At 37.5% G+C, this 922,403-nt stretch overlaps 8 protein-coding genes across 12 annotated transcripts; 5 read left to right on the top strand and 3 right to left on the bottom strand.

Moving 5' to 3' along the window:
* Positions 1 to 75,966: 75,966 nt before the first annotated feature.
* LOC131663288 (histone-lysine N-methyltransferase KMT5B-like) lies at positions 75,967 to 77,739 on the bottom strand. Its single transcript, XM_058933609.1, has 4 exons — positions 76,971 to 77,739; positions 76,719 to 76,868; positions 76,375 to 76,629; positions 75,967 to 76,025 (listed from the first exon to the last, which is right to left on the bottom strand). Exons 1-4 carry the CDS (start codon positions 77,737 to 77,739, stop codon positions 75,967 to 75,969), a joined length of 1,233 nt encoding a protein of 410 aa, XP_058789592.1.
* Positions 77,740 to 153,504: 75,765 nt separating this feature from the next.
* Positions 153,505 to 225,942, bottom strand: LOC131663270 (dnaJ homolog subfamily C member 9-like). Of its 3 annotated transcripts, none has more exons than XM_058933585.1 (5): positions 225,804 to 225,942; positions 225,438 to 225,615; positions 224,683 to 224,991; positions 224,429 to 224,595; positions 153,505 to 153,797 (listed from the first exon to the last, which is right to left on the bottom strand). In XM_058933585.1, the coding sequence occupies exons 2-5, from the start codon at positions 225,535 to 225,537 to the stop codon at positions 153,576 to 153,578; spliced, it is 798 nt and encodes a 265-aa protein (XP_058789568.1). In that variant the 5' UTR covers positions 225,538 to 225,615; positions 225,804 to 225,942; the 3' UTR covers positions 153,505 to 153,575. The 3 variants fall into 3 exon arrangements, with proteins under 3 accessions (XP_058789568.1, XP_058789567.1, XP_058789566.1); XM_058933584.1 differs by having other exon boundaries at positions 225,705 to 225,908; XM_058933583.1 differs by having other exon boundaries at positions 225,734 to 225,907.
* A 15,589-nt stretch (positions 225,943 to 241,531) lies between these two features.
* LOC131663268 (terpene synthase) lies at positions 241,532 to 616,827 on the top strand. Its single transcript, XM_058933574.1, has 7 exons — positions 241,532 to 241,715; positions 329,481 to 329,635; positions 329,714 to 329,858; positions 332,639 to 332,759; positions 332,854 to 332,993; positions 511,266 to 511,368; positions 616,566 to 616,827. The coding sequence occupies exons 1-7, from the start codon at positions 241,656 to 241,658 to the stop codon at positions 616,766 to 616,768; spliced, it is 927 nt and encodes a 308-aa protein (XP_058789557.1). The 5' UTR covers positions 241,532 to 241,655; the 3' UTR covers positions 616,769 to 616,827.
* LOC131663267 (piggyBac transposable element-derived protein 4) lies at positions 586,187 to 697,597 on the bottom strand. Of its 3 annotated transcripts, none has more exons than XM_058933572.1 (6): positions 697,432 to 697,597; positions 591,630 to 592,146; positions 588,402 to 588,926; positions 588,265 to 588,331; positions 588,126 to 588,177; positions 586,187 to 588,042 (listed from the first exon to the last, which is right to left on the bottom strand). In XM_058933572.1, exon 6 carries the CDS (start codon positions 587,903 to 587,905, stop codon positions 586,706 to 586,708), a length of 1,200 nt encoding a protein of 399 aa, XP_058789555.1. In that variant the 5' UTR covers positions 587,906 to 588,042; positions 588,126 to 588,177; positions 588,265 to 588,331; positions 588,402 to 588,926; positions 591,630 to 592,146; positions 697,432 to 697,597; the 3' UTR covers positions 586,187 to 586,705. The 3 variants fall into 3 exon arrangements, with proteins under 3 accessions (XP_058789555.1, XP_058789556.1, XP_058789554.1); XM_058933573.1 differs by having other exon boundaries at positions 591,957 to 592,146; XM_058933571.1 differs by having other exon boundaries at positions 591,983 to 592,146.
* On the top strand, positions 683,551 to 783,886 carry LOC131663266 (sonic hedgehog protein). The gene is made up of 3 exons (XM_058933570.1): positions 683,551 to 683,987; positions 782,692 to 782,953; positions 783,139 to 783,886. The coding sequence occupies exons 1-3, from the start codon at positions 683,688 to 683,690 to the stop codon at positions 783,831 to 783,833; spliced, it is 1,257 nt and encodes a 418-aa protein (XP_058789553.1). The 5' UTR covers positions 683,551 to 683,687; the 3' UTR covers positions 783,834 to 783,886.
* Positions 783,887 to 838,019: 54,133 nt separating this feature from the next.
* Positions 838,020 to 839,714, top strand: LOC131663287 (piggyBac transposable element-derived protein 3-like). Its single transcript, XM_058933608.1, has one exon. It carries the CDS (start codon positions 838,020 to 838,022, stop codon positions 839,712 to 839,714), a length of 1,695 nt encoding a protein of 564 aa, XP_058789591.1.
* A 73,218-nt stretch (positions 839,715 to 912,932) lies between these two features.
* Positions 912,933 to 913,535, top strand: LOC131663285 (uncharacterized). Its single transcript, XM_058933606.1, has one exon. The coding sequence runs from the start codon at positions 912,933 to 912,935 to the stop codon at positions 913,533 to 913,535; it is 603 nt and encodes a 200-aa protein (XP_058789589.1).
* An 834-nt stretch (positions 913,536 to 914,369) lies between these two features.
* Positions 914,370 to 915,506, top strand: LOC131663284 (uncharacterized). The gene has a single exon (XM_058933605.1). It carries the CDS (start codon positions 914,370 to 914,372, stop codon positions 915,504 to 915,506), a length of 1,137 nt encoding a protein of 378 aa, XP_058789588.1.
* Positions 915,507 to 922,403: the final 6,897 nt, after the last annotated feature.

The following is a 922,403-nucleotide window of genomic DNA, read 5'->3' as shown; positions in this document are numbered from 1 at the left end:
TTGTATTAAAATCAATAATTACATTTTTACTGCCCGCCAATAGACAAATAACATCAGCAAATGAAAAGAGACCCTAACCTCGGCAGTGAAATGCGTGCTCACGGCAGGGCAGCGTCTAGCGCTGACAGTTGTCCAAGCTGAATCAAGAAAGTTATTAAATCTAACAAATTTGTGCTTTTCTAAATACTTTATTCAACTATTTTGACATATTTTGGCGTGTAGACAATTATACACAATTTTATTATACACAAATTATTGTGCACAGTAACGTAGTGTAACAACTAATACACGCTGATTCACGCCATATTACTTTTGACAATAGTTTTATATATAATGAAACTGTGTACAATTGTCCGCGCGCTAGTATATTTTTTAAATTTATTTGTAAATTTAGAAAAAAATATATTTGTAAATTTAGAAGAATTAAAGTTTCATATTTTAGCCATTCAAAAAGAATGACATCATGAAAGGATTGAGTGTTACTTATAGTTTTGTCAATTAAAAATCTATATTTTAATTCTTTTTCATGTTTTCATGGTCTTATTTTGCAATTCATTAAATTTGTACTGGGCATTCCTTCTAAAGTCATGCAGCCTTTATTGCAGAATCTTTGAAATGATTCACTAGATTAACCCTTTGACTGCAGAAGGCGTACACTACCGTCCATAAAGATTTGCCATCCCCTTGCTGAAATCATCAAAACTTTAGAGTTTTATGGCTCAGTTTCTATAAGAGCTAGAAAATCCTGCGGGGTCTCATTTGAAAGGTCTTGCCAAGACCTCTCAAATGTTGTAAAACATAATTGATTTTATTTGTTTTTTGTACAACTTGTGACATCATAAACAAATTGTTTTTTTTTAATTTTTTCATATCAACTTCGACCCCGATTTATATATATAGCAGATTCTACGATGGAAAAACTGTATAAGCCATTCGATAGAGCTTTCAAAAAGCTACAAAATCCATATCCGGAAAATTTTTTTACCTTTATTTTTTATGAGCTTATGGTGTTTTATACAAAAACAAAGATTTTCAAAAAATGGGCTGTATTTTTTTTATTTTCAACTCTAAAGAAAAAACACTCAGAAGAAAAAATGTAGTATTTTGCAAGAGCTATCAAATGCGCCACTCAGAATTTAAAAAAAAACAATTTTTTTTCACGTTTTTTAGAATTGAAATTTTTCTAGAAAAAAAACTGAAATTACACATATTTAATAAAATTAGTAAGTAACTAGTATTTATAACTGAATGGGCTTACAAACAATGATAACAAGATACATTTACTGTATTCGACGTTTGTAACAGAGGAATTTGCATTGTTTTCATTTTTAATGACTTTCTACAGTATTGTGCTGACCGATAATCACTGTGATAATCACTGAGTGTTTACGTGGTTTGATTTACTTGACTTTTATGAATGTATACATATAGCAGAGAATACTTATGGAAATTCAGTCTCTTATCAGCTTTAATGAGTGAAATATCAATGTGTCCAATCTAGTCAGTAAATTATGCATGTATTTTTTGTTCATTAAAAATGACGAAAAAAAGAAACTTAAGCATTGAAGAGCGATCTGAGATAGTAGCCTTGCATAAAGTGAATAAAAGTAATAATGAAATTTCTAAAATTTTATTATTATTATTGAAACGTTGTAATAAATAAATTTTGTAGAAAAATTGTAACTAAATTATGTTAATCTATTCTGAGTAAGTAATAAATTATGGTTCAATAAATGTATCTTGTTATCATTGTTTGTAATAAGCCCATTCAGTTATAAATACTAGTTACTTACTAATTTTATTAAATATGTGTAATTTCAGTTTTTTTTCTAGAAAAATTTAAATTCTAAAAAAACGTAAAAAAAAAAATTTTTTTTTTAAATTCTGAGTGGCGCATTTGATGGCTCTTGCAAAATACTACATTTTTTCTTCTGAGAGTTTTTTCTTTAGAGTTGAAAATAAAAAAAATACAGCCCATTTTTTGAAAATCTTTGTTTTTGTATAAAACACCATATAGCTCATAAAAAATAAAGGTAAAAAAATTTTCCGGATATGGATTTTGTAGCTTTTTGAAAGCTCTATCGAATGGCTTATACAGTTTTTCCATCGTAGAATCTGTTATATATATAAATCGGGGTCGAAGTTGATGCGAAAAAATTAAAAAAAAACAATTTGTTTATGATGTCACAAGTTGTACAAAAAACAAATAAAATCAATTATGTTTTACAACATTTGAAAGATCTTGGCAAGACTTTTCACATGAGACCCCGCAGGATTTTCTAGCTCTTATAGAAACTGAGCCATAAAACTCTAAAGTTTTGATGATTTCAGCAAGGGGATAGCAAATCTTTATGGACGGTAGTGTGTATATACGCCCTCATAAATCCATCAATTTATACAACAAGCGTATATATACGCTCTCTTTTTAAAATTTTTTACCCTAAGAATGGCCTCAAATATCCTGGTACTGTGTTAGTCATTGTAAGTGTCTACTAGTCGCAGCGACTGATAAGCGAAAAACGCGCCGCCCGTATAGATGGATTCGTCCGAGAGTCAAAGGGTTAATAAGATTGTACTCGTTTTTATATTGTCTCGGTGCTTTATTACATATGTCATTGATTTTATCGACAAAATTTTTATGTGTATGTACCAAATATTTCAGAAAACCCCAAATTCGCCATAATCTCATTCTCTTACGAATTCGCTTTTCAACTTTTCGCATATTCACTTTTACTGGTTGTATTATAATCATCTACACTAATTGTGTCTATAAAAAGTAAATATAATTCATGAAAAAAAATTAGTTATTTATTGTTTCACATCGATTAGCTTAAAATTGAATCTACGGCGATACCTTCTTCTTTAGTGACTATCTTTTTCCATTTCTCAAATGTTATTCCAGTAATTAAATCACCTTTAAAATAACGTAATAATCTGTTTCTTATTACACCAAAGTCAGGACAATCTCAACATTCATTGCATCGAGAGCCATTACTGCCATTACCTTTTATTTTTAATTTCACTACATTCATTCTCAACTTTATATTTTATAAAGTAATAAATCTAGGCGCAAACATTATGTAAAATTTTTCGATCATTCTTTAAAATATTTTGTTTATGGCAAAACTGACAAAATGCAGAGAAGACAATATTTATCCTAGGATATTTTTTTTCTTAAAAAGTACGTAAATCCTGTAACAAGGATTTTACTCAAACCAACTCGAAATAAAATCCGAAACATACATTTAATTAATTAATTTACGGACTAAAAATCTTTGCGGTTGGTGGTTTTCTCCAAAGCGACTCTGCTGCTGCACAGACGTTGCCTAGGTCCAGCTCCCTGAAGTTGCCTCCTTCCTTGATAGAGTAAATCGTAAAGTGTTACGAGCTACGCGTTAATAAAGCGAATGATAACTAAGAGAAACGTAGTGCAAACAATGACGTTGCCGAGTGGTTAAGGAAAAGCAGGAGCATTAATTAAATAAAACGCATAAACTTTTAGACAAATAAACCGATGTATTTAACAAAGAGAAAATAAACAACAACAAAGATAGGTATTTTCGGCATACAAAAAAGCACTGTGCATACGTAGCGCAGGTTGATGCAATGCAAGCACACATTACGTTGTGAGCTGCAGCGAATAATAGCGGCAAGTGAACTGACAGAGTGTACAAGAAAGCGAGCGAATGCATTTAACTCAACCGCGGTCACGAAATACACGCAGCAAATATCAATTCACGGTGATATACGCAAAACAATAGAGAAAAATAGAGGCGATAAGCGAACGGTAAATAAAATGCAAGCCAGAGAGAAGGAGAGAGAAAGCCACGTTACGAACTAGTACTTACAGTACTTCGTTGTACGTCGAATTTCGATAGCGCGCACGCTTTACACAATACTTTTCCTCCTTGGCCTTAGCTCCAACGCTTCTCCAAATACGTAGCGTGATCGCCTTTCTATGCACTAATCTGTTGACTTTAAATTGGTCCTCTGATTGCTTTTAGCGTATAGTCGCAGGCACGCTTTTCTTCTAGTCCATGTTAACGACGTAAACGCATGCGTGTGTCGACTTGTTACCAGTCAGCTGCTCAATAACGAATCACGCCTATGCTCTCTCTCTCTCCTTGCGATAATCGGTTCTTCGCAATGTTCGCATCGCGTATTCGTAGTCGATAATTAATCGATCAAAGAGTAGGGGCTTGTCACTTACCTGTTTGCTGACACCTGCTCTGCGCTATAAACAACTTATAAATTAATATACATGAATAAGTATAAAGATTTCAATTACTGGCTTCGGGAAAAGAGAGGTATAACGAGCTACCAGCCGCTCGATATAACCTCGATGGAATTATGAAGTAGTGACCGGCTTTACAATTTTTATGCTATCCAAATTTCTAACGACGGTAAAGTTCTTCCAGCCAGAATAGTTTCTACTAACATGATCTAGATGGTAAACTATTTCAATATTTTCAATAATTACGAGTGTTATTGTATACAATCTAGTTCGTGACAATGGGTCAGAGGAAACTCCTTCCTTCTACATAATTTTTTTGCAGCCAAAGCCATATAAAAATATAATTTCATATTGAATTTAATTCATGCTTATAGAAAGTGAAAGAACAATTACAAGTATTTTTTCTCAGCTTTATCTTTCATTTTTTTCAAACTTTGCTCCTCTTCTTTATTTAAATTTGAAATGCATGTTTCTTTAATAGCTCTCTATTCTTTTGTCATGAGTTTTCTCCCGTTGCCGGAGAATACGACGAATTCTTTAGAGATCGGGGCCCGGAAGACTAAGCTGCTTCGCGAGGGACGCAAAAGGCAACGTTTCGACGCGCGCAAAAAGGAACAGGCAGAAATGGTCAATACAATAATCACTCACAAATTCGTTTAATACATATATTTATCTACACAGTCTAACAAGTCTAATCAGTAATTCGACGTAACAACAATCGCGCTCTCGCACTACCGCAGCCGCGAGTTCCTGCGGAAAATCGGATGGAACCAGGCTGGCGCGACGGTTATGAGCTATTCTCCACGTTTCTCCATAGGCTCTCGAGTGAAATAACCGCTAAGCCTCCCCATCCTCCGATGCCGATTGCCGGCGACGCGATCTTACGAGAGAGAAAGAAAAACTTGACCAACCTTGAGGGAAAACTGCTCGATGTTCCTAGGTTGTACAGATGCTGGCAGCTCGTTCACTCCTTCTCGAAAACAACAGGTCTCGTGACAAACACCTGAACTACGTTGCACACGCGTCGCGAAATATATCTCGTTCGCTTTCACAAATGCCAAAAACCAAGTAATAAGACGGCGCGGACAAAGCGTGTTGCACACAATCTTTGTCGCAGTCTACTGCCGGGCTCTGAGCGCCTCCCACCAAAAATCCTTGAGTAGCGGGCAATCTGCGGCAACTCACGTGTGCCAACCCTGCCTGCGTTCAAATTATACTCTCTCTCTCTCTCTCTCTCTCTCTTTGTCACCGGGAAGGGAGAGACGTTGATGGGGCCAATGGCGCGAGCCGTGTCCCTCATCCACCCCCCCCCCCCCAAGGCAAACGGTCGTAGTCGAACGAAGCCTGACCTACGTCTCGACCAGCTTCACCGTGCCAAGCCCACGACGACAATTAAACATCTCAACGAACTAACAACAATTACGCTCACCCAATCTCCGTCGCTCCCTACAATCTCCCTTTCGCACGCTTCTTCAGGGTACATCCGCCCGCCGCTCAAAAAAACGAAGCTGGAGTTTTCGGAGTTCGGCCTCGGTCGGCAAACCGATACGTCCCTCTGGTGGCATCGTCTGCGGGATTTGTCGCATGACGGGCTCCGCAGGATCAACCTCCATAGCCATGGGAGCAATGACATCTGCATCACCTTAGTGAGGGGCCGTGCGACGACAGTCGTACTCCTCGTGACGTTCCAATTGGCTTGCCAAACGGCTCTGCCCGCGGTTCTCCTCATGGATTCGCGTGGCGGTGTCGCCGGCATCAGCAATTTCCTGTTGCTGCCTCTGCAGATACAGCTGGTTTCGAGCACGCTTCTTCTTCCTGGCCCGACAAAGCTTCCGTCGAGGTACTTCAACAACGTCTGCCTCCCCAGGCGGCTGCACGACGCTGGTAACTGGCGCATTCTTAACGGGCTGGTCCTGACTGAAACCGGCTCCAGCAGCCGGCTCTCTCTTCAAATTTCGTCGCCTTCTCAGCGATATACGCATCCCGACAACGCGGGCAGCTCCAAACAGTGACGCCTAGGCGACCATAGTTGCGGTATAGCGGTTTTCCGCTAGGCGGGCGCGGGTAGACGGAGCGAGGGTGCATGCCCGTTCGGCAGTTGAAACACCGATGGGGCAGCACGTCCAGCTCTGGATCGAGCATGACCGATGAGAGTCTTCGAAGGTACGTGCCGATCGTGTGATTGCCCGCGCTGTCGAGCCACTCCATGCGCACCGGTCGAGCCGGCGACGCCACCGCGGCCGGCACCGGCGCCAGCACGACGGGAACAGGTGACGGCGGCAGCGGCACCGGTGATCGCGAAAGCGAACGCAGCGTCGACGCCGAGATCGTCCCGGGCCCCGCCAGCGGCGAAATGCTCGGCGGGAGCACCTACAACGACAACGGAACCGCCGTCTCCGGAGGCCTGCTTCTTCGGCGAGTAGGACCCTCATCTCCGCTGTCATCTCCCAACTCTCCGGGGGGACCCACGGCAGGAGAAACACGGGCGGGACTCACCGGCCTCCTCGAGTGCAGCGGCGACTCGATATTATATGAGGACAGGTTTATCCCACGCTCCCGCTTCCTCCGACGCCGGCCCATCGTACCACCTCGAGAAGACCGTTGATAAAACCATAGCCTCCCCGAGGCAACGGTTTGGCCGTTACCCCAGTCGTGAATTCCTTTGCTGCTAATGGTGTTGCAGCGAGTGTCTGCCGGTCCAGCGGCTGAACGCTCGGACCAGCGGAGCTCATCGCTGAAAGCTCCTCTTCTTTGTTATTCTGTCTTGTCAACGAACGGATGAGGAGAGTGGTGGCGAGTCTGAGCGAGGCACACTTCTGAATGGCCTGCGTCCAGGTTGCCGTCGGTGCCTTCAGCCTCAACAAGGTGGGACGAGGCGCTTCGCTCAGACGCATTCTAACGCCGTGGTCGACCTCGCTGCACACCTTGGGGCCCTCGGGCAGGGGTGGAGGTGTTGGAATCTCCGGCTTCCTGGCTCGGGGCACACTCAAAGCCGGGCTACCTCCACACTCTCTCCGTATGGTTTCTCGAGGGGCTTCGAGCTTTTCAGGAAGGACCGGCGAAATAACTCCACAGGCCTCTACCCCAAGTTCGAGAATCTCCGCAATTTCCATCCTCGTTGGCTCCCTGAGGATGACCGACGGTGCAGTCGACGGGGACGAAACAGAAGCGGATGAATCGCTCTCAGTCCTGTCGTCGCCGACCAGCTCCTGAAGCGGACTCGACGACTTTTCGTCAGTCAGGTCCGGCAACTCACCGTCACTCACGACGACACCCGCCGTGAGGGCGACGAGCTGAGCCACATCGTCCTCCATTTCCAACCTATAACAAACACACACAAACATCCACTTATCACCATACATAATCAAACATCTCTAAATACACATCCATACTATATTTACGCCTTTACGATCACTCCTACTTATTTACTCTAACAGTGCAGCGCCGCGGGGTGCATCTCTTCAACTCAGACATATGCACCATCGCGGTCTGGCACCTATTATCGGTTTCCAACTCATAAATCTCGGGGGAGACGACTTTCAATACCCAGTATGGGCCAACGAATTTGGGTTCGAGCCTCGCATTCCTTCCCGCGGCCACGTTCAAAAGTGAATACAACTTCCGCAACACCAAGTCGCCGACTTGAAACGTCGTGCTCCTTCGACTTTTGTTGTAGTGACGCTTCTGCTTTTCTTGCACCACCTCGATATGTTTCGCGTCCAAATCGCGTAACGCGTTCAATCGCAGCAGACGGTCCTTCCAGACTTCTGGATTCATCTTCAGAATGGATGCACGCTCTTCCACCTCTCGACGCAAGCTTTTCACGGGCCTCGGATGGCATCAGAAGTTTAAAAACCCTCGTCGTCGATTGTATCAAGGTATTGATCGCGTGCCTAAACTCGTGGAGGTGTTGGTTCCCACGCACGATGATCATTCTCGACAAAAATCGCGGTCATAGTCTTCAACGTTCGATTCACGCTTTCCACCGAGTCGTTTTGCTGGTGATAGGCGGGACAGAGCACATGCTCCACACCGTACGCCTGCAATAGTTCCTGAAAAATTTTGGTCTTATAAGCCATTATCGCTAATAAGGTAGTCCGGCATCTCCCATCTAAAAAGAATAAGCTCCTCAAAAGCGCAAGCCAAGGCTGTCCCAACCGGCGACCGTAAGGGTTTCAACTCGACCCATTGCGTAAACAAGTCCTGAAAAACCACCATGTATCAAACCGATTCTTGCTCCGGAGCAACTCCACAACGTCAATCGCAACTACAGTCCACGGATGCTCGATCGCGCGCCTTCCCATTAACCCTTTCGGTGCTTGTTGCTTAATCTTATACTTCTGGCATTCGATACATTCTGCAACAAAGTTTTTCACGTCATACCACACTCCGAGCCAATAGTACTCGCGCGCGACTCGATCATACATTTTCTCCTGTCCGAAGTGTCCCGAAGACGGCTCGCCATGGACGTTTCCCAGGACATGCTCCCTGTACTCCACGGGCACCACTAAGCGCCAGCACTCCTCGCGGTTCGTAATCGGATCAAGCAAATGATTACGCATGTACCTGTACAGCATGCCATTCTCAACCTTCCAATTAGCGAATTTTTTTGGTCTTTCAACCACGTCGCGCATTCGCTACAAATACCATGCGTACTCAATCACTTCAAAGGCACAAACCTCAATTTGATCTTCATACCCACGCGAGAGCGCATCCGGTACGTAATGCAACGCTCCTTTTCGATGTACGATCTCGCAGTCTGTAGCTGTTGAAAATCCAAGACCCATCGCTCCAGTCTGCCTGTTAATTTGCATTTGCTTAAAATTCGCGTCCGTCACAACTACGAAGTGTGCACTCTCTATATACGGCCGGAACTTCTGCACGGCGAACAAAACCGCTAAAAATTCAATCTCGCTCAACGTATAGTTACGCTCGTGTGGGTTTAATCGTCAAAATTTTGCACGAGACAAGCTCCCACGGCGAAGGACCAACCATCATAATGCAAGTAGAAAACGCGCTCCAAATCTGGCCGCGCAAGCACCAGCGCCTCCGTTAGCGCTTTCTTTAGTCAGTCGAAAGCCTCCTGTTGCTCCGGGTCCCAGCTCCACGGTTGGTCTTTACGAGAAAGCCTCATGAGCGGAACCTTAATCTCGCTTTCATGCTCTTATAAATCGTGTATACCTGCCCACCATGCCCAAAAATCTACGCAGCTGTTCCAGGTTTGTCGGAACCGGATAATTGACTATCGGGAGTATTCGGTCGGGATCGGGGCGAAGGCCCTCACAATCCAAGAGATAGCCCAGGTACGTGACCTCGGTGCAGAAGAAATCCGATTTTTCTAGATTAACTTCTAAACCTACCCCGACTAAACGAATCAGCACGCGCTCCAACCATATCATGTGGCTCTCAAAGTCCGCGCTCACGACCAACAAATCATCGAGATACCACAATACATTAGATTCATATTCTGGACCGAACAACGCGTCCATCAGCCGGGCCTTAGTTTGGTTTTAGCCAACACATTAACAAAATTCGCGCACAAGCAACGATGTGTGAGCAGGGGCGTTATCATGGTGCAAAAGCCAATTTTTATTTTTCCACAAATTCGGACGTTTCTGGCGGATTGCTTCGCGCAAATTGCGCATAACTTGCAGGTAATATTCCTTATTTACTGTTCTACCCTGTGGCAAGAACTCATGATGCACCACGCCCCTACAGTCAAAGAAAACTGTAAGCAAAACCTTTACATTTGATCGAACTTGGCGTGCTTTTTTTGGTCTTGGTGATCCAAAATGCCTCCACTGGGACGATTGAGTCTTAGTCTCGACGTCATAACCGTATACCCATGTTTCGTCACCTGTTATAACCCTGTTGAGTAAATCTGGATCATCGTTGACGTGATTCAGTAGCTCTTGGGCGATGCTCATGCGACGTTTCTTTTGGTCGAAATTGAGCAATTTCGGAACAAACTTCGCTGACACACGTCTCATGTCTAAAACACTCGACAAAATTGATTGGCACGAACCAAATGAGATGCCAATATCATCAGCAATTTCTCTAATGGTAATTCGACGATTTCCCAACACTATTTTCTTCACTTCTTCAACATTCTCATCAGTTGTTGATGTGTTGGGGCGTCCAGAACGAGGTTCGTCGTCGGTGTCTTCTCGGCCTTCTTGGAAGAGTTTATACCACTTGTAAACATTTTTTTGGCTTAAAGTAGACTCACCGTATGCCACTTTCAGCATTTCAAGTGTTTTGGAACATTTAATTCCATTTTTCACACAAAATTTAATGCAAACTCTTTGATCCATGTTTTTAGACAGCAGCAAATCGTGGAGCACGCAAAACACTTCTAACCTTGATGCCTCTCACAAACAAACCAAACATACTACAAAGCTGAAATTTGGAACGTATGTTCTAGACGAGTGTACCGACATAACCAAATAAAAAAGTCGAAGATCGAACGGACGTAGCCCGCTAAATTTCAAAATTCACCTTACTTTTTAATCATACCTCGTATTCATTCTCTAAATCGGCTTTTATTTAGAAAATTTTAGATTTCCCCGCTTGTCAACGTGTTGCTGGCCGCCATCTTGGACAAATGTTCCAGGAAAATTCGTAATGCCTAGGTTTATCAAAGAAGTAACATTTTCAATGTAAATCTACATTTTCATCCTGATTCTATAAATTTCAGCAACTAATTTCTGAAAGAAAAATTCTAATGTAATACTAAATTTTCATCAACATTCAAGACGCCATTTTGTAATTTTCCGTGAAAAATATCCTAATTCTGACTGCAGATTTGTAAAGAGCGGGAAATTTTACAATAGAAAAGTGACCTCTAGTATACATTTTCGATTATTTTGAGGTTTTCCTCGGTCAAAAACAAATCGACTATAAAATGGCGCCTTGGGAAGAAATGGGTTAAACCAGCGCACCCTGCGAACACGTCGACCACGCACTCGTCGGAACCCGCGAGAGGAACCCATTCACCACGATCACTCGCCCGCTACTGACGATTCTCATAATCGATATTAAGGCGCCACTTCTTCCAAAAATCTACTCCGAGAACGATATCGTGATCCAGCCAAGATACTACGCTTACTATCAATTCCTCGCATCTACTGCCCACATCAAAGACCAATTTCAGATCGCCACACATGCTAGGTTTCTCTCCCGATATCCCTTTCACAGAAATCCACGACGGTCTCAATCGTGATTTAAACCTATCTCCTATCGCAGGGCTTACTACTGAGACGTGCGCTCCGAAGTCAAGCAACGCCTTGTACGTGACACGGCAATGTCAACGTTGATGAAAAATCTATTTTCCATCATCACTACATATGCCACGACCGCGTCGCTTGGCCGACATAATGGCAACTCCGCCGAGCTCGGCGCTCGGCCTCTCTTTTCCCCGAAACAAATGGCGCGTCCCCAACTACGTTCGTCGCCTCTAACGAAATGTCGGCACCATCGGTAAGCCTCCCGTCCGTCCCTGAGGCAACAGCCACCGCCGAAGCCTACCCAGCCAAGGGTGGAACGCACGAGCTCGCCTCACCTTCTACGACACGTACCCTGCGTTCGCGCGACAAGCTCGTGATACAGATCCATCCGATTTAACCGCCTACAAAACTCATTCTTCAATTCCGCTATAAATTCGTCCAGAGACTCCCACGACTCCTCGTTATTTTCCGACCACAACAAAGTCTTACACTCGATCGTAGTATCGATGCTCTCCAGCACCTCCTCGTCTGTTAATCCATAAAAGCTTTGGAACTTTCGCAACTCGACCAGGTATTTCTCTGGAGAAAGGCCGCCCTCCTTCGTGAACTTTACTGGCCACGCCCACATCGCGCTCACCGCATCGAGAGATCCGCCTAATCGCGCGCGCCCCAGACTTCCTGAGCAAGGCTCGCCTCTCAGCCGGTCGTCGATCCGAGCCGTACTCCTCATAAACTTCCGAATCGGAGGAACATCCCTCGTCATCGTCACTCTCCGGTCCAGCCAACTCCTTCTTGCCGCGCTTAACACTGCTGCGGGTCGCACTTGCACGGCTAGCAGAGTCACCGTCGTCGAGCAAATCGTACGAACGCCTTTTCCATGACACGGCACGGATGCGCGGCTCCCACTCTCATCCGCGGCGTACTCGCGTAGAGCGATGCCCCATCATGGTTGAATGCGGTCCGGAACCCGCCGCCGTCTCCCGGATCACGGACAGTATCGCTAACCTACAGTCCCTTGGTCGCGGCGCTCGCCGGCGAACTCCCCACGCGGGCAGACGACACGTTCAACGCCGCGCGGCCCATTGCCCTTTCTGCTCTCAGAGATTGGGGCGCCCGCACTGCCGATCGCTTTATGGCTTCTCGGTCAACCCGATATACCGTGTTCTTGCTGTTGCCAAATCTCACGCCGATATACCCATCGCGGAACAGCTGCTAGCATTTTCCATACCTGCTTCCTTTCCATTCCTGACCGTGTTCCTCTCTCGATCCCTCCTGTTTCACGGGCTCGCGCTCCCTCGCGTCCGCTCTCATCTCCATAGGAGCGGACACCTCCGGCAGATTAGAAGCCTTATAAAAGGACTCATGCGCCGGAGTACCCCTATCCCTCTCGCATATTTGCTGCATGCGCTGCGGCGAAAGAACGCTTACAAACGCCTCTGACCTAGTCTCCCACTGCCCGCGCCCTAGTGATGGCGTCGCAACCACCGCCTCTCCCTGCGCGCCAGCTTCAACTTCTTTACCGAAGCTCTTGTATGGAAAATCGGGGACCCTTCCCGACGCGAAATTATCAGGTCGCAACGGAGGGTCAAGGTCCGGCCTTTCGCATACCACCATAAACCGCAACTCGCGATCGCGCAACTCGCCAATTGTATCGCGCGTATTGAGCCGCCTCATAGTCGTGAAGTTGATCAACTCGACGGGCTCGGTTTCCTCGATCTTTTTCTTCAATACCTACACGCGCGCGTCTTTCAGAAGACGGCGCATCTTCATGCCGTCTTTGCACACGAGGGACATCGCAAATCAAGGAGAGACCCACCCACGCGGCACTACTTACCACAATAATAAACTCTTCTCTCCTGCGCGTTACCGCCAGAGAGATTCTCTTCCTCGAGCTTTAGCTCGAGAAGCTCCACGAGTCAGCGGGTTGAACGCTCGACTCAACACAGTCACATGAATAAAAATTACTGTCACTCGTTATATATCTAACATGCAAAACTACAAGCCGTCCACACACACACTTAGCCCACACCTCTATCCGTTATATTTTCACGGCCACCACGCCGGTTCAAATATCTGATTGACGCGCGGGCCGCACCGGCAACAGCGCACTGCAGCGGCCACGAGTCCGCCGAGAAAACTCACTTCTCTCCACGCCTGTAAACAGACGCGCGACCCTAGCGAGCGCATGACTGTAAACAAAACAACAGGCCTTTGCGACCTTTCACTGCTCGCACACCGGTCCGATGCTCGACGCGCTATAATAATGTGCGCACTCACCCAGCTGTTTCATTCCTCTAAACACGTAACCAGCGCGCTGGCAACGAACAAGTTTCTCCTATGCACACACAACACCAATGCCGCACTCACGGTGTAAACATCGGACTCACCAGCAAGCACTTGCCAAGCGAGACGATGCCTAGCTATAATGACAACAATAACACCGCTCGCGCTTGCCTACGCCTACTTATCCCGTTTCGGCCCAGGACGACCCTAGTCGGACGTCACTCTTTGACGGCTCATCACGAACTCTATCGGTGCACAAAAAAATTCGAAGGTACATATTTTTATAGTTCAAGTGGCGCTCTTTTTAATGGTGGTATCAAAATTGAAAAAAAAAAAATTTTAACTGTGCAAAAATGCAATTTTAACAAAAAAATCACCATTTTATCAAGCATTTTTTTTCTAAATCAATATTCCAAATGGTTTCCGGCCTGGAAAAGACCTGAGACCCAACTAACTCGTGGCATGAATGTCTAGACATTAAGACTAAATGATTTGCTGATCGGTTCGTAGTTTTCAAAATAGCGTCGGAAATGCAAAATTTTCAGTAGCGAATTCGTGAATTTTTCTCTCAAAAGCTATAAGTTTATGAGAAAAATGTTAGAGAAAAAAAAGTCCTAGAATCATTTAAAAAATACACCTAAATTTTTCCAAAAAGTTCTGAGCGACTTTTTTGATTTTGCAAATTAACAATTTTTCGAAATTTGAAAAATTGATTCAAAGTTTTCGGAAAAAATCACACGTATTCTTTGAATAATTTCAATGACTTTTTATTCTTGGACATTTTTCCAAATACTCCACTATTTTCGAAAAAAAATCCTTAAGAACGAAGTAGTGTCGGCTCATATAATAGTCGGATTATATATAATAGTCGGATTGCACAACTCTTTTCTGTTAGCCGTCAATACGCTTTATATTGCTCAACTCTATCCAACGTGGAGGTCGACATGAATAGATGGTCTTAATTTTTTTTCTCTTTTTTTTATTTTTTTTTAATTTTAGAATTTTTTAATGTTTTTTTTTTCATTTTTTTAATTTTTTGTAGAGAATGAATACTTATCGTGCACTCGTATTGATCAGAGTGCAGCTGTGTGAAACAGTGTACACAAAAATATTTGTTGCAATTGATGCAAAATCTGGTAGTTCTTAGATTACATCCTTCATAACTACATGAAGCTCTCGTTCATGTTTCGTGAGCGTGAGATTTGAAATTGCTCAATTTCGATTGTGACAAATATTTTCTGCTTACTGTTTTATACATATCTTTGGTTGTCATACTAATTTTCTCATCTTTGTTGCAAGTGTTCCAAATTGTTACAGTATTTGTTATTGACGCTTTCATGACACGTAAAAAAATTTTAAACGTCCATTTCTTTGAACTAATACTAGAAGAAGCTTTCTTGCACCGAAAATCATGTAAATCCATCCCTCCCATATATTTATTATACAGAGAAAATGCGAATGGAAATCCTATTTTCGTTTTCTCCTTTTCAATTCGTGAATATCTTTTCATGGGCTTCAGTGGCGTGACACCAGCTACCGTGGATAAAATTGATACTTGTTTTGAATCGATGACACTAATGAAATTTATGCCACTATTGCTATCCTGACTGACTTTGGATGATCCTCGCGGAGCTTTTTTCTCAAATACATGTTTCTCTTTCACCCTATCTTGACGAACAGTTTCCGTTGCTCGTAAACCACATTTTTTTAAGTGAACGACTAAATCTGGACTAGTAAAGTAATTATCAAAGTAAATATGGTAGTCAGATAACTTTCTTTTTGAAAGGCTAGTGAGAAGTGGATTGACCATTTGCAAAACAACCCTAGACCCAAGTGGACATGCGGATAAATTTATTCCAATGCTGGAATCGTTTTTACCACAATAAATATCTAAATTAAAAATATATCCACTTGGACTACATAAACCCCATAGTTTTATCCTATATCGATCAGGTTTAGCAGGCACAAATTATTTCAAGCATGTGCGGCCAAAAAAACGAACCATCATTTCGTCAACGGAAAGAGCAGTGGAGAAAAATCCAAATTGTTGGATATTTTGTTTGAATAATTGTAAAATGTGACGAACTTTCCATGCTTTTTATCTTGATCATTCTTATCTGTAGGTTTCGAGTACTATATTTTCGCTTTTATTTCACTAAACTTATTGCGCGTCATCGCATTAGATACGGCAGAGCAACTTACAAGAGTATCAGTTTCCCAATATTCTCTTTGATTATTACGAACGTTGTATGTTGATAACAATAAAATTCCTACAAAGGTGTCTAGCTCTTGCATAGATAAGTTTAATCCATTTTCTTTACTTGCTTCAATGATGTACCTTTTTATTTCTTTGGAGAAGAAAAGTTAAAATAATTACACAGGCGACATCGATAATATTTGTTTTTGTACTGTTTCACTCAAAAACAATTGATCCTCTAAATTTCCAGAACAAATATTTTCCTGAGATTTCCAAGCAAATTATGATCTGGTTCCAATTTTTTTTGTTTTTCGGTGTAGTTTTCGAAAATAGATCGGTATGACACGTTTGGTGAAGGAATCTCGCAATTTTCATCATCAAACGTTGAATCCCCATCAGAGCCTGAATTATCAGGATCAGGTACGAACACATGCTCATCGTACTCATCGGACTCCGATTCTTCATCCTGGGACGATTCAGGACTATTCTTTTGCAAAACTTTTGAAACTTTTCGTTTAGGCATTTTTTTGAACTCTTTATAGATCAGATCTTCGAAAATGAAGAGGGAAAGATTATTTTACTACTCTCACCAATAGAATAATTTATTCTCGTCTTTAACATTTTTTTATTCCAGAACAGCGTATTTATACACAAAATGACCAAGAATAAAAAGTCATTGAAATTATTCAAAGATTCTGCATCAATTGCAACAAATATTTTTGTGGACACTGTTTCACACAACTGCACTCTGATCAATAGGAGTGCACGATAAGTATTCATTCTCTACAAAAAATTAAAAAAAAGAAAAAAAAAACATTAAAAAATTCTAAAATTAAAAAAAAATAAAAAAAAGAAAAAAAAAATTAAGACCATCTATTCATGTCGACCTCCACGTTGGATAGAGTTGAGCAACATAAAGCGTATTGACGGCTAACAGAAAAGAGTTGTGCAATCCGACTATTATATATAATCCGACTATTATATGAGCCGACACTACTTCGTTCTTAAGGATTTTTTTTCGAAAATAGTGGAGTATTTGGAAAAATGTCCAAGAATAAAAAGTCATTGAAATTATTCAAAGAATACGTGTGATTTTTTCCGAAAACTGAATCAATTTTTCAAATTTCGAAAAATTTTAATTTGCAAAATCAAAAAAGTCGATCAGAACTTTTTGGAAAAATTTAGGTGTATTTTTTAAATGATTCTAGGACTTTTTTTTCTCTAACATTTTTCTCATAAACTTATAGCTTTCGAGAGAAAAATTCACGAATTCGCTACTGAAAATTTTGCGTTTCCGACGCTATTTTGAAAACTACGAACCGATCAGCAAATCATTTAGTCTTAATGTCTAGACATTTATGCCACGAGTTAGTTGGGTCTCAGGTCTTTTCCAGGCCGGAAACCATTTGGAATATTGATTTAGAAAAAAAATGCTTGATAAAATGGTGATTTTTTTGTTAAAATTGCATTTTTGCATAGTTAAAATTTTTTTTTTTTAATTTTGATACCACTATTGGAAAGAGCGCCACTTGAACTATAAAAATATGTACCTTCGAATTTTTTTGTGCACCGATAGAGTTAGTGATGAGCCGTCAAAGAGTGACGTCCGACTAGGGTCGTCCTGGGCCGAAATGAGTTGTACTAAGTCGCCAACAATAAAAAGAAAATTTATTAGCACTACTACCCATTCCGGTTACGCGGTCGACCCCCGTTCCCCACCAAGGATGCCATATCATGAGTTTTCTCCCGTTGCTGGAGAATACGATGAATTCTTTAGAGATCGGGGCCCGGAAGACTAAGCTGCTTCGCGGGGGATGCGAAAGGCAATGTTTAGACACGCGCATAAAGGAACCGGCAGCAATATTCAACACAATAATCACTAACAAATTCGTTTAATACATATATTTATCTACTCAGCCTAACAAGTCTAATCAGTAATTCGACGTAACAACAATCGCGCTCTCGCACTACCGCAGCCCCGAGTTCCTGCGGAAAATCGCGTGGAACCCGGCTGGCGCGACGGTTACAAGTTGCGAGGGTCGTTTGAATAGTCCATGCAAAGTCAGAGAGATGGCGCTACTAGTGCGTATCAAGGTTATTTTTAGTTAGTGGCATATCTTGGGAGAGCACACACCAAGTTTCAGCCAGATCGGCCAATTACTTTGCGCTTTACATTCGTTTCAATCAAAGAAATCGAGTGATTGTAAAAAAATGGACGAAAAAGAATTTCGTGTATTGATTAAACATTAATTTTTCAAAGGCAAAACGCCTCAGGAGGTTAAACAGAAGCTTGATAAACATTATGGTGATTGTGCCCCTTCGATTAGAATGGTTTATACAAAATTTTCGGAGTGGCCATATAAGCACAAAAGACGCTGAACGTTGTAGACGCCCTGTTGAGGTTACCACTTCATAAATCATTGATAAAATCCATGATAGTGATGGCTGACAGAAGAGTGAAAGTGCGTGAGATTGCTCGTTCTGTAGGCATCTCGAGCGAACGGGTACATAATATTTTGCACCAACATTTGGACATGAATAAGCTATCCGCTAGATGGGTGCCGCGATTGCTCACGAATGACCAAAAACGAAATCGTGTGAAGTGTTGCAAGAATGGTTTGCAGCTGTTCCAGCAAAATCCACAAGACTTTAGGCGTCGTTTCATCACTGTAGATGAAACATGGATACATCACTACACTCCTGAGACCAAAGAACAGTCTAAACAATGGGTTACCAAAGGGTAATCTGCTCCGAAAAAGGCGAAGACGAAGACCTTCGGCCCGAAACGTCTTCTAATCTTCATCGACTATCTGAAAAAGGGTAAAACCATTACAGGCGAATATTATTTATCGTTATTGGATCGTTTGAAAACCGAGTTACTAGAGAAACGTCCACGATTGACCCACAAAAAAGTTCTCTTCCACCACGACAATGCGCCAGCTCACGCCTCAGCAGTTGTGGCCGCAAAACTGATGGAGATAGGGTTCCAACTCGTTTCACATCCCTTCTATTCTCCAGACTTAGCTCCGTCGGACTACTATTTTTCCCTAATATGAAAAAATGGTTGGGGGGGGGGGGGGGAAGATTTTATTCATACGAGGAGGTGATTGCAGAAACGAATGCCTATTTTACAGACTTGGACAAATCCTATTATTTGGAAGGGATTAACAAACTAGAACAGCGTTGGATGAAGTGTATAAGCCTAAAAGGAAACTATGTTGATGAATAAAAAAGATTTATTACAAAAAATCAAGCAGTTTCTATTTTTGCACGGACTATTCAAACGACCCTCGTATACTCCACGTTTCTCCATAGGCCCTCGAGCGAAATAACTACTGAGGCTCCCTATCCATCACGGGTTGCCGGCGACGTGATCTTACGAGAGAGAGAGAGAGAGAGAGAGAGAGAAACTTGATCAACCTTGAGGAAAAACTGCTCGTTATCCTTGGGTTGTACAGATGCTGGCAGCTCGTTCACTCCTTCTCGAAACCAACAGATCTCGTGACAAACACCTGCACTGCGTTGGACACGCGTCACAGAATAAATCTCGCTCGCTTTCACAAAGGCCAAAAACCAAGTAATAAGACGGCGCACAGTGTTCCAAATCAGAAATAAATCTACAAAATGAAATAAATCGCGAACCATTACCCCTAGCGAAATGAACCCAACGGCATTTTAAAGCTGAAATGATGTAGAATAAAAGAAAAATGGTTGCGTATGAATCACTTAAACTTTTGACCTTCAAAATGAAGGTCAAAGTTCAAATTTTCTCAAGAAAAAAGAGTTTTTCGAGTTTTAAATATGGTTCAGTAATTTTTTTTTAAAAAGTAAATAGGCCATTTTGTAGCTTTTTCAATAACAAATAATAACCTGTCATTAAAAATTTTTTTTTGTTTATTTTTGAACAAAAACAATTAGGTCAAATTATCAACATTTTCAACGAGTCTATAATCTCAGCACACAAGACAGAAAATATCTATAACAAGCATATTATATATATTATTTCTATGTAATTTTTCCCGCTGAACACCACTCCGTAGTCAGAAGTGGCCTACGACGTTCCGTTATCATTTTTAATGCGAAATACTCCTTAAAATACGGCTAATTCGCGATTAAAAAATGAACGAAGCATTACGAAGCGATTCTACTTCAGGTGTAGATTCTACGAATCAATCAAAATCAATACACATGAATATATATACATGAATGCTATGGCCATGGCAGTGTCATGACAACTATAGAAGGTAGGTACTGCAAGTAAAAAAGGAATTTGTAGAGTGTGCCTCTCTGGTTGTTATTTACACACTGTAGTTTGCTCAGGTCACGAGTCTCGTAAGTCGTTCATATATTTGAGCCTGAGTTTTCAATCGTGTGTGCCATTCAAGATCATAATTCATATTCAATATTTTTTCTTGGCAATAAAGAAAATTTGTTACTTCAAGATAGAAAAATATTGTTTGGCTACATAAAATTTGGTAAGTATTAAGTGCATCACAAGTCCAGAAAATTATAATATGTGCAACGGTAGTCGATTCAATTAATCGAACCGTTCGCGATTCTGATTTTCGCGCGTTAGTTCTAAGTATTGAGAAAGAGAGGGGGCGCGCGATTTTTTGAATTGGCAGTTACGACTCAGCTGTTGATACGAGTGGATATCGCCGAATTTTGTTTGCACTGTTTTTCTCGCCGAGTAATAGTTTTACCCAGAACAATTACGCGCGCGAGTGCATCAACGTGATCAACAGATTGCAGCGTTACGGTAGCAGCAGATTTGCAGCTGATAGGCGGTACGAGGCAGCGCAACTGATAATCCAGGACCAGAGGCAGTTGATAGTTTTACTGACATCAACAATTACGGCTGATCACCGTAATTGCACCGCAGGGTAGGTGCACCTCCCTTAATTATCACGTGACAAAATACATTTGGTATTTTGTCCAACCGTGTTAGCGTTAATTTTTTTTGTATTCGCGCCGAGCGTTAGATCGCGCCAATATTCGAATCTTCTCTGTCTCTCTTTCTCTCATGGAATTCAGTGCTCTAAAACACTTGAAATGTTGACAGTGGCATACGGTAAGTCTACTTTAAGGCAAAAAAATGTTTACAAGTGGTATAAGCTCCTTCAAGATTGACGAGAAGACGACGAACCTCGCTCTGGATGCCCCAGCACTTCAATAACTGATGAAAGTGTTGAAGAAGTGAAACAAATGGTGTTAAAAAATCGTTGAATCACTATTAGAGAAGTGGCTGAAGACGTCGCCATCTTTCTTGGCTCGTGTCATGAAATTTTTTACGAAGTTTCGGGCATGAAACGTATAGCAGCAAAATTTGTTTCGAAACTGCTGAATTTTGAGCAAAAGAACCGTCGAAAGAGCAGCGCTCAAGAACTGTTATACGACGTCAATGATGATCCTGATATGCTCAAAAGAGTCATAACTGATGACGAATAATGGGTTTATGGTTATAACGTCGAAACTAGAGCCCAATCGGCCCAATGGAAGACTCCAGAAGAACCATGACCGAAAAAAGTACTTCAAGTTCAATCAAATGTCAAGGTTTTGCTCACTATTTTCTTTCATTATCGTGGCGTAGTACATCAAGAGCTCTTACCACAAGGTTGTACGGTCAATAAAGAGTATCATATTGAAGTTATGTGCCGTTATTGTCCGGAATTATAAATTAAAAAAATAAAAAATGTCCGGAATTGTGGGAAAACAATTCATAGATTTTGCATTACGATAATGCACCTGCTCACTCATCATTTCTTGTGTCGAACTTTTTGGCCAAAAACAAATCCACAATTATGCCTCAGGTATCATATTCACCGGATATGGCTCCCTGCGACTTTTTCCTTTTCCCCAAACTTAAAAAACCTATGAAAGGACGGAGCTATGTAACGATTGAGGAGATAAAGAAAAAATTGCTGGAAGAACTCAAGGCTATACCAGAAAGTGCTTACCAGAAGCGCTTCGAGGATTGGAAAAAACATTGGCAGAAGTGTATTATATCTGAGGGGGATTACTTTGAAGGGGACAACATAAAAATTGATGAATAATTAAATATTTTTTCATAAAAATTAAAATTTATCTTACTTTTTGAACACACCTCGTACAAGGTTTTTTAAGATTTGCTGATGATAGACAAAGTATCTGCAGGTTTGAATACAATTAGTTCAAGTTGACCATTACATCCTTGTGTTTAGTATCTTTAATCTGAAACTCCCATCAGTTTCCATATAATTTCATTCTTGACCAACCTCTACATAGAGCGAGTCATTCAAACATCAATTCATTTATGTTTTTAAGCTACTATGTACGTAGTCATCAATTAATTTATCTGTATCTGTGTACGTTTTTCTTGATTTATTTTATGACACTTTCTTTGAGATAATTCACATATAGCAGATTTTCAGTATGATACAAACTAAATGTTGATAAAATAATTTCTAGAAATTCGAAAAATTGTACTTCACGATACTTACGAATACAAAAAACATTTTTGCAAACATCATATTTATTATTGTTATTATTACTTTTCAGTTCACACGAACAGAAAAAGCTGCACTTTCATTTTTTAGTTTAAAATAGACTTTTACATATTATTGTGATTATTTATTTATACTAATATATGTATTTTAACGTTAAAAATTAATTGAAATGATAATTACTAATTAATTGCAAACAAATATAAATAAAAATGATCATCAATATCAGCCATAAGTTTAAAAAACTATTCGACACACAAACTACAGTTTACAAAGGTTCGAAGCTAACTGAAGAGGCAAGAAAATTTTGTTCAATGTAGATATGCTCGCGCGCGCGCACGTGTGTGTGTGTGTATTCGAATGATAATTTGTACGACAGTTAGGAAGAATCGCTAGATAAGATAATTTATAAACTATTATGTAGCGCTCACCCTATATGGACGGGCGACTGAATACTCTTCAAAATCTGCATCTAGTAAATAGGTATTACCAAGTATATATATTCAAAGAAAGGTACATTATTAACCAGTGCTGATAGAATAAATAGTAGCATATGTAGTAAAAAATACATTAAGTTTAAGACAGTTAAGACAGCTACCATTAAACCATTAATGTAAATATCAATAGTTAGAGTTTAATTGAAAGAAACAAATAAAAATCATTACCATGGAAAACCGTACAAAATAAAATACCTAGAAATATCCCAGAAGAACACAGATTTATTAAGAAAAGACAAACCCTTACGAAAGATTATTCTCTTGGTAATTTGAATAGTAATGTAGTAGAAATAATTCAAAGTTTTGTAACGGTGGTGCTAGTATTACGTCCTGAGACGTAAATATTTCTTCATTTTTATTTCATCAGCAGCCGATTGAAAACGAAATAATGTATAAAGACGAAGGGCATCTTTACGAAATACAAACTCCGCGAAATTAAAAGATGAGTAGTTCGAAAATTGAGGCGCATGACACTTTGATTTTCTGATTACTCAACACATTAATACGGGCCGAAAAGTCAATGTCCAAACAGAGACTCGACTTTTCGGCAGTTGATTCGCGACGCGCGACTACTCAATAGCACTAAAAAAAAATTGTTAAAGTTCTTACGAACTGATTCGCGATGCGCGACGGCCGAATAACGTACAATTTATCTATTGTTATTTTTGAGAAATCATTTCTGTCCTTTGAATAAATAATTAATTACCTGAATCGAGTGTTAGTGCATCATTACCGACCGACCTCACATATACTTCATCGAGATAGAGCTAAGCAGCCAATTTAACTCGAAATAATAAACCCAGGTAAGTTCCTGTCACAATAATAATTATTAACAAATGAATGATCATACATATTCTAAAACCACACGTCACGGCTACGTAGTCGTGATATAACAATTGGTTCCGGTACTAAATGGGTGTTTGTTTTATATAAAATAACATCCTAGATGAAATCACATTTTAATGAGTAACAAAAACGTCTCTAGCCCTATTGAAGCAAAACGACTCACGCGGCTTCAGGTAAAAAATAAACCAGAGTTGCAAAGTTATATAGTGCAACCGAGCACATCTGTTATAGATCCTTTCAAACGATCAAGGAAATTGGTACACTCTCCCCCTAAAGGAATTAGTAGGGAAAATACGGAAAAAACATTAAATAATATAGTAACACCTAACGAAAGCACGGTACAAGAAGTACAAGTATTTAATACGTTGGACGTAAACAACTCTGTAGAAAATCCACTTAAAAGATTAACACAAAATTTTGAACACTCAAATTCATTATTAGATTTGAACTTTACTCTTGATCAGAATTACGAATTTTCATTTAATAATAACGAATACACAGATATTGGTGGTATTTGTAACGAAGAGAGTATTTGCAAAGACGCGAAACGTACAATAGATACGAACGGAACGGACAGACAAGTAGCACTCTATAATCCAATCATTCATACAAATAACTTTGAACAAGTTGATAATGACGGTGTAGAAACAGGCAACAAAATGACGCAACCGTTGCGTTTACCGCTTAAATACGTTGCAGATTTAGTTCCAAAGTTCGATGGAAAAAATATGACAACTAATGAATATATTGAAAAATTGAAACACGTAAAAACAATTGTTTCTGAGTTAGATGAACCAAGTTTAATATCAATTCTGAAAATTAAATTGGGCGGAGAAGTTTACAAAGAATTAGTAAACATCAAAATTGATAAGCTAAAGGATTATATCAAAGTAATAAGGCAGCTATTTCCCTCCTTTGACAATATTCATAGTTTATATGGGAAATTTACGGAAATCATCCAAAAACCAAATGAACCCGTTTTAGCACATGCAAACCGTTTACAGGAAATAGTTTTGCAAATTAAAGAAATGAAAAAGTTAGAAGCAGACGTAACTGACGAAGATTTCAAAACGTTTGAAACAGTATTAAATGCTGACGCGTTAAAAATTTTTAAACAAGGTCTACAACAAGACATTCGTTTAGAATTAGGAAATCACATTAATTTGGGTACTGCTTATAAAGACGGTATTGAAATTGAAACAAACTTAAAAAAACAAAGATTGTTGAGGGGTGATATCACTAGTCCTTTTCATAGTAATGTAGACTCGGTTAATGCTTCAGCAAATGTTATTCACGTATATAATTGTCAAATTTGTCAGGACTATAACCATGAAGCTTTATTTTGTTACAAAAGAGCTTATGTATATTGTAAAAACAAAGATCACCTGTCAAACAATTGTAAAATTGTAAATAAAAAGATCGAATTGATATGTAAATTCTGTAATGCTCAGGGGCATTGTATAGACGGTTGCAAATTTAACAGAGTCAAAGGAAATCATTGTCAATATTGTCAGGTGATGGGTCATACGGTTACACAATGCCCATTTATTATAGAATTTGAAGTATGTTGGAAATGTAAGGAAAGCGGACACGCCCCGCATAACTGTTCAAAATCTTTCAAATCAGCAAATTTTTGCGCTGCTTGCGACCATACGATACGCAATTGCCCGAATGTGACATGCAGGCGTTGCAATGAAATAGGTCATTCAGTAAAATATTGCCCAAACGCGGATGAAACGAAAGAATGTAGATTTGCAATGTGTACAATCTGTAAGGAAAAAGGTCATGAAGCCAATAATTGTGAATTGGCAAGAATCCTGCTTAGCTATAGTAAGAACAATAGAAGTAACGATAATAAAATTAGTTCAAATACAAATTTTAGTGACGATAGACGTAGAAATGGAAATTTTAGTCACGATAACGGACCTTCACGATTCAATAATTTTGGGAAAAGAAATAATAACACTAAGTGCGATTATTGCCACATGAATAATCATGTAATTGAACATTGTTTGAAATTGAGAGCTATAGAAAGAAATGCAAAAATTACTAGTATTTGTACTTATTGCAAGGAATCAGGTCATAAAGTCGAATCATGTCAAATTATAAAATCACTAGAAAATAACCAAAAAAAATGTTGTACAATTTATAAACGTACTGATCATACAGAATCGACTTGTTTCAGACGTAATAATCAGGGAAACGAATAGATTCTTTCGAACATGAGTGCACGGAGGAAATAAATAAAAAGTCACTCGCTGCAGAATTAGGAGACGAAATAACGACAACACGAAACATGGACATTGATGAACAAAATAAAACTCACGCATTAAATTTAATAGGACAATATGAGTCGCAAACCAAAACGGAAAAAAATAATAAAGTATGCTTCCGAAATGTGAAACAAAGGAAACTTTATAATGAATGTAATGGTAATATAGAACTTACAAGTATTATTGAAACTAAAATGCCAATGTATTTCCTAAAGTTAAGAAATTTGTTACAATACATACAGGTACCGAATCCGTTTTCGAGTGTTAATTTTAATTTACTTATAGATAGCGGAGCTCAAATCAATATCATAAAAAGCGATTGTATACCATCAAACGCTATTTTGGACTCAGAAAAAATTTCATTATCCGGTATTACTGATAAAGCAATTCAAACATTCAAAAATCCGTAAAAAATAAGTTTGATAAAAATAACAATTAATGGGTTGTTAATTGATTTTCATATTGTACCAAGAAATAAATAGTAAGAAAATAAAACTTGTATCAATACCGTTGACTCAAATGAACTCAATCGTTTTTACCGAGAACAAACAGAAAGAGGAATCAAGAATAATAGAAGAACAAAAGAGATTTTTAAGTAAAATTTTACATGGCATTAATAAGGAAAATAAAACAAAAAACGAAAAAGAAAAACACTAGGAAGAATTGAAAATCTTTGAGGAAAACAACAAATCTCATCCACTAGAAAGGGAAAATATACTAGAGGACCCCGAATCTGTTACATTTCCTTGCACAACAACAACGGATAAAATAAATAACGAAACAATGACTGTAAAGGATTTAAAAGTAGAACGCGAGATCAAAAGTTGTAAAAACTCATTACTAATACCTTTTTCTTCCAAGGGAATAACGAATTTGGAAGCTGAATTAGAGGAAGACCCTTTGAAAATAGAACATATGATTACTGATATAAATGTAGCAATGAGTACTGATGAAATGACTAACACAAAGGATGATTATGCAGACAATTATGATTATAAACAATTTATATCGGTTATGAAAGAAAATATAGGAATAGAATTCCCTTCGGAAAATACTGTTTCAGAAGAAATTCAAACATATCAATATTTATCTGTTGACTTAGAAAACTTTCCAAACAGTATTGAACTAACGGAAAATACAGACTTCAATGTCAATGAAAATGAAATTGTATACGTGGGTAGCATAAATTTTTTAGGAGAGGAACAAAAAAAAATTGAAGAAAATCAATTAAGCCACAAGGAAAGAGTATTAGAAAAAATAAATTTGAGAGACTTAGTCGGAAACAACTATAAGAAAATGAAAGAACTTATTGAGGAAAACGAAGATGTATTTTGGGCCGATGGCGACAGATTAGGTACATGTAATATAGAACAACATGAAATTAATTTAACAGACAACAAACCGGTTTACGTCAAACAATTTTCCTTGCCACACAAATTACGAGATATTGCTATTGAAGAAGTAAAATCATTAATATCTAATAATTTAATAAGGAAATCGAAAAGTGCTTTCAATGCACCAACATGGGTAGTGAAGTAAAAGAGCTTAGCAGACGGGAAAGCTAGATGGCGATTAGTAATTGACTACAGGAAATTGAATGAAAAAACTGTTCCTGACCCATATCTAATTCCAAACATAACAGAAATATTTAATCAACTCGGAAAAGTAAAATTTTATCATGTTGTCGATCTAAAATCCGGCTTCCATCAGGTGGCAATGCACCCAAAAGATATTTTCAAAACAGCGTTTAGCATACATCCATTAGGAAGATTTGAATTTCTCGTTTTACCATTCGGATTAATAAACTCGCCTAGAACATTTCAAAGAATTCTTAATACAATTTTGGGGGACTTAATCGCTAACACATGTTTTGTTTTTATTGACGATATAATCGTGTTTGGAGAAACAGTAGATGAGGTCAATAAACGTTTTTCCGAAATTACTCAAAAACTAAGAGAAGCTAACCTAAAACTTGAACCTCAAAAATGCGATTGGCTCAAAACATAAGTATCCTTTTTGGGACATATTATCAGTGAATATGGGATTAAACCAGATAAAAAAAAGTACAAGCTGTTGAAGCTTTTCCAACTCCGACAATTACGAAAAACGTTAGAGAATTCTTAGGACTATGCAATTATTATAGACGTTTTATTCCAAATTTTGCAGAAGTAACAAAACCATTAACTATACTCTTACATAAAAACACAAAATTTTTCTGAAACAATGAACAACAGGAAGCTTTAAATAAATTTAAAAAACTACTATGCGCAGCACCTATCCTACAATATCCACAATTTAACAAACCTTACATCGTTAGAACAGACGCATCGAATCATAGTTTGGGTGCGGTCCTTTCCCAGGGAGAATTAGGGTACGATAGACCCATCGGATACGCTTCAAGGGTTTTGAACAAAACAGAACAGAATTATATGACTTATGAAAGAGAGGCTCTTGCAATAATTCTCGCTATTAAAACATGTAGAACGTACTTATTCGGAAATAAATTTACGGTAGTAACGGACCACAAACCTCTACTTTCATTAAAGTCGGCTGATAATAATAGTAGAGTACAAAAATGGCGACAAAAACTAGTTGATTACGATTTTGACATAATTTATCGCACAGGCAAAGAAAACGGTCCAGCTGACTGTTTATCGCGGATTGCGGTAGAACCAAAAATTTGTGTTATGACACGAGCACAAAGAAAAAGAACCTTAGACGAGGTAGTACAGACAAAATAATTAAATATCGACAAAAAGGAACAAATTACAAATCACGAATGCATTCAGGAAAAGAGCAAACGGAAACATACATACAAATCCAACAATATAGATAAAAAATGTATCAAAAATAGTAGCATTAATAATGATTATAATAGAGGTCATATCATTTATAGTAATAGTTCTATACAACTTCGTAATGATAACATTATCCATTTAGTCTCTGAAAAACATGAGGGGCTGGACAGAAATACGAGTAACATACTTGCAGAGAAAAATTTGAAAATAAGCAAAAATTTATCCAGTAATAATTTGGGAACATTAAACTACGGTAAGCGAAAAATATTTATTTTGTGCCTGAACACTGCCACAGCGACGGAAACAGTAAAACAAAATTTAGCTGAATTGTTTAAAAATTTTGAAAAAACTTCTATTACAAAATAAGATCTCTATGCTGAGTATTTCAAAAAATATTGACATAAGAAACATACAATGGTCAGAAATAGAAGAAACCATAAATGATACTTTCATAGGAACTAACATCAAGACTATTGTTTGTATGAATCACGTTGAATATATATGTGAGTTAGACCTGAGAAATGAAATTTTTGAAATATATCATTCTTCGAAATTGGGAGGTCATTCGGGAGTGGATCGAACTTACAATACAATTAAAGATAAATATTGTTGGGAAAACCTAAAGAATGACATACAAAAGAGAATATCCATGTGTATAGAATGTCAAAGAAACAAATTAAAACGTAAACCTACACGACAACCAATGATAATAACAGATACACCTATCAAAACTTTTGATAAAGTTGCCATGGATATAATGGGGCCATTTGATATTATAAAAAGTAATAATCGGTATATACTTTCAATTCAAGACCAACTTTCAAAATTTATCACATTAGTAGCATTAAAAGACCAAACAGCAGAAGCTGTAAGCGAAGCATTTATAAAAAGATTTATTTGTACTTTCGGAACTCCAAAAATAGTACTAACGGACAGAGCACAAAATTTCAGAAGCAAGATGTTAAAGCAAATTGCCAAAAGATTTCATTTCGAAAAAATTGAAACAACGTCGTTTTCACCTCAATCTAATGGATCTGTCGAAAGGGCTAACCATCCGCTTTGCGAATACATCAAACAATTTACATCAAAAAAATGTGATTGGGACGAACTCCTAGAGTTGGCCCAATTCAACTAGAACACTAGCGTACACATTAGTCACAATTTCACACCACATAAAGTAGTTTTTGCTTTTCCAGCTAAATTATCATCTAGTGTACCATTAAAAAAATCCGAACAATTACCAACTTTTAATGGATACCTAGAGAATTTAATAAAAAACATGAATATAATATCACACATGGCTAGAGAAAATCTAATAACCTCAAAACAAAAATCAAAAAATTATTATGACCGATTTACAAATCCAGTAAATTTAAAAATTGGAGATAAAGTATGGTTTATGAAAGAACCAAAACCGGGGAAATTAGAGAAAAATAAATATTCAGGACCTTTTGAAGTATTAAAAATAACTGAAAAAGGCAGTGTTGTAATCGATTACAATGGAAAACCAAAAACAATCCATGCCAATAAATTAAGCGTAGCAAAACAAGCATAGTAATCTCATTCTGTTTCCAAGAAACACAATGGCGCAAAAATCAATGACTATCTTAATCATAATCATCTTCTTTTCAACAAGCAAAGGACTTATTGGCTTCAATTGAGGCTCAACGAACACTACCATTACAACATATTCACTCTTGGATGCAGGGGAATGCAACTGTCAAGAAACTCAAGTAAATAGCACACAAGCCACTATCGAACTATTATAAAAAACGGAATTCAAATCAATGAAAATCATACAATGTAAAATAGAAATAAGGCGAACAAGTTTTCATTGCAGTATGTTTAGTCATTTAGGCCCAACCGAAAATGCAATCCAAGAATACATTTACGAAATATCACACGACAACTGTAAAGCTATACATGAAACGGGTATTTTTAAATATGATAACGCACACACAATAGTCGACCTAAGGATTAACTCGACAAAAATTGTAGGTTTAGATCTAGCAGGAAACGTTAAGGGAAAAACTTGTTCAGGGGCAGCCTACGCCGACCGATTTGGTACGTGGAGCGATGTTCTCGTACAGGGACTTATAAAAATAACCTTGTTAGAAAGCTATGCAGCAGTCGAATTAAACAATGATAGATTAAGATTAAATTCGGGTACAGTATGTAAGTTTTCGGACCAACATTGTATCGATATGGAAGGGGGTTACACCTTTTGGTCATTACTACCGCACGAGGACTGTTTCGAGAATCAATACGATATACTGTATAGAGGAACGTTCACTAAAATAAGCTCACCCGATCATGAAACCATTTTTAGCATAAGTACGAACGAAGTATCCTTTGCATTGTCAACTAGAGGGAACATGAGTTTTTGCAACAGAATCTTAATCACAACTGAACATCCAAAACTTTTTATATATGAACGAACCCAATTCAATATTTTGTACGACAATGATATTCAAACAAAGCAAGGGATACTTAGCTATGATCTATTCACGTATTTCAATAGCAAATTTGTGTATATAGAGAAACATTTCAGGGTCGAAATAAAAAACCTCTATTTAGATATATTGCAATAAAAATGTGAATTGGAAAGGAAAGTCCTATATAACTCCTTATCCCTGGAATCCCTCTCACCAGATGAATTTATGTACAACATCATGGAGAAGCCCGGGTACATAGCTCGCCTGGCAGGGGAAGCCGTACATATTATACAATGTACGCCTACAGAAGTTCAACTACTCCATACAGACAAATGTTTCTCGCAACTTCCAGTCATTTCAAGAAACGAAACATTCTATCTCACGCCAAAAACACACATCTTAATGAAAACAGGAACAGAAATAAACTGTAACACAATCATTCCCCAATACTACAAAATAGGAAACGAATGGATAAACTTGACGCCAACACCGAGAAGAACAACCAACGCAGTTCTGACCTTGACCGACCACCAAAATAACATGGAAACTGACGGTACTAGAATCATTGGCGACCAGTGGGATCTACTCCCAAGAAGATTTACAAAAATTACAAAATCACATCCTCTTTCCCATGGAGAAATCATCACTCCTCAACGTAATCGCGAGAAGTATGCGAGGTGACGAAAGTGTATAGGGAGGATTAGTATCAAACCTAATACTGACAGAACAAACACTAACTAACATCGCTGAAAATACATGGAATAAGTTCATCACCAAACTAACTAAATTTGGTTCTATAAGTTCTGCCATCATAATGACCGCCATTATATTTCAATGCGGTAAAAGTTTAATCAACGTAATAATCAGAGCTAACGTAATAGTAAACGTAATAATCAGCTACACTCTACACTCTATATATAGAATTTCTGCATATTCGCTAGGAGCCATATTTAGTTCAATAACACAATTACTGGTGGCACTAAACAAACCACTGATCAAACAGAGAAATCAAACTCCATCGAAAGATGAAGAATACGCATTGGATGAAATAGTAATAGACAAACAAAAAAATGAGAACCCACAATCAATAACCCCATTCACGAATCAGATCTCAAACACCATAACCCCCGTTCCTACTCCTAAAGAAATTTCCACCAGAAAGAAGCAACATATCCCAATTTTCACATTGGAATCACATTAGGTAAAAACACAAACCTGTAATATATATACATATCTAATCCCGAAATGAAGTCTACTATACCATGACACGGAGTATTATTGTTCGCGTAGCATTAAAAGTACTATTAAAGCAAAATTAAAGCGTATTAAATTGATTGCCGAATAACTAAGAGTAATGCACATTTATTTATTTATTTATTTTTTTTTTGTTTGTTTTGCGTTGATATCACACCGATATACAACGATCTAGCCACGGAGGTGTTACGTCCTGAGACGTAAATATTTCTTCATTTGGATTTCATCAGCAATCGATTAAAAAAGAAATAATGTATAAACGACGAACGGCATCTTTACGAAATACAAACTCCGCGAAATTAAAAGATGAGTAGTCCGAAAATTGAGGCGCACGACACTTTAATTTTCTGATTACTCAACACATTAATACGGGCCGAAAAGTCAATGTCCAAACAAAGACTCAACTTTTCGGCAATTGATTCGCGACGCGCGACTACTCAATAGCACTAAAAAAAAATTGTTAAAGTTCTTACGAGCTGATTCTCGATGCGCGTCGGCCGAATAACGTACAATTTATCTATTGTTATTTTTGAGAAATCATTTCTGTCCTTTGAATAAATAATTAATTACTTGAATCGAATGTTCGTGTATCATTACCGACCGACCTCACATATACTTCATCGAGATAGAGCTAAGCAGCCAATTTAACTCGAAATAATAAACCCAGGTAAGTTCCTGTCACAATAATAATTATTAACAAATGAATGATCATACATATTCTAAAATCACACGTCACGGCTACGTAGTCGCGATATAACACTAATTCCCAGCCGTTCCCGATTCAGGTAGGTCGCGGTCGTCCGTATAAAATTATTTAAAGGTTGTGATTCAGGAAGCGCGAACGTTCCCACGACCGAATGATCCGCCGAGCTAAACGAACCAAAACGCGCGTTAACAAATTTCCCGTAATGAGAAGTGATAATGCGAAATGTTAACACTCGGATATCTTAACAATTTTTAATAACAAAAAGTAACAAACGTATTTAACAAAAGAAAACAAAGATCAACTAAACTAAAATCGAAAATGTAAACATAACAACAACAAAGCTTCCCCTCGTAGCACGATCGACAATATTCTCTCCGTATTCGCGAAGAAGTACGAATCGGCGGCAGGACTGCCACCTGATCCGCCTTCACACTACTATTCCCGCGTTCAGAAAGATACGATTAAATGGCGCTCGTTACAAAGAAAATTCAAAACAATCGTGAACGGCAAAGTAGCTGGCAGATTTGTCACGCTACCCGCTTAACGAGAACGCCCGGAACCTACGGAAGAGAGAGAGAGAGAAAACTCAACACCGATCTCGTCCATTTGCCCTCGTCTCCTTGGCTGCTCATGATGTTGAATTTGCTTCTGTGTGTGCATGTGTGCGTGAGTGTGTGTGTGTGTGTGCGCGCGCGTATGATTCTGGTGTTGCTGGTGTTAGTATTGTTGTCTCTATTGTTACTATTGTTGTTGTTACTGCTGATGCTGTGGCTGTGGTTACTGTTGTTGCTGCTGCGTCGATCGTTTTCTCTCACTCCAAATCTGCCAAACTTCCACTTTCGACGCTACTCGACTCCTCGTAAACGACGGCCGTTCACGTGCGCACGTCCGCGTCACCTCGCCTGAAACCTTACGCACACCGGTATAGGTCTCGGAACGATACGTGGCTGGGCGCGACTCAGCCAATCTCCACTCCATTCAACGGTAAAAGTTCCGCACACCAGGTGTGTATCCTCAAAACTTTAACGTCGGCGAAGGCGTGGGAAAACTCAGTGAACAATGGTGGAAATGTTCGATAGAAAAACCGTGTGCGGACGTGACGGCCCACACTAATGCTTAGTATTAACTGCCTCCAAAATCAACGTGAGGATGCACGCGCAGCTTTTCTGTCTTTTTCTCTTCTCTCTTCTGTTTGTCTTTCTCTCTCTCTCTCTCTCTCTCTCTCTCTCCTCGCTCTTCTCTACAGCTCAACCGCCTGTTCTCTCCTTTGCCGCTGACCCAGCGCCATATCTCGGTAAAAGAAGAAGCCTTCTGTAAGTGTGTACTCGCAACACATCCTCGCAGCCTGGCGCGGCGCGCGTACCTTGACTAGAGTCCGATGGCAGAAACGACGGCCATGCCGCGATTTTTGTCACAGTTTTAGAAGAAAAAGAAGGAAAAAACAACACAGAGAAGAAACACTTCATCCACAACATCAGTAATCTCTAAATTATCAAAAATTCTATCTACATTTGTAAGTGTCATGTTAAATATTAATCCACTAAATATCTTCTTAATCAAGTTGTTCAAAACGAATATACCTTCAAAGTACTGCAAAATAATGAAATCAAAATATAAATAAAAAACCCAGAATATTTTACTTAACAATGAAAGATTCAAAAAAGAAAAATATCAACTTTTACAACTTCTAAAAAAGAAAACAAACCGTATAAGGTAGTTTTAAAAAATTCGTCTGTTTATATTTGATTAACATTTAGGTTAATATTTAGGCTCCTGCCTAAATTATATATGCGAATACTCATTGTTATCGCGTAACGAGAGATATTCCTTAATGCATTGTTGCCAGGAATGCGGTTTTACTAAAAATTACACAAGCCGATAAATTTTCAAAATGGAAAAACCTCAAAAACGCGATAGTATATTTCTGTCGGTTTTCAAAGCGCTGAATCCGAATCTGGCTTCAAAATTGATTTGTCACCTTACGTTTCTTTTCAAGATTATGGGTCTTTAAAAGCAAAAAAGTTATGCTTTAATTTTTGCAAAAATTTAATCGAATGAAAAATGAAATGGTTCGATGGATTTAATTTAAACTATGAAAGGTTTTTACGGTATAATGGGCTTATTACGTTTTATTTAGAGAGGCGGAGGTCGTTATAACGTCGGAACACTTGTCGGCTCCGACTTTACACCCGCTCTACCGCACGGCTCGAAACCAGGCTTGAACGATATCAGGAAGCGGGGATCGAAAGAATAACGCGAGGGGGATCGGGTAGAACTTCTTGTATATTATCACCAAGCAGAATAAAGGAGAATCACCGACGTTGAGCCGCAAACGCTAGCGCGGACGAACGAACGAGGAGAGCTGCAATTACTCTCGCGAACAATCTTACGCGCACTCACACTCACTTCCCATTCTCGGCGCACGCCCCGTCGTGTGCCTCGACGAAGTTGCAGACACGACGGGCAACGGTGTACACAAAGGGGGGTACTCACGGCGCTCCGTCTAGTCGCAATCGCGCATGCACTAGCTGCAGCTTCTGGGCAGTCGGTGCTGGTGTCCGCCTGCTGCGATGATGTTTCGACGAGAAGGTAGATCGGGCTGTTGCTGGCAGAGATCGACTAGATAACGAGTCGGCGAAGAGTGTAGTCACAGGCGAAGGAACACGTGTTACACGAGCGCGGGAGCGGATCGGCAAGTTATGTACGGAGGTATTGTCGCTAAGGCGGACGACTTGGTAGTGGAGCCGGTTGGCGGCTCCCGCTCTTGCGAGGGGTAATGTCGGTTCGTTACCGACTGATGGGGCCTTACGCGTCCCGTTACAATGAATACATTGAATTGTAAAAGGCACAATTAACAATATTTGCTTTTGCGGTACTGTTAATTTAACGCACAGTTTTCCGAAAATCCACCAGAAGCCTTTTTTTTTTGTTTTTTCAAATTCATGTAATGCATGGGAAATATAATTTATTGAAAAAATGAATAGCTGATTTTTGTAGAGACTTTATTCAAGTTTTTGAAACTCGCCTTCAATTTTCTGTTCGATCATTTAATTTTGAGATATCGATGATTAAAGACAAGATGATTCTATTTCATTAAAATTCCGATATCTCTAAGAAAAAATGTCGTATCAATCTCTGCGACCTTGCTAATCAAAGATGAATGAAGAAGATATCCAGGCCATACAATGGACTACATAAAAAAATTTGACATAAAAAAAGGAAAATGACAAAAATTTTCTCGCGAAATTGGTTAGGATTGCGCAAAGGACATGGACTGAAAAATTCTATCGACTCTAAGATTCAAAAACTAGAGACTTCAGGTTTCAATTTTTTTTAATTTTTAATATGATCATTTTTGACGAATAGAGTCATTTTAAAACTCACTAAAAATTTTTTTTGATCCCTTGATTTTTTCCGCTAGTCTATTAATTGCAACTATTAAATGCTAGTCTATTAAATGCGGAAGTGAAATAAAAATGTAGTCACATTTCAATACAAGAATATTATGACCCAAAAATTCCGGTACATTGCAATTCATTCGAGCCTTTACAGTTGGCGCTATACTGTTGTAAGTATCAATATTATATTAATGAAATTGTTATTTATCAAGATTTTAGCATACTGTCATTTACATATATTTAGCATTTAGTGATTGATATGAATTTTCATGAGTATCAAACATCAATTTCATATTTCTAATTTCGTACGTTAAGGTTATACCGGCATGAGGTTCGAGTAATGAAAAATTAGTGAAAATTAAATAATATCATTTTCATACATTTTTACTGTACCGATATCAATTGAAACACGATCTGGTCGGCAGAAGTAATTTTATTAAAGGACAAAGTTTAACTACAATACATGAGCTCTTATGGAGAGGTTCTAAATTGATTGATAAAACATCTCCGAAAATATACTTCTATTAATAAGAATGACATAAACAATGAATATGTTCAAAATAATTATCGAAATATAATTCCCTGAAGTTTGAATAAAATCTGGTCCCTCATTCGTAAAATATTTCGATCGAAAGTATACAAATTGTGTGATTTGATGGCCTCGCGCAAGAGATGTGAAAACGTCGCTTGTGTCGTTTTCGTGCGAATATGAACGATTGATTGCAAATGCTCGCAGACTTACTAAGATTGCTTTAAAAGTGATTTTATTAAAAATAAAAATCTTAATTTGATTCAAAGTTGTATAAAACATTGTCCAAATAGAAATATCATTAAAAAAACGTTAAATTTAATTTAATTGAGATCTACATAAGGATAAATTGGATCACAATTGAAAATGTTGTATAGAAATGCCATAAATTTTGCTACGACACTTTATTACGTAATAAATATATATTTATAAATGAAAAGTATAAATGCATAAATAATATTATTATAAATAATGTAACGGGGGAGATAAATCTGAAAATGGGGAATTTATTTAAGAACAAACAACCACGATGCAGAGCAAACCGCCGCTCCGTTAAACACGTATGATAATACGTGTATTCGCCTTAACGTCAGATTATTTATCGTAGTTGTCTTCTATCGATCGGAGTTGAACTCACCTTAAGTCACGTGTCTTGTTACACTTGATGAGTTTTAAGTGTGAGCGACTTTACTCCTAATCTTCTTAATCCCCTAGACGTAATTGGATTAAAACCTAAGCCTTTTTCAATTACTTAAGCTACTAGGAAAATTAAATGACGAAAACGGCGAATAAATTTAACTGACTTTAATTAATAAAAAATCACTACAGTCTTTGTAGGGCCGAAAAGCTAACGCTCGCGAATAGGATTTTACAATTAACTATTTTCAGTGAGAAAGAGAGACAGAGAAGATTCGAATATTACCGCGAACTAACGCTATACAAAATATCGAAAGTATTTTGTATCGCTTAATATGACGGGAAGTGCACCTACCATGCGGTGCAATTACGGTGATCAGCCGTAATTGTTGTTGTAAAAATTATCAGCTATTATCAGCTGCGCTGCCTCGATCTGCCTCAATATATCTTTGTTGCTGCTTCTGTACTGCTGCTATTATCTCTCACGAAAATGCCGTTGCACTCACGCACGTAATTGACCCAAAGAAAACTTTATTTTTTGCGAAACAAAGTACAAAACACAAAACGGCGGTAAACTCTCGTGAACAGCTGAGGCGAAACTGCCTATTCAAAAGATCGCGCGCCCCCTCTCTCTCTCTCAATAGTTCGACCTAACGCGCGAGAAGCAGAATAGCGAACGGTTCGATTAATTAAATCGACTACCGTTGCAATAAATAAATAATTTCGACAACAAATCTTTTAATAATAGTACTCGACTTTTGTAAAAAGTTAGTAACTTTTTGTATCGTAGATCGCGCTTTATTCACACGCGCTTTACCATTAATTTTTTCTGAAAATAACGATCCTTTTATATTTTTCATTTTCAAATATCTTTTACAATAGTGCCATTGAGAAATCAGTATTCACCGTTCTTTTTTTTATTTCCTTCGAAATCACAGAATTAAGGGGGGAAAGATTTTTTTCGGCATTAAAAATTTTCACGCAATTAGCCAAGGTTTACGTGTATTTAATAATATCTTCCTCGATGACCGGGTGTTTTGCGAGAATACAAGAAAACATTTTTACATCGGCTAATGCATTATGTGTACCGACTATACTTATATTATATATCTCTGCCAAAGCTCCTAGTTTGTACGTTTTGCGCCCGGAAAATATATTCCTAAAAATTTCAAGAGAGTCCACAAAATCGTAAATAAAAGCCTCAAAACTTATACATATTTGCGCTTTTTTTACATTATTCATCAAACGCTTCTTATCAAATTTACAATTGTGAGCTATTAAAGTACATGGCGGTTGACAAGATGAAAGAAATTCTTGAAACTGTAGCAGCCTGTTACGAAGTGTTGCAGCTTTCACTTTCTTCCCAGCGTAGAATAATTCACCGCCAATTTTTCTTAAACTATTTACAGCAGATGTTTCAGCAGATATTGGTCAACACGGCTTTATATAAACATTGAAAGTGCGGCCATCGCAGAGAGCTCCGATTTGTAGGATATCAGCATTTGTTGGCAAATCAGTTATTTCGAGATCAAATATAACATAATTGCCTGAAGTGTATTCCGCCGGGCGGCCAGCGAGTTATAAAACTTCGAGGATCTACGGTTGGAAGGAGACAAATTCAATGCGGCTGCTGCTTTTTTCGGGAATGATGGCCTAATATTGATACTGCAAACTGACGCAGCTACTTTAACATCACCAACTTCGCTCAATCCATAACTCTTTGTCTTTTGTGCACGACTCGTTGTCATGTGATAAAAATTTTCATTCAGTTGAGTCGACGCCCCATGAGAGAATTTTTCAGCTTTTGATGAAATTGAATCAAACAACTCAATCAGACTTTTACGTAGCGACTCGTTCTTGAATCCTCCAGGAATCGTAGCGTGATCATAGTTTTTCCGTTTCATAACGGCATCAAGACCCAAGACATTTATCATGAATATTAAATGCATTAAGAGAAATTCCTCGGATTGCTTGTGAAACATTGGCTGGATTTCCTTCATTTTGTTTTTTTGCATACGAGAAACATCGCTTCAAATAATCTACTCGTATTGCTTCAACAGTCAATGACTGCTTGTGTTTTTGTTTCAATTTATAAAGTTGACTTGTCAATCCTTTTCCAGTATGGTTCGAGTCCGACAATTTAACAACAGGATGTTGACTGTGACCGCGAATTTTTACAATAGACGCCGAGTCATCATCGCCAATGAGAATTCCGAGCTCCAAATTAAATTCCTTCAAAACATCGCTGTTGCACGTGAGAGCTACCACCAAGTCACTTTCCATTCCTTTTGCAGGTCCCGTGTAATTTTTTCGATAATCATGATCTTCTGGAGAATGTTCTAGACTGCACTTTTTACACTTCCGATTTCTAATTCCGTAATCAATTATAAGACCTGTGTGTAAACCAAAGAGGCATCCGTATTCACTCAAACTATCGTAATTACGACCTGCTCCTTGTTTAAAACATGCCATATCGTAGGATGCAGCTATTCTCACGCGACATTCATAGGAGACTTCACTTTGATTTGAAAAATCGATGCACAATCGTCTCAAGAAAAAAATTGGAATTGTTTGTTACGGAGGGAGTTCCGGAGGGAAATGCATTAGAAAGAAATTGTCGAATTTCCAGAAGTTGGTTGGTAATAGACTCAATGACGATTTCAAGCCTTCGTAAAATTTCAGTCCTTCGATTTCATTTTTTAACTCTGGTAAAATGAAATTTTTACCAAGATTCACAAGTCTGTCAGACAAAGAAAAGAATATTATAATTAATTAATGTAATTAATCTGAATTCGATACATAACTTTTTTACAATTTGACGATTCGAAATTGGTGTGGCTTCAAATTCATAATTACATCATTTTAGATATCTTATCAATGTTGCCCAACAAGAGTTCCCTTTCTTCTTTAGCAACCTTCCCACAACTATCTTTGGCAGTTTTTTCTATTTCAGAACCAACAATCCTCTCATGCCGTTTGAAAATGTGATCATCAATTGTCGTTACATTTAAATCTGCGAAAAATTTATTTAGTTGACTGCATCCAATTCCGGCATTTATAGATCCTAAAACAATAATATGAAACGTATCGACTCTCTATTTTCAAAATTCATTTTTACGACAAACATAAAACTGTTCAGCATTTTGCATCGTATCTTTTTTCCAATCAGCTATAGTCCAATTCCTATGCTCTCTGGCTCAAAGCAAACTTTTTTCTATCTGTATCTCTGTCCAGAAGATATACCTTATATCACAAACAGATCTATAGAATGTATTGCAGTAAGAATTGAAGAAAATTTCAAAAGTGACACTAAACAAACTTGTTAACAGGATGCCTAGAATCTACCGAGCAATGGTTAAAAGTAAAGGTAGGTACTTTGATGAAAGTAATGTCTGATTTCTTCTCAAATGCTGTGTTATTTATTATAAATATTTTCTTATTATTTTCGTACTTATGAAATAAGTAATATGATAATGACATTAAATACTAATGAAAATTTATATCTAAACGCTGAATATATGTAAATGACAATATGCCAAAATTTTAACAAATAACAATTTTATTAATATAATACTATGTAACGGCTTGGAAAATAATCAAATTCTTCTCGCGGCCCGTTAAGAATTTTATTTTCACTGGTCGGTGCGGGGCTCACCGCCGCCCCGATCAGCTAGCCGCTTCCTGGCGTTCCGCCGAATACGGGCGAGCACGCGCTGCCCTGAAAAGGGATCGCGAAAGCACGGCTAAGCACGAGAGCGTGCGTTGGTTCTAATCACGGGCGTGGGAAGGGACAGAGGTGCCTTCCTGGGTACGCCCAACACAATGGCAACACTTGAGTAGGTCAAATCGGGCTTTATTCCTTTAGGAAAATCTTATACACAATATCGCGTGCCGAGATTTTGCTTTGTATCCTATTTTAGAGAGAGAGACGCTCGCTCGCGCAACTATCACACGTTAAATAATCGCTTACAAACGCAACGAAGCTCACTGTGAAGTAGCTGCTGCAGATAGACTACCCCTCGCTAGTCGCCCGCGTTGTCGCCCTTGCTCGGGCGGGCAAGTTCTGCCCCTGGTAATCGCCCACGCGAGATGACGATCTACAGGTTCCGGCGATCCTCGGGGATGGTCTCTACTTCTTTGCGCACTTTCACTTTTATCTCTTGCCGGTCGCTCTCCTTTTTCTTTCGTTCGTACGCGCACGTGACAATCCTTCCAGCTCGCCGTTCTAAGTCCAAGTCCTCGAAAAATCGTTTTCTCTCCCCACTCTACCGCTACGGCACGTGCCTGATCGAGTCTCGTTCTGTCTCTCTCTCTTCACTCCTCGCTCGCTTGCCCGCTTGGCCATGCTCGGCCTCGCGCGCGGACAATCTTCCGCGAAAACGGCCCCGGCCGTTATCACCCCCTCCTAGTCGGATGATACCCGTGGTAGTCTCCGACGATCATAGCGCGGAATGATTATGCGAGGGTGAGGACCAGCGAGGTGAGAGGGGTGAAGTGAAATAAATGTGACGGTGACATGAGGTAGGAATCTTTTATTTAGTTGCCCCAGTGGGCAACTGTCAGTGACGCCGGTGGCTGCGGCTGCGACGGAATTCGCCGTGGCGGGCGAGGTTCGGGCAGCGTGATGACTTGGAGACGCCGGGATGTCCGCAGACGTAGCATCCCTCGACGTCTCGGCGCGATTGGCCCTCTCGGCGACCCTCCGGGTCGACGACGTTGGGGTTGGGAGTCCGGCTCGTGCTCCTCACGCGGCTCCGTTCTCTTCGCCCCAGGGAATAGGCGCTCTGCTGGCGATGATGTTCTGACCAGCGCCCGTGACGTTGGCTGACATTGATCGTCACCGTGCTTCCCCCCGAGGAGTTGGCGTCCACGCTCACGCGGCCGTGGTGGGCTGGCTCGGGGGTAGCCGCGTCCTCGGTGTCCTGGTCAGATGTTACCTGGGCTGTGGGCCTAGTGGCTCTGGGCCCTTGGGGGCGCTGGTCTTCCGTGCCGGGCGCCCGGCGGAATTCCGGGTAGGGCAATACCGGAAGGGGCGCCGTAAATACGGGCGACTGCCCTTGCTGTATTGCCCGGACCGCCAACTCGTAGCGTTGCCACCGCTCGAGTTTCTCGAGCCACGGGTCAAGGAGGATTACCGCACCGGGTAGCTCCAGGAACTGCGCCGACTTGGTTAGGACTCGGCGTTGGAAGCTCATGACGAACTTCCAAGCGTTCCCGAGTTCGCTCAGCGCTCGCCCGATGCTTGGCCAGCCCTCTTCACTCGATCGGCTCACCTACTCACTCAATGGGGAGGTGGGCCAATCCGCACTCTCGTATGGCCGATCGATGCGGGGGTATACGCGGGCAGGCCTCGGAATGTGTTCCGGGTTGCTGCCCACGTCCCGTGCCCTCCGGACGCACTCGGAGGGCGCGTCTCTTCGGCTCGGGGCCTCTTCTCGGCCCGTCGCGGCTCCTGGCGCGCCCGTGGATGGCCAGGTTTGCGATGCCACCTCCTGCTGGTCAGGGTAGGCCTGTGTTGATCGGTCTAGCCGGGTCGGTGTCGCTTAGGTTGACACCGCCCAGCGGAACGGCCTAACCTGAACTCGGCGGTGCACTGTTGAGCGGGGGTCTGGGTGGTCGCGTCCTTTTTCTCGCCGGTAGTCTGCGAGGAGGCATCCTGGGCTTTGGGCGTGGGGCGACCCGTGCTTGAGGCGGGTCGTCCGGTGGGTACGCCCTTGGACGCGTATCGCCCGTACACCCACGCATGCACTGACGTCTTCGGCGGCGGGGCGGGGTGGCTTATGTGCCCGCCGCGGGTCGGCCAGCCCTCCGGGGCCTCGCGGACCTCGTCCAGGGTGAGCCTTGGGTTCAGCCTTAGGCGTGGCGACGCGATGACGCCCTCTTCCTGCAGCTGTTGCACCCGCAGGATGAGTCGAGTTCGGGCGTCATCTAGCCGGTGGAGCACGGTGTCCTGTGCGATGCCCTCCCGGATCTGGTTCGCAATCCGGTCAAAGATGCGGGCGAACTCCGCATCCCTTTTCTCTTCGTCTTCCAACTCGAGTGCCTCGACGCGCATCCGCTCGAAGGCCTTGCGAGCGCCGAAGAGGGTCCTTTTCTCCGCTGGCACCGGCGCGGGTGTCGGATCCGCCGGCTCGCCCGGTTCCTCGGACTCGCGCTCGCTCGCTTGGTCGCACGCTTCGGGCGGGTCGCCTTTCGCCCTTGTCTCCCTCGGCGGTCGAACCGTGTCTTCCCCATCTTCCGGCTGGGTTTGGTCTTTGTGCTCGGCCGAGTCGTAAAACTGGCGGAGGTCTTTGGCGTGGACGAGGGTGTCTAACTCTTCTTGGTGGTTAGCCAGTTTGAACGCGTTGTTGCCGCAAACTTTCGCGATGACGTATGGCCCGGTATATTTCGGTGCTAGTTTCGCCGCCACGCCTTGGGCCGCCGAGGAGAGGATCCGATTCCTCTTCCACACCCAGTCTCCGACCTTGAACTTATGCGGCCGATGTTTTTTGTCATAATGGGGCGCCTGGCGCTCTTACTCGTCCTTCGTGCGTGCTGCGGTCTCATCATAGCAGTCACTCAGTAGCCCCAAGTGTTCGGCCCATTCTGCCCTGGCTTGTTCTTCTTCATTCTCAGGGCTTGCAGAATCCTGTTGGCGGCGCTGAGTGCCGGGCGGAACTGGTTGTCGACCATAATTCAAAAGGGCCGGGCTGACCTTGGTGGTGCTATGCATGGCCGTGTTCAGGGCGAAGGACAATTCAACGAGCTTTTCGTCCCAATTTTTATGATGGTCTTCCAGATAGGTGACGATCATTGTCTTGAGAGTTCGGTTGTATCTCTCTGTCGGGTTGGCATGAGGGCTATACGCAGGGGTTAGCTCGGACTTTATGCCTTGCTTAGCCAAGTAGTCATTGACGAGTTGGTTTTTAAACTCTGTCCCGTTGTCCGAGAGGAATTGTTCCGGCGCTCCGAATCTCATTACGATTTTGTCGTTTAACTCTTTAACGATGGTTTTGGCGTTGGCTCGGCGGATTGGTACGCACTCCACCCAACGCGTGAACAAATCGACAAAGACCAGGAGATATTCGTGGCCCCGGGGGCTGCGCGGGAACGAACCGGTAATGTCGCCGGCCACTACCTGCCATGGGCGCTCAACTTTGTGTCGCCCCATAAGCCCATAAGCGCGTCGCTGCTCTACTTTGCACTGTTGGCAAACTTGGCAGCAGCGCGCGTATTATTCTATGTCGCGCTTGAGCGCCGGCCAAAAGTAGAAGCGGCGCACGCGGGCGAGTGTTTTGTCTCGCCCCAAGTGCCCTGCTGTCACTGCATCGTGACACTCGGCTAAAACTTTCCCCTTCTGCTCTTGGGGCACTACTAGCTTCCACGCCTCGTCGTCCTCAAGCAGTTCGGAGAAAGCTCGATCGGGGCGGTAAGTGTACAAGTTACCGCCCGTGATTTTCCAAATCGGATGGGCACCGGGCTCATTCTTCACCTCTTCGATTTTGGACAGGTACCACTCGTCTTTAGTTTCTTTGGCCCACGTGAGAGCACTTATCGTGGGCCCGTCTTCGTCGTCGTCCTCGAACGCACGTGACAGTGCGTCGGGGACCGCGTGCAGGGCTCCTTTACGGTGCTCGACTTCAAATTGATATCCTTGAAGTCGTAGAGCCCACCTCGCCAGGCGGTTCGTCGGGTTTCTCATGCGTCTTAGCCAGCGCAGAGAGCTGTGGTCCGTTACCACTTTGAACTTGTAGCCCTCTATGTAGTGTCGGAATTTTTCAATTCCGTACAGCACTGCTAGGCACTCACGCTCCGAGACCGAATAATTACGTTCTGCTTTCGACAAGGTGCGGCTCACAAATTCAATCACGCGCTCTTCACCGCCAACCGACTGGACCAGGACGACTCCGAGTCCTGAGTCACTGGCGTCCGTGTGTAGCGCGTAGTCTCCCTTGGGGTCCGGTGGCTGTAGGATTGGGGCTGACACCATCAAGTTCTTGATGGTTTCGAACGCCTCTTGCTGTGCGGTTCCCCACACGAATGGTTCGGCCTTTCTGGTCAGCTTGACGAGGGGCTCAGAGATCGTGGCAAAGTCCTCGATGAATCGCCGGTACCACGAGGCCATGCCCATGAAGCGCCTGAGCTTCCGAACATTGCTGGGACTCGGGTATTCTGCAATCGGCCGGACTTTTTCTGGATCCGGCCTGACTCCGTCGCGATTAACGAGTAGTCCGAGGTATCGGACCTCCGACTTGCAAAACACGCTCTTGTCAGAGCTTACTGTGAGCCTTGCCTCTATCAAGCAGTTCAGAACTTTCGCCAAGTGGAGCTTGTGCTCTTCAAGTGACGAAGAGACGATGATGATGTCGTCTAGGTACGCGAACGCGAAAGGGTCCATGTCTGGGCCGATGACGCCGTCTATCAGGCGTTGGAATGTCGCCCCCGCATATGCGAGGCCGAAGGGCATTCTCACGTATTGAAAATGCCCCAAACCCGGTACGGTGAAGGCTGTATACGGGCGACATTCCTTTTTCAACGGGATCTGATGGTAGGCGAGGCTCAAATCCACCGTTGATATATACTTGGCGTTGTGCAGCCGCCTCAGTATATCCTGCATAAAGGGAATTGGGTAAGCATCTGGCTCTGTAATCGCGTTCACCTCGCGGAAGTCGATGCACATCCGGTATTCTCCTTTATTGCCTCGCGGTACCATCACGATAGGACTTGACCAACCGCTTTTCGATCTTTCTATTACGCCGGCCTCAAGCAACTTTGCGACCTGCTTGTGCATCTCCTGCTCGATCTTGGGTGAGACCGGGTAATATCTCTGCTTGATCGGTCTGGTGGACGTCAGCTTGATGTCATGCTCGACGTCTCTCGCCGCCCCTAGAAGTTTGCTGGGCGGTGGCAGCATACTTTTTACTAAACTTTCTACCTCCGCACGCTGCTCTTCTGTCGTGTCAGCGATACCGATCGAGGCCATTTCGGTGGCTCCCTTTAAGCCAGCCATCTCCATTGGTACCGTCACGTTATCGTCTCGCAGAAAAATGGTATTATCAGTGTGGTCAGTCACTGCCTTGAACTTTTTCATGAAGTTGACCCCCACATAGCATTGATCTGCGAGCTCTGGGATGATAGAGACGCGGACATCTTTGGTCACGCCTCCGGTTGTGAAAGGCATCTCTAGATGGCCTATCACAGGCACTGATCGGCCGTCCGGCAACTTGCACGACCCAGCCTTGGTTACTTTCAATTTAAGTCCGAGTTCAGCGGCAATCAGCAGACCTAACGCTCCCATCGACGTGCAGGAGGCTCCTGAATCGTAAAGGGCACGAATTCGGAAAGTCCCGATCTGCACGGTGAGCCACCACCTTGACTCGTCCTCCGGCGCGTATTCTTCTTCACGGCTTACCGTATGGCGTTCCTTTGCGACCGCGGCAGTCGCCGAAGACTCGCCGCCCAAATCACAAGCTCCATTAGCTGCAGTGAGCCCCTCGCTCGCTGCCTGCTCCGTCTGGGCTTGCGTAGATGCGCGGGATCCTGAGATCTCCGGGTTCTCTGGTGCCGAGGCCGATACCTTGCCATTGCTGTGGAAAGAATGTCCGTCGCGCTCATCTGTGAAGACTAAGTCGGCGCTGTTGGGTTCGCTGACTCTCTTTTCCTGTGTTGTAGCCGAATCTTCGCTACTTGCCGTGGTCCCACAGCCGATGTTACCGTCGTCACCGCTTCTCCGCCCTTGTGTCGGCTGGGCGCTCGCTGGCCTCAGCGAGTCGTCGTTGCCCGCCGATTGCGGGTTTATTTTGGTGACCGGCATCGGGGGCATCGGGCGATCCTTATCGCCCGGAGTTTGCCCTGCCTGTGGGATCTGGGGTTTGGGGGGAGCGGTAGTGATCCCTTCTAACCGCTTCCCGTCCCGTTTCCCGCCGGCACTGGCGGGTTACAATCTGGACAATACTTAACGCTGAAACCGAGCCTGCCGCACTTGGAGCAGCTCAACGGTTTCGAATAATCTATGGCCCTTCGCTGACCTCTTGGCCTGGGTGCCGTCTCGCCCTGGGCCTGCGGCTTGGGAGGTGCTCTTATCACAGAAGGAATCTGGGCGAGCTTTTCGCTGAGCTTATCCATTATGGATTTTTCCAGCTTCTCCATCCAATGGTTCGGTGACCCCTTCTGAGCGACCGCCGCTATCTCTGCCTCAGCCGGCTCCTCTCCTTCCTCGGGCTGTTCGGCACTCAGTGCTGACACTTTTGCCTTTTTTGCCCCCGCCGCCGATAAGGTATAAGTCCATTCCGGAAACAGGGCGGCTTTCGGCTCCAGCATCACTCTTTTCTGGCTCGCGTGAATTAGGTCGTTCTGGACCTCTGTGGCCAAGCGGCATAATTCACGCACCGAGATTACTTCCGTGCGTCTGATATGACGCTGGATTTCTGGCAGCAAGTTGGCGTATAGCAGTTCAAGTTCTTCCGACGCGGGCATGGGTGGCTGCACTTTTTTCGCCATGGCTTGGAGCTTGGTAATATAATCCCTTACCGGCTCATCTTGCCCCTGGTAGCGCGCATGCACCTCCCTCTTCAGCCTCTGTTGCTGCACGATGCTGGTGCCAAACCATTGGCGTGCGTCCTCGAGGAAGTCCTGATAGCTGATCCAATCCTGGTGGTTGTTTAAGTACCAGGTTTGGGCCGCCCCCGTTAGGACGTCGGGTAAGGCCATCAGCATCTCTTCCTCGGAAATTCCGGCGACCATCCGTTGCGCTTCCAGCTTGTCTATGAAGACGTCCACACTTTGGCCTTCACTTCCGGCGAACGTAACCTTCCATCCTCTCACCATTTTTCCCACATCTCAGGTCGTGGAAAACCCGCCGGTCGTATTTTGGTGCGACCCCGCCGACGGGCCCATGCTATACCTGGGCAGATAGGTGCTGTTGAACCTGTTCTGCCCTGCACTGCGTCCCAGTCTGTCGATGGTGGCCGGTTCTACCTGCCCAAAATTCCGTCCGACCGCGGTACTATGATGAATCCTCGGCTGCCCTGCTGGGTTCGGTACAGCGGAATTCAAATGGGCATTCTGCTGTCCGCCCCCTCCTGAGGGCTGCGCTAGGGGTGATTGGTGCGGCCATCGCGCCCCGGGCATTTGATTGCCCCTCAATGACGTGCTGCCGCCCGTGTCGCTCGGGTAGTGAAGCGTAAACGTGTCCTGGAAGCGCGCGCCCGGGCGCGGATTGTCTGGTGGCGGGGCGTCTTGTTCAGCGTGTGTCTGCGCTTCTTGCGCATCCTGCAGGTCATCCATGTCGTTTTCTAGCATTCCGACTCTGTGCTGGAGTGTCTCGATTTGGCTGACGATTCTGGCTTGTGCTGCACACACTCCTTGCATCAGCTGTGTCGCTTCCCGAACCCTCTGGTTGTTTAGGGCCACGGACTTTTCCACAGCTCGGAGTTGCTTCAGCCAAACTCCTATTGCTTTTATAAATTCCCGTGAGACCTGTACTGGGTCTCCTCCGGTTGTCAGCAATTCGTCCGCCTCATCTACAGGTTGCTCTGGCCTTGGGGGTGATGTTGGTGCTTCGCCCGAGTGCATCGACTCCTCCAGAATTAGCCTCGTTAGCTGCATATCCATTTTTGATATGAGCATGTCATCTGTCAATGCTATTTGCAGTGGATGTTCTGCGACGCCCGTCGCCTCCACTAACGCTTCTTGCTCTTGCAGGATAAACGTTGTCCTTCGTTCCATCCTGGCTCGCATGGCCGACGCTGGTGACGCTTGCAACGTCTGTTGAAAATCTGATGCGGTATAGTCTCCCAGCATCCATTTCTGCAGCCGGCTTTTCTTTACTGCTATGTCGCCATCTACTTTCAAATCTAGGGCTGCCAGTGTCCTATGTAGCCCATCTTCTTGCAACTCGGCGATCCATTGCTGAGCGCATACTTCCGGGTCTCTTAGCGTCTCCATTATTAATTGGTTGCGAGCGCTGTTGTAAATGTCAATAATCGCCTAGTACGATTTACAACCTCGCTCTGACAACCTTGCGCACGTGAGTGTATTCTTGACTAATTGGTGGCCAACCAACAACAAACTAATTATTCGCGTCTTAAATTCTAACGAATTCAATGCTCCAACGCGAGCTTTTATTTAAATGGCCTCTCAACACACGGCTTGGGGCGCGCCACTCTACGTAAAAAAAACAATAATCCTACCTATCAGCAGTACTAACTGTTTGTTAGCGCCGCTGTGTTATTTTTCTTTTGGGCACGCCCGGTGTTGTAGTTCGTTGAGGATATTATGTGACGATAGCTAGAATCCGAGAAAAGTTCGATTCGCTTCGTCTGTTATAAGTTCGGCGTAGCAAGGCGGCTTACGACGAGTCAAAACAAAATAGTGAGAAGAAAAGAAAATTTTCAAAACAAAAGCAAAAACAAAAAAAATGTATCGACCGCTGCGAGGAGTCACACTACTACTCAAAAAAAAAATCAACGGAGAAAATCAGAAAAGGAAGAAATAAGTAAAGTCAAAAAAAAAACAATGATAGAGAGAAGAAAAAAAACTTCTCGCAACTGTCGGTCGCCTTGCTCGCGCGAGCGGCGGTACAATTTTCGCTGTCCGCGCGACTGCCGTCGAACCTATTTAGCGGCGTTGACGACTACGGATTTTAGAAGTCGCGATACTCGGCTACAATCATAAAGTTTTGAACGACATAAAAGTCGTCAAGGCCGCTGTTTTCCCCACGAATTCTAACTCAAGCCTCGTGTTTGTAAACACTCACGCGCGCCTGACACAAAGACTCTCTCTCTCTCTCTCGCGCCGGTTTCGACCTGTCGAAGGTTGCCGCGTGCCGGTCAACCGTCGTTGCCCGTGATTATAGCTAGTTGGGCGCCACTGTAACGGCCTGGAAAATAATCAAATTACTCTCGCGGCCCGTTAAGAATTTTATTTTCACTGGTCGGTGCGGGGCTCACCGCCGCCCCGATCAGCTAGCCGCTTCCTGGCGTTTCGCCGAATACGGGCAGGCACGCGCTGCCCTGAAAAGGGATCGCAAAAGCACGGCTAAGCACGAGAGCGTGCGTTGGTTCTAATCACGGGCGTGGGAAGGGACAGAGGTGCCTTCCTGGGTACGCCCAACACAATGGCAACACTTGAGTAGGTCAAATCGGGCTTTATTCCTTTAGGAAAATCTTATACACAATATCGCGTGCCGAGATTTTGCTTTGTATCCTATTTTAGAGAGAGAGACGCTCGCTCGCGCAACTATCACACGTTAAATAATCGCTTACAAACGCAACGAAGCTCACCGTGAAGTAGCTGCTGCAGATAGACTACCCCTCGCTAGTCGCCCGCGTTGTCGCCCTTGCTCGGGCGGGCAAGTTCTGCCCCTGGTAATCGCCCACTCGAGATGACGATCTACAGGTTCCGGCGATCCTAGGGGATGGTCTCTACTTCCTTGCGCACTTTCACTTTTATCTCTTGCCGGTCGCTCTCCTTTTTCTTTCGTTCGTACGCGCACGTGACAATCCTTCCAGCTCGCCGTTCTAAGTCCAAGTCCTCGAAAAATCGTTTTCTCTCCCCACTCTACCGCTATGGCACGCGCCTGATCGAGTCTCGTTCTGTCTCTCTCTCTTCACTCCTCGCTCGCTTGCCCGCTTGGCCATGCTCGGCCTCGCGCGCGGACAATCTTCCGCGAAAACGGCCCCGGCCGTTATAACTAATACTTGACAGTATAAACTGTAAACATTCAATAAGAATTACACGTCGAGCAGCTTCTGGCTTGAACAAATGCCGGGTAAGCATGATTCAAAAATAGCAAAAAATTAAAGTTTGCAAAATCTTTTTATTAATTTTGTTTATAAACATTATAAAAATGAAAAATAAGTTAGTTTACAAAAACTGTTTATTTAAAGTGAAATTGCTCCACAGGAATTAACAAAATCGTTCATATAATGAAATCGTACCAATACCGTAAATTGAGTAATGGATATAACTCAGGAGTATCAATTTTTATAATTATTAAAAATTTGTTCAGATAGTGTAGTTAAGGTATGCTAAGATCGGTAAATAATATACGTACATAATGCAATTTTTTTCAAATTTTTTAAACAATTTTAAAAGAAAAAAACATTTTTTCAATCGTTATCATCATTTATTGATATTGAGTAGAAGACAAACCAGCGAAACGTTGTCAAAAATAAATTAGATTCAGATAGTTTTTGTTTCTAGTATTTGGGTGTCACTTTCATATTTCTTTCTTTTATAATTTCGGAAGATTTAATATGATTGGGAGTAATAATATGTTTAATTATATTAGGTCCGTAACTAAGTTCTCGCTGTTTTTTTATGAAAATGAAACTTTATTATGAAAAAATGGTTACAAATTAATTATTCAAAGTTTTGCCAGTTGCTAGCTACAACGTTCTTCCATATTTCTAGTAAAGCACGAATACCTTCATGGTAGAAGTGTTTGCCTTTTGATTCTATCCACGAATTAAACCATTTTGAGATTTCTTCTAATTATCCGAACTGTTAATCAGCCAGACCACGTGCCATCAGATGGCGCAATATCTGGGGATCATGAGATAGAACTTCCTATTTCAGCGTTTCCAAGTAAGTTTTCACGGGTTTAGCAATGTAAGGTCAAGCGTTGTCGTGCAATAAAATCCATTTCTCGTGCCTCTGCTCGTATTGTGATTGTTTTTCATGCAGTGCTCAGTTCAATCGCTCAATTAAGTGACATAACGTTCCCCACTGATAATTTCGTTCGGTTTCAACAGCTCATAATTAATAATTCTGAGCTGGTCCCACCAAATACACAGCATAACCTTCGTTCTGTGAATAATTGGTCGAGCCGACGATGTAGAAGCATGACCGTTTAATCCCCAAGATTTTCTTCTCTTTGGGTTGCTATAATGAATCCATTTTTCATCATCCGTCACGATACGATAAGGAAAACTTTTCCTTTTTTACCGCAGGAGTAATTGTTTGCAGGCGAAAAAACGACGCTCAACGTCTCTTGGTTCTAAATCATAAGGACTTTAAGTTTCTTGCTTTTGAATCATTCCTAAAGCATGCAATCGCTTGGAAATGGTTTGGCGGGTAACTTCTAATGTTGATGCAACGTCTTCTTGCGTTTGGTACGGATTTTCAATATATATATATATAGACGGAGATATAGACGGATATAAAAAGACGGAGCATTCACCCCGTTACAATATATATATATATATATCGGAAAAGGTCAGTTTGGCGAGACTATTTATATTCATAGATAGGACTTTTATTGTCATAGATAGGTTTATTATTTTGAGAAAATTAGTGTAATATGAACGATTTAGCTATCTATGAAAAATTAAAGGACATATGGGCATCTATACGGTGGGTGGCAGTTTGAGGATATCAAATCTCCTCGAACTGCCATCTATGGACACAATTTTATATGTAGCCATTTTCTTATTATTCTACTGTTTATTCCTATAAAATAAACAAGTTCTTATTTTACAGTACTCTAGATGAATCTGCCATACACATAAATCTAACTTAGATCGTGCAGCTTCGGAGTTTACGTTTGAGGTTCACATATTGTAGCGATAGCTAGGTCTTAAAAGTTAGCACCCATATTCTAATTTTTTGAGATAATTGACAAACTAATTATTTCTTTAGATAGTTCGTTAGTTACACAACAACTTTTCTTAATGTTGCTCATTTGTTCGTCTGTAAATAATCCCTTAAAAAAAATAAAATAAGGTTTGGGTGCTGGGTCCTAGCACCCATAATTTCTCGACCAAAAAATAAATCAATTATACATTAAAAATAAATTCTCGATACTCCCATCGTTAGTTCATGAGATGAACTAACAGCACCCAAGATAAAAATGGAGATAAGTTTATTATTCAAGTAAATAATAATAAAAAACGGTTTTGGTCTATACTAACTGGCTTACGGTCGATGACGGATCGTTGCGCATGTTCTGTGCTAGCTAATCGCATGTTGGCGGCAGTGATTAGATTGGTGGCGGCGCGGCGCTTGCCAGCGCTTGCACGCAAGGCCCTTTAAACAGTACATAATAGTTTGCATTTTGCAATCGTACAACGGCATTGGACAGATAAACAAATGGAGCAATGAAGAATTGAAAGGTAAGTCATTCATTCATACATTCAGAACTAGAAAAATATTTTGTGTCTCATCGTCCTGAAACCGAATTTATTACAACCATCTCAAAGTATTCTAACCTCAACAGGATTGTTCAGTTTACATCGAATTTATTATTATCATGTAATATAAGATAATGAAAATGTCACGTTTATTTGATTCGATATAAACTGAAGATTTGTATCCTTGTCTCTTTTGATATAATTACTCATTCAACAAAGCTCTATGATTGATGGATTTCTACTTATAGTTGATTTTGTTCTATTTACGTTTTTGTTAAATGGGTTTTAATTTTCTAGGCGACGATGAGACACAAAATATTTTTCTAGTTCTGAATGTATGAATGAATGACTTACCTTTCAATTCTTCATTGCTCCATTTGTTTATCTGTCCAATGCCGTTGTACGATTGCAAAATGCAAACTATTATGTACTGTTTAAAGGGCCTTGCGTGCAAGCGCTGGCAAGCGCCGCGCCGCCACCAATCTAATCACTGCCGCCAACATGCGATTAGCTAGCACAGAACATGCGCAACGATCCGTCATCGACCGTAAGCCAGTTAGTATAGACCAAAACCGTTTTTTATTATTATTTACTTGAATAATAAACTTATCTCCATTTTTATCTTGGGTGCTGTTAGTTCATCTCATGAACTAACGATGGGAGTATCGAGAATTTATTTTTAATGTATAATTGATTTATTTTTTGGTCGAGAAAATATGGGTGCTAGGACCCAGCACCCAAACCTTATTTTATTTTTTTAAGGGATTATTTACAGACGAAAAATGAGCAACATTAAGAAAAGTTGTTGTGTAACTAACGAACTATCTAAAGAAATAATTAGTTTGTCAATTATCTCAAAAAATTAGAATATGGGTGCTAACTTTTAAGACCTGCGATAGCTGTAGTTTAGTTCACGGTTCGTACAAGGAGGTCATCTTTTCATAGGAATGTATTTTGTTTAATACATGATCCTACAAGGTTAGTATTCGAGAGACACCTGCCATTTGGATAGCTGTTAATTAGCACACTTGCAGGATTGCGGCACAGGTAAATATGTTGTAGAGGTAGCTGCAGCTGAGTGCAGGATTTGTAAAGTTAGCACTGGGTTTATATGTCTAAAAAACAAATTTTACTCAGTACAGGCATTTTCAAGATGAGCACTTAAGGTCAACAGATATTCGTATAGATCTGGCTCAATATAGAGATTTTCGATATTAGCACTCAAGGAGCTTTGTACATTCGGACGCGATTACGAAGGTGAAAAAATCAGTTAATTATCTGTGATTAGCTTATAAAAGTTCTGTGTCTAACGCAAAAGGACAGTTTACAAGATTGCTTTTGATTTACGTTCGATGTCTGCTTACGTAGAATGTCCCTAAGGTCAACTTTTTGTAAGAATGGGTTTTAATTAATACATCATTCTTGGAGGTTAGCAGTCGATAATTTGTGTGGTCACCTCAGGAGTTTGCGCTTGCAATAATGCGCCTATAGTAAATACGTAACAGGGACGGCTGTGGCTCAAAACAAATTTCGAAGAGACCCGCACTTGACATTAGTGAGCCCTGAAGATGGCCTGGTTCAGAAATCTCACGGTGGGGAGGTCTTCACTTATTAGAGTAAAAATGTTACCTTTTTACGCAACGGACGCAAATAACGACTAGTAATAAAAAAACAAAACTGTATGCATTACTACTCACTGTCACGATCGTACTGCTCGATCGCAGCACTGCTCAAGTGCCTGTCTATACTATAGTCGGCCGACTAACTAACTCACGAGTACAACTGTACTATTCTGAATGGAGCCCATTATAATAACATAAAACTGATAATTTGATCCGACGTTGAACTGTGATCCGAATTTCGATCTGATCGAATAAGGATTTTTTCAATATTTACACTTCCGATATGAATGAAATGAGCTAAACTTTCGATATTATAGCAAAACACGCGTGCACACCTATAAGCTCCACTCTAATAGTCGTCATATACCGGATTATAAGGACGCGTCAGAAATAATCGCGTATTGCGAATCTCTACAAGAGTCGTGCCAGAGGGATACATTGCTCTGAAATGAAATTGAGGGCCGTCGCGTGACCGTAGCACTGTAAATTGCTTCTCCTCATCTTGCGACGTTGTCGCAGCATCTAGCTAGCAAGCTTGCCAGTACTACTACTTACTATGAACCGGATTATAAGGACATAAGGGAATTACATAGAACTCATGGTTTTCGGGTACATTACTTTCTCATGATAATCTTAGCTTTTTAAAATAGGGCAGACGAGTCCATAAGATGTGTGTGTAAGATGAACGTGGCTATATTGTGATATTGAAACGGTCCGAAACGGCAGCATATCCCCTGGATACCAAGGTATTAATTAATTGTACCTAGTGGCGTTCTCGCGTAATCGTGGCGCTTGCCTAGAAGTACAACTCTAATACTCGAGATAAACCGGATTATAAGGACACGCCAGATATAGGAGGCATTTATGATCTCAAGCCGTATTGCGAATCTCTACAACAGTCGTGCCAGAGGTATACATTGCTCTGAAATGATATTGAGGGCCGTCGCGTGACCGTGGCACTGTAAATTGCTTCTCTTTACTATGTGACGCTGCCCCAGCATCTAGCAAGCAAGCTTGCCAGTACTACTAGTTACTATGTTGCGTGAACCGGATTATAAGGACATAAGGGAATTACATGGAACTCATGGATTTCGGGTACATTACTTTCTCATAATAATCTTAGCTTGTTAAAATAGGACAGACGTGTCCATAAGATGTGAGTGTAAGATAAACGTGGCTGTATTGTGATATTGAATCGGTCCGAAACGGCAGCATATCCCCTGGATACCAATGTATTAATTAATTGTACCTAGTGGCGTTCTCGCGTAATCGTGGCGCTTGCCTAAAAGTACAACTCTAATACTCGACATCAACCGGATTATAAGGACACGCCAGATATAGGAGCCATTTGTGGTCTCAAGCCGTATTGCGAATCTCTACAAGAGTCGTGCCAGAGGTATACATTGCTCTGAAATGATATTGCGGGCCGTCGCGTGAGCGTGGCACTGTAAATTGCTTCTCTTGATCTTGCGACGCTGTCGCAGCATCTAGCAAGCAAGCTTGCCAGTTCTACTAGTTACTATACTGCGTGAACCGAATTATAAGGATATAAGGGAATTACATGGTACTCATGGTTTTCAGATACATTACTTTCTCATAATAATTTTAGCTTGATTAAATAGGGCAGGTGTGTCCGCACATCTCTGTGGAAGATTAACATGGCTATATTGTGATAATCAATTCGTCCGAGCTGATCGGTTAGATGATCGTGGCTGCAATGTGATAATCAATTCGACTGAGCCTGCAGAATAACCTCCGGCTACCATGGTATTAATTATTTATACCTTGCGGCAGTCTTACAGATTCGGCGCGCATGCCTAGATGTACAACTCTAATACTCAGCATGAACCGGATTATAAGGACATAAGGGAATTACATGGAACTCATGGTTTTCGGGTACATTACTTTCTCATAATAATCTTAGCTTTTTAAAATAGGGCAGACGACTCCATAAGATGTGTGTGTAAGATGAACGTGGCTATATTGTGATATTGAATCTGTCCGAAACGGCAGCATATCCCCTGGATACCAATGTATTAATTAATTGTACCTAGTGGCGTTCTCGCGTAATCGTGGCGCTTGCCTAAAAGTACAACTCTAATACTCGACATCAACCGGATTATAAGGACACGCCAGATATAGGAGCCATTTGTGGTCTCAAGCCGTATTGCGAATCTCTACAAGAGTCGTGCCAGAGGTATACATTGCTCTGAAATGATATTGCGGGCCGTCGCGTGAGCGTGGCACTGTAAATTGCTTCTCTTGATCTTGCGACGCTGTCGCAGCATCTAGCAAGCAAGCTTGCCAGTTCTACTAGTTACTATACTGCGTGAACCGAATTATAAGGATATAAGGGAATTACATGGTACTCATGGTTTTCAGATACATTACTTTCTCATAATAATTTTAGCTTGATTAAATAGGGCAGGTGTGTCCGCACATCTCTGTGGAAGATTAACATGGCTATATTGTGATAATCAATTCGTCCGAGCTGATCGGTTAGATGATCGTGGCTGCAATGTGATAATCAATTCGACCGAGCCTGCAGAATAACCTCCGGCTACCATGGTATTAATTATTTATACCTTGCGGCAGTCTTACAGATTCGGCGCGCATGCCTAGATGTACAACTCTAATACTCAGCATGAACCGGATTATAAGGACTGTAAATTGACACTGTAAATTGCTTCTCCTCATCTTGCGACGCTGTCGCAGCATCTAGCTAGCAAGCTTGCCAGTACTACTACTTACTATGAACCGGATTATAAGGACATAAGGGAATTACATAGAACTCATGGTTTTCAGGTACATTACTTTCTCATGATAATCTTAGCTTTTTAAAATAGGGCAGACGAGACCATAAGATGTGTGTGTAAGATGAACGTGGCTGTATTGTGATATTGAATCGGTCCGAAACGGCAGCATATCCCCTGGATACCAATGTAGTAATTAATTGTACCTAGTGGCGTTCTCGCGTAATCGTGGCGCTTGCCTAGAAGTACTACTCTAATACTCGACATCAACCGGATTATAAGGACACGCCAGATATGGAGGGCATTTGTGGTCTCAAGCCGTATTGCGAATCTCTACAAGAGTCGTGCCAGAGGTATACATTGCTCTGAAATGATATTGAGGGCCGTCGCGTGAGCGTGGCACTGTAAATTGCTTCTCTTGATCTTGCGACGCTGTCGCAGCATCTAGCAAGCAAGCTTGCCAGTTCTACTAGTTACTATACTGCGTGAACCGAATTATAAGGATATAAGGGAATTACATGGTACTCATGGTTTTCAGGTACATTACTTTCTCATAATAATCTTAGCTTGTTAAAATAGGGCAGACGACTCCATAAGATGTGTGTGTAAGATGAACGTGGCTATATTGTGATATTGAATCGGTCCGCAACGGCAGCATATCCCCTGGATACCAATGTATTAATTAATTGTACCTAGTGGTGTTTTCGCGTAATCGTGGCGCTTGCCTAGAAGTACAACTCTAATACTCGACATCAACCGGATTATAAGGACACGCAAGATATGGAGGGCATTTGTGGTCTCTAGCCGTATTGCGAATCTCTACAAGAGTCGTGCCAGAGGTATACATTGCTCTGAAATGATAATGAGGGCCGTCGCGTGAGCGTGGCACTGTAAATTGCTTCTCTTGATCTTGCGACGCTGTCGCAGCATCTAGCAAGCAAGCTTGCCAGTTCTACTAGTTACTAGACTGCGTGAACCGAATTATAAGGATATAAGGGAATTACATGGTACTCATGGTTTTCAGGTACATTACTTTCTCATAATAATTTTAGCTTGATTAAATAAGGCAGGTGTATCCGCAACATCTCTGTGAAAGATGAACATGGCTATATTGTGATAATCAATTCGTCCAAGCTTTCGGTTAGATGATCGTGGCTGGAATGTGATAATCAATTCGACCGAGCCTGCAGAATAACCTCCGGCTACCATGGTATTAATTATTTATACCCTGCGGCAGTCTTACAAAGTCGGCGCGCATGCCTAGATGTACAACTCTAATACTCAGCATGAACCGGATTATAAGGACATAAGGGAATTACATGGAACTCATGGTTTTCGGGTACATTACTTTCTCATAATAATCTTAGCTTGTTAAAATAGGACAGACGTGTCCATAAGATGTGAGTGTAAGATAAACGTGGCTGTATTGTGATATTGAATCGGTCCGAAACGGCAGCATATCCCCTGGATACCAATGTATTAATTAATTGTACCTAGTGGCGTTCTCGCGTAATCGTGGCGCTTGCCTAGAAGTACAAATCTAATACTCGACATCAACCGGATTATAAGGACACGCCAGATATAGGAGCCATTTGTGGTCTCAAGCCGTATTGCGAATCTCTACAAGATTCGTGCCAGAGGTATACATTGCTCTGAAATGATATTGCGGGCCGTCGCGTGAGCGTGGCACTGTAAATTGCTTCTCTTGATCTTGCGACGCTGTCGCAGCATCTAGCAAGCAAGCTTGCCAGTTCTACTAGTTACTATACTGCGTGAACCGAATTATAAGGATATAAGGGAATTACATGGTACTCATGGTTTTTAGATACATTACTTTCTCATAATAATTTTAGCTTGATTAAATAGGGCAGGTGTGTCCGCACATCTCTGTGGAAGATTAACATGGCTATATTGTGATAATCAATTCGTCCGAGCTGATCGGTTAGATGATCGTGGCTGCAATGTGATAATCAATTCGACCGAGCCTGCAGAATAACCTCCGGCTACCATGGTATTAATTATTTATACCTTGCGGCAGTCTTACAGATTCGGCGCGCATGCCTAGATGTACAACTCTAATACTCAGCATGAACCGGATTATAAGGACTGTAAATTGACACTGTAAATTGCTTCTCCTCATCTTGCGACGCTGTCGCAGCATCTAGCTAGCAAGCTTGCCAGTACTACTACTTACTATGAACCGGATTATAAGGACATAAGGGAATTACATAGAACTCATGGTTTTCGGGTACATTACTTTCTCATGATAATCTTAGCTTTTTAAAATAGAGCAGACGACTCCATAAGATGTGTGTGTAAGATGAACGTGGCTATATTGTGATATTGAATCGGTCCGGAACGGCAGCATATCCCCTGGATACCAATGTATTAATTAATTGTACCTAGTGGCGTTCTCGCGTAATCGTGGCACCTGCCTAGAAGTACAACTCTAATACTCGAGATAAACCGGATTATAAGGACACGCAAGATATGGAGGGCATTTGTGGTCTCTAGCCGTATTGCGAATCTCTACAAGAGTCGTGCCAGAGGTATACATTGCTCTGAAATGATATTGAGGGCCGTCGCGTGAGCGTGGCACTGTAAATTGCTTCTCTTGATCTTGCGACGCTGTCGCAGCATCTAGCAAGCAAGCTTGCCAGTTCTACTAGTTACTATACTGCGTGAACCGAATTATAAGGATATAAGGGAATTACATGGTACTCATGGTTTTCAGGTACATTACTTTCTCATAATAATCTTAGCTTGTTAAAATAGGGCAGACGACTCCATAAGATGTGTGTGTAAGATGAACGTGGCTATATTGTGATATTGAATCGGTCCGCAACGGCAGCATATCCCCTGGATACCAATGTATTAATTAATTGTACCTAGTGGTGTTTTCGCGTAATCGTGGCGCTTGCCTAGAAGTACAACTCTAATACTCGACATCAACCGGATTATAAGGACACGCAAGATATGGAGGGCATTTGTGGTCTCTAGCCGTATTGCGAATCTCTACAAGAGTCGTGCCAGAGGTATACATTGCTCTGAAATGATAATGAGGGCCGTCGCGTGAGCGTGGCACTGTAAATTGCTTCTCTTGATCTTGCGACGCTGTCGCAGCATCTAGCAAGCAAGCTTGCCAGTTCTACTAGTTACTAGACTGCGTGAACCGAATTATAAGGATATAAGGGAATTACATGGTACTCATGGTTTTCAGGTACATTACTTTCTCATAATAATTTTAGCTTGATTAAATAAGGCAGGTGTATCCGCAACATCTCTGTGAAAGATGAACATGGCTATATTGTGATAATCAATTCGTCCAAGCTTTCGGTTAGATGATCGTGGCTGGAATGTGATAATCAATTCGACCGAGCCTGCAGAATAACCTCCGGCTACCATGGTATTAATTATTTATACCCTGCGGCAGTCTTACAAAGTCGGCGCGCATGCCTAGATGTACAACTCTAATACTCAGCATGAACCGGATTATAAGGACATAAGGGAATTACATGGAACTCATGGTTTTCGGGTACATTACTTTCTCATAATAATCTTAGCTTGTTAAAATAGGACAGACGTGTCCATAAGATGTGAGTGTAAGATAAACGTGGCTGTATTGTGATATTGAATCGGTCCGAAACGGCAGCATATCCCCTGGATACCAATGTATTAATTAATTGTACCTAGTGGCGTTCTCGCGTAATCGTGGCGCTTGCCTAGAAGTACAAATCTAATACTCGACATCAACCGGATTATAAGGACACGCCAGATATAGGAGCCATTTGTGGTCTCAAGCCGTATTGCGAATCTCTACAAGATTCGTGCCAGAGGTATACATTGCTCTGAAATGATATTGCGGGCCGTCGCGTGAGCGTGGCACTGTAAATTGCTTCTCTTGATCTTGCGACGCTGTCGCAGCATCTAGCAAGCAAGCTTGCCAGTTCTACTAGTTACTATACTGCGTGAACCGAATTATAAGGATATAAGGGAATTACATGGTACTCATGGTTTTTAGATACATTACTTTCTCATAATAATTTTAGCTTGATTAAATAGGGCAGGTGTGTCCGCACATCTCTGTGGAAGATTATCATGGCTATATTCTGATAATCAATTCGTCCGAGCTGATCGGTTAGATGATCGTGGCTGCAATGTGATAATCAATTCGACCGAGCCTGCAGAATAACCTCCGGCTACCATGGTATTAATTATTTATACCTTGCGGCAGTCTTACAGATTCGGCGCGCATGCCTAGATGTACAACTCTAATACTCAGCATGAACCGGATTATAAGGACATAAGGGAATTACATGGAACTCATGGTTTTCGGGTACATTACTTTCTCATAATAATCTTAGCTTGTTAAAATAGGACAGACGTGTCCATAAGATGTGAGTGTAAGATAAACGTGGCTGTATTGTGATATTGAATCGGTCCGAAACGGCAGCATATCCCCTGGATACCAATGTATTAATTAATTGTACCTAGTGGCGTTCTCGCGTAATCGTGGCGCTTGCCTAGAAGTACAAATCTAATACTCGACATCAACCGGATTATAAGGACACGCCAGATATAGGAGCCATTTGTGGTCTCAAGCCGTATTGCGAATCTCTACAAGATTCGTGCCAGAGGTATACATTGCTCTGAAATGATATTGCGGGCCGTCGCGTGAGCGTGGCACTGTAAATTGCTTCTCTTGATCTTGCGACGCTGTCGCAGCATCTAGCAAGCAAGCTTGCCAGTTCTACTAGTTACTATACTGCGTGAACCGAATTATAAGGATATAAGGGAATTACATGGTACTCATGGTTTTTAGATACATTACTTTCTCATAATAATTTTAGCTTGATTAAATAGGGCAGGTGTGTCCGCACATCTCTGTGGAAGATTAACATGGCTATATTGTGATAATCAATTCGTCCGAGCTGATCGGTTAGATGATCGTGGCTGCAATGTGATAATCAATTCGACCGAGCCTGCAGAATAACCTCCGGCTACCATGGTATTAATTATTTATACCTTGCGGCAGTCTTACAGATTCGGCGCGCATGCCTAGATGTACAACTCTAATACTCAGCATGAACCGGATTATAAGGACTGTAAATTGGCACTGTAAATTGCTTCTCCTCATCTTGCGACGCTGTCGCAGCATCTAGCTAGCAAGCTTGCCAGTACTACTACTTACTATGAACCGGATTATAAGGACATAAGGGAATTGGAACTCATGGTTTTCGGGTACATTACTTTCTCATGATAATATTAGCTTTTTAAAATAGGGCAGACGACTCCATAAGATGTGTGTGTAAGATGAACGTGGCTATATTGTGATATTGAATCGGTCCGGAACGGCAGCATATCCCCTGGATACCAATGTATTAATTAATTGTACCTAGTGGCGTTCTCGCGTAATCGTGGCACCTGCCTAGAAGTACAACTCTAATACTCGAGATAAACCGGATTATAAGGACACGCAAGATATGGAGGGCATTTGTGGTCTCTAGCCGTATTGCGAATCTCTACAAGAGTCGTGCCAGAGGTATACATTGCTCTGAAATGATATTGAGGGCCGTCGCGTGAGCGTGGCACTGTAAATTGCTTCTCTTGATCTTGCGACGCTGTCGCAGCATCTAGCAAGCAAGCTTGCCAGTTCTACTAGTTACTATACTGCGTGAACCGAATTATAAGGATATAAGGGAATTACATGGTACTCATGGTTTTCAGGTACATTACTTTCTCATAATAATCTTAGCTTGTTAAAATAGGGCAGACGACTCCATAAGATGTGTGTGTAAGATGAACGTGGCTATATTGTGATATTGAATCGGTCCGCAACGGCAGCATATCCCCTGGATACCAATGTATTAATTAATTGTACCTAGTGGTGTTTTCGCGTAATCGTGGCGCTTGCCTAGAAGTACAACTCTAATACTCGACATCAACCGGATTATAAGGACACGCAAGATATGGAGGGCATTTGTGGTCTCTAGCCGTATTGCGAATCTCTACAAGAGTCGTGCCAGAGGTATACATTGCTCTGAAATGATAATGAGGGCCGTCGCGTGAGCGTGGCACTGTAAATTGCTTCTCTTGATCTTGCGACGCTGTCGCAGCATCTAGCAAGCAAGCTTGCCAGTTCTACTAGTTACTAGACTGCGTGAACCGAATTATAAGGATATAAGGGAATTACATGGTACTCATGGTTTTCAGGTACATTACTTTCTCATAATAATTTTAGCTTGATTAAATAAGGCAGGTGTATCCGCAACATCTCTGTGAAAGATGAACATGGCTATATTGTGATAATCAATTCGTCCAAGCTTTCGGTTAGATGATCGTGGCTGGAATGTGATAATCAATTCGACCGAGCCTGCAGAATAACCTCCGGCTACCATGGTATTAATTATTTATACCCTGCGGCAGTCTTACAAAGTCGGCGCGCATGCCTAGATGTACAACTCTAATACTCAGCATGAACCGGATTATAAGGACATAAGGGAATTACATGGAACTCATGGTTTTCGGGTACATTACTTTCTCATAATAATCTTAGCTTGTTAAAATAGGACAGACGTGTCCATAAGATGTGAGTGTAAGATAAACGTGGCTGTATTGTGATATTGAATCGGTCCGAAACGGCAGCATATCCCCTGGATACCAATGTATTAATTAATTGTACCTAGTGGCGTTCTCGCGTAATCGTGGCGCTTGCCTAGAAGTACAAATCTAATACTCGACATCAACCGGATTATAAGGACACGCCAGATATAGGAGCCATTTGTGGTCTCAAGCCGTATTGCGAATCTCTACAAGATTCGTGCCAGAGGTATACATTGCTCTGAAATGATATTGCGGGCCGTCGCGTGAGCGTGGCACTGTAAATTGCTTCTCTTGATCTTGCGACGCTGTCGCAGCATCTAGCAAGCAAGCTTGCCAGTTCTACTAGTTACTATACTGCGTGAACCGAATTATAAGGATATAAGGGAATTACATGGTACTCATGGTTTTTAGATACATTACTTTCTCATAATAATTTTAGCTTGATTAAATAGGGCAGGTGTGTCCGCACATCTCTGTGGAAGATTATCATGGCTATATTCTGATAATCAATTCGTCCGAGCTGATCGGTTAGATGATCGTGGCTGCAATGTGATAATCAATTCGACTGAGCCTGCAGAATAACCTCCGGCTACCATGGTATTAATTATTTATACCTTGCGGCAGTCTTACAGATTCGGCGCGCATGCCTAGATGTACAACTCTAATACTCAGCATGAACCGGATTATAAGGACTGTAAATTGGCACTGTAAATTGCTTCTCCTCATCTTGCGACGCTGTCGCAGCATCTAGCTAGCAAGCTTGCCAGTACTACTACTTACTATGAACCGGATTATAAGGACATAAGGGAATTGGAACTCATGGTTTTCGGGTACATTACTTTCTCATGATAATATTAGCTTTTTAAAATAGGGCAGACGACTCCATAAGATGTGTGTGTAAGATGAACGTGGCTATATTGTGATATTGAATCGGTCCGGAACGGCAGCATATCCCCTGGATACCAATGTATTAATTAATTGTACCTAGTGGCGTTCTCGCGTAATCGTGGCACCTGCCTAGAAGTACAACTCTAATACTCGAGATAAACCGGATTATAAGGACACGCAAGATATGGAGGGCATTTGTGGTCTCTAGCCGTATTGCGAATCTCTACAAGAGTCGTGCCAGAGGTATACATTGCTCTGAAATGATATTGAGGGCCGTCGCGTGAGCGTGGCACTGTAAATTGCTTCTCTTGATCTTGCGACGCTGTCGCAGCATCTAGCAAGCAAGCTTGCCAGTTCTACTAGTTACTATACTGCGTGAACCGAATTATAAGGATATAAGGGAATTACATGGTACTCATGGTTTTCAGGTACATTACTTTCTCATAATAATCTTAGCTTGTTAAAATAGGGCAGACGACTCCATAAGATGTGTGTGTAAGATGAACGTGGCTATATTGTGATATTGAATCGGTCCGCAACGGCAGCATATCCCCTGGATACCAATGTATTAATTAATTGTACCTAGTGGTGTTTTCGCGTAATCGTGGCGCTTGCCTAGAAGTACAACTCTAATACTCGACATCAACCGGATTATAAGGACACGCAAGATATGGAGGGCATTTGTGGTCTCTAGCCGTATTGCGAATCTCTACAAGAGTCGTGCCAGAGGTATACATTGCTCTGAAATGATAATGAGGGCCGTCGCGTGAGCGTGGCACTGTAAATTGCTTCTCTTGATCTTGCGACGCTGTCGCAGCATCTAGCAAGCAAGCTTGCCAGTTCTACTAGTTACTATACTGCGTGAACCGAATTATAAGGATATAAGGGAATTACATGGTACTCATGGTTTTCAGGTACATTACTTTCTCATAATAATTTTAGCTTGATTAAATAAGGCAGGTGTATCCGCAACATCTCTGTGAAAGATGAACATGGCTATATTGTGATAATCAATTCGTCCAAGCTTTCGGTTAGATGATCGTGGCTGGAATGTGATAATCAATTCGACCGAGCCTGCAGAATAACCTCCGGCTACCATGGTATTAATTATTTATACCCTGCGGCAGTCTTACAAAGTCGGCGCGCATGCCTAGATGTACAACTCTAATACTCAGCATGAACCGGATTATAAGGACATAAGGGAATTACATGGAACTCATGGTTTTCGGGTACATTACTTTCTCATAATAATCTTAGCTTGTTAAAATAGGACAGACGTGTCCATAAGATGTGAGTGTAAGATAAACGTGGCTGTATTGTGATATTGAATCGGTCCGAAACGGCAGCATATCCCCTGGATACCAATGTATTAATTAATTGTACCTAGTGGCGTTCTCGCGTAATCGTGGCGCTTGCCTAGAAGTACAAATCTAATACTCGACATCAACCGGATTATAAGGACACGCCAGATATAGGAGCCATTTGTGGTCTCAAGCCGTATTGCGAATCTCTACAAGATTCGTGCCAGAGGTATACATTGCTCTGAAATGATATTGCGGGCCGTCGCGTGAGCGTGGCACTGTAAATTGCTTCTCTTGATCTTGCGACGCTGTCGCAGCATCTAGCAAGCAAGCTTGCCAGTTCTACTAGTTACTATACTGCGTGAACCGAATTATAAGGATATAAGGGAATTACATGGTACTCATGGTTTTTAGATACATTACTTTCTCATAATAATTTTAGCTTGATTAAATAGGGCAGGTGTGTCCGCACATCTCTGTGGAAGATTATCATGGCTATATTCTGATAATCAATTCGTCCGAGCTGATCGGTTAGATGATCGTGGCTGCAATGTGATAATCAATTCGACTGAGCCTGCAGAATAACCTCCGGCTACCATGGTATTAATTATTTATACCTTGCGGCAGTCTTACAGATTCGGCGCGCATGCCTAGATGTACAACTCTAATACTCAGCATGAACCGGATTATAAGGACTGTAAATTGGCACTGTAAATTGCTTCTCCTCATCTTGCGACGCTGTCGCAGCATCTAGCTAGCAAGCTTGCCAGTACTACTACTTACTATGAACCGGATTATAAGGACATAAGGGAATTGGAACTCATGGTTTTCGGGTACATTACTTTCTCATGATAATATTAGCTTTTTAAAATAGGGCAGACGACTCCATAAGATGTGTGTGTAAGATGAACGTGGCTATATTGTGATATTGAATCGGTCCGGAACGGCAGCATATCCCCTGGATACCAATGTATTAATTAATTGTACCTAGTGGCGTTCTCGCGTAATCGTGGCACCTGCCTAGAAGTACAACTCTAATACTCGAGATAAACCGGATTATAAGGACACGCAAGATATGGAGGGCATTTGTGGTCTCTAGCCGTATTGCGAATCTCTACAAGAGTCGTGCCAGAGGTATACATTGCTCTGAAATGATATTGAGGGCCGTCGCGTGAGCGTGGCACTGTAAATTGCTTCTCTTGATCTTGCGACGCTGTCGCAGCATCTAGCAAGCAAGCTTGCCAGTTCTACTAGTTACTATACTGCGTGAACCGAATTATAAGGATATAAGGGAATTACATGGTACTCATGGTTTTCAGGTACATTACTTTCTCATAATAATCTTAGCTTGTTAAAATAGGGCAGACGACTCCATAAGATGTGTGTGTAAGATGAACGTGGCTATATTGTGATATTGAATCGGTCCGCAACGGCAGCATATCCCCTGGATACCAATGTATTAATTAATTGTACCTAGTGGTGTTTTCGCGTAATCGTGGCGCTTGCCTAGAAGTACAACTCTAATACTCGACATCAACCGGATTATAAGGACACGCAAGATATGGAGGGCATTTGTGGTCTCTAGCCGTATTGCGAATCTCTACAAGAGTCGTGCCAGAGGTACAGTACCGTCCATTAATTTTGGATGGGGAATCCATTTTTTGCTCTGACTTCTCACGCGCATATCTTCTTCAATATTTGTCGGAAATTTTTTTTAAAAATATTATTGGAAAGTACTCCTTAAAAGCTTCCTTTTTGTGTTATTAATTATTTTTTATGCCGTTTTTGAGACTGTGAGACCCTTAAGCAATTTTACAATTTTTACAATTTTTTGATTTTTGTTCAACCAGCTACAGTTTTTTTAGTAATAAAATTGGAAAAAAACGGAAAGCAGATATGAAAAGTACTTGCGAAATGCCATATGCAAGTATTTTTCAAAAAAATTTTAAGTCTTTTTGTTGTTAAATTTTTACTACGACAAGTCAATCGCTGCCTTTTTTTTATTACGGAGTATTAAATAAAAAAAAACATTTTTGTTTCAAGCATATTTATTAAAATTATAATTTTAGCATTATAACATTTGGATTAACGTAATCAATGTCGTATGGTACGTATATAATTACATTTTAAATATAGTTTGCACAACAAAATATACAATGAAATCACAACTCTTAGAAATCTTTGAACATTCAACAAAAATATGAAACTAGACTCAATAATAGAACAATAAATTATATATTTACAAGCAAACAAAAAAAAATATTAAACTTTTGATTCGTCGAAAAATTCTCCTTTGGCTTTAATCACAGCTTTACAGATTCTTGGCATTCTTAACACTAATTTTTCAAGCACAGTACGGTCAAGAGAGTTCCAGCTGCTTTCAAGGGCATTCCATAATTCGGAAAGGTTTTGTTTTGCTTTCTGCTTTTTCCGTATTCGTCTATCTAGCTCGTCCCACAATAATTCAATTGGATTTAAGTCTGGCGACTGAGGAGGCCATATCATTCTTTTTAATACTCCATTCTCTTCTTTTTTACTTAAATAATTTCTACACAGTTTTGAAGAGTGTTTGGGATCGTTATCTTCTTGAAAATGGAACCCATCACCAATTAAACGTAATGCAGACGGGATAGCGTGTCGCTGCAAGATGCTGTGATACATTTTCTTATCCATAATACCTTCTATTTTCTTCAAATCTCCCACTTGATTACACGCAAAACAACCCCACACCATAATACTTCCTCCACCGTGCTTGACTGTCGGTATAAGACACTGTTTAGAAAACCGTTCGCCAGGTCTACGCCGTACGTACTGTTGACGTTTGCTGCCAAATAACTCGAATTTTGATTCGTCTGTCCACAAAACTTTTTTCCAATCTTCGATTGTCCAATCTACATGTTCTTTTGCCCATGCAAGACGTTTTTTACGATTAATCGGTCGAAGGAGAGGCTTCTTAGCAGCAATGCGTCCGTTTAAGTTTGCTTCGTGTAAGCGGCGTTTCACTGTTGTTAAACTAACTGGTTTATTCTTCGATGCATTAATATTTGCTGTTATTTCAGGAGCAGTTACTCTTCTATCACGTTTACTCGATACAACAATGAACTCGTCTTCTTTGCTTGACGTTTTTCGAGGCTGTCCTTTGCGTGGGCGATCAGCATTATTTTTGAAATCTCGGTATCTTTGACATGCTCTGTATACTGAGCCATATGACATCCCAAGTTTTTTTGAAATTTCAGAATATGATAAATCTTCATTTCGTAAAGCTACAGCTTGTGCACGCTTTTCTTTTTTCGATAAAGCACTAGTTTTGAGTTTGTCTTGTTTGGTTTCACGTTTTCTTGATCTTTTCGACAACACTTTGCACACTCGATAGTAAGGGACGCGTAATTTTTTTGCAATTGCATGGAAAGAAACACCTAATTTTCGTAAATTTCGAATTTGAGATTGCTCTTCTCTCAATGTCCTCACCCGCTGGAAACCCATTTTCAACTGATGTGTGATATAAACATATCGAGCATTTTCACCTTTAGTACCTCGAAACCAAAGACAGGAGTTGAAAACGTAAACAAACATTACGTGTACTCAAGCGTCGGAGTTCTCATGATCGATTGTTATGTTAGAGAAATAAACCTATAGCTTTCTCTAATTATAACTTAAAACAAAATGACTTAAAATTTTTTTGAAAAATACTTGCATATGGCATTTCGCAAGTACTTTCCATATCTGCTTTCCGTTTTTTTCCAACTTTATTACTAAAAAAACTGTAGCTGGTTGAACAAAAATCAAAAAATTGTAAAAATTGTAAAATTGCTTAAGGGTCTCACAGTCTCAAAAACGGCATAAAAAAATATTTAATAACACAAAAAGGAAGCTTTTAAGGAGTACTTTCCAATAATATTTTTAAAAAAAATTTCCGACAAATATTGAAGAAGATATGCGCGTGAGAAGTCAGAGCAAAAAATGGATTCCCCATCCAAAATTAATGGCCGGTACTGTATACATTGCTCTGAAATGATAATGAGGGCCGTCGCGTGAGCGTGGCACTGTAAATTGCTTCTCTTGATCTTGCGACGCTGTCGCAGCATCTAGCAAGCAAGCTTGCCAGTTCTACTAGTTACTATACTGCGTGAACCGAATTATAAGGATATAAGGGAATTACATGGTACTCATGGTTTTCAGGTACATTACTTTCTCATAATAATTTTAGCTTGATTAAATAAGGCAGGTGTATCCGCAACATCTCTGTGAAAGATGAACATGGCTATATTGTGATAATCAATTCGTCCAAGCTTTCGGTTAGATGATTGTGGCTGGAATGTGATAATCAATTCGACCGAGCCTGCAGAATAACCTCCGGCTACCATGGTATTAATTATTTATACCCTGCGGCAGTCTTACAAAGTCGGCGCGCATGCCTAGATGTACAACTCTAATACTCAGCATGAACCGGATTATAAGGACATAAGGGAATTACATGGAACTCATGGTTTTCGGGTACATTACTTTCTCATAATAATCTTAGCTTGTTAAAATAGGACAGACGTGTCCATAAGATGTGAGTGTAAGTTAAACGTGGCTGTATTGTGATATTGAATCGGTCCGAAACGGCAGCATATCCCCTGGATACCAATGTATTAATTAATTGTACCTAGTGGCGTTCTCGCGTAATCGTGGCGCTTGCCTAGAAGTACAAATCTAATACTCGACATCAACCGGATTATAAGGACACGCCAGATATAGGAGCCATTTGTGGTCTCAAGCCGTATTGCGAATCTCTACAAGATTCGTGCCAGAGGTATACATTGCTCTGAAATGATATTGCGGGCCGTCGCGTGAGCGTGGCACTGTAAATTGCTTCTCTTGATCTTGCGACGCTGTCGCAGCATCTAGCAAGCAAGCTTGCCAGTTCTACTAGTTACTATACTGCGTGATCCGAATTATAAGGATATAAGGGAATTACATGGTACTCACGGTTTTCAGATACATTACTTTCTCATAATAATTTTAGCTTGATTAAATAGGGCAGGTGTGTCCGCACATCTCTGTGGAAGATTAACATGTCTATATTGTGATAATCAATTCGTCCGAGCTGATCGGTTAGATGATCGTGGCTGGAATGTGATAATCAATTCGACCGAGCCTGCAGAATAACCTCCGGCTACCATGGTATTAATTATTTATACCCTGCGGGAGTCTTACAGATTCGGCGCGCATGCCTAGATGTACAACTCTAATACTCAGCATGAACCGGATTATAAGGACTGTAAATTGGCACTGTAAATTGCTTCTCCTCATTTCGCGACGCTGTCGCAGCATCTAGCTAGCAAGTTTGCCAGTACTACTACTTACTATGAACCGGATTATAAGGACATAAGGGAATTACATAGAACTCATGGTTTTCAGGTACATTACTTTCTCATGATAATCTTAGCTTTTTAAAATAGGGCAGACGAGACCATAAGATGTGTGTGTAAGATGAACGTGGCTGTATTGTGATATTGAATCGGTCCGAAACGGCAGCATATCCCCTGGATACCAATGTAGTAATTAATTGTACCTAGTGGCGTTCTCGCGTAATCGTGGCGCTTGCCTAGAAGTACTACTCTAATACTCGACATCAACCGGATTATAAGGACACGCCAGATATAGGAGCCATTTGTGGTCTCAAGCCGTATTGCGAATCTCTACAAGAGTCGTGCCAGAGGTATACATTGCTCTGAAATGATATTGCGGGCCGTCGCGTGAGCGTGGCACTGTAAATTGCTTCTCTTGATCTTGCGACGCTGTCGCAGCATCTAGCAAGCAAGCTTGCCAGTTCTACTAGTTACTATACTGCGTGAACCGAATTATAAGGATATAAGGGAATTACATGGTACTCATGGTTTTCAGGTACATTACTTTCTCATAATAATTTTAGCTTGATTAAATAGGGCAGGTGTATCCGCAACATCTCTGTGAAAGATGAACATGGCTATATTGTGTTAATCAATTCGTCCGAGCTGATCGGTTAGATGATCGTGGCTGGAATGTGATAATCAATTCGACCGAGCCTGCAGAATAACCTCCGGCTACCATGGTATTAATTATTTATACCCTGCCGCAGTCTTACAAAGTCGGCGCGCATGCCTAGATGTACAACTCTAATACTCAGCATGAACCGGATTATAAGGACATAAGGGAATTGGAACTCATGGTTTTCGGGTACATTACTTTCTCATGATAATATTAGCTTTTTAAAATAGGGCAGACGACTCCATAAGATGTGTGTGTAAGATGAACGTGGCTATATTGTGATATTGAATCGGTCCGAAACGGCAGCATATCCCCTGGATACCAATGTATTAATTAATTGTACCTAGTGGTGTTTTCGCGTATTCGTAGCGCTTGCCTAGAAGTACAATTCTTATATCCGGCTTGAACCGGATTATGAGGACAAGCCAGAAATAGGAGACATTTGGGGTCTCAAGCCGTATTTCGAATTTCTACAAGAGTCGTTCCAGAGGGATACAATCCTCTGAAATGATATTGAGGACCGTCGCGGGACCGTGGCACTGTAAATTGCTTCTCTTGATCTTGCGCCGCTGTCGCAGCATCTAGCAAAGCATGCTCGTCAGTAATACTAGTTTCTATCCTGCGTGAACCGGATTATAAGGACATAAGGGAATAACATGGTACTCATGGTATTCGGGTACATTACTATCTCATAATAATCTTAATTTGTTAAAATAGAACAGTCGTTTCCATAAGATGTGTGTGTAAGTTGATCTTGGCTGTAATATGATAATCAATTCGTCCGAGCCTTCAGAATAACCGCCGCCTACCATGGTATTAATTAATTATACCTTGCGCCAGTCTTACAAAGTCGGGGCGTATGCCTAGAAGTACAACTCTAATACTCAGCATGAACCGGATTATAAGGACACGCCAGAAATAGGAGGCATTTGGGATCGCAAGCGTATTGCGAAATTCTACAAGAGTCGTGCCAGCGGGCTATATTACTCTGACGTGATATTGAGGGCCGTCGCGTGACCGTGGCACTGTAAATTGCTTCTCTTCATATTGCGACGCTGTCGCAGCATCTAGCAAGCAAGTTTTCCAGTACTACTAGTTACTATACTGCGTGAACCGCATTATAAGGACATGAGGGAATTACATGGAACACATGGTTTTGGTGTTCATTACTTTCTCATAATAATCTGAGCTTGATCAAATAGGGCAGGCGTGTCCGCAACATCTGTGTAATAGATGATCGTGGCTCCATTATGATATTAAATCGGTCTGATCCTGTTACATGTACCTTGGCTACCAATGTAATAATTAGTTATACCTATTGACGTTCTCGCATAGTTGGCGCGCATGCCTACAAGTACAACTCTAACAGTCTGCATTAACCGGATTATAAGGACACATCAGAAATTTTATTACCATATTCATTGTTTAGATACACTAAATAATTAATATTCAGTCAAGCCTCCGTAAGACTGCATGTAATAACGTCCAAAAAAATGCCTCAGTTCGCCACTGCGCGCGCTTTGCTAGTTTCGCCTATCCCCTCCATCCGGCCGCACATAGCGAATAAGATGTAAATTTTTTAAATAATATTATATTTAAAGACTTGTATTTCAACACGCCCTCAGCGGAGCCAAGGTAATAGTGTTGTGGCTGTAAAAAGTTTATGCCAATAAAAATACTATTGAATTGAATCGAATCGTATTTGGGATCGGATTTAGGGAACGGTCGCACGGTTTTTCATGGTCGATATAACGACCTATTACAAACCGCTCCTGTTAATTGTACGTTCATCGAATTAAATGCTCATGTTCCGCCGATGTTCGTGTTATTATACTGTTTAACAAGTAACAGAATTGAAAGAATATTTTGAAAAGCGTTTTGGCTAATAAAATTTAGTTTCAACGAGTCAGTTATAATTAAAAATATGTTTCTTGAAGAAGTTTGGAACAGATTGTGGAAAATTGAAGCTTTATTTTTTATTAAGAAAAACAATTTACTAATGGAGTACGGAGCTTTCGTCTACTCAAAGTCTTATTGTCGTTCCAGCACGATCCGTAAAATTTCTTCTGAACTACGCCTCCCTTCAAACTTATGCATGGCAAAACATCTTGAGTGTTGATGACAATTATTTTATGATTGGAAGTCTTTGGAAATTATAAATATAATAAAGAAGTTTTAGATTAAAAGCTTTGGTTTCAAGCACTTTGTAGTCTTTAAAATCTGGCTGGATTCTATTCAGTAATATGTGTTGAAGAACGAGTAATCCAGACGAAGATGTTTTTAAATAAATTCCGTTCAATATGTGATGGATGGAGTACAACTGAATATGAATACAGTCAAAATTTAAATGGAAGATAAATTATTGCAAATATTTTTCAGTGAGATAAACAAATTTTAAATTTGCAATATGATTTTTATTCATTGTCCTTATTACGATTCAAAATTGTACTTGTATACAAATTACGGTCAAAGGACTGAATATTTTCTTGATTAAGGGATAACTAGCAAAGCTTTAAGTTTTACCAAATTATAATTATTTAAAAAACTGCTATTGATCTTATACAATATATTTTCAATTTTTACTAAATATCAGCACATGACAAAAATATTTTATTATTAATCAGGTATTAAATATTTATTATCAATTTTTAATCGATATTTTAAAGCCTAATAAAACAATAATTGTACATATAAATGTCTTTCTTTACATTAAAAAATTCATACCGCTAAGTTAAAGGCTGAGTACATTTTCATAATTAATAATTACATAGATATATAATTTTAAAATATCAATTTTATAATAGGCTTTAATTTCTTTTTTACTGAATATATGTTTATATATATATTTCAAAATTGTAAATATTAAATATTTACAATTTTTTCAGCATTTTTGATACAGTGAATTGCAAACAAAATCGCCGATGGTGCCACATAGTGTCACTAGAAAACATGGAGAAACAATTATCACACTGAATTTTTAAAACTTCTTGGGTTGCATCTACTCTAACTTTTACAGCTGGAATCTCAATTTTCGTTAGTATTTTAAAATGTGCTAGGCCCTGATTACGTATAAAACTAATTGCACATGTTTTTAAATTACTATTATTGGCAATATATCTACTAATTATATCTTTATCAGCATGAACTTTGATTAAGTGCTTTATGAATTTATATGTAAAATTGTTACAAAATAAACAAAACGTATAGCCATCCTTCTTCTTGACACTGTAATAATTGACAACTAGTGTGTCAAGTCTCATTATTTTCACACAAGCCTCTTTAAGCTTACTATCAGATTTCATATCTAAAGCAGAATAACTTTTAGGAGAGCTTTCAACAGATTCCTTATCGAAACTAGATTTACTCTCTAGTTTACTGTTTGAATAAAAGCTTGAGATTTCATCAGGCATATGAATATGCTTAGGATCAATTTGTTGAATGGTGCAGTCTTTAATAACGAGCTCATTCTTAAATTGTTCTACATTGTTTTCATCAATTTGTTGAACAATACTTTGGCTTTCATGTAGATTGCAACCACTACTACCTGTAATACATTTGGAAATTAGTTGTGCTTCAGTGTAGTTCTAATACCTAAGTAAAAAAAAAAGAAAAATATCATGAAAATATACTTACTTTGGTGCACGCTAGAAGGTATGCTGGCAATTTTTGATTGGAAATCCATCTTGTTAGAAACAAAATTAACTTCTCTTACGTTAATTTTATGCAATTTATTATTAATTACATATTCATTATTTTGGACAATGTTTAATTCTCTGTTTTTGCCTAGAGTGATTTTATAAACATTGAAACAAATTGTATGCATTCAGACCTTAGGTAATTTTTTCACTGATACAATCTATCTAATAATTATAAGAGAATATTTACCTCCAGAAAAAAAACCATTATCATTCATTTCACATGTAGCACATTGACATTCTTTGTTATTGGGTCCAAAGTAATTTTGACCATAATATGTGACTAACTCTTCATCTTTTTTTATTTTCCTAGTAGTTAAGATAATCAAAAGATGTTTCGAAACTGTGAAATATATACAATTGGGATAACAATCATGATTTACTAGTGCTGCAGTTCCTAACATCAGTACTGGATCATTATTTCTTGTCCTTTGAATAATTGAAAAGTTAAGTTTTCGTTCTCTTAACAAATCTTCTCTTTTCGTATCCATAGTTTTATAAATTCCTGCTAAACATCTTATTTTAACATTCTTATCAATATCTGTTTTGGCAATGAGTTTGAGACCATTTTTTTCATTTTCATAACGCCTACATTCTTGAATATTTACTAGAGAATCAGAAGATATTGTTCTTAAATAAAATCTCATGGGTTCATTAACCCAGGTAGAATATTTGATGCTAAAATGATAATATAATTTATGCTGCTGAAATAAAGTTTTCAATGCTTCTTCTACTTTTCCAATTTCTTTGTCATTAATCACCATTCTTTTTAAAATAATTTTCTCTGCAGCCTTTTTGTTTTCGTCAGTAAACGAACTGATAGGATGTATTTTGCGAGTTACTAATCCTGTATATGAATCTAAGATAGTATACTTCATCAAATCATCTACTTGCATTAATGCCCAGCTGCTCATACCAATTTTTTTATGCTTCTCACTTTCCAGTTGTAATTCAGACATTTTTTAGATACGTCAATTCTACCTATATGGTGCAAAATATGAGACTCTTATTTGTTATTTAAAATCATCATATGTAATATAAGTTCACAATTGATCTACTTGATCTACTATCAATAAAAAGTTGTACTTTTTATTGATTACAAGCAAAAATAACACAACTTACTTCGTTTGATTATATTTATATAAAAAAAAGTTTGATACGCTTAATTCTACAAATGTTTCTCAAGAATGTTTAAGTATATCAGGCGCCTCTCAGATTCTAACCCAATAACTACTTCAGTACAAGCCAGAATAAAAAATTCAAATTTACATTATTTATTATTTGTTTACGAAAGCAAAAGTAGCAAAGTTGATATTTTAAGATTCAAACAGCATCTGACTCTGACATGAATATCTATTCCAATTGTCCGCATTCCAGCTACACATAGCTTGACTCAATGTCTCAATCCCACGGTTCTTAGGCAAATATATATAAGAACCTCTGAGACTCCAGTATATTTATACAAAAAATTGGTAAGTACGATATTTAAAAAATTCTTCGAGATTTGCTCGTTACATGTTCATTGTTAAAAAAATAAATTGCTTTCAAATTGTGTTCTTCTTGTAAATTAATCGACTTGTTTCAGTTTGATGCTATGATGAAAAAAGACTTGATGGAATGTTTACCTTTGGGTGCAAATGACGAAATACATTTACCATCAAATAAAATGATCAAGATGATGTGATGTGATGATAAGAAATCCAGGGTTACTTCCAAATAGAAGTATTTAACATATATAAAAAGTTTTTTGAAAAATCTTATTACGCAGCAACTTTAAAATAAATAAATCATACCTGAAATTCAAAATTTTTTGTATATTTTTTAAAGAATTTTGTCATGAACGAATTATTTTTAACTTAATTTAGTATTGGGCATTTGAAGGTATTTGAGATTTTGAGATGTCATAAGCTTGAAAGTATATAAAGAATTACTAAAGAATTTGTAATATGAATACCGATTACTCTATTTTTATTTTCTCTTCATTTAGTTTATGATTTTAATATATATCAACACCATAATTTAAAATGTTTGTTGCAATATTTTAATATTTAAAAAATGTTTTATAGTTATATATTTAGACCAAATCAATAATTATGAATAAAAAGTAAATTGTTTACATATTATTTCTTAATGGTTCTATTTTCGAAAAAATTCCTTGACTGTAGAAATTATAAAAATAGTAAAAAGTTATTGATATATAATGTGATAAATAGCAACATGTTACATTTAAAAAAAATATTCAGCAAAAAGATATGATTTCTATAAAATTTAATCTAATATTAAAAATATATAAGTGTTAACATTTATTTTGAATATTACCAATATAAATAAAATAAAGGCCAATCGTGTGATGATTGGAATTAAAGACATCCATCAATTCCATCTGATTGAGATTAAATAAAAGTTACGTAATTCATTTTTATCCTGTAGATTCTATAAACAAAATAATGAAATACTTATTTGTGATATGTGACAATTTTTGCTAAACATTAAAAATTGAATGAGTTTATATTTCTTTAAATTAAAATAATTTCACTAACTTTTGAGCTTACGTAATGTACATTTTAATTATTTGACTATGATTTTGAATACAATATAAATTATTATGTAATATAAAATTAAAAATAGAACAGCAAGTTTTTAAATTCTTTATTTATTCAGAAATTAAAAAAAAATAATTTGACATATAGGCTGTCTTGTGAAACACATTAGCATTATATGCATTATGATAACTTATAAAATAAGTTTTTTGAATCTCTGTTCTCAGTGCTCAAAATTTATAGTAAATTTTTATCAATATGCTAAGATAATAAAATTTTTATTACTTTATTTTATATTATTAACTTTTCTTCAAAATAGGTTTTCTTAATAACATTGAATATATTTTTAATATATAATTACTAAGAGTATAACAATTACAATTGTAATTTGGAAGAGCCATGATAAAACATTATTAATGTTAAACTGACATGTAACGCCTAAATCTAATAATTTTGATCATTGAATGTTTTAAAGCTTTAAAACAGCTAGAAATATATTAATGAAAACAAGCAATAAGTTAATACCTATTAGGTATATACTGCACTAGTTATTACAATAAAATCTTATTTTATATGCCTGCTAGGAGAACAATCTATTTGAAATGAAAGAGAGATAATACTTAAATTTCACGTTGATACTTATGCCTATATAGAAATGATTCAATTTTTGTCAGAAACTTTTTTAGATCCCTTCTTTTTAATAGCCAAGTCGACCCAAGTTTGGATATTGCTTATTGTTACATTAGACTTTGATGGTGAATCAGCTAAAAATTTAATGCATCTTTTATGTGATGGAGTTTTGCCAGCATCAATATACTGTTTGAAATAACTGTAAATGTAGCCTGGAATATGATTTCTTTCAGGTACATCAGCTTCTCCTTTTTTTAGATTTCGCTGAGTATGCATCCATGAACGTACTTGGCCTTCGGTTCTTAATTGAAGGTCAGGATCTTCTGTAATCTCTAAGAAATGATTAATTTCTACAGCTGAAGGGACTTTGTATTGCAAGTTTAGTGCATTAGGAAAGTGCTCTAATACTGCTTTTATAGCTGGCTTTTTCCATTCCATTCTGAGTGGACGATATTTTTTGGATGTTGAGGCTGTAACAAAAAAGTAATAGGATTGTATACTATATTCTGAGGAGAATTAAAAAAAGATATGTAAATATTTAGTACCTGAAGTCATCTGAATATTTGAGCTGATGGTTCTTTTTGATTTTAAAGTTTTAATTGATGGGGTATTAATTTTTGAATAGGTAGTTTTTTGTTTGAATTCAGAAACTGATGTTATAGGATTATAGTTGGTTTCACTTGATTGCTGTTCATCATTGAATGATTGATCATTAATTAAAGAGCTTTCAGGTTCTTCAGTGCTATCAAAACCATTTGATATCCCTTGAGCTTCTCTTACTTGTTTTGCAACTTGAAGATTTACCTCAACAACACTTTGCCTATAATTTTGCTTGTGTATTCCTGGTGTATGCCCCATGTAACTGGCTAAATTTTGAACTTCAGGCTCTTTGAGACCTTTTTGCATTCCTACAGTAGCAACTTTCATTCGGATGCGTGTACCTTTTAATGTTTCTGGTTTCTCTGCTTTAGAACTAGTAGCAAACTTTTTTAGTACATTACAGGCAGAAACAAATCCAAATTCATCTGCTGACACATCGTGTATGGTAGCAAAAATGAAAGGATTGTTTTCAAAAATTAAAGCTTTTGGCCTGAGTGATAATAAATAATCTAAATAAAATTTTATATCCAAATCAAAAACTATTGGTACACCTCTGTTACGTTTGCCACGTGGAATTATGAGACACTCCTGACCCTGAATTTTCAAATGTTCATAATCTTCCTTTTCAAGTCTTTCTACTTCACCAGGTCTTCTTGCATTTACTGATTGCAAATAGCTTAAAAGTGCATCACGAAATCTCTCATATTGTTCATCGGAATACTTTTCATCTAATTTTTCATGTGAGCCAACTATCACTTCCAGTAAATGTTTATTTAGCAAAATGGTATCAGCGTCACTAGGCAATTCATTGACTTTATTTCTGTCTCTTCTACCCTGTGTTTCAGCTATTGTTTTGCCTATACTATAATGCCACATTTTTCTCAAAACAATATCAAATCTTTGAACCAATTTTCTTTTATCTTCTTCTTCAGGGCCAATTTTAACTTCATAAATCTCGTACACATGTTTTATTAAATTAAACATATCATTAGCCGTTGCTGGTGATTGCATAAAGTTACTATCTGGATCTGGTTTTCCCATGATTCGCACTGATTTGATAAAATCATCATAATATTTTTCATTGAATACGTCGCATAACTCTGAAATATTTGGATTAATTTCCTTTATCAACTTTAAAAGTGTGCCCAATCTACTCAAACTTGCTTTTACTTTTTTATAATTATGTTTTTGAGTTTCAAATCTGGTAGCTTCTGCATTCAGCCACATAAAAACCGTCTTATCAAACTTTATTTCTTTAACAGCTTCTGTTTCTCTCATTTTGGATATAATTTTTATAGAATCTTCTGATGCTGACTCATGATAATCTCCGTTAGTTGCTCTTCCTCTTGACTTTACGACGTGTTTCTTCTTGAATGAGAGTTTTGAACAGCACTTGACATGTTTGCGCAAGGAGCTCTCAGAGAAAACTTGTGTACAGTGAAAACAAGGTAAGTACGATGAAATAGTTTTACCACTTTGTTTTGGTCGCCTACGGACAACATATTCTTGAGCACTTCTAGCACGTAAATTGTTCAAATGGTTCGCCTTAATCCTAAGTACAGCTAAGATTTTTTTTCGTTTCGTCAAAATGTTCTGCACTTTTTTACCTTTATGATTACTGCCTTTCTCAATTAATTTTAACTTCTGATTTTGTAATCTTTTGAGTTTTACAACTAATCTTTCTTCAGGGTGTTTTTTGTCATAATGCTCAGGTAATTTTGTAAATAAAATAGTCATATTATTATTCTCATCTTCAATAGCCTTTTTAATACAATAAAAGCATGCATTTTTCTTGCAGCCATCTGTGCTACATGGTAATACCTCATGACATTTATTTTTTAGAGCTTCTCCCACTGATTTTAAATTAATATTGACTAACGAGGTATCTAAGCTACCCAGTCCACTTACTTCTGAAGACTCATTTAATGATTTATTGTTTGCATCAATATCCATGAGAGAAGGATTTTTATATGTTAAATAATTTACATTCTTTGGTAATTTTACTGGTAGTCTATTATTAAAACTTTCTCTCAACTTTTTCTTAGGTGATACTTTAGATTGAGTTACATCTGCACTACTTACATCTTTTGTGCCCTTCTCAATCTCATCAGGTGAATCATATAAAATTTTGTTATTATCTTGACATTTTTTTGCTGTAGTAACGCTACTTACATTATCCAAAGTTTCTTCTTCTATATCACTATAATCAGATGAAACAATAGGTTCACTGATATCAGATTTAGATTCTTTGTCAGCTTTCAGATTATAAATAATACTTGATTCTTCTTCTTCTAAGGATATATCAGAACAATTGTTCCAATCAGTTTTACTGCTTTCTGAAACATTTACATCTTTTTTGCTATGACGAGCACTTTCTTTAATTTCTGTGACTATGTGAGAAGAATCGCTTGAATCAGAGTCAACAGACTCTGAACCACTGGGCAGGTACTCTGAACCAGATGTTATAGATTCTGCTTCACTGCAGAAATCTGGTAAGTCAGAAGAACCTTGATAAGTTATTTTTCGAGTTGTCATTTTCTCCACTTTGTTTCCTTCAATTTCCAATGATGTTTGAAATGACATAGGATCAAATTCTTCTATCTCATCTGAATCACTTTGGTTGCCTTCAAGTATCTGAGCTGAAATATAAAATAGATATTGTTTATTGAAACAAAAATAAATTAATAATGATTTACTAGTGAAAAATCTTACCAGTCTCTGGCATTTCTTGATATTTCTCCATCTCAGACAAGTTTGCCCACTTCTCAGGTTATTATACAGGTTATTATACAGTATCAGGTTATTATAATATTACAGTACATTCAATTAATATTTCAACAAAAAAGCGGTAGAATGATTGAGGCAGAGGGTATATGCCGGCAACAGGTGACTTAGCACCAAAAGTAACGTATGATCTGAAGTTAGGTCTGATTAGTGATACTATACAATAAAAGAGATGTGACATAAACCAAAGAACGCCTGTGATTGGCTATCACGTTTGACCTCACAATGGCGGCGATCTATTTACTTATAATAGGATTAGCATTCAATGTAGATTTTGGTATGTCGGTTCACAGAATCCAATGCATTGTTATGTGCTCTGATAAACTGATTTTTTAGAGATATTTAAGTAGGAGTAGATCTATGAAGAGATCAATGGCCATATATTCCGCATACAATTTGGATTTGAATTACCTACGCTGTCCTATATTTCTATCGAATTTACTATTCAAGATGTCTTAAAAATTAGTTACAAAAAAATAAAAAATTAGTTGCTAGTGCCCAATCTGTTTTGGGAGCTACATTTCAAAACCTTATTTAAAGCATTTAATCAAATTGCTCAGCCTTCAAATAGTATACGCAGAGCTGAAGATGGTATCAAATTATAATTGTACGCAACCATAAAGATAGATTGTTAAAGGTATCTTAACTTGAGATCAATCGATTGATTCGTAGCCATATAAGGTTTTTTTTTCGATTTTTTTTATAAATACTTCAAACTGCCTGATTACAATACTGGCACTTTGGGGAGATCCCCAAACTGACCAATACTGGAAGGGCACTTTGGGGAGATCCCCAAACTGCCGAAAAAATCGCCAAACTGACCAATACTGTCAAAAAATCTCGTCAAACTGACCTTTTCCGATATATATATATATATATATATATATATATATATTGTAACGGGGTGAATGCTCCGTCTTTTTATTTCGATTATTTATTCCCGCAATTGTATCGAAGAGCGCGCGGTGTTGTCGAAAAGTTCAAATTCATTAATCGGAGAGCAGGAAGGGACGGGGGTCAGTCAACCAACTTGCTACTAGTGAGAAATAATAACAGCGAAATTATAATAAGTATCACATGCGAGTTAGTTTATTTACCTCTTCTCTACAGTATACATGGCCCGTGTGTTTATGTTTACAAAGCGCGCGCGCGTCTATAACATGCAGCGTCGGAGCGATCGCAGCTCTTTGTTCGCCGTGTTAGTACATGCACGCTACCGATTCTTACAAAGTGCGAGGGATTAGCAATTAGTTCCGCGCAGTCGTGAGAAAATAAAACAAAGTAGCGATATAAAGCTGGCCAGCTTACCTTCGTGTCGGTCGCACTACTAGCAAGGGGAAAGGAGACGAGTTCGTTATCAGTCCTTCACAGGAACAGTCCGCTCTCGGTTTCGCCCTCGATGGCGAAACTCTGCTCTCACGCTCACTCACTCACACACGCTACCACAGCGAAGAAAACAGTTTTCTCGAGCTCGGAGGTGTCACTTCCACGCAACGTCCTGGAAATTCGGCTGGCTCACTTCGTATCTCTCTGGAAAGCTTTAGCGAAAACTCTCACTTTTCTTAACAGCGGCTGGATGCTCGGATAATTTATCCTCATCAGACGCATGCTCGAGGCGATAGCGCTAACTAGACGTTTATCATTACTATATATATATATATTTATATATAATATTATATAAAATTCCCATTTGAGTCTATAATCCATGACTATACCAAGAAATTTATGAGAAAGTACTCTAAAATGGTTTGTATTTTATATAAATGTACCAAGACATCTTGAGGTACTCAAAAAATGCTTTCATTTCATTAACGTGAGATTTTGAGCGGTGCGCACTCTGCAGGGGGAAAAAGGAATCACTTCGACCTTTTTATAAATTGTAATATTTATTGTAAATAAGAGCCGAAAGTGGTAATAATCAATAGGTCGAAGCGATCCCAAATCGTTGTGAGTTGAAAGGTGCTAGCCCGTTTGAGCCACAATTTAGTGGATAAAGGGGGGCCGGAAGCACCTGGGCGGCGATAAGTGCAGAGAGCGCAAACCTAGCGTACAGCCCAGAAAATATTAACCCAGCGAAGCAAGAAAACAGCGGACTCCGACCTATAGGTAGGATATTATTATCTTATTATTAGATAGTTTGCGAAGACTGCACGCGCTCATAATCTCGCGAGTTTGCACCTTGAAAAGAAGGCAGTAAGGGTAGTAACACTAATTAGTGTAATACCCCCCTCATACCATGGGTGATAGGAAGTGATAGTGGTCAAGTAGGCCGATATTTCAAATCTCGACCACATTCTAAACCCGTGCGGAGGATAGATGACTCTGCTGTCAGCCCAAATCGACACGTGGGCATTAGAGTTGACCTCCGCACAGCGCGAACGCTACCTGGCAGAATTAGAGCTACGCAGGGACGGAAGCGCCATCCAGCAGGCAGCTAGGCTAGGGAGATGGTTGCTGAGTGAGTACAGCGTCGCAGATTTTGAGGAAAACACGCGTGGTAAACAGGTGGCGGGGCGCAGGAGGCACAGCCGACAAGGGTGGCTCGATACAATCTACAATGAGTTGGAAAACCTCAACGCAGAGGAGCACAGCGACCATCCTCTGAGACTCATCAATAGGAAGGGAATAACCTTGACAAATATGTCAAGAACATTCGCCTGCCTGGATGAAGACTCGGAGGTTGAAGCCAGCCACCAAGAAGAGGATGACATCAGCTAGAGAGTCCTCCACACCCAGGAACAGGAGGAAGGGGAGAGGAAACTGAGTAGCCCGGATCTGAGTTTGCAGGAGTCCTGGATTCGGATGGAGCCCCAAGGAGAAATATCCTTCGGCAAAGCCTTCCGGGAAATAGAGTATTTGAAGGAGGGAGTCGACCGCAACCGCAAGCTGGTCGGCCGGATCCTAGAGATCCTACAAACTCTCCAGGACATACAGGTGTGCGCCAGAAATTACGAGAGCTGGAGGACAGAATACCTGAAATGGCCGATGCAATCCGTTCAACCGCGCCCCGGAAGAAATATGGATTTTCAGAACACATTTACCTGCCACTATGACTCTGAAATCACGGGAAGCACACCGGCTCCTCCAAGACGCGTCCCCAGGAGAAGAGACGTCACTCCACCGGAAGCCCTCCAAAGAAGAGGAGGTGAAGAGGATCCAGAGGATTACGGGAGGTTTGCACCAATTCGACAGAGGAGTCGAAGCGGATCGTCTGGCACCGGTCCTTATTTATTCTCAGGGCGCTCCACAACCAGAGATGTAGAAAAAATTGTCTGCGGATGGAAATTGAGGTTTGCGGGCAGTAGAGCACAGAGCATGGACACGTTTCTGTCACGGTTAGAAGACCTGCGTGTGGACACAGGACTAACCGACGTCGAGGTGCTTTGTTCTATATCTGAGATCCTCGTAGGTAACGTGAGGACCTGGTACGATAACAACAGGCACCAGTGGCTGAGTTAGGCAGAATTCATCGCCGACGCCCGAGAATGGTTCAGCACCAGTACGCAACAGCAACAAAGGCTGCTGCAGGAAGCGCAGAACCAGTTCCAACACCTGGTAGCTGTTGTTAATCGATTAGAAACACTAATGCCTTTGGAAAGGTTATTGGACCTGCTGCATGCAAACCTCCTTCCAAACATCAAAATTCAGCTGCGTCGTAGCGAGTTAACGTCAATACGCGAGTTTAATAGAAGAGCGATCGAAGTACAAAATACTTTGTCTTACGGTCGACATTCACGATTATTCACGGACCCAAACTTGACGATCTTCCCTCAACACGCATACCAGCCGAGCAAAAGAACGGCTGGTAATAAATCCCAAACCGCTGCAGTAGTGAGCGAAGGGAAGGGGCGTGCTAAGAAAGAAGATCTGCAGCGCGGACAGGGAGCAATAACCCTGCTAGGAGGCCCATCGAGCATGTAACGATATCGGTTGCGTAAACCTCCATTTCTGATAAGAAGATGGAGGAATGACTGGAGGGCATAGGGAGGTTCCTGCGCAAAATGGCCAGGGAAAGGCAAGACAGCCCTCCAGAACAGCGCAAAAGCTGATGGCGTGGGAGAAGGAGGAACTCATCTCCTCTCAGGTCTCCTGGCGAGCGGCGGGAAGGACAGAAGCGGAAAATCGACTTCACGAAGCCTCTTCAGTGTTCCGCTCATGGCAAACTGGGATTCAACCGTCAGTTCTGCCCAAATTGAAAACAAGGAAAATGGCAAGGAGAGCAAAGAGAAGAGGTCATCTTCGCACCTCTAGCGAATTCGACCTCTCGCCGCGGATCGTCAACGGGAAAGAGCAAGTTGTCGGCGACCCAGGGATCCAAAGAGGGCATCAAGAGAGCCCAGAACCTAGCGGTGCAACGGAGTACAACTCGTGGATACGACCCTGAGGATGAGACTAGATGGAGGTTGCGGGTAGACATAGGTGACTTTAAGATTAGAGCACTCTATGATACCGGTGCCTCATCTACGGTAATGGGTCAGTTAGGGCTGAGATTGGCATCAGACTTGGACTGAATGTGACCAGGGCGGGCGATGCAAGGCTCTCCGACGGGCGCCCATGCCCCATCATTAGACAAGTGATTTTCCCCTTTGAGGTAGGGAGAATCACAAGGAAGATAAGAGTCACCATTACGCCATTGCTCACGGATGACTGCTATGTAGGTGCGAACTTTATAAGATAGTTCCGCACAGTTTTAGATCCCCATAAGGATAAGTTATGGCTGAAGGACGCGCAGGTAAAAGTACCTATGGAAGTGGTGGGAACTACGGCATTTCTCGCACCGACAGAACTATGGGAGGTCACAGAAACACAGCTTGAGGAAATCGAAAACCTTGTTAGAAGAATGATTCCAGACGGAGGTGATGTTTTAAGCTTTGCTGTGGGGGTTGAGCACGAAATAGATGTTGGAAGTGCTCGACCTATCAAACAGAAATATTATCCAGTTTCTGACAGGGTGCGAGAGAAAATGCACGCACTGGTCAAGGATATGCTGGAAAAAGATGTAATCGAACCAGCGACCAGCGGATGGTCAAATCCAGTGGTGATGGTAAAGAAGGCTGATGGAAAATACAGGTTCTGCGTAAATTACTATAAGGCAAACGCAATAACCAAACCAGATGCCTATCCTTTGCCATATATGAGCGACATCCTAAGACGGATAAGGGATGCCAAATTCATATCTACGCTGAACTTAAGTAGCGCGTACCATCTAATTTCCCTAAAGGAAGAATCGCGCCCGATATCGGCGTTTACAATACCGGGGTTGGCGCATTTTCTATTCAAGAAAATGCCCTTCGGACTGTTATACGCGGGCGCGACCTTCCAGAGGTTGATGAATAAGGTGATATGCCCCAATATGGATCCATTCGCTTTTGCCTAATTCGACGACGTAATTGTGGTTTCGTCGTCATTTGATGAGTGGCACCTGGAAAAAGTATTAAAGAGAATTCTGGGTGCGGTTCTAACCATCAACAAAGCCAAAAGCCACTTCTGTAAGACGGAAGTAAGATACTTGGGAGTTCTCGTGAACCAGGACGGAGTAAGACCAGATCCCGAGAAGATACGACCGATACTGGAGTATCCAACACCACGAACAGTCAAACAGGTAAAGCGATTCATGGGCATGACGTCGTGGTATAGATTTTTTATACCCGATTTCGCCATGATGGTTGACCTATAAACCACCTGGCGAAAAAGAATGTACGTTTCTCTTGGAAGGAAGAGCAAGAGCGAGCTTTCAAGAGGTTGCAGGAGGCGATGACTTCATGTAATACAAACTGACGTCAGTGACGGTGGGATCGGGGCGGTCTTCACCCAGGATGTCGATGGAGAGAAGCGTGTAATCGACTATGCCAACCGATCACTCAACAGCGCTGAGAGAAATTATACAGTCTCCGAGAGAGAGTGCTTGGCAGTGATATTGACAATCGGGAACTTCCGGTCGTACATTGCATGGCATCAGTTCAAGGTCATCCCTGATCATAGTTGCCTGAAATGGCTCCACAGTATGAGAAATCCCACGGGAAGACTAGCGCGTTAGGCTATTGAAAGGCAATGTCTTTGATCTTGGATATCGAAGAAGAGATCTCAATGTGTTGCCGGACGCATTGTCTAGGGCCTATGAGGAGGAGGGGACTGAAGTGAGTGCCATAAATAATCGGCCGGAAAGCACTGATGCCAGATATCTACAGCAATACAAAGAGATATGCCAAGACCTGCACTCACACCCTACATAGAAGGTAGTTGGGGGGAGGCTGTATCGCTATCAGCCTGATGAGTATGGTGGAAGATCCATCGACAACGAGGAACCGTGGAAGCTTGCGGTGCCTTACGAGAAATGACATCAAGTTCTCGAAGAGGTCCATAATGCTCCGACGGCAGGGCATCAAAGACGAGAGCGTACGTTCTCCAGGCCTAGTTGCTTGTACTAATGGCCTAAGATGTATGATCAGGTCAGGATGTACGTAAAGAGTTGCCCGGTATGTCAGCAATGTAAGGTGGAACAAAGGGCACCTTGCAGACTAATGGGTCGTAGACAAGTGTCACGATCCTGGCAGGTAGTGGCCGGTAATATCACTGGACCATTCCCCAAAAACTCTAGAGGTTTTGAGTATGTCCTGGTCTTTATAGACCTTTTCACTCGCTGGGTGGAGTGCGTTGCGCTACGCAAAGCAAATAGTAGAACGATCGCAAAGTAATTACAGGAGCGGCTTGTAATTAGGTTTGGTGCGCCAGAGGTATTCTTATCGGATAACGGGACTGAGTTTAAAAATTAGAAAGTCGATTCATACCTCCAGACAAACGGCATCCAGCACGCCTTTACTCCCGTGTACCATTCTCAAGCGAATCCTACATAGCGAGTAAATAGGACACTTAAAACCATGATCACGTCGTACGTGAGCCATGATCATAAAAGCTGGGATGAACACCTGTTAGAGTTCAACTTCGCGTTGAACTAAGCAACTCACAGCGCCACCGGTTATAATCCTCCAATGCTCATCTTTGGGCGTCAGCCGGTACCTCCTTTGACGTTCCGAAGATCACAGGATCAGCAGGCCCTTGAGTGTTCAGAGGGCTAAGCTGTAGTTGATTAGGCTGAACATATGAAGAAGCTCCTTAATCTAACTCACCTTCAGTCACCTGACTTGTGACACTTGCTTTATCTTAGGTGTGAGTGATCTAATGTTTACTCCAACTATTTCCTAAATATTGGTATATATTAAAATCGGTTTAAAAAAATAACCGGTGACGGATCCGTTAAACTAAAGGGAAACGAAATAACGTAATACGGCGAATAAAATCAAGACGTTTATAAATGACAAAAACTACAGTCTTCGTTAGGCCGAAAGACTTGGGCACGCGTATAGGATTTACAATTATACGGGGAGAGAGAAAGAGAGAGAGAATTCGAAATTCTGCCGCGCAATCTAACGCTCGGCGCGAATGTGAAAAGGGTAACGGTCGCTTACAAATAAACGCGCGGAATTATTAGAGTCGCACAAAAATTAATGTTGAGCACCTACCCTGCGGTGTGGTTACGGTGATCAGTCGTTAATCAGTAAAATTACTGTTGGCCAAGTTAATAAACCTCCGGTGAACCTGCTGCGCTGCCTCGGCCACGGAGATCAGTTGCTGCTCTGCGCAATGCTGCTGTTTAGCTGCTGCTTTTCTTTGCACCTCGCTATCACTCGCGCACGTACCAAAACCAATCAATTTTTTAATCGGCGAACGGCAAAAACACAATAGAGAAATTTGTCGATATTCCTGCACAACAGCTGAGGCTTAACTGAACTTTAAAATCTCGTGCGCCCCCTCTCTCTCTTAATTGTTCGCTCTAGCATCGTGAGTGCTACCGAATCGCGAACGTATCGATTGATCGAATCGACTACCGTTGCATTGATAAAAATAAATCTTATTCTACAAATCATTTACTAAAAGAATACTTATAGAAATCCTTCATTAATTTATAAATGAAGAATTACCTATTACAATTAATTATTTTGTTAATTGATAAAAACAGTCTGTCTTACTTTATAACACATTTTATAGCAATGTTCGTAGCAGCGACAAAGAATGCCTGACCTCTTCAAAGACTTTGACAATACTGTGCTTATAATGTCCAAACTATAAAAATTTTCAGATCAAAAATAGAAAGAGCAGATGTCTTTTTAATGACGCTAGAACATCTACTGTACTCTACCAAAACTTTCTCTTTCCTCAATAGCTATAATCGGTCTTTAAATGAGATCCTAAATGTTGTGTACCAGAGTCTTATTATACTTATATACCTATCTGGATTTATAGTAGATAAAAAAATTTCAAAATAAGCTGTATAAACTTTCATCTTACGATAACATAAAATAAACAAATTAAATAATTAATTAGTGAACATTAAAAGTAGACTAGATAATTAATGTTTTTCCATATATAACCATTTAATATTTAATATTTAACCATATTTAACTATTCAACCATGCAACTTGTAACTAGCCACGGAAGTGCAGAAAATAATAAATTAAGCTTAATAAATACATAGATAATAAGGATGTTATTGCTAACAATTTTCGAAGTTATTTCAGATTAAAAATAAAATATTCAAATTAATTCATTATTCAATAAAATTCATGAAATTTTTCTGAACGCATCAATCTTAACGCGAAATTTCAGTTTCTTCGTGCGTCAGAAAATGGGTGGGATGAGTTTTCCCACCACCGCGTCCGACTTTTGACTTTTACAGCACTTTATTTCAAGTCTTATTCCGAATATAAAAAAGAAAACATTTTGGAAATGTAGCAGAGATAAAAAAAATTAAAACTCGGTTAGTATCGAATACCACTATATTTACTTCTTCATCTCTATTTTTAAGAGAACTGTAATTTAAATAAAAAAAACTCTAACTCGGCTCCTATTAATGGGAAATAAATTTTTTTTTTAAGTTCTAGTTCTGTTCTAATGACCGTGCAGTCTCCAAAGTATGCGTTTCCGTCGTTACTTCCCACAAGCAATCCTATGTTGTTTATTCTTACTCCTCTAATACGCCTCCTGTTTAACCGGGGTTTCTATATTAGTGCTATGTGTTTGCATCGTTCCCATACTTTTTGTTAATACTGCAGAGGCGATCTTGTAATGATCCAGATTAATCTGAGTTAAATGTCTCCAGATGAAAGTCATGGTTGATACCCCAACCTTTGCTGCATTTCCTCTCGAGTTGCTCCTGTAAACTTGCCGATTTTAGCGTAGTTCAGTAACTTCAAGGTCACTGTTCCAACGCCTGCTAACAGTCTAAATTTACAGTACTTAAGTGTGTCCACTAATGGTTCATCTAAACTCAGGATCAGTACACCATTGGTATCTTGACTCAGGACCACCCATTTCGCAGTATCCATTCTACCATTCTATTGACGAACCAGCTTCAGGAAATCCGTCGCAGATTTGACCCCAGCGGGCAGTATCGTCATCATCTTGACGATCTTCACCTCCTCTGGTTTAACTACCCGGACCTTCATGTCCGGTACTTTCAGATCTAGATAAAATAAAAAAAAAGATAAAAAATGTAAAAAATTTCATTTGACTTTAACAGCCTGCAAATTTAGATTTCTTAGACGGGAGAAAAACCGTTTACAAGTTCGGGAGAGAATGTCTTCAGCTTTAAAATGAGATGGAGCACTTTTTTTCAATAATCTTTTACCAAGTTAGAGCATTTTTTGTAAAAAAACGAGGTTCTTTTAAAATGCAAATACTTAAAGAAATAATCCCGATAGAGAAATACCGTAAAAGCAAAAAATATGTAGTTTAATTCATAGAATAATAATCTGCAATTTAAATTTGATTCTGAAAAAAAATTTTATGTTCAACTTTTAGCGCGTTAAAAAAATAAATAAAAATAATTTGTTTTTCAGAATGTATTTTTTATTTCATACAATATAACCCAATCTTAAAAAAATTTTTTGTTTTTTTATTTTTTATTGTAAAATACTTTTTTAAATATTTATTTTATTTGGCATAAAGAAACAGTAATTTTAAGTAATAGTAGCTTAAGAAAAAAATAATATACATAGTTTTGCAAGTATTTCATTGGCTATAATTTAGTAAAAATAAAAAAAATTTTTTTAACTTGCTAAAAAATCGAAATAACATTTTTTTTCAAAATCAAATTTTAACTGCAGATCTTTGTTCTATTGATGAAACTACATACGTATATTTTTTTGTACAGTTTTTTTCTCTCGGATAATTTTATGTATTTGCGTTTTAAAAACACTTTCTCTTACAAAAAATGTTCTAACTTGGTACAAATTTGACCTCTGACTAAGGGTACCGCCTTTTAACTCTTTCTTTCCTGAGTTTTGTTTTTTGATTTTGCTATATACAGTAGTATCGTGGTCCTCATCTGTTGATAAGTCTATGTATTCATCACAGTCAGTGGTACTTGGTTTCATTTTTTGGTCCTATACCAGCCCTATAGATAGTGTCACATTCTCTTAAAGCTTTTCTCGCATCGGTAGCTTTATAATATTGGACATATCCAATAGAAAGAGCTCCTTGAGTATCTCGTACCACTTATGATACAGTAAAAGTCCAAAGTCCACGAAATGCTCAAAAAATGCTACTTCTCTATAATTTTGTTCTATCGTCCAAAGTAGTCTGCTGAAGTCTCTCTTTCTTTCGATAGAGCCTGTGGCGTTCATTTTTTAAGTTTTTGGTTTATCAACACAGGATTGATCTTTGGTCATGTTTATGTGCCAGTTCTTTATTTTCCTTATTTCAATTACATATTCACTTCAAGCAAATTTACATAGAACAACTCTCCTGCTGCTGTTCGTGATATTTTCCAACAAATAAAGTTTTATCGGTCCTATATTTTTGAATCGTGTCAGGAGTTCACTCAGCAACTTATAGGTTAACTATAGTATTTTGATACATTTACGGTCTATGTAACGGGACGCGTAAGGCCCCATCAGTCGGTAACGAACCGACATTACCCCCCCCCCCCCCCGCAAGAGCGGGAGCTACCAACCGGCTCCACTACCAAGTCGTCTGCCTTAACGACAACACATCCATACCTAACCTGCCTATCCGCTCCCGCGCTCGTGTAACACGTGTTTCTTCGCCTGTGACTACGCTCTTCACCGACTCGTTATCTAGTCGATCTCTGCCAGCAACAGACCGATCTACCTTCTCGTCGAAACATCATCGCAGCAGGCCAACACCAGCACCGACTGCCCAGAAGCTGCAGCTAGTGCATACGCGATTGCGACTAGACGGAGCGCCGTGAGTATCCTCCTTTGTGTACACCGTTGCCCGTTGTGTCTGCAACTTCGTCGAGGCACACGACGGGGCGCGCGCCGAGAGTGGAAAGTGAGTGTGAGTGCGCGTGAGATTGTCCGCGAGAGTAATTGCGGCTCTCCTCATTCGTTCGTCCGCGCTAGCGTCTGCGGCTCGACCTCGGTAATTCTCCTTTGTTCTACTTGGTGATAATATACGAGAAGTTCTACCTAATCTCCCTCGTGTTATTCTTTCGATTCCCGCTCCCTGAATGATACCTAGCCGTGCGGCAGAGCGGGTGTAAGGTCGGAGCCGGTAAGTGTTCCGACGTTATAACGGCCCCCGCCTCTCTAAATAAACGTAATAAGCCCGTTATATCTATGACTGAACGACTGAATGGTTCACTCATAATGGTATTGAGTGCTGAAACACACGGTTAATAATTTTATGTGAATATTAGTAAATGAGGATTTTGCTGTTTGAGTTTATAAGCCCGCGAGGTTCTCTATTTTTTTCGTTTGTGTTAGATTTCATTGAAGATGAATATTTGGATATGTAAGTCTGATCGAGCAAAGTGTTACTTCGGATCTGTTTGGATGAGTGTTGCTTCGATCTGGTGCTACTTAAGATGGACTTAGTACTTTCATAAACGGATCGATCACGATTCGAATTTGTTGGATGGGTGGATGGAGATTCGTGCTTCGTAGTCCATTTTTGAAGAGTACAACATTTATATACTAGTACTGTGATCAAAAATCTCGTGATAAAATTGATGCTTAGCTCTCCACAAATTAATCCAGACTAATAATCTGTAATTATTTGACGTTGTCGTGTAATTCTCCTTTTTTTATAATATCATTCAGAACCTTTTCTTAGCTAGTCCATGTTCTGGATTTTGAAACCAATTTTTTTAATTTAATGCCTGTTTCCGACAAGTGATTCAACGTAAGGTACAATTTAGTCAAATTAAGATTTAGGTTCGTTCGTATAGATAGATATTTGTGTTATTTTTAACAGCTTCCGTCAGTAGGGTTGCATCAGTAGTATACCCAATGCAACCGGGTGCCACTTTTAGTATTCCCATGCCTTGTACGTGGATAATTTGGTCCATTCTCTCTGGGAATGCAATACGAAGCGTGTCTTGTTGATAGACGAAAAATATCTATGAACTGCCCATTGATATAAAATTCTAATTGGTCATTTGTTGATTCTGTATAATTATATTACAGTGATATAGTTCATGATTTGAAGGTTGTAACAACATTCCTAATTCACAAGTTCTATTGAGATTGACGTCGAGTAGAAGATCTTTTATCGAACATATTAAGGTATAATGAGGCTTATGCAATTCCCTAAGGAATGATGGTCTATTTGCATTTATTGTTTCTGGTCTGAAGTTAGGACTAAATATGGATATTTATATTTTATATATGCAGACTTTCCAGCTGACATTGGCGATTATGGTACCAAGACTGAGTATAGTCTATACAAATTATAGTGATTTCTTCCCACAAGAAGCAAATACTCAACAATATATGTTCTTCCATTTCTATGCAATATATCAACCTTTGAAACTTCAAAAATTTCTTCCATTCTTAAGTGCTCGGTCGGCACCGGGAAATCTAGGTAATAATACTGTATGTTTTATGTCATTAGCTATTTGGTGCAACATATTTAAGTCTGGGTACGCCTTTTCTTCTTTTAGCGCTCAAATAACGTTTATGAAGAGCTCTGATGCTAATAAGATAATCCATTTTTGCTTACAGCATTCTTCCAAAAGATTGTATTGAGATCATACACTCTATCTGAGCATTTTCATTCTCTAGATTTTTGAATTTTTGTTGCAGTCGGATTCCTAGTTCATAAATATGTTCTTCACGAGTATCTATCATTTTGCATGGTTTATCTATTCCAGTAGTAACGATGTGGGTCCTTCTGTTGAAGAGTTTGAAAATTGATTTTTGGTCTTGGTACAGTTGTTTAATATAAGCATCAATTTTTCCGTCTCGTCAATGATTACTAGGCCAACCAGATTATGACTTAAATTTCCTATACCACCGAACGGTATTAATCTTTTGGTTCATATACTTCTAGGTCCGTGGATTTTAGAAGGCTGAGTATGTCCTATATTGTCGATATTTTCTTGTATTTCTATTTGAATTCCTTCGAGTGTAGAAGTTTTAATGTCAAGTATGTGTTTACCCAACTAATTACTGCAGATCATTTCTTTAGATGCTTAGTGCAGTTTTGAATTAGTAACCGAAGGTCATGTATGACCATGGTTCGCGCAAGGATAAGATTGGTATCCATCGTGATATATATTCTCCAATGCGATTTTTTAATCTTTATGGGGTCCATTCTTTCATAATATAGTCCTGGGTTACGATCTAATCTTACTATACTGTAAGGTTGTGGGTCCATAATGGATAAAGTGAATAAAGAAAATAATAAGAAGAGGAGGTTACACATGTCAAAAAGATAAGGAAACCGAAAAGATGATAGAAGGTAATAAGACAAGATATAGGAAAGGTGAAGGGAAACATAAATAGGATAATAATAATAGTAATATATATATAGTAATATTTATTATATCGAAAATGAATGGATAAAGTTCACACCAACACTTTCAAAATTCATACCACCAAATCAACTTAAACCTAATACAAAAATAGGATAGACTTTTGAATCAATTGAAGGCTTAGCAACAAGTGGAGTCTACTTCCAAACCGATTAAGACAAAATGCAAGAACAATTAATATTCCCTATAGAGAACGCTTTATTACTTAACATAATAGCAAAAGAAATTAATGGAGGCACAACTCAAGGAGGAATATTTACATGAAATACACTAAAAAATATTGCCAACAGCACGTGGCACCTCTAGTATGGAATAAACTAACAACATGGGGTTCACTCGCCTCCGTAATCTTCATGCTACTAATTATCTCCCACATCGGAAAAATGACTATAGACACAATAATCAGAGGATACATAATACATAGAATTTATGGCTGGTCAATAAACCTATTAGTAGCTCTGTTCAGTTCCATCACACATTTTCTAACAACAATTCAAAGTATTCCAAGAACTAACAGAAAACCAGAAAAAACAAACAGAGAAGAGGAAACCGATCTTGCAGAAATCAAGATAATATCCAACAACCTTCAAATATCCTCATCAAAAATATGATCTCCCATACCAAAAAGACCACCAAACACCCTCTCGAAATCAGATCATTCAATTTCGAAAATAACCTTATGTAGTCTAGAATAGAGTTACTGGTAATACTAAATGTATCTTTCCCTTCTTTTTCCTTTCTCGCGCCACGTAGGATGCTCATCTGAGACCCAAGGGGTCACATCAGCTACGCAATATATATTTCATAAATATTTTATTTAATTTGAAATACAATTACAAGCATACCTATGAAGAATGCTGGGACCTATAAACACATTATAAAAGTCACTAAAGACCTTTATATAGACACGTCGAAAACCGTTCCAATACACTCGTAATTTATAAAAGAAAAGGTCACAAAGATACCAAGTATCCTCGTCCGATCTATATTTTCCTAAATAATAGGAGGTGTGTATCAAGCTATAGCATTTCCTTAACCTGTTAACCGGGGACTTCCCTTTCTAATGACGCAACATATAACGGGCGCGTCCTTTTCCACTAAGACGTGTATGAATGACGTATTACCATAGTAGTAGTAAAATATACGTCCCGCCCGTTCCAGGGCGCAATATAAATATCGAGGACGTATTCACGTGTCCTACCCTTACCCGATATTATTTACTTTGGACGTATTTATACGTCCCGCTCGGTTAACAGGTTAATTGTGGAACTAAGAAAATATGATTAAGAAATTACACACAAACAAAAAGTAGAAAACCAAAAGTTAATCATATCCGCAAATATTTCCTAGTGTTCGGCCTGGGTAGAGCGGGCACGAGTAGATCACATCGTTTGGCACTTTTGATAGCACGGGTATACGCCAATCGTCAAACTAATAAATAGTTAGTATCTGTGTTTTACACTTTTTCCGTTTTGGGGGAGGTGCAGCGTAATAAAACATTACCACCCCTCTCCCTGGGCGCCGAAGGTTGGCATAGCCCACTGTCTTTCACTCCTTGGTTTCGCTTTCGAAGATACCTTGGAGATCCGGAAGTCAAGTTTGCTACGACATCCCTGACACTCACAGGGCGTCGAAGCCTTTTTAATCTAAGACGGCGACCTCCTCGAGAGGAGTACCGATCGTTTCAAGGTTCAACGCTCAGGGAGAGTGAAACTAAAGGCTTGAACCTCAGTTTGGGCACGACAGGACTCTAGTTGTCCCGATGTCTTCCGCGTCGGAAGCGCGCGGCATACAAATCTTACGAAATTTGCTTGACCAGGTACCACTGTCCCACAGAGGCCAATCCAAATTAGGACGTCAGAAGAAAGACTCAACCAGGACAGTCAGAGGAAATTCCTAAGACGATCCACCAGCTAAACCTCCCCTCCTGGGCTCATTCAAAATCATCCCACCCTGCGTACCTGTATTAAGGGATTGCTCCCACGACTCACAGGTCCCTCGCTTCGACGTACCAAGGCACGTCTTCCCATTGCGTTTTGGTCATCCCCGTTCACGCTGGTGGGTATCCGTCATTCGAAGAGTTGTTTCCCGATTTTCGCCCAAATTTCGGATTTCGCTTTAAATGGAAAGGTTTTTATGACTCGGTGATACTGATCTCTTCTCCTTCGTTTAATATTTGTTGACTTTGGGTCGGGGCCTCGCCTAGTCGACAAGGCGACTCCCCAGGCAGTTTTCAGTACTTGTGCCAGTAATGTCACTCATTCGAATCAAGTTCCGAAATTTAAGCTTAAAACAGGTGTTCAAAATTAAAGTTCGAAATTATCGTTCAAATTATTATATTGGCCATATGGCCTGCGTTCTCATATTTCTAAGAGCTCGAATATAAGACATGTGTCAATTATCGTTAATTAATACCATTAATCGTGATATTTTTGGTCCCGAGATGTTACGTCTCGTAACGTATTTTTTTTTGCAGAGGTGTTGAAATTCTTTCCATTTCACATGTAATCTCACAAATCAAAAAGGAGACCATATTTATGTATACATTCGCAAGAAATCAGTCGAAACAAGGACAAGAGAATGCGCACCAGTAATAAAACCATATATGCAGCGAATTATAATGTAATAAACAAGGATTACTTTTAATTGCGATGCTTATCTCTAAAAGAGTTTAAAAAGTTTTGAATGTGCTCTTACAGTTCAGTTCTTATCGCAAGTTTTTTTAAAATAATTCATATGCGGAACTCCATACCACGCCAGTCCGACAATTTCGGTGTCACTCTCATTAACTTTGTTGCGAACGAAATATGTAAAAACCTTCTCAATAAATATTGTTCTAAAAGTAAAATTTGTCCAAAGTTTATTCTAATATCAGTATACGAACTCTAACTGGGTCAACAGATACCTCCTTCAACAAGATTTTCAAAGTATAGTAATAAATAATTATTTACTTGACTCACATTACAAATAATCAGGATTTTTATTATTTTTCCTTAAGTGAGCCTTCCCAATAGATACATATTGGTACTCGTTGATTATTAACTTAACCAGCTCGTAACATTAGAGATTCTAGAAAGAATATAAGATTTCTATCAGTAATTCAACCGTAGAAACTCGAATTTTTAAAGGTTCTCGTAGGAAGTAAGACCGTGTTGCCGAATTCTGGTCTTTCGAGATGATCTACGACTCGCTAAGAATATACTTTCATCACGGTACAATATAGACCATGTATATCAAGATTACGTAGAATAAGCAATTTTTAAACGGATTGCTAATGAACTAAGCTTGTCGGAGAGGGAAAGACCGTATCGCCGAATCCGGTTTCTCGAAATGATCTTATCTGCTACGCATTAGATGCATATTTCCACTACGGTTTATCAATGCATCTATATCTGCATTCACGAGTATGAAAAAGTTCATGTCTATGAAGATCCCGTTGTAAAAGTCAATTCTGAAACGGTTTGCTAATGAATTGTATAAATTGGTGTTGCCAGAATCCAGTATGACCTGAAAAGGATCATTGGTTCAGTGACTTCTAGCCCCGAAATCAGCCTAAATTATCTAAATAACGTTGTTATTATCTAAATAAAATTATCTAAATAAAATTAAAAAATACAAGCCGATAGTTTCTTAATTGCCTAATTCGATAATGTTCTTAGATTATTTTGCCCAGCTATAGTTTATTCGTAATTAATTAATGATTATGAGCTCAACACCTCCGACTTTAAACTTTAATATAATTGTTATTATACAATATTCTTAGTTTCCGGGTGTTCTAAAAATTGCCCATGTGCCTATTTAATTTGCTCAGGTAATGACAATAATTAATGATTAATAGTTTATTAAACCAATTTCGGTGTCTATCAATTACGCGATTTATGAATTGCCAATACGCTACTGCATAAAGGTGAAATCACAATTGGCATCATAACTCTTAGTCAAAATCGCCGCCATTTTTAGTGTACGAGTATATGTGATTATCGGTAAACGATGAATTGGTACAAATATAACGCACAAGTGCAAGTACACTTTATAACGAATGTCAACAAGACACTTAATCATTATAAACAAATACAATGAATATGTACTTTTCAATATGATGCATTCTTTACATGTAAGTTTGTTCGCAAACTCCTAATCAACCTTATGATGCAAATTGCGATACCATCTTTATACAGTAGCTTATGCGCAGTGGATAAATCGTACAGTTAATAGGTTCCGAAATTTGTTTAACATTATTTTATAAACTATCAAACTTTAGTCATTGTCATAACACTCTCCCTGGTGTAACCTGCATAATTAATATAAAATAGAATAGAAATATTCAAATCGATAGGTTTTTGATTAGGCAATTTGATTACTTTATTATATTTACTTGCCTATTTATAGTTTATTAAGAAATATTCAAAAGCAATGCGGTCTACATAGTCCACGTGATTTATGCACCGCACGTGCGCATCTCTTTGAAAGTAATTTCATAACCGTTCGGAATTGTAGTTAGTAGAGGACATTTACAAATAGTATTTTTATATTGTTAAAAGCGATATATCAATAAAATCTTGTGACGAAAATATTTATTAGGCATCGAGTTAAATCTAAAAAATTTTAAATTGATATTATAACGAATTTAAGTTTCATTCGTTATGTCTTTCTCTCCCCCCCCCCCTCTTATATATAAATATAAATATTATACTATTATATTATACTACAAATTTTAAAATTTATTAATATATATAGCAGCAGCAGCCAACGCAGAGATAAAGGTAGGAGAGAGACAGCACTATGCCAATAACGGGGCTTATAGGCGGAAAGACCCGCGTATGCGTGTATGTTTGCATGTAGAGATAGATACCTTTAGCTTTTTGAGGCGCGAACAAGGAGACGACACACGTGTCTTTGCTCGCGCGGATCACTTTGGTCTTTTATTTTATACAGCAGTGCCTTACACGGACTTAACAAAAATACACTTAGATAGATTACTATACTTTGTGGTGGTGCTTTTTTCTCGCTATTGCAGTAGTGAATGTTCCCTTTGGCAAGACGGTGCTGGAGCCTCTGAACAAATTCAAGAGCCCTACATTCCGCTACTATTGTAGCCAGTTTTTTAATCTACGAGGCGATTTAGTGTCGATACTAAAGCAGCGATATTTACCAGGGCATGGATGACGAGCATGTAAGTACCATCTCGTAATTGGGCTCTCTCTCTCTCTCCGCTTATACGCTTTCTTTCTCTTTGCTGCGCTGCTTATGCATGACTTGTATGCTCTAAATATTTTCTTTTGTATACAGCCGCTGTTATCTGCATCTGTTGCGTCTTTCTCAATTGCCTGAATCTTTTCCAATTTCCCTGTGGTTTCACTGCGCTCGTCTATACATACTTCGCGCTTTCAGCTACACTAATCCACGACGCTCTACGCGGGCCACAAGGCAAATGTATTGTAAGTGAGAGTTACGAGGATTGGCCATACACATGCCATTGCACTTGCCTTGTGGCGTTCAGCTGGTTTTTAGCCGAGCAGTCGACCGAATAATCCTATCGATTATAACGGCGAAGGTATTATAAAACCCGTTATAATTTAATCTATTAGATATATAATGGGTGGAAGTATCTTTAAAAAAGCGCTTGGCTCAATTTATTCGGAATTATTTGCTGATAAAGCACTTGCTAGTCAAGCTTTTCTCGAATTGTGAGAGGTCATCTGTTAGTACAAGCAGCACTAGCGATATTATAATTTTTGATCAAATGGATCTGGATGACAATGAAAAACATTTTTTAAATGGAACTCTATTGGACGTAGGACAGGAAAATTTTAAGAATAAAATTGACAATATTATAATACAAAATTTAAAGAAAAAATTGTTAGAACGCATCAACTCTCTAAAAAGTAATAGACCAACGTGTCAACTATGGGTGCAATATTTTGAAATGGTTTATTTAATTCAGCGATATATAGATGCCGAAGGTTCTGGTGATTTTCCATTGCATTTGGATGTCATACAATTAATTATTACAATTTTCTATGCCTCGGGGCACCATTTGTACGCCTAAGCTAACGTACTGTATAAACAAAACTGTTAAAATTGAAAGATATTATGGGCGTTGCCGAGTATGACAAATATTCTAATCAAGACTACTTCACAATTACGCGGTCTAACAGATTTTGATTAGACATTTGTGTAGATATGATCATAGAACAGATACTGATGAGAGCAATAAAATGTACTGGAGGTTGAACACACAGTCGCAATTTAACAGAATTGATTGTAGGAAAATGGGTTATGTCTAGAGTATCTGAATTAGAAGTTGATTGCGCGATAGAAAATTTCTGTAACGTTACATTTGCCACGTCCGAACAACATGTAGATAATAGGGTGTTTCGTATTAATCGAGATGCTGTAGATTTATGTAAACTACAAAATTATTTCGAATCTTATTAATCCATTCCTAGATACGGACAAAATTATAGGTATATTTTCTGGTGTTGTTGGTGATTTGTCCTGTGTAAATTGTAAAGCTTTCGAAAAGTGGTACATATATCGCTGGAATTAATATTTCAAAACTTAGTAGTCAATATGACATATCTCTTCAGTACTGTTATCACTATTCGACAAAAATGGTATGTGAAAAACCAAAAAATCTGCGTTTTATTCATACATTAAAAAAGTGGATATAATCAAAATCGCGGGCCTATGTTGTAGACGTGGGATTTTTTCTACATAAAGTTATAAGAAACTACAACGAAAAGATACAGTGTATATTGGATAAGTACATTTCATATGCAAAAAATCATTATCAACCAAATAGTTGTATAGTCTTCGACGGTTATCCAGATGATGACGCATATACAACTAAATTGGTTGAGCGTTGTCGGCAAAATTTAAAGAATATTGAAAGGAAAATTCCATTTGAAAAGCGTACTAAAATAACGGTCAATTAAAACCAATCTTTAAGCAACGATAAAATAAAATAAAATTAATCAAAATATTATGTAGTTCATTGAATAAAATAGGTTTTAAAACAAAAATTCCTTGTGATGATGCCGATGTTTTAATTGTTCAGACAGTAATTGATAATACGTACGTCGATTCGGGCAATATTACAATTATTGCTGGCGCAGATATAGATTGATTAGTTATTTCAATACAAATAGGATAAATTGTTAATAATATCTTTCTCAGAAAAGATAATGAAGGTATTCAGAATTATGAATATTATAGTAATAATTGTTTTATATATAAAAATCTATTAAGTATTGTCGCGTTCTTACATGCTTTTTGTGGATGTAATACCACATCTGCTTTTTATAAGGAAAGAAAAAGTAAATTAATTGAAATATATTAATTATGAAAGGTTAATGGAATTCACTTCTGTATTTTATAACAAAGATGCTATATACGACGAAGTTGCGAACAGCGTATTTATTTTAATTACGGGTATTTATAGTAGTAAGGCAGAAAAGATTTTAATAGGAAAATTTAATTCTTTTTCATTAAATGGCCTTTGCTATTTTCATTTTAACGAAGCTAAAATAAAATCGAAATTTCCTTCAGAATCTTTCTCGCCCACCGAAGGAACGGCAAAAGAACACACGTTTAGAGTTTTTTATCAAGTGCAAACGTAGATAGGTAATTCAAATGTAAAAGCAACTGATTGGAGGTGGTAAATAGATAATAATTCTCTATTGCCTATAGATACTAAAGAACCACTTGTGTCGAAAAAGTTGCTCGAGCAAATATCTTGCTCGTGTAATAAGAAACGCTGCATGGATTTTTCGTATACTTGCCGAAAAAACGGTTTAAAATATACTAATCTTTATATATCATGACAATATGTACAAAGATATTGTCACGAAGGGTCATGTTCCAATTTGAAAAAATATATTGTTGTCACTTGTGACAGCGACGACGAAAATGATGAAAATATTGAATGCGATTAAATTAAATTAAATTAAATTGATTATAATAATTTAAATAATGTAATAGACATGAGCCATGTAGACTGTATTAAAAAATCTAGATTACATCAATATTTTTAATATTTGAAATTAATTATCTATTGTCTTACTAATAACAAATATTGTATTCATAAATTATGTTTCGAATATATTTATCATAAGCTCTTATAAATAATTATGTTATGTATATCATAAATGTATTGTAACGGGGTAACACCGTTTAATTATATTTTTATTCTCGCGATTTCATTGAAAGGGCGAATGTAATCATCTATGCTCAAAATGCAGTCCGGAGAACATGTGGAGACAGGCGTCAGTCAACCAGTAAATCTATTAAGCCGTAAGAAAGTGAGTGGAAGCTATAAGAAGTAAGCGAGTCGAAAAACACTTGTTAGTAATACGATCAGAACCTTTTATTATCACTCAATTGCTACATAAGGTCGGCCCGCGCGTTTGTTTACATCGACGCTCGCTCATCGACAACACGTATTGTCGGGACGCTCGCTGCTCTTTGTTATTGGAGCCGTTACATGCACGCTTCGGATATGATAGATCGATTATTAATCATGCGACCGCGATCGCGAGATTAAGCTGGCCAGCTTACCTTGATATTGCAGACGTTCGAAGGAAACGGTAGAGACACACACTGCGAGAAAGTTGTCTTATTGTTTATATCGCGGGTCGCGAATGCGCGCATACGCGGTTTCGCCCTCGATGGCGAAACCTCACACACACTCTCTTGATTTCGTCTGGAGCGAGGCTTCTCCGTCGGCGCAGATCTCTCCCTTTGGCTGCTGTAGGGCACCTCGACGATAGCGATCACTCTGGCCATTACTGATACGGGCGTCCTCTCGATTTTCGGTGTTAGCTGCAGTGGATCGGTAGTGGCAAAACAATAAAAGCGGACGAGCGTGTTGGTGGTCAAAGCTTCACTCTATGACTCGATCTCTAGCTCACGTATCAGTAATCGGCGTCGTAGTTGCGGGTGAGCGTGACGATGACCAGTGCTTCACTGGTTCGGTTTCAATCGCGCGCGTTCCGTCTGCTCGCGCGCCGAATTCCTTCGTTATCTATTTCATCCCCCCGGTAGGTGCTGCCCTCCCAGGCAGCAATTAAGTTAGGTTATCAGCGCTAATTTGACGTTTACCGTCACAGTATATTTCATAAGCATAATATATCAAATAATAATTATACTCATAAGATAATAATGATAAATTATTATGGTCTAATGACCAGAATAATGACTGTTGTTTTTCAAGTATAGACTTATGATGTCAATATGCAAATATATTCTATATAAGTATATCTCAAATTGTTATGCTTATAAGAAAATGAATATGTATTATGTTAATATAAATTTCTTTTTTAATACGTGTATCTTTGTGAAATTTCAATTTAAAAGTAAATGAAATCGCAAAATTTTGTAAATTAAGCTTAAATTTGTACTTTACTACAAAATATAATAAAAAGTACAAATATAACGAATGCATATAATATGCCTTGCATATAAAATAATAAGTTTAGTTTATCGATAAACAAAATATTACATAAAAAAATATATTATTAATACAATTTTTATTCATTTTTAGAATTTCTTATTCAAATTAACGATAAAAACAATAATAGTCAAGACAGGCAAAACATAGTAGATAGGGAGCTTATCATAGTCTAATCATCTGGTAAATAAAATAAAATTAAGCAAAATATGGTAAATATACTCAGAAATAAATAATATTAAAAGTCAAACGCCGAGCGCCATGCTTTTCTATTACTATATATATTTCTCCTCCGCCAAAACGGTTATCCCCGACCACTCGCTTTCTTTGACGCTCGGACATATTTTGTCCGATATTCAATTGCAAATTTCACCTTTTTAAACTAATTTTGAAACAAAATTTGAAATGACAAAGTTGTATATCAATATATACAACTTTATAAAACTTTTTTCAGATAATGTACGAAGAGTGTTCAAAAAGTAAGGTAATTTTTCAATTTTCGCGGGCTACGTACATTTAAATTTTGAATTTTTGTTGTTGTTGTGTTGATACACTCACCATGATCACATATTTATAGTTTTGACTATATATCACATGCTGTTTTTCTGGTAGAGGCATTAGAGGTTAGAAGTGTTTGATGTGCTCAATGATTTTCTTATATCGAAAAAAATAGAGCAAAGAATTTGCATTAAATTTTGTGTGAAAAATGTAATTCAATGCTTTAAAGCTCTTGAAATGTTGACAATTGCATACTGCGAGTCTACTCTGAGTAAGAAAAATATGTACAAGTGGTATAAGCTGTTCTAACAAGGCCGAGAGAATGTCGAAGACGAATCTCGCCCTGGACGTCCCAGCACATCAACAACAGCTAAAAACGTTGAAGCAGTGAAAGAAATTGTGTTAAAAAATTGTCGCATCACCATCAGAGAAGTTGCAAAAGATATTGGCAAATCGGTTGGCTCATGCCATGATATCCTTTCAGATATTTTGGGCATAAGACGTGTATCAGCGAAATTCGTTCTCAAATTGCTTAATTTTGATCAAAAGAACCGTCGCATGACCATCGCTCAAAAGATGTTGAATGAAGTTAATGAAGATCCTGAGTAGGTAAACTAGAGAGGCCTTAGCTCAAGAATATCAGCTCACTGAGCTGAGATGTCCTCCCTGAGCTAATGCCCGTGCATCTTCAGCTCAGCACTGTCTTCACCCCCCCCCCCCCCTTACTGAGCCGATACCCGTGAATTTCACTGTCGACTCACCTCACCCCCTTTACTGAGCTGATATCCGTGCGTTCTATGCACTCCCCCTCCCTATTGAGCTGATGTGCTCTGATGCCCGTGCGTTTTATGAACTTCCTCCTCCCCTACTGTGCTGATATGCTCTGATGCCCGTACGTTCTCTGTTACACGCTTTGATTTTATTGTGTGTGTGTGTGTGCGTGCGTACCTGTGTGTGTTAAATTTTTAGACGTAAAACAAAGTAAATGTTCTCGGAAAAAAAGGACGGACAGATCGGGGGGTCGAACGCGCGTCCTCTGGCTCCGCAGATCGATGCTCTACCGCTAAAGCTACTACCACTAGTACTACAGACAATTCGTATTGTGTATATTAACTACACATTGATATGGGGGGGCCCAAGCGCTAATAATACAAATAATAATGCTATTTTATATATTTATTGTATTTAGAATATAATGAATTTCTTTTTTGATTATATACACTAATTATAATAAATATTATATATATTTATTATAATTAGTATATGATGAATTATTTTTTTTTGCTGTTCAAAGTGTGTGTGTGTGTGTGTGTGTGTGTGTGTGTGTGTGTGTGTGTGTGTGTGTGTTCGCTAAAATAAAAGAGATATTATTATTATTATTAATAATCATTTATTACTATATAAATACATATAAAAAATATAAAAATATAAAAGAACTTTTACAAATAATAATAATAAAATTACAAATAATAATAATGAGTGACGTTCAGTTGTCGTTATCGTCATCGTCATCGTCATCGTCGTGGTCGTAGTCGTCGTTGTCGTCGTTGTCGTCGTGGTCAGTAGGGAAAAATTTTGCAATCTTATAGCGCGGGGCGCCGTCGATTGTGTCGCCCATGATGGATAGTCGCTTTTTCCCCGTGATGACGAGATCGTGCAGTAGCGCCATTGTGGACGTTCCTACGAGGGTGTTTTCAGGAGTTGGCGATTGCGATCGGAATAACTGGCACACGGCGGGAGTATTTTCGGGAGTTGACGACCGCGATCGGAATAAATGGCGCATGACGTATCTGACCGGTCCAGTCCGATCGACGTACCGCCTGCTCCCGCGCTGTAGTGGTGATTCCACCTACTGGAGCTGCCGACTGCAGTGACCAGCGGCGCAGTATGCGCACTCCCAGCCGTCGCATACTGACATGGTGTCGTCGTAATCGTCTACTTGCAACAAAATGAAACTTATAACAAACTACCCCGATTAGAAAAAAAAGAAAAAAGAAAAATTCATACCTGTTCTTGTTGGTAGGACGTCTCTTGTTGCTCTAGTGAAATTAAGTTCACCAAGAGCGGCTGAGGCGTTGTATGATTGATCACCGGTGCGAGAGGCGTCACCAGGTCGACGTGTGTCACGCGTCGTGGTGGTGGTGGTGGACGCGAAATAATGACCTGGCAAACCATCTCCACGTCATCATCGTCAGACCTGTAAAAAAATTATTTATGAAAAAAATTAATTCATTTATCTATATATAATAATATTAAAAAATTAATAAATATTAAACTTATAAATTCACCGTCGAAGACGATCGGAAGCATGGAGACGGTGACAGTACTTGAAGTAGCGACCGACGCTTGCTGCAATAGTATTATATATATATTAATAAACTGATTAAATATAAATTGTATAATAGAAACATATCTATGCTTCATGTAAAATTCCCTATATTATAAAATTGAGAGTGCATGAAGTAACCGTGCACTATACTGATAACGACGACGACGAAAACCGAGGCGTAAAGTAACGTCAAAGGAATGCGATCGAAAATAAAACAAGAAATTTTAAGTACGTGAGAGAGAGAGAGAGAGAGAAAGAGGGTATATTAACCCTTAACTGCTATGTGGGGTAGATTTACCCCAGACAATTTTTAACAATAAATAAAATTTTTTTTTTTTTTCAACAATTTTTTTCAGTGAGTGTAGCATTAAAAATTGTTAACCTGAATATTTTTTTTGTAGTAAAAGGTTTGAAATATACTAGAAAATAATTTCATAGCAAAATATCTAAATTTCTGATTTATTCTCTGATTTATTCGATGTTTTTCGGACTGGGGTAGATTCACCCCACCGAGCAGTTACATCGCCAAAATAAGGTGTGCAAGTTAAGGATTAAATTTGAAATTGACTATATATATATATATATACTCTCTCTCTCTCATATACACACACATACATACGTATACATATACAGGGTGTCCCATATAAAGGTCATTAGAGGTGAAAGTCATTTTTTTAATAAGAACCTATAATTTTAATCCTGTATTTGGAAAGAGCGAGAAATTCTAAGTTTAGATAAGGTATTATGTGTGGGGTGCGGTTAACCCCCTCCCCCCCGCGTAAGGTCATGTAGAGGTAAAATTTATTATTTTCTTCATCTATGCACAGGGATGATCGGGCAAGGGCAAGATTAATTTTAATAACCCAAAAACTCAAATAACCCAATAACACAACCCCAATAACCAAATTTTAATTTTTTTAATAAAAACCCCTATTTTTTTTATCACAGATTCGGAAAGAGCGGGAAATTCTACGTTCAGGTAAGGTATGATGTGTGGAGTGCGGTCAACCCCTCCTCCTATCCCACCGGGGCAAAATATTACCAGCAAGTTATTCAGTTATTACAATTAATCTTACCTTTGCCCGATCATCCCTGTGCATAGATGAAGAAAATAATAAATTTTACCTCTACATGACCTTACGCGGGGGAAGGGGCTTAACCGTACCCCACACATAATACCTTATCTAAACTTAGAATTTCTCGCTTTTTCCAAATCCGGGATTAAAATTATAGGTTCTTATTAAAAAAATGACTTTCACCTCTAATGACCTTGAAAATAAATCTAAAGGTTAGATCCGATTTCTGGGAAACGTGTCCCTCATTGTCCCAAACAACTTTTGTCTGAACAATTTTTTTGTAGAACGCCAACCGTACAAAATTTCGGGGTGGTTCCTTTAACCCGTTAAGGCCGAGAACGCCCCTCCCGGTACACCGCTCTTTCGACTATCATAACTCGTGCAATTCCACGTATAAAAAATTGAAAGATACACTATTTCAAAGCTTAAGATCTCCCCTTTCCAACGGTGTGCCGAAAAATGCGATAAAAAAATGTTAACTATGTGAAAATATTGTTTAAATAAAAAAAACACGATTTTTTCATAATTTTTTTTTATAAAATCAAGTTTTCAGAATGGATCTCGGTTTGCAATCCACTTGGAACCTCAATAACTGGTGGCATAAATGTCTAAGCTTTCATAATATATATTTCTGAGATCGTTTTTTTATCTCAGTATCATCAAAATGGCTCTTCAATGACGGAATTTTCGTTCAGACATTCATGAATTTTTTCCTTGAAAAGTATGGACTTTTCGAAAAAGTCAAAGAGAAAAAAAGTTCTTAAAATAACTTGTATAATACATCAGAATTTTTTCGAAAAGTTTGGAGCAATTTTTTGTATTTTGCAAATTGTCAAATTTTGAACATTTTCAAAATTGACCGTAATTTTTTGAAAAAATTCGAGTGCATTCTTTGCTCAGTTTTGAAAACTTTTTATTTCTGGTAAATTTTCATATGAGTTCATTGTTTTTAAGAAAAAAATTCACAAGTGTCAAAATAATTGCACAGTATGTATAGTCCGAGGTATCCACGCTGCAATTAGTGTGTGAGCTTGTACTGGTGAAAAAAGATATGAAAAGGAATACGTTTTAGAAAAACCTAATTTGGTGATGAAAATAACAAAATAAACTATCTACTTATAACTGCAATCTATATCGGAGCGAAATCCTGAATAGCCGATCGTGTCACAGAAGCCCATCATTCGTTCATAGGTGGCCTGAAAATCCAATTTTAGCGAAATTCATCGCATTGGAATGATTCATGAAATACATTGAATTTTGAATCTTGCAAGTCATTGAGTATTATTGTCTATCATCAATTGAAGCAAAAATCCGTAAATCGGCCTGAATAATACAGCTGGTTGCTACAGGCTTCCTACCAACAAGACGTTCCACTGAAGTTATTTCAGTAGGTTGAGAAAAATGTCGAAAAGGAGAGCCGCGAAAAGGAGTTACTGTGAATTGACTGATGAAGAGTCAGATTCGAATGAAAATAAACAGCATATTTTTATACCTAATCCAGATGACTCTGGCACTGATGGAGATAGTTCGTCAGATACTGACAATTCTGAATTAGAACTATCTGATGAAGACAATTCTGAATCGGAAATTCATGTACCAAATGTCTCATATCGATCTGTTTTTGAAAGTTATACAGAAAAACAAAAACTGTTAGAGCCAAATCATACTTTTTCGTGGTGTGAAGGAGAAAAAGTTTACTCTGTAGATTTGAAAGATCAATTGTTATTGCCTGATTCCGTAAAGCAGAAAATATCTTCAATGTCACACGTGGAACTGTTCGAAATCTTTTTCTCTGAAGAAATAAAAAATTATATTATTCAAGCCAGTGAAGAAAATGATTTGAAATTATCTACAAAAGAACTGAACACATTCATAGGAATATTATTATTATCATCTTACAATATTCGAAAGAATCAAAGAGAGGAAAACCGACCCTCTCGAAAATTACTCTGCTGTTTCATCAGCGATGACGCGCGATCGGTTTAGTGAAATAAAATCTAAAATAAAATATTCAAAACTTACTGACAAAAATGATAATGATAAAGCTTGGAAAGTCCGTCATATTTTGGAATTGTTTAGGACCAATATTAAACAATTTCGATATTTTTCAACTGCTCTTTCCATTGACGAAATGATGGTTAGATTTTTTGGTTGCACGTGTCTGAGGCAATATTTGCCTTCTAAACCTGACCGATACGGGATCAAACTCTGGGCCTTGTGCGGAGCAAATGGATATATATTCAACGTTGATATTTATTGTGGTAAGAACGATACAAGCATTGGGATAAATTTATCCGCATGTCCACTTGGCTCCAGAGTTGTATTACAAATGGTTAATCTACTTCTACATAGCCTTTCAAAAAGAAAATTGTCTGACTATCATGTCTATTTTGATAACTATTTCACTAGTCCTGATTTAGTCGTTTACTTGAACAAATGTGGCTTACGATCTACAGGAACTGTTCGTAAAGATAGAGTGAAACAAAAACATGATTTTGAAAAAAAAGCACCACGAGGAACGAACAAAGCGAGTTATAATCGTAACAGTGGAATGAATCTCATCAGTGTAATTGACTCAAAAGAAGTTTCTATTCTTTCTACGGCAGCTGGCGTCACTCCCTTGGAGCCAATGGAAAGATATTCAAGAACTGCTAAGAAAAGATCAAAATTGGAATTCCCTTGTGCTTTTTCTTCGTATAACAAGTACATGGGAGGAGTGGATTTGCACGATTTTCGATGCAAGAAAGCTTCTCCAAGTGTCAGTTCAAAGAAGTGGCCATTCAAAATTTTCTCACGAATTATTGAAATGTCAATAACGAACGCTGTAACAATAAGCAATCTTTGCAGAAAGGATAAAAAAATAATGAAAACGCAAGAAATGTGTAAAGAAGTGAGTAGAAAGTATTTGGCGCAATCGAAAATATGTGATCTCAAATCTCACAGGCACGATACTAGAACAAGAAACAAATGTAATAGCGAAGGATGTTGTGTAAGGACTACCAGATACTGCATTGATTGCAAAGAATATTACTGTATCGAATGTTTTTCAAAATTACACGCAGGAAAGGTAGTGAAATGAATTATCGATTCCAGAAAAATTCATCAATAAAAAAAGATTAAAAATAAAAAAAAAAAAATAACTAACATATGAAAAAAAAAAAAAACTATCTATATTCGTCGACCTTCTCGTTGGTGATAGTTGGGCAACGCAAACTCTGTTTGCGGCGGACAGGCGATCAAAGAGTGGATGTTAATGACTTACGTATTGGGCAATTACTTTGACACTTGTGAATTTTTTTCTTAAAAGCAATGAACTCATATGAAAATTTACCAGAAATAAAAAGTTTTCAAAACTGAGCAAAGAATGCACTCGAATTTTTTCAAAAAATTACGGTCAATTTTGAAAATGTTCAAAATTTGACAATTTGCAAAATACAAAAAATTGCTCCAAACTTTTCGAAAAAATTCTGATGTATTATACAAGTTATTTTAAGAACTTTTTTTCTCTTTGACTTTTTCGAAAAGTCCATACTTTTCAAGGAAAAAATTCATGAATGTCTGAACGAAAATTCCGTCATTGAAGAGCCATTTTGATGATACTGAGATAAAAAAACGATCTCAGAAATATATATTATGAAAGCTTAGACATTTATGCCACCAGTTATTGAGGTTCCAAGTGGATTGCAAACCGAGATCCATTCTGAAAACTTGATTTTATAAAAAAAAATTATGAAAAAATCGTGTTTTTTTTTATTTAAACAATATTTTCACATAGTTAACATTTTTTTATCGCATTTTTCGGCACACCGTTGGAAAGGGGAGATCTTAAGCTTTGAAATAGTGTATCTTTCAATTTTTTATACGTGGAATTGCACGAGTTATGATAGTCGAAAGAGCGGTGTACCGGGAGGGGCGTTCTCGGCCTTAACGGGTTAAAATGGGACACTCTGTATAACGAATATTACTATTACATTAATAAATTGATAAATCATTTATATAAAATTTTATCAACTTACCAATTTATTAATACAATATTATTAGATATATAAATTTAGTTATACTCTCTTGTACTCCCTTGTCTCGTTCTCTTTCGCATTGTTTCTACTTTCGACTGCCTATTTGACACCTCGATTTCCGTCAGTTTACTCACTTGTTTTATCATGCTCTCACATTTCTTAATTAATAACAAGAACAAAACATTTTTCAATGTAAAGAACATATATGCTCTTATTATTATAACATTTATGTATAACTAATACCATTATATTAATAAATTAATAAAATTTAAATATAATTGTTTTATTAGTATGATGGCATTATTATATATAAATTTTATAATAATAACATATCTGTTTACATTGAAATGATTTTGTTCTTTATATTATAAAAAAACAGAATGAGAGAGAGAGAGAGAGAGAGAAAGAGAGAGAGAGAGTAAAAGAGAATGAAAATAGATACTTACAATATTGATGGTGGAGGTGTCAGCGGTATCCGAATAGTTGCAGCTTCGTAGATGTCGTTTCTCTTCAGTGTTGGTGTTCTTGGCTGTTCGACGACTTCGTCCACCGCTGCTTCCATCGGTGACACTCACACTCCGAAGACTTCATCTTCGAAGAGATCACAGTCTCGATTAATGCTGCCACAATTTCATTCAGCGCGTCTTACCACGGCACATCATCCGGCGATAACAATTGTTCCATCAATTCCTCACTCACTGCACTATTGTCTTCAAGCTGCATTTTTCGTCACGACAAAAAATCACAATAACGTATCATTGCGAGGCGATCGAATTTTTATTCATTTTTGGAAAACTGGCCGCGCATCGGTCATTGGCCGAAGAATTGGGAGTGGGAATAGGAGACTACGCAACAGCACTGATTTTGTTACGTGCATAAAACGGTTATAATTAGTGATGGGAGTAGCTAAAGTAATAGCGATTAGTGTGGCGAAAAGACGCGAATGTGTATTAATACAGGATCGCGATAATGCGTGCGCTTTTATTCACGCAACGGACGAATCGTAGGTGGTAGCAAGCCGTTGGTAATAACAAGTTGTAGCGAACGATCGGCCCATTTCAGGGCCACCTTTTTCTCAAGTTGCCGAAGCTACACAATCCCGACAGTTAATTGATATCATCGATTAATATAAATTTAAAACAGCACTTCTCAGTGCTAAATTTCAATTATAAACAAACTATTTGTTTAATAAGAAAACTTATATTATTTTTATAAATCAGCACTTTTAAGTGCTATTCAAACGTATGTGCAAATATATCGTAGCCCCAAAGGTAAGTACTAAAAAACAAACGTTTCAACAAAAAACAATAACAATTCCAAATTACGAATGAATTCAACCTTGTGTTTTTCTTTATTCCTACCCCCCATTTTCAGCGAAACGATCAGGTAAGTATAAGGTAAGTATTTTTTAATTAGTTAAAAAATATACTATATTAAAATAGTTCGTTTAATTCAGTGTACAAAATAATACTAAAAATGATAATTTTTTCCTAAATCATAAAGTATTATACAGTTAGTACGCACTATCTTTAGAAAGTGGCTCAGACGGTAGAGCACTGTCGTATAGATGCAAAGGAGGCTAAGTTCGATTCTCCTGTATGTCTATTCTTTTTTTTAATTTTTTTTTCTTGTTCTTGAATGAAGTTTAACGATAAGTCACATCTTTTTTACTGAAAGATTATTACGAGAAAAAATACGATAAATAATGTTACTAATTTTTTTCTTATAGAGTATTAGATGTAGACAATTAATTATTTATATGCACATTGTCAACAATTAAATTTAACAGAAAGGACAGGTAATTTCTTCTTAATTAAAATAGTTGAAATATCGTTATCAAAAAACAACAACTATAAAAAAATGTCTCTAAAATCAGTGCGTATATACGACAGTTTCAAATGACGTCACTCGTATAGACCGTTGAGTCAATTTCCCACGAGCTGTATGCTTCACATATGCATACATACACTACCGTCCATAAAGATTTGCCATCCCCTTCCTGAAATCATTAAAACTTTAGAGTTTTATGGCTCAGTTTCTATAAGAGCTACAAAATCCTGCGGGGTCTCATCAAGATCTTGTCAAGACCTTTCAAATGTTGTAAAACATAATTGATTTTATTTGTTTTTTGTACAACTTGTGACGTCATAAACAAATTGTTTTTTTTAAATTTTTTCACATCAACTTCGACCCCGATTTATTTATATAACGGGTTCTACGATGGAAAAACTGTATAAGCCATTCAATAGAGCTTTCAAAAAGCTACAAAATCCATATCCGGAAAATTTTTTTACCTTTATTTTTTATGAGCTATATGGTGTTTTATACAAAAATATAGATTTTCAAAAAATGGGCTGTATTTTTTTTATTTTTAACTCTAAAGAAAAAACTCTCAGAAGAAAAAATATAGTATTTTGCAAGAGCTATCAAATGCGCCACTCAGAATTAAAAAAAAAAAATTTTTTTTTTCACGTTTTTTAGAATTGAAATTTTTCTAGAAAAAAAAACTGAAATTACATATATTTAATAAAATTATTAAGTAACTAGTATTTATAACTGAATGGGCTTACAAACAATGATAACAAGATACATTTATTGTATTCGACGTTTGTAACGGAAGAATTTGAATTGTTTTCATTTTTAATGACTTTCTACAGTATTGTGCTCACCGATAATCACTGTGATAATCACTGAGTGTTTACGTGATTTGATTTACTTGACTTTCATGAATGTATACATCTAGTAGAGAATACGTATGGAAATTCAGACTCTTATCAGCTTTAATGAGTGAAATATCAATGTGTCCAATCTAGTCAGTAAATTATGCATGTATTTTTTGTTCATTAAAAATGACGAAAAAAAGAAACTTAAGCATTGAAGAGCGATCTGAGATAGTAGCCTTGCATAAAATGAATAAAAGTAATAATGAAATTTCTAAAATTTTGAATATTCCAAGAAGAACAGTTGATTGTAACATTAAAAAATTCATAACTCAAGGAAATATCAAAAACAAAAAAATTTCAGGACGGCCTAGGAAAACTACGAGCGCTACTGATAAACACATTTGTAGTACAAGTACACATAACCCAAGACTCACGGCACCCGAACTTGCTGTTGAAATTCAAAAAGCGTATGATGTTAAACTTAGTGTTACTACGATAAAGAGACGACTTCATGAAGATGGACTATACGGTCGAATAGCAATTAAAAAGCCTTTACTAAAACCGATTAATAAAAAGAAACGATTGGCTTGGGCCAGAAAACATAAAATTTGGACCATTGATGATTGGAAAAAAGTTTTGTGGTCTGATGAGAGCAAATTCGAGGTTTTTGGTAGTAAACGCAGATGTTTTGTGCGGAGAAAAAATAAGCAAAAACATTTAGAGAAAAATATGTGTGCTTCGGTTAAACATGGTGGCGGCTCAGTAATGGTATGGGGTTGTTTTGGTGGTTCTAAGGTTGGTGACCTTCTTAAAATTGATGGCAAGTTGAAAAAAGAAGGTTACAAAAAAATTCTTGAAAAAAATGTTGTATCTTCCGGAACAAGAATAATTGGTCGCAAATTTACGTTCCAACAAGATAACGACCCAAAGCATACTTCAAAATTATATAAAAGTTATCTTGCTCAATTGGAGAAGAAAAAAAAATTAGTTGTGATGGAATTGCCACCGTACTCTCCTGATCTTAACCCTATCGAACTGTTGTGGGATGATCTAGATAGAGCTGTAAGGAAGGTAGGACCTACTTCCTAGAAGGATCTTTGGAATATCTTAGAAATGAGTGGAAAAAAATAAGTGCAGAAACTTTAGAGAAACTTGTAGCACGAATGCCTCGAATTTTTAAAGTAGTTATAGCAAACTAAGGTGGACATTTCGATGAAAAAAACGTTTAAATAATTAGTATTGTTTCGTTTTTGTTTACAACTGAAATTTATATTCAGATTGTGATAATATATTAATTACAAGCGTTATTAGTATTATAAAAAATGAAATTATTATTGTTATGTTATAATTGAAACGTTGTAATAAATAAATTTTGTAGAAAAATTGTAACCAAATTATGTTAATCTATTCTGAGTAAGTAATAAATTATGGTTCAATAAATGTATCTTGTTATCATTGTTTGTAAGCCCATTCAGTTACAAATACTAGTTACTTACTAATTTTATTAAATATATGTAATTTCAGGTTTTTTTCTAGAAAAATTTCAATTCTAAAAAACGTGAAAAAACAAATTTTTTTTTTAATTTTGAGTGGCGCATTTGATAGCTCTTGCAAAATACTACATTTTTTCTTCTGAGAGTTTTATCTTTAGAGTTGAAAATAAAAAAAGTACAGGCCATTTTTTGAAAATCTTTGTTTTTGTATAAAACACCATATAGCTTATAAAAAATAAAGGTAAAAAAATTTTCCGGATATGGATTTTGTAGCTTTTTGAAAGCTCTATCGAATGGTTTATACAGTTTTTCCATCGTAGAATCCGTTATATAAATAAATCGGGGTCGAAATTGATGTGAAAGAATAAAAAAAAAAACAATTTGTTTATGACGTCACAAGTTGTACAAAAAACAAATAAAATCAATTATGATTTACAACATTTGAAAGGTCTTGGCAAGATCTTTCAAATGAGACCCCGCAGAATTTTCTAGCTCTTATAGAAACTGATCCATAAAACTCTAAAGTTTTGATGATTTCAGCAAGGGGATGGCAAATCTTTATGGACGGTAGTGTACGCGCGCGCGCGCGCACGTGTATGTACCACTCATAACAAATTAAATGAATTTTTTATGGAATGTATGTCATGTATGAAATGAATGGAATGTATGGCACGTATGCCATGTACGGAATTTTTTTTAATGGAGGATGGAGGGAGAAATCTCAATCGCTCGCTATAAACAATGAACTGCATCTCATCAGCAGTCGCATTCGCATCGAGCGTGAACTAGTGTAAAGTGCGAAAGAAAAAAATACGAGCATTCTACAATGAGCTCCAACAAGATTGACTATAGGTAATTATTTGTTTTATTATTTATAGAACATACTTAATATTCTTTTTCATTATTTTTTATTTGTGCAGATTTGAGCAAGCGAGACTGGATAGCTTCACGTCTCAATGGACATGCGCACATGTACGACCAGCAGATCTTGCTGCGGTCGGCTTTTATTATACAGGGCAGATCGATCGAGTGCGCTGTTTTAAATGTGGTCTGGAAGTTTGTCGTTGGGAAGAAGGTAATGATCCTGTGAACATCAAGACTGGGCTGGCTTCTGTCTTTTTAATCGCAACAGAAGTTACGGCAATGTGCCGATCGAATCGAGGACCATACCAGTACGTCCTCAAAGAAGTAGAGATGATTGTGGACGGTATAAACTCGAGTTATTGGGCAGTAGCAACGTAGGAAGAGCCAGCGCGCGCAACAACTAGCCCACCTACTGTCAACCCACCTTCGAGTACGGACGAGCCTGCATTATCGTCGATAGAGAGCCTTGTTACAAAGATTTTTTCCGATTTACATTCGACGGAGAAATGTGCTTCGAAAACCATATTAAATGCAACTGTAGGTTTACGAAGGTAAATTGAAAATGATTGTATGTAAATCATAGGTATCTGTTTACGAAGAATTTTTACGCAGTTATAAGAAAAGTATTGACAAACAGAATGAAAAAATGAATAAAATTAGCGAGAGGGTTGAACAGTCGCAGCGAGATATCGTCAATATTTTGCGTCAACTTGAAATTACTAGATGTAAGATATGTTTGGATGCTAGGATTGCTGTACTATTTTTACTTTGTGGACATATCGCTGTATGCATGGAATGTGCATCGAGAATTCACGATTGTCCAATATGTCTCCAAACTATTACCAAGCGTGTTCATGCTTATTTTGCGTAAATTTGTTCCTTCTTTTTAATAAAGTGTCTATAATTTTTGAAAAATGTTTGTGTACTTTTTTTCTCTTTTAATCTACTATTTTATATTTTAATGTTAAATTTTATTTTGATACAAAAAAAATCTGTTAAATTTAATTAAAAATTTTGGAAATATGATTGTTTTGTTTCTTATATATATATATATAAACTTTCTTTATATTTTTTCAAATCAAAATATATGCGTTTATTTATTAATTCTTCCATCTATATAATTTTCTTTTTTTTACAATTCGGTTCTATTTATCCAACTAGTATGCAAATCAACAAATCCTAACCACTTTACGAAAACTTGATTATCACGCCTTTTAATAACTTTTTCTACTAGATAGATATGGAGACACTTCGTTTTTTAAAGTTCCTGCTCGTAGAAGCCACCTAGGATAGGCTGATATTAATAATCTTTCAAATGATAAATAGTTGGATTTGTTGGTGCCATGCGCACAATTGTAAATATTTCCGTTGACCGATTTGGTGTGTATCCTTTTTCAAATATTTGCTTCGCTTTGCTCACTCTGACTTTGTCACCAACTTTGAACTTTGACTTTCTTTTTCTTCTTCTTCTTTCAACGTCTTGTAAAAAATTTGTTAATACTTGAGTTTGATTCGCCGCTATAACATGAATAGGTTTCATATCAATAGTTTTGTGTTTGCGATTATTGTAAGCAGCTGTGAGCTTCGGTAGTACGTCGAGCCATTGATAGTTCCCACGAAAATTAAACTTTTTCCACATAGCGTTCTTCAACGTGCGATTAAATCATTCGAATATCGAAGCTTTCAGCGAACTATAGGTAGAGTACAGATTGATATTATATTCTTTCACGAGAGCTTGAAAATCTGCATTGTAGAATTCGTTGTCTCCATCCGTATGAAGATTCTTTGGCCGTCTACCTTTCGCTAAAATAGATTTCATGGCCGCTGTTCCATCGGGACCAGTTTTCCTTTTCACTGGCACAGTCCACGCGTGCTTGGAAAAATTATCAATTATTGTGAGGAGTCAATTGTAGCAGCGATTTTGTCTAGAATAGACCTGCATATCGACGAGATCGGCTTGCCACGTCTCATCGATACCTCGAACGTCGTACTTTCGTCTTGAATAATTAGGTCTCGTTGGTTTGTGCAACTCCTTCACCACCGCTTCCATCTAATCGACTGTTTTCTAACTTTTGAACACTTGACTTTATTCGCGGTAATTCCACTTTGATAATCGCATCCAAATCGTCAAGATCACTCCTCAATCATGCGATCACGTTTCTCGTAGGTTTGATTGCTATTTGAACGATGTTTTCCGCACTTTCCTAATTTATAGCGTTTTTAGCCTGTAGTGGAGGAGCAAGATTTTCCAATCTTTTATTCTCTAGACCGTAATGGTACTCACTCGTGAGCTTAAACCCAATACCGGGCAGACCGCGAAAACTGTTGCTCTTTAAATTTACGTCCGAATATGTCGACGTTCATTTTGATAATGCTCAACGATAGGTGTGCTCTTAGTATATATATATATATATATATATATGTATCCACCTTCGCGTAATTCTTCGATTATCGAATGAATTTCGTTGATGTGATTATTGTTACCAGCTGATTGCTCAGCCACTAACAATCGAAGACGATCAACGAGCTCATTCAGATCATCCCAGTATATGTAATCCATATAAGTATTGTTTCGCGCAACCTTGTAGATAGGTAAAGACGCACCAGTCTGTAGCCCCTCGCCTCCTTTTGTATTTTTTTTAGTCAAACTAAATAACGGACCAATTATGTTATTGAATTTGTTACTATTGTGCGCTCGTATAGCCTCATTTGGATTATTTTTCTTCCTATGAATACTAGATATCTCCAAGATTTTTTTGTAGCTCTTGAGATCATAGGAACTGATTAAAATTTGATCAGGTTGCTTTGCTACCAGTAACTTCATTAAACCCTGTGTTTTTGGATACTTGAAACCATCGACGTCTACGTTATTTTTGTCAAAAATCATCGTAGATTTACCTTTACCAAGCGTATATGATCTATTTCGTTCTTTACGTACTCTATATGTGACGGTGTAGGCCCGTCATGGCCTGCACCGTTCGCTTATCTCCCTCTCCTTCCTAGGCAAAGGCGCACGGCCGGCATCAAGCGCACGTTGTTATCACGTGCCTGATGCCTGCCCTTTATTTTTCAGCTACGCACGAGAGCGGTGGAAGGAGAAGCCGTGGACGCGACGACGCGCTCGAGTATTGAGAGTGCGAGAGAGAGAGAGAGAGAGAGAGAGAAAAGCAATAGTTTGAGTGTTGGGCTTGGCGCGCGGCACTTGTCGCGACGGGCATTGCCGCGTGCCGCCGATTAGGCGAGTGGTGGGAGAAAGCGTGAGAAGCCGGCTCTCATGCACTCACGACGCAGAGTGACGCGACGCGCGCGACAGCAATCAGTCAACGAGAGCTGGTGACCATCGCTGCCTGCCCTTTGTCCGGAAGAAGTCAGCATTCCCCAGCAGATCGGCCGGACGGGACTTCCTCTGCCAGCGACGCGGCAGTCAGGAGTTTTCCTGTGAGAAGCCGTCATCGAGGCAGAGCCCGACAGCTTTTTCTGCCAGATCGCCGGCCACGCAGCAGCGAGGAGTTTTCCAGACTAGCCGCCGGTGGGACACCTTCAAGGCTGCCAGCAACAGCGACGTCCACCAATTTGGTCAGGTCACCGATTCCTCTCTCTCTATATCTCTGTCTTTCCTCGGCGATTCTCACGGTTCGCGTTGCTACGCCAGGCTTTTCCGAGCCGGCGTAGTTTTCGGCAGTGTGTAAATTTAAGTAATTGTTTGAGCCGGTTAATGAGGTGACATGGCGCTAACGTGCCGGTCATCTCGTTTAGAATAAGTTCGCGTGTTAATAGTAATAAGTGATTTGTGTTCTCGTCGGCACTCGTGGTAGTGCGTTTATAATAAACGTGTGTTAGCGAATTGTGTGTGAAGTTATTTTGCCCGCTGTTCTCCTTCCTGCTTTGCTTGGAGCGATACACCGCCTCCCTTGCCTTCCCCCTTTATAAATAATTGGTAATAGTAGTGAATATATCGGCATTGCACGCCGACGCTATTACATGGCATCCCTTGTGGGGAAGGGCAAAAGCAGAATTGAGAACAGTGTTTGTATGTGTGTGCGCGAATAGTTAGTAAGTAGCATTAGTAATTACATTTTTTTTTTTTTTACGGTTAATTCGGTAGTATGGTTTGTGAAAGTGATTTTGTCGCGTTTTGTTAGCAAGGGCAAAGCGTGTTAAAACAACGCGCCTTTGTTTGAGAGAAAACGTGGAAATTTGAAGCATCAGTGTATCAGGTCGCGACGCGCAAAGGTCGCTCGCGCCAACACGTGTTCGCTTCTGAGAATTTGAGCGTCCGAGTGTGTTTACGTTCGAACGCTGCATTCCTTTCTTGTTCTAGGCAAGGCGATAACTTGCCGGCCTAGCACACTGAAGGAACATAGTTTTTTTTGTATTCGTTTATTATTTATTTCTTTTTTTGGTTGGTTACATAGTGTAGTTTTTCCGTTTATATTTTTCTTTTAATGTGTTAGCTGTCTGTTGGCAACTCGCGCGCGTCGTTGAATTTGAAAATAGTTTTTTTTTTTTCAAGTATTTTTTTTTTTTTTCATTTGAATTTTTTTTTAAGTTAACGATTCGATCGCACCATGCCGCTTGCATGTAAGGATCGCGTAACCATGCGTAGAATTCTCCGCGATGCCCGCGTCAAGGAAGTCAAGCGCCGTATCGACTCGACGGAGCCGGTTGCCCTACTTGAGTTAATGCGTTACCGTGGTTTAGCGTTGCACGGCGACATGGACGAACTTAGGGAAAGGTACTTGCGCTTCACGATCGCGTCGGAGATGCCAGAGCTTGGGTCGCCTTTACAGCCGGGCGATTTTGCGTCGGGTCGCGTGCCTGATGTAACGCGCGACGAGTCAATGCATAGGGTAATTAATAGCGACGAGAGCGAGAATAGGACGGTCGAATCGGCTAAGGTTGCGCCGCCAAAGGCGGCAGAATGGCGATCACCAGGACAGGCGACGCGATCACCCGACCGCGTTGCCGTTCTGCCTGAGCCAATTCGGCCGCCGGGCGAAAGGGTTATCACTCCCATCCCAGAAGAGGAAATTTTACCCGCCACCGCTACCGCTAGTGCGATAACACCAGAGGTAGGCGTACGCGCTGCGACTGCGCCCGAGTTAGAAAGACGCAGCAACGGCACTTTTAGTCAGGTTTGGGACGCGATAACAGCAGTCCCACGATGGATTTACCGGCGGGAGGTGCAGCAAGGTATCACTGACGGTACTAAGGCATTATATAGGGTAGAGAGAGAAGCTGTGCAAGGAGGAGTGGATCAGGCCTTGCAACAGGCTCAACGGCCGTTGCAGGCCGATCCGTCGGCCGGCCGCGCGGCGCTGAACGTGCCAGCGGCCGCCGGCCCCGTCTATCAGATTCACCCAGGCGTTCCTCCGCGTGGAGAAAGGCCGATGAATCAGATATTATTCCCAAACAGCTCTCTCGAAACTATCTATAAATCGCCCCCGCAACCTGACACAGAGACCTGGGTTCGTGAATGGGAAAGGGCTGTACGCGCACCCTGTAGCGAATACACACGCGCATCAGGTTTAGACAAAGTAGGCTCGGGCTCGGAGTCTAGAGCTTCTACGAGAGTATCAAAGAGCAGGCTGGTCAAGGCGAAAACAAAAATTTTGCCGGACCATGGCAGCACGGTTGACCTCTCGAGCTCCTCCGAGTCAGAGATCGGGGATCGCAAGGAAAGCGTATCGCAGCATAGCGATAGGCCGATTAAAACTAAAACTAGAGAAAAAAACCCGAAACGCGTTAAGTATATAAATGGCGTGCCGGCCGATGGCGTTAGTGCGTTGACAGCATGGTCGCTTCGTTTCTCGGGCGATGATGACATGAACGCGATGAGTTATTTATCAGGGTTAGAAGACTGCCAGCGTTATTACGGTATTTCGGACGAAGAAATGCTAAATGCTATTGGCACTACCTTCCGGGGCAAGGCGCGTTCATGGTACGAACTTAACCGTAAACAGTGGGCAAGTTTCTTAGGATTTAGAAAGAGTTTTTCGGCTAACTTTTGTCACCGGCTTACTCGCGAACAGCTGTACCGAGAGCTGAGACAGAGATCGCAAGGAGAGCGCGAACGTATTTCGGATTATGTAGCTGCTTTCCAATCAATTTTAAGATGCTTCGATCCTCCGGTATCCGATAAAAGACAGGTATCCATAATCGTGGAAGGGCTACACTCCCAGTACAAGCGCTTTCTAGAGACAAAAAGCTTTAAAAATTTAAGTCAATTTAAAGAGGCAGGATTAGCTCTAGAAGACCGTATGGCGGGCTGGAAAAGGTGGCAGCGTCCACCGAGCGCGGACGTTACGCTCGTGCCGGAGTCCGCTTATTCCGAGCCTAAGAAGCCGGCTGGAAAGAAAGCGATCGGGGCAGTAGAACAGGTCGCGGGCGAATTAGAAGAAGTTTTAACAGTAGAACCGGCTAAAGAAACGCGCGCTAGCAGGAAAAAGGCAAAGGCCAAGGGCAAAGGGCCGAAGAGCGAAGTTGCCGCGGCTAATGCCCAAGGCGCGAAGCCGCAGGCGACGAACCGCTCTTCGCAGCAGACTGCGCAACCGAACGTTGCAGCGCAACCGAATATTGCAGCTCAGCAGAACGTTGCAGCGCAGCCGCCGGCCGCCCAGGTGCCGATGTTCTCCGCGCCGAGTTTGATTCCACAACAGCGTGGACAAGCTAATGGCGCTCAAACAGGTGCCGCGAGAGGACCACGTCCTTTTGCAGGCGCGTGTTTCGCGTGTGGTCTGGTCGGCCATCAGAGGTCTCAGTGTCCGGCCGCGCAAAATGCGCAGCCGATTGTCTGCTACAAGTGCAGACAACCAGGGCATTATGCAAATAATTGCCCACTGAGACCGACGGAGGCCAAGCCAGAGTGTCAGGTTTGCGGGACCGTTGGATTTGTCTTCCGAAATTGTCCGACTTGTAGTCAAGTAAGACAGGGAAACTCGGGTGCAGGAGCCGCCGACCGCTCAGCGACTCCTGCTTAAAGCAAATCGAACGGGCGGTTTGGAAAGACGAGCTGCTAATAAGGAAGAGCAACTCGGTTGTTGCGTCGGAAATAAGGAATTCCGATCGCATCATTAATGTAAGGTTAGAAATAGAATCGGATACAGGCGAAAGAAAGCAAGTCGTCTGTAGACCGGTAGTTTTAGATGTAGGTGAGAAGTTAGAGTCGGATGCAAACGAAAGAAAGCAAGTCGTTTGCAGGCCGGTAGTATTTGGTGTAGGTGAGAAGTTAGAGTCGAATGCAAACGAAAGAAAGCAAGTCGTTTGCAGGCCGGTAGTATTTGGTGTAGGTGAGAAGTTAGAGTCGGATGCAAACGAAAGAAAGCAAGTCGTTTGCAGGCCGGTAGTATTTGGTGTAGGTGAGAAGTTAGAGTCGGATGCAAACGAAAGAAAGCAAGTCGTTTGCAGGCCGGTAGTATTTGGTGTAGGTGAGAAGTTAGAGTCGGATGCAAACGAAAGAAAGCAAGTCGTTTGCAGGCCGGTAGTATTTGGTGTAGATGAGAAAATAGAGTCGGATGCAAACGAAAGTAAGCAAGTCGTTTGTAGGCCGGGTAGTGAGGTCGTTCACGATGTAGCTGACGAGAAGCTGGAGAAACTAGATCTCGTAGTTAATGGAGAGTCTATTTCCTCGGCGTTGGACGGGCCCCTAAAGCCAGAGAACCAAAAATCGAGCATTTCGCGCGGCGGAAAAGCCTCGATTCAACGCGTTAGTGCTAGGGCCGGTCATGAACAACGGGACGAGGCGACAAGCGGAACTTTGTTTAAGTACGATGCGTGGGATGCGGTCGGAAAGAACAAAATTCAGCTGAACGTGGACTCTTCCACATCTGACGACACGGCCGGTTCAACAAATTCGCGCATAGATAATGCGCACATATTTGACGAACCCGCCAACTCCGTAGCTTTGGGCAAGCGTCCGGTTCTCTGTACAGACGCACCGTCCGTTTCGGTGAGGGGGGAGACTGAGGATAGCTCAGTACCTTTACTAAGAACGGAAGAGTCGGATCAAGCGTTAGTAGCCGTGACAGAAAATAAGTTTTTCTTGAAGGTGAAGATAGGCAATGAAGTCTATAACGCGCTGCTGGACTCAGGTGCTCAGGTGTCAGTTGTAGGACCGAGACTTGCACAAAGATACGAGGAACGTTTGAGGCCGCCAACTATATTCGTGCAAGGTATTTAAGGTGAAAAGGCGCGAACATTAGGCGATCTCAGACTGTGTGTTGAGATAGGTGGTAGAATCGCCTGGCTGACCGTGACGGCCGTGTCAACTTTAAAACACGACCTGATATTAGGCGCGGATTTCTGTAAGAACTGGCAAATCAACATTGATTTCGGGAATCGTGCTTGGCGGTCAGGTGATCAGAGTGACTGGTGTCAATTTGCTGACGAAGGTAGTGAAGCAGTTGACGTGTTTGTGGAATGCGCAGGTTTGAATCGGTACGAAGAGACTCAGCGCGAGACGATCATGGCGCTCGTCCGCCGGATCGTCCCCGAGTCTGGCGATTCACCGGCTGTCACAAACGTTATCGAGCATATTATCGATGTAGGTGATGCGCGCCCGATTAAAACGCCAATGCGTCGAATGTCGCCGAAAATCTTGGCCTTCCTGCAGGAAGAAACGATGCGCCTGTGGAAGGCAAAGATTATCAGGCCGTCGAACAGTCAATGGTGTAGCGCGCCGGTAGTCGTACGTAAGCAAGACGGCGGTTATAGATTTTGTCTAGATTTTAGCCCGGTTAATAAAGTGACAAAGATTGACGCTTATCCAATGCCAAGCATGGACTCAATCTTAGATAGGTTGCGCGGCGCGGTCCATCTTTCGAAAATTGAATTAAAGTCAGCATTCTGGCAGATTCCGCTCTCGGAACCGAGCAAGCAGTATACAGCTTTTGCAGTACCGGGATTAGGTCTCTGGGAGTTTGAAAGGATGCCGTTCGGTTTGGTAAACGCGCCGGCAACGTTCATGAGAGTCATGGACGCACTTTTCGGGCCTGAATACGAACCGCACGTTTTCTGGTACCTTGACGATTTACTAGTGGTTAGCGCGGACTTTAAAAGTCATGTCTTTTGGCTAGAAAAGGTGCTGAAAAGGTTAGCGAGCGTAGGTCTAGAAATCAATCTCGAGAAGTCGGATTTCTTCTGTACAGAAGTGACGTATTTGGGCTATCGCTTAGACAGTGAGGGTTTGCGTCCGGATGACAATAAGGTGCAACCGATTGTAGACTATCCGGCTCCGAGCAATATAGCTCAGTTGCGTCGCTTTCTCGGGATGGTAGGCTGGTACGCTAGGTTTATTGAGCACGAAAGTGATATTAAAGTTCCTCTAACAAAATTGATTCGTAAAGATCAACCGTGGGACTGGGGTGAAGCTCAGCAAGTCGCATTTGAAAGGTTGAAGCGCGCGTTGACTGAGGCGCCTGTCCTTGCGCGCCCGGACTTCGCGCGCCCTTTTTACTTGCACTGCGACGGTTCATCTTTTGCGGTAGGTGCGTGTTTAGTTCAAATATTCGACGATGGCGAGCATCCGATATGCTACGCCAGCCGAATGCTTAACACTCATGAGCGTAACTACACGGTTAGTGAGATAGAGTTTTTAGCCGTTCTATTCGCGGTAAAGAAATTTAGACCGTACATAGAAGGGTCACACTTTATTGTAGTTACCGATCATAGCGCGCTTACGAGAATTTTGAATAAAAGAGAACTTACAGGTCGGTTAGAGAGGTGGGTACTTGAGTTTCAGCAGCACGACTGCGAGATAGTACATAGGAAAGGGGCATTACACCACGTGCCAGACGCGTTATCTAGGGAATTCGAAGATGAATATGAGGTATGCGCGTTTGAGGACACGAGCGATAAATGGTATCTGCAATGAATACAGGACGTGTTATCTAGACCGAAAAAGTATAGAACTTGGAGGGTAGAGGGTAGCACGCTCTATAAATTCATGCAGAATCACTTGCTCGATCCGATCACTAACAGAGAAGAGTGTTGGCGCATGGTGGTGCCGGTCGAGCATAGAGAACGCGTGTTGCGCGATGCTCATTGTGAGCCCTCCTCTGGACATTTAGGCCGGGAAAAGACTTACGATAGGTTAGCACGTGAGTACTACTGGCCGGGCGTTTGGTACGACGTTAGTACCTTTATTGCCGAATGTAAAAAGTGCCAGGAGTACAAAACAGTACAACAGGCGCCGCTCGGCTTAATGGGAAAGCGTGCAGTAGAACGCCCCTGGGCCGTAGTAGCCACAGACGTAGTCGAGCTACCGCGTAGCAAAAACAGGTTTCGGTACATGGTCGTGTTTCAAGATCTGTTCACCAAGTGGATAGAACTGAAACCGCTTAGGTCGGCAGACGGGCCTGCCCTCGCCGCTGCCTTGGAAGAATTAATTCTATTTAGATGGGAAACGCCAGAGTATTTGATAAGCGACAATGCGAAAGCATACAAGAGCGTGATCTTCCAAGGTATGTTGCGAGAGCATGGCATCGAGCATGTGTTGTGCCCCGCATATCATCAGCAGAGCGATCCGGTTGAACGCATCAATAAGACACTGAAAACCATGATTGCTATGTTCGTTGATAAAGACCACCGAAGCTGGGACCGTTATTTGCACGAGTTTAGGCACGCTCTAAATACCGCGACGCAGTCGTCAACTAAGGTATCACTGGCGTTCTTAAACTTTGGTAGAGATCCTCGGCCGGTTAAAAGTCTTAGAAGAGAGTTGAAAAAGAAGTTGCCTATCACGAAGATTGATACGCAAGCGTGGACGGATCGGTTAACGCGATTGAATGCGCTTCGAGACCTAGTGGCGAAACATATTGAAGAAGCTCAAGAAAGGCAGAAGCGTCAATATGATAAAGGTAGAAAGCAAGTACTTTTCCAAGTAGGCGATCTAGTCTGGCGGAAAGTCCATACGCTTTCTAACGCTGCCGCGGGTAAGAACGCGAAATTAGATCCGAAGTATGACGGTCCGTTTAAAATTATTAGCGTAGTTTAACCCGAGATTTATGAGTTGCAAACAGATAGCAAACACCGTAGCACGAGAGTACATGTGTCGGAACTGAAGCGACACATACCACCTCGTAGCGTTAAAGGTTGTGAGTAGACTGTATATCTGTTTATTTTAATTGTTTAACGTATGTGCTGTTTTATTTTGTTTGTAGGTTTTATATTATTAGTACTATGGAAGGTACGCCGATGGAGTCAGGAGCAGCCGCACCCGTCGAGCCTGATCGCTCTGCGCAATCCGTTGCCGCGATCGAGTTGAGCGCCGCGCTTCGCGCCGAACAGTCGATGGCGCTGGAGCAGGTGGAGTCGAGCCAGGTTGACAAACCTGCCGCTCTTCCTTCCCAGGAAGAGCAGGCGGCCTCTCAAACCGAGGCTCAACCACTGCCTCCAAGTGCCTCGACTGTCCAGCTTGGCAGTGCCGATTCCTCCCCCGTTGCCGGCGGGACCGGTCCCGGCCGAAGTGGGTAGCCAGGTACACCTCGCTAGGAAAGGCAAGGCTCCGCAAACGGTGCTCCGTTTAGCTAAGCCGGTGCAGACCTGGTCGAAGGCAGTGAGGAAGTGCGCTTCCTTCCGACTCACAACTCTCGCGATACGCGAAGCCGCGGAGAAATCTCGCGTGATGTCCGCCTCGGCAGGTTTGTTCCAGCCACCGGCTGGAGAGGACTCCCGGAGTGATTCGTCGCCGGACCGACTCCCCGCGGCCAGTTGCGCCGTTACACCAGTAATAGGGAGAGCCGCGAAGACGCGCGCGAACTCGCGAAGACGAGTTGGCCGTACGCCGTTGCCATCTCCGTTGGCACGTTCCACGGGCACGAACGGGGTACTCGAGATGCTCGACGACGACGGTACTTCGACTGAGAAGAGTGCGCGGGCCGCTGATGTGCCTAAGGTGGCGCCTCAGAAGCACGTACACGAACCTCTGCCGTGGAAGCCTCTCGAGCTTCAGAGGCTCGACCCGGCCTACCAGTTCGTAAGAACTGGTGGCCCGGGTGGCTTCGCACCGGCGGGTTATTCGGCCGACGAGAGAAGGCGCGAACACGAGGAGCGCGTGAACGCGGGACGGAGGCGAAATCGAGGTCGGCTCAACCTATCCTCGTGTAACATAGAGTCGCCGCTGCACTCGCGGGACCCAATGCCGCCGTCTTCGGCTCGCCTGGTCGCGGACGTTGCGTTAATTGACCCCGACCAACGTACCGGGGCTTCGGCGAGTCGAGCGGCGAGTCACATTGTGGCTCGAAGGCTTGGGCCCTGCGGGAGTGGTGTCGGCGCTATGGAGGTGGACGGGCCGTCGGTGCCCTCGCCGTCTCCTCTGTCACCGTTGCCGGTCCTCCCCGTGCCGACTGTTGAGCGCGCCTCGACATCATCAGAGGCGTGCCCACCAGTAAGGCGCGAGGGTGCACGCGCGGAAAGGTCGTTGCCGATGAATACGCCGACTAGAGTAGGCGCCTCGAACCTTGAGGTCAGGCTTGCGAGGGGAGTCTTCCTCTGCGGGTTGACTTCGGTGCCGTGGGATGATCAACTAGATCTCCCACCGTACCGGTGTTTTAACTGTCGGACGGGCTCCCACCGCAGGACTGACTGCACGAGGCCGCCACTCAGACGCGACTTTTGTCGGAATTGTGGCCGTTTGGACACAATTGTCGACAATTGTCCGCGTTGTAGCCAAGCGTATTCACGGGAGCAAGCGCAGTTGCGAGCGATTCGGGACGCCCCGACCTCGGTCTCGAGTGAGCCGCTGGCGAGTGTGGTGTCTGTCCTACAAGACAGGCACGCGCCACAGCAGGCTCCTCGAGAACCGGAGCCCCAAGTTTCGGTTCCGCCGACAGTCGCGACGGCCACCTCGGGAGTGGCTAGGAAGAAACGCCATCGTTCGGGAAAGGCGTATCGCGAAAGGCTGGCCCGAAAAAGCGCTCGGCAGCAGACGAGCGACGTTGAGTCTCGGTCGCCCAACGGGTCGAGTTCGCTCCCGGCGGAAGTTGCCCCGATGGAAACATCGGAGGCGACCCCGCCGATAGCAGCCGTCGCGAGCGGTCAACGGCTCAGTGGTGCTGGCTCCCTTACCCCAGTGGCGGAGGAATTAAGAGCCCTCCGTCTCAAGTATTTGGAGAGGAGAGATTAGTTTCCGAAAGAAAGGTATGGTATTCTTTATGAGGCGGATACGTGCGTGTGGCGTCCTAGTGCGCCGTTGATTCGATCGGGTTGTGCGTTAATTAAAAGTTCTTTTTTTTTTTTTTGGATTGGATTCATTTTCTTTTGGAATAATCGTTTTGCTCTTGTGTTTGATGTTGTAAGACTTAGCGCGTATAGTTCGGTCATTAATTCGAATCTTCGTTTAAATAATGAAACTTAGATTAAGCTAGTTTAAGTGTTATAAGTTTATGTATAAGCTATTTTTAGTTTGTAGCGTTTGACCGAGCCGTGAGCCATTTGCCGGAAAGAGAGAGAGAGCTTAAAGAGAGCTTAAAGAGAGGTAAGGCCTTGTCTCCAAGGGAGAGCTTCGGCCTTCGGAGGGGCTGTGACGGTGTAGGCCCGTCATGGCCTGCACCGTTCGCTTATCTCCCTCTCCTTCCTAGGCAAAGGCGCACGGCCGGCATCAAGCGCACGTTGTTATCACGTGCCTGATGCCTGCCCTTTATTTTTCAGCTACGCACGAGAGCGGTGGAAGGAGAAGCCGTGGACGCGACGACGCGCTCGAGTATTGAGAGTGCGAGAGAGAGAGAGAGAGAGAGAGAGAAAAGCAATAGTTTGAGTGTTGGGCTTGGCGCGCGGCACTTGTCGCGACGGGCATTGCCGCGTGCCGCCGATTAGGCGAGTGGTGGGAGAAAGCGTAAGAAGCCGGCTCTCATGCACTCACGACGCAGAGTGACGCGACGCGCGCGACAGCAATCAGTCAACGAGAGCTGGTGACCATCGCTGCCTGCCCTTTGTCCGGAAGAAGTCAGCATTCCCCAGCAGATCGGCCGGACGGGACTTCCTCTGCCAGCGACGCGGCAGTCAGGAGTTTTCCTGTGAGAAGCCGTCATCGAGGCAGAGCCCGACAGCTTTTTCTGCCAGATCGCCAGCCACGCAGCAGCGAGGAGTTTTCCAGACTAGCCGCCGGTGGGACACCTTCAAGGCTGCCAGCAACAGCGACGTCCACCAATTTGGTCAGGTCACCGATTCCTCTCTCTCTATATCTCTGTCTTTCCTCGGCGATTCTCACGGTTCGCGTTGCTACGCCAGGCTTTTCCGAGCCGGCGTAGTTTTCGGCAGTGTGTAAATTTAAGTAATTGTTTGAGCCGGTTAATGAGGTGACATGGCGCTAACGTGCCGGTCATCTCGTTTAGAATAAGTTCGCGTGTTTAGTTATAGTAATAAGTGATTTGTGTTCTCATCGGCACTCGTGGTAGTGCGTTTATAATAAACGTGTGTTAGCGAATTGTGTGTGAAGTTAATTTGCCCGCTGTTCTCCTTCCTGCTTTGCTTGGAGCGATACACCGCCTCCCTTGCCTTCCCCCTTTATAAATAATTGGTAATAGTAGTGAATATATCGACATTGCACGCCGACGCTATTACATATAAATCAAGTCCACAAAATTCGAATCACTTTTCTCCAATGTATTCGTGTACTTATCGCTAGCTAAATGCTCATCCTCGCTCGGCTCGGATAAACTGTTATAAAACTATGTAGTATTGTGCGTGACATTAGCATCGCTATCTTCGCTACTAGACTGAGCGGTGTCATATATGTCGACATTATCAGCAAAATAATTGATTTCGTATTATGATTTTTTTTGTTTAGAATTTTTGGCTTTTTAACTGTAACAGAAGTTTCGGGGGGAAGATATTTTTTTTTTCTCACCTATTAAATTTTTTCGCTTATTATGGCCACTTTGCTTATTATGGCTTTAAGACGATCGACTATTGGTTTGAATATCTTATTCAAGATTTCGTCGGTATACTCTTGGCTATACTTCAATAAACTATATTTTTGTCTTATTGCGTCTTGCGCTTTTACGAGTTGAGAAAGCACATGTATATCCCGTTGATAATCAGCCATGTTGACGCTTCAACGATTGTCGAGAGATTGTATACTGCATTACTATCGTGATATATTTATAACAAAACAATCAAAGCCCTTTCGATATCTTCCACAGTTTATAGCTCTATCTTTGTCGATCACTAAAAACCCATATTTATCATCCAACCAGCATTTTATACAAAGTTCTTTAAATTGATTGTAAGTCATATCAGAATTCACATGATCGTCGTACATATGTTTTATATTTGCTTTGTCTTGTCGATAAATTACTAATAAATTGACGTTATCTCTCACGAGATGCATAGGAATACACGCGTACGTTTGTGAGGGATAGAAACAGTCGACGCTTCTATGTTTGCCCATACAAAAAAAAGCACGTACATTGTCCTGTTTCTCACAAGCGATGTCGTTGAATATCATAATTGAATTAGGCAATGCATGCTCGGGATCGATCACGGATTCGTGCATCTTAAACGGAAAATACTTCCCTCCGTCTATCGACTTTAAGATCTCTTCCAAAAATTTATACTTTGGCTGATCGAGAGATTTCGAGTACATGTAAACATTTTCGAATCTAACGCCATTGGGGTGAGTGATAAGTGCCAAAAGGCTGTTGGTCTCACCAGAGTTGAACGGACCACAAAAAATAGCTCTGATGCTATTCGGCAGTAAATCTCCGTGACGATTTGATAGCTTATTCTCCCGCACGATGACGACAATATTTTCTACGGGAAGTTTCACAGTTTGTTCTTTGAAATTCATACTCACGAGACAGAGTTCGAACGATAGCTGACCACATGGCTATATATATACCTGTTTTTATAGTTTCAAACGTTAGTTGTGTGTTGGACTTGATCGAGTGATGATCATATGCAAACGTCAAAGAGCAAAGAAAGGATGAGAATTGGTCAATGATATCATCAATAAACTTCCATTTAAACTCTATATTCCAAGCTATCAATATTGCGAACCAGGAAGTAAGTTACAGACACGTTTAGCTTGCGGTGATCCAGGAATCAATCGTCTCGACGCAGCTTGCAAGCAATACGATATAGCGTACTCGAAAAATCGAGAAAATATCCAGACTAGAAATATCGCAGACAAAATTTTAGCTGAAAAAGCGTTCAATAGAGTCTTCGCTAGGGATTCTAGTTTTGATGAAAAAGCAGCTGCTTACGCTGTATCTAACGCGATGAAATTAAAATCAAAGTTTGGTATGGGTCTCGCGAAGAAAACCAAGTCGAAAGGACGCAAGAAAACTAAACAGTTAGTTAATTTGAAAAGCGTGATCAAAGCGGCCACATTCAAATGGTCAAAGGGTAAATATGCGCGCAAAGTCATCGGTTGTGCTTTGAAAAAAGCTCGTACAACCGTTAAAAAACTGGTGGAAAAGCAAACATCAAACGTTCCACGAATTCTGCCTATATCAACTAAGATGGGTGGAGCTTTGCCCTTCCTCATACCACTTTTTGCAGGCTTGAGTGCAACTAGCGCTTTAGCTAGTGGCGCTGCGGGAATTGCAAAAGCCGTGAACGATGCAAAGTCTGCAAAACAGCAATTGGAAGAGAATAAGAGACATAACAAAAGACATAACAAAACTATGGAAACCATTACTCTGGGAAAAGGCTTGTATCTCAAACCTTATAAAAAAGGCTATGGATTTTATCTCAAACCTTATCTGGGATCAGGTTTGAAAAAAAAGTTTGAAATAAATCTACCGGATAGAGCCTTCACAAACGTCGACTTGATGAAGTATACAAAAATTTTGAATATACCAAATTTTCGCGGAATCTTAAGAAACGACCTTCATGAGAAAGATAAATGACCATATTATCACGAATCAGCTATAGTCAATCTTGATGACGTCGAAGGAACAGGGACGCACTGGATGGCTTATCAGAAAATCGGAAAAAACGTCACATATTTTGATACTTTTGGAGATCTTAGGCCACCTATTGATTTAATGATATATCTTCGTGATATCGAGATCAAATATAATACGAAAAGATATCACGATTTCAATTTTCACGTATGCGATCATCTTTGCTTTTAGTTTTTGTGCGAGGGTATAAAAATAAAGGCAACGTGAAAATATTGGTAGTCATGTTCGGACAGTCAAGGAGGATTCGTTAACTCTGACTCTCTCGGGTAATTCTTTACTGCTGGAAGCGCACTATTTCCCACCAATCAAACTATCACAGTATAAACAGTACAAGTTAGGCTTAGTCGAGTTCCTAACGTTCAAATCCATACCTAAGATCGACGTACATAATAATAAATTTTACGTCGCAAATCAAATTATCGACATACCCATCGGGACCTACGAGATCGACGACATTGATAAATTTCTTCGCAAAGCAATGCAGCGTCTCCACACTGGTAATAATAATAATATAATATTAAGTTTGAAACCAAATAACAATACCTTGTATTGTACAATCAAGTGTTCTGAACCTATCGATTTTCGCCCTCAGAATTTTATCGGACGATTGTTGGGTTTTTTACAACGTACATTAGAGGCAAACGTTTCTCACAACTCTGATCTGCCCATCAGTATTCTCAACGTGAACGCTGTCAGAGTTGAGTGTAACATAACCGCTGGAGCTTACTTGAACGAAAACACCGTTCACGATATTTACGAATTTTTTTCCAGCAATACCGCCTGGATATAAAATTATTGAAATTCCCTCCTACGCGATTTATCTTCCAGTTACGAAAAAGTCTGTAGATTATTTACAATTACGCATCGTCGATCAAGACGGAAATTTAATTAATTTTTATTGCGAAGTCATAACCATCAGATTACACCTGAAAAGCGTATAATAGGAATTGTTTACGATTCAAAAAGTGGTAGGGGCTATATAAGCATTGAAAAACGCAAACCCACCATCAGTCGTCGACTGAAATTGAAAACGTCAACATGACGAACTCCAGTCATCAATCGACATCGGAAAGCGAAAGCTTTTGCACGTCAACGCATAAAGTTCCTAAAAAGTCTTGGGTTAAGAGTAGTTCCTGGTGGAAAATAAATTGCATAATTTTTTTTGTTGCTTTCAACGAAACCATGGAGAATATTCTAGAAATACAGTCACCTCTCGTCTTCTATGAATCTTTGGTTCATTACGAGATCCACGCTCATCAACCCTACACCAATTTATCGTTCAAAAATAGTGACGAGATTCGTATATCAATTCAACATCAAGCTTGTGCCTTTTACCACCTCGTAGCTCGTTACACATTTGTGGACGATGATATAGCAACAATAACACTTTGGTAACGAATACTGATTTTGTTAATAATGCCATTTGTCACATGTTTGAAGAAATTAGGTATGAGCTGAACGCTATAGAAATAGATAAATGTAAGAACGTTGGTCTCACAACAGTTATGAAGAACTGGTTATCTCACACTCCAAGTCAAACCTCGATTACCGAAAATGCTGGATGGATAAATATAGAACAAGAGGACCGTAAAATAACCAATGCGAATGGCGACTTTGTAATTTTGATTCCTCTGAGCTTCATACTTGGATTCGCTGAGGACTTTCGCAAAGTGCTAGTAAATATGAAATATGAATTAATTCTCATAAGATCGAGTACCCATATAAATGCAGTTTATCAAACGTAGAAGATCGTCTCCAACGTTGAATCTTACGAAGAATTCAAGATTAATGTAATATATCTCGAATGGCTTATGCCCTATGTGACTTCATCGAATGCAAAGAAAATACGTCTACTCGACTTTTTAAAAAGCGAATGAAGTATTTCAATGAGTTTTCGTAGTTGGGAACTGTACGAATATCCAGCGCTGTCTGCAAACACAAACCACGTCTGGATAGTTAAAAAGACAGATCAGTTGGAGAACCCACACTACGTTATCGCAGCCTTCCAAACCAATCGAAAAAATGAATCAAACTCTAACGCTAGTATATTTGATTATTGTAACATCAGAAATGTAAAACTGTACCTCAACTCTCAGTGCTATCCATACGGTAATCTTAACATTAATTTCAGTAAAAACCAGTACGCAATGTTGTACGATATGTATGGCAATTTTCAAAATGTATACTACGGTAAGGATGCCGAACCGATGCTCAAAAAACTCGAATATAAAAATGACATACCACTCGTAGTGATTGATTGTTTGAAACAAAACGAATCATTAAAGACAGCTCCAATGGATGTGCGCTTGAAGTTCGAAACCAGAGAAAATATTTCCGAAGGAACTACAGCGTATTGTCTTACTTGACACGATCGCATCGTTCAGTATAATTCGATAAATGGAGATGTGAAGAAACTTATTTAGGAGAGGGGGAGGGTATTAAAGAATTGACTCTTTCCTTTAGCAGCTCAAGGCTTCGTGATGCCTGGCAAAACTTATGCTGTGAAAGAGTTTGCGATACTTCCACTTAACTACAACGAAGAAAAACTCGTACGCTTGTTCAAACCTCCCTTTCCATGGCGAAGACTAACGGAGAAATATAAGCGAGAAAATCTCTGGTTAGAACTCTACTATCATGGATTAACATGGTATTCCGGCGATTTAAAATAAGAAGTGCATAATTTCATCATCGCAGATACACTAAAAGATGCCTCTGATTCTGTTTTCGATTTGAATGATTGGGGCTATTTATCTTTCGAAATATTCAAATCAGTTACCGTGTGCCGATAATCATAATTGCAACTAAATAACGACATGTGCACATCAAAACGTTAAATTCATCAAAAAGTTTTACATCAATGGCTGTTGTATGGATTGGAAAGAGAGCGATGAAGTCGTTGAAGGATTTCTATAGTGATTTTGTTTTTTAAGTAAATAATTTGTAGAATAACATGTATTTTTTAAAAAAAAACAAGTATTCTTTTATTTTTTTATTAAACCATAAAAAAAAATGTTTTTTTATTGTAGTTGAAGTGGTTTACAACGATGACATGTGTACATATGATTATTAGTCCTTCTTTTCGTTATTGAACTACTGATAGCCTTTTTTCCAGGAAAATTATTAGTATTGCACAAAAATTTGGAATACTTTGTTTCCATGTCGATGATTCTTTGTTCTTCTTTTCGTCCAGGTCTTCCTGTGGAAGACGAGAGTACTTTACTTTAGAGTAGCGATCCATTTTATTAGAATACTGGTTAATGAATGATTCGATGATTCTTTCAATGTGCTATTTATAGTAGCTTACAACCACGAAGGCTACAAATAAAAGTAAGCAGGATTTTGTGTTGCATTTATTTCATCTTTGTCTTCACAGGTACTTGCCCTTTTTTTCTATTAAACCATCTTCGGTAGATGAGACACACACATATACACATATACACGCGCGCACGCACAAATTATGATAAAATTATTTAGGGGAGGGATATTAGTATCATCATAATAAGTATATAATATAATCATAAATAGTATAATCATAATAACACACACACACACACACACACACACACACACACACACACACACACACACACACACACACACACACACACACACACACACACACACACACACAATAAAATCAAAGCGTGTAACACATAACGCACGAGCATTAAGAGCATATCAGCTTAGTAGGGGAGGGGGAAGTGCGTAAAACATACGGGCATCAGAGCACATCAGCTTAGTATGGGAGAGGGGAAGGGGAATGCATAGAACGCACGGGCATCAGCTCACGGAGGACATCTCAGCTCAGTGAGCTAATATCCCTCTGATCTGAGGCCTCTCTAATTTACCTACTATTTTGATCTTCTCAAAAGAGTTAAAACTGGAGATGAATTGTGGATATATAGTTATGATGTCGAAATGAAAGTTTAATCATCCCAATGGTAGACCCCAAAAGAGCCAAGACCTAAAATAGCAAGCCAAGTTTGATCAAACGTCAAGGTTTTACTCACTGTTTTCTTTGATTACCGTGGCGTAGTTTATCAGGAATTCTTACCACAACGCCGTATGGTCAATAAGGAGGATTACCTTGAAGTTATACGTTGTTTGTGAGACACAATACGTAAAAAACGTCCAGAACTTTGGAAAAACAATACGTAGATTTTGTATTATGAAAATGCACCTGCTTATTCATCGTTGCTTATAAGAAATTTTTTGGCTAAAAACAATACCACAATCATGCCTCAGCCTCCATATTTACCGGATTTGTTTCCCAGTGACTTTTTTTTTCCTAAAACTTAAAAAACCTATAAAAGGACATCAATTTTCAACGATTGAGGAGATAAAAACTGCATTGCTGAAAGAACTCAAGGCTGGTAAAAATTAACGTAGAGAATCGCCCGGAAGCGCGTTTGAAGGGTTATTCTAACAATTAGTGATGTCGATAGTCTAGGTGAGAAATCGCACTTCTAGCAACAGCGGAACCCTGAAACTGCGCCAAGCCTCAGGTGCACCTGAGTTGTGTCGTTGCCACGACGTCACACTTAAGTTTTTGTAAAATTTTTTTTCCAGATTTGGCAAACTTTCAAAGTTAGCAAAAAATTTTCCCAATTTTTTGTTTGCAAAAAATTAAAAAACAATCGATGGCATTCATGAGTCATACCATTTAAAAGCTCATACAAGGAAGGTATCCCAATCCGAACTTACCGATTTTGATAATTCTTGTACGAGGTCTGTCCGGAAAGTATCGGGCCTACGTTTGTATCTTCGCGCCATAGTGTTCAAGCTACCTCTACCGGACAGAAACGTCAACAGTAAAGCCTCACGAATCTATTGGTTACTTACTGATAGCAGCCGGACGTATAGTTCATGCGAAGCGTGTCTTTGTTTATAGTGCCTTTTTCGCGTTCGTCGGATTTTAATATTGTCAAAAATGAATGAAAAACAAGATCAACGAATTTGCATCAAATTTTGCTTTCAACTCGGAAAAACGAGTTCGGAAACTATTGAAATGATGCAAAAGGCCTTCGGAAGCGAGTGTATGAGCAAAACACGAATAAAAGAGTGGTATAAACAGTTCAAGGATGGTCGCACTTCTGTCGATAGTGATTCTCGTTTCGGCCGACCTTCGACGACAAAAACCGCAGATAATATTGAGCGAGTGCAACTTGCAATCGAACAAGATCGTCGTATGACTGTGCGAGAACTAGAAGAAGACTTTGGGATACCAAAAACTAGTATTTCAGAAATTTTAACCGAAAATTTAGGAATGAAACGCGTGTGTGCGAAATTCATTCCAAAATCGCTCACAGCAGAGCAGATGAAAATTCGCTTAGAAATCGCTCTGGACAATCTGGAAATGGTCAATAATGATGATAATGTGCTTAGAAAAGTTATTGCAGGTGATGAATTATGGGTTTATGGTTATGATCCTGAAACAAAACAACAATCTTCACAGTGGAAGCATTCTGAATCGCCAAGACCAAAAAAAGCACGTCAAAGTCGGAGCAATGTTAAGTCAATGTTGATTGTTTTTTTCGATTGTGAAGGTGTTGTACATCACGAATATGCACCAACAGGTCAGACAATAAATAATAAAGAATACTACGTTCAAATTTTGAAACGTTTGCGTGATGCAGTAAGAAGAAAACGGCCGCACTTTTGGGAAAGTGGTGACTGGCTTCTCCATCATGATAATGCGCCAGCGCATTCATGCAATCTTGTGCAGCAGTTTTTGAGCAAACACAATACCGCATTGCTTCGACAACCTCCATACAGTCCCGACATAGCCCCTTGTGACTTTTGGCTGTTTCCAAAACTAAAAAAACCACTCAAAGGACACCGATTCGATGACAAAACAACGGTTGAAAACAATGCGACGAGTGTACTTAAGGCTATCCCTAAAAGTGAGTTCCATGACTGTTTTGAAAAGTTGAAACATCGATGGGACCGTGTTATTCAATCAAGTGGGGATTACTTTGAAGAATGCCACCCACCAGTTGATAAAGAATAATGCTTGCACGAAAATATAAAGGTAGGCCTGATACTTTCCGGACAGACTTGGTATATGTTGTAGTACATTAAAAAAGCAAGAGATTGGTTTTTTTTTTTTATAGACAAAAAAACATATTTGAGGGGTGAAATCCACCCACAAATTTCACTCCCAAAAACATTTTTTTAAATAACTTTTCTTCTAGTCAATATTTTTTAGTAAATAAAATTGGGTAATAATCCTTATAAAAAGTAAAACAAACTCTGCTGTGATTGACTTCTGGGGGTTGCAACCCCTATTTTTAATACACGAAGAATTGAAAAATTGACATGAATTTTCGCAGTGGAAAAATAGTTTGAAAGAAAATAGAAAAATAGAATCATTCAATTTCCGATTTATCAATAACAAATAATTGGAGAGGGTAAAACTACTCTTATTAATAAAAATTAGTATTTAATGAGTAGATAATGCATAAGTTTTAAATTAATTTTTTAATTTTCAGTACTCGATGACCGTCGCCATTGTAAAAATGTTAGAATGAAGTGAATAATTTAAATATTATTATAATATTATTTCAACTTTTCCAAACGCGAATGGTAAATATTAAATTTTGAGTAATTATAATAATAATGGAATAATAATGAAGGAATAATAATAATAATAATGAAGGAAATAACATTTGTTTCGTTTGTTTGCCAGATGGAAGGATATCTTAAAGGCGCTGAAAAGCAACTTCGGGATCCCACCATACCTGCTTCGGGTTGTGGAGGATTATCTAAAAAACAGACTGATAACGTACGAGACGATCGAAGGACAAGTAACAAGACAAGTCACCGCTGGGGTGGCACAAGGGTCGGTACGGGGACTTGACTTCTGAAATGGCTTATACGATAGCTTGCTTCGGCTTGGGATTCCTCTCGGAGTGATCCTCGTCGCCTACGCTGATGACGTGGCGACGGTGATTACGGATAGGACCCCCGTGCTGGCGCAGCTGGCGTTGAATCAGACCATGAGACGAGTCAGACGATGGATGACAGACCACGGACTACAACTCGCACCGGAAAAAACGGAACTGATGTTTCTCATGAGAAGACGCATACAGACGATACTGCACATGAGGGTGGGGACATGCGAGATAGAGACCAAGAGGGAAGTCAAGTACCTTGGGGTAACCCTCGATACACGAAGATGCCAGAGGGGCTTATATACAGAAAACAACCCGGAAAGCGGCAGAGAGGATAGCATCCCTGAGTCGCCTGATGGCAAATACGACGGGACCGAGATCGGGGAAACGACGACTGTTAATGGCGACAGTTCACTCGATCCTTCTATACGGTGCGGAAATATGGGTAGACTCCCTGAAGACAAAGAAATAGTGTAAGATAATGATGATGGTACAGAGATAGGGCGCACTGCGAATCGCTTGCTCCTACCGAACAGTCTCTGCACAGGCTGTTTGGGTGGTGGCTGACGTAATACCCGTGGATCTTCTGGCCTTTGAACGCAAAAGGATCTATGGGAGCAGCGCGGACATAGAACGAAAGAACGCGGCAATCGCCGAGCGTGATAGGACAATTGACATATGGCAAGGCCGATGGACAAAAGAACGAGGTGGTAACTGGACGAGACGACTGATACGGGACTTGAGGCTGTGGCTCCGAATGAAATTTGGTGATGTAAATTTCTACATTACCCAGCTCTTGACGAGCAACGGATACTTCCGACGGTACCTTTACAATATGAACAGAGTACAAACACCCGTCTGTAAGTACTCGTACTGTGGATACGAACGAGACGACGCGGAACACACGTTTTTCGCGTGTGATCACTGGACAAGACTCAGACAGGAACTGCAGGAACGATCGGCAGCATCACCCCCGATAACATTGTGGCTCTGATGCTGCGTGAACCCGAATGTTGGTGCTTAGTCGCTATCTATACGGAAACTATACTGAGACGTCAGAACGCGGACGGCTGCCTGACAGATGATTGAGCAAACGAAGTGACGCTACGTAACGAGATACGGAGGAACGACACGAACGGACGAACACAGACAGAACCTCCAGTCAGAAGTAATATCAACATAGTCCCTGGCTGGGGAAAAGACACCAAGGAGATGGCGGTTTAGTGGGTAGGCCTGTTTTTTTTTGGGAGTCCCACATAACCCCTCAGTCAGACAGATTAAGGATAATCCGCAAAAAGGATTCCGCAACTCTTTGTAAAAAAAAAACATTCGTTTGTTTATTAGTAATGTAGAATATTATAGTCTGATAAAACGTTTGTTTACAAAAGAGTAAGGTCTTTCAGTTATCTAATTGAATTTAACACATGGAAAATAAATATCAAAACTTGACCAAATGAAATGATGTTATTAAATTCTTTAATTATATTCATACGTTGAAAGTGAGAGTTGAGGATACTTATAATTAAGAAAACAAGATAAAAATACTATCAAATGAAATGTGTTATCTGTCCTATATATATCGTACAAGCTTTTGTAAACATAAGATATCAGTTTGAATTCCATGTCTTTACTGTTTAAAAAGTTTGATGTCAACTCGTGATGTATCTCTCTCTCTATGGCGATAATATTAAGAATAACATATATATAAATGTTATATTACTTAAATTATGTTTCTCCTTAGCAGCAGTAGACGACGACAGCGGAGAAGGTAAGAGAGAGCGCTGACAGAGAGACCGCGTGCGCGTGTAGGCATAACGATATGTGTGACGAGCCGCACGCCGCACGCCGCGTGACGAAGGACCAATAATTAGCTGATAGCTCCCGAGCCGTGCAGAGTCATTCGGTCGTGCGCATACTTGTTTTAGTCAATCACGACACTCTCAGGAAGCTCGATTACGATCCGCTTAGCAAAAACATAGACGATGCACAGAGTACATCATATGCAAATGCAAATGCTGATGTACAAAATGCGCCACCGATTGCCCTCGACAAGCAGTAAATAACTGCAAGTCGACCCGAAGTGAATTTGCAATATGTCTTTGCACAAGCGGATGTGTGTACCTTCACGTGATGGGGCTGAGAACTTTATCTCCACAAGGAGATAGGAGGCAAAACACACAACGCTCTCCTACGATAACGCAGACCATATGGCCAATATAATAATTTGAACGATAATTTCGAACTTTAATTTTGAACACCTGTTTTACGCTTAAATTTCGGAACTTGATTCGAATGAGTGGCATGACTGGCACGAGTACTGAAAACTGCCTGGGGAGTCGCCTTGTCGGCTAGGCGAGACCCCGACCCAAAGTCAACAAATATTGAACGAAGGAGCAGAGATCAGTATCACCGAGTCATAAAAGCCTTTCCATTTAAAACGAAATCCGAAATCGGGGCGAAAATCGGGAAACAACTCTTCGAATGACGGATACCCACCAGCGTAAACGGGGATGACCAAAACGCAATGGGAAGACCTGCCCTGGTACGTCGAAGCGAGGGACCTGTGTGTTGTGGGAGCAATCCCTTAATACAAGTACGCAGGGTGGGATGATTTTGAATGAGCCCAGGAAGGGAGGTTTAGCTGGTTGATCGTCTTAGGAATTTCCTTTGACTGTCCTGGTTGAGTCTTTCTTCTGACGTCCTAATTTGGATTGGCCTCTGTGGGACAGTGGTACCTGGTCAAGCAAATTTCGTAAGATTTGTATGCCGCGCACTTCCGAGGCGGTAGACGTCGGGACAACTAGAGTCCCGTCGCTCCCAAACCGAGGGTCAAGCCTTTAGTTCCGCTCTCCTCGAGCGTGAACCTTGAAAAGATCGGTACTCCTTTCGAGGAGGTCGCCGTCTTAGATTAACAAGGCTCCGACTCCCTGTGAGTGTCAGGGATGTCGTAGTAAACTTGACTTTTGGATCTCCAAAGAATCTTCGAAAGCGAAGGAGTGAAAGACGGTGGGCTATGCCAACCTTCGGCGCCCAGGGAGAGGGGTGGTAATGTTTGATTACACTGTGCCTCCCCCAAAACGGAAAAGTGTGAAAATGCATACACTAACTGTGACAAGTTAGTGAGTTGCAATTATGCGTGCAATACCTCCTTTTCTTCGCGACAAGCGACTGTACAGTTAGGCGAATTCTGCAATCTTGCCGAGTCGTAATTGAGAGGCTTCGATTAATGTAAGTACCGACCGTTCTTTGGATCTCTCTCTCGCTTTGCCTATCTCGCCGGTCTCTTTGAACCGCCCTGTACACTGACACGTACATAAACTATATATATTTGTATACTACTAAAACTGCATGGTTTTTCTTTTGGACTACCCTTTCCTGCCTATCGCTTCCCTCAACTTTCGCGATTTAAGCTGCGTGATCCACGACGCTTTTCGCGGGCCAGTTGGCGATGTGACCTATCGGGCCGGTCTTACGTAGCAGAACGTAATCCCGTGAAGAGCTGCAATTGTGCCAGCCACTACTTGACCTCGGTTTAATTAATATATTGTAGCGGTCTAAATCCCCGTTACAACTAGACGGACGTGATTTGGAGAGTTAAATAATTTCTTCAATATTTTCAAATTTAAATTCATAAAATAATTTAATCTTAATTTCTGTTTTATCGAAAAAAGTAAGAAATTTTGAATGTTTATTTTTTATTCTATTAACACAGTCTATTCATAAAAGTAATTAATGCAATTGCAGTATTTACGATGAAAGTCAATCCTTTAAACATAATCAATTTATTGCTGGCATACATTTAAACATTAGAATTACCGATTAATAGCTCAACTACTTATCAAGAAAATCAGTTAGCGAAAAACATAAAAAATATTTTAATGGATTCGATGGACGAATTTCACGATGTAGAAATAATTTCAGAAGAAACGTTAGATTTCCAGGAGGAATACAAGGATCCTGATTATTGAGGACGATATAATGCATCATTATCCTCCTCTTGTAGAATTTCCAACAAATTAGTGTAAAGAAGATAGAGAAGATTTATCTTCTGATTATAAAGAAAGAGCAGTGAATTATTGGCGAAGTGGGAAAAGAAAATAATTTGAGCCTTGAGAGTGTGAAAAGTAAATTCTAAAAGGTATCTTCTATCAGTCAGCTTCGGCGTTGGGCTCACACAGTTAACCAAGGTGGTACATACAGAGGAAAAATTGCCCGAATTTGTGATTATATATTACAAAATCTTAAATCAGCTGTTGACGCTGGTTTTATTGTGTATGATCAAGATTTGCGTCGTTGGGAATTACACGCAAAAAAGGATCTCGAGTTTGAAGATTTTAGGTTCAAAGCTTTAAAACACTGGTTATCAAGATTTAAAATTAATCACATAATGGTACCAAGAAAAATTAACAAATTCGTTACCCGAAAAACTTTCGAAACTAGTGCAGAACTAGAGAAACAAGCTCTTACATTTGTACCAATGTGAAGGAAGCTATTCACGAAATTGGAATTCATAATGCATATAATACAGATCAAAGTGTATCCCAATTGGAAATCCACTCCGGAAGGACACTTGCGGGAGAAGGCGAAAGTTAGATTCAATGTCTTGTATAATCGGTATTATCAACGACACACAGCTATACTATACAACCCCTAATATCAGGTGAAAGAAAACTTTTGTCACCTCTCTTTTTAGTTTTAAAGGAACAATCTGGCCAGTTTGGACCAATTGTAGAATCCAAATTGGTCAAACCTCAAAATATACGTAGAAGCACCTAAATCTGGAAAATTAACTTCTGGTAAGTAATAATTAAATATAATTTAAAAATAACAGAATGCTGATAGAAAAATGTTAAACAAATTTTTTTATTGCAGATCTTTTTAAAATTTGGTTGAAGAACATTTTTCATCCAAATATTGGTCCTACTAGTATATTGCTGCTAGATTTTTAGAGTGGTCACTGCGAAAAAGTAACTGAAGAAACTAGACCAGAAAATAAGATGGTTAATGTTATGAAAATTCCAACTGGAACTACAGGAAAAATCCCACCATTAGATATATTCGGATTTCGAGTGTGGAAAAACTTTGTTCGACGTTTTTCAGATAACGTTATTTTAATGGATTACAATATGAATTTACGTTCGAGAAATAATATTATTAGGCTTCAGTCATTGGTTCATAACCAATTTTCGTCATCAAGATATTTTTAAATATTTTAAAATCTTTTTAAATATTCTTGGTTTAAAAGTGGAAATCTCGAAGAAAAACCGGAAAAATTTGATAATCCGGTTGATTTCAGTTTCTGGGATTCTTGTAGTTCAAAATGCGAAATCGAAGGCTGCTTTAAAATGCTGTATAAAATGCTGCTATTATACGTTGTAGCTGGTGTAAAAAGTCCCTATGGTTCAAACATTTTTTTGATGATTATCATTACTGTTCAAACTTTAACAAATAAAAAATGTTAAAAATCCGTTCCTTCTAAATTATATCAAATTTTACATAAAAGTAAGGTGAATTTGTTTGTAAAATGAAAAATCTTTATTTATTTTTCTACATCAATGTCATCCCCTTCGAAGTAATCCCCTCCCGATAAAATACACTTATGCCAACGTTTTTTCCAATCCTCGAAACATGCCAAATAGTCCCTTTCCGGTATAGTCATCAGCGCCTTCTTCGATTCAGCTCTTATCTCCTCAATCGACTCGAAACGCGTTCCCCGGAGTGGTCTCTTGAGTTTTGGGAATAGCCAGAAGTCACACGGAGCCAAATCAGGCGAATACGGTGGTTGCGGAACGATATGCGTCGAATTTTTGGCGAAATGGTCATGAAGAACGAGTGCAGTGTGAGATGGTGCATTATCGTGATGCAAAAACCAAGAGTTGTTGGCCCATAATTCTGGTCTTTTTAGACGAATTGCTTCACGAAAACGACGCATAACGCTCAAATAATATTCCTTATTAACAGTTTGGCCGGGTGGAAGGAATTCATAGTGCACCACACCACGAAAATCGAAGAAAACTGTCATCATGACCTTGATTTTTGAACGACTTTGACGTGCTCTTTTCGGTCTGGCCTCGCCTTTAGCACGATATTCGCTTGATTGGTCGGTTGTTTCAGGGTCGTAAGCATAAATCCAAGTCTCATCTCCCGTAATCATGCATTTGAGCTTGTCCTGATAGTCAGAAAGCATTGTTTCACACACATCAACGCGGCGACTTTTTTGCAAGAAATTGAGCGTTTTCGGTACCAAACGAGATTTGACTTTTCGTAGGCCGAAATGGTCTTTCAAAATTGTTTTCACAGATCCTTCTGATATTCCGATCATATCAGTAAGGTCTCTAACAGTCAACCGACGATTTTCGAGCACTAATTCCTTCACTTTATTGACGTGTTGGTCATCTGCTGACGTCGATGGTCGTCCGGAGCACTCCAAGTCATCAACACGTTCACGACCCTCTTTGAAGTCTTTGTACCACTTATAAACATTTTTCTGCGACATGGTAGAATCACCAATGGCCTTCCGCAACATCCTCAACGTTTCCGCAGCCGAAATTTCATTCCGCAAACAAAATTTGATGGCACTTCTTTGCTCAATTAAATCAGACATTGTAAAAATCGAAACATGCACTCTTGGTCGTTTGGTAAACACAAGCGTAAATATATTACTGATGATGACATTGACATGAAATTTGTCCCAGATGTCATTCGCAGTCCTACCAACTCAAGAAAAAAAGAACTAGCCCGAAATATTAAGCCCGCGAAGTTTAAATTGAAAATTCACCTTACTTTTTGCCCATAGTAGTACAATTCTTCTTTACTATTTGTGTCTCGTGTCTAGTTTGTGTAGTTGTTAATGTATGTGCGTGTATGTGTGTGTTTTGTGTATATGTGTACGTATGTAGGTGTGCTGCAACTCTTGAGTCTCTAACTTCTGTGCCTGTCTGTTCAGCTTTTCTTGTCATTTTTTTGTTGTTTAATCTTCTCTTCCTCTCTCTCTCCGAGATTTGCCTTTTCCGCTCTTCTGTTTTTCTCTTTCTTACTTATTTTCTTATTTTAGACTTCTTCCTTTGCTACTTTCTTTTGCCTTTTTACCTTTGCCTTTCTTTTGCTTTAGCTCTCCTTCTTGCTAATCATTTCTCTTGTCTTTCTTCTTATTAGGGCTTTGACACCTTTTTCTCATTTCTTATTGCTCCTTCTGCCTTTCATTTTCTCAACCTCACTTATTTTCCTTAGTGTCTTATAATTTTATCTTCTGGTTTTCCTTTTTCCTTCTCTTCTTCGTTTCTTCTTCTTTTCCATTCTTGCTCCGACGTCGAATACCTGCTTTCTCTCGTTTGTGTAGTTGCTATTACTTGTGTTTTGTGTGAATGTGTATGTGGTAAAAAATCTTACAAAAATTTAAGTGTGACGTCGTGGCAACGACACATTTCAGGTGCACCTGAGCCTTGGCGCAGTCTTAGGGTTCCGTTGTTGCTAGAAATGCGATTTCTTGCCTAGACTAGCGGGATCACTAATCGAAAATTATTTTAACAGAGGGGAACAGTTCCACTGAACCTATACTTCTGCCCCTGGATTCTAAACAATAGTTGTAATCCGAGAGCGCGAAGTACCCTGGGTCCTATCAATAGTAGTACCCGGATTTCCTATCACAATCGTACCTGGAGCCTATCAAAAGTAGTCTCCAGATGTGGAAAAAAGGGAAGAATTTTACGTCACGAGCTATTTCTAAGATAGTGGAGAGATAGATGAATTAAGAAAATTTTTACTTTTTTATTGAAAATTACACTTTTTCTTATCTTGCGCGTTCTTATTCTGTACTTATTGATTTTTTTTTACTTGCTGCGCTTCTTGTATTGTTTGGCTGCCTGGCTGCTTGGTTTTTTAACTTTCTGGGCTTGTTTCCATGATCTGCTCCTCACTAGTACCAAGAGAAAAATCACCCTCCACTCTTTGGGTCTTGCACAGCCCTTTTTATATTCGGTGGGTGGTGAGTCCCTCTCTCAGCCTCTCGGTTTCGGGAGGAGTGGAGCAGGCAATGCGTTATTTGGCTTTTTGTATCTTCCGATTTTTCCTCGCTGGGTTTTCGGACCCTGATAGGAGCGGATACGTGGAGAAAATCAGGGGCGCGGACGCAGAGGTACAGGCCTTGGCTCGCGAAATGGCTCCTCAAGTACCGTTCGCAGCCAAGATTTGTTCAAAAATTTTGTAATTGATAAATAATCGCATTCGGAATAAACCTAATCGACCGTACATAACTTATATACTACTTAATACCAAGAACAATATTACAATTAAATCCGCCGCAAAGTACACTTATTATTAATTGTGTAGTAATAAAATATAATAAAAATAGAGCGATGCTTGTTATTTCGCACGCTATGTCGTACAAATTCGTGGACTGTCTATTATCATTTCAAAAATTTAAATTAATTGGTAATTACGCAGTTTTCTTTATTCAAAATTGTAATCGGGGAACAAAAATTCTTATATAACTTAACAGGCTGTTTACTAGCTGATTTGTCCTAATTTCTTGTAATAAAAGTTCGCCAAATAACAGAGAATTTATTAAAATTAACGTATATTCTTTCATTTTCTTCTATTTTATGCTTAAACTAAGCTCCGGAGCGCAAACTCAATAAGAGGTTTTGAAAGGCCAAAATTATTTGTGACAGATTGCTAAAGTTAAAATATTCAAATTAAAAAAAAATTATATTATCATTTCTAATGCTTAATTTCTAGCTTGAAAGAGAAAAATTCGTTAGTCATGATGAGAACAGGATACAGTCACGATTTTATGGCCCTCTCCTCTTATCGGCAGGTCGGCGCCCTCCGATCACGTGTTCGAAGGCTGCATGCACTTTGTATGTAAAAGCGAGGGTGCGAGGGGTGGAAGAACGCAATAACAAAAAATATAAAAAACGCATGCTTACATGAATGTGGAATACAGATTTTATTGTCGTTTGGAGACTGTCAAGGAAAATTTTCCTGCGATACTCGAATCTGTTCCCATCGCTCATGAGTAACGTTTTTCACTCCGTCCTCAGTTTTAATACTAAGAAAAAAAAATTATTTCCTTTTATTCGAATCATTCGGCCCGCCGTCACATCACTGGTCAAAATATTATTTTCGTCAAAACCAACGCGCGCACGGGCATTGTTTCGAAGAAGTGACAGGTTTTTTGAACATTTTTTATCTCCGCAAATCTCAAAAAATTCAAAAAAGTGTATAGGAAAAAAAATGTTTGTTTTTCACGTGAAATACTGTAATATTTTTTTTTCACTTATTCAATATTATTCTACAATAAATATCGTGAATTATACAAAAAAGAGAGAACAACTTTTCTAAGACTAAAAAGAAAGAGATAATTCAATTTTTTTTGCATAATTCATGATATTTATTATGGAATAATGTTGTAGAAGTGAATAACAAATTTAATGTAGTTTTTCATTTTTTGACGTACCAGTTGTGAAAAAAAATTTTTTTTTAAATCGACAAAAATTGTTTTTCGAAAAAATTAAAAAAAAAATATTTGAGTATTCCACTTGCAAATACAAACTTTCTTTCTTTTATACATTTTTTTAATTATTAAAATTTACGTAGATAAAAAATGTTTAAAAAAAACTGTCACTTCTCGGAAAAAATGCCCGTGCCCGTACCCGGTTTTTATGAAAATAATTTTTTGACCAGTGACTCAGATAGAGCTTGATGAAAGCTAGGAAATCCTCTAACTTAAACTTTTGTAAGTTTTTTTTCCAAGATTTGGCAAATTTTCAAAATTAGCAAAAAATTTTCCCAACTGTCAATGTTGAATTATTGCTTGCAAAAAATTAAAAAACAATCGATGGCATCCATTTGTCATACCATTTGAATGCTCTTAGAAAGACTTTTAAAACCAGCCCCCCGGGTGATTGAACGTTAATTTTTAGCTGAGACATTGAAATTAAAAATTTTGACTAATTTTGCGGTGGAGGACCTAAAGTAAATTACCAGCAGTATATAACGTTGGCCTATATGGGAGGTAGCGCTGTAACTTTGATAGTATTTTTCATCATTTTCGAAGGTATGGCGAATGACCGTAGGATAGTGAGAGAGAGAAAAAAATAGATCAGACCACACTGTTACAAAAATTAACTGCAATGATTGATTTTCATGAGTTTATTAGAAATTTTTATTAATAATATAAGTCACACATCGTACAATTTTTACGTTAACACGAACTAATCAGTTTTATTGGATTTTATGAAAGATTTTTTCTGTTTTACTTGCTTTTTAGAAGATTCTACATACTTGTGAATAAGTGAATTAAAAAAATCATTTTCTTGGGATAATCTTGATAAATTTTTCTTGTGTATGGTAAGACTTAAATCTTGTACGTTTTCAGTTTTTTGTGATTTTTGCTCTAGTAATAATTCTTTGGCTTCTTCATTTTCTTTTTGCCACTGAAATAAATAAAATTATGTTGTATAAATAAAATGTTCCTAGATAGAAAAATAAAAATTTGTTAAGTATTATAAGAATGAGAGAAAAAAATACAGGAACTAAAGAATAATATATCACTAAACTAATATTACTTTCTGAAGTTTATTATATTCATATAATAAACTTATTGTCAACATACTTTTTTTTAATAAGTTCAAGGGACCCCGTAGAATCGTTATAGGTAATGGCTTTCGGTTAATTTTTTTGAAACTTTGTAAGATGATAATCTTTAACACGTAGAACAAAAGTCTCCATAGACCCAAAGTTCCAAGGATCTTAGTTTAAGAGTTACAGTCTGTCAAAGTCGAACTTTTTTACCCATACGCTGTATAGCGTAAGCACGGGAGTTATGTTTTTATCGGAGATATATTGAAAATGTTTTTTTTTTCCCAAAACTGGATCACTATATCGTTAAACCCAATTGATAAGTCATATACTTGTTTAGAAAGCTGCGACAATTATGTTTCTAGATCTGTATCTCAAAAATTTGTTTTGACTATTAGGTCCTGAGTAGGCAGTGTACAAAGTTGGCTTCGTAGAATCGTTATATAATATAACCGTTATATATTTAACCGTTATATAAAAATTATTTTGAGATACATGTTTTCCATGTATTTTTTTCCGCTGATCATGATGACATGATCAGTTTTATCAAATAACATACCCAGTGAAAGCTATAACTGAAAAACCTTTACAAAATATAGTTTTTCACTTCTAAAGCTCTGTTAGTGAATCCTGTGATAAAACTAATAGTGTAATTTGAAACCTCTTACTATTTTTATTGTTACTCTCTGATACATGCAACAAAATAACCTGCTTGAATGAAGGCATATATTAATAACAATTACATAGTTTCATATACCTATTTGCTATACATGTGGCAACATTTTTGAAAGCTTCTTTATTAATTTCATACCTAGATAATATATTAGACAGTGTTATTTCTTAGTTATTCATCATTAGAATTTTTATTATGTGATACATATTATTATTTAGACATTTACAATTATAGTGATCGAAAGAATAAAGAAACATTCAAAAAATTATATAAAGAGTGTTTACGATTATACTTTCTTAAAAAATAGGAAAAAGTATCTATTTTTTTCTAACTTTGATTCGTTCAAATAATAGAAGGGCAGTAATTTAAAATCTATATACATGATTGTAATTCAATATAATTTCATTTGACTCTTTGAAATTCTTAAGTACTGGATGAAATAGATTTGAGAATACACAATCACGAATTAATCTATTATAACACGCAGATAATAAGACGAGGTATACAAAACATTAAATCAGAAATATCACTTAAAAAATATAAGGGACCCCGTAGAATCGTTATAGGTAATGGCTTTCGGTTAATTTTTTTGAAACTTTGTAAGATGATAATCTTTAACACGTAGAAGAGAAGTCTTCATAGATCCAAAGCTCCAAGGATCTTAGTTTAAGAGTTTTAGTCTGTCAAAGTCTAACTTACTTACTCAGACGCTGTATAGCGTAAGCACGGGAGTGATGTTTCTATCGGAGATATATAAATATATATATAAATAGATATGTACTCATATATCGGTATAGGTGTTGTCTACACATGTATATATATATATATGTATGTATTCATGTGTATATGTATTGTAACGGTTCAGTCTGATTTGCTCGTTTAACGCCTTTGCATTAAGATAGCATGCTCATAGATTAATGTTAAAAAAGTATTAAGGCTCAGAGCATCTTTGACTTTACATAACATAAACAGATGGTCAAGTCATATCCAAATAAGGAGCGTGACGTCATAGTAAGCCAGACCTTTAAACTGGTGACACAGTTTTCAAAACAAGGATTTTTCAATGAATGGATATATTAACATAAGCCTTTAAAGGGAGTGATAATCATCTTACTCCCAACACGGATATAATTTTAACACTAGAATTTTATTAAACGATGATATTTTAACGTAAAAGCATAATAACTATTGATTTAGCGTAACTTATCAAAATAATTATAGCAAAGAAAATTCATTTCTCTTTGACGAACTAAAAGATAGATTGAATTTCATACAATAAATAAATATAGTAAAATGTGCTCAATGAAAAAAAAACTATTTTAGACCTACACTTAGATATAAATAATTCATAACTTCTATGATAATTCATATTGACAATTTTACTAAAACAAAAACTTGTACGAAAAACTTATAGAGAAAATGGGATTTTCTCTAGGCTAAAAATCCTATTTCACCTAAGCGGCTAATATGAGCTAATCAATGTTATGCGTACTGGCGAGGTAGCGGGGATAATCTAAAGAAAATTAGCCCCGACTCGCATTTATAAATACGTTCGTCGTATCTGTCTCGTGGAAGTATGGTCCCGTGGTTTACCGCTCTCCAATTACAATTTATACTATACACGTCTATAAGAATTGATAGCGGCGCTATTAAGCTTAGCTCAGTAGACGCATCAGTTTCTTTGGCACTTTGCTAAACATGTGATAATAGATGAAAAAGAAAGCCTATTTGGAAGGCTACATATTTTTATTAAGCACATTTCACTATTAGAAGAAAAAAAGAGAAAAGCCTAAGGTCAAATAACTGAATAATAGAGAGTTTGATTACTCATTCAATAACATTTTTGTTCTAATATATGATTTTGGATGATATAAGAAAGTGACGTTACAGTATATATACGTATATTTATACATACGTATATTCATTGGGTTATTTGGCTAACCGATCAGCTATGAATAACCCAACAGATTGTTCTGATCACACTAGCGGCAATATATATACCGGGCTTGATGCCATAACTAGGCAGGTGTTTATAGAACAGCATGTAAAAGACTTTGCAAATGAGCTCTACAATCATGATCCTGTAAAAAGGAATGTCATAACTATAATTAACAGTACACATTGCTACATACATAAAAGTTCTAACTTTCGTATATTGCGACAATCATACTCTTTTCACAAAAACAGACATATATTGAAAACAACGCTCATAGTAGTCCCACACAGCTATATTCTTACGATTTTCAGACTTTATTTTTCAGACGCTCGTAATAATAATGCTGAAGTTTTTCGTAAAAAATTTGAATGAGATGAATTTGAAAGAGAATCAATTTAACAAACTGGTTCGAGGACGGTGATACTGTATTGGCAGATAGGGGTTATCGCGATGCTGTAACTTTACTGCAGCGCCTTGGTATTGACCATAGGATGCCTGCACTCATTCAACCTGGGCAGAGGCAGCTTTCCACACCAGATGCAAATGACACACGAATGGTAACTAAAACTCGTTGGATAGTAGAAGCACGAAATGGGCATCTCAGATCTATTTTCAAGTTTTTAGCGCAAATAATAAACATGCAACATGCAAAGAACCTGAATGCATTCTATAGCATAGCTAGAGCTATCATAAACAGGTATCTCCCTATTATAACCATACAACATGCCGATGTTCAATATGCAAGAGAAATGATTCGAAGGTCAATAATGCCTAACGTTGTGCAAGCATTAGTCGAAGTTGATAATCTAACGCGGAGAAATGCACAGTGGGCTCGACTTAATAATGCAAACGTTCTAGATTTTCCTGTACTCGACTTAAATTACCTTAGATATCTGACTGTAGGAACTTATCAAATAAAGATTTCTCAATCTTACGTTCAAGACAAGCTGGTAAGCGATAATGATGACGAATTCCAACTTGATATAAATATTAATAACGCTGGATTCTTGCGAGTGCGTATCTATTTCAGGTTTCGCAATGCGACTAGGCATAAACTTTTTATATCCTATGCAGATCAAAATGCGAACAATGTAAACGAAGAAAATGTTAGAGAACTGATTTTAGGCAATTACTGTACCTGTTAAAGTGGAGCACGTACTCTAAGTACATGCACACACGTTGCCAGTGTAGTGTGATTTTTAGGATATGCACGGTATCATGAAAGCATCAGATATATCGATGAATCCTTACAAAATATCACATTGAATGCAAATCGAAATGCTCAGAATCTATAAACAATCGTACTCATTTACACCTGAGAACACACTTTTATGAACAAATAAGTTATTTTCTATAATACACACGCATACACACACACACACATCACCGCTAGTGTGATCAGAACAATCTGTTGGGTTATTCATAGCTGATCGGTTAGCCAAATAACCCAATGAACGTATACAGGGTGTCCCATTTTAAAGGAACCGCCCCAAAATTTTCGACGGTTGGTGTTGTACAAAAAAATTGTTCAGACAACAGTTGTTTGGGACAATGGGGGCAACCTTTCTGTGAAATCCGATTTGACCTTGAGATTCATTTTCAAGGTTATTTGAAGGTCAAAGTCATTTTTTGAATAGGAACCCATATTTCTGTTCCCGGATTCGGAAAGAGCGGAAAATTCTACGTTCAGATAACGTATGTGTGGGGTGCAGTTAACCCCCCCCCCCACCTAAGGTCATGTAGGGGTCAAATTTATGATTTTCTTCATCTATGTAAGGGATGTTCAGGCAAGAGTAAGGTTAATTGTAATAACCCAATAACTCCATAACCCAAATAACCCAATAATCCAATAACCCGATAACCCCAATAATTCAATAACCCCAATATCCCAAAAAAATTGTAGGGTCAAACAACAGTGACCTTGAGCTTAAACTTCAGGTTGATTTTCAAAGTCGACTTCATGTATTAAAAGCCTTCATGAGAAGTGTCATTTTCCATTTTGTGGGATAACATGTTATTTTCATTCTTTTTTCTGGTGTGATTCTGGACAAGCCTACAAAGTTTCAACTAAATTGTTTAATAACACTTTTTTAGTATTGTTTATGATAATAGTGATTCGCGAACAGTCCTTCTCAGGATAGTTCAAGTGTAATTTTCTTAGTCGACTTAAAAGGAGGGAATATGCCGGATTATTTGAGAAACGAAATTGTTGATATTCTGTTGTCTCTCGGGGCATGTCAAGGCCGATATCGTGCTGCGGCAAGATATTACCCGCAGCACCCGGCTAGGTATTCAATACCTTGCCTTCATTGACTGGGTAATCGATACCTTACCTTCATTGGCTGGGTAGTCCGGAAAGTATCGGGCCTACCTTTATATTTTCGTGCTAGCGTTAATCTTTATCATCTGGTGGGTGGCATCCTTCAAAGTAATCCCCACTTGATTGAATAACACGGTTTCATCGATGTTTCTACTTTTCAAAACAGTCCTGGAACTCACTTTTAGGGATAGCCTTAAGTACACTCGTCGCATTGTTTTCAACCGTTGTTTTGTCATCGAATCGGTATCCTTTGAGTGGTTTTTTTAGTTTTGGAAACAGCCAAAAGTCACAAGGGGCTATATTGGGACTGTATGGAGGTTGTCGAAGCAATGCGATATTGTGTTTGCTCAAATACTGCTGTACAAGATTGAATGAATGCGCTGGCGCATTATCGTGATGGAGAAGCCAGTCACCACTTTCCCAAAAGTGCGGCCGTTTTCTTCTTACTGCATCACGCAAACGTTTCAAAATTTGAACGTAGTATTCTTTATTAATTGTCTGACCTGTTGGTGCATATTCGTGATGTACAACACCTTCACAATCAAAAAAAACAATCAACATTGACTTAATATTGCTCCGACTTTGACGTGCTTTTCTTGGTCTTGGCGATTCAGAATGCTTCCACTGTGAAAATTGTTGTTTTGTTTCAGGATCATAACCATAAACCCATGATTCATCACCTGTAATAACTTTTCTAAGCACATTATCATCATTCTTGACCATTTCCAGATTGTCTAGAGCGATTTCTAAGCGAATGTTCTTCTGCTCTGCTGTGAGCAATTTTGGGATGAATTTCGCACACATGCGTTTCATTCCTAAATTTTCGGTTAAAATTTCTGAAATACTAGTTTTTGGTATCTCAAAGTCTTCTTCTAGTTCTCGCACAGTCATACGACGATCTTGTTCGATTGCAAGTTGCACTCGCTCAATATTATCTGCGGCTTTTGTCGTCGAAGGTCGGCCGGAACGAGAATCACTATCGACAGAAGTGCGACCATCCTTGAACCGTTTATACCACTCTTTTATTCGTGTTTGATCATACACTCGCTTCCGAAGGCCTTTTGCATCATTTCAATAGTTTCCGAACTCGTTTTTCCGAGTTGAAAGCAAAATTTGATGCAAATTCGTTGATCTTGTTTTTCAGTCATTTTTGACAATATTAAAATCCGACGAACGCAAAAAGGCACTGTAAACAAAGACACGCTTCGCATGAACTATACGTCCGGCTGCTATCAGTAAGTAACCAATAGATTCGTGAGGCTTTACTGTTGACGTTTCTGTCCGGTAGAGGTAGCTTGAACACTATGGCGCGAAGATACAAACGTAGGCCCGATACTTTCCGGACAGACCTCGTATACTCATCTACGAGGGTCGTTTGAAAAGTCCGTGCAAAGTCAGAGAGTTGGCGCTACTAGTGCGTATCGAGGTTATTTACAGTTAGTGGCATATCTTGGAAGAGCACACACCAAGTTTCAGCCAGATCGGCCAATTACTTTGCGTTTTACATTCGTTTCAATCAAAGAAATCAAGTGGTTGTAAAAAAATGGACGAAAAAGAATTTCGTGTATTGATTAAACATTACTTTTTCAAAGGCAAAACGTCTCAGGAAATTAAACAGAAGCTTGATAAACATTATGGTGATTGTGCACCTTCGATTTATAAGTTTATAAGTGGTTTCAAAATTTTCGGAGTGTCCATATGAGCACAAAAGACACTGAACGTTCTGGACGCCCTATTGAGGTTACCTCTTCAAAAATCATTGATAAAATCCATGATATGGTGATGGCTGACAGAAGAGTGAAGGTGCGTGAGATTAATAGTACTGTAAGCATCTCGAGCGAACGGATACATAATATTTTACACCAACATTTGGACATGAAAAAGTTATCCGCTAGGTGGGTGCCGCGATTGCTCGCGATTGACCAAAAGCGGGATCGTGTGAAGTGTTGCAAGAATGGTTTGCAGCTGTTCCAGCAAAATCCGCAAGAATTTAAGCGTCATTTCATCACTGTAGATGAAACATGGATATATCACTACACTCCTGAGACCAAAGAATAGTCTAAAAAATGGGTTACCAAGGGGGAATCTGCTCCGAAAAAGGCGAAGACATATCCTTCGTCCGGGAAGGCTTGGTGATAATTTTATCAGCCTACAGATGAAATATAGCAGGGCCGCCTGCCAGGCCATAAGGCATACGAACGAATTTGTACAACCTCATACCCGGGACTGTGAAAGCTGTGATTGGTATCGATCTCTCCGTGAGAGGTATTAGCCAAAAGGCTCCAGAACAATCTAGAGCAATTATATACTTGGCGTGCTGGATTTTGCGCAAGATTACATCCATATAGAGCAATGGATATGCTGAAACTTTCGACACTGGATTAACTTTACGATAGTCGACGCAAAATCGATACGTACCATCAGGTTTCAAGATTATAACTACAAGACTTGATCATTCGCTCTGCGACTTCCGGACTACTCTCAATCATAACATCTTACGCACTTGCTCGTGCATTTCGCCCTCTATCCTCTAAGATATCGGGTAATATCTTTGTTTAATTGGATTCGGGCAGTTGAGGTCTATGTCATGTGCAAACCTATCTGTTCGCAAGAGGGATCGGGAAGCAGCTCCTGCATGACTTTTTCAATTTCTTCTCTGTGCTCAGTTGTGAGATGTCCAATCCCCAGCGAGACTAAGGCCATTGCCTCTTCAGCTTTCTCAGAGGAAATAACTGCAGGCACGCCTTCTTCGCAGCCATCAAATGTCAGCCTGTTAGATTTAGGGTGTAGTAACATAGCCGAAAAGGCGCGTTTTAAGTCGGTACCTAAAGTGCACTCAGTGGCGACTTCAGCTAGAATCAGAGTCAATTGTACGCGTGACCCCTTCCAAGGTAAAAGGTAATTCTACGCTACCTACAATAGGTACGTAGTGGTCATCGACTGCTTTTGTCCCGTGGCCCACATACGGTCGCACGCGCTGGTTTAATGCTGCAGCGATAGAAAAGGGTAATGGGGCCGAGGATGGTCCCAAAGTCCTCGAAAAATATAATCGCTGATTTCAACAGTCAGCTACCACCTGGGAAATTTATCGATTAAGGCGCTTATAATGGTACCTCCAATGCGGGTAGATTGCACGTCGGAAGAGTTAACCTGGGCTAGCATCGAGTCACTCACTGTATTGTGTGGTACCTGCGCTACTCCCATTACGCTGATACTCTCAAAGGTCCTGGTGATTAGGGGAGCAGTAGGGACCTGGTCTACTTGCTCCCTCTCTCTTTTTTGATTCCTCGTTTTTCTTCTGTTGGGAAGAGCACTCTGGGCATGTAGCCTTGGTGTAACCAGGACGGCTACAATTTCAGCAGAGGAGATGGTTGCCATCAGGGCCAGGTTTTTTATCCTGATTTTTGCTGGACGCAAGAGTAACCACGGTAACGCGATTGCCTCCGGGGCGTCCCCAACTTCTCCTGCGTCCATTACTGCGAGGCGAGTCTCCCTTTGAACTATTCGAATTTCCCTTTGGAGTTGCTTCTGGCTACCGACTAGAGCCTCCTTTCTTCTGTGGCAAAGCAGGGATTTTAGAAGCTTTAAACTCTAAGTTTTTCTTTTCGAGGAAATTTATGAATGCATTTTGTAGCTCTGAATCGTCAACCAGCTGTTTTCTCGCTTAAAGAGGACACACCAGATAGCCTTAGCCTTAGTAGTTTTGGTGCGTGTCTTATAGGCCGTTTCAGGCTAAACGGTATGTTCTATAGATGGAAGAGGCTTCCACTGTCCCTCTTCCTCATCTTCGGCCTGTCGGGATTTGTTCAGGAGCACCTGTACTTCCGTGAGGTTATCCTTAAATGGCTTTAGTTTCTTCTGGAGCTTAGGCAATATATTGTCTATGACTAGGTTAGTTTGGTCTTGCATACTCCAAGGCGGATCGAGCCTTTTCATAATACTGAATAACGAGACCGCACATTCAACTACGGGCTCATCAGCGCCTTGCGTACGCAAATGTGCCTCTATTGTCATAATCCTTTTATATCTTCTTAACTTACTATAGGTCATGAGAGCGACCTCTTTGAATTCGCAGAATGTAGTTCACGAGGGCCTTACAGTGCGATACCAAAATAGTGCTGACTTCTCGAATAAGGGAATCATAGAGTTTGCCTGCTACTCTATGATACTCTATGATATTAACCTGCTCCAAAAATTCCTCGATACTCAGCCCTTCGTCTCCGGAAAACTTTATTTTCCACTCTCTTACCGTTTTTCCTAGAGGTTTGGTCCTGGGAGAGTATCTGGAAGACGTCGAATTCAATGTGGTCACTTATTGTGAGCTAGCGCTTTGGTTACCTATTGGTGCACTAAGTGTTGCTTGCTGCGGTGGCACTCCAGCTGAAGTAGTGGGCAGAACCCTCTTCCCTCAGCTCGAGGACACGGGGGTGAACGAGAATGCGAGGGATGTCACGGAGCCGAAAGACGAAGAAGTACTGAAAGGTGTATTCTTCTCCCAGTTCGAGAATGCAGGAGGAGGTATCGCAGACAAGAATGACGTACTAATCGCTAGCGACAATGGCAGGGATCCTTGTGAGAGCATCGCGGAGGGCTGGGTTGTTGAATGGAACAACGGCGCAAACGGATTGAGTGAGGATGGTGTATGAGAATGCACTGTATTACCGAATTGGCTTGAATGATTGTAATAGTTCAATTCGAAAGTGTCTGCGAATTGGACATTTCTGTTTCGTGTGGCCTCTAGGCGTGCTTGCTCCGTAGCTTGATGTTGGGCAGTAGACACAACTGATTTTAATTTTTCGTGCAAATCTTGCTGTATCTTGGCGGAGCTAGCTCGCTCTTGAGTTATTATCCATTCATACTGTGCTATTTTTGCTGGTATGTTTTCAATTTCCCTTTCTAGGGCTGACGTACGAATCAAAAAATGTTTATGTGCCAATAACGCATCAGTTTCTACATGTCAGAGTCTTCGAAGTTCCTGTGCTACGGCGTAAGGCACAAAATGCATCTTACCATCTGGCATCACTATTTGCACGCTATTCACTTGCGCTGTGGCTGTATACCTTGCTGTAGAACCATAACTTGAAGTTGCTACATTAGTTAACGTAATGCTAGTCGTTGTTGCTGTTGAAGCTATATGCTTTGCAGTAGTTGCATCTTGATTCGATCCGGTAATTTAATAGGTTATTTGCCGAGGTCTTGGCAACCATCGATCGTTTGCTGCCAGAGTCTCGGGTTCTTTAACGGCTCTTCCATGTGGTGAGCTCGTAGTCAGATGTTCATTATCCTCTAAATTGGATTGCCCTGTGGCGTCGAGAGCTTTTTCTGTCTCTAAGGCAGTTTACAAATATTTCCGGATTTCCGCTGGTAAAGCTTCTGACATAAAAAATAAACGACTAAGGTTGTCACATCTTTCTTTTGCAGTTTCTTCATCTAAATCATCTCTTGTTATAAAGTCCTAAGCTGACTAGTCGCCGTTTAGTCTACGAAATAATCGGTTTGCTCACTCATACAGCGTTCCGTCGGTTCGTAATTCTAACTAAGTCAATACGCTATCTACTTGTAAGCTAGTTCAATTGACCCAGCTTGTTTTTTCTTCTTTACTTATCAATATCCTCTTTAAAAATTGATAAGTCACTTAGTGACCAATTTGTCGCCATTTCGTACGGACTCAGATCGACAGTAATGGAAAGAAAGAGACGAAGGAGAAAAATTAAAAAAAAATGCGTTGTATCAGCCTAATTAATTGAATAAATTTTCGTTAGTTTAATTTTGTACGAACTCAAATGTCAGTTGATTTTACAAGACAATCAAACGGCTTGTTTGATGAAAGCGGAAAGTGAAAGATATGATTATCGATAAAATATATATAAATATTATTTAAATAATTAGGTATAAATTATTAATTAATCATATCTATAAAAGCAATTATCGAGATAGGTATACAATTGTTATTCGAATAGTTATGTACCAATCATTTATTTTGCAAGCTGTAAGATTGTCAAAAATTCAATGACATTCTATAATGTTCGTTATGCGTGACGAATAAACGCAGAAATGAATTAACCGATAGCTCGCTGCTCGCAAATCGACTTGTAATATAAATTACACTAAGGCGTAGCCTGCGCAATGTTTACATAGAGAATATATAAAAAAAATTATAAATTTCTGTATATATCTGTATATTGGCCAGGACAGCAAGTCGCGCTATGGGTATAGGATAACCTTATTTATATTTATGATTTTCGAGTATATTGATAATCTCGAAAATATGCTCGATTCTTGATACAAGCAATATTCATTTCTCTTGCGACGAAATTACAGTTGTTTACAGGTCTATACTCGCTAGCGAACGTCGCACATGTGACTTGCCGCGCGGCATGTGTTTACAAATAACACGCTGTGAGCGAACGCGCGTTCCATGTCTTTCCTGGAATTCGACTTTCCCAAACTTTTATCTCGGTAAGATTTTCGCTGCGCATGCCAGCACCATAACGTTGGGCACCAAAATGTAACGGGGATTTAGACCGCTACAATCCGAGAGTATTTGTTAGTAAATTTGCAGCTCTTTGCAAGCTCGCGTTATGTCACGTAAGGCCGGCCCGGTAGATCAAGTTGCCAACAGGCCCGCGGAGAGCGTCGTGGATTACGCAGCTGAAGCTTGAATTTCATCTATATATAACTGTGATATCTGAATAATTCCACCGACTTTTATGAAATTATTAAATTGCGTTTCTAGGTCAATCAATTGTGTAGCACAAGTTTGAACTCTTTGTAATATTGCTTGAGATACATCATTTATTTTCAAATATCGATTAAGAGCAATAAAAGCAGAATTTGCTAAATTTTGCTATCTAATAAAATCATCTACGTCGATTCCTTTATCAAGAGATTTATAATAGGCCGACCATAGATCTTTTTCAGTTTGTTCAAAGTATGAAATTGAAGACATTTTTATTGATATACTCAGTAAATTACTTTGTAAATTAATAGTTGTCTTTAAGCTACTTTAGAAAATATACAGGGTCTCTAAGCTACTTTCTTTAAATACTAGTAGGCTTTATAGACTACTGTTAACTACCAACTATGGTTACAGACGGTATAAAAAGACTATGCTCTTTCTGACGGCGGACTAATTTTTTAAAGCAGACGGTGGCGCTGTTCGTACCGGCGTCGGCGCTGTGAGCTATGGAAGGGATAGTTTCTGCCGGAAAAGTGGAGAGGCGATTGTAGCGACACTGAACTAGCGTACGAAGTGCTGTGATCTACGGAAGGAGTAGCTTATATTGAAAAGTGGGGAGGTGACTGCAGAGACATCTAACTAAATAGAGTATATACTGAATTCTAGCATTCTCATTTCTAGGCTAGCTATCGTATTATTCTAATATATTTTCGAGGACAAGTGTTCAAAATGGAGATAGATAATTGCTAATAATTATATTGTCTACTTACTATAAATAAATATATTGTCTACTTACTACAAATAAATATATCTAAGGAAGGTGGGAGAGTGTAATGTGGGAGAGTAGATGGGTGGAAAAGCGTAGGGAAAGATTACTTAGCGAGCTGAGCGAGGGTGAGGCACTGAACTCTGTCTTTCATTATAAGTTTGATGCAGCCTTAGCATCCTCCCCTCCATATACATCTCAAGCTAGAGAGAGACAGAGACAGACAGAGATGCCGAGCCAACATATAGCTTACCAAGCAAGAGACACTATCCCCTCTCCGAAGGCTCGCACCTAGCCAGTATAGTTTAGCAAGCTAAAGATGCTACCCTCTCTCCGAGGGCCCACGCCTAGCTAGCATATATCTATAATGGTTTCATTTTGAAAATTTTTAAGACAATTCTTAGAGCATTTTCTATTTTCCATGCACCAGTCAACACAAGGTCCATGTACCATATTTTAGCATAATATCAAAAAATCGTGGATTATTAACTATAATTGGAAATTCAGCAGATATAAATTTATCTGTAATTTCTCATGTAGTCAATTTAGAATCCCTTACTAATATTATTAATAAATGCATGTGAGGTAAACCTCGCTTGTAAAGTTCGACTACATGAACATGAGCTGCGACTTTTTCAAACAAATTTTTTTTACAATCAAATCAAGTAGTCATTCATTTTTTAAGTGAAATACTCTTACTACAATATCTGGCTTATTAGACGTTTATGAACGGAAATAAGAGATTTTCTTGTATTTCCAGCCAATTCGGATTACATGTAATTGCGAGTAAAATATCTGGTTTACCTTTTTCATTTACTATGGCCATGGAATCTTGATAACACTGATGCATATAACGTGGTGATCCAGTAAAGAAATGAAGGCAGAATAACTGTTTTACCAACTTGTCCATCACTTTCATCGACAGCACTTTGTATAGTATCATTGAGACCTTGATAAGTATTTGCTCGTATTTCTCTTTGATGATCTTTACAATACTGTATTCGATATTTTACCACTTTAACGTAATTATCTAGTACACATTGTTTGAATATACATACACATACTCGTATTGATACACGAAGATTAAGAGTTTCATTGCTGATTTTTCATGATATTTCATGGTATTAATGATTAAAGTATTACATATAATTTCGATGTATTTTTTTACGTAGAATATGATGAAACAATCGTCTATATTGTCTCCGCGGTTGCACTGGATTATACGGATTCGGAAAAATTTGTTGCGTCTACGCCATCTATTTATCAATCGAGTGCCATCTGTACGTATAAAATCGAATGGGTTTGTAATTTAATACAAACGCTTTTACGTCATTTGCGCTGTATACATAAGCTCTTCAGGCGTAGTTTAACGCTTTATAATTCTCAAGCAAGCCCCGAGAACCAGGGCTGGCGCTATCGGACCAAGTACCCAAAACCCAAGAAATTCAAGGACCATTAGGTATCATAAATACGAAATCGAAGAATCGCGATTAAATTTTCCGAGTCGTTCTTTCATATCTCGGATATCGCGATACTCACACCGGCATATACGAGGTCTGTCCGGAAAGTATCGGGCCTACGTTTATATCTTCGCGCCATAGTGTTCGAGCGATCTGTACCGGACAGAAACGTTAACAGTAAAGCTCACGAATCTATTGGTTACTTACTGACACCTGCCGGACGTATAGTTCATGCGCAGCGTGTCTTTGTTTACAGTGCCTTTTTCGCGTTCGTCGGATTTTGATATTGTCAAAAATGACTGAAAAACAAGATCAACGAATTTGCATCAAATTTTGCTTTCAACTCGGAAAAACGAGTTCGGAAACTATTGAAATGATGCAAAAGGCCTTCGGAAGCGAGTGTATGAGCAGAACACGAATAAAAGAGTGGTATAAACGGTTCAAGGATGGTCGCACTTCTGTCGATAGTGATTCTCGTTCCGGCCGACCTTCGACGATAAAAACCGCAGATAATATTGAGCGAGTGCAACTTGCAATCGAACAAGATCGTCGTATGACTGTGCGAGAACTAGAAGAAGACTTTGGGATACCAAAAACTAGTATTTCAGAAATTTTAACCGAAAATTTAGGAATGAAACGCATGTGTGCGAAATTCATCCCAAAATTGCTCACAGCAGAGCAGAAGAACATTCGCTTAGAAATCGCTCTAGACAATCTGGAAATGGTCAAGAATGATGATAATGTGCTTAGAAAAGTTATTACAGGTGATGAATCATGGGTTTATGGTTATGATCCTGAAACAAAACAACAATTTTCACAGTGGAAGCATTCTGAATCGCCAAGACCAAGAAAAGCACGTCAAAGTCGGAGCAATATTAAGTCAATGTTGATTGTTTTTTTCTATTGTGAAGGTGTTGTACATCACGAATATACACCAACAGGTCAGACAATCAATAAAGAATACTAAGTTCAAATTTTAAAACGTTTGCGTGATGCAGTAAGAAGAAAACGGCCGCACTTTTGGGAAAGTGGTGACTGGCTTCTCCATCACGATAATGCGCCAGCGCATTCATCCAATCTTGTACAGCAGTTTTTGAACAAACACAATATCGCATTGCTTCGACAACCTCCATACAATCTAGACATAGCCCCTTGTGACTTTTGGCACCGATTCGATGACAAAACAACGGTTGAAAACAATGCGACGAGTGTACTTAACCCTCATAATACACACTATCAAAAAATTACGTATAATACACACATGGGTATTTTTCACCCGACGACTGTTTGAATGTTTTTAACTCCTGTTCTAATTAATCAATTTTAATGATTTTTTTTTTAATTGATAGGTAATTTTCTCAGGAAGACGAAGAAAATATTTATACTGCGTTTTATATAATAGGAACAAAATTATTCACAAGAAATCAAAGAAAAATATTTATTTTTTTTCGAAAAAAATTTTTTTTTTCAAATCTTTGTAGTTTTATGAAAAATTGATATTTTTGTACGTTTAATATGATGAATGGATAGCTGAAATGTTGATCTTTAAAATGGTATTATTAGTTTTTTGATTCGTATAAAAAACCATATTTATTTTGCAAATTGAAAGTAGACATTTTTGGAACAAGTTGAAATTCAAGTAAAACTTACCAGTTGTTACTGCAACTTGAAAATAAAGTTCGATTTGAACAATAAACAATGAATTTCATGAAAATTTAATAAATTATAGGTATCAATGTGGTCATCACATAATTGTTAAAACTATTGAAATTGCATAGAAGAAATCAAATGGTTTTTTTAATTTTTAGGGGTTAAATGAGCTAACATGAAGATTTGTTTATATATTTTTATTGTTGACAAAATCAAAAAAAATAATTGTATTGTACACTGACAGAATTAAAAAAATAATTATATCGTACGATGACATTTTTTTTACATTATCAATTCTAAACGCTGCACTCAACGCAAATTTTGGCAACGTGATCTTTGCACATGGGCAGATTGCATTTCAAACACTTGTAGCTAGTTTTTCTATCTAATGCCGATGGACAAAGACTACATCTTTTTGCCTTAGCCATTTTATTATCACCAATATAATGACGGATATCTTGCTCTTCCGGTAAATCTTTTTTATTCACAAACTCTTCAATATTGGATCGTAAATTCGATCGGAGTGTTGGTTGAGCAAGCCTTCTAACTAAGTGAGGTTCTATAAGTTGCATACACAGCTCTTTAAGAAAGGCGTGTCTTTTCATGGCTCTATTGTCAGCATTTAGAGAATATAAAATAAATGAGTTGACACTTGCTTGATCTAGAATGCCATGGAATGCTCGCATTGGCCATCGCAGAGTTTTTGTAACTACAGAATATTGATGACATTTTTGATCGAAACTATCTGTACCGCCTTTAGTTTTATTGTAGAACAAAACAATTTCAGGCTTTCCTGTTTCACTATCGATTTGGCCTTTCGTATGAAGTGACGAAAGTTATAATACAATCTTTTTCTTTTTTGGGTTGTAAGAAACTAGAACTTTTCCATCGGCATAAGCAAATTGTACGTCACTTTTATCTTGTGGAATTTTTTTGAAAGAAGCAGGAATTTCTCGTTTATTTTTTCTAATTGTGCCTACTAAAGTCAAACCATACTCTTTTTTCAACTTGTCGCAAAAGGGAACACCCGTGAACCAATTATCGCACGTTATATTTCGCCCGCTTCCGTGTATAGATTCAGTTAGTTTTCTTAAATAATAGTTAGGTACAGGTTCATTCTCTTCTTTTTCTTTTACAGCACCCACGTAAGGTATCGCGTCGAACATGTAATGAGTTTCAGTGTCGTTTATAGAAACAATTTTCAAACCGTATTTATCAGGCTTGGCTGGTATATACATTTTGAATATGCATCGTCCGCGAAAAGAAAAGAGTTGCTCGTCGATTGTACAATTTTGCCCTGGTTCATAATTATCTGTGCAGTTTTTTTATAAAACTATCCCAAATTTCACGAATGTGAGTGAAACGATCATCTTTTTTTCTTTCAGAGCGCGTGGTTTTGTCATCAAATCTAAGGCAGGCTTGCAAAAATAGAAATCGATTCCGAGACATTGTTGATTTGAACAAAGGAAAACTGTGTGGGCCCCAATTTTCTATTGAATTTAATTTACAAACATTTTGCGCACCGGCATAATACACCAACCCGATAAAAGCTTTCAATTCAATAAGATCAGTTTTCTGGTGATATGATTGTAATGTGATGTTTGCTTGATTGCAATCATTTATTTCACGTTCAATCTGCTCATTTGTATGCAACAATATTACTTCTAGAATTTCGTTAGTGAATAAGCAGCTCCACGACTCTAACGGAGTTTTTGCATTAACAGCCGGACCTTTAATGCGAGGAAAGTGTCGCGTGCCTGAGGTACGAGCACTTCTAACATTAGGGACATTCACACTCCATTTCATACCAGATTTAGTATGTAAGTATGAAGGACGACCGCGTTTCTTTCTCGACTCACCCGCTGTGCGCTCACCTGCAGCCGGCTGCTCCGATTCCAGCTCGACATCGCTCTCCCCACTTGATGACTCAGCATCCGTCTCGGATTCTGTAGAACTACCATTCTCCATGCCATCGTCTGTCTCACTCTCGAATCCATGTTCCGCTGCGTCTTCCTGATTGTTCTCTCTCGATGCTGAGCGTCTTCTCGTTGGCAAATCTTCCAAATCTCGCATATACATAGCTTCGATCTGTTCCGGATTACGTGTTTTACTACGAGTCATCATCTACAGATAAAATTTGTTAGTTTTATATTTATGTCTCATTAAAAAAAAGTGTAATTCAGTAATATATATACCTTTACTCTGATGAAATAGCCGCTCGATGAAAAAATCAATATCAAAGCAGACTGAATGCCTTGTTCTGAAATAAATTATTTCCCATCAATATCTCATAATTTATGCATAGAATATTAGAAAATACGTTATTTATTATGAATTTATTCAAAAAAATTATAAAATTACCTTACCGAGTCGACTTGATGTACAGGTAGCAAATACACGTTCCCGCCAATACTTTTATGTATACAATTTAACAGATTGTTGATATTCTTGAAAATTTTCTTAAAACTTATGAAAATCACTTTTAATCAATGGATAGTCAATATTTATACACGAAAACACTCTTGAATAAACCTTTCAATAACTTCCATGCAATACGTTTTTGTAACGTTGAATACACACTGGGTGAATCACACCCGAGCACCTACTTCCGACTGCCACGCTTCGGCTTGTGATGCAGCACTGACGCCGACCAAAGAGGGGGTTACAGAAGACACCTTGAACTACCCTATGTTTCCAGTCCCATGGTCCTAGGTTTATTCGTTTCAAAATGGCGCGCATTCAAATATAATTGCCGGGTAAATCTAACCCAGTGTGTATCATGAGGGTTAAGGCTATCCCTAAAAGTGAGTTCCAGGACTGTTTTGAAAAGTGGAAACATCGATGAAACCGTGTTATTAAATCAAGTGGGGATTACTTTGAAGGATGCCACTCAACAGATGATAAAGAATAACGCTAGCACGAAAATATAAAGGTAGGCGCGATACTTTCCGGACAGACCTCGTATAATGTCACGCTACGAAACAGCTCGCGTATGTGCTACTGTGGATGATCCGTGAGACATTGGAGCTGGGCCCATTGCATTCACTCCAGAGCGAGCGCCATCAGAGTAAAAATTTTCTACGTTATCTAAATACTAGTTGTACGATGGATTCGGCCCAGTTTCGCAGATCGTTCTCCTTGAACTTGTCGGGTTCTTTGCTTTGAGTCACAAACTTCCCTGCATACTTTTTGTCGCCGAATAGATTCAAAAGATATCACCCGATATTATTTACTTATAAATAAATAAATAAATAAATAAATAAATAAATAAATTTATTCTACATTGAAATGTTCATAAGTTCAACGTATTTGCTAGACTTGCGATTTCATCAATGGATATTTCACGGTGTTAGAGCGATTACGTAAAAAAAACTGTTAAAAATTAATTATAAAAATTTACAGTTTTTTATTTGTTTATATGAAACATAGATTTCTAGAACAAAATGATAAATTTAAAAAAGTAAGCATTTTTCCTTCCAAATAAAATGGTATTTTCCATTTTTTAATTTGTTAATTTTGGATAACTGATGTCTGATAAGTCATTTTGTACGTTTGCTTAATGCGATAACTATACGTAACATTTTCCGTTTCAGATTATATTTTTCAACTCATAATAAATTTTAAATTAGATATATTTCAAGTTCAATGATAAATTAATGTCGTCAAGTGCGCTTCGTACGCTGATTTCTTGTTTGTATTCAGTAATATTCAGTTTTCGGTTTGAATCAAATAAAAATTGTTATTGCAACGGTAGTCGATTCGATCAATCGATACGTTCACGATTCGGTAGCACTCGCGATGCTAGAGCGAACGTCTAAGAGAGAGAGAGGGGGGGGGGGGGCGCGAGAATTCAATTTTTCAGTTAAGCCTCAGCTGTTGTCGATAGAACCGCCAAATTTTCTTGTTCTTGCTTTTTTTCCAAAAGTTGTTTTTCGGATTTTGGATACATGCGCGAGTGATAGCGAGGAAACTGAATAAAAGCAGCAGCAATCACAGCATCAACAACTAAAGCAGCAGCAAAACAGCAGCAGTGATCGGAGCAACAACAGATCTTTTCAAGCCAGGCAGCGCAGCTGGTTCTGAAGGAGCACCTGTATTTTTGCTGAACAACAATTACGGCTGATCACCATAATTATACCGTAGGGTAGGTGCACCTCTCTTTTTCTGCACGACAAAATACTAACGAGAGTATTTTGTCTATCGCGACCGTTTGTGTGTTCGCGACAAGCGTTAGTTTTTGCGGTTGAAGTTTGAGTTCTCCATCTCCCCTTATTATTGAAAATTGTAAATCCTATTCGCGTGCTAGTCTTTCGGCCCAACGAAGACTGTAGTTTTTTAGTCATAAACGATTTTAATATTATTCGCCGCATTACGTTATTTCGTTCCCTTTTAGTTTAACGGATCTGTCACCGGTTAATTTTTAAACTGATTTCATCTAGGGGATAGTTGGAGTAAACATTAGGTTACTCACACCTAAGATAGATCGAGTGTCACAAGTCAGATGACTTAAGGTGAGTTCAACTCTGTTGGAAAAGGAGACATCGGAACGAAAGTATCAAACGTAAAGGCGAATACACGTATACTCATACGTGTTTAACGGAGCGACGATTAGCTCTGCATCATGGGAGTTTGTTCTTTAATAAATCCTATTTGTACCAGCTAATCCACCCCGTTACATTATTTTTAAGGCTTAATGTTGATTAGAAAAAATTGTAGAAACAATTTAATGAAAGGACATCATGCCGGCGCATTGATGTTAAAGCACATTTTTGTTAATAATATTCATGAAAGCACCGTTAACTCTTTTTCTAATGTGCCCATTGCTTGCAAACTAAATAGACTTTTACCATTCTATGTTTTATGATTTTACAAAAGAACGTTGTATATTGTTTTTCTAAATAAAAATTAAAAAATTGGCTTCTTACGGTGAAATACATAGGGAACAATAATTTGTCATTTTTAAACTGAGATCAACATAGAACGCTTCTTTAAAACTTGTATTACATTTTTTATCCTGTTTTATAAAATTTTGATGATTTTTCAACATTGAATTTCAGATGATAAAAACATAACACTTCAATAACAATTTTTTAATCTTGAATATCAATGTATATCAATATTTATCAACAAATAATATCGTCGGTCACATGTCATGACTGTCAAATCATAGAAATATTTAATGTACGTTGAATTTCCAAATTTTTAACTTTGTCAGTAAAAATATTGATCTATATCATATGTAATGTTTATCTTTGTTAATAAAGGAATCTAGAAGACGCTAACAAATATAGTCAGCCAAACGTTGATCTTCTATCAAGTAATTATGTAGTGAAAAATTAATTATTTATAAAGGGATTACTGTCAAACACTACGCGCGCGTTCTGTCTGCTCGCGTGCCGAATTCCGTTGTTACATTTTTCGTCTCCCGGTAAGTGCTGCCCTAATTTGACGTTTACCGTCACAGTACTGTAAATTGAAAATCTACTACAATACATAGAAATAAATGACAGGTCTTCGGGTAAAAAACTTAGCTAAATTAAACATAATACAACAACATAGCATTTCAACGACTAACTTTAATAGTAATGAATAAATACTCATTTCAGGAATCTCAGATAATTCTATGAAAACTCTCGAGCATACACAGAACCTATTCATGATATTTATTTTGACTTTCACGTAGCCCCGGAAAATTTTTCTATACCTTCCGATGGAATTTTAGGTATAAAAGCATTACTAGATCATAAACTCAAATTAGGTGAAGGATATTTAGAAATAAAGGGAAAAAATTACAATTAAAATTAACTGACACTAAATATCATGCAAACTCTTTAATAAATACGAAGGAAACTATTGAAACATGTAATAAGCCCAGAAAAGTACTAAAGAATATTTCAAACAATATTTTGAAAACATAGGAGAAAAGAGATATTATAACATTACATAATGACATACAGATGTTACTATCTACAATCAATATAATAGATTATCAAAATATAAACCATCCTACAATAGAATCCTTCAAAATAGGAAATAATGTTGAAGAAATTACAACACCAATATATCAGATTCACATAGGGTATTTCTTGGAAAATTTAAATAATGCACAAGAAAGTACAAATAGTTACAATACAACATCATTCTACATTTTTTAAAATATTACGAAACAATTCTAAAACTATGAAGTAAGATAAATATACGAATAGAGGAGAAAATATAAATAACGTCACATTCGACATTGAAGATATGCTTTAAAGACTTGAGAGTACTACAGTAGAACTCGTATTTGAAGAAACAGAAACCTTGCATTACGGTTCTATATATTTAACAGAAAAAGATTTGGAAACAAATCCAAACAATTAAGATATTATAAATCAAAAAAGATGATCCGCATTACTAAATACAATAAATTTAAATCACTTAGGGAAGAATAAACGAGAACTCATGGAAAATTTAATGCTTGCGTTTGAGAATATATGCTGGTTAGAAGGAGAAAAAGTCAGCATTTGCAAGATAGAAGAACATGAAATTAACCTAATAAATAATACACCAATTTATGTTAAAGAATTCTCATTACCCTACATATTGAAATAAGTTGCTGTCTCAGAAACAAAAAAATTAATAGATAATAACTTAATAAGAACATCAACAAGCGCATTTAATGCACCTGACTGAATCGTACCGAAACTGGGTGTAATGAAAGACGGAAAAAAAATGGAGATTAGTAATTGATTACAAGAAATTAAATTCTAAAAACAATACCAGATCCCTATTTATTACCGAATATAACAGAAATTTTGGATTGTATCGGAAAAAATAGATCCTTTACAACAATTGATCTCGTGTCACGATTTTATCAAATTTAAATGAAAGAATCAAACATACACAAAACCCCATTCAGTACTCCGGGTTTAGGACGATTTGAATTTAAAGAGTCCCAATAAAAACACGTGGAAATCTACTAGAAAAAGATTTCTGCTACGTATATATAGATGACATACACTGCCGCCCATATTTATTTGCCCACCCAGAGAAAAAATTACATAAAATTAAAAGTTTTGTTACTAAGGAAGTATTCACCCTATCGAAGCCTCCGGGAGCTCATTTTGTAGGTTCTGGCGAGTACTTTAAGATACATGTCCTCCCGAATCGATTAATAATTTTTTTCCATGTTTTATCAAGACATAAAGGTAAGTAAAAAATCAAAAATTTTTTGCCCACTTTTAAGTCCGAACATTTTTATGGGAAAAATTTCCACGATAAATCTAAAAGGAGTATTTCGAAGCTTGTTCGAAGAGCTTTCGAATGCGAGGTAGCAGGATGTTTTTTCATAATTAGCTTAAAAGTTACAGACGTTTGAAAGAAAAAAAAACACTTTTTTTCGAGAATTATTATTTTGGTACCATCTACTCGCATGGAAAAACTTTACTCGGAAAAAACGTGTAATTTGTAGCGTAGAATCAACCTAAATTTTCTCAGATTTATTTCGTAAAATTTTTTTTCCTACATTTTGGAGTCGATTATTGTACGACTTTGTGGTATTCTGTAATAACTGGAATACTTTATTATAGATTGAAATGATCATTTTCTTAACAAGGAACAATAAAAAAATCAATAGTATAGAAAATATCAAATATTAAGTTTTTATTAGTCCATTATCGAAATAAATATAATAAATAAATAAATTATCAATCCATACGTTTTGATAGCTTTAGAAATTCATGTTTCTTGGTAGTAATAATAATAATAGTAATAATAATAATATATATATGTATATATAAATATTAAGAGAAACATCTAAACAGTCAAGTCACTCCTAATAACATAACAGTATGAGAATCTCACAAAAAATTATCTATTTGAATTTGATTGAACTATAAAATTATAATACTGTAATTAAATGTTTTTTTCATCAAAATGCCAACCTTTGTTCTTGATAACTGCTTTGCAGATTCTTGGCATTCTCAGGATCAAATTTTCCAAGGTGGAAGCTGGAATCTTTTTCCATTCTTCTTGCAGGATCGTCCATAAGTGTTCTCTAGACGTAGGGCAAATTTTCCGTACTGCTCGGTCGAGTTCTTCCCATAATAATTCAATAGGATTCAGATCAGGTGATTGAGGAGGCCATGTCATGACTTGTAGTATTTGCCGGTTCTGCAAGCTCTCCAAATAATTTTTACAAATGTTCGAGGTATGTTTCGGATCATTGTCCTGTTGGAAAATAAAATTGGGACCGAGCAGACGTCTTCTAGAAGGCACTACGTTCCTTTGAAGTATACTTTTGTATTTTTCTTTATTTAATATTCCTTCAATTCGGATGCAATCCCCTACTCTGGACCCTCCAAAACATCCCCAAACCATCACAGATCCTCCACCGTGTTTGACAGAAGGTACAATGCACTCCCGAGAATGACTCTCATTCTTGCGCCTCCTAACATAAACTTTTCTTTTTGAACCAAAAACTTCAAATTTCGATTCGTCACTCCACAATACTTTCCTCCAATCGTTCACAGTCCAATCCTTATGCTCTTTGGCCCATTTCAATCTCTTAGTCACATTTACTTTTCTTAAAAGTGGTTTTTTGACTGCTATTCTTCCATGAAGCCCTTTTTCTGCGAGCCTTCGTTTGACTGTAGTGACACTAATCGATTTACCAATACTTTTACTTACTTCTGATGATAATTCTACAGCTGTTAGGCGGCGATTTCGAGTACTCAAGTGAACTATATTATCATCTTGTTTCTTCGTCGTTTTCCTCGGTCTGCCTGCATTTTTTCTTGTGGTCACTGTGCCAAATTTTAAAAACTTTTTTACGTTATAATCAACCGTACACCGTGATAACTTGAGCGTTTTAGCTATATCCCTATTGCTCTTTCCGATTTTGTGAAGAGCCACGATCTCACTACGGCTCTCTATTGATAAATTCGCAGTTTTTCCCATGCTGGCGACTAAAGAGATTGTATGAATGAACTGGCAGTTTATTAACTGAGTTTACCTAGAGTATCACGGTGTCATCGTATGTTTATAAACAAAGCTGAATTACGCTTGAAGTGAAGTGACCAATTCTTAGAGTCTATCTTATTTTTATGATTCCGAAAGAATTCAACGTTGTTGATTCATTGGATATGATTTTATATTACTTATACTTTGTAATTTAGAGATGATAAAAACCTTTTGTGATAATTTTCTTGCTGTATTTATGAAAATTCCTAGATTGCTTTCGGCTTCAAAGAATTGAAAAACCGTAGAAAATAAAAATAACGATTTTTTCATTCATGGAATACCACAAAGTCGTACAATAATCGACTCCAAAATGTAGGAAAAAAAATTTTACGAAATAAATCTGAGAAAATTTAGGTTGATTCTACGCTACAAATTACACGTTTTTTCCGAGTAAAGTTTTTCCATGCGAGTAGATGGTACCAAAATAATAATTCTCGAAAAAAAGTGTTTTTTTTTCTTTCAAACGTCTGTAACTTTTAAGCTAATTATGAAAAAACATCCTGCTACCTCGCATTCAAAAGCTCTTCGAACAAGCTTCGAAATACTCCTTTTAGATTTATCGTGGAAATTTTTCCCATAAAAATGTTCGGACTTAAAAGTGGGCAAAAAATTTTTGATTTTTTACTTACCTTTATGTCTTGATAAAACATGGAAAAAAATTATTAATCGATTCGGGAGGACATGTATCTTAAAGTACTCGCCAGAACCTACAAAATGAGCTCCCGGAGGCTTCGATAGGGTGAATACTTCCTTAGTAACAAAACTTTTAATTTTATGTAATTTTTTCTCTGGGTGGGCAAATAAATATGGACGGCAGTGTAATTATAGTCTCCAACTCAGTTAAAGAATATAATGAAGGATTTTAAATGGTTGCTGAAAACCTTAGAAAAGCCGGACTAAAATTAGAAACCAGCAAATGTAAATTCATCCAAAGGGAAGAAGAATTCCTTGGTCACATTTCAAGTGAAGAAGGCATTAAAATAGACCCTCAGAAAACAGAAGCGACTGAAAAATTCCCAACAACTTAGAACATAAAAAATATTAGAGAATTTTTAAGACTAACGAGCCACTACAGACGTTTCATAATTAACCCTTTAACGTGCAAATGGCCAAAATTTTAACGTCAACTTCAAGCGCGTGCCTTTCGGTCAGCTAAAATAACGTACTTACACAGTTTTATAGACACTGTATAGTCTTTAATCCTCTTTATTCAATAGTTTTATAAACTCTCAGCACCATTAGTCGAAAATCATTATTATTTTATCAAAATTCAAAATAGCGGATTCAAGATGGCGGACTGCAAACTCAAAAATAGCATTTCAGGAAAAATAAAAAATAAAATCACATTCTACGTGAAATTTGGAATCAAAATTTTTCTATTCACTTTCTCGGTCAGAGCCGCCATTCTCGAGTAAAAAATTATCAAAATACCGGAAATCTAAAATTCGCCTCCAATTTTGCAACCACGCATTCTTGATCGGAGTTTTCCGATTCTCACTGCAAGGAGATAAATGCTTCTGAAGATCATAGTTTTCATATAAATTTTCTTTCAAATTTATGAACATCTTGCGTTTGTGAATGTCGAACTTCGAAGAACATCTGGTCACGAAACTATATCAGTAGCTGTAATGATAATTCTATTTTCATGAGTTTATTCCTAACTATAATATTCCCTAGAAACTATATTCAATTTTGTATTTATCGTACAATCCCTGAAAGGTGATCTTATCCTAGAGTGGAGAATAAAAGTTCGACAAACCCAGAAGGCATGGTTGCAATTCAATTTTTTCCGATTCGGAATCTTTTCCACGTTTGTGATGGTCGATCCCAGGAAAATATTTGGTCATGAAATCATTCGGATAACTTTTGATTGCAACTTTTGATAACTTTACATTGGATTAGATAACTGCTTCGATTCGCATAACTTGATTCCCTACAAATATTGTATCTGCATTCGTATATAAGGCACAATGTCTAAAAGGAAATTTAATTATAGATGTGAAAATTCAGAAAGACCCATCGATGGAACTCAGTTGCACAAGGGTCTATTGAGTATGATGAACGTGGAGAGTTCATCAATGCCGAGAAAGTGAATAGAAGAATTTTTATTCCAAATTTCACGTAGAATATGATTGTATTTTTTATTATTCCTGAATTGCTATTTTTGAGTTTGCAGTCCGCCACCTTGGATTCGCCATTGAATTTTGATAAGATAATAATGAATTTAGATCTAATGGTGCTGAGAGTTCATAAAAATATTGAATGAAGAGGATGGAAGACTATAAAAGTGTCTATAAAACTGTGTAAATACGTTATTATAGCTGACTCATCACGGTCGCTATCTTGAAAATCAATTTTCTGAGCTAATTTTGATAATATGCATCCAATTTATTGTCACAGGACTCAGAAAAGTCATTTTTCCCGCTAAAACTTTGATTATACTTCAAAAGTGCATATTACTGTGATTTTGCAATAATTTCAGGCATATGAGCTCCATTTTGGATTGGTTAACAATAAAAATCAAAGTTTGTCAAAGTATATTTTTGAAGTACAACTTTCGGGTCCCGCAACCTAATGGGTTACAATGTTCTTGAGTGCCCAGAACATAGTTAAAAAAATTCATTAAAAAAAAAATCAAAAATCTCAATTTTTTTTGTTTATTGTTAAAAATAAACAATTTGTGCTCATTTATTGATAAATCTGACGATGCCATTCGAAAGATGAGACTTTTATACACGGGATTTTTCTACACGGGTTATACGAGTAATTGAAAGGCACGAGCTTGAAATTTTGGCCATTTGCACGTTAAAGGGTTAATTTCTCACAGAAAGTTAAACCATTAATACAATTGCTTAAAAAAAGATACCAAATTCATCTGGAATATTGAAAGACAAATAGCATTTGACAACTTGAAAAAAGCACTATGTACAGCCCTAAGTTTTACAATTTCCAGATATGAAAAAACCGTTTATAATAACCACCAACGCATCAAATTTTTCATTAGAATGCATACTCTTGCAAGGCGAAATAAGAGAAGACAAATCTGTCGTGTTTGCTTCAAGAGTGCTGAAATCAGCAGAAAAACGATATCATACCTATGAGAGAGAAGCATTAAGAATGGTATTCGTGATAAAAAACTTTTAGAAATTATATTTATGGAAATAAATTTACTATTATTAGTGACCATAAACCACTATTATCATTTATATCAGCCGATAACAACACAAGAGTACAAAGTGGAGACTAAAATTTCTAGATCATGATTATGACATAATATACAAACTAGGAAATATTAACACTAATGCAGACGCTCTATCAATAAACCCAACACCAAATGGCAAAGTGAACATCCTAATTAGAACTCAGAAAGCAAAACAAATCAAAGAATAAACAAATAGAGAAAAACTAAACGACAACTAAAAGGATAAAAAAATTATTAAAGCAAATAAAACAGAAGAAAATAACAACGACAAATGTACTACAGGAAAATACAATTACATTATTTTTACGAAAATGCCCGTCGAATCTAGAAAAGACAATATCGTCATTTTTATTGACAGCCTACACAAACCACTTGACGAAAAAACCAATTACTTGGTATCTAATAAAACAATAACTGTTAATAATAATTTAAAACCAAATGAAATCGAAGTCATGAAACTAGACTTATAAAAATTACTATTTACGTTATGCATCAATACAAAACATTCAACATCTTCAATAATTTCATGAAAGTTTCCAATTTAGTTGACCGGGTGTTTTTACTTGCTAACAAAAAATTTCGTTCACGCAATTTAAAAATAGTTACTAATATCCTGAAAAAGAATAATTATCCATCTGAATTTATCAAAAAACACATACACAAACGGATTAGCAAATATAAAAAAGGGAAGAATAATTCTAAAAAATTAGAAAATAAAAAATTACCTACAGTCGCTATTCCTAATAATTGCAACATCTTCATAAAATGTTCATCTGTGTTAAAAAAACCTAACATTATGCCTATCCCTTTATCATAAAAACCATTACAAGAGTTTATCCGTTTAGGAAAAGACAAATCTGATTTATTAGACAACACTGGTATCGTTTACAGTTTTAACTGCAAACAATGTTCAGCGGTTTATATAGGTGAAAGTAAACGTTCATGAAAAATTAGATTAAACGAACACAAAAAAACCATTGATTCAGATACAGTAGTAGCTACACATAGAAGAACGTACTCACACGACTTTGACTGGAAAAAGCTAAGATATTGGATTATGAAAAGAATTATAAGAAACGAAGAATATCCTAAATGTTACACGTTGACTTACATAAAAATACGTTAAATAGAAAAGAGGATATATAACATCTTAGTCACACCTATAAGCCTTTATTAAGATCGATGAGGAAGGGACAATAGATGAAGAGTATATACGTATATGAGTTGAAATACTTGATTTCTCACTTTAATTTTGACTGTGCTACAATTTATTTGTTTTAGCCTATAATAATTTGACTACGAGAGAAATCAGGTACACACATGTACATATAATTATATGCCATTAAAATTATATCTGTAACTTTGTTGCAAATAATTTGTTGTTTTTCTGTTAATAAAGCCTGAAGAGGTCAGCAAATGTGCTGACGAACCGTTGCTGAATATAATTAAAATTAAGTGAATTTCCAGCTCTCACTATTTCCCTTCTTTCCACTATTAGAAATTTTATCATTTAAGATATATAACAATGTATTTCTGATAAGATAAAAGAAATTTATTAATAATTAACTTAATTGTTTAAATAATTGAAATTCATTGTGTATGATTCTGACTTATTTTTTCCGTAGATTACGATTTCACAAACATTTTTAAAAAATTTTTATTTTTTCCAATAATTTGTTTAAACAAATTGTTTGAAAAAATTAATTTTGAAAAAATAATAACAAATTCGTAATCAGCGACCCAAAAAACCGTAGTAACCATGTGTAACTTGCAGGTTCGATATAAAAAGCGTGTTTTAGTCACAAGAAATGATTAGTTGAAAAATTACTAAATTTTAATTGTTTTTGCCTTTATTTTGCACATTCAGACTAATATAAAAATAAAACCAATTACACCAATCGAAAGTACCAGAATCGAAGACATGTTTACACTATTCTATGGTTGAATAATCTCACGATAAGACATAAAAAATGTAAAAAGAAAAAAAGTAGGTCTGAAAAATGTTCGTATTTTTGCATTAATTTACAAAAATATTATAAAAAAAAACGAATTTTTATATAATTCTGAAAGCACCATTGGATAGAGCGACCTCGAAAATAGTAGGACAGGTACTTCTCAAATTTTTTAACACACTTTTTCATAGTGAAATATCTTGAAGAAAAGGGTAGTTCAAAAAAGTGTCCTTGTAACGTTTATGGGTTAATAATTATATTACGCAATTAATAAAAAATATGAAAGATGTTGCGGAAGCTGTACGAGATTTATCAAAAGAAAAATCAAAAAAATATTACGACCGCGTCAGTAATCCAAACGACTTCAAAAAAGGCGATTATTTCTGGTTTATAAAAGATCTAAAACCTGGAAAACTAGAAAAAAAATCACAATTTAGGGCTTTTTGGAATCATTGATAAAACTGATAATAACAACATCACTATAATTAAAGGCGGAAAACCATGCGCAGCGCATGCAAATAAATTAATTACACATAAGAAAAATATTAATTTTTAACTATGTTTCTAATAATTTTCATTATGATAATGAAATTATTGCTACTAACTACAATCTTTAAAGTAAACTACGTACTCATCGGATATCATTGCGGACTAACAACACTAAATATCACCAGCTTCACCCTTCTCGACTCCGGAGAATGTGACTTCCACAACACACACGCTAACCCAACAATAATAGACATTGAACTAATTTAAATATCCGAATTTCGAAAAGTGTACGTAACTCGATCTTATAACGAGCGGCCAGACCCTCGTTATGTCTCTCTCTCCCCACACATAATTATAATTATTTTTATATATATATATTTGTCATATAATTATTTCACATGTATGGCAGCCAAAGGTAAGTCAGAGAGAGCGCTAATAGAGGACGAGCTAGAGAGAGAGAATTCGGGAGGCCGGCGCGACGCGCGCGAGTAGGAGAGTGGGGCAGGAAAAAGCCCCGCGATAAGAACTCTCTCTTGTACCGGCGACTTCGAAGCACGTGGACGTGCGACGAGCAGATATACGCGCTTGCGACCTTTTGTGATCCGCGACTATTTTCCGTGGTGTTTCTGGCGAGTACGCGAGTGCCCACTCGGTGCGAGGTTTTGTGCCGAGAGTGCCCCAGTGTTTTTGGCGAGCTAATTCCAGCGACTACGCGTGCGAGCCTTCAAAGCCGCCCGCCTTTTGACCGCATTCGAGTTGCGTACTGCGCGTCCTCGCAGACCACGTCGAGGCCGAGAACACCGTCTCCAGGGCTGACTCCGAGACGTCATTGTAAGTACCACCTCGAATACGTGTCTCTCTCGCTAGCTTTTCGCCGCTTTCTCTCCCGCTTACGCTGAGTATTAACTTTGTACTATTCTCTGTAGTAAACTCAATGCTGTTCGTATATCTGTTTTCTTCCTCTACGCTTCCTTTTTACCTATCGTAAACAATCCCTTTCCGTCCGGCTTTCGTACCTGAATTTCGTGATCGCTCCAAAGCGCCCATAGGACTACACGACACTCTTCGCGGGCCAAGGTAACGGACGCTGTACCACGTTCTGTTGCTGTTGCTGCTGGGTTAGGCTTTACGCAGCCTATTACGAGGCCTACACTGAGCTGCTTTTAATTCCCTCGTAATTTATATAACAAGTGACCCACGCTAGGTCAAAACCTCGTTATAATCTAAAATAGAAATTCACCGAACAGTATACTCATGCGGATGGGATGGACACCCAATGGCGTACAAGAATATATTTATGAATTAAATTACGAGCAATGTCAACTCATACATGATACAGGGATTTTTAAGTATGACAATTTTCACACAATAGCCACTCTAAAAATAAACACCTCAACATCAAAAGGAGTCGACTTTGCAGGCAGCGCAGAAGGCAGAACCTGCAATGGCGTATCATATGCATATAATTTCGGCTTCTGGAATAAAGCATTCGTCCAAGGAACAATCAAAATTACACTTGTTCAATCAAAAGCTAAAGTTAGCTGAAATAATGATAAAATAATATTAAATTCCGGAGTAGTATACAAATTTTCAGAAAAATCTTGTTTGGACATGGAATGAGGATACACATTTTAGAATATCCTATCAGAAGGCAAATGTTTCAAAAATAAATATGATAACCTATGCAAAGGGCTAGCAACAAGATATATTAGTGATAAAAGCCATGAAATAATCTATATTGTTTCTTTGGCACAGTGTCTGTGCTTTTCATATGAAAATTAATTCAGTACGAAAGGTGATTTGATAGGAAAATTTGATGAATGTGAAGACAGAATAATTAGGTTTTATTTCATGAATTGACGGAGGATACAACTGAGAGCGTACAAGCTCGTCGAAGGCTCTCAGCAAACTGACCGCCAACTCTTGCCACTCTCGTCACTCTCAATCTTAAAAGCAATAAAAAAAGAAAAGCGGAAAAATGAGACGAGTGTCGAACCAAAACATAGTCACGATAACGTGATCGTGGCTCAGTTGTGTTGCTTATGCGCCGTCGGGGTAACACATGTTAACCATGAGGAGACCACGAGAAACGCGTAAACTAATAGAGTGGACTGTAGGGCACAAAGAGAGAAATCGACACCATCTCAACGACTCAGCGAGGCACTGCCTTTCGTAGAATGACTTAAATTGAATTGTAACGTTTGAGTCTATCTCGCATTATCAAAACAATAGTTCGGACTCTTTGTATTGAATTCGCAATCGCGTCTCCGAGAAAAGCAAGAAGTTGACACGCGCATAATCTAAATAATATATGAAAATCTTTCGAGTAGCAAACCACAAGGCTTTCTAACTCGATGAATTGTCTCGAAATGCAATTGAGAGTGATTACATCTATCGGGGAGAGGCCCGACAGCGCCGCAACCACTACTCAACTTAATTTCTCAACAGCAAATGTATTTTAGGTAGGAAGATATCTAAGGCTGCTTTTTTCTCATGAGAGAGATAGTCTCATGAGTTGAGCGCTTAGATATCTATAGGATAGGAGTTTAGCAGGCTAACCACTGAATAAGCAATTTATCTCAGGAAATTGGTGAGGCTTTATTTCTCTAACAGTGCTCGCGCTGCTAAGCAAGGTAGGATAGTGAGTCTTCTTGCCGCAGCGACGAGCGAATTTATACTTGCGAATTGGGCTCCTTTCTACGCTTGGTAGCCCCTACAACGCTATTTTCGAAATTGATACAAACTTTCCACATGTTTTGTCGCAAAATGGCTCGATCGAAATTGCAATCTTATGTTTGATTTAAAAAATCAAATATGAAAAGACGAATTTTTTAACATAAATCGCTTCTCGAGGAAAAATCGCCTTCTAAAGTTATAAGTCATACAATTCAATGATTAAATTACGCCAATTTTACAATAAATTTATGGAAAATTTTTACATGAAAAAATCGCTTGTAATTAGAGGAACGTTATTTAAGTTAAAAATGATTAATGTAGCTGTCTAATTTTGAATGATAATTAGAAAACGGATTTGCAAATTTCTTTTTTAACAATTTAAAAATCAGCAAATTAGTTACAACCATAATCATTAATTTTACAGATACGTACGATCGATTCGCTATCTAACAGTGCAATTTTAATTGTTTAAAAAAATTATAAATTTTTTATTTATTGATAACTTAGTGAATAATTAGTTATCAAAGTGTCAAATTCTTGCTTTTCTGTTTCAATGCTTCGAGGTTGTAATCGCATACTCGAAATAACAATATAATTGTTTATTGCAAAATAACTAACAATATTAACTTGTAGATTAAATTTGACTAACAAATATCGACTTGAGAGTTATAACAACATGAGATTCAGGATCAGCGCATCAAAATTGACTAAAAGATACTTTAGTTTATTCGAAAAACTTTATAATTGTCGATTTTCTATTGTAAAAATAAATTTTCCCACGGTCGTGACGTCACGCTCCTTATATGGTAATGTTTTCGCAGAGTTGCCCCAACACATTTGCATATACGTGAGAAAAGCGCCTTTGCTCCATTACCGCTTTTCTTTGATTGTCTTATGTATGACGGGTTGCTAATTTGCAGAAGGAAATGAGAGACAAATCAGACTGGACCGTTACAGAATACAATGAGTGAATCATAAATGAATGTCGGTAAACAATATAAATGAAATATAATTATATGCAAATAACGTAAGTTCAAATAAATTAAATTTAGAGTCTATGAAATTGTCCGATATAATAACATTAACCCATTAAGGCCCAGGCCAAACCTGGGAAAGATAGCGCCAAACTAACTATGCCAATCGTAGCTAAATCGTAAAAAAAAATACCCGTGTTTTTTCTTTTGCCATTTTCAATTGTTTATAACAAATTATTTAAACAAATTATCAAAAAGTTATTATTTTCAAAAAACTGATAGCGGCAATCGATTCTACGGGAAAAAACATGAAAGAAATGTATATAACGTTTTTTTGTCAGACGTCAATTTGTTAGTGTAAAATGGCTATAAACAATTGCAAGTCTGTCAGGTACCTGTGTATACGCCAAATCCTAAGCAAAATCTATTGCCGATAGCGCCAAACTAACTATGCCAATCGTAGCTAAATCGAAAAAAAAAATACCCCTGTTTTTTCTTTTGCCGTTTGCAATTGTTTATAAAAAATTATTTAAACAAATTATCAAAAAGTTATTATTTTCAAAAAACTGATAGTGGCAATCGATTCTATGGGAAAAAACATGAAAGAAATGTATATAACGTTTTTTTGTCAGACGTCAATTTGTTTAAGAAAATAGGACAGAAAGCTTTGAATTTTCACAAATTGTACATGTGGAAATTTGACTAACATAGTAATTGTTGGGTTACGAAGTTGCAAAGAGTTTGCAAAATTTTTTTTTCTATTGAAACCGTGTTAGAGATCACGTTTGAGTGGCGGGCTAACGGTTTCATGTAATCTTACAGATTCAGTTTTCATTACAAATATTTCTAGTATAAGTTGTCGTGTTGGGTAGTGATCTGATTTTTGTAGTCCCAATATAATTTTTTGTTTATAATTGATAAGTGAAGATGCCAAGGCGTAGAGTAAAAGATTTAGCAGAATTAGTTGAGGAGGATGATATCGATGATTGTCAACATGTAGATATAACTTTTATACCGGAAGATTATGAGAGCTCAGATGGAGATTCTGATTGCAATCTTGATGAAGATATTTCATCTCAAATAATTCCCACCGGCTCTTATGAACATGTCAAAAATACTTACACTAGTACGCAAAAATTATTAGAACATAATCATATCTATAAATGGCAAGAAGAGGCTCCAAGCCACTCTACAATTATGGATACTGATGATAACTTCAGTATTCAATCGATTTCGTCTTTATTTTCTAAGAACTCTGTAGAGTTATTTGAAATATATTTTTCAGATTCAATGAAAAAGTATATAATTGAAGCTACAGCGGAAAATAATTTTAAACTTAGTATGATCGACCTAGAAAAATTTATGGTAATCTTAATGATTACTATAATAAATTCTAGGAAGAATCTTCGTGACTATTGGTCAAGTAAATTAATTTTAAAGTGTCCAGTCATATCTAATCTCATGACAAGGAATAGATTTGTTGAAATCAAGAGAAATATTAAATTGTATAAAAAGAAGGATGAGAATAAAAACGACAAAGTTTGGATAACACTGTATGATTATTTTCGTCAAAATTGTATGCAATTTGGCTTTTTTGACTATAATCTATCAATAGACGAGATAATGGTCAAATATTATGGCAGATTCGGAATAAAACAATGTATACGAAATAAACCAATCCGATTCGGGTTCAAGGTGTGGGCACTTTGCTCCTCAGATGAATATATATATGAACTTGATATTTATACGGGAAAAGCTGGAATTGATGAAAGAAATCCTTTAGTTGCCGTCGGTTTGGGATCTAGAGTCGTCATGAAGTTACTTTCACCTCTATTAGAAGTAACTGACAAAGATGATCTTCGTAAATATCATATATATTTTGATAATTTTTTCACAAGTCCAGATCTGATGGTTCATTTAGATAAACTAGGATTATCAGCAACTGGGACTGTTAGACAAAACCGAGTCAAAGAAAAAGTTGAGATGCCAAAAAAAGCAGAAAGGGGTACAACTATGGCTTTGCACGATAGTAATTCAAATTTGAATTATATCACTGTTATGGACTCAAAACCTGTATCAGTTCTTTCAACGAAATATGGTGATGAGCCAAAAGTTGAAGTACAGAGATGGCACGAGTCATCTAAGAAGTCAATTCTCTTCCCTCAAGCGTTTTCAATGTATAATCGATACATGGGTGGAGTAGATCTGCATGATCAACATTGCAATGCATTGACGCCTACAATTAAAAGTAAGAAATGGATGTGGTGTCTCTTTGTGAGACTTATTCAGGCAGCATTGACAAATTCTACCGTCATCTATAATAAGCTTCATCCAGAATTACCAAAGGGAACGAAAGACCTTGTGCAAGAAGTTTGCCAATATTATCTCGATAAGTTTTCAAGGGACCGCCCTGTCAGACAAAAAAGACATAGTGATAGTTCATCGAACGAACACAAAATAAAAATAGGTAAGTACCTACATTGTGAGGTTTCATAGTGTAAAAAAAGAACTCAGCTGTACTGTGAACAATGTTCTAAAGTTGTATGCAATGATCACAAAAATGACCACATGGATGAAGCTTCATAGAAATTTGAATGTATTATAGAAAATCGCTATTTTACAGTTATTTGTTTTTGGAACAAATTGACATTTGACAAAAAAACGTTATATACATTTCTTTCATGTTTTTTCCCGTAGAATCGATTGCCGCTATCAGTTTTTTGAAAATAATAACTTTTTGATAATTTGTTTAAATAATTTTTTATAAACAATTGAAAATGGCAAAAGAAAAAACACGGGTATTTTTTTTTCGATTTAGCTACGATTGGCATAGTTAGTTTGGCGCTATCTTTCCCAGGTTTGGCCTGGGCCTTAATGGGTTAAAACCACTCGATATCGTACATATATGTTGAACACCAGCGAAATCACATTTGCACTAACAGCTAAAGATAAAATAACAACATCCGACAGAGAATTCATGAGAACAGAACATCTAAAAATATTTATCGCCACAAAAGCAACTATTTAAATACTTACAAGTTCGAAAACGACATCGTTAGCAACCGAGATAGCGTAAACATAGATCTTTTTACATACATCAATTCGAAATTTATATACGTACAAAAACATTTCAGGAAACAACTTAACAACCTATATATAGACTTTATAACAAATAAATACGAAATCGAAAAGAAAACAATCTAAAATTCCCTAAACATTGTAATTCTTTCCCCAGGTGAATTTGCACATAACGTTATGAAAAAACTCGGATATATGGCAACAATTGCAGGAGAAGTAGTACACATGATAAAATGCATACCTACAATAGTCAAAATATTACATCTCAAAGAGTGCTACAGCGAACTATCTGTCCTCTCGGGAAATGAAACCTGGTTTCTGATACCCAGAACTCACATTTTGAAAAAACAAGGTACACAAGTTAATTGCAATTCAATAATACCCACTTACTACAAGATCGGGAACAAATGAATAAAATTTGCGCCAATATCATCTAAAGCAATATCCCCACACATACTCAAACCAAACACCAAAACTGGATAGACATTCAAATCAATTGAAACTCTTGCAACAAACGACATACGAGGTGTGTTCAAAAAGTAAGGTGACTTTTGAAATTTCACGGGCAACGTACTTTCGATTATCGATTTTTTTGTTTTGTTATGTTGGTACACTCTTCCTGAACATCTGTACCAAGTTTCAAGTGTATAGCATTTTTTGTTTGGTTGTGAGAGGCGTAAAGGTTATAAGTGTTTTGCGTGCTCGGCGATTTCTTGCTATCGAAAAATATGGATCAAAGGATTTGCATCAAATTTTGTGTAAAAAATAAAATAAAGTGCTCCGAAACCCTTGAAATGTTGACGGTGGCATACGATGAAACTGTTCTGAGTAAAAAAAATGTTTACAAGTGGTACAAACTCTTCCAAGATGGCCGGGAAGATGCCAATGACGAGCCTCGCTCTGGACGCCCAAGCACGTCAACAACTGATTAAAACGTTCAAGCAGTGAAGAAAATTGTTCTGGAAAATCGTCGAATCACTATCAGAGAAGTTGCTGAGGATGTTGGTATATCGCTTGGCTCGCGCCATGAAATTTTTTCTAACGTTTTGGGCATGAGACGTGTGTCAGCGAAGTTTGTTCCGAAATTGCTAAATTTTGACCAAAAGAACCGTCGCATGAGCATCGCTCAAGAACTGTTGAATGACGTCAACGACGACCCAGATTTACTCAAAAAGGTCATAACTGGTGACGAATCATGGGTATATGGTTATGATATCGAAACCAAAGTCCAATCGTCCCAATGGAAGAGCTCAGATGAGCCAAGACCGAAAAAAGCACGCCAAGTTCGATCAAATGTCAAAGTTTTGCTCACTGTTTTCTTCGATTACCATGGCGTGGTGTATCAGGAGTTCTTACCATATGGACGTACGGTCAATAAACAGTATTATCTTAAAATTATGTGCCGTTTGCGAGAAGCAATACGAAGAAAACGCCCAGAATTGTGGAAAAACAATTCATGGCTTTTGCATCACGATAACGCCCCTGCTCACTCATTTTTGCTTGTGAGAGATTTTTTGGCCAAAAACAACACCACAATCATGCCTCAGCCACCATATTCACCGGATTTGGCCTCATGTGACTTTTTCTTGTTCCCAAAACTAAAGAGACCCATGAAAGGACGGAGATTTGCAATGATTGAAGAGATAAAGACTGCATCGCTGAAAGAGCTCAAGGCTATACCGAAAAGTGCTTATGAGAAGTGCTTTGAGGATTGGAAAAACCATTGGCATAAGTGTATTGTATCTGAGGGGGATTACTTTGAAGGGGACAACATAAATATTGATAAATAAATAAATATTTTTTCTTAAAAATACAAAGTCACCTTACTTTTTGAACACACCTCGTATACTCTCAAGAAGAACTAGATCAGCTACAGAATCAAATAATGTTCTCAATGGAGAAAGCATCGCAGCTAAACGTCATAGTCAGAGAAATGGCTGGAGAATAAACATTGGAAAATATCATTACCGAAAATTCACTGAAAAAACTCATCACATATGGATCGATTTCGTCAACAATCATCATGATATTTATAGTCCTACAGATAGGAAAACTAATAGTTGACACTATCATTAGAGGATACACCTTGCATATAATTTATGGTTGGTTTCTACGTCTTTTCGGGGCAATTTTCAGCTCAATCGCACACCTATTTACAATCTTACAGAACCTAAACTATTACAAAGAAAACATCAAACTCCGAGACGTAGCTATACATCCATCCTCACAAAAATCCAAATTACTATCCTTACCTATCCCGAATGAACATCCCCTTCCCCAAAATACAATCATTAATACCTCAGTTACAAAGCCATCGTATGAATTGTTTTCATTTCATTGTTTTCAATTCTTATCTTGTCACCTGAAATAAAATACGCAAATAGAAGAAGGACAGATAAAAAAAATACTTCCATATATATCCGTAAAAGAACAGACTCCTCAAATTCCAAGTATCCTCGTCAAGACCGTACTCCCCCATATAGAAGGTCTCCTGATACAGGCGATCATATCGCCTTAAGGTCCTCAGAATAACCCAATTCTGAAACTAACAAAAACCAAAAAATTAAATCCACAATCCAAACAACATCAACACACTAACAAATTTATATTTCCTCTTTAACCACAACATCTCACATACAATTTATGTCACTCGCGAAGGATAAAACCAAACTTTGTAAAAGTGAACCCACATACGACTTATATAGAGAAAATATGTCAACGAACCGAAATACAACCCAACGAAAAGACCTCCGTTTTCACACCTATACGTAAAATTGGTGTATTTGATAGTTGCAAGCGTGCGTAACACATTTTGTCAAAACGCCTAAGACGGAACAATGTAATGATGGTTTTAGCTGTAGACCATACGTTATTTATTACATACAATGTTTACGATCTGGAGCATTGAATTGCAATTTGATCCTAGTGTATTAAGAGAAAAAGTGACGCATGGTTTATTACTTTTATCAGAAAACGTGGCTAATAAATGTGGTTTTAATTGTAGACTATACGTTAAGTATTACTTGCAATGTTTAGGATATGGTAATTTTGAATTGCAATTTAATCCTAATGAATCAGAGAAAAAATGACGCATGATTTACTACTTTTATTAGAAAGCATGACTAGTAAATGTATACATTGCTGTAATGATATCCAAAAAGAAAGTGCAAGATGCACTAATTGTTATCGGTTATCAAATGCTTTATACGTCCCATACAGTAATAATTTAACAGACGATGAAGACGATGAAGACGATGTTGAAAGTATAAATAAAAAACAAAAGAATATGATATTTGATGATAGTGAATTTGAATGTAAACTATGCAAAAGATGTAAAATATTCAAAAATCAATGAAGAGCTAAACTTGACAACACTATATCAACAAAAAATTAAACTGTTACCATAAGTATGTGAAAAATACGATTGTGTAGTGGTATGTGTAATTTGAAGAGTTGTTAAAAGATAGCTTAAAACAAATTGATTGAAGAAGGCAAAATTCACTTATTATTACGAATAAGAATCTATTCGATAATAATAATTCATGAAATAAATGAAAACATCAGACAAGTAGTTAAGCTCATCAAAAAACCTACTGATAAGTCGAAAAATTCCAAAATAATCATACCTTTTAAAGCATCTGTATTGATAGTCCATATACTCACAAATTTTCAACATAATCATTTCGCAAAATTTTTATATGTTACGGTTTACAGTTAATCTGCGATGAACTGTGATTCATCGGAAGGATTGAAAATTGAATTGCAATGTTTGTTTATTGATTATTGTCATAACAAATGGAGCACCGATGTTGTCACTTGTAGTTTTGTTGCATAAACCCTGTTGTGGCAACATCAAACCTCAAGATCCATCTTGTTTACTTGTTTTTTATAATCTTGATTTTACTCTTGCTTCTATTGTTGTTCATTTCTGCAACCAATTGTAGCAGAAACTATAAAATCTTTTACTTTTTGGCAAAATACCAACAGGTATTGTCGTTTCGCACTTTGGCAATATTAGTAACAAAACATCTGACATCAGACAACAAATTAAACTCAATCTGAACCCAACCCCCTCATACCAGTCCTAAAGGGAGTCTTTGAACGGGCGTCTCTCACCATCGATAAAAGAGAGAATTACGAAAATACCAAAAAGAGATACAAAGAAGAAGAAGAAGAAAAGAAAAGAGAAGACGAAAGAGAAAAATGATTAGGACCAAAAGAAGAGAAATTTTTTGCCAAAACACTGTCCCTACAAAATGACAAATGCCCTATTAGTTCGAGCTAAGAATCCTAGTGAAACCGATTCCGGATTCTGCAAGAGAGTGGAAATAATATTCACTGAAAACCATGTAGAGGAAGAAGAGAGCGAGCTCATGAGAATATGAAAGACACGAAAAAATGAAGTGTTGTTCGTACTCATGGACAAGAATAAAAAAAACTGAAGCTCTCAGAAGCCAGGCAGGCGAAAAGTTAGTAAGCGTAGCTGAGGTCATCAGTAAAGTGCAGGAGTCTGCAAAAAGCAACTGGTCGAGACTGAAAGATCACCATTGACGCAGTGACCAACCTGCGACAATACTACGCTGGAATGCAAGAAGTGACTGTCCGTCTTCTTGCTCAACTTTTTCAGAAACTTGTTAGCGGTAAAGCTAGAATTCTGATACGCCCTATAAGTTGTCATGTAAAAATGGTAAACAGGCCCACGCTGTGCCACAAATTCTGGCAATTGGAAGATATCACAGTTCACTGTAAGAGCCAAACAGACTGCTCCAATTTGTGTCTAAAATACAGTAAGGGCGATCTCAAAGTGGTGCAATACAAAAATGATGAACACTATGTGCTCTGCTTATAAAGAGGAGAATGTGACCATATAGCCGGAAGCCACGGTTGTGCAGTAAGGTTGGAGGAACTTCAGAAAATAGCTCGTTCTCAGACCTCACGAAGATACTCCAGCACAACCTTAATCACACGAAGGTAGCCCACGATCTGCTGACGCAGACAGCCAGCGAATGGAAGGTGGATGTCACAATCATATGCGACTCGTACAAACAACTAGACAAAAATGTCTGGGTGGCCGACACAATGGTTTCCTTCTGCAGTGATGAGAATCCGATAAAGCTACAAAAAATGTCATTTTCATGAAGTCGTATCGCATCTATATCGTTTATAGAAATATCCCCAAGATTTATAGTTGGCAGTATCAAGCATCTTGGACATAGTTATGTAAGCAATATAGATGCGATATGACTTCATCAAAATAAAATTTGCCTTTCACGTAAATGAATTTACAACAGATGTTCAAATTGTTCTCCATTCGCTTCTTGACAGTAACCAATCCTATTGTAGAATGATTAAATTGCATTTTAGATCATCTGCCGTGGAATGGCATTAATTTCTTGAACTATTCTACGTCTTAATTCTTCAAGATTTTGTGGATTAATTCTGTATACCCGATCTTTTAAATACCCCCACAAAAAATAGTCCAGAGGGCTTAAATCTGGAGATCTTGGAGCCCACTCTACTGTACCTCTTCTACCTAACCATCTATCAAAAAATGTTTCAATGAAGTATTTCATATGTAACCTTCAACGAGGAACCCAACGGTGACCTCTGATTTGACCTTGAACCTCATTTTCAAAGTTATTTCAAGGTCAACCTCATTTTTTCATATGGTAACCCCTATTTTTTATACTATAATCAAAAAGAGCGATAAGTTTTACGCGTGGGAACGATTCAAAGATAGCGTGACCCCTAATCCTCCTTGACACCACGTATTTTCAAAATCATCAGATCTTAACGCCTGGATAGCTGATACAATCTGATTTCACAAAAGTTACAGCGTTCAAATTTCCTGTGATAAAAGGGATATATTATTGTATCGCCTACCATTTATGCCCACACGTTTAATTTTTGAGGATATTGAGTGTGACTTTCTCTCATCCAATGAGGATTTTGTCGTTCCAATATCTAAGGTTATGGCGATTGACTTTGCCATTCAATTCACATATAGCTTCAAACAATATTTTTTTAAAAATACAAAAACAGGGTTGATTTTTGCTAGAAAACGAAAAAAAACAATTTGAAGATCTGTCTTTCTCGTATTTTTTTAGAATTTTGAAAAAAAGAAAACAGCTCTTTTTTCACACTGCACAGTTCATCTGGATCTCATTTTTCTCGCAGTCTTCATCTTTCATTTTAGAAAGTTACTACTTTGAGCATAAAATATTATTAAAATTGTCAAAAACTGGAAAGTAACGTTTTCTTCCGTCAAAAGTTACGTTTTCTCCTCTTTCATGGGCTGTAAAGCTAATTGTTTATTAGAAATACAAAATTATTTTGAGAGTATTTGAAAGAAGTGAAAATTTAAAAATATAATAGAAGTGCTTTTACAAATAATAATTAAAAAATTGTTATCATTTATATTTTAAAATCTTATTTGTTCTTGACTTCTACTAATTGGAAGTTGAAAATATATTTTGTTGTTTTTATAGTAAATAGGCTCTAGAAAAAAAAATACTTGAGTAATAAAAAAAAATCAAATTCGACAAATTCGTCAAATATTTCAGTTTTTTTTTTAGTTACAATAACGATATTAAATTTTTGTTTTTTTCAAACTTTTAAAATGTTTCGTTTGTCCGAAAGAGAAAGAATATCTCTTCTAATGATGAGGGGTTAGGGTAATCAGCAAAGGTCGTATACTAATGTTTTAATCTCTTTAATAGAACGTTTCGAAACGTCGATGGCGAAACTCCTTTGTCTAAATCCAGTTTTAAAAACCTGAAGACGTTTTCAAGAAACGGGGTCTATTAAAAATCGTTGTTACTGGAAGACGACGAACAGCAACAAAAGAAAAAAAATCTTTAAATGTTTTACTGTCTTTTGTGAAAAATGCACATGAATCATCTCGACCCGTAGCTTTACAACAGAATATCGATCAAAAATCTGTTCTTAAAATTTTAAAGGTAAACAAGTTTCATCCATATAAAATGAAACTTGTGCAGGAATTGAATGAGTATGATTCTGATCGTCGAGTAGAATTTCGTGAGGCAATGATGCAAATGATTACAGAAAATCCAATATTTTTACAAAATATTGTTTTTTCATACGAAGCGAAATTTCAATTAAATGGCGAAGTCAATCGTCCTAACTTTAGATATTGGTCCAACACAAATCCTCATTGGGTGAGAGAAAGTCACACTGAATATCCTAAAAAATTAAACGTGTGGGCAGGAATAGTAGACGATACAATAATAGGTCCCTTTATTATCGAAGGAAATTTGAACGCTGTAAGTTACGAGGGGGGGTCAATAAGTCTTTACAAAAAGAAGGAAAAAAAAGGTTTTGCGTATGCAATTTATGTTTATTTTTCAACATAATCTCCTTGAAGGTCGACACATTTTATTAAACGGCCTTCCAGTTTTTTCAAGCCATCAGAAAAATATGATTTCTGAAAACCCTCAAAATAGGCATTTGTTTCGGCGATGATTTCTTTATTCGACGTGAATCGTTCTCCGGCAAGCCATTTTTTGAGGTTAGGAGATAAGAAAAAGTCACTGGGAGCCAAATCAGGCGAATATGGTGAAGAAAGAGGCATTTTTTTTGTTCAAGTGAGGACGTTTTTCTCCGATTTTTACTTTCAGCTAACCTAAAATGACGCATAATATTGTCCAGTGATCGTCTGGCCTTTTTCCAAGTAGTCGATGTAGATGATTCCATACGCATCCCAGAAAACCGTGGCCATAATCTTGCCAGCTTACTTTACTGTCTTTGCCTTCTTTAGGGCTGGTTCTCCTGCGGTAATCCATTGTTTGGACTGTTCTTTGGTTTCAGGAGTGTAGTGGTGTACCCATGTTTCATCTACAGTTACGAGTCGACGCGAAAAGTCTTCCGGATTACGACGTATGCGTGCCAAAACAGCCTCAGAGGTGACCACGCGGGTTCGTTTGTTTTCAGCAGTGAGCAAACGCGGCACTTATCTTGCTGATATTTTTTTCATCTCCAATTTTTCATGCAAAATTGAAATGATTGTACCCTTTGATACCTCTGTGGTCTCAACTAATTCTCGCAATTTTAATTTTCTATCACTCAAGACCATATTGTGGATTTTGTTGACCATTTCGGGCGTACTCACTTCTACGGGGAGCCCTGAAAGAGTTTCATCTTTTGTTGTTGTACGGCCGCGTTTAAATTCATTTACCCAGTTATAAACAGTCTTAAACACAGGGGTAGACTTGCCACGAACTACGTTCAACTCAACTGTGATATCTTTTGGTGTAAGGCCTTTCAAATGAAAATGTTTTATCACCGCTCGAATCTCTGTTTTTTCAATTTTTCAAATAAACCAATAACTTTTTGTTCAACCAACGCTCACAAAAAAACGACTTAATGAATCGAGCTGAAACTTTGTACGATATCTAGTTAGCAGTATTGCTTGTCAAAAACATGATAATTAAAGCGTGACGAGCGCCATCTCTTAGATTTTGTAAAGACTTATTGACCCCTCCCTCGTATGAACAACTTTTGCGAAATCAAATTGTTCCAGCTATCCAGGCCTTAAGAGTGATGATTTTGAAAATACATGGTTTCAGCAAGATGGTGATCCAGCTCCTTACGGTGTCAATGTCAGATAATACCTCAATGAAACATGATGTGATAGATAGATAGATAGAAGAGGTACGGTAGAGTAGGCTCCAAGATTTCCAGATTTAAGTCCTTTGGAATATTTTTTGTGGGGGTATTTAAAAGATCGGGTATACAGAAGTAATCCACAAAATCTTGAAGAATTAAGACGTAGAATAGTTCAAAAAATTAATGCCATTCCACGGCAGATGATCCAAAATGCCACTCAATCATTCTACAATAGGATTGGTTACTGTCAAGAAGCGAATGGAGAACAATTTGAATATCTGTTGTAAATTCATTTACGTGAAAGGCAAGGGGAACTCACTATTAAAAAGCACCCCGATGTGAGAGTCAAGGGGAACTCACTAATAACAAAGCACCCCGAAGTAAGAGGCAAGGGGAACTCACTATTAAAAAGCACCCCGAAGTGAGAGGCAAGGGGAACTCACTATTAAAAAGCACCCCGAAGGGAACAGATTCCTTCTACATCCACGTCGTTGTTCCTGGATAGCGCTAAAAGGAGGATTAGGAGTTACGATATCTTTGGACTTCATTATAAAAAATAGAAGTTCCCATATGAAAAAATAAGTTTAACCCTGAAATAACCTTAAAAATGACGTTCAAGGTCAAATCGCAGGTCACCGTTGGGTTCCTCGTTGAAAGTTACATAGGGTATGACCTTTGTTTCATGACTAACTTCATGTAGTTTTCCGAATTTTCCGGGGTTTCCATACTTCTTCCTCACCCTGTATAAAATCATTGAAGTGCCTTCTCATGTAATTTATAATCCGATAACTTGCAAGTCTATTAATTATTTACAAACGTATTGTTGATTAAGACGACAACTTGGTAAACTTTCGAGGAGAAGTCATCATCGTACGAGTTCACATCAAGACGATAGTGTAATGGGCTTGGTGTTGAATAGTTGGAAGTGGCTTTAGAAATAGTCCACTATGTCAACGAAATATCAATCGTCAGCGAATTATCGGAGCGCTAACTTGTCGAAACATATAATTCACATCAACAATAAACATATAATTCCTGAGAAGTCTCGGCCTAAAGGTCGTTAACAGTGGTGGAAGATAACCTGTATACTACTTTTTTGTTTTCAACGAAATGGAAGGGATTCTAAGCATTCAATCGAGTGTCGTATTTGATGAATCTATCGCTCATTATGAGATTCATGCGTACCAACCTTACTCATCGTCGTCATTCAACAATAGTGACGAAATTCGGATTTCAAATTCAACATCAAGATTTGTGTCTTTTACTATCACGCATTGTGCTTCATATCTTTAGCAAATTTCCAGCACCAGATGGAATAGTATCGAATAAAGCTAAATTTGTCAATAATGCCATCTGTTACATGTTTGAGGAGATTCGCTATGAGATCAATACCATTGAAATTCATAAATCAAAGAATGTAGGATTGACTAGTGCTATGAAGAACTGGCTTTCACTCAATTCAAGTCAAAGTTTAATTAGCGAAAATGCCGGACGATGTGGTAATAATGAAACGAAAAGTCTTATCAATCAAACGCTGGTTATTTTGCTTTCACTATTCCACTTAGTATATTGCTGGGTTTTTCCGGGGACTATCGTAAAATTGTTACCAATATGAAGCATGATCTAATTATCATATTATCAAGAACAGACACGAATGCTGTCATCGTAGAATCTACACTAGGTCCGTTACCATCTAAATCTGTGACCTATGAAGATTTCAAGATTACACTGACAAAAATAGAGTGGTTGATGCCTTAAGTCGTTCCGTCAGACAGACAAAAAATCAATATGGGTTCAATCGACCAATCACTATGAGTTTCCGTTCCTGGGAGTTGTACAAATATCCAAAGTTACCGGCCACATATAGACACGTTTAGACCGTGAAAACTTTCAATCAGCTGGAAAAATCACGCTTCGTCCTATTGACTTTACAAACTAAATGGAAGAATGAGAAATCTGTCATTGCTTGCGAATTTGATCACTGCAATATCAGCAACGTCAAACTGTTTCTTAATTCGCAGTATTACTCATATGGAAATCTTAATCTCAACATCAATCAATTTCAATACGCCATGCTTTACGATAATTTTGCGAATATTCAAAATTCTTACTACAGTAAAAATGCGGAGTTTATACTCAACCAGAAAAGTTTCATTGAGAAAGTGCCGGTCATAGTGATTGATCGTTCGAAACAAAATGAATCTCTCAAGAGTGCGCCGGTTGACGTAACTTGAATTTGAGGCCAGAAAAAATTTTCTAGATAATATAGCGGCCTATTGTCTGATTCTACATGATCGTAATGTACAGTACACCCCTCTTAGTGGAGATGTGAAAAAATGATGTAATGATTGACTGAAAAGTGACTGAGCAGTCATTCATATTTGAAATGTCTTTTGTGGTGGACGTACAAGGATTCAAGCAGTCTGGAGGCTCCAAGTTGATGAAACAGTTCTATCTTGATAACGCGTATATCAACTATACTGGCAGCCAATCAACGAATAAAATAGAATAAAACCAGAGTAATGGATATACAAAACTTAATGACAAAGACGAAGAAGGAAGAAGAAAACAAAGGGATGATAAAAGTATTTGGAAGAAGTTTTCTGAAAAATATTCGTCCAATAATAATTCTTTCCCCAAAAATGCAGGCTATAAGATCTAAAATTGCTAGAAAAAAAAGTTTTTTTTGAAGGACCGGAGAGATTGGTTATTGGTTGAATCTCACGGCTAGGGAGCGTGGCTGGGGCTCCTGTCACTTGTAACGGGGTGGAATAGCTAGTACAAAAGGGATTTATTAAAGCACAAACTTCCACGATGCAAAGCTATCCGCCGCTCCGTTTAACACGTATGAGTATACGTGTATTCGCCTTTACGTTTGATACTTTCGTTTAACTGTCTTCTTTCCAACAGAGTTGAACTCACCTTAAGTCACCTGACTTGTGACACTCGATGAATCTTAGATATTAGTGACCTAATGCTTATTTCAACTAATCCCCTAAATGAAATCCGTTTAAAATTTAATCCGTGATAGATCCGTTAAACTAATAGGATACGAAATGACGTAATGCGGCGAATAAAATTAATAACGTTTCATTCTAATAAACTACAGTCTTTGACGGGCCGAAAGACTAACGCACGCCAATAGGATTTACAATTATTAACAATAATACGGGGAGAGAGAGAGAGAAAGAGAGAATTCGAAATTTTACCGTGAAATCTAACGCCCGGTGCGAATACAAAATAACAGTCGCGATAGACAAAATACTCTCGCTAGTATTTTGTCGCGCATAAAATGGGAGGTGCACCTATCCCGCGGTGCAATTACGATGATCGGCCGTAATTGTTAAAGCAAATTAAAGGTGTTCCTGTGGGAACCAGCTGCGCTGCCTCGCTCGCTTCCAAACTGTTGTTGTTTTGCTGCTGCTTTAGTTGCTGCGGCTGTGATGCTGCTTCTTTTTTTAAGCTTCCTCGCTATCACTCGTACACGTATTCAAAATCCCAGGAAACAATTTTTTATAGCAAAACGGCGAAACACGGTGAAAACGAATTTGACGGTACTCTCTCAAGTGACAGCTGAGGCTTAACTGAAAACTTTGAATTCTCGTGCGCTCCCTCTCTCTCTTAATCGTTCGCTCTAGCATCACGAGTGTTACCGAAGCGCGAATGGATCGATTAATCGAATCGACTACCGTTGCACACTTAAATCTTTCACTCGATTTCTTTAATAAAGATTATTATTTAGAAGCATTTTGAAATTTGAAACAAATTCTTATTCATTAACGCAACAGACCACGAGAGTACGAACAATAATATAAATAAAAGGTGATACGAACATCACAATATTTTAAAGCTGTAGATGATAAAAAGATAAAAACTGCTGAACATACAACTCTTGGTACATTCAAAAGCATAACAAGTAGCAGAAAAGAAAAGCAGATTTGATTAATAAATGTGGGCATTATTTCATGTTACGTGACGTTTCATTGTGTTATAATTGTATTTTGTCGAATAATATTTCGCTCTCGAAATTTCCGTTCGGACATAGTATAGCTAGCAGTATTCGTGTGCGCGACTCGGTGGGAATGAGCGGCAGAGGCTGATTCACGATGCGGCAGCATGCTGCGACAGCATGCTGCAGTCAGCGTGCTTAGCTAGGTAAGACGAGCCGATACGAGAAGCGTAAACGTCTAAAGCATACGAGGTATGATCAAAAAGTAAGGTGAATTTTGAAATTTAGCGGGCTACGTCCGTTCGATCTTCGACTTTTTTATTTGGTTATGTCGGTACACTCGTCTAGAACATACGTTCCAAATTTCAGCTTTGTAGTATGTTTGGTTTGTTTGTGAGAGGCATCAAGTGTAGAAGTATTTTGCGTGCTCCACGATTTGCTGCTGTCTAAAAACATGGATCAAAGAGTTTGCATTAAATTTTGTGTGAAAAATGGAATCAAATGTTCCAAAATACTTGAAATGCTGAAAGTGGCATACGGTGAGTCTACTTTAAGCCAAAAAATTGTTTACAAGTGGTATAAACTCTTCCAAGAAGGCCGAGAAGACACCGACGACGAACCTCGTTCTGGATGCCCCAGCACATCAACAACTGATGAGAATGTTGAAGAAGTGAAGAAAATAGTGTTGGGAAATCGTCGAATTACCATTAGAGAAATTGCTATGAGTATGAAGTTCCGAACGTTCGAGTTGAACGAAAATTTTTAATTTCGAAATCAGCGTTCAACTTGATATTTATTGAATCAATATGGTACAATAACGATATATTAACTAGAAAAATTGTCCAAACTTAATTACAACCCTTTAAACTAACCCTTAATTATTATGCCACTGTCTCTCCCATACCTACCTATACAGCAAGTCATTACACAAATATTAATGAGCAAGCGATTAGGTACGTCATCTATTATAGTGTTGCGAAAAACTACAAATAGTTTGAGTGTTCGGAAACTACCCTCAGTCACCCCTATGAGGTAAAGTAGCCTCTCAGGCGAAAAATTGAGTATTTCGCCCACAATTTCTTTTTACACGAATATTATACTCAAAAACATGATTGGCATTAATTATTATATCCTATAGTATAAGTATAAAAAAGACGAGCGTGCGGAACTACCCCCAGCCACCCCTACATCCATTTGAACGTAGCCGCGCGAGCGAAATTTCCAGTTATACGTGCATAATTTGTTATTAAACACTTTTATTTTTACAATTGATTTTTCTCGTTGCGTATTGTGTCACTGGCAATCAGTGGATTCAATGCGCGCTTGCGGAATTATCCCCAGCCACCCCTACGTTCATTTGAACATAGCCGCGCGAGCGTAATTTCCAGTTATACTTGCATAATTTGTTATTAAACACTTTTATTTTTACAATTGATTTTTCTCGTTGCGTATTGTGTCACTGGCAATCAGTGGATGCAATGCGCGCTTGCGGAATCATCCCCAGCCACCCCTACGTTCATTTGAACATAGCCGCGCGAGCGAAATTTCCAGTTATACGTGCATAATTTGTTATTAACCTTTCCATTCCCTTATGGATTAATTAGATTTAGCGTTGCGCCAGATCATCCAGAAGTGAAAAACGTTATCAATACTTTTGCAAAAATCGCTTTTATTAAAAAATCTTACAGTATCTTTATTACAAAATTATTCAATATCATTTTCGACGACTGTCTTCAAGAACCTGAAAAACGGTAATATTTAAATTAATATATTTCTTTTTATTTTACAATTCCTTACGTTTAAATTACTTACTTCTTTTACCACGTAATAGCGATCCCGCCACATTTTGGCTTGATCCATAAAGTACTTCTTACTTCGCTTGACGGCCGCTAACTTCTACAAAAAACGAAGAATAATAATTAATATTAAATGTAATTAATTTAATTAAATTTATAAAAAATCACATTAATTTGCTTACATTTTTCAATCTCTCCAGCTCGGTCTCCTCAGGATCAATATGTCGATTTGCTGGCTGCCTGTGATAATGAAATAACAAATATATTCGTTATATTGAATATTAATAAATAACTAACAGCAAACTATGATAACTCAGACAGCGATAAGAGTATAGCTGGATATTTTAAAAAGCTGTTAGAGATGCCCATGTCAATACTCAAATCCAATAATATTTGTAGCTATTCTGTAATCGCTGTCTCAGGTATCATAGCAATTCATTTTTGTATTAGTATCCCATGGCAGTTTTAAGCTTTCTTGATATGATTACCATTATATTTTGCAAGAGTGCAACTTGAAAGCACTTGCATTGCAAGACCATCTCCACTGATACACAGACAACCGTATAAGTTCTCAAATATTTTGTATGAGTTACAATTTATATTCAATGTAGTTTTTTCTAGTTATGAATAAGGTACGTTGAATATTAATTGTAACTAATAAAAAATATTTGAGAACTTATACGGTTGTCTGTGTATCAGTGGAGATGGTCTTGCAATACAATTGCTTTCAAGCTGCACTCTTGCAAAATGTAATGGTAAGAATATCAAGAAAGCTTAAAACTGCCATGGGATACTAATACAAAAATGAATTGCTATAATAACTGAGACAGTGATTACAGAATAGCTACAATTATTGGATTGAGTATTGACATGGGCATCTCTAACAGCTTTTTAAAATATCCAGCTATACTCTTGTTGATAAATATAATGAAAAATATATTTATCAACAACTATTTAAAAAATTAATATATAATAATTTTTATAATGGCACTGGTACTGACCACCGATTCTGCTGCGCGCCAACTGTGTTCCATCGTTGCGGAGGCGGACGCCGAAAATGGTTTCGGAGTTGCCGCTGAGGAGGATGTTGAGGCGGCTGCCGTTGTTGAGATGGTTGCTGCTGAGGCAAAAATTGCTGTTGGGGATGTTGTTGAGGCTGTTGCTGTTGTTGAGGCTGTTGTTGAAGCTGTTGTTGAGGCTGCTGTTGAGGCTGCTGTTGTTGAGGCTGTTGTTGTTGAGGCTGCTGTTGTTGAGACTGTTGTTGTTGTTGAGGCTGTTGCTCGTCAATTTGGTGGTAAGTTGGTGGGTGCAATGAATGTGCGTCCCAAGGCCTATGGAAGTCATGGGCTGGCAATATGACTGGACGGTATGGATGGTATTGCGGTGTGTAAGGCGGATAAAACATCGGCGGCCAATAATATTGTGCCGATGTCGCTTCCGAGTTGTCTGCCTATTAAAATAAAAATAAAAATTAGAAAATTTTACTCCAGTCACTAGTAAAATTGTTATTTAATGTATAAAACATACCATTCTGATGAAAGAAGCGAAGTAGGTTGATCCGACCGGCTCGAGTGCTCAACTGAAAATGAGTCTTGCAAGCACAGTACGTTGAACACTTTCTTTGCACTATACCTATGAGAGCGACAAAGACAGAACGAAAACAAACGAACGAAGCCAAGAGACGTTCGCGCATTTTTTTGCCATCTACTAAAAAATCGACACCTGTATGTTTAGTCTAGCAGTGGAATTTGAAGTGGCAACATCTAATTTTTGCTACACAACACTTTCAAGTTATATTTTAAATATTATAAAATATTACAGAGTGATTGTATACAGTGATACCGTTAAAATATTAGACAGATTATTATATACAGATTACACAGGCCTGCAAAATAGAGAGTCGTCACTGTTCTTTTACAACTTACGGTCATTTCCGAAGTAATTTTTGGCGTAGAATTAGAATCCATCGTCAGAATTGCTTCATCACGTCAGGTTTTTGAGTAATCGTCCCCTAAAGGTCGAAAAAACACGTTTTTTGGCCATATTCAAGGCTTGATTACATCGTGAGTTTATATTCTTTTCAAAAACGGTTGACAGCATCTTAAAGAAGCACTCTTACCCTTCAAAACCCATTTTTCAAATTTAAGATATCATTTTTTTCATCAAGATATCATCAATTGAAGTTTGCCATTTTTGAGGTTTCACCATGAGCTTAAAAGTTCGGCCAATTTTCCTGGAAGAATATATATATATATATATATATATATATATATATATATATTAGTTTTTTTTATAATGATTCTAGAATCATTATAAAAAAAAAACTAAGAAATATATCGTATTCTTCCAGGAAAATTGGCCGAACTTTTAAGCTCATGGTGAAACCTCAAAAATGGCAAACTTCAATTGATGAATCTTGATGAAAAAAAATGATATCTTAAATTTGAAAAATGGGTTTTGAAGGGTAAGAGTGCTTCTTTAAGATGCCGTTAACCGTTTTTGAAAAGAATATAAACTCACGATGTAATCAAGCCTTGAATATGGCCAAAAAACGTGTTTATTCGACCTTTAGGGGACGATTACTCAAAAACCTGACGTGATGGAGAAATTCTGATGACGGATTCGAATTCTACGCCAAAAATTACTTCGGAAATGACCCTCAGTTGCAAAAGAACAAAACCTTGCAGGCCTATGTTATTGATACCTTTTAATAATTAACGAAATGGATAAAAAGGTTGCAAAATTAATTGCGGAAAATGTAAATACTTGTGAGGAAGTTAATCTTTACAAATATAGCGACAATTCTTTATTAAAAAAGGTATATTATTTTATTAATTATTAAAATTTGAATAATCTTAAATTGAAATTTTGCGAACTCTTTCTATTTCTCTCACTCTCTTTCTTCTCTCTCTCTCTCTCTCTCTCTCTCTCTCTCTCTCTCTCTCTCTCTCTCTCTCTCTCCCTCTCGTTCTCTCTCTCGCTGATTAACATTAACGTTCGGCAGGGTGATAAGCGTCGCGCGATTTTGTCTTAGCTTGCCCGATTTACGGGCATCTTTTAATTATTTTTTTTGCTCGGCGAGAAATCAACAGGGAATATTGAGTTCATTGTATAATTTTATCGTGATTTTCATACATTTGACCAACATTTTATACCATTTGCGGGGCATCGGCACTGTTTTCATTGAAGGGGGCTTCAGCATCGTGGCGGTTCTTAAATGGTTTTCTATCGCATTTTCGCGTATTAAAAATACGTTACTTGTGTTCAACTCGCTTTAACTGTGATAATTATTATTTTATAGAACTAATTAAAAATTGGCGATATACTTCGTATTTCATAGTTACTTACAGTTTTTGTCAAAAGTAAATATGTTTGTTTGGTTATTTATAAAAAATTATAAACTAAAAATTCATGAAATGAGAAACTTCAGTATACAAAAGATCTTATGAATTTTTGAAAATCGAAATTTTTTTTATGTAACATTGTTTTTTAATATCCCAAGAATGTGTATATCAATTTTTGTATTATAATATCCATTAGAAAATAATTAGAGAAGCAATTTAGTGTATCTGCGCCGCACCGTAGTATCGATTTTTAAGTATTTTAGTAACATTTTCGTTAATAACTTTAAAAAACCCAGGGCTACCCATACTTTACAATATACCATCTGAAAGTTTAAGTTTTTATCTATAAAATGTTAGTTTGTCTGCTGGGGAACTTGTCCATGAAGTACTTGTAAACTATCGATTTCCAAAAAATTTTCTCCTTGCGCCATAACAGCCCATGTAAAATGACCTACAACTTGCGAACTTTAACGTTAATTATCTCAAAATTTTCCACGGTTATGAATACAAACAAGGATACCGTTGGATTCACGTTATTTTAATTTATCCAAATTATTATAGCTGACGTATAAACTGTCTGCGCTGGAGTCCTCTTAACTGTTCGAACGTATATCGTTTTCGCTCCGTGCGTCCTTGTTTCGTCGTTTTTTTTTTGCATTTTTTCCTCTTGATACGCACATTTTTTTCCTTGTTTTACACACCCAAGGCTTCCATTATTTATAAGATACACAACGAAATTGTGCGTTTCATATGCTTTCTTTAATTTTCAACATATCAACCTAATTATCTTTAAAATAAATTAATTTTGTATTTGAGAATAAGATGTACTGCTGGCGCCGTCGCTGCAGCTGGCTTATCGAACACACCGATTAAACGCTCGCGCGCGCAGTCAAGCTTTTTCATTATTAACATTTTGAGCCAGCAGGGTAGTCCGGGAGCTGGTATGGTTTCGAATGCAATGTGTATGTCAAGAGTGAAAACCTATCATTCTTATGTATTTTGATACCTTGAATCCGAAACCGCAAGTAGATTTTTCAAAAAATAGGGGAAAATTTGTTTAAAGTGCAATTGTTTAAACAAACTATGAAAAAATAGTTTTTTCGCATTGGACAATTTTTTTTAGAAAATATGGCCTATTTTAAGACAAAAATATCCTTTGCAATTTTTTCATAAAATTTACCGTTTTTCACTAACTTTGATAGTTTATAACTTTTGATCTATTATAATGCGTATATATACGCATCTATATATATAGATAAATCCTATTACACATACTAAAATCTTTTACGTTACTTATTGATTCATTTGCTAATAATACCTATAATTAAAAAAATATAAAATAATTATTATAATTATACAAAATACCTTACATAGTCATACATTTTTAAAAACAACCTAAAAATTAAAACATTTTGATGCAGTGGAATCCAGCGATCTCAAACGTTTATTGCCAAAAATACGTCTGTGAATAAGCTACGACAATTTTGAATTATATCGATTTGTAGAGGAAGAATTGTAGAATATATCGGTTTTTTCAATTATAAAAAATACTCAATAGATCAAAAGTTATTAACTATCAAAGTTAATGAAAAACGGTAAATTTTAGCCATTCAAAAATTTATAACTTTTGAAATATGCATTTTATGAAAAAATTGCAAGGGATATTTTTGTCTTAAAATAGGCCATATTTTTCTTTCCTGTAGATATCACCCGTATGTCTACCACGAAGTAAAAATTTTTTTTTCCGATCAGTAGAACTATGATTATATATAATATGTTAATTTTTACTTTTTACATGTATAAAAAGAAAAATTATTATTTCAATTCCACTATATAAAACGTATTTAAACAATCAGAGTTTATACATTCAGTTGATCTTTAACTAATGTGGCCATTTATTAATAGCGACCTAAAAATTACCTATCAATTTTAACTAGAATTTCCATTTTTACGATTATTATGAATTTTATAGCCCACAAATAGTTGCTGTAATTCGCCATGGATACAATAGTAATACGATGAAAGTTGATATTTATGGATGTTCCTAAAATAAATTAATTTTAATTAATACAATTCATTCATCACCTCGTAGTTAGCTAATAAAAATATTTCGGCCACTAATTAAGAGTATAAGGTACCATTTTTGTAGGATTACAAAAGCTTTGTTTCAATATATCAATTCTCGAGTTTTTTGCAATTTTTACAATAACTAATTAACGAAAATAATCACGTCATGGATAGAATTATAGCTTTCTTAATTTTCTACAACTTTTATTTTAAAGATTTTCATGTAAAATGCATACTAACTTAGAGCCCTCACAAATAATAAGTGATGGTCTTTCTTGAGTCACATTTTATATAGAGCTTTTTTTTACATTGCCCTGAAGAAGCCTATGTAGGTTTCATCCATTATGTAATTTTTGTACGAAAATTTTTCTATTGATTGACCTATTTTAGTATGATTATAATCATACTAAAATAATTATTTTACTTTCTTTCATGGCTAGTTACAATATTAATTCAATACTTATGTTTTGTTTTGATTTAAAATATAGATTTGTAAAGCTTTCAAAAAGAAACCAGACAAAAGATTTCTACAAAAAGTAAGATATCTTTGGTACAAGGAAAATTCGGAATTGGTTGCTTCGGTAAAAGTACTTATGTATGAAAGAGAAAAATAATATTAGTAATGGTATTGTTAATATTAATGATAAAAATAAGACTGAAAATTATAACAATTCAGACGCAAAAGTAAGAGGTGACCATAAAAAAGAGTTTGACGAATCTGTCAGCGTGATAGGCAATGAACAACATAATAATTGTATAAATAGTTTTGAGAATACAATTGAAAATGTTGTAAATAAAATAGACGAACATAAAAAATTATATGTAAAGGTAACAGTTGAAAATAATGGAAGTAAAATTCATGAATTTAATAAATCAGATGCGAACGTTGATTATCACGATAAGTTTAACGCGAATGTCGATACGACAGATAATAATAAAAAAAACAATAGGTCATATAATTCGTGTGAAAATGAACCAACATCGTATCGTGAGGATAATTTGCAACAGCGACTTACTGAAAAGATTGTCATAGAAAACCCAAAAGCAGTCGATGATGAAACCGCCGTTGAATGTGAACAAGAAATAACAAAATCTCTTGTTAAAGACTTTGACAATAGTATTAGTTTGAATTTATCAGACGATAAAATTGAATTTGACGGTAAAAGTTATTATAAACAAATGGATATAATTGGGGATGGAAACTGTTTATTTAGGTGTTTTTCTTTTATTTTATATGGAGACCAAACTGAACATAAGACAATAAGACAACGTCTGATTAACTACACAACGGAAAACTGGAAAAGTGAATTATCGTCAGTGATGTTTTCTAATCCTAGCGTTGAAAAATATCGAGACCCCATACACTACAAAAACCTTATAGGAAAGTTAGGAGAGTATGGAAATTTATATGAAGTAGGAGTTTTTGTTAAATTGTATAGCGTAAATATTAAAGTATTTATTAACACGTTGACGGACAATTGCGGCTATAGCCGTCAAAGCGAAGTTCACAATGTGGCATGACTGCTATAGCCGTCCAAAACGAAACAGTCGTTTTTAGACACTACGGCTATAGCAGCACAAATGTGCACTTACTGGCGTATACGTAGAAGCATAGTGTCGTGTTTTTTTGAAGTTCATATTTCACCTGTTATACGAGTTGCAGATTCAGTATGCACGTGGTTGTGAAGGGAGTAATTTTAGAATTTTAGTAATTTTCGAACTTCGCTTGTTCCTACTGTCCGTCAACGTGTTAAAAGAGAAGGCGAAATTCAAATGTCAAAAGTAGATGAATATGATAGTAATCCAGATGATCAATCTTGTTTTTATATTCTACTACTTGGAAGTTTTGTCGAAGGTCATTGGGTTGTATTAGAAAAAATACTGAAAGACACAATCATTATTACAGAAAATATAAACGATTCAAAAGAAATTGGTACAAACGGAAAATACCGAATAGAAAAACAGAATCAGAAACATCCTTGTTATGCAACCAATAACGATATGAAAGAAGTAGATGATCCATATTCCTTCGTATATAACAATGACAAGACTAATACTGTAAGTGTTCTTAAATACCCTGTTGTTAATATGCAGACAAGACAATCATACAAGAAAATAGAACCAAGATCATATAAAAAGTTCTTTTGTGCACCAGAGAGTGTAAGTGACAACGATTCTGTTTCGCCTGAAGTCAATGAACATATAAGCGATAACGAAGAATCTGAAGAGATGAGTGATGATATTAATAAGAAAAATAGGAAGAAATCAAAGTCTAAAGAAAAGAAAAAGAAATCCAAATATAATCACCAAATTGGTTTAGTTTATTTGTCAGTGACTGAATTTAAAGATAATTTAGGATCTTTTAATAATAATAAAATAAGAAGAGTCTTAGAAAATTATCTGTATCTTCATTTCAATTGTACTTGCCTTTTGAGTTTTCATGGAGGGGTTAAATATAATCTAAGAGATATAGTGGCATATGCTGAATGTATACATCCTAATCACAAAGTAAGTTTTAAATTCAAGATTCATCACTTGTACGATTCGTTAACTTATCTGCAAGTATTGTCAACAGACGAGATAAAAGTCGTTCACGAAAATTCTCCGATGGAAATTCGCTATAGAGTCTTGAAAAATGAAGAACGTGTAACATAGGCAAAACAAGCCAGAAGCAAAGGCGTTCAAAATTTTTTGAATGAAGTGATAGTGAAATCTGATCCAGGTCTCGTAAGCGATGGTCATATGCAAAATATAAGAAGAGCCTCAACAGTTTATAAAGCTGTATCAGAATTAAAAACTAGTAAGCGTTGTAAATTAGAATCTATGGACTTATCCGATCTTTTCCAATTATGGGTGGAACATCAAAACCAGAAAGATCCTTTTTTGAGGAGAGTAGAACTTCCGCTAACTGCTATCATGCATGCAGAACAAGAATTATATATATTATCAGTACAAAGAAATGCAGTTCTTCACATAGATGCAACGGGTTCAATAGCACGTCAGCCGCAAAATCTCCGTTGTAACAGGATCTACTATTATACTATATTATTCAAGCACAAAACTGAAATAGTCAAAATAACGCATATGATCACTTCCGAACATGGTGTTTCATCTGTTAGTAAATGGCTTAAAGAATACAAATATTTTGTCATGGAAAAAGTAAAAAGATGGCCAGTTTTAAAATGTATAGTTACTGATTGGTCATGGGTATTCATACATTCAATACTGCTGGAATGGAATAATATTGTATTATCAAATTATATTGACATCTTATATGCCTTTTGTACAAAAGATATTTTACCACCTAAAGGTTTTATAATTGTTAAAATATGCTGTGGTCATTTTACACACGCGGTATCACGATCATTGAAAAAAAATTTTTCTGAATTTGTGCATAATCAAATCTCTAATAGAAATGAAAAAAAAAATGTACACAGTTTCTTACTTGACTGTTTTGGTTTGTTAATCTTGTGCAGAAACCTTATTGAAATAGATGAGTTATTTGAGCATATTTGTAATGTGTTATTAAGTATGGAACAAGAAAATGAAATTGATAGTATTAGAGCATTAGAATCATTGTTGAAGAAGAAAGTTAATGTCTTACCGAAACACGACAACATCGACACTGATGAAAGTAACCATGACACGGCTGACAAAATAGATGATTTCGAGATAATTGCTAGTGACGATTTATCTAACTGCGCCATGTATAAAAAATCCCCATTTTATCAGCGTTATCATCATATATATATGTCAGTTTATGGACGGAAAATGAAATGCAAGGAAGAAATCCCAAAGATCGTTTCGAATAAATACTTTGCTCCAGAATTTCTTCAGTACGCTATCAGACAATGGATTCCTTACATAGTTATGTGGAGCGGATTAGATTTGGATTTAGTGGATAAAAATATATCAAGAATAAGTAATGCGTATATTGAAAGTTCTATGAAAGTTATGAAAAACAAAGTTTTATATGGAAACACAAAATCATGTATTGGTGACGTAGTACGCGCACTTGACAATGATAGACAAGAAACAGCAGCTTTAGTGGCAATAGATGCACTTGTAAAAGGAACTAAATTATCTTACAAAAAGGCCAAATATCCAGAAACTGTTGCTAATCCAGATCTAAAAGAAACATGGGACAAGAAATCGTCAGCAGATGTAAAAGTAAGAAGTAAAACGAAAGATAAAAAGAGCCATTTTAAGGCATCAACAATTTCTACTGAAGCAAAGAAATTACATAAAGTAGTAGTATCTAAAGAATCAACAGATGAATTAGAAAAAAAAAACAGTTGAAAAAAACTCATCGACAAATATTAAAAACTTATAACAATCTGAAAGAAAGTTCGGAGAATCGACAAAAACCGAAAGAAAATGATTGTACTGTAGCTTCTATCGGGGTAACCAAGAAAATAATGGATGCAGATATAAGAAAAGACAGTGTGGCTAATAAAATGAAATTTGAAGATAATCAACCAAATGAAAAAGCATATATTGCTGATAGCAACAACGAATTAACATCGCAAGAAAGTATAAGAGAGTATGATGATGTACAAGAAATTGATGTTAATCGTGATATTGATCGTGGCCAAAAACTAGAAATGGAAGTCTATGTAGAAAAAGAAAATACAGAATGCATGAGAGGAGATGAAAACGATAATAACAGATTTCCAAAAATGTTTGCAAATAAAGTTATACAAGATTTCAATTACTACTTCAACTCTCGTTCTTGTAATATAGCTGTAAGTAAATACAGAAGCGACAATTTAGTTATAATAAATACATATGAACTAAGAGCTAAAGAATTTAATACACTAAGAAAGAAAATATGGATCAATGGAACAGTTATCGATTCCTACATAGCTACATGCATAGATGAATGGAAAGATGTAACATATATATCTACAGACAATACATCGATAATACTGGGAGAATACAGCGGAAGAAGAACATGTACAGATAGACGAATGTGTCGAATTAAATTTCCTATAAAAAATTTATTGTTGATGCCTTATTTACTCAATAGTCACTGGCAATTGTTCGTTGCAAATATAAACGAAGAAACAGCTTGTGTCTTGGATCCATATGGACAAGGTAATGATGAAGTGAGAGCAATAAAAGCATTTGAACATTTTATTCAAAATTCGAACTCATCATTCACCCAGTTATAAAAGATAAAATGGAAAAAATTGAACATTGACAATCGTCCATATCAAGATTGCAATGACGGTCACAGCTGTGGATCATATGTGATATATTACCTCGAATGTTTGGGTTATAAGACAGATTTTCAAAGAATATTTAATCCTGACGAATTTAGATTAAAGGTCGTAAACAGACTTCTGTTATCGTCTGAAAGTATGGAGAACATCTGTATGTATTGCTTTGCATGTATTAGATCTGACTCACAATCAGTAAAATGCAGAAGCTGTAACCGCACATGTGAAAAACGATGCATACGAAATTCGGATGTTACTACTGATGAAGAAGAGAATGCTTCAGCTATGAAGCAGTTAAAAAAAATAAAAACTAAAAGAAAAGTAGAACAATACGAATCATTTATATGTCGACTATGCAAAAAATATTTCAAAAATATTTAAGATTTAAAAACACAATTCATGATTATAAAACTTAAGGTCACCTCATTATACTATGCGCTGAAGTCGTTAAGATGTAGAAGCATCATTATATAGAAGAAAACTTCTTTTTAATGCAATAGAGATTAAAAATCTTATACATTGAAATATATCGAAACTGCAGAGTTCAAATATTCAGAATACTGCATTTTATAAAAAATATCTGTATTATATAACATATAAAGAAATTCAAAAAAGAAATAATAAAATACTTGGTGGTTTGTATAATAAAATGCTACACAGGTGAGTTATATAATACGTAAAAAAACTGTAACATGAATAATCAGTCCGAAGACTGAAATATATTAATCAAAGTATTACGCCTAAGCGTAAATTTAGTAATCAGTATCAATACTGAGGTATATCAACAGCTTCTAATGCAGCCATAATATTATAGTAATTATTAAATATTATTATGATGGTCTCAAGCCCAAAGTAATGCAGAGAGGAAGCTGATGGATATGGAAAACCCCTATATAAATGTATATATTTATTAATCACATAACACATAGAAATGATATATTTATATTGAATGTCAACAATTTTAAAAATAACATACTTTTTACTTTATACATACTATGGAATTTCACTCGCGCGGCTATGTTCAAATGGACGTAGGGGTGGCTAGGGGTAGTTCCGCAAGCGCGCATTGCATCTACTGATTGCCAGTGACACAATACGCAACGAGAAAAATCAATTGTAAAAATAAAAGTGTTTAATAACAAATTATGCAAGTATAACTGGAAATTACGCTCGCGCGGCTATGTTCAAATGAACGTAGGGGTGGCTGGGGATGATTCCGCAAGCGCGCATTGCATCCACTGATTGCCAGTGACACAATACGCAACGAGAAAAATCAATTGTAAAAATAAAAGTGTTTAATAACAAATTATGCACGTACAACTGAAAATTTCACTCGCGCGGCTATGTTCAAATGGACGTAGGGGTGGCTAGGGGTAGTTCCGCAAGCGCGCATTGCATCCACTGATTGCCAGTAACACAATACGCAACGAGAAAAATCAATTGTAAAAATAAAGGTGTTTAATAACAAATTATGCACGTATAACTGGAAATTTCGCTCGCGCGGCTATGTTCAAATGGACGTAGGGGTGGCTGGGGGTAGTTCCGCACGCTCGTCTTTTTTATACTTATACTATAGGATATAATAATTAATGCCAATCATGTTTTTGAGTATAATATTCGTGTAAAAAGAAATTGTGGGCGAAATACTCAATTTTTCGCCTGAGAGGCTACTTTACCTCATAGGGGTGACTGAGGGTAGTTTCCGAACACTCAAACTATTTGTAGTTTTTCGCAACACTATAATAGATGACGTACCTAATCGCTTGCTCATTAATATTTGTGTAATGACTTGCTGTATAGGTAGGTATGGGAGACACAGTGGCATAATAATTAAGGGTAGTTTTAAAGGGTTGTAATTAAGTTTGGACAATTTTTCTAGTTAATATATCGTTATTGTACCATATTGATTCAATAAATATCGAGTTGAACGCTGATTTCGAAATTTAAAATTTTCGTTCAACTCGAACGTTCGGAACTTCATACTCATAAATTGCTGATGATATTGGCATCTCATTTGGTTCGTGCCAATCAATTTTGACGAGCGTTTTAGACATGAGACGTGTGTCAGCGAAGTTTGTTCCGAAATTGCTCAATTTCGACCAAAAGAAACGTCGCATGAGCATCGCCCAAGAGCTACTGAATGACGTCAACGATGATCCAGATTTACTCAACAGGGTTATAACAGGTGACGAAACATGGGTATACGGTTATGACGTCGAGACTAAGACTCAATCGTCCCAGTGGAGGCATTCTGGATCACCAAGACCAAAAAAAGCACGCCAAGTTCGATCAAATGTAAAGGTTTTGCTTACAGTTTTCTTTGACTGCAGGGGCGTGGTGCATCATGAGTTCTTGCCACAGGGTAGAACAGTAAATAAGGAATATTACATTCAAGTTATGCGCAATTTGCGCGAAGCAATCTGCCAAAAACGTTCGAATTTGTGGAAAAATAAAAATTGGCTTTTGCACCATGATAACGCCCCTGCTCACACATCGTTGCTTGTGCGCGAATTTTTGGCTAAAACCAACACATTAACGATGCCACAGGCACCGTATTCCCCAGATCTAGCCCCCTGTGACTTCTTCTTGTTCCCAAAACTGAAGAGGCCCATGAAAGGACGGCGTTTTGCCACGATTGAGGAGATAAAGACGGCATCGAAGGATGAACTAAACAAGATCACAAAAAATGATTATTTGAAATGCTTTGAGGATTGGAAAAAAGTGTTGGCACAAGTGCATTATATCCGAGGGGGATTACTTTGAAGGAGATAAAATAAAAAGTGATGAATAAATAAATATTTTTTGAAAAAAATAAAAATTCACCTTACTTTTTGATCACACCTCGTATGTGCGAGAGAGAGACGGAATGCGAGGGACAAAGGATACATAATGAACCGGCGAAAACAATGACCAGAGCTTAGTCAGTTAGGAGCGAGCGCTCAACTAAGAAGCCTGCATTTTTCCTACTGAAGTTAAATCTAAAATTTAAGATAAGAGTTTGAGAATATAAGAGTTCGAGTTATAATTAAGTATTAGAAGTGTCGAGTACATTCGTTTTAATAATTTTGTGTAAACGAAAATCATAGGAATTATCATTTTATTGTGTGTTGCCACATTATTGGATAAAAAAATATATTGGACCAGTTAATCTGACCAGATTCAAAAAAGGAGTGATTGCCCACATAACGAAGCAAACAATATTTCGGACCAATTTATATTTACAATATTAATACGAAGCAAGCAACACTTCTTATATAAACCAAAAAAAGGACCAAAACAACAGAGTGAGTACTTCCACGCTCTATTCTCGATAAAGCAAAATCTCTTCCTTGTTTTCTCTCTCTTTATTTCGATAACTACTTACTATATTCAAGGTTCCCCTTTCGGTGAATCCATTTGTTTGCGTACCGGGTCCGAGTGTGTAACGACGACCGACCGGGTATTTTAGAATATTTATTTAATAAATCGTGAATTAGATAGTAACGCGATAGAGGTATCGCTACTAGACATGTTATCTTATGTATCTAAATATATATAAATCTATCTTATGTACCCGTGTATTTTCATTTTAATAATTCAGCGAGCCCCCCCCCCCCCCCCATTACTCTTGCTTATCCCTCGCGTGGACGAATTTCGGACATTGTCGGCAAAAACGCGATCTATTCGCTGAGACGATCGGGGTACCGTACCGAAGGTTCAATTCGCCCGAGTCAGGACCAGTCGGAGCTAAAACGGTCTAACACGTGGCCGTTTTAAAAAAACATCAAAACTGTCACGTAACATTTTAATTATAGTGTTATTGAAGAGTTTGAAACTGAACTAGAGAAGAAAGTAGGAAAAATATGCAGAGCTCTACCAGCATTTCACACATTCACGAGTTGCGATTTTAACCCCTCACTTTATAAAAAAGGAAAAATAAGACCGTTCAAAGTATTGAGTAAATTAAAACAATTTGTGGAAGCATTTATATCATTAAGCAGTACATCATGTGATGATAAACATATATTTTTAATCGAGCAAAATTAAGTAAGCCATTTATGCGGAATCGAAAATACGAATATTTCTTGACCGCTGCAAGATTTATAATATTTATTAAAACTTATAAAATGAGAAACGCTGTTTAGTCATTTAATAAGAAATTGCTTAGAAATGGAATACTTCGAATTTGCATCCGTGTGAAACAAAATTACACCAGTTATTTTTTAAGAGGTGTAACGTCGGGCCTTAATTTTAGCTATATACAATAAGTTTTTCTTTTAATTTATAATTCTTTCCCTAATTTCGGGGACAATTTAGAAAGTAGTGCGAAAATAGGATAGGAAAAGATCTTTCGGCATCGGAGAAAGAGAAAGTCCCATAATGCAAAGGCCGAACAGAGGGCTCGCGATACGGGGCGCTCTTCCCTATGTCGCGCCCATGCCGGGTTTACACAAGATGGTCATAAAGATATTTTTTGATTATACGTCGGAGGGCTACGGAATTTTACCTACATTCTGCTTCACAAAACTCGGCCTTTTAAAGACTCAAAACAAAATTAACATGAGAAAGAAATTTATTGCAAAATCTAATGATATCAAAAAGAACAATACGCGAAAATATAGACAAAAATTTTAGCCTCTGAAAATTCCTCACGTATTATTCCTTTAGAAAGATAGTTTTAGCGCAATTTATGAAAATACTTACGAATTTTAAAAAGTTTTTTTATCGAATAAGATGATTAGAGCTACACGTAAAAAGAATATTCTTGCCGCAAAAGATAGCCATAAATGCGAGCATTGTGCGATGTTGAGTTGTGATTGAATATTCAATAATTTATATTGATTTTATTGAATAAATTAGCATAAATGAATACATCGAATTAATATGACAATAGATTATTATAAGGGAGTTTTTAAAGTTTATTGTGCGAAACTTGCCCTGAAGGAAAAATTCAAAACGTGATTATCAATAATAAATTAATTAAACACTGTATCATGCTAGATATTAAGATAAATTGAATAAATATCAACAGCTATGTAAATGGTCTTAACACAAACTATAATATTAATGTACACAATTAATGCACGACATTGACGATAAAAAATTGTTAATTAAAACTACAATAATGAAATAAGAAGACAAAAAAACATAGATTTTGAAATTGATTTAAAGATATCAATTAAAAATAACAAAAGAAATTTGTCATTTACGAGGGTGGTCCGATAAGTACTTAGCCTCACCGTCCGATGGCGCCACTCTCGTAAAAGAAATATTCTATCACGTAGTACAACCTTCTCGATGGTTACTGTCAAGATTTCAGCCGGATCGGAGTTGTAGTTTATTTTTGAGAGCGTATGAAAGCAAGTGTGTCCGTTGGTTTTTGAAAAATGGAAAAAGAGCAGTATCGGTCAGTGATTCGATTCTTGTTTTTGGCAGGGAAATCGCGCAGCGAAATCAAAAAGCGCTTGGATGCTGTGTACGGTGACTCTTCTCCTTCGATGGCGACCGTCAAAAATTGGTTTAACGAGTTTCAACGTGCTCGCACGTCGATTTCTGAAGAGCCACGTCCAGGTGCTCCGAAAACGGCTACCACGGATGATAACGTGACAAAAATTCACGATCTCGTATTGGCAGATCGACGATTGAAGGTGCGCGAGATAGCTAAGATCGTAGGCATCTCAAAAGACCGCGTGGGTCATGTCCTGCATGAAATTTTGGGCATGAGAAAGCTGTCGGCGCGATGGGTGCCGCGTTTGCTCACTCCTGACAACAAGCGCAACCGTGAGACAACTTCAGAGCAATGTCTGACGCTGTTTAAGCGCAATCCGGAGTTTCTGCGTCGTTTCGTGACAGTCGACGAAACATGGATCCACTAGTGTACACCAGATACCAAGGAACAGTCGAAACAGTGGACTTTACCCGGCGAAAGTACTCCGAAGAAGGCGAAGACTGCCCCATCGGCCGGAAAAGTGATGACCACCGTTTTCTGGGATTCACAAGGTGTGATCTACATCGACTACCTGGAGAGGGGCAAAACGGTCACAGGGCTGTACTATGCCGAATTATTGGGCGGATCCGACGTCGAATTGCAGAAAAAACGGCCCCATTTCGCGAAGAAAAAAGTACCCTTCCATCATGATAACGCAACGGCTCACACCTCCGCCGTCGCCATGGCCAAATTGGTCGAATTAGGCTACGAACTGCTGCCCCATCCACCGTATTCTCCAGATTTAGCCCCGTGCAACTTCTTTTTGTTTCCAAACTTGAAAAAGTCACTCGCCAGGCAGAAATTTAAGTCGAATGAGGAGGTAATCACTGCCACGGAAGCCTACTTTTCAGACCTCGAGGAAACGTATTTTTCAGACGGGTTAAAGAAGTTGGAGCATCGGTGGGCCAAATGTATCGAACTAAAAGGAGACTATGTTGAAAAATAAAACGCCACTTTTCCAAAATTTTCGTTTTTCTTTTGTAGGCTAAGTACTTATCGGATCACCCTCGTATGTGTGAGCGATCTCGATTGATATGTATGGATATGTGTAGCGTTCATGTTCATAGGTAAAGACTTATAATAATGTTAGATAGACTTGATTAAATGACTAATTATCGAATCTGATTCTGTTAACTGCACTATCAATAAGTTATATTTATTGGAATAATTCAATAAGGATCTCCATCCCATACGTATGAAATCTTATACGATTTATTATTTAATAATTCAAGAGCTAAAGCGCATTTTATGGAAAAGAAATTGAAATTTGCAAGCATGGCGTGGATAAATAATCTTTTCTTATTAATTATTCTCGCTTTTATCTTCTCTAACTTTGCAAGTTATTTACTTATGCTTAGAAATTACAATAAAAATCATTTTCAGGACTATAGTTTATCAGCCTTGATAGCAACAGAATTAAAACATCGAGCACGGCCGTGAAAGCGAAATTAACACACCTCGATATGTATAACATTTTTTTGCTACTTAGCCTAGCTTATACATCTTCTGAAACTTACCAAATAACTTATTTATAATGTAAATATTATAATAATAAATCTGTTAGAACTATATGTTATGTGTTTTTCATCGGTATTCAATTGTTTACCACGGTTGCTTCTGAGAGTACTCACGCCTTCACCTAGCCTTATGGCTATTTTTTTATAATGACACACAGAAAGTCTATTTTTAACCAATTTCTAAAACTATAATCGATAAGTTTTTTCTTCATAAAACTACACGTTTGACCGCCCGCCTATGCTCACCGCCCCTACTGCGCCTAATTTCTGATGACTGACACTCTCAAATTATTCATTGGGTGGTAATGTAAAAACAGCTGCAAATGCTATGAAATTAATGTTATCTTTAAGTGACGGACAATTTATGGTTGCTATTGTCTGTCTTACAGAAGTATGACTTGTACACTACCATTCACTTGTTTTTTACAAACAGTTTAAATTGATTTGAAAAGCGTTTGAAAACTGTTCCATGAAATTTTTGCACTTTAGCAGAAGAAGCGTGACAACGTTAATCAAGTTTTCGCAAAAGTATTTATAGAGGTTGAAATAATTGCTGATATTAGAGACGGATAAAGGTACCTCGAACATGTAGTAGGCAAATTAATCGTACGAATTATTCAATAAATGATCCAAAAACTTACTGTAAATAATCAGTATTTATATGTCTTCTTCTTGATAATTTACTGCAAGATTATCGTTTACACTTCTTAGAGGAAACTTTAGCTATATATATTTTACCATTCAGTTCGTTAATTCGAGTACATGGAATAATCCGAAACTATTAAACAGAGAAATTCTAAAACATGCAGATAAATAATATGTATTTTGATAAATCAATAAATATAGTAAAATAACTTTTGAATTAGATTTATGATTGATTAAATAACAAGTAAGACAGTATGATAAATCGATAGATGATACTCAATTGTTTGAGATATTAGATAAATCAAGACACTCAACGTTAAATACGTTGTTCAGAATTTTCATTACCAACGCTGCCAGTACAGAGAGAAGCTTCTCAATATTAAAATACATAAAGACGTGATTAAGAGCTGGCATGTCAGACGAAGCTGACGGATTTAGCATAGACGCCAATAAACTATGAAATTAAGATGGACATAAAACGAATGATCGACCAATATGTACATTAAGCAAGCATCGAGTTGAATTTATTTTGTAAATAAATTACGTGACGTCATGTTTATATGTTTATAATTAATAACAAAATTAAGAATCATTATGCATGCTTTTTTTGTCAAATTTACTTTTTTCGTCTTTTAAGGTACTGTTCCAGCGACCACTTCCCGATGACATATGTGTCTGAATCCACCCCGACCTTTTTCATCCCTTATTTATTATTTTAATACTATAAGCATTTTGACACATTAGTAAATTATGCAATTTACAAAAAATTATAAAGATAATTGACTTTAGTCAAATTATGAGTGACATTTAAATTTCATTTATTAACAAATAACAATAATCATAATCATTTCAAGATGTAGATCATTTTTCAATATATCCCATAAATATATATCTAATTTCAATAGATATTCTATGATTGATAAAATATACTGAATGTCAATCAATATTAATATGATTGATAGTATAAAGATATATCCATATAAATCAATAACTAACCTTCCTTTTCCTTCGTAATTTTTTTTTCTTATCTTCTTTTGTAAACTTTCTATATTCAGGTATTTCGCCTTTTTCAATAAGATTTATAATAATTGCATACAATCTAGGTTCATCACTGTAGCAAGTGAAAGGAACAGTTTGAAATATATAATCCATATCACCCTTACCTTAAATAATTAAAAGCAAAAATAGATATGTATCTACGTATGTATATATAGTATAAAACATAATTATGCAAAATTTGAATAATTTACTTCTCAAATAAGCTGTTTTTAAATCATTAAGTTCAGTTGACGATCCTTTGTAATTATTTTCATAAGTTTTAATATCTTCGATTGTAATTTTTTTGAAAAGTTTAGACCAATAATCAAACCAATTGTTTAGAATAACTTCCTTGTCATCATATTGACCAGTCTCATCATATATTTTCCGTTTTTCATTGTCACTCAAAATAGAATGGACTATACTAAGTATTTTAAACTTTTCTGTAGCTACATTTTTTAAATTATCTTCAACACGATCTGGGTGCATAAGCAATGATAAACGATAATAAGCTTTCTTAACTGTAAAAATTATAAAAATTACAAATTGAGGTCATCATTTTCAAAAATATAATTTACAGAATTATTAAAAAAATTATTATTAAAGGAATATTTGGTGTTCATTTATTTAAAAATATTTATCTTGATATAAATATAAACATATATCATTTTTAAATTTTTAAGTTTTTCTGTAAATTATTAATTATTGCTTTCTTTCTTTCTATTCACTACTAACGATATTACCAACATTCTATATTTGAGATAAAATTTTTTTACAATATTCTACTATAAAATATCCAGTTGATTCAAATTCATTTGCTTTAATCAATTTTAGTACACAATTCAAACAAATGGAAAAATAGTGCAAAGTCCACAATAAGTCTAAATCGTTCATACAGAGTTGATAGTTTAAGTAAGAATAGAATTTTTTGAAATATCGTAACGATTCAAATGTTAGAGATACTCACTTTGCGTCTTGTCTGCATTTCTTGGGATTTCCAGAACATCATAGAAATTGCAAGATCCAAAATAACGCTCGCATAAATTAAAAACATTATTGTCAGCCATATTTACATATGTAAAATATGATGAAATCCAATACTATTGAATAATAACAATAGGTCACAAAATTTTATTCAATGAATTCTGTAAAGACGAGCATTAACAAACAGATTATACATTAAAACATATAAGTATTATTTAAAAAAAAAATTCTATATTAGTGTGATAGAGACCGATTATTTTGATCAATTTATATACATACATAATTAACATTCGTTGTTAATTTAATTATATTGTATTTTGAAAACAAAGTTACGAGGTACGTAACTTACGGGTTAAGGACAGGATACCGATTTAATTCGGTGTTGGGCGATTCTGTCAAAAAGCTTCCAGCAGTTGACTTCAGACCTCACAATTTTCATACAGCGGGTAAATTGTGAGGTCTGAAGTCAACTGTTGGAAGTTTCTTGACAGAATCGCTTAACCCTGATTCAATTTTAATCCTTCTTTAGGCCCTCGCCACATATACGCATACGCGCGCGTACGAGGGCGTACAAACGCGTACAAATCGCTAAAAATTTTGATAATACCAACAACAGAAAGTTACTACTTTTCCACGCATGCCCCAAACGAACACACTTACTCCCAGAACAAAAGGTCTTAAAAGTTAGCACCCAATAATTGAAATATTGAATAAATCTATAAACTAATTACACCATTCGATTGGGCGGCTTTTAATTATTCACATGTCATTTGAGCGTCGATTATGCTCATTTTCTTTATTATGTGAAAAACAGGTAAAATTAATTATGGGTGCTTGCACTAGCACCAAAATTTGATTCTTTAAATATAGTGGTTTATATCGTGGAAATAATTTTTTACAATATACCAATCGTTAGTGCGTCTCATAGATTATTGGCACCCAACATAAAATTATTAAAAAGTTTATCATTTAATTAATTAAAATAAAATAATATTCTTGCGTACTTAAAAAAGTTATTATGATATTGTTTTGCGCATGCGCCTCGAATGGAACATTGTTACTCAGTCGGAGACTCAATGTCATCTAGTAAACCGAAGTAAACTAAATTCAACTGAAGCATATTGATTTAATTCAGCCATACTGAGATACAATAATTCAATTAAACTTGAAAACAAAACCAATCGTACAGTGTACAGATATATTTATTTACTTGAACATGAAAGAGTTATTATCAGACTAGTAGTTAAATGTTCAAATTGAGTTCCAATTGAGTAATATATTTTTTATTTACTCAATGAAAAAACGTCTCAGTGTCCACCGTCGAAGCTGATGGACACTGGACGAAAGGCGCACTCTAACTGAACTCGTGAACTAAACAACAATGCTTCAGTTGAATTTAGTTTACTTCGGTTTACTACCCAGATAAGAGCGTGCCGGCACGGTTCGGCACGCGCGTGTTCGTCACGGCGTGCCGTCATAATGCAGGTACAGTGGGAGCACGAAAAACGACGCACGCCGTGCCGTCAGAATGCGGGCATAATGCAAGTCTCAAATGCCGCACACCGTGCCGTTAGAATGCTGTCATTCTGCGGTCACGCAAAAAAATAAAATTCGAATAGGTATTACGACGTGGGTTGATTATTTCTCCATATTTATGTATTTTTAATAAAATAAATAATTTATTTGACAATAAAAATATATGAAATATATATCTCTGTCTTTATTTCTATGTAATAATTTCTTTTATTGTATGCAAAATACAAATTTGAATATCCATACATATACGTTCGATCGTCATCGATTAATAACGATTTATTTGAAAATCGTTCTTTTAAAATGTTTAACGTTTTTTACCAGTAATTGTGATTGCATTGAAAGTAATTAAAAATACTAATTGTGACTGCTATTAAACCGTAAAATTATTGTGAGAGTGTTCCTTGTGTTGTGGAGTCGTAGTTGAAATAAAAGTAAGTAAATATAAAAATTATTAACATTTTTCTTAAAAATTCTACTAGAGGATAAAATAAGTCAAAGATTTAGCCTACATGATATCCGTCGCGCACGGCGCGGGATATATGTGAAAACTAAACTCTGAAGGGTTAGGTTTGAGTAAATGTCAGTCACGTACATTTTTATTTTTAAATTTGTCGTCGAATATTGTTTAAATATGTTATTGAATGAATTGGATTTTATTAATAAAATAGTTTTAATAATTATAATAAAAATGGTCTTCATAGAATGATTGTAAAAAAAGAAAGATTAAGGTTTGATGAAGGATAATTAATCAATATTTCAAACAGCGTCTACAACGAAATTGTATGTGCAAATATGAACCAGTTGTCTGTTTACACAATTAATATTATCATTCTTACTTCTACTAATTTACAGGTTGCTTATTTCCGTTATTTGAGAGGATTTAATATCCAGGATTGTATCTTAAAATATTTATTGGAGGCCATTGATATAAACGAAAATATAGTTAATGGCATAATTTACAAAGGAAAGGGGCCTAATCAGCTAACGTTGAAGAGAACAATGTTTTTTAACGCCTGTCAAGGTAAATATAATCAAATCCTATTTGTTTTAATGTTGAAATTATTATTTTACGTATATATACATGTTTTCAATTCGCAATTAGCGTGAAGTTATAGAATCTTATTTGCACAATATTTTTACAGATGCTTTAAATGAGAACGCCCATTTTATTATACCCACTGAAGCAATCGTTGACATGACGTTTACTAAGACCTTGAAGAGTCTAAAAGAACGATTACGACGGAAGCTGAATGTTCAAGGTAGACAGCAGAGGCAGGAAGGCAAGGGTCAGAAGATGGAGCCTAATTTAAAAGGTACATAATTTTAAGTATTACCCTCATAAAAAATTGATGGATCCCGTCTTACATACATGTTATAGTGTACTATAACACGTAGTATACACTAGTGTAATTAAATAAAATAACAATTATTTATAAGAGAAATAATAAATATATTTATTTAACGTAAACAACATATAAACTAAATCAACTAACAACATACAACAACATATCAACTAAACTAAAACAAGTCGCCTAGCAATACTTTTAACGGTTTTTGAAAGGAATATATAACAATATTTTTTTAAATATAAATAAAAACACTTTTTTCTCCATAGACCAAGCGATTGAAGAGGACCAATATCAAGAGGAGGACTCATCGGAATTATCAGATAACAAAGTAAATTGCGACACGGAGGAAATACACGGACTGGAGAACGAGATGCCGATTTTTCACGACTCCGCAACTACGTTCTTTGGTACTCCATATTAAGTATATATTTTATTTTATCTTCAATAATTTTTTTTATTAAAAGTTTTCTGAATTTTATTATATTTGTTTTATTATTTTTAATTTGTTCTAATTTCATAAATATATATATATATATATATATATATATATATATATATATATATATATATATATATATATATATATATATATATATATATATATATATATATATATGTATATAATATTAAAAAAAAACAAAAAAATAACAAAAAACAAAAAAATTACAAAAAAAATTAATTAATTAACATGTGATGTCCGGGTCACTATCTCAGGTACATCTGAGGCGGACGTTATCTCAGGTGCTCTATTTGGTTTGCGTGCGTACGCTTAAACCGGGACGAGCAATTGGAGAATCAGAGCTTTTCTATTTCGCGTTTCGCGTTGAAAGAGAGAAAAATAAAATTGGACTACAAGTCTCCCATCAAATACCAGGATCCAATAGAATCGGGACTTGCATGTGAATATCCCAGACCTTGCCAGAATTGTCACATAAAAGAATTTAATTTTTCTTTAACGGCGCGACTGTCTTATAGAAAAGTATCCCAATCCTTGCTGAAATATTTTTCGAAGACTTGTTTTTTTCGAATTCCGGTCTAGCTATTCTAATAGAAAGGAAGAGGAGAGATAGCAATAAATAAAATTCGTTTAGACTTACTTTTCTTTTATTTAATGTAGTTGACTGGTACTTGGAGAGTCTGGACCTGGCACTTGGTCGAACTTCGTAAAATAAAGAAAACTTATGAGCCTTGCGAGGAGCGAGAGAGTGGGCGATTTTCGCTTGCACACGCCCTTTTAAAGCCTGGGGGTGGTTGGGAGGAAAATCCCTCTTTCAGTCCCTCAAAATTTGGGAAGAGTGGAAATGCCAGTAAATTCTAATTGGCTGACTGAGATTTTCCCTCCTGTTCTCTTTCGGTTTTCGGGCCCTAATTGGTTCAGGGGCGTGGTAAGAATTGGGGGCGCGCGTTCAAGAGTATGGGCCCTATCTCGTTAGATGGCTCTCCAAATACCATTTTCATTACAGATTTTCTTATAATTATTAATTTATTTGTTATGTGAATTGTTACAATTAATTCTTAATAATAACGCAAGTTTCTTAATATCTAACATATTTTACGCGAAAATCTCTAATCCTACATGTTTACAATTAGTAACTTAAATAATTAACTAAATTCGTTGTTTAAATAATATGGAATGAAAAAGGGGCATTATTTAATTATGGACTATATAATTGATTTACTAAAGTTCATTCAGGTAACTGTTTTTCGACTATTTATCTAATTTCCTAACTTATAATTTCAAAACTTTGGGATATTTTCGATGATTGTGCGGTAACTGCGTTTCTAATCAAAAAGTGTGCGGGAGGTTTCAAGAAGCTGCGAAATTCTCCTATCATGCTATTATTTTCTTAATTCATTTATACAAAAATAATTATTGAATTTTTTCTATATAGCAAAAGTTTTAGCTTCTAAAAGTGGAAAACTTTTGGGTGAAATCCTGTAACAGGATGTAGGCAGAATTCCGCGGCTCCTTTACTCTATATCTAAACCTACTCAAAAAAAAACTTTACGATCTTTCGGAGTAAAATTCGGAAAGCGCGCGACAACGGGACGGGTATTTTCACGTATCCTCCAGCCGCTTCAGCTGAATGCTCTCCCTTTGCTCATTCGCGGAATTAAAATTTAAGTTACGTATTGAACACGCAAAAGCACACGAGAAAAAAAATTAATTTTATTAATAGTAAACGGCCCGACGTTACACCCCCCCACTTAAACGGTTACTTAAGGAGCGCAGCGAGGCAAAGTAATCGCTAATTAAGATGTAATTGTAGAGCATGGCAACGAAGATTTATTAGCATTCATTGTCGGGAAAAGAAACTACTGTTAGTTTGAATTGAGGACACTGGATTTTCTTTTGGTACATTGGCATCTGTTTCTTGTGTCTTAACTGGTATATAATGGGGTATCTGCATTGGTATAGGAACTCTACTTATTTCTTCTTGAGATTTTTCATTTTCTTTCTGCATTGAATGGCCTAGGTGGATAAGGAAAGTTGTGAGACTATTCCATATGGCACCAAAAAGTTGATAGGACCACCCATAAATACTATGTAAAGCCATACCATTGATGAAGATTTCTATCACCTTTTTAATTATTTGTATAATAAAAAGGATAGCTATCACTCCTGCACTGAACGTTCCAAACGTCATGAATTTGCCCCACATTCGATTCCAAGTGGTATGAACTAAGCGTTCCAAATTGTTCTCATTGAGCAATTTATTAATTACTCCTTCTTGATCTTACATCGCATGTCCTTTGATTTCTCGAGCAACATCATTGATGACAGCTGATTGTTCGAGAGGGTACATGATTCGATTTAGAAGATCCTGCAGATCTTGTTCAGTATAAATACCACTTGTAGCGAGAGCTGGAATATCTTGATATTTCCATGTCATTTGGGCAAAAGGCTTCAGGATCTCTGATGTTCTGGAGTCTACAGGACGTGGGATGAACTTATACCAATTTTCGTTGACACAAAAGTGAATGGACAGTAAAGCGTTACAATCCACTATTGTTCCTTGAGTCTTGAGTATATGTATTTTAGGTGTTATAAATTTGGTGATATTGTTATGGACTACTTTTAATTCTTCATAACATTCGGTCCCCGGCGAAATCTTTACATCTACCGGGATACATTTGACGACGTGAACTACTTCGCCAGCCGTTACCGCCATATATCCAGGTCCTTTCATCAAATTGTACGCGAATTGATCAGGTGAATACGTGGCTATTGCTAAAGCATTTTTTAAAATCTCACGTTCTTATCTACAACGCTGTACAACTACATCTCTATACAAACTATTTATTTGATTTTTTATATAACGCTCGACGAATACAAATTTAGAATTAACGTATGCAAATATGTCTAAATTACTTAATGATAATTGTCTTTTCCCTTTGGCCATTAACGCGAAGGTAATATCTTCTGTTATCAAGGAATATATACGGTTTTGGTGTTCGTCTATTATTTTGTTGGCTACGCCTTCATATAATATCCCGTAATGATTGAATTTAAATACATATGTCTCGTGGTATCGTTTTCCAGAAAGTATTACCTCCTTCCGGATCTATACAAGTTTCCTCAGTTAATGTACATTTGATACCTGAGCGTAGTCTTACTTGATCGTTATTTAAGTCAACTGGTGCAGTATAATCTTGCACGGTTATTTTTATATGCATCAGAATATACACCACCGTTACAACTATCGTCGATTTTTAAACTACCAGTGAGTGTTAAGGGTCGGATTGTGGTCTGGTTAACTTTAATATCGCGTAATACACGTATTTCATCGAAATATAATGTACCGCTATTATACAAGTCTGAACAGCGTTTTTGGCTGATCTCAACCATATATTCGTGTATTCCATCTTTGACAGCCGAACTATGGGAGTGCATTCCACAATGATAAATGTGACGTTGTAGTTGTATCTTGCATTGTATCACGCGTACTTCCTCGAATTGGTTTAACTGTAATAACTGTACATGGATCTGAGTGCTATTAATTTTTCCGGGAGGTATATCGCATTCTTCTACGCCAAGCAAAGAAACAGTGGTAATATTTAATGATCTCGCTCCGCAATCGTATCCTATGATGGCTTGGCCTTGATATGGAATGGTAGATAAAATTAATATGTAAAATCCAAATTTATTCGTATCCATTTTCTGAAAAATAAATAATGTTAATTCTTGTTTTAACTATTAATTACTGAAACGGAAAACCAATGATTAATTTGGTATATTTGTTTCTATTTATTATTATTTATTATTCCTAATATTTTTATTACTATTATTTTATTATTATTATTTTACTATTATTACTTTACTGGAAAAGATATTGTTCATTAAATCTATATGATTTATTTATTATTTTTTTCTGTTTTCTAGTTTTATACCTTTATTATATATAAATAAAAAATTGTGTTTTTTTTTTTTTTTTTTATAAATTATTATTATTAGTAATATACGATATCCTGAGCCTATTCGCGTGAACTACTTTGATTCCCTTTTTCATTTGTATTTTGACATTGTTTTTCGGTAAAATTCCTATTATTTTAAAAGGGCCCGAATAATGATCTTCTAATTTACCGGGTTTTGGACCACTTTTCAAAAATACAAAATCCCCAAGCTTAAAATTTTTTGGATTAAGGTGTCTGTCGTAATATTTCTTTGATTTTTCTTTTGATGCTATTAAATTGTCGTATGCCAACTTTTGAATTCCTGTTATTCGGGTGACTAACTCCGTAATGTACCCTTTATAAGTGGGCAATAAATCTCCTTCTTGTAACGGATAACTTGAGGGCAATCTAGCTAATCTTCCAAAAACGACTTCGTATGGAGAGTGTTTGGTACTCTCTTGAACACAAGTATTATAATTCAGTATGGCTAAATCTAACCATTCGTTCCAATTGTTATCGCTGTTGGTATATTGTTTCAGAAATTCTGCCAAAACATGATGGGAGCGTTCAAGCGAACCATTAGATTGCGGATGAAAAGCTGTGGTCTTTAATTTCTTAATTTTTAAACGTTTAGCTATACGGCTCATCAAATTACTCAAGAAATTTCTTCCTTGATCAGTTAAAACAGGTTTTGGACAACCAAATATACAAATGAATTTCTTTATGAATGCATCGGCGATCGTTGTGGATGAAGTGTCGACTAGAGGTACGGCTAGGCAAAATTTACTTAATTGGTCTTGCATAGTTAAAATGTATTCATTGTTCTTCGGGGTTTTCTTCAAGGGTCCTACAATATCCATTGCTATTTTATCAAAAATAGCGGCACAGGTATCGGTAATTACCATAGGTTGTTTGGTCTGTAGGCGAGTTAATTTCTTTAACTGACACTCAAGGCATTGTTGTATTCGTCTTTGAATATCTTCCTTCAAATTCTCCCAATAAAAATTCTATCGTATTCGATAAAATGTTTTAGAAACACCACGATGCCCTCCGATCGGAGATTGATGACATTCGTAAAATACTATATCACGTCTCTCTAATGGCATATACTCAAGGCAATTCATACATATTAAGATCGTTATCCCTGTATTTCTGAAGACAGTATCCAATAAATTTACTACTTCTCCCCATTCTAGATTTCTTATCTCTTTACTTTTGGCGATACAAATTTCCGTCAGCTTTAGGCTAATCAACATATTTCTTAATATATTCAAAGTTGTAAGCATATTGTCTCTTAAATGACTCAACGACTCCGGGCGTTCTCCGCATATACAGAGTCCGAAACGATAGTATTTTTTTCCTTTTCTTTCTTTCACAACTTCTCCTACATTGATAATCTGTTTACCTTCTATCTGATTGTTTTCGATCATCATTTTGGCGCCTTCGTCGCATGGTGTGCCATTACTATCAATAAAATAAACTACGTTGTCGGTATGCATATGGATTGAATCCTTGATCTTAACCAGTTTAATGTGCCCAGCTGAGGATTCATCGAAGTCACCAAGAATCGATTCATTGTCAGATTGGTTAGAACCATCGGCATGATCCGGTTCTTCTTCACTTGTCGAAGGTCGAAGATGATTGTACCTTCTTTGGTCTACCTCGAGGTTTTTTGGAATGGCTTTCCGGTGGCTGAGATGATTCGATAGGCGCTGGTTCTGTGTTTTCGGGAATTTGGAGTGGATTTTTGCGAGGCCTTCCTCGGGGTCGTTTCTCAGGACTTATCATTTCGTTAACAGTCGGTGGGGTAGGTATAGCAGATGATAAATTTTCTAATCTTTGTTTTTGTCCTCGTGTCATTATATTTATTTCCGTGATTTCACGGTTTGTTTGTGGGAGTAAGTTTTTACAAGAGTTTTGATTGTCAATTCTAATATTTCGTATACGAAAAGGGATAATCATACTTCCAAGGTGCATTGTTCTGGTATTGAAATTTAGTGCTGCTTTACTCCTGATGAGATAATCAATTCCTAATAATCCTTCGGAATTTATAGGAAAGTCATTGGTTACTATGCAAAATTTATTTATTATGGAAAAGATTTCTATTTGTATGGTACCAAGTGTTTGATAGGTTTTCTCACTAATATCTTGTAAGATAATTCGGTCGCTTTCATCTATCTTCTCCGTTTCAGTTACATATTGTTTCGTAATTATACTTTGTTCACATATTGTATTGATTGAGAGTTGTATCCGACATTCGAGATTACGAATGTATGAATCCACTAACAACAAATCATCTTTGACAATATGTAAATCGATATTTTGCATTGCCCTGAATTCTGTTTCATTGTTTTTGCTATATACTAACTTAAGCGGCGTGACTATTCCTGAGTGTGTTAACTATAATTTATCAAAATCTATTCTACCTCGTATTTCATATAAAAATTTGGAGCCAAGGGTTCCATGATACGGCAAATCATATTTATCTTCTATTGCATAAAATTCAAAAGTGCGTCCTAATATAGCCAATTCTTTATAGTGTGTTACTACAATATTATCTGAAAAATGTCCTTGTAGTAATATTTCTTTATTCAACTTAATTAATAATCCATTGGGTATAGAACTGATTTTGATTATACGAGTATTTACACTGGAGATCGTGTCGATAAGAAATTCGAATTCTTTATCGATTAAACTATTGGTGATGTTCATTACTAGATTTCCTAATTTGATTTCGGGTAAAAAATCTTGAAAAGGGGCGCTTTTTCAATAATATTTACGTCTGCTGGATTTCTTGAGAGTGCGTCTGCCGCGGCATTAGATTTTCCTTTAGTGTAAATTATTTTGTACTTAAACTGTGATAGCCAAGATCGCCATTTTTGTACTCGCGCGTTTAAATCTGCTGTTTCAAACCAAACTAATGGCTGATGGTCGGTAATAATTTGGATAGGCCGGTCATATACATAGGATTTGAAAGCTTTGACACTCTGTATGATCGCTAAGGCTTCCTTTTCATATACTTCATAGTTTAGTTCTGATCCACGCAGAACTCTAGAAAAATATGCAATAGGACGATCGGATACGATCGGGCCTTGGGATAATATTCCAGCGATAGCAGTGCCAGAGGCATCGGTACATATGTTATACCCTTTGGACAAATCAGGGAATTGTAAAAGAGGTGCATTACATAACATCTCTTTCAATTCAATAAATGCCTTCTCAGCTTTCTCATTCCATTCGAACTTTATATCTTTTTGTAATAATTTAGTTAATGGTTTAGCTATCTTGGCAAATTCTTTGATGAATTTTTAATTTTTAACGGTTTTTGGTCTTGGAAATTTTTGTACGGCTTCAATCTTTTTGGGATCTACTTCTAGACCATCCTCACTTATAAGGTGCCCTAAATAGCTGACTTTTCGCATGAGGAATTTACATTTATTAATTTGTAATTTCAGTCTTGCTTCTCTTAACCGTTCAACTAATAACTTAAATTTCCGATCGTGTTCTTCAATACTGTTAGCATAAACGACTATGTCATCTAGGCAAACAAACAAATCGAGGCCTTGTAGTCCGCGTAATAAAGTATCCATAAGCCGTTGGAAGGTTGCAGGTGCATTCTTTAAACCAAATGGCATACGGACAAATTCGTAATGATCGAAGGGGGTACTAAACGCTGTTTTATGAGCGTCTTTTGGGTGCATCTTAATTTGATAGAATCCTATTGCGAGATCGAGCACGGAATAAAACTTAGCTTTTCCTACTTGGTCAAATATCTATGTGATATTTGGAATAGGATAAGAATCTGCTACGGTTTTTTCGTTAAGCCCTCTCATATCGAGCACCATTCTGCCGTTCGGATCTGTAGCTTTTGGAACTATCCACACAGGTATATTATACGGTGAATTAGATTCTTTAATGATACCAGCTTTCAATAATTTGTCAATATGATAATTAAGCTTATCTTTCATTGCATGTGGAAACTGGTATTGTTTACAATTCACGGGAATATCATCAACAGTATGTATTTCATGCATTACTAATTCAGTACCTGGTAGTTTGTCTCCAGGCAAGTAAAAAACATCAGCAACCATATTGACCAAGTCTATTACATATTCTTTTTCTGTATTATCTAAATGACCTAATTCTAGATGATCTTCTATTTTTTTTTTCTCAACATCGTTTGTTTCTTCTTCGATGTATAACGCGGCTATGTTGAAATCGACATCGTCAAATTCCTCAATGTTAAGGTCTTGAAAGATTTCACTCTGAGATATATTAAACACATGGCGTACTGCGAAACTAGGTACTTCCATAGGGATTAATTTCTGTAATAGTTTATCGAATTCTGCCGGTGTAAGTTTCTTGTCCGATGTTTCTATGATTAATGATATTAGGAAATTTTTAACTTCAAAAGTATTATCTTTGAAATTTATTCTTGCTTTACTGTCTTCAAAAAATACTGCACCTAATATTCCAGCATGAATCATTTCAAAATTATCTTCGACTACATGGAAAATTGTATCCGTATCGAAGAGTTTAATTTCTGTTATTCCCAGTCAGTTGCATATTTCTACCTGTTCCTTTTAGGTTAATGATGAGTGAATCGTCAATACTATTGCCAGGTGGTAATAATCCCTTTTTAATTAAATTACATTCTGATCCTGTGTCTAATAAGAAATATTCCTTCGAGCCAGTGGGTGGATTCTTTACTTCGATTCTTGGAATAACTCGTTCTATTTTTGATTTATCTTTGACATTATACATACAGCAGATACCAGTATAAACTAAATCTTTGACTGCTTTGAAATTTATTGTTCTATCTGGTAGGATGAACTGTCTCGTTTCGAAATCAAGAATTATTTTGTTGGATGAAAGATAAATTGCTCCGATTACTATATCACAGGGAATTGGGAAATCATTCTCAACTATTAAAAATTCAGTTTCCCTTCCATATATACGAGTATAGAGAGTAATTATTCCTACGGTTTGAAAGCTTTCTAGACCAATACCTTTCAATGTGTGTCGCTTAGTCATGTCCACGTATTCTAAATATTGTTGTAATACTTCAATCTTCATAATATTAACTTCTGATCCGCTGTCTAACATTGTATCATATATAGTTCCAAAAAAACTGACACTTATTATGGGTACTTTGGCGGCAAATCGAGTTTGATTCTATATGGGAATAGTCGAACATCCTCTGATTCTTCGCTGTTGTCTATCCGAGTTATATTCGTCCTCTGTGTCGGAATTACAGAGGACGGCTTGTCGTTTCCCTGATTCTGACCATCTACCCATTTCTTCTTATAGCAATCAGCCATTATGTGCCCACGTTTTTTACAGAAAAGGCATTCTATTTTAGATTTATCAAATCTATTAAAAGGAGATTGACTAGCTAGAAGTTGATTATTGTTAATATTGGGAATTTTAGTTTTGCAGTCTTTTGCAGTATGTGCTCTGTTATTGCAAAGTTGACATATAATTTCGCTATTAACTTGTGTCCTTTCTACATCTTGACAACTTTGAGCGCTGTATCCTAAATTATTGCATAATTGACATTTTATTTCATGTATAGCCTGTGTTTTAATTCTAGTCCTACACTCTTTAGCAGTATATCCCATTTTATTACAAATTTGGCATTGTAATCTCGATCTACATTCGCGTGCATTATGTCCTTTTTTCCGCATATTTGACAAGTTAAGTTATCTAACCTAATTTTAGCAAAGCAACTATTTGTATCGTGTCCTGATTTATTACAAAAATTACATAATTTTTGTTTGTTCACGAACGCGTTGCAGTTTAAAGCTTCATGTCCGTGTTCTTCACAAATTTGGCATATTCTTACATTTTTCTTGGGTTGTAGATAATCTGAAGTTTAGTTAATTTTTTCTCTTAGATTTCTTTGTAATTCTAATTCTTTTTCTACTTTGATAGCTTATTTTAAGGCATTAGTAGTAGTGATTCCTGGTGGGAGATTTATTTTTATTTCTGGTTTTAATCCTCGTTTAAAGCATACAAATGCATTTTCTTCTAAAGCATTTTTCTCATCGATGTCTATGGAATCGGTATTGTCTTGTCTCTTTTTTGCATCTATTATCCTAGTGGTTAATAGGCGAATTCTTTTAGCGTATGTTAAGACCTTATCATAGTCTTTCTGGTATTCATTTCCCAGTTCTCCTAACAATTGATTCATGGTTTGAGGTGGCGCAAAAATATCAGCTAAATGGGATATAAGTTCGTTAATGGTTTTGAAATTGATGCCAACCATTGTTGATCTTGCCTCTCCTTCTAATTTTCCTTTTATTAGTTTCACGAGATCTTCTTCACATTTTGAAGGCAGCATATTTAAGGCTTCCCTACAACCTTCTGTAAATGGTACCCATTGGTTTCCATTGAAATTGGGTATAACATTTAAGGCATCTTTTAGTTGGATGGTTTGCTTTACGGTCCTTTGAATTTCTTGATCCATTTTAGTAAAATTTGATTTACTTACGTGGTTTTCGCGTATGGACTTATTTAAAACTTCGTCACTGATATCTATAGTGACGTCGTCCAAATCTTCTCTAGAACCTAATTGTTATTATCGCCTATGTTGGATTTTGGGGTTATGGTTTTTTTTTCTACAGATTTTTCCTGTACAAATTCGTCGGAATGCCTAAGCCGTCCAGAACCAATACCTACCGTCCAAGATGTAGACGGATTTCGGGCTTGGCTACGCGTTAATCGTTTATCACCCGGTTCTTTGTTATTTATTAAGAGTAGGGAAAAGAGGAAAAAATATTTTTATATATTTATAGGGAAGTAGAGGCGTTTATTGTTGGATTATTAGTTTATTCTTCCCCCTTTTTTTGTGTGTGTATAATTCAGGAAGAGAAAAAAAAATAATATGAATTTATTATAACTGAAATTTATTAAAAAAAACAAAATAAGTTATAATTTTTTTAAGATTTCTTGGATTTCCTTTTCCTTCAATTTTATTTCCTTATCTAGATCTTCTATCTCCTTCGTCCTTAGTCTGTCTTCCTCCTTTTTTCTCTTTTCTTCTTTACTTTGTTTTATTTTCTTTAGTATCCTTTCGTCCGGAGCAAATAATTCTTCATATAGCCTGTTTAGGTCCTTTTTTCTAGAGTATTTTTTTATGTTCTGTTGCGACTCTTTTATAGGCTCTCGCAGACTCGTTGGGGCCACTGTTTTCTTAGGGACAGGCCCCAATTTTTCAAACGTTTGTACGCAAAGCCTGCAGTAGTACGGGTCGTTGCCGTGTTTACAGTTGAAGGCTTTGTTATCAGCTAATAAAGTTTTTATCCGCAAATCTAAATCTCTTCGTTTCCTATTTATTTGGAACTGTTTTTTCTTTTCGGCCTCATAAATATGTTTAGGTAGCTGTGTAACAATTTTTTTCATAAACCCCAGATCAGCCCCGGAAAATACTTCAAATAAAAAAATGTTCAATAGACTGAAATTTACTCGATTTATCTATGTTGGTCAAATAATTTGCTCGCATTACGACCCCTCTTACCCTAGCCTGTAAAGTATAATGGACAGTGAAAATAAAAAATACCATTCGAAATATCTCTAATTTAACCCTCCAAAAATGCTCATTATTTTAATTAAACTTCTTCAGTTGTCCCAAAAAAAATTAAAAACTATAATAATTTTTTCGTTTTTTGCAACTGCGATATCTTCAATAATATTTAATATTTTTGCAAAAAAACAAGGCAAAAAAATTGCACACTTGCTTGTTTTAATTACATCCCTCTTACTTTTTTAAAATTATTAATGTATATGTCAAAACATGTTTTTTCCAAATAACCCAATAACCCAACTATTTGGAAAGAACATACAATAAAATGAGATTGTTGTTTTTGACATATATATTAATAATTTTGAAAAAGTAAGAGGGGTACAATCAAAACGAGCAAGGATTCAATTTTTTAGCCTTGTTTCTTTGCAAAAATATTAAGTCTTACTAAAAATAGCGCAGTTGCAAAAAACGAAATAATTATCATAGTTTTTAATTTTTACGGAACAACTGAAGGGGTTCAATTAAAATAATGAGCATTTTTGGAGGGTTCAATTAGAGATATTTCGAATGGTATTTTTTATTTTCACTGTCCATCACACTTTACAGGCTGGGGTAAGGGGGCTAGCGTTACATTTTCAACAACAAAAAATAATATGAAGTGTTTCTTTTTTACGCAAACTTTGAACGATAATATCTTGCTGAATTATCAATACTTGTTCAATCCTAAAATACTAAAAAATTGTTCATTATCACGAGAAATTTGTCTCATTATAATATATTTAGAAAGTACAAAATTTTTATAAATAAATTTAAATAATATGTACACTAATCAGCAGCCACAGTCAACTTCGTAAGATAACGCATGCGCAAGCCAACTATTTGAATTGCTTACAATACCAATTACATTATTCAAATTTCTTTATAAAAAATAATGTACTTTTTAAATATATTATAACGGGATGAATTTTTCGTGGTAGTGAGCAATTTTTTAAGGTGTTAGGATTGAACAATTATTGATATTTTGGCAAGATATTACCGTTTAAATTTTGCGTAAAAAAATATTTTGTATTTTATTTTGGAAAATGTAATGCGAGCAAATTATTTGGCTAACTTAACCGAATCGAGCAAATTTTATTCTATTGAAATTTTTTTTTTTTTTTACTATTTTCCGTAGCTTATCTGGGAGGTGGTATTTTTCTCGGCTGCCACAGAACTAGCAGAGTACGCATAAGCAATTAAGCATACCTTTAGTGACTATAACCATTATGTATCCATGTCAATATTTGTTTGAATTTTTTCAAAATTAAAATAAAAAATTCTTTTTTAAATTATATATGCATACGTAGTTCAGTTTAAAGATATTATTTATTAATTTTACCTAGAGGTGTAATTTATCATGGATTCTGAAAAAAATTATATACCTCATTCACAGACTGGTGACAAGGAACAGGATGAGGTTAAGATTTTTTCGTCGCGTAATTTATTATATATAATTTATTATATTATATTAAAGTTATAATATATTGTCAAAGAGCATTTGAAAGTTAATAACAACAAATAAAAATCATTGTCAAAAACTACTTTAATAATTAATTAACCGTTAGATAATTTTTTTCTTTTTTCAGGTAAATTTCAAATTGTTACAAGAAAAATGTGAAATATATTATGAAATGGATAAATAGTTTGGTATGAATGATAAAACTACGTCTGATATATAAGTAAAGTTTAAGACATATCAATCTATATTTTAAACAACTTCTTAAACAAAGAATAAATTGTCAGATGAAAAACATTGAATAAAGAATCCACTATTCAAATATCTATAAAAAAATATCAATGAAATAGTAATCATTTTTTAAACAGCAGTGCTGAATTGTCTACTTTATTACATCTGTCAATCATACATTTACGAATAGATGGTTGAATGGATATTTGAAATAATAGGGAAGTTTATTATATTGTTATTAATTAATATACCGGTGGATCTTAAAATTAAATCAAATTTTATATTTTGTTGTCTCAAAGACAGTTTAAAAGAGCAAAACAATATCACTAATTTTCAGTACATAAAAATATATAAAAATTATATTAATAATTTTTTTATATATTTTCATTTACACAAATACATTTTAATTTAAATGTAATAATTCTTTATTATTTTAATTAGATAACTTTTAATAAAGGAATTCAGCATGTCTGTTCATTTATTTGTAACAATATATAATTTAATTACTTATATATATATCTTTCTATACATTATATTTAATTACATATATGCCCAAACTGAAAATCTCTTTACAAAGAGTTAATAAATAGAAATGAAATAACCTAATTAGTTTGAAGATTGAGTGTATATAAAGAATTACTGAAATGCATTTTTCAAAATATTCATACAAATAATCAAAAAGTGCCAGGGCTAACAACTCTACATCCTTATGTATTGATTTAAAATGCAAGCAATTAAGCAACATATGAAAAAATAGTCTTTTAGATCTGGACAAATTTCATTTTTAAATGTAATAAATTTTATGACGAAAAGATCTGTTGTAGAACTTCTGTTAAACATGTAGTTTGAAAGTATTCAATTTTTAAAAGCTGATGATGTGACATTTTTTACTAACTTTGGATGTTAATAACTTATTTGATTTATAGAGGTTCCTAACCAAAATGTTCTATCATGGTATTTTCAAGCACCCATAAAAATTTCAAATGGCCTAGGAAGTTAATGGTAGAGAAAATAATGTTCCATTTTTACATGTGTTCTGATTGAATCATGTGAATAGACTTGCTTTGACAAGTGATTGATGGTAATGGAAAAAGATTACACTATTCTTTTAGAAATTGAAATCAGGAAGTATATGTCTCACTTTAATTTCTTTGGTTTTTTTATTATAATTCAAGTTTATTGTATTATATGTTATCAATATGAAAGAACTTCTTCCTTAGCAATTATTATTTTATCAAACATCGCTGTATTAATTTTCCAACAATTTTATGCATATAATAATGGATATTAAATAGACGATAGCGAAAATATTTTTTCTTACAATGAATTTATTTCTGTAGCCCCTAAACGAAAAAAAAATATTCGAATATAATGTGGACAAAATTACCTACAGTCACATAAGTCTCGATCTTAGATAAAAGTTGCGTTTATTGCTAGGTGCCGCTAGCTGGCACAAGACGATGTAACGGTTGGTGAGCGTGCATCTCGCTAGATGGTGACCACCTAGGATGAGCGGGACAGACCAAGTTTTAGATCCCATCCCCTAGCTTTCTGTGCGTGCGTGCGTGTGTGTGTGTTGTGTGTGTGTACATTTTTAATTATCTATTTTAACTATGTTTGTCTGTACCTAATTTTCAAAAAAATAATAATTATACCTAATAATTTCACAACTTGGATCGTCAATATCTTGATTATTCGATATTTTTTAATTCCTGAACATGCAAAATTTACCCCCAATAATTTAATTTACTTTATCGATTCCACTAACGACTAATTAATATTTTTTATGAAAAACTACAAATGCGTAATGTGAAAATGGATGTTTAATGCGGGCAAGGGCATGCATATCTGAGCCATGAACATGGATGTGTGTATACGGTGCATATACATGTTCAACTAGCGCATGCGCGCGTAGATAGGTATAGCCAGACGGTGTAAGACGACACGGTCGTCAGTCTGAAAGCAATTGTCTCGTAACTAGTAAGCGCAGTTATTCGGCTGTTGATGTAACTCCAAACTAATACAATATAATTAGACTTATATTTGTCAATATACTGCGACTGTTTTATTTTACATCCTAAATTTCTATAGGTTATGAGGTTACTCACACAAAAGAGAACATGTCAAGTGAACTAATTATGAAAGATGACAGTCTGTATGATGGCATTAATTGACAATTGTGGAAGGTTATAGTAACGCAAATCCATATAGCCTTCGATTTTTTGCAACTCTTTAACGGAGCGGAGGACTAACCGAAGAGTGGGACAAAAAAACGCCAAGACGATGTCCATTTTTGCAAAATCGATGGTAGCCTACGAAGTTGAAAAAATAGTCACTGCTGCTGAAATATGGGAATTACTCAGCTTAATTCATGAAAAAAACAGCGAGTGTAGTAAAATATCGCTATATCACAAGTTCCACGGAAGCGTAATGGATAACAGTGAAAATGATCAGTTACGTGACTTGAGTGTGTAACATCGTTCAGCTATTGGCGGTCGTATAGGAGAAGATCTTGGACAACGCGATCATGGTCAAAATCCTCAGTGCTCTCCCAGAGAAGTATGGAACAGCGTGGAATCCACGCATCAAACGATAAACTACCTGCAGGAATGACTGCAAAAGGAGAAGCGTTGACTTAAGAATCATCATTTGAGGCGTTCGCGAGATTTCAAAGAACCCAGCGTCAATGTGGACTGTCAGTTGGTAAAAATCAATAATTTAAAGGCGGCATGAGGAAATGAAATTATCATTATTGCAAGGAGCCTGAATATTTTATGTGGGAATGTTTAAGAAAAGAAGTTGATAATGCGCACTAAGAAAACGGCTACAATTAGAGCGCGGGCGGAAGCGGGAGCGGTGGCCATCATGGATTCGTGACGTCGTTTCTGGCGATAGTTAGAATAAATGTTGAAGTCATCGCTATATTAAGTGCCACTTCAAGGTTATTCCAGATCACACCGGCGGAAAACTGGCTCATGGACTGTTGAACTTCATGTCACATGATATTCAAAAGAGAATGGTATCATACCACCGATTATCACCACTTATCCGTGTTACTGTAGGTGATGAATCAAAACATCAAGCCATCAACACCGGTATCATTCTTAAAGGGAAACTCAATGGAGCTTGGATGAGAGGCAGATTAGAAGAAGTGCTGCACGTCCTATCTTTCAAGAGAAACCTCTACTTGACAAATGTCGCTATAAAGAAAAGACTTCAAGTAATATTCCAAAAGGATAATGTGGAAATTTGTTAGCCAAGCACAGGGGAGGTCATTGCTATGGTCAATCGTCGAGCCAACAACATCTGCGTCATGTCTATTCAAACAGTGTCGTTGGGAGCAAGTGCTATGGCATCTACATTCGAAAAGCATCAGCAATGACTCGGGCATATAACGTCTGCACCCTGAAAAAGATGATTGAAAATAACTCCATTGAAGGTGTGGCAATCAAAAGAGTCAAGGGCTTCTTTCGCGAGGACTGTCAGCTGGAGAAGGTTCACTAACCAAGTCACCGAGTCAGGATCGACAACTTTGATGACCTTGTCAGAGTCCGAATGCCTGCATGCTAACCTGGTCGGAAGAGGTATGTACACTGTGCCCATCTCTGGAAGGATCATGCTACTTATCATTGATCAAAGGCAAAATCTCCGGATACGGGCATATATATTTCCTAAAACACAAATCCGAAGATGAAAGAGTATTGCTCTGCATCTAATTCGGACGTCATATCAAGAGGATCCGCTACGAAAACGGGAACGAGTTCATCAATAAGTTTCTCAGTGGTTTTTTTCGATAAAAGAGGTATCCAGTTATGCACGTTTGCCTCCAAACGTCCGAATAGAATTATCGAGAAGGACAATCGCACGATCATCGAATCGGCACGCACAATGCTCCAGGCATCTAGTATGCCGGTGTCCCTATGGGTGGAGGCTATCAAAACCGCTGTGTATGCAGTTAATCGGACCGTCTCGGCGGGTTCTGGAATCAAGACGCCCTTCGAGATATGATTCGGTAAGAAATCGTATGTTGGATACATGCTGCCTTTCGGAAAAATCGAATATCGACACGTCGACCAAATTTTTCAGACAAAATGGGATGCAAAATCGGAAAAAATCGTCTTCGTTGGGTACGAGGAAAATGCAAACAACTTCCGCGTGTATCCAAAGTACAAACGCATTCTGATTGCGAGCGACGTCTGTTTCGATACCTCACACAGCAGGAATTCCCATTGCATGAGTTTCATTATTTCTGATGACAACCCGAGAGCAGAGCAGCTAACAACATCCAAGAAGGTGTTGCTGGATATGGCAGTCGATGAGCCGGAGGAGAGAGAGTGAGAAGGACTCATTGATCGTTCAGGAACTTCCAGCCCAGGTGAAACGAGCTACAAAGCAAAGGTTAGAGGAGAACGCAAGTTACCGAGCACTCAGATTGAAAGCAAACCTGAAAAGGCCCAAGAAATTTGAAAACTTCGAGATGTGCAGCGTGCATAGTGCACCTGCATTTCCACTCATCGCTAAGTCCACCATCTATGTAGAGGCCATCAGCTAACCCGAGCGCAGCGGATGGCTGCAGGAAATTCGCAAGGAGCTTCAGGCGCATGAGAGGAACGGATAATGGGAAGTCATTGATCGAACATCTAACATTCAGGTATTCGACACCAAAAAAAATTGTTGAAGTGATTAGACATTCAAGATTAAATTTGTGATTGATGATCTCAGAATCATTTCAGCAATTTTTCTCAGTAACTATGGATTTACAGAAAAATTTTGTAAGAACGAAAAAGTTTTCAAATCAGTCAGAGAGTAATCTCAAAGTTTTTCGGTTTTTTAAACAATTTTTCAAAAATTTTGAATTTTTCCAATTTTCGGAAAATTAAAAATTTTCCTTCGTAGTTGTGAAAAAAGTTGAGTGTTTTGACCAATTTTAAGACGTTTTTGTTCTTAGGAAATTTTTCCTAAAGTCCATACAAATCGAGAAAAAAATTGCTGAAAATTAAAAGTAAAATTTATTGTTTCGGACGCCATTTTGTATGGATAAAAATTTTTTTTTATTAATCTTAAGCAAATAACTTTTAGTTTAGAGCCCATGAACATGGTGTTTATAGATATTAAGTATGTAGAAAAATGAAAAAGCAAAAAAAAATTATCTTAAAATTTTTTTTTTTTTTTTCAAAAATACAGTGTTTTCTTTTAATTTGCAATTTTTCTATAAAAAAACTTATTTTAACAACTTTTAACTATTACCATTAGAAAGAACAACCTTCAAAATATAGGATACAGTGGTTCAAACATTTTTTTTCGATCAAATTCATTCTACAGTGAATCTCTGAACTTTGGTGTCGAAAAGTGTCCGTTTAGGTGCTAATCGGTTAAAGCTGTCATCGCGACATTGGAATCGTTGTTTTACCAACTTTCTGAGTGACTTTGAATTTGTCAAATGTGAGTCTGAATGGTTGGTGTTTGTACGTCGTGAGCTCTCGTGAGCTCGCACCCGTGCTTGTTCCTTTTCTTCCTTCTTTTCACCAATGATGTGAAGGGCGACGTGCACGACCCCATTGACTGCAGGGCCTAGGTCCAGCCGAATGAGAGCGTCCGCCGCTTGTTCGATTTGTTCGTGCGTGATCTTCATCCTGTAACATTTCTATATATCAATATCGGTAATCTTTTCCTCGGATATCGAAGGTGGGCGTCTGTTTGGCTACCCCGGACCTTCGTCGCTGGGATTGAAGGTGGGATCCTTTGCGTCGGTCTCCCAGGTCCTTCGTTTGCAGGGCATCATGCATCAATGGTCGGTGTTTTCGGTGGTCTCCCTCTCTTCCTTTTCACGGCGACGGGAGGGGAGACACGTGGATTCTGTTGACACGATGGGGCTCGAATAGTCAGCGCGTTCTTGTGAGGTCGTCCCCGCGGGCGCTTTATCGCACTATTCGATGGGGCTATTATCGAGGTCTTATCAAGGTGGTTGGAAGGGGTGCGATGAGGGTGGCTCAAACTCGTCGCGTTATCGTTCTGGGGTGTGTTATCCGTGGTAACGGTGCGTTCGTTTTCGCGTGGTGTCGCATCGCTCGCAATAGGCGGGTTATTCGTCGCCTCGGCTCCCTCGGTGGTAGGGGTATCGTCGTCATCTCGCCGTCGGGTTTCATCTTCTGATAAGATATCCTCCTGTCCATAATAGGGTTTGAGGTCTTTGTCGTGAACTAATTCCTTGACTTCTTCCTGTTGGTTGGCAAGGCGGTACGAGTTGACTCCGACTACCTTAATGATCACGTAAGGGCCTACGAATTTCGGCGCTAGCTTTGCGGAAATACCCTGTGTCGCACTGAATAGTACGCGGTTTCTTTTTCATACCCAGTCCCCTTCTTTGAATCCCGAGGCCCTATGCTTGGCATTATAATAATTCGCCTGTCTAAGGGATTCGTTCAAGGCGATCTCTCGGGCTTCCTGAATAACGAATCGGTTATTCTTCGTGTGTTCATTCCACTGTTCTATTCGGTGCAAGTCTTCCTTTCGGGCCGCAAGCTCGTCTCTTTGCCTACGGAGGGTATTGGGGGCTTCCGGTTACCTACCGTAATTGAGCATATCAGGGCTGGTTCCCGTAGAGCTGTGGATAGCAGTATTCAGTGCGAACGCGAGTTCAGGTAAGACTCGGTTCCACTCTTTATGATTCCCGTGCAGGTGCGAGGTAATCATCGTTTTCAGAGTTCTATTAACACTTTCGGTTGGATTAGCTTGTGGGGTATAGGTCGGCGTATAGGTCCGGTTGATCCCCTGTTCCCTCAGGTATTCGTCTACAAGCTAGTTACGGAATTTAGTGCCATTATCGGACAGAAGGACCTTAGGTGCGCCGAAGCGCAGGATCACTCGTTCCCGGAGTTCCTTTACGATCGTCTTACCATTGGTACTACGTATAGGTATGCATTCGACCCATCGCGTGAATAAGTCGATGAACATCAATACGTATTCGTGCCCTCGAGGGCTCCTCGGGAAGGGTCCGGCAATGTCGCCCGCCATAACTTGCCAGGGTGTGGACAACATCCAATCCTTCATGAGTCCGCGCGGCAGTCGCTGTTCGACTTTACACTGTTAACAAATCTGACATTTTTGGATGTACTCTTTGACGTCCGCGTACATTTCTGGCCAATAGTAGGACTGGGCGATTCGGGCAAAGGTCTCACGCCCCAAATGTCCAGCGGTCTCAATATCGTGGTTCTCGAACAGAACAGCTTTTCGGTCTTCCGGTGGCACGACAAGCTTCCAGGTATCCTCGTACCCGTATTCATCTTGATAATCACCACTTGGCTTTTAGTGATACATCACCTTGCCAACTACCTTCCAGTCTGGGTAGTCCTCCGAATTGGCCTCGACGCGTTGGAACTGTTCCAAGTACAAGGCGTCGTCCCTTCCCTTCGGCTGGTCCATCGCACTAACCTCAGCCTTCACGGGCTCGAACGCGGGTGATAACGCTTCGGGCAATACGTTGTCAGCCCCCTTTCGATACTCTATCTCGAAAGTATGACCTTGGAGTTGCAATCGGGCTAGACGTCCTATAGGATTCTTCAAATTATACAGCCATTTCAGACTGTTATGATCCGTTACGACCTTAAATCGGTATGCTTCTATATATGGGCGGAACTTTTGTATAGCCTATACGATCGCCAAGCATTCGCGCTCCGTGGCAGAGTAGTTTGGGTTAAGGACTCTACTAGCGTACTCGATGATTCGGTCTTCGTCCCGTACTCTTTGGATCAGGACGGCGCCAATTCTCGTAGCGCTAGCGTCTATTTCCAACACAAACAGTCCGTCGGGTTCCGGTAATTCGAGGCACGGTGCGGATATCATGAGTGCCTTAAGTTTGGCGAAGGCTTGTTCTTGATCTGGTCCCCACATATATTCGGATTTTTTCCCCGTTAATTTCGTTAACGGTTGAGCGTGTGTGGCGAAGTCACTCAAGAAGCGGCGATACCACGAAGCAACCTCAAGGAATGTACGCAGCTGTCGCACGTTTCCTAGTCGGGGGTACTCCACGATAGAGCGCACCTTTTCAGGGTCGGGTCTGATACCCTCGCGGTTAATCAGCAAATCTAGATATTTAGCCTCCGGCTTGCAGAAGACGCTTTTCTCTCGATTAATCGAGAGCCCGGCTCAGCTTAACCTATCCAACACGGTTCTAAGATGCCGCAGGTGATCTTCAAATTTGGATGACACTACGATGATATCGTCCAAATAGGCGAAGGCGAAATCGCCAAGCTCAGGTCCGATCACGCTATTTATTAACCGTTGCAAGGTGGCGCCGGCGTACGAAAGACCGAATGGCATCCGTACGAACTGGAAGTGTCCCAATCCGAGCACAGTAAAGGCAGTGATGGGTCGAGACTCGGGTTTGAGTGGTATCTGGTGATACGCGCTACTAAGATCGAGCGTGGAGATATAGCGTGCGTTTCGCAAACGTCTCAATATATCCTGCATAAATAGTAGGGGATACGCGTTTGATTCGGTGACCTTATTGACCTTTCGGAAGTCTATACAAAATCGATATGAGCCATACTTCTTGCGTATCATAACCACCGGGCTCGACCAGCCGCTATTTGCCGACTCGATCACCCCTTGGGCTAACATTTCCCTTACCTATGCATTTCCTGCTCGACCTTGTGTTACACTGGATAGTAGCGCTGCTTAATCGGTTTCGTATCACCGACTCAAATCTCTTGCTCAATTCCTGCGGCACATTCCAGTTCCACGGGGGCCTATGATAAGACCTCGCTGATGGTCTTTTGTAATATCGCCTGTTGAGAGGCTGTTACCTCGGCTAGTCCGATAGTAGCTAATCTCGGACAACCCTCTAAACTAGCTACTTCTAGTTTCATCTTGGTTTGCGATTTCTTGAGCAACAACGTATCATCGTCGGGATCCAGAACCGCCCTAAATAATCTGATAAAATTTACTCCTAGAATATGTTCATCGACGAGGGTTGGGAGTATAGCTACCGTCTTCGGCATCATCATATCACCCTCGGTGAACGGCAACATTGCATGACCGACGATTGTTAATTTTCGTCCGTGTGGCAGTTCCGCCGTACCCGCGTGGGTGGTATCCAATCTGATGTTCAACGCCGACGCTATCTGTAGAGCATTACTACCCATTGCTGTGGTGGAAGCCCTCGGATCATAGAGAGCCCTTATTTGGAAGTCTCCTACTTTCACCGGTAGCCACCAGCGCGTTTCCTGTTCCGGGGAATATAGCGAAACTGATTCAGCGGCTCCACATCCTCGCTCTTGGCATACCATAGCGCTAGCTACTGTGCTCTCGCGTGGTAAAGTGACGTCATCATTCGTTCGAACCACCTCGGTTCGGACTATCGGAGGTCCTTCGGGAGTATACCTTGACGGTTTATCTGCCGTTATCAACGCCTCCGATGGCGTGGGCAATCCATTCTTCACCACCTCGGTCGGTCTACGGTCTTGGGCTTTACTATCGTCAATACCCCCTTTCTCCTCGTTCACTTTACCGACGTTCTCATCATTAGCATAACCATAGCAATCCTCGCTCTCATCGCTCAACGCATTCGTTATTGCCAGTACTGATTGTGTTGGCGAGGGCCGCGAGGTTTCATTCACGGGATGTGTTTTAAGGGACGAAGGAGTGAGGTCAACCCCTCTTAACCACTCCTTTCCTCGTTTCTCTTGTTACATTGGGGACAGTACTTTTTACTGTACCTTAGTAATCCACATTCAATGCATTTGAGTGGTTTAGTGAAATCTCTTTCCCGCTTTTGAGGGGCTTCTTAGCGCGGACCTCCAAGATTGAGTTTCCTTTAACAAAATTGTGCTTCATCCCTTCTGATATTTCTTTGAGGGATAGTAGCACTTGGTTCAGGATATCAGCTGGTGGAGCTTTCTTCTCGCTATCAACTGCTTCAATGTTTGGACCAAGCGTCGCCCCCGATAGCGTTAGTGTATAGACGACCTGGTGCGTTACCTTTTCCAACACTTTCTCCATACGATCTAACCTATCACTAACCTCTGGTTTATCACTGAACATTGCTGCCACTTTGCCTTTGCTGCCCTTGCTTCCGTCGGCGCGAGGGTGGTATACTAACTCCGGGTATAGATTTGACTGTGGATCAGATCCCACCCGTTCTACCTTTCTTTGGTGCAAGTTATTTCGTGCCGTCGTGGCTAGCGCGTTCAGGACTCGTATGGACGTCACTTCGGACCTACGCAGTTGGCTCTGAATATCCGGGAGGAGGTTAGCGTGCAACAGGTCTAGTTGGCATTTATGCGCCATCGGTGGGTTCAGTCGTTTCCTCATGTTGATAATATATATATTGACCGGTTCATCTGGGCCCTGATATCGGCTTTGTACTTAACTCATCAGTCGCTGTTGTTGTTGCACGCTGGTTCCGAACCATTCCCGTACGTCCATTTCAAATTCAGCGTAGGAGAGCCATTCTTTCTTCATCACCTCGTACCAGGTAAGGGCGGGACCGACGACTAGCTCTGATACTGCTAAGAGAATTTCATCCTCTGTGAGTCCTGTACCGTTCCTCAAATTGTCGAGCCTAGACAGGAAGGTGTCTATACTCGCGTTGTCTTCTCCGGAAAATTTCAGTTTCCATCCCCGGACAATGCGACCAACATCCCTTGTAGTCGACGAAGGGCTTGTTGTTTGTTGAGGTGACCACGTGCTCGGCGTGTGGTTATCCGCTTCATCATTAACTCCATTAAGTTGATGCTGTCCACCCTCTCCGAAAGGAAGCGTCCGGCGGGGGGTCCTGCCGGTGGCCCTCGTGGGCCTCTGTCCGGGTCCAGCCGGAGTACTTTGAGGTAATTGCGTGTCATAATGGTAGGTGAAGGTATCTTGAAATGCGACACTCCTGCGCGTGTTTTCTTGCTTCCGAGATTCACTCGAATGGTTCGCATCATCTTGCTGTGCATTCCTGTTTTCGGCATTTTCCAATATGCTTATTCTTGCGGATAAGTCATCCAGTTGGCTCTTAACATTGCTGCAATTATTGTTTATTTTATCTAACACCTTTGTTAGACTTGATACATTTACTCTTAGCGAGTCTAGCAGTTCGAGCTTCTTTTCGTTTTCTCGGGACCGGAAGATGAGGTCCTGGATCATTACAGCGAATGCAGGCGGGAGTTGAAACTGGCTGCCATCATTAGCCGTTATAGTAATATTTTTATTACTATTACCATTTCTGCCGTTGTCTAATACATCTATAACATTTATCGCTGTTTCTTGTACCCGCGATATGACTTCTGCACTTTGCATCAACTGGGATAACGGATGCTCTCCTTCCTCTTCAGATACTATATGTTCCGCGCAGATGGACGTAATCAGCTCTGAGCGTAGGGCTGCCCTTCTTGCTGGGTTGCTGTGTTGGTTGCCAACTTCGACGAAATCTGCTTACGAGTAGTCGCCTAGCAATCAATTTTGTAAACGTCCAGCTTGCGAGAGCTTACTTCCGTTTTTCTTTAGCTCCAATTGCTCGAGATACTCGTTAATTCCTTCTTCTTAGAACGACAATATCCAGTTTTCAACTTTTTTTTGAGTGTCTTCCATTTTAATTTATTTACTATGTCATGCTTTATTTACTCTTGCTGCGATTAATTTTATTAATTGATTATACACTTCTTTGAAGGACGATGCGAGTGCGAGTGCTACAATCAATGTATTGTAAACAAAAATTTAGATTTTACTAGCCAACGAAAGGCTCAACAAAGGTTATTTACTATTGCGCTAGCCGAAAAACTCTTTGCTCGCTATTGCGCAATATAATAATCCTGCCTATCCGGCGCACTAACTGTTTGTTAGTGCGGCTGAGTTGGTTTGTTTCTAAATTAATATAGCGAGCATATCTATGCGCAATCACCAATAATTTCAGTTAGCAATAATCGAAAGACATGACTATATTGAAATCAAAACAAAAGAGAACATTTGAATTATGTTTACTTTATTTTGAATTTTGCCGGTGTTAGTATTTCCCCGGGCCAACGGGTACAATGTTGTTATTTTTCGACAACTTTCAAAACTTATTGGTGATTTCGAGGCGATTCACAAAGAGTCGTTCGGTCGCACTCGCACGCGCTTACACCGAATATTTACAAACTATCGTCGCGGCGGGCCTTCGCGAGTTAAATTTTCTTTTGTTTTATTTTCTATGTGGCATACGATCAAAGTGTGCACAACAACACTTTGATTGCCACCTGGGTCGCTGGTTGACTGAGCGCAAGGTCAATGTTTAATAAAACCGGCGTTTTGAACAATCACAAACGCTGCAGGTTCTTTTATGTTGGGCGCTAAGTAACGGGGTGAGAATCCGTTTTTATTTCTTTATTTCGCTCGACACGCAATCGTACCGGAATACGCGCGGCGAAATCGAAATATTCGTGTTTGCTAACCGGAGAGCAAAAGGTAACGGGAATCAGTCAACCAACTTATTACTAATGATGACAATGAATTTCCGTATCAATTAAATGTGAGTTAGTTTAATTTCTGTTAACTCTATAAGATGCTTGGCCCGCGTGTTTATATTTATACGGCGCGCTTGACAATAACATGCATCGCTAGGTCGTTTACAGTTCTTTGTTCGCAATGTTAAATCACATGCACCTTACCGATTTTTACAGAATCGCCGGTATGAGGGGATAGCAATTAAGCGCGGTCGTTCGTTAGAAATCGCGATGTTAAGCTGGCCAGCTTACCTTAGGTACACGGTCACACTCTCAGGGGGAAACAAATCAGTTTTGCCGCTTCCGGTATCTCAGGTTATTGTCTTCCTTGTGTAACGAACGTTTCTTTTAGCGTGAGGTGTGGTTCCACCACCTCGTGGTTGGCCTACGATGGCGCTGACACCACTCACTTGACACGATAATAACTGCAATTGTCTACGCACTCGCTGTCACGCACGTAGTTGATTGAATCTACGTCCGAATTGATTTGGTTCTTTGCTGCTTGCGCTCGGATGGCTAATCCTCCACTGGTTCTTTTACCTTCGCGCGTGTTCCGTCCCGTCTCGTACCGAGTTCCCATTTTTCGTTTTTTCCGGCCGGTAGGTGCTGCCTTCGTAGGCAGTCACGGGATTGAGATGATAGCGCAAACAAGACGTTTACCGTCACAATTGATAGAATTTCGTATAAACATAATTTTCAATTAACAAACTTTCTCTTTGATTTACTAAATAAATTATTAATGAATCCCATGATCTCATCCTAGACATCGCTATACAAAGTTGACTAATTAAAAACATCTCTTCTAAGATCGATACCAATATTGTCTAAAGTTTGATCTTAAGATTTATTAATAGTTACAGCAAAAGCCTATCTAATTGGAAATCGTCTTGTTTTGAAAGTGAATGGATAATTATTTTTACAATACAAAGTAATTCTATTGAGAAATACGATGTCATTATAATATATATTATAATATATATTATACTAAGAATAAGAGAAAGTTTACTATCGCGAAGTATCTTAGAACATTGATGAATTGGATCTACGAATAGAGGACTTCGCCAATCATCTTGATTCAGACGTCATCGAAAGAATGACACGAGATGTAAGACATAGAGCTACCATATGTATTTAACAGCATGGCGGCTATTTTGAGTAATGTTTAGACAGCTTAAACCCGACAGATGAAGGAAATGACAACGATGACGATGCCGATAATAATGACGAAGATGACGATGACGATGACGATAACGATAACAAAGATATTGACGACGACAACAATCCTGACTGGGAATTGAATGAGTGAATGTATGCTTACGAGTGTGTTAGTCTGCGATCGAGTAAGTGTGTATGTGTATGTGTAAATAATTATTCTACTTTCATTTTTATTAATAATTGTTCTGTATTTGTTATGATATTCAAGTTTTATTTTTAATTTTCTCCACATTTTATTCTATTAAAAAAAAAACGTTATAAATATTAAAAAAATTGTTTTTGTTGCCCTCCCTAAAAAGTGTTATTATAGATCTACGGAATAAATAATAAACAAGAGAATTATTCGGGGACTTGTCCTCGACTATTTCACCTCTTTACGACTTATTTAGGGAAAAGTCGTAGAAAAGTCGTAAAAAAGTCGCGGAAAAGTCCCAGAAAATTCGTAGAAAATTCACAGAATAGTAGGAATTTAATTGAAAAAATAATTTAAAAAAAAAATGCTCAATAAAATAAATAAAACTTTATAGAATAAACAAAGAAAGAAAGAAACAAACAAACAAATCAAGGTATAGTCAAAAGTTTGTAACGGTGAATCATAGTCGTCCTTCCTCAGGTGGCTCGCGACTGCCCGTACAAATTATTTATTTAAGGATTCAGGAAGCAAAAATCGTTCCCACGACTGAATAACGCGTCGAGCGTAAACACGTTTATCCTACACGAATTGTCTAGCACGGGATCAGGAGTGAGCAAAGTACAAAATAACATAATAACTTTAATTACAACAAAAAAGAAACAAAATAACTGAATTTATACTAGAGAACAAAATAATCGGATTTATATCAAAAGGAAATAAAATAATAGAAAAAGCACAAAATAATAGAAAAGAACAAAATAATACCGTCGTTACAATCAAAATATAAATGTAAGCACGCAGCGAATCGGCTGCAGGGCTGCTCACCGAACCGCTGTTTACTTGATCAAGGAGGAAGAATACAAAGAAACATACATTTGCATACAAATCAAAGAAAAGAAATCGCTCGAACAAATCTAATGCGTGACCTCGCAGCCGGCAGAGCTGCCGAGCCGCGTAATATTTAATTGACGCCTCGGACAGAGAGAGAGAGAGAGAGAGAGAGAGAGAAAGAGAGAAAACACAGCACTGACCTTGCCACGCGTTGATGACACGTATCACTCCGTCCGCTCTTCTTTTGTCTCCGTTGAGGGAAATTCTGTGGCAAACAAAGGATTTCACAATTGCTCTCCTCGTACTCTTAAATCCTGGTTAGTTGGGGCTCTGGCGATGTTGTCGTTGTTATTGTTAATGTTGTTATTTTCGTTGTTAGTGTTGTTATTATTGCTGGTTTGTTGTGGTTGTTGTGGCTAGTACTGTTGTCGTAATTGTTGTTGTTATTGTTACTTTTGCTCTAATTTTGTAATTGTGGCCCTGGAGCATGTGTATATGTGTAAGCTGGTGATCGGTGAATGTGTGTCTGTGTCTTGATTGTGTCGAATCTCGTCCCCCGAGATAAATCAGCGAGAAAATAGCAGCTCACCGTAGCTCCCAAATGGCCGCACGCGCGCACACGCCCGCGTCACCTCGCCGGTCGCTCACGTGCACCGGTGTCGGCCTCGCTGCACTCGCGGTAAACTCGCACACAAAGAAAGAAAATGTCACTCCGCGTACCGGGCACGTATCCTTGAATAATCGGCGGCGAGGATACGGGAATTTAAACACTCGAGAAACAGGCGAAAACCAGCAAGAAAAGGTGTGCGTGTGGCGGTCGCTCCAGCTATTCAACAGCTACTGCTACCGATATCTTCTTCTCTCCGCTAGCGAGGTGCGTGCGCAGGTCTGCCGACGACTCGCTGGCTCTCTCCTATCTTCCGTCTCTATCTCTTATTGCGATCTTCTCGTCGGCTCCCTCCAATCACCGTCGGTGCCGTCGTACCTCGAGAAAGGGAGTCGATTAGAGTATGCTCAACTAGCGCATACTCTCAGCTCGGCAAGGTGCAAGGGGATCGGTGAGAGCCTGACGGAGAGCAACGGCCGAGCCGTGATTCTCCGTTACAAGTTATTAACTAATAAAGTCAGTTAATGTGATAGCGCAATATTTACAATAAAATAATGATAAAATTTTATATATATATCAATAGTTTGTCATTAGTAGAAGTAATTCCTATAAAATATTACTTAAATTAGTTAATAACATTTGAATTATAATCAATTTTCGTATTTGTAGCGGTTTTTTGTAAAATCTTATAATGTTAATACTAAATTAGTTAATTAAGATTAATAAATTATAAAGTGGTCGTTATGTACAAAATTAACGCTTTCGATCTATATATAATTATTTGTTTAAATAAATTATTGATTGTTTATTTATTGATAAATAATAACTAAGCTGTTATCATTGAAACAAATTCTTACTCATATTTCTTAGATATTCGTCTCGGATTTAGAGTATTCGCTTTATTACAATGATTAATATTTACAATATAATAAACAAATTAACTTTGCACATTAAAATTCAATATAATTTAGTATTTAAAAGCAATTAAAACTATTATAATCTAAATCTATGCTTTAAAATCTATATAAAAAGTGCTTTGTTTCATCGAAATTACTTTTAAGTAACGTATTTTAATTAAACAATAAAAACTATTATATATATATCTATCAGTAGATGACGTCACGCTCCTTATATGGTCATGAAATTCGACTCTGATACTAAGACAATCATATAATATATGAGATAGCGCGGTTTAATATGCTAATTCATAAATAGATTGATGAGTTTAGCGGGTTGCAGTAATCCAGTGAAAATAAGAAAATAGCTCATAGGTAGGACCTTTACATTATCAACTGCATTAATTTGTTGACAATCTACTGGCTGTTATATTTATATCTTGCGGTTATGTTGTCCAACTCAATTTGGACAACTTAAACCGCATAACCATAGCAAAGCCGTCTCTATAACAATAATAAATAATACATTCTGTTACAATATAGTACAAACTACTCTCGCAATATCAGTTGAATGAACAAACGTGTATATGACTGTCTAAGCGTATAGGCGAGTATATGTGGCGTTATATGCGCGTGTGTACGAGCTTGAAAATGTACGCGGATTCGTGTGCGAGCGTGTTTGGTATATGGGCTTGCAAGCGTGCGTGAGGATGTGTGTGCATGTGAGCATGCGCGGCTGTATACGAGCTTGAAAACGTACGCGGATCCGTGTTCAAGCGTGTTTGGTATGTGAGTTTACAAGCGTGCGTGAGGATGTGTGTATGCTCGTGCGTGTGAGTGCATAGCTGTGTATGAGCTTGCGTTTTATTACCTTGTCGTTTCCGGGTTCCAGTCCGGCAAACTTCTTCCTTAAAATTCTTCTTAAAAGTATCTCCTTTTCATTATCTTTCGGTCCTGCAATAAAAATCTTTTATTATTATAATTTTGGTATTAATTTATTATTTAAATTACCTTCATCGTGCCTATTTCGATGAATCACCTTTCCATCGGTCGAGACCTCCAAAATGTTTGAATAACCCTCGTCATCTAAATAAAAATCGCGATTAAAGGTTTCAATTTTTTAATAGAATTCTTAAATATAACTCATATAATATAATATAATTTTTTAATTTTAATAAGTGTATGGTTCGCATGCGTGCGAGTTTACGCGGGTGCGCGGGATATGCGAACTTACAAGCACAAGTGTCCTACGTGTTGTGCGCGAGTAAGTTTGTATTTACTTACCGTTCGTTGCCACTAATTACGTTGAACCATTTCCACCCGAATTTGGCTTCATGTTTCCCGTTGATGTGTCTTACATTTTTTGAGCCCACAACACTGAATTCTGGCAGGTCACACGACTTCCACAACATCAAGGAGAACATTTCGATGTCAGCGAATGCAATACACTAACTGCGTTTTGTCAATTAGGTTGGATAAAAAATGTGAAGTTACTGTTACTGATAATTTGTTAGTCTTTTACACCGAATTCAAATTTCATTTTTTTTTGTATTAATTTCGTATATACTCGTTAGATTACATTCATATTTATTTCACTCAGCTTTTTCTCATGAATTCTTATTAAAATTAAACATAATTTTTGTTATGTAAATATTAAACTAATTTATTGTTGTCATTTGCGATAAGTATAAAATTATCAAAAAATTGCTACAATATGCAGTCAGTAATGTAATACGCAGCGGCAATTGAGTTGACCAACGCTATCACGTGATGATTAGTATGCGCGCGTAAATTTTCTTGCTCCTTCATGATCAGCCGCCGCGCTACCCGTCGGCTGTAATCAGCCTCTTATTGGCTAACATTGAATCACGATAATCTATCTAATTACAAAGAAAAAATTAATTGTGCCATCTTATTCAATTTTATAAGACGAATCCAATGAATTAAAAAAAAAATAGTTTTTTTGCAGCCCCCTAAATATTGGTTAAGATCAAAAGAATGTTATCGGAAATTCGAAAAATTGAAAATTAATGGGTAAGACGCACCTTTAGGGGATAAAAATCACCAAAAGGATGGTTTATAAAATCGTAAAAAATAAACGAGTAGGACCATTTAATAGAATTCAGAAAGAGAAAGAAAAAGAACGGTGGCATAGTTCCAGGGTTCAATTCTAAGGGTTAAAAAAAGTCTTGGAAACATCAATATACTGTAATCCTGTGTGATAGGGCTGATAGCGGTGTTCGCTAGCCCTGTGCGCGACACTCTTCTGGCACGGATGTAGCGGCCTAGCGTGACTATGATTGACATAGCATTAACGCGCTCGTGTCGCTGCAGGGCCTGGAGAGGGGAGAGCGCGAGGAAGAGGAATAAGCGAGAACGCGGAAAGCGCGGCTCGCGCCACGAGAAGAAGGGAACGGAACGAACAAATATTGGGAGCAGTTGAGGAGTGACCACTCGTTAATGAGGTCACGGCTAGAAGTGAGTTGACGGTGCACCGACCAAGAGCAAGCCAAGGACAAGTGTGGGAATCTCTTATGTGGCGAATCTCCGGTTGCTTTGAGCAGCCTCCACAGTGATCACAATTTGACGATCGAGAAGCCGATCCCGGTCGCCATCAGCCAACAACCCGCCATCGGTGATCCAGCGAGCTCCACTGCCTGCAGGACTGCGGTGTCGCAGACGCCGACTCTCCACCAGCGAGCCGCGGGAGAGGCTAATATATATATATATATATATATACCCGGTGGGTCCGACTCTGATTTTGTTTCGCGGACTCTCTCTCACGTACTAGCTGTTGCACGGCGCAACACCGCGAACTGATTTGTCGCGTTTGATAGTTGAGCGAATCCGCTCCTAAATACCATCGAGTCGTCGCGTATGATTGTTGAGCGAATACGCTCTTAACCGCCGCCTATTGTCGCGTTTCATGGTGTGAGCGAGCGCGCTCGCCATCTTTATCTGTAAAAATCCGTAGATGTATTTTTCGATGGCGTAAATAAAGGGATCGCCTTTTGTAATTATTTCGACTTCTTCCCATCACCTTCTTCGTTATTGCGGTAGATTCGTGCCTGTGGAAGTCAGCGCCTGCTTCCTCCATCAAAATAGGACCCTTTAATAACTCGCAGGGGGCACAGCAGTGGCGCATTCGGCTGTGTTCATAAGAATATTATTCCCTATTTGCCCCTGTAATTGTGCTTATTAACACACCCGTATCAAGAATAAAGCGAGTTGTAATTTTAGTTAATCATTCACAATTCACACCATAAAATTTATACATACGCGTGAATCGTACTCGTGAATAAAGTATAGTATGCTATATTTGTACTATTGTCATATTGCTAACTAAATATGATATTCGTTAGCAGTACTGTTCTTGTATTTTTTCGACGTTCCGTGCGCGAAGTCTTGTTTTATCCACGCTCCAGAAAGCCAGCTCGTGCATTTAATTTAATTTCATTCATTAACTTGTGCTTTTTAGTTAATTTTTGTGCATTTGTTTATTATTAAATCATCACGATCAAAAATAACACCAAATATTTTTAAAAATAAAAAATTTTTTAACCATTTATTGAAAGTTTTTTTATAATCATTAGCAAATAACAAAAGCAAAATATATGGTATTTTTCCAAATTGTCTATGAATAGCGTAGTTTGTATTCCGCTATGTAGCATAATTTTTATAAACGCTAGTATTTTCGACTCACTTAAATTCATCATCTTAATTCGTCACTTGATGTCGAATAAAATAATTCAAGTAAATTCACGTAATTGTTGAATTACTGTAAAGTGCAGTTAGTAAGCAAAATTCATTACGCGCATAAATGTAGTTGAGCACCGTTTTCAGTTGACTGCTGCGCGCGCATGTCAGCTCTCACGCCGCTCCGCACTCGCCAAGCTGCGCTCTACATTTTAAAGCCGACCGCAGATTGGCTACTCTTTAAAATTGATTATTTCATTACCTAATTATCAAAGAAAATTTTAAATAATTTTATCTTAAATAATTTTTCAAGACGAATCTAGTGATATAAGTTTCATTCAATGTTTCAGAATCACTGTGTATAATTTCATAATATCATTTTAAGCAACAGTTTTAGATCCAATCCATGACAATAGAAATTGTTTATACGCCCCTTCTACACCTCAACCGAAATTCCGCAAAGGAGAATATCGACACTTTTTTTTCAGTAATATTGTATTGACATACGAGGTCTGTTGAAAAAGTATCACGAATTTTGTAAGTTTTCAAAAATTATTTATTTATTCATGAATATCTATTTTATCTCCTTCAAAGTAATCCCCCTTGGATATAATTCACTTGTGCCAACGTTTTTCTCAATCCTCGAAGCACTTAAATAAATCATTTTTTGTGATCTTGTTCATCTCCTCCTTTGATGCCATCTTTATCTCCTCAATCGTGGCATAGCGTTGTTCTTTCATGGGCCTCTTCAGTTTTGGAAACAGGAAAAAGTCACAGAGGGCCAGGCCTGGGGAATACAGTGACTGCGGCACCATTACTATGTTGATTTTGGCCAAATATTCGCGCACAAGCAACGATGCGTGAGCAGAGGCGTTATCATGGTGCAAAAGCCAGTTTTTGTTCTTCCACAAATCCGGACGTTTCTGGTGGATTGCTTCGCACAAATGCGCATAACTTGCAGATAATATTCATTATTGACCGTACTATATTGTGGCAAAAACTCATAATACACTACGCCTCTGTAATTGAAGACAACTGTGAGCAAAACCTTCACGTTCGACCGAACTTGGCGCGCTTTTTTCGGTCTTGGCTCATGCGGCAGCTTCCATTGAGATGACTGAGCTTTGATTTCCACATCATAACTATAAACCCATGATTCATCACCAGTTATGATTCTGTGGAGTACATTTGGGTCGTCACAAACCGAGTCCAACATCTCCTGAGCAATGTTAACGCGATGCTGTTTTTGGTCGAAATTGAGCAGTTTTGGCACGAATTTTGCGGCGATCCGACTCATGCCCAAATCATTGGTTATAATCAAATGGAATGAGCCAATCGATATGTTTAGATTCTCAGACACTTCTCTAACGGTGATTCGACGATTGATCAATACTATTTTCTTTACTTTATCAATGTTTTCGTCTATTGTTGACGTGCTCGGACATCCGGCACGTTGTTCGTTATTCACACCTTCTCGGCCCTCTGATAACAATTTGTACTACCGATAAACGTTGCTTTGGTCCAAGGTAGCTTCACCATATACCACAGTAAACATTCGCAATACGTCCGTGCACTTTAGTGCGTTTTTCACACAAAATTTGATGCAGATTCTTTGATCCATTTTTTAGAATACGCAAAAATCAAAGACGAGCCAAAGCACATCCAAGGAAAACAGCTATCAAAAATTAACTAAACACTCAAAATGGCCGACCTTGTCAGCATAAGTAAAGGACACGAGTACCAACATAACGCTACAAAAAATTAAAAATCAAATTTACGTAGCCCGCGGAAATTCTAAATTCGCGATACTTTTTGAACAGACCTCGTATAAAGCATTTCATATCATTCTTTTCTACATTGATAAAAGCATGCTTGTTTTTTAAAAATTTTGGTGGAGGTATATAAGAACTTCCACTTCGCATTGGATTTAATTTATTGATATTAATTTGAAGATTAATAATAGAGTCCAAAGACCATCATGACTCGTTACTTTCAAATTCCTCCGCCTCGTTTAATAATAGACTTTTAATATTATCATCAAACTAATTTTTGAGAGGGTTTGAGGGATATACTTCAATTTTCATGTAGTAAAATGATTTGTGTCAAAAGACTTTTCTAATTCATCTTGGTTACTTGAATATTTCCAAAATTTGCATTATAGCACAGCTTTAATTTTACAAGAATTATTCACTCTTAAAATACTTTTGGCATGTCTTACAAACAAATCGCAAGCATCTTTTAAGAACGTTTCAATATCAATTTGTTGAATATTCGATATAATAATAGTTTTCAAACGGTTTATGAATGAGCTTTCCAAGTCGACCCATTGTATACGATTTTTTATACTATCATCCAAACTTCTTCCATAAACTCTACAATTTTCTAGTCTTAAATAAATACATTCAAGTTTACCAATGGTATTGAACAATGATTGTTTTTGTGGCACACTAATCGATGATGACTGTCTCAAAACTTTTTTCAATGATCGCAAAGAAAAGACACATTGTTTTTTCCATCGTTCTATAATTATTTCATCGCGTATGTTTTTAGAAATAACAAGATTTATAGCTTCTTCAATCAGATGGAAATGTTCCAAATAGTTTTGTAAAATTTCCATTTTTATTTTCAGCATAGATATTGACTGTTGCAGGTATCAATCACTTCTTTTCTTCTCGTTTTTCTTCTGATTAATCTTCTCTTCCTCTTTCTCTCTCCAAGATCTGCCTTTTCCGCTCTTCTGTTTTCTTTTCAGCTTTTTCTTTATTACTTTCTTTTGCCTTTTCACCTTTGCCTTTCCTTTGCTTTTGCTCTCCTTCTGGCTAATCATTTCATCTATCTTTCTTCTTGTTAAGGCTTTGACACCTTTTTCTTGTTTCCTATTGCTCCCTCTGCCTTTCCTTTCGTCAACCTCACTTATTTTTCTTTAGTATCTTATGATTTGCCTTCTAGTTTACCTTTTTCTTTCTCTTCTTCGATTCTTCTTCTTTTCCATTTTGCTCATCCTCCAATACCTGCTTCCTCTCGCTTGTGTAGTTGCTTTTACTTGTATCTTGTGTGTGTGTGTGCATGTGTATGTTTATGTTTGCGCGTATGTTTGTGTTTTGTGTGTATGTGTGTGTATGTATGTGTGTGTAGATGTGTCTGCGAGTCTTGCTTCTCTGTCTTCTGTTTCCGTCTCTCCTTAGGGTCTTATAGCTTCGTCTTCTTGCTTTTCTTTTTCTTTCTTCTCTTCATTTCTTCTTCTTTTCCATTTTATCTCCATCATCCACGCTATCTTTTCTTTGCTTCCTATTATTATTTTTTCCCATTCTTCCCCTTCCTTTCAGGTTTTTTCACATTTTTCTATCATGTGCTTCCAATTTTCTTCCTCTTTCATACACATTCTGCATCTCTTATTTTCTTCTTTTTCCCAATACCTGCTTCTTCTCGTTTCATTACCTAACCTAAACCTTTCCCTTATTTGCAGGCCTTTTATTCTTCCCTCTCCTTGAATTTCCTTTAACCTATACCTTTTCATTTCTTGTTTCAGCTCTTTCCACTCGTTTATGTATCTTGATTTTTCTAGCTTTTCTTCTAATTCTTTTTCATCTTTTTTCTTCAGCTCATCTCTTATTTCTTCCCAAAACTCTTCCCTCATTTCATCTCCCTCTTCTCTCTCTCTGTATATTTTACTTTTTTCCAGCCTTTCCTGTCTCTCCTCCTTCTTACCTTTTTATCTTTTTCATTTCTTTCCCTTTTCTTTAATTCTCTCCATGCTTCTTTTCTTATTGAGCCATCTCTTTCTTCTCTTATTTTGTTTTCATACTTCATTGCTCTTTGTAATGCTGTTTCTTTCATTTTTTGTCTTCCTGTTTCCTATCGTATTAGATAACTTGGCGTGTTTCTATCTAATCCTAATACCCACTTTATGTATTTTAGTTGTAGTCTCTCCTTTTCCTCATATCTCTTCCATCCCCAGATTTCTGCTCCATACATAATCACGCTTTTCGCCAGAGCATCGAACAGGTTCATCCTTAGCTCCCAGTTTTCTCTAAATAGCTTTTCTCCTAGCCCCCAGAACTTTCCGAGTCCCATATTTATTTTCCCTTCTACTTTCTTTATCTGCTTTTTATTTCCGTTATTTCTGCTTATCACATATCCTAAGTAGTTGTACTCTTTTACCATCTCTATCTTCTCATCTTCCCATTCGAATTTTTCTTCCTTCCCCCTTCCTCCTCCTCTCCTGCATTTTATCATCTTTGATTTTCCTACATTTAACTCTAACCCCCTTTCTTCCAGGTATCTTTTTAAATTTTTCAGCATTGCTTTCATTCCACTTTCACTCTTTGCCATCATCACTATATCATCTGCGTATCCTAATGTCCATATTTTCTTCCTTCCTATCACTACCCCTCCTTCCTGCACCTGCTTGACCTTCACTTCCAGGTCGCCGAAGGCAAGATTAAATAGCGTGGTGCTCAAAGGGCACCCTTGCCTTACGCCTTTGTAAGTCTCAAACTCCCCAATTATTTCTCCTCCAACTTTTACCTTACTCCCTGTTTTCTTGTATATTTCTTCTATTCTTTTCCTAATTTTCATATTTATCCCTTTCTCTTTCATTGTTTCCCATATTTTCTTTCTCTTTATTTTATCAAAAGCGGCCTTCATGTCTGTAAGAAATACGAACAGTTTTCCTCCTTTTTCCCTTATTTCCTTTCCTATTATTGTTTTTAATATAAATATCGCGTCCATTGTTCCTCTTTCTTCCTAAATCTCATCTGCGTATCACTTAGCGTTTCTTTAGCTTCTAGTTCTCTTTCCAGCTTTTTTCTCAGTATTTCCGCATATATTTTATATCCCGTATCCATCAGCGTTATTCCTCTATAGTTTCCTACTTCTTCTTTCCTCCCTTTCTTATATATTGGTACTATTATTCCCTTCCTCCATTCTTCCGGATATCCTTCTCCGTTCCATATTCCATTTAAGCATTTCGTCATATCTTTTATCAAGCCTTCCGTGCCTTCCACCCACGCTTCATTTGCTATACCATCTTCTCCTGTCGCCTTTTTCTTTTTCATTTTTCTTATTACCTCTTTTACTTCTCTTTCTTTGATTTCTTCACCTTCCTCTCCTTCGCTGTCTTCGGTTTCTTCCCCTATAATTTCTTCCAGTTCTTCCTCCCCCCTATTGTTCCTTGAAATGCTTTATCCATTCTTCTTTTCCTATATTTTCGTCTAATCCAATTTTTTTCTTCCTATTGCCATTCACTTTATCCCAGCATTTTCTTCTCGTCTTATCTTTTCTTATTTCTTCTGCCACTCTTTTCCCTTCATCTTCTTTTGCTTTTCTTATTTCCTCTCTGTATTCTCTCTTTGCTTCTAGGTATTTGCCTCTGTCTCCTTCCCCTTTTCTTACCTTATTTAACTCTGCCATCACCCTATCCCTTTTTGCCTTACATTCTTTTCTCCGCCAGCTTTTTTTTGATCCTTTTTTTTTTCCTTATCTTCTTTTTTACAACTGCATTCTTCACCCTATTTTTTATATCTTTCTATTTATCTGTTCCCTCTATTGCGTTTATCCATCTCTGATACTCCCTTATACCTTCTTCATTCCAGTCGTCTATCATTCTTTCGTCCTCTTCTTTTCTTTCTTCCGCTATTTTGTCTCCCAGTTCCACCTCTATTGGTAAGTGGTATAACTTTACCCTCTCTTTTATTTGAACCTTTTTTATCGCCTCATCACCTTCCTCGTTACCTACTACATAGTCTATCGTTGACATTCCTCTCGCTTCTATATATGTTATTTCTCCCTCTTCATCTCCTTCTTTTCTCCCATTCGTTATCACTAAGCCCATTTCTCCTAGCCATTTTATCATTTCTCCCCCCTCTGCGTTTAACACTTTATCCTTGGCCTTAATTTCTTCTAGGTTTTCTTCTGTCTCCCATTCCCTTCCTTTGTTTCCTGTTCTTGCGTTGAAGTCTCCTCCTATAATTATTGTTTTTCCTCTATTCTCCTCTATCTCTTCACTTAAGTATTCATAGTTTTCCTTCTTCTCATGTTGCATATACACCGATGCTATCATGTATTCCCTCCCTCCGATCTTTATTTCTCCTATTATTACCTCACTTGTCCTTTCTTTCTTCCATTCTACCTTATTCATCCCTTTCCTCTCTCTTACCGCCATTATTCCTCCACCTATTTCACTCCTCCTTCTTCCTTCTCTTCTTGAGTCCCTCCACTCTATGCTGTACCCTTTCAGTTGTTTCTCCACACCAGTTCTTGCCCCTTGCCTCTTCACCCAGGTTTCCGTTAGCCCTATTATGTCGAATTCCCTAACATATTCCCAGTCGTCTTCCTCCATGCTCCTCACCCCTGCCACGTTCCAGAATAGTATTTTTACTGCCTTTCTCCCCTCTCTCTCCCTTCTCTCCTCTCTCTCTCTCTCTTTTATCCCTATTGTTTTCGAAACCCTTCCACTCCCTTTCCTACCATTTTTCCCTCTCTCTCACTCCACCGCCATTCTTCTTCCTCTGATTTCACCCCGTTATGCCACATCTTTACCTCTTTACCTTTACTTCTTATTTCTTTCGCTTTCCTTCTTACTTCCTCTCTTATCTTTCTCTGCTTCCACGTCCAGTCCTGATCTATGTATATCTTTTTCTGTGCCAGATTCTTTTTCTTCTTCATAATTTCTTCTTTTTGTTCCCATGACGCGCATCTAATTTGCCACATGTTTTTTCTTCTTTTTCTCCGATCATTTCTCTCCGCTGTTCCTCCTATTCTTCTCAGATTCACTATCTCTCCTTTCATTTCTAGTACCTCCCTTAACCAGACCTCTGCCTCTCCCTTCTTTTCCCATCTTAACTCACCCTCTAAGTCTGTTACTATTATATTGTTTATCCTACTTTCTCTATCCATTTTTTCTCTCATATGCTCTAATTCTTCCTTATTGCCTACTTCTATACCTCTTTGCTTCTTGTTTCCTCCTTCTATGCTTTCTTTTAGTTTCACGCATTCCTCTTCCAACTGGTCCATCCTCTCTCCCCATTTTTCCTGCAGTTTCTTTTCTCTATGTTCTGCTTTTTCCCTTTCTTCTTTCGTCTCTTTCTTTCTTTCTTCTCTCTCTCTCTGTCTTGTTATTTCCTAACTTTTTCTATTTCCTTCTCCCACCTTTCTTCTCTTCTTTTCCCCTCTGCCTCCATTCTTTCCATTTTTCCCATTATTTCTTTAAACATTTCTGTCCATTCTTTCCTTTCCTCCTCCCATACCTCTCTTAATTCCCTTATGTCTGTCCGTATCTTTTCCATTATTTCTTCTGCACCACTACTTTTTCCCACTTCTCTTAACATGTTGTCCAATCCTTCTCCCCCCTCCCCATCCATCTCGCTTCCCTCGCTCTCACTCTTGCATCTCTTTGCCTCTCTCATTTCTCCTCTATTATTCTCCCTCAGCCCCTCCCCGCTTTCTCTCCCCCTTACCACCTTTACTCTTTTCTTCTTTTCCTCCTCTGGGCCTTTCTTATCCAACCTTCCACCTTTATCTCTTAATTTTCTGTTGTCACAAATCTTTCCATCCTATCCCGTACGCCTTAATTCGATTCTCTATAACTACCCGTGATCCCACCTTTATTCCCTGTCTTACCTTTTCTGTCTCTGCCTTTACTTCTTACCGCCCCTCCTCTCTGCCTGCCTTTCCCGCTTTCTGATTTTCTCTCTTAACCTCAACTTTTATTTTTTTCTTTATTCCTTTCTCTCTGCTTTTTCCTGCTCTTCTCCAGGCCTCTCTCTCTCTTCTTCACTCCTCCTCCACCTCCACGCTCTTTTCACCTCTATTTCTCTCCTCAAACACTTTTCCTCTTTGACTTTATCACCAAAACTCGCGCTCACATCCAAGACACGTCCACACTCCCCTCGAGTGAAATCTAACCTCCCTATTTTATATATACATGTTTATTAATCTTCTTCACCACATATACTACACGTATCTGAAGTTTCTATCTCTGACGAGTATAGTGAATACGTCACTTTTTCAGACATTTCATTTTGAATATAATCATTTTATGCTTTATTGATTAATTCATCATTATCGCTAAGCATTTCTGTATCGGATTGAGCTTCTTCTTCCATCTTATAAGCAACTTTGCTAACGGTCTTTCAGTTGGAATGCAGAATTTATCATTGCCTTGAGCGTGTTTTAGATAACATATTTTGAACTTTAAAATTTATTGATAGATGACAAGAGAATGATTACATTCGCAAAAAAATCTCATTTATATGCATATTTTAAAAGGAAGGGGGTTAAGCTTGTATGCAAGTACTTTTTTTAAAATTCAGATGCAGTATTACTTGCATTGAAGCACCATGTTAGAGTATAGGTAATTATTTCAAAGTATTCTTATCAATTTTTTTTTCTTACAAATCTATTTTTTCTAGATCTGGACAAGTTAGGCTGCAAAACTTGGAGAGATTGAGGAACTCGAAGCTCGTCTTACATTATTTATAGAAGACTGTTTTGGTGGAGATTTTTTATGAGAAGGTAGAGGCTTAGTTGTTTTAGCAGGTTTTGGTGGAGATATTTTAGGAGAAGGTAGAGGTTTATTTTTTTGGAGTAGGTGATTTATCAGAACTCGTACTAACGGTATCTATGTAACGGTGATAATTCTTATTATTGAAGTCGTAGATCAAATATTTACTTGCACAATCACAATTTTCATTTTGACAAATTTCGTGAATAGAATAACATCTTGAGTAACGCGACATTTTTTCACTTTCAAAAATGCACAGACGTTTGAACAGCACTACTGCTTTATACTGACTGAGATTTTTCTTTCTTTCAAATCGAGCTATGCACTAAAAATGAGATATAGTAGGCGTGTTTTTGTTTTGGAAAATTTGTATTTAATACGAGCTATGGCACGACGTTCCAAATATTTACGACTATAGATCAGCTAAATGAAAACGCGAGCATTGGTTACTATATACATGTATGGCATAGATTTTTTAATTCTTTAAGTTTGAACGTTCAATAGTATTTAAAATTCTGAGAAAAAAATGATCGAAAATAATTTTGAAATAAATGAGAAAAAGTTTAATTTGTAAAAAAATTGTCAGAGTCAAGTGAGGGCATTAACACATGTAATTTATCATAAGTCTCGAATATGCTTGCATTTAACTAAATCCTAATATGTTCACGAGCGACTAAGTTCCTATAGATTAATCAATGCATAGACGGTCAAAGGCTACTTCATAGTGTATAGCTTCACGCAAAATCATTTAGCTTTGAGTTCTCGCAGCGAGAGGATGACGTCATCCGGTTGTGGACTTAAAAAATTTTCGTGTAAGGTATTTATGCTCGCGGGCAACTGCGGCCACTTTTACTCGCGCGCGGCTATTTCCGATCGTGTGTGCACGCTTCTAACTCATATCATATTATTTACCTTTATTTTATTTTTAAATTAGAAGTTTTTCATGTTTACAAATTTCAAAAAATTTTCAAGAGCAAATACATCACATTTAGTGCATTGACACTTATAATCAACAAGATATAATCCGACTGCTAATTTGTAAGTTCCGATGCTCATGAATGTGTAAAAAATTTTCGAAGTTAAAATGAGCGCGTTGATTATGTAATTGATAAGGTTCAGCCATGACGCTGTTCAATGAGAGAGAGAGAGAGAGAGAGAGAGAGAGATTAGATTAAATTAGTTCGTTCATTGCGCCAATGAGGTGGAACCCCGTCTGGCAGTTTGGAAAATGTACAAAACAAAATAATAACAAAATTTAAACATGACAAAAGAGGAGATTCAAGGATAAATAGTAACGCATTTAACTATATGAAGAAGATGAATGTGAAAATGCGTGAGTAGTATATACGGTGAGCAGCGAATTTCCAATGGCATTAACAGTAAAACACTAAGAGTATATATGTAAAAATAAAAATAGAATAAAATATATAAAGAACAATATAAATAGTTAACAGATAAAACAACAAAATTAACAATAATAAAAGATGAAAAATAATACTAAATAATAAAGACAATAAAGGTAATAAAGAATAATAAAAATAATAAGAACAACAAAAATACTAAAAGTAGTAAGAAATAATAAAAGTAGCAAGAGTAGTAAAGACGCGAATGGCACCTGTTTTACAGAAGGACGGTCTGAAAAGAGGAAAGGTATAAAGGTGGATCGACGTGCATTTGGCTAGAAAACAACCATTCAATTAGCTATTTCATGGACCATAGGTCGGTAGAGGGGTAAGTGTGGGACGATGGATAATTTTGGGAGAACGCGACTGGATTGACCCTGTTTGGTATGCAAGTGTAATCGGACAGTGCCGGCACTGGCATTAATTTTTCGCGAGTCGCCCTCTCAATCCATGCTCTAGCCTCATAGTTTAAAAATAAATCACGAGTCCAATCCTTGAAGTCAGGGATCCGATCGATGGAGAACAGGGTCACGCTCAGTGAGTTGAGTATTCTCTGAGCAATGATAGCAAAGGAATGGTTCCAGGCCTCAGTTCGAGGGGCCTTGTATTCAAACGCCGACGGCGGGTGGCGACCCGAGCGCCGGATAATGACACCATCGAGCAGGACAGACAGGTTTTTAGCCAGGTAGTGCGGCGATTTTCTGGACACAACAGAGTAGGCCAGAACGGCAAGGGCTCTATACCTATTTGGGCTAAGGGATAGCCAGTCCAGGGCTACTCTATGGTGCGTGATGTGGCTGTTTAAGGATAGAGTAGGTATAAAAGGGATCCATCCTATTACGAAGCGTACGCAGGCGTTTTGTGCAATTTGAAGCTTAGACGAGCGCTCTCCATCTAGCTGAATACAAACCACTGCGAGGTAGTCGAAATGTGGGAAAACGAGTTGCTCGACAAGAACTTTTCTGAGAATAGTCGAGAGAGATTTCCTATGGAAACGAAGTGAAGCCAAGCGAAGTATGCCTTCCTCGTCACACTTCTCACATGTTCGGACCAATTTAACGTGGGAGTAAGTGTCACACCCAGGTTACGAGCACTAGTAACATAGTCGAGTGGAACCTCGTTGATGGTGATCTTCACGATGTCATTCAAGTTGATAGTCCTAACGTACTGTTCGCTGCGCATGACCTTGGTCTTGGTGAGGTTAAGGGAGATACCGTTTCCTAGTGCCCAATCCGCTATAGCCTGCACATCAAGCTGCACCCTCCCCAAAGCCTCCGCAAGGCTGCCGGGATGACAGTAAAAATAGACCTGCGTGTCGTTGCCATAAAGCATGTAGTTCATGAAGGAGAGAACACAGAGCAGTTCCGAGATAAAGATTGCAAATAGCAATGGTCCTAGAATACTACCCTGCGGCACTCCAGTAGCAACCCTCAGCCAATCCGACACCCTGCCATCCTCTCCCATAACAGCCTGAAACCTGCTAGTCAGATAGCTGAAGAACCATCCCAAGACAGTGTCAGACAGGCATAGGTCCCTGAGCTTGACCATCAGACGACCATGGGGGATAACGTCGAAAGCCCTGGAGAAATCCAGCAGGATTGTAATTTTCCGAGGATTGTAATTTTACGCTCCTCAATAGCCCTGCGGACGTCATCCAGGACACCCAGGAGAGCAGTCTGGGTGCTGTGAAACCGCACGAACCCCGGATGCCGCGGATCACGGAGCTTGCGGCGGTCCAGCTAAGACGAGAGTTGTAAATGAACGAGCCTCTTAAGCATCTTCGATACCTCAGATAACCTTGCTATCGGTCCGATGTCCGATAAAAGAGCGGGTGAACGTACTTTGGCAAGAGGGGTGATGAGAGACCGTTTCTAGGAGGTCGGAAAGACGCCGCACAGTAATGATTTGTTGACAAGATGCGTGAGAGATGAGAGACAAGTAGAGGAGACGAGTTTAAGCATTTTGACAGACAAACCATCAGGACCGAATGTTCTGGATGAGGACGAGTTTAGTGCATCCATAACCTCCTGGCAAGTGACCTCACGAAATTTGAGTCGGTAGTGGACGTGAGGAACGTTTGGGGGACTCGCTACAAGGGCGTCCAAAAAGTCACGTGTCAATGGAGGGGACGAGTTGACTATGTTGGCAAAGTGGGTGTTTAGTACGGCTGGGGAAAAAAATTGAAACGAGGATGGAAGAGCGCGCCTTGTGACTCCCAAGTTTCGTAACTCTCTCTATCTGGCCTTGCTGGTGCCCGCGGAAGACAGTCTGCTTGAAATGCAAGAATTTTTTGCAGAGTCGAGGGCATATGAGACATCATTGCGTAGTCTTCGATACCCAGCGACGTCACTGCCCAAGCGGGAGGAGGATGCCAGTTTATAGGCAGCGTCACGCTTTTTCATAAGAGTGAGAATGCTCGGAGTCACCCAGGGTTTACGCCTAGAAGACAACTTGATGCACCTCAGAGGGGTTACCTCGTCAAAGGATTTTATGAGGACTTCAGTGAGAGAGTGCACCAAGTTGTCAAGGGAATGCACGTCGGCATCGATCGACGGGTCGAAAGAGTGCTGCAGTCGTGCTGAAGATTTGTCTACCAGACACGAGTGAAGGCTGCTGAGGGTCCCATTTAAGGCCGCTTCGTCCACCCGATTCAAACCGGGGGACCTAATGACTCTGGTGATATGCTTATTAGTAGCGAAACGATAGGTGAGCGAGATGAAATCATGGCCAGTAATAAAAGGAGTATCAGACTTTCCAAATGTCTGGATAGCATTTGGGTCTTTCACTATGAAGAGGTCAAGAGTAGTATAGGAAGGGGGATTAGTATCAAGACAGTGATGTGTGGGAGCAGTGGATACGAAGTGGAGGTTGTGTAGGTCAACGAGAGATCTCAAAGCTCGAGCATCTGACAGAGAGCTGGAACTTAGGTCTGCGTTAAAATCACCGGTAATGATGACATTTCCGTACAGAGGGAGGTAAGTGGCCAAGTAGTTGAAAAAGTGTGTGGGAGAGCAAGCAGAGGGACGTTTGTATACCACCGCCATCAAAAGCTTGGTGTTGTCGGACTTTATTTCACCTAGGATGAATTCAGGCGTGTTATCGAAAACTGGATTTGAAGTAGCTAGAAAACTGAATTTAAGGTAAGATCTGACGTACAGACCAACCCCGCCACCCTGCTTTCTAATTCGGTCAAGCCTGAAAAATTGAATTCCGAGAGAGAGAGGTGTGAGTCAGAGATATCAGGTGAGAGGAAAGTTTCAGTAATGGCTATGACATCAAAATGTGTAGAAAGGGCTTGTGCTTCGAGAAGAGCAAAGTGACAGGGGGAATTTAGTCTGTTTATATTGATGTGGCCGACAACGAAGGAAGCAGAGGGCGAGGTATGGTCCCGGATTAGTTGGCATCATGGACCAGAAACTGGAGGAGATAAAATTGGGATGGCTTGAGATAGCTGGGCCGGAAAGACAGACACTGTCGGGATAAAACAACCATCTGTTGTGCTAAGTTGCGAAGCCGGGTTTTTTGGGATAGAGGCAGTAGGTCGCGATTTGACAACCTGGGGCGCGAAGTTAAGGTTGAGTAGAGCGTGTCTGCGAGTGCCGATCGAAGTGGCAACCACTGACATGGCACCAGAGCACGGAGCGGCCGGGGCAGGAGGTTGACCGGGAGGCAAAGGCGTGCAAGTGTCAAGGTCACTCTCCAACGTGATTGGGATCGGGGTGGAACGTGTATTCTCCCGCATATAGACGACCATACCCAAGACGAAAGGGCGCGCGAAACCCAGCTCACGACTGCGCGCAAGCGCCTTTACAAAGAGATTGTGGATCGGCTGCGGTAACAGCTGGCGGATGAAGACGGGATTTCCGTGATCGCACTTAGAAATGTCCCTCGCCGTCTTCCCAGCGAGCTTGCCCGAGCGCTCCAATATGACATCACGCACCACCGTTGAGAGAGAGAGAGAGAGAGAGAGAGAGATAGATAGAGAGAGAGAGAGAATAAGCTTTATTAAGCCGTGGGGTATAACCCCGTAGGCTATGAGCAGAATACAATGCAGATACATTAAATTAGAGCGCAGTAATAAGCGATAAATTGTTATGTTATTATTAGCACTCTCCATTTTGTTCAGCAAAAACCCGTTGACGGGTTGGCTCTAAAATTGGATTAAAGAATTTTTTGCTGAATAAGCGAGAAAGTTATATAAATAAATATTAATTTAAGATGAACATAGGTTAAACAATATAATTAAGGAGTATGAGTGTGAGATTATGAAGCATACATAGCAATAAATGATACAATATTCGCATGAGATGGAAGGAATAGAGGTATATTGATTGACAATAGATTAAGTGACAAGATAGATGAGATCACAGAGCAAGGCGTACTAAATGGGATGTGATGAACTTAAGTGACTAGTAGTGAACAGGCAAGCATAACACAGTACGTTATGCTGAAGAGGCCAGAATAAACACTAAATAAAATCACCGGCCAAAGAGGGTAATTGGAGCCAACAAACAAGTTAACAAGCATGGTGGTCAAGCAGATTCAAAGCTAAGAACTAACTCGTAAAGCCTGGAGAGATGACCAAGTGATAGTGAAGGTAGATTGTGGATCAGGGTGGAAGTGTCGGTCGGTGTTACAACTTGGAATCGAATGGGGGAAAATTACAGACCAGGTAGCGACCAGGTGATAGGAGGTACTCTGATGAGGAAGTGAAGGCGGAGACGTTGAAAGGAAGAGGGATAGAAGGAAGTTTCAGGAGCAAGGGAAGATTTGTGAGGTGTTCGGTGTCCACCCTGTGGCGAAAAAGGAGCTGTTCGATCACTATAAAATAGTCATAGAGCCAGCGCCTGAGCTCTACATAGCGAGAAATATCAAACTCAGTGATGGCCAGCTGGTTGAGAAGATACATGCCATAGGCCGCCGCCGAGAACCTCCAAGCCTTAGTTCTTGGAACGGGATAGGAGAAGACCATCGGGGGATTGCGGGAGGAGTGCTTAAGATTAGGAGGATTTGGGGTTTTGACATAAGTCTTAAGGTAGCACGGGTGTTGACAGCATATGGTTTTGTATGTACGAAGGATGAGAGAGATGTTGCGCTGGCTCTGAAGAGATAGCCAGCCCAGACGCAATCTATGGAAGGACACATGGGAGTCAATGCTTGGTGTGGGGATGAAAGGTATAAAGCCTGTTATGAATCGGACACAAGCATTGAAAGCTGTTTGAAGGGCCAGGGTCCTGGACTTATCAAGATGCATGAAGGCTATGGAGGCGTAAGAAAAGTGGGGAAAGATCAATGTTTGAACCAGGTATTTCCTTGTTTCAATGGTGAGTGACTTTCTGTAAAATTTAAGGGAATATAGACCAAGGTGAACTCTCTTAACAATGTTGGCGATGTGGGGTTTCCATTGAAGGGTCGAGGTGATAGTAAGTCCAAGGCTTTTGACCGATTATGAGAATGGAATCTCAACATCATCAATCTTGAGCCTGGACAACGAGTTTAGGTCAATAGCGAGGACGTGAAGTTCGCTACCAACGATCATGACCTTTGTTTTGGCGACGTTGAGTTGGAGACCGTTCGCTCGCGCCCAATCCGCCACCGCCTGTGCATCCAATTGGACCTTCTCAAGCCCCTCAACAATCTGGGAAGGGACGCAGTGATGGTAAATCTGAGTATCATCAGCATAAATTAGATGCTTGCAGAAAAAAAGAACTCGTGGGAGGTCATTGATGAAGATGGCAAACAGTAGCGGACCAAGGACGCTTCCCTGCGGGACACCCGTCCGGGCACGCTCCCACCGTGAAACAGTGTCCCCATGGTCAATGACAGCCTGCACCCTGTCGCTAGATAGCTAAAGAACCATCGTAAGACGGAGTCACCAACGTGACAAGCTCTGATCTTATTAATAAGCAAGTCATGTGGAATTCCGTCGAACGCCTTTGAGAAACAAAAAGGAAAAGGACAAGGATGATAATTTGCCTCCTATCAATGGTAAACCTCATGTCGTCAAGGACGCCCACTAAAGCAGTCTCAGTAGAGTGTCCCCTACGGAAACCAGCCTGTCTGGGATCCAGAAGGTCATTAGCTTCCAAGTGGTCAGAGAATTGTAGGTGCAATATTCGTTCACGGATTTTTGAAGGTTTGGGCAACTGCGCTATGGGCCTAGTATCGGAAGGATATACTGTATATACTTATCATACTGTAACGTTTGAGTCTATCTCGCGTTATCAAATAAATAGTTCGGACTCTTTCTATTATATTTGTAATCGCGTTTCCGAGAGTAGCAAGAAGTTGACACGCATATGAGGCATTTCACGTCAAGTCTCCCAGCGCGGCGCGCGGGCGCTCAAATACGGTAAATTTCCTATAACTTCAACTCGTATTTCCACTACGTAAACTTATCTTTGAAAAATAGTTTATAAGCATTTTCTATGTATTTTTTCCTCAGCTTTCCGATGGTGCGGTTAGTTTTTCCATATTTTTTCATTTACACCGTTAAATTTATAATTGTTTATAACAAATTGATATATCTCAAAAAGTATATTTTTAATATTTTTTTTTATTATTTCAATCGAAAGCTGAGCATTTTTTTCATAAAAAAACATCTTTTCCAGGAAGTGCTCAAGTTTTATATTTGCGAAATAGAACGTGAAAGAGTAGACGCAACGCCGCGCGATCCGGTGCGCCGACTTGGCCCGGTCTGTCTTGTGACCTATTCAACATTCGACTTTTACCTTTTACTCTTAATTTATATTATTTTTATCTATTTTCTGATTTGGTTTTTACTTTCTCTTAATTGACTCTTTGTTGCTTGACTTGGCTTTTTTTTTGCTTTAATTGGCTTTTTTTTCTACTTTACTTTACCGAGCACTTTTTTTACGTTAGTTGGTTTTTTTTGCTTTAGTTGATAATTTCACTGTAGAAATTCGTTTTTTTTTCTCTTTTGTAAATATTTGATATTCAGAACTAGAAGATGTATTTTTCAGCATTAATTTAGTTTCATCTATTGGAATAATGGCATGAAATTGTAAAGTTCCTGGTATCATTTTAGCCTGATCTAGCCTTGTTTTCAAGTCCAAGACAGTTTGTTCATAAGTTTCGTTACTGCTATAAAAAACTTTCGTCTCTTTACAATAATTTTTAGCCCAGTTGTAAAGGTCTTCCGGAGTCAAAATTCGACTATTGGAAGAAAGTTGTAGACTTGCCCGTTTTGCACCTCTTTTTATACTCGCACCTATACCATCGCACGCACCTTTACCATGCGCGGTGGCATAAAAATGCCATTCAGCTGGAATACCAAAATCTCTCTCGTGAAAAAGAAGACTGTAAAAATTCTTTTTATTTTTAAAATGTTGACCTGCTCCATCTGTAAAATAATAAATTTTCTTGACTGTAGAGAAACTAGCTTTAAGATGCGTTATTATAATTTTTTGATACTCATAAACTGAAATAGTATGATGGTTTAAATTATTGGAAATGATAGCAATGCTTACATGCTTAAGCTCATTACTTTGATTGTAATAAATCACCACTGTAAAAATAGTTGCTTGGTTGTTATTCCAATGGAAAGACTGCGTTGAATTTTGTATTACAAACGCATAATTTTCTGCGAAATTACAGCAAACAAGAAATTCTCCCTCTAACAGATTGTTCTTCAAGTCATTCATGAAAAGTGACTGCTTCTTAGCGAAGTAATCATGAGTTTTTAACTTCATTAATTTATCGCTTAGTATCTCCATGAATTCATGCACATGAACAGTTTTCGAAGCTATTGTACATCGATCAGTTTGGAACCAAGATTCATATTGTATTTTGTAAATATTATTTTTTTCAAAACATTCAAACAAATGTTTTCTCAATTTAGACATATTAGGGCAGTCTAAACATTCAGTTAGATAGCATTCTTCATTTGCGTTTCTACACACAAGTGCTTTAATGCAGTCGTGGTAGTTTTTAAGAGGAAATTTGGTATTGTTTGTTAAATTCTCTAGATCTAAAGCAGCGAGCATGAGTTTAACATTTTCATGATGTACACATACGCATACGTTATGTGTACCACTACTTCCAGCTAAAACACAATGCAATGGTCTTAATTGAGTAAATTTAGTAATTCCTATCTTGACATTTTCATTTTCCTTTTGAAATAAAGCAAAAAGTTCATTGAGATTATCTAACAGTAATCTTTTCGTAACATGTTCTCTTTTGCCATTCTCTTGTTTGACAGATATATAATCTTTTATACCCGGCATAATCCGACTAACATCGTCTTTCTCATAAAACTGTTTAACTAAATTCACTGTTTCAGCTGTAAGTGCTTTACCGCTTTTCTTCTCAGGTAATAAAAAAATTTCTTTCTTATCAACTAACTCTTTCGCACTTCGAGCTTCCCACTCACTACAACCAAACTCTCTTATCAAATTCGCGCGTCCCCAAAATTCAGGAGCAAGAGTAAGTAATTGTATTCGGTCCTGTTTAATTGTTGACTCTGAAAATTTTTTCTTTATTTGTTCAAGAACTGCCACACCTGCTAAGTGATATTCATTATCACAGTCTACTTTAGCTATTTTAGCATTAGATGGAGATAAGTCCGGTTGCGGTCTGTACACTTGCCGTCGATAGTTGGCACAGATTTTTGCTTGCTCTGATACTTGGGGATATTTTTACATCTTAAAACGTTTGGAAAATCAAATAAATCTTTGCTTCAGGAATGATTGATTTTATTCAAAGGATTTATGCATTTTAATTTTCACGCTGAATCCATTATAGTTGCTACAATTAGCAGATGAAAAAACAAGTAAATAGGTGCAGATGACTTAAATGTCGAATAGGTATCGAATTGAACTACTACAAAGTTTCTCGTAGTTGAAAGAAATTTGTAAAATTCCCAATATCAATAAGATACATAGTCGTCGTACTTATATGAATTTGCCGTGGAAATTGAAATACAGATAAACAATTTTGACGAATAGAGCACCTAGTGACCAAAAAAGAAATCAATAAAGAAACAGCCCGGGCGTACCGGATCGCGCGCCGTCGCGGCGTTGCGTCGACTCTTTCACGTTCTATTTCGCAAAAAATAAAACTTGAGCACTTCCTGGAAAAGATGTTTTTCTATGTAAAAAATGCTCAGCTTTCGATTGAAACAATAAAAAAAAATATTAAAAATATACTTTTTAAGATATATCAATTTGCTATAAACAATTATAAATTTAACGGTGTAAATGAGAAAATATGGAAAAACTAACCGCACCATCGGAAAGCTGAGGAAAAAATACATAGAAAATGCTTATAAACTATTTTTCAAAGATAAGTTTACGTAGTGGAAATACGAGTTGAAGTTATAGGAAATTTACCGTATTTGAGCGCCCGCGCGCCGCGCTGGGAGACTTGACGTGAAATGCCTCATATGCGTGTCAACTTCTTGCTACTCTCGGAAACGCGATTACAAATATAATAGAAAGAGTCCGAACTATTTATTTGATAACGCGAGATAGACTCAAACGTTACAGTATGGATTGTTCATTTTGCTCTGACAAATACTAATATGGCGTCTATTTTAGGTTAGAATTTATAGCCGCCATATAAAGTGACTTTTTTGAATTTTAACAATTTGATACCAGATCCGTAATCAATGATCCTGAAAACACCCTTACAACTTTTCTCCAAGTAAATTACATAGAAAATTGTAATTATAACCGAAATTAGTCACCATGTTACGTCCGCCATTTTAAATTTATAAATTCCAAATTCATATTCGTAATAAGCAAGCCTATAAATACCCTTATACCTTTGAAGTGAAATACTCAGAAAAACCGCAATTCTAACCTAAAATAGCCGCCATATTGGATTTTTCAAATTCTGATACCGAATTCGTGATCAGTGCCTTCAAAAGCCCTTTTATGCAAATTTTCATACAATTATTTTGGAAAGTCTGTTCAAGACCGAATTTATTCGAAAAAACTGAAAATATCCGTCTTTGATTGTGTATAACTAATTGAATAAATAAATTTTTTAATTTTTAGTGAAAGCATTACGAAGCCTAAGTACTAATGATGGTATAGAAATTTATTTGAGAGCGAATGAGCTCAAAACTATCGCGGTATGGATAAAAAACTGAAAAAAATGAGGTTTATCATATATGATACGCTGCCCCTGATAGGGTTAGTACGAGGGTGGTCCGATAAGTACTTTGGCTCACCGCCCGATGGCGCCACTCGGATAATGTATAACAAAATAATATATATAATATATATAATATATTTCTATATGTAGTAACAAAAAAAGAAATATTCTATCACTTAGTACAACCTTCTCGCTGGTTACTGTCAAGATTTCAGCCTGATCGGAGTTGTAGTTTATTTTTGAGAGCGTGTGAAAGCAAGTGTATCCGTTGATTTTTGAAAAATGGAAAAAGAGCAGTATCGGTCGGTGATTCGATTCTTGTTTTTGGAAGGGAAATCGCGCAGCGAAATCAAAAAGCGCTTGGATGCTGTGTACGGTGACTCTTCTCCTTCGTCAAAAATTGGTTTAACAAGATTCAACGTGGTCGCATGTCGATTTTTGAAGAGCCACGTCCAGGTGCTCCGAAAACGGCTACCACGGAGGATAACGTGACAAAAATTCACGATCTCGTATTGGCAGATCGACGATTGAAGGTGCGCGAGATAGCTAAGATCGTAGGCATCTCAAAAGACCGCGTCGGTCACGTCCTACATGAAATTTTGGGCATGAGAAAGCTGTCGGCGCGATGGGTGCCGCGTTTGCTCACTTCGAACAACAAGCGCAACCGTGAGACAACTTCAGAGCAATGTCTGACGCTGTTTAAGCGCAATCCGAAGGAGTTTCTGCGTCGTTTCGTAACAGTCGACGAAACATGGATCCACTGGTATACACCAGAGACCAAGGAACAGTTGAAACAGTGGACTTTACCCGGCTAAAGTGCTCCGAAGAAGGCGAAGACTGCCCCATCGTACTCTCAATTGACTGAGTACTTGTAATCCCCTCACTAAATTGTTCTACGCTTTCAGTATTAGTACTAGTAGCAGATTGACTTTGCTCCGCAGGGGTTTGATTTGTTTGAAATTCATCTTCGCTGTTTTCATCCATTGACATCTGTGAAGCTCTTTCTTCGAGATTCCACATGATTCGATTTACAATTTGTGGAGAATCTGAATCTTTAGACTCATATTCTTCATTGAGTTATTGGGTTATTGTGACAGATTATCATGATGCTAAGCTTCTATTCAGCCTCAGAATACTTCTACATTTGAAATAAATAAAATCACCAAGTTAAAGATAAATATTATAATTAGTGTACATTTCTTTACACTCTGCTCGAGTCTTCATTTCTTTATGTGATCCAAGGACATGGCGTAAATATTTTTTACACTGGAAACATTTAGAATCATCAGTTTTCCTCTTTTTGACTGGAGAATGATCTTCACTTGCGCTGGCCATTCTAGGTTCCTGTTGAAATATTTGAATTATTATTACTTCCATTTTAGATTTAGTTATGAGAAGATTTTAGTTTCTAAGCAAATTCCCAAAACTTTTTTTTCAATTTAGATTGAGGGGGTATTTTATCTCCTACAGAACGATTGAAAAATAAAATTTATAAAAAAAAACACTTAAAATTTTGCAGTAAGATTCAAATCGTTTTAGTTGTTATGGCTATTTTCGTTAAGGAGGTTAACCTTTTTTGATCAAATGATAACAGTATTTCATAAAGACCGAGAATATCAAAGTTGAAAGTGTTCTGAACTTACAGTAATTTATGTTATAATACAAAATACCGTGAAATTCACAGTTAAAAATACTATATTTAACACGGGCACTTATGGAAAAGACTCGAAAATATGAAGAAAAACTATAATAGAAATAAAATACAAATAAGTTTAACAGAATCAGTAGAATAACGCTAATGGAAAAATATTGTACTTGCAATAAATTTTTTGAAAGAAACAAAGATTCACAAAAGGGTGAAGATATTTTGGACAAGAATGATATTAAAGAAACCTTAATTAGAAATATTGAGCATACTATAAAAAATAATACATACAAAAGCAAGACGGATAAAATCTTCAACAAAATTAAAGACACCAACAGATTTTTGATACAAAATACCAACATATTCTTCACACAAGCAGATATAGGTAATATAACCTTATGTCTAGATAAAAACGAATATAATAAAAAAATGAACGAAATATTATCAGACACAAACACTTATTCTATTTGTGAAAAAAATCCTTTGAGCAAATTACAAAAAGATGTTCAGTTTTATCTAACGAAGTTTAATTAAAAAGATTATATTAAAGAATATTTCCCAACATTGCACATAAATCAATTTTTCCTAACGCAGACGCATACTAACATGGCGAGAGCATATGGACTGCCCAAATTACATAAAACTGGTATTCCATTTCGACCAGTTGTTACCACGGTCAACAGACCAACTTAATTCCTCTCAAAAATGCGCTACAAATCTTCCGAAATCACATATCAACGTAACATATAACGCTTATTTTCGATTCAACAACATCAATTACAAACAAATCTTTGGTACTTCAATGGGTGACCCATTGTCCGCTCTTTTTGCTGATTTAGTTAAGGATGACTTAGAAACGGAATGTTTATCCACTTTAAAAGAGGATTTCAATATTGTTCCGGTCATTTATTTTCGATATGTAGACGACACCATAATGTGCATTAAAGAATCTGATTTCAATAGTATTCTAGAGACCTTCAACACACATTATAACTCACATTTAAAATTTACATATGAGATTGAATCGGATAATACAATCAATTTTCTCAATTTATCTCTTACTAGTAAGAATAACAAAATCATCACTAACTGGTACGAAAAACCAATAACCGTAGGACGCATACTAAACTTCAATCCAAACCATACGTCACAACGAAAACGGAACATACTACTGTGGGCAAAAAGTAAGGTGAATTTGTTTGTAAAATGAAAAATCTTTATTTATTCTTCTACATCAATGTTATCTCCTTCGAAGTAATCCCCTCCCGATAAAATACACTTATGCCAACGTTTTTTCCAATCCTCGAAACATGCCAAATAGTCCCTTTCCGGTATAGCCATCAGCGCCTTCTTCGATTCAGCTCTTATCTCCTCAATCGACTCGAAACGCGTTCCCCGGAGTGGTCTCTTGAGTTTTGGGAATAGCCAGAAGTCATACGGAGCCAAATCAGGCGAATACGGTGGTTGCGAAACGATATGCGTCGAATTTTTGGCGAAATGGTCACGAAGAACGAGTGCAGTGTGAGATGGTGCATTATCGTGATGCACAAACCAAGAGTTGTTGGCCCATAATTCTGGTCTTTTTAGACGAATTGCTTCACGCAAACGACGCATAACGCTCAAATAATATTCCTTATTAACAGTTTGGCCGGGTGGAAGGAATTCATAGTGCACCACACCACGAAAATCGAAGAAAACTGTCATCATGACCTTGATTTTTGAACGACTTTGACGTGCTCTTTTCGGTCTGGCCTCGCCTTAGCACGATATTCGCTTGATTGGTCGGTTGTTTCAGGGTCGTAAGCATAAATCCAAGTCTCATCTCCCGTAATCATGCATTTGAGCTTGTCCTGATAGTCAGAAAGCATTGTTTCACACACATCAACGCGGCGACTTTTTTGCAAGAAATTGAGCGTTTTCGGTACCAAACGAGATTTGACTTTTCGTAGGCCCAAATGGTCTTTCAAAATTGTTTTCACAGATCCTTCTGATATTCCGATCATATCAGTAAGGTCTCTAACAGTCAACCGACGATTTTCGAGCACTAATTCCTTCACTTTATTGACGTGTTGGTCATCTGTTGACGTCGATGGTCGTCCGGAGCGCTCCAAGTCATCAACACGTTCTCGACCCTCTTTGAAGTCTTTGTACCACTTATAAACATTTTTCTGCGACATGGTAGAATCACCAATGGCCTTCCGCAACATCCTCAACGTTTCCGCAGCCGAAATTTCATTCCGCAAACAAAATTTGATGGTACTTCTTTGCTCAATTAAATCAGACATTGTAAAAATCGAAACATGCACTCTTGGTCGTTTGGTAAACACAAGCGTAAATATATTACTGATGATGACATTGACATGAAATTTGTCCCAGATGTCATTCGCAGTCCTACCAACTCAAGAAAAAAAGAACTAGCCCGAAATGTTAAGCCCGCGAAGTTTAAATTGAAAATTCACCTTACTTTTTGCCCACAGTAGTAATTAGCAATTTAGTTGACAGAGCTATATTGTTATTAGAGGAGTGCTATCATAGAGATAATATATGCATTATTAAAAACGTATTACTTTATAATTAATTATAACTATTATTATTTATTAATCATAACTACCCGAAAAAATTTGTCGATCAGTGCATAAAAGAACGCATTAGAAAATTCACTTATGACTCGAATCTTTGACCAAAATATAATAGCCAGAATAATACTAAAAATAACAAAAAAAAATTGAATATACACTACCTCTCAATTCCATTTGAAAAAGAATTTTTCTACAAATGCAAATCTGTCTACAAAAAATGTAACATAAAATGTGTTTCAAGAATGACAAAAAAATTAAACAATATCATCAGATTGGGTAAAGATAATATGAATAAATGGGAAAAAACGGGATCCATTTATAATTTTCAATGCCAAAACTACCAGGCCAATTACTTTGGCGAGAGTAAAAGACCTTTAAAAATTAGAATATCTGAACATAAATACTCTGTTAAAAAGGCAATGAAAGATCTACTCTAAATACAGATTATTATTCGCTCCTGTGCATATAATTAATAATCCTATACATGAATTTGATTAGGATAATACGAAGATATTACATTCCGAAAAAAACTACAAAAAAAGATGCATTGCAAAATCGATATATATATATATATATAACATAGATAACACATAAACGCACAAGAAGACACACATTATTTCAGTAATAAATATTCAAGAAGTTTTAACATCATGGGAAATCATTGAATTTATAAGGAAACCTCAATCACTACCCCGCTTACCATACCGTATATCTCCCACTGCTATACTATTTCCTCTCCTTTTCAAAAGCAAGCACACAATTTAATGTACTACGGTTTACAGTTGAAAATTGACTATCACGGAGCAAATGTATCTTACTGAACTTAAACTATTATTTTACTCTAAAATTGATTTTTACGTACCTTATTGATTACTCAAATATTTTAAATATTATACAATGGTAGTGTAATAAACTGTACATATTTATTTATAGTATTAACTTTACTTATCTTACTATGTTTCCATACATTTGTATTATTAGTCGAAATACGCTTCATGAAAATTCAACTTCGTGTCGATAAAGTAGTATGCTACGACGATCCAGGGCAACGTCTTTAACATTCATCAGCGCACGGAACATCTGTACCGCAAACTTCAATCCTAGTTTTCTCGGAGAAAAATTTTCATGATTTTCCGAGCTTACATAGGATATAACTCAACGAGTTTTCAATCTATCGAAAAAGAAGAATATCAGAGAAACCAACTCAATTATCTACCATGACCGAGTGATTAGCAAAACAACCATCTAGAAAAATATCATTTTAAGGAAACTTATTTTTCTAATCGATATACCTATTGGAATTTCTTGTTTGTAATAACAATGGATTTTTTACTTTTTTCAAGAGTCCACTATCCTGTAAAAATTTTTTGACTTGAATTATATACGAGGGTCGTTTGAAAAGTCCATGCAAAAATAAAAACTGCTTGATTTTTTTAATAAATATTTTTTATTTTTCAACATAGTCTCCTTTTAGGCTTATACACTTCATCCAATGCTGCTTTAGTTTGTTGATCCCTACCAAATAATAGGATTTGTCTAAGTCTGTAAAATAGGCATTCGTTTCTGCAATCACCTCCTCGTTTGAATAAAATCTTTTCCCCGCCAGCCATTTTCCTATTAGGGAACAAATAGTAGTCCGACGGAGCCAAGTCTGGAGAATAGGGGGGATGTGAAACGAGTTGGAACCCTATCTCCATCAGTTTTACACAACTGCTGAGGCGTGAGCTGGCGCATTGTCGTGGTGGAAGAGGACTTTTTTGTGGGCCAATCGTGGACGTTTCTCTAGCAACTCGGTTTTCAAACGATGAATAATATTCGCCTATATTGGTTTTACACTTTTCCAGATAGTCGATGAAGATTATTCCTTGCGAATCCCAAAAGACATTCGCCATAACCTTCCCGGCTGAAGGAATTGTCTTCACCTTTTTCGGAGCAGATTCCCCCTTGGTAACCCATTGTTTAGACTATTCTTTGGTCTCAGGAGTGTAGTGATGTATCCATGTTTCATCTACAGTGATGAAACGATGCTTAAAGTCTTGCGAATTTTGCTGGAACAGCTGCAAACCATTCTTGCAACACTTCCCACGATCTCGTTTTTGGTCAATCGTGAGCAATCGCGGCACCCATCTACCGGATAGCTTTTTCATGTCCGAATGTTGGTGCAAAATATTATATACCCGTTCGCTCGAGATGCCTACAGTACTAGCAATCTCACGCACCTTCACTCTTCTGTCAGCCATCACCATATCATGGATTTTATCAATGATTTCTGACGTGGTAACCTCAACACAGGGCGTTCAGAACGTTCAGCGTCTTTTGTGCTCATAGGGCCACTCCGAAAATTTTGAAACCACTTATAAACCATTCTAATCGAAGATGCACAATCACCATAATGTTTATCAAGCTTCTGTTTAATCTCCTGAGGCGTTTTGCCTTTGAAAAAGTAATGTTTAATCAATACACGAAATTCTTTTTCGTCCATTTTTTTACAACCACTCGATTACTTTGATTGAAACGAATGTAAAACGCAAAGTAATTGGCCGATTTGGCTGAAACTTGGTGTGTGCTCTTCCAAGATATGCTACTAACTGAAAATAACCTTGATACGCACTAGTAGCGCCATCTGTCTGACTTTGCACGGACATTTCAAACGACCCTCGTATACCAAAAAGGTATACTCGTAGAAGTTAAAGTAACAAAAAAATTAGATTCCTATGTTTTAGAATGATAAAATTGATATGAAACTAGGCAAATAATAAAAAAAAGTATACACCTTCATGACTGTGATATGCGTTCATAATTGAAAATTACGGCACAAAAGAAATTTTTTATCTTGCATCAAATCTTCAACGAAAAATTGTCCAAAAGTTCAAATAAAAATATTGCAAAGTGAATGTTTCTATTCTTGGATGCTTAAGGTATTAGTGTATCGATTACCGTCTCTTTAGACTGTACACAATTTAGAAAAATACAACTTAAAACAGAAATAATATCTTTGTTCAATGTGTACTGCAATGAAAAGAAAATTCACACAACGAATAAAAAACACGATCCTTTATTCGCATTTGTTGCATTGGCCAATAATAGGTTTAAAGTAAAAGTTGAATGTACCAACAACCTGGGTACTTTTGTAGTCTTTTAAAATAAATGTATCTAATATTTGTATGCAACGCAGTAAGTTTTGGTGAATCTAATAGGTTCAACAGATTAATATTAATCTAATTATTTTCATTATATCATTGAAATTAATTTATTAGAAGATAAAATAAAATTGACCGCTTATAGGACCATGACCGGTATCAAGAACATGCACCCTATAGTTTTTTAATAAATCGTCCTCATATTAATATCAAATTTTTACCATCTATCCGAAGATACCCCTTAAAAACTAATAAATACATTATAAAAATTGAATATGAATATCGAGGTACATACACCATATATATTCATCCAAATTACTTATAATACATTATTTGTATGTACTTGTAAAACTTCTTTTTCATATACAATGATTAAAACTAATAAGAAAAATTTTATACATAAAAATATTTAATTTTAGTTAAAAACACAGTTTCATAATGAAAAAGGTTACATCTAAATTGCGGGCAAGTATTTTTTTAATTTTTATTCAAGAGTAATAATGCAAGGAAAAAATATTTAGGGATTTTCTCTTCTGTATTAAGTATAAACAGTCAGTGTTCTAAATAAATATAAAAAGTATGTCAGCTGCAACAAAGCAAATGCAAAATCAGCTTATTTTTATCAGTTAATCTTTCATGATTATAAAAAAATAAAAAGCAGAGTACCGCGAGCATCCACTTCATAAAAATTCCATAAATATTTTAATGGAAAAAGTATTCTGAATTATATTTGTTGCATTTATTATTAAAATAATGAAAAATTTATTGCATTTATAATTAAAATAATATTCATGTTCATCTAACGTAGCGTATACATAAAGTCAGTAAATTAGTACTGATTGAGACGTCGATCCGAGCAGACGTGTTTCGATGACTGTAAACAAAGTGTGAATTTTGAATTCCAATCCGCGTCACAAGTGCTAGTGATAGTGCTTGTATCGTTTGAGTGCTTCATTGATCTTGCTCTCAAGCTGCCTTTGCAGTTTGTGCAGCTTTAAAGATCTTTTACCATGACTTCCGACTGATTGACTGAACTAAAAATCAGACCACTTATGGAAAAAAATAAAAGAGTAGTGCTATCCAATGTAAGCTCCGTCATTCTCAACGAATTACTGATGAACGCCTTGAAAAGCAAAGGAATAAAAACCGTATCAAATATGCATTGCATTAGAGCAGGCCTGAATAAACACGGTCGCTCTCATATTCTCTTATGCCGACGCCAAGTGTATATAAAAGAAGAAGATGCCAATTCATTGCCTGAATCTTTGCAAATACCCTATGACAATACTACTTATTGGATATATTTAAGTACTGATTCTACATGTTGCTTCATTTGTCAACAAACAGGGTATACTGCGAAAATCTGTCCCTACTCGGGCAGCAGCAGTCAAACGCAAACACAACTACAAACACACGCCAAAAGCGCGAGTAATACACTTAATTCGAATTCAAAGGAAAATACTATAGTATTACCCCGCAACAGCAAAAAAAATTCTGCAGAAAACGAGCAAATGTGTTCTTCAACGATCAATTTAGGAAATGAGCCAGAGCCTACAAAAACACTTAACTCACCAAAAGATAACAACAAAAAACGCCCGTACCACCCTCAATTTCTTCGTCTACCTCGACAAGATCACCAGTCGAAGCGCTTTCAAAGAGCGAGGAAGAAAAAGGTGAATATAAGGTTCCGCGTTTACCTAAGAAAAAGTTGAAAACTAATCAAAATAAGCTTCTCAACTCACCTGTAAACATGAATGACGCCCTCCTTTCAATAAAAGAATTAATTAATCTAAATCAAGATAAATACGTACTAGACTATGAACAATTTAAGGAGTTTCTAGGAAACACTTACGGTAAATCAAACATTGTAGAAATCGCGGAGCAGGCCACCCAAAAGACAGGCAAACTGATTAAAATGATGGAAACTTTGTATCCTTTCTTAACTAACAGAACGATTAAAAGCAGATTCACCAAAATAAAAAAGAAATTAACTGCAGCTTAAACCTAGTCCCTTTCTAGTGATAGTGAAATGTTCTCTCTTTCTAATTCTCCTTAAAAATAAATTTAGACTTTCATAATAAATACAATAACACAATCCGACAAGATTTTTGCACAAGCAAACCATACATGGTTCCCCGAAGAATTTTTGGCGCTGAAACTGAATCCGGCCTCAGAATTTCTCCAACACGTCAGGATTTTGAGATATCCTAACCTAAAAGTGCGAAAATAGCGATTTTTGCCTATATTTGAGGTTATGTAGCACTACGACATTCTCTATACACAAAAAACTATAAACGACATCTTAAAGTAGCAGCCTAGTCCTTTCAAATGCCGTTGAGTTTGCTCAAATAGCTTATTTTTTCTTTGAGATATTGTATTTTAAAATTTTTCGATTTCATAAATATTGTACCTCTCAGAACATACTCGTACAGCTTTGAAAGTTTCGACGTTGAATTTTATGTCAAACGACTTCAATCAACTACTGTTCTGCAAGAAAATTAAGATATATACCATAGACAGGCTAACCTACCTTTAACCTAAATTATATCATTCCCAAAAATCCTTATAACCCTTAAAAACCACCCCTGCCAACCCTCAAACAGGCTAACCTACCTACGATAAATCTGGGTAGAGCGAGTTTAATCGACTGCTTTTCTATGAGGAACCTAAGATCTCAACCACAGATAGGTTTATCTGTTTTCTCCTTAACGTACTCTATCTCCAGATACCCTTACAACCCTCATAAACCGCCCTACCAACCCCCAAGCAGGCTAACCTACCTAACTCTGGTTAGAACGAGTTTAATGAATTGCTTTTCTATGAGGAACGTAAAATCTCAACGAGATAGGCTTACCTATTGTCTCCTTGATGTACTCTATCCTAAGAAAACCCTACAACCCTCAGAAGCCCCCTCTACCATCCCCCAAGCAAAGTAACCCACCTAACCCTTGGTAGAGCGAGTTTAATCAACTGCTTTTCTGTAAAAAAATGAATATCTCATTGACATTGTCTCTGATATACCCCTCCTCAGGTAGGAGTGGTTTATAAGGGCTGTAAGAGTTCGTGAGGATGCGTAATTTAGGTTGAAGTTGGGTTAGCCTATCCATGGTATATATCTTAATTTTGTTGTAGAACAGTAATTGATTGAAGACGCTTGACACAAAATTCGACGTCGAAACGTTCAAAGCTATATACTCGTATTCTGAAAGGTACAATATTCATGAAATGAAAAACTTTGAAATTTAATATCTCAAAGAAAAAATAAGCAAACTGAGCAAACTCAACGGCATTTAAAAGGACTATACTGCTTCTTTAATATGTCGTTTATAGTTTTTTACGTGTAGATAATGTCGTGGTGCTACATAATCTCAAATATAGGTAAAAATCGCTATTTTTACACTTTTAGATTAAGATATCTCAAAATCCTGACGTGCTGGAGCAATTTTGAGGCCGGATTTGGTTTCAGTGCCAAAAATTCTTTGGGAAAACATATATGGTTTGCTTGTGCAAAAAATTAAGGTATTTTTGTAGGACTGTGTAATCGAAAAAAATCTTAAAATGGTTTTCTGGAATTGTAAAAGCATATCCAAGAGAATAGATGATCTACCCACAATACTTGCAGACTTGGACATTCTCATATGCGTCGAGAGCTAGCTTTCGGAACATAGAAGACCTCTTTATTTCACTGACTTGAAGACATTCTGAAAAGATCGTACGCATACAGGAGGTGGTGGAATCGTAATGTTTATGAAAAACAATGTCGCGTATTTCGAGCTGTCGTTACTCCAATCTCCTCACATTTCGGTCGAATTAGCAGGTATTAAAATTACGAATGTATACCCAACAATCGATATTGTAGTATGTTACAGAGCTCCAGGTATTGTTCTCTCTCAAGTTCAATGGGACAAAATATTTGAAAATATAAACTTAAATAATCACACTATCTTTGTAAGCGATTTTAACGCTCATCATCAAGTTTGGAACTGCAATAAAAATGACGACAATGGTGACGGACTACATGAAAGTCATTTCAAAATTGATACCTTATTACATAATCCCAATTCAATCACGTACATTGAAAAGCATAAAAACTATACTTCTAATTTAGACTTAGTGTTTTCAACCATAAATCATTCCGGTCAAATCAACGTACTTGCGCATGACGAAACCTGGGGCTCTGACCACTTTTCGGTATTCATTGACATCAGTTTTAAAAAGAACTTATATCGAAAAAAAGCATTCGAAATCAAATCTGTACAAACTGGCTGGCATAAATTCGAATCACTTCTTATAGAAAAATCCGATGAATTTTTATCCGTTGATTATGATAACTGTAATGCTTGCGAAAAGTATGAAATATTCATGAATATTGTACGAGCAGTTCTTCAAAAAAGCACTCCGATAAAGAAAAATGTTAACAATAGCATTCACAGAAACCACGTACCGTGGTGGGATTCAGAGTGTGATAAGGCCAAAGGACTTTGTAGAGCAACTTTTAAGAAATGGCGTTTTTCGAACAAATTAGAAGATTTAATTGAATATAAAAAAGCCAAAGCTATTGCCCGTCGAACGTTCAAACGAAAAAAGCGCGAAAAATTTGAAAAATTCGTGGAAAGTGTTAACTTGCACACTAACCCTGGCTATTTTTGGAATACCGCTAAAATCCTTAAAAATTAATGGGTCTTGATAAAATCTTCTCACAACTCTGAAAACCACCAACAAGAAGTTTCTCAGCTCAAGCTTTAATTTTACGGAATTCAATATCGCGCTCAAATGTAAGAACGGCCATTCCTCCTGTGGAATGGACGGTATTGATTACGAGATCTTACAAAACCTTCCAATTAAGTATAAGCTCTTGTTGTTACATATTCAATGAAATGTATAAAAATAACTCTTATCCGCTTGATTGGGAAAAATCATTTGTACATTTCATCCCGAAAGCTAATAGCAAAAAAGTAAGGCTTATTGCATTAACATCCTGCTCATGCAAACTATTCGAAATAATATTAAAAAATAAATTTTAATGGTAGGTTGAAAAGAACAACATTCTCTCCAAAAATCAAACTAGCTTTAGGAAAGGACAATCCACCGTCGACAATCTCATAAACCTAACTCTTAACATAGAAGACGCTTTCAGTGAAAGAAAAGATCTACTCGCTGCTTTTCTTGACATCGATGGTGCGTTCGACAACGTAATTATCGATATTCTTCTCCGAGAACTTTCAACCATAGGCTGCCCTGCAGAACTCGTGAAATTTGTTAGTTGTATTGCCTCAGACAGACAGATTTACACTGAACTAACGGGAGAAAATCTAAGAATAGTTAACAAAGGAGTCGCTCAAGGGGGGTGCTTAGCCTCTTGCTATTCTGCATTTATACTATTGCAAAAATTCCAAAAAGCCTTACTGTCTCTAAATTCGCGAACGACCTAGCCGTCTATTGCAAAAGGTCTCCCCTTAGGTCTTGCACAAAGCTGATCGAAAAAGCTATTAAAATTATCTACACAAACTTACGCGACCTTTGCCTCGACCTTTCACCCTATAAAACAATCCTTGTTCATTTTAATAACCGACACGTAAAACCGGGGCAAACCGAAATCAAAATTAATGATGCGACCATAAAATCATCTGAGTCTGCACGTTTTCATGGAATAATTCTAGATTACCGACTAAACTTCCAAAACCACGTAGAACAAATTCACAAAAAGGCATCGATGGCTATAAATATTATCAAATTCTTAAGCGGAACATGGTGGGGAGCCCAGCCTAATACTTTACTGACTCTGTATAAAAGCTTTGTCCGCTCTACTATTGACTATGGCTGTCTCGTGTACTATCCCACACGGGCTGATCTTATTCAAAAACTAGAAAAAATTCAATACTTAGCGGTTAGATTATCTCTCGGCTAAAGAATGAGCACCCCGACAAACATGTTGCTCTCTGTATCTAAATTAGTCACAATCGGTAATCGAACCAAACATCTTTGTCTCAACTACCTTCATAAGATCATGACTAACAATAATCTGATGATTCATGAAAAAATTAAATATATTCACAAACATGCGAATAATCTAAGAAGCAAACGAAAATTTCGCGAGAGACTTGTTATTAAATGTATCCGAGACCTTACTTTAAATGACAATAGAATTTTCTCAGGTAATCACTACGGTTTGTATGAATCGGACTATAATACTCTTACTGACAATCTAGATCTCAACATCGAATTCGGAAATGTCTTAAATAGATCTAAAGATCCGATTACCGACCTTGAACAATTAAAGAGCGAGCGCAATCCATACTTCATATTTACTGATTGAAGTAAATAGGATAATTCTAATTCAGTAGACTGTGCCTGCATTTGTGATGAATTAAACATTGATATAATTAAAAGCGTAGACAAAAGAGCATCTATATTCATAGCCGAGTGCATCGCTCTACTCGAAGCAACCAAACTAGCTCTCCGATATCCTCACAGAGACGCTCACATCTTTACTGATTAAGTGCATTACTGTCACTTGGAAATGCTAATTTTTCCATTCAAACCAATCCATATATTTTATAAATACTTAAAAAGCTCTTGACTTCAAACAAAAAACCCCTAACAATTCACTACTCAAATTTTTCTGGATTCGTTCGCATACGGGAATCAATGGTAATGAAAAAGCTGACTTAGCAGCTAAGAACGCCTCCACGTTTGCTCCATACAACTTTGCAAAAATTCCTTATACCGACCTGCAGCAATTATTTAAAAAAGAATCAATCGTTAATACCCGTGAAATCATATGCACTGAAGGAATCTATAAGGGCGTCAGCTTCTTTCAAAATTACCACAATGAAAAAAGCAAACCATGGTTTGCACGTATGAATCTCTCGCGAGCAATAATTACAACCATCAACCGTTGCAGGTCAGGACATTATAATTTAGCATACTCCTTAGAGCGAATTGGTCTTAAAAATTCTACCATTTGTGACTGTGGTCATTCGATGCAAGATTTGGACCACATTCTTTGGCAATGTCCTATATACTATCAACAAAGATTACATTTTGTAAAAGAACTGCAAAAACAAAAAATTTTCCTTTCTATGAATAATACAATTTTGTTAAGCAATCCAACAGCTGAAATCTGCACTTGCGTTTATAATTTTGTCTCTAACTGTAAGCATAAAATATCAATTATAATTGATAACACAAATTACTGTAATGTTTAACATACTCATGTTATACTTTAATGTATTATAATTTGTAGAATTCATACATATTCTTTCTATGTATATAGCATAATAACCTCGCAATGAGGTACTAATTGCTTCATAATAAAAAAAAGTCTGTAAATAACTCAATATTTTATCAACTAAACATCTGTTATATTTACTTTGATAGAACCTGGCACAAAACAGAACTAGTTTAATATTCCAAAACAATTTGCAAGCAGATAGTATCATAAAGTCTGAATCTGCCTCCTGAATTGAACCTATATTTTATTGCATAATAATTTTTACAACTAACTTTTCTATCTATCCTAATTTATCTATTCTCACGTAATAAAATAGCTCAATCTATTTTATTTACTCAAATATAACTTATAACATCAATGATTAATTAATATTCCAAAAATCTAGTAATCTTACTAACCTATGCTATTTTATTTTTCAAGAAATTGCTTTAATTTTAAAAACAATTATAACTTAATAATTATTAATTACCGGAGGTTAGATTTCACTCGACGGGAGTGTGGACGTGTCTTGGATGTGAGCGCGAGTTTTGGTGATAAAGTCAAACAGGAAAAGTGTTTGAGAAGAGAAATAGAGGTGAAAAGAGCGTGGAGGTGGAGGAGGAGTGGAGAAGAGAGAGAGAGGCCTGGAGAAGAGCAGGAAAAAGCAGAGAGAAAGGAATAAAGAAAAAAATAAAAGTTGAGGTTAAGAGAGAAAATCAGAAAGCGGGAAAGGCAGGCAGAGAGGAGGGGCGGTAAGAAGTAAAGGCAGAGACAGAAAAGGTAAGACAGGGAATAAAGGTGGGATCACGGGTAGTTATAGAGAGTCGAATTAAGGCGTACGGGATAGGATGGAAAGATTTTTGACAACAGAAAAATTAAGAGATAAAGGTGGAAGGTTGGATAAGAAAGGCCCAGAGGAGGAAAAGAAGAAAAGAGTAAAGGTGGTGAGGGGGAGAGAAAGCGGGGAGAGTCTGAGGGAGAATAATAGAGGAGAAATGAGAGAGGCAAAGAGATGCAAAAGTGAGAGCGAGGGAAGTGAGATGGATGGGGAGGGGGGAGAAGGATTGGACAACACGTTAAGAGAAGTGGGAAAAAGTAGTGGTGCAGAAGAAATAATAGAAAAGATACGGACAGACATAAGGGAATTAAGAGAGGTATGGGAGGAGAAAAGGAAAGAATGGACAGAAATGTTTAAAGAAATAATGGGAAAAATGGAAAGAATGGAGGCAGAGGGGAAAAGAAGAGAAGAAAGGTGGGAGAAGGAAATAGAAAAAGTTAGAAAAGAACAAGAGAGAGAGAGATAGAGAAGAAAGAATGAAAGAGATGAAAGAAGAAAGGGAAAAAGCAGAACGTAGAGAAAAGAATCTGCAGGAAAAATGGGGAGAGAGGATGGACCAGTTGGAAGAGGAGTGTGTGAAACTAAAAGAAAGCATAGAAGGAGGAATCAAGAAGCAAAGAGGAACAGAAGTAGGCAATAAGGAAGAATTAGAGCATATGTGAGAAAAAATGGATAGAGAAAGTAGGATAAACAATATAATAGTAACAGACTTAGAGGGTGAGTTAAGATGGGAAAAGAAGGGAGAGGCAGAGGTCTGGTTAAGGGAGGTACTAGAAATGAAAGGAGAGATAGTGAATCTGAGAAGAATAGGAGGAACAGCGGAGAGAGATGATCGGAGAGAAAGAAGAAAAAACATGTGGCAAATTAAATGCGCGTCACGGGAACAAAAAGAAGAAAAAGAATCTGGTACAGAAAAAGATATACATAGATCAGGACTGGACGTGAAAGCAAAGAAGGATAAGAGAGGAAGTAAGAAGGAAAGCGAAAGAAATAAGAAGTAAAGGTAAAGAGGTAAAGATGCCACATCTATAACGGGGTGAAATCAGAGGAAGGAGAATGGTGGTGGAGCGAGAGAGAGGGAAAAATGGTAGGAAAGGGGGTGGAAGGGTTTCGAAAACAATAGGGATAAAAGAGAAAGAGAGATAGGAGAGAAGGGAGAGAGAGGGGAGAAAGGCAGTAAAAATACTATTCTGGAACGTGGCAGGGGTGAGGAGCATGGAGGAAGACGACTGGGAATATGTTAGGGAATTCGACATAATAGGGCTAACGGAAACCTGGGTGAAGAGGCAAGGTGCAAGAACTGGTCTGGAGAAATAACTGAAAGGGTACAGCATAGAGTGGAGGGACTCAAGAAGAGAAGGAAGAAGGGGGAGAGAAATAGGGGGAGGAATAATGGCGGTAAGAGAGAGGAAAGGGATGAATAAGGTAGAATGGAAGAAAGAAAGGACAATTGAGGTAATAGTAGGAGAAATAAAGATCGGAGGGAGGGAATACATGATAGCATCGGTATATATGCAACATGAGAAGAAGGAAAACTATGAATACCTAAGTGAAGAGATAGAGGAGAATAGAGGAAAAACAATAATTATAGGAGGAGACTTCAACGCAAGAAAAGGAAACGAAGGAAGGGAATGGGAGACAGAAGAAAACCTAGAAGAAATTAAGGCCAAGGATAAAGTGTTAAACGCAGAGGGAGAAGAAATGATAAAATGGCTAGGAGAAATGAGCTTAGTGATAACGAATGGGAGAAAAGAAGGAGATGAAGAGGGAGAAATAACATATATAGGAGCGAGAGGTATGTCAACGATAGACTATGTAGTAGGTAACGAGGAAGATGATGAGGCGATAAAAAAGGTTTAAATAAAGGAGAGGGTAAAGTCGGACCACTTACCAATAGAGGTGGAACTGGGAGACAACATAGCGGAAGAAAGAAAAGAAGAGGAAGAAAGAATGATAGACGACTGGAGTGAAGAAGGTATAAGGGAGTATCAGAGATGGATAGACGCAATAGAGGGAACAGATAAATGGAAAGATATAAAAAATAGAGTGAAGAACGCAGTTGTAAAAAAGAAGATAAGAAAAAAAAAGGATCAAAAAAAAGCTGGTGGAGAAAAGAATGTAAGGCAAAAAGGGATAGGGTGATGGCAGAGTTAAATAAGGTAAGAAAAGGGGAAGGAAACAGAGGCAAATACCTAGAAGCAAAGAGAGAATACAGAGAGGAAATAAGAAAAGCAAAAGAAGATGAAGGGAAAAGAGTGGCAGAAGAAATAAGAACAGATAAGACGAGAAGAAAATGCTGGAATAAAGTGAATGGCAATAGGAAGAAAAGAATTGGATTAGACGAAAATATAGGAAAAGAAGAATGGATAAAGCATTTCAAGGAACAATTGGGAGAGAAAGAACAGGAAGAAATTAAAGGGGAAGAAACCGAAGACAGCGAAGGAGAGGAAGGTGAAGAAATCAAAGAAAGAGAAGTAAAAGAGGTAATAAGAAAAATGAAAAAGAAAAAGGCGACAGGAGAAGATGGTATAGCAAATGAAGCGTGGGTGGAAGGCACGGAAGGCTTGATAAAAAATATGACGAAATGCTTAAATGGAATATGGAACGGAGAAGGATATCCGGAAGAATGGAGGAAGGGAATAATAGTACCAATATATAAGAAAGGGAGGAAAGAAGAAGTAGGAAACTATAGAGGAATAACGCTGATGGATACGGGATATAAAATATATGCGGAAATACTGAGAAAAAAGCTGGAAAGAGAACTAGAAGCTAAAGAAACGCTAAGTGATACGCAGATGGAATTTAGGAAGAAAAGAGGAACAATGGACGCGATATTTATATTAAAAACAATAATAGGAAAGGAAATAAGGGAAAAAGGAGGAAAACTGTTCGTATTCCTTGCAGACATGAAGGCCGCTTTTGATAAAATAAAGAGGAAGAAAATATGGGAAACACTGAAAAAGAAAGGGATAAATAGGAAAATTAGGAAAAGAATAGAAGAAATATACAAGAAAACAGGGAGTAAGGTAAAAGTTGGAGGAGAAATATAAAAACTATGTAGAAACTTTAAAAAAGACCATAGATCTAGCTAAAGAAAAATATGAAAAAAATCAAATCAAAACAAATCAACACAATTCACGAAAACTATGGAAAATAATCAACAACAAAATTGGGAAGAAAACCAAAAATAACAATAACATAAATCATCTATTAATAGGTAATAATAAAATTACAAACTCAAACGACATTGCAGAACAAATGAATACATTTTTCAGTACAGTAGGCAAACAGATATGTGATAATATTAGACAACCAATAAATAGTAACATTACTCTACCATCTATGAACAACAACAGTATTTTTCTACATTTAACAAATAGAATAGAAGTTCAACAAACAATAAGGAAAATGGGCAACAAAAACGGAGGATCTGACGGCATCAACACTCAGGTACTAAAGATGATAATAAACCATATAAGTGATCCGTTGACCTATATCTTTAATTTATGCTTACAAAAAGAAATATGGCCTGACGAATTAAAAAGTGCTGAAATTATTCCTATCCACAAAACTAAAGAGAAGTATCTACCAACAAACTATAGACCTATATCTTTAATATTAAATATCGCCAAAATTTTTGAAAAATTAATACAAATCAGGATTACAAGTTTTTTCAACAAACATAATTTATTTTCTAATAAACAATTTGGATTTAGAAAAGGTCTTAGCACCAAAAATGCCCTATACTACCTAACTAACTCAATATACAATCAACTAGACAAAAGTAAATCAATAGCAGCAACTTTCTTGGATCTAGCGAAAGCTTTTGACACTGTGGACCACAAAATTCTACTCAAAAAACTCTAAAGATATGGAATTAGAGGTAGTACGTATGAACTTATCAAAAGCTATCTAAGTAATAGGAAACAAAGAGTTAAAATTAATAGTGAATATAGTCAATATCAACACGTCAACATTGGCGTACTACAAGGTACAATATTGGGACCTTTATTTTTCATAATCTACATTAATGATATGTTACAATTGCTACCAAATGATAATGTGTTGGCTTTTGCTGATGACACGGTAATTATCGTGAAAGGCGAAACATGGCAAGAAGTCGAAAGAAATATGAACTTCTACTTAAACAAACTATCCATTTGGCTAGCATTGAATAAACTGTCATTAAACATTGACAAAACAGTATACATGGCATTTGGAAATAACTGCAATAGCAACTCAACATATCTACATATAAATATAAAGGGTGCATCCATTCGAAAAGTTGATAACACTAAATACCTTGGAGTGCATTTCGATAGCCATATGAGATGGGACATGCATACAAACATGCTATACAATAGACTAAAATATCTAACTTATATTTTCTACAATTTATCTAGGATAATGAGCACAGATAATCTACGTATGATTTACTATGCACTTTTCCATAGCATAACAACATACGGTATTATAGCATGGGGTGGAGCTTACATTGGAAGACTCAAATATATACAAACTCTACAAACACGACTATTACAAATAATAAATAAAAACAAGTTTATAAATGAAAAAAATCCACTAAACATAGATCAAACATTCACCATGGAATCTCTAGTGTATCACTATGTCAACCTGCAAGATATGTTCCTGAAGAAAAATTCCGTAACAAGGAAAAAAACTATACAGCCCCTTAAAAGAAAATTAACAATCAGCATTAAAGATAGCTATACAAGAGCTTTAGCCACCTTCAATCAACTACCTTCTCACCTCAAAACTTTAAATGGCAATACAAAAACAATAAAGGACAAAATAAAAAAATGGATAAAAGGCCATCCATTCTAGATACAGAAATACAATGAACCACAAAATACATTGCAACAATTTATAACAAATATATTACAAACTAAAGCAACAAGGGAACTTTGATAATAGTCTACATTCAGCATTGGATGTCCATGTGGATGTGGATAGGGATAAGTTTCTCTTGGATGTAAGGACATATTTGTGTTCACAAGGCACTTGTACACTTCATTACAATCGTTCTCATCGTCGAATGTCTGAATATAACATGAAAAAAATTATTGTATCAGATAACTACAGAAAAATAATAGAAACAATTGCTAATGTGATTAACATAGCTTGGAACTCACAACGGATAACTATTAATACCAAAACAAAAAACGGACTCAAAGAGGGAAAAAGAAACGAAACTTACATTAAAACAAAAACAGATACAACCAACATAAATTTCATTAATAAATGTGAATATTGCACATACAAACAATTAATTGGTAAAAAACATATACATTTCATAAAAGAAGAAAACAAAGAAGATCACAAAGAACCAAATACAGATAAAGTAAGATATAAACCCATAGAAACAGTATTTAAACAAATAGATGACATTGCAGACAATAATAGTATGCAAATAGAAACAAGTAAACCAAAAAATACACCAGGAAAACCGATTCTACAAACAAATAATATTCGAATGACCCATGGAGACATCAATTATCTTGGAAACAATAAAGTATTATTATACTTTTATAGAGGTATCAGAGGATATCAAACTTTCACTAATTCATTTTACTCACTTGAACAACAACCTAAATATAAAGATTTGATAGTCTTAGATGACATAGTATTCACAGCAACATGTAAATGTTATTCACATAGACAACATACTGAAATGTTCCCTCACTATAGAGTCACATGTGCTACAGGACTTACTTGTCCTGTTAGACTAAATACATACGAAAGATTATCATATGCAAGAAAAATTAAAGCATCAATGACGACAATCGTAACGGCCAGACAAATGTTAATCAGATATTGGAGATATCAGAACAAAATCGAAAATAATTGGTGAAGTAAGCTTTTATAGGAAGCATTCTTGCTACCAATATTAAGCCATACTTCATCTGTGAAATATTATAATCTATTACAAACCGACTCTTAGTTTTAAGTTTTTTGTTTTTTTTATTTTTTTTATTTTTTTCTTAATTTTCTTTGTTTTTTTATTTTTTTCTTAATTTTCTTTAAGTGTTTAGTCGTTTTAAAATACCAGACCAGCGAACAGGTTTATCCTCTGCCGGGTTACAAATTTGTAATGTAAAATTGTATAATTATTACTACTTGTTGTAATATTTTGTACTGTACTCTGGTTAATAATAATAATAATAATAAATAATTGGGGAGTTTGAGACTTACAAAGGCGTAAGGCAAGGATGCCCTTTGAGCACTACGCTATTTAATCTTGCCTTCGCCGACCTGGAAGTGAAGATCAAGCAGGTACAGGAAGGAGGGGTAGTGATAGGAAGGAAGAAAATGTGGACATTAGGATACGCAGATGATATAGTGATGATGGCAAAGAGTGAAAGTGGAATGAAAGCAATGCTGAAAAAATTAAAAAGATACCTGGAAGAAAGGGGGTTAAAGTTAAATGTAGGAAAATCAAATATGATGAAATGCAGGAGAGGAGGAGGAAGGGGAAGAAAGAAGAATTCAAATGGGAAGATGAGAAGATAGAGATGGTAAAAGAGTACAACTACTTAGGATATGTGATAAGCAGAAATAACGGAAATAAAAAACAGATAAAGAAGGTAGAAGGGAAAATAAATATGGGACTCGGAAAGTTATTGGGGCTAGGAGAAAAGCTATTTAAAGAAAACTGGGAGCTAAGGATGAACCTGTTCGATGCTCTGGCGAAAAGCGTGATTATGTATGGAGCAGAAATCTGGGGATGGAAGAGATATGAGGAAATAGAGAGACTACAACTAAAATACATAAACTGGGTATTAGGATTAGATAGAAACACGCCAAGTTACCTAATACGATAGGAAACAGGAAGACAAAAAATGAAAGAAACAGCATTAGAAAGAGCAATGAAGTATGAAAACAAAATAAGAGAAAACAGAGATGGCTTAATAAGAAAAGAAGCATGGAGAGAATTAAAGAAAAGGGAAAGAAATGAAAAAGATAAAAAGGTAAGAAGGAGGAGAGAGAGGAAAGGCTGGTAAAAAGTAAAATATACAGAGAGAGAGAAGAGGGAGATGAAATGAGGGAAGAGTTTTGCGAAGAAATAAGAGATGAGCTGAAGAAAAAAGATGAGCTGAAGAAAAAAGATGAAAAAGAATTAGAAGAAAAGCTAGAAAAATCAAGATACATAAACGAGTGGAAAGAGCTGAAAGAAGAAATGAAAAGATATAGGTTAAAGGAAATTCAAGGAGAGGGAAGAATAAAAGGCCTGCAAATAAGGGAAAGGTTTAGGTTAGGTAATGAAACGAGAGGAAGCAGGTATTGGGAACAAGAAGAAAATAAGAGATTTAGAATGTGTATGAAAGAGGAAGAAAATTGGAAGCATATGGTAGAAAAATGTGAAAAAATCAGAAGGGAAGAATGGGAAAAAATAATAATAGGAAGCAAAGAAAAGATAGCGTGGATGATGGAGATACAATGGAAAAGAAGAAGAAATGAAGAGAAGAAAGAAAAAGAAAAGCAAGAAGACGAAGCTACAAGAAGGAGAGACGGAAACAGAAGACAGAGAAGCAAGACTCGCAGACACATCTACACACACATACATACACACACATACACACAAAACACAAACATACGCGCAAACATAAACATACACATGCACACACATACACAAGACCAAAGTAAAAGCAACTACACAAGCGAGAGGAAGCAGGTATTGAAGGATGGAGCAAAATGGAAAAGAAGAAGAATCGAAGAAGAGAAAGAAAAAGGTAAACTAGAAGGCAAATCATAAGATACTAAGGAAAAATAAGTGAGGTTGAGGAAAGGAAAGGCAGAGGGAGCAATAGGTAACAAGAAAAAGGTGTCAAAGCCTTAACAAGAAGAAAGATAGATGAAATGATTAGCAAGAAGGAGAGCAAAAGCAAAGGAAAGGCAAAGGTGAAAAGACAAAAGAAAGTAATAAAGGAAAAGCTGAAAAGAAAACAGAAGAGGCAGATCTTGGAGAGAGAAAGAGGAAGAGAAGATTAATCAGAAGAAAAATGAGAAGAAAAGAGGAACAGACAGGCACAGAAGTCAGGGACACAAGAGTTGCAGTCACACCTACAAAGGCACATATTTACACAACACATACACACACACGCACGCGCGCACTCACGCACACACACACACACACAAAACACATACATAATCAACTACACCAACTGGATACGAGACACAAATAGAAATTTAAGAAATGTAAACCAAATGTAACATATAAGTTGTAAATAAATAAACTAACTAATTAACTAATTATTAATTACCTATATATCAAAATTAATCACTAGAATAGAACTTAAAATGATATAGAAATCATATAATTGAACGTACCACTTCAAGGAATACAAAACTCTTAGTGCTATTCTTCAACGAACTTTCAATATTCAATAAATCTTCTAACAAGGAAACATTTCTAACCGTCCGCCTTCAATTTTGTTGCAATTGAGATATGTTATACTTTATAAAAAAATGGGGGTCTAGGGGGTGAAAACCACCCTCAAAAGTCACCCCTAAAAACAGTTAAACAGCAGTAACTTTGATTGTAATTAATCTTTATTAATAAAACAATATGGAAAAAATTTTTTATTTAAAAAACAACAAAACGGCATAGTTTTGGACTCGGGGGGTTGCAACCCCTACGATGTACAAGGAAAAACCTACATTTTTGAGTAAATTTTTCGTTTACAGAATCACAAAATTATCATAAAAACATTGAAAAATAGTTTTTCATCTAGGAAATGATAAAATAAAATTGACGTGTGTCGGCGTTTCTTCATTTTTATGTACGAGGGTCGTTTGAAAAGTCCGTGCAAAAATAAAAACTGCTTGATTTTTTTTAATAAATCTTTTTTATTTTTCAACATAGTTTCCTTTTAGGCTTATACACTTCATCCAACGCTGCTCTAGTTTGTAAAAAATAATTCAAATAATAGGATTTGTCCAAGTCTGTAAAATAGCCATTTGTTTCTACAATCACCTCCTCGTTTGAATAAAATCTTTTTCCCACCAGCCATTTTTTCATATTTAGGAACAAATAGTAGTCCGACGGAGCCAAGTCTGGAGAATAGGGGGAGTGTGAAACGAGTTGGAACCCTATCTCCATCAGTTTTGCGGCCACAACTGCTGAGGCGTGAGCTGGCGCATTGTCGTGGTGGAAGAGGACTTTTTTGTGGGCCAATCGTGGACGTTTCTCTAGCAACTCGGTGTTCAAACGATCCAATAATGATGAATAATATTCGCCTGTAATGGTTTTACCCTTTTCCAGATAGTCGATGAAGATTATTCCTTGCGAATCCCAAAAGACAGTCGCCATAACCTTCCCGACCGAAGGAATTGTCTTCGTCTTTTTCGGAGCAGATTCCCCCTTGGTAACCCATTGTTTAAACTGTTCTTTGGTCTCAGGAGTGTAGTGATGTATCCATGTTTCATCTACAGTGATGAAACGACGCTTAAAGTCTTGCGGATTTTGCTGGAACAGCTGCAAACCATTCTTGCAACACTTCCCACGATCTCGTTTTTGGTCAATCGTGAGCAATCGCGGCACCCATCTACCGGATAGCTTTTTCATGTCCAAATGTTGGTGCAAAATATTATGTACCCGTTCGCTCTAGATGCCTACAGTACTAGCAATCTCACGCACCTTCACTCTTCTGTCAGTCATCACCATTTCATGGTTTTTATGATTTCTGAAGTGGTAACCTCAACAGGGCATCCAGAACGTTCAGCGTCTTTTGTGCTCATATGGCCACTCCAAAAATTTTGAAACCACTTATAAACCATTCTAATCGAAGGTACACATCACCATAATGTTTATCAAGCTTCTGTTTAATCTCCTAAGGCGTTTTGCCTTTGAAAAAGTATTGTTTAATCAATACACGAAATTCTTTTTCGACCATTTTTTTTACAACCACTCGATTTCTTGGATTGAAATAAATTTAAAACGCAAAGTAATTGGCCGACCTGGCCGAAACTTGGTGTGTACTCTTCCAAGATATGTCACTAATTGAAAATAACCTTGATACGCACTAGTAGCGCCATCTCTCTGACTTTGCACGGACTTTTCAAACGACCTTCGTATTTCAAGGGTGAACTACCCCTAAACCCTATTAACACTATATAAATTATATAGTGTTAATAGGATTTATAGTATATAACCCTATTAACACTATATTAAGCATAAATAGTTGCCGATCACCAATTTTGCTGATTTTCCATATGATATGTCATTTAAAAGTAGGCTAGACAATGACACCGTTAATCTATAGGAAAATAAATGTAAGGGCTTAAGATCACTCTAAAAAACTACCCCTAAAACACTATTACAGCAATATCTTCGATTTATATCAATATTTTTCTATAACAAAAAATTTTAAAAATTCGTTATAAACAAGTGAATATAACTATATAGGTTTTGTCTCTGGAGGTTGTAACTCCTACGATGTAAAAGGAAAGAACAACCTTTTTGATTGGATTTTTCGTGTGAAAAATCACAAAATTAGCGTAAAAATTAAATTTTGATTTTGATATAAAAAACAATAAAATAATATTGACCAACTTTGGAGTTTTTTGGTTATTCAATATTTCGAGGGTGAACCACCCTTAAACCCTACTAATACTGTATAAATAGTTGTCAATTACCAATTTCGCTGATTTTTCATTTGCTATGACGCTTAAAAATTGATGAGAGAATCATACTGTTGTGGTGCTAAAAAAGATATTTGGGATCTGGAAACACCTTCAAAAGCCACCTCGAAAACCCTGTTTCAGCGATATCTTCAGTATTTATGACTATTTTTCGATAAAAAAAATTTGAAAAAATCTATATAAAAGAGAAACGTAACCATATAGGTTTTGTCACTGGGAGTTGTCAGCCCTACGTTGTACAGGGGTGAAACTATATTTAGTTACACTGTGTAACTGTTTTCAATTACATTTCATGTAACTAAAATAGTGGAAAATATACCCAAATTTAACGACGCCGAGAATCAGCTACACGATTATATCGAAGATGTATTGAAAAAAAGTATTGAAGGTAATTATTCAGGCGTAGAGTATGAAACAAGTGACAATTTATGTTTCCTAGATGATGATTTTGATATCAATCCAAAAGTGTTTGACAATGGCTTTGAGGAACTGCATGCTGAAGATTATGCTGAGGTGCCTAATTGTATTATAGATAATACAACAGTCAATGATGGATACAAAAGAAAAGCTGTTAAATACTAGGAAAGTGGAAAAAAAGAAGTTGTCTTTAAGTTCCTTTCAAAGTAAGTATAAATTAGTCACGTTAGAACGTTAGTTGAGAATATGGAAACAGCAAATTTCTACAAGCAGAACTAGATAGTTTGTTTAAAGTTTCAGTGTATATTCTACAAACAAATTAAAGATGCTTTAAACTGGAAGTTAACAGTTCATGATTTAGATATTAAAAGATGAGCTTTAGAAAAGAAGCATAAATTGAATATACCTTGGTTTAAAGCATCACCAAAGTGGATAATGTTATTTAAAAGAAAATATAAAATTGTATCACGTAAAATAACGATACATGTTGTGACAGGGTTGTACCGATGTTCGCTAGCCCTGTGTGCGGCACTCTTATCGCATGAACGCAGTGACCAAGTGTACGCTATATAACGACTACATACTTGTGTCGTTGCAGGATCGGGAGAGAGCAGCGCGACGATTGGCGAAGTGTTGCCGTGAGTGCAAGTGAGAGCGAGAAGAGCGAGAGAGAGAGAGAGACCGATTTCGGCTGATTTTTGACAGCGAGAGAAGTGGGAGCGCGGCGGCGCGAGGCTTAGAAAAATCAAGTGTGAACAAGGGCTGCCTCGAGGAGGATTGTTCTTGACAAGATTCCGGCAGGAGAGGAACTATTGCCATCAGTACGACAGCCACGTTTGCCAGGAAGGAAGTGGAAGTTATTTGAAGCTGAGCTAGTTTACGCAGCGACCATTTGCCGACCACGAAGCAAAGACCGTGCTGCGGCCCTTCCTGTAGCAACCTCAATCGTCGCCAGGGCGCCGTTTCCTACGGGTCTACGCTTTCGCCGGCGTCTCTCTCTACCGACGGACCAACGGTGCCCGGTGGGTCCAAAGCCTCTTTTCATGGTTTTAAAAGAACCAAAGGGCGAATTCGGTCTTACTGTTGTAAAAAAATTATTCCAAGAACCTAATATATATTTGTAAGCATGTGAATTTGGTGATTTATTCATATAGCAATGGTAGGGTTTAAGGGTGGTTCACCCTCGAAATATTGAATAACAAAAAAACTCCAAAGCTGGTCAATATTATTTTATCATTTTCTAAATCAAAATTTATTTTTTAATTTTTATGCTAATTTTGTGATTTTTCACACGAAAAATCCAATCAAAAAGATTGTTCTTTCCTTTTACATCGTAGGAGTTGCAACCTCCAGAGACCAAACCTATATAGTTATATTCACTTTTTTATAGCATTTTTCAAATTTTTGCTTGTCGAGAAATATTTATATAAACTGAACATATTGCTGTAATAGGGTTTTAGGGGTAGTTTTTTAGGATGGTTTTCATCTCTTACATTTATTTTCCTATACACTAACAGTGTCATTGTCTAGCCCACTTTTAAACGTCATATCATATGGAAAATCAGTAAAATTGGTGATCGGCAACTATTTATATAGTATTAATAGCGTTTAGGGGTAGTTCACCCTCGAAATACATAAAAATGAAAAAACGCCGAAACACATCAATTTTATTTTATCATTTCCTAGATGAAAATTTATTTTTCATTTTTTTTATGATAATTTTGTGATTCTGTAAACGAAAAATTCACTCAAAAATGTAGTTTTCCCTCTGTAAATCGTAGGGGTTGCAACCCCCCGAGTCTAAAACTATGCGGTTTTTTTGTTTTTTAAGTAAAAAATTTTTTCCATTTTGTTTCATCAAAAAAAATTCATTATAACCAAAGTTACTGCGGTTTAATTGTTTTCAGGGGTGACTTTTGAGGGTGGTTTTCATCCCCTAGATAGTTTTTTCCGCCGAAAAAAAAATACTTGTCTCTTATTTTTTAATCCAGTATCGATAGCTATTTTAGTTTTGAAGAAAAAAAATAAAAACGAAAATTGCCGTTTTTTAGATATACTCGTATAACGACTTAGAAGTGGTCTGGGAAGGTCCGGTTGGCGGCAAACTTCATCTTTTTTTATGTAGAATAGACTTACGAAGCTCATTTTCCGATCCTGGAACAGGGTCATTTTGACTATCTTAAAGGGATACCCTTTGTTGATCATGTCTTCAGTCTCAAAGATCTAGGTTGCCCTTCCTTACATGAGCCAGGATTTTATGAACCTGTAGTTTGTAACTATCATCCTCCAGACTCGACTGAAAACTGTGTGCTTCAAAATGTTATGGCTCTTAAAAACTGGTTAAGAAACAGTTATTGTCAACAATTAAATTAGTCTTGCAACCTCTCTGATACTGATTTTTCAACGTCAGATTCGAATAGTGTTGATGATATGTACCAAAATGTGATCAGTAAACTAAAAATGTTGGATTTAGACGTTGAGGACGATGAAGGGTGGGGGATTGGTACGACACCTTCAACCAAAATGAGAGTTTTAACCCTATATATGCGACAGCATCAACGTACAGATTCATTCGCTCGTTCACGCTCATGGTAGATACTTCATATAGCTTGAATACTCTTTTTAATCAAAAATTGTATGTCAACTTCTACTTATAGAATTTTTTCAATTTTCATATTTCTAATTTAACACGTTGCAGGTTTTTCTTCGTCATGGAAGCTATCAACACTGTAGTTTGTACCCCATTCTACTTGCCAACAAAGAAACTGAAATACTTAAGGACTCTCCAGCGTCTACGCCGAATTCAAATAAAATCTTAAAAATAAACTTGTGAATTTAAGTCCAGGCTTATATTGAAAAATCTTATTATTAATTTTGAAGTGAGATTACTGCCTGATTTAATTATAATTTATTATGTATTAAAATAAATAATCATCAACTTGACTCTTATTTGACTCTTTTCTCGCTGACCAAGGAGGCGATACTTAAAACAGACTTGCAGATTTGTGTATACTAGCATACGTAACCACTAAAGCACGTGATCACAGGCATGATGTGGATCCGATACGAAAGTCGACATGAGACAAATTACTCAGTTCTTTTCTTTTGCATTTAGAACTAAATGTATAAATGAATGAAAAAATTTTTGACAGTGAAAAAAGCAGAGAATGACAAAATGCTAGTCATGTGACGATTGGCAAACGCAAAGGTCAGTTTGGTTTAATCCACGCATAAACGATTCAAAAGATACTAGCAAAAATCAAGATTACGGGACAAAAAGAAAAAAAATTGTATAAAAATCTATAAAAAAGCTTTTTAATGCATTCATATACAATATATTTAACCCATTGAATGGTAATGGTACATATAAGTACAACTTTTTTTGTCTCGGTTTCTTTTATATTTCCATTAAATTTTTAATTTCTATACGTGCACATATATATTTTTTAGACTCTTGCAAATCTAACTTATCAATATTTGATGAGAAATTACATAAATTAATTTATTAATATGTGTATTATAAACAATTAATGTGAAAAAACGCTCTTTATCTAGATTTACATTTACAGTTCACAATATTAGACATCATGGGTCGAACAAAAAAAAGGCCCAAAACAAAAGCACATAATAGAAAAGGAAGGCCCCGCAAAAGAGTTTGGCAAACAGTGCGCACTGGTAGGAAACGCAAGAATATTAAATCTAATGTCTCTATATTAACTTTCAATAGAAGAGCTGAAGAAATTGCAACTCAATGTAATAATGACATCGCACTATTAGAACGGGCTTTGAAAATTACAAAAACAAAGTGTAATATTAATTCACGAATTGATAAAAATGAAGAAAATTTGAGTACAATAATTCGGCATGATAAAGATTCTGCTTTAGCATTTTATTTAGACTATGACTATAGTGTGCGTCAATACAAAGGGTTGGTAGCATATTGTAAATCAAAAAATTGTTTTTCTATGTAATAAATTTTCCCACCTTATTTGGAGATAGAGGCGGCCAAAAAAGAATGTCTTATTGGCACAGAGGTTTAGTCCGAAACTGAAATCATAGTAAACTTGCAAGCTATTCTAAATAAAACTGTTGAACGCTTAGCTAACAGTGAGGCAAAAGATTGGGACGATATGAGTTTATTGAATTTAGAAATGACAGTAAATCTTGGCTTCGATAGCTCTGCTAATCATTTGAATCCTCAACAAAAATCTAATAGTCCAGATAAAAATATTACCAGTGCTCAGTAGGGTGGTTCTTAATTTTTTTTTTTCTTAATAGACCTTAGGTCCGGGTTAAAATGGCTTCTAGGTACTCTAAAAACTCTGCGCAAATAGTTTTTAATTTTTTTTTATTGTATTAACACGTGCCTCAAAGCACCTCAAGTTTCCCATTGATTTTATATGGGAAAAACGAGTTAAACGGTTTACCCTTTCAAAACCTAATGCATGGCATTCCAGTTCGAGCTATAGCGCCCCCGTCGGTCGAAACCATGAATTACAAAGCAGCTTCAATTTTGAAATAGTAACTTTTTAGGATTTCACCTCATGTGTTTTAATTTTTACGACAGTGAAAATTTATACGTGTACTTACTACAATTTGAATTTTATAGTTAAAAAATGTCAGAAATAAGTCGTTGTTTTTTCTTCTTGTGTCAAAAAATATATGAACTACTCTGGAAAAATTTGATAATTATGTTCATCAAAAGTATACGATTCTTATTCCTTTTCTTTGCGCGGGTTTTTTAAGGATTTTGGTTTACAACTAAATAGTGTGGCTATACTGACAAAAACATACTCGTACTCTTCATTTTAGCGGCTTTAAATATATAGAAATTGACGTGAGCGCGAAGAAATTTCTGATATATTGCCGGATATAAACATTGTATGCAAGTTATTTGCCGTTTTCCGGTGATTTTCCAGGTTTTTCACCGATATTGGCCTATAACTTTAATATTCCGCTTAGCTATTATAACGGGGTTCCTGCTCAGCTTCGCTCGAGCGGGACACGCTATATAAAAGTAACCGCGGAAAAGTAGATGAATGGCTCTCCAGAGCAGATCGGTACTCCTGCACCGAACGTCCTGGGTCCAGCAGCTCAGTTGCCTCCTTCTCGAGTCGAAAACTTGGCCCGCGGAGAGTGTCGTAAGCTTTCGTATGACAAGGCGCGACAGCCAAGGAGAAGCTAAAGCGCATAATCGCATATACGACTAGGAATCGAGGGAAAATGACACATAGCAAAGGAGTGAATTGAATTCATTTATTCACAACACAAGCATAGAATAGCGTAGTTCGCGCGCAGTATAAATAGCAGCGTGGATAGCCTCGCGTCAGATTTCAGTGCAGCCGACGAGCCGCGCACACGCTACGCAGCGAGGAACTTGCTCGCGCACGCCCTGTAAGAGCGGTTAGGCACAATGGCGACGGCTAGCCGGCGCGCACCGTTCGAACGAGAAAGCGACATCGCTTACTCGCGTCGGCTCTTTATCCGGTCGAAATGTCTCGGTCACTCGACTTAGATGAAAACGGCAACCGCACTTGCTCGTTGTAAATCGGACGAAGCGACAATACGCGTATAACGGAAGCCTGTTCGTAGGCCGAACGAAAACAGAAAAGAAATAAGCAACTATGCGGTAAGGTATCGACAAGGATACGCAATTTAAGCAACGCAGGAGGAGAGAGCCATAGAGAGAGAAGCCAAGTTAACAGACTGGTACTTACAATGCTGGAACTGACGAGTCGCTCTACAGTAGACTCGCAAGTAGTTCTCGGCGCGCTCGTTTACAAAGGGTTTGTTAATCGCGTTATCGCTTCTTGCGTTTACGCTTTTTCTCTCTGCTTCTATCACCGAGTGTTCGCTGGGCTTTTCGGGAACAGCGTCGATGGTTGTCACGTGGGTGGCTAACAAACCTGATTGCTCTCTCGAGTAATTAGCGAGCTCGCGTTGCCGGTTACTTGCTCGTTGCCGGTCGGAAGCAGACTTACTTTTTGTCCCTAGTCTCTCTCTCTCCTCGAAGGGCTCGCCTCTCCGCGAGGTTCGCGCCGCGAGTCGATATCGATAATCGAACTATAATCGCGTCACTTACCGGTTCGCTGACGTCCACGCTGCAATTATTTAAACATGTTTACATGATAATTAATTATTATAGATAATTATTATTTGATGGCTTCCTCGGGAGAGAGAGACATAACGAACTTACATGCCGTTCGTTATACTATCAGGAAATTAATGATACCATTCGATTTGGCAGCTCAAAATACATGGAAATATGTATTTCTAAAAACATAACTGACTGGTTACAAACATTACAAGCCAGTTAATTGTCTTTTTTTCACTGATTTTTCCATTTTTTTGAGAATTTTCGCTTATAAAATTTTTTAATCGCATTTTAGACAAAAACTAATAGTGCCATTCGATTTGGCGACTCAAAATACACAAGATTATGTGGTTTCAAAATTAAAAATCCGAAAATTAGACTAGGTTTTGGAAGGGTAAACCATTTAACTCGTTTTTCTCATATAAAATTAATGAGAAACTTGAAGTGCTTTGAGGCACGTGTTAATACAATAAAAAAAATTAAAAACTATTTGCGCAGAGTTTTTAGAGTACCTAGAAGCCATTTTAACCCGGACCTAAGGTCTACTAAGAAAAAAAAAATTAAGAACCACCCTAGTGCTCAGCAGTCTCTTTTTGTTAGTTGTTTTAATGTTATTCAAATTGCCAATAGTTATAACGATAATTATGTTTGGTTAAACCCTACACCTCAAAGCATTCGTTTAACTCGACCACTGAGAATGTCTTTTGAAAAGGAGGATACTGCGGCAATAACAAAAGAGATTGGACGATTAAATGAAGAAATCACTTATTTGAAAAAACATAAATTTAAATTGGAAAATGGCAAATCGGTCTGCGCAACATATCTTCTACATAAAACAATGTTTGACGGAAAATGCATTAATACTTTGGTAGGAAATTCTGCTACCACCAGATGCCCTATGTGTTTAAAAACGACACACCAATTCGGAAATATGAAAGAAAAATTTATTCCTAATAAAGACTCATTATTATTTGGATTAGGGCTACTGCATGCCGAGATAAAAGCGTTTGAAAATTTATTACACTTGTCATATAGACTAACAATAAAAACATGGGATGTGCGTGCCAATTTGCAGGATAAAATTATCCTATCATTGGTTATATATTTGTTGATTTATTTGATTTTATAATTAAAGATGATTGCTTATTGCTTAAATTTTTGATTTTATTTCATTAGAAACTTTCAAGCAACAGAAACGGAAAATTCAAACTGTACTATACGATAACTTTGGAGTTGAAGTCGATTTATGCTTACAAGGGCACGGAACGACCAATACGGGCAATCTGGCGAAAAGATGCTTCAGTGATCCTATATTGTTTGCTGATAGTTTAGAGTTGGATCATACTTTAGTTAAAAATATAGCATAAATTTTAATTTGCTTCAAGTCAAAAAACCGATTAGATTTGGATAAACTCGAAAAGTTTTGTTTTGAGACATATAAACTACATTATAAATTATATTCGTGGAGTAGAATGAATGTTTCCACGCATAAATTATTAAGACATAGATGCGAAATCTCACGGAAATTTTCTTTGCCTATAGCATATTACTCCGAAGATTCGAGTGAAGCATGGCACAAATTAAACAGGAGGAATATGATACATAGGGCTCGCCAAGACAGTCGACAACATAGACTTTTGGATATATTTAATCGAGCCATGTACTTATCAGATCCAAAAATATCACTCTTACATCTTGGAGAACGTTTACAGTCACGAAAGCAAACTAAATATTTTCTAGAAAAAATTGAAAGTTTTTTTATAAGGTATTTTTTTCTACGATTGTGATATCAATAAATTATTAACTTGTATTATTTAAATCTATGAAATGATTTATAATTTGTAGTACTGTAACAATTCAAGATAAAGATAATATCGAGGATGGAAGCTTAAAAGATCCTTTGGATTGCACAATTGACGATGTTTTCAATTTTAAAGATTCTTATAGTGATTACGATTAACGAGGTAGTTATATATTCAAAATCTATGAGTCTCATGCTAGAGGTGTAATAGGTGGAACAAAAAAAAACAGATTATTTTATTTAAAAAAAATAGTTCAGTAATAAAAATGTAATAAGCAGTTAATTGATTAAGTATATTTATATATTTTGATTCGCTGAATCTGAACCTGAAGTAGAATCGCTTCGTAATGCTCCGTTCATTTTTTAATCGCGAATTAGTCGTATTTTAAGGAGTATTTCGCATTAAAAATGATAACGGAATGTGGTAGGCCACTTCTGACTACGGAGTGGTGTTCAGCGGGAAAAATTACATAGAAATAATCTATATAATATGCTTGTTATAGATATTTTCTGTCTTGTGTGCTAAGATTATAGACTCGTTGAAAATGTTGATACTTTGACCTAATTTTTTTTTGTTCAAAAATAAACAAAAAAAATTTTGAATGACAAGTTATTATTTGTTATTGAAAAAGCTACAAAATGGCCTATTTACTTTTTAAAAAAAAAATATTGAACCATATTTAAAACTCGAAAAACTCTTTTTTCTTGAGAAAATTTGAACTTTGATCTTCATTTTGAAGGTCAAAAGTTTAAATGATTCATATGCGACCATTTTTCCTTTATTCTACATCATTTCAGCTTTAAAATGCCGTTGGGTTCATTTCGCTAGGGGTATTGGTTCGCGATTTATTTCATTTTGGAGATTTGTTTCTGATTTGGAACACTGTGCGACGGGTCGGATCTCCCTGTTCGGGTGACGGCCTTCGATTTAGTCGTCCTCACACGCCGATCGTTGCTGAATATCTTCGACGGTCACAGTGCTCGCACTTCGCAATTTCTCAACCTCACTCCACGGGATCGGTACGTCGCTAGATTTTTCAATAAAAAAAAACAAAGGGATTTCGATCGCGTGCGATCTCCTTGCCGGTCTCACCTGTACTCCTCGAACCCGCGTGCTTTTTTCTATTTCTCTCTCTCTCTCTCGCTGCGCGGGTCTTCCGCGCATGGCGCGCTATTTTAAAAATCGCTCATCTGTCTCTTATCGAGCCCGCTCGTTACAATTGCAAATATTAATTATTGTTATAAAGCGGATACTCTAAATCCGAGATGAATATCTAAGAAACATGAGTAAGAATTCGTTTCATTGATAATTGCTTAATTATTATTGTTATTAATAAATAAACAATCAATAATTTATTTACAAATAGTTGTATATAGATCGAATGCATTAATTTTGTACATAACAACGACAACTTTATAATTTATTATTCTTAATTAACTAATTTAATATTTGCATTATAAGATTTTACAAAAAACCATTACAAATACGAAAATTAATTATATTTCAATTGTTATTAACTAATTGAAGTAGTTCTTTTGAGAATTACTTGTACTAGTGATAAGCTATTGATATATGTAAGATTTTATTATTGTAAATATTGCGCTATCACATTAACTAATTTTATTAGTTAATAACTTTTGACTATACTTTTAGCGATAATTGTAAATTATACTTAAATGATCTATGTTTACTTCTATAAATTTTACATATTTTAAAATTTCTTTATTACTGTCTATTTTCTTGGAAATTAGAAAAAATAATTTCGCACAATTGCGTAAACAACTCAAAAAGAGTTGTCCTGCGAAAATAGGCGGGAATATCTGTGTATAAATACGCTGAGTTTTGCACAGGCTAGCATTCACTCCTAGCCTTGCAAAGTGAGCGGTCGAGATCGAATAAACTTGGCTAATACCTAAGTTCTTTCTTTCAAGAGATTAAGTGAGCAAATCCTTTCTTTCCTATTGTAATTTACGCTCGACTCATAGAACACTTCGCGCTATGAGAAACTTGGGCAGAATTGCATCCTTTATAAGAAAGACTTAAGCTCTGCTTATGGGACACTTCACATCATAAGAAACTAGGGTAAAATCTATCTTTCCTTAAAATCCAATTCATATAATCATAGTTATTTATTTATAATTTTATTTCAAACTTAATATTCATAAGCATTTTCAAAGTTAAAACGAATTCTTATTCATTAACGCGACAGACCACCAGAGTACTAACAATATTATAAATATAAGGTGATATTAACATCACACAGCGCATCTATATTGCAGTTTAAATTTCCAGGTTTATACTTGAATGTATATTGATAGTTCGTAAACTTAAACACCCATTTCATGAATCCCTACCCTGGATCCATGCGATTACGCATGAAATTCAGAAGCTCGTGGTCAGCAGTGAGGATAAACTTCTTGCATAAGAGATAAGATCTAAATTGATTCATCGCATATAGAACTGCGACACACTTTTTTTCCGTTGCAGTATATCCTTTCAACACCATCCACCTCTTGTAATAGAACTTCTCTTATTGCATAGTTCGAAGTGTTCCTAGTCAAGATAAAGGTCTTCTTAAAATTGGGAAAAGCTAGAATAGGGGCTTCACAAAGCATTCGTTTAAGCTTTTCAAAAGCTTCTTCTTGTGGTGATCCCCAGTTATATTTCTGGTCCTTCTTTGTGAAATCACTAAGAGGTTTGGCTATCTTTGAATAGTCCTGGATAAAACTACGATAATATCTAGAGAGTCCAAGAAAAGATCTTGGAATCGTTATTTTGTATTTTTGTATTATTGTTGTTTGTTGTATAAGGACTTTTACTTTAGATTGCTGTCATCTTTAATCTTTGTCTTAGTCATTTCATCATTCCAAATTCTTCTCCGTGCATTTGATTTATTTGCTCGACGGAATATATAGTCGTAGAAATGTTTGCACTTCCCGAATTCCTTTTTAAAATAATTTATACGGACGGCCAAGAGCCACTCTAGCAGGAACGGCCAGTTTCATCGTTAAAATTTATTATTTTGTAACGGAGTAAAGCAACCAACACCGACACGGTTGTACTCACGGTCATCTGCATAATGTTTAAAGGAGGTATTTTCGGGAGACAAGAAATATTTGTCGACTGAATAGTGTGCCGGATATGTACAATAATCGCACGCAATGCCGATGTCAGAATGAAAATCTAGAACGAATTAAAACAGTGATTCTCACCCATGTAAAAAAATTTGGTAAGGACTTGATCAAATAAATGACAGGTGGATTTGATCAAGTCCTTATAATGGAATGAGTATATCAAAATTTGATCAATATTTTATCAAATTTGCTCAAATTGGAAATTTGATAATATATTGACCAAGTTTAGATAAAACTTTTTTTTGACGTTGAATTAAGAAACTTGAGCAAATTTTTATCAAATTATGATCAAATAACGTTTGTCAACGAAAGTTGGTCATGATTTGATAAACAGTTTATCTGCGTTTAATTTGCATGATGAAAGGCATTTTTTTTATTCATCATAACCAATAATACAGCTCCACTAATAGCTTGAAGAAATTAGAACATAAAGATTAGACATTTCTAGTGTAATAGATTAGGTAAATTCAAATAAATTAATGAACTTTCGCTAGTTCATAAACTTTTCCGCGCATGCTGGTCAAGATCGTTTGCTTGTCTCTTGAAGGCCAGTTGGCGTTTTTTGCGTAAGTCATGATGTACACTGTAAGAAAAAAATATTATTCAACAAATTATTATTCGAGGACATAACGATAATTTCTATAAAAATTGTACGTTTAACTCACATATTATTATGTCAATAGCTTTCTTGTGCAAGCCTGGTTTGACGACGCTATTGTCTTTGATGTTATTGGATTTCTTTCCTGACAGCGAGCATGTTTTCAATGCATCGTCATTAAACACTGCTTTCAATAGTGCTCTTCCTAATTCAGTTTGTCCAGTGCAAGTTTCAAAAATAGTCTTCATATCCACCTTGTCAACATATATTGAAGAGCCAACCACTAGTTCCTGTACCTAATAAACAAAAAAAAATTATTATTGTTTCGCATCAACATTGACATTTTTAGTATTACATTCTCATCGCGACTGGTATGTCGCAGTGAACAATCTCTATCATTATTTTCCTTATTGTTTCCATCATTTTTCAAAGCCTGTAGTTTTCTTTTTTCCTTGACTTTATCTTTTTCACTGCTCTTTCGTGGCCGCTTGTCAATTTTCGAGAATTGTTCGTTTTCGTCGTCTTCCGAGGAACTGATTTCACTACTGTGCCTCTTGAATCGCTTCGTCGACAATCCTGCAGGTGTAGCCTGAAGCGTAATAATTCATTATTATTTTATAGCATTCAGAAAAACAATGACAAATTATTATAACCGTAGCAATAAAATGAGTGATATTGAAAAAAATTAATGACCAATAATTAATGAATTAATTAATGAATTAATGATTAATTATTGAAATTAATTAATGATTATTGACCTACTTTGTTATATTCAGTTCGATTCATCTCTTTTAGAACTTTGGGTATATCCTCGTCTTCTGAAGAATCCATCACTTCTTCTTATATTTTGGCAGTCTTTTGTATAAAAGCGAAGTATTTGTAGTATTATACATAAAATTGAATACAAGTTATTGATAATCAACTTACCAAGTTTGTCATGGAATATCCTTCATCGACTCTTTCTTCTTTCACCTGTTATTATAAATCAAAATGACGAAATGAATATTTTTATAAAATGCACTTAAATAATTGAAACTATTCTAAATATAGCAATATGAAAAAATAAATATTGTCCCATATGCGACATGTTTAAGAAAATATGTATACCTTGAATAATTCTTTTTCAGAAGTCACATCTGAATCGGAATCTATACCGATGACTTCAATTGAAGGTCTTTGCAGGACTACCTTTTGCGAAGACTTTTCAGTAACTTTCGTTGTAGTCTTTTCAACCTGCTAATAAAAATAAAATTGTATTTTATTAAAAATTCAAGTGAATTTTGAATATTTATGTATAATGAGCTGAGTTTAAGCGTGGATATTACTTTTTTCTTCGAACTACATGGAGCATGCACGTCATCTGCATCAAGAGTTTCATGTTGAATCGGCGATTCGAAGTGTAGGTAATCTTGATCAATATCAAGGTCATCTTCAAAATCGCATGGTTTTTCAGTAGGTAGATTATCAGCAGCATTCTGCAAAAATGAAAAAATTATTTTTCTATTGAATTTTACTAAAAAATTTTAGGCTATATTATTATCGATTACCTTCTTGCTTGTTTCGTCTGCATTTTCATCCATGTCTTGCGGCATACCGAAAGATCGCCTATCTGCAGTTTTCTGTAAAAATTCATATTATTGTTGTTGTTAGTATTATTATTATTATTATTATTATTATTGAGCTTTGCGTAATCATTATTTGTTACTACTAGTTACCTCCTTGTCCATTTCCTCGTCATTATTTCCCAAGTCTTCAGGTTCTGGCATCCCGAAAGATCGTCTATTTTCAGTATTCTGGAAACAAAAATTAAAAATAATAAGCCTTCGGTGTAAATTTTATTATGAAAGTAATGATATGATTATCAGTTACCTTGATGATCCTTTCTTCTGCATATTCGAGCGACATGTCGCCTAGTAAGCTAGCCTTAACAAACTCCAGTTTCTGTAAATGAACATTTCATTTATTATTAATTGAATCATGAACAATATTGAAGTACTAGTTCTAAAAATTACTTACACCCAACAATTTCTCTTTGATGCAGTCTAATTCAAGCGCAGTTTCTCTTTTTATGTTATCAATGGTGTCTACAAGCCAATCGTAGGAAGTGACCTTGCCTGATGCACAATCTTTTGACTTGTCTGCCAATTTTTTTTTCTCTATCTCAATCATTATACTTTTTTCAAGTACTGACGCTGGCTTCTTTTTCTTTTTGCCCTTCAATTTGAATGATGCAAATTCAACTAGATCGAAATTTTTTTGACAAACTGATGTTCAAAGTGCAAAATGTTTTACCATTATCAATTCCTTTCTGCTTGTAGCTGCATCTAAAGTACGTAGAGTACTGTCTTCACCTGCTGTACCGGTATCAGTAATGCCACGTTTCTTGTTTCCATAGCCCTTTTTGTTGTTATTCAAAGATTCCACTTTCGATTTCATCATTGCTATCAATTTGTTCTCATCATCTAAATCGAAAATTAACCGGATATAATAGAATTCTCTTGTCAATATAGAATTACCATATGTAATCAAAATGTATTATCGATAAGGGTGAAAACAATGTATTTGGAATAAACAGAAATTTTCCATGCGAAAGCGTATAGCGCGAAAAAAAAAACTTAAACGTTGCCATGGATACGGCGCGACGCGAACCGCCTCGGCCGACGAGCAAACACTGCGCTATAGCAACGTCCTGTAATAAGCACTGCGGCCAGGCGATGCCACGGCACGCATAAATCACCACTATTACCGATGTTTATAAATATTCGTTGAAATTCAATATAGATATATACGCAATGCAAGAAATATTTAAATGGTTAGTTTACATCGAAGATTTTTTTTAAGCATGCTCGACTTGGACATTTTTTTCTAGTATATTTTTGTTAATAATAAATTGTAAAATACTCACGATCTTTGGCTATTATCACTCCAGAGAATTCCTTTGCTTTTGGTGAGTCTTCTGGCCACAAAAACGTTACTGTCTCGCCGACTGCGAGCGTCAAACTAAGGTTCTCGACAATAATCGACTTCTTGTAAATTATAGTTAACGAATGATCTTTTCCTTCAATAAGGAACTGCATTTTAGATAATAGATAAAAAAACGCGCACTCTCGTTCGTTGATGTTTGTCGACGGTGAAAATTTTTTTGCTTGCAAAAGCGCACTTTTCTTCGTAGACTGTCGTCGACTGCGGAAACTTTTTCGCTTGCTTGCGTTTGTTTAAAAAAAAAACTACACTATCGAATACGCCAACTTCATGTTAAGAACATGAAGTTTGCGTGTTCGATAGTATTAATATTTTTTTTTGCTGTAAACTTCATATTATTAACGCGAAGTCAAATCGAAAAAAAATACGCGCAGGTTAATTTATTTTCAAATCAAGTACGTACGGAAATGCGAACCAAAACTTATAAAAACTATTATGGAAATAGAGTGAGTACGCAAAATTTTATCAAGATGAAATTACGCAGCATTTATAATAATTATTGTATTAACTTAATTAGACCGGCTATATCCCATATTCAACGCGGAACAGATGGAACGCGAGAGATGCAGCCCGTAATAGAAATGTAGCTATTCAACGTTTGGATCCTGATCAATTGGAAAATGCTCCACAAATTAATGATTTTATGGAAGTCGACATCATAGATGTGAGTACATCTTGAATATATATAAAAAAAAGTGTTCTGTAATTAACTAAGGAGAGAGTCATTATGTTGCGAATCTTGAAATCCAAAGTTCCACATCAATTTCTCCTCGCGCAAGCTTCGCGCGTGACATATTCGCATGTTTCATTTCTTCGCTTGCGCGGAGCCGTGTATAATTGGTGAAGAGTGCAAGGTTGCCACATGCCCTGTGTAACGTCGTTCTCCTTTTCACCACTTATGTGAGCGGTGCGCCGGGTGCGCGAGCAGCTCGCCACTTACGTTCGAGTGGTTCGAGCGGTGTGCGTGAAAATAAAACATTCAGCATCGTCAGCTATACACTGTTAACATCAAACTGCGCTAGTGGCGCGCAGCTTGCGCGTTCAGTGCGCCGCTTGCATCTGTCGAAAAAGACCGTCCAAGGCGCACATATCTCGCGACCGGCAGTAATCAGTGCGCGGAAGGCGACTAAAATTAAAACCTTGCAGTAATGATAAATCTGTGCGCAGCGATGCTTGTGGAGGTTATTGAAATAATTTTGTTTTCGCGCGAGCATGCACGCGTATCGTAAAAAACTACGGCTGCTACATTAGGATTATTAGTCGCTAATAAAATAATTTGGATAGAAGTTATTCGAATATTGATAGATAAATAATGCAATCAATATATCGCAGGTTTCTAACGATGATGTCGACGGAGCAGAGTCCAATCTCAACTACCAACACAATGTGAATATGCAAGTACAAGATATTACAATGGAAAACAACTTGCCAATCATCGAATGCGCCGACACACAAGATGTAAACTTAATGTTAACCAACTTATTAAGCGATACACTATTTACAACGGGGGATATGACACTTGGGGACACTTTTTTTTTCATAATGCAGTATTATACTGAAAATGGTTTAACGAAGAAAGCGCTTGAAGGTTTGATTGTGTTACTGCATCGTATTTTGCCAAAACCAAATAACTTACCGAAAAGCTTTTATAAATTCAGACAATTACTATTTTCGCTTTTATCACCACATGATAATTTAATAAGAAAACATCAAATTTCTGAAACCTGTCTGCACTACTTGGGAGACATAACCGAAAAAGCACGCGTTCAGATTTGCGATCAATGTAATAGTACTAATGTCAAAGGTGTTTTCATAGAATACAGTTTAAAGGAAACTCTAAAACATGCCTTCGAATCGAAAGATTTGCGCCAACTCATCGAAAAGCACAAACGAACAGTGGCCGAAAGCTTTGAAAATAATGTTATAAGTGATATTACTACGGGAAAAAAATATTTGAAGTTAAAAAGTCAAGTAATCGAAGGTGATTACGATCTATGTTTGCTGTGGAACACCGACGGAGCTTCAGTTTCAAATAGCTCCAAAGGACAAATTTGGCCGATACAAGTGCAGATTTTAAAAATACCTCCAAAAAATAGAAGAAGTTTCCAATTTTTAGCTGGTATATATTATAGTAGGGTAAAAAAGCCAAACCTTAACTCCTTTTTGAAACCATTTTCAGTTGTATTGAACGACTTATTTGAAAATGGCGTTCAATGGTTCGATAAAATGACTAATACAACATTACAAAGTAAAGTAATAGCGCCTTTGGCTTCGTTGGATGCTCCGGCAAAAGCAGCGGCTCAAAACATCATGCAGTACAATGGCCAATGTGGATGCTCTTACTGCGAACAAGAAGGCTGTTCGTGCGCTACTGGCTCAGGTCATAATCACATTTATCCACCAGTAACTAGTGTACCAGTCCTTAGAACTCAAGAGAGGATGATTGAGCAAGCACAAATTGCTATCAATAACAATTTAGAACATGTGCAGGGTGTAAAAGGGCCTACTGTTGCAGCTTTAATTCCATATTTTGACATAGCAAGATCTTTCGCACCGGATTATGCGCACATCCTCCTCCCTGGTGTCACGTATACACTTTTTGGTCTGTGGTTTGATAGTAAAAATAGTCAGCAAGAATTTTACATAAATCCACAATCACAAAGAGAAATCAACGATATGATTTTACAAATCACTCCACCTGATTATGTTGCCAGAACACCAAGAACGTTGCAGGATTCTTCAAATTTGAAATGTTCAGAAATTAGAGACTTGCTTTTATATTATTTACCTATAATTTTGAAAAAATATTTGCCAAAAAAATTCTACGATCACTTTTTATTATTATCATATGGCACCAGAATATTTTTACAATCTAAAATATATTATAATGAAGTTGACATAGGCGATATTGCTTACGAAGTTTTTGCCGATGAATTGCCAGGCCTGTATGGTTTAGCAAAATGCTCTTTTAATTCACATCAAATGCGACACATGGCAAAATTCGTTCTAGAATGGGGTCCGTTTTGGGGGTATTCGATGTTTTCTTTTGAAGACGGCAATGATTACTTCAAGAAGATGAATCATGGACCAAATAAAGTGGATGCCGAAATTATAAATTCAATAAAGATGCTTAATGCATATGAAGTTTTAAAAAGTAAATTGAAGATTAATGTTCAACAACCAATGGAAGAAGAAGTTGATGAAATTGAGTGTGCTGATGTGCTTGGACTGTCAAAGGTAATTGAACTGAACGACAATGAACTCGAAGTGTTGCTTAGTCAAGACGTGATTCCTGTAAATGATTTGCTTTTGGATGGAAACAAATTGAGAATACAAGTTCGAATAGAGTTCAAAAAGGAAGTATTTACTTCAAAACAATATGTGCGTCAAACAAAAAGAAATAATTCCGTTGTACTTTGGAATAATAAGTGCCAATTCGGGGAAGTGCAATTCTTTTTATGTATCAATGATTGTTTGTATGCGTTTGTACGCGAGCTCGTTAGAGACATAAGAATATCTTATAAAATCCACCGCCGTGTACGATTAAACATTTGTGATGTTCTCATACCCGTCCGATTAACATACAATTATTTAGTTTTACCTATTCAGACAATAGAAAGTAAAGTATTATTATTCCAAGATCACATTTGCTTACCTCCCAACTTGTACGAGAGAAAATTGTAAGACAATATACATAAATTTTTGCATATATTTTGTGTTATTTCATTTTTAATGCACTCTATTTAAAATGAAAAACATTACTTGAATTACAAACTCTGAACTTTTACTTGCAGCAAAGCAAATTTTTATCGGGTCAGATGGAAAGATTGTCTATAATGAAAGAGAATTTCGCCGAGCTTTTATGAGAGAAGTATGAATAAATTTGAGCAAGACTTGAGCATGATTAGATAAAAATTTGCTCAAGTTTCTTAATTCAACGTCAAAAAAAAGTTTTATCTAAACTTGGTCAATATATTATCAAATTTCCAATTTGAGCAAATTTGATAAAATATTGATCAAATTTTGATATACTCATTCCATTATAAGGACCTGATCAAGTCCACCTGTCATTTATTTGATCAAGTCCTTATCAAATTTTTTTACATGGGCACTTAATACTAAGACGCGTTATTACTACAGGGAACTATATACGTACACACGGTAACGTTACTCCACCTACGATATGGGTTTCTCATTATGGAAGATTGTTAATTTATTAAGGGAATACATATGCGGATAAATATTAATTTATTCTTCCCATAACAATATATAGGTGAGTTCATATAAGCCCATAGAATGAATTTTTTTAATAATACTTAGAGATTCGTTAAGGATTGTACTACAACTATAAAAATTTTTGCATCTTTAAATAATTTTATTTTTTATAGTAGTTTCATTCATTATTTGAAATTTTGCAAAGTTTTTAATTTTCATATCTTCCTTATACTGTTAAGGATTAATTTTATATACTAATAATAAATAACATTCAATTCTTCTATACATTTATGAAAATATTATTAATTTAGTCAAATTGTGCAATGCATTTGTTTACTATTTTGACATAGGATATACTAATAATCAATAACATTCAATTCTTCTATACATTTATGAAAATATTATTAATTTAGTCAAATTATGCAATGCATTTATTTACTATTTTGACATAAGATATGTAATAGGATAAAATTCGCATCAAACTAATTGTAAGTATAGATCAATATTTTTAACCTGAAGCTAAACTTACGCAGATGTCTGTAGAGTAATACAGATATTATCTCACAGTTATTGTCAGAAAATAGCTTTCTATTATCCAATCAAAATGTTATATTCTTTTCTTCTAAGGAACACGACCCTCGACTTCTTTTTGCTTTATATGTTAACTCAATCATCTCTCGATACATCGAGATAGTTAGTGTTATAAATTAAGTAATAGTGTTCTAAAATCTACAAAGGATAACATGTTTAATGCCAAAGACTCTGAAGCACTCATTTACTTATTTATATTAAATGATAGTTATTTTCATTTATTGTATAACTTTTAATTTTATTATCTTGACATGCGAAATCAGGAAAAAAAAATGAAGGTTAGATTTAAGAGATCTTGTGACGGTAAACGTCTTGTTTGCGCTATCGTCTCAATCCCGTAACTGCCTACGAGGGCAGCACCTACCGGCCGGGAAAAACGAAAAACGGGAACTCTGTACGAGACGGGACGGAACGTGCGCGAAGGTAAAAGAACCAGTCGAGGATTAACCATCCGAGAATCTAGCTGCTCAGAAGAATAAGACGTGAACACCAATATCAAAAAAAGAGTGCGGAAGTGAACCAGCTGACAAGTTTCGCCATCATAGGCGACCACGAGGGTGCGGAACTCCTCTTACGAAGTCGACAAGACAACGAGGAAAATTACAGAGACAATAACCTAAAATACCGGAAGCGGCAATACTGATTTGTTCCCCCCTAATAGTGCGACCGTGTATTTAAGGTAAGCTGGCCAGCTTTACATCGCGATTTCCGACAAACGACCGCGATTGATTATTCTCCCCTCGTATCGATGATTCTATAAAAATCAGTAGCGTGCATGTGGTTTAACATTGCGAACAAAGAACTGTAATCGACCTAGCGATGCATGTTATTGTCGCGCGCGCCGTATAAATATAAACACGCGGGTCAAGCGTCTTGTAGAGTTAACAGGAAATAAACTAACTCACATTTAATTGAAACGGAAATTCATTGTCGTCATTAGTAATAAGTTGGTTGACTGATTCCCGTTCCCTCCTGTTCTCCGGTTAACAAACGCGAATATTTCGATTTCGCCGCGCGCATTCCGGTACGATTGTGTGTCGAGCGAAATAAAGAAAAAACGAATTCTCACCCCGTTACAATCTGTAATGGGGAAATTAGCTCTTTCGGTCTGCCGAGTGTGTGTGTTGTGCGTTGTGCGAGTCGTTGCAGTGGAACAGTATTGCTAGCTATCGGACTCGCAAGGCGATTGCGCACCGGCACGCCGCTATTTTGTACGCGCGTGACAAATTGTGCAATTTATTCGAAAATAAATAATGTTTTCTTTAATGTGCGGTTTGTTATTTGTAATGAGTATACTTTATCTTCAAGATATTCGATATCGCGAATAATACCAGAGTCCGTTGTATTGTTGCTAGCTGTGAGGTATTCGTGAACACTGAGCTCGTCTCTTTTTAAATAATTTTGTAAACGTTTCGCCCCGATTAATCAAGCCAACAACGGCTTCATTAAGGTGAAAACTTTTATAGTTCTCATTGGATTTCAATCGTGTTTAGCATATTAGATTTTTCTCAAAATTAGGTCAAAAATAGTCCATATGCATACTTGATTATATTAAAATAGTTGTGTGAAATCTCATTTTCAAACTAAATATATTTCATTAACCTATGATATTAAGCTACTTGTAAAGTCTGAATTTTTAATAGATATATAACATTTAAACAAAATCGAAGTGACATATATTTCGAACTTGAAATTAAAAAAATATTTTTTAATGTTTTTAGAAAATACTGCAACCATTTACTTACATTCTTCAAGTCCCAGGAAAACAAATTAGAGGAAAATTAGCTCATGGTTTTAATTTTTGGCTGAAGATACCGATGGAAAAACTTCAAGCTGTTGGAGACATAACTCAAATGCTACATAATTCTAGTCTATTGTTAGATATTTTGCTCTATAACTATAGTGTATAATTTTTATAATGTATAATTTTTATTGATGTTTGTTTATATTTTAGAATTGATGATATTCAAGACAATTCCATACTCCGACGAGGGATACCTGTAGCTCATTCGATTTATGGTGTTGCCAGTACAATAAATGCAGCTAACTATGTACTATTTATTGCCTTAGAAAAGGTTCTTACTCTTAATCGTCATGAGGTTGGTTTTTAAAATCATAAGTAATATTAATAAAAAAGTGATATGAACCGCTTATTTTGAAAGTGGCCTAACTCCATTCATCTTCAAATCGAGATATTGAAAGTTTTACGTTAGAATGAATTTAAAAATATACGTATAAGATACTAAGGAGTCATACTGCTTAAGCGTATATAAGGATGTTAAATTTAAAGTTCCTGTTACAATAGTGGCAATTATTAAGTAAATAACGTGCGTTTTCTTATCAAGAATGGAGTTAAGCCACTTTCGAAATTAACAGCCAGATTCATTCTAAAATTTGAAGGTGCCCAAGTCCATTTAACATAATTTAAGATGTTTCAAATTGAAAAAAAAAGAATACGGAATTTGTTTTGCATATGTTGAAAACACTTTAGAAACATAATTTATGCGATTCAAAACATTTTTTAATTACAGAACATAGAAAATTACAAACATAAATTTATTACAAAACAATTTATTATTCATCTACATTTTGTGCGTGTGAAAGGGATTTGAAAAAATCATGATGTTCTGGTGGTATGTATCGTAATAGGTCAATCATGTCCTTAAATTTTGCTGTTGTAACTTGCCTAATATTTTTATACAATGGTGCCAATGCAATATTTTCGAACCTTTTTGGTCTACCCCGACGTGGTAAGAAATTCAGAACTTTAAAATTTTCATTTTCATTCATGGATGTCTTATAAAAAATTTTATATGGTTCATTTCTTACAAAACGCATCCAACATATTCTTAACCAGTTTAGTGATTCTCCATCAGAATTTTTTACTCTTTTAAAAATTGCGTCTTCTAATAATTTTGGCGATACAAAATCTTCCTGTCTCATTTCATTGAGCATAAAATTATTACCCTTCCGACACTTTTTAATAATCTTGTAATAATCTTGGGGAACGTACAGTAAATTATACTGTTTTAATGCCATTTCTACTACGGCAAAATCTCTATCATTTGGTAAAAACGAATGACCTGATATTAAAAATTTATGATCTATAATTTCTACATTATTATCCAAAGCTTGGACAATTTTCAACCACATTAAAGCTACTTTAATGTTTCTATTTTGCTCGGTGCACATGTCACTGTAAGCTATGATGTGTCTTTCACTTCTTAATTTTTTAATATGTTTTAAAATGCATGAAACAACTTCTTGAGCACCTCTGGATGCAATAGTTTCATCCCAAACGTACATGTCAACATTATTGTTATGAAAATTATGTATACCAAAATTTAGAATATACATATTGCGTTTGTGATAAGCTACTGAGGTAGTCAGCTTGGGATACGGTAGTGCTTTTTGTAAGTCGAACGAGAAAGTAAAATAATAATCTGGTTTATGTGATACTTGTTCCTGAGCTTGTTTTAGTGAATTCCTAGCTGATTCTGCTAGTCTTAAATGGACATCGTGTTCTTCGGTGAGTTTACTCTTTTCTTCTTCATTATTCAATGCTTTTATTTTAATGTTTAATAAGTCGCATTTTTGACATGTATCTTTGCGCGGTTGGTGGAAATATAAATCAAAATATTTTTTAAATATTTTCCTATAAGTCCACTCATTAACGGCTTTTATTCCATTTTCCTCGCAATGAAGTTCGTATAAATTAAACATTTTCCTGATAGTTAGATATGGATGTAGATATCTTCTATTAGGATTATGAGATCTGGTATAATGGGATTCAAAATTAGGGAAACTTTTAATATGGTTTTGAACTTGCTTTTTCGCTTCTTCAGGTAATTGTCTTGATGATCCAGCCATCCTCCCACGCATATCATTGCCCACATTTGCAGAGTTTAGTACTCGTTTCAAGCGTCCTTCGCTTACTTTAAAAGTATCCAAAAAGAATTTTTTACAGACGGGAATTATTCCGTTTTTAGAATTTAATAAATATCTAAAACTAAAATTTCTTGGTGATCCTTTTCCGTTTGTTGGACGTCTTCGTTTTACAATTTTGCGCTCGACAGCTTCGTGAAGTAATATATTTTGTTTGTTAAAATCTGCCAGATCCCAAAATTTCTCAAAAATATTCTTTCTTTCTTCTTCATTGTAATTTTTTGTGCAAGCATTCCGACAACCACAATCTTTGTTTTCGAAAATTTTTTCATGAACAATATTTCCGGTTTGACTGTAATATCTTTTTCCTGAATTCCGTTTAAGCTTTCGCACTTTTTGGATATATGGTGCATCAATCTTTTCTCCATTGTTATACGAATCTTCATCCTCTGACGACGAATATTGTTCTATAACTCTTTTTCTTATTCGCTTTTTTTTAAATTATTAATTACATTTTCTTCTTCACTATCTGAACTAAGTGGTCTTCTTCTATTCTTCCTCATAGGTGCAATAATTTCTATAATTTAATATTTAATTTTAAGTTTTATTTTAATTAAACGTACAGATTAATGAACTAACGCAGTTGTCCCAAAAATGAGGTTAACTTATAAATACTAATTAATTGAAATTACCTTCATCGCTGCTTTCCGACATTTCAATAGTAAATATCTTGATGTAACTATAAATGGAGTTAGGCCATTTTCAAACTACACGGCTCAGTTATTCAATTAATTCGGAAAACGTATGTGTAAAAAATGTATCGTATTTTCTCTGAATATAAGCAATCTGAAGTGCGTCACTGATAAATAACATGAAGTTGTACATGTAACCATTGTAAGCGGCAGAAAATTGAAAAACGGAGTTAGGTCACTTTCAAAATAAACGGCTCATATAGTTATGTTGAAAAATAAATATGGTTTAATTATAATCTTAGGCAACTCAAGTATATACTGAACAACTTTTAGAACTACATAGAGGTCAAGGAATGGAAATATTTTGGAGAGATAATTTTATATGTCCTTCGGAAGCTGAATATAAAGCTATGACTATCCGCAGTAAGAAAAATGAATATACATGAAAGATTCTTCAAAAATTCATATTTAAATTAAAACAAAAAATAATATTCAAATATTTTCAATTATGATTTAGAAACCGGAGGTTTATTTAATTTAGCTGTGCGGCTAATGCAGATTTTTTCTGATTGTAAAGAAGACTTTACACCTTTAGCTGGAATACTTGGTTTATATTTTCAAATAAGAGACGATTATTGTAATCTAAGCTTGCAAGAGGTAAGTTTTATTGTTTATATTTTATAGTTTATTAGTATAGTTATATTTTATATTTTACAGTTTTCTAACATGATTGGTGAAATGAGTTTATTATGTACGGAACAATCAGCCACATGCATACTGACACATTCACACATTTCATAAAAATTCAAACCATTTCTCTGGTAAATAATAATTGCTTGTCAATTATTGTTTACTTTTCAATATACTACATGTTATTTTTTTAATTATTGTCAGAATTTTTATAATGAATTCGTAAGACCTGAAAATTTGTTAAATTTATTATTAAGTGACGAGCCATGATATTTTAATTCTTGAAATTGCGTATTTAACTGAAAAAATTACTAGAGGTGTAACGGAGTATGGGTCGTTCCCACCTGTGTAACTCGCGGCCGTCCGCACAAATTATTTATTTGGGAATTCGGGAAACAAAAGACGTTCCCACGACTGAATAATGCGTCGAGCATAAACACGTTAAACGCATAGATTCGAAATCGGGATGAGGAGTGATACAGCGGCGAATAAACACAACAGCGGATTAACACACTAATCCTTTAATAGTCAACAATAGGTTACCAGACGGTGATCTCGCGCTTATACACTACGAGCGGCACAATAACAAATGCGAACGCGAAGGTTAATCGGTGGCTGGTCAGCCTGCCGATTCCCTTGTTAAAACTAAATGTTATAATACATACCCGACAAAACACTTTCCGCCGTTAAACTATCAACGGGTCAACCAGCAGGTCTGCCGTGCTACCACCCATAAGCTGGCGCCCAAACATGCAACAGAGAGAGAAACAAGAGAAAAACACGGCACCGACCTCAACCTTCAGCCTTTCTGACAGCTAGAGCGCTCCGCAGTGTGACGTCACTCGTGTGCTCCTCGCTGACCGTCTCGCTGATGTTTGTTGTCGTAGCTGTTTATCTTTTTTTCGTCCTATCGCTCGCTCCACAATGCTACTGCCTCAATCCGTAACTCGCTCGTTAATTGCTGTTGCTGTTGTCTCTGCCGTCTCTCTGTTGCTCGGTACTGCAGCACGTCCAAACTATTCGCGCGCGCACCCGCACACCTCGCCGGTTACCCACACGCACCGGTGCCGGGTATCCTTTGGGACACAGCTGAGCGCCTCACACACAAATACTCGTCCGCGCACCGGGCGTCTCTCCGAAAACTAACAATCGTCGACGAGGTCGCGGGGTCAACTTCGGAAAACCGTGACCTTCGGTTTAATCCACGCGAGCGACTTCCTTTGCTTACTGCCTAGCAGAGACTCTCAAATTTTCCGCGGCGATCTGCAATTCGAGCGCTCTTTCTCTCTCTCTCCTTTCTTCTGCGCCATCTCCATCGCTCCAGTCGTCAGCTCCTCCCGTGTACAGCACCTCGTCAACACAAACTCAAGCATGAGTGTGTGTACCACACGCACATACTCTCAGCTTGGCGCGGCGCACGGACATTTGCGAAAGCCAAACGGACGAAATCGGCCTAGCCGAGATTCTCCGTTACATCGTTAATGTACATTAATGCCGAATTATTGAATCATTACACAGATCTGCATGGTCTTGTTGTTGGCCAACGAAAGGTCATTTCCGAAGTAATTTTTTGCTTAGAATTCGATTCTGAAATCAGAATTTGTCCATCATGTCAGGTTTTTAGATATCCTAACCTCAAAGGTAAAAAAGGCAGTTTTTTGGTATATTTGAGGTCCCATAATAACGTGGCAAAAGTTTTTTTCTGAAAACGGGACAAACCATCTAAAAGGTATACCCTTTAAATTCTATATTCAAGATTTGAGATATCTTTTTTTTTTATTAAGATATTTTTATTAAGATTTGATTGGAATAAAAAATTTTAACAGTTCCGAAATAGCCATTTTTCCGGATGCGTACATATGACACATGCAAGGCTATAAACTCACGTCTTTATACCCTTATTTTCAGAATTCCCGAGCACTGTAAACTACGACGCTATAGCCCCAGACCCTTAAATCCCTATTTTCTTAACCCTCGAACCCTATAACCTGTGACGCTATAACTCCAGACCCTTATACTCTAATTGCTTTATCTCTTGAGTCCTGTAACCTGCGACACTGTAACCCTATACTCTTGTGCCATAATATCCTCAACCTTTGAATCCTGTAAGCTATGACGCTATAACTTAGACTCTACGTTCCTTTTTCCGCTGCGGTGGAAGAGGTAAGTACTGAGATGGTCTGACGGAGCTTCAATGATAAGGCGGCCTGAGAGAAACAAATGCATACTGTACGGTTTCTAAAGATGCCTTACTGGTGGTCGTAGTCGTAACCCATTTAAATTTTCTAACTTGCCAGCGTAAGAGGATATACAAGAGATGCAGGAACGAAAACAGGGTATGGTCAGCTAGGGTGGAAAGTGATGAGACGTTTGATGCTAGGAAGGAGCGATAGATGGCGGAGAGCGATTAGGTCTCCATACTGCGTACTCTGTGGTCGCGGAAGGTACAGCCTAGAGCGCACCTTCTTTGAGTATCCGTAATTAGAATGAGGATAGACACAGAATCTAGAAAAATTTATAAGCATAGACATTACGGTCAATTATGTCACGGAAATAATGATTAGAAGTAAGGAAGATCGGATTTAGATACTAGATACGCAGAAAATAACCACATATGTTACCCTTGAAACAATATTTTTTATCCCGGAGCACTAAATTTTTAAGCGTACGACTGTAGTTAATCTAATTTTTATTTGCCTATCTAAATTTTATTGACGTATAAATGTTAATGTTAATAAATGTATAAATGTTGGTCTAATTTATTTAATGTATAAATGTTAATCTAATTTGTACATCTAATTTTCTTGACTTTTGTGAAATCTCTTTTGCTTTTGTTCGAGAGATCTTGTGCCAGATCGCTTTTTATATTGTTTAGGTGACTCATCGCATGGAAGTGACCAGCAATAGTTAACTAGCACAGCTGTAGATCTTTTCCTTGATAACACCTTTCCATTTCTGCTATGTCTTGATGAAAACGCTCACCCTGCTTTTCGTTAACATCATCTAAATTTTCAGGAAACCAACCCAAATGAGAATGCAAATAGTGGACCTTTATGCTCATATTATAACCTAAATTTTTGAAGCTTCTTAGCATTTTCACTTATCAGCTCTTGATAATTAAGAGCTTTTTTGTTATCCAAAAATTTATTCACAACGTTTTTGAAACTTATCCAGGTTTCTTTTTCCTTTACACTCATCACCTTTTTAAAATTAGCTGTTTTAAATAATTCACGAATCTGAGGCCCTACAAATATACCTTCTTTTATCTTTGCATTAGTCAGGTTAGGATATTTTTCAATGAGGTATTTGAAATAAGCATTATTTTTAGCAAGAGCTTTCATAAATTGCTTCATTAGTTCTAATTTGATATGTAGTGGCGGTAGTAGTATTTTTTTGCATCAATCAATAGATTTTTTAATATATTAGAATCGCCTTTTTTAAGGAAGTACGAGTAGGTCAATCCTTTTTAACATAGTGCTGCTGCCTTTTTCTGCTATCCCATAAACATATGAAACATGGGTGTTTTGTAAGCCCTGACTGTTGTCCAAGAAGCATACCAACGATTTTCAAATCTCCACATACATCCCATTGTGATTTTCATATTGAATGGCTTGGAAAATAATATCTACATTTTCATACATCTCTTTCAAGTGAAAGCATTGAACCGCAATGAGCAGGAATGGCAAGGAATGAGAATAGGCAAAGAAGCATACATAGACTTATGTAACAAAACTACTTTCAAACTTCTTTTAGAGGAGTCGATAAACAATCTCCAATCAGCAGGATCATATTTCATTAGACATTTTTGCATTAAACCAAGAACATTATTGCAATAAACATAGTTCTCACGTTGGGAAAAGAACGGAGTAAATGACTATTCTCGATATCTGTACCAAGAAAATGTAGTTTCAGAGGCAAGAAGATTTCTCTCTTTTAGCTGTGAACCCAATAGTTCAGATTTGTCTTTGGGCAAGCCTAAATCTTGGACTAAGTCACTTAGTCTAGCTTGATCAAAAAGAATCGGTAGAGATTTAGAATCTTGATAATCATAAGAATCTATCTGCAGACTCTTGGAGATCTCTTTTCTCACCACCCTTATTAGTATCAGCATTTTTCTTCCAACTTGGAGGGTTAGGAAGGATATCGTCAGGTCTCATCATCACAGATTTCGTGACACTTAATATATTTGGATCCACTATTTTATGAGAATTTTTAGAATTAAAGCCAGTAGTTTTAATTAAACAAATATAGCAGTCTAAAACTAAAAGGCTCCCGCCATAACATTTGTGTTTTGAAAGACATGGGTGTAACTGTATCTGAGCCACTTTTTCAGCGTCTTAAAGTTTCAACACAGGATCTACAAGCTTTGTGTGGAACCCAAGGTTTATCTTAACTTGAAATCAATATATTGAAATATCTCTTGTAAAACTGTTTGACGTTTTCATTAATGTAAATTTTTTGCTTCGAAAACATAAAACGACCGCAGATGTAACAAAAACTGTCTGAGTCATTTATAACACCTATGAACGTCCATTATAAAGAAAACGAAAATGTAAAAATGACTTTTAGAATATACTATAAACAATTCAAGGTAGCTATCAGAACGTCTGTAAAGACTCCAAAGAAGAACTCACCAAGAGCAGAGTCGTGAAAACGACTGATGAAAACTGTTCGTCGACAAATCCTCCCTGCAAAGGTAGTCGTGAAAATAGTGTTTGGAAACTGTTTAGAAAAACTCTCCGTGAATAACGTCACAAAAATGAAAGCGGCTTACCAGGTAATTTTATCGTATGACCGAGGTTATGATACTAACTTAATAAGGAAATTAAGAGTCTGGGATTATAGCGTCGCAGGTTACAGTCTCGAGGATTAAGGAAATTAGGGTATAAGGGTCTACGGTTATAGCGTCACAGATTACAGAGTTCGAGGGTTAAGGAAATAGGGATTTAAGAGTATGGGGCTATAGCATCGTAGTTTACAGTGCTTGGGGGGTTATGAAAGTTAGCGTATAAAGGCGTGAGGTTAAAGCCTTGCATATGCCATAAGTACGCATCCGGGAAAATAGCAGTATCGAACTGCTAAAATACTTGATTTGAATCAATGATATCTCGACGAAAAGAAAGATATCTCAAATCTTAAATATAGGTTTTAAAGGGTAACAATATACCTTTCAGATGGCTTGCCCTGTTTTCAGAAAAAAAAATGTTTCGTGTTGTTATGGGATCTGAAATATACCAAAAAACTGCCTTTTTTGCTTTTTTAGATCAGGATATCTAAAAAACCTGACGTGATGGACAAGTTCTCACTCCAGATTAGAATTCCACCCAAAAAATTAGTTCGGAAATGATCTTCCGTTGGCCAACAACAATCACAACCCCTTATTTTGCAAATCTGTGTTATCAATTCATTTTATTAATTGTAGTATAAATTATTTTGAAGTTGCGATTTATTAAGTAAGATAAATCGTTAATATAGCATATATATACATGGTGACCCATTTTATAGGGCAAAATGGTTCTGACAAAAGTTGTAGAGGGCAAAGGGGGCAACACAATAGGGCTAACGCTTTTGACCTTGAACTGACATCGGATTCGGAAAGAGCGGGAAATTTTAAGTCCAAAATGGTATTTAGGAAATTTATTCATGAACTTGAGAAGGGAATTTCAAGATCAAATGCTACAAAATCCTGATTGTTATTTGCTAGCCTTTTCTCATGAATAGCAACCCCAATATTGAAAATGTCGACCTTGAAAAGGTTTTCCTTACTTTTAGCGTTACCCAGAAATAACGACGTGGACGTAGTAATGTTTGTTCCCTTTGGGATGTTTGTTTCACGCGTGTCCCCTTGCCTGTCACTAACCTCGAAGCAAGTGTTCGAAATGACGACTATTTGCTTCAAGACAAATTGTCAAACGCCTTTGAAAATGGCGAACTGTGTTCAACAAAGTTTACCTCGGAATAGCAGCGCATGCTCGACGAATCCTGTCCTGCATATCTGCTCTTGTAGTGGATTGTTGCTCAAAAATAGCATTTTTTAAGTATTTTTTTGCAGACGTGTCTATAATTAATAACGTGTGAATAATTACATTATCAAAATCAGTATTTCTGTAATTGGAGCGCTACTAATTCACATTTTTACAGAAAACAAAAAATAAAAAGAAGTTTTAGTTTTATTTACAATTAAAATAAGAAATAATGTTTAATTTGTATTGAATACCTTGAATTTTTAGACGATTATTTTCATTTAAAATTTAAAATTAAAAAAATCCAATTACGAATTATTTTTGGCAATACAGTTAGCTAAATAAAGTTACCGTAATTTTTCAACATTTTTCCCTTTTTATTTACATTTAATAGTAATTAATAGCTGGTTCTGAAATGGTTGACTATCCACCTAACGAAATCGTTGATATGATTTTGGTTTTAGGATCAAGCCAAAATAATTATCGTGCTGCGGCACAACTTTATGCTCAACGCTATCCTGGCAGAAGACACTCTGATGATAAAGCTATCAGACGGTTAACCCAAAGAGCTCCTGGTGGACACATGGTTCGTCAACGTAGGCGCCATGAGTATGATGAAAATGATAATCGAGTTGTAGCTATCCTTGCAGTAATTCATCTTGATCCACAGATTAGCGCTCGTCCAGTGGAAAGGGAAATTGGTATTTCAAGAAGTACTTTTTTAAGAATTATGACAAGGTTTCGATATCACGCCTATCATATCACTTTGGTTCAAGAGATACAATTTGAGCATTTCCAACAGTGGATTGTATTTTGCCAATGGGCTTTACAAATGATACAAAATGATCCAGACTTTTTTAACTTTGTTTTGTTTTCTGATGAGGCCAAATTTCAAAGTGATCGGGAACTCAATAGGCATAATTGCATTTACTGGTTTGATGTAAATCCTTATCAGTACCGAACTATAAACCATCAAAGACGTTAAAGTGTTATGGTGTGGTGCGGGATTGTTAATGAACACTTGATTGGTCCTTATTTTTATGAAGGAAATGTAAATGAACATAGTTACTTGCGGCTAATAAGAGGTGAACTGCCTGGATTGCTGGAAGATGTTGACTTAGAAACGCCACGAAGAATGTCGTTCCAGCAGAATGGCGCAACACCATATTTTGCTCGAATTGTAAGGGGTTTTTTGAATGAGTACTATGGTATCAGATGGTTTGGGCGAGGAAGTCCGGTTAACTGGCCTCCTTGCTCACCCGATATTACAACACCAGATTTTTATTTATGGGGGTACTTAAAAATGGTGTTTTTGAGCAACAACCCACTACAAGAGCAGATATGCAGGACAGGATTCGTCGAGCGTGCGCTGCTATTCCGAGGCAAACTATTGAACACCGTTCGCCATTTTCAAAGGCATTTGACAATTTGTCTTGAAGCAAATGGTCGTCATTTCGAACACTTGCTTCGAGGTTGGTGAGAGACAAGGGGACACACGTGAAACAAACACCCCAAAGGAAACAAACCTTATTACGTCCACGTCGTTGTTTCTGGGTAACGCTAAAAGTAAGGAAAACCTTTTCAAGGTCAACATTTTCAAGCTCGTTGTAATATTGGAGTTGCTATTCATGAGAAAAGGCTAGCAAATAACAACCAGGATTTTGTAGCTTTGACCTTGAAATACTCTTCTCAAGATCATGAAAAAAATTTCCTAAATACCATTTTGGACGTAAAATTTCCCGCTCTTTCCGAATTCGATGTCAAAAAAAGGGGTTCCCGTTTAAAAAAAACGTTTTGACCATGAAATAACCTTGAAGATAAAGTTCAAGGTCAAAAGCGTTAGCCCTATTGTGTTGCCCCCTTTGCCCTCTACAACTTTTGTCAGAACCATTTTGCCCTATCTGGCTTAGGGTCCGAGTAATCCGGCTGCGGCGATTAAAATGGGTCACCGTGTATATATATATATATATATATATATATATATATATATATATGGGTGATTCCAGCAGTTTTTTAAAATTGGCTGCACAGGAGGGTCAGCCGATCTTCTCCGCGATTTTTTCTATGATAGAGTATGTCAAAAGAAGCTTTTTGGCTATCTCAGATTTTCGTTAAAATATATATATAACCATATATATTTTTTCAAAGTCTGAAAATCTGCCTGTTTTTGGATATTTTTGAAAAATCGTAGCTCCGCGAGTTTTCAATATTTTTCAACGTGCGATGTCTCATTTGATTCGTCTACTTTTATACTTTCAAGAAAAAAGTTGTTCATTTATAAAAAGTGACAGCTACCGGGTGTACTCTGATGATATTGGTACGCTTTTAGGATCAATTTGATGCTCATATTCCGAGCACTGTAACTTGGCCAATTTTCAATATTTTTGAACCAACTGCGTGTCATTTTTTTGTGTTTTTAAGACCTGTAATTTAAGATCCAGCGCATCTCAATCGATACATTAAAACTAGAGATATAGCCGTTTGAAAATGACCATTTTTTGAAAAAATCGAAATCGCCAATTTTTGAAATCGTTTTATTTGAAAATGAAAAAGGGTCATATCGTGAAAATTTCAGAGCATGTTCTACTCGATTTGATCTAACTAAAACCGCCTCAAAGTAGAAAAAAATTGAATGCGTTTTTTTTTCGCCTTTGAAAATGTCTATTTTTGAAAAACCGACCAACTTTTATCGGCTATATCTCTGGTTCTAATGCATAGATTGAGATGCGCTGGATCTTAAATGAAAAATCTTAAAAAGACAAAAAAAATGACACGTGGTTGGTTCAAAAATATTGAAAATTGGCCAAGTTACAGTGCTCGGAATATGAGCATTAAATTGATCCTAAAAGCGTACCAATATCATCAGAGTACACCCGGTAGCTGTCACTTTTTATAAATGAACAATTTTTTTCTTGAAAGTATAAAAGTAGACGAATCAAATGAGTAGTCGCACGTTGAAAAATATTGAAAACTCGCGGAGCTACGATTTTTCAAAAATAGCCAAAAACAGGCAGATTTTCAGACTTTGAAAAAATATATATGGACATATATATATTTTAACGAAAATCTGAGATAGCCAAAAGGCTTCTTTTGACATACTCTATCATAGAAAAAATCGCGGAGAAGATCGGTTAACCCCCCTGCGCAGCCAATTTTAAAAAACTGCTGGAATCACCCATATACAGGGTGTCAATTAAGTCCCGGGACGCCTGAATATTTTCTGAAGTACTTCAGTTCTGAAAAAGGTCAAGGTCATTCCTTTAGTAACTTTCAACGCGGAATCCGATGGTGACCTTGGATTTGACCTTGAGATTGTCCTTCAAGGTTATTTCAAGGTCAACTTTGTTTTTTTAAATGGGAACCCCTATTTTTGACAACGGCAATCGAAAGAGCGGAAAATTTTACGTCCAAAACGGTATTTTTAAATTTTTTTTCATGGCCTTGAGAAGGTCGATTTAAGGTCAAATGCTTCAAAAACTGCCTAAAAGCGTTTTTTTAATTTTTAAGATATCGAAAAATGACCTCTACAAAATTTGTTCAGAACAGAGTAGACCACCCAATGCACCAAAAACCTTTGACCTTTCACCTCATTTTGAAGGTCATGTCAAGGTCGAAGTGTTTTTTGTAATGGAAACCCCTCTTTTTGACCCCGGATTAGCACATAGCGCGAAATCCGACGTTTGGATAAGGTATTATGTTGAGTTTCGATTGATCCACGACGTTCATCGCTAAGGTCATGTGAAATTTAGATCCAATATTATTCGCGAAACATTTACAAAATGTTTCGGGCTAAATTTATTAAATTCTACTGAGAGCATGTTACAGTGACCTTATCTTTGACCTTTGATTGTTTGAATAATAAAGTAACGGGTTATCCAAACCGAAAGTCAAGTTGTTTTAAATGAGGAGCAAGCAGAGACGTAGGTACAGTTTTTTTGCCGGATAAGTTTTTTCCACTCACTGCGTTTTGAATGTTTCTTTCTGATTTCGCGCTATATGCGAATCCGGGGTCAAAAATAGGGGTTTCCATTACAAAAAACACTTCGACCTTGAAATGACCTTCAAAATGAGGTTAAAGGTCAAAGGTTTTTGGTGCATTGGGTGGCCTACTCTGTTCTGAACAAATTTTGTAGAGGTCATTTTTCGATATCTTAAAAATTAAAAAAACGCTTTTAGGCAGTTTTTGAAGCATTTGACCTTAAATCGACCTTCTCAAGGCCATGAAAAAAAATTTAAAAATACCGTTTTGGACGTAAAATTTTCCGCTCTTTCGATTGCCGTTGTCAAAAATAGGGGTTCCCATTTAAAAAAACCAAGTTGACCTTGAAATAACCTTGAAGGTCAATCTCAAGGTCAAATCCAAGGTCACCATCGGATTCCGCGTTGAAAGTTACTAAAGGAATGACCTCGACCTTTTTCAGAACTGAAGTACTTCAGAAAATATTCAGGCGTCCCGGGACTTAATTGACACCCTGTATATATATATGTATATATATATACAGGGTATGTATATATATGTATGTATATATGTATATATATATATATATATATATATGTGTGTGTGTGTGTGTGTGTGTGTGTGTGTGTGTGTGTGTGTGTGTGTGTGTGTGTGTGTGTGTGTGTGTGTATATATATATACCGTTATTAGAAATAAACGAATTTCTTGAAATATTCAGGTCATACTATTTGAAAAATGTGAAAATAATGTTATAATAATAATAAATTGCATATTGCAAGTATAATAATTCAAATATAGATTAGCTACACTTACGAAATGTATAGAAAGATTACTTAATATTGTTTTATGGTAAGGATTAGATGGTGATGATGAAAATAGAAGAATATGTGTACATTTTTGACATATTTTATTCACAATTTCATTGAGATGCAACCTAAATTGGAAAGAGATTTCTGAGAATATAGACGAAAGTCCTATAGATAGATCTGATATTGTTACCAAGGTATTTCATAAAAAAGTGGAAAAATTAAAAAATGAAGTAATAAAAAAAAGGGTTTTAAAGAAATGTATTGCTCATTCTTAGGTTATTGTATTCCAAAAACGTGGACTTCCGCATATACACATGTATTATTTTGAGATAAGAAAGATAAATATCTAACTCTAGAACAAGTTGATGAAATAATTAGTAGAGAGATACTTATTGTGACGGTAAACGTCTCGATCGCGTGGCTGCCTATGAGGGCAGCATCTACCGGCCGGGGAATTTGAAAACGGGAACTCTGTCCGAAATGGAAAGGGACGCGCGGAAGAGAAAAGGACCAGTGGGAGAGCGCCTTTGACACCGGTAACAGCGTACAGGAGTCGAGGAGCAATGCGAGATTAAAAAAACAGCTAGAGTCTAGGAGTATTTCTAGCATCGTCAATAGCGTGAGTGTGGAGCGCAAATACTAGACTGCCAGTAGTTTTTGTTGTTGTTGCGGTCTCGAGTGGTTAGCTGAAACACCATCGTAGGCCAGCCACGAAGTGGAATGAATCTGAATCTGTCCGACGGAAGCAGCAGAACGACAGAGAAAGCTTCGTTTTTAATTTGGAAAAGCGGCAACCTAAGCCACGTGTTAAGAGGCGATGCTGAATTGCTCCCCCTGACAGCGCGACTAATTGTATAAGGTAAGCTGGCCAGCTTCGCGTTATGATTTTTGCTAAACGACCGCGCGTAATATTTTAACTCTCCCCTCACGTCTGCAAATGTAAAGAAATTGGTGGCGAGCGAGCATGCAAGCGAATAACATGAACGAGCGACTGTAAATGAAATGCCGGCGCGCAAGATTGTCGCGCACATCGAATAAACGTAAATACGCGGCCCAAATGCTTGTAGATTACATAGAAAATAAACTAGTCTGTATGTGATTGAAACACTAATTTACTTTTGTCTTTTGCTATTAGTGAGTTGGTTGACTGATACCTGTCCTTTCCCACTCCTCGGTTAGTTAACAAAAATTGATTATTTTGATCTCGCCGCGCGCATTCTGGTACGACTGCGCATTGGGCGAGACAAAGAAATTAATACGGATATATACCCCGTTACATTATATAATAAAGATAATTATCCAAAATTATATAACTTAGTAAAGCAATTCGTGATACATGGTCCATGACATCAAAAATTGTACTGAAAATTGTCCAAAGAATTTCAATTCAAGAATAATATTAAAGTCCAATGGGTATTCACTGTATAAAAGAAACGACGATGGTGTTACTATAAATTTTAAGAGTAAATTCTTTAATAGAATAGCTGACAATCGATTTATTGTTCCAAATAACCCATATTCATTGTTGAAATTTAATGTTGAACTATGCTTGACTGTACATCTCAAATAATTATTCAAATTTTGTTATAGAGGCCATAACTTTGCATTTATTAAAATACAAGATGTAAATGTAAATTTTGAAAAAAATTATGAAAATACGCTTGGATAAGAGTAAAGTGATATCGATGATGAGTATAATTATGATAAAATTAGGCAATATATAAACACGAGATATTTATGTCCAGCAGAAGATATGCACATATTACTAGAGTATCCATTACGTGATATTCACATGTTATACTTATCGTTTAGCTTACATGAAGAAAATCAACAAAGTATGTATTTTGAAGAAGGGGATGAAGAATCAATAATCAATAAAAATATAGAAACTACATTAACAGCATATTTCAAATTAAATAAAATGGACTCAAAGGCACAAGAATATTTATATTCAGACATACTCATACATTATACTTTCGATAAGAAATTGAAAAAATATTATAAAAGAAAAAAACTAATAAACCGATACGTAGCCGAATGTACTTTCTAAATGTAAAGGATTGAGAAAGATATTTTATTAGTCTATCACTTCTACATGTTAAAGGAGCAAGATCCTTCCAAGAATTACGTACAGTTGATAATGTTCTTTATGATACATTGTATGAAGCAGCTAAAGCTAAAAATTTGGTAAAAGATGAAGAATGGGATCAGTGTATACAAGAAGCTTCTAAAGTGAAATTCCCTTCTGGACTATGGGAATTATTTGCATTCATTTATATTTTCCACAATTTAATCAATCCTGGAGAATTTTACGACAAATACAAAACTTATTAATATCATCCGAGATACGAAAGAATCGTAGGAGAAAACATGGCATTGATATCAATCGATAAGATTTTATAAGTTAACGGATACTGTTTGAATAATTTTAATTTACCTTATGTTAAATTGCACATAAATGACAATATTACTGAAGCGAGTTTCAATAATGATATTAATGTATCAAATAAATTATAAGATAAAAGAAATTCTCTGAAAAAAGAACAAAAAAAAAATATTTGATAAAACATTAGAATACTTCAAACGTAATGCGGATAGAAAATGTATATTCATTGATGAACCAGGAGGAAATGGAATAACTTATCTATTGAATGTTCTTATTGATTATTTACAATTCAACAATATGCAATATGTTTGCATGGCATGGACAGGAATTGCTGCAAATTTATTGAAGAATGGAAAAACAGTGCACACAGCATTCAAATTGCCTCTGAATACTACAGAATATACAACATGTAAGATTAAGCATAATTCAAAGAATGGGAAATTATTAAATTATTTGCAAGTAATAATCTAGGATGAAATATCAATGACTTCTAAATACGCATTTGAAGCAGTGGATGATCTCCTTCAAGATTTGAATAAAAACAAAGAACCATTTGGTGGTAAAACAATAATTGTTTCAGGTGATTTTCGACAAATATTTCCAGTCGTTTTTCATGGTAGTCGTACAGTTATTATTGAAAAATTAAATTTAGTTATCTATGGAAAAATTTCTTAACTATGACAGTTACTGACAGTGTAACCTTTTCGTTCCGGGACTAGTCCATATATGGACCAACAAGAAAAGCGAACGTAATATATATTTATAATGCACTAAATTTAGGAAAAATATTGAAAATAAACCTGGTTACTTCTTTGATCTTCAAAATTAACTTTGAAGATCAAACAATGAAAATGCGTATTTGCGCTTGAAAATTCGTATACCTACCTTTTATGAGTCGCTTGCGACAAAATTAGTAAAAAAATTCTATTGACTTCTTTGACCTTGAACTTTGAATGTCAAACAAAGTTTAAGATCGAAGAGGTGACTAGAACTTTTTTTACTATTTTTATCGTATTAAACGGTTCATAAAACATAGGTATACCGATTTTCAAGCTCAAATCAGCTTTTTTATTTATTTGACCTTCAAAGTTCAAAGGCAAATATAAATCTGACATTTTTTTCACTATTTTTATTGTAATCAGCACATCATAAAACATTGAAAAGCCTTCACTTTCAATAAAATTGGTGGAATGCGCAGTTCACTCATTCTGGTTTTGCCACCTGCTTCTTCAAGAGCTGCCTGAGCTTTTTTTAAAGAAGAGCTGATTACCGTTGAAGCCGTCTACATTTTTAGTAGTATTTTTGCGTCTTTTTGATTTGTTTTTTCTAAATTTCTTTTCTAGTCTCATAAAAAGTATTTATTTTAATTTTATGATGTTCAATACGACTTATACAGCTGCCTTTTTTTCGATGCTAGAATCTATGGCCAAAACTCTATCCCACACTTTCTCAGCTGAAACTCTGTCTACCATATTTTTAGCCTCGATTTTTTCGATTTTTTACATACGCTGTATCACGCTGTATCAACAATCTACCAAATTATCTTAAAACAATGGTCAACAAAAATAATATTAAAAAACATTGAAACAATGGATCAAAAAATATTTCTGAAAACCACGCTGCATAAAATCGATTGTAAATGAATCAATCACTCATTAATTACTATGTTCAAAGATTTTTTGTATTCTACTTCGGATATCCATGAGGATATAAATCTCCTTAACAAAATTTTACAGGACCTTAAAACATACTTATGTGCCCATGGTTTTTGTAACTTATACAATAAAGCCTATAATAGATTAACTTCGTACAACTATACTAAAATACAAAAACAAGTGATAAAGTCCCTAAAAGTTATAACCGACTTAGCTAATACATTTTTGGAATTATAGACTGACTTATCAGACTTAAAGCCACAACTTCAAGAACAAAATTGGAAACACCCAATCATAAGGCAAAATACGAACCCATTGGAACTGTTTTTGACACTATTGATAATATAGCTGTTGAAAACGCTAACAAGAGTTTAATGCAAAAGGCACTGCCAGCCCTTAGGTACTGCCAGCCCCTGGGAAATCATTACAGTCTACAAACTGTATCATGATGGCCTACGATATCAACTATCTGGGAAACAACAAAACTCTTCTCTATTTTAATAGAGGAACTCAAGGAATGCAAACTTTCACTAAATCAGTGTACTCGCTAAAATTTCAACTAAAATAGAAAGACCTAATAGTTGTAAGAGTAGATGATGTAGTATTCAAATCCACTTGCAATTGCATCAACATTACACAGGGTGAGAAAAAAGTATGGCAACCTCGGAAAATTCGGAAAACAGCATAAGATTAGTCATGAAACAAAGGTCATACCCTGTGTAACCTTCAACGAGGAACCCAACGGTGACCTCTGATTTGACATTGAACCTCATTTTCAAAGTTATTTCAAGGTCAACCTTATTTTTTCATATGGGAACCCCTATTTTTTATACTGGAATTAAAAAGAGTGATAAATTTTACGGGTAGGAACGATTCAAGTCCGAAGAAATCGTAACTCCTAATCCTCCTTTTAACGCTATCCAGGAACAACGACATGGATGTAGAAGAAATCTGTTCCCTTCGGGGTGCTTTTTAATAGTGTTTTCCCTTGCCTTTCACGTAAATGATTTACAACAGATGTTCAAATTGTTCTCCATTCGCTTCTTGACAGTAACCAATCCTATTGTAGAATGATTGAGTTGCATTTTGGATCATCTGCAGTGAAATGGCATTAATTTCTTGAACTATTCTACATCTTAATTCTTTAAGATTTTGTGGATTACTTCTGTATACCCGATATTTTAAATACCCCCACAAAGAATAATCCAAAGGGCTTAAATCTGGAGATCTTGGAGCCCACTCTACTGTACCTCTTCTACCTATCCATCTATCAAAAAATGTTTCATTGAAGTATTGTCTGACATTTACACCGTAATGAGCTGGAGCACCATCTTGCTGAAACCATGTATTTTCAAAATCATCACCTCTTAAGGCCTGGATAGCTGGAATAATTTGATTTCGCAAAAATTGTTCATAACTTACAGCGTTCCAAATTCCTTCGATAAAAAAGGGACCTATTATTGTATCGCCTACTATTCCTGCCCACACGTTTAATTTTTTAGGATATTGAGTGTGATTTTTTCTCATCCAATGAGGATCTGTGTTGGACCAATATCTAAAGTTATGACGATTGACTTCGCCATTTAATTGAAATGTCGCTTCGTCTGGAAAAACAATATTTTGTAAAAATATTGGATTTTCAGTAATCATTTGTATCATTGTCTCACAAAATTCTACTCGACTATCAGGATCATCCTCATTTAATTCCTGCACAAGTTTTATTTTATAAAGATGAAACTTGTTTACGTTTAAAATTTTAAGAACAGATTTTTGATCGATCTCCTGTTGTAAAGCTACTGATCGAGATGATTCATGTATCTTTTTCACAAAAGACAGTAAAACATCTAAAGATTTTTCTTCATTTGTTGATGTTCGTGGTCTTTCAGTAACAGAACGATTTTTAATAGACCCCGTTTCTTGAAAACGTTTTAAGGTTTTTAAAATTGTGGATTTAGACAAAGGAATTTCGCCATCGCCGTTTCGAAACGTTCTCTTAAAGAGATTAACAACATTAGTATACGACCTTTGCTGATCACCCTAACCTCTCATCATTAGAAGAGATATTTGTTCTCTTTCGGACAAACGAAACATTTTAAAAATTTGAAAAAAAAAAAATTTAATATTGTTATTGGAACTAAAAAAAACTATGAAATATTTGACGAATTTGTCAAATTTTTTTTTTATTCGTCAAGTATTTTTTTTTCTACAGCCTATTTACTATGAAAACAACAAAATATGATTTCAACTTCCAATTAGTAGAAGTCAAGAACAAATAAGATTTTAAAATCTAAACGATAACAATTTTTTAATTATTATTTGTAAAAGCACTTCTATTTTATTATTAAATTTTCACTTTTTTCAAATGCCTTCAAAATAATTTTGTATTTCTAATAAACAATTAGCTTTACAGCTTATGAAAGATGAGAAAACGTAACTTTTGACGAAAAAAAAACGTGACTTTCCAGTTTCTGACAATTTTAATGATATTTTATGCTCAAAGTAGTGACTTTCTATTTACTAAAATGAAAGATGAAGACTGCGAAACAAATGAGATCCAGATGAACTGTGCAGTGTGAAAAAAGAGTTGTATTCTTTTTCAAAATTCTAAAAATATACTAGAAAGACAGATCTTCAAATTGCTTTTTATTCGTTTTCTAGCAAGAATCAACCCTATTTTTGTATTTTTAAAGAAATATTGTTTTCTCAGACGAAGCTACATGTGAATTTTTTGCGTCTTCGGAATGGATGAAGGTAAATGACTCGGTGCACGGATAAATTGGGTAGAGCGATATTTATTCACAAGACTAGAAAACTTCTATGATACAATCAATTTGGATCGCGCGAGTTGTCTTGCAGCCATTTTCTGAATTACTTCAGTCGGTAATGTAGGAAGAGACTCGAGAGGTAACAATTTATGTTGCCGCCGGTGCTGTCGCCCGTCGGTAGATGTTGGAGTCAATGAAGCTCCCACAGGTACTCCCCCCTTAGTGCTTCTCGTAGGCTCTTGAGGACACGAGGAGAACGATACGCGTTTTCGCAGAGTAGCCGGTATGGTCCTCGAAGCAGGCTTTGGGTTATTGGCTTTGATGAGACGGGGGCAAGGATGAGGATTCCAGATGCTGAGTGGAGTGTATAGCTGAGGGCAATGTAGCTGGAGGCTCCCTGAGCTGCTGAGCTGGAGGTGGTGAGCCTGGCTGTTGAGATTGCTGAGGAGGAGGCGACGTCGTTAGTGAATCGTCCGACTGTTGCGTGAGAAACGGTGTCACTGGTGGTTCAGGAAGGTTCTGAGTTGAAGGTGATGTCGCTGAAGAATCTTGCTCCTCCTGTGCTTCCAGGAAAGCTGACTTAAAGCCGTCCGTGGAGACTGTTCTCTCTAAGCCGTTGACAAGAATGACGAAAACTTTGTTACTGAAACGTCGGCAGACCTTATATGGGCCACTACACGGAGGCTGCAGTTGCTTACGCACTGACATGAGTCCACTCTTAAGAATACGTGCGAATAAGTTTCCAGGGCTTTGTGCTGGAAAGCTCGGTATTTGCAGTGACGAGAAGCTGGAACGGCTCGTATTGACCTCATAAGGGAGCGAAGATTGTCTACAAAGTTGTGAGGCCCTGCCAAGAGGCTGTCTGTGACGAAGAATTCTCCCAGGAGTCGAAGCGTCGTTCCAAAAAGCATTTCGGCTGGTGAAGCTTGGAGATCCCCCTTGTATGTGTTTCTGAGGCCTAGCAGGGCAATCGGCAGACGTTCTGGCCACGGGGCTTGTGCCTCGCACATTAGCGCAGCTTTCAGCGTGCGGTGGAACCGCTCCACAAGGCCATTGCCTTGTGGGTGGTACGGTGTGGTGTGAATACGTTGAGCTCCCATCATGCGTGCTATCGCGGCGAAGAGCGCCGACTCAAATTGAGATCCTTGATCTGTTGTAATGGTGAGCGGGCATCCATAATGTGCAAGCCATTCTGTGATATCGCTGGCACGTAGGCCAGATGGCATGTCAATGGCACTGATCCTTGAGAGAGCGTCGGCAACCACGTTGTCCTCGCCCTTGACGTGCTGAAACATAACATTGTGCTGGAGAATATAATCCAGATGCCTCTGTTGGCGTGGTGTCGATTTATGCGTGGACTGAGCTCCTGCATAAGTAAGCGGTTTGTGGTCCGTCTTCAAGGTGAATGTGCGTCCTTCTAGAAAGCGCCTGAAATACTTGACTGCAGCATAAGCTGCAAATAGCTCACGATCATAAGTGCTGTAACGAGACTCTGTGTTCGTAAGCTTTCTAGAGAAAAACGAGACGGGCTGCCATGTTGACTCTACAAATTGCTCTAACACTGCGCCAATCGCTCTATCCGAAGCGTCAGTCGATAAGGCTAAGGGCGCAGTAGGTGAAAGAAAGGTCGTGAGCACCGCGTCACGAAGTGCTTGCTTGCACTGGTTAAAGACTCGATCGGCCTCCTCATTCCAGGTCAGCTTGGCATGCTTCGTCTTCGGCAGCCCTCTGAGCACGTGGTCGAGTGGAGCCTGAGAGTGTGCAGCATGAGGCAGACAGCGTCTGTAGTAGTTGACCATGCCCAGAAATCGGCGAAGCTCCTGAGAGTCCTTTGGCTTCGGGAACTCGGATATTTCTTTTATCTTGCGCTTCGGGGGGCAAAAGCCTTGAGGCGATATGGTGAAGCCGAGAAAGTTCACCTGCGACTTGCCGAGGTTACACTTCTCGAGTTTGATGGATAGTCCAGCTTTCCTAAGCGTTTCAAAGACCAGACGAAGATGTTGTCGATGTTCCTGATGACCCTTAGAGGAGACGATGATGTCATCAATGTAAGCCTGGGTAAAAGGTAAATCTCGCAGCAATGCGTCCATAAATCGCTGGAATGTCTGCGTGGCATTCCTTAGCCCAAGTGGCATGTACAAGTATTCCAGGAGACCAAAAGGCGTTGCAACCGCAGACTTGGGAATGACCTCTTTTGCCATGGGTACTTGGTAGAAAGCTTGTTTAAGATCTAACGTTGAGAAAATACTACAGCCAAAGCAGTTATGCAGCATATCCTCTATCACCGGAATTGGATAACGATCCGACGTCGTGCAGGCATTTAAGCGACGATAGTCTCCAGTGGCTCTGAACTCTCGTGCCTTCCTTGACTACTAGGTGCAGTGGACTGGACCATTGACTAGAGGAGGGACGAACAATGCCACGGTTCTGCAGGTCCCTGAGATGTCTTTGACTGCCTGGAGGCGTTCTCCGTGTAAACGGCGAGGACGATGGTGAACTAGAGGACCAGTAGTGTGAATCTGATGCGTGACAGGAATGCTGTTGAGCAGGACCTGCTGTCTGCGAGGCTGAGTGATTCAGCAAATTCCGCCAGTAGATCGTGGTACTGCGTGCAGCTGTTAAGCTCTTGAGCTTGAGTAGCAGGTGTGCCGAGTAGCGAGACTGAATGTAAATTCACAGCATGCACATGTCCATCACATGCAGAGAAGTTAGCTTGTCAACGAGTCGACGATGCTGCATGTCGACGAATAGGCCTGCGTGTGCAAAGAAGTCTGCGCCGAGGATAGCGCTCTCCACGTCAGCGATCAAGAAAGGCCAAGTGAACGCTCTCCGAAGACCAAGATTGAGCGTCAACATGCGATGGCCGTAGGTTGCTATAATTGAAATGTTGGGACCAGGAACCAATAGCTGTGGTGAGCGTACAGCTAAGCGAGGAAGTAGGGACAACACTGAACCAGAGTCGACCAGGAAACTCAGTCCAGAGTTTTTGTTTAGCACATGCAGGCGAATCTCTTTAGGTGGTCCGCTACCATGGGTCGCCTGAACAGACGGCTGTGGTCTTAGTTTAACGCCTTCCAGGCGCAAGGCTGACGACAGGTGCGCGAATCAGCGCCAAAGCGATGATGGTAGTAGCAGTATCCATTGACTGAGGGTGAAGCTGAGCGGCTGTTGTTGCTGCGTGAACGACTGTGCCTACAACCTTCATTGCCTGGGTTTGACTGCTGCGAAATAGACCGGTTTGTGACAGCCCCCAGGACCAACTAAGTGGTGGAGAGCAACTGAGCTAGGCAGGCTCGAATGCTTGCAAGTTCCGTAGCAAGTGATGAGGCAGTCGGCTCGCTGTGATGAGGCGACGTGCTGCGCTGAGGCGATACAGCACGTGCGAGAGAAGACGATCTGATCGCTGCGATACCCGCTGGCAGATCCACCATGTCGTCCGCTGATTTGGCGAGCTCGTCGAGAGTACTGCTCTTGCCTAGAGCAGTAAGGATTTTCTGAACCTGGAGTGGAAGAAAGTCCAACCACTTGACACTAAGTACGTCATCGCTGACTGCGTTGCCTGCGAGCTGTTGCATGTGGCGTAGAAGCTGCGACGGTGTCCGTCCGCTAACGTCAAGCTTGGTGAAGAGCATGCGCAGACGCTGTTCCTGGGTATCACCAAAACGCGCCAAAATCTTGTGCTTCAGATATTCGTACCTGTCCTACTCTGTCCAGTAGCTGCTCGATGATCTTTGGGCCTAAAACCGAAACCACGAGGTTATACTTTGAATTGTCTGAGCGTATCTGATTGCAGGCGAAGACACTCTCGACCTGGTGAAACCAGGCCTCCGGTGACGATTCCCAGAAGGGGGGCAGCTTGCAGTCTCACACAGATTCGACGTTGGCAGCGGCCCGCGCTTGTTGCACGGCTTGGTCTGGCGGCGAAGCTGGCTCGGCCTCGTGGCTCACGGAGCCCGGGGCTTCGTTGAGCATTTTTGAGATCTCCGTAAGAAATCGGTCGAGGAGAGGAGAATTTGCTAAAGTACAAGAACGTGCAAGCCGAGTTATAGTGGGCGATGCACACGGAGTCAAGAACGGTGGCGATTGCGACGGAGATGCAATTTTTCTTCGCAGCCACGATGTTAGAATTTCGTCTAGTTGGATCACGTCAGGGTCACCACTTTTGCGTCTTCGGAATGGATGAAGGTAAATGACTCGGTGCACATATAAATTGGGTAGCGATATTTATTCATAAGACTAGAAAACTTCTATGATACAATCAATTTGGATCGCGCCGTAATGAGGCGTGCGAGTTGTCTTGCAGCCATCTTCTGAATTACTTCAGTCGGTAATGAAGGAAGAGACTCGCGAGGTAACAATTTCTGTTTCCGCCGGTGCTGTCGCTCGTCGGTGGATGCTGGAATCAATGAAGCTCCCACAAATTAAATGGCAAAGTCAATCGCCATAACGTTAGATATTGGTACGACAAAATCCTCATTAGATGAGAGAAAGTCACACTCTATATCCTCAAAAATTAAACGTGTGGGTATAAATGGTAGGTGATACAATAATGGGTCCCTTTTTTATCACAGGAAATTTGAACGCTGTAACTTTTATAAAATCAGATTGTCTCAGCTATCCAGGCGTTAAGATGTGATGATTATGAAAATACATGATTTCAAGGAGTATTAGAGGTCACGCTATTTTTAAATCGTTCCCACCGGTAAAATTTATCGCTCTTTTTGATTTTAGTATAAAAAATAGGGGTTTCCATATGAAAAAATAAGGTTGACCTTGAAATAACTTTGAAAATGAGGTACAAGGTCAAATCATTGGATTTCTTGTTGAAAGTTATATAGGGTATAACCTCTGTTTTATGACTAACCTCATGCGGTTTTTCGAATTTTCCGGGGTTGCCATACTTTTCCACACCTTGTATAACATCAAAGTATGTTCCCACACTATAGTGAGACATGCGCGGTTGTACTCATTGTCTGGCCCGTCTAAATAAGATGGAAAGGATGATATATGCAAAAGATAAGAATATAAGCGTGGAATACTACAACACTGCAAGACGGATGCTAATCAGATTCTGGTGAAGTTAATATCAATAAAATAGAACAATGTTTAGATCACTTTTTTGCTGCTCAACATGGTACTATTCATTGCCAGGTTCAAGCAAGCTGAACAATCGTTGTCTTTTATAAACATTATTTTCCTTAATTTTTAAGAAGAGAATCAGCGACCGTTCCCGTCTGGGTAGCTCGCGGCCGTCTGCACAAATTATTTATTCGGGGATTCGAATCCCACTACTAAATAACGCGTCGAGCAAAACCACATTAAACGCATAGATACAAAGTCGGGATAAGGAGTGATACAGCGGCGAATAAACACAACAGCGGATTAACACACTAATCCTTTAATCGTCAGCAATAGGCTATAAGACGGGGATCTCGCGCTTATAAACTACGAACGGCACAATAATAAATCCGAACGTGAAGGTGAATCGGTGGCTGATCAGCCTGCCGATTCCCTGTATAAAACAAAATGTTACAATAAATGCCCGACAAAACACTTTTCGCCGTTAAATTATCAACGAGGTAACCAACAGTTCTGCCATGCTATCACCCATAAGCTGGTACCCAAACATGTAAGAGAGAGAAACAAGAGAAAAAGACGGCACCGACCTCAACCTTCAGCCTCTCTGACAGCTAAAGCGCTCTGCAGTGTGACGTCACTTGTGTGCTCTTCGCTGACCGTCTCGTTGGTTTCCCCTTTCTCGTCCTCTCGTTCGCTCTACAATACTGCTGCCTTATTCTGTTGTTCCACTCGTTGCTGTTGTCGTTGTTTCCACCGTCTATCGGTCGCTTGGTACTGCAGCAACGTCGAAACTGCTCGCGCGCGCACCCGCGCACCTCGCCGGTTATCCACATGCACCGGTGCTAGGTATCCTTCGGGACACGGCTGGGCGCGACCCAGCCTCACACTCAAATACTCGTCCACGCAACAGGCGTGTCTCTGAAAACGAAAAGACGTCGACGAGGTCTCGGGGCCAACTCCGGAAAAACCGTGACCTTCGGTTCAATCCGTGCGCGCGACTTCCTCTGCTTACAGCCTAGCCGAGATTCTCGAATTTCCCGCGATCATCCGCAATTCGAGCGCTCTCTCTTTCTCTCTCTCCTTTCTTCTGCGCCAGCTCCATCGCTCCATCCGTCAGCTCAGTCCGTGTACAGCACCTCGTAAACAAAAACCAAGCATGATCGTGCGTACCACACGCACACACTCTCAGCTTGTCGCGGTGCACGGACATTTGCGAGAGCCAGACGGACTAAATCGGCTTAGCCGAGATTCTATAATATTCTACATTACTAATAAACAAACGAATTTTATTTCCTTCATTATTATTTCTTTCTTCGCATTTGAAAAAGTTAAAATAATATTATAATAATAATTAAATTATTTACTTCTTTCTAACATATTTAGTATAGCGACGGCCATCGAGTACTGAAAATTAGAAAATTTATTTAAAACTTACGCATTTTCTACTCATTAGAGACTAATTTTTATTAATAAGAGTAGTTTTACCCTCTCCAATTATTTGTTATTATTAATTAAAAAATTGAAGGATTCTATTTTTCTATTTTCTTAAATAGAAAATAGAAAAACATAAATAGAAAAACATAAACATAAATATCTACTTAAAACTAAACTATTTTTCCATTGTGAAAATTCATGTCAATTTTTCAATTTTTCACCTATAAAAAATAGGGGTTGCAACCCCCAAAAGTCAATGTCTCCAGAATTTTTTATACTTTCGATAAGAAATATTACCTACTTGGTTTTACTAAAAAATATTGATTAGGAAAAAAGCTATTTAAAAAAACCATTTTTAGAGGGTGAACTTTGAGGGTAGATTTCACCCTTTAAATGTGTTTTTAGAATATTTTAATAATAATAATATCTATAAAGCAGTAAAATTAAAAAATTCGCTTTTAAATAATTTTAATGTCGAACGTTCAAATTTTTATTAATAGGGGTATCTTTTCCCTCTAAAAATATTTTTTATTAAAAATACTGAAAAACAAACTTATTTTTTCTATTTTCTCTACAAATATAAAAATTTGGTTATAATTACACTATTTTAAAAGTTTTTACTGCAGAAAATGATGTAACATTTTTCAATTTTTCGTGTATTAAAAATAGGGGTTGCAACCCCCAAAAGTCAAACACACCAGTGTTTGTTTTACTTTTTATAAGAATTATTATCCACTTTGTTTTACTAAAAAATATTGACTAGAAGAAAAGTTATTTGAAAAAAATGGTTTTGGGGGTGAACTTTGAGAGTGGATTATAGTCCTTAATATGCTTTTTCGCCGATAAAAAAATACCAATCTCTTTCTTTTTTAATGTACTACAACATATACAAGAATTATCGAAATCGGTGAGTTCGGGTTGCGGTACCTTGTGAGGATCATTTATCTCGACTATATGGGTGGTCAATACAGCTTAGCAGCCATTCTCTACACTACTTCCACGGTTGCGTTTGCAATTTAATACAAACTAACTCTTTTGCGTCATTTGTGCTGTAGACATAGGCCTTTCTAGCGTAGTTCAACGCTTTATAACTCTCAAACAAGCTCTGAGAATCAGAGCTGGCGCTATCGGACCAAGTACCGACACAAGAAATTCAAGGACCATTAGGTATCACAAATACGAAATCAAAGAATCGCAATTAAATATTTCAAGTTTTTCTTTTATATTTCATATACGAGGTGTGATCAAAAAGTAAGGTGAATTTTGAAATTTAGCGGGCTACGTCCGTTCGATCTTCGACTTTTTTATTTGGTTATGTCGGTACACTCATCTAGAACATACGTTCCAAATTTCAGCTTTGTAGTATGTTTGGTTTGTTTGTGAGAGGCATCAAGGTTAGAAGTGTTTTGCGTGCTCCACGATTTGCTGCTGTCTAAAAACATGGATCAAAGAGTTTGCATTAAATTTTGTGTGAAAAATGGAATCAAATGTTTCAAAACACTTGAAATGCTGAAAGTGGCATGCGGTGAGTCTACTTTAAGCCAAAAAAATGTTTACAAGTGGTATAAACTCTTCCAAGAAGGCCGAGAAGACACCGACGACGAACCTCGTTCTGGACGCCCCAGCACATCAACAACTGATGAGAATGTTGAAGAAGTGAAGAAAATAGTGTTGGGAAATCGTCGAATTACCATTAGAGAAATTGCTGATGATATTGGCATCTCATTTGGTTCGTGCCAATCAATTTTGACGAGTGTTTTAGACATGAGACGTGTGTCAGCGAAGTTTGTTCCGAAATTGCTCAATTTCGACCAAAAGAAACGTCGCATGAGCATCGCCCAAGAGCTACTGAATGACGTCAACGATGATCCAGATTTACTCAACAGGGTTCTAACAGGTGACGAAACATGGGTATACGGTTATGACGTCGAGACTAAGACTCAATCGTCCCAGTGGAGGCATTCTGAATCACCAAGACCAAAAAAAGCACGCCAAGTTCGATCAAATGTAAAGGTTTTGCTTACAGTTTTCTTTGACTGCAGGGGCGTGGTGCATCATGAGTTCTTGCCACAGGGTAGAACAGTAAATAAGGAATATTACCTGCTAGTTATGCGCAATTTGCGCGAAGCAATCCGCCAGAAACATCCGAATTTGTGGAAAAATAAAAATTGGCTTTTGCACCATGATAACGCCCCTGCTCACACATCGTTGCTTGTGCGCGAATTTTTGGATAAAACCAACACAGTAACGATGCCACAGGCACCGTATTCCACAGATCTGGCCCCCTGTGACTTCTTCTTGTTCCCAAAACTGAAGAGGCCCATGAAAGGACGGCGTTTTGCCACGATTGAGGAGATAAAGACGGCATCGAAGGATGAACTAAACAAGATCACAAAAAATGATTTTTTGAAATGCTTTGAGGATTGGAAAAAGCGTTGGCACAAGTGCATTATATTCGAGGGGGATTACTTTGAGGGAGATAAAATAAAAATTGATGAATAAATAAATATTTTTTGAGAAAAATAAAAATTCACCTTACTTTTTGATCACACCTCGTATTGCGATACGCATACCTGCATATACAGGGTGACCCATTTTAATCGCTACACCTGAATTTTTCGAATTCCAAGACAGATAGGAAAAAATGGTTCAGACAAAAGTTGTAGGGGACGAAGGGGGCCAAACAATGGTCCTAACAAATTTGACCTTGAACGTGACATTCAAGGTTATTTCAAGGTCAAGTGGTTTTTTTGAATAGGAACACCTATTTTTGACCCCAGATTCGGAAAGAGCGGAAAATTTCACGTTCAAAACCATATTGAGACATTTTTTTCACGGTCATTTCAAGGTCAAATCAAGGTCAAACTCCGAAAAATCTTTGACGAAAATAAATTTGACGAAAATAAATTTTTGATGAGTGATTCAGATAGGGCTTGGTAATAGCTAAAAAATCGTGTACTTCAAATTTTCGTACAATTTTTTTTCCGAAATTGGCTAATTGTCAAAAATAATAAAAAAATTTCAAAATTTTCAATTTTGCATAATTGTTGCAAAATTTAAAAAAACAATCGATGGCAACCGTGAGTCATATCATTTGAAAGCTCTCCGAAAGACCTTTCAAACACACCCCCACGCGCGTCTCTGTACGTTAATTTCTACCAGAGATATAAAACTTTGAAGTTAGACTGATTTTGCCCGTGGGGGGGTAAAAGTGGCTGACCGGCACTGTATGTATAAATTTAGTTAATGATGAAAGTTTGTAAAAATTAAAAAATTTACCGAATGTTATGTAAAACAGATTGTAAATTAAAATGGAGTAATAAAAAAAAAAAAAAAAAAAAAAATTCTTTGCCCAAGCAAAAAAAACGGCCCAGCTCATTGTTTATCAAGGAACCCGATAGAAGCCAAATTATACGTTACAAAACGTGCACAGAGAACAAAATTATTAGATGAAATAATACCAATCCAAACATTAAGTAACAATGAAAAGATAAAAATTATGATTCAGAAAAAGAATAAAGTAAACGAACACGTAAACTCAACAACATGAGTAACATTCAAAACAAAAAGAATAAATATCTCATTAGAGACAGAATTAACAGATTGTAAAAGCGAACATATTGTTTATAGTAAAAATTCAGTAAAATTTCGTAACGATAACATAATTTATATAATGAAAAACATAGAGGGCTAAATGAAAACAAGAGTAATATATTAATAAAAAAAAAATCTAAAAATAAATCAAAGTTTGTCTATAAATGCAATAGAAACATTAAATTTTAGGAAAAGAAAAATATTCGAATACATCAAACAATTCATATAAAAAAAAATGAGAATGGGACGAACTCTTAGAACTGGCATAATTTAATTATAATACCAGCATTCACACTGGTCACAACTTTACACCGCATGAACTTGGTTTTACCTTTCCAGTCAAATTACCGTCCAGCGTACCTTAAAAAAATCTGAGCAATTACCAACCTTTAATGGATATTTAGAGAATTTTATAAAAAACATGAACGACTCAATACACATTACTAGAGAAAATTTATTAACTTCAAAATAATTACTACGTCAAAAGATTACTACGATCAATTTATATAGAATTCAAAATCTGAGACATAGTCTGGTTTGTAAAAGAACCAAATTCTTGAAAATTAGAAAAAAATACAGTACCGGCCATTAATTTTGGATGGGGAATCCATTTTTTGCTCTGACTTCTCACGCGCATATCTTCTTCAATATTTGTCGGAAATTTTTTTTAAAAATATTATTGGAAAGTACTCCTTAAAAGCTTCCTTTTTGTGTTATTAAATATTTTTTTATGCCGTTTTTGAGACTGTGAGACCCTTAAGCAATTTTACAATTTTTACAATTTTTTGATTTTTGTTCAACCAGCTACAGTTTTTTTAGTAATAAAGTTGGAAAAAAACGGAAAGCAGATATGGAAAGTACTTGCGAAATGCCATATGCAAGTATTTTTCAAAAAAATTTTAAGTCATTTTGTTTTAAGTTATAATTAGAGAAAGCTATAGGTTTATTTCTCTAACATAACAATCGATCATGAGAACTCCGACGCTTGAGTACACGTAATGTTTGTTTACGTTTTCAACTCCTGTCTTTGGTTTCGAGGTACTAAAGGTGAAAATGCTCGATATGTTTATATCACACATCAGTTGAAAATGGGTTTCCAGCGGGTGAGGACATTGAGAGAAGAGCAATCTCAAATTCGAAATTTACGAAAATTAGGTGTTTCTTTCCATGCAATTGCAAAAAAATTACGCGTCCCTTACTATCGAGTGTGCAAAGTGTTGTCGAAAAGATCAAGAAAACGTGAAACCAAACAAGACAAACTCAAAACTAGTGCTTTATCGAAAAAAGAAAAGCGTGCACAAGCTGTAGCTTTACGAAATGAAGATTTATCATATTCTGAAATTTCAAAAAAACTTGGGATGTCATATGGCTCAGTATACAGAGCATGTCAAAGATACCGAGATTTCAAAAATAATGCTGATCGCCCACGCAAAGGACAGCCTCGAAAAACGTCAAGCAAAGAAGACGAGTTCATTGTTGTATCGAGTAAACGTGATAGAAGAGTAACTGCTCCTGAAATAACAGCAAATATTAATGCATCGAAGAATAAACCAGTTAGTTTAACAACAGTGAAACGCCGCTTACACGAAGCAAACTTAAACGGACGCATTGCTGCTAAGAAGCCTCTCCTTCGACCGATTAATCGTAAAAAACGTCTTGCATGGGCAAAAGAACATGTAGATTGGACAATCGAAGATTGGAAAAAAGTTTTGTGGACAGACGAATCAAAATTCGAGTTATTTGGCAGCAAACGTCAACAGTACGTACGGCGTAGACCTGGCGAACGGTTTTCTAAACAGTGTCTTATACCGACAGTCAAGCACGGTGGAGGAAGTATTATGGTGTGGGGTTGTTTTGCGTGTAATCAAGTGGGAGATTTGAAGAAAATAGAAGGTATTATGGATAAGAAAATGTATCACAGCATCTTGCAGCGACACGCTATCCCGTCTGCATTACGTTTAATTGGTGATGGGTTCCATTTTCAAGAAGATAACGATCCCAAACACTCTTCAAAACTGTGTAGAAATTATTTAAGTAAAAAAGAAGAGAATGGAGTATTAAAAAGAATGATATGGCCTCCTCAGTCGCCAGACTTAAATCCAATTGAATTATTGTGGGACGAGCTAGATAGACGAATACGGAAAAAGCAGAAAGCAAAACAAAACCTTTCCGAATTATGGAATGCCCTTGAAAGCAGCTGGAACTCTCTTGACCGTACTGTGCTTGAAAAATTAGTGTTAAGAATGCCAAGAATCTGTAAAGCTGTGATTAAAGCCAAAGGAGAATTTTTCGACGAATCAAAAGTTTAATATTTTTTTTTGTTTGCTTGTAAATATATAATTTATTGTTCTATTATTGAGTCTAGTTTCATATTTTTGTTGAATGTTCAAAGATTTCTAAGAGTTGTGATTTCATTGTATATTTTGTTGTGCAAACTATATTTAAAATGTAATTATATACGTACCATACGACATTGATTACGTTAATCCAAATGTTATAATGCTAAAATTATAATTTTAATAAATATGCTTGAAACAAAAATGTTTTTTTTTATTTAATACTCCGTAATAAAAAAAAGGCAGCGATTGACTTGTCGTAGTAAAAATTTAACAACAAAAAGACTTAAAATTTTTTTGAAAAATACTTGCATATGGCATTTCGCAAGTACTTTTCATATCTGCTTTCCGTTTTTTTCCAATTTTATTACTAAAAAAACTGTAGCTGGTTGAACAAAAATCAAAAAATTGTAAAAATTGTAAAATTGCTTAAGGGTCTCACAGTCTCAAAAACGGCATAAAAAATAATTAATAACACAAAAAGGAAGCTTTTAAGGAGTACTTTCCAATAATATTTTTAAAAAAAATTTCCGACAAATATTGAAGAAGATATGCGCGTGAGAAGTCAGAGCAAAAAATGGATTCCCCATCCAAAATTAATGGACGGTACTGTACATATCTAGGACCTTTTGAAATATTAAAAATAACGTAAAAAAGGCAGTGTTGTAATTAATTACAACGGAAAACGAAAAGCCGTTCATGCTAACAAAATAAGTTTAATTAAAGAAATAGATTATCATTTTTCAAATTTAAAAAAAATAATGGAACGACTTTATCTGATCATATTAATAATAATCACTCTCCTCCAAACTAGTAAAGGACTCATCGGATTCAACTGTGGCTCAACAAACCCTTTCATTACACTATACTCTTTCATCGATACTGAAGAATGTGAGTTACATGAAACAAAAGTAAATTCAACACAGTCTACAATAGAATTACTACAAAAAACCGACTTTAGGTCTTTAACAATTACACAGGCCAACAAGGTTTCAGAACCAGAGACCAAACATAGTACACCCGAAGGATTTTGGTACGGTGAATCCAAATCCGAGCTCAGAATTGCGCCAGCACATCAGGATTTTGAGATATCCTAACCTAAATGTGCGAAAATCACGTTTTTTGGCTATATTCGATACCTTATAACATTGTGAATAAATTTTTTCATGCAAAACTGACAACGGCATCTGAAAGATTAACTCTTGGCCGACAAAATGCATTACCGATTTTTTTATGTCTTTTTCCAGCAGAGATAACGTCAATTGAAATATGCCATTTATCAATTGATTTATACTGGAGTATGAAAAATCTTGATTTTTTTTGCAATCTTCAGTAGTAGGAAAAACTTACACTGGCACATAAAGGTCTACCATTGTACTAATTTACGGCGAATCTAGCTGAATTTATTAGAACTACTCTAAAATGGCAGCTATAAATTTAGGGCAGGCTAAGGCAGATGGTTATGATCTAAATGCACTGAAAATCCTATAACTCTAGAACCAGCGACAGATTAACTTAAGTGCGCTATAACCTGCAAGCTCAAAACCATGACAGGATTGCCTAAGTGCGCTATAACCTACACTCAGCTTAAAACCACGACAAGTTAACCTAAGCGCTCTATGACCCGCGAGAGGTTAAGCTAAGTGCGTTATAATACGCGGGTGGTTGACTCAAGTGCGCTATAACCTGCAAGCTCAAAATCACGGCAAGTTAACCTAAATTCTTTATAACCTACTGCAGGTTAATTTAAGCACGCTATAATTCGCAACAGGTATATTGAGTACGATTTAACTTGAAAACTAGAATCCACGACAGTAAAACCTATATGCGCAGTAACCTTCGAGCTCTAGACCACTACAGGTGAACTTACGTTCGCTATGATCTGCGAGCGCTAAACTCAAAACAGGTTAAACTAAATGCGGTGAACAGTGAGGGTCAAGCACAGGACAAATTAATTTAAGTGGACTGTAATCCATAGCATTTCAACCTAAGCTCCAATGTAGTTAGAGAGGTTACACTAAGAAGCTGACAATCTTTAGAACGTATATTCTTAAACCTATAACCGCCATTTCTGTGATGTTATGCTTTCTTTTTGTGAAAACGTTGGCGCTTCTTTCAAACGATCGTTGAAGAGATTTACGTTTGTGACTAGTAGGGTTATTATCATCCCTTTTCAATGACCAGCAGCAGTCAGCCATCATTTTTTCGTCCCACCTTCCTTGGTAGTGTTGTTCCTTTTGTTTAAAGTCTTGGTGAAATCGTTCACCCATTTCCTCACTATATGCTCCAAGATTTTCTGGAAAATAGTCGAAATGAGAATGAAGGAAGTGTATTTTAAGGCTCATTAGACAACCCATTTTTCGGAAATTCTGTAACATGTTGGACGCAATAGTTTCAAACTGCGGGTCTCGATTATTGCCTAAAAATTTTTCTGTAACATCTTTGAAGCTCAACCAAGCATTCTTTTCAACGAGAGTCATGGTTTCGATAAATGTATCATGTTTCATGAGTTTTCATATATCAGGCCCAACGAAAATGCCTTCCTTAATTTTTGCATCACTCAATTTCGGAAATGTGGCTTTCAAATGATTGAAACATTTCCCTTCTTTATTCAAGGCTTTCACAAACTGTTTCATTAAACCTAATTTGATGTGAAGTGGTGGCAGTAATACTCTCTCTCTCTATCAACAAGACCTACGTAGGCGACATTATGAGAACCTTTTTTCCATTCTGATCTTATGGGTCATTTTTTTGTTACCCAATATTTATCTCTTGCACGGCTGTCCCAAAGGCAGAGGAAACACGGAAATTTGGTATTTCCCGACTGCAAGCCAACTATAAGATTTAACATCTTAAATTCACCACAAACAAGCCAATTTAAAAATACAATACAAGAGTCTTGTAATTTATTTTTTCCAGTAAAAATTGAAAACTATTGTATGATTCTTTTAGTGCAGTTGAGTGACCTACAGGAAGTGCCGCATACTTATTTCCGTTGTGTAGTAACACAGCTTTGAGACTTTGTGTGGAAGAATCAATGAAGAGACGCCAGTTTTCTGGCTTGTACAAATCTTGGATATACAAGTTAACCAATTCTTCGATGTTATTACAGTACACCATCACATCCTCCATTGTAAAGTACTTTATGAACGCCTCTTCTCGGTTTCTGTAAATTGACACTTTTGTTCCAGGTAATAATAGCTTCCTTTCTTGGAGTCTTGAAGCACAGAGTTCAGCTTTATCCTTTAGAAGATTGAGGTCTCGAATAAAATCATCTAACGAACTTTGGTCAAAAAGCTTAGGACTCTCGTCATCAGAACTATCTTCAAAAGAGACATCTTCAGTTGTATCAATATCCATCGGTTCAACTTTTGCCGAACCAACTTCTTTTCCGGGTTTACTTACTTTTCCTACTTTGGCTGGTGTTACACTCGCTACCGCAGGGTAGATAATTTTATTTGAATTTTGTTTATTGAAACCCGTTGTATTACATAAGCAGAAGTAACAATCAGTTTCATGGTCCTTGGGCTCACGCCAGATGGTCGGTTCAATAACAGTCATATTGCTGCTATTATCATCCCACTTCAACATAGCAAGTCTGCAAGAATTACAAATTGAAGATGGTACCCATGTCTTATTGAAATTGTCGATCGGAACCTTATAACATATATAGAGTTTTGATTGTATCATTAATCGATCGTCGGTAAAAAAGTTGTTTCAAACTTCCCACAAACATAACAAAATGTATCAATTTTTCTTGCACAAGGGCTTCTGGAACTCATTTTTCTTATAATAAATAAAGTAGAAGAAAATAAGATAATAGCATTTACAGGAAATTCAACCGTTAGCCCGCCACTCAAACGTAATCTCTAACACGGAAGGATTAGCATGTCACAAAATCAGTTATCTCAGCTTTCACCTATCTCAGCTTCAGCATACAATCGTACATTTCAAGTTACGTGATATTCTACATCATCTATCTACAGAATTTCAAAAACGAATGAAAGATTTCACGGTTTTTGATTCCGCTGATCGTATCGGATATCAGATTTTCAAAACTTATTTTATTTAAGCAAAATGTTTAAACAAATTTTTGCACAATTGAATATTTTTGCAAGTTGCACCTTATTTCCCTGGTTTTAGGGGTCACTGATTACGTGTTTGATGTCAGATTTGTGAATTTAGGTTTATTCAAACAATTTATTTAAACAAATGTTGCAAGACTCAATGTTTTTGCAAGTTGCACATACTTTTACTGAATTTTGAGGTCGCTGATTATGAATCTGATATCAGATTTGCAAAATGTATTATATTTAAAAAATTTCTTTAAACAAATTCCTGTATAATAGAATATTTTTGCAAGCTGCACCACATTTCCATGGTTTTCGGGGTTACTAATCACGAGTTTAATGTCAGATTTGTACATTTAAATTTATTTAAACAAATTATTTAAATTTTTAATTCTAATATTTGTGTGTCTGTCACAGACCGACAAGCTTCAGAACAAAAAACTAGACATAACGCACCCGAAGAATTTCTATGCGCTAAATCCAAATCCCAGCTTAGAATTGCGCCAGCACCTCAGTATTCCGAGATATTCTAGAAGGCTATAATCTGCGTGGCCATAACCCTAAATCCGTTAACGCAAAACCCCTGATCTCTTAACCTTTAACTGCCCCCTTAACCTTAAATCCGTTGACCCTGTAGCCCTGATACCTGTGATGTTATAACCCTCGATGCCTTTACGCAAATCCCTTAATGCCTGAGCCCAGTAATTTGCGCCACAAGGAATCTAGGGCTATTGTATCGCAGGTTACAGGATTCCGAGGTGAATAAATTCGGGATTAAGTTGGCAGGTTTTATTGCCGCGCTTGTTTTAACCTTCTTGGGTTAAAATATTTGAGATTAAGGGGACGGGGATTATTGCATCGAAGTTAACAGGGCTCGGGGGTTAAGGGATTTAGGGTTAAGTGGGCAAGGTTTATTGCCCCGCAGGTTACAATGCTCCAAGATCAGTGATTTGAGTTATAATAGTCGAAATTCATTGCGTTGCCGTATAAACCAATTGATAAGTAGTACATTTCAATTGACGATAAAAGAAGACATAAACTAAAGATTGTTATTGCTTTTGTTCGATAAGAATTGCTTTTTAGATGCCGTTGTCAATTTTGCACGAAAAAAATTATTCGCAATGTTATAAGGTACTGTATATAGCCAAAAAAACTTGATTTTCGCACTTTTAGGTTAGGATATCTCAAAATCTTGACGTACTAGCGCAATTCTGAGCTCGGATTTGGATTCAGCGCACCAAAATCCTTCGGGTGTACTATGTCTGGTCACTCGTTCTGGTGTGTCGCAGTATAAACAAATTCATAGGTGTTAAATTTCAAACGACGATATCTACATTAGCAGAAGACATAAAAACAAAAATCGGTAGTGCATTTTTTAGGCCAAGATTTCTCTTTCAGATGCCGTTGTCAGTTTTGCATGAAAAAATTTATTCGCAATGTTATAAAGTACCGAATATAGCCAAAATACGTGATTTTCGCCCTTTTAGGTTACGATATCTCAAAATGCTGTCGTGCTGGCGCAATTCTTAGCTCGGATTTGGATTCAGCGTATCAAAATCCTTTGAATATATTATGTCTGATCTCTGGTTCTGAACCTTTGTCAAATTTTGTTGGCCTGTGTAATTCTAGGAACAATGAATTTAGAAGCAACCTTCCTAACAGAAGATTTGATGCAAGATTTCATTCTTTCGATAATCAGAGGCCATACTCCACTAACCCACTTAACTATGATAACGATCCGCGCCCGCATCCGGATAACCGTTATTCTAACCGGCAGTCGTACAACGATCCGCGCCCGGATAACCATTATTCTAATCGGCGGTCATACGACGATCCGCGCCCGGACAACCTGTATTCCAATCGGTATCCATACGATGCTCGTTCTGAAAACCGACAATCTGATCGCCAGCCTGGCCACCCAGACGAGGCAAACATTGGCAACGACCCTCAGCCACAAAGAAGTAACACCGAGCTTCGGCGGATGAAACGCGATGATGCCAAATTATGTGACTACTGTAATAGGCGCGGCCACAATATTGAACACTGTTTTAAGAGACAACGCGATGACCAAACTAGAAACCAGGGAAACGGTCATCCTCGGCCCCACGCGGACGGATATCCGAGGAACGAGAACGTCCGCCCAATGAACTACATGGAGATCAACTCCAACTTTTCTCTTGGGGAAGAGTTGGACCCCCGAATTTAAAACAAATACCAATAATATACATATCAAGCGAAGACTTTCTGCATGACAAACTGAAAGCAATGGTAGACACAGGAGCATCCCCAAACGTGATTAAAATTTCGGCTATCAAATTTCCGCATAAAATAAATTTCGAGTTACACCCTCGCATAAAAGGGATTGGAGGTAGTCCGATCCCAACGCACGGTTCGATCGACGTCACCCTACCAGAATTCAATCAGGCTACGGCAACATTCCTTGTAGTGAACGATGAATTCCCGACTCCTGTGCCTTGTGTAATCGGATCCGACTTCCTAAAAAATGCCGAGGCATGTGTGAGTTTCGAAGCAGGAGCGCTATTGTGCCGAAATAATCGCCTAAAATTCCTATCACGCTATGATGAATCATGTGAAACGTCTGTCGCCCCAACAATAAATAGTGAATTACGAAATTCCACGACCATTTGCACCCAGTTATCGGCCTTACTTACGCCTGATGCTGTGCCCGTTTGCACACAGTCATCGGCCTTACTTACGCCTGATGCTGTGCCTGTTTGCACCCAGTTCTCGGCCTTACTTACGCCCGACGCTGTGCCAATGACTTATACGGAATCTAGGGCCCTCTTGCCACTAAGCACTATGACTGACAGTTATTCATTACAGAGTCCACCGTTAATAGACGCACTGACTAATACGATAAATGCACAGATTATTGACGAAATACGTTACGACTTATACGACTCGATTTCTACTTCGAGTCACGCGACTACGAGCGACGAGAACCCTCAGCCATTCGATACAAATAACTCCCTATCGACTGACGAACGGAATTTGAACAACGAATCAATCGTTTGCAATAACAATGAAATTAAAGAAATGCATTACACAAACTATGACTACTCTCCCATTTTAAATATGCTCAATCGAATAGAAAGAATAAAAGAATTAATTAAAATGAATAAGTATGATAACGAATTATGTAGTAAAGTAAGAAAAATATGTGAAGATTATAGCGAGATCTTTTAATTACCTGAAGAAGAACTCGGTGCTATCCTCGCGACCGAACATAAAATTCAGCTCAAATCAGATACTATAATCAATATCAAGCCGCATCGTATGCCCTTCGTCATGCAAAAGGAAATGGAAGAAGAGGTAAACAAGCTTTTAAAGAAAAACATAATTGAACCCTCCTCTTCGCCATTTAATAGCCCTATATGGCTCGTGCCGAAGAAGACGTCTGATAGCTTCGGGAGACTGAAAAAACGCCTAGTGATAGATTATCGCGCCCTAAACGAAATTACAATACCTGACGCTTATCCCATACCAAACATAATAGACATCACTGAAAGGCTAGGAGGAAACAACTGGTTTTCCGTAGTCGACCTCTGCTCCGGATTTCACCAAATTCGCATGCATGAGGATGCCAAGGAGAAAACCGCCTTCTCCACTTCATTCAGGCATGACCACTTCTTACGAATGCCTTTCGGGCTGCGCAACAGTCCCGCTACTTTCCAGCGAACAATGAATCAGATCTTTTTTGGCTTGCAAAATAAGGAAATATTCATATACGAGGTGTGATCAAAAAGTAAGGTGAATTTTTATTTTTCTCAAAAAATATTTATTTATTCATCAATTTTTATTTTATCTCCTTCAAAGTAATCCCCCTCGGATATAATGCACTTGTGCCAACGCTTTTTCCAATCCTCAAAGCATTTCAAAAAATCATTTTTTGTGATCTTGTTTAGTTCATCCTTCGATGCCGTCTTTATCTCCTCAATCGTGGCAAAACGCCGTCCTTTCATGGGCCTCTTCAGTTTTGGGAACAAGAAGAAGTCACAGGGGGCCAGATCTGGGGAATACGGTGCCTGTGGCATCGTTACTGTGTTGGTTTTAGCCAAAAATTCGCGCACAAGCAACGATGTGTGAGCAGGGGCGTTATCATGGTGCAAAAGCCAATTTTTATTTTTCCACAAATTCGGATGTTTCTGGCAGATTGCTTCGCGCAAATTACGCATAACTTGCAAGTAATATTCCTTATTTACTGTTCTACCCTGTGGCAAGAACTCATGATGCACCACGCCTCTGCAGTCAAAGAAAACTGTAAGCAAAACGTTTACATTTGATCGAACTTGGCGTGCTTTTTTTGGTCTTGGTGATCCAGAATGCCTCCACTGGGACGATTGAGTCTTAGTCTCGACGTCATAACCGTATACCCATGTTTCGTCACCTGTTATAACCCTGTTGAGTAAATCTGGATCATCGTTGACGTCATTCAGTAGCTCTTGGGCGATGCTCATGCGACGTTTCTTTTGGTCGAAATTGAGCAATTTCGGAACAAACTTCGCTGACACACGTCTCATGTCTGAAACACTCGTCAAAATTGATTGGCACGAACCAAATGAGATGCCAATATCATCAGCAATTTCTCTAATGATAATTCGACGATTTCCCAACACTGTTTTCTTCACTTCTTCAACATTCTCATCAGTTGTTGATGTGCTGGGGCGTCCAGAACGAGGTTCGTCGTCGGTGTCTTCTCGGCCTTCTTGGAAGAGTTTATACCACTTGTAAACATTTTTTTAGCTTAAAGTAGACTCACCGTATGCCACTTTCAGCATTTCAAGTGTTTTGGAACAATTGATTCCATTTTTCACACAAAATTTAATGCAAACTCTTTGATCCATGTTTTTAGACAGCAGCAAATCGTGGAGCACGCAAAACACTTCTAACCTTGATGCCTCTCACAAACAAACCAAACATACTACAAAGCTGAAATTTGGAACGTATGTTCTAGACGAGTGTACCGACATAACCAAATAAAAAAGTCGAAGATCGAACGGACGTAGCCCGCTAAATTTCAAAATTCACCTTACTTTTTGATCACACCTCGTATATCGATGATTTAATTATATACGCGAAAACGTTGGAAGAATACGACCGAAAATTTGCTCTAGTAGCGGAACGACTAAAACACGCTAATCTACGTCTGGAACCCGAAAAATGCGAATTTTATAGACGAAATGTAGTATACTTGGGCTTCGAAATCGGGACAGATGGTATTCGGCCGAATAAAAGCAAGGTCAACGCTATAGAAAACTCCCCCCCCCCCCTAAAACGCGGAAAAATATAAAGCAATTCCTGGGAGCTGCGGGATACTACAGAAGATTTATCGCGTCATTTGCAAAGATTTCTAAGCCGTTGACCACCCTTTTAAAGAAAGGTGAGAGATTCGCTTGGATGGCCGAGTGCCAAGAAAGCTTCGATACCTTGCGTCGCTCACTTACGTCAGAACCGGTACTCATTTATCCTGATTTCGAAAAACCATTTTTTGTAACAACCGATGCTAGCCAAAACGCGATAGGCGGGGTGCTAAGCCAACTGCACGGGAAAGACGATAAGCCGATCGCATTTATATCGCGAAGCTTGAGGAACGCTGAACTAAGTTATTCCACCATTGAAAAAGAGCTTTTAGCCATGGTCGAAGCAGCAACTCAATTTCGATACGTGTTATATGGACGTAAATTTACTTTTATCACAGATCACAGACCGCTCGTATGGCTTCATAGTTTGAAAGATCCGTCCACTCGCCTTAAGAGATTCTATTTTAAACTAAGTGAATTCGACTATAACGTGATATACAAAGAAGGAAAATTAAATGTGGTCGCTGATGCACTATCGAGGAATCCGCCAACAGAGGAAACAGTGGATAGAGTTTTCGCTATGTCAGATTCTAGCGAGTCAGAAGAGTTGTCTAATTTGAATCGACGAAAGGAAACACGACCGCCGCCTTCTCTGCTACAAAGCAGTTCAGATATCGCAGAGCAGGCATCATGTAACGACTATGAGAACGTGCAAGACGAGAAAGAGTCGAGCCAGCACTCAGATGACATGATTGACCCGTCATCAGTCCTATACGATGTTAACGAGAGAGGGAGGAGAAATGTCATTGAATTACGAGACTCTTTCCTTACTCAAGCAGATAATCTAGCGTACTTCGTCACGAGCAGAAACGAACCAGTATGCAGCGGAACGTTGAGCTTGAAAGGAGCCAACCGACTGGTCTCAATAAAGAACATTAAGGTTGGAGAGATCAAATGCAGTTCGGTAAAAGGCAGGGTCCAAATCGCGCTCTGTGTAAAAAGTGACAGTTCTCGCCGCGTACGTGAAAAAGACTTAGATAGTGTTCTCAGTAATCTGAAAGAATACTTATTAACTCGAAATACAAAAAGTGGTCACTCATCCGTGAAAAACTCGAAAGTATATCCGGACAAGTGCTGTACACGAAGTGCCTTCTGTGCAAGAACATTGTGATAACACTTGACGAAGAGGAACACGCCAAGATAATCCATACTGCCCATTGCTCGCCGATTAACGGACATAAAGGAATAACAAAAACCTATCTCCGATTGCATCAAGATTACTATTGGCCCAACATGAAGGCAAACGTACAAAACTACATTGAACGGTGTGAAACCTGCCAGCTGAAAAAACTGGTAAGACAGAAAGTCAATTAGCCGATGACACTTACCGATACGCCCGGTGAAGCTTTCGAAAAGGTTGCCCTCGATATCGTGGGTCCGTTACCTGTGACCAAAAATAAAAACACATACGTCCTAACTATGCAGTGCTTATTAACAAAATATACGGTGCTCGCGCCGCTTTCAATCGCAGACTCTGCCCATATTGCGACTGCATTCTTGAACCATCTAGTCTACGTGTACGGTTCTCCGCGTATAATTCTTACTGACCAAGGCTCAAACTTCACCTCCTCTCTAATCAAAAATATTGCAAAAATTTGCAGAACAATCAAATACACGACAACGGCTTATCGTCCCGAAAGTAATGGTAGCATCGAGAGGATGCACCACGTGCTGAAAGAATATCTGAAATGTTATGTGAAATCAGAAAATGATTGGGATGATTGGCTAACAAACGCCGCGTTCTGCTATAATACCAGTGTTCACGAAGGGATCCAACTTACCCCGTATGAGTGTGTATTCGGAAAGATCGCGCGCACGCCTTCTACCAATGTAAAATTAGACGATAAACACCTTAACGAGTCGTATTTTGGTTACCTTGTCGATTTAAAGAAACGTATTAGCCGACTCCAGACAATCGCACAAAATAATTTAAGAAGAGCTAAGAAACGGTCCAAACGCTATTACGATAGGAAAACTAATCCGCGTGCATTCAAAGTCGGAGATTACGTTAAACTCCTTAACGAGCATAAGAAAAGTATATTCGCTAATGAATTCACTGGCCCTTACAGAATACTCTGTATATCTGCGAATGAAAATGTCGACTTACAAATAGGAAATAAAATCAAAACTGTACATCCAAACAAAATAATGTTAACTCGATTAGGCCACAACGACGAAGAATCAAACTCTGATTCGAGTTCGTCTCTTGCAGAAACTGATCACGAAGCTGACCTACCTACTGGCAACAATGATGATAGGACTGTCTCCAGCTCGAGGCCTCACGGGATACGACTGCGAGGGCAAAGCTCCAAACGTCACGACGATATCTCTACGACATGTAGGTAAGTGCGATTTTGATGAAATCAATATGGCCATCGAAACGAAGTACATAAATTTATTGCAAAAAACAGAATACGAATCAGTGAACGCATTCTCATGCAGAGTAATAGTGAACAAAAGGGTAAACCATTGTGGCATGCATTCCCATAACTCTCTGACCAATAAAAATAAGAAGTACACGGAACCAATTTCGCGTGACGCATGCAGAGACATGCACAAATACGGGCAATATAAAACTTACGATAAAATAGTTACGGGATTAGAAGTCAATAAAACCAACTATCGTACAGTTGTTGTGCGCGGTTTGGTCGACGGAAACTCGGGCTGTACCGGCGAAACATACGAAGGACAGCCCTCCCTGACGGTCGAGCACACTCTTGAAATAACTCTAACCAGTTATCTAACTACAGTTTCACGTTCACAAAACGAGATTATCCTGCCGTCCCAAACTCACTGCCCTTACGTAAACGAAGCTTGCAAAGACCGAGACGATTCGTACACCTTTTGGACAAAGACAAAGATCTCGACTTGTATTTACAATAATTACATAATATTATTTGAAGGATATGTTTCGAAAACTTCGAGTAACTTAACCCTAGCTCCGGACCTATACGTAGCAAATAATACAGACATCACTTTCGCATTTACGAATACTGGAAAGAAATTCGTATGCGGGCACACGCTAATCCTCACTGAACAATCGGATTTATATATTTTTGAGGCCTCGCTCGGAAATTCCTTCCCAACTCATGTTAGACAGATAAACCCTAAAGACATTAAGATCGAAGTTTATTTTAATACTACAATCCTTTATTTAAGTCATCACCTTAAAACTAAGATAAAATCCCTTTATCGCGACGTAATCCTTCAGCGGTGTGTATTAGAACAGCAAGTGATCAAGAACTCACTAGCTCAATCATCAAATGACCCCGACGAATTCGCTCATTCGATAATGAAGGGTCCCAGCTATATGGCAGTCTTTGCGGGAGAAGTAGCACACATAATCCAATGCAATGCAGTAAGCGTTAAGTTGCGGAGAACCAACAATACGTGCTACGCAGAACTACCAGTATCATACAACAACAACTCTTATTTCGTGACCCCGAAATCACGAATTCTTACGGACCGCGGAACTCAAAGAAACTGCAATAGACTGCTGCCCGCAATCTTTGAAATCGATAGTAAATGGTATTAATTAGATCCCGCACTTTCACGAGCAGACGAACCGTAAATTCTCCAACCCCTCAACAAACCCACATGGACTCACATTATCACACAGACTTATATTATCACACAGACTCAGGAGAACTAGCTAAAACCGGGATATATACGGAAAACGACCTAACGGAATACAAAAGGGCGCTTATATTTCCCGCATCGAAATCCGCGGTTTTAAACCAAGTAGCGAGAGGTATAATAGGTGAAGACGTAGCGTTAGACAACTTCAATGCTCTAAATTTATTGTCAGAAGAAGCTTTACACAAATTCACAGAAAGCACAGCCGAAAAAATGTGGAACAAGTTCGTTACCTTTGGATCTATAAGCGTAGGCTTAATGATGATAGGAATAATAATAGGGACAATTAAATATATACTTAATACCATTATACACGGCTATGCCCTATATAGAATATACGGCTTCGGAATTCGCCTACTTGGAGCATTATGGGGAACGATTGCAAACTTACTTATTCACTTGGGCCAAGGCCCACTTAAAAAAAAAAACGACAAACAGACGCACGATATAGAACGAAACGACGAAACGCTTCCTCGCTCGAAAATTCCTCCGCCAATTCCCTCACGCAATGTCTATCCTACACTCGGAAAGAGCTCGCCATCGGGTATCTCTGATCAGATCCGCTCTGCTTCCCAGCCCGGCTCTGATCCGCAGGGGGGAGATGTTACGATGGCTGCTCTTTCTTGCGCGCGAGCTCCTTTTCTTTATGAGTCACCTTCCAAATAAAAAGCAATATAATGGCCATACGATTTCCTTGAATGACCACTTACCATTATTAACATTAGTATTATTATTATTAGTATTAGTATTACCCAATAAGCATAATACGCCGACCAAATTGTATACCTTTATACCGACCGTTCACTATATACCCGTGCTCTGATAAGCAATGTTACTATAATATAATCTAATACAATGTTTACTATAATAAAATATAAAATGTTATATAATCCGCACAGTAGCAACTCGTAGTATAAACGTCATTCCGCCAATTCGCACTCTGTGCTCACTTCAATAGAGACCACCCGGGTGCTACCTAATCCGTCTGGACAATAAGTTTATCAAGTCTAGACGATTCGCAAGCTCCTCTTGCTTTGTTACCAAGAAGAAAATGCTGACTGCGTCAAATCAAAGAATAGGAGAATCTTTGTCCGAGTCAACACTGAGAACAGTGGAGAGTCAGTCAGCTCCCATCACTCGACTCGGTCGGACGTGCCTCTTTAACTTTATATTTTTCGCTGCTGCGCGCGTACAGATCTATTGTCATATATCTTTGTACTTTCCTCGTACCTTTTACCTTAATTAAGATGAATGCGGAATAAAAGTGACATTTAATTCTATTTTCGCGTTATTAATTTCGTGTGATACCTTCCTCGTCGATCGAATTATCGAGCAACTAGTACTCATCGGCATCACTGCTGGAACTCCTGCCCAGCACCATCCAACAAACAGGAGTGGTGACAGCGACATTTCAACCCGAACCCAGGACCCGAGTTTCGCAGAGGCAGTCTGCCCTACCGGAGTGATTAAGGACTACTTGGCGTCGACGAACTCCACTACGCCCTTTCGGATTTACTGCCAGTCCGTTCGATATTGCCGCCGGATCGACTCAAATCAGCTAAGTCCCCCTTTTGCATCCTTTTCATAAATTTGACGTAACAGCCATTATAATGAGTGTTATTTTATTTCAATGCGTTCAAAGCCTATTCAACATGATAATTAGAGGCTATACGTTGCACTCAATATATGTATTTTCAACATATTTGTTAACAGCATTATTTAGCTCAATCACGCATCTACTCGTAGCGCTAAACAAACCACTGGTCAATTAAACTAGTTAATATGAACTAAATCAAATAGTAATTGATCGTCCAAAAATAACAATACCAAAACCATCTACATTTAATCCAAACCACATTCAAAGAATCATCAAAAGTCATACCCCCAGTCTTAACTCCAAACAAAATTTCCAAAAGAAACAAACAGAATATTTCACTCTTCATATTGGATTTGCATTGATCAGAACTACAAAATTAATATCAACAAAGAACTTAAAATGAAACTCTACTATACCATAGCATGAAATATTGTTATTTCATAATATTATATCTAGTCTTAAGATATAAATAAAATGTAATCGAGCACAATTGCTGATATCTCAATTTAACATGAATTTATTTATACTTTTCCTACGTTGATATCGTACCGATATACAACTATCTATCCATGGAGGTGTTACGTCCTGACATGTCAACTTTTTAATTTGAAATTAACAGCAATCGTTCGAACTTAAAGTAGAAAATTCAGCACCAAATGTATTTTTTTTTGCAAAGCACAAATTTTTCAATCCAACAATAGATCAAACTTAACAGAATTTAAAGTTTAACCTAACCCAGAAATTGAAACGCCTGACACTTTGATTTCTTGATTTTTTGACAAATTTAATGCATGCCGGAAAGTTAATGTGTAAAACAACGTCTTGACTTTTCGATAGTTGATTCATAACGCGCGATAATTCTACTGTAACAAATTACTTGTCATTCACGAAGTGAAATTTATTTCTTAATAAAGTAAAGATATTCCATTAGTGTCTTTAAACAATGTGCATATAATTTCTACGACGTCCAAACAAAATATTCTTAAATAAATAAAAAGAAACAATATAAAGAAATATAGAAATATATATTTACGATAAATATAAAGATTTACACATATGTTTATATGCAAAAGAAAATTGGAAACAAGGTAGCAAACAATCAACCTCATTGAAAATAAATAACCCATGTAAGACCTGCCATTATAATAATCTACGTTATAATTATAATATCAACATTTTATATATATATATATATATATATATATATCTTTGACTATACAGTTTTAAATAAAACTTATCTATTCTCAATAAATACATCTAGAAGTTCATAGCTAGGACCGTTACACTGGATAAAAATAAAAAGATAACTCTAATCTGGAAAATGGATTTTAATAGGTAAAATTACTGCTTTGACATAACTACTTGTTTTCGGAAGAAAAATGTATTCATGATGTTACATAACCTCAAATATAGCGAAGTATCATGATTTATGTATTTATAGGTTAGGATATCGTAAGAACCTTAGGCTATAGATAAACTCTGAAGCCGAATTCCGGCTCAGCGTTTCGGACACTTATACTAACGTGTCTTTGGCTTTACTCCATTTTGAAAATTTGTCGGCCTGTGTAATTTATACATTTTTATAATTGTCAAATAAATATAATAAATTAATTTATTCTCTCAAAGAAAAATTGTATCTTTAGTTACCTTTCAAATTTATATATATATATCAATTAGTAGATAATACTATATATTTATTGAGTGAAAAATTTTTACTTTTTTAAATATGAGATCAGTTATTTGAACATATCTTTATGAGCTCATAACTTGATGATTTAACTATTTCGGAATCAATATATATATTTTTTTCTTTATAATAAAATTTTACATTAACTGCACACTATTACTTAATAACATGATATACATCATTTGTATATTATTAAAATTAAAACGTGAGACTTATTATTGGTAAGTCAGGGTTGTTTGAGACCCGAAGTTCTCGCGGATTCAATGTAATGGACCAGGACAATTCAATGGATTTCCGTCAAGAAAACGAATAGCCTTGTCGTTTGCGTCAGGAATTTCCAAATAACTAGATTTAAGGAAATTTATGTATTTTTTATTATTGTGCTCGTACGTATTACCAGTTAGAGTAATGCATCGGAGCACAATATTGTAACTGCGTCCACTTTGGCCCAATAGGATAGGATGTATTCTGATTATTCAAACGTGATTCTTCTCGTTTAAAGACCAAGTTCAATCGCGCTTTAGCAGAGATTGTCACGTCAATTTGCTGGGATGGCCAGATTAAGAGTGCCCCACTAAGCTCGTCCGCTCTTATATATCCTATCTTCGATTGTTATTTACATTTTTCTCTAAGCGTATTATGAATCTGCGAACTACGGCGGTTCGTTGTTCTCTTAACCCTATGTTTGTGTTACCGAGTTCGGTTAAGTGTATGTTACAACTGCATCCCCCCCCCCCCTCCGAAAGAAAATTGCAAGCGTAGAGAGAAATTTTCTTTGCGCAAAAAAAAATGATAAACAAAACAAGCGAACTCGGATGATATTTCTAATTATGCTATTTTTCGTGGATGCATTAATATAATATAACAAACTATCATAGTATATTTCTTACCTCTCTATTACAATGTTACCTACAAGGATTATAGAATGGATCGGTATCAAAACAAATAAATTTAACTGTAAACGTTGAATCTCTCCTCGAACGAAAGCCTAATCGATCCATGCTCTCATTACCTGATGTAAATAAGGGTTAGTTTCTAACTAACTCAGTTGATTTTCGATAATCGAGATACAAGGATGCGGAAAGTTGAGGGAACCACTCAAACTATATCGTTCATCTCTACTCGAAATGTTAGAGTAGAGGGGTCCTCTTGTGTGACCGCTGTGGTGTGCATAAAATCTGTTGTAGTGAGATACTGTTCATGTGTTGATGATATCACCAAAATAGCTTCTGATGTCCCGTTCCAGACTGATGATTTGGGATTTTATAAAAAATAATAAAAAATGGCGATGTTATGGATATTCAAATATGGCGAATAACCGTGTTTTTCGCACTTTTAGGTTAGGATTATTCATAAACCCGACGTTATGGAGTAATTTTGAGCCCGAATTTGAGTTCTACGATGAAAATTACTTGGGAAATTGCTATTTTTTAGTCTATAACGATACCATACTGAATATAAAATCCTTATTATCTTGTGTTGGCACCTTGGCGTCGAATAACCTCAGCTAATCTTGCAGACATATTAATGCAAGCTCTTATCATATTTTGAGGTATCTCGTGCTACATCTCAATTAGAGCTAGTCTCTGCCTACTGCGTAATTGTCTACCCATCATGTCCCATACATGTTTAATTGGATTAAAATCCGGACTATTTGATGGATGCAGCAGTATCTCTAAGTGGTGTTTCTAGATATAAACCTTGGTATTTTTTGCAGAATGGAGTAATGTATTATCTTGCATGAAAATGAAATTTGGACCTATGCGGCGATTTATTGGAACCGTGAGGTTTCAAAATTTCATCAATGTAGCGTCTAGCTGTTAATCGGAGAGGTGGAACCGCAATAAGATCAGTGTGATCATTTGAAGAGATTTCTTCCCATATCAGGATGGATCCATCGGAAAAAATTCTGGTCGGTTGAATATGGTTTAGCTTAACACGCTCCTTCCTATGACGCCAAATTCGTATTCGAGGATCATTACCGTACAGGCGAAATCGCGATTCATCTTTGAACAAGCCGTTCCTCCACTGTATAACCGTCCATTGTCCGGAAGTTCTAGCATAGTGTAGACGAGACCTACGATGTCTAGCTGTGAGAAAGAGTACTCTAGCACGAATTTGCGATCTCAAACCTGCTTCGTGAAGACGTCTCCTTACTGTTTGCAAACTGATTTGCCTGTGCGACAAGGCTTTGTTATGAATTTGTTGCACATTCCTTACAGGTTCACGTAAGGTTGTTCGTATTATACGACGACCCTCGTGCGCATTTGTTACGCGTCTCCTACCTTACCCGGTCCTTTTGCGATAAGTACCTGTTTTATGGAATCGCGATTAAATACGAGAATCAGTCGAAAAATGAACCCCCATTCATCTTGCTACTTCACGTCCACTAAGTCCATCTTCTGTGAGTGCTACAATTTGTACGGATTGAATGTTATTCAATGGAGGCATTTCAATTTGCCAATAAATCGATTTGAACAGTTTTAAAATACTGCCGTAAAAAATTTTACGATTTCGCCAAACGATAAAAGATTAAAGAATGGTAGATTTGTAAAAGAACCATGTTCGTTAAAATTTTTGACACAGTCAGAGATGGAACTGAAAATTTTTTTTTACACTACTGAGTTCAGGGAACAATATGCAACGGATGACAAATTTGATAAATTTGTACACTTCCTATTTTTTAAGAAATATTCAATGTCAGTTAAAATTTATAAAATAATAACATTTATAAACATTTAAAATTTGTTTTTACATTCAGCTTGTGTTAAACTCGATCGACTACCTCATCGTGGTGCTTACTGGATGTTGCTAAAGTCGACAGTAATATTCGTTTTACTGGAATACGAATTCGAAAAAAGTTTTCCATTTCGATTTGATAAGAATCGACCAAGAAATAACATTCAAATCCGTGCATATGACGTTTTGAACCTGAGATATCGATTTACGTAGTCGAGTTATTCTATTATAGGGTGGATCAAAATTATCAAATTTTTCAAAAAAAAACGAGTTTTTTAATGCAATTTATAAAATGCTGCCAAATTATTTATTGAAATTGAAGAAAAAGAGCTATACTTCAAGATTCAATGATTAGAATTACAGAAAAAAATCACCCAAGCGCGAGCGCCCTGCAAAAATTTACTATTTTTGAGCTTTAAAAAATGAACTTGAATTTCCAAATTACGTAAGTAGAGTAAGTTGAGTCAAATCGAAAATCGATTTCCACCATCTTGAAATAGAGACCTTAACCTTTAATTTAAAAAAATATTAACCCCATTACGATATTTTTTACCTGAGATATCGAACTTCAAAGTGGCCCCCTTTTTTAATCAGAATTAGGTGTTACTTTAATTTTGTTACGAAGTGTATAGTCAATAAACGTTTTGCTCTGCTTTTCGATGGCCGTATAGATAATTAACTAGTTTCGAGTGATACATTGTCCCAAGCCCTGTTATGAATGAAATGATATTGTTCACCCTATCGCTGGTGTAGTTAAAAGGTCAACCGGTTAAGGATATCAAGAATACCTTGGATGGGATCATGAATCGGGTTTGACAGGTGTTTTTGTCATCAAAAGTTATCTCACCCAAATTTTCAGACCTCAAAAGCCATTCAACATTCAATGGGACGCAATTATATATTTTTTAGTTTTTCGGTCATATCTCGATCAGTCTTTGAGCTAGTAAAATTTTTTTTTTCAAATTGTAGTTTTTAAGCCCTATAAAATTATATTGGCTAAAAAATTTTTTGCGCGTAATTTAAAATTTTTGTGGCAATTTCAAAATTAGATTTTCCACCATTTTTTCGAGTATGTGTGTTCAACGAAAAACAAAATTTTTTAATGCATATTATTTTCAAAAATATATGTGTGAACTTTTTCAGATTTTTAAAAATGGTGGAATGAACCAAAAGTATACTACTAAAAACCCCTTTTTTCAATACATGAAAATACATTTCATTTACAGATTAGAATGTTAGAACAAACAGAAAATTGTGTTAGCCTCAAATGTCCAAGCTGCATCGTTTGTCTGAATTCTAATGAATACATATCTAATTCTGAAAATACTTTCAATAAGTTAGTAGAACTCAACGTAACTGTATGTTTAAATTGTTTTGGCAATATTACGGTAACTTGCATCGACAGAGACAGAATGATCAACTTGCATCAAAATCATCACTGTAAACCTTTGCACAAGAAATTGTTCAAACCCCTTCTCTTGATCTCAGATGCCAAACGATAGTTCAGAATTTACTTTCTCGGAATCAAAGCCAAGGAAAAAAGTTCGATTAGTTGAAATTACGATTGACAGAATAGTATCGACTCATTCGTATTGTTCCTTATATAGATGTACTAAAAAATTTGTTGTCCTAGATCAAACTCGGATGCAGGTGTTTGCGACTAGAAAAATATATATTCCAGTGGATAATGAATGCTATGGAAAACACCTTATTCTTTTCCTTAAACGGTAAAAGAAATCAATTGACATGCGAAGAATCTCATCTCACTCGTTTGTTACTGCTGTACTGTGGCTAGTTGAAGTAATATATGGCAATAAACAGGATGTTCCATTTTAAAGGAACCACCCCGAAATTTTCTACGGTTGGCATTCTACAAAACAATTGTTCAGAAAAAGTTGTTTGGGACAGTGAGGGACACCTTTTCCAGAAATCGGATTTGATCTTGAGATTCATTTTCAAGGTAATTTGAAGGTCAAAGTCATTTTTTTTAATAGGAACCTATAATTTTGATCCCGGGTTCGGAAAGAGCGAGAAATTCTACGTTTAGATAAGGTATAATGTGTGGGGTGCGGTTAACCCCTCTCCCTGCGTAAGGTCATATACGGGTCAAATTTATTATTTCCTTCATCTATGCATAGAGATAATCGGGTGAGGGTAAGATTAATTGTAATACCCCAAAACTCAAATAATCCAATAAACCGACCCCAATAACCCCTATAACCAAATAACCAAGTGATTTTTTTAATAAGAACCCCCATTTTTTATCATGGTTTCGAAAAGAGCGGGAAATTCTACGTTCATGTAAGGTATTATGTGTGGGGTGCGGTCAACCCCCCCTCCCCCCGTCTTATCCCACCGGGGCAAGGGTGAATTGAAGGGGTATTGAATTCCTTGATATTTTTTCGTTAAGATTCCGTTTTTTTTTTGAGGCCTACAATGGCTCGGTCGGTAGGACGACGGACTCGCACCCAATAGGCCCGGGTTCGATTCCCAGTACCTGCTGATTGATACAAGCACCACTGAAAAAAGTTTCATGTGCTTTGTTCTCAAAACACATTGCTATCCTCCGTCGCTGATTAGCACTGATGGAGCATAAATAGAGCGACGTAAAAAAAAAGATTCCGTTTTAAAATTCATCAAGCAATCACTAGATGCAATACAGAGAGCGATAATATTAGACGCTGACTGACCCTACGACACTCGCTCGGCCGTCCGTCGGCGCTGGATCGGCGCTGCCACCAAACTTATCGACTTATCGGCGTCGTAGGGCCTGTCATCATCCACTATTATCGCTCACTGTGTCGCACCTAATGATCGCTCGATTTATTTATTTATTTATTTATTTACCAGAGTATATATACATTAATTACATAATCGCAATAAACATACATACATTAGACAACTAATAAATTGCGTAATCCAGCAGAGGAAATAGTATTCCTGTTTGCCGATCTGGACATACTTAAACTTAAAACTAATAAAATAAAAATAAAAGTAATGAAACAAAAAATATATTTGTATAGTCCGCTTGAAATTTGATAATCAAAAACTATCAAGTCAAGCAAATTATTATAATTCAGTTAATGTACTTCACGATATTACACACTTATCACCAAAATCGAATGAGCATTGTGCTGGCTGTAGTTTTATTGCTGTAAGTTGCTTGACTGTCACTTGCATAGCAGATTTTCTCTATGTGATTAAGTCTGGCCGGGCATGTAAGTCCTACTATACATGTAACCCTATAATGGAGAAATATGCTTTGATGTTGTTGAAAAGAATAGCACTTACAGATTGATGTAAAGACTATGTCATCAACAACTATTGTATCTTTGTGCTTAGGTTGGAATTTTAGTTCGTAAACGAAATTGGTATAAATTTGGGTACCTTGTACTCCTCTGTAGAAGTAAAGAATAGCTTTATTATTACCTAGGTAATTGATGTCACCATAAGTCATTCTAATGCAATTTGGTTTATTATATCAAAAACCGTTTCTATAGGATTATATTTTGTGATGTTTTCATCAGGTGATGATCCCGGTTCTGAGTGTGATGCTTTTAAAACCCTTAATTTAGGGTTTATATGAGTCGTCATTGTTTATATCTAGTATAGTTTCATTGGTTGTTATATTATATGATTCAGTGAATTTCTTGGTTAGCTTAATTACGAGTATGTTTTCCATTTCTTCAGTTGGTCTGTTTAGCATTTTTTTATAATTGTCAATGGTCATTCTAGAGTGTGATCTATTATTATGAAGGTTACAATTACCTTAAGCACATATGTATGTTCTAATATCTAGTAATATGTTGTTTGGGAAAATTGTATCCTCATACATTTCCGATGTCGGATACTCAATTCCATTTTGCCATTTTTCCAATGATATGGGTAAATTCTTGTAGTTGTATTTATCTTTCTTAATTTTCTTAGATAAATTTTAAAACGAATTCTTAAAGAAAAAATGTCAAGGAATTCAATAAAAAAAGAATTTTTAAAATAAAAATTATACTTTTTGAGATATGGCCAATTGTTTAAAAAAAATGTTAATAACTTTTGGAAAAATTGATGTTATAGTATTGTTCGCTTATTATCTTCAAAGTACACCCTTTTATGCGTAATTAAAAAAAATTTGTTTCCATAATTTAAATGGTTGCGGAGATATAAATTTCTGAAAACTTTTCGTCAAAAATGTTCAATTGTTTATAATTTTTTATATAATTATTATAATGATCTAGTAATGTATACTTAAATACACTACCATATGGGGAACATTTAGACGGAGTTTCAAGAAAATCCGCAAACTACCACGAAAAAGTTTATCATCATAGTCTGGAATGTGCCATAAAGGTTTCCTGAGGCATTACTGCAAGTGCACCAATGGCGAACGCATGGTTAGTGCTGTGTTCACATTGCTGCTATTTTATATTACTTATTGCTAGGAAGATGTCTTGTTAAAAAAATAATATTATTTAAGATACCAAATTCACTTTTTGCAATTGAAAGTTACTCCCGTCATTAACGAAGACAGTGATAAAAAGTAGGAGCAAAATATTAAGATTGTATATTAATTTATGTATATTGTAACGGTAAACGTCAAATTAGCGCTAATAATCGGGGGCAGCACCTACCGGGGAGACGAGAAATGTAACGAAGGAATTCGGCACGCGAGCAGACGGAACGCACGCGATTGAAAATGAACCAGTGAGGGTTCATCCATCGTCACGCTCGCCCGTATATTCGCTATCAACTACCGATACGCGAGCCGTAAAGACCGATATTCACAAACAGAACGTCCGTACCAGTGCTAACTTGAAGTGATCGCTGTTACCGAGGTGCCGTGCAGCTACCAAGGGAGCAGACCTGACCCTGTACAATGCCGATCAGTCAAGTTGTTTGAAATGGTTGAAAGTATGTCAGTTATTAAAACCGATCAAGTAGAATTACTGACATTTTAAAGGGCTACTAACAATTACTTGATAAAACTTGATACACGTTTTCGATGTATTATTTTACTGAAAATACGATAGCGCTACAGGTTTTATCATAGAAAGCGCAAGAAGTAAAGAACCGTATTTTTCAGTAGTTTTCGTTTGTAGAACTTTTTGAATAAATTTAACGTTAAAACCAATATCACCATTGTATTCTACACGAAAACATTTATCATACTTTCACCATCAGCCATTATATCATGAGAAATCGTCAATTAACCTTGCAACATTTTGTTTCTCAGGGTTACCAGAGGATGATAAAATAATCGTCCTATTCTTATGATGTAATGTTGCTAATGGTAGAAGTGTGACACATATTTTCGATGTATTTTTTTGATGTAGAATACGATGACGCTATTGATTTTATTGAAAGATGCATATAATAAGCGTTAGAGATGAAAAAGGGGTTGGGTTTATAGTGTATTTTTTGGTTCGTGCCATCATTTTTAAAAATCGGAAAAAGTTCACGCATATATTTTTGAAAACAATAACCATAACAAAATTTTGTTTTTCATTGAACATACATACCCGAAAAATCAAATTTTGAAATGACCGCAAAAATTTGAATTTCGCGTTAAACATTTTTTGGCCAATGTCATTTTATAGGGCTCAAAATCCCAACCCTAGAATTTGAAAAAAAATTTTTCTAGCTCAAAGATTTATCGAGATATCGTCGAAAAATTGAAAAACTTAATTATGTCCCATTGTGCGACAAATGAGTCTTGAGATCTGAAAATTTGGCTGAGGGCATAACTTTTGATGACAAAAACAAGTGTCAAACCCGATTCACGATTCCGTCTAAGGTATTTTTGACATCCTTACCCGATTAGGCTCTTTATTAATAATTTTGTGTTTTCATTTATACGTTGTAAATAGTACTAAAAAGTGCTGTTTTTTTTGTTTGTAAACAGGAATTATGATGAATAACTGCTTAACTATCCAGTCTACAACACTTATTACCTTGTAAAAAGTTATCCACTTGACCTCTCATTTGCTGTAGTTATACCGCCACCTATAAGAACAAGTAGGTCTAAAATGGGCCATTTTTCGCTGTAGCTGGTTACCACCCAAGGCTCGTTTATAGCCACTGATTTGAATATCTTGACTGTTGCGATAAAAAAAATACATGCGTGAGAACGATAGTGTATTAATACACATTTCTGAAACTGTTTCTGTCTCATTGCTAGTTTCTTAGCTACTCCCGCTATTAATTATGAGTGACTTATGCGCGTGACAAAATTAGAACAGTTGTGCAACCTCCCACATCTAATTTACTGACCAGTAATATACGCGTGCTACAGCTTTGTCATGGTGCGATAATCATGCGATTTTACGTAATGAAGCGACAAAAAATGTCGAGCAAATGTGACAATGATATGCTGGAACTATTGGAGCAGCTGCTCTTACCAAACCCGAAGTCATGGCATTATGTACTCAATGCAGTTGTAGCGGTGCTCGGTGATGATCTTCCAGACGATATGATATGCGAGGATCTATCTGGCGATTACGAGTTGTTCGTTATTTTCGTTATGTTATCGTCACCTGAAGGTCAATCGTTGACTACCTCGACATTTAAAGCTGCAGCGAATAGACCACCGAACGAAGCAGTCGAAATACATAATTGAACAGCATCAAACATTATCTCTGAGAGATATATCCATGTTGGTCGCGCGAATAGTTATCATAACGCTTGCACTTCCGCCATCAATGTTGTAAATATCTTTTTATTGATTTTTTTCGTTTCTTTACATCATTTCTTCCAAAAACTTTTTTCCTCTGACTCATCTTTTGCTTTTTATTATATATCTAATTTTGTTACTATCCATCCTACAACAATGCTTTTGTTATTAAAAAAAAAAAACGTTTCTAAGAATTCTGTTTTATAAAAAAAATTTATTTACTATTTTGAACAATTTCTTACGTAGTTTCATTCAATAATTTTTCTTTTTTGTTTCCTCTACCTTATTTGCGCTTAGCATTCTTTCTTATCTCCACTACTTCTACATTCTTTGCTTTGTTTTAACTATTTTTTCGTGAATTCTTCCTACTTTCTCTCTTGTTTTATATAATTTGAACTGAATTATATAGCTCTCTATTTCTCGGTTAATAATACTGTATTAATAACTTACTAATGATATATTTTAGCTAAATACTTTGTCCAGTATAAAACTTGTGTGAATGTAAGGCGCTTCTACTACTGACTCATCATGGTAGCTGACACACTATGGGCAAAACCGAAAAAATTACTTTCAAAATCAAATATCTCAAGAACGAAAGGAGACATAACAATAATTCTGAATGTATTGTAAAGCTAATATGATATAGATTGGAGGAAAAATACTACCTTATAGGAAAAGTTAATTTATAACCTTAAAATTAAAGGTCAAAGTCGCAATTTTTCGGAAAAAAATGACTTCTTTACCATTGCTTATTACCAATTTTATTATTGGTTCAACAGTACACATTTTTTCGTAAAAAAGAGATTTTTTCATATTCTTTCTCTCGGAACGAGGAAACTGAATGACTTCCGAAAATTTTATTCTTTTCATGAATGAGAAACTTAAGTTCAAACTTTCGAATCTAACTTGAACATTTTTTTCGGATGTCCAGTAGTTTCTTACATATATTGGTGTTTGACCTTGCTTAAAAACGTAATTTAATTCGAAAACCATTATTTTTATATATTGCGTCCGTTGTCATTTTTCCCTTGTCCTCTCCCGTCATACCCGTAAATCCTGTACCTTGCGAACCAATAACCCTAAGTCGTTACACCCACGAACTCTGTAACCTACAACCTAATAACACTAAGACGCTACATCTCAATTTACTTAACCCACAAACCCTGTACTCTGCGATCCAACGATTATAAGACGTTATCCCGCCATTTTCCTTAACCTACAAACTTTGTACCCGAAGAGGCAATAACCTCATTCCGCTATATCTCTATTTCCTCACCCTTCATAATTTGTACCTAGCGAGGCAACAACCGTGGACCACTACATTTCAACTTCTTCAACTTTCGAGCCGAGGCCTTTGCTATGTTGAATCTGTGAATCTTCATAAGTTTATTCTCATCCCTGGTAAGTAACACACTGCAAATAAAATTTATTACATTCTACAGATCAATTTTTTTATGAACAATTTTTCCCGCCCTTCCATAATTATTTTTCATAGAATCTCCCGCGTTTTGTATCAAAAAACGTTTGAAGAGATTTTTGCTTGTGGCTTTCTGGGTTATTGTTTTTTCGTTTTAGTGACCAGCAAAGTCGGCTAACATATGTTCATATCACCGACCTTGGCAGTGCATCTCTTGTTGATACAAATCTTGGCGAAATACTTCACCCATCTGTTCGCTGTATGCTCCAAGATTTTTACGAAAATAGTTCAAGTGAGATTTGAGAAAATGTAATTTCAGACTCATGTAGCATTACAACATCCAATAATATTCTAGTATATCAGACATAATTTTTTTATATTGAGAATCCTTTTTGTTTCATAAAAATCCTTGCAGTGTATTTTTAAAACCTAACGAAGCATTTTTTTCAATAGTCGTCATTGTTTTTATAAATTGATCTTCGTTTATGAGCTTTCTAATATACTTTTGCATCATTCAAATTAACAAAAGTAAACTTAATGTGCTTAAAGCAGTCACTTCTTTATTCAGCTTTTTCACAAACTGCTTTATGAGACCTAATTTGATATGCAATGGTGGTAATAATATATTGCTTCTGTCAACAAGAGATTTTTCAATCACATTATACTCCCCAATTTTTCACTCGTCTTTCTGGACATGACTTGATTCCACTGCAGCTTCTGTTTTGCACGGCTATCCTGTGACACTGATCATTAAAAATCTAACGCATTATGAGGAATGGTAATTCCCTCGAACAATGCAAAGGCCCGTGCCCAAGCGTCGTATCACAGATTATTTTTAAAGGGGAAGGTAAGAGAGGCTCTTTCGCTCCTCTGAACGATGACGATGGGTCTTGTCATTAAATTAGTGTTTTGGGCTTCGGCTTGAGAGGAAAGGAATGTAAGGCGCACACAATAATCACTTGCGATAACCGTTAACAATATTTATTCTCAACTTTAACAATAAAGAGAGACGACGCGAGTTCACGCGTCGTTCTCAACGCCGCGTGCCTGCGCTCATGCGGACAATCGCACGGGGGCACGTTACAATGATTTGAAAGAATCCAAAGGAGGGATTCGTTACAATTATGGAATTCGTCGTGTTCGTGGAAGATCGCAACTACTTCACCGACACGTCGCGCACTCAGAATGTAAAGAGAAAGAGATAGGGAGAGAGAGAGACGACCTGACCTGGGGAGGCTGCTGGCAGGAATCGCCGCTGATGCCGCTGCAGGAACTGTTGCTGGTAGTTGCCAGCAGGAACTGTTACTAGCAGTTGCTGGCAAGAACTGTTGCTGGTAATTGCTGGCAGGAACCGCTCCAAGAATTGCAGACAGGAAATATTGCTGGACTGCTGGCAAGCTCGGATGTGGCTTCCACGATGCTAGCGTCGTTCGAAGTCCTCTCTCCTTGCTGCTATCTACTTGTCGTCCTTTGCTTCTTTATCTGATTTTGTCTCTTTCACGTGCGCACGGTGAGCCGTTAAATGATCCGTCTAACTCTGAATCTCGGCTCGAACTCTCTCCTCTAATCGTTCGCGCGTCGGCTCGAGCGACGCCGGCGGCTTCGCTCTCGCGGGTGGATCGCTGCGGGTCACTCGCGACCGCTTACTCTCTACTCACGACGCGTCATTCTCTCTCTCTTCTTCTTGCCGCAGCCGCTCTTGCTCCCAATTGGCTCCAAATGACGATGCCCGGCTCAGATATTGGTCCTGGAATAAAGCAGTGCGAGCATCGGTATCTGTTCGTAATTTCAAACGCTCGCCAGGGCAACAGCGAAGAAGCGAGGCTGCGAGAAAGAGAGAGAGAGCGAGTCAGACAGGGCCGGCTATTCTAGCCAGAGCCCCGTCACAGCCCCCCCCCCCAAGTCATCGATCTCTCCCCTACGATCGACTGACGATCATCTCGGTCCTCTCCGCGAGTTCCCAAAGCGACGTTCGCTCATAAAAAGGACAGGATAATAGGATCCAAAGGGTTCCACATTTCATATGCACGCGTCGAAGTTATACGCACCTCGGTCCCTATTCAACCCTTACATGCATACAACACGAGAATAATCAAAACAATAAAATAAATTAAAGTCTAGCAAACAATACTTTACTCACAAACGTCAAACGACACCTGTTCCCGGGAGCGCCCTGCTTCCAGGTCACCAGAGCACGGGGCTAACTCGGCGGAGGGCGGATCGACCACGATTTTCTGTGATTCCAACACGGGAGAAGTACGGCGGCGAGCCACCTCCTCATCCCTGTGGTTTAAGCTAGAGGCTCGATGCTCTTCTCTAGCATCGTTCCTTATTCGCTCCACAAGAGGGTCGCCCTCATCCTCTTCTTCATGCCGAACGGTTAACGCTCGAGCAGCTTCTGTTAGAGCCCGCTTCTTTTTACCTCCCCGACGTACTTCCTTTCGCCTTTAGGGCGCCGCGTCGGTTCCACCCGTCCCTCGAGTAACGGTCACCGATTCCGCGTTCACCAGGGATTTTAAAATCGCTCGAGGTTGGAGAGCGTCGGGTATACCAGGCATATGTACTGGCGGAATGCCTGAACTACGGGCCGCCTGCACTCGAGTCATAATGTGCGCTCGGAACGCAATTGCACATCGCTCGCAATTGTTCACGGACACATTATATCGTCCACAATTGCGGCAGAATATCAGCGGGTTGGCCACTTCTGGACACCGCGACCGTGGATGGGAACCGGCTCTGCAATTAAAACAGAGATACGGTACCACGTCTCTCTCCGCGTCAATCGGTACCGGGGCCAAACCACGCAGAAAGGAGCCTGACAGCCTGTTACCCTTCGCGTCAATCTACGGCTGCGGCCCCTGCGGTGCTATGGTACGAGCTGCGGATTGGGACATGGAAGCCCGCGAAATCCAGCTCGCTCGGCACGCACAGATGCACACGGCCTGCCCTCGATCTCTGACCGGGGTTTCCTTCATGATTCTTTCAATCTCCGGGGTTTTCGCCGAGGCTAGTTCCGAAGCCAATTCACTTGAACGTCGGACAGGCTCTTGGGGCGGAATAATCGTGCGTGACTGGTTCCATTCAAGCTGGGTGTGAAATGGGAAGATTCCCAATGTTGGCATTGCTCCATTAGTGTGGCGCACCCGGCGTTCTCCACGCTCAAGTCCAGTGTCGCGCACGGCAGTCCGTTTCTCTTCCGTCTTTTGCTCAGGTACTCCCTCGCTTCGACCAGAGTTCTCCTCCGCGATACCCGCGCAGGCCTTCGCGGAAGTCTCTCCTCAGCGATCTTCTGCTGGTCTTCCGGCAACTGACGGCTACGGTCGATCGCTACCCACTACCTTCGTCGGTTAGCCTTTGATGGGCGGTTCTTACGCCTGACTCTCGGACTAAGGGTCGAACCTGCATCCTCTTCCTCTGAGGCCGATGAACTTGTCAGAGGGCTATCCGAATTACTTCGCTCGCACACTTCTGACCTTGTTGAGACGGCTGCGGAACCCGATCGACCATCTGTCACCTCCGCTCTTCCGGCCGAGCTAGGTTGCGATGGACCGCACTTCTGCTCCAAGCCGGGCGTTGATGAAGTGTCCGCTATCATTCTTTGCCTTGCTGCCGTTCTTCTTTCCTCTGCTGTCTGTCCCTCATTCAGCGGAGAAAACAGTTTTTCTAACGAAAAATCCGGACCTCGGCGGCATCGTCTCCTTCGGCCTGTACCTCTTTGAGCTTCTGCCACTCGTTGCCGTTCATCTTCTAGGTACCCCGCTGGTGGAACATTTGACACCGCAAGTGGCCGGCGGAAAGAGAATCTCGGGTCCAAAGCTTGGAGATGGTGGGGCTTCCACTACAGCGGACCAGGCACATGTTCCGCAGGCTTTATGGGAGCCAAAAACTTCGCTGCTTCCGCAGGCCTCTGCGTATCTTGCTCTTCTTCTTCAATGACTTCAAGGAGGCCGTTTGTAAATCCTTGTAGCGGGATCTTCGCCGTTTTGCGGCCAGTTGCCTCTTTCCCAGGAACATCTTCTTTACCTTCCATCGGAGGGACAGCCTCAGCGGAGGGAGCTACCGGACTTTTCAATAGAAGTTCTTCCTCTATTGCTGAGCTGTCCGCTTCCATGGCTATCTCTTCTACTACTTTTGGGATTTTACCGGGGGACAAGAGCTTCGGCTCAACGCGGGCAACGCAGAGCATCGTAAGCTCGTCCACCATGGCGGTTATTTCCGGCGAAATTGAGGTTTCGGGATCCTTGTTTCCCCCCTCCCGGGGCTCTCCTCGAGGAGCGCCTTCTGCGGCATTTCCCTCGCAAGATGCCTCACTGGGATTATCCCCTAGGATCGAAGGAAGCGAATCCGCGGGCTCAGCTCCGCTCACCTCGTCTTCAAGCTTGAGCGTCTCCGCCTGACTGCCCGAAGCCAAACCGATAGGACTTGCGTCCTCGGTCACGACCTCGGGCGTCGGGGACACCGACTCTCTCATTCACTGTTCCATCCATAAAGGCAAAACCAACATCATTACTAACAATCACACTACATATACAATAAAGAAAGAGAAGAAACCAATACATAAATACATAACGCAACTCTACATCTCATTCTCGACGACTCGATAACACAGTCTGACAAGATTTTTGCACAAGCAAACCATACATGGTTCCCCGAAGAATTTTTGGCGCTGAAACTGAATCCGGCCTCAGAATTTCTCCAACACGTCAGGATTTTGAGATATCCTAACCTAAAAGTGCGAAAATAGCGATTTTTGCCTATATTTGAGGTTATGTAGCACTACGACATTCTCTATACACAAAAAACTATAAACGACATCTTAAAGTAGCAGCCTAGTCCTTTCAAATGCCGTTGAGTTTGCTCAAATAGCTTATTTTTTCTTTGAGATATTGTATTTTAAAGTTTTTCGATTTCATAAATATTGTACCTCTCAGAACATACTCGTACAGCTTTGAAAGTTTCGACGTCGAATTTTATGTCAAACGACTTCAATCAACTACTGTTCTGCAGGAAAATTAAGATATATACTATAGATAGGCTAACCTACCTTTAACCAAAATTATATCATTCCCACAAATCCTTACAACCCTTAAAAACCACCCCTGCCAACTCTCAAACAGGCTAACCTACCTACGATAAATCTAGGTAGAGCGAGTTTAATCGACTGCTTTTCTATGAGGAACCTAAGATCTCAACCACAGATAGGCTTATCTGTTTTCTCCTTGACGTACTCTATCCTCAGAAAACCTTACAACCCTCAGAAACCCCCTCTACCAACCCCCAAGCAAACTAACCCACCTAATCCTTAGCAGAGCGAGTTTAATCAACTGCTTTTCTGTAAAAAAATGAATATCTCATTGACATTGTCTCTGATATACCCCTCCTCAGGTAGGGGTGGTTTATAAGGGTTGTAAGGGTTCGTGGGGATGACGTAATTTAGGTTGAAGTTGGGTTAGCCTGTCCATGGTATATATCTTAATTTTGTTATAGAACAGTAATTGATTGAAGACGCTTGACACAAAATTCGACGTCGAAACGTTCAAAGCTATATGTTCTGAAAGGTACAATATTCATGAAATGAAAAACTTTGAAATTTAATATCTCAAAGAAAAAATAAGGAAACTGAGCAAACTCAACAGCATTTAAAAGGACTAGACTGCTTCTTTAATATGTCGTTTGTAGTTTTTTACGTGTAGATAATGTCGTGGTGCTACATAACCTCAAAATATTGGTAAAAATCGCTATTTTCACACTTTTAGATTAAGATATCTCAAAATCCTGACGTGCTGGAGCAATTCTGAGGCCGGATTTGGTTTCAGCGCCAAAAATTCTTTGGGAAAATATATATGGTTTATTTGTGCAAAAAATTAAGGTATTTTTGTAGGACTGTGTTATCACTGTTATCCCACGACTCGCGGCGGAACGTACCTTTAAAAATCTTTTACGTGCGCTATCGGGACCTGTCGCTTGTCCTTTACTTCCAATTCATACACGACGTCCGAAATTTTTTTAACTATCTGATACGGACCTCCAAATTCTGGCTTTAGGCTGACGTTTCGGCCCACCGCTGCACTTGACAATGGATGAAGCTTGCGCCAAACCAGATTTCCATCACTAAACGCAGCATACCGGCGCTTCTTATCGTACGTACTCTTCTGTCGTTCTTGAGTGCTCTCAATATGCTTGGTCACTAAATCGCGCAGCGCGTTTAGCCGCTGAAAGCGATCTTGCCAAATTTCAGGACTCACTCTGATCACTGGTACTTTTCGCTGTACCTCACGCCTTAGGCTTTTCGCAGGTCGTGGATTACGTCTGAAGTTCAGAAATGCCAGGGAAACCCTTGTAGAGGACTGAGTCGCGGTATTTATCGCGTGCCTAAATTCATGAAGGTATCTATCCCAATCTCTATGATCATTATCGACAAAAATAGCGATCATAGTCTTCAGGACTCGGTTCACTCACTCTACCTGATCACTCTGCTGGTGATAGGGAGGACAGAACACGTGCTCCACGCCATACTCGCTTAAGGTATCCTGAAATACTTTACTCTGGTACGCTTTTGCGTTATCGCTAACGCGGTAATCCGGTGTTTCTCATCGCAGCAATATTAATACCTCAAACGCGCGTGCAAGCGACTTTCCGTCCGCTAAACTCAACTGTTTAAGCTCTAGCCACTTAGTGAACAAATCCTGAAAAACTACGACATACCGATAACGATTCTTACTCCTCGGCAACTCCGTCGCTACCATCGCCCAAGGACATTCAATCAAGCACCTTCCCATTAACCCTTGGGGCGCTCGTTGCTTGACCTTGTACCGCTGACACTCTTGGCACTGGTCGATAAAGGTCTTCACGTCATACCAGACGCCTCGCCAGTAGTACTCGCGAGCCACGCGATCATAAGTCTTCTCCTGTTCAAAATGTCCTGAAGACGGCGCACAGTGCGCATCTCGCAACACCTTTTCCCTATACTCCAACGAAACTTCGAGTCGTCAACACTCTTCGCGATTGGTAACTGGATCGAGCAGATGGTTTGTCATGTACTTGTACAGTAAATTATCCTTCACTTTCCAGTTTCTGTACTTCTCAGGCCGTTCGAGAACCTCCTAACGCCTTTGCAGGTACCGAGTATCCTCGATAGCCAAGAACTCGCAAACCTCCGCCGCGTCCTCGAACTTGCGCGAGAGTGCATCTGGGACATGGTGCAAAGCACCTTTCTTATGCACGATCTCGCAATCGAGCTGTTGGAACTCCAGCATCCATCGCTCGAGTCGCCCTGTAAGGTCTCGCTTATTCAACAATCTAGTCAATGCGCTATGGTCTGTTACCACCACAAAATGAAACCCCTCGATATACGGCCTAAACTTCTTAATCGCAAAGCGAACCGCTAAAAACTCGATCTCGCTAACCGTATACCGACGCTCATGTGGGTTTAGCATGCGACTCGCATAACAAATCGGGTGTTCACCGTCCTCAAATATTTGCACTAAGTACGCCCCTACCGCGTATGAAGAACGATTACAGTGCAGATAAAACGTTCGTTCAAAATCTGGCCGTGCAAGCACAGGAGCCTCCGTGAGCGCTCGTTTTAACCGCTCGAACGTCTCCTGCTGCTCTTCGCCCCACACCCACGGTTGATTCTTCTTGATCAATTTCGTGAGCGAGACTTTAGTATTGCTTTCGTTCTCGATGAATCGCGCATACCACCCGACCATACCCAAAAATCGACGCTATTGCTCTATGTTTCTTGGCACCGGGTAATCCAGGATCGGCTGAATTCTTCCCGGGTCGGGACGTAGGCCCTCGCAGTCTAATCGGTAGCCGAGATATGTGACTTCGGTGCAAAAGAAATCCGACTTCTCCAAGTTTATCTCCAGGCCTACCTCCACTAACCTACGCAACACTCGACCTAAGCAAGCTATGTGATCCTCGAAGCTCGTACTCACTACTAATAGATCATCCATATTCCAGAATACATTCGGCAAGTACTCCGGGCCAAACAGAGCGTCCATAAATCTCATAAACGTTGCGGGGGCATTCACTAGACCGAACGGCATTCTCTAGTATTCCCATAGTTCTAATCCCGGTACCGCAAATGCAGTATACTGCTTGCTATTCTCCTCTAACGGGATCTGCCGAATTGCTGATCGCAAGTCGATTTTCGAGAGAAAAACCGCGCCGCGCAGCGGGTCTAAAATTGAATCGAGATTAGGCATCGGATATGCATCAATTTTAGTTAATTTATTCACCGGATGAAAGTTCAGGCAAAATCGATACATTCCGTCTGCCTTCTTGACGATCACCGGCGCGCTACTCCACTGGCTATTCGACGGTCTTATAATTCCTGCGCGCCACATCCGTATCGTTTCCTCTTGTGCAAAGCTCAAGATTGGAGGTGACATTCGCCTCATAGGCGTCTTGATCGGCCGCGCGTCACCGACGTCTATGATGTGCTTAATCAAGTTCGTTACGGCCGGCGCGGCTCCGGGCTTCGGCACAATACTGTGCACGAGTGCCAACACCTGTTCTCGCTGCATTTCACGATATTTAGTCAATCCTGCGCATTCCGCAAATATGTGCGTCGACCCTTTCTCGTTACTTGCAAACGGGATCCACGTTCTTGAGCCTTTCGGCCTCCATTCGCGTCTCTCAATACTAAACTTTTCTATCCACTCGTTCCAGAAGTCAACCCCGAGTATCAGATCGTGCGTGCATCTCGCCACCGCGCATGCAGTCAAAGCTCCGCAGTTTCCGCCGATTTCCAGGTGCAGCTTCAGATCTCCCAGCGCGCCTGGTTCTTCACCCGAGACTTCCTTTACTACTATAGTCGGAGTTTTCAGTTGCGACTTGAATCTATTCGCTAACCCCGGGCCTACGACGGTCACTTGCGCACCCGAATCAAGCAGAGCCGAGTAGTTCGTACCGTTGATATTAATCGTGGCGAAGAACCTGTTCTCGACTATCGCTATATGCGCTACGTCCTTACGACTCGTTTTTCTTGTAGTAGAGCTTCCCAAGCTTGACCTAACTCGCCGCGGCCGGAGCATCGCGAATCCCCCAGACCTACTCTCTTTTCCGCCGCTCGTTCAGACTCTCCTGTCATCACATTTGCCGATCCCATTAAGCCTCACGGTTCCTCCTGTGCCACGTCCCCTGACTGAACTCGGGTCAAGGATACCTCACTCAACGCATCGCCTATGTGTGACCTCTGCCACGTAAACGCCGGCGTTGGCGTGGACAAACGGCTATCTCGCGACCTACCCGTCGCTCTTACCGATTCGAAAAAATCTTTGCTGCCAAGGTCAGTTACTATCAACCGTTCTACACGACAGATTTTCCCAGAAGACCTTGTCTGCTTACTACTCGCATCTCCGACTACGCTTACCCGATCCGACTCCAATTTCTTTTCACTCGTTACTTTGCTGCCAGTGTTCGAGGCCGGCGGGTCGCTGGCGGATGCGAACGCCGCTTCGCCTGTCTCGAACCTTCCTCTCTCACCTATGCTCGCCAAGACATGCGCTCGGCGTTCCGTTTCCGGTGTACCTTTAACGCCAGCCATGCTCGCTCGAGCCAATTTACGTAGGGGTCGGTGAGCGAATCCCGGCCCCCGCTTGCAGGTTTCCCTGAGGCTTCACATTACCCGCACACGTGAGACTCTCCTTAAATACGAAGCCCGGCGTATCAGAAACCTGACACGACACCGAGGCTTCTGGACACGCGTTAGCATAATGCCCTAGCTGTTTGTACTTGAAACATCGTGGCGCGTTCTCGCCGCCTCCGCGATTTCCACCAGTGCTCCGGCCTGGACACTACGCGCTTCTATGTCCACTCACTCCGCACGTGAAACAAACTCCGCTAAACGGGCGGCTACCTGCAAGCACGCCACGATTTCGAGGTCGCTCCCCTCTTTGCTGCGGAATCAAACTGGCTGGCGTCGCGCCCTGCTATCGCGCCTGTCCCGAATCGTTCGCCCTGGCAGCCGAGGGTGCGGCGTCCACTGCACTTGAACCTCCGGTACCATCGCTTCGTCGTTCAACCGGGTTTTCCTGCCACGGCCGCGAGACGTTCACCGCAACTTGTTCTTCCGGGGAGGCACTCTTCCTTCGTTTATTTCGCACCCGCGACCTAGCATTCCCTGACCGCTCGACTGGGGTGATTTCGGCCTTTTCCTCCGCCTCCACCGCGGCTGCATTAGCAGATCTCTTCTCGGGTCTCGCGGCTCCCTTATAAGCTGCGTCAGCCACCAACATACGATCGGGGGCAGGTGGCGGCCGCCAACACTTTTCTCGGTCGCGCTGCCGCTCATACTCGCAGCCCTCCCGTTTTAATTCTCTCATGGGCGAGAAAGACTTTCGGTACAGGACTCTTACGAATGTCGGGTGTAAGCCCTCCTTGTAGATGGTCAAAACGCCTAACTATAGCTGGAACGCGTTGATGTAATCACTCAGAGACTCCCCCTCAGCTTGCGTGCGTAAGCGCAGCTCCTGATATAAATCCGATCGCTTCCAATGCTTACCCAATTCCTCATTAAAGTCTTCTAAAAACTCGTCGAGGTTATACCAGTTAAGCTCGTTATTCCGGTACTACAACGCAGCTTTCCCTGAGAGTACTACACCCACCGCTTCCAAGATCTCATCGTCGTCTAATCCGTAAAACCTTTGATATCGCGTTAATTCTCTCACGAATCCATCCGCGTCCGCGTTACTCTCCCCGCTAAACTTGAGCGACCAGGCCCGGAACGCACTCATCGCGTCAGCCGGCCTATCTCCTATGTACCGGCGTAGCGCACGGGCGCTCGCCCTTGCCCGACGTCTCGCCTGGCCCACTCTATACCTCTCGGGTGCACTCACGTCGTCCGTGTCCGAGCCCGACGAGTCGGTACTTCCTCGTGCCGCAGCTCTGGCTCGAGTCCTACGCCGCGCGTGCTCTTCGCGGTGGTCATCTGCTCCGCCCTTGATTCCTTCGTCCTTAATCCGGACCGTTCGCCCTTCTCCGCCTAACTCGCACAAGATTTCCCGGAAAATCTCCTTCAAGCTTTAGCCGGGTCCGCCAGCTCTCCCGCCGCATTCGGCGTGCTCGATTCTTGTCCGGCGTTAATCGGGACTTTGCTCGCGGCTTCACTCGCTTCTTCATTCGAGAAGAATTCCTGCTCGTCTTCTTCCTCCGACTTCGCTTCGCTAACGGTAGAGAGGGGCGGCTCGTTGCTCGGTGGTCGCGTCTCCGAGGCTCGAGCAGCCATCGGCACGGCGGAGGCCCGTTGCGCTCGCCCGTCGGCCTGCACTCCTATCACGGCCTGCTCTACTTAATATAGGTTGTTACCGCTACCGGACAGGGCCTCTCGGACTTCCCGGCGCATCACTAAACGCGGCAACTGGGCAAACGCGCCCCACACCTGACCTAGGATGCCAGGCTCATCCTCTTGTCCATAGTACCGGACACCGGGATTTTGAGCCAGCTACTCTTCGGTGCTCGTCGCCAGCGTTTCATCCGCGTGCGTCAACTCGTCGCCTCCCGTCCGTCAGTCCTCCGAACTAAGTCTGGCTCCTCGGTTACGCCCCGCTGCGCGACGCAGTTCTACGCGTCGCGACGCCACGCGCGGTCGGCCACGACTCTTCGCGGGCTTGACCGGGCTTACTGTTCGCCCGTTTCCTGCTCCTTCGCCGTCCACTATTCCGGTCATCGCGATTTCCCGCGATTCCTCATGGAGGATACTTTCGGGCGGCCTTGGAACGAAGCCCAACGTGAAGTCTCCAGGAGCTAACGGTGGATTCAACTCAGGTCTCTCACGGGCGATCTTATACCGTAGCATGCGATGCTGCAGTTCCTTGTATGTGCCACTCACGCTTAACTGGCTCCTCTGTAGCAGAGCCATAAGTTCAGCTGGTGGGGTCGCGATGATGCACTGCTTCAGCGCTCGCACACCTCGATCCTTCAAGATCTCGCGCATCACGGTCGCGGGGGCGGCATCGCGACGTCACCGTTCTACAACACCTCTCGGCGCAAATGTTCCGTCCCTGACGTGAGGCACCGGCAAGATCCGTGACCTACACCAGCAATAATGCGATCAAAACCTTTGGTACAGATACGCTGACCCTACACAACAAACGCTTTTTACAATTACTCAGGTGCGGTTTTACGCACCTCTTGTCGGGCTATGTAAAACTCTATTCGAGAAGGTTGCGGGTTAACGCAATTCCTTCTCGCACTAGGCATACTCGGTGGATTTACGCCAAATGTTTACCCTGCGTCCTACAGTTCCCTCTTTCTCGCAACAAACACTATACAACAAAGTCAAATTTCATAACATGCACATTAACCGGGCTCTCGGGCAAAGACGTGTCAACTGTTCAGCGATAATCCGTTTAGCAACAATACTGCTCCACTCGGCCTTGTGCCTCACAACAAAAACTATTAACGAGAATTGGCGACCTTCGGAACACTAGTCCGAAAGCACACCCGTCCAGGCCCAAGCGCAGCGACGACAGTAAGCGGTGATGTTTGCTATCAAAGTAAAATGAAAGACAACATTCGTTCACATTCAAACTCGGTATTTCGACGGCCCGCGCAGCTCTTAGCTTGTCTAGCTTCGAAGACGCAGCCGACCTGCGTGAATATAAACAGACCGCTCGGGTTACTAACCGGCACTATTCGTCCGCTCGCGTCTCACAACAACAAGCGTCAACTCACGCTGTTCGACCTTCGCGCGATTTCGACGTGCGCTTTCTACCCAGCCTTTGTCATCTCAAATTTCACGATTTTAAAATTTACAAATGCGTTTCCATCTGCACTCCGTTCTTCTCAGCCAATAAATTGCCAATTCTTTGAGCTTTCCCCACAAGGGATACCATGTGACACTGATGATTAAAAATCTAACGCGTTATGAGGAATGGTAATTTCCACGAGCAATGCAAAGGCCCGTGCCCAAGCGTTGTGTCACAAATTATTTTTAAAGAGGAAGGTAAGGGAGGCTCTTTTGCTCCTTTGAACGATGACGATGGGCCTCGTCATTAAATTAGCGTTTTAGGCTTCGGCTTGAGAGGAAAGGAATGTAAGGCGCACACAATAATCACTTGCGATAACCGTTAACAATATTTATTCTCGACTTTTAACAATAAAGAGAGATGACGCCAGTTCACGCGTCGTTCTCAACGCTGCGTGCCTGCGCTCGTGCGGACAATCGCACGTTACAATGATTTGAGAGAATACAAAGGAGGGACTCGTTACAATTATGGAATTCGCCGTGTTCGCGGAAGATCGCGACTACTTCGCCGACGCGTCGCGCACTCGCGAATGTAGAGAAAAAGAGATAGAGAGAGAGAGAGACGACCTGACCTGGGGAGGCTGCTGGCAGGAATCGCAGCTGATGCCGCTGCAGGAACTGTTGCTGGTAGTTGCCAGCGGGAACTGTTGCTAGCAGTTGCTGGCAAGAACTGTTGCTGGTAATTGCTGGCAGAAACCGCTCCAGGAACTGCAAGCAGGAAATACTGCTGGACTGCTGGCAAGCTCGGATGTGGCTTCCACGATGCTAGCGTCGTTCGAAGTCCTCTCTCCTTGCTGCTATCTACTTGTCGTCCTTTGCTTCTTTATCTGATTTTGTCTCTTTCACGTGCGCACGCTCGGCCGTCAAACGATCCGTCTAACTCTGAATCTCGGCTCGAACTCTCTCCTCTAATCCTTCGCGCGTCGGCTCGAGCGACGCCGGCGGCTTCGCTCTCGCGGGCGGATCGCTGCGGGACACTCGCGCTCGCTTACTCTCTACTCGCGACACGTTATTCTCTCTCTCTTCTCGCCGCAACCGCTCTTGCTCCCAATTGGCTCCAAATGACGATGCCCGGCTCAGGATTGGTCCTGAAATATAGCGGTGCGAGCATCGGTATCGGTTCGTAATTTCAAACGCTCGCCAGGGCAACAGCGAAGGAGCGAGGCTGCGAGAGAGAGAGAGAGAGAGAGATAGGGCCGGATATTCTAGCCAGGGCCCCGTCACAATCCCAACAGTAAAGAGAGCACGGGTATTTAACGTTACCTGATTGCAAACCTACTATGGGATTAATCATTTTAAAGTCATCACAAAGAAACCAGCTGTGATTATTACACTTTATTTTTTCTAAAAGTAATTGGAAATTCATGTAAAATTCCTTGTCTACAGTAGAATGGCCTACCCGAAGTGCAGAACATGTATTTTCATTATTTAACAGTACCGAGGTATCTATGAAAAAACGCCAATCTTTTGGCTTACATATACCACTTTGATATAAATGCATGAGTTTTCTAATGGCATTACCAAAAACTATTCCATCTTTTTTTGAAAAAAATTTAAGAATCTTTTTCTCTTTTTCTGAAAACAGTAACTTTAGTACCGGATGACAGTAGGTTCCTTTCTTTAAGCCTGAAATCAAAAAGCTCAGCTTTGTCTATTGGTACGTTCGATTGCGAATAAGATCATTCAATATACTTTGGTCATCCAGAAAGTAATTTAAGACTTTCATCATCCGAATTAAATTCGAAAGAAAATTCTCTAATCTCATCTGTTTTCTCGGTACCCATTGATAGTGGGTAAGATTCGTCGACTCTTTTCTCAGAACCTCTCATAGTTCCTATTTCTATTAGTGTTACACTGTTTACAAAAGGATATTTTACTTTGTATAAATGCTGTATTGTGAAGCCTGTTGTATTGCATAAACAAAAGTAGCAATCTGTAATATGATCTTTTGGCTCGTACCAAATAGTTGGCTGAATAACGACATCTTTCATTATATCTTTTCCATCCTATTTTATCAAAAATTGTCTGCACGCCTAGCAAATTGACTTAGGTACCTATGTTTTATTTAAATTTGTTGTCTGTTGCCCGTAGAATTTATTGTATAATTATACACTCTTACTTATAAATAAATTTGTAATGAAGAGAAAATCTTAGTCAACAGCTATATCAATGTCAACCACACAAATGCATCCAACCATTAGTCCGCTACTTAAACGTGTTCTCTAACACGGAAGGAGCTAAAAACCTAAAATTTCCTTAGCTTAGCAGTACGAAGTAACTTCTAAGTCGAAAAGACTTGAAAAAGCTATTCAAACCGGCGGCTATTTAGCCTCAAACGTGATGTCTATTAAATCGAGTATTGTAATCAATCACGTAGTTTGAATAGTCTAGAGGTGAAACTCTTCCTATCAATTTTTCTATCCAGCTGAAATATTGCTATTAATACACTTTCTCTCGTGTTTACCAAACTGTTAACCTGCCACTCAAGCGTGATCTCTAACACGAAAGAAATGCAAAGAAACGAGTGTTTTCATATATCTCTGAAATTGTTAGCTTACCAATGAAACCTTGAAAATGAAAAAATTTTCTGAACAATGATCACAATTTAACCCCTGAAAACACTTTCAGTCTGTAAGTGAAGCGTGATTTCTAATTTATCATAACTTAACATTTACCACATTTTTTAATATTTTAAGAAAATCAAGTTTCGTGATCCAACTCTAGAAACGTTATAATAAAAAAATTGAAAATCCATCGGTGTTTTCGCATAATCTTTTGTTATGGAGGTGAACTACCACTAAACCCTATTATAAAGCAATCTAGATAAATAATACAATAAACGAATCCCCGATTTTGATAAAATTGTGATATGTTATAGAGCACTGAAAAGTAGGGAATACGTATATTTAATTAGCTAATATTTAATTAATTTTCAATAACTTTTATGAACTTTCACAATTAGTTTTATTCATTCTTTAAATGATGAACAATAATGATAGTCTTAAAAAAGTGTTTGAAGCATAAAGATTTTTTACATCAAGCATAGCGAACTATTGTAATATTACTGCAGCCTTCAATCTCGCAATGCATTTTGCAAGAATCGCCAAAGCTGAAGTCGACAGGGTTCTCAAATTTTCCAGGGTTTACATCAAGGTAACGACTTTTGTACCAAGTATTTAATAAGATTTTTATATCTTGGGGATGAAAATTGGTTGTGCACTAGAGATTGCAGTTTAATAACATTATTACGTTTATACAATTGCATATCATAATGCATTAAAATTACTTTGTCTGAAAAACGTCTAACATAATTTTTCCAAATGCGAAAGCCAAATACGTATAAAGGTTGAATTTTTTCTATAGTTCCTGTAGGAATTTTTTTTATATTTACATCTTTATTAACAGGTGTAACTTCTACTATTTTAGGACAATGCCCACTCCAAGAATCTAATAATAATATAATAATATAATAATAATAATAATATAATAATAATATTTTAGAACCAACTTTCGGAAAATATATTTTTTGTAACCAAATTTTAAAATGATCTGAAAAAAATTATGTTTTTTAATGTTGTTATATAGTTTGCGGGTATTCTCGTAAAAATTTTACTTTCAGTAAATAAATATTGATAAATACCTGAAGTCAGTTTTTCAGATTTTGATGCTTCAACATGTACATTTTTAGGTCGAAATAAATTAGATTCCATAACTGGTCCAAACTGGCCACTTTTCTCTTTTAAAACTAGAAAAAGTGGTGAAAGTAATTCTCCATCACCTGATATTAGAGGCTGTATTGGATAACTATGTGTTGTAGATGAAGGTGATTTGTTTAAATGATAAATTTTGTAATGATGGAAAGAAGGGAAATAATGATAGATGGAAAATCACTTAATTTTAATTATATTCAGCAACGTTTCGTCAGCACATTTGCTGACCTCTTCAGGCTTTGTTAATAAATAAAAAACAACAAATTATTAACAATAGAGTTTTCACAAGTAATTTTAAAAGTATATAATTATAAGTATATGTGTATACCTGATTTCTCTCGTAGTCAAATTATTATAGGCTAAAACGAATTAATCCTAGCACAGTCAAAATTAAAGTGAGAAATCAAGTATTTCAACTCATATATATATTCTTCATATATTGTCTCTTCCTCATCAATCTTAATAAAGGCTTATAGGTGTGACTAAGATATTGTATATCCTCTTTTAACTGAACGTTTTTAAGACGTATAAAATATTAAAAATATCATCGAAGTAATTTATTTGATAATATTATACGACGAAGCGATAAGCATAAAATATAAAACGGAGAGAAGGATAAGATAAACTTTATGTAAATACTGACTACATTATCAATTCTCAAGATAAGATTCGATGGTAAAAAAAGTCTGAACCAATATATTATTTTTAAAACTATTCTGCGTTACATATTATATTTTTAACGTAAGCTGACACACACACACACACACACACACACACACACACACACACACACACACACATCATTATTATTACTATATGTACAAAATTATTATAAATTACTAGATTTATCATCATCATCATCATTATTATTTTTTTTTTTTTTTTTTTTTTTCAAGGAGTTGCGGAATCCTTTTTGCGGATTCCCCTTAGTCTTGATATCTAAGGAGGTATGTGGGACTCCCCCCAAAAGAAAAAGAGACAGGCCTACCCACTAAACCGTCATCTCCTTGTTGTCCTTCCCCCAGCCAGGGACTATGTTGATATTACTTCTGACTGGGGGTTCTGTCTGTGTTCGTTCGTTCGTATCGTTTCACCGTGCGTCGTTACGTCGCGTCAATCCGTCTGCTCAGTCGTCCTTCAAACAGTCGTCCGCGTTCTTACGTCTTAGTATGATTTCCGTATAGGTAGCGACTAAACGCCACCATTCGGGTTTATGCAGCATCACCTCTACAATGTTATCGGGGGTGATGTTGCCAACTGTTGTCTCTAGTTCTCGTCTGAGTCTTGTCCAGCGGTCGCACTCGAAAAACGTGTGTTCCGCGTCGTCTCGTTCGTGTCCACAATACTTGCAGTCGGGTGTTCGTACTCTGTTCATATTGTGGAGGTACCGTCGAAACCACCCGTGGCCCGTCAAGAGCTGGGTGACGTAAAAATTCACATCACCAAAATTCCTTCCAAGCCACGGTCTCACGTCCGGTATCAGTCGTCTCGTCCATTTGCTACCTCGTTCTTCTGTCCATCGGTCTTGCCACATGTCGATCGTCCTTTCGCGTTTAACGATTGCCGCGTTCTTTCGTCCTATGTCTGCGCTGCTCCCATAGATCCTTTTGCGTTTAGAGGCAAGAAGATCCACGGGTATTACGCTCGCCCCCACCAGGACAGCCTGCGCAGAGACTGTTCGGTAGGAGCAAGCGATTCGCAGAGCGCCCTGTCTCTGTACCATCGTCATTGTCTTACAGTACTGCTTTGTCTTCAAGGAATCTGCCCATATTTCCGCGCCGTATACATCATTATTATTATTATTATTATTATTATTATTTATATTATTGTATTAAAAACAAACACACCACATCAATTATCGATAACGTTTCGTCAGCATGGTCACTGACCTCCTCAGATCAAATAAATATTTTCATTTCTCTTCAGTACATCTTCAATCAGTCACATAATCTGTGTAACAAAAATTTGTTAAAGTCAAAATATGATATAAAAACATAGTAGTCAAAACATTTTGGTCAAATCAGTGATCACATCAATAGTTAAAAAGTACAGTTTTATTAGTTATTGCGATGCTCCACAGGTTTCCCTGGACCCTGGACACTGGCTCGCACTGTCCGACGTCTGGGGTACGCTGGACTTGAGGGTCTGCACCCCCTGGTCCACGGTGGACTTGGGACGCTTGACCTCTTTTTGGTCCTCTGTCTGGGTACAAGCGTCCCTGGAAGCCTTCTTTGGGGCGACCCTCGATGCGTCCCGGAAAAGGTCCCCCACCGATGCGTTGTAGCGCTCCCTTCGGGTGGTCCCCTCCAACTGGACCCTGGCGAAGCTCCGCAGATCTTCTATTAGCTACGTCGCATCAGGGCCCAGCTGCAGATCTAACATCATCTGCGTAAACACCTCGAAGATCTCTTCTTCTACGACGATTCTCCGGTCTATCTAAAACATCCAAAACAGAAAAATCTCGGATAAAACTCCCTGCGCGAAGAAAAACCCTATCAAATGCCGTATCCCACCGAGTTATGCGTTTCCTCGCTATTCCTTGCGGGAACGCCCTGGCCCTCGTTAGTTACCGTTCGGGTTTATCAGCCCAACCGTCCTTTGCACGACGGACACGGTCTTTCGAGGCCTACCTCTCCCTCTAGATTCCTTTAAGGGAGAGTTGTCGCCTCTTGCCTAACCGGTAACCGTCTCTGGGACCTTTCGAGGTCGACCTCGACCTCTCGTGGTTGGGGCAGATACCGGCAAATATGAGGTCTCGGTGGGATCATTATCTACGGCCGTGGGGGCTACTAATTCGATCCGCTCGCTTAATAAATCCCCCCCCCCCTCGGATCTTCGCATGCGTTCGCGGATTCGTTCGCCTCCGACGGCTGTTCAATTTGTGGCTCTCGAGGATCGATGACCTCCTCGCTTTCCTCATCGTCACCCGAACCGTAGTACGTTTTAAGGTCTTTGGCATGGAAGAGCTGGAGTAGGATCTCCAGCTGATTGCCTCATATGTACCTGTTGGAACCACAAACCTCTTCAATTACGTACGGACCGGCATATTTCGGTGCCAATTTGGCTGAAACACCTTGAGAAGCCGAAGAGAGAATCCTGTTCCTCTTCCAAACCCAATCTTCGACCTTAAACTCGGGTGGCCGTCTCTTTCGGTCATAATAAGCCGCCTGACGTGAAGCTTCCTCCTTTGACTTGGAGTTGGCCCTCTTTCATAAATTAGGGAGCTTCTCTATATGTTCAGCCCAATCTACCACAGCTTGACCCTCCGAACACTCAAGAGCCTGCTGATCTTGGGATTTTTTGATCGTCAAAGGAGATACCGACTGACGCCCAAACATGAGCATCGCAGGACTATATCCAGTGGCGCTATGAGTTGCCGAGTTCAACGCGAAGTTGAACTCTGATAGGTGTTCGTCCCAGCTCTTATGAGCACGGCTCACGTAAGACGTGATCATGGTTTTGAGCATCCTGTTTACTCGATCAGTGGGATTCGCTTGGGGATGATACACGGGAGTCAAGGCGCGCTGGATGCTGTTCATCTGAAGGTATGAATCGACTTCCTGATTCTTGAATTCGGTTCCATTATCCGATAAGAATACCTCTGGCGCGCCAAACTTAGTGTCAATCCTGTCGTGTAATTCCCTTGCGATTGTCCTCTCATTGGCTTTGCATATCGCAACGCACTCTACCCATCGAGTAAATAAGTCTACAAAGACTAAGATGTATTCAAACCCTCGAGAGCTTTTGGGAAACGGACCAGTGATATCACCGGCGATCACCTGCGAGGGTCGTGTATCGGCCAAGTTCAGCGTGAATATGAACTTTGAATCCCTTATCCGTCTTAGGATGTCTTTGATATATGGTAAAGGATAGGCATCAGGTTTGGTAATTGTATTTACCTTTTGATAATTCACGCAAAACCTATATTTTCCACCAGTCTTCTTTACCATTACTACTGGATTTGACCATCCGCTGGTCGCTGGTTCGATTATATCTTTATCCAGCATATCTTTGACCAGCGCGGGCATTTCCTCTCGCACTCTATCAGAAACTAGGTAGTACTTCTGTTTGATGGGTCAAGCACCTCCAACATCTATTTCGTGCTCAACCCCCACGGCACAATCTTCTAACGAGGTCTTCTACTTTCTCCAGCTGTGTCTCCGTGGCCTCCGATAGTCCTACTGGTGCGAGAAATGCCGTACCATCAATTCCAGCCACTTCCATTGGTACTTTTACCTGGGCGTCCTTAAGCCATAATTCATCCTCATCAGGATCCAAAACTGCGCGGAACTCTCTTATAAAGTTCGCGCCTACGTAGCAGTCATCCGTGAGCAGTGGCATAATGGCGACTCTAATTTCCTTTGTGATTCCTCCTACCTTAAAGGGGAACATCACGTGACCAATTATGGGGCATGGGCGCCTATCAGTGAGCCTTGCATCGCCCGCCCTGGTTACATTCAATCCGAGTCCCATCTCCGATGCCAATCTCAGCCTTAATTGACCCATGACCGTGGATGAGGCACCGGTACCATAGAGAGCTCTAATTCTAAAATCACCTATGTCTATCCACAACCACCACCTAGTCTCATCCTCTGGGTCATATCCACGAGTCGCATCTTTTCCTTTCTTCGTCGTGCTTTTCAGCGGCTTTTTTCCTTCCGCTGGTGCGACGACGATGGGCTTGTTTCCACTCGTGGATTCCTTCGGCAGGGGAGCTTTTTGTGTGGAGGGGTCCAAACCTTTCAGGTCTTCGGGTTGCTCGATCCTTACATCCGTCGAACCTTCCCCCTCCTCCACAATTTGTATGTGACCACCTGGTCCTTCCAGGATGACCACTTCTCTATTCTGCCGAGGGCTGGCATCGGGCTCAAAAGCCTTCCGCTCCAACGTACCGCTAGGTTCTGGGCTCCCTTGATGCCCTACCAGGACCTGTTTGGATCCCTGGGTCGCCGACAACTTGCTGTTTCCCATCGACGACCCGCAGCGAGAGGTCGAGTCTAGTGGAGGCGCGAAGATGACCTCTTCTCTTCGCTCTCCTTGACGTTTCCCTTGTTGCAGTCTGGGCAGAATTTACGACTAAATCCCAGTTTGCCACAAGCGGAACACTTGAGAGGCTTGGTGAAGTCGATCTTTCGCCTCTGTCCTTCTCGCGGCTCGCCAGGAGACCTGGGAGAAGGAGAATTTTTCCTTCCCCCACGCCATCGGCTTTTACGCTGTTCTGAAGGGCTGTCTTGCCTTTATTTGGCCAATTTGCGTAAAATCCGCTCAATGCCCTCCAGACGCTCCTCCATCTTCTTATCAGAAGTGGAAGTTTGCGTAGCCGATACTGTCGCCTGTTCGGTAGGCCTCCTGGCAGGGTTCTTCATGTCCTTTCCGCACTACGGATCTTTCACCTTCTTCGCGCGCGCCTTCCCTTCGCTGACCATTGCAGCGGTTTGAGATTTACTACCAGCCGTTCTTTGGCTCGGCTGGTAAGCGTGCTGAGGGAAGATAGTCGAGTTGGGGTCTGCGAATACACGTGGACGACGACCGTAAGACAAGGTGTTTTGTACTTCGGTCGCCCTCCTGTTGAATTCGCGTATTGACGTCAACTTGCTCCGACGCATCTGAATTTGAATGTTTGGTGAATTTGAATAGGTCTAATAACCTCTTCAAGGGCATTGGTGGTTCCAATCTATTGACAAGAGCCACCAGGTTGGACACGTAGTCTCGCACTAATTCGTCCCCACCCTGGAATCGGTTCTGTGATTCCTGCAACAGTCTTTGTTGCTGTTGCGTACTTGTACCGAACCATTCTCGGGCGTCAGTGACGAATTCGGCATAACTGAGCCACTGGTACTTGTTGTTATCGTACCAGGTCCTCGCGTTACCTTCGAGGATCTCTGATACGGAACAAAGTACTTCGTCATCAGTCAGCCCTGCGCCCACGCGCAGATCTTTCAACCTCGACAGAAACGTATCCACGCTCTGTGCCCTACTGTCTGCAAACCTCAATTTCCATCCAAGGACGATTTTTCAGAAGTTTCTGGTTGTGGAGAGCCCTGAGGATAATTGAGGACCGGTGCCAGACGATCCGCTTCGACTCCTCTGTCGAACAGGTGCGGATCTCCCGTAATCTTCCGGATCCTCTTCACCTTCTCTTCTTTGGAGGGCTTCCGGTGGGGTGACGTTCCTTCTCCTGGGTACTGATCTTGGAGGAGCCGGTGTGCTTCCCGGAATCCCAGAATCGTAGTGACAGGTGAATATGTCCTGAAAGTCCACATTACGTCTGGAGCGCGGTTGAACCGAGTCGCGCTGTGAAGAACGGGTTGCATTGGCCATTTCATGCATTCCGTCTTCCAGCTCTCGTATTCTTTAGCGCATGTCCTGTGCCTCGCGCTCTGCACACACCTGTATTCCCTGCAGAGTCTGAAGGGTTTCTAGGATTCGACATACTAGCTTGCCGTTGCGGTCGACTCCCTCCTTCAGATACTCTATTACCCGGAAAGCTTCACTCAAAGATAATTCTTCCTGAGGTTCCTTCCGGGTGCAGGATTCCTGCGACCTGAGATCTGGATTGCTCTGTCTTCTCTCCCCCTCCTCCTGCTCTTGGGTGCGGAGGTCCTTCTGGATGAGCTCATCCTCTTCTTGGCGGCTGGCTCCACCCTCCGAGTCCTCATCTGGACTGGCGAATGTTCTTGACATATTTGTCAAGGATATTCCCTCCCTGTTGATGAGCCTCAGGGGATGATCGCTGTTCTCATCTGCGCTGAGGTTTTCCAACTCGTCACAGACTGTGTCTAGCCTCGCTTGTCGGGTGCACCTCCTGCGCCCCGTCACCTCTTTGCTGCGTGTGGTCTCTTTAAAATCTGTGACGGTGTACTCTCCTAGCAACCATCTCCCAAGCCTAGCCGCCTGCTGGATGACACTTCCATCCTTGCGCAGCTCCAGATCCGCCAAGTACCGTTCGCGCTGTGTAGCTCTAATGCCCAATTGTCGATTTGAGCTGACAACAGAGCCATCTTGCCTCCGCACGGGTGTAGGATGCGGTCGATGTTTAAAATAAATTATCGATCTAATCGACCACTACCGCTTCCTATCACCCAAGGTATGAGCGGGGTATACACTATTTGTGTAACTACCCTAATGCCTTCTTTTTATAAGGCACAAACTCGCGAGATTATGTGGTGCTTCCAACTCCCCTGTATCCACCAAACTATGGCTGAAATAGGTTAACACCTGACTAGTCCGAACGATCTGAAATCACTTCGACTTACTAATAATTATCGCTTTCGGCCCTTTTTACAATAAACTTAACAATTTATAAGCAAAAAAGTCGAAGTGATTTCGTTTTTTCCCTGCAGAGGGCGTACCGCTCACGATCTCGCGCTACCACCCGCACAAACCTTCCTAAGCGCTCACGCAATCTCTCTCTCTCTCTCTCTCTCTCTCTCTCGTGCGTCAATTACCTTCGACGTACAATCCTATTCGCACGAAACGGATCTTGATACCAGTTGGGCGCCATGTAACGGAGGAGGTTATCTAACAAAATGGAAAATTTATTTAAGCACAAACTCCCACGATGCAGAGCTAACCGCCGCTCCGTTAAGCACGTATAGTTGTAGATCCGCCTTTACGTCAGATGATTTCGTTTTGGTGTGTTCTTTCTAATCGAGTTGAACTCACCTTAAGTCACTTGACTTGTGATACTCGATGTATCTTAGGTGTGAGTGACTTTATGCCTAATCCGCTTAATCCCCTAGATGAAATCGGATTAAAACCTAAGCCTTTATAAATCGCTTCAGTTAATAGGAAATGAAACAACGTAATCGGCGAATAAAATTAACTAGCTTTAATTAATAAAAGCTACAGTCTTTTATGGGCCGAAAGACTAACGCACGCGAATAGGATTTACAATGAATTATTAATGTTCGATGGGAGAGAGAGAGAGAAAATTCGAAAATTACCTCGAAACTAACGCTCGGCGCGAATACAAAAAGATTCGATATCTCGGTTAACAAAATACCTTCGAAAGTATTTTGTCACGCAATAATAAAGGGAGGTGCACCTACTCTGCGGTGCAATTACGGTGATCAGCCGTAATTGTTGATGAAAAAACCAACTGCCGATACTCCTCCGATTAATCAGCACCGCTGTCTCATTCTGTCTCCAATCTGCTGCAATTTACTGCTTCTGTACCGCTGCTGCTTATTACCGCGATAACGCCGTAGCACTCACGCACGTAAAATCGCCCCAGAAAACTTTGTAAATGGCGAATCCACCTGGGGTACTTTCCTTATCAGTATCACCTTCAGCTAAAATGAGAGAATTGATAGTATGCGTTACTTCTTCCAACATGAAGTGCAACTCCACGCTACCTACAATGGGTACGTAGTGACCGTCAACCGCTTTTCGCCGGGGCCTACATATAGTCGCACGCGCCGGTTTAAAGCGGCAGCGATAGAAATGGCATTGGGACCGAGGACAGTTTGACGAGCTCCAGTGTCCCAAACTTCTCGAAAAATATAATCGCTGACACTAACAGTCAGCCACCAGCTGGGAGACTAATCGATTAGAGTGCTTGCAACGGTACTTCTATCGCGGATAGACTACACGTCGGAAGAGTTGACCGAAACTAGTATTGGATTACTCACCGTGTTGAGCAGCACCTGCGCTACTCCCGTAACGCCGCTGACACTAAAGATCCTAGTGACTGGGAGACCAATATGAACCTTATCTACTCACTTCCTCTCTCTTTTTTTAGATTCTCTTCTTTTTGTTGCTTGGGAGAGCATTCTGGATAAGTAGTCTAAGTGTAACCAGGCTAGCTACAATTCCAGCAAAGAAAGTGTTTTCTATCGGGGCCAGCTTCCTTGTCTTTATTTTTGCTGGATTAGGAGTAATCACTACGGTGTTATTACCTCCAGGGCGTTCCCAACTTCTTCTTTTTTCGCGGCCACGTCCGTTGCCACGAGGCGTGCCTCCATTCCAACCGTTGGAGGTCTTCTTTGTGGTCACTTTTCCACCAGAGCTTTCATTCTTCATGCGGAGAATTTAGTAGAACTAAACTCTTTTGTTTTCTTCTCGAAGAACGTCATCAACAAATTTTTTAGCTCTGACTCAATAACAAGTTGAGTTTTCGTACTTACAATTAGAGAGGACAAACCATACGGCTTAGTTTTGATCGTTTTAATACGTGGCTTATAGGCCATTTCAAGATCTATACAGCTGAAGGACGCGGTTTCCACTGTCCATCCCCATCATCTTCGATCTCAAGGGCTTTCGCCATAAGTACTTGTACATCAGTGAGATTATCTTTCAAGAGATTCAATCTTTTCTTTAAATGAGGCAACATGTTGTCGATGGTAAGATTTACTTTATCCTGCATGATCCAGGGAAGATCTATTCTTTTCATAATAGTATGTAGTAAGACGACATACTCGACTACAAGCTCATCCGTGCCTAGCGTACGCAGATGGACCTATACTCTCAAGCTCCTCTTATTTCTCTTCGTTTTACTATACGTTTTAAGGGCAGCTCTCTTAAAATCGGGGAACGAGGTCCACGAAGGCTTTAAGGTGTGAGAGAGAAACAAGGAAGTCACATTGAGTCTAATAATTCATTATCGGTCATCCTCTCGAACTGTCGGTTCTCCTCGATGCGTCCTAAAAATTCTTCGATACTTAGCCTTACGCCTCCGGAAAATTTTATTTTCCACTCTCTCACCGTTTTTCCTAACGTACTAGGTAGTACCCTCTTCTTCCAGCTCTAGGACACGGGGGTGATCGAATTCACGAAGGATGCTACGAGACTGAAGGACGAAGAAAAGCAACAAGATGTACTCCTCCCCCTGCCCGAATTTACAGGAGGAGGTATCGCAGGCAGGTATGCCGTAGTGATCGCAAGTGACAATGGCAAGGGCCCTTGTGAGAGCACTGCGGAAGGTTGCGTTGTCGAATGAAATAATGTGGTGTATCGAATTGGTTTGACGGATCATAGAAGTTCAATTCGAAGGTATCAGCGAATTGAACATTTTTGTTTCGTATGGCCGCGAGGCATGCCTGCTCTGTAGCCTGATGTTGAACAGTCGACACAAATATTTTTTATTGCTCCTACAAATCTTTGTTAATTGTGCTCAAGCTGTCTCTTTCTTTTTATAACGTGGCTAAGTTAGCTCACAAATGAGTTACGATATTCTCATATTGTGCAAATTTTACCAGTATGATATCTTTCTCCTGTTTCTCGGCTCCCATATGTCTCAAAAATTCTTTCTGTGAAGCTACCTTTTCTTGCTATGCCTGTCAAGCTCTTCTGAGTTCGCATATCGCAGCATAAGGCATAACATAAACTTTAGCGTCTGGCATCGTAACTTTTACACTGTGCGTCTCATCCGAGGTTTATTCTAGCAGAACACTGATTTGAAGTTGCTGCGCTTTTTTGACGTTGTACGAGGGTGGTCCGATAAGTAGTTAGCCTACAAAAGAAAAACGAAAATTTTGGAAAAGTGGCGTTTTATTTTTCAACATAGTCTCCTTTTAGTTCGATACACTTGGCCCAGCGATGTTCCAACTTCTTTAACCCGTCTGAAAAATACGTTTCCTCGAGGTCTGAAAAGTAGGCTTCCGTGACAGTTATTACCTCCTCATTCGACTGAATTTCTGCCCGGCGGGTGACTTTTTCAAGTTTGGAAAGAAAAAGTCGCACGGGGCTAAATCTGGAGAATACGGTGGATGGGGCAGCAGTTCAAACCTGATTCGACCAATTTGGCCATGGCGACGGTGAAGGTGTGAGCCGGTGCGTTGTCATGGTGGAAGAGCACTTTTTTCTTCGCCAAATGGGGTCGTTTTTTCTGCAATTCGACGTCGAATCGGCCCAATAATTCGGCATAGTATAGCCCTGTGACCGTTTTGCCCCTCTCCAGGTAGTCGATGTAGATCACACCTTGTGAATCCCAGAAAACGGTGGCCATCACTTTTCTGGCCGATGGGGCAGTCTTCGCCTTCTTCGGAGTACTTTCGCCGGGTAAAGTCCACTGTTTCGACTGTTCCTTGGTATCTGGTGTACACCAGTGGATCCATGTTTCGTCGACTGTCACGAAACGACGCAGAAACTTCGGATTGCGCTTAAACAGCGTCAGACATTGCTCTGAAGTTGTCTCACGGTTGCGCTTGTTGTCAGGAGTGAGCAAACGCGGCACCCATCGCGCCGACAGCTTTCTCATGCCCAAAATTTCATGCAGGACATGACCCACACGGTCTTTTGAGATGCCTACGATCTTAGCTATCTCGCGCACCTTCAATCGTCGATCTGCCAATATGAGATCGTAAATTTTAGTCACGTTATCCTCTGTGGTAGCCGTTTTTGGAGCACCTGAAGGTGGCTCTTCAAAAATCGACGTGCGACCACGTTGAAACTCGTTAAACCAATTTTTGACGGTCGCCATCAAAGGAGAAGAGTCACCGTACACAGCATCCAAGCGCTTTTTGATTTCGCTGCGCGATTTCCCTTCCAAAAACAAGAATCGAATCACCGACCGATACTGCTCTTTTTCCATTTTTCAAAAATCAACGGACACACTTGCTTTCACACGCTCTCAAAAATAAACTACAACTCCGATCCGGCTGAAATCTTGACAGTAACCATCGAGAAGGTTGTACTACGTGATAGAATATTTCTTTTGCGAGAGTGGCGCAATCGGGCGGTGAGGCTAAGTACTTATCGGACCACCCGATACTAATGGTAGTTGTTGTTGCTGTTGACACTATATGCTTGGCAATAACTGTTTGTGAATCTAATGTTGTAAATCTGGAAGTTATACTTGGTCGTCTTATCAACCATTCTCGTACATATATTCATCGTTATTATCAGTATGCCTGACGTTAGCGTGTAGAGTTTCAGGCCTGTTGATGGCTCTGCCATGTGGATTTCTGCTGGCAAAGTCTCAGACTTGAAGAATATACGGCTAAGATTGTTAGGTCTTTCCTGGGCCGTTTTTTCATCTAAATCATCTGTCGCTATGAAATCATGAGCTGTATAATCGTCATTTAGTCTAATAATCGGTTCGCTGGCTTATATAATGATCCGTCGATTCGCAGTTCTAAATAAGTCAACGCGTTACCTATCTCCACGCTAGACAAGTCTATGATTCAGCTTTACAATTACCTATTAATATCCTCTTTGAAAATTGATAAATCACTTAATGACCAATTTGTTGCCATTTTGATCGCACTCAAATCAATAAAAAAAGATGAGAGAGAGAGAAAAAATAGGAAATAGTACTTATAATAATACAAAAAATATATATATTCAGTTCATGAATAAATTAACTAAATTTTACTTTGTGACGAGAGCAAGCAATACGCTTGCTTCTCGTCTGCCCTTCTTCTCTCTCTCCCTCTTATCACTCGGCATGGCGACGTGGTCAGCGTTCAGCGCATATATTTATTGCGCCTAACCACTGGCCTTTATGTTTTTCCAGCCGCCGAAGATTGCCGAGCAAGATTGAGAGCGCCCGAAGAAGCAAGAGCGCAGCGACTATGAGGTAGAGAGAGACAGAGAGAGAGAGAGAGAGAGAGAGAGAGAAAGTTAGCGAGCATGCTAGAGTGCGCGTCTATGCACGCACTATGCAGGTTTAGGCCGGCGTGTGACGCGCGACCAATTAGCGCTTTTGTCGCACGCCGCCTAATGAGTAGGCTTGGTGGGAGAGCCCGGCGAGAGCGCGAATGCTGACCATGCGTCAAGTCGCGTTAGGCAGTTCCCGGAAGAAAGTTGAGGAGAGAAGTTGGAAGTAGCAGCGCGATGAGAGAAGAAGAAACACACGTGCAGCAATGACCAGACCAGGGCGAGTCGAGGCAACGTGTGGAGGCAACACCTGCAGCAGGGCATTCAGTGTCGCCCTCGCCGCCATGCACGGCATGACTTCCAGGGGGTTCACCACGGGCTACGCCGAGGAAGACGTCCAGCCAGCGGCCAGGTCAACTCCCCGTTGCCGGCTCATCGCCAAGGACAAAGGTCAGGTTATCTCTCTCTCCCGGTATTTCTCTCTCTCATGGTGATGCGCGGCCGCGTAGGAACGATACGTAGCCAGACGATCACTTGCCGGCTACGCTCATCGTAATGCGGTAGAGAGGTTTCGACGTATTCTTTCCTTTGTAAGGAGGTAAGTGGCCAAGGCGATTTAGTCGCCGGGCCATTCGTCCTCCCGCGTTAGTTTAAGTTGTTCTATATATGTGCGCGTGATGTAAACGTGATTGTAACTGATTTTGTATATGTTTGTCTGAATAGATTTAAGTTGTATGCTCCAAGTAAAGAAAATTATTTATTCGTTCGACCTATCCTCTCGTTCCCCGATTGTTAAAGAGCGAAAGTGCCTCTCTTACTCTCCCCTTAATAAATTAGTGACGTCAGTGCCGAATAAAGCGCTGCCCCCGTTACAACTTAATTCATTTAATTGGATCCCATAAAATAAACAATTTTACTAACTAATCAGATAATTTGCTGTGAGAAAATATAAAACAAAACTATTAGGTTAGTCATCCATTAGTTATTCAAACAATGGCGTATTCATCATCCAGCTGTATAGTCAACAACAAGTAAGAAAAATTTTAGCACTATATACGTTGAGTGCGTGCAAAAGACAAAGCCAAAATATATTGACTGCGCGTCGACTCTGTTGAACACGATTATAAACGAATACGGACACAATCAACGCAATGCAGTCACAACGCAACGCTAAAACGACAAGAAGGAAGAGAGAAAAAAATTTTCTATATCAAAATGCAACTTCAAATAAAATACAAAAGGAAATTTTTAACACTAAAATGTTAAATTTATCAATACTAAAATATAACAATAACGACAAAATTTTGTTCTAATCAACAACTAAACGAAATATTATCAATATTCTGCGATGTGAATTATGTGTTACAATTAAACACAGAGGTGAATTAACTAACTGTTTGAAAATCGGTATATAACATATATCGCACAATGATGTAGCCTGCGTATTTTCAAAGAAAATATATTTCGAAGTACAAAAATCGGCTAAGCTAGCAAACTGCGCAATGACACAGCCAACGCGGTAACCTTGAAAATATATTCAATTTTGTAATCTAGCAGCAACCTTGGAAATATATTCATTTCTCTAGTTAGAATTATAAACATTTGTACACTATATTCGTACACGCTAGAGAACGTCGCACATGTTGCTCGCCAATTGGAACACGCGATCGTGAACGACGCGCCGTTTACGATTGCACGCTCTTTGTTCTTTGTCGAATTCGACTTTTCAAAATTTTTCTCTCGGCATGTTTTCTACTGCGCACGCCACCATAGAACGTTTGGATGCCAAAAATGTAACGGGGATTTAGACTACAACAATATTATAATTAATTGAGAGAAATGATGTGCTTTTGTAGTAGCTTATTGCGGGCTCATGCAAAGGTCTTACGAGACCCGGCTTGATAGTCCAGTAACAATGGCTCGCGGAGAGCGTTGTAAATCACGCAGCTGAAATCGCGAAAGAGATGGAAAGTTAGCGGAAAAGGTCGGACACACAAAATAATCCATTGAGACGGTGTAAGTGTAAACAGAATGTTTATACAAGAGAAGAGAGATACAAAAAGATAGCAGCGTAGAGAGAGAAAAACGAAAAGTTGACTGGCAATATTGCAGCTTGCTAAGGTATAATGCAAATCGTCTGCCCACAGCTCAAGTTCGTACGTACTGTTGCACTCCACACATACACAATATACAGTCAGTTCGAAATCGAAGCCACGAGGCGAAAAATATAATCAGAAAAGTGCAGAGGTTATCAAGGCGTCTTGTCGGTTCGCGACCAGTCAGGTAATTACCGGCCTTTTGTCTCGCAGCACGCGGCGCGTGGCTTGTCACTCATAGACGCACATACACGCACGCTCCCGCGGTAATCTTTCTGCCGGCGCTCCCTCTCTCTCTTACCTTAGTCTCAGCTGTGGTCTGCTGTTGCTGCTAAGATATAATACAAGAAATATATTGTATGAATATAATTGTAAATATAATAATCTCATTAATTAATAGAACGGGGACACAGATATATAACGAATTGATATCAAATTCGTTATAAGTTTAAACTGTAGTATAACGCTGGAAATTCATGCAGTATTTTGTCATGTTAAACAGTTTTATGAATATACTGACGAAGGACTAGGTTTTTTTAGCGAACAGACTATGAAATCTGTACATTATGATTTCTTAATGTCTTCTTAGGAAATGAATAAAGTATCATCTAATCATCCAGATTATGCTGAATAACTTCGTCATTACAATAGTTTAAAAAAATCAAAGTATCACATCATTCATATGCATTATTATTCATATGCATTATTGATAAACCATACATACATTTTTATTACAAATTTATTACAAAATTAATTTATACGAAAATATAAGTTCGTATATGATGAATGTATTCGAATGTAACATTACTGTAAATGAAAGTAACAAAAAATACTGAAATTCAAAAAACCATTAAGCTCAAAAAGCTCTGTACACAGAATTTTCGTTTTTGGTTTTAAATGATCTAGAAGCAATATATTTTGCGAATCTAAACGCTATTTCGATGGGTAAGATACTTTCATTTGATTTCATTCAAGGGTACTGTGATATTTGCTTAAATTTTCAATAAAGCAGAGTAAAAGTATGTGACTTACGAAAGATAAATTGCTCTTGAAATTCTATTCGCTATAAAGACATTTAGAACATATCTATTGGAAAATAAATCCATAGTAATTATCAATCATAAACCTCTATTCTAATTAAAATTAGCTGACAATGACAGTAGAGTACAAAAATGGAGATTAAAACTTGTTGACTATGATTTCGATATAATTAATCATCTAAGCCAAAAAAAAAACAGCGAGATTGATTAACTTTCAAGAAAATCTGTAAAAACTAAGGTTTTATTATGACGCAGATATTAAAAGCAAAAATCGATGAAAAATGTGTCGATAGAACCTTTACCTAACGACGCGAAATTAAGAATACTGAATGATTCAAAAAAATTATAAAAGAAATAATAACGAATACTTACAATGCAAATAAAGGTCAAAATAGAAGAAATAAATCAGCCGGAATAATCAACGAATTCATAATTTCATTTTCTAAAAGGAAGATACCTCAACCCGAACTCACCGATTTCGATAATTCTTGTATATGCTGTGCTACGTTAAAAAAACAAGAGATTTGTATTTTTTATCGTCGGAAAAATATATTCAAGGGGTTAAATATACCCTGAAAGTTCACTTCCAAAAACAGTTTTTTTTCAAATAACTTTCCTTCTAATCAACGTTTTTAGTAAAACCAAGTGGATAATAATTAATTCTTATAAGAAGTCTAACAATTTCTGGTTTGTTTGATTTTTGGGAGTTGGGACCCTTATTTTTGATATGTGAAAATTGAAAGGTTGAAGTGAAAAATAGTTTAGTTTTCATCAGACATTTATATTTAGAAAGAAAATAGAAAAATAAAATCCTTCAATTTCTGAATTATCAATAAAAAATAATTTTAGAGGGTAAAATTACTCTTATTAATATAAATTAGTATTTAATCAGTAGAGGATACGATGGTTTTGAATAAAATTCTTAATTTCACAGGCATACACAAAAAAAAGTTTTAGTTCCGAAAGCAGTATATCTGTATGTTTTTTAAGTTGCTGAATCCGAATGCGGTATCCGTTAGCCTCCATAAGGTCAGGTTCAAGGTCATTTATAGGTCAAATCCTGAAAAGTAAGAGCTAGTAAGCTGTTGTTTATACTCACATATTAATTTATCCTTTCTTGTGATTAAAAGACTAGGGATAGACGTATCTTGCATACAAATTTGTGTCACAATCTTTAGTTTGTATGGATTTTAGTATTTTTTTTCAACTAGATTTTTATATAATTGTGGCCTAAAAGTAAACAATTAGAAAAATATTTATCATAAAACGAACTTGTTATAATTTGATATAAAAGACAGATATATTTTTACCGCTAACTGGATCATGGAAATTCATAATTATTGTGGGAGCTGCGCTCTTGTAAAATATGTTTAGATAAGTATTGAATGACTAAATAGTGGAAAAATAGTTTCAATAAGTTTGGATAGAATTTAATAATGTTCAGTTGTTAAAAAAATTTCTCACTTTCATAATAAATTGTAGCAAGGTAATTTTATATATTTACCGAGGATTATCACAGAAATTAATAAGTATTTCAAATTATACTGGAGAACCACTTGTTTTTCAATCACAAAAAAGGTAACACTGTCTTGTAAATAGGTACTTCAGTTTATTACTAGCATTACAAGATTTTTATATAATTGTAATTGTAATTTGGTAAGTGAAATGTTGAAAAAATATTTATCACAAAAAAAGCTTGTTATATTAAAGTGCAATAGTCAGCAATCATAAGCTAGGTTGAAAAAGTTAGAAGCCAGATATATTTACGTACCAGATTTCCATTGAATTCTTCTTTAACATCAGATTTTTGTTTTTGATCTTTTTTGCATGAACGTATAGTAGATGGAGACGGTCTTTTGCTTTTCGGAGTACCTTCGAGATCATCATTTTTATTATTATTGTCTTATAAATTTAAATTATTTAAGGTGCTGGTGTTAGAAGAACTATCATAACTTTCAAGCCTAGTTAGTTAAATATAAGAATTAAGAAAAAACAAAGATTAGAAACCAAAGTTAAAAAAAAAGAGTATCCAAATACTCTGGACATCTCATAGTGCACGTAGATTTCGCTGAAAATTGGTCAGTAATTTAAAAAAAATCTCGTTTAAGGCACCCACTAAACAAGTAAATTTCAATTTTTACTGTAATGTAGGAGATATGGTGAAGAGTCTTGTTGTTCCCTAGAAAAAACAAGGATATTCACTTGGATTGGAAATTCAATCCGCTTTGAGTCTATTTCTGAATATTATAAATGACAATTTAAATTCATTCAAGTGAAATCGATCCGAATACTCATTAATATTTTTCTATCCTAAATTTAATTATCATAATATCTAAAATTAATTTTGGGATAAAAAGACATTAAAGTGGATTAAGATTAATTCTACTTTAATGAATTTCAATTTCATTTGTTCGATTTAGAAATAGCTTCAAAGTGGATTTTTAATCCGGTTGAAGGTTCATGTTTTAACAGGGTTATCAGCGACGATCTAAAAACTTAATTATTAACATGTTTGTTAGCAATGCAAAAAATAATTGAAATTGTTGAAAGCGAACTTGATAAATGCGATAATTAGCTTGAATCAATCACTATATTGTCTGATGGTACTGAGATTCCAAAGTTGGTAACCAGTTACATGAGTTTAGAAAAGCAACAATCAATAAAATATGGATATTTTCTGTAACCGGCCATGGAAAAGATGCCGTTGATGGTTTAAGAGACTCGGTAAAGCATTATGCAACGGTACATAATTTACGAATTAGAGAATGAAAATTTTCGTAATAGTAAAATAGAAGAAATATTTCTATGAAGTTTGATGGTATCCAGCAATACTATATGTGAAGTCTGAGACATCTAAAGAGAAGACCAAATGTTTTATTGATAGAAATGCTGTACACTAATTCGTTGATGGATATCTTCCTATTAATCTCACTTTTTTAATATTTTTTTTCTCTTTTCTTTATATTATTTCTTTCAAATTAATTTTGTAATTATTGAGTGTATTTAGTATAGAAGTTATAGCAATGAATTTTTAACACAATATTTAAGGACACTAGTAAAATTTCGCTTTATTTGATAAATAGAAGTCACTCCATGAGCGGTAATTGAATTAATAAAATGGAATTGTCGCACGTCGCGAATTAACTAACTAAAAAAATCGGTACGCTCTTTTGTATATTGACTTATTAGCCTACATTGATTAGTGTTTCGATTTCTGAGTTGGAATTCTGCTGAGTTCGGTTAGTTTGACAATTTTCTGTTTTGTAAAAGGTGAAATACATTTTAGTGCTTACTTTGCTACTTTGAGGTTGCTTGATTGCCGTTAACTTCAAAATAAGTAGAGTTTACTTATCAGGACGTAACAATAAATAAAATATCAACAAAAAGAGGAAAAAATTAAAAAATTAAGATAATACAAGACAAAAGTTATCAAATGACAAGGAAGAAACCAAAGCGAACAAAAAGTAAACAAAAATGAAAATGATATTTATTAAAAAATAAATGCAATGACATTTTTTTTTCTTTAGACCTTTTTTTATTTACAGAACTTTATATTTTCATGATGTTCACTCAAACGTAAAAAATATACTTTTATTTTTTTATTCTATCTGGCGGGGAATTTCGGGGGTTTTAACCGCTCTACGAGTTTCTTCCGCCACAAGGCCTGTTTGACTCACTACCCCCGATTATTTAGGGCGCCAGACCGCCGGCTAATTCGGGCGATCGTCGGGGGTAGGGCCAAAATGGGATTTCGTCGCGTGTATCCCGGTTTGCCTTCACGGCGATTGTGCAGGGTAGGCAAGCGGGAGAGTACTCGCGATCTCCTCAGTTCAGGCCTCGGTGTCCAACTACTCGGTTCCAATTTTTTTCTCCTCAATTATGGTAAGCCGGCAGCTCAGATGATGGCTCCTCAATCCAGGTCGTAAGTCCGTTCGAATTCGCGCGTATGTTACCTATCGTGAGACCCGAAAATATAGCGAATCAGCGTTACCCGATTATAACCGCCCGCGGCTGAAAATCACCAGCATGTAATTAAGGCAGGGTAACGGAAGTAAATTGTAGGTAAACAATTAATCACTTTATTGACGTATTTATTAATTTATAAGCAAGAAGTCGGAGTGATTAGGGTCAGTACAACTCTGAATAATTATAAAATAGCAAGGGTACAAATTAATCAAAATATTAATAATTTTCCGGTCGGTCTTCGATTAACAAAGATGGTGGAATGGTCAGCGCAAATAACTAAATCACGAATTTTCTTTGTCTGATCTTAACGCTCACGTTCGGTTTGCGAAGTGGCGGGAAGGTCAGAACAATTAAATAAGCACGGTAAGTTTATTCGGCTAATTCTGCGTTCGCAATAAATTGTTAGCGAAAGGTCAGTGCGAATATCCTAAATCACGAATTTTCTTTGTCTGATCTTAACGCTCACGTTCGGTTTGCGAAATGGCGAGAAGGTCAGCACAATTAAATAAGCACGGTAAGTTTATTCGGCCAATTCTACGTTCGCAACAAATTGTTAGCGAAAGGTCAGCGCGAATAACTCAACCACTACCTCTAATTCGTATAAACCTAACACTTACTTTAGATCTAGGAAATGGCGGAAAGGTCAGCGCGATTAAATAAGCATGGTAAATGTATTCGGCTAATTCTGTGTTCGCAATAAATTGTTAGCGAAAGGTCAGCGCGAATAACTCAAATCGCGAATTTTCTCTGTCTGATCTTAACACTCACATTCGGTTTACGAAATGGTGGGAAGGTCAGCACAATGCAATAAGCACGACAATTCTATTCGGCTAAATGGCGAGCAGGTCAGCGCGAATAAATTAATCAATAATGTTATTCGCCTACTTCTGCGTACGCAATAAAATTCTATACGGCAAAAGGTCAGCGCGGATAATTAATCACGACCTCTAATTCGTATAAACCTAGCACTCACGTTCGATCTACGAAATGGCGGGAAATCAGCGCGATTCGATAGGCACAGGCATCAACGGATCCACGCGTCGCGACGACCTACGACACTGACAATTTCACTCCCGCACTCCGCGATTAATATACTCGTAAGTGAGTGGCACTTTACCTACTTACGATTCTTCCTTACTTTTTCGACGAACAAAATTAGCTAGTACAGAATGTCCATGTAATTAGTCCTGTGTGACGAAATTATCTGGCTCAATCACTCCTTCTAGCTAGAAGACCGGTAGCAAAATGGACGAGAATCGGCTTTTCGCGGTCAAAGATCGCTTTTCTTCTCCTCTTTCCGAGAAGAAATGTTATTATTGGTCGATATGCTAATTCGGATATCGGTAGCGCCCTCCGAATATTTTATCATTGGTCCGTATGTTAATTAGAAGGATACAGCGCCATCCTTAACTCTCCTACTTTCGTCGTTATTTATCCTCTCTCACACCCCACTAAGATAGCTATCATTAATTGTCGGAAAAGATCTACCCCTACTCTTATATATTTTTCTATCCGGACGGAAATCAAATTTTATTCTAATTCGCTGATTGGTCGTGACGTCACTAGCGAATTTCGTCAGAGGTTCGAATTCTGTCGGTTAATTTATTGCTTAAACCTAACGGGGTAGTTGTCGCTCACTATCATAATAGGGGTGTCAGTCGCATGCGAATTTTACAATTCGGTATCTATTCCATGTTCATTCTTTATCAATTATAATTTTAATTTTAATTTTAATTCGTCATGAATACGTATATAATATACGTCGTTTCAATTGTAGCGCCCTCATCCTCGCATTTGCATATTATTCTATTCGTCATTTCATATCATCTGTCTCGCTCGCTCTTGTTTAGTCTATTTCGCTCGCTCTGTCTCGCTCGCTCTGTCTCAGTCTGTCTCGCTTGCTCTTGTCTAGTCTACTTCGCTCGCTCTGTCTCGCTCGCTCGCTCCCAGTCTGTTTCGCTCGCTCGCTCTCAGTCTGTCTCGGCGTTTCAAAATGGCCGCTCGGTCTCTCGCGTGTACGCCTCGTGTTCCTGTATCGCTCCTGGGGCGCTCCCGTGTCGGTTGAGTGACGTGTTCCCGGGTGTTTGTGTGGTCGCTGTTGTGCTTGTGTGTGGCGCTCAGGATGTCGCCGATGGTGTTTGGCAGCCCGACACAGCTGATTGCCGGCTGCCACTTCATCGGCGATTTTCTGCTCGTCCCAGGAGTGTCAGTGCTTTGTGAGTGTTGGTGTTGGTGCCTGGGAGTGTAACGGATCTGCATGTGTCATCAACATGCATTTCCGTTGCATTTCCCAGTCAAGTTTATCCGTTTTCTTTTGCCGGTCGGCCACGTGGTCGGGAGTGAATGTGTGTGTGCGCTCTATTTTTCCGTGGTGCGCTCCTTTTATTTCTCTCTTCTCTTTGAGTGTCCGTCGGATCGCGTTTGTCGAGTTTGTTTTGCCAATATCTCCGGTGTGGTTGTTCGGACATAAAAAGGGGTAATTGTTTTATATAGGGCGCGTTTGTTTTTATTTTATTCAACCGGTTACGGGGCGGTAAGGGACGGGGATGGCCTTTCTGAGGTGTTGCAAATAATGCAGTGCTCAGGAAAGGCCTTGTAATGTACCGCTTTACATCTATAAAAAAGTAAAAATCGGAAATCAGACTGGTATTCGTTTAAAAATATTGCCACTACAAATCTATAACAAAATATAGGTAAAATATGATTTTTAAATATGATATACTTTAGTATATCGATTTTCTTACAAGATGCACTTTTTCAAAAAAGTGCATAGTCTTCCAGAAAATGAATTTGATCTTATAGATTTGAAGGGTTTTGATTTTTCTGTAATAAGGAAAAGGTTTCTTCTGATTGCAACTAATAACAAATGAACTGCAGAGAGTCAAAATAAATTTTTTTAAATCAAATTCTCACTTCACTTTTAAAAGTACATTTTCTAAGTGCATTATTAATATAACTATGTGTCTGAGGGAAAAAAGATAAGAATCGTATAAAATGGTTTGGTGTGATTTACTCATAGTTACCTATGGAGTATTGCATAATCTGAAATGAAATCGACCCCAATTTTTTAAACGTTCAGAATTAATGAATTTAACAATTACATAATGTTGGCTACTGATTTGACAAAGTTTACCCCGTAATTTATGTCATTTTCACGGTATAAGGGATTTTGTAAATCTCAATTTATCAGAAGACAATAATACTTGTACTTTTCATGTAAAAAGCACAGTTTCCTGGCGAAAACCACACAAAAGATTAATGGACACAATTATGGCCGATTGCCGGACAAAAAATATAGGTGTCCGATTAAAAATCAAACAAAGCAAAAATTAGCAGCGTTAGTTGGTATGTAGGGTAGGGTGAATAGGTGGTGTGTAGGAAAGGGGTATGAAGACTAGAAAGAGTAAAGACAGAGCATTGGTGACGTACCCTACGGACAAAACTATGTTCATCTAGCTAAAAGTGAGAAAGACAGGGAAATAGTGATGTAACTGAGCATGTTTTTAGTGGCAATATCTATAAGTAATCTCAGATTAAACAGTTAATTGAAGTTATTGACATGTTTTTCCTGATATTTAACCTGTATACAATATTATATGCAATCTTGCAATAATTAACTGTGCCAAATGTTTATGACGTGTAGTAATATTAATAGCATATATGATTAATAATTTGTGAAAAACTGTCATTTATTATTAGGAAATAAATATTCTGAAAATTGAAAGTGTATGGTACTCTGAAAAAACTGAAAGAACCTATTATATAAAGCTTATGGTAAAAGTGGTTTTCTTTTATTTTAATCAATTTCTTAATTAAATATTAAAATGATTCATTATTTCAGACGTTCTATTCCTATAACCTTTAAAAAAAAGCATAAAGTTAAAAAAAAGAATAGTGAACGCTACAAACAACATCTAATAAATCCCGAAATACCTATTTCACGGTGGACACTAGAAGCCAGGTCAAAGTAAAAGAAGATGTATCAGAAATTAAGGTAGATAATTTATTATACACGTATTTATTTAAAAAAAATGAAACATTGTAAAGTATCAATTGATTTTTATTTGTTAGACTATTTGTTCATATAAAATTTTCAATGCAGTTTTATAGTGAAAAATCTATAAACCCATTAAAGCCCAGGCTAAAACTGAGTAAGATAGCATCAAACTAACTGTTAGAAATGAGGCATAATGAAAAAGAAAACAACCGTATTTTTTCTTTTGTCATTTGCAATTGTTTATAAAAAATCATTTAAACAAATTGCAAAACAAGTTATTATTTTGAAAAATTAATTGTGTCAATCGATTTTACGCGAAAAATTATGCCGAAAACCTATACCTTTTTCTGTCAGTTCACAATTTGTTAGCGTAAATCGGCAATAAACAAGCGCAGGCGAGACAAAGTGGAAAGTTTTTCACCTATCTTTTATTTCTAGATAATCTGATGTAACATTGAATTTTTCTTTGGTGGTATTTATGCGTTCTTTGTATTTTTTACACAAAGTTATACTATAATTAGCAATAAAGTTCACTTCTCATCTCATATGATGATATTGTACAATGTCTTTTACTACCTCGTTTTATTTCGTGTTCATACGATGAGAAATCACTTTATCTTTTTCGTTTACTAAAACGTTTATTCTTAAATTTCTCGAGATAATATTCAACAACTTCTTCTACAACATTTTTAGTACCCTTTTGCTTGTCTGGGTGTAGCCTATTTTAAACAACTGTACTATTGATTACTGAAGCTTAAATAAGTCGTACAAATAGACACCATGTCCATTTTTTGCTTTTAATGGTGGATATCAATGTATTACAACGTTAGTCATGAAGATCAGCTCTGCCCATGTTTTGATTGTATATAGGAATTGTCTGTGAGAAAAGGATAGACTAATTGGCGGATTCGTGCAATCTTTTGATTTTAGGTTTTGGTTCATCGCCATATTTAATTAAAAAAATCGATACGGGTTTGGAGTCCATCACCGTAATGTAATTCAGTTTCAAATTTTTCTCATACATAGCGATAGTTTCTTCTCTCTTAGCTTTCTTCAGCTCTTATCTTTCTTGATTTGGTTTTGTCGAACCGTTTCAATCGCTGATAATCCCAATTTTTCTAAATATATCATGAGATTTGAATTCGTAAAAAAATTGTCAAAATACGAGTATATATGATATTTACTTAGATTTTCTTTTTCAATTTATTCTAATTGATGAGATAACATTTTCATAACTACTCTAGAGCCTAAACAAATGGAAGCTAGGGGATTTCTTATGTCAACTCCTGATTTACCTATATAGATGTCGAGATCATAGTATATCCATCTGAGGAACAAACGGCCTACATCTTGATAACAAACCTGACTAGTTTATTCTTGATGCATTGTTTGATAGAAAATTCCCCAAAGTACTTTACCACTATTTCATCTATGGATAAATCATAATCAAAGAAGCCGAATTCCATGCAATTTTTACGGAAATAATCATACAGTTGTCTAATCTTTCTAACCTTTTCTTTTTCATCGCGATCTTATGTTATAAAATCTAAAACATTTTTTTATTTCAACAAATTTATTCTTTGTCATAAGTTTCAATCTTATTGAACATTGCAAAATTATTTTCGTTGCCTAAAAATCACGGAGATTCTTTTTAGAATTAATAATAGTAATTATTAAAGTGACAATTAATTTTTCGAAATCATCCATGCTCAAGTCATAATTGTTTTCATCTGTGGTTTCGATGATATAATTTTGATCGACTTTAAAAAATGCATTTCAAATAACTCCAAAGAGCTCTTGGAAACTAAAGAGAATATTGGTTGAACTTTGAAACGGTAATCACTATATTCATTCGAAGTATCATTGACAGCATTTTCTTTCTAATTATAAATATGGTTTGGCTTCAATAATACAGCCACACAAAAAAAAAAAATTTTTAGATTTGGGGGTTAGACCATGTTAATTAGATGTTTTTAGGATCGTTGAATCCGAATTTAAGATTAGAATAATAACATCTGACTAGGGTTTCCTATAATCTTAAAAAAATCTTTTTTTTTAAACTATATAACTATAAATCATTCATATGAAAACCTTTAACCTCTTGAAACTGCAATATAATAACCCCATATCACCTTTAATCCATAAATCTACAATATAACAATACATAGTGTTTCATTTTAATCCAACCACGCGCATAACCTAGTAAAAACAAACGTTATCAAAAAATGACCTCTACAAAAGTTGCAGAGGACAGAGGGGGCCACCAAATGCTACCATCATCTTTGACCCTTAATACGTTTTTCAAGGTCATCTGAAGGTCAATGTGCTTTTTTTAATGGGAACCTCTATTTTTGATCTCGGAATCATGTAGAGCGGAAAAAATTACATCCAAAATGCTATTTCAAGTTTGTATTTGTGAACTGAGAAGGTCAATTAAAGGTCAAATGCTCAAAAAACTGTATTTTTATCATACCGATGTCTCTGTACAATTTATTAATAAAATTAATTAATTCGCTGATTCTCTATTATAAATTTGTCCCCTATTTATTATTGAAGTAGATAATTTTTTCAGTTAAAAATAATTTTTCATATTGACTTTGATCCTTGCTTATTGTTACATACAATTTATATTTAATATAGCACTACTTATTAAATAGTTAATCTAATTAAATTTCTTTTGTTTAACATTGTTTTCTTCTTAAATTTAAGAGTTGCAGAAACATTATCTCGTTTTTTTTACTTTGTTATAAAAAAAATTTTCCCTGTGGCTGATTACCCAGCGACTAAAAGGGTTAATATTCTATTGGTTCTTGGTGAATGTAGGCGTAATTACCGACAAGCTACTGCTCTTTATCGATTTCGAAATCGATAAAGAGCAGGAGACATCCGAATCATACAACAATTCGTGAAATTTACCATAGAGCTCAACAAGGGCAACTAGCACGGGACAGAGAACGTCATAATTACAATAAAGAAGATATTCGTGTAATAGTGGTTCTGGCATTGGTTCATTTAAATCGTAATATCAATACAAGTGATATTCAAAGGCAAACTGGTATACTAATGGCTACTGTTTGGAGAATACTAAGAAATCATCGTTATTATCCATATCATATCACTTTGACTCAAGCCATCACACCTGCTGATATGAGATTACGTCTACAGTTTTACCAATGGGCACGACAAATGATTGCCAATGATCCAAACTTTTCTCGATACGTTATATTTTCAGACCAAGCAAATTTTCAAAGCAATGGCCAGCTTAATAGATATAATTGTCATTATTGGTCGGATGTTAATCCGTATTGGCACAGGCAGATAGATGAGTAAAATCGATGGAGCCTTAACGTATGGTGTAGAATTGTTAACGGATACCTTATAGACCCTTATATACTTTATATTTCGTTGGAAATACAAATATGTATAATTTTTTACAGTTTCTAGGAGACCATCTTCCAGTACTTTTCGAAGAAGTAGTTTCGTACACAAGATTAAGAATGTGGATTCAATTAGATGGAGCTCCTGGACACTACGCTCGAATAATTAGACAATAACTTAATCAATATTATCGTGACAGGTGGAATGGACGCACCGAGCGTAGAAATTTTTGTGTTCGATGACCACCAAGATTTCCAGATTTAACATAATCGAATTTTTATTTGTGGGGATATTTAAATGATATTGTTTATGAACAGGAACCAACAACAAGAGAAGATACGATGCAAAGAATTCGAACCGCTTGTGAAAACATCCCAACGGCTGTATTACTCAGAACAGTAGAACAATTTCAGCAGCGAATACAATTATTTATTCAAGAAAATGGTGGTATCTTTGAAAACCTACGTTGAATTCTGAAGAAAAGTGAGTGGCAAGGGGACTCATTCTAATCAATAACACAATCCTATAACGTGCACATCGTTATTCTTGGGTGATACTAATGGTAGGATAAAAATTTGACCTTCAAACGACCTTGAATAATTATAGGGTCCAGGATATTGTCATATTCAAATTGTATATTTTTCCATTTTCGGATCCTTGATAAAAAAAATTTTCTGTTACAACAAGCACTGTGACTTTTAAATGACCTTACAAATGGCTTCAAAGACATTTTATACAATTACTTTCAAAAGGTATCTTTATAATATTTATTCTACCAAAAAATTTAAAAAACTAGTTATTAGGAGGTTTTTTGAGCATTTGACCTTCAATTGACCTTCTTAAGTCATGAATACAAACTTAAAATATTATTTTGGATGTAATTTTTCCCGCTCTACACTATTTCGGGGTCAAAAATAGAGGTTCCAATTAAAAAAAGCACATTGACCTTCAGATTATCTTGAAAAACGTATTAAGGGTCAAAGTTGATTGAAGCATTTGGTGGCCCCCTCTGTCCTCTGCAACTTTTGTAGAGGTCATTTTTTGATAACGTTTGTTCTTACTAGGTTATGTGCGTGGTCGCATTAAATGAAACACCCTGTTTAACCCCATATTAAACGAAATTTTCTTATTTTTGGCATTCTTTTTCCATCCATTTCGTCACGGATATCCAGAATATTTATGAACAGCGGAATCAAAGGATTGAGTATACCATAAAGCCCTTTTTATAAGACTTTTTATGACATGACTAGAATAACAAATGAATGACTAGAATAAAAAACAATTGACTGTAATAAAAAATATAACTACAATGCATAAATATAAAATATATCACTCATTTTTGCTACTATAATGAGTTCTTTTTTTATTAAACGATAGACGTAATGTTTTTCGTTTTTGATCACTGTTTGGTATATCTTATTTTATACTCCAACAAAAGTCACCCATCATATTAACATCCCATCGTCTCTGATAACGATTTTCCATAACACTCTTATATCTTGATGAAAGCATTCTCCCTACTCTTCACTAAAATCTCCAAGATTTTCTAGAAATTTATCAAGATGTGCATCCAAAAAGTGTAATTTTACATTTATCACTTATCTCAAATTCTTAAGTCTTCAACCATCTTGGCAACAATTTTTTGATACTTTGAACTCTTGTTATTATATAAAAAGTTGTAACACATATCTTTAAAACTCAGTTAAGCTGTTCTTTCAAGTTTATTCGCTATTTTAACAAAATCTTTGTCTTTGAACTTTTTACGAATCTGTGGTTCAACAAACTCTTCTACTTTTAACTTGGCATAAAAAAGTTTAGGAAATTTCAAAGATGAATATTTAAACGTTTCCTCTATTTTGTTCAAGACTTTCACGTTTCATAAGACCAAGTTTTATGTGCAAAGAAAGAATGTGAATCTTTGATGGATCCCCGAGAGATTCATTGATAATTTTGTTTGAACTAGAGATAAAGGATGATCTCGCGGACTAGTGTTTTAATCTGCTATAATGAGTTTGTCTGTCTTTGCTACCTTATAAACAAAAACAGCAAGAATATTTTGTGAAGCCAGACTGTTGTGCAAGAAGCAATGTTATTATTTTTAAATCACCACAAATCTGCCATAAGTGTTTTTGGTAACGAACTTTTTGTTAAAATACTTAATACACTTAACCGTTATGAACGAAAAGTACGAGAGTATATTCATATGAGAGTACAGTTAAATGAGCGATTGATATTGGTGCAAAAACATTTATATTATGGAGCAGGACAGCTTTAATAATTAATTTTGGAGAGTCGATGAAAAACGGCCATTGTGAAGCTTAGTAAGTATTTGGTTGGAACACATTCATTAAACCTTCAATATCCTTAAAAAACACTAAAGATAATTTTTCATTTTTGACGAAATACTATCGGAATTCAAAATCATAATTGCGATAAAATGAAATATTCGTTGTAGGTTCCAAAAGATTCTTTTTTTTCAAAAATGAAGTTTATCCTTAGAATCATCTTTCAGTAAGCCTACAAGTAGATCTCTAACAATATTGTTTAACTCCATTTGCGATACTAACGAGGGAATCTTTGATTTCTTCGTATTTACTGCATACTCTAATTGTACATAGTTTAAGAAAAAGGTTTTATTGAAGTTATGGGAAACCCTAGCCCAATGAGGTTAATATAACCCTAAATTCGGATTCAGCGACCGTAAAAACATATTGTTAACTTGGTCTGACCCTAATTTTTTTTGCGTGAGTGTAATTTTTGAGTATAGGTGTAAGGATGTATGTATTTTTGACATGTTTATATGAACCTGTAGTAATGAGTCGTGATGTTTCTTTTTTTAATATATGCTTTATTAACTCTCTTTACAAGGTAGTTTAGCTACATAATTATATAGATATACTCATACTAAAGTAATTGCAAATATATGAAATTTAGATCTTGACTGTGGTTTATTACTATTCATATTTTAATATTACATTTTTGATAATAGTTGTAAATCATTTCCATTACTTGTACGTTTGGGTATCTTAGAAACGTTTCTAAGTCAAAAGGAGGGTGTAATTTGTTCTTCGCAAAATTCTTGATTAGGTCAGCTTTTTGGACGCTGTATTTAGGGCATTTCCACGTTACATGATTAAGATTTTAATCATGTAACGTGAAAATGCCCCTTTCCTCAAGTAGGCACTCATACATTGGATCATCAACCACCATAATTTTTACAAGGGACTCGTTTAAATTAATATGATTGCTTCTGCACCTACAAATAGTAACTATGGAATCTCGACTAAGGCAATAATTTGTGAACCAAGGTTTGGTACTGTTTATGAAGTATGAATCAAAGTAGATTTGTCCTTTGTGTAATCCTTAGTCTTTTATTAAATTTACAGTCTTGTTATTTGAGAATTTTTTGAATATACATTTGAAATCCGAATACGGGGTACTGACTATAGTTGGATGTTGCTCTGTAGCCTCTTTGGCATAATGATCAGCTAATTCATTACCTAATATTCCAATATACGTACACAGGAATACAGAAAATTTTAATATTAGTTTTCTAGTGTATATGTTTGATTTCTAGTATATATCGATCTAGTATATATCTGTTTTGTTTTTAGGAAATGTTAAAGCTTGATTAGCACTTAGAGAATCTGTGAAAATGTTTACGTTTTGGTTGGGAATTTCCAGAGCAACATCCATCGCGTCTGACAGTACTATACACTCAGCTCTAAAATCGATGCTTGGCAAGTTACAGTTTTGATCTGGAATACGTTTAGTTCGAGGCACACGCATGCACATCCAACCGATTTTTCATTATTCGTTTTGCTAGCGTCTGTAAAAATATTTATTGAGTTACTGTTTTCAAACAGTTTTTGAAATTCTTCGTTAGCATTATCACTTTTTTGTGATATTGTTCCTACTTTAAGATTTGTGTTTATAGAGATTTTTATAATGTCATGAGGAGAGTTATATAACGAAGGAACGTAACATACTGTCTTGATTCCCTTATGATTTTTTGAATGATAAATTTTGTAATGATGAAAAGAAGGGATAGATGGAAAATCACTTAATTTTAATTATATTACAACGTTTCGTCAGCACATTTGCTGACCTCTTCAGGCTTTAGCAATAGAAAAACAACAAATTATTAAGAATAGAGTTTGCACAAGTAATTTTAATAGTATATAATTATAAGTATATGTGTATACCTGATTTCTCTCGTAGTCAAATTATTATAGGCTAAAACGAATAGATCGTAGCACAGTCAAGTTAAAATAAAGTAAGAAATCAAGTATTTCAACTCATATATATACTCTTCATCTATTTTCCCTTCCTCATCGATCTTAATAAAGGATTATAGATGTGACTAAGATATTATATATCCTCTTTTCTATTTAACTTGTTTTTATGTAAGCCAATGTGTAACATTTCGGATATTCTTCGTTTCTTATAATTCTTTTCATAATCCATTATCTTAGCTTTTTTCCAGTCAAATTCGTGTGAAAATGTTCTTCTATGTGTAGCTACTACTGTATCTGAATCAATGTTTTTTTTTGTGTTCGATTAATCTAATTTTTAAGGAACGTTTACTTTCAACTATATAGACCGCTGAACATTGTTTGCAGTTAAAACTGTAGACAATACCAGTGTTGTCTAATAAATCAGATTTTTCTTTTCCTAAACGGATAAACTCTTGTAATGGTTTTTGTAATAACGGGATAGGCATAATGTTATGTTTTTTTTAACACAGATGAAGACAAAAAATCATCAGTCACTCTGATCTTATTAGATGCACGATATTCATCGTGGAGAACACAAGGTCAATATTAGATTTATAATTTGTATTAGTATCAAATCGAGTGTGCGTATTATTATTGTGTAAAAACAAGTCATTTTTTTCTGTTTGCTCTAAAAGTATTTCGTCATTTTTATCAGTGTCTTCGCAATTCCAAGATTCGTTATAAGAATTGAAATCACCTAGTAAAATACATTTATCAGTGATCTTAGAATTTTTTACAATAGTTTTCCATTCAATATCATTTAATACCATGTTTGAGGGCTTATAACAAGCAATAATAGCTATAGTTTCTTTTAAGTTTGTGATTTCAATTGCGCATATTTCAGCATGAACGTTCAGGTTACTTAAATTCTTAATTTTAGTATAATAGTAATTTTTACGAATCAGAAAAACAATTCTACCACCTGTGCTAGATTCTCTATCTTTTCTGTACGTATAAAATCCAGAAAATTCGAAATTAACATGATCTTCTAGATAATTTTTTGAATTTCCTCCTTTTTGTTACATACGATACACTACGAGGATTCCAATACATCAAGCGTATGTTGCATGTTTAATATTGAATATAATCTTCATTGATATTGAGCGTGTTCATAATTAGTTATTTTATAAATGAGATTTAATATTATTTTGTGAGAAGAGTGTGAAAAGATAGAGAGAGAGAGAGGAGAAGAAAAAGATACGACTTTGTATAGGATAGAATTAGCGATATGTTACGTTCAGTCTTATTTATTATCCGAGTAGGTGGAAGATTCTGCGTCTTCTTTTTTTTTCCTTCTAGATTCATTTTCATGTTTTCTTGCTCGATGTCCATGTTATACAAAGATTTCGCTATCTTGGTGAATCTTGTTTTGAATGATCTTCCGTTGATGTGTTTTTTCACTTCTATAATCATTATTGTAATTCCAATCATGTTTGTTGTGTATTTTTTTTATCAGTTCAGGTGTTTCAGTATATTTGTGGTTGTACGTTTCAGCTATATATTTGTGCAATTCGTCTAACGAGATGGGAAAGGTTTCTATTGTTTCTTCCGGTATTAAAGTCGCTGCGATGTCTAGTTGTATACAAATACCTACAAAGGTCAGTCGACGGTTCTTTTGTACGTTCTGTCTTAATTTTCTTGGCTGTGCGTTTGTTTATTTTGGTAGACTGCGGAGGAGTTTCATTCTGTGTGCTAGAGTTCTCCATTAACGATGAAGTGCTAGGAGCCGTTTATTTGGTGGAATTGATACGTTTTGTGCTTGGTTTCTGAAATAGTTCTGTACCGTTAAATTTGAGACTGTTGTTAATGGTGCAGTCGCTTTCACTTGATAACTCCTCATCACGAGGGTTTTCGGTGTCTGATAAAGCAGGAGTAGTCGCAAGTGCATCTTCTTCATTTTGTGCTGTTTGATTTTATTTTGAAAGTGTATTGTGAATTGTCAGTACTTGATTGAGTAGATTGCACTGTTGGACAATACTTTGCCGTATGTCCCTCTTTTTGGCAAACGAAACATGTAATTTTGTCAGTAGATACATAAATATGGTGCAATGTGTCATTGTAGATGAGGGTAATGTCAGTGGGAAGTTTCTTTATGTCATTGAGATCAATAAAAATCTGTCTTCTAAAGCTGATTATGTGCGAAAATCCCACATCGACAAATTCAAGACGAGTAGAGCTGATATTGGATTTAGGAGATATTCCTTTGAATTTTAATTCTGTAATGATTTCGTCATGAGAATACATAGATGGACATTAAAAAAATCACTCTCTTTAATTTAGTCACGTAGAGTCTCATGTTCAGTGTGTTTCCATTGATTACTGTAACTTATTTTCATCTTTTGTCAGCTCATCTACAAGCTTTTCGTCATTCAATTAGCAGCATACTCTGTGCTGAGAAATCTTTGATGCACCAACTATGTTAGTAGAGGTTGTTTTGGTAGCGATGGCACATATATAAGTTTTGACGTCAACATCGTCAGCACTATTAACAACTAAGGCTTGTGTAATTTTCGGAAACATGCTGTTACTTACGACTTTCGAGAAAAAATTTATTTTTCTATCTGTCCTTGGCGTAAAATTTGCAGAATTTTTGTTACAATTATCTTAGATAAATGTTTATCTGAAATATATTATTTTAGATATAATCTAAATGACAATAAAAACTTGAGCTCTTAGGTCAAATAATTTACTCATAACTTAGACGATAAATAAGATGAAAAATCCTTGATTTTACAGCCTCAAATACCCAAAAAATACAGTACAAACGTTTTATAAAAAGAACAAATTTTATTTATATTGTTTCCAACTGATAACTCGTCACTCAAACGTAAGCTTTAACACAGTTTCCAGATATTTATAGCAGAAACGTTCCACTAACCAACCGTCAGATTCTAGTATTTGTCAGAACTAACCTGTGAAATCAGTTTTGTTAATTCAGAATTTTATTGTCGATTTCTGTTAACCAATTGCGGACAGACAGAAAAATGTTATATAGATTTTCGTCATAAGTTTTCCTGTAGAATCGATTGGCGCAATTGCTTTTTCAAAACAATGACTTTTTTCTGCAATTTGTTTAAATTTTACATACAATTGCAAATGGCAAAAGAAAAAATTCGGTTATTTTTTTTTTATTGTACCCCGTTTTCAATAGTTTGATGCTATTTTACTTAGTTTTGGTCTAGCCTTTATCTATCCTTATAATTCAATGTGCAAATAAAAGTTGATTGCAGGGAAGGTATCGTATAAATTTTTGTCTATCTGAAAAAAATACACTCGACTATCTAAAATATAAATAAACCTCCATATTATTAGTATCCAAAGCAAATGAATTTATTCGAAAAAATACTATTAAAAATTTATTGAATATGATTTCTAGTATGTTACTTTTAGATAATACATATTTCTTTTAATTATTAAAATTAATTAATGCATTATACGTTTTAGAATGAAAGGACCTTGCACAAACTTTATGGAGTTGTGCCCTCGGCTAAATTCGATGAAATTTTGCACAGAGGTAGTTTTCATTATGCTGATCAAACTTCCAATAGGCGCAACCTCCCAAAATCAACCACAGACCCCCCTCCGCCTCTAACTCAAAATACTCCCTACAGTAAATTACTACAGGAATCAATGTATAAGGGATACAGTCACCTAAAAATTCGCACAGAGATAGCTTTTAACGTATTGAAAAAAGGTCCATGAGTGTAACTCCCCAAACTTAACCCAAAACTTCCCACGCTCTCCAAGCCCCAAAAATAGTTAATACAAGATGGTGTGTAATACCTAACCAATTAAGGCTTGGCGGTGCGTGATATCTAATAAGTTAAGGTAAGGTAGTGTGTGATACACAACCAATCAAGCTAAGGTGGCATGCGATAACGGGTCAGTTAAATCAAAGTAGTGCATGATGCCCGGCCAGTATAGGCAAGGTGATGTGTAATACCTAACCAGTTAAAGCAAGGTGGTGCATGATACTCAACCTGTTAAGGCAAGGTAATGTTTAATACCCGGCCAGTTAAGGCAAGGTGATATGTGGTACCCGGCAAGTTAAGACAAGTTGGTGCGTGACCTGGACTAGTTTAGGTAAAATAGTGTTTGATACTCGGCCAGTTAAGGCAAAGGTGGTGTGTGGTATCCGATCAATCAGAACAAGATAGTGCGTGATAGCCAACTAGTTAAGGTAAAGTAGTGTGTAAAAACCCGGCCAATTAAGGCAAATTGGTGTGTGATACCCATAGAGATACTGCAGATAGAGGTAACAAGCCAGCTTGATATCCGTCAGCATAAAAGAGAAAGATAGAAAGTCAGAGGTTAGGCTATCCTCCTCTAATGGTGCGCATGTATGATCAACATAGTTCAACACAAGTTCAATCGTAAGCCTCCAAAAGTAATAGGGGCTAAGGGGATCCTGAGTCACTTACCATGCGAGTTTTCGATGCCTACTCTACCGACGATTGGTAACGTTATAAATCCTCATGTTGGCGATTTGTGAGCTGCTAAATCGACAGATTTTTATCGACCTGCTTGACTGAAAGCGTTTGTGACCGACTGTGTACCGACGTGCAGACCCCATGGGCCCCGCCGGCAATTACCGACTCTTGTATCGACGTGCATGACCCGGCCCCATGCTCCATGCCCCATGCCCCATGCCCCATGCCCCTTGTTCCATGCCAAAATAAAAAAAATGTTTGCTTTATGTTGATTGATTGTGATTGAGTAGAAAGTATTGGTGGGAGTTTCATGATCTCAGTCAAAATGAATGAAAAAATATGTGGGTCTGTATAAGTATAAAAGCTTTTTTATTATCAAATTTCAATTCTCTATATAAATTCAATCAAACATCCACCGAGAGATTTTAATTTTATATCCCGCTATGTCATTTCTTTCTTAAAATTCTCATATGAAGATTCGTTCTGGACGAGAAGTTCGTTGACTTTATTGGGAAGAAAAATATCAAATGATGCATCCAATTCTAGAACGATCTTCACATCATATTTAGTATTTACGTTTTTCATACCGGTGATAGCGCAGAGAATATTTTGCTCCAAATCTTTAAGTTTTTTTGTGGGTAAAAAGCTTGGAGTTTTTGCAACTAAGTTGATAGCGTCCATGGTGTTGGATCTGTGAACCGATCAAAGGAAAAGAAAACGTAAGTTATATGTATTACAAAAATAACGTATTAAATATTTAAGTATTGTAGTTATAAAGTCAAAGTTTTTACATACATATTCTTTTTAATATTGAATGAATATAATTATGCTTGATACTACACACGATGTAGAAAACTGAATGAATGCTCACCCTATCGATGCTGCGTATATAACCTTGTCCCCACTCCTAGTTCACGGTGTCATATCCCTCCTCTTCATTCTTTAAAGATAATCTATCCATCACATCAATATACATTTTATCGTCACTATTGAATGCTAAAGTCACTAAAGTACTTTCTGATGTATAATATACTTCATCAATATAAGCATCATCGCCGTCGTCAGAAGTGTTACTCTGCGATGACAAGATTTGTTCTTCTTCATCAGTGTCTGACGGCATATATGTTGTAATGAAAAGAAGGTTTTAGCCACCTTTTAAGTGCCATCACATTTTCAAGTACACAATTTTCTGACCAACCAGGTTGATGGTAAGAACAGACAACGGGTCTTCGAAATCCTGGTTCGTGTAAAGAAGGACAACCCATTTCCTTTAAATCAAATACGTAAGCCACGTATCGCGAGAGCCACTCTACCTTCTGCCGTCCCTTAACATAGATTCTGACTAAATCATCGTCAGAAGCTGAACGACCTAAGTTCTCTATAATTTGAGGATGTTGATCGTACGGTATATTGCTTGCATTCCAATCGATTTCATGGAAGTTTTGCATGAGCCAGGAGTTCTCTCTCTTCGAATGACTGGGAAGATCTTCCCAAGGACTTCGTGGTGAAAAAATAAAATGAGATGGTGTTAAATGGTCATTGTTGAGATTGATGGCTGTAAGCTCTTTGAACACAGGTTCATCATTTAACTTGAAAGCTTGTACGTCAACGACAATTTCCATAGCGAATCTACAATGAAATAGCGGAAAAATTAGTCTTTTTTATGAAATGAAGAGTTAGAGTATGTATTGAATTTCTTTCTTACTGTATAAAAGGTGTGACGGGGCTCTGGCTAGAATAGCCGGCCCTGTCTGGCTCGCTCTCTCTCTCACAGCCTCGCTTCTTCGCTGTTGCCCTGGCGAGCGTTTGAAATTACGAACCGATACCGATGCTCGCACCGCTTTATTTCAAGACCAATACCTGAACGGGCATCGTCATTTGGAGCCAATTGGGAGCGATAGCGGCTGCGACAAGAAGAAGAGAGAGAGAATGACGCGTCGCGAGTAGAGAGTAAGCGAGAGCGAGTAACCCGCGGCGATCCGCCCGCGAGAGCGAAGCCGCCGGCGTCGCTCGAGCCGACGCGCGAACGATTAGAGGAGAGAGTTGGAGCCGAGATTCAGAGTTGGACGGATCGTTTGACGGCCGAGCATGTGCACGCGAAAGAGATCCAATCAGACAAAGAAGCAGAGGACGACAAGCAGTTAGCAGCAAAGGGAGAGGATTTCCAACTACGATAGCTTCGAGGAATCCACATTCGAGCCTGCCACGAGCCTGCCTGCAGTCCAGTAGTATTTCCTGTCTGCCAGCAATTACCAGCAACAGTTCTTGCCAACAACTACTAGCAATAGTTCCTGCCAGCAACAGTTCCTGCAGCGGCATCAGCGGCGATTCCTGCCAGCAGCCCTCACCAGGTCAGGTTGGCTCTCTCTCTCTCCCTATCTCTTTCTCTCTACATCCGCGAGTGCGCGACGCGTCGGCGGAGTAATCGCGATCTTCCGCGAACACGGCGAATTCCGTAATTGTAACGAGTTCCTCCTGTGTATTCTCTTAAAATAATTGTAACGTGCCCCCGTGCAATTGTCCCCACAAGCGCAGGCACGCGGCGTTGAGAACGACGCGTGAACTGGCGTCGTCTCTCTTTATTGTTAAAAGTCGAGAATAAATATTGTTAACGGTTATCGCAAGTGATTATTGTGTGCGCCTTACATTCCTTTCCTCTGAAGCCGAAGCCTAAAACGCTAAATTAATGAGGAGGTCCATCGTCATCGTTCAGAGGAGCGAAAGAGCCTCCCTTACCTACCCCTTTAAAAATAATTTGTGATACGACGCTTGGGCACGGGCCTTTGCATTGCTCGTGGGAATTATCATTCCCCATAACGCGTTAGATTTTTTTATCATCGGTGTCACAAAGGTAGACAACGTGCCATGATTAATATGCTCAATCGAATGAATTATAATTAATAAGTCAATGAACTTTATATATTTTTCCCCCACTCAATCTATAATGTCTACTACAGTGCTTGGCTATATCCTTTTTTACGCATGAAAACATAAGAAAAAAATCCAAGTTCTTATTATAGTGCTCGTTGTGATAAGTAGTACAGCGCTAATCACCTTGCTGCGCGCTTAATACAAAGTTACTTTCAGTGCGCGCTCTTCGTCGAAGCGACTAAGATCTTATTATATTTAACGCGTACACGGTCAACTGCTTTTACGCGTAGGAGAGTCGATCTCGTATTCTGATGACTAAGTCCTCGCTCTACACCGCTCTCTGTGTTGACGAAGTACTACAACGTCAATCAGCTTGCGTGCGCGTAGAGTTCATATTTCATCTTAGCGACTGAGAACATATCTAATGCATCCACAGCTATGTCTTTTTCACATATGAGAGTCTATCGCATGCTCTGATGACTAAGTATTGACGAGTGTGAGGAAGCAGTTGTATCACAGCTTTTTATTAAACCCTCCCCCCACCCCACTTTCACATTTTTTGCACTTTTTCAAAATAGTTTATCCTGCAAGAAAAAAAATTTTTTCGAAAATGTACCAAGATGTTATATGAGACCCACAGAAAAAAATTTTCATGCGTACGCGGCTAAGTAAAAATTAACACTTAATTTCTTTAACATATACACGGTCGAAAGAAAAAACTTAAGTATGCGCCTACAAAACGGCAACCCAACCTTTCTATAGTGATACACTAATTCTATGCGCTCAGAATACAGCAAATTCCCTTTAAATGCATTTGAATGGCGCATCGCTAGTTAGTCGCGGCTAGGTCAGAATGGACTTAGCTCGTGCGCCAGCACTCGCCACTTATAAGAGAACTTACAAGGGGACCACCCCAACCCGACCTCACCGATTTAAATGATTTTGGGATATGTTGTAGTACTTGAAAAAAAAATAGATACGTGTTTTTTTATCGGCCCATAAGGGCTTTTAAGGAGTGAAATCCACCCTGAAAATCAACCCCTAAAATCAGTTTTTTTTAATATTTCTCAGCATCAAATGAATATTTTTCAGTAAACTCAACGTTAAAAAATTTCTTATAAAAAGGCGCTTTTAAAGACATAACATTTATACCGAAGGGTTGCAACCCCCTTTTTGATAGGGGTAACACACTATTTTTTGTACTATTTTACGACATGTAATATAGTAAATCAGCTCGAGTGATTTAAAAATCGCACTGATAATGAGAAAATACCAAAATTAAATTAACCTGTGTTTCCGGTTTTAAAAATAAAAATATGTTTAAGTGTTTCACCCCCTAGAAACCACCCCCGTCAAACTATCAGCAGGTTAATCCACCTAATCGCTTGGATGCTGTGTACGGTGACTCTTCTCCTTCGATGGCGACCGTCAAAAATTGGTTTAACGAGTTTCAACGTGGTCGCACGTCGATTTTTGAAGAGCCACGTCCAGGTGCTCCGAAAACGGCTACCACGCAGGATAACGTGACAAAAATTCACGATCTCTTATTGGCAGATCGACGATTGAAGGTGCGCGAGATAGCTAAGATCGTAGGCATCTCAAAAGACCGCGTGGGTCATGTCCTGCATGAAATTTTGGGCATGAGAAAGCTGTCGGCGCGATGGGTGCCGCGTTTACTCACTCCGGACAACAAGCGCAACCGTGAGACAACTTCTGAACAATGTCTGACGCTGTTTAAGCGCAATCCGAAGGAGCTTCTGCGTCGTTTCGTGACAGTCGACGAAACATGGATTTACTGGTATACACCAGAGACCAGGGAACAGTCGAAACATTGGACTTTACCCGGTGAAAGTGCTCCGAAGAAGGCGAAGACTGCCCCATCGGCCGGAAAAGTGATGGCCACCGTTTTCTGGGATTCACAAGGTGTCGATCTACATCGGCTACCTGGAGAGAGGCAAAACGATCACAGGGCTGTGCTATGCCAAATTATTGGGCCGATTCGACGTCGAATTGCAGAAGAAACGACCCCATTTGACGAAGAAAAAAGTGCTCTTCCACCATGTCAACGCACCGGCTCACACCTCCGCCGTCGCACATTGTGGTCAATAGGTTCAAAACCACCTAGAGGCCAGAAATCTTGTTCAAACTTTATAATTTTTGGTGAGGATTTTTTTTATACTATATGGAAGAGAGCTACGAAGCCCATTCTCCAAACTCACAAACCCAAAATCCCGAACCCACAAACACCAAACCTCAAACCCACAAACCCAATAAAACCCACAAACCCAAAACCCCAAACCCCCAAACCCAGAAACCCAAAATCCCAAACCCACAAACCCACAAACCCAAGCCCACAAACCCAAACCCACAAACCCAAACCCACAAACCCAAACCCACAAACCCAAACCCCCAAACCCATAAATCCACAAACCCAAAACCCATAAACTCTATAAAACCCACAAACCCAAAACCCCAAACCCCCAAACCCAAAACCCCAAACCCCAAACTCCCAAACCCACAAACCTCTAACCCACAAACCCAATACTCCAAACTCACAAACCCAATACTCCAAACTCACAAACCCAAAACCCCATACCCAATACTCCAAACCCACAAACCTCTCTCTCTCGTAGAATTCATTTAACACATTGCACTTCATTATGTCTTTTTATCCTGACTTCATCATTTTTTTTTAAATAACAGATTTCAATATGTAAGCTCTGTGTCAATTATAAATTTAAATTTCTTAATCGTGTAATTTCAAATACTTATACAGTAAATTGTAATCCCAATTTATTCTACATCATTGAAAGCTTATAATGGTGAAATTTGAAAGTTACTGTTTTATGTTTATGGTGAAAATCTAAAACAACTATGTATGGCTGTCTATTTTCCTTTCTATAGTATGCAACTTATTATAATGTCTTGCGAGTAGATCGATTTACAAACCTAAATCAGTTATATTACAAGAAAAAACTATAGATAAAATAATATTTTTATAATTAGAAGAAGCAAAATTGAATATGTCAAATTCAAATTTAAATGAATTCAAATTCAAATTGTAAATGAAATGGAATAACAGTAGTCGTTATCAGTAAGAATAAGATGTATAAAAAATTTAACCACATATAATGTTTAAGTTAAAATTTGCTAAATAATTTCCTTTAATATTAATAATATTCATTAGTAATACTTATAAGTCATATTTGTATTGTATTATCAATAATCATTCACATCACATTCATTCATCACAATCATTCGAGAGCCCATTTTTTAAAATTTTAGTGTATTTTTAAAAAATAAAGACTTGTGCATACTTGCAGTATTATTAGTATTCTTACATCACACTTACATCACACTTACATCACACTTAATATTTAAAAATGGAATCTCTTACTCTACCCCACTTAAACTTATGTGACGTATTGTTCAAAGTCGATAAAAATGAACAAAATGTTGATTGCTTAATCAGTTATGTTAATACGATTTATCCTGACTTAGACGAAGAACAGTTGTGATGATGCGTCATCACGCGAAAAATATACACTACCGGCACTATCCCCGTTCCGGCTAGAAAATGCGACCGAACAGCCACGACCGCATGCACCCGCCCACGCACGTCCGGATCTCGCGAACTATGGCCCCCAGAAGTCTCCCTGACCGATGCGCGCGACCCTTACGCCCGCGTACAACCCCTCGCGCACTCACGACCCGATCCGACACTCCCCCGGGAAGCTGGAAGCCCTTAAAGTTTCCAGCCGCGATCAGCTGATCGCAAGCCCCCGTTAACTGAGGCAGACTTAGCTAGACTAAGGTAGGGGCAACCGAGCGCGTGAGAGTAAGCGAGATCGTCGATACGTGACCGATCGGACGCGAGTGAGGGGAATCAGCAAGATCAACGAGCGACGGATAGACAAGGATAGACAAGCGACGCTAACTGACCAACCAATCGTTATAGGCTTAGGGGCAGCTAAACTAATGGAGCGAAACCGATGCTATCTCTGTAGCCAGTAGGAAAATTAGGCGCCAAAGTCCGACCAATAAACAAATTACGCGGGCTAGGAATATCGGTATAGACGGCGCTGACACCTGGCTTAGCGACAAGCCAACCAATCAGCAAATGACTAAGGGGAGGTAAGTGAGGAGAAGCGGCGCGTCGCCGAAAAACGGCGCGCCAGTACCCGTTGAACTCTGGTGACGACCACTACCCGTCCAGCCCTGGTGTCGACCAGACGGGCGAGACCTCAGAGCGCGAGTGCGATAAAGTGAGCAGAGAAGTAGAGAAGCAAAGAGAAGCAGAGAAGCAGAGAAGCAGAGAAGCGGAGAAGCAGAGAAGCAGAGAAGCAGAGCCGCAGAGCAGCAGCAACCGCACCCGCAGCAATAGCAGCGCAGCAACAGGCCCGCCGGCCACGAACAACCGCCTCAGCAGCTCGCAATCGCGACTGTCCTAAGGAGACGCCCGAGTGAGTACGTCTTTCTTTCAAATAGACCGCGTGTTGTCCGTCCACATCCTCGAGAGTGCCGCTTGACCTCCGCGCGACTAATAAAATGCTAGATACTTGGGAGTGCCGTATGACCTTCGCGCGTCAGACCGATCTCTTTATACGAGTTTTCATCGTAGCCTTCCGGCTGATTTTTCGTTGTCGCACCGTTACGTTGTCCGTCGCTGAAAGACAAGTTTTTCACGTGCGCGCCTATGTGCTGCAAAATCCTCGCTTAACTTAAATGAGTCGTTGATTTGAGGCGAGCTTTTCCGTCGAGTCGCGTGATTGTCGAACGTCCGCGTCCTCGCGAGTGCCGCATGACCTTCGCGCGCCCGATACGATTTTCTCGAGCGCGCACCTTGCCGTGGACCTCTCGGACGCCGTTCTTATTCCGCTACATTGAGCGTCGTTTGATCGACAAACTCTCCACGTACACTCATTCGCACATCCTCCGCGCGTACGTAGGTTGACCGCCGATTCCCGCTTATATAAGTTTTCCGACTAAGTAGGTAGATTTAATGTGTCTCTGGCTTTCGCGCGGACACGAACTCCCCGTACGCGCATCAGTTACATTGACTTCCTTTGTGCGACAATCGGTTAGGTAAAATTGTTGAGCAGCTAGCAACAATCTGACTAGCAGCGACGACCGGTACTTCCTGCAGCAGCACTTCGCTCGAAATTCTCGACGTTGCAAGGAGCAGTGAATAAAGGTTAAGCCTTCTTTTCTTTTTTCTCTCTACACTCTCTGTCTGGTGATGCGACGACCGGTGCGCGTTGAATAAGATAGCCAGGCATTCACGTGCCGGCTATCTAAAGGTTCGCGGTTTAGTTTAATTTATAGTAGTGTAAGTCGCGACCGGCGAATTGTCCAGGCGCCCACGTGCCGGGCAATTCATCCGGTATTGGTTCGCGTAATTTTTAAGTAAGTTTGTAATAGGTGAAGTATGCGAATAGGTATTAGGACGAAATGTGAAATATTTATCTGTAATTATCTTAAGTAGTTTACTATTCTATTTGTAGTTAATTGGTCGATAATTTAGATTATGTTATGCGCGCGTATGTTTAGTGCGAATAATTATTAATAATAATGGGTTAAGTTTAATATGATTTCTGTCATTATATAATTTATTTATGACCTATCCTCTCTTTTCTCCCTCAATTGCCTTGAGCGAAAGTGCCTCACTTGCCCCGCAAAATAATTAGTGACAAGGAAGAGAGATTATTGTTACAGTAGTAAAGTATTCAATTATATGATATGTTTTTTCATTTACTATTTAAAAACGATAAAGCATACATTTGAGTATCATAGTTACAATATATATTAACCTTTTCATTGTTAATAATACTCGTACTTAATATCTATTAACTTTTGAAAATAGTTATTTTATTGTTATGCATACTAGTACGAAATTAAATATCACCTAATTCATCACTTTCGTGTGACAAGCGTTTATCGATGTCACTTTGTACAATGAGATATATTAATTTATATCAGTGATCATTAAGAAACTCCTCATCTAATGAATGACTATCTTTATCTAAAATACATGGCAGAATAATTTTCAGTGATTCGGTAACTAATTTCCTATTGATATTCTGAGTAAACATGGAATGTTTAAAACCACGTATTACTTTTTCTGTACATCGACATATTAAATTAACACCATTAGAGACGAATATTAATCCTCCTCTGTTTTTTAATATAGTCAATTTAGACCTCGAAGTAATATGTCCATCCAATATTTCCAAGCACTTTTTACAGTGAATCTTCCTTTTAATAAAGGGTACAACGAAACCCGCTGTATGTTTAATAATATCACTTAAGTATTCAGGTTGTAGCCATAACTGATTTTTTGATAAATCTTCAATATTATGATTGATATATAAAAAGTAATCTATTTTTAATTTACAAATATCTCTCTCTTTTTTAATTCTAACTATTTTTTCTGTTTTATTTTTTGATTGTTCTGTAGATATTTCCATTTTTGTTATGTCATTGGTTTCAGAAATCATTAAGATGTCATCTTATGGTGTATAATTTGCAAAGCGAGAAAGTAAGATATCAACAATAATTTTTTATAAACTGACTTGAATTGTATTGTTGTAGGATTATTCGAAAATCCGTTCATTCTTCTGATCAAAACGAAAAACATTTTAACATAGTCTTACGAGAGTTTATATGATAAAGCGTAATCACATATTTTATTTTTTAATAACATTTCAATGAGTGAGTAAAAGTTTTTCAAGCAGATTATGAGTCCTACAAAACCCGTTCGAACTGTTGTCACGTTAATCACTCTTTCTCGAGTAACCTTTACAGTAACTTCACAATTTTTGCGTTGACTTTTATTCGCTTCTAATACTTCCTCTTTATCACAAGGTTTGAAGCAAGTTTCATCGTCTGATACATTTACTTTATATTCAGTCACACATTTGTTTTGATTAAAAATAATCCCACACGAATACAGCTAATATTCATTGCCATGAAATAGTCTTCCACTTTCAAAAGTATTAGATAAATTAATATTTAATTTAGTGTTCATAACTATGCAAATTAACCTGTACTTCTGTTCTTAAATTATTATTATTTCGTTCGCTTTACATTTTTTTCGACTAGTTTCATTTCTTTTATATAAGAGTCTACTTTCAACATATATTTCTAAGCTTAAAAAATACTCTATATACCTATCAAGTAGTTTTTTCAAAGTTTCCAAACTCTCTTCAGTAATAGCTGTTCTACGTGGTACTTTACAAAGTCTGTTTTTAGCATTGCAAATATCGATAATATCATTGATCTCTGAACAAAAAAGTGAAGTTTCATTAGCGCCTTTGAAATCGGGATTTTTTAAATCATTTTTCAAATAATGTAAAGTTTTAGATGTACTCAAACTTAATATTTGCATGGTAAGAAAAACTTTCATTTTTTCGTTATTAAAGTATACATGTCGACTTTTTATTTTACAAGCGCAATGCATTCCTTCTTGTTATTGTTTTTCATTAAATTTAACAATGTAACTCCAATCTATAGGTTTTAAATTGTGGTAAAAAGGACCTTTTACTGCAAAATAATTTTTTTATCATTTTCAACATGTGACATAGGCGAAAGCAAATATATACAGGTTCGTTTATTGATGGATAAGGGAATAATTGGATTTGAAATATCTTTGATCGCTGAAAGTAAAGTTTGCGCCTAAAATTTTACATACTTTTTGATTAGACTCATCGCCGTTGAAATGTTACACTCGCGTTATAAATGTGATTTTTTTCAATTCAACAAGTAAATCTTTGAAAATTACACTTTTCTCATGACCACTCAAAAAGTTCGTGAAGTAATGTGCTATAGAAACTTTAATATTTCCCACACTGCTCCTGAAGGATTGATAGGTTGCACAAAAGTGAAACCAAAAACTGAAAGCGTCTCTTTGTTTGTAATTTTATTCAGATGAGAAATCTATTTTATTGGAAATCCAAGCTGCTCCTTTTTTTAAAATATGCGTATTTTTGTATTTTTGAGCATATACTAGTTCGACGTGCATTAAATTAGAAGATACAGAGCAATATGATGCTTATATTTTCCCGTCCATATACACACGTACTCAGGTACATATAAATTAACGTTTGTGAGTAAATGAACACTCATTCGAGAAATATTGCTTCCACACCATCTAATGAGATAAATATCACGGCGCGCTTTTTTAAAGTGATATCCCCTTTAAGCCTATTCCACTATGTAACAATAACGCACTAATATCACATATTCATCATAATTACTAATTACAGATGTGGTGAAGAAAATGTAACTACCACATTTTTCAAGCGGTTTAGGTATGATTCATCTTTGATTCTATTTATTTTAAATCGCTCTCAAAATTTGTCAAATTCCGTATGGATCGATTCACCGGCTTGCTCTAACCACAAGCCTAAACCATCTCCATCCAAATAAAAAAGGCTTTCCTTCAGATGATCTAATATCACATTTTAATTGTTTGCGATACTCCACTATTCTCTAAGGCTTTACGAAGTGTCATTAAATCCTTATCTAAATTACTTGTATCTGCTGGTTTTATTGTAACACATGAATTTACAATTTTATTCATTACTTGAGAAATAGATTTAAAAGGCTTTGATGTATATGGTCCAACCTTTTCATAAATTTCGAGATCATCTAGTTTAGAAGAAAGCTTCAACAGTTGTCTACATGCATTTCCTTCAAAAATTTCTCCTTGATAATTTTTAGCAACTAGTTTCAACTTTGTAAGCCAAATTAAAGTTTTTTCGCGTCCCACAATTGGAACTATCCCATTCCGAAATAAATAGTTAACAAAATCCTGCAAATGATGTTGTTCAAGAAGAACACATTTTTTAAAAACGAACGTATCATCATCTTTTTTTTCACTAAAAGTGGATAATTCACTGTATTATTGCACTTTTTGCAAATTTCTTTTTCTGCCCAATGCTTTCGAATTTTTTACAATCTTGTTTTAAATTTTTGAAAATTTGAAAAATTATATGATTATTAATGATGTCCTACTCAATGCACTGTTCTAAGTTATGCAATTTACTCAAAGTAATAAGACAGTAGGGATAAGAGTAAGTTGCCATTGCGGTTTTTTGGCCAAGAATAATTAACAAAAGTTTAAAGTCTGCCGTAAATTTGAAGGGAATGTCAATCAGTTTTGTCATTTCAAATAGTCTTCAGGTTAAAGTAAGTCTCTTTGATCTTTAGAACTATACATAGTAATATTAATCTATATACGCTGTTCAATTTACGTTTTTTCGACATACTACCACCATTAGAGTATGAAGTTCTTTTATTTTCAACTTCAGAAGAGCATCAATCTTCTGTTAAAACTGCAAGAGAAATTTTGAAAAATTCTTGTCCTCCATCAGCCATTACCTTTATTCAACATTTTCGGTCGATGTTATATCCCGATTTTCAAAAATTACGTTACGAAGATCTGACGCATTAGTGTAAACTACAAGTCTATCTTCCAGAACTTCTTTTTTATCTTTGGTGATCTCAAATTTGTTAATAACTGTTTTGTAAATATTATCCAGTACATGAGACTTTATTTACATATGACTTTTAAAATTTTTAGGGATAGATTTTCTCTCAGCAAAACTTCGAATAAAATTTGTCATTGTATTCATTTGTCTGTTAGAAACTCCAATAGTTGATTGATAGTTATCTAAACCCTTAGCCTCAGTAAAGAGTATTTCTTCCTCTTTTTTTTTATTTAATACCACTCGGGCCTTTGAACCTGAAGTATTCAAGATAATTTCACTATCTATAAACTACTTTTTGACATTTTTTTATTCAATAACGTTGATATTACCTGATTTTGCTGTTTCTCGAGTAATTTTTCTACTATATTTAATACATTTTTGCGGGCACTAGATGAAGATGGACCCATACAATTATGTTTTATACTCTTTCATATTTTTTGAAAGCAAACATTGCAAATTTCTGAATTCCTATTAGATTCAATTTTCTTTTTTTCACTTTTAGGAAGCTGTATATTTTGTTTGGCACCGTCAATACCATTACTGGTATCAATATTATTGGAGAACTCAAGTTTGCGTCTTTGACCCTGAGGTATTTTTGAGTATGACTCCTTCCGGACAGTTAAACATATATAACAATTACAAATCATTGTTCTAGTCTCTTTAGCTAAATTAAGATCTTCATAGTTCGGCTTATCAGGAAATGATCTTTTTTTATTATTTTTTTCATGTTTAGTAATAATAAGTCGGCAAGATATACAAATACTCGTGGGAAATTTAGCATTTGATAAATTGAACTCTTTATTAATGTGGTTTTTTATCAAAGTATCAAATTTATCAGTAATCGCGAACTTAGAACGTAGATTTTTACCAAAAACAATTTTTTTGGCACAAGGTGCACATACTTTTATTCTGTTTTCTTCATGAGTGAATTTATGTATTTTTATTTTTGTATTTTTATTTATTTATTTAGATTAATATATTTACTGTTATGCAACAGTTCAGTCACTATATCCATTTTTTAATTTTTATCTAGCTATCAGCAAGCAAATAACAATTTAAATTCAATGCTCAAATAATCTAAGAATTTGGCCTAGAATTCAAAATGAACTCGGACACAAATCAAGATTACGCAACAGTTTTTCTAATATTTAATTATAATAATTTACTTTTTCCATTGCATGCATATAAATTAATAATCTATACCACCTAGCCCTACTACTTATAACTAATTAGTGATTAATATAAATTAGGTATAAATTCAATTCATAATTATCATAATTCTACATACTTCTAAGTTATTTTATTTATGCACAAAGTGTATATAAATAAAATTTATATATTTAACTGTACTCTATATATATATAGCTCTATATATATTTAACTGTACTCTATATATATCTATATCTTGTAACGGGGTTGATCCGTTTAATTATTTTATGCGCGTAAATACTCTAAAAGGACGCGCGTAATTGTCAATGCTCACTACTTATCCGGGAGAGCACGAGAAAGTATGCGTCAGTCAACCAATAATTGTTAATAACCTATACTAAAATGAGTGGAAGCTATGAGGTAAAAGCGGATCGAAAAACACTTGTTAGTAATATGAATGGTATCCTTTATTATTCCTCAAAATTTACAAAAGGTCGGCCCGCGCGTTTGTTTACATGAACGCTCGCTCGTCGACAACACGCTTTGCCGGTACGCTCGATGTTCTTTGTTAATAGAGACGCTGTTACATGCACGCATCGAATGTTAGAATCAGATTATTATTCATATGAGCGCGATCGCGAGATTAAGCTGGCCAGCTTACCTTATACTTGCAGACAATCGGAGAAAAACAACGATAACTCGCACAGCACGGAACAGTCTTTTTATTGTTTTGTTTTTGCTCGCGGGTCGCGAATGCGCGCACGGAGTGGTTTCGCCCTCGATGGCGAAACCTCACACACACACACTCTTTGGATGGCACGTGCTCCCTTTCCTCTGCAGACGAGCAGCTCCTCGTGATCAGCGGACACAGCTAGCTGGCACTTATCGTTCTCGTCGGGTTTCGATATTTTGCGGCACGTGAATCGGTAGCTCAAAATGAAGGCGGGCGGACACTATGATGGACTAAGCTTCACTCGTTCAAATTCGGTCGCGCGCGTTCCGTCTGCTCGCGTGCCGAATTCCTTCGTTACCTATTTTGACCCCCCGGCAGGTGCTGCCCTCCCAGACAGCAATTAAGCTAAATAGTCAGCGCTAATTTGACGTTTACCGTCACAGCCCCCTTCCAGTCTGGACCTATAGGGTTCTCGACGATAATTCTATTAGCGCTGCCTTTTCCGAGGAGAAGAAGAGGAAGGGTAATAAAGGGTTACAGTCCAAGTGATGTTAAATTCGTATTTTATTGAGCGACAGGGCGACATATCGGTGGCTCTGCCCACGGGGGCAGGGCATCATCACCTAGCTGGTCTTGGTGGCATTTCTTGGCCCTGTTCGTCCAACGGGGGTCGGCCGCGCGCCTCCCACCCCAGCCTCTCTTGGACCAGGTCGGCGTGCTGTCGCACGCGTGGGCAGCGGTCCGTGCGGGTCACCCCGGGGTAGTGGCACACGTTGCACCCCTCCCACTGAGCGCGGGAAAGGGTGCCCCGTGGGAGGCCTCGCTCTCTGGGGGTCAGAGGCAACCCGTTTCTACGGTTCGGGGCGGACCACATCGGTCTTTCAACCTAGGAGTCCGCGCCCGCGGGGCCTAAAACCACATTAATGTGGATGGGCCCCATTGCTTGACCGCCCTGGCTCCCGTCCACATTTACCACCAGGTTTACCCCGCACTTTTGCGGGCCCTGGTGCGACGCACTCCCCGACCTGGTTTCCGGAGCCGTTGTCCTGGCTCCGGCGATCGGAGACTGGGGGAGGCTCGTGGTATCGCCACTCGCCGGGCCCTCGATGGCCTGGCGGAGGCGCCGCTGGACCTCCCTTAGTGCCGACGCGAACTGGCGACGGCGGGACACCACTTTCTCCCAATGATCTAGATCATCTGGGTGGTGCCCCGCGGCTGTGTACGCGTCGTACTCGGCGTACACAGCCCGTTGGAGGGCGTTGAGGGTCGTCCAGCCTCGCTCGACCTCCCTCAACCCCTCGACTATCTCCTCCCAGGTCCTTTTGCCAGACGGTGGTGTCTGGCTCGGGAACCTGGGGGGCCAGGTCGCGTCGGGGGCACCCTCTTCCGTCTGGGTGCCCACGGATGTCGTCGGGGCCTTCATGGGGATTGGCCCCGCTGGTGGTCTCGACGGTGTCGCGGCGTCGTCACGCGCGATGCCGGGTGCCGTCGACGGCGTTTCGGCGGTCTCCTCCGCCGGGAGCTCTTCTATGAGCACGGAGGACGAGCTCTCGTGAGCTCGAACCCGTGCTCGCTCCTCTTCCTTCTTCTTCATGGCGAGCAGGAGGAGTGCGGCGTGCACCACCCCCTCGACGGCGGGACCTAAGTCCAAGCCGATGAGGGCGGCTGCCGCTTGCTCGAACTGTTCGAGCGTAATCTGCATCCTGTAAATGTCCAACGAGTTAGTATCCTGAAATAATTTTGGATATCGAAGGTGGGCGCCTGTTCGGCTGCCCAGGGCCTTCGTCGCCGGAGTAGAAGGTGGGGTCCTTGGCGTCGGTCTCCCAGGTCCTTCGTTCGCCGTGTATCATGCATTCACGGTCGTCGCTTTCGGTGGTCTGCCCCTCTTCCTCTTCCCGATGATGGGAGGAGGGGCTCGTGTTGTTTGTCGATGTTGTGTAGTGTGTATAGTTTGCGCGGACTTACGAGGTCTTCCTCGTGGGCGCTTCGTCGGGATAGTAGGAGGGATATCTAGTGGGACTCGGCTGGGGGGATTACGGCGAGTACGGCGAGGTGATTTCGGAGTTGTCGCGTCGTCATTTCGGAGTGTATTATCTGAAGTGTCGGCGCTCCCGTTTCCGGGTATCGATGTATCGCTCGCGTTGGGCGGGACGCTTGTCGCCTCGGTTCCCTCGGCGGTAGAGGTCTCGTTGTCATCTCGCGTTCGGGTCCCATTTTCCGGTATGTCGTCGTCTCGTCCATAATAGGGTTTGAGGTCCTTAGCGTGTATTAGCTCCGTGACCTCCTCCTGTTGGTTGGCGAGACGATATGAGTTGGCACCAAGTACCTTCGTGACGATAAAGGGGCCGATGAACTTGGGTGCTAGTTTCGCAGAAATGCCCTGCGCCGCGCAGGACAATATGCGATTCTTTTTCCACACCCAATCACCTTCTTTAAACCTGTGGTCCCTGTGCTTGGAATTGTAGTACTTGGACTGCCTCAGGGACTCATCCGAGGCGCTCTCGTGAGCTTGCTGAATGGCGGAACGACTATTCTGCATGTGCTCGTTCCATTGCCCGATTCGAAGCAAACCCTCCTCTTGCTCGGCGAGCTCGTCCATCCGTTTCCGGAGAGTATTCGGGGCTCCCGGTTGTCTGCCGTAATTGAGCATGGCCGGACTAATCCCGGTGGAACTATGGACGGCCGTATTCAACGCGAACATGAGTTCGGGTAGCGCTCGGTCCCATTCCCTATGATTCCCCTGCAGATACGACGTTATCATCGTCTTCAAGGTGCGGTTAACCCTTTCCGTAGGGTTAGCCTGTGGGGTATAGGTTGGGGTGAAGGTTCGTTTTATCCCCTGATCTCTCAGGTACCCGTCCACCAACTGATTGCGGAACTCGGTGCCGTTGTCGGACAAGAAGATCTTTGGCGTGCCGAAACGTAGGATTATTCGTTCCCGAAGTTCCTTCACGATCGTCTTGCCGTTAGCACTACGTATGGGTATACATTCGACCCATCGTGTGAATACGTCGATGAATACCAGGACGTATTCGTGCCCTCGTGGGCTCTTCGGAAAGGGTCCGGCGATGTCGCCCGCGACCACTTGCCAAGGCATAGACCATGTCCGGTCCTGCATGAGCCCGCGCGGTGGTCGCTGCTCGACCTTGCACTGTTGGCAGACCTGGCACTTTTGGACGTATCCCTTCACATCCGTGTACATTCCCGGCCAGTAATAGGACTGGGTGACACGGGCGAAGGTCTTCTCGCGTCCTAAGTGTCCTGCCGTCTCCAGGTCATGGTTTTCGAACAACACCGCTTTGCGTTCTTCCGGGGGCACGACGAGTTTCCATTCGTCGCCATATCCGTCTCCTCCTTGATGATCGTAATTCGGCTTTCGGTGATACATCACCCGGCCGACAACCTTCCAATTCGGGTATTGTTCTGGTTGGCTCTCGACGCGTCGGAATTGATCCGTGTACCAGGCGCTGTCCCCTGGCTTCGGCTGGTTCATTGAGCCAACCTCTGCCCTCGTGGGCTCGAAAGCGCGTGATAAGGCGTCGGGCAATACCTTGTCTGCCCCCTTTCGATATTCGATCTCGAAAGTGTGGCCTTGAAGTTGTAAGGCCCATCGGGCGAGACGTCCAATTGGATTCTTCAGGTTGTATAGCCATTTCAGGCTATTGTGATCAGTTACCACCCTGAACGGGTACGCTTCTATGTATGGGCGAAATTTTTGGATGGCCCACACGACCGCCAAGCATTCGCGCTCCGTAGCTGAGTAGTTTTGCTCAGCCGGATTAAGGACTCTGCTAGCGTACTCTATGATTCGGTCGCCGTCTCCTGCTTTTTGTATCAGGACGGCCCCGATTCCGGTAGCGCTAGCATCTGTCTCCAGCACGTATTGCCCATCGGGTTCCGGTAATCCCAGGCATGGTGCGGACATCATGAGTGCCTTAATTTTGGCGAAGGCTTGTTCCTGTTCCTCTCCCCACACATATTCGCTCTTTTTTCCTGTTAACCTCGTTAACGGTTGAGCGTGTGTGGCGAAGTCGGTCAAGAATCTGCGGTACCATGAAGCAACCCCCAGGAAGGTGCGCAGCTGTCGCACGTTTCCTGACCGTGGGTACTCCATGATAGAGCGCACTTTTTCAGGATCTGGCCTGATCCCCTCGCGGTTGATCAGCAGGCCGAGGTATTTGGCTTCAGACTTGCAGAAGACGCTTTTCTCTCGATTGATCGAGAGGCCAGCTTCGCACACCCTGTTCAATACGGTTTTTAGATGTCGTAGGTGATCCTCGAAACTGGACGATACCACTATGATATCGTCCAAATAGGCGAAGGCGAATTCGCCTAATTCGGGACCGATCACACTATCGATCAACCGCTGGAAGGTGGCACCGGCGTACGAGAGACCAAACGGCATTCGTACGAACTGGTAATGTCCCAGTCCGGGTACGGTAAAGGCCGTAATCGGCCGAGATTCGATCTTGAGTGGGATCTGGTGATACGCGCTACTGAGGTCGAGCGTGGATATATAGCGCGCGTTTCGCAAACGCCTTAATATATCTTGCATAAACGGCAAGGGATACGCATTCGGCTCGGTGACTTTGTTGACCTTTCTGAAGTCAATACAAAATCTGTACGAACCGTCCTTCTTGCGTATCATGACCACTAGGCTCGACCAGCCACTGTCGGCTGGTTCGATTACCCCTTGGGTCAACATTTCCCTTACCAGTCTATGCATTTCCTACTCGACCTTGTGCGATACCGGGTAGTAACGCTGTTTAATTGGCTTCGTATCACCGACCCGAATCTCGTGCTCGATGCCTGCCGCACATCCCAAGCCCGTCGGGGCTCGGGATAGGGCCTCGTTGATGGTCTTCTGCAGCATGGTCTGTTGTGTAGCCGTAACCTCGGCTAGTCCGATTGTGGCTAATCTCGGACCAGCCTCCAAGCTAGCTACTTCTAGCTCCATTTTGGCCTGCAATGCCTTGAACAGCAACGTGTTATCGTCTGGATCAAGTACCGCTCTGAACAACCTGATGAAATTCACTCCTAAAATACATTCTTCGACGAGGGTAGGGAGGATGGCTACTCTCGTCGGCATCGTCAATCCTCCCACGGTGAAAGGTAGAATGGCGTGACCGACGATCGTTAACTTACGACCGTCTGGTAATCCTGCTGTTCCCGCGTGGGTGGTGTCCAATCTGACGCCCAGCACAGACGCTATTTGTAGAGCATTACTACCCATGGCTGTGGTGGAAGCTCCCGGATCATAGAGGGCTCGTATTTGGAAGTCCCCTATCTTCACTGGTAGCCACCAACGCGTCTCCTGTTCCGGGGAATATCGGGAAATAGCTTCGACGGCTCCACAGCTTTGCTCTTTATTCCTCATAGCGCTAACCATTGTGCTCTTGCGTGGTCGAGTGACGTTACTTGTCGTCCGAGCCCCTTTGGTTCGGACGGTCGGAGTTCCCATGGGGTTCTTCTTCGACGATTTATCTGCTTTAGCCCGTGCCCCCGAGGACGTGCGCGATCCGTGCGTCACCGCCTCGGCTGGGCTAGGGTCTCTGGCTTTACTAGCGTCGTAACCCTTCTTCTCTAAGTGCACTCCTCCGCCACGCTTATCTTTGGCGTCAGCAAGGGAGGTTCTCGTTCTCGACGCCCAACACGCTCGCTTCTAATGGCGTGGGCTGTGTTGGCGGAGGCTGCGAGATCTCTTTGACGGGGTTTGGGTTACTGGATGAAGGAGTGGGATCAACCCCACCTATCCACTCCTTTGCTCGTTTCCCTTATTGCACTGGGGACAGAACTTCCTATAGTAACCCAATAGGCCGCACTCGGCACATTTGATCGGCCCTGAGAACTCTCTTCCTCGTTTACGGGGAGTCTCCGGCCTTTTAGTTCGGTCCTCGGAAGTCGAGCTTTTGTCGGCGCGGTTATTCTTCATTTCCGCCGATATTTCCTTAAGGGACAACAGCATTTGGTTGAATACGTCAATGGGTAGAACCTTCTTCTCGCCATCGACGGATTCCAGACTCGGATTAGATGCCGCCCCCGGGGGCGTCGGTGTGTAGACGACCTGGTGCGTCACCTTTTCGAGTACCTTTTCCATACGTTCCAATCTATCACTGACTTCCGGTTTGTCGCCGGACATTGATGCCACTTTCCCTTTACGACCCTTGCTCGCGTCGGTGCGGGGGTGATATGCCATCTCAGGATACAAAGTCGACTGAGGGTCTGGTATCGTCCGCTCCGTCCTTCGCTGGTGCAAATTATTCTGGGCCGTCGTGGCCAGGTTGTTCAGGGTCCGTACGGAGTCCACTTCTGATCTCCGTATTTGGCTCTGGATTTCGGGGAGGAGGTTGGCATGTAGTAGGTCCAGCTGGCTCTCGTGTGACATTTTTGGGTTCAGTCGACTCATTAGGCCCATCATGTACGCGATGTATACATTCGCGGGTTCGTCTGGGCCCTGGTATCGGCCTTGAACTTCTTTGGTCAGACGCTGCTGCTGTTGCCTGCTGGTCCCAAACCATGCTCTGGCGTCTGCCTCGAAATCTGCGTAGGAGAACCATTCGTTGCGCATTGCTTCGAACCAGACGAGGGCAGGACCGGTGAGTAGTTCGGATACGGCCATGAGCATCTCGTCTCCCGTAATTCCAGCGCTGCTCCTTGAGTTGTCCAACCTTGATAAGAAGGTGTCAATACTCGCGTTGCCTTCTCCGGAGAACCTGAGTTTCCATCCCCGGACGATGCGGCCGACGTCCCTTGTTGTCGACCACGGGTTTGACGTCTGTTGGGATGGCCACATACTCGGCGGGTGGTTGTTCACTTCAGTATCAATTCCACCGAGTTGATGCTGTCCACCCTCTCCGAAAGGGGGCGTTCGGCGGGGGGTCCTGTCGGTGGCCCCCGTGGGCCTCAGTCCGGGTCCGGCTGGAGTGCTCTGGGGTAACCTGGCGTCGTAATGGCATGTGAATGTGTCCTGGAATGCGACGCTCCTACGCCTGTTTTCGGGTTGCGGTTCCTCATTGGAACTGTTCGACTCGTCTTGCCGCATAATTTTGTGTACGGCATTCTCCAGTTCCTTAATCCTAGTTGACAGGTTGTCCATTTGTTCCTGCACCTTGATGTTGGTCTGGACGATTTGTTGCATTATGGGTTAGGTCAGACGCGTTCGAGTTCCTTGAGTCTTGTACCTCCCATTTCCTCTCATGTTCCCTGGACCGGAAGATGAGGTCTTGTATCATCACCGCGAATGCTGGCGGGAGTTTAAACTGGTAGCCTTCGTCAGTCGTTATAGTAATTTCCTTCTTACTATTTGATTTTTCTCCGCTGTCCAGGGCATTCGCGATGTTTATCGCGGTTTTTTGAACTCGCGATATTACGTCCGCACTCTACAGTAATTAGGCTAGCGGATGTTCTCCTTCTTGCTCGGATGCTGTGTGTTCCTGGCATATGGATACTATTAGCTCCGAGCGTAGGGCGGCTCTTTTGGCTGAACTGCTGTTCTGGTTGTCGGTTTCCGCGAAGTCTGCTGCGGAATAGTCGCCGAGTAACCAGCTTTGTAGTCGTGCAGCTCTCGAGAGCTTGGTTCCGCTTGTTTTGAGCTCCAGGTGCTCGAGGTATTCTTCGACTTCCTCCTCCTGGAGCGTCAATACCCAATTTTCTATTTCATTCTGAGTGTGGTCCATGATTCGTTGTTAGGTTACTTGCGGTTAAATTCTATGTAAAATTACAGATGTGATGCGCGCGTGCGAGTGTTGTATTAAAATTCGTATGCCGAATGAAAAAAATAATAAAATTTTATTGGCCCACACTGGGCTTGATCGACGGCGTTTTACGAATTATTTGCCGAAAGATTCTTCGCTTGTTAGTACGCAATATAATTATCCTACCTATCAGACGCACTAACTGTTTGTTAGTACGGCTGTGTGAGTTAGTATTCAAAATATTGTAACGAGCGTTGCGCGTAATCACCAATAACCGCTTTTAATAATATTAAAAAAATACTTTTACGTTACGACAATACAATGTCAAATAAAATTATTCAATTAAATTAATTTTGTTTGAAAATTGCCGGTGTTAGTTTTCCCCGGGCCGACGGGTATAATATTATTTACGGCAACTTTCAAAATTCGTTACCGAATCTTTCGGTCGCACTCGCACGCGTTCACAGTTAATATTTACAATTTTTCGCCGCGGCGGGCCTTCGCAAGCTAGCTAATAGGTTTTGTTTACTAGTGTGGCTTTCGGTGTCGAGTGCGCACAACAACACTTGACTGCCACCTGAGTCGCTGATTGACCGAGCGCAAGGTTAATATTAAGAACCGGTGTTTTGAACAATCAGAAACACCGTAGGTTCTTTAACGTTGGGCGCCATGTAACGGGGTTGATCCGTTTAATTATTTTATGCGCGTAAATACTCTAAAAGGACGCGCGTAATTGTCAATGCTCACTACTTATCCGGGAGAGCACGAGAAAGTATGCGTCAGTCAACCAATAATTGTTAATAACCTATACTAAAATGAGTGGAAGCTATGAGGTAAAGGCGGATCGAAAAACACTTGTTAGTAATATGAATGGTATCCTTTATTATTCCTCAAAATTTACAAAAGGTCGGCCCGCGCGTTTGTTTACATGAACGCTCGCTCGTCGACAACACGCTTTGCCGGTACGCTCGCTGTTCTTTGTTAATAGAGACGATGTTACATGCACGCATCGAATTTTAGAATCAGATTATTATTCATATGAGCGCGATCGCGAGATTAAGCTGGCCAGCTTACCTTATACTTGCAGACGATCGGAGAAAAACAACGATAACTCGCACAGCACGGAACAGTCTTTTTATTGTTTTGTTTTTGCTCGCGGGTCGCCAATGCGCGCACGGAGTGGTTTCGCCCTCGATGGCGAAACCACACACACACACACTCTTTAGATGGCACGTGCTCCCTTTCCTCTGCAGACGAGCAGCTCCTCGTGATCAGCGGACACAGCTAGCTGGCACTTGTCGTTCTCGTCGGGTTTCGATATTTTGCGGCACGTGAATCGGTAGCTCAAAATGAAGGCGGGCGGACACTATGATGGACTAAGCTTCACTCGTTCAAATTCGGTCGCGCGCGTTCCGTCTGCTCGCGTGCCGAATTCCTTCGTTACCTATTTTGTCCCCCCGGCAGGTGCTGCCCTCACAGACAGCAATTAAGCTAAATAGTCAGCGCTAATTTGACGTTTACCGTCACAATCTATATATATAGATAACGTAACAATATATATATATATATATATATATATTGTTACGTTTACGTATAGTCAATAAAAATACGCAAATAACACAAACTAAAACTTTATTGAAACACAAACGTGATGCTTTCAATTTGACGCTCAGGCGTCAACTAACTAAACAACAACAAGAATATTTATTCTGACGTTGCCGTACGAATTCGATATTATAAATCGCATCCGTAACACTATCCCCTCCTTTGAAAAACAATTGTCGTCCTCAACAATAAGAAAATCTTGAACCAAGCGGGTTAATCCGTCTTCAACCAATGAAGGCTCCAAGGTTGCCCAAGATACCAAATCTTCGAGCACAACCTAACCAACATTCCAAAAGAAAACTGGGATCCGTCTCTTGATTCTTGAATCTTCTCTCTTGACTCCAAGCAGGTTGATCTTCAGTCTTCCAATGACGACTCTAGGCCCCAAGCCAATCATTCCAGAAAACAAAGGACCCGTTTCTTGAACGTCAGGAAATTTCGAAAGGAGTATTATGAGGGATATATAGGAAATTGAACTTGGTTGAGAGTTGACGCTCTGAGGTCCAACCCAAGTTCCTGTTCTGGCATTTGCCCACAGCTTGAAGAAAACCACAGCACCAAAAACTCAAGCAGAACAGTTCTCCAATTAACGACGGTCAACGTATTTCGCAAGTCTATCACTATGTACAATTTTATTCTTATGTCTAGGGGATTGTTTTATACAACAAACAACGTCGTTAATTTTTCGTACAACTTCATATGGACCTTCCCAATCCGATTGCAACTTCGGGGTTTTTCCAATTTTTCTCTTCGGATTGAAGAACCAAACTTTTTATATGACTTCAAATGACTTGAAAACAGAATATTTATCATAGGTCATCGTGGTACGGTTGGATTGTAAATTCATCTTTTTTCAAGCAACATCATGAATTTGGTCTTATTGATGACGAATTCTTGTGACATAATTGGAGGGAGTTTCGGGAACAACGTTGGGTGGACATTCTTGGAGTCAGTCAATGGGCAATCGAAGATCTTGTCCAAGGTACATCTTTGCAGGAGTCATCCCTATTGTCTCATTTCGTGAAGAACGAAATGCCAGAAGAAAAAGCGGAATAAGTTCATCCCAATTCCGTTGATTTTGTGAAACGAACAACGACAGATACTGCAGAATTGTTCTATTAAAACGCTCCACTTGACAATTAGATTGTGGGTGTATAGGTGTCGTTCTAGTTTGATGGATACCCAATAAAACTGTTAACTCTTTGAACAAATTTGACTCAAAATTCCTACCCTGATCTGTATGGATTTCTAGTGGAACTCCATGACGGGAAATGACTTGGGAGACAAATGCCGAAGCAATTGTCTTGGCTTGAATATTTTTTAGAGGAATTACTTCAGGCCATCTCATAAAATAATCAATTATAACCATTAAATACCTATTACCTAATGAAGAAGGAGGTAATTTGCCTAAAATGTCAATTTGAAGTCTTTCAAATGGAGCTCCAACATTATAAATCTGTAAAGTACTTTTACCTCTTCCTGATGGTCCCTTTTAAGCAATACAAAAATCACAACTCTTACACCAATTTTCAACATCTCTTTTATAGGAATCCTAGTAAAAACGACGTCGAATTTTGTCCAGAGTTTTGTTTATACCAAAATGGCCACCAGTAGAAGAATCGTGAGCTTCTTTGAGCACTTCATTGATCCTACTCTTTGGAACAATTAATTGCCACACACACGTTTTCAAATCATGTGATTCCCAACGTCTAAAAAGAAGATCATTACGAATAAAAAGAGAATCCCACGGAAGAGTATAAAATTTAAACGAAGAACTTTTTGAAGAAATAATACGTCTATCAGGGCGTTTATCCTCCTTTTTAAATTTAAGTAGGACACTAATGTCCTCATCTTTTCCTTGTTCTATTTTCCAATCAATAGGATTATTTTCAAGAAGACAGATTCGACCGACTACCTTTTCAACAGCATAGTTGTTTTCAATTTTTGAGCAATATCTACAAAAAGATTCATCGCAGGGACGACGTGAAAGTCCATCTGCATTACTAGGAGAAGATCCTTTCCTATGAATAACCTCAAAATTAAATTTACTTAATTTTCCTAACCATCTAACTAACAGACCATCTAAGTTCCGAAAAAAGATTAGCCATGTGAGAGCTGAATGATCTGTACGAATTAAAAACTTCTTACCAATGAGATAATGGGAGAAATATTTAGAAGAATCTATAACCGCTAAAAGTTCTCTTCTAGTGACGCAGTAATTGCTCTCAGCTTTGGATAGAACCCTACTATAATACGCAATTGTTCGTTCTACACCATTCTCAATTTGTAAAAAAACAGCACCAATCTCATGTCCTGATGCATCAATATCTAAGATAAATTCACCATCTTTATCTGGATATGCCAAAATAGAAGGGGGTGTCAAGGCCTGCTTCAACTTATCAAAAGCTTTCTGACATTCAGAAGTCCAAACAAATGGAATATTTTTCTCAGTTAACTTATAAAGAGGTTTGACTATGTCAGAAAACTTTGGAACGAATCTTCTTGAATATGAAGCGAACCCAATAAAACTCCTAATCTGTTTCTTTGTCTTAGGAATTGGCCATTCCAAGACAGCAGAAACTTTCTTGGAGTCCATACTTATACCCTCCTGAGATATAATATGACCTAGATATTCTGTCTGCCTCTTAAAAAGTTCGCACTTTTTCGGGTTAAGTTTCATATTCGCCTCATCTAAACGAGAGAAAACCTTATCCAAATTATCTAACATTTCTTCGAAGTTCTTAGCCTTAACCATAATATCGTCTAGGTAAACTAGACAAATTTTGTGGATCAAATCTTGAAGAATATTCTCCATTAACCTTTCAAAGGTAGCTGGAGCATTGCACGAACCGAAAGTCATAACCTCAAATTCCCAAAGAGCATTACCTACAGAAAATGCTGTTTTTTCTTTATCCTGAGATCTGAATTTAATTTGCCAATATCCTAACATTAAATCTAATGTTGAAAACCAAGAATACCCTATTAGATCATCGAGAATTTCTGAAATATTTGGCAAAGGAAAAGAATCTTTAATTGTAACATTATTTAACTTTCTAAAGTCTATACAAAACCGTAATGTACCATTCTTTTTTTTATAACTACAGGGGAACACCAAGAACTTTTAGATTTTCTAATAGCTCCATGTTTTTGCATTTCCAAAATCATTTTTTGGATTTCTGCATTGTAGTGAAAAGGGGGTCTACGAAGAGGTTGTTTAATGGGACGGGGGTCAGAAAGCTCTATCTTACGTTCGATCTTATTACATGCACCAATATTACTGATCCATCCCTAAAAAACGACTTATGTTGAATAAGGAATTCTTTGAATTTCTCTTTCTGAGAAATGTTCAATTCAATGCAACTTTTCTCGTACAAGTCTTATTAATGTTCAGGAATTTCAAAGGAAGAAGAAGAGGAAGAAATACAACCACAAGGTCGTTGTTCGAAAACTGGGAAATTACCAAAGAGGCCTGTTTTTATATAGGAAGTAATGCCTGCAGCATCAAGAAAATCTAACCCTAAAATGCAATCATCTCCTACGTCAGCGACATACGAGGTCTGTCCGGAAAGTATCGGGCCTACCTTTATATTTTCGTTCTAGCGTTATTTTTTATCATCTGGAGGGTGGCATCCTTCAAAGTAATCCCCACTTGATTGAATAACACGGTTCCATCGATGTTTCCACTTTTCAAAACAGTCCTGGAACTCACTTTTAGGGATAACCTTAAGTACACTCGTCGCATTGTTTTCAACCGTTGTTTTGTCATCGACTCGCTGCCCTTTGAGTGGTTCTTTTAGTTTTGGAAACAGCCAAAAATCACAAGGAGCTATGCCGGGACTGTATGGAGGTTGTCGAAGCAATGCGATATTGTGTTTGCTCAAAAACTGCTGCACAAGATTGAATGAATGCGCTGGCGTATTATCGTGATGGAGAAGCCAGTCACCACTTTCCCAAAAGTGCGGCCGTTTTCTTCTTACTGCATCACGCAAACGTTTTAAAATTTGAACGTAGTATTCTTTATTGATTGTCTGAACTGTTGGTGCATATTCGTGATGTACAACACCTTCACAATCGAAAAAAACAATCAACATTGACTTAACATTGCTCCGACTATGACGTACTTTTTTTGGTCTTGGCGATTCAGAATGCTTCCACTATGAAGATTGTTGTTTTGTTTCAGGATCATAACCATAAACCCATGATTTATCACCTGTAATAACTTTTCTAAGCACATTATCATCATTATTGACCATTTCCAGATTGTCCAGAGCGATTTCTAAGCGAATGTTCTTCTGCTCTGCTGTGAGCAATTTTGGGATGAATTTTGCACACACGCGTTTCATTCCTAAATTTTCAGTTAAAATTTCTGAAATGATAATTTTTGGTATTCCAAGGTCTTCTTCTAGTTCTCGCACAGTCATACGACGATCTTGTTCGATTGCAAGTCGCACCCGCTCAATATTATCTGCGGTTTTTGTCGTCGAAGGTCGGCCGGAACGAGAATCTTTATCGACAGAAGTGCGACCATCCTTGAACCGTTTATACCACTCTTTTATTCGTGTTTTGCTCATACACTCGCTTCCGAAGACCTTTTGCATCATATCAATAGTTTCTGAATCGTTTTTCCGAGTTGAAAGTAAAATTTGATGCTGATTCGTTGATCTTGTTTTTCAGTCATTTTTGACAATATCAAAATCCAACGAACGCGAAAAAGGCACTGTAAACAAAGACACGCTGCGCATGAACTATACGTCCGGCAGGTGTCAGTAAGTAACCAATAGATTCGTGAGGCTTTACTGTTGACGTTTCTGTTAGGTAGAGGTCGCTCGAACACTATGGCGCGAAGATATAAACGTAGGCCCGATACTTTCCGGACAGACCTCGTAGATAATTAAATCCAAACGGTGTTTTCCTAATTTTATATTAACAGGTGTCTTAAAATATACAGGAACATTTTCGCCTGTAGGGTATTTAAGGTTAGAAAAATCACAAGGAATTCTTTCTTCACTGGGATCCAACAATTTAAAATTTAAAATTGAAATATCAGATCAGCCGCAATCGATTCTATATGTACATGAAGTTCCATGAGCTTTACCAGAAAAATGAAACATTTTTGGATTCCTTGAGATTCTTCCGAAATGAAGAGAATTAGGATTACATGGTTGCAATGGGGCTTTATTGCGATTTGTCAAACTCGCCCCAGAAAGTTTGACACATCCTAATTTCTCTTCTTATTAAACTTAAAGCAATTAACGCGGATATGATTAGTGGAACCTCACTCCCAAGAACACCCGGGGTCAGTGAACTTCTTAGTGGGGGCATGTTGGTTACTGGAAAGAGGTTTTTGTGGTTGATTAAAATTTTGGACAGTCGCAGTCGGGATAGCAGGAGCAAAACCGAGTAATGGTAGTGGAACCTGTGGGGTCAATCTAGGGTTTTGTTCTCTAATAGCTTTTGTCTCAAAAGCACGAGCGACAGCATTTTTTAAAGAGACTATATGTTCTAATTGTAACTGTTCACGAATATAATTTTCAAGCAGAGTAAGGATAAATTGTGAACAAGCAATTTTATCTTGTTCTTCCGGTGGAGAACGAGCAAATATTGATCTGGCTAATCTTGGCAAATCCATAGCCAGTACAGCGAAATCCTCATTCGTTTGCTGACGTCTATTTTGGAATAACGAAAAACTATTTAATGCCTGAAAACTGTTGCCAAAACGAAGGTCTAATTTTAAACGTAAATCTGCAAAATTTACACAGCCATGTTCGAAACTATCTAATACGGTTCGAGCTTGTTCACGTCCACAAGAAACTAATGCAATACAACTTTTGTTGTCATCCCATCTATTAAACTAAGCAATAATGTCGAACTGATGTGTGAAATCGCGGTAGGATGAAGTACCATCAAAAGTGTCGGGTTGTAGGTTATATCCTAAATTGATATGGGTATTCGCAATTGGAAGTGGTTGAGTGTTAGAAAGGTTGGATGTATTTACATTTATAGGTGATATAGGGGTATATAGCGAATGTTGAGGGATTGAAACAGATGTATGTGTAAGAGTAGGGTTATGTGTTTGTGGGGAAGGTTGAAAAATAGAGATAGATGGAATCGGTACAACATTACAAGAAACCGATGGTGAAATAACAGATGTACTGCAATTGCTTAGCTGTGTTAATCGTAATTAGCATCTCTGCTAGTTCTCTGCTAAACTGTGATTCAATGTCGGTTCGTAAGCATGTTCGTCTTGGTTAGCTTTCTCTAATGTAGCTTGTCGTTGAGTTAATCGGTCACGTTCTTAGCTTGTGCATCTTCCTCTCGAAGACGACGTAAAGCTGCAACTTGTAGACGTAGTTTTTCTGATTCTGCCTTTGCTGCATTAAGTTAGCGAAGAAAAGACTGTGATTCGTTAACCGTCAGCACACCACATTGTACTGATTCTTGACGTATAAGTTGTGTCTCATCCACCGGCAGAGAAGTTAACGAGCGTGGACCTTGATCCAGCGACAGCGGGTCGTTCGGCAAGCTTGAAGGCAAAATTGTTTGTTGAGCAGATGTAGAATTAGAAATATTAACGGATGATGTATTTACATTTTCGACGGTGGCTTCCACTTCGAAAATGTCCGATGTAGTAGAGTCGTTTGAAACAGCAGCAGTGGTCGCAGCTTCAATTGCAGACTGTGCCCTCGACTTTGTCTGCAGCGGCACGCGTGATGGTGTACGTGTTGTTTTTTCAGATTTTTGAAAACTCATGTTGTACAAACAGTTCTCTGTCACAAATTCAAAAAAAGTCCGGACAAATTCAAAAACGGACGAGCCCCCAAAATGTTACGTTTACGTATAGTCCCCTTATAAAAAAGTGATGGAAGCCATGTTGTAGCCTTCTTATTCGTGATGTGATTGGCCGAGTATGACGTCAAATAAAAGTGCGTAAGTCAATGTCAGTCGTGATCTGAATGGCCGATAGTGACGTCAAAAAAAGTGCATAAGTCAACGTCAGATATCATGCTTATCACTTCCGCCTCTTTCATTTTCAAGTTGCCGGCACGAGGGAAACATTCACTGCATGTAAGTATTAGTATTTTATTTATTGATAAGGGGATATTTGTGTATAATTATAATATAAGTAAAGTAAATTTTGTATTGTCGTTCGTGATAAAAAATACATTGAAATTGTCTCCGAGAAAATAAAAAGAGACGCAATTCGTTAAACGATTTTCTAACCTCGCCGAACACGTGGTTGATTTACAATATACTTATAATGATTTGATTTAGATTAGTGATTTAGATACTGATTTAGTGCTTCGTCGTAATTGAATTAGAATTTGTATTATTGCACAACATTTGGCCTTACTATTGGTATATATTGGCACATATTGTTATCCTACAATACATTTAGTTTAACGCAGTTACTAATTTTTTATTGTATATATTATATACAAATAACCTATTCATCATGACTGATTCTATCCCATTTTCTCTCAATAAAGTTTTTGATAGTTTGACTGACAAGGACAAAACTACGTGAGTATTTTTATACTACAGTTTATTATTAAATGTGTTACCTTTGTTATAAAATAGTAATTAACATAAAACGTTTAATTTTGTTTGTTTCAGTGAGATAGTAGGCTATGTAAATGAATTGCATGCTACTCGACAGGTGGGAAAAAAACTTGAATACAAGCTCTTCAAGTTTATTTTAACAAATGGTGACGGACAAGTGGCATGTGTTATTTGGAATGATGTCATTGCAAAATATGAGTCAGAAATTAAACTAAACAGAATAAGTAAATTGAACATTGACAGAATATAAATTGTGACATTTGAAAGAGAATAAATATAACATATTTTATTTCTACAGATTGTGCATGTTACTGGTGGCTTGACAAAATCATCCAAGGTGTATCAATCGAAAGACAACAGTTTGATACCGTTTGAAATTACAATAATGCAAAGTACAGCAGTGGATTACTTAGGTTATTATATTCAGGACATGGTTGAATTACCACCTCCTATACCGGCAACAATTGTTAATTTTGACAATATTCTGGACCATAACAATCAATTGATATGTAAGTATACTCTTCATTGCGTTATGTATAATTTTAAATTTATTTATTATTATTATGCTCTTCAAGCATGTTTGAAAATTATTTTCTTATTTTTTTATGTTTTACTGTAGTGCGTGTTGCTTATGTGTGCTTCTAGTGTCACATAACAATTTAATTCTTTAATTAATATACTCTGTTTATATTGCAGCTATCGATGGCTATTTAAAACAGACATTTAGAGTTATTGAGAGTCGCTATACAAATATGAGTTATGGGAGTGCTGCCATAACTGATGGAACTCTAAAAATCAATGTTGATGTGACAAATTACACCTCCATTGAACATGAAATTAGCTCACGTGTGACAGTGACTGGTGTGTTCAACAGCACAGGTATAATGAACATGAAAAATGTTTGTCTTTAATTTAACCTTTAATTAATTCTTTTAATGTTTTAGATGGTTTGGGTACAATCAAATGCAAAGACGTAACAGGTATTGTTTTAGATTCTGAAGCTGACAAAATGACACCAGCAGAGCTTATGCGTGGGAATAGATTCCCAAAAAGAAAATTAGCTGAATGATCAGTTGTGAAAGCAAGTTTTTTTTTCTAAAATACGTTTTAGTTTATTATTTTTTTAAATTTATTAATTAGGTTTCTTCAAATTCAAATTACAGTAATTTTAGTAAGAATAACAAATATTATTATTAGCTTAAAAAAGTATTATAAAAAATATGTTTGAAAATTATTTATTTGAGCAGATATAAATGATTAATTCTGTATTTTTAGTACAGATCATACGATTTCAAAATTTTATATCAAAGATTAAAATTTGTTATATCCACGACTAGATAAGATGTTTATATGTTATTATGAATGTATAGTTCAATTTATTAATTTATTGTTCAAATAATATTTATAACTGACAAGAGCTTCATGCCCCATAGTTTTTAATCTTCAAAATTGAAATATTGTCAATGATATGTAAATAATATTATGTAGACCGACTGATAGATGTAGTTGTATAGAATATAAAATATTATTATTAGTTATAATGATTAACTATACTACAAAATACTTTTACTTATCATTGAAAATATTAATTTTGATTTATTTTTAGAAATTGCATTGCAAAAGTGTAAAATTTTTAACGGAATTGGAAAACTTTAATAAAAAAAACCTTTCCCTTCATCCTTTTCCATACTATATGACTAAAATAAATAAATATTTTGATAACACACTGGTTTTATTTCAATTTAATCTAATAAATAATTTAATGAATTATTAAATAACTTTAATTCAATTTAAAGCACAAAAATAATGGTTTTTGAATAATTTTATCTACAATCAGATTTGCGATGGTATATTTATTATATATATTAATTGTGCGCATGCCTGTTGTTGTGATCCATATGGCAACTATGTATGGTAAACGTATTATATGTATATTATCTGTTTATAGAACATTCATAGTGATGGCCGATGGCAACAGTCACGCTATTTTACAACAAAAAAGAAGTAGTGAGTTCCTTAATGTGTTTTAACTGAAAGCTATTGTTGAGCAAAAAAGTAATACGTTTGATTGCAGTACGTCGCCAACCATAAGTATACGTCGAATACATTATATTTACCAAAAAGCACAACTTTGCAATCAAATTATAACCTATTTGGTAAATTTTAGCACCTTATTAGCACATGAATATTCAACCATATTTTCATTGAAAAACATCGAAATTATAATTTTCAACTTTACAATCAGGTTTTTAATTATTCGGGATTAAATTATGTGCATTAGTTCTCTTATTGTTATTGAATATTAAATATCACATTTTTTATGCTTTAATATTGTTCGTGTATATAGTAACATATTTGTTTTATATGAAAAGAAATTATATATGGTACGTGCTCTTTGTAATCTGAAATATTACGTGTGTAAAATTTATATTTTATTTCTGTTATTAGAAAAGTAATATGCTAACATGAATTTTTAATACATTGCACTTTTTTTCACAAAGAATATGTGATTACGATGTACGAGGTGTGATCAAAAAGTAAGGTGAATTTTTATTTTTCTCAAAAAATATTTATTTATTCATCAATTTTTATTTTATCTCCTTCAAAGTAATCCCCCTCGGATATAATGCACTTGTGCCAACGCTTTTTCCAATCCTCAAAGCATTTCAAAAAATCATTTTTTGTGATCTTGTTTAGTTCATCCTTCGATGCCGTCTTTATCTCCTCAATCGTGGCAAAACGCCGTCCTTTCATGGGCCTCTTCAGTTTTGGGAACAAGAAGAAGTCACAGGGGGCCAGATCTGGGGAATACGGTGCCTGTGGCATCGTTACTGTGTTGGTTTTAGCCAAAAATTCGCGCACAAGCAACGATGTGTGAGCAGGGGCGTTATCATGGTGCAAAAGCCAATTTTTATTTTTCCACAAATTCGGACGTTTCAGGCGGATTGCTTCGCGCAAATTGCGCATAACTTGCAGGTAATATTCCTTATTTACTGTTCTATCCTGTGGCAAGAACTCATGATGCACCACGCCCCTGCAGTCAAAGAAAACTGTAAGCAAAACCTTTACATTTGATCGAACTTGGCGTGCTTTTTTTGGTCTTGGTGATCCAGAATGCCTCCACTGGGACGATTGAGTCTTAGTCTCGACGTCATAACCGTATACCCATGTTTGGTCACCTGTTATAACCCTGTTGAGTAAATCTGGATCATCGTTGACGTCACTCAGTAGCTCTTGGGCGATGCTCATGCGACGTTTCTTTTGGTCGAAATTGAGCAATTTCGGAACAAACTTCGCTGACACACGTCTCATGTCTAAAACACTCGTCAAAATTGATTGGCAAGAACCAAATGAGATGCCCATATCATCAGCAATTTCTCTAATGGTAATTCGACGATTTCCCAACACTATTTTCTTCACTTCTTCAACATTCTCATCAGTTGTTGATGTGCTGGGGCGTCCAGAACGAGGTTCGTCGTCGGTGTCTTCTCGGCCTTCTTGGAAGAGTTTATACCACTTGTAAACATTTTTTTGGCTTAAAGTAGACTCACCGTATGCCACTTTCAGCATTTCAAGTGTTTTGGAATATTTGATTCCATTTTTCACACAAAATTTAATGCAAACTCTTTGATCCATGTTTTTAGACAGCAGCAAATCGTGGAGCACGCAAAACACTTCTAACCTTGATGCCTCTCACAAACAAACCAAACATACTACAAAGCTGAAATTTGGAACGTATGTTCTAGACGAGTGTACCGACATAACCAAATAAAAAAGTCGAAGATCGAACGGACGTAGCCCGCTAAATTTCAAAATTCACCTTACTTTTTGATCACACCTCGTATGCTATACATTTTTAAGCACTTTCTTTACACATATAAAATCTTCTAAAAATATACCAATGCTATTTTCTAATTTCTTTTTATGATTCTGCATATGTAATAAGTCATTTGATTTTTTTTCAGGTTGCTGTGGTGCCATAATTTTTTTGATTTTAAAAGAATGGTATTTTTATGAGAAATATCAAACTATAGCGGAAATTAAACTTTTACAAAAAATATTGTGATTCAGTCGTCGAATTATAACTAAAATACAGAGAATTATATCTAGAAATACAGAGAAACATGAGCAAATAAAAACGAAGGAAAAGATTTTACTTGACTTTTACTTCAAAAGTCTACAGTCACACAAAATTAAATCTGACATTAAATCTGACTTTTTGACTATTTCAATTTTACTGACAATCAACCAAGCCTTTATTTATGATATCAATCAAAATTTTCGACTATTGAAATTTAAGTTACAGCCAAGTAAGCATTTATATATAATAAAAAAATTAAGCATATACTGACAATAAAATACAGAATAAAAAAAACAATTGCTTAATAATCAAAATTCTATGTACACCATTCTACAATCATAAAAATAAAATATAAATAACGTTTATCGTCTACACTCATTTCACATAATCCCTGTGACATCATGATATGTTAATAAGAGTTATTTTAGTTACCAATCCTTGACCTTCCGTTAATAGCCTATACATATATTCATAAATAATTTTGTATTTATTGTACAGATAAAAGTTCTGATTTAGTCATTTTGATTTTTCTAAATGGGTAAAAGAAAAATTATACCTACTCCAGAAGAGGAAAAAAATTATCAAATTCAAAAGCGGTTAAAAAGTTCTAAAAATGCGAGAATTAGACGTCAAGCTATACGCGATAATGATAATATTACGAATAATGAACAAGCTCCACGTAGTAACTATTGTGTAAGTGATCAACAACTAAATGCTGTAGTGGAAGAAAATTATTTAGGAAAAATGGAAATATTGTGTATACATTGTAAGGCAGTACATTTTGTTTCAAAAAAGGTGACAAATAAAGGTTTTTCTTTTAATGATTGTTGTTCTCATGAGGCTGTAGCTTTAAAAAGTATGTTAGATTTTCCTCCAGAACTGTATAGGCTATTTAATGGAAATCATCCTAAATCAAATAATTTTTTTGAAAACATTCGTTATTATAATAATTCACTTTCATTCGCCTCTTTTAATGCTAATCTGATTAATTTTCAATCACGCCGTCCTGGACCTTATTGTTTCAAAATTCATGGACAAATTTACTATCAAATTAATACATCTCTTTATCCTTGTGAAAATGAAAATCCGGTGTATGGACAACTGTTTTTTGTTGATCAAGAAGAAGCTCTTAATGTTAAAAAAATCCAAAATCCTCATCTTGATCAAGAAACGTTTTCAATTTTAGATAAAGTAATAAGAGAGAATAATATTTTTGCACAATCTTACGAAATGATGAAACAAGAAATAAACAATCAGAGATCACTGATGAATGAGGAACATGAACCAGAATTATAACTACTATTTTCCTTAAAACCAGGATTTGATAGACGAAGATTCAACTTACAGCGAACAAATGAAGTTGCTGCTATTTTTTCGACAACAGCTGATGGTGAAATCCCAGAGTCTTATGTAACTATTAGAAATAAAAATACAAAAGTGTTAAAATGCGTTAGTACTATGGATCCAAATGTTGAACCATGGATTTATCCATTATTTTACCCTTATGGATCACGAGGATGGCATAGAAATTTAGAACGTATCAAGATCAACGATAATGATATAAATCGTCGAGTAACACGTTTGGCTTACACTAAATTTAAAATTGCTGTAAGGCTAGATGAATTTAACGCTATTTTATTCGGTCGTCGATTATTTCAACAGTGGGTTGTAGATGCTTACGTTAAAATTGAAAAAGACAGGATTCAGTGGTGCAAAGATAATCAAAAACAGATAAAAGCAGATACCTACCAAGGACTACACGATTATTTACATAAATCTGCTAATGACATTGACGGCCAAATTGGCAAAACTGTAATTTTACCGTCTACTTTTTTAGGATCCCCTCGCCATATGCAACAAAATTATCAGGATGCAATGGCTTTAGTCACTAAAACTGGTAAACCTGACATCTTTCTTACAATGACTTGCAATCCTAGGTGGAAGGAGCTACAAGAAAATCTTTTACCGGGTCAACAAACCTGTGATAGACCTGATATTGTAGCTCGCGTATTCCACTTGAAAAAGAATTGTTTGCTTGATGTAGTCGTGAAAGGGAAGTTTTTTGGAGATGTAGCATCTTATGTTTATGTCATTGAATTTCAAAAGCGTGGTCTACCACATATGCACTTATTGCTTGCTTTAAAACATGCTTATAAAATAACCACACCTGAAATTGTTAACAAATTCATATCAGCTGAACTTCCTGATAAAGAACGCGATCCTCTTTTATATGATATCATTGTAAAAAATATGACTCATGGACCTTGCGGTGATTGGTGTATGATAGACAACAAATCTTCAAAAAAATTTCCAAAAAATTTTCAAAATGAAACAATTATGGATGAAAACGGATATCCTCATTACCAAAGGAAAAATGACGGCGTCACTTATGAACTACCTAACGGTCACGTCATTGATAACACAGGCACACAAAAAATAAAAAGTGGCCTGTATCAAAAACAACACACATATATTCCCATGTATTTTGCCACGCTGAATCCGAATCCGCAGTCAGTTTGACCCCAGCACGTCAGGATCAAGGTCATTTGAAGGTCAAACATAGACATTGCACGAAAAGTTGAATTCTGACTACAGATTTTGAAAGTACGGAAAAAATTACGTTCAGAGACAATTTTTTCAATTTTTTTTATCGTGAATCCAGCGGTCATTTCGAGGTCATTGTATTTTGATCCCATGAAAATCAGTATGACCATTTTGAAAAAACAGAAGTACGTCTTCAATGAATAAAAAAACTCTTTCCATACGTTTTGACGGTTGCTGAATCCAAATCCGTGATCTCCGTGACCCAAGCACATCAGGTTCAAGGTCATCTGGAGGTCAAACTCAAGAAAACGTAGTTTAAAAAAATGTAACTACTATTTCTATGGTTTTGAGGGTCGCTGACTCCAAATCCAAAATTAGAATTGCTCCGACTACTCGAGTTTGGTGTGCAAAGTGATAGAATTTATACTTCTCTTCTCTTGTAACGGACCCTTTTATCTTCAAAAGATCTATGCAGCGGTTTTCTTTTTCTTTTTTCCGTTTCTGACTCGTTTTCCCTTTTAAGCATCCAGCAAAAATCTGCCATCACATTTACATCCCATCTTCCTTGATACCGGCGTTCCATCTCTTTGATATCTTGATGTAACCGTTCACCCTGTTCTTCGCTATAGTCTCCGAGATTTTCTGGGAAGTAATCAAGATGAGAATGTAGAAAGTGCAATTTTAAATTCATTAAGCATCCTAATTCTTTGTAGCTATTTAATAAATTTTCCACCAAAGTTTCGTAATCTTCACTTCTCTGATTCCCGAAGAAATTTTCTGCTACTATTTTGAAACTTGACCATGCAGCCAATTCTACAGGGGTCATCTTTGTGATAAAGTCGTTATCTCTGAATAAAGTGCGGATTTGGGGACCATCAAAAACACCTTCTTTTAGTTTGGCATCACTTATGCCTGGAAACTTCTGACCGAAGTATTCAAAACATTTTCCATCCTTGTTCAGAACTTTGACGAATTGCTTCATAAGACCAAGTTTGATATGAAGGGGTGGGAGCAAAATTTTTGAAGGATCTATTAAAGGATCCCGGAGAACGTTTTGTACGCCTGGATTGAAATCAGTTCTTTTTGGCCACTCTTTCTGTATATAGTGATGCTTTCTATCTCTACTATCCCACAGACACAAGAAACAGGGATATTTTGTAAAACCTGACTGCTGACCCAGAATCAGAGTTGAAATTTTAAGGTCACCGCACACTTTCCATTTGTGATCCGAGTAATTGATTTTTTCTAATACAACTTCCAAATTCTGGTATGTTTCCTTCAACTTCGTTGAATGAGCTATCGGAATAGGCGCAAAAGAGTTTCCATTGTTCAAAAGTACAGCTTTGAGGCTTCGTTTAGAAGAGTCAATAAATAACCTCCACTCTTCATCTTTATAAATATTAGGTTTCAATTCATTCATTAATCCTCTCACATCTATACAGAATGTCATCGAGTTCTCTGAATCTTTGGCAAAGAACTTACGAAACTTCTCTTCTCTATTCCGATAAACATAAGCCTTGGTCCCCTTGGACAACAAATTCTTCTTTTTCAATACTGCGGCCAGATACTCGGCTCCATCTTTGGGTAATCCCAAATCTCTTACGAGATCATTCAACTCTTTTTGATTGAAAGTTTCGGGGGTATTATTCGAGACAACGCTTGGTAAATATTCATCTTCTTTGCTATCACTTTGACTGTCACTTTCCTCATCTGAGGATTCAACAACTTCCATTTCCTTTGGTGCAAGTGATGTATCAACTTCCATAGGTTCTTGGTCAGTAGCTTCCTCTTCTAACGGTATTGGCTTTTTTACTGATGCTACTTCAGCGTACACGATTTTATTTTTTGTAGTTGCGTTAAAGCCAAAAGTCTTGGTCATACAGAAATAGCAATCGTCTCGACATAAAGGTTCAAACCATATCATAGGCTGTGAAAATTTGAGCTGATTACGAGTCCGACATTTCTCCCATCGTGATAATATTGTTCTGCAACAATTGCAAATTATATGAGGTACCCAGACTGTATTTTGGCTGACAAACTTTAAATTAAAACATTCTTCGTAAATAGTTATAAACCTATCTGATAACAGCCTTCGATATTTTGGCACTTCAAATTTTCCACAAACATAACAGAAATCATCTGTTTTTCCATCACACCTATGAAAAGTAGATTCTATTCTACTAGACTTGCAGTCACTTGATGACGACGCTTGCAGGGCCCGCTTGCTCACCCTGACCAACCGCCGATACTGGGCATCCGAAACCCTGCATCGTACCTTCTCGTGTGCCGGCCATGACGGCATCGTGCTTTCACCCCAGAGCTTTGCCGGAAAACGAAAAAAAGAAAAAAAGCCGTTTCCCGCCGTCACCGCGTGGAGGTGCCCTGGGTTCTGGCACACGAAAAACGTAGGTGTGATATAAAATCTTACGCTCTCAGGCTATAGCGAATAACAGGGTGAACGGTTTCATCAAGATATCAAAGAGATGGAACGCCGGTATCAAGGAAGATGGGATGTAAATATGATGGCAGATTTTTGCTGGATGCTTAAAAGGGAAAACGAGTCAGAAACGGAAAAAAGAAAAAGAAAACCGCTGCATAGATCTTTTGAAGATAAAAGGGTCCGTTACAAGAGAAGAGAAGTATAAATTCTATCACTTTGCACACCAAACTCGAGTAGTCGGAGCAATTCTAATTTTGGATTTGGAGTCAGCGACCCTCAAAACCATATAAATAGTAGTTACATTTTTTTAAACTACGTTTTCTTGAGTTTGACCTCCAGATGACCTTGAACCTGATGTGCTTGGGTCACGGAGATCACGGATTTGGATTCAGTAACCGTCAAAACGTATGGAAAGAGTTTTTTTATTCATTGAAGACGTACTTCTGTTTTTTCAAAATGGTCATACTGATTTTCATGGGATCAAAATACAATGACCTCGAAATGACCGCTGGATTCACGATAAAAAAAATTGAAAAAATTGTCTCTGAACGTAATTTTTTCCGTACTTTCAAAATCTGTAGTCAGAATTCAACTTTTCGTGCAATATCTATGTTTGACCTTGAAATGACCTTGAACCTGGCGTGCTTGGGTCAAGGGGATGACGGATTTATATTCAGCGACCCTCGAAACCATAGAAATACTAGTTACATTTTTTTATACTACTTTTATTCGAGTTTGACCTTCAAATGACCTTGATCCTGACGTGCTGGGGTCAAACTGACTGCGGATTCGGATTCAGCGTGGCAAAATACATGGGAATATATGTGTGTTGTTTTTGATACAGACCACTTTTTATTTTTTGTGTGCCTGTGTAATTAATCGATGGGTTGTACCGAATTGCCGTGATTTATTAAAAATGTTCAACTGTTACATAAATGTGGAAATTGTTTCAAGTGTTCGAGCTGTAAAATACTTATATAAATACATTTATAAAGGGCACGACGCAGCTACTGTAACTATTGGAAGTGAAAATGTATCTAAAACTATCAGCCATGATGAGGTTACTAATTTTATAGAAACTCGGTATGTCGGACCCGTTGAAGCATGTTATAGAAATTTCAGTAAGTCATTACAAGATAAAAGTCACGCTGTCGAAAGATTACCAATTCATTTACCAAATCGACATTCCGTTATAATTTCTAATGTAGACAATTTTGTCGAAAACCTAAATCAAGCAAGTAGTAAGCTACTCGATTTTTTCAAATTAAACATTGAAAATGAAAATGCGCGCAAGTATTTTTACAGCGATATTCCATCTTTTTTTACTTATAAAAAAGAAAAAATTAATGGGATCATGACATCTAAATGGGCTACACGTAAAAAACAGTTTAACTGTATTGGGCGAATGTTTTCTGTCAGTCCTACACAAATAGAGCTCTTTCACTTGCGACTGTTATTATTGCACGTAAAAGGAGCTACCAGCTTTGATTCGCTTAAAACAGTTAATGGCATAGTCCAACCTACGTTTACAGCAGCGTGCTTAGAACTTGGGCTAATAGAAGATGATCAAGAATGGGCCAAAGCAATCGAAGAAGCATCAATGTGGATGATGCCACGCCGACTTAGACAACTATTTACTCGAATTTTAATATACTGACAACCAATACATCCTGAAGTATTATGGGATAAATTTAAAAACGCGTTATCTGAAAATTTTTCACGGACAAATAATTCTGTTGTGAGTCATGAAATGGCATACTCTGAAATAAATAATTTGTTAAATTGTGAAGGTAAAAGTTTGTCTGATTTCCCTTCTATGGATCGAACAGTGATTACACATTTATTACCGGAAAATGATAATGAATTATCACAAACAGAATTTGCAGACATTGGTAAAAAACAATATGAGCTATTGAATGAACAGCAAAAAGAAATTGTTGATATTGTTTTCGATAAAGCTATTAATAACAATAATCATGACAATAATTGCATATATATCATGGCTTAGGAGGGTCCGGAAAAACTTTTATTTATACAACTATTTACAATTTATTGTGTTCACAAGATATTAAAGTATCTTTAATGGCTTTTGCTGGTATTGCAGCAATATTACTTCCAAAAGGAAAAACAGTGCACAAAACATTTGGTCTTCCTGTTCCATTGTATAGCGATTCATCATCAAACATTACAGCACAATCTAAGGAAGGTCGTCTACTCATGGAAACAAAAGTTTTTATTTGGGACGAAGCGCCTATGGCTCCGAGATATGCACTAGAAATAGTAAACAGAACTCTACAAAATATCATGGGCAATGACTCACCTTTTGGAGGTAAAATTATGGTTTTAGGCGGTGATTTTAGACAACTTCTTCCCATTAAACTCAATGGAATACGCACGGAAACTCTAAATCTTTCTATTAAATATAGCTTATTATGGCAACATTTCCACAAATACAATCTTACCACAAATATGAGAGTCTTACCTCATGAAATTGATTTCGCTAAATTCTTATTGTTAGTTGGTGACGGAACTCTGAACGATCAAAATGACAATTTAGTTTTACCTGATCACTGTCTTTTAAAAAAAAGTGATGATATAGTTCTTAGTGTGTTTCAACGATTGATCATAGAAAAGAAATTCGATGCAATGAGTAAATGTGCTATTTTGTCCGCCCGAAACATTGACGTTGATGAATTAAATAGATTAGTTACTGATTTATTAGATGAAACTACTGAACATATTTATACCAGTATTGATAGCACCGAAAATTGTGACAATGGTGAATTTGACGAAGTACTTTTACCAGAATATCTAAACTCATTAAATCCTTCCAGTTTGCCTCCACATGAATTACGATTAAGACAAAACTGTATTGTAATGTTAATTAGGAATTTAAGTATTCATGAAGGTTTGTGTAATGGTATACGTTTGAGAGTATTAGATTTTTCTAACCATTTGTTGAAATGTGAAATTTTAACTGGAGACAAATCAAAGAATATTGTATTCTAAAATCGAATTTCATTATTTTGTACAAATGAGTATTCATTTACTTTCAAAAGACGCCAGTTTCCTGTCAAATTAGCGTTTGCAATGACAATAAATAAAGCTCAAGGTCAAACGTTTGATGATATTGTTATTGATCTTCGTAGAGATGTGTTTAATCATGGTTAATTGTACGTAGCAATGTCGAGAGTGCGCTCGTGGGATACGCTAAAAATTTTTATTGGAATTCAGCAACGTAATAATAATGTTAAAAATTATGTTTTCAAAGAGCTTTATTCGTAAAAATTTTCTTCTGTCTATTAGTAAATCTTAATAATATTATGCGCGCGAAGCGCGCTGTGTGATTCTAGTCAATAAAAATACGCAAATAACACAAACTACAACTTTATTGAAACACAAACGTGATGCTTTCAATTTGACGCTCAGGCGTCAACTAACTAAACAACAACAAAAATATTTATTCTGACGTTGCCGTGGATACAAACGTACAAATTCGATATTATAAATCGCATTCTTAACAATATTTATATATATGTGTGTGTGCGTGTGTATGTGTGTAGTGTAATAAATATTACATTGCACTGAATCGTTTATTTAATGTACGTTGAAGTAGTATATGCACAAAAATACAAAAATATGCATATTTTGAAAAAAGAAGCAACTAGGATTTCAAACCCAATGGATTTTTCATCGGAATAAAATTATAAATGAAGAGACGCTTTCAGTTTCGGGTGTTATTTTTGTGAAACCTATCGATACTTCAGGAGTAGTGTGTTCCATTAATACTAACTAGCGTAAATACCTAAGTTTTACTAAGTAGTTTTTATTAGATTTCCATCTTTTACTGCTTCTTTAACTTCTAATTGTCCCCCGAGGACAACCAGACCTTTCTATTCCTTAGACATTTTGCAATAATAAGTCTACTGTTTTATACCAATTTCGTCGAATCTGACATTAAACTTTTGTCTTTTACCTTTTGCTTTTTCATTGTCGACAAACGCAGAGAAATTATCAATTATATCTTGATTAACTTTTTGTTGCATATATTTCTATTCAGTGATTTTACTTTAAAACTCTTACTCGGAGATTTTTGGGGTTGCTGATCACAAATTTGAAGTCAGATTTTTGAAATTTTCAATTCAAGATGGCGCTTCCAAAATTTCTAAAAATATAGATGTATAAGCTTAATAATCACTACTAAAGAGTTTTCGGGGTTGCTGATTATGAATCTGTTATTATGTTTTGTGATTCTTCATAATAGATCTAATATGGAGAGTACTATAACTTAAGCTGTGGTTAAAATATTGGTGACTTTCGAAAATTTACTCTTTTTTGGCATAACCGAAAGCTAACGACGAGGACGTAAAAGAGTACTAGCTCCACTTTTTCTGTTCTTTTTTTTTGTTTGTTTTTTTATGTTTTTTTTTTTATTATTTGTTTGTTTTTTATTAATTTTTAAATTGTTTATATTTTTCTCCAGTTTTTATACATTTATTTCATATTTTACAATTATTTCTTCGTATATTTGGCTTCGATTTTGTCCATGAAGTTATGAAAAAGTAAGCGTCATTCTTGACCTAAGCGGGGTAACTTTGGAAACAATTTCTATCTTGCAAAAGACATAATGGGACATCGCAGGTTACAAATTTCCATTTTGTTCTCCTTTGATCCTTCTTTGTACTGCATTGTATAGCACATTGTTTTGCGCTATCAATAGAAACAGGCATATGAGCTGCTAGATTACGTCTTTTCTCTAAAGATATTTGTGGTTTCTGATACCGGAATTCCTTCGAATTATCAGATTTGAGCTTTCGACCTTTAGTAGTTGGAATTTTATGTCCTAACATTTGATCTACTAAATTTAATTGGAATTTTTACAAATTCAACGTCGGCTTTATATCTTTTTCTTTGTACAAAATATATCCATTACTTATTTTTGAATCGAGAAAATACCAAAATAATCTATACCACCACTTTTTAGACTTACGATAAATTTTATAAACTGAAATAAGTCGATCAGCACAATCCACACAGCCTATATATTTATTATAATCTGAAGAAATAACAGGGCAATTGACACATTTTAGAGAACCATCTTTTTGCCTACGATTCATGGTAGTGACTTCTGATGTATCATGATAGTCGGATAAAAAATATACCGGTTTCTTATACATCCAATTGATCCAGGTAAGACCTGTCTTAGTAGTCATGAATTCATACTCTCCTATGTCCGTCTTTTTCTTGAATTTTTTATCATTGATATTCGTTTGGTAGACCATAACGATTCTGCCTAATTCTGCCACATGCATATATGTTGTCTTCTTTCAAAGATGCAAGAAGTTGAACCCCTGTAACAACATTATCGAAATACACGTGATGGTTACCCTAACAAGTTCTCGTGTAAGGTCTTTTATAACTCGTGTTCCTAATTGATTTTCAGTATTGTCTGTTTTTCCAATATAGATTTGAAACTGGCACACATAACCAGACTCATCTACGCGAGTCCAGTACTTATGTTCGCGTTCTATAGATTTAGCTGGCATATATTGCTTCATAGCACTTCTTCCTTTGAATTTTATCATATATAGACTGGCCAACAGACTGGTACTTACTAGGATTGAAGCTTTCTTTGAAGATTTGCGAAAGCTCATCTAAAAGTGGTCTTATCTTATACAGTTTGTCGTAATTTGGATCATCTTTTTTTAGTTCTTTAGAGTTATCGTTGATATGCAAATGAGACAGAAGAAAACTAAAATGATTAATAGTCACGAGAAAAGATATGTATGAGTCATGTAGCTGAGGATTTTCATCTCAATAATCACGATAAGATGGTAATTTTTTGATTCCCATTATAATGTTAATATGTAAAAATATTTTTAATTCTTCTTTTGTAATGGGATTTTGCTTACTCTTTTTCTGGGAGATGTACGAGTATAGATTAGTTTAATCTACAATATGATTCAATAGATCAGAAGAAAATAAATAAGAGTATATATCAAATGGTGCTTTCGCTGTATCTTGAATATTTGGATCAAAGCTTTTAGAAAATATAACATTGAATCTTTTCCGATAACAGATTCCCAAATATATGATTCATTTAAATCACCAATGTTTTCTACAGCGATTATTTCTTCTTCGTCATCATTATTATCTGCAGTAGAAACACTTTCGTCCATAAATGATTTTGAGTTCACAACATCGTCTTCATTATCAGAATCTTCAAGACCATCAATCGATTTGGAATCGCTAGAAATTTCGGTTCTAACAACATTTTTTTTTCTCCCCATGTTTATAACTTGTGGTAGGAATAAAACTTCGAATACTTTCAAAGTGCAATGACTTACTTTTATAAGAAAAAATATAAGTTTTTGAAGACAAGTAAAAATACAAAATTAGTTTTAGTTTTTATCGATACTTATAGCATTTACGCAATGAAAAATGATTGTGAGAACTGATCAAAATGTTTTTAAGAATTGTAAAAAAAATTATCACGTAAATTCTCTTTTTATTACAGGAAGATGTGAGAAAAATTCAAAATTATCTCTAAATATATCAACTTACTATTTTTATATATAATTTTGATATCGAATTTGTAATAGAAAAATCAATAAAGTAAACAAATAAAAATCGATAAATTTTCAAAATTAAAATGAATTTTTAAAATCTCATCTACCATTTCGACTATTGACATATGAACCTAAAATACATCCAATTTTTATAAAGCAAATTCGAATACGATTCAGCATCGAGTAGTAATTTTCAAGCTTTTACATCTAATTTTTTCGAAATTTCGGAGTCGCCATCTTGAATCTGCCATATTAAATTGAACTTTCAAAAATCTGACTTCAGATTTGTAATTAGTGATCCCAAAAACCCCTGAGTACAGATTTTCAATTTGTTACACTAGTTAGATTTTTCAAAAATGAATTTTTTCGAAAAAATGGCATTTTTTTATGTTTGTTTATATAACAATTATAATAAACAATTATGAAAAATAAACCATTTTTCTGTTTTCTTACTAATAATTTAGTATGCGAACCAAAAAAACCGGACAGTAATACATTAACAATTGATGAAATAGTGAAAATCTTAAGTTAAGTTGGTGGTAAGCCACGTTACTACCGTGCAACAAACCTGGTTCGTAATACTTCGGATTTTCCTAACGATGTAATGAAGATGCTGAAGGCAAATAGTTGAGGAAAGAAGATTTTACCATTTCATAAACTACAGCTGAATGATAACGTAGACCTCTAACAAAAGATTGAAAGTGTTCCGGAAAAAGGACTAATGGTTTTGTTTTTTAAATGTGCTATGATTTGCTTACGTATCTCAGACAGTCTCTGTAGTAAAAGACAGAAAAAAGAATTGTTAATATAAAAATTGTATTGCCAAGTATGAATGATAAGCGCGAATTCGCTTCACGCGAATTGGCCTCGTAGAATGTAGACCTTATTAACAGAGTGGCCTCGGACTCGGGTGGTTTCCAATCTTCACGAACACCCCGGTCCGTTAGTGTATGCGCTATCACACTTTTCCGTTTTGGGGGCGGCACAGCGTAATCAAACATTACCACCCCTCTCTCTGGGCGCCGAAGGTTGGCATAGCCCACTGTCTTTCACTCCTTCGCTTTCAAATATACTTTGGAGATCCGGAAGTCAAGTTTGCTACGACATCCCTGACGCTCACAGAGAGTCGGAACCTTATTAATCTAAGACGGCGACCTCCTCGAAAGAAGTATCGATCTTTTCAAGGTTCGACGCTCAAGGAGACCGGCTTGACCCTCGGTTTGAGCCCGACGGGACTCTAGTTGTCCCGACATCTACCGCGTCGGAAGCGCGCGGCATACAAATCTTACGAGATTTGATTGACCAGGTACCACTACCCCACAGAGGCCAATCCAAATTGGGATGTCAGAAGAAAGACCCAGCTGGGACAGTCAGAGGAAATTTCTAAGTTGATCAACCAGCTAATCCTCCCCTCCTGGGCTCATTTAAAAACATCCCACCCTGCGTACCGGTATTAAGGGATTGCTCCCACGACTCACAGGTCCCTCGCTTCAACGTACCGTGGCACGTCTCCCCATTGCATTTCGGTCATCCCCGCTCATGCTGGTGGGTATCCGTCATTCGAAAAGTTGTTTCCCGATTTTCGCCCCGATTTCGGATTTCGCTTTCTATGGAAAGGCTTTTATGATTCGCTGATACTGATCTTTGCTCTTCCGATTCAATATTTGTTGACTTTGAGTCAGGGTCGGGGTCTCGTCTAGCCGACAAGGCGACTCCCCAGGCAGTTTTCAGTATTTGTGCCAATCATGCCATTCATTCGAATGAAGTTCCGAAATTAGGCTAAATCGGGTATTATAACTAGCGTTAGAATTATTGATCTTCAGAATTTAATTCTAAAGTTCAATATACAAAAATTATCGTTCAAAATTCAAGCTATGTTAGCTATACAAAATTAAAAAATTAGTTTAGTCATTGTGCGAGTTTTGTCCTCTGTTAGGGACCTTGTAGGAGACGGCGTCTTTCTACTGTAGTTGGCAACTACTTTTCTGCGCTGTCTCTTCTTTATAGGTGCTCCTTCGCTGGGCTTTATTACTTTTCTAGCAAAGTATTCAAAGACTTTGTAGATTTTTCTGCTAGATACTAGGGCCGTTTCAGGGCAAGACCATGTATGGCCCTCCTCTTCAACAGCCTCTATTAATGGCTTTCTTAGTTCCTTTAATTCTTCGCAGTCAAAGAGAATATGGCTTTCGCTTTCTATTTCTCCACAACTACACAGCTAGGCTTCGCATAATCCTCTTTCATAGAGGTATGACTTAAAAGCACCGTGTCCAGTCATAAATTGTACTGTATAGTGTGTAATAGCGTCGGCGTGTAATGCCGATATATTCACTACTATTACCAATTATTTATAAAGGGGGAAGGCAAGGGAGGCGGTGTATCGCTCCAGGCAAAGCAGGAAGGAGAGCAGCGGGCAAAATAACTTCACACACACAACTCGTTGATAAACCGTTTATTACAACGCACTACCTAGAGTGCCGGCGAAAGTACAAACACTCATTAACAAAAACGCGCAAACTTAATCTAAACGAGATGACCGGCACGTTAGCGCCATGTCATCTCGTTAACCGGCTCAAACAATTACTTGAATTACGCACTGCCGAAAACTATGCCGGCTCGGGGAAGCCTGGCGTCGCAACGCGAACCGTGAGAATCGCCGAGGAAAGGAAGAGATATAAAGAGAGAGAGGAATCGGTGACCTGACCAATTTCGGTGGACGTCGCTGTTGCTGGCAGCCTTGAAGGTGTCCCACCGGCGGCTAGGCTGGAAAACCCCTGGCTGCTGCGTGGCCGGCGACCTGGCAGAAAAGGCTGTCGGGTATTGCCTCGATGACGGCTTCTCGCAGGAAAAACTCCTGACTGCTACGTCGCTGGCAGAGGAAGTCCCGTCCGGCCAATCTGCTGAGGAATGCTGACTTCTTCCCGAACAAAGGACAGGCAGCGATGGTCACCAACTAACTCGTACAACTTATTGCTGTCGCGCGCGTCGCGTAACTCACTGTCGCGAGTGCATGAGAGCCGGCTTCTCACGTCTTCTCCCACCACTCGCTTCCTAATCGGCGGCACGCGGCAATGCCGGTCGCGACAAGTGCCGTGCGCCAAGCCCAACACTCAAACCATTGCTTTTCTCTCTCTCTCTCTCTCTTGCACTCTCAATACTCGATCGCGTCGTCGCGTCCACGGCTTCTCCTTCCACTCTCGTGCGTTGCTGAAAATGAAAAGGGCAGGCATCAGGCACGTGGTAAAAACGTGCGCTTGATGCCGGCCGTGCGCCTTTGCCTAGGAAGGAGAGGGAGATAAGCGCACGGTGCAGGCCATGACGGGCCTACACCGTCACAAGTGATTGGAATTTAGCCATCTCTTCTTTAATCTATCTTTGATTACTGGAAAATAGCAGTACGTTCTCCTGCTATTTGTGGCTGACTGCCATCTCTCCTGCCATACTCTTTCGTTTTGATCGTTGATGAGTTGTATGGCTTTCGAGATTTTTAGTCTGCCGGATCGAAGTTCTTCCGAGTCTATTCGGATACCGTGCAGTGTAATCGATTTCCCTTTCCTGACGCAGTACTTTGCAACTCTCCCGTCGAGCTCGAGAGCTATTGATCGGGTAGCTGCAAGCACGTTCGCCATCGATTTGTAGGCTTTTAGTGTTTTGCAAAGAACTAATCGTTGCAATCTTTCTAAGGCGGATTGTTGTTTGATGTTTATTCTTTGCCACCAGCCCGTAACGGCGTATGTAACTTTCGATAGTAGGAAGCCATTGTATATCTTTTTCAAAGATGTAACGGGGAATATTAGTCGTCCTTCTGCGGATGGCTCGCGACTGCCCGCACAAATTATTTATTCGGGGATTTGGGAAGCAAGAGTCGTTCCCACAGCCGAATAGCGCGTCGAGCACACGCGCTAACCATAAGCGGATTGTCACGCGGGATCAGGAGTGACTGTGAGGAGAATAAATGAGACCAATTTTGAAGCAACAGTAGTCTTTAATAATAGTGGCGACAAAATGATAATTAATTAAACTCAGTTGCGGAACGGATCAATCAAAACAAAAGAAATTTAAATGGAGTACAAACTAATCGAAAAAAGAAAGAAAGAAAGAAAAGAGAAAGGAAAAAAATAGAAATACAAAACAAAGGAAAATTACAAAATAAAGGAAAGTTACAAAATAAAGGAAAATTACAAAATAAAGGAAAATTACAAAATAAAGGAAAATTACAAAATAAAGGAAAATTACAAAATAAATGGAAACTACAAAACTAAGGAAAAATTACAAATGTTATAATAAATGCGCTCGCATACAAATCAATCGACAACCGCCCGAACAAAACAAAGCGCGACCTCGCAATCGGCAGGGCTGCTGAACTGCGAGGTGTTTATCCGACGCCTCGGATAGAGAGAGAGAGAGAGAGAGAGAGAAAACCAAGCCGACCTTGTCTCGTGTCGATTCCGTGTGCTTTTCGGTGACCTTTATCCTCGTTGACGGCGAAACGTTCTGGAAAGAAAAATAAAAGCGGATGGCTAGATACTGGTCCTCTTCTACTCCTCAATTCTCCTCCCGATTAAGGCTTGGCGATGTTGTTGTTGTTATTGTTATTATCATTGTTGTTGATGGTATCGTTGTTATTGATATTATCGTTGTTATTGGTGTTGTCGTTGTTATTCCTGTTGTTGTAACTGTTGTTGACGTTGATATGTTGATGTGTTGGTGTATTGGTGTGTTAGTAGTCCCCAAATGCGTGTGTGTAGCTGGTCGTTGTTGAGTGTGTATGTGCGTGAAGGTCTGGGTTGGCCCGTACCTCGCCTTGTGCCCAGGATCGGCAAGGAACTCTCACTCACCGTAACTCACCAAGATAGTCGCACGCGCGCACACTCCCGCGTCAACTCGCCAGTCGCCCCCGCGCACCGGTGCCGGCTCCGCTACCTCCGCGGGCAAATATCCGAACAAACCACACTCCGCGCACCGGGCACGTATCTTCAAGAACCACAAGTCTTCGGCGAGGGCGCAGGGACTCACTAATCACCAACGGAGCCAAGGAAATCAAAAAGAAGTGTGCGCGCGGCGGACCGTTACGGCTGCTCAACGGGTACTGCTCATCACTCCTCTTCACGCCAGCGAGATGCGCGCGCAAGTCTACCGACGCCTCGCTGGCTTTCGCCTATCCTCTATCTCTCTCTCTCGCTGCGCTCTCCACGTCGGCTCCCTCCGATCGCTGCCGTAGTCGTCGCACCTCAAAAGAAAGGAACAAAAAAAAGAAAGACGGAGCGATTAGAGTGTGCTGAACTAGCCCACACTCTCAGCTCGGCAAGGCGCACGGGGGATCAGTGAGAGCCGTGATTCTCCGTCACATAGAATTGAATTTTAAGCCCCAGTTCGCTTTTACTATTTTACTTAGCTCGAAGTAGGTGTTGCTGCATTCTGGAATCACGTTTCGAATGTGTTCTTCCAATCGGAAGCCCTTTGAAATCGTGATTCCTAGGTACTTGATTGTTTTTTATGTTCTAATGTTGTCTTTCCCAATTTCGACTATAGGGTTCCTATTCTCGCTTAGTTGGCCTTTTAGCCATATTAGTGCTGACTTTTGCACTGCCAAATTCATTTTGTCGGACTTTTATGAAATTAGGGGAAACGAAATTCCAAAACAAATTAGTTAAGCGAAATAAAAATCTTTATTCTCAAAACATAATAGATTTCGTTGCAGTAGCAACATTTGTTTATAATAACATAAATAATGAGAATTTGTTTTGGAATTTCATTTCCTCTAATTTCATAAAAGTACGCTATGTAAATACATAGATTAATAATAACAAGAATAAATGAAAAAACGACGAGATTCATATTTTTGTAATATTAAGGCTAAAATTTTAAAAGTACTTCATTCTTGATAAATCTAATATTTTTTTTTGTTTTACCTCTAAATGACCTTTAATTGACCTCAAAATGACCTGATAAGATCAAACTCACCTTGGATTCGGACTCAGCGACCCCGAAAACCTCTTAGAGGAGCCACATTATCCTATTCAATTGTTAAAACGTGCATATTCGCAGCTTGAGTACGAACTGGTGTATTACAGACTTCAGACGTCAATTAGAGGTCAAATATCAACTTTTCTCAAAAAATTCTTCTTATGAAATTTTTGTATTTTTTACCGTAGAATCTGAATCTGAAAAAAAGTATGCATGTTCTATTTAAAAAATGGATTTTCATGCACTTCCGGTCTGAATAGGCCATTTCCGGTTGGATCCGGAAGTTGATTTTACGTCCAATCGATAGAGCGTACTCGATTTATATATAATTGCGTTATCAATTTTTGAAAAAAAAACTTTTTCGGCACACTTTGGGGGGTGGACGGGTCTGAGACACCCTGTATATGCGTGTCAAAATAAGTAAAAAATTATTTAAGTTCCTAATTAGAAAATAATAATGGTAAACATAGTGCCGAATTTTTTAAATAAATATAATATAAGGAAATAAGCCTCACAGGCGCCCCTTGGATTCTTAAGGGTTAAGTCGCGTAAATAGTTTATGTCTGGAATAGGAAAGTCTGGTAAATGATTATTTAGCGTCTCCCATTCACCATGTCTCAATCTCAAATTGAGAACTTCAACGCGAGCTTGGACAACGTTTACATTATTTTTTCTCTGTAGCATATCTCTAGCTACTTCCACTGTTGCATTTTACATATTAATCAGAGGAAAGAAGCTTTCAATGAATGTTGCAACTATGCGATAATAATCACCAATATAACGTGCATTTTGGATGTTAAAGACATGATCGAGTATTTTATAGATCGATCGAAAATGACCGTTTCTCACTTCCCACCTGATTTTGCATTTTCAGTTGATAATTGTAAAATTCAAATAAAGCAGGCATTTTATATACCTTTATATACCCAGTTGGTTAAGAAGAGGAATACAGTCTCTGTAATCTCTAAAACGATATCCTCATTGTGAAATTAATCTCTTAAAATATTTACATCCCCTTCAAATGCTGCAGTAAGAATTGCAGCATCATTCTTCAACTATGACTCTGAAAAATATCGGACTAATTTTATCATAATATATCCGTTTTGAGTAACAAAAATGGATCGGTTTTACTAAGTGCCTGTCAGTATGCATTGTCTTAGAACTTGAAAATACAAGTATGCATAAGTAGCATCACAAATTTAAATAAACATATAATAAAAACTTAAATAAACAAAATACAAACAATAAATGAAAGAGTAACCGCTAAAAAAGCAGTTTTTCGCCTGTTTTTGCACATTTCACAAGCACATAAAAAAAATCCTTAAAATATATATAAAGTATCGAATTAATCGTCGTGAACAATGCAGAAGTACATTGATTTTCTTTTTTGGAAATATTGAAAACCTATCCTTAAGTGAGGGTTGAAGTCATCTTAGAAACATATATTCTAAAAAGAATAAATAGTTCAACCTAAAGTCATACATTATTCCACTACATATTATAGTCTGCATTTTTTCACTCGGAGGTTTTCAAGATGATTTCACTGATTATGACTATGAGGTCAGATTTTCATATTATCTTATTCCAAGACGGCGGATCCAATATCGCCTGTATATCCAATAGCCATGAATTGGCTGCAGTTTTATTAGACTATTGTACAATGAGAGACTGTACACACCTCTTTATTTTGACTTTCTTGTCACCTTCACATTAGTATTATGTAACGTTTATGTTTTGGTTCCTGTCTTATAAAAGCGCCTGTACGTAAATTATCCGCTACATTACACACTATTTAACTATGCTTATTTACTAGCATCGCAATGAGCTATATAGATATACTATTTCCTTATATTTTTCGAAAAATAATATAATTAATTAACTTTCAAGGACTCGTCAGTCAAATTTGAAGAATGAAACTTCTACTTCACGAATATGTGTTATTTTACATAAATTGTCTATTTATTATTATTTTTATTTGTAAATATTTATTTACTCTTTATGAATAAATAACAATAATTGCGATGAAACAAACGTCACAGTAAGAAACTATGCAATTTAATATATATTTCTATAGGATATTGAGTTAAAGTTAATTAATAGCTTAAAAGTTATTAATAAATAAAAAATCAACAATTTAGTTAAACAAAACTAATATTACGTAATGAACAAGTGGTTCTCAAATAGGTAAACAAAATTTGAATTAAGTTGAAAGGTTGTGCTACAGCGTAAATATCAGAGTTTGTTAATAAACTGAAAAGTGAAAAAACTCCATAATTTATAAACAATAGCAATTTTTGTCATTCTATTTTAACAAATGGGTTCATTTAGTTATAAGCTACAAGTACATATAATTTTCTACCACAATTACAGTTTATTAACTATAGATATCATTATTTATAACTTTAAACCATTATATAAAATATACCAACATTGTAAAAAAATAGTCTGTACTCATATGAAATTACAGCATAATCAAAAATGTATTTTAATGGAAAAAGCAGAACCCTAATGTAAATATTTAATGTTTTATTGGTTAATTTGTAAAATCTTAAAATCAAAAAGAGTGTAAAACGGACGTTTGAGTGTAAGAGGTTCTAACGGAAATGGGTATAAAAGGAGAAGCTCGACACACTGTAATCACTTTAGCACCGGCTATAGTTCAGTAAGATCGAACAAACGTTGTGCTTAATATATCAGCCTAAACACGTGATCGTTGAGTTGATTGTTTTGCTCCCTGTTGAAAGTCCTCTACTACCTTCCTACTTTACCTCCCTGTAAGTCGTTCCTGTGGGTTTCCCATCCAGAATAGCAGTAGAATATCCCTGCTCCAAATTTTTCTTATTTTCTCCAATATGAGAAGTAAAATAAGCGTGATAAAGATCTCTACAGTTTCTATCCACGAAATTCTCACTTAAACTATCGTAATATTTACTTTCTGTGAGACAAATGCTTTTCTAATGGATGAATTCTCCTTTTCTCATAATATTCAAAACCTACTTTAATTCAGCTACCTATTCAATCACACGCGAGGTCCAAACCGAAAGAAAAAACTGTACTTCGTAATAAACTTTAAAATTACAAGGTTACAATTAATTAGCAAAACTAATAATTAATTGTTAGTAACATTAGTCTACTGTGCTTCTGAATTCACTGTTATTGACAATTGTTAATTCTTTACATGCATTCTTTCTGCTTTCGACTGCACAGTACTGGCATCTTCTTTTATCCGCTTGTTCGGGCTGACTTCTGCGTCCTTAGTCATTATTTCTTATATGAGTGTGTCTGTGTTTTTTTTTTATTAAAGAGAGTTAGTTGGAGAATACTTTATGCGCTATAATTACCATCAGACTCGACGTGTGTGGAATTCTCCTGAGAATGATCACTAAACTCCAACCTCTTTGTGTCCTGCCAGTATTCGCCACGGGAACCGCCGCTAGTTATTACTTTGCGGGGTGTCATCTTACTAGGCAGGCTAGGGCAGGGGAGCAATTAGAATAGGCTGGCACCCTGTTATCCTATACACATAGGTGACCCCAGATTCTACGTTCCTCTGCATTGGATGGAGTAACCAAGTTTTACCAATTACTCTGTGGTAGTTTTAGAGCGCTTTTTTACGAGGTGTGTTCAAAACGTAAGGTGAATTTTTATTTTTATGAAAAAATATTTATTTATCCATCGATATTTATGTTGTCCCCTTCAGAGTAATCCCCCTCAGATATAATACACTTGTGCCAACGTTTTTTCCAATCCTCGAAGCACTTCTGGTAAACATTTTCTGGTATAGCTTTGAGTTCTTCCAGCGATTTTCTCTTGATCTCCTCAGTCGTTCCAAACCTCCGTCTTTTTATGGGTTTCTTGAGTTTTGAGAACACGAAAAAGTCGTAGGAGGCCATATCCGGTGAATATGGTGCCTGAGGCATGATTGTGGTTCTATTTTTGTCCAAAAAGTTCGACACAAGCAACGATGAGTGAGCAGTGCATTATCGTGATGAAAAATGCATTAATTGTTGTCTCACCATTCCGGATGTTTTTTTCGTATTGCTTCTCGCAAAAGATGCATAACTTCAGCGTAATACTCTTTATTGACCGTAAAACTTTGTGGTAAGAACTCTTGATACTGCGCCACAATAATCAAAGAAAACATTAAGCAAAACCTTGACATTTGATCGAACTTGACGTGCTTTTTTCTGTCTTGGCTCTTCTGGAGTCTTCCATTAGGACGATTGGGTTTTAGTTTCGATGTCATAATCATAAACCCATGATTCGACACCAGTTATGACTTTTTTGAGCATATCAGGATCATCATTGACGTCGTCTAACAGCTCTTGAGCGATGCTCCTTCGACGGTCCTTTTGGTCAAAATTAAGCAGTTTCGAAACAAATTTTGCTGTTACACGTTTCATGTCCAAAACTTCGGAAAAAATTGCATGGCAGGAGCCAACAGAGATGCCGACATCGACAGCCACTTCTTTAATAGTGATTCGATGATTTTTTTACACCATTTGTTTCATTTCTTCAACACTTTCATCAGTTATTGAAGTGCTGTTGCGTCCAGAGCGAGGTTTGTCGTCAATGTTTTCTCGGCCATCTTGAAAGAGCTTATACCACTTGTAAACATTTTTTTGACTTAAACTAAACTCATCGTGTACCACTGTCAGCATTTAAAGTATTTTGGAGCACTTAATTACATTTTTTACACAAAATTTTATACAAACTCTTTGATCCATTGTTTTCAACAGCAGAAAATCGCTAAGCAAAAAATACGTCTAACGTTTCTGTTTCGCAAAAAAAAAGTAAACATACAAACTGGCTGAAATTGTGAGTATATGTGAGAGACATGTATACCAACATGATAAAAACAATATCGATGATCGAATCTACGTAGCCCGCCCAATTGAAAAATTCAGCTTACATTTTGAACACACCTCGTAGTCTGGCACCTCGTACTATCTATGCATGATAGATCTCACGTGTCTTCTCTCTTCCACTTTTCATATATCAGTCAGCTCGTTCATTACTGATGTGACGAAAGCAACTACCAACTCCCATTCTTTTGATGGATTAAGTATACAAGTGCCTAGGCCCTCTGCACTCATTGACGTTCTACTCCGTGTGGAAACGTGTCTGCTTCTCTATACAGCGGGAACATTCAAATAAAATATATTCCACATCCTCGTCCGTGCTAAGGTAAGCTGGGCATTCAGTGCTCACGGGGACACTGATGCTGTGAAGATAACTGCGGAAACGGCCATGGCCAGTAAGCACCTGTGTTAGTTAAAAAGTACGAGTAGGAGCTACGAATCCGTAGCTCCTACCCGTCCACTTGTTGATATTCGGGATGATGCGGTGGGTCCAACGAACTTTTACTGCATGATACCATCGTTTCTACCACTCTTGATTGTTTCACGTGTCAACCGTTTGCAGTTAATATTTTTGTCAGGATGATTCTCTTCGTGGTATTTCTTTGCTCTTTCGCTTGCTAGCAGGTCGATAGGCGCAACTCCGGCGATCACTAAGAGCACTATATCCAATACTGTTCGGTATGCCCGGGTAACTGGTAGCGCTGCTGCCCTACAGGTTTTTCGACACTGACCTCCATAGATTATATTATTCTTTAATGCATCTGCCCAGATAGGAGCTTTGTATTAAAATCACAGAGCTCACCACTGAAGATATAAGAGACTTTCTCGGCTGTTTTGGTCCACTTATATTGGGCATGATGGCCACCAATGCTCGTACCACTTTTGACGCTTTCAGCCTGTATTCAACAGTTGTTTTTTGAATAATAGCCGTGCGTCCAAGATAATTCCTAGGTATTTCACCGTCTCAACCGACAGTACTCGTTTATTTTCCACTGTAAAGGTGGCGTACTTCCTGGTTTTCGTGCGGGTGATGAGCATTGCCTCAATCTTTTTCGCAGTCAGGCTCAATCCATGACCGCTGAGCCATTTGCCTACTACATCAATTGAAATATCTCCTAGATATTCTATCTCCTCAGGGATTTTTGTGGTAACCACTAGAGCAAGATAATCGCCAAATGCTACGATCTCTACTCTCCAGGAAACTAACGTCTTAACAGTCCATCATATAGGACATTCCATAGCAAGGTCTCAAGAACCGATCTCTCCGGTCCCCATCCTGTGATGTTGTATGAATGTGTGCCATTGTCGGTGTCGTAATGCAAGATTCTATTGCTTAAGTAGCTTAATAGGGCTCTTCGTAGGTATAGCGGCACCTTCAATACTTCAAGGGCGTTCATAATGATGTTCCACCTGGTTGAGTTAAAGGTATTTCGAATATCCGATGCAATCATGGTGCACATTCGTTTTGCACTCCGTCCTCTATTTATAGTGTCAATGGCCAGTTCTACCACTCGGTTAATAGCCTTTATAGTTGAGCGTCCCTTTCTGAAACCAAATTGTTTTTCATACAGGTCATCTGCTCTTTCTATGACTCCCTCTAGTTGTATGTAGTTTATCCTTTCTAACAATTTTCTGATAATACCCAGAGTACAGAGTGGTCGATAGGATGATGGTTCCTCCGGGGGTATATTTTCTTTGATGAAAAGCATCAGTCCTGTACTTTTCATTGCATCGGCAATACTCCTTCTTTTAGGCAAGCATTGAATGTTTCCCTGAAGATGTGAGGGGCATTCAGTACAGCAGTCTTTATTGCCATTCCAGGTATCCTGTAAAGCCCGGGTGCCTTGCATATGGGAATCTTCTTGGCGGATAATATCAGTTCCGCTTCGGTCTCTTCTATCGACTCATTGTCTCCGTCGGTTGGCATTAGGCCTGTCTGTTCTGATCTTTCCCTTTGTTTTGGGAATAGGTTTCGTACGACTCTATCAAGGAATATTATGCAAGATGGTGGTGTGCCGCTCCTGAGTTTGATCTTATGCATGACCGTTTTATATGGTCCGCTCCAGGGGTCATTATCTACTTCCTCACAGAAATCTTGCCAGCACTGTTTCTTGGATGCATTAATGGCGGCTTTGAGTATTGATCGTGTTTGTTCAAAAAAACTATGTAGTTCATGATTCTGTTAGTCATATCGTTTTCGAAGAAACATAAAAATCAGTTTTGCAAGACTGTCAACATCAAAATAATATTATCCGAACTATTATAAATAACAAAAAGACCGGTATTAAATGATTATAGCAAGATATTTCTTCTGAAAATGAATCTATGAAGGTATATTTGTCTCAATACGATTCTTTAGTTCTCCTGGATGATATTCTGTATGCGAAATGGATTTCTAATTTTAAAAGACAAGTTTTTGAGTTTATTGTTCTTGGAAAATTCATGAACACTATTTTATAAGAAGCTCGTGATTACTTTTCTGGTAGTTATTTTAGTGATATTAAAATACTTTATAAAATGGAAAAGATTTTATTTGGTTTCTTGTAAAAAAGATGTAGAAAATTGATGTAGATCTTCTACAGTCTGCATTCCTAAAAAAGGTTCATCAGATAAAGGTCATAGTCAAATAAAATTCAACGATATAAAACTACTTTTTCAGAGAATCTAATTAAATATGACTTTAGACTCTTTTCTAATTTTTTCTTTAAGGAATAAATACCTCTTAGTTGTAACAGGTTGTTTTACTGATAGGTAGAAGCTTTTCCTCTCTCTTTCTTCCGATCAAAGACTGTTGTCAGAGTATTTATTCGTGAAATTGAATATAGATATAGCGTTCCTTTCGAAGCTTGTAACGGAGAATCTCGGCTAGGTCGATTTCGTCCGTTTGGCTCTCGCAAATGCCCGTGCGCCGCGCCAAGCTGAGAATGTGTGTGTGTGGTATACACACTCATGCTTGGTTTTTGTTTACGAGGTACTGAACACGGACTGAGCTGACGACTGGAGCGATGGGGATGGCGCAGAAGAAAGGAGAGAAAGAGAGAGAGAGCGCGCGCTCGCATCACGGACTGCCGCGGAAATTTCGGGGGAGTCTCTGCTAGACAGTAAGCAGAGGAAGTCGCGCGCGCGGATCAAACCGTAGGTCACGGTTTTCCGATGTTGGCCCCGCGACCTCGTCGACATTTTGTTCGTTTTCGGAGACACGCCCGGTGCGCGGACAAGTATTTAAGTGTGAGGCTGGGTCACGCCCAGCCGTGTTCCGAAGGATACCCGGCACCGGTGCGTGTGGGTAACCGGCGAGGTGCGCGGGTGCGCGCACGAGCAATTTTGACGTGCTGCGGTACCGAGCGACGGAGAGGCGATGAAGACGACGACAACAACAATTAACGAGCGAAACAAGGGATTGAGGCAGCAGTGTTGTGGAGCAAGCGAGAGGACGAGCAAGAAGATATACAGCTACGACAAAAAAACATCAGCGAGACGGTCGGCGGGGAGTACACCAGTGACGTCACACTGCGGAACGTTCTAGCCATCAGAGAGGCTGAAGGTCGAGGTCGGCGCCGTGTTTTTCTCTTGATTCTCTCTCTCTTGCATGTTTGAGCGCCAGCTTATGGGTGGTAGCACGACAGATCTGCTGGCTACCTCGTTGATAGTTTAACGGCGAAAAGTATTTTTTCGGGCATTGATTGTAATATTTTGTTTTAACAAGGGAATCGGCTGGCTGACCAGCCACCGATTCACTTTCGCATTCGCGTTTGTTATTGTGCCGTTCGTAGTGTATAAGCGCGAGGTCGCCGTATTGTAACCTATTGTTGACGATTAAAGGATTAGTGTGTTAATCCGCTGTTGTGTTTATTCGCCACTGTATCACTCCTCATCCCGATTTCGAATCTGTGCGTTTAACGTGTTTATGCTCGACGCGTTATTCAGTCGTGGGAACGTCTTTTGCTTCCCGAATCCCCGAATAAATAATTTGTGCGGACGGCCGCGAGTAACCCAGACGGAAACGGTCGCTAATTCTCCGTTACAAGCTTATTCAGATCAAGACCGTAATTTTGACGCTAGATTAATTATAGAACTATGTTGCTTATTAGGTATTCATAAAACTAGAACATACTCAGTAAACTCTCAGTCAAATGGTCAAGTTGAAAAATAAAACAGAACAATACTAGAATGCTTATCCAAATACACTTACGATAATTAAAAACATTGGAATCGTTGGGTTTCACTGTACCTTTTAGCGTATTGATCTTCAGTACATTCAACAACAGGAGTCAGTCCAACTGAAATGCTGACTGGCTCTAAATTATAACTTCCACTGGACGTAATACGTAGATCCCCTCCTACCAATGGTGAATTAACAAATACTGACAACTATATACAGAAACTCAAGATTTCATTGAACAAGATATACCACTTCGCAAACAAAATTTCTGCATCGCATCTCAACAAATAAAGTAACACTACAACAGAATAGCTCGACACGTCGATTTTCATGACAATCAGAAAATATGGCTCTATAATCCTAAATGAATAAAGGGTAAAACACCGAAACTTTAAAGCAACTAAGAAGAACCTTTCAAGATTGTTAAGAAAATCAACAATGTAATTTTTTTGTATCCAAAATATTCCAAGACACAAAAGAAAGATTGTTCACATCGACCGACTAACAAAATTCCACGATGCGTAATTTTTTTTATTTGCTCGCGGTTTTTTTTCAGTCGTGGTTTTTCTAGATGAGCCGCAAGGCAAATGCCAGAGCATGGACAGAGTTGAACATGTACATGTACGACAGTATGTTAACTTCCCTACTTTCGTCCAAGATTTACCGAATGACAACTCACTGATGAAGATAACTCACCAGTGATGACTACAACTCGCTACAGAAGTAGACAATTTGGAGATGATTTCAAGATATTTGTTCAAGATTTCAAGACATGGGTCCTATAAATCAAAGATTAGCTGAAGATGATTCCATTTTGATTCGGTAAAAGAGAAAAATTATTTTTTTAAGAGACTGGCGCTTCTTATAGGATGAGCCTAGGATCAGCCTGCTTAAAGAAGAAGCTATCTCTTTTTCTTTTAAGATTGTCGGGTTGACCGATTAACCATGGTTTTTGTGTTTACGTTTAATAAACACGTTTTCTTTCTTTCCTAATCATTTGTTATATTTATTGTGTGATTTCGAGTCTATGTTTATATAAGTTGTTTATATATCTATATATATATATATTTATATACGTAGGATGTTCAAAAAGTAAGGTGACTTTTCAATTTTCGCGGGCTACGTACATTCAAGTTTTGAATTTTTGTTGTTGTGTTGGTACGCTCGCCATGATCACATATTCACAGTTTTAATTACATAGCACGTGCTGTTTTTCTGGCAGAGGCATCAGAGGTTAGAAGTGTTTGGTGTGCTCAACGATTTTCTTCTATCGAAAAGAATGGTGCAAAAAGTTTTCATTAAATTTTGTGTAAAAAATAGAATCCAGTGCTCTAAAACTCTTGAAATGTTAACAATTGCATACGGTGAGTCTACTCTGTGTAAGAAAAATGTGTATAAGTGGTATAAACTGTTCCAAGAAGACCGAGAGAATGTCGAAGACGAACCTCGCCCTGGACATCCCAGCACATCAACAATAGATGAAAACGTTGAAGCAATGAAAGAAATTGTGTTAAAAAATCGTCGAATCACCATCAGAGAAGTTGAAGAAGATGTTGGCTTATCGATTAACTCACACCATGATATTCTTTCAGATATTCTGGGCATGAGACGTGTGTTAGTGAAATTTGTTCCAAAATTGTATAATTTTGATCAAAAGAACCGGCGCATGACCATTGCTCAGGAGATGTTGAATGAAGTCTATAAAGATACTGATTTTCTCAAAACGGTTATAACTAGTGATGAATCGTGGGTATATGTCGAAACTAAAGTCCAATCGTCCCAATGAAAAGCACGCCAAGTTCGATCAAATGTGAAGGTTTTGCTCACTGTCTTCTTTGATTACCGTGGCGTAGTTCATCAGGAATTTTTATCACAAGGACGTGCCGTTACTAAGGAGTATTACCTTGAAGTTATGCGTCGTTTGTAAACGGCAATACGCAAAAAACGTCGTGGAAAAACAATTCGTGGATTTTGCATCACGATAATGCACCTATTCATTTATCGTTGCTTGTGAGAGATTTTTTGGCCAAAACCAACACTACAGTCATGCCTCTGCCTTCATATTCACCGGATTTGGATCCCAGTGACTTTTTTCTTTTCCTAAAACTTAAGAAACCCATGAAAGGATATCGATTTTTAACGATTGAAGAGATAAAAGTTACGTTGCTGAAAGAACTCAAGGCTATACCTTAAAATTATTATCAAAAGTGCTTCGATGATTGGCGAGGGAACAAGTGTATTATATCTAACAGGGATTACTTTGAAGGAGACAACATAAATATTGACCAATAAATAAATAGTTTTTGAGAAAACCATAAAGTCACCTTACTTTTTGAATACCCCTCATATATATATAGGACGATCCATGTCAACCGGATCACTGCTGTGTCCAAAATTTGATGTGAAAAAAAATCGTGCAACGACTCATTTTAAAGCTTAGGATATCTACTTTCTGATGCTGTGTGCGCCTTTGCAAAATCCAACATGGCGGCTCCAATGTGGCGGCTACAAGAGACAAACTCGTAAACAAAAAATTTTATTTTTCAAATTTTTAGTAATAAATGTTACAAAAATTAATATTTCATATTTTTTTATGAAAATCTGGCTCATTTCCTACAAAAAAGTAACAGAGACCATTTTCGCTAAAATGAAAAATAAAAAAGTTATAATTTTTTGAAAATTTTCAAAAATAAAAAACTTTGCGATTTTTTTACTCAGAAGGAAATGACTTTGGAAAAAAAATTTAAGGAACGAAATTGCTTGAAATTCATCAAAACACAAGTGTGAATTTTTTCGAATTCCTTTGAGCGATTTTTTGCTTTTTGCATTTATCGGATTGTTTGAAAAATTAAAAAACTTCCCAAGATCTTTTACAAAAATTCATACGTAGTCTACGACTAATTCTAAGAGCTTTTCATTTTATAAGATTGTTCAGTAAAGGCGATCCTTTTTGAGTAAATCGAAAAAGTAACTTGGACCGCTAGACACCAACCAGATAACCCACGCAAGCTCAGGAGAAGCTGTTTATAAATAAAAATGTAAGAAAACTAACCCCAAGCTATTGAACCTGCGTGCCCAGGGGCAGAAATTTTTAAATTATAATGAGAATAAACTAGTGAGGCCAATAACCAAATAACCCACACAAGCTATGAGGCAAACTGTTTGCAATTAAAAATTCAATAAATTATAACCCCAAGGCATTAAACATGTGTACCCGGGGGACAGCTGTTTTTAAATTATACTGGGAATAATTCAGTGGTTAGATATGGTGTAAGATATTGTCCAATTAATGTACAACTGTTGTTAATTCTAATATTGTATTATATCCACATTATCTTTTGCAGCCGCATAGCGTCTATTATCAATTTATTGTCAGTATTTGGAATAAACGCATGGCTACTTTGAATCTTGGTTACAGCAGGTGGGTTGGGGAATTTTCTTTTTAATGTATCAGATAACCTCTTATGTTCTTCTTTTGTATAGTAAAGAAATTATATGTTCTTGAACTTTTCCTTAGCCCATTTAAAGAGAGTTATAGAATTTAATATAGCATTTTTTGGTTCAGCTTGTAAGCTATATCGGGTTGCCTCACTCTTCAAAGAAGCACCTAGTCCATCACAGATGCATTTACCATGAGACGTTGCATAACAGTGCCATTCCGCATCAATTTGAAAATCAGTCTTGTGATGGGCAAGGTACATCATTTGAGTTCTATTCTTAAAATGTTACTTGGCACCATCAGATATATAATAAATTTTTGTACTTTTTGGACACAACATTTTAATTATCGGTATCACTTTCTGCTGCATTAAATAAACTGCTGTTGCATCATGGGTTGTGCAATCTGATAGTAAAATCATGTTGTGATGTTTTAATTCGGTATTGGAGCAATAGTAAAATGCAACAGTAAAAACCGAACATTGGTCATTGTTATAATGGAAAGCTTGAGCGGCATCCTGAGCCACGTATGCATAATTTTCCGCAAAATCACAGTGTAGCAATATATCATTTTCTTTTAAATTTTCCCTTTTATCAGATATAAATTTTGTTTGTTCATTTGATATAAAACTATGCGTAATGAGAACTTTGATGCGATCACACAATACTTCTATAAATTCATTTGAGGGAAGACATTCTTGTTTGAGAGTACAGCGATCAGTAGATTGCCAAGTGCTGAATATAACTTGTTCGATTTTATTTTTTTCAATAATTCCAAAAGGAAGTCGGAAAGCTTCTCAGTATTAGGACATTTGTTACACTGTAGCAAATGACAATCAGTTGTAGGTTTCTTACACTGAATGAATTTAAAACAATCTTTGTAGTCACATAATTGAAATTCAGAATCCCTGCTTAAAAATTTAAGATTTATAGCATCTAACATTAGTTTAACATTCTGATGAGTCGTGCATATGCAAACGCTGTGTGTTCCTGATGATCCAGCTAAAACACACCATTTAGGACGCAGCTCTGCGAACTTAGATGATCCAATAAGATGTTCTGGATATTTCTCCTTGAACATGAAATGTAAAACTTTAACATCATACAGTAGTAAATGTTTTTGTTTAGAAACTATCACACCATCTATCTTGACTTTGATAACTTCTTTTTTATGCGGCATAATGCGACCGTTTGTGTCATTTTCGTAAAATTCAATAACTTTCGATACAGCTTCTTCATCTATATTTTTTCCCCTTTTGAAAGGTGGTACTGATAATACTCCACCAGCATTTTTCAAATCCTTAGAGTTTTTTGCCAGTCTATAAGAACATTTAAATTCTTCCATGATTATACGAATGCTCCAATAATCAGGAGCTATAGTGAGAATAGACGTACGCATTGGATCATTTTCAGATAAACTTAGGAATTTCTTTTTAAGGCCATTCAAGAGTTCTTCTAACTGTTCTTCTCTAGATTTGCATTTGTTCTTCCAAGGAATCATCAAATTTCATGTCCTCTATACTATCATTTTTACTGCAGGATTCGCGTATTCCTTTATTCGGAGGTTCATTCAAGGAGTCATCAAATTCCATGTAATCTCGACTATTACCTTCAAAAGAAAGATCTTTATGAGAGTTATAAATACTTTTTCTGCAAGTGTGACAAATTTTTGATAGTGGATGCAAATTTGGATAGGACTCAAAAATACCTTGCGAAATATTCCGCAAGTTTTTACCCACATGACCATCTTTACCCAGTGGGTTACAACATCTCTTAGAATGGAGATTCTGTGACGAATCAGCCATGTCCACAGTTAGGATGCGAATACGTACTTGTAAAAACAATGGAAATAAAATAAGAAAATTAATAGAAATGAAACAAGTAGGAAATACACCAACTATTCTGAAAAGGACTATTGGAAATTGACCACCGATGTTCCGCACAAACCTGGAAAATTATCTCAATAACTATCCTGAGGAGGACCGTTACTGATTTTCTACCGAACTGAGTACCACCCAATATATCAGAAAAACGACTATCTTGAAAAAGACTATCGTTTCCGAAAATAAAAGGCGTAGAAAGAACAAGCTAAAATAGACCAACTAATTTAAAAAAAAGTTCTTATAATTAGTCGTAAACTACGTATGAATTTTTGTAAAAGATCTTGGGAAGTTTTTTAATTTTTCAATCAATCCGATAAATGCAGAAAGCAAAAAATCGCTCAAAGGAATTCGAAAAAATTCACACTTGTGTTTTGATGAATTTCAAGCAATTTCGTTCCTTAAATTTTTTTTCCAAAGTCATTTCCTTCTGAGTAAAAAAAGTTTTTTATTTTTGAAAATTTTCAAAAAATTATAACTTTTTTATTTTTCATTTTAGCGAAAATGGTCTCTGTTACTTTTTTGTAGGAAATGAGCCAGATTTTCATAAAAAAATATGAAATATTAATTTTTGTAACATTTATTACTAAAAATTTGAAAAATAAAATTTTTTGTTTACGAGTTTGTCTCTTGTAGCCGCCATATTGGAGCCGCCATGTTGGATTTTGCAAAGGCACACACAGCATCAGAAAGTAGATATCCTAAGCTTTAAAATGAGTCGTTGCACGATTTTTTTGGTCACATCAAATTTTGGACACAGCAGTGATCCGGTTGACATGGATCGTCCTATATAAACATTTGTGCGAATTAATCATCGTCAATTGTCACTTATCCGAACATAAGTTTCCGCGAAATGTTATACGTGAATTAGTATTTATTGCGAAGATATACTTTTGCAGACTTTACGAAAAATGGATTTAAGGGATGATGATTCAACCCAATCAAACCCGCCCTCTTCGTGGATGAAAGAATGTCCACTTATTAAAAAAAGCTCCACCTATTTCGCGGTCAATAACCCACAAAATGGTCTTAAGATGACATAATACATTCTTTCCAGTGATATGAATTATTACTTATATGGACGCGGTTCGCGCTCTGAAAACATAGGTAAGTTACATTAGATCATTCACCTGAGATCATATAATTTTAGAACTTTTATATGTTAGTATATTCTTTGTATAGCTATTGTTCTTAATTAATAAATAATCGGATGAATTGTAAATAAGGCAGAAGTTTCTGTCCCCATTAATATAGTCTAACTTCCAAAACCTCATGACAACACAGCTTGATTATCGTCTGCTGCTTTCTGCACTATAAATTAAACTTCTTTCTTACGACAACATGACTCTCAGTATCAGATGTGTAATGATATGTGGTCCAACATGTAAAACAACATGGTTTAGTACGCAATACGCTATTTTCTTACCTGTAGTACATTTCGCAACGTAATCTATTGAGATGACTTCAGGATTGCTTTCTCTCTCTCTGATACTTCGTTGCCATTATGTGCACTTTCATCATAAATGGATAAGAACGACAAAAAATACGCTACGATATAGTCAGGAATTTCTTAGTAGTATGTGTAAACATGTGTCGTCAAGATTTTGCTATCACCTCAACTGCTTCTACCCCTTTCTTATTATGCAGCTTCCGAGAAACATACTTGAGGTATCGTTCTTTATGCTGGTACGACGTCAATAGTTCTGTTTTATATAAGTAAATTTTAATTTATCTTTATCATGTAGACATAGGATTGTATTATACAGCCTAATAAAGTCAATGACTAATATATACTATATTTTTTTCACAATATTTAAATACTTTGGTTTGAATAATATAAATCAATAATAAATATGTAAGAATACATAACAGTAACTACGTTTGTTTTATTGCAGTATACGGAAAATAAAAGTTATTGTGAAGATCTTTCGGAGGGAAAATTCAGTTTTCCAATAGTTCATGCTATCCAAACTAAAGCCGATGATGGTCAAGTTCTTAGTATCCTTTCATATTCTTTAATTCATGTAAACCACTATTATTATAAATTTTAAAAATTACAAGTATATTTGCTTTTACACAAAATTTTAGCCTAAAACTTTATGGAAAAAAACAAACAGTCATACTGGAAATCCTATATCTGCATATGTTGTAAGAGGGAGGAATTTAGTCGTGCAAACGGGGAAAATGGTGGTTCAATATCCCACGATGCAGAGCTATCCGCCACTCTGTTATCTACGTATGAGTATACGTGAATCCGCCTTTGCGTTTGATTCAAGATCCAACTTCTCGTAACTCCTTCAGTTGAACTCACCTTAAGTCACCTGACTTATGATTCTTGTTTTTCGAATGGTATGTAGAGGCTGTTAATTATCTCTTACAATCCCCTAGACAAAATCTGTGCAAATATTTCCGGGAAATGAGTATACTGCAGGCAAAGATAAAGAAAGGTAGGTGCGCCTACCGTGAGTTTCGGTTACGGTGATCAACCGTACCTGTTCATAAACTTGCTGATAACTGGAAGCTCCTTACTTCTATGGGCACTACTGCGTCAGTCGATGCCAATGCCGCCAAAGCTGTTGACGATGTCATTCAAACCGCTGCAAGCTGCTGTCGCCGACTTCCGTTCGCTGTTGTTACCGTCTCCGTCGCTCCACACTCCGCAACACCTCGATATCACGACCAGAAAACTTGTGTTTGGAAGAAAAACTCAGTTGAGTACCGGTTGCCAACTAAGATGTTATTAATGCAATTTTCCACGCGCCCTCTTTCTCTTCAAATCGCTAGCTGGCGCGCCTCCACTGCTGCCGAATTGCGAACGAATCAATACGTACAATCATTACCGTTGCAATGTATGTCCTTTAGAGTATTTACTACTTACCAAGTTTATTCTAGTAGGTTACTTTCTTTCTAAATCTTTAGTTTATTACTCATACACAAATATTCATGATAAGTAAATTTTATTCGTTAAGGACAAGGATTAAAAGTTTCCTTGAATAACTAATGTATAATTTTTTATTTGATCCAACCGCGAGATAAACTGTAATTTCAGAACTCGATAATATATCATGACTCATATCAGAACTCGATAATATGAATTTCAGTTAATTACAAATCGATCAATTAGGTGTGACATAAATAGCAAAAAGGAAATCTATCGACTAAGAGTGATAAAATTGTTGAAAATAAAATATTAATTAACAAAAAGAAATCATGTAATAAAAATAAACTTTTAAATGCAATAAACAACCGCAAAATAAAAAAAGTTCAAAAAGTAATAATGAAAATTATAGAAGGTTCTGATTTATTGTTATCAGATAAAAACCAGTTTAATGATCCAGTTAGATTTGTCTCTTTTTTCGCTTTTCACTGCGCAATAGTAATTCGCCACACGTCCGAAAACTGAGGAAAAGCGCTCAGGTGCTACCCCACGTACACGCTTGAATGTGTTAGGGTACTTGATTAAAATCAAGACTATATAAGGAATGTAATGTCACAAACGTGGAAAATTTATTGTATACTATGCAAAATCAATAATTGCAAGCTTCTAAAATGAACAAAAGCACTTTTTTAATCAAATTCAATGCGCTATCTCGTATTTCAACTTATTATGATCGTTTATTTTACTAGTCAACTTAATTAAATTTGCAAGTAAATATCACTAAAAATTTTGCAATAGATGAATATGATGCAAATTTGAATATAAAACAGTGATACTGTGATACTAGCATCTTAAGAATGAGAAGCCAGAATTTGACACTTTGATAACTGATTTTTTAACCGATTTATCAATAAATAATAAATTGATAATTTATTTAAACATTTAAAATTACGTTGCGAAATAGAGATTATAACGGGGTTTTGACCCAGCGCGGGTCACTCGTTATATAAATTACGAGGGGATTAAAACAGCTCGGTGTGGGCCTCGTAATAGGCTGCGCAAAGCCTAGCCCAGCAGCAACAGGAACGTTGTGGTGCAGCGTCTGTTACCTTGGCCCGCGGAGAGCGTCGTGTAGTTCTATGGGCGCTTTGGAACAATCACGAAATTTAGGTGCGAAAGCCGGACGGAACGGGATTATTTACGATAGGTAAAAAGAAGCGTAAAAGAAGAAAACAGATATACGAGTAACATCGAGTTTACTACGGAAAGTAATACAAAATTAATACGCAGCGTAAGCGGGAGAGAGAGTGGCGAAAGCTAGCGAGAGAGACACGTATTCGAGAAGGTACTTACATTGATGTCTCGGCGTTAGCCCTGCAGGCGATATACTCAGCCTCGCATGTGGCTCGCGATGACGCGCAGTGTATAGCTCGGGTGCAGTCAAGAGGCGGGCGGCCTTAAAGGCTCGCACGCGTGGTCGCAGGAACTAGCCCGCCAAAGGCACTAGGGGTAATCTCGGCACCGGTATCTTACATCGAGTAGACACTCGCGTATTCGCAGACAACCGAAAAGTCAGTCACAAAAGGTTAGTCACGGAAGGTCGGACAACAAAAGATCGCAAGCACGAGTATAGCCGCTCGTCACACGTCCACGTGCTTCGAAGTCGCCGGTACAAAAGCGAGTCCTTATCGCGCGCCTCTGCCCCACTCTCCTACTCGCGTGCGTCGCGCCGGCCTCCCGAATTCTCTCTCTCTAGCTCGCCCTCTATTAGCGCTCTCTCTGACTTACCTTTGGCTGCCATACATGTGGGATAATTATAAGACAATTATATATATAAGAATAATTATAATTATGAATGGGGAGAGAGAGACATAACGAGGGTCTGGCCGCTCGTTATATGCCCCTTCCCCAGAGCTGGGTAGCAGGGCGTACCAGATCGAAAAACCTGTCTCTCTCCACCAAGCAAGGAAAATTAATTGATAAAGAAAAATCAAGACATCGTAGTGGTAAAAAAAGATGTTTTATTTACTTATTTCTTTCGACATCTTATACACTAGAAGCTCTAGGTGGAATGTAGCTTACCGCAACTCTCTACTCGCGCGGATCCCAAATCTAATAATAACGCGTGATAAAAGAAAACGAGAAGAGAAAAGAAAAAAAAATGGGCGTCAATGCCTGATTCTTGGGGGGGAAAACCTCGAGGGCGAGGTCGTGAGGATGGTCGTAGCGCTTAGGTTTAGACCTAGTGTCCGGATACACCTCGTCTGTCGCCGTCGTCCGCGTGGGTGACCGACGACTCTTCTCGGTCTCGAAGGAAGGCTTCCCGGCGTTGACGCGTTTCGACCGTGCTATACGAGTACGGCTGCTGTCCGCCGCTCCTCCAAAGCTCGTACCTCGACCAATTCGGGCAGTCGGAGGTTCGAGGTACTCCCGTGAGGCCGCAAGTGGAGCAAGCCCGCTTGCCGAAGAGGTCGGGACGGGGACCGGCCCAGCGGTTGCACGGCTCGTCTCCTGCGGCTCCTTGCAGGGCAAAGTAGCCTGGCGTGCGGCGCGTCCGGTCGTTCGGGATAGCCTGGTTGGATGCTCGACGGGAGTGGGACGTCGGTGGGTCGCCCAAGGCTGCGAGCTGCCGTTTTACGGTCTCGAGGTGCTCCTGGGCTTGACGTTGCTCCTCTCGTAAGCGTTGTCACGTCTCCTCGCGCTGTTTGCGAGCCTCGCGTTCCTTTCGCCATTCGGAGATCGTCTCCTGGAGGTAGGCCTTGAGTTCTATGGCCTCCTGCAGCCTGGTTGCGTAGGTTCCCGCGATAGCGAGACCGCGGGGCCCATGACGGTCGATGAAGGCGAGTCCGTCTCGGTAGGCCTTCTCCTCCTCCTTTTCCGCGGCTAGCCGCGTCTTTCTGCAGGCGGTGAAATGAGCCTGGAGGACCTTCCACTCCTCTTCAAGGGTAGGTGGCTCTTTCGTCGTCGGGGCCGGGTCTACCTTGGTCTTGAGACTCGTAGCGACGTCGCGTTCCTCGGGGCCGTAGCCGCGCTGCCGCAGGATGGCCTCCAAGCGCTCGGCGGCCGCCAGGGCGGAGCAAGGAGACTCGTTAGCGTGCTTCAGGCCGTGGTCCGGTGAATTCTCGCTTTTACGGTCTGCATTGCCCTCTGGCCGTCTCGGCCTGCGTAGCATCCTCTGGGGGAAGTCTAGGGTAGTTTCCGCGGAACTTGCGCCGCTGTTATCATCTGACGAGGCCCGCGACTCGTTAGCGGGGTCGTCCCCTACTGCATTGGAGTAGGCCAGAGCTGGAGCTGGAGAAGCGTCCCTTCGCGTCGTCGGCGCAGCGTTTCGGCGCGATGCGATAGCTACGGCCGCCGTGAGTGCTTCATGCAGCACTTCTTCCATCCACTTGGCGAGGGGAGCTATTTCGGCGTTGGTCAGCATCCTCTACAGGGCGAAGCATACGTAATGTTAGGCAAGAAAACGAACTCAATTAGCTGCATCGAGCGATAGCGTCTGCTAGGGAAGCGAGAAGCTTTGAAGCAGTAACAGAGTTTTATTAGCATAGAAGGTGAGATAAGCAGAAAGAAAATGAGGAAACAGGCAAAGTCGTAGGGTGTTAGTTCCTGGAACGCAAGCGCCGAGGGGATACATCGACGGGAGCATGCATTTTCTGCTTGCGAGGACGACCTCTTCTCCTTGGGGCGGTCGGTACGTCGCCTTGCGCAAGGTCCTGTCGTGGGCTTGCTGAGGCCTCTGGCCCTATAACTTTTGTGACCGAAACGGCGTCGTTCGAGGCATCGCGCTCGTCGCTTTCTTGCGTGCGATCGGGCGAGAGAATTCCTTTCAACGACATCGTCTCGTTGTTTTCGTTTCCTTCGGGGAGAGGACTGTCTGCTGCATCATCGGGGCACCGAGCTCCGTCGAAACACGGGCGCAAGTCGCAGACGGCGACTTTACCAACGTCACAACCTTCTTCGTTCTGGAGTTGGTATGAGTTGGGACCGAGGCGTGCGGTAATGATGAACGGGCCCGCGTACTTCGGGCTGAGTTTCGCGGTCGTCTGGTTAGCGGCGGAGGACAGCATACGATTCTTCGCCCAGACTCTATCACCGACGTTATACTTGACGTCGCGATGCTTAGCGTTGTAGTACATCTCCTGTCTATCTTGAACTTCTCGCGAGTGTTGCAGTGCAACGGCTCGGAAGTCGTCAAGCTTGTTAATTCGAGCGTGCCAGTCGGTGACCGCGGCCGTCTCGAGGTTCCGAGCCACGGCTCGTTCTTCCTCTCGTTTCTTCGAGTTTGGCAGCTTGGGATGACGTCCGTAATTTAGGAAGGCGGGGCTCGTGCGCACTGCTTCGTGTATTGCCGTGTTGTAGGCAAACGCGAACTCTGCTATATGCGTATCCCACGTCGAGTGCTTTTCCTCGATAAACGCTTGAATCATGGTTTTGAGCGTGCGATTTACGCGTTCGGTCGGGTTGCTCTTAGGCGAGTACGGGGCGCATGTCGCGTGTATCACGCCGAACGAGTCCAAAAAGTCGTCGACAACTTTATTCTTGAACGGAGTACCGTTGTCAGACAAGAAATTTTTAGGGATCCCGAAACGCAGAAACACACGTTCTTTCAGTTGGCATCGGCTGATTTTCCCAGTAATCTTACGGAGAGGGACACATTCGATCCAGCGAGTGAAGAGATCGAGAAAGACGAGCAAGTGCTCGTAGCCCTGCGCGGATCGCGGGAAAGGGCCCATGGTATCGCCGGACACAATTTCTCACGGTCGCGTGACGAGGTGTCGTCCCATCAATCCTGCTGGTGTGACTTGTAAGGTTTTGACCTGCTGGCAGATTTGGCAATTCTTAACATAGTATCCTACGTCGTGATGGATTTTCGGCCAATAATAGCGGAGGCTCGCGCGCTTGTGGGTTTTGTAGCGGCCAAGATGCCCTGCCGTCGGCTCCTCGTGGCATTCGGATAAGACTCGTGCCCGGTCTTCCTTTGGGATAACGAGCTTCCAAGCGTCGTCATCGGTTCCGAAGAGGTCGTCGATGATGGGGTCAGACTTGTAAATATATAACCGGCCGCCTAAAACCTTCCAATAGGGGTTATCCGTGGGCCGCTCGAGGACCTCCTGCATCCTCTTGCGGTACCACGGGTCGTTGATGCTCTCGTCGAGTGTCAACGAAGCGGTAGTCGCAAGCTCGTCTTCGTCGGCCTCAAACATGCGTGAAAGCGCGTCAGGCACGACGTTGTCCTTACCCCTGCGATGTATAATATCGAAATCATACGATTGCAACGCGAGGGACCAGCGACCAAGCTTACCGTTTGAGTGTTTCAGATTAGTGAGCCATTTAAGGCTCTGGTGGTCGGTTACAACTGTAAAGTGATACCCCTCCACGTAGGGTCGGAATTTTTCGGTCGACCATACGACAGCGAGGCACTCACGCTCGGTAACCGACAAGCGGCGTTCGCAAGCCGTCAGGGCGCGGCTCGCGAAGCACAGAACTCGATCTTCGCCGTCGATACGCTGCAGCAGAACGCTTCCAAGGCCGGTATCGCTCGCGTCACATTCGATGATGAACGGCGCAGTGAAATTGGGCCTGGCTAGGACAGGGGCCGTTGCCAAAAGGGCTTTGACTTGCTCGAAAGCTTGCCGTTGCGCCTCCTGCCATTCAAATTTGGCGTCCTTGCGGGTGAGCGCGTTAAGCGGCTCACAAATCGTGGCGTAATCGCTTAGAAATTTTCGATACCACGAGGCCATGCCCAAGAATCTGCGCAAAGCACAAAGATTTTTCGGGGCTGGGTACTCGAGTATCGGTGCGACTCGTTCTGGATCGGGGCGTGTACCATCGCGATTTACTAGCACGCCGAGATAACGCACCTTGGTCATGCAAATCCTGGACTTCTTGCGGTTGATCGTAAGGCTAGCTTCACGTATTCTTTTTAGAATATGCGTGAGCCAGCGGACATGCTCTGAGAACGTTTCAGTAGCGATGATCACGTCGTCAAGATACGCGAAGGCATAAGGCTCCATCTCGGGCGAGATGAGCCTGTCGGCCAACATCTGAAATGTTGCCGGGGCACCAGCCAATCCGAAGGGCATCCGAACAAATTCGAATAGCCCGAATCCTAGGACGGTGAAAGCAGTTATCGGGATGGCCCTTTCCGAAAGAGGAACCTGCCAAAATCTGCTCGCGAGGTCAATTGCGCTCACGAATCTGGCGTGCTGGAGCTTTCGCAGTATCGCATCTATAAAGGGCAGCGGATATGCGCTCACGCGAGTAACGCTATTCACCTTCCGGTAATCCACACAAAATCGGTATTCGCCGTCGGGTTTTCGAATCATCACCACCGGGCTAGACCACTCGCTGCGGGACTTACGAATAATTCCCATCTGCAGCATTTTATGCACTTGCACGTGCATCTCCTCTTCGATCTTATGCGATACCGGATAGTATTTCTGTTTAATTTGGCGCGCGCTGCCGATGTCGATGTCGTGCTCGATCCATCCGGTACAGCCGAGCTGCTCGCAGGAGGGTTCGGGCAGGAGGTCATCCATCACTCGATCGATTTCTTGTCGCTGCTCCTTCGAGATCTCTTCGATACCCAAGGCCGCCAGCGAAATCGCCTCCTCCGCACGAAGTGAGGAGACAGTGGTTGGGACTTCCTGATCGCAACCTTTAATCCTTATCGTGTTGGTCTCGGGATCCAAACACGCGGAAAAGGCTCGAACGAAGTCATTTCCGAGGGTGCAATCAGCATCAGCCTCGCTCAAAATGAGTACGTCGATCGAGTGGGTAACACCACCTATCGTAAAGGGTAACTGTACATTACCGATGATAGGGACATAATGACCATCGACTGCTTTCGCGCCGGGCCCGACATACATGTTGACGCGCTTGTTCATCGCGGCAGCAATCTGAAGGGCGATGGGACTCAGAATGGTGCGCGAGGCTCCAGTGTCGTACAGAGCCCTGCAGGTAAATGGACCGATGCTAAGCGTCAGCCACCATCTGGGGTACTTCTCTACCAACGCGCTCGTCGCAAAACTATCGGAATGCGTTGGCGCTTCTCCCGCAGGGGCATCTGTAGCGAAGGTCCGGGTCGCCATTGGAACGGTAGGGACCTCATCTACGCGTTCCTCTCCACGTTTTTTGGTGCCTCGATTTTTGAGCACTCGGGACAGGTGGCTTTGGTGTACCCAGGCCAGCTGCAGTCCCAAAAGAGTAATCTCTCAGCATCGGGGCTGGGAGGCTTGCCCTTGTTTTTATCCGACTTGGGAGTGATGACTTGGGCCCGACCGTTTCTTGCCGGGCGGCCACGGCCGCTTGCCCCGCTCCGTCTTCCCTCGCGTTGACGCGGGTAGGCCGGAGGTTTGCCATCTTTCGGGGAGCCGACGGTGGTCGATTCTTGTACTGCGTCCTTAAGGGGAACGGGAAGCCCTTTCTTAGCCGCCGCAAGTTGCTGCCACTTTTTATCGAAAAACTTTTGAAAAGATTTTTCGAAGTCGGCCTCAGAGAAAGAAGACTTTTCTACCACAGACGCGATGCTCGCTTTGGCCCTCGCTGGCGCTTTGGCCCTAGGCTGGTATGCCGCGTCGGGCAGCATGCTCTGTTCCGCGGAGGGGGGGGGCTTTCCAGTGTTCGTCGGACTCCGCGATCTCTACTTCCATTGCTTTGGCTAACAACTGCGGTAACGACGCGAAGTAGTTCTGAGTCTTTTTCAACTCTTTCTTCAGTTTAGGCAACATATTATCGATTGCCAAGTTGACCTGGTCTGTGACGCTCCACGGTCTCTCGAAGCAGCTAAAAATAGTATTCAGCGCTGCAAGGTAATCGCGGACCGGTTCATCGGGGCCCTGTGTCCGCAGGTGTGCTTCAACCGATAGGTTACGGTTGTACTTCCTGGATTTACTATAGGCGGATAGCGCGGCATCTCTGAACTGTTCATACGACGACCACGTGGGCCGTAGCAAGCGGTACCATCGAAGCGCAGATCCGCGGAACAGGGTGGACAACGAGTCTAAAAGCTCGTCTTCCGCTATTCGGTCTAGGCAGCAGTTTTCTTCAACACGCTCCAAAAATTCCTCGATGCTGATGGTGCCGTCTCCCGCAAAGGAAATCTTCCATTCCCTGATGGTTTTCCCTAAATTCCTGGTTGAACTCATCGAGCGGGAGGTTGCGAGAAGTGGGCTCGATCGCCAATTGGGGACACCGAAGCTCGAAGGGATTTGGGCTTGCGCAGCGGCCGTTTGTTGCGCGCCCGTCGCTTGCGAGAGCGGACGACTTGAAGATGTGACCCCCCTTCCCCAGTTCGAGCTTGCGGGGATGTGAGGGATCGCGTTGGGAAACGCTGCTTCCGTTAGTCGCGTAGCCGCTTGCATCCTGTCGGCCGGTCTCACTGATGCGGTTGAATAAATTGTTGGCCCTGTCGCGTATTGTGTTGTCTGCTGCTTCGTTGTCGAGCAGAAGATTCGTGCATGGGGATTTACGTTCGGGCTGGTTATAGTTAGATCGAAGTCCGGATCGATGAGGCTGTATGTATCGCGAAAGTTGACAGCTTTATCTGCACGCGTCGCGTTAAACCGTGTGCGCTCGTTTTGTTGTTGAACTCTTGCTTCAGCTGCTTGTAGTATGGCGAGGAGGTTATTGTTCGTGGTCTTCAGATCTTCATTTTGTCTTATAAGTTTGTCGTGTTCATTTGACATAACTTCTAAACAGTTTTGAAGATCGAGAATTTGTTGAGCCTGTGAACGTTCCGCTATCACTGCTCGTTTTAGCTCCTCGGCTGCTAAGCGTGGCATTTGTTTAGGTTCACCGCAAGGCAGATTAACCCATATGAGGTCTTCCCGATAATTTATCGTACTTGGGGTGCCTATTGTATGTATCGATGTCTCGTGCGCACATGTTGTGTTCGTGTTGGCATGACGTTGTTCACTTGAGCCTACGTTTGCTGCTGATACTGTGCACGGCGGTGTTGACTGCGATGTCGGCACGTGGGTGCTCGTAATTACTGCGAACATCGGTGTGTATGTGCGTACCGCGTCTCGCATGAGTGTCTCGTGTGTATTAACTGTTGTTGTGAGTGACATGTCGCCGTTATTCGTTTCTTCTATTTCTTGGCTATTTATCATGTCTTTTTCTATGTCTTGATTAACGGCGTTAACGAGATCTTCACGCAATTCTCACGGTAGCGCATCTGATTTTATAAAAGTGAGGCAAAGGTTATTGCGCCGCGTTATCGTTTCGTGGTCCCACGCGTCTATGGTTTGTATGAAGTCTTTTTCTTCATAGTCACCTTGCAGTCGTCTATATAAGCGGTTCGCGCGTTCGTACATTGTACCGTCTACCACAAGTTCAAGATTTTCCAAAACGTTATCTATTCTATCACTTGGCAAACTCTTAATCCATTCTTTAATGTGATTGTCGATTTTTTCTTTTATAATTGTTAAGTCAGTTATATCTTTTTCGGCCATTTTTAATTTTTATAAAACTGATAACGAAAAACAATAGTTTTGGAATATCCTGAAATAGTGGATTTTAATTGTAGGTCGCGTAACAATTTTTAAGCGGATACGCCTGATTGTTGCCAGCACGCACAGCGGAAAATAAAAGATGTTACGCTTGTACGCATACGTTTCTAAATACGAAGAATTACGACTCTCGCTCGCACGCTATGATAAAATTTTAAGGTGCTGGAAACCCAGCGCCTTGTTTTGGTTGTGCGCTACGGCTAGCTTCTGAACGTAAACAATTCTTCTCTCGTCGCGCGCGTCGCATTCCTCGGTGGATTCCACGAACACGCGCTTTCGCTATACAATTATAATTCGAATTTCGGATTTTTTCGCAAAGCTATTAAACCCATGTGTTGTTGGGCGCCATAATATAACGGGGTTTTGACCCAGCGCGGGTCACTCGTTATATAAATTACGAGGGGATTACAGCTCGGTGTGGGCCTCGTAATAGGCTGCGCAAAGCCTAGCCCAGCAGCAACAGGAACGTTGTGGTGCAGCGTCTGTTACCTTGGCCCGCGGAGAGCGTCGTGTAGTTCTATGGGCGCTTTGGAACAATCACGAAATTCAGGTGCGAAAGCCGGACGGAACGGGATTGTTTACGATAGGTAAAAAGAAGCGCAAAAGAAGAAAACAGATATACGAGTAACATCGAGTTTACTACGGAAAGTAATACAAAATTAATACGCAGCGTAAGCGGGAGAGAGAGTGGCGAAAGCTAGCGAGAGAGACACGTATTCGAGAAGGTACTTACATTGATGTCTCGGCGTTAGCCCTGCAGGCGATATCCTCAGCCTCGCACGTGGCTCGCAATGACGCCGCAGTGTATAGCTCGGGTGCAGTCAAGAGGCGGGCGGCCTTAAAGGCTCGCACGCGTGGTCGCAGGAACTAGCCCGCCAAAGGCACTAGGGGCAATCTCGGCACCGGTATCTTACACCGAGTAGACACTCGCGTATTCGCAGACAACCGAAAAGTCAGTCACAAAAGGTTAGTCACGGAAGGTCGGACAATAAAAGATCGCAAGCACGAGTATAGCCGCTCGTCACACGTCCACGTGCTTCGGAGTCGCCGGTACAAGAGCGAGTCCTTATCGCGCGCCTCTGCCCCACTCTCCTACTCGCGCGCGTCGCGCCGGCCTCCCGAATTCTCTCTCTCTAGCTCGCCGTCTATTAGCGCTCTCTCTGACTTACCTTTGGCTGCAATACATGTGGGATAATTATAAGACAATTATATATATAAGAATAATTATAATTATGTATGGGGAGAGAGAGACATAACGAGGGTCTAGCCGCTCGTTATAAGATCCAACTGTACATACATGTAAAATTAGTGAAAATTATTGTTATCCAATTGATGATGTTATAATAACAAAAGAGATATTTTGCGAGTTCATTGTTTAATTATTATTCAAATGCTGTTTGTTAAAATAGTGATTTTGATTTTGGATAATGTTCCGTGTATCACAAATAATTTTTTGGTGTAAAAAACTTTAATAATTTTATAGTAAATTTCAAGCTATTCACTTAATCAACTTTAGTCGTTTATAAATTTGTGAGGCAATTTTTCCTTAAGAAGCGATTTATACTATAAAATTCAGCATTGTAACGAGATAATACGATTCGTCACCAATTATTTAGGGCAGAAAAGAGAGGTAATGACGCTTTGAGCAATTGCAAGAGGATTAGAGTAAGAGAAAGGAAAAATAAAGGGTGTAGATTCGTTAATTTAAAATCTTATCCTATATTCTTCACAACACCTTAACCTACTGTACAAAGAAGCTGGCAATCAGTCAGCTCGATGCCTAGCGTGACGAGGCCGATCACCACGCTGAGAGAGAGAGAGAGAGAGAGAGAGAAACTCTGGAAGAGCACTTGACCTTTGTCCTGCTGCGACTCCTAGACTTCTTGCTCCTCGTACTCCGCTCTCCTTCTCACGACCTCTGCTGTACTCGTTCTTCGCATTCGACTCTGTCGCATCATCTTCTACTGACTGACACGCTTTTACCTCACTGTTTGACTATTTGTCCTTAACTATCTGACTACTTCTCTCTAACTGTCGCTCAACTCTTTCTTCTCTTCACGTCTGACGTATCTCCTCTTGACCTAATGTCGTTACCGCTAATCGGTCGCGGGCCTTCCATGAACCATTGCCCAATACCGGCACTCGGTCCCTTATCTTTCTCTCTCTCTCTTTCTTGGCTCTTTCCTTTTCTCGCTCGTTGTTGCCTTCGCTAGCCCACTCTCTCGGCTTATTGGTCGTTGAAAGACAACAAACCACATTAGGCGCACTCTTAGAATGCGCTCAACGTCTGTTGTTAGGCCAGCCGAGAACGGGGGGGGGGGGGAGTGGCGTACGTTAAAACGTCGTCGTCTACTCCTGTCACAGCATTTTAAACTTAATTTTTCAAATCACCAATTTTTTACTTCGTATGCGCGATTTTGCGACAAAACTTGTTTAAAGTTTTGCGAAAATAGCGTTGTAAGAGCCACACAGCGTAAAAAGGAGCCTCTTTGACTAGTATATATTTGCTTGGCACTGCGGTAAGGAGGTACTTCGAATTCTACCTTGTCTAGCAGCGTGAACACTATTCACATGTGACGAGAGCAAGCGTTGCGCTTGTTCTCGTCGGAATTTTCCCAAGTTCCCCTCTCTCTCGGCAAGGCACGGTGACCAGCATTGGGCGCATTTGAGAACGCGTTTAATGCATGGTTTCTGTTTCAGCTGACGGAGATGGCCGAGCAGGACCGAGCAGGCCTGAAGCGGCTATGCTGGCGACAGAGAGAGTATAGAGATGTTAGAGAGAGAGGAAAATAGTCGGAGGCGTGCGTGCCCTACGCAAAATTAGGCAGGCGCGCGTTTAGAACCAATTAGCGCGTTAGTCGCGCGCCTCCTAATAAGTAAGTCAAGTGCCGAGAGAAAAGATCGACAAAGAAGCTGTAGGTCGCGAGGAAAAACGAGCGACACAGACGGTAGGAAGTCGAGTAGAGACTCAGAATATTTTCCGAGTCGTTCGGAGCAGGACGGTGAACGGCCAGCGGTGACAGAAGTGCAGCCGAGGACAGAGGGCCGAGAGGAAGCTAGCCGGAGTTGCTCAGCGATGATCTGCAACACCGTGCGCAGGGCACAGCCGGAGTCGCCCAGCGATGATCTGCAACACCGTGCGCAGGGCGCAGCCGGAGTCGCCCAGCGACGACCTGCAACACCGTGCGCAGGGCGCAGCCAGGACTCCCGCTCCAGCATCCAAGGTCTAGTTTACAATTTTATCTCTCTCTCTCTTCATCGACGGCACTGCGCGTAATTTTAATATTAGGAGAGTAGCAAGTCGTGCACACGCCGGCTACCTGCCCTAATGACGGTCGGGCAATAAATCGCGCAAAGAGAAATCGCCCAGGCTATCCCTCGCCGAGCGACTTTCTCTTTTAGCTAAATAGCTTAAGTCGGTTCGTCGTCAAGGCGGTCATCTGCCGGGCGACGCGCGTTGTGTTTTCTATAGATTTGTAGGCGCGATAAGTTAGTTAATTTGTTCTTTTTGTAATAGTTGTTAAGAACGTCGTTGTGTTTATTCGATTAAAATGTGTGTAATGCGGCTTATCATTATGCGGTGTTAATGTGCCGTAATTGCGAAATTTATATGTAATGTGACCTTGAATTGATTGAAATTATATTTGTTTAAATGCGAAATGTTATGTGTGTATAAAGTTATTAACCATTTTCATTTCTTTGCCTCTTCCCTTCGCGCCTTAATTACTATGAGCGAGTGCGCCTCACTTGCCCACCTTAAATAATAGTTAACGAACGAGCTTTCGTTGCACACATAAAAATAAAGACTTAGCTATTTCCTGAGATCGGTTTTCATTATCCAATTCACGGACGAGGAAATTCTGCATCAACTGCCTCTTCCGTGAAACTAGAATCTTATTCTTTTAACGCAAAGGTTTGAGACATTAACGATTTGGGTGTGTATGTCAAAAACTTAAATTATCTTTCTTTTAAGTCTGTTATTTGCAATATTTCTTTAATTAATCTTAGTATCACATGCCTTTGTGCTTTATAAACAGTTACCATAGGCAATTTATCAATGGAAAGCTTCTGTGTCATATTGATGCTTATATCGTCATTCGAAATAATGAAACTCGATCCGGCAGCCTTTGGAATTACTTCATCGAGTTTTCACTTAAGAAACTCTATTTTATTTTTTAGGTCTTCATTCTCTACTAGTAAGTCTTTGGTTATTGTTTTCCTTGGGTCAATCATTTTGATAAGTGTTGATAGTTTTACTATATTGGCAGATCTTTTGACTTTCATCGGCTGAGCCCTACTTGCTGCTTTCCTTTTGCGAAGGACTCATTCATACATTAGGTTAAATTGTGATCGATTCACTGTTTCACTTGAAATTGTGTCCTTAGTCGTAACTATATCGAGTAAAACCATGTTGCTCGTATCAAACTGCACGATGATTGAAGGATTAGTGACCCGTTTTTCAACTATCGAATTTTGTCCATCAGTAGACTTTTCGTTAACTACTGCCAGATCTAATAGTTTAGCCAATGATCGGGTGACCAGCTCCATAGTTTCGTCTACTAGTCGTTTCATTTTTTGTCTAGCCGTTAAGTCTCTAGTCCAGTCTTCTCATATTTCACCGCGGTAGTCATATGAGTCTCGCAAATACCATTTCTGTTCGGTCTGTCACTTCAAAGACAATGTATTGATGATCGCTGATTGTATAATTCTTGATCTTCCGCCATTTCGTAATCTCTGAAAAAGTTTACCCGTCACCAAAGTTACGTCGGTTTTTCTTACGTAAAATAGGTGTTTTTTTACATAGAATACAGTGGTATTAAATTTATCATAATATCTACCCTATCAATTGATAAAAGCGAAAAACTGGACATTTTAGTGGTATTTTATTTCTAGCATTTGACAGAGTAGATTCGATAATAAATCTAATAATTTTGGAAATAACTTTTTGTACAGCTTAAAATAATACCCGATGTCTCTTGGCTGTTATCGACAAATATCAAAGACATTGATTTTGTACCAATTTTATAACAACTCAACATTTTTTCAAAATATGTAATAGGTGTTTTTAATTATTATCTCTACATAACTTAAGTAACTTACAAACTCAAAACATTTTAATCAGTGCGTACAAGTTTACTTGGAAAATTTAAAGGATGATGAGATTTCACAACACCCAGAACTAGCTTGAAAAATTGATAATAATATGGCAATGCTTCTAAACGACTATTTTGAAACATTGATTTTAAAAGAGGAAATAATATTATATAAAACTGATGAACTATATACAGATGTTAAATATGTAAATTTAATCATCACCAATCAATGTTCACCAGAAGAAATTTATATATTCAAAAATTCAGAAAGACGAAAAGAAGATAGGTGGGCATTATAAAAATTGAGTCTTCATAATGATTGATATTATTTATAAAATCGACAGCGTTTGGTCTATGAGGTGAGCAGACGTGTTAAAACTGTTCTCCGCCCGAAAAGCTGTAGTATTAGCAAATCAAGTAAAGTGACTGTTAAACTTCATTAACGGTACCTCAAAACAAAAGAAAATAACGGCCGGAATGGCCACTCAAATAGGAGAGATATGTTTATTCCTAATAAAAACCAAACTGTAAACTAGAAAACTATAAATAATAAAAATCTGAGAAGCAGCTTAGAAGTTCAAACTGAATTTTAAATATGACAAGCACAATTATCAGATTACTCCCTAACTAACACAAGTAACAGGTACGAAATATTTCAAAAATATAAAGTAAACAAAGAAAATCATAATGAAGGATAAAACATCCAAGCAAATAAGTTGAAAAGCAAATCCCCTCCGATCTTGGTTTACAATGTAGAGAATATCAAACCATTAGAAAATTGACCGAACAAAATAGTCAAAGAAAATTACCCTTTAAAAGTAATAGGACAAAACAAAATTAAAATTCAGCCGACAACATCGGAAAAATATTTGTAAATTATTACCATTTTGAAAGGAAAAAACACGCAATTTTACACTTACCAGCGCAAAGAAGAAATAGGTTTCAAAGTTATGTTAAGAAGCATTTACCCGTCAGTTGATATACACTGTGATTCTGCAATGGTCCGGTCGATAGGGCGACGGACTCGCACCCGGTAGGCCCGGGTTCGATTCTCAGTCCCTGCTGATTGATACAAGCACCACTGAAAAAAGTTTCATGTGCTCTGTTCTCAAACACATTGTAAGCCTCCGTCGCTGATTAGCACAAATGGAGCATAAATAGAGCGACGTTAAATAACAAAAAAAAAATAACAGACATAACAACTAATATGTCCATGATGAAGAAGGCAGTGAAGATTATATGTAGTAAGTGTGATTATCTAAACTAACTCCTGGAAAACACCATAAATAAAAGAAGACAAGGACAGAAAAGAAACAGAGCGACCACAAAAACCAGAGTGGTGAGTATGAATGACATACGAAACGATAGAAGGAAGTCACAGAAAACAGTCCAGAACAGACTTCCATCTTTCAAAAATCGGAAGACCCTACGATGGGCTGTTAAAGAGTAGCATCTAGGAAATTACGACAAAGTCAGACACGGATGAAACAGACAGACAAAAGGAAGACAAAACTGTAGGTCGAAGAAATAGAAATTGACACTGCACAGTTCTTCAGACTGTCAACATAACAGAAACAAACAAGTAGGAATGACAGGGGACGGAAGAAAGAATGTGATCACCGTGGGATAGATAAAAATGACGGTGATCCCTGAAACCTCTAGAGTGGTGCTAAAGGGCTTCCGCAAGACTAACAAAGAGAGTATCAATTTTGAAGGTCACAGATTTTAATGGAACTTTGCACACACCTTTTTTAGTTAAAATTATTGGATACGTAACTGTCAGTTACTCTGAATAAGCCTGGCTTCATCAATCAATTTAAGATGTCTTTTTTTCATTGTAATATCGTTAATTGAGTGAACTATTTTCTTATATGCTTCTTATGCATATCCGGAAAATTAACGGTTTCGAGATTTCTAAAATACTTGACTTTAATCAACGATATCTCGATGAAAAAAAAGATATCCCAAATATTAAAAATGAATTTTAAAGGGCAAAAATAGACTTTTTAGATAGTTCTTCTTGTTTTGGAAAAACATTTGTTTTGCGATGCTATGGAATCCCAAATATAGCAAAATAGGCCTTTTTAACTTCTTTAAGTTACGATATCCAAAAAAACCTGAGGCGATGGACTAATTCTGACTTTGGATTCAAATTCTACGCATAAAATTATTTCAGAAGTGAACCTCAGTTGGCCAAGCACATAATCATTCAGATCTATATAATCACTCTCTTGACTGTCAACAAAGTTATCTATAAATGTACAAAAGTTAATATATAAATTTATTCAAAAACTGATTAGTGTGTGAGTAATTATTTGGTGAAATTTACAAATTTTTTTTTATTACACCAAGTTTATTTATAATCTGTTTCACGTACTAAGACAATAAACACATTTCGTTGCTATTAGACATATATATATATATATATATATATATATATATTTATATATAATAAACAGTAGTATACTTCAGTGAGTATACTGTCTTTGTTTTAAAGTATAATTGAAATAATTATGATAATTTATTTGTGCATTTATTAGTTTATGTTTCTTTAGTCTAGTGTTGGCGATGGATGTCTTGAGAAGTTTGTTGACAATTTTATTTGGGTGGTTTCGAAGGCTTGAAGGCTGGAGTTATATTTTATGAAGAATTTTTTAATTTCTTTTATAACTATAGGGATTTGTAAATCATTTCAGGTAATTTCATTTGGTATGAACTAAACAACCCGTGCTATATTGTGTGTGACTTTTGATTGAAATCTTTCCGGGATTTCGATATTCGAGTTAGAAGTAGCATCCCATTGTTGAATGCCATATATCCAGACTGGTTTAAGTACAGCTTTATAAAGCATAACTTTTTTTCAATTGACAGCTCCGATTTTGCTCCAATAAGCCAGAACATTTTCTTCCATTTTAGACCTAACTTTTTATATTTAGTAAATGTATGCTCTTTCCGTATAAATCTTCGTTCTAGGTGAATATCTAGATATTTCACTTAACTACTTTGCGGAATATATTTATCATTTAATATAATATGAATGTTGTATGTATGAATTTACTTTCATTTAGTATTATTTTTCAGAAGTCAAACCAATTTTAAAGGTGATATTTATGTAGTTTTGTAATGTTTTAGTTGCTATTATTATCTGTAGATGTACTACAGATCTGTAGATTGTATCATCTGTATATGTTGCTATCAAGATATACTTTGGTAGATTCGAGGTGTATAATATATATAGTGATAGTTCACAAAACTGCCCTGTGGTACTCCTGCTTTTATTAACTGACGTTTTTATAAGTTCTCATTGATTTTCATTTGATAGGTTCTATTGTATAAATAAGACTGTAATAATTGATAGTGGAGTTGAGAAAAAAATCTCTTGAGCTAGTGCAGTAGCCCTTTATGCCAAACCTTGTCAAAAGCCTAGATGACATCCAGGAATATACCAGTGGAGTAATGCTCATCTTAGATGGTTTCCCTCGAAACAGATACTATTCTCTTTCCTTGCTCAATCGTGGCATGGTTACACCTGAAATCGGATTAACGGTCAGGGATAAGTTTTCTATTTAGTATTATTGGGTTAATTCTAGCTAGAATTAATTTTTCAAAGATTTTAGAAAGTGCTGATGAAAGACTAAGCGGTATATATGACATTACCAATTCTGGCTCTTTACCGGGTTTAGGTATTAAAACAATCTTTGCTACTTTCCACTAGGAAGTAATATAGTAGAGACGCAAGCATACATTGGAAACATTTATTAGGTATTTTATTGCAATTGACGGAAATATTTTAATAATTTTTCCTGTGATATTATCAGAACCGGAGGCTTTTATATTCTTAATATTATTAGTTATTTGTAATACTTTCTTTATTTTAATCGATTTGATTGGTGCACTATCTTATACGTCAGAGCCTTCTAGTAAGATTTGTCTTATTCGGTGATTATTCTTTGATGAGGTTTGAATACTGTACTAAGATGATTTGTGAACATTTCAGCTGTTTTCTCATCCGATCTTGCCCAGTTACCACCAAGTTTACTGATAGGTGGTATAAATATAGTGAGCCTTTTAAGTCATTTAGTAGCTTTCAATATTGAGTTATCTGTTTCTTCTATAAGAATCCGTGATCTGACAAAATTCTATGTTTGTGTATTTTTTTCTTCGTATATAGCTCTTTGGATGCTTTATTTACTTTAGTTTTGATTTGTTTTGATCTAGTTATCTGATACCTTTTTCTTAATAATCACTTTTTCTTATTTTTGGGGCTATTTTAGTGAACGTGATTTGCAGTGTTTTATTTCTATTTATTATAGTACAGCATTTGTTAAAAGTTTCAGTTAAAATTACGTTGAGTAAGTTGATGCTGCTTTCTGCATTATTTTCAAGAGAACCGTTGCACGTTATGCGTTTCTCTATTAAAGAGCATATTTTTTCTAGTCAACTGTAATGTTATTGTTTACTTTATTAAATACTTGGTAGTGTAGAGTAATTAGTACCGGTAAATGATCTGACGATAAATCTAAGCATAATGAAACTTAAAAATAATTTTTGTTCATACATTTTACTATAGCAAAGTCAGTCAAATCCGGAAGCTTGTTTAAATCTGTTGGCCAGTATGTTGGTTCTTCAGTGAATATTGAAATGTAGTTATTTTTTTATAATATTTCATAGATTACTCTGCTTTGTTTATTGGAGTTTATGATCTTGATCGTCACCACGGATGTTTCGCATTATAATCGCCTCCTGCTATAAAGCGATTTCCTAGTATATTGAAAAAGTCAGTCCAGTTTTCTTTTGTACTTGTTTTGTTCGGAAGACAGTAAACAGTTAATATTGTTATCGGTCCGTCTTTATCTTTCATGATTACACTAGTTGCTTGTAAATAGATTTCACTAGTGTTAGTGTGGATGTAGTGGTTTATATTTGTTTTGATTATAATCACAGTACCTTCGTGTGCTTTATTAAGCAGGTGATTCATGTTATGTACAATGTAGTTTGGTATATTGCGATAGTTTTCATATGTAAAGAGTGTTTCTAATTTCAACATGATGTCTATATTTTTATAGATTAAAAATGCTTTTAATTCAATGTGCCTCTGTATAAGACCGTTTGCGTTTCAGACAGCGAGTTTTAGACTGCTTATTATGTCATTTTGTTTACTAGTATAGTTAAAAGATTTAGCATAGTATCCATTCTTTGCATTAGCTACTTCACCATATGTTCGATTTTATTATTTCTATTTACTTCGTTCATATGTCTACTTAGCTCTACTTGAATAACTGTTTGTTTTGATATTTCTATCTTACTCTGATCGTTTTTTTTAATATTACCTGTCCATATACTCTGTTTGTTCTAACCCTATTGACGTCAACATTAAAATTTGAATTTAAATTTTGATAAACTTGAATACTGTTTTGATTTAATGTTTTTTCTGATAATCTAGGAAATAGTTTTTACTATAATTGCTCATGAATTGCACATCCTTTATAATTTGTAATGTGATTTTATTTGCAATACGCACATGTTACGACTTTTATTTTTTGTTTAATTGGAAATTCTGTAATTTAATGTTGTTCAAAATATTTCATACACACAGCATTTTTGTAACAATAGTTTTTTTGTATGCCCGTATTCTTGGCAGTTTTGATATTTAGAACTTTCTCTTTTAACGTTCGGTGGCTCGAATTTGATTACTGTATTTAATAATCGGTTGACTTTAAAATCTCTTGGCTTTTATAATCATGTTTAATTTCAACTGTGAAAAGCAGCAATGGTAATTTTGTGATCGCGATGCCTTATATCATGAATACTTATTACTTATTGTCCAAGTTATTTATGGCTATTTTTAATTCATCTTCACGGTGATTCTGAAACATTGCATGAAACACATCACTGGATTCCTCTTGAAAAATTATTTAAAATTTTTTTTTGTAATTAGATAATAAGATAATCAACTTGAAAGAGTAGCCAATCAGCGGCCGGCTTTAGAATGTAGAACGTAGCTTGGCGAGCGTGGAGCGGCGTGAGAGCTGATATGTACGCGCCGCAGTCAACTGAAAACGGTGCTCAACTACATTTATGCGCGTAATGAATTTTGCTTGCTAACTGCAATTTTCAGTAATTCAACAATTACTTGAATTTACTTGAATTATTTCATTCGATATCAAGTGACGAATTAAGATGATGAATTTAAGTGAGTCGAAAATACTAGCGCTTTTACAAATTATACTACATAGCGGAATACAAACTACGCTGTTCATAGACAATTTGGAATAATTCCATATATTTTTTCTTTTGTTATTTGCTAATGATTATAAAAAAACTTTCAATAAACGGTTCAAAAATTTTTTATTTCTCAAAATATTTGGTGTTATTTTTTATCATGATGTTTTAATAATAAAATAATGCACAAAAATAAATTAAAAAGCACAAGCTAATGAATGAAATTAAATTAAATGCATGAGCTTGCTTTCTCGAGCGTGCAAAAATCGAGTCTTTGCGCACCGAACATCGACAAATACAAGAGCAGTAGTGCTAACGAATATCATATTTAGTTGGCAATATGACAATAGTACAAATATTTCAGCCGGATCGGATTTGTAATTTATTTTTGAGAGCGTGTGAAAGCAAGTGTATCCGTTGATTTTTGAAAAATGGAAAAAGAGCAGTATCGGTCGGTGATTCGATTCATGTTTTTGGAAGGGAAATCGCGCAGCGAAATCAAAAAGCGCTTGGATGCTGTGTACGATGACTCTTCTCCTTCGATGGCGACCGTCAAAAATTTGTTTAACGAGTTTCAACGTGGTCGCACGTCGATTTTTGAAGAGCCACGTCCAGGTGCTCCGAAAACGGCTACCACGGAGGATAACGTGACAAAAATTCACGATCTCGTATTGGCAGATCGACGATTGAAGGTGCGCGAGATAGCTAAGATCGTAGGCATCTCAAAAGACCGCGGGGGTCATGTCCTGCATGAAATTTTGGGCATGAGAAAGCTGTGGTGTGAAATGTGAATAACTTACTAAAATTACAACTTGCTTTATTCTTGATACGGGTGTTTTAATAAGCACAATTACAGGATTATTTATTCTTATTTAACGTAGTATCAATACTAATCTATACTAATATCAATACTAATGTGCTAAAATTCGAAAAATCTTTGCTACTTAAAAAAATAGTCAAATAATGCGTGCTAGAACTCACAGATAAATGCAGTTCAGTTCTCTATTTATTATTCATTTTTTATATCTTTTTTGTTGTTTATTTCTTTTATCGCGTGAACCCGTTAATATTCATCGTCATGGTCCGCGTACAATATTCCGTCGCGGAGTATGCCAATATGGTATTGTATTTTGGTTGGGCGGAAGGTAATCGTGAAGAGGCAGCTTGGGAATACCATCGTCGTTTTGATGCTATAAGAGAGAATATGCCCACATCTAAAACTATGATGGCGACGGAACAGAGTTTACGCGAGACAGGCAGCACGACTGTGCGAAATCCTGACTTTGGACGTGCAATAGAGCTAAACGATGCCTTTTACAATCCGGTAGTCGAAGCTTTTGACCGGAACCCAATTAACAGCTTGCGCAACGTTGTTCGTAAAATGCAGGGTAATTTTGGCATGAGATACTCGTACAATGCGGCACAGCGGATCGTGAAAGACAACGGACAACATCCTTATAGTTATAGGCGCGTTTAGAAACTTGATAAATTTTGATGCTAATTATTTAACATATGATTTCTTATAATTTGAATTTTTAATTGAATTATTTAAATCTTAAATAAATATATTTATTTTTAAAATTAAAAAATTTAAGAAGAACAATAATTAATATAATTAAATATTTTTAAATATTATTTCTATTGCTATATTTTATTGAAGAAATAAAATTACTATGAAAAATTGAAAAAAAATAAATAAAAACAATACGAGTATAATGCTTTTATTGAATTATCGCACTTCCACAATGCACTCACATTCATCAAACACATGCACGCTCATACGCACACGCGCAGACACATACACATATATGCTTCATTGTTAGTACTTTGTTTACACGCATTTAAATATAACTAAAGTTGTTGGTGATGCTGAACGACGTGTAGCTTACAGTCGATGGCTGTTGGGTGAAATTGAAATCGATGAGGGTATCTTGAATCGGATTTTATGGGCGGATGAGTCCACTTATGGAAGACTTAGTATATTTAACCAGCATCGGGACCAGCCAGTGTTGTATAAAAAAAATTTAAAGTTAACTTTATTTGTGTAACAAATCATAATAATGACAATATTATCATGAAATTTATTCAGTTCTAAACCGTCTAGTATAATCTTACATTTTTGTTTATCGTAATTACTTGAATAATATTTAAGGTTTCTAGACAATTTCCTTGACTGTGACCTTTTTTATTTTTGAAAAATCTTAGCGCTGTACAAGCTTTTTGGCATTGCAATGAATGCAAGTATTTTAAAGAGGGATAATTTTCTTTGCTAATATCTCTGCTCTAACTTGAAAGCAATTTTGTCAATGGAATCTTTCAGCTAGCTTTCAACATCACTTCACCGTAAATATTTGGGCAGAATTGATCAGCAATAGAATATACGGTCCATACGAGCTACCGCAACCTCTAAATAGGGAAAATTATTTACATTTTCTTCAAAATGATTTCCCGGGTTTACTGAACGATCACTTGGCGCAAGAGCAGCAGAACAACATGATCTTCATGCATGACGGAGCACCAGCACATTTTGCTGTGAATGTCTGAAATCATCTCAATCAGGTAAAACTTCATTTACACAACACTCACACACATACATGTAACGAGTGTCGCTCGTTAAAAGTAGAGCCTAAGCGCTTCCATCACGTGGGGCAACTCAAAAGTCGGCCCGCGAGAATAAAGCAGAGAAGGGGAAGGGGAAAGCGCGCGTGAAACGAACGAACAAAAGAAAGTGGGAAAGAGGAGAGAGATTAGGGCATCGGTCAGCGCGTGTCAAACGCGCGTAACACGGGACAGTAGGAAAAAGGGAAAGGGAAATGAGAGCGATGAGGCCGCCGGCCGGCGTGCGCGAGGCGTGAAGAGAGGAGAGGAGCGCGTGGCGGCATTCTAGTCCGGACCTGCGGATAGAAAATCACGAGAGACAAGTGACCGTGAGAAGAAGCTAAAGAACTCCTCGACCGACATCGTGCAGAGAGCCGATAATTCCGAGGGAGCAGAAAATCGTGGCGAAAGAAAAGACCTTTTCACTGCCCATTATAACAAGTTGCACAGAGCGATTTGAGGAAACAGTCGAGGATCGCGGGTAACTGTGAATCCGGGCAGGGAAAACCTCGGTTGAGAAAAGTGCTGCAAGGAAGGACCAGAAGCCAACGAGACCCGTGGTCGTCGTCAGGAACACCGTTGTCTGCAGCAACTCGTTCCCGTGACGTAAGTCCTCGATATCGAATGTAAACGCGCGCAGCCGAATATCGAAATTAGATAGCGCGCGTCTTTCTCTCTCTCATCGCGAACGCGACATATCTGGCGAAATCTCTCGGCCATAACTTTCTCTTTGTACAATTATACGCGGCAAAGAGAAATAAATTTGTAGATCTTGAGATAATTGGTTGAGATTTTTTTTTGGATCTCCTTTGGTTTTCCTCTCCTATCGCCCATAACAGAACCTGCCTGACCTTGAGTCACTGGACAACCCGGATCGCCACACGTGTTCTGCACGTGTGGATTTCACGGGCTCTGGGGTGAATGGTCAGAAGATTGAGGATGTCCGATCGAGCTGATCGAGTCGGCGGTTAGCCTCGCAACGTAAGGAATATCCTTTCCTATAACGGGTAAGGTATTTATTTCCGCCCTGAATAAAACCCCCCGTTACAACCCATATAATACACAAACATACACATACGCAATACACATTTATACACACACACATAATAAACACACGCAATACACATAACACACATGTAATACATGCATAAACACGCACGCCACACATAGACAAGCAAGCACGCACGCACGCGTCTGTAGTAGATACGAATACTATGTATATATTTGATCTCACAAACATAAACTCTCGCACGCTATTTGCATACGTAAGACGTAACCTATAAACATACTACCTAATTTATGAATTTCATAATTGGAACCATGAGCTTGGGACACAGATATATCTTGAACGCTGGATTGGACGTAATGGTCCAATTGAATGGCCTGTAAGATTCGCAGACTTTAATCGTTGCGATTTTTTTTTGTGGGAATCATCGAAGGAGAAAATTTACCATGGCGAAGTACCTCAGAACATCGATGAATTACGTCTACCAATAGAGAGCTACGCCGATCATCTTGATCCAGACGTCATCGAAAAATCAACACGAGATGTAAGGCGTAGAGCTATCATGTGTATTCAATAGCACGGAAGCCATTTTCAGCAATATTTGGACAACCCGAACCCGATAGATGAGAGAAATGATAAAGATGAGGATGACGAAGACATTGACGACGACAACAACAACGATCCTGACTAGGAAATGAATCAGTGAATGTATGCTTACGGATATGTTAGTCTACGAGCGAGTAAGTGTGTGTGTGTGTGTGTAAATAATTGTTCTGTGTTCATTTATATTAATAATAGTTCTGTATTCGTTATGATATTCAAGTTTTATTTTTAATTTCCTACACATTTTATTCTGTTAATAACAATAATTTGGTATAATTATAGTTAGTTAGTTAGTTAGTTTATTTATTTACAACTTATACGTTACATTTGGTTTACATTTCTTAAGTTTTTATTTGTGTCTCGTATCCAGTTTGTGTAGTTGATTATGTATGTGTTTTGTGTGTGTGTGTATGTGTGAGTGCGCGCGTGCGTGTGTGTGTGTGTATGTGTTGTGTAAATATGTGCCTTTGTAGGCGTGTCTGAAACTCTTGTGTCCCTGTCTTCTGCGCCTGCCTGTTCCTCTTTTCTTCTCATTTTTCTTCTGATTAATCTTCTCCTCCTCTTTCTCTCTCCAAGATCTGCCTTTTCCGCTCTTCTGTTTTCTTTTCAGCTTTTCCTTTATTACTTTCTTTTACCTTTTCACCTTTGCCTTTCCTTTGCTTTTGCTCTCCTTCTTGCTAATCATTTCATCTATCTTTCTTCTTGTTAAGGCTTTGACACCTTTTTCTTGTTTCCTATTGCTCCCTCTGCCTTTCCTTTCCTCAACCTCACTTATTTTTCCTTAGTATCTTATGATTTGCCTTCTAGTTTACCTTTTTCTTTCTCTTCTTCGATTCTTCTTCTTTTCCATTTTGCTCCATCCTCCAATACCTGCTTCCTCGCGCTTGTGTAGTTGCTTTTACTTGTGTCTTGTGTGTGTGTGTGCATGTGTATGTTTATGTTTGCGCGTATGTTTGTGTTTTGTGTGTATGTGTGTGTATGTATGTGTGTGTAGATGTGTCTGCGAGTCTTACTTCTCTGTCTTCTGTTTCCGTCTCTCCTTAGGGTCTTGTAGCTTCGTCTTCTTGCTTTTCTTTTTCTTTCTTCTCTTCATTTCTTCTTCTTTTCCATTTTATCTCCATCATCCACGCTATCTTTTCTTTGCTTCCTATTATTATTTTTTCCCATTCTTCCCCTTCCTTTCTACTTTTTTCACATCTTTCTACCATGTGCTTCCAATTTTCTTCCTCTTTCATACACATTCTGCATCTCTTATTTTCTTCTTTTTCCCAATACCTGCTTCCTCTCGTTTCATTACCTAACCTAAACCTTTCTCTTATTTACAGGCTTTTTATTCTTCCCTCTCCTTGAATTTCCTTTAACCTATACATTTTCATTTCTTCTTTCAGCTCTTTCCACTCGTTTATGTATCTTGATTTTTCTAGCTTTTCTTCTAATTCTTTTTCATCTTTTTTCTTTAGCTCATCTCTTATTTCTTCCCAAAACTCTTCCCTCATTTCATCTCCCTCTTCTCTCTCTCTGTATATTTTACTTTTTTCCAGCCTTTCCTCTCTCTCCTCCTTCTTACTCATTTTAGATTTTTCATTTCTTTCCCTTTTCTTTAGTTCTCTCCATGCTTCTTTTTTTATTGAGCCATCTCTTTCTTCTCTTATTTTGTTTTCATACCTCATTGCTTTTTCTAATGCTGTTTCTTTCATTTCTTGTCTTTCTGTTTCCCACCGTATTAAGTAACTTGGCGTGTTTCTATCTAATCCCAATACCTACTTTATGTATTTAAGTTGTAATCTCTCTATTTCTTCATATCTTTTCCATCCCCAGATTTCTGCTCCATACATAATCACGCTTTTCGCCAGAGCATCGAACAGGTTCATCCTTAGCTCCCAGTTTTCTCTAAATAGCTTTTCTCCTAGCCCCCATAACTTTCCGAGTCCCATATTTATTTTCCCTTCTACCTTCTTTATCTGCTTTTTATTTCCGTTATTTCTGCTTATCACATATCCTAAGTTGTTGTACTCTTTTACCATCTCTATCTTCTCATCTTCCCATTCGAATTCTTCTTCCTTCCCCTTCCTCCTCCTCTCCTGCATTTCATCATCTTTGATTTTCCTACATTTAACTTTAACCCCCTTTCTTCCAGGTATCTTTTTAATTTTTTCAGCATTGCTTTCATTCCACTTTCACTCTTTGCCATCATCACTATATCATCTGCGTATCCTAATGTCCATATTTTCTTCCTTCCTATCACTACCCCTCCTTCCTGCACCTGCTTGATCTTCACTTCCAGGTCGGCGAAGGCAAGATTAAATAGCGTAGTGCTCAAAGGGCACCCTTGCCTTACGCCTTTGCAAGTCTCAAACTCCCCAATTATTTCTCCTCCAACTTTTACATTACTCCCTGTTTTCTTGTATATTTCTTCTATTCTTTTCCTAATTTTTCTATTTATCTCTTTCTCTTTCATTGTTTCCCATATTTTCTTCCTCTTTATTTTATCAAAAGCGGCCTTCATATCTGCAAAGAATACGAACAGTTTTCCTCCTTTTTCGCTTATTTCCTTTCCTATTATTGTTTTTAATATAAATATCGCGTCCATTGTTCCTCTTTTCTTCCTAAATCCCATCTGCGTATCACTTAGCGTTTCTTTAGCTTCTAGTTCTCTTTCCAGCTTTTTTCTCAGTATTTCCACATATATTTTATATCCCGTATCCATCAGCGTTATTCCTCTATAGTTTCCTACTTCTTTCCTCCCTTTCTTATATATTGATACTATTATTCCCTGCCTCCATTCTTCCGGATATCCTTCTCCGTTCCATATTCCATTTAAGCATTTTGTCATATCTTTTATCAAGCTTCCCGCGCTTTATTTGCTATATCATCTTCTCCTGTCGCCTTTTTCTTTTTCATTTTTCTTATTACCTCTTTTACTTCTCTTTCTTTGATTTCTTCACCTTCCTCTCCTTCGCTGTCTTCGGTTTCATCCCCTTTAATTTCTTCCTGTTCTTTCTCTCCCAATTGTTTCTTGAAGTGCTTTATCCATTCTTCTTTTCCTATATATTCGTCTAATCCAATTTTTTTCTTCCTATTGCCATTCACTTTATCCCAGAATTTTCTTCTCGTCTTATCTGTTCTTATTTCTTCTGCCACCCTTTTCCCTTCATCTTCTTTTGCTTTTCTTATTTCCTCTCTGTATTCTCTCTTTGCTTCTAGGTATTTGCCTCTGTCTCCTTCCCCTTTTCTTACCTTATTTAACTCTGCCATCACCCTATCCCTTTTTGCCTTACATTCTTTTCTCCATCAGCTTTTATTTGATTTTTTTTTCCCTTATCTTCTTTTTTACAACTGCGTTCTTCACTCTATTTTTTATATCTTTCCATTTATCAGTTTCCTCTATTGCGTCTATCCATCTCTGATACTCCCTTATACCTTCTTTACTCCAGTCGTCTGTCATTCTTTCTTCCTCTTCTTTTCTTTCTTCCGCTATTTTGTCTCCCAGTTCCACCTCTATTGGTAAGTGGTCCGACTTTACCCTCTCCTTTATTTGAACCTTTTTTATCGCCTCATCACCTTCCTCGTTACCTACTACATAGTTTATCGTTGACATTTCGTTCCCATATATGTTATTTCTCCCTCTTCATCTCCTTCTTTTCTCCCATTCGTTATCACTAAGCCCATTTCTCCTAGCCATTTTATCATTTCTTCTCCCTCTGCGTTTAACACTTTATCCTTGGCCTTAATTTCTTCTAGGTTTTCTTCTGTCTCCCATTCCCTTCCTTCGTTTCCTGTTCTTGCGTTGAAGTCTCCTCCTATAATTATTGTTTTTCCTCTATTCTCCTCTATCTCTTCACTTAGGTATTCATAGTTTTCCTTCTTCTCATGTTGCATATACACCGATGCTATCATGTATTTCCTCCCTCCGATCTTTATTTCTCCTACTATTACCTCACTTGTCCTTTATTTCTTCCATTCTACCTTATTCATCCCTTTCCTCTCTCTTACCGCCATTATTCCTCCCCCTATTTCTCTCCCCCTTCTTCCTTCTCTTCTTGAGTCCCTCCACTCTATGCTGTACCCTTTCAGTTGTTTCTCCACACCAGTTCTTGCCCCTTGCCTCTTCACCCAGGTTTCCGTTAGCCCTATTATGTCGAATTCCCTAACCTATTCCCAGTCGTCTTCCTCCATGCTCCTCACCCCTGCCACGTTCCAGAATAGTATTTTTACTGCCTTTCTCCCCTCTCTCTCCCTTCTCTTCTCTCTCTCTCTCTTTTATTCCTATTGTTTTCGAAACCCTTCCACCCCCTTTCCTACCATTTTTCCCTCTCTCTCGCTCCATCACCATTTTTCTTCCTCTAATTTCACCCCGTTATGGCACATCTTTACCTCTTTACCTTTACTTCTTATTTCTTTCGCTTTCCTTCTTACTTCCTCTCTTATCTTTCTCTGCTTCCACGTCCAGTCCTGATCTATGTATATCTTTTTCTGTGCCAGATTCTTTTTGTTCTTCATAATTCCTTCTTTTTGTTCCCATGACGCGCATCTAATTTGCCACATGTTTTTTCTTCTTTCTCTCCGATCATCTCTCTCCGCTGTTCCTCCTATTCTTCTCAGATTCACTATCTCTCCTTTCATTTCTAGTACCTCCCGTAACCAGACCTCTGCCTCTCCCTTCTTTTCCCATCTTAACTCACCCTCTAAATCTGTTACTATTATATTGTTTATCCTACTTTCTCTATCCATTTTTTTCTCTCATATGCTCTAATTCTTCCTTATTACCTACTTCTGTTCCTCTTTGCTTCTTGTTTCCTCCTTCTATGCTTTCTTTTTGTTTCACGCACTCCTCTTCCAACTGATCCATCCTCTCTCCCCATTTTTTCCTGCAGTTTCTTTTCTCTACGTTCTGCTTTTTCCCTTTCTTCTTTCGTCTCTTTCTTTCTTTCCTCTCTCTCTCTCTCTCTCTCTCTGGTTCTTTCCTAACTTTTCCTATTTCCTTCTCCCACCTTTCTTCTCTTCTTTTCCCCTCTGCCTCCATTCTTTCCATTTTTCCCATTATTTCTTTAAACATTTCTGACCATTCTTTCCTTTCCTCCTCCCATACCTCTCTTAATTCCCTTATGTCTGTCCGTATCTTTTTCATTATTTCTTCTGCATCACTACTTTTTCCCACTTCTCTTAACGTGTTGTCCAATCCTTCTTCCCCCTTCCCATCCATCTCGCTTCCCTCGCTCTCACTTTTGCATCTCTTTGCCTCTCTCATTTCTCCTCTATTATTCTCCGTCAGCCCCTCCCCGCTCTCTCTCCCCCTCACCACCTTTACTCTTTTCTTCTTTTCCTTCTCTGGGCCTTTCTTATCCAACCTTCCACCTTTATCTCTTAATTTTTCTGTTGTCACAAATCTTTCCATCCTATCCCGTACGCCTTAATTCGACTCTTTATAACTACCCGTGATCCCACCTTTATTCCCTGTCTTATCTTTTCTGTCTCTGCCTTTACTTCTAACCGCCCCTCCTCTCTACCTGCCTTTCCCGCTTTCTAATTTTCTCTCTTAACCTCAACATTTATTTTTTTCTTTATTCCTTTCTCTCTGCTTTTTCCTGCTCTTCTCCAGGCCTCTCTCTCTCTTCTCCACTCCTCCTCCACCTCCACGCTCTTTTCACCTCTATTTCTCTCCTCAAACACTTTTCCTCTGTGACTTTATCACCAAAACTCGTGCTCACATCCAAGACACGTCCACACTCCCCTCGAGTGAAATCTCCACTCGGTATAATTATAAAAAAAATTGTTTTTGTTCACCTCCCTAAAAAGTGTTATAAATTTACCGAATAAATTATAAACAAAAGAATTATTCGGAAACTTTTCCACGACTTTGATACAACCATTTCACTTCTTTACGACTTTTCTGAGGAAAAGTCGTAAAAAAGTCATAGAAAAGTTGTAGAAAAGTCGTAGAAAAGTCGTAAAAAAATCGAATAAAGTTATAAAAGTCATAGAATAGTAGGAAATGAACTAAAAAAGTAATTTAAATAAATAATGCTCAATAAAATAAATCATAACAATTTTTATATCTCTTAAATAACACTTTATAAAACAATGAAACAAATAAAAAAACAAACAAACAAATCTCTAACGAAAAAATTATTTTTTATTTCTCCGCGCATTGTCGCCTAATTTTGTCAACACAAGCCTATACGTTGCTGCCAACATCTTTTTCGCTTCACAAACCTTTTTGTTAATCAACTCTGAAACATAAGAAAAGAAAGAATGATGTTTTTTTTAAATATTATTTTATAAGTTATCTATTGTGACGGTAAACATCTTATTAGCGCTAACAGCCCAACTATGCGGCTGCCAGCGAGGGCAGCATCTGCTGGTTGGGGCGAAATATAATGAGGGAATTCGGCACGAGACGAGACGGAACGCGCGCGTATGAAAACGAACTAGTGGAAGATTAGAACCCGCACACTCAGCTGCTGCTAAGAAAGATCGGAGTTTTTCCTGAGTTTTCTGAGAGTGCTAAGAGGACTAGCTATCGATACCGCCTGAGAGAGTCAACTGATAAAGACCGAGAGGAGCTGTGCCACCGTTTGACGGAGCTGAGTGCGTGCTAGTGTGCGTGAGTGAGCAGTTTCGCCATCGAGGGCGAAACTGAAAACGCGAGATACCACGCAACAAAGACTGACTTTTCCGTAACTAGGGTGAGAACGTTTTTACTCTTGTGCTACCGTACAACTGCTGATAAGGTAAGCTGGCTAGCTTAATTCCGCGTTTACTATAATTGTTATCAACTAATCTCGCGTAATCAATAAGAATCGTGCATGTAATAACTCGGCGAACAAAGAGCGGCGAGCGATCCGACACTGCATGTTATTGTCGCGCGCGCGTCTTGTAAACATAAACACGCGGGCCGAATATAGTGTAGAATTAAGAGGTAATAAACGATCTCACTTGTGATATTGATCGTAATTCTGATGTAGTTATTTCTCACTGGTAAATAGTTGGTTGACTGACACCCATTCCCTCCTGCTCTCCGATTTTCGAATTTGAACGTGTAGATAATCCCGCGCGCTCTTCGATGCGATCGCGCGCATAATTAAATAAACGGATAGCTACCCCGTTACACTATTGATCCAATACTCCATCGTAAATAACTTTGGGAATGGCCACCGTGCTGACTTTTCCAGTTAGAGTCATACGACGGAGCTCTTCTTTCTCGATTATTAACTGCATTAATTTGTTAACCATCTTTTGGCTGTTATATTTATATTTTACGGTTATGTTGTCCAACTCAATTTGGATAACATAAACCGCGCAACCTTCGCAAAGCCGTACCTATAACAATAATAAAAAATATTTGATATTCTCTCAATATCAGTTGAATGTGCAAACGTGTGTATGAATACGTAAGTGTATAGGCGAGTATGCGTGGCGGTGTATGCGCATGTGTACGAGCTTGAAAATGTGCGCCGATCCGTGTGTGAGCGTGTCTGGTATGTGAGTTTAAAAGCGTGCGTATGCTCGTGCGTGTGAGTGCATAGCTATGTACGAGCTTGCGTTTTATTACCTTGTCGTTTCCAGGTTCCAGTCCGGCAAACTTCTTCCTTAAAATTCTTCTTAAAAGTATCTCCTTTCCATTATCTTCCTGTCCTGCAATAAAAATCTTTTATTATCATAATTTTCGTATTAATTTGTTATTTAAATTACCTTCATTGTGCCTATTTCGATGAATCACCTTTCCATCGGTCGAAACCTCCAAAATGTTTGAATAACCCTCGTCATCTAAATAAAAATCGCGATTAAAGGTTTTCATTTTTTAATAGAATTCTTCAATATAACTCAATAATATAATATAATTTTTTAATTTTAATAAGTGTATGGTTCGCATGCGTGCGAGCTTACGCGGGTGCGTGGTTGTATGCGAACTTATAAGCATAAGTGTCCTACGTGTTGCGCGCGAGTAAGTTTGTATTTACTTACCGTTCATGCCATTAAATTTACGTCGAACCATTTCCGCCCGAATTTGGCTTCATGTTTCCCGTTGATGTATCTTACATTTTTTGAGGCCACAACACTGAATTCTGACGGGTCACGCGACTTCCACAACACCAAGGAGAACATTTCGATGTCAGCGAATGCAATACACGAACTGCGTTATGTCAATTAGTTTGGATAAATAATGTGAAGTTACCGTGGCTAGCAATTTGTTAGTCTTTTACACCGAATTCGAATTTAATTAATGTTTCTATTAATTTCGAATTTACTGATTAGATTACATTCATATTTATTTTACTCCGCTTTTTCCATGAATTCTTATTAAAATTAAACATAATTTTTGTTATGTAAATATAAAACTAATTTATTGTTGTCATTTGCGATAAGTATAAAATTATCAAAATATTGCTACAATATCCAGTCAGTAATGTAATACGCAGTGGCAATCGAGTTGAGCAATGCTATCACGTGATGATTAGTATGCCCGCGTAAATTTGCTTACTCCTTCATGATCCGCCGTCGCGCGGCCCGTCGGCCGTAATCAGACTCTCATTGGCTAACATTGAATCGCGATAATCTATCTAATTATAAAGAAAAAATTAATTGTGTCGTCTTATTCAATTTTATAAGACGAATCCAATGGTACCAAACTCTTGAATCAACCTTACAGGGGCGATTTTCTCGAGGAAATAGTGCGAATTTAAAAAAAACAGTTTCTTTGCAGCCCCCTGAATAATGGTTGAGATCAAGAAAACGTTATTCGGAAAATTGAAAATTGATGGATGAGAGGCACCTTTAGGGGATAAAAATCACCAAAAGGGTGGTTTAAAAAATCGCACAAAATAAATGAGTTGGACCATTTAATAGAGTTCGAAAAAAGAAAGAAAAAGAGCGGTCGCAGAGTTCCAGGGTTCAATTCTAAGGGTTAAAAAAAATTTTGGAAACATAGATATTCTATAATCCAGTAACTAAACTTATAACGCATCCATTTTAGCACATTAGTATTGATATTAGTATTGATTAGTATTGATACTACGTTAGATAAGAATAAAAATGTGATAAGATAAATAATATAGTTTATGTAAAAACTAACTAAGCTATCTTATCCAGAATAATCTTTACTTGAAAACATGTTTTACTTACCTTTAATCCTGTAATTATGCTTATTAAAACACCCGTATCAAGAATAAAGCGAGTTGTAATTTGAGTTAGTCATTCACAATTCACACCATTGAATTTATACATATGCATGAATTGTGTGCGTAAATAAAGTATAGTATACTATATTTGTACTATTGTCATATTGCCAACTAAATATGATATTCGTTAGCACTACTGCTCTTGTATTTGTCGATGTTCGGTGCGCAAAGACTCGATTTTTGCACGCTCGAGAAAGCAAGCTCATGCATTTAATTTAATTTCATTCATTAGCTTGTGCTTTTTAATTTATTTTTGTGCATTATTTTATTATTCAAACATCATGATAAAAAATAACACCAAATATTTTGAGAAATAAAAAATTTTTGAACCGTTTATTGAAAGTCTTTTTATAATCATTAGCAAATAACAAAAGAAAAAATATATGGAATTATTCCAAATTGTCTATGAACAGCGTAGTTTGTATTCCGCTATGTAGTATAATTTGTAAAAGCGCTAGTATTTTCGACTCACTTAAATTCATCATCTTAATTCGTCACTTGATATCGAATGAAATAATTCAAGTAAATTCAAGTAATTGTTGAATTACTGAAAATTGCAGTTAGCAAGCAAAATTCATTACGCGCATAAATGTAGTTGAGCACCGTTTTCAGTTGACTGCGGCGCGTACATATCAGCTCTCACGCCGCTCCACGCTCGCCAAGCTACGTTCTACATTCTAAAGCCGGCCGCTGATTGGCTACTCTTTCAAGTTGATTATCTTATTATCTAATTACAAAAAAAAATTTTAAATAATTTTTCAAGAGGAATCCAGTGATGTGTTTCATGCAATGTTTCAGAATCACCGTGAAGATGAATTAAAAATAGCCATAAATAACTTGGACAATAAGTAATAAGTATTCATGATATAAGGCATCGCGATCACAAAATTACCATTGCTGCTTTTCACAGTTGAAATTAAACATGATTATAAAAGCCAAGAGATTTTAAAGTCAACCGATTATTAAATACAGTAATCAAATTCGAGCCACCGAACGTTAAAAGAGAAAGTTCTAAATATCAAAACTGCCAAGAATACGGGCATACAAAAAAACTATTGTTACAAAAATGCTGTGTGTATGAAATATTTTGAACAACATTAAATTACAGAATTTCCAATTAAACAAAAAATAAAAGTCGTAACATGTGCGTATTGCAAATAAAATCACATTACAAATTATAAAGGATGTGCAATTCATGAGCAATTATAGTAAAAACTATTTCCTAGATTATCAGAAAAAACATTAAATCAAAACAGTATTCAAGTTTATCAAAATTTAAATTCAAATTTTAATGTTGACGTCAATAGGGTTAGAACAAACAGAGTATATGGACAGGTAATATTAAAAAAAACGATCAGAGTAAGATAGAAATATCAAAACAAACAGTTATTCAAGTAGAGCTAAGTAGACATATGAACGAAGTAAATAGAAATAATAAAATCGAACATATGGTGAAGTAGCTAATGCAAAGAATGGATACTATGCTAAATCTTTTAACTATACTAGTAAACAAAATGACATAATAAGCAGTCTAAAACTCGCTGTCTGAAACGCAAACGGTCTTATACAGAGGCACATTGAATTAAAAGCATTTTTAATCTATAAAAATATAGACATCATGTTGAAATTAGAAACACTCTTTACATATGAAAACTATCGCAATATACCAAACTACATTGTACATAACATGAATCACCTGCTTAATAAAGCACACGAAGGTACTGTGATTATAATCAAAACAAATATAAACCACTACATCCACACTAACACTAGTGAAATCTATTTACAAGCAACTAGTGTAATCATGAAAGATAAAGACGGACCGATAACAATATTAACTGTTTACTGTCTTCCGAACAAAACAAGTACAAAAGAAAACTGGACTGACTTTTTCAATATACTAGGAAATCGCTTTATAGCAGGAGGCGATTATAATGCGAAACATCCGTGGTGACGATCAAGATCATAAACTCCAATAAACAAAGCAGAGTAATCTATGAAATATTATAAAAAAATAACTACATTTCAATATTCACTGAAGAACCAACATACTGGCCAACAGATTTAAACAAGCTTCCGGATTTGACTGACTTTGCTATAGTAAAATGTATGAACAAAAATTATTTTTAAGTTTCATTATGCTTAGATTTATCGTCAGATCATTTACCGGTACTAATTACTCTACACTACCAAGTATTTAATAAAGTAAACAATAACATTACAGTTGACTAGAAAAAATATGCTCTTTAATAGAGAAACGCATAACGTGCAACGGTTCTCTTGAAAATAATGCAGAAAGCAGCATCAACTTACTCAACGTAATTTTAACTGAAACTTTTAACAAATGCTGTACTATAATAAATAGAAATAAAACACTGCAAATCACGTTCACTAAAATAGCCCCAAAAATGAGAAAAAGTGATTATTAAGAAAAAGGTATCAGATAACTAGATCAAAACAAATCAAAACTAAAGTAAATAAAGCATCCAAAGAGCTATATACGAAGAAAAAAATACACAAACATAGAATTTTGTCAGATCACGGATTCTTATAGAAGAAACAGATAACTCAATATTGAAAGCTACTAAATGACTTAAAAGGCTCACTATATTTATACCACCTATCAGTAAACTTGGTGGTAACTGGGCAAGATCGGATGAGAAAACAGCTGAAATGTTCACAAATCATCTTAGTACAGTATTCAAACCTCATCAAAGAATAATCACCGAATAAGACAAATCTTACTAGAAGGCTCTGACGTATAAGATAGTGCACCAATCAAATCGATTAAAATAAAGAAAGTATTACAAATAACTAATAATATTAAGAATATAAAAGCCTCCGGTTCTGATAATATCACAGGAAAAATTATTAAAATATTTCCGTCAATTGCAATAAAATACCTAATAAATGTTTCCAATGTATGCTTGCGTCTCTACTATATTACTTCCTAGTGGAAAGTAGCAAAGATTGTTTTAATACCTAAACCCGGTAAAGAGCCAGAATTGGTAATGTCATATATACCGCTTAGTCTTTCATCAGCACTTTCTAAAATCTTTGAAAAATTAATTCTAGCTAGAATTAACCCAATAATACTAAATAGAAAACTTATCCCTGACCGTTAATCCGATTTCAGGTGTAACCATGCCACGATTGAGCAAGGAAAGAGAATAGTATCTGTTTCGAGGGAAACCATCTAAGATGAGCATTACTCCACTGGTATATTCCTGGATGTCATCTAGGCTTTTGACAAGGTTTGGCATAAAGGGCTACTGCACTAGCTCAAGAGATTTTTTTCTCAACTCCACTATCAATTATTACAGTCTTATTTATACAATAGAACCTATCAAATGAAAATCAATGAGAACTTATAAAAACGTCAGTTAATAAAAGCAGGAGTACCACAGGGCAGTTTTGTGAACTATCACTATATATATTATACACCTCGAATCTACCAAAGTATATCTTGATAGCAACATATACAGATGATACAATCTACAGATCTGTAGTACATCTACAGATAATAATAGCAACTAAAACATTACAAAACTACATAAATATCACCTTTAAAATTGGTTTGACTTCTGAAAAATAATACTAAATGAAAGTAAATTCATACATACAACATTCATATTATATTAAATGATAAATATATTCCGCAAAGTAGTTAAGTGAAATATCTAGATATTCACCTAGAACGAAGATTTATACGGAAAGAGCATACATTTACTAAATATAAAAAGTTAGGTCTAAAATGGAAGAAAATGTTCTGGCTTATTGGAGCAAAATCGGAGCTGTCAATTGAAAAAAAGTTATGCTTTATAAAGCTGTACTTAAACCAGTCTGGATATATGGCATTCAACAATGGGATGCTACTTCTAACTCGAATATCGAAATCCCGGAAAGATTTCAATCAAAAGTCACACACAATATAGCACGGGTTGTTTAGTTCATACCAAATGAAATTACCTGAAATGATTTACAAATCCCTATAGTTATAAAAGAAATTAAAAAATTCTTCATAAAATATAACTCCAGCCTTCAAGCCTTCGAAACCACCCAAATAAAATTGTCAACAAACTTCTCAAGACATCCATCGCCAACACTAGACTAAAGAAACATAAACTAATAAATGCACAAATAAATTATCATAATTATTTCAATTATACTTTAAAACAAAGACAGTATACTCACTGAAGTATACTACTGTTTATTATATATAAATATATATATATATATGTCTAATAGCAACGAAATGTGTTTATTGTCTTAGTACGTGAAACAGATTATAAATAAACTTGGTGTAATAAAAAAAAATTTGTAAATTTCACCAAATAATTACTCACACACTAATCAGTTTTTGAATAAATTTATATATTAACTTTTGTACATTTATAGATAACTTTGTTGACAGTCAAGAGAGTGATTATATAGATCTGAATGATTATGTGCTTGGCCAACTGAGGTTCACTTCTGAAATAATTTTATGCGTAGAATTTGAATCCAAAGTCAGAATTAGTCCATCGCCTCAGGTTTTTTTGGATATCGTAACTTAAAGAAGTTAAAAAGGCCTATTTTGCTATATTTGGGATTCCATAGCATCGCAAAACAAATGTTTTTCCAAAACAAGAAGAACTATCTAAAAAGTCTATTTTTGCCCTTTAAAATTCATTTTTAATATTTGGGATATCTTTTTTTTCATCGAGATATCGTTGATTAAAGTCAAGTATTTTAGAAATCTCGAAACCGTTAATTTTCCGGATATGCATAAGAAGCATATAAGAAAATAGTTCACTCAATTAACGATATTACAATGAAAAAAAGACATCTTAAATTGATTGATGAAGCCAGGCTTATTCAGAGTAACTGACAGTTACGTATCCAATAATTTTAACTAAAAAAGGTGTGTGCAAAGTTCCATTAAAATCTGTGACCTTCAAAATTGATACTCTCTTTGTTAGTCTTGCGGAAGCCCTTTAGCACCACTCTAGAGGTTTCAGGGATCACCGTCATTTTTATCTATCCCACGGTGATCACATTCTTTCTTCCGTCCCCTGTCATTCCTACTTGTTTGTTTCTGTTATGTTGACAGTCTGAAGAACTGTGCAGTGTCAATTTCTATTTCTTCGACCTACAGTTTTGTCTTCCTTTTGTCTGTCTGTTTCATCCGTGTCTGACTTTGTCGTAATTTCCTAGATGCTACTCTTTAACAGCCCATCGTAGGGTCTTCCGATTTTTGAAAGATGGAAGTCTGTTCTGGACTGTTTTCTGTGACTTCCTTCTATCGTTTCGTATGTCATTCATACTCACCACTCTGGTTTTTGTGGTCGCTCTGTTTCTTTTCTGTCCTTGTCTTCTTTTATTTATGGTGTTTTCCAGGAGTTAGTTTAGATAATCACACTTACTACATATAATCTTCACTGCCTTCTTCATCATGGACATATTAGTTGTTATGTCTGTTATTTTTTTTTTGTTATTTAACGTCGCTCTATTTATGCTCCATTTGTGCTAATCAGCGACGGAGGCTTACAATGTGTTTGAGAACAGAGCACATGAAACTTTTTTCAGTGGTGCTTGTATCAATCAGCAGGGACTGAGAATCGAACCCGGGCCTACCGGGTGCGAGTCCGTCGCCCTACCGACCGGACCATTGCAGAATCACAGTGTATATCAACTGACGGGTAAATGCTTCTTAACATAACTTTGAAACCTATTTCTTCTTTGCGCTGGTAAGTGTAAAATTGCGTGTTTTTTCCTTTCAAAATGGTAATAATTTACAAATATTTTTCCGATGTTGTCGGCTGAATTTTAATTTTGTTTTGTCCTATTACTTTTAAAGGGTAATTTTCTTTGACTATTTTGTTCGGTCAATTTTCTAATGGTTTGATATTCTCTACATTGTAAACCAAGATCGGAGGGGATTTGCTTTTCAACTTATTTGCTTGGATGTTTTATCCTTCATTATGATTTTCTTTGTTTACTTTATATTTTTGAAATATTTCGTACCTGTTACTTGTGTTAGTTAGGGAGTAATCTGATAATTGTGCTTGTCATATTTAAAATTCAGTTTGAACTTCTAAGCTGCTTCTCAGATTTTTATTATTTATAGTTTTCTAGTTTACAGTTTGGTTTTTATTAGGAATAAACATATCTCTCCTATTTGAGTGGCCATTCCGGCCGTTATTTTCTTTTGTTTTGAGGTACCGTTAATGAAGTTTAACAGTCACTTTACTTGATTTGCTAATACTACAGCTTTTCGGGCGGAGAACAGTTTTAACACGTCTGCTCACCTCATAGACCAAACGCTGTCGATTTTATAAATAATATCAATCATTATGAAGACTCAATTTTTATAATGCCCACCTATCTTCTTTTCGTCATTCTGAATTTTTGAATATATAAATTTCTTCTGGTGAACATTGATTGGTGATGATTAAATTTACATATTTAACATCTGTATATAGTTCATCAGTTTTATATAATATTATTTCCTCTTTTAAAATCAATGTTTCAAAATAGTCGTTTAGAAGCATTGCCATATTATTATCAATTTTTCAAGCTAGTTCTGGGTGTTGTGAAATCTCATCATCCTTTAAATTTTCCAAGTAAACTTGTACGCACTGATTAAAATGTTTTGAGTTTGTAAGTTACTTAAGTTATGTAGAGATAATAATTAAAAACACCTATTACATATTTTGAAAAAATGTTGAGTTGTTATAAAATTGGTACAAAATCAATGTCTTTGATATTTGTCGATAACAGCCAAGAGACATCGGGTATTATTTTAAGCTGTACAAAAAGTTATTTCCAAAATTATTAGATTTATTATCGAATCTACTCTGTCAAATGCTAGAAATAAAATACCACTAAAATGTCCAGTTTTTCGCTTTTATCAATTGATAGGGTAGATATTATGATAAATTTAATACCACTGTATTCTATGTAAAAAAACACCTATTTTACGTAAGAAAAACCGACGTAACATTGGTGACGGGTAAACTTTTTCAGAGATTACGAAATGGCGGAAGATCAAGAATTATACAATCAGCGATCATCAATACATTGTCTTTGAAGTGACAGACCGAACAGAAATGGTATTTGCGAGACTCATATGACTACCGCGGTGAAATATGAGAAGACTGGACTAGAGACTTAACGGCTAGACAAAAAATGAAACGACTAGTAGACGAAACTATGCGAGTCCGTCGCCCTACCGACCGAACCATTGCAGGCCTCGATATTTCTGTTATTATCAGATCATTATTATCTTAATATATTGTGATGATGCGTCATCACACACAAATTATGCACTACCGGCACGATGCGGCAGAACAGCCACGACCGCATACACCCGCCCACGCACTCCCGGATCTCGCGAACTATGACCTCTAGAAGTTCCCCTGACCGATTCGCACGACCCTTACGCTCGCGTACAACCCCTCGCGCACTCACGACCCGATCCGACACTCCCCCGGGGAGCTAGAAGCCCCTAAAGTTTCCAGCCGCGATCAGCTGATCGCAAGCCCCCGTTAGTTAAGGCAGACCTAGCTAGACTAGAAGTAGGAGCGACCGAGCGCGTGAGAGCGAGCGAGACTGCCGATGCTAGACCGATCGGAAGCAAGCGAGGGGAATCGGTAAGACCAACGAGCGGTAGATAGAAGAGGATAGACAAGCGACGCTAGTTGACTGACCAATCGTTATCAGCTTAGGGGTGGTCGAACTAATGAGTGAGAACCGACGCTATCTTCGCGACCAGTAGGCAAATTAGGCGCGAAGGGCCGACCAATAAACAAATTGCGCGGGCAAAGAATATTAATATAGACGGCGCTGAGACCCGGCATAGCAACAAATCAGCCAATCAACAATTACGAAGGGGAAGTAAGCTAGGAGAAGCGGCGCGTCGCCGAAAAACGGCGCGCCAGTAACCGTTAAGCCTCGACGGTGTGTAGACCCACCGAGCCTCGCTGACGCGCGGTACCCATAGAAAGCAGATAGAAGTGAAAAAGCCGATAGAAGCAGAAGTGAGAATTAGAAAAGAAGAAAAGGCAGATAGTGAGAGAAAGGCAGATAGTGAGAGAAAAGCCGATAGTGAGAAAAGGCTGATAGTGAGAGAAAAAGCAGATAGTGAGAAAAGGCTGATAGTGAGAGAAAGCAGATAGTGAGAGAAAAGCAGATAGTGAGAGAAAAGCAGATAGTGAGAGAAAAGCAGATAGTGAGAGAAAGGTATTAGAATAGCATCAACGGACCCGCCGATAATAATAGCGGCTTAACGACAGCAACAACGGCCAAACAGATAACCATAGTAGCGGCTGCTACAGCGGCCTTGGCGACCTTAGCCGCAACTGTAATCGCATATAGACTTTATCGGAGTAAGTATACCTCTTTGCCACTGATTTTTGCATGATTAATGAACACGAAATTGCCGCGCATTGCCGACCGCCGCGTTTCGGGAGTGCCGTACGACCTTCGCGCGCTCGACATGATAACATTCGCGCCCCATTATTACTGACCTCCGAAAATCTTTCATCGAGCCGTTACATTACCACTGTCCGTAAGGCGAAGTTGTCACATGATTACCGAACGCTCGCGTCTTCGGGAGTGCCGTACGACCTTCGGGCGCATTACGCGTTGTGACCGAAAACGTTTGCCGTTGTCTCCCAGTTTTCCTTTGCTACGTCGTTTCTTTGTCTTACGTTTGAAATTGTCGCCTAATCGCCGAATGTTCGCGCGCGGGTATGCCGTATGACCTTCGCGCGCCCGTTGCCGTTGCTGTACATGTTTTCGCCACCGACCTTTCGGGCATAGTTTTGCGTGTCGCCGTACTGTTATCATCCGAGAAACGAATTTTCCTTAGAGTGCGCGCCTATGAATTCCTCTTTTGAGCCGACCTAAACATTACGCGAGTCATGTTAGACCTTTGTTCGACCGGTAGAATTCGGATACATATTCGCCTTTATTTTGTTCGCGATCGTCGCTACAAGTACCGTCAACACCGCGAACAGTAGTTAACCTTCGCGCGACCGACCGAATTCCTGAGCGCAATTGTTTCGGTCAAGCTGGAATTTTCGCCGTGAATAAACAAACCGACGTTGTGTATCCGAATCGTATCTGAAGTCCGAAACATTCAACCGAATTATTGTTTGTCTAAGCCGACTTCGCGCCGTAGTACGCCACTCGCGTCCCCCAGTAACCTAGACCAGGCTGACCATCGCGAGGGATAGACCGCTGGGGTTGACCTGGGAAATTCTTTTGCATAATAAATTCGAATTATCTTATATCCGACTTGTTATTGACTACACCCGCTTAATTGCCTCTTCCCCCGTAGCTTTTGCGATCGGTTTGTGATCGGTAAGAGCGTGCGCGAATTCCCCGACTGCCCTGATCACCGCCTAGCCGATAGTCGCCGTCGCAGTCACTACGCCACCAGTCCAGGGAAGGAGCTACCCCCCCCCCCCCTGAACCACTAGCCCGTCAACCGGGGCGCCCCTGCGACGTCCCCCTCGATGTACCCGCTTCTGGGTTAGGAGCCGCCATGCCCCGAACCGCATCTAGCTAGCCGAACGAGCCGCAGCCGTGGGTGGCTCTGAAAACCACCCGTTGCCCCCCTTTCCCCTTTTCGCTCGATACGCTTTAGACTCGAACGAGATCGTCGCCTAGGACTTCGCGCTCCCGCTTCATTCTTCACAGGTGATAGCCGGCCACGCACGCAAGAACACCGACGGCGACAAGGAGGGAGGCAACGGGGAAACCACCCGACCTTACAGCGACCAGCAGGACCTTTGCCGAGAACCAGCCAACGTTGCAGTGCTACCCGCTCTCCTAACGCGAGAGCGCGGTAGCTGGCGCCCAACAAAAATAAAATAAAGCTGCATACGTTGTCTCGACTGACTGCGCGCCGCTGGCGACAGTGTGAGACCGGAAGAATACCCGTCTGTTATTTTTCCCCTCCCTCTCCCCCGTCGCAAATGGCGCCCAACGTGGGGCCCACGCCATCAAGTTAGTTGACGATTAGTGACTAGGGCAACACCTCCCGCCCCCGATCCGACCAAGTGGCATACTGCGAATATGAATAAGGCGATAATCAGAAGCGAATAATTTGATGAATTTGGCGATTATATGATTATATGCGATGTATATATGATTATTTGTGAATTTATGCTGCTAATAATAACTTACTAATCTATGTGTGGGCTGACCGAGAATAATAGTTGTAAGTTGTCCGGGTAAATTTTAAGGAGATCGCGATTGTTGGGCCTGACCTGGGATCTTTATACCCCCTGCGTTTGCGTTGGGAAGATCTTCTGTGGTAGACCTGCGAGAGTATCCGGCTAGACCTTTTGTTTAGCTAAGGGCTCGAAACCAGTTATTGACCGACCTTGGATAGGTCGTTGATTAGGAGTTTGACCGCTGGATTCGTACGACCTCGCGACTTTCTGTCCCGGGTAGCAAATCCCGATTGGACTTGACTCCGAACGTGGAGTGAGACCAAGCTTGACCAGTCGAACTGGCCAGTAAGGATAAGCCTGACCTTCGGGAACCGAATGACCTCGCGACCGTAGAACTCAGTGATAGACCTCAACTGGACTTAACCCCTTCAGTGATAACTAGATTAAACCGAGTATTAAACCAGGAAACCACAGTGCTTAACGCACTAGCTGTTTGGCGCAGAATGGCATCCAACGCAAGTACAGGAGTACTGACCACCAGGACCGAGGATATGCACACCTTTGAAGGATCCGAGGACCAGCCATGGGACAACCTGAGGATGTGGGACACCCTTAAGAAATCACATGATGGACGAGAAATAGCCGTGACGATTAAGGAGATGACGCTTGACGAGGTACATGGGGAAATGGAGCGACTTGGACTCCCTATTACTGGATTACCTGACGTTGACCGCCTGGAGTACCTGCGATACCGTCTGCGGGAGGAGCGAGTAAAGCCGGATCAACGAATCAAAGGATCCCTACACCTTAGCACCTTTCCAGCGTACTGCACCGTATTATGGCGTCCTGTGGAGACCAGTAGTGATGCCCAAACGCATCAATCGGAATCCACAGCAGCGGAGGGACGAAATCGCCCAAAATCCAAAGTTGCTAAGGCTATCGAAGAAAGCGACCACGACCAGAACGCCAGATCAGGAGTGAAGGCGTCTAAAGTCCGCCCGCTTTCTAAAGTACCAAGTCAAGCTGACCCGTCCGACCTAGTTGATCCGAGCACCTCAGAGGATGACACAGCCGATCCGACAGGAAGATTACAGCGGTCCAAACGGACCCAACAAGCCTCAGCGATCAGTGGAGCGCGCAATCACAAGAAAGCCGACGTTGTCATAGAACAGCCGGCCAAGAAGGGCAGGAATATTAGAAGGATACCGCCGCATGGGGCAGCCGACCAACCCGAGATGCATTTGGAGCTTTCGGAACGCACCGGAACCATTCGCCGAGTTATAAGAACGAAGAGAGGTGTCGCTGAATCAAGTGGGGTAGACCGAGGGACCGATACCGACGAGCCAGCCATCAGGGAGAGCCGAGGGACTGGTCGGGGCGAAAAGTCTCTTAGGAGGGTTGACCTGAACCGATCTTTGCTTCAGTTGGCAGAAGAGGACCGAATGGACCTGTCAGCTGAACCAGGAACCTGTCGTAAGGGTAACCTGACCGGGCATGGGCCAGAAAGATCCAGGACATCATGCAGTAGACAGCTGCGTCCTAGTGAAGATCGGCTCACCAGTTCGCACCGCCAGACCAGGACCTCCACTTGTATGGCTGCCTTATCATCGGATGATACGGCCAGTGAGAGCAATAGGAAGACGTCCCCGTGTAAACCCTCTTTGAAACAGTATAAGCATAGACACACCAAACATTCGAGTCCGGACCGACGTAGCGACAAACGCGGTACTCGATCACATACGACTGACTGCGGATCCCCTGATCGGACTATCAGACGGCCAACAAAATCGACCCGCTCCGGCAAGTCTAGGTCAAAGCAAGTGAGCTCGAGTCCTGTGCGATCACATGGAAAGACCCACTGCTGCGACCACGATTCACCGAAGCCACGAATACGCCAAGGGCATGAGAGCTGCGGTCGAAGACGTAGGCCCGAGAGAACTGACCGACATTCGAGACATTCCCATCGAAGTAGGGATTCGTCATCGGAATCAGACAGCAGTAGTGAACGAGACAGTCCAGCCCGCCGCCACAAACCCGCTAAGGCCCAGTCACACCATCGTCATAGGGGTGACCACGACCGTTGGCGTGAACCTGAACGTTACGCATCCGAGACCAGCGAATCAGAATATTCGAGCGACCTCCAGAGTAGCCCGGACCGACGGCGCCCACATCGAGACAGGCATTATGAGGAGTATGATGTAGCTAAACGTGATTTGAGGAACATCAGGATACTGGAAAGCAGGAAGATAAAATATAACGGATCAGACGGTCCGGAAGAGTTTATCGGACAGATCGAGGAAGTTAAGGCCCGGACCGGAATGACCAGCAGCGACTTACTGCATGTGATATCGTCCACGTTCACCAAAGAAGTCGCATCCTGGTACCGTAGCCTGGCCAGAGAAATCCACTGTTGGAAGGACCTGAAACGAGCCCTGCGAGACCACTACGGACGCAGGTTGACCGATGACGACATTGAAGAGGAGCTGCGACGTCGATCACAAGCCCCGGGGGAGACCATCATCGACTACCTCGATGCTTTCCGACATATCGCAAGCTTCTTTAAACATCCACTCTCCACTTCGACCCAAATCAAGATAGCCCAGCGCAACTTGCTACCAGCTTATAGGCGGTATATGGCTGATAAATCCATACGACATTTCAGCGACCTAACCTACTATGGGCGAAAATGGGAGAACCTAGAGGAGATGGATGAACAGTATCATCCTCCGTCGAATAAGACTCGTTTCCCAGCAGCGGCTCCGAAGACCAGCAAAAGAATGGCCAAGATTTCTTCGATAAGTTCAGATAAGGCAAAACCGAACTGGAGCCAGGAGACTTTACCGGACCTGACACCGAAGCCAGACAGGAAGCCAAAGACCAAGGAACCCGTGAAGGTCAGCACGACCACGGTACCCAAGGAACCTCCTGACGCTCCGATGTTAGCCCAGGTCATGTCGTCGATGAACCCGCACCAGTATTTGGGGCTACCACCGACACCCCCGACCGTCACCATGCCACCTTCGAACGGCCCGACGAACTCGAATCCCCCGCAGCTAGATCAAGGGTATGAGTCTCGATGGTTACGACCCTCGATTCTCCCCCTACGACCGCCTGTTAGCCCTCAGCCGCCCCAGCCAGACCGTCAGCCGTATAGGCCTGACCAATGTAGAGCGTGCCCGGATGACCACGATTATCGAAGATGCCCGAGACGGAAATGCTACTTCTGCTACGAGCCTGGACATATGGCAGGACAATGTCCAAAAAGAGCTGCACTATTTCCAAGAGAAAGACCGAGATAAGCACGAGGAATTTTCTGCCAAGTATGCAAGCTACCAGGAGCCCCCTTTGACTTCTGCAAAAACTGCAGTAATCGTCGTACAGGGCTTCTGGGAAACGAGGTTTCGGGGGAGCAGGCGAGCTACTTCCCCGAACCATCGACAATCTACGATAAAGGGCTTCGAGACGGACGCACAATGGAGAGAAGAGGATGAGAAAATAGAGAGTTGGCGCACTGGACGAGGAAAAGCGACTACAGAGCTGGGGCCTATGGACCAGGACGTAGTCGAAACGCCTTACTTGACCCTGCAGACGAGCTTTGAGGAGTCAGACATGCCCATCGACCGACCTCTCTGGACGGACGACGAGCCTCTAAGCAGGCTATTGCGGACGCTCGAGACACCGGACACCCTCATCCTACAACTTCCGACCAAGTGCATCCCGACCGACTCAAGGGTGGAGAACGCAACGTACCCACCCCTGAGTAAAAGGAAACTGGAAAACCTGGACTCTGCTGACCGGGCCGTGGAAAGATCGGATCCGAAGCCCAGCAACGACCAGATTTCCAGCGACCGATCCGTAAGAGAGCGAGCAAGCAATGCGAATAAGTACCCCTGGGTGTCAGGCCAGATAGATGTAGGCCCCAGGGGGAAACGCGGTGAAGAAGACTCCTGTGGGTCAGGCCAGACTAGTGTAGGCCCCAGGAGAGAGATGCGGAAGAGAGAAGAATCACCCGACTCTGAGGACAGCAAAAATAACTCAGAGTCGGGACCGATGAGCGAAGCTAACAAGTACCCCTGGGTGTCAGGCCAGATAGATGTAGGCCCCAGGGGGAAATGCGACAGAGAAGACTCCTGTGGGTCAGGCCAGATTAGAGTAGGCCCCAGGAGAGCGATGCAGAAGCGAGAAGATTCCCCCGACTCTGAGGACAGCACAAATAACTCAGAGCCGGGGATGATGAGCAACGTAGGCAAGTACCCCTGGGAGTCAGGCCAGACTAGTGTAGGCCCCAGGGGGAAATACAGTGAAGCAAATTCCTGGGAGTCAGGCCAGATGGATGCAGACCCCAGGAATACGAAGCAGCAGGAAGCAATGACCGTTGGCCCTGAGGAGAGCTATGATAACTCAGGGAGACGGACGCCGAAAGGACTGATAGGACCCTGGGAGCCAGGTGGAACAGACACTGGCACCAAGGTAAAGACGGTGACCTTCGCTGACCCCGAGGACAGCAAAAATAACTCGGAGTCAAATGCGAACCCACAAAGGTAGGAGGACACCCAGCTATGCGGGCCGGCCGACTGCTCAGGAACGACTACGTCATTCGACGCCGGATTAACCGATCGACCAGACGAGTCCGAAACTGACCAGTATGGGGCTACAAATACGCCAGGGACCCTCTCGGTTAAAAGCGCACACTGCGACAACCGTCTGTTTATTCCTATCGCTATCGGTAAGATAGTATACGACGCCCTGATAGACTCAGGCGCGTCAGTATCTATCATCGGACCCACGATCACAGCCCGGTACCGAGACCGACTTATACCGCGTTTCAGCGAGGTACAAGGAGTGACCGGGGTCATTGAGCGAACTGAAGGAGAATTGCCACTCCAAGTGAGCTGCGATGGGCATACGGCCAGGTTCAACTTCAAAGCTATGACTAACCTGACTGGACCACCCATCATCCTTGGACTAGATTTCTTGACCGAATGGGACATGGTGTTGCTATTCAAAAACAAGAAATGGAGAGTACGTGGGGGGCGATGGCACTACCTGAGGCCTCGCAAACCCCACGATACTGTAACCTTTTCTGCAGAATGCGCGGGCCTGATCGAAATGACGACCGCCCAGACCGTAAAGCTGAACGAAGTAATAGAGAGGCTGCTACCACCAGAGACAGATGAGCTAGGACGCACACCTGTAGTAAAACATCTGATTGACATAGGAGATTCTAAACCGGTAAGGCAAGGGCTGCGTAGGATGTCACCAGCAGTGCAGAAGATTGTCCGAGAAGAGATTAAGAGAATGTATGGTTTAGGCATTATAAGGCCGTCCAAGAGTGCCTGGAGAAGCGCACCTGTAATGATCCGCAAGCCTGACGGGAACTGGAGGTTCTGTATTGACTACAGAGACCTGAACAAGGTGACCCGCAAGGACGCATACCCGCTACCAAATATGGACTCGATATTAGACCGACTTAGGCATGCAAGATACATCAGCAAGATAGACCTACGACAAGCTTATTTCCAGATTGCATTAGCAGAAGATAGTTGCCAATACACAGCCTTCGCGAGTCCTGGTGAAGGGCTGTGGGAGTTTGTTGTAATGCCCTTCGGACTAGTAAACGCCCCAGCCATGTTTCAACGACTGGCTGATGCCCTGTTCGGACCAGACTGGGAACCATATGTTTTCCCGTATCTGGATGATATCATAATAGCAACAGAGAGCTTTGACGACCATCTACATTTCTTAGAACTAGTCCTCAGACGACTCAATGATGCTGGCCTGCAGATCAACGCTAAGAAATGCGAATTTGGATGCTCTCGCCTCAACTATCTGGGATTCCTGCTGGACCACGACGGCCTCCGACCAGATCCAGACCGTACTAGACCAGTACTGGAATTCCCAGTACCTCGTACCGTCACGCAGTTGAAAAGCTTCTTAGGGATGGTGGAATGGTATTCCCGATTTATCAAAAATTGTTCCGAAATTACAGTCCCGCTACAGAAACTAACAAAGAAGAACCAAGTGTATACCTGGGGACCGGAACAGCAACTGGCCTTTGAAACCTTAAAACGAGCCTTAACGCAAGCTCCGGTATTAGCCCGTCCCGACTTCAGTCGACCTTTCACCATCCAAACCGACGCGAGTGATTTTGCCATCGGAGGGGTACTGAGTCAAGAATTCGACGACGGCGAACATTCCATAGTATACATCAGCAGATCCCTGACAGGACCGGAGCGTAATTATTCGTTAACGGAAAAGGAGTGCTTGGCAGTGATATACGCGATAAATAAGCTGAGGCCATATCTAGAAGGCTATGAATTCACCGTCGTGACCGACCACAGTGCCTTGACCTGGCTCTTTAACAACAAAGAACCAAAAGGTCGCCTAGGCCGTTGGATCCTGGAACTACAACAATGGCCAATCACTGTGAAACACCGAAAAGGGAACCTACATAATCTGCCCGATGCCTTATCACGAATGTCGCCAGGACCAGATGCCGTATTAGCCTTCAAGCTGATCAAGGACACCTGGTACCTGCGACGATGATGGGATGTTAATCAGAACCCGGCAAAATTCCCGGACTGGAAGGTCGAGGACAACATACTATACTATCACCGACTGGATGAGTCGACCGACCCGGTCACTGACGGAGAGACCAACTGAAAGCTTGTGGTACCGGACGAATATAGACAGCAAATAATGCATAACGATCACCGCGTAAATGGGACCATAAAACCTAAGCAAATAAGTTCACGCCCCAAAAATCATGTTGAGCCGAGAACTAGAAAGGACAAGCCTTTCTAGTTTTACAAAAGGGGGGGGGAGAGATGTAGGTCGCGTAACAAACTAATTAACTAACCAGACTAACATCGCACGACTGGTGCTGGCTGATGACCTTCACTAACAGACCTCCCCTATTGACCCAAGCTTAAGACCTTCTGATTTACAGATTCGACCATGCCCCCCCAAGTTTGGGACGCGCGCACAACGGTCCTCCCACCACCGACCGGAATTGGAATTCCGGCCAACAGAGGACGGACCACCGCCCAAACCCGAGCTCGTCATTATCTCCTCAGATGAGGAAGACGACCACGACCGACCGGACCAGAGGGCAACAGCACCATCTCCCTCCTTCTCGACCTCCTCCTATATAATGGAGATAGAGGAGGAGATTCTGAAAGAAAAGGCTCGCCTCGGACTGCAGGATCGACTAACCCTGGCAGCAAAAAGGGTAGCGGCCCTGGTTCCCCCGGCGGAACAAACCGCAGCTGACCAAAAAATATTCCACCTGGCAGGCCTTATCGAGAAAACGGGTGGAAACCAACCTGCAGGAAGCGACCAGAGCTCGGACGAGTCGGGGATAGTCCTCCTTACAAGAGGAGAAGGTTTAGATAGCCCCACGAATGAAACCAGACCGACCAGTCGAGACCCGACTCCGGAGACCACGAGAGCGACAGTAGTCCTTGCTATCCGGGGGGAAGACCGGCCCGAGGATAGCCAGGAGGACCCGAGACCAAGCCAAAACGAGAGATCGCCGCAACACCATCCGCACCCGGGATGGTTACCGGTCATGGACACAGACGATAGGACCACCCTAATCCGCGGAATCGAGGAAAGAAGGATTAGGCGGGAAAATGGCCGGAGGAGAAGATATAACCTTCGGAGGCACCTGGAATATAATGACCTGGTAAGCGTGATGGACCATTCGGACGCATCCAGCGACGAACCAGGTCCCCCAACCCGCGCATCACCCACGCTACAGCGGCCTTGGCGACCTTAGCCGCAACTGTAATCGCATATAGACTTTATCGGAGTAAGTACACCTCTTTGCCACTGATTTTTGCATGATTAATGAACACGAAATTGCCGCGCATTGCCGACCGCCGCGTTTCGGGAGTGCCGTACGACCTTCGCGCGCTCGACATGATAACATTCGCGCCCCATTATTACTGACCTCCGAAAATCTTTCATCGAGCCGTTGCATTACCACTGTCCGTAAGGCGAAGTTGTCACATGATTACCGAACGCTCGCGTCTTCGGGAGTGCCGTACGAGCTTCGGGCGCATTACGCCTTGTGACCGAAAACGTTTGCCGTTGTCTCCCAGTTTTCCTTTGCTACGTCGTTTCTTTGTCTTACGTTTGAAATTGTCGCCTAATCGCCGAATGTTCGCGCGCCCGTTGCCGTTGCTGTACATGTTTTCGCCACCGACCTTTCGGGCATAGTTTTGCGTGTCGCCGTACTGTTATCATCCGAGAAACGAATTTTCCTTAGAGTGCGCGCCTATGAATTCCTCTTTTGAGCCGACCTAAACATTACCCGAGTCGTGTTAGACCTTTGTTCGACCGGTAGAATTCGGATACATATTCGCCTTTATTTTGTTCGCGATCGTCGCTACAAGTACCGTCAACACCGCGAACAGTAGTTAACCTTCGCGCGACCGACCGAATTCCTGAGCGCAATTGTTTCGGTCAAGCTGGAATTTTCGCCGTGAATAAACAAACCGACGTTGTGTATCCGAATCGTATCTGAAGTCCGAAACATTCAACCGAATTATTGTTTGTCTAAGCCGACTTCGCGCCGTAGTACGCCACTCGCGTCCCCCAGTAACCTAGACCAGGCTGACCATCGCGAGGGATAGACCGCTGGGGTTGACCTGGGAAATTCTTTTGCATAATAAATTCGAATTATCTTATATCCGACTTATTATTGACTACACCCGCTTAATTGCCTCTTCCCCCGTAGCTTTCGCGATCGGTTTGTGATCGGTAAGAGCGTGCGCGAATTCCCCGACTGCCCTGATCACCGCCTAGCCGATAGCCACCGTCGCAGTCACTACGCCACCAGTCCAGGGAAGGAGCTACCCCCCCCCCCCCTGAACCACTAGCCCGTCAACCGGGGCGCCCCTGCGACGTCCCCCTCGATATACCCGCTTCTGGGTTAGGAGCCGCCATGCCCCGAACCGCATCTAGCTAGCCGAACGAGCCGCAGCCGTGGGTGGCCCTGAAAACCACCCGTTGCCCCCCTTTCCCCTTTTCGCTCGATACGCTTTAGACTCGAACGAGATCGTCGCCTAGGACTTCGCGCTCCCGCTTCATTCTTCACAGGTGATAGCCGGCCACGCACGCAAGAACACCGACGGCGACAAGGAGGGAGGCAACGGGGAAACCACCCGACCTTACAGCGACCAGCAGGACCTTTGCCGAGAACCAGCCAACGTTGCAGTGCTACCCGCTCTCCTAACGCGAGAGCGCGGTAGCTGGCGCCCAACAAAAATAAAATAAAGCTGCATACGTTGTCTCGACTGACTGCGCGCCGCTGGCGACAGTGTGAGACCGGAAGAATACCCGTCTGTTATTTTTCCCCTCCCTCTCCCCCGTCGCAATATCAATAGTATCTTATATTATTAGAATCATTAATATTATTGGCAATTGAACTACTATTAATAAGTCGGATTCTATTGTTACAGACACAAACACCGATTGTGCATAACAGTAAGCAAAAGATTAATAGACAACAACATGGCGGTTACTGCGGCGAAATGAGGAGAAAAGGATTAGTGATGCGCGTGTAATTTATTTAGATTTTTGGATGTGGTGAAACAACCCTAAAAAAAATAAGCACTAAAAAATGGAATATTTTTCTTCTAGCGCTTTATTGTTATATTTTGTTATAAAACCAATAGCACGATCGTATTGTACGTAAAAGAATACATCGGAAATGTGTATCATACTTTTATTATTAGCACCATTCTATGATGAGAAATCGTCGATTGAACTCTTAACCCATATGAATACTTCGGAAATCGAAGCTCGGGAATTCGATCGACGATAAAAGTATAATACATATTTTCGATGTATTTTTTTTGTGTAGAATAAGATGATGCTATTGGTTTTATCGTAGGATTTATCTAAAAGATACTAGAAGCAAAAAACCACTGAAAATTACGGCTCTTTAACTTCTAGCGCTTTCTAGACAAGTCTTATTGTAAAACCAATAACAGCATCATATTCTACGCGAAAAAATACATAGACTTTTATAATTTTTATTCGATAATAAAAAGGTTAAACTATTTTTTGATATAACTTAAACGAGATTCGAATACTTGCCACTACTTAGGACACTTTCGCTTGGACATCTGGAACTTCTCATATTTGTTTTTAATTCTTTTTAGCTGCCGAGACCTTAATTTTTTACATTTATTTCTATTTATTTTTATTTATTTATTCCTATTTATTTTCCGCTGTTGAGTCCTGAAAATCATACAGATAGAGTCTTTTGATAAACATATTGAACGAAAGATTTCTTAATTTAATTTAAATAAAGGTAAAAAAAGATAATTTTTGTCCGTTTATTACGATTCTTTATTTTTATGTCAACGAGTAAGTTGTGATAGCTATATTAAAAAAACAAAATTACATTATGTAAGTGCAAAAAAACGAAATGAAAAATTTGAAATCGGTTATAAACTGTGACAGCTTTTTTTCGTGACTGATCATAATCAACAGGAATTTATTTTTGCAGATATAACGAATTGACAGACGATTAATTGAAGATTGTTTGAATTTTTTATATGATGAATGGTGACTTCTACTTATTATTCAGCAATAATTAATCATCAATTAAGAATTAAAGATTCATCTTTAAAGTAATAATGTTACTGTGAGTACTTTAATATAGATATTATTTTTTATGATTACACTATAGCTTATATTTAGAATAAATAAATTAAGTGGTAGTTCTTTCGTTCGCAATTCAAATATGAGAACTACTATTGGTAACTATTTTGGTTACGTCTGTGTAATGTATTTTTTGCCGGTAAAAAAGTATTCTAATATTCAAAACAAACTAATGTATTATTATATTCAGAATATTATAATGTATGCATTTATTTATCGATACTATTTTAGATACTACAATGCAGAATACAACCATCAATCTGTTTGTTCATGTTTTTTACTATTGCTTATTTTACTATTAATATGAATAATTAATTGTATTCATAGTTTAATTTATTTATTGATTAACAAAAACTACCAGTCTTATGCATGTACAAAAAGTATACCTAAAACAGGCCTTTTGAGGATGATGTTTTTTTAGTAGTTGAACGTTACATATAAAGTATATAACAATATTGAACTGATAAATAAACATTGAATTTGAAAGATAAGGCAAAAATCAACATTTTTGTTCCAATAACAGAAATAATGCACTTTTCTGGCTAATAAAATTTTTGTATGGTTACTTTGATTATATTCAGTTATACTAGTGAAAAATAAAGACGGACTGTAATATAATTATAATAGTTATACATCGGTTATTAGCAATTTTTTAAAAGTTCCATATTGGATATACTCAAGTGAAAATAGTAGTTGAAGCAGCATTTAACTTCATTCATTATTAACATTAATTCTTGTTTATGGGCTATGTACATTTTTGACGATTGCTTTTAAAAGGTTGTAACGGAGAATTAGCTACCGTTCCCGTCTGGATTACTCGCGGCCGTCCGCACAAATTGTTTATTCGAGGATTCGGGAAGCAAAAGACGTTCCCACGACTGAATAACGCGTCGAGCATAAACACGTTAAACGCACAGATTCGAAATCAGGATGAGGAGTGATACAGCGGCGAATAAACACAACAGCGGATTAACACACTAATCCTTTAATCGTAAACAATAGGCTACAATACGGCGATCTCGTACTTATACACTACGAGCGGCACAATACGAGGGTCGTTTGAAAAGTCCGTGCAACACTAAAAACTGCTTGATTTTTTTTAATAAATCTTTCTTATTTTTCAACATAGTCTCCTTTTAGGCCTATACACTTCATGCAATGCTGCTCTAGTTTGTTAATCCCTTCCAAATAATAGGATTTATCCAAGTCTGTAAAATAGGCATTCGTTTCTGCAATCACCTCCTCGTTTGAATAAAATCTTTTTCCAGCCAGCCATTTTTTTCATATTAGGGAACAAATAGTAGTCCAACGGAGCCAAGTCTGGTGAATAGGGAGGATGTGAAATGAGTTGGAACCCTATCTCCATCAGTTTTGCGGCCACAACTGTTGAGGCGTGAGCTGGCGCATTGTCGTGGTGGAAGAGGACTTTTTTGTAGGCCAATCGTGGACGTTTCTCTAGCAACTCGGTTTTCAAACAATCCAATAACGATGAATAATATTCGCCTGTAATGGTTTTGCCCTTTTCCAGATAGTCGATGAAGATTATTCCTTGCGAATCCCAAAACACAGTCGCCATAACCTTCCCGGCCGAAGAAATTGTCTTCGCCTTTTTCGCAGCAGATTCCCTCTTGGTAACCCATTGTTTAGACTATTCTTTGGTCTCAGGAGTGTAGTGATGTATCCATGTTTCATCTACAGTAATGAAATGACGCTTAAAGTCTTGCGGATTTTGCTGGAACAGCTGCAAACCATTCTTGGAACACTTCACACGATCTCGTTTTTAGTCAATCGTGAGCAATCGCGGCACCCATCTAGCGGATAGCTTTTTCATGTCCATTTTTTGTTGCAAAATATTATGTATCCGTTCGCTCGAGATGCCTACAGTACTAGCAATTTCACGCACCTTCACTCTTCTGTCAGCCATCACCATATCATGGATTTTATCAATGATTTCTGAAGTGGTAACCTCAACAGGGTGTCCAGAACGTTCAGCGTCTTTTGTGCTCATATGGCCACACCGAAAATTTTGAAACCACTTATAAACCATTCTAATCGAAGGTGCACAATCATCATAATGTTTATCAAGCTTCTGTTTAATCTCCTGAGGCGTTTTGCCTTTGAAAAAGTAATGTTTAATCAATACACGAAATTCTTTTTCGTCCATTTTTTACAACCACTCAATTTCTTTGATTGAAACTAATGTAAAACGCAAAGTAATTCGCCGATCTGGCTGAAACTTGGTATGTGCTCTTCCAAGGTATGCCACTAACTGAAAATAACCTTGATACGCACTAGTAGCGCCTTCACTCTGACTTTGCACGGACTTTTTAAACGACCCTCGTAATAAACGCGAACGCGAAGGTAAGTCGGTGGCTGGTCAGCCTGCCGATTCCCTGTCTAAACTAAATATTACAACAAATGCCCGACAAAACACTTTCCGCCGTTAATTCATCGACCGGGTAGCCAGCAGGTCTACCGTGCTACCACCCATGAGCTGGCGCCCAAACATGCAAGAGAGAGAAACAAGAGATAACACGGCACCGACCTCGACCTTCAGCGTCTCTGACGGCTAGAACGCTCTGCACCGTGACGTCACTGGTATGCTCCTCGCTGACCGTCCCGCTGATGTTGTCATAGCTGTTTGTCTTCTTGCTTGTCCTCTCGCTTGCTCCACAATATTGCTGCCTCAATCCGTTGTTTCGCTCGATAATTGCTGTTGTCGTTGTCTTCGTCGCCTCTCCGTTGCTCGGTACTGCAACGCGTCAAAACTACTCGCGCGCGCACCCGCGCACCTGGCCGGTTACCCAAATGCATCGGTGCCGGGTATCCTTCGGGACACAGCTGAGCGCAACCCAGCCTCACACTTAAATACTCGTTCGCGCACCGGGCGTGTCTCCGAAAACGAACAAAACGTCGATGAGGTCGCGGGGCTAACTTCGGAAAACCGTGACCTTCGGTTTGATCCGCGCGCGCGACTTCCTCTACTTATAGCCTAGCAAAGACTCTCGAATTTTCCGCAATTATCCGCGATTCGAGCGCGCTCTCTCTCTCTCTCTTCCTCTTCTACGCCATCTCTATCACTCCAGTCGTTAGCTCAGTCCGTGTTCAGCACTTCGTAAACAAAAATTCAAGCATGAATGTGTGTATCACACGCACACACTCTCAGCTTGGTGCGGTGCACAGACATTTGCGAGAGCCAAACGGACGAAATCGGCCTAGCCGAGATTCTCCGTTACAAGGTCAAATGATTATCACCCTCAACCGAATCATGAATCAAATGCTATACGACAGTTTTTATTTTGGAATAATTAAGATAGCTTAATTCACGCATTCTTAAAAAAATCCTAATAAAAAATTGCTTACCACTAAAAACTAAATTTTACGTGCCAAGACTATTTGAACTATTAGAACTTTCATTATTCACTTGTAATGTCGTAATGTCAAATCGCGGCTTGATCGATACGCGTGGGTTATTTACTATATGAAATCCGAGTAAAGTCCCACATTGGGTCCATTCACGTTATGTCAGAACGATTTTTACATCACATAAAAGAAAACTTTTAATTTTCTTGTTTAAAATTAATCATTGAAAGTCATTTTGCGTTCTCATAATGATGCTTACTGTATTTTTAGATATGCGTCGAGTTTATTTAAGGATCTTCCGGCCGTTAAATGTAGTCTTGATAAGTCAGCGAAGCAGCGTCAGCAGATGCATGATACTATCACGGAGCTGAATGCTCGTTCTCAGACTGATGAAACATCGCTTAAAATCAAGCATATCAATGGCATACCAAAGATAGTGTCTTCAAAAAACGTTTAAATGCAGTCAATTCATCTTTCAATATGTTTACTACCAAAATATTTGCAGTATTAAGTCTAAAATTTCTTTATTTATTCGTAATGTTCTAACACTCATAAATTCAACAGAATCATGGCTTGATAGCACAGTTGATGATAAGGATTTGCAGATTCCTAGGTACACCTTTGTTAGGAGTGATCGATCATCGACTATGACACGTAAAGCTACAGGCGGAGTTATACTGATTTGGATAGAGAGCACATGCGCACACAACACTATACATATTTATAATTATAATTTGGAGTATGTGACTCTCAATATTGACGTTGTATCTACTTTTCTTCTCTCTGTTGTTTATTTGCCACCGATATCGTTTCTGTTTTCTACTATCTTTTCATCTTTTATAGATGACTACTGTGCAACCTTGGAAGACCTCTCACAGCTATATTCTACTGCACCGTTACTTGTCATAGGTGACTTCAACCTTCCATGTTGTAAATGGTCCGACATTGATGGTCTCCTTCGCGTTAATGGTACATTCGCAAGTTCTGTAATACGTTCAACGGCGTATCGTCTTGAGAGCTGTATAAATTCACTTCAGTGTTGTCAAGTGGTGCTGTCAACTAATAGTTCTGGTAACAGCTTAGATCTGGCATTTTGAAACTATAAGGCTTTGTTTTGTTTACCGCTGGATCCACAGCACGCTCCGACAGATTTCATGAGCCACATATAGTTGACATTCATTATTCTACTGCTCTATCGCCCTCTACTTTATTATACAGCTCTCCTACTTCATTCAACTTTAAAAAAGCAAACTATCAGGTTATAAATAGTACGTTGTCTAACTTAAACTGAAAATTAGTATTCAGCGATCGGTCACACATCGACGCAGTTGTTAAGAATTTTTATAATAAAATTTTTGAAATAATCAGCTGTAATATGACGGTAGTCAAGTCATTTTCTCCCACTTTTCCGTCATGGATATCAAGTGAATTGAGAGACACTATTTTTAAGAAGAAGAATACTCACCTTGAATTCAAGACAACAGGATGTGGTCAACCTCTGACAGAGTTTAGATTGCTTAGAGCCGCTTGTAAGCGGTTGGCTTCGCATGATCATAAACTATATATAAAGTCTATGGAGGAGTCTTCATTGTCTGAGCTAGGCATATTTTAGAAATTTGCCGGTCGAAAAAGTGGTCACAGCGATTTTCTGGATACCATGTTTTTATACAGATGATTACACGGCTAGCAATGATCAGGATATTGCTAACCTATTTGCTAGGTGCTTCTCTTCCGTATATAATGTCACTCCTAGCTTTAATGACTTCTCCGATGTGGCGTATGATAGCTCTTGCTCTTTCATCTGATTTTTACCATTGATGAGGTTAAGCAGGGACTGTCTTAAATTAAACCTCCGTTTAGTGCGGGCCCAGATTGTGTCTGTTCTGCATTCATTGTGAATTGCTTAGATAATCTGTTGGAAACAATACTTTTTATATTTCACCTATCCCTTCGTACAGGCATCTTTCCCTCTTGTTGGAAGCAAGCATATATTATTTCTGTTTATAAAAAACGTGGTGATAAAAATAACATTGCTATCGTCCGATATCTAAGCTCAATGTTCTTTCTAAGTTGTTTGATAGTTTGATAACAAGCTTCCGGATTTATTAATTACTCTACACTACCAAGTGTTTAATAAAGTACACATAGTTAATAAAAGTCGACTGGAAAAAATATGCTCTTTTCATAGAGGAACGCATAACGTGCAACGTTTCTCTGAAAATAGCTAATCATGTAGAAAGTAGCATCAACTCACTCAACGTATTTCTAACTAAAAATATTAACAAATGCTCTGCTACAATAAATAGAAATAAAACACAGCAAATCACATCTACAAAAATAATCCAAAAAATCAAAGAAAAGAGATTATTAAAAAAAGATATCAGATAACTAGATCGAGTCAAGACAAAACTAAAGTAAATGAAGCATACAAATATCTGAAGAAAATGTTATGTGAAGAAAGAACAAAGAAACGCAGATTTATCTCAGATCACTGAGTCCTACAGAAGCAACAGATTATTCATTAAGAAAAGCTACTAAACGACTTAAAAGACGGACTACATTTACATCGCCTATCAGAAAATCTGGTGGTAACTAGACAAAATCGGACAAGAAAAAAGCTGGAACGTTCGGAAACCATCTTATTATGAGTACAGTATTCAAGCTTCACTAAAGAATAATCACCGAAGAAGAAGAAATTTTACTAGAAGGCTCTTACGTTAAAGACAGTACATCAATCAAACCGATTGAAATAAAGGAAATATTACAAATTATTAAGAATGTTAAGAATAGAAAAGCTTCTGGTTCTGATAATATCACAGGAAAAATGATCAAAATGTTTTCCTCAATTGCAATAAGATATCTAACTATTTTTTTCAATGCATGTTTGCATCTCTGTTATTTTCGTTCGTAGTGGAAAGTATCAGAGATTGTTTTAATACCTAAACCCAGTAATGAACCAGAACTGGTAACGTCATTAACCCATTAATACCCAAGCCGAATCTGGTAGAGATAGCCTTGAAATAACTATTGAGTTCATGTTATAGCTCAAAAATAATTTACACGTGTTTTTTCTTTTTGCATTTCCAATTGTTTATAAAAAGTTATTTAAACAAATTGACAAAAGTTTTAGTTTTTTGAAAAACTATTTACGGCAATCGGTTCTACGGGAAAAACCAGGGCGAAAACCTCTGTAGCATTTTTCTGTCAGACTCGATTTTGTTGGTGTAATTTCGTTATAAACAATTTGAAACTGAGAAGTGATGCTGACCTCGTTGTATCCCAAGCCGAATCTAGTCGAGATAGCCTTGAAATAACTATTGGGTTCATGTTATAGCTCAAAAATAATTTACACGTCTTTTTTCTTTTTGCATTTCCAATTGTTTATAAAAAGTTATTTAAACAAATTGACAAAAGTTTTAGTTTTTTGAAAAACTATTTACGGCAATCGATTCTACGGGAAAAACCAAGGCGAAAACCTCTTTAGCCTTTTATCATACAATTGTAATTAGAAATCATAAACCAGTTTCCATCATTTGAATTTTACAAACCGAATGTGAACTAAAAATAACTTGAAAAAGATTTTCTACGGTTGTACTGAAATAATCACACCATCAGTAGAAATTCCTCATAATTTTATAATTCTTTCTAATTTTCATTCTTATCTTCATTTCAAATGTAAATCGACTAAATAGTTCGGTGTCATATACTATTTCGACGATAGCTTGTCACTCAGTGAAATAGAAGACCATTCTATTATATTGAATAAATTACTGATTTTGTTCTTTTTATATACTTCAATATAAAACTGTAATACCATGACGAGGCGAAGAATTGCTGATTTGAATGAGATGGTTGACGGTGATGATATAGATGGTGACCATCATGTTGATATTGCATTTCTTCCAACAGAGCATGAGAGCACAGATGAAGGTTCAAGTAATGAAGAAGAAGAATATACTTCACTTCGGCCGCTTCCTACAGGATCGTATGAACATATAAAGAGTTCTTATACTAGTGACCAGAAGTTACTAGAACCGAATCATAAGTATGATTGGCGTGATAATGCTTTATAACGGGGGATCGTGCGAGTTGGTCCCCGCGGTTACTTATCAAAGGGTTGGCGACGAGAGGAATTGGGAACGACACGGTGCGGGCCTCGTCGAGAACTACTCGAAGTTCTGCCCGGTATCAGCAGCCTCGTCGTCCGTTGATCAGCGTGCTCGTCGCCGGGGTTCAGTGTGTGGAAAGCCCTTTTGGCTTTGTTGAGTCGGCGTGTTACTCGCGAGGGAAACGCGCAGGGAAAAGTAGAGGGCTGCGCGTGTGAGAAATAAGGCGTGAATTAGAGAAAAGCAAAGTTTATATAAGCTGAGGTTTGAGATAACAAAGAAGCAGCGTAAGCGCGAGAGAGAATGCGGTGGCAAAAGCTGGGTGAGAGAGAGAGAATACGGGCTAGCACTTACAGGTAGGTCGCAGGCCCTGGAATCGCTCTCGGAGAAGCTGCGCTCGTCGCTCAAGGTCACGGTAGCCGGAGATCGCGGGATCGCACAAACTCACACAGTCCACATTGGCACGAAGGTGACCGACGCGAGTGAAAAGCAGGAAGCAGGACGGAGTCGGTTGCGGAAAATTCGAGTCATCGCGGAGGGCTAACGGCCTAACGAAGCGCGCAGTACGGCTGTCCGGCAGCAATTAATATTCGACGTCGGCGGCGGCTTTCTCTCTCTCTCCACGAATATCGGCAAAAGTCAAGCACGCGGTGCGTAGCTAGTCTCTCTCTCTCTTTGTATATGTGCGACTCTCTGTCGCGCTTACCGCTATAGGAAGAAATACATAGTAATAAATATATATATGTATATGTGGTTATAATAGTTTGTAATGAAGGGAGAGAGAGACATAACGTTGGCTATGCACACGTTATAGCTTTGAATTATGACGATCTTCCAGATGATGACTATGATCTTTCATCTATTTCATCATTTTACTCAAAAAGTTCTTTGGAATTGTTTGAACTCTTTTTTTCTCAATCAATGAAAAACTTTATTATAGAAGCTACTTCCGAAAACCACTTTGAATTAACCAATGATGATTTAACCGATTCATCGTGATCATTATGATTACTATAGTCAATTCTAGGAAAAAGCAGTCTGACTATTGATCCAACAAACGACTTTTGCAGTGTCCAATAATAAAAGAACTTATGCCAAAGGAAAAATTTGTAAAAATAAAAAAAAAACATTAGGTTTTATAAACTTCAAGACAAAGATGAAAAAGATAAAGTCTGGAAAGTCAGATATTTATTTGAATTATTTGGGGAAAATTGTATGAGATATGAATTTTTTGATTATAATTTGTCAATTGACGAAGTTATGGTCAAATATTTTGGAAGATTCAGCATCAAGCAATGCATTAGGAACAAACCTATAAGATTTGGGATAAAGCTATGGGCACTATGTTCTTCAGATGGATATATATATGATTTAGATATATATACGGGCAAGTTTGGTACTGAATCTGAAAATCCTTTAGCTTCTGTTTGTTTGGGATCGAGAGTGGTTATCAAATTACTTCAAAGGTTCCTGGAGACAGTTAAAAATGAAAATCTGGCAAAATATCATTTGCTTTTTGATAACTTCTTTACATCTACAGATTTCATGATTCACTTAAGAAATATTGGATTATCGGCTACAGGAACTGTTCGTCAAAATCGCGTCAAAGCAAAAATCGATGTGTCAAAGAAAGCTGATAGGGGAACCACTATCTCAGTTCATCAAGCCAATTCAAAACTGAATTACATAACGGTGATGGACTCAAAACCCGTATCAGTTCTCTCAACTAAATACGGAGATGAACCGAAAGTTGAAATGAAAAGATGGCATAATAAAACTAAACAAAAAATTCTCTTTCCTCAAGCTTTCTCAATGTATAATAGGCACATGGGTGGAGTAGACTTACACGACCAGCATTGTAATGCACTTATGCCTACAATCCGAAGCAAAAAATAGACGTGGTGTCTCTTCATTAGACTTATTCAAGCTTCATTAGCTAATGCTACTGTTATTTACAATAATCTCCATCCTGATGAGAAGAAAGGTTCAAAAGATATTGTGGGGGAAGTTTGTGAATATTATATTCAAAAACTCGAAAATACTCATCGACCCAAACGACAGAAAAAAGTTGAAACTCCCACAGAGGAACATCAGATAAAGGTTGGGAAACGTAGAAAGTGTGACAACGAAAATTGTTGAGTATTGACTGAATATTGTTGTTCAAAATGTGATATTTATTTTTGCAAAACTCACAGAGAAAATCATTCGTAATTGTTTTTAAGGATCTGTTTTGAAGAAAGTAGTTCTTTTACCCATAATGATTAACAAAAACAGTTGGGTCGAAAAAAATAATGTTAGAGAAGTTTTTGTCAGCATCACTTCTCAGTTTCAAATTGTTTATAACGAATATACACCAACAAAATCGAGTCTGACAAGAAAATCTTACAGAGGTTTTTGCCTTGGTTTTCCCCGTAGAATCGATTGCCGTAAATAGTTTTTCAAAAAACTAAAACTTTTGTCAATTTGTTTAAATAACTTTTTATAAACAATTGGAAATGCAAAAAGAAAAAACAAGTGTAAATTAATTTTGAGCTATAACATGAACTCAATAGTTATTTCAAGGCTATCTCTACCAGATTCGGCTTGAGTATTAATGGGTTAAGATCAATTAGTCTTTTACCAGCACTTTCTAAAATCTTTGAAAAATTAATTCTAGCTAGAATTAGCCCAATAATACTAAATAGGAAACATATTTCTGACTATCAATTCGGTTTCAGGTGTAACCATTCCACGATTGAGCAAGTAAATAGAATAGTATCTATTGGGAGGAAAGCCATCGACGATAAACAATACTGTACTGGTATAGTCCTGGATGTTGTTCAGGCTAAAGGGCTACGAATTGTTATATTACTTATCTACACAATAGACCCTGTTAAGTTAAAATAAATAAACACGTATCAAAACGTCATAAAAGCAGGAGTACCACAGGGCAGTGTTCTAGCTCCGATAGGCGATAGAGTTATTTTATATCAAACCCAGAGGCAATAATAGCATCTTCCGGTGACTTGGAAGGCAAGTCCAGGAAAATCTACGAGTAATAAAAATTTGTGTGGAAATCTGAGCAGAAAACGTATTCGTGAACACGGCTCAAGCTTGACTGATAGATATAGAATCTTTTTCCACGTATACGTATTATAACGAGTGAAACTGCTGACTCATTATGTCTGTCTCTCCTTAGTAGCGATAAGGAAATGTAACCTATTTCTCCGAACCTATCCTATGTATTCACGAATTTATTGTACCTAAATTTATTTATTGTATATCTACATATGTAGTTGCATGCTTGTTCCGATACAAGGTAAGTGAGGCGAGAGAGAGATGCGAATACGCAGGGACACATCTGTGCGCGATAACAAGGCACACAGAGAGAGAGAGAGAGAGAGAGAGAGAGAGAGAGAGAGAGAGAGAGAGAGAGAGAGAGAGAGAGAGAGAGAGAGAGAGAGATAGATATGGTCGCGCCTTAGCGACTGACCGCGTACACTGATTGGTTTACTGAGACGAAATCGTGAAGTTGAGTGCTCGGCGCGAGCAATAGCTGTTTTGACAAGCTAGTGAGCAGATGGAGTTCCATCAACTGCTTTCTTCTACCAAACCTCAGCTTTACCGTTCTGTCCTTTTCTTCGCCTCTGAAGTTATGCGGGAGACGTTTGGTGCCCGATCGAGCACGAGCTCTCTTTTCGTGAGCGTCTTCACTAGGGGAGCGGGTTGCGACGTCGCTTGACTCTTCGGACAGGCTGAATACGCATGCTGCGGTTGGTGGTACAGAAGATAGGACTGCTGGTGCACAAGGAACTGCTTCTGCGTGAGAGAACTAGGGCTGTGTGGTGCATGGGGCGACTCGTCCGTTGTGTGTGTGCGTCAACGCGGAAATCCACAGAAACCTTCGACGGACATAGGGTGTCGGCATCTGCTTTGTAAGTACCGGCTTGATGGTTTGCTCTCTCTCTCTCTCTCTCTACTCATTCGCTCAGCGTGCTCTCTCCCTCCCTCCGACCGCCTTTGTTAATTATTTGCTATTAAAGATTCTTGTAGACGTTCTAATATATCTATAGCCCGCTACTTTATTCGAACACCCTACCTTCTCACGCCGACGACCGCCTACGAATTAGCGATTTTCGCGCTTCTTAGCCAACACGACGAATCTGCGCTGATCCGACCGTTCTGTCACCGACGAACACCGGACCTGGGAGGACAACTACGTCCAGGAATTTCAAACTTCATTCACTCGACTATTCTCCATTCATTGTTTTATATATTCACGGGGTAATCCGGGCTAAAACCCCGTTCTGATATATTCATATACCGTCTACATTAGTTTCTGGAAAAAGTTGAATATAAACACTATGCGTAAACAAAACAGTAATTGACTACACGTTATATATATATAGTTTACTATGATACTTATGATATTATACTTACTGAATTACACTCAATATCTTTTTGATTTTATTTTTAAATATTTATTAATAAAATTGTATATATCAAGCTGTTATTTAACTTTTGTAAATTTGTTTTCCGAGTATAAATTTGGAATACGATGTTAAACTTGAATTTTATATCAAATCATACAATGAAGACGATATTTTTAGAAATTTTTGAATGCAAAATGAAAATAGAAAACTGCTCAAATAAAAAATAAATATTTATATAAAATAATAACATTTGAAACTTATTGAGAGCTCTATCGACGATTTGCATTCAATAATTCCTTATATGAATAAGTAATTTAAAATACATCTATCCACTTAGATTTTCATTGCCAGTCGATTTTATTTATGATTATTTATTATTTATTTTATTTTTACTGATCTGAATCAGTACAAAAATCCATTAATAATTATTTTCGTTATTCAGCACGTTGTCAAGCGATGAGAAGCCGCCTGAAACAACTGTGAATGAATATTATAAGTTTCATCCAAATGTCAAAGTTGGTCCAATGGTATACATTTTTTGTGGAAATTTTTATCACGGTAGTAAATTTGTGGCCAAATGCAATACAGAATATCAAGTAAAATTTATGAGTAATTCTTTTTTTATTTGTCAAGATCATTCCAATTTTGCGATAATCTTCCAATTACCATATAAAAAGATAAGTTAGGAAGCAAATCAATTTATTTCATAGATACAGCTTGTTAGTAGAGAGGAAATTAAATAAAAAATTGTTATTGAAATTTTATAAGAAAAACAAAGTGAAAATGGTAAAGTAAGAGAAACAACAAGTTATTAGGAATTTCGCCAATTACTGGCCTTAAAAATTAAAAAGAATTTACTAAAACAATTGTATAATAATGATCCTTATTTTTCTAAGCGAAATGTTGATAGAGACAGCTATTTGCAGTTAATAATAGACCAGTTACCAGAATTATTAGAAGATGTTGTTTTAAGAACTAGACGGAGAATGTGATTTCAGCAGAATGGTGCAGCAAACTAAAAAAAACACAAAAGATCTCATAAACGATTAAATAAAACTACAGAAATAGTAAGCAAATAGGTGACCTCCAAGCAATTAGGTATTAGAAATGTACAATTTACAAAATCTATTCTCACTGCACTAGAATCTACTTCTAATATAAATATTTGTAAATATAAACCATTTGAAACTATCTTTTACCAAATAAATAAAATGACAGCAGAAAACATAAAGGTGAAAATGTCAAAAGAACAATTAACCTCCGAAAAACCAACACAGCATTCAAACTGTCTTTAGGTTGTCGGATTATTATTTGCAATGGTAGTCGATTCAATTAATCGATCCGTTCGCGATTCGGTAACTCGCGCGTTAGTACGAACAATTAAGAGAGAGAGGGGGCGCGCGAGTATTTGACTAAGCAGTTACGCCTCAGTTGTTTACGCGACTTTACCGCCGATTTTATTTTGCACCGTGTTTCGCTGTTATTAAAGCTTTTCTGGGACAATATTACGTGCGTGAGTGCAACGACTTTATTGCAGCAGCAAGTAGCAGCAGTGCAGATGCAATATCATAGCTGATTGGAGGTAGACTGAGGTAGTGCAGCTGATAAATAGGAGGAGCAGCGGCAGTTGATTTATCTCATCAACAATTACGGCTGATCATCGTAATTCCGTATTTTGTCAACCGCGATAGCGATTTTTTGTATTCGCGCCGAGCATTAGTTAGCAGTAAATTTCGAATCTTTTCTCTCTCTCTCTCTCTCCGAATAATATTCATTGTAAAATCCTATTCGCGTGCGTTAGTCTTTCGGCCCAATAAAGACTGTAGTTTCCTTTTATTAATTAAAGTTAATTAATTTCATTCGCTGATTACGTCATTTAATTTTCCATTAGCTTAAGCGATTTGTTAAAAAGGCTTAGGTTTTAATCCGATTACGTCTAGGAGATTAAGCGGATTAGGCGTAAAGTCGTCCACACCTAAGATTCATCGAGTGTCACAAGTCACGTGACTTGAGGTGAGTTCAACTCCGTTGGAAAGAAGACACTTAAACGAAATCATCTGACGTAAAGGCGAATACACGTACAACTATACGTGGTTAACGGAGCGGCGGTTAGCTCTGCATCGTGGGAGTTTGTGCTTAAATAAAGATCCCAATTTTTCAAATAACCTTCCCCGGTACATGGCGTCCGTCTGGTGTTAAGACCCGTTTCGTGCGAATAGGATTGTGCGTTGAAGGTAATCGACGCATGAGAGAGAGAGAGAGAGAGACACGATTGCGCGAGCGCTCAGGAAGGTTTGAGCGGATGGTAGCGCGAGATCGTGAGCAGTACGCCCTCTACTGGGGAAAAACGAAATTACTTCGACTTTTTTTCTTATAAATTGTTAAGTTTATTGTAAAACGGGCCGAAAGCGATAGTTATTAGTAAGTAGAAGTGATTTTAGGTCGTTCGGACTAATCAGGTGTTAACCCATTTCAGCCATAGTTTGGTGGATAAAGAGGGGATTGAAGCACCTGAACAACGATAAAAGCAGAGAGCGAGACCCAAGCGTGCAGTCCAGAAAATATTAGCTAGGCGGAACAAGCAAACAGCAGGCTCCGATCTTAGGTAGGATATTTTTATAATATTTATAGATAATTTGCGGAGACTGCACGTGTTCATAATCTCGCGAGTTTGTGCCTTATAAAAAGGAGGCATTAAGGGTAGTTACACTAAATAATGTATACCCCGCTCATACCTTGGGTGATAGGAGGCGGTAGTGGTCGATTAGATCGATAATTTTAAACCTCGACCGCATCCTACACCCGTGCGGAGACAAGATGGCTCTGTTGTCAGCTCAAATCGACAATTGGTCATTAGAGCTGAACTCCGCACAGCGCGAACGCTACTTGGCGGATTTAGTGCTTCGCGAGGATGGAAGTGTCACCCAGCAGGCGACTAGGCTTGAAAGATGGTTGTTAGGAGAGTACACCGTCACGAATTTTGAAGAGACCACGCGCAGTAAAGAGGTGGCGGAGCGTAGGAGGCGCAACCGACAAATGTGGGTCGATACAGTCTGTGACGAGTTGGAAAACCTCAACGCAGAAGAGAACAGCGACCATCCCCTGAGGATCATCAACAGGGAGAGAATATCCTTGACAGATATGTCAAGGACATTCGCCTGCCCGGATGAGGACTCTGAGGGTGAAGCCCGCCGCCAAGAAGAGGATGAACTCATCCAGAAGGCCCTCTACACCCAGAAGCAGGAAGAGAGGGAGAGGAGACGGAGCAATCCGGATCTCAGTTCGCAGGAATTCTGTACCCGGAAGGAGCCTCAGGGAGAATTATCCTTGAGTGAAACCTTCCGGGAAATAGAGTACCTGAAGGAGGGAGTCGACCGCAACCACAAGCTAGTAGGTTGAATCCTAGAAACCCTTCAGACTCTGCAGGGAATACAGGTGTGTGCGGAGCGCGAGGCACAGGACATGCGCTAAAGAATATGAGCGCTGGAAGACGGAATGCATGAAATGGCCAATTCTAGCCGTTCTTCTCAGCGCGACTCGGTTCAACCGCGCTCCAGACGTAATGTGGACTTTCAGGACACATTCACCTGTCACTATGACTCTGGGATTCCGGGAAGCACACCGGCTCCTCTAAGACCAGTACCCAGGAGAAGGGACGTCACCCCACCGGAAGCCCTCTATAGAAGAGAAGGTGAAGAGGATCCGGAGGAGTATGGAAGATCCGCACCTCTTTGACAGAGGAGTCGAAGCGGATCGTCTGGCACCGGTCCTCAATTATCCTCAGGGCTCTCCACAACCCAAGATGTTGGGAAAATCGTCCTTGGATGGAAATTGAGGTTTGCAGACAGTAGGGCACAGAGCGTGGATACGTTTTTGTCAAGGTTGGAAGATCTGCGCATGGGCGCAGGGCTGACTGATGACGAGGTACTTTGTTCCATATCAGAGATCTTCGAAGGTAACACGAGGACCTGGTACGATAACAATAAGTACCAGTGGCTCAGTTATGCAGAATTCGTCGCTGACGCCCGAGATTGGTTCGGCACTAGTACGCAACAGCAACAAAGGCTGTTGCAGGAAGCCCAGAACCGGTTCCAGGGTGAGAACGAATTAGTGCGGGACTATGTATCCAACCTGATGGCTCTTGTCAACAGACTGAAACCACTAATACCCTTGGAGAGGTTATTAGACCTGTGACAAAATTCTCTTTTTGTCACCAATTCTTTTGCGGGGTAAGTGAGGTACTTTTGCTCACGGTAATTGAGGGAGAAAAGAGAGGGGAGGTCAATAAATAAATTATACATAGACAGAAATCAAATCAAACTTACAACCTATTATTATTAATAACTATTCACATTAAATATACGCGCTCATAATATAATATAAATTATTAACTAACTAACTACGAAATAGAACAAAGAACGATTTAAGTTAATCACAAATGAATATTTCACGGTCCATCCTAACTAATAACTAATCACACACCTAACCTATTACAAATTTACTTAAGAATTACGCAAACCTATACCGGATGAATTGCCCGGCACGTGGGCGCCTTGACAATTCGCCGGTCGCAGCTACCACCAATACCAATTAAAATTAAGCGCAAACCTCTAGATAGCCAGCACGTGAATGTCTGGCTATCTTATTAAATGCGCACCGGTCGTCGTATCACCAGAGAGAAAGAGAGAGTGTAGAGAGAAAGAGAGATTCAGAAAAGAACAAAGAACCTTGACCTTGTTGTTCTTGCCTACTCGGTCAAGAGCTGCAATCGGTGAGGTTGCAATCCCAGAAGAGCTGCCATAGATGGCGGGGTCATTTTCTGAGGAGACCTGCAACCGCGGCGAGATCGCTGTCCTGGGGAGCAGTAGAAGCTGTGGACGCTGCTGTCCCGAAAGGCTGTGATGGTTGACAAGGCTGCTGCCCTCGAGTTGTCCAACGGGAACGACGATAAGCTGGTCACTCTTCTCTGCCAATCAAGAGTGTTGACTTCAAATACACTCTTTCCTGGCTCTCTCTTTCTTTCTCACTGTTGGAAACTGGAATGGACTCGCGCACGAATTTTTCACACGCTAATCGTCTCGCGGCCGCTCAGCGGCGCTCGCTCCTATCCCTTCACCTATTAGTTAGGCGGCACGCGACGCGCCGCTTATCGGTCACGTGTCGCGCGCCTGCCTATCCCTGCATAGGCCTAATGCTCGCTCTCTCTCTCTTTCTCACTCTCTCCGCGCTCCTCAACTTTTCTTGCGCTCAGCTCCGCTAGCCTGTCCTTGGCGCTAAAACAAAAAGGCTGAGTGTTAGGCGCATACTTTAATGCGCCCAACGTTGGCCACCACACCTTGCCTAGTGGAGAAGGAGGGAGAAACGCAGACGAGAAGCCGGCGCACGGCCTGCTCTCGTCACAAACCTACTCCATGCAAACCTCCTTCCAAACATCCAAATTCAGCTGCGTCGGAGCGAGTTGACGTCGATATGCGAATTCAACAGGAGGGCGACCGAAGTACAAAACACCTTATCTTACGGTCGTCGTCCACGTGTATTCGCCGACCCCAACAGGACGATTTTCCTTCAGCACGCTTACCAGCCGAGCAAAAGAACAGCTGGTAGTAAATCTCAAACCGCTGCAATGGTTAGCGAAGGGAAGGTGCGTGCGAAGAAGGAGGAAGATCCGCAGCGTGGACAGGGCATGGAGAACCCTGCCAGGAGGCCTACCGAACAAGCGACGGTATCGGCCATGCAAGCTTCCACTTCTGATAAGAAGATGGAGGAACGTCTGGAGGGCATCGAACGGATGCTACGCAAGTTGGCCAATGAAAAGGCAGGACAGCCCTCCAGAACAGCATAAAAGCCGATAGCGTGGAGGAAGGAAAAATTCTCCTTCTCCCAGGTCTCCTGGCGAGCAGCGAGAAGGACAGAGGCGGAAGATCGACTTCACGAAGCTTCTCCAGTGTTCCGCTTGTGGCAAACTAGGATTCAGCCGTAAATTCTGCCCAGACTATAACAAGGAAAACGGCAAGGAGATCGAAGAGAAAAGGTCATCTTCACGCCTCCAGTAGATTCGACTTCTCGCTGCGGGTCGTCGATGGGAAACAGCAAGTTGTCGGCGACCCAGGGATCCAAACAAATCCTGAAAGGGCATCAAGGGAGCCCAGGATCTAGTGGTATGTTGGAGCAGAAGGCGATCGAGCCCGATGCCAGCCCTCGGCAAAATAGGGGAGTGGTTATCCTGGAAGTACCAGATGGCCACATACAGGTTGTGGAGGAGGGGGAAGACTCGATTGATGTGTGGATCGAACAACCCGAAGACCTGAAAGGTTCGGGCCTCTCCACACAAAAAGCTCCTCTGCCGAAGGAATCCACGAGTAGAAACAAGCCTATCGTCGTTGCAGCAGTGGAAGGAAAAAAGCCGCTGAAAAGCACGACGAAGGGAGGCAAAGATGCGACTCGTGGATATGACCCAGAGGATGAGACCGGGTGGTGGTTGCGGATAGACATAGGTGACTTTAAAATTAGAGCACTCTATGATACCGGCGCCTCATCCACGGTCATGGGTCAATTAGGGCTGAGATTGGCATCGGAGATGGGATTGAATGTGACCAGGGCAGGCGATGCAAGGCTCGCTGATGGGCGCCCATGCCCTATAATTGGTCACGTGATGTTTCCCTTTAAGCCTTATGTGCACAGCCGGGCACCCGGGTGCCCATCACGTCACGTTTGTGTCAATAACTTTTGGAAAAATTTTTTTTTCTGATCTGAGCTCCCGCTTCCCCATGATTTAACTTATTTAGAAGATAACCGTATAGTTAAATGTTATAAAAAATTTTTTTTTGCACATAAATTTATTAGTTGAAAAAGAGTAACCGCAGGGCACAACCAGGGACCCGGGTACCCACTAGAGAAAAATGTATTTACTGACTTGTAAATAAGTTCTATAATTAATTATTATGAAGGAGACAATATAGGTAGATAAATAAATAATTATAATTGTTTAAAAGATGGAAAAATAGATTTTATTATCATTCTACACATTCAAAACACAATACTTTCGCTGATGAATGTTCATCGTACACAGGTTTTTCACAGTTAGCACAACATTTTCGAGTTTTTCTACGCCTTTTGATTGTTTCGCGGTAACACAAGTGACAAGAACCTGTTACTTTGATCCTACCTGTACTATCACGAGCTACAGTTTCTTTTTCGACAATCGGAGTAGCAGCAAGCTCAACTCCGAGAACGTCCTCGATCGCATTTTTCGCCCAATGGTGACGCATATCTTGCATGTTGGAAGAGCGATCCTCGATAAACGGTTTAGCAATTTCTTCACTCAGCTGGCGCAAGAAAATACGTCGCTGATTCGTTTTTTTTGTAACATATTGTTATTTTCGTGGTAAATTACATACGCCGCAAGTGCTCCAACATCTAAAATATTGAAGAACATTGCAAGTGGACACCTCTGCGTTCGTCGATGACAAGTGTAACGACTAACCATTTGATCCATCGTATCAACGCCTGATTTATATCTATTATAATACGTAATCATGTTCGGTTTTTTTCTCGTCGTCGTTTACAGTAGCATCGTAGTGCATGGCTGACATTAAAATTACAGCTTTATTTTTTTTCGGTACATACGAGCAAAGTGCAACGTTGCGTTCGTGAAAACCAAAGAGAGAAGAGTATTCAGGCCTTACTTTATTAGCAGCCATTTCTTTAGGGATATAAGGTTTATTCTTCCTCAAAGTTCCTGTAATAGTCAATTTCCATGAGAGCAAGTGTTTGGCAAGTGGCAGAGTAGTGAAATAATTATCCATTGTTATATTCCTACCACTATTTTTGAATGGAGCTGCCAGCTCTTTCACAACTCTCTCTCCTTGATTTTTTTCACGAACGTTGCCAATTTTTTCCGTGTAAATAATTCCTTTCAAAGGATAAGCGTTTTCAGTATCGCAAATGCACCAAATTTTTATTCCGTATTTTGCTGGCTTTGAAGGAATATACTGAGTAAATTTCGTGTGTCCGCGATATGGATACAACTGCTCGTCAATAGTCAAATTTTCGGTTGGCTTATACAACTTAGCCAAATTTGAATTGAACATTTTCCATACATCTCGAATAGGAACAGCTTTGTCTTGCTCTGATCTTTCTTGACGAGTGTTTGCATCCTCAAAACGAATGAATCGCAATATAGCACGAAACCTATTTATGCCCATTGCTGCACGATATAAAGGATATGAAGTGCTTTTCCACATTTCGCTGGTGTGATCTGTGTTAGAATTATTTGCTCCTGAGCATATCAAAATTCCAATAAACGCATACATTTCTTGCATGGTCACGGGACGCCACGATCGATTCGATTCCGGATTATTTACATTATAGTTTTCAAACACGGCTTTTGCTTTCTGATTTGTACAACGGACAATTATGTCGACAATTTCAACTGTAATAATCTTTTTTAATGTATTTCCTACCGACAAAGTACCTGTAGATCTAAACGGCCCGCTTCTTTGTCGCAGAACATTGTGAGTAGCTACTTGATGAATATCGGGTGGAGTTTTGCTCCAAACTGTTTTGTCTTTTGCTATATATTCAGTAGCATTTTCCGTAACTACTTGTTCTCCTCTCGTCGGTATACCTGAAGAGAGACCTATTCTCGTCTTCACTTTGCTCAGATTCACTGCTCTCCTCTCCCTCCCTTTCGGACTCCCCGCCAGTAGTTGCTGGATCATAGTCAGTGTCTGTTGCTGCGTTTATAGTTTCTCTCGGTAGCCAGTTTTCATCATCGCTGTCATCGTCGCATTCCGAGGAATCATTGGCGTCTCCAAGCAGATTGTTGATGTACGCATGCTTTCTTGCACGAGTCAATCTAAATTCAATACATTTTTATGTTGAAAAACTGTCACGAAAATAGAAGGAAACTTGATAATTATACTAGGACACAAGTCTTACCTTGAGAACTCGGAACGTGATAGATGCTTTTGCATGATATAAATATCAAGCACTGCTCACGAAATAACAATAAAAAAACACTCAACAATGCCTCTTCAATTGTAATAAGTTTCAAACATAAAGTCAGCGTCGTTTTTACCCTAGACGTTGCTTGGCGCACAACGGTACTCCTGAGTTTGCTTGCGAAGCGCGTCCGCTCCCCTTCGCTAGAAACGAATGACTGAGTCATAGATGCTACAGAGATCTCAGATGGCTATAGTAATGAAGGTATACCACCTTACTATCCCTCATGAAAACATTGCGAACAGCTGTCGACCGCCGAATGCGAAAGCTGACCGAGCACCACCAGCTGAGTACCCAAAATCTTTGCTCCGATTTATTCTCAAAGCTACTAAACTGTACTGTGCAACTCGGAAATTGGTCAAATACATTTAATTTATGTTAATTTATTCAAAAAAATAGATTGCACATGATTTCAAACATATTTATACTTAAAAGGTCATGAAAGCTGGGTACCCGGGTACCTCGGTTGTGCATTAGTGTGGGAAAAGCTGATTATACACGTAAGGGTTATGGTAGGAGGAATCACGAAAGAAATCAGAGATCACCATTACGCCACTGCTCACGGATGACTGCTACGTAGGCGCGAACTTTATAAGAGACTTCCGCGCAGCTTTGGATCCCGATGAGGATGAATTATGGCTTAAGGACACCCAGGTGAAAGTACCAATGGAAGTGGCTGGAATTGATGGTACGGCATTTCTCGCACCGGTAGGACTTTGGGAGGCCACGGAGACACAACTGGAAGAAATAGAAGACCTCGTTAGAAGATTGATTCCTGACGGAGGTCAGGCTTTAGGCTGTGCCGTGGGGGTTGAGCATGAAATAGATGTTGGAGGTGCTCGACCCATCAAACAGAAGTACTACCCAATTTCTGATAGAGTGCGAGAGGAAATGCACGCGCTGGTCAAAGTTATGCTGTAAAAAGATGTAATCGAACTAGCGACCAGCGGATGGTCAAGTCCAATACTAATGGTAAAGAAGGCTGATGGAAAATATAGGTTTTGCGTGAATTGCCAAAAGGTAAATGCGATTACCAAACCTGATGCCTACCCTTTACCATATATGAACGACATCTTCAGAAGAATAAGGGATGCAAAGTTCATATCTACGCTGAACTTGAGCAGTGCGTACCATCAGATTCCCCTAAAGGAAGAATCGCGTCCGATATCAGTATTTACAGTACCTGGATTAGGGCGCTTTCAATTTAAGAGAATGCCCTTCGGACTGTCATACGCAGGGGCGACCTTCCAAAGATTGATGGACAAGGTGATAGGCCCGGATATGGATCCATTTGCTTTTGCTTACCTCGACGACGTAATTGTGGTTTCGACTTTTGAGGAGCATAAGCGGCACCTAGAAATAGTATTAAAGAGAATTCTAGGTGCGGGCCTAACCATCAACAAAGCCAAAAGCCACTTCTGCAAGACGGAAGTCAGGTACTTGGGAGTTCTTGTGAACCAGGACGGAGTAAGACCAGATCCCGAGAAGATACGACCGATATTGGAATATCCAACAGCCCGGACTGTCAAACAGGTGAAACGATTCATGGGAATGACCTCGTAGTATAGACGTTTTATACCCGACCTTGCCATGATCGCTGAACCTATAAACCGTCTAACAAAGAAGAATGTACGTTTCTCTTGGGAGGAGGAGCAAGAACGAGCTTTCACGAGATTGCAGGAGGCGATGACTTCCACCCCAATATTGCAATCACCCAATCCTAGCGTCAATTTATACTGCAAACTGATGCCAGTGATAGTGGGATCGGGGCAGTTCTCACGCAGGATGTCGATGGAGAGGAGCGTGTAATAGAATACGCCAGTCGATCACTCAACAGCGCTGAGAGGAATTATACGGTCTCCGAGAAAGAGTGCTTGGCAGTGGTATGGGCTACTGAAAAGTTCCGGTCGTACATTGAAGGGCATCACTTCAAGGTCATCACCGATCATAGTTGCCTGAAATGGCTCCACAATATGAGAAATCCCACGGGAAGACTAGCGCGATGGGCGCTATCATTGCAAGGCAATGTCTTCGATATTGAATATCGAAGGGGGCATCTCAATATGGTACCAGACGCATTGTCTAGAGCCTATGAGGAGGAGGGGACCGAAGTGACTGCCATAAATAGCCGGCCGGAGACCACTGACGTCTGGTATTTGCAACAATACCAGGAAGTATGCCAAGACCCATACTCTCATCCTACTTGGAAGATAGTGGGAAGGAGACTATATCACTATCAACCTGATGAGGACGGTGAAGGGTCCATCGATAACGATGAAGCGTGGAAGCTTGCGGTGCCTAGGGAGAAAAGGGACCAGGTGCTCCAGGAGGTTCATGATGCTCCTACAGCAGGACATCAAGGACGAGAGCGTGCGTTTTCCAGGGCTAGGCGCTTGTACTACTGGCCTAAGATGTATGATCAGGTCAGGGAGTACGTAAAGAGTTGCCCGGTATGTCAGCAGTGCAAGGTGGAACAAAGAGCATCTTGCGGGCTGATGGGTCGTAGACAACTGTCACGACCCTGGCAGATGGTGGCCGGTGATATCACTGGTCCGTTTCCCAAAAGCTCTCGAGGTTTTAAGTACATATTAGTCTTTGTAGACTTATTTACTCTCTAGATAGAGTGCGTTGCGATACGCAAAGCCAATGGGAGGACAATCGCTAGGGAATCACACGAGAGGATTGTGACTAGGTTTGGCGCGCCAAAGGTATTCTTGTCGGATAATGGTACCGAATTCAAGAATCAGGAGGTCGATTCATTCCTTCAAATGAACGGCATCCAGCGCGCCTTGATGCCCATGTATCATCCCTAAACGAATCGCACTCGGTAACTCATAGCGCCACTAGATATAGTCCTGCGATGCTCATGTTTGGACGTCAGCCGGTATCTCCTTTGACGTTCAGAAGAACCCAAGATCAGCAGGCCCTTGAATGTTCGGAGGGTCAAGCTATGGTAGATTGGGCTGAACATATGGATAAGCTCCCTAATTTATGGGAGAGGGCCAACTCCAAGTCAAAGGAGGAAGCTGCGAGTCAGGCGGCTTATTATGACCGGAAGAGACGGCAACCCGAGTTTATGGTCGAAGATTGGGTTTGGAAGAGGAACAGGATTCTCTCGTCGGCTGCCCAAGGTATTTCAGCCAAATTGGCTCCGAAATATGCCGGTTCGTACGTAATTGAAGAGGTTTGTGGTTCCAACACGAACAGACTAGGCAATCAGCTGGAGATCCTGCTCGAGCTCTTCCATACCAAAGACCTTAAGCCGTACTATGGTCCGGGTGATGAATAGGAAAGCGAGAAGGTCATCGATCCTCGCAAGCCGCAAAACGAACAGCCGTCGGAGGCGAAAGATTACGCGAACGCGTGCGAAGATCCGGGGAGGGATTTATCAAATGAGCGCATCGAATTAGCAGCCCCCACGGCCGTAGATAATAATCCCACCGAGACATCGGATTTGCCGGTATCTGCCCCAACCAAGAGAGGTCGAGGTCGACCTCGAAAGGTCCCAGAGACGGTCACCGGTCAAGTAAGAGGTAACAACTCTTCCTTAAAGGAATCTAGAGGGAGAGGTAGGCCTCGAAAGGCCGTGCCCGTCGTGCAAAGGATGGTTGGGCCGATAAACCCGAACGGAAACCGACGAGGGCCAGGACGTTCCCGCAAAGAATCGCGAGGGAAGGCATAACTCGGTGGGATGCGGCGTTTAATAGGATTTTTCTTCGCGCAGGGAGTTTCATTCGAGATTTTTTGTTTTGGATGTTTCAGATGGACCGGAGAATCGTCGTTAAGGAAGGGACCTTCGAGGTGGTCACGCAGATGTTATTGGATCTGCAGCTGGGCCCTGATGCATCGTAGTTGATAGAAGATCTGCGGAACTTCGCCAGGATCCAGTTGGTCGGGACCACCCGAAGGGAGTGCCACAACGCTTCGGTGGCGGACGTTCTCCGGGACGCATCGTGCCCTATAAAAATAAATAGAAAAAAATAAATAAAAACCTTCAAAATTAGCTCAACTCGTGGAAAATTATAGTAAATAAAAGCAAATTAATACATATGGCGTTTCCACTTCTAAAAGACACTTGCTCGTCTATCAAATTTAACGATAAGTACATTTTACAAAATAATCATGTAAAATATTTAGGTAAAAACCTAGATCAGAGGCTTATATGACATGTTTGAAAGAACATACAGAGTGTTTCAAAAGTCCCGGAATTGTCCAAAAACTCGAATAGAGTGTGTTTCACGGAAAAAAGTTTTAGATAAAATTTACAGTGTTGATGAACCGATTACGTTTAAATTAAATTAATCAAATTAATTAAATTAATCATTAATTAAATTAATTATTACATGAATGTAGTTTTTGTAAAAGAAAATAAAGATACATTGAAGTGACCAAGAAAATGAACTTCAACGTCAAAGTTGAGTTCACTAGGAAATATTCCCTTCAAAATCCCGTAACATTAGTCTGAAACAATTTTTTTTAAACCGTATTATTGTAAGATCATCTATATAAATAAATTTAACAAAATAATATTGAGATCCGTATGATCTTGACAATTATCTTGAAGATTTTCTTGAACTCTACATACAGGGTGTTCCAGACCACCCGTACACCCCCTCTAGAATCCAAAATAATGGATTAATCAAAAACTGCTTCAGACAAAAGTTGCTGGGCTTCGAGGGGGACATATCCGTACGACCTTGGATTTGACCTTGGAGGTCATGTTCAAGTTTATTTCAAGGTCAACTTTGTTTTTTTAAATAGGAACCCCCATTTTTGACCCCGGATTCGGAAAGAGCGGGAAATTTTACGTCCAAAACGGTATTTTTAAATTTTTTTTCATGGCCTTGAGAAGGTCGATTTAAGGTCAAATGCTTGAAAAACTGCCTAAAAGCGTTTTTTTAATTTTTAAGATATCGAAAAATGACCTCTACAAAATTTGTTCAGAACAGAGTGGGCCACCCAATGCACCAAAAACCTTTGACCTTTAACCTCATTTTGAAGGTCATTCCAAGGTCGAAGTGTTTTTTGTAATGGAAACCCCTCTTTTTGACCCCGGATTCGCACATAGCGCGAAACTCAACACAATACCTTATCCAAACGTCGGATTTCGCGCTATGTGCGTATCCGTGGTTAAAAAGAGGGATTTCCATTACAAAAAACACTTCGACCTTGAAATGACCTTCAAAATGAGGTTAAAGGTCAAAGGTTTTTGGTGCATTGGGTGGCCCACTCTGTTCTGAACAAATTTTGTAGAGGTCATTTTTCTTAAAAAATTAAAAAAATCTTAAAAATTAAAAAAACGCTTTTAGACAGTTTTTCAAGCATTTGACCTTAAATCGACCTTCTCAAGGCCATGAAAAAAAATTTAAAAATACCGTTTTGGACGTAAAATTTCTCGCTCTTTCCGAATCCGGGGTCAAAAATGGGGGTTCCTATTTAAAAAAACAAAGTTGACCTTGAAATGACCTTGAACATGACCTCCAAGGTCAAAGCCAAGGTCGTACGGATATGTCCCCCTCGAAGCCCAGCAACTTTTGTCTGAAGCAGTTTTTGATTAATCCATTATTTTGGATTCTAGAGGGGGTGTACGGGTGGTCTGGAACACCCTGTATAATAGATTATTTAAATTTAGAATTTTTCGTCGATTCCGAATCTGGAGTTCCTATTTAAAAGATGAAACTTGACCTTGAAATCATCTTAAAAAATAACTCAGGTCAAAATCAAGATCATTACGGTGTTCATCAATGAATTTATAATGTCTTAAAAAATAATAAATTTCTTTTAAAAATTAGAATAACATAAGTATTTCAACATTCTTAACACAAATATAATTTTCGTAAAGCACTACCGCCCACCAGTTTATCAGTCTAGTTTATCAAGAGACTCATTATTTGTATGTATTTAGTGATATTTAAAGTTTTGAATATACAAAATCTGCTTGTTTGTAATAGATTTTGTAATAGATATTATCTGTAATAGATATTAGTAATTTAAAGATGCTTCAAAAAGTGATAGTGATACATAAAAATATATTTCTTCACAAGTAATTTCAAAAAATTTATCAAAATTGGTTGAAAATTAAGCAGGAGACAGTAGAAATTATGAAAAAAAGATTCAACATTTTCCTACTGTGCGACTGATGCATAACTGCATTTGGTTAAATAGAGTTTCAGGACGCCAAACTTGCAAGCGAATACACATTGCCACTTTAATACGACCAAGCTTCTTGACCAAATATTTAGGTAAAATAGTGTATTACTGAAAAATTCCATTCCCGGAAGAGTCGAATGTTAGTATCAAAGAATTTTTAGAAAGAGTTGAAGAAAACTGCTGCTTGGACCGTATCGCGGAGAATAAATTGCTTAATTCCTTATCAACTCTCTTAAAATCCCCTGATCTTCTATGATACTGTTTCCTTATACTAAGCTATAAATTGAATAATGAATTTAAAGAGACCACGCTTACCGCATACAGTAAATCGCGCAAATTCAAGAGTAATCTTTTGGTCGAGGCGCATTTTCGCACTCAATGCTCTGACGAACCTAGGAGAGATTATCATGTAGTTCTCAGCGCAATTTTCATTCAATTTGAGTGCCCGATGTTGTGTCAATAACTAGCAAAGTTAAAAATAGTGCTCTCACCTTGATTTTTGAATCTATTCCAGGTGATTCGTTAGCGTTGGCCACGAAACAAATGATTGAGCGCAAGTGATTATGCCAAAATCAACTAAAATTAAGAATCAAGATCCTATTTTGAAAAACTACTTTGTTGAGACTGTAATTCGTCCGGCTATATCAACGCTCATATTCAGAGTACTTTAAGATAGCTTTTGAAAAAAAACGTGCTGAGGAGCGCGTATATCAGGTTCCTATCGCTTCAATGTGATTCTATGTGTCTTTTTGTGATATAGACACTTTATCTAGGACTTTTCCACTTTTCGGTATACGCTCTTCTCTCAATGTGATGATCTTACATGTGAACATTCTCAATCAGGTCTTGAAAACGAACTCTATTCACTTAGAGCATCAGCTTTTATCTTTTAAAATGAAGTACCAAATTCGTCATAGAAATCACGCAACGAGAGCAAACCTAGAGCATTGATCCTTGGTTAGGGCTCGTCGTCGAACTAGATCAGTGGCGTTTTCTACACAATAGCATCTATAGAGTTTCTGCTCATTCTGGAACGCTTTAACCACAACCCCGCACAGTCCAACCCATTTCTGGGACTGAGAAGAAAAAATTATGCGTTCAAATTAAGAAAAACCTTCTGGGCTTGTAGTTCCACCCTTCGTACTTGTGTTCGACTTACAACTTCCTATTTCGACACACTTACATGTATCTCCCTAGTGTGTTTCCTGGTCGCCAGATGCGTTGGTACATAGCCCAAGTATTTATAGTCAGAGATTTTCTAAGGTTTCGTTATTATGCTTTTTCGACACTTCGTGCGCAAAGTGCGTCTTTTCTGCTCGCTCAGCAGAAAACGTGCATTAAAAATTGCACTTTCCATACGTCGTATTAAAAAATACGATACGGCACATGTTCAAGAAAGAGTTTCTCGTCTCGTGTAAATTTCCACCCTCGCTTCGTTCAGGCGTAAACGCCACATGAGACAAGATTTTCCCGCACTTGTATCGTAATTTACTATTTCCATATGTTATATGGTCAGGATGTTTTCATCTCTTTTCAAGTGATTCTTACACTTTCTATTGTGTTTGCTACTATCTTAGAGTTGACCAGTGTAGATAGTATTCTCTAGTGCTTTTTTTAAAGTATTGTCATCATTTTGATGTTATGAACGTATTTTTCATTTCGTGTCTGGTGATGTTCTTTGCCTTTTTATTCGTTTAAAGTTCGAACTCCTCTATCTTATGCTTTCTAAAAGTTCTATGTGTTTTCTTGCGAAATCGCTGAACCTTCTGAAAATCTCTTTGCTTGAAACTATAACTTGTTTAGGGCAGAGTCATTTCTGATACTCTTTTTTGATCGTGTCTATTAAAGGTTTTCTTGAATCTTTCTCAATATGACAGAAGAAAAGAACATGCCTTGAAGTTTGTATTCTTCCACAGCTGTACTTAAGAGTCTTGCTTGAGGTTATCTTGTGTAGGTAAGACTTAAAGGCTCCAATTTTAGTTAAAAACTAGGTGGCGTAGTGGTCTAGATTCAGATAATTTTTCTCTATTCTGTTTTTGATTGAAGAAAATAAACTATGAGTCGTTCCGCCTTTCTCATCCGAATCCCATTTCTCTTTCCAGATCCTGTTCATTCCAGATTTTCTTATCAATCATGAGTTCTTTCTTGATATCGATTCTGCCAGAACTTAATTCATCAGATTATATTCTAAGATTGAAAAGTAATACATACATTTTTCCCTTTTCTGACGCAGAATTTGGCAACCTTTCTGTCCAGCTCGAGATTGATTGGACATGTGGCAGCGAGAGTCCGCATAGTAGCCAGAGAGGTTCCTTTATAAGCCATTATGGTCCATTTCAGCGCTTGGCATTGAGCTGAGTTCAATGCCTTTCGAGTCTTGCAATCTGATCTGGGTTACCAACTTGCTTCGGTATATGTTAGCTTGGGTAGGAAGAAACCTTTATATATATGATATATCGATTTGAACTTGAATTTCCAAATTGCTCTTGCAATGTTTCTTATTGCATTGTAAGTTTGGTCACAGGTTTCTCTCACAATTTTAGCTTGGCTCAGTACCTTGTAGCTCCTTTCAAGTGTTAATTTAAGATATTTGATCGTTTCTTTCATCTTTACGTTTTCTGTTTCAATCTTAACTGTTGAGTGCCTTGTTTAGCTCAAACTTCCTGTCAATAATACAAGACCTAATTTTTCTGCCGCTAGTTTCATCTCGTCTAACCTGCACCAGCCTGTTATTATTCTTATGACTTCTTGTTCCTATCTTTCAAAATCCAATCTATAGTTCGCCTTTATGATGGATATTACGTTGTCTGCGTAAGCTAGTACGTCGTATTCTGCTTCTATCGGGGTACGGATTGGCTTATTAAAGATTATGCGTCATCCGACTGGTTCGAAGGCTGATTCTTGTGGGCATCCTTTAGTTAATTTCTTTCTCACTCCATCGAAAAATACCGGGACGCATACTTCTCTGTCGTTAAAGTAACTTTTCAGGAGCCTATAGATATTCTTTAGGGATTTCCTTCTTTTTATTTCGATAAGCAGACTAAGTCACCATGGGATGACGAATTTTTCTGAGATGTTGAATAATCGCGACATATTCGAAGCTATTGTTAACTTCTAGTTCTTCTAGAATCTCTCATAGATGAAAGATTGCATCTTCTGTGGATTTTTCAGATTTAAATACCTACTAATTTAGCGAAGCCCATTCGTCGCTGTTTATGACATTAGTCATACAGCTTATCATCAGTCGTTCTAGAGTCTTGCTTATTATGGATAACAGGCAGACAGAAGGGTATGATTTGATTACATCCTCTGGTTTATCACAGCCTTTCAATATTGTCAGTAGTCTGCCACTCTTCCATCTACTTGGAAACACTATAATAGCTAAGCCGGTGTTAAAATATCTCGTTCTCTGATTGTAATAGATTAGCCTTTACCAGCATTATTGCCTCTATTATGTTTGTCCCTGGACTTTTCCTGGTTTTTTCGCTCTTAAAGCTTCTCTAACCTCGTTAAGCATGAACGGTTGGGTATCGTCGGCCTTTGAGGCATTGTGCATGAGTCTTCGTATCTTTATGTGCGCTTCGGATTCCGTACTTATTTCACCATCGAAGACTAGCATATTCAACAAAGCGTTGTTGGTTTCGGCCAACCCTTTGGTGGTTGCTCCATTTAAACTTACTGTGCATATAGCTTTCATGCTATTAACCTTACCTGCCGCCTGCTTTAGAGACCAGATATTTTTCTCGCTTTCAATGGTATAATAGTCACGCCAGCTTTCTATTTTTCTGCGTTTTACTGCCTTTAAGTAATTAAAGTTCATCCTTTCTCGTCTTTTAAGTTTTCTAAGAATTTTTAAGTTGTTATACTTGTCCACCTATTAGTTTAAACGATTAATATATCTCGTAAAGTAACCAAGTAAATATTTAGGTACTCACTTGGACCCAAGGCTTACATGGAAAGAACACATATTCACTAAAAGTAAAGAGTTCAGACTGAAACGGAGAAAAATGTATTGGCTCATAGGTGGGAAATCGGAACTGTCAATCGAAAACAAATTACTGCTACACTAGTGGAAAAAATTAAAGAAAAAAAAAAAAATTCCATTTTTTTGACGCTTTTTAACTGGCTTTATTTCCCTTGAAAATTGTCGTACTGGAATTTTAAAAAAAGCGTTTTAAAGTTTGAAGTTTCTCGTTTTAAGATCTCATAATCAAAACATTTTTCAAGCAACATGTTCTGCTCAATCCTCATGAATACCAAAAAAAATTTTTTTATAAAATTTTTTCAGTTTTTTTTTATTCTACTGCAAAGGGGGGGGGGGACTTATCCTCGAAACATAGCGAAGTGCGCCACTGCTATGCCCCCTGCGAGTTATTAAGGGTCCTTTTCCGGTGAAGGAAGCCGGCGCTGACTTCCACAGGACCAAACCTACCGCAATGACGGGGAAGGTGAACAGACAGAATCGAAATGAGTACAAAGAGGCGATCCCTTTTATTTACGCCAATAAAAGTTACAGCTCCGGTTTCTTACAAACGCAATGGTGAGCGCGCTCGCTCAATCCCCAGAACGCTTCAACAAACGGCGATTAGGAGCGTGATCGCTCAACTATTATACGCGACAAATGTACAATGATTAGGAGCGGATTCGCTCAACTAATAATCGCGACAACTCAATTCGCGGCGTTGTACCGGGCGAGAGCTGGTACGTGAGAGAGAGATCCGCAAAATAATGAGGGAACAAACCCACCGAGTGGCCCCTCCCGCGGCTCGCTGGTGGAAAGCCGACGACGGCGAAATCGCAGTCCGGCTGGCAGCGGGGCTCGCCGGATCACCGGCGGCGGCTGGTTGGCAGCTAGCGGCCGGGATCGGCTCCTCGATCGCCTTATGATGATCGTCGGGGGCTGCCCAAACAGCAGCCGGAGACTTGCCACACAAAGCCTTCTCTCGTCCTCGGGATTCCTCTCCCCTGGCGCGACGTCTCTCACTTCTCTCGCGCCGTGACCTCCTTAACGTACGATCACTCTCCAACTGTCCTCAATTTCTCCCGCTCTCATAATTCTCGCGGCGCGAGCCGCGCTTTCCGCGTTCTCGCCCATTCTTCTTCCTCTCTCGCTCCCTCTCACGCTCTTCGCGCTCTTGCTTCTTCTCGCACCGTCTTCTCCGCCAGTCGTGCTCTCCCCTCTCCAGGCCCTGCAACGATACGAGCGCGTGAATGCTATGTCAACCATAGCCACGCTCGGCCGCTACATCCGTGCGAAGAGAGTGCCGCACACAGGGTTAGCGAGCATCGCTATCAGCCCTGTCACACTACGTACTTGGAAAAAATTTTTCTAACTCAGCCACTATATGGATCAGATAACTTGTTTATTCAGCTTTAATTTGCATTTTTAAAAAGTTCAATACCCCCACCTCTGGCTGAGATATCGAACTTTGAATGGAAAAGGATCTTTTTGTCTTTAACCATCAATATCTCAGCAACCGCTGATTGCATAATAAAATGAAGGTAGGTTTTGAAATCTTGAATAAATTTCCCAAAAAAACTGTACTACTGTTTTTGAAAAAAAAAATTTTCTTTTATTCTTTACATTAATTTGAAAAATCAAGAAAAAAGGGTATTTGGTGGATTTTGAGATAATCAAGCGCTAAGTTGGAATTATCGATAAAACCAGAAATGTTAAGCATGTCTTTTACAGTTCAATATGCCCACAAAAACTCCACAAAGTTTCAATTCAGCAGATCAAGCCGTTTTTTTGTTTTATTCAATCGAATTTTTGAAAAAAATTAAAGGATCACAATTTTGACTTTAAATGATCATAATCTTGAAAAATGAGGCCTGCAATGGCTCGGTCGGTAGGGCGACGGACTCGCACCCGGTAGGCCCGGGTTCGATTCCCAGTTCCTGCTGATACAAGCACCTCTGAAAAAAGTTTCATGTGCTTTGTTCTCAAACACATTGCAAGCCTCCGTCGCTAATTAGCACTGATGGAGCATAAATAGAGCGACGTTAAAATAAAAAAAAAAAAAAAAAAAAAAATAATCTTGAAAAAAAGGCAAAAAAAATTTTTTTTTTAATTTTGAAACATTTTTTTTAATGACTCCAAAAAATGTTGAACAAAAACTACCTCCGGCAATTGCATTAGCCGAAGCGTACCACATGGAGGTTGCCCGGTCGGATTTACGATCATAAATGATCATAATCTTTGCCCTTTTTAACGCGATTCTGTTATTGCATTTCATGATTTTCCTGATTTGTAAACTTCAATTGAATTAAAATTTTAATTAAATTTTAAATAAAGTTGATATACCCAATCGAATTCCAAACTCGATCTACACGGTTTTCAGAAATTGCTTATTATTAATTTTCGTGAACTCTTACAACGCTAAAAAAAAACAGTTTTTTTTTTCAAAACACTCCTTTTGCATTACAAAAAAAAATTCATAAATTTGCAAACATCAAAAATTCATTTTGATTTTCGATCATGGTTAAACGGCATTTATTAGAACCGGAGGTTTCTCGTTTGATCACCCTGCTTGAAGAAGGTTACAGTCAACGTGATGTTGCTATCCAGATGGGTGTTAGTCAATCCGTCGTATCTCGAATGTATGCGCAATACCGGGAGACGAACCAATACAATCATTGCCTTGGATAAGGTCGCCATAGTGTCACGGCTGTTCGCGATGATCGGGCGATTGTCCGACAAGTTCGACGTGAACCTTTCATCAATGCGAGTATCGTGGCAAGAAATTTCCTAAATCGGGTACAACAGCGATAAAGACATCGACAGCGGTATCAAGTGCGAAACATTTCCTCCCGAACAGTAATCAACCGTCTTCGCGAAATTGGGTTAAATGCACGACATCTTAATCGTGTACCCCTTTTGACAGCGAGACATCGCCGAGCACGCTTAGCATATGCTAATGCACATCGGGCTTGGACATTAAGACAATGGAGAAATGTTTTATTCACTGATGAATCCCGGTTCGTCCATCATGGGAGCGACCGACGTCCCCTTGTTTGGCGTCGTTGTGGAGAACGTTTTCGCCAGAATTTTTTTTTGAACCTTTAATTTTTTCCACTAGAGCTATACTCAAACTAGTCTGGACCTATGGTATTTAACTATGGGGTACTGCTTCAAGCTCGAATATTGAAATCTTTGAATGATTTTAATCGAAAGTCCTACGTAGTATAGTACGGGTTCCGTGGTTCGTTTCATCCCTTTGCGGGATTACGTTCTGCTGCGTAAGACCGGCCCGGAAGGTCAAGTCGCTAACAGGCTCGCGGAGAGCGTCGTGGATCACGCAGCTTAAATCGTAAAAGTTGAGAGAAGCCATAGGAAGGAATGGTAGTCCGAAAGTAATAATAGTATATAAATATATATAGTTTATGTGCGTGTCAGTGTACAGGACGATTCAGAGAGAGCGGCGAGATAAGCAAAGCGAGAGAGATATTCAAGGAATGGTCGGTACTTACATTAGTCGATACCTCTCGATTACAATTCGGGAAGATTGCTGAATTCGCCTATTTGAATAGTCGCTTATAACGAAAAAGAGAAGGTGCCGCACGAACAGTAGCACCTCACAAACCACTCACAGTCAAAGGTCACTATCTTGCTACGAGGCGATTCACAAAAGAAAAACTGACAAAGTATAGGCACGACCGAACGCCTCTGCACGGCTCGCGAGCTATCGGCTAATTGCCGGCACTTCGTCACACGGCACGCCACGCGCGGCACGTCATACATATAGTTATGCCTACACGCGCACGCGTTCTCTCTCTGCCGGCACTCTCTCTTACCTTGTTCTCCGCAGTCGTCTGTCTGCTGCTAAGGGGAAACATAATTTAAAAGATATGACATTATAAATGTATAGTATTCTTAATATTATCGCCGTAGAGAGAGAGAAAGAAGGACATAACGAGTTGACATCCAACTCGTTATAATGTAAATACTTTAGACCGACGAAAGTTTTTTATTCAAAAAATCTATTTTCATAAAATTTATTATCCTGGCACCGTTTTTGAAATGAAATATTTACAACCCATTCAAAATGAACATAACAGCACTGAATATTTTTAAGATTTGTAGACATTCACTGTATATATAATAATTTCGTCTTTCAAGATGTCATGTAAATCGTAAACTTTTTTATATTAAAAAATCAAACAAAAACTTACTTCTTTTGTATAAACGATGCTATTTTTTATAAAATGTATTGTATTTATTTATTGACTCTTGTTTCATGCACTTATTTGTCAGTGAAAAATGAATAAACCAATATAAAGATGAAGTACTCAGATATCTCTCTCTCCTTTTATACATACACACACAAACGCACACATATATATATACTCGTAGTAATTGGGCTGATGAGAGATATATACGCTCGTTACATTCCCCTCCTCCAGATGCTAATTACGAAGCTTACCAGTTAAAACCTGCAGTCCTCTTGAAAGTAAAAACATGAAACATACAACTTATTAGAAAATAATAATTTATTATACTTTTAAAATTAATGAACAAGGAAAAAAAAGGTAAATAATTAAAGAAAGAACTTAAAATATATGGAAACTCACAACTAATCATTCTCGTTTTACGCAGATTTGTGAAGGGTGTAAGCAAAATACGAGGATCGTTTGAAAAGTCCGTGCAAAAATAAAAGCTGTTTGATTTTTTTTAATAAATCTTTTTTATTTTTCAACATTGTCTCCTTTTAGGCTTATACACTTCATCTAACGCTGCTCTAGTTTGTTAATCCCTTCCAAATAATAGGATTTATTCACGTCTGTAAAATAGGCATTCGTTTCTGCAATCACTTCCTCATTTGAATAAAATCTTTTCCCCGCCAGACATTTTTTCATATTAGGGAACAAATAGTAGTCCGACGGAGCTAAGTCTGGAGAATAGGGGGGATGTGAAACGAGTTGGAACCCTATCTCCATCAGTTTTGCGGCCACAACTGCTGAGGCATGAGCTGGCGCATTGTCGTGGTGGAAAAGGACTTTTTTGTGAGCCAATCGTGGACGTTTCTCTAGCAATTCGGTTTTCAAACGATCCAATAACGATGAATAATACTCGCCTGTAATGGTTTTACTCTTTTCCAGATAGTCGATGAAGATTATTTCTTGCGAATCCCAAAAGACAGTCGACATAATCTTTCCGGCCGAAGGAATTGTCTTCGCTTTTTTCGGAGCAGATTCCCCCTTGGTAACCCATTGTTTAAATTATTCTTTGGTCTCAGGAGTGTAGTGATGTATCCATGTTTCATCTACAGTGATGAAACGACGCTTAAAGTCTTGCGGATTTTGCTGGACAGCTGCAAACCATTCTTGCAACCCTTCACACGATCTCGTTTTTGGTCAATCGTAAGCAATCACGGCACCCATCTAGCGAATAGCTTTTTCATGTCCAAATGTTAGTGCAAAATATTATGTACCCTTTCGCTCGAGATGCCTACAGTACTAGCAATCTCACGCACCTTCACTCTTTTGTCAGCCATCACCATATCATGGATTTTATCAATGATTTCTGAAGTGGTAACCCCAACAGGGCGTCCAGAACGTTCAGCGTCTTTTGTGCCATATGGCCACTCTGAAAATTTTGAAACTACTTATAAACCATTCTAATCGAAGGTGCACAATCACCATAATGTTTATCAAGCTTCTGTTTAATCTCCTGAGGCGTTTTGCTTTTGAAAAAGTAATGTTTAATCAATACACGAAATTTTTTTTCGTCCATTTTTTTACAACCACTCGATTTCTTTGATTGAAACGAATGTCAAACGCAAAGTAATTGGCCGATCTGGCTGAAACTTGGTGTGTGCTCTTCCAAGATATACCACTATCTAAAAATAACCTTGATATGCACTAGCAGCGCCATCTCTCTGACATTGCACGGACTTTTCAAACAAGTCAAAACAAAATATAGGTAGGTATCTATGTCAAATAAAAAACACTTGATGTGGTACTTTGAACAACGCAACGCATTACAAGACAAACCAAAAAAATACATTCGCTTATTCGCCGGTTCAATCTTCGCTATTAGTGACCGCAATAGTGAAGAGAAGATGGTTAATATTCCATTGTTTTCTCTTTTTCCCGATTTAAGCATCTCTGGTCCTACGCGCCAAACTATTTTTGTATGTGCTGATGATCATAAAATTTCCATTAGATCGCAAATTTGTCATAGTCAAATCCCAATCAGCTCTTTCCTATAACCAACCTATCGATTACAAGGTTGCAATTACTTAGAGGACATAGTACCCAGAGGCGTATTGTCACAAGTTGATCGAGTGAGCTCCATGTCGCATTTGTAGCTTCGTCTGGCTTTTCCTCAAATCCACTATCTAGGCCTGCAGTTCTTTTAGCTGTTTTTCTTTTCCTACTGTACATGCTTCAAGCGGGTCTATTTCATCTCTCTACAAGTTTGTGCTATTGAAACCATTAACTACGCTGCACCTGTAATTGTTGAATAAGCTTCATTTTGATGCACTCCTACTTTCACATTGTCACGGACATACTCGGTTGAAACGGGGGTCTTCTGAATCCTTTGTTAAGACAACTTGAGAGAGCATCAACATCTATGAATATTCTTTTTGAAGCGGTGCGATCAATCTACTTTTTGATTGATACCATGGCTTTTATCTTATTATACCTCTTCCTCTTTAGTATCGACGAAGTTGAACAGAGATTCAGTGGGTAGGAAATACTTGTCCAGCAACTGTTGTAGTTTTATCGGATCATACGATACCTAACGCTTGGGCTCCACTGTGTTGTGCTGTCACTTGCATGAGCACCAGTGTTAAATAAAACTTGGAAGGTAAACTAATCATTGCTGAGTTTCAGCTACCACCTGGGATACTTCTCCATGTAAAAGCTTGCTACAGTATCTCCACCACAAGGTTGTTGAGTCTCTTGAGCTACCGTGAGATAGCATTGAGTGTGATTATGCCAATTATTATGTCTTTCGAGTTATGCGATACTTACATTGGTCCTATGATGCCGCTGGTTTCGAAGGGCCGATATTTTATTGAAACGGTACGGAGTCTGAAAAATCGCTGCAAGGGATATTTAGTGACAGGTCTTAGGGTGAGAAAACTAGAAAAAGCTGGTTTTGGCCACTGCCGAATAGGCGGACTCCCCAAAGTTTAGCTAAGATTGCCAATGCGTATAGTGGTTTCGAAAGAGTATGTCAAACGATTATAATGCTCGTTAGTGTCAACTTCCAGCGTTAACAGAGCTCATAGCCTCTGCTTACGCTAAGTCAGTTGGGTATCTTTAAGTCGTGCTGGATGTTGAAATGACTGCTACGCAGACGATGAACAAAATCCCAAGGGTCGAAACCGTGTCGAGTTGTCACAAGACATATTGGTCATTCTCGCGATTCATTGATGTATCTACAGATTAAAATGAAAAGTGAGACCATGAATCAACTAAATTAGCGTAGGCTAATGCATCAGTAAAATAGTCAGTCCTCGACACATTTGAAAGATGAACAGAACGAAAAAGCCGGCAAACGGAGAGCAATCTCTGTCAGGCCGACTTTTCACCTTGAACGATTTTAGTTTTTAAAAGTGATGTGCACAGACTCAACTTTGACCACAGTCATGTAACTGACTTGTAAGATCAACCAGACTTTAACTCGAACGTTACAAAACAGAAAAGTCCGAATGGCAAAGTGCAAATCCTGTTAGATGAGAGCTTATTTTAGTAAAACAAGATCCCAAAGCAACGCATAAGTAGTTAGAGCTGAAACTTGAGCACGATACGCTGCTAGAGTAGAGCACAAGCATCGGAGTATAATTCAGTTCCCTAAATCCAAATTGAAAGAACCAAGCAAATCGATAAGTCGACATAGAAGCACTCACTGGAGTTTTGTCTTGAAGGCTAGAAGAGACTCTGGACGCATGTAGAAAACGAAAAATTAGAAATCAATGCGTGTGCTATAGATTGATAGAAAATTGTACAAATATCTAGTCAAATCTTACAAGCTGGCTAAGGCTCGTTGTGCAAAAATCTCGATTTGAAATCCATGCTAGTCCACTACAATCAATAGTCCCAGGAAAGACAATAAATAGGCTATTACCGAAACAAATCAACTCCGGTGAGCATAATTGATTGTGATCTATCTTCCATTATCGAAACGAGAAGGAAATGGAGGAAGCCCAACCCTGATATTTACTGCAGCCCTGGTGCTAACGAGAATGATAGAAAATCGACTCGAAAGGCATCTGGAAATTGTTATTCTAGTAACTAAGTACATCCTGGAACGGTGAACGGAAGAAGTGGCAAAAAATCAGCTCTCTAATTGAAAGACTGCACGAATGAGACACTTCGTTCATTCACTATAAGGAACCTATAGCCAAAACAGAACAAAAATAGAAAGCATAAATCTCATATGAACACACAGGTCAACAAGCAAAATCTGATCATTAGTCATATTCAGTAATAGTCTTAAGACGTAGTTTGTAAGACAACGAATTGAGTGCGCGTATTTTGTCAAATAGTATTAAGTCAATAAGGTTAGAATTAAATAAACTAGAGTAAGGTAATACATCGATCATAGCTCAGTAGTTTGAAGGATTTCGAAAGGGATGGATACAGCTGGATTACCTCATCACCGAAACTAAGAAAATTAAACTTGAATTCAGTCGCACGATTAAAAATAAAGATATAAATTAAGGAAAACCCATTCGAACAGAGATTATAGATTCACTTTGGAGCACAAGGAATCAATCAATCAAAAAATAATACATAAAGGTCAAAGCAAACAAATCAAATCAAAGATAAATAAAATAAAAATAAAAAATACTCTGCCGGTTACCTACTTTGGGCCCCCCGCCGCAAAATTAGTCAAACTTTAAAGTTCAGTGTCTCTGGTAAAAATTATTGCAAAGAGTCGCCCGGGAGCACATTTAAAAGGTCTTTTTAAGAGCTTTCAAACAGTATGAGTCATGGATGCCATTGATTATTTTTTAATTTTTCGTAAACAATAATTCAACATTGAAAATTGGGAAAATTATTTACTAACTTTGACAATTTGTCAAATCTGAGAAAAAAATCTTACAAAAATTTGAATCAAAGTATTTTTTAGATTATATCAAGTTCTATCCGAATCACTGTTTTTTTTTAAACTTCCTAAAATTTACAATCTGTCTCACTTATTGAGACAATAAGCAAATGGAATTACAATTTAGTAGTGTACATGTTGTTCGACAGAATACTCCAACGACTATTCTGTCTTTGTTTTACAGTGTGATTATGATATTTACATCAGTTTATGTATGCGCTCAGTAGATTATATTTCTTTAGTCTCGTGTTTGAAATAGAAGTCTTGAGAAGATTGCTGATGAGTTTATTCGGCTTTTTTTGACATATGTTGTTGTATCTAGCATAGAAACTTTTGATTTCTTCATTGACTGTTGGAATTTGTAGATCATTTCTGATTATTTCATTAGGAACGAACCACGGGAAAGATTTCAATCGAAAGTACTACGTAGTATAGTACGGGTCCCGTACTATATCTATATAACTATATATATATATATATATATATATATATATATATATATATATATAACTGCAAGCCCAGATAGCGGATTTGAAGAAAAGTAAGACGAAGCTACAAATACGACATGGAGCACACTCGATCAACTTGTGTCAATACGCCTCTGGCAACTATGCCCTCTAAGTAATTGCAACCTTGTAATCGATAGGTTGGTTCTAGGAAAGAGCTGATTGGGATTCGACTATGACAAATTTGCGATCTAATGGAAATTTTATGATCATCAGGCTGCATCAAACAATTTCTTGCACAGTAAGTAGCGCAATGGTACTCTCCCAGAGTATCAGCACAGACAAAAATAGTTTGGCGCGTAGGACCAGAGATGCTTAAATCGGGAAAAAGAGAAGACAGTGGAATATTAACCATCTTCTCTTCACTATTGCGGTCAGTAATAGCGAAGATTGAACCGGCGAATAAGCGAATGTATTTTTTTGGTTTGTCTTGTAATGCGTTGCGTTGTTCAAAGTACCACATCAAGTGTTTTTTATTCGACATAGATACCTACCTATGTTTTGTTTTGACTTGTTTTATTAAAATTTTTTATTCAGATACACGTATTTTGCTTACACCCTTCATAAATCTGCGTAAAACGAGAATGATTAGTTGTGAGTTTCCATATATTTTAAGTTCTTTCTTTAATTATTTACCTTTTTTTTCCTTGTTCATTAATTTTAAAAATATAATAAATTATTATTTTCTAGTAAGTTGTATGTTTCATGTTTTTACTTTCAAGAGGCCTGCAGGTTTTAACTGTTAAGCTTCGTAATTAGTATCTGGAGGAGGGGAATGTAACGAGCGTATATATCTCTCATCAGCCCAATTACTACGAGTATATATATATGTGTGCGTTTGTGTGTTTATGTGTCGAGATTAGATTAGATTAGATTAGTTCGTTTATTGCGCCAATGAGGTGGAACCTCGTCTGGCAGTCTGGAAAATGTACATAACAAAATAATAACAAAATTTAAACATGACAAAAGAGGAGATGCAAGGATGAATAGTGACGCATTTAACTGTTTGAAGAAGATGAATTACGTGAAACTGTATGAGTAGTATTACGGTGAGCAGCGAGTTTCCAATGACAGGAACAGTAAACACTAAGAGTATATATGTAAAAATAAAAATAGAATAAAATATGAAAATATAGTAAAATAAAATATATAAAGAACAATATAAATGAGTTATCAGATAAAACGACAAAATTAACAATAATAAAAGATGAAAAATAATACTAAAATAATAAAGACAATAAAGGTAACAGAGAATAATAAAAATAATAAGAACAACAAAATACTAAAAGTAGTAAAAAATAATAAAAGTAGCAAGAGTAGTAAAGACGCGAATGGCACCTGTTTTACAGAAGGAAGGTCTGAAAAGAGGAAAGGTATAAAGGTGGATCGACGTGCGTTTGACTAGAAAATAACCATTCAATTAGCTATTTCATGAACCATAGGTCGATAGAGGGGTAAGTGTGGGACGATGGATAATTTTGGGAGAACGCGGCTGGATTGACCCTGTTTGGTATACGAGTATAATCGGACAGTGCCGGTACTGGCATTAACTTCTCGCGAGTTGTCCTCTCAACCCATGCTCTAGCCTCGTAGTTTAAGAGTAGATCACGGGTCCAAACCCTGAAGTTAGGGATCCGATCGGTGGAGAACAGGGTCACGCTCAGTGAGTTGAGTATTCTCTGAGCAAGGATGGCAAAGGAATGGTTCCATACCTCAGTTCGAGGGGCCTTGTATTCAAACGCCGACGGCGGGTGGCGACCCGAGCGCCGGATAATGACACCATCGAGCAGGACAGACAGGTTTTTAGCCAGGTAGTGCGGCGATTTTCTGGACACAACAGAGTAGGCCAGAACGGCAAGGGCTCTATACCTATTTGGGGTAAGGGATAGCCAGCCCAGGGCTAGTCTATGGTGCGTGATGTGGCTGTTTAAGGATAGAGAAGGTATAAAAGGGATCCATCCTATTACGAAGCGTACGCAGGCGTTTTGTGCAACTTGAAGCTTAGACGAGCGTTCTCCATCAAGCTGAATACAAACCACTGAGAGGTAATCGAAATGTGGGAAAACGAGTTGCTCGACAAGAACTTTTCTGAGGGTAGTCGAGAGAGATTTCCTGTGGAAACGAAGTGAAGCCAGACAGCTTTATTCCCTCCTCGTCACGCTTCTCACATGTTCGGACTAGTTTAACGTGGGAGTAAGTGTCACACCCAGATTACGAGCACTGGTAACATAGTCGAGTGGAACCTCGTTGATGGTGATCTTCACGATGTTATTCAAGTTGATAGCCCTAACGTACTGTTCGCTGCTTAGTATCATGACCTTGGTCTTGGTGAGGTTCAGGGAGATACCGTTTCCTAGTGCCCAATCCGCTATAGCCTGCACGTCAAGCTGCACCCTCCCCAAAGCCTCCGCAAGGCTGCTGGGATGACAGTGAAGATAGACCTGCGTGTCGTCGGCATAAAGAATGTAGTTCATGAAGGAGAGAACAGAGGGCAGGTCCGAGATAAAGATTGCAAATAGCAATGGTCCCAGAATACTACCCTGCGGTACTCCAGTAGCAACCCTGAGCCAATCCGACAGCCTGCCATCCTCCCCCATAACAGCCTGAAACCTGTCAGTCAGATAGCTGAAGAACCATCCCAGGACAGAGTCAGACAGGCATAGGACCCTGAGCTTGACCATCAGACGACCATGGGGGATAACGTCGAAAGCCCTGGAGAAATCCAGCAGGACGAGGATTGTAATTTTACGCTCCTCAATAGCCATGCGGACGTCGTCCAGGACACCCAGGAGAGCTGTCTGGGTGCTGTGAAACCGCACGAAACCCGCCTGCCGTGGATCACGCAGCTTGTGGCGGTCCGGGTAAGACGAGAGTTGTAAATGAACGAGCCTCTCAAGCACCTTTGATACCTCAGATAACCTTGCTATCGGTCTGATGTCCGATAAAAGAGCGGGCGAAGGTACTTTGGCAAGAGGGGTGGTGAGAGACCGTTTCCAGGAGGTAGGGAAGACGCCGCACAGTAATGATTTGTTGGCAAGATGCGTGAGAGATGAGAGACAAGAGGAGGAGACGAATTTAAGCATCTTGACAGACAAACCATCAGGACCGAATGTTCTGGATGTGGACGAGTTTAGTGCATCCATGACCTCCTGGCAAGTGACCTCACGAAAATTGAATGGGGAGTGGACGTGAGGAGCATTTGGGGGACTCGCTAAAAGGACGTCCAAAAAGTCACGTGTCAATGGAGGAGACGAGTTGACTATATTGGCAAAGTGGGTGTTTAGTACGGATGGAGAAAAAAATTGAAACGGGGATGGAAGAGCGCGCCTTGTGACTCCCAAGTTTCGTAACTCTCTTCATCTGGCCTTGCTGGTGGCTGCGGAAGACAGTCTGCCTGAAATGCAAGAATTTTTTGCAGAGTCGAGGGCATTTGAGACATCGTTGCGTAGTCTTCGATACCCAGCGACGTCACTGCCCGAGCAGGAGGAGGATGCCAGTTTATAGGCAGCGTCACGCTTTTTCATAAGCGCAAGAATGCTCGGAGTCACCCAGGGTTTACGCCTAGAAGACAACCTGATGCACCTAAGAGGGACTACCTCGTTAAAGGATTTTATTAGGACTTCAGTGAGAGAGTGCACCAAGTTGTCAAGGGGATGCACGTCGGCTTCGATCGACGGGTCGAAAGAGTGCTGCAGTCGTGTTGAAAAAATGTCGACCAGACACGAGAGAAGGCCCCTGAGTGTCCCATTTAAGGCCGCTTCGTTAACCCGATTTAAACCGCGGGACCTAATGACTCTGGTGATATGCTTATTAGTAGCAAAGCGATAGGTGAGCGAGATGAAATCATGACCAGCAATAAAAGGAGTATCAGACTTTCCAAATGTCTGGATAGCATTTAGGTCTTTCACTATGAAGAGGTCAAGAGTAGTATGGGAAGGGGGATTTGTATCAAGACAGTAATGAGTGGGAGCAGTGGATACGAAGTGGAGGTTGTGCAGGTCAACGAGAGATCTCAAAGCTCGAGCATCCGGCAGAGAGCTGGAACCTAGGTCTGCGTTAAAATCACCGGTAATGATGACATTTCCGTACAGAGGGAGGTAAGTGGCCAAGCAGTTGAAAAAGTGTATGGGAGAGCAAGCAGAGAGACGTCTGTATACCACCGCCATCAAAAGCTTGGTGTTGTCGGACTTTATTTCACCTAGGATAAATTCAGGTGTGTTATCGAAAACTGGATCTGAAGTAGCTAGGAAACTGAATTTAAGGTGAGATCTGACGTACAGGCCAACACCGCCACCCTGCTTTCCAATTCGGTCAAGCCTGAAAAAATTGAAGTCGGGGAGAGAGAGGTGTGAGTCAGAGATATCAGGTGAGAGGAAAGTTTCAGTAATGGCTATGACATCAAAATGTGTAGAAATGGCTTGTGCTTCGAGAAGAGCAAAGTGACAGGGGGAATTTAGTCTGTTTATATTGATGTGGCCGACAACGAAGGAAGCAGAGGGCGGGGTATGGCCCCGGGTTAGTTGTTATCATGGACCAGAAACCGGAGGAGATGAAAATGGGATGGCTTGAGATAGCTGGGTCGGAAAGACAGACACTGTCGGGCTAAAACAAGCGTCCGTTTTGCTAAATTGCGGAGCCGGGTTTTTTAGGATAGAGGCAGTAGGTCGCGATTTGACCACCTGGGGCGCGAAGTTAAGGTTGAGTGGAGCATGTCTGCGAGTGCCGATCGGAGTGGCAGCCACTGCCATAGCACTAGAGCGCAGAGCGGCCTGGGCAGGAGGCTGACTGAGAGGCAAAGGCGTGCAGGTGTCAAGGTCACTCTCCGATGTGATTGGGATCGGGGTGGAACGTGCATTCTCCCGCATATGGACGACCATACCCGAGACGAAAGGGAGCGCGAAACCCAACTCACGACTGCGCGCAAGCGCCTTTACAAAGAGATTGTGGATCGGCTGCGGTAATAGCTGGCGGATGAAGATGGGGTTTCCGTGACCGCACTTGAAAATGTCCCTCGCCGTCTTCCCAGCGAGCCTGCCCGAGCGCTCCAGTATGACATCACGCACCACCGTTGAGTCGATACGCACGACGAAAGTGGACGTAGTATCGGTCGGATTTGGGCGAGAACTAGTGGCAGTCCATCTTCTGGTGGCCACTATGTGACCACCAGCGTTTGGGCAGCCAATCGCCTCAAAAAGCATCCCGGCGGCATCCTCCAGTGAACCCTAGAACCCCTGCGGTAGGCCTAGAATAAAGAGCTCGGAACGATCCTTGAGACCCACCACGGACTTGAGGCTCTTCACCTCGTCGGCAACACGATTGACTTTGGTTAGAATGGAAGTCTGGGTGGCTCTGATCTCGTTCCGAAATTCAGTGAATTCATTATTCACGAAGCCAGAAAACCATGCTGGTGGTTTGTCGCCCGTGGTAGATGCCATGCTATCCAGCAAGTGGGTTTGGTCCGTGCTGGAGGAAGAAACAGTGGGAAGGGCCGGCGATTGGTCAGCACCACAGAAGTCGCTCCGGGATTCCACTCTCGACGTCTTCGATGGGAAAAGCTCGTAAGGTGATGCCTGTCTCTTACGGCCTGAGATTTCGATAAAAGGCAAAGTACCAGCAGAAGCAGAGTCAATTTGAGTGGAAGGAGGGGATTCCCAAAAAACGCCACCGGACTGATGAGAGTTGACCAAAACCGAAGACTGAAAAGAGCAGGTACGACAGGTAAAGGTCGCAAGGTCAGGGTTTGAGGTTATATGGAAACAGTGTCGATGGAAAGATCTATCACAGGACTCGCACTGCAGGATATTAGCATCCAGATAACTCAGCGCTTCACCACACTCGGCGCATGAAGACAAGACCATTTGATAAAAATGAAAGGTTTGAAAATTTAAAAACTAGTTAAGACAAAAAATAAAAATTCATAAAATGTGTCAAAAAGTTTCCCATATCTCCTTCCCGGATCTCAAAACTTCACAAGAAACTGTAACAAGTGAGATAATTTAAAGGACCGATTGGCACGACTAATTGAACATAGTTTGAATTTCGCGCGAAAATTTGAGTCACTGACCAGTCATAAACGGTAGTTGTGAAAAGTCTGGATTTAAGAGATTTGAAAATTGGCGCCTCAGTGGCACCAACTCAGTTAAGGATCAAAAATTGGCGGAAGATACAGGAGTAATATGATGCCATTTACAAGAGACGGTAAGAGAATTCGCAAATTAACCTAGAGATGATTGAAACGCAAAAATAAATAAGTAACTTATCCGCAAAAATGAAATGAGAAAAAATGATTGGTGAAGCGAACGCAGAAAAATTACATTGCAAAATTCATGAAAAAGTAAGAAAGTAAACGCGATTTGACACAGTCGATAGAATAAAATTAAAATTAAGATTAAAAATAAAATTGTCTAGCGTGTAGATAGCGCTGGATGAAAATACAACAGTATAAACTAAGTAAAACAAAACAAGATAAAGTAAAATAAATATAAATTAAAATAAGCTTAAAATTAAAATAGCCATCGCGATGACTAAGGGCAAGAACAAATTAAGTTAAAAGTAGTGATGCGGCGAAGAAATAGCATCGGCTATGAGGAGTCTCTCCGAGAAGATTCAAATATGTGGATAACGGTAAAAATAGTTGACACTGGTACTTAGCAGCAAAAGTGTTGGAAATGTTGCATTCGGTGAGATGTGTGATGTGTAGTGTGTAGAGTGTAGCGGTCTTGGTGTGGAGGCTGTGTTGTTGTTTGTGTTGTTTATGTGCGTGATATGAAGTGTATAGATCAAAACTCGTTAAAATTGGAGATTTGATGAAGGTTATGTTGTAAACAGGCAGGCGATTTATTCATCCACTGGCCAAAAAATTGACTAAAAGCCAAGAATTTTTAGCAGGAAGCGCAGTGGCCAGCTGGACGAACTCGCCTGCAAAAAAATGCCGCTCGAGGAAGTGGCAAAATTGAGAAAATGTATATTAAGGAAGAGAGCCTCAAAGACCAGTGTGTCGTTACTCACCGAGAGAGAGAGAGAGAGAGAGAGAGAGAGAGAGAGAGAGAGAGAGAGAGAGAGAGATATCTGAGTACTTCATCTTTATATTGGTTTATTCATTTTTTACTGACAAATAAGTGCATGAAACAAGAGTCTATATAAATACACTACATTTCATAAAAAATAGCATCATTTATACAAAAGAAGTAAGTTTTTGTTTGCTTTTTTAATATAAAAAATTTTACGATTTACATGACGTCTTGAAAGACGAAATTATTATATATATAGTGAATGTCTACAAATCTTAAAAATATTCAGTGCTGTTATGTTCATTTTGAATGTAAATATTTCATTTCAAAAACAGTGCCAGGATAATAATTTTGATGAAAATAGATTTTTTGAATAAAAAAGTTTCGTCGGTCTAAAGTATTTACATTATAACGAGTTGGATGTCAACTCGTTATGTCCTTTTTTCTCTCTCTCTACGGCGATAATATTAAGAATACTATACATTTATAATGTCATATCTTTTGAATTATGTTTCCCCTTAGCAGCAGACAGACGACTGCGGAGAACAAGGTAAGAGAGAGTGCCGGCAGAGAGAGAACGCGTGCGCGTGTAGGCATAACTATATATATGACGTGCCGCGCGTCGCGTGCCGTGTGACGAAGGGCCGGCAATTAGCCGATAGCTCGCGAGCCGTGCAGAGGCGTTCGGTCGTGCCTATACTTTGTCAGTTTTTCTTTTGTGAATCGCCTCGTAGCAAGATAGTGACCTTTGACTGTGAGTGGTTTGTGAGGTGCAATTGTTCGTGCGGCACCTTCTCTCTTTCGTGACAAGCGACTATTCAAATAGGCGAATTCAGCAATCTTCCCGAATTATAATCGAGAGGCATCGACTAATGTAAGTACCGACCATTCCTTGAATATCTCTCTCGCTTTGCCTATCTCGCCGCTCTCTCTGAATCGTCCTGTACACTGACACGCACATAAACTATATATATTTATATACTATTACAACTGCATGACTTTTCTTTCGGACTACCTTTCCTTCCTATGGCTTCCCTCAACTTTTACGATTTAAGCTGCGTGATCCACGACGCTCTCCGCGAGCCTGTTAGCGACTTGACCTTCCGGGCCGGTCTTACGTAGCAGAACCTACTTCCGCAAAGGGCTGCAATTGTGCCAGCTATTACTTGATTAATTAATATATGGTATAACTCGTTTTAATTAATATATTGTAGCGGTCTGAATCCCCGTTACAACATTAAGTGGTGAAAGAAAAGAGAAAGTTATTAGAGTAAGTATTTATCCATTATAGGTTTGATTTGATTGTAAAATTAAGTATTTTTAAATTTTCTATAACATGGTCCTGTTGAACGAAAACTGATAAGATATATTTAGTTAATTTTCGCGATTTTTGGTCCCACCAAGTATTGAGATTTTCCTTTTTCACTTGTTTTACGTTGTGTCATGCATACCTGAAAGAAATATTAAACTTACTAGTCTATGTATCTCTCATGGACGTGTAGCTAAAACTATTTCATTCGTTCATAACTTATTAATTATTATTAGCTAATTTTTCCGGAATGTCAGACTATATTTTCCTATAAATAATTATATTATATACAATTTAAATGAATTATAGCGAAGTTCACATTTCCTTAACGACAAATAGATATCTTACGCCAGAGAACAAAAAATATTGAGGTTAAGAGATACTGCGTAAATTTGCTTGACAAGTTTGGTTCATTCAAATACACCAGAGAAGTATTATCGGATCTTGATAGACAGGCAAGAAGCGAAATTTCCAGACTAGGAGGTAATCCTTTTTTGATATCGGTACTTGATGAATTGCTAACCTGGAGAAATAATGATTGATATCAAGGTACACAAAGTTCTTTGAAAAAAAATCATGGATTTTTTTTTATGTAATTTGAGTGTCGTTATTGTATGAATTATAATTCGATTATTTCATTCACATCTCGTTTCAATTATTGAGACTTCCTTATCCTGAAATATCTGTAATATTATACAACATACTTAGAAGCATGAAATTTTGATTAATGTGATGAACTAAATATATAAGATTTTATTTAATGTGGTAAGTTAAATTAGAACTATTATTTTGTAACGGAAACAATTTTTTAATTAAATCGCTACTATCAACTCAATTTGGCTAGTAGTTAATGCAGTACTCAAAAAGACTAGTTGATAGATGAATTCCTTGGTTCTAGACCCCAAAAATCATCTGCGAGCACGAACGTTTATGATCGGAGGCAGTAATTTGACCAGAGTTATGGTAGTCATAGTCACTGGAATCGCACTGTAACTTTACAAAATATCCTAAAATCGAGAGGTTTCTTTTTTCATTTTTATCTCATTTTGTTTAACGGTTGAGTAGGGATCAAAATGAGCTTTGAGGTTTTGCGCCAGGATGCAAGATTTTTGTGAGTTTGTATATATATATAGTTTGTATATATAATACATATAATATATAGATAACTATTTATCATTTTCAAAAATATTTTTATACAATAATTGACTTATTGAAATAGCTGTGATAGTGACGTATATGCAAACTATTTTGTTTGCATATTGAAAAATGATGTGTCGGATGATCATTTTTCAATCTATCAAACGGAATTATGGCATCATCGGCCATAACAATATACAATTCACAGTTTGGAATCAATTATAAAATTATATAAAAATATTCATTAGTTCGTATCATAGTATTAATGGTCAATTCACTTATACATAATTTTGACATGTCAGTTTCACTGTTTCTAATTGAGTATTCACTTATTGTTAGACCAAAACAAACCTTATGTAATACTAAAAAATTATTAAATGTCATAAAGAAAGCATAAAAAGGTTTACTTTTTATGCTTTCTGCATCAACCGTAAAAAGGTTTACTTTGACGTTATTTCTTTGTTTACAAATATAATTGTTGAATCAGTTTGTAAAGATGTTAAATAAAAATGGAGATATTTTAAATAGCAGATTTAATTTGCATTTACAAGAATTTCTTGTTCCGGTCATATTTTACACTTCTTACTTCAAATTCAGTAATAAATTTTACACCAAAAACATGATGCAGCAATGAGATGTTGTTCGAGTCAAATTTTCGTGAAATTAGTGCTTAACGTAATTTATGTACTTTGAGCAAAAAGATATTACCAAAAATATATCAGAATGATGATAATAAGGAAAAGATGACTGAAGCTACCGAACGGAGCATCACTGGTCGTATTTGTTGGAGACCTTGTGCTAATAGTAGTAGTTGAAATAATAAGGCTAACGGAAATAATTCCCAATGAACCAATGAAGCTCTAGAATTAATTTTTGAATGGTTATACGAGGTCTGTCCGGAAAGTATAGGGCCTACGTTTATATCTTCGCGCCATAGTGTTCGAGCGAGCTCTACCGCATAGAAACGTCAACAGTAAAGCCTCACGAATCTATTGGTTACTTACTGACACCTGCCGGACGTATAGTTCATGCGCAGCGTGTCTTTGTTTACAGTGCCTTTTTCGCGTTCGTCGGATTTTGATATTGTCAAAAATGACTGAAAAGCAAGATCAACGAATTTGCATCAAATTTTGCTTTCAACTCGGAAAAACGAGTTCGGAAACTATTAAAATGATGCAAAAGGCCTTCGGAAGCGAGTGTATGAGCAACCCACGAATAAAAGAGTGGTATAAACGGTTCAAGGATGGTCGCACTTCTGTCGATAGTGATTCTCGTTCCAGCCGACCTTCGACGACAAAAACCGCAGATAATATTGAGCGAGTGCGACTTGCAATCGAACAAGATCGTCGTATGACTGTGCGAGAACTAGAAAAAGACCTTGGGATATCAAAAACTATCATTTCAGAAATTTTAACCGAAAATTTAGGAATGAAACGCGTGTGTGCGAAATTCATCTCAAAATTGCTCACAGCAGAGCAGAAGAACATTCGCTTAGAAATCGCTCTGGACAATCTGTAAATGGTCAATAATGATGATAATGTGCTCAGAAAAGTTATTACAGGTGATGAATCGTAGGTTTATGGTTATGATCCTGAAACAAAACAACAATCTTCACAGTGGAAGCATTCTGAATCGCCAAGACCAAAAAAAGTACGTCCAAGTTGGAGCAATGTTAAGTCAATGTTGATTGTTTTTTTCGATTGTGAAGATGTTGTACATCACGAATATGCACCAACAGGTCAGACAATCAATAAAGAAAACTACGTTCAAATTTTAAAACGTTTGCGTGATGCAGTAAGAAGAAAACGGCCGCAATTTTGGGAAAGTGGTGACTGGCTTCTCCATCACCATAATGCGCCAGCGCATTTATCCAATCTTGAGTAGCAGTTTTTGAGCAAACACAATATCGCATTGCTTCGACAACCTCCATACAGTCCCGACATAGCCCCTTGTGACTTTTGGCTGTTTCCAAAACTAAAAAAACCACTCAAAGGACACCGATTCGATGACAAAACAACGGTTGAAAACAATGTGACGAGTGTACTTAAGGCTATCCCTAAAAGTGAGTTCCAGGACTGTTTTGAAAAGTGAAAACATCGATGGAACCGTGTTATTCAATCAAGTGGGGATTACTTTGAAGGATGCCACCCACCAGATGATAAAGAATAGCGTTGGAACGAAAATATAAAGGTAGGCCCAATACTTTCCGGATAGACCTCGTATTTTCCTTTTTTTTATTTTATTGTAAATGGGCCAGCAATAAACGTTATTTTATGAATTAAATTTCTAGCCTGATATTTGTATTGCGTCCTCACCTTTTCATCCTAAACTCTTTCACGTGCGAACGTTGCAATCTGCATATCTAGCAGGTTGTTTAGTAGTTGGAATATTCGTGCCTCCTTTTCCCCGTGCAAATAAATTTAGTAAAGAGAGTCACGGACCAAATAAAATTGTTTAAACGACTTTTCCTTTACAAGATAGTGTGTATAATGAACTTCTTCTAGGTGTAAGTATACGTAACCTTTGCTGTTTAAATTTTTTATATGACAATATTTGGTTTGTTCTTTTGTATGATGATTTATACAAGCATTAGTGTTGTATTTCCTGGTAAATGTAAATAGACATTCATTGTCCCCATATTAGTTTGCAGAGAAAAGTATAATAAATGTTAATTTTGAGTAATTTATGCATTAGTTTATAGCTAGATGTTCTAATAATACTTGTTACAGTGCTATGAGATCGGGTCTCAGATCAAATGACTTTATTAGGAATCAGAAAAATCATTTTCGCTTCAAATATTGAATATATTAGTTTCGGGTCGTAACTTATCGTTAGATTCCACGCATTAAAGGTATTGCATATATGTTCCAAATTGAGTTGTCAGTGGATATCGAACGCTGCGTCTCTTTTTCTTTCCTGGAGTATTACACCTCTCTTTATTTTTTAGTTAATCATGTTCATCAAGTTGTTCACTTGCATTTGTTACTAGAGCTGATCTTTCATGGATATATTGTTGAATATATTGTGTATTTTTAGATTTGTATTTGAGTAAGGGGATATTTTATGGAGTACTTTCAGGAGAAAAACCATAATTATCGTTTATAGATGGTATATCAATGTTAGGATTTTCCCAATTTTTCGTAAACTGATAATAGTTTCTATTAATTTGGTAAAGAGAGCTTACGTCGTCTTGGTAATGTTACGTTTTATGTTATTACGTGAGTCGGTAGGTTCCACTACTGTGGACGGTAATTTTTGTGACGATATTTTGTGGTGACGTGTGTTCGCTTGAGGATGGCAGGCGCGTGTCCTGAGAGGAAACACGTTTCACTTTTTCTTATTATCTATATGCTTATTATCCTCTGCCTTTGATTAATGAGTAATTTTGTCTTCAGGTTACCAAATGATAATCGGTAAGCCCTTGAAAGCTCTTTTATTCTATTCTTCTAGATCTGCAATGTAGCGAGCTTTCTCACTCTTATCTAATGAATGTAGTATCCGTTGAAGTATTGACAAACGGGGATTTTGTGATGTCGGCAGTCTTCTATCAGTTTGTTGCATGTTTTGATTTTGAAGTGTATTATATGCGCTAGAGGTCAACGTCAGTATATAGTTATGCTTTTTGTTATTGTATATGTTCATATTATTATTTCCTAATGGTGTTTATGTACAGTTTCGGGAAGATGTACTTGTATCTCTGTTAACTTATGGTAACAACTTCTGTATATGGTACAAATCGGTAACTATGTTGCTTATTAATTGTTGATCTTAAAGAGAGTATTGAGTTTGATTTATATCTACCTCCATGTTATTGTTTATTTATGATTCTCGATAATTCTTGAATAATTTTCTGAAATTGTTATGGTCGCACACTAGGCTACCAAAGTCGAACCTTTAGGAGACTTCTTTCGGCAACGCCTTGTCTAACGCGTGAAGTAGACGGTCTATTAAGAAATACTCCCTTTTAGCGAATTTTCGAGTTCTTTTCTGTATGCGTGTTTCTTGGCAATTGTCTAACTCTACTGTTCTACTAATATTTTGCTGACTTACAAGTAATATTCAGTTCCTGGCTCACAAGCTTCGCATCTAAAACTACGATTTTTGCGTAATCTTCGACAAATCGAATATATTATATTTTTATAATAGTTTGCTAATTCCAAAAATTTTTTGATTTTAATTAGATTCATTGGTACTGGATAGTCGCGAAGTACTTTGAGTTTCTTAGGATTCGAGCGAATGGTCTTATTTCCTACGATCTTAGTTATGAAATAAGATGGCTTGTTAAGTGAAGCCAGTTTATTCGTGATTTGATTGGCTGAGAGAAGGATGTGTGTGTGATTTCATTGTGTGACCGTGTTAATTAGGTATAGTTTTGATTGATAGTTGTCTCTGATGTGATCAAAATGTAGTCAAAGTCAAAAGGACCTTATAGAAATCTATCTGACCGACATAAATTATAACTAGCGTCACACTGATACCGCGGTCGACTCCTGCAACCAACCAGTCTCGCTCCGCACGCCACTTGGTCTGGACAGTGGGCACTCGCTAATTCTACGCTGTTAACCATCGCCTAATAAATATCTCTTTATTCGATAACTGCGAGTAAATTTTTACTCTCCTGACGGTCCCTTGGAGATGAGAAAGCTCATTACACATTAGTGATCCAAACTTTGAATAGTCATTGAAGAAACAATCTTCGAGGGCAAGCAACCTCCTCCAGAAGAAATAACAAAAAGAGTGGGTTAGGAGAATCGGGCATTCCTCTCCAAACAGGGGTGTACTCATTTTTTCGATCCATGACATGCACAAAGCCGCAATCGTCAACAAAAATTGGAGTTTAGAGCAGCGATGGAAGGCCGGCGCGAAGCCACTTTCCATCCTTAGCGCGAAGTCGACACCCGAAGAGGGTATTCCCGGCGCGAAACCAATACCTAAAGTGCTGGATGACGTGAAGATAACGCGGATTTCATCTCTGGAACCTGTCATCGTAGCTGTGCTGATCATCTTCGTCGTGCACGTGCTGTAGCAGCGGTGGGCATTGAACATCCAAGGACAGCGACAGTGGCTTCGAAAAATTTGAGTGAAATTCTTTAGTGTCAGTTATTTAGAATTTTATAATTACAATTCGGTAACGAAAGCGCGCACAAACGAGTTTAGACTTGCGTGCAAACAATCGATTCCGCGAATCAATCGACAGTTACACTAACATCGGATCATGCTTCAACCCGATTCCAAGAATTCGCTTACGAATCTATTTCATTGGAAATTTGCTATTTTCTTTAGATAAGGTGAAATCGAAGAGCTACCTTTAAATCTTTTAAACAGTTTTAATCTATAAAAGAGATATTAGTTCCCGATCGTGGCGGTGTGCGACGGATAAAATTTAATTCGCATCATTGTGAAACGTCTGTAACCGCAGTAAGGGCAAATTGTGAACCACTCACACGCATCAGCGTTATTCAGGTCGCGGTTCTACTGATCAGCCCCGGGCCATTCCCGATTTAATAGTTTCTCTCTTCTTTATTGCTCAATATTCTTGGTCAGATCAGTTCCAAAATGTGCAGGAACAATTGATGCAAGCTCAAACGACCGTTGAAGCGTTGAGCACAACACAACCGCAAGTAAATGTGACATCTATGCCCGGAACCATAAAGCCAGCGACAGTTTACGCAAATTATCGCCAACCTAAAATTGCCACCTTCTCGCACGAAGATCCGGTCACATGGTTTTTGCAGGCCGAAATAATCTTGTGTAACGCCGGCATCACTGTGTCCGCCACCAAGGCCGATTTCATAACCGAAAAGCTTGATATCGAAGTGTTACAAATCGTCTCTGAACTTCTACAACCCGAACCACGACCGAATGATCTTTATGCGCTTTTAAAAGACAAACTTGTAGCAGCCTACTGTTCATTCGCCGAAATCCGAAACCTGCCTGCGTTGCATGATGAAAGGGTAAGTCCCTACGACCGGGAAATCGTCGCTTATCATTACGCGTTTGAAAGCACTAAATACAGGCACCAACGATGTCATCGTCTGCTCTATTTTCCTCGATCAACTCTCGCCCCGTGTCGAGCAGCGTTGGCTGTTTCCAACGTCACAGATCTCGAAACTTTAGGCACAATGGTCGAAAAATATACAGAATCAGTAAAGTCTGACCCGGATACATCGCTACTGTAAAAGCCCCAGAAACAACCCTAACGCTTAACAGTTTAGAAACTAAAATCACCGAATTAGCGGCCCAACTTGTCCAACTGCAAACAACCGTTAATCGCTCGCATCGCAATCAATCTCGGTCCCGGCAATCGAACGGCAAGAATGGGAGCAAACAACAACATCCCGTTTCGGAGCAGTCTACCGGACCCTGCCGCATCAATCAGAAATACGGCAAAGAAGCACGTAAATATATTCAACCATACTCTTGGAAATCAGAAAACTAAGTCCACCTCCCAATGTGGAAGCTGCGGGTGAGGACGGTACTTCCAACCGCTTCCACATTTACGACCTCGCATCGTGTCTACATTTTCTAATCGATACCAGTGCTGAGATTTTCTTTATCCCGGTTATAAACACAAATGACAAACCTGCAAGACTGTAGTTATTCACAGCAAATAACTCACCCATCAAATCATATGGCGTGAAGAAACTCGCGCTCGACCTTCGTTTTCAATGACCCATCGTTTGGGACTTCCGCGTTACAGCAATTGCTATTCCCATTATCGGGGCCAACTTGCTCAATTATTACGGTATTGTGTATTGTATTCGAAATCTGCAACCACAAGTTATATCCTTCGAGAAACCACTCGACGTTTGGTTATTTAAAACTCTGCGATATCGCATCGGTTAGCATGTTCGATCGAAGTTGTAGATTTTCTAAAATCGTCAAATAATATCCGGAAGTTTTCAGCTCCAAGTTTAGAAACCCCATTAGCTCCAGCGATGTGTTCCATTTTATCGAAACTACAGGCCCGCCGGTTGCCGAGCGAGCTAGGCGCCTCGACCCCGAAAAATATATAATTGCTCAAGCGGAATTCAACGAGCTTATCAGATAGGGAATTTGCCGTCAATCCAAGAGTCCATAGCTAGTTCTATACGCATGGTGCGAAAAAAGACGTAAAATGGCGATTCTGCGACGATTACCCCCGACTTAATGCGGTCCCATTGCCCGATAAGTTTTCCGTTCCGCATTTTCACGATTATGCCGCGAATCTCCACATCAAAAACGTTTTTTCGAAACTTGATCTTCACCGTGTATATTATCAAACCCCTGTTGCCCCCACTCGCTCCGCACGTAACTTGGTCTAGACAGAGGATACTCGCTGATTCTACACTATTGTACCATCACCTAATAAATATCTCTTTATTCGGGATCTGCAAGTACAACTTTACTCTTTTTACGGCCCCTTGAAGACGAGAACGCTACAAAAGATCAGGCATTGACTTGGCCAATGAATATAGATACACGTTATTGACTTGACACATACATATGCACCGTCCGCAGTGTTTTTATATCCCTTATCATCAACTAATTATTAATCAATAGCAAGTCAATAAGTGAGTATAAAGTAAGTCCTACTGATAGATTTGTATATACATACAATATTTTACTTAGGTTCGCTGTTAAATAAAAAAAATTTACTGAAAACATGTGTGGTATTCGTTTAGATTATGAAATTTGAAAATCACATTTTGAATTTTTATATCTGTTTATATGTGTTTTATTATTTTTTATTTTTTCATACGTATATTATATTTCTAAATATTTGTAGTTATATTTTCTTTATCACACTACAATTAAATTGGATGATTACAAGCCACGTGGTGAATTTTGTTTAGTTAAATAAATTTACAAACTTGCAGCGAATTTTTAAGCTTACTTCATCATTCAGAATTATGATTTAATTGTGAAATTTATGATTTATATTAATCTAGCAAAATAACATTCAGTGTTGAGATGAATTCGAGGGCTGAGAACTTTAATGATCTTCTTGAAAAAGATGAGACAGTGTAAGATCATTTTTTCTAAATAATAATATGACTATTTATCCATATTCTTCTCCTCAAAGATATAAATACATATATTCTGTCAAGGAGTTTACCAAAGCAATTGTCATAATCGTTGAACTCAAAACTTTTAAACATATACGGAATTATAATAGTTCTTTGTCTTTCGCTTCATTTAATGCTAACTTAGTTAATTTCCAAACGCACAGATCAATTCCATACTGTTTTCAATTTCAAGGACAAATATATTATCAGATCAATACAGCATTATACCTTAGCGATGACGAAAATCCGTCATATGGCTAACTATTTATTATCGATCAAAATGAAGCTTTAGATTATCGAATGCCACAAAATCCACTGATAGATTATGAGTTGATGTCAATTTTGGACAGACGAAATATACATACAGCAATTGATATCTGAATGAAAACTGATGAGAAATGAATCATCCTCTTCAGAACTGCATTTATTATTTTCATTAAAACCTGGTCAAAACGGCCGTAAATATAATTGTCAACGAGTCAATGACGTTACTGCAATATTTTCGACAACTGCTGATGAAGAAATTCCTGAATTTTACATCACCATTAGAAATAAAAATACAAAATCTTAAGAAATAATAAGCTCATTAGATCCTAATTTAGATGCATGGATTTATCTTTTATTTTACTCATACGGTCCGCACTTTTGGCATCACAACATGTTACGCGAAAATAGTAATCGTGAAATCACACGTTCAGATTATATCAGACATAGAATAGCTATTAGGGAAAATGCATTCAATCCTATTATAAGAGGGGGTAGGCTATTTTAACAATGGGTAGTAGATAGTTATGTGAAAATCAAAAGAGAGAGAATTCAATACTGTAAGAATGATCAAAAATAAATATGAGCTGATACGTATAAAGATTTACATAATCACATGAGATACTGTGCTAATGATGTTCATGGTTAAGTAGATAAGACTGTTATTCTTCCTTCGTAATTCCCAGGTTCACCTCGATACATGCAACAATGTTATCAAGATGCTATAGTTATTGTAAATGAGACAGAGATATCCGATGTTTTTCTCACAATGACATGCAGCCCTAATTGGCCAGAAATATGTTGCCTTGGCAATAAGTTGCTGATAAACCAGATTTAGTAGCCAGAGTTTTCGATTTGAAAAAGATCGTTTGCTAAATATTGTAATTAAAAAAGTTTCTTTGGAAAAGTTGCGTCTTATGATTATGTCATTGAATTCTAGAAAAGGGGATTGCCGCATTGGTATTTATTGGTTACATTCGATCGAGGCTACGAAATTACTTCGCGTGATATAGTTGATAAATTAATATTAGCCAAAAACCAATTCATTATAATGATCCACATTTATACGATATAGTAGTGAGAAATATGATTCATGGACCATGCGGAAACTAGTGCATAAAAGGTGCCAAATGTTCAAAACATTTTCTAAAAATATTTCATCATGATACTACTATGGATGAAAATGGTTATCCACATTATCGAAAAAGAGATACTGATACTTACGAATGTCGTAATGGATATACAAGTAGATAATAGATGGGTAGTTCCCTATTGTACTGTAACGGTCCAGTCTGATTTGTACCTTTTTTCCCTCTGCAAAATAGCAACCCGTCGTGCACGAGACAATCAAAGAAAAGCGGTAATTGAGCGAAGGCGCTTTTCTCACATATATGCAAATGTGTTAGAGCAACTCAGTGAAAACATTACCATATAAGGAGCGTGACATCACGACCATGGGACATTTATTGTTTACAATGGAAAATCGACAATTGTAAAGTTTTTCAAATGAACAAAAGCATTTTTTTTTGTCAATTTTGATGCGCTGATCTTGAATTTCAGGTTGTTATAATTCTCAAGTCTGTATTTATTAGTTTAATTTAATTTACAAGTTAATAGTGTTAGTTATTTTACAATATATAATTATATTGTTATTTTGAATATGCGATTACGTCCGCGACGTATTGAAACAGAGAAGCAAGAATTTAACACTTTGGTAACTAATTATTCACTGAGTTATCAATAAATAAAAAATTTCTAATTTGTTTAAACAATTAAAATTATGTTGTTAGATAGCGAGTCGATTGTACATATCTGTAAAATTAATGACAATGATTGTCACTAATTTGCTGATTTTTAAATGGCTAAAAAAAAAATTTGCAAATTCGTTGTTTAATTATTATTCAACATTGGATAGCTATATTAATCGTTTTTAATTTGAATAATGTCCCACTAATCACAAGCGATTTTTTTATGTAAAAATTCTCCGAAAATTTATTGTAAAATTGGCGTTATTTGATTATCAAATTGTATTACTTATAACTCTAAAAGGCGATTTTTCCTCGAGAAACGATCTATGTTGAAAAATTCGTTATTCCATATTTAATTTTTAAAATCATAAAATTGCCAATTCGATCGAGCCATTTTGCGACAAAACACGTGCAAAGTTTGTATCAATTTCAAAAATAGCGTTGTAGGGGCTACCAAGCGTAGAAAGGAGCCGATTTCGCAAGTATAAATTCGCTCGTCGCTGCGGCAAGAGGATTCACTATCCTACCTTGCTTAGCAGCGCGAGCATTGATTGAAAATAAAAGCTCAGCAATTTCCTGAGACTAATTTCTTGATTCAGTGGTTAGCCTGCTAATTCCTCTCCTTTCGATACCTAAGTGCTCAACTCATAAGACTACCTCTCTTATGAGAAAAAAGTAGCCTTAGATATCTCCTGTCCTCAAATTTATTAACTGTTAAGAAATTAGATTGAATATTGGTTGCGGCGCTGTCGGGCCTCTCCCCGATAGATGTAATCACACTCAGTTGTATTTCAAAACGATTCATCGGAATAGAAAACTTTGCGTTTGCTATTCGATGAATTTTGATATCTCATTTCTTATAGAATATATACATGTCAACTTCTTGCTACTCTCGGAAACGCGATTATAAATACAATAGAAAGAGTCCGAACTATCTATTTGATAACGAGAGAAAGACTCAAACGTTACAGTACTCAGTCACTAATAATTCTCGATTGTCATATTATTGTGGAAATTGTTTCAAGTATTACAGCGGTTAAATATTTGTACAAAAATGTCTATAAAGGCCACGATGCTGCTGTCACGTCGTTACAAGATTATCAGTATATTTACCTAATGAATAAGCAGTAATTATTACGCAGAGCGATGATGAAGCATCATTGTTAGCAATTATAAACAATTCTAGAAGTATGTTACTTGTTTATTTTAATCTAAATGCAACTAACAAAGCAGCAAAACAATATTACTGTATTGAAATCCCTAAACATTCCACTTACAACATATCTAAAGTTGATGGCCAAGTTGTTTCTTTATGGGAAACTCGAAAAAGAAATTTTAATTGTATAGGGTGTAAATTTCCAAGAGGATAATCAATATAATTAATTATGTTATTATCAAATTAAATAACACGAAGGACAATAAAACAAGAATAACAATTTTCCGGCGTGAATGACAAAGGCACACGATAAAAATCAAACGATAGATTCATCTTATAATCACTTTATTTAATGAGTCGACTCATCGCGATATCATAATTACAATCATTAGTTTAACGCTATACTAAAACTAAAGATTTTGTTTTCTCTCATCTATATATTAATTACAATCATCATTAGTTAAATAATCTAAAGGTACTATACAAGGCACGACTCACGCTAGTCTCTCATGTAAACACTGAATATAAATAATCAAAGATCAACGGCGAGGCGGGTAACGATTAGTCGCTTACTTCTGTGTACGACGAGTGAACAAGTATCTTGGTTCAATAGTTCGTCCAGCACGCTGCCTCCTCGCTGCCACCTTATGCGCTGACCTTCCAATCTTGAATATCGTTGTAATTGCCCAGATTCCTTGGTCAATATATGTCGATACGTGGTATTAGTCCAGAACCGGGGACATGAGCCCTGCTCGGAGGTAGATGTTGCTAGGTGAGCGGATGGCGAACGAAAGAGAGTGAGCTCACAGCGAACACGAGCAGCAGAACGCGCCTCTACCCCCGCCGAGCAGGTCAACACATTGACGGCAGATCGAGCGCAGAGAGGGAGCGAATGTTCCATTTTACATATGTTCGTTACAAGGGGCATGTATTCTGTAAGTCCAACTCAAATTGAAAAATTTCATTTGAGATTACTATTACTCCATGTAAAAGGAGCTACAAGTTACGATGATTTAAAAACAATCGATAATGTATTACATCCCTCTTTTACGGCAGCCGGCGTTGCATTAGGAATTATTGAGGATGACGATGAATGGAACAAAGCTATGAAAGAAGCTATCACTTGGATAATGTCTAGATGCCTCAGATATTTATTTGTTATCTTATTGATTCACTGTCAACCGATTTATCCTGAAAAATTATAGGAAGACTTTAAAGACTCTATGTCTGAAGATTTTTTGCATAATAGTGAGTTGAATATCGGTTATCAAATGGCTTACTCTGAAATAAATAATATGTTGTTTAAGGAAGGAAAAAGTTGAGCTAATTTTCCGACAATGGATCAAAATGTCATGATTAACACAGTCGATACTACTGATAATATTTCAAGAAATAATCTATTCGAAATTTGCAATGAACAATATGGAAAACTAAATGCTAAACAAAAAGAAATAGTTAATAACATTCTTGAAGCTTCACGTTCAGATAATTATATTAACACAAATTGCTTTTACATAGATAGACCAGGAAGATCTGGTAAAACTGTTGTTTACACTACTATTTATAAGGTCTAATGTCAGAGAATATTCATTATTCTAGAATGGCATATACTGGTATTGCTACAACATTGCTACCTAATGGAAAAACAGTACATAAAATTTTCGATTTACCAGTACCCATGTTTCATGATTTATCTACTAATATTGAAATACAAAGTCAGGAAGATATGCTTTTAAAAAATACTAAAGTATTTATTTAGGATGAAGCACCAATAGCTCCAAGATACGCTTTAGAAATAGTTAACAGAACCTTGAAATTTTTAATGAACAATGATCTACCATTCGGTGGTAAAATAATGGTTTTACGTGGTGATTTTAGATAATTGCTTCCTATCAAAGTAAATGGAACACGTAACGAAATATTAAATATGTCTATTGAACATTCTCAGTTATGGTCACTTTTTTCTATATATAAGTTGAAAACTAACATAAGAGTTTTACCACATGAATTTGAATTTGCCAAATATTTATTGCATGTTGATAATGGAACATTAAACAAGCAAGATGACAATTTGCAATTTCCATAACACTATATATTAATTGTAAATGAATGCATTGTTCAACACATTTTTGGCGGGTTAATAAAAGACAAAAAATTTGATGATATTAGTAATTATACCATTTTATCTGACAGAAATATTGATGTGGATGATATGAACAATAAAATTACTGATTTATTGGATAAAATAACTGAACACATATATACTATCAGAGACAGCACAGACAATTGTGATAACGGTGAAATGGCAGATATTCTTTTACCTGAATATCTTAATTCATTAAACTCACCTAACTTTCCTTCTCATAAATTACATTTAAGAAAATTTTGCATAGTTATGTTAATCAGGAATATTAGTCTTAGCGAAGGGTTGTATAATGAAATACGGTTGCAAATAATTGATTTTTCTAATCATTTATTAAAATGTGATATATTGACCGGAGACAAATGAAATAATATAGTTTTTATTAATCGCATTATATTGTATTGTGAAAATTTATATCCCTTCATTTTTAAAAGGCGCCAATTTCTACTTAGATTGGCTTTTGCTATGACGATACGTAAATCACAAGGACAGACTTTAGACAAAATTGGTATCGATCTTCGAAGAGACATTTTTAATCACGGTTAACTTTATGTAGCAATGTCACGGGTAAGATCGTGGGATTCACTGAAAATATATCTAGGGAATCAAAGATAAACTTCAGTTGTTAAAAATTATGTTTATGAAGAATTATATAATTAATTACGTTGCTGCATATTAACAGTGATTACTTATACGTAGCGTATTTTTACATGAAATGTCTCTTTAAATTTATATTTAGTTTAGGCGCTCGAAGAGCGGTATGATGTTCTAGTATGTTCTAAAATGTGAGCTTTCATTTGCAAGAACTTCACAGACTCTAGTGTCAGATTTTTTTAAAGTCTTTTTATTAGGTCAATATTATTTATTGTTATTGGACCATTTGAAAATCAAGTTGTAAGAAAAACGTTCACAAGTAGTCCACAAAAAAGTCCTCTTTCATCACGACAACGCACCAGATCACACCTCAGTAGTTGTGGCCGCAAAACTAATGGAAATGAATTCTAACACGTGTCACATCTCCCCTATTCTCCATTCTTGGCTCTGTTGAACTATTGTTTGTTTTTTAATATTGGAACGGAGAATTTTGGCTAGGCCGATTTCGTCCGTTTGGCTCTCGCAAATATCCGTGCAAATGCCAAGCTGAGAGTGTGTGCGTGTGGCACGCACACTCATGCTTGGATTTTTGTTTACGAGATGCTGTATGCGGACTAAGCTGACGGCTGGAGCGATCAAAAAGCTGCAGAAGAAGAGAGAGAGAGTGAGAGAGAGCACTCGAGTTGCGGATCATCGCGGAAAATTCGAGAGAGTCTCTGCTAGGCTTTGGGCAGAGAAAGTTGCGCGCGTGGATTATCGAATAACATTTACAGCTGTATAATTCGAATAACATTTACAGCTGTATGCGGATCAATTAATTATTGTTCACGATTACTAGCGCAAGGTAAGTGAGAGTAGGAAGAGAGAGAGAGGCACATATGCGACGGAATCCTAACACGCGTGAGTTAAACAGCGAGAGAGATACACGTGTACGCGACGTGGGCTTCTTACTGTGCACGCTGATTGATTGACGCAGACGCGTGCGTAAAGAGTTAGTGGGGCTCGTAAGTTGAATAATTTAGCGGAGAGCTTTGAAAGAGAACGGACAGAAACAGGACAAAGGGCTCGACAACTCAGGATTTTCGGAGACAACGCATTGACATCAATCGCAGAGAAAAGGAGAAGTTTTATATTCTTTGTCGTGCGTGAACCTTGTGCACATAGTGATTACGGTGAGCACGGTGCTCGGGTTGCTACTAGCGCGGACGTATTCGACGGAACTGACGTTTCGGATATAGTTGTGACTAGCGAGGACGCAATATTTGTAAGTATCCACTTGATAGCTATCTCTCTCTCGCTTGGCACGACACATGCTCTCTCTCCCTCTCTCGCGTACTATTATCTCTGTATGAGGAATTTCGTTACGTAAAAATATGTTTATCGCGCATCTGTGAATTGACTCTCTACCCTTTTACCTAGTCCCTTTGTGTCCATTCTACTTGCGCTACGTCGTATTTCGCGCCCTTTCAGCTAACGCAACGTATCCATGCCGTCTGAGCCACACAGCGAACGACGCAGATGCATTCCTGACGACGCACCTAGCGTGCATGAGATATATACTTATATCTCTTATGTCAACGGGGTGAACCGAGCTAATTCCTCGTTACAGTCTTAATTGATACGGGATCTAATAAAAATCCCTTTCAATTCTAGATTTGTATGTTTATTTTTTCTTATTGCATGGATAGTCGTTATTTTATTTTGAACCATGTAAACACTGAAAGAGTGATTAAGAACAATCGTAGATTTCTCACGAGTTCGAAATTGATTATCTACTACACAATTAATCATGCAATGCAGTATTCCAGATTTTACAATTTAGTTGTTAGATTTTATTAGTATTTAGCTGATACGAACAAAAGTATTCAATATTAATGAAAAGAATAAAAGATTTTCTACTTTACAAAATGATATTGTTACATATTTTTCACAAAATATGTTAGTCAGTGCTAATGAAAAAATTTATTACCTTTCAATATTTCTATAACTTTGATTGGTATTTTTCAATTAAATAATTGATGATGAATGGATTTATATTATGTTAATTTCAGCATGCTAATATCTGTGTCATTAGAAAATGGCCTCACTATCATTTCATTTTTGTTTATTGGTTCAAATGGGTGATAATCTCTTGATGGTAAACTCAATGTTTCTTGATATGCTTCAATTTGATTCTTTACATCTTTCAAACAAATTCTATAGATTTTTTTGCCAGAAATAAGAACAAAGCCACATATGTGTATGTATGTATGTATACAGGGTGCTCTATTTCAATTTTCACAGCTGAATATCTCGGAAACAAATCCGGAAAGCTAAAAAATGATTCATATGAAAGTTGTTCGAAATCGAGGGGGCCATGTTTTGATGAACTTGGATTTGACCTTGAACGCGACCCGTCAAGGTCATTTCAAGGTCAATATTTTTTTAATAGCAACTCCTATTTTTAACCACGGATTCGGATTCCTCGTAAGATTCTACGCTCAGATCATGTATATGTGTGGGTCCCGGGGCCTCCCTCCCCCTAATCCCCCCCACACACAAATGTTATTTCTAAGTCAATGGTATTTTTTCAATGAAGATCCCTATTTTTTTTATCACGGATTTAGGTTTCTTGTCAAAATCTACGTTCAGATGTAGCTACATGTGTAGGTTACAAATAATCTTCCCAATAACCCCCTCTCCAGGTCATTTCAAGGTCAATGTTGCGTTTTCAATTGGAACCCGTATCTTTAACTGGAGATTCAAATTCTACATAAAATTCTACGTTCAGATGATATTTCGTAAATGAATGATGAATCTCTGGTACCCTTATTTTTACACTTCCTACCATATTTTACGCTGTTTCTTGATTTGCACTATTTAAGCATCTACGGGGCTCGATAACGTGTCAACTCACATAATTAAAACTGGCCCTTGGCTACTTAAATTCAATGCTTAAGCCTTTCCACCATCTGCAAGGTCGTACAGCCCCTAGGGAACGATTTGTATGTTTAAAATCCTAGCTAGATGAAGCAGGGTCGTGTAGAGATCCAGCTAGTTAAGACAAGATTTTTTAGAGATCCAACCAGTTAAAGCAAGATATTATTTAAACAATAGTTGAACTTGAATCAGATACGTTGATGCTTAAAAAATGTTTCCTAAAAGCAAATCCCCATGGTTACTTAGATCAGTAGAAATCAAGAAACAGATCAAAATATGCTAGAAAATGTAAAAATAAGGGTATCAGAGATTCATCAATCACTTACGAAATATCATCAGGACGTAGAATTTTATGCAGAATTGGAATCTCCAGTCAAATATAAGGGTTTCCATTGAAAAAACAACATTGACCTGGAAATAACCTTTTGGGGGGGCATTGGCGGGGGCAGGGGCTCCTGGATCCGTGGTCAAAAATAGGGGTTCCCATTCAAAAAGAACATTGACCTTGAAATGATCTTGACGGGTCGCGTTCAAGGTCAAATCCAAGTTCATCAACACATGGGCCCCTGGATCTTGAACAACTTTCATATAAATCATTTTTTAGCTTTCCGCGCTTGCTTCCGAGATATTCTGCTGTGAAAGTTAAAATGGGACGCCCTGTATATACACACACACACACAGAATTAAAATAAATTTGAATAGCTGGATTCATCTTAAAAAGTTATTTAAGATTTTTTTTATGATAATTAAGTAAATATATATGTTAGCTTCAAAGATCGACCAATCAAAGCGGAAGTATGTTCGTTCGGTGGCGAGCTGGGATCTGTCAGAAGGGCTGATATGCGTACGCCACAGCTAAACAAAATCGGTGCTTAACCTTCATGCGTGTCATGAGATTCCCATGCCAAAGGATTGAAATCCGTTTTTATATTATTAGAAGCAAGATTAATTATTAGTGAAATTAACATTTATATTGATTTCGTATGCGTTATATAATTGCGGGATTTTGTATAAGCGCTCTTTTTCAATGATTTTTTTTAATTGGTATTAAACTGAAAAAATAACCGAAAAACTATCTAAAAAAGTAATCAAAGAAGTAATTGAAAAAGTAACTGAAAAAGTAACCAAAAAATTAACCAACAAAGTAACTGAAAAAGTAATCGAAAACATAATGGAAAAATGATCATAAAAGTAACGGAAAAATAACCGGAAAAGTAACGGAATAAGTAATTTAACACGTTGCTACAAAGGAAAAACTGTAAAAAAGAGCAATTATTATTCAGATCATGTTGACAAATTTTATATTTTGCATTTTCAACATAGGAAAATATATTATCGACGAGTTATGTTATGAAAAAATCGAACCCCTGAATGACGCATACGAACTAAATATGAATTTATTAATTTTGTTTATCAATTGTGCTTCTAATAATATAAAAATGCATTTCAATCATTGAGCATGGGAATCTCATGACACACATGAAGGTTGAGTACCGATTTCGTACAACTGCGGCGCGTACCTATCATCCTTTCTCATCGCTCCCAGCTCGCCGCCGAGTGAACATACTTCCAAAGCCACGCGCTGATTGGTCGATCTTTGAAGCTAATTATCTAATTATTCAATTATCGTAAAAAAATAATTGCTTTTTAAATAACTTTTCAAAACGAATCCAGTAATACCAATTTCTTTTAATATTTTTAAATCGCTCTGTATATACTTTGATTTTGGAAATTCTTAAATTATATCATTCGAAATAGCATTGAAAAATACATCGAAATAGATATCTCTGAAAAATCGAAATATTCTGTTTATAAAGGAAATGAACGCTAGTATTGAAGTTTTTGAATATGCTGTTTCGAGTGGTATGAACTGGCATGTGCAAAATATTTTTTATTTTTTTAATTTCCAACTTATATATACAATATGTCCAAGGACAATAAGTACATATTATTAATACAATTTATATATTGATTACAAAAAAAATTATTTGTTATGGTTCATGGAGGTACCTCACCGTTGATCAGTACCTATGTGTTAAATACCGTATTTACTTAATTTACATTACCAAACGGTGTTTTATATTTTTTAAATCTTGAAACTATTGTTATTATATTTATTAGTTCATTGGCAAGTTGATTTGGATATTCCGAAATTCTACTTGTATACTTTTTGCAGAATGTTTCGATTTCTTCTCATGCAGTTGCTATGTTTACGTTCTTCCTTATGTATTCGTTTGTGACAAACCTGTATGCGAAATATTGAAAAATAAAAATAAAACTTGATAAACAGTCTTTTTTATTATAGAAGATTTGTTAGCCAAATCGGTGATTCACATGGTAGGTCCACTCCTTGTCAGTCAAAAGATAATGTGTACACTTCATCTCTCTAGAATTAAAACATGATTACAACTGCCAAGACATATATAAAGTGAGCTAGTTATTAAATACTGTTACTATATTTGAATCACCGTAGAACAAAAGAAATATCTCACAATGTTATAACAATGAAACTTGGGCACACAAATACATTCTGTAATAAAAGTACGGTTGGTGCTAAATATGCAAATGTACACATAATTGAAGATTGCCTGATATGAAACAAATTTGTACATGTTAAGTGCTTATTGTTGTGAATATAATTATAATTATACATTGCAATTATAAAGGATTCTAATTTGCAAACTGTTAGAGTACAAATTATTTCTAAGATTAAAAGAAAAATTCTAATTGTCAGTCTAAACAGTAATAAAACTCAATATAATTTATATATAAATAGAAACAATGTTAGACCAAACAAAATATACATTCAAGTAACAGTAAAATAAAACGAACACAGTGAGACAGAAGAATAAAAAAAAACTTAAACACAATAACAAGCAAGATCAAAATACAAATAAACTCAAACACATTATGGAACAGCTGGTGATAATAATAAATATAATGTTAAATCTCTTAATCATAATAGTAAAAAAAATAGCATAATGATCAGTTTAAAAAATTCCATTCAAAACGCAAATAGTTTTATGTCGAGATATCTTGAACTAAAAACATTTTTATCATGAAAATATTGACATGATCTTAATCTCAGAAAAGTACTTCACAAGCAAGAACTATCTTAATATACCAAACTACATTGTACATAAAATAAATCACCCACTCAATAAAGCACAAGGTGACAATGCAATTACAATCAAAACAAAAATAAAGCACTACATGAGTGGGTTTCGACTCGTGAAAGGGAGTAGACGTGTCTTGACTGTGAGTGCGAGTTTTGGTGAGAAAGTTTGAGACGAAAAGTGTTTAAGGAGAGAGATAGAGGTGAAAAGAGCGTGGAGGCGGAAGAGACGTGGAGTAGAGAGAGAGAGAGGGGATTGGAGAAGAGCAGAAAAATCAGAGAGAGAAGAATAAAGAAAAAAAGAAAAGTTAAGGTTAAGAGAGAAAATTAGGAAGCGGGAAAGGCAAGTAGAGAGGAGGGGCGGTAAGAAGTAAAGGCGAAGACAGAAAAGGTAAGACAGGGAATAAAGGTGAGATCACGAGTAGAATTTGAGAGACAAATTAAGGCGTACGGAATAGTGATGGAAAGACTTGTGACAACAGAAAAATTAAGAGATAAAGGTGGAAGGATGGATAAGAAAGACCCAGAGGAGGAAAAGAAGAAAAGAGTTTACTCTTCCTTTACACCACCTTTAGGTGGTGAGGGGGAGAGAGAGCGGAGAGGGGCTGAGGGAGAATATTAGAGGAGAAATGAGAGAGGCAAAAAGATGCAAGAGTGAAAGTGAGGGGAGCGAGATGGAAGGGGAAGGGGGAGAAGGATTCGACAACATGACAAGAGAAGTGGAAAAAAGTAGTAGAGCAGAAGATATAACGGAAAAGATACGGGCAGATATAAGAAATTTAAGAGAGGTATGGGAGGAAGAAAGGAGAGAATGGACAGAAATGTTTAAAGAAATGATGGAAAAATGGAAATAATGGAGACAAAGGGAAAAAGAAGAGAAGAAAGATAGGAGAAAGAAATAATAAAAGTTAGGAGAGAACAAGAGAGAGAGAGAGAGAGAGAGAGAAGAAAGAAGGAGAGAGACGAAAGAAAAAGGGAAAAAGCAGAACTTAGAGAAAAGAAACTGCAGGAAAAATGGGGAGAGAGGATGAACCATTTGGAACAAGCGTGCGTGAAATTAAGAGAAAGTATAGAAGGAGGAAACGAGAAGCAAAGAGGAACAGAAGTAGGCAATATGGAAGAAATAGAGTACGAGGTGTGATCAAAAAGTAAGGTGAATTTTGAAATTTAGCGGGCTACGTCCGTTCGATCTTCGACTTTTTTATTTGGTTATGTCGGTACACACGTCTAGAACATACGTTCCAAATTTCAGCTTTGTAGTAAGTTTGGTTTGTTTGAGAGAGGCATCAAGGTTAGAAGTGTTTTGCGTGCTCCACGATTTGCTGCTGTCTAAAAACATGGATCAAAGAGTTTGCTTTAAATTTTGTGTGAAAAATGGAATCAAATGTTCCAAAACACTTGAAATGCTGAAAGTGGCATACGGTGAGTCTACTTTAAGCCAAAAAAATGTTTACAAGTGGTATAAACTCTTCCAAGAAGGCCGAGAAGACACCGACGACGAACCTCGTTCTGGACGCCCCAGCACATCAACAACTGATGAGAATGTTGAAGAAGTGAAGAAAATAGTGTTGGGAAATCGTCGAATTACCATTAGAGAAATTACTGATGATATTGGCATCTCATTTGGTTCGTGCCAATCAATTTTGACGAGTGTTTTAGACATGAGACGTGTGTCAGCGAAGATTGTCCCGAAATTGCTCAATTTCGACCAAAAGAAACGTCGCGTGAGCATCGCCCAAGAGCTACTGAATGACGTCAACGATGATCCAGATTTACTCAACAGGGTTATAACAGGTGACGAAACATGGGTATACGGTTATGACATCGAGACTAAGACTCAATCGTCCCAGTGGAGGCATTCTGGATCACCAAGACCAAAAAAGGCACGCCAAGTACGATCAAATGTAAAGGTTTTGCTTACAGTTTTCTTTGACTGCAGGGGCGTGGTGCATCATGAGTTCTTACCACAGGGTAGAACAGTAAATAAGGAATATTACCTGCAAGTTATGCGCAATTTGCGCGAAGCAATCCACCAGAAACGTCCGAATTTGTGGAAAAATAAAAATTGGCTTTTGCACCATGATAACGCCCCTGCTCACACATCGTTGCTTGTGCGCGAATTTTTGGCTAAAACCAACACAGTAACGACGCCACAGGCACCGTATTCCCCAGATCTGGCCCCCTGTGACTTCTTCTTGTTCCTAAAACTGAAGAGGCCCATGAAAGGACGGCGTTTTGCCACGATTGAGGAGATAAAGACGGCATCGAAGGATGAACTAAACAAGATCACAAAAAATGATTTTTTGAAATGCTTTGAGGATTGGAAAAAGCGTTGGCACAAGTGCATTATATCCGAGGGGGATTACTTTGAAGGAGATAAAATAAAAATTGATGAATAAATAAATATTTTTTGAGAAAAATAAAAATTCACCTTACTTTTTGATCACACCTCGTATATGAGAGAAAAAATGGATAGATAAAGTAGGTTAAACAATATAATCGTGACAGACTTAGAGGATGGGTTAAGATGGGAAAAGAAGGATAAGGCAGAGGACTGGTTGAGAGAAGAACTAGAAATGAAAGCGGAGATAGCGAATCTGAAAAGAATACGAGGGTTAGCGGGGGGGGGGGGGGGGTGATCGGAGAGAAAGAGGAAAAAAGATGTGGCAAATTAGATGCGCATCATGGGAACAAAAAGAAGGAATTATGAAGAGGAAAAAGATGCTGGGACAGAAAAAGATCTACATAGATCAGGACTGGACGTGGAAGCAGAGAAAGATAAGAGAGGAAGTAAGAAGGAGTGGGGTGAAGAGGCAAGGGATAAAAACTGGGGTGGAGAAGCAACTGAAAGAGTATAACATAAAGTGGAGAGACTCAAGAAGGGAAGGAAGAACAGGGAGAGCAATAGGGGGAGGAATAATGGCGGTAAGAGAGAGGAAAGGGATAAGTATGGTTGAATGGAAGAAAGAAAGGACAAGTGAGATAATAGCAGGAGAAATAAAGATCGGAGGGAGGAAATACATGATAGCAACGGTGTATATGCAACATGAGAAAAAGGAAAACTATGAATACCTAAACGAAGAGATAGAGGAGAACAGAGGAAAAACAATAATTATAGGAAAAGACTTTCACGCAAGAACAGGAAATGAAGGGAGAGAAAGGGAGACAGAAGAAAACCTAGAAGAAATAAAGGCCAAGGATAAAGTGTTAAACGCAGAGGGAGAAGAAATGTTAAAATGGCTAGGTAAAATGCGTTTAGTGATAACGAATGGGAGAAAAGAAGGAGATGAAGAGGGAGAAATAACATATATAGGAGCAAGAGGAATATGAACGATAGATTATGTAGTAGGCAACGAGGAAGGTGATGAGGCAATAAAAAGGATTCAAATAATAGAGATGGTAAAGTCGGACCACTTACCAGTAGTAGTGGAATTGGGAGACAAATTAGCAGAAGAAAGAAAAGAAGAGGAAGAAAGAATGGTAGACGACTGGAGTGAAGAAGGTATAAACGAGTATTAGAGATGGATAGACGCAATAGAGGGAACATAAAAAAGGGAAGATATAAAAAATAGAGTGAGGAACGCAGTCGTTAAAAAGAAGATAAGGGAAAAGAAGTATAAAAAAAAGCTCGTAGAGAGAAGAATGTAGGATAAAAAGGGCTAGGGTGATGGCAGAGTTAAATAAGGTAAGAAAAAAGGAAGGAGACAGAGGCAAATACCTTGAAGCAAAGAGAGAATACAAGAACAGAGAGAAAATAAGAAAAGCGAAAGAATCTGAGGGGAAAAGAGTGGCAGAAGAAATAAGAAAAGATAAGACGAGAAGAAAATTCTGGGATAAAGTGAATTGCAATAGGAAGAAAAGAATTGGATTGAAAATATAGGAAGATGAAAATATAAGAAAAGAAGAATGGTTAAAGCACTTCAAGGGATAACTGGGAGAGAAAGAATAGGAAGAAAGCAAAGGGAAAGAAACAGAAGACAGCGAAGGAGAGGAAGGTGAAGAAATCAAAGTAAGAGAAGTAAAAGAGGTAATAAGAAAAATGAAAAAGAAAAAGGCGACAGGAGAAGATGGTATAGCAAACAAAGCGTAGATGGAAGACACGAAGGCTTGTTAAAAGATATGACAAAATGCTTAAACGGAACATGGAACGGAGAAGAGTATGCGGAAGAATGGAGAAAGGGAATAATAGTACCAATATATAAAAAAGGGAGGAAAGAAGATGTAAAAAACTATAGAGGAATAACGCTGATGGACACGGGATATAAAATATACGCGGAAATAGTGAGGAAAAAGCTAGAAAGAGAATTAGAAGCAAAGGGACGCTAAGCGATACGCAGATGGGATTCAGGAAAATAAGAGGAACAATGGATGCAATATATTTATTAAAAACAATAATAAGGAAGGTAATAAGGGAAAAAGGAATAAAACTATACGTATTCTTGGCTGACATGAAGTCCGCTTTTGACAAGATAAAGAGGAAGAAAATATGGGAAATCATGAAAGAGAATGAGATAAATGGGAAAATCAGGAAAAGAATAGAAGAAATATATAAGAAAACAGGGAGTAAGGTAAAAGTTGGAGAAAAAATAATTGGGGAGTTTGAGACGTACAGAGGCGTAAGGCAAGGGTGCCCTTTGAACACCACGCTATTTAATGTTGCCTTCGCCGACCTGGAAGTCGAGATGAAACAGGTGCAAGAAGCAGGGGTAGTGATAGGAAGGAAGAAAATATGGACATTAGGATATGCAGATGATATAGTGATGATGGCAAAGAGTGAAATTGGAATGAAAGCGATGCTGAAAAAATTAAAAAGATACCTGGAAGAAAGGGGATTAGAGCTAAATGTAGGGAAATCAAAGATGATGAAATGCAGGAGAGGAGGAGGATGGGGGAAGGAAGAAGAATTCGAATGGGAAGGTGAGAAGATAGAGATGGTTAAAGAGTACAACTACTTGGGATATAAAGCAGAAATAACGAAAATGAAAGCAGATAAAGAAGGTAGAAGGGAAAATAAATGTGGGACTCGGAAGACTATGGGGGCTAGGAAAAAAGCTATTTAGAGAAAATTGGGTGTTAAGGATGAATCTGTTCGACGCACTGGTGAAAAGCGTGATTATGTATGAAGCAGAAATCTGGGGTTGGAAGAGATATGAAGATATAGAGAGATTACAACTTAAATACATAAAGTGGGTATTGGGATTAGATAGAAACACGCCAAGTTACTTAATACGGTGGGAAACAGAAAGACAAGAAATGAAAGAAACAGCATTAGAAAAAGCAATGAGGTATGAAAACAAAATAAGAGAAGAAAGAGATGGCTCAATAAAAAAAGAAGTATGGAGAGAACTAAAGAAAAGGGAAAGAAATGAAAAATCTAAAATGAGTAAGAAGGAGGAGAGAGAGAAAATGCTAGAAAAAAGTAATATATACAGAGAGAGTGAAGAGGAAGACGAAATGAGAGAAGAGTTTTGGAAAGAAATAAGAGAAGAACTAAAGAAAAAAGAAGAAAATGAACTAGAAGAGAAGCTAGAAAAGTCAAGATACATAAAGGAGTGGAAAGAACTGAAAGAAGAAATGAAAAAATATAGATTAAAGTAAATTCAAGGAGAGGGAAGAATAAAAGGCCTACAAATAAGGGAAAGGTTTAGGTTAGGTAAGGAAACGAGAGGTAGCAGGTATTGGGAAAAAGAAGAAAATAAGAGATGCGGAATGTGTATGAAAGAGGAAGAAAATTGGAAGCACATAGTAGAAAAATGTGAAAAAATCAAAAACGAAGGGGAAGAATGGGAAAAAATAATAATAAAAAGCAAAGAAAAGATAGCGTGAATGATGGATCTAAAATTGAAAAGAAGACGAAATTACGAGACCATAAGGATAGACAGAAACAGAAGGTAGAAACACAAGACTCGCAAACACATCTACATACGCACACATACACAGAAAATACGCATATACACGCAAACATACACATACACATCCACACACACACGCAAAACACAAGTAATAGCAACTACACAAACGAGAGAAAGCAGGTATTCGACGACCGAGCAAGAATGGAAAAGAAGCAGAAACGAAGAAGAGAAGGAAAAAGGAAAACAAGAAGATAAAATTATGACACTAAGGAAAATAAGTGAGGTTGAGAAAATGAAAAGCAGAGGGAGCAATAAGAAATGAGAAAAAGGTGTCAAAGCCCTAACAAGAAGAAAGACAAGTGAAATGATTAGCAAGAAGGAGAGCTAAAGCAAAAGAATGGCAAAGGTAAAAAGGCAAAAGAAAGTAATAAAGGAAGAAGTAGAAAAAAAGAAAATAAGTAAGAAAGAGAAAAACAGAAGAGTGGAAAAGGCAGATCTCGGAGAGAAAGAGGAAGAGAAGATTAAGCAACAGAAAAATTAGAAGAAAAGCCGAACAGACAGGCGCAGAAGACAGAGACTCAAGAGTTGCAGACACACCTACATACGTACACATATACACAAATCACACACACACACACACACACACACACACACACACACACACACACACACACACACACACACACACACACACACACGCACATACACACACACACACACACACACACGCACATACACACACAAAACACATACATTACCAACTACACAAACTGGACACGAGACACAAATAGTGAAGTAGGAAATGTAAACCAAAATGTAACAAAAGTTGTAAATAAAAAATATATATATTATTTTTTCAATATCTTTTTATAATTTTTATTTATGCAAATTTTAGCAAGCGAGGCTGAATAGCTTCACACCTCAATGAACATGCGCACACGTACTATCAACAGATCTGGCTGTAGCCGGCTTCCATTATACAGGGTAGATTGATCGAGTGTACTGTTTTTAATGTTGTTTGAAAGTCTGTCGTTGGGAAGAAGGTGACGACCCTGTGACGGAACATCAGCGCTGGACTGGCCACTGCCTTTTCATTCGCAACAGAAGTTGTGGCAATGTGCGATATCGGATTAATTGAATTGAATCGGATTGAACGCCGTACCAGTATGTCCTCGAAGAAGTAGGGATGATTGTATGGACGATATAAGTTCGAGTATCGGGCAGCAACAACGTGGAAAGAGCCAGCGCGAGCAACGGCTAACCTACTTATTACCAACCCGCATGTATGTACAGACGAGCCTGCGTTATCATTGATGAAGAGTCTTATGACAAAACTTTTTTCTGACTTACATTTCACGGAAAAATATGCTTCGCAAAGCGAATCAAATTCAGCCATTAGGATGGTATCTGTTTATAAAAAATGTATACGTGATCATAAGAAAACCATTTACAAACAGAATGAAAAAATGAATAAAATTAACGAAAGAGTTGACAGTTGCAGCGAGATATAGTCAATATTTTGTGTCAACTTGAAATTACTAGATGTAAGATATGTTTGGATGCTAGAATTGCTGTACTCTTTACATAGTGGACATATCGTTGTATGCATGGAAATTGCATCAAAAATTGATGATTGTCCAATATGTCGTCCAATATCACCAATCTTATTCTTAATAAAATATCTCATGTTTCGAGGTGTTTGTCTATACCTTTAGATTAGTTAGATTAATTTAGATTAGTTTGGGAAATTGGATTTGGATTCAACGACCCCGAGAACATAAATTTATGTTCTTTTCTTCCCAGAAACAACTCACTTTGTTATTTTGTGTGCCTGTGTAATGGTTACTTTGATGCATTCCTCTAATCTTCATCCTCGGATTTTCTGAAGACTATCACAAAGTATTAGTAAATGTCAAACTGGAACTCATTCTCATGATATTGTAACGATATTTTCATTGATAAGTACGTGGAATACGTTTATTATAATAATGACAAAAGAGTCAATACGTGAAAACATAGATCCACAATTCCTGATACATTCCCACACACGTATTACCTATTCTTGTTTCGCAACGACGAAGATGAGTCGATGGCTCTCCACTGGGCATCTGATGCTTGCGCTGATGAGAGTGGTGAATGGTGAGTCTTTGTAGCCGTTGCTGGGAAGAGGACAAATACCTTTAATGCTGATTGTCGTCAAGGAGACGTTGGGGTAACCTGTGGTGATTCACGACGGGGTGAAATCGATTGGAATAGCGGACGATGTTGCGCTTTCGGTAGGTTCCCAGGTGATAGAGAAAAAGATCTCGCAGAAAAGCGCACAAATCGACTTCCAGCTTGGCGTTTATAATGTTGCTGATATGCATCTTGATTCTCGGTTCGGAGATCAGACAATTCGGCGCACGATTCAACTCGCCATCACGTATCGCTTTATGCCATTACAAGATCAAGTAATGATATGAATGCTATTCGGTAAATCCTATCTTAAAAAATGATGAGTCGCCGACATCCAGTGTTGTGATTGGCCGATACTAAGAAAGAGCACGAAATTTGAATTTTCCTGTATTTTGGAATATTTTTATTATATGTCTAGAATTGTGAGATTTATATTTAAGCAGTAAATTCAGTGAATTTATCAATAATTAACATGGATAGTAATCTGCAAGAATGAAAATATGCCATTAATAAATTGTTTTTAGGTCATAGGACGCTATGTTTTGAAATTATCAGTAAAAATTGTTATTTCTATGACCATCTGTCCATCTGATAAAAATAAATTTTCAAAATACAGAAGTAGATGTGTCGTCCCGTGGAGCATCAAAAAGTGGTGGAAGAGCTTCACAAACCAGCCAAACGTAATTATCTACGATGCAAGTATGCTATTCGAGTAATAGATGAGAGCTGGCAGGCCAATCCCGTCAATATACAGGCTTATTCTAGAGAAAATCGTGGCTACAATTGACTTCTTACGATAATTAATAATTTTTCAAAGCATGAGTGGACTGTGCTAGTAAAAAAACCGGTAGCGATGTAGCAGCGGCACTGAAATCTGTTTTGGTGAAAGGTCAAGTACTAAATAATCTTCACACAGACAAAGATAAGAAATTTTACAATGCAACTTTTGAAGTTCTCGTGAAAAAATATAAAATGAAGCTCTACTCGACTTGTAGTTCACTTAAAGCTTCAATATGTGAGCGATTCAATCGTGCGTTGACACTGATGATTAAAATCTAACGCGTTTTAGGGAATGGTAATTCCCACGAGCCATGCAAGGGCCCCTGCTCAAGCGCCGTATCATAAATTATTTTTAAAGAGGAAGGTAAGGGAAGCTCTTTCGCTCCTCTGAACGATGACGATGGGCCTCGTCACTAAATTGGCGTTTTGGGCTTCGGTTTGAGAGGAAAAGAATGACAGGCGCACACAATAATCACTCACGATAACCGTTAACAATATTTATTCTCGACCTTTAACAATAAAGAGCGACGACGCGAGTTCACGCGTCATTCTCAACAGCCGCGTGTCTGTGCTCGTGTGGACAATCGCACGGAGGTACGGTACAATGATTTGAGAGGGCACAAAGGAGGGACTCGTTCTAATCATGGGATTCGCCGTGCTCGCGGAAGATCGCGAGCACTTCGCCGACGCGTCGCGCACTCGCGAATAGAGAGAGAAAGAGAGAGAGAGAAAGAGACGACCTGACCTGTGAAGGTGAAGGTGAAGGCTGCTGGCAGGAATCGCTGCTAATGCTGCTGGCAGGAACTGTTGCTGAAGTTGCTAGCAGGAAATGCTTCAGGAACTGCCAGCAGGCTCGTGGCAGGCTCGGATGTGGATTCTACCATGCTAGCGTCGTTGAAAGTCCTCTCAGTGCTTTGATCTGCTCGTTTTCCTCTGCTTTCTTTGTCTGATTAGCTCTTTTTCACGTGCGCACGCTCGGCCGTTAAACGATTCGTCTAATTCAGAATCTCGGCTCGAACTCTCTTCCCTAATCGTTCCCGCGTCGGCTCGAGCAACGCCGGCGGCTTCGTTCTCGCGAGCGGATCGCCGCGGGTCACTCGCGCTCGCTTACTCTCTACTCGCGACGCGTCATTCTCTCTCTCTTCTTCTTGCCGCAGCCGCTCTCGCTCCCAATTGGCTCCAAATGACGATGCCCGGCTCAGGTATTGATCCTGAAATAAAGCGGTGCGAGCATCGGTATCGGTTCGTAATTTTCAAACGCTCGCCAGGGCAACAGCGAAGGAGCGAGGCTGCGAGAGAGAGAGAGAGAGAGAGAGAGCGAGCCAGACAGGGACGGCTATTCTAGCCAGGACCCCGTCACATACTATGTAAATAAAATGTAGTCTACACGGCAATTACAAATGAGTGGATATATTACCAAAGCTACTCGTACTTACAACAATCGAAAATACAGATCGATTGGTATGAAACCTATTGAAGTTACAACAGTGAATCAAGCTCAAATACTACACAATTTTACTTACGAATGCATAAGGAGGCCAAAGTCTAAAGTTGGTGATAAAGTGAGAGTGAGTAATGCAAAGCAAATGTTTGAAATAGGATATACACCGTATTGGTCTACGGAAATATTTATTATTGTACGTGTAGTTTCATCAAATCCAAATATTTATCACTTGAAAGATTATTAAGATCAGCCCATTCTTGATTGTTTCTACGAGCAGGAACTACAAAAATCGAATTTGGTAGAAAAAATTATTTAAAGGCGTAATAATCGAGTGTTTGTGAAATGGTTAGGATTCGATAATTCGCACAATAGTTGAATAGATAAAAATAAACTGTAGAAAAAAAAAGTTAGTCTAAAATTATGTATATAGATTTAAGGATAAATAAATAAACATTTGATGTAAAAATAAAATTGGAGTATTTTTTTTATTAATAATAATGCATCTACGCACTACTAATGTCTATACAGTTTCCTCCTTGTAATTTATAATTAAATTAAGTTAATTGGCGTATTCTGTCAAATCGTTCATCAATTTTTGATTTTCTATAATTCCGTTCAACAGCTTGCATGACAGAAACAGTTGAAAGCCGTCGTCAATCTCAACAATGATTTTGTTACCAAATCATGTTGTAACTGGTTTTACTTTGGTGATCATATATTTGCATCCTTTCGTCAATTCATTATCTTTTTTGGTGGGCTTAAATTCGCCATGTACGAGGGTGGTCCGATAAGTACTTAGCCTACAAAAGAAAAACGAAAATTTTGGAAAAGTGGCGTTTTATTTTTCAACATAGTGTCCTCTTAGTTCGATACACTTGGCCCAGGATGCTCCAACTTCTTAAACCCGTCTGAAAAATACGGTTTCTTAAGGTCTGAAAAGTAGGCTTCCGTGGCAGCGATTACCTCCTCATTCGACTCAAATTTCTGCCCGACGAGTGACTTTTTCAAGTTTGTAAACAAAAAGAAGTCGCACGGGGCTAAATCTGGAGAATACAGTGGATGGGGCAGCAGTTCGTAGCCTAATTCGACCAATTCGGCCATGGTGACGGCGGAGGTGTGAGCCGGTGCGTTGTCATGGTGGAAGAGCACTTTTTTCTTCACCAAATGGGGCCGTTTTTTCTGCAATTCGACGTCGAATCGGCCCAATAATTTGGCATAGTACAGCCCTGTGACCGTTTCGCCCCTCTCCAGGTAGTCGATGTAGATCATACCTTGTGAATTCCAGAAAACGGTGTCCATCACCTTTTCGGCCGATGGGGCAGTCTTCGCCTTCTTCGGAGCACTTTTGCCGGGTAAAGTCCACTGTTTCGACTGTTCCTTGGTCTCTGGTGTATACCAGTGGATCCATGTTTCGTCGACTATCACGAAACGACGCAGAAACTCCTTCGGATTGCGCTTAAACAGCGTCAGACATTGCTCTGAAGTTGTCTCACGGTTGCGCTTGTTGTCCGGAGTGAGCAAACGCGGCACCCATCGCGCCGACATCTTCCTCATGCCCAAAATTTCATGCAGGATATGACCCACGCGGTCTTTTGAGATGCCTACGATCTTAGCTATCTCGCGCACCTTCAATCGTCGATCTGCCAATACGATATCGTGAATTTTTATCACGTTATCCTCCGTGGTAGCCGTTTTCGGAGCACCTGGACGTGGCTCTTCAAAAATCGACGTGCGACCATGTTGAAACTCGTTAAACCAATTTTTGACGGTCGCTATCGAAGGAGAAGAGTCACCGTATACAGCATCGAAGAGCTTTTTGATTTCGCTGCGCGATTTCCCTTCCAAAATCAAGAATCGAATCACCGACCGATACTGCTCTTTTTTCATTTTTCAAAAATCAACGGACACACTTGCTTTCACACGCTCTCAAAAAGAAACTACAACTCCGATCCGGCTGAAAACTTGACAGTAACCATCGAGAAGGTTGTACTACGTGATAGAATATTTCTTTTGCGAGAGTGGCGCCATCGGGCGGTGAGGCTAAATACTTATCGGACCACCTTCGTATATTTAGTTGAGTACGATCCAGCTATAAATGAAACAAATTAGTAATAACGACTCAACTTGTAGAAAGGAAAAAATGACTTATAGAATATTTTGTATTTATCTCAAAGGTGAAATAATTTTTTTCTTTCAATCACTAAACTTTGAAATTTTAGCGACAGTCTAGCTTCTAGTAACTTTCTTTTCCTTGATGCAATTTGACTTAGAATATATGTATATATATATAAATTTTATTCAACAAAATGTTACATCTTAGTTTTTTACAAGCACATTTTATTCCTCTGCTGTGTGACGCGCCTTGCCTTCCTTTGCCTGTGTTTTGTGTGATTATGTTGTATGTGTGTGTGATTGAGTTTTTGTTTGTGTTAGTATCTTTTGTATTTCCTTCTCCTCTTCTTTTCCATTTGCCTTCATTTTTCTTTTTTCGTCTTCTTCTCACTCTTTCATTCCATCTTCTATCCCATCCTCTCTCTTTCTCTCTCCCTCCTATACTTACCTCCTCTCTTTCTGTATGTCCTCCCATTTATAATCATCCTTCTGTTTTCTACCACGATGTCCATTACTACTCCTGCTTCCTGGCAGGCACTGAGGACCTTCTTTGCTGCCCTTACCATTTCGTCCCTCTCTTTTCTTTCTTCAAAGGACAGCCACTCGTCTAAGCTCATTTTTCCTTCTCTATATATTTCTCTTTCCAGGTCCCATATCTTGTCTCTGTCTTCTCTGCTATTAAACTCAACTTTCAGCCTTTCTCCCAATTCCTTTACGTGTTTCACTTTCACTTTATGAACATTTTCAAACCATTCTTCTATTTTTACACCTTCTTCCCATTTTGGTCCCTTTTTCACTACCAGAATTCTTTTTTTCCATTCGTCCCATTCTTCTCCTGGTGATTCGTCACTCTCACTTTCCATTTTCCTTTTTTTCTTTTGTTTTTCTCTTTTTTACTCTCTACTTCCTCCTCTGCTCCTTTCTCATCTCTTTCTTTTCTGCTTTCTTTTTGGTTTTCCTCAATTATTCTTAGTCTTATTTCCTGGTTCCTAGCCTCTCTTTCCAACTCTTTTACCTTATTTTCCAAATCACTTCTTTTTTTTCTTTCTATTTCCATCCATTCTTCCAGGTCATCTTTTTCTACTCTTCTGTCTCTTTCTATCTTCGTTATTTTCCTTTTAATTTCATCCATTTTCGTTAATCTTTTCTTTTGCCTTCTTTACTCTATGAATTTTCTTTTATTCCTTTCTTATCTAGCCGGTCTTCTCACCTGTCCGTATCAAGGCTTTTACACCTTTTCTGCGATCTCCTCCGCTCCCTCTGCTTTCACTTATGCTTACTACAGTTCTCTCTTACCAATTTCTTTCTTCTCTCTTTTCACTTTTCTTTTTCTTTCTCTTTTTCTTCTTCTTTTCTTCTTCTTTTCCACTTTAGTTCCCTCATCCATGCTATTTTTTCTTTGCTCCCAACTATTATTTCTTTCCACTTTTCTCCTTCTTTTCTTGTCATTTCGCATTTTTCTACTATGTGTTTCCAATCTTCCTCTTCTTTTTGGCACATTCAACATTTCTTATTTTCTTCTTTTTCCCAGTATCTACTCCCTCTTGACTCGTTCCCTAACCTAAACCTCTCTCTTATTTGTAGGCCTCTTATTTTCCCTTCATTTTGTATTTCTTTTAGTCTACACTTCTTCATTTCTTCCTTTATCCCCTTCCACTCTCTTATATATCTTGATTCTTCCAGCTTATCTTCCATTTCTTTTTCTTCTTTTTTCCTCAATTCTTCTCTTACTTCTTCCCAGAACTCTTCTCTTTCATCGTCTCCTTCTTCTCTCTCTCTGTATTTTTTACTTTCCCCTAGTCTTTCTTCTCTCTCTCCTTTTTTTTCATTTCTTTCTTCTCTTTTCCTTTCATTTCTCTTCATTTCTCTCCATGCTTCTTTCTTTATTGTTCCATCCCCCTCTTCTTTAATTTTATTTTCATATCTCATCGCTCTCTCCATTGCTTTTTCTTTTATTTCTTTTCTTCCTGTTTCCCATTTTATCAGATAACTCGGTGTGTTTCTGTCCAAACCCAGTACCCATTTTATATATTTCATTTGTAGTCTTTCTATTTCCTCGTATCTTTTCCACCCCCATATTTCTGCTCCGTACATTATCACGCTTTTCACTAACGCGTCAAATAACATCATCCTTAGCTTCCAATTTTCTTTAAATAATCTTTCTCCCAACCCCCATACCTTTCCTAGTCCCATATTTATTTTACCTTGTGTTTTCTTTATATGTCTCTTATTCCCATTATTTTTGTTTATTATGTATCCCAGATAGTTATATTCTTTTACCATTTCAATTTTCTTTCCTATCCACTCAAAACTTTCTTCCTTTCCTCTTCCTCCTCCTTTCTTACATTTCATCATTTTTGACTTTTCTACGTTTAATTCCAACCCTCTTTCCTCTAAGAATATCCTTAGTTTTTTCAGCATCTCTTTCATCCCATTTTCATTTTTTGCCATCATTACTATATCATCCGCGTATCCTATCGTCCAAATTTTCTTTCTTCCTATTACCACTCCTCCTTCCTGAATTTTACTCATTTTCTCTTCTAACTCCGCAAAGGCAAGATTAAATAGCGTGGTGCTCAGCGGGCACCCTTGCCTTACTCCCTTTTCTGTGTCGAATTCCCCTATTATCTCTCCTCTAATTTTTATTCTGCATCCTGTTTCCTTGTATATTTCTTCTATGCTTCTTCTGATCCTTTTATCTATTTCTTTTTCCTTCATTATTTCCCATATCTTCTTTCTTCTTATCCTGTCAAACGCTGCTTTCATATCAGCGAAGAAGACAAACAATTTCTCACCTTTTTCCCTGATTTCTTTTCCTATTGCCGTTTTTAGCACGTATATTGCATCTGTTGTTCCTCTGTAACGGGGGCAGCGCCTTATTCGGCACTGACGTCACTAATTTATTAAGGGGAGAGTAAGAGAGGCACTTTCGCTCTTTAACAATCGGGGAACGAGAGGATAGGTCGAACGAATAAATAATTTTCTTTACTTGGAACATACAACTTAAATCTATTCAGACAAACAAATACAAAATCAGTTACAATAACGTTTACATCACGCGCACATATACAGAACAACTTAAACTAACGCGGGAGGACGAATGGCCCGGCGACTAAATCGCCTTGGCCATTTACCTCCTTACAAAGGAAAGAATACGTTGAAACCTCTCTACCGCATTACGATGAGCGTAGCCGGCAAGTGATCGCCTGGCTACCTATCGTTCCTACGCGGCCGCGCATCACCATGAGAGAGAGAAATACCGGGAGAGAGAGATAACCTGACCTTTGTCCTTGGCGATGAGCCGGCAACGGGGAGTTGACCTGGCCGCAGGCTGGACGTCTTCCTTGGCGTAGCACGTGGTGGACCCCCTGGAAGTCATGCCGTGCATGGCGGCGAGGGTGACACTGAATGCCCTGCTGCAGGTGTTGCCTCCACACGTTGCCTCGGCTCGCCCTGGTCTGATCACTGCTGCACGTGTACTTCTTCTCTCATTGCGCTGTTACTTCCAACTTCTCTCCTCAACTTTCTTTCGGGAACTGCCTCACTCTAGTAAGGCTCGGCGACGACTCTCTCACGCACTAATTCTTGCGCGCATCTTGCAGTCGCTCAGCGGCGCTCGCTCCTCTCCCTACCTAGACCTATTAGTTAGGCGGCATGCGACGCGTCGCTTATCGGTCACGCGTTGCGCGCCTGCCAATCCCTGCATGGACCTAATACTCTCTCTCTCTCTCTTTCTCACTCTCTCTCTCTCTCTCTCTCTCTCTGTCTCTCTCTACCTCATAGTCGCTGCGCTCTTGTTTCTTCGGGCGCTCTCAATCTTGCTCGGCAATCTTCGGTGGCTGGAAAAACATTAAAGGCCAGTGGTTAGGCGCAATAAATATATGCGCCGAACGCTGACCACGTCGCCATGCCGAGCGATAAGAGGGAGAGAGAGAAGAAGGGCAGACGAAGAGCAAGCGTACGGCTTGCTCTCGTCACACCTCTTTTTAGTCTGAATCCCATTTGCGTATCGCTTAGTATTCCTTTTTCTTCTATCTCTCTATCTAGTCTTTTCCTTACTATTTCTGCATATATCTTATATCCTGTGTCCATCAGCGTTATACCCCTATAATTGCTTACTTCTTCTTTTTTTCCTTTCTTGTATACTGGTATTATTATTCCCTTTCTCCATTCCTTCGGGTATCCTTCTCCGTTCCATACTCTATTTAGACATTTTGTCAGATCATTTATTAGGCTTTCAGTCCCAGCCATCCACGCTTCATTTGCAATCCCATCTTCTCCTGTTGCTTTTTTCTTTTTCATTCTCTTTATCACCTCTACTACCTCTTTAACTTTTATTTCCCCTCTTTCCCATTCTTCTCTTTCTTCTTTTTTATTGTAGTCCTTTTCTTTTTCTCCCAGCTGCTTCTTGAAGTGTTTTAGCCATTCCTCATTGCTTATTTTTTCGTCTATTTTTGCTCCTTTTTTCTTTCCTCCGCCCACTTTTTCCCAAAATTTCCTTCTCGTTCTATCTTTGCTTATTTCCTCCGCCACTTTCCTTCCTTCCTCTTCTTCTGCCTTTCTTATTTCCTCTCTGTATTCCCTCTTTGCTTCCAGGTATCTGCTTCTATCCCCAATTCCTCTTCTTAGTTCTTTCAGAGCATTCATTATCTTGTCTCTTTTTACCTTACATTCTTCTCTCGACTAGCTTTTTCTTGTTCCTTTTTTACTTCTTATTTTCTTTTTTGTTATGGCGTTCTGCACTCTAATTTTTATCTCTTCCCATTTTTCCGTTCCTTCTACTGCTCCTATCCATCTGTGATACTCTTTTATTCCTTCTTCGCTCCAGTCTTCTCTTAACCTTTCTTCCTCTCTGTTTTCTTCTTCTTCCACCCTGTTTTCTAGCTCCACTTCTACTGGTAGGTGATCCGATTTGATTCTCTCTCCCATTTGCATTTTCTTCACTCTCTCTTCCCCTCCTATATTTCCAATTATGTAGTCAATCGTCGACATCCCTCTCGCTCCTATATAAGTAATTTCTCCCTCTTCATCTCCCTCTTTTTTCCCATTCATAATCACTAATCCCGTCTCTCCTAGCCATTTAACCATCTCTTCCCCTTCTGCGTTTATCGTACCATCCTTTGTTTTTATTTCTTCTGTCTGTCCTTCGCTATCCCATTCTCTTCCTTCGCCTCCTGTTCTAGCGTTAAAGTCTCCTCCTATTATTAATATTTTACCTCTATTTTCCTCTATTTCTTCGGTTAGGTACTCATAATTTTCTTTTTTCTTGTGCTGCATGTAGACTGATGCAACCGTGCATTTCTCTCTCTATCTCTATTTCCCCTACTATGACTTCTTCTGTCCTTTCTTTCTTCCATTTTACCTTTAATCTCCCTTGTCTTTCTCTAACTGCCATCAGTCCAGCCCCTATCTTCCTACCCCTTTTTCCTTCCCTTCTCGAGTCCCTCCATTCAATGTTATACTCATTCAAATTTTTTCCTATTCCTATTCCTGCTTCGTCTCTTTTCACCCATGTCTCCGTAAGTCCTACTCTATCAAAATTTCTAATGTATTTCCAGTCCTCTTCTTCCAAGCTCTTTATTCCCGCCACATTCCAAAATAACATTTTTACTGTTTTTCTTCCCTTCACCTCTTCTCTCTTCTCTCCTCTCCCACTTTTATTTCCGAAACCCTTCCATTCCTTTCTTTGTCATTCTTTCTTCTCTCTCATTCCACCTCCACTCTTCTTCCCTTGCTCTTAATCCGTTGTGCCATATTTTAACTTCCTTGCCCTTATTTTTCAATTCTCTTGCTTTTCTTCTTACCTCCTCTCTTATTTTCCTCTGTTCCCATGTCCAGTCGTGATCTATATATATTTTTTTCTCCCCTAGTTTACTTTTTTTCTTCATTATTCCCTCCTTTTGTTCCCATGAGGCACACTTTATTTGCCACATCCTCTTCCTTCTATACTCTATCCCTTCCTGTCTCTGTTTTATTTCTGGTCCTCCTATACTCCTTAGGCTTATTATTTCCCCCTTAATTCCCATTCTGTCCTTTAACCATTCTTCTGCATCTCCTTTTTTTTCCCATTTCAGTTCTCTCTCCAGATCCGTTACAATTATATTATTTACCCTACTTTCTCTATCCATCCTCTCCTTCATGTGATCCATTTCATCCTTTTTATCTACTCCTTTTTCTTCTGCCCTTATCTCTTTTCCTTCCATGCATTTTTTCATCTTATTCATCTCTTCTTCCAATCCATTCATTCTTTCTTCCCACTTCTCTTGTCTTCTTTTTTCTTCTCTTTCTCTTTTTTTCCTTTCCTCTCTATCTTTCTCTAATTCTTCTCTAAGTTTTTCTAACCCTCTCTCCCATTTTGCCTCCCTTTTTTTCTCCGCCTCTTCCATTCGCCTCATCATTTCATTTAGCAATTCCTCTTTTTCTCTCTTCCCCTCTCTTCTCAGTTCTCTCATTTCTGCTAGTACTCTTTCAATTGCATTACCTTCTCCTTTACTCTCACCCACCCCTATCAATGTTCTGTCCATTTCATTTCCTTCATCCCCATCTGTTCCACTCCCCTCGCTTTCACTTTTGTACCTTTTCATCTGCCTCAGTTCTTCCTTGTTTCCTCCCCTCAGGCTCTCTTCGCTCTCTCTACCTCTCACCCCCTTTGCCTTCCTCTTATCCCCTTTACCATCCCTCTCTTTCGCTGTTCCTGGCGTTATGAACATTTCGTTCCTGTTTCCTATTCCAATTCCCCACCTTGCTCCCGCCTTAACTCTCTCTCTTATTCCCTTTGTCTTCGCCTTTATATCCCTCTCCTACGCTCCTCTTTTCCCGCCTTCTGTCTTATCTAACCTAACCTATCCTTTCTCCCTTTATTTTTTTTCTCACCTTACTTCCTTCGCCCTTTGTTTCCCTCACTTTTTCTCTTCTCCAAACCTCTTTCCACTCCTCCTGTACCTTTTCTCCACTTTTCTCTTCACTTCCCGCTCTCCTTCTCTCTAAAATTGAGTTATACTCAGCACTCACACAAGACACGTCCACACTCATCCAAGTCTCAATATAACCTCGACTTAGAATATATTCAGAAGACTGTTACTGCTCACTGGTTGCTGCTGCTGCTATTGTTAACGACTTTCTCTCGAAGAGAATGAGCTCCATAGTCTGTAGTTGCGACTGATGAAACGTTTCTCCCACCCAATTCTTTCCTCCCTTCTCCAAGTTCGTTATCGACTCGTTAACAGTGACCAATGCTGGAGCCATGGCAGCGGCGGCGGTGGTGGCTGGGGGCTCGATCGAGACCATTCTCAATGCTCTCCTTTTCCACTAAAGGAATAGCGTAGAAACCTCAAGGAAGCATATTGGCGGTACCAGGACGAAAGAACCGTTCGTTATCATGCGCACTGAGGGCGACCTTTGTCTGTCTCTCGCTGTATAGCCGATAATGGCTACATTTGTAGCTTTTAATACAGAACTCTTTAGACCTTTCGCCTTTTTTATTGGATTTCTATTCTGAACTCTAAAGCTATACATTTTACTCCTGAGTCCAACAAACTCCAACATGATTTCACCGTTATTCTTATCTTTTATCAGTCCAAACAATTTCTTATTGGCTCTTGGAATATTGAACTGATTTTGTTCGTTAAAGTCCAAGGTATCGAATTCATAAATATCTCGACGCATGACGTCATATATGTCGGTATTAGTCATCTCATACACCAGACTATCCGTGTCAGTGTATAACAATTTACAATTCTCACCGACAGCACTAGCGATATAGTCATAGTGGAATCGTGTGACGGTGTAGGCTGGTCATAGCCTACACCGTGTATGCCTGCGTCATCTCTCCCAGGCGAAGGCACACGGCTGGCATCAAACGCACGTTGAATTTCACGTGCCTGATGCCTCCTTCTTTATTCCAGCAACACCCGAGAGCAGAAGGCGAGGCCAGAGGCAACAACGCACGAGTATTGAGAGTGTGAGAGAGAGAGAGAGAGAAAGAGAGAAGTAGCATGCAGTTCGGTGGTTGGGCTTGGCGCGCGGCACTTGTCGCGACGGGCATTGCCGCGTGCCGCCGATTAGGCGAGTGGTGGGAGAAGGCGTGAGAAGCCGGCTCTCACTCACTCGCGACAGTGATGCGACGCACGCATTAGCGACCGGCCGCAATTAAGAAAAAAGAGAAGTTAGTGACCGCAGTCGCATAGCCGTCTCTCCTCGTGCAGCTAAGCAGCCAGCAGCCAGGCAAGAGTTGGGCCGGTTTCGTGGTCGGCATACAGCTGCAACTTCCTCGACGAACCACCAGCAACGCAGCCAGCGAGGATATCTGCGAAGCTATCTGCAGAACTGCCAGCAACAGCGATACCCATCAGCAACGGTCAGGTCATTGTTCTCTCTCTCTAGTTCTCTCTTTTCCTCGGCGATTGGTCTTCGTTCGTGTTGCTGCGCCAGGCTCCTCCTTGAGCCGGCGCACTCTTTAGTTTAATATAATTGTGATTTGAGCCGGTTAACGAGATGATATGGCGCTAACGTGCCGATCGTCTCGTTTAATATAAGTGCGCGTGTTAGTAGTGATAAGCGACTTGTATTTGTACTCTCGTCGGCACTCAAGGAAGTGCATTTGTATTAAACGGATTTGTTAATGAAATTGAGTGTGTGTGTGAAGTTATTTGCCTGTTGTTCTCCTTCTTGCTTTGTCTGGAGCGACACACCGCCTCCCTTACCTTCCCCCTTATAAATAATTGGTAATAGTGGTGGGTTTATCGGCATTGCACGCCGACGCTATTACATGGCATCCCTTGTGGGGAAGGGCAAAGCAGAAGTGAAACTTGTATTTATTAAAGTCGGCAGTGAGTGAAATTGTGAAAGTGATTCGTCGCGTTCTTTGTTAGCAAGGGCAAAGCGCATCGAAACGTCGCGTCTTTGTCGAGAAAAAAAAAATATAATAGAAAATAGAAAACGCATAAAAATTGAAAGCATTAGTGTATCGGGTTGCGGCGCGGAAAGGTCGCTCGCGCTAACACGTGTTCGTCATAGAGAATTCGAGCGCCCGAGTTTGTTTACACTCGAGCGCTGCATTCCTTTGTGGTTCTAGGCTAGGCGATAACTTGCCAGCCTAGTTCAGTGAAGGAACAAAATTCTCTTTCGATTTTGGTTTTCCTTTTTTTTTCTCTCAATTAGTTTTTTTTTTTTTCTCTTTCGTGCTGTGGCGTGTTTTGTTGTGGAATTCGGCTAGTTGAGGTGTTCATTTACACCCGCGTGACGCATTCCTTTGTGGTCTCGTGCGAGGCGATAACTTGCCAGCATATGACTCAAAGAAGGCGCGGCTAGTTCGGGTTGCTTAGTTTACTCTCATAATTTTTGTTTTGTTTTAGGGTGTTATTGAATTTCTAGCGTGTTAGTTACCGCGTTCCGCGCGTTTGCTTGACTGTTCGTTGCTATTGCATTTACGCCGTCGAAAGAAAAAGAATTTTTTTTTTTTTTAGACAACATGCTGCTCGCGTGCAAGGATCGGCTTGCGATGCGTAGGTTGCTTCGCGATGCCCGCGTTAAGGAAGTCAGGCGCCGCATTGATTCGACGGAGCCAGTTTCCCTACTCGAATTAATGCGTTACCGCGGGTTAGCGTTACACGGCGACATGGACGAACTTAGGGAGAGGTACTTGCGTTTCACGATTGCGTCGGAGAGGCCAGAACTTGGGTCGCCCTTACAGCCGAGTGATTTTGCGTCAGGTCGCATGCCTGATAGATCGCGCGACGAGCCGATGCATGCGGCAATTAATAGCGACGAGAGCGGGAACAGGACGGTCGAATCGGTTAGGATTGCGCCGCCGAAGGCGGCAGAATGGCGATCACCAGGACAGGCGACGCGATCACCGGAACGTGTTGCCGTCCTGCCTGAGCCCATTCGGCCGCCGGGTGACAGGGCTATCACTCCCATACCAGAGGAAGAAGTTTTACCCGCCACCGTCGCCGCTGGTGCGGTGGCACCGGAGGCGGGAGTACGCACATCGACCGCGCCTGAGTTGGAAAGACGCAGCAACGGTACCTTTAGTCAGGTTTGGGACGCGATAACGGCAGTCCCGCGATGGATTTACCGACGGGAAGTGCAGCAAGGTATCACCGATGGTACCAATGCACTGTACAGGATAGAGAGAGAAGCAGTGCAGGGTGGAACGAATCAGGCTGCGCAACAGGCTCAACGGCCGTTGCAGGCCGATCCGTCGGCCGGCCGCGCGGCGCTTAACGTGCCAGCGGCCGCCGGCCCCGTCTATCAGATTCACCCAGGCGTTCCTCCGTGTGGAGAAATGCCGGTGAATCAGATATTCTTTCCAAACAGCTCTCTCGAAACTACTTATAAATCGCCCCCGCAACCTGACACTGAGACGTGGATTCGTGAATGGGAAAGGGCTGTACGCGCACCTTGTAGTGAACGCGCGAGCGCGTCAAAGTTAGAGAAAGTAGGCTCGGGCTCGGAGTCTAGAGCTTCGACGAGAGTGTCAAAGAGCAGGCCGGTCAAGGCAAAAACAAAAATTTTGCCGGACCATGGCAGCACGGTTGACCTCTCGAGCTCCTCCGAGTCAGAGGTTGAGGATCGTAGGAATAGCATGTCGCGTCATGGCGATAGGTCGGTTAAAGTTGAAGGAAGAGGAAAGAGCCCGAAACGCGTTAAGTATATCAATGGCGTGCCGGCCGATGGTGTTAGTGCGCTGACCGCATGGTCGCTTCGTTTCTCTGGCGACGATGACATGAGCGCGATGAGCTATTTGTCAGGACTAGAGGATTGTCAGCGCTACTATGGCATTTCGGATAAAGAAATGCTGAATGCTATTGGCACTACTTTTCGCGGCAAGGCGCGTTCTTGGTACGAACTTAATCGTAAACAATGGGAAAATCTTACAGAATTTAGAAGAAGTTTTTCAGCTAACTTTTGTCGCCGGCTTAATCGCGAACAGCTATACAGAGAGCTGAGGCAGAGATCGCAAGGAGAGCGCGAGCGGATATCGGATTATGTAGCTGCTTTTCAATCAATTTTAAGACGCTTCGACCCTCCGGTAACCGATAGGAGACAAGTAGCTATCATTGTGGAAGGGCTACACCCGCAGTACAAGCGTTTTCTAGAGACTAAAAACTTTAAAAACTTAAGTCAATTCAAGGAAGCAGGGCTAGCTCTAGAAGACCGCATGGCGGGCTGGAAAAGGTGGCAGCGACCACCTAGTGCAGACGTTACGCTCGTGCCGGAATCTGCTTATACCGAGCCTAAGAAGCTAGCTGGAAAAAAGTCAGTCGCGGCGGTAGAACAGGTCGCGGGCGAATCAGATGAGGTTTTAGCAGTAGAACCGGCTAAAGATACGCGCGCTAGTAGAAGAAAAACGAAGGTCAAGGGCAAAGGGCCGAAGAGCGAAGTTGCCGCGGCCAATGCCCAGGGCACGAAGCCGCAGGCGACGAATCGCTCTTCGCAGCAGGCTGCGCAGCCGAACGTTGTAGTGCAACCGAATGTCGCAGCGCAGCCTCCGGCCGCCCAGGTACCGATGTTTTCCGCGCCGAGTTTGATACCACAGCAACGGAGGCAGGCGAACGGCGCTCTCACAGGTGCCGCGAGAGGACCACGTCCTTTTGCTGGCGCGTGTTTCGCGTGTGGTTTGGTTGGCCATCAGAGGTCTCAGTGCCCGGCCGCGCAGAATGCGCAGCCGATTGTTTGTTATAAGTGCCGACAACCTGGGCACTATGCAAACAATTGTCCACTGAGACCGACGGAGGCCAAACCGGAATGTCAGGTCTGTGGAACCGTTTGTTTTGTCTTCCGAAACTGCCCAACTTGTAGTCAAGTAAGACAGGGAAACTCGGGTGCGGGAGCCGCCGACCGCTCAGCGACTCCTGCTTAAAGCAAATCGAACGGGCGGTATGGATAAGCGAGCTACTAAAAAGGAAGAGTAACTCGGCTGTTGCGTCGGAAATAAGGAATTCCGATCGCATCATTAATGTAAGGTTAGAAATAGAATCGGATACAGGCGAAAGAAAGCAAGTCGTCTGTAGGCCGGTAGTTTTAGATGTAGGTGAGAAGTTAGAATCGGATGCGAACGAAAGAAAGCAAGTCGTTTGCAGGCCGGTAGTATTTGGTGTAGACGAGAAGCTAGAATCGGATGCAAGCGAAAGTAAGCAAGTCGTTTGTAGGCCGGGTAGTGAGGTCGTTTACGATGTAGCTGATGAGAAGCTGGAGAAACCAGATCTCGTAGTTAATGGAGAGTCTATTTCCTCGGCGTTGGACGGGCCCCTAAAGCCAGAAAACCAAAAATCGAGCATTTCGCGCGGCGGAAAAGCCTCGATTCAACGCGTTAGTGCTAGGGCCGGTCATGAACAACGGGACGAGGCGACAAGCGGGACTTTGTTTAAGTACGATGCGTGGGATGCGGTCGGAAAGAACAAAACTCAGCTGAACGCGGTCTCTTCCACATCTGACGACACAGCCGGTTCAACAAATTCGCGCATAGATAATGCGCACATACTTGACGAACCCGCCAACTCCGTAGCTTTGGGCAAGCGTCCGGTTGTCTGTACAGACGCACCGTCCGTTTCGGTGAGGGGGGAGACTGAGGATAGCTCAGTACCTTTACTAAGAACGGAAGAGTCGGATCAAGCGTTAGTAGCCGTGACAGAAAATAGGTTTTTCTTGAAGGTGAAGATAGGCAATGAAGTCTATAACGCGCTGCTGGACTCAGGTGCTCAGGTGTCAGTTGTAGGACCGAGACTTGCACAAAGATACGAGGAACGTTTGAGGCCGCCAACTATATTCGTGCAAGGTATTTCAGGTGAAAAGGCGCGAACACTAGGCGATCTTAGACTGTGTGTTGAGATAGGTGGTAGAATCGCCTGGCTGACCGTGACGGCCGTGTCAACTTTAAAACACGACTTGATATTAGGCGCGGATTTCTGTAAGAATTGGCAAATCAACATTGATTTCGGGAATCGTGCTTGGCGGTCAGGTGATCAGAGTGACTGGTGTCAATTTGCTGACGAAGGTAGTGAAGCAGTTGACGTGTTTGTGGAATGCGCAGGTTTGAATCGGTACGAAGAGACTCAGCGCGAGACGATCATGGCGCTCGTTCGCCGGATCGTCCCCGAGTCTGGCGATTCACCGGCAGTCACCAACGTTATCGAACATATTATCGATGTCGGTGACGCGCGCCCGATTAAAACGCCAATGCGTCGAATGTCGCCGAAAATCTTGGCCTTCCTGCAGGAAGAAACGATGCGCCTGTGGAAGGCAAAGATTATCAGGCCGTCGAACAGTCAGTGGTGTAGCGCGCCGGTAGTCGTACGTAAGCAAGACGGCGGTTATAGATTTTGTCTAGATTTTAGGCCGGTTAATAAAGTGACAAAGATTGACGCGTATCCAATGCCAAGCATGGACTCAATCTTAGACAGGTTGCGCGGCGCGGTCCATCTTTCGAAAATCGACTTAAAGTCAGCATTCTGGCAGATTCCGCTCTCGGAACCGAGCAAGCAGTATACAGCTTTTGCAGTACCGGGATTAGGTCTCTGGGAGTTTGAAAGGATGCCCTTCGGTTTGGTGAACGCGCCAGCAACGTTCATGAGAGTAATGGACGCACTTTTCGGGCCTGAATACGAACCGCACGTTTTTTGGTATCTCGACGATTTGTTAGTAGTCAGCGCAGACTTTGAAAGTCACGCGTTTTGGTTAGAAAAGGTGTTAAAAAGATTAGTAAGCGTAGGTTTGGAAGTTAATCTCGAGAAATCGGATTTCTTCTGCACAGAAGTGACGTATTTGGGCTATCGCTTGGACAGCGAGGGTTTGCGACCGGACGACAATAAAGTGCAGCCGATCGCAGACTACCCGGCCCCGAACAACGTGGCTCAGTTGCGTCGCTTTCTCGGTATGGTAGGCTGGTATGCTAGGTTTATAGAACACGAGAGTGATATCAAAGTTCCTTTGACAAAATTAATTCGTAAGGATCAACCGTGGGATTGGGGTGAAGCTCAGCAAGCTGCATTTGAAAGGTTGAAGCGCGCGTTGACTGAGGCGCCTGTCCTTGCGCGCCCGGACTTCGCGCGCCCTTTCTACTTGCACTGCGACGGTTCATCTTTTGCGGTAGGCGCGTGTCTAGTTCAAATATTCGACGATGGCGAGCATCCGATATGCTATGCCAGCCGAATGCTTAACACACATGAGCGTAACTACACGGTTAGTGAGATAGAGTTTTTAGCCGTTCTATTCGCGGTAAAGAAATTTAGACCGTACATAGAGGGGTCACACTTTATAGTAGTTACTGATCATAACGCGCTTACGAAAATTTTGAATAAGAGAGAACTTACAGGTCGGTTAGAGAGATGGGTACTCGAATTTCAGCAGCACGACTGTGAAATAATACACAGAAAAGGGGCATTACACCATGTGCCAGACGCGTTATCTAGAGAATTCGAGGACGAATGCGAAGTATGCGCGTTTGAGGATACGAGCGATAAATGGTACCTGCAACGGATACAGGACGTTTTGTCTAGGCCAAAAAAGCATAGAACGTGGAGAGTAGAAGGTAGCACGCTCTACAAATTTATGCAGAACCATTTGCTCGATCCGATTACGAACAGGGAAGAGTGTTGGCGTATGGTAGTGCCGGTTGAACATAGGGAACGTGTGTTACGCGATGCTCATTGCGAGCCTTCTTCAGGACATTTAGGCCGGGAAAAGACTTACGATAGAGTAATACGTGAGTACTACTGGCCGGGTGTTTGGTACGACGTTAGTACCTTCATTGCCGAGTGTAAAAAGTGCCAGGAGTACAAAACTGTACAACAGGCGCCGCTCGGCTTAATGGGAAAACGTGCAGTAGAACGCCCATGGGCCGTAGTAGCCACGGACGTAGTCGAGCTACCTCGCAGCAAGAATAGGTTTCGGTATATGGTCGTGTTTCAAGATCTGTTCACCAAGTGGATAGAGCTGAAACCGCTTAGGTCGGCAGACGGGCCTGCCCTCGCCGCTGCCTTGGAAGAATTAATTTTATTTAGATGGGAAACGCCAGAGTACTTGATAAGTGATAATGCGAAAGCATACAAGAGTGTGGTCTTCCAAAGTATGTTGCGAGAGCATGGCATCGAGCATGTGTTGTGCCCTGCCTATCATCAGCAGAGCGATCCGGTTGAACGCGTCAATAAGACGCTGAAAACTATGATTGCTATGTTTGTTGATAAAGACCACAGAAGCTGGGATCGTCATTTGCACGAGTTTAGGCACGCGTTAAATACCGCGACACAATCGACAACCAAGGTATCGCCGGCATTCCTAAATTTTGGTAGAGATTCTCGGCCGGTTAAGAGTCTTCGGAGAGAGTTAGAAAAGAAATTGCCTATCACGAAAATTGATACGCAAGCGTGGACGGATCGGTTAACGCGATTGAATGCGCTTCGAGACCTAGTGGCGAAACATATTGAAGAAGCTCAAGAAAGGCAGAAGCGTCAATATGATAAAGGCAGAAAGCAAGTACTTTTCCAAGTAGGCGATCTAGTCTGGCGAAAAGTCCATACGCTTTCTAACGCTGCCGCGGGTAAGAACGCGAAATTAGATCCGAAGTATGACGGTCCGTTTAAAATTATTAGCGTAGTCTCACCTGAAATTTACGAATTGCAAACAGACAGCAAACACCGCAGTACGAGAGTTCATGTATCGGAATTGAAACGATACATTCCACCTCGTAAAGCTAAAGGTTTGACTTAAAAGTACATCTAATTTGATTTTAGTTGTCTAACGAACGCGCTATGTTTTACTTTGTTTATAGGTTTTTGTCATAAGTCTTTGATGGAGGGTACCCCGATGGAGTTGGGAGCAGCCGCACCCACAGAGCCTGATCGCCTTGCGCAATCCGTTGCCGCGATCGAGCCTAGAGCCACGCTTTGCGTCGAACAGCCGATGGTGTTGGAGCTCGTGGAATCGAGCCCGACTGAGAGACTTGCCGCTCCTCCTTTGCGGGAAGAGCAGGCGACCTCTCAAGTCGAGGCTCAACCATGTTCTCCAAGTGCCTCGGCTGCACCGCATTTTGGTGCCGTTCCGGGTCATGTCGTGCCGACTCCTCCCCCGTTGCCGATGGGACCGGTCCCAGCCGAGACGGTTAGTCTGGTGCGCCTTGTCGGAAAAGGCAAGGCTGCACTCACGACGATTCGTCTCGCTGCCCCGGTGAGAACTTGGTCGGAAGCAGTCAAGAAGTGCGCTTCGTTCCGCCTTGCGACTCTCGCGATACGCGAGGCCGCCGAGAGGTCTCGCGTCATTTCGGCCCGGAGCGGTTTGTTTCAGCCGTCGGCTGAGGTGGACTCCCGAGGTGGTTCGCCACCGGGTCAACCACGAGTTTCGATCGGTCGCGGCCCAAGGCCAACTCTCGGGAGAGTTACCAGGACGCGCGCGAATTCGCGAGGTCGAGTTGGCCGTATCTCGCTGCCACCCTCGCCAACGCGCTCCACGGGCACTAACGGGCTGCTAGAGATCTGGGACGATGACGGTAGTTCGGCCGAGAAGAGTGTGCAGGCCGCTGATGTGCCTAAGGTGGCGCCTCAGAGGCACGTGCACGAGCCTTTACCGTGGAAGCCTCTCTGGCTTCAGAGGCTTGACCCGGCATACCAGTTCGTAAGGACTGGTCGCCCGGGAGGCTTTGCACCGGCGGGCTACTCGGCCGACGAGAGAAGGCGCGAACACGAAGAACAGATGAATGCTGGTCGGAGGCGAAATCGAGGTCGGCTCAACCTAACCTCGAGCAACATAGAGTCGCCGTTGCACTCTAGGAGTCCAGTGCCGCCACCCTCGACTCGTCTGATTATGGACGTTGCGTCGATTGATCTCGACCAACGTGCCGGAATTTCAGCGAGTCGAGTGGCGGGTCAAGCTTTGGCTCGGAGGCCTGGGCCCCGTGAGGGCGGCGTCGGCGCTATGAGGGGGAACGAGCCGTCGGTACCCTCGTCGTTACCAGTGCTTCCCGTGCCAACTGTTGAGCGCGCCTCAACGTCAACCGAGGTGTGCCCACCAGTAAGGCGCGAGGAAGCGCGGGTACGTGTATCGGTGCCAGCGAGTATGCCGGTTAGAGCGAGTGCCTCGAACCCGGAGGTCAGGCTTGCGAGGGGAGTCTTCCTCTGTGGATTGGCATCTGTGCCGTGGGACGATCAGCGAGATCTCCCACCGTACAGGTGTTTCAATTGTCGGACGGGCTCCCACCGTAGGTCTGACTGTACGAGGCCGCCGCTCAGACGCGACTTTTGTCGGAATTGTGGTCGGCTGGACACAATAGTAGACAACTGCCCGCGTTGTAGCCAGGCGTACTCGCTGGAGCAAGCGCAGCTTCGAGCGAGTCGGGACGCTCTGGCTCCAATCTCAAGTGAGCCGCAGGCGAACGTGGTCTGTGTCCCGCAGGACAGGCCCACGCCGCAGCAGGCTCCTCGAGAACCGGAGCCTCAGGTTTCGGTTTCACCGATAGCCGCGACAGCTACCCCGGAGGTAGCTCGTAAGAAGCGCCATCGCTCAGGGAAAGCGTACCGCGAGAGGTTGGCGCGTAAAAGTGCTCGGCAGCAGGCGAGCGGCACTGAAACTCGGTCGCCCAACGGATCGGGTTCGCTCTCGGCGGAAGTTGCCCCGATGGAAACATCGGAGGCGACTCCGTCGGTAGCAACTGACGCGGGCGGTCATCGGCTCAGTGGTGCTGGCACCCCTACTCCCGTGGCAGAGGAATTGAGAGCTCTGCGCCTCAAATATTTGGAGAAAGAAAGATAGTCTCCAAATGAAAGGTATAGTATTCTTTAAGAGGTGAACACATGTATGCGGCGTCTTGATGCGCCGTTGATTCGATCGGGTTTCGCGTTAATTAAAGTTCTTCTACTGGATACATTTTCTAGAGTAATTGTTTAGATCGCGCATTGCTCTTGTGTTTGATGTTGTAAGATTTAGTTTGTATAATTCGGTCATGAATTCAAATCTTCGTTTAAATTATGAAACTTAGATTAAGCCAGTTCAAGTATTATAAGTTTATGTATAAGTGTATTCTAGTTAGTAGCGTTTGATCAAGCCGTGAGCCACTTGCCGGAAAAGAGAGAAAGGCTTAAAGAGAGGTAAGGCCTCGTCTCCAAGGAAGAGCTTCGGCCTTCGGAGGGGCTGTGACGGTGTAGGCTGGTCATAGCCTACACCGTGTATGCCTGCGTCATCTCTCCCAGGCGAAGGCACACGGCTGGCATCAAACGCACGTTGAATTTCACGTGCCTGATGCCTCCTTCTTTATTCCAGCAACACCCGAGAGCAGAAGGCGAGGCCAGAGGCAACAACGCACGAGTATTGAGAGTGTGAGAGAGAGAGAGAGAGAGAAAGAGAGAAGTAGCATGCAGTTCGGTGGTTGGGCTTGGCGCGCGGCACTTGTCGCGACGGGCATTGCCGCGTGCCGCCGATTAGGCGAGTGGTGGGAGAAGGCGTGAGAAGCCGGCTCTCACTCACTCGCGACAGTGATGCGACGCACGCATTAGCGACCGGCCGCAATTAAGAAAAAAGAGAAGTTAGTGACCGCAGTCGCATAGCCGTCTCTCCTCGTGCAGCTAAGCAGCCAGCAGCCAGGCAAGAGTTGGGCCGGTTTCGTGGTCGGCATACAGCTGCAACTTCCTCGACGAACCACCAGCAACGCAGCCAGCGAGGATATCTGCGAAGCTATCTGCAGAACTGCCAGCAACAGCGATACCCATCAGCAACGGTCAGGTCATTGTTCTCTCTCTCTAGTTCTCTCTTTTCCTCGGCGATTGGTCTTCGTTCGTGTTGCTGCGCCAGGCTCCTCCTTGAGCCGGCGCACTCTTTAGTTTAATATAATTGTGATTTGAGCCGGTTAACGAGATGATATGACGCTAACGTGCCGATCGTCTCGTTTAATATAAGTGCGCGTGTTAGTAGTGATAAGCGACTTGTATTTGTACTCTCGTCGGCACTCAAGGAAGTGCATTTGTAATAAACGGATTTGTTAATGAAATTGAGTGTGTGTGTGAAGTTATTTGCCTGTTGTTCTCCTTCTTGCTTTGTCTGGAGCGACACACCGCCTCCCTTACCTTCCCCCTTATAAATAATTGGTAATAGTGGTGGGTTTATCGGCATTGCACGCCGACGCTATTACAATCGATACACGAGAGTTTGCGACAAGTTTAGGACAGCAAGACCGATGTATATAGATTTTCTCACTGTTATTTTTGTTCGCAGGAGTTGAATCACCGCTAGCTTATTAGAAAATTTGGCCGATCTATGAGAGCTTCAGCATCACTTGCTCATCAATTTCACATCGATGTGTTTCTTTCCTTTTTCCATAGTTTTCCTGTACAGAGCATTGTTGAATAGTTTAAATAGCATGTTTTCAAACTCATTTTTCGCTGTTCAAAACAATATATTTTTTCAACCGCGCGCTCTGATCAAATTTTAAAGCCCGATGAATTTTCTTGAGACTCAAACAAAGCTTTATTACTTGCTGCAATGCTCTATAGTGGATCACGTAATGCTCTTTATCATCTAGAATCGTCATGAGTATTTTCTGTTTGAATTTTGGAGCAGACTTCTGCTCCGGACAGAATAGTAGATCTCTATATGCGTTGTGAATTTCCATCGGATATATAAGGTATTTGTTATCTTTTTTTGAATTATAATCAGTCCCCATATACGGATTGTTGGTGACGGCATACCTGTTGCATCACTGGCTGATTCCTCCATGAATATCGCGTTCGATAAACATGAGCATATCGATATGCGTCAGAAGCTCTAATTTTACGTCTGTATATTTTAATATAGTACCCTAACTTAATCCAGGTGTTGTATTATAGTTAGCAGGATCCAAACGATACGCAATTCAACATTTGTTCCTAAAGTTTTTAATTACTTCAGCCAATAAGCAAACATCAATCTTGAGATATAGATTCGAATAGCTACGGAGACCGGTGATATTGAACATTCTTCAAACCTCTTCCGCGTGAGCGTATTCCTCTTTGCTGATATTCAAATCACCAAGACTGCTGTAAGAGTCTTGTTTTTGTGGAAGAGATATCTCCTCAAGTTTTATTAATGATGCTACATAATCATAGGGAAAGACACTTTTTTTCTTCAATAAAGCGATCTGCTGTATGGTGTATCTATCTTTTTGTTGGAAGTGATACTCTAGAATATCATGTTTTTCCAAGTACGATGATATTTTGTCGAAAGATAAAGCCATAAATCGGAATGAATCAATGAATCGTGGATTAATATCACTACCTTCTACGAATTTGGTAAAAGATATATATGTTCCCTTTGTTTATGAAAGAAGGCTCACTCGACCAAAAAACTCATTCACAATCTCTTTAATGAATTGATGTGCATCGTTTCCGCTGAGATAATAAAAAAATATGGGTATAGTTCTTGATTTTTGATAAACAATGTTACATGTGCTATGAAAAGCATAAATTTCCTGTAAAGTGACAATAATCACGAATTTTTATATCCTTCTCAGTGTCGAAAATCTTTTTATATATGTGGCATATCCTAGCATGAAGTAATCTGAATGTCTCATGAAAAGTTAAATTTCTCATAGGCTGTGGATTTTTGTATAACTTGTACAGGTACATAGCTAAGTAATAGAGATTATGTATGGAACACTTGGCTGAACTAATATTATAGATAGTTTTCCGTCTCTAGCTTTGATAATGTAAATTAGAGTAATTATATCTATACATCACGAAAAATCTAACACTATACGGTTTGTGATATTGATAGATGCGTTCATCATTAGACACCTGCTTTAAGAGACTCTCGAATTCAGCATACATGGTACAGGACACTGTATTTACTGATATTGACAATTTAATTTAATATAACGCGAAGAGATCACCCTGAATTCTCTTGGAAACCCTCTTGGAATTCTTTCATACTGGTGCTGATAGACAACAAATAGAATGTTAGGTCAAGAACACTACCCTACGGTACTTTTGCTTTTATAAGATGACGTCTTGATTTATTTTTATCCAACTCTTTATCTAAGACTCTGTTTTGTAGATATGATTGCAATATTTCGTTATGGTGCTTAGGAAAAAAACTCTTGAGTTTATGCAGTAGACCTTTATACCAAACTTTATCAAAGGCCTGGGCAACATTAAGAAATATGCCAGTGAAATACTGTTTCTCTTCAATAGCATTCTTCATAACGGATACTATTCTGTTTACTTTTTCTATAATGGCATCATTACATCTGAATCCGAATTGATGATCTGGAATAAGTTTTTCTTTTTATTATTATTGGGTTAATTTTGGCTAGGATTAATCTTTCAAAGATTTTGAAAAATATTTGTAGTAGGCTAATCGGTCTATATGAGGTCATAAGTTATGGTTCTTTACCAGGTTTAGGAATTAAAATTGTGTGGAGAAATAGTACAGACGTAAGTATGCATTAAAAATAATTTTTATGAACCTCATTGCTATTATGGGTAACGTTTTAATCATTTTGCCGGTAATATTATCATATCGGGGGGCTTTCTTATTTTTAATATTATTTATTATTTGTAATACTTTAATCGATTTGATACTTGTACTATCTTTAACCTCTGGAGTTTTCAGTAGGGTTTCTTCTTCTTGTTCGGTGATTAATCTTTGGTGAGGTGTGAATACTGTACAAAGATGGTCTGAGAACGTTTCAGCTTTTTCCTCGTCGAATTTTGCCTATTTTACTGAAGGCCTTCTGATATGTGGCATAAATATACCTGGTCTTTTGATTCGTTTGGTAGCTTTCTATAGTAAATAGTCTGTTGCTTGTGTTGAACTTAGAGTTTTGACATATTCCTGCATGCGTATGTTCTTTTCTTCATATAAAATTTTCTTCAATTCTTTGGATGCTTTGTTTACTTTTGTCTTATCTTGAATCGATCTAGTTTTCTGATACCTTTTTCTTGGTGATCTCTTTTCTTGGATTTTTTGGACTATTACATTGGAATTTGTTTGCTGTGTTTTATTGTTATTTATATTAGTAGAACGTTTGTGAATAGGTTTAGTTAGAATTAAGTTGAGTGATACGATACTGCTTTCTATGTTATTGGCTGATTTAAGATGAACATTACACAATATGTGTCCCTCGATGAAGCGAGTATATTTTTTCCAGTCGACTTTAGTGTGGTTGTTTACAGCATTAATTACCTGAGAGGTTAGAGTAATTAATATCGGTGAGCAATCTGAAGTTAAGTCTAAACATGATGATACTTCAAAATAATTTTTATTTATTCCTGTTACTATTGCAAAGTCAATCAAATCCGGAAGCTTATTGGTTAGTATGTTGGTTCTCTAGTGGATATTGAAATATAGTTGTTTGTTTGTAATATTTTGTATTGTACTTTGCCTCTGTATGTTAGGGTTGAACCCAATCACGGATGCTTGGCATTATAATCGCCTCCTGTTATAAAGCAATTTCCCAATGTGTAGAAAAAGTCTGTCTAATTTTCTTTTGTAATTGTTTTGTTTGGAGGACCATAAACAGCTGATATCGTTATTGATCCATCTTTATTCTTGACGATTACACTCGTTGCTTGTAAGTAGATTTCACTAGTGTAAGTGTGGATATAATGATTTATTTTTGTTTTGATTATAATCGCAGTACCTCCCTGTGCTTAAGTAAGCTAGTGATTGGTTTTATGTACAGTGTAGTTTGGTATATCAAGATAGTTTTTACTTGTAAAGTATGTTTCTGATATCAACATGATGTCTATATTTTCATAGATTAAAAATGCTAGAGATAATTCGAGATAGATTTAATTCGAGGTGCCCCTGCATAAGACCGTTTGTATTCTAGACAGTGAGTTTTAGACTGTTCATTATACCATTTTATTTACTAGTATAATAAAAAGATTTAACATCGTATCGAATCTCTGCACCAGCTGCCTCATCATGTTTAAGTATGTTACTTGTGTTTACTTCGTTGGTATGTCTGTTTAGCTCTGCTTGAATAGCTGTTTCTTTTGTTATTTCTACCTCACTCTGGTCATTTTTTTTTATGTTACCTGTGCATATGTTATGTTTGGTCTGACTTCATTGCCGTTAGCATTTAAATTTAAATTTGAATTTAATGGGTTTCAATATTGTTTTGATTTAACGTTTTTTCTCGTAGTATAGGAAATAGTTTTTGCTGTAATTGCTTACAAACTGTGCATCCTTTATAGTTTGCGGTATGATTTTCTTTACAATTTGCATATATTACTTCTTTTATTTTTTTTTGTTTAATTGGATATTCTTGAATTTGGTGTTATTCAGCACTTTTGTAACAATAATTTTTCGTATGCCTCTATTCTTGGCAGTTTTGATATTAAGGAATTTTTCTTTTAACGTTTGATGACTCGAATTTGATTACCGTGTTTAATAGTCGATTTACTTTAAAAATTGCCTGGCTTTTATAATCATGTTCGATTTCAATTGTAAATAACGGCAATGGTAGTTTAGCGATGCGATACTTTATATTATGATTATTTATTACTTTATGTCCATATTCTTCTACGGCTGTTTTTAATTCATCTGTATCAACTGACGGGTGGATACTTCTTAAAATAAGTTTTAAACCTTTTTCTTCTTTGCACTGGTAAGTGTAAAGAAACGTGTTTTTTCCTTTCAATGCAGTAATAATTGGTAAATATTTTTTCGAAGTTGTCGGCTGATTTTGATTTGTCTCATTACCTTTAGTGTGTAGTTATCTTTTGCTATTTAATTGAATATTTTCTACTTTGTAGACGAAAATCGACGGAGATTTGATTTTTATCGTATTTAAGTCATTTTTTACCGTGTTTTCGTTCTCACTTTGATTTTCTTTATTATCTTGTAGTGGCTTGTATTTATTTGTATGTTACTTAACCAGTAATCTGATAATCGGGTTAGTCACTTTTTGTTTTGAATTAGGTTGTCTGGGCTACCTTTATGCCTTTTGCCGCTTACAATTTTCTAGTTTTTGTTGTTTTTATTAGGAGTAAACATGTCATCTCCTGACTGACTGGCCATTTCGGCAGTTATTTTATTTTTATGGAGTAGTTTAAGTACATGAATTTAAATTTAGAATTTGACTGTCAGTTCATTTGATTGGCTAATACTTTAGCTTTCCAAGTAGAGCAGAGTGTTGACACGTCTAACACCTTGGTGATCAAACGCTGACTGATAATGAGAATGATCATACATATTTTAATAACATTGGAAATATAAATAACAAAAACTTTATATCAAACCCAAACGATGAAAATATATTAACTTTAAGAAGATCAGAAAGGGAAAGGAAAATGCGTAATCGGTATACTGTCAGTTTTGTTAATTCAAATTACATTTATGTAAGCGTTGTAAGTGCTAATAGCCCTTCAACATACAAAGAAGCGATTAATAGCCACGAAAATGCTTTGTGGAAAGATGCTATGAATAGTGAAATGGATTACTTAATTAAAAACAAAACTTGGAAAATTAGTTGAAAAACCTAAAAATAGAAATATAATAGATTTAAAGTAGGTCTTCACAAATAAATCTCATAATAGTAAGAAAGTAAGACTTGTTGCAGGAGGTTTTCAACAAACTGAAGTATTAGAAGATATATACTCACCAGTAGCTAGAGTACAAACCCTAAAATTATTATTAAACGGTTACGTTAAATCAGAAGTATTTGTAAAATAACCATTAGGTTATGATGACGAAATAGATAAAGTAGATAAGCTTGTAAAAGCTCTGTATGATTTGATAGAAAGCCCAAGAGCTTGGTACAAATGTTTTGACGATCATATTAAAAATTGAATTTTGAAAGAAGTAAGAGTGTTTGTATACAAAATTTGAAAAAGATGATGAAATTTATTTGATATTATTCGTAGATAATTTGTTGATTTGCGGAAAAAATAGAAAAGGACTACAAAGGGTCAAAACTGAATTGTCAAATAAATTCGCCATAAAAGATTTAGGTCAAGTTAATACTTATTTAAGCATAAATATCAAATATAATATTGAAAAGGGTGAGATAACCCTTGATGAAAACTTAAATTTAGAGTCTGCAGAGGCAGCATCAAATAATCTGAAATATAGAAATATAATTAGGGTATTATTAGACATAAAGTACGGGAACAAGATTGGACGTGAGTTATTGTAAAAAACGCCAAGTAAAAGGCTTTATTTTCGGAAAGAGCGACGAGTGTGAGACCGTGGAGAGACGCGAACGAAAAGTATCGGTTTAGTAAAATGAGCTCATGATAGTAAATAAAGACGCGAGCTAGGAAATAATAAGAATTCGAGTGGCTGATAAGTACACTAAAATAGCGCTAGGCATTAAAAGTAAGAGAGAATAGAGGAAATGCGTCGCGTGAGAAAAGACATGCGCGTCTACGAGAAGCGTGACTCATGGTGACCGTTCATATTGCTTGACTCAGAAACTTCAGTCGAAATTCGAAGATGCATAAAAAACGAAAAAAACAAACAAAATCAACTGCTGCTCTCAGGTCTGAGCATCATCGCGCAGTATGACAAAAATTATGAAAATGAATCTACAGATGAGTAGCTGATTAGTTTACCTTGCGGTTAGAGAATAAGTTTGTAGCGAATCTAGAATCAGAATCGAGCGATCTACGACAAATTCATTGAAGTCGATTGTGAGAGAGGAGTGGACGGACGGATGTGACTTTCGATGTAGCGTGTGATAGGATGGATGAGAGACGAATGATGCAATGATGTACACCAGGGCGACTTGTCGCGGACCTGCGATTGAGTCAACAGTACTACTCTCGGAGCTCAAACTCAATCCATGAACGTGCACGAGCGCGGGATGCGTTACGTGACAGTGAAACCAGAAATTTCAGATACGCGGACTTGCTCCTCGAAGGCTGTAGACTCCGTGTGGAATTCGCTCTTGATCGTGTAGGTCATCTCATCTCACTTGATGAGTTATGGATAGGGCAATAATAAGACTTGTCCCTAGGACCGGTAGGCTAGCGAGCGAGAGCGAGCGAGAGAGTCGGAGGGCGAGAGAGCGGGAATGCTATAAGTGTGTCTGCAAGGCCCAAAAACATGTGTACGCAGCGGGACGGCGCACAGTGGGAGATTTGGAAATTTTTTTGGACAAAATTGAATATCTTTTGATTGGAAAAAGATATCGACATCAATCTAAGGGCATTTTGAAGCTTAATTGGTGTTGAATAAAGAAAAACTATCAGCATTATCATTATATATATCTTTGACCTTTAAAAATAAGGTCAAAGTTGGCATTTTATGAAAAAATTTCATTCTTTCCAATTTTTAGCCTTCAAACGGATGATAATTTAATATAAATATATCGCATTTTTTTAGAATTTTGAACGAGAATTCCGAATCCGTTATCAGAATTTCGATTAAGTATAGTAGTCATTGAGAAAAACGCGTCCGAAGCCAAGGAAAGCCCGGTTTTCCTTGTTATTTGTGGTTTATCTCCCTGCAAACTGTGGATATCGTCTTTTTCATGACAAACATATGTTGTTGTTTTATATATGATTGAATTTCCCCATGAATGGGTACGGAGAAATTCAATATGAAATTCAATATGAAATGGACATCAACAAGAAGAATAAACATAGAAACACATAATATCATGAATATCATATGAAAAACTACAGCTAACAACATTCATAACGAAAATAACTCACCAGTATTGTTGTAAGTTTAGTAAATCTAAAGGTCTACTTATTGAAGTAAATATATAACTTTTCTAAGCGTCTATCAAAATGGGAATCCCGAAAAGCACTCTGGATGGGATAATAGAATTGAAATCTACTATAAAAAAGTAAAATCTAGAAGAGCACTACAAATGTGAAAGTAGAATAAAGAACTTTGAAAATAATTTCTCTTGATAATGTATTGTTGTAATAAAATAATTATATTTAATTATTATGGCGTACATTATAGTTGTCATTTTAGGTAATAGAATTTTTTATTTAGTATAGTCAATTAGTTAGAGAACAAGAGTCATGGAAAACCGGGGTTTCCTCGACTTTGCAAGTGCTTTTACCAATTAACAATATAGATAAATGAAATTCTGACAATAAATTCGGGTTTCTCGTTTCTAATGAAATATATATTCGTTTTTCTCAATGACTACTATACTTAATCGAAATTCTGATAACGGATTCGGAATCCTCGTTCAAAATCCTGTAAAAATGTATATTCCGTTTATGGAATAAGACGATATCCACCGTTTGCAGGGAGATAAACAAGAAATAACAAGGAAAACTGGGCTTTCCTTGGCTTCGGACGCGTTTTTCTCAATGACTACTATACTTAATCGAAATTCTGATAACGGATTCGGAATTCTCGTTCAAAATCCTAAAAAAATGCGATATATTTATATTAAATTATCATCCGTTTGAAGGCTAAAAATTGGAAAGAATGAAATTTTTTCATAAAATGCCAACTTTGACCTTATTTTTAAAGGTCAAAGATATATATAATGATAATGCTGATAGTTTTCCTTTATTCAGCACCAATTAAGCTTCAAAATGCCCTTGGATTGATGTCGATATCTTTTTCCAATCAAAAGATATTCAATTTTGTCCAAAAAAATTTCCAAATCTCCTACTGTGCGGCGTTGACGGCGAGGCTGGCGAGAAAATTCGGCAGCATGTGACATGAGGCAAAGAAGAAATGCACTTTGCGTTCGGACTTCGACGAAGCGAGTTGTGCCTCCCTCTCCATTTGCGCGCGCTATCTTTAATTTAGATTAGGCCTTTTTTGTGAAATAGCGGCTTTTTCCTCACATGGTGAGATTTTTCATGCCGGCTGTTTAGTTTTAACTTTTAATTTGTATACAGATTTTTATTAAAAAAATATATTAAAAGTTCATTTTAATTGTATTTATGATCATCCCTTCCGCACAATTGTTCACCCCTAACAAATTGGTACCCCGAGTGAGGAACATCGTTTCAATTGTGCGGAGACGAGATCGTTGGGATAGTGATTCATTGTGTGGTTTTTGGTGCTCGTGAAATTCATCTGTGTTTCTGCAATGGTGATGAGAAAACGACGCGGGCCGGTCGGCAAGCAGGTGCTGCCTGCGAAACGAATCCAGTGAGAGGTTGTCGCAGTTATGCCTGCAGCTGCATCTGCGGCACCTAGAACGCCTGTAGCAGCTCCGCCGGGAGAAGCCATCCGCACGAGGTCAGGATATGGTGGTGCACAAAGAGCATCGAGGCCCACCCACCGTCAACGGAAACAAATAACCCAGCCATCCGTTGAGCCGCCGAGAGAATCGACACCATCTGACGAAAGGCAGCGACCGCAACTGGGTCCTTCGCTCGAACCAGAGGTCAACGTCACCCGCACAGCGTCTCCAGTAGCAGCATCGACGAGTTACGTACCTACCAGTAAGGCGAATCGACAACATCACGATCAAGGTAGCGCGAACGTTAGCGATTATCAAGGCGTACATCTACTCGAAAGAGCGGTATCTTTGTTATTCGGTAGTTAATTAATACAGCCAATGTAATTCGTGCGCCGAGTCCGCGAGTAATTTTAGCGATCGACGTAACATCGGGCGCTTAGAAAGAGCATTAAAAGGACGAGCCTAGGACCTAGTGAAAACACTTTTGGCAACGACCGACGATCCGAAAGATGTCATAATCGAGTTAGAAAAACACTTCGGGAATAGATTCGTGATCGCTCAGAGTCTTGTTCGTGATTTGCATGTGCTACCATGTTTAAAATTAGGCAAAGGCAAATTAGTTTCGTTCGCGACTCAGTATTTGTATAGCATGGATTTGTTATTGAGCGTGGCGAATAAGATTCCAGACGAATTAAGATCGACATGTTATCGATACGTCGAAAATGCGAGTGACTTGCCGTCCAACGCATCGTCTTTGGAAAAACTCGCGAAATTTATGAGTAGAAAATCGGATATAGTAGTGCGTGCTGGAATATTTGACATTGAGATTGCATCATCAAGGGGCAGCGACGATTCAGCAAGGAGGCCGAGAGCTGCCGTGATTTGCGCTGCAGCGAAAGGACAAGGAGACTATAAAGAGAGATCGCCTGCGGCGAACAGATTTCTGCATTACCACCGCGAGAATCATGAATTGAAAAACTGTCGCAAGTTTAAAAACGAAAACACTAGGCGCAAGTGATTTTTAGCTAAGCAGTGACGACTTTGCTTCAAGTGTCTGAGCGACAGACACTCGCGAGGGGACTGCAACGCGAAAGAAACGTGTGAAACTTGCCGTAAGTACCATCATATTTTCTTACATTCTTTCGGTGGCCACGACGACCGAAATAATTCTGAACGCAGAGGCCGACGTGACAATGCTGATCGAAGGGAAGATCGCGACAAGAGGGGTTGCGATGGTAAGAGAGACCGTGACGATAAGAAAGACCGCGACGAGAAAATAGTCATTTAAATACTTAATTATATTTAAATAAATAATTCTTAAAAATAATAAAATATTTATCATTAATTAAAATTATAATATTAATAAAAAAATATGTATCAACACTACGGAGAATCGAACCCGCGCCCTTCGTGCGTTTGCTCGACTACGGCATGCCGTCTGAGCCGTAGTTATTATTTTCAGAGACTTTTGTAAATTATTAAAGAATTTTTATGAGTATTCTTTTAATAAATTATTTATAGAATAAGATTTATTTTTATCAATAAAAAAAATTTCATTTAAGGAAAAACACAATTTTTAATAAATTATTTTTATACTTGTAGAATAAGACGTATTTTTATAAATAAAAAAAATTTCAATAAAAATACAATGTTTACTATTTACTCCCCCTTCCCTGCTCCACTATTTGATTAATTAATGATGAGTACATACACACATACATACATGCATGCATACATACATACATACATGCTTACATACATAAATGCTTACATACATACAAGTATGTATAAATGATAACGCGTAATTATGAAACGCACTTCGAATCACTGAGGCGCGGGGACGTCGTTCTACTCGCTTTGGTTGTGTAGCTAATATATACAGTAAGAACTACCAAGAGCTAAAAGCAGCCGTGGCTCAGTTGTGAGCGTTATAAGATTATTGCACTTCATGAACTTCAAATGAGCAGTCATGCAATTGCAAAAAAGTTGGAAGTTGATAGGCGTACAGTAGATTATAATATTGAAAAATTCTGTAAAAGAGGCAATTAGAACATATAAGTCGAAAGCCAACAAGAAAAACTACTGAAAAAGAAGACAGCTATATTTGCGAAGTAAGTTTGTAAAACCGAAAGATTAGAGACCTTGAAATTACTGCACATGTTAATGAAGGCTTGAAGAAAACTATAAGTGTAAGCACAGTGAAAAGGTGTTTAAGAGAGAAAGGACTATTTGGTTGAATCGCCCATAAAAAACCTCTATTACGATTGGTAAGTAAGAAGAAACAATAGGCATGCCAATTGGAGGGCATGCCAATGGGAATGCCCATTGCATGAACCCAATGCAATGGGCAAGAGCACACTAAAACTGGATAATTGATGATTAGAAGAAAGTTCTGTGGTCAGATGAATCAAACTTTGAAATTTTTGGTAGTAAAAGAAGAGTTTATGTAAGAAGAAGGGCGAATCAGATATATAACAATGAATGTTTAGTTGCTAGAGTGAAGCACGGTGATGGTTCAGTTATGGTAAGGTTTTGTTTTGTTTGATCAAGAGTAGGCGACCTCGTCAAAATTGATAGTATCCAAAAAAAGAATTAGAAAAAATTTTACTAACAAGGAAGGTACCCCAACCCGAACTCACCGATTTTGATAATTCTCGTACATGTTGTAGTACATTAAAAAAGCAACAGATTGGTATTTTTTTTATCGGCGGAAAAATATATTTAAGGGGTGAAATCCACCCTCAAAGTTCACCCCCAGAAACATTTTTTTCAAATAACTTTTTCTTCTAGTCAATATTTTTTAATAAAACAAAGTGGGTAATAATCCTTATAAAAAGTAAAACAAACTCTGGTGTGTTTGACTTTTGGGGGTTGGAACCCCTATTTTTAATACAAAAAAAATTAAAAAATGGACATCATTTTCTGCAGTAAAAACTTTAAAAGCTATGCGTCCCTACCCGTTTCTGTACGCTAATTTCAACCAAAGAAATAAAACTTTAATATTTGACTAATTTTGCTCGTGGGTGGGTAAAAATTCGTGACCGACACTGTATATATAATTAAAAAATGACATTTCGTAGTGACGATCGGAGTTGTTATTTTTATGTTTACTTACGAATTGTTTACAGGTGAATAATAGATCTGAAAATAATCTCTACTTGGCAGTCAATAAGTGATAAAGCTTTTAGATTTTTGGTGACTATCTTGAACAAAAAATATCCCCTAATAACGTAATTTACAGTTTATCAAAGAGTATTGTTTTATCAGTAATGTTATTAGTTTCTACATCAAGTAGCCGTAATTTGGCAGCATAAAATATATAAAATACAGATCTTTGACTTTTTTATCCTCCATTTTAAAGGTCTGCAATTTTATCAATAATGAAAATATTTGTTCGAAAAAATTAGGTATATACTTTAACTATTCAAAAATACATAGTCCAGTGGAATTTATAAAAAATTTCATTTTCTGTTAAAAATGTAAGTTACAAAATTTCAAAAACAAAAGGTTTTCAGCAATGAAATGAAACTTAACAAAAAAATCACATATTAATAATTATACAAAATAAATTATACTTAATCATGTAGATAATAGTGTCGAAAAATTTTCAAAGATTTTGTTTTCCATATCATTGTTACTGTTTTTGAACATACTCTTTTTCGACTTTCAGGTCGTGTAATGAATCTTACTTACAATTTTTCTCGGTCTTAGGCTTTTTGTAATAATAAATACAACTTTTCGTATCTTACAAAAATTTACAAATAATTTCATGAAATATCTAATTTTTTTTTAATTACCTTTATAACGTCTCCGTTTGAGTTAATGGTGACGTGAGCACAATTAGAGACGAGCGATTTAGTACAATTCTTCAAATTAATTATCGAATATGTAAAATTTTTCATTGCTGAGATCGACATTTTGCGGTTTTACAACATAGTTTTTATAATTTTCCAAATTTGTTAAAAATTATGAGTTTTAAGATATTCAATGTAGCAACTTAAGTTTTTTCAAATAAATTATTTTCATTTCTGATGAAATGACAGACCTTCAAAGTTTAGCGTAAAAAAATTATCGAAAGTTTTTTTTCGTCTTTCATGCTATAACAATTTTTGTATGCACCATAATGCAATACAAATAAGCTTCGATATCCATTAAATCACATTACTATGCAATTTTTTGCTCAAAATAATCATGAAAATCCTGAAAGATTTATAATTTTTTCACCCATAGGTAAACATCGTCAATCAATCTTTTTTATCAGACAAGTAAATTAACTCAAAACCATGTTAACATTACAATGAATGAACAATTGTTATATAGGTCAGAGATGAGTCGTTTATACCTTAAAATATTTTAGGATCTTAGATCGAATAAACAACAATAATACAATTTGATTTGTGTTAAAATTAATTATCGACGAAGTGTCTCGATGACGTTCACTTGAGTGTTGGAAATTATTAAAAAAATGTTCTAGAATGTATAAGAGTCAAACAACCTTTCTCTATTCATATATAACAATTAATAATTAACTTTTCAGCGTTTTTTTATCATCTGGAATGTAGAATTTTATGATTCTGTTGTGAAATCAAATAAAAATCTGCACTTATCTTGTTCTGATTTTGTTTGTAATCATAACTCTGAATCAATGTTACACCAGAATAGATTGAGAGTAAAAATAAATTATTTAGCGATGAGTCTAGACTGAAAATGAATCATTGAATAAATAACTTTAATATCATTCTTAATTAAAAATGTATTCCTATTTGAAAATTTTAATATTAGTTTTTTAATTTATTAAATCCAAATTTGGGAAAATACTTTATGCTGCTTTTTTCCTTCTGATATGATTTATATTTTTCTACAATCTGCAAATACAATATAGTTGAAAATTCTACGATCATAATAAATTCAGGTAAAATCTATAATTGACTTTATCATAAATTTTTAATTATTCGGTACTACTCATAAGAAAGTTAGGTTTATTATAGGTTATTGAATATGTGTATTTATAAATCAAAACATAGATAAAAAATGTAAAAAGAACTGTTAATAGATTAAAATCAATAAATATCAATGAAAATCTATATTCTGAGAAATCTTTATAAGATTGAGATAAGCAATGCGCTGAATAAACTCTTACGAAGTTTTGTATGAATTCTCAGCCACGGATCAGCCTTTTCTTTGCTTTGTTTCCTTCCATTCCACATGGTATACTGTAGAAAAATGTATCGAATAAAGAAGGCGAGAAGGATTGATGGAAGGGTATAATATTGTTAGACTACTAAATCGCGAAAGGGCAATAACACGAATAAGCATTGTTGCTAATAGTTGGTGAGCCAGCGGCAGATGAGAACGTGGTCTCTAAAGAAGTTAAAGGAAAGAAGACACCCAATATTTTAAACTCCTTATAGTCTTGGGAGCTTGGCAAGCTCCGCCCAGCGACCAATGGGAGAGTACTCCCTACCCAAATGATACCTAGGAGAAGGGACAGTAGGGGACTAGTGAGTCCATCTTTGACGATTTCCCACCTTTGGAAAAATGTTCAGACTGAATGTTTCAAGCCGTGGAAGAAAGCGTGACTGACGACCTTGCCGTCACAGTAGACCGTGTTCGGTAGTGTGATCAGGCTGTGTTAGCAGATCAAAAGGCTCTAATATCACGAAGATAGACAATAGTGATTAAAAAATCAACGAATCCAAGATAATTGCGTTTGAGTTATTGTTTTAAAATTATAATTTTTAAAAAGTATAATCTATCTGAGGTGCTGGTGGGTGAGTGAAAGTGTGCTTGTGTGCGGGGTGATGCAGCGGACCTGGAAGTTGGCTGCTGTAGGTGGTGTTGCTGCTCGAGTGCAGACGCCAGACTCGGGCTCGGCCGAGGTTAAAGATCCGCAGCAGTTATGCTGCTAGCTCGTTGGCTGCTCGCTACCCAGCTCCTCCTTGGACAGCTCGTGGGCCTCGCGTTTGCTTGTGGCCCCGGCCGAGGCGGTGGCCGCCGGCCTATTCTACGCAAGCTCACGCCCCTTGTTTTTAAACAGCACGTACCAAATGTTTCGGAGAATACATTGCCCGCCTCAGGTCTCAGCGAAGGCCGAGTTTCACGCAATGACAACCGTTTTCGTGATTTGGTACCCAACTATAATGCCGACATAATATTCAAGGACGAAGAAGGCACTGGTGCCGATCGACTGATGACACAAGTTAGTATTTTATCATTTACCCTAATAATTTCCAACTTCGTTGTAACTTCCATGTGTACGCAAGTACACATATGCATACATATGTACATACCAAACATTTTTATAAGAAAATTTAAAAAAAATAATCAGTTGCCCTGCTTTAATCTCATTTTTCATTGTGTTTGTAAAATCGATAATATTTTATCTACGTGTAATTCCAACGTCAGACGTCACTATTTACATAGTAACTCGCGTGATTCTTCAACACATGCTTATCGAAGCATATTGTTTTCTCTAAAAAACTAGAGGTATACAACAGTTGTTGATGTAGTTATTACGATATCATAATAAATTATATCATTATGATAAATATTAGACATAGACAAATTACCAGTGTTTTTTATAGGATATACTATATAATAAGAATGTAGATATGAGCATTTCATAAATATATAAACATTTCTTTAATCGTAGATGAATTACTGACTTTGAAATTATTTAAAAAATGTAAAAAATTTATTGGAAATACTTTTTATATTAAATATTTAGAAAATATTTGATAAAAGTTAGTCCGGGAATTGAAGTAAATGTGTTAGTTGATTATCTTCTTTTATAATATACATATTTAGTAATTAAATTTATTAGTATTGTGTGCTAATTATTAAATAAATAAAATATGTATATATAGTGGTCATAGTGATATTGAAGAATTGACGTTTTTTATAAGCTGCAGTTATTCATTTAATATTTCTAGAATGAAGTGCATAAAAATGACTTCTAAATAATGAGTTTATAGATTTTATATACATTCTTTCTTTTAAAATAAACTTAATTCAGACAACTTAACAAATTTCAATTATCATCTGAATTTCGCAGGAATCTTTAAATAAATGTATGTTTGATATTTTTAAAAGTTTCGATATACAAATTTTTGTTATCATTAGGGAAATATGTTTGATAATATTTGAAATTATAATAAATTATTTTGAAGAAAATTTACACACACACACATACTATGCACGCAAACCAAAACAATTTCTTTTTAGTATCAATTAATCCCTTATGATCTTTATATTTAAAAAATTTGTTCGAAACAAATAGAAAGATATCTTACAAATCCATTTTCTTGAATCAAATAGTTTTATTATAGTTAAATCATTAAGTTTTAATAGAGTAAAACACTTTTTTTAAATTCAAATAAACGATTTGTATACGAAATATACTTTTGAATAAACTAAAGATTATTTAAAAATGGTTATTTTATTTCAATATATCAGCTTTGTTTCATTAGAACTTCAAGTATTTATACAATCAATAAAATACTTATAAGTATTTTTAAGTCCCTAATATTGAAAAGGAAATCTAAAAAATCAAGAGCATATATGTAATATGAAATCGAATTTATATGAGATTAATGCTTTGCTATAAAATGTCCTATGCCGTTATTGGATTACTTATATATTTTTCCAAAGAGCCTATTGTTGAAGAACGTTCATAAGTTTAACGTTCATAGTACCATATGTACTAGTATATAACAGAAAAAGTATTTTGAAGTTGTTCTTAATAAGAGAGTAACCATCAATACTTACCTATCAAATACATGAAAACTTAAAAATAATTTCTTACGAAATTCAAATAGCGGCGCGTGCTCGAGTAAGGAAGCCATGAAGCCATTGATTGACGCGTCAATTAAAATTATGCGATCGTGCGGAAGGGACGCGTAAATTGATCCAAGGTAAATAAACAGTGACCACTTCCTTCCTTTGGTTAGTCGAGACAGATCCAATGACTTGGGCTTAATCATTATGATCTCTCATTTAAAACACTACGGCGACGTGGGAAAGGATCACGCGATGATAACGCATAACAGATTTCTTATACTTTATTTTTTTATTACTCTGCGAATCGAGAGTATTCAGATTTCTTCTTAAATTTTCTGCATTATTTATATACTTTGATACGATATGTTAAGCAACAACATTATCCCAATAAAAGTTTTTCATATATATTTTGACCTACTAAATCTGAATTTTTTTGGCTCCGATATCGTCAAATTATAAATTAACAAGGTTTCAACAATTAATAAAAAAATGTGTGTTTTGTAAAATAGAAAATTTTTTAGTTTATTGAATGAATTTTAAATAAATTATATTCCGGACAGTTTTTCATCCTAGTATATGATTTGTGAAATACCAATTATCGAAGTTTATAAAATACGATTCATTACATTTTTAACTATAACTCTATTACAAAAATATGTACTGAATACTTGTAAATAACTTAAGCGGGTATAGTACCGTATGCTAGTGTTAAACTAGCATAACTATTATGAACTTTCTTAACTGTATAAATAGTGTTCTAAAATTATAATCATAAACATTTTTTATTATGAAAAATAATAAAATAATCAGTGGAAATTCAGCATTGTGAATGATTTATGAATAAAAAAAGCACGAAATTTTAATTTTTATTATATTTTATGATTCATGAATAATTAATGTTGATAATATTCTACAATATTAATCAAGAAAGGAATTATACAATTAATCATTTGGTTTAAGAAAGTGTAAGGTTATATTTTGAAATTATGTTAGATTTATTGAAATTAGTACAAATAAACAATTTGACTGTCATCTATGATATGTGAAAGAGGTAGAATGAAAGTAGAATAAAATGAAAAAAATATATTTTTGTGTCTATAGATTGTAATGTAATGACGTATGCGGACAATGGAAACTAATTATTAGAATAATGAACCTATTAAATTTGAAGCATGTTTTCAAGTGATTCCACCGAGGCAACTAAAAAAACATATGATAGAAAATGTATTACTTATAGTAATATTACTGATTTACTATAAGACCATAGCAAACCATTAATATGGAGAAAGATTTGGCATTGTACAAGAGTATAAAAGTTTAGTGCATTTTATTAATCATAGATATCTGATCGATATTTTAGATAATTTCGCGATACATATTGAATAAAGTAAAAATATTTCGTTTTTTGTGAAATGAAGTACAAATTCAATTTTTATTCATCAATAAATACCGCGATGGTCATAATGTATTTCAAACTGTATGATTTATTCTTGTGTATATACTCGTGCTTATATTAGAATTTCAATTTTGGCTTGTAAAAAGTTTAGTTAATATTATAAATAAAACAAAAACTTAAAATGAAGAGTGTATTAAATAAATTTAGTAAGGTTAAAAATCCAAAAAGTCGTACTTTTCAAAACTTTGATGACTGACCGGAAAGAAAAATGACTAAAAATTGATTTTACTCAAAATATATCGAGGAATCCAAAAAAATTTTGTTTTACAAGAAAATTAATTTTTCATTAATTAAAAAAGTATTGTTATTAATAATTGAATCAACAATTGACAAAAATGCACCTAAGAAATTAGATTTAACAAGTCAAAACCGTAAGAAGAACCTTGGTTGATCCGTCTAAGTTGAAAAGGCCGCGTGGCCATATCTGGCACCTTGATTATTTGTGGCTACTTCGTGTTTGACTCGCATCAGGTTTGCGACTGCTTTCTTAAATATCTATGGCGATTCTATTTGAGCAAATGACTCCAATTTTATTGAATTCTTGCAAAGTATAATATATCAGAAAACATACTGTCAGTTACAAGTCCTATTTTACTAGACAGTATACTAAAATTCATTAACGTGATTTTTATCGGTCTATATATTGTTACTGAAGTATTGCTATCATTTTCAATCAAGGGATATTTGTTAAGTATCTTATTTCTCTGCATTATCCATATAGTCCTATTATTATGCAATAACTTTACTCGTGTAAAATTACACTATCTAAATTAATATCTATATGATAGAGATCGAAATTCAAAAGCAGATAGTTACATAGTTGAATAAATATAGTAAAAGGAAGAGAGAGAGATAGAGAGAGAGAGAGAGAGTGAGAGAGAGAGAGAGAGAGAGAGAGAGAGAGATGAAGGGAGGGAAAGAGAGAAAGAGAGAGTTAGTGAGACAAGGCAAAGGAGCCACATACTTGAGAGAGGAAAGTAAAAAAAGGAAAGGTGTATGCAGAGATGAATCATCATGGCAAAGCCTGTGCTTGAATGTATAGGTCAGAGCAGTTTAGAGGCTAGAACAAGCTGAGAACAACCATCTCTTATTCAAATACATTCAATTAATTTCCATAGACGACAACAATGGCTCCCCGGTGCGCTTCTTGCGGCGGATCGTGTGGGAGAAATGCGTAAGCGAGAACCAAGGGTCTTTAGGAAAATTTATGAGCAGGCTCAGGGAATGAGAAACGTGAAGCAGCCTGAGAGAATTCTCTTGCACTAAAAAATTACTGTGCTTAAGTAAAAATAGGTTTTTTGAACTGTTAGAAGCACATTCCATTGGTACCTATATTCAAATACATAGTGTGCAAATTTCAACTTTATAAAAAAAGTATAGTTTTATACATTTAAATTGTTTTTACAAAATTATTTGGCTGTGAAAAAAATTATTAATAAACTTTATTTAAAATTAGGAAGATTACGTCGCTAGAGGAAATTTTCTTTGCTATGACGAGCTTCGGATAAAAACGCAAAAAGTGTTTTTTGTATACTTGAGTTTGATACGAGTAGTAAATAAGGTATAAGTGAAATGCGAGAAGAAAAAGGAGAAAAGGAAGGCACGGCATACCAGGGAGCTCTAAACATTGTGAAACTTGATCAAAAAACCACGAAGTATCGAGACAGATCCGAAATCGAATCCAGGATATAAAAGGAATTCGATTGAGTTGATCTCAGTAGGCGCTGCCCTGATCTCGTTAATTTTCATCAAAACTTTTTGCCCGACTTGAGGCTCGGACGTATCATTATCTCCGCATAAAGTATCGAGTAACAGACAGCTCTCGGATGAGAGCCGCTATGCAGTGAGTGAGTAAACTAGCGAACGAGAGAAAGAGAGAAAGGCAGAGAGAATAGGGAGGAGGGAGGGGAGGAAAGAATATAGAAAGAGGGAGAAAAAAAGAGATGAGATTTTGCTTCGAGTGAAGTATTAGTTTTACTCTAGAGCTAGTAATGACGCACATACCAAGCTTAAATTTGCAAATTTTCCCTAATAATACGAACGTGGTATGTTGATAAGTTGACGTTTCTCTAAATTTAATTTGATAAAACTTGTTTGCCTGTTGAAAAGAATCAATTTCTTGCAAAAAAAAATCTTAAATGTATGTATGATTTATAATTGTTTGAGTATGTCTTAACGTATAATAGATAATAGATGTGCCTGTAAAATTTAATAAAAAAAGTACGAGAGAGAATAGGGATGCTACGATTCATACACATCACTTTTTCTAAAAGTACACGTTAACGAACGAGGAGAGAGCGGTACGACCGGAATTCTCAGGCAGTAGCAAACAGCATGCCGAGTGGCAGCGTATTAAAGTGCTGCGGGAAAAAACCGAACTCCTTGGTGAGTCCCTTATTTATCAAGCTGATTTAAAGAGTTATTAGCTATTGCTAGCTCTAAGCAGTTTGAATATTCAATAAAAATGTCTTTGGCAGAAGGATATATTTGTATAAACTAACCATAATGACATATTGTGAAGAGTCTTTGTATTATTCTAAAGCAGTTTTGACTTAATCACATCTTGATAACCTTGATACCCATGATCATACGTCTATGTTCTATATCAAAATGGCGAATGGAAATGCATACCAGTAGAAATTAAAGAATTTAATGGTATACGATAAAAGTTCAGAAAACGTAGCAAAATACAATCTAAATTGGAGTATGTAGCGAATTCCACCTAAAAATATATTAATTAGGCGCCTATATAGTATAATTTTGCTGAATTTGATGAAGAACAATTAGACAACATTTATCTGGATTCAAACTCAAATTTTACGATTTAAAATATATCGATTCAATAATATTTATAATGAATTTTTTTACTCAAAATTTTTATCTTTTCAAAGCATTGAAAACACATATTTCACTTGAAATGTCCACTTTGCAATTCCGTTACTGTTTTCAGCTATTACGCAGTGCTACAATTTTCAAAGCTATATAGACGATCACCAACATTTTTAGCAAAAAGTAAACCAAGACTAACTCCTTATATGACCCGTAAAATATAAACTTGAAGTCAAATTATCATAATCATATTTTGTTTTCTATTAAATTCTATAAACCATGAAAATCATGTACTTTTTTTGATCAATTTTGAGATTTTCAAGGACATAAAAAGGATATCACAAGAATGAACAGTTAAAGGCACACATTTATCTTTCTAATACCGTAGGGAAATATTATCTATTGATAAAGATGGTTCGTTTATTACAATATTTTGAACTAATTTATTTTTAGATTAATAAATATTTATTGATTTTTGTCAAATAATGAAGACCAATGGAATATGTTTGTCAATTAATAACGATAGTCATGTTTTTAAATTGCATCATTTATTCATACGTCTATTAGAATCTAAAACTTGCATGCACAAAGTTTAATAAGTGTAAAGGCATACATTATATATTACTACATATAATAAATCTATGAACAAATATAAATGATTTACAAACACACTCACAATCTTGACATTTAAAATAAATTGATTGAATAAATATGATAAAAAGTGGAATGAAAAGCTTAACATTTGTTCATCTAGATTCAATGGTAAATAATCATAACTATTTATAAAACATTCAATTTTTACCTATCGTCTGAACTTGAACCATAAAACAAAAAGATTTTCTGATAGATTATGATAAGTTAGAGGTACCTTTACACTTGTACGGTATAATATAAACTGAATTTAACCATAGTATCACTATTTTGTTCACTAATTATACCTAATTTTCTATTACCTTTACATAGACGAAGCGTCATTTATGATATTACTACGCTCACAATCTCGCATACGTGAGGACCATTGTAAATAAACAATATCACATGCTATACATAAATAGATATTTTCAGACAATAATTTATATTTTTGAAGCTATTTTTTTATCACACACTCTAGATGGTGAGTGTAATAAATATGTAGCCTCTTATTGACATACCAATCTATTTATTCTTTTTAGGTTGCGGCAGGATATACGAGCATAGATGAAATAATTTTTATGAAACGAGATCTATGCAGTTTTACCATACACTGATAACGAAGTGAAAAAGAAGTATTAACGATTTTTCTTTCACGATTTCCATTTTCAAACTCTACGCAAGTGAGTACTTTAACAAGAATTCACAGAAAAATACTGGCACACGTTACGTTTAATTAAAATTTTGCAAAAGAGCGTGACGGTACCTAAAACTCAATATAATCATTAAGAAAATCTTTTTTACCTAGTTCAAATTTAAAGGATAGTTATAAAGACAATATTTTTTTAATAGTTATGATTGTTTACTATCAATTACGTATGAAAAAATGTTAACCTTTTCAAAAACAAAACAAAAATTCACAACAATTTCAATTTTCAACGGCTTAATCTTAAAATAGTACGCTGAAGTACTCTTAATGCATTATAATTACATTTATTTTAGGACATATAAATTTATTGAATAACATTGTTGGAAAAATAAGTTTTGGATAATCATCATCAATAATGAAGATAAGTACAAATTCATATGTCATATGAAATACTGTGAATTGATTTTAGCGCATTCGATAACATTAATTTATTAAAAAAAAAATTTTTCACTTTAATTTATACCAGTGATGTCTAGCACATTTCGCGTGCTGATCATTTTCATCTTTTTTCGCATTTATTTGGCCACGAATATAAATCAGAGCTTTTATTGCCGAAATTGAACATTCAAAAAATTATTATGTATTAAATATTCCCTGGTATGATATAAGATATAGTCTACAATATTATTTATTAGTTAATAAATATGTAGTTACATAGATACTCATGATTAAAAAGTGTTATCAATGAAGTTTAAAGTTTTTATTATCCAATCTTCTATGTTAAAAAATTATTGTTCAAAAGCTTGAAAATTAAAAAAAATTAATTGCAAAAGTCCAAACAAGTTAAAAATGTAATACAAGTTCTATAAACATAATACGTAACATGCTGTCTTGATTCCCTTATAGTTTTCTTAAATGATAAAATTTGTAATAAAGGAAAGTAATAATTTGTAATAATATAAACATAATAGTTTTTTTGGTTGTAATCAACATATACTTTAGTGTAGATGTTTATGATTGTGTTAGTGCATTTTAAAAAAAATGTCTAATATGATACGTAACTTAATAAAACCAAAATCACTGTACAATATTTTATCGTGAGAATCTATTGATTTATATCTTTTATTGCCTTCTTTGTTTATTTGACGTTAAACTGTCGCATAAAGCATAGTTTCATTAATTTCTCTATTGCGGTATAAGTTAGTTTTTATTTGGAGGTTAATATCATTAAATCAATCAATTTATATTATATTCATACCATCATAACAATTAATTTTTCAAATATTCATTCATGTACTAAAATCCGCTGTAATCTCTCAGTAGCGTACATAACATATAGATACTAACTATCACATAACAGCTGATCATGTAACTATCTTTTAACCAATAAGATCATGAATAAGCTCGTTTCACTTTGTCAGGTTCTTTTTTTATAAAAGGATAAGAGGATAAGAGGAAGAGGTAATGTAAACAAACTCTTTAAGTATCACAGATGATGTCAACAAATAGTTGAAAAACAATTGAAATGATATATCAGTTGTGTTGGAGATATCCTACGAAAAACTTGAAATCATAGATTAATTTTTAAAATAAAACACAAATTTTATTGTCACACACAGCTGGCGGTTTTATTTATTTGAAAAAGAAAAATGAAAAACTAATTTAATGCATTACTTATTACTTATATAGTTAACATCTAAAAATCTGTTGTATTATTATATTTATAATGATTGCTACATCGGTAAACATCTACGTAATTGGATTTCTGTTTACTAATTAATATCAACGTATGGTAAGCATTTCTAAGCATACGATCGTTTTATGTTTATAGTATATTTTAGAATTTTTTTTTATTTCGCCTATAATAATTTTGATATATATGTCAAATATGAAATAATTCAAACATGAAACTAAATATTACTGAATGCAAAGAAGAGATGACTGCGCGAAGCGCACTTGATGACACAAGTAAGAGCAAGAAAGTTAGAACAATACATAACTATCTTAGAGGTGGCTATTGCTAGTCCCGTTGATTGGTGCTTCTTATTTTATACGTCGCTGACATTTAGTCCAGTAGGAGCATTAGTGCAATACATCAAGTGCTTATGATGATGAAGCTTGAAACCCGACTGGACAAAGTCAGAGCGCACAATATGTGTGATATTACTTTAGATGTAGGTCACAGTGATACTGTATGAGACCGACAGGATTTCGTTTTAAATTTTTTTATTACGACGTTGAGTGACGACTTGTGTTTGAAACAAGGCAGATTCCAATCAATGAATTCCAGCTGCGATTTTTAATATTTAAGTGCGGACTTTGGTAAAATGAAATCTATCTAAATAATGTAATACACCCATACGAAGAGAAAGCGAAAAATCTACAACCGTCTGTAGTCTGAACTTCCAAAAGCCTTACTAAACAGGATAAGAATATTTCTTGTTTTATATAGTGCAATTTATTCATAAGCGGTGATTTCTTGTATTTTAATGGATACGTAAAGTAAATTGATATGTCTAAAATTATTGACACATGCGGATTGTTTCTTCTTGGGAATCCACCGAACTTTTGCTCTTTTCCATAACGAGGGATACACTCCGGTTTACAGGCAGTATGTGTATGTGTGTGTACGTGAATGTCAAGTAAGTGAGAGAGAGAGAGAGAGAGAGAGAGAGAGAAACAGCGAGTTGAGTATTACTTTTTTCAAGCATGGGGTATAAACTTAGGTAAAAAACGTTTTATTAACCATTAAAGTAAAACAGAAATTTTCAGTAGCTAATAAAAGTAAAGAGTAAAATTGAAAATTTACAACAATTTTATTTAATGAATCAATCCCGCGTGCTTGTATTAAACCCTATCATCCCTGCTAACAAAATTATAATTTAAGCATTTACCCGGGGTTTCGAGATAATTGGAATTGGTCGCGAAAGCGAACATAGGAAAAAGCCTGTAAAAATTTGACAATTTAAGATTAAAACTTGCAACCATGTAGTAGAAAATACAGTAACACAGATTTTCTAAAAATACGTGGTACGTATAGCAGGAACGCTTCGAAGCTTCAATACGAGGATTTGAGAAATGGAAAGCCATTAGAGGATTTCGCTTGGATAGTCTAGTAATGATATTATAACCGAGCAAAGTAAGAAAACAGTAGTAAGAAAACAGAAAGTTTCATTTCAGATTACCTCGTAGAGAAAACTCATCACAGTCATATTTATCGTGGAGCTCAGAATGAGCTACTTCCATTTTAATCTATGAAAAGAGATGTTTGTATCGCTATTAAGGATAGAAATGCCGCTAAAAATAATTAGATCCTACACCAAAATAAACGCAGGTATTCAGTGCAATTACACTTTTGAAGCTCGGGTTTTATCAACGACCGTGAAAACTGAATGTATAGTCAAAATATTTGTGTGTATGTTTATTTTCATGAATTCTGTTATACATACAGGATATGTAAATACAGTACACATATCAAGGGGCACGTCAGCGCCTTTAAGCATGAATGCCGAAGACGCGGATTACGCGATTATGCGACACTATACACAACGAAGTCGGGTGTACAATTTTCTTTTTTTTTATAAAAAATGTAAAATAATTGGTTCCTGCACAACCATTTTATCTTATTGGTAGTCCAATAAGCTAAAGTCTTATGTGTTTTTTTGTTATATTCTTTTATTATTATTTTTCCCCCCGAAGCATTACGAATAGCCCGATTTCATATTTTCTTTTCTTCCAAGCCGATATCTGGAATGCAGATGATTATCTGCTTCGTATATACTGCGCCATATCTTATTATCTACGCACGGATGGCTGCGCCTGCGCAGTCGTTCTTGTCATCTGTCTTGTCAGATGTAATAATATAGGCAAACTTAATGAGCATGAATTAACAATTAGAAAAAGATGTCCAGGATGTGATTTTAGGTCTGATCCAATTACAATTAAGGACGTAATTATATTTTTAATTTATACTTAAATTCAGAATCAAATAGAGTATACGTTTTAGCAAATTATTGATGAAAATATTAATGTGTGGCGGGACATTCAAGAAAATTGTCATGATAATTGCAAACATAATAAACAAAAAAAAGTATCTTTTCGTATTGATTCGGAAATGATTTTGATAATAAGACTGTCCGTATTTTCAGAAAATAATAAACTAACTAGGTTTAAGATAAATGAGGTGCTAAAGACGAAACTTTCTATTCATGATAAATGTTTTAGAGTAATAAGTGCAATTTTTCATTATGGACCAAGTTTGTAAAACGGATATTATTTCAATGTTTTACGCGAAGTAAATAATTATTCCCATGTTTCTGATACGAAATGTATTAAAAAATCATGGCCCTAAGGCTCAAAAGATATATACATAATATTTTTAGAACAAATTAAAGCACCAAACAAGAAATGATTAATTTGTAATAATTATACAAAAAAAAAGCCACAAACTACGTTTTCATGAATCTATTAATTAGAGCTTACTTTGAAATAAGTGAAATCTAATTAAAAAAAAACACTTTTAACAAAGTAAAAAATTGCATGAATGCTTTTGTAAAATTATTTAAAAATTATAGTTAAATATTTTTATTCTCTTGATATTATTATTACTGCTCTTTCAAACACGCTTTTCTTTTTATCAATCTTATTTAAATACCATTATACAAAATTTTACAATGTGAACTGTTGCTTAGATAGTTACATGTTACTATACACTTTTATCGAATCTCTATTTAAATTATTTATGTATCTCACTATGTATCTCAATTGAGTTTTATTTTATTAATTTTTTTTTATGAATTGTTTCTAAACTTTTTAAAGTAATGAAATTTATATTATAATGGCTGGAAAGCTAATTTGTTTTATATATGGCTAAAATAAATTAGGTAAGCACGTATTCATTCAATATTAACAGCAAATCAATGAGCCTGGTATTATTTCCAATATCCAAAAATCTCCATAGAATTTAGTTAATTTTTGTATATCTTTACAATTTATTCTATTATCCATTATGAAGATTTACTTCGTACACCGGAAGTCCGTGAGGATGCGAATAACCACATCAAGTTACTATTAGATATAAAAAAATATTTGTGCAAACAAAAACTGTAACAGTAAATATATATATATATATATATATATATATATATATATATATATATATATATATATATATATATATATATATATATATATATATATATATATATATATATATATATATATATATATATATATATATATATGTATAACTTGTTGGCGAAGAGACCCGGCAAGAATGAAAGTTATCTAAAATGTATATAAATTATTGGTATCATTTAACGTATAAGTTATATATAATATTATATCATTTATTTTCATTCTATCACTTCTTCCAATACTCAAAGTATTTCAAGGTGTAATTTTTAGAATTATGATAATATATTTAATAAATAAATATATTATTTGTTCTATGACATTACGTATGAAAGCTATTTTCAATTACAGTTTTCAGCATCCGTACTATTTTCAAGTAATACCAAGCTAATTGATTTGCTAGATATCGCGCTGTTAATATTGAATGAATACTGATAATATTGATTTGATAAGAGTCGTATAGTATGAAGCAATAGAATAGTATATAAAAAAAAATTCGCATCCTTGCCATCATAAGATTGATTTCACTACTTTCAAGAGTTTAGAAAAAATTAAATCATAAAAAAACTATAACTCGATTGAGATATATAGTGAGATATATAAATAATTGAAATAGAGATTTGATAAGAGTTATTGTAACATGTAAGAAGGTAACTATCTAAGCAACAATTTACTTTGTAAAATTTTGTATAATGGTATTTAAATAAGATTGATAAAAAAATAGTGTGATTGAAAGAGAAGTAATAATAATATCAAGAGACTAAATGTTATATACATACAGAGATATATGGGTAGTAAAATATTGAAGAATCATAAAAATGAAAGCATGTTTATATCTATTTTCAATGTGATGCATCATGAATTTAAAATACACGAAATTCAATGTATTATTAATAATAAATTAACTCTCAATCGTTAAAAACTATTAATGTTTAATAATTTTTAATAAATTTTATTAACTGTAGAATGTTTACTAAAACTTCTAGATATTTTTTCGATATATCTTTGAATGATCAAATCTTTTATCAATTTTTATTAAATGACGAATGTCAATCGAATATTCCTTTATCAATGAATATTGATTGTTGTAATATATTAAACTAAGTTGTATTTCAAAGCTGCTTTCGTTAGAGTCAAAATTGATGATCAACAAGAACAAGAACTTACTGCAGTTCGCGAATAGTGATCCCAAATTGGAATTAAGTCCATTTGCCATACTTGTTTAATCTTATAATTTATTTTTTCAGTGCATAATCCGGTATAAGCAATGCAAGAGAAAGAGAGAGTTTTAACTTTAATAAACTGTAATGCAACGTGAATTACTAAGAATAAATCGGACTCAACGGAAATGGAAATACTAATAAAAATGTCAATAAAACAAACGAACGGATTAAAGAATCAGCATTTATTGACGTCAGTACTGCGTACGTGCTATTATGCATTTTATAGTGTACGTGCCATTATCGGAAAGCCGCGAGCATTTCTGCAATCGTGCACTATAAATACAGCTTAGTGTTTGATAACCCACACATTTTCTGACATTTATGTAAGTTTGTAAGTTCTATTTTATTAAAAGAGGACTAATTTTAGAAATCTTTGATCAACGAAAGTAAAAAATTTAACTCAATTAGTGAGATAAAACAGGAAAGTAGAAGGTTGTAAAAATGGGTAATCGTAAAAATATCAAATCTAATGTACGCAAGGAATAGAAAAAGTGAGTGTTTAAAAAAGAAGATAAAAGTTAATGCATGCCATTATAAGAGACAAAGAGTTTGAATGTAAATAAAACCGATAGCTTGGCAGAAAAAGAAAACTAAGAACAAGAACGTCACCACAAAGGTATTACTATGAACGACAGGAAAAGAAGAAGGACCGAAGGAGAGAGAAAGAGTGAGTGCTAAAGAGAAAGACGAAAGAGAGAGAGAGAGAGAGAGAGAGAAAGACGAGAGAGAGAGAGAGAGAGAGAGAGAGAGAGAGAGAGAGAGAGAGAGAGAGAGAGAGGTGTACTAGGCTGTTCAGCAGCAGCTTCAACAGCAGCAACGGGTGGTAACTCGTTTCTCCAAAAGAAGCATCTTTCAGGCAAAGTGTTTAAGAGTGTTATCTGTTGGCTATTAGCCTTTTTTGGTGTGTGGGCCTCGTCTCTCTTTCTCTCTCACGCACATATACCCACGCACAGACGTGCACGCACATACTCACTGTCTTAGTCCCCTATCCTTTCTTACTTTTTCTCTCTCTCTTTCTCTTTGCTTCTTTCTTCTTCCCTTTCCTTCCTTTTACTCTGTTAGTCCCTCCTTTCTCTCTTTCACCGCCCCACTCCCTGGCTCTCTCATTATGTCTCATCCTTTTTTCTCCCGATTTATCTGACTAGGGCTTTTTTGCCAAGTTCTACCAATAGTGCATACATGAGCTATTTTCGAAAAATGTTCGTGATTGATCTTCAAAATACCCAATTATTCAAAAATTGATCGAGCCAACAATAATTTACTATTATCAACTTTTATTTCTATTTAACATTTTTCTTACAGTTATTAAACGAAAAAATTTGGTGTATGGTTACATAGGCTGTTATCATTGCTTAATATACTTGTATGTTTTATGAAATAATATAAAGTCATGTATTTATTCGTTTCAATAACTGCAAAATCGTAAACAAATTTTTATGCTCATCCTGAATAGTTTAAGAGAAATTTAAAAAGAAACATTATTAAATCTTACTATATCGAATGTAATTTTCCAAAGTCTCATTATTTTCAAACGCCAAGCTGTGATGAAACACTATAGTTACCTATTTAAACTGCACTATAGCTAACAGGCCCAATTGTTAAATATTAGACATAAACAGGCCAACCCTGGCTTTAAGAAGTTTCAAAATTACTACCTGTACAATATGGCAGTGCAATCTGAAGTAGAGAAATAATTAATAGATATCAATATACATTTATTTTGCTAAACAAACAAATTCTATTATGGAAATAAAATAAATATTTTAACTATACACTTATAAATTTTGTTACATTATGTTTAAATTATCTACATGCCTGATAATATAGCATCATAAGACGGTGATTATATTGTAGATTAGGAACGTTAAAATGTCATTAAATAATTCAGTATTACAGTAAATCAGATAAATTGCAGGAAAATTTAGATAAAGGCGAAGAGGTGAGATAACGCTAAACTTTCTTGAATGAAATGGTTAAGTAAAATTTATAGAGAAGCAAGATATTGGTTAATTCATATCAATTCTTTGATAGCGTATTTGTTTGATATTTTGTAATTTTGAGCGAAGTATGTATCGGTAATACGTCTTATCTTTGGTCTGAACGATGTCGAACGACTTTTCTCGTGATATACTTTACATTATATCCAGATTTTCTCTGCATGGCTCTCATAGCTTGGAAGCTATATTATTCTTGAATATTTTGTGAAATAAATTGCGGATATTTTATTTTCTTATATATTTTTTATGGCCTGAAATTTTCAATTAAATAAGTGAGATTTGGCAATTAGTTGGGGGAAGTATAAATTGCGGTAAATATGAAAATTGATTTCAAAAAGCTTCACCAGTTTGATTTTTATCTTTTTGTAGAAAAACCTTTCTAATCTTATCTTTCTATCTTTATAATCGTAATGAAGTATTTTTTTCCATTTATAAAAAAATTTTCCAAAAACTTCCAATTTTAGTTTTTATTCAATAGTTATTTTCCATTGATGAATATAATCTGTTTAGTTTCGTCTAAATTTGCATTTACAAAATAGGTACATGGAATTTTTCACACTTTCGTTATATAAGAGAGTCCATAATAGAAAAAAAATGTTGAATGCTAAGAAGTATCGGAACATTAGATATCATTTCATGATGAAAAAATTGTTTTTTCAGTTATTTGCTTTTATCTCATTTTCTAATTATCGCAAGGAGATGATCTTAGCTGTAAGAAATTTTCAAGGAAATTTTATAAAAGTATTAATATATAGTATAATTAGTTAAATTTTTTAGTAACAATATCTTGCATTATTTACGTGTATGTGAAAAGATATTAGCGTTTACATATTTGATAAATTTTAATAAATTTTATTAACGTTTTCCAAATCAGTATATATTATACGCATATAGTCCAAATATAGTTATACAAATGAGTATATATAATACAAATATAGTTCGATTTTCTATAAATTAATAGTTATATTATAAATCTCGCCGCTCTAGTTGCAAAATAGAATTCCACCCTTAAGTAATATCGATATTCGAATTAAATGGAAAGGATTTGATTGGTAATCAATAAATCTTCAAAATGAAAAAAAAAATGATTTTTCTAGAAATATTCGAAGTATATTGATTTCAACTTGAAAAAGTTGTGTTAACAATGCAAGTGCGCCGCATCAGCATGCCGATTTAGCAGAGGAAGGACCAGGGGATCTGCCTCTCCTAACCAACTCACGGCCACCGAGGCTCTCTTACTTGTTAAATTAATTTGCACATCTTCTGTACGCAAATTTTTCTTTTATTTTTCTTTTATTAAAATATTTTTGTAAGATGTATAGAAGCTGCGCAAATCAATTTTGCAAGCTACAGAATTCGGCAGCCGTAAGTTAGCAGGCAAAGTAGCTTTCTCTGAATTCTCCGCTGCTGAATCGGCACGCACATCCGTGGAGCGCACCTATGTAAGTAAAATCTATCAAAGCCAGTACGTACCATTAACCATTTCTTTAATGTAGTGGTACTGAATGAGGTACTGCCAGGAATCGTTTTGGGTATGTACCAGCATGGACGATATTATATAGTAAAGTAACAAAATTATTATTGTCTGTACGTTCCGCAACCATTGCCTAGAAGGTTGCCGGATTCAAACCTTGTAAATGTGCTAGATATGTAGCTGATACGATTTGAAAAATTAATTAATGAAATAAGTTTTATTAAAAATGGTTGGAGCTTTTTAATGAGGTCTCTATAAGGTTTTTGATTCATTTATCGATAGATGGCGTAATTTTTCTCGCAAGTGGCAAACAATTATTATATTCGGCTTTCATTATGTACTGTACGAAGAAATGCGAAGAAATTAAATATTTACATTTGCGCTAGGAACTATAAATATCTGTTCATATACGTAGGTTTATTAAGGAAAAGAATATATTATTAATTAATTACATTTTAATATGTACTTGGATCGGTTCAGCTATGTACCTAGTATATTTTTTAAATTAGGGCCTGATAATTTACCGGCAACCTTTTAGGTAGTTGTAATGAAACGTACGCCGAAACGTACCGGCAACAATATTTTTACTACTTACTGTTACTTACTTCAGTAAAATTTCTTTTTTGCCGTAATAAGTTTTCATTGTTTCAGCAGTTGATTTTCTGTCCTCACTTAGTGAAAAAATTTCATTAATTCAGTTAGAGAATAGGTACTAATTTGCGGTAACATGTCTTTGATTTACTAAAACAGTGAGTGTTCATTGTTAATCAATGAATTTTCTAGATTATTCAGATTTAATGAGAAACAGATCAAATTCTTCCGCACCAAGTTGCATCCAAGAGTCAAAAACTAAAATTTTTACAAGACAAAATTATTAAAGCAATATTCATATATATGTAAAATAAAAGAAATTATTCATTTTAATTTTTTTTTGCCATTCTACTTATATAATTAAAATCAATAGAGGTGCTCGCCATACGTACTCGTACACACATAATTAGCAAATAGATCAATTAACTATAATATAAGTCAGAATTAATTAAAAATACCGACAAAATTAATTAAATATATTTATCGACATAGTCAAAGCAAATTGTAGTTTAAAGGTTTGGTCGAGAGTTTCTGTTGAATATATATGATACAGAAATGATGGGTACCAAGAGGAATCCTAAATTTTAGTTAACTATAGAAAGCAAAGAAAACTTTGAAAGATAGAAGTAGATAGAAAAAGAAAGGTAGAGTAGTTCTTGGTATTAGTTATTTGTAAATAGAAAACTGTACAGGTAGGAGGGCGTAAAAAATTTGTGTTGGACAAACAGTTTTGGAAGCGTAACCAATGAGGGTGGCAGCTTGATTTACTACCTTACTGATGGGATCAGACCACCAACTGAGCGTGCTGACGGAAGCGACTTTTCAACCACAATGCAGAAATTCAAAGCCGACGACAGATGTAGCGGGAGGCACTGAGTAGCAGCGTTGACCTCCAATTTGAAAGTTAGTCTTATATACTAGTGATTTCTAGCACGCTTCACATACTCATCTTTTTCGTCTTTCTTCGTATTTATTTTAATGTACAAATGTAGATCAAAACTCTTATTGGCTAAGTTAAAAACTGAAAATGTTTTAAAAATGTTATCAATGAAGTTTTTAATTTTTATCATCAAACAAAACTTAGGAAAAATCATCATTCAAAAGTTTAAAAAACACGATAAACATGTAATATAAGTTTTAAAATAGTTTTCTGTAATCTTTCACGATGTAAATAACATACTTTAGTAGATATTCACAGTTGTAATTAATGCAATTACAACAAAATTTTTAAATATTTTACGTAATTTAATAAAGCCATAATCACTGTTCAATATTATTGTGATGATATACTAATTTATATCTTTTATTATTTACTTTATTTATTTAAAGCTAAAATTTTGCATACAAAGTAAAATTAACTTCTCTATCGAGGTATCAGTCGGTTTTTATTTTGAAATTTAAGCGACAATCAATTGATATTAAATTCACATCAACTATGTTGATACACTTTTTGGACATTTAATTATCTTCGAAAACTTGCAGCAAACTTTCATAAGCATATACAAAATATACAAGTCGTTGGCTAATAGAAGAATCCGGTAGATCGCTTGATTTTTAGCCAGTTAGGAGAATGCTGACAAATAGACTACTTGAGTATAGTGAAAATTGCTCATTCGTCTGCGTGGCTTTTAGCCGGCAGTTAGATGACCGCCTAGACATCAAGCTAACTGACTGAAGTCGCTCAGGCATTCAATTTCTTTAGTTCAATGTTATCTTTCATACTGACAAAATGGTTTGTCCTGAGAATCGTGATAAATTTGAAAATAAATTAAAATATTTAATATGAATATCATACAAAATATTATACATTTAGTGCTATGCATATATACATTACTTGCTATAGCAATTTTTCAAAAAATGACATCGCGAATTACATAATACTTTCATACATATACGTATTTGAAATAATAGTAACGATTTGTTTTGCATTGGATTAAACTACTTTTACAATTACATTTTTTATATCCTTAACTATCACTTATAGACTGCTTGGATGCATCTTCTCGTAAAGACAAGGAGATTCCTTGTGAATATCATCAAATTGCATTGTTAGAACCTTTGTTGTACAATATCCGTTCCTGGAAACCGTCCTTTGATTACTCTATTCTTGGTTCCAATATAATATACTATGTTTTAAATTTTTATAAATACTAGCGACATAAGACGTGCTTCGTGCTCTTCCATGTACTTTTTCATTTCTTGTCATATCGATTAACATATTTAACGTAATAAATCACTTTTTTCAAAAGTGGATTTTTCAATTTTTATTACAAAACACATATCATAGTGGAAAACTTGTATTAGTAAAACAGTTCCGAGTATTCTAAATTCATGAATTATTATATCGAAAACGGACATAAGCAATCTCTATAGTTTTTTCAGCCATATGGGTCAAATTACTAGTAAATGTTTATTCTACTCTTTTAATATAGATTGCAATTTACATTATTACAAAATTTTTTTTCAATCTTACACGTTCAAATATCAGAATAATTTCAAAAATACTTTCTGGCTTTTACCAAACGATTTACTCGCTGCCAGGTTTATAAAATGAGTGTAAAAATAATAATAATGCAGCATACTTTTTTTTATTTTCATTATCTTCAAATTTTATTTTGAAATGAACATATTAAAATTCGTTAAAGAAAATGATCTAAATATAATTTAAAAGTGATGAATTTTTAAGTAATAACGAAAGTTTTTCATTTCTAATGGATTGAAAAAAAATTACGATAAAAAAAATGAAAACATTTTTTTTTTTAATGGAATTTTAATAGTAGATACTTATTTTTCTTGAAAAAACAAACATTTTTTGCTTAAGGAGTTTTTTTCTACGGTGTACACATTCGAAGATAGACGAACTTGAAAAAAGAGTGATTTAAAAAATGAAACCAGCGTAACTTTAGATCGGCTCGATAAAAAAAATCCTATTGCACTCATTTCAAAGAAGAGGCGAATACGTATCCATTCCATTTTATTTTTCAAAAATTTGCAGACTCCTTCAAAAGTTAAAAAGTGTTTTTTGTAGTTTGAAAAAATGTGATCTAGTTTTTTAGTGTAAAAAATGCTATTTTCAATCGTTTAAAAAAAACTAGCGAAATATGGAAGGTATCGCTTTACCTTTTAAAATGAGCCCCCGCGAGTTCACCTACGACTATTTCCGAGTGAACTACAAAACTTTGAATTTTTGATAATTTCAGTATAGGCTGGCCAAAAACTTATGCACGCAACTGTAAATTACTTTTCTCAGAGGTGAATATTTCAATTTATTTACAAAATACATTTCATAACGGAAAAATGTGTATTAGAGATGAAACATATTTTCAAATTGATCAATTATCACATCAAAAATAGTAATAAAAAATGTTTTAGTTTTCTTCAACAGGTTAAATTATTATTAAACGTTTATCCTACTTTTTGAATAATGATTGTGACATTACAACCATTATTTGAATCTTACACGTTCAAAACCTAGATCATCGATTAGTGACACAAAATATTTAGAACAATTTATACCTCTTCTTTTACGAAACGATTTATTCACTGCTATTTTTATAAAATCACTCTAAAAATAATAAGTCTGTAGCCTACTTTTTTTACTTTTATTATCTTCAGAATAACCCGTATCAATTGTGATAAATTAAATTTTTTAACATCACCCATCACTTTTTTATAAGGGCTATAGAAAAATGATGAATTACATTATGATCATGATTAATGTAATTCATCATTTGAATGAATGTAAAATGATGAGTGATGTAAAATGATGAGTGATGAATTAAAGATTATATTTTTTATATTTGATTTTCTTACTAAAATCATATTAAATTAAATCTGAAATAACAAATTAACTAAAATTACCTTAGATTCCCGCACTTTTTTATTTGGGTCATTCAAATAAAGAGAAATTGCTTCAACATGGCTTCCATCACTTTTTTATAAAGGGAAATGTAAGACTTTTTAAATTCTTTGGCGCTAGTGATATTATAATTTTCATTATCAAGCAACTATTTAGCCAACCGGTATAGTGTAAAGTGTGATTAAGAATCGTACAATTGCTAATTTAATCAGTTTTTTTGTTTGATACCCATTTTCATTAAAAAAACTCTGATTTATTAATGTTAACTTTCAATATTAAATTTTTTTTAAATTCAAATAGTAAAAGTAAACTAAGTTTAACTATTAAAAATTAATGTACGTTACAAATAACTATTACATTCAGTTGTAAGCTGATAACAACTTTAAAATCATACATTATTATTTTTACTTCGACTGTGAGGCAAACTAATTGCCTTGACATTTTTGTTAAGAATCGGGAAGAGATTTACAAAATGCTCTATGGATAATACATTATAGTAATAAATTTGATTGTGATTAGTACCAGACAGGTGTTAAGGTAAGTCAATTGGAACCATAAAGGGAACGCTCACTGTTATTCCTTAATACTTCTTACATAATGTCTGTTCTAATAATTTTACTATTCATACTTTTATATACACTTTTTGGATATGGTCAATTCTCATAACTTCGAATATTTATGTTAATCTGTAATTTATACGCTGATGCAGTACTTTTACTGATATATCAAACGGAATTTGGATCGTATGTGTTGTTTGAAACTACAAAAACGCATAGTTTTTCACATTTTTCAAGCTAAAAGAACCAAAAATATTCAAAATATAGGAAAATATAAAAAAGAATGTAACTTTCTAAGTTTTTGTTAGTTTTTGTTCCGTCACTTTTAATGAGTTGATTAGAAATCGAATGAGATCTGCTAGGAATATGTGCTCTCAATAATAAAAAGGTTGTGAAGCCTCAAAATATTGTAACTTCATTTTTAATATTTTATTATGATATTTTATTATGTAACATAACTTTTGATACATATTAAAAAATGATATTTAAATAAAGGATAGTATTCTTTTTTTCAAAAATATAAATCTACACTCCTCGCAAAAATTAGGGAACAAAAAAATTTGTCAAATTTTTGACTGATTTTCAACAGGCGGTATTTCAGTGAGAAATGGTCGTACGGGAAATAAAAAAATTAAGCTGTTGAAGCTTGAAGACTCTAGTTTTTAGTTTTTTGGTTAAAAATTTTTTGGAGCTCTGTATTTCATGCAATCCTTATACAAAGCGCAAAAAAAATTTTATTCAAATTTTTTACATTTTGTTTCTTACTCTACGGGCATGGAAAAATTTTTTCGAGCTACGCCAATACATAGGTCTTTTAGCCTGTTTATTCAGCTTCACGCTGCTTTTCGCGGAGTTCAATTACGATCATTTGTCTCCGAGATATCGAACTTTGAATACAAAAGGATCCTTTTGCATTCAAAATTCGATATCTCTGGAACTACTGGTCGCACAGCGAGCGGACACTGAATTTCATCATCTGCATAAAATTTTCGATGAAATACAGTCAAACGTTAGTAAAGAGAAAAATTTTTTTCCATCTCTAACATTGAATTGAAAAAAGTGAAAAAAAGTGACATTTTCCCCTTTTTTGGTTACTTGACTGTATCTTCAGTAATATGGGCGGAAAAGGTACGGTTAAAAAGAAATTTTACAGTCTAATGTCCCCCAAAGAACCCCCTAAATTTTTGGAGCGATCGGTTCAGCGGTTTTTCCGGACCAATTGATCAAAATTTATAAAAAATTAAAGGAACAAGGTTTTTGTTCCTTAACTTGAAGCAAACTTTTTAAAAATCAAAAAATTCCATTTTTTTTGTCTGTTTACACAATTTTATGTATGTTTACGATTAATTTTGAAAAAAATGGAAAACAAAAACATTTTTTTTCAAAAATAAAAAAAAAATTTTCAAAAATCTAAAAAAATATTTTAAAAATAAAAAAAAAATTTTTTTTCAATTTTTCCACTGACTTAAAATATGGTTCTTTAGCCATCGTGATTGAATACTGATTTACCCTTGAAAAAAAAATTTTTTTATTAATTGAAAAAAAATAACATTTTCAATTTCTTTACTGAAAAAAAATTAATAATCGATTAGTCACTCATTTTGATTCATTTAGGTCATGGATACATTCAAGCCTCAATTACGCTTAAAAAAAATTGATTTGAAAAAAATCAAAGTTGATACCTCTAAGGCGTATCTGAAAAAATAATAATTGAGAAAAACAAGTTCAAAATTTAGCAGTATAATAATTTAAATAATTTTCAATGAATCAGAATATGATAAATACATACCTGTTGGATTTCAAATAGCTGTTAAAATGCTAATATTTCTCTGCAATATTTTTCTCTTAAAACTTCATTCTAAGCCTACAACAAATAGAAGTATACGTACAGTTAAACCTGAAAATAGAAAAAAAAGTAATTTTACTTATAGTGTAATAATTTATGAAACTCAGTTATAAAAAATACTTATCTTTGTGTACTTCATGTGTACTCTTGCTACTTTTCTCTCTCTCTCTCTCTCTCTCTCTCTCTGTGTTGTACTGGTGAAGCATGTGATTCACTTATACCCTGATACTAATAGAGAGAAACTGGAGTAATGTCATCTATTCGCCTGTCTCTCATAACCCTTCTACGTCATTTACCACCTTAGTCTAGCTATGATCTCGTGGCATTTTCAATTAGGATAGATTAACCAAGGTTATTTCTATGTATTGTGATCCGCTGAAAAGAAATATTTTTGGATTTTCCAGCTCTTATTGAATAAAAAAGGTTACAGGTAATTTTTTCTCCTGACCCATAGTATTCAAGAATAAATAAAATTTAAATTTATTATTATAAAAAACGTATGTCTGCATGATTAATATATTATAATACTTTAATACTTCAATGTAATTTGTAAATAGCATGATGTACTTTGCTATTCCTATCTCCAATATAATTTTCAATACGTACATCTTGATTGTTGAGTTCTTCAAACATTTCCAATGATGCCATCCACTTCCATTTTTCCAGAACTGTCTTTGTGATTGGCTGAACACGCATACTGGTGCTCTTCAAACCGTTCTAAATATTTGAAATTTCGTGCTGACTTTCCCACTTGTTGCATGATCTGTAGTAGCTATTTTTCACAGTGATAGCTATCACTTTTAGCTCCAAAACTAGTCACAACTTGAAGAGGAAAAACGCCTCGTTTCCTCCAAGTTCTATAACTAGAAGCTGAAAGTCCTATTTTTCCTTCAGGTTAGGTAGCAGTTTCTTCTTTAATAGTAGCCTCCACGGAGTGTTTGACCATGTTTTCATATGTTGATAATAACTGAGTGTTGAGAATATCATACGTAGAATGAACAACTAGTTTTGGTAAGTTCATAACACTACAGAAAGTTTCAGAGCCAGATAGTCCATAACCAAGTTTTCTCATAACAAGTACTAATCTTCTATTGACTTTGAATCCATTTTTCATTGATCCAACCTTTTCACTTGAATGTGTGAGATTTTTCTTGGCACAAGAAGTGCAATTTATCACAAGGGGGGGTGCCCCCTGCTCGCTTCGTCCGCTAACCTCTCAATTCTAAATTTATATACAAAAACAAGAAAATGGTAAATATTAACCTTTTTAATATACCATAATAATATAGTATAATACTAATTTTTACATATGTTACTTACGTAATCAAACTTAAAATAATATAAAAATATTATCCGAAAAATAATTATCTAGTGCAGAATGTCTCCCACCTGTAGAAACACTATTCATCAAATTAAGATTAAATTTATAATATAATACTATATAAATGAATAATTTCAATTTCAATTTACAGAAAGATGTACTGTATAACAGTGATAATAAAATAATTAATAAATAAATATATATATTTATTAATTTACTTATTAGTATAGGTATAAGGGTTTAAAATAAGAAATTTATTTTAAAACAAAGTCCCATTTTAACTCTATACATTTATTATACCGGTGCTCAAGCTTTTGTAGGCCCTCTAAAAAGTAATTTTTATCAGTCTTCAAAATGCTGATTTATCACAGCAATTACCTCTTTGTTCGATAAAAATCTTTTACCCGCAAGTCAAATTTTCATGTCACGAAACATAAAATAATCGGAAGGAGCCAAATCTGGAGAATAACGTAGATGAGGAATCTTTTGTATCGTAAATCAAATAATTTGGCCGGTGCAATGAAACTTTTGTAAGGATTCATTGTCGTAGTGGAAAAGAACTATTTTTTCGCTAAGTAGGGTTTTCGCTTTTCCTTGAGTATAGCAAAAATCGGTTTAATAATGAAGAGAATATTCTCCTATAATAGTTTTTCAAGCCTGTAGGTAATCGATTAAAATTATACCACTTAATTCATAAAAAAGTAAAAAAGTAGCCATGACTTTTTCGGCTGATTGTACACCGACTTCGCTTTTTTCGGCGCAGATTCACCTGGCCCATTCCACATTTTCGACTAATTTTTCGTTTCTAGCGTATAATAATGAATCTATGTTTCATCAACAGTAACGTAGCGTCGCAAAAGCTCCTTTAGATTACATTGAAACAGGCTTAAACATTGCTCAGACGTAACCACACGAGCACGCTTGTTATCAGTTGTGAGCAAGCGTGTACCCATCTTGTAGACAACTTTCTCATGCCCAAACATTCATGTAAAATGTCCCATGTACATCCTACTGAAATGTGAAGTGTCTCACTAATATCACGCACTTTCAGTCGACGATCGGCGAGTACAATATCATGAACTTTATCGATCATGTTTTGAGTAGCAGTAGCTAGGAGCGCTGAAACTATAAGTGTGAAGCCAGACTTGGGGCTGAGAAAATTTGATATAGGCAAGGATAGGAAGTTTGGCCTCCTGTATACAGTCTCCATGCTCTAGACACTCTGTAGTACACTTCAATCCGAAATACTATAGCTAACTACTAAATAAATGCTATTTAAACTTGTCTATTATTTTATTCCTGTCTACAATTTAAGTTTATTTATAAGAGGAAGATTTTAAATTGACATAAGATTTACTGTAAATGTAATTTATTTTGTATTTTTTATATATCATTTTCACTCCATCTATAATTTTATATGAAGAGTTGGCGTCGACATATAAAAAATTATTGTTTTTTTAAAGAACAGAGTCGGTATTTTCCTAGTAAAAATTTACCAAAACGTTTGAAAATGCATACACTATATATTTGCATTCTGAGTATTATCTCCCGACTGCACCTGTGCTTACATTTTCAATTACACATTTTTCTTTAATATTTACGTATTTACTCTAGGCAAATACAATATATAATACATATTCAATAGCAATCCGATGCTGAGATAGAGAATAGCTTTCCCTACAGTATTTTAACTTATATCTAACTTAAGAGTACTTATCCATGTAAAATATTTCTTAAAAATTAATATAATTCTATTTTTGTTTATTTAATTAATTTCAATAACTAATACTCTTAATCAATACATCACAATAATGTGTGTGTGTGTGTGTGAGAGAGAGAGAAAGTATGTCCAAATTGGACTTAAATAGATAAAAGTAAATTAATAGAAGAATTCGACTATTAATAATGGAGTAAGCACTAACAATAATAAATATCAAGGTTTGCGGCACGGCTTATACAATATTGTACACGACAGCTTCGCAATGCACGGTAAATTTTTTTATAAATAAGTTTTAAATACACAGTAAATTTTCATAAATTGAAGTTCACAATTACTTATTATATGTCGTATTTAATAAAAACTTACAAAATAATTTCTATAATATGAGTAATTTACATTGTTCTTCTATGGTTTTTTATCATGACCCGGACGAATTTTTATTCCACAGTCATAAGGTGTTTAACATCTATTGTGCACGTTTAACTAAAAACCATCTATAACCATGTAAAATATAATTATGTATGGAATCAAATGTGTTTGAAATGAAAATGATTCTATATGCTTCTTTTCTAAATAAATAATTATCCAAATGATAATTGATATTAATAAAATTATTTACTGCGACACACCAGGTTCTTTTGTTCTATTTTTTATCGGATATTAAAAGACAGTAAGAGGTTGAAAAAGATGGAAAAAAAAGTATTTAACTGAGAAGAAGATCCAGTGGTTTTTACGTAGATACGTTTTTAATATTCATAGCATTAAATTCATAGTAAATAAATTTTTGCTATGTATTATGGGAAGTGAATTACGAGATGTATGATGGAAAGTGAATTACCGTTTGGTACGAAAATTATAATTGTAGATAGTCATTTTTAACAATTTTTAACTTGAAAGTCAGAACAGAAAAATAAATGAAGTTTTAAATCCACCCGTAACGTAAAATCCATTGCGGACTATTTCACAATTTTTATTAAGTTCAACAAATATGAAAGTTTTACCAAATGAAATTGAATTTTTGCATTTTCTTTTAGATATTGGAAATGATATATTGAATGATAAAGATGATGATATCGATATTCTCCAATATTATGTATTATCAATACAACAAGCTTTGTTAATGGTGTTTTGAACAAACTTATTTGTGACAAGAACTTTAATCAAAGAGGTAGTTGAGTGATATTATCAGTTAGATAAACAACTTGTTTATTGATATTGTCATTTTATTAGTTACACTGATGAACATTTATATATTGTAAATAATAATGTAATAAACTAATAAATATAATAATGGTGATCTAGATGATATTATATCTCAATTCTCTAAATTCATCGTGCTTTCCTGTAAGAAAATAGATCAGAAAAAATGGAGCAGTTACGAGGGTGGATTAATAAGTTCTTAGAAAATCTAAGAGATGGAGCTCAAAGCATCCCAACTTATGTTGCACTCACAGTGCGCTTGAACGGTCGTTAAACACGAGGTGAAAACCACATTGAATTTTCTTCTTGTAATTGATTCTAGAGCATGTATAGACCCTATTTCCGAAAGAAACTAAAAAATTCGCTTAGCCGTTTTTTTTTTCATTTTTTTATTCTTGAAAAAATTGATACTTTGAAATAACATTCAAAATTATTTAAAAAATAGTTTATTTATGTTAATAATTCATAGTAAGTTCTTATACAGCTATAAAATGTATATATATAAAATATGTAATATACTTATTAGAGAGTATATGTTCATTTATATATATGTATATATATATTCTGTAATAAATACCTTATACTACAATAGTACTATCATAACATCACATGTACTGGCATGAGTCTATAAACACGACCGAGCAGAGTGTTTACAAATGTAGTTGGATTTTTGATCAGTCCGTGGTTATCAATCGAAGGTAGCAAATGTGCGAAAACGCGCCTTATATATTATCGATGGACTACTCAAATATTGAAAAATGTCTAAACCGTTCAAAACTCACAAACGAACTCATGCAGATTGTCGTAAAAGTTTATGTTTACTCTGCTTAAAGAAAAAACCTAAGTTAATAATAATAAATGGTGAACTTGAACAAAAAGTTCGTAAAGTTACCGGTTATAATAATCAAGACACTCGACTACCAAATGTTGTTTGTGAAACTTGTCGAATTAATATTTATCGACTATATAAAAGTAATTATTCAGTTAAAGAATTTCAATTGACATCACCTGACGTCAGGTAATTGAAATTCTTTAACTGAATAATTACTTTTATATAGTCGATAAATATTAATTCGACAAGTTTCATAAACAACATTTGGTAGTCGAGTGTCTTGATTATTATAACCGGTAACTTTACGAACTTTTTGTTCAAGTTCACCATTTATTATTATTAACTTAGGTTTTTTCTTTAAGCAGAGTAAACATAAACTTTTACGACAATCTGCATGAGTTCGTTTGTGAGTTTTGAACGGTTTAGACATTTTTCAATATTTGAGTAGTCCATCGATAATATACAGGGTGGCCCATTTTAAGTGATCCACTCAGATATCTAGATTGGAGTGAGTTTTATCGAAAAAAGTTTCAGACAAAAGTTACTCAACTTTGAAGGGGCCATGTTTCTATGACCTTGGATTTGACCTTGGAGGTCATGTTCAAGGTCATTTCAAGGTCAACTTTGTTTTTTTAAATAGGAACCCCCATTTTTGACCCCGGATTCGGAAAGAGCGGGAAGTTTTACGTCCAAAACGGTATTTTTAAATTTTTTTTCATGGCCTTGAGAAGGTCGATTTAAGGTCAAATGCTTGAAAAACTGCATAAAAGCGTTTTTTTAATTTTTAAGATATCGAAAAATGACCTCTACAAAATTTGTTCAGAACAGAGTGGGCCACCCAATGCACCAAAAACCTTTGACCTTTAACCTCATTTTGAAGGTCATTTCAAGGTCGAAGTGTTTTTTGTAATGGAAACCCCTCTTTTTGACCCCGGATTCGCACATAGCGCGAAACTCAACACAATACCTTATCCAAACGTCGGATTTCGCGCTATGTGCGTATCCGGGGTTAAAAAGAGGGATTTCCATTACAAAAAACACTTCGACCTTGAAATGACCTTCAAAATGAGGTTAAAGGTCAAAGGTTTTTGGTGCATTGGGTGGCCCACTCTGTTCTGAACAAATTTTGTAGAGGTCATTTTTCGATATCTTAAAAATTAAAAAAACGCTTTTATGCAGTTTTTCAAGCATTTGACCTTAAATCGACCTTCTCAAGGCCATGAAAAAAAATTTAAAAATACCGTTTTGGACGTAAAATTTCCCGCTCTTTCCGAATCCGGGGTCAAAAATGGGGGTTCCTATTTAAAAAAACAAAGTTGACCTTGAAATGACCTTGAACATGACCTCCAAGGTCAAATCCAAGGTCATAGAAACATGGCCCCCTCAAAGTTGAGTAACTTTTGTCTGAAACTTTTTTCGATAAAACTCACTCCAATCTAGATATCTGAGTGGATCACTTAAAATGGGCCACCCTGTATAAGGCGCGTTTTCGCACATTTGCTACCTTCGATTGATAACCACGGACTGATCAAAAATCCAACTACATTTGTAAACACTCTGCTCGGTCATGTTTATAGACTCATGCCAGTACATGTGATGTTATGATAGTACTATTGTAGTATAAGGTATTTATTACAGAATATATATATACATATATATAAATGAACATATACTCTCTAATAAGTATATTACATATTTTATATATATACATTTTATAGATGTATAAGAACTTACTATGAATTATTAACATAAATAAACTATTTTTTAAATAATTTTGAATGTTATTTCAAAGTATCAATTTTTTCAAGAATAAAAAAATGAAAAAAAAAAACGGCTAAGCGGATTTTTTAATTTCTTTCGGAAATAGGGTCTATACATGCTCTAGAATCAATTACAAGAAGAAAATTCAATGTGGTTTTCACCTCGTGTTTAACGACCGTTCAAGCGCACTGTGCACTAGCAAGTGTCACTATATAGAGCACTGCCGAAGTTTCAGCCAGATCCATCAAGTAGTTCCGTTTTTATCGTCGATCAAAGTGAACAACTTTTGTTAACAATGTTTTTTGTTAACAAAGAAAAAAAATGAGTTCCGAGCGGTGATAAAACATTTCTATTTAAAAGACCTTCCATCAAAAGATATCAAAACTGAGTTAGATGCAGCTCATGGTGTATCTGCCCCTGTGTTTGCAATTGTTTACAATTGGGTAAATGAATATAAACGTGGCCGTACATCGACTGCAGATGAACATTCTTCAGGCCGTCCTGTGGACGTGAGTATTCCAAAAATGATCAATAAAATCTTCGACATGGTGTTGATTGACTGAAGAATAAAATTGCGCGAAATAGTTGAGACCTCAGGGGTTTCAAAAAGTACAGTAATTTCGATTTTGCATAAAAAATTGGACATGGGAAAAAATTCGGCAAAATGGGTGTCGCGTGTCAGTCGAGAACAGACGCAGTGGTAGCCGCTGAGGCCCTCTTGGCGCGCATCCACCGTAATCCAGACAACTTTCTGCGTCGATTCATAACTATAGACGAAACGTAGAACACCACTATACTCTTGAGACAAAGGAACAGTCAAAATAGTGGATTGTGAAAGGTCAACCAGCTTCAAAGAAGGCGAAGACAGTGAAATAGGCCGGCAAGGTTATGGCCACTGTTTTTTTCGGATGCACGTGGATCTTCATCAACTATTTAGAAAAAGGATAAACAATCACCGGAGAGTATTATGCGTCGTTTTTGGACCAGTTAAGCGAGAAAATAAAGAAAAAACGTCTTCATTTGAACAAAAAAGAAAATTCTGTTTCATCAAGACAATGCATGAGCGCACACTTGCTTAGTTTCAATGGCTAAAATTAAGGAATTGAAGTTCAAATAAGTAAACCATCCACCGTATTCACTAGATTTGGCCCTTAGTGACTTTTTTTTATTCCCAAACCTGTAAAAGTGGCTTGTCGAATAACGATTCATCTTGAATGAGGAGGTCATAACACAAACAAATGGCTATTTTAAGGAACTTTGAAAATTATTTTTTTCTGATGGCTTAAAAAAACTTGAGGGACGCCTGGAAAAGTGTGTCGACCTACCAAAAAAAAATTGTTTTTCTATCTTTTTCTAAGGACTTATTGACCCACCCTCGTAACCAGATTCTGGACATAAACGATATATCTTTCTATGAGAGAAAGCATACACGAATCTGGTGAAAAGATGGTCAGTCCATTTCAAAGAACGAGACTAAACATAACCTATAAAACAGGAAGCATGCGTGTGTATACACACACACACATTACCTACGCCAATGTAATATTCACGTACGGAACTTCGTAAACGGAGTTGATACGATGCATCGTACTTCGTAGTACCATAGTCTTATTTTAGATTTATATACAATATTATTGTTCAAACCAGAATAACCATAATGAGTAAGCATAACCTAACATAATTTGTTATTAGAATCTTGCAATGAGTAAAAAAAAAAGTCAGAATAGTTATAAATATACAAAAAAGCAACAGATATTAGAAAACTTAGAAATGGAATATTCGAGTATTTTTGATAACAATCATCCAAAGAAGAGGACTTTGATAACACAGATTATGAAGTTATGAATAACGTAGCTGTATATGAATCAAAGAATAGTAAAAGTGAAAAAAACCGCTTTTGAAGTAATTTTGATTATGCTAGTGATACAAATGTAGATTACGAGGGGGAGGTCAATAAGTCTTTACAAAAAGAAGGAAAAAAAAGTTTTGCGTATGAAATTTTTTTTTATTTTTCAACATAATCTCCTTGAAAGTCGATACATTTTATTAAACGGCCTTCCAGTTTTTTTAAGCCATCAGAAAAATATGATTTCTGAAAACCCTCAAAATAGGCATTTGTTTCAGCGATAACTTCTTCATTCGACGTGAATCGTTGTCCGGCAAGCCATTTTTTGAGGTTAGGAAATAAGAAAAAGTTACTGGAAGTCAAATCAGGCGAATATGGTGGATGGTCAATTAATTCGAACTTTAAATCGTTAATTTTTGCAATCCAAAAGGCACACGTGTGAACTCGAGCATTGTCTTGAAGAAAGAGGCATTTTTTTATTCAAGTGAGCATGTTTTTCTCTGATTTTTTCTTTCACCTGATGACCTAATAATGACGCATAATATTGTCCAGTGATCGTTTGGCCCTTTTCCAAGTAGTCGATGTAGATGATTCCATACGCATCCCAGAAAACCGTGGCCATAATCTTGCCAGCTGACTTTACTGACTTTGCCTTCTTTGGGGCTGGTTCTCCTGCGGTAATCCATTGTTTGGACTGTTCTTTGGTTTCAGAAGTATAGTGGTGTACCCATGTTTCGTCGATAGTTACGAGTCGACGCCAAAAGTTTTCCGGATTACGACGTATGCGTGCCAAAAGAGCCTTAGAGGTGACCACGCGGGTTCGTTTGTTTTCAACAGTGAGCAAACGTGGCAGCCATCTTGCTGATATTTTTTTCATCCCCAATTTTTCATGCAAAATTGAAATGATCGTACCCTTTGATACCCCTGTAGCCTCAACTAATTCTCGCAATTTTAATCTTCTATCACTCAACACCATATCGTGGATTCTGTTGACCATTTCGGGCGTACTCACTTCTACGGGGCGTCCTGAATGAGATTCATCTTTTGTTCTTATACGGCCGCGTTTAAATTCATTTACCCAGTTAAACGCAGGGGCAGACTTGCCATGAACGGCGTTCAACTCAACTGTGATATCTTTTGGTGTAAGGCCTTTCAAATGAAAATGTTTTATCACCGCTCGAAACTCTGTTTTTTCCATTTTTCAAATAAACCAATAACTTTTTGCTCAACCAACGCTCACAAAAAAACGACTTAATGAATCGAGCTGAAACTTTGTACGATATCTAGTTAGTAGTATTGCTGGCTAAAAACATCATAATTTAAGCGTGACAAGCGCCATCTCTTGGATTTTGTAAAGACTTATTGACACCCCCTCGTATTTTGTGAATATAGTTGATGAGGCTGGAGATAATTATGCAAAATTGCCTGAATCAGAACCAGAAGAAATATAACTGCTAAAAGAATGTTTTGTGATAAACAATATTCCACAAAGTATGTCAGATAATCTTTTAATAATATTGAGAGAAGACTTCTACGACAGTTGCTGAAAACAACCAAGCTCTGCTGAAGTATGATGTTAAATTTGCTATAACTGAGAAATGGCAGATAATGGCACTATGGGTGAATTTTTTAATTTCGGTATGGAAAATTAAAAAAAATTGCCAACCCTGTTTTATTTAAAACTAATATTATTAAATTAATCATCAATAATGATGTTTTTCTCCATTTACATCAAGTTTAAAAACAGTTGTTCCTATCCAGGGTAAATTTCAAGGTCTGTCCTAAAAGTATCCGACCTACCTCGATTTCTCGACGCTTGATTTAATCTTCGTCATCCAAGGGGTGACATTCTTCAAAGTAGTCCCCATTTGATTGAATAAAATGCTCATATCGATGTTTCCAATTATTAAAACACTCTTGAAAGTCAGACTTCAGAATTGCCTTTAGTGCATTTGTCGCATTAGTTTCAATAGTCTCTTTATCGAAGATATAAACGTAGGTCGGATACTTTTGGGATAGACCTCGTGTATACTGAAAGTGATTTATACGAGCTATTCTCTATAGCTATATACTCTGGTAGAGCTAAACCAAAAATCTAGTTGATTATCTAAATCAGTTTGTTCAAGAGATAAATTATTTGTTTAAAAATGGAATTAAAATTGAAGACAGAGAATTGAAGATTAAATTAAAATGTTTCATTTGTGATACACCTGCTAGATCATATTTAAAATGTGTATTAGGACATATGGCTGTATTTGCATGAGTGAGATGTATAGTCCAGGAACATAAGGAAGATAGTATTATGGCCTTTTTACAAATACATGCAGTGCGAAAGAGTGATGAAGACTTTAGGAATTATGTATGTGCAAATAATCATACTGGGGTCTTACTACTCACTATCATTAATTCACCCATAGGAATGGTCACACAGTTTCTACTTGACATTATGAATTTTTTATTATTTGAAGTAACAAAACCTATTCTTGATTACATGCTTGCAAGCATGTCAGTAAATAAAGCACATTTGAGAGCTGAATTAAAATATAGGATGCACAAAATAACTGCTGACATCAACAAAGACATAACAGTTGAATTTCCAAGAAAATTGAGATCTATATCATGATGTATAATAAATTAAAAGCTGTTGAATACAAATTTTGTCTGCTATATGTTGCTCCAGTTATTTTGAAAGATTTACTGACTGCTGAGATGTATCTTCATTTAATGATATTAGTAGTAGTAAGAAGATTTATGTCATCAAAAACATGGAAATTCCATTCGATCAAACTCATCAAATTTGAAAATGAGGCCAAACAACATTATGGATCATCATTTTTAAGAATAAATGGTCACAATAAGTTGATGATGCAGAAAATATAAATAGTTCATTTAAAGAAATCAACACATTTGCATTTAAGTTTTACTTGGGCAAAATAAGTAAAAGTCTTCATTCGCTGAACAATGTTGTCAGTCAATACTGCAAAAGATAATGGGAAATTGAAAAGTATGGAAGAGAGATAACACAAGAGTTTACTTAATTAGTTATTTTGAAAGAAGTTGAAAAACAAGATAGAACGTGCAAGACTGACAAGGTAAGAATAGAAAAAGAAATTTAAAAAATAAAATACAATCATTTACTACCAAGCATCCTGACAATATAGTTTTACTGTTGAATAAAATAATTGGAGTGATCAGAAGTTTTACTAAAAAAGATGAGAATATTTTTGTGACAATAAGAAAGTACCAGATTATTGAACCAGTTTTTACTGAACAATGTAATTCTATGGAAGGTCATATTTAGAAAGTCAAAAAATTATTATCAAATGATGCAAATATTCCTTTGGATGATATTGAAAGGAAATGTGTGACAGTCAAAGTAACATTTTCAGAAATTGAATGTTAAAAACTATTTATGATAGGGATGTTATATTATTTTTTTTAATAAAAAAAGTAAGTATTGCCATAATCAACATTCATATGCATTAACTAACGTCTATATATTTACAATCAATTTATTTGCCGAAAAAAATTCTGGTTGGCATATAAAATAATTTTATTAAGTTTATAATTCAAAATCAAAATTACTGCGCGGTTAACCTAATCTGTAATATACCCAACCCTACTTCTATTCCTACAGTTTAAAAAATGTAAACAAATGAAACATGCATTGTGTGTACTTTTCGACGATATTAAAAAAATACTGCATGAACTGCAAATTTACTTATATCTAAGAGCACGATTCAATGAAAAAGGTGACAATCTTCTTCAGTGAATGTTTTTTAATTATTAGTTGTAGTATCTTGATTGAAATACCGACATAATATTTTTTTGTATAATTGAAATATATAAACTCTTAATTATAAAACTAATAAATTTACCTAGCTTTTTATGTAATCTTGCATTTAAACAAACAATGAAATATCAATATGTTTTTTCCAGAATATCAGACATCAACTTAAAAGACAGTAAACTGAACGATACTTTAACAGCATATACCGTGGTTCTTTTTGTACATAAAGGATGCAGGCGTTAAATTGAAAAAATAGACATTGTACCTACCAAGTGGCTGTCAGTAACAAACAAGAAGTTATATTCTTTTTTTGTGAATTCGCCAATCGAACGGGAAGATCAGACCTTTTTGAATTATTTGATTAAAAGCAATGCAGAGGTATCTATAGATCGGTTATCATTCCATTTAAAAATAATTAGATGAGCAAGAACTCACATGAAGTAAAATTCATTAGCTTACCGAGCAAAGTTCTGTATTAGCATGTGACTTTAATGAAGAGATTGAAGATGTAGAAAAGTAGATGATAGAAACATTGAAAAGAAGTGAATAACTAAATTTTTAAGCAGAATTGAGTCAATTCATTAACGATGATGTTCAAAGCGATGACAAGAAAATTAATAATGTTGATTCTACAAATTATAATGTTGATTCTACAAATGATATGAATCAGTTTGTTTCCATTGACAATAACGACAATGAACTCTCATTACAATCTAACCAGAGTATTAAAAAATCTTCAATTAAAAGTCATTTGCAATCAACATATAAGTTTTACAGTGAGTCAAATAGTTCATCAAGTGAGTGTTTATCGAGTACTAATTTGAAAATTCAATAATTCCAAGCATGATTGATGAATTATAATTTATATTTCAGGTGCGCGTATAAACAATTCTGAACATGAGGTAATCGGTATGACAGTGTCAATCGTAAACTTCGATCATTCGTACGAAGGAAAAATGGTATGTATACGATATTAGATTTGTTAGTGGATTGATTTTATTAAATATTTATTTACAAACTTTGTTATTATTTTTAAATAGAATTTGAAGAGGCTGTCATCAAACTGTTGAAGTACAAGTGTATAAGAATTTCTGGTGTGGAGCAGAGGCTAGAAGTTATGAAAACATTTTTAATGGATAAAAGAATAGTTTCTGTAATGAACAATGAAAAATTCAACATGAAAAAGAAATACAAACTGAATTTTTCTTTTAATAATTTGGATGAGTTTGATAGATTTGATGTACACCTCAAATCAAATAGACAATTGAAACATGATGTCATGACTGACTTACGGTCTATTCATCAGAAAATTCTACTATAATAAAAAACTATACTTTGATGTTGAAAAGATAATTAATGAAAAATCTTGCTTTAAAATTCACAGTAATTAAAAAATCTAAAAAAGATATGATCAAAGTTGTTTTTAAAAATACTGAGTTGTGTAGATATGTGGATGCCGTTATAATTCATGTAATCAAAAGCAAAGACAAAGACGAAACATTTGAAGAGAGCACCCTTACAAGCTCATTAAGTGATCTCTTAACAAATGTACACGAATGGTCAGCTGTTAATATACACGGCAAAACCTTAAAATCCTATGTGTTTAAATTTAAACGTTTTAAGTGTGTAATTGTAACGTCACCCATAAGAAATACATTGTCGCTGAATTTAAACCGATGCGAAAACAGCCCGACACAAATAACATTTTATAAAAAAAAATGATCACATCTCACGTATGTCTAATTGTACTTCTCGAAAAAATAATTATTTGTTATTGTATCATTATATTTCTTATAAAAAATAAAAAATATCGTTATCGATAATTAAGCAAAAATAAATTCACAAAAAAATTGTAACTTCTGTAGTCTAAATTGTACCATCAGTACAATTCTATAAATTTGTTTCTAAAAGAAATAATAGGACAATTACAAAGCTCTACGCCTGCGCAAAGTGCATTTCCGGATGACATCCTTGTAAGTTGCAACAATTAGTGGTAATTTGTAGAAAAATTATAGAATTGTACTGATGGTACAATTTAGACTACAGAAGGTACAATTTTTTTGTGAATTTATTTTTGCTTAATTATGTCTTTTATGTGAATAAATAGGAGGTGAATTATCGATAACGATATTTTTTATTTTTTATAAGAAATATAATGATACAATAACAAATAATTATTTTTTCGAGAAGTACAATTAGACATACGTGAGATGTGATCATTTTTTTTTTATAAAATGTTATTTGTGTCGGGCTGTTTTCGCATCGGTGAATTTAAACGTTTAGAAGTGTTTAAAATTGAGGACAATGTATTTCTTATGGGTGACGTTATATTAAACGTTTAAATTTAAACACATAGGTTTACCGTGATACCTGGTACATAGAGTATACCTATTTTTGTCGTGAAAAAGAAGAATGTAAATATTTGAATTTTGGTACGCTATGTTCATATATTTATTTTTACTATTAATGTAAAGTTATAATGAGACTTGAGTCTAGTTCTTTATATTTTAAATATATTTTAGAATAAAAACTCTAATTTATGCGACAAATTATAGATTTTAGTCTTTATTATCTTTATTTAAAATTAATATTTTGAATTAATTAAAATTATAATGATAATTATGTATGGATTTATTAAATATACATAACTTTATTATTTTTAAATACTGTCAGTTTCACCAGTTTCTGCCTAAAACCCCGCCAGAATCCATCGCCATATTCCCAGGGTTTCAGGCCAGATTCGCCGGCAAATCCGGCCAATCGGACAAAAATTTGGCCAGATTACAAGCAAATTCTAGTAAAATTTTCTTAAATTTAAAAACGAAGAATTGTGCAATAACACAAGATTGTAAATTATATAGATTTATCAGATCATTCAAATACAAAATTTTATCATGTGAGAAAATTGGTTAAATTGTTTTTTTAAATCTTATATCCTTGTATTGCCAAAAGGAATACCTATTTGCTTTTATGAGGACCTTTTCATGTAAATTGAAAAAATTACTCATTTAAAATTTTGTTTTTGTGAAAAAACTACTTTATTTAGATACATAATTTTTTTTGTATACCGTATAATGTAGGGAATAGTTTGAAATACATGAAAAAAAAATTTTATTGGCTATTTTAGTTCACCACCACCACTAAAGAAGGCGTCATGCAAAAGGCTCATTTTATCTGGTGCGACACTTTCTGGGCTTCCTGTAACAGATATATTAAAAATTTGAACGAAGTTCTAATCCTGAGATTCAAAACTAAACAATAAATCTTTAAAATATTTTATTTTTTATATTTTCCTTAATTTATAAACGTTTTTCAAAAAAAGTAAAAAAATTGCTTTTTTAGGGTAGTTTACCTGAATTTAGAAAGGGAAGAGGAACTATTTTATAATTTCTCAAAAGTTTTTTATCTAGTATTTTTGCTGTAGAATCTAAAAACATCATACCAGTTTGAAAAACAATGTTTCGCCCTATCATATAAAATTATAGATAAACGCGTTTAAACAATTTATACTACAAGTTCACTATATAATTCGTTAATAATTCATTTTTACCTCTAATCCGTCATTCCTGGAGCATATTGGAAGTCCTAATGCTCACTTACTTATATTTAGAGAGAGTCGAGAACACCAAATTAAAGTATAGTATAATATACGATACTTAATAGACATGTCTGTAGGAGCTTGAAGTTTATCACTTGATTTTAATTTTTTAGCAGAAGAGCTAGGTAGATCAGGATTATTTTGATCAGTAAACCGATTACCTTTAAATTTTTTTTTAACAGTTGCTTTATTACAGCGGTTACTGTGACTGCCTTTAAAATGACCACCAGATTGAGGCATTTTTAAAAATTTTTCAACTTAATTTTCAACGATTTTTTTTTTCAAACGAAACACGTGTTTCATTTACAAATGGTACACAGCAACTATCGAGCTCTCTACTGTTTACATATGTATTACATACATATACACAAGATGTTCTCATATACAATAACACAAGAAACAGCTGTAGACGTACCGAGCTCCGCTTTATTTTCGGATCGGTTTTGATTCACGCTAAGGTGTCACAAATACTATACCTATAACTTCTTTTTTATTACGATTTTCTTAATAAAATTTTGTGAGATTATTCCTATGATGCTAAGAAACAGTTTTATGTAAAAAATCGATTTCTTCAAAATTTTTTATGAGAAGGTGAAAAGATCATTTCCAAAAAAACTAGCATATACTATGACTATTTACAAATCTCAAAGACAAACTATTCGAAGAGAGGTCATCGACTTAGGTAGATATGTCTTTAGCCGAATAATTATATTAGGCATTTCTTGAGTTAGATCATGGATCTGTATTAAAATGTTTTTTTGGAAATCATCTGCATATTTGCAAGTTTACGAAAGATATAACATATATATATTATAAAATGAAATTGTACATCGTGTATATATCGTACGTTTACCGTGCTCAAGGCGCGTATACGGATTTCCACATTTTTTTCCCATTATAAAAAAGTAATGGATGTCATGTTAAAGTAGCTTATTCGTAATCTGATTGGCTGAGATATAGTCACGTGATATAACTCTTATGCGGCAGAAAATAAACATGTAGATATGGTTTCGAGTTGAGATTATAGTAATAAAAATTCAATTTATCATACGAGGGGGTGTCAATAAGTCTTTACAAAATCCAAGAGATGGCGCTTGTCACGCTTAAATTATGATGTTTTTAGCCAGCAATACTACTAACTAGATATCGTACAAAGTTTCAGCTCGATTCATTAAGTCGTTTTTTTGTGAGCGTTGGTTGAGCAAAAAGTTATTGGTTTATTTGAAAAATGGAAAAAACAGAGTTTCGAGCGGTGATAAAACATTTTCATTTGAAAGGCCTTACACCAAAAGATATCACAGTTGAGTTGAACGCCGTTCATGGCAAGTCTGCCCCTGCGTTTAACTGGGTAAATGAATTTAAACGCGGCCGTATAAGAACAAAAGATGAATCTCATTCAGGACGCCCCGTAGAAGTGAGTACGCCCGAAATGGTCAACAGAATCCACGATATGGTGTTGAGTGATAGAAGATTAAAATTGCGAGAATTAGTTGAGGCTACAGGGGTATCAAAGGGTACGATCATTTCAATTTTGCATGAAAAATTGGGGATGAAAAAAATATCAGCAAGATGGCTGCCACGTTTGCTCACTGTTGAAAACAAACGAACCCGCGTGGTCACCTCTAAGGCTCTTTTGGCACGCATACGTCGTAATCCGGAAGACTTTTGGCGTCGACTCGTAACTATCGACGAAACATGGGTACACCACTATACTTCTGAAACCAAAGAACAGTCCAAACAATGGATTACCGCAGGAGAACCAGCCCCAAAGAAGGCAAAGTCAGTAAAGTCAGCTGGCAAGATTATGGCCACGGTTTTCTGGGATGCGTATGGAATCATCTACATCGACTACTTGGAAAAGGGCCAAACGATCACTGGACAATATTATGCGTCATTATTAGGTCATCAGGTGAAAGAAAAAATCAGAGAAAAACATGCTCACTTGAATAAAAAAATGCCTCTTTCTTCAAGACAATGCTCGAGTTCACACGTGTGCCTTTTGGATTGCAAAAATTAACGATTTAAAGTTCGAATTAATTGACCATCCACCATATTCGCCTGATTTGACTTCCAGTAACTTTTTCTTATTTCCTAACCTCAAAAAATGGCTTGCCGGACAACGATTCACGTCGAATGAAGAAGTTATCGCTGAAACAAATGCCTACTTTGAGGGTTTTCAGAAATCATATTTTTCTGATGGCTTAAAAAAACTGGAAGGCCGTTTAATAAAATGTATCGACTTTCAAGGAGATTATGTTGAAAAATAAAAAAAAATTTCATACGCAAAACTTTTTTTTCCTTCTTTTTGTAAAGACTTATTAACCCCCCCCTTATAAATTATTTTGTAAAAAATATATTGTTTTGTAAATGCGAATAAATTGTTTTGTAAAAAGAAGAAATTGAAATCATTCTAAATTTTTCTATTACTAATCAATTATCTGGTTTTTGAACATGTAAGAGTGAAATAAAGGTTATAATGTCGCAATTTTTATTCAAAAAGTAGGATAAGAGTTTAATAATAATTCAATCCATTTAATTGCGTTAAAATTAAAAGTTCCATTTAATTTAAAACTAAAAGATCTTTTATTGCAGTTTTCAATATGATCAATCACGAATTTGAAAAAGTGTTTCATCATTAATAAACTTTTTTCTGTGTGTATGAAATTTGTAAAAAAATGAAAAATTCACATTTTAAAAAATTAAGTTATGTTAAATATGTTAATTAATATAACAATAAGAAATGAAAAAGAAGTTACAAGCACGCAAAACGTGTCTGATTCTATATTTTTTTATTTTCTTATATAAAAAAGTGATTGTCTACCATATAAAGACATATTATTTGTGATCTAACTAGCGTTATTCACCGGGTTTCGTGCGCTCTATTGTTATTTTTCTGCTATCTATATAATTATATAATAATTTTGTTATGTTATCTGTTGGTAGTATGGTAATATTCTGTTATCATAAAATCATAACTTTAGACAATAGTAGTGGTTTTCTCGGACCTTAATATTATACTTATTACAATTAATAATACATTTCAACGTCGAATGTTCTTTTCTTTCCTCGTTTGAAACATTCGGGAACATCCTTCAAATTTAATATTCTCATAATTAGTTTCCATTTCCCGCAGAACTTTTACTGTACAAATGTAAAATAATTAAAATGTAATTTTTTCCATTTTATGATATTAATTTTTCTCCCTTCTAATCACATTTAAAAATAACACTATTATTTTTAGAGATGGTAATCGAATTATTCCAGCATAATTTAAAATTAGAATAATTTCTTATTTTCAAAAACAATTTATTAACAGCATATTTTTATTTGTGCAGATTATTTCTCATATTAATTATTAATAAATTTAATTTATCGCTGCAATATAAATTCCATACAGATATGTAATACAAATATTTTCAAGTACAAAAAAATTTTTATTTTCGTGCTATTTCTTAATACGAATTAATCACGACACTGCATAAGGAGGGCTCAGCGTTGCCGCTTGAAATTTTCAGTCTCGGGACCTAGTAATTATTTCACTAAATCTAGTCGGCTTCTGTACGCGTCGGTTGCTTTATCACTGCTGTACTGGATCGTTCTATTTGCATGGGACCCAAGGCATTGAAAGTTCATCAAAATTTTTTATTTCGTATTTAATTAACAACAAAACCTATTCATTTCATGTAATGATATTTATTGACCCATATTTATGCTAACAACAATTACTGTTATAAATATGATTTACGAGGGTCGTTTGAAAAGTCCGTGCAAAGTCAGAGAGATGGCGCTACTAGTGCATATCAAGGTTATTTTTAGTTAGTGGCATATCTTGGAAGAGCACACACCAAGTTTCAGCCAGATCGGCCAATTAATTTGCGTTTTACATTCGTTTCAATCAAAGAAATCGAGTGGTTGTAAAAAAATGGACGAAAAAGAATTTCGTGTATTGATTAAATATTACTTTTTCAAATGCAAAACTCCTCAGGAGATTAAACAGAAGCTTGATAAATATTATGGTGATTGTGCACCTTCGATTAGAATGGTTTATATGTGGTTTCAAAATTTTCGAAGTGGCCATATGAGCACAGAAGACGCTGAACGTTCTGGACGCCCTGTTGAGGTTACCACTTCAGAAATCATTAATAAAATCCATGATATGGTGATGGCTGACAGAAGAGTGAAGGTGCGTGAGATTGCTAGTACTGTAGGCATCTCGAGAGAACGAGTACATAATATTTTGCACCAACATTTGGACATGAAAAAGCTATCCGCTAGATGAGTGCCGCGATTGCTCACGATTGACCGAAAACGAGATCGCGTGAAGTGTTGCAAGAATGGTTTGCAGCTGTTCCGGCAAAATCCGTAAGACTTTAAGCATCGCTTCATCACTGTAGATGAAACATGGATACATCACTACACGTCTGAGACCAAAGAATAGTCTAAACAATGGGTTACCAAGGGGGAATCTGCTCCGAAAAAGGCGAAGACAATTCCTTCGGCCGGGAAGGTTATGGCGACTGTCTTTTGGGATTCGCAAGGAATAATCTTCATCGACTATCTGGAAAAGGATAAAACCATTACAGGCGAATATTATTCATCGTTATTGGATCGTTTGAAAACCGAGTTGCTAGAAAAACGTCCACGATTGGCCCACAAAAACGTCCTCTTCCACCACGATAATGCGCCAGCTCACGCCTCAGCAGTTGTGGCCGCAAAACTGATGGAGATAGGGTTCCAACTCGTTTCACATCCCCCCTATTCTCCAGACTTGGCTCTGTCGGACTACTATTTGTTCCCTAATATGAAAAAATGGCTGACAGGGAAAAGCTTTTATTCAAACGAGGGGGTGATTGCAGAAACGAATGCCTATTTTACAGACTTGGACAAATCCTATTATTTGGAAGGGATTAACAAACTAGAGCAGCAATATTTTTAGAAATAATAACAAATTGTTTTATTTGCTTATCTGAAACATTCAGCATTTTATCTATTGATCATAGTATAAATACGAGGGTCGTTTGAAAAGTCCGTGCAAAAATAAAAACTGCTTGATTTTTTTTAATAAATCTTTTTTATTTTTCAACATAGTCTCCTTTTAGGCTTATACACTTCATCCAACGCTGCTCTAGTAGGCACTCATCTAGCGGATAGCTTCTTCATGTCCAAATGTTGGTGCAAAATATTATGTACTCGTTCTCTCGAGATGCCTACAGTACTAGCAATCTCACGCACCTTCACTCTTCTGTCAGCCATCACCATATCATGGATTTTATTAATGATTTCTGAAGTGGTAACCTCAACAGGGCGTCCAGAACGTTCAGCGTCTTCTGTGCTCATATGGCCACTTCGAAAATTTTGAAACCACATATAAACCATTCTAATCGAAGGTGCACAATCACCATAATATTTATCAAGCTTCTGTTTAATCTCCTGAGGCGTTTTGCATTTGAAAAAGTAATATTTAATCAATACACGAAATTCTTTTTCGTCCATTTTTTTACAACCACTCGATTTCTTTGATTGAAACGAATGTAAAACGCAAATTAATTGGCCGATCTGGCTGAAACTTGGTGTGTGCTCTTCCAAGATATGCCACTAACTGAAAATAACCTTGATGTGCACTAGTAGCGCCATCTCTCTGACTTTGCACGGACTTTTCAAACGACCCTCGTATCAGCCATTTGTATTACCTATACTTTCCTTGTTTTTTATTTAGATTCATTGGAATCACGTGTATCAAACTTTACGTAAAAAAAGTGACTCATTTCACGGTTGGATTGTGTATTTTGGCTGTTTAGAGGATTTCTTGCAATAGAGAAGGAAAGTGAAATGCGTATTTTGTGATAGACACATTTTTGATAACAATAAAATCGCTCATCTCAAAAGTTTTAAACATAAAAAGAATTCTAGCTAGTATCTCCCACCCACAACAATAGCCAGTCCATCAGTATATAGTACCCACTTCAATAATTTAGAGCAATTTAAAACTAGAAAATTATCGATTTGTAATATTCAATTAAAGTCCGATTTGCATGGGTACATTAATAATACCGCAAACGTACCACTTTCTGATATGAAAGAAAAAAAAATATTATGTAAGTTCTGCAACTGTGAAGTTACTAACATTAAAGCAACCGAAAATTATGGCTTTAATAGTGAAAAGCATAAAAGAAAATAGCGGACAAAACTACCGAAAAAGAAAGAAGACTTTTTATTGTGAAAATGGAAGTGTTGAAATAAAGTTGACGGGTTTCATCGTGTATACACGGAACTCTTTTCTTTTCAGCAAAGATTGCATTCCATTTTTAAAGAATAATTTCACAGATTCACAATAATTAAAGAAAATTAAAATGAGTAAAATTAATGCTATGGCTATCGTGGTGAAAGTTATAGCTCCTGCTCAGAATAAACGTTTAACTGAAATCTTACAGGCTTCAAAATTCTCAGTCCTTATTGATGAATCTACGGACATATCGACACAAACATATCTGTGCATCGTAATACGCTACGCTGATCCCGACAAAGAAGAAATTTTTGAGTTTTTGTGGGACTTTATACCCATACATTATGTAAATGATCTGAACCTATCCGTTACTGAAAACATATTCAACCAAATGATGGCAACGTTTACAAATGTAGCAATTCTCGATACAAATCTCATTTGTTTTTGCTCTGATGCCGCAAATGTTATGATGGGAGACGGTGAAAAATCGGTATATGCAAGGCTGAAAGCTTTGTTGCATTTCGTTATAAAAGCAAAATGTCGATGCCACATACTTCATTTATCTGTGAGAGATAAAACAAAATCACTACCCACTATTTGCCAGCAGTTGACAGGCATATTAAGCAACTATTTTTCACATAGTTCTTCTCGCTAGAATAACTGGTGGGCTTTATAAATATTTTGCGAATATTGAAACCGTTCGACATTCGCTGGCTCACGCATTACCTAGCTATAAGGCACTTATTAAAAAGGTGAGGTCCATTAACGATTTTTTTGAAATCAGTACAATAGAAAATAGAAAGAGAAAAGCTGATGAACAGAATATAACGGAAAATTCGCCGGACAGTATACTTATGTTTCTTGAAAATCCATTAATGAAATTATATCACATATTTTTACATGAAAATTTATCCAAAATAATTAGATGCATTGAGGCCTGTCAATCAGAAGAAGCGGTAATTGAAAATATATGTAACAAAATGATAAAATTGTACAAGGATTTGTTAAACAAATACATGCATGAAAATTATGTATAAAGTACGAAGATTTCTGAAATTAATCCGACTAATAAGAGTCATTTTAAAGAAATATCTACTATTAACCTTAGTCATGGTATGGAGAAGTTTTTCATTACTCAGAAGGCAAACGTGAACCAAGCTGAAGAAGACGAACTTCGTCATGCTTGTGTGAGTTTTTTTATGGAAGCATGCAATAAATTGAGAAATCGTTACAATGTTAAAGACGATACATTATGACACATGAATTGCTTCATCCCAAATAATGGTATAAATGCTACATTTCACGAAACATTGTATCCCAACCTAACCAGCGTATTGAAAGCGTTCTCATCAATTTTTCCTATAGAAAATAACGTAACGCTCGATTGAATAAACATTGAGTAGGATAATAGATATTCCACCGGAAATAAAAACCAATAAAAAGACAAGTAGTTTTTGGTTTGTGTTGAAGAAATTGCAAGATGTATTAGGAAATTTTTTATGTGCTCTTCTGACCGAGTCCGTTCTCAGCCTATTGTGTTTGCCTAATTCTAACGCTAAATCAGAAAGCATTTGGAGCGATTACGGTTTACAGAAAAAAAGGACTGAAACAAACTTGACGGCGTGGCTATTAGAGCTATATTATTATCGCTGCAGTATATACGCGCTATAGGAGGAATCAACAAATTCGAACCCACCAAGCAAATGATATGACCGAGGGTAAAACAACGTTGAAAAAAGTAAAAGTAAAAACCGGTACCGTAAAAAAAAATTCTAGTAAAAAAGACGTTGAATATAAAAGTGTGTACGTTCGGGAAAAATTATTGAAGTCTTAAAATTTACAACATAAAGTTCGTCTTCAAATACCCTCGCCACGACGATCCCGATAGCGACAAAATGATCAAACAGGAAGTATTAAACTCTTCCGATAACGAGTCGGATAAATCAGACTACAGTACAGAGTAATGTGACGAGAGTGATTTAGTAATTAATGACGAAAAGACAAATGAAGTTTTGCACGATGGATTGGTACAGCAATTGTATTCGACACATGACTTATTCGACGACTATTACGAAGATCAACGTGATGTATTATATGCAACTGACGATCAACAAGTAATAACGTTCGAAAATACTATTAGTTTATTGTGAGATTCAGGTTTGGAGTTCGAAGATCAATACATTGAATCTTTCAAAGAAATGTTGGGACTCCGTATATACGATAATGAGCAATCCAACAAGTCAACAAACATTGAGTCAGAACTAGAAGTACAAAATGAGAGGTACATATAGGTTACTTTATTGATATTTATCTATATTGGTTCAATCTAACATTAAACAATTTATCTGTTTTACTTATAGTTCAGTAGACTGCAATTTCAATTCTGATTTACCGATTGTCGAAAGCTCCGTAAGTGCAGCAGAAGAACAATGGGATCAAGTGGAACAAGAAAACACAATAAATATCAACATCATCGAAAACGGTCTCATCGATAACTTTGCGTATTATTATGTTCATTATTATTATATTCATACTCAGACCATGCATACCGTTGGATGCTACGTAAGCAAAATAACGCCTTTTGTACAGTCGCAGATGGATCGAGAAGTTAGGCTGTTTCCTCTCGAGTATCGGACTTTGCAGCCGAAAAATGCTCCTGAAGATTGGAGCTTGAAGGCTTGAGGGAGATGTTACCGATGCAGTTTGTGCCATTTATAAACACGAATGGTCAGACGTGAGTGATACTGATAGGCACTACCCAATACCTGTTCGCGCAAGCTCATGAAGAAAAGCCTGATAGCTGGCGAATGTTAAAGTTAAAGGATCAATTCCGTGGGAAAATTTTCATGCCTTTACTTTATGAAAACTATTAGTTGTTGTACGTGTTGGACTGTAAAATTGGAAGGAAAACCCATATTGACCCTGCATATACAGACATTTTACTAGAATCTGGTTGAACAAAGTGGGCTCACGCTTGCTTTGAAAAATATTTGAATGATTGTAACGCTATAAAGCTCTGTCGTTGAATATGATAAAGTGGAGAAAGATACTTATTACTGAAAAACGACCTATTCAAAATGATGCTTATAATTGTGGTGTGTTTGTTTTGTACTATATAATTTGTATGAGTACTCATGTTGAATTTGAGCTCAATTTCAACCCCGACACCTACAGAGACACTTTATCTAAATTTTTTGTATAAGATCTTATAATATGAGGAATACGTGCATATTTTGCATGAGGCAGTATAATAACCAAAAAGTTTATTGTGTGCTTTGCAGAAGATTTATACGCGAATATTGTCTCGCTCATTCGACCGATTATCGAATTGACAACGAACAATTTTTCTGTTCACCGTATAGTTTTTTTTGTTACCGCCACTGTCTACTGCGCAATCAACATTATTCTATGTAAATATTTATTTTGGAAAATAGGTTATTGCTAGTTTCATTTTTTTAAAAAGATTAACAAATTTCCTACATATATATATTGTTTAGTCATTATTTCTATTTTTTCAACAATCCTTTTCTTATTTACTTATTATTATAATCATTTGTTATTATCATTTACATTACTACAATCATTTAAATAATTGAACGGAAAACAATTTTTTGATGAGCTCGAAAGCTCTGGGCTCCATGCAAATAAAACGATCCTAGTACAGAGGTCTTATTGAGATGCAAAAGTCCGGTTGCGCAGTAGCAACTGCACATTGCGCAGTTGCAGTATAGAGCCTCTGTATAACCGGATACATTTATATATATATCGATAGCACCCCAGCACTGGACTAGCGCCGACGCATACAGAAACCAACTAGATCTAATGAAATAATTCCTATGGTCACGGGACTGAAAATTTCGAGTGGCAATGTTGGGAGGGCCCCTTAAAATTTTAGCTGTGAAGTGGGCTAGGTTGGTCAACGTTGCTATGATAACCATGTACAATCACCGAATATTGATTCTGTCCACCCATTTCAAAATTTCAAGTGTTAGTTTACATATCTGGATTTTAATGAATAAATGAATAATATAATAATATAACTAGTTAAAAAGTAAATATATGTGTATATTAGACATGTTGAATATCGGAGGAAAAAAGTGAAGGTTCAATTGCAAATTACCAACCTCACCGCTGGACTGTTTTCAGATAAGTATATTTATTTTATTAAAAAGTGTTGTGAAACCAAGTGCTTGTAAAAATTGATCAAGGGCCTTGTACTTGATCAAGAAATACTTAAGATCAAGTTATAACAAGCACTTGTTTTTACAGATGTTGTTGTTCGAGCTTTAATTGATGGCAGCTATCAAATTTGTATAGGAATGGTTCCCAACTAAAAGTTAGTTGAAGGATTACATCTATATATTTCAAGTGATATGTGTTCAGTGACAGTGATTGTTCGTACCATCTGCGTTTCTCTCATAGAGATAAGAATATTTGTCTGGGTTTTTCTTTAACAGATGTGCACCTCATGCCGAAGGTGTGTAGTTCGAGGAAACCCCAGATCGTTAGCACTGTTAGTGTAGTTTGGGGAAAACCAGATGGTTGTCACTGGCAGTGCTGTCTAAGAAAACCCTAGTTTCTCTAAGAAAAGAGGGAAGTAGAGAGGGTGCGATGAGTGAATCCCAACGGGGGGTGGTCTTGAGGACCGCCCTCCGCAAATTATGATTGGTTAATATTCAGCGACTCAAGGGTAGGGAAAGAGGAATGGCTGCGTTTTTCTAAGTCCGAATACTTAGTTCGCCGTAGAACATCGTCGTGTTCAGCTCGCCAGGAAACCTATAGATACTGTATTCGTGCGTGCGACTGCGTTCGCGATCTGAAGTTGCTTTGTGTGTGCAATCTGTGTGGGTGCGAGAGTGCAGACGTGCACTTATTACCAGCGACATCTACACCAGGGCTAAGGACAGGATTGCCTGCTGCCTTAGCAGAGGAAGATCCTATCTTCCTCTGGAGTGTCTCCGCACTTGCGGCATTGCGCCCAGCTGGGATCCACCTTCGCGGAACAAGTCGTTGTGGCTGCGTTCTCTACACGTGCTGGAGGCACTTTCCTCAATCAAAGACAAACTAATTTGAGAGTATGTCAGGCTGGTAAGTGCGCATTTATTTGATTTGAGTGGCCATTCAATCGTTGTATTGAGCGTATGCGTATTTAGCGTCAATCGGTGCCTTCATGTTTTTACACTGTTCCGTCATTTAGTTGCGTCAAATTATTAATAATCCTGTATCTGCGTTTAGTTTGATCTTCGTTTTATTCGTGTTAATTTACTTGTATTTTATTTGTAATTCTCAATATTCAAATGGCTTTTCCCCTACTTGTGACTAGGGTTTTTTATGCCGGCTGAATTTCCTTTCATTTGATTCATTTTTCAATAAAAGTAAATCTTAGCATTAAATTCAGTTCTGTTTTTTATTCGCATAATACACGCAATCATCAGAGATCCACAACCTTTAGTTTTTAACTCTTTTACCAGTATTTCTTTCTTTCTTTCGTAATTTACTAGCTAAATTATTCAGTGATATAATTTACAAATATCTTTTGATATAGCTACAATGAAAGCTCGACCAAGTATATCAAGTGCTTTTCAAGACTTGATCATGAGCATTTCTGGATCCAGTGCAAGACCATATCATAAAGGTATTATTCACTTGATAAAATGTGTACCAGCACTTGTTTCCAGAACATATCACGGTTGAGAAAGTTCTAATAATTTTCTTGTCTTCTCTCCTTAATTTATCTTGTATAATATCCTGAAAAGAACCACCAAGTAGCATATTCTTTATATAATATTAAACGGGATAAAATAAATACTACTTATTTAAAAACAGTCCAACGGTGACGTATCAACCTTTCAATTCAATCGATTTTCAATTGAACCTTCATTTTTTTCCTTCGATATTCAACATCTCTAATATACACACATCTTTACTTTTTGACTAGTTATATTATTCATTTATTCATTAAAATCCAGATATGTAAACTGACACTTGAAATTTTGAAATGGGTGGACAGAATCAATGTGCGGCGACTGTATATGGTTGTCATAACAACATTGATCAATGTAGCCAACTTCATGGCCAAAATTTTAAGGCGCCTCTCTTCGGAAAACACGCACTGCATATCGGTGACTCATAATTTTTTTAAAATAAATAATAGGACCCGAATTGCCGAAATAGTAGTGTTACCATCATGAAAGTGTGTATGTGTATGTAAATATATTAAAATTAGTGTGTATAATTTTTTTATGATAGTAGTTTTAATGTTCAGCAAATTTGTACTAATAAATATCTCAAGTCGTTTTACATTAATTTTGTATTCATTAATTGAGTAAATAAAAATCCACATGCGACGGCCTAATTTTAAAATAATATGATAAAATAATTTTAATGCTTTTCAATTATATTTATCCTTAAGATAAATAAATTGATTGAATATCTCTATTATAAAATTTAACTTCCAATAAATATTATTAACATTGAAGAGAATCATAAGTTGATAGATTATTTCATAAATAAAATACTGTGAACTAACTTCGGTTTATTTGTTGCGGAAATTTATTCGAAATAATTTTTAAAATTAAACTTATAAATAGAAATATAACTTCAAAATTTCCATGGATGAATATGTAAAACATAACACTTATATTGCTAAAAGTGGAAATTTTGAAATAAAATTTGCGAAAAATACTAGTCCAAACGAGCCGAGACCTGAAACTGAGTTCTAATATTTTTGTTTATAAAAAAAAGTGTATTAGATTTATTTGGATACAGAAAAAGAAAAAACGAACTTGTTAGACTGACCGTTATTCATAGCTTAGCGATTTCTGAAAGATTTGTTACGTTATTTAATTTGAATTAATAACTACATCTGTGAATACCAACGTTATTGTATTTTTATCTGCAAATTAATATCGACAAATATTAATCATGTTAAAGCAGAGAACTATGTATTTTCTGTATGCAGTTTATTTTATAATAATTTTGATTGGATTCAAGCATGAAATTGAATATTGATATAAACGAGATGTGAGCTCACGAAGCGTTCTTGACAATACTAGTATAAACGAAAAGCAATTTTATTTGATAATTTCTTCTATTTTATAAATTTGCTAATTTGTTAATTGTAGTTTAATATTTTCAATAATATATATTAATTTCTGGTAACGTTCATTCTTGCCAGTCCTATCCGACAGCAGATCAAGTAGGTACAAAAAAGGGTATGAATAAAAATGAAAAACTATTTCTTATCACAGTGGGTTACAAAAACTGAACCATATTTACTGTTGCACAACAAAATTGAACAAACTTTTATTTTTATACGACATAAAAATTTTATATCAGATGACCATTTAACTACTATTTTACTAATTTCTGTAAAACAAATTTTAGTAGTTGATTAATCCTAGATATTAAAAAAGAATCGTTACAAGTTTTTCATGTATAATATTATAAGATGTGTGAATATTTTATTTATTACATATAATGTTTGTGTTCATATAATAACAATATAATTGAAATGTATAAATAATGCCTTGACATTTGTATTACCGGAGAGATTATGCATAATTAATGCTAATGTTTATTAATTGTTTAATATAAATAATTTTATTAAATCTTTAAAAAAAGTGAAACTCTTAAAAAAGCATTCATGCAACCTTTTACTTTCAATAAAAGTTTTATATTATGAAGAGATTATAAATATTGTATATGTATCAAAGAATATCTTTTAATTCGTTAACTTAATATAAAAGTATAGCTCTTATACATGTTACAAGAGTTGGCAGAAATAGAAGTTCTGAGGCTAGGAATGGTTCGTTCCTAATATTATTTTGAACTAGCTGACCATAAGGGCTCTCGTTTTGTTATACGAAAGGTACTAAAATTATCTTTCAATTAATGGTCGCGGTAGTGATGTACGGAATGAATATCAAAGATGCGGCATATGTGACACTATACACTGAAGCTAGAACTTAATTTTAAGTCTTTTCAATAATGACACTGAGAGAATTGATATTATAAAATTTGCCATCATCCATAGTAAAAATTATCACAAAACATAGTAATTGTGGAATATACTGTGACTGCAGTAAAAATTGAAAAAAAACGACCACGTTATTAAATATAGTAAAATTATTATTATAAATAGAATGCAGAAAATTAGCTCGGTAAATTTGACTATATACGTAGTAGCTTTTACTAATGAAAAAAAACTAAATTAAAACGTTATATTTAATTCGAATGATAGTCGAAGATTAGTTCGTATATTTTCTTTTCTTCAGCAGATGCATAGTTGCACTAATTATGCATTTTGAAAATGCACTTGTAAAATGGGAAATCAAAACTGAATTTTGAAAACAAAATGTTGAATCTCTGCTATTTGTTCACAATGAATCAGTCACAATGAAATAAAACCTTTTTCATATTATAATACAATGTAAGCCCTTCAAATTTATGTAATTAAAGATGTGCATAAGTGCATTTCATCGAAGATTATGCACTTTTTCGAAAAAGTGCATCTTGTAAAAAAGTGATATATCTTGAAAACGCCATCTTTTTTTTGGTTTATATTTTTTTTACAAATTCTTCGTTCCAATACCTTCAAATGTATACAAGTCCGGGGCTTCCGTTTTTTGCTTTATTATGGAGATGAAAAATAAAAATAATATTTTCACATTTAATGCAATTCGTAATTGAACCTGCAAATGTATTCTCGGTGTTTGTTCAAGAAAGGTTTAAAAGAAACAAAATAATGTTATTACACTTATTCTATAAAGAATATATAAAGTTTTATTCGATTTGGTTTTTCTTTTGTTATTTATTTTTAACTTTGTTTGATACAATTTTTATTTTAATGTGGCGTATGTTATTATATCGACCCTTTCTTGACGAATTTTTATTCATTTTACTTTTCCTTTCGTCACTTTCTTTTCCTTTTTCTTCACTTCTATCCATTCATATACAGCAGTTCTAGCGTTGTAACAGTTGGTCTCTCTTTCGGATGGTTCAGACTCCCACATATGACATTACTATAGACCGTCAAACTTCGTGGCAACGTTCCTCTCTATTTTATTGTTACGAAAATTTTGAATCTCTTCTGATTTTATAAGTATTAATTGTATCGATGAAGTGTATTTCTAAACATGATGAACGAAGCTCTCGACATTTTGAATTAAGTCAATCTCGGAACAAGGCAAATTATGGACTGTAGCATAATGCTTTACCAAGCCTCCTAAATTATCGACGATATGTATACACACACACACACATATATATGTATATAGTACAGTGATTATCAACATAGTATTTCATAAATGAAAATTCAATTGTAATATTTAATTTGTATTTGAGATACACACAATAACTTTCCCTTACCAAAGTTAAAAGTTTTGAGGATATGCCTATATATGATGTATAATAGATATATATACATACTGTGACGGTAAACGTCAAATTAGCGCTAATAATATAACCTAATTGCTGCCTCCGGGGGCAGCACCTACCGGGGAGACGAAAAACGTAACGAAGGAATTCGGCGCGCGAGCAGACGGAACGCGCGCGATTGAAATTGAACCAGTGAAGCTCTAACCACCATCACGTTTGCAAGTAAATGAGGATTCTTCCATCAACGGGCTCGTCCGCTTATTAGACTACCACCGATTCGTGAGCCACCGATATCGGAAATCGGAAGGAGATAGTCCGCGCCAGTGACCTAGAGGGGCGATCGCAATTGCCAAGGTGTTACACAGCTGCCGAAAGGAGAGACCCGACCCGGCGGAGAAACATCACCTTCCACGAGACCGGCTGAGTGTGCGTGAGGCTTCGCCATCGAGGGCGAAGCCACGTGTGCGTGAACTCGCGATCCGCGGCGTTGACAAAAATAAAACAGTTCTCTCGCAGTGTGACTCGCTATCGTCTCCTTCGTACGCCTGCAATATTAAGGTAAGCTGGCCAGCTTAATTTCGCGATCGCGATACAATTGCATGAGTGACGATTAATTTCTCGTATTCGAAGCGTGCATGCAACAGCTCTGTTAACAAAGAGCACGTCCCGACACTGTGTGTCCTCGATGACCGAGCGCCGATTTCAACATAAACAAGCGGGCCGATTCAGTGTAATTTTTGATGGGTAATAAAAGATTTCGTTCAAGTTGTTAACAAGTGCTTTTGATTCGTTTATTCCATATTGCTTCTACTCACATTCTTAGATTAGTAGATCTATTGGTTGACTGACGCCTGTTTCCCCATGCTCTCCGGATTACGTATTGAGCATAGATGATTACATTCGCCCTCCAATGAATCCGCGCGAATAAAAATAATTAAACGGTATCTACCCCGTTACGATACATATAGGAAGAAATCCACAAAACTTTTAACTTTCGGGAAACCGCTATATTTGAGCATCACCTGGAAGTGTTTCACAATATTAAAAAATATTTTCTAGAAGGGAATATAATCATAAAATAAGATTACTCTATTCATGTTATGGTCAAGTGTTATATATATATATAACTTACGAGAAAAAATGGAATATTCTAATTATTGGTTAATTTTAAAAAGAACTGTGACATAATTTTTTTTCTTAAGGCCATTATAAAAATAAGTCGTTTTCAAAAAATCTAATAAAATTATTTTACTATAGTCTAGGCTTGTTTATTACAAAGAAATAGTTTTCTTAAGTGTGCCTAGTCTCAGAGTGAAAAAATCAGTTTAAATGTAAAGGAAACTGCATTTTTCAATATTTAAAAAAAAGTCGGTTTTAGTCGAATTAAAAAAATAACTTTTTCGATAACTGAATGTAATTTTTTTTTTCGTTACTTTTTAAGAAACTCTATCTGCTAAAACTAAATCTGCTTTATTTTTTAATGTGCGACTTTTAGGTAAAAAGTTAGAGAGATTCAAAATGTGAGTACTCTATTGTCCACTCGATAGAAAAAATTAGTTTTTTTATTTGCACACGTAAAGTATAACAGATAAATACTTGAAAATACCTGCCAACTTTATTTTGTAGTTTAAAAAAATATATATCAAGAGATTCTAAAACTAATATCATATGGGATTGAGATAAGAACGAACAAAAAAAATTTTAAATTTGTGTAACGTAGAAAAAAATTTTTTTATTTATAGTCATTGCTTAAATAAATTCATTTATATCCGACACAAATATATTTATTTTTGAACTGGTGTAAGTGCTGATCGTAGGTCATTTCATTTGTCTGCATGTAAGCAAACATTTTGAGTGTGTCTTGAGCTTCGGAAAGCAGAGCACGCAGTCAGTTCAAAGTACCTACTGACAGGCGAATGTTTTCGATGTGTATACCGAATATTTATTTCATGATGAAAGTGAAGTTTTTGAAGAAAGTTACAAATGGATTGCAAAAGAAACGAAGATGAACTAAAAAGAGTGAAAAGAGGCAGCTGTTAAAAACTTTGAAGTAGAGTTATGTGATATTCCAGCTATAGACCTACTCATACTTATGAAGCCGACGCCCAAAAAATTTTTTTTTAAATATTTTTGAGTTTTCATGAGCTAAAAGGTTTTCTCCTTATTTCCGGATTAAGTCTCCGCTTGAAATTTTATTTCCAGATTTTCCGTTTTTAAGAGAATTGCGAAAAAAAATCGGGCGTTCGGAAGCGCGCAATATGCATTGAACATTTTTCTCCTGTTTGAAAAGAAATAATATCGATAGCGGATGATAGCTCCTTATTCCCGGATTACGAAACAATTTTCCTTTTGTCGATTTTCTATCCAAAATTGAGGAAAATGTAAAGATTAGTAATAGCGGCAGTTAGTCGACAAAACAGGTCAAACATTTGCTAATCACCAGATATCCCTATGAATTCTACAGTGCGTACAGTGCTATCTGTGTCGTCTAGCAGTGTGGCTGTAGTAGTTTTGTATACATCTAAATCATTATGTAGAATGTAGTATCTTTACAAGTAAGGCAGCGTCTATTTTTATGTAATTTTATCTAATATTACACAAAAATAATTAATCTAGATCTAATTTATCGGTTTATCGATTTTTGTTCATGAGTTATAGTGAAAAACAATTTTAGCACTGTACGCACTGTAGAACTCAGGGATATCAGGTGATTAGCAAATCTGCTAATCAAAGCAATTTTTAACAAATTTAAAATAATAAAGTTTTTATTTCAACAGAAGTAATTGATTAAAACGATATTTATTTTGTACGAGTGATAGAAATTTATATGATTGTTCTAGTTCTTTGAAAATTGGTAATAAAATTTCGCCATGGAAAATCCAGTATTCATGTTCATAATGACCATTCCCGTATCCATCACGTGGAATGGCGGTAAATACAGCATTAAGAACCGACACCAGAGTATATTTAGATGTAAATATATTTTTTGCACGTTTGCTTAAATATCGACAAAATATTTTTCAGAATACTAATAATTTGTTATAATATTAACATTTACTAATCGTAGATGTGTTTTCCGAAATATCTAGTAAACAGATTACTTTGGAACACACTTTTTAATTTTTGACAGATAATATTACTTTTGTACATCGTAACCATTGATTGGAGGTATAATACAAACTCACTCTGGTATCGATTTCCTGATCTCCTCATTACCAATCCCGAATAAAAATCGTAACAACCACAACAGAGTTCATGAATATTTCATATTCTATTTACTGGACCATAAATTTACAAGTATTGATTTCGTCAATTATTTGCGTATCACAAAAACTGGAAGATTATAGTATTTTGATTCCTGCAAAGATAGTAATATTAAACTGTAGTAAACATATTTATTCACTTTCTCGTGGACTTATGCACTACATTATATGAGTATTATACATGGTAACTCGATATATATTATAGAGCGTTGGAAAAATGTCTTCCAATTTCATTAATGGGAAAATTGAGAAGGGATACCTATAAAAAAAATAAAAATATTTTACGAGGGCAGTAAATTTCCATCTTATATATATATATATACATAACTATACATACATACATGTACGTACGTACATACATATAATATACAATATACGCGTGTGTGTGTGTGTGTGTGTGTAGGAAATTCTACTGGAAACGTACAAATCAATGATCCAGGTCTATAATACTATTTTATCAATTGTTTTCATTTCTTTCACAGCGAATATTTAGCAAAAAATGTTCTCTTTTAAAAGAAAAAAAAAGCACAAGTGTGCATCAGATAGTTTCAGAATGGAAAATGAAAAAGTGTTATCCGAAGCCTTTTTTCGATGTAATCAACAGTATTTTCAGATTTAGTAATACTATAGTGCTAAAATTATCATTTTAATCGTTATCGAAATAAATGAGCTTTGAAATATATATATTGAAGTACCTCAAAAGGCACATACTAACAATTTTAATGGGTGATTTGAATTCATTAAATCGTCTTCAATTTTATTTCAAATTTTAACCAAAAATTCTAATTACGACTTTTGTCCATATAGCTCAATTCATTTATGAATATTATTGCAATTTTCATTTTGCCGAATTAATGTTGAGATTAAAATCTAATCGATTACTGCTTTTGGGAACATTTTTTAACGATTTTTTCATTGCATGATAACAACATATATGATATCTTTTTTTCCGAGTAAAAATTCAACGTCATCTCCGAAACATTGTTATCTAGAAAACTACAAGGGTTTTCAAAAATATTTCACCGTAATTATAGAAGATTTTTAGTACTGTTAAAGCTCCATTTATGCTGAAATGAATGTAGGTATTTAAGAACCGATTTCGGAAAAAGAACACGCATCATGTCATCACCAAGCCCTTTTTCTGAAACTATAATAAATATTTTTTAGGGCATTTTTAGTATTATTTTATGATTTTTTTCATAAGCTAATGATTACAAATTTTATACATTAATATGAGAAATTAATAATATACTTAACTTCAATTCTTATTTCTATATTAACATGAGGAATTAATAATATACTTAACTTTAATTCTTATGTTACAGTGTAGAAAAATATGAGAATGTAAAAAATATGACAAAAAATACCTTGAAAGCAAATCTTATTCGTTATGTAGTAGTGTAAGTAATCGAAATTAATTTTGTATGATTTTTAATAAAGGCTTTGGAGATAACACTTAACACTATTGCATTATTGGCTATAATAAAGGAAGTAAGAATTTATAATTTTACGCAACTGAGATTACTTTATGTTAAGTGTATTAGAAGCTTTTTGTACCAAAATACCGACAAACATACGAATTTATTTGTTTTCAAAAAGTTTCAAACGAGTGCTTTCCGCAGACCTATTTGTCTGTTGGGCCGCGACCGCAACCCTTGATCGAATTTTCCTGATGGACCTACTTGTGTGTCGTTCATGACTTCTATATTATTATTTGATAAATTGAATTTAATAATAAAATGAACATTTATTACTACATGTTTAAAGCAAATGTTTTAAGACATCTTTAAATTTGGTGCTTTTTCACTTGATCGCAATACTAAATGTTAGTTACTTATTACTTTTTTAAAAAAGAAGAAAATTATGATAAGTACAATTGGTTACTAGATAAGAAATTGCCTTAATAATAACTAAAAAGTGTCAATCTAAATATGAGAATCTTTACAAGATAAGCACTTGTCTGATTTATTTCGAATAAGAATTAGTTGCCTGATACATGAACGGAAAAGAAAAATTATTGAACAAAGGAAAACATAACAGTTCTTTATGAACTAAAATTTAATATTAAAGTAATTGGGTTGGTACATAAAAAAAGACTTTGACTAAACACAAACGCATAGCAGGGTAGAAACTATAAAGATGCAGATAGTGGCGACTAAACCATAAGAAGGAGGGGCCTTGAAAGTTGGCGCCTAAAAGGGCGGAGCAGCAAGATGCTGCCTTTATAAGAGAATTATGAAAGTTAGATTGAACGAGACCACTGTACTCTGAAGCTAATTTCTCACACTCATCGTTTTAATAGTCTGTGATGGGTTTAATTTTCCCATTCTTTAAAAGCAACCTTCGCACATTCGAGGAAATATTTGTATACTTTTTCGTGTTATAATCCTCACGCGTTGGTGTTAGAGTAACAAAGTTTGTTTTATATTTTCAACCTAATAATAATTTAACGAAAGGGTAACAATGCAAATAAGATATTATGTTTTATCTTTCCCTTACCTCCATGTGTGTGAGCGCGCGCATGCGTCTACATGCGTACATACGTTTTATGGATGTATCTGTCTCTTTTTCTGTTTTTCTTTGCCAGTTTTCTATATCTCTCTCTCTCTCTCTCTCTCTCTCTCTCTCTCTCTCTCTCTCTCTCTCTCTCTCTCTCTTACTTCTTTTCTTGATTATATGTGATATTCTTATACATGTAACGGTTATGCAAATGCGTAATTTATATATTCAATCTGTGAATATTTTTAATACTATACCACAAATGATCAAGAATGAGTTTTTTTATCGTATAATGACTCATTTTATTGCATATGAGGCTAAATTTAAAATTATTAATTTCATGATACGTAGCCCGATTGATCATATTTGAAAGTAACTATCTTTTTCTAATACTATTATAAAATAAATTTCGTCTTCGGAGATAATTTTAATCTGAAATTTTCATTACTTAATAGTATGAACAGAATACTACAGCACCGCAATATTTTAGCGCGTGTAAATACAATATATAAATGCAGAAATCATGTTGGGTATACGTAGTTCCTATTAATAATTAGGTCCATTGACTGTCTTATATGTTATTCTACGCATTTACCATCGTTACAATGTCACTGTTTGTGTTGTATCTAAATGTTATTCGCCTTACACTTACCTCAACCGCCAAGAAACGATTGTATGTACTTACAATTGTTAGACATGTTCGCTCGATGTGTGATCTGCGATTTACGTGCTAAAAATCAATCTAAATTTTTATGTATATTTTCGTTTCTATTACAATGTTATTCATTGTATCTTACGTTTCTTTACGTATATGTTCTTTACGTTATTTTGTACCTACGTATCTATATTTTTCTAATGCTTTTCTTTTATAGGTATTTTTATGTTGCTTTGCTTTTTTATTCCTTGTACTGTACTGGACTTACATATATATTCTCTTTCTCTCTCGCTATATGTGTGTGTGTGTGTTTATTTATATATAACTGAACTTACATTGCAATAATGCATATATGGTTATGGTATAAATATTTTTTTGTTATAGATAATTTACTGTATTTTGATTTTCTAAAACGAAAACCTACAAGTGGAACTTCGATATTTTACATGACCATTATACACATTATCAAAGTATAAAAATTAATTGTAAATTGATATAAACAGGTACTGGTAGGCTCGTAAATTGGAGTTTTGGAGCAAGTCGGGACTGTTTGAAGATATTTTGACTCAACATCACAACTGTTTGTCACAAAAAGGCAAAAGGCCATGAATAATCGCTGCCAAAATATTAGTAAATAGACTGGGTCGTGCGATACAAGCTGTAAAAGAAACGAACAGAAGTAAACTGGAGACACGTAGACGACCTCCCGCTGGCTTTGAGCGTTCAGCTCCCCGTTGCGTAGTTTAACTACGAATAACCTTTTTTCTGTCGTCCATCTTTCCTCCTACCTTGACTTTTACAGTTCTCCACCTACATAGTCACTTTAAATAAGAAAACATTTTTACTTTTGTTAGTATATTATCATTTATTTATTTGTCAATTATTACGGTACAAACTATTATGCATTTTCATAATATTTCAGATAAATTATTCATTTTCCTTTGTCCACTGAAGCTTTCTCACTCGCTCTCTCTCTCTCTTCATCTCATGTAAATTGCCCATTTTTATACTCCTATACAGCATGAAACCAATGTACTATACTGTGATAACCAACACATATACTCTTGTTTATCTGCTTTTATTTAGTCATTGTCTTTTTAATTTCAGGACATTGTGACTAACTTAATACTTGTTATTTATTATGTTTACTAATCTATTATTTTCTCTCATTAAAAGTTACTGTAATCTTGTTCTATATTACCTTGTAATATTTGCAAAATTTTTGCTATTGGATCTATAAGGAGTTTTAGTCTAATTTTGAAAATAATTAAAAATCAAATTAAATTCCTCGCATTCTCTTTCTCTCATTCTCTCTCTCTCACTTGCTACTTCATCTTACACTACTTTACTAGGCATTGAGTGCTGTAACTTTAGTTGTTTTTTGCGCTATCCATTTGTGCTGTGTGTCTATACATGTGTATTTACATCTTGTTCTGTGTGTATTTGTAGACTCATGCGCTTACTGCCTCATTTCGCACTAATATTTTTTACATGTTAATACGGCATATTATTTTTGTTAGTTTTATTTTTTGTTTGCTCTTTTTTGCGCATTAATTACTTTATAACTATGCTTTGTAATATTGCTCAAAGCTAGATGAGGTTCTGGTCTACGGCTAAAAATACATCTAATATCGTTCTTGTACTCTCTCTCTTTCTTGCAATGCTGCAGGGAACAGATTAAGCTCTAACTTTAAACGTTTATTTATTTTCAGTTCTTGACATGCGCTCACCGTCGTGTGCGTTGGTGCAATCCGCGCCTATATTGTAATCTCTATACCTACATTCTTTAGTCCTCAATTTATATTTTATGTTATGTATATATATATATTTCGTTTTTCAATCATGATATCATTACTTATGCAATATTGTAGTTGTTTATCGTTATGAATTGTAGGTTATACCAATTCTGTTTGCATTGTGTAATGTGTAGTAAATATAGTATTGCTGTATATTTTATGCTAATTTAACACATGGTGTTGAGAAATTAAGAATAAAAATATTGAATATAAAAAAGTTATGCGAAGTTTTTAAGGCACTCTTAGCGTGATAAAAGCAATTGGCTAATACTACAAGCTATAACTGTTCCTTCCATTTGACCTGTAGTTTTAATAGTTGAGAGCTTTTGATCTTCATAAAGTTATGAAGCACTTAATGCTAATTCGTATTTATTAAATCGACTGCTAATTGTCAGTTTATTTTTATTGAATAAAATTACAGGAAAATCGTGGGAACGAGTGTCAGCCATCCGGTTATAACGATGGCCGTGTGTTATTTGTCTTTTTTATTTGAACGCTTATGTGCCTTTTATTTTTGTGCTCGTTCGGTTGTGCGTGCCGACTTTTTTGCCTTTTCTCTTTCCACCTTCTTCTTCTTTTTCTTCTTTCCTCTTTTCTGATGTCCTGGAAGGCTTCTTTCGTCATGAAAGCCTTTGATGTGCGGTGTACACCGTTGATGCGTTCAATATATTAGATGCTTGCATGAACAGCGTACTATTACTAGTTTCGGTTTATGCCTAGCTTTTGTACGTTTTTATAATTTATACATATTTTACCTCTTATTTTCTAACTTTTTTTTGTGAATTTCTACTATTGCTATAACACTTAGACATGCAAATGATAAAGAAACCTGTCATTATTAATTACTTTATTTTCAAATTTATAAATGGTAATTTACATATGATTTGTTTATGTAGTTTATACATAAACATACAATCAATACATATTATCCTTTTATTTTGTTTTTGCAAGAAAAGTAAGCACATGCATCATGTTAAAAGATGATCGATTGATGCGTGGAGAATGCAACGAGTCACGCTCAAGTACAGTTAAGGATGTATATTGAATAGCCACGCGACAATACACCCCACCCTTTTCTTATATCCCTCCTTTTTACTAACCTCTCTCTCTTATTCACTCATTCACTCTTCCTTCCTTCTCTACCTCATTCTTTTCTCTACGTTCTCTACGTGTATCTTTTTTTATTATTTACAACCATTCCATCAGTAAATATTAAATAATTTCGAGGATCTACTTATTGCTATGCATGCTTAAAATAAATTGAAAATATTATAAGCAAAAATGATAAAATAATTACAATCTTTTTTATACTAATTGCAATAAGCATTATTTATTGTCAACAAATCGAAAGTTTCTTGGCTCAGTTGAGCTCGTTTTGCGCCATCTTATATTTCTTTAAAGTTGCCGCTTAGAATAAGATCAAAGGCGGTCAAAAAGTAGCATCCGTCTGCGGGAGCAATTCAAAGGGCTTTTCCAGTTTAAATGCTGTTCTGCGCATCCCGGTTTAGCTGTCAAGCTGTCGTTATGGTCGGAAAGTCAATAGATCTTGCCCAACCGTCGAAACAGAATTGCCGACGAGCCCATTCAAAAATTCTTTTAGATAATAACCTCGCTTGTGTTGTCGGTCTTGCTTCCTTTGTAGGCGGTCCTTTTTTTCTTTGTAAAACTGAGCTATTTTGACTTTCGGAGAAAAGTTCTTTAAGATTTTAAAACAAATATAACATGTTTGTATATACCTTCTACTCACTAGTGACTACTTCTTTCATTGTTTAATGATTTTGAGATATGATATCATTTATTGACATATGATTGTTCTTTCTATATTCCTTTTCATTGCTTCCATACCTTTAGAACCAACTTTTTTATTGTGGATGAAGTAAAGAGACTATGTTAGTGCAGTACATGAGGTAAATAGCATGTTTGCATGTTTGCAAGACTTAGTGGCATTACCGATTGAGCAAAAGAAAACTTTCTAAAAAATGTATTAATTTTCTGAAATTAATTTTATTTACTTCTGAAATAAATATTTTAATTAAAAAATTATGGAAGTTTTTAGGAAAATTCGTTGCACAAAAAAAAGGGCTTAAATATTTCTTTCTGTTTATATTAAGAGTGCGCTTCGTTTATGTACAGTGAATATTCCTGATTGATACTATTTCATATGTTATCCTTATAATTATATTTTCTACTAGATAGATAATCTCAATCAATTTTTCTACTAGATAGATAATCTCAATCAAAACGTTTTTCTATATAGTTAATAACAGCTTGTTAATGTTCAAGAACATTTCTGAAATTGTGAAATTTTTAATGCCATTTTATTTAAAAAGTTTTCGAATTCTTTCATTTTTATAGACAAAATAAATACAAATTGTGTCAACGTAAAATCACAAAATCTTAATTCAGATAGTTTAAATAAATTAAAAATTATAACATACTATTTACAACTTCTTATTTCGTTTACGTTTACGGAATATCGCGATGGATACTGATCATTATTTAAATAATAAGCCTAGCAACTTCGAAGGATTTAATTATTATATAGTGTTCACTGTAAAAAAAATATAAATGAAAATTCATGAAAAAAAGTGGAAGGTTATTTCCCAAAGTCCGCTGAATTATTTTTCATGTAAAATATGAAATTCATATTTTAATAGACCAAAATTCATATATTGTGTTTTAATTTTCATACCTCTGGTTATTAATCAATATTCAAGTAAAATAACAAATTTAATGAAAATCTATATAAATTTTTATAAAATATTTTAAAAATTAATATGAATAGAACATAAAAATTATTTATATAATGATTGACATTTCATATATTTTCGCTTAAATTAAATATAATTGCATAGCATCATATCATAATTTTAATTGATATATTATATGAAAATTAATATTATTTACTTTAAAATTCATATTTTTCTCGTAAAAATAATTCATACACTAGTAAAATATTTAAATTTATTTCAATAAATCTAAAATCATTTGTTGTAAATTTTATGTAAGAAATAATGAAAAATAATTTATAATTAATCTATTTTTTTGAATAGTTTTCAAGGAATTTTCAGTCTTTCTAGTAAATTTTATACACCATATTATTAATAATAAGCACTACAAATGTACTAAATATAACCAATATTACACTTTGTTTTCATGTATTATATATTTATAAATGAATTTTTAACTTTAAATTTCTTAGACAATTTATTGGTTGCTTCTTTTATTATGAAATTAATGCATGGAAATGATTTAAAAGTAATGCAGGTTTATTAAAACGCACTTTTATAAGGGTATAAATAGATAGCTGAAAAGTTTACTGTTCTGGAAGAACAAATTCATTGCTCAATTTGTTTAGATCATTAGCTAATTTTAATACTGTTTTATCATAAGTACTTTTTTATTCCATTTTGAACCGATTTCTGGATGAATTCTGAATATAACTCTAAAACATAAATTTACTATGAATACCAAGTTTAGTATTACGAATACTGTACAATGCTATATTTAGAGTGTAACAAATACCAAATAGATAATAAAATAAAAAAAACCAAGAGTAAGCCTTCTAACTGATCTTGGTAAGGAATGATAATTCTCTTGATCATAACATTTGTGGTATTACCTTCATTGTAGAAAAATTTTCCTGAAAAGCTAAAATAATTTGAAGAAAATGTTTACAAACATCTATCAATCCTTAACGGATTTAAACATTTATATTTAGATTTTCATAAAAACATGCTAGTCTTCATGTATATTTTTTACAAATTATAAATACGATTTACCTTTAATTAAAAGAATGGGATGCTCACTCGTAACAAACTCCAATAAATGTTCATCAGAAAAAGTATTCTAAAAATAAAATAAATGTTATTATGATGAATTAATATTTTCTGAATTAAAAAAAAGTAATCATTTTATATCAACTGTTTTATAAAATTTTGTTTTCTTCGCTATAAGTGTTTTGAAATATCATCTTTTCTAGTTTCTAGAGCTTTTTTAACAGTGTAAGTTATTTTAATAATTTCTTCATTGTTATTTTTTCAATCTTTGAAAAATCTTCGAATATGTTTGGATTTCTGCGAAAACGATGTTCAAATTTTTGAAACATTTGTGCCAAGAAGTTTAGAAGCGTGGTCTTTCGATTAACAGGACAATTTTAGACAAGACCATAAGTCAAACAAATATATGAATTCCCTTTTAGGATTATTAATAACTTTTCTTAGTGTCGGATAAGTATCGTCCATAAGCTTAAAAATTTTATCGTAATTTTTTTCTTGGTTTTCAAATATCAGTACAAGATGCTGTCGCTTTTCATCTTGAGTCCCGTCATTCTCTTTCGATGGTAAATCTGGAGCATAATCAATACACCCATACTTATCTTGTAGATTTGATAATTGAGATTCTTGATCCCTTTGTCTAGTATCTTCACCGTCACTATCAGACAGACCGTTTATGAGATTTTATTTCATCCGCTTTATTTTTTCTATATGTATATGCTTGGTAAATTCTTAAGGTGGTTCTACGGGCACTCCCTAGTCAAAGTAGAGTTAAAAACTATTTATCGCAAATACACTTGGGTCGCACACATCAAATACATTTGATGAATGATTTTTTAATTTTAGTAAGTATAAGATTAATAAAATACTTCAACTTAACGTTTTCAAGAGTTGATGATAATATTAGAAACTCGCTTGAGCTCAGTTGCTTTTATACATTACGACATGTGGCAACGTCGCGGACAGTGAACGAACATTTGTTGTGTTGGAGGTCATGGTTAAATCGCATTATATACTAGTGACTATAATAATTGAAATGAAACTTGTCTTGTGTTCAATTTTGCTAACTATTTGTTTATCGATGGTTTCGAGTGACAGAAGAAATACATCGAGGCACGAATGAATCCTAAAAAGAGGACAGTTTGCAAATAAAAAAGTTATTGAACAAAATGATACAATCCAAAATTTTCTTGAAAAAAAAGAGGTCAAGTGAGGTGAGTGATAAAATTATATGTTTGATTATTGGATTATATTATATACCTCTTTTTTCACGTCATACTAAAGCTCAATTAATACATTTTTTTAATTCGTTAGGCAGTGATTAAGGGAGTACCGTGGATAACCCCCCTAGGTTGTTGAGAGAATGCATCGACTTGTAATTGACTCGCATAGTAGCACACAACATGTGGCAACGTCGCGCTTATGACTCCATTACCGGCTCGCTCGCTTGCAGCCGAGGTGTTATTGTGCTTGGCGTCTAACCTAAAAGGTAGCCTATAAACTAAACACTTGAACTTTTGAATAATAATAATAATAATAATTTTATTGCTCAATGTATAGCCTTCACGGCCGTTTACATAATGTTCCACTTTTACATCTATACTTACAACTAACATTTAAACACTGCGTCTGCTACTTCTATAATAATATAGTGTTATTGTTATAATCTCAAGATTCGCGCTCGCATACTTTCCCTCTCTCCTACTCTCCCTTTCAAAAGCTCGCTTCTACTCTTACTCAGGATACCCCTCATCCCCCCTCGATTTAGCCAACTTCTCGAACATGTAAATATAGTTGCATATTGCTCTATTCGGGCTTCCCTTTAGAGTTCTAATTAGTTTATTCTCTTTCTCTTCTCTCCTGCCAGTAATTTTCTGATTTTCTAACTCCCTCACCCACCTTCCCCCTATTTCCTCTTTTGCCTTACTACATTCAATCATATGCTCTAGGTTTTCTTCCTTTTCTCCGCAGATTCTACACTTACTATCTTTATACCCTTTCGCCTGCTCTCTGCCCACATTCCCACACCTTATTCTCGCCCATTGCTCTTTTACCCCCCCCCCCCCTGGAACCTTCCTCTCTTCCCAATACGCCTCTTCTCCCACCGTCTCTTTTAATTTTCTGTAAAGCCCGTTGTATTTTGACCCATCTATTTTACCCCACAAGCTTTGAAGTTCCTGCTCTACTTTTCTTTCCAGTCCCCTCTCTATTTTACCTTTTACTTCTTCTATCTCTCTTTTGTCCCATATCATTTTTAAAATTTCCCCATCCCCTACTCCTTCTAAACACCTCTGTACTCTCCTTCCCCACTTCGTCGGATTTTTGTTTAGTATGCCTCTCACTTCCTCTCTCAGACATATTTTTGGCCATCTTCCTTCCTCCATTTGTACTATCTCTTCCAAGTATCCTATTGCTCTCCTTGCTGTCTGTAATTCCATCGACGTTCTTCCTGCTTCCATGGCTCCAATATGATTTGGTGTGTTACTATTTAATCCCATAGCCATTTTTAAAAATTTCCTCTGCACCCTCTCAAGATTTTCCCATTTTTGCCACCCACAGATCTCTACCCCATATAAACACCCCGCTTTTATTAAGCTGTCAAAAAGATAAAGCCTTTTTTTTAGGTTTTCAATTTTTGCTCTTTTTACGATTCCCCATGTCGCGTTGATTGCTCTGGTTACTTTCCCTGTTATTTTGTTTATATGTGTTGAATTCCCGTTTTTCTGCGTAAATCAGTACCCCAGATATTTAAATTCTTTAACTACCACCACTTTTTTGCCCTTGTAAGTAAATTCCCTCTCCCTACCTAATCTTCCTTCACTGCAAATCATCAACTTGGTTTTCTCTGTGTTAACTTCCATCCCTATCTCGTCGCTGAAAATCTCCCTTTTCCTCAACATTTCCCTCAGTCCCTCCTCGTTATCTGCCAATATCACTATGTCGTCCGCAAACTTTAAACAGTAGAATTCCCCCCCCCCCCACTACCGTTCCACCTACTTTTTTCTCTTCCCAGATATTGTCTATATCGTCGATAAATAAACAAAATAAGCTAGGGCTCAGGGGGCATCCCTGCCTAACCCCTTGGGACGTCTCGAAGCGCTCTGATAGTTCCTCTTTAGCTATTACCTCATTCAAAGTACTTTTGTATATCTTTTTTATCATCTGCAGCATTTTTCCTCTTACCCCCTTCTTTTGTATTTTTTCTATCATTTTTGCTCTGTTTATTCTGTCGAACGCGGTTTGGAAATCTATAAAACCTAGATATAATTTCCCCCCCTTCTGCTTTAGCTTATTGCCTATAATCGAGTTCATTACAAAGATATACTGTCTCGTCCCCCTTTTCCCTCTGAATCCTGCTTGGCTTTCCCTATACAGGGTGTCAATTAAGTCCCGGGACGCCTGAATATTTTCTGAAGTACTTCAGTTCTGAAAAAGGTCAAGGTCATTCCTTTAGTAACTTTCAACGCGGAATCCGATGGTGACCTTGGATTTGACCTTAAGATTGACCTTCAAGGTTATTTCAAGGTCAACTTTGTTTTTTTAAATGGGAACCCCTATTTTTGACAACGGCAATCGAAAGAGCGGAAAATTTTACGTCCAAAACGGTATTTTAAAATTTTTTTTCATGGCCTTGAGAAGGTCGATTTAAGGTCGAATGCTTGAAAAACTGCCTAAAAGCGTTTTTTTAATTTTTAAGATATCGAAAAATGACCTCTACAAAATTTGTTCAGAACAGAGTGGGCCACCCAATGCACCAAAAACCTTTGACCTTTAACCTCATTTTGAAGGTCATTTCAAGGTCGAAGTGTTTTTTGTAATGGAAACCCCTCTTTTTGACCCCGGATTCGCACATAGCGCGAAATCCGACGTTTGGATAAGGTATTGTGTTGAGTTTCGCGCTATGTGCGAATCCGGGGTCAAAAAGAGGGGTTTCCATTACAAAAAACACTTCGACCTTGAAATGACCTTCAAAATGAGGTTAAAGGTCAAAGGTTTTTGGTGCATTGGGTGGCCCACTCTGTTCTGAACAAATTTTGTAGAGGTCATTTTTCGATATCTTAAAAATTAAAAAAACGCTTTTAGGCAGTTTTTCAAACATTTGACCTTAAATCGACCTTCTCAAGGCTATGATAAAAAATTTAAGAATACCGTTTTGGACGTAAAATTGCCCGCTCTTTCCGAATCCGGGGTCAAAAATGGGGGTTCCTATTTGAAAAAACAAAGTTGACCTTGAAATAACCTTGAAGGTCAATCTCAAGGTCAAATCCAAGGTCACCATCGGATTCCGCGTTGAAAGTTACTAAAGGAATGACCTTGACCTTTTTCAGAACTGAAGTACTTCAGAAAATATTCAGGCGTCCCGGGACTTAATTGACACCCTGTATATATTTTTACTCTCTGCCCACTCCCTAATTCTTCCTGCCATTATTTTTGCTAATATTTTGTAGCTCACGTCAAGAAGTGACACCCCTCTGTAGTTTTTAGTCTCTTCCTCGTTTCCATTTTTGAATATCGGATATATTCTCGCTATCTCCCAACCTTTTAAAATTTCGCCCCTGTCCCATAGTTCATTAAAAATTTCTATTATTGTTTCTGTCCAACTATCCGGTAGACCCTTTATAAATTCGATCGTTAGTCCGTCCTGCCCCGCTGCTTTCCCGTTTTTCATTTGTTTTAAGGTTACCCTAAATTCCTTTTCCTTTATCCTTCTGTTTAAAATATTCTCTGCTTCCCCTTTTTCCACCTTTTCGTTCGCGTCTCCCCCCTCGTTCGCGTTTCTCTCCTCGTTCGTGTTTTCCTCCCTACTCGTACTATTATTTCTCTCTCTTGTTGCTCCAAGTAAATTTTTGAAGTGTTCCGCCCACTGTTCTTTTTTAATGGTTTCCCCCCTTCTGATCCTCCTTGGTCTTTCTTTATTCACTACCTTCCGAAATTCCCCCATGTCCCTGCATGCTGCCATAGTTTCGATTTTTCCCTCGTTTGTCTTTCTTATCTTTCTTGCTATCATCTCTTTCAATTTGATCTTCTCGCTTCTCCACCCCTCCCTCTTCTCCTCTGTTCTTTCTTCTCTCCACTTATCCAAATATTTCCAAACTTTCTTTTTCTGTTCCCCTATTTCGCTTTTTTTGTTTCTGCTCGCCCTCCCTCCCCCTCCGTTCCAGTTCAATTTTAATCCCTCGGCTGTTGTTTTTATATTCTCTACCAATAAGTTCCATTTTTCCTGTGCTGTTTTCCCCTTAAGCTCCTCCGCCCTCCATTTTTTCCCCATCAAATCCTCATATTCTTCTGCTTTTTCTTTCCTCCATATGAATCTTTCTGTGAATTTTTCTGTCCTTCCCTCCCTTTCCCCCTCCCTTTGGTCTTCTTTCCCTATCTCGAAAATTACTGGCAGGTGATCTGATTCTATCCTTGTTACTATTTCCATCCTCGTTACTAGTTCTGTTAATCCTGTTCCCCCTTCTATCACCAAATCGAGGACCGATGAGCCCGCATCCCCAATAAAAGTAGATCTCCCCCATTTATCCCCCTCCGTGCATCCGTTTTTTATCTCCGCATTACAATATCTCAAGCTTTCTAGTAATTTTGTTCCCTCTCTGTTCATTTTTCTATCTTCCGAATTTCTCGTTTTACCCTTACTTATTTGCTCGTTCCCCACCCTTACATTAAAATCCCCTGCTATAATGAATTTTTTCTTGTCAAATAGACTCACCTCTATCAGTTCTTTCAGCTTCTTAATCATTTTGTTAATTTTCGCGTGATTATAAATCGTTATTACATCAATTTTTTCTTTACCTAACGGAATATTTCTTATTACTACCCCGCATTCCCATTCCTTAAACTCCGCGTTTTTGCCTAGCTCCTTCTTAATCTCCACCAAAACCCCCCCGCTAGCCCGGCCTCTCGTTTTTACCCTAACGGCTGCTTTCGTTTCCCATCTATACTTTTTGTTCAATTTTTTGATTAAATTTTGTTCTTTACTTCCTTCTACCCACGTTTCCTGTAACAAAATAATGTCGAATTTACTCAGAAAGTCTCTGCACTTTAATATATTTTTGCTCCCTGCTATATTTCACGCTACGCACTTACAACATACCCCTCGTTGCTCGCTGGTCTCTTCGTCCGTCGTTGCTCCCCTCGCTGGTCCCTCCTTCTCTTTGCCATCTTCCTGTGCTGCCAAACTGCCGGTTTCCTCTTCTGAAATCGCTGCTTCTACATTCGTTCTGTTCTCTGCCGTGGTACTGCTCCCTGTTTCCCTGCTGTGGCCTCCTTCTCCTCTCCAGTTACTCCTCTCCCTCTCTTCTGATCGGAAAAAAACATCCTTTCTGTTGTCTCCATTATATTTCCTCTTCTTTCGTCCCATATGCTCATCCTCCCGTTTATTTTTATTTTTAAGTAACCCACTTGCACTTGGTTATGTTTCTTTCTTTCCTGCTCTGCTCGTTTCAATCCATTCCTGTACTTCTATTTCTCTAGGTGTTCTCTCTTCTTCTACTCTTATTCCTATTTTTTCAAAGTGTTCCGCTTGCTCCATAAATTCAATTTTTTCTCTAAAGTGTTCGAAGGTCAGTAGTAATCCTCCCCTTAAGGGTTTCATCTTTTCTATATTATACTGTTTCCTTGTAGTTCCTAATATTATTCCTTCTATTTCTTCTTTTAATCTTTTTCCCGAAGTCCTTACTCCTCTAATAAATACATTGTTTTTCCTGCTCCTTCTCTCCTTCATTTCATATTCGTACTCTCCTAATTTCATTGCGTCCGGTTTGTTTACTTTTGGCTCTTCTCCTCCTTCCGCGTTGCTCCTATCCCTAGTTCCTTGCTGATCGTCGTCTGGTCGCTGTGCCTCTTCCCTTTCTTGTTCCTCGTTGCTCTCGTTCTCTGCGCTCTCATTCTCCTTTTCTTCTTCCTCCCTCCTACACCTACTGTTTCTCTTCGGTTTGTTTATTTTCGCCTCTAACCTCTCTTCTTGCTCTCTCATCCTTTCTTCCATTCGTTTTTCCATCTCTGCCAATTTTTCGTCAAGCTTCTCAACTGCCCTTCTCACCGTTTCCGTTGCTTGTTCCGCTGCTTGCTCATCTATCCTCCTCTGCTCTTCCATTTTCCTTATTCTTCTTTGTAGTTCCTTTAATTCTTCTCCTTCGCTGTTGCTGCTATCGTCTCTCGTGTTCGTGCTCTTGTTGTTGCTCTTTCTCCCTCCTCTCCCATCCTTGTTCTTCTCTATCTTTTCTCTGTTTTCTTCCTTATCGACCTCGCCTGTTTTACCTTCTGGTTCCTGCGCCTCTTTCACGTCTTTCCCGTCATCCTCTTCTTGCTCGGTTTCCTCATCTTCATCGTCGCTGACCTCCCCTTTACCTTCTGTCCTCTGCACTATCTCACAATGCTTCTCTTCCTTTTTGTTGCTGATCCTTACGTCAGCCTTCCTCGGTGGTGAACGCGTGATTTTGTCGCTTTTCGCGAACCCAGCTTCGTTGCTCTCCTCTTCTTTTTGCAAGTACGCTCTTTTATCAATTTTCTCGTTGCCTTTCTTCTCGTTTTCCTATTTTTTGGGCCTGCCTTTGCCCCTCCTTAGCGTTCCCTGCTCTCCCGCACCCGCCTCCGCATCCATGTTTGCTGCTTCCATAACCTCACTTTTGCTGCCCCTCTTATTTTCACTCCTCTTCTTCTTATCTTCTCTCTTCCTTCACTTTCTTTTCATTAGGTCGCTAAATCCACTCTTTCTCGGTATGCCACTTCACTTTTCAACTATTTTTACTCAGTTTTGCCTTATTTTCACTACTCAGATTGCCAGCTCACGTTTTACATGCGTCTTTCCCGCTCGAGCTCGAGACCGGAAGTCTCAACTTTTGAATATTATTATATCGAAAATGGAGAAAAATAAGGAAAAGTTTTTTTGGAATCGCAAAAGAGTTACAAAGAAAGTCTTTGAACTTAGGTGTAAGCAAGTAAAGGTCGGGGGAAATATAAAAAAAATCCAACAAAAAAACTCTGAAAAATGTACATCTGAGACTGAGGGAACCACGGAGGCATGCTCAGAAGACACATCATTAGCAACAAATTATACCGTAGATGGACGTAGAATAGTAAACATAGATACAATGGCACATCAATTAGTTTGTGGTCAGTGCAACACGGTATTATTATTGTTAGATACCGTTCGCGAAAAAAAAAATAGATTTGGCTTCCATTTTCAACGTGACATGTCGACAATGCCAAGCAATAACTAGCGTTCATACTGACAAAAAGCATCCAGTTCCTAATAAAAGGATGCACTACGATGTGAATACAAAAGCTGCATTAGGTTCGTACAGTGAATATTAACTTGGGCAAATGTAAAACAAATAGCTTGGCACTAAACATCAATAAAATATTTTTTTGACAGGTTGCTTGCATGCAGGAATGGGCTGTACACACATGAATAAGCTGTTGTCTGGATTGAATGTACCAGAATTAAACTGGCAAACGTATAAGTTGCACGAAATTGAAGTTGGATTGATAGCAGAGGAAGTGGCTCGTGAGAGCTGCCTTTACGCAGTCGACGAAGAGAGGCAATTAACAATTGATAATATAGAATCAATGGAAAGAATGCTGTAGGTTTACTATATAGTTATTTATATTCAAAGTTTTAATTAATCAAATCTACTTTGAATGAATCAAGTATTCAATTTATATTTTGTGTGCTGATGAAATGTTTGTCAAGTGATCATATATACATCATTTAATTCTTAATTTTATAGTTTCCTCGACAATTGTACCTGATTAAGTGAATATTATACAGGGTGTCCCATTTTAATTTACCACCCCCTAAAACAGGTTAATAATTTGCTCTGAGAAAAAAATGTTTCAAATAAAATTTGTTGGGTTCGAAGGGGGGTATCTTTTGGCTATTTCAGCTGCGACCTTGAACATGACCTTCAAGGTCATTTGAAAGTCAAGACCAAATTTTCATATGAAATGTGCATATTTTATGGCGGATTCGGATTCTACTAAAAAAGAAAAACACTTTTTGTATGAATCATTTTTTGAAAAAATCCCAAATTTTTGTTATAAACGGCTTTAAAAAAGTAGAAAAAATCACTAGATATCTCTACCTTAAACTAAGGTTAGAATTTTTCCCACAGTTAAGAATGATTTTGATGAATGTTACTGGATTCAATGAGGGACATACTGTAGTGACCTTCACCACGAACTTGCTTAAGAGCCATCAATGTCATTTGAAGGTCATCAAGATTTTTTGAAGGTCAAATGTTTATTTACAGGTAACCATTACATTTTATCCGAGGAATTAGAATATTAGAATTAGAATATTTTTCTCGTAAATGCTTTATTTCTCGCTAAAAGACATTTTTTTGCTTCGTTATCGTTCTATTGGTAAGGCTTGTAAATTCTTACAGCTCCTCAAAGCTTCTCATCATTAGGTTTTCATTGACTTTCTGAATTTCAGATTAAATAAAAATTAAATTATTAATTTAAGATTAAATATTCCCTAAAAAATCTACCTACAACAGATAATGGCTGACTACACGCCAGTAGAGATAGTCAACATGATCAAGATTCTGGGAGAATGTCACGACAATTACAAGGCTGCAGCGAGGCTGTACGCTGAAAAGTATCCGGACGCTCGTCATCCTACTAGGAGGAATATTAAACTTCTAACGATAAGAGCTCAAGGAGGTAACTTAAGAAGGAAGAGGCGACGGACGGGCCCAAGAGAGCATATTGCGCTTGGGGTTCGTGCTGTAATTGCCGAGGATCCTCATATTTCGACGCGACAAATTCAGCGAATGCATGGAGTACCCAGATCAACAGTTTCCCGTGTATTGCGTCATTTTAGATTTCATCCATATCACTTGCACCTTACACATGCCATTGAGCCTGGTGATCCTGCCAGGCGACTTAGATTCTGTCAATGGGCGGAAACACGAATGCGCATAGATCCATTTTTCTTTGATCGGACTCTCTTTACAGACGAGGCAAAGTTCGACAATATGGGAGGAGTTAATTTTCATAACGCGCATTATTATGCAGAAGAAAATCAACATTGGCAGCGAGATCACCGTACACAAAGACGGTGGTCAATTAATGTTTGGGCGGGCATAGTTGGGGAATACGTTGTGGGTCCAATTTTTTATGACCGTAATTTAAACGGCGAGCTTTATTTAGATATTCTCGAGAATCAAATTCCACCTCTTCTAGAAAACATTCCGCTAGAAATAGGGCGAGACATGTGGTTCCAGCAAGATGGTGCTCCCGCTCATCGTCGACTACTTGTCAGGAGATTTCTGAACGCGACATACCCAAATAGTTGGATTGGAATTGGTAGTCCAATCTGTGAATTTCCTGCGCGATCGCCAGATTTGACCCCATTGGACTTCTTTCCGTGGGGAGCCGTGAAGCAGAGAGTTTACGCGGAAGCCCCGACGACGGCACAAAATTTGATGGAGAGAATTGTTGCAGCATTCCAGGCGTTAACCCCACAAACATTAATAGATGTCCAAAGAAGTTTTCGGCAGAGAATACAAATGTGCATTCAACAAAATAGGCAATTGATAGAGCACTTGAGACATTGAAATTTCCGTGACTAGCTGAATGAAGGGGTCTTGCCTTAAGTGGTTGGACGTGAAGGTCTTGCCTTAAGTGATCCAAAGGATACCTCTGTCTTTGTTTGAAGCTAGTAACATTCATCTAAAACATCTTATTTCTAGAACAAATTCTCTTTTCAGTTAAAGGGAGAGCTACCTACCTATTGATGATCAAAAAATGATTCAGACAAAAAGTGTTTCTCTTTTCTAGTAGAATCCGAATCCGCCATAAAATATGCACATTTCATATGAAAATTTGGTCTTGACTTTCAAATGACCTTGAAGGTCATGTTCAAGGTCGCAGCTGAAATAGCCAAAAGATGCCCCCCTTCGAACCCAACAAATTTTATTTAAAACATTTTTTTCTCAGAGCAAATTATTAACCTGTTTTAGGGGGTGGTAAATTAAAATGGGACACCCTGTATATTTTTTTATAGAGAATTCATATTTTTCATCGTCATTAATCAATTTTTTATCGTGATTTTGTGAGCTTCAAATAAATATGTAAGCTCTAATAATAATTGATAACACATCACAGTTTTTTTAACTTTTATCAATTTTTTTCAAAATAGATTTGAATTTTTTTCATTGATGTACTCTTTTTCTAAATGCTACGTGTATAAATAAATCAAAGATGTTTAATGAAATCAATGACTGTAGATATGTCTTTCAGGCCTTCACACCTTGGTAGGTCATTCATCTTTCCCGATCTTCCTGTTGAGATGCCTCTTTATACACTTAATAGTACCCATAAAGTTCGTATAAGTGCATCGTTAGATATGGGTTGGTTTACGCAAGGCTCAGGGCGGTCATACGACAGTACATCTGGTACTGCAACTGTAATGGGAAAATTTTCTAGAAAAGTTCTTTCTACGATAACTCTTAATAGGGCAAAATTCTTGGCTATTTCAAACAGCTTAAAACTTCAAATCACCAATTTTATTCAAAGTTGGTAGACTTGTTATCTATACAGAGGGTAACATCTGTGCAGAGTTTTAGATCAAAATATTGATAAGGGGCCGTCTTATCAACTGTTGAAAAAATATTGGACTTTTTTTTATTAATTCGGTTTCTCGGAGACTAATAAAGATATGGACATGATTCTTTTTTTAAAAGACACGGAAAGAGTTTCACTTTTAAAATGTAAATAATAAAATACCAAATCATTTATTTATGCCATTGTTATAAACAATTTTTTCAAAAAATCGACGATATCTCAAAAAACGATATTTTTTTTTTAATTTTTGTACCATCGTGTTCCTTGTCATTTTTGACATAAGAAACCGTTGAGAAAATCGAGTGCCCGCTATTAGGATTAAGATAGCACTAAAATGAAACGAACCGCGCGCTAGCCGCTCGGCCGTCTGCTACTCGTGCGGTTCCAACGTTGCTTGCTGCAATTGCCTTCTTTAAAGAATAAATAATTTCATATTCTAACAGTCTATATGTATTTATTTAAATAATATATAAATGTATTAATTAAGTAAGTAATGTAAATGAACTATTTTTTTATACAATCTGATATAATATTGAAATTAAACATTTGCTCTCTGCGTTTGAGCGGGCTTGAGACCGACGCATATTTAGGATGCGGCCGCATTAAAAATGTTTTTTTATCGGACCTACACCATAATACTCTTAATAAGTTATTTACAAGTAATTTTACAAAAAAAAACCTTTAAATTATGCGTCTTATTTCAAATTCAGAAGAGTATGAAGTTTTTTTTTACTTTAATTTCCGTTGTATACAAAAATAAGTTGTATCAAAAATACATTTCAAAATACTGTAAAAAAAATTATTTATGTTAGTGATGGTGCCGGAAGCCAATATACAAATAGAATGAATTTTCTAAACTTAGTTCGACATTACAGAATTTATTCTATTAGAGCAGAGTGGCATTTTGTTGCAAGTTGTCATGGTAAAAGTCCGTGTGATGGAATTGGTGGAGGTATAAAAAGATTAGCTCGACGAGAAAGCTTGCTCGGTAAAATCATAAGTAATTCTGCAGAATTTTACAAATGGGTGAAGCAAGCTATGCCTAAAATAACGTTTATTTACTGTAGTCAAGAAAAATATGAAATTTTTGAAAGTAGCATGTATAGTCAATTAAAAGATGCTCTTACTATACAAGGAACACAATCACTGTATGCATTCATTCCAGTTAGTGATGACAAAACAACGGAAATTAAAGTAAGAAAAACTTCATACTCTTCTGAATTTGAAATAAGACGCATAATTTAAAGGGTTTTTTTGTAAAATTACTTGTAAATAACTTATTAAGAGTATTATGGTGTAGGTCCGATAAAAAGAACATTTTTAATGCGGTCGCATCCTAAATATGCGTCGGTCTCAAGCCTGCTCAAACGCAGAGAGCAAATGTTTAGTTTCAATATTATATCAGATTGTATAAAAAAATAGTTAATTTACATTACTTACTTAATTAATACATTTATATATTATTTAAATAAATACATATAGACTGTTAGAATATGAAATTATTTATTCTTTAAAGAAGGCAATTGCAGCAAGCAACGTTGGAACCGCACGAGTAGCAGACGGCCGAGCGGCTAGCGCGCGGTTCGTTTCATTTTAGTGCTATCATAATCCTAATAGCGGGCACTCGATTTTCTCAGCGGTTTCTTATGTCAAAAATGACAAGGAACACGATGGTACAAAAATTAAAAAAAAAATAATATCGTTTTTTGAGATATCGTCGATTTTTTGAAAAAATTGTTTATAACAATGGCATAAATAAATGATTTGGAATTTTATTATTTACTTTTGAAAAGTGAAACTCTTTCCGCGTCTTTTAAAAAAAGAATCATGTCCATATCTTTATTAGTCTCCGAGAAACGGAATTAATAAAAAAAAGTCCAATATTTTTTCAACAGTTGATAAGTCGGTCCCTTATCAATATTTTGATCTAAAACTCTGCACAGATGTTGACCTCTGTATAGATAACAAGTCTACCAACTTTGAACAAAATTGGTGATTTGAAGTTTTAAACTGTTTAAAATAGCCAAGAATTGCCTAAATAGGAAATGTACTAGATGTGAGAAGAGATTCGGGATCGCTGATAAATAGATATTATCAGCGATGGATATACCTACTCTTAATCTAAAATTAGTTTTAGAATATTAGATTTAGTGAAAAGATATGAAAAAATAGATTGTAAAGAAATTATACAATTAGCTGATCGTAGTTGTCAAAAAGCTTTTGAACTTAAAAAAGAATTGACTGTAAAAGCTTTCAGTCAAAGTATGTGAGTATCTTAGATCTGTGGTAGTTTGATAAACAGTTGCCTTTATCTGTGGATTAGGTACCACATTAAATAAAATGCTGGTTATTGTACGTCCTGCGCTATTCGTGTATAGTACATTGCCCGACACGTTCTTTTGCCCACCCTGAGGCGAAATTGGCCAAACTTTAAAGTAGTATATCTCAGCGAAAAAGAGTCATAGAATAAAAAACTTGAGGCCATTTTAAAGGTAATAGCAAAAGCTTTGAGTAACGTAAAGATAATATTGTTTGTACTAGAATTAAGTTTTTTATGCTTAAAAAATGAATATAAAAAAAATTTTGTTTACCCATATACAAATTTATTTATTTCCTACGTACATCAGCGGATCATTAAAAATCTAAGCAAATTTAAAAGGTGGAACGTTCCTCTTTAAAATAAGAGAGACAGAACTCATTTCTGTTTTTTTTATACTGAGATATAACTTTTTTTATAAAAAAAATCGTTTTTTTTCATCAGCTCATATCTCGATTGCTATGCATTAAATAAAAAAACTTTAAAGATAAAAGTTGTTTCTTTTTTGGTAAAAAATACAAAAATAAAGTGAAAACTAAGATCTAGAACAAATTTTTTTTAATTTTTTCACGCTAACCATTTTTTTATTATTCATTTTCTTTATTTTTTTTTTATTTAATTATGATCAACAGTCTCAAACAAATTTTCAATAATAAATTTTTACTTAAATTTACCAATAAATAAATAAATAGAAATAAGTAAGTTCTAGCCACTTTTATAAAGTAATACATGCTTTTCGACACTCCGTGCGCAGCGTCTTTCCCGCACGTTGAGCAGAAAACGTGCGTTGAAAATCGTACTTTCCACAAGTATAAAAAAATACGATACGGCACATGTTCGAGAAAGAGTTTCTCATCTCGTGTACCTTTCCACCCTCGTTTTGCTCGGGCGTAAACGCCACACGAGACAAGAATCTACTTTCTCGCACTGGAATCGTAATGTACTATATTATTTATTATTGTAACGGTCCTATCTATGAGCTAGTTTATTATATCACTGAATCACCGCAACCTGTCAAACGCATCTATCTGTTTACTCAAATCAGCACATTAATCGGCGCCACCTCACCGATTATTCGATTGTACTCGTATTAGTACAAGAGTCTAATATCATAACCAAATAAGGAGCGTGACGTCACAAACTAATAGATATAGATATAATGATTTTTGTGATTTGAGAAAAATATGTTAATTAGATGTAATTTTGATATAACAAAGTATTTCTTATATAGATTTTAGTACGTAAATTTAGAATATAGTAATACGAATCGCGTTTAATTATTAAATAATAATGAATTTTAATATGCAAAATTGATTGATTTATTACGCTAATAATATGAATTATTAGAAAAATGTAAATATGCAAAGTGAATAAGTATAGAACATGAGTAAGAATTGGTTTCATTAATAACAGCTGAATAATAACTGTTATTAATAAATAAACAATTAATGATTTATTTAAATAATAAGCTGTATATAGAACGAAAGTATTAATTTTATACTTGAAAATGATAGCTTTATAATTTAGGAATCTTAGATAAATAATCTAATAATTACATTATAAGATTAGGAAAAACCGTTACAAATATGAAAAATTAGTTATAATTCAAATGTTATTAACTAATTTAAATATTCATTTTTGGAAAATACCTCTAAATTGAATCAACTATAAAGTTATATAAAAATTTATTAATTTTCTATTGTAAATATTGTAATATCACGTTAATTAACTTTATTAGTTAATAACTTTTGACGACACTATTGCGATAATTGTATATTGTATAAAACCAACAAATAACAAATTCTGTAAAGTTTACATGTGTTAAAAGCTTACTGTCAATGGTTATTTACTTGTAAATTAAGAAAACTCATTTCTCAAAATTCGCGAATGTCTCTCGAATATTCGATGACATCTCGAAGAAAACGCTCCTGTGAAAATAGGCGGGAAAATTTGTGTATAATACGCCCACTATTGCACAGGCTGGCATTCACTTCTAGACTTGCAAAGTGAGCACATGAGTCTGAATAAACTTGGCTAATACCGAAGTTCTTTCTCTCATTGTAATTAACTGAACAAGACTTTTCCTGTCCTATAATTCGAGCTCAACTTATAGAACATCTCGCGCTATAAGAAACTTGGGCCGAATGATATCCAATCCCAAGAAGACTTTAGCTCTGCTTATGTGACAATTTGCACCATAAGAAACTAGGGCATAGTCTGACTTTCCTTAAAACCTTAGCCATATTCGCATATATTTGATTTTTCAATTTATTTGACAAGTAGAGTAGATTTATTAGAAACGAATTTTTACTTATTAGCGCAACTAGATACAAGAGTTTGAATTATTTATAAGTGATACGAACATCACATTATCATATTATTATTACATAAATATAATTGAACTTTTTTTGTAATTAATCAAAATTTTACAAAAATAATATAATATTTTCAAAGTAACGAAAATATAATTTTTTATAACATAAATGGCTAGCGTGAAAAAATGAAAAAAAAAAATGTGTTCCAGATCTTAGTTTTCATTTTATTTTTGTATTCTTTACCAAAAAAGAAACAATTTTTGTCTTTAAAGTTTTTTTATCTAATGCATAGCAATCGAGATATGAGCTGATGAAAAAATAAAACGATTTTTTTTATAAAAAAAGCTATATCTCAGTATTAAAAAATCAGAAAAGAGTTCTGTCCATCTTATTTTGAAGAGGAACATTCCACCTTTTAATTTTGCTTTGATTATTAATGATCCGCTGATGTGCATAGCAAATAAATAAATTTGTATATGGGTAAACAAAAAATTATTTTTATAGTCATTTTTTAAACATACAAAACTTAATTCTAGTACAAACAATATTATCTTCACGTTACTCAAAGCTTTTTCTATTACCTTTAAAATGGCCTGAAGTTTTTTATTCTATGACTCTTTTTCGCTGAGATATACTACTTTAAAGTTTGGCCAATTTCGCCTCAGGGTGGGCAAAAGTACATGCCGGGCACTGTATATTGATTTAGTGAAATTAGATAAATACTACAATATCAAAGTTATAAAGTGATCGAATTTTTTTAATAACAGACTGAAATATTTATGAAACTTTATATTAATATTACACAATAAAAATTATTTTTCAAGTTTACTCATTTTGAAAATATATTTTTAAAAAATTTTGCGACGTAACGAATCACTAAACCACTTTATTATTTACGATCGCTTAAACGAATACTTTTTTAAAATGCAGGCATCCTCGTGTTGCACTAGGCACCGACTGAGTGAATATTCGATACAGATCTTGTAGATATTAAGCCACGTTCTGATTTTGTTTTTAAACAGCCTTATACAGCGTATATTGTTTTGAAAAATCCTGCGAGAAAACGTCAAGTTTCAAAGATGAGTGTGTTTCAAGTGCATAGACAAGGACTGACTGAATTCTGACTTCGAAATTTAAAAAGATACACGATGACAATTCTCAAAACTTGGCAATAGATACTTTAAATCATTACGAAGAACAACTTCCTCGCTGACTGTTTTACACTTTCTGAATATTTTGTTAATGTTTTTTAATCGGAAGATTTCGCTAAGCGGCGATTACATAGTTTCAGGGGCTAGTCGGCTCGGGCCAAGCATCGAAGGGATTATTCGATCCGGCCCGTCAATTATAAAATGTTGCACTATTTCGTTAAATGAAATCTACATTTAAACTAAAAAACTTATTTAAAATTAGTTTCTCTTATCAAGAGGAACTAATTCCAACAGTCCAAATTAACATGCCTCTTCAGTGAGTTAAAGTCATTTGACAATTTTGTCTAAAAACGTGATCGATATAAAAATATCTCTTATGCATGAAGCTCATTCAAAATAAACATTATACATGTACATTATACAATAACATAACGCTACAAAAAAATCAAAATTCAAATTTACGTAGCCGGCGGAAATTCAAAATTTATGATACTTTTTGAACAGACCTCGTATATGTAAATCTTTATATTTATCGTAGATATATACGAGGTCTGTCCGGAAAGTATAGGGCCTACCTTTATATTTTCGTGCTAGCGTTATTCTTTATCGTCTGATGGGTGGCATCCTTCAAAGTAACCCCACTTGATTGAATAACACGGTTCCATCGATGTTTTCACTTTTCAAAACAGTCCTGGAACTCACTTTTAGGGATAGCCTTAAGTACACTCGTCGCATTGTTTTCAACGGTTGTTTTGTCATCGAATCGGTGTCCTTTTAGTGGTTTTTTTAGTTTTGGAAACAGCCAAAAGTCACAAGAAGCTATGTCGGGACTGTATGGAGGTCGTCGAAGCAATGCGATATTGTGTTTGCTCAAAAACTCCTGCACAGGATTGGATGAATGCGCTGGCGCATTATCGTAATGGAGAAGCCAGTCACCATTTTCCCAAAAGTGCTGCCGTTTTCTTCTTACTGCATCACGCAAACGTTTTAAAATTTGAACGTAGTATTCTTTATTGATTGTCTGACCTATTGGTGCATATTCGTAATGTACAACACCTTCACAATCGAAAAAAACAACATTGACTTAACATTGCTCCGACTTTGACGTGCTTTTTTTGGTCTTGGTGATTCAGAATGCTTCCACTGTGAAGATTGTTGTTTTGTTTCAGGATCATAACCATAAACCCATGATTCATCACCTGTAATAACTTTTCTAAGCACAATATCATCATTATTGAACATTTCCAGATTGTCCAGAGCGATTTCTAAGCGAATGTTCTTCTGTTCTGCTGTGAGCAATTTTGGGATGAATTTCGCACACATGCGTTTCATTCCTAAATTTTCGGTTAAAATTTCTGAAATGATAGTTTTTGGTATCCCAAGGTCTTCTTTTAGTTCTCGCACAGTCATACGACGATCTTGTTCGATTGCAAGTCGCACTCGCTCAATATTATCTGCGATTTTTGTCGTCGAAGGTCGGCCGGAACGAGAATCACTATCGACAGAAGTGCAACCATCCTTGAACCGTTTATACCACTCTTTTATTCGTGTTTTGCTTATACACTCACTTCCGAAGGCCTTTTGCATCATTTCAATAGTTTCCGAACTCGTTTTTCCGAGTTGAAAGCAAAATTTGATGCAAATTCGTTGATCTTGCTTTTCAGTCATTTTTGACAATATCAAAATCCGACGAACGCGAAAAAGGCACTCTAAACAAAGACACGCTGCGCATGAACTATACGTCCGGCAGGTGTTAGTAAGTAACCAATAGATTCGTGAGGCTCTACTGTTGACGTTTCTGTCCGGTAGAGATCGCTCGAACACTATGGCGCGAAGATATAAACGTAGGCCCGATACTTTCCGGACAGACCTCGTATTTCTTGTTAACAATGGAAAAAAATGGTTTCGGATGGTCATAAAACATTTCTACTTAAAAGACCTTACACCGAAAGAAATCAAAGCTAATTTAGATGCAGTTCAAGGTGTATCTGCCCCTGTGTTTGCAACTGTTTACAATTGGGTAAATGAATTTAAACGTGACCGTACACCGACTGCAGATGAACATCGTTCAGGCTGTCCTGTAGACGTGAGCACTCTGGAAATGATCAATAAAATTCACGATATGATGTTGAGTGACCGAAAAATAAAATTGCACGAAATAGTTGAGGCGACAGGGGTTTCAAAAGGTACAGTCATTTCGATTTTGCATAAGAAATTGGACATCCATCCTAATTCGGATGACTTTCTGCGTTGATTCATAACTGTAGAGGAAACGTAGATACATCACTACACTCCTGAGACGAAGGAACAGTCAAAACAGTAGATTGTGAACGGTCAATCAGCTCCAAAGAAGGTGAAAACAGTGAAGTCGGCTGGCAAGGTTATGGCCACTGTTTTTTGGGATGACAACAGAACAAACAATCACCGGAGAGTATTATGCGTCGTTTTTGGACCGGTTAAGCGAGAACATAAAGGAAAAACGTCCTCATTTGAACAAAAATAAATTCTGTTTCATCAAGACAATGCACGAGTGCACACTTGTTTAGTTTCAATGGCTAAAATGAAGGAATTGAAGTTCAAATTGTGACAGGGCTATAGCGATGCTCGCTGGCCCTGTGTGCGGCACTCTCCTCGCGTGAACGCAGCGACCAAGTATATGCTATATAGCGACTACATACTTGGTCGTTGCAGGATCTGGAGAGAGGAGCGCGACGATCGGCGAGGTGTCGCCGTGAGTGCGAGTGAGAGCGAGAAGAGCGAGAGAGAGAGAGCGATTTTGACTGATTTTTGACGGCGAGAGAAGTGGGAGCGCGGCGGCGCGAGGCTTAGAAATTAAGAGAGAAGAAGGGCAGTTAGGCGCAAGCTCTCGAGTAATTAGGGCCGCCTAAGGAGAGACTGGACGAGACGATATTTCGACCAGAGAGGAACTACTGCCAGGAGTACGACTGCCACTTGCCAGGAGAGCCAGGAGTTCCAAGCCGAGCCCGGACAAGCAGCGACCATTCGCCGTCCACGGGGCAAAGGCCGTGTTGTTGCGGCCCTTCCTGCACCAGCCTCGGTCATCGCCAGGGCGCCGTTTCCAGCGGGCCTACGCTTTCGCCGGCGTCGCCTCTCTGTCGACGGACCGTCGGCATCCGGTGGGTCAAAAGCCGGTCTATCTCTCTCGCGCCAGCTCTCGCTCGATTACGGACATTAGCGTATTTTGATTTTATCGCGCACGCTGAGCGATTTCGCGCGAACTCTTGTCGCGGAAAGGCTGAGCGAGCGCGCTCGTCGCGGCGAAGTTAATCTTGTAGCGATATTTGTGAAAAGGCGTCAATAAATGAGATCGCCATATGTAATGTAATTGAATTAAAGCGTCCGATTCTTTGTATCAACCTTCCCCAACCAGCGCGAACTTCGGCCTGTGAAAGTCAGCGCTGGCTTTCTTTACCGAGAAAGAACCCAGAACAAATTAGCAGAGACCAGCCCAAGGCGCACGGAGGCTGACCACTCTTGCATGGCATCCCTTGTTTAATCTCGGCGGGTTTTCGTTGTTCGCATCGCTTTGTTCTGGTTGGAAAGAGGTGATCGCGATAATTCTCTTTGTGATAAGTTTTGAACAGTGCGGTGTCTCGGCCGATCAGCGCTTTTCGGCGAATTCGCGGAGTAGCGAGCGAGAGCCGTGGAAATAAGTTGGAAAAGGGAAAATTTTAGTTGTATGGGACATTTTGAGTTTTCGTCATTATTGTGTCGTCAACGCATTTGGCTCGAGTTACGCGGAAGCCCGAAGCTAGTGAAACGGGCTGAGGCGAGTATCGCGGTGTTGTGATTAAGCGATTACGCTGTAAATTTGTGTGCTGTTATTACGCAGATTGCGATTGCTCGAGCCGGGTGTTTTGGCTAGTTAAATTTGTACGTTTGAATTGTGTGTTTCTGAATTTGAAAGTTGCGAGAATCGCAACGATCATTCTCGGCTGTTTGGATTGTTGCTGAGCGTGAGCTCAAGGTTAAACGTGTTTATAGGCTGAGTAAGGTCTTTGTGTTGCGTACTCGGACCATGGGCATGCCGGCTTGTGCACGTTGAGCTGTTCTCGAAAACAAAGAGGACAAACGCGCTTAGGCCTAGTGAAGGTGAAATAGGCCGAGGAAAGCTTGGGTTTGTTTTGGTGCCTGTTTGTTTACCGCGCGGGGTCGCGTGAAATACGATGCCGGTGACGAGATCGCTCAAGCATCGGAGAGCTGCGGAATCGCGGCCGCGGCCAGAAGCGTTTAGAAGGCGGGTTATGAAAATTCCTGTAGTAAAGTCAATATGGGAGCACATTCAGGCAATGCAAATTCAGGAATTGCTGACATGGATGACGTCGAACGGATTAGTTACGGACGGCACGACCGCGATCGTGCAAGACAGGGCATTTCGCGTATTTTTATATAGCGTGCGTCACGAATCGACACCGCCTCTGAGTGCCGATGATTTTCTATCAGGTGAAATACCGACGATCGTTGATGCGAGAAGCGCATCATCGGCGCGGGTCGGATCACTGCTGGAAACTTTAGAGGCGGAGGTGAACGCAGCGGTAAGCGCTCGACGAGAGCGGAGTGACGTCATGCGGGAGATACGTGCGTTGCCATCGGAGACGCGAGTTCGCGCCATAGATGGTGTGATTGCACGTGAGGAGGTGCGCGGAAGGAAACAAAGAGCGGGCTTGCATCGTTCGGTGCCGACGGACTTCGCGCCAGCTCTGGGTACTGCGAACACGCAAACAGAGATTGTGCGAGCGCGCGTGGAGCGGCGACCGGAGAGTTTCCATGGTCGGGAGCCATCGATGTGGCAGCGCGCAGTAAAAACGTTTTGGCCGGCGTGGTTAACTTCGGCAGCATCTAGGGTAAATAATGCTGAGAGCCGGGGCGAACGCGAGGGCATATCGCAGGTAGCAACGCGTGGCCCGGGAAGTACGAGCACGCCGGTGCGCGATGGCGCGCAGCTGGGGGCGAGGTACCGACCTTGTGAGATGAATTACGATCTGAAGCATGTGAATGACACCGCGGGTGCGCGGTTAGGCAAGCATGAGGCCGGTAGAGAGCCTGATGAAACAGAGGACACGGACTACGATTCGGCGCTCGATGACGACGAAACGTGGCTAGAGAGCGCGTCAGAGGAAGAGCGCGCGAGCAAACCGAGGGGCCGATTTCTTAATGGGCAACAAGCAGACGCGGTCACGGCGGTAAGAAGTTGGTCTTTAGCATTCTCGAAGAAGGACGGACTGTCAGCGGAGCAATTTTTGAGACGATTGCATGAAATGCAATCATTTTACAGATTCAAGGACGCGGAGATATTGTCGGCGTTAATGTTGTCGTTTACTAGTGCGGAAATGGCTTTATGGTGGGAAACGAATCGCCCGAGCTGGGATACATTGCAGGATTTTAAAGATGAATTCCAGCGCCAGTTTTGTCCGCGGCGATCGCGCGAGGATGTTTACGACGCGCTACGCCGCCGAACTCAAGGCGAAGATGAGCCACTAGGTGAATTTCTCACGGCCTTTCTGTATATTGCGAGTAGGTTAGAACCGAAGCTTTCGGAACGTAGACAGCTTGAGTTGATTAAAAATAACTTATACCCGAAACTTCGCAATTATATCAGGGCGAAGAAGGTTCAAACGCTCAGAGACCTTCGCGTTTACGGGGAGAGATTTGAACGCAGACGGGACATCGAGAATCGCTACCGCCCGCCGCCAGCGCCGCAGGAGTCGTTGATGCCAGAAGTCGCTTACCGCGGAGATTCATCAAAAAGAACCGCGAACACTAGCAGCGGTGCGAACTTTGCGATGGGCGAACGAGTTTATGCGGTCGGGAATGAGAATAGTAAGGACCGCCAAGGAAAGAAAAATAAGTCGGCAACAAAACCCGTAGGCAGAAGCCGCAATCCGGATAGTGAAGGTGTAGCTCAACGTAAGGATGGGGATTCGTCAAAAGAGTTGCCGAGAGATGTAGTGACCGTGTTATCCCAGCTAGCTCATTCGCAGAGGGGTCCGCCCAGGGGAACTGCGAGCCTGCAAGGAACGCTGCAGGGCGCGTGACCTTTCAGGGCGTATGCCACAAATGCGGGGGGCTGGGACATCGGAAGGCCGAGTGCCCAAGCCCGGAGAACTTGAAGTCGACGTGAACAAGTTCGGAGCCGTTGGGGGCTGGAGGCACAAGTGGCAGAGGGGTTTGTGACCGAAGTGCGAGTCGCAATCGGGGAAAGAGCCCAGTGCGCTGCTACAAATGCCAACAGCTAGGACATTACGCGAACCGGTGTTCACAAGGAAGTAGAGCGGGGCTAACGTGCCAAGGCTGCGGTAAAGAAAATAAGACGTTGGAAACATGTCCGCAGTGTCAGGTCTGGCTCAAAGCTCTGGAAAACTTAAAAGCGGGACCCAGTTGCCCGACGGATTCCGCGTAGTTGTGCGTAATAGGGCACCCAACGGGGCAAAAGTCGCGTTCATGAGGCTGTTTTATAGCAAGTTCGCAGAGTTTCAACAGCAGGTTGAGCGAAATGAAGCTAGATTAGGCGCGAATAACGCGAAAACAGAGGCCTCTATGCAACGCGAGGGCGCGAAAGATAGAATCAAGGAGAGTTCGAGCAAAGAGTTCGACTGGATCGAATTCAACGAACGATGGACAAGAATGCGTGAAGCAGGGCCCGAGCGCGAGCGAGGAAAGCGAGCGTTGGAGTCGGGAGAAATGCTGGATGCACGCGAATCAGAGCGACATCGAGCAGATGGCCAAGGGAGTCCGATGCTCGGGCGTGGGTCGAGAGGTAAATCGACGAGAACGCCCGGGGTGGATCAGCCGGGCATGAACTCGATGGAAACTGCAGAGACCGCGCGGTCTTCGAGAAGTCCAGAGAGCGGCGCGTGCGCGGCCAGTTCCGGAACAAACTCGGACTGAGAGATCGCCTCAGCAGGCTGGAAACTCAAAAACTGACGACCTTGACGGTGTAGGCGAGACGTCGTCGCGATCCGTCACCTCGTTCAGGGAGTTTATGGTGCTGAGTGGAGAGGTAGCAGTTAGGGCGACACCGATCGCATCGGGTTTGGAAGCGTCGGATGGCGCAGGATGCGAGTCGACACGCAAAGATTTGACGGTTAGTCGGGGGAACGAGAGGCGAGGCGAGTCATCGAGAACCGGTGTAGGTTTCTCGCGCCTCTGTGTTCGTGTTTGCGTGGGCGAACCAAAAGTGGACGCGGTGGAAAATCGCGAGTTGTTGGTAGTCCATATCGCGGGGAAGCCTTACAGTGCGCTGTACGATTCAGGAGCGATGGTGACTATCGTGGGCCTGCGTGTACGCGGCGACTTTGTAGACAAAATTGAGCCATGCGACTTCGCGTTGTTCGGGTTTTCGGGAGTGAAAACCGGGATCGTGGGAAAACTTCGGCTCAGGGTTGAGATCGACGGAGTATCACGAATAATCGAAGCGCGAGTCGTGGATGTGCCAGTGCAATACGACATGATAATCGGAATGGACTTCATTCAGGAGTTCGGCATTGGCATGGATCATGCGAATAGGAGATGGCATATAGAGGATGGTCCTTGGCACTGGTTCGCGGAGCTGAAGCGCGAAAGAGTGGAGTTCCCGAGTGAGCCTGGGCTCGCGCGTGTTCGCGTTAGAGCCGAGGTCGCGGGGCTCTCCGAGTTACGATCTTCGCAGCGCGAATTAGTGGAACGTCTGGTGCGGCGGGTAGTACCCGAGAAGTCACCTGCGCGTATGCATTTAATCAAGCATGAGATCGACGTGCAGGGCGCACGACCAGTAAAAACTCCCTGAAGGCGATATTTGCCATAGGTGATGGAGTTTATGCGAAGCGAGACAAGGAAATGGCTGGAATCGGGGCTAATCAGAAAATCGACAAGCGATTGGAGTAGCGCGCCGGTTATAGTCAGAAAACAAGATGGCACGAATCGAATGTGTATAGATTTAAGGTCAGTGAATAAGGCGACGAAAACAGATGCATATCCGATGCCGAGCATTGACTCAGTTCTCGATCGTCTGCGTGGGGCGCGTTATATTTCTAAAATCGACTTGAAGAATGCGTACTTGCAGGTACCGCTAAGCGAGGAGAGCAAGAGATATACGGCATTCGCGGTCCCGGGATTAGGGTTATTCGAATATAATTACATGATCTTCGGATTAGTAAATGCTCCGGCGATGTTCATGCGGCTGATGGATACGCTTTTCGGACCGGAATTTGAGCCATATGTTTTCAAATATTTAGACGACGTAATCGTAGTAACCGGAACTTTTGATGAGCATTTGACTTGACTTGAGCGAGCTCTACAGAAGCTGGTAAATGCGGGACTCAAAGTAAACGTGATGAAGTGTGAATTCGGGTGCTCCGAGGTGACGTTCTTGGGATACCGATTGGATAGTCAAGGATTACGACCTGATCCGGACAGGATCAAGCCGGTGATTGACTTCCCGCAGCCCCGAAACGTTAAGCAGTTGCGACGTTTTCTCGGTATGTGCGGATGGTATGCGCGATTTATTGAGCATGAGAGCGAGATGAAAGTACCGCTCACGAAGCTTACGTGCAAGAGCGAACGTTGGCACTGGAAGCAGGAGCAAGCCGAAGCTTTCGAAAAGCTAAAGAAAGCGCTGACGGAGGCGCCGGTTTTGGCGAGACCCGATTTTGCGAGAACTTTCTTTATTCATTGCGACGCATCGTCGTATGCGTTAGGTGCGTGTCTGATTCAGAAGGACGAGGATGGGTTTGAACATCCTATATGCTACGCGAGTAGAATGTTGAATGTGCACGAGCGTAATTATACTGTGTCGGAGTTGGAATGCGCGGCTGTGATAATGGGGATCAAAAAGTTCCGCCCGTACATCGAGGGAGTGCATTTCGTGGTAGTCACGGATCATACGGCACTTACTTGGCTACGCAATAAGAAGGAACCTACGGGTCAGTTGGCGCGGTGGGTTCTAGAACTCCAACAGTACGATTTTGAAATCGTGTACAGGAAAGGTCGCCTTCATCATACGCCGGACGCGTTATCGCGCGCGTATGAGGACGGCGAGGAAGTAGCAGCTTTCGCGACGATCAAGGACCCTGAATACTTGCAGCGCATGAAGGACGTACTTGCGAGACCAGATAAATTTCGGAATTGGCGAGTGGAAGACAGAATGCTGTATAGATTCTCGTCTGATAGGTTACTTGATCCGGTTACAAACCGTGAGCAGTGTTGGCGCTTGGTGGTACCGTTAGAACACCGAGCTCGAGTGATGCGAGACGCACACTGCGAGCCCTCGGCAGGACATTTCGAAAGAGATAAGACATACGATAGAGTCGCGAGGGAGTATTCATGGCCTGGAATGTACTATGACATCGCGGAATTCGTGCAATCGTGCGAGAAATGCCAACGGTATAAAATAGAACAACAATTTCCGATGGGCCTCATGAGCAAGCGCGTAGTTGAGCAACCGTGGTTGGTGATAGCGGCAGACGTGATTGAACTCCCGAGGAGTAAGAATAGGTTCAGATACTTAGTCGTGTTTCAGGACTTGTTCACGAATTACGTGGAGTTTAAACCTCTTGTGTCAGCTACGGGGAAAGCTCTCGCGCAGGCTCTTGAAGAGCTTATTTTGTATCGATGGGAGATACCGGGGTATATTGTCACGGATAATGGTAAGAATTTCTGTGGGAATGAGTTTCGAGCGACGCTAGACGAGTACAAGATTGAGCACGTACTTTGTCCGCCGTACCATCAGCAGGCGAATTTCGCCGAGCGAGCGATTAAGACGCTGAAGCTGATGGTGGCGATGTTCGTCGATCAGGATCACAGGAATTGGGATAAGTATTTGCATGAATTCAGGCAGGCGCTGAATACGACGATGTAGGCGAGCACAAAAGTCTCGCCGGCGTTCTTGAATTTTGGCCGCGAACCGCAGCAGGCTAAAAGCCTGCGTCGTGGGGTAGAAACGCGAACGCCGATCATCCGCTCGTCGATCGAGGATTGGAGCGAGCGTATGGCGAGACTTGATGCGTTACGCGATCTTGTGATTAGACATATCGAAGAAGCACAAAACCGTCAGAAGAAACATTATGATAGAAAACGTCGAGACGTAGAGTTTTCGGTCGGCGATCTAGTCTTGAGGCGAGCACACACTCTGTCAAGCGCGAGTGCGGGGAAAAACGCAAAACTGGATCCGTGATATACCGGTCCATATAAGATTTTGCGAGTGGTTTCTCCGGGAATTTATATGTTGACCATGAATAACAACAAGAAGGTACCAATGGCTCATGTATCTGAGTTTAAAAGATACGTGCTTCCTCGAGGTACGAGGAAAGGTAACAGTCGAGAGTGATTTGTTTGTTGTGTGATGTTTGTGTGAGTGTGATGTTTGTATGGTTTATTTTATTTCTTTTATTTCTCGGACGAGTTAAGAGGTGACCAGAATCCAACGCCAGGCGTGCGAGCTCGCTGCCAGTGCAATTGGCAAGGGCGCAGCCCCAGATAAGGCATGAGAAGGCTGAGGTACCAAATCTGTTCACTTTAAAAGGGTTTTATGTTGTTTTGATTTATTTTATTTTATTTTCTATTTTGTATGTGTATGGTATGTTTATTTCTGTTTGATTATTTATTTTTATTTTTATTGATTTTGAAGGTTTTGGCGAGCTGAATTATTGAAGTTTTTATGATTTTGATTTTGTAATATAGTTTCAAGTCGTTTTCTCGCTGGTCCTGTGTTCGAGCGAGGAGGGTTGCGTTGGGTAACCCACGGGTGCCTGCGGCTTCCGCGGCTTAGCGGGGGGCTGTGACAGGGCTATAGCGATGCTCGCTGGCCCTGTGTGCGGCACTCTCCTCGCGTGAACGCAGCGACCAAGTGTACGCTATATAGCGACTACATACTTGTGTCGTTGCAGGATCTGGAGAGAGGAGCGCGACGATCGGCGAGGTGTCGCCGTGAGTGCGAGTGAGAGCGAGAAGAGCGAGAGAGAGAGCGATTTTGACTGATTTTTGACGGTGAGAGAAGTGGGAGCGCGGCGGCGCGAGGCTTAGAAATTAAGAGAGAAGAAGGGCAGTTAGGCGCAAGCTCTCGAGTAATTAGGGCCGCCTAAGGAGAGACTGGACGAGACGATATTTCGGCCAGAGAGGAACTACTGCCAGGAGTGCGACTGCCATTTGCCAGGAGAGCCAGGAGTTCCAAGCCGAGCCCGGACAAGCAGCGACCATTCGCCGTCCACGGGGCAAAGGCCGTGTTGCGGCCCTTCCTGCAGCAGCCTCGGTCATCGCCAGGGCGCCGTTTCCAGCGGGCCTACGCTTTCGCCGGCGTCGCCTCTCTGTCGACGGACCGTCGGCATCCGGTGGGTCAAAAGCCTGTCTATCTCTCTCGCGCCAGCTCTAGCTCGATTACGGACATTAGCGTATTTTGATTTTATCGTGCACGCTGAGCGATCTCGCTCGCGTGATCCCGCGAACTCTGGTCGCGGAAAGGCTGAGCGAGCGCGCTCGCCGCGGCGAAGTTAATCTTGTAGCGATATTTGTGAAAAGGCGTCAATAAATGAGATCGCCATATGTAATGTAATTGAATTAAAGTGTCCGATTCTTTGTATCAACCTTCCCCAACCAGCGCGAACTTCGGCCTGTGAAAGTCAGCGCCGGCTTTCTTTACCGAAAAAGAACCCAGAAAAAATTAGCAGAGACCAGCCCAAGGCGCACGGAGGCTGACCACTCTTGCAAAATTAGTAAATCACCCACCGTATTTACCAGATTTAGCCCCTAGTGACTTTTTTTATTCCCAAATCTGAAAAAGTGGCTTGTCGGACAATGATTCATCTTGAATGAGGAGGTCATAATACAAACAATCGGCTATTTTGAGGTACTTCCAAAATTATTTTTTTCTGATGACTTAAAAAAACTTGTGGGACTCCTGAAAAAGTGTGTCAAGCTAAAAGCAGATTATATTGAAAAATAAAAAAAATCTACCAGAAAAAAATTGTTTTTCTATCTTTTTCTAAGGACTTATTAACCCATTCTCGTAGCTTCATCATTCACACTCGTAAATGCGACTATATTATCTAAAGTATTCAATTTAAAAATATTTTTTATTTAAGTTGGAACCTGTATGTTTTTCTTCATTTAGAGGATTTCCTAGAAGCTGTTGGTTTGATCAGACGATGGCTCGATTCTCGAGAGCTTTCTTAGTATCACCATTAGGACCTTGACTTTCAGTCTCGCTTTCAGTTGTTTCGACAGTTAGCAAAGGAGAGACGGACTACGTATGTACCTTGGAATTCGCCAGGACAATCTCAATGATTTTTATATATCTAAAAAAAAACAATAAAAAGGAACCGATTAACCTTGCAATTACGCCTCTGCGCGCCTCTGCATGTACATCATCGTAACCTTTTTTATTGAATTGAATTTACTTACGTGTGAGGTGACAAAACTTTGACTCCGTAATTTTCTGAATGCCTTGAGAAATTTATGAACAACGCACCAATGAACGGTGATCAAAATCGATAACTGCAAAGTATCGTATGGTATCGAGACACTTACAGCGTTTAGATGACTTCACTGCTCAAAAACTCCGAGCAGAGGACGAAGCATGAGGAGTCAACGATTTGAAACAATCAAAACAAGACTATGCAAGTCCATGTAAACACGTAGATCACGAGATCGCGTAATTCTTTTTTCAGAAGGATTTCAGCAATAGCGCGAGCAGAGATGTGAACGCATGTAGTTCATACATACTGATCGCCACCGTCGCTGCGGCCAGCCGTTGGTTTGGTGGCTACTATACTGTTCATTATGTGTAGCGCATGAGTGCATGTTAGTTAGTATTTAGTTCCATCAGTTCCTTCTTTCTTAGTATTTTAATATATCATAAAAAATAAAAATAAAGGGATTGCAACTGATTTCATGATTTCGTTTGATTTCATTGATTTCACCATCAATTTCTTGCATTATATTGATTTATTTCAGTTCGGCTTTCTAGAAGTGATTTCATAATGATTTCGTGATTTCAAGGCGATCAAGGTTATTTGATTCTCAAGACTGAATAGCCCCTCGAAAAAACGTCAAATTTTCGCCTTTTGAAAATTTATAACTTTCAAAATAAGAACTTTATAAAAAAATAACAAGGAAACTTTTTCTTCTTAAAATGGATCAAATTATAAAAAAAGTCATTCCCGGCTAAAAAATTATTTATTCATAATTTCTTTAAAAAATTGCGATTTAAATGAAACGTACCATTTTTTCATAAAAAGGACTGACATATTCGGATTCAGCGACTCAAAATACATAAAAATTAACCTTTTTTCTCTTGGACATATTAGTGCACGCGAGATATTTTGTGACTACGGAATACGAAAATTGGTTAAATAAACTCATTTACAGGTGATCTTTTACATTTTAAGAGTTTTTTTTTCTGAACAAATAAGTTAAATCATTCAATCATCAACATGATTCAGTCATAAATATGCGAAAACTACAAAAAATGTTTCATGTAAATTCTTCAGATACTTGGTGTACGTGTGCTGTGACCCTTAGTCATACTTACTTCAGGCCGCCATTGAAATTCTGAACAGTTGAAAAGGAGATTAATAATTATTAATTCTTTTACAAAATATTTCAACGAAAATTTATTATTAATATTTAATAAATAGCGAATAGAATTTTGTTCTTTAGTATCCGAATAGAACTTTGTTCTTGTACCGTATTTTATGACATGATCTCTCTTCTTTTCTTAATTTGCGCCCATAAAATTCTTTGTCAACAAATATTTAAAAATAATTAAGAATTGTTCAATAATTTTCACTTTTATTATTTGAAACATAATTGAAAATATGTTATTTTTGTATACAAGTACAAATGTTAATTTTTTCTAATATGAATTTTCACAGAGGTGCAAAGAAAAATTGAACACATTGGCGATATCGGTGATGAACCAGTGGCCCGGAGTAAAGTTGCGGGTTACCGAAGGCTGGGATGAGGAAGGAAAACACGCCCAAGATTCACTTCATTACGAAGGCCGCGCTGTGGACGTGACAACAAGCGATCGAGACCGAGCTAAGTACGGCATGCTTGCTAGGCTTGCCGTTGAGGCTGGCTTTGATTGGGTTTACTACGAATCTAGGTCTCATATACATTGTTCAGTAAAATCCGGTATGCATAAGAAATTTTTTCTTTTGTTTTCTTTTCATTCTTCTCTCTCTCTCTCTCTCTCTCTCTCTCTCTTTTCACTTTTTTGTTCTTTGTCTTCCTCTTTTTTTCTGATTTATGTTCATCATAATGTACACTATGAAACAATGTGGAAAAAAATTAATCAAGTAAATGTGTAAAATTTGCAGAGTCATCATCAGCAGGCAAATCAGGCGGATGCTTTCCTGGATCGAGCCAAGTACTGGGTTATGATGGCCGACGGTTCAGATTAGAGGAGCTACGGTTGGGCGATTTCGTAGCTTCTATGGACGTTGACAGCGGAAAGATCCTGTTCAGTGAAGTGATAGCCTTCATTGATCGGTCACCGAGAAAGCGCCAACAGTTTGTACTATTAAACACTCGTTCAGGTCGAGCAATCAGACTAACGCCTACGCACCTGCTACTTGTACATGGTCGTGGAACTGTGTTTGCTGCGCACGTTCATCCTGGTGATCGTCTGCTCATTCGGCTCGATATCACGAGTAGCCTCGGCTGGGACGAGGTACTTGAGTCGAAATTGATCCTTGAGCAGGGTGCTTATGCACCGCTCACCATGGCAGGCACTATTCTTGTTGATGATGTTATAGCTTCTTGCTATGCTCTCGTCGACAGTCAGAACCTTGCACACGCTGCTTTCCTACCGCTAAGAATATGGAGCGGATTTGAGTCTACTTTTGCGAGCTTACGACGTCATCTGTTACTAAAATCTAGCTCATCTCGTCAAATTGTTAATACGATTCCCAACACTAGAGCTGACAATACAACCCAGGGCGTACATTGGTATGCTTCGCTTCTCTATAGTATTTCTACCTACGTTCTGCCCAAAAGCATGTTCTACATTTAAATAATTCTTATATGCTGTATCAATTACAAACGAAACAGGGGATTAATCGCGATTTCTTTTATAATGAAAACCAAATATTTTATTATAGCAATAAGTTACCAACAAGAATGCTACATAACATTTTTTTTGAGTTATTTCTTAATATTATATGACTTTAAAATATTTTGTAAAGCTAGAGTATTTAACTATAATTGTCTATTTTATGTAACAAACTCGACTTTTTCGATTCGATTCGAGGTAAAGTTGCAAAAGCCGTTATTTGGTATTTATTTTATATAACTTTTACGAATAACGAAAGAGTCTACCTTCATTGGTTCTTCATCAATTACCATATATTTTATTCGTTCAAATAACTTTTATAATTTTATTAATCTTTTTCTCACTGCATACATGATACTAATTTGATTAATATTATATTCGCAAACAGTTCATATTGCATTGCTATATAGAGTTTCTGATAAATCAATGAATACTTAAACTCAAAGTAATAAAATTTCAAGCCACAGAATTATTGCAATAGATCAGATATTTTGTAGCTTATTTTACACGGTCGAGATTCAAGAAATCTTTAATTTTGAACTTTAAAGCTCTCCTTTCCTATACTTATTTAGTTCAACGTTCGCTAAAAGAAATTTATGATTATTATTCTAAAATATTAAAAAGATCAATCAGTGTTAAACAGAAAAACTTGGTAGTTCTCTTTAATGATATGTTCAAACCTTTCTGATAAAAATAAATATTTCGTGCCGTGTACGATTCTTAATGTTAGAGTGAGAAGAAAAACGTTTTTAAAGGCTAATTTTTTTTGTTAAAATTTATACTGTAAGATAAGCGAAGCATTTTTTCAATAAATTTATTTACCCCTATTTTAACATTAGTTTTCCAAATTTGATGAAAACATATTTGGACAATTTTTCGACAAACAAATTTTGAAACATGATAAATCAATTTTTTGAAACTAAAGCTCCGCTCATTTCATAGTATAAACCCTAGTAAAAAATAAGCCTTTACAAAAGATTTTTAGTTCATTCTGATGTGTAAAATCGTGCAAGATGTAAAATATTTTCCATAAATGAAATTATATCTACACAATGACTTTGCTGGGTATATACTTGAAATTTAAAGACTTCTAACTATCAATATTAAAGCTTATTTCGAATACTTTGAGGTAAAAAAAGATTTACAGCGATATTTTTATCAGAAAAGTTTTAAGATACTAGCAAGAAAACTTTCCATCTTCCCAGTTTAACACTATTTGGTCCTTTTAAATATGTACAAAAAGTCATTAGGTAAAAACTTTATTTTTCATTAAATAGTAAAAGTAAACGAAATTTATATATTACAGTCTAAAGTTCTTAATAATAATAAAATATAAATATTTAAATTAATTTTTATTAAAAATATATTTTCCAAAATTAAATTTTTAGAATAAAATTCAGAAAAAAAACATAAAAAATCTATAGTCGTTTATATTAATCCTTTCCAGACAAATTCATGCAGGCACTCATACATTGAGGTAAATATAAATATAGAGTATATATACATAACATTCCCTTAGCTACATATTTATAATCCCCAATATAATTACAAAACGCAAGTAAAATGCAATAATAATCAATTTATTGGAAGTTTTCATTTGTTTATATCGAATTTTAAAACGTATAAAACGCTTTAATTTTAATATACAGTGGTGGTCAATAAAGTAGGGCCACCAGTGACTAAACTCAGGTAAGATTCAAAATTTTGTATCTTGGCTAAAAATGGTCGTACGGACATCAGCGAGTGCTCATTGTGAAGGTATTCGTAAGTACCTTTTTTAAAAAAATTCTGCAAAAATGTATATTGATTCTTTATGAAAAAAACAACTGTTTTTCTATCTGGATATATGTTGTATGTTAGTTACTATAAAAAATACAAAAGCTCTAAAAATATACTATTTTTTTAACAAAAATCATCGTAACTCGGTTAGTTTTTAAGTTAGAAAAAAAATAAAGGATTCTTAAATTCTTGAAAGAAGCTTGAAAGGGACAGATTGGATGGAAAAACATGTGCGGAATGGACTACTTATTGGATTGTGCGGGTTTGAACAGAACTTGAAATATTTCATTTTCTCAACGTCCACTTCAACATAATTAAAAGTTTAAAATTAGGTTAACAAAACTTTATATTAAATTATCAAAACTTGAAATATTTCATTTTCTCAACGTCCATTTCAACGTAATTAAAAGTTTAAAATTAGCTTAACTAAACTTTAAATTAAATTATCAAAAAGCACTTACGAAGACCTTCAAAATGAACATTCGCTGATGTCTGTGCGACCGTTTTTAGCTATGACACAAAACTTTGAATCTTACCTGATTTTAGTCACTGGTGGCCCTATTTTATTGACTAACATTGTACTTTTACGCTTATTTTTTAATCTAGACAATGTACTGAAACTATCAATTGTAAACGGGTGAAATATTCACCGGGAAGAAATACTGGGGAATATTGGAAAATATGGTATATATTAAGAATATTTCTTCTGAAGCGAAAAAAAGTTTCTGTAGATAATCAATAAGCAAGAAACAGGTGATTTTATGTAAAAAATACTTTCAAAACACTTTTGTACACATAAAAATCGATTAAATATTTTTTCAATTATTACAAACGACCATTAAAATTTAATTATCCGTACAGTTTACACAATATTGATTTTCAATATAATCAAAATTGTACTTTCAAACACATAAAAGTTACTAATTACATTTTGAAAAAAATATTGATGTACTATGTCTTATAAAAACATCTTCCTTTTTTTTATTAATTATTAAACATAGGGAGAGACGTACAAATATTAGCGGAATCTCGATTTCTTCGTTAAGAAATATAGTTTACTAAAAGGACTGTGGCGATCGTACTTTCTCCAAATTGCTTAAAATAGCCATAAAATATTATTTATTTATTTATTTACCGAAGTAAGGACATAATTTACATGGTTAGCAATAAATATACATACATTACAAAATATTGTATCCCATCAGAGGAAATATATTCTTGTACACTGGTCTAGCATTATTGTAAATCACGTAATAAAAAAATTAAATATCTTCTGTTATAAATTGAATTGAATTTTTCTGTTGTGACTACTATAATGCTGCATATTTTTTAAAATTTTATTTAAAAAATTGTGGTCGCTTAGTCATACATATATTTTTCTTAAAATTCGACATTTGTTTCATTACTGATATCAAGAAATGTAACTTTCATAGATATCTTGAAAAAGAATTAGAGATTGTTAATAAATATTCCATTTTCTGTCATTTTGAAAAATCTTCATCAAATTTACCATCAATTATGAGACTATATTTTCGTTCTTTCAGAATAATTTGAAAAATATTTATTTTATTTTGACGTGTATAAAATCGTTTTTGTTGTTTTCACTATAAAAGTGTAATTAATTAATAATAAATAACAATAAATGGTACAATAACAATGGTACAGTAACAAAAACAATAAGTGTAATTAATTAAGAATAAAAAACAATAAATGGTACAGAATAAAAAAGACATGAAACACAGTACGCAATGATGAGAACTGTTAAAAGAGGAATTACGGCTGACTCTCGTGTCGTTTACTTGTGAGTTGACCGTTTGTATTCACTATTAGTACATCTTTCGAAATTTCTCGCGCAGAACGTGAAAACAATAAGAATCCAGATTTGCTAGAAAATGTCATAGGTCCAATGTTTGCTCTTTTGCATAGATATGATCGGTTATATTTGTATCATATTGTTGAAATACTTCAATAGTTTTGTAGATATTTTTCGCCGAAAAGCTTCATGAATAATATTCTTTTACGTACTCAGCTTCACTATCAAAATATGAACAAACTATACCAATTCATATTCCTACTAGTGATGTTTAGCGCGCTTCGTGCACTCCTTTTTTTCTTTACATTCATTTTAATGCACAAATATAGATCACATTTTTATTGGCGAAATAGAACATTCGAAAATTCAATATGCATTAGATATTCCTTTGATTTTATATGGGATATGATCGATGATATTATTTATTGATAAATAAATATGCAGTTAAATACTCATGATTTCAAAATATTATCAATGAAGTTTTTATCATCCCAAGTTTTGTGTTAAAAAACCTTCATTCAAAAGTTTGAAAAACACGATAACAAATGTATTTAAGTTCTAAAAACATTATAGTTTTTATAATCATATCCTTCTCAGTATAAATAACATACTTCGGTATAGAACGTTCATAGTTTTATTTAGCGTTTTTTCAAAAAAATGTTCTAATAATTTACTTAGCTGAAACTGTACAATATTTTATCGTGATAATCTGCTAATTTATATCTTTTACGGTGAACTTTGTTTATTTTTAATTTAAACTTTTGCATAGAGAAAAATTCAATTAATTGGTTTACGGAGGAAACAGTCGGTTATTATTTTGAGGTTAGTATGATTAAAGCGATCAATTCATATGAAATTCATGCCCGCTATATTGATGCACTTTTCAAATATTTAATTATTTACGGTAATCTTTCGTACACAACATATAATAGTTTAGAATAGCTGATCACGTGACTATCTTTCAGCTAATCAGCTTACAAATAAAATAGTTTCAGTTAGTCAGGTTCTCTTTTTTATACGAGTATTAAGTATATTTTTCCTCCATGCCAATTAATATTCTGCTACTAGAATGTCTGACTTAATTACAATCAACAATCTTCGGTGCGAAGTGTACCTTGATTTATCAGTACAGTTTGCGCTGAAGCGTGAATAATTCCATACTAACATAAAAAAAGCAGTAAAGTGAAATTCAAATACAAATAATATTTATAAATAAAATGGTATAATACGCTAGTAAGGAGTGTAGTAGGCAATGTATGCATCGTAAAATGTTGCCGACCGAGTAAAGCGAGATCTATATTTCAGTTTGTCTATATGTATTACCGTATTGCATATTATATTACATAGTACTGAAAAGTAGATTTTTGTCTCGTTAGATGTTTAGATCCAAATGAAGTGAGAGTGGAAAGGCATACGATAAGAGAATCACTTTCCCAAACATGTTAGGTATATTTTATAGAATAGTATTTTTCAAAACAACATGAAAAACGCGAATTTGAACGTACGTTTTATGCCGAGCTTGCCGTAAAATCGTACTTCCTTCACACACCCGTAAAGAGGTGATGTTGCGTCCTCAGCATGCAACACAAAACCGTATTGACTGTGTGAAAGGAAAGTGCATCGGGCACAAGTATACCCAAGGGGTTTTATTTTTAGATAGTACATTCAGTTTGAAAATGATAGTTACTTTATTCAAGCATATAACTTTGCGACAAAATCGCATGAAAATAGAATATACATAGCGTTGATAATTGAGGTTTCGCGGAGGAGCGATCGAAAAGAAAAAATACATAGGCAACTTTGCACGTCTACCGTTTTGCCAGAAAAGATCGGTATAGTCAAAAAAAGATTCAGCTTGCAGTTAAAATCTTCCTGAAGCAACCAAGATAGAATTTTACAAAAAAATCTATTAGTTTATTTGCAAACTGCATTCTCTGAGAAAAAAAATTAAATTTTTAATGGCTCATCCTATTATTTTCGATCTTGGTATAAAACATAAAAACCATTTAAGCATTCTAATTTTTTTTAATATTACAGGTCACTTATTTTAATGTTTAAATGGCAGACTGATAAAGTTCTGATTCTTTTCGTTATTCCATTTGATACCCTTTTTATTGTGAAATTGTCATCATGTTTGTACAAAAAATTGATTTAATTTTTCTATAAAAGACCTGATGGGGCTGGAAAATAAACCAGCGAAACGTTATGGAAAATAAATTGAGTTGAGATAGTTTTTGTTTATAATATTGGATATCACTTTCGTATTTCTTTGCTTCATAATTTCGCAAGATATAATATTAATTCCGAATATTTACATATTAGTCCGAAAAAATAATATATAGTTAGATTAGAATTAATAGTTAATTTAGAATTCAATAAAACAATCACTACACTCATAATCTGAGCATTTGAAATCTTTCGTACGATATTTAACATGTAACTAAATCACCAATATTTTTAAACCTTCTATGGTTAAATTTGTAAACATGAGTTTTATGCCGCTGTAAAAAATTACAACATTGAATTCTCTTACTTGAATATGTATATTGCATATCTATATTTTATAACTGTTTATAATTAAAAAAGAAAAAATGTTTAAGTAACGCGATGTTTTTGCTAGGATGATAATCTTCTTTTATTGATTTAGGATCAAAAGGAATATAAACTAGACTATGTACAAATTTATTCGCACGATGCATATCTATTTATAAAGCGCTCATATATTTACTTTCTGCGAGTAGAATACTATTTATATCGTCTTAATGAAGAATTCTTCTCATATTATAATATACATGCTTACACGTGGGAATATTTTCATACATTGAAAAGAATTTATAATTGCAATACAATAACACTTTCTGTTAAAAGAAAAATAATAAATGTAGGATCAAATCCAATTAAAATAAACAATAATTATCAAAACTTAATATTTTTGAATAAATTTTTTTAAATAATTATTTTTTATGATTTATGTAGTCAATATAAACTATATATTTGGTTCTTCTATAACAGAATAGTTTCAGTTTTTTATTAAAAGTAAACTACATATTTATTTTAATTGAAAAAATGATAAAAAATTAAAAAAAGGTGTTCTCCAAAACTACGCTTTTTGAATTCATTTCGACATTATTATAACGGTATTTGATACATTGAAGTAAAAAGATTTTGTATACCCCTCGTATTCCGCAGTTTCTTATAGTCTTATCTAATTGATAAAAACGTATAACCTCCAAAGCTAGGAAATATGTAACTTCGATCGACAATAGTCTGTTACGAATTCTCGAAATTTAAAATGTTTTTATTACTAAATTCTTTGTCTATGTCACAAATATGTAAATATCAAATATAAGGTTTTAATATTCAATAAAAAAAATTACAGAAGTGATTTAGTGATCCGGCTTCGCGCCGCGTAAGCTTTATTTTATGGAATTTTCGCAAAATTTATTTTATGGAATTTTTGCAAAATTCTAAAAGAGCTTTGCATATTTTTTTCAGTTAGAAACTTAAAACATATTGGATACTGTGTATTTTCTCATAAGAAGTGAATTTTTATTATTTACTTTTAAGAAACAACATAGAAAACTTCTTTAAAATTTCGCAAAAATTTCAGAAAATAAAGTTTATTCAATTCTGAAGCGATTTATGTTTTAAAAAATATAGGTAACGAGTATTTTTTTGAAGTTATTAACAATAATATTGTTATCAAAAAGTATATCAAAAACTGTTATAATAATATCGAAATTAATCCAAAAATTTTGTTGCGCGAAGCCACACTGGAAACCACTCAGCAAGAAAACGTACTTAAACAATTTATATAATTACAATTCTTTAAAGGAAATTTTTCCCTTAAACAATTGATAACTTTTGATAAACGTTATATACCAATTCCATGCATGAATATACGCAATTTTCAAAAATACAAAATCAAGCTTTTTGTGCGTTTCTACTTTACATTTCAAACGGAAAAAGTGCTGCATAGATTGAATGTGATTCTGAACTTTATCAATCTGCTATGTAAATATTGAAATAAGTGATATAGAATACTTAAATATGTATTCATGTTTTGCATTAAGTCCGAAAATAATTGAATGGGTCATTGAAGAAACATTTTTTTCGGAGAATACAGTTTTTTAAACAAAATAATACTTTTTTTAAATTCTATCTCGATTGTTTCAGGAAGATTTTTAACTACAAGCTGAATTTGTTTTTTCATTGTATCAATAATCCTTGGTGTAATGACAGACATGTAAAGTTGCCCGTATAAAAGATATCTTGAAAATCCGTGTTTTTTTTTCCTTTCGATCGCTCGCGAAAGTTTAATAATTGCTCTAGATACTTATGAATTAATCAATGCACAAAATCTCAAGCTTCAATACTATATATGTCCTCTTTTTATACGATTATTTTGTGCAAAATCATACGTTTGAAAAGTAAGGTGATTATTATTTTCAAACTGATAGTATGAGGGTGTGGTTACTATTTTAAGCACAGTTTGGAAAACAGTAATTCTCTATCGTCTTTTTATATTTTTACTAATTACAAAAAATGAGAAGATTCTGTATTCAACAGAACTTTTTTTATTCACGCATAGGCAAGTTCACGGCTACTAGCTAGGAGGATGAAGATTAGTCACACGAACAGATAAGATACACGCAAAAAAAACGTGTTATCAGTATAGAGTAATAATTCAATAATCAAAATGAACTACCTAATTATCGTTCTTAAACATAAGTAAAATAAATTGGGTTCCATATTTTTTAAAATCGATCATAAATACGGTTGAAATAAACTTCATAATTGTTAATATCGTTGAAAAGTATGTAAAAGTAATTTTGATAAATTTTCGTTCATGTTGGTAACTTACTTCTTTAAATTAATACACCATTTTTAAAAGAAATCACGAGTTTGTTTTGTAGTATTCAGTGGTTGTTCACACCGGACTGGCCAGTTTTTTTTTTAATTTTTATGCTTGTAATATCCAATAGGATATAGAACACCTTATTATCTTTTTCTGTTTCTGTATGTGCACGTTATAACATGTGTATACAGAGCAGTTTATATGCTGAGTGTGGGATTGAGTGTTTGCAATATTATATTGAGAATAAGTATGTATGTATTTATGTATATATGTATGTATGTATAGTTTGCCTTTTTTCTGTTATTCTTAGAAACTATATATATATATATATATCATTTTGTTTATCGCGTATGTTTTTATCTTCTCTAATTTTATATATATATATATATATATATTTATATATAAATATTTATATATTAATTTATATATAAATATTTAATATATTATATATTTTATATATATATATATATATATATATATATATGAAGAAATAAGAAAAAAAATACTTGTAGGGCATTTACTTTATTTACTAAAAATTTACCTTTACTTTGGTACTATAGTATAGATTCTGAAAAGTTTTTAAATAAGGAAATATGTATTTACCATCTTTTATATAGAAAGTAATGTATGGTTCATTAAATTGACGTCTATAAAATCATGATTTTGATTATTTTATTATTTAATATTTTTTATTCATAATGTTATTGATAAAAAACGATTATCGCTTATCGTACTTATAAAATATAAGTATTATTATTTATTTTATCGAAATCAATAAAATCTGACATAGTTTTGATATTCAAATTTCTGGAAAAGAATTTTGTAGTTTTCAAAATTCGATTTTGAAGAGAATAAGTAAGTTGGTAAATTATTAATTGTTTACGGTAAAATGTAAGAGTGTATGAATGTGTGCGCATACGTGTATACGTTCTGCGCTTAGTTAAAAAATCAATTTATTTATTATTTTTTTTTATAATTTATTATAATACGTTTTTAAAAATAATGTGATTGATCATTGATTGTTCACTGATGCAAAGTTTTAGTACGAGTACGTCTGGCAATGTTATGATAAACTGTATAGTACATGCGATTGTATGTGTTTAAATAACTATATCAATTCTTCGTATTTAAATATTTAGGAACTTCAAAGATGCATAATTTAACAAAAATATATTTCGAAATGTAAAATGTATTTGCTAATGTATTTTTCAACAGTTTTCAACTGTATGTCATTTATTTTGATTCGGCAGTAACTATAAAAAAAATTTCAATATAAACAAATTGTGTGTGTGTGTGTGTTTTCTTTTAGCTTATGGTTGACGCTACAAAAAATAGATCACAAAAGTATGATGTATTTTGAATCATTAAAAAAATTGGTTCTATCTATTTGGTATAGAGAAAGTTATCTAGTAAAATACACAAACTAACCTGGAAGTATCGATATTTTCTTTTCAATTTACAATAGAAATACTGAAAATTATAAATTAAATTAGATCAATATTAAAAAATTAGATTCTATTATTTAAAAGTTCAGCTCATTCTAAAAACTTTTTAGTCTACATATATGTACCACTGGCAAGTTTAAAATTGCCTATAATATATAAATTATTGAAAATATCATTTATATATTATATGTAATTTAAGATTTACATCATTTATATAGATAACAAAGCCTCGGCGCTTGTTATTTCGATCGTATTCTATGTCACAGTTAATACGTTCTTGCGTTTTTGTCATATCTCAAGCTTATTCGTCATAGGCTAACTTAAAGTACAAATAGTAATTAATACGGATACTCATGAATACACTATAAAAACTGGATTACAAGAATTTATCCAAATTTATATATTTGTATTGTTCCTACACAAACGCACACACACACGCGCGCACACGCACATGTACATGGTATATCCTGTTACTAATAGAGAAGTAACTCAAAATCAAGCTCGAAGTAAAGTTGTAAATCATTAATACTATGCAACCCATTATATTACATTAACTAAATACCTTAACTATAATTTTGAGCTATAGAATGAGTATATATAAATTATCAATGTTGAAATTATAACAAAAAACTTGTGTATGAAATTTGAAAATACAAGAAGTATAGACACGCATCGTGAAATATAGTCACGTATACATCAAAGTACGACTACTGTTAAAGATGCAATTACTGCACACATTGTTGCAGCATTATAATTTATAGTTAATATTATTATTATATTATTATTATCATTATTATTAATATAAAGCATAGTTGATTAGTCTTATAAATTATGTATATATGGGCCTGTAATGTAATAATAATATCATTGAAACCAAACAAATATTTTTTTTAAACCTTGATATTTCCTGAAAAATTATTAAACGTAGAAAAAATGAAATAAATGTCGTTTTGGCAAATAGTAAAATATATTTCAAGAAAAAATTTTTAAAATAATCTTTCAAACGAAAGATTGATATTGCGAATCTATTCTCAGAATGTAAAATTAGCGCTTATTTCTCTTTTTTTGTGTATAATATAAATACACATTTTGTGAAAATTATTTTGAAAATTATCTGTACCTTGACGGATCTAGTAGATTATCTTGGTCAATGCATTTCATTGATTATATGAAAAAAGTGAGTTATTAAATTAAAAAATATTAACTTTTTTAAAAGCAGAAAATAGTTTCCATTTATTTTTTAATCTACTATTTCGTATCGTAATGAACACACTCGTTACGCATTGCTTTGGAGCGCGAGAATGAGGAAAGGTCTCTCTCTCTCTCTCATATTTTTCTCTCTCATATACTATATTCATAATTTATTATTATGAATATAATTTATTATTTATTATTAATTTTTTATGAATGTAGTATAAATTATGATATAATATATAGTATAATATATAAGAACGATATGTCATATGTGAAGTATAAGAAAAATTAACATGTCACGTAGTAAATTTTATTACTAAGTAACTTTCATAAAGTGGCCACTAAATTTTTTTGTCTCTTGGTATGGGAAAAAAAAGTGACCCTTGCTAAAATATATTGATTGGCCATCATTCACAATGGTGAAGTTAGTTTTAACGTAGTTAGTACGGTTTTACAGAAGCAACAACTTTTTTCGAAAATATTCCGAAATATTAAATGTGACCACTGTAAAATGTGACAGTAATTATCGTCAGTTCAAAAATAAATTTTGAGATCATTTGAACAGGTTTTTTTGTAGAATACTTGATTTTAAGTGCGCTTAAAGATGATAATTCGTTCGATTAAATCCCATCATCCCCACGCCAACTTCATTAATGCAAATCAAAACATTGTCGATGCAAACCAAAATATTGGGAATATAAACAAGTGTAAAGAGTTGAGGTTAAAAGCACAAATACTTTGTGCTCGTGTTGTTCGTTATTTTTAAGATATAAAATCATAGAGCAGATAAATTGAAAACGCGATGTTTATGATGCTGTTATATTATTTTTCGTCGGATCGCCTCACAACTCTCCCGTCGAGCTTAATCTCATATCGGAAATATTCAGGTGAAGGACAAACGCAGTCATTTCATGGATGATGGTGACAATATACTGTAAGTATTATTGAATGCATTGGTTTTCTACATTGATAAATAAAATATTTTACAAAGTTCAATTTCTGCGAAAGTATAAACAAGCAAAGTTGTGTCCGTAAGTGAACCCTCCATCTCTCTTGATTGTACATATTTCAAATTTATACTGCAAATGGGCAATTTTTTCAATACGTGGGAAACCTATTACTAATATTACTACGATGAAAGTTGAAATACTAAAACCCAGCACTTAACCACTAAAGATCCTTATATAGTGGAAACGTAATGTAAATTTTTCATTAAATGTATTAAGTTTATGTCGTTTTCGCAGCAGCAAAGCTGCTTTGCATTACTAGAGAGCTCAATGTCTGGATAATTACAGTGTCACACAAGTAGTACAACGATATGAGAAATTCTACAGAAATAGAATAATCGAGGGGTGATGAAAGTGGAAGAATTTTTTTGAAGGCACTGCTTGGAGAAATCTTTTGTAGCTATTTTGTGTATTATTGACTGAGAATATACCGGAGAAACTTATTTTTTATGCTGGTACATCGGTTATTTTAATAAAAATTAACAAAACAAAAGTTCAATAAAAAAAAATTTCCTTTCAGAGTTATATAAATTTACGGTTCAACATTTTTATGAAATAAGGTCATAGGCATGTAGCAGTTGGATTATTCATTATTAAACAGTATTTATTTCAAATATTTTAAAAATGATAAACAAGGTACACCCACCGGCAATAAAATCTATAGGAACGTTTTGAATCCGACTGCTCAAATCAAAACAAATATAGGTTCCAAAGTTACCGACGAAGTTTCCAGTCTACATATCGTTTTTGACCCGTGGTCGAACAGTGCATCGGAATCGAACGTTAATTGTGCGCGGTTAACTGAATAAACATTGATTTATTAAATTTCTTTATATGTGGTCTAATCTTTCATTCAATAATAGGTAGTTCAATAATAGTCATTCAATATTAGGTAAGTTTACAATCAAGTTTATTGATTTGACATTTACCTGAGGAATTACATTGTATGCATGTCATTAACAATTAATAATTATAAAATAACCTCTATCAGCTTATAATAATATATTATAAATATCAATTTAATTTCAAATTGGAATGTTGAGAACTTGAAGCTTAATTAGTAGTTTATTGGATATCCTCTGGCGTTGATAACCTCTCTAAGTCTCCTGGGCATGGAATCCGTCAAATTTCTAAAATAAGCTGATCTTTCTATCAATGCAGCCCAACTTTGTGCAACTCTTTGCTCTAGATCTTGTTGATTGTTTGCAGCTCCAGATCTCCACTCTCCAACCATTTCTGCCCAAACGTTCTCAATAACATTCATGTCTGGAGAGCGTGGAGGAAGAGGTAACCGTCGCAGACGAGGTTGCTAGGCTGTCTACCAATTTCTGACAACATGAGCAGTGTGCACAGGTGAATTATCCTCAGTAACAAAGATTGGATCATCATCTTGAAACAAGTTATTGATAGCTGGCAGAAGATTGTCATTTAATAATTCAGGTAAATATTGGCTGACATGCGCCTCTCAATCAAAACTATTCCTCCTGCTCCTAATCCTGTTATCCAATCCCAGTATGCCCTGGTAACGTGTCCGCTATAATGCTTGTATAGAACAAAATTTTCATGGTATCGAATGTTTGGTGGTCTCCAAACACCTACCCTTCCATTTTTGTGAGACGCAAAAACTTTCTCATCCATGAAAATAGTTCTTGCCCAATCATTCTGATTACGAGCCACTTTATTTACCCTTACAAAGTTATTACTGATTATTACTTATTACTTATTATTAATTATTATTAATTACTTATTACTGATATTTACCCTTGCAAAGTTGATTTTTTCATTCCTATCATTCACTCTGAGAGCTGTCTTTTTTGCTGCTTTATAGTAATTTAAGTTGCTTCTTTTTTCAAATTATTTCTAATAGTTTTTTTCATTTACATCTAAATTTAAGCGCTCTGGTAGTTTACTAACTGGCTTAAATGGATCTGCTCTCATCGCTCCTTCTATTACTCCTAACATTTGTGACTTTCACCTGTCCTCCATTATGTTTGCGGTTATCATAAGCTAATGTAGGATCTTCACCAGCATCATTGAAATGGTTCCTCCACCTTCGCACTGTATTAATGTTACAATGAAGTTAAAGTGCGATAGCATCCAGACTTAAGCCAGCCTCTAATAAAGTTCTCAATCTAATTAAATTTTGCTTTATCGGACTAAAAGCCATAACCGTCAAAACAAAACTAAAAATGCTAAATACTAAGGTAAAAAGTGAACTTTTTCAAATAATTGATTAAGATTGTCAATCAGCTAATAATTCAAGAATTCTTCTTCAGCTTCGACCCTGAAATATTAATTAATGTTAAAAAAAAGGTGCTTTTATTTTTTATGAACTTGAATTACACATGAACAATTTTATTTTTAAACATATCCAACTCCCATTTAATGGTCTCACTGCAGTGCAAATTCATAAGATGTTTGGCAAGTGTGACCACTCGCTAGACTGTAAAGTAATAATTAGATGCTTGTAAAATAAAAAATCTGCATTGAATTGAATTGTAAAACCGTAAAATTGTAAAATTCAAAATTTTTTATTTAACAGCACTTACGTTTTATAGAGATTCCATTACTTTTAAGTTTGGTAATGACTCTTTCACTGACAACAGTTAGCAAATTGATGTGAAATTGAATTATGTGCTCAGTCTCAACGTAGTTGTCAGTTTCTAGTCAATAATCATATCTTAATTCTACAGATAGATACTCTTAAATTAACAACCGGTTTGTAGTGTATCTGTTGTAATAAGCTAAGGATTGTGCAACTGAAGGGACTGGCATTGTATAATTGTTATTTGAACAATGAACACTTATTGTAAAATACTCTGATAAAATCGTTTTTTTATGCTTTAAACAAATGAGCTAAAGAGAATTTCAATTTGTTTCAGTGACCGCAAAAACCAGTAATGTAATCTCGCGACATGAAGTTAATTACGGAGCAAGAATGGACAAAACATAACCTGCCACAAAAGCACAATAAACATCAAGAAAATATTTATATTGACTGTTAACTTGATTACGTTTACTAATTTGATTCTTAAGCTGGTTGAAAATTGGAGCAGATCCCTGCTTTTTTTAATGTAAGTTTTGCCTATTTGTTAACTGATTGATTGAATGAAATTAATTATTGTAAAATATGAATAAGGTTTCCTCCATATGAAAGCTACAAATTTCTATGTAAATTTTTTTTACAGCTTCGTCCAGAAGCATTTTGAAGGAAGCGACTAGCTAAATATACTATTCGATTTATGTCTATAACATGGAGCAAGTCTTCTATGGGGAAAATGCAGCAAAGAAAATTGAGAATTTATATTAATTAAATTCGTCGAATCGTGTTTTGTAAATGGAGAAAAAAAGTATTCTATTCTTGAAATTCTATATTGTATTAAAATTTGGATATTTTTGTAATATTTTGTATATTTAATTGCTTAATAAATATTACTAATTAATTTAAGAATTAGTAAAAATTTAACTATATGTTATATAAATAAATAAATAAGAATTAAAAAAAAATCAATTCATTTATTTCCAATCAAGCATAGATACAAATTGATAACTAGAGTGGAAACTTCGTCGGTAAATTTGGAACCTGTGTTTGTTTTGATTTGAGCAGTCAATTCAAAACATTCCTACAGATTTCATTGCCGGTGGGTGTACGAGTACATATCACATATGAAAAAATTTTTCATTTTATTTTATTTTTATTTTTAACTTTCAAATTATCAACTAAGCAAATAAATACGTGATTATTCAACATATATACATTTTTGATTAACAAATAACAACATTAAATTGCAATGACACATGTAACAATAGTAAACCTTCCACTTCTATTTTAATTCTCTTCGCATTTCCTATTTTTCGGGTGAAAGATTTGGTTGCCTCTTTTTTATTTGAATATCATGCTTTTTGGACAAACCTTCGCTTACAAAAACAGTACAAAATGAACAACATTTGATTTTGTTATCTGCTGAGAATTTGAAAAAGAAAGCACTCATATGCATACTTTATTTCAAAAAAGCTCCAAAATGAACGCTGTGAACTTTTTCAGAATATTTACAGTTAAAATTTTAAGAAAAATCGCCAATAAGCATGACTTCGTTTTTAGATAAATTTTTTCACATTCCAGGCAAGACTTTATATTGATATGTCGTGTCAAAAATATGTTTCAAGTAACTTTCAGTTTCTGAATTTACTTTTGTTATGAGATCATCAATACTACAATTAATTTTACTTTCGCACGTAATATTCACGTGGTACATCAATACTTTAGCATTAGGCCTATCTTCAGTCTTTTTTATCCATTTACAATATGACTAGTGTTATTTACCGCGCTTCGCGCGCTTTTTTTTTTTAATATTTTACTATTATTTATTACATTATTTGAACCTTTTACATGTTAACTTCAAGATTTCAATGGACACGAATAAGTCATGCTGTTTAAAATAGACTACATACATTAATATCTATTGATGAATAAAAATAGAATATGCACCCATTTTTTCTCAAAAATCGATGAACTTTTACTCATTTTAAGATATATCGGAAAAATTATTCAAAAGATTAATTCGACCTAAGATCAATAATGCTATTATACTATTATACTATTATAGAACACTAAACTTACATATTCAATAGTAGTGATTATGGCTCCAATCTTATATTAGTATGAGTAATACGTTTAACATCGTGTACTTTTTGCTGCCACTATGAAAACACCCGTGAATATTCTTCTAATTTAACGGGTTTAATATTTTGATAATTAATTTCCTTTGTTCGCATACGTTTTAATTTAAAATATACAAAAGATAAATATGTAGTCTCTATTTTATTTTTATTCATTCTCTTTTTCTTTCTACCAAATTTTAACACAACGATATTGATTGTAGTATCGGAGATGGTTATAAAATTTACAATTTGTACAAATAATTTCAAAACTATTTTTGCATCAACAAATCATAACGCTGGATGTCAGCGACTCACCTTTTTTTAAAGATAAGATAGGAATAAAATATGTAAAAAGTATAAAAATAAAAAAAAAAAAATAAATATAAGGCAAGGATAAGGATAGGATAGAATCATCAGCTGCGCCTAACAATTTAATTTTGTTTCTTTTTTAACGTATTGTTTCATGGTATCAAGCTTTCCATAGGATTTCTCCATATCAACAGATATATTATTTTAATTTAACTGTTTTTTCCATTGTTCATCTGAAACCATTTGGAGAGTTTGTTTACATTTATAAATTAAATTTTAAAATTTATTTAAAATAAATTAACGGTGCCGACTGCACCGAAATAAATTCTCAGAATTTCATATAAAATATCAATTTACCATTCTTCTCAATATTGATCATATTTATCCGAAGCTAAACTTTACAATAAAGATATATTCAATTAATTTATATGTCCAATAAATAAATGCAATTGAAGTGCATTAAGATTACTTTATCGTATTTTTTTAAGGTTAGGCTATTGAGAGAATGTGGAAGTCATTTACAGTTAAATGCCTACAAATTATTATACTTATTTGTATTGATAGATGTAAAGTACTTCGATTTATTATTATGACCGATTTACTCATAATTGTGACATACGTGACGAAATTCAGTCAATCAGGTCATAAATAAAATTACTTCACTCAGCATCACTTTTTCATATAGGAAAATAAAAATATATAGGTTTAGATAAACTTTACGAATTTTTACCTTCTTTTTTATTTCTTATTGTTATATCAATATTAACATATTTAACAAATTACTTTTTTCAAAGGTAGATTTTTCAATTTTTTTTAAAAACCCATATCACAGCGGAAAATGTGTATTAATGATGAAACACGTTTTCAAATTTATGATTTATTATATCAAAAACTGCAATAAATATAATCTTATGCTATTTTTTTCTCAACAGGTTAATTTATTATTAAACTTTTATTCTACTTTTTGAATAAAGATTGCAATATTACAACTTTTATTTTACACATTCAAAAACCAAATTTTCGATTATTAATAGAAAATATTTAGAGCAATTTCAACCTATATTATTTGTATGAAACGATTTCTTCGTTATTAGTTTCATATTATGAGTATATAAACAATATTACAGTCTACTTTTTTACTTCCTTATCTTCAAAATTATCCGTATGATAAATTATGATGATTTGAATTTTTATTAGTAAAATCTCAACTCAAAACCACACCTATATGCTTATTTTCCGCCACATAAGTATATCACGCAATTATATCTCAGCCATCAGATCACTATATGCTTCAACGTGGCATCCATCACTTTTTTATAAGGGATAAAACTGATAAACAATGAACTTCATTATGATCATAAATGATGAATGAAAAATTACATTTTTTATATTTTATTTATTTGCTAAAAACAAATTAAATTAAATCTGAAATAAAAAATCAACTAAAATCAATTTAAATTCTCGCGGTTTTTTTCATTTGGGCCAATCAGGTCACGAATAAAATGCTTCAATATGGCTTCCAGCACTTTTTATAATGGGATGTTTGCGTTGTTTTGTCTCTCAATTCTATTTTTTTATTACATTTGGGACATGTTCTGTACATACATTCTTTTTTATCAAGGTCACAAACTAAAGATTTGATAAATTCCGTCGAACTATTACTATAATTAGAACTATAATTAAAAGTTAATATTTTTAAAGTTGATAATTTATTCAAAAGAAATTGAAAGTTACTGTGTCTTTTACACAGACATGTGTCACGTCTGGTTAATTTTCTAGATACTATCTAGTATGGTTTCAATTTGTAGAATGAAGCTCGAGACAATGAAAAGTGTTCTTCACTTTTGTGAATTATTATATAATAATAAGATATAAATTATTCACTGTATCGAGAATGAATATTTTTCTTTTTTTTACTCCAAACTTTGTAATAGTTTCGTTAATACCTGAGACGATTACGGAATTGGTATCGTCTTCAAAAAAATTATGAATACTTTTTTTTAGCTCTTCAATTTTTTTAATTTGTTTTCTTCTATTTTTCAGTAATTCATGACAGCCATGTAATACATTTTCACTTTGTTGTTTAAACGAAACAATGTGAGTGACTTGTTATACGATAATTTATATTTTTGAATATTTTAGTGAAATAACTCATCCAAGTATTGCTTTCTCTTTATCAGTTTTTGACAATTTTTTATTTTCAACAAGTTGCTGTTCTAATACTTTACCCATTATTAACTTATTTCTTACAGCTGCTTAACCCAATTTTGCAGTTTCCAAAACTTGATCTAAAATAGGATCGCTTATCAAATTTTTATCATTTAATTTTTTAGTTAATCTTTGGTTACTTTTTTGCAAATCTTTTTCACCTCACAGGCAATTGCTTTATTTAATTTGACTTCATTCCTTTTTAAAGCTGATTCTCTATTTTTGACTTTTTTTAAGGAGGTTCGGGACAGTCACCAGGGGGGTTGGGGTAAGGGGAAAGTGCCTATGCTTTAACATAGGATGAAATCAGTGGCGCAAACTATAGATAACTGAATTCAATGTTCTGTATTGTTGTACTTAGATAAGTATGAACTGGTAAAAATGATGAGAATTGAACATTCATCACAAGTATCTACTCCTAATATGTGTTAGTCATCAATTTTTATGTTTTTATTTGAATTATGAAAGTACGAATTGGAGGTAACGATCTGGCAACATAGCATACTTCGAAATTTATTTTTCTTAAGTTGTCTGCACTGCGCATGCGTGCACAGAGCAGGCGAGTGACACGACACGAGGCGGTTGGAGCAGCTGCGTGTACCTATCCTAACCTCCAGTTGTTTATATTGTGATTGTATCGAAACACCTATCAATACCGGCTACGGTAAATATATCTATATAGTGTTTGCGATGTTGCCGCACTTCATTAGTTAGCACCGTGAGCTTGGATTAAGCTAGAAAATTTTTATACTAAAATTACTATTATTTAATCGGAATCACGGTAAGACATGAGTTTAAACACATAAAAACAATCATCGATTAATTCTCTTTCAAACCGTCTTTACAAATTCAAAATCTGTGCTTTTTTCATCAAGTTATTCCCATAAGATGAAGTCAATTTACTCATTTACACAAGAAGTCTATTTAAAACAATGCTAACTATACACATTAATTTCTCCAAAACTACGCGGTCAAAAATTTTGAAAAAAATCAGACATCAATGTTACGTCATACTCTACCACAGTTTTCAATTTCATGAAAATCTGTGCATTTTCATGACACTCCTGAACCTCCTTAAAGACGACGCTAGCTGTGCATTTTTTTCAGTAACTTAGCTTTGTCATCAAACAATTCCCTTGAGTATTCAAATTCTCTATTAAACAATATCGTCATCAAGCACCAATTGAGAACTAGTATCGTATGTTTCTGTTGCCGAATATGCCGTTTCATTTTGTAATTGATTTTCACTTTCATTGGAGGCATTTTGATTCTTTTTTGACTCGCAATCGTTTGACATTGATAGACTCAATCTTGACACACAACAGGTACACATAATCAAGAGCTTGATGCGTTATTTATGCGTAGTTCCTTGACATATTTTTTCTTTGCTTCTCGGCGATCTTTTTAAGATTTTCGTTAGTCTCTCATTTGCTTCCTCTTTCTCTCAAGTTTCTTACTGCACTCGTTGATAGAGTCATTCATGATTTATGACTGTTATTGTTCCGAAACGATAGTAGCATATTTCATCGATGTGTTGCGGTTAACTGACACCCCTGCTAAAACAAGGACATTCAATCGGATTGAAAATCCAATCCGCTTTGAGTCTATTTCTGAACCCGACAAATAACAAATGAAATTCATTAAAGTAGAATGAATCTTAATTCACTTTAATGTTTTTTTATCCCGAAATTAATTTTTCATATTATAATAATTAATTTCAGGATAGAAAAAATATTAAAGAGGATTCAGATCGATTCCAGTTTGATAAATTTAAATTGTCATTTGTAGCATTCAGAAATAGACTCGAAGCGGATTGGATTTTCAATCCGGTTGAGTGTCCTTGTTTTAGCAGGGACGTTACGTGACTGACGGTAGCTTCGTTTATATTCTTATATTATACCCACACACGCCAAATCTATTTATAATATTCACAAAATCTAAACATGAACAGGTACACATAATTCAAGACATTCTACGTTTCTAAGTTTATAGAATTTTTACAAAACTATCTAATTTTTCTTTTGCACTGTTAGCTGTCACGTAACTCTTGTGTACCATTTTTTTATGATTAGTCATTACATCAATATACGATCACACTATGTTTTATCAATCGCTTAAATAAATTCAAAGTGTACGACCGTAAACAAAAATTTTTGCTACGAGTTTCGCGACAACACGATGTGGTTAAGCTGTTCCCATTAAACCCGGTTAATGAGGAAATTTTTCGGACAGGGTCTATTCTCTTCAGTTTTTGTTATAGATTACAATAAAATTATTTGTAGATCATAAATCTTGAGGTATACGGTGTAAAAAACCGAAAAACTGAATTTTTTTTAGCCAAAAAATGAAGACACAACTTTGATCGACTAGCATGGCTTGAGCGTTGATTGCACACTTCTGGGACTATTAATTTCGTTTTCAGCGGAATAAAATGGAATATTAACACCTTTTTACGATAATTTTGTCATTGGGTACACTGCTGTTACAGAAATGAAAATTGGTATACAAAAAAATACAGAAAAAAAATTGGTAGGTGACATCAAATTTTTCGATTAAATTCATATTTTGGCATATCTTTATATATAAAAAGTCGCTAAATATTAGCTTTTTGTCATTGGAATTCATAGTACACCTTTTTTTCGTGAATATATCAAGAAGAAATATTTACAGGAAAGAAATATATACCAGAATTAAAGAAACGTATGGGAGACACTCGATTATCCTATTTCTGTAGAATTCCTTATATACGAGTCCTACGCCCTTCTAAAAAAATGGCGGAGTAATTTATCAGTCCCATGATGATTACATAATATTATATCACTGAGGGTATTGCGTAGTTCCTAAAAGATTGACCGTGATAAGTATTAGATGCAACCGAATCATTTTCGGACCCAAGTGTTAGTGCAACGGTACAGGAGCCTACGCTCTGTTAAAGACATGTCAATGTAGAATATCAATCTCACGATTATGGCAAAACATTATATCAGTGAGGGGTTTGTGTAGTTGCTAAAAGATTTATTATTATATGGATTTTATGTGTCTGATGCATTTTCGGACCCAAGTAGTAGTTCGACGGTAGAGGGGGCCTACACCCTTTGCAATACATTGCTGAATAAGTTATCGGTCCTATGATGTTTACAAAACATTATATCAATAACACAAATACGTGATTTTTGACAAATTGGGCATGAAATGCTCGGGATCTGCGGGAGTCATTTTCGGATATACGGATTGATGCAATGGTACGAACCTTCTATATCCACTGTTCGGTGCATTACTGGTTTCATAATGACATGTAATATATATGATCAGTGGCACGGATACTTGATGTCCTGCTCATTATTTTATCGCCAAGTACATAACTACGAGGTCTATATTTCTATACGAGTTACGAAACATGAGATTGATTAGAATCTATTCTTTTTGCTATTTCAATTCAATTATTTCAAGTTGCATTGTATTATTTTTAGGTATTAAGAATCTTATTGCCGCTTATTTAAATGGTATATCCTTAGGTGATCATTAGCAGCTACAGTTATCCAGACCCTTGGAATATAAAATTTTCGAATCAGTCAATGGTTTCTCAACCACCTGACATATTGAGTGCATATATGCGGAGAAAATTGTCAAAAAGACTATTTTATTTTACAGATCATATGCAATTTTTTTATATAAATTAAGTGCATAATTTTATTGTAAATTTTGCTATATTAAATAAACAAACTTTACTTGTAAATAATAGTTTATAACGATTTTTCTCGTATTTCGTATTAATACCTTAATTTACTACATTATCAAATTAAAATTTTAATGTTGAAATGAACTTAATAGCGTTCTTGGTTTTGCTGTTATAAATAAATAAAGTTTGTGTCCAAATAAAAAATAACATTGAACGGGCATTCTGGCGTAAATTGTACCCAAATTTTGTTAATAAATATGAGCTGTCTCGTGTGCACGGGCATTTCGGCGTAAATTGTACCCAAATTTGTTAATAAATATGAGCTCTCGCGTGAGCACGGTCATGAGCTCTACTCTTGCCTAATTGCCATGCAAAGAATGACCTACTTATAATATAAATAAATTTTTGGCTAATTCCGAGATTTTTTTTATTATTTAGAGGAGTATACGCACTCTTTCCTTTTTCCTTCCTTCCTAGATTTAGAATCCAACTCTTAGGAGTGATTTCCTCTGATCTAAAAGTGACCTGAGACTATATCCTTCACTAACATTTTTAAGTACTTTGGCGTTATTACGCTTGCTCATCCCAGTATAAGTGCTATATAATTCTTAGAAGTTTGCAAGTTGAAACGGGAGTTAGTGCCAAAACCGCAAGGCTTTGGCGTTGACACTGGTCCACCTCGTTAGCTACTTACTAATCCATACTTTTATTTTTCTTTTGGCATATAGTAGAGTAACTAATTCTCAAAATAATATCATTTCAATCTTCGATTTCAATGTTAAACTTTTACTTTAATTTTTATATTCATATTACAATCAGCAATTATTCATAAGCATTTATTGTTACTTAAACACAATCAAAATTTCAATTTTCAATGAATAATCTTATTTTTTACATTTTCAGTTATTTAATTAATAAGAATATATCTTTATTTCATTTATTATTTGGATTTTTGTATTAACTCTTTTACATTGGATTTCTCATTCTCAGTTTACGTCAAAAGATTTTATCTATTTGATACTATTTCATATATTAAAATAATTTAAACTATACATTTTAATTATGAAAATTACTTTAAATATTAACTTTTACCAAACTACATTGCACTATTGTGCAATTTAAAGAATAAATATAATTAATAAATTAACTATCTTCAATGATTAAGAATTAGCCTGTCTATTATATTACAAATGATAAATATTTCTAAAGTAAAATAATTAATAATTTTGTGTATACTTCAAGTAAAGCCGTATCTTATACTTACATTGATATATCTTGGTATTATTGTTTGCGTAGGACGTAATAAACAAATTAATTTAATGATGATGAAATTAGGTGAGGTAAGGCAGCGTGTATGGGTTGTGCGAAATAATAGGATAAAATTTTAGTAAATTGATTTTGTTTAATGGTATAAATACCTCCTCGAAGTGAGAAGGATAAAAGCCGCAAAGGCGAAGCAAATTATAAATACAGTAATTGATTACGCTGATGCGAAGTGATAAGGCTCGCAGAGCCTTTACAAACGTTGCGGTGGAATGGCCATTCACTTATTAGAATTCGAGAGCTCTTTTACCTTTGGACGACGCACACGCACACAATGATTGAGCGAGCGAAGGGAGAAGGTGCCGCCAGGTATGAAAGGTGCTTGCAGCTCCAATGCCTTGGACACGGGTACAGCCCTTACTGCGATGTCACCGAGTTGCCGATCTGAGGGCGCGGGGTTTGACAGCACCCCAGAGGAAACTGAAGTCGCCTCTACTAGCGCAGCGAGTTGATTCGTCGCTAGTCTCTTTGCGGTGGTCGTCAAAGGGGTACACACACTGCGGTACAACACACGCGTTTTGCTCGAAGCACGCGAGCACACACAAGAATATAAGCGGTCGAAGACGGCGCGACACAAATGTGTTAGCGATCGCGCGTCGGTATAACTGCAGAAAAAGAGATGCGCACGAGAAGGAGCGTAATAGTTGGCTACCGTTCCGGTCGAACTCTTTTCCTCGACTAAGTTCTGACGTGGCGTCTTCTTGAGGATGCCACTATGGCGAAAAGGCGCGGAAAGGCGGGAAAACTACCCTCTCTCTTTGAGTCCCTTTCGCAGGATCCAATCAGAGATTAGCGGGAGCGTAGCGAAGAGAGTCCGCGCGGAGTTCGGCAACTCGAGGGCCAGCGGCGAGCGAGAGAGAGAGAGTCCTCTTTTTTATTACCCAACGCTGCGGGCGGAGCGGCCCGGGCAATTAGGGAAACCCCGGACGTGCCGAACTCGTTTATGATGGGATTACCGTAACGGTACGATGGAAACAATGAACACATGTAGAGAAGACTCAACACGTTTATTTTTGGAAATACCCAACACGTTTTTGAGGAATCCCCAGAGCAATTAGAGAATAAGTACGTATTTTGAAGAGTGATTTGCTGCGAGAAATAAAGTAAAAGGTGAAGCGAGAGAACGCGTAATTGTAAAATAAGGGAGCGGATTCGCCGCGAACGAACGGAAGACACTTTTCCCAAACCATTTTTCCCAAAGCCTTTTTTTCCCGGAAGTTATTTTCCCCAAAACCGTTTTTCCAATAGTACTTTTTTTTCCAAAATTTTAGTATTTCCCAAAATAATGTGTACAGTTAAGAACAAGAATACTTTTAAATTTACGTTTGGTTTATGTTTCTGCATGTTTTGTATTTGTTTAACTGCTACCTTCACGTTCATTACAGTCTTTGAATCGTAATGTAGGTTACATCGTCGAAATTATAAAGTTGTACGTTTTAAAATTGGCAGTAAATAAATTTTGTAATTTGTAAATTGGAAGTAACTTAATAATGGCTGAACTAATACGTGCGAGGAAATCGGTTTTTTTACATATTGACGGTTTTTTATACTACAAACATTCTGGCGATTTTCGGAGATATTGGAACTGTAGAAATAAAGGCGAGTGCAATGCGCGTGCTGTAACAACTGGAGACGGAAACAGCTTAATTGTTCATCGAGGACCGGATGAATCTGAACATACTCATGCGCCGAACAGCGAAGAAGTGAAAGCGCTGAAAATTTTGAATTCAGCTAAAAGAACTGCTGAGGAGCATCCAGAAATGCCTCCAGCTCAGATAATGCGTAAACATTTGCGTCAAGTTCCATCAGGTAGAAAAATTGATTGAAACTATTGACAAGCTCAAATATTTTTTATGAATGAATACATATACTTTGTAGAAGTCTTAGACGAACTTCCAGACCGTTTGAATATGCGAAAACAAATTTCACGCGCTCGTCTTACTGAAACGCCTTCCAACCCTATCCGAATGTCCGATTTTGAAGAGATTGCCGAACAATATACGGAAACACTAAGCGGGCATCCTTTTCTCCTGTACGATTCTTATCGTGATGACGAGCACGATGAAAGCCTCGGTAGAATTATTATTTTTGCCTCGCCCGACAATTTGAAACGGCTATTCCGATGTCATACGTGGTTTGCTGACGGCACATTTAAAATGGCACCGTCCATGTTTTATCAAATTTTTTCTATTCTTGGAGCTGTAACTCAAGTTGGCATCAATAATAAAGCACAGGAGATTGGCTTACCATTCGTACATGCACTTGTGGAGAATAAGCAAGAACGAACTTACATCAAAATCTTCGAAATTATTGCAGAAGAGGGACGCAATCTTGGTCTTGAAAACTTACCTACTAAATTAATGACTGATTTCGAAGTAGCGATTGTGAATGCCGCGGAAAAAACGTTTGGTAAAATAGTCTCATGCTGCTTTTTTCATTTACGCCAAAGTGTGTATCGTCGCGTTCAGCAAGAAGGACTTCAAAACGAGTATGTTACTGATCCACGAATAAAAAAAGGTATTCAAGTGCTCTGTGCTTTGGCTTTCGTCCCAGTAGATGAAGTACAATCTCATTTTGCACGCATACGCGACGACTTACCTGTTGAAATTGAGCCTATCGTGGCCTATTTCGAGAGTACATATATACGTCGCGCTGGTGCAAGAAGGCGGAGCAGCCACGGAGTACGATTAAGGATTCAATATCGCCTTCCACGGTATCCGCCTAATTTGTGGAATCAATATAACTCCGTGTTAGAGGGCAAAGCTCGCACGAATAACTTATCGGAAAGTTGGCATAACGCATTTCAAGTGGTCGTCGGTAAAGCACACCCCAGCTTATACGTGTTCTTTGACGTATTGAAAAAAGAACAGGCAGACGTGGAGATTATGCTACTTCAGTTACAGCTGGGGAAGCGCGTAAAGAAATGTACCGACAAAAAAAGACGGGAAATTGAAGAAAAAATTTTTGGGATCGTCACTAAGTATCATGAATATGTATGCAATGACGATATATATGCGTACTTACAAGCTGTTGGTTATAATATTAAATTCTAGAAAGTTAATAAATTGGTTTTACTGAATGTATTGTTGATTATATTATTTTTGGGAAATATCAGCATATTGGGAAAAATGGCACTTTTTGGAAAAAACGGTTTTGGGAAAAAGGGGCATTGGGAAAACAGTCCTTGGGAAATATGATTTGGGAAAAGTGTCCACCGCCTGCCGCGAACAATTATCGATATCTAGGTTTCACTAGTGAAGTAAAAAATTATTAGTTTATTTATGAAACAATTAAATTTTATTTAATTAGTTTGTTTACTTCATATATAAATCCTTATATTTCAATTTTACTAAGATATGAATATATCGTATTAGTTTCAATTTAAATGTTCAATAATTAAACTCATCTACAGATTTTCTAAAAATTAATAAATTAATAAATCAAAAAAATAACTTGTATTTTCAACTTATAACTTTAATTTGTTATAGTATCGGGTATATTGTATTTTACAACTTTTATAAATAGCAGACGTCTAATATGTTACTTAAATACAACAAAAAATAGAAATTACATGACAATCCTATGTAGTAAACAATAACAGAAGAGCCTAATAACAACTAGCAATTAATAATTTCATAATTTACCAATATAGGCGCTGTAGGATACCAATTAAATATTAAACTGTGCGAGGTTTCCATATCATTGTAGCATTTATAGTCGAAGACTTATATATTTACATCAATGAGGATCTAATCATTAGTATGAATATTATTTTTATATTACAATCTCAACAATTTAAAGTTAAAAAGTTCTATCATTTAATACTAGTAAGTATTTGCTAAAATATAATTTTTTAATTCTACTTTTTTATTTGAATTTTTTTTTTCCATTTTTAGTTTATAACGAATTTAATTCATTCGTTATGTCTCTCTCCTCCCACGCATGCATATACATAGTTTATATACTTATACCATATTTGGATTTACATTATATTATACCGCAGCCCGCAGCAGCCGGCAACGCCGAAGTATAAGGTAAGAGAGAGAGCGCGTTAGGTCTATCAGCGAGCCTATAAGCAGAGAGAGTCTCGTCCGCGGGTACGCGCATATGCGTGTGGTCGCGCTGCCGAAAAGTGCGATGAAGGAGTGGGGACGCCTCCCGCGGTAATTGACTGGCGGACGTAACACGGGCGACACGTGTTTGAACGCGCGTTGAAGAACAGGCCTCTTCCTTTCTTTTTTTGCTCGGGCAGTTGCCGTGGTCTAGCGTTCCTCGACTTCCTTTTTCTTACTGAAGTATCCGGACTTTCGACCTGGCATTGCCTTAAATTGTTGCGAGTGCGTGCAGTGGTGCGGCGAGTTGACAGGGTGGTGTGCGTGTGCAGGACCTAGTGCTAGGCAGTCCTACGCTTTTTCACCACTGCAACCGGCGTCCGGGAACGCCGTTCAGTGAGCGAGCGCTTATTGTACAAAGGGCCTGGCCTTTGTCGTCACATTATAAGTACCGACTCGTTTAGCTCTCTCTTGCTGGCTTGCCGCTTCTCTCTCTCTCTCTCCTCGCCGATCTGCTACTCTGTACGCTTTCCCTTTGGTGCTTTATATAAATTATTTTTTATCCTTCTTATTCTCTGCGTTTCTCTGATTTTGCGCCCGGCTCCCACTCCCTATCCTTGGCGAATTCTCTGCGCTCGTCACTACTTTTCGCGCTTTTCAGCCACTACTACCTGCGACGCTCTACGCGGGCCACGAGGCTGCTTGACATCGTGGCTGGTCGAAGGGCTTGGCCACCCACGCACCAGCGTATTAACCTCGTGGCATCAGTAACTGGTTAAGTCGAGCTGTCAACTAGTCTATCCTCTCGATTATAACGGCGGGTTAGCCAAAACCCCGTTATAAGTTATTCAATAATAATCTGATTTTGTAAACTTATTTTTTTAGGTTCAATCTGATTACGTAGCTACCCTAAAGAGTAATTTTTAACTTATTTTGCTTTTAAAATTTTTTCTAGATTACAACCAAAATAAGTTGTGAATTATTTTGTAGAATAGTTCTTATAGTAACATTGAATCTCAATTTTTAAATATTACTGTTATTACAGTAATTATAACAATAATAGTTATAATAATGTAATTGAATAATCAAATTGCACCAGCATATTCACATGAGCAAATAAAAAATGCTTATAAGTATACTAGAGATGACAAAATTGGTAATAAGTCAACATTTAGATTGATTAAATATATCAATATTCATATGTGAGTATGGTTATATTTCATTAATCTCAATATTTACCTAATTTTTATTTTATATCCCATGTATTCATATTAGAACTCTTGATTTTTTCATGAAAATGCTTGTGCAAATTGTCTATTTGTTAATTTTTAAATCTACAACAATATCTAAAATAATAAAAATAGGTTTGCTTTTCATTGTTATAGTATTGGTTACAGTAACTATTTTCTTTTAACTATCCTGAAATAATTATTGGGATATAAAAAGAAAGTTATCATATAGGCAATAATCTTGGATATGACAGTATCTCTGTACTATTTTTACTGAAAAAATAACTCCCAGAGCCAATGTGATAATAAGTTGCTGTAACTTTGTTATGAACGAAATGGGTTCAATCGAAATATGATAATGTGTTAGTTTTCTGTCTTCTTTTCTAGGTCGCATCGACATTTTTCAGGATGAACACCAAATCTGTACTTATACTGATGCTGAAGTAAGTACGGTTAATCCCCTTATATTAATCGTACTGTATTTGTTGTTCTGTAACTATTATATAATTTAAACTTAACATTCATTTTCTATTTTTCAACAATTTATAGATAATTTTGTTATTAAATAAATTTGTATAAAATAGATTATTATAACATAATAAATAAATAGGAATTTATTTAATTTTTTTAAAATTAAATAAATTCTTTAATTCAAGTCTTTAATTTTTTTAAAACCTACATTTTAATAAAATAATGCAAATCTAACCCTACTAATCAATTGTATTCAGTACAGTCCGAACAGTCGTACGAGTAGGACGTGTTTATTTCGAGCTCTGCTTAGAGAGACAACTACTTACAATTCGCGTGCGCCGCGGCTTGACCGCGGCGTAATTTGTTTCATACGTATAACGGTCTCTGCGTACGAAAATTGTCATAATTTCATATAGGTATTAGTTGATTTTTTTTGCAAGGAGGCACAATGCTTTCACAACAACAAAGTGCGAGTAGTAGGGATGAGCAAGGTCTGAAAAGTCAAAGCTCAAGTGCAAGCCAAAGCCCAATAAGTTTAAAAAACCCAACAATTGAATACAGTGCAAATATGAATGTAAATCAAAGCAAAAAGAACACAAGCCCAAATTTTTCGAGAGTACTTAGTAATAGTATATTGCCCAAAAAAGAACAAGCCATAATTATTGACACAATGGATGGCCTTGAAATCAAAGACTATCTGCTGGCCATAGCTACTAAAACTACGCCGGCTAATGTCATTGCCGCATCGAAGATCTCACAGAACAGATTATGCTGCTATCTTAACGACGAAAAACTAGTTGAAACACTAACAAAAGAAAACAATAACATTATTATGTACAAGAATCATGAATTAAAAATTAGGCCATACGTCACGAAAACACGGAGCGTAATCTTTTCCAACGTACATCCCAGCATACCTAACGATGAGATTATGTCAGTATTAAATTCCAAAGGCATTTCACCGAAGTCAAGTATGAGTAGCATCAGGCTCAGATTCGCCGAACTGGGGTTCTCGCACATTTTGAGCTTTCGAAGACAACTTCTTATCGATCCAGATGACGTAACCAAGCTACCAGCTGAAATCACAATCAACTACGACAACTCCATTCACCACATTTATCTCGCAACAGACAAGATATTATGTTACAACTGTAAAGAAGAAGGGCACACCGCTAGATGGTGTAAGGCACCCATGAAGACCGCCGAAATAGTTGAATCTGAACAAGTCACTAATAGCACAGTATCACTCTCTATTGAAAATAATAATCTTCTCGAGCCTCAGAAGACCGCAACACAAAATAGAAAAGAAGATGAGTTTGACGACACAGCTGACAGTAATACAGTACTAACAAATTTATGGGACAACAATTATTCAACAAGCCGCATACACCTAAAAGAGCACTCTCAACTACTTCATCATCTACTGTAAATTCCACTAATACCAATAGCACTACAGAATCTAAAATTACAAAGACCTTAAAATAGGAGAAGAAAAAACTGAAAACTACAAACTATAAACTACCTCCTCCAAACCTACAATCGCTTATCGACACGGCTGCCAAAAAATTCGAAGTTGATGCTATGGAAACTTACCCTTTGACCCTCACAGAATTATGTAATTTTTTGATTGATACCTACGGAAAAGAATATAAAGAGTCTCCAACTATCGTGACTAAGTACTCCAATAATCTAAAAGGAATGAGAATTATGCTGAAGGATTTACATTCAAATATCCAAGGACGATCCATCAAGAGAAGAATCACCAATATCAGTAAACACATTCGATCCACCATAAAAAAAGATGACATGGATGTAGTAGAAACATTATCCTCCGACGAAAGTCACACCGAAGACGAACAAATGATTGACGGCAATGCTAACTCTGAAAATGACTACTAATAATAATAGTGTTCTCTACTCGCCTACGAAACTACGAATAATTTATTGGAATCCATGCAGCGTCGGTAACAAGAAAGAAGAAATATCAAAAATAATCCAAGACGTTGATGTTCTCGTTTGCGTCGAGTCCTGGCTAACAGACAACAACTCTTTTTTGTACCCAGGTTTCAACACTCTGCGTAAAGATAGGGAATATTCTACTGGCGGAGGTATAGTTTTTTTGATTCGTAAATCTTACAACTTTGCCAAAATAAAAAATAATGTTAATATTAACTTGTATACCGAATTATGCGGTATTGAAATCACCAATCTTAAAGAACCAATAGCAATCATCGCTTGTTATAAACCACCTGATGTATTTTTGAACGATACTGAGTGGAGTACTCGTACACTTTGCAGTTACTCCAAATTAAAAAACAATTGTATATTACTTGGTGATTTCAACTCCTATAATGAATGTTGGAACTGCGACAAAACTGACGCGAATGGAGAAAAATTATATTTTCAATCCGAAAAATTTGACCTGTTTTTGCACAACACCAACACTTATACACACGTAAATACTAATAATAAGACCAAATCTAATATAGACTTAGTATTTTTAACAACAAACTAAGCACATTTACTTAACGTGGAAGTCACTGACGACACGCTCAACTCAGATCACTTTCCTATCCGAATTACCTATGACGCGGAAAAAATTTCATATCAAAAACTTTCTTTCAAAATTCAATCTAAACGCACAAATTGGATACAAGTGAATGAAATACTCAATCTAGAGTACCAATCTTTCCTCAGCTTAAAATATGACAATTTAAACACAATAGAAAAATACGAGATGTTTGTTAAAATTATTTATGATGCTATTACGAAAAGCACCCCTAAAAAAGGAAACTATAATAAGAAACACCATAGAAATCCTGTAGTTTGGTGGGATAAAGACTGCGAAAAAGCGAAACGGCTTAGACAGTGCGCCTATAAAAAATGGGAATACACAAGCAAAATAGAGGATTTGATTGAATACAAGAGACGTAGAGCTTTAGCAAAAAAAACTTTCAAATTAAAAAAAAAAGAATCCTTTCGTAAGTTCACAGAAACAATTAATATGAACGTTAATTTGAAATATACGTGGAATCAGGCTAACATTTTTAAAAACAAATGGATAAAAGTCAACCCACAGAGTCATTATGAATATAAAAATATAAATCACAAAATAAAAACTGCGCTTGAAAAACTGTGCCCCGAATGGGTTCCTACTGATCCACACGAAATTCCAAATTCAACAAACAATCCTCTTCTTGACGAACCTTTTAGCTTTGTAGAATTTAATACAGCCTTGAACTCAAGGGGTGATAAGTCCTCTCCTGGAATTGATGGTATCAATTATGAAGTTTTGCATAATCTTCCTATCAAATATCATCTCCTCTTACTCGACATATTAAACGAATGCTACCTAAATGATGTTTATCCGGACATATGGCTACACACATATATACATTTTGTAGATAAACCTAACGGTAAAGGTTTGCGACCATTAGCTCTGACCTCATGTATATGCAAAATTTTCGAACTTATGATTTCACACAGACTAAGGTGGTGGGTCGAAAACGAGAATGTATTGCCCAAGAGCCAGTTAGGTTTCAGAAAAGGAATGTCCTGTATGGATAATCTCACTGCCTTCAAACTTGATATCGAAAATGCGCTTAAAAATAACGAACACGTACTTGCTGTTTTCCTTGATGTTAGTGATGCCTTCAATAATGTGCATAGCCATATACTCCTCTCAAAGTTAGCCAACTACGGATGCTCGAATAAAGTATTGAAATTTATCAAATTCTTGACTTATCATAGATTACTATTTTCTGAACTTGACATCAATTTACTTAAACATTGCTATAAAGGAGTTCCGCAAGGAGGAGTGCTCAGTCCACTTTTATATATAATATATGTTGCTCTAGCCTTTATCGACCTTGGCATGACAATCAATGACTTGCAATTTGCTGATGACGTTGTTCTATACATAAAGACCGATAAACAGGACGACTCGAAGACCCTCCTTGAAAAGACACTAAACATTGTTATTAATAGATTAAGACCGATTGGCCTAGACGTCACTCCGACAAAAACAAACTTCATGCATTTTAATAAAGAAGGTCACTGCCCGGGTGAAACTGTGATCACCCTAGCAGATCAAAATCTAGTTTCACAAACACATGTCAAATTTCTCGGATTATATTTTGATTATGAATTAAACTTCGCTAAACACTTAAGATATGTACTCGAAAAAACATATAGAGCATTAAATATCATAAGGTTTTTGACCGGTGTATGGTTGGGTGCTCATCCTTTCATGCTCATCACTTTTTATAAAAGCTATGTCAGAGCCATAATCGATTATGGCTCCTTTATTTACTATCCCACACAAAAAGCCAGATAAGATAAGATTGAAAGAATACAGTACTCTGCTATAAGAATGGCACTTGGCGAAAGAATGAGTACCCCAACCAACGTCTTACTTGACGAGGCCAAAATGATAATGCTACAACACAGAGCTGAGTTACTATGTAGAAATTTTTTACTCAAAACTTTTAGCGTCTACGGCTCATTGACGAGAACAATTATTAAAAATTATTCCACTGATATCATTGATGATAAAAGGAAAAAAACTACTATCCTCAACGAATGTATAAAAAGAGTAATTAGCGTTGAACATTTAATACACGTTGACAAATACCGCAACATGTACAACTATGATTATAACATCATGAAAATTCACATCAACACTAATATCGATTTCGGTTTGAAATTACAAAAAAGCAATACTCCTAACGAAATTTTCAATGAAAAGTTTGACAAAATTGAATCCCTCAAAGTCTTCACAGACGGCAGTAAAAATGAGTTAGGACCGTCTGTAGGCACTGCCTGCATATGCCCTGAATTGAACTACTACAAAACTAAAAGTATAATTAGAAAGGTCTCGATTTTCACTGCCGAATGTATAGCTCTTTCGGATGCAATGGATTTCGCATTAGAATTTAGTAACCGCAATATTGATATTTTCACTGACTCGCTTAGCGTTGTGCAATCTATGAACTATCCAAAAAACAATGTTAACACCAACTATCTCGTACTTCAAATAAGAGACAAATTTTTAACATTTTCGGGTAGATATTTTGATAAATCTACGATTACTGTTTATTGGATACCGGCACACACGAGAATTACTGGAAATGAGCTTGCGGACGAGTATGCAAAAAAAGCTACAACACATATACCATTCATTAAACGGATACCTTATAATGACTTCAAGCCTTCCTTAAAAAATTAGCAAACAATAAAACTATCAAGACTATCGTAAATAAGGGCTTTCACAAAGGACAAAAATATTTTGAAATGTATTACAGAAAAAACTCAAAGCCATGGTTTGTTAGACAAACGTTATCCAGAGAACTAATTGTAACAATATGTAGGTGCCGCAGCAATCATAATAGCCTGAGAGAATCGCTCGCAAAAATTAAAGTTGTACCGGACACCAAATGCGAATGCGGTGCGCTGTTCAAGATCTGAATCACATTGTATGGCAATGCTCTTTGTATGACCAACACAGAAAAAGTTTAATTAAAGCTCTGACAAAAATAAAATTATACCTTCCTTTAGATATCAAATGCTTTTTATGATAACCAAATATTGAAGTTATGAGCATAGTTGTTAAGTTCCTGAAAAATTGTAAAGTTCGAATTTAACATAGATTGTACATTAAAGCGCACAGGTGCACAGTTCACAAATTGCTAAAGGAAAATGTAGATGCGAAGAGTTATGTTCACAGTGTACATAACTACCAGATAGTTATGTACCCTTATTATCTTTCGATATTATATATATATATTTTCTTTTTTTTTTATTTATTTCTTTCTGTACTATATGCTAAATAACTTACGTAATTAAAGTTAATAAAGCTATGATTAAAAAAAAAAAAAAAATCAATTGTATTTTTATAGACGTCTGAAGTGAAATTCTCCTGCAGACCAACATTCCTTTCTTTTCCGAGAATTCCATCAGATTATAACTGCCATCATTACTATCCAGATCTTGTCCAAAGAAAGAGGTATTTTAACAAATATACTTATATTCTCATACTATTTTTTAAAGAATTAAAAAAAATGTAGACATGTCATAATTGTCAAATCCTAATTAGTTTATTCTTATTTGAGCTCTGTAAATCCACAGGTTATATGATAAATTTAGTAAATTATAATTCTGGTTTGAAATATTTTAAATTCTTTATTATATAAGTAGCTAGATAATGTCTAAAGCGTAATGCTGAATTAAAATTTCTAGAGCAAATTGAACAGAATATAAAGAGTTAACTTTATGTTACTGTTATCGTCAGCAGTATGTTTTGACACTTCAGCATTTGGTTCAGGACTGTAATATCTAAATTAAAAAAGAATTAAAAATAATAAATATCAATCGATAAAATTTTAATAATTAATCATACTTTGATACTGTTTCACAATTACTTTCAACATTTTCAGTGTTAGACTCCGTTTAGACCGAAGTTAACTCTTTCCATTCTGTTCAATTTGCTCTGGAAATTTCAATTCGGTATTACGCTCTAGAAGATATAATTATCTTATATTTATTGACTCATTTATTGTCAGCTGTTCTAGCTATAATAAAGAAAATGTTTCAAACAAGAATTTTATTTTATTAAATTTACTATATGACCTATATGAATTTACAGAACTCAAATAAGAATAAACTAATTAGGATTTGACAATTTATGATATGTTTACATTTTTCTTAATTCTTCAAAAAATAGTATGAAAATATAAATTATATTTGTTACAATACCTCTTTCTTTGGACTTTTACTCATACTACTAGGCTACATATCGAATTGTACTTGAAAATATATAATCAGTACTTCCCGAGGCTAACATCAATTTAATAAGCTGATGACCAAACAATAACTATATATTATACAATTGAGAATTTTCTTATTTTCCCTCTTTTAAACAAAACTAATTTTAAACGCGGAATTCGGATACGGTATAATGATAGAACAGCCACAAGTGTACAACAGACCTAGATGCGTTATGAATAGGAGAAAAAGAAGTTTGGGATGGGTGACTGAATGCTCATCGCTGGATCTAGCTGAGCAAAATCACTGGTACGCGCATAACCCACCATTTAGATGCACACTTACGCGGGGGTTGATAATATTATATATACATATTTATATTTTTTTTTTTATTGAAAGCTTTCAAATTAAATACAGATTTATTCACTTTATAGTAAGTTATGTGCGCAATGATTACCGAACATTCTTTGTCATATCAATAACAAATTACAGTGGATAATAATCGCATGTACAGTTAATTCTTTTCTTTTTTTCTTACTGTAGACGTGAAAGATGTTACATATATAGAATTACGTAGGAGTGATATGTTTGAATCAGTTTATTTATCAATCTAAATATGCATGGTACATTTTTTAAGGAAGCTTATGATACATAAGCACGCAACAATATTAGGCTCTTTAATTAATTCCTTTGTGCATACCGGTGGTAGAAGATTAATTTGGGAGAGCTGATTATACAATTCTAACCTTTCATCATAATAAGTAGGACAATTCCACAGTATGTGATTAAGGAGATAAGCTGTGGCGGTTTTAGAACACTTATTGCGTCATAAAGCGCAATTTTTGTGTTCCAGAACCGTCACAGCTTTTGAACGATGTTTTAGAACCGTCACAGCTATTTAACGGAAGGAATGGAGACTAAAAAAGAAACAATATTATCAATTAAAAAATTTATTAAGAATATTTAAGACTTTCACAAAAAATTCTTAAAAATTAAAAAATGAATAACTAAAAACTGAATATAAATTGAAAAGAAGATAAAAAAGATACATAAAAAGAACAAAAAAAAAGCACAAAAGAACACAAAGAAGAACACAAAAAGAATACAAGAAAAAGATTAAAAAAAGAACACAAAAAAAACGACAAAAAGAACACAAAAAAAAACGACAAAAAGAACACAAAAATATTAATAAATTAAAATAACAATAAAACTACAACCACCACCACAATGGTTTGCCCCTCACCGTTTGACGGTTGCTTATATCAGTGGGAGGTCTTCGTGGTGATGGTTTTATCGCCATCTTCCTCTGCAAGTCAGCATCAGTAGCAGTATGATGAGGAGAGAGGTTTTCTCCCTTATCCTTAAGGACTGAGATAAGGGAGAAAACCTCTTTTTGAGTCGTTCACCCGACTCATCCTCCTCTTCGACTGCTTCTGTTGCTGAGACGATTGGTCGATGCTCGTTGCAGCAGGGAGAGGTTTCTTGATGTGTTCCTCATCTTCAACGATCTCTTGATCGTTGGCGAAAAGAGCATGAATCGATGGAACAGTGTTTACTTACGTGTCTCACCGACGTCTCTTTTTCAGGAGCCTCTCCCTGCTGCGCGTGATGAGCAGCTCAGCCTTGCGCACTACAGCAATTTTGTTCTAGTGTGCGATGTTCTCTTCCTGGAACTGCTCCAACTTCTTTACCACGCTGCTTAAACGCAACGTGCAAAGGAAGTTGTAGCGTACACGTTCCTCCTACAAACAGAATGAAAAAATATTAATAAATTGATAAATTTATAATTAAAAAAAATTTTAAAGAATAAAAAGAAAATACTTACTTATTTTACCAATTGCTGTTGTTGAAGCCGTTTTACTTCTCTCCCTCTAAATTTGTTAATTTAGGAAGAGAAGCAGCAGCAGCAGCAAAAGGTGGCAGAGGCAAATCAATTTTTCCTCGGCAATACCCCTTGCTACGTCATCTCCTCTAAGATGGCTCTAATCACCTAAAACAGAAAAGGTGATATTATATATATATATATATATATATATATTCCTAAAATGTCAACTTTGCGGTGTCTCCGCAAAGTGCCATATCTTAAACCAGCAGTTTGCGTAGATTAATAATAAGATATTTTTCTATTTCTAATCAACCAAGATGGAATCAATTAAGTCTTTAGTAAAGTATAAGAACTCAGTCATTATTGGATATTGAATTTTTAAATATCTACTACAAAAACCAATAAAATTTTCAACAAATTATTTCCTATAATTTATGTTCGCAATCGAAAAGGCGTATACGCATGCGCAGGAATCTATTCCGAATCGTCGTGTCCCTACCTAATCAGTCTTGGTTAGACAGGTTCGCATTCGCCTAAGAAAATAAATTTCTGTTACATAAATAAAATTAATCAACCGTGAATCAAAAATTCAACGCTGGAAAACATTAAAAAATTATTTCTAGCGAACAGCGCGAATGAATGGCCGAAACGAACGAACCTACTCTCAGAAGGTATAACAACATAAAGTCTGCCAAGGGTAAGACTTTAGTGTCGTTCTAGCCAGAGATTAGTAGAGCTCGTACTTCCCTCTCCATCTCCTATTAGGCTCTCTTTTACTTCTCACTTGGCAAACTCGGCTATCCATCTCCCGCTCCTGATTTTGCTAGGTTCCAAGTGTGGCCGCTAGGATCGCCCCAACAAAATCGAAGAAGCATACCTTTAGCGATCTTCCTACTAATCTCTGACGCAGCATTGGCATTGCATTTTCCATCTCTATACTTTCCCATCTAGGTATCCTATACTCGGTAACTTTGTTCCAAAAAAGGATGGCTGTATAATACAATTTAAAGGTGTTTAATATAAGTCTGATTTGATCAGAAATAGAATGTAAAAAATTTAGTTGAATTATAGTTTTTTTTAAATTAGTTTCAAAGTTGAGTAATAGGTCAAATAATAAGTTTATGATCTATCATGAAACGAAAATTAGCAGGTATTAAACCCAGTGAGTTATTTTTTTAATTTCATATGGATGTACGTATTTTCGCTTGAATCTTTCTTATATAGAAAATCATTTTTTAGTAGATTATGAGTTGACCTCTGAATCTGAATCTGAAGATAGAACTTCGGGTTCTGAATTTAATCCCAGTGAAAATGAAATTAGCAGTTCAAAAGAAACTCTATCTGAAACGTCATCTATAGAATCCAATGAGGTTAGCGCGACCTTGAAACGCCATACTAAGAATCAGAAAGTTCAAGATAATTATTTCATTACTAACCATTCCAATGATTCAGCATTTTCTGATTTTAATGCATCAACTTCTAGTTCTTCAGAATCAAGTTCTTCAAATTCACTATATAAAAGTTTAAAACATCCTTCATTAGATGAAATTGATAAATTTAACTTAACTTATAGAACAGTCACAAATCAGAATGTCAAAAATATTCAAGAGACCTCAATTAATAAAGATTCAGCTAATAGTAGTTTAGATTTGTCGATCAATTTAGAATCCGTAGGACCTGTTTTGAAAAAATAAAAAAACAGAAATCTTAGTTGATAGTAAAAAAAGTACTAAAAAGAATGTATGCCTTTATTGTTTGATAGATCGCTTGAAATCCAAAGATGAAACAAAAAAAAATTTTTATTTCAAATTAGTTGAACATTACGAAAAAGTTCATAATAAAGAAAAACTTATTGCAAAATTAAATAAAATTGATAAAATTGCACTTGAAAAAGGTAAAAAAAAACATGAGAGTCAACAGAAAAGAGGAAAAATTTTAAATTATTTAAGAAATCAAGCCAATTATCTAAATAATTTTCAGGTTAAGCACGTTGATCAGTTTGTTGTGTCTCGTCGACCGCAGAAGGATTCTAACAAAACAGTTGCCATGTATGGAGCATGTCATAAGTGCAAATTACAGTTAACTTTAAAGTTAATTAATATTAAAAAATATTTCTCACTTGGAAATATTTTCACTTGTAACAGAAAATTAAAAAATATTTAAAAAATATTCGAAAATATGTAGCAAAATGTACCGGCCTTTCCTTTAAGAAGCAGCATGGTGTAAAATCAGCCTCTAGAGCGACTATGGGCGATTACCATAAAATAGCAAGTGAAGATTCAATACAGATTATATGTAAAATGAGAGAAAATGAAGCTTTTGAAGCCATCAGGTATGATTATGCAATTTTCATATGGCTGAATACTGAAGCTTCACAGTTTAAAACTGTGAAACATAGACACAAAAAAGTCAGAGCTGACTTATCCAGACTAGGTAATTTCAAGCTCCATATGATGAATTTAAATCCTACAGTTACTAAGTTTAGTGATATATTGCATGAGGACATGTATGACGATGTAATTAAAGCAGTCATTATTATGGGCAAGCCAGACCGTAATACAAATTTTTTAAGAGCACCAGCCACAACAAGTGACATGTATCATTTATTAAAAGATGTTGCTGAGATATATGATGTCAAATTAGGTGTGAATAATGAAGAAAAAAGAAAATTGGTTGCCAATTTCATCCATGCTTTGAAAGTGCAATGGCACAAAAGTGTTGGTAATACTATTGCAGAGTCACAGGCATATCATCGTAGAAATAAAGTACAAAGTTTACCTAATCGAGAAGATACATCTGCTTTAGGTACATATTTGGAGCAGGAGATGACTGAGGCGTATAATAAATTATGTAAAAATTATGAAGATAAAGAATATGAAAGATTAAGAAATACTGTCTTGTCTTTTTTACATATGATAAATTGTAGAAGAGCTGGTGAAGTAGAGAGGTTGAAAATCTCTGAATTTAATTTAAAGACTGTAAAAAGCAATAAATACAGGATTGAAACGAGAGGCAAAAGAACAAAAGCTGTACCGGTTGTATTTGAAAAAACTCATTGTGAATATTTAGAATTATTGATTAAATGTATGTCACAAGCTAAAATTTCTCCTCTCAATCCTTACATATTTTCAAGAATTCATGATGTCAATACCAATTTTGAACCAGTATCAGCTTGTACGTTGATGACTAATTTTTCTACTCTTTGTGCTGCTAAACATCCAGAGACTTTAAGAGGAACTAATTTCAGAAAACAAGCAGCCACTGTAGTAATGAAAAAAGGATTAGACGAACAAAGAGTAGAACAACTATGTGGATATTTAGACCATACATCAAAAATACATCATCAAAATTATAGGCAATTAGTTTTAGAGAGAGACCTTAGCATTTCTGAGTTAATGACAGAATTTCAAACCTCTAAGCAGTTGGATACAAATGTTTCTGAAGAAGAGGATATTCTTAAAAATTATGAAAGTTTAACAGTTCATAAGCAGAAACGTGTATTAAGAAGTAACAAGACTTTTTCTAATGAACAAAATGACATATTAAATGACGATAATGATTATAATAATGATTTAGTTGCTAAAGAGTATGATGAGCTGGAAGAAGGTATATACATAAATAGATAATGCATAGCGTAGATAAGCAATGTACGTTCTGGGACACAAAGAAGTCGACAAAGGATGCCGCCAATGTATAAGGATACGTGTATGTTCTGGGACACAAAGGAGCCGCCCGATGAAGGTGTCACGGTAGTGACACCTTTTAATTTATGGTCAGACCCCATGGTGAGTGTCTAAAAGGCATTTGATGTACCTTTGACACCTTCCGCGTACCAGTGGGCCCCTTCGACAGTGCCCCCCCCCCCCCCCCCCGAGGTTGTTAAGGTAGGATGCTGTAGAAGTCGGTAGGGTGTTTGGTAAACTATATGATGGTCTCTCTCTCTCTCTCTCTCTCTCTCGCTCCCTCGCTCTCCTTCGATAGTACGGCGCTTATGCTGGCTGAGTGTGGACCCTCGGAGACGGGGTACCGTCTCTAGCTTACTAGGCGCGTACGCCGTATAGTGTGGATGCTGTTCTCTCTCTCTCTCACTGGCCCGATAGTATATGTTATATCTCGTATGTCCTCTCTCTCTAAAAGGTATTTGATGTACCTTTGACACCTCCCGCTGAGTACCTGAAAGGTAGTCGATGTAGCTTATGGGGCCCCTTCGACAGAGTGAGACCCCATGCTGAGTGTCTAGAAGGCATTTGATGTACCTTTGACACCTCCCGCTGAGTACCTAAAAGGTAATCGATGTAGCTTATGCATTGAAGATGCGCCGCCAATGCATAAAGTATATGCGTATGTCCTGAGACAGAAGCCAGTGCCCCCCTCTCCCATTCACCCACTCTCCCACCCACCTACAGAGGTTGTTAAGGTAGGTTGCTGTAGAAGTCGTTGCTAAGAGTCTAAAGCACAACCGATGTTCCTTTTTAAATGAAGATGCGTTCTAGCAGCGTGCACTATCCTTTTTTAGGGCCACATATATAATTTAGGAAACTTTCGACCACTCACACCAGCTTGCACTCTCTCCAGTAACGCTTTACCTCATGCTGAGGGTTAAAACGCATTCGATGTTCCTTTTTCAATGAAGATGCGTTCGAAAGTATGTATTACGCAGCAGGTGATTGGAGATAATGTAATCTTAATGACGAATTGTCTGTTAGTCATTTTATTGCTTTTTTTTGTAGAGATAAGGTTTTTGAGTTAGCCTTGTTTAGTTGCGTTAACATCCCCAACATGCTAAGCGTCTAAGCTTTTCTTTTTTTTTGCCTTAGAGATAAGGTTTTTTTTTAAGTTAGCCTTGTTTAGTTGGGTTAACATCCTCCTACATGCTAAGCGTCTAAAGCGAAATCAATGTTCTTCCTTTAAAGATGTTTATTAATTTGAATAGAGTTTCTTTTGGAGAGTAAGAATCATCCTGATTTTTCCGAAAATCTTTTCCGGAGTCAATCGTTCGGTAGTGCTCAAGAAGAATACATCGACGAAGCATTTAGTATTTTTTAGTAACTGTTCTTTGGTTTTTATAAAAAAAATTAAAGAAATGGATAGTGTACAAATAATTAGTACAATAAATGCCATGATTATTTTCATGATTAATGTAAGTATTTTATGTATATATTCTATTAATTATTCAAGATAGTTTTTATAATAAATTTTTTATTTTTTTAGACTCCGCCGATCCTGCTAGCTAGTTTACCAACTAGCATATTTTATTGTTTATTGATTGCGATTTTAAGAGTGGTAAGCATTTTTTATATAATATCAAATATATTTATTTTTAATCTTTTTTTTTTTTCTTTTCAGCTAAATATAATCGTGAAGAAGCCGTCGCATAGGCGATATATTCAACATTTATTAGAAGTAGTTATAAAGGTATGTATATAAATAATTATATTTAAATAAGTATTGTAACGGGGTAAAACCGTTTAATTATTTTATGCGCGTAAATACTCTAAAAGGACGCGCGCAGTTAATTATGCTCAGTATACGAAACGGAGAGCATGTAAAGATAGTCGCCAGTCAACCAGTAAATTGTCTAATCTAAGGAAAGTGTAAATAACCTATAATCAATCGGGAGTGAGTGGAAGCTATAAGATATGAGAGAATCAAAGAAAACACTTGTTAGTAATATAAATTGGCTCTTTTATTATCCCTCATACTCTACAGAAGGTCGGCCCGCGCGTTTGTTTACGTTCACGCTCGCTCATCGGCAACACGCTTTGCCGGTACGCTCGCTGTTCTTTGTTAATAGAAACGCTATTACATGCACGCCTTGAGAACGATGTTTAGTCGTCAATTAGATAACCGCGATCGCGAGATTAAGCTGGCCAGCTTACCTTATATTTGCAGGCGATCGGAGAAGTCACAAATACCTTGCACAGAGCGGAACTGTTTTTATTGTTTCTTTCGCGAGTCGCGAGTTCGCGCACGTTGTGGTTTCGCCCTCGATGGCGAAACCTCACACACACTTCCGACAGCTCGTGCTCTCCTTCCTCTGCGATCAAGCCAGTAGATGTCTGGCACCTCGGTGGTAGCTGTCACGGCTATCTGACACAAGCTGAATATCACTGATCTGGCGTATAGTCGTCAAGGGCACGTGAATCGGCGATAACAATAGCGAAAGCGGGCGGACACTATGATGGTCTAAGCTTCACTGGTTCGAATTCTATTGCGCGCGTTCCGTCTGCTCGCGTGCCGAATTCCTTCGTTACCTATTTTGTCCCCCCGGCAGGTGCTGCCCTCACAGGCAGCAATTACGCTAAATAATCAGCGCTAATTTGACGTTTACCGTCACAGTATATTTAAATAACTATATATATATTTTTCTTAGTTACAGAGCGATGTTGAGAGGATAGAAAGGGCTGCGGCTGAAAGAGCTGGGGCCGAAAGAGCTGCGGTCGAAAGAGCTGCGGCCGAAAGAGCTGCAGCTGAAAGGGCCGTAAGCGAGAGGGCCGCTGAGCTCGAAAGGGCCGCAAGCGAGAGGGCCGCTGAGCTTGAAAGGGCCGCGGCTGAAAGGACAGCAAAGGCTGCAAAATATTCAGCTGAAAGGGCTGAAAGGGCTGCTAAAGACGAGGAGAAGACGCCGAGAAGACGGCGAGGGCTGCAAAGTCTGCAGCCGAAAAGGCTGCGAGGGCTGCGAGCGAAACAACACCCGTAAAAGCAGCTAGAAAAAGATGTGTAAACGCTGTTCCGTTAGCAGCGTTTACATCACTTCTACCAAAGAAGAAATTTCTTAACCCATTAACGTCCAAAATGTCAAAATTTCTTGCACGTTTTCAAAGTGATTTTTTCCTATGTAATTGGCGTTGCAAAAATTCTTGAACCACATATTCTGATGTAAAATTGCATGCTCTTTCAGAATCCGTTGCCAGAATCATGATAAAACTCACAGGAAAAGAGATATGCTCGATTGAAACATAAAAAACACCTAAATTTTCGAAAAAAAAAATTTTTAGGATTTTTTTTCGAAGTGTTACGGTGAAGATATCACCTTGCGACCGTGATCAAAGGTGATCATGGGATTTGAAGTTTAACAGGAAATTTTTTTGTTTACCTTGAACCATCGCTTCTTTACAAAATGGCGGAAAAAACGAATTTTTTTTTTTCAATCTTCATCAACTTTTTTCTCAAAATCTATGGTCTTTAGAAAAAAATTCATAAGAACAAAAATGTCTTAGAATCACTCGAGAAACATCCTAAAAATTTTTTCAGAATTTTTGGAGACATTTTTGAAAATTCCATTTCCCAAGTTTCCCGGAAAATCAAAAATTGTCTCAAAAAATTCTGAAAAAATTTGAGAATGTTCCTCGAGTGATTCTAAGGCATTTTTGTTTTTATGAATTTTTTTCTAAAGACCATAGATTTTGAGAAAAAAGTTGATGAAGATTAAAAAAAAAAAAATTCGTTTTTTCCGCCATTTTGTAAAGAAGCAATGGTTCAAGGTGAACAAAAAAATTCCCTGTTAAACTTCAAATCCCATGATCACCTTTGATCACGGTCACAAGGTGATATCTTCACCGTAACACTTCGAAAAAAAATCCTAAAAATTTTTTTTTTCGAAAATTTAGGTGTTTTTTATGTTTCAATCGAGCATATCTCTTTTCCTGTGAGTTTTATCATAATTCTGGCAACGGATTCTGAAAGAGCATGCAATTTTACATCAGAATATGTGGTTCAAGAATTTTTGCAACGCCAATTACATAGGAAAAAATCACTTTGAAAACGTGCAAGAAATTTTGACATTTTGGACGTTAATGGGTTAAGGTAAGGAAAAATAATTAAAAAATTAAAAAATTTTTGTAATTTAATTAAATTTAATGTAATTCAATAAAATTAAATAAATTGATTTAAATTAAAAAAAAAAATCTCTCTCTCTCCCTCCCTCCCTCCCTTCCTCTCTCACTCTCCTTCAACAGTGAACAACTGACTAGATGCATGTCCTAGGAGAGGGGGAAGCGTCTCTAGCTGCTTGCTAGGAGCGTGCGCCGTATAGCCCTTGAAGAGGGGGATAGCGTCTCTAGCTTGCTAGACGCATACGCTGTATAGTGTGAATGGTGCTCTCTCTCTCTCTCTCTCTCGCTCTCCTTTAATAGTAGGGTATTTGGGCCCTTGGAGAAAGGGTAGCATATAGCTTGGCAAGCTATATGCTGCTCTCTCACTCTCTCTTTCTCTAAGCAAGCGCTATAGTATTTTCATTAGATTTCGGGAACCTTTCAACCTCACAGTTAATTTTATTCGAATATTAATTAATAAAACTTATAGAATTTTCGGTTAATTATTAATTTATTGTTCATTTAACTATACATTAAATATAATACAGTCTGTTTATAATCTTTATTTTCAGTAGTTGACATCGCTATATTGAAATATTGAGTTGAATTTTTATATGTAATATTGTCAACTTCATTTCAGATTGCTTCAGTCTAGCTTTTATCCATAAAAACAATCTTTGTGCATTTGTAACGGCACATACAAAGTTAGCTGGTTTATTGTAATGATATGTACATATTGTTTCTAATGGGTAAGGTAATGCGCTCATTGGTGGACATCTCATCTCGCTTTCAAGTTCTAAAATTTTTCTAAAAAAGGAAAAAAATTTTTAATTAATAATGATATTAATTTCTAACAAAAAAATAAATAAATAAAAATACTTACTTTTCAGGTAAAATTTTTTGTAACCATTGTTTCTTTGTTAATCCTTTTACATAAATATTTCTAGAATTATTTAAATGATTGTTTAGTACACGTGCTAAATTTTTATATGGAATAAGACCGGATCTCCATAATAAACCATGATGACACGTTTCTAAAGAAATGATTCACTTTTCGACACTTGAAAGGAAGTTGAAACCAATGATATGGTGGTTTGAAGAAAAACACAGTTGGAACAGTGTCTACATCTAATGGTAGATATGCGAGTTCTTTACAAACAAAAGTCTCGTTTAAACTTTGAAAGCCTTGAAAATCTATTACGAAATCCATTTGAAAATATGCTGAAGTTAATGTGACATCTACTAGTTCCAAAAACCGTTATGAGAGTAGAGGCACGTGTTTGTTCTTGTGATGTTCGTATCACTTATAAATAATAATAATTCGAACTCTCGTATCTAGCTAATGAGTAAGAATTTGTTTCTAATAACACAGGCACACAAAAAAAACCAAGTCTCTGATATTTGAACGCGACACATATATTCCCATGTAATTTGATCCGCTGATCACGAATCCGCGGTCCAATTGACCCCATGACGTCTGGGTCAAGGGCATTTGAAGGTCAAAATTGAACACACACATTTGAGTTGAAAAAAATGACTAATCTTTATGTTTTTTGGGTCGCTGAATAATAATTCAAAGTCGGTTTGACCTCAAGTAGTAAAGGTCAAGGTCATTTGAAGGTCAAACGTGTTTATTTTAGAAATAATGCATTTTTGACTGCAGATTCTGAAAGAACGAAAAATTTTACTTTCAAAACTGTATTTTTTTTATTATTTTAATATGATCCAAAGGTCATTTCAAGGTCATTATAAGTGGTGATGTGGGGAATTAATTTGATGAATGCAGAAATACGAAAATATTGTCCCCTTCACCTAAACTATTGCGGTAATATATTTTGGTGATCGTTGAACCAGAATACAAGGTTCGTCTGTCTCCTCAAGGACAAGATAAGGGTCGCCCCATCAAGGTAAAAAAAGAACTAAATCTCTGCAGAACTATAAATATGAGACTTAGCTATTGTTTTTTCTTTTATAACGCTTTCTTTTACTTTCGAAGGATCTGTGTAGCGGATTTCTAATTCTTTTTGCGCTCTCGTCATCTTCTTCATCATCTGACACTCGATCTCTTTTCAGTAACCAACAGTAGTCCGCCAACATATTTACGTCCCATTTCCCTTGCCATCTAGTTTCAGCCTCTTTCAGATCTTGATGGAACCGTTCCCCTTATTCTTCGCTGTAATCTCCCAAGTTATTAGGGAAATAGCTAAGATGAGCATCCATGAAATGAACTTTGTGACTCATCAAACATCCCAAACACTTATAGTTTCTTATCATATTTGCTACAATAGTTTTGTAGTCATCGCTTTTGTTATTTCCCAAAAAGTTCTGACAAACATCTCGGAAACTGAGCCATGCAGCTTTCTCTAAGTCAATCATGGTATCAATGAATTTTTCATCGTTAAACATTTTACGGATTTGAGGTCCATCGAATATCCCTTCCTTCAATTTCGCTTGATTTAATCGAGGGAATCGCTCCACTAAGTACTTAAAACATTTTTCACCTTTATCCAATGCTTTGACAAACTGTTTCATCAGCCCAAGTTTTATGTGAAGAGGCGGAAGTAAAACTTTTGAGGGATCAACTAAAGGCAGTTTCAGTATATTGTAACTTCCAGGAACTAGTTGTGCTCTTGATTGCCAATTTTTTTTACATAATGGTTTTCGCGATCTCTACTATCCCATAAACATAAGAAGCAGGGATACTTTGTAAATCCTGACTGTTGACCAAGAAGAATCGTTATTATTTTTAGATCGCCACAAATCTGCCAATTATGTTCTTTATATCGTATTTTATCCAATACGTATTCCACATTTTCGTAACTTTCTTTCAATTGCGTTGAGTGCGCTAAAGGTAGACTTGCGTACCCATTTCCATTATTGAGAAGCACTGCCTTCAGACTCCGTTTTGAGGAATGTATAAACAATCTCCATTCTTCAGGAACATAAATACCTTCTTTTATTTCGTTCATCAAACCTAAAACATCTGTGTAATATACCAGAGTGCCTTCTTCGTCTTTCTTGAAATATTGTCGGAATTCTTTTTCTCTATTTCTGTAGACTGATGACTTCGTTTCCCGTTCAAGCATTCCTCGATTTTTCAACACAGCGGCCATGTATTCAGAAGCATCTTTAACCCGTTTCCGCCGAAAACGCCACTCACGTTACCCTGGTATTTGAGAGCTTATAACTGACGTTAAAATTGCCAAAAAAAATTGAAAGAGCTATATTCTGAAAGTTTAAGATCTGCTCTTTCCGATGGTGCTCATCTCAATTTTCCAAAAAATTTTTTACTATTGCAAAATGTAGTTTTAAAAAAAAATCATGATTTTTTCACTCCTTTTTTTTTTAAATCGAGTTTTCAAAAGGTTTCTCCAGTGGAATCGACCCGGAACCTCTGTAACTGGTGGAACAAATGTCTGAATATTAAGGTCTCATCGTTTTCGGATCGATTTTTCACCTGGGGAGTTTCAAAATGGCGCCTCGATTGCAAAATTTTTGTAAATATGTTTATGAATTTTTAACTCAACAACTATGGGGTTATGGAAAAATTGCCAAAGAAGAAAATGTTCTTAGAATTACTCAAAGAATGCACCTAAATTTTTTCAAAAGATTTTAAGAAAATTTTTTTATTTTTGCAAACTGTAAATTTATGCAAAATTCAAAAGTTGCTCAAAAAATCCAAAATAATTCCCACGTATTCTACAGTTTATTCTAAGAATATTTTATTCTTATAAATTTTTTTGTATGTGCATTTCTTGTGAAAATTTTCCCATTAGTATCAATATGGTATCAAAGTGCATATTTCGCCTGTTCGCCGTAAAATGCATTTTTTTACGTTGCCCAACTATCACCATCGTGGAGGTCGACGAATATAGATAGTCTCTTTTTTTTTTACATTTTAGTTATTTTTATATTTTTTTTGTATTTTTGTTTTTTTTTTTTTTTAATTATTTATGATTACTTTAGAGAAAAAAATTATTTCGCTTGATGCAAAAGAGGAAAACAGTGCAAGCAATAGTACTTGTCGCAATCAATGCAAAATCTGCTAGTTCGTTGACGACACTCCTTGTAGTTACATACTGCTCTAGTTCTAGTTTCATACTGATAAGATTGGAAATCGCCTAATTTAGAATTGGATAAATACACTCTACTGATTTCTTTACATAAATATTTTGTTGTAACATGTTTAGTTTTGTCGGTATTGCAAATGTTCCAAAGTGTTAAAACATTTGTAACTGAAGCTTGAAGGATACGCGAGAAAATTTTGAATGTCCATTTTTTTGAGCTAATACTTGGGCAAGCTTTTTTACATAGAAAATCGTGCAAGTCTACGCCTCCTATAAATTTGTTGTACAGTGAGAAGGCAAAAGGAAATCCTATTTCTATTCTATCTTTAGCAGTTCGTGAATACCTTTTTATTGGTTTTATAGGTGTAACACCAACTGCTGTAGATAAAACAGATACTTCTTTGGAGTCAATTACAGTAATAAAGTTCATACCACTGTTTGTGTCATGATCCACTTTGAATGTTCCTCGCGGAGCTTTTTTTTCAAAAGTATGCTTTACTTTCACTCTATCCTTGCGTACAGTTCCTGTCGATCGCAATCCATATTTGCCCAAGTGTACAATTAAGTTACAAACAGATAGATACGTTAGACTAGTTGCAGTAATTCAGTGATTTAATAAATAGCTCATAAATAGGACCGTTACATTCTATATAAAGCCTATACCTCACTATTCGAAAGTAGAGGGCGCCATAGTCATCATACCTCACCAATCGAAAGTATAGGGCGTTATAGTTACTATATAGTATGGTTATAGGTAGTTTTTATTAAATTCCAACAATATATATAATTTATTTTCTTTTTTATTGAAAAGCATTGTATACATTGATTACATAATGCCTTGTTAATTTCAAACTAATTTTTTAATATCACCACTAATTGGGTTATATTGTACAATACGATCGTGTAATATTAAGCAGTAGGCTGCAGTATCTTCAGGAAAATCAGTCCGAGTTTCAAATTCTAGGCGAACATCGACTGGCGCACTTTTTAATGTTTCATTTTGTTTGGAGCAGTCTATAACTATTAGCGGCATTTTATTAATGAAATCTTTTTTATTGAGTAACGGCTCGTTTTCTTTACCATAATAAGCGTTTTGAAAATTAATATACATATCGTAGAGAACAGCATACTGATTTTGATTGATATTCAAATTGAGATTTCCATACGGATAGCATTGTGAATTGAGGAATAGCTTCACATTACTAATATTACAATGATCAAAATTACTAGAATTAACACTCGCCGAACTTTTACGTTTAGTTTGAAAAGCTAAAATAGCAAAGCGAGGCTTTTCCAATTGACTGGAAGTCTTAACACTCCAAACATGCTTTGATGCACGTGGTAATTTTGGATACTCATACATTTCCCAAGTACGATAACTCATTGTAATTGCACGATCTCGTCCGATCTAATTGAGTAATTTGATTTTTTCTTTGTCTGCAACCATCACATATGGCATCAACCATTCAACCTTAGTTAAAGTAATTTTTGTTTTTTCTGAAGCAGCAGGATTCCCTATTGGAGTACACAAAATAGCATTCAAATCATCTCTTGATCTTGTGAGAATAAGTTCATGCTTGACATTGACTACAATTTTCCGATAATCTTCAGCAAAGCCCATCAACATACTAAGAGGTATAGTAACATCAAAAAAACCTTGAGCGTTACATATTAAAACTTCATTGTTATCACCATTCCATCCGGCATTTTCAGCGATAGAGTTTTGACATGGATTGAGTGAAAGCCAATTTTTCATGAGAGTTGTTAAGCCTACATTTTTCACTTTATCAATTTCAATAGCATTTATTTCATATCGTATTTCCTCGAACAAATGACAGAGGGCGTTGTTGACTAATAAAGTGTTCTCCACTGGCGTAATACCGTCCGGCTTGGTCAACCTACCACAAATATGAATCATACTGCGCGATGGAAGCAGAGATAAATCTTGATGTTGAATTGCTATATGAATTTCATCACTATTATTGAAATATGATAATGAATAAGGCTGATGCGCATGAACTTCATAATGAGCTAGACTCATCGAAAGCGACAGCTGAATGAATGTCTAGAATTCCCTCCATATTGTTGTTGTTGTTGTTGTTTTATATAACACACTAATATGCACAATATTTTCTTCCACGATTTTCGACGACTTCTAGTCTCAAGCTTTTCAGGAATTGAATGTTCTGAGGTGTGAGCGGTCTGATAGCTCGCTGTTGACTGGTTGCTGTTCGACATTTTTGTCTTTTAATATAGCCTCGGCCGCTCTTTATATTGTAAATGATACCCATTACTAAGATATGGTCTTTATATGTACTCGCACTGTGATGACTTCTCCTCGAAAGTTAGCTAATCCAAATTCCATCATGATTGTTGACGATATAACTACTGAAAAGCAGGACAACGTGAGAGCATTCTTCTGTATGGGAAGATATAAAAAAATAGATAGTTTCTATCTCTGTCAATCATACGCTCGCATACCGAAGCATCTCATTCGAGATAATGTGAATTTACTAGTTTTGTTTCGACAAGATGACGTGAATATTAAACATATTTGCAACGATCATGTTAACTCAGATATGACTTTTGAGAAGTTTAACCCATTAACGCCCAAAACCAGAGACTTTTAGACTGATTTTCGAGCCATACTTCCCAATCGGAAAATGAGATATACATCGACCAAACCTACATTACTTTATGTTTTCGGGTCCGCTCTTTCGATTTCTGACGTCAAAATTACGTTTTTTTGCATTCTAAATCCAATATGGCGGACTTTATTAGAAAAAGTTAGGCTATTTTCAAAATTTTTTTTTTTAACTTTTTTTTTTTCAATTACATAAAAAACTTCGATCTATTTCAAACTATGGACAAAGGTGGACAAAATAGCTATAGTTTATGGAAAAAATTTTTTTGGTCAATTCCAAATTGTTTATCATGACGAAAATGGCGGCTAATTGCCAAAATTTTACAAAATCAGTGGATTTTCGCATTATTTCATGTATGAACTTAAAATGGATGACTTTTTTATACTCAAACTGTCTCAGTTCTATTGCCTGACCTTTATAAGTAATTTCCAACAAAATATACGTTATGCCTAATGGCGGATTCAATATGGCGACCGGAAAACTGGAAAATTAACCTGTTGTTTCCACATTTCCACTCATAAAAGTTCTAAATCCTAAGTTTACATAGGTTTCTCTATGATTCGCTATATCGTAAAAGAGAATACTTTAACAGATTTTAGAAATTCAAAATGGCGGATCCAATATGGCGGACGACATAATAAAAATTTTAATATAAATGTATAAAAAAAATTGCATCATATTCTAGGTTTTATTTCGATTCAAAAATGTCTCTAGCGTTTTTTGATTAGATGCAAACATTCTCAGGAAAAAATTATTGAAATTTCGGAATCATTAGATACGGTCATGAGTAGTTTTCGTTACTTTTGTAGACCTGCCTATGTAAAATCATATGACGTGCTTATAATTTTTATAGTTTTCATTACACTGTTATAGCAAGCAATAATACCACCATTAGCCTGATTTTCTGAATTGATACTCTGCTAACATCTCAGTTATTACATTTTGGTGTACAACTTAGAGTAAATTCTTTTTCCGCTATCTCATGCCTATATAAAAAGTTACAAAATGCCTAAACGAAAAAAATCGTTTGCTGACCAACATGAACTATACGAATCTAATGATTCTGATGATGATTATGCTGAACTCATTAACCTTCCAAACCCAGACGATTCCGGAGACTCAGATGAGGAATCTGATAATGAGGATTTTCATAGCAGCAATCTTGATGGAAATATTGAAGATTTTCTTTCTCAATACACATATAGAAAAATTTCTAAATGCTATAGAGATGATCAAACAAAATTGGAGAATGAACACGTATATCAGTGGGTGGACGGGGAAAAAATTTACAACAATGATATACAAAATGAATTATTGCTGAGTAATACAGAAAAAGCAAAAATTTGTATATCTAGCTATGTTGAGTTATTTGAAATGTTCTTCACAGATGATATGAAAAATTACATCATCGAAGCGACTCGTGAAAATGGCTATGATCTTTCAAAAATAGATTTGAATACTTTTTTAGGTGTAATTATTCTATCGTCATTCAATGAAAGGAAATCTCAAAGAGATTATTGGTCATCTGATCCTCTATTGTCTTGCGATATAGTTCAACAAGCCATCACACGCAATACATTTGAACAAATCAAATCTCATTTGAAATGCTCTAAGCCTGCAGATAAAAATCCCAACGATAAGGCATGGAGAGTAAGAGTTTTGATGAATAAGTTTAGAAAAAATATTCAAAGATTTGGTTATTTTCAAACAGCCTTATCCATAGATGAAATGATGGCTAAATCATACGCCAGAACATCCTTGTTACAGTTCATTCGAGGAAAACCTATACGGCGTGGTTTGAAGTTTTGGGGATGCTGCAGATCTGACGGATTTTTATTAGATTTTGATTTATACTGCGGTAAAGATTCAAATGAAAATCTTCTGAATAAATATTCTCTTGGTTCTCGAGTTGTGATGAATTTACTGGTACCATTTTTCAAGAAATTATCTCTTACAGAAATTTCTCGATTCCATCTTTATTTTGACAATTTTTTTACGAATTTTGATCTTATTTTACATTTGCAAAAGCAAGGACTAAGATGCACGGGAACAATAAGAGACAATCGCGTACCTAAAGAAGCCAGAAATGTGATTGATAAAAAAGCTTTAAGAGGTACATGTATTGCAAAACACGATCAGAACAGTGGAATAAACTATATAAGTATTAAGGACTCGAAACAAGTGTCAATAGCATCATCGATTGCAGGTGTTAGCCCAAAATTACCATCACAAAGATATAGCGCAGAGAAGAAAGCAAGAGTTGATGTACATTTTCCATGTGCCTTTCATACTTACAATAAATTTATGGGTGGTGTTGATTTACACGATAATCATTGCAACAATGTTCTACTATGCATACGTTCAAAAAAATGGACATGGGTAGTTTTGATAAGGCTTATTCAATCTCCAATAGTCAATGAACTTGTGCTGTATAACACTTGTAAATCAGAAGATAAAAAGGTAGGATCTAAAGATTTTACAATGAGTATTGTCAGACAATATCTTGAAAATGGTAAGAAACATAGATCAAAGAAGCACGAAGTTTCGTATAAAGAACTAAAAAAAACTATTCCACTGCAAAATGCCCGATCAGAACCGCAAAATTTTGCAACACATGTTCTCTATATTTCTGTAAAACATGCTTTGATGATAACCATGAAAAATAAGGTACGGATTATAGAATTCAGAAATTACAAGTAAGGATAAAAAGAATTATGCAAATGAAAAATGAAAAATGTAAATAATAATATAAATAAAAATACAAAAACAAAACATAAAAATAAAAAATAAAAAAAAATATAAAATATAAAATACAAAAAAATAGAAAATTTAAAAAGTTCGTGATTCCGAAATTTCAAGAATTTTTTCCTGAGAATGTTTGCTTCTAATCAAAAAAACGTTAGAGACATTTTTAATCGAAATAAAACCTAGAATATGATGCAATTTTTTTTATACATTTATATTAAAATTTTCATTATGTCGTCCGCCATATTGAATCCGCCATTAGGCATAACGTATATTTTGTTGGAAATTACTTATAAAGGTCAGGCAATAGAACTGAGACAGTTTGAGTATAAAAAAGTCATCCATTTTAAGTTCATACATGAAATAATGCGAAAATCCACTGATTTTGTAAAATTTTGGCAATTAGCCGCCATTTTCGTCATGATAAACAATTTGGAATTGACCAAAAAAATTTTTTCCATAAACTATAGCTATTTTGTCCACTTTTGTCCATAGTTTGAAATAGATCGAAGTTTTTTATGTAATTGAAAAAAAAAAAGTTAAAAAAAAAAATTTTGAAAATAGCCTAACTTTTTCTAATAAAGTCCACCATATTGGATTTAGAATGCAAAAAAACGTAATTTTGACGTCAGAAATCGAAAGAGCGGACCCGAAAACATAAAGTAATGTAGGTTTGGTCGATGTATATCTCATTTTCCGATTGGGAAGTATGGCTCGAAAATCAGTCTAAAAGTCTCTGGTTTTGGGCGTTAATAGCAATTTGTTCAAAATGTTGGAGAGACGATAATCATGGATTTATAGTTATTGATAGAGATAGACCAATCAATCATGGACGGTATAGAAAAGGATTCGATTCTTTTGCTATAAATATAGCGGAGTGAACGAATGAAGATTATTTAACTTTAGAAATTGCAAGCGTCAACATGGCTAATTTTGAAAAAGAAAAGAAGATGCTCGAGCAATTATCTGAGGCTACCATCAGACGTAAGTATCAACTAATAAAACGTGACAAAGCTGATTTAGAAAATACATTGAATGAAACTTTTAAACCTATAGTTGATCCATTGAAGAAACTTGTGGAGGTAGCTATTGATAAAACTAACGATAATACTGAACAGGAAACGAACAAGGAGAAGTAAATTACGTTCAATAAAGTTTTCAAGTCAAAAACAACAGCTGACACTCCCTATAAATCTCGATATTTCAATAGTACTGTTAATGACTTAAATTCTACATTACATCCGCTTGATTCTACATTTGAATCCGCTATGTCTATTGCTGATGCTACAGATGATGGTGATGAAGACGAATTTAGTAAGACTAGTAAATCAACAATTGATAGAACTGCAATAAATTTAGACAATGTTAGTTCAAATGTAACTACAAAACAACAAAAACAGCTATTGGATGACTCGATTGTAGGAAACTATATTCGACTATTGCATGAACCGCAACAGAAAAGTAATTTAGACAAGACATTTGGCGTTCGCTTGCATGAAAATACATATGTCATAGGCAATTCTCCAATTTCTTTCCAAAACGATAATGTGACTGTGAATGATAAAGCATTCAGCAAGACGCCTGAATTCATGGAACTTCTCTTTCGTAAAGAACCTAATTCTAAATTAATCAGTTTATCGGACATTATTTATATAAAAAACAAAATTATATAAAAATTCTTGAAATCACTAACGCTCATCGTAAGAGATATGAAACAAATGGAGAATATCGCAATAAGCGTGTAAATAAATTCAAAAAATATATTGGTCCAAATTTATCTTTAAGTGGTAGTGCTAAGAATCGAAAATTGACTATTGATGGAAGAGGTCTTTTTCCTAACTATAAAATAGCAAGAAAAGGAACATTATTTGATTATGTATATTGGGATGATCCAAACGAGCTCGTTGATCGATTGAGATTGCTTATCGCCGAACAAACCGCTGGTAATCCTAGTCATATTAATGAAATTCATTCAATTATTGAAGAATTACGCGAAGCTGTCTATATATATTAAGAGAATCCTAAATATTCCTCAGTAATAAAATGAGTGTTGATGTGTTTGGACGTATATTGAAAAAAAAGAAGGGTAATCGAGGTCCTCCTGGTATAGGGTATAATATCACTAAAGACGGACAATACGACGCGAATGACAAAAGAATTTGTTATATAGCCGATCCTCAGGAGAGTAACGATGCTGTAAACTTACGAACGTTGCAAAAAACTAGTGAAGCTAACGTCAATACGCTTACGACTACAATAAATAATCTTAAAAAATCTTTAAATATAATAAGAATACAATTACGATCGTATGGAGAAGCGATTCAATATTTACAAACAAATAATAATGATAATAATAAGGAGAAAGAAATAAGGATTAAGCCGTCTGACTTTTCATTCATTCAATTATAACAAATAGATTGAAATAATGAAACATCAAAGAGTGGTGGATGAGTTACATAAACTAGCACGTTGAAACTATCCTCGTCGAAAAGTAGATATACGCGGAATAGATGAGACGTGGCAAGCTGATCTTGTTGAGATGCAAAGCTATTCTAGAGAGAATAAAAGTTTTCGCTATCTATTAACTATTATAGATACGTTCTCTAAATATGCTTGGGGAGTTCCAGTAAAACAGAAAACTGCTACAGATGTCACTAACGCAATGGAGTCTGTATTAAAAAAGGGACGCATTCCTAAAAATCTCTAAGTGGATAGAGGCAAAGAGTTCTACAATACAAATTTTCAAAGTTTAATGAAAAAAATATAAAATAAACCTTTATTCTACTTATAGCAATCTTAAAGCATCAATTTGTGAACGTTTCAATCGAACACTAAAAAATATTATGTGGAAAAAATTCAGTGTAATAGGAAATTATAAGTGGATTGACTTTCTCCCCAGTTTAATAGAATCTTATAATAATCGAAAACATCGTACAATAAATATGAAGCCTAAAGACGTGACTAAAGAAAATGAAATGCAGGTCTTGACACGATTCTCTTACGATCTTGAGGTCTTTTCAAAAAACCGAAATTCCAAGTAGGAGATAAAGTGCGAGTAAGCAAGTCTAAACACGTTTTTGAAAAAGGATATACGCCTAATTGGTCTACAGAAATTTTTACTATTCATCGTATTTCAAGAACTAAACCTGTAACATATCACCTACTAGATTATCAAGAAAATCCCATTGTTGGTAGTTTTTATGAGCAAGAACTACAGCAAGCTATGTATCCTGATATTTATCTTGTAGAAAAAATTCTCAGAAGACGGGGTAATGAAGTCTTTGTAAAATGGCTTAGCTTTGATAATACTCACAATTCTTGGATAAATGAGGAGACTATACAACAATGAATTACAAATATAAATTTATATGTATCTAGCTTATATTTAAATAAATAATTGTTTTCATTTATAAATATTACATTGTTTTTTTATTTTAAGGATAAGAGCCCCAACCTTCGGTCTTACCTGTGAGGTACTTCCATTTTTTATATTCGACACTAGTGAGTCCATTAAGACAAGTCGAAACCTGCTTTAATAGAAACACTAATGACTCATTTACCTCTCCAGAAAATAAATTTATATAATACAATCTTTATTGAGATATAATAAGATATACAAATACATTTACTTAATATTAAATTGAAATCGATCACATCCATGATATTGAATAGATAATGCATATTTTTGTACTCTATCAGAAAGATAAATAAAAAGATCCAAATGATGAATTATCGCTCTTGACATTTGGTCCGGTAGAACAATTTCGAACTCACAATCGAGTTCAAGAATAATTCGAGATTCATCTTGTCTCATGAATGTTATTAGATAATGTTAAATTAGTTTAATTCGAACGATAGTTTTTCGTTTGTTCGTATGCTTCCGAAGCTTTTTTTTGTTTTACTGCAACTTAACAACGTTCTGTCAGACGTACAAATTTTTCTCGACCACTTAACCAAAAAGACGTGCGTGCGTTTTATAAAATATTTTTCCGTCTCTCATTAAGTTTTGTACTCCTTGAGTTATAATAAAACTAGTAAAAAACACTTATCTTCGTTTTCGTAACTAGTTTTAACAGGTTATGGGCCCAGGAACGTAGCCACGAAAGTAAAAATAGTTTTCGAAAACGCGACGATAAGACCAGTGACGAAAAGTTTCTTACTAAGTATTTTATACACTGAGGCTTGATAAAATGGCAAACGAAATTTCAACAAGGCATGTGACGAAATTTGATGGACAGAATTTTCTTGGCTGGAAATTTCAAATGAATGCCCTGTTTGCTAGTCACGAGATCGACGACGTTGTGTCCGGTGCGAGACTGAAGCCAAACGATATGACGTCAGACGCGGGCAAGATGTGGATGAAAGATAACGCAAAAGCGATGTTCCTCATCTTGAGCAAGATGGAATATTCACAGTTGGAAAGTCTACTAGTTTACGAGACGGCGAAAGAAATGTGGGATGCGTTGGTTCTCATGTTTGAACAGAGATCGGCATCGAACAAGTTACTGCTTTTACAGCGTTTTCATGCCTATCAAATGAGCCCCACCGGTACCGTAGTGCAGCATATTACAAAAGTGCAAAATTTGAGAAGGCAACTGCTAGACGTCGGAGAAAATGTCTCCGATATGACATTCATGGCCAAGATTCTGACAGGCTTGTCAGAAAAGTACAGTTTCTTTTACACTGCTTGAGATAGTGTTGACCCAACTCGCCAAACATTCGTTTATCTGAGGGAGAGATTGATTCAAGAGGAAAATCGTCTCGGCGCTACTGATGAAGAAATTACTGCGCTTGCTACGATGACGAACAAAATGCGGGTGAGCGATAACACTGCAGATAAAAAAAATTGGGCTAAAAATAATGGCGAGAAAAAGGATATAAAAGATATCAAGTGTTACAAATGTCATAAAATGGGACATTTCGCTCGAAAATGTCCGACGAATACGCCCGAAAACGATTCATCGTGAAGTTGCGCGTTGGTGATTAACACAAGAGAAGCGCAAACTCTCGCGCGAGAAGCTGACGTGTTGTTACGTTCAGGCAAGAACGAGTCTTGGCTGTTAGACAGCGGTGCTTCCACGCACATAACTTTTCGTCGTGAGTGGATAATTGATTATCGTCCGAGCTCAGGGAACAACACTATTTCGCTAGGCGATGAATGCGCTTGCAAAGTTGAAGGTATGGGTACTGTGCTGATTGAAAAATTCGTTGACGGGAAGTGGCAAGACTCGCGCATTGAAAATATTTGGTATGTACCCACCTTGCGCAAGAACTTGGTTTCCGTCGGTGTGTGTACCGCAAGAGGCATGGATGTGCAGTTTGACAAAAGCAACGTTTTTATTTCTCAAAGAAATAGTGTAGTTGCAATTGACGTCAAACAAAATAATAACATTTACCGAATGTTATTACGTGCTAAGCATCCAGGTTGTGATAGTCAAGCAAACCTCGCTGCATCAAGTTTGCAACTATGGCACGAGAGACTTGGACACTTGAACCCGCGATCCTTGAAAGAGTTGGCAGAAAAAGGAATCGTCGAATGTATGCACATAACCAAGTGTGATGATTTTTTCTGTGAAGCGTGTCAATTTGGAAAGTCGCACAAACTCCCTTTCAAGAAAACTAACGAGAAGCTAGTGCTGCCAGGTGAATTTATTCACAGCGATGTATGCGGACCGATGTCGGAGGTGTCTTTGGGAGGCGCACGTTACTTTGTAACCTTCAAAGACGAAGCATCTGGATATCGACATGTATATATGATGAGGCAGAAGTCGGATGTGTTCGATCGTTTCAAAGAGTTCGAACGCTCTGTTGAGAACAAATTTGATCGAGTGATCACAACGCTGAGAACCGACAATAGAACAAAGTATGTCAACAAAAGTATGAGCAGTTACATAAAGTCTCTTAGAATCAAGCACGAGACGACTGCTCCATACACACCGGAGCAAAACGGAAAAAAGTGAGCGCGACAATCGGACGATTGTTAAATGCGCGAGAACCATGTTAAAGGCTAGAAATCTACCAAGATTTCTTTGGACGGAAGCAGTCAACACCGCCGTTTACATGTCAAATCGAGCACTTTCAAAGAAGGATGACGGGAGAACACCGTACGAGATCTGGACAGGAAAGAAGCCCAACTTAGAGCATGTAAGAGTTTTTGGCTGTGATGTTTTTGTGTATGTACCAAAGGAATTGACTACGAAATTAGATGACAGGTCAAATAAAGCCATTCTTGTAGGATACGATGGCGATTCATCGAATTATAGATTATTTTCTCTTGATACAAAAAAAATTACTATTTCACGTCATGTTATTTTTAAGGAGACTTCACAGGTTATCAATTCAAAAGCGATCAATTTTGACGATAACGAAATAACAATTCGTTTAGATTCTCAAGAAACAAGAGCAATGAATAGAATACAGCAACAGCAGCAGCCAATTGATGCAATTGAATCGGTCGAACGAGAGTCGAACTGCGACGAAACTATTCAACTTTCTTCCATAAAACGAGAACTGAGAAATTAAGCGAGCTTGAGATCACCTATGAGATACGAAGTCAATGTTTTGGAATATAATATTCCCGAAACTTTGCAGGAAGCTATGAATAGTCCGGAAGCAGCTAAGTGGCAAACAGCCATTGATGACGAATTGGAATCGCTTTCGCGCAATGGAACTTGGGAAATCGTTCCTCGGCAACCTGGTTTGAAGACGATCACTTCCAAGTGGGTGTTCAGAGTCGTTAAAAGCAAAGATTGCAAAACTGATCACTTCAAGGCGAGACTAGTAGGCGAGGACGAGAGGGCATCGACTACGTTGAAACATTTTCTCCAGTAGTCAGGTATGATTCTCTGCGTGTATTGCTGGCTTACATTACACGGGAAGATCTCGAGATCGTATCGTTCCACGTGCGCACAGCTTTTCTACACGGTGACCTTGAAGAGGAGATCTACATGGAAGTACCTCACGGAGTCGATTCTGGAGCGAAGAGTGCAAATGATGTTGTATGCATGTTGCGAAAGTCGCTTTACGGCTTGAAACAAGCACCGCGTTGTTGAAATCGTAAATTTAAAGAGTTTTTGTATATATATGATTTGAAAGAGATTGACGCTGACAATTGTTTTTTTGTAGGTAACTACAATGGTCATACTGTGTATCTTGCGCTTTTTGTGGACGATGGATTATTTGGGTGTGATTCAATGTGTGTATTGAATGAAATTCTTGAGAGTTTGAATGAGGAGTTTGAAATCACTGTAAGTGACGCAAGTATGTTTGTTGGTTTGCAAATTGAGCGAAATCGAGATAAAAAGAAAATGTTTGTACATCAAAAGTCTTATACAAAACGTATTCTAGATCGTTTCAACATGAGTGATGTGAAACCAGTATGCGTGCCAATAGATCCAAATGTTATTCTTAAACCGTGCGATTCTGAGAGTGCTAAGAGTGATAAGCCATACCGAGAGGCTGTAGGATCACTAATATATTTAGCGGTTCTTACGCGACCTGATATTGCTTATGCAGTTAGTACATTGAGTAAATTTTTAAACAATCATGATTTGATTCATTGGAATGCAGTAAAGCGTGTGTTCGCTTATTTGTCCGGTACTATTGATGTTGGTATAATGTATCAAATCGGCGAAAGTGATTGTGATTTAATTGGATTCTCGGATGCTGATTATGCGAATGATTTGGAAACTAGAAGGTTAACATCAGGATATGTATTTTATATGGCAAATGGTGCATTTACATGGTCTACACAACGACAAAAGATTGTTACACTTAGCACTACTGAGTCAGAATATATTGCAGCAGCAACAGCTGCGAGAGAACTTGTGTGGTTAAGAAGTTTGATTGATGGTATCGGACAGCCATGTAAAAAACCAACCAGGTTATTGGTAGACAATCAGAGTACAATCAAACTGAGTAAAAATGCTGAGTTTCATAAAAGAACTAAACACTGATGTCCGTTATCATTATATACGTGAAAAGTATGAAAGTGGTGAAATTTGCATTAATTATGTTCCAACTGAATTACAAAAAGCTGACATGTTTACGAAAGCTCTACCACGTGATCGATTCAAAAGTTTATGTGAGAGTATTGGAGTTATGTCATGTTCGAAATAAACAGCGGAGGTGTTAAATTAGTTTAATTCGAACGATAGTTTTTTGTTTGTTCGTATGCTTCCGAAGCTTTTTTTTGTTTTACTGCAACTTAACAACGTTCTGTCAGACGTACAGATTTTTCTCGACCACTTAACCAAAAAGACGTGCGTGCGTTATATAAAATATTTTTCCGTCTCTCATTAAGTATTGTACTCCTTGAGTTATAATAAAACTAGTAAAAAACACTTATCTTCGTTTTCGTAACTAGTTTTAACAGATAATTTTCATCTTCATGCAATTCATAATGACTTTTTTCAGGAAGTATATGGAAAAGCTTCATTCCAATGTTATTCAACATTTCAAAATTTATCTTGCTGTAGGTAAAGAAATCTACAATGCCGCTGCTGCTGCTGCTGCTGCTACTACTACTACTACTACTACTACTACTACTCGATTCTTGAGGCAGAATGAAGCTCTTCCAGGCTCACAGCTCTTTTAAAACCTTTACCCACTACTTTGGTTTTCGAGCCGCCACAACCGCCTCCCTCTACTTCAAATTAGATTTTCATTTTATTTAACATATATATAGTGTGATGATTTTCTAATATAGGACCAAGCATTCTATTCATCATCAATATACATTTTTTGAGTAATACTCGTGATATAACTTTATTCAATTCAGCAATACGTCTTTGGAAACGTTCGTGATCTCGTGCTATTTGCTCCCAAATACCTTTTCTAGAGTCTTTTTCTTCGTATGGAAGATGATGTATTTTAACTTTCTTCGCAAACCATACATGCTTAAAAGAGGAGTGAGATCTCCTGTTGTCTCTTATAGCTGGTATGGCTAAGCTTCTACTACTACTACTTCTTCTTACCACTACTTCGAACAGAATGGTATTCCTATTAACATTTTATCGCTATTTTAGAATATAACCCCACTACTTCGCTTTTCGAGCCGCCGAAATCGCCCCCTTTCTTTCTTTCTTATTTTTTTGTTAGGGAATGGTGAGAGCCCCAACCATCGCTCTCACCTGTGAGGTGCTTCCACTACTAACATTGCTTATGAGACTTTTACACTAAGTCGAAACTCGGCAGAAAGAACGCATAAGTAATTACTTCAACCTCTCCAAAAAAAAGGATTTGAAGGAATAATTAAATTAGGATTAAAGACATAATTAAAATTTTAAATATAAATTTATTTACTATGTATACATTTACACATTATGCTAGATTAATTTTTAAATTCAAAATTCGAGCCTTTTCGATGGTAAATAAACAACTCCTTTTTTTCCATAGTCTCGAATAATTTCTTCAACATATCTTCATCTTTTTCTAACGCTAAGCTTACTCGCTTAGGTAGAAAAATTTCAAATTCGTCGTCTACGGTTATAACAACACTGAATCCATAACGAGTATTCAGCCATCTTAATTTCGTTATCATATAGGTGCAGTTATTTTCTAATTGCGCCATTGTTTTTCTTGGTAAGAATGCAGATTTGGCTATTTTGTTAATTGATGAAAAATCCATTCTACAATAAAAAAAATCAATCAATAGTTAATACTACTAGGATATAGTTAGAGAGCTACTCGTATACAACTTACTTTTAAGAGAAAATCTAGAAGTCGAATAGGAGAACTAGGAAGAGAGACTACTGCTGTTGCTTCAACCTACTGCTGAATAACTGCGACGGACTGAGGTGTGTTCTCCGTTTTGTACCATGCGTCCCCTCTCCGAGAACTCGAGCCGCCGTAATTTCCCTCTCTTTTCGCCTTATCCCCACTTGAGTAATTTCTCATATGATTCCATTGCCCATACTCCTCAGACTTCAGTCGCCATGTCTGCCGTTGTCCTCCACTCTACCGTTGTCCCTACTCTCTCACTATTCTATCCTTAGTCTTTTCCTAACTAAACCTTCTTCCTCCCCACTATTACTACTCTGTTCTAAGCGACTTCTATCGGAGGTTGGAGGAAGCTTACAACTTTCTTGAGGATTTTCTTCCATTTCTATGATCTTTCTTTTCCTGCGTTGTTCCGCACTCTTGATTTTAAGCTTTGACGTTTCAATAATTTTGTAATGACCCTATGGAAGTGTATCAGGATTTTTATCGAATATACATCGTTTATCATCATATAGACTTAGTGCTACTTTCTGCACTCTTTCTGTTCTTACTTGGTGCAATACACTTCGTATATTACATTGCTCACGCCTAATAATTTCTAAATCCAATAAACAATTTCGAAAATCTTCATGATCTATTGTTTTTATGACAGTATGTGTTTTTACGCCTTTTGCTTTCTTTATTGCTTGATGGTTTTCTATTAGTATACTATACATTTTACTTCGAAGTCCAATGAATTCTCTCATAATATTACCATTGCATTCATCTTTCATAATACCGAGAACCTTTTTATTAACTAACGGTATATTAAACTGATTATTTTCTAAGTAATCTGATGTATCAAATTTATTGATATCTTCTTTCATTATTTCATATATATCAACATCTTGAAATTCATATACGAGGCTATCTGTATCAGTATAAAGTAATTTTGCTTTATGAGGTAGTCTTTCTTTTATGTAGCCATAGTGGAAGTCATATACTAATGTTTTTGAGAGATCTAGCACACAAAGTCCAATATATATTGGTTTTTTAATACTAATAGACGTCCATGATAACTGTATTGCTACTAAATTTTTATCAAAGATTGAACTACTATGAAAGTTGGGTTGTGCGATCCGTGCTTCTGCTCCATATCTACCACTCCATGCACTAATTAATTTAACGTCTTTTCGTTTCCTTTCATCCTCCATAGTCTTTCCGTATACCGCATTAATCATGAGTTTATAGAATAACTTTTCAAATTCATTTTTAGCTTGTTTTCTTTTTTCTGTATTCAAATCTACATAAGTTTAAAGCCACGGCTTTTGATTAAACTGAAGTGCTCTGTGTATTTGTTTTATTTTGAGTCCGTATTTAATAGCCTGCTTTAGCGCTCTATAATGAATGACATACCATTCTCTATTATACAGTGTTGTTAAAAGTTTTTTTTGTCTTGATCCAGGTGGTGTGTTATGTTCAGGACAAAGTGGAATGTCCTTATGTTCGTCGTGTAGTTCTTTTGGATACTCTAGATCAACTTCTAAAATATATCCAACCTCATTATTATCGGAAACATTGAAAAAATGAGGCTCATCGATGTTAGAGACCCACTTAAAATTTTCATATGGTAATGATTGCGTCATCACCCATCCATATAAATTATTAACGTCAAAGTACATCAAAGTCTTGCTAGGTTCTTTTTCATTATATTCTGAGCCCATATATCGATTATTAGCTTTTGAGTATCTATTACAGCATTGACTAATACCTCCTCGAATACCTTTTTGAATGAATAAAACCATATCTATATCGGTTAAAAGTTCTAGCTCAATTTTTGTACACTTTAACATAGCATCCCATGTTAATCCAGGAGTAGTATAATAGTGTGCTAGGTCGAATTGATGCGCATCCATACAAGTTTTACGAAAATTTTCAAAAATATCGGCAAAGAGTAATACGTCAGTTTTTAAATATAAATCAGAATACTGTCCTAAATCAATGATGTCAAATGCATTCCACACTTTTTGAGCATGCTCATAGTTAGCTTCAGAGATGTTGCTATCTATAAATTAACTATGAAAATCTTCGATAGGTGGTAATTGAGTCTGTTTTAATTTTTCAAAACTGTTAACATACTCATATGGAAAAACACCTTTTCTCTTCTATAATTCCTAATATACCTTAACAACCTCTGTGGGTGGGGGGGGGGCACTGTCGAAGGGGCCCACTGGCACGCGGGAGGTGTCAAACAAACATCAAATGCCCTTTAAACACTCAACATGGGGTCTGACCATAAATTAAAAGGTGCCACTACCGTGACACCTTCATCGGGCAGCTCTTTTGTGTCCCAGAACATACACGTATCCTTATACATTGGCGGCCTCCTTTGTCGGCTCCTTTGTGTCCCAGAACATACATTGCTTATCTACTGCATAGTAAAACAAATTTGATTATATATTTCAATAATTTCATGAGTTTAATTATTCTATAGCAGAAAAATGTATCAATAATAAGAGAGCATCAGCAGTTACTGGTAAGAATCTAAATTGTTAAAATAATAATTACATAAATTAAATATTATATTATTTTTTTTGTTTATAAATAGTTTTCAAATCAGGATCAAAAGTGGGTTGGAAACATCCGCCAATTAAAGCTCTTTTCAAATGTTTTCCAAATGCTTTTGATACAACTGTAAGTGTACCATGTGCAGCAGCTATCAGACAGTTTTTAAATAATAACACAGATCCAATTTTGCAACGTCGAACTGAGCCTCAAGTAAGATCATTTATACACAGTACACGAAATGGCCCAAATGGCAGAAATAATTAACGAATCTGTGCTACATACTGCTACTAGCAATGACTTCCAAAGACTTTTCTACGACTTATTTTCAAAAATTTCTATCTTAGAATTGCCTGCAATTATTGAAAAGCAGACTCAAATCTTTACAGACTTTAATAAACTTCAACTTATAAATTTGGATACCTGCAGAATATTTAAAAAAAACAGTATTACATTGGTAAATTTAAAGGTATCAGAGTTGCATAAAATTTTTAGTCAGTATTTTTCTACCAGTCATGAAAATTTCAATGCACCAAATCATAATTTAATAGAATTCACAGGAGATGTTAGATTCAGTTTGAAATTCGATGATCAGCATTTCAAATATTTGGATCTAATAATACAAATTTCTAATAAGAATTTTCTAGATTTTAAGCTAATCATTCAAGAGTATAGTAGCAAAAAAATGACTATTCTAGCATCAAATTGTGGTAAGTAGATATATTTATATTACTTAAAAAGCAGAAAAAGTCATAAACAAATATAAATAAAAACTATATAACAAATATAAATAAAAACTGAACAACATTTCAAAAATAAATAAAAATTAAGCCTTGTTTTTTTGTATAGTTACAAGCTGCTTTTTTGATCAAGATAAAATTTTATATTTTGTAAAAACTTATATGGAAAGTTAAAACCGAGATTATTCTTATAACCGCATTTTTTTATTTCGTCTAAACTGTTCTCAGAAAAATTATATTTAAAAAATTATTATTGTAATTTTTATAGTAAAATTTTTATTTATATATATTGACTAATGTGATAATTTTGATTATTTTTTAATTTTTTTCAGACTCATTGCAAAATACAACTTTACCTAGTTTTTCCAATATTGATAATAAAACATTATTTAAAGGAAAGGAATTTATTCAAAATTCAATCGTTAGCCCCACATTTGTGTCTGAAGATTGTAGTGGTGCAGTAATTTTAATTTATTTCTATATAAATAAATATGATTTTTCTTTAAATACACATTTAATATAATTTAACTATATTGATTTCAGGTTCCTACAAAGATGCACATGGAGACTGCTATTTTAATAATTTTAAGTTCGATAAAAAACTCCATTGTGCTTATGTAAAATTAGAAAGAATTAGTCCATTGATTATTAAGTTTTACAAATCAAAAATTAAAAACGGATCTACTTTCTGTATCTTTTGTGAAAAATTTGTTGTACAATTTCCAAGACATCTTAGAAAGGTTCATTATGATAAAAATATTATAAATAAATTCTTAGATGTCAATGATAGTGCAGTGAAGAATTTAACATTAGACTTTATTCGCAATCAAGGACTGGCACGTTTAGAAAATTTAACAGGAATAATAATTCCAGTAATGAAAATACGAAAAGATACAACAAAGAATGTTGAAAAAATTAAATGCACCAACTGCTTTGCATATTTCTCCAAAAAAAGCATGTGGCATCATCGACAATACTGTACAAAATTTGCGGTATCCCTAATGAAACATTCACGTTTAACATCTACTGTAAATAATAATCCATTGTAATGTAAGTGTTCATAATATTTTTTAAGTTTCAGTAAGATCTTGTTGCAATAATATGTAATTACTAGAAGTCATGTAAATGAAGTATTTATTGAAGGAAAACAGATGAAAAATAGTAACTAGTCCTGTAACATGGGTTTATATTATATACTATTATTGTCTTTATAATTATGTTATCTAAAAATGTGTTTATAATTATATTATCTTTATAATTATATTTTAAGTAAATTAAATAAAAATTGATCAATGAACAAATTATAAGACATAGCCTTACAATATGTTTTATTGATTACAAATCAATAAAAGAATTAATAAAATTGCAAACTGATTGCTTAAGGATCAGAACGTGAATTCGAGAACCTAACCAGAAAGTCTAGAACCATCAAATAGAAATAAATTTGTTGAAAGCTTACATAAGATTTAAATGTGAGTAATGATCCCCATAAAAATAGCTTAACAAGTGAAAAATTGGATGTATGCCTCAATATTTTGTACAACATTAAAAAAATAAATATTTACTTTCTTAATTATTTAATTATCAATTGAACTTTCTGTAGACTAACAATAATACTAACAATAATAATTCGTTATTTTTTGTTTTATACTATCATGAATTGATTTATAGAGTGTTTTTATGCATATATTATGTAATCATATTTATGAAACAATTTCTATAAGAAATTATGTATAAAGTGCGAAAAATTCAATAGCAATTTTCTTTTCACAGTACAAACAATAAAAAGGAAAATCGGGTTTCCTTGGATCACTTGCGTATAAAAAAAGTATTGTATCAGCTAAAATAGTTACAGAGATAAAACGAAAATATTTCCAACGCACGCTCCTCGTCCAATTCTGCCAATTTATAGTTATCGTTGCAGTCTCTTTTACCTGTTACCCGGTAGTTGATCGTAAAAGGAAAATATATGAATTGTAATCCATTGCATATATATTTTGAATTCGTTTAAAAATTGAGATTTAAATTTTCATAGAACAGATTTTCGCAACGAATATTAAATTGATTTTATCGGCGAAAGATGAATGACGAGGCCTTCCAATTCCTAGTGAAAACGCTTGCAATAATATTAGTACCATCGATCACTGCTACATCAAAATAATTAACTTTCATACAGAACACGATTAACACAGCAAGGAGGCTAATATACAAATTGCATGACTGTAAGTTTTCCCTGCTTAAAGAATAACCAAATATGTGCTACGGTTGAGAAGAGGAATACAAGATTTCTGTATCTTGGGTTGGTCCAATGCAGTACGGAGGAGATAAAATATCTTGTAATCATATAATATCTTAAAATTGTAAGAGATAGATATATGTTTAGGATGTTAATTCGTAGTTAGGAACAATTCTATATTATTATTGTTATGATTTGTTCATCGAAATAATTAACAAGAACGAAAGTATGTGAGATCAACAAGAGTTTTGCACTATCCCTGTGAACTGTCCAATATGGTAGTATCAGACTAACACATTATCTCTATTTCATTTCATTGACACAATCAGAAAATCCATACAAATTACCTCCGGGAACTACAAGATAACAAAAATTGTGTTATTATTGCGATGGGGAATACGACATTGTACCGTACTACTTTTCGGGTCGGACCAAGGTGGTATATCCCAAACTAACTACTTCTTCAACCAATTAAATAACCTAGTAGAAATTTACGATGTTGTCTTATCAGATCATCACAATCTTTCTACTCCACCCCATTGTCACGACCTATGGTAGCATTGTACATATCATCCAGACATATTCGGAATAATATTCAAAAAAATTATTTTTATCTAGAATTGCATGTTGAGGTCGTATAATTTCATGAACGTTTGTAGAAGTTTGTAGAACTATGACCTATTGATCAATACGTTAAACGCGAAAGAAGGTTTGGTACGAATATCAATTCAAACTGATTTCCGCTCTGCTTCTCGAGTCGTATCAATACGGTCCTATCGGATTATCGAATTATCACGATCCCACCCCATTTTAAAGACCCGTGAAGCCCTGCATATAACATGGAGACATATTCTTAATAATATTCAAAAAAAATTTTTTTATGGAGAATTCCCTGTCGAGGTCGAATAATTTCATGTTGGAACGTTAGGAATGTTTGTAGAGCTATGACCTATTGATCAATACGTTAAACGTGAAAGAAGGTTTGGTACGAATATCAATTCAAGCTGATTTCCGCTCTGCTTCACGAATCGTTTCTATACGGTCCTATCGGATTATCGAATTATCACGATTCCACCCCATTTTCACGACCCATGAAGCCCTGCATCTAACATGGAGACATATTCTTAATAATATACAAAAAAAATTTTTTTATGGAGAATTCCCTGTCGAGGTCGAATAATTTCATGTTGGAACGTTAGGAATGTTTGTAGAGCTATGACCTATTGATCAATACGTTAAACGTGAAAGAAGGTTTGGTACGAATATCAATTCAAGCTGATTTCCGCTCTGCTTCTCGAGTCGTATCAATACGGTCCTATCGGATTATCGAATTATCACGATTCCGACCCATTTTCACGACATATGAAGCCCTGCAACTAACATGGAGAGATATTCTTAATAATATTCAAAAAAATTATTTTTATGGAGAATTGCCTGACGAGGTCGTATAATTTCATGTTGGATGGCTAGGAATGTTTGTAGAACTATGACCTATTGATCAATACGTTAAACGTGAAAGAAGGTTTGGTGCGAATATCAATTCAAGCTGATTTCCGCCCCTGCTTCTCGAGTCGTTTCAATACGGTCCTATCGGATTATCGAACTATCACTATTCCGCCCCAGTCTCACAACCGACGAAGCATTGCATATAAACATAAAATCTGACCACGGATTCGGAAAGAGCGGGAAATTTTACGTCCAAATATGTATTTTCTATTTTTTCCAACATGACCCTCCAAGGTCATCTGAGGGTCAAATGACTCACCGATAGATCAAATTCGTATTTCCCACATACATCATCACAACTAAAGACATGCGTACAAATGAGTCAGGTATCTTTAGGTTTCTCGATACGCTGAATCCAAATCCGAGGTCCACATAACCCCAGCACGTCGTGTTCAAGGACATTTGAAGGTCAAACGCATTTACTACGGAAAAACATAAAATCTGACCACGGATTCGGAAAGAGCGGAAAATTTTATGTCCAAATATGTATTTTCTATTTTTTCCAACATGACCCTCCAAGGTCATCTGAGGGTCAAATGACTCACCGATCGATAAAATTCATGTATTCCATATACATCATTACACTACAGATTTTTAACTATAATTTGGTCACGTATCTTTAGGTATTTCGACGCGCTAAATCAAAATCTGAGGATCCTCGGTCTCAAATTCAAATATGAGTTACGGTGAGAACTTAGTTCATGGTTGTGTTAGCTCTCTTTATGGTTTTCTCGCGCGGATATTGCCAATCGATTCCAGCAATTAAAATTCACCTAGCTTGATATATAGACTTGATTTCAGATAGTGATGTCGATCAAAAAGATTTACGAATGACGCGTTCTTTTATTAGCAAACGATCTGCGGAGCGCTTTTCTTTTGTGTGGAGTAGTAGTGTCTCTTTTAAGAGACCAACAATAGTCTGACATCATGTTCACATCCCAATAGCCTTGATATCTTCTTTCGATGTCTTTGAAGTCTTGGTGGAATCTCTCTCCTTGCTCCTCGCTAAAGTCTCCTAAATTTTCAGGAAAGTAATCAAGATGAGAATGAAGAAAATGAATTTTCAAATTCATCAAGCAACCCATTATTTTGTAATTACCCAACATCTCATTTACTATATCTTCGTAATCGTCGTCTTTATTATTTCCTAAAAATTTATGCTGAACTTCTCTAAAGCTTTGCCACGCGTTGCGTTCCTTTATCGTCATTCTTCTTTCAAATTCTTCATCTCGTAATAGTTCTCTTATTTGTGGACCATCAAAGACTCCTTCGTTGATCTTTGCTTCCGAAAGTTTTGGAAATTTCTCGAAGAGATACATAAAAGCGTTGCTTTCGTCTTGTGAATTTTTCATTGCTTTAATGAACTGTTTGACCAAACCAAGCTTAATATGCAAGGGTGGGAGGATGACTTTATTTGCAGGTATAAGACTTTCGTGTAAAACATTTTTATTACCTGGGGTCAAATTTTGTCGAAGTGGCCATTCTTTTCTCACATAGTGTTGATCTCGGGCACGGCTATCCCATTCACAAATGAAACATGGATATTTCGTGAAGCCACTTTGTTGACCCAACAAAATTGTTGTTATTTTCAAATCTCCAACCAACTGCCACCCGTGAGTATCATAATGCAATTTCTGTAGCAGTAAATCGAGATTACTATATTCCTCTTTCAAGACAATGGAATGACCAATTGGTATAGGGGCGTATATGTTACCGTTATGGAGTAAAACTGCTTTCAAGCTTCTCGTAGAAGAATCAATAAACATACGCCAATCAATAGCTTCATACTCTACGTTTCCAAATTCATTTATCAGTCCTGCAACGTCGTTGCAATAAACTAAATCGCATTCTTTCGAAAAAAATTTTCTAAATTGTTGATCACGATTTCGGTAAAATGTGATGGAAGTACCAGGAGCCAGACAATTTTTTTCTTTCAATCTAGATGCTAATAGTTCCGAAAGTTCTTTTGAAAGTCCTGTGTCTCGAACTAAATCACTCAGCTCTTCTTGATTAAACCCATTAAATGTCTGGTCTTGCTCATCATCTTCTGTATCTTCCATTTTATCAGTGCAACCTCTTCTACTTGAACCCTCTCCCATTGATTCTTCTGTTTACATTTCTAAAATCTCAGGTTCTTCAGCATACAAGGTGGCGAGAACAGGAAGAGTTACAGACGTAACGAATGGATAACGTAATTGGGATACATTTTTACGATTATATCCACGTGTATCAGTCAAACAGAAGTAACAGTCTGTATTATGATCTGTCGGATTACGCCAAATCATTGGCGAGATGTATTGCGATATTTTCTGGTGCAGTTGTATCTTACGTTTTAAACATATAGTTTTTGGAGTCCAACAGTTGTTTATTTGTTCAGTGATTAAAGGGAAAACTATTTTATAATTTTCTAGCAGTTTATCAGTGAAAGATTCTCTTTGAGTTTTAAAACAAAATTTACCACAAACAACACAAAAGTTGTCAATACGCTCTTTGCATGGTGCCAATTCTATTCTTGTAGCAGTAGATCCTACACAGGCCAAGTTATCCACCAGTGTAGAACTGGAACTGCGGTCGCATGATGACGACGATTGCGGGCCCGCTTGCTCACCCCGACCAACCGCCGATACTGGGCATCCGAAACCCTGCATCGTACTCTTTCGTGTGCCGACCATGACGGCATAATGCCTTCACCCCAGGGCTTTGCCGGAAAACAAAAAAGACAAAAAAAGCCGTTACCCGCCGCCACCACGAGGAGGTGCCCTGGGTTTCGGCACACGAATACAATGTCCTCGCCACCTTGGATGCTAAAGAACCTGAGATTTCGATCAGTAGAAATGTGTCCGATGTAGGTGCTGAGAATATAGAAATGCAAACAGAAGAATCAACGAGAGAGGGGCCAAGTAGAAGAGGTTGCACTGATGGAATGGAAGATATAGAAGATGATGAGCAAGACCAGACATTTCATGGGTTTAATCATTCTTAGTTCGAGACACAGGACTTTCAAAAGAACTTTCGGAACTATTAGCATCTAGATTGAAAGAAAAAAATTGTCTGGCTCCTGGTACTTCCATCACATTTTACCGAAATCGTGATCAACAATTTAGAAAATTTTTTTCGAAAGAATGCGATTTAGTTTATTGCAACGACGTTGCAGGACTGATAAATGAATTTGGAAACGTAGAGTATGAAGCTATTGATTGGCGTCTGTTTATTGATTCTTCTACGAGAAGCTTGAAAGCAGTTTTACTCCATAACGGTAACATATACGCCCCTATACCAATTGGTCATTCCATTGTCTTGAAAGAGGAATATAGTAATCTCGATTTACTGCTACAGAAATTGCATTATGATACTCACGGGTGGCAGTTGGTTGGAGATTTGAAAATAACAACAATTTTGTTGGGTCAACAAAGTGGCTTCACGAAATATCCATGTTTCATTTGTGAATGGGATAGCCGTGCCCGAGATCAACACTATGTGAGAAAAGAATGGCCACTTCGACAAAATTTGACCCCAGGTAATAAAAATGTTTTACACGAAAGTCTTATACCTGCAAATAAAGTCATCCTCCCACCCTTGCATATTAAGCTTGGTTTGGTCAAACAGTTCATTAAAGCAATGAAAAATTCACAAGACGAAAGCAACGCTTTTATGTATCTCTTCGAGAAATTTCCAAAACTTTCGGAAGCAAAGATCAACGAAGGAGTCTTTGATGGTCCACAAATAAGAGAACTATTACGAGATGAAGAATTTGAAAGAAGAATGACGATAAAGGAACGCAACGCGTGGCAAAGCTTTAGAGAAGTTCAGCATAAATTTTTAGGAAATAATAAAGACGACGATTACGAAGATATAGTAAATGAGATGTTGGGTAATTACAAAATAATGGGTTGCTTGATGAATTTGAAAATTCATTTTCTTCATTCTCATCTTGATTACTTTCCTGAAAATTTAGGAGACTTTAGCGAGGAGCAAGGAGAGAGATTCCACCAAGACTTCAAAGACATCGAAAGAAGATATCAAGGCTATTGGGATGTGAACATGATGTCAGACTATTGTTGGTCTCTTAAAAGAGACACTACTACTCCACACAAAAGAAAAGCGCTCCGCAGATCGTTTGCTAATAAAAGAACGCGTCATTCGTAAATCTTTTTGATCGACATCACTATCTGAAATCAAGTCTATATATCAAGCTAGGTGAATTTTAATTGCTGGAATCGATTGGCAATATCCGCGCGAGAAAACCATAAAGAGAGCTAACACAACCATGAACTAAGTTCTCACCGTAACTCATATTTGAATTTGAGACCGAGGATCCTCAGATTTTGATTTAGCGCGTCGAAATACCTAAAGATACGTGACCAAATTATAGTTAAAAATCTGTAGTGTAATGATGTATATGGAATACATGAATTTTATCGATCGGTGAGTCATTTGACCCTCAGATGACCTTGGAGGGTCATGTTGGAAAAAATAGAAAATACATATTTGGACGTAAAATTTCCCGCTCTTTCCGAATCCGTGGTCAGATTTTATGTTTTTTCGTAGTAAATGCGTTTGACCTTCAAATGTCCTTGAACACGACGTGCTGGGGTTATGTGGACCTCGGATTTGGATTCAGCGTATCGAGAAACCTAAAGATACCTGACTCATTTGTACGCATGTCTTTAGTTGTGATGATGTATGTGGGAAATACGAATTTGATCTATCGGTGAGTCATTTGACCCTCAGATGACCTTGGAGGGTCATGTTGGAAAAAATAGAAAATACATATTTGGACGTAAAATTTCCCGCTCTTTCCGAATCCGTGGTCAGATTTTATGTTTCCCGTAGTAAATGCGTTTGACCTTCAAATGTCCTTGAACACGACGTGCTGGGGTTATGTGGACCTCGGATTTGGAATCAGCGCGTCGAAATACATATAGGGTATCAATTTTGCCGAAGGACTTTTTCCGGTTCCCATTTGTGGTCCTGTGTAATATTCAAAAAAATTATTTTTATCTAGAATTGCATGTCGAGGTCGAATAATTTCATGTTGAAACGTTAGGAATGTTTGTAGAGCTATGACCTATTGATCAATACGTTAAACGTGAAAGAAGGTTTGGTACGAATATCAATTCAAGCTGATTTCCGCTCTGCTTTACGAGTCGTTTCAATACGGTCCTATCGGATTATCGAACTATCACTATTCCGCCCCAGTCTCACAATCGACAAAGCATTGCATATAACATGGAGATGTATTCTGAATATTATTTGAAATAATTACTTTTACAGAGAATTGAATGTCGTTTTCTTCGAATTTCATGTCCAAAGTATATGAATATTTTTTGAGCTATGACCTCTTGTTCCTTACAATCCACGTCAAACAAAGTATGGTAGCAATGTTATGTCAAACTGATGTCTACACACTTTATTGTGTTGCTTCATTACAGTTGTATTGGACTATACCATTATCACTACGCGGCCCCGTTGTCACGACCCATGAATAACTGCAACTAACATGGAGACATATTCTTAATAATATTCAAAAAAATTATTTTTATCTAGAATTGCCTGACGAGGTCGTATAATTTCATGTTGGATGGCTAGGAATGTTTGTAGAACTATGACCTATTGATCAATACGTTAAATGTGAAAGAAGGTTTGGTACGAATATCAATTCAAGCTGATTTCCGCTAGGCTTCTCGAGTCGTTTCAATACGATTGTATATACGATTGCATTATCACTATTCCACCCCATTGTTACGGCCCACGATCTATTGCATATTACATTAAGACTTCTTATGAATAATATTTTAACTAATTATTTTCCGAGATAATTGATTGTCGACGCACTTGAATTTCAGTTTGGAACACTTGGAATGTTATACCGGCATTACGTGTTCATGAATACAATTATCATGGACAACATTAATAGAAATACGTATGAGGAAAATGTGAATTCAAACTGATTTTGTTATCGCTTCAATTAGGTTTTATCAATCTATGGTATCATCAGTATTCTACCCCATTGTTAGCCCCCGATGCTGTTTGGATTTCCATATTTCAAATCTTTGAAAGAAAATGAAATAATTGAAGTGTGTGTACTGTGATAACATTTATTAAACAAGATGACATTGACAGTTCTCAGGTGGTCATTGAATATACTAATTAGCATTGATGGTGAACATGTAGATGCACATAATACACCGATATTCTTATTATTTTGAAAGGCCACCTTTACAACCAATGCTGATCAAAATATATGCCATTTATTTCAAATAAACACCTATCAATTAGCAATTACATGGTCGTGAATAAATATTATCTAGACAGCACACACTCACCTCATATTTTTTTTAAAGGTTCAAAATATGAAAACTAAATAGCCACGCCATAAACTTGCAGTTTCAGATTTAACACGTTCTGCGCATGCGCATTGTCGTCTTTACGTTTGTGAATATTGAAATATACGGAATAATTTATTAACTATTTTATTGCTTTCTTGTATAGTTGTTAAAAATATATTTTTACAACGAGAGAATTTAAGAGCATTTGAATGGTATATCGAAGAATTTATTAATTTATGACTGAGAAAAATCAGATTAACAAAGCGGAGTTTGCTACCAGTATTTTTTCAATGTATTTTTAACGAACTGATGAGAAAATTCGTAATTGGTATTTTTGGAAAGAGAAATGAAAGTCCTATCGAATGAAATTTTTCATATATCTTTACAAAAATTTCCATTCGTGATTAATGGTACTGCCGTTAACAGATACTTTGAGATTCAACAAGTTTTTTGCACATGACCGCAATAACGTTTACTAACATTGTACTTTGCGGAATATGTTTTTAATTGTTTAATCGGCTCCCTTAATAGTTATTCAAGAAAAAAATATAGTTTTGTAACCAATGATATACGAGCATTTGGTTGGCATCTGCATAGTTAAAAGAAAAGTTATATTTGTTGGAGCAAAAATCGGTCTAAAAATTTCAATTAGCGAACATGTTTTCAATATATATCATTTTAACAAATGTACGAGATAATGTGGGTGTGGCATTTTGGGAATCAGCATTGAAAATTGTTTCAAATAAAATTTTTCATTTATTTTTTCCAAAAATTTGATTGCGAGGTTGATGGAATATTTCTCAAGTGTCTGAATCATTCTTTTATCAGATCTTGAAAAGTGGCACTCAGATGTAGTTTTTTAAGAATCGATAAACTACTTAAGTTATTCGATAGTTTATGAAAAATCTACATTTTTTTATTTGTCGTTCGTTAGTTCGTCCTCGAAAAATCTGTTAAAGAAGATGCATACACCAACGTTAGTTCGTGTTAATTTTGATTGGCAGTATTATGCAGGCAGTAAAAAAGAAAACGAGAACATATAACCTGCTCGGCAAGACTTAACTATATAGAGAGGATAACATACACAATAGGCAAAAACGCGGTCAGGGGACCGTACAATACAGCTAGACACATGCTCATTAGATACTGGTGAAGTGTAATACATAAAGTGCAAGAGTGGCAATAAAGTGCAATTATTAGTTTCCTACTTGACATGGTAGCATCAGCTACTACTGTACAAGTGGGAAGAACAATTATTCGTCCTTAGTTTTAAGTATTTAGTTTATTTAGTTAATTAAGGGTAAACCGGACCAGCAAACAGGAATTAAATTTCCTCTGCTGTATTTTATGTATCTTCTGCTAATATTTTTGTAATGTATTTATATATTTATTCATTATGTAATCTATGTATGATACTCTGGTAAATAAATAAATAAATATGAGTTATCAGAATACACTGTTTCCCTATGCGAGCGCTGACCAACAAGAACTCAACAATCCACAGAGAAACGAATCGTACGAAAGATTAGAGCGCTCAATCCAGCGACCCCCACCTCCCGTAAAAACACACACACACACAGAGAAATCGATATCATTGGAATAATATTTCAAGAGTTCGTAATACAATATTATACAATCCTCGGTGAAATCGTTAATAAATTCATAAAACACTAAAAATAAATAAACTGTTTTGGTCTATCGCTGCTAGCTCACGGTAAACCAATAAGGTGACGCGCATGCTCACCGAATCCCCGGTATTAAAGCCCTACGCTCTATCCACTAATTAGAGCCACGGTCGGTCTGGTGTACTGTATAGTAAGTACGCTTGCGCTATAGCCATGAAGTCCTCGTTAATTGAAGAGAAATCACTTAAGAATCATGTGTTTGACTAAATTGAAATCTCAACTATCTACTGAAATAAATTTCTGTTCAGGCATACAGAGATTTGTTCCCTGCGCTGTTATGATTTTCTCTCTGTGGGATGAATTTGCGATTGCTCTTTAGTTTATGATATTGTTGTTTTTGTACATTAAAAAAATTCTTTTACTAAAGGTAGAAAAGAATTTTCCACTTAAATACTGCTACGGAACTATTTTTGTTTATACACCAAAAGCATTTCCGTGTTGTTATAAAAGGAAATCGGTTGGCAGCTATATTAGTGATGGACTATTATTATTTTATAAATAAAATAAACTATTTTGCCACAGCTGCGATGAATATTACTATTTAAAGTTAAATGTTTCTAAATTATATTAAATAATATTTATATGGAGAAACATTTATAATTTTCATTATTGCTGGTATTTCCATCTCAATTAAAACAAAGTTAGAAGTTAGTTTAAAGCAGGTCAAAATTATTCAAATTTAATACAACTGTATTTTAGTATAGCTTTCGTTAATCTCCAATTCAATTTTTCTTAAAGTATTTTAATTAATTGAATCATTTTTTAAATAACTGACAAGAAATATAATTTGAAATACCAAATCTCCGCAAAAGGCAATTAATATAATGACTATATATCACTTAAAAAGTAATATATAGTGAAACCGATTGATTTACAATGATGTACTAATAGTAACGTACCTATCTATGATATTGTAAGTTCTATATATGAAAATAAGGAAACTCCGCGAAGTGCTCATTTGATATATATATATATATATATATAAGCAGCATCAGCAGCACCAGCACCAGCATTAGGAACGTGCACCAGCAGGAATGAGCATCAGTAGCACAGCACAGCATAGTACAGCACCAGAACAGAAGCGAGCACAGCTGTAAAACCAGTAGTAGAAACAAGCATCAGCATCAACAGTATAGCACCAGCACAGCACAGCGTAGCACAACACCAATAGCGAGCAGCAATAGTAGCAGTAACAGTAGCAGTAGTAGCAAGTACCAACCCAGAAGCCACAGCAACAATAAAAAATAAATAAATTTTAATTAATAAAAAAACATAATTAAAAAAAAATTGTTTGTTTATTTTACTAAAAATATCAATCTTCTTTATCTCCTGATTCTGTATGTCACATGCTCTTTCTCTCATTTAGAATCAGAATAAAGGTGAGTTTTGATAAAATAAATAATAATAAAATTTTTCTTACCGCTACAAATACGGCAACAGCAACAGCAAGAAGAAAAAAGAAACAAAACAGCAAAATCTGAAACAAAGAAAAACCACCAGCCTAACAAGAGTGGTTAACGAACGATTATAGTAAATTTATCTTTTTTATAACATTCAATTATAAAAAAGTACCCATCACACGCGCGTACACTACCGGCTCTAGTAGCAGTCTAAAATTATTTTATCTTAAGAAAATGACACTGAAATTTGACTCCTACAGGGGGGGGGGGAGGACTATCACAATCAGTATCAGATCTTCTCTCTGTTTCTCTCTCTCTACACACGTGTTCCTGTAGTAACTTTATATTTCTCTCGTTAGAGGCGCGTACAAAGATCAGTCAGCAGTCTCTTTATCTCTCAGCAAAGGTGCACGCTAATTGACTCTTGAGGTTTTTAAAAGGGAGCGTAAAAGAGGCAAAGAGCTTAGTTAGGTAGCCACAGTGGAGGAAACATATAGTAGGAGCAACATCGAGCTAGAATTTTAGAAAAATTTTTAGATTAGCGTGCATTTTGAAACGAAAATTGATTGTAAGTGCAAAATTTGAAATTCATATAGAAAGTATGTTTGGTTTTCAAGCGCGAAATTAAAAAATTCGATTTAGAAACAGAGTTTAGTTTTGGGCGTGTAATTTGAAAATTTATTTCAAGTCATTTTTATCTCATCTTTTTTTCGTTTTATTGATGGCAGCCCCAACCTCGCTGGCACCTGTGAGGCTCAACCGTAATGTCACCTCTCCAATTTTATTTTATTTTTTTAAAATTGTTTTTTAATTTTTTTTTTTTTTTTACAAATAAATCTCGTAAGGTGTCCTTTTAATCTACTCCAGTGAATTGATACGTTGAGGGGTATGGTTGTGAAACCGGCTGTCTACAATACAATTGCACTGACAATGTTGCATCCTCGCGGTGAGATCCTTCATTGTCTCCTCCTCCTCCTCTTTCAGTAACCACGTCAATAATTTTTGCGCGTTCCGCATCGTACACACCGGTTGAGATAAACATTTGCAGGTGTCATGACGTCTGCAAAAGGGTTGGTCAGCGTCTAGAAGCTTACTTAAAGCTGGATATTCCATGTCACTTTCTAGATCCAGTTAGCGTTTGAACCTTGAGGTGAGTAGACGTGTTAAAACTGCGCTCTACCGGAAAAGTCATAGTTATAGCAATAGCATATCAAGTGAAGTGACAGTTAAAGGTGAAACACGTTTAAACAGAACCACAAAACAAGACGGCCGAAATGGCCACAAAAGTAAGTGATGACTTATCATCCAACAATAAAGATAAGCCTGGAGAATGGAAAATTGCTTCTAATAAAAGAAATCCAAGCAGTCGAAGCAGTCCAGGCAATGAAACACAAATTATTCAAACTATCAAACAAGTAAAATTAGACTACTGGCTAAGTAATACAAGAAATAGATTCGAAATACTACAAAATGATAAAGAAAATAATCATAGTGAAGATGAAAAATCAGGAAGTAACGAAGCAAACAAAACGATAAACAAATCCCCCCCCGATCTTTGTTTACAACGTAGAAGATATCCAACCGTTAGAAAAATTATTAAACACAATAGTCAAAAATAATTTTACATAAAAAGTAATAGGGTAAGATAAAATTAAAATTCAACCAACAACATCGGAAAAGTATCTCCCGATAATAAATGCGCTGAAAGAAAAAAAGACACAATTCTACACCGACTAGCGTAAAGAAGAAAAAGGTTTCAAAGTAATTCTAAGAAGCATGCATCCGTCAGTTAATACTGAAGAATTAAAAGCTGTCATAGAAAATCACGGACACAAAGTACTAAATATTCATAACATAAGGCATCGCATCACAAAAGCACCACTACCGTTTTTCACAGTTGAAATTGAACATGATTATAAAAGTCAGAACATTTACGAAGTAACCAAACTTCTAATCACACACAATTCGACACAATAATCAAATTCGGCACAATAATCAAATTCGAACCATCAAACATAAAAAGAGAAATTCCTCAGTGTCAAAACTGCCAAGAGTACGGACATACGAAAAATTACTGTTTTAAAAGTGCAGTGTGTCTTAAATGTGCTGAATATCATCAAACCAAGGAGCGTCCAATCAAACAAAAAATTAAAGATGTAATATGTGCAAACTGCAAAGGAAATCATACAGCAAATTATAAAGGTTGCCCGGTACGTAAGCACTTACAGCAAAAATTATTTCCCAAGTTGCGTAAAAGAACATTTCAAAATAGCATACAAACACATATAATCACAATTGCAAATTCAAATCCAAATAACAATAGAGTTAGACCGAACACAACATACGCACAGGTAATAGCTAAACATAACGGCCAGAATGAAACAGAAACACCAAAACAAACAGTAGTACACACAGAACAAAACAATTGCAGTAACGATGAAAAGTCAATTAATAAACTTGAACAATTGATGGAAAAAATGACGTAAATAATGGACATATTGTTAAAATTAGTAACCACAATTATTAATAAATTAGTATAACCATGTCAAATCTAAAAATTGCTATCTGGGATGCAAATGGTCTTACGAGAAGATACCTCGAATTAAGAGCATTTAATTCACGGAAATATTGATATTATGTTAGTTTCAGAAACACACGTTACTAGCAAAAATTTTCTCCACATACCAAACTACTCAGTACACAAAACAAATCATCCATTCGATAAAGCACACGGAGGTACAGCGATTCTAATCAAAACAAATATAAATCACCACGTTTACAAACCTACAAGTGAAATCTTCCTTCAGGCAACTAGTATAATCATCAAAGATAAAGAGGGACCGATGATTTAGTGTTTAATGTTCTCCAAACAAAACAATCACAAAGGAAAAATGGACAGAATTCTTCAAAACACTAGGAAACCGTTTTATAGCAGGAGGGGATTATAATGCGAAGCACCCGTGGTGGGGATCTAGATCAGAAACTCCAACACCCAGAGGCAGAGTACTCTATGAAATCCTACAAAAAAATAAATTCACCCCGATATCCACCGGAGAACCAACATACTAGCCTACAGAATTAAAAAAGCTCCCGGACTTGATTGACTTTGCAATAATAAAAGGGATTTGATGCACAAAATAGCACTCCGATCAAATCAATAAAAATTAAGGAAATATTACTCATTATTAATAATATTAAAAACAGAAAAGCTCTCAGATTTAATAATATTACGGGAAAAATGATTAAAATGCTACCCAAAATTACGATAAGATACATAACGATTGTTTTTAATGCATGCTTGCGTCTCTGCTATTTTCCTTCCCAGTGGAATGTAGCTGAGATTGTATTAATACCTAAACCTGGAAAATAACCAGAACTGTTAACGTCTTATAGACCGATCAGCCTTCTACCTTCACTTTCAACAATTTTTGAGAAACTAATAATAGCTAGAATCACTCCAACCATAGCAAAGAGGAAACTTATGCCCGAGCATCAATTCAGATTCAGGAATAGTCACTCCACGATTGAGCAGGTTAACCCTTTAACGTCACAATTGCATTTTTGGAGAGCACTAACTTTAATTGAATCTAAAACTATGAAAGCGATAGAATTTTTTGATAAAAACATGTACCCTACTATTTTCGAGGGTGCTCTTTCAGATGCCATTGACAAAATTTTCAAATTTTCCGATTTTCTAAGAAAATTTTCAAATTAAAGTGAAAAAAACGCAATTTTTTTCGGGAATATTTTTTTGTATTCAAAATTTTCGACTCAATTTTGACATGTTAGTGGGGCGAAAACCTTCATAGATCGTGATCTTTTTATCTAATCTTTCAAATGATACCAATAGATTTTGGAAATTTAACATGAAAATTTCCAAAATGGTGACTCAATCTCGGAAATATTTCAAAAAGTTCAGAAATTTTTTACACAATAATAATGGACTTTAGGAAAAAATATTATTGAACAAAAAGTTCTTAGAATTGATCAACAAATAAGTATTTTTTCAAAATTTTTTTACAACTTTTGAAAATTTTTGAAAATTTTGAAAATTTTATAAATTTTTAAAGTTGTCAAAAATTTCTGAAAAAATTCTATAATATTCTTTAATCAATACTATAAACTTTTTGTTCAGTAATATTTTTTCCTAAAGTTCATCATTATTATGTAAAAAATTCTTGAATTCTTTAAATCCAGTAAAACTTTGGAAATTACAAAAAATCCGTTTTTTTTTGCCAAATACTTGTAATGTTGTTATTTTTTATGACGCAAATCAATAGTATGTAGTGTTATTTATCACATTTCATGAGTTTTTTATAAATAAACAACCATTTATTGCTGTACATTCCGAAAAATGTGATTTTTTCACTAATTTTTCGTATTTTTGTCCTGAATTTTGCCTTCTAACGACTCGAGAAGTCTTTTGACGACTATATATATGAAACATCTTTAGCCATCGATTAATTTTATGATGTTGCCCGATTCTTACCGCGTGGAGGTAGATGTTTTCAAAGAATCTTCTTTTTTCTCTTCTTTTTTCCTTTTTTTTTCTTTTTTTTGTTTTTTTTTGTTTTTTATAATTATTTTTTTTATTTAGATTTATGTTTGTGAATTTAGTGTGTTTTCTGTAAACAGTTCTTACAAAAGTATGCCTGACAGTCAATGCCAAACTTTCTTAATCTTATCTCGCAGCCGTGACAATATTGTAAATTTTTATGATCTGTAAATTGATGTAATTGTTTTGGAGTTTGATGAGACTTAGCTAAATACTCTCTTGCAATAGACATTGCAATGTCTTTTGTACTTTTCTTCGGTTTACCTTCATTTACTCTATTATGCATAACAGTTGCACAAGCAATAGACATTTGTATGAACCGTACCAAGATAGGCCAAGTCCATTTTTTGGAACGTATTATTGGAATCGCGGTACTGGCCCGTTGATCATGTGTATCTACTCCATCCATGAATTTATTATACCATTTGAATGCATACGGGAATCCTACAGATACTTTTTTTTTCTCTTCTTTGCTGTACCTGTTAACAGAAGCAAGGGGCGTAACACCAGCTGCTGTAGAAAGAATAGATACTTGTTTAGAATCGACTACGGTAATAAAATTTACTCCACTCACCTTATCATGTTTTACTGCAAATGTTCCTCTAGCAGCATTCTTATCAATGTTATTAGACTCAGTTATATGATCTTTACGAACTGTTCCTGTTGCTTTGATACCTAATCTCTTCAAATGAACTAACAAGTTTGCAGAGCAGAATAAATAATCAAAATAAACATGATATTTTATATATAATCTTCATGATATAATCTTCTAAGCGAACTTCGCTGTAATAGATCCTAAAGCATTTGTATCACTACACGACTACCCTGTGAACAATTTGGTAAAAAGCTGTTATGTGCATTATCACAGTAAATATCGCAGTGAAATAAAAAACCATCCGAACTGCACTATGCCCACATTTTGAGTCCAAATCTGATTGGTTATATTTTTATAAACTGTTTGAGTAAACTTCGACCATAAAATTTAATCATCATTTCATCGATACTCAAAGCCGTAGAAAAATAACCGTACTTTTTCAAGTTATTATTAAATATATCTAAAACTTTTCTAACTTTCCATATTCTATCATTGCTATTCTCATCGCCAGGTTTCGAAGTCTTTACATGTTTTTTTATGCTTTCAAATTCCCTCCGCCCCATTGCATCACAAATAACATCTGATCGAAGAAGTGTATCAGTGGACCAATAATCTCGCTGAGAATTGCGCCCGTTGAAACTTGTAAAAATGACAATTCCTAAAAAAACATCTAATCTATCTGCTGATAAATTGTAACCATGCTGTACAGTAGCATCAATTATATACTGCTTCAAAGAGATGGAAAAATAATCTTCAAATAATTCAGTAAGAGAAAGAGATAATATATGCTTCTTCTGCATGTCACTAAGTAATATATCATTCGTCATAATATCATTATATGTACATTCTCCAGTCATCCAATCATATTTATGATCTGGTTCTAGCTTTTTTTGTTTCGAATCATAACCATCTAATACAGTACGAAATGAAGTTAATTGTAAAGAATTAGTTAGGTCACTTTCATCTTCGTCATCTTCATTTTCATCGTCATCGTTACTTTCAGTTTCAACCTCATCATTATTATCTTCATTACCTGAATCGTCAGAAGCCGAATCATCTGGATCAGGTATAAGTGCAGCCTCGATGTAATCATCATTTTCAAATAATTCAACATTCTTGTCCAAGTGATTTTTTTTTCTCGTTCTTGAACTTTTTCTCAATGGAGTCACCAAGTTGTCACCACTCTTTCTTTTGCTCATAGTCAATATTACAAAACGAATATAAAGATAAAATACAAGGTTATTGTAAAAATTCTGGATGAACTATATTAGATTAGAATAAAAACTGAAATATGAAATATGCAGCAAAATTTTATTTATGAAAAAAAGGAACTTACAATCAGGGATATAAAAAAATTATCAGAAAATTTAAGAATAATATGTAAGTAATATAACTTTTAACAATTAATTATATTATCACCAAATATATTATCGTACAAACTCTAAGAAATATATCGAGGAAAAATATCATTTTCATACTTCCAGATTCACCAAATAAATTTTAGAGTAAAAATACCCATATAAGAAAATTTTCAGATTTCATTTCAACACTAAATATTTATATAAATGATACAGTGAGTTAAATATCATGCCCAATATGCTTTATATAATGTAAAAATAAGAACACATACAAATATAACGTAAGTATATATCAAAATACATCTCGAGTCATTTGAATGCAAAATTCAGGACAAAAATACGAAAAATTAGTGAAAAAATCACATTTTTCGGAATGTACAGCAATAAATGGTTGTTTATTTATAAAAAACTCATGAAATGTGATAAATAACACTACATACTATTGATTTTCGTCATAAAAAATAACAACATTACAAGTATTTGGCAAAAAAAACGGATTTTTTGTAATTTCCAAAGTTTTACTGGATTTAAAGAATTCAAGAATTTTTTACATAATAATGATGAACTTTAGGAAAAAATGTTACTGAACAAAAAGTTTTTAGTATTGATTAAAGAATATTATAGAATTTTTTCAGAAATTTTTGACAACTTTAAAAATTTATAAAATTTTCAAAATTTTCAAAAATTTTCAAAAGTTGTAAAAAAATTTTGAAAAAATACTTATTTGTTGATCAATTCTAAGAACTTTTTGTTCAATAATATTTTTTCCTAAAGTCCATTATTATTGTGTAAAAAATTTCTGAACTTTTTGAAATATTTCCGAGATTGAGTCACCATTTTGGAAATTTTCATGTTAAATTTCCAAAATCTATTGGTATCATTTGAAAGATTAGATAAAAAGATCACGATCTATGAAGGTTTTCGCCCCACTAACATGTCAAAATTGAGTCGAAAATTTTGAATACAAAAAAATATTCCCGAAAAAAATTGCGTTTTTTTCACTTTAATTTGAAAATTTTCTTAGAAAATCGGAAAATTTGAAAATTTTGTCAATGGTATCTGAAAGAGCACCCTCGAAAATAGTAGGGTACATGTTTTTATCAAAAAATTCTATCGCTTTCATAGTTTTAGATTCAATTAAAGTTAGTGCTCTCCAAAAGTGCAATTGTGACGTTAAAGGGTTAACCGAATAGTGGCTGTGGCTAGGAAGGCGATAGAGGACAGAAAGTATTGCACTGGAATATTTCTGAATGTCGCACAAGTATTCGACAGAGTGTGGCACGAAGGATTGTTATGCAAGCTCAAGAGATTTCTCTCTGTGCGCCACAACGAGCTACTTCAGTCATACCTACAAAATAGAACTTTTCAAGTCAAAATAAACAAGTGTAAGTCCAAAAGCCATCTAATAAAGGCAGGAGTACCACATGGCAGCGTTCTTTGCCCAACGCTATATCTGTTATACGAGGTGTGTTCCAAAAGTATGGTGACTTTGTATTTTTAAGAAAAAATATTTATTTATTTATCAATATTTATGTTGTCCCCTTCAAAATAATCACCCTCAGATACAATACACTTATGCCAACGGTTTTTCCAATCCTCAAAGCACTTCTCATAAGCACTTTTCGGTATAGCCTTGAGCTCTTCCAGCGATGCAGTCTTTATCTCTTCAATCGTTGCAAATCTCCGCCCTTTCATAGGTCTCTTTAGTTTTGGGAACAAGAAAAAGTCACATGGAGCTAAATCCGGTGAATATGGTGGCTGAGGCATGATTATGGTGTTGTTTTTGGCCAAAAAATCTCTCACAAGCAAAGATGAGTAAGCAGAGGCATTATCGTGATGCAAAAGCCATGAATTGTTTTTCCACAATTCTGGGCGTTTTCTTCGTATTGCTTCTCGCAAACGGCGCATAACTTCAAGATAATACTATTTATTGACCGTACGTCCATATGGTAAGAACTCCTGATGCACCACGATATGGTAATCGAAGAAAACAGTGAGCAAAACTTTGACATTTGATCGAACTTGGCGTGCTTTTTTCGGTCTTGGCTCATCTGGGCTCTTTCATTGGGACGATTGGACTTTGGTTTCGATATCATAACCATATACTCATGATTCGTCACCAGTTATGACCCTTTTGAGTAAATCTGGGTCGTCGTTGACGTCATTCAACAGTTCTTGAGCGATGCTCATGCGACGGTTCTTTTGGTCAAAATTTAGCAATTTCGGAACAAACTTCGCTGACACACGTCTCATGTCTAAAACACTCGTCAAAATTGATTGGCACGAACCAAATGAGATGCCAATATCATCAGCAATTTCTCTAATGGTAATTCGACGATTTCCCAACACTATTTTCTTCACTTCTTCAACATTCTCATCAGTTGTTGATGTGCTGGGGCGTCCAGAGCGAGGCTCGCCATTGGTATCTTCCCGGCCATCTTGGAAGAGTTTGTACCACTTGTAAACATTTTTTTTACTCAGAACAGTTTCACCGTATGCCACCGTCAACATTTCAAGTGTTTCGGAGCACTTTATTTTATTTTTTACACAAAATTTGATGCAAATCCTTTGATCCATATTTTTCGATAGCAAGAAATCGCCGAGCATGCAAAACACTTATAACCTTTACGCCTCTCACAACCAAACAAAAAATGCTATACACTTGAAACTTGGTACAGATGTTCGGGAAGAGTGTACGGACATAACAAAACAAAAAAATCGATAATCGAAAGTACGTTGCCCGTGAAATTTGAAAAGTCACCTTACTTTTTGAACACACCTCGTACACCTCAGACCTACTAATATCAAATAACATCGTGACAGCAACATATGCAGATGACACAGCAATTCTATCTGTACAACCAGAGGCAACAACAGCATCCAAAATAATTCAAAATTACATAGATAATCACCTCCAAAATCGGCTTAACTCATGGAGAATAATAGTTAACGAAAGTAAATCAGTTCACACCACATTCACCCTCCGTAAAAATACCTGTGCATCTATTACACTAAATGACAAATACATACTGCAAAAAGACCATGTCAAATACTTAGGCATTCACTTGGATAGAAGGTTGACATGGAAACAACATATATTTACAAAAAGAAAACAACTAGGATTAAAATGGAGAAAAAATGGCTTATTGGAGCAAAATCCGAGCTAACAATCGAAAACAAACTCTTGTTATACAAAGCAGTACTCAAGCCAGTCTGGACTTATGGCATCCAACTATGGGGAGCCGTTTCGAACTCGAACATCGAAATACTGGAAAGGTATCAAACGCAAGACCTACGCAGCATAACAAACGCGCCTTGGTTTGTGCCAAACGAGATCATTCGAAAAGACTTACAGATTACAACAGTAAAGGAGGAAATAATCAATTTCTACAAAAAATACCACACCAGACTGCAAAACCACTCAAACGAACTTATTAACAAACTGCTCTCCGAAGAGATTACCAACACTAGACTTAAGAAACATAAACTGATGAACGACGAAATAGATTAAGTTAATTATACAAAAACTGTAAACAAAAACAGCATACTTACTGAAGTATTCTGTTATTTAGATTGTGTATGTCAAGCAGTAGAAACATTTGCTTATTGTCTCACTATGTGAGACAGATTGTAAATTTACATGGAGTTAATAAAAAAAAAAAAAACTTTCTAGATCCACTATTGATCTATAAGATAAATGACATTGAATTGATTAGTTAATTAATCGAGTCTCTCTAACATTACGATTGCATACATTCCATTCAGATATGGCTTCTATCATGTTACTGTTTACCTTCCTTTCACATACACCTTATCAGCAAACTGCAAAGTTAATTTCAGTACCATCGTCAGCTCCATGTACGGAATATCTCCTTCCCAAGAAATACAATGATGCTTTGTTGTCAAGCTAGCTAGAAGCAGTACAGCTTGGGGAGGACGTTGCACTGAACTGGAACAATAACAAGCTCCTTGAAGAAGAAATTGCCTCCTGGAGCTTGGAAGCCCTGTATATTGACAATGTATTTCATCTCGGAAGGTGAAGATTTGCTGGAGCTACTGCTGGAGTTAATGCTGTTGCTGTTACTGCTAGAAGATCCATCCTAATGACTGAGAATGATGCTCTGGCTGTTCGAGCTCGGCCTTTTACAGTCAGATCCCTGAACTCCTACTCCTGCATGCAGCGCCATCATCGCTAGATCACTGCGTCACCGTCGATTTCGGGCATAAAAGCCGGAGCCTGAGGAGTCAGAACTCATTAGCTTTAATTTACTAAAACAATAGCAGCAGCAGCAGCAACAGCAGTAGCAGGAGTATAAGGAGCAGAAAAAGCAGCAGCAGTAAGATGACATCGGTAAATTACTACTCAGAGACGGTGAAGTAGCTTTGGAAGGTAGTGAGGCTAATAGATCTTGAGCCTGAAGATTACACGAGATGGCTTGATATCTTACAGGAGGCTATAAAAACACTATATCTATTTACGTTGAATGCTGACTTGAATAGATCGGAACGACAAAGATGTCAGAGCTATATGATTCATTTTCTATTAATTCAAAATAGACTTAATGGCTTTCTGAGATTTGGCGGAGCATTACAATGATAGTTAAACGAAAGAAGAGTCGTATGCAGGATCTCCAATGAGCATTTAATCATCGAATTCGCACTGGGGTTATCGTCAATCATAGACATTTGGATATCGTTTCTTTCATGAAAACAGTATGACGTCTGTTCGAAACGCAAATCAGGCTAGTTCTCACCAGATTCAATGCCATTGTTACGTCTTATGACGCATCCTTTTTGTAACAAATGCACATTCATGAAATTCAAAGCTGCTAAACTACTCGTACGTCAGCAAAAAGCTGACGAAATGCGAGGTAAATGACACTCCGAAATAAAGTCACCGAACGCAAGAATTTATATTCAGCAAAAACAAAATGTCACACCATATCGCAATACTGAGCTGAAAAGAGCTGTAAAAGATATAAAAAGAAATGAACAAACTTATTCGGGGGCAGTTGATCAGTAGTCCGTCAGTCAGTCAATAAGTACCTGTGAGACTCAACTCCGTACACACCGGTCCGACAATTGGTGATTACTTTACTTAATAAACTCGCGCCTGTTACAAAGTAATATCGTGCAAGTATTATTCAACGACCTATCCAATACAATTCAACAAGCAGTTAGAGCCTGCTGCATTTCTATCAACAATTAAAAACTACGATTATCAAAGTAGTGCAATTATCATACATACATATTTACATTTCCACATACATTTATTATAAGTGAGACATATCTAACCACTAGTCAACATATTAGAACGTCTCATTTATTAGCTATTTGTAGTTGATACACGAGACGTAACAATTGGTTCCGGTACGAAAATCAAACAATATATATATTATTATTTATCTAACAATTTCATTGTTACAATTTTTTTTTTTTGCCATCTCAATAAGTAATTGTGCTTCTATATATTTCTACCATAATTTTTTTTGCTAACAATAATTTTTCTTATATTTTCCCTGCTTCACTCTATTTTAATTTTGTCGAATTCCCTTTGTTTATAAAAAAAAAAAAAAAAAAAAAAAATGCCCAAATGAGCAAGAAGTTCAGCACAACGAAGGACACATCATCCGTAATTAGGAAACTGACGCGATCACAAATTGACAAGAATCCAAAATTAGAAGACCTTTTAGAAAAAGGACTGGATGAATTAGCTTACAAAAAGAGTAACAAACTATGAAGATCGCCGACTAAGACCAAAGAAAAAATCGTAGAAAAAGAGAAAATCACAGGAGCAATAAAGAAAAGCATACCAACAGCTGACCAATTAGTTGATTTAACAGAAAAGCTAACAAACATAACAGACTACACTGAGTCAGACAGATACTCTTTATTAGACCAGACGTTTGACACATTTGACTCAGAAAAACACGCTAGATATTCAGACATTGGAGGATTTTTAGGTGAACAAAGTCTAATATTAGGGACACCAAAGGACATATTATTCACCATAAACAAAAACGAAGAATCAGTCTACACACAATACGCATTATCAAAAATCTCTGACGAATCTATTAACCAACACCAGAACAGTGAAGACTCAAAAAAAAGACATTAGGCAGATAAACAAAACACAATACACAAAAGAAAAAGAGAGTGAAAGAAACACTCAGCAAATTCAAGGAAAACAAATTCAAGAAAACCAACGTATCACAAGCCCAGCAACAAACCCAATAAATATGGCAAATTCACATCCAATCAAATTATCTCTCAAAGAATTAGTAAATTATGTCCCGGACTTCGATGGTAAAAATATGCCGCCCGCAAAGTACATCAGGAGACTACGACGAGTAAAAAATCTAGTAGATAGCCAAGATAAACACAATGTAGTAGAACTATTGAAAGTGAGAATGAAGGGAGAAGCAGGAGAAGCTTTAGGAAACAGCTGTGTGGAAACAATAGAGGAATTAATTACAGCAATACGAAGTCTATATCCAATTCAAGAAGACATACACGAACTGCGTGCTAGGATACGCAAAATAACACAAGGAAATACAGAATCAATTATTCAATATACAAATAGATTATGTCAACTAGTATTAGAAATAAAAGAAATATACAGAATACAAGTAACAAATGAAACAGCCAGAAAAAATTTCAACGAAGAATTAGATGCAGACGCAGCAAAATGCTTTAAAAAAGGAATGCGAGCGGAAATAAAATACGAATTGGGCAACGAGACAACATTACAAGAAATGTCCAAAATAGCTATAGAAATTGAAAATGACATAAATATTAGAAAAGCAACAGACAATGTGACAATTAATAACACATATGCCGACTACAATGATTATTATAATAGACCTGAACTACCAAAAAAAATTATGATATGTCAAATTTGTCATGACCCTCAACACGAAGCGCTATTTTGCCATTCTGCAGCATGCGTCTATTGCAAAGGATCAGATCACTTTTCCAATAACTGTAAAAATTCAGTAGACAAAATCAATTTTATATGCAAATACTCCAACCAAAAAGGACACTCAATAAGCGCTTGCCCGCTAAACAAACGAAGAAATATCCATTGCCAATACTGTCAAGAATTAGGACATGAGGTAGGTCAATGCCCCTACATTGCCGACTACATAAAATGTTGGAATTGCGGAGAAAAGGGGACATGAAGCCATCAAGTGTAAAAATAAGATCACACAAAAAGTAAACAAATGCGATATTTGCGAAGAGGGAAGTCATTCAACGCAAGAATGCCCTGAAGTCTTTTGTAGAAAATGCAACAAAAAAGGTCACTCTATCAAATTTTGCACAACAGGTAAAAATAGATCACCTTATAGAATATGCACCCTATGCCAAGAACAGGGACATGAAGAACAAGATTGTGAAGAAGCGCAAATATATTTCACAGAACAAATAAGCAAATCAAGTTACAAGTGCCAATTATGTGATTAATTAGGTCACACAGCAAAGTTCTGCAGAAAAATTGCGAATACACAACAATCTGCAAACCCTCAGCAAAGTCCATAAAACTACAACACCTACAATGCGCCTATTGCAAAAATATGGGTCACACAGCGAGTGAATGTAGGAAACTACAAGCACTAAAAAATTACCCACTTCAAAATATTTCAATCACATGCGAATGTTGCAACGAAACAGGACATAACATAGATAACTGTGAAAAAATTAAAAGATTACAAGAAGAAAGAGTATTTTGCAGAACCTGTAAAGGTGTCGGTCATACAATAGAACAATGCCGCAAATATGGGGTAAACTCGGAAAACTCTGGAGCTCCTTTAGGAAGGAACGCCTAAGGAATGAGCAGACAATAAAAACGTTCCACGACGAAACATCCACTCTCCCAACACAAACAAAACAACACATAGATATATACAGCAAATTCGAAGGAAATGTAAAGAAAATAGAGAGTACCATGCTACAGACAGATATAGCTAAAAACAGTACTGATATTAATCAACAAATTACAAACGACTGTACCAAAATATACATTGTCAAACTTAAAAACCTTCTCAAGTACATAGAAATATTTGAACCAAATTCGAATAACAAACTGCAACTACTAGTAGACAGTGGAGCACAACTAAACATTATCAAGAATAGCAGCATTCCACAAAAGTATTTAAATAGAAACGAACAAATATCTATATCAGGAATCACAGAAGACGCCATAAGAACAATAGGCTCAACACAAATGCATATTGCAGATGAACCATTTGATTTCCATATAGCACCAGATAACTTTTCTATTCCTTACGATGGAATAATAGGAATAAATGCTTTATCCAAACACAAATTAAGGTTAGATAGAGGTTACTTGGAAATAAACAATCAAAAAGTGCCATTAAAAGAAACTACTAGCAGAAATCAAACAAACACATTTACAGTACAAACATCAAAAGAAATTAATAAACATCATGACACATGGGAACCCATAGCATTTGACAAAAATTACATAGTAGACAAAAATGATATCGAAACAAATACGACAACACACACCAAAGAAGTATCAATACATAACGATGTAACACAAATCTTAAATATAATAAGTGACATACAAAAAGAAACGAAAAATAGTACGAATGATCAAATATATGGGAATCCAGAAACAAAAATATTATCTGAACCTAACTATCACTCAAGCTTGGCACAATTTATTGGAAATATTAGTAAAGCCCTGGAAGACGAATCCAATGAAACCGAAGAGAATTATACTATTAATGATTATTCAAATTTTTGCGACACGTTAAAAGATAACGTTGCAGGAGAGATTGACAGAAAATACGACAAAATGACGAACCAGCAAATTCATATTATGAATGACATAGAAAATAACTTCAAAAACATCAATGAAAAATTCACAGCTAAAGAAACTAATTTAAAATCGACACATATATTTACAACTACACACAACAAAATCGCACAAAAAGAGACACAAGAACACGAAATAAAAATATGACGAAAGCAATTGATAAATACAATAAACTTAGAACACCTGACTCAACGTAAAAAAGAAAACATAGAAAATTTAATACTGTCATTCGAAGTCATATGCTGGTTAGAAGGAGATAAACTTGGCAAACATAGAAGAACACGAAATTAATTTAATTGATGATAAACCAGTATATGTTAAACAATTTTCTCTGCCATATACACTCAAACAAATAGCATGTGATGAAACAAAGAAGCTAATTGCAAATAACTTAATTGACCCTCAACAAGTGCATTTAATGCGCCAGTATGGATCGTGCCAAAAAAGGGAATAACAAAAGACGGAAAGAAAAAATGGAGAATGGTAATAGATTATCGAAAATTGAATGCAAAAACTATTCCAGACCCATATCTTATACCCAACATATTAGAAATTTTTGACTGCATAGGAAAAAACAAAGTTTTCACCACCATCGATATGGTTTCTGGATTTCATCAACTAAAAATGAAAAAATCAGATATACATAAAACGGCTTTCAGTATCCCTGGCTTGGGACGTTTTGAATTCAAAGTATTACCTTTCGGACTAATAAACTCACCTAGGGTCTTCCAAAGAGCACTAACAAAAGTACTCGGAGACTTATTGGAAAAAGGGTTCTGCTACCTGTACATCGATGATATAATTATCGTTGCAAATACGGTTGAAGAACATAATAAAAGATTCAAACTCATAGCAGAAAAATTAAGAATGGCAGGATTAAAAATTGAAACGAGTAAATGCAAATTTCTCCAAAAGGAAGTAGAATTCTTAGGCCACATTATAAGTGAAGAAGGTATCAAAACAGACCCAAAGAAAATAGAAGCAATAAAGAAATTTCCTATCCCGAAAACTATCAAAATATCAGAGAATTCTTAGGCCTAACAAGCTACTACAGACGCTTTATTGGACACTTCTCACAAATAGCAAAACCTATCTTAGATTTACTGTAAAAAGAACAACCATTTATTTGGACTGAAGAAAGACAAAAAGCATTTGAAAAATTAAAAAATGCCCTATGCACAACTCCAGTTCTTCAATACCCAGATATGAAAAAACCATTCATCATTACAACAGATGCTTCAAACTACGCGCTGAGTTGTGTACTCTCTCAAGGAGAGATTGGTGATGACAGACCAATAGCATTTGCATCAAGAATCTTAAAATCAGCAGAGAAAAAATACCATACATACGAAAAAGAAGCACTTGGCATAGTATTCGCAATAAAGACATTTAAGAATTACATATACGGCAACAAATTTACCATCGTTAGTGATCACAAACCATTGTTATCCTTCAAATCAGCAGATAACAATTCAAGACTACAAAAATGGAGACTAAAACTAGCAGATTATGATTATAATATTATCTACAAACCTGGCAAAATAAATACAAATGCCGATGCACTATCACGAAATCCGATGGAAGATATAAAAATAAATGTAGTTACCAGAGCACAAAAAGCAAAACAAGAATCAATAGAAATAATAACAAATAAACGACAAGTACAAGAAAAACAAGAGGAACAAATCAAAATAACAAGAAAACAAGACAAAGAAAAAGAAAATAGAAATAAAAATATTACACAAGCACAAGTACATATGGAAAATGAAGAAAATACAAATAATGAAGCAAAAATACAGAAATAACATAACATTCGATTTACGAAAAAACCCATCGAATCAAGAAAAGACAACATTATACATTTTATCAACAACAAACATCAATCATTAGATAACGCAACAGAAAGACTAATAAAAATCAAACAGATACAACCAGACAAAAATCTACAGCCCCAGGAAATTGAAATAATACAGTCAGGAACAAAAAATATCTTCATAGTCTGTCTTGACACAAGACAGTCCGCTATGAGGATAAAGGAGAATCTCAAAGGTCTCTTCAAATTATTAAGAACATTAATAATTTGCAAGAAAATAACAACATTCAGCATCTCAAGAGACCTACAATTAAAAAACATACATTGGGCCGAAATAGAAAACATTCTAGCAACAACATTCGAAACTTCTGAAACTAAAATTATCATTTGTCTAAACTACATCGACTACGTAAAACTCGCAGACCGAGACAATATATTCGACCAATATCACTCAAGTGCACTAGGAGGACATTCGGGAATCAACAGAACATGGAACAGAATAAAGAACAAATACTATTGGGAAAACCTGAAAACTGATATAGAGAACCGTATCAAAAATTGTGAAACTTGTCAAGGAAATAAACTAAAAAGAATAAAAACTAGACAATCAATGATAATAACGGACACTCCCATGAAAACATTCGACAAAATCGCAATGGACATAGTAGGACCTCTAAATGTTACTAATAATCAGAACAAATACATTCTTTCTATACAAGACCTACTCTCAAAATTCATAATAGTTGTTCCACTCATTAATCAAACCGCAGAAACAATTGCAGACGCCCTAATCAAAAGATTTATATGTATTTTCAGTTCACCAAAAGTAGTCCTCACCGACAGAGGAGCGAACTTTACAAGTGAAATCTTAAAAGCCATTGCTCGTAGATTTAAGTTTGCAGAAGTAGAAACAACCGCATTTTTACCACAATCAAACGGCTCCCTAGAAAGAGGACATCACCCCCTTTGTGAATATTTGAAAATTTTTTCTAGTAAAAAAATTGAATGGGACAATTTATTAGAATTAACCCAATTTCATTACAACACAAGCGTTCACAGCGCACATAGATTTACTCCGCATGAACTGGTCTTCGCTTACCCACCACGATTACTGCCTAGTGAACCGTGAATAATTATCTATCAACACTTATACAAAACATGCAGGATATTACATGCTTAGCGCGAGAAAACCTCGTAACAGCAAAAGAAAAATCAAAAAAATATTATAATCGCCACATAAACCCTTGCAATTTCAAAATAGGAGATCAACTGTGGCTTATTAAAGAACCTAAACCTGGAAAATTAGAAAAGAATCACAACCTGGGTCCCTTTGAAATATTAAACATCACAGATAAATATAACGTAACAATAAATAAGGGTGGAAAACCGAATACAGTTCATGCAAATAAGTTAATATTACACAAGAGTATATAAACTGATAAACTTTTCTCTGTTTTAGGACAAAGAAATCATGTTTTCAAAAATAACGTTATTCATTACATTCTTTTAAATTACTTATGCATACATTGGATATCACTGCGGCACCACAAACACTAACATCACAACATTCTCCCTACTGGACGCTGACGAATGCGACTTTAACACCGAAACCATAAACTCAACAATAGTAAATATAGAACTTATCCAAGCAGCCGAATTTAGAGATGTTCCAGTATATCAATGCAAAATTGAAATCCATCGGACAGTATACCAATGCGGATTATTCGGACATCTCGAACCTGAACAAAACGGAGAACAAGAATACTTGTATGAATTGAGCCATGAACAATGCCAAACTATTCACGAAACGACAATTTTTAAATATGACAATTTTCATACGATTGCTGATTTAAAAATAAACGCCACAACAACCAAGGGCATAGACTTCGCTGGCGACGCAGGAAGCTGCAGCGGCGTAGCCTACGCAGACAGATTCGGATCGTGGAGTAAGGTACTTGTTCAAGGCACAATTAAAATCACATTAATACAAGCCTATGCGAAAATTTGTCTGAGTAATGACAAATTACATTTAAGCTCAGGAACGACGTGTAAATTTTTAGACACAACTTGCGTAGACTCTGACGGGGGTTATACATTTTGGGACATTTTACCTTAGGAAGAATGTTTTACTAACACTTATGATATTTAATATAAAGGTCCAGTAACAAAATATTTTAACACACACAATGACGACATAATATACATGGTAAACACTAGCGACACGACCTTTGCTTTAACAGCCAAAGATAAAACATTGAAATGCTACAGAGAGTTCATAAGAACAGAACACCTGATAGGTGACATCTCGCGCGAGGCGAGTTTGTCCCGTACGAAGGCCTTTTTAACAGCTGAGCGGCCTTAGATTCGGGCGGCAGTCAGGCTTTCGGGCACCCCGGTCCGTTCGCGCGTCAATAATGAAATCCCCGTTAATTATAATTCGACACTCGATATCGTTTTTGTAAAATATAATAATTGAACGTTTATAACATTTTTCGCTTATTTATAAAAAGGAAAAATGTAATAGCGATTTTCTTTAATATAGTGGGGAAGCATATGGATACACTTATAGGCGTTTATAATTATAATATTTATTCTAGTCTCTTTCACAACATAAATAAGTTAAGCAGAATATATATATATATATATATATATATATATATATATATATATATATATATATATATAAATTCTCAGACGCGTATTTTCGCCTCGCGATGTCTATTATTTTTTTGGTTACATAAAAAGTATTACTCACTCTGTATTAATATTGTAAATATAAATTGGTCCAAAATATTATTCGCTTCGTGATGTGGCCAATCACTTTTTCTTTGAATCTGATCAGATCAACTGGTTCAATATATTTTTTTATACAATACTTTAGCAACACGCAAGAAAATGATAATTCCTATGATTTTCGTTGTCCAATATATTCTTTATCCAATAGTGTAGCAACACGCAAGAAAATGATAATTCCTATGATTTTCGTTTACACAAAATTATTAAAACAATTGTACTCGACACTTCTAATACTTAATCGCAACTCAAACAATTATATTCTCAAACTCTTATTATGGTTTTAACTTCAGTAGGAAAAATATGCGGCCTTCTTAATTGAGCGCTCGCTCCTAACCGACTAATTCTCTCGTGTTGTTTTCGCCGGTTTATTATATAGCCTTTGTCCCTTGCATACCGTCTCTCTCTCGCGCATATGCTTTAGACGTTTACGCTTCTCGTAGCGGCTCGTTTTACCTAGCTAAGCACGCTGACTGCAGCATGCTGTCCCGCCATGCTGACGCAGCGTGAATCATCCTCTGCCGCTCATTCCCACCGAGTCACGGACACGAATACTGCTAGCTATACTATGTCCGAACGGAAATCCCGAGAGCAAAATATTATTCGATAGTATATAATTGTAACATAATAAGACGTCACGTAACATCCCTCCCCCCTTAGAATCGTTGCCGTCCTCGGTAACGTTTTGGGTCCAACTAGGATAGTACAAGAATAAAATAATAATACACACAATAATGATAAATAATAGTAAGATAATATAAATGGTCCTCTTTATTCATATATGAACAAAATGATTAATGGAAGAAGGCAAAAGCTCGTTAATTCGGTCCAATTGTTACTTGCGCAACGCAAGTTGACGGTTATCGTGTCCGGCTGTTAAATCTAGTCTCTCTAAATCTAGTAGACAGGAAGCTTGATCCTGGAGTAACAAATCTCGGTCCTTTGGATTGGCTGAGGGAGTTTGCAAGAACAAGGTCAGTTTGCTTATATCGTCAAAGGGGGGCCCGTTGTAATCGTAGGTCCCTAAATTACACTCTTGTAAATGTTGGTCCCAATCGGAAAGGTACACTGGCCTTCCACAGAACCAATGCGTTCTCAGCACATTTCTGTTTTGGTATCGGCAAATGGTCCCATATGCTTCTAATTCTGTCTTAGTAACGTAATGTCCACAGGCACTATGATAAACATACATGGACCTGTTCCGGAGTTTGGCTGTGAGATGACGAGGTGGCGAATGTTTCGCCTTATAACGTTTATTTAGGTTACTTAATGCTGAAGTGACACTCCAACTAAATATGTATTTGATTACTCCCATAGACCCGCAAGAGCCTTGCCATATTTTAATGTAATCTACCGGTCCAAATCGCGTGAAGTCGTCGTGGACCCGTTGTTCCGGCCATGGTTCATTTTGTTCATCTCGGTGCGGTATGAGGAAATGCAATCGTCGATCGGCATCATCCTCCCTCGCATAGGCCTGTGCGGTCGATCGTGGCGCGAACCCAATCGGGTTCGTTGTTTCATCTTCGTCTTCCGAAGAGTGCTCATCTGAAATGTGAGATGACCATTCGCCTACGGTACACGGAAAGAATCGTAATACTGCCGTAACGTAATCATGCTCATGAAGAAATTCAATAATGGTTTCTCCATAATGTGAGGAGAATGGGCCTGCTACCGTTGTAGCAGATCGTATGGTCCCCACGGTACTAAATAGTTTGATGACCGCAGCTTCTTGTTGCGGGTCATCAAATTTGACTCGAATTGCGGTGGGGGAGTCGTCTACCGGTGCAACAGCTCGGAGGCGAATTCCGTTAATTTCTTCCATCCTAAGGTAAAAATATGGTCCCGTTAGTCGCGTGATCAAGAGAAAGAAAAGTACATAGATTCGAGACTAGACATAGACAAGAGTAAAGAGATAGGTCACAGATAAAAAGTTATGGGTCCACTAAATAACATAATAATAATACAATTGAAAGGGTCAATAAATTTTCCTATGACTTATAATTTATACAGCTGATTCGAAGTATATTCTATCTTCAGGGTCGATTTCTGTTATCCTGTCTTCTTCCGTTAGGTCAATTCGTCGGGCTTTTCGTAAAGTTGCCCGTGGATTAGGAGTAGGGTCCATTGATTTAATTTCTGTGAGCGTAACAAGATCTGTAAAGGGTCCATTTTTGTCTAATCCTATATTAAGTCGGCTTGTTCCGGTAGAGTTTATTTTATACACTCTTCTCACTTCTGATTTAGGGTATTGTTTTTTCATTTTTCCTTCCCTGAGTTTACTTTGGTGCTGCTATTTGCAGGTGGTATCATGTTCCTCATAGATTGATGCGTCTATCCATTCGTCGCAAAGCCAGTGGTGCCTAGTTTCATCACTATGGTTCCATCTTCTTTTCCTTATATCAGCATATCTAGCGCCGTAAATTGGGTCGCATTCTTTTAAGGCTGTTGCGGCATCACCAGCTTTGTAATACTGAGCGTAGCCTATAGAAAGGGCTCCTTTGTTATCTCGCACCACTTTATATACAGTAAGGGTCCAAACTGTACGAAGTGTTGGAAAAATGAGACTTCTCTATAACTCTCTTCAATTGTCCAGGGAAGTCGACAAAATAGTCGGGTTTTTTCCGTAGACCTGGAATCATTTGTTCGTAACGGTTTCGGTTTTCCAATACGGGCACGACTTATCTCGCTTATGTTCCAGTTTTTTATTTTTCTTGCTTCAACTGCATGTTTAATTCTAGTAAATTTTCAGAGAATAATTCTTGTACTGTTGTTCGTGAGATTTTGTAGTGAATGAAACTCCTCTATGGGTTCGATACTCTCTAATTGTGTCAGGAGTTCGCTTAGCGCTTTATGCTTTAAGTACCGAATCTTGATGCAGGTCGGGTCTATCGTGAAGTGGTCGGACATGTTACTCATGGCGATATTGGGTACTGAAACAAATGATCAATAATTTATTGATTAAAAAAAATTCATACAGACTCCGCTGTCTGGATTTGTAAACCCGAAGAATTTTCAGATTTTGCCAACGGATTAGATATAGTCGCGGAGGGTTTCGGTTTCTTCGAGGGTTGAATGTGAAGGGTTTTACTTTGAGTTTGTTTCTTGGATCGTTCTTCAGGCATCCGGGCAGACGTTTGCTTTTTCGTAGTCAGTCTGAGGCTATGAAGGATTGGTCTGTGTCGAGGATGCGGTGTATGCACGTGAGGTGATTCGTGTACTATGGTATTATTTAGTGCTTTTGTGCGTACAATGCAACATTTATAAATTATACTGATAATTATGATGATTAGGATATTAATACTGAATCCTCCATAAATCAGTCCTGATTGCGTTGTTGTGATTTTTTTATGATTTTTTATCATTTGCGTCTTTTCCATGATGTCGCTTAATGTTTTTTCTTGGCTGGTCCAGGTTTCAGCTTGTGGGGTCCATTCTTCTAATTAAATATCCGTTTCAGATAAGTAGGTTAGTGTCGGGTAAAGATTCGTTAGGTTAAGGGTTAAATTTGGTTGATATAGGTAAACATTTGTATTGTCTTTCCTCACTTCCGTAAACAAGGTCGCATCATTGGTATAACCGATGCACCCCGGGGCAATTCTTAATATTCCTACCCCTTGTATTTCGGTTTTTTTGGTCCACTTGGTTCAGGCAGACAATTCGGACTGTATCTTGTTGGTTGGCTGAGTATATCCATGACCCATCCGTTGATATATAATTCCAACTGGTAATTCGTTGTATTCTCAGAACTATGTCACAATGGTATAGTTCATGCCTGGATGGTTGTAGTAGTAGTCCTAGTTCGCATTTACTATTTAGATTAGCATCTAAAGCAGGTCCTCCTACCGAATATATAAAGGTATAGTGTGTTCGCACACAATTTTGCAATGAATGGTGGTCCATCTGTATATACTGTTTTTTATCCGAACTTAATGCCAAGTACGGGTATTCGTGTCTAATATATGCAGATTTTCCGGTTGAGCTTGGTGATTGCGGTACCAATACTGAGTGCAGACGGTATAGATTATAGTAATTCTTGTCAACTAAGGGTACATGAATGACAATATATGTCTTCCTTTCTCGCTGGATCGCGTCAATGCTGGAGATTTTAATAATTTCTTGAATTCGGAGGTGTTCCGTTGGAATTGGGAAATTGAGGTCCGTTACCATGAATTTTATATCATTTGCTATCTGGTGCAACATGTTAGGATCTATAAGGTCCGGATGTATTTTGCCCCTTTTTAGCGCATGAATAATTTCAAGAAGTTTTTCCGAACTTTTGATAAGATGATCTAATTTTGCCTCTAGTATTCTTCCAAGTGAATGTATTGAAAATATGTATTCCAGTAGGGCATTTTCATTTTCTAAATTCCTGAATTTTTGTCGCATTTGAAGGTTTAAATTATAAATTCTGTCCCCGTGGACGTCCATCATTTTATATAGTTTATCCATTCCTGTGGTAATTATATGGGTCCTATCATTAAAGAGTTTAATGATATCTTTTTGGTTGGCATATAATTGATCTATGTTGGCTTCTATTTTATCAGTTTCGTCAATGGTCACTAATCCAAATAAACTATGACTCAGTCTTCCTATGCCTCCAAAAGGTACCAGTCTTTTCGGCCTGATATTTTTAGGTCCTTGGACATCGGGCGGCTGAATATGTCCCATGTTTTCAATAGCTCCTTGAATCTTCATTCGTATTTGTTCAAGAGCGATTGTCTTCAGATCAACGTGATCCATGCCGATTATATTACTGCAAGTTTCCTCATTGAGATGCCCAGTACAATTTTGGAATAGTGACTGTAGGTCAATTATAGCAGTGGTCTTCGCCAAGAACATATTGCAGTTGATAGATATGTATATTTTCCAATCCGGCATCTTTATTCTCATTGGATCTATTCTTTCATAGTAGATTCCTGGGTTGTTGTCTAACTTCTCTATAGAATAAGCTTGGGGGTCCATAATAGACGGGGCAAATACGGAGAGAAAGGAAAGTAAGATTAGATACATACTAAATGAAAGGAAGTATGTTAAAAGAAATAGTACCTGAAAGAACAGAACAAAGTAAATAGTATAGACGAAGAATATAGAACAGATAAGATAAGTGAGTAATTGTACTTATATAGCTACCCCTGAAGTTTAAGTTTATCCATATGCTTCGGTATCGTAACTATCGGCTTTTCCTACCCGAGGTTCATTTAGTATCCAGGCGTAATCACCGACTTTCCCTTTAAAGGGTCTAGCGTGTTTATCATACTGGTCTTTAGATTTTTCCTTTTCACGAATTCGATTATCACCCGCCGCTATCTTTAGTTCTGTCAAACGTAAGACTAGATCGCGTAGGTATTGGTTATAGGTCCCTAATTTTTCCTCCCTAGGTATCTTCATGGGGAAACAAGCGATTCGTCCATAAACTATTTCAAAGGGGGTGTAAGCAGTTCCATTATGGATACTTGTATTATACGTAAAAACCGCGAAGGGGGTTAATCGATCCCAATCGTCAAAACGTTCCGAGTATATTCGTAAGAAATCGATTAATGGTGCATGGCTTCTTTCAAGAGACCCATTGATCTGAGGTCTATATCCGGAAGTTGTTAAATGATGGATTTTGAATAAGTGTAATAATGATTCTATAATTTCGGAAAGAAAGCTTGTCCCGCGATCCGACAATATTGCTCTAGGGGCACCGAATTGGCATATTAAGTGTCTGGCTAACGCATCAGCGATAGTGGTTGCTCTAAGGTGCTTTATCGACACTACAATTAAGTATTTGGTCAGGTTGCATTGCATGGTCAGCAGGTGAGAGTTTCCACCAGGAGTGGTTCGTAATTTTCCTACGGTGTCTATTGATACCTTGTCGAATGCCTCGATTGGTGTGTCCGTAATCAGCATCGGTTCCTTAGTCTTGTGGCGATCAATTTTCTTCTCAAGACAACTTGGACATTTCCGTACATAATTTAATATGTCCTTTCGTAGTCCTGGCCAATAATATCTTGCTCGAATTTTTTGGTATATTTGGTTAATGCCTTTATGGCCACCCACTAGGCTGTCATGTAGTGTTTTAATTATTTTCATCCGCTGGTTTGCCGGTGGGAGAACCATGTTCCCATAGCAAACAATTACTTTTATAGGACTCTTTTCAAAAATTCTTATTAATATTTCCGTTAGTAATCCAGGTCCAAGGTCATCAGTATAGTCTCCTCGTCTAGCAATCCGGAAACTTACTATATTTCTTTTAATCAGTACCTTCTTCAAATTTGTAAGTCCAACTTTTATAGCCTCTATAGTAATGGAGTCATTATATCTGTCTTTTATAACTACAGAGAAAATATTATGGTTTTTATATTCGGTTGTTAATATTTGTCCGACTTTAGGTTTCAAGGATTTCATATTGCGTAGGTCTATGGCTCCAATTTCACTTAATAATTTCGAGATAGCAGTTTGGTTATTACAGTCTCGTGACATAAAATGTACAATGTTATCTCGTCGATAGGTTAGACATTGTTGGCTCGTGCTTACATTATTTTGTAAGATATATTTTGCAGGTCCTATTGAAGAATTTCCGCTCCCGGTTTCACTGCTTGAACTCGGGTTCTTATAGTCTTCCGGTCTTCGATATTGATTAATTGGTCCTGTCGGCGGCAACGGGAAGAATAATTCATCATCTACGGGTGTTTTCGAGAAGTGTAACTCCACAGGGCTCTTGATTCTAGGGTCTGACTCTTCGGGTATACCCTCAAGCCCTCCGAATCTTTCCATGAGTCGAGGTCCTTTAACCATAGGAGTACTTCTGGCTCCCGGTATTCCTGTCTTAATAGTCGGGGTTACTGATATCTCTCGATATCGTGGCTGCCTTAGGGTTTCTTCAGATTTCTTAATTCTCTTGGGACTTTCTTCCTTAGTCTTATCCGAGAGACGTCGATTTTCACCTTCATCCGGGCGATCTGTGTCCGAGCCACTCTCATGTTCTAGATGAGTTTCCATTAATTTTTGAGAAGTGAAGTGCATTGCAGTTATCTGAGAAATGAGAAGGCATTTCTATGGTTCGGTTGTCTCGCGCAAGGCCCATATCGTCCCAATAGTACGATTCATTATCTAAACTTTTATGTCTTTGCAAACTGGCTTCGAATTTTTCTGCCGATTCCCACACTTCGTTTGCCGACAAACTAGTCCTCTGTCCCGGGGCCCGTTCTTCACATCTTTTAGTAGAACTTTCATTTTCTGATAATTCATCGTCTTCTCCAGAGTTCCCGCTGGTTTGAGGTCCACTAACTTCTAGCTCTATTCGTTCAGTGAATTCTAATTTATCACTCTGACTTTCATCACTTGAGTCGTCCCCCTCCGTTTCGGTTTCTTTTCTCAGCCCACTATGTCGAGGATCTTCTATCGAGGGTCTGTCATCCGTACTGTCTTGGACATTTTTCGGACCTTTATCCTCCATCCTAGTTAAGGATAACAAGGGTCCCTGAGAGGAGCTTGTTTGTTTCATTCCCATTTCGCTGTCGGAGTTTGAAACACTGGCACTAATGTTTTCCTTCTCCAGTCGATCTAAAATATCCTGTACCAGTTTGTGTCGTCCACTTGGCAGATATTGTCCAAAAGACTAATCTTTTACGAACTCGCTGCTAGATCTCGTTCACGGCAACTTCGATGGCAGATTTATCAGTCGACGTTACTCCTTCCCGCTCTGTAACTTTAGGCGAGGTTTCCTTGTCCGATTCACCGGTTTTCAATCCGGGATCATCTATCCGATGTAGTTTTTCGTAACGCCTTTAATCTCTTGGGTAAGGGTTTATCCTTGTCTAATTTAGTACCTTTTTCAACTCCCAATTTGAGTTTAGAAGTGCCGGGTCTGGGCTCTTTCGGTAATCGGAGAGTTTTTTCTGTGGTTTTCACAGGCTTCTTGCTTCGGGTTCTTTCAGCAATGGTACTATGATCTGAATTTGGTTTTTCCTTATTCGTCTTGGCCCCAACAGGTCTTCCTCTTGTCCTTGGCTCATTCGAAATCGTATGAGCCCTCTTACGTTTACCAATCGATTCCCGTGGCTCTCCTATCTCTTGTTCATCAATTTCTTTTCCTCCGGTCTTACGTTTTAGCATCATTACCTGAATCTTCGGAATATTTTCATTCAGCTCTTTCTCTTTCCGAGCCTTCTCGTCCAAATACTCCTGTAAGTTAATCGGATTCCTTGAAAGTGCGTCTGCATTGCAGTTTAATTTTCCAGGTTTATACTTGAATGTACATTGATAATTTGTGAATTTAAACATCCATCTCATAAGCCTTTGTTCTGGGTCCTTGCGATTATGCATAAAGTTTAGAGGTTCGTGATCAGCAATCAGGGTAAATTTCTTGCATAAGAGATAAGGTCTAAACTGATTCATTGCGTATAAAACTCCAACACACTCCTTTTCCGTGGTAGTATAGTTTCTTTCTGCTTTATTTAACAACCTAGAAAGATATGCTACAGGCCTTTCATGACAATCCACTTCTTGTGATAAAACCGCTCCTATCGCATAATCCGAAGCATCTGTGGTTAAGGAAAAAGTCTTCTCAAAATCAGGAAAAGCTAGGATAGGGGCCTCACAAAGCATCCGCTTCAGCCTTTCAAAAGCCTCTTCCTGTGGCGGTCCCCAGTTATATGCTTGATTTTTTTTTGTTAAGTCACTGAGAGGCTTGGCTATCTTCGAGTAGTCCTGGATAAATCGACGGTAATATCCGGAGAGTCCGAGAAAAGATCTGACACTTTTCACTCCATTGGGCGTTGGAAATTTCTTTACGGCTTCAATCAATTTAGGGTCCGGCTGAACTCCTTGCGCACTAACAATGTGTCCCAAGAATTTTACTTCTTGACGTAGGAAATTTACCTTGTCCGGTTGTAAGACTAATCCTGCGTCGGTAAGTCTCTCAAACAACTTCCCTACCTTAACTTCATGTTCGTGTAAATTCTTAGCGTAAACTATCACGTCATCCAAATAAACTAACATTTCTACATTCAACAGTCCTCGCAGCAACGCATTCATCATTCGTTGAAACGTCGCTGGCGCGTTCATTAGTCCTTCCGGCATTCTGATATAATAAAAATGTCCATCAAAAGTTGAAAATGCCGTCTTCTCCCTGTCCTCAACTCTTAAGGGAATTTGTTGAAATCCACTGATTAAGTCAAACGTCGAGAAATACATCGAACCTCCCAACTGATCTAGAATATCAGCAATATTGGGTAAAGGGTAGGCATCACCAATAGTCTTTTTATTTAATTCTCTAAAGTCGATGACCATCCTCCACCTTGGTGTGCCATCACTTGCCAGGCTTTTAGGAACAATCCAGAGCGGCGAGTTATAAGGTGAGTTAGATTCTTCGATTATTCCTTCCCTCAAGCGTTTTTTTATTTGTTCCGATATAAATTCTCGGTGCACAGGAGGATACCTATACTATTTGGTATTAACTGGTACTCTGTTTTCTAAGTCTATTTCGTGTTCTATCAAGTTAGTACATGGTAAATCTTCTCCAGGGAGTAAAAACACATTCGGATATTTCTTCAATAGCCGTTTAATACTCTTGAGCTCGTGCGAGTTAAGGTGTTCTGTTCTAATCAATTGCAATAATTGATTACGCCCTTTCTCGGGTTGATCCATAGTCCGCGATCCCTGAAGACTACCTTCCTGATCTGAATTCGTGTCACTAGAGAATTCCGACTTGTAATATTCAAATGGAATAATTTCCTTTGGGTCCACTTCTATGGTTACTTCTCTCTCGTGGGTATTGATGGCCATAATCTTACAGTTCTCATGATCGTTAATGACTATGCCTTCCCCAAGAAACACTTTATCATCCGCCATATTTATTCTAGGTAAATACCCTTCCGCGAGCGTACTCTTCAGCAAATTAATCTGTATAACTTGGCGAGTCCTTGGTGCTAATGTATATCGTACCGTGCCAACCGGCAGTCCCTCTTTGCCATTTATAGTCTTATTATTCACGTTTTCTTTACAACCCAGTTGTTCTATTCCTCGATCTAGGTCCGCTGCAGTTTCAATATCCGATACCTCATCTTCACGAGCTCTAATACTCATAGCTTGTAATCGGTCAATGGGAACATCATTCGGTAAAAACGATATCGGGTTAATTACGTTGTGATGTTCGTATCACTTATAAATAAAAATAATTCGAACTCTCGTAATTTAGCTAATGAGTAAGAATTTGTTTCCGATGATTTTACTCTAATTTCAAGAAAATAGCTAAGTGAGACAAATACAATAATTAAGTAAATCAAATATATATAAGTAATGATAAAATATCGAGGAAAGTCAGACAATGCCCTAGTTTCTTATGGTGCGAGTTGTCCCATAAGCAGAGCTAAAGTCTTTCTTGGATAGGATATAATTCGGCCCAAGTTTCTTATAGCGCGAGATGTTCTATAAGTCGAGCTCAAATTATAAGGAAAGGTTAGTCTTGCTTAGTAAATCACAATGAGAGAAAGAACTTAGGTGTTGATCCAAGTTTATTCAAACTCATGCGCTCACTTTGCAAGGCTAGAAGTGAATGAATCTAGCCTGTGCAAAGGTGGGCCTATTTATACACAGATTTTCCCGCTTATTATTGCAGGAGAGATTTCATCGAAAATTCGAGAAACATTCCCGAATTTTGAGAAATGATTTTTCTTCATTTACAAGTAAATAACCATTAATATTAAGTTTTTTACACATGTAAATTTTACAGAACTAGTTATTTGTTGATTTTATACAATATATAATTATCGCCAATAATGTCGTCAAAAGTTATTAACTAATAAAGTTAATTAACGTGATATTACATTATTTACAATAGGAAATTATTAAAATTTCATATAACTTTATAGTTAATTAATTTTGGAAGTATTTTCCAAAATTAATTATTTAAATTAATTAATAACATTTGAATTATGACTAATTTTTCATATTTGTAACGGTTTTCTTTTAATCTTAATATGCGATTATTAGGTTAATTATCTAAGATTTCTAAATCATAAAATTGTCATTATCAAGTATTAACTTAATGTTTTCGTTCTATATATCGCTTATTGTTTAAATAAATTATTAGTTGTTTATTTATTAATAACAGTTGTTATTTAGCTGTTATTAATGAAACCAATTCTTACTCATGTTCTATGCTTATTCATTTTACATATAAATTATTTATATTTTTCTAATATTTCATATGTTAATAAATAAATTAACTTTACATATCGATATTCGTTATAAATTTATGATTGAATAAGATATTGTGAATCTGTATGTTAAAATCTATATAATTGATACTTTGTTATATTCAAATTATCTATAATTAACATATTTTTCTCAATGTTATGATTTATTATATCTATGTATATTATTTGTGACGTCACGCTATTTGTTTTGACTCGACTCTTATTTGTATACAGTCGCGTAAACAGTGAGGTAGCGCCGCTTAATGTATTGTTTTGACTAAACAGATTAATACGTTAAACTAGTTGCAGTGATTTAATAACAGCTCATAAATAGGACCGTTACATAGCCCCCCTCTTGAAACTGAATAATCTGTGAGAATAAGGTTTCAAGAATTTTTATTTTATGAGCTTTTATTAGTATTTTTTAATTTGTTCTTTATATAATTTTTCTTTATTTCTTTATTGTTACAATTATAAAAAATTTCCAGGTGTTGGTGGTCGTTCTGGCTGTTTTGATTTTATTTTGTTCATTATTCTTAATTTTATCAATATTCTCACGAAGTACTGAAAATGTTTCATTCATTTCCATAGTAACATTATTTTTCGCTCGAACAATATCATTAAAATTATCTTCACATCTATCTTTTAAAATAGCAATAATTTCATTTGACTTTTCTAAATTTGATTCTAAACTTTTAATTATTTGATCTTGTTCCACCATTTTATTCGTTAATCTATCAACTTTATTACTTAAATTGTTAATAGTTTCACAAATTGTCTTAAAATCATTTTGTAATTTAAATTGATCAGTATGAAATGTCTTTAATTCATCTACTACGGCTTTTTCCCATTCGTGCGTTCTTTTTTGTTGCACGGTCAATTCTTCACCAATTAGTGATTCACTAAGTTCGTTAAGAATTGTTTCGGGAGCACATTCAGTAGAATTATACATTGAACGTTTTTCGTTTGACATTGTAATATCAACAAAGAGAATCCAAAACATACAATCAATCTAATACCAATAATAAATAATATATATAGATGATACTAATCAATCAACTTACAATGATATATAGGATTTAACAAATAATTGAACAAATTCAAATTATATATCTTAGTAATCAAATTTATTATAAATAATAATACAATTTATGCGCCTAGAGCAGGCCTAGATACTAACATAAGTTCTACAGTATCAGCCAAACGATTTAAATCAGAGCTCATATTTCTCAAACTAGTATCAAACAATTTCATGTTCTTTTTGTAATTATTGCCTAAATTAACAAACGATTCCGCAAGTTCCATATACAATGTACGTAGTTCATTTATTTCTTTTTCCAATGACGCATTCTTACATAGTACTGCTCGCATATGTTTGTTTCTTTTCGGCATAATAACAATTTACAATAAAATTACAAACTAATAAACAAACTAATAAACTAAATGACAAATACTTAACAATAACTAATGTAACAAGAGTCCTGTCACGGTCGCCAAATGTGATGTTCGTATCACTTATAAATAAAAATAATTCGAACTCTCGTAATTTAGCTAATGAGTAAGAATTTGTTTCCGATGATTTTACTCTAATTTCAAGAAAATAGCTAAGTGAGACAAATACAATAATTAAGTAAATCAAATATATATAAGTAATGATAAAATATCGAGGAAAGTCAGACAATGCCCTAGTTTCTTATGGTGCGAGTTGTCCCATAAGCAGAGCTAAAGTCTTTCTTGGATAGGATATAATTCGGCCCAAGTTTCTTATAGCGCGAGATGTTCTATAAGTCGAGCTCAAATTATAAGGAAAGGTTAGTCTTGCTTAGTAAATCACAATGAGAGAAAGAACTTAGGTGTTGATCCAAGTTTATTCAAACTCATGCGCTCACTTTGCAAGGCTAGAAGTGAATGAATCTAGCCTGTGCAAAGGTGGGCCTATTTATACACAGATTTTCCCGCTTATTATTGCAGGAGAGATTTCATCGAAAATTCGAGAAACATTCCCGAATTTTGAGAAATGATTTTTCTTCATTTACAAGTAAATAACCATTAATATTAAGTTTTTTACACATGTAAATTTTACAGAACTAGTTATTTGTTGATTTTATACAATATATAATTATCGCCAATAATGTCGTCAAAAGTTATTAACTAATAAAGTTAATTAACGTGATATTACATTATTTACAATAGGAAATTATTAAAATTTCATATAACTTTATAGTTAATTAATTTTGGAAGTATTTTCCAAAATTAATTATTTAAATTAATTAATAACATTTGAATTATGACTAATTTTTCATATTTGTAACGGTTTTCTTTTAATCTTAATATGCGATTATTAGGTTAATTATCTAAGATTTCTAAATCATAAAATTGTCATTATCAAGTATTAACTTAATGTTTTCGTTCTATATATCGCTTATTGTTTAAATAAATTATTAGTTGTTTATTTATTAATAACAGTTGTTATTTAGCTGTTATTAATGAAACCAATTCTTACTCATGTTCTATGCTTATTCATTTTACATATAAATTATTTATATTTTTCTAATATTTCATATGTTAATAAATAAATTAACTTTACATATCGATATTCGTTATAAATTTATGATTGAATAAGATATTGTGAATCTGTATGTTAAAATCTATATAATTGATACTTTGTTATATTCAAATTATCTATAATTAACATATTTTTCTCAATGTTATGATTTATTATATCTATGTATATTATTTGTGACGTCACGCTATTTGTTTTGACTCGACTCTTATTTGTATACAGTCGCGTAAACAGTGAGGTAGCGCCGCTTAATGTATTGTTTTGACTAAACAGATTAATACGTTAAACTAGTTGCAGTGATTTAATAACAGCTCATAAATAGGACCGTTACATAGCCCCCCTCTTGAAACTGAATAATCTGTGAGAATAAGGTTTCAAGAATTTTTATTTTATGAGCTTTTATTAGTATTTTTTAATTTGTTCTTTATATAATTTTTCTTTATTTCTTTATTGTTACAATTATAAAAAATTTCCAGGTGTTGGTGGTCGTTCTGGCTGTTTTGATTTTATTTTGTTCATTATTCTTAATTTTATCAATATTCTCACGAAGTACTGAAAATGTTTCATTCATTTCCATAGTAACATTATTTTTCGCTCGAACAATATCATTAAAATTATCTTCACATCTATCTTTTAAAATAGCAATAATTTCATTTGACTTTTCTAAATTTGATTCTAAACTTTTAATTATTTGATCTTGTTCCACCATTTTATTCGTTAATCTATCAACTTTATTACTTAAATTGTTAATAGTTTCACAAATTGTCTTAAAATCATTTTGTAATTTAAATTGATCAGTATGAAATGTCTTTAATTCATCTACTACGGCTTTTTCCCATTCGTGCGTTCTTTTTTGTTGCACGGTCAATTCTTCACCAATTAGTGATTCACTAAGTTCGTTAAGAATTGTTTCGGGAGCACATTCAGTAGAATTATACATTGAACGTTTTTCGTTTGACATTGTAATATCAACAAAGAGAATCCAAAACATACAATCAATCTAATACCAATAATAAATAATATATATAGATGATACTAATCAATCAACTTACAATGATATATAGGATTTAACAAATAATTGAACAAATTCAAATTATATATCTTAGTAATCAAATTTATTATAAATAATAATACAATTTATGCGCCTAGAGCAGGCCTAGATACTAACATAAGTTCTACAGTATCAGCCAAACGATTTAAATCAGAGCTCATATTTCTCAAACTAGTATCAAACAATTTCATGTTCTTTTTGTAATTATTGCCTAAATTAACAAACGATTCCGCAAGTTCCATATACAATGTACGTAGTTCATTTATTTCTTTTTCCAATGACGCATTCTTACATAGTACTGCTCGCATATGTTTGTTTCTTTTCGGCATAATAACAATTTACAATAAAATTACAAACTAATAAACAAACTAATAAACTAAATGACAAATACTTAACAATAACTAATGTAACAAGAGTCCTGTCACGGTCGCCAAATGTGATGTTCGTATCACTTATAAATAAAAATAATTCGAACTCTCGTAATTTAGCTAATGAGTAAGAATTTGTTTCCGATGATTTTACTCTAATTTCAAGAAAATAGCTAAGTGAGACAAATACAATAATTAAGTAAATCAAATATATATAAGTAATGATAAAATATCGAGGAAAGTCAGACAATGCCCTAGTTTCTTATGGTGCGAGTTGTCCCATAAGCAGAGCTAAAGTCTTTCTTGGATAGGATATAATTCGGCCCAAGTTTCTTATAGCGCGAGATGTTCTATAAGTCGAGCTCAAATTATAAGGAAAGGTTAGTCTTGCTTAGTAAATCACAATGAGAGAAAGAACTTAGGTGTTGATCCAAGTTTATTCAAACTCATGCGCTCACTTTGCAAGGCTAGAAGTGAATGAATCTAGCCTGTGCAAAGGTGGGCCTATTTATACACAGATTTTCCCGCTTATTATTGCAGGAGAGATTTCATCGAAAATTCGAGAAACATTCCCGAATTTTGAGAAATGATTTTTCTTCATTTACAAGTAAATAACCATTAATATTAAGTTTTTTACACATGTAAATTTTACAGAACTAGTTATTTGTTGATTTTATACAATATATAATTATCGCCAATAATGTCGTCAAAAGTTATTAACTAATAAAGTTAATTAACGTGATATTACATTATTTACAATAGGAAATTATTAAAATTTCATATAACTTTATAGTTAATTAATTTTGGAAGTATTTTCCAAAATTAATTATTTAAATTAATTAATAACATTTGAATTATGACTAATTTTTCATATTTGTAACGGTTTTCTTTTAATCTTAATATGCGATTATTAGGTTAATTATCTAAGATTTCTAAATCATAAAATTGTCATTATCAAGTATTAACTTAATGTTTTCGTTCTATATATCGCTTATTGTTTAAATAAATTATTAGTTGTTTATTTATTAATAACAGTTGTTATTTAGCTGTTATTAATGAAACCAATTCTTACTCATGTTCTATGCTTATTCATTTTACATATAAATTATTTATATTTTTCTAATATTTCATATGTTAATAAATAAATTAACTTTACATATCGATATTCGTTATAAATTTATGATTGAATAAGATATTGTGAATCTGTATGTTAAAATCTATATAATTGATACTTTGTTATATTCAAATTATCTATAATTAACATATTTTTCTCAATGTTATGATTTATTATATCTATGTATATTATTTGTGACGTCACGCTATTTGTTTTGACTCGACTCTTATTTGTATACAGTCGCGTAAACAGTGAGGTAGCGCCGCTTAATGTATTGTTTTGACTAAACAGATTAATACGTTAAACTAGTTGCAGTGATTTAATAACAGCTCATAAATAGGACCGTTACAACGTCGCTATTTACCATTAGGCTGTTATGATAATACGAAATCACTGCATTAATATCGATCAAGTAATCTCTGCCTAAAATCCCGTCCTCTTCAATAGGAAAATTATTCCATACTATGTGGAATTTTGCGGATTTTCCATTAATCGTTAATATCGCCGTACCTATGGTCGGAACGGTGTGTGCCGTAATACCGCTCAAGGTAGTGACCTCCCTCGGATCAAACCTCGTAGTCCAATTTAATGTACTAAACTTAATTAAGTTCACGGCCAATCCTTTGTCAACCATGAACACGGTCCACTTTTTACAGGTCTCCGGTATACGAAACCTTACTCTTGTTGGCGCATAGATCTGATTATTTCCTGTGCCAAGTCCCCAATTTGAGGCAACTGCGATGACTGGTTCGTTAACGATTGTGGATTCTTTAGTATTGTCATTACTTTTGCTGGGGGTACTCCCGGTTTTTCGGACGTCGATACTTCCTGAATTTCGGTCAACATCGTCTTCGCATTCGGTTGAGCTTTCTCTTGATTCTGGCGGCACGTCTGACAAGGGCCCGTTCCATTCACCGTTGGGCGAGCCCCATCTGAGTTTAAATTACTTGCATAATTGGGTTGCTGGTACTTTGGATTAGGTCTAAGCTCGCCTCTTTGCTGCTGGTCGTAAGCTATCGTTCCATAGCGTTTTCCAGACGGATGATGATAAGAGTCTGTATCCGGGTTATATAGCCGTCCTGCGTGTGGTCCACTGTCCTGATAATTTTTGTAGGGAGGCTTCCAATTCCTATTTTGGTTCGGTTTCTGCCCTTGAGATCGACTCTGTTGCTGTCCTTGATTTCTCTGTACAAATAATTGTTGGATTTCTGCGGGTAATTCATCCCACTCATCCTCTAATTGTTCCTCTTGGTCGTTTTGTTGATCTTGAACGAAGTTAACATTGAGGCTGCGCAATAAATTCGTCCATTTATTAGGGTTCAACTCCCCATGCCTCGCCCATGATTTGTTTCTGGTTTCTATACGTAATGCTTCCTTATAAGCATCTTCCAGGGTTCTAGGCTGTTTAATATCTACTAAATCTCCAATTTCTTTTGGCAATCCATCTATGAAAATCTTGATAGTCGAATTGCGCATTGCGGTCATCATCGTCTCGGTGTAGTCTCCTCCGAGCTCTTCTTTCAAAGCATTCTGTGCACAGTTCAGCAAAATATTTATCCTGTCATGAAAATCTCCAACAGTATCCCCTTGTTTCATACGCAGACTATGGATCTTGGAATCGTAGTATGCGAAGTCTTTACAAGGTGCGAACCGTTCCTTTAAGATCCTGATTAAGTCATAGACTGCCTTAATGGATTTTCCATAAATGCAGTCACGTGCGGGTCCTCGTAGTTTAGCAATTAGTAAGCGGACAAAATTCTGTTCCTGTGAATCTGTAATCAATGCTCTTCCATTGCGGATATCTTGGATGAAGTCTTTGAGCGGCACATTTTTCCCATCGAACTCCGTAATCCCTTGTACTATATTCTGTAGGGTAAAACTCGCCGACATACTAGTCAATAACTGTAGAGTAGCCGACTCCATTTCGTTATGGTCCTAGGTCTTATTTTTTTTTTTTTTTTTTTTTTTTTTTTTTTAATAATAATAATAAATGAATAAAAATAAATTCCTAACAAGATAATAATTTATTCAAATAATAATTACCAATAAAATACTAATTATTATTATCAATCAGTAACAATTTATTATATATATATATATTTATAAGTTTTTATTTTAATAATTAATTTATATTGTTCCATTAATCAATAAATAAATTATATTAATAAAACATATAAATCATTAATTAATAAATTAATTTATTAACCAATAAAATATATATCCCATTAACCAATATATATCTATCGTTTAGTAGTAAAAGTAAAAGTAAAAATAATTAAGGGAAATTTTAATAACTGAATGGTACGGGATAATGCCAAGTGTCAGTCCCCTATTACACCAGAATAAAAAAAAGAAATAAAATATTTCGCAAACGCGCACGTCAAAATTTTAAACGATCGTTCATAAATAATACCCCAAGGGAATTTTCCTAAGCCACGTTTCGACTTTCAAATATTTTTAAGCAAAGGATCACGTTGCCAATGCTATTCCGTCAACTAATCATGAAATGTGGGAACGGAAAAAGGACGCACCCGGTTTCAGACGCGAAGACTCTAATTACGCTTACGCGACCAAAAAACGAAACTCCGATGAATTCCTGAGCGCCCGATCGTGTGAAAAACAATTTTTCCACGTCTCCGGCGTGGCTTTAGCCTGCTCAAAAACGAGCGTCCTATTCACCCGTATCGCGTTTCGTACAGCACGGGAAAGAAATTATACTTTTCTAATCGTAAATATTACACAAGACTAAGGTGTGAGATATGAGAGGAAAAAAAAATAATATTAATAATGATGATAAAGACGGCGGATTAATTAATATGTATTAATATTAATTAATACGCATCAACATATACGAGGGTTGCTACTTATATTTTGAGCGTTGACAATACTAAGTGTTTAGAGGCGCCATCTGACGTTTCCAGTGGAAAGTTTGACATTTGTAACCATAACCTTCTTCAGAACATTTTTTCATTTGAGTGCAATTTGTGTTGTTCACAGTAACTTGAAAAATTCATCTTGGGCAAAAAATGGAATTAACTTGTGAGCATTTTGGTGCGATGATTTTCTACGACTTTCGACGTGGGCTATCAAGACAGGATTACATCGATCAACTTACTTCGACTTTTGGCGATGAAGCCCCATCCCTTGCCACTGTGAAACGCTGGTATAACGAATTTAATCGTGGCCGTAGTTCGCTCGGGGATGAAAGTCGTGAAGGTTGTCCAAAATCAGTTGTTGTGCCAGAAAACATTGATGCTGTGCATGAACTAATAAAGCAAGATCGGCATGTAACATATCGTGAGATTGAGGCATCCTTGGGCATTAGTATGACGAGCATCAATAAGATATTGCATGAACATTTAGCTGTAAAAAAGATTTGTTCGCGTTGGATCCCCCATAATTTGACAAAAGCTCAAAAAGATGCTCGCATCAATTGGTGCAAAGAAATGCTCAAAAAATACAATCGCGGTGCATCAAACGCTGTGTATAACATCTACACAGGTGACGAATCTTGGATCTATGCATATGAGCCCGAAACAAAACAGCAATCCATTGTATGGGTCTTCCAAGACGAGCCGAATCCAACAAAAGTGATTCGTGCGCGAAGCAAATGATCGCCTGTTTCTTTGGAATAACTGGACATGTGGCAACTGTACCGTTAGAGCATCGTAGAACAGTGAATTCTGAATGGTACACAACCATTTGTTTGTCAGAAGTGCTTGGTGAAATACGAAAAAAGAAGCGGCAACGAAGGATCATTCTTCATCATGACAATGCAAGCTCTCACACATCAGCTAAAACAACCTCCTATTTGACTGGCCAAAACGTTGAATTGATGGGTCATCCTCCATACAGCCCTGATTTAGCACCAAATGATTTCTTTTTATTCCCGTATATCAAGAATAAATTGCGTGGACAACGTTTTTCGGCGCCTGAAGAAACCGTTGATGCATTCAAAAACCATGTTTTGGAGGTACCTCAATCAGAGTGGAAAAAGTGTTACGAAAATTGGTTCGAGCGCATGCAAAAGTACATTTATCATCATGGAAAATACTTCGAAAAACAATAAAGCCATTTTAGATAATAAATTACTGTCTTTTCATTATTAGGCTCAAAATATAAGTAGCAACCCTAGTATTAACACTATGTAGTATATATATTACACACCAATCAATAATATATATATACTAATAATATAGTGTATTAATACTTATTATATTAATCAATGTGTATTAATTTTGTGAAGTTCACTTAATTATTAAGATTTTATCAACGCGAGAAAAGCGAAAAGATAAAGCCTGAGAAGCCACGCTCTGCTACCAATTGATAGGTGACAACTCGCGCGAGGCGAGTTTGTCCCTTACGAAGGCCTTTTTAACAGCCGAGCGGCCTTAGATTCGGGCGGCAGTCAGGCTTTCGGGCACCCCGGCCCGTTCGCGCGTCAATAATGAAATCCCCGTTAATTATAATTCGACACTCGATATCGTTTTTGTAAAATAAATAATTGAACGTTTATAACGTTTTTCGCTTATTTATAACAAGGAAAAATGTAATAGCGATTTTCTTTAATATAGTAGGGAAGCATATGGATACACTTATAGGCGTTTATAATTATAATATTTATTCTAGTCTCTTTCACAACATAAATAAGTTAAGCAGAATAGAGAGATATATGTATGTCAAAAATCGATTCAGACGACTTTTTACCGTGAAAGTAACCGCTTCAGACAACTTTTGCCTATATAGACAACGTCGTCTGAGTGATTTCTTGCTATAATTCGTTTCAGACGACTTAACATCAATAATCGTTTTGAACGACTTTTTCGCTTTAGACGACTTTTGAATAATAACCGTTTCAGAAGACTTATATAAACAATTTTAAATCGTTTCAAACGACATTCAGAAGCAATTACACGCGTATAATGAATAAATAAATACGTAACAACTAATTACATGCTCGTAATTATTATTATATTGTGAAGAAATTTCGTGAAAAAAAAGAAAAAAAAAACATCTGAACGGAAAGTTATTCCCCGATGTTCAGTTTTTTTCATTTAACATTATGAATAAATGGAATTCATAACCCCATTGAAATTTACACGATTTATGATTGGAATATGAAAGAAATAATTGTACCATAGACACAAGCACTGATAATACATTCATAATCTAAAATACTATTTTTAGCTCTGTCAATTAAACAATCATTATGAAAAATTTTCATTTTGAGGATGTATATTGATTATGAATCCAATTAAAAATCTCCAAGCTTGCTCATATTCTCCCCATAGCTCGATAGCAGCTCTTGCCAAAGTTTAATTTTAATTCGGAAGCCTCTGAATAAAACTTCTTTTCATGAAACATAATTTGACTGAACCGATTTAGCATGGCAGTGTTTGCTATTTACTAACCTGTGTTTCTGTCGTCTATAACGGGTTCTTCTGAGAATTGGATATTCTTTAACACTCTCTAGATTACCTAGTATTTCAGTACTGGAAGTCGTCGGAATCGACTAGATTCCGGAAATATGTGAATGTATGCACGTTCGGGAAATCGTCAGAATAATGGTTATCAGGTTGTCAAGTTTTCACTTTCATGCTGCATTGAGAATCACAGGAACGTAGATTTATTAAGCTTTGTAGATTTATTTTCGAGATTGAACGGTACTCTACGTTTTATGTGCCCGAAGTCGTCCCTATCGCTCTATAGTTAGGCATATCATATATTCTTCATCATACGAGTGCGTGAACAACTGAACGGAAAATTAGTCACCGATGTTCAGTTTCCTCCATTTTACATTATAAAGATATAGAATTTCAAACCCGAATGAAATTCATACGATTTATGATTGGAATATAAAAGAAATAATTGTACCGTAGACACAAGCACTGATAATACATTCATAATCTAAAATACTATTTTTAGCACTGTCAATTAAACAATCATTATGAAAAATTTTCATTTTGAGGATGTATATTGATTATGAATCCAATTAAAAATCTCCAAGCTTGCTCATATTCTCCCCATAGCTTGATAGCAGCTCTTGCCAAAGTTTAATTTTAATTCGGAAGCCTCTGAATAAAACTTCTTTTCAAGAAACATAATTTGGCTGAACCGATTTAGCATGGCAGTGTTTGCTATTTACTAACCTGTGTTTCTGTCGTCTATAACGGGTTCTTCTGAGAATTGGATATTCTTTAACACTCTCTAGATTACCTAGTATTTCAGTACTGGAAGTCGTCGGAATCGACTAGATTCCGGAAATATGTGAATGTATGCACGTTCGGGAAATCGTCAGAATAATAGTTATCAGGTTGTCAAGTTTTCACTTTCATGCTGCATTGAGAATCACAGGAACGTAGATTTATTAAGCTTTGTAGATTTATTTTCGAGATTGAACGGTACTCTACGTTTTATGTGCCCGAAGTCGTCCCTATCGCTCTATAGTTAGGCATATCATATATTCTTCATCATACGAGTGCGTGAACAACTGAACGGAAAGTTACTCACCGATGTTCAGTTTCCTCCATTTTACATTATAAAGATATAGAATTTCAAACCCGAATGAAATTCATACGATTTATGATTGGAATATAAAAGAAATAATTGTACCGTAGACACAAGCACTGATAATACATTCATAATCTAGAATACTATTTTTAGCACTGTCAATTAAACAATCATTATGAAAAATTTTCATTTTGAGGATGTATATTGATTATGAATCCAATTAAAAATCTCCAAGCTTGCTCATATTCTCCCCATAGCTCGATAGCAGCTCTTGCCAAAGTTTAATTTTAATTCGGAAGCCTCTGAATAAAACTTCTTTTCAAGAAACATAATTTGGCTGTACCGATTTAGCATGGCAGTGTTTGCTATTTACTAACCTGTGTTTCTATCGTCTATAACGGGTTCTTCTGAGAATTGGATATTCTTTAACACTCTCTATGTTACCTAGTATTTCAGTACTGGAAGTCGTCGGAATCGACTAGATTCCGGAAATATGTGAATGTATGCACGTTCGGGAAATCGTTAGAATAATAGTTATCAGGTTGTCTGCATTGAGAATCACAGGAACGTAGATTTATTAAGCTTTGTAGATTTCTTTTCGAGATTGAACGGTACTCTAAGTTTTATGTGCCCGAAGTCGTTCCTATCGCTCTATAGTTAGGCATATTATATATTCTTCATCATACGAGTGCGTGAACACCTGAACGGAAAGTTACTCACCGATGTTCAGTTTCCTCCATTTCACATTGTGAAGATATATAATTTCAAACCCGAATGAAATTCATACGATTTATGATTGGAATATAAAAGAAATAATTGTACCGTAGACTAATAATACATTCATAATCTAAAATACTATTTTTAGCACTGTCAATTAAACAATCATTATGAAAAATTTTCATTTTGAGGATGTATATTGATTATGAATCCAATTAAAAATCTCCAAGCTTGCTCATATTCTCCCCATAGCTCGATAGCAGCTCTTGCCAAAGTTTAATTTTAATTCGGAAGCCTCTGAATAAAACTTCTTTTCAAGAAACATAATTTGGCTGAACCGATTTAGCATGGCAGTGTTTGCTATTTACTAACCTGTGTTTCTGTCGTCTATAACGGGTTCTTCTGAGAATTGGATATTCTTTAACACTCTCTAGATTACCTAGTATTTCAGAACTGGAAGTCGTCGGAATCGACTAGATTCCGGAAATATGTGAATGTATGCACGTTCGGGAAATCGTCAGAATAATGGTTATCAGGTTGTCAAGTTTTCACTTTCATGCTGCATTGAGAATCACAGGAACGTAGATTTATTAAGCTTTGTAGATTTATTTTCGAGATTGAACGGTACTCTACGTTTTATGTGCCCGAAGTCGTCCCTATCGCTCTATAGTTAGGCATATCATATATTCTTCATCATACGAGTGCGTGAACAACTGAACGCAAAGTTAGTCACCGATGTTCAGTTTCCTCTATTTTACATTATAAAGATATAGAATTTCAAACCCGAATGAAATTCATACGATTTATGATTGGAATATAAAAGAAATAATTGTACCGTAGACTAATAATACATTCATAATCTAAAATACTATTTTTAGCACTGTCAATTAAACAATCATTATGAAAAATTTTCATTTTGAGGATGTATATTGATTATGAATCCAATTAAAAATCTCCAAGCTTGCTCATATTCTCCCCATAGCTCGATAGCAGCTCTTGCCAAAGTTTAATTTTAATTCGGAAGCCTCTGAATTAAACTTCTTTTCAAGAAACATAATTTGGCTGAACCGATTTAGCATGGCAGTGTTTGCTATTTACTAACCTGTGTTTCTGTCGTCTATAACGGGTTCTTCTGAGAATTGGATATTCTTTAACACTCTCTAGATTACCTAGTATTTCAGTACTGGAAGTCGTTGGAATCGACTAGATTCCGGAAATATGTGAATGTATGCACGTTCGGGAAATCGTCAGAATAATGGTTATCAGGTTGTCAAGTTTTCACTTTCATGCTGCATTGAAAATCACAGGAACGTAGATTTATTAAGCTTTGTAGATTTATTTTCGAGATTGAACGGTACTCTAAGTTTTATGTGCCCGAAGTCGTCCCTATCGCTCTACAGTCAGGCATATCATATATTCTCCATCATGCGAGTGCTTGAACATCTGAACTGAAAGTTATTCCCCGATGTTCAGGTTTTCCATTTAACATTATGAACAAATGGAATTCATAACCCGATTGAAATTTACACTATTTATGATTGGAATATGAAAGAAATAATTGTACCATAGACATAAGCACTGTTAATACATTCATAATCTAAAATACTATTTTTAGCTCTGTCAATTAAACAATCATTATAACAAACTGTCATTTCAAGGATGTATCATAAATTATGAATTCAATTAAAAATCTGCAAGCTAGCTCATTGTTTGGCGGAAATGACGATGGAGAACACTTCATTAAATTTGGCTAAGGAAAGGAGGGCGCTCTCTACGCCTTTTTCCTGCTGAACGCGCTTCGCCTCTGTCCGCGCACTGTTCCTCTTTTGTTTTGTTTTGTTGTTTTAGTTTATGAAAAAAGCCGAAACTGCGTCAGTTCTCTTTTACTCTTCGTCGACTACAAAACGACATTACTTCTTTATTTAATTATTAAAGTAAACTCTCAATTGACCCTGAGCTTTATTTTCATTACCTTCCGATCCATTTGGTCCTTCGAGCCGGATTTGCCAGCGGAAAGAAGACGAATTCAGGGTGAGTTGAAGGTGGTGCGAATTATGACGGACGGGTTATGTGCGATGTAGGCGCGACTCCTTGACGGATAAAGGGTGAACGGGACTGGGTCGGCCGCGGAAGCTGGTGTTTAGGCTGCAGCCTCTAACGATCGCTGGGACTCGTGAGAGCTCAGCTTCATTGTAAATGACGGGCGTCGACGGCGGGCGGCCGCCGCCGATGATTGCATCATCTCCGATCGGCGGGCGTCACAGCATGCGATCGCTGCAGACGAATACTCGGACGCTCAGCAAGTCGCACTGCACCAGGACCTGTCTGGTGATAAGCGGGCAGTGTAGCAGAACAGCTCATCACACTCCACCCGCCACAACGATGGGACCATTTGAGCCTCCTATCTCACAGGTCGCTTCCAGTCCAATGAAGAGGTGCTGGGCCAAGGGGAACTTCTCGCTTTCACTGGCTTGCAGAACCTCCTGTAGCGACGGTCGGCACGACAGAGCAAGCAATACTATGTAAATGACGAGGCTCTACGAACGGCGAGGCGCCGCGAGCGGGTGAATTATTTTGCAGGCAGGTCGTTAAGTGCGCGACAAGCCGTCAGACCGCCGAACCGAGCTTTCTTTGACGACCACATTTAATCGACCTAAAACTCAGGGTTGAATTCGCTCGGCTTAGCGCTCTGGCAACTTGAGCCGAGAGGTCGGTATCAAGTTTCAGCTGGCTGACCGAGTGAATTGACCCAACCACGGCTCCCACACTGAATTTTAATCGCATCTCGGCAGATGGAGCTTGCAGACATCCAACAAGAGTTGAAGAGGGCCATCCAGCGGACTGCGGAAAAGGTTGCTAGCACGCCCACAACAAATTGGACACTCGGATCCATCGAGTCAAGACTTGAGCTCCTGGACGGTTATTGGCGAGACCTCCACCGCAATCATGGACAACTTCTCACCCTCGGCGATGCGTCAGCCGTAGACTATCGGTTGAGCGACACCATTGCATCGGCAGAAGAGCTTTACGTGGAAAGCCGCGGCGTCTTGCTGGATCATCAAGTTCGCTGCACGATATCCGAGGACCGCACGTCAACACCAGGCGCATTCATCACCGCGGCAGACCACGGCACGGATTTTCCTCTTTCGAAGCTGCCTCGCCTGGAACTGCCCACTTTCAGCGGAAAGCCAGAAGACTGGGAAGCCTTTCGAGATCTTTTCGTTGACCTGGTCCACGACAACGCTACACTAGGAGAGGCGACGAAGATAAATTACCTCAAAACGAATGTTAAGGGGGCAGCCGAGGAGGCACTGCGATGTTTTCGTTCCATCGTAATCACCTACAGGCAGGCGTGGGAAGCACTCTGCCGACGCTACGACCAGCCGAAGTTACGAGTGAGGGACCACTTAGCCGCGCTTGTGAATCTGAGGCCCCTCATAAAAGAAACACCCGAAGGACTACAGACCCTCATGGACGAATTGAATAGATGCCGCACTCAACTCGAACGACTGAATCAACCTGTCCAAACGTGGGATGTCTGATTTGTCTTCATGGATGTGCGCGCCCTTGACCCGGTCACGAAGAGAGCTTGGGAGGAAGAGCCTGAGCCCAGCATGCCGTTCGACACCTCATCGATGACCGGAGAGGCTTCGTTTCGCCAATTCACGGAGTTCCTGCAGCGACGATACTGCACTCTGCGCGCTCTCGGTCAGGTGGCCACCGCCCCCTCAATCGACTACATGAGCGGCCGAAGGAAAACGGCTCAACCCATAGTTCCAAGGACTATACGAACCCATGCCACGGGTACGGTTCGCCCTAGAGGAGGGTGCCCAGCTTGCAAGGAGGCACATTATGTCGGCCACTGTATAACCTTCCGGGGACTCGAGCCAGAAGAGCGACGGAAGCTTGTGGCCGCACGAGGCCTCTGCTACAACTGCCTTGGTAGTAGTCACACTGCCAGAAACTGCCCTTCCAACAATACTTGTCGGAGTTGCGCCGGTGACCACCACACTTTAATCCACGAGGGCGCTGGAAGAGTACAACGCCAGACAAACGAGGAGTCACAATCAACCTCACCTCGTGATGTTCGACCAGCAACACTCCAGGCTGCTGCGACCAGCGCAAAATCAACTGGAGAGGACGGGACAGCATGACTAGTCGTACTCCCCACGGCCATCGTCTCTTTAAGCAGTGGCGGAGTCCGTAAGGATGCGGCAAGGGCACTGCTTGACCCATGCTCAGAAGCGACCATCATAAGCCTCGACTTCGCTCGCAGACTGGGCTGCCAACTGCGCCGTACCAACGTGGGAGTGATCGGAGTGACTGGGCCTGCCATGGACTCAGCCAAATTTCAAGCAGTAATTTATATCGCAGACGTCGGCCGACGTTCACCCATCCGGGCAGAGGCCGTTGTTCTTCGGACAATCGGCATTGTTACGCCGTCAGGGATTCCCGGCTCTGAGGTGTCCAACCTCCGTCGCCGACTACTACTAGCTGATCCTACCTTTGATCAGCCCGGGAGGATCGACATCGTTATCGGAGCGGACGTTTACCATCGTTTCATTCTAGCGGGCACTCGGAGAATTGGTTCCTTGTTGGCCCAGAATACGACATTCGGCTGGATCTTGACAGGATCCACTGCGATTTTAGAGTCATCAACGAGTCACACCACCCGAGCTCTCGCCACCGCAGTACATGTGTGCGACAAAGGAAGTCACGAGAAGCTTCTAGCACTAGTGCAACGTTTTTGGGCTCTCGAGGAAGTTCCGTCGGTCCGACGAATCTCAGCTGCCGGCCGTGAATGTGAGGCACTTTTCACTCAAGGAGTCCGACGAACATCTGACGGACGATACACTGTGAGACTCCCTCTGAAGTCGGAGAAGAAGGCCCTCCTAGGAAGCAGTCTACCCCACGCGCGCTCAGCTCTCGTTTCTATGCAGCGACGAATGCGCTCTGACCTCGTTTTACGCGACAGTTACTGCCAGTTCATGGAGGAGTATGAGCAGTTAGGTCATATGAGAGCACTGACCGCCGAGGAAATTCGAGAGGACTCAGGGACAGTATTCTACATCCCACACCACGGCATCTGGCAGCGCAGCGACGGAAAAAACAAACTAAGAGTAGTTTTTAATGCCTCTCGCGACACCTCTACAGGTCTCAGTCTCAATGACTCACTCCATTCGGGCCCAAAGTTACAAGGACATATAGCGACGATCATCACACGCTGGCGAAGACACCGATATGTTTTTTGTGCAGATGTTCAAAAAATGTTTCGACAGATCTTAATGGATGAGAGAGACTGTCATCTTCAGCGTATCGTCTGGAGCCCATCATCCGACTTGCCAGCTAAACATTTCGTTCTCAGGACTGTCACCTACGGCACGGCTTGTGCCCCCTATCTCGCACTTCGCACCCTGCAGCAACTCGGCGAGGACGAAGGACATCGGTTTCCACTGGCCCGCGAATTACTTAAGAGAGACCTTTACATGGATGATTTTTTGAGTGGTAGCCATGACCTCGAGACAGCAAGGAGCCTTAGAGATCAGCTTATCGGTCTGCTTAGGGCGGGCGGCTTTCATCTACGCAAGTGGGTGGCCAACGAGCCTGGACTGCTTGAAGACATACCCGCTGAGGACCGTTTACGGGCAGACTGGGTTCAACTCTCTACCAATGGACCAGTGTGCGAATTAGGCGTTATTTGGGATCCAGTGACGGATCGTTTCAAGTTTCGCCCTGGAGTCGTTGATCCGCCTCCAAGTCTTACCAAGAGAACTGCTCTGGCAGAGCTCGCTGCCTTTTTTGACCCAGCAGGTTGGTTGACCCCGCTGACTCTCGTGGCCGACTTCGATTGGGACGAGAAACTCCCGGGCAGCTGGCTAAATAGATGGCTGACATTTCGCGACAGAATCCGAGAGGCTGCAGAATTCACCATTGACCGCTGGTTTGGTAGTATTCCCGGACAAGATATGCAGTTGCACGCCTTCGCAGACGCCAGCAGACGTGCTATTGCTGCTGTCGTTTACGTCAGAGCCACCCACAGTGATGGCAAAATCACTACCACCATCCTAGAAGCGAAGTCAAAGCTGGCTCCAGTCAAGAGTCTGCTCCCTACCACAGAGAGATGACCATTCCGAGACTCGAGCTTCGCGCCACCTTGATCGCTGCGATGCTGCTGAAGAACGCCGCCAGCGCACTGTCAGTGCCGCCAATGAGCTGCCATCTCTGGAGTGACTCGCAAGTTGCTCTTCATTGGCTCCGGTCGGACGAGCCCGTGGGACATGACATCATCAACAATTATGTGTCTCACGTGCAGGAGATTTCCACGGGCGTCACGTTTCATCACGTCCCCACTAGCTGCAACCCAGCCGACGTCGCATCACGCGGCACAGACTCCACTAAACTCGCACTGCACCCAATCTGGTGGCATGGCTCAGACTGGTTGACACAACCAGCAAGCGAGTGGCCACTCGAGGTCAACGACACCGACCGCCTGGAGTGCCAGCATGGCAGTCACGTGTCTTGTGCAACGGTGCAGATTGAGGACGAGCCACTGCATTCTGAGAAGAGTCACATCGATCGATTCTCCACGCTCGACGGCCTATTACGAGCTACCACGCGTATCATTCGACTTCTGAGACGGCGAGAGACTGCATTACTAATGTCACCGATCACAGCAGCCGAGTTCCGCCAGGCTTTCATCGCTTGCGCCAGGATTACTCAACGTCACGTCTTCTCCGAGGAGCTCGCTCAGCTGAGCCGAGGCTACCAACTGAAGAGCTGCAGTCAGACGAAAACTCTCGAGCCATTCCTTGACAACGACGGAGTAATTCGAGTAGGCGGCCGACTTGACCGCTCCTCATTGCCGTACGACGAGCGGCACCCAATCCTTCTTCCAGGACCAGCGCACCTCGCCCAGTTAGTCATCCGGTGGGCACACGAACGCAGTCTTCACGGCGGTTTCAGGGCCACCTACGCTCGAGCCCTGCAAAAGGCATGGATTACTGGGGCGAAGGTGAGAATCAAGCGATACCTCCGCCACTGCACTGTTTGCGCTCGCCTTGCGGCGAGGATCTCGCCCCCTCGCATGGCTTCTCTCCCGCCGGCCCGAGTGTCGCCAGCCAGGCCATTCTCAACTTGTGGAGTCGACTACGCCGGGCCCTTTCATCTTTGTCGCAACAAGGAACGAGGCGCGTCCACAGTAAAAGGCTACGTCGCGCTCTTCGTCTGCGTCTGCACTAAGGCCATCCACCTTGAGCTCGTCGGAGACCTCACCACAGCCAGTTTTCTTGGTGCCCTGCAGAGATTTATAGGTCGGAGAGGTCGGCCGGCTGAAATCTGGAGCGATAATGGCACCAATTTCCGCGGGGCCGCCCTTGAGCTCCGCAGACTCCTCAGAGAAGCCGAGATTGATTGGGGAGTTGTCGAAGGAACACTGGCAAAGGAAGGTATCAACTGGCGTTTCATTCCCCCTTCAGCCTTCTATTTCGGTGGGCTTTGGGAGGCGGGGGTGAAGTCGATGAAGCGGCACCTCCAGCGAGTTGCTTCACCTCGACGTCTCACCTACGAAGAGTTCGCCACGCTCCTCGTAGCAGTTGAAGCCACTCTCAACAGCCGTCCTCTTGTTCCACCATCAGGCGATCTAGGTGACCTTGACGCACTCACACCCAGTCATTTTTTAATCGGGACTTCTGCCACGTCTTATCCCGAGCCTATCTCTGTCAACGGAAAATTGGATCAAGTCAGTCACTGGGCGCTCATTCAAGCCATGAGAGGACATTTCTGGTCCCGTTGGAGCCGAGAGTATTTAAATACCCTCATCCAGCGGCCCAAGTGGAGGAAGCCACAGCCTAATCTACAGGTCGGGGATTTTGTCGTTATCGCAGATCCCTCATTACTTCGTCCAGATGGCCGCTGGCCACTTCACTGCTGTACACCCGGGGCCAGACGGTACGGTTCGTACCGCCACCATCACCACAGCTTCAGGAGAGTACGTCCGACCCGTCGTCAAGATCGCCAGACTGCCCATTCCGAATACAGAAGGCCAGCTCAGCAAAGGAAGCGATTCTATTTAGAGTCATTCACGGAATGAGGCGGGCGGGATGTTTGGCGGAAATAACGATGGAGAGCACTTCATTAAATTTTGCTAAGGAAAGGAGGGCGCTCTCTACGCCTTTTCCCTGCTGAACGAGCTTCGCCTCTGTCCGCGCACTGTTCCTCTTTTGTTTTGTTTTGTTGTTTTAGTTTATGAAAAAAGCCGAAACTGCGTCAGTTCTCTTTTACTCTTCGTCGACTATAAAACGACATTACTTCTTTATTTAATTATTAAAGTAAACTCTCAATTGACCCTGAGCTTTATTTTCATAACCTTCCGATCCACTCATATTCTAAACAAAACTCGATAGCAGCTCTTGCCAAATCTTATATTGAATTCGCAAGCCTCTGAATAAAACTTCTACTCAAGAAACATAATTTGGCTGCACCGATTTAGCATGGCAGTGTTTGCTATTTAATAGCCTGTGTTGCTGTCATCTATAACGCGCTATTCTGAGAATTGGATATTCCTTAGCACACTCTAGGTTACCTAGTATTTCAGTCCTGGAAGTCGTCGGAATCGACTAGATTCCGGAAATATGTGAATGTATGCACGTTCGGGAAATCGTCAGAATAATGGTTATCAGGTTGTCAAGTTTTCACTTTCATGCTGCATTGAGAATCACAGGGACGTAGATTTATTAAGCTTTGTAGATTTATTTTCGAAATTGAACAGTACTCTAAGTTTTATGTGCCCGAAGTCGTCCCTATCGCCCTACAGTTAGGCATATCATATATTCTTCATCATACGAGTGCGTGAACCCTGAACGGAAAGTTATTCCCCGATGTTCAGTTTTTTCCATTTAACATTATGGACAAATGGAATTCATTATCCGATTGAAATTTACACTATTTATGATTGGAATATGAAAGAAATAATTGTACCATAGACACAAGCACTGATAATACATTCATAATCTAAAATACTATTTTTAGCTCTGTCAATTAAACAATCATTATAAAAAATTTTTTTTTTGAGGATGTATAGTGATTATGAATCCAATTAAAAATCTCCAAGCTTGCTCATATTCTCCCCATAGTTCGATAGCAGCTCTTGCCAAAGTTTAATTTTAATTCGGAAGCCTCTGAATAAAACTTCTTTCCAAGAAACATAATTTGACTGAACCGATTTAGCATGGCAGTGTTTGCTATTTACTAACCTGTGTTTCTGTCGTCTATAACGGGTTCTTCTGAGAATTGGATATTCTTTAACACTCTCTAGGTTACCTAGTATTTCAGTACTGGAAGTCGTCGGAATCGACTAGATTCCGGAAATATGTGAATGTATGCACGTTCGGGAAATCGTCAGAATAATGGTTATCAGGTTGCCATGTTTTCACTTTCATGCTGCATTAAGAATCACACGAACAGAGGTTTATTATGCTCTCACGGAGCATGGGTAGAATTAACTTTCTACAAGCGTTTTACAGAAATAATCCCTTACTATACATTGTTTTCCCGCATTTATTTACCATAACTAGGTAGAGATTGCTGTCAATTATGATTTTCATTTGGGAAGCCTCTCAATAATACTTCTCTTAAAATTGCAATTTATTTGCAATTTATTCATATCGGTATTAAAGGGATGAGTTATACGTACTGATGCTTTTATGTTTTTAGTTGCCTCATTATTCCGAAGTTTTGGTCTTTATGTATTATTGTGAAATACTCAATAATGATAGTGCTAATTTTTAGTTGTTTTAATTGATCAGTTTTTTCGAATGTGCGAATCATCAATTATGATGGATTTGGGTTTTTCGTTCATTTCAGTAAATGTGCTTCTTCGTATTCAGGAAGCAAATATCATTTTATGTTCATCATTGAATAATTTTTGGTATTCTTGACATTTTTATAATGTAGGAGTTCCCATGTAACATTTCACCTACAAAATTCGATAATCTCCACTATCGTTAATAATAAAATGGTTTATTAAATATTATTGCTTTCTTGACATCTGATGAGAGATTCTTCATTTGGGATTCAATAAAATTTAACCTCTTTTGATAAACTCTTAAATGATCGTCTAACTGAGCAAACTAGACTTTCTAGCCAACTTCATATTAATGTTGTAAATTTTCTTCGAATTTGATTATTTTCAATTATATAAATTTGAGTAGAAGTTGCAAAGTTATTTGAAAAATACTTATGTTTTGTAATGAGATTATTATATATTCATTTATTTTTCAGGTGAGTATCTTCTAAACTTATCTTTTTGTAACTCTAGTTGGGTAAGTTTTAAAATTTGAAAATCTATATTGATTCTAAGTAATTTAGGAAATATATAATTTGTTATTGAGAGAAGATTTGTATTCTTGGATATTGCAAGCGAATTGAGCCAAAACGTTCATTCTAAATAATAGATATAGAAAATTAGCTTGTTTCAATCACATTCAATTTTTATAGATAATCACCTTTAAACAGATAATTATATATAACTATAACTATATAATTAAAATATCTTTTTTATTTAGAAAAAAATTTGTCACCCTATCGAAAACTAATATGTATTTTTTGTTTTCAATAAATTACAATATTAATACGCATCTAATATAATATATTTATAGCTGAGATTTAAAGAATGTTACATTTTTACTGAGAGAGTATCAAAGAGAGTAAGTCCCACATAGTATTTATGCCAATTCAAGTGCCTGATGCGGTTTCGATGATTAATTTATAATTTGATGTTGCGTAAGCATAGCGTGTCAATTTTCGATGATAGTGATTATAATATCAGTTATTTAGAAATGTTGATATTTTCTTATATTTTAACTTGAACGGTTGTATTGGTTTGAACATCTGACGTGATTGATGAGAACATTCTATAGACAAATGATTTTCAAAGAGAGTTCGTGTTTTTTAAATCGATCAGAATAAAAAATAATTTTTGATATATTGATGCATTATTGAATAGAAAAGGGCATTATCGATCACTAATAAAGCATTCTTATATGTTGTCCAATAACGATGAACATATATTTTGTAATTTTCAAGTTTTCAATCATTTATACAGCAAAAGGAAATATCAAATTGTGATATAAAGACTATAAAAATATTAAATCTTGTATCATGTGAAAGATAGATATATTTGAGATAATCTACTTTGTTTATTTTTTATTACTCCACTCGATTGCAAATGTCAATTGTAAAATATGAGTCAATTCAATAGGTCTCTAGTTTATGTTTAATTGCTAGGAAATATCGTAACGGGGTTTCTGCCTGGCTTCGCTTGAACAGAATCTGTTATATAAAGATTACTAATAAATGCCGTGGAAATTAAATTAATAATAGAGAGAAATTTTCTCCAGAGCGATACTGTGCTCCTACGTAAGACGTCCTGGGTCCAGCTGCTCAGATTTGTCTCCTTCTCGTTCTGGAAAATAGGCCCGCAGAGAGTGTCGTGTGCTACGCCAAAAAGAGATATGTGTGTGTACGCAAGTAAACGTTTAGAGGGAATTCGAGGAAAATGGAAATCGAGTAAATACGGGCAACTTCGGAATAAAGATGCTCGTTTATTCGAAATAAACGTAATTAAAGTTACAAAGAGCACATACAGAGCAATATCGAACAAGCTAGTCCGCGCGTATTGAAAGTAGCGCCGAGAGTTGCAATGCAAGCAACTTAACTGAGATGCGTCCGTGCATACAAGAAAACACTGCACTCGCGCCACGCGGTCAGAGTGCATGTAAGCACACGCCGTGTTGTGAGCTGCAAGACGCGATGGCACCGGTGAATTGGCGCGCAACGTCCAAACGAGGAAGTGATCGCGCTTAACCTCGGCTCGTAAAAACGAATGAAACGCGACCACATCTGAACATTTTGCACGTATGCGAGTACAAGAAAGCAACGGTACGCACGCAAACAGAGAAATCAGCTTAAATCAAGCATCAATCAAGGAGGAATGCGCGAATGGCAAACTAAAACAGGAGGAGAGAGCAAAAAAGAGAGAAACCAGATAAAGAACTGGTACGCACAGTGCTGGACGCTGGCGTAGTCTCATCAAACTTTAATAGCGTACACGCTTTTACAACAATGGCCTTCGATCAATTAATTTTTACGTAGACGCTTTCCTCTCCTTTTAGTGAATTCTTTTAGCACACGCTCGGGTTCTCCGAGATATTTCCTTCAGAAATTAATTATCATGAGCGTGTCTTATCGATTTCCCCTTGATATTATTAAAATCCTCGAGTATTGCTATCTGCTTTTCACATAAAAGCTTTTTTTTTCTCTGTGACGAAACTCAAAACTTTCCTTGTCAGGCGTTGACCACTTGTCGGTCGGAAGCTAACTCTATAGTTCGCGCCTATGCTCTCTCTCTCTCTCTCCTCGAGACTATCGCATCTCCACGCGGTCCGCGTCGCGAGTTTACAATCGAATATCGAACGATTATCGTACTAGTTCACTGACGTCTGCGCTGCGCTATTAACAACTTTATGGAATAACAAATAATAATTATAAATCATTTCTATTACTGGCTTTGCGAGAATAGAGAGACATAACGAACTACAAGTCGTTATAATATTAAAAAATTTCGCAAGTTATCTTAAAAAAACTGACTATTTATGAAAGGGAATTAATTATAATATTAATTTATTCTGATCAAGGGGAGTACGCTAGCAAGACCTTGTTAGTATAAGAATATTTTTTCTTACGCGAAACTGTCTTTGAAAATCATTTATCAATTGTTTTCCGTATTAAATTTATTAATATAACCAAAGTCTATTTATCTATTATTATCAAAGTAATTAACAGTTGTACCCTCATACTGCTAATTAATACGATAGCTTTATTATTGATGTTAAGTTTCTATAAGTTAGTTATACTCTAACTGATTTCAGCGATTTTTTATTCCTACAGTTTATAACACTCAACTTGGGAAGATGAAGAAAATGTTGATTTAGTAAGTGTTATTAATGTAATTTTGTATTTGGAGA

Source organism: Phymastichus coffea, unplaced genomic scaffold, assembly GCF_024137745.1.
Source record: "Phymastichus coffea isolate CEN01 unplaced genomic scaffold, Cenicafe_Pcof_1.1 PCOF00032, whole genome shotgun sequence".
Lineage (NCBI taxonomy): Eukaryota > Metazoa > Arthropoda > Insecta > Hymenoptera > Eulophidae > Phymastichus > Phymastichus coffea.
The sequence above is the reverse complement of the archived record's forward strand: the minus strand, read 5'-3'. Positions and strand labels throughout refer to the sequence as shown.

Excerpts from the sequence above, each read along its gene's own strand:
- LOC131663288 (XM_058933609.1), bottom strand. The coding sequence starts at position 77,739 with ATGTCTGAATTACAACTGGAAAGTGAGAAGCATAAAAAAATTGGTATG. Across the intron at positions 76,630-76,718 it reads ACCTTCTAGCGTGCACCAAA|GTAGTAGTGGTTGCAATCTA; the intron begins GTAAGTATATTT and ends AATGTATTACAG. Across the intron at positions 76,026-76,374 it reads TTTAGATATGAAATCTGATA|TGACACTATGTGGCACCATC; the intron begins GTAAGCTTAAAG and ends CATGTTTTCTAG.
- LOC131663270 (XM_058933585.1), bottom strand. The coding sequence starts at position 225,537 with ATGGCTGACAATAATGTTTTTAATTTATGCGAGCGTTATTTTGGATCT. Across the intron at positions 224,596-224,682 it reads AAAAACAGCTTATTTGAGAA|GTAAGGGTGATATGGATTAT; the intron begins GTAAATTATTCA and ends TAATTATTTAAG. Across the intron at positions 153,798-224,428 it reads AATTACGAAGGAAAAGGAAG|TGGCAAAAAGAAAATGAAGA; the intron begins GTTAGTTATTGA and ends TATTTATTTCAG.
- LOC131663268 (XM_058933574.1), top strand. The coding sequence starts at position 241,656 with ATGGATTCTGAAAAAAATTATATACCTCATTCACAGACTGGTGACAAG. Across the intron at positions 332,760-332,853 it reads TAAAGCTATGACTATCCGCA|AAACCGGAGGTTTATTTAAT; the intron begins GTAAGAAAAATG and ends ATTATGATTTAG. Across the intron at positions 511,369-616,565 it reads CGATGATGGTCAAGTTCTTA|ATATCTTACGCCAGAGAACA; the intron begins GTATCCTTTCAT and ends AACGACAAATAG.
- LOC131663267 (XM_058933572.1), bottom strand. The coding sequence starts at position 587,905 with ATGATCCAGCAACTACTGGCGGGGAGTCCGAAAGGGAGGGAGAGGAGA.
- LOC131663266 (XM_058933570.1), top strand. The coding sequence starts at position 683,688 with ATGCTGCTAGCTCGTTGGCTGCTCGCTACCCAGCTCCTCCTTGGACAG. Across the intron at positions 683,988-782,691 it reads CCGATCGACTGATGACACAA|AGGTGCAAAGAAAAATTGAA; the intron begins GTTAGTATTTTA and ends GAATTTTCACAG. Across the intron at positions 782,954-783,138 it reads ACATTGTTCAGTAAAATCCG|AGTCATCATCAGCAGGCAAA; the intron begins GTATGCATAAGA and ends TAAAATTTGCAG.
- LOC131663287 (XM_058933608.1), top strand. The coding sequence starts at position 838,020 with ATGCCTAAACGAAAAAAATCGTTTGCTGACCAACATGAACTATACGAA.
- LOC131663285 (XM_058933606.1), top strand. The coding sequence starts at position 912,933 with ATGGATGTGCGCGCCCTTGACCCGGTCACGAAGAGAGCTTGGGAGGAA.
- LOC131663284 (XM_058933605.1), top strand. The coding sequence starts at position 914,370 with ATGGAGGAGTATGAGCAGTTAGGTCATATGAGAGCACTGACCGCCGAG.